This window comes from Carcharhinus amblyrhynchos, chromosome 7 (assembly GCF_965287045.1).
Source record: "Carcharhinus amblyrhynchos chromosome 7, sCarAmb.v2.hapA, whole genome shotgun sequence".
NCBI lineage: Eukaryota > Metazoa > Chordata > Chondrichthyes > Carcharhiniformes > Carcharhinidae > Carcharhinus > Carcharhinus amblyrhynchos.
This window is the reverse complement of record NC_137330.1, coordinates 28,871,329-30,024,761: the sequence shown is the minus strand read 5'-3', so window position 1 is coordinate 30,024,761 and position 1,153,433 is coordinate 28,871,329. Positions and strand designations below refer to the sequence as shown.

Below are 1,153,433 nucleotides of genomic sequence, written 5' to 3'. Positions count from 1 at the left end.
AGGCAGGAGATTTAGAAATTGCAGGCAGGACCGGATTATGGGATTCATAGAAATCATAGAAACCCTACAGTACAGAACGAGGCCATTCAGCCCATCAAGTCTGCACCAACCACAATCCCACACAGGCCCTACCCCCATATCCCTATATATTTACCCACTCATCCCTCTAACCTATGCATCTCAGGACACTAAGGACAATTTTTAGCAATGACCGATCAACCTAACCTGCACATCTTTGGACTATGGGAGAAAACCAGAGCACCTGGAGGAAACCCACGCAGACACGAGGAGAATGTGCAAACTCCACACAGACAGCGACCCAAGCCGGGAATCGAAGCCAGGTCCCTGGAGCTGTGAAGCAGCAGTGCTAACCACTGTGCTACCCATGGGGGGATTCCTGCCCCCTTTCCAATCTTGTGGGATTTTCATGGCACTGGAACAAGAGCTTGGGTAGCGACTCCTAAATCTCGCTCTTACCTGTTCTATTGCAGGGTTGACATTTCAGACCCTTGTTCTTTTGACAGTGTTCAGCAGGCTTTTGCAGGAAATATGGTTCACAGCTCCTTGGGAGAGTTGTGAATCATGGGGTGCATAGTTTGGAGATGGTCGCCTTTTAACAATTAAGTTTAAAAGGTGTTGCAAACTACACATCATATGTAGAAGATGCATGATAATTTAAGTTAATGGTTGATGATAGGGCTTTGTTCTTAAATGTATGTAGCCATGAATTGTTCAACACTGTGTGAGTATTCACATGCTTTAAAATGCTCAATCCCAGTGAATAAAGGGCTCTTTTGCATTTAACATGATTGAAAATCTGATTTTAATGTGTTATCTGAATACATTACAATTTTCAGATTGATTTAGAGTCCAGAGATATGTTCACCCTTTCAAACACTCTTTAAACTGTCTGCTATGGGCAGAAATCCTAAGCCCATAATGACTCCAGAAAGTCTTTGAAATGCTCATAAAAGTAATACAATAAAAACCACTTCAAAGAAACATAATTATCTCAACAGTTCATCAAACAGCCATTCAAACGTAGCCATTCATGTACCTATTGATGAAAGATTTTATCTCCTGAATACTCTTAACCTTGTCCAAACAAACATACAAGTACTGAAAAGTATCTTCAATGAAATAAAATTATTACAGTCTCATGGAAGTGTCAATTAAACAAAGCTAAAAGTCCCCTTGGCAGCTGCATCAACAACTTCCTAAACAGCTGAATCCATTTGTGGATTTGTAGCACAGCCAGACATTTATAATGAAATTCCATTGCACAGCTGTGCCAACAAAGGCTCCAAAACTGAGTGCATTGAAATCTTTGAATTAGACTGAACAGATGGCTTACCTGTCAATAAAACAGTCAATCATCAGGTAAGCCAAATGGCCATTTTTTCAGATGGCTTCAAAGTATTATAAATGGTATCTAAGGTGACTTGTTTTCAATCCTTCAACTATTGAAATCAGTCTATTTGTCTCAATCCTGTGCCAATCTTTCATAATTTCAAAATGTCAAGGAAGTTCCAGGAGCTCACAGTTTCTCAATATTTCTCATGATCGCCAACAGCTATCAACTTATTTTCTAGAATTAGAAAGGTCTCCAGCTTCAAGAATTTATAAAGTTCTCATTTAATGAAGGTCAATGGCTTCACCTCGATTTGTGGATCGACAATCATTCTTTGCGCTTTGCTCTGCAGGGTAATATGAGACAAAACACTTTCCAATATCTAATCTGCCTCTTTACTTCTGGATTTTATATGTATGATCTCTTTTGCTAACAGCCTCCCCACCTTAAACAAACTATCAAACCTTAAATCCAATTCCTCGATCATTTAGAAAAATATTGCATTGCTCTTCTAAAATTTCCTATGATTCAAAACAAACCTAATTAGCTATAAAGCACTTTGTGAGGTCCCGAGATCATAAGGAGCATCATATAAATGCAAGTTTGCCTTTTATTCATGTTCTTTCATCTAATTGTTATGTTCATATCTCAACTTTTTTTTTACTTGACTTTTAGTGGAGTTGTAAAAGCCTGAATTGCAGAGTTAACATACATAAATGCTACGACTAGTGTAGTTTCTGGAGTTGATAAATAACATGGTTCACGAAATGCAAAATAACTTGTTTGTACATTTCAATCACTTTGACTGCCTGATGGAGGCACGGAAATATCTGTCACAATTTGTACATTCTACTGGTGACGTAGTTGTCTTCATTATCTGCTGAGTCTTACAAGGTCAGTAAATTTGTTGGAGAATTCCAACATTAAAGAAATTCATATCATGGCTATAAAAATAGAAAATGCTGGAAATGTTTAATAAATCGGAGAGCCTGTGTAGTCTGTAACACAGTGGTTAGCACTGCTGCCTCACAGCGCCAGGGTCCTGGGTTCGATCCCCAACTTGGGTCACTGTCTGTGTGGAATTTGCACATTCTCTGTGTCTGCATGGGTTTCCTCCAGGTGCTCTGGTTTTCTCTCACAGTCCAAAGATGTGTAGGTTAGGTGAATTGGCCATGCTGAATTCTCGCTCAGAGGCATCCCTGGTAAGGTAAATGAATATGGTATGATAATAATGTTTTTTCTCTTTTAATTCACAGGTTTTAAGTCGGTCCACCTTGTTGTCCAACGAAGGGCATACATGCGATGGGTCGTGCTTGGGCTGCTCTTGATTGTTCGAGATTGGCCTAGTGCTTCATGTTGTTAGTGTGTGCTTAAACTGGATCAGATGCTGGGCAACACGACAGCTCAGTGACTATCACTGTTTGCTGTGCAGACACATGGATTTGGGCCAGTGTCTGTGAGAGTTTGCGCATTCTCCCTGTGCTTGCGTGGGTTTTCTCCAGGTGCTCCGGTTTCCTCCCACACCCCAAAGATGTGCTATTAGGCTGATTGGCAGTAGTAATAAATTGTCCCTAAATTAGTTTCCCTCAATGTGGAATGCCATAAAACAATAGATAAGGGTCATGGGTGGAGAGGGGGACTGGTAATGTTAAAATGGCAGCGCGGGCTCGTTGGGCCGAAGGGCTTGTTTCCTGGGCTGTTTTTGTTCTTAGTACCGAACAGGCGACGGAGTGTGGCAATTAGGGGATTTGTAACTTCATTGCAGTGTTGATGTAAGCCAACTTGTGACTAATAAATAAACTTTTACGTTTGAAAGAGAAACGGAGTTCATGGGCCAAATCCTCCAGCATCCAGAATGTTGAACACCAGATGTACAATGGAAGATGTTCATCATGACCCTACGGAAGCTCTGATGCACTGACCTACATGAGAATTGCCTGGAAAATTCCAACTTTCGTTAGGAAATTCCTATCAGAATTACGCTTGGAATTAAGCTAACTACAGTGGATCCTGCTATCCAGTATACCCTGTGACTGTCTCCAACTCTGAGTTAGAGTTGGATACTTGGGATAGATGTACTTACCTGAATAATTACCCAGGAACTGCTATTCAGGATGAACTTAATCTAGTGTCTGGGCAACTACACAACTGACCAGCCCACCCCCACCTTCACAAATCACTCAAAATAACTCCTGTCTACCTCCTCCAATCACTCACCTATGCCATCCACCCAACTACCTCCCCCTAGCCACCTAACAACCTTCTGATCCGATTATCCATCCTAGCCCTACAGTACCCTGACCCAACTTGACCACTGCCCCTTGACCACATCTGGCTAGTTCCTGAACTGACTACCCTTCCTAACCCGACCACGCCCCAACTCGCCTCACCCCCCTACCTACTTCATCCACTGACTCGCCCTATCCTATTCATATACCTACCTATCCATTCACCCATCCACCAACTTCCCTCATCCACCCTAGCACCCTACCCACTCACCAATTCATTGATCCATTCACTAACATTGAAAGACTAGAAATTTAAACCTATTGCACGATAGCTAGTTCAATAAAAAGGAGGATGAGGGACCCTTCTTCCCCTAGTTCTGCTCCACTTTGACAGAGTGCTCTGCTCAATGCAATGTTATGCATTTTGGGAAAGTCAGGCTTGGAAGATCTTGGGAGAAATATGGAGCATCATCGGGTCAGGGGAACTTCAGATCATTGCCTCTGCTTCAGATCAATAATCTATTGTTGATTTCTAGATCAGTAATAACACTTTTTAATCTTAATCTCATCTGTGTAGTACCTGTAACATCCAAATAAAACTGTTTGGAGTGTAGTAGAATGCAACAATATATCAAGTATGCAGGTTAGTACACAAGATAATTATAATCTTCATGTTCCTAAGCAAAGGGTAATGAAATAATACAGCTTATAATTACAAAGGCCATCCCATTTAAGGGACTTTGGGAGCAAACTCATTTTAAAAGCTAAAATCCTAACAGCTAAGACAGAGTTAAGGCTTCTAAACACTGTATTTCATCTAACAATATTGAGCAATACCTCTTTCTAAAGTTGATAATGATTCCGCAGGTCCAGTGATAATCACATCTAATGTACAAATGGATTAATTAGATTTGGCTGAACCACATTAGCACTATTGGGTCTCTCCTCTATCAAAAATGATCACTACACCAGGTCCATCCAGGAAAGCAAAGGTAACTTGTGGATTTTTTTTTAATTACCAACCATTATTTTTGACCTCCACCCATGGTCTTTTAACCTTATTTCCAACATCATGGGTAAGGAACTCAAGGACTAGTAGTGATACCATCCATCTAGCAGGCTCTGGCACATCTTTAACTTCGACTACCAAGCCAAATGTCCTCTCCAGGATGTCCCACCTTAACCCTAAAGATGGATCTTTCTTGATTTACTTTTTTGACATGGCCTCATGCCTATCGCAAACTAATCCTGTCCATGATATCCCTCCTCTTTTCCCTTAACCCTGTTCACGTTAAATTGCTGACTATCCAATTTCCCTTCCTGTCCCCCACTCCCCCCATCAGTTGATATTGCAATTAGTTCCCTCTCCTCAGATGCTGATCACTTCATTACAAAACCATCAGCATGACCTTCTCCTCAAAAAAATCCATCAACAACTTTGCCATCCTTGCAAATGTCTCTGTTATCACAACTTCCCTTTCCTTTCCAAAATTATTGGGTGTGTTGTTGTCTTCCAAATTTGTGCGCATTTTTCGTGTAAATACCTGAGGGCAGGGACTGATGTGGGGGGGGTAGATTTTACACGAGGCAGGGTGATAACGAAGGAAGTGGAAAGTGCACCACTCCCACGGCACTGCTGTGTTTAGATATTGGTTGGGCAATTAATGGCCAAATGATGGGAATGCTGACAAATCGGAGGCTAGGGATGAGATATAAGACAACAACCAGGTCAGGCGCTGAACATGGAGGAAGTGCTCTTGGGGAGGATAAGTCACTGCAAAGGGCTGCCGATGGAATAATGGCTACAAGCAGTGCCCCATGCTCATACTTATATGATCCTCGGGTGGTGCTTGCAAATGATCTGCCCATGAAGGGAATGAATTCCCTTTTGCATACCAAATGTACCTGGTTGTCCTACAGATGCTTTGATGGACACATGTGTGCAGACACTAGCTCCTTGCATTCCAGCAAATCCTGAAGTGCCTCCATAGCCTCTTGACTAGGCTACCCTCATCAGTAGTAGGTCTGATGAAGTTACTCACCCTCCTGAATAATGCATTAATAACAAACCTGATGCTTTAATGGACTGTTGATTGTGATATGCTGCAGGGATCCCTGGCTGATCCTTGAAATGATCCTGAAGCATAGAAATTCAATGCATCCACCGCCTACACTGCCACAGGCATTGGATGACCAATTGAGTGTAAGTCCTCTGAAAGAATGTCACAGATAGCAATGACTGCCTGTCCAGGAGAAACTTGGCCTAAGACACTGGTGCTTAGACATGTGCAGGTAATCTAAGTACTTCCTGTACACCCTACCTTCAGGAAAAGCTCTTCATTTGGAGCAGAGGTGCCCATGGCCCACTGACCTCTGTGCCTTTTGACATCAGCATACCAGGCAAGTGGCTGTCAGCAGGATGCTGGTGTCCCTGGTAGTTTTCCTTCTTATCCCTCCTTTTCCTTTTCTCCTCCTCACTTCAGGAACCTAAACCAGAGTGCACTCTCTCCATGGTCACTACGCCCTCTGATTCTTTCCTCTCAACCTGCCCTGTAAAGGTGCCTCTGTGGCTGCAGCCCCTTTTTCCAAATCACTCCTTACAAGATGAACGCTTTGATGGTTCCCCCCCAGAAATGTGTGCAAAGTGACCAGAGATCAATTCCCTCACCTTTCATGCAAGTTCAACTCCGGCTTCCAATTCTTTACTGTCTTCTTCTCATCAGTCATTATACCCCACCTTTGCGCTGCTGAGTTAACTCCTTCTCAATTCGCCCTCTCCATAAAGTCAGTGAGACCAGCATAAAATCACATGGACAATGTAAAGTTGCATCAGTTGATTTCTTAACTAGCAACAACATTCAATTGGTCTTTATCGGAAGGTGGATAAGCTATTGTATCATTCAAGTCAGGAACACGAGAGATAGCCATCCATACAGCAAACAGAAACTTCTACCCCATGTTTAAATCTTTCTAATTGGGTTTCAGACTGCAAAAACAGGTCTGATTATCAAAGACATCTTGTGTGATTTTGAACATCATGTGCTATCCTTTCTTGTCCTTTACCTCCAGTTAAATATTGCAAAAGCCAAACCTATTGTCTTTAGCCCCCATCAAAAATTCTGTACACTTGCTCTGAATTCCATTTCCCTTTTCTGGTGAACTGGTCTGCTTGCAATCTCAATCTTCTGTTTAACCCCACACTGAGCTTTTAACACCATGTTCTCCCTATCAGAGTAACCAGCTCCTTTCAGCTTCATATCACCCATATCCGTCAGTGTGTCAACTATTTATCTGCACCTTTGTCAATATTCTAATGCTCTCCTGATTGCTCTCCACTTTGTTGGTATTTGTGGGGTTTACGCAGATAATAATCTAACTCTGTTTGAGAAAACAGAACATATGAAATCGCAGAAAGAGTAAGTCATCCATCCCCTTGAGCTTGCTTCACAAGTCAATAAGGTTATGGCTGATCATCCTCAACTGATACCCTTCCCCATCTGATTCAGATATCCTGATTTACTTAGGGTTCAAAAATCTATCCAACTTAGCCTTGAATATATTCAATGACTGAAGATCTCCTGATACAATAGTACTTTTTCTTTTTAGCAATTACAAAACTGATTTCAGTTACTGAGGTGGTGGCAATATTTATTTAAGTTCATAGTAGATGCTGTTTATTGAGCGAACTAGCATTTTAGGATTCTGTAGGCTGGTTACTGATGTCAGGATTAATGTAGTGCTTTTGTAGATTACTGTCCCTGGCTAATTTTGAACTCAGAAAAAGAGAAAACAATGGAATTCTCCTCAATTTCAGGACAGCTATTTTGGCATTTCACATTGTGACGATGCCAACAGCATCTTGAAAGCAAATCTCCATGCATTACAAATAATTCAATGTTTTGTTTTTGTTTAAGCTCATAAGTTGTCCATGCCAAAAATCTTATCCATGGAGCATTAATCAAAGTTGCTAAATTGCCCCTTAGTGTCAGGGGGACTAGCAGAGTAAATACGTGGGTCTACGGGGATGGGGCCTGGATGGAATTGTCAGTGCAGGCTCGATGGGCTGAATGGCCTCCTTTTGTATTGTCGGGATTCTATGATTCTATTCTATGAAAGTTCAGTTGGATGGCTTGAAATGCTCATGCGTGAACCTTCAAAGATAGTAGTTGCTCACAGTTCAACAAAAGAATATATTGTCCCTGCAAGGCACCTGTGGGAAGAACAACATTAATTTGTCCATTTTATGTCCAAGTGATTGCCATTGCTTAGATTTTACAAATACAATTGCAAATATTTTCTATCAATTTACAATAACCAATATTCAATCATCGTTTGTTGAAAAACAAATTATCATTTAAAATGTTTAAAGAAGCAGAAATTGAATTTAAATATATAGCATAGGGGATTAAAGAAGAAAAGGTGTAAGTAGAAGGTCCATGGCCCAATGATATTCTAATAGTAAAATGGAGAATAATGACTACATAAAGCAAAGACAAGGCTCTCAGCTAATCGAAACAGGCAGCTGACATCAGGAAGAACCAACAGACAGCTTGAGCACTCTTGCCTGTCTAACACCAACATTATACGAGCAAGCATGATTGAACCTAATAACGTAGCAGTTTAATGCAGTTTGGGTTTTGCATCAAGTTAGGCTGTTGCTGGGACAGCTGACAGCCACTGTTCACTATTTGACTGACTGATGAAAGCATTTGCACAGCAAAGGATGAATCATCGACCTGTCATCACTGCAAGTTTCTTTTCACTATGTTCACCAGGAAATCCTATTGTCAGTGAACATATCAACAGATTGTGCATTCCCCAATGGGGAAGCAGTGCATGTCGCATGAGCAAGATCTGAGCAAAAGGCTTGGGCTGAGAAATGGCAAGTAGCAATGTGCCACATAATGGTAATGTTCACATTAGATTGGCGCTTAGGTGGTTTTCTGACAACAGGAATATTGCACCATGCAACATAATGGGTGGAGTTTTACCGGCACGTCCGCCTGAGATTGTACGATCCCGCTTGAGGCCAACAGAGAATGCCATTCTCTGAGCCTTACCTGCTCCCAGAATCGGGGCAGACGTGCCAGTAAAATTCTGGCCAATGCTTTCTGTGGCACTGCTTATGGATATGCTGGGGCCTGCTATGACTGGGGAGTTAGAAGACAAAGGGACAGACTAGACAGGGCCAGGAAAAAGGCCACCGCTCAAGGGCACATTGTGCATATTCAGGTAAATATAGCTGCATGTAAAATGTTAGAGTGAATTCAAGGTCAGCAAAGTGCTTTCGAATTTCTCTGGCATCCAATTAACTTCCTCATTGCAGGGGAGATGACGTTGGACAGAATTTTTATGAGTAACTCTGACTCACATTCTTCGTTAGGATCTTACTAGATATATTGGCCAGGTTCCAGTCCTGCCACTAGAGGAAGTCCACTGTTACAGCAGAAGGAAATTGGACAACACTGTAGAGAGAATGCAACAGGACACCTGAAAACCTCAGTCTCAGCAAAAAGGTGAAAGGGCCTGAAGATTAAGATTGAGGCCCGCAACAGCCAGTAAAGGGGTACTGTCCAAACCTGCAGCTTGGTCATTTCCCATTGCTATTCGATGGACTAATATCATTCCTGGCAAACCTAGGATCCTTGGGTTGGGAACGTGGGAATGTTTGGAATAGGCTAGATGGTAGGAAAACCAACCAGTAACACAGATTTCACCTCCCTGTTGGCATTTTTGTTTGGGTGGACAGGTAAGAAAATCAAGGTAGATATTTGAAGATTAATAGGCTTTATTGTCCAACCAGGTCTTTTATCCACTAATATGCCACTTGTAGGCTGCAAAGAGACATTGATAGGATGCAGAGCTGGGCCGAAAAGTGGCAGTTGGAGTTTAACCCTGATAAGTGTGAGGTGATTCATTTTGGTAGGACAAACTTGAAGCCGGATTACAGGGTGAACAGCAGGGTTCTAAGGAATGTGGAGGAACAGAGAGATCTTGGGTTCATATCCACAGAACTCTGAAGGTTGCCACTCACGTGGATAGAGCCTTGAAGAAGGCTTATAGTGTGTTAACATTTATTAACAGGGGGTTTATAAACAGGGAGTTTAAGAGCCGTGGGGTTATATTGCAACTATACAGGGCCTTGGTGAGATCACATTTGGAATGTTGTGTGCAGTTCTGGTCACCTCACTATAAGAAGGATGTGGAAGCATTGGAGAGAGTGCAGAGGAGATTTACCAGAGTGCTGCCTGGTTTGGAGGGTAGGTCTTATGAGGAAAGGTTGAGGGAGCTGGGGCTTTGCGCTTTAGAGCAGAGGAGGATGAGATGCGACTTTCAAAGTTTATAAGATGATGAGGGGGATATGGAGTGGGCGTTCAGAGACTATTTCCTTGGGTGGAAGTAGCTGTTACTAGGGGGCATAACTATAAGGTTCATGGTTGGAGATATAGGAGGGATGTCCAAGGTAGGTTCTTTACTCAGAGAGTGATTGTGGTGTGGAATGGATTGCCTGTTGTGATAGTGGAGTCGGACATTTTAGGAACTTTGGAACTTTCAAGTGGTTATTGGATGGGCACATGGAGCACACCAGAATGATATGGAGTGGGATAGCTTGATCTTGGGTTTAGACATAGCTCGGCACAACATTGAGGGCTGAAGGGCCTGTACTGTGCTGTACTGTTCTACGTTCTAATATCCTGCCTCATTCCAAGGAGAATGCAGTGGGGGTGCAACCAGCCCAGTACTTTACATACATATAACTCCCAATAAATTGCTTGCGGTGCATGCACCGTAAGTCAGATGGTGTGCTATTTTGTGTTGTATTATTCTAGTGCTGACATGAGCTATGTATTATTAAATGTACAAAATCCAATCCAACACAACCTGGCAGTGTTGATTCAAACCTAACAAAATTTCCAATCCTATTTACTCTGAGACTGTCTATACCCATGACTGTATTATCCTTTTCCTTTGCTTCCCAGATCATTCATCCCTTTGTCATCTCCAGCCTTGTCATTCCAATGTTATCCAGCAGTTTTTCATTCTTCAATTTTTGTAAACTTCAGTTCATCCAAAGATCTGCTGTTTTAAATCCTATTTTGCTCCAAATCTCACTTATCCCATTTTCTGTTCTTCTGTTGCTAGCCCATTTTTTCAATCCCTCATGCATTCCATTCTGTCCTTTGACCTGTGTTGGGGACATGAACACATTGCTAAAATCCATATACTGTAGACAAGAAGAATAAAATTTTTGCCTTCCAACTGCCTCAATCTACAACCTGGAGTCTGACCTGCTTTGAACTTAGGTGCCACAGGACATCGCTGTCAACATTACACACGCTGAGAATGGAATAGAAGCTAAGGGCAAAATTCTCTATGTTTGGGACTATGTGCTGTGGTTGGTAGTTCCAGCAGAGTCTTTCCCATTGGCTAGAATGGTGGTGTCCTGCATCAGATTTTGCACTCGGAACCTCATTAATTATGCACAGGCAAGTTTCCCTCTGACTGTCCTGGCAGGCCAGCAGCAAACCTGCCTGCCTGCTGCCAGCTGGTTGGAAGGACTCACCACCATATTTAAATACCAGTCCAGCACACTGCTATCACTCTCTCCAGCCCATCTGTTTTCACCAGACTGTGCAGGATGTCAGCAAGTCAGACGGAAAAGGCCAGTAGCCTCAAGAAGAAGTCTGTTTTGTGATCCAATCATCCACTCCCCTGCTCTCTGCCACCTCCTTCCCATTCTAGAGCCCGTCATGTATGAGGTGCCCATGCATCATTTGGATCTCTCCCCACCACCTATGGAATCTTTGTGCATCCCCTTCCAGTAACAGTATGGTATCTCTTTGACCTATTTGTTTGTGAGCTTTCCATTGTTTGTCTTCTTCATCCTCCTCCTTGCCCTTCTATCTGCCATCATGAATCCTCGGCCTTCCCTTCCCCCATCTTGCATAGCTCCTTCTACATTGTCCCTCTTACCTTCACCAGGCTACCCACCCCTCACCTCAACTCAAACCCCACCCTGGTTGAACTTCAGACTTTTGTTGCAGTGGCTGCAAGAGTGCTGCAGCAAAGTAATGTCCAGATAGATACTTGTGTGTGACACCAGGGAAATTGAGATCTCTATACTCCCCAATCCCAGTTACTGTACTGTTCCAAATGGGTGAAACAGGAGGGTCCATTGGTCCAGCAGCTCAGTGCTGTCCATGAAGACCAGCTCATCATTGGAGATGGAGAGCAGGAACCAGTCTTCCCTGGCAGAATGGTGTACAGTGCAATAGTAGCAGCACTTTGGCAGAAAGTATTATTGCACACTTCTCAAAGTGTCTTGTGAACTGAGGATTGTTTTGTGCATATCACTCAGGCTTTAGACCAATAAATGTTTCCATTGGCATGATGCAAGATTGGAAGGCCAGCTGTTTTAATGACCATTCAATTCATACAAATTAATGCAAATAGTATTCATATCACCAACCAGTGGGAAGATTAACTAACCATTAACCTACCACTGCGAGAAGTGCAGTGTGAATTTATACCAGTGGGTTTCTGATGCTTTGGCACCCACTAGATTCTCCACTCCCACTGCCACAAAACTCAGCACGAGTGAGATGGGAGCATTTCACCCCAAGACATAGTTCCAAAAATATAGATAAGACTACAGAAAGTAAGTTGTTACAAATATTAAGGTAAAAGAGCTCAGTGCATTACTTGTCAGCCTTTTGGTTAAGATCAAGCATTGGATCAAGCCCAAGATGGGGTGCAATGCCTTATCTTGTCAGCCTGGAACTTATTTGTCTCTGTTGTGGAGACCATGAATTGGATTCAATTTGAATTTGGCTTTTGGAGCATCCATCTGGGTCCACCTGGTCCACTCTAAGTTGTTCTGTCACTTTAAGTATTGAGTAAAATAATTTTAAATTATAAGAAATAGCGAAGTGCAATGATAACGTGAAAACAAAACACAATGAAATTTGAAATATACATAGAGAATGCTGAAAATATTCAGCACATCAGGCAGCATCTGTGCTGAGAGAAATGGAGTTAACACTTCAAGCTGATGATTTTCCATCTGCACTGCCATTAGCGTGTTGGTCATTTTCGTGATCTTATAATTGTCGTAATCAGTTTTAATTTATTCTATTTGCTGTTTGTCCAATGATGGTTTTTCCACCAACTCATTAATACTTGAGGCAATCTATATCTTATTCACTTTTAGGCTAAGACTGCTCTGTAAATTTAATCTGGGATCAATCAAAATTCTGCCTCTTTATTTCCAAATTAACACGTTAATTAATTCTGAATGTTATTTTCTGGAACTGACTGCCTTGACCGAATCTGTCATCTTTACGATGATTATGTTCAATTCAAACAGTATTTTAAATGTCACACTTTGAAATAAGACATTTTGGCATGCCACACATGATCACATTTTACAGGCAAGATTTTTAATTATGTAATTAGAAAAATAGATCATTAGGTCGACGGATGGTAGAAAATACCAGATCCATTAAAAAAAAGTTTATTAAATCTTTTACATTTTGAATGAAGTTCAATGCCAAACCCTATGTCTTTTTTTAATGTACTGCCCTAAGTCACGTGAAGGAATTCTTGACATGAACACTTAAAGTTCAAAAAGCTGCAGATCAGGCCTTCAATAATAATCAAGTACACATGGATGTTACTATTCCAAGTAATGCACAGAAGTTGCTGGAAAGCTATGATAATAGAACTTAGAGCTGCCTCCCACCTCTCAAAGTAAGAAAGACCCAGTGGGACAGCTGTTTCTTTACCTACATTAGTCAACTAAATTGAAGTTAAACAAGCTGCTAAGCAGTCCAGAGAACTCCCAGGGTTTTTTTTTAAGTTTGGTTTGCATCATTTGTAATTACATACTAGCCAATGTAATGGCTGCCATACAGAATATGGCAGTCAGCTCAATCAGCAGCTTATCCACCATCTTTTTTCCACCACTGGTGCACCATGGATGTGTATAATCTGCAGGAAGCACTGTATCAACTACACAAAATGGCAGAATCTTTATAATGCACCAGGAGGCCATTCGGCTCAATGAGTCTGCACTGGCTCTCGGAAAGAGCATTCTTCCTAGTCCCACTCCCATGTCATACCTCTGTAACACTGCACATTCCTTCTTTTCAGATAGTAATCTAATTCACAATTGAATACCTCACTCGAACCTGCCTCCACCATCCCCTCAGGAAATTTATTTGAGACTCCAACACTCTGAGTGGATAAAACAGGCTTTCCTCACATTACTTCTACTCTTTCCGCCCATTATTTTCTATCTGTGTCCTCTCATTGAGAGGAAACAGTTTCTCACTATTTAGCTTGTCCATAACCCACAGGGATCTGAATACCTCTATCAAGTCTGCTCTCAGCTTACTTTCACCAACAGGTGCATTGCTCCAATCTATCCTCAAAGCTACAGTTGTTTATTCCTGGAACCATTCTAAATCTGTTCTGTACTCTCTCCAATGCTTTAAATCCTTCCTCAAATAGGATGCCCAGAGTGGGACACAGTATTCCATCTGAGGCCCAATTTGTCAAGGCTCCTTCAACAGCACCTGCGAGCAAACCTGCAATATACCACTCCAAGAAAAACAAGGGCACCAGGTATATGGGAATACCACAGTTTCAAGCTCCCCTTCAAACCATACACTATCATGACTTGGAACTTAATTCCTTCACTGTCTCTGGGTCAAAATCCTGGAAATCTCTTCCTAACAGCACTGTGGGTGTAGCTTTACAACAAGGACTGCAGAGGTTCAAAAAGGTGGCTCACTACCACCTCCTCAAGGACAAGTAGGTGCAGGCAATAAATACTGATCTAACCTTGCTGAAACACCCACATCTGTTATTATTTTAAAAAATCTTATTTGAGGTGGGTTTTGCACGCTTTGCCAGAATTCAAATTGGTTGACTGCACTCCATAGCTGTAATGCCTTTGTATCAGTATCATAGTGAGATCATTTCACCTGCCGAATGTATTACATAACCCGCTTTAAAAAAACGCTTATTGAAATTCAACTCCAAACATCCCTACTTCTGACTTTATAATGGAGGGAAGGCCATTGATGAAACAGCTGAAGATGGCTGGGCCTAGGACACTTCCCCGAGGGACTCCTGTAGAAATGTCCTGGAGCTGAGATGACTGACCTTCCACAACCACAATCATCTTATGTGCCAGGTACAATTCCAAACAGTGGAAAGTTTGCCCCCGATACCCACTGATTCCAGTTTTGCCAGTGCCCCTTGATGCCACACTCGGTCAAATGCAGCCTTGATGTCAAGTGCTGTCATTTTCGCTTCACCTTGGAATTCAGCTCTTTTGACCATGTTCAAACCAAGGCTATAGTGATGTCAGGAGCAGAGTGACCCTGGAGAAACCCTAACTGGACGTCACCAAGCAGGTTATTGCTGAGCAGGTGCTGCTTGATAGCACTGTCGATGACCCCTTCCGTCACTTTGCTGATGATCAAGAGTAAACTGGTTGGGTGGTAATTGGCTGGGTTGGATATCTCCAGCTTTTCGTGAACATGGACAATTTTCCACATTGCTGCATAGATGCCACTGTTGTAATTGTACTGGAAGAGCTTGGCTCGGGGAGTGGCAGGTTTTGGAGCACATGTCTTCAGTGTCTACAAGAGCAGGTCAGAGGTCCAGAATACTGCGGTGAGTAACTCACCTCCTGACTCCCCAAAGATGTCCACCATCTACAAGGCACAGGTCAGAAGTGTGATGGAATTCTCCCCATTTGCCTGAATGGGTACAACAACGCCTAAGAAGCTTGTCACCATTTAAGGCAAAGCAGCCCACTTGATTGGCACCACTTCAACAAATATCCACCACCGACGCTCAGTAGCAGCAATATGTATAATCTACAAGACGCACTCCAGCAATTCACCAAAGATCCTTAGACTGCACCTTCCAAACTCACAACCGTTTCTACCTAGAAGGCCAAGGGCAGCAGATACATGGGAACACCACCACCAGAAAGTTCCCCTCCAAGCCACTCACTATCCTGACTTGGAAATATATCCCCATTTCTTTGCAGTCGCTCAGTCAACATCCTGGAATTCCCTCTCCAATGACATTGTGGGTCAATCCACACCATGTGGACTGCAGCGATTCGAGAAGGTAGCTCTCCAGTACCTTCTCAAAGGTAACTAGGTATGGGCAATAAATGCTGGCCAGCTAGCAACACCCATGTTTCATGAATGAATGAAAAAATAGAATAATTACCTGACCTGGGTTTCGCTGGCTGGACCGTAATTTATTGCTCATCGCTAGTTGTCCTTGAGAAGGTGGTCATGAGTTGCCTTCTTGAACTGGTGCAGACCATGTGGTGTAGGGTGTACTCAAAGTGCTGTTAGAGAGAGGGAATTTTGACCCAGCAACAATAAAGGAGTGGCATTGTACTTCCCAGTCAGCTGATATGTTTTGGAAGGGATCTTGAGTGATGGATGTTCCCACATATCTGCTGCCCTTGCCTTTCTTGGTGGTAGAGGGCCATATATTTGGAAGGTGCTGAGTTGCCACAGTGCATCTTGTAAATGGTATGCACTGCTGTCACTGTGTATCAGTGGTAGAGGGAGGGAATGTTTAAGGTGGTGGATGAGGTGTCAGTCAAGGGTCTGCTTTGTCTTGGATGGTGTCAAGCTCAAACGTTGACATATGTGTTTGTGAACAGTGAGCAAGCTTGAAGCTTGGGGGCGGTGGGGGGGCTGCAGTGGTGCTGGAGGTGGGCATCAAGAGGTGAGTTACTCTCCACAGAAATCCCAGCCTACGATCTGCTCTTGGAGCCACAGCATTTATATGGCCAGTCCAGTTTAGTTTCTGGTCAATGATAACCCCCAGGTTATTAACAGCAGGGGAGTTCAGCGATGATAATGCCATTGAGTGTCAAACAAAGATAGTTAGATTCTCTCTTTTTTTGACATGGTCATTGTCGGACACTTGTGTAGCATGGGTGTATTAGCTCATATCTGAATGTTGTTCATACTTATTATATGGACACTGACTGCTTCAGTGAATGATGGTGAACATTGTGCAATCATAAGCAGACATCCCCACTTCTAACATGACGGAAGAAGGTCATTGCTGAATAGGCTGGAGATAATTGGACCTAGGACACGATCCTGTGGAATACCTGCAGTGATGTCCTCAGAATTAGACAATTGACCTCCAAAACCACAGACATCTTCCATTGTGCTAAGAATTACCCCAACCAGCAGAGGATTTTTCCGTTGATACCCATTGACATGAATTTTGCTCAGGTTCTTTGAAGTGGCATTTGGTCAAATGCTGCCTTAATGTGAAGGGCCTCACCTCTGGCATTCAGCTCTTTTGTCCATGTCTGAACAAAGATTGGAATGAGGTTAGGATCTGAGTAGCCCTGGCAGAACTCAAAACTGAGCAATTTATTGCTAAGGAAATGTTGCTTGATAGCACTGTTGATAACTCCTTCCATTACTTTACTTGTGATCAAGAGTGAATTGATTGGGCGGTAATTGGCCAGTTCAATTTGTCCTGTTTTTTGAGTACAGGACATATCTGGGGAATTTTCCACATTGCCTGGTAGCTGCCAGTGTTATGGCTATAGTGAATAAACTTGGCTCGGGCACAGCAAGTCCTGCAGCATGATCTGCAGTACTGTTGCTGGAATATCATCAGGGCTAATTAAGTATTCTGCGAATGTATTCTCTACTATTGTCTAACTATGCTGTCTCTTACTGGTTGATATCATTCTTACAGCTACACACATTGTAAGATTGGAATTATCGGCAATCTTGAAGTAGGGCCTGAATCATAAGAACATAAGAAATAGGAGCAGGAGTAGGCCATCTAGCCCTTCAAGCCTGCCCCGCCATTCAATAAGATCATGGCTGATCTATCGTGGCTCAGTTCCACATTACCGCCCTCTCCCCATAACCCTTAATCCCCTTGCCTATCAAAAACCTATCAACCCGCGTCTTAAAAATATTTAGCGAGGCAGCCTCCACCACCTCAATGGGCAGAGAATTCCAGAGATTCACCACCCTTTGAGTGAAGAAGTTCCTCCTCGACTCCGTTCTAAACCGCCCCCCCTTTATCTTGAGGCTGTGCCCTCTAGTCCTACTGTCCTTTCTGAGCGGGAAGAGCCTCTCCACCTCTATCCTATCCATCCCATTCATCATCTTATATGTCTCAATGAGATCTCCCCTCAGTCTTCTAAACTCTAATGAGTACAAGCCTAGTTTATTCAGTCTCTCCTCATAGCTCAACCCCCTCAACTCCGGTATCAGCCTAGTAAACCTCCTCTGCAGTCCCTCCAAGGCCAAAATATCTTTGCGCAGGTGCGGCGCCCAAAACTGCACACAGTACTCCAGCTGCGGCCTCACCAATGCCCTATACAGCTGCAGCAAGACCTCCCTACTTTTATATTCAATCCCCCTCGCTATGAAGGCCAGCATCCCATTCGCCTTCCTGACCACCTGCTGCACCTGCAGGCTGGGTTTTTGCGACTCATGCACAAGGACCCCGAGGTCCCTCTGCACCGTCACATGCTGCAGTTTTTCGCCACGTAAGTAATAGTCCTTCCTACCATTATTCCTACCAAAGTGGACAACTTCACATTTGCCAACATTAAATTCCATTTGCCAGTTCCTGGCCCATTCGCCCAGCCTATCTAGATCCTTCTGCAGACTCTCCACACCCTCCGCACAATTTGCCATTCCATCAATCTTGGTGTCATCAGCAAATTTCGACACCATACACTCGGTTCCCTCCTCCAGATCATCTATATAAATGGTAAATAGCTGAGGCCCCAGCACCGACCCCTGGGGCACTCCACTCGTCACCAACCTCCAATCCGAATAGCATCCATTGACCCCCACTCTCTGCCTCCTATTTGACAGCCAATCCTCTATCCACGCTAACACCCTACCCCCAACTCCATGCCCCCTGACCTTCTGTAATAACCTCTTGTGAGGTACCTTGTCAAACACCTTCTGAAAATCAAGAAACACCACATCCACCGGCTCTCTTCTATCCACCGCCCGCGACACATCCTCATAGAACTCCAATAAATTTGTCAGACGCGACTTCCCCTTAACAAAACCGTGCTGCGTCTGCTCTATCAAGCAATTCCCCTCAAGATGCCTCGCTATTTTCTCCTTGATCATGGATTCTAACATTTTACCTACAACAGACGTTAAACTAACCGGCCTATAATCCCCTGCCTTTTGCCTGCCACTCTTCTTAAACAACGACGTAACATTAGCCTTTTTCCAATCTTCCGGCACTTCCCCGGGATGCAACGACGTTTGGAAAATAATCACCAAGGCATCCACTATCACCTCCACCATTTCTTTCAGAACCCTCGGATGCATTCCATCCGGTCCTGGGGACTTGTCCACAATCAGTCTCTCCAGTCTGTCGAGCACCGCCTCTCTAGTAACAATAATGTCATTCAGGCCCTCTATTCCTATCATCTTTCCATTGCTAACACCCGGCAAATTATTCACGTCCTCCTCCATGAAGACCGAAACAAAAAAGTTATTCAAGACCTCAGCCATTTCCCCATCCCCTACCACTAAGTCCCCCCTCTCATCCTCTAAGGGTCCAACGTTCACCCTAGCCAGCCTCTTCCTTTTTATATATTTATAAAAACTCTTGCTATCCTTTTTTATATTAAGCGCTAGCCCAGCTTCATAGTTTATCCTACCCTTCTTTATCAATTTCTTTGTCATTCTTTGTTGACATTTAAACCTCTCCCAATCCTCTTCTCGCCCACTACTCTTAGCTACTCTAAACGCATCCGCTTTTAATGTAACACTTTCCTTCACCTCCTTCGTTATCCACGGCTGATGATCTCTCCTCCTACGATCCTTTTTCACCATCAGAATAAATTTCCGCTGAGCACCAAGAAAGATCTCCTTAAAGATCCTCCACTGCTCCTCAGCAGACCTACCTTTCAACGCGCTCCCCCAGTCAACATTCGCCAATTCCTCTCTCATCCTACCGTACTCCCCTCTGTTCAAACAAAGGACACATGTCCGGGGACCCACTTTCTCCTCCTCCATCTGCATCAGAAACTCCACCATACAATGATCACTCTCCCCAGGAGGATCCTTCACCGCAAGGTCCCTAATTCTACCCGCCTCATTACATAACGCCAGATCCAAGATAGCTCGCTCCCTCGTCGGCTCCAACACACACTGTTCAAGGAAACTATCCCAGCAGCATTCCAAGAACTCCTCCTCGAGCCCACCGCGTCCAACATGGGTCGACCAATCAATATGTAGATTGAAATCCCCCATAATTATCGCCGTTCCATTCCTGCACACCGCATTTATTTGCGCGTTAACAGCCCGCCCCACCTCCAGATCATTATTTGGGGGCTTATAAACGACACCCACCAGCGTCTTCCTCCCTTTGCTGTTCCTAATCTCTACCCACAACGATTCCACTTTCTGCTCTTTGGTTCCTATATCATCCCGTGCTACCACCCTGATGCTATCCTTAATCAGCAGAGCTACGCTCCCCCCCTTTTTCCTCCCACCTATCCTTCCTAAACACTTGACACCCCTGGACATTCAGCTCCCAGTCCCTGTCACCTTGCAGCCACGTCTCTGTAATGGCCACCAGATCGTATCCATTTGTGCTGATCTGCGCCACCAGCTCATCCACTTTATTCCGAATGCTTCATGCATTCAGATAAAGTGACTTCATCCCAGCCTTCACCTGTACCCTATCTGCCAGAATGCCACCAACCTTACTCACACGCTCTACTCCCTTTATTATTGGGACATCCTTGGCCTCTTCCCTTACCTGTCCCCTCTCCTTTACTTTAGACCCCGTAATGTCACCTACCCTCGCACCGTCCCCCCCCAATTAGTTTAAAGTCCTATCTACAGTCCTATTTACACGATTCGCCAGGACTCTGGTCCCAGCACGGTTCAGACCAACCCCATCCCACCTGAACAGGTCTCACCTACCCCAATACTGATGCCAATGCCCCATAAATTCAAACCCATTCCTCCCACACCAATCCCTGAGCCACCCATTCACTTCCTTAATCTTATCAACCCTACACCCGTCTGCACTCGGTTCAGGCAGTAGTCCGGAGATAACCACCTTGTCAGTTCTACTTTTTAATTCCATTCCCAGCTTTTCATACTCCCTCCCCACATCCTCAGTTCGCATTTTGCCTACGTTGTTGGCACCCACATGAACCACAACGACCGGATTCTCACCCTCCCACTCCAGGTTCCTCTGCAGCCCAGATGCGACATCCCGGACCCGAGCACCAGGCAGACAACACACCCTTCTGTGCACTTTGTCATTGTGACAAAGGACACTGTCAATACCCGTAACCCCACTATCCCCAATTACTACTACATTCCTTTTCACCTTCTCTTTGTCTATGTCCTGCGTCTGCATCACTGTACCGTGTGCAGTTTGCTCACCAAGCTCACAACCCTTGTTCTTGTCCACATTGGAAGCAAGAACCTCAACCCTGTTATGCAGATTGAGAGGCTGAGGCATTTGGTCCCCACCCTCCTTCCTCCGGAATCATTTGTACGGCAGCTCAGAGTCCCCTCTGCCTGTGCCCACAACGACTCCAGTAAGGAAGAAACTGAGGGTGCTGCTGCCTCTCAGCAGGACACCCTTATGAGGCTGGGGTCCTCCAGAACTTGGGCCTCCAGATGTCATCCGCCAAGGTCTTCCAGCAAGGTCATCACAGGCATCAGGACACAGCAGGCAGGCTGAGTCCGCCCCTGCTGCAGAAGTTGGGGCTGCACCAAGGCATAGCTATAGGGTTAGGAAAGTTAACATGTTTTAGATATCACCTTAGGGTTACAAGTGCTCTATCACTGTGAATAAATTGCACTTTTTGGAAACTATTCCATGTGTATGCAAATGTTATGGTCAGATGAAAGCGTTTGGATTTTTGCAATCATTTTATTCTGAGGGTCAACCTTCCTCACACTCAAGTGTCCCTTTTAAGATTAACATTTATGTGATGTCAACCTCAGTGCCACTTGGTACTATACCCTTGTGCCATTAACCTGCCACTGGAAGAAATGCAACATGATTTTACGCTGGCAGGCTTCTGACTTTTTGGTTCCCACAAGGTTTTCTACTCCTGCCTGCCACTATATCTGCTGTGGGTGGGATGGGAGAATCCACCCTATGTGGTGGACTAATCACCTTAAACTTAGCAAATGAAGAGCCAATTGCTTGGCATTGGGGATTTGCATTTGCTAAATAATTCATAAATGCTCTCAATCTTTATGCAATCAATAAAGCACTGAAGAACTAAAATTTTGAGCTGTAGTGTAGGGGAAGCAATGGCCTAGTGGTATTATTGCTAGACTATTAATCCAAAAACTCAACTAATGTTCTGGAGACATGGGTTCAAATCCCATCACGGCAGATAGTGGAATTTGAATTCAATACTAAATATCTTGAATTAAGAATCTACTGATTATCGTGAAACTATTGTCGACTATCACTTTGGATCACTAATGTCCTTCAGGGAAGGTAATCTGCTGTCCTTACCCGGCCTGGCCTACATGACAGCCACAGCAATGTGGTTGACTTGCAACTGCCCTCCAAGAGCAATTGGGACGGACAATAATGCTGGCTAGCCAGCAGTGCCCATGTCCCATGAATGAATAAAAAAAAAGTTGCCCTGATAATATGGGGAAATATAGCAACTAATTTGCACACAGCAAGGTTCCCTAAAGACCAATGAGATAGAAGGCCAAAATAATATGTTTCGTGGTGTTGGTTGAGATTTTTAACCATAAGATATAGGAGCAGGATTAGGCCATTCAGCCCATCAAATCAACTCTGCCATTCAATTATGGTTGATAAGTTTCTCAACTCCATTCTCCTGCCTTTTCTCTATAACCTTTGACCTTCTTACCAATCAGAAACTCATCTATTTCTGTTTTTAAAGCACTCAATGACCTGGCCTCCACAGCCTTCTGTGGCAATGAATTCTCCAGATTCACCACCCTCTGCCTGGAGAAATCAAACAAAAAAACAGATCCAGTGTTAACTCCAGGCTTTTGCTAAACCTGCCCAACATGTCTATAAATTGTAATAAATACATGTGAAGAAACTGTTAAAAGCCCATTACTCTGTTGCCTCTTCAGCCTGACTCACAAGTAATCAGAACCATGTAATTAAATTAAAAATTGAGCCATGATTTAATGTAATGGTTCATTTCCACTGAGGCACTTGATAAAAAAGTCTCTGTGACAATTGTTGCACTCTCAGATTGTCAAGGAAACACAAACTTGCATAGAGTAAATATTATGCCAGATTATTATTTTTATTGATTAACTTTCTCTTGCTTTGAATTACAACAGCACACGGTGAAATTAACATTCATGTAAGGTCAACCCCAACTAAACTAGCCTCCGCATCCTTGTGTGATGTCAGGGTGGTGTGTTTAAATTTTTATTTGAATTGTGAGATGTTTGCATTTCTAACTGTTCTTCTTCAAGGAATACCATTGAGAGTGAGGGGAGCTCATCAGCACTGTTACTCTAGCGGCATTTGTGGCTCCTCAGTGGGACTGATGCAAGGGAGGAGGGGTTCCCAATCTATGTCCTCATTTAGTGCAGCAGTGTTTGCATCATTATCTGGCTGTGAAAGTTTCATGTCTTCTGTTGAATTGTTTTTGTTCCTCAATGGACTTTGTTCTTGGAGTGAGAACCACACACCAATGCTGAGATCACTGATTGGCGCTTCACGAGGCTGGAACATGCAAGTGTGAAAGCAGAACCCACTCTCACTCTGAGTATTTGAACATCCCCTGTCTCAAATTAGAATGAATTCATAAGCGACTTGAATCAATAAGTGTGTGGGGTGAGGGAGAGATGTTTGATAGGATTTGAAAGGAATTACAACATGCGATTAACTTGCACTGGTTACTTCCGATGTTGTCAGCAAGCAAACTTTGTATTGTCTGCCAATTTAAATGGTAGAATCAAGCATCCTAGTGCACAAGGGGATAAATTGAAAGGCTGGCATAATTGAAAACCTTCCTGCACTCTTAAATGGGAGGTGAATTTGAGATGGGTGCTGGGAATGTCTGGGGAAGCATTCCCAGCAGGAAGAATACTCACAAATGGTGTAATTGTGTGCTCAAGATGCTCAGATGCTGTGTAGAGCATTGGTGAGACCACACCTTGAGTACTATATACAGTTTTGGTCACCTTATTTAAGAATGGATATACTTGCTTTGGAAACAGTTCTGAGAAGGTTCCCCAGGCTGATTCCCAGGATGAATGGTTTGCCTTATGGGGAAAATTTGAGCAGATTGGACTTATACTCATTGGAGTTCAGAAGAATGAAAGGTGATCTTATTGAAACAAATAAGATTCTGGGGGGCTACACAGGGTAAATGCTGGGAGAATGTTTCCCTTTACGTGTGGGAAAATATAGAACTAGGAGGCATAGTTTCAAAATAAGGCATCTTCCATGTAAAACAGAGATGAGGAGGAAGTTCTCTCAGAGGACCATCTAGAAGTCTCTTTCCCAACGAGCGGAAGGCGGAACAATGAATATATAAGCTGACTTAGATGGACATTTGACTGACAATGATTTATGTGGGTTGGGAGGACAGGCAGTGAACTCTACAGTCCAATCACCTATGGAGCAGAGCGGACTCAAGAGGCAAAATGGTTTACTCCTGTTACATGGGTCTGGAGGTGGACAGAGAGATTTCTTCTATCCTTAGATAACCTTAGAGGCTCTCTCAGAGGATAATGGGGGCAGATGACATTGTCAATATGAACATTATTACCCTCAGAACTTGGAGGTTGTGAAAAATTCAATAACTTCAATATAAGTGGTCAAGTTCAATGAATTCATCCTCAAGTGCCATATCCTACCAACTGCATCACTGGTCTTACTCATTGCTCACTGCCATCACCTCAATGACTAGTAATCATTATCAACCATATACTTCACATAAATAGCATCAACTCACTCTCACACACTTAACACTGCTCCAAACCTCACACCAACAATTTGTAGACAATAGCAACCATTCACATTGTCAATCACCCAAAAACATTGCACCACACTTGCTGAACACTTCCTTCTCTCTTGCATAACAAGATGGCACACAACTGGATGACGCAGCACCCAATGGGTGGGATACAGGCATGGTTGTGTGTCCTTACCTATAGAGGGAAGGGTCCTCACCATCATTGGAGAGGCCATCATGAAAAACACATACAAGACAGGCAGTAAGAGAATACATCAGGGACACTTCTGTATTGAATATTCCCTGCTTTTATTTATAAAGATGGTTTGACATGCTTGTTTAGTGGTAGGTTTTGTTTCAAAATTGTGGCAAGGTAGAGGCTGGTCAGTAAAAGAGAAAAGGTAAAGTGTGGGACTATAGTATGGAGAACTGGTGTTACGTTCACTGGTATTGCAGTCTGATAAACTGATCACGTATTGCTTGCCCAAAAAGGGAATGGGCTCATTCCCTCCTCCTCAGCTGCTTGCCTTATACCTGGTGACAAAGTATGTGTCTTCCTGTTGGTGAGGTTGGAAGCTATAAATGATCACCACAAATCTTGACATTTGCTCTTGCAAGTACTGCTGTACTCATTCAGAGTGGTTCCAGCAGCTAGAGGGTTATTTAAGCACTCTGATATCTAATCAATTGCATTTTGTGTGGCAGCAGTACTTAAGCATGTGTATTTTTCTATGGCTTTATTTGCATTATTGCGCACCAGAGTCATGAGCCATGTGGTTAGCAGTTACCCTTCTTATCCAATAGTCAACCTCTGATTCATCATTGTCCTCAAATGCAGTTGGCACAGCAGACTGCTTATGGGACACTGGCATAAACTTGCATGATTTGCTGAGTATATTTTTGTACCAGCTGAACATTAAGAAAGTGGAATCACTTCCTGTTCTGGTATAGGGCAGAGCTGATGTTCAATGTCTGCAAAGTGATGTGTCATAGTCATAGAATTAACATATTATGGCACAGAAAGAGGACCTTCAGTCCATCGTGTCTGTGCCAGCCATCAATCCCATTTTCCAGCACTTGGTCTGGATATGCCTTGGCATTTCAAATATCTCACTTATGCCTTCTGGCTCCATGTTTGTGTTGTCAATAGGAAAGCCTGCAATCTGAGCAAAGCTGTGGGTTTGCTCTACCTATTTTTCCCTGGCAGGGAAGGATGAAATGTATTTGTTCACAGAGCCACGATGAACCTTATGGAAAAGTGGATGCTATACTGCGAGTTGTTGCAAATATTATCTTCTCCAGCCTGGAAGAAACCTATTACATACTAGGTCATTGCCATAGTCACTTTCACAGCCACTGACAATACCAAACTTGTTTCCTCGCTGTGTGCCAAGGTTGCAGCTCTGGATGGAGCAGGTGGTAAATTTCAATGATGATATCATTAATGAAGCAGAGATATAAGACACATTGGTACCCACCAATGTTCAGACAGCGGAACTTCTCATCAATGTCTGGGGCTGGTGTGACCTGTTGCTGTCCCCCCACCATCCCCACCCCACTCCACCACCCTTCCCCACTTTTGCAAAAAACAGAAAAAAGACTACAGCAAAGGAAAAGGCCCTTTGGCCCTCCAAGCCTGCACCAACTATGCTGCCCATGTGAACTAAAGCCCCCTACCCTTCCAGGGACCATATCCCTCTATTCCCATCCTATTCATGCATTTGTCCAGATGCCCCTTAAAAGTCACTATCATATCGGCTTCCCCTACCCCCCACTGCAGCGAGTTTCAGGCACCCACTACTCTTTGTGTAAAACACTTGCCTCATACATCTCCTTTAAACCTTACTCCTTGCACCTTAAATCTATACCCCTAGTAATTGATTCTTCCACCCTGGGGAAAAGTTTCTGACTCTCCACTCTGTCCATGCCCCTCATAATCTAATAGACTTCTATCAAGTCGCCCTTCAACCTCCACCATTGCAGTGAAAACAAACAATGTTTCTCCAACCTCTCTCATAGCCAATGCCCTCCATACCAGGCAACATCTTGGGAAATCTTTTCAGTACCCAGTCCAAAGCCTCCACACCTTTTTCCAGAAACATTTTCTCCTTTGTGCACCCTCTGCTTATTCTTTCTGTCTAAGGGGAATGCATGCTATTGCATCCATTTCTGGAGCAAGTGGTTAAAGCAGAACCCTTCAGAACATGTCACATCAGTCTATAGATTTAGCAATTTTGTACAGCAATCCCAACTACCAAACACTTTTTTTCAATAAGTTGAAATGAAGCAGCTGCTAAACTTGAAAGTAGTTAATGAACCTTCTAAATAGGGCTGGTGAGTGATATACCTTCTAATGCTGAAGGCATGTTCAGCTGTGAGAGGTTAAGAAAGGACACTATCTGGAGTGCCTGGTTCAAAGATGGCACAGTTGGTGGTCAAAACAGCATTATACACTGCCTCTCATCACAATGTTTTTATTCTGAATACTTCCCGCGTGCTCCCTTAAACCATGCCAAAGTCCGAAGATTGTGTCTGGCGAGGTGAGCATCAGATGTGTGCCCATTTGGCGTGGCTGCCATCTTGGAATCAAGTTGTCACCTCCAGCAGGGATTATTCCACACATTACTTGTGTTGGTAATTTAACAAGTCATTTGATTCAACTTTTTTAATTGCTGTACGGAGAATTATTTGTCAAACATTTCATATTAAAATAACTTTATCTTTTAAAGAAATAAATGACAGGTTGCCGGATAACTCTCTTAGTTTCTTTCATCAAGTCACATTGAAACAGCAAAGTCTGAGGCAGTGGTAAAAATGTTCCAATTGGCTCTTGTGCCCTTGGCTTATGGAGAGAGAATCTGGATTGACATTGAATCTTGTCACACTTTGGCAAGTTTCGTTACAGAGAAAGCAGTACGTCAATGCAGATGTAATTATTCTTGCTTGTTATTCCATTACCCCAGGCAAACAACACAAATCAAAATAGATCAATTGGTTATTTATCTCCTTGTTCTTTGATGTGCCCAAATTGGCTGCTGTGTTAACACACAAAACAACAGCGACAATACCCCAAACAATAATTCATTGGCTGTAAAGGGCTTTGGGACATCCTGGGGACATGAAAGATGCGATGTAAAGCCTATATAAATGCAAATTTATCTTTTGTTTAGAGGAGAATTGTGTAAGTGGGGATTGGATTGGGATTAGCTGTGATACCCCATGATAGCACCACAAGGCATCTGCTAAAATGTATGGTGGTTGCGTTTCTGGGCAGTTTTATGGCATTAAACAGAAAAAAAAAGGCAATGTGTCTTACTGTCTTTAAGACTGCCTCAGTAATTGACATTTGGAATCAAATTATCATTCATTGTTACTGTTCACCCACCCGATGCATATAAGTCATAAATGGGCCTGGTTAAGACATTCCCTCAAATATCCCAAAACATAGCTTGATATCAAGAGGAAACACACTATAGAAATGTCCAAAGATGTGCTGGTTAGGTTGATTGCCCATGATAAATTGCTTCTTAGTGATAAGGGTAAATATGTGGTGTTATGGGGATAGGGCCTGGCTGGGATTGTCGTCAGTGCAGGCTCAACGGGCCGAAAGGCCTCGTTCTGCACTGTCAAAATTCTATAAATCAATAGAAGCAGTACAGTACGAGGCAGATTCTTCACAGAGGACACCACTGCTGAAGGATTTTATTGGATATTCCTGAAAATTTATTTTTGGATCTTTGAGTTCATGGGCTTCACTGATGAGCTTTCTTGGTGCTGACAAAGTGTGTTCTGGGAAGATTAAAGTTCTGGAGTGAAAAGGGACATTTCCTGATTGGAATACCTCTTTTAATTTAGAAATATGGATCAGGAACTGAAAAAAACAGTTTGAGGAATTTGGAGAGAGGCAACATACAATGCAATTATTTCTAAAGCCTTGATACCCACTCCATTGCTTTAACAATCTTTGAATTTTAGAGACATAAGTCACATTACAGTCATAAAACTCCCACCGTCCTGTGGGGTAAACTTGATTGCCCAACTGAAATTTTTTAGCCCATCAAATTTTTTCATTTATCTCTTTTATTTACAGAAAATGATGCTCCCTTAAACTTTGTGGATGAAAGCACTGCCATGCATGGATTTGCAAATATGGGTTCTGGACAGGATTTCTCCTTGCCAAATTGAAACCAAAATGGGAAAATAACCCTTTAATCTTATCCTGCACTGTTAAACCAGAGATGTTTGGCTTTATAAAGCTACACATTTCACAGGGAAATGCATCTGTTGCCAAAACCGCTGTGTGATAAAGTGATCCTTGGCTAACAATTTGACAAAATAAATGTACTGACTGGTTCAGACACACTTCGCAGGAAGGAGCTGCAGATCTGCACTAATCTAGTGACAGTCTTGAATGGTATCTCAATCCTTCTAAAATTACAGTTCAATGAGCTTTGAAATCTCAAGTCTAATATTGCTGCCATTGCTCATTCCAGTGCAAAAAGTAGGTGTGAGTGAAAAGTAGTTTAATGTGGGGAGAGAGAGCACCAACTGATGATTCATCCATGCTTAAGTCTGTTGTGGATTTATAGCACTCCAAGATGGAGAAATAGGTAAATGTTTGCTCCCTGAGATTGAATTAGTGGCCATGACTGACAAACTCCTGCAATATTCCACATCCGCAGTTAGCTTTAAAAGCAAAATGCCCTGACATTATTGGGCTTAATGAAGGGGTAGATTGTGAAGCAGCTTTCTCTCATTGGTAAAGTGGCTGCTTGTGGACATGTTGCAATTCGCTTTTGTCCAGGTATTAATTCTGTTCAGTTGTCTAGTGAGCCCCTCATACTGCTAATGGCTTGGCATTTTCATCCACATCACAAAGGCTGCCAGCCCTTGCCATCCCAGGTCATACCTAAAGAATCAGCAAACTGAAAGATGACGACTGATGCCTGCAGTGTCGTACTTCGAGTTTGCATCTCCAGAAACTGGTAGCAAGTTGGGGGGTAGCAAGGGGAAGAGAATATCAGATTAACGGTAGCCGCACAGATTCTGATCATTGTTCTCAGGAGAACAGTGCAACCATTTTGGGAGAAGGAACAAGAATAAAGAAGGGAAAGAAAACCAAATGTAAATAAACAAGGTGGGCTTGGGGTTTCCACTTAGTTACACTGCTTTTTCTGCTTCATTCTATAGAAATCAGCATCACTGGCATATAAAGATATAATTTAAGTGCAAATTTCTATGATCATTTAAACTAGTTAGAAAAAAAATCACACTGGAAGTTCACCTACTGTGAGAAAGTTAATGGTTATATGGGACAGGAAAGTGAATTGAAGCCAAGATCAAATCAACCATTATAGAATGGTTCAGCAGGTTCAAAGGGCTGAATGGCCTCCTCCTATTTCTTATTTTATGGGGCATGCAGCTGACCTAACTGGGAGCTGTATATCAATTAGTTCCCAATGTGTTTTTCATGTTGAACTATGCAAAAATGCACAATGTATGCTTTGCTCATCATCAGCCGGCCAGTGAATAGCAAGGGAGCCATTGGTTATGTTCTCCCCAGGCTCCGAAAAGCATGCTTGGGCACAACAGCCATTCCAGCTTATATTTCCCCCAGGGACCTACATTCTTTCAGCTCAGAGGCCAGCTGGGATTGGCCAATTGTGAGGTCAATTTGCATCTGCACTCTCCTGTCAATGGATATGGCCTCCTGCAGGAATTATCAAGTGGTTCATCATGATATCGATTAGTTTATCAGGCAGTTGTCCATATGTCATACTTCGGTGGAAATCCACTTCAACTTGCTCAAATGGCATTTCCCTGTCTGCCGTTTAGAACATAGAAACATAGAAATTAGGAGTAGGTCATTCAGCCCTTTGACTCTGCTCCACCGTTCATTTTAATCATCAGATTCAAATCCTGACCCCAGGCAGACATTAACCAACTTACTAAAAACGGGCAAAAATCTTAGCTAAAATAGTATGCAAAATGATTCCGTAGCAATGGCTGTTACTAACAGTAATTTCTAGCCTTCATGACTCTTTTTCAATCATGTTCACTCTGCTGGGAAAAGTCTTTTACAGAGATCTGAAATTTTCTGATCAGGCCATGAAGTTCTATTAATATCAAACAAAATACAAATTTCAAAATTCCACAGGATGTTAAGAATCAGCAGTTTCCCATGTGGTTTGTTGAATAAATTTAGTGCCCCTGGTTTATTCACAGTCTGTGGTCTTGTTAGCTGTTCTCAATGTTAGTACTGAAAGTGCACCTGAGGGCGCCCAGTGATGATGGGATATAGGAACTTGACACTTGCTGTCCAGTCTTGCATTTGTACCACAGCCACTCAAGTGAACTAGCAGAGAGCTGGTGTCGCAGAAAAAAATCTCACTGTCCTACACTGATCCTACCTAAGTGACTCTGTGTACTGCAGCAACCTACTCTCTTCCTGTAGCAGACCTAAGTTAAAGGTTTACATAGTAACATGACTACTATAGATTGGTTAAAGAATGAATAAATTATAAACTAAATTGTGCTTTTTCATCACTAATGTGGCTAAGTAAAACTGCACATTGAGTTATACTACAATTAGTTTTGAAAGAAGCAATTTCATGTATTGAATCTTAATTCCTTAACAAAAAACTAAATGCCCAGGAGAAGCAGCTAGAGCAGCAGTGCGGGGCCCAGGCATGGCAGCTGGATTGATGAGGTTCAGGTGAGGCAGTTGGTTTGACAGGGCTCTGGTGTAACAGCTGGAGCCATATGTTACCCATTCTACCAGCCTGTCTACATCAAAAGATGTGCAGGTTATGTGGATTGATTGTGCTAAATTGCCCCTTACTGTGCCAAGGTTTGGTGGATTAGCAGGTAAATGGGATTACAGGGATAGGGCAGGGAGTGGCCCTGAGCAAAATGCTCTGTTGAAGAATCAGTACAGGTTTGATGGGTCGAATGGCTTCCTTTGGTATTGTAGGGATTTGGATTGTAGGGATCCTTTGGATTGTAGGGATATCCTATTGAAGTTTATCATTACCCTCATAGTTAGGTTACAGTTCAGAGTAGTTTGCGTAGTTTAGGACATCACATTATAGAAGGGTCATTAAAGCCAGAGAGAGCATTTCATGATTAAACCTGCCATTGGGAACCATTGTTGTCAAGATAGATTTGAGATTTTGCAGGTTCTGGTTCTACTAAAGCAGAGAAGACTCTGAGGAGACTTAATTTGGTTTTTTTTAGATTAAATTATGAAAACTTTTGGTAAGCGTGAATAGGAAAAGACTACTTTTCTTTGCTTTTCATAAGCCCTTTACAGCAAGTGAAGTAATTTTAGGGCTGAAATACAGGAAACATGGAGCCATAGTGTGCACAGGCAAAGTTCCAGATAAGTTGGTCCAGTGCTGTTGCCAGAGGTGTAAATGTGAGCACTGAGGTAAAGAAATGTCATCATTTTGAAATTAATACCAATTGAGGAGAGAAATTTGATTTTGTTTGGCATAAAGGTTTGTTGGAGTATGAACATGGGTAAACATTTGAACGGAAGGAGGAAGGCTATGGGGGGAGAATGAAGTATCTTGATTTATTTTTGGCTTAGTACAGCACCAGTGGTGTATTGAGATATTTTGTGGTGCAGGAGCTTAAAGAAAACATGTTGGCCACATCATTTCTAAATCTACTATTGCCTTGTTTCCCCATGGGTTCCGAAATATTACTAAGCTCTACACTTTATTTCAAACCATGTGGTATTTTGAAACATTAGTCTTTAGCATTCATCCCTGATGTAAAGATGGATCCTGGGCAGTAGTCATGAGAAAAACTATGGATTCTAATTGCCCCAGTATATAAATGACTTTCCAAAGTGTATACTCATTCTGAAGTTCATTCCATTCACCCAGCACAAAGGCAATCTCTTCATCATTCTAATTTTCTAATGGTGCCCAAGAGCTGCCTGATGATTTATTATGCATCATTTATCCGAAAGACTATAGCAGCCAAATGGACAATTTACACTATTGATGCAAGGACCTGAGCAACTGAGCATAAACCTTTCCATTTTATCATCTCTGACAGATACTTTGTATCGATTGTTCCCAATTTGGTCAAGGGCCTGAAGTTTAAAAATACAGTCAGTAGTGCATAGATTGCGGAATATAGAAACAAGGCAATTTTAAACTAACTCACTGTAGGATACCCCCGGGCTGGGTGAAATGCTACGTTTCATTCTGCACCCAATATTGGTCCATGTTGACTATAATGGAGATTACAGTTGAAAACTCAGCGCGGTAGCTGATTTCACCAGTTCCATGGAGGTTAGCTTACATTTGCTCCATTTCCTCCATGAAATTGAAACCCTAAAATTCTACATTTACTGTCTCAACAATATTGAGTTTGCTATAGAAAATGTTACAATTGTATTTTGGTGGCATGTTCATTGCATGCAAGAAGTTATGCATAATATGTTGCAGTCTATTTATGGGCACACGTTTTTCAGTATGCAGATAGATTTAGCTTGTGACACTTGCACTGATATTAACTGGAAGATACACTGGGAGGGGTGGGGGAGCATGATGATATCACACGGGTAACCTGAAAGTGAAGTCAATAAATCAGACGTTTAATAAAAACACTTTTCCATGGCTCTATCATCCTCTTATGATCAGAATTCCCATCCAATCAGTGGCAGCAGGCATGAGGTGAGCCCACAAAGCAATCCCACGTTCAGTATTGAAAAGAAAATCCAAAAAACGGCAGGAATTTGGAACCAGAAGTTGAAATTAACAGGACGAGGACAGGAAACCTCCCGGTGGCATCAAGAGATGCTCAAAGGCTATATCCCCCTTGACGTGGCTGCTGTGGGATGTGAAGTCAAGTAATGTTATGGAGATAGGGATAGGCAGGTCTCAGCGGTGACGGTACGGTTATCATTTCAGGACCAAATGCGACATCCAGGCTGGGAGCTGACTGGCTTAATCATAGAATGTTGTCAGGATTTAAGTTGGTAGTTAGGGAATCGAGTTACAGTGTCACTTTGGGGTATGTTTGCAATGGAGGAGGGAAGTGGGCGAACAAAACAGAAATAAAATTAAAAAGCTTCTCCCTATCCCAATATGGTCCCCACCATACTTTGGATGGGTGGGTGCTGAAATTGGCAGCATGTTTGTCATTATAAAAAGAATTACCAGGTAACTGTGCTTAGTTACCAACACATTGACTCATATTTCATGCTGCCCATATCATAAAATCATTTCTCCCCCCACCACCTCGCACACCTCCACATCCTCCAACCCACTGTGAAATTCAGCTCAATGGCTTCAGGCTTTCTAATGTTTATTTGAAGGAAAAGCTTGCTCTTCAAGTATTGGATATCAGATAAGCTGTCTACTAATTTTGCAACAGTGGAGGTGTTCCATTGGCAGTGGTGAGATAATAATGAAACTTGAAGCAGCTACCATTGTGGAACCAATGGAATAAGATATATTTATGCACATTGGTACAACTGACCAGATGCTGTCATTCTGGAATGCTACAAACTTTTTTCTGATATCCAGCTGAAATCACAGCAAGCCAATGCAGGCACTGTGTAAACTACAAAAGACTGGAATAAAATTTTGTCTGTTTGTTTGGGAGTGATTGAGAATTAGAAACAAATTACAACAGCAAAATTTAAGTTGAAGCTTCATAATCACTTGAGTGAAGCCACTGGAATCCAACTTGTGCGGATAACTTTGTCACATTTTGTAAAAAAATACTAATTGGTTTGCGCATCCTGGGGCCAAATTAATACCCTTACAACATGTCGCATTACCAAAATTAATGAAAACATTGAAGACAGAAGTTGGAATCGCAACTGATTTGAATACGGATAAAATGCTTTCCTCCGAGACATCAAACTTTAAAAAGCAACAACGGCTTGTAACAATATTGCTGTGTCTTGTGATAAGAATCAACTAACAGTCCAGACACAAGTAAGTGACCACACTATGCAGTTTAATTTGTGGTATTAGCTCTCAATTGTGAGGACAGAACACAATGTCAGATGTGAGGTGAATCACTTTACCATTCCAAAATAAAATCAGAGCACAGTATTAAGTAACAACAAAGTTTAAGCATAATGTATAAAATAACTTTATATAAACATAGAAATCTTTATACTCTTCCCTATTGCAAGTGAGTTTAAACAAAGGGCAAACGATGGACCGAAACCACAACCTCTGTCATTCCATTTTTCTGCATGATTCTTTATTTATTCTAAACAGGTTTCTGAAGGGTTTGTATGTCACATGCCAAATCAATGAGAAATGGGTTGGCATCACAGGCTTTCATGTTGACACAAGTTTTCTACTCCTTGAATTATTTGGAGCTAACTTACAAACCATTAATATAATTTAGCCCAGTACATTAGAGGTCTTGAGGATTCTTATGCTTGATATACTCCTGCAATAACGTCCTTTCTATGTAACAGGAGACTACCTGATGAAAATTTCTCCTGAAATATATCACAGTATGATTGCCTGCTGAGGGCACCCAACAGAACGTCAGTTTTGTACAGGTTATCAATTTGCAACAAAATCTGACGTACCATCTTCTGTCAGACTTAAACAAGGTATTCAGTTTTATACTTGCATAACTTGATGCTTGAGAAAAGTGACATACCAGTTTTCAGAGACTTGATGTGATATAATGAAATGAACTGGTTAGTGCAGGATTTAAATGGACATGAAGACCTGGATCTGTTATTCTACACGTCCCCTAAACTCCTGCCCCCCACATACTGCCTTTCCTTCCCCAAAATGAAGGGCCATGTCTTCCCTGGCTAACCATAGGTGTACCCCAGCAAGACCTGAACAGAACTCAAGATCTGGCAAAATCACAATTGATTCTTTTTAAAAAGCCCCAAAACAATTGAAGAAAGCATATTAGATTTTGAAGAATCTACCAGAAGAAGACTAATTTGTTCTGAACTTCCTCTGGAGCTATTGAAATGATGTCAAGTAGAGGGCAAAAGCTTTTTACAAAGGCAATGACAAAAAGCACTGTGAGGTGTACTCATCACAATTGGGCATTTACCATACCTAATGAAACAATGGTGAATACCTTAGGAGCCAAATACTTCTTTGGCGGTATTTTCCAGCTGTGCTTACCCCAAGACCGGAAAATCCCGCCTGAGACAAACAGACCTTTCCATGGTCTGTCCCTCATCTACTGTAATTCCTGTGGTGGGCGGAACAGGAAAATTTGCCCCCTTCTCTCTCAATGGATCCAGGGCGCAGTTTGAATACCTCAGACGCAGTGGTCTTGGACCAATGGATGGGCAGAATTTTAAGTATCTCCAGGATGCACGTTGGAAGGAAATTGGATGCTGTCCCCTGATCTAATTTGCCCACTCCCCCCCCACCGCCGCCCCCCCCCCCCCCCCCCCCCCACAATCTAAGAGGCATCAGGTAGCCTACTCACCATTGGGACAATTGATACGATTTATTGGCAATTTAATGGTCACATAAAGGCCTCGTTCCACTGCGGCATGATGTTGGTCTCTTAGCTGGTGGAGGCCAGAGCCAAGTATGAAGTCTACAGAGTTTTGCTCCTGAATCTATTGGCGAGGACTGTGGGTTTGTAGCCTTCTGGACCCATCAGAGAACCTTTGAAATTTCCTCTGTGTTTCCTCTCCCCTCTTGGCATATGCACCTCAAACCCATAACCCCATTGCCAGGATCTCCTAGCCTAGCTTTGAAAAACCCTTCCAATTGCCTTCCAGTCTGGTTCTAGTAATGACCACCATTGAAGATTGGATGCAGTCTCAGCAATGATCACTGCTCCCAATCCCAATGGTTTCACAGTGGCACATTGGTTAGCACTACTGCCACACAATTCCAGGAACTCGGATTCAATTCCAGCTTTGGGTCACTGTGTGTATGAAGCTTGCACGTTGCCCCCCTATTTGCTTGTGTTTCCTTCAGGTGCTCCAGTTTCCTCCCACAGTCCAAAGATGTGCAGGTTAGGTGGATTGGCCATGCTAAATTGCCCCTTAGTGTCCCAAGATGTGTAGGTTATGGGGATTTGCAAGATAAATGCATGGAGATATTGGATAGTGTGGGGGAGGGTGGGTAAGATGCTCTGTTGGAGAATTGATGCAGACCTGATTCGGTTGGGACCAGGTAGTTGCGTCAACAGCTTTCAGAGGAAGTACATCCATCTCAGTCAGGGGTGAGAGTCTTGCACTGAGCTAATTAACATCCCTCATTGTTAAATGGCTGCAGAGCAACTCTTTTGGACTGACTTTTCCAAAGGGGATGCAGGAACCAGAGCAAAAACATAAAATCCTACCCATGTTTCAAGGATGGATCCAGGCTAGCATCGCAAAAATGTTCTCCTATGCAAGTGATGGTTCAACCTAACTATTCAAGTAATGTTTCAGACAAGATCAGCATCTTGGGCCTTTGATGCATTGACATCCTGGCAGTGTTATGTCACTAGAATTTCAAGCTATTGAGAATTTAATGGTGATAATGAGGTAAAGCTGCTGTGAATGGTCATTTACGTTAAGCAAATTATTGGGCTGAGTTAAATGATATTTCCATTGAATCAGACTTGTGCCCTCACTGGCCTGTGAACACTGATGATGGCATGAAGGCGAAAAAGTAAAGAAAAAGCTTCCATTCCCCACTTTGACGTAAAATTTTAAAAAGAGACAATGAATTTATCTCCAAGACGAACGATGATGAAACAGTGCTTTATTCTGATGTTTTGCTATATCAATTAGAAAGTAGCAAAGATCAATATATCTTTTGTGTTGCCTTAAACTGCAGATTTATTGAGCAAGCTGTGTTAGCCAATTTACCAACACGAGAGCAGCAGTAAATGTCCCAATAGCAACCTATAGTACTTAAAGCATCAGAAAGCAAATATTTGGCTGCTGTTTCTTTGCATCATTATTTATGTCCCTCTGCTGAATTATTTGATGTTAAATCTCATTTCTATCAGAACATATATGATCTAGTGTTGATGAATCACAGTGTGATGAAATACCAAAATAAGAGACATCAACCAACTTCTGTTGGGAAGTGTGCTTGATTACTGGTTCTTAAACCATCATTTTTAATCACACGGGTTTATTTTGCTGTCATTGAGAAACAAAGTTCCGGATTTGGTACAGGTGAAGGGGATGATTCTAGACCCACCCTTGCCTTCCAACCGTTCTTTCAGGGGAAACCCAATGGGCATTAAAAAAGCCCATGTAACTTTATCTCGTTCGCCAATGGGATCCAATGTTGATGTGGGTGGGGGGTGAAGGGGAGCCAGCTTTCGACATGCATATTGGGCTGCAATAATGTCATTGGGACTCAAGTGTAACCTTATTCCAAGTGCTGCACGAGATGGCTTCCCACCCTGGACAAACTTATTGATTGGCATAGTTTGGAACAGAAGCAGTCTAGAAAGGTAAGTCTTACATTTTTTTTTGTTTTAATTCTTTGTGGACCAGGAACAGCAGGGAGCTAGCGTGGATAGAGGATTGGTTGTTAAATAGGAGACAGAGAGTGGGGGTCAATGGGTGCTATTCAGATTGGTGGTTGGTGACTAGTGGAGTGCCCCAGGGGTTGGTGCTGGGGCCTCAGCTTTTTACCATTTATATAGATGATCTGGAGGAGGGAATCGAGTGTAGGGTGTCGAAATTTGCTGATGACACCAAGATTGGGGGAACGGCAAATTGTGCGGAGGGTGTGGAGAGTCTGCAGAAGGATCTAGATAGGCTGGGCGAATGGGCCAGGAAATGGCAAATGGAATTTAATGTTGGCAAGTGTGATGTGGTCCACTTTGGTAGGAATAATGGTAGGAAGGACTATTACTTACGTGGCGAAAAACTGCCGCATGCGACGGTGCAGAGGGACCTCGGGGTCCTTGTGCATGAGTCGCAAAAACCCAGCTTGCAGGTGCAGCAGGTGGTCAGGAAGGCTAATGGGATGCTGGCCTTCATAGCGAGGGGGATTGAATATAAAAGTAGGGAGGTCTTGCTGCAGCTGTATAGGGCATTGGTGAGGCCGCAGCTGGAGTACTGTGCGCAGTTTTGGGCGCCGCACCTGCGCAAAGATATTTTGGCCTTGGAGGGAGTGCAGAGGAGGTTTACTAGGCTGATACCGGAGTTGAGGGGGTTGAGCTATGAGGAGAGACTGAATAAACTAGGCTTGTACTCATTAGAGTTTAGAAGACTGAGGGGAGATCTCATTGAGACGTATAAGATGATGAATGGGATGGATAGGATAGAGGTGGAGAGACTCTTCCCGCTCAAAAAAGACAGTAGGACTAGGGGGCACAGCCTCAAGATAAAGGGGGGTGCAGTTTAGAACGGAGTTGAGGAGGAAATTCTTCACTCAAAGGGTGGTGAATCTCTGGAATTCTCTGCCCGTTGAAGTGGTGGAGGCTGCCTCGCTAAATATTTTTAAGACGCGGGTTGATGGGTTTTTGATAAGAGAGGGGATTAAGGGTTATGGGGAGAGGGCGGGAAAGTGGAACTGAGCCACGACAGATCAGCCATGATCTTATTGAATGGCGGGGCAGGCTCGAAGGGCTAGATGGCCTACTCCTGCTCCTATTTCTTATGTTCTTATGTTCTATGTTCTCAGCAGAGCCCACAAACAAACCTTGGACTTACCCAGCCCAGATCTGCCTTCTAGCTTTGAACATCTGACTGCTCTTCTAATCAGTTCCCTCACTGATGGTGACCATTCTTTCAGGCTTTTTTTTTTAAATGGTGGCCTTCTTCCACCTGAAATCTTACTTTGGCCTGCTGGCTTGGTAATGCTTCCTGCCAGGAGAGAGTGGAATACAGATGCTGGTCATGCCAATGAGACCAGGCAGTAAAAATCTCCTAGCCTTAGATAACTGAGGACTGGGCAATTTCTCATTCACCTCATTTCCTGGTCACATTGACCCTGCTCCTCAGTAAAAGTATTACCAAATTTTACAGACACAAAATTCTGCCTACAAGAGGATGGAGGTTTCCTTTCCTTTTGCATATACTTTGCAAAAGAGCCTTATTTTGCATTATCCCTGCAAAAATATGAAGCTACACATATCCATCATTGAAACCTTTTAAGGATAAGATAGATTTTTTTTCTCTCAGGGAATTAAAGGTTTTAGGAAGTGGGCCAGAAAATGGATTTGAAGCCCAAAGTCAGCCATGATCATACTGAATGGTGGAGGAGGCTCGACAAGCCATGTGGTCAATTCCTGCTCATATTACTTGTGTTCTTGTACTTTGAATGTTTAACTGTTCTCTTGCACTATAAATGTAAACAACACTGAATGCTGATACCTCAACATTTTTAGTCCATTTATTCCATCATGCATATGTTATCATAAAGTACTGGGTTAGCAATCTTTGATCCTTGTGGCCCAAAATTGTGTTTTATTGAAAAAGTGGAAGATACACATTTTATCCTCAGTAGTTAGTTGTCTACAAATTGAGTTACAGGATCATATAGCTGTGAGGCTTGTAACTTTGGAACATAATTTTACTTCTACTTAATGCCGTTAAAAATATACATTCACCTCTCTTAAAAGAGAAACTTTAAGCTTAATATTCCCTTATGAATGTGAAGATACACTGAAGTTATTTTTAATGTGGCTTACAAACCCAGTTTAGTTCAACACTGCATCAGGTTGTGGAAGAAACGGGGTTTCTATTCACAATGCTCCAGCTGCTGAACTCCCAATTTGGGGTGGGATTCTCCAAAAAAAATTCGAAGTGCTGAATTTGCATAAAAACTGGAACAAATCAGGTTGGTTTTTCAGTGGGCAGTGAGCACACAGCAGGCTGGAAGAATTGCTACCCCACTAATTTGTGCCATTATGTACAATGAGATTTCACAGCCTAACAATCTGACTCACAAGACATGGACAGATCCCCTCTTCCTTATTATCAGACATTCTGAGATTTCAAACCATTATTTTTCAATTGTGCAGGGGCACTACAGATGAAACCAAGATTTCTTGTCATGGAGAACATTGTAGCAGTGCTGGACGTGGTCGAGTAAGACAAACAAAAATGACTGAGAAAGCAGCAAGTTAAATAATACATTAGTTTCACACTCCACATAGTAACAGGAAAAGACTTAAATCAAGTGAAGCAATTGCAATCTAACATACGTAGTTTTACGTACAGCATCATTTTCACTCGTAATTTCATGGATCAGCTGTTTTATGTCAGGAGAGGAGGCACAGAACTGAAAATAAAGCATCCAATTCATAACATTGGTCGCAAATGGGACAGCGTGAGGTAGTGATGTAAGCCAGTAACAATCTCTTCGCAGAGGAGGTCCAACATCAAAATCTCTGTTGATTGGGCACACTCCATGCCAATTCAGTTTCATCAATATAAATAGGTTGAATTAGTTAGTCACTGATCTGGCTGCTGCTATCATTGAATTCTTAGGGCCACATTTATTTCTGGACTCATGAAAGCCTGTGAAAATGTTTGCACCTTCTGAAATTCACATCCTACCCATGTTTGACTTTGCTTGGGAGTTTTGTAATTTCACACAGGGATTGGGTTCACAGTGTATTTTGCAAGCTGCAATGGAGTGTGCAACGTTATGGGTGCAGAGGTGACCTGTTAGAATGCCCATCTCAGTTTTCCAACATAGACCAGCTCCTAACACTGTTTGAAGGCCCCCTAAATATCATAGCCACGTCATTGCCAACTCAACATCCTCAGGTCATTTATGTTACTTCCTACTCATTCAGATTGCCTATGTCATCCCGTGCCCCATCAAACATCCCGTCCAACCTATGTCCTCTCACACCCAGTCACCCCACACCTCCTCAGATTATCAATGCTACTTCATGACCCCACACGTCTTCCATAATCAGCTATCCAGTATATAGTGTTCAGGAGCCAAGACATAGTAATGGGAATCATTTTAAATTCTCCGACCAATGTCTGGGAGGAAATACAATTTTTATGTGGTACTCAGAATGGGAATCCTGATCTCAGAAAAGTATACACTTCATGACCTGCCAAAAGGCCATATGAAAATTGTTTCTCTAGCAACTAAGTTCAGTCATTCATAACCAGATTCACATTTACAATGGGACATGAAAATCCAGCCCTTGATGCTGCCTTTCTATTCTGAAAGTACATTCAAATGTGTTGGCTTTGATGGATGCTGAAATGTTTAAAATGTATTCATTCTCAAGATGTGGGTGTCAGTGGAGTGGCAATGTCAGTATTTATTTTCCATCCCTAGTTACCCTGGAGTGATGATGACCCTCTTCTGAAACATTGCAGACCGCATGTGCCTTCTCAGCAGCAGAGGTTGTGGCCTAAGAAAATGCAACTGAAGAAGTTGCTGCAGTGCCTTCAGTGAATTATACAACCAAAGCTATGGTATCCCAATAATGGAGGAATCAAAAGTTCAAGGTGCATTTTTAGTTAGGCTATTTAGATGGGAAGGTTTTGTCGTTTGTACATTTCCCTTGTTTCTTTCTGACAGGACCTGTATTGGTTGACTTTATATTCACATTTCCACTTCATTGATGCATAAGGCTCAATATTGCAAGTTTGATGAGAACTTCCCCCACTGACAGCTGCAATTGAACTTGCCAATACAATTCTAGCATCTACATTTTCTTTGCTTCCAATTTCTAATTCAAAAGTAATGTGTGATACAGAAAAAAATCAAGTGTTTTCAATGATGTTTGAGAGGAGAACCACAACTCTTTCATCACACAGATATTCCAAGATTTATTTTGAAGTGCAAAGTTGCCATGATTAAGTTGAAGGTACTTAAAAAAGTGTATGCTGCAATTCAAATCTCAATTGATTACTAACTTGTACTTGTAGAAATATTAGCCCTTCACTGTATCTTGACTTTTGTTTGTATCTAATTACCTCTTGCAACTTCTCCACTGCCAAAGAGGAGTTTACTCTGATTAAATATTTCATACCATGGAGGTAATTTTAACCTTTATCAGTAGGCGAGAGTAAATCGGTTCCCTGTTTTCCACTGTGCCTGGTATTCCTTCCACTGAAGTCAGTGAAAATCAGGAGAGATGGAAAACAGGCTTCAAATTTACTATCACCCATGTTATCAGTATGGAAATATAGGAGTAAGAATGGTTAAACCTATAGGAATACTACACCAAAATCCAAGAGGCCTAAATGTAGATCATCCCAATTAGTATGGTATAGAGAAAAACAATGCAAAACATATGCTTGAAACTTACAAAATTATTTGCTAGAACATACAATCACACCATCAGCAGTTATCTTTCAAACTAAATAATTTAAACTACATTGTTCTTTCATGTGCAACAGCTAAGGAATCAATATTAATAAACTCTGTGGCACAAGTGAATGTGTCGACTTAACACGTGACTACTGCAGTATGCAGCAAATGCTGGAACTCTGATTATCTGAACTTCCATTATCCCTACTCTTAACTGTGTGCAGTGGGAGTCAGGATTTATTTCTGAGTAAACCAGAGAATGTACAATTGGGCACTTTAGATTGATTTTTCATGGACTTTGGATTAGTTAATCCAGTAGGATAAATAGTTGTTGGATGGACCCCAGCTCTTGACAGAATTTTAAGTTAAAAGGGAGAAACTTTAATCGCACACATGGATGCTGTTAAATAAATGTACAACATGCTACTTGAAGAGTGGCTTTACCGCATCCTTCAGCCAGCGTGACAAGAACGTAGGAAATTTGACCCCTCAGGTCTGTCAATAAGATCATGCCTGATCTGATGTGGTCTTTCTTGCATATCCCCCAGAACCCTCGACTTCCTTGTCAATTAGTAATCTGGCTAACTCAGCATTAAATACGTTCAATAACCCAATCTCCACTGCCGGGGAAGTGAATTCCAAATACTAACAGCGCTCAGTGAAAAAAGATCTCTTCATCTTTGTCTTGCCCAGTCAGTGGGCAAATATTTGGCAGATGGAGTACAATGTGGGAAACGTGTCCACTGTGGCAGAAAGAATGGAAAAGTATACCGTTTAAATGTAAAAAGACTGCAGAATTTGGTGATATTGGGTGGAATTTTACAGCCTCGCTCGGGCGACACCAGAAACTCCCACCTGAGGTCAATTGAGATTTCCATAGTAGGACACTTGCCTGCGCCGATTCCATAGTGGGTGAGATGGTGGAGTTCAGGCCATATAGTTTCCACTGGGATCTTTCCAAAATCTAGGGAATTTTGGGTCATTACATCTACTATTCCTGCAGCCACTTCTTTTATGACCCTGGGAAGTAAGCCACCAGGTCCACGTGACCTTTTAGCCTTTAGCCCCATTAGTCTGCCTATTTTTCTTTCTCTTGTGATGACAATTGTTCTGAGTTCCTCCCTTTTTTCTATTGATTTTGAACTATAAACATATGAAATAGGAGCAGAGGTAGGCCATTTGGTACTTCAAGCTTGCTCTAATATTCAATAAGATCATGGGTGATCTGTTTGTATTTCAATTTCCATATTCCCACGATAACCTTTGGTTCCTTTGCCTAAGAATCCATCTTAAAAATATCTAATGACCTCTGCCTCCACCATCTTCTGAGGCAGAGTGTTCCAAAGTTGCACAGCCCTCAGAGAAAACATTTCTCCTCATCTCACCCACAAGAGTAAACATTGTTTCCACATCCATCTTGTCATGACCATTCAAGATTGCACATATTTCAATAAAGTCATCCCTCTTCTAAACTCCAGTGGAAACAAGCCCTGCCTGCCAAATCTTTCCTCTGGAGACATCCCACTTATTCCAGGCACCAATCCAGTAAAACCCCTCTGAACTATCGTTGGGTTGTTTTTTGTGTCTTCTACAGTGAAGATGGATACAAGATACTTGTTCACAGTCTCTGGAATTTCCTCATTGCCTTGTAATAATTCCCAGTTTCACTACTCTTTTTCTTTTGATAAACTTGTAGATGCTTTTTCTTGTTTTTGCCTACTTCCTGCTAATTTTCTTTCGTACTCTAATTTCTCTGTCTTTATTTTGTTTTGTCATCCTTTGTTGGTTTCTCAAACTTTCCTGATCTTCCACTCAATCATTCGCTGCATTGTATTCCTTTTCTTTCAATTTGATGCCACCCTTATTTTCCTTAGATAGCCCTAGATGGCCCCCCTTCTAGTGGAGTCTCTTTTGGGGTGGCACGGTGGCACAGTGATTAGCGCTGCTGCCTCACAGTGCCAAGGACCCGAGTTCGATTCCCGGCTTGGGTCACTGTCTGTGTGGAGTTTGCACATTCTCTCAGTGCCTGTGTGGGTTTCCTCAGTTGCTCCGATTTCCTCAAACAGTCCAAAGACGTGCAAGTTAGGTGGATTAGCCATGCTAAATTGACCTTAGTTTGGGGGGCTTAGCATGGTAAATATGTGGGGTAATGGGGATAGGGTGGATTTGTTGTTGGTGTAGGCTCAATGGGCCAAATGGCTTCCTTCTGTACTATAGGGATTCTACGATTCCTCAATGTCAAACGTTAATACAAGTCAGACTATAGGGGGATGGAATGATGGGAGGTGGAGAAGGAAGAAGTGAAGTTGAGAGGTAAAAGAGGAGAGGAGAATGGAGAGGAAAATTTGGATTGACATATAATCATCTGCAATCTATTATTGCCCATTTACACTATTGCCAGAAATTTAAAAGTTTTATTTTCTAATTACAATTGCATTTAGTTTTAGTTGTATCCTTGTGTTGGGATTAGTTCTACAATTCTTTGCAGATCCTAATGAATGTGACAAATGCTTTTGGTATAATAAGGAAAGTAATAACAATTAATAGAGACCTAAAATACATTTCATGTTTTGTCATGGATTAATTTTACTTCTAAAAATTGGCATTTGAACCAAGTCATTTCAATCATTTTTACAACCTGCTGTAAAGAAATCATCAGTTAGAACTGGATATGAGCCTCCAGGCATATACTTCCAACACCAAACCTTTGACAACAACATTTGAACCAATATATTGTTATTTTGCAGCATAAACACTTTATGAATAGCTTTTGATTGGAAAGATGCACACTGGGGATAATTTTGACTTCAACAGAAATGAAAACCAGGGGAGATGTATAACAGGCAACTGAATCGATTCCACCGATTTCCCACTATCACTTCAAGTCAAAATTACCCCTGTTGACAGCTCTAACTATAATCCAAAATTGAACATTCAAATCTTCACAGGCAGGAGTGCCCACCTGGAGCAATTGGACTGTGATAATAAATCAACACTGTTTAAATGCTCAGATAATAGGTTGTAGAAATCATTTTCTGTTACGAAGGGCTGTTATTGTTCAGTGTGTTAATGTAATCCTGTACCATTCAAACAATGATTATGCTGTTTTCCAGTTGTATCAGGCTTTCATATACCTTGACTGTAGAGACTGTAGCACCAGGTTTGATCAGCATTGCTCCCAGTGTATAGATTTGCACATTTGGGGCATAGGTCAGAAAATTTAGTTCAAAAGTCAGTTTTGTTTTGATTTTAACTGTCCAAGGGTCTATCTTAAGGTTGGAAGATGAGGAGCACCACAAATTGGGCAAACACCACCACCTCCAATGCATGTAGTTTTTAAAATCTGCAATCCTGGAAAACAGTCACCATTATCTAGAGAGAACAGTGGCACAGTGGTCATGTTACTGGGCTGGTAATTCAGACCACATCTGCTCTGGAGTTTAAATTTAAGTACTAAATCTGGAATATAAAGTGTCATAATGGCCACAAAGGATCATCAATAGATCTCTGTGGGTCATGAAGCCTTGCCCAACAGGAAGCACCCAGCAGAGGTTTATCTACTTGTCAACTCACCCGGACCAGTGTTGTAGGCCCCAAGGCATTACTTCACCTTGCTGTGAGCTGCAGAAGTCTCTTTCTTGGAACATAATGAAGGCTGCTTGGTGACGTGAAACTGAGGTTCAGCTGAATTTGCATTGGTGAGGACGAAAAACATTTTTTCTCATCTCACTCCTCCAGACAACCTTTGTAAGTCAAGAGTCTTGTCCAGTAGGAAAAAGCCATTATGTGTTACTTCTTCCACACAAATAACATTGAGGGAGACAAAAAAGGTGGTATTGCTAATGGCAGGCAGGGCCCTGACTTTTGGTATAATAAAAAGTCTGACAAATCTAGACGCCATGACTCAAAAACTTTTCATGAACTGATAGACCTGATAAAAAAAAACGATGATCCAAAGTCCTCTGTAATCCTCCAGAGATACCACTTCAATGTGGCTGGGAGAACTCTTGGGGAAACTATCACCGAGTCCTCGGCTAGGTTATGGAAATTGCCTGAATATTGCAAATTTGTGCATCCTCTTAATGAAATGTTCGCAGATAGATTTGTATGTGGCATAAATGATCTAATTGCCCAAAAGACGCTATTGGTAGAACCCAATGAAGGTTTAAAGAAAGCCACTGAAATAATCTGATCACTTGAGAATGCAGAAAAGGTGACGCAGGAATGACAGCGAGTATCAGACAACAATGTCTTCCAACTAGGGGCGGGACCTCATGTAATTAGAAAGGTGCCATTGCCAGATGGTGGATTATTGTAAGCACCAAGGAAACAGCTGAGGCAAAGTTTCAGGAACAGGCAAAATGCATGTTGTCTAGGGAAAAAGCCGATGCCAGTACCTGCCTATACCATGCAAGTACCCCATCCTCCAGAGATAGGGAACATACAACTGAATGATATCATCACAACAAAAGTTGCCCTAACAGTGGTAGAATTACTAGTGAACGGATATCCTTTGAAGATGGATGTGGATATGGGAGCTGCAATTCTGTTATCGGAGGTCAAATGTATAAGCATCTCCAATTTGGCATCCAATTCTTGAGATTAGAAGATATGAAGATCAGACTGGCCACTTACACGGGGTTGGGGGGAGGGGGGAAACCTTTACAGATAAAAAGGCATCGTAATGCCCCAGTAACCTACAGGCAGCAATAAGCTTGATTTGTGCTCTTTGTCGTACAGGGGGTATGGACCTAGCCTTATGGGGAGAGATTGGCTCCAGTAGACCCATCTGAACTGGTTAGAGATCTTTAGTCTAGGCAGGGAGGAAACTGTACAAAGTTATAGAACAAAGAACAAAGAACAACCCAGCACGGGAAACAGGCCCTTCGGCCCAACGAGCCCACGCCGCCGCATCCTACCCTGCGTGTCTACGAATGGAACTCCTAACTTAGCCAGATTCAGGGGAGAATAGTGTCAATTTGGTAAAACCAATCAGCCTAAGAGCACATCTTTGGGGTGTGGGAGGAAACCGGAGCGCCCGGAGGAAACCCACGCAACCACAGGGAGAATGCACAAACTCCCACAGACACAGGCCCAAATCCATGTATCTGCACAGCTAGCAGTGCTAGTCACCGAGCTGTTGCAGCGCCCGTCTACCGGTCCAGGATCAAGCACACACACCGACACGAAGTACTAGGCCACTCCCAGAACCTCCAAGAGCAGCCCACGCACGACCCATCGTGTGCATGCCCCTCGTTTGACACGAGGTGGACCTCCACCTGCGGTATAAAAAGACAAAAACGTTAATCTTACAGTCTGCTTTTCCGGTGTCTCCCGAGGTTCTAACCTTATTTAATAGCCCCTACCATAACCCTTCATCCTCGTTTCACTCATATGTCTATCTAACTGTACCTTAAACGAGTCCAACGTTCCTGCCTCCACCACCCTACTCGGTAGCGCGTTCCATACCCCCACAACTCTCTGCGTAAAGAACCTTCCTCTCACTTCCAAATTATACCTCTCCCCCTCACCCTTAAATCATGACCTCTCGTGTTTATACCCAGTCTAGGGAGCAGTCTCTCACTATTAACTCTATCTATTCCCTTCAGTATCTTATATACCTCTATCATGTCCCCCCTCAATCTCCGTCTTTCCAAGGAGAATAGTCCCAGTTTCTCCAACCTTTCCTCGTAACCCAGCCCCTCCATGCCAGGCAACATCCTGGTAAACCTCCTCTGCACCATTTCCAGAGACTCCACGTGCTTCCGGTAGTAAGGTGACCAGAACTGGACGCAGTACTCCAAATGCGGTCTAACCAACGTTCTATACAACTGAAGCATTAGACGGCAGCTTTTATACTCTATACCCCTTCCTATAAAGGCTAACATTCCATAAGCCTTCCTAACAACCTTCTCCACTTGTGACGCAACCTTCATGGATTTGTGAACCTGCACTCCCAGTCCCTCTGTATTTCTATACTCCTAATCTGTCTACCTTTTATCACATAGCTCCTCTCTGCATTATTCCTTCCAAAATGCGTCACCTCGCATTTGTCAGAATTAAATTCCATCTGCCACCTATCTGCCCAATGCTCCAACCTATCTATATCCTGTTGTATCACCTGACAATCCAGTTCAGTACCCGCCAACCCTGCCATCTTGGTGTCATAGATACCCTGGAGTTTTCCAAGAAGGCTTGGGAAAAATAAAAAGCCAAGGCCACCGCACCTAGGTATTTCAGAGCAAGACCAATCCCATACTCTTTGCTGGAGCAGATGGAAACCAAAATAGAGCACCTTGAAAGTTTAGTTATAATAACACCTGAACAATGGGTGGAATGGGATGCCCTTGTAGTCCTTATTCTTAAGTCCGACAACTCAGGACTATAAACTAATAGTCAAATGGGTCTCCAAACCCAACAGTTATCCTATGCCCAAATCAATGAATTGTACACTCAGTTGACAGACAGCAAGATGTTCTCCAAGTTGGACATAAGCCATGCTTATTTTCAGCTTGAGCTGATGAGTCCTCCTGGAAATATGTGACGATCGGCACACATAAGGGACTCAATTTGCATACTCACAGCGTGGGCCATTTTCTAAAGAGTTATGGAGAACATCCTCCAAGGGCTATCCAAGGTTGCAGTATGCTTAGTCACAGATGCAGTATGCATCTTGGTCACAGAGGCATCAGAACAGGAATAGCATATTCTTCCCCTTGCCTTTATTAAAACAAGTAAGTTTATATTAATGATGTTACTGTGAAAACCTCCTAGTTGCCAAATTCTGGCACCTGTTCCAGAGAGACAGAGAATTTATCACGGCCAATGCACCTAACCAGCATGTTTCAGACTGTGGGAGGAAACCAGAGCACCCGGAGGAAACACACACAGACACGGGAAGAATGTGCAGACTCCGCATAGACAGTGACCCAAGCCGAGAATCGAATCTGGGTCCCTAGCGCTGAGGCAGCAGTGCCAACTATTGTGCCGCCATGCTTAGAAGTCTTGCAGAGATTGGGAGTCTGTTTGAAGGATGACAAATGCATTTTCCAAGCAGCTGAAGTAACCTATTTAGACTACTGAGTAGAGGGTTACATCCATTAAAGGATAAGGTAATGGACATCAAGAATGCATCAAGCCCTAGAAGCATTACTGAGTTGACATCCTTTTTGGGACTAGTCAACTATTAGGGAAAATTTATTTTAAACTTGACTTCCATGCTTTCCTTTTGCAGGCCCGACTGCAAAAATATCAGCGATGGTCCTGGGAAGCTCCATAAGCAGAAGCTTTTTTTCAGCTTCTTTTCAAGTTCAGCTGCAGTCAACTAGTCTACTGGCCAATTCTGACCGGAAAAAGGAGCTTACGTTGACTTGTTACTTGTAAGCCGAAGCCTGGGTATTATAGAATCATAGAATCCTATAGTGCAGAAGGAGTCCATTCGACCCACTGAGTCTGCAGTGACCAAATCCCAACCAGGCCCTTTCTCCATAACCCCCTGCATTTATTCTGACACTAAGGGGCAATTTATTATGGCCAATCCACCTAACTGGTGCATCTTCGGACTGTTTTATTGTCCCGTAAATCAATAGCAAAAAGGTTGTCTTAAACTTCTCTTCCACCTTTTTTCTACAATTTGGTGGTCTATAGTATACATGCAGTCACATACCAGCTGCTATAATCCCTTAATTCAACAATTCCCCTTTGCTGCTCTATTTATAGGTCACTCTGTTTAGCAGATACTCCCTGTTCTGCACTAAGAGCTCACTGCACACCAGATCCTACCTATAAATTTCATGGATACTAAAACAGGTCTGATATTGAGGATTTTGGAGTGATGGCTCATCTCCTGACTCTCAAAACCCATCTGGGTTGATATTCTACAGCGATTCAAAGAATGAGAAGCTGATCTCATTGAAACTTAAAAAGTTCTTACAGGGTGCAAAAGGGTAGATGCGGATAGGTAGTTTGGTACAAACCAGGAAAGTGATGGTATAGTTTCCATTTGACTGGATGGATGCAGATAGAACAATTCTCATGGAAACCAATAATATCCTGATAGAAAAGTCCATTTGATCATTCTAAACATCCACCACCTCCAAGACCGATGTACAATAAGTACAATGATAGCATGCATTATCTATAGGATTCAACAATTCAACAGAGCCCATTGCCATTTTCTCAAGGGCAACTAGAATGGGCATTGCATTTCAGTGATGCCCGAATACCAGGAATGTATTAGAGTCATAGAAGTTTACTGCATGGAAACAGGCCCTTTGGCCCAACTTGTCCATGTTGCCATTTTTTTTAAACCCCTAAACTAATCCCAATTACCCGCATTTGGCCCATATCCCTCTATAATCATCTTATCCATGTAACTATCTAAATGCTTTTTAAAAGACAAAATTGTACCCGCCTCTACTACTATCCCCGGCAGATTGTTCCAGACACTCACCACCCACTCTGTGAAAATAGCTCCTCTGGACACTTTTGTGTCTCTCCCCTCTCAACTTAAACCTATGCCCTCTTGGTTTAGACTCCTCTACCTTCGGGAAAAGATAAAGACTATCTACCTTATCTATGCCCCTCATTAATAAGAACATAAGAAATAGGAGCAGGAGTAGGCCATCCAGCCCTTCGAGCCTGCCCCGCCATTCAACAAGATCATGGCTGATCTGTCGTGGCTCAGTTCCACATTCCTGCCCTCTCCCCATAACCCTTAATCCCCTCTCTTATCAAAAACCCATCAACCCGCATCTTAAAAATACTTAGCGAGGTAGACTCCACCACTTCAACAGGCAGAGAATTCCAGAGATTCACCACCCTTTGAGTGAAGAAGTTCCTCCTCAACTCCGTTCTAAACCGCCCCCCCTTTATCTTGAGGCTGTGCCCCCTAGTCCTACTATCCTTTCTGAGCGGGAAGAGCCTCTCCACCTCTATCCCATCCATCCCATTCATCATCTTATACGTCTCAATGAGATCTCCCCTCATTCTTCTAAACTCTAACAAGTACAAGCCTAATTTATTCAGCCTCTCCTCATAGCTCAACCCCCTCAACTCCGGCATCAGCCTAGTAAACCTCCTCTGCACTCCCTCCAAGGCCAAAATATCCTTGCGTAAGTACGGCGCCCAAAACTGCACACAGTACTCCAGCTGCGGCCTCACCAATGCCCTATACAGCCGCAGCAAGACCTCCCTACTTTTATATTCAATCCCCCTCGCGATGAAGGCCAGCATCCCATTCGCCTTCCTGACCACCTGCTGCACCTGCAAGCTGGGTTTTTACGAATCATGCACAAGGACCCCGAGGTCCCTCTGCACCATCGCCTGCTGCAGTTTTTCTCCGCATAAGTAATAATCCTTCCTACCATTATTCCTACCAAAGTGGACCACCTCGCACTTGCCAACATTAATTTCCATTTGCCAGTTCCTGGCCCATTCGCCCAGTCTATCTAGATCCTTCTGTAGACTCTCCACACCCTCCGCACAATTTGCCGTTCCACCAATCTTGGTGCCATCAGCAAATTTCGACACCATACACTCGGTTCCCTCCTCCAGATCATCTATATAAATGGTAAATAGCTGAGGCCCCAGCACCGACCCCTGGGGCACTCCACTAGTCACCATCCGCCAATCCGAATAGCACCCATTGACCCCCACTCTCTGCCTCCTATTTGACAGCCAATCCTCTATCCACGCTAACACCCTACCCCCAACTCCATGTCCCCTGACCTTCTGCAATAATCTCTTGTGAGGAACCTTGTCAAACGCCTTCTGAAAATAATTTATAGACCTTTATAAGGTCACCCCTCAACCTCCTATGCTCCAGAGAAAAAAGTCCCAGTCTATCCAGCCTCTCCTTATAACTCAAACCATCAAGTCCCGGTAACATCCTAGTAAATCTTTTCTGCACTTTTCTAGTTAAATAATATCCTTTAGTATTCGTAAAACAGCAATTGTTGCTGAGTAAGTGGGCCATGCAGAATTGGACTTGGATGTTTAAAAACCTGTTGGCATATTACAAACTGAAGCACATCTGCACCAGTTCAAGGCAGCTTTCTGTCATGTGAGTAAATTCCAAAGCTTGATGAAGAAGTCTATCTGGAAATATCAGTTCAGCAGCATTGCCTGGAAGCTGGATCTGAAATCAAACAATTTTCTCTCCAAAACGTGACAACCACCTTAATTGTATTAAAGGAAGGTGAGCTATTGTGGCTGACGTTCCACACCTGAATGGTAGTGGCATCAGTCAATGGGTCATGGTTTGTGCTCGCGCTATAGTTAAGAGAACATAAACAAACACACATTTTATGAGAAACAATACAAAATAAAGGATAGAATTTTAGAGGGGGTTCACAAGCAAAAGAACCTCGGTGCATATGTAGAAAAAATCATTGAGGATGGCAGGGCAGGTTAACAAAGTTAATTAAGCAACTGGGGCCATGGGGCTTTATGAATAAGGTACAAGAGTAAAGACGTTGGGGCAAATTTTCCCATTCCACTTGCCATGGGAATCGGAGCGGAGGAGGGATAGACCATAGAAAGGTCCGTTGACCTCGGGTGGGATTTTCTGGTTTTGGGGCAAGTACGAGTGGAAAATCTTGCCCATTATACTGAATCTCTATAAAACCTGGTTCTGCCTAAACTAGAGTGTTGTGTCCTGTTCTGACCATCACACTTCAGAAAGAATGTGGCAGCATTTGAAAGGATGCAGAAAATATTCACAAGAACATTTCCCGGGTGAAAAACTTCACCATGTGGAAAGATTGGAGAAGTTGGGACTGTTTTCCTTGGAGAAGAGAAACTTAAGAGTAGATTTTGTTAAAAATATTCAAAATCATTAGGGATCTGGATAGAATAATAATGAAAAACAGTTTCTATTAATGGAAAGCACTGATTCAAGATGATTGGCAAATAAAACAACATGATTGTTACACAAATTGGTTGGGATATGGAATGAACTAGCTGAGATTGTGGTGGAGGCAGATTCAATCAAGGCTTTCAAGGGAGATTTGGATCATTACCTGCAGGGAGAAAATTGCCAGGCCACAAAGAGAAAGCACAGACATGATGGGTCAAATGGCTTCCTTCTGTGTTGTAAACATTACATGATCCTAATTTGTAATCACCATGTTACTCAGAGGGACATCCAGGGACCTGTTGTCTACCCAGCAAGGACTAAAATCCTCACTTCAGTTGTCAAATTGTGACACAAGTATGATTTTAAGAAATGTTTCTTTTTAAATCATGTTCTCTGCAGATTTTAAGTTTTTTTTTCATTGTTGCACCGGCTGCAGGCTTAGTTCTTTTGTTGCTGCATCAATGGTTTAAATGGGGTTTGTTTACTTTTAATTAGGGGTATCATGCAGTGTTCAGGATTTTACAATCTTTGGAATTATTAGGGGAAGATTGATTGAGAAGTCAAAGTCAGGTGGTTCTTCCACAGAAGAAGCCAAGGATTCACTTTCAGTTTTGGTTCAGAGTCAGAAACTCTGGTTTTCAAGTTGCAGGCAGGTTTTCTCTCTCTGTTTCTCCCTGGTATTATAGATTCTGCTAGCTGGCTGGAAGCAGGTCTTCTTGCTTCCCTGGAGTGAGAATTCTGTCTTTTGCAGTAGTTTACTGGCTAAAAACTAATGGCCAGTAGTGGCAGTATCTCTACCTCAAGGGCTGCTGGAAGTTACAAGGCTGGGAAGTCAGAGTTTCAATTCTCCAACCAAAGGAATAAATTCCAGCGTCACAAGAACATTTGTATTTTCTGTGCTAAACTTGTAGCAAGGATATATTTTAAAGAGATTTGTTTAGTCAGAACATTTCATACATACAAGATCATTTTTTTTTCTTGTTTGCAATTGGTAAAAGTTATTGCTACATATTAACTGCATTCTTAAATAAACATTGTTTGATAAAAGCTCCCTAGTGGGCCATTTGAATCATACCTGAAGTGAAACATCTCATGCTTACCCTAGCCAAATTCAGATTGCAAAACCTATGATCCAGGTGGACTTCATAAAACACTTTGGAGTTTCTGACCTGAATTATAACAAAGTGACAAAATAATGCCTACAAATTGCAGGGTGGGGATGTGGTAGAAGGGTGGAGGTAGTGGGAAAGATAGTGAGCTAAATCACTTGCCAGTTGATCAATCCAATGCAAGTATTTGATAGAATACTGAATTTGTGCCAGTCATCTAAGCTGACTTGGTAACCTGATACCTAAATCCCACATGCCCCAGACTCTCTTCCACCTTTTTCCACCAGGTAAAAGATGCAAAAGTATGAGGACACATAGCAACTGACTCAAAAGCAGCTTCTTCTCATCAGACTTTTGAATGGATCTACCTCGTACTAAGTTGCTCTTTCTCTGCACCCTAACTATGACTGTAACACTGCATTCTGCACTCTCTCCTTTCCTTCTCAATGAATGGTATGCTCCGTCTGTATATAATGCAAGAACAATATTTCCAGTGTAAACTACTATGTATGACAATAATAAATGAAATCAAACCTAAACCAGTAAAATCTATGGAGTTATTAATAATTCACCAGACTGTATTATCAATGGGACTTGGAAGGAGAAGCCTGTTATTAGTAACTAGGATTCTTTCTATGCATTTCAGATTATTCCAAACAATGCACATTGTAGTTACATTGAAACTAATCTCCTGACACCATCAATCCAAAGTAAGACACTAATGGAGAAACACAATCTAGCTTACTTCTACACTGCGCTGGTAAGCTATATAGTTTTACCCAGTTGAACTCCAGCAGTAACCTACATTTAGCATCCTCAATCATAGCTCTTGTCAATCACTGCCTGTGCTCTTAATAATAATTCAATATCTCCTTACAGGGATAGCTTGCACAGATTAAATAAATGGAATCACAATGCTGAATTTTCACTTGAAGACTCTTAAGTATTGTAGTCAGCTACTTTACATATTGGAAATTCAGATAACCAATAGAGAACGTAAAGGGTAAACATCCCTCGCGGGGAACCATAAAAAATGCTGCAGCACCGGAAGGCAGTTTTAAGTTTTGATTGCTAGCATTATTTCAACTTTGTCCATTAGAATAAATATTTAAACTTATATATTGCCAGTTCTGTGAAAGAAGGAAATAAATGTGCTTCCTTCTTATCTTGCGGCTTGATCGCAGGATTCAATGGAAGGCTATTTCATTCTTAAGATCAAATTTCATAATCAAGGCATGAGCTGAGAAAACAAAACTTTACCAAAGACTTTATCAAGAAAGTCAATCGTTTCCTCTCTTTTTTAAATTATCCATTTATTGGCAACTCATAAAATCACTTTAGGCTGTACAAACTGTAACATTTCTAACACAGGGATGAAGAGTTAACTTAAAAGCAGAACAAAGCTACTGTTCATCCAATACACTTTCAAATGAGTCGAAGCAATGCATCAGAGGAAAAAGGGAATCACCTTCAAAATCAGATGAGACATTGCCATTTTTGTTGTTACCATCGAGATATTTTTCCTACACTGTCAAAATTAAATGTTCATCTACAATTTTACTGTTGGTATATGAAAATGCTGTAGCAGATAGCTATTTTCAACAATTACTCCATTGCATGTCACAAGAATCGCACAGGCAATACATATTTTGAACTTTAATTTCCCACATATTTGCAAATGAATGTTGTACCATAGCATAGGAAGATTTGCAGTTAATGAGTTATTAGACAATGGTCCTGAAGTTATTCCACCATTTGTGAAACATTCAAAGTGCTCTTCTGAAATTTCATCCGCTACTTAAGTTTAAGTTTGTTCATTAATATCACAAATAGGCTTATCAGAACTTATTACTTGCTGATAGACCTCACAGTGGCTACCAATTACAGGACATAATTAACTGATTAAAGATAAAAACGTTTATTTTTTTAAAAAGTTTATTTATTCGTGTCACAATTGGGCTTACATTAACAATGCAATGAAATTACTATGAAAATCCCTCAGTCGCCACAATCCTATTCGGGTAAACTGAGGGGAAATTTAGCATGGCCAATGCACCTAACCAACACATTTTTGCATTGTGGGAGGAAAGCAGATTGCCCATAGGAAATCCACGCAGACACAAGGAAGATGTGCAGACTCTGCACAGACAGTGATCCAAGCTGGGAACCGAACTCGGGTCTCTGGCGCTGTGAGACAGCAGTGCTAACCACTGCGCCCACCACATCGCCATGACAAGATTTGAGAATAGTTCAATTCCATATATCATCTACGCAATAGTCAAGCCTTAATACTGGAACACTTTTAACCCTGATGATGCAAAGACTTTAATCTGATGGTCAGTACCTTAATTTACTCTAATGGGACCTACTTTTTGTATATTTTAAATCTTACCTGGAATTTCATTATAAAACTTACCTCAATTTGGCCCTTGGCTGTGACAAAAATTGATTTTTCAGTAAATAAATGTTTGATGATGAAAATATTGGAGAGCTTGAGGTTAAAATCAAAACACCTGATGGAATAATTGTAACAGATAACAATGTAAAAATGTACAAATGTACATTTATAACACCTGTTATATTATAACACCTGAGGGTTCGGGAAGCAGCAAAATAAAAATAAAATGCTGCAGATGCTGGAAAGCCAAAATAAAAACAGAAACCCAATTCTGAAGAGTTACATTTGGACCTGAAACTTGAAATGTTTCTCTATTGATGCCGCCAAACCTGTAGGGTTTTTCAAGAAGCAAACTCCTACAGCTCTGTTTTATTATTGCTCATGAAGCCAGGTTGAGAAATGTTGAAATGTTGTTTTTAAATTGTTTTAACAGACAGACAATGTGCTTACCGTCCCAGATTTGCCACCGTGATTTGGAAAATGCCAGGGTTATATTGCATTATACGGGCATTGTTCATAGTATTGGCACAAGGAAGGCAGAGCAATAACTGAACTTTCACAGCTCAGTAGTTGTAGAAGCACAGCAGAAAGTGCTGCTGCTATTTCAATGTTAGATGCAAGATCAGAAGTATTGTTCCTGGAAGGTGAAAGTCATTAGCTTAACGCCTCCAATACATCATTCAAAAGGATTACTGGGAGTGAAGGTAATCACATAGAAATTATTGCTGGTGATAACAGTGGATAAATATTCTAGATATTTATATAACATTCCACCGTCTCCTGTTTCAATACAGGTGTTAATCCTCCCTGTAAATATCCACATTCTGCTAAGTGTTTCTACGCTAATAGCAGTAAGAATAATTTCTCGGTTAATAATTTCAAGTCAAATCATGAAAAATGAACAGTGTCTACAACATTTAATGGGGCCTTTTGAAGATGATTGAGGGTTAGAAGATAGAATGGGGAGGATGTTACATAGTTTGATTTGCAGGATAAAACCAATTGCTGGTTATGAAGAACAAATTGGATAATATATTTGCTACATAATAGAAAGCTGCGAGTAGTGATCAATGGTGCTGGTACTAATTGGATTACTGTGACCAGAGGAGAATTTCAGAACAATCTTTGTTGTTTAAATTGTAAATGATCGCAATGAGAACTTAAGAAACAAAATGTTTCATTTTGTTTATGCCACTGATTTGTGATGAAAAGTTGATTTATTTACCAGAAAAACATAAGAAATTAATGGGAGGCTAATTACTTTTACTGTTAAAGATCAGAGAAATCTGCATTGTTACAGCAACTGGGAATATTTGTCACATTTCTGCCTTAAAGACACGAGAACGTGGGAAAGTAAGTGCTGAAGTAGGCCATTTGGCCCTTCAAGCTTACACTATTATTCATTAAGGTCATGGCTGACCTTCTCCCCTTATTCCTAATTCCCTCTATATACAAAATCTATCAATCTTCTAATATACTCAGCAACTCTGCATCCACAACCTCTGGAGTAGAGAGTTACTAAAATTCATAACCTGTTGAGCGAAGAATTTTCTCTTCATCCCAATCCAAAATAACCAACCCCTTATTCTAAGACTACGACCCTGATTCAAGTCTGGAGGGATCAGGCAGAATATCGTGGAGCCTTTGAGGTCTTAGTCATTGGTTTAAGGGTCAACAAGTGTCCTGTATTGTCATTTTTCAAGAATGCTCACGCATCATGTGCTAATCAGAATGGCCTACCCACAAAGAGCTGCTGGTAATCAAAGGCTGGCAGTGCCATCGGGGGGTGGTGGCTGCTGCCAGTGCAACACCCAAATAAGGCTTATGATTGTCATTGAATCGCTGACCAGAAACAACTTTTCACTGAATACTTATACATGTGAAAATAATAAATCAAATCAAATCAAATAAAATCAGAGATGACTGATGGCAAGTGAGAAGGGGGCACAGATTTCAGGCCCCAGTGTTTGGCAGCAAGGGCAGAGAGTGATCACAGTGAGACCCTCTTCTTGATATTGGATCCCTCAAGCAGATGCTGAGTGCATTTGAATGAGGGACTACCATGGGACCGTGCCAATTAACTCATCAGGGTTAGCTTGGCTTGCTCCCTGCAAGGGTCAAAACCAACAGGGGCACAATGAGGCCCTTGGGTGGCTATTAATTGGATACTCAAGGGCCTAAATTGGTGATAGGGTGAGAAAGCCATCCCTGGGCTTTCCTGTCACAGAATTAATCATGGTGGGGCAAGAAGGCAACAGGGTCCCTATCTGCCAACCACCTGCATAATTAAATGATCCTCCACCATCAAATGTAACACCGTGGAGGACATAAGATTCCAACAATCATTCTAAGAATTGTGTGTGTTTCAAAGAGATCACCTCAAATTCTTCTTAGCTCTGTGCAGTATAGAATTAGTCTGTTCAATCTCTCTCAATGGGTTGTTTCCTGTATTTGAAATCAGTGAATCTTAGTTAAGGAGACCAAAACTGCACACAGTATTCCAAGTGTGGTCTTACCAATGCCCAGTATGAATATAATGGGACTTATTTATTCTTATTATACAAATACTTTGCAATACAGACTAATGTACCTGTTGATGAAGTGTGTTGAATCAAATATTATATTGAATTTCATCTATTGGACTCGTATGGATTTTTTTTTAAAGAGCAGTTTCAACTGACAAAATCACTGACTTGAGATGGCTGCCATAGATCACCTGACATTTCATACTGCAAGTTGGCAAAGCTTCAGAAAGCTTCTCAAAAGTTGTATTACAATAAACATGCCTGGACTATACCCTTGTGAAATGTTGCAGCTACCTTTTCCAGGATTTAGCTTAGCTCAAAACAGAAAGGGCAATAAGGCCTCAGACTTTATGTCTCCAGGACTATCAAGTTACAAAGGTGAACTAAATCACTTCATTATGCACAAAGAAAGCACCAAGGACCCTATCTGCTTATTTGCATGTTAATGGTTTTGACCCTGGGAAATGGAAACTCCTTTGTTAACATGACAGATTACTGACTGCATATCAATCAGTCATCACATGACTTTGGTTTTGAAAATATTTTATTACAAAACTCTGCTGACTTTGGGGCAATCTGCAAATGGAACATCTGAAGGCAGAAAAAAGTATGCTTCCCCTCTCTACTAAAATGAACTTCACCTTCTTGTATCTTCTTGTGCACAGAGAAATTCAAACGATGATTTCAAATTCCAAGGCAGTGTTTACAAGCAGCAAAAACCTGAGGCTGAACTTTAAGAACAGTGTAAGCCATGAACAATATCAAAGGACTCATGCCAGAATTCCACTGCCCCGCCCACCATAGAATGAAAATGTCCGTTGACCTTGGGCAGGATTTTCCAGTATCGCCTGAGCGAAGCTGTAAAATCCCGCCCATAGTCAATGAACTATTTATACCTTCAACTTTTATCTTTGAATCACAATTTGGCCCAACTTGAATGAGTGCATGTGTGCGACTGACGGTTGGGAATTTCATTACCTTTATCTTACAGAACATAGAACATTACAGCACAGTACAGGCTCTTTGGCCCTCAATGTTGTGCTGAGCTATGTCCAATCCCAAGATCAAGTTATCCCCTCCCTATAATTCTGAAGTGGTCCATGTGCCTATCCAATAGCCGTTTGAAAGTTCCTAAAGTGTCTGACTCCACTATCACAGCAGGCAGTCTATTCCACACCCCAACTACTCTCTGGGTGAAGGATGTACCTTGGACATCCCTCCTATATCTCCCACCATGAACTTTATAGTTATGCCCCCTAGTAACAGCGACATCCACTGAGGAAATAGTCTCTGCACATTCACTCTATCAATCCCTCTCATCATCTTATAAACCTCTATTAAGTCACCTCTCATCCTCCTTCACTCCAAAGAGAAAAGCCCCAGCTTCCTCAACTTTTCCTCAAAAGACCAGCATCCTGGTAAATCTCCTCTGCACTGTCTCCAATATTTCCACATCCTTCTCAAAATGAGGTGACCAGAATTGAACACAACATTCCAAATGTGGTCTCACCAACATCCGGTATAGTAGCAGCATAACCCCACGGCTCTTAAACTCAAACCCCCTGTGAATAAACGCTAACATACTGTAAGCCTTCTCATGGCTCTATCCACTTGAGTGGCAACCTTCAGAAATCTGTGGATATGAACCCCAAGTTCTCTCTGTTCCTCCACATTCCTTAGAACCCTGCCGTTGACCCTGTAATCCGCATTCAAGTTTGTCCTACCAAAATAAATCACCTCACACTTATCAGGGTTAAACTCCATCTGCCACGTTTTGGCCCAGCTCTGCATCCTATCAATGTCTCTTTGCAGCCTGCAAGAGCCCTCCACCTCATCCACTACGCCACCAATCTTGTGTCATCAGCAAATTTACTAACCCACCCTACAGCCCCTTCTTCCAAGTCATTGATAAAAATCACAAAAAGCAGAGGACCCAGCACTGACCCCTGTGGTACACTGCTGGTAACTGGCCTCCAGTTTGAAAATGGTCCCCCCACCACCACCCTCTGTCTTCTATGAAACAGCCAGTTACTTATCCAATTGGCCAAATTTCCTTCTATCCCACAGCTCCTTATCTTCTTCATGAGCCTACCATGGGGAACCTGATCAAACACCTTACTAAAATCCATGTATACGACATCAACTGCTCTACTTCGTCTATGCACTTAGTTACCTCCTCAAAGAATTCAATCAAATTTGTGAGGCAGGACTTACCCCTCACGAAACCGTGCTGACCATCCCAGATTAAACTGAATCTTTGCAAATGGTCATAAATCCTATCTCTCAGGACCCTTTCCATTAACTTACCAGCCACTGAAATAAGACTAACTGGCCTATAATTACCACGGTCATTCCTATTTCCTTTCTTGAAAAGAGAAACAACATTTGCCACTCTCTAGTCCTCTGGCATTATCCCTGTGGACAGTGAGGACCCAAAAATCAAAGCTAAAGGCTCCACAATCTCAGCCCTTGCCTCCCAAAGTATCCTAGGATGTATCCCATCTGGCCCAGGGGACCTATCCATCCTCAGGTTTTTCAAAATTGCTAATACATCTTCCCTCAGAACATTTACCTCCTCTATCCTATCAGCCTGTATCACATAGTCCTCCTCAAAAACATGGCCCCTCTCCTTAGTGAGCACTAAAGAAAAGTATTCATTCAACGCCTCACCTATCTCTTCTGACTCCATGCACAAGTTCCCACTACTATCCTTGACTGGCCCTAATCGCACCTTCGTCATTCTTTTATTTCTCACATAAGAGTAAAAAGCCTTGGGGTTTTCTTTTATCCGACTCGCCAAAGACTTCTCATGCCTCCTCCTAGCTCCCCTAAGCCCTTCGTTAACTAATTCCTAGCTACCTTGTAACACTCAAGCAACCCAACTGAACCTTGTTTTTTCATCCTTACATTTGCTTCCTTTTTCCTCTTGACAAGACATTCAACCTCCTTTGTGAACCATGGCTCCCACACTCGGCCATTTCCTTTCTGCCTCCCAGGCAGAAAGGACCTATCAAGGACATGCAGTATTTGTTCCTTGAAAAAGCTCCACTTTTTGTTTGTGCCCATACCTGACAGTTTCTGCTCCCATCTTATGCTCCCTAATTCTTGCCTAATTGCATCATAATTACCCCTGCCCCAGTTATAAACCTGGCCCTGTTGTGTGACCCTATCTTTCTCCATTGCAATAATGAAGGACACCAAATTGTGGTCACTATCTCCAAGGTGCTTTCCACAAACAAATCTAACACTTGGCCTGGTTCATTACCCAGTACCCAGGTGGCCCCACCTCTTGTCGGCTTATCCACACATTGTGTCAGGGAACCCTCCTGAAATGTCCCATCTGAACTACTTGGTCTATAAAGACTCCAATCAATATTTGGAAAGTTAAAGTTACCCATGATAACTACCCTGTGACCTCCACACCGATCCATAATCTGCTTTGCCATTCCCTCCTCCACATCTCTATTACTATTTGGGGGCCGATAGAAAACTCCGAACAACGTGACCGATCCTTTCCTAGTTCTAACTTCAGCCCACATTACCTCAGTAGGCAGATTGCCCACCTTTCAGCAGCCGTTAAACTATCCTTGATTAACAATGCTACTCCCCCACCTCTTTTACCGCCTTCCCTACTCTTACTGAAACATCTATACCCCGGAACTGCCAACAACCATTCTTGTCCCTGTTCTAACCATGTCTCCATAATGGCCACAACATCATAGTCCCAAGTACCAATCCACACTCCAAGTTCACCCACCTTATTCCTGATGCTCCTTTGCATTGAAGTAGATACACTTCAATCCACCATCCTGCCTGCCTGTACACTCCTCCAACCTTGGTACCTTCTTCAGTACCTCGCGACTCTCAACATTAGCTTTTGGACTACATCTCATTTTCCCAACCCCTTGACAAATTAGTTTAAAGGCTCCAATCAATATTTGAAGAGCAGATGCAAATTTCCCTCCCAGGATATTAGTGCCCCTCTGGTTCAGGTGCAAACCATTCTGTTTGTACAGGCCCCACCTTCCCCAGAATGTGCTCCAATTATCCAAGTAAATGAAACTCTCTCTCCTACACCATCCCTGCAGCCACATGTTAATCTGCATTCTCTCCCTGTTCCTCAACTCACTGGCACGTGGCACCAGCAACAAACCAGAGATGACAACATGCTTTGTCCTAGCTTTCAGCTTCCAGCCCAGCTCTCTAATTCCTGTTTTAAATCCCCATTCCTCTTTCTACCTACATCGTTGGTACCAATGTTCACTACGACCTGCGACTGATCCTCCTCCCCCTTAAAGATCTTGAAAACATGGTCCGAGACATCACAGGCACTTGCACCCGGGAGGCAGCATACCATCCTTGAGTCTCTTTTGTTGCTGCAGAACCTCCTATCTGTCCCTCTAACCATTGCATCCCCAATTACTATTGCTCTCCTGCTCTCCTCCCTTCCCTTCTGAGGCACAGGGACGGACTCAGTGCTCGAAGTCCGGTCACTCTGGCTTACCACTGGTAGGTCATTCCCCTCAACAGAATCCAACACAGAATACTTATATCTTAACATCTTTACCTGGGTGGGTTTTTAGTGTACTACAAATTAATCCTTTACTAGTTTAAATACAAGAAAGGCTGCTGGACATAGTTCTTATAATCAGCGCATAAATAGTTAAGTGAATTGGCACATTCATCCTTACAGATTTCAAAAACCTTTGTTCTGAACTACTGAGGAGTGGCTAAAAAAAGGGGGAGTCCTTGTACCCATCCTCACTTAGTTGTTAATTTCTTGTTTCTGCTGGTTAACCTCTCCTGTTCAGATACAACATAACCATACCCTTTTGAATTCCGGCATTTCCCAAACTCTCATTGTTAACAAACTGTATGCTGTATATCGAGCAGGGGATTAAAGGAATGCTCAGCTGTTAAGAGTTAGAAAAAAATATTTGTATTAACTCCCTGAAAACATCCACCAGTTCACTGTCAGGAGTATGCTCGAAGACCAGTAGAACTCCCTATATAATTCCAGGGCCAGAATTGCTGGATAGATATATTTCAGAGAGCTCCACTCACACTTATTGAATATGCTGATGAACTGGAGATGACATTTGTTGGTGATTTTTATAAACATTGAATATCCATGCTTACAGCATTGAGCTCTTTATATAGGAAAATCACAAACACAGCTGTCGTAATCTTTCACTCAAAGTTAATAAATGGAGAATTAAGGGCACGTGTCTGCAATTTGCTAAAATATGGTCCTGAAAGGCAAGGTTCTATGCTGGAAGTGGATATTCAGAATCATAGCCCAAGAAATTAATACAAATATATTGGGAATGCAAATGTAAAATACGATTATAAAATGAAAGACCTGGCATTAAACAAGTTAAATCAAGATAGAAAATGATCTCGATGGATTAGTTGGCTACAGCCATTGCAAAGGCCAATTAAGTATGTGAAGTTATAAATAATTTTACAAATCAAAGGCAAAACAAGTTTTATTCAGTTGCAGACATTCTATTAACTAACAGAAATAAAGGCTGTCAAATTGATTCAAAGAAGGGAAAAAGCTGAATCAAGATGTTAAACACTGAGCTATGAAAGAAAGAAGGCTAAAGCCATCCTTATTTAAATATATATATATTTGCTGAAAGTAAGATACTGCAAGTTTATAAGGTAAAGAGGATGATCAATGAGATGAGCTTTGAAAGGCATTTAATAAAAAGTAGAATATGCAATGAAGTTCACAACTGTCACTCGTACACACGCACTCATATGTGCGTGCACACTCACTCACTCACGCACTCACCTGGGCCAAATTGTGATTCAATGATAAAAGTTGAAGATATAAATAGTTCATTGACTACAGGCGGGATTTTACAGCCTCACTCGGGCGAGACCAGAAAATCCTGCCTGAGGTCAGTGGACATTTCCATGGTCTTATATGCTTATATGAGACCATAAGAGATAGGAGAACAATTGGCCATTTGGCCCATCGAATCTGCTCTGCCATCCAATCATGGCAAATATGATTCTCATCCCTCTTCTCCTGCCTTTTCCCTGTAACCCTTTATCCCCTTATTGAGCAAGAACATTTCTATCTCTGTCTTAAAGACACTCAATGACCTGACTTCTACAGCCCCCTGTGGCAATGAGTTCCACAGATTTACCACCCTCTGGCTGAAGAAATTCCTCCTCATCTCAGTTTTAAAGCAGTTTCACTCTGAAGTTGTGTCCTCGAGTTCTAGTCTCTCCAACTAGTGGAAACATCCTTCCCATGTCCACTCTCCTCAGGCCTCTTGGTATTCTATAAGTTCTGTATGCATGAGCTAAACGTAGAATAAGGCAGTAACCAGCTCAAGATTAGTATTATTAGTTTGCAAATAAACTGGCACCTAGTGTAGCCAATATTAACTCATGGCTGGATTTTTGGAATGATGTGGTTTCCTGCCTTGCCACCCAAAGATTTGCCAGGGTATGCACCCCAACAGCTGCAGCAGCATCATGGCCATTTCACAGTCCTCAGTGTTAACTGGCTGAAGGTAGGACTTCCAGCTGTGACTTGAGTGGTGGTCCTGCCTCAGAGAGGTAGGTGATAATGTGATCGGTTGACAGCTCTCTTAGACCCCAAAGCTCCAATGGCAGTACTGGCCAGAACTAGGATTACTCGGAGGTTCAGGGTTGAGCTTCAGTCCCAATTCTAGGATTCCAATTTTCAGGTTTCTGATTTTCAGAAGAGCGTTTTAAGCATGTGCACAGTTCAGGTCGCCAGATAGGACCCTGCACCCTCAATCTGGCCAGCTCCATTTGGGAGGGTAGGTAATTCCCAGACCTCCACATTTTTACAGCATGCAGCCCTCTTTTCAAATAATCATGTCGGGTGACCTGACCCCACTGGAATGAGGGGGGGCAATAGAGGCCCCCCAGTGGGTCAGGTGCTGGGGTACCCCTTGGGTATTGCCACTTGGCAGTGCTAGCCTCGGCCCCTTGGCACTTCCCAAGGGGCAGAGTGTCAATGCCCGGGGGCATCTTGGCGTTGCTCACCAGGCACAGGGTAGTGCCAAAGGAACATGGCCTGATGGGGGCAGAGCCTCTGGGTGGCAATCTTTGGGATGAAGGTCCCATCACTACTCTGCACATTGGGAGATTGGGGCTGTGAAGCTGATGGCGGGTCAAGGCTGATCTGGGCATATTTGGAGGGCCAGCAATTGGGCCGTGAGGGGACGAATGGCCGGCAATGTGGGAATTGCAGGGCTGACCAGCAATCGAGCTGGGATGCTAGCAGACAGGGGCTACTGCATATGCGCCGATGTCGGCACTGACAGATCGGTGAATGCGCAGTGGCCTGCTCAGCGCTATGCTGCCGGGCTCTCCGGCGGGAATAGGCCCTGCCCTCAGCTTTTTGGACAGATTCACGCAAGTGCACTCAGCAGCGCACAGAGTATGGGAGATTCATTTTCAAACTCCTGCTGGAAAAAAAGCACAATTTACTTGAGTTTTTATGCAAATTCAACACTGAATTTTTCTTTGGAGAATCGCATCCTAAATGTTTGCCATCATCGGCTGATATCCACCTACTTATTTGCTGCTGTATGCTGGTAAAAATGTCACTGGGAAGACAGACTTATTTCTTCACAGTGTGGGTCCCAGAGTGGCACTGTAACATACCACTGCCGGCATAAAAAACAAAGCATATGTGGGAATGGTTGGATATTATGCCTATAGGACCTGTGAAAACTGATGGGAGTACAACATGTCCACAAAAGTTAAAAAAAGTCCTTTCTGAAATGTCCCTTATGGGATTTTGACAAGTGGTTTAAATGTGAACACAATCAAGTCGAAACATTATGTAGAAATCTGAACACAATTTAAAAAAAAACAGATAAATGTGAGTAAAATCATTTTTAAAATCATACATTTTAAACAGCACTTTTTAAAATATCAGGTAAATGATATGACAGTTATATTAAGAGATCATCCTTATTTAACCATTTAAAAAGTCAGCTAAATTTTCAAAAATATGTTAAAATGTAAATAAATTTGCAGAGAGTTGAAAAATCTCTCACTAGTGTCCTCCACTATTATTTGTGAACTGAAATAGGATTTTCTTTCTGCTTTGGGTTGACGGTCCTAAAACTTTCTGGTGAGAAGAGTTTGTTAAAAGTGGGCAACTGGTGCAAATTCACACCAGCGCCATTGTTTGCCTACTTTACGTGATGTCGCAGAATTAAAGTGAAAACCACATGGAGCAACTCAGATTTCCACACTCAGTCCTGAAGTCACTGACACTGGTGCAATGGCAGCGAATGACAACAACTTTGTCATTTTTCCCACAGAAAAATCTGGTCCAGAATTTCAGAATGCATCAAAAATTGTCCCTGGATTGTCACTCAACAATAGAATGAGGCATATGACCAGAGTTTACAGGGCATGGCTTTATTTATTCACTTGCACAGAAATCACTTACAAGCTTAAACAATTCTACTTAAGTGCAAGCTGTTACTTAATTTTGTACTTGATTTGAAATGTTAATGGCCACATCATTGAACTGTAGTCAATTGTATTTTTTAACAGACTGGCCTCATAAATGATTCAGATTGCTTTCAGTCTTCTGTGTTTCTTGATTCTCATTGATGACCAACTCTCAGGTCAGCACGTGAAGAGCTGCACCACGTTGGAGTTACAATACACAAGACAATCACCATCAGAAAAATATGCCCACTCATCTATTTATTTGTTTTAGTGTCACAAGTATGCTTACATTAACACTGCAAAAAAGTTACTGTAACTGTGTGCATTAAAATGAGATATTTGTAACCCCAGCCTAGATTTAGGAGGTGAGTCCAATTGTACGTTTCAGATCAGATGCCTACTGTATTTTATGTGGCATGTTGATTCATTCTCACTGTCATTTTAAAAATAATTTTGAAGTATTTTATTTTACATTTATAGCCAAGATTAAAACATGGTACATCTTGTTACATTTATCTGAATTGTTGGGAAATATTCAGAAATGTTGAAATGTACATTCTGCCAGCTTATTTTATTTGTACGTAATTGGTATATTAAATCACTTGGTGATGGGTTCCAAAAATTGCAAGTAATGCAAATTTCCCAACTGAGCTGGGTTTAGCTAAACCTGATATTTATTTCAATTTGCCCTTGGAGTGTTTTCTGTGCTATTTTCCCAGACTGACACCGAGTTAAAACAATATTTGTAAAAAAAAGTTAGATTTATTTCGGAGGACGTGAGGGAATTTTTACCTTCATGAGGGAAAGAATTTTCTAGGCTCCACCCAGAATGAGTATAATGTTGAAAGCAGAGTAAGTCCCTTGTTTTTTTCATTTGTTCCTGGGATATGGACATTGCTGGCTGGGCTAGTGAATATTACCCATCCCCGAAGGCATTTAAGAGTCAATCACTGCTGTGGGTCTGGAGTCAAATATAGCTCAGACCAGGTAAGGACGACAGATTTCCTTCCCTAAAGGATATTAAGGAACCAGATGGGTTTTTACGACAATGGTTTCATAGTCATCGTGAGACTTTTAATTTCACATTTTTTATTGAATTCAAATTTCACCATCTGCTGTGGTGGGATTTGAACCCCAGTCCCCCAGAGCATTACTCTGGGTCTCTGGATTATTGTCCAGTGACAATACCAGTACGCTAATGCCTCCCCATCACTTCACCACTGCTTCCCCCATTTGAGTCCAAACTGATCTACTTTTTCCTATATTTACCCAATACCCAACTATACCTTCCAAGCATTCCTGCTTGAATATTCAAACTAAAGGAAGGAGTTTTTGGCCCCAGTGACATCTTTGCAAATGGGTGAGTAAGGAGCCCATAAAATTCCATGCGTCTTTTTCTGTAACCCATGATCCCAACTTTACTTGGACAATTTTACATGGGGCTAGTACGGGCTGGATGCAGCCCAACAGTCTTCACCCCAATCAAAGTCCACTTCCTGCCTCGCCTCAAGTTTGCAGGAGTAGGGAATGTTACCAGTTCAGGCCCTCCCACCATGGGTGAAAACATCCACAAGGACATGGTTTTCATTGCAGGTGGAGATGGGGAGTGCATGTGAGGGCTGCAATTAGTTTGGAGGCAGCCATGTATCATGATTAAAAGGCCCACTTCGATGTTGTAGGAATAAAAAGAGGGAGGTCTTCCAGTCCTCCCACTCATCCCACAGACCATCATGTAACCATGTCACATTATGCATCAACTTTATGGCAGCTCATACCACCCACTGCCAAGTTCTGATGTTTTAGTACTTTACCGGATGTCTGGGCTGTCAGCCAAGAATACATAATGAGGCCTAGCTGAGAACCCAAAAACCCATTAGCTTGTTGAAACACCTGAGTGCCAGAAAAAACATGGTTTGACTGGCATTTCTGGCTCTCTGATCTCTTTTGTGAATTGCATATTGTTTATTTACACAGGATAAAGAGGTTTAACGTGATTGTAGTTTCAGCTGTAGATAATTTGCAGGGTCTAGATGAGTGATTGATATTTTGAATGGCCTCCTGTGAAAAGGAGATTTTTTTAAGGAAAGTGGAAAGTTATCAATGAAGGAATTTCTTTTTACACATCCAGTTGTAATATAGCATCCATTAGTTCTATGGAGTGTACAGTGGATGAATGGACATGAACTGCCATTCCTTGGCATGAGAGATATGAGGAACTTCTGGATCGCTTGGGACACAGCTTAGCAGTGGAGCATAAGAGACCATATGGAGTGGAGTGCGGGCATATGTTGGCATGGGGTCTTGGAAGAGGGCCTTGAAAACCACTCTTCAAAAGGTTCCATCATGCAGACAATAGTCAGAATGTTCAGGAGTAGGCCATTCAGCCCTTCAATCCTGCTCTGCCATTCATTTTGATCCAGGCTGATCATCAAATTCAATATCCTGATTCCCCATTACCCCCCATATCCCTTGATCCCCTTAGTCCCAAGAGCTATATTTAATACCTACATGAAATCAGGCAATATTTTGGCCTCAATTACCTTCTGTGGTCGTGAATTAGAACATAGAACATAGAAAAACTATAGCACAAACAGGCCCTTTGGCCCACAAGTTGCACCAATGATATTCATACCTACGAGGCTTACCTATAACTCAATTCTGTTAAGTTCCATGTACCCATCCAGAAATCTCTTGAAAGATGCTATTGAATTTGCCTCCACCACCACCGACGGTAGCCGATTCCACTCACTCACCACCCTCTGAGTAAAAACTTATCCCTGATATCTCCTCTATACCTACTCCCCAGCACCTTAAACCTATGTCCTCTCGTAGCAACCATTCCAGCCCTTGGAAAAAGCCTCTGAGAATCCACCCAATCTATACCTCTCAACATCTTATACACTTCTATCAGGTCACCTCTCATCCTTCGTCTCTCCAAGGAGAAAAGACCGAGCCCCCTTAACCTATCCTCATAAGGCATGCTACCCAATCCAGGCAACATCCTTGTAGATCTCCTCTGCACCCTTTCAATAGCTTCCACATCCTTCCTGTAATGAGGCGACCAGAACTGAGCACAGTATTTCAAGAGAGGTCTGACTAGGGTCTTATAAAGCTGCAACATTACCTCATTATGAATTCTACACATTCACCATCCTCTGGGTGAAGAAATTTCTCCTCATCTCAGTTCTAAGAGGTTTACCCCAAAAGCTCTGCTGAAGTAATGGCAATTTCTATGGCTTGCCCCTCCCGCTGCTTTGGAACCAGCCATAGAGATTGGCTTCAGCAGGACTGGAAGATCCTCCGGATGAGAAGGGCTGAAAATCCCACCCAATTTATTATATGGCCATACTCAATGGCGCAGGAGTGAAGTACTCCTGGAAGACGGAAGCCGCTAGCAGGCCCAGAGATTTCAGTCCCTAGCCTGCTGATAGCATTTAAAACATATTCAGATGAGAATCTGCATACATTATACAGCTCCATGGAATTTCTGGCATGGAGCTAATGGTGCCAGAATTCTGGCTGCCAGAGATGTGCAGAGGCCATGATGTGCAGCAGGATGCCCATGAAATGGCCTCCACTAGAATCTCTTAGGTTGTAGCACTACAAAAGCAGCGGGCGATGAGAATCACCCCCATTGTCTTTAAAATTCCCATTTTAAGTGTTTGAATAAACCCCAGAAATAAATTCCAAAGGACTTCCAACAATCTCCTAACACAACTACAATGACAGATTGTTCACAGTAGTGGAAATTACCATTTGTACCATTACACTGCAGATCCCATTAGACACCTGTCAGGCAATGGATTTCTGATAGGATTTTGCATATTAAGCATACCTCTCGTACTTAGAACATAGAATCCCTATACTACAGAAGGAGGCCATTCAATCAATTACTACTATTCATTACTAATCACAATCCCACCGAGGCTCTACTCCCGTAACCCCTTACTTTTACCCTGCCAATCCCACTAGGATCAACTTAGCATGGCCAATCACCTAACCTGCACATCTTTGGACTGTGGGAGGAAACTGGAGCACCTGGAGGAAACGCATACAGACACAGGGAAAACGTGCAAACTCCACACAGACACTTCTAATAACCTCTACTAGTATTACTAATAATACTATTATTACTGTCATCATCTCTGGGGGACTAGAGATTGAGGTACTACTATCTTATTGTTACTGCTGCAGTTATTATTGATACCATCATCACTATTCTCATTACAATTGATGTAATAACCAGCATTCTTCATGTAGAAGAATGCCCCAAGTGCTTACAGAGGTATGGCTGTCAAAAATAAACACCAAACCAATGAAAGAGGTATTTGGTAGGAGGACCAAAACAGATGGAGGAATTGGAAGTGGAGAGGTGACTGGGTTTGTGGTACATCACAACTGAACAAAATACAGTCCCACTTCTGGATCAGTTCAATTAAAGTGCCATTTATCAATGGACCCAGAATATGTATACCCATGAATTTTATTGCATCGCTTTTTTCTCTTTTCTCCTTCATTTAAACTGCCACCCTCACCAGGAATGAAACAGGCAGAGAATAAAAACCAAGGTGAGTTTTGCCCTCAAAGATGGTGTGCACAGAGGTCCCTGTAGTCATATAATGTACAAATTCCAAGCGTTTTTCAGGTATTCATCCAGAACATTTTCCACAATGAAAACGCGACAAGTGTAATCAAAGTGGCAAAGCAAAAAAAAAGTAAACTACTAAATGGGGGTTCAAATTAATTCACAGGTTGAGGCAAATATTTTTCATGTTCTAGTACCATTCAAAATCTGAGAGCCATTTATCTCAGGTTCCAGTGTAGTGTGTGTGTTCAGATGATGACAAACAGAAGGTCGAAGACTAAACAAAGTGTACATTGATGGTAGTAGGTGGAAAAAAAAACTGACTTTATATTTGCAAGAACTGTATGTCTAACAAAAAAAGGAAGTGATAAAGAGCTGAAGAGCTGAATTGTTCTCTCTGAATGTAAAAACCACTCGGAAAAATATATCTATGGGGATGTGGAAACAGATAAAAGTTTAGTAGATTTGATTTTTTTGTACCGATTCTGAGAGCTGATGACCAATCCCACTGTAGAATCGGATTGGAGGGTTTGGGAATATACTGTTCAAAGGACATTTTTTATCAGGTTCAAGGATCGAGGGCCAAGCCTAAAATAAGAAAAAATAGTAGCCTGCATCAGGTAATTGATTGTATGAAAGTGGGAATTGTGCAATGAATAAAGAAAGAATGAAAGACTTGCATTTATTTGATACCCTTCATGCCCGCAGGGTAGTTCCAAAACGCTTTCCAGCCATAAAGTACTTCTGAAATGATGTCACTATTGTAACTATATGTGCTAGCAAGTTTGCAAACAGCAGGCTGTCACAAACTGTGATAATGACCAGATATTTAATTTAGCAATATTGAGAAAGGGACAAATATTGGTCTGAACACTGGGTGAATGACACCCACTTTTTTTTGAAATAGTACAACGAGTTCTCGTACACAATATGAGAAAGCAGAAAGGCCTCGATCTGACATCTCGTCCGAAAGTCAGGACCTCTGACAGTGCAACACTCCCTCTGTGCTGCACTGGAATTCACTTGTGCTCAACTATCAAATGGGAACTTAATGTGACTGAGAGGCAATGGTGCTACCAACTAAGCAATTGATGCTACATATGATGACACCAGTAAATGGATAGAACGAGTCTCAACTTGTAAGGCAGGCCATAGCCAAAGATTTACAAAAGTGAAATCATGCTTGACAAATGTATTGGAATTCTGGTAGAGTTAGCCAGAAAGAACCGGTGGATGTGGTTTATTTAGATCTTCAGAAGGCTTTTGATAAGGTCTCACATAGCCAATTACTATGTAAAGTTAAAGCACATGGGATTGTGGATAGTGCTTTGAGATGGATAGAAAACTGGTTAGTAGCCAGGAAGCAAAGAGTTGAAATAAATCAGTCTTATTCTGATTGGCAGGCAATGACTAAGGGAAGGGAAGACAAGGGAATTAAGGGTTATGGGGAGAAAGCGGGAAAGTGGAACTGATCCACTGCAGATCAGCCATGATCTTATTGAATGGTGGGGCAGGCTCAAAGGGCTAGATGGCCTATTCCTGCTCCTATTTCTTATGTTCTAATGACTAATGGGATATCACAGGGATCTGTGCTGGGACCCCAACTGTTAACATATGATTACGATGAGGGAACTATATGTATTGTCTCCAAATTTGCAGCTGATACAAAGATTGGTGGGAGGGTGAGCTGTGAGGAGGATGCAGAGATGCTTCAGCATGATTTGGACAGGCTGAGTATGTGGGCATTTGGATGGCAGATACAGTATAATGCAGATAAATGTGAGGTTATTCACTTTGATAACAAAAATAGGAAAGCAGATTATCGTTTGAATGCAAATTCAGAGTGGATTCTCAGTAAGACCTTGATGCTCTTGTGCATCAGTCACTGAAATTAAACGTATAGGTACAGCAGATAATAAAGAAGACAAATATATTTTGGCCTTCATAGCAAGAGGATTTGTGTCTAAGAATAGGGATGTTTTGCTGCAATTGTATAGAGCGTTGATGAGGCCACACCTGAAGCAGTGTCAGCATGTTTTGGTATCCTTATCTGAGGAAGGATGTTCTTGTATGAAGGGAGTGCAACAAAGATTTACCAGACTGATTCCTGGGATGGCACATCTGTCATATGTGGAGAGACCAAGTTAGTTAGGATTATTTTCACTGGATGTTAAAAGAGTGAAAGGATATCTCATAGAAACTTATAAAATTCTAACAGGATCAGACAGGGTAGATTCAGAAAGAATGTTCCCATTGATGGGGTGGTCCAGAATTAGGAGTCATAGATTAAAGATAAAAGATAAACCTTTTAAGACTGAGGTGAGGAGAAATTTCTTCAACCAGAGAGTGGTGAATCTGTGGTATTCACAATCATAGAAAGTAGTTGAGACCAAATGTTGTGTAATTTCATGAATGAATTATATATAGCTCTTGGGGCTAAAGGGATCAAGAGTTATGAGGATAGGGAAGGTGAGATCAGGGTATTGAATTTGATGATCAGCCACAATCAGACAAGTTACTATACTCCTGATCAAACTTTCCTCTCCCAATCTCAAGGTAACTTCTTCTCTCTTCTTAAAACATTACTTTCTCCTTGCTAATGTGCCTTGAATAAATACTTTCCCCTCTCCTGTATTCCCCATCTTCTTATCTTCCTCAATGCTGCTCTGAAATTTCTACCTGGTTTTTGCTGGTTTTACTAAGTCCTGTGAATGGGAATTCTACCCATGCATGCAATGGTTAGAATTACAGCAGTCCAATAGGATTTGCAAGGTAGCTTTGTAGCAGACCCGAGTGGTGACAAAACTGACTCTGACCTCTTTCCACAAACAGTCCTGCTAAGGTAAGATTCTGTTGCGGAACACTTCAGCAGTCATGGGCATTTGGCCTCTGACCTGTGGGTAAGCGTTCTTCAAAGCGGCCTTCACGACACACGACAGCTCAGTGTCGCTGAACAGAGACTGACAGCCAAGTTCCGCACACATGAGGATGGCTTTAACCGGGATCTTGGGTTCCTATCACACTACCTATAACCCCCACAACTTGCCTGAACTTTCCTGTCTGGAAACAATACACATCTTTTTAACCTGTGCTTAATGCTCTCTCCATTCACTTTGTCTGTACCTTTAAGACTTGATTAGCTGTGAAGACTCACATTCCAATCATCATTCATGTAAATTGAGTTTGTATCTTTATATGCTCTGTTTGTAATCAGAACTCCCACCCACCTGATGAAGGAAGAGCTGGTTTTGAGAGCTAGTGGCATTTGCTACAAATAAACTTGTTGGACTTTAACCTAGTGTTGTGAGACTTCTTACAAGGTAAGATTGTCCAGTGGCCCTTGGAAGGTGAATATGTATGGGACAAGCACAGGATTGTCACGGTCATAACATTCCTGATAAGGTGTGACACTCACTGATTGAATTCCTGCATAAATAAGTGTTCTCATGCAAGCCAGATAGTAATGAACACCAGGATAATGTAAGCCAGCAAGATTCAATGGGGTAGGTTTTCAACTTGGCTTCCTGTTGTAAAGCTAGCTTTGTTGATCACCTTCCATAGGGCAAATCTTCTTTTTAATTCCACTGGCTTCAAAGGAGATGAAAATCAGCAAACTGAAGGTCTCCCAATGGCCTTCAGGAGGTGGAGGATACAGGACAGGAAATTGGAAAATAAAAAACATTGAGTTTATTTAACCACAATTCACTTGCATTTTAAACATTTCAAGCAGCTTGTATCTTGTTTCCATGGAAACTCTCAGAATTCAGAACATGAATCTTCTGGTTCATATTATTTAATCTTTTTTGGAAATTAGAGTAACAAATAGGTGAAGGCATTTGAATCAAATTGATTTTCTCTTCTCATTATTCCTGCTATGTAAAAAGCAACATGAGGTTCATTCTTCAAAGCTTTACCTTACAAGATTGAGTTCACAAATCCATCCTTCACACAACTATTTACATCTGCTATTGACAACAGCTCATAACTGAAACTTTAGAAAAACTAGACTGGTGATGTTATTTGGAAGAATAGCCTTGAACACTAAGCACTGGATATCGTTATAACTGTGGAAATAGAAAGCATTCTACCTTAGAATATAGGTACATTATACTCTTAAAGGGGCAAAGACCAATGTGATGGCAAGTTTTCAGGCACACTGACTGTAACACAAGCTAATGCACTGCAAGTTTGTGCTATGGCATTAACTTCCGCAATGTGGTTTTTCTTCCTCCAAATATATTTTTAATGTATAATTAAAAATACATTCGCTACAGCAAATGCAGCTTGTTTTCCACTTATATTTTATGATTGTTTTGTTATGACAAAGCCATTCTAAATAATCTTGCAACATATTCACAATTCCATTTCATTTCAAATTCTAAGAATGCTTGTTTTCTCCTTCTGGTAGACTGTATCCTACTCTTCAGTGCATCTGGCTTTGATAGTTCTGCTGCTGAAAGGATTACGTTGGTAATGTCTGCGAGATTCACCCTTATGACACTAGCAAATGCATGGATCCTATGTTCTCCATATTGTTAGATTTGCTGTTGTGACGCTGTAAAACTGAAACAGACCTCAACACAATAGTAATAAAGCAGTGCCAAGAGAAGTTTAATTATCATAACAGTAAACTGTGCAACTGAAACAAGAACATAAGAAATAGGAGCAGGAGTAGGCCAACTAGCCCTTCGAGCCTGCCCCGCCATTCAATAAGATCATGGCTGATCTGTCGTGGCTCAGTTCCACATTCCCGCCCTCTCCCCATAACCCTTAATCCCCTCGCTTATCAAAAACCCATCAACCCGCGTCTTAAAAATATTTAGCGAGGTAGCCTCCACCACTTCAACGGGCAGAGAATTCCAGAGATTCACCACCCTTTGAGTGAAGAAGTTCCTCCTCAACTCCGTTCTAAACCGCCCCCCCTTTATCTTGAGGCTGTGCCCCCTAGTCCTACTATCCTTTCTGAGCGGGAAGAGTCTCTCCACCTCTATCCTATCCATCCCATTCATCATCTTATACGTGTCAATGAGATCTCCCCTCATTCTTCTAAACTCTAACGAGTACAAGCCTAATTTATTCAGCCTCTCCTCATAGCTCAACCCCCTCAGCTCCGGCATCAGCCTAGAAAACCTCCTCTGCACTCCCTCCAAGGCCAAAATATCCTGGCATAAGTACGGCGCCCAAAACTGCACACAGTACTCCAGCTGCGGCCTCACCAGTGCCCTATACAGCCGCAGCAAGACCTCCCTACTTTTATATTCAATCCCCCTCGCTATGAAGGCCAGCATCCCATTCGCCTTCCTGACCACCTGCTGCACCTGCAAGCTGGGTTTTTGTGACTCATGCACAAGGACCCCGAGGTCCCTCTGCACCGTCGCCTGCTGCAGTTTTTCTCCACATAAGTAATAATCCTTCCTACCATTATTCCTACCAAAGTGGACCACCTCGCACTTGCCAACATTAAATTCCATTTGCCATTTCCTGGCCCATTCGCCCAGCCTATCTAGATCCTTCTGTAGACTCCCACCACCCTCCGCACAATTTGCCTTTCCACCAATTTTGGTGTCATCAGCAAATTTCGACACCCTACACTCGGTTCCCTCCTCCAGATCATCTATATAAATGGTAAATAGCTGAGGCCCCAGCACCGACCCCTGGGGCACTCCACTAGTCACCATGCGCCAATCTAAATAGCAAGTGTTCATGTAAATCAGAATTAAAAATATGAAATTTGAATTTGTATTTATTGCCACAATTCCCCATTATTTATTATTTTAACTTTTCTTTCACTGTATGTCTAATGAATGAACATGGGCTCAAGAAGCTATGAGGTGTGATTCTACAGGCTGGATGACTCTTCCTTAGAAGAAAAGCAAAATATCTACTCATTATCACATTGCTCTTTGTGGAGCTTGCTGTGTCCAAATTGCCTGCCATACTTCCAACATTAGAGTAATGGCTTCATTTTAAATATACCTGACAAAGGGGCAGCCAGCACTCCAAAAGCTAGTGGCTTTTGCTACCAAATAAACCTGCTGGACTTTAACATGGTGTTGTGAGACTTCTTATTGTATTTACCCCAGTCCAACGCCGGCATCTCCACATGCTGAAAGGATGTGCAGGCAGTCTTTTCCCAGACAGTCACCAATGTTCACTCCAGTTAGTGTTAAAAGACATGAAGGACTATCCTGATATGACTCATAACAATTACAAAAGTGAATACTGATGAGAAAGACCATTTCACATTTACTTCCAGAGCAATCTATCACAATCAAAAGAACATCTTCCAAACAAGGCTTGGTTTTGACTAACACACGGGAGGTATTTTGTAAAAACAAACTACTTACATAATTTCCTTAATTAGGAATTAACAGCATAGATTAGTATTAATACTGATGTGAGTTAAGTGTTTCCTGACATTATTCTTAACCATACCTTTCCCTAACTGGTATCTTGCGCCACAGTCATAGATTACTTTAATAATCTGTCCTTCCCTCGAATTTTTTTTCCTCCATTTTAGAGGTCCATTCCCTCTGAGGATCACAAAATTCAGATCCAGAAGGGAAATTAAACTCATCTTTGTCCAATGTTCCATCACAATAGTCAAGTTGTGTTTATGCAGCACCTTTATTGGCCTCGGGATGAACCAAATTACTTTAAAGCCAATTAAATATATTTAAAATGAAATCATTACTCTAATGTCGGAAATATGGCAGACAATTTGGACACAGCAAGCTCCACAAAGAGCAATGTGACAATGACTAGATATTTTGCTTTTCTTCTGACAAAGAGTCATCCAGCCTGTAGAATCACACCTCATAGCTTCCTGAGCCCATGTTTCATTCATTAGACATACAATGAAAGAAAAATTAAAATAATAAATAATGGGGAATTGTGGCGATAAATACAAATTCAAGTTTCATATTTTTAATTCTGATTTACATGAACACTTTACGTTCTTGTTTCAGTTGCACAGTTTACAGTTATGATAATTAAGCTTCTCCTGGCACTGCTTTATTACTGTTGCGTTGAGATCTGTTTCAGTTTTACGGCATCACAACAGCAAATCCAACGATATGGAGGACATGGGATCCATGCATCTGCTAGCGGCATAAGGGTGAATCTTGCAGACATTACCAAAGTAATTCAATTTGAGCTAAGAAAAGCACTGGTTAAGTTCCAAAAGAAGCAACTTCTTGAAAAAAAATTGAGCTGGATCAGCAAATTGTTTTTCACCAGCAGGACTGCAATCTCCTACATCTTCCCTAACAATGACAAAGAATTGACAGAAGTAAAGATCAAGCAAGCACATTGATGCAATAGTTTTGAGCTATATATTTTCTTTCCCAGATCTTGCAAGATTTAGATGCAAGTTGGCATCTGATGCTAATGTAGTGTGATGTTGACAGAGGAATTTGAAGGAGTCTGTCTTTTTTTTGCTATCTCTATGTGCAGCAGGGTGGGGAAGGTGGAGGCGAAGGAACCCTGTGGCGTGTTAGCAAAGAATGAGAAGCATAATCCAAAGCCTACTCCAGGCAGACTGAAATAATTGATTACATGAGTATTTTGCTGATAATCCCGATTTGTGCTCATGTCTCACTTATTACTTCTTTCCATGCTCAAACGGAATCTGTTTTCTGTTTCCTACATGATCACCGTAATTATTAATTGTGTGCACTAAGTAGCAATTTGTTAATTGAGGATCCTTCAAATGATAACCAAATGATCAGTTGGTGGGTGAGTGACATGGTCGAATGCAGATCCAGAAGGCTTCAGTCAATACTGGACTCACTGACTTCAGTTTGTATGGTACCAGGGAAACTACAGTAGGCCTCAGTGCCTTGGGCTTAAAGGATGAAGGAATTTGACACTACTCCTGCTTCTGTTTGAGCGCACATGATTCCTGCACGGATGGATTGCCTGTACAGATGTAAGGCGAGGATGAATTCAGCTGAGATGTTTGATTACTGAGACTCCCAACACTTTCTATCTAGGATTAAATGTGGAGAATGAGTCCTTAGGTGACATAGTGAAGCTCATAAGAATATAAGAAATAGGAGCAGAAGTAGGCCATCTAGCCCTTCAATAAGACCATGGCTGATCTGAACTGGATCAGTTCCACTTTCCCGCCAGCTCCCCATAACCCTTAATTCCCTTGTCTATCAGAAATCTATCTACCCGTGACTTAAACATATTCAATGAGGCAGCCTCCACCACTTCAATGGACAGAGAATTCCAGAGATTCACCACCCTTTGAGTGAAGAAGTTCCTCCTCAACTCTGTTCTAATCTGTACCCCTCCACACCTTATTTTGAGGCTGTGCCTTCTAGTTCTGGTTTCCTTTCTAAGTGGAAAGAACCTCTCCACCTCTACCCTATCTAGCCACTTCATTATCTTGTAAGCCTCTATAAGATCCCCCCTCAGCCTTCTAAACTCCAATGAGTACAGGCCCAGTCTAATTAATCTTTCCTCATAAGCTAACCCCCTCATCTCTGGTATCAGCCTGGTGAACCTTCTCTGTACTCCCTCCAAGGCCAATATATCCTTTCGCAAATAAGGGGACCAAAACTGCACACAGTTCTCCAGTTGTGGCCTCACCAGTGTCTTGTACAGTTGCGGCAAGACCTCCTTGCTTTTATATTCTAACCCCCTCGCGATAAAGGCCAACATTCCATTTGCCTTCTTGATCACCTGCTGCACCTGCAGGCTGGGTTTTTACAATTCATGCACAAGGACCCCCAGGTCCCTCTGCATAGTAGCATGCTGTAACTTTTCACCATTTAAATAATATTCCATCCTACTATTATTTCTACCAAAGTGGATAACCTCACATTTGCTAACATTATACTCCATCTGCCAGGTCCTCATCCACTCGCTCAACCTATCCAGATCTCTCTGCAGACTTTCCGCGCCCCCCACGCAATTTGTTTTTCCACTCATCTTCGTGTCATCAGCAAATTTCATTACCCTACACTCAGCCCCCACTTCCAGATCGTCTATGTAAGTGGTAAACAGTTGAGGCCCGAGCACCGATCCCTGCGGCATGCCACTAGTCACCAACTGCCAACCAGAAAAGCACCCATGGATTCCAACTCTCTGCTTCCTGTTAGATAGCCAATCCTCAATCCAAAGCTCCCAGGGCATTGAAGAACTGAGAGCAGAAAATTGGAAAAGTACAAGAAAGCCTAGATGTGGAATCATGAATACTGCTTTAATCATAGTGTACGTTTGCATTTCAAGCTCTCGAAGCCAGGAGGTTGCTGGCTATTCAGTGAGATGCTGATGTAAACAGTGGTACGATGTAGCCAGTAACCGGATAAAACGATCATATTGATGACTACTCTTACCAAACATTTTACAAACAACTGATAAAAGCACATGAATAATGTCAAATGGCAGAATCTATTCAGCATCAGCTGTCGTGTCCACTTGGACCAATTGTTCATGTGATATCACTTGCATAGCTTTCAGAATACTCAGCGGTTCTCCAGCTTTTAAGTATTGACACAAGCCAAGGCAATAAATTAAACAAAACGACCCACAACTTTTAGTTGGATTTTAGTAAGTAGTGATGATCAATGGTTTAAAGTGAATCTTTGACACGAGCCCGTTGTGCTGAACTTTCCCTTGGGAATTCTGCAAACACTTAGGGAAGAGGAGTCTAGACCAGATTCTCAATAATGTTCTGAAGGACACCATTTCGTGAGAATAGAAAATTGCAACACTCTCCCAGAATTTTACAGGTTTATCGCAAACATCAGAGAACACCAACATGCAGAATTAGTTCCATTGCCACATTTTGAATACAGAGGAACAACAACAACTTGCATTTATAAAGCACTTTAACATAGGAAAACATTCCAAGGTGCTTCACAAGTGTGAATCAAAAACTTAATGCCAAGTCATGCAAGGAGATATTAGGACAGTCAACCAAAAGATTTGTCAAAAGCATAGTTTTTAAGGAGTTTCTTAATTGAGGGGAGAGAGTTAGAGATGTTAAAGGAGAATCTTCCAGTGAGCCTTGGCAACTGTAAACACATTGACTTTTTAATTAACTGAATGGGATAGTCACTTCTTTCAGAAAGGCACCCATCACCAACAAATTCACCTCTCCAAAATCCTCCCTGATTGAACATAACCCTGAGGCAAGATCATAATGGGAGACCGGCATGCCAGCCAGCCGCAGGAAATTATGGATATACCCACTCCAGTGCTGCATTCTTTGTCATACAAAACATTCTGCTCAATGACCCTGTCTCTCTATTCCTTAGTCAATTACTTAACCAAGTTACCAACATCTCATTGGTCCCAATGTTGTTTCTCGTTCTTTCATCATTTCCCATATTACATTGGATAACCACACTGCTGGTCGATCACCTTTCTATCTAGTCGTAGAGTCAATTTTACAGCATAGCAAAAGAGCCTTCAGCCTACGGTGTCTGTACCAGCCATCAAACACATATCTATTTGAATTCCATTTTGCAGCACTCGGTCCGTAGCCTTGTATGCTATGGGGGTGTTTCAAGTTCTCATCTAAAAGCTTCTTAATTGTTTTGTGGGCTCCTGCCTCTACCTCCCCTTCAGGCAGACAGTCCCAGATTCCCACCAACCTCTGGATGAAGACATTTTTCATCAAATTCCCTCTAAATCTCCTGTCCCTTATCTTAAATCTATGCCCTCTGGCTATTGACCCTTCTTAAAGGGGAAAGGATTCTTCCTATCTACCTGAATTGTGCCCTTCATTTTTGAACACTTCAATCAGGTTCCTCCCAGCCTTCACTGCTCCAAGACAAACAACCCCAGGCTAACCAGCCTCTCTTCATAGCTGAAATATTGATGAGAAAGAAATGGGAAATATTTATATCAGTCATCACATGTTGGATTGGCGGATAGTTTTCCAGTCAGATGCACTTTGTGCTGATAACCCTCCTCAGTTATCTGGGTTGAGGGTCAGCACTGGTACACATTGGCATGCCTGCAACTGTGACTGGGCTCTTCCGTGACTAGCAAGTCCTGGAGTGGGTCTCAAACCTAGAGCGAGTCTCGAACCAAAGCATTCTGGCTCAGAGGCAATGATGCCAACATCTTGTCCACAAGACCCATTGTCCCTAAAATCCTATGTGCTTCTATTTCCTGAATAGGTCTATTAATCAGTAAAAAAAAGAATTTATCTGGAACTTTACCGGCCCGCCTGGCATGGGAAATGGGGTAGGCGAGGGACGGAGTCTGGGAAGGTCCATTGACCTCAGATGGGATTTTACAGCTTTGGGGCAAGAGAGGCCGTAAAATCCAGCCCACTATTTTGAATGATTTCTGAAGTTCAAGAAAATTAGGAAGAATTACAATGTAAATGAGTTCACAAGGTATTATTAGAGAAGTTACAATGAAACAAAGTGACAGCCCACAATTACTTACACTGTTCATTTGTTCATTGTCCCTTTTATATGGGGTTCACGATCAACACTTTTTAAATCCACCGTCAGATTTTCTAAAGTTAATAAACTGGAATAACATAAATGGGTTGTTGCGACTCCATCTATCCTACATGCCACTGTGATGGTGTGGTAATAAAATCTTGGAGGTTGTGTATAATGGCGCAGTTGTAATTTTGGTTTTTGCTTAACATTGCATTGGTTTGTGACAGAGTCAGTGTCTGGTTGGTCATCACACTGTCTGGAGTACAATCAATGCATGATAACAATATCAACACATGACTCTTCTTGTTCCAGCAATTATGAAGAAAGAAAGATAAAACATCTGCTGCAGCATAAGGAATACATTCTCAGCAGTAACCCAGATCCTCTTCAAAATTTATTTTATTTCTATCCTCTGCTAATCAGCTTCAGAGATGGACGTGCATTGTACCTGTCACATCATCACAGTCTCCACAGTGCTCAATGTATGCACTAACACATTTAATGTGCAAAACTCTCCAAACCTGAGAGTTAATGAGAAAGCAATGGGAAATATTCAGTTTTCTAGTCAAATCTGGCAAAAAGTCATTATTATGGTTCACCACACAGAAGAGAACTTGAGATTTATCCATGGAAATCTGTACAAAAAGAACTTTATTGAGCCTTAACATTATTCTACCATAAAGTTGCAAAACTTGGTCGAAAGGAAAAAAATCCTTGGGTGAGATTATAAATCCATTCAGTTACCAAAATGATTTCAATTCTCACAGCTGCAATTTCCTGTTCATGTTGATTAAAGTTAATAATAATTTGAAAAGCATTTCCAGCAGGGGGGCAGAATGGCAAAGCAAAACAAGATATTATCTTGTGAAGTCATTTTGAAAACATGGATGTAACCTACAGTATAAGTAACTCACAAAATCAGCCTTATTGTGATAAAACAATATGTGAGCAGTGCAGAAATCCATTGATTTATTTTCCAAAAGGGCGAAGCAAATTTGCAGTTTGAGTTTTGCACCTAATGAAATGATGTACATTCATCTCAATAAGTTTTCCACAGCTGGAACAAATAGCAAACTCAAAGTGTACAAGTGTACTCCCAATGTGTAACTCACCACTTGGGGGAATGTGTTGCCTTGGCTGCATGGAGATGCAAGGTTGAAACATTGATTTAAAGAGACCCTTTCTGATTCAATTGACCTGAAACATTATCACCTGCTTCTCGCTGCACAGATACCCCCTGACGTAGTTATGTGGACCTTGGGGGGGAAGCATGTTCTGAGGGCCACATGACAGGTGAGGACCTTTTGTATTGCTCTGGCAGGAATCTGAGCCCATCAGCAGGAGCACGCAGACCTAAGGTCGAGGAGGGACTGAAAGTTGGAACCCAGGAATCCAGAGTAGTTGTCGCACTTGCAGTTTATTCGCACGTTGTTTGTCCTGTATGTGAATACTTTATTGGCAGTGATGTCTTCTAGTTTCAAACTTCAACGAGTATCTCGCGATCAGTTATTAAATTGGTGACGAGGCAAAACATCGAAATCAACAGGGTTTGCAGTGCCCAGCTAGAGGGGTAGGAGACTTGAGTTTTGAGAATAAGTATGAGTAGGATATTATCATTTCATAATGTCTATGGTAGGAAAGATCAAGCCATTTGACTCACAGGTCGATGACTGGGAACATACAAAAAAACTGCATCACTTTATTGCAAAATAAATAACTGTGGAAGACAAGAGGAAGGTTATTTTGTTAACAGTCTGTGGCTCTTAGACTTGCAGGCTAGTGAGTACATTAACATCGTCAGACATTCCAAACGCAAAATCACCTGATTGTGGAGTTAGACAAAAATCATTTGAATCTCTTTGATCACTATGTTGAGATACAAATTTCATACACCAATCAGTGAGACAAGAGAGACCAGCTCAGGTTTTATGGTAAGACTTAGGAGATTAGCACAGCATTGCAACTTCAACCCAGTGTAAGTTGAAATGTTAGTGGACAGAAAAGCCTACGGTATTAACAGCGTCACTATTCAAAAAAGGTTACAGGTGGAGATCAGAATCACCTTTCAAAAGATGTGAAGCTGGCCCAGGTGACTTAATGAGCAGAGCAAGACAAACAAGGAGTGACAAACAAGGTAAACAGTTTGCATGGTAAATGGCTGTGGTGCAAAGCAGCCCATGAATGGGTACAATAATGCTTGATAGAAGAAGAGCAACAATGAGGGCTGAAGGATGTCTTCGGTGTGGGGGAAAGACTCCCAAAAAGCTCGTCTATTCAGGTGCTATATGTTCTTCAAGGGCAACAGGAAAGATCATTTAAAGTCATGGTGCAGAGCAAATCAATTAATACAGTTAGCGCAGAAAAAGACAGGGATTACTAGTTTAACTCCTGTAAACAATCTGAAAGTGGAATCCAGCAAGGAATCAGAGTTATTCATCCTAAACCAGGTCCAGCTAAACAAATTCCTCCAGTTGAGATGCCATTTATTTGCAAAGTTAAAGCACTAAAAATGGAAGTGGATACTGTGGCTGCCACAGTAATGGAGACAGTAAGAAGTCTCACAACACCAGGTTAAGGTCCAACAGGTTTATTTATAGCAAACACCACTAGCTTTTGGAACTGGCTGTTCCTTCGTCAGGAGTTACAGTTCCGAAAGCTTACTGTGTTTACCCTAGTCCAACACTGGCATCTCTACATCATGAGAGTAACAGAGAAACGGGCATTTTGTTATTTGTAAAAGGGACTCCAACCAATAAGACTATGTGAATCAGATGACATGTTATTCACATATATTGGAGAGGCATTGCAGAATTTAGGGACAGCAACAGTAACAGTGGCACATCAGAATCAGAAGGCAAAGCTGCCAATGTTAATAATCAAGGGTCACTGACCTTCTTTACTGGAATGTAATTGGTTAAAACAAATACAGCTAAACTGACTGGAAATTTTAAACCTGAGAGTTGGAGGTTTTTAGGAGTGACTCTATAAATACTCATAGATTTTCAGAGACAAATTAGGATGCGTATAGGAACTAAAGCTAAAATCTATCTGGAACAAGAGGTGATGCCTACATTTTTTCAAGCCCACTCAGTATCTTACACCCTTCATCAGAAGATAAAATCCGAGTTTAAACAGTTGGAACAGTTGGGCATTATAAAGTCAGTACTATTCTCTGAATGTGCTGCACCCATAGTTTCTATTTTAAAATGGGATCACAGTTAGATTTTGTGGGTATTACAAATTGACCGTCAACAAAGAAGCAAAGGTAATCAGGTAATCCATACCCAGAATTGAAGGTCTCTGTGCTAAACTAGCTGAAAGTTTAAAGTATACTAAATTGGACCTCAGCTATACCTATTAGCAGTTAGACTTGGATGAGGACTTGCAAAAGTTGGTTGCAATTAACGCACACAAGGGATTGTGTCAGTATTCCAGATTGCCTTTCGGAGTTTCATCAGACTGTGCCATTTTCCAGTGTACAATGGAGAGTCTTTTTGCTCGGCAACCCCAATGTAATAGATTGAGGACAACTTGAATGTTGAAACTAAAAGCCTTGAAATAAGTTACAAATAAATTATAAGCGTGACTACTCCTCCGGATTCTTGGGCTGCAACTATCAGTCTGTCCTCAATCCGTGGTCTGCACCCTCCTGCTAACTGGCTCAGCTTCCAACTGGAGTGATCCATTGGGTCCTCACTGGTCACATGGCCGTCAGAATACATCCCACACTAGAACAACCTTCAGCATCTTCTATTCCTATTCATGATTTATCAGAATCCTTTTAGTTTTCTGACTGGACAGTGGTCAACAATGTCTGAAAGGAAGGGGTACAATTCCAACTGCATCGCACATTGAGATAACTTGAACTTTTAGTGATAATAAAAGACAAGATAATAAAAATAAATATGATTCAGTCTCTTGACTTCAGTGGGAATGATAATCAGGAGAGATATATAAAAGGTGACTGATTTAATAACATCCATTTTAAAGTCAAAATTACCTCCAAGAACACCAAAGAGCTGAAAAGGTTAGTTAAATGTTCTGCCAGCACCTTATACTAAAAACTGCAACAAAAGATGCACATTGTAAAGTGCTTGTGCTCCAATTGTATGACTCAAAAATGCGGCTGCACACTCTATTCATCTTAGCACTGCAAAAGAGCATTGATTCCATCTGTAATTTAGCATGGAACCTATTGGAACACAACTCAAAAGACACTGATTTGTAAGTCCTTCTGACAAAACTCAGCTGCATGTTTGTCGACTCACACCCAATGGTCTATAACAACCTGGGATCTTGTCAAATTTGGGGTCACCTTCAATTTGATGGCAATTGTGGCACAGGGAGGAACGTAACAGATGGGAGAAAACCAGAACTGGAGTGGGCCTCTGAAACTACAAATCCTCTGAATACATTTGTGGATCTTGAAAATCTTTGAAAGGATGAAAATGGAAGTTATTCAAAACTGAAGAACAGTAACTTCCTTCTCATGTTCTTTCTTCTCTAACCAATCACTCACTCACTCTCATCCAGATATACCCTTAAGCTCTAACTTTGCACACTGCGCAGTATATTACTGCATAAATATTGTTTGAAGAAATGTGATTCAGCATTCTAATAAATTCCTCTGCTATTTCTGCCAGCAAGCCTGAAAAAACATCCAGAGTTCAAAAATCTCTTTGAAGAAGATCGTATATTCGGTCCTTTCATTTATATGCAGAAGCAAATTCAGTGGTAACTTTGAAAAGGAAATTTGATGAATTATTGAAGGGAAAATTACAAGTCTATAAAAAAGAGCAGATCAGTAGGACTAATTAGATATCCATAGCTCTACTAAATAGTTGCACAGACAACATGTGACTAACGGCCTTCTTTCGTTCTGTATCATTTTACGATTCCATCTCAGCACAATTGTCTTAGGCAATCTGTTGCAGCTTTCTAGAATATTCTGCAGTTTCACAGAATCCTGCAGTGGTCCATCGAGTCTGCACCGACACATGAAATGCCCTGACCTGCCCACCTAATCTCATTTGCCAGTACTTGACTCATAGCCTTCAATGTTATGGCGTGCTAAGTACTTATCCAGGTACTTTTTAAAGGATGTGAGGCATCCCATCTATACCACCCTTCCAGGCAGTGCATTCCAGACCATCATCACCCTCTGAGTAAAAAGGTTTTTCCTCAAATCCCCTCTAAACTTCCCACCTCTCACTTTTAACTTGAGTCCTTGAGCCCCCTCATAAATGAGGGGAACAGCTGTTCCCTATCCTCCCTGTCCATGCCCCTCATAATCTTGAGCACCTCAATCATGTCGCCCCTCAGTCTTCTCTGCTCCAATGAAAATAACCCAAGCTTATCCAATCTCTCTTCATAACTCAAATGTTTAATCCCAAGCAGCATCCTGATAAATTTCCTTTGCAACCCCTCCAGTGTGTTCATGTCGTCCCAATAATGTGGCAACCAGAACTGCACACAGTACTCCGACTGTGGCCTCACCAAAGTTCCATCATGACCTTTCTGCTTTTGTAATCTAAACACTGATCGATAAAAGGCGAGTGTGCCAAATGCCTTTTTCACCGCCTTTTTTACCTGCCTTCCAACCTTCAGAGATCTAGAGACAATATAGTGACAACTCTGGAGGAATACACAAATCACATTTGTGGACTGCTGCAGGGGCACTCAAAACAACACTGCAGAATTTAGTGACCCCAAAGACATCTATAATGGCTCTAGTGACTGAGTTCATTAACATAGTGGAAGTATCTCTGGTGAATGTTTAGATGGCAGCTTGTAGTTGCATAGTTCGTTTATTTTCTTTGAGGGGAAATGTTTTATTATCAAGTGTTCCACAGAGATATTTTGAAGACCTGCCAGCTGAGGGATTTGAATCCTCCAAAGGTATATTCCTAACTTTTCTTCTTTTAATTTTTGCATTCCAGTCAGAACTGATAGCACTCTTGGGGGTGAAATAGATTATCATCCTTTGGGTCAGTAGTAACATTCTTGCACTTGAGTTCGAAAATCATGAGTTCAAGCTCCACCCTGGAACTAGTCTGCCTAATCTAGGAGATCATCAAGTGAAGTATGATTTTTCAGATGAGACCATTAAACCAAGGCCCTATCTAATCTCTTAGGGGGAACAAGGTCAACAATTACCCCTCAAACAACATCAAAAAATGGGCAATTATTACGAGAGAAATTTTGCACATTTAGATACTACATCTCAACAGCAAAATGCTTTGAGACATTCAAAGGACCTAAAAGACATTATACTATAGGCCAGATAGCAGAGAGCAGCGACAGATCAGCCATGATCTTATTGAATGGCGGGGCAGGCTCGAAGGGCTGGATGGCCTACTCCTGCTCCTATTTCTTATGTTCTTATGTTCTTTACCATTGACTATTGGTAAGATGCTGGAGTCAATACTCAAAGAGGAAATGGTTAATTATTTATGAAAACTGAATATTATCAAACCTAGTCAACATGGTTTTATGAAAATTAAATCAAGTCTGACCAATTTACACGCATTATTTGAGAATATAACAGGGAGAGTGGCTGGAAGGGAACCAGTAGATGTATTTAGATATTTGACAAGGTATGCAGAAGAGGCTAGTGCGTAAAGGAAAAGCCCAAGGAATTGGAGGAAGTGAGTTAACATGGATTGAAAACTGGCTGTCAGATAGAAAACAGAGTTGAAATAAATGGGTCCTTTTCTGAGTAAAGGTGTAACTAGTGGAGTACTGCAGGGATCAGTTCTTGGCCCACATTGCTCACTATTTACATTAATGGCCTGAAGGAAGGAACAGATTACAAGGTTTCCAAATGTGCCGAAGAAAAAAAGATAGACCAAAGGATATGTTGTGATGAGGATACTGTGATTCTGCAATAACCATAGATAGATTGGATAACTGAGCAAAAACTTGGCAAATGGAGTTTAATGTGGGGAAGTGTGATGTCATGCATAGGAAGAATCAAAGAGCAGAATATTATCTAAATGGAGAGAGACCGCAGGCGAGTGAAGAGCTGAGGGATCTAGGTGTTTTGGTGCACGAATCACAAAAAACTAGCAGGCAAGTCCAACAAGTAGTTAAGAAGGTAAATGGCATTTTTGGCCTTTATTGCAAAAGGTTGGAATTTAAAAATAAGGAGGTTTTGTTGCAATTGTACAGGATGTTGATTAGCCTCACCTGGAATACTGTATATAGTTTTGGTACCCTTACCTAAAAATGACATAGTAATACTGGAGGCAATCCATAGGAGATTCACTAGGTTAATTCCTGGGATGAGACCGTTGTCCTATCAAGAGGCTAAATAGCCTGGGTCTGTATTTCTTGGAGGTTAGAAGAGTGAGAGGTGGCCTTATTCAAACATACAGATCCTGAGGGGGCTCAGCGGGGTAGATGTTGAGATGTTTTCACTGGTTGCGAGAGACAGACAGTCTTGAACAAGGGGACATAGCTACAAGAGAAAGAGCCGGTCATTTAAAACTGAGGTGCATGGAAATTTCTTTTTGCAGAGGATGGTGAACCACTGGAATTCTCTGCTCCAAAGCATAGTGGAGGTTGGATCATTAGAAATATTGAATATGAAGGTAGATAATCATTTGATAGATCAAGGAATAGAGAGCTATGGGGAAATGGCTCAGAGAAGGCCAGCATGGATCAGCCATGATCATATTAATTGGTGGAGCAGGCCTGAAGGACCTGGTAGCCTACTCTTGCTTCTGTCTCTTCTGTTGTGTTTTTCTCTTCCAGCTCCATTCTAGAATAGGCTTGTTCATCTAGTTTGTGGTGGACTGTTTTAACAAAGCCATTGTACAAGATTTTGCTGCTCAATTTGTTGACTAACAGTCAGTTCCCATGTCACATGTGACCCTTCTTGCTACCCACCTCCAATCCCATCACAGTGAATACACTAAAGTCAACAAGCCAACCATTCTTATATGGGACCAAACTATTTTTTATTTATGAGAAAAATAGTTATGTTTGGATCATTTGATGTACAACACCAACAAAATGCAAATAAGCAAGCCTTACAAGTAGAAATCCAACAATAAAATTAGTCTTAGATCCAAATGTTCAGATGCAAGCTGACTTAGACAGAATCCCTTGATTTCAGAGAGATTAAAGACTCACTATTACACACGTCCTGCAATACAGTTTTCTATCGGGTTGACATTGAGCTGGATGGTTTAGGTAACAGATGTGATGTGTTGTATGGAATGCCATAGATCTCTAATTTAGTCAACATCATGAGTTTGGTTAAAACAGTTTTACACTGAAGGCAGGTTCGAAAATTAGCTGGATGGCAGGAAAATGGAGGAGGGATAGCAGGCAGTTACTCTAATTAGCAGGATGTGATGAATGGTGCATGCAATAATCTATATCCAACGTGTTTATTAGCTACTTAGCTGATGGGATAGCGAGTCACAAATCGAAGTTTACTGATGACACAAACGTAGACAGCACTGTAAGTACTGTGGACAGAAGCATATCATAACTAAGAAATACTGATTGACTTTGTGAATGGGCAAAACTGTGATTGCAAATGTGAAATTATATGCTTAATACCCTGTTCTATCTGTGGAAAGTAGGAATTAATGGAGATCCAAAAAGACTTGGAAGTCCAGGATCACAGGTCCTAAATATGACATGAACTTGAACATAAAAGATTGTTTAATGGATTGTTGATCTTTATATCCAGAGTATGGTAAATAAGTGGGTAGGTGGATAGATGGATAAATGGGTAAGAGGTGAGGGACATAGGATCATTGGAACAGGAGTAGGCATCCATTTCATCGAGTCTGTTCTACCATTCAATACAATCATAGCTGATCATATACTTCATTGACTTTCCCCTCCACTATTTCCATATCCGTTCAAGTCACTGGTGTTTAGAAATATGTCAATGTCTATTTTAACCATGCTTAATGACTGAGCTTCCACAGCCCTCTGGGTAGAGAATTCCAAAGATTCACAACCCCCTTGTAAAAAGATTTTTTCTTATTTCAATCCTAAGTGGCTTCTCCCTTATTTTGAAATTGTATCCTTGGTTCCAGACTCCCCAACTAAGGGAAATATCTTACTTTTGTTTTGTAGCTTTCAATGGGATGACCTCTCAATCTTCGAAATTTGAAAATACAGGCCCCTCCTACCAAAATGAATAATCTCACATTTTTCCACATTATATTCCATCTGCCATGTTATTGCCCACCTGGTAAATTTTGAAGTTGCTTTGAGTCTTCATCACAACATACATTCACAACAAGCTTTGTGTCATCTGCTTGGAAATATTATATTTGGTTTCCAATCCAAATCATTGATATTTACCGTGAATAGCTGCAGCCCAAGTACTGCCTCCACCACCATTGCCGGCAGCTGATTCCACACACCCACCAGCCTCTGAATAAAAAACCTACTGCTGACATCTCCTCTGTACCTGCTCCCCAGCAGACTAAACCTGTGTCCTCTTGTGGCAACCATTTCAGCCCTAGGAAAAAGTGTCTGAGCATCCACTTGATCGATATCTCTCAACATCTTACACACCTCTATCAGGTCACCCCTTATTCTTCGTCTCTCCAGGGAGAAAAGACCAAGCTCACTCAACCTATCTTCATAAGGCATGCCACCCAATCCAGGCAACATCCTTGTAAATCTCCTCTGCACCCTTTCTACGGCTTCCTTTCTGGAATGAGGTGACCAGAACTGAGCACAGTACTCCAAGTGGGGTCTGACCAGGGTTTTATATAGCTGCAACATTATCTCCCGACTCTTAAACTCGATTCCTCAATTGATGAATGCCAGTATGCCATATGCCTTCTTAATCACAGCCTCAACCTGTGAAGCTGCTTTGAGTGTCCTATGAACTCAGACTCCAAGATCCTTCTGATCTTCCACACTGCCAAGAGTCTTACCTTTAATATTATATTGTCATCCTATTTGACCTGCCAAAATTAATCACCACACACTTATCTGGGTTGAACTCCATCTGCCACTTCTTTGCCCAGTCTTGCATCCTATCAATGTCTCGCTGCAACTTCTGACATCCCTCCACACTATCCACAACACCTCCAACCTTTGTGTCATCAGCAAACTTACCAACTCATCCCTCCACTTCCTCATCCAGGTCATTTATAAAAATCACAAACAGCAAGGGTCCCAAAACAGATCCCTGGGGCACTTCATTGGTGGCCAACCTTCATCCAGAAGAAAACCCATCTACAACCACTCTTTGCCCTCTGTGGGCAAGCCAGCTCTGAATCCACAAAGCAATGTCCCCTTGGATCCCATGCCCCCTCACTTTCTCAATAAGCTTTGCATGGGGCACCTTATCAAACACCTCGCTGAAGTCCATATATACTACATCTACTGCTCTTACTTCATCAATGTGTTTGGACACATCCTCAAAAAATTCAATCAGGCTCATAAGGCATGATCTGCCTTTGACAAAGCTGTGCTGACTATTCTTGACCATACTATACCCCTCCAAATGTTTATAAATCCTGCTTCTCAGGATCTTGTCATCAACTTACCAACTACTGAGGTTAGACTCACAGGTCTATAGTTTCCAGGGCTATCTCTACTCCTTTTCTTGAATAAAGGAACCACATCTGCAATCCTCCAATCCTCCAGAATCTCTCCCATTTCCATTGATGATGCAAAGATCATCACCAGAGGCTCAGCAATCTCCTCCATCTCCCACAGTAGCCTGGGGTACTTCCCACCTGGTCCCGGTGACCTATGTAACTTGATGCTTTTCAAAAGCTCCAGCACATCCTCTTACGTTGGTAGCCAACATAACAATGACCCGTTTATTCCTACTCTTTGCTTTCTGCCTGTTAATCTATCCTTAATCTATGCCAATATTTTATCTAATTTTGCTAACCTTCACCAAAATCTTCTGAAAATCCAATTATACTACATCCACTAACTCCCCTTTATCAATTCTGTTGTAACATTCACAGAAAACTCCAACAGATTTGTCATAAATTCATGTTGACTATGCCCAAACAGATAAATATTATCCATGTGTCCTTTATAATAGATTCCAATGTTTCTTCTGATGTTTTTATTCTCCCTCCCAACTTAAATAGTAAAGTAACATTTGCTGCCTTCCAATCTGCAAGAACTGTGACAGAATCTATAGATTGGAAGATCTATAGATTGCATCTACTATCACCATAGTTCCTCTTTCAGCACTCTCGGATGCAGAATATATTGTCTGGGAACTTATCAACCTTCAGTCCCATTAATTTGTCCAATTCAACCTTCTTACTAAGACTAATTTATTTCAATTTCCCTATCACCCTAGTCCCTTAGATCTCAAATTCTGGGAGATCGCTTGTATGTTCCTTGGTGTGGACAAACACAAAGTAATTTAACTTTTCTGCCAGTTCTTTATTCCCCACTATAGATTCTCTTCACTCTGCCCGTGATGGACCCACAATTGCCTTGGCCAAACATTTCCTTTTTACATACCTATAGAAGCTTTTACAGTAGTTTATATCTTTGCTGGTTTACATTCAACTCTTATTCTCCCTTCAATCAGTTTTTTGAGCCTCTGTTACTGTATTCTAAAAATCCCCCCAGTCCTCAGGGCTACTACCATTTCTGGCAACTTTATAGAGATTTCCTTTTAATTTTGTATAATCCTTTAACTTCTTTTGTTAGCCACAGTTGGCAGGCATTACATTTTGGATTCCTTTGCCTTGAAATAACATATAGTTGCTGCAAGCTATGTACCAATGCTTACTAATTGCATCTGCAGCATCATACCTTTAAATGTATTTTCCTAGTCCTCCTCTGCCAATTTCCCCTTCATATTTTCATAATTTCCTTTGTTCAAATTTAACACTCTGGCTTCAGATTGAAGCTCCTCACTTTCACACAGAATGTTAAATTTAGTCATATGGTCACTGAAGATGGGTAAATGTGGGTGAGGTAGTAGATGGATGAGGTGGTAGATGGGTGGTTGGCAGATGGATGAATTTGCAGTTGGATGCAGTGGCAGGTGGATGAAATGTTTTTATTCATTTGGGGGAAATCCAGTGCTTGGGGGAAATAGTCAGATTGGGTAGTTGGGGCGGTGGTTGGGCCTAGTTGGGAGAGCACCGGAGGGAAGTTGGGCAGTCAAGGCAGTAATTAGGTTGGATGAAGAAGGGTAGTGGGGGTGCCTGGTGGGGAAGTTGGATAGAATGGAGGATGGTCAAGGAGGTACTCACGGCTCTCCCGGAGGAGGGGCGGGGAGGGAGGAGGGGGTGGTAGGGAGAGGGTGGTAGGGAGGGAGAGGGTGGGGGGGTGTAGTCGGGTTAGGTGGGGAAGGGTAGTGGGGTAGCTGAGTGGTTAGGAATGTGGTTGGGAGGGTGGTGGGGAATGCAGTCAAGAAGGGGTTTAGTCAGGGGTATAATCTGGTCAGGTCACGAGGGGTAATAGAGTGATTGGTGGAGTAGTCAAGAACCATAAGTTGGGAGTTAGGGGGGTGGTTGTCAGTGGAAGTGAGTAGGGGTTAAGTTGTGTCATCAGCCAGGTGTTAGACCAGGTTTTAATCTGTTTGATTTTTTCTGGGTAATTACCCCTGGTAAACATATTGGCTCTGTCTAAAGTATCCAAGTCTAGTTCACAGCCTGAGACATTCATGGAGAGTCCCAGGGAGCAGAGGAATTACCGATTGGAAGTTGAAACTTCCTGGGTAATACACACGTAGGTCAGGGCATCAGGACTTCCTTGGGGCCATGACATCCTGGTGACCGGAAGATTTACTTGACCAACATCAAGAAGCAAAAAAAGCAGCAATCTGAGACTTATACAAATGAGAAAAAGCATGGATTTAAAATTTGTGTGTGACCTTCAAGTCTCTCTGGTCTGCAACTGTACAGCTCATGGAGACAAAATAAACTCTGAGAATTGGGTTTTAATTAATTCACTTCTCAAAATACCATTGTTTATTGTTTTAGCAGCAGTTCCCTCTCCCAAGGAATACACCTGTGTAATAGCACAATTATTTCCATAAAATCTGAATATGGTGCTCACTTAACCACTAAAAAGCCACTTTGCATCATTCCCACTGAGGTCCCAGGCTCCATTAAGATGCCAGATGGCATCATTATTTCAGGGATGTGGAGAGGATATGAGCTGTAGCAGGCAACACCACAATGGCATTGTGCAGAGAATCGGTCAGGAAAGATAATTAAAATGAGCTTCTAGACAAGTTTTGTCTAGGGTAATTTTTCAGGGATCATAAGCGCCCGAATTACGCAAAATTATTTGAAGGTATTATTTTTCCACTTCTTATCTCAGTTCCATAGGGCAAGCTAACTCAGAGCTGAAAAATTGCCCATGTTTGACGCAGTGGGGATTAAATTGGAAAGTCCACAAAAAACAATTGCAATCTGCAATCAACCCACTCCAATTCCATTTAAAGCTGGCAACACATCAACGTTATGCAGGTTGTTTATCCCAATAATTGCCCCATGCAGCCAGTGTTAACTGTGCTGTGCAATGGTTGCACCTGTCAGCAAGTGTCCCAAAATGATAACTTCCGAGCACCATTTCTCTCACTCCTGTGTCATAAAGTTCGGGGTTCAAATCCAAGGCCTGAGTGCAAAGATTCTAGGTTGCCAAGGCTACCTGTTAGATGAGATGTTAAAACGAGACGACCATCTGCCTGTTCAGCTGATTGTAAAAGATCTCATGGTACTATTTCAAAGAATATCAGGGCATGTCTCCCTGGTATCCAGCCATCAGTTAATCGCTCAATCAATATCAGAATATGTAGATTATCTGACCATTATCACATTGCTGCTTGTGGAGGTTGCTGTGTGCAAATTGGTTGCTGTGCTTTCAACATTACAACTGTGACAGGAAGTTGGTTAATTCAGTTGGCTATACAGCTGGTTTGCAATGCAGAATGACACCAACAGTGGGCATTCATTTCCTGCACCAACTGAGGTTAATTATTCAGGCCTCCTTTCTCATCCTTGCCCTTTGCCTAAGGTGTGGTGATCTTCAGGTTAACATCACCAGTCAACTTTCTCCATGGTCATCTGGACTATGGCAACTTTACCTTTAACTACTGTAACAATACTTCAGACAGTACAGACTTGGTACACTTGGATCCGTCCAGTCATTATAAATGGTGCTATATGAATGCAAGTTTTTTTTTAAACAGGAAGAAGGAGAAAGAAGCCTGCCCTAGTTATTCATGTTCCAGGTTCAATGAACCATTATCCTGGTTCAAGATCAGTTTGGCTTATAGACTCCATGAGCAAATGATCTCCTTCTCTCCTTCTACTCTCTAAGTGTCATTAAATAAATTCCCATCTACAAAAATGATCACATTCCCAAGTTCACATTTAGAAATTTTGCCAATTGTACTGGTTAGGGAAAACTCTTTAGATTGCTTCAGCATGCAAACACAGGGAGACATAATTTCAAGCATTATTCATTTCAAAAACATTTTAATTCATTAAGAAACATTCACCAATAAAAGTAGCAACACAGGAACAGAAGTATCCATTGTTCGATCCTGTTTCACCCTGATTCAATTAGATCATGGTTGACCTGCATCTTAATCCAACTCCTTGGTCCCACATATGCCCTTGGTTAGTCAAAATCCATCACTCTCAGAATTAAAGTTGTTAACTTGGCTAGCTTTTATTGGGAGTGAGCTATGTTCTTCCATTCCACATTTATGTGAGCAAGTCTTTTCTAACGTCTTTTCTGAATTACCTTGCTCTGATTTTAAATTTATGTGCTTTCTCCTGGGCCCCCCACTAGTGGAGAAAATTCTCAATCTACTCTGTGAATACCTTTCAAATTTTATAAAACATGAATTGTATGACGCTCTAAACTTCTACAAACTCTTCATGTAATCTCGCCACATAATCGAACCTTTGAAGTTCTGGTAATAGTCTGGTAAATCTGTGCTATATCCTTCCACAGTCAAGAGAAATGCACAGACTGGTACTCAGGCTTCCAGATATAGTTTAACCATAGTGCAGTGAAACCTCCTCCCAGCCCTCAGTTTAAGGCTGGAACTCCTTCATTCAAAATTCAAAAAGGTAGAAGTGAGGGGGTGTGGAGAAAACAGAAAACTGGAAACTAGAGGCCAGTTAGCTTATTACCTGTCATAGGTAAAATGTTAGGAGCCATTATTAAAGATGTTACAACAGACTTGGGGGAAAAAAATCAAAGTAATCAGGCAGAGTCAACATGATTTTGTGAAAGGGAAATAATCTTTAATCAATTAATTGGAATTCTTTGAAGCAGTCACATGCTGTAGATAACAAGGAAGCAGAGAATGTAGTGTATTTAGATTTCCAGAAGACATTTAATAAAGCGCCACATCAAAGGTTTTTTTTAGAAAATAAAAGTTTATAGTATAGTTGATAGCATATTGTAAAGAATGGAAAGTTGGCTAGCTAACAGGAAACAAAGGATAAGCATAAATCTGTCGCTTTTTGATTTAGCAAGCAGTATGCCACCGGGATCAGTGCTGTGGCCTCATCTTTTCACAATTTATATAAATGACTTTGATGAAGGGATCCAAGGTATGGTTACAAAATTTGCTGATGACACAAAGATAGGTATCTGGGTATTGAATATTCAAGGGTTTGGGAGGATAAACAGAAAGGAAAAGGAGGTGGTGTAACTTGATTAATAAAGGAAAGGATCAGTACCATTGTGAGAAATGATATTTGCACTGGAGATCAAGACGTGAAATTATTCTGGGTAGAAATAACAAGGGAAAGAAGTCCCTGCTGGGACTAACCTATAAATCTCCTAATAGTAGAATCATAAAATGGCTACAGTGTAGAAGAAGGCTATTGAGCCCATCGAGTCTGCATTGATTCTCCAATCCATAACCCCAAGTACTTACCCTGCTAATCTCCCTAATTTATACATCTTGTGACACTAAGAGACAATTTAGCATGATCAATCCATCTAACCTGTGCATCTAGAAACTGGAGAACCCAGAGAAAATTCATGCAGACACGAGGAGAACAGACAATCACTCATGACCAGAATTGAAACCGGGTCCCTGTGCTATGAGGCATAAACAGTAGGACACAGTATAAACTAGGAAATACTGATGGGCTGTAAGAAAGGTATGTTAACATTATGGGTGATTTTAACATTCATATAGGGCCCGATTTTACCAATCGGACCCTAAGGGCTGGATCCAGGAATCCTCATTCCGGCGCACCTCCAAGCTTCTTGCCAGCTCCGAGTCAATCGCGCTGTGGGTGGACATCACCCAGATGCCTATCTTTGTGTCATCAGCAAATTTTGTAACCATACCTTGGATCCCTTCATCAAAGTTATTTATATAAATTGTGAAAAGATGAGGCCACAGCACTGATCCCAGTGGCATACTGCTTGCTAAATCAAAAAATGACTGATTTATGCCTATCCTTTGTTTCCTGTTAGCTAGCCAACTTTCCATTCTTGACAATATGCTATCAACTATACTATAAACTTTTATTTTCTAAAAAAAAACCTTTGATGTGGCACTTTATTAAATGCCTTCTGGAAATCTAAATACGCTACATTCTCTGCTTCCTTATTACCTACAGCATGTGACTGCTTCAAAGAATTCCAATGAATTGATTAAAGAATATTTCCCTTTCACAAAATCATGTTCACTCTGCCTGATTACCTTGATTTTTTCCCCCAAGTCTGTTATAACATCTTTAATAATGGCTCCTAACATTTTACTGGACCGTTTGGATCTCTGAACTGTGCATGCGCAGTTCAAAAAAAATTGAAGGCAGCGCGCCCGGGTGCTGGGCTGGAGCGCACAGCTGTGGCGGTTTGCACCTTCTGAAAGTTTGTTTCCTGCTGTGTATCCTGTGTCAGCGTACCCAGGTGGAACAATTCCAATAGAACATCAGTAGTTCGCTTTGGAAGGCAGGTCTATGCCAGGCTGTATCCTGTTTTGGTGGTTCAACCTGATGGGTCCACTATCAATATCCATTACAAGGAGCCTAAAAAAATTAATATGATGCCAGTCGACGTTTCCCTTCTGCCAGAAGATGAAAGGAAAGCAAGATGGCGCAAACGTGTTCCCAAAAGAGCTAGAACGAAAGAGGAGCAATTTGAAAATGAATTTAAAGTTGACAATTATAGCAAATTCTGGACAAAGAAGTAGTCTTCAAAATTTTGGATTTTAGAAACAACCATCAGTGGACTTCTTGACTGGTGTTGACATCAGTGGAGCTTTGACAAATGCACATATTATTGTGATGTCATTAATAAGTTGTGTTTTTTATTTATGATCGACTCCATTTGTTTTATTAATGTGTTTCTACAGGAAAGATACAGGGAATGAGAAAACAGATCCCCGTTCTTATTTCTATTATTACATGGCTTAAATGCAAGGAGAAAATGCTTTGAATGTTAATTAGACAATACCCATTCACATTAATTCTGTGCCTCATATTCCTGACTATATACATGTGGATTTGACTTACATATATTTAGTTGTTCGTGTGATGCATCATTAAAACCAGTTGCAAGAAAAAAAAAGCAGAAAGTGGACAGAGTGGCTCTTTGACACAGATCATGCTCTTGGCGGGGGTGGGGGAAGGAAGGGGCTCAGATGGATCTCTAGTTGGGTGAGAGGAGGGGGCTCAGATGGATCTCTGGTGGGGGGTGGGGGGGGGAGGAGAGAGGGTGGGTTCAGATGGATCTCTAGCTGGAGGGGGAGAAGGGGGCTAAGATGGATCTCCGGTGGGGGGGGGGCAGGGGGTCCGCTGCCACTCTGCGGGCGATCACTCCTCCTCACCGGAGGAACGAATCCCTCCTCCTGGAGTGAACGTGCGGCCATGCCATCCCACCAGACCTTCAGGATAAAGTTTTCCTCGCAAAGAAAATGAAGCAGAACTGGTCAATTCCACAGTGGATCCGCATGAAAACAAGCACCAAGATCAGGGACAACTCCCAAGAGGAGACACTGGCGAAGGCCCAAGCTGGGCCTGTAAAGGGATACACCATCACTGGTACACTACCAGCCACAGATTACTCTTCCCTGCAGGGGCAAGAGAGTGGGAGAGATGGCTGTGGCTGGTAGTGTACCAGTGATTGTGTATCCCTTTACAGGCCCAGCTTGGGCCTTCTCCAGTGTCTCCTCTTGGAGTTGTCCCTGGTCTTGTTGCTTGTTTTCATGCGGATCTACTGTGGAATTGACCAGTTCTGCTTCATTCTTTTTAGCGAGGAATTGCTTGATCCTAAAGGTCTGGTGGGATGGCACGGCCGCACGTCCACTCCAGGAGGAGGGATTCGTTCCTCTGGTGGGGAGGAGGGATCGCCCGCAGAGTGGCAGCAGACCCCCTGCCCCCAACCAGAGATCCATCTTAGCCCCATCCTCCCCCTTTTAGCCAGAGATCCATCTGAGCCCCCCCCCACCACCAGAAATCCATCTGAACCCCCTCCTCCTCCAGCGGACGCCAGCGGGACAGTGTGAAACCCAGTCATTTTAGCCATGGCTCCGAGTCTGTTGCCAGGTGGATGCTGCAGGCTCTTGAAGGACTGAAGATGGTCGAGAAGGATGGTGGAGGGAGACCAGCGATCGAGGTAGGTTGAGGATGTGCTCTGCCGAGGGGGGTCTGCCTCCCAGGGGGGTCCGATCCAGAGGGAGGTTAGCAGGGGGACCTGCGAAGGATGGTTGAGGAGGATGGTCGAGGAGGTTCCCCTGCAGAATAGGAATCAGCTTCAGATTTTTGTTTTGCAAGTCGCTTACAGCACTGATCCGGAAGGGACCAGAAGACGGTAAAGTGGGATTTGGCGGTAAAGTTGGGCGCTCAGTTCATTAAATCAATTGAAATGTATTCAAATCGTCGGGCTGCCCGATTCAGGCGCAGACTGGATCCGCACCCAAATTGGATGTCGGTAAAGTTGCGATCTGCTCGGATTCAGGTGCTGATCACATTAAAGGCCTGATGCCCAAATTTACCACGATTTCGGGTGTGAATTTTTGGTAAAATCAAGCCCATAGTTTGGATTAATCAAACTAGCAAGGGTAGCCTCAAGGAAGAATTCACAGGATGCATTAGAGGTTGTTTCTTGGAACAATATGTTGTCAAACCAACCAGAGAACAGGCTATTCCGGAATTGGTATTATGTAATGAAATGGGATTAATTAATGATCTTGTAGTAAAGTATTTTCTAGGGAAGAGTGATTATTGCAAGCTTGAATTTCAAATTCAGTTTGAGGGCAATAAACTTGAGTCCCACACTAGTATTCTGGTGCTAAACCAAGGTAATTATAGAGACATGAGGAAAGATTTGGCCCAAGTGGACTGGGCAGAAAGATTAAATGGTGGGACATTTGTGGCAAATATTCAAGGAGATATTCAAGTTCTTCCAATTAAAATATATTCAAGAGAGGAAGAAAGATTGTAAGAGAAACAAAGTCCACCCATGGATAAGCAAGGAGGTTAAAGATAACTAAGGCATAAATTAAGACATATCATAAGGCAAAGATCAGTGGCAGACTAGTCAATTGGAAAACTTTTTAAAAGGCAACAAAGGTTTACTAAAAATGCAATAAAAAAGCAAAGGTAAATTATGAGAGAAATATAAATATGAATAGCAAAAGATTCTGTAAGTATATAAAAATGAAGAGAATGACAAAAGTCAATGTTGGTCCCTTAGTGGATGGGGCTGAGGAGTTAATTATGGGAACACAGAAATGGCTGAGATACTAAATCAATATCTTACTTCGATTTTCATGGTGGAGATCACTATAACCATCCAAATAGTAACAGGTGATGCTAAAGTTTTTGAAAAGGAGAAACTTAAAATAATTGGTATCACCCTGGAAAAAGTAATGTGCAAACTGTTGGGATTAAAGGCAGACTCATCCATAGGGCCTGATAAGAATATCTGAAAGTCTTAAATGAAGGGGCAGCAGAGATAGTGGAGGCTTTGGTCAAAATATTCCAAAAATCCCTGGATTCTGGAAAGGTTCTGGTGGATTGGAAAATGTCTAATGTAATGCATCTGTTCAAAAGGAAGAAAGGCAGAAAGTAGAAAAATATAGACCAGTTAATTTAACAGCTGTTGTTGGGAAATTGATGAATCTATTATTAAGTAATAATGGGTCATCTGAAAAGTCAAAATGCAACCCATTGGAGTCAGCATAGTTTTAAGAAGAGTAAATCATGCTGACTAATTTGCTAGAGTTCTTTGTTACAAGTGAAGTGAATAATGGGAGTCCTGTAGATGTAGTGTATCTGAACTTCCAGAAGGCATTTGATGTGGTCCCACACAAGGGATTAATACACAAGGTAAGATTCCACAGCTTGGATAGAGGATTAGCTAAGCAACAGAAAGTAGACTGTGTAGGGAAGATAAATGGGTCTTTTTCTTGTTGGCAAGCTGCATCTAGTGATGTACCACTGAATCCGGTCCTTGGGCTCAAACTAGTTAAAATCAAGATTAATGACTTGGATATAATGTGCTATATCCAGATTTATAGAATACACTAAGGTAGGTGGGAAAGCAAGCTGCAATGAGAAAGTAGGAAATTTAAAGAGAGGTACAGGTTTGGTGAGTGGAATTTAATGTGGATATGTGAGAGGTTATCAATTTTGGTTGAAAATAAAAAAGCAATTCATTATCAGTGCAGATGGATGTGGATGTGCTCCTACATGAATCACAAAGTTAGTATGTAGGTGCAGTAGCTAATAAGGAAGGCAAATTGAATTTTGGTGTTCATTGCTAATGGAATAGAGTATAAAAGTAGGGAAGGGCTGTTGCAACTGTATAGGGCATTGGTGCAACTATATCTGAAGTACTGCACACAGTTTTGGTCTCCTTACTTGAGAAAGAATGTAAATGCACTGAGGTAGTTCAGAGAAGGTTCACAAGATTGATTCCAGGGATGAAGGTTGAAGCACTTTAGGTCTATACTCTCTGGAGTTTAGAAGAATAGGAAAAGATATAATTGAGTTGTACAAGATATACAAGGCACACAAGATGTTTCAGGAGGTTGACATAGAGAAAATGTCTTCCCTTGTTGGACATTCTGGAATGAGAGTTAATGGTGGCAGATTTAAAACTGAAATGAGGAGAAATGACTTCACTCAAAAGATCATAACTCTGTGGATTCGCTATGCCAGAGACAAATGGATGCTGGAACACTAAATTTGAGGAAATAGGTGGGTTTTTAATTAGTAGCAGGGTGAAGGATTATGGGGAGTGAATAGGAAGATGGAGATGAGATCAGCTAAGATCATTCTGAATGGCAGAGCAGGCTCAAAGGATCAAGTTGCTAATTCCTGCTCCTACTTCTGATCTTACGGTGGTACAAAAGTAAGTTCTAAAGAGGACATAAAGAGGTGATAAAGGAATATAGATATGCTAAGTATGTTGGCAATGGTCTGGTAAATAGTGTATAATGCAGGAAAACTTGAAATCGTCCATTTTGTTAGGAAGAACAAAAAAGCATCTTATCTAAATGGTGAGAGTTACAGAGATATGAGATGCATAGGAATCTGTGTGTCTTTGTGCATAAGTCACAAAAAACCTAGTACACAGTACAGAGAGTAATTAGGAAACCTGATAGAATGTTAGCATTTATTGTGAGGGAAATTGAATGCAAATATAGGGAGTTTATGTCCCGGTTATCCAAAGCACTGGTGACACCACATCTGGAGTACTCTATACAGTACTGGTCTCCTTATTTAAGGAAGGGTATTCGAAGGTTTACTAGACTGATATCTAAAATAAGCTGATTGTGTTATGAGCAACTGTTGGACAGGGTAGGCTTATATCTGCTGGTGATTACGAGATTAAGAGTCCACTTGATTGAAACATTTAAGATCTTGAGGGGTAGAGATAGGGTGGATGTGGACCCTAGCCACAAGATGTTTCCTCAAGGGAGAATGCAGAACTAGCGGCCATTTTTCACAAATCATCCATTTAACACAGGAATGAGGATAGTTTTTTTTCTCTTAAAGGATGGCGAGTCTTTGGAACTCATCTCCTCAAAAGACAGTAGAAGTAGAGTCTTTGAATATTTTTAAAGCAGAGGTAGATAGATTCTTGATAAGCAAGGTGGGAAATGTGGAGTTGAGCTTACAAACAGATCAGCCACTGAATGGCAGAGCAAGGCTCAAGAGGCTGAATGGCCTACTCCAATTCCTAATTTATATGTTTGTATGATATTGCCTGCAGGAAATCAATGCAGTCTGTGCACTGCTGACAAATATAAAATAATGAACACAAAATGCTTTTTAAAACCAGTGGGTCATCAAGCTTGACTGAAATAGAACATAGTAGAAATTAGACTTAATCGCAACAGGAACCAATGTTGGGAACTAATATCTCACATTAGAGTGGTGGATGTGCTTTATATGGACTTTAGCAAGGCATTTGATAAAGTCCACCATGCAAGGCTTATTGAGAAAGTGAGAGGGATGGGATCCAAGGGGACATTGCTTTGTGAATCCAGAACTGGCTTGCCCACAGAATGTAGAGAGTGGTTGTAGATGGGTTTTTTTCTGCATGGAGATCAGTCACCAGTGGAGTGCTCCAGGGATCTGTTCTGGGACCCTTGTTGTTTGTGATTTTTATAAATGACCTGGATGAGGAAGTGGAGGGATGGGTTGGTAAGTTTGCTGATGACATGAAGGTTGGAGGTGTTGTGGATAGTTTGGAGAGATGTCAGAAGTTGCAGTGTGACATAGATAGGATGCAAGACTGGGCAGAGAAGTGGCAGATGGACCTCAACCCGGATAAATGTGTAGTGGTACATTTTGGCAGGTCCAATGGGATATATAATATTAAGGAATATAATACTGAGGGTAAGACTCTTAGCAATGCGGAATATCAGAAGGATCTTGGGGCCTGGGTTCATAGGACTCTCAAATCAGCTTTGCAGGTAGAGAATGTGGTTAAGAAGGCATATGGTGTACTGGCCTTCATCAATCGACGAATTGAGTTTAGGAGTTGGGAGATAATGTTGCAGCTGTATAAGACCCTGGTCAGACCCCACTTGAGTACTGTGCTCAGTTCTGGTCGCCTCATTACAGGAAGGATGTGGAAGCCATTGAAAGGGTGCAGAGGAGATGTACAAGGATGTTGCCTAGATTGGGTGGCATGCCTTATGAGGATAGGTTGCAAGAGCTTGGTCTTTTCTCCTTGGAGAGACGAAGGATGAGTGGGGACCTGATAGAGGTGTGTAAGATGTTGAGAGGTATTGATCGGGTGGATTCTCAGAGGCTTTTTCCCAGGGCTGAAATGGTTGCCACAAGAGGACACAGGTTTAAGGTGCTGGGGAGTCGGTAAAGAGGAGACGTCAGAAGTAAGTTTTTCACTCAGAAGGTGGTGGGTGAGTGGAATCGGCTGCCGTCGCTGGTGGTGGAGGCAAATTCAATAGGGTCTTTTAAGGGACTTCTGTATGAGTACATGGGACTTAATAGGATTGAGGGTGCTAGGTAAGCCTAGTAGGTAGAGATATGATCGGCGCAACTAGTGGGCCGAAGGGCCTGTTTATGCTGTAATTTTTCTACGATTCTATCCAAAGGATGTTTGAAAGGTGGCTGAGCTAATATGGCATCAGAACAGCAGGCATCAGTGGGGATCACCTAAAATATATTCTCTGCCCCTTGCCCATCTAAGTGTAGGGATTTAATGTATGTTTTATACTCTCTCTGTTAAATGCGTGGAGCAGGCAGTCAATGGTTGGCAATTGTTATTAATTTGTAAAAACTCTGTGGAGCCTGGGGAAGTACTTCCCATCCCCAGTGCTACAGTATCTGGTTGTCCAACAGCCCCTGGTGTCAGGACTTACCTAAAGCCGATTCCAGCAAGAAAAGCCATCCAACATTTCTGACCTATGGAGATGTGAATTGCACCAGTAGATCATGTGAGTAATATTAAACAGGCCCAAGAAACAATTGCAGGCTAGCTTTAGGCTTTTGGTTTGGGGTAATGCTGAAGGTGAGAAAGTAGGTCACAGCCAATTTTTATTTCAATAATTTACAAAATCTTCTCTTGCATCCAAACCTCTGAGCCACGCTGTAAGGTATCTCAGCATCTTTCTATTTCAAATGAGTGTGTGTGTGTGTATGTGTGTGCACCTGACTTCATTTGTAACTCTTTTTATGTGCAGCCAAAAAGAAATAGTACCACCTAACCCCAGCAAATGTCCAGGACCAGGGATTTCCCAACACACTGGGCAGAATTTTATCAAGTGGCAGAAAACAAATAAACATGTAATTTAAAGACACAGTGCAATGCCAAGAAAAGAAACATGATAAAAGACAAGGGTTCTGTTTTTGACTGTGTGCATTAGTATAAAACAGCCAATATTGATTCAGCCACTCGTTATATATTCCCCCTGACATTTAATTCTACAGGAGTAAATGGAAATGAAAATCAGGATAGAAATATAACCAGTAGCTGAATTGATATCACCAGTTTCATATTATTGCCAAAGTCAAAATTACTCTGAGGCCTGATCTCACCAAAAGGTCAGCCCATCTGCTTCCAACGTCTGTCCAGTTGCAAGTGCTTTGCTCTGGCATTTAAGGACGGACAGCATTGGCTTTGCATCAAATCAGAATTCTCAATCTATTGGGGCCGCATAAACCTCCTGTCCCCCAGACATGAGTCCATTGGAAATCCAGGGCAAGACTAAATCTGGTGCACTGACTGTCTGTAGGATGTTGTCTTCTGGAAATGGACTTTGACCCCACAGTGACTTTAGTCTTAAAATGAAAGTAACTGTGTGAAGCCAGTTTTAAGGAACATATAAAGAAGCGATGTCCTTATGCATCAAGAGTGACTTTTGGAAGATGGCAACGTAATATTTAATGCACACCACTGCATTCCTCCACCTTCCCACATCTAAATTGCTTCGTAAGTTGCCTTAATAAATTGCAAAGGAAGTAACTCAGAAGGGAGGATGGCTGAAGTGCTGTTCAAAGAAAAGTGCACTGCTAAATATTCAGTCTCTGGAATGGCCATCAGTCAATGGCAAAAATTATTAGATCGGGGATTTGTAGTGACAAAGGCAAATAGAAAGTCGAAAAGAAACGCACTGATAAAGAAGTTAAATCTGTGAGCCTATCACACTGTCTGCCTTAGTGTTAATTTTCCTAAGCAGTTAATGTGACAGGAAGACAACTGTCAGAGAAAACACTGAACCCTGATCAAACATTCTCCAATCAATGACAATGCACGCTCAGACATTATGCACTTCTGTAATAAATGGGATGAAAAGTTGGGATAACCATTTTCTTGATAGCACTAATAGATTAACATGTATAAAGCCATCTCAGAGAGCATTTCAAAAGATAGTTTTAGCAAGAGTTACAGCCCTTAATACCACAGATTTGATAGCGCTGTTTTTATTACTGCACTAAGTTGTAAAGTAACGGTCAAAATTTTAAAGGGATCTGCATCAGACATCTTAAACAGTGATTCCTTGTATGGATTTTCCCCTCTCCATTTCCATTAATTTGGGATATTTGTGTGGGCACAGATTTATAAGCAGTAATCGGGTGAAGGCTTGTATTATGGCAGCCACAAGCTGGTCTTCCGATTCTTGTTCAATCTGAAGTACAATTTTAAGGTTGATTCGTCCTGCTGGTGTGAGCTTGGCACATACCATGTTCAAAGCTGCCATAACATGGTAATGACCTTTAACCACCAGCCGAGGGCATTTCAGTGGAACATTGAATGCACTAAGCCATAGTAATGAACCTGATGACATTGTGCATTATCAATCTTACTGAATTTCATGTGACACTTAACTCTGGATGACAGTTATTGCAGAGAGTCTTAGACCTATATGGACATTGATGAGCCTGAGATACAGTGTCAAATGCACCTTGCACTGAACTTAATAAAATACAGCTGCAGAGCATCAAGCCAAGCAAGACACATTTTAGCAAGACCAAAGGCAGCTACAGCCAGTAGCCCATCTGAGCAGCTTGAAAGCTTTTCTCTTATGTCCTGTATACAGTATAAACACTAAACATCAATTAACCGTGTGAAGACAATCAAAAGTCTCCCATTTTAATATATGCAGGGCTTGATAACTAACCTGACACCTGACTAATGCTGATCCTGTCACTTCTACATGAGTGTCCACAACCTTAGCCTGATTTATAATTGTAGCTGTGAACTGTCAACACCTTGAGGGAAATGCCTGTTGCTTGAATGTTCCAAAGTACTGTTCCAAAGGGTGGCACGGTAGCACAGCGGTTAGCACTGCTACTTCACAACTCCAGGGGCCTGGGTTCGATTCCCGGCTCGGGTCACTGTCTGTGTCAAATTTGCACATTCTCCTCGTGTCTGTGTGGGTTTCCTCCCACAGTCCAAGGATGTGTGGGTTAGGTTGATTGGCCATGCTAAAATTGTCCCTTAGTGTCCTGAGATGCATGGGTTAGAAGGATTAGCGAATAAAATATGTAGTGATATGGGGGTAGAGCCTGGGTAGGATTATGTTCAGTGCAGACTCAATGGGCTGAATGGCCTGTTTCTGCACTGTAGGGTTCTATGATTCTATAAAGCACTCAGAAGCCAACTGTAGGGAGCAATCTTACTCCCCAAAATTGTCTGTATGAGAGAGTAGAAAGCTAAAAACCTGAAAGTGAATCTTAGCCACCTTGAATCTGGCTGGTTTTAATGGGGTAGGTCTGAAAGGGGGTGACCGATGTGCTCTCAAAATGGAGGTTGGTGATTTAAAAGTTCTAATGAGGCTGGATGCCTTCATTTATTCATATTTAATTACAACTGCCAGGGTTGACCTTGGCTTGGAGAAATCCAGCAGTTGAAAAAAGGGGCTAAGTTCATGAGGTAAGTGTCTTTACAGAAAGGTTGGTAGACCAGGAGAAGTAAGACCAGTTTCTCCGGACCAACAATAGACCCTACAATTAGCCTGCTCTGTTGCTATTCTCAGTGATTGCCACCCCCACCCTACCTCCCCTCAACCCCACTATGAGTGGGTCCCATCATTATCTGCTTCCTGTGACCATAATCTAGCAACACCTTCTCTTCCCACACCTTCTGCAGGAGTTCACTTCTGTTATCCTGATGGCAGTTTACATTCCACCCCATGTGGACATTAAGATCGCGCTGGATGAAATAAATACTACTACAGATAGCCTTCAGACAAAACACCCTGAGGCCTTGTCACTTCAATCAGGCCAAGCTCAAGAGCGTACTAACAAGTTACCACCAAGATGTCTCTTGTTCCACCAGAAGCGCAAAGATTTTGGACCACTGCTATACAAGTATCAAACAAGCCTATCGCTCTAAACCCCACCCACACTTTGGCAAATCAGACCATAAGGCTGTGCTCCTGCTCCTGGCTTATAAGCAAAAACTGAAGCCGGAGAACCCGTCAAAGAAAGTTGTGCAATGTGGGTCTGAAGAATCGGATGATCTCCTGTGGGATTGCTTGGAGTCAGTGGACTGGTCAGTATTTAAAAACTCTGCAAACTTAGCCTGAATGAGTATGCCACTACAGTAACTGACCTCATTAGTAAGCGTGTAGAAGACAGCGTGCCAAAGAAGCAAATCTGTGTGTTCCCCAACTGGAAACCATGGACATACAGGACATCGACTTCTTGCTGAAATCCAGGTCTGAGGTGTTCAAGTCAGGTGATACTGACCTGTACAAGAAAGCCAGATGCAATCTAAGGAGATCCATCAAAAATGCCAAAAGAATGTACCGGACTAAGCTAGGGTCCCAGGCTAGTCGCACCGACCCCTGCAAACTATGGCAAGATCTGTAAGACATAACAGGCTACAAGCTGAAGGCATGTAAAATTGTTGGCTTCAACACATCCCTCCCTGATGAGCTCAATGTATTCTATGCACATTTTGAGTAAGAGGTCAGTGAGACCGTGCCCTCCACCCTGGAAGCCTTGGATGAACCTGTATCTGGGGTCACCACTACAGATGTCAGGGCAGCTTTCTCAAAGGTCAACCCACAGAAAGCGACTGGCCCAGATGGGGTACCCGGACGAGCGCTCAGATCCTGCACGGGTCAGCTGGAGGAGGGTATTCACAGATATCTTCAACCTCTCTTTACAACAACCTGAGGTCCTTATCTGCTTCAAGCAGATGAACATCATCCCAGCACGAAGAAAAACCAAGCAGTGTGCCTTAATGACTATTGGCCAGTGACTCTGACATCTATCATTACGAAGTGCTTTGAAAGGCTAGTCATGGACTACCTGGATCCACTACAGTTCGCCTACTGCCACAACAGGTCCACAACACTCAACCTTGGAACACCTATATAACAAAGACACCCATGTCAGACTCCTACTTATTGACTACAGCTCAGCCTTCAATATCATTATTCCCACAAAACTCATCTCCAATCTCTGTGGCCTGGGCCTCGGCACCTCCCTCTGCAACTGGATTCTGAATTTCTAACTCTCAGACCACAATCAGAAGGACAGGCAGCAACACCTTCTCCACAATCAACCTCAACACAGGTGCCCCACAACGCTGTGTTCTCGCCCTCGCCCTCCCCCTACTATGCTCCTTATACACCTATGACAGTGTGGCCACATTCTCCTCCAATTCGATCTCCAACTTTGCTGACGACACCATTGTAGTGGGGGTCAGATCTCAAACAATGATGAGGCAGAGTACAGGAATGAGATACAAAATCTGGTGAGTTGGTGCGGCAACAATAATCTCTCCTTCAATGTCAACAAAACAAAGGAGATTGCCATCAATTTCAGGAAGCATAAAGAAGAACATGCCCATCTACATCAACAGGGATGCAGTACAAAGGATCGAGAGCTTCAAGATTTTAGGTGTCCAGATCACCAACAAGCTGACCTGGTCCCCACATGCCAACACTATAGTTAAGAAAGCCCACCAACACCTCTACTTTCTCGGAAAATGAAGCAAATTTGGCACAGCAGCTATGACTCTCACCTTTTACAGATGCACCATAGAAAGAATTCATTCTGCTTGTATCACAGCTTGGTATGGTTCCTGCTCTGCCCAAGACCGTAAGAAACTACAGAAGGTCGTGAATGTAACCCAATCAGTCACGCAAACCAACCTCCCATACACTGACTGTGTCTACACTTCCCACTGCCTTGGCAAAGCAGCCAGCCTAATTAAGGACCCCACTCACCCTGGACATTCTCTCTTCCACCTTCTTCCGTCAGGAAAAAGATACAGAAGTCTGAGGTCACATACCAACCGACTCAAGAATAGCTTCTTCTCTGCTGCTGTCAGACTTTTAAATGGACCTACCTTGCATCAAGTTGATCTTTCTCTACACCCTAGTTATGACTGTAACACTACATTCTGCACTCTCTCATTTCCTTCTCTATGAACGGTATGCTTTATCAGGATAGTGTGCAAGAAACAATACTTTTCACTGTATGTTAATACATGTGACAATAGTAAATCAAACCAAAACAAGTCAGTTGAGACCATGGTCCATATCTTTTATATCTTACCGGGAAACAGAGCAGCAAATTTTCATACAGGAAACACCATCAAGGAGATAAGTGATTAAATAACTAGTTTTGGATAGCATTGCTTGAGGGAAAACATCCTGGTCACCTTCAGATTGTGCTATAGATTTTTAATTATATACAGAATTATAACATTTCTATATAACATTTCATTACAACATTTATAATTCGCTTACCCTCAGTGCTTCACCAACATATCAGCTCAGATCGTCTTAAATTCTATAGTTGGATCCAACCTGGTGAAGCTACAACACGGGACTACTTGCATGCCAAACAGCATAAGCAGAAAGTAATAAACAACTAAGCACTTCCACAATCAATGGATCAGATCTAAATTTTGCATTCCTGCTACATGCAGCCCTGAATGATCATAGATAATTAAACTCAGTGGAAAAGGAGACTCTACAAATATCCCCATCCTCAGTGACGGAGGAGCCCAGCACATCAGTGCAAAAGATAAGATTGAAGCATTCACAACAATCTTCAGCAAGAAGGGCCGAGTGGCTGATCCATCTTGGTCTCTTCCAGAGATCCCCAGCAGCAGAGGTGTCAGTCTTCAGCAAATTCATTTCAGTTCAACTGATATCAAGAAATGGCACTGGATATTACACAGGCTATTGGCCCTGACAATATTCCAGCAATAGTTTTGTGCTGCAGACCTTGCTGTGCCCTTGCTTCAGTGGCTGTTCCAGTACAGCCACAACACTTGCATCTATCCAGCAATGTGGAAAATTGCCAGACATGTCCTGTATTAAGGATGTGGAGATGCCGGCGTTGGACTGGAGTAAACACAGTAAGAAGTCTCACAACACTAGGTCAGGTTTATTTGGTAGCAAAAGCCACTGGCTTTTGGAGCGCTGACTTACCTGACGAAGAGGCAGCGCTCCAAAAGCTAGGGGCTTTTGCTACCAAATAAACCTGTTGGGCTTTAATCTTGTTTGTAAAACTTCTTACTGTATTAAGGAAACAGGACAAATCTGACTCGCCCCATCAGTCTACTCTCAATGATCAACAAAGTGATGGAAGGGTCATCAACCGCGTTATCAAATTGCATTTACTCGGCATTAACCAGCACTCGAGTATTCAGTTTGGGTTCCACCAGGGTCACTCAGCGCCTGACCTCATTACAGCCTTGGTTCAAACACGGACAAAAGAGCTGACCGCCAAAGATGAGTGACTGCTCTTGACATCAGGACAGCATTTGGCCAACTGTGTCCTAAACAAGCCATAGCAAAACTGGAGTTGATGGGAATTAGGGGGAAAACTCACTGTTTGTTAGAGTCATACCTGTCACATTGGTTGTGGTGGTTAGAAGTCAATCACCTCAGCTATGGGACATCACTGCACGAGTTCCTCCAGTTAATACCCCAAGCTCAACCATCTTCAGTCTCTTCCTCAATGACTTTCTCACCACCATAAGGTCAAAAGGGGATGTTCGGTGATGGCTGCACAATGTTCGGCACCTTTTGTGACTCCTTAGACACTGAAGCAGCCCATGTCCAAAGGTACCAAGACCTGGACGATACCCTTGCTTGGTCTGACAAGTGACAAGTACCAAGTAATCAGCCACACAAATGCCAGTAATGACATCTCCAATGAGGATCTAACCATCACCCTTGACATTCAATGACATCACCATCATTGAGCTCCCCCACTATCAACATCCTGGGGTTACCATTGACCAGAAACTGATCTGGACGAGCCAAGATGTATAAATATTGTGGCTACTCAAGTGGGCCAAAGACTTGGAGGCCTGCAGTGAGTAATTCGTCTCCTGACTCCCCAAAGCCTGGCCAACCCTCTACAAAGCACAAGTCAGAAGTGAAATTGCATACTCTTCACTTGCCTGGGGAGTACAGCTCCAACAACACTCAAGAAGCATGACACCATCCAGGACAAAGCAATCCGCTTGATTGCTACCCCTTTCACAATCCTTCCACCACCAAGGAAGGGGAGCAAGCAGTATGTATCAGCTACAAGATGCACCATCTACAAGATACACTGCAGGAACTCAACAAGATTCCTTAGTCAGCATCTTCCAAACGCATGGCCATCCAGGATAAAAGGAATAGCGAATACCTGGTAATACCACCACCAAGAGGTTTCCCCTCCAAGTCACTCACCATCCTGACTTGGAAATTTATCACCATTCCTTTACTGTTCCTAGATTCCTTCCCTAGCAGCACTTTGAGTGTACTTACACCTCAGGGACTGCAGGAGTACAAGGAAGCAGCTCACCATTACCTACAGAAGGGCAGTCAGGGATGGGCAATAAATGCTGGCCTATCAAACGATGCCCACATCCTGTGAATGAGTAATAAATAAAATGAAAAATCTGTTGACAGAGCTCTATTAGTTATTAATGCTGCCACAAGTTGTGCTGACGTACAAGTCATTTTGTTTAAAATTAGAAGACACCAACATATGCACATTACTTCTTACAGTCCAGCAGTAAATAGTCCCTCCTCTGAGCTTCGCAACATTAAGAAAAATATGTATTGAATTATATAGTGGGAAATAGATATCAACCAAGGACAATTTCTGTAAATTAAACTCCAGCAAAAGTATGCTTAGTCAAACAGGATTATCTTAATCCATTGAAGCACAATTATCTCTCAATGTATATCTAATAGAAATCAGTTAGTAATGTTTGCTTGTTGAAAATTAAACAGTGCCAGCTATTGGAGGAAACACTGGTCTAGAAGTTACAATATTCTCTGCTGCCTGATTTCTCTACACTCTTGTTCACAGTCAAGTTAGAGTGCCATGCTGACTCAATGATAACTAGTGGTGAGGCCCAATATTGGAGCCTCACCATCCCACATTAACCTTGCATTGTCCATCCTACCCAACCCCTCCAAAACAATGCTTAGCAATGAGCATGCCTGAATTTCAAAGGCACTGAATGAGAAAGAGAACCTAAAAACTGTGGCGAGCCACCCAATTGCCTACTGAAAACTTTGTGCTCCATTAAACACGCACACAGCTAAAATATAAACACACAAGAGGGTTGAATGTTAACATTTCTTTTTGAAGTTCTAAATTACTTTATCTTCATGTTCAATAGAATTTAATTAATTGGCCATTCCCATCTCTTAAATGAATATTGGACTGGATTTTACTATGTAAATAACAGTGAGGCTCATAGCACTCACCAATATTAAAACATAAATCGCACAGCAGCTTCTCAAGAGCAAACGTAGTTAAATGTGAAAATCAAAATGTGTTGCCTCTCGATAAGTTGCGTGAAAATGTGTCTCATCATTTGACTCTCCATTCAAACGTATCAAGCATCGTGAAGTTCCTATATGGACATTGTAGATATAAGTTAAGCTCACCAAAAATAATAAGTCAAGTCATCCCTGTGTAAGTAATCTATTAACAGTATGGCTATATTAATTACTGTCGACCCACCTCACTGCCATTAAAGGTTAACTTTTGTCAGTCTGGATCTCATTCTGTTGGATTTTAATTTTCATTGGAGATTAAGTTTTATGTTTTCTTCTTCTTATGTTTAAAGTTTAAAGTTTACTTATTAGTGTCATAAGTAGGCTTACATTAACAATGCATTTAAGTTAATATGAAAATTCCCTAGTTTTTTCTTAGTATGTACTTTTTTCCTGTCCTTATTTTGTTTTCTGTACCTGAGCTGATGTTAAGTTCATTATTTTAACTGACAATTCCCGGTTCAAATTGTATGTGGCTCATTAATTATTTCTCAACTTAATTGGTTGAGATACATAGATGCTTCTCCTGTTCACTTGGGTGCCCTGGAAAGGAGCCATACTGTTTGAATGTCTTGCAGACAGAAATTAGAAAGTCTATGGCTAAGTGCAAGTCTAATGAGCAGCTTCACCACTCCAGCCTATTATTAACACAGCATAGTTGTGGTCAGAAAATCCATGCCTCCTTACATTCACTGCCCTCTAATTCCAATTGGTACAAATTAAGCTGTTGACAATGGCCTACTAGTTTGGAGATATAACGCTCCCTGAAGCCATCTCATAGGTACAGGACATGCCACCTTGTCTGAACTCCTTGGATCAAGTTGTCAAAGCCTAGTGGCTGAAGCAGGGTGTTGCCTTCTTCTTGAAGGAGATGTCCTTTTCTTTCTGGCTGGATGCTATCTTGAGGAATCTACTGCAGCAGATGGGTTGGAGATAGGGATCAGTGTGTTGCACTGGTGTTTAAATACGGTGTCGGGACATTTGAACACAGCAGCTGATGATGGGCGGATGAATCAGCCCCCGACCAGCCTGGTAATTCAGGGAGATACTCCCTTGTGCATAATTAATTAAACCGCAAGTGCAGAATCAGGTGCAAGTTCATGGCATTCTAGCCAGCAGGAGTGGCACTGTCAGAACTGCCTGGCACAGCACTTGGACTATAAATTAGAGACTTTTGCCTGATGGACAGAACGATCTCTTTCTGAATATTACAGTTCTAAAATTCTGTGATGTATTACCCATGCAGTGTCATCTTGAAATACAGTGAAATGATCCCCATAGCTCTATTGACTTTAATTCCAACTTCATTTCTGCCGTATAACTGAATTCTCACCGTCTCCTGGCAATGTCCATATTTACTCAAAAATTCAATATATTCCATTGTGTTTGCTGAGTATGGCACACTGTCTTTATTACTCTTATCAACTTGTTTCATATTTAATAATTTGGCATAATTGGTGGAATTCATTTAAAACATAATAATTTCATTAACTTTAAGTTCAGGAAAGGTAGTATGCAGAATTGAATTTGAAATAAAAGCAACTAGTCAGAATGTCGTGAGAGAAAATAAAGAACCAGTTGCCCTTAAGATGTTGTTCCTTCATTGGAATTGGCAATTATTAGTGCTAAACAGGATTTTCAACCAAATTAGTAACCTGTCATTAATGTTGATGAACTCCTGTGCATTTCTGAATCTCCATTTATGAATTTGGAGCTGTGGCTGTGGTTTCCAAATTTTTCATAAATTTATAATGAATCAATCCATAGAATTCCTACAGTACAGAAGGCGGCCCATTCAGCCCATTGAGTCTATACTGACTCTTTGAAGGAGCACTCTGCCCAGGCTTACTCCCTTTCCCTCTCCCATAACTCCATTCATTGATCATGACCAATCCATCTAACCTGCACATCTTTGGACTGTGAGAGGAATCCAGAGTACCCAGGGGAAACTCATGCAGATACCGGAAAAACACGCAAACTCCACACACACAGTTACCCAAGGCTGGAATCGAACCCGGGTCCCGGGCGCTGTGAGACAGCAGTGCTAATTATTGTGCCACCATGCCACCTTGAAAGACAACTTTAGTTTTCTAAGAATAGTCACTTAGGGTCACCACATTTAAATAATGCCAGTAGATTTAAAAATAAAATTCTTTGTTCGAAGAAAATAAAACTCAATTGAAATGGAATATCTTGTTGAAGTTCTTGATAAATTTTAATTTTGAATACCTTTGGATATAGACATAGCAGAAACATTCTCATGGAATGAACAGTGGTTTTTCTTCCATGCAGTAGAAAGTGCTGTTGAAAGCATCTCGTTGATTTGGCGTGGTGCAGATGGCACACACTGCTGCCTCTGTGCGTTGGTGCTGGAGAAAGTTAATGTTTAAGGTGGTGCTGATCAAATGGATAGTGTCGAGCTCTGAGTGCTTGGAGCAGCACCCATGTAGGCAAGTGGAGAGGATGTTATAAGGATTTGAATTAAGTCAAACATGTAATGGAAGAAAATTGGCAATGTTCCGACTATGTCGTAACTTGCCAAACTGTCTTGGCTAAAGAATTGCTGTGATTGTGCTCTCTAACAAGACCTTCAATACTCAGAGGCAGTTGTACTACCACCTTGTGAGGCTACTGAGCCAGGAAAGAAACAAAAGGTAGATGAACCAGAGGTACACTGGTTAAACAATTATGTACAGGAGGATCATGTGGGGATACTGACCACCTATGATATTTTGGGCTAAGTACCAGAGACTGATCATCCATAAAGCAATCAATGGACAGAAAATTGGGGATCAGAGCAGTTCACATGCAACCAAAGGATTAAAAGAAAGGCCAATAACCCTCACCAAATTACATCACCTTACTGAGAAATGAAAGAAAGCTGGTTCAGGTTGGCTGCAAATCAAATCCAATCATCCTGCAGTCAACATAGACTGATTATTTAGAGGATAACTAAATATTTTCAAAATTGCTCATATTCTCTTCAGTTTTCAGCAATAGAACAATTAGATTTGCAGTAAAATTCTGTCAGTTTCAATTCTCAATCTAGAAACATCACAATTCCATCACATTCTTGACGTGTGCCTTGCAGGTGGTGGACAGATGATCAGAAGCCAGAAATGACTTACTTGCCACATCATGAATGTTGCTTTTATACGTTATTTGCAGCTTGCATCGAGCATGTGTATGTTGCACAAGTACTTTGTAAAACATCCTGCATTATAAAATTAGTCCAACCACAGAAATTTTCAATCATATAGGCCAGCCATATTCTGGTCTCACACTTTTGTTGATGGTCTCAAATTAAACCATTGACATATCAGAAATGAAGTTGATAATAAATCTATGGCTGCAAAAGAAGGGAAACAGCTGAACCATCAATCGTAAAGAATAATGAGTTATGAACAAAACTAATCCTGCATGACCACTCAGGGAGAACTATCAATAAAAAAGTAGATTTGAGCCAAACTGTTCAAAAAGAGTGAAAAATGTCATCTGCCATTTTATGTTCCCCTCAGCCTGTCAACTAATGGCTTAAAACAAAACCACTACAAAAAATGACTAACATTTTAAAGTTAAATAAGGGCAACTATGTCAGCATGAAATAGATTTTTCGTCAGATAATTAAACTCAACTGAAGTTATCTTTTTGCTTCTGAATATCCTGTGATGATCTTTGACCCAGAAGCAGTGGTAAGGAAACTTGTAATTATTCATAATTGTTTGGGGAATCTGCAATTGTCTGAAAAAAATTGCTTGAAAGGGACTTTTAAGAACTTATATCAATTGTAAGGGGATCAACTGCAGTTTTCTTGGATATTAAGAAATACTGGCCCATGTACCCTGATAACACTTATCAGGAACCAATACCATAGGAAGGAATGGATATAGAAGCAGTATGGTTGGTGGAGAGAAAGAGGTGCTGCAACACGATACTGACTATAATTTTACTGCCCCACCCATCATGAGAATCAGAGCGGGTGAGCGAAATCGAGAAATCTCTCAACTTATTTTTTACACATTATTCAAGAGCACCCATTTAAAAGAGATCATGTTAGGAATTCTGTTGTATGTAAAATGTAGAAATTTGTCTATGTACAACAATATTAAGGCTACTTAGAATGCAATGTCCATACAGGTTAAATCGCCATTGGATAAAATAGTGGAAAAAGAGGTTGATTAAAAACCTTAAACTTGAATGATATCTCATTATACAAAACATATTCACAGAAAAGCAGGATAGTCTGGGTTGACAAATGACACTTAACAAATGTCTTTATGACAAACGTTCTTGCATTTAAACTTGCAACTTTTCTCTGATTCCAATTTATGAATTTGGGAAGGTCCGCTTACCTCATGTGGGATTTTATGGTTTCAGGACGACTGAGGCCGTAAAATCCTGTCCACAGTTATAGAACTCCTGGTGTGTTGAGGAGCCATGATGTGGAGATGCTGGCGTTGGACTGGGATAAACACAGTACGAAGTCTCACAACACCAGATTAAAGTCCAACAGGTTTATTTGGTAGCAAAAGCCATCAGCTTTCGGAGCACTGCTCCATCATTAGGAGAGTCATGGAGCAGCACTCCAAAAGCTAGTGGCTTCTGCTACCAAATAAACCTGTTGGACTTTAACTTGGTGTTGTGAGTGAGCAGATCTCTCTACAAAATGGTCAGATTTCTGCTGAAGCCCAAGAGGAGGCAACATCTGAATGAGTTAGAAGAGATTCAATCCTAAAATCATGAAGGAGCTGGATAGAGTAGGTAGGGCCAAACTATTCTCACTTGTTGAAGAATTAAGAATGAGAGAGCACAGATTTAAAGTGAAATGCAAAAGAAGCAAATGCAACACGAGAAAATCTTTTTCACACAAATGGTTCAGGTGTGGAATGCACTGCCTGGAAGTGTGGTAGAGGCAAGTACAATTGAGACAGTCAAGAGGGCATTCGATGATAATGTGTACAGAAACAATGTACAGGGTTATGGGGAAAAGACAGGGGAATGGCACCGAGTCACAACGCTCATTTAGAGAACCAGTGCAGATACAATGGGCCAAATAGTTTCCTGTGGCGTAGTAACAGTTCTGTGATTCTGTGAAAAGCAGTATGAAAATCTCAGGAGTGTTTGTTTGAAAGGTTCCTATTGTGAACAATAATGTTGCTGGTTGGTTGACTGAAAAGCAACTGTAGAAAGCTACAGTGTCAATACTGCTGTGACCTGATTGGACCTTCCTGATGTTAACTGTATTCAGGGACCTCGGATGGAACATGGCTGCTGGGTGTAAAATGTAATCATTTTCTGGTTTCTGCTATCCAGGGGTGCCTGTACTCTGAGGTCATTAGCTAATCTTGTCACATTGCACAATACCAGGTCTAATATAATCTGTTTCCTTGTTGGTTCGCTGTTGTTACTGGAGCAGAATTGGATGGCTAAAGTGTATATGGAAATTGATACTGGAACTCTACTTGCTGAAGAGAAAGTTTTAAACCCCCCGCACTGTCAGACCAGAATCTCTCTAATGCTGGTGGGAAAACACATTTGGAACATTATGGTGTACAGTTGTTGGGACTTAGTTGAACAATACCTGGGGCTGCCTCTGGAGCTCGGGATGAGACAGCCTAGGCAAATGTGAAACACCACAACAGTGTGTGGGGGGTGCTTCTACAAGTGGATATTCCAGATTCAGTGTCCTGGAGGGGATCCACCTTTCAATCTCAGGGGATCCCATCTTCCAGGAATGCTCCCAGAGATCTATCTTCATGATCAGGTGTTCCACCTTCTTTCTTCAACAGTGGGCTAATGATATTGGGCAGGTTTTCAATATAGCATCCTGACATATCAGCAGCCTATGCACCATCTAGGCCTGTTGCATCATGAGTACAGCGTTAAAAACGTGGGTGCAAAGTTAATGAGGAAGTTGGGACCAGATCATTTGGCATGTTTTCCCACCAGCCTTCGCAGCAAGAAATACTCCATGTTCCTGCCCGACCTTTGCATTTATTCTCAAAATGGGAAAGTTATATCATTTGTGCTAAGGGGATGGCCAGTACGTCCAAGAAATCTATCTTTGGCTATTTAAAGTGTATTTTCAGTTTCTACTGAAAACAATTTTCTTATTAAATCATATTTAATCTATGTTGAATTTGGTTCGCTTGCTAAAGTAAAATTATAAAAAGTTAAATTCTGATCTCAGTTTCTTCTGTTGGGGTCATTTGGAAGTTCCATTCTTTTAACATTAAATATTATATGAACACAAAAGTTTCAAAGGATATACATTGTACAAAACTGCCAAGCGTAATCATAAAACTACAGTACAAATTGCGATTGTATAATCTACCATGCTGCACTAACCATGCCTACATTATCTTCATGTTCCTCATCTACTCAACTCCTATTTCACAATTCTTTCCCGAAACAACAGGGGTGGAATTTTCCCTGAATTGAGCAAAGGTCGATAACAGGTGAGAAAAACAGTGTTCAAGCTGTCAACAGCAACAGCAACTTTCTCCACTGTACCATTCAGTGCTTAGACACAAAAATCTCAAAAGGACAGCTCCATCACGCAACACTGGAGCCTGCCCACCGACAAGGTAAATTTCTCAAAAATCTAAAGGCAGCCCCATAACAGTTCACCAGAAACACCCACTTAGATTTCCCCCGACACTGGTCTGGCATGACCTCCTCTTCCCGGGTGATGCACTCACCTGAGCTCCACTGAGAGGTCTGTCTGTCTCAGGTGCACATGCTGGGAGACAAGTCAGGTTTTGTGCCAGTCTGCCTCCACACAGATACGAATAGACTTTCTTACAGGGGTGGGGTGGAATGATGATTCAGGAATAGAGGGCAGATAATGATGTGCTGATCTATGGAAAGATGTTCTGGAAAATGTGCCATGCCAATGGTAGGGGTGGGGACAATTTTCCTTTTGGGTGAGTCATTTTTTTCAAATGTTTTCCAATTCTTTTTTAAGTGCCATTCAGGTTTTCAAAACTGCTGAAAGAGCATATGTTCACTAGGCAAGATCCCACAAAGAAAACCTTACCAAGACTATTTTGAGCTGCTTGTGGAGAAAGTGTACGAGCGAGAGATACAGCTTAATACTAAGCCATGGGAGCCGTACTGATCCCAAACTCAAACCCCAATGTATATCTCAAATGGGAAAAACAGGTTCGGTCAGAAAGAGTCTTCATGATTTCACACCCTGGTTTAAGTATCAGTTTATAGCACCGCCAAATTGCACTGCAATAAATTTAATAATTTTTGGCAGAAAAGTGATTTTGCTTCAGCTTATTTTTTCATGCTTTTATTAAACAGCTAATCACATCTCCATGGTAGCTGCAAGATAACTATTGATAATTTGATTCTACAGAGGCAAGGATTTGAAAGAAACAATTCCCAACACTCCAGGACACACAAAAAAAATTCTCAGCCAAGCCCATGTTTATTCCAACCCTTCAAACCAGTTGAAGAGATTGATTCTTTTTACCTCAGTCAGCTTCCATCATACATAGAGAAGAAAAGTATCCGGGAGCTTCAAGTTAATCGATTATCAAGGCAGAAACAAGTTTAAGAAGCTAACCGAAACAATATTTATGACAGAAATTAAACTTTATGAAGAAACATGCAAAAGGCAAGGCTGCAGATTCTAGAAATTAGAAATAAGACAAGACAAAGCTGGAGTTACTCAGCAAGTCTGACAGCAATTGTGAAGCCAGAAACAGTTAAGCATTAAGACCTTTTCCCAACTAATTGGGAACCCAATGTCAGGAGACTATGCAGGTCCTGAACCCACACTTGTCACCAAGACATCCATTGGTGCAACTTTATTTGAGATGGACTTCAAATTGGCTGGCTCCATGTTTGCTGACCAATTAAAGTCAAAAGGTGGGTTTCTGAGATGGCAGGGTCTGTAGCACAGGTTGGCCAGTAATCCCACCAGGAGAGGTGTTTGCTGAGACAGGGAGGTGAGCACAAAGTGGAGGTGCTCTTGAAACAATGCTGAAAACGTGAAATGACAGAATTTCAAAGCTGTTGGGGCAATTGATGTGGAAGGAAAAGCCAACGACAGGAATGGGTTTGGCTTGTGGTTCATTCTTTGGACTAGTGAGAAGAGGAGCTGATAGCTGCTTTCAAGTTGCTACCAGCTGTGGACTCAGCTGGGCGTCAGTCCAATGCCAGGGAAATGCAAGCATGTTCTGAAAATGGTCCCTGTGGCCACGAGCCATCCCAACATGCAACTTTCTGAATTTTCCTGCCACCCAGTCTCCATGCCGTCCTTCACCTCCGCGGCAAAATTCCATCTTTTATTTCAAATGCATGACCCTTCAGCAGAACCACGAAAAGCTAAAGATGCAATAGATTTTAAGCAAATGGAAAGGGGACAAGGGAAGGTGGGGAAAAAATAGAACAGAACTGGAAGACTAGGATAGGATGAAAGCCAGGAGTAGATAAAATAGTCAAGGGATTATTATGCAAGGCCAAGGAGAATGATTATGTGGCAAGTAAAGAAACAAAAGGTGTGTCTAGAGGAGGTCTTGCACCTTGGCCATTCTGTCCTCAACCTCCTGCACTATTCCAATGAAGTCCAAGGTATTCTTCAGGGACAGCACCTCAATTTTTGATTTGGTGCTTTACAACCTTTTAGACTCAACATCGAGTTCAAAAATTTCAGATCATAACTTCTGACTTCTTTTTATTCTTTACTAGTTTGAATTTTTCTCTTTTTTTTGCTGCTTTTTTGCTTCTGGGTGGCAACTATTCTCAATTCTGTGATTCATGCATCCTTGCAATACATCGTTTGTTGCTGCATTCTATACTTGTCCTATTTTGCCCTCCACTATTGACTCTTTGATCGTTTAATGTTCTTTGTTTCCAATCCCATCCTTGTTCTTCCCTTTTGTTCTTTTTGCTTCCCTCCCCATCCCTAAAACCAATTACAATTCAAACCGCTCTCTGTTGTGGTGAACGATCATAGACTTGAAATGTTAAATCAGTTTCTCTCTCCACATCTTTGCCAGCCGGGCTATGTATTTCCACGATTCTGTTATTATTTCTAATCAGTGCAGTTCTCCTACATTCTTTTCATTGCCAATTATGAAAATTTATTTGAAGACAAACACAATTTTAAGTAAATTGCTTTTTGTGTCATTGTTTCTTTTAGTACTCCAAGAAATAAGTGCAGTATTTTTAAATTTGTAACTAGCTTAACTAACCCTAATACAACAATTTGAAATTACTGAAGGAACATGGTCATGATTTCTCCCTCTAGTTGCTATTCAAGAACTTTCATTGAAATGTGAGAATGGAAAGACTCGGGGAGGACACGACTGCGTTTAACTACTTACAATTTATATATTTTTTTCAGGATATGTTGCTGTTTGACCACAGCAAGTGTGTAATGGATGTGGTGATGTTATTTTCCACAAGTTGGGAAGTGTATAAAGACATACCAGTGAGTTGGATTTGTCAGACCAGTTCTTTTTTGTTGCTTGATCACAATTCCTGCCAAACGCCATGAGGACATTATTACCACTGCAAGGACTGTAGGGGTTTAAACAGAACATCTACCACCAACTAGAACTAGGCAATAAATGACAGCTTTGTCAGTGTTAACCACTTCCCATCAAAACACCAGGAATGAAAAATAAATATGGGGAAATTTTCATCAAGCATTTTTTCCTATGGAAGAAATCAGTCATCATCTCACTGCATACAATTCTGATGCTGCACATTCCAACAGTATAATCTGGTATTAACACTGGTATTAAAAAATCCTGTGATTTAAACATTTTTCCATTCTGTCAACCATATTTTTTTTAAACAAGCTCCTCCTCAGATAATATCATGGGACGGAATCTTGAAGAAAATAATGGCTACAGGTGTTCCAGTCACATTCTTTAATGCTGAACAAGTGTACTGGCACTTATCAAAAGGATAGCACTTTTCCGTTATTGTTTGAAGCCATGCCAATCATTTCTTTTAATGTGTGGCCAGAATGTGTCAAGTATCTTTTTGTGTGCCAAAATTATATTCATTTTGTTTCATACATTTCTAACAAATAGATAATCAGATACTTCATATTATATTGCAGGATTTCAAACCTTTCCCCTGCATCCCATGTTGCAAATACTGTGAAAAGCATGGCATTGATAGATCTGGTTCTTTGTAGGAATCATTTTCCATTGGATTCGAACTCCTAACCTCTGAATTACCAATTTAGAATCATTAAACACAAGGTGATCAGGTCAATGAGATGGAACACTGAATATGCAAAACAGTTGAATATTGGAAAAGGTGCATTTCAGCTGCGTTATCACACCACCTTAACAGTGAAATTATCCAGTGAGATCCTAGTAGGAGTAAAGAAATGGGGAAAAATCAAAGTTGGAGTACGAAAAGAAAAGTCAGTCATTGCCAATTTATTTATAATACATTTGACACACAATCTTGATGCAGAAACTCAGCACATCATGTTAAAAAAAGTGAGGAAAAATCCTTTAAACTCTTTGCCAGTGAGAATAATTTGCTTGTGGCACAGCTTGCATTATGGTAAATATGGAAAAGTTCCAATGATTCAAATTTATAAAATTTTGGATGGATGATTGTTGGTAATTGATCAAAGAGAATTAGGAGATTTTGTGGAAGTCTTCACAGATTTAAGAACACACATAAAAGATAAACCAAGATAAAAAAATAATTTATAATTATTTTTCTCCTGCATGGTGTGGAGAATTGCAGACTTTGAAAGTTAGTAATAAGAAAGGGAGAGTGATGAGGAAAGATTGGCAGCAGAGATGTGAATTTGCTTCAGTTGACGACTCAATTGAAAAAGATAATGTTTCTTTATGACATTCTGTTCCAGTTACATGATACATTCAAACTAACAACAATCTTCCCCAGCTCACCTAGATGCCAAACTGACTGAAATAAATCAAAAGAAGTTTGATAACAGAGAAACATGGAGAGAAAATTGATACAGTCTCCAGGGTGCAATAGTATAATATATTCAGCCTAAGAATTAGAACATAGTGCCCACAATTGGATTGGACTTTGGGTCTAATATGTTATTTAGATTAATGTTATGCTATTTCGATTAATGGCAGCATGCATGAGCTATCTTCCAGTTTCGATTCCTCACCAGCGAAAAGGTAGTTTTGCCTACTATTCTTTCTCACCATGAGTAGCACCAAAAAAAATTAACCAGCCATTCATCTCAGTTCTGTTTATGGAATATTAGTAATACGCAATGATTACTGTATTTGTTTGCATAAAAGCAGACCCCACAGCCAAAAATGCTATCTGGGTTCTGGAAATATTGTGCTAATTATCTTTGCTGTAAGGGTTGGGAACCATGTATGGTAACTGGAGCATTAACTTGCATTTTATCAGTCTGGCACACAGCATATTGTTTACAGCATGTCTCCACGTTACTTGACGTGGAGTTACAGTTATTATTGGTGGGATTAATCATTTTTTTCCAATTTTCTTTTAGTTTTTTCCTATTTACCATCTATTTCTTTGTGTTTTCTAGAGAACCACATTTGCCTTCTCTTTTTATTCCTCTTTCTGTTGGTGAAATATGTTCCAAGAAGGAATGTTTGATTGCTTAATCGAAACAGGTAGAGAATTATTGTCAACAGAATAACATATGCACAGATGTACCCTAATGGTAAGCTAAAACTCTCACCACTAATCATGAGCTGTATGATGCGCACAATTAACTGACAAATGAGCATCCTTGTCAGTGAACTATTTTTCTCTAGTGACTGACTTCCACACTTGTGGAGCACATACACAGTCATACTGTCATAAAACGTTATGTTGTAAAATAATACACTCAAAATTCTTAAAGATATCATTGGTTGATGGACACAGTAAGATGTCTCACAACAGCAGGTTAAAGTTCAACAGTTTTATTTGGAATCACAAGCTTTCGGAGCACTGTTCCTTCATCAGGTGAGCTGATTCCAGATAAACCTGTTGGATTTTAACCTGGTGTGGTGAGACTTCTTACTGTGCCCACGCCAGTCCAATACCAACATCTTCACATCTTAGTTGATGGAGACATAGCAGAATGATCAAAGATAGTAATTAATAATATTACATAAGAACATAAGAAATAGGAGCAGGAGTAGGCCATCTAGCCCTTCGAGCCTGCCCCGCCATTCAATAAGATCATGGCTGATCTGTTGTGGCTCAGTTCCACTTTCCCGCCCTCTCCCCATAACCCTTAATCCCCTCTCTTATCAAGAACCCATCAACCCGCTTCTTAAAAATATTTAGCGAGGCAGCCTCCACCACTTCAACGGGCAGAGAATTCCAGAGATTCACCACCCTTTGAGTGAAGAAGTTCCTCCTCAACTCCGTTCTAAACCGCCTGATGATTGAAACCATAGTGAGGGAACATTGGCACATCAATCTATTCATCCTACTTTACAAACATGGAAGCGATCATTCAGAAATTGAAGAAATCATTGACTCATCGACATTTACAGCATGGAATCAGGTCATTCACTCCATTGTGTCTATACTAGCCATTGAGAAACTATTCAGTTTTATTTCAATTTCTGCCTCCTGGTCTAATCATCTGCTTTTGTTTTCCCCAAGAATTATTTTGGAAAAAATCAACTTTGCAAAAGTGCAGAATATAAAATGAAACTTACTCGAAGAAAAGGAGGATAATTTATTCCAGCTATTATTTGATGAGACATTACTGTATTAATTCAGTCCCAAACATATGATCAGAACATATATCCGCGTGTTAACTCTTCCTATAACAGTGTAATGAAGCATTGAAGAATAATAAAGTCAACAAAAATGACCTTTTAAAAAATAGAACATGCTACCAAAATAAATATGTGGTCTTATCTAGGAACATTGTTGGGAATTCTGAAAAAAAAAATCAGACTTCCAATTAGGATAACTTTCTTAACAGCTAAGCATAACACAATTGAGGGGGTTGAGCTATGAGGAGAGGCTGAATAAACTGGGCTTGTACTCGTTAGAGTTTAGAAGAATGAGAGGAGATCTCATTGAGACGTATAAGATGATGAATGGGATGGATAGGATAGAGGTGGAAAGACTCTTCCCGCTCAAAAAAGACAATAGGACTAGGGGGCACAGCCTCAAGATAAAAGGGGGGCGGTTTAGAACGGAGTTGAGGAGGAACTTCTTCACTCAAAGGGTGGTGAATCTCTGGAATTCTCTGCCCGTTGAAGTGGTGGAGACTGCCTCGCTAAATATTTTTAAGACGCGGGTTGATGGGTTTTTGATGGGAGAGGGGATTAAGGGTTATGGGGAGAGGGCGGGAAAGTGGAACTGAGCAGCGACAGATCAGCCATGATCTTATTGAATGGCGGGGCAGGCTCGAAGGGCTGGATGGCCTACTCCTGCTCCTATTTCTTATGTTCTTATGTTCTTATGTTCAATCCATCAAATTACTACTGCTTGTCAAGGGAGGAATTAGCGTAGTGTTATTGTCACTGGGCTAATAATTCAGAGATTTAGGATAATGATCTGGTGTTCAAATTATTAAAAGTAATAAAACCATTGTCAGTTTAGTCTGGTTCACTTGAGGAAAGGAAATCTAGTCTGGCCTACATGTGACTTCAGATCCACAGCAAACTGAAATGCCTTCACAAGGGGCAATAGGTGCTGGTTCAGCCAGTGATGCCCATACCCCATGAAAGAATGTAAAAAATGATGAGGAGAGACCAGGAGGACATGGGTATAAATATACATACTTAAATTCAAAAGTTAGGAAGACACTGTCAAAGTATAAATAAAAAAAACTCATTTTGATATTGAATCAAACACACTGCTCACTTGATACTCATAGTGGGGGCCCCAAGGCCATGTTGCCACTTCACATCTTCTGTCTGGGAGATTAGAAGTTTGGTCTACAAGGTCTACAATGACATAGATTGGGGGAGGCCAAGGGAGGAGGGGTGGCCAAGGGGCGATCATGGGTGCCACATACAAATCAGCAGATGTAAAACTCTTTTGTGGGACTAGAGTTCATGATTCTCCCCAACCTCAAAGCCAGGTGAGCCTGGAAAAATCCAGGATGTTACCTATATATGGAGTGACCTTCAGCATTCCTTTTAACGACTGCTAGTTGAGCCACTTAAGATGTACCACATGTACCAGGCATTATGCTGTCAAAGGGTGGTGTGAGATGTTCCAACCTCTTAACTAGAACAAAGGGTAACATTAATAATACAATAAGAAATCAAAATCATTTTATAATCAGCTAGCAACTGAAGTTGTTTTTCTTCCTTGGGAATTAGCAAAATCGAGTCTGAAAGCTGGATAGGGAAAGGAGATTCATACTGAAATGAGGCATGATACTTCCCTGATAAACATTTAATAAGTTCGGAGCACATCTTTCTTCAAAATTTAATCTGATAACAGCCTCATGCCATAATCTCATGCCATACGCCTGCAACTCCATGCTGGAGCACTGACTTTACATCTCTGTGGAAGATCTAACCTCTGAAAATTACATGAGTACCACAAGAGAGGATGTCTATTTTGGATTCTGGGAGAGAATGGGAGTTCCGAATGATAACGTCAGGATCATAAATAATTTGATCATAGAACATTTTTCAGAAAACAGATCAAGTTTGCAGTAACATATTTATCATGCTCGTGGGCAAGAAGCAGCAATATAAATAATCTAGTCCCAGACAACTGCTTCCATCCTTTACATCCCCTGCCTGCCCTCCCCTCCATACCATCCCTGCAAACATTGTCCTAAGGAAAACAGAAGCATCAGTACAGCACACCACTTAACTATTCCACATAGAATTCAGTAAGAAGTCTTACAACACTAGGTTAAAGTCCAACAGGTTTATTTGATATCATGAGCTTTTGGAGCGCTGCTCCTTCATCAGGTGAGTGGACCTTCCACTCGCCTGGTGAAAGACCAAGGCTTTTTAAGCCAAACAAACATATTTACAAGGTTGTATCATTTGCTATATGTTTCGAGCAAGTTCGTAGTAGACTATGAGAGGTTCCCCACACTTGGTGTTAATTGGTTTTTAGATCATCCAATCCTTACTCAGTAAGGCTGGTCTTAAAAGTGACGATCACCACATCCTGGCCCTTTACCTTCTTCTTACAATCCTTATTTACCAAATCACTTTAAACAGGTGGTGATGAGAAAACACTATCAAAATTGGAGGCATAATTACAGTTGCACTTTGTCTTAAATTCTAAATACACACTATACACATTAGTTCAATAATTATAAATCAAGTCTTTTTTGAGGAGGTATTGTTTTTCTGGTATAGGCTCTGGCATAATTCTATAGTTTGAGATGCTTCCGCAGGGTCAACATTAATAGGAACTGTAATAGTGGGCAATGATTTGGCAAAGGCAGTTCACAACTATTTGCTTCCATGGAGAAAACAGTTATGTCTATAACAAGTTGATCAGGCACTTTGGTGCTTATCAATTTGGTAACATTTCTTGATGGCAACACTCATTGCTGGAGCATCATTCTACTCCTCAAGTGGTCCAAGTGTTCACAAACGTTCCATCCCTCCATGTCTACTTGGTATGAAAGGAGGCTGGGCTTAGAGACAATAATTTCTGGGATCCAACTACTGAAGTTTTTCAATAATACAGCTTTATCTACCATACAATTCCATGCTCTACTCAAGTTTAAAGTTTAGTTATTATTGTCACAAGTAGGTTTATGTCGACCACAATGAAGTTACTGTGAAAATCCCCTAGTTGCCACACTCTGGCGTCTGTTCGGGTGCACTGAGGGAGAATTTAGCAGGGCTGAAACACCTAACCAGCATGTCTTTCGGACTGTGGGAGGAAACCCGTGCAGACTCCGCACAGTGACCCAAGCCAGGAATTGAACCCAGGTCCTAGGCACTGTGAGGCAGCAGTGTGCCACCGTGCCAATGGATTGTTTCCTGATCACCACAGGAGTGTAAACAGGTTAAAGAAGCTAAATTAAATGTCATATAACTGTTTAGGTCTTGGAGCTATGTCTTAAGAACCAACAGTGTCCTCTTAATGACAGAAATTACACCTTATAATGAAATAAATCAAAGGCAAGTCTCACAAATCCAGGTCTCTTTCATTCTTAATTCCATCGGGTACATATATTTATTAAAGATTCAGTTTAAAATTGTGCTTTTTTTTAAACAAAATCCATTTTCATTAAAAAGATAGTTGTTTCCTTCACCTTTTCAAGAAGCTAATAAAAAAATTAAGCTTGTATCCAGCTCAACTGAATCCGAAAACAATCATTTGTTAGGGCAATGGAATGCTAGCAATAGGAGTACAAGGAATACTAGAATATTAACATAACGATTTAGGAATCTGTAAATAACACATAGAAATAAGCTGATTTAATAAGGCATTCCTATTCTTGACTTTACACATTCCCAAAACAAACAACCCAGGCACTCAATTCCATTCCTTTACATTCCAAAGGTAAATCACAGAAAATATAAATTATGAAAAAGAGAGAGAGGTGGAATATCTATGAAGCTTAAAGCCAGGTGGAACTTTCAGTTATCACATTGAAATTATAATCTTATGGCAGCTTGGAAACTATCTAGTGCTCTGCCTCCTCCTGCAGTGCATCCAGCAAATAAATGAGTTCACTAAACTAGGACAATCCCAGGTCTGATTCATAGTCTATACCCAGTTAACTAGCTTCATGACAGATGGCAACAAGGTGCCATTTTGATCTCAGGAATTGTTTATTAGCTAAATAGGCGATATTTTGATTACTTACTTAGCTTTCTCTCCAAAATCTGATGAACTGAGTGTATTTTTGATATTATTATTGAATGAAAACTGCAGGCTGAATTTTACAGCACCCACTCCACTGCCTCCCAACCCCTATCCCTCACTAGAATGCATCTTGGATACCTAGAGACAATTTAAAATGGCCAATCTAACTGCACATCCCTGGACTGTGGGAGAAAACTGGAACATCTGGAGGAAACCCATACAGACACAGGGAGAAAATTGCAAGTTCCACACAGCCATCTATCATGAAGCTAGCTAACTCAGTATAGAGCATGAATCAGACCTGGGATTGTCCTAGTTTGGTGCGTTCATTTATTCACTGGATGTACTGCAGGAGGAGGCAGGGCACTAGATAATTCCCATGCTGCCATAAATTTATAATTTCAATGTGATAACTGAAAGTTCCATCTGACCTTAGGCTCCACAGATATTTCATCTCTCTTTCATTTTCATAATTTATATTTTCTGTGATTTACCTTTGGAATTGAATTTGGGTCCTTGGTGCCGAGAGGCAGCAGAGCTAACCACTGTGATACCGCATTACCCACTCAATGTGCTGTCTCTCAGGATCTATCCCAGCACATTGGTGTTTGCAACCACCTTCAGCCAGAAGTGTCAAGTGGGTGATCCATCTCAATCATCTCCTGAAGTTCTCAACATTACAGCTACCATTTGTTAGCCAATTTGATTTACTCCACATAATATCAAGAAATGGCTAAAGACACTGGATATTGCAAAGGCTGATTCCTTGCTACCAACTCCATTCAACTCTCTGACAACTGAGTCTAAACCAAACTTTTGCAACTTTGGTGGCATACTTGATCTTGAGATGAGTATCCAACCATGTCTCTGCATCTAGTTGTTCAACTCCATCCCCATCTCATTTTATCTGCTCCTCAGTAATGCTTTTCTTATGTCTAGATTTGACTATTTCAATGCTCTCCTGGCTGACCTTTCAAATTCTATTCTCTATAAACTTGAGGTCAGTTAAAATCCAACTGCCCGTGTCCAAGTTCCATTCACCTACTATGCAAGTCCTAGCTTCGATTCAAGCAACACTATGATTTTAAAATTCTGGCCTTATTTTTCCCCATTGACTGTTTCCTTCCAATTTTCAAATCTCTTCAAGCTCCACAATGGTCTGGTCTGGGATATTCTTACTCATCTAATTCTAGCCTCTTGCCAATTTTACTTCCTCCATTATCGATGGCCTGCAGCTGCTAGGGCTGTTAGCTTTGGAGTTCTCTATCAAAATCTCATTGACACTCGACTCTCATACTTCTTTTAAGATGCTCCTTATCTTCAGCAATGCTTTTGGCTTCCTCCCCTGTTGCTGCTTAGGTGGATTGGTATCTCTTTCGCTTAATAATTTTTCTTTGGAGCTCCTTGGTACAATTCATTTTGTGAATGTTTCTCTATAAATATAACATTTTGTTATTAATTGGCTCTAAATTTGGGACACCCTGACGACACCAGTCACTATATAAATGCATTTTTTTACAATCTATTTCCTTTACTCTAAATTGATCTGCCCTCCTTCCTGGTGCACATTTGGTACTAATTTTCTGCAAGCAGTTTCGTTTCAGTTGCAGAACCAGTAGGAGTCCATTCTGGAACTGTAGAAGAGAACAGACTTTAGGGTTTTCAGGATAATGACTTCAGGGAGGTATAGGGGAAGTGATCTTCTGACACTCCTAAGAAAATGCAAGGTGTAAGCTGATGAACTTCAACCAAAGAGGGCTTTTGCTTATTAAAAACTTTTGTTTGTGGTGGCACATCAGCACCAGGTTGCCTCACAGCACCAGGTTTGATTCCGACATTGGACGACTCTCTGTGTGGAGTCTGCACATTCTCTCCGTGTCTGGGCGGGCTTCCTCTCACAGTTCAAAGATGTGCAGGTTAGGTTGATTGTCCATGTTAAATTGCCCCTTAGTGTCAGAGGGACAACAAGGGAGTTACCAAGGTAGGACCTGGGTGAGATTGTTGTTGGTGCAGGCTCGATGGGCTGAGTAGCCTCCTTCCGCACTGCAGAGATTCAATGATTCTTGAAAGTAGGAGAGAATGTAAAATGAATCAGGTGGCCAGACAATGGCCTTCCCACCCACCCTCGGGGTCCTTGTGCATGAGTCGCAAAAACCCAGCCTGCAGGTGCAGCAGGTGGTCAGGAAGGCGAATGTGATGCTGGCCTTCATAGCGAGGGGGATTGAATATAAAAGTAGGGAGGTCTTGCTGCGGCTGTATAGGGCATTGGTGAGGCCGCAGCTGGAGTACTGTGTGCAGTTTTGGTCGCCGTACTTACGTCAGGATATTTTGGCCTTGGAGGGAGTGCAGAGGAGGTTTACTAGGCTGATACCGGAGTTGAGGGGGTTGAGCTATGAGGAGAGGCTGAATAAACTAGGCTTGTACTCGTTAGAGTTTAGAAGAATGAGGGGAGATCTCATTGAGACGTATAAGATGATGAATGGGATGGATAGGATAGAGGTGGAGAGACTGTTCCCGCTCAGAAAGGACAGTAGGACTAGGGGGCACAGCCTCAAGATAAAGGGGGGGCGGTTTAGAATGGAGTTGAGGAGGAACTTCTTCACTCAAAGGGTGGTGAATCTCTGGAATTCTCTGCCCGTTGAAGTGGTGGAGGCTGCCTCGCTAAATATTTTTAAGACGCGGGTTGATGGGTTTTTGATAAGCGAGGGGATTAAGGGTTATGGGGAGAGGGCGGGAATGTGGAACTGAGCCACGACAGATCAGCCATGATCTTATTGAATGGCGGGGCAGGCTCGAAGGGCTAGATGGCCTACTCCTGCTCCTATTTCTTATGTTCTTATGTTGACCTTCGCCTATATTACATGAGGCAGGTAACGCATCCTTCAAAATGCTCACTCTTGGATATATTCCCTTAAATAGTCAACTGGTAGTCATTTAAGGACCTCATCCCACCACTTCTAATGCCATAATGCCTGCGGCTGGGGTAAGTGATCAACCTAACAAGTTTCACTGCATGGGCTAAAGAAGGGGATTAAGAGAAAGTCCTTTTTTGGGGCAGTCTTCTGTGCCCACCATGTGCACTTCCAATAAGGTAATACTCCCCTTTTCGCACATCCCCATTGGTCTTTAAAGCCCAACTCCCATGACCCTCCCCCCTCAATGGGATCACAAAAACATGATGAGGCTTGTCTTAAATCCAGAAGATACGCTTGGTTCTTCTTGGGACTTCTTGCAGTCCCATGTGTGGCCACTACAGCATTTTGGTGCTTCTCGGATGACAGAGCTGTCGCCAATCAGATTGGCTGGTAGTCTTAAATGTGGAACATCCTGTCTCTGAAGGGGTAGGAGTTCCATTTTAATCTTATTAAGCCCTACCATAGTATTGCTGCTATTATTCAAAAGACACTATTAGTCATGTAGTTACAGACCAACATAGATTCAATGCCATCTTAACAGAATGAAAGGAAAGAAAATGGCAAGAGAAAATCAGTTGGGATTTTAAATGATCAAGTGTGGCCAAAGAGCTAATAAATAATTGACTGAGCATGAGAATCCATAACAATCACCATTCCTACATGGAAAAAGGAACAAAAAGTTGTCCATAATTGTCCAATTATATAACAGGAGCGTTCACTGTTCAACCTACAATGGAAAAATACAGGGAATCATGCCACATAAATAATTCACTCCTCAGTAAGTCTGAAGACAAATAAAGGCAAATAACTCTTGCCTCATATTTAAATTCAAATCCATGAAACAGTGATAGCCAAACACATTGTCAGCTGAATAAATATACACAATATCACGTGTAATTTTATTCCCTGTGTCTTTTGAGAAGAAACAACAATATCACAAGAGAACAAAGAAATTAAGTGAATTTCCTTTCATGCTACCTCTGCTTACACGGATGTAAAACAATAACTATCATGTTGCTTCACAGGATAAATGCTAACAGAGAGTGAACGCCTCTCATGGGATTTATTAGAATGGAGAACACCAATGAAACATGGAGACCTAATGAAGAAAAAGTTTTTTTTAAGTTTATTTATTAGTCACAAGTAGGCTTACATTAACACTGCAATGAAGTTACTGCAGTGTAACTCTGATGCCTGTTCGGGTACATTGAGGGACAATTTAGCATGGCTAACGCACCCAGCTAATACATCGTCTTTTTTTGGCTGCTGGAGAGAACCAGAACACCCTGAGGAAATCCACTCAGACACGGGGAGAACGTGTAGGCTCTGCACAGCGACCCAAGCCAGGAATTGAATCCAGGTCCCTGGCAATGTGATTAGTAAATAGTATTTACAGGGGGGTCAACTATGAAAGACACCCATATCATAATCTCAGCTCACAAACTAGAACCTACAAGCATGGCATTTAACAGTGAAATGATTTCAAAGTCATTGCTTTCATTTTCTTACCAGGAAGTCTATTCTGTACATTGCAGCATATCACTCACTTAATCAGCTGTGAAATGAATGATTCTTTTTAAGCAATATTCTTCAATAACACCTTCAAAACCCGCAACCTCAACACCTAGGAAGGCAAGAGCAGTAACATAACAGGATACCATTACCTATACGTTCCAAATCATTCACCATCCTGATTTGGAAGTATTATCATTGGACCTTCATTGTCATTTGGTCAAAATCCTGAACTTCCTTCCTAACAGCACTGTGACAGCACATTCACCGCATAGACTGCAGCGATTTGGGAAGGTGGCTCACTACCACCTTCTTTCTCAAAAACAACAAGCACGGCCAGCCTCACCAGCAGTGCCACCTTTCACAAATGAATACATTATTTAAAAAAAATCAAGAATAGTGTGATCGCTGGATGGCCAGATGAGGATGTAGATTTCTGGGACTGGATCTTTAATCGGGGCTCAGGACATGGGCATTAGTTCTGGGTCCTTCAGAATTTTTAACACTCCAGTCAACCAAAGGCCTGGTTATGGGGCCCACCATTCAATCAGGGCCAACACAGGGCTTCCAACACTTGTGATTGACAGCTGCACTGGCTGAGCTGGCAGCTGCCAATGTGAACATGTCGATCAGAAGGGACAATTGGAATGGCATATATTTCTTTTTAAAAACCATAACTGCCTGGCTATGATCCTGACTCTTCCAGGGTCAGCCAGCATCCAGGGTGGCATGATGGGGTTCCTTTGCGTGATCCACTGGGGATCTCCGTCCCACCCTCCCCCGCCCACACTGAGGATATGTTGCCCTTTATAGACCCCTTCATTAGATAAAAACCCCTTCATTAAACATACTTGGCCTCAGTTGGCTTCCCGCCACTTCCTAGTGGGCAGTTGAATCTAAGTAACCCTCATTCTAAATGTCTTGGATTACACTTACCATCACTGATCAGGAACCTGACCTTTTTAAAAATCCAGCCTCTGAAATTTCTCCCAGGACAACAAATACGAACAATCCTGATGTAAGAAATATAACGAAAGTCACTAGTCACAACACTTTGAATTTAAATAAGGAAAGAAATATGCACTGTTTTAAAGCAAAAAGGTACTTCATCATTAGTGCTCTCCTCAAGGTAACTGACAGAGTCAGTGATTATGTTTTCTGACAGCTCAATGAAGTGTCTTGGGATATGTACCTCTGGTAAAGGTCATATAAATGCAAATTGTAGTTGCTGCTCCTCTTGTTTAGCTACAGTGTATGAGGTTGAATCTAAAGATATTGGGGGTGATTTATAGCTTCCACCCAAAATAAGCATGATTTGTCCAAAACTAGTGTTAGGACTCACCGGCAATTTTCAGGCAACATCACCAGCATAATTTAGCCAACTGCACAGTAGAGTTGAACAGATAGCTGGACACACTGGTGATTGAAGGTGGAAGAAAGAGTTTGGAAAGGAAGTTTAATGACTCCAAGAGTGGGCAGAACCAAGAATCAGCAATAAAATTGAGTGATGAGATGCACTGAGGGCCAACCTAATGTTTAGGAGCACGACTGCAATATTTACTGCAGAATATTGCTGTTCCTTTAACTCTCGTACTGAAAATTGGTGGGTCATTTCTACAGCTGTGTACAGCAGTCCCATTAAGGACTGCCTGATACCAGGTACTACTGGGTGGCATGTGTGTAGGGACAGCTTCATCAATTTATACTTGAAAATTGCTGTTTTTGGGTTGTGATTTGTGATTTTCCTGAACAGAATCCAGTGGAGGTGGACAGCATGAATGTTTGGTGCTCCTGTCTCATGAATATGATTGTAGTGTGAGATCAAGCAAATTCAGTACTGTCAGTTTTCTCGACACGCTACCTGCTGCCTTTGTACTCAGGAGAGAGGAAGCTGAACAGCATTCTGCTGAGAGAATGCGGCACAGCTTACCTGCTCTTTTTAAAAGCAGTCCAGCCCTCTTAAGGGGAAGCTGCATTGAATAATACTGCTGCAGTGTAAAACATGGAAACACCAGGGACGGTCCAGACCGTTGCTTGCAGTATGGTGGCATTAGTGTGGGAACGGGCAAGAAGAAATTGCATGGTTCTGTGATTGGAGTGGATCGGGGTTGGGGGGGGTGCTGCGGGAAATAGTCAGAAGGCCGTCATGGATGACCCTCAGAAGGGAGATCGGACAGATGGTCAAGGAAATCTGATCAAAAGTGTAACTGCAGTGCCACAAGAAGCTGAATAATCTCACGTAGATGGTCAAGGTCAGTGAATGCAACTTCATGTGACATCGCCTAACTATTCCAGCATTAGCCTTTCATGCTGCTCACTGCACCACACTCTGATCACTCATCTCAAGATACACCTTGTTACTGAAGGATTCATACCTAAAATCCTGATATTGTACCTCATCTCTCACAGACCTGCCAGCACTCCTGGCCTCATACCCACCTCTTGCTGCCTCCACATGCACCCAACTACTCAACAATGGCAGGCAGATCACCCAAACACAGTAGAACGCAATCACTGACATGCTACTCTCTCTCTGAGGTTGGACACACAAAGATAGCAGAGCAGACCTGATAGAAGCAAGAACATTTGTATCTCTTGAGCCATTAGACATTCGAACATAGGAAATAGACCTTTTTGCTCCTCAACTCTGTTCAACTATCCAATAAGATCCTGGTTAAGCTGATTATGGCTTAATTCCACTCCTTGTTCTCCCACCACCCACCCCTACACCCCTCCCAACCCCCAGAACTTCTTATCAATCAAAAATCTATTTGGACCTTTTTAATGACTCCGCTTCCACCGCTCTCTGTGGAAGAGAGATTCCTTGTGTTATGTTAGAGTTTATGTTCAGGGATTTTCACAGTAAATTAATTGCAGTGACAATGTAAGTCTACTTATGACACTAATAAATAAACTTTACTCTGTCCAGTTACCCGCACCAATGATCAATGGCATTACTTCCTGTGACATCACGCAAAGTCCCCTGTTCAGCTTCATGCTGTTGGTAAGAAATCACTATAAATGCACTACACCCTGTAACAACACACTCAAGCTGAACCAACAGCACACAGTGCAGAGAATAGTCAATAGACACACACAATCAACTGTTGAGCAGAATACCACTCCCACCCCCTCTACTATATTGTGCAGTCAAGTTTTGTGCAATTCTTATTCCCTGCATGATCTTGAGTGCATGTCACTCCCTCTGATCAATGTGATAGGCCAGGAACATTTACTCAAATAAGAAATATTTTTCAATTGATCTGATTCTGATCTGCTGCCTGCTGATTGCATATATCTATATCAAAAGGAATTGCCCCAGAAAATAGGAGTGAATATTTCTGATTAACAATCATACCTTAAGCTGGTTGAATCTCCCTCTTAAATGTGTTTTCAGCTCATAATTTCTCTGCTCGCACAAGGTGCTTTGGAATGTTTTGAGGTCTAAAATGCATTTATTTCATTCCTCACTCAAACCAGGAAGCACTGCCCTAATAAAAGATGGCAGGGGAAGCTACTTGCTGTTGGTCCTCTATCAATGCCACTTGCCCAGTTACCTTGGCACAGCGTGTGATAAACAACAAACTAATACTGAAAACATATAGTGCAACATAAGTTTAATTCTTCCACACAATGCAAAACACAGTTCTCAAACTAAAATAAGCCATAGACTAAGGTATGGAATTTACCCATTAAAGATTATTGGGAGAATCTGTAGTTTTTTTTAATCTGTTACATTAGACGTATCAATTAAACAAACAGGAATTCTGCCAAAAATAATGATACAACCTAACGCTTTTTAACACACATTACCAAAAGTCGGAAAATGGGAACACTTAAAGAGATCAGCTGAACTTCAGATTCCGAGGACTATAAGCTTTATATGTTCAGAATAATTTGATTGTTTCCAATGCCAATGTACCATTATTGCTCTAATAAGTGAATATATATTTAGCTGAGAGAAGTAGATGTATTCAATCTGTTGTTTTAGGGCCATGTTTTAAGGTGAAATTTTAGATGATCTGTAGCTTCTTTATGGAGGTTTTTCACAGTAGAATTCACATGTTCTGATCTCTATATGCTTTAAGGTTGTTAACAAGTGGAAATAAAGTGTTGCAACTAAACTCACTGTATATCGTTCCCATGGTTGCTGTCAACCCCACATGCAACTCCAATTCAAATCAGTCATAGTTCAGCAAAAAATTACAACAGAAATTGAAACATCAAATTAAATAAGTATTTTGTGACCTTTTTATTTCTCAGCTAAGATGGTGACAGGGCCAAGAGCAACATTTGCATTCCCTATCATGTTTCTCAATGTTAATATTCATGAAATGGACTGAAGAGTAATGCGCAGACATGTTGGAAGAATTTGATGAATGTCTCATGCAATGCACACCTCACTTAGTTCATTAAGATAAAGAAGTCAACCAGATGAAACTGACTTATAGGCAATCAATAAGGTGAAGAAGCTAACTGGTTTCCTTTCACATAAACTTGAATGAACCCTACTTCCGTAAAGTTAGATTGAATGGAGATATTCATTCTGCTGTTGAGCTAAACTAACATTGTGCAGGTGGGCATTCCTTCTGATGAAACACAGTAAGGGGAACAGACTGTTCAGGTGCTCAGGACAGCCATGTTGTTCGCTACAAATACTGTCATGTTACTCAAAGTACCTACATGTCTCAGAATTTTGGTTTACGGTACTTAAGTAAAATTGATGAAAACTTTTATGGAGAAAGTTGCTTTTCTTCATTAAGGAGCAAAAAAATCACATTTTTTTTGGTAGACCCCAATATTTGGAGATAATCGTCTGACTTTTCTCAAGTCAGCAGTTTAATAAATTTTAGTTATACATCAAGTTTGAAGATATAACTACAAAATGGGGGCTGGATGGTGCCCATTCGCACCTTCTTATGGTGAGGTCATTTTTATATACCTCTCTTTGTTACATTTTGAACTCAGAGTTCAGAAGTTCACATATTTTGAGTTTTGGGTACGTCCATCAACAAAAGCAGATATGAAATTCACAAATGATTTTGTCTTGCTATGTCCATTCAAGGAGTCACCCAATCCATTGTCATTCAAATAGAAATTTTTTGGAGACTGGGCGTCATTCTGAGGTTGTGCAGAAATTCCAAAAGTTACCTAACATTTAGCACCCATTTTTGCAGTCTTTTAATGTCCATTTTAAAAAGAAAAGGCAGTTCCAGAAAACAGAAAACCAAACACGTTTGAAGTTCTGAATATGGTATGTCTTTACTGGGCATCTTATAGATGGTACACACTGCCTCGACTGTGACTATGTCAGTCTGTTATTTGATTAGTCTCTGAGACAGCTCTCCCAGCCCCTACATATTAGTAAGGAGAACTTTACAACTTCAGAAGGCTGAGCTTGACATTGTCATTTCTGGTGCCTTGGTTGGTGCTAGATAGTCCATGTGGTTTTATTCCTTTTAAACATTTTAACAGTTTGATATAACTAAGTCAACAATATAGCTGTTGATCAAGAGGTAAATATGGCAGATTTCTTTCCCTGAAGGGCTTTAGTGAATTAGATAGGTTGTAATACAGTTGACAATTATTTCATAGTAATCATTAGACTTTTAGTTCCAGATATTTATTGAATTCAAATGTCATCGCAGAAGTGATGCCCCAGAAGTGATACCCTGGGCCATTGGATTCTTAGTCAAATGACAACACCACAAAGCCACCATTTTTCTCCACATTGGATTTGGCCTTAGAAGGTTTACTAGATTTCAGGAATATAGTGCTGTCCATCTCTTTACCACTTCTAAAATTCCTATGAATGTGCTGTCCTAGTGGGTTTGAATTTACATCAACACCTGCTCATAGGGCTTCAGGATTTTTAACACCAATAGCCATGGCTTTTGGTAAGCTTTCAGATTAGTGGAGATTCAAATTCAACTCTGGAGTCCTGGAAGAATCAGATTTCACAGGCTGTTGTGACAATGGCTGGAATTTTCCGGTGGTGTGGCCAGCAAGCAAAACAAATGGCCATTGACATCGATGGATTAGAAGAATCTGCCGGCAGCCAGTGGCAAGCCACTTCTGCTGCCACTAGAAACTTGCCACAAGGGACCAGAAAATCCTGACCAATGTCTCTTCCAAAGCTAGGACTATGCAAATTTCTCTGGCTACATTGTTGCCTTGCCTGTAAAATCTTTAACCTTGTAACTTATGTATTCACAACCCATGGATTAGATAGCATAGGTTCTGGCACATTGACAATCCTTATTTCTAGGGTGACAGTGGATGGTAAATGGTTTTTAAACACTTGTATGATATCTGGGTTTTCTGCCTGCACTTTGTTATCAGTGGGTTCTGAAGCTAAGTGCTGGGTTTAATATTATTTCAATTTGAATCTGCCATTTGATCCTTTGGTAGCAATTGCACACTTAACGACGCTTATATTTTCCTTGCATCTTTCAGAAGTGCTTTTCATCTTAGGCTGTCATCCTCCTTTTTTCCTTTACTGCAGAGATGGGTTTGCTTCCAATCTATCCATGTCCTGTGGGACAACTTCCACTGCACTACATGTTTTTTTTAATACATCTTTATTGAAGAATGTTCCCATTTTTATAAACACAACAAACTCTTAAAAATAGATGCAATATAGCATAATCACTTTTCCACATATAGGTAAAAAGAGAGACAAGAGAGGACAAATGATATTGGTTTGGATTATTCATTACAAGTGGTGCCTCCAAAGATACAAAACAATGAAAGGATGTGCCAGAGCTGAGAGGAAAACAGGATAACAAAATAAAGCCATGAGTACATGGCTTAACACCGTAAACCCTCAAAGGATACCAGAGATAGACTTACATTCCAGGATTTTCAAAATAGCTACTGCCATTGTGTATTCAGCCAAGCAGAATATAGGACATTGACACAGGTCTAGAAAGGGCTGATCTACCAAAGATTTTCGCACCATGCTTAGGCACGCACCAAATCTTATTTACCCATCTCGATTGATACAAAATAATGTTCTTTCCCAGGATATGCGCTCTGTCTGCACCTTTACAAGAGTTAGAGATTCTTTGACCCAAAATAACAAAAATTCAGAAACAAACTATGCGATACCAACAGATCGAAGCGGGTTCCTCTCACTAGCTCGGCCACATTCGCAACCACTACACCAAACCACCCACCCACCTCCCTGTAGTAGCATTACTCGTGTTAGCCATAACAAGAGTAAAGGATATCATATGGTATACGCGACCATTATAAATGCAAGGATTACCAGAATAAAAATAAGGATAAATATCACACAGCCCTCGTTCCATACAACCGACCCATCATGCTTCCCAACACAGTTAAGCTCTTTAAAGGTATTAAACCACTAGGATTCAATTTTGACACAGGACCAGAAGTAATGCAGGTAGTCCCCATGCCACCTTTCACCCCTGGCCTAAGGATATAGTAGGATCAAATCTGTGTCTTAAGCTGAGACATGCTGAGGAATGCATTTCATTATACACAAACGGTGTTCCCTAGTTTTCCAAGGGTAACACGTGAAATTCACTTGTGCTCATATAATAATTACTTCATTGCAGCATTACTGTAAGCCTTACTTATGACTAATAAATAAACTTTAGATCACCCCTGTCAACATGATAGACAATGTCATAAAATTACAAAAAAGCGTAAAGACAAGAGGTAAAGACAAGAGGTAAAGTCCAGGATTAGTGATGAATTGCAGATTATGACTTCAAATTATTGCCATCCACAGAGTGTGAAGAGGCCAAAGCCTTGGTGGGATTGTTGAACAGCTCCAGCCTCATTGAAGCATCTGTGACTGAAGATATGCAAACACATGATTACAGGCTGGGAGTCGGACCGTGTAAAACAGGATAAGATTAATAATGCCAACTTCTGTGTCGCGATTAAGAAAAAGTAGTAGTAGCCAGTTTTCAAATTATTTAGCTTGAAGATTTCTTCAACTCCTTCTGGAAATCCAGTCATATGGACACTCCTCCTTTGCCGCCTCTCCCTGCCACGCGCCCCCCCCCCGCCCCACCACACTACTTCACCAAGCTTCTTAATGGTACCATGCAGTTCAGCAATATGAGTGCTGAAATCCTGTGTCGAAGAGCTGAGCTTGTCATCTATAACCTTAAACACATTGGTAGGCATCATCTACAACGCCTTTGCTGTCTCTGGGTCGAGGGCCCACTCACTGACCAAATCACCATACCGATGGCTCGGCTCCACCCAGACTGTCTCCAACTGCTTCTTTCCATTGAGGATGTCTTTACTGGGCATTTTGTCCCAAACCTTAACCGAAATCTTCCAACTTCATGGTACAGAGTTCTCACACCAGGATTAGGTAATTATGGGCTGCGCATCAGGATAAATGAAATGAGTTGGGTCAAAGCTTGTGGAAATACATCATACTCACTTCATGTGACCCCTCCAGTACATGTTTAAAGCTATGAATATGATATGCCTTGACGGGGTATGACACTTTCCAAAATTCAAATAGGAACCAGCAATGATATTTACTGACATTGAGACATGCAACGCAAAAGTAAAAGTTTGTGCATTTGGACCGAACATCTAATGGAAAACTTGGAGAGCCTGCATAATACCTGAAGTATGTCCACTTAACGGTAAAAGACATTCTCTAAATCATATCTGGAACAAATGGAGCAAGAAATAATTATTACTTGCACTACAAAATAAAACCCCATGATAGCAGTTAAAATTCTGTAAGAGTAAGACTTTTGGGGAAAAAGAAGTTGCAAATCAATTCTCTAGTTTATAATAATGTTGCTTGTAACTAAGAGTTACAGTGGTCAGCAATTGATCTCAATGTTCCAATGACAGCTGATCACTTTTTAACAATGGCAAAATTTCAGACAGAACTGAAATATTTCATGCTGTAAACATCTATGGTTCTATGGTTCTAATCCAAAGAATTAATACACAGGTAGAATTTTAAAATGTTGTTTGTGATAGTCAAAGGTCAGGACCAGAGTTAAAGTTACATCAAGTTAAGAGTTCCAGCTTTTTTATAAACAGAATTTTCCACTGGCCATAAATTTAATGCAAGAGTCTTTAATTGAAATTAATGGCAGGGGAGCTTGGTCCTGTGTGTTGCACCACCGTGAAAAGTCTGACAACACCAGGTTTTAGTCCAACCTATTTATTTGATAATATACTCACAAGCTTTCGGGTTAGTCCCTTCGTCAGGTGAATGGAGAGTTCTGGACTCAGACAGAGCATATAAATTATATGCTTTTTACAGACTTTTCACTGTGTTTACGCCAGTCCAACGCCGGCATACCCACATCATGTTGCACCACCTGCAGCATGTGGGAGTTTGCAGCCTGGACAACCATCTGCATTTTAATTAATTGGGCAAGGGGGTTGCGTATGGCTTGGAAGTAGAGTACAAGGTGATGCACAGCCAAATATAGAAGAAACAAGTCAGTATAGGAGGCAGAGTGATTACAGGTAAGTTAAGGCACAAGGGATTAGTTTGACAAAACTGGATGGCATTTATTTTAATGCAACGAGTCTTGCAAATAAGGCAGATGAGTTAAAGGTATTGACTCTGGGGTAAAAGAGGAGGTGGTGTCGCAATATGAGCAATATTGATCAATTACTACAGGAAGGAGGGATAATATCTGAGAAGGCTCCTATGGGTAGGACTTAGAAACATAAAAAGGGGCAATGACATTGCTGGGAGTGTACTATAGGTTCCCAATCAGTCAGGGAGAGATATATCGACAGATAATAGAATCCCTACAGTGCAGAAGGAGGCTATTTGGCCCATCAAGTTTGCACCAACAATCTCACTCAGGCCCTAACCCCATAACACAATGTGTTTATCCGACTAGTCCCCCTGACAGGAAGGGACAATTTAACATGGCCAATCAACCTAACCCACACATCTTTGGGCTGTGGGAGGAAACCGGAGCACCTGGAGAAAGTCCATGCAGATATGGGAAAGCGTGAAAACTCCACACATCCAGTAACCCGAGGCTGGAGAGAGTGTGGTGTTGAGCCTAATTTTAGGGAATGAAGCCTGCAATGGTAGTTTTAGTGGGGGAGCAATTGGTGACAGTGACCATAACTCAGTAAAAAGGAGGCCTATGGCAGATACCAAAGGCTCAAATAACAAAAGCCCGATAAAAAAAAGACCGAGTAAAATAAAGGAAAATCCCAAAATGTTTTATAGATATATTAAGGGCAGTAGGATGACCAGGGAAAGAGTAACGCCCATTAGGGGCCAACATGGCAATTTGTGCACGGAACCTGAAGATGTAGGTGAGGTTTTAAATAAATATTTTGCATGTGTTCACTCTGGAGAAGGATGATGCAGATATAGAAATCAAGGAGGGGCATTGTGATTTACTGTAATGACTTAAAATTGAGGGGAAGGAGGTATTAACAGGCCTCAAAGTGAAAAAATCCCCAGGCCCAGGTGAAATGCATCCAAACTGCTGTGGGGGGCAAGGGAGCAGATTACTGTGGCTCGAACAATAGTTTTGAAGTCTTTTCTGGCCACAGGAGAGACATCAGAGGACTGGAGGCTAATGTGGTACCTATTATGTATGCCCCTATGGACTAAGGGACATGAAGAATTACAACGTAGGCTTGAATACTTCATTACCACAAGCTGTTTATTGAAGATGTGCATTCACAGTAAGGTCTAAGGCTGGGCAGAGCCAATAGTGTGGCAGTCACCTGACCTGTATTCTTAAAGGGGCAGTCCACACCCCAAACTCCAACATACTATATCAGTACCATTATTCAAGAAGAGAAGTAGGGTAAAACCAGGAAATTACAGGCCAGTGAGTCTAACTTCAGTGGTAAGGAAACTATTAGAAAAACTTAAGGACACCACTTGGGAATGCAATGATTAATTAAGGAGAGTCAGCATGGTTTTATCGAAAGGCAATCATGCCTTACAAATGTGATTGAATTTTTTGAGGAGATTAATAGGTGTGTCAATGAGGGAAGTTCAGTTCATTTAGTCTACGTGGACTTCAGTAAAGCTTTTGGCAAGGTCTCACATGAGAGTTGAAGAAGAAGTAAAAGCCCACAAGATCCAGGACAAACTGGATCCAAAATTGGCTTAGTGATAGGAGGCAGAGGGTGATGGCTGAAGGCCATCCAGTCTGTGTCCAGTGGTGTTCCGCAGGAATCGGTTCTGGGTCCCTTGTTGTTTGCAGAATACACTAATGCTCAGGATGTGAATGTAGGAGATTTGATAAGTAAGTTCACAGATGACAAAAATAATAGGTGGTGTAAATAACGAGGAGCAAAGCCTTAGATTACAGGATGATATAGACAGGTTGGTCAGATGGGCAGAACAATGGAAAATTGAAGATAACCCTGAAAAATGTGAGGTAATGCACTTTGGGAAGACTAACAAGGTGAGAGAAGATACAATGAATAGTCAGAGTCTTGAAAGTGGAAAGGATCAAAGAATGGTAAATTTTGGAATTCACTACCAGAGAATGAAGCTAAGGCCAAAGCTTTGTTTGATATCAAGAAGAAATTAGATAATAGCTTTCGGGACTAAAGAGGTATTGGGAGGAAAGGGGATCAGGTTATTGAATTCAATGATCAGCCATGATCAAAATGGATGGTGGAGCAAGCTCAAAGGGCTAAATGGCCTATTCCTGTTTCTAGTTTCTATGTCCTTGGTGAGTATGTTCAAAGATTTCTAAAGACAGCAGGACAGGTAGATAAGATGGTTAAGAAGACATATGGGATACTTGCCTTTATTAACTGAGGCATTGAATATAGGAGCAGAGAGCTTATGGTGGAGCTGGATACAATGCTGGTTAGGCCACAGCTGGAGTAATGTGTAGAGGTCTGATCACCATACTATAGGAAGGAAGCGATTGCACTACAGAAGGTACAGAGGAGATCCACCAGAACATGACCTGAGCTGCAATGTTTCACTTAAGAGAAATTGGAAAGGCTGTGGTTGCTTTTCTTGGAACAGAGAAGGCTGAAGGGGGACCTCACTGAGGTGTACAAAATTATGAGGGGCATAGATAGGGTGGAGAGGAAGGAACTTTTCCCCTTAGCAGAGAGGTCAATAAGTTAAGGGGCAGAAGAAGATGTGAGGAAAATTTTTTTCATCCCAAGGGTGGTGGGAATCTGGAACACTTTGCCTGAAATGGTAGTAGAAGTGTGAACCCTCACAGCGTTTAAGTAGTATTTAGGTGAGCACTTGAAACACCATAGCGTATCAGGCTGTGGACCAAGTGCTCGAAAATGGGATTCAAATATTTAGGTGCTTGATGGCTGACCTGGATATGATAGGTGAAAGGGCCTCTTTCCATGCTGTAAAATTCTATGGCTTTATAGTTCAGTTTGTTTGTGCAGATGCATTGCCACAACAGGGGAATCTTCTTAATACAGCAATTGTCAGTGATTATTGAGAATGGTATAGAATCTGAGATGGTGATCTTCAACCAAAACATGAAGCTGGCCAAAAAGGTATAAAAGAACAATAATGAGGAGTTTACTGAAATGAATAGCTAAAAGACCAACCGAAGAAGCAACTAACTTGGTGAAAGGAGCAGAGAAGGCTGGAAACAAAGAAAGAAATAGTCGGAAGGTGATGTGAAAACTAGTTAGATAGAAATAAATTTCCCGTTTGTCTCCCCCCTTCCAGATGATAAATTCTTCAGCAGTCAGTATGAAATGAAACTTTTGTTATTTGTAACTGGTAACACATGATTACCTGAAAGCAGTCCCAGCAAAAAAATAACTCGCATAAATACACTGTGCAATACATACTGATTTCCAAAGGACATAGCTCTTAGAGAAGTTTTTACCACAGATTCTTTTTAATTGCTTACAAAAGCTAAGCTTAAGGTTGAATAAAACATTGTGCTATAGAATCATGCGTTTATTGCTAAATTTTATGATTTAAATCAGAAACAGATGTTCGAAAGGACAGATAACAAAATTCATTCTATAAAAATATTTTATTCTTGGAATAAAAGCTTTACAACTCAGTAGAGAGAAGCAGGAAGACTTGGCAAGGTCTTACTAATAAGTGTTATTAATTTGTTTTACACAGCTCATCAATGGAACTTTCATTTGATCTTTCTCCAGTGATTGATCTAAGAGTTTCTTCAAGATTTAATCTACAGCAGCTATGAAACTTGAATAAAGCAGCTTTTACAATCTAATAAATCTTCTGAGTTGCCACAAGCATCCAGCTTGAAGCATTATGAAAAACATTGAGATTAAAGGCTAAAACCTACGGGGTGGTGGTATTGCTCTTAGAGTTTGGAGGGGGTGGGTGGGGGAAAACTGCCTCAGTACAAAACTAACATGCTGGGTAACTGAACAACGGAAGTAACGTTCCATCTGTACTTTGATTAAAACTACAACCGCTATCATGCCAATTCTATAAAGCTGCTTTATTCTAATTTAATCTTGTCATAGATGAGGGTCTATCTATATATTTATCTGTATAAAACCCAAAGCCTGCAATAACCTATTTTCTGTGTTTCTATCTAAGGATGTGGGAAGGAAGCAAAATCAAGCTATTGAGTCGAATGATCAACCATGATTGTAATGAATGGCTGAACAGGCTCAAAGTGCCGAAAAACCTCCTCCTACTGCTATTTTTTTTTCCATGTTTTGATCGTACGCGTGAAGTTCTCTCTACAAAGTACATTTATTTTTCCAGCCAACAATTGCTCCACCCCACCCTCCCTCCCTCCATGAACGAATCCTCCCCACTCCCTCCATGAACGAATCCTCCCCACTCCCTCCATGAACAAATCTCCCCTCCCTCCATCCACAAACAAATCCTACCTCCCCTCCCTCCATGAACGAATTGTCCCTCCCTCAGGTGCCTTCTTTTTTTTAAACTTAACTCAGTGTTCTATTCCAAAAGAGGGATTTAGGAAAGGAAAATTGGGGAATGTTTTTGATTAATAATTGATTATTTTTCAAGGTTCAAGATTACAGAACAGAGCTGATTTTTTGAGTCTATATGACCCTTTGTCAGAGCTTGTCTAGACTCAAAACCTTGGTTCTATTCTCTCCCCACAGATGCTCAAACCTGCTGAGATTTTCCAGCATTTTCTGTTTTTGTTTCAGGTTCCAGCATCCGCAGTAATTTGCTTTTAAGACATTTTTCCAATTCCATTAAAAGTAAAAAATGCAAATTACATTTGTCCCTTGAATGATTCAGCACGATGAAGAAGTGGCTAATAGCTAAATAGTTACTTTAACTCAGATTTCACTTTTGAAGCTGAAATGATTGTCTCAGTAGCAGAGGACATGTGTGCTAGTGTAACAACTGTGTCAGTAGAAGTAATAGCAGAAATAGTCTTGGCCAAGATGAGGTCACTTAAAGTTAATTGTTCTGCAGGATTTCCTTTCATTTACTTCAGGGTACTTAAGAAAAATAGCTGCTGTGTGTGAGTCATTGGCTAACATATTCAATTGCTCAATGGGATCTGCACTAAGTTCCAAGGATTTGAGTGAGGCTCATGTACTTTCATTATTTAAGCAGGGATGGATTTCAACTTTAGGAATCATAATACTATCAGTTTGATGTCAGTGACAGCAAAGCTGTTGAAAAATATAGCCAAGGATATGATATCTGTTCCCCATGAATACAAGGGTGACGAGGTATCCCGGCAATGCTCTGGAAAAATATAGATCCTGCTTCACTGACCTGATTGAGTTCTCTGTGGATACAGCTAGAGCAGATGATGGCAATGCTGTTGTCTTATGTCTGGTTTTCCAAGTCTTTTAATAAAATTCTGCAGACAAGGTTATTGGAAACAATTAGATTTTATGGCAGGACATATATTATATTGTGTTGGTAATTAATTCAATATAAACCAGACTAATGCACTATTTCAGGATTTGAGAATACAGCATGTTTATACTATGTGGATTTATAGCGATGGTAAACTTTTATAAAATATTACCAAATCATTGAGAAAAAACAAAGAGAATTGTACTTAAATGATATTACATTTATCAAGTCCAATTATGATTTTCCAGACATGGATAAGAATATTGAAGCTCCGAAGGGAATCAGAAACACGTTTATTCTTCCAATTATTAACCATCAGGATTACTTTAGACTTTAGAAAAATAAAGCTTAGAAAAAATATAACGGATGTTTTTAAAATGATAAATGTTTTGAACTCAGCTGAGGTACACTCACAGAATCAGTGTACAGGAAAAGCCTTTTGGCCCATCAAGTCTGCACCAACACGTAAGAATCACCTAACCCATCTACCTAATCCCATTTACCACTTTAATAAAAGGGATGATTTTTGATGAACAACATGCTTGGAGTAAATTTTATGGGGATGGATTATCCACGTCACCGATTAGAAATCCAGCTGTCCCAGAGCAATATTCTACTGGGGGGTGGCCTTAATTAGTTGAGAATGGGATTCATAGAAATCATAGAAACCCTACAGTACGGAAAGAGGCCATCTGGCCCATTGAGTCTGCAACGACCACAATCCCACCCAGGCACTACCCCCATATCCCCACACATTTACTTCTAATCACTCAAACCTATGCATCTCAGGACACTAAGGGGCAATTTTTCAGCATGGCCAATCAACCTAACCTGTACATCTTTGGACTATGGGAAGAAACCGGAGCACCCAGAGGAAACACCCAAGCCGGTAATCAAACCCAGGCCCCTGGAGTTGTGAAGCAGCAGTGCTAACCACTGTGTCACTGCGCTACTGCACCACCTTAATCAGGGACGAAGTGCAGCCCTATAGACCTGATGGCCAATTTGATTGGCGGGCAATTCTGTACTCCCAACAGTGCCAGGAAACCATAGTGGCCAGTGCTGAGATAGCAAGAAGTCATCACCAAGAAAAGAAAATAGATACTAGACATAAGGTAAGTCTGGGGATTTTGGACAATTGCAGCTGTGAGACCCACACTGTATCATCTTGGAAAGAATTCCACTAGGTGGAATAACAAAGAATTATTGATTAACAATAAACAACTATATGCAGAGAGCAGATAGATAACACCAGTTACTACGACTTATCTTTCTAGACTGCCTGGGAGAGCCCATTACTCTGCCCCAGGACTTGCAGATTTTGGCCCAATTGAATAAATAGGTCCTCATGACCTCACCCTTGCTACTACATCCACTAAGGAGAGAATGGGTGGGGTTTGTGTTAGAAAGGCCTGGGGTAAGCATAAAGAGAGGGTAACACCAGGGGAGGGGTGGCGTTCTTCCTCCGATGGACATAGGGGATCCTTCACAACAGGTAACTTCTCCCTCCACTTCCTGCTTGACAACAGCACACACAATATAAGCTGCTGGGCTGCCTGTCTTCCTTCCATCTTCCCTTGCAGACCAAAATATTGCAGCAGAGACAGATTGAAGCCTTTAAATGGCAGCTAATATACACTCAGTGGCTTCTATAACTCTTAAGGTTGGGAGGGCACCCCATCCCTCAGCTCTGTAACATATTACAGCATATATGGTGCACTGGTCAGGAATGGCTAGGCTACAAGCTTCCTGCCTTCGAATACATCAGGTTGGGATGGCGAGATGGGGGAGCATAAAATTCATCCAGTAAAATTATTGGGCGTTCTTTAAAAAAATGAGATTATAAATTGGATCAAATGTTGCAGAGATATTTCTGTTTAATGCTCAAGAGGTTTTACAAGACTGTAGAATAATCCTTGGAGTGGAGTACCGGTATTTATGTACACATTGTGAAAGGGGTGGGTCTATCTCACTGAATTGTCTTTTCCTGTCCAGATTACCCCTTTTTTGGCAAATTATTGTGAATCTGAGTTATACATGCATTTTCCTTCTTGATAAGGGAGGGGGCTCTGAAGCATTGATCGAATTTGTGAGATACTCAAACTTTAAAACCAGCCTTTATTAAACTGCTTGAAATACAATAATTAAACATCCTTACCCATAATTAGGAATACAAAGAACAGTAAAAATTTAAGAGCAATACCAAAAATCTAATCATGAGCGTATAAACCTTCAAATAATTTGAGTAGATCATGCATTCAACTTTGCTTTGATCTATGTTGGCAAAGTAATTGCCATTGACATCAATATTTCCTACCTGATTGGACCAATCGCTATCTCCAAGAATAGCATAATCTTCATAAAATAAAATAAAGTTTGTTTAATAGTCACAAATAAGGCTTACACTGCAATAACGTTACTGTGAAATTCCCCTAGTAGCCACACTACGTAGCCTGTTTCGGTAAGTGCACCTAACTAGCATGTTTTTCAGATATGGTTAGGAGGGAGCAAACAGAGTAACTTCAATGAAGCAAATTGTCAGTAAGACAATGAACCACTGGCTTGATAATTAGAAAATTGATTTTATTTTATTTATGACATATTATTAATAAATTGTAGTCATAGATCTTTTTGTCCAAGTGTCTTCCTTACTTTAGTTCAAAAATTTTCAGTAATAATTAGCTAACAATGACTTTTGTAACATTATGTTCTCAATTACATATGCTACTTTGGAAAAAAAGTAATTGTTCCAGTCTATATATCTTATAATGTAATATAATTTGAAAAAAAAGTTCTACCAGTCGCTAAAAAAAGACATTATCAATGCATGCATTTTCCTTTGTATCACCTCAGGGTAATCACAACTTTGTCCACTTCTTTAGGCAGTCAAATGGTTTTCATATCTTTATTGCTCTTTATGCGCATAAAAAGCAGTGTATACATTGGTCCAGAATTGCACAGCTTTTAAAACAATGGATTTATTGCTTCTGCCAAAAAAAAGCTGTTAATTGATCAAATCATATTTAAATTGTATTTAATATATATTCAGGTGATGCTCATTAACTGGGGATTCCCTTGTGTTTCAATAAAATTGAATATTCTGAAATTATCGTGCATGCTTTTAATGTGCATTTCGGTAAATAAATATTTATACGGGGAGGGGGAGGTGGGGGCACAGTGGTTAGCACTGCTGGTTCAATTCCCATCTTGGGTCACTGTTTGTGCGGAATCTGCACATTGTCCGCGTCTGCGTGGGTTTCCTCTGGGCGCTCTGATTTCCTCCCACAGCCCGAAAGGCATGCTGGTTAGGTGCAATGGCCATACCAAATTTTCCCTCTGTGTCCCCAAACAGCCACTGGAGTGTGGTGACTAGGGGATTGTCATGGTGACTTCATTGCAGTGTTAATGTAAGCCTACTTGTGACACAAATAAAGAAACTTTGAACTTTTCATGCAGGAAAGACAAAGAGACAAACCGTGGCCCATTCACCTCCTTCATTCAGTAGGTGGATGAGATCAGCATCAACTACTTAATATGTGCCAGGAATCAAACCTTCCATTGATTAGAAAAAAGCCACAGGGAAGCTCGACTCTGGGTGGGCTTCTAGAACTTCCACTAGTTTGTTTTATCAGCACTGTCTAGATGCAACTGACCAAATTGATGCCAATAGTTTTGGAAGTTTATACACAAGTGCTGTTAAGCACAAATTGGGTTTAACCCAGGTTAAAAAAATCACTTAATGCCAGCCCTATCCGATAAGCTGGCTCTGGCCCAAATGAAAATAATGAGGATATCAAATTGTTGTTGTTGGCAATCTAACGAGAAGGTTCTTCAAATTGTGCCTGTTTTCTAATGTATCTGGTCCAAGTTAAAATTCAAATTCTGTGTGGAATTATTCTGCAAAGGGTCACAGCAGGTATGAAAAGAGGTTCTAAAGCTGCCAGGCCCAAAAATGGCTTTATCCGCCATATTGTTTGCAACATAGAAAAGAAAATGGCAAGGGTGGGCTCCATGACTTCAAGCTGGCAGGGCAGGCTTTGACCCACCAGAAAACAACCTAATTTTCTAAAGATCAGGCGCCATTCTCAAAAGCCACCCAGTGCATAAGAGTAGAATACCCTCCCTTCCCATGCAGTGCTGAGGGGCAGTACTTGGGAATGACCCTCCTCTAGCGAGTGATGCATTCACCTGGGCTTCTCTGGTGGATCTGCCTGCCAGATGCAGACCTTGAGTGACCTGTCATAATTCACATCGACGTGAGAGTGGATAATGTAATGGGACAGAGGGGAGATTATCGAGCAGAGGGGCCGATAATTAAATTCATCTTATTCTAATGGAGCTCCCAACATTGAACATCGAAAATCCCATTAAGTCACTGGTGGCAATCAGGGACAATCACAACAGCACCTCCTGTCAATGCACAGTGCAATTTGAGCCTCTTGTGAGATTTTACGGTCCCATCACCATTCATATCCTGCGCAAAATCCCAGCCACTCAGGTTCCAAGCATGAGTCGGAGTTTTTTTGTCGCTTATTTTAATTTTTCACATTGCTCCTATGCTAATCTCTCTGTCCTTGGCCTGCTATTGTTCTCTAATGATGTTCGAAGCAAGCTCAAACAACAGCATCTCAAATTTTGGTTCAGAGCTCTGCAGCTTTTTGGCCTCAACATAAGGAATTTTAGATTGTTAACTCTACCTCCATCTTGTTTGATTTTTTTTTCTGGTTGGTTGAACTAATTTTGTTTTCCTTCTTTAACCCTTCATGTTGCATTGATTCGTTGTCGCCATTCATGCATCATCGGGACACATCTTTTGTTTCTTTACAATATCCTGTACCACTCCCTTTGGCTTTCACATCATGAAATATTTTGTTATTTGATCTCTTTTGCCTCCACTCTTTTGTTCTGTGTGTCCTGCCCTCTTCGATCCACTCAAAACATATTACATTTCCATCTTGCCCTTCAGGGCAACTGTCACATTCCCCAGGTACAATCTGTACCACTGTTCTACTATTCGCACATTCTGATCACAGTTCAGAATGCTCCCCCTACTCTCACTCTCATAGTATAAATCTCTTCTGATTTTCTTTGTTCTTAGCTTGGACGAAGGATCATCCAGACTCGAAAAGTTGACTGTATCCTCTCTCCACAGATGCTGTAAGACCTGCTGAGAGTTTCCAGCATTTTCTGTTTCAGATTCCAGCATCCGCAATATTTTGTTTTTATATTTCTATCTTTGTTCACTTCTGATTAAACATCATTCCAGAGTTGGTGCCTAGCCTGCTGTGTATTTGCAACATTTTCTTTCTTATTTTGTAAGATATTTGTAAACTAACATTATCTTGTATTTTGGAAAGAGGTAAACAATTTTCAGCATTGATTGAGAAACAACAACAATGTGCTATTGAAGATTCATTCTTTGCCAAAATACACCACAACAGCAAAACTATCACATGCCCCCTACACAAACTCAATCATTTCTCAAGTTCTCTAAGTGTATGAACTCTTTTCTTCTAAAATCTATCGGCAGGATTGCTCAACAATAGATATATTTTTTAAAAACATTATCTGGTGCAGACAGTGAAGATATTGCAATAAAACAATAAAACAAAGCAATCATGAAGCAACTTAACATTTCTCACCATCTAACTGCTGACATCAGTTCACTGTAGCAACACTGGGTTAAGTTGACTTATGGAGCTCTTAAACTAATTTATAAAGCAACAATGTACTAATCCAACAGCACTCAAACACAAACTATTGTCACTATCACTGCCTCAGTCAGTGATTATCTGTCTTGGTACGCTGCAATAATCAGTAATACAGTGCCAGTACATAATTACCCCGAGCAGTGCCAACAGTTTATGAATTAAAAAAAAAACAGGATATACACATTTATTTGGTCAATGGATGAAATCCAACAGATCAAGGCAATATTTACAAATGTTGCACTAGGGTTTGAGAAAAGACAGACTGAACATTGGGCAGAATTTTTCAGTTTGAAGGTGGAAGTCAGCATAATTCCCATTGGGAAGCAGGATGGATAAACATGTGCAATCTCCCATTTTTTAGCTCATTAATTTCTTCCTCAAGGAACTTAGTGAATCATGTGGCGCGATGGGCAGCAAGCCACTTGACCTGCTGTTACCTCATGGGGTTGAAGGTCCTGGGACCATATTTCAAAGATACCCAGGCAGACATTCATTTACTCCAGGCCAGGAGTTCCACACTACGCTTACAGAGACCTTCGCAGTGAAGAAGGTGACAAATGCAAACAATCCGGGACATTCAAGGGCATCTCCATCATTGCCTTTTGCTCATCTCTAATGAAGAGTTCTGCCAAGGCCTCCACGTCCTTCTGGTAGTGTGGCGACCAGAACTGGACGCAGTAGTCCAAATGTGGCCTAACCAATGTTCAATACAGCTGCAACATCAGACTCCAGTTTTTATACTCTATACCCCGTCCTATAAAGGCAAGCATGCCATATGCCTTCTTCATCACCTTCTCCACCTGTGCTGCCACCTTCAAGGATTTGTGGACTTGCACACCTAGGTCCCTCTGTGTTTCTATACTCTTGATGGTTCTGCCATTTATTGTATAACTCCCCTCTACATTAGTTCTATTCTTGACTACACCACCTCCCTTACCCTGGACCCCATCATGATCCACGTCCACGTGCCATCTCTCCCCAACACCTCTTACCATCCCCAATGCCCATCCTAACTCTGGTCCCTCCTGTTATCACCTGTCTTGTTCCCCTCCATGACCCACTCAATGAGAATTTAACCTATCAGAATTCACCCTGGACTTTCATCCTCATGCAACTCACTCCCTCCTCTGACAGTACCCTGAGTTCTCCCCTCAGGACTCCATCATCAACACCACTTACTGACCCTCTAATACATTCCCTTCTCTGAACAAGCTTAGTCCGTGTCCTCCAGACATTATAGCTCCCAACATACCCAGTCATTCCTCTCCCTCTTCACCCCACCCTGAGCACCCCACAACGCATCAAGCCTCCCTCTGCCTACCTTGTCCAATATTTGCTACCAGAGCTCGATGTGAATGCAGTTAGGCGAGGTTGCCTAGAAGGAGAAAATTCCAAAAGTTTATCCCATCATTGGGAAACAGATTTTTGCCTTCCACCAAATTAAATGTCCCCTCTCCCCCACCACTCACCACAGTTCCCACTGCAGGCAGGGGTGGTAAATTCCACTCATCATGTAAAATGCTGAAAACAGAAACAATTCCAATTTAGCTCGCAAGCATCTTTTTTGACAGCAATACCATTTAGCATTTAGGATACGAAAATACGTACAGATGAGAAAGGTTTATTAGTTCAGATAGCTCACATTTCTACGAATAGGAAACCTGTAAATATTCAACATATCTCTCATCTTAATGGGCTGCATTTTTCAGATGGAGGGGTGATTGGATGGAGAAAGACTGGTTTTCACAGCTCACCACCGAAAAAGGTCACTTGTGAATGTACCTCCACTCCTGACCTTCGCCCCGCAACCACTTAATTCTCCATGGAGTATTAACTGGCTGGACACAAGCCTTCTGCCCCCATCTTGGGAACAATCCCGACTCAGAGAACCTCCAGCCATTTGATTGGGAAGTAGGCAGTTGGAAATGACCAAACAAGAAAGGCGATCATTTGTCAAGCACACCTCACCCCTCATGTCCAGGGCCTGAGCAGGCTAACCTGCCCAGCCTCCCCCTCCTTTAGCATCCCTGTTCTCCTCCTGCTGGCCTAAACATTGGCTATCAATTGGTCTCCCAAGGGCCTCAATTGGAGTGAGAATCATCAGCCTGTCCGAGGTATAACCCACCCCTGTGTAAAACCCTCCCAGGCTGGTGGCAGGAGGATGGGTGGGAGGTAACAGCCTGGCAGAATTCTACAGAGCCTCACCAGCCCCTTTCCTGAAAACCCACCAACAGGGGACCATAAATGTCTGGCCAATTAATTATTTCAGCAACTTTACTTCCTTTACCTTACTCAGAAAAACAGTCCACGTATTGATCTTTCAGAAAATGCTCTCCAGGTATACAGTATTAGAATTAAGGTGATTTGCAGAAGAAGCAAACGTGATGAGAGGAATAATTCTTTCACACAGCGAGTGGTTTGGTGCTGGAATGCACTGTCTGGAAGTGTGGTTGAGGCAGGTTCGGGCATTCAAGGGAGCATTTGATGATTATTTGAAAAGAAAGAACAGCAAGGGTACAGGGAAATGGCTGGAGAATGGCACTAACTGATAATTCACATTCTGAGAGCTGATGCAGACACATTGGACTAGAAAGACCACATTCTGCACCAGCCGGCAGGAGGGCAGGGATGCTGAAGGACTGGCAGGTTAGTCTGCTCAGGCCTTGGGCTTGAGGCGTAAGTGTGCTTGACAAATGGTCATTTTTCTTGATCGGTTGTAACAATCCTGTGACTGTACACATATGACACTTTGTTAACAGTGCCCCCAACTGTTGGCTTAGAACTGTGTCCTATTCCTGATAGCTGGAAGAAATTGACTTGGTGAGAAATCAATTTAATGTGAATGTCACATCTTAGAGCTCACAGTTACATGGCAAAAGATCACTCACTCCAGTCAGAAACAGAGCACGTATGTGTTACTGTGGTATGGCACAGAATCCTGAAGAACTTCACTAAAAACAGGGAGTGAAGATAAAATAATTAGACCCAGTGACTGAATTCTCGAATTAAAAGCAATCTACTGAAATTATGTTGTCAAAATATTGACTCCAATTATTGTGAAACCAAAAACCATGCAACTTTGGCTGGGCATTTTTAAATCAATTACACTGATGACAATTGTGAGCGGCTTATGTTGCAACAGTTGACTTAATACTGATGGCATTGATATGAATAGATTATAGTCAATAGGATGGCCAGATTTATAATTAAAAGGAAAATACTGCAGATGCCAGAAATCTGATGTAAAAACAGAAAATGATGTTACAGCGTCTGTCCCAGACCATTGTGCCGCTTTAGCACTGTAATGAACCAGGAGACAGTGGAGAACGTTCAATGGACTCAACATGGGGCGCCAAAGTCATCAGGCATCTCCAGGGCCCAGATTTCAGGTGTCAACAGCTCTGTGCTGGAAATTGGCATGGAGCTGATTTAAATGTTTAAATTGCTATTTGAATCCTATTAACAGGCCTGGAGGCTTCAGCCCCAGAGACTTCAGTCTCAGGCCTGCTAATAGGATTCAAATAGCGATTTAAATAGTTAAATAAGTTCTATGCCAATTTCCTCCACCCTACCCCCCACAAAGACTGGTTCACTCCAGTGGGGTTTATAACTATTAGGGAGCTGGCAGCCCGACCCCACTGGAGTGGAATGAGGCCATGGAGGTCCCCCAGGAGGTTAGAGGTAAGGGGGAGGTGCCCTTGGCCATTTGGACCCTTGGTCAACCTGGTCCCCGGCACTGCCCAAGGGGCAAAGTGGCACAGCCCAACAGGCACCTTGACACAACCCACTAGGCATCAGGCAGTGCCAATGGGAACAGGCTTATTGGGATTGGGGTCTAAGGGAGGAGATTGGCGGGGGGCCCTGTTGACACTCTGCATTGGGACTAGTGGCAGAGGAGGGAAGGGGCTGATTCAGGCTGGCCATGAGGGGTGCGGGTGTCAGGAAATCAGGGGGGCCTGGGGGCATCTGGCAGCGGGTCAAGCAGCAGGGAGGCTCTTCAAACAACAAGGTTGAAGAATCCTCATTGAAACAGGCTGCAAAGCAGGAAGCTTAACATATATAAATTTCAATTAAATTATCATAAGAAAGCGAAATGAAGATGTGGAAATATAGATGGAATTAATAAAGACACAAAGAAGAGCAAAACTATTTCAAAAAGTATTTATTATTCTAGAAATCTATCACATTAATTTTCTTCCAAATGAGTGGGATTCCACATTTCATCATGTCATTTTTCTTTATTCTTTCATGAGATATCACTGGCTGGGCCAGCATTTGTTGCCCATCCCTAATTGGAGAGATGATGGTGAGCTGCCTACTTGAACCACGATAAGAAGTCTCACAACACTAGGTTAAAGTCCAACAAGTTTATTTGATAGTAAACGCCAGAACTCTCCACTCTCCTGATGAAGGGACAAACTCCGAAAGCTTGTGGCGTTTACAATCAAATAAACTTATTGGACTTCAACCTGGTGTTGTGAGACTTCTTACTGTGTTTACCCCAGTCCAACACCAGCATCTCCACATCATGACTACCTGAACTGCTGCAGCCCATGCGGTGTAGGTACACCAACAGTGCTGTTAGGGAGGGAATTTGAGGATTTTGACAGAGCAAGAATGAAGGAACAACAATATAGTCCCATGTCAATATTGTATATGGCTTGGAGAGGAACTTGCAGCTGGTGGCATTCCCATGCAACTGCTGCTCTTGCTCTGCTAGCCAGGAGAGGTTCTGAGTTTGAGCAGTGCTGTTGAAGTAGTAAGTTGCTGCAGTGCATCCTGTAGATGGTTAGTATGACAATAGTAGGTAATGAGCTGAAGATCAGACCCTGACAAGTGATCTCTATAAAAAATTGATGAAAGCTGCAACAACACAGATTTGGAGGAACAGGGTATCATTGAGAACAATTTATGGACTTGTGTGTTTAACTACAAGCGTGAATGGCAGAAGCTGCTGTCAGTCATATACAGTAGCAATGGCAAGCTGATAACCTTGCTGTTATTAATATTGTAAAGTTTGGTCCATAACTTTTGATTAATCTTGATGTTATCTGGAGTGAAAATCTTATGAGCTTGATTTGATTTTCTTACCAGCCATTTCATATTTGAGTTACAAGAACTTGGTTAATAAGAAATCTTACCAGATGATTAATGGCAACTTTAATTGCCTTCAAGGTTACCATTTCAATTACTTGAGCTGAAATTGGTTGAAGACATTTCTAAATTGATTCAGAAGCTTTTCAACCAGAATTATAAAATCTATCTCCTATCACTCATTCATTCTTATAAGAAGTTATATTCAGTAAATCACTCAATTCACGAATGAACAAGATTTTCACTCCCTCCTCAATGAAAATGCCATGATATATTCAACTAAAGCATTTTCCCAGGGCATAAATAACAATCACAAGGGGGCAGAAGTTCAATGTAAGGGGGGAAGGTTCAGTGGAGATGTGAGGGGGAAGTTTTTTTTTACAGAGAGGGGCCTGGAATGCACAGCCAAGTGAGGTTGAGGCAAATACGTTAGCGACATTTAAGATTTATCTGGATAGACACATGAACAGGCAGGACACAGACAAATACAGGTGGTTGGTCCAGGTACGACAAATATAACAGGTTCAGGCTTGGTGGGTCGAGGGGCCCATTCCTGTGCTGGACTGTTCTTTGTTAACCAATGAGATTAAAACTACAATACTCGATCAACAGTAAATCCTTAACAAGAAATGAAAACAGTACATTCTGGAAAAACAGCTGAAAGAGTAAGAGAGTTCATTTTTCTCATCAGCTCTCATTTCTCATTTCTAATGATTGCAATATTTTATATTGTGTTTAAAGGGAAGATATTTAAAGGAACAGCCATACAAAATTCATCATTTTCAACCAGAGTTTTCATTGCATTCTAACATTCCACTGGATGGTCTATATTTTTTAAACTCATTCAAGGGATATGGGTGTCGCTGACCAGTCCAGCACTTGTTGCCCATCCCTAACTGCCCTTTAACTAAGTGGTTTGTTTGGCCATTTCAGAAGACATTTAAGAGTCAACCACATTGCTGTGGATCTGGAGTCGCCAGTTAAGGGTGGCAGATTTCCTTCCTAAAGGACATTGGTGAATCAAATGGCTTTTTACAGCAAACAACAATAGTTTTATGGTTATCATATGATTTTAAATTCCAGATCTTTATTAAATTTAAGTTTCATCATCTGCCGCGGTGGGATTCAAACCTGGGTCCCAAGAGCATTACCCCGGGTCTCTCGATTCCTAGTCCAGTGACAATATCACTATGTCACACTTCCTCATATAAACTTCTGAAAAGTGCATTATTGGAAAATTGACAATGGATTCTCAATCAGTTGGCACTTTCGATATCAGATTGCTGCATCATCAGAATCAACACAGTTGCACATTGCACTACGAGAATTTAACTGTGGCACAAACCAGCACTACCCAATCATGCCACCCACTTTGCCAGGTCGGGAGACAGATGATTTCTCGTGCTGGTGATTGAATCTGGTAACTTACTGTCCTGCTAACTTGTTTCTAACAGTCAATATTTTACAGGCTTCCCAGCAGCTTCTCTTAACATTTGATAACCCTTAATATTCAGGTCTGTGAGATTGTCTTTGTACCAATTGAAGTAGACTGAAGCACACCTTGAGAAAACAATAAATCTTTACCTCCTCAAAGTTATCATATTGTTTCTGATAATTGCACTTGTTTAGTATCTGAAATGACAATGGACTGGAAAATCCATTGTAAATTTTCTTCAAAGTGATCTCACATCTGGCAACAAATGTCAAACTAGACTCATTAATTTTGGCTCTAGTCAGTTGGTATCTCTGATATTGTTGGAAAAAAATGTTTAGCCTTTCCATTAAAGCACCAGAATGAATCGCTTGATCAATGCTCTGGAAGCAAATAATCTTATGAAAATATTTCAAAAACTTGAAATTTCATTTCTAAGAAAAAAAGGTGACAGGCACAAAGTAAAATGTCACAGTGATTACACGTAACTAACCATCAGCTATTACTGATTGGCAAGCTCCATGAGGGTTTCATTTCAATCATGGAAGACTGCAGTGAGCACATTCAGTCAGTCTTTCCTGTACTGGTTGTTTCTAAGGACCTGACATCCATCATTAAAACTGGGCCAACATCCCAGTAAACAAAGGCAGGCCTTCTAGCCTGCTAACCTGACCTATCATCTCTGTTGCTGCCTCAAGCCGATGGAGCCCTACATCGTCTCACTTCCACCTTTCCGGAATGAAAATATGGCCTTTTTATAGGAAAGGGATTTGGCAAGTCAGTAAGTTTCCCCATGACTATTCCTGCTTCCACCACAAAAATCTGGACCTGTTCAGCTAAAGGAGACATCTATGTAAACAAGGCCTTGATGAAAAGTATAGAATTTAATGGGCCTTTTCAGTAAATATTTCATATCAGGAGGTTTGCCAGCTAGATGGTGAAGATTTGTATGATCGAGCCAACCATTCAACTGTTGCAATGATTTTCGTGAAGTAATTTACTGAAAGGAACGGTGAAACTTAATGCCCTCCCCTGAGGTGGGTATGGAGATGGGGGGGACGGGGGGTGGCATTGAATCAAGCAGTGAGCGTAGGGTGGGAACTGTGCTGTCTTCCTACCACAGCCTTTAATTTATTATTGTCACATATAGTGAAAGCGACCTCTTGCTCAAAATGGCCATAGAATGCATTAAGCTCATTAGGGAAGGGTGCATTGTTGCTAGTGATTCTACACGCCTTCGCCTTGTAGCCTATTATGTTGTGTAGAGCTTGCCATAAATCGGTGGGTGTTCACGTGGCGAGCCTGGGGCTCTAGCTTGGTCCGATACTGTCCCTTGGCATAAGAACATAACAACGTAAGAAATAGGAGCAGGAGTAGGCCATCCAGCCCTTCGAGCCTGCCCCGCCATTCAATAAGATCGTGGCTGATCTGTCGTGTCTCAGCTCCACATTCCCGCCCTCTCCCCATAACCCTTAATCCCCTTGCTTATCAAAACCCATCAACCCGCGTCTTAAAAATATTTAGCGAGGCAGCCTCCACCACCTCAACAGGCAGAGAATTCCAGAGATTCACCACCCTTTGAGTGAAGAAGTTCCTCCTCAACTCCATTCTAAACCGCCCCCCCTTTAACTTGAGGCTGTGCCCCCTAGTCCTACTGTCCTTTCTGAGTGGGAAGAGCCTCTCCACCTCTATCCTATCCATCCCATTCATCATCTTACACGTCTCAATGAGATCTCCCCTCATTCTTCTAAACTCTAACGAGTACAAGCCCAGTTTATTCAACCTCTCCTCATAGCTCAACCCCCTCAACTCTGGAATCAGCCTAGTAAACCTCCTCTGCACTCCCTCCAAGGCTAAAATATCCTTGCGTAAATACGGCGCCCAAAACTGCACACAGTACTCCAGCTGCGGCCTCACCAATGCCCTATACAGCTGCAGCAAGACCTCCCTACTTTTACATTCAATCCCCCTCGCTATGAACGCCAGCATCCCATTAGCCTTCCTGACCACCTGCTGCACCTGCAGGCATCTTTGATGGTTCTCCATATATCATATCTGGATTTCTTGTAGAAATTAGGGTCATCCAGCTTGAACGCCAGCACTTCAGTAAGCTTCAATTAAGTCCTGGTGGAAAGAATTGTAGGCTACCCCATTGCCAATTTACATCCTTAAGTCAGCATTTAATGCCTACTTACACGTCTCATCCCACCACTTCTATTATTTAACCAGCAATGGGTAGGACAGTCACCACTTGGGAGTCCAAATCCTGGAACACCTTTCAGAACAGCAGCGTGTGTGTACCTACTCCACAGTAACTGCAGCAAATGAAGAAGGGAGCTAACCACCAACTTTACAAGGATCCCTTGTTTTCAATGCCTAATTGAGGGACTCAGCCTCAGGAAGGGGTTGCCCATGCCCCGTCATAGCCAGACAGCCATCCCTTCTCTGCAACAGCCATCCTACCCTTAATCATCTGTTACCTGTTTCTCTCACTCAATCTTAGTCTCTGATGGATGTTTGGCTGACAGCTAACACTGCTCCCATTGGCACTGTTTGCAATGGAGAGCTGACCGGATACATTTGGTGATGGGATTTCCACCTCTGGTGTTCGTGATTTTGGGGAAGGTCTGCCTCTAACCATTAATAATGGTGGACCTTCCCCAAAGGAAATGAGGTGGGGTTCTCACTTGTTCTATGGCACATTTGGGCATTGTATCATGACAGCATCTTTCATTGCTAAAATAAGAATGGCACTGTATTGCCAACTACATGAAGAAGTGGAGGCTGCATCGTTGAATATGTTAAAGGCTGAGTAAGGCAGCTGTTCAATCTACAAAGGAGCAGGCAGGAAAGTAGAACTGAGGCCACAATCATATTCAATGATGGAGTATGATTGATGGGCCAAATGACCTACTCTTACTTCTATTTCTTATGCTCTATGTATTGCCAGATGGACTAAGAAGGAAATTGTATTGTCAAGTAGACAAAAAGAGGTGTTGGTATTGCCATTTAAATCTATGCGCAATTCTATTTCTCTGTTTTCCTATAACATTTAACTTATGAGTCTCTTAGTGAATTCATTAATGATTTCCCTGACAATTAACAAATCAAAACAAGCTACAGGCTGAGAAGAAAGCAATCACCCGTCACGTGTCGGGGTGACTTGATATACTCAGGCACTGTTAATAGTTGTTTCCTTTCGGACTTTGCTGCTATTTGAGCAAATGTTTGTATTGTTTTCTTCTATCTCAATTAATTGATTCAAGCAGGAGAAAGATAATGATGACCAACTATGCAATCACCAGGGTGTGAGGCATGATTCTGTTGAAGGGATGGATCTCAATGTTTAATGTCCCACCATAGTGGTTGTTTTCATATTGTTAATTCTTGCTCTGGTTGCCCACATGTATTGCTGAAACTGACACTAATATTTCCATGATCAATCAGTGACCACTTTAAGCCTCATTAAGTATTCAAGCAGCTGCTGGATGTCATAATCAAACTCAACATATTTGAGCAAGGTGAATCTAAGCATGACATTTACTTTGAGAGCAACATCATTCTGAGAAATGTTCAACTTTTTTCCCTCCTCCCTATTCTAACTGCTTTATTCAGGGTCTACACACTTGGTTAATAGTTCATCTATAAATTTCTTCTTTGGATGTGAGTGACTCATAAATTATTTCCCTTATAATTCATAGGTCAAAATGAACAACAAGGCTCAGAATAGTTCAGAAAAATTTACAAGGGCAAAACAAAATCATTAAAACAATGCGTCTTTGAGAATTGTTCTTCTCACAGGTTCATTCTAAGTTTTAAATTTATTTATAAATAAACTTAAAACATAGAATGAACATTCTAATTAACTCTGCAATGAAAATCCCCTAGCTGCCACATTTCGGTGCCTATTCAGGTACAGTGAGAGAGAATTTAGCATGGCCAATGCACCTAACCAACATGTCTTTTGGACTGTGGGAGAAAACCTGAGCGCCCAAAGGAAACCCACGCACCTGTGAGGAGAATGTGCAAACTCCACACAGACAGTGATCCAAACCAGGAATTGAACCCGGGTCCCTGGTGCTATGGGGTAGCACTGTACTACCGTGCTGCCCTATTCTTGTCTTAAGAAACATTTTTTCCTGAGCTACTGTATATACTGTGCAAATATATATAATTACTGAAATGCCAAACAAGGAGGCACAATGTCAAAACAATATTGTCAATCTTCTATCTGATTACTTTTTAGGAAATTCATTTTCCTATTGGAATTTGAAAGTCAATCTATGTCACCATAAGCAAACTTCTAAATAATACATCAACATTTAGAATTATTTGCTAACACAATATCCAGTGTTGGACATATTTACTTTTGTGCAAACCTTGTAATAATTGCATACAACATCATTTGGAGCAGGAAGGTAGTACCAGGCCCTTTGTTTTCCTTACAGGCATACAGTTTTGTTGCAGAAGAATGCAGCAAACTATTCTTTCCACCTTCCCTCAGCAGTACAATTCAGCAATAGAGATTCTGGATATACGTGACACTGTATTTTCACAGATTTGTTGTGGAGTACTGCTTCAATCACTCCCTGTGCCAGACAGCATGGCTTCTTTTAAGGAAAAATTCAACAAATAATTGAAGCAGAGGAAGATAAAGGGCTGTGGGTAGAATGGGAGCAGTTGTGTATTGATTCCGCACAGATGTAAATTATCTCCATCTAAGCTGCATATTTATATGATTCCAACTTTTTGTTTTATTTAAATTTGATATTGTGCTGTTCCTCCATTCCAGATTCTGTAAGCACTTCGAATGTTTTACTACATTGAAGTTATTACATAAATGCAAGTTTTACTGTGGTCAGTCACCTTTAAAAGAATATTTCAGTGATAATATGTACCTCTAATTTTCTCTGGGCATAAATTGTGCGAGGCAGATTTTTACAAACAGGAGGGGTTTAATTCTAACACCTCTCTTACCATGTATCTTTAAACAGAAGAAGTATTTGGATTTTGATTTCCACACCACCCCTCTACATAAGCGGTGGCGAATTTCCCAACATTTTTGTTGCGATCCAATTTCTATTAACAGCCCGACAGCAAATTTAAATTAGGATAAATTCAGCAGGTGGTCTATTTGCACGCACTTAAACAAGGGCAAGTGTTGCAATGTAGCCTCCTTTACACTCGCACAATAAAAAAGCGGGATAAAGAAAAATGTTCAGGGCAAAGACCACAAAATAAGAATTATTATTTCATGCGAGTCCAAAATCGATGTAGTTCAATGTGTATTTGTTCACAGGACTCAGCAGATTGAAAGCTGACGCCGGATAATTCACCAGATTCACTGTGATGCCAGTGGGAAAACATGCCAGTGTAAAACAAATTTGGAGTCTTGGCATGCAGACATCATACTTACCTGAACAATGACTGGATCTGTCTCCAGAGATCAGGATGAAGGTTCTCTGGAACTGTGGGCCCCAGAACAGCATCACAGTGGGATGGGAAAACCTCTATGGGTAGACTTTCCAGACTTGGTGCCCTGGAGGCACTGTCTGTCAAATGTTCATGGAGATTTATTTTCCTCCTTAGGAGATTAATCTTCCAGTCTCAGAATGTTCCCAGAGATATATTTTCATTTTTCAGAGGTCCACCTACTTTCTTCAATAGTGGGTCAGTGATATTGGTGCCGTTTCAGTATGGTGGCTGGACAAGATGGTAGACCATCCAGGCTTGCCCGCCACTGAGTAAAAAATCCTGAATGCATAATTAATGAGATTGGAGGTGGAATATTGGGCGCGTTTTCATTCCCTCACATTCCCGCCGTAGCACTTAGTCTCATAATGGGAGAATTCCACCGAGTATGGCTGGCAGCAGGAATTCACCTGCACCAAGCCTTTGCTTTGAGCTGCTGTTCGCTAGATGGAAGATTTTGGACTGATTGGCAGTACAGCAAGACAATTTATCTGGTTCTTGCAGCTAGGAGATCATGTCACATCACTCTCACCTGTATACTTAGGGTTTATACTTTGTTAATGGGTTTTAACTCATTTGCCTGTGATTCTGAAACTAGGAATTTGAAAGAGAAGTTGCAGGGTTATCCTAGCAGGCAACTAGTCTTCGTTGGTCAGATCTGGCTTTGGAAACGTAGATGGCTTTTTAAAATATCATTTGAATTGGATTTTTGCAACTCACAGGGTTGTCAGCATATCTTCAGGAATAAAAAGGTTTCAACTTCTCTAAAACTACCAGAAAGTTCCTGTTGTTCGCGGTTACAGACAGACATAACTTCAATCTTTTAAAAGTCGTTGTCCAGTTTTTAAATTTTTAGAAAGTAGATACGATATATATCATAGAATACCAACAGTGCACAGGGAGGCCATTTGGCTCAGTAAGTTTGCACTGATTCTCTTGTCAGAGCATCATCCCCACTCCTGCCCTACCCTCATAATCACACTAATCTCCTTAATTTACAGATCTTGGCACACCAAAGGACAATTTAGCATGACAAATCCATCAAACATGTACATCTTTGGACTGTGAAAGGAAACTGGAGGATCCAGAGGAAACCCATGCAGACAGGGGGAGAATGTGCAAACTTGACAGTCACCAAGGCTGGAATTGAACTCAGGACTCTGACACTGTGAGGCAGCAGTGCTAACCACTGTGCCACCATTCCTAATGAGGTCTTAGCTCTGTCATACAGGGAACACAAACTTTTCTGCACATTCTCTTGGGATGTAACCCTTGACAGTCAGCTCAAGTTTAAAATTCACTATTATAGACTAGGGGCAAAAGAAAATTAGTCTGCTCTTTATATATAGGAACATTATAAGTGCAATCCTTTCAATTAATTAGCACTGACCAGGGTCATTCCTTTCACACATAGAGGAAATCATATACACAGAATGCATTCTATTTCCCCATAGCAAAATACATTTTCTAGTCATTTCCATATTAGCTTTTCAACAGATTAAGCTTTTCTCCACTGGATGAATATCATTAATGACTAGTTGAACAACTTCTCGAGCCAGTTAATGTCTCAGATGGAATCAGCAGTCCCAGTGTAAAAAATATTATTGACAGTCAGAATCCAAAACTGCATCTTCATTAATAATTTGTAACAGAGCAGGTGTAGCAACTCATTTTTGACAAGACCCTTCATATTCCAGTCATTTAAAATAACCCACAAAAGACAATAATTATACATTTAAATTATATAAAAGGGGAACTCCTTTGGGAATTTAGCTTAGCAAGTCTCAGCATCCTTTCCTCTATTCTCCACCTGTCAAATAACTGAAGCACAAAAATATATTTGCACTTAAGCTACTTTATATTTTTGAGTATTTCTCATTTGAAAGAACAAAGAAAAGTTCAGCACAGGAACAGGCCCTTTGGCCCTCCAACCCCATGACAATCAAGAGAGCCAAAACAAATCTTCTGCCCTTACTCAGTCTACATCTCTGTATTCGCTCCTTATTCATATAGCCATCCAAATACCTCTTAAATGTTGCTAATGTGAACATAGAACACTACAGCACAAACAGGTCCTTCGGCCCACAAGTTGCGCCGATCACATCTATACTTACCAAGCCATAGAACTATCTGTAACTTCCAATGCCATTAGATCCCATATACTCATCCAGGAGTCTTTTAAAAGACCCCAGCGAGTTCACCTCTACCACCACCGACGGCAACCAATTCCACTCACTCACCACCCTCTGAGTGAAAAACTTTCCCCTAACATCTCCTCTGTACTTGCTTCCCAGCACCTTAAACCTGTGTCTTCTCATAGCGACCATTTCAGCCCTGGGAAATAGCCTCCAAGAATCCATCCTATCTATTCCTCTCAACATTTTATAAACCTCTATCAGGTCGCCTCTCAACCTTCGTCTCTCCAGGGAGAACAGACCTAGCTCCCTCAACCTATCTCCATAAGGCATGCCTCCCAATCCAGGCAACATCCTTGTAAATCTCCTCTGCACCCTCTCGATAGCTTCCACATCCTTCCTGTAGTGAGGCGACCAGAACTGCGCACAATACTCCAAGTGGGGTCTGACAAGGGTCCTATAAAGTGCCTGCTTCCACCACCTCTTCTGGCAGCGCATTCCATACAGGCACCACACTGTTCACGAAAATGCCCCTCAAATCTCCCCTAAACTTTCCCCCTCTCATCTTGATCATGTGCCCCGTTGTAATTGACACTTTCACCCTGGGAAAAACTTCTGACTCTCCACCCTGTCTATGCCTCTCATAATTCTGTAGACTTCTATCAGGTCTCCCCTCAGCCTCCATCTTTCCAGTGAAAACAATCCTAGTTTATTCAACCTCTCTTCATAGTCAATACCCTTGAGACCAGACAATATCCTGGTGAAACTCTCTTTTCAAAACTTCCACATCCTTCTGAAGGTGTGGTGACCAGAATTGCATGCAATATTCCAATTGTAGTCTAACCAAGGTTTCATATAGCTGGAACATGATTTCCCAACTCTTGTACTCAGTGCCCCGGCCAATGAAGGCAAGCATGCCATGTGCCTTCTTAATCACCTTGGCCTCCCCTTTTCCAGTTTTAGGGAACTGTAGACCTGCACATCCAGATTCCTTTGTATGCTCATATTCCTAAGGGTTCTGCCATTTATAATATAATTCACACCTAAACTTTATTCTCCAAAATGTATCACCCCACACTTGCCTAGATTAAACTCCATCTGCCATTTCTGTGCCCAAATCTCCAATCCATCTATATCATATTGTATCCTCTGACAATTTCGGCACTATCAGCAACTCCACCAATCTTTATGTCATCCGCAAACTTACTAATCAGACCACCCATATTTTCCTCCAGATTATTTATATATACTACAAACACCAAAGGTGGCAATACTGATTCCTGATTTATGTTATGAATGACTAGGTAATTGTGTACAAAAAGGAAAAATAATTCCTTCAAATAAACTTCTCTGTAAAACTGGAGTCAAGTTAGTTTTAGCAAGCTGGGCAGTAAGTGAAATATAGTTCAACTTTACACGCAAGTCCAAATTTTAACCTAATCAGTCTTCAACAAAGCCTAAAATTAGGCAGAGTATACTTTGGGAAGGCATTTGTCAGGTGGAGTGTACATTGAACATCTGATCCAAACCTATTTTCTTCTTTTGAATGGGTTCTGTTAAAAATAGGTCCAAGCAGCAATATACAAATATCCTTTTAGATATTTTAATCCTGCAGTCTGGTAAGAAATAACATTGTGTTGAATTCTTATTTAACAAATGAAAATATATCTAAAGTAGTGAGATTGTTGGGGAAAAAAGAACATCTGGACTCAAGGATTGGAGGGAGTTAGTGGTACAAGAGATCCAGTAGGCTGCATTGTTGGTTGTGAGCACATGACATGAGCAATGAAACAATGCCAGTAATAAAATAGTCTCCTAGTCATAATCATTTGTAGATTCAGCTCTTCGGCCGTACATTCAATCATTTTACCTTCTTTGCTCTTTACGGAATTCCCTACAGAAATTGACCTCCACTTTCATCAACGTAACAACTGCAGCAAAACTTCAAAAGTAATTTATTGGCTACAGAAAGTTTTGGGAAATCTTGAAGATGCAATGAGAATATGGACAAAAAAAACGCCATGACCATCATTTGAAGTGCTTTCCTAATTAGGAGGTGACACCAATTGCACACAGAAAGTAACTTCTGAGTTCCATTTCCTGCATGGACAACACTAATATTTGATGTTTCTTACCCTGTTCCACTCAGTAGTAAAAAAAAACCTCATTGCTGGCAGCATGCAAGGATCACCAGTGAAAACATTTTATATTCTCACCATATGCAACACACTAAAATATGGATTGTAAGGGTAGACAAATGAGTGGAAATACAGTACTGATAACCTTGGGAAAAATTATACTCTTAAAAATGATCTATTTGGCTTTTGGAATAACTGACATGTCCTTAATGAGTGGAGTGCACAAAGAAACATTATTTTACTGTTCTTGGAGTATGATTACTCATTGCACAATCAGTCCCAGAGGTCAGAATTAGTATTGTTTACTGAACCTAATTTTACTTAATCTCTTTTTTATTACTGTACATCTGTTGTTAGTGATGCAAGTGTGCTATTGTATTGACTTTATTCGCAACAGCATATTAGAAAAGCTGAGTAGCTTCTGAAGATCAATGGCAAGCACATGCAAATGCCATCACCAGAGCAAAGCTCCTGACCATTTGGTGCTTGAATCATAACTTTAGTCCTTAGGTGCCCTTTATACTCCTTGTGGGGGATTTTAACACCATGAGGGGAATTAATTTGGAAAGGCTGGAATTAGGCAGGCTGAGAAAATTTTTTAAAACCGTAAGCCTGAACTTCACCCATCTCAAAGCTGTCCATTTCAGGTTTTAACTTCTGTGGGCAATCACTCCACTCCCAGAAGGCAGATTGGTAATATAAATATCCTAATAAGGTTTTATTCCGAGAGCCAGACAGATCATTTTTAAGAGTATAATTTTTCCCAAGATTATCAGTACTGTATTTCCACTCATTAGTCTACCCCGACAATTCATATTTTAGTGTGTTGTATATGGTGAGAATATAGGATACTTTCACTGGTGATCCTTGCATGCTGCCAGCAATGAATTTTTTTTTACTATTGAGTGGAACAGGGAAAGAAGCATCAAATATTAGTCTTGTCCATGCAGGAAATGGAACTCAGAAGTTATTTTCTGTGTGTAACTGTGTCACGTCCCAATTAGGAAAACACTTCAAATGATGGTCATGATATATTTTTGTCCATATTCTCAAATTTTACCTCTTTCCCCAATTTAATCTCTTCTGGGCAGATTTTTCACATCTCAAGAAATCCCAAATAGAAATCAGGACTGCTGTGTGGAAGAGGTGAGAGTGAGTGATTGTTACTCTGCTCGTTAACCAAGAGAAGCAGCAATGCTTCCTTCTATCCCATAAAAAATTCCTGCATCTGCACCCTCAGGATCACCAATCCACTTTTTCTTTCAGAGGGTCAGGAGTGTCCAGAACTCTCTTCCTTCAAAGATTGTGAAAGCAGAGTTGTTGAATATTTTTAAGGCAGAGCTAGATAGCTTCTTGATTAACTAGGGGATGAAAGGATATTGGGAGTCAACAGGAGTATGGGGTTGAAGTTACAATCAAATCAGTCATGATCTTATTGAATTATGGAACAGGCTTGAGGGGTCGAGGACCTACTCCTGCTCCTAATTTGTATGTTTGTATATATTTGAAGTCCACCAGGACTCACTCTGGACGATTTGCAGGAAGGGTGGGCTCCTCCTTTACAACCCGCTTATTCCAATGGAGGACTTACACCAACATCTGTCCAACGCCTGGGTTTCCTGGCCCTATCTGATCCATGCACTCTGACCATCAACCTCTTTACCTTCTTAGCATGACTCTGCCAAATCCTCACACCAAACTGTGCTCAACTTCTGTCTCCAGCAAAGTTCTCCAAAGGGGACTAGATGTAGTCCCAGCAATGGCCTTTGCTCATGTTAGTGCTGCTGGGGCCAGAAACCTGCCAGTCATTTGATTAGCCAACAACACTTATAGGCAGAGCTTCCTCCCCAGGTCGGAGTAGAAGTCCAACCTTGAGCCACTTAACGCCTCTGCAAACATTAAAAGTGGGAACACTGATATAACATTACATCCTGTTGTTTATTTTCTGGAAAAAAGAGAGATTATTTCAAGTTCCTTTAAAAAGGGTGTCCTTGTCTTTTATAAATGAACTTGCAAATGGGGCGGGTTCTATCAGAACGCGTTGACATGACCACCCCTTCATCTTTATGGCCATTACGGGGGTCGGAGGGAGGGGGAGACACATTTGGCATAGATGGCTTCCTCGCCGTTTCTCCTGTCAATGTGTCACTCTGCCTATGTTGAGAAAAGTCTACCCTTTCTCTTAAAGGGTCATTAAATTTTGTGGTTCTCTTCCTGTTCTGGTGGAAGACATGTCGTTGGTAACTTGGTAGTACTGATTGAAGTCCCCAACCGCAATGAACAAGGCCTCAGGATGCTTCGTCTCAAGGCTATTCCTGGTGATGTATCTTTCGTCCAGCGCGATCTTCACGTCCACATGGAGTGGGACGTAAACAGCCATCAGGATAATGGAGCTGAACTCAGTAGGAGCGGCATTTTAGCGTCACGTATTCTAGGTCCGGCGAGCAGAAACTTGCCAGTGTTGCTACATCTGGGCACCACAAGGTGCTGATTAGGAAGTAGACCCCATCTCCCCTAGCCTTGCCCGAGGCCACTGTATGGTCCATTTGATGGATTAAGATGCCCTCTGGTTGTAGGGCACAGTCCAGTGAAGCAGGAGTGAGTCACATATCCATGAAATAGAGCACACGGAAGTCCCTCAGTTCTCTTTGGAAAATGAGTCTGGCTTTAAGTTCGTCTAGCATGTTTTCCAGAGATTGGACTTTTGCAAGCAGTAAGCTGGGAAGAGAGGCTTTGGGACTACATTGTTTCACTCTCATCTGCAGGCCTGCATGTTTTCCACACTTCCTGGAGTGACTGCTTCTTTTTGAGCCTAGGAGATGGCGAAAGTTATTTGTGGTGTTAAGAGTATAGTTGTGTCTAATGAGGTTCTTCGCTCTGGTCTGTCATGTCAACTATGACTGTCACCAACTTTCACAGATGCGCCATAGAAAGCATTCTTTCTGGTTGTATCACAGCTTAGTATGGCTCAAGATTGCAACACACTAGAAAAGGTCGTGAATGCAGCCTAGTCCATTGTGCAAACCAACCTCCACCCACAGATTTCATCTACACTTCTCACTGCCTCTGCAAAACAGCCAGCATAATTAAGGACCCCACACACCCTGGACATTTTCTCTTCCACTTTCTTCTCTCAGAAAAAAGATACAGAAGTCTGAGGTCACGTACCAACTGATGCAAGAACAGCTTTTTCTCTAAAGCCATCAGACTTTTGAATGGACTACCTTGTATTAAATTGATCTTTTTCTACACTCTAGCTATGACTGTAATACTTTATTCTGCAGTCTCTTGTTTCCTTCTCTATGAATGGTATGCCCTGTCTGTATAGTGTGCAAGAAACAATACTTTTCATTGTATGCTAATACATGTGACAATAATAAATCAAATCAAATTAAAAAGGGTTGGCTCAATAAGTATATTCAAGGCTGAGTTCAACAAATTTTTGACTGACGAAAGAGTCAGGTATTATGGAGGCAAGGCACGAAACTGAAATAAGGCTGCAACACATCAAGCGTGATCTTCTGGAACAATAGAGCAGACTCAAAGGGCCAAATGTTCAACTCTTGCTCCTTTTTCTTAAGATTTTATGGGAGTAGTTTTATGGCCCTGTTATGGTGGGGCAGGGATGCAAAATGTGGCAAGTGGTTCTAAAGACCATTGCCTTCAGTGGGACCTGAAAATCTCGCCTGTGGGAGCACCTGCAAAACTTCACCGTGATTCTATGATCTTATAAACACATGCATGACAACTAGACTGTAAGACTCCATTTTATCTTTCCTATAAGACACAAAGATAAGAAGAATTGTCAACAAACATTGCTTAACTTAAAATCATAGAATCCCTTCAGTGCAGAAGGAGGCAATTCAGTCCATCAAATCTGCACTGACCATAATCCCACCTGGGCCCTACTCCCATAAATCCACATATTTACGCTGCTAATCTCCCTGACACCAGGGTCAACTTAGCACAGCCAATCAACCTAACCTGGAAATCTTTGGAATGTGGGAGGAAACCAGAGCACCTGGAGGAAACCTAAGCAGAAACGGAGAATGTGCAAACTCCACACAGACAATGACCCAAGGCAGAAATTGAACCCAGGTCCCTGTGTTATGAAGTAGCAGGGCTAACCACTGTGCCACCATGCCACCCCCAATTTAAACAAACTCTGTCTAAAAATTCTGTCCATGTCACACTGTTTAATTACAACAATGGAAATGTCAACATAGAAAAATTAATCAAAGCGTTTAGGAGATAAAACTCAATAAATTACAATCCATTTTGTGAGATAAATTGCTATCATAGAATCATTGAATTTGAACAGTATAGAAGGAAGCCATTCCAGCCATTTGACCTGCACTCTCTCCTGGCAGAGTACCTTACCCAGGCCCTTTCCCCCCTCCTTTCCCCTGTAATCCCAGAGGGAATCCATCTAACCTACATATCTTGGGACAATAAGGAGCAATTTAGCACTGCCAATCAACCTGACTTGCACATCTTTGGACTGGGGTAGGAAACTGGAGCACCTGGAGAAAAACCACACAGATATGGGAAGAATGTGCAGATTCCACACAGATAGTAACCTAAGGCCAAAACTGAACCGCAGTTCCTGGCGTTGTGAGGCAGCAGTGCTAACCACTGTGCCCCCACTTTAAACAGCTATAATATCCATAACCTATGTCTTCCAACAGAGAGAAAGCTACTTGAACTTATGTAATTTCTAAGATGGAAGATTCTGATTCAAAATTCATCAAATTCATTGAGTTATCCATTAGATTGGCAAGCATAAACAAACGGGTCAAATTTTCTTTCTAATCCTCATAGAGAAACTACTCTGCTATTTTATCAGCCTTACAGTGAGGGTGAAAGTTATCCCCAGTAAGTTTGAAGGCAGATAGTTTGATTTGGTTTAGAAGGTGACTAATTATTTCTCTCCAAAATTACTGTATTTTTTAAAATAAACTCTATCTCTGATAATATAGAAAGAACAATCAGTTGAAGAAAAATCAAAGACTTAAAGGGGAAAATATCAATTAAATGTTTGTGACCACACTCCATGTGCTGCACTGTTCAAAATTAAGATCTTGAATTCATTTTCTTCTGACATAGAGAGAACAGTCAATTAAATAACTATTAGTCTTTTGGAATTTGCATAAGGCTGGTCAAATGGGGAAGATAATGAAATTTACCATTTGCAAAGGAAAAATGCTTGGGTAAATGTCACACAGAATTGAAGTACTCACTAGAAAACTGTAAGGAACGCACCAAGTAGGTCAAACCAAGATTTTGAGAAAGAAAAAAATTCATGTTGTTCAAGAATCTCATTAATCTCTCAAAGGATTTATCAACTATCAGAAACAACACAAATAAATCAGTTACAAGATCTTTTCAGCTAGGTTTCGTTTTCACATGGTAGTCGTGAAAAATGGGTAGAATCCCAGCAATCCTGGCTCTAGGGTAATTTTGACTTTGGGTGATAACGTAAAAGGGATAACATTGAATCAGCCAACTGTTATATATCACTCGACTTTCATTTTTGTTGACTTCATTGAAATTGAAAATCAGGAGAATTATATAGCGGTCGGCTGATCCGAGATCACCCATTTTACCACACTGGGCAGAGTCAAAATTATCCTCAAGTGGTAGCTTCTCTGGGGCGTGAGAAAACTATATCACAGTTTGATTGCGTGACGTGTAAACTTCCTGAAAAAAAAGCTACAATTGCAGTCAGTTTTCTGCACTATAAAAGAACATACTTTGTGCATTTGGTCAAAGCAAACAGAAGGTTATAGGAAATGCTTGCTGACCACCTGGAGTCTTGCCCTGACTTAATGGGTTATATTCCTTTCATCTTTCAATTTCGCAATCCTTTTTAATTCTTTGCATTGTCACAAAGCCGCACAGGAGTTTACAGACTCTAGTTTAGAAGGAAGTGGCAGGGAATGTAAATTTCAGGATACTTTGCACTCTGGATGGGAAATGTGTGAATTGAGCTACACATGGAGGCAGGTTGAGACAGTTCTGCCAGCAGCTGCCTGGTGGGAACAGGATGCATTTTAAGCAATCATCCAAATTACGCTCCACCCGTTTTGTTTATATGCCCCATTGACTTCAAATGGAGCCAGAAATCAGATGGGGTTTAAATCAGGCATCCAACTCAAACACACTGGTTTTCAACAAGTACATTATGTCTAAAGGCAGAGGGACTAAGTACAGATGGTTGTGTATTGGTGAGAGATATAATTGACCTAATTATGATTCTTATTTACATTCTGGGAAAGTGTTACATTGAGGATACTCATGGAAGGCAAGCAGTTTTACAAAAGGTGCCCTTTCGGTAGCATTTTAGATTTAAATCTCAAAGTCCCATATTTCAGGCCAGCAACCCAAAAGTATAAACCTTTCCTTATTATAAAACTGGACAGGATTTACATTTGTAGTTGAAGAATGAAAAGATAAATAACGTTGCAGAAAAAAGCATGATGGATACATTAAAAGAGTCCCTGGAAATAATGGAATAACAGCTTGCAAAAATTTGTAGGAGGTTTCCATTCCACAGACTGCTGTCTTGATGTATTCATAATTACTTTTTGCAATCAGATTCAATGTTACACTGAAATTAACACAATTTTCTGATTCCAATCCACAGTACTCGATTAATTTGAAAATTATCTTGCGTTTGTGCTTGAGCTGGCTTCTGTCAATTTAAAACTCATTCATTTTACAGAGAGCAATTTACTTCTTGCTATTGGGGTTCAGCTTAAAGAAATGTATTCGTTTGCTATTTCTAAATTATCTATTGGAGACAAAGTAATTAAAGTGTGCCACATGAATTATATTCAATTGATTTATCCAGTGAGGAGGACTGAAAACTTAAAACCTGCTCTTAAAAGTATGAGCAGTGTTTCTTGCAACCTTAATACTGCACCATAAGATATGGGTTATAAGTTACATCCAAGCAGATTGTCCCATTTAATAATTGCTGTTTCAGCAAAGCAAAAAAGGTAAAAATTCCAGAATTTATATTTTAATAGTTGTGGTGAAGGAGATTTTTACTTGCAATCTGTGTTTTTCAGTTCACTCGATCAATTTTCTGTCCTATTTGGACATGGGCAGCATGGTGGCACACTGGTTAGCAGAGACCTCTCAGCTCCGGGGAACCGGGTTCAATTCTGACCCCAGGTCACTATCTATGCGGATTTTGCCCTTTCTCCTCGTGTCTGCATGAGTTTCCTCCGGGTGCTCCGGTTTCCTCCCAAAGTCCAAAGATGTGTGGGTTAGGTTGATTGGCCATGCTAAATTAATCCTCAGTATCAGGGGGATTAGCAGGGTAAATATTTGGGGGTAATGGGGATAGGGCCTGGGTAGAATTGCTGTTGATGAAGGCTCAATGGGCTGAATGGACTCCTTCTATACTGCAGGGATTTATGATTCTATTTTCAGTTTCCTTCCAATGTTTCACATTTTTAGTCCACCTCTCTTTTCCTGCTCCTTTTTTGGATCTTTAGCACTTTTCCTAACATTTCATCACAGTACTTTGACTTGGCTGTCTATGTTTCTTGCAGAAGAACAGAACAGTTACAGTACAGAAGGAGGCCATTCTTGCCCTTCCTGGCCTCTGAAACAGCAGTTCTCAAGGCAGCTTACGTAGGCTTTGGGTTTCATGACCTCCATTGGCTTTGGTCAGGTTGCATGGATGTTTTATAGTCTGCTTTTCTGCACAGTCAGTGAGCCTCTCTCAGAATAGCTGCATATCTGAACCCCCATCATTTTTTTTTAAGCAACAATGGGAGACATTCCAATCACTAAAGCCCACAGCAAAATCCGCTCTGGTGTTAGAAAAGTAGCTAAGCCAGGCTGCACAGCAATCCCTGAAGTGCTTTAGTCTGCAGCTGGATCCTTCCAGGCCCAATCTACTAGATTATCAACCTCAGATACCTAAAGAGCCTTTATTAAAGCACAGCAGCCTTCCACCTTCAATGCTGAAGGGACTGGAAGAACACTTCATAGGAACACTTCCCATCAGGATTATTAGCTTGTAAGCAATAAAAATATATGCATTTTCAAAATTGTTGCATGCAAAGTGCACCTACAACAACCTGTGTGGGCATGCAATGTCAGCAGACATGAATTATTGGTCAGATCAAAAGAAAATGATTGAGAAACTGAAAGAGCATTTGTGTTAGAGTTTAAGAAGAAGGGTGTGAGAAAACAAGGCCTTTTAGAATCATAGAATCCTTACAATTCAAGAGACCACTTGGCAATTCAAGAGACCATTTGGCCCACTGAATCTGTACTGACTCTCCAAATCAGCATCCCACCCAGGCCCACCTCCCACTTTCCCCTGTAACCCCAGGCATTTACCATAGCTAATCCCCCAAACCTACACATTTTAAGACACCAAGGGGCAATTTAGCATGGCCAATCTACCTAAGTTGCACCGCTTTGGACTCTGGGATGAAACCAAAGCACCCGGAGGAAACTAACACAGACATGGGGAAAACATGCAAGCACCACACACAGTCACCAAAGCCAGAATTGAACCCAAGTCTTTGGCGCAGTGAGGCAGCAGTGCTAACCACTGTGACACACTTTTCCAAAGGCTTTTTTTATAATATATTTTTTGCAGCTGTTGCAATTGTACGGCAGTTAGTGAAAAGCCAAAGTGGGGCAAAACTGAGACTGGCCACTGATTCAAATTTTATCCTTGCAACTTAACCCCGAATTATGCTGTGGACCTTTCAGTGTAATCTGAAACTAGTTTCCAATAAAGCAAATGTATAATGCACTTGAATACAAGAGCTTGATTATTGCTTTTTATATCCATCCATTATATGAAAAATGAACATTTCTCTTTTTCAGCTGAAACTTTGGCAATATAATTACAGTTAAACTCAATTAAATAAATCCAAATAAGAATTAACTGCTGTTGCCCAAGAAATTTTATGAATGGTCACTACGTTTATAATTTGACACTTGTGATAAATAGGACATAGTTACACAAATATTGTAGTTTGGAATCTCACAGTGCCATTAGAGCACGACTCTATCATCTGTGTGAAGTGGTTTCTGTTCACACCAAGCCTCACAGTAACAATGTGAGTTGCGTTCAAGTCCAGGGTCAGGTCAGACCCTAACTTTGGATTTGGACTACAGAAGTTCAGCATCAGTGTAAAGTGTAAGACTACTATGTATTTATTACTTATAACAGAATTTCTGCTTTGATTATGTCAGCTTGCCTGGGCCTGATTGGGCTGAGTGGAGTGTATGTCTGTAAGGTTTACTCAGTCTTTTGAAATGAGTGGATAGAAAATTGGATGTGTTTCTTCCCCTCCTTAATTCTCCTCTGTGCTCAATCCTAGAAAATGTAATACTTCCAGGAATGGAAATGGAAAAATCTGCACAACTGTATAAATTGAGTCTAAGCTAATATTAAGTGGTAAAACAATGGTTTAGATGTCTTGTGTCCAATAATTATTTTGAACTATTTTAATACTGAATCAATCTAAGCACTCTAAAAATAAAGAAATTGTCAAAAATATTAGGGGTAATATTAACATTCAAAAACAGGTGAGTTTAAAGTTAATTTAATAGCGTCACAAGCAGGCTTCCATTAACACTGCAATGAAGTTACTGTGAAAATCTCCTAGTCACTGCACTCCGACGCCTGTTCGGGTACATTGAAGAAATAGTTAGCACGGCCAATGCACATAACCAGCACGTCTTTCGTGAGTTTGAATGGGGTGGGATGTTAAAAGGTTGAAAATCTGAAACAGAAACCAAAGCCACCTTGAATTGCCCACTTCAGGTTTTTTCTGCAGAAAGGGCAGGAATGTCCACCAACCTGCTCTCAGGAGGCAGGCTGGTCATTGAAATCTTTTATGAACACTGAGAGGTGTCATTTTGAGAGGGTCTTTATTTTAAACCCTGGCAGCATGGTGGCACAGTGGTTAGCAGTGCTGCTTCACAGCGCCAGGGCCCCAGATTCGATTCCCGACTTGGGTCACTCTCTGTGTGGAGTTTGCATGGTCTCCCCGTGTCTGCGTGGGTTTCTTTTGGGTGCTCTGGCTTCCTCTCACAGTCCAAAGATGTGAGGATAGATGGATTGGCCATGCTAAATTGCCCCTTAGTGTCAGGGGGAACTAGCCAGGATAAATGCATGGGGTTATGGAGATAGGACCTGGGTGGGACTGTGGTCAGTGTAGACTCGATGGGCTGAATGGCCTCCTTCTTCACTGTAGGGTTCTATAATTCCACTGTTATGATTCTAGTTGCCGTAAATGATCAAGACCCCTTGAGGCTGAAAATTTCAGTAAACAAGTCTTTATTGAAGCATACATTGGAGGGAGAACCAGATTGCCATGGTGTCTGTTTCAAAGCTGCAGGATTTGTAGCACTATTTCTAGCTTTCATCTTCCTAATTTTCATTTCTCATTAATTTCTTAACTACCATACAAGTCTATGAGCAAATAATCCCAGTATCTCACTACTCAGCCTTGTTCATGGCCTTCAGTTTCCCTTTATCTCTACCTTGTCCTGTTCAGCAATGAATGTCTGGGAAAGCAGTTATTGTTATAATGTGAGCTAGCCACCTCTGCAACTATCATGGACCAAGAATCCCATTATGACTGTAGTGTTAGCTAAATTTTCCATCATACTGTGAAAGAGCTCTCGTATCTAAACTTGTCTACTTTTAGAGCTGTTAATGCTCATAACTGCATTTGTCTTCTTCAAAGCTGTTAATGTTCATCTTAATATCAAGCTCAAGATCAACTTATTTCAATTACCCCTGTTCAAAGCCTTATTGGGTGGGGATCTTTGGCCTGGCAAAATATAGCATTAAAGGAGACAATAGATGTCCATTAGGTAAATGCCTTTCTGGCATTGCTTACAGACAAGAAACTGTACAAGTATTTCCCTGGGGCCCAACCACCAAACCTATAAAGTGCCCTCAACCTCTGATCTCATGCCACACAGGAACCTCAACCAATCAAATATCTCTATCTTAACACCCCCACAATCTACAACCTCCACCACTGGTCACTGACACCAATCTTCCCTGACCTCCCACACCATCCAGAATCTCTCTCTCCCCTGTTTTTAACCTACCAGCCTCGCTCTATCCCCCTCCCCCACCCCCAATTTCATAAAGTCCTGTATCATATCCACATTGGAGTGAGCATCCAGTAGAATTACTTAAAATAGATGACAATCCTTTAACTCAGGATACCGTGGCAAGGTCAGGACTGGATGTCAATAGGTAAGCAAGATTTCAGCTTGTCACAGTTGTGGTCAGGTGACCCATGACCTTCAGGACTGTTACGAAAATATTGACAATTTTCAAGAGCATGGATAAAAATGCGAAATGTGGAAGTTAAGTTTAAACCGAGCTGAACTCTACAATTTGCAAACTGCAGAGCTGGGACAAACAGTATTTAGGCTTTGGACAATCAACTCCCTGTCAGAACCAGACAGGCCTGGAACTACCTCGCCAGGTGTTCACAAGCACATTAATTGAACCATCATTTACACCTCCCGTGAACTTGCTTTGTTAGAAGAATGTTACGCAAAATTGGTGGCACCCAGCTCAGTAGGAGGCCAGAGGCACAATGTGACAAGAACAGAACTTGACATTTGAATGTTTAAAACCATGTTCTGAAACATCCAAAGATGTAAAGTAGTCATCTCACTGGAGCTTCCTGCTCCTGCCTGATGCTACTATTGGACACAGGCCACAGAATGCTCAAGAAGGGTGCAAAGGAGGAGATAAAAGGGGCAACCAGGTTTTCCAGTTCTTTCTGCTTCTTCAATGGTGTCTCCAATGAGCACCTACGATTGGCAGCGAAGGAGCACAACACTTCTAGCTCCTGGTAAATCATTGTGAGCATCAGCATACTGACCAGATCCAGAAGACCAGACGAGAAAAGAAACCCAAATTGATGACTGCAGATTCTGAAACATCAGCCAACCCTCAAAGACTGAAGAACAGCCTGTCCCAACCTTATCAAATGAGTACTACCAATTTTTTCAGACCAGCAGTTCAAATGCAGTGATAGAGATCTGTGGATAGGTTGTAGTGAATCTTCGGAAGCGCTTGTCAGAAGTAGATAACTGGTGTAGATTTCAGATTGTTTACTGAAGAATCTTTTGAAAAGATTCATAGAATTTAATAGTCGAGTCTGAGAAATATAGTTTTTTTTTTAACTAAGTGCTCAATAAAGTTGTGTTGGACCTTTACCCGATTCTTGCCCCATTTGCCTATCCCACTGTATATCGCACCCGAGTTGAAAAGTTTCACTGCAAGCTGGTCAATGTCAGTGAGGGTACATTTACCCACCTTTAATTTTACAGCACAATGCAGCAGGTCCCATAATTGTCTATGTCACTTTATCTCTCCTAAGTATATTGCGATTCAGAATCAAACAGTATAGGAGAGGCCCTTTGGTCCATTGAGTCAGCACCAATAAAAACAAGCACTTAGCCTTGAATTTTATGACATTTTAGGTGCTCACCCACACATTTTTGTTGGTTGAGGCTTTCCATCTCTATTGTCCTCCCAGTCTTTGCATTCCAGAAACCCCCCCACTCCCTGTGTGAAAACATTTTTACTCAAATCCCCTCCAAATTTCTTGCTCCTTACCTTAAAATTAGATCCCTCATTATTGACCCTTCAACTGAGGGGACCAGCTGCCTCCTAAACACACTGTTCATAGTCCTCATAATCTTAAACATTTTAATCATATACCCAGCCCACTCAGTCTTCTCTGCTCTAAAGAAAGTAGCCCAATCCTATCCAGCTTCTCTTCATAGCTCAAATGCTGTATACCAGGCAAAATGCCAGTGAACCTCCTCTGCACCCTCTCAAGTGCATTCACATGCTTCCTATAGTGAGTTGACCAGAACTCTTACAACCTAAGCCATGGCTGATAAAGGCAAGCATTCCATATGCCTTAGCTACCCTATTAACCGTCCTGCCACTTTCAAAGACTTGCGGACAAACACTTCAAGATCCCTGTTTGTGTGAACTTCCTAGTGCCTGTCATTCATTGAATATTCCCTTGTCTTGTTACTCCTTCCAAAGTGCATCACCTTGCACTTTTCAAGATTAAATTCCATTTGTCACTGATCTGTACATTTGACCAACCCATCTATATCTTCATGGCACCTAAGGTCTTCTTCTTTGCTACTAACCCACCTGCCAATCTTCATGTAATCTGCAAACTTATTATTCCCCTCACATTCTCGTCTATTTTGTCTATATATATATTCAAACAATAAGGATCTAGTACTGATCCCTGTGGTGTGCCATTGGACACCGATCTCCAATCACACAAACAGCCTTCTATCACCACCCTCTAACTCCCACCATTAAGTGAGTTTTTGATCTGTTACCCTAGACCCATGTGCTTTATCTTCTTTATCAGTCTCCTTCATGAGGCCTTATCAAAGGCTTTGCTGAAATGCATATAAAGTACATCAACTGCATTACCCTCATCTACACACCCAATCACCTCATCAAAAAATTCAATCAAATTTGTTAAGCATGACCTCCTCTGACAAAACCACGCTAACTCCCTGATCAAACCTTGCCTCTCCAAGAGGAGATTAATTTTCTCCTTCAGAATTTTTTCCAATAGTTTTGCTACCACTGAAGTGACACTCACTGGTTTTATCAGAATTTCATTTCTGTGTTTCATTTTCCTGCAATGGCACAGAATTGATAAGGATTGTTAAGAAATGTTCTCAGTTCTTAATTAAAACTAAATTGGATTGTAGATCGCATATGCCTTTTAACACTCAAATGTCTATTACTTTTATTTCAACTAGAAGTTATTGATTGCAATGAAGAAAATCTCTTTATGTTTAGCAGAGATAATAGCATTCTTGCTTTTGATTGAAAATCTACAGTAGCAAAAAATTACTTTCTCAAAATGATGACCTTGGTGCACAATGGTTTCACTAGTGTTGATGTTCAAACCCTTTCTTTGTCATATTGATAATCCTTAAAATTGTCCTATTATAAATCATGCAATACCCCATACAAAGTAATATCTGATCCATGCATTGAATTACAATGTAAGAATTAATTTCTTATTAACCGCATTGTACAGACTCCACTTTTTTAATGCCTAGAATAATTATCACTGGTTTTTGCCAATGCTCAGAACCCATTGTCAAATTTCACATGGAGAGCAGCATGTTTTAGAATCTCGACAGTGCAGAAAGGAGATCATTCGGTCCATTGCACCAACTCTCTGAAAGAGCATCCTATCCAGGCTCTATGCCTGTAATCCTACATATTTATCCCGCTAATCCCTCAAACCTATACAAATGCAAACGCCACAGACAATTTAGCATGACCAATCTACCTTACCTGCACATCTTTTGACTGGGAGAGGAAACTGGAGGAAATCCATGCAGACACAAGAGGAACATACGAATTCCACACAGACAGTCACCCCAAGATCAGAAATGAACCTGGGTCCCTGGCCTGTGGGGTAGCAGTGTTAGCCATTGTGTCACTGGAGCTCCAGTTACTGTTACGCAAAAAGAAACATTTTACTCAGCCATCTAGAGGGTAAAATGCAACTCTGCAGAAGTCAATTGAAAAGATTGCAAGGTGGATAATATAATGGATGGTTGCTCCACTACTGCTGTGATGATCCACCTTTAGAGACTGCATTATTGAACAAAGGATTCACTTTCAAGGACCAACAAGGGCAGCAGCATATCTGCTGCTAGTTCAGGAATGCCTCTACCTAACAGAACTCCTTCCCCTGGGTTGATTCTACGCTCTGTCCTGATTGGTCACCTAGCTCAAGTTATCCTAACTCTACTATGTTGTCCTTAAAGCGACAATCACTACAGCTGTTTGTTTAATGTCAACACTGATGTTGAATTTTAATACCTTTATTTCCTCTGTCTTGCACATTCGGGCTTTCACCATTCTCTAGTGGTGCAAATCTAGAATCAGTAGAATCAAACACAAAAGGAAACTCACCTTCCACATGTGTGAACAAGACCCATCATATTGTCAAACCTGGCAGACTTCCCGATCCATCAAATGAACAGGGACCATTTCCATTCCTCTGTATCCATTTAAATGAACTTTTAGGGCAAATTTATCAAAAGCTGTCCACTAAACTTCAAAACACCAAATGTATTAAAAAAAAAACACAGTTTCTTTCTAACTGACAGCTAAAAATGTACAAACACTGCAATATGGCAAATTTCCCTCCAAGTCACTCACCATCCTAGCACTGAACCAAATTGCTGTTTCTTCAGGGTCACTGGGTCAAAATTCTAGAACGCCCATCTTGATCACACTGTGGATATATCTACACCACATGGACTTCCCCAATTCAAGTAGGTGACTCATCACCACTCCTCTCAAAGATAGTTGGGATGGGAAACAAATGTTGGCCTTGCCAATGATATCCACATCTGTAAAACTAATTTTCAAAATGTAAAGATCAACTAATAACTCTTGTGCATTCCTTGGGTTATATGTGGAAACCCGGAGCAACTCCTCCACTGGAGGCCCGACATAATTCTTGGTACATTAGAGCTCACATCCCATTAAGGATGAAGATTCTGTCTTCAAGAGTGGTAGTCCAGAAAGCTGGGAGGTCTCAAGTCCCAACAGTTCTTCCAGAGGTAAGGTGGTGGTAGAGATGGGGTGAGGGAGCAGGTGCGGGCAGTGGAGGTGTTTCAGGAGGAGCAGGAACTGAGAGTGGGGGTGGGGTACAGAGTACTCGAGCGGGGACCCCCCAAGCGCATAGGAATTAATGTCATCAGCTTTTACCGGACTGTGTCCCAATATGATGGAGGGTACCCCACCATTGGTAGATGAAAGATGCCCGTAGCCAACCCTTAATTGGTTACCTTACTTCTTCATCCCTCTGAATTGGGAGGAGTTAGGATAGCGGCAGGGGCATCACAAACTCTTCCCACCGCTACCTCACTTCTAAGCACTGGCAGTTCAGCCATGATGTCAGTCCTCTGAAATTGTAGTGTAGCATGCAGGTGTTGAGACTTCTGTATTTTGCTGCAATGGAAGCTGAGACATTGGCCATCTGATGCTGCATCATGGTCCAATCTACAAGTGCTGTCAAGGAGTTGGGCACCCATTTCCAAGATGGAAAGAATTGACCCCAAACTCTGGGGGATGTGCAAAACCCAATACCAGACTCCTCCATGTTCCTTAGCAGTTCATGGAGACTTTCTTGTGAGCTTCTCAATGAACTAGACATTTAACTGTGCATATCCATCGGCCTTTATCTGTGCGTTTACCAACTTCTGAGTTGGGCCAAAGGGCCTGTTTCCATGCTGTAAACATTTATGACTCAGTGTGAGGTCATTAAATTTGATGCTGCACTGCAGCCTCGTACTCATTATTAAAGTTTATTTATTAGTGTCACAAATAGGCTTACGTTAACACTGCAATGAAGTTACTGTGAAAGTCCCCTAGTCACCACACTCCAGCACCTGTTTGGGTAGACTGAGGGAGAATTTAGCATGGTCAATGCACCTAACCAGCACATCTTTCAGACCACGAGAGGAAACCGGAGCACCTGGAGGAAACCCACGCAGACATGGGGAGAACATGCAGGGTGTGCACAGTCACCCAAGGCAGGAATCAAAGTCAGGTCCCTGGCGCTGTGAGACAATAGTGCCACCCTACATGGCTCCACTGTTGACATTGGTCATGCTCCCTTTACCTTTTGCATGTATATCTGGAAGGCCTTGTGAACCTTGCGGATACAGAACCTCTCTCCTCCTGTTCACGACCGGCACCACTGCCAAAAGTGCATCTGAGAACTACAGTTTGCCCTCTCTGCCTTGTTCACCATTTCTCAATCATTTCAGTGCTCAAGGATGTCTTCCCAACCAAATATAGCATCTGGTCGAGCAAGAGTGTTTGCCTGTTTCAAAAATGCAGGCTGGTTTTAAGTACTAACCCTGCATGACACTGAGGTGTTCAGCATTTAACAGCACATTTACTACTGGGCTAAAAGCAGTGGGGCAACATCCGTAGAGTGTTCATGTTGTAGATTGACAACCTTTCAGCAGAACAGGAATAAGTTGGAGTTTTAAGCTTTAAGCAAACATGGATATAGGGAAAGTAGAGAGAGGGGGACAGGAGGAAAGAACAAAATGGAAAGTCTGTGTCACAGGGTGGAAATCAGGGATGTTAAATTGACAAAAGGGTTGGTGTAAGACATAAAGGGATGGGACAAATAAAGAAGCAATGTGGAGATGCCGACGTTGGACTGGGGGTAAGCACAGTAAGAAGTTGGAATTGCTGAGTAGAAACTGATAGCCAAGTTCTGCACACATGAGGACGGCCTCAACCGGGATCTTAGGTTCACGTTACACTATCTGTAACTCCCATGACTTGACTGGGCTTGCAAAATCTCACTAACAGTCCTGGCTGGAGACAATACACTTCTCTTTAACTTGTACTTAACCTTCTTGGCAGATGGTGACTAGTGGAGTGCCCCAGGGGTCGGTGCTGGGGCCTCAGCTATTTACCATTTATATAGATGATCTGGAGGAGGGAACCGAGTGTAGGGTGTCGAAATTTGCTGATGACACCAAAATTGGTGGAAAGGCAAATTGTGCGGAGGGTGGGGGGAGTCTACAGAAGGATCTAGATAGGCTGGGCGAATGGGCCAGGAAATGGCAAATGGAATTTAATGTTGGCAAGTGCGAGGTGGTCCACTTTGGTAGGAATAATGGTAGGAAGGATTATTACTTACGTGGAGAAAAACTGCAGCAGGCGACGGTGCAGAGGGACCTCGGGGTCCTTGTGCATGAGTCGCAAAAACCCAGCTTGCAGGTGCAGCAGGTGGTCAGGAAGGCGAATGGGATGCTGGCCTTCATAGCGAGGGGGATTGAATATAAAAGTAGGGAGGTCTTGCTGCGGCTGTATAGGGCATTGGTGAGGCCGCAGCTGGAGTACTGTGTGCAGTTTTGGGCGCCGTACTTACGCAAGGATACTTTAGCCTTGGAGAGAGTGCAGAGGAGGTTTACTAGGCTGATGCCGGAGTTGAGGGGGTTGAGCTATGAGGAGAGGCTGAATAGATTAGGCTTGTACTCATTAGAGTTTAGAAGAATGAGGGGAGATCTCATTGAGACGTATAAGATGATGAATGGGATGGATAGGATAGAGGTGGAAAGACTCTTCCCGCTCAGAAAGGATAGTAGGACTAGGGGGCACAGCCTCAAGATAAAGGGGGGGCGGTTTAGAATGGGGTTGAGGAGGAACTTCTTCACTCAAAGGGTGGTGAATCTCTGGAATTCTCTGCCCGTTGAAGTGGTGGAGGCTGCCTTGCTAAATATTTTTAAGACGCGGGTTGATGGGTTTTTGATGAGAGAGGGGATTAAGGGTTATGGGGAGAGGGCGGGAATGTGGAACTGAGCCACGACAGATCAGCCATGATCTTATTGAATGGCGGGGCATGCTCGAAGGGCTAGTTGGCCTACTCCTGCTCCTATTTCTTATGTTCTCTCCACTCACATTGTCTGTACCCTTAAGACTTGATTACCTATAAAGACTCGCATTCCAACCATTATCTCGTAAATTGAGTTTCTGTTTTTATATGCCCTGTTTGTGAACACAAGTCCTCACTCACCCGAAGAAGTAGCTTGAGGCTCCGAAAGCTAGTGCTGCCAAATAAGCCTGTTGGACTTTAACCTGGTGTTGTGAGGCTTCTTGCAGTGCCTACCACAGTTCAACGCCTGCATCTCCACATCATTGGCAGGAATAGGAATGGATTAATCTGACATCACGATCACTATTGAATGTTGTCCCTACCACCTATTTTATAGTCTAACTATCCATTGGTGGGGGTGGGTGGGGGGGGGGGGGTGGTGTGTGTGTGTGTGTGTGTGGTTATCTCTCCATTCTGTTGGCAATAGTTCAGTTTTTATACACACATTTTTACCGAATCATTAGAACTACAAGTGAAGAGTAGAGAAAACAATTGAAAGTCATGTACTAATATTGAGGATAAAAGATTCAAATTGAGATAACCATTTGCTGAGGGAGAAATCAAAGGTTTGTTACGTTAATGTAAGAAGCTTGAGGAATAATTGACTTCAACTGGGACGCCAGCTACCACCGTAAGTTCACACATGAATTAACATGCCTGGAAGCAATGCTTCAACTTCAATGCTAGAAGCTTCGATGAAAAGATTTACAGGAAGAATAAAAACTTTTGTATTGAAATTCACAGAATACCAATGTATACTCCAGCATAGGAAGAAGTTAGCTGAAGCAATATGGAAGGACATTGATAACAATAAACACAGTAATGTAATAATTAATATAATTATTATTTTAATTAGTAAGCAAATAATGAACCATCAGGAGACAGCAAAGAATTAACAATATGGAATTTTGAACAGCCAAGAGGGAATAAGGACGCTGTAATGCCACTGAAAAGAAAGAGTTCCATGCAAAAACAGTTCAATAGTAAAATAGTCGATGAGTGAGTTATTTCACAGAATTTGTGATCTAAGAAATGAAGATTTATATTTAGCGGCCACAGAACTGACTGGTAATCCAAAAGTGGGTCATTACATAGTTGAATGTGGCAGTGTATTTAAGGTTAAGACCAAAGATAACAATATGGTATATATTACGTTAGAAGGAGCAGTTTGAGTTCTTCAGGGAGAAATAGATGTAAAAGGCATCTAGAAAATTTAAACTCACAGAAAGAAAAGATTTCCCTTTCATTTTAAAGCATGTAAAATTGAAATATATCCTGATGGAAGGAGAGGAGAAAATGACCAAAATTAGAACACTCTATATTGGGTGGAATCTTGTGCCTTCCCTTGTGATGAGTTCCATGGCAGGGGCACTGATCAAATGGAAGGGTGGAATTGAGGATCATGGGTGGCCTATCTGTCCCATCGCCAATTGAGGCCACCCATAGGTGGGCAATTAATGCTCACTTAAGAGTCACATGCAATCCACCATCACTGATACTAACCAGCAGTGGGCAGGGAGCTTGTCAGCGGGACAGCACACCCATCAAACCCTGTCAGGGTCACTTGTGGGTTCCCAAAGGGAGTCCCTAGATCAAAGTCAGCCAGTGCTTGTCAAAGGACCCAGAAATGGAAAGAACTGAGAGTCACCTGACTATCTTTGCTGCAGATCCCATCACTTTGCTCCCTCCCCAGCTTCATGGCGGTGCTCTCTCTAATCGGTCAGCCCTCGGCTGATGGAATTCCACTCCTGGGATCCTCGATCCCAGAGCAAAGCCCATTGCTGGCCTATCAAGAGCGCGAGTGGAACAAGATGCAGCAGCCTTCGAGAAAGAGGAGACCTGGGACTCTAGCAAGAAGCTGACAACCCCATTGTCGCCACAAGCACTCTAGGATGCAAATATTCCAACTTACAGAAGGCCATAGAAAGACTTAAAAATATTAGAAAGTGCAAAATGACAACAGGAAGTTAAATTAATAACAAAATGGACCCAAATAGAACATTAAAGACAAGGTAGCTTCTCAAAAGGAATAGGATGGAAATAAGTAATACGGGCCAAGTGTATTCTTCCTAAATAAAGACTAAAGCTAATTCCAGACCTAATCAAAGTAGCCCAGAAGCATGGTAAAAATGTAATGTTTAACAAAGTATGAAGCTTGAGAAGAAACTCAAGGAATTGAAGACCATATTTTTGCAATTGTTAATGGATGGAAAATATGAAATAAATTTCGACTAGGAACTCAAATCAGATGGGATAAACCAAGGCTGTCCAAATATTTCTTGTCCTCATTGACATAGGAACCTTAAATGACACATGTTAACTTAATTTTGTGTGTGGAAGAGTGAGAGGAGTTTGCGAGTACAGAATCCTCATGACATGAAAGGCAAGTCTTGTGTTGATAAGATTATGGAATAATGGAATGAAACTCAGGGTTTAACTCAAAGAGATATAGAACATAAAACAAAAAGGTGCTGATGGGCAAATTTAAAAGCTTCTTGAAGCCTCTGTTTGAATATTGCTTGCATTTGTGAGCTCCACACTACAAGGATATTGTGGGTTTTGAGAGGTACAGAGCAGATTCACTCAGATGCTGCCTGGGTGAAAATACAAATGCCAAGGCTGCCAAGAATTGATTATCTTTTGCGCGACAATTTACAAAACGATTTGAGAAAAATGTTTAAATTCTTCAAAGGTTTATGCAAGTAGACATTTTGGAGTAGTTTGGGAGGGTTAGGAACAAAGGACCATAGAGACAAGATTAAATGTCAGACATTTTGAACAATGTTAGGGAGCAATCTGTTCACACAAAGTAGTGAGGCTATGGAATTCACTTGCAGGGTTAGTGGTTAAGATAGAAACCATGCCAGCATTCATGATTAGATTGAACGAGTGGTTGAAGGGAAATGGTTGAAGAGAGTCATCTGCTCGATCTCTAGCTATATTGCGCAATAGGAGAATAAATACAGTTACTAATTCCTTCATTTCCCATTCTCTCCACAATAACTAGCCATGTACTTACTCATTACAAGGTGATGAAAATCTCTTGACAACCAGTGAGTCACTCTGTATCCAAAGACATTTTATTACAACTTGCCTGCAATTTTTTTAAACAGCCTCAGTGGGCATTATTTTTTTTTGCACAAAGAAGGATCAAAGATCTTTGGCTGCAACACGTCAGGTACTAAGAACAAACAAATGCCAATGAAATTACTTCCGCTGAATTAATTCATGCATTCTGAATAACATATAACTGTCCTGAATTAGGTTTATGGTGAGTTTGGTAACTTCATGATTTCAATTCAAAAACAGTTCCTTTCACTTAACCTCTATGCAGTGTATGTTAGAACATAACAGCATTCAAAAGGGATTTCAAAACTGCTTTTGCCTTGTGGATATTAAATTATGAAAGTTTCCAGATAATAATATGTAGAAAATGATCTGTTGGGAAGTTTATATGCCACAGAATAAAATTGAAGCAATTTGTTCAATTTTGCTCAGAGTTCAGCAACAAGGACAGATGGATCCTTGCTGTCAGATTGTGCTGACAGATAAGTCAACCAGCTGTGCTAGACGAATAACTTCACTGCACGCAGGCTACTTGGATTTCCTCAATAGGTACAGTTAACTATTTAATGCCCATCCATCAATTACAGTTACTAAATATGGGTTTGTTGCATGCCTCATGAATAACAGGACTCCAGTTCCATAATGCCAAAAGATAGGCATCCAGAGAAGAAATGAAGAATGCATTAATCTGGAGTCTGAACCCATATCTTTTCAGCAATTAAAGAGCAAAATTCACTCATTCACTCCTAAATTGAACATCGCCTCCACAAGTTAGGGATGCTTTTCAAAACTCCAGAGCTACTCCTTCTTATTACTTCAAAAATATTTCCATACTGTACCTTGGAGTCACCTTACTGAACAGAAGCAAAGATCAAAAATGATCCTTTTAGGAGCAAAACCTCAGACCCAATGCTTGCCCAAAGCAGGGAAATCCCACCTGAGGTCAATGGAACTTTCCATGGTCCGCCCTTCATATACCAAGATTCCCATGGTGGGCTGGATGGGAAAATTCATCCCAATGAGTGTTATCAAACCTATGATGACAACTGAATGCTGTGAACAAAGCATGTCACACCCCATCTAAGAACCACTCACATCAGGCCAGTGCAGGTGTACTTTCAACTTGCAGCACGGCAGAAAACGTTTCTGGTGGCGCAAGATGACACCCAACAATAGACTGAATTTTCATCGTGAAGGTGGGAAAGAGATGTCAAGTGGTTTTTATCATCAAGAGAGAAACTGATTGAAGATTTTAGGATGGATAAGTTTTCAATTAGCATGGGGAAAGATACATGTCTAATTAAGGATGGTAGACAGCTCAAAGCTGGGCCAAAGGCTTGCTTGCTTTAAAGGAGCACAGTAGGGCACTTTATCTGAAAGCTCGTAGCATTGGAAACAAAGTAAATGTATTGACAGCACAAATCATTGCTAACAAGTATGATTTGGTGACCATTACAGAGACATGGTTGCAGGATGGTCATGAGTGGGTGAGGGTCTGGCAGATGGAGTACAATGTTGGTAAATGTGAGGTCATCCATTTTGATATTTAAATGGTAAAAAATTGCAGCATGCTGCTGTGCAGAGGGATCTGGATGTCCTTGTGCAAGAATCACAAGGAGTTGGTTTGCAGGTGCAGCAGGTGATTAAGAAGGCCTTCATTGCTAGAGGGATGGAGTTTAAAAACAGTGAGATTATGTTGCAGCTCTATAAAGGTGCTGGTGAAGCATAAGAACATAAGAAATAGGAACAGGAGTAGGCCATCTAGCCCTCCGAGGCTGCCCCACCATTCAACAAGATCATGGCTGATCTGAACTGGATCAGTTCCACTTTCCGCTTTCTCCCTATAACCCTCAATTCCCCAGTCTATCAAAAACCTTTCTACCCGTGACTTAAATATATTCAGCGAGGTAGCCTCCACCACTTCAACGGGCAGAGAATTCCAAAGATTCACCACCCTTTGAGTGAAGAAGTTCCTCCTCGACTCTGATCTAAACTGCTCCCCCCCCTTATCTCGAGGCTGTGTCCTCTAGTCCTACTATCCTTTCTAAGCGGGAAGAATCTCTCTACCTCTACCCTATCCATCCCCTTCATTATCTTATACGTCTCTATAAGATCCCCCCTCATCCTTCTAAACTCCAACGAGTACAGACTCAGTCTACTTAGTCTCTCTTCATAGCCCAACCCCCTCATCTCCGGTATCAGCCTAGTGAACCTCCTCTGCACCCCCTCCAAGGCCAATATATCCTTCCACAAGTGCGGTGACCAAAACTGCACACAGTACTCCAGCTGCGGCCTCACCAGCACCCCGTACAGTTGCAGCAAGACCTCCCTACTTTTATATTTTATCCCCCTCGCTATAAAGGCCAACATTCCATTCACCTTCTTGATCACCTGCTGCACCTGCAGACTGGGTTTTTGTGACTTGTGCACAAGGACCCCCAGGTCCCTCTGCACCGTAGCATGCTGCAGCTTTTCGCCTCCTACTATTATTTCTGCCAAAGTGGATAACTCACACTTGTTAACATTATAATCCATCTGCCAGGTCCTTGCCCACTCGCTCAGCCTATCCAGATCTCTCTGCGGACTTTCCACACTCTCCACGCGATTTGCTTTTCCACTCATCTTAGTGTCATCAGCAAATTTCGTCACCCTACACTCAGTCCCCTCCTCCAGGTCATCTATATAAATGGTAAACAGTTGGGACCCCAGCACCGATCCCTGCGGCACTCCACTAGTCACCAGCCGCCAACCAGAATGGCACCCATTGATACCAACTCTCTGCTTCCTATTAGACTGCCAATCCACTATCCATGCTACACCTTACCCCAACTCTGTGCATCCTAACCTTCTGTAGAAATCTTTTATGAGGCACCTTTTCAAACGCCTTTTGGAAATCTAAACACACCACATCCACCGGTTCCCTTCTGTCTACCGCACTAGTCACATCCTCATAGAAATCCAATAAATTCGTCAAATACGACTTCCCCTTAACGAATCTGTGCTGTGTCTGCTCAATCAAACCATTCTTTTCTAGGTGCCTCGCTATTTCTTCTTTGAAGCCACACCTGGAGTACTGTGTATGGTTTTGGTCTCCTTACTTGAGAAAGGATATACTGGCACTGGAGGGGGGGCAGAGAAGATTCACTAGGTTGATTCTGGAGTTGAGAAGGTTGGCTTATGAGGAGAGACTGAGTAGACTGGAGCTATGCTCATTGGAATTCAGAAGAATGAGAGGCGATCTTATAGAAACATATAAGATTATGAAGGGAATAAATAAGATAGAAGCAGGGAAGTTGTTTCCACTGGCGGGTGAAACTAGAATGAGGGGGCTTAGCCTCAAAATAAGAGGAAGCAGATTTAGGACTGAGTCGAATCGGAACTTCTTCACACAAAGGGTTGTGAATCTGTTGAGGCTACCTCATTGAATGTTTTTAAGGCAAGGATAGATAAATTTTTGAACAGTAAAGGAATTAAGAGTCATAGTGAACGGGTGGGTAAGTGGAGCTGAGTCCACAAAATATCAGCCACGATCTTATTGAATGGTGGAGCAGGCTCTAGGGACCAGATGGCCTACTCCTGCTCCTAGTTCCTACGTTCTTATATTCTTAAATAACTGGGAGGGTGCATCAACAAAGTGGTGATTTCCAGCCACATGACTGAATCTTCAATTTAACAGGAAAAGTTGCCAGGGCATCACTGTGGGAATGGTGAGGCAGGGCAATCCCCCTGCAAGGTGACCTTTGGCTGTGCGTTCACCCAGGCAGGCAGGGAGGGCTTGTGGGCTTGAGGGAGCATTGACACCTGCTGCAGGATGTCCGCCACCTAGAGTTGATCTGGGATCATGTTGGGAACAGTGGCTTCCTTTACATAGCTTTGGCATGCCTTTAATGAACCAAATTGCCTGCCTGCCTCGAAGGACACCTTGAACAATAGACAGGTTGATGAAATGGGCAGGAGCAAGGCAGGTGGAGTTTGACGCAAAGTGTGAAACAATGCACTCTTGTAAAGTGTAGATGAGCAGAGAGACCTTAGCATCTAAATGTACAAATTCTTAAAGGTGAAGCCAGTTGATGAAGCAGTTTAAAAAAAGGTTACTTAGGATTATGAGTAGAGGAATGGAATAAAAAGGCAAAGAGATCATGCAAGAACTTAATAAGTCATGAGTTAGATCACAGCCTTGGATTAAGCGTGACTGCTCTTCAAATGGGCATTACCAGCATGATGTGGAAATGCCAGCATTAGACTGGGGTAAACACAGTAAGAAGTCTCACAACACCAGGTTAAAGTCCAACAGGTTTATTTGGTAGCAAAAGCTACTAGCTTTGGAAGGGTGCCCCTTCATCAGGTGAGTGGGAGTTCTATTCATATATAGGGCATATAAAGACACAAACTCAATTTACAAAATAATGGTTGCAATATGAGTCTTTACAGATAATCAAGCCTTAAAGGTACAGACAATGTGAGTGGAGAAAGTGTTAAGCACAGGTTAAAGAGACAAGACAGTTAGTGAAATTTTGCAAGCCCAGGCAAGTCGTGGGGGTTACACATAGTGTGACATGAACCCAAGGTCCTGGTGGAAGCCGTCCTCATGTGCGGACTTGGCTATCAGTCATTGCTCAACGACTCTGCATTGTGGTGTATTCTGAAGACCACCTTGGAGAACGCTTACCTGAAGATCAGAGGCATGATCGGTGAAGTGTTCCACCCATCTGTGGAGGGTGTGAGTGCACAGAATTTCTAAATCTCACACAAAATCAAATATATACTCTCTTAAGCATCATCAATCATGATAGTAATAGACAATGCACATGCAATCTCGATACACCTTTCACTCACAATTCAATGTTTTCCAATGTTAGGGTTTTTTTACACAACACATGTTAAAGCCATCTATTAAACAATAACTCAGTTACTGCCAGATAGTCTCATTTTCAAAACTTTATCAATGACTGCTGGTTGCCGCACAATAATTTATGCACTCAAGCTGACAAGCATGTTAAGGAGACTCAAAATTTATCATGGCAACCTGAGAGATTTACTCCAACCAGTGTACAATAATATTCAAGTGTCGTGACAAAATCAAAGCATAACGAAGCTTAGACAAAGTCTTCAGTAAAGCTGCAATTGCCCTCCTTCAATCCAATTATGTCCTTTATGTATATAGGAGGTACATTTGCTTCATTGAACTCTGACTCTATGTAAAAAATAATACACAATCGCAAACACATTCCTTATCCATTTAAGGAAAAAAACCCTACTCACTCAATTTAAGTCTCCATCCCTGCAAATCAACCTTGGTAATGCCATTGATGGAGGTAAACTGTTTGTGATTTTTTAAAAATTTATTCTCAGGACATGGATATCACAGGCAAAGACATATCGCAATCTAGCAATAACAATTTGCACTGACACAGCATCTTTCATATATTAAAACATCACTGGCCATTGCACAGGGAGATAAGTAATCACGTTTTGACTCAAGCCAAACAGCATTAAGACAGGGGACCAAATGCTTGGTTAAAGCCATCTGTTTTTAAGCAGTCTTGCAGGAGCAGCTAAATGTTTTCAGGAGGGAATTCCATAGCATCAGGCCCAGGCAGCCGAAGGCATGATCTCCAGTAGTGGGGCATAGGGAGTGGCTGGTGCATCTGAAACTAGAGATGGAGGAATACAATGATCTCAAACAGTTGTAAAGCTGGAGGTGATTAATGAGAGGAACAACTCCTATTGTTTCAACTGCCTTGGGACCAAACTGAAGTTACATTATCTGAACAAGTTTAGCACCAATTGAATCTCCACAGGGACAGGAACAGTAATTCTTTGTTAAAAAAAAAAGAACCTATTGAGTAAATCTCATGCATAGGACACACAATTCAGCAGAATTCAGTACAAGTACTAGCAATAACCATTACTCCTAAAGATAGTGCTGCAATCAGCCTTAACAACGTTAAGAGAATCACAGAATGTGAGCTGTTATGTGATAAAGCATAAAGAGACTCTGATTGTTACATTTGGCTCTAAATACCAAAGTCAGAACATTATTTCACTGCCGTTTTTCCTTCAGTAACTGGGAAAAACGTCCAAAGATTTGATTTAAACAAATTCAAAAAATTGAAGTACTAAATATTTCATACTGGACTTAGGCTTAGAGCTTGCCTGTTCCTAGTGGCAAATGAGGCGGACAAAATACGTATTTATATCTGCTTTCCTGGAACAGGAGTGCAGAAAAGATGCTACCAGGACGCGATAGTTTGAGTTATAAGGAGAGGCTGGATAGACTGGGACTTTTTTTCTCTGGAGCTTAAGAGGCTTAGGGGTAATCTTACAGAGGTCCATAAAATAATGAGGGGCATAGATCAACTAGATAGTCAATATATTTTCCCAAAGGTAGGGGAGTCTAAAACTAGAGGGCATAGGTTAAAGGTGAGAGGGGAGAGATACAAAAGAGTCCAGAGGGGCAATTTTTTCAAGCAGAGGTGATGAGCATCTGGAACAAGCTGCCAGAGGTAGTAGTAGAGGTGGGTACAATTTTGTCTTTTAGAAAGCGTTTAGACAATTACGTGGGCAGGATAGCTATCAAGGGATATGGCCCAAACGCAGGCAATTGGAACTAGCTTGGTTTTTAAAAAAAGGGCAGCATGGACAAATTACCAAATCTTTATGTGAAGGAACATTTGCATTGATTATTTCTTTTTAACTGAGATCATAGCTGAAACTTTTGGGGCACATTGGTGACAGGTCAAGAGGTAATAAGGCTGAGAAAATAGTTAAGGGAGGCATCATTTGACAGCAGCAGGTCAGTTGCAAACAGGCCTCCTCCCAGCAGCCTAATTGAGCCACATAAGGAGCAAATCAGGGATCACCTCCTGGTTCCATAGACATTTTTCTGATGCAAGGAGGGCAAGCAGCTGGTAAATCCAGTGATATCCCAGTGGGTTCCGAGATGTCCTCCTTCTTGGGATGTCTTTGATGCAGAGAGGTACCCGCCCCAACACCACCACCACTACTACCACTATCAGACGGGGTCATCTACCTGAAACGAAAAAGTCCATCAAACCTAACTGAGACCCACCTGCGTAGCCCCGGCACAACCAGAACTCACTCATCTGCCTTCAAGGTGCACGGCTATCAATGCACCCTCAACCTACAGCCCCATCAATGGCCACTGTGAGTGGTGGTACTGCTGAGCTACCAACCTTCTGATTCATCTGACGGTTCTTGGGGGCCATTCATCAAATATATGTGGCCCCTGGTTTCAATGTCCAGTGACATGGAGCAATGCCCCACTCTTGGCCCCAGCAATGGTGGCAATTTTGCTATTTTTACAGATTCCAACCAACCTAATGGGTTAGTATGTGTTTTGAATGAAAACAGTACAAGGAAGAGAATAAGAAAGAAAATTAAATCATATATTAAATGTACATGGGATGCAACTTTCATTTCATGCTTGTATAATTCAGAAAGCCCATATAGCTGATAGGACTGGATTACTAGGATCAAAAGGGAAGTCTAAGAAAAAGAGAATAGAGAGCAATTATTACAAGTTAAAATTGAGGAGAAACACCAAGTACTTTTTAAGCCAATTAATTATTTCCTTTGCTGACAATTAAAAAAGACAATTGGTGATGCTTAACACATAAAACCGAAATCCTAAAATCTAACATCTTTTACAGAGGGGCAGACAAACAAATAGTTGGATGTTTAATCTCAAGTTAGGGATCTGGATGGAGTTTCTTTAGGGCTTGCCCATGATCCTAGTGAGGCAACCATAGACTATTTTTCATAAAGACCATTCTTGTTTAGTTGCAGATCAAAATACATCTTAGTATACTACATGAACTTCTACCCCCACCTGTTACTTAACTATGCGATGTTGCACCATAGTCACATCAATATTTCTTCAGTATCAAGTACTTTTGAGAGGTGCTCTCTTTACCCTACATTGGAGACTAAAATGGGGATATGCTGCCTTTCCTCAGATGAATTTATTGCACAGCTAAGTTGAATGTTGAAAGCAAATGGTTGAGGGAGATGGAGTGAGGAAAAGGTGAAGAGGAGAGCAGGAAGAAGGAAGTGGTTTGAGGGCAATAATGCCTTTGTAATCTCATCTCGCACACTCTTGGAAAAAGTGTGTTGCAGTGGAGAGGAGGTGGACAGAGGCTAAATGGTGAGGGGATTATAACAGAGCAAAGGAGGCAGGGGGGCATTGAGGGGGAGGAAGGATACAGTAGGGGACGCATGACTGATTGAGTGAGGAATAGGAAGATAGGTCACTGATGGTTACATTTCCTCTGCAACCTACTCCAATAATATGCAGTATCTCTTATCTCCCACATGAAAGAAAATAAAGACAGAAGAAAAAATAAGAGCAATGTGGAGGAAAAGAAGAGGAAAATGAGCTAAGACTTAAAACAGAAGATAGAGAGAAATCACAACCTCGAGATATTAAACACAATGGAATGACCGTTTAACTCTGTCACAACTTGCCATCTTGAACACTCAACTAGTATTCTCATAAATATATCAATAAATGTATTTTGGGAAAGCGAGGTCCAGATTTTCACCCTGGATCTAGATGCCCCACCTCCACATCTGAGTAAGGGGTTGCTAATTTAAGACAGAGATAAGAAGGAATTTCTTCTCTCAGAGGGTGGTGAATCTGTGGAATTCTTTACCATAGAGTTGTAGTGGCTGGGTTGTTAAACATGCTCAGTTCTGAGACAGGCAGATTGTTAATCAGTAAGGGAATCAAGAGTTATAGCGATAAGGCAGAAAAACTGAGTTGAAGATTACCACATCAGATCAATCATTAACTCATTAAATGATGAAGCAGACTCAATTAGGGCAAATGGCCTACTTCCAATCCTATGTCTTATGGTCTCATTTCCAACTGATGCTATTTTAATTGTGGATGGAGTGGGGGTGGGTGGTAGTGGGTGGGATGTGGTTCACGTAATGTAGAAGCACAAACCAGCAAAGCCATTTGAACTTAGTGCTGATCACGTTTTTGCTGGAGCAAGATCTTTGCCCAAAATGTGTGACATTTGATTTTTAAGAATACACATGGATGCGCAATGTGGATAAGGTCTGAGGAATTAACAAGTAATTTAAGTTCCTTGCCACTTAAATTTTGAAAAAAAGAGCTTATTGTCTCACTAAGTTATAGTACTATTGCTACATGACTGCTTCCACATCCTATCATTACTACTGTGGGAGATCCACAGTTCAATTGACAGCTCCAAGAAGTCATTAGTGGATTAGCTATCTACGATGTAGAGTTATGAATACAAATGTTTGTTTGTAAGAGATTAAAAATTTGGGAGGACTTTTATCAGTGAAAGTGTTTTTATATAGTGAAGTCTGTAATTGATCCTTAGAACTTGTTTTGTTTCATCTTAGCATGATGAAATAATGCTATTAGTGGATACTGGCTGAGTTGGTATGGAGGGTGTAAGCATAAAACACGGTGGGGTGGAGGTTGACATTATAGCTGTAAGGGCTTTGGGAATAAATGGGGGGTCATGCATTGTTATGAATTGTCATAATGGCTTTAAAGTCGTCATTGGGATGAAACTGTATCATGGGTTGGCATGAGCTGGCACTAAGCTGGCATAGAAGCTATCATGGGCCTTGGAGGTAGCAAGAGGGGCATGGTGGGTGTTGTCATGGAGTGGTTCAAGGGATATAATTTGGCATTGAGCATATGAGGGGTTGAAGTGGCATAGGTTGGTATGGAGGGTATGAGGGCCATGGGGGCAGGGGGAGGGAGTTGATTAAAGGTAAGGAATGGTGGCATGAGTTGCCATGGATGGAGCATCAAGAATAAAGAGGGTGAGGGGTAAAGGCCAGAGGGCCTATGTATTTACATTACAACTGAAGTCTCAGCATTGAAACAGGCCTTTTAAACATCCCACCATGGCACATAGCAGTCTCTGTTGCTGACTGCAGTGTTTCCAGTGGCAGCGGACCTGATTCCAACATGCACCCACTCCACCCACATTGTCGTCACCACTTCAAGGATTCCGCTATTTGGCACAGTTTGTCCCAAGATGGTTTGCCGAGCTGGGAATTTCCCGATATTCCACATGCCGCAGAAGTAAAGATTCCAGGCCCAAGTGTCATCTTCAGATGAAGCCAATTTAGATACGAACAACCATATAGACATAGCTCGGACCTCATTCTGTCCTTATTTTGCTGTATTTTGAATTGACATAATTTGTTACACACTAAACCTTGGTGATACTTGGGAAGCAGAGAAAGAGAGAGCACTGGGCAATTATAGGGTTTCTCTACAATAATAAGAGCATGCTTACAGCTTAACAAGTTTATGCAGAGAAACATAACACTATCAGACAGTGCCTCAGGCTATGAGTGACTAGATAAATGTACTGAATGCAGAAGAGGTAAAAGAGCAGTACTCACTACATTTCGACTAATTAGAAACTTTACTAGGCTCCTCAAAATGTCAAAAAATAAAGATACTTCTCATGGGCTAATCCTCAACCTGAAATTGACCCTTCAATCATGATGACTACTTCTCACATGGTTACTTGCTCCCATGGCGCCCTGTGGTTCTTGTCTTCAGACTGACTGCTCTCAGGCTGCATTGCAGCTGAGCGATAAACCCAAGTTGCTTTGGAAAAAGGTTATATTTCTTTTAATTCTATTTGAGTGATCAGACATTTAAAATGGGTCTTTACAATCCAAAGATAACCCAATAAGATATGCAGCTTTTTGAAATCATTAGCTTTGTCCATGCTTGTGAACTGAGTTAACCTTGTCCTACCTGACTACTCCCAAGAAAAATTCAATTAACACATATCGTTATTGCGTTAAAGGATGTGCATCGTGCAATCAGGTACAAGAATTCCAATTTACACGTATATTTCTAACACAGATGTCAGGGTGACAATTGTTAAGAATATCTGTGGTGCTTTTCGTCAAGTGAATCTTGGTTTTGAGCCTATGTATAGTGTGACTAGCAGGGCAGAATCCAATGAATGATCCATGAAAGACTAACAAAATGCTCAACTTCAGCACATCATTTCAGCAGACGTTAAGCAGTATTGTGTATGGGTGTAATGCAAACCCTGGAAGAAGTCTGCCTGACAGAGCATGATGTTTTCAGTCAGTTTAGCAATGCACAAAGGTAGAAATATCCACCGAATCCAAGTGTACGCATTAACATAAATCATTACTGTGGACGATATGAAGAGACTATCTTTCGATCGCAACAGTCAAGACTGTATTTGCTTGAAATGTTGGGGGTAGAGTGTCAACGTAATTGTTTTTCTTGTCATTCTTTTGGATGAATAAACATTCATTCAAAATCAATGGAACCCATGCAAAAGATTACAGAACTTTAAGAACAGAAGTCCACTCAGCGCAAATCAGGCTTCCATGATCTACTGCGCTAGTTTAAAAATCATCACATTGAAAACCAGCTTCACCCACATATCTGACCTCATTCCCAGAGTTAACTATTTATAACTTTGAGTTGCCACTAATTACAGAACTTTGAGGAAGCTCCAAAAATAATGCGGTTCTTTTGGGCACAAGCAAAATAAGGACCTTTTATTTAAAAAGCTCTAAATACATTATTTTCAATTTCCTAACTACTGTACACCAATATTACTGTTCGGTGTATCAATTAAAAGCCAATTTCCACCCAGAAGCAAAAAAAAACAATTCAACATGTTTAAATCCCAGTAAAATTTAGTAACACTGGAACCAGTAGCACTAGTGATCTATTTTAAGATCAGTTTGGGCAGGTTTTTACTGCTAGCTTTCATTTTCAAATTTTACTGTTTTTTTCCTAAGTTATAATTCGATTACTTACTGTAACTGAATTGCCACTGATTAAAAATGTTTTTTCATGTTAAACCCAGCATATTACAGAGAAGGAGGTGCTGGAAGTCTTAAAGCGCATCGAGGTAGATAAATCTCCAGGACCTGATGAAGTATATCTCAGGATGTTGTGAGAGGCTACGGAGGAAATTGCAGGTCCCTTAGCCGAAATACTTGAATCATCGAAGATTGGAGAGTGGCAAATGTTTAAAAAAGGTTGCATGGAAAAGCTTGGGAACTACAGGCCAGTGAGCCTCGCATCTGTGGTAGGTAAATTGTCGGAAGATATTTCGAGAGACAGGATCTACAGGCATTTAGAGATGCAAGGATTGATTAGGGACAGTCAGCATGGCTTGTGAGTGGAAAATCATGTCCCACAAATTTGATTGAGTTTTTTGAAGGGGTAACCAAGAAGGTAGATGAGGGCAGTGCAGTTGATGTCGTCTACATGGACTTTAGCAACGCCTTTGACAAGATACCACATGGTAGGTTGTTGCATAAGGTTAAATCTCATTGGATCCAAAGTGAGTATATAAATGGATACTAAATTGGCTTCTTGGCAGAAGCCAGAGGGTGGGTATATAGAATTGTTTTTCAAACTGGAGGCCTGTGACCAGTGGTGTGTCTCAGGGATCAGTACTGGATCCATTGTTATTTGTCATTTATATTAATGATTTGGATGAGAATATAGGATGCATGGTTAGTAAGTTTGCAGATGACACTAAGATTCGTGGCATAGTGGACAGTGAAGAAAGTTATCTCCAATTGCAACGGGATCTTGATCAATTGGGCCAGTGGCTGACAAATGGCAGATGGAATTTAATTTAGACAAATGCGAGATGGTGCATTTTGGTTGATTGAACCAGGGCAGGACTTACTCAGTCAATGGTAGGGCATTGTGGAAAGTTACAGGAGAGATCTAGGGGTACATATTCATAGCTCCTTGAAAGTGGAGTCACAGGTGGACAGAGTGGTGAAGAAGGCATTCAGCATGCTTGATTTCATCCGTCAGAACATTGAATACAGGAGTTGGGACGTCTTCTTGAAGTTGGACAAGACATTGGATACTACTGAAACTAGATGGATTGAGTTATAAAGAGAGGCTGGATAGACTGGGACATTTTTCTCTGGAGTGTAGGAGATTGAGGGGTGATCTCATAGAGATCTATGAAATAACGAGGGGCACAGATCAGTTAGATAGTCAATATCTTTTCCCAAAGGTAGGGGAATCTAAAACTGGAGGGCATAGGTTTAAGCTGAGAGGACAGAGATACAAAAGTGTCCAGAGGGGCAATTTTTTTGCACAGAGGTGGTGAATGTCTGGAACAAGCTACTAGAGGCAGTAGTAGAGGCAGGTACAATTTTGACTTTTAAAAAGCATTTAGATGCTATATGGGTATCGTGTGTATAGAGTGATACGGGGCAAATGCAGGCAATTGGGGTTAGCTTAGAGGTTTAAAAAAGGGTGGCATAGACAATTTGGGCTGAAGGGCCTGTTTCCAGGCTGTAAACCTCTATGACTCGATGACCCATTTCCAGCTGCTTTGATTAAACTTTGGGAAGGCAACGGCCTAGTGGTATTATCACTAGACCATTAATCCAGAAATTCAGCTCATGATCTGGGGACCCGGGTTCGAATCCTGCTGCAGCCAATGGTGGAATTTGAATTTAATTTTAAAAAATCTGGAATTAAGAACCTACTGATGGCCACAAAACCTTTGTCAATTGTCAGAAAAACTCATCTGGTTCACTAATGTCCTTTAGGAAAGGAAATCTGCCATCTTTAGCTAGTCTGGACTACATGTGACTCCAGAGCCACTGCAATGTGGTTGACTCTCAACTGCCCTCCAAGGGCAAATAGGGATGGACAGTAAATGCTGGTCAGCCAGCAAAGCCCATGTCCCAAAAATGAATAAAAAACTGTGCCAGATTACCACTCCTCAAATTTTTAATGCGCAATATCAAAAAGACCATTCAAAACATTGCCAGATTTTGTTGATTCATGGCAGACTTTGCATTCAGTAACTGGGCGAGGGCAGAATACAAATTCTCAAAATGGTTGCAATTTTGGCTACAATGTGAGACCAGAAAGACAATTTGACTCAAAGCAGAAACCACATCCCATTATCATGGTGATTTACTTCACATATTTTCATTTGGATTGAAATTATTTAGAGCAGTGTCCCTTTAAAGAGTCGTTTTTGCAGTCTGGAATATTCAGGTGTCCTTAATTCTAAACAGCTTAGTGCACCAATGCTCTCCAGGTGTCATCTCCCCTTTGCTAGGGCAATAAATCTTCCATTCACGTATCTGTGTTAAAAAATAATCTGAAAACTGTTTCCATGCCTCTGAGTCAGTTCTACATTCATCTACAACTATCGGTGGCATAGTGGTGAGCATTGCTACCTCACACACCAGGGACTCAGGTTCAACTCCCAGCTGGGTCAGTGTCTGCATGGAGTTTGCACGTTCCTCCTGTGTCTGTATGGGTTAACTCCAGGTGCTCCGGCTTCCTAAGACAGTCAGAAATAGGTGCTGATTAGGTGCATTGGCCATGTCAAATTCTCCCTCCGTGTACCTGAACAGTTGCTGGAGTATGGCGACTATGGGATTTTCACAGTAACTTAATTGCAGTGTTGATGTAAGCATACTTGTGACACTAATAAATAAACTAAACTTGTTGTTTATTGAAGCTCACATTAGCCTTTTGTTTCTTCACCAAAGATAATCTGATTTAAAAACGCCAACAATAGAAAGTGTGTGTGCAGAGCTCCCCCTATAGCTTTTGTAGATACATATGCTGTCCATTGTAGAGCTAAACCAGGAAAGGACCAGGTGAAAAGTGTGAATTATTGTGCCAAGTTAGCAAGGATAGGAACCAATCAAACAATCATTAGAAGATTTACAAGGATATTGCCAGGACTAATGAACCTGAGTTATAGGGAGCAGTTGGCCAGGTTCGGACTTTATTCCTTGGAACGTAGGAGAATGAAAAGTGACCTTATTAAGGTGTAAAACATCTTGAGGGGCATAGAAAAGGATAAACACATTGTTTTTTTTCAAAGGATAGGGGAATTGAAAACCAAAGGGCATTGGTTTTAGGTGAGAGAAGAAAGATTTAAATGGGACCTGAAGGGCAACTTCTTCATGTACGGGGTGGTACCAATATGGAGTGAGCTGCCAGAGAAAGTAGTTGAGGCAAGTTCAACAGCAATATTTAAAAAGAATTCAGATAAGTACATGGACGGGAAAGGATTAGAGGGATATGGGCCAAACGCGGGCATGTGGGACTAGCTGGTAGAGTGACTTGGTCAGCATGAACCAGTTGGGCTGAAGTGCCTGTTTTTGTGTTGTATTGCTCTATGACTCTATCCAGTTAATGCTGTTTATGCAGTACTTTGACATGAGCTTGGGTCTTGCGGTGGGTGCTAAAATAGCCTTTGTGTTTATAGAATCCATAATGTGCAGAAGGAGACGACTCAGCCCATCGAGCCTGCAGTGACCCACCGAAAGAGCCTCTACCCAGGCCCATTCCTCAATACCTTATCTCCATAACACTGTACATTTACTTTAGCTAATCATCTAATCGTTACCTCTTTGGGCTATGGGAGGAAGCTGGAGCATCTGGAGGAGATCCACACAGACACAGGGAGAATGTACAAACTCCTCTCACATTTCAGTTAAAATTTATACACCGAGGATGGGAAATAAGGCCAGTCAAAAACATTTACAATCACACAAATAACTAAGAAGAAACAACAGTTTTGGAAAAGATAGAGTAAAGAAAAGGGAGTAAATGCTGAGAATCCATGAGTGGGATTTAAACACATATGGAGAACCAAGGTCAAGATATCACAAGGAAATAGGAACAATTAAAGTTACCTGTATCTTAAGCAAGGTTTCCGATTATGCAAATCATCTAACTGCAATGTAATGTGTCTTTCTCCATGATTAATGTCATTTTTAACTTTGTGGTGAGGATGCAATATTTTATTGTTAAATTTGCTGTATTACAATGATACAATTACCATATTAAAGACCTCAACCTATTTGTGGGGAGAACCTTCAGAGATGTATTTGGAGCTATGTAGATTAGAATACAAAAACCACGCTTTTACAGCTACAAGTTGCACAGCAAATAAAGGCAATGAAAAGAAGAGGAAAATAAAGGACATTAGGACAAATATTCACTGTTTGGCAGGCAGCAAGATAGCTATAGTACATCCTGATAATGGGAAACAAACAGCCAGGACACAAGTAAGGAAGCCCTTCTAATCTTAATGACAGGACCTCATTTAAATAAATCTATGCAGAAACCAACTGAATAACAAGTTGGTGGGTGGGTTTGGAATTCCACTGGCAGGACAGCTCTGAGGTGAGAAGTCACTGGACAGAATCAGGTGAATGGAGGAAAGAATCAGGTGTATGGTGGCAAGTAAGACCGGGAAGATATGTTCCTGGGAAAAATCGGGAGGGAAAGGGGAAATCTCTTGGAACTCTAGAGCTAAGTGAGGGAAGGCAAGTAGATGGGATTGGAGTGGGAGGGGGACATTGGAAAGAATTGGAAGGAGATAACATCTCTGCAATTAGTGGGTGGGGTGTGGGGGGATGTTTCTAAGTAGGATTAGGATTGGGGTGAAAGGTCTCTGGGCAGAATTGGGGGTTGGGGGATGTTGCTGGGCAGGATTAGCTTGGGGGGCATGTCTCTGGGCAGGATCAAGGTTGGAGTGCAAGGTCTCTGGCCCGGGTTGGGGTTGGGGGACATTGCTGAGCAGGATGAGGGCTGGGTGAAAGGTCACCGGACAGCATCAGGAATGGGGGGATGTCTCTGGGCAGGATTGGAATTGGGAGGAAAAGGTCTCCGGACAAGATCAGTGGGGTTGGAGTTTTGACGGCAGAATCAAAGGGCCAGGGTCCATCAAATTTCCATATCCAAAGAAAATCCAAAATAAAACTTATAAATTCACCTTCTGGACCTCTCAGGCTGCGACACGTTTTGTTTGACAGGACTACCACATTGCCCACCCACATGTATCCTGAATCCTGATAGCTATGTCTGCATATCTAAAGTAAAACCCAATACCCATTGCTGATGTCCTGCTCACCAACTCCAAAAGCAGGTTAATCGGAAGACACAGTGGAATCCAAGGCATGGCTTGCTTTCTATGAACTGCATTGCCCCACCTGCTTGCTTTCCCTCAGGCAGAGAAGCTGAAATCAGCACCATTTTTACCCTCACCTGAACAGCATACAAACACTGACCCATATACCCACCTTTTGCTTTTCATTTTCCCAGTACTTTCAAAATCAAATTCAACTGATGCAGACTTAAACAAATCGGCAGCGAATTTAGCTTTGGCAGTAGAATGCTTGTGTGGTTATAAATATTCTGATTTATTACCAGTGATTACTCATTCCCAATTGTCTTGAGTACACTGCCGCCTCCGATCTGCTCTCATTTTCTTTCACTGAATCAATTGGATTTGGTTTGAAAGTCAAACATATGAGAGAATAAGTGGCAATAGTTGGCTGGCTATAGATTAAAAATCTTCATGGAGAGACAAGATAATGGTTGGAATGCAAGTCTTTACAGGTAATCAAGTCTTAACAGTATAGTCTCCACTCGCATTGTCTGTACCTTTAAGACTTGATTACCTGTAAAGGCTTGCATTCCAACTACTAGCTTGTAAATTGAGTTTGTGTCTTTATATGCCCTGTTTGTGAACACAAGTCCTCACTCACCTGAAGAAAGAGCGTGAGGCTCCAAAAGCTAGTGCTGCCAAATAAAACTGTTGGATTTTAACCTGGTGTTGAGAGACTTCTTACTATTCTCCTCATATGACAGACCTGCCTTCCCAAGAATCAGTTTGGTAAACCTTTGCTGCACTCCCTCTGTAGCAAGGACATCCTTCCTCAGATAAAGGCATCAAAATGGCACACAATACTCCAGGTTTGGCCTCACCAGCACCCTGTACAATTGCAATAAAACATCCCGCTTCCTATACTCAAATCCTCTTACTATGAAGGCCAACATACCATTTGCCTTCTTTACTGCCTGTTGTACCTGCGCGCTTACTTTCAGCAACTGATGGATGAGGACACCAAGATCTCACTAAGTATCCACCATCCTCAATTTATACCTATTCAGATAATAATCTGCCTTCCTATTTTTGCTATTGAAATGGATAAGCTCACATTTATCCACATTATACTACATATGCCCACTCACTCAGCTTGCCCAAATAATGCGGAAGCATCTCTACATCCTCCTCACAGCTCATTCTCCCACCCATCTGCAAATTTGGAGATAATACATTTAGTTCCACCTTCCGAATCATTAATATATAATGTGAACATTTGGCGTCCTAGCACAGATCCTTGTAGAACCCCATTAGTCCCTGCCTACCAATCAGAAAAATATGCATTTATGCCAACTCTTTACTTCGTACCTGCTAATTAGCTTTCTATCCATCTCAATACATTACCCATAATCCCACGAGCTTTAACTTTACATAGTAGTCTGCTATGCGAGACCTTGTCAAAAGCCTTCTGAAAATCTAAATAAACCACATCCACTGGCTCTCCTCGGTCAACTCTACTAGTTACATCCTCAAAGAATTCCAGTAGATTCAGCAAGCGTGAAACTACTTGTAAATCCCATAATCCCTTTGTAAATCCATGTTGACTTTGTCTGATTTTAGCATTGCTTTCCAAATGCTGAGCTATGAAATCATTGATAGTAGAAGCACAACAACATAGAAGATAGGAACAGGAGGCAGCCATGTGAAACTTCAAGCCTGCTCCACCATTCATTACGATTATAGTTGATTGTCCAACTCAATAGCCTAATCCTGCTTTCTCGCCATTACCTTTGGTCCAATTCACCCCAAGTGCTATATCTAGCCACCTCCTGAATATATTCAATGTTTTGGTATCAACTATGTCCTGTGGTAATGAATTCCACAGGCTCACCACTCTTTGGGTGAAGAAATGTCTCCTCATTACCCTAAATGGTCTACCCCGAATCTTCAGACTGTGACCCCTGGTTCTGGACTCCCCCCACCATTGGGAATATCCTCCCTGCATCTACCCTGTCTAGTCCTGTTGGAATTTGATAAGTCTCTATGAGATCCCCTCTTGTTCATCTGAACTCCAGAAATTACATGGGGATACCATTGTAGTGTACAACAACAATGCCAAGAGAAAAAAAAGAATAAAAATGACTTATCAATCACCAGCCAATCACTTAGATGCTAGCTGTGATGGCACAGTTCAATTTCATAAGAACATAAGAACATAAGAAATAGGAGCAGGAGTAGGCCATCCAGCCCTTCGAGCCTGCCCCGCCATTCAATAAGATCATGGCTGATCTGTCGTGGCTCAGTTCCACTTTCCCGCCCTCTCCCCATAACCCTTAATCCCCTCTCTTATCAAGAACCCATCAACCAGCTTCTTAAAAATATTTAGCGAGGCAGCCTCCACCACTTCAACGGGCAGAGAATTCCAGAGATTCACCACCCTTTGAGTAAAGAAGTTCCTCCTCAGCTCTGTTCTAAACCGCCTCCCCTTTATCTTGAGGCTGTGCCCCCTAGTCCTACTGTCTTTTTTGAGCGGGAAGAGTCTCTCCACCTCTATCCTATCCATCCCATTCATCATCTTATACGTCTCAATGAGATCTCCCCTCATTCTTCTAAACTCTAACGAGTACAAGCCTAGTTTATTCAGCCTCTCCTCATAGCTCAACCCCCTCAACTCCGGTATCAGCCTAGTAAACCTCCTCTGCACTCCCTCCAAGGCCAAAATATCCTTGCGCAGGTGCAGCGCCCAAAACTGCACACAGTACTCCAGCTGCGGCCTCACCAATGCCCTATACAGCTGCAGCAAGACCTCCCTACTTTTATATTCAATCCCCCTCGCTATGAAGGCCAGCATCCCATTCGCCTTCCTGACAACCTGCTGCACCTGCAAGCTGGGTTTTTGCGACTCATGCACAAGGACCCCGAGGTCCCTCTGCACCGTCGCCTGCTGCAGTTTTTCGCCACGTAAGTAATAGTCCTTCCTACCATTCTTCCTACCAAAGTGGACCACCTCACACTTGCCAACATTAAATTCCATTTGCCATTTCCTGGCCCATTCGCCCAGCCTATCTAGATCCTTCTGCAGACTCTCCACACCCTCCGCACAATTTGCCTTTCCCCCAATCTTGGTGTCATCAGCAAATTTCGACACCCTACACTCGGTTCCCTCCTCCAGATCATCTATATAAATGGTAAATAGCTGAGGCCCCAGCACCGACCCCTGGGGCACCCCACTAGTCACCAACCGCCAATCCGAATAGCACCCATTGACCCCCACTCTCTGTCTCCTATTTGACAACCAATCCTCTATCCACGCTAACACCCTACCCCCAACTCCATGTCCCCTGACCTTCTGCAATAACCTCTTGTGAGGTACCTTGTCAAACGCCTTCTGAAAATCCAGAAAGACCACATCCACCGGCTCTCCTCTATCCACTGCCCTAGACACATCCTCATAGAACTCCAGTAAATTTGTCAGACACGACTTCCCTTTAATGAAACCGTGTTGCGTCTGCCCTATCAAGCAATTCCCTTCAAGATGCCTCACAATTTCCTCCTTAATGACGGATTCTAACATTTTACCTACCACAGACGTTAAACTAACCGGCCTATAATTCCCCGCCTTTTGCCTGGCACCCTTCTTAAACAACGGCATAACATTAGCTGTTTTCCAATCTTCAGGCACTTCCCCGGAATCCAGCGACGTCTGGAAAATATCCACCAAGGCATCCACTATCACCTCCGCCATTTCTTTCAGAACCCTCGGATGCATTCCATCCGGTCCTGGGGACTTGTCCACAATCAGCCCCTCCAGTCTGTCGAGCACCACCTTTCTAGTAACAGTAATGTCATTAAGACCCTCCAGTCCTACCACCTTTCCATCGCTAACACCCGGCAAATTATTCACGTCCTCCTCCGTGAAGACAGAAACAAAAAAGTTATTCAAGACCTTAGCCATATCCCCATCCCCTACCACTAGGTCCCCCCTCTCATCCTCTAAAGGACCAACGTTCACCCTAGCCAACCTCTTCCTTTTTATATATTTATAAAAACTCTTGCTATCCTTTTTTATATTAAGTGCTAGCCCAGCTTCATAGCTTCTCCTACCCTCCTTTATCAACTTCTTTGTCAATCTTTATTGACATTTAAACCTTTCCCAATCCTCTTCTTGCCCACTGCTCTTAGCTACTCTAAATTCCTCCGCTTTTAATTTAACACTTTCCTTCACCTCCTTCGTTATCCACGGCTTATTACCTCTCCTCCTACGGTCCTTTTTGACCATCGGAATAAATTTCCTCTATCTCTCACTTGCTCTCGAGTCTCCCTCACAGGTCTGCCTTGCTGCTCCCCCTGAGGATGAACACCTCTTTCCCCTCAACACCAAATTCTCACTCAGCTTTGAATTCCCATTACCCTCACTCTGACTGAAATCTCAATCCAGCTGCTGTCTCTCCTCCACTAGTGTGCGCAGGCTCACTAGTCTTCATAATGGACTCCAGTACTGACAAGTCTATAGTTCCCTATTTTTTCTCTACCTCCTTTTTGAATAGCTGCCCTACATTAGCTTTCCCCCAATCTGTAGGAACCAGTCCAGACACCAAAGAATTTTGGAAATCAATCACCTATTTACTATTTCTGGATCTACTATTTCCAGGGCCACTTCCTTACGTACTTTGGGATGAAGATTGCCCTGGAGATTTATTCATCTTCAATTCCATCAATTTCCCAAAACCATTTCTATACGAATGCCGATTTCCTTCTACTCTTCACTAAAACTTGCTTTTCTCAGAACTTCTGGTAGATTCTCTTCTGCTGAATTTTAAACTACTCCCAATCTTCAGGTCTGTTGCTTTTTCTTGCCAATTTGTATGGTTCTTCTTTGAATTTAAATACTATCTCTAATTTCCCTTGTAAGCCATGGTTTGGCCACTGTTTCCTTACCACTCTTGTGCCAAACAGGAATAAACAACTTCTGGAATTCATCTATTTATTCCTTAAATGCCTGCCATTGCCTGTCCACTGTCCTTCCTTTCAGTAATGTTTCTCAGTCCATCATAGACAAGTCACATCTCATACCACCATATTAATATCTATGGAGATTCAGGACACTCAGAATCAACTATGTCATTATCTACCTTGACAAAGGATTCTTTTCATGTTATGGTCACTCATCCCCCAGGGTTCTCTCACAATTAGATTGGTAACTAATCTTTTCTCATTGCACGATGCCCAGTCCAGGTGGTCTGTTCCCTTGTTAGTTCCTCAACATATTGGTCCAGAAAGCCATCCCATATATGTTGCAGGAATTCTTCCTCTATTGTACTATGACTAATTTGCCTTTCCTAATCTATATGCAGATTAAAGTCACCCATAATCACAGATGTTAGAACATAGAACATAGAACACTACAGCACAAACAGGCCCTTCGGCCCACGAGTTGCACCGATCACATCAACACCTATCTATAACCCCCAATCCCATAAAACCCCATATACTCATCCAGAAGTCTTTTAAAAGACCCCAGCGAGTTCGCCTCCACCACCACTGACGGCAGCCGATTCCATTCACTCACCACCCTCTGAGTGAAAAACTTACCCCTAACATCACTTCTGTACTTTCCTCCCCACACCTTAAATCTGTGTCCTCTCGTAGCGACCATTTCAACCCGGGGAAATAGCCTCTGAGAATCCACCCTATCCATTCCTCTCAACATTTTATAAACCTCTATCAGGTCGCCTCTCAACCTTCGTCTCTCCAGGGAAAAGAGACCCAGCTCCCTCAACCTAACTTCATAAGGCATGCCTCCCAGTCCAGGCAACATCCTTGTAAATCTCCTCTGTACCCTTTCAATAGCTTCTACGCCTTTCCTATAGTGAGGCGACCAGAACTGCGCACAGTACTCCAAATGAGGCCTGACAAGGGTCTTATAAAGTTGCAGCATTACCTCCCGACTCCTAAACTCAATCCCTCGATTAATGAAGGCCAGTACACCACACGCCTTCTTGACCACCTCTTCCACCTGCGAGGCCAATTTAAGAGTCCTGTGGACCCGGACCCCAAGGTCCTTCTGCCCTTCAACACTACTAAGACTCCTGCCCTTGATAGTGTACTTGTTCATCCCGTTGGTTCTGCCAAAATGGACGACTACGCATTTATCCGCGTTGAAGTCCATCTGCCACTTCTCCGCCCAGTCCTGCATCCTATTTATGTCCTGCTGCAACTTTTGACATCCTTCCAGACCATCCACAACACCACCGACCTTCGTGGTGTTCTTTTAACGCATGCATTTCTGGTTTCCTGTCCAATGCTATTCCCACATTACCATTACAGTTTGGTGGTCTGTAAATCACCCCTACAAAAACTTTTTTGCCCCTTGGTGTTTCTGAATTCAACCCATACAGATTCCACATCATCTATGCTACTATCTTTCCTTAATATAGTGTCCACACACAGATACCAAACGTAGCAATCACTCCTTAAAATCTGCTTGCAAGTCCAATGAGGTAAGAGAGAATTGATTGTTGTGGGATGAAAGCATCTTGACAGCTTCTTGAGAATTGGCACACATCTGTAACTGTGGACCTGCACGCCTGGATCCCTCTGCATGTTAATGTTTCTAAGGGTTCAGCCATTTATAGTATAATTCACACCCAAATTTCATCCTCCAAAATACATCACCTCACGCGTCTGGATTAAACTCTATCTGCCATCTCTGTGCCGAAGTCTCCAATCTATCTACATCCTATTATATGGAAACGTTTTTAACTGGGTCAGAGAGAGCACAGCAATGAACAATACTGCAAGGTGCTGAAGCCTCTGTCTGCCCACAAAAAGGGGCTGCGTCAATAGTGAACATCATATCACATGCTCTTCATGGTCATTTTACAGAATTATAGAAACATACAGCACAGAAGATGACTATTCGGCCTTCATGCCTGTTTTGGCTCTTTGAAAGAGTAGTCACATTTCGCATATCCCTGTTTAGCGTCTGTAGCCGGGTAAGTTACTCATTCTCAAATATCTGCTCAAGACCTAAAAATTATTTCTAGAATCAGTTTCCACCACATTTTTGGTTAGAGAATTCCAGCTGCCGACTTCTCATTATACTTCACCTCAATGGCACATCTTGGACTCAATGAAGGATTTTAGTGACGTAGATGTGACTGACAAAAATGTGAAGCTATGAGGTTCAGAAATTTGCACAAACGATGAGCACTGCTTAGCTACTTGTACAGGCAATACAATTTTTACTCTTGGAAGGAAAAGCTACCAAAATATAAATAACAGCAAAAAATGAGCCAGAAAGCATCTTTACTTCTAAAATGCAACTGTTTTGACAAGTTTCACACCAACTGCTTTTATGATGCAGCTGACATATTGTAATTTTTGTGAGAATACCTTTTTTAGCTGTCCCAACAATGCAAATTGCAGCAATGTTTTGCACCTGCCCATTACATAGCATTCAAATAACTTGGAAATTGTCAAATAATACTTCTCAAATATACTTCAGGCTTTGTGCTAGGCCTAACCCTTGACAAATCGCTGCCCTACGAACTGGTATTCAGGATTCTAAGTATTGACCTGTAAAGAGTCAGGAGAAGATTATTCATTCACACTTTTTAAGCTCTTTCATGACCTTTTATCCCCTTTATTCCCCCTATGGCAGTACTTACGTTGACATGAGGAATCACACTCAGGTGTTTTCTTTATTTTGTTCCCATTACCATTATCTTGATTAATGGGTAATGGAGATACAGACAGATGCCATTTGGCACATCTTGTGTGTGTTGGCCTGTGGCTAGAGCAATCCAAATCTAATTGCAATGTACTGCTGATTCCCCACAGTCCTGTAGCTTCTGCTGAGCTAGCTATTTATCTATTCTTCCCTGAAAATATGAAACCATCCCTGCCTCAACTACATCCCATGACAAGTATGACAAACTCTAGCAACTATTTGCATATAGAATTATCTCCTAAGCTCTCTATTCACATTCATGGTGCCAATTTAAATTAATTAGCACGTGTCATTAACTTCCAAAACACAGGATAATGCTTCCTCTAGTCACCCAATTAAAATCCTTCATTGTTTCCAGCGGACGACCCTACTTTAATGAAAATGGTATCAGCATTTCAATGGGTTTCCCAATGGAATTTAAAATGTCTGGGATGCTCGGAAGTTGGCTAATAAAGTGATACCAAGCACGTCAGGCTAGTTTGTATCCAGCTGTGAAATACATGCATCTGTAATTAATTTGGGATTCATGGCAATTCTTCCAAATTCATGCTCATTCCATACTTGCCATTTGAAGTAGTGAAACTTTAAGAGTAGCGCTGCTTTGCCAACAAAACGTTTGCATTAGTGCACAATGGTGAATTAATCTCCAGTGTCCACGTTCAGTGTTCACCGCCATTGAAACTAAATGCAAAATCACATGGTGAGGAGTGATAGTGTTTAAAATTGAAATATTTTTTGAGATTTTTTAAATTCTCACACAGGATGTGGGCAGTGATGACTAGGCCAGCATTTGTTGCCAGTCCTTAATTGCCCTTGAGAAGGTAGTTGAGAGTCGCCTTCGTGCACCTTTTCAGTCCACGTGATGCGGGCACAGCTGCTGTTAGGGTGATCCAGGATTTAGACCCAGTGACAGTGAAGGAACGGCAATATAGTTTGACCTAGGAATGCTGTGTGACTTGAAGGAGAACTTCCAGTCAGGAGTGTTCCCATGCATCTGGTGCCCTTGTCATTCTTGGTGGTAGAAGTAACAGGCTTGGAAGGTATTGTTGAAGAAGCCTTGGTTGGTTGTTATAGTGCATCTTGTACATGTTGTCACTGTACTTTAGTGGAGTTCTAGTCAAGTGAGCTGCTTTGTCTTGGATACTACCAAGCTTCTTAGTGTTGTGAAGCTGCACTCAACTAGGCAGTGGACAGTATCCCATCATACTTCTGACTTTTGCTTTATTGGTGGACTGGTTTTGGGAAGTCAGGAAATAAGTTACTCGATGTATAATTTCCTGTCTTGGACGTGCTCTTGTCGACAAAGTATTTATTTGGCCAGTTCAGTTAAGTTTCAGGTCAACAGTAACACTAGGATGTTCATAGTGGGAGATTCAGTGATGGTAATGCCACTGTACATTAAAGGGAGATGATTAGATTTGCTCTTGAAGATGATTATTGCCTGGCAATTGTGTGGTGCAAGTATTACTTGCCACTTACCAGCCCAAGCCTGAATGCTTGCCAGGTCTTGCTGCATAGAACCATGGTCTGCTCTGCTTTAGTGATTGTTCCTATGAAGGCAACACTGCAGAGTAAGAGTCACCTGGCTTGGGTGACTAATCAGGATTCAGAATGGGAATGCCAGAAAGAGGAGTTCTCTTTGGCAGTAACATTCCATGACTATTTGCAGTCATACTGCAGCTTTTGTAGATCCTTATAAATAGAACCTTTGCTGTTCGCTAATGAAGTCTCTGGAAGATCATCATAATACCTGGCGATGAGGGTGAATTATCCTGACACTGCTTCTGGCCCAATACATGTGAATATCCCATTTTAAGCAGAGTCTGAGAAAAAGAAAAATATACTCACCAGAATGCCTCTCTTTGGGCGAACAGACTTATTTGAGATTGCCAGACCCTGAGTAATGTTGCATCAGAAACACAGACAGTTGCAAGATGGGTGAGAAATAGAGAGAACACAACAAGTTCCCAGGTCAGAATCCACAAGAAGGGGAAGCAAAATACAAAACACTTTCATTGTAGACTAGGTGGAGATCAGGGAGGCTCAGTGCACCAATGAAGCTGAAAAAACAGGTGAAATTGCCCAACAAAGACACTGGTTTTAAAGGGTGGTATGGTGGTACAGTGGTGACCAAGTTCGATTCCTGGCTTGGGTCACTGTCTTTGCGGAGTTTGCACATTCTCCCTGTGTCGGTGTGGGTTTTCTCCGGGTGCTCTGGTTTCCTCCCACAGTCTGAAAGACATGCCGGTTAGGTGCATTGGCCATGCTAAATTCTCCCTCAGTGTATCCAAATGTGTGCCAGAGTGTGGTGAATAGGGGATTTTCACAGTAATCTAAGCCTATTTGTGACACTAATAAAATATACTTTTAAAAAAAACTTACCGAATATAAACAAAAGAATATGGCTGTCTGGAGCTGGCAGCTAGAAGAACTATGGCTTCAAATTTAAAAAGAAGGAACTTGGGTAGAAGGCAAAAAATTGCTGCAGTTAAAAATGTTCAAAAGCTTAAAAATGGGCTGGCCCTTGAAAACAGTGCTGCAGCTTTAGGACTAAACAAAAAAAGAAACAGACCCAATACACAGTTGGCACGTTTGTTGCAAAATACACCTGCAAAGGGAAGCTAACTGTATCCTAGCAACTACAGTTTGTGTGGTGGAAATAAATTAGATTATTATACAGTCATATAGCGACAGTATCATTAAAGATGTAATGCATGGTAGAACAACGGTTAGCCCTGCTGCCTCACAGCTCCAGGGACCCGGGTTCGATTCCTGGCTTGAGTCACTATCTGTGTGGTGTTTGCATGTTCTTCCCATGTCTGCATGGGTTTCTTCCAGGTGCTCCGGCTTCCTCTCACATTCTGAAAGACGTGTTGGTTCGATGCATTAACCCAAACAGGTGCTGGAGCGTGACAACTAGGGGAATTTTGCAACTTCATTGCAGTGTTAATAAAAGCCTCACTTGTGTCTAATAAATAAATAAACAAACAACACTTAAAGTGGCAACCACAAGAAGAAACAAACAGTTATGGGGCAGGAAAAGACTCCAGATGGAGGGCCACTCTTTAAAAAAAAGCATCTGTAGGCAGCAAATTGAGGAAGTGAAGACCTGAAAGAAGAGGCACTGAGGACCCCAGGTCTAGGGCAATGAAATATCCTAAAGGAAGCAATGAAAGATCCCATAAGTGGAGCAACAAAATTCATCAAATGACAGGCAACAAATGATTCCCAAAATGAGCATCAAATGCCCGATTGAAGGACAACAAGAGAATCATGAAATGGAAACAAGTCCACACTTGGCCAGTGAACAGTCAGGAACTGAACTCAGTAAGCAGCATGCCTGCATGGAACAACTCCATGCAAGAGTATACTTGGAACTTCTAAAGACTACCAATAGAAGTGTTTATGTTTCAACACACAAACTTTAAGGTCTCATCATGAGCCATCATCACTGCAAAGTAAGGAACCCATTTTAGGAACATAATATCAAACGTTGGTAATGAATCACTTGGATCCTCAGAATTAGCGTCTCTAAGAGCGACTCCTGTCATACCAAATGGATAAATTGAACCCGGGTCCCTGGCGCTGTGAGTCTCTGATGCTTCCACAAGATTGATGTTAATAGGAACTGCAAACATGGGTATCCCTTCTGGCACAGGCGACTAATCACAATTTGCTTCCATAGAGACATCAGTTATGTCTAAAACAGTTTGGTCAGGTACTTTGGTACTTACAGGTTTGAGAAAATTCCTTGATGGCAACATTGTCTGCTGAAGAATGTCCCTGCTCAAAAGATTCACGTGTTTATGAACAATCTGTACCTCTGCAGCTGCATTGCTCTATCAGTTACAGAAAACTCCCTCAAAGATGCAAATTATGATTGTCCAACTTATGTATACAATTTTTAGTTAGAATTCAGGATTGAGTAAATTAGTTATTGAAGATGATTTAAAGAGGTTAAAGGGGGAGGGACGTGGTGATTGTCCCTTTAAGGGATACACAGCAGACTAAGGGTCACATAGCCTGGGTGACCAATCAGGACTCTGGAATTATCCCAGAGGGAGGAGTTCTTTTAGGCAGAGGATTTCAAAACTAGCTGCAGACATGCCAATGCCCTTGTCGATCCTTGTAAATAAATTCTTTGCTATTTACTCATGAAGTCCCTGAAAGTATATCATTACATCCAGTATTTGAAAAGTCAATAATGGTACTGACTGTGGTGCAATCATTAGCAAACATCTTTGGAAATGGAGAGGTCATTGCTGAAACATCTGAAGACACCACCCAAAGCAACTTCTGCAGTCTTGGAGCTGAGATAATTTACTTCCAATAACTACAACCATCATCCTTTCTACTAGGTATGACACTGTCCAATGGAGCATTTCTCCTGACTTTATACTTTAATTTTGCTAGGGCTCTTTGATGCCAACACAATTAAATGCTACCTTGATGTCAAGGGCAGTCCCAACTTTTTTTGTCCATAGGGCTGATTTGCCCAGGTGGAACCCAAACGGAATGTTAGTGAACAAATTGTGAATTTGGAAATTTACTCTCGAGATTTAAACATCTTTTCTGAACTGAAATGATTTCATTCCAAAAGACATGCACGGCAAATAATTCTTTAGCCACTATTGGGACAATTTTCTCCTGGCTATTATATATAGTGACAGCATAATCATAGTGTGAATGTTCTCATGATTTCAATTTCTAGTTAACATTATTTTAAATAGTACTGTTTGAAATAATCTTTCCACCTATGTGTATAATGTTATTCACGCAGTAGCTGGAAGAAATCCACCCCACCCCAACCCCCCTGGACAGTTATTGTATTTTATATCAACTTTCCCTTGACTCTCATTGCAAGCTGAGGGGTGCTGTTATTCCTTGCGACCATATCACAGAATTGTAGGGTGCAGGAGGAGATATTGTGGCCCAATACATTTCCATTGACTCTCCAAACAAGCATCATGATTTAGTGCTATCCCTTGCCTATATTCCACACCCCTGAAAATTGTTTCCACTCAATGAATCACCTAATGCCCTCTTGAACGCTTCAATTGAACCTGCCGCCACCACACTTCCATGCAGGCATTCCAGACCCAAAGAACTCATTGTGTGAAAAAGTTAATTTCTTCCAAAACATGCTGTCACATGACTGAGACATGAACTGACTGAATTCATTTAATAAATAAACTGTTGCAATTTATCTTTGTTAACTGTTTGACCTCCAAAGAAAACATATCCCAAGGAAGAGATAACAGTATTTTTACTACTTTCACAACTAATCTTATTGCAATTGGACACCTATAAATTCACAGTTGAATGACAAAAATATATTTGCCGTGGAGGTACTGATGCAAATGTTTGTTTTTCATAAGGGATTAAATACTCGAAAGAATTCAATTCAATGAGTGTCTATTTTATATCTTGTTAGTCTGTCATGCATACTTAGAAGTTGATTTTATTTCATCTCATCATGGCTCCACAAATCTATCCATGGTGATCACTGGTCACTTGGAGGGTATAAGGGCAAAGTATTGTGGGTGCAGGCATGGTTTAGCATTGATCAGCACTATTTTGGCACGGGGCAATCAAGGGCCATGAGTTGGGACTAATTTGACTTAATGGCAGTTAGGGGCCAAGGGGGTGGGTACGACAGCATCAGCTGACATGGCAGGTATGAGGATCATATGGGCATAAATTGGCATGGATGTGACATGAAGATTGGGTGGGGATGAAGGGATGTGGATGATAAGAGCTAGAGCAACTAACTATTTTTATTACAACTGAAGGGTAGGCCTGGAAGGCTGAGGTGGGCCTTTATCCCCATGCCGTCACAGCACTTAGCATGCCTTGTGACCACCTGCAACCGGTGTCTGGGAGCATCAGGCCCAACTTCAGCATGCACTCACTCACCGGAATGAAAACGCAGCCATTTGGGACTACTTCTTCCGAGTAGGTGGACATATTGGGGATCTTCCCAACTCTGCACAATTATCTCGGGAATGAAAATACAGGCCAAAGTCAGCATCACAATCACGTAGGGTGGCATTTGTGACTTTAATTAAGGTTGTCCCAGTGTTGTGGCAGGACAGACAACTATCTGGGATAATGGTAAGTGTGAAACGTGGAGTTCTGAGAAAGATAGACTGGGATTTTAGAGGCAACATCACATGCAAGGACTTTGGGGAGGAAGGGAAGGCTAGGGATGGAATGATAGTTTGCAAGGTTTTTTGAGGAGAGTGGTGATGGTGGCAGATTTGAAGGAGAGAGGGAACCATTAAGATTATTAGCTAATATCGAGATAAGAAGAGAAGCTGGGTGATTAGCAATGGGGACCGATTGGGGCCAAGGGAGCAGGAAGTAATGTCAGGAGAGGCAACTGAAAGAAACTGGAGAAATATCTGAATTCAGGTTAAAACAATGAGGGGAGCCAGCAAGTAGGGGAAGGGGTAACAGGAGAAATTGAATGGATGGTCTCACTGTTAGTGAAAAAGAAATTCACAAACTTCTCACTTGTTGGAGACAATGATAGGGGAAATGGGTTTGAGGAGGTTTTGCTGTCGAGAAAGTCAGGGTTTTATCTTTGCTTTCCAGGGTGTTCTCTTGTAACATACCATTCAGATTCAAAGAAGCATTTTCTAGAATTGCCTTTTTTTTTGGTCTCTTCCTAGAAATTGTGGGTTGATAGTACCTGTAGACTACACCATCTCTGAATTCGAGAGATTTAATCGAGAGTCTGTCATCTCTGTAATAGACACAAAATAAGTAATGAAGCTTCTTAATGTTGAAGAGAATGCTATGAACCTGAAAGGAAGAAATTAGAAAGTCTTTGAATTCAGAGGAGCAAGAGCATGATGAGCTCAGAAGGAGTTTTAAATCATCAAAAATGACAGCTCACTCAACCATTTATCTCTTAAACCACTGAAGCAAATTACAGATCATTACCATATTGCCATTTGTGGGAGCTTGCTATATAAAAACTGCCAATTGTGTTTCTCTACATTAAAACACTGACTACACTTCAAAAGTATTTAATTGGCTTTGTGGATGTTTTGAGCTCCTGAGAGGTGCGAGATACATTCAAGTCTGTTCCTTCATTTTCACATTCTGATTTCTTGTGAATGGAAGAAGCGGATATCCAAAAGCAGGTCAGCACTTCATAATAACTTGCAGCACCATCTACTTAGTCAAGCTGCTGCATGGCTACACATATCCTAGCTAATAGAGATGAACCACAATGCACAGTGAAAGGAAGGAACTTGGTTCCTGAAGACCAGACATTCTTGGCTGGAGGTCCAGCATAGCTCCTGCTGTTATTGCAGCATTTCAGGATTCATACTGAATGAAGTCTGCTTAAAATGGAAGATTTGCGTCTGAGAACTGTCTATAATACTTTCTAGTATTCATAAGATATACTGCGAAGCCTGGGAGGATGATAGTCCACTGCTTCATTCATGAATGAACTGTTTTCTACACAGTGCCATTGAGCGCATTGTCACCTCCAGTGCCATGCCTATGGTCACGTGCAGAGAGGGAGCATCTCTCTTGGATGCTCAAACTGCTGCTGCAAAGATAGCTCTTTCCTAGCTTCCTAAATTCCGTCTGCAGGAACTCATCCTCTCTTTGTACCTATATCATTGGTACCAACATGGACCACGACCACTGACTGTTCACCTTCTCCTCGAAGGGTGCTCTGTAATCACTTAGTAACATCCTTGGCTCTGACACCAGGAAGGAAACACATCATCCTGGATTCACATCTGCAGTTGCAGAAACACTTCCCCTATTGGTACATTACTACCACGCAAATCCTGCTCTTTGGCCCTGTGCGCTTGGCTCTGAGTGCATACCCCAGAGGAGCTGTCACACTTTCAGAATGAAACGCTGATCAGAATGAAAGGTACAAGAGGGGACTCCTACTCTAGCTACCTTTTTGCCTCCCTGACGACCGTCTCTGCATGCATAGTCTTAAGTTGTAGGGTAACTCTATCTACAAAATCTATTATCCAAGAAACTCACAACCTTGCAGCTGCATTGCAGTAAGGCCAGATTTTGTCAAGCTCTGCAACCCAGAGGTCAAGCTGCTGCCTCTTCATGCACATGTTTACCCAGGACCCGAGAAGCATCCTAGATCCTGTGGATCTGGTTATGCATTCCATGGACCACACTACCTTGCCTGTCCCCATTTATTAGATTATCATTTTTACAACTTAAATAAAGACTCACCAATTAGCTGCTTCACCTCAGCTGATGTGATTTGATTTTAGAGAGAGATAACTGAAAAGTTTTTAACTATTACCTGAAAACCTTGGATTTTAATTCACTGAAAAATTCAGACATATTTAGTTTTACTATTCTCTTTTTAATTTTAACTTGATATCCAAGATTTGATTAATTAATTGAGCACTTTTTAGAAATAGTATGATGAATTATTGAATTGACATTAGTTTTTAAATCTAATTAAAAAATGTCTTAACAGAAAAATTACTTTGTGCGATCTCTTCTGCTGTGGTATCTCTTTGTGATTTATTTTTCTCCTATTAAATCTGCCGTCATCACTTGTTGTCTGAAAAAAAAATTTGACTCTTCTGTCCTTGCACACTATGATTTCCTTTCCTTTCCTCTGCAAAGTCATTCAACAAGTCACCTCCCAAATCTCTGCATAATATTTGCTGGAATCCCAGGTTTAAACCTCTCCAATCAGCGTTTCAGCCCCAACACAGCACAAAAATAGATTTCAGCAAAGTCGCAAATGACATCTGATGTGACCAATATGGATCTGTCCTTGACCCCTCCCTCTGTCTCACCTACATGCTACCCCTTGGCAACATCATATAAAAATACAATGTTAGTTTTCACACATATGCTGAAAATGCCCAGCTCAATCTCAGCACTCTCTCCTCACCCTTTCACTGTTAGATTTGTCATGCTGCTTTTTAAAAAAATCATTCATGTGATGCAGGCCTCACTGACAACTGAGCATTTATTTGCTAACCCCCAATTGCCCTTGAGAAGGTGATGGTGAGCCGCCTTCTTGAACAACTGCATCCCATGTGGTGTATGCATTCTCAATGTGCTGTAAGGGAGGGAATTTCAAGATTTTGACCCAGTGATAATGAAAGAACAGAGATATAGCTTTAAGTCAGGATGGTGAATGGCTTGGAGAGAAACTTCCAGGCGGTGGTGTTCCCAGGCACCTGTAGCCTCTATCCTGCTAGATGGTGGCAATTGTGGATTTGGAACATACAGTCTAATGTGAGCTCCTAAAGTGCATCTTGTAGACAGTACACACTGGTGCCACTGTTTATCAGTGGTGGAGACGATGAATATTTGTGGATGTGATGTCAAAAAAGTGGGCTGCTTGGTTCTAGAAAGTGCCAAGTTTCATGCTTGTTACGGAGCTGCACAGGTTCAAATAAATAGAGAATGTTCCATCACACCCCTGACTTGTACCTTGTAGATGATGGACAGACTTTGGGCAGTCATAAAGCAAGTTACTTTTTGTAGGATTTCTACCCTCTGACCTGCTCTTCTGGTCACAGTATTTAGATGGTTGGTCTTGTTCAGTTTCTAGTGATTGGTAACACCCAGGATATTGTTTGTCGAGGGATCCAGTGATGCTAATGCAACTGACTGTCAAGGGGAATGTCTTGTTGGAGATGATCATTGCCTGGCACCTGTCTGATGCAAATGTTACTTGCCACTTGTTAGCTCAGCAGCCCAAACCTGGATATGTCCAAATTTTGCTGCATTTGGACATGGCCACTTCAGTATCGGAGGAGTTGCAATGGTACAGAACATTGTGCAATCATCAGTGAAAGTCCCCATTTTCTTTAAAGTTTATTTATTAGTGTCACAAGTAGGTTACATTCTCACTGAATGAAGTTACTGTGAAATAATGGAAGGAAAGTCATTGGTGAAGCAGCTGAAGATGGTTGGGCCGAGGACACTGCCCTCAGACACTCCTGCAGTGAATTCCTGGAATGGAGATGATTGACCTCAGCCGGAAGTTGGGTTGGTGGGGAGGGGGTGGGGGAATGGTGTAGGGGTGTCTAAATTTGATAGCAGGCCCAAAAATCCTTTTCAAACCACTGTGAATTTATGGCAGGATCTTCTGCTGGAAACACCATGGCAGATTGGGGGACCCACTGGAGGCAGCATGAAACTCAGTCGCATTCCCCCAAAGGGATGCAGAGTGAGGCCCAACTACACATGTTCAATTCTCCATGGTGCCAGAAGGAAAACATGCCAATACAATATTTGTTTGGAATAACATCTGTAGATGTTGGTGTTGACCTGAATAATACTTGTGGAATGTTATGCTTCATTCAGAGTTCAGAATGAAGGTTGATGGCATCCCCGGATCTTGGAACATCAGCAGTGAGTGAGTGGAGCATCTGCAGGTGGACCTTCCAGAATCTGTGTCCTAAAAGGCGTCCAGCTTCTAGTCTCTGAATGCTCATGGAGATTCATCTTTTTTTCCCCTCAAGAGATCCATCTTACAGCCTCAAGAGTGCTATGAGAGATGGATCATCATTTTCAGGAAGTCCATCTTCTTTCTTCCATAGTAGGTCAACGATGTTGGACACCTTTTAAATATGGTGTCCGGGTAGAATGGTGGACTATGGCAGATAGGTGGCATCCTCATCACGGAGAAACAGTGTATAACAAGGTTATTACATCATTAATGCGGTCAGGGCTAGAAGATTTGGTGTGTTTTCCCACCAGTCCCCAAATGGGTGGCACGGTGGCACAGTGGTTCGCACAGCTGCTTCACAACACCAGAGGCCTGGGTTCAATTCCTGGTTTGTGTCACTGTCTATGCAGAGTCTGCATGTTCTCCCCTTGCCTGAGTGCGTTTCTTCCGAGTGCTCCGGTTTCCTTCCACAGCCTGAAAGATGTGCTGGCTTGGTGCATTGGCTGTGCTAAGCTCTCCCTCAGTGTAACCACAAGAGGCACTGGAGTGTGGCAACTAGAGGATTTTCAAATTAACTTCATTGCAGTGTTAATGTAAACCTACTTGTAACACTAATAAATAAACTTAAAGCTTAAGGGCAGGCACGGTGGCATGTGGTTAGCACTGCTGCCTCACAGTGCCAGAAAGCCGGGTTCAATTCCAGCTTGGGTAATTGTGTAGAGTCTGCACGTTCTCCCCTATGTGGATTTCCTCTGGATGCTCCGATTTCCTCCCACATTCCAAAGATGAGCGAGTTAGGTTGATTGACCAAGCTAAATTGACCCTAGCAGGGTAAATGTGTGGGGTTATGGGAATAGGGTCTGGGTGGTATGTGGTTGATGTACACTCAATGGGCAGCATGGCCTCCCCCTTACTGTAGGAATTCTATGATAATCTATGAGTAAACACTTCACGCTCCCACCCCTGCCACAGGACATGGTTCTCGGATGAGAGAATTCTGTCTGTCGTTTCTTTAACTCTCACTCACAGCTTCTATCCATTACTTTTTCAGGGGATTTAAAAAATTTCACAATATGATACATTAACAGATTTTATTCACCATTCACGAGCTTTTAATGTCTGCTACATCAATTTGGGACTCACAGACAGCCCCTTGGAATAGCAAAAATGGGGTCTGTTTGAACTCTACTCTAAGATTGAATGATCTTGAATATTTGTGTTTCTTTCCTTTGTGAATCATTACCCACACCCTTACCACTGATGGGAAAAATTGCATCCTTCAAAACTGGGGGCAGGACTTCCACATTCACGCTCTGCTTGGCATCTTGAACCATCTATGGAGTTTTCCCGACTCCATGCGAACGCAGCTGTAGCATTTTAAATGTACACCTTCACTGGACAGCAGCACTGAAATTAATTCAATAACTACAGCAGGCTTTCATACATTGCACTTTGTCCAATGCATTCTGTGATGATTAGAATCTGTTTCATAATATACTCACCTATATTTACAAAATGCATTTGTATATTACAGTGAGGGAACAAAATATATTACTTATTTCTGTCTTTAATTCTCTAGTAATGTATTTGATTCATTCAAATCAGTCAAGTACAAACAATCCAAATTATATTTGACTCTTGAATATGTTCTCCTGTCTATTTATTCTGGCCACTAAAGGCAAAGCTTCATTCATGTCACATCCAACCCAGCCTCCTGGCACCAAGGCATGGTTATTGGAGCATAACATTCCACTGTTCTAACTTCCAGACCTGACCCTAATGAATGATTGAGGAGGAGCTCTTGGCCATCTTGGGCCTGGTGGTAAAAGTTTGCCTTGGGGAAAGGGATGGACAGGAAATTGTACAGATGCAGTACAGGGCTGCTGATGTTTTTTAACAGCTAATTGAAGATGTGAGGGACAAAATCATTATTCTTTCTGTAGGCTGTAAATTGTTCCAATTTCACTTTCTGAGCCTGCCAAGACTACTGCCTGTAGCAAAAGGAACATTTACAAAAAACGTGACATGCTAAAAGACATATGGGCTAGAAATTCTCATTTGTAAGTCCCCAAATTATGGTTGCCCATGTGAAAGTACTGCTGCCTATAATGGGTATGAGGAAGCTTGGCCTGTTTGGTACTTGGTCCAAGGCACACTCCACAGTCATTAATGCTTGGAGCAGGTGGCAGCCCAGATCACTAGTGTACACTAATTATGTGGTCTGAGAGCAGATCATAAGAATACCTTCACAAAGCTGCCAAGATAAGATTCCCTGTACAGGACATTTATCAGCTGGATGTCCTAATATGCATGTCTCAGTGTGTTACCTATTAATCTATTCCATATTTGCTGTTGACTGAGGCCAAGACTTCAGACAACTTGACGCTCGTCACCATTGACCTTGGATACCCAGACACATTGAAACTGAAACTTTAAGACTGGCGTTTTCCAAGCCATCATGGTGAGAGTGACAGTGAGAGAGAGCGTGTGAGAGTGAGAGCGGGCATGCGGGAGTGAGAGCGGGCGTGCAGGAGCGAGAGCGAGAGCGAGCATGCGGGAGCAAGTGCGCGAGAGTGAGAGCAGGTGTGTGAGAGTGAGAGTGAGGGTGCGAAAGCGAGAGCAAGTGTGCAGGAGAGATAGCAAGCGTGCGGGAGCGAGAGCGGCCGTGCGGGAGTGAGAGCGGGCATGTGGTAGTGAGACTGAGAGTGAGAGCGAGACTGAGAGCAACAGTGAGAGCACGACTGTGAGAGAGCAAGGGCAAGCGCGAGGACGAGCGTGAGCGCAAGGGCGGGAGCAAGTGCAAGGGCGAGCGCGAGGGTGAGGGCGAGGACGAGGGCCAGACCAATTATGAGAGAGAGCAAGAGTGGGAGTGGGAGTGAGAGAGGGAGAAGAAGTGGGAGAGCGAGTGGGAGAAGGAGAGGGAGCGGGAGAGGGAAAGTGAGTGGGAGACAGAGCAGGAGAGGGAGCGAGGAAGGGAGAGAGGGAATGGGAGAGAGAGCGGGAGAGGGAGGAGGAGTGGAAGTCCGGGACAGAGGGGGACAAGAGGGGGTGACAGGGGTGAGAGAGGGGCAAGAGGAGCAAGCAGGGGAGACGAGGGGGCGAGAGGGGGCAAGGGGGATGGAGGGGCGAGGGAGCGGGCAAGGAGGGGGCGAGGAGGGGGGTCAAGAGAGAGTGGGGTGGGGGGGAGCGACAGGGTTGGGGGGTGAGAGCGGGGGGCAAGAGAGGGGGCAAAAGAGGGGGTGAGAGAGTTGAGTGGGGGGGAACGGGGGGGGTCGGGGCGAGAGAGGGGGGCGAGAGAGAGAGCATGCAAGAGAGAGGGTGCGAAAGAGAGCGTGCAATAGTGTGAGAGAGTGAGAGAGAGTGAGCGTGTGAGAGGGTGAGCATGAGAATGTGAGAGCATCAGAGCGTCAGAGAGAGTGAGCGTGAGGGAGAGCGAGCGTGAGGGAGAGCGAGCGTGAGGGAGAGCGAGCGTGAGGGAGAGCGAGCGTGAGGGAGAGCGAGCGTGAGGGAGAGCGAGCGTGAGGGAGAGCGAGCGTGAGGGAGAGCGAGCGTGAGGGAGAGCGAGCGTGAGGGAGAGCGAGCGTGAGGGAGAGCGAGCGTGAGGGAGAGCGAGCGTGAGGGAGAGCGAGCGTGAGGGAGAGCGAGCGTGAGGGAGAGCGAGCGGGAGAGTGAGTGAGAGTGTGAGAATGGAAGAGGGGGAGAGAGTGAGCATGAGAGAGAATGACCGTGAGAGAGAGTGAGCATGAGAGAGAGTGAGCATGAGAGAGTGTGAGAGTGAGTGAGCTTGAGCATGAGAGAGTGAGAGAGGGAGAGAATGAATGTGAGAGAGAGTGAGCGTGAGAGAGAGTGAGCATGAGAGAGAGAGTGAGCTTGAGCATGAGGGTGTGAGAGAGGGAGAGAGGGAGAGAGTGAGCGTGAGGGAGATTGAGCATGAGGGGGAGTGAGCGTGAGAGAAAGTGTGTGTGGGACAGGGTGTGAGTGAGACACTGAGGGAAAGAGGGAGAGTTAGCATGAGTGAGAGAGAGCGAGCGTGAGGGAGAGAGCGTGAGAAAGAGGTAGGGTGCGAGACAGCGTGCGAGAGAGACATGCAAGAGAGACGTGCGAGAGAGAGACGTGTGACAGAGAGCGTGCGAGAGAGAGAGCGTGCAAAAATGTATGACAGAGAGTGTGTGAGAATGAGAGAGAGAGTGAGAGTGAGAGAGAGAGTGTGAGAGAGAGCAAGAGTGCGAGAGAGAGTGAGTGTGAGAGTGAGTGTGAGAGAGAGTGAGTGAGTATGAGTGTGAGTGAGTGTGTGTGAATGTGAGTGTGTGTGAATGTGAGTGTGAGTGTGTGAGTGTGAATGTGAGTGAAAGTGAGTGTGAGTGTGACGCATCAAAACTGAGACTTTAATGTTGGAATTTTCAAACCCTTCATGGTGAGTGAGAGAACGAGAGTGAGAATGAGAAGAGCGAGCAAGCGAGTGTGCATATATGCGAGTTAATCGGGGAAATTCCAGACTCTGAATCAAAAATGTTGCATATCTACTATTTCAAAGAGCTCACATTTTGCAACAAAATTTAACTGCACGATTTATTGACGCCCACATGCATCACTGTGCTCAACTCCCAACATCTGAACATTAGTTATGTACTTGTCTAAAACACCACATAAGGAATCAATGTGGGTTGGAGAAAATAAGAAACCCTTGACCTCTTTGGAAGAAGCCATTATAGGCTACCTGTATTTAAGAGTACGTGGGGGATAAGGCTACGGACATCTCACCTCCATCTATTGCTATATCCTGATATTGTATTTGGTTTTTGTTCTCACTTATTGCCACACAAACAAGTATACAACTATTCTAATATGGCATATCAGAGTCCATTAGAAAGGAAATCTTGGAGTCAACATTCCAGCATTTATTCCTGTGCTCTCCCTTTGAATTTATATAAGCAAACTACAGCAAGATAGTACCCCATCTGAGCAACACTTTTTTCTTCATATCCAATTCAAGCCAATCAAAGCCCAATTCAAAGTCTCAGCAAGTGTGACTTTCCAAATCCAAGCTGACAAGACAGGCTCACCATTTTCTGTCTGGGGCTTGATCTATATGATTCAAGCTGATTGGAGCATGCATTGCGTCTTCTCCAAGACTTGATCTCATTTGCATCTTAGCCAAAAGGCCAAGATGCCGCTTTAAAAAATTGCTTCAAATGAAGCTTCAGTGTAACCTCATGACTTCAACCAAGTGCAAGATGTCAATACTACACTTGATCTTAGCCAAAAGGCCAAGAAGCACATTTAATGCACTTGTAAAGCAACACATATTCCAGAAGGCATAATTAGTCAACATGAGGAAATGGGCTCTGGTGAGTCACTGTACGCAAATAAATAGACCTTGTGGTAGAGATATTTAAATGCTGTGATCCATGTAGAGCATGATAATTTATAAAGAGATGTGAATATCGCGGTGATCAACTCAAAGCATCATATGGTAAGATCCAGTATTTTAAGAATTTTACTGTAATAAACACCCCAATGTCGACATAGACTAAACATTACTTAGTGAGCAGCTAATACACTAAACTACAGAAAGGTAAAAAACATAAGAACATAAGAAATAGGAGCAGGGGTAGGCCATCTAGCCCTTCGAGCCTGCCCCGCCATTCAACAAGATAATGGCTGATCTGAAGTGGATCAGTTCCACTTTCCCGCTTTCTCCCCATAACCCTTAATTCCCTTGTCTACCAGAAACCTATCTGTGACTTAAATATATTCAGCGAGGTAGCCTCCACCCCTTCAATGGGCAGAGAATTCCAGAGACTCACCACCCTTTGAGTGAAGAAGTTCCTCCTCAACTCCAATCTAAACTGCAGCCCCCCCCCCCCGCCTATTTTGAGGCTGTGCCTCTAGTTCTGCTATCCTTTCTAAGCAGGAAGAATCTCTCTACCTCTACCCTATCTAGCCCCTTCATTATCTTATATGTTTCTATAAGATCCCCCCTCAGCCTTCTAAATTCCAATGAGTACAGAGCCAGTCTATTCAAACTCTCCTCATAGGCTAGCCCCTTCATCTCCAGTATCAGCCTAGTGAACCTTCTCTACGCTCCCTCCAAGGCTAATATATCCTTTCGCAAATGCGGCAACCAAAACTGCACACAGTACTCCAGTTGCGGCCTCACCAGCGCCCTGTACAGTTGCAGCAAGACCTCCCTGCTTTTATATTCAATCCCCCTCGCTATAAAGGCCAACATTCCATTTGCCTTCTCCTAACATTCCATTCACCTTCTGCTCAACATATTTCTGCTCAACTTCTCAAGATAGACAAAATCACCAGACCACATTTATATGTTAAACCACACTCTCAGTAATCTTGACTATAACTTCCTCGGAGGAACAACCAGTGTCAGATTGCTATTCTGTATCCACTTAACCTGCAACAAATTCCTTCCACACCTGTCTCACCTCACCTTCCGACTCAGATCAGGCGAGGTCCAGACAGCACAACATGTCTCCAGAGCCAGTGTTAAAAGTCTAACAGAGTCAGAGTAAGGACATGCCCCCTTTTAATGGCACTAATTGTTGGGGATGGGAGTGATGGGGGTGTGTCAGGCAAGGGATGGGGGAGTGAATGGTAGGGATGGATTTTGAGGTTGGGGGGAGCCAGAGGCATGGGGGAGTCCCCTGTGGGTCAGGAAAGTGGTGTGTTCCGTGCTGGGATCAGTCTGGATTTTTAAAATAGTTCTGCATAAGTTAGAAATGATTTTATTTCTCCTAACATTTCCAGCGAACCTATCAGCTTGTTATGGCTGCTGCTCTATCCAACAACTCAAGAAATGATAAATGACTGTGAACAAAGCCTAGTCCATTACGCAAACCAGCCTCCCATCTATTGATTCTGTCTACACGTCCCACTGCCTTGGAAAAGCACGCAGCATAATCAAGGATCCTGTGCATCCTGGAAATATTCTCTTCTACCTTCTTCCATTGGGAAAAAGTTACAAAAGACTGAGGTCACATACCAACTGATTCAAGAACAGCTTCTTTCCTGCTGCCATCAGCCTTTTGAATGGGCTATCTCGCACTAAATTGATCTTTCTCTACACCCTAGCTTTTTTTTGATTCATACATGGGACATGGGCGTCACTGGCTGGCCAGCATTTATTGCTCATCCCTCGTTGCCCTTGATCAGAGGACAGTTGTGAGTCAATCACGTTGCTGTGACTCTGGAGTCACATGTAGGCCAGACCAGGTAAGGATGGCAGATTTCTTCCCTAAAGCACATCAGTGAATCAGAGGGGTTTTTCTGACAATCAACAATGGTTTCATGGTCATCAGTAGATTCTTAATTCCAGATTTTTTTTATTGAATTCAAATTCGACCAGCTGCCATGACAGGATTCAAACCCGGGTCCCCAGAACATTAGCTGAGTTTCTGGATTAATAGTTTAGCCCGGGTACTGCCAAAACATGTTCCTCTCCCTCCAGGGACTATACAAAGAACAAAGAGAACAGAGAACAAAGAACAACCCAGCACGGGAAACAGGCCCTTCGGCCCAACGAGCCTGCGCTGCCATTTCAACAAAACATTTTCCTACACCTACCCTGCCCCGTGTGTATGTGAATGGTACCCCTAATGTAGCCAGATTCAGGGGAGAATAGTGTAGGGTCAATTTGGTACACCAATCAGCCTAAGAGCACATCTTTGGGGTGTGGGAGGAAACCAGAGCACCCGGAGGAAACCCACGCAACCACAGGGAGAATGCGCAAACTCCCACAGACACAGGCCCAAATCCATGTATCTGCACAGCTAGCAGTGATAGTCACTGAGCTGTTGTGGTGCCCGTCTGCTGGTCCACGATTAAGCACACACAACGACACAAAGTACTAGTCCACTCTCGAAACCTCCAAGAGCAGCCCAAGCACGACCCACCATGTGCATGCCCCTCGTTTGACAACAAGGTGGACCGACATCTGTGGATTAAAAGAGACAAAACATTAACACGTAATATTACATCTCCAGTGTTGCCCCGAGGCTCTGACCTTTTTTAATACCGTCTACTATAACCCTCTATCCTTGTTTCGCTCATGTGTCTATCTAAGTAAACCTTAAACAAGTCCAACGTGCCTGCCTCCACCACCTTACTTGGTAGCGCATTCTATACCCCCACGACCCTCTGCGTGAAAAACCTTCCTCTAGTATCCAAATTATACTTCTCCCCCCTCACCCTTAGATCGTGACCTCTCGTAATAGTTGTCCCCAATCTAGGGAAAAGCCTGCCACTGTTGACTCTATCTATTCCCTTCATTATTTGATACACCTCTATCAGATCCCCTCTTAATCTCCATCTTTCTAAGGCAAAGAGCCCCAGTTTTTCCAACCTTTCCTCGTAACTCAGTCCTTCCATGCCAGGCAACATCCTGGTAAACCTCCTCTGCACCCTCTCCAGGGCCTCCACGTCCTTCCAGCAGTAAGGTGACCAGAACTGGACGCAGTACTCCAAATGCGGCCTAACCAACATTCTGTACAACTGAAGCATTAGACGACAGCTCTTATACTCTATACCCCTTCCTGTAAAGGCTAGCATTCCGTAAGCTTTCTTCACAACCTTCTCTACCTGTGTTGACACCTTCAGAGACTTGTGCACCTGCACTCCCAGATCCCTCTGTTTTTCTATACTCTTAATTAGTCTACCTTTTATCATGTAACTCCTCCCTGCAATATTCCTTCCAAAATATACCTACCTCTTCATCCTGGTGTGCTCACTGCACTTGGTTCATGTTTTGCAAAACCGGTTAACCTCACTGCCTTGTGCCATGCTGGCAAGGAGGGATTTCCTAATGTGGGAAAAACCAATGAGGGGACACAGCCTTTGCTGAAAGGTTAATTTATTGAGATCAGGTTTCCTAGCTTCCTAGGCAGAAACCTCATTATGTCGCAGGCAAGGGGTGGAAAAATCAGAAAACCAGATCTTGGCAGCAAGGTACTGATTTTACAAGTCTCCTGACATCTTGTTCCCACATTGCTGTTTGCACTCACAGTGAGCACAACTTTGTGGCATTTGAGTCTCTTTCCCTTCCCAGAGGTGCTGTCTGTCTTGATGAGCACCTTCTGTTCTTATTTCCAATTTGCAGCATCTGCAGTATTTTGTTTTTGTCCACTACCCTGTTGCCATATGCTGCTCTATGTCAAATTTTGTTTTAACACTCCTGTGAAACATCGTAGGATATTTTACTATGCTAAAGATTCAATGTGAAGTTAGGTTGTTGTTGTTTTAATAACAGCTACAAAGCCAATGAGAAGAAACATTTTAAAAATGTCACTACTCTTTCAAGGTCTCAATTTGCACTTGTTGCTTATGGCAACTCCTAATTACAGAATTGTCACAATGCAAAATGAGGCCATTTGGTCCATTGTGTCTCCAAACAAACATCATGATTTCGTGTCATTTCTCCCTGTTTTTTCCTTGTACTCCTACATATTGTTTCTATTCAAGTAATCACTTAATGCCCCCTCGAACGCCTCGATTAAACCTGCCTTCACCAAACTTCCAGACAGTGCATTCTGAATCAGTCATTGTGTGAAAATGCTTTTTTCTCACATCACATAGAACATAGAACATAACAGCACAGTACAGGCCCTTCAGCCCTCAATGTTGTGCTGAGCTATGCCCAATCCCAAGATCAAGCTATCCCCTCCTATAATTCTGAAGTGCTCCATTTGCCTATCCAATAACTGCTTGAAAATTCCTAAAGTGTCCAACTCCACTATCACAGCAGGCAGTGTATTCCACACCCCAACCACTCTCTGCACTCCATGTCCCTACTAACAACAGCCAGAATACTCTGTTTTAAATGAACAGATTGAGTGCACATTGTAAAAGAAAGAACTCACACTTGTTCAAATTAGCGTTAATTATACCTTTGCTAAAATATTAAAATGCGGTGTTTGCACAAATTCGACATCAATATTCATCGGTATTAAGCCTAACCAGTAAACCTTATGTTACTGAATCTACACCCAAGCAAATCATGCATGTTGGAGCATATCCCTCTGGCTACAAAATTTCCCCTTAAAAGTGAAAGATAAATGAAAGATTCTTGATTTCAAATTGTTCTGTTGTGGGAGGCGTTAAGTGAAAGCAGATTGAGAAGGGAACGAGGACATAAGGCAGCAAATCAATAAGGAAATGTCTGGTTAACAGAATCTACACAAAGCAGTTACAATTCTTCAAATGTGTTTTATGCATTTGGCCACAGATGGGCTGACTGTCCTCATATTAAAAGCCTCATGTCTGTGTCACCAAAAATCACTGGTGAATTGCCAGTGATGAATTGATTTCATCAAGGAATCAATGAATGGAGGACAACCCCAGACATGGCCCAAAGCAGAGACAGATGTAACACTGCTGGGCTGCCATGAAACTTCAATGAACTTAGCTCAGATCTGCAGGGAATGTGGTGATGCTGCTGGTATTTACTTGCAAAGGCAGTGAGGTATCATCTGTAGATTAAAATTGTCAGAATTTACTAAATATCATAGATGGTGATAAATACCTGTTTGTGTACTACTGTAGCTGTGTTGCATCACTGGAGTTAGAGTAAATCTTGGTTTGTTTTTCCAGGTATACAAATACTGTAATTATGAAGGATTTCACATCCCTACTTCATTTTTGTTTTGAAACGACCTTCACTCCCTGGAAAATTTTCTTGTTTGTTATTTGCATGATATTCATAAGCTCACCCTTTTGATTCATGTTTATGGCTTTGCTACAAATAATAATTTTAAAAAGTTTCTTTTTTGATTTGAAGAGGGAAATGTAGTTTATTTCTACTTTCCTTCAAATCCTTCCCATTCATGCCGGCAGCATTCCTTCTTCCATCAGCAGGTAAAGTGGTCTCATGCTGCTGCTGGTGCCACCAGAAGTCATGTAATTGCAAGTGGACTCGTGGTTCTGCTGTTTCCTCCCTACCATCCTGTTGCTTTCTGTCAAGCGTACCATCTGCTTCCGGTGATATCTTTACTTTTGGTCCCATAAGCATTTTAAACAGTGATTCTTACTGGATACTTTTCTCCAGCAATAATGTGCCAACATTTCTTCTGGATTTCCACAGTTCTGCTTTCACCTTTCTCTGTAGAAACTTAAATTAAATATTCACTAATTTTTTTTGTACACTTGTAGACTTCTCACTACTTTGTTCTCTGTAAATCTCCTTGTTAAGCATTTTGAACTCTGCAGGAGGCCTCTTTTCATTTCGCTGAAGTTACATGAAATCCAGTTCAATTATCTTGGACATTTTTCTCTTTGTCTGTGTCTGACTTAATTAACTTATTCTTTTCCAAGTGAATTTTTGTCCTCAGATTTTAACATGTCTTGTTGAAGAATCCAACATGCTTTAAACATGCTGATCAAAGCAACAATTCAGGGGACGTGATTATTAAGTGGGTCAGGGATAGGATCGGAGGCAGGCAGGCGAGTACACAACTGGCACTGCCCAGGCTTTGTGCTAGTTTGCTGCTGTCATCCTCACCCCAACCATTTCCCATGATGGAAGCTTAGGGATGGATCGGCTGCCAGCTAAGGAATGGCAGGTAGCCAATTAAAGAAAATTAAGGAGCTTATTAAGGAATGTCCAGTTGGGAATGAAGACAGTCAGTATTGATCGAGACCAACATGGTGGGCTCATGGCAGACATCAGTGTGGTTGGGTCAAAAAAATGACAAGCTAAGAACCCCTTCCCCTCTTCTACAATGCATTACCCAACCAGCTACTGCCCATCTCCTGGAAGGGGAGCCTCTCTATGTTCATGACCAGGCAGCTGCAGCCTTGTCAAAAGTCAAAATTAACTTACCTGCATTCCTTCCATCTTGGTCAATGTGGCTGCAGATCCCCAAGTGTTGGAAGGCCTCTCATTGGCTCTCCACTTTGGATGCCAACACACCAGTCTGATTGAATTTGACCTGTCCACGAACTTATGGGTTCATCAACTGCTTCTCTAGCAAAATTGAATACACATTGCCACCTTTTGAACTTAAATTGTCTACATTAAATGACTTATTCATTGAGTGCGACAGTCTTTTCTGGGTGATGGGGAAAAGTTGTTAAAATTACAGACAGCGAAAACCTCATCCATCAAGAAGTATGACAGATTTTGGATCCTGTCTCTGCTGTACAAGCTGATCTAATAACGATTAAAGAAAATTTATACAGTGCACTTCACTCGACATCTATCCCCACTATCTATAAAGAGCTCCTCTGACCTTTTAACAGCTTCAGGAAGCTTTTAGATTTTGAACTTCCCCAGAAGAAATATCTATTTCAAATTCCAGAGTGCACTTGATGAAATACTATCAGCTGAGATGATCATAAGAGGTCTTCTCCCAAAGCAATCATGTTGGGGTTTTGTTGTTTATTTCCATCATTTACACTGAGCATCTGATAGCATTTGGCTAAGACTTAACATGAGCAAAGGGGAAGGATTATGAATTAATAAGTTTGGAGCAGGATTGGGCCATTCAGTCCTTCAAGCCACCATTTGATAAAATCATGGCAAATTTGATTGGGTCCTCTATTTTTTCTGTCTACCCTTATACCCTTCGACTTCTTCCTAACTCAAGAATCTATCTAAGTTAGCTTTAAATAAATATTCAATGATCCAGTCCCCACTGCTTTTTGAGGAAGAGAACTCCACAGACTAATGGCCCTCAAAGAGAAAGGAAATTCTCCTTGTCTCTGTTTTAAATGTCCTGACATTCTTGCATAGCAATTTCCCCTCTCTTGGTGGCGGTTCCTTCAACAGCCTAAACCTGTTTTATTCCAGTTTTCTCTTCAAAATGGTTTGCCTCCCTAATCCTTCTTAGGATTTTTTTTAAAGCCCACCTCTTTAACTTTCTGCCATCCATCCTAAAATTTGCATTATATTTGCATGGGCTGAAATGTTCTTGCCATTCCAGCTGGTGCAATCTTCCTATCCCACTACATAAGACCTTTTGAAGATCACTTTCAAAGGGTTTCTGAATCCAGCCTATGGCTCCCAGCTCCTCTCAGGGGTTGGAAACCACAAGTTGTGAAGAAACTGGCCCAGTTCCACAAAAATTGCAATGGGCTATGAGATGCCTACCCTTGCAATGGAGCCAGCCAGGTTAGGAGTACATGGTGTCGGCTCATTACCCAAAATGGAGAAAATTGCCACTGCCAGGAATGGAGGCAGCAAGCCAGAAATAAGTCCTGTCCACCATTTCTAGGTGAATTTGGAGTTCCTAAGACTCCAGAAAAATCCAGTTGTTCATGAAACTGTTTTCATTCAACAATAATTTTTTTAGATCCAACTTGGTCAAGCATTCTGTATCTCAACTCACCTGCCTGAGTTCATGCTAAGCAAGTTCCAGAAGATGGACAAACACAACATGGCTCCTTTTGCAAATATTTTTTGGGGAATGAATTATTCTTATTTATAATCATTTTGTTTTCTGAAATGAGCAAAGTTATCTCATGTTTAGGGGAAAAAATTGCCACAAACTTTGAATAACATTAATGACAGCTTCATTCCAAAATGAAGTGAATGTTTCAGGTTTCTATCAAGCAATTGCTTATGTCATTGCTGTACCATGGCCAGAATTTTGAGTTGGGACTAGGAACGTGAAATTAGGGCCAGTTTCGAGTCCTGATCTTACACAGTATGTTCCAGGCATGCCTACCAGGAATTTTAAGGGATTAGGCCAATTCTTGGAAAGTAGTGGGTTCACCATTGAGTTCAGGAAGGCTCTCTTGCACTGACCAGCCAATGTGGGGGAGAGAGAGAGCAAGCTCTGAAGAAGAGATTGTGTTTCCTTTCATTCAAAATGGCCACAGCTGCCTATAGTCATTATCATGGAAGGACAAGTCCACCATGTGGCTTTCAAAAGTTGCAGATGTGGCATGGCAGGCATTACTAGTGCAGGCCAGAGGAAGAGACTACATGGATTAATCACTGTTTCCCAACGTGAGCCCACCATGGTTGGCAGATCATGGTTCAGGCTGATACCTCTTTGCAGCATTCCTGACTGGAAATCCCAGTTGTTGAAAACAGAGCCTTACTAGACCTCTTAATTGGCCCAAATTGCCTTCAATTGGCCATCTGCTGCTTTGCAAGTGGGCAGTCAATCGAACTTGGACCTTGCCTCTCCAAAAATAGCTCAAGGTTGGGATTGTGGCACTGAATTGTCACACCAGTCATTGGTGCAAAACCGTGGGCTCATCCATCACAATCGGAACCCTGAATTGCTTCTAAAATCCAGCCAATCCCATCCTACCCAACCTTCCTCAGCTCTTTCAGAACTCTGATTAAATCTTCATCTCCAGAGATTTTTCATAATCCTCCAAGTATCTCAGTAAATAATATTTGTACTCTGCACTTAAGATCTTCCTGACAGTCTTTGACACGATACTCTGCAAATACAATTACCTGTGAATAAATTGTTTCCACCAAGATCATTTTCATATTAAATAACACTTCAATAAAGTAGAAATAAATTTCTGACAACTTCTGTTTTGTAATAGCTACTGTTATCACTGCAGAAAACAAATTACTTTGGATTAGACAACAATGATACTGCAGTGCATCTGTCCTCACTGGGTAATATTAGTGTGAAACAATTCAGGATCAATTGCTTTTTATGAGTTATCTAATGAGCTCTTAAATATATAGCACCTAAATACTGATTTTCTATACCTACCACATCATGGATCATCCTTTCCTTGCCATGCATTAAAATACATGGTCAAATGATGCCAAGTTCCTTTGTTGTTTCTAAATAACAAATGTTACATTGCAAATCAATAAAATTTTAATTCTTCATGCTAACTTCAGCGTAGCATTACTCTCAAAATGCCAGTACTATATTTGGTCAGAACAAATTTCCCCTACTGCTCGAGATGATTTCTGCTACAGAAGTGTTTGGAAAACCTTGGCCATTTCGTCCACCCCCTACAGTTTAACAATTCTGAGTTAACCACTCCCCACGATCTCCTGTGTGATTGGACCCTGTAAGAAGTCTCACAACACCAGGTTAAAGTCCAATAATTTATTTGATAATAAACCCACAAGCTTTCGGAAATGCTGTTCCTTTGTCAGGTATGTGGAAGGCTCTGATTAGAAAAGAGCATATAAAGGCACATACAGTTTACAGAATACTGATTAAAATACGAGTCTTTACAGCTAACCTGCTATTCAAGTCTTAAAGATGCAGACAATGTGGGTGGAGATAGCATTAGGCATAAGTTAAAGGGATGTGTATTGTCTCCAGAGAGGACAGTAAGTGAAATGTTATAAGTGCAGGCAAGTCATGGGGGTTACAGATAGTGCAACATGAACCCAAGATCCCGGTTGAGGCCATCCTCATGTGTGCGGAACTTGGCTATCAGTCTCTGCTCAGAGACTCTGCGCTGTCGTGTGTTGTGAAGGCCGCCGTGGAGAACGTTTACACGAAGATCAGAGGCTGAATGCCCGTAACTGCTGAAGTGTTCGCCAACAGGAAGAGAACAGTCTTGCCTGGCCATTGTCGAGTGGTGTTCATTCATCCGTTGTCGTAGCGTCTGCATGGTCTCCCCAGTGCACCATGCCTCGGGACATCCTCTCCTGCAGCGCATTAGGGAGACAAAGTTGGCTGAGTTGCAAGAGTATGTGCCGTGTATCTGGTGGATGGTGTTCTCACGTGAGATGATGTCATCCATGTCGATGATCCGGCATGTCTTGCAGAGGTTGCTTAGCAGGGTTGTGTGGTGTTCTGGTCACAGTTCTCCTGAAGGCTGGGTAGTTTGCTGCGAACAATGGTCCGTTTGAGGTTGTGCGGTTGTTTGTAGGCAAGAAGTGGGGGTGTGGGGATGGCCCTGGTGAGATGTTCGTCTTCATCAATGATGTGTTGAAGACTCCGGAGAAGATGTCGTCACTTCTCTGCTCCAGGGAAGTACTGGATGACGAAGGGTACTCTGCCAAATTCTTCTGCCAAAATGGGCAGGTCAACATTTTCCCATGTCATATTCCATCTGTCATTTACTGATGTTGAACTTCATTCGCCAATGTTTTGTCATCCTCCAAGTTTATTAATGGGCTCTGTAATTTGTTGCAGTTCTCCTCAGCATTGACCAGCACACCAAATTTGGTAACATCAACAAATTTAGAAGTTGTGCTTTTGGTTAAAAAATCCTCTCATTCTTCTAAATTCTAAAGATATAGGCCCGGTTGAAGTTGAACAACACAGTCCCAGTACTGATACATGTGAAACACCGTATCCCAGCTTCTATCATTCTGAATAACTACCCTTTACACCCACTCTTTGCTTTCTGTCTAGAGGTCAGCAATCCACTACATTCTCCGACCTTATTCATTTGTCTGTTTTGGGTCATTTTATTGAAGGCCTTTTGAAAATCCAGCTGACACTTTATTACCATTGAATACTCTCTCAGTTGTCTTGTCAAAACTTTCAATAAGGTTGGTCAAGCAAGTTTTTCAATTTTGAAATCCATGCTGACTATTCATCATCACAATTTTATTTTTCTACGGATATTCGTCTAAATAGGGATTCCACTAATTTCATAATCACTGATATTAAACTGATTCTTTTATAATTCCTTGGACCTGTTCTGTTCTCCTTCTGAACTATAATGAGCTGATCTTTGACCCAAAAGCAGTAAAGTAAGGAAAATTTATAATTTCATTATAATCTCTAGTGCATCTGTAATTGTTTCTCAAAAAAAATTGAAAATGACTTTTAAGGGCTGGCATCAACCGTAGAGATCAATTATTATTTTCTTGAAGAAGAACTACTGTTCCAAGTGACCTGGTGACCCTTGATCTGGAAGAAGTACCAACAAGAAGTCTCTGGCCATTCATAAAGCAGAGCTGAAGGCAGAAGGGGATCAGCACACAAATGCAGTCACACAGAGAAAGAGAAACGGAGAAGCAGGAAATTTCTTTCAGAAAGAGGCCAGTTTTTCTCTTTGGTGTTAAAGAAGACAAGCGTTCGTGAAGGCAAAGTGCATGGCTAAAGGGAATTAATTAAGGAACGTAAAACACAAACGTAAAATATTTTAAAAACAAGTCAATAAAAGAGGAAGGCTGTGATACAAATAGGACTTTAGTGGATAAACATGGAAAGTTGTGTGAAGATCTCAGAGATAAAGAGCTGGGTGTTATCTCAGAAGTGACCAAACTTTGGTCTGGGGTGTTATCAGTTGGTCAATTGAAAAGTAACTTTGGAAAGCTAAGCCAACAGCGACATCATGACTTGAGAGATAGACTGTGCCTTGCTGATAATAATCATACACATGGATCTCAAATGTGAAAGTTGATGGTGCATAGGACTCCTGAGCTACCCTGCGTGAATGAAGAATAATACACTGTGGAACTATGTGTAGCTATGTAGTGCTACATGTCTATGAGGAGTAATACACTGCTTCTAGTTATGTAAGACACATCTTTGTTGTCTCAACTATTTAAAATGAAAATTACCTTTATATTTGAAGTATAATTTTCCTGTTAATTCAGGTGTAATTTACATTGATTTTGAGGCATGTTGAAGTAAAAGTTAAAAAAAGTGAAATCTTGGTAATTTCCTCATTTGGGGGTAATTTAGTAAATTTGGTTATTTTGATTTATGGTTTCCTCATGAGGAATAACAATAAAGTTAATTAGATTAGCTATCCGCCAGTCCTCTAACACTACAGATTTTTCTAATAATTTTGCAGTAAAGCCTCTGCTATCTCCTCAGCATGCAATCCATCCAAACTTTTTTCATCCTCTTATTCAATACATTATCTTTCAAACACTCCTTTCTTATTGCTAATTTCATCATTCAAAACCATGTCCACTTATTCTACCTCTCTGGCAAATGCCAAAGCTAAATAATCATTTAATATTTTGACTATATCACTATTGTTACCTGTGGTATCATCCAGTTTATCCACTAAAGTCCTATTTTTATCACAGCCTTCTTCTTTTATTAATTTATTTTTAAAATATTTTATGTTTGTGTTTTATGCTCCTTGAAAATTTAATTTCTTAGGTCCTTTTCATTGTCCTAATTATTTTGTAGTTCTCTCCTAATCTTATTGTGTGCTCCTCTGTTGTCTGTGCACTTCACATGTCCGTTTCTTGTGTCTTTATTCATCCATGGATGAACACTATATTCCTCATTCTTTGCTGCCATGTTCCACTGAAACTGCATTCTGGGCTGGACTGCATCTACTCCAGACTGACACTTCCATGCCTCTGCTTGAAATGTTTCATTCCACACTGAGCTAGCTCTGATTTGTCTTCATTCTCTCTGTCTTTGTTTTGTTTGCTATTTAATTAACTCTACTTGACTGATTTCTAGTTGGTCGGCATGGCTTCTGGTTTCCTGTTATTTTTCAGGACCTGCAATGTTACCATCCAGAAGACTAGCTGGGACTGACTCTCCAAGCTCTTATTTCTGCTACAATTTTTGGAATTTTCTCATTAGCTTGCTGTAGCTGTTTTTCAAATCATCTCACTCATCTATGCTAATACCATAAATTTATCTTTCACCATCCCATAACTCCATGCAATCCATTGTAGTTGGTCCTTAAATTTCACTTTGACTACTTACTTTGCCTCCAATGACATATCGAACTGATGAGCCATACACCTGCCACCTGAGGCCACTAGCGATTTCCACTAAACGAGAGAATAACCTTCAACGGATCATGGTCAACTCTGCAAACATTGGTCCCCTGTTTCCACATGGCAACCCATTCTTTATCTACAACTATCTCTGCACAAAATAGGCGATGGTCCAAATGGATCCCTCACTTTCAATGTAGCAAGCCACTAGGAAAATAGCTGGCATAATGGCTTTGATTGCAAGGGGAAGGAAGTCTGGTCACAATACTATGGGGTGAGAGCACTGCAAAGTTTTAGTCTCCATATACAAGCAAGGATACATTTGCAATGGACATGGTAGAGTGGAGGGTCACTGGATTGGTTGCTGCTGTGAAAAGGATGTTCCATGATGCAAAACAGAGTAAATTAGGCCAATACTCTCTGGAGTTTAGAAAATGAGAAGTGACCTCATTCAAACATGCAAGATTCTGAAAAAGCTTGAATGGGTAGATGTGGAGAGGTTGTTCGCCGGATTGGGAATCAGCAACATGGGGAGTCATGTCAGGATAAAGAGCTGATCATTTAGGATTGAGATGAGATGACTTTTCTTTACTCGGAGTGTTATGATCGTCAGAGTTCTCTATCCCAGAGGGTCGTGGATGTTCCATTGTTAACTATTTTCAGTGTTGGAATATTTGGATTTTTTGGTGTTTTATGGAATCATGAGTTATGACAGTGAACAGGAGTTGAGGTGGATCAGCTATGATTGGATTGAATGTCAGACCAAGCTCAAGAGATTGATTGCTCTACTCAAACTCCTATGCCTTATGATTTTATACATCATGCTGCTACTACTGCACGCAGCAGGTGGAGGGGAAGTTTAAGGTGGTGGATGAGGTGCCGGTCAGGTTCATTGCTACTTTCCAGATGGGGCTGAGCTTGAGTGCTTTTGGAACTGCGGACAAGGAAAGTGGAAAGTTTCCATCACATTCCTTATGTCTTATGGAGATTTAGAGAATCAGCATTATTTGCTGCAGAATTCCCAATCTCTGACTTGCTCCTGTAGCCAAAAGATTTATATGGCTGGTCCACATAACCCCAAGATGTTGATGATAGGGGTTTCAGTGATGGTAATGTCATCCAATGTCAATGTTAGATTCTCTCTTGTTGGGAATAGTCATTGCCAGCATTTATGATGCACAAATATTACTGGCTACTTCTCAGCCCATGCCTGAATGTTGTCTGGTCTTGCTGTAATCAGATACAAACTGATTAAGTGTCTGAGTACAATCGAACGCTGTATAAACATTGGCAAACATCCCCATATCTGACCTTGGAGGGAATAAGTTTTCGTTGACCTTTAACATTTTTAAATGCCAAAAACCAAAGCTGTTCTACTGAATGGATAATTCTTTAATGTGCCCTGCAGCCTGATAATATTGGGTCGGACACATTCTTGACAGTGAACTAGAGACTAATCTGAATGAAGAAAACCTTCAAGAAAATCCCCGTGTAACATTGTGATTTGAGTTTTTTTGAACTCCTGTACAAAGTAACATTCAGGGGTCGAATATAGTAGATAATGATGTTAGACTGATAACATTAGGTTTTGTAACACTACTTGAGGGTTCCAGGGAAATATTTCACAGACTTAATTTTCTGAAAATATTTCTTTGTGATTAGTCACCTTCCACAGGCAATCAAATAAATTGGTTAAACGCTGGGATAGAAAAAAATGCTGTCGATAGAAAGAGAGATCTTGATGGTCAAATAAATTTACTATTCTGTCATCTTCAAAATCTTTCATTTGTAGAGATATGGGGAGACAGGTGATGTTAACCTTTACCGTGAAATACTGGCAATAGCAAATTGAAAATCAGTTGAAACCAATGGAAAATGAATCAGGAGGACATTATAAACAAGCTTATAATTTATTATTGCCTGTTTTGTCCTATTTCTCATTTCAACCACATCTTTTAAAGCTCTAGAAATTAAGCAATTAAACCATAAAACGTCGGAACAAAAAGTAGGCTTTTCAGCCCATTGAGTCTGCTCCACCATTAAGATCATGACTGATCTGATGTGACAATTCTGAGCTCCACATTCCCACTTTATCCTGAAAACCATTGATTTCCTTACTGTCTTAAAATCTGTCTAACTCAGTCTTGAAGATACTAAATGACCTTCCTGTACAGCTTTCTCTACTAAGGAATTCCACAGATTCACTACCCTCTGAGAGAAGTAGTTCCTCCTTATCTCTGTCTTAAATGGGTGACCCCTTCCTCTGAGATTATGCCCTCTGGTTCTAGACCACAAGGCAAAACAACCTCTCAGCATCTATTCTGTCAAGCGTCTTAAGAATCTTATATGTCTCAATAATGTCACCTCTCATTCTTCAAATTTCCAAAGGTTTCAATAAGGTCACCTTGAAGATAAAAGAAAGAACCAGGCAGCTGACTGGAATGAAGTGGTTTCAAAATTGTCATTAATTTTTTTGTAAATGTCAGAATTAGTGGCATTTTTTTTCCACATTTGCATCGGTTCCTAAAAGCACGTTCTAAATCTTTGCCTCATAAGTACAGTATTTTCTTCAACTGATAAGATTCTACTCAAAAATGTTCTCAATTTAGAAGTACTGCAAAACTGTAACAAATACATACTTTGAGTTTGTCTTCATGAATGACCAGCCTGTCCATATTGAGTAAGTTGTGACTTTTAGCAATTATCCTTGAAAAGGCTTTAATTATCAGTCCCCATGTTTGAATTAAATACAAGACTAAAAATATGGAAAACAGAATATCACAGCTCTTGCACATTGTTCAAGGCCAGGACTATCCTCTAGCAATTATAGCCAGAAGCTAAGTCAAAACATGTTGTAAGGTGAATCTATCCAAGTTTTTTTTTTCATTTTGCCTGGAAAAATGATCTTATTTTTAAACCTTACAAAAAATTCTGGCAGCATCTATGTTTAAATTTGCATTAAATAGTTTTTCTGTGAATATTAAGCAGAGTACAAGCTCTTTGAGTCTGCTAAATGAGCTCAAGCATGGTCCCAATACATCTATAATACATTATACAACCAAACCACTGGTGGTATACTTGATACTTTTAATGTGTTCAATAATATTTTCCTCTTTCACATTAATTGTGTTTCAATGTCAGAAGAAAAGACATGAGGGGGACAACCTGGAATTTGTTAAATTTCATAAAAACCAAGAATCGAAGTAAGGACTGATCACACTTGAGACTAGAGCTGCAGGAAAGCATCTTGCAGCAGTATGGATTCAATCAGTATGTGTTCTGTCACAATCAACACCCAAAGAAATACTTGATAATTGCAGCACCCTGTGTAAACTCATTCCAATCAGTATTTGCCATCACATTCAATTTTTCCTATATATGGACTAACAAGACTGATTACAATATTTAGAAAGCGTCCTCCTTTCCTGAAAAAAAACTAAACATGAACATGTATTCACACGGTAAATTAATTTAGGCATTTCATCAGCCTATTTTGCATGGGTACATTGCAAGTGAAAGGAAGCACAGTTTGCAGAATCTGCGCCTTTGCTCTACCATTGTGGACTTGTATTTCCAAACATGGAAAATACTAATAAAAGCCAATGAACAGCTTCAAAACATTGGAAGCACTGAAAACTAAGTGGGGACTCAAAGAATATTAAAGGGCTGGAGTAAAGTGGAGTTGAGGCCACATTCAGATCAGCCATAATCTAATTGGATGGTGCAGCAGGCTCAAGGTGTTCAATGGCCTACTCACACTCCCAATTCATATGTTCACATGTAAAACACAAAAATAGCCCTGAATATAGTTTCAAGTTGAAAGCCAGTACTTTAAGAGTTAAATTCAAGTAAAATTTATTTATAAATCATCTGGTTCATGTTCCGGGGATTACATTTGCAGTACTAGGCCTTGGAAAATTCTACTGCTGGTCTCTCCAGTAGAGGATAGCTCCCACTGTGTGGATTTGGCAGGAATGAACCTTGAACCAGTCAGATGTGTGTAAGCAGTTGCTGAGCAATGAGGGAAAGACTTCTGGGGTCCAAGTAGCCAATGAATTCCTAATTATGCTGGGGATAGAATGTTGTTGGCTAAGGTAGATAATGTGCATTAATGTAATTGACCGTCTAGTTTGTATGACAGATTGGGTGAGGAATACAAACTATATCAGATGTATTCATGTGATGTAATTTTAGGGAGAAGTTGGAATTCGTCTGGCATCTCTCCCCCAATGCATGTTGGTCAAATAAAGAATGTATTTTATTGCATACTGTCTCTCACTTGTTTTGTATTAGCTGGATTGAGCTCAATACTGGACCCGCAGAGGGAAGCCCCAGAAAATTCCCTTAACAACTTGGCAGGGTTGAAGCATTTACAAACTGCTGGGCACCATTTCAACCTTTCAGTGTTGGACCCACCTGACCATTTACAAATATACAAATTAGGAGCAGGAATAGGTCCTTCAGCCTGTTCCTCATTCAATAAGATCTGATTGTGGCCTCAACTCCATTTTCCTTCCTACCCCCATATCCCCTAATTCCCTTGTTAATCAAAAATCTATCTCATTCAGCCTTAATAATATTCAGTGACCCTGCCTCCAATACTCTTGGGAAGAGAGTTCCACAGACTCACAACTCTGTCCAGCTTACAGGGGAAATGACTTATTTTTAACCTGTGTCTCCCGAGTTCTGGTCTTTCCCAGCAGGGAAAGCAACCTTTTAGCATCCAGCTTGTCAAGATTCCTCAACAACTTGTGTGTTTCTCTAAGATCACATTGTGTACTTCTAAACATCAACAGAAATGTTAGCACTACGGCACAATAGCACAATGCTTAGCACTGCTGCTTCACAGCTCCAGGGACGTGGGTTCGATTCTCTGGCTTGTGTCACTGCCTGTGTGGAGTTTGCACATTCTCCTTGTGTCTGCGTGGATTTCCCCCAGGCGCTCCGGTTTCCTCCCACAATCCAAAGATGTGCCAGTTAGGTTGATTTGCCATGCTAACATTGCCCCTTAGTGTCCTGAGATGCATAGGTTAGAGGGATTAGCAGGTAAAATATGTAGGGATATGGAGGTAGAACCTGGATGGGATTGTGGTCAGTGCAGACTCGATGGGCCAAATGGCCTCTTTCTGCAATGTAGAGTTTCTATGATTCTATACAGGCCTAACCTGCCCAAATTTGGTTGCATTTGTTTTGATAGGTTCCATGGCATGCAGAGAAGATTCACAATAAAACATTCCGGGGCAATCGCAATGCTTTAAGATGGCAGCATGGGACATTTTTAACCCTGAAAGGCCCAGTATATAAACAGTTGATTTTTGGCATATCTGATGCCCTGTGTGCGTGTCAACATGGAAACCCTGAAGACTGAATGAAGTTTTGGGAGTGAGGTAGAATGGATTTCAGGTGAAAATTGAATATTATTGTTCAAATAACTCACATCTTTAAAACTACTAGCACATATTTGCGCAAAAGAGAAAAACAGTGGGAGACACAGAGAAAATTCATGGTCCGGCAGGACTACAACAACTATTCCAGAGGAATGTTCCAATGTATCTGTTGCAATATAATCTGCTGAACATAAAATGCTCTATGGCGAGGTCTTTGACTGCAATTTTTCTTTTATTCTTTCATGTGAAGTGGACATCACTTGCAAGGCCAGCATTTTTCCCATCTCTAATTACCTTGAACTGAGTGGCTCACAAGACCATTTCAGAGGGCAGTTAAGAGTCAACTCTGGATCTGGAGTCACATAAAGGCCAGGTCAGTTAAGGGTGGCAGACTTTCTTCTCTGGACAACATTTGTGAACCAAATGGATTTTTTTTGTTTACAACAAACAATGATAGTTTCATGGCCACCATCACTGGGGCTAGCTTTCAATTCTAGACTTTATTACTTGAATTTTCTATAATGAGATTTGAACCAATGTCCCTAAACCATTAACCCGGGCCTCTGAATTTCCAGTCTCGTGGAATTACCATTATGCCACTATTTCCCCATCACTGCAAAAAGATACATCCAACACTGATTTCTGTCAGTTAATACTGACAAGCAAGCACAATTTGTGAAATATTGTCTCCTTGCCTGTGTACCATTGAATAAAATGATGTAAATTTGTGAATGGTTTGAAGCACAATGCAGGGCCACGACATTATGGTTTGGTAATAGAAATCAATTTTAGCTCAGTTTGTTACAACACGTGTACTTTAAATCTGTTTCCAAGCTGTGTCCTAAGGCTTCTTCAGCGCAATTCCCTAAGAAAGTACCTCTAACTACAAATCACATGAAGTCTCCTTTTCTGCTAGCCACATTGAATGAGGCGAGTTGTTTGTTGCCATAGTCATAATCTGTTAATACCACATGCCGAATGACTCTCATCCTCATACATGTCGGGTGATTCAAAAACGAAGAAGATAATTGTGTAATAAAACAGAATATGTGCGAGATTAACAGATTTTGAAAAGACCTAACTAAGGAAGCAATACATCAATGTCAAGCAAGGATTTTTTTAAAAAATGAAAATTGTTGAATGACAGAAAGGGAGCCAGCTAAGGAGTTTCACAATTGTAAGGTTTAGGAGAACATGGATCAAGATAGGAAACTGTTCAAAAACGAGAAACGGAAGAATGAAACATTTAGAGTATGTGTGAAGAGCCTTGAGCTCTACAAAATAGCTAAGGCCAAGCAAAGTGAGAGAGAAAAAGGTTGGACATTAGCATTGAAAGGTGCATAGCTGACCAACTGGTAAGCATTTTATAAAGGCTGTGCAACTCGAAGCAAAATCTTAAGCTATATAGCAACCTCATCATACACGGATATCACAGAGTACTTCACCAAAATGTAATTAGACAGCAAAAAGTGTCAGACAAGACCACCTTAGGAAAAGGTTAACTAAGAGCTTGGTTAAATAGATAGGTTTTAAGGAGGGGGAAATATGAAGAAGCTAAGGGAGGGAAATGAGCTTGTAGATAACTCAATGATGGGGTAAAGTGAGTGATGCAAAGTGGTTGGAATGCAGGTTTGGTGGAGATTTGTGAACGTGGAGGAAGTCATAGAAATAGGTAAGGATGAGACCATGGAGGGGTTTGAGCATGTGGATACGAATTTTAAATTGTAGGCATTGTGAACAAAGGGTTAGGAGGCATAGCGATGATGGGTGAGCAGTGTCAATATATCAGCAATTGCAATTCTTGGCAATTATACTGTTAAACCAATTGCATTGTGATTATCATTTGCTCAACTATAAATAGACATAGCTGAAACAGTTGAGAGTGGGGAAAACAGAGGCTGTGACTCTAAGTTGTCCTAGGCACTGCAGGGGCTTATCGAGTCCTTTAATCACATTTTAGTTTGAGGTTTTAAGTTTCCTTTCTACTTTGGTTTTTGTTTTGAGCTTTGTCTTTCTGGGAGCTGCCCCTTTTTTGATTTATCCCTCAGTTAACTTGATTTAGGTTAATTTAAACCAAAAAGATTGACTCTAAGTTATTCTGAGAATAAACTTGCATACGATAAAATACAAGCTTCAGATGCATTTCTTCACTGTATAAAATTATTGGAGTTAACAAAAATGACTAAGTGAAAATGATGATTATACCCAGCTGAGTCATGGGTGAGCTTTGTGATGGGTGAATGACAGGAAACTGGCCAGTGGAGTATTGTCAAAAACATGGATGAGGATTTCAACAGCCGTTGAGCTGAGGCAGACTGGAAATGAGGTGGAATGAAGTAGTCTTTGTGATTTAAACTGTTGGATGCTCAACTTAGCACCGATTTGGATACCAAGATTGTAAATTGTTTGATTGAGAATGAGGCAGCGGCCAGAGACCACAAGCAAACATTAGCAAGGAAACAGGGTTGGTGATGAATGATGAGGTGAGGCATAGGGAATCTTGGAGAAAGTGGAAATGAGAGTTGCAGGAAAAATAGTTGAATGGATGGTTTTAATTTTAATGTGAAAGGATGGCATGAACAAAGATGGGGGATGTATAAAGAACAGTGTGGGGACAAGGACATCAAAGACAGGGATTGGAAAGTGACTGACTTGATCAATAGCTGGATATGTATTCTGGCAAATTGAAAGTTGAAAGTTTCAAAATGTTGCTGTAAGTGAATGTTTTCTTTTGTTCAGAGAATCAAGTAGGAATTATGGTTGGATGGGATATGAGTGGTGTGCAATACAAGGAAGTGAGTAGGGAGGTGCTGCTGTATATGATGGAGATGCCATATGAGAGGGTGAAGTCAAGTGGAACGCTTGTGGATACTGGGATGAGGGGTCACATAGAGGGAAAAGTTACAGGAGGGGCCAGAGGACAGTGAACTCAAAGGCAAAAGTGAAAGGTGCGCTGAGATGGAAGTTAAAATCACTGAGGATGTAATCTTTCATATCCACAAGAGGAAACGAATGAGAAACATGGCTGGAGCCTGAGAATGTGGTAGAGAACAAATATCTTAAAGGAGATAAAGATGGAAGAATGTTCTCAAAAGCAAAGGTGACAGAGAGTAAATGGAGAGATTAAGGTGACATTTGGATATGAGTGGCAACATTGTTGTCATGGTGATTTGGATGCATCAGGTAGTGAAAGTTATAAAGTCGGGAGACTTCAATATGAGGTCGGTGTCATTAGCCATGAGCCATGTTTCAGACAAGGCCCCTTAATATCAAGGAAATCTTCTATGATTAGGTCATGGATGACAAGAACTTTGTTTACCAGTGCACAGACATTCTGGAGGGCAGAGGAGAGTGATTGTTCATTTACTGGCACAGTATAATGCATCAGTGAGGGTGAGGGGTGAGCGCGATGCAAAGGAAGTTAGCAGGATTATCTATCAGCAGGTGTGCTCAGTGGGAAGGTCAGCGAATGAAGGCAATTGGGGAATAGGAGTTGCTTGGAAGAATATCAAGAGAGGAATAGAGTGAAGTTGTGCTCTATCCAAGCAGTCAAGTCTGGAACAATGGCAAGAGACTGGGAAGGTGGGGGAAACGGTGAAGCAGATGGAAATAACTGGAGAGGGGAGACATGAAGGCATGGGAGAGGGTGCATGGAGACAGGTAGAAGAAGCAAAAGAATACAAGAGATAAAGAGAAGGAAAAAACAAAGGGAAGAAAAATATACTGTCTTGGTTCAGGAGAAGCTTTCAAAATATACAAAGGGATACAGAAGAAATTCAGGATCGAAATGGCCTGGTTCTGAACAGAATATGGAGAGAAGACAAGAAGAAATAATACAGAATAAAAGTCAGAGATGACGTTAACTTGTAGATAGGATGGCATGAGTTTGCAATAACAATGAATTATTTCCCATATTCAGAAAGGGGTGAGGGCAAGCCAGTTTAGGAGTGATTCAAGTGGCAAGGAACAAGTGAGTGAATGGGTTTGGAGTGTGATTGGGAAAGTTACTTTAAAGTGAGGAGAACCCTGGAGAATCCATCCATGAATTAATGAGAAGTCAGTCAGAGAACAGGCTATTAAATCGATAAGAAAGAGTTAGGTAACTATGAACTTCATTGAAGAACATATGTTGCTACAAGGTATGCAGTAACTGACGCTTGTGCATTTTTAGCCATAATCCAAGCTTTCGTATGAATAGAGTTTCACCAGGCAGTCTCTCTGCATCACACTCCCAGTATTAGTACATTATGAACATTTCGGTCAAATCTCTGAGCCAAATCAATACTCTAAACTCTGCCAATTCAATTTAGACAGGTCCTTAGACACTGCCACTTGCAGTCAGTTTGTGAGTTGAGGTTAGACCGTGTTAAACAGTTATAAACTGACAGTCATACCATCAGTAAAATTCATAGCCCATTTTATTACTCTGACTATATTGCAATCTAATTCAAGGGCTCTCATACTGCAAGCTCCATTGGCAATCTAATTCACTCAACCCTTAATACACTGCCAATTTTAATCATTAATTATTTTATTTACAGTCTGTCATTTCTGTAGGTGTTGCCTGCATTTGAAAATCCTGGAAAGAAACCCTTTTGGTAACCATAGTGATGGGGTTTTGGGAAAGTTAGTTGTGGTGGCATAAATTGTGATTGGAATGGCTTCTTTGGCAAATGGAGTCACCCTGGCTTTCATCTGCTAACATTGTTAAATATTGGTCAGAGTGTAAAAGAACCTTATTAGTTGAATTCAACTCCAAATTACAATATATGGCAGACAGCAAACCTACCTCTGTCACACATATATTAATTGTGGATTAAGTGCTAATTTGCAAAGCATCAGCGAGAGCTACCACCCTCAAGCAAGAGATTATGCTCATTCATCCTCTCATTCTTTTATATGTGGCTCCCATTGTGGCAGCAGAGATCTGCTTCATTAACAAATTAATTAGCTCCCCGCTGATTGGATCCTGTAGAAGCGTGCAGAAAATTAATGACAAGATGGTGCAATTGGGCAAACGCAGGCTTCCTCCTGCAGCTCCACAAGGAATCAGAGGATGAGAGAAAGAAGCAATATTCACAGGAAAACAAAGCACCAATTTTCAAGATGGACATGCAGAATGAAGCATGAGTACTTGAATTAATCCAATTGGCAAAAGAAACTGAATGGTAAAATTATCCAGGAAAAGCTCCACTAACTAACTAACTACATGATTTGACGTTACTGCACAAAGTCATAGATAGCACAAAATAAAACATAGATTGAGAAGACAACCAACTGAGAAGAAACCCAACAACAAAGAAATGCAGCGAAGATCTTCCATCATTCAACCATTGCACCTTCTCCATTCCCACACAGTATTCTGAAGAAATGTCAGTGTTTTTAAGATTCCAGACTACCACCAGAATCTTTAGAAAGAATGCACTATACAGAACTGCTGTGTCTGGTCCCTGGAAACAAATACAAATGTTCTCAAAATAATTCCATTGTAAACAATCCTAAAATACTTACGATGGGATTTTATGACCTCAGTCATCCCGAAACCATAAAATCCCACCCGAGGTCAACGGAACTTTCCATGGTCTGCTTCTCGCCTGCTCCAATTCTGATGGCAGGCGGGACAGTAAGATTCCAGCCCATGTTTTGAGAAATTCAAGAACACAATGTTTTTGACATGAAACATTGCTTTACATACATCGTTAGCTCATGACAAAAAACTACTCTCCTCACACTGAGCCGATGTTGATAGTGCTGTTCTTATTAACACATTTTTTCTTTCAGTGTAACATTCAAATGTACTTTTAATTTTATTCTATCATGGGATGTGGGTATTAATGGCAATTTTTTGCCCATCCCTAATTGCCCTTGAACCATGTGACATGTCACATCACTTAAGAGGGCTATTAAGAGGCAACCACATTGCTGTGGATCTGGAGTTACATGGAGTAACGGATAGACCAGACAAGGATGGCAGATTTCCTTCCCAAAAGAACATGAGTGAACTAGATGGGTTTTTGCGACAATCAACAACAGTTTCATGGTTATTATTGTTTCAATTCCAGATTATTAATTAAATTTAAATTTCACCAGCTGCCATGGTGGGATTTGATCCCCATTAGTTTGGGCTTCTTGATTACTAGTCTAATGACTATGCCATCATACCTACTAAGTACCTGCTCAATAAAATATTAATTTAATGTCCACTGGCTATGTAATTAATTGCCAGCTTAAACATCTGGTTGGTTGTTCTTTTTTCACTATTAAATGTAACTCAAGTCAGAATGTATTAATTATTTGATATATACAAATTGCTTTTCAGTTTCTTTTTCCACTTGCAAAAAGATGCACTGAGGTATAGAGCGCCTTTTATGATTATGGCAAAAATAACAATTTTTTTGAATGTGTGATTATAATGTTGTATTAATCAACATCATACATCATCATTAAGGCTGTGTATAAAACTAGTTAAGCAATAAAGAAAATGCACCCTAGTTTTTTTCCCAGCGAGGACTGCCTTCATATAGCTGGAAATACTAGGTGGACTACTGGTACCAATATTGCAATGGTCTGAATGAAAGATAGTGTCTTCATGCTGTCAACTCAACACCATTGAAGTGTCAGCCTTGGATGGGTAATATCAATCTTAAGTCAAAACCAAAATGTTGATGGTTTAATCCACGTCTAGATATGAGTTACAAACAAGTCTGACATTTTATGGCAGTATGCTGAGGGCAGGTTGCATATTGTTTTATAGGTGAGATTTTAAAGCATCTATTCTCACAAATGGATGTACACAATTCCATAGATGCTAAGAAAAGCAAGGGTACCAGCCAGTGCAATTGGATGTTGTGTTTTCCTCCATTACAATGGAAGTTGCATTTCACTGGACGTGGAGCATTTTGAAGGTGTTGTATGAATACAATGTCTAAAAATGCCTACCAATCCAAGACGGGATCAATCACAACGGGGAGACCAGAATGCATGTTGGATCTCAAAGTTTCATCTACATAGACTAGAGAGCTGCAGGCATCTGTTGGCCATTCCTAGGGGGTTCAACAGAGAAGACATTTCAATTTAGGGATGCCCCATCAGCGGCAATAACTATATGGGAGATCTTGCAAAAGGTGGATGGAAGTGCCAAGGGAATGATGCCAGGGAGAGGGTGCCAGCGAGCGTAGGAATTTGATGAGCAGAGGCTAGCAGTTATCCTTATCACAGAAATGGAGCCAGGAGGTAGGAGATTAATGTTACTTTTTGGTGATGGCTTAAAAAAGACCTTTGGACAATTTGTAGACTATGCTTTCTTAAATACAGCTACTAGCTGCATTCAAGGCAGCTCAAGATTTGTACTGGGCAGTTGTAGTATTAGGGTGTTTGTGTAAGAAAGTTTAATTATGTGATTAGGACAATACCACCCAAATGATGATGTAGAGAGAGACTGAAAGAAGTTGGCATGAGGATAGTACCTTGTTGGGGCTGTACTTTGGAGATATATATAGTTTTCTTTAAATATTTACCACATATGCCCCTCTAGATGGCTTATTGAGGCAGTGACCAATCTTTTCACATATCAGATCTCCTATTTGTATATGTAAATGGCCGAATGTATGTTTCAGCTGCAGACTTAAACACCTCTTTTTTTGATTTTACCTGGCAGACTTCAGATAGCTAATGAATAATTGTTCACTACCTACCATACTGAACATTTCAGAATTCATTTTGTGCCTGACAAAAGGGTCCGGTGCCATCAAACTTCTAAGCTCATTTTGTTTCTCCCCTCCCCAGCCCCCACAACTTTCTCTTGAATTTATTACCTTGAGGAGTACAAGGCCTTTACTAGATTCTGACTGGCACTCCTGCTGCTTCTCAGCTGGCAAGAGTTCAAGTGAGCTTAATGGAGAGGCAATTAACAGAATTCCTGGTAAAGCTCTGAAGATTTAGGAGCAGGTGAAGCCTTCCACAGTTCCTCCATTCTGGTGTATGGAGGGCATTAAACATGACAAAATCCCACTGCAGTTCCTTTCTCTCCCAATCTCCAGTTGCCTAGTGAGCAATGCATCAGCTCCTCACTGAGGAATTTGGGACCCCATGTTTTTATATCTCTATTCCAACCTTCAAAATGGTGAAGGGAAGTACCATTTTTAACTTGAAAATCTGCCAGTGGAAAAGCACCCCTCTGAATTGAATTGTTACTTGCAACAGAATTATTCTGCCGTGGATGAGAATAATGGTAAACATCAACAAGAATTGAAATCACCTTCTAATCCTCTTACAAAGTGCAGTTAGACTTTCTCACCAAAGATTTCAAATAAAACACACATATCTTGTAACTGAATAGACTTCTATATTTGAATAGCATTCAGCCTCTGCAGTTGCCCAGACACTTTATTCTACCTGAATTCATGGGGTTGTTTTTACCCATTATTGTTGCCACTTCTAAAGATTGTTCGAGGTTGCGATTACACATGCCACAGAATGCCCCTCTCTTGCTTCATTCACTGTGGTGTACGGAGATGGATGATTTAATTACAATGGCAATGTTGGGGACAACTCCTTAGAGGTAATGTTCATCTTAAAGCATTAATCTATCAGAACTGATGGAACTCTAAATTCACATTCACATAGCTCTAAGCCTGCAAGAGGGTTTATGTTCCAATGTAAGCATTGGGGGAGAGGATGGTTGCAGTGAAGGATTTTTATTCTTCATTGTTTGGACAGTAAACTTATGGGTCGATGGCCTGCCTTTTACATTTCTAGTGTGGATACCTACTCACCATCCAAAAGCAAAAAACAAAATTAGCCCTGCCCAGCCAAACTTGTGCAGAAATTGTAGGTCCAGAGAGAAAGGAGGTGAGAGTCATGTATCTGGGAATGAGATATGTCAAGTGTCTATGGGGTGCGGCACTTGGCATATTATAAGGTTTAGGTTAATACTGGAGAAGTGCAAGGAACAATTTAGAATAGAGCTTTTAACTTGGAAGAGGTCTAACTTCAAAGGGATGAGACATTATCTGTCCTCGGTAAAATGGATCCAAAGACTTGCAGGAAAGAATGATAATGTAACAGTGAGCAATCTTGAAAGGGGAGATTTTTCAGGTATATTCCAAAATGGGTGAAAGGTAGGAGGGTTTAGGGCTCCTGTTTTGAAGTTGAATAGAATGTTAGAAGTTGGTGTTTGTAAAATTGTCTGTTTAAAAGGTAGTTTTTTTTTCTGTAATTAAGAGATGCAGATGCAAATGCCAGTACACAGAAAGACTCAAAGTGAAACATTGAATCGAGAGGCCAGGCAGTAGTGTTGCCAAGACAACTGATGGTTTTTGAATTTTAACCAATCAATTTAAAGTAGGCATTTGAATAACAGCAGCCTATTAGATTTGGATTTGGTGTTTTGGTAACCTGAGAACCAATCTTAAGGGGATTTTGGTATGTCATCATGGTATAAGAGTCAGTTCCCAGCTCCAGAGAGACAGCCAGCAACTACATCTGCCACAGCTAATAGCTTTTAGCTCAAAGCCTCATCTGAATAGAAAAATAAGCCAGAGGTTCCAGACAGAAGAAATCAGCAAAGAAGATAGAAGATTTCGGAAGATAAAACCCGGCTGAAATTTGAGAATGATTAAAAATTCTATTTTTTTTATTAATAAGTGGGAATTGTATTTATCTAAACAGCATTCCATTAAAAGTTTTTTATTCAGTTTGTTAATAGTTTAGTTAACCTCTTCATTATTTGTTAGATAAATAAAGTGTTACTTGTTGATTTTACAGAAAGAGTCTCAGGTAGTTATTTCAATTTAACCATTAAAGGTTGAAGAGCAGATTGTACTACTTCATACTCACATTAATAGATCATGAGGCGACGTAATCCTCTTTGAGTGGTTAAGTATTGGTTCTCAGAAAGGGGATCAACCTCCCCCTTCATAAGCCCCTTAGATGATGAGGGAGAGAATATGATGAAAAAACATAAGATGGTGAGAGATACAGGTCAGGGGAATGCTTTCAAGCAAGAACCAAGGCAAATACAATAAATTGAGAGTGTAAGTAAAGAGGAAACTAAGATTGACAAAGTGAGAATATGGGAATAGAATGGTAGTTAACAACAAAGGAAACTGAAAAATCTTCTCCTAAATAGTAAGCAGGTAGTAGGAGATGGGTAGAGTCTCTTAGGGACAGAGAGGCTGGTATGTGCTTAGAGATGTAGAGCAAGTCTAAAAAGTATAATGGGTATGTTGTACTGGGTTTACTGAAAGACAGGATGCTGACAAACTGGAAGAGATGGTAGATATAATAGATGGAATAGAAATAAATTGTCAGGATTTGCTGGGAAGGTTGGCTTTGATTAGGCTGGATACGTTGTCTGATGTGAACAGCTTCCAACTCAAGTTGCTCAATAAAATTGCAGAAGGAGCTGCCATAATCTTCTGATCTGCCCTGTATATGGGGGAGCTGCCAAAGAATTGGAGAGTGGCAAATGTGATGACATTATTCAAGAAAGGATCTGAGGAGAGTCTGAGCAACTTAAGGTCAGTAACGTTAACTTCAATGGTGTATGAGATTTTAGAAACAAGAAACAAGGAATAAAATCAACAGGAACTTGGAAAATGTTATGTGGCCACAAAGGGCATGGGGGTATGATCGATAGAATACGAGCTTTCTGATTGAGTGAGTGGAAGCTTGCTCGTTGAAAAGTGGACATCAAAAATTTACGAACCTACTGCTGAACCCGAACTGTGATTGTAGGTCCCGAAATGTAGACTGTCTAGTTACCAGCTGCAAATGTGACTCATTGCCAGGTACACAGTGAAGGAATTTTGATGATAGGAAACTGGCATTTGGCTGAATTACTACAGGAAGATTTAAGTTAATTAACAAGAGCCAGTACAGATTTATGAAAGACAAATCATGCTTGCCTAATCTAATTGTTTTTTGTGATGAAGTAACCAAGAAGGTTACTGAAAAAAATGAAATGGACATTGCCTATATAGGTTCAGGGAAAGCATTTGGCACTGTCACATAAAAAGTTGGTTAACAAAATTTGAGGCTCATACAGTAAAAAGATCCATGTCCATTTGGATAGAAATTGGCTGAAGGACAGGAAATAAACAGGGAGGAGTGTTAAACGGTTCTTAGATTTGAACAAGGTAAGACAGGTGTTCCCAAAAGGTCAGAACTAAGCCCACTGCTTTTAAATGGCTTGAATATTGGAATGCAGAGCAAATTTCAAAATTTATTGATGAAACCAAACTTGGAGGTATGATTGACAGTGAGGATGATACAAATTAGCTACAACAGAACACAGCTAGCAGACAAGGCAGAAAAGTGACAACTGGCATATGCTCCAGAGCAATACGAGATGACATTTTGGCAGAAGGGGTAAGAAGAAGTAATGCTGACACAATACGGCACAATTCGAAAGAGTGTATAGAGACTGAGTGCCCTTGGCATTCATGGGCAAAGATCCTTGAAAGTAGTAAGACATAGTGAGGGGGCAGTTAGCAAAGTAAATCAGATCTTGGGCTTCATAAATAGAGATACTGAGTACAAAAACAGGGAAGATACGCTGAGCCTTTGTAAAGCTTTGATTAGATCGCAATTTGAGTAGTGTCCAATTCTGATCCCGCCCCCCCGCCTTAGGTAGGATGTGAGGCAGCTTGAGACAGTACCGAGAAGGTTCGTCCGAATGATCCCAGGGTAAAGGATTTTAGTTGCATGATTAGTAAGGAGAAGCTAGAATTGTTCTACTTGGGGAAAAGATGGATGAGGGGATGAGGTTAGGCAATGACAAACTGTTCCTATTAGCTGATGTTGTAGGAATTAATTGCCTACAGGGATCGTGCAAGTGGAGATGATATACAATTTTAAAAGAAAACTGGACAGTCGTTGGGGCGAAATCAACTTTGTGTGTTATTAGGATAGAGCTAGGAAATGGACGGAATTCCTCTAGAGAGAGCAAGACTCAACTTGATAGGCCTGCTATGCCATAATGACTCCATACAAAGAGCAAAGAAAATTACAGCTCAGGAACAGGCCCTTTGGCTCTCCAAGCCTGCATCGACCATGTTGTCCAACTTAACTAAAATCCACTACTCTTCAGGGCCCATATCCTTCTATTCCCATCGTATTCGTGGATTTGTCAAGACTCCCCTTCAAAGTCACGACTGTGTCCGCTTCCATTACCTCCCCCGGCAACCGAGTTTCAGGCACCCACTACTCTCTGTGTTAAAAATCTGCCTTGTACATCTCCTTTGAACCTTGCCCTTCGCACCTTAAACCTGTGCCCCTGAGTAATTGACTCTTCCATTCTGGGAAAAAAATTTCTGACTATCCACTCTGTCCATGCCTCTCATAATCTTGTAAACCTCTATCAGGTCTCCCCTCAACCTCCAACGTTCCAGCGAGAACAAACCAAGTTTTTCCAATCTCTCCTCATTTTTAATGCCCTCCATACCAGGCAACACCTTGGTAAATCTTTTCTGTACCCTCTTCAAAGCCTCAACATCCCTCTGGTAGTGTAACGACTAGAATTGAACACTATATTCCAAATGCGGCCTAACTTAAGTTCTATAATGCTGCAACATGACTTGCCAATTTTTAAACTCAATGCCCTGGCTGATGAAGGTAAGCATGCTGTATGCCTTCTTGATTACCTTCTCCACCTGTGTTGCCACTTTCAGTGACCTGTATGTCTGTACACCCACATCCCTTTGCCTATCAATACTCTTAAGGGTTCTGCCATTTATTGTACATTTCCTATCTGTATTAGACCTTCCAAAATGCATTACCTCATATTTGTCCAGATTAAACTCCATCTGCCATCTCTCTGCCTAAGTCTTCAACTGACCTATATCTTGCTGTATCCTCTGATGGTCCTCATCACTATCCGCAAATTCACCAACCTTTGTGTCATCCGAAAACTTACTAATCAATCCAGTTACATTTTCCTCCATATCATTTATACATATTACAAATAGCAAAGGTTCCAGCAATGATCCCTGAGGAACGCCACTTGTCACAGCTTCCCTTTCAGAAACGCACCCTTCCACAGCTATCGTCTGTCTTCTTTGACCGAGCCAGTTTTATATCCACCTTGCCAGTTCACCTCTGATCCCATGCAACTTCACCTTCTGCACCAGCCTACCATGAGAGACCTTGTCAAAGGCCCTACTGAAGTCCATGTAGACAACATCCACTGCCTTACCCTCATCAATCATCTTTGTCACTTCCTTGAAAGACTCAATCAAGTTTGTCAGACACGACCTCCCCTTCACTAAACCATGTTGCCTCTCACTGATACATCTACTTATTTCCAAGTTCGAATAAACCCTATCTCGAAGAATCTTCTCCAGTAACTTCCCTACCACAGATGTAAGGCTCACCAGCCTATAATTACCTGGATAATTCTTGCCAACCTTCTTAAACAAAGGAACAACATTGGCTATTCTCCAATCCTCTGGGAGCTCCCCTGTAGCGAGTGAGGATACAAAGATTTCTCTCAAGGCCCTAGCAATTTCCTCTCTTGCCTTTCTCAGTATTCTGGTGTGTATCCCATCAGACCTTGAGGACTTGTCTACCTTAATGTTTCTCAAGAACCACTTTTTTGATCTCAACATGATTTAAACTATCTACACATCCTTTTCCAGACTCATCATCCAGTCCTTCTCTTCGGTGAATACTGACACAAAGTATTCATTTAATACCTCACCCATTTCCTCTGGCTCCACACATAGATTCCCTCCTTTGTCCTTGATTGGGTCACTCTCTCCCTGGCTACCCTCTTGCTCTTCATATATATAAAAAGCCTTGGGATTTTCCTTAATACTGCTGGCCAGCTCTTTTTCATAACCCCTTTTATCTCTCCTCCTTACCCCTTACTATACCTGCAACTTTATAATGCCATAGGCTTAGATAGGTTACTTTACGTACTTTTAAGAAGAGCAGTTCACAAAGGAGAACGACATATTTTACATGCTGTCTGAAAACACAAGCACTGTGCTCAAGCATATAAGTATGTTATGTTTTGCCTCATCTGAGAAACAGAAAGGAAGAATTAAATAAAGCAGAAATAAGTTACTGTCAAAGCCACTAGCTAATGAAGCAGTACCACACTGACAGGGGATTAGTGTTTTATTGGGAAAATAATTAGGCTACATGAGAGATGGAATTGATTATTGTTTATTCTAACCAGATTAAATTAAGCAGGTAAGAATGGTGACAAGAAAGTGTGCAGTGGTACTATACTGGAAATAATTTTCTTGAAGAAAATTATGAATGCAAAGAACCTGAGAAGCCTCTTCAACATTACAAAGCAATTCAGCAAAATAGATGTAGAGAAAGCCTCTGGGGGAATCTAAAAATGGAACCAGAAAATAAAAAGGTAAATTCAATAAGGAATTTGGATAAAATCTTGCAGGATGTTTTGGATTCCAGATCCAAATCCCAAGGTATCATATGAAGTCAGATTATACCACATTTTTTTTTAATTTTTGGCATAAATGTTAAGATAGGATTCTTCGCTCCAGGTGTGATTCAAGTGACAAATTAGAGTTCTTTATCAAACCAAGCTTTATTCACAACACAGTTTACACATAGCTCAAACAAAATGAGACAGCATAACTCTACTGCTAACAGTTGAACAATCTTTAAATGTAGAAGAAAACAACTCTAATTTTGAACTTATTATTATTTCAGTTCCAAGTTTACAGAAGTCTTCCCATAGCATTAAACCCACTTCAAATATAGTTAGCAAACCCAGGCACACTTGCTTCAAATCAGTTAACAGCTTTGAAGATTTCAGGGATACTTGTCAGAGAGAGAGAGAGAGAGAGCAGCTTATCGGCTTCGACATTTAAACAGCCTCCTCTAGCAAATAAATTACATTGAAACAGAAAGCAGCTTTTTTCTGCTACAAACCTAGCCCTCCCATTAATCACATCACATGACCTGATATACCTGAACAAAAGCTTCAATTTCTTTAATAAAAGAAAACCCTAGGAAAATTTCTAGTTATATACAGCAGCCCATTAGCTTCCTTCTAAATAAACACTACATGGTGAAAATGAGTATTAGTCCTGTTGTTCAGCATCTGAACTGCATACTTTTCAGACATACTGAATCCCTGTAAAAAAAAATCTTAAATCTTCTACAGAAACATAATTCATCAGCAGGACAGTGTTATCACTGCATGAATACATTTGCATTGACATGCTGATTCAAATGATCTTTTTCCATGCACTGCAGCAGCCAAATCCATTGAATATGACCAATTCAAACCAGCTAATTCACAGCCAGGCTTGTTTGCTAATCACAAAAATGGAACCTGCAGTCTAGCTTCCAGATGCTCATTCTGCATTAGGAAGAACATTACCTGCAGGTACAAACTTTATCTTTCCTATCTATGTGAATGGTATATACAAATACTTGTGTTTACCTCAGTTGCATAGTATGATCAAAGATCTATTCTTTAAAAACCATGTCTGGTAGTGCAAGGAGGAATGAAATGAGTGCCTCACAGTTGTCACCTTTAGACATTATGCCAGTTATCTATGAAGAGCAAGAACACCATTAGCACTCTTTAAAAAATTGCAACTGAATTAAATGCGATTAACATTATCTTCAGTTTAATTCATTTTTGGGCCACTAATTTCGGGGGGCACAGAGCTAGAACATCACTGAAGGTAATGGAATCAGAGGATTACTAACATTATTACTAACATGATTAAAAATGGATTGAAATTTCTATTGATTTTTTGTGGGCTTCTGTATCAGTGGCCAGCTTATAGAACCCAATTCACACTGTCTAGTTAATGAACATGACTTGAATAAACTCCCTTTTCCAGAAAGTAAGGAAGTACAATGATCAGCTGGGGTGAAGTGTCTGAAAAACAATAGCTTTTACAGGGCTGTTGCTCCCACTTTAAGCTAGCCTGCGCATTTCTGGCTACAACAGCAAAGTCAGCAGTGATAGGTCAAATGGATTAAAAAAAACCCATTTGATGAAGATTATCTATTTGTTCTCCTGGATGAGGTACAGCAGAATGAGATAATTCTGGGATCAGAATTATATAAAACATTGATTAGGCCACAGCTAGAGTACAGTGTGCAGCTCTGGAATAGGGTGGTGTGTGATTGCACTGAAAAGGGTGCAAAACAGATTTACCAGGATATTGCCTGGGCTGGAGAGTTTGTGTAATGAAGGGAGTTTAGATAAACTGGGGTTGTTTTCCTTGGAGAAGAGAAGACTGAGGGCAGACATGATTGAGATGTATAAAAGCACATAGATAGGAAGAAACTTTTCTTCTTGATGGAAAAATCAATGACCAAGGGGCGTGGACTTAAGGTAAAGGCAGGAGGATTAGAGGGGACCTTTGCACCCAGAGAGTGATGAGAGTCTGGAACTCACTGCCTGAAAGGGTGGTGGGAGCAGAGACTCTTATAACACTTAAAAAGTATTTAGATTTGCTCTTATGACACCAAGGCACACAAGGCTATGGACCCTGTTAGAAAATGGGATGAGAAAATTTGGATGGTTTGTCTTTGACCGACACAGACATGAATCAAAGTGCCTATTTGTGTGCTGTACACCTCTATAACAATGAGTCATAGGGGTTTACAGCATGGAAACAAGCCCCTTGGCCCAACTTGTCCATGCCACCTTTTTTTTAAACCCCAAAGGTAGTCCCATTTGCCCACATTTGGCCCATATCCCTCGATACCAATCTTACCCAGATAACTGTCTAAATGCTTCTTAAAAGACAAAATTGTACCCACCTCTACTACTACCTCTGGCAGCTTGTTCTAGACACTCACCACCTTCTGGATGAAAAAAATTGCCCTCTGGACACTTTTGTATCTCTCCCCTCTCACTTTAAACCTCTACCCTTTAGTTTTAGACTCCCCTACCTTTGGGGAAAGATATTGATTATCTAATTGAACTGTTCCCCTCATTATTTTATAGACATTTATAAGATCACCCCTCAGCCTTCTACGCTCCAGAGAAAAAAGTCCCAGTCTATCCAGCTTCTCCTGATAACTCAAAACATCAAGTTCCAGTAGCATGCTAGTAAATCTTTTCTGCACTCTTTCTAGTTCAATAATATCCTTTCTATAATAGGATGCCAGAACTGTACACAGTATTCCAACTGTGGCCTTACTAATGTCTTGTACAACTTCAACAAGACATCCTAACTCCTGTCTTCAATGTTCTGACCAATGAAACCAAGCATACTGAATGCCTTCTTCATCACTCTGTCAACCCGTGACTCCAGTTTCAAGAAGCTAATAATATGTACCCTTACATCTCTTTGTTCTGTATTTCTCCCAATACCCTACCATTAATTAAGTCCTGCCCTGGTTTAGTCTACCAAAACGCATCACCTCACATTTATCGAAATTAAACTCCATCTGCCATTCGTCAGGCCACTGGCCCAGTTGATCAAGATTCCATTGTAATCCAAGATAGTCTTCTTCACTGTCCACTTTGCCACCAAACTTGGTGTCATCTGTAAACTTACTAACCATGCCTCCTAAATTCTCATCCAAATCATTAATATAAATGATAAATAACAGTGGACCCAGCACTGCTTCCTGGGGAGCACCACTGGTCACAGGCCTCCAGTTTGAAAAACAACCCTCTACAACCATGCCTTCTGTCATCAAGCCAGTTTTGTATTCATTTGGCAACCTTACCCTGGATTCCATGAGATTTAACCTAATGCAACAACCTACCACACAGCATCTTGTCAAAGGCCTTGCTAAAATTCATGTCGACATAAACTGCATTGACCTCATCTACTTTCTTGGTTACCCCATCAAAAAACTCAATCAAATTTGTGAGACATGATTTTCCATTCACAAAGCCATGCTGACTGTCCCTAATCAGTCCTTGCATCTCTAAATGCCTGTAGATCCTGTCTCTCAAAATACCTGCCAACAACTTACCCACCACAGATGTGAGGCTCACTGGCCTGTAGTTCCCAAACTTTACCCTGCAGCCCTTTTTAAACAAATACACAACATTTGCCACTCTCCAATCTTCAGGCATCTCACCTGTCACTACTGATGATTCAAACATCTTTGCTAGGGGACCTGCAATTTCCTCCCTAGTCTCCCACAATGTCCTAGGATACACTTCATCAGGTCCTGGGGATTTATCTATTTTGATGCGCTTTAAGACTTCCAGCACCTCGTTCTCTGTAATATGCACACTCTTCAAGACATCACTATTTATTTCCCCAAGTTACCTAACCTCTATGCTTTTCTCAACATTAAATACTGATGAGAAATATTCATTTAAAATCTCAACCATCTCTTGTGGATCCGCACGTAGATGACCTTGTTGATCCTTAAGAGGCTCTAATTTCTCCCTAGTTATTCTTTTGCCCTATATGTATTTGTAGAAGCAAACGTGAAAATCGTTTGCACTTCAATACATTCAAAGCATGGCTGGAAGTCTGATTGATTCAGGTCCATATGTTATGAATGCTGATAAGAAATGTTTTCTTGCTCAACAAGGTACCGTTGTCCAGAATTTGTCAGCTTTAATAGAAAGTATGGTTGTATCATGTAAGGAGCAAACACTGTTGAGAGTGTCGGCCAAATGGAACTAAGGAACATGGGAAAATCTAACACATCTCTCACATCTGTGCTTCCACATTAAAGTTTTTTTGAAGTTTACTTATTAGTCATAAGTAGGCTTACATTAATGCATTTTCTGCATTATTTCTATTTGATATGTAATTGGAACCCTATCTAAAGGAATTTCATACTGACACCTTGAACAAATATTTCTTTGCTTATTATCTAGGATCTACTAAGATAACAAAGCAGCTACCAGAAATAGTCCGGAAACCTACACGTCTTATCAGCACCTGCCACACATTCCTTATGGTACAGACACAAGCTCACGCACATCCGCCACAGGGGATACACTGCGTCAGACTCGGAAGGAGAGCATATGAATAAGTACATACACATAAAGAAGATCAAATGGAGCTGCCCGCAGATAGGATAGCACACGGATGCCTAGCCCAGCTGTCACCCAACTGCAGGAGCCAAGGATGGTTCCCTGTATCCAATACTGAAGTACAGCTCTGAAACTATTGCAATGATGTATAAGCAGTTTAGACTTCAGTCCACCACAAAGTGAATGTAAGTCTTTGAGCCTCTAAGGACATGTTTCTAAAGCACAGATGCTGTTTCTGCTCGATGGATAAGTTCAGCAAGATGTTTGATCACTTGTTTGTGATTGGCTCCTACTGGAGTTTGAGTTTGCGTGTAAAGACAGCTCACCCTTTCTGTTTGAGGGATAGAAAGCTCATGCTTGCTACATCATAAAGACAGCTTTCATCTTCTGAAGGGAAGATGGAATTTGCATTGCTAGTGGGCTAATAATTAATGATAATGGCTTCCTAATTTTCAGCTACTTGAATGGAGATATTTTTTGAGGAAGTGAAGGTTCAGAAAGAGCTTGTGTTCCACTCAGATGGCATCCAGGCACCCTGCCAAATAGGACAACCCACATAGGGAATGATATCTAGACGACCAGTGCCAGCTTTGTCATTCACAAGATCTGGCTGCAGTGTACAAAATAAAAGTCATGTCTTATAACACTACACTTTCCCACTTTGCTCAGCTGATACATGAAGCTCAGCTCTAATCACACCTATATCTCCTTCTGCTCACAATCACACACTCAATAGCTTCTTTTATCCTAAAACCAGCACAAATCACGTGCTAATTCTGCTTCTGGACCCGTTCTGTTAAGCTCTGTTCTGTTCAATTCTGTTAAGCTCTCCTATATTCATACAACATACACCTTCATAGAAGGTGTCAATACCAGCTGTCCAAGTGACCATTATGACTTAATTCCACTCCTTTCCTTTTCCCTGTAACCTTGCACATTACTTGAATAAAAATAATCATCAATTGAACCTGCCTCCACCACACTTTCGGGCAGTCCATTCCAGACCCAAACCACTTGTTGCGTGAAAAGATTTTTTTTTCTCATATCTCATTTTCTCATATTTGTTTCTTTTGCAAATCATTTTAAATCTGTGCCTTCTCATTCTTGATCCTTTTATAAGTGGGAACAGTTTTTCTGTATCTATTCTGCCCAGCCGCCCTCATGATTTTGATCTAAATAACTTTGTCATTAGAGACTAACATTTGACCCCCTTTTTTTTCAGATTCTTCTGATGACTCAGGCCTTGTAACTTCAGCAGTAGAGACAAGAGGCAATCATTCCAAAAATACTCCATCACTCAATGGCGATGTTAAGCTGAGATGCATGTAAAATATCCCATTATACTATTCAAATGCAGCTCCATTAACACTCAAGAAGCTTGACACCAATGAGGACAAAGCAGCCCACTTGATTGGCACCAAATCCACAAACGTCCATTCCCTCCATCACGATGCTCAGTAGCAGTAGTGTGTGCTATCTACAAGATGCACTGCAGCAATTCCACAAAGATCCTTCGACAGTACTTTCCCAACCCATGACCACTTCCATCTGGAAGGACAAGGGAAGCAGATAAATGGGAAGACCACCACCTGCGTGTTCCCCACCCCACTCATCATCCTGACTTGGAAATATATTGTTGCTTCTTTGTAGTCACTGGGTCAAAATCCTGGAATACCTCCCCAGTGGCAGAGTGGGCTAAGTGACAGAGGGAGGGAAACTCGCGATCGAGGGTGGGGAAGTTATCAGGAGATCAGGGTTGCGGGGGTGGGGGGGGGGGGGACGAAATTGAGGTGGGCTGGGAGGGTGTCGGCACTGGCCCAGGCATATTTGGAGGGCCAGCAATTGAGATGGCTGGTGATCAAGAAGCTGGCAGTGAGGGGCCACTGTGCATGCATCGATCTTGGCATTAGGGAGGGTATTTCAGGATTTTGATCCAGTGACTACAAAGGAACAACAATATATTTTCAAGTCAGGATGGTAGGTGGGGTGGAGAGGATCACACAGGTGGTGGTCTTCCCATTTATCTGCTGCCCTTGTCCTAGATGGAAGTGGTCATGGATTTGGAAGGTGCTGTCTAAGGATCTTTGTGGAATTGCTGCAGTGCATCTTATAGATAGCACATACTGCTGCTACTGAGTATCAGGATGGAGGGAATGGATGCTTGTGAATGCTGCCACAGTTATGCTGCTGGTCTTTCCAGCAGGAATAGACCTCGCCCATTGATTTTCAGCATGATTCAATCCAGTGCTCTCTGCAATGCACAAAGTGTGGAAGATTCATTTTGATTTACTCCAGTTTTCATGTGAATTCGACACTTAGAACTTTTCTTGGGAGAATCGCCCCCGTTGTATTTCAATTGATGGTAATTGCATTCTATCAGTTGAATCAAGCATATAGAGCCAATGTGATACCAGTTTAGAAAGGAATACAGCACTTACTCTAATTTAGAAAGACAGTCCTGGCTATGTCTGCTTTGTGTGTCAGGTTTGTGTCAATGTTCAACTGTTCTGCTTTGTGCACATGCCACGAACATGTTGTGAATGCTTGGTATATTTCCAATGACAATTAAGTGACTACATAACAAATGGGGAGAGAGGGAAAGGAAGTTATTCAGCCTTACAGGAACAATTTTAGTTCAATGTCACTTTGCAAAAGTGCAGTTCAATTTTTTCTCCTAATACTGTACAAGATAAAGCATTCACTTCAAACATCCTAGAAACTATAAAATTATTACCATGCTGACCTTAAATTGTAGCCTCTGTTATCTTAAAGAAGCTTATAAGATCCTGAGGGGACTTGACAGGATTGAGACCAAGATGATGTCAATTGTGGGGGTAGACTTGACTAGAAGAATGCACTTTAAGAATAAAAGATATTCCTTTTAAGATGGAGAAAAGGAATATTTTTTTCCTCTCAGCAGTTCATCAGTACATGGAATTCTCTTCCCTAGAGAGCAGTGGAAGCCAGCTTATTGAGTTTATTCAAGGAAGAATTTGATGGATTTTGATAAAGGAATCAAGAGTTCTGCTGGCTAGACAGCAAAGTAGAATTGAGATCACAACAGGCCTGATCTTATTGAATGATGGAGCATGCTTGAAGGACAGAATGTCTTAGTCCTGTTGCTAAATACTATTTTCCTTACAAATCCAGATAAAACATTTATTTATTAACAGTGACATTGAAATAATATTACTATTTCATGCAATAAATTAAATTCACTCAGTACAAAGACTTAATCAATTGAAAGTGTGTTTTTATGCTAAATTGCCACTTAATTACATTGAGAAGTTCAAATGATTAGATAATTCTATTTCTTTTAGTATGTGAAGTGCCCTCAGATTATCAGTAGACTGTAAGATACAACCTTATATTGATACGTCATGAGATCCTCATAACGGGAACATCTTTGAAGGACAAAATTTTAGAAAATCCGATAATGGAGAATCATAGAATCCCTACAGTGCAGGAGACCATTTGGCCCATCGAGTCTGCACCGACCACAATCCCACCCAAGACCTATTACCATAACCTCACACATATACCCCGCTATCCCCTGACACTAAGGGTCAATTTAGCATGGCCAATCAACCTATTTATCTTTGGACTGTGGGAGGAAACTGGAGCAACTGGAGGAAACCCACACAGACATGGGGAGAATGTGCAAACTCCACACAGACAGCGATCCAAGGCTGGAATTAAACCTGGGTCCCTGGCGCTGTGAGGCAACAGTGTGCTACCAGTCCTTCATTTTCCTTTAATTCCATAGTGCCTTGAAAAAAAAGGGAGACTTTTCCCAGTTTTTTGTTTCATTGATATATCCCAATGATGTGTGTCACATACTGTTCAGCTGTTCTCGGCTACTTTCAGAAGAAGAGCAATTCTTGAGCAATAACGTATACTGTAAAGGTTGTATTCTTAAATGCCTTTAGCAAGTCCCTTCTTTTCAATACAACCTGTGCTACAGGATCTGTACTGTTTGCATTTCAGTATGAGAAAAAACCTTTGATGTTTCCTTCAATTATTTTTTTTTGCAATTCGCCAAGCCCTGATCTGAGCCGTCTTACCCAACGTGGAATGAAAATAAATTTCAGAAAGAGTTTAATTCCACAGTGCTTATGGTTCTCCACAGTATCCCTCAATTATCTGGTACTTTTATTAATTTCTGTTGCATTAGTTTCAGATGAAAGCAATGCAGTGTAAAAGTCCGACTGAAACGGAGCAGCTTCACTCCTGGGGAGTGACAGTTGTTTCAGACAGCAATCTGTTTCAGGAAATCATCCTAGGTTCCTCTGGGCTGGTACTGTGAGGACCATAGCCTGTCACAGAACTATGTTTTTTTTGTGTTGTTTAAATGCTCTTTGTCTTGAATTACATGCTTCCTCTCATGCCTGTTTTGGCATTAGACAGTCTCTGATGCTGAAGGTTCCAGAACCTCTTTTCAGTCACAGGTTTGGTTAACGTAAGAACTGTGTTATTCTCACTAGGTAATTGTGTGTGCTTTTATGTTTAGAATATTAATGCAAAATGCCACCTGTACTGGAAATCCAAAGTCAAAAGGCAAAGTGCTGACAATAATCAGGAGGTTTGACACTGTGTGACATGAGAGAAACAGAGTTAACGGGCTGGATTTTTCTGTGGGATTCAGGAGCCCAATGTCAGGACCAAATGGAGTTTGGAGCTCAGCAGTATGACTGGCTCAACAATCCTGAGGGAGGTGGCTTCCTAATTGCCTGCCTCCAGATTTGCCATCCCTTTCAAAATGGCTGGCAGTCTCTCAATGCTACAAGCCCAGAAGGTTGGCAGCTCACTTTGCAGCCCCACTGGAAGAGGTGGACAGTCAAGGCAGGTCAGCGACCTCACTGGCCTGCACAGCAGAGAAGAAATAAACAAGATTAAGACCTATAGGTATTGGGATAGAGCAAAATCTCTGCGTGGGATCGTTATTGGCCACATTGAGGGCCTTTCATGCTCAAGGCCTATTCTATGGGGAATGAAGCATGAGTCTGTAGCTCTAATGCAAAGAGGTTGTTTCCATGTGCTGTGGCCTTTGCACATGGTTGAAGGGCCACTCAGCCAGCAGAAAATGCCAGAAAGGTTGCAAAATCATTTCTAACTGTGCATTGAATCATACTAATTGCCATCCACCTTAGTAGCACAGGCAGTTGCTCCTCATCCCGATTCAAACCAAGAGCCTTCCTCAGTGTTGGCAATCAGAAGACAGGAGTAGGGAATTCACAGCCCTTCAAAACTGTTCTGCCAATCTATAAAACCATGGCTTATTTGTTTGTGGCTTTGTTTCTATTCTCTGCCTAATCCTGCCGACTCCCCAGCCCACCCAATCTCTTGCCCAGCAACCCTCTGTCTAACTTGAACCTTGAATATATTTGATGACCCAGCTTACTGAAGAGAATTTCAAACACTAATGATAGTCTGAGAAGAAACATTAATCCATCTCACTGTTAAATGGCAGACTCCTTATTTTGAAATCCCTGAGTTCCAGATTACTCCACAAAAGGAACATTGGGCTCGATTTTACCCAAAAAAATCGCGGTAAATTCAGGCGTCAGATCTGCACTCGTAACCGAGCAGATGGCGCCTTTACCAACACCCAATTTGGTGGTGGAGATTCTCCCAAGTCCATCTTCCCCCCATCCTTCACCAGCCCCCCAACCAGAGATCCATCTGAACCTGCGACACCCCCAACCAGAGATCCATCTGAGCTCCTCCCCCCGTCACTTTCCAGCAGATGCTAGCGGAAGGCTAGGAAGATGCTGCAGGCTGTCCAACGACTGCAGTAAGAAGTCTCACAACAGAGTGCAACAGGACTTTAACCTGGTGTTGTGAGACTTCTTACTGTGTTGACCCCAATCCAATGCCAACATCTCCACATCAACAAGTGCAGGTCAGAAGGATGGTGGAGGGACAGCAGCAATCAAGGTAGGCTGGGGGTGCGCTCTGCCGAGGGGGGCCTGCCTCCCGGGGGGGGGGGTCTGATCGCAGGGGCAGGGCCTGACACTGGAGCGGGGGGGGTTGGTGTTAGTCTGTCAGGGGGCTGCCTCCCAGTGGGGGCAAGGTCTGATTGCAAGGGTGTGGCTACCTTCCAGAGAGGGTCTAATCACAGCTCATCCTCCCCCCAGCTCTCTCTCTCTTATCTTTCACGCCCAGGCGTGCTGCTTCAGGTTTTTTTTGAACTGCGCATGCGTTCCAGCAGTGCTAAGCCGTGCCCCACAGCACGAATTGGACTGGAATTGGTAAAAAGTGTATGGGCACGCTGGAACGGGGATCTCGGGCTTGGATCCGTTTTATGTCCAGATCTGGCGCTTAGCCTCCGAATGGTAAAATCTGGCCCATCATCTCAGCATCTTGTCTGTCCTGACGTGGCTCCTCCTGTTTCCCTGCCCTTCCCACATACACACCACAACCTGCTTCCCGCCTGGTGTCCTGGACTAGGTGGAGGGGGGATAGGGGTTGAAAGGGGGGTGGGTTAGGGTGGGGAGATGAACCAGAGAGTGGTCAGACCAGAGCGGTAGGGGTCAAGTCAGTGGAGCTGTGTTCGGTACCCTGGATAGTTGTGTGTATGCAGAGTGTCCTGGTGCAAGGCTGAGTCTGGGTACTTACATAGTTACTCTGGAGTAAGAAGTGTTTTATTTCCTTCTAACTATCACAGTTAAACTGGCAGAACCATCTGAAGCTAGTGATTTAAATTGCTAAGATGGTTCCCAGCCCAGAGCAATTGTCCAGGGGAAATGCCGGGTAAACCCTTGTGTAGGAACTTCCTGGAGGGATTCCCCAGTGCATCATTGGGGTATCCCCCAAATGCAACACTGGGGAACCCAGAAGTTATGGGCCATTATTTCATTGGAGACAGTTCAGAGAAGGTTCACAAGGATAATTCCCAGTATGGAGGGAATGTCTTATGAGAAAAGGTTAAACAACCTTCACTGGAAATTTAAAGAATGAGGGATGATCTCATTGAAACATATAGAATTCTTATGGGGCTTGACGAAGTAAATGCTGAAGGGATGTTTCCCTCATGGTTAAGTTTGGGACCAGAGTGCATAGTTTCAGAATAATGGGGTGCCAGTTTAAAACTGAGATGAGGAGGAATTTCTTCTCTCAGAGGGTTGAGAATCTTTGGAACTCCTTGCCACAGAGAGCTGCGGGGACAGATTTAAGGCTGAGATAGATAGATTTTTGATTGGTAAGGGAACCAAAGATGATGGAGAAAGGGCAGGAAAGTGCACGAGGAATGTCGGGTCAGCCATGATCCTACTGAATGGCAGAGCAGGCACGAGGGGCTGAACGGCTTACTCTTGATTCGATTTCTTACGCTCTTATCATGATTTCTTTTTTAGTTGCAAACTTTGCATGAAATCCAAAGATGTGCAGGTTGGGTGGATTGGCCATGCTAAATTTCACCTTAGTGTCTCAGGATGTATAGGTTAAGGGGGTTAGCAGGAGTTCTATGATTCCATGAAAGTCAATTTGCAATGTATTCTGCTCTTCCGTATCAGATTCTACAAAGTGTCCATGTTGCCAATGTAAAGTATCTAATACGTCACTTGAACACACTAACTGAATACCTAATACCTGTCATAGGACATGGCACAATATTAAAATCAGCAGGTATTTGGAGAGACAGGCTTAGTGTTTCTGGATATAGTTCAACGTTCCCTAAAGAGTCCATTGGAGGCTGCCAAAGAACAGAAGTTTCTTGGTGTGTACCTATCTCAACACGAAAATACAGAGGAGAAACTTCAATATTGGATGTTTTTCCTTTCATCACTATTCCATTCCACCAGCCAGCGATTCTCTGCATCCTGTCCCAACAATGAGCCAGCTGAATTTGAGAAAGTGCGTGAAGCCTGTTGCACTGAGTTATCCATTTGGCATTTGCATCTTGACAATTTTACGTGGAGGCTCGAGTCCCATTTTCAAGCGAGTCTTTTGTCTCCAGGCAGGCAGTCACAAATAATGTTCACATCAATTGTTGGCATCAGGCCAATTTCTTGGCTGTTGTCATGAAAATATTTGCACTCACATTGAACTTAAAATTACAGTAGTATTCACAAGTGTCTGGTGTGGAATCACTGAACTAGAACTTACAGTAGCAGAAATCAATGCATTTTCACATTAAAACCATCACAATTGTAATTTATATTCTTACAGAGGCTCTGTTATCTGACTGTTGATCCAAATACTGTCAGATTAGATGCTTTTCAAACGTTCTTGGAAGTAAGAACATAAGAAATAGGAGCAGGAGTAGGCCATCTAGCCCTTCGAGCCTGCCCCGCCATTCAATAAGATCATGGCTGATCTGTCATGGCTCAGTTCCACCTTCCCGCCCTCTCCCCATAACCCTTAATCCCCTCTCTTATCAAAAACCCATCAACCCGCGTCTTAAAAATATTTAGCGAGGCAGCCTCCACCACTTCAACGGGCAGAGAATTCCAGAGATTCACCACCCTTTGAGTGAAGAAGTTCCTCCTCAACTCCGTTCTAAACCGCCCCCCCCTTTATCTTGAGGCTGTGCCCCCTAGTCCTACTGTCTTTTTTGAGCGGGAAGAGTCTCTCCACCTCTATCCTATCCATCCCATTCATCATCTTATACGTCTCAATGAGATCTCCCCTCATTCTTCTAAACTCCAACGAGTAGAAGCCTAGTTTATTCAGCCTCTCCTCATAGCTCAACCCCCTCAACTCCGGTATCAGCCTAGTAAACCTCCTCTGCACTCCCTCCAAGGCCAAAATATCTTTGTGCAGGTGCGGCGCCCAAAACTGCACACAGTACTCCAGCTGCAGCCTCACCAATGCCCTATACAGCTGCAGCAAGACCTCCCTACTTTTATATTCAATCCCCCTCGCTATGAAGGCCAGCATCCCATTCGCCTTCCTGACCACCTGCTGCACTTGCAAGCTGGGTTTTTGCGACTCATGCACAAGGACCCCGAGGTCCCTCTGCACCGTCGCCTGCTGCAGTTTTCTTATATACCGGTAGTTTATCCCCACTTGAGAGAGGCTCTTGTCGTAACCTCCCATCCTCTCCAATGCTCTTGAACTCCCAGATCTGAGTCCATGGTTTTTGGAATTCCATGTTGAAAAAACCTAATCAGAATTCTACAGCGCCAAAATGGCTCCTATCAAAGTCACAAATACATCAGAGACTGTTGTAGAAGTAAACTAACACTCTTCCTTCTTCTCAAGTTGTTGGCAACCTTTTGATGTAGTTTACTAGCCCATCCTCCGTCAATACACCTCTCCCAACATTCTGCTGGGTGGACTGTACCTAATTGGTTCCATTCTTGTCCAGTCATAGGCAGAAAAATCACCTGCAATGGCATCTCTTCCCATTCCAACATCATTACCTTTGATACCCCTCGATGGTCTCTCAAGATCCCCGCTTATTTTTCATCTATTTGAAAACATAGTTTCACAGGTATGCTGATGGCACCCACCACCTCTCTGCTCAGATTCGTAGAAGTTCACAGCATGGAAATAGACCCTTCAGCCCAACTTGTTCATGCCGCCCCTTTTTGTAAACCACTAAGCTAATTCCAATTGCCTGTGTTTGATCCATATCCCTCTATATCCATCTTATCCATGTAATGGTCTAAACACTCTTTAAAAGACAAAATTGTACCCATCTCTACAACTATTCTTTGACAGCTTGTTCCAGACGCTCACCACCCTCTGTGTGAAAAAACTGCTCCTCTGGACCCTTTTGTGTCTCTCCCCTCTCGCTTTAGACTTATGCCCTCTAGTTTTAGACTCCCTTTCCTTTGGGAAAAGATGTTGACTCTCTAGTTGATCTATGCCGCTCATTATTTTATAAACCTCTCTAAAATCCTAAGTTTCCTATGTTCCAGGGAAAAAAGTTCCAATCTATCCAACCTCTCTTTATAACTCAAACCATCAAATCCTGGTAGTATCATAGTAAATCTTTTCTGCACTCTTTCTAGTTTAATAATATACTTTCTGTAATAGGGTGACCAGAACTACACACAGTATTCCAAGTGTGGTCTCACAATGTGTCCCATACAACTTAAGCAAGACATCCTAACTCCTGTATTCAATGTTCTGACCAATGAAACCAATCATGCCGAAAACCTTCTTCATCAGTCCGTCCACCTGTCATTGAATCATAGAACCTTGCAGTGCAGAAAGAGGCCCTTCGGCCCATCGAGTCTGCACCAAACACAATCCCACCCAGGCCCTACCCCCATATCCCCACATATTATACCCACTAATCCCTCTAACCGACACATCCCTGGACACGAAGGGGCAATTTCTCAGCATGGCCAATCAACCTAACCCGCACATCTTTGGACTGTGGGAGGAAACCGGAGTACCCGGAGGAAACCCATGCAGACATGAGGAGAATGTGCAAACTCCACACAGAGAGTGACCTGAGCTGGGAATTGAACCCAAGACCCTGGAGCTGTGAAGCAGCAGTGCTAACCACTGTGCTACTGTGCTGCCCTTTGACTCCACTTTCAAAGAACTATGAACCTGTACCCCAAGGTCTCTTTGTTCTATAACTCTCCCCAGTGCCCTATTATTAACTGAGTAAGTCCTGCTCTGGTTTGACCTACCAAAATGCATCACCTCACATTTATCTGAATTAAACTCCATCTGCCATTCATTAGCCCATTAGTCCAATTGATCAAGATTCCACTGCAATTCTAGATAATCTTCTTCACTGTCCACTCTGCCACCAATCTTGGTGTCATCTGCAATCTCGCTCACTATGCCTCCTAAATTCTCATCCAAATCATTAATATAAATGACAAATAACAATGGACCCAGCACTGATCCTGTGGCACACTACTGGTCACAGGCCTCCAGTTTGAAAAACAATCCTATACAACCAGCCTCTGGCTTCTGTCATCAAGCCAATTTTGTATCTATTTGGCTACCTTACCCTGAATCCTGTGAAATTAAATCTTATGCAACAACCTGACATGAGGTACCTTGTCAAAGGGTTGCTAAAATCCATATAGACAACATCAACTGCACTGCCCTCATCTATCTTCTTGATTACCCCATCAAAAAACTCAATCAAATTTGTAAGACATGATTTTCCACTAAAAAAGTCATGCTGACTGTCCCTCATCAGTCCCTGATCTTGCCTCTAGATCTTGTCTCTCTGAAAATCTTCTTACAACTTATCCGCCATAGACATTAGGCTCACCGGCCTATAGTTCTCAAGCTTTTCCCTGCAGTCCTTTTTGAACAAAGGTACAACATTTGCCACTCTCCAATCTTCAGGCACCTCACCTGTGGCTGTCGATGATTCAAATATCTCTGCTAGGGGACCCGTAATTTCCTCCCTAGCCTCCCACAATGTCCTTGGATACACGTCATCAGATCCTGGGGATTTATCTATGTGCTTTAAGACTTCAGCACCTCTTTCTCTGTTATATGTACACACTTCAAGACATCACTATTTATTTCCCCAAATTCTATAACATACATGCTTTTCTCAACAGTAAATATTGATGAGAAATATTCATTTAGGATCTCACCCATCTCTTGTGGATTCGCACATGGATGAACTTCCTTTACCTTATCTACCAATGCAATCTCGTGTCCTTTTTTCCCCTCCTGATTTCTTTCTTAACTCTACTCCTACACCCTCTTTACCCAAGGGATCCAATTGATCCCAGCTATCTATGCATGTCATATGCTTCTTTCTTCTTCTTGACCACGATCTCAATATCGCGAGTCATCCAGAGTTCCCTTTTTCTCCCAGCCTTCCCTTTCACTCAAAGAGGAACGTGCTTACCCTGAATCCTGGTTAACACAGTTTTGAAAGCCTCCCACTTACAAGATGTCCCTTTGCCCACCAACAGACTTCGCCAATTAACTTTTGAATGTTCCTGCCTGATACCATCAAAATTGACCTTGGCCCAATTCAGAATTTTAACTTTTGGGCCAGACCTATCATTCTCTGTGGCTATCTTATACTAATGGAGTTGTGGTTACTGATTCCAAAGTGATCCCTTACAAACACTTCTGTCATCTGTCCTTCCTTATTTTGCAAGAGGAGGTCAAGTTTTGTCCCCTCTCTGGTTGGACCATCCACATACTGAATGAGAAATTCCTCCTGAGTACACTCAACAAACTTCTCTCCATCCAAGCCTCTAATACTACGACTGTCCCAGTCAATGTTGGGAAAAGTTAAAATCCCCTACTACTATCACCCTATTTTTCTTGGAGCAATTTGTAATCTTCTTACATATTTACTCCTCAATTTCCCACTGACTATTTGGGGGCCTATAGTACAACCTTATCAAAGTGATTTCCCCCCCCTTTTTATTTCTCATTTCTACCCATATAGACTCAGTGGGTGAACAATCCGATATATTCCCTCTCAGTACTGCTGTGATGTTTTCCCTGATCAAAAGTGCAAACTGTTCTGATGATGCAACCTTCCACAACAGCATTTCTGACATGTCTTCCTTTTTGCTCAGCCAAGCATCGTTCACCTTTTTCTTACTAGTGGCACATTTGTCTAACTTGCTTTCAGACAGTGCTGACTTTTACTCTGCTATTAATGCCTACTCTGGACCCAAGCTTTAATCTTTAAGAACATAAGAACATAAGAAATAGGAGCAGAAGTAGGCCATCTAGCCCTTCGAGCCTGCCCCGCCATTCAATAAGATCATGGCTGATCTGTCGTGGCTCAGTTCCACTTTCCCACTTTCTCCCCATAACCCTCAATCCCCTCTCTTATCAAAAACCCATCAACCCGCGTCTTAAAAATATTTAGCGAGGCAGCCTCCACCACTTCAACGGGCAGAGAATTCCAGAGATTCACCACCCTTTGAGTGAAGAAGTTCCTCCTCAACTCCGTTCTAAACCACCCCCCTTTTATCTTGAGGCTGTGCCCCCTAGTCCTACTGTCTTTTTTGAGCGGGAAGAGTCTCTCCACCTCTATCCTATCCATCCCATTCATCATCTTATACGTCTCAATGAGATCTCCCCTCATTCTTCTAAACTCTAACGAGTACAAGCCCAGTTTATTCAGCCTCTCCTCATAGCTCAACCACCTCAACTCCGGTATCAGCCTAGTAAACCTCCTCTGCACTCCCTCCAAGGCCAAAATATCTTTGCGCAGGTGCGGCGCCCAAAACTGCACACAGTACTCCAGCTGCGGCCTCACCAATGCCCTATACAGCTGCAGCAAGACCTCCCTACTTTTATATTCAATCCCCCTCGCTATGAAGGCCAGCATCCCATTTGCCTTCCTGACCACCTGCTGCACCTGCAAGCTGGGTTTTTGCGACTCATGCACAAGGACCCCGAGGTCCCTCTGCACCGTCGCCTGCTGCAGTTTTTCGCCCTGTGAGTAATAGTCCTTCCTACCATTCTTCCTACCAAAGTGGACCACCTCACACTTGCCAACATTAAATTCCATTTTGGCAAGTGTGAGGCGGTCCACTTTGGTAGGAAGTGGTAGGAAGTTAATATTATCATTACCACTCTCTTTATCTTGTGTTCCATGACATGTTTGTCATTTAATATCTGCCAACCTATTTCTGACCTTTTACTTGGCTCTACCTGCCCCTCCGTATTTTTGCAACAGCATAACATCCATCATATTTCTACCATTCTTCAGTTCCAAAGAAGGGTCATTTTGGACTTGCAACATTAACTCTTATTTTTGTCATCACAGATGCTGCTGGACCTGCTGAGATTTTCCAGCATTTTCTATTCTGTTTACTGTTTGTTTAAGACAATCTTTAAAAATATACCTTTTTAATCAAGCTTTTTGGCTTCCTGCCCTATTATTTTCTTATTTGACTCAATGGCCCCTATTTTACCATTGTGGGCACGAAAATGTGGAAGGTCATTCGTTGCTGATCCGGAATCACACCAAAATGAACCTGCTGAATAAAAGTCTGAATTGGGCACTCCAGCTGCTGAAGAGGCGAGTTCAGTGCTTCCAACAGCTCTCTGACTTGGGGGTTGCAGGAAGGACCGATCGTTATCTGGTAGGGGCTGAAGATGGCGGGGGGGGGGTGGAAGCAATCGTTTGGTGGGGCGGGAGGAGGAGGAGGAGGAGAAGGGTCAGAGAAGGGGTGGCGGGGGGGAAGGAAGAGGAGGTGGGTCAGATGTATCTCTGGTGGGGGGGGGTCGGTGGGGGGCACAGCAAGGGAGGTTGTTTGGTGGGGAGTGGGGGAGGGACAGGGGAAGGGCTGATCGTTGTCTGGTGGGGAGCGAGGAGAAGGCGAGTCAGATGTTCCTCTGGAGGGGGACGTAGGAGAGGCCCAATCGCTCACCTGTGGGGGGAGTCAGATGGATCTCTGGTGGGAGAGGCAGGGGGCAGGGAGATCCGCTGTCACTCTGGGGTGATCGGTAGGGAATGGGAAGGGGGCAGAGGTCACAATCAGTCTGGGTAGCAAGGGGTTGGGTGGATAAGGGGAGACATTGATGTCTGTGGGGGCCATTGCTCCCACCTTTCGCTCCTGGGCCACTTTCTCCGATTTCTGCAGCCCGGGAGCGATCTGACACGGGACCGCTTTTTCAAACTTTTCTCTAACTGCACATGCGCAGTTCAGAGCTCCAATCGTTTTGGGTGTGCTAAGCCCCATCCACAGTGCAAATGGGACTCAGGATTCTTTCTTCAGGCTGCGTGCACAAGGGCACCTGAAAGCAGATTTCCAAGTCGGATCTGAATTATGCCTAGATTCAGCACTTAGATTGAAAATGGTAAAATCAGGCCCAATGTCAGATGTTATTTGTTAATGTTTTTGTGTAGTGCGTTGGAATGTTTTGTCATATTGAAGGCCCTATAGAATAAGTTGTTTTACTGTGAACCTTTAAAGTTCTAGTATTGAAAAGTGCATGAGGCCAAATGATCTTCACAGGTCCAGCTGAAGAGTGCAAAAGGCTAGGCCATTGCATAGAGTGGCACTTGCTGTCCAGTAAGATGATCACGGTTATCGAAGCTGCAACTTAGAGGTACTGCTCGAATAGAGAAGCAATTGCAGCTTTACAAATATCAACACGGACAGATTCTGGGGATGAAGATCAGCCACTTTCAGTAATGGTGAGAGGAGTGCACAGCAATGGCAAGTTTTTGAGCCCCAATGAAAAAGGACATTGAAGGAGCACCCCAGTAGTCAGGGGAAAGAGCAGCCTGACAGCTATGGATATCACCTCAACAATGTCAGCAGGCAATGCAGTGTGCTTCAGAACTAAGCTTAGCAACTGGGCGCACCGTGGTACAGTGGCTAGCACTGCTGCCTCACAACGCCAGGGTCCCAGGTTCAATTCCAGCCTAGGGTCTATGTGGAGTTTGCACATTCCCCCCGTGTCTGCGTGATTTCCTCCGGGTGCACTGGTTTCCTCCCATAGTCCAAGATGTGCAGGTTAGGTTGATTGACCATGCTAAGTTGACCCTTGTTTAGAGGAAATAACAGGGTAAATGTATGGAATAGGGCCTGGGTGAGATTGTAGTCAGTACAGACTCGATGGGCCGAGTGACCTCCTTCTGTACTGTGGGGATTCTATGAACCCGAGGAATTGGGTCTCAAGAATTGCTAGTATGGTCTCATATGTTGCCAATTCAGCCCTAAGGAACAGCTGTAGCTGTGATGATTAGCTCTGGCATTCTTCCATGCACCAGGTATGATTTAGTCATTGTTTTACTTTGATACCCTGACACTGATCTCAGTTTTGTGTGGCACCTTCATGCCATGTGCTTTGATATCAAACTGGCACTATGGTCTTATGTCTGTTCGGATTAAGATGGCGATGAAGCATGGAAACTCATAATGCTGGCAGAGCACAAGCTAAGCATCAATTAATAAGTGTTTAGTGTCAGCATTGATACCGATCAGTTGGTATGGTTATTATTCCATCATTGTTATAGAGCCTTTTCGTTAAATTTGTAAAACAAATCCTCCAAAATATCTTTAGGGAATCAGGCTTAAAAATTCATTTCAACTCTGCCACAGATGCACTCAGCATGTTGAGCAAGATCTCTCAGATATATAACATGCTGACAGGTACCTTTGGGCGGTCCCTATGTAGCCCAAACATTGTGTGGTCTTCTTGGAACTAAATTATTATCCCATTCCTCTAAAAAGTCAAAATACAGCAACACCCTGGTATGGTGCCAAGAGTGCCAATGAGACATTCTTAATCATGAAAAGTATAGCTAGTGTTCTTTTACAACAGCCCAAAACAAAACAGAAGTGAAAAGCTTCTACAGTAAATTAATCTTGTTTTGTTTTCTGCAAATTATGCTCCTTCTACATACTCTGTTCTCTTGAGATAGTCTCAAATTCCAAGGCCTGCTGAGCTGCGAGAGGCAACGACTGCTGCTGAGTAATCGTAATAGAGCCAAAATCTCCTTTGTGTTGTTCAGTCCTGTCAATACTACATTGAAACTTAAAAATATGGTCTTTTTGATAAACAGCACCAACTTTAGGCCCGAGAAGCAAGTCAGATCTTGCACATCACTAAATGTCTACAGGCACAGCATGCATGTTCAGTATGATTGATAAGCCATGTACCCTGAGAGCGAAGTACTTAAGCAAGGACCTGCTGTGTGGATGGTGCAGCTGATAGAATTTCAAAACCGTTTGAGATACTCTACTGACAATATCAATAGTTACCTGATATCAGTATTTATCTGAGCGTACTCAGTGTACACACTTTTTTATGCATTTACACTGAAAAAAGAAAGCAGGTAATAGTTGATATTTTATTTATATCTTCTACATTTTTGGTTTATAACCTATATATTTTATTGCAGATCTGAAATGCACTGTTTATCAATTTGCCTTTTCATTTTCTCATGATGTTGAAAGCATCCTGTTTAAGCCTAATGCTGAAATTTAAATTACCTCAGGTGTATCATGCAAAAATTTCATATCCTTCAGCAGACCATAATTCCTTTATAATTTGGAGTGTCACTTACAGTGGTAAATAGGGTAACAACATCCCACAGTGTAGCCGTGATCATCAATGAATCAACATGGAACTATGAGGTGGTCACACAGATCAGGCAAATAATGGCCCATTTCCTCATGAAAATCATGGAGTAACACATAACTGCAATTTGCTCGGCAGAAGCAACCATTGTCTCCAACCCGCCCCACTGGCCCCTTGCATCTTCGTCTGGACAGTGTACCCTTCCCCCACTACATTGCCTCCCTTACTCCTTACACCTATCTCCCCCACTTGCAGCATTCTCCCCTGCTATTCCTTCCCCTAATGCTCTTGACACCTTCCTCCTCCAAATTCCTTCTTACAAACTCCCACTCTCACCCCCAACCAGCGTCACCCTCTGATGCCTTCGTCTCCCAGCTCCCCCCCACGTCCCTGATACTTTTGTCAACTCCTCCCAGTTTCAGCCCTCCAAAAACACCTTCATCCCTCCCATCCCCACTTCACCACCCTCTCCAAGATATTCCCACACTGTCAACCATTGGACTCGCCTGCAGAGCCTTGGGAGAATTCTGTCCATCATTTAATAGAATAAATTCACAATAGTCCAACTATGGGAAAATAACTTTCTAATTCTCTCCCCATGCCCCCACACTGCCAAGCGTCAACTTGGTTGGGAAAAGCGGAGTGAAAACATCTGGCTGTGCGGATGGCTTTTCCATCCACATTCCTTGGCATTTGTGGAAAAGCAAAGTGGAGGATATGTTCCCATGACATTATGCTGATAAGGCAGGCTCAGAATGAGCCTACCCCACCAGCAACCTGAGCTTTTAGAAGATCAGGGCATATTTTAAATAAGGAACACCTCATAAAAGTAACCACCCCTCCAATCCCCATGGAACACTTTGGTACCTCACAAACAAACTCTCAGCCCATCTCCCAAAGAATGCAACCCTCCCCTCCCCCACTCCACCTGGGCACTTCCTCCTGCAGTACTTCTCAAGCAGGATTCCCTTCCTCCTCCCTACTCCACCAGCAGTACTCACCTGTGCACCTCCAGCAGGTTCTGTTCACCAGGTGCACTTCATGATGAATTTACATTATAATGTGCTCAGGGACCGGGGGAGCAATCAGGTATAAATGTTTGATATGCATATTTAAGTAAATGTAAATATTCACTGGCAGGGGGTGGGGACAATCATAAAGGGAAATCCCATCGACATAAAAGCCACTTTGTGTCTTCCACTCAATCTCCGTCGTTCTAGCCCTCCAAAAACAGGGGAGAGATAGGAGTGGACTATCCCCTCACGGCCTTTTCAGAGATAATTTGAATCATTCCAAGTTCCAAAACTGCTGTTGTTTCTTGATCTATAAGTGTATGTACTATGTATGCAGTCTTACGGAAAGATTAGTACAAGACCACAAGCAATTAATCACCAAATATTAGACCACAACATACCCAGACATGAGGTGAGGAAAACTGCAGTGGGTAAAGCTTTGGGAACAATAAGTCTAAAATTCCCCTGTTGTTCTCAATGTGCAGTAAGAATTCTTACTACACCACATTAAAGTCCAACAGGTTTGTTTGGTAGCACAAGCCATGAACGTTTGGAGCGCTGTCCCTTCATCAGGTAAGTGGGAGTTCTATTCACAAACGGGGCATATAAAGACACAAACTCAATTTACGAAATAATGGTTGGAATGCCAATTTTTATGCCACATTTGCTACAAACTATATTTCAAGCTTTTCATGAGCTGCAACCCAAAACATTATATTTTCTGAACGAAAGTTATAGTTTGCACTGGAATGGAGCAATAGGATCTACCTCCTTTATCTTCCTGAAAAACCTTCCCCTCATTTTCTACTCATTTATAGACACACACAATCAAATTCTTGAGGAATTTCTGATACTTCATAAACACAGTCTGATGCATCTCGAGATGATAAAGTTAGATCAGAGTACAATTTCTATCCTGGACACAAATTGAGATAAAATTGTGCTAGATTTCTGAATTGAATTTTCTGCTCAAACTCATTTGCATCTTGCTAAGCATAAAATCCACCATGAGTCAGTCTAATCAGTGTTAATATAATTGTTTAATTACTGTCTCTTGGCTTAAAACAAATACTCCCAATATATTAAGATGGTAACCTGGCACAATTTGATTAATAGGGCCTCCAATGTCAGCATATGGGTGGGTTGTCTCATGAAGAAAGATTGACAGGCTAGTCTTGTATCCACTGGAGAGGCTAGTCTTGTGTCCACTGGAGTTTAGAGGAGTAAGAGGTGACGACTGAAACGTAAGATTCTGAAGAGTCTTTACACGATTGATGTGGAAAGCATAATTCCTCTTGTGGGAGAATCCAGAACTGAGGGTCACTGTTTAAAAATGAGAGCATGCTCATTTAAGGCGAAGATGAGAAGAATTTGAGCTTTTGGAACTCTCCCTCAAAAGGCAATGGAAGCAGAGCCTTTGAATATTTTTAAGGCCGAGCCAGATAGACTCTTGATTAACAAGGGGATTACAGGTTATTGGGGCCAAAAGAGAAAATGCTGAAAAATCTCAGCAGGTCTGGCAGACTCTGTAGCCAGAGAAAGGAGCTGAAGTTTCAAGTCCAAATGTCAAAGCTAAAAGGCATAGAAAGTGGGAAATATTTATGCTGCAGGGCGAGGGAATGAAAGATGAGTCATAGCCACAGAAACTAGGGGAAAAGACCGCTAATGGCTGCCCACAGAGAGAATAAAGGGTGTGAATGGGCAAACGGCAGAGAAGCTAAAACGATAGGGTAAACTGTGACAGATGAAGATGTTCGGGAGGGAGGGAAGGGATAGGACAGAGTTAAAATGTAGAAAAGGGGAAGCAAAGAGGGAGACAAGGTAAAAGAAGAGGGATAAAGTAGGGAAAGAGTGGGGGAGGAAGAAAAATGAAGAAAGACAATAAATGAGATGCTATTCCTCCAGTTTGCGTTGAGCTTCACTAGAACATTGTAGCAAGCCAAGGACTGATATGTGGGTATGGGAAAAGGATAATGTGTTAAAATGGCAAGCAACCAGAAGGTCAGGGTCCTGATTGCACACAGATTATCCCTGGCCTGCTGCAGCATTCCAGTGAAGCTCACACAAACTGAGGAACAGCATTCCATCTTCCGGCTTGGCACTTTACAGCCTTTTGGCCTCAACATCAAATTCAACAGCTTCAGCTGATTTGCTCTATCTCACCTCAGTCCCCTTTGTTTTCATTCTATTTTATTTAATTTTTTTACTGTTCTCTACTTTTTATTTCTTTATTATCTTTCTTCATTTTTCTTCCCCCCCCAACTATTTCCCCCTACTTTATCCCCCTTCCCTTACCTTTTCTCCCCCTTTGCTAAATTACACCTTGGCCTTATCCATTCCCTTTCCCCCCCACACCCCCAAACAACATCTTCATTTGTCACAGCTTACCCTCTCATCTTAGCTTCTCTGCTATTTGGCCATTCACACCCCTTATTCTCTCTGTGCTCAGCCATTAGTAGTCTTTTCCTCTGGTTTCTCTAGCTCTGACTCATCTTTCATTCCTCACCCTGCAGTATAAATATCTTCCACTTTCTATGCCTTTTAACTTTGACAAAGGGTCAAAGTTAAATTAGTTCACTTAGTAACCAAGGAGAATAGCCCTAACTTTTAGCTCTTCATCTCTGACAAAACTGTGGCAAACTTAATCTGTACCCTTTCTAGGGCCTTTATTTTTTTTCTGAACTGTGGTGTGCAGAATTCTCCACAATACCACAGCTGAGGCCCAACCAGTCATTTATAACACACTAATGGGATCTCAATTACTTTCATATTCTATTCCTCTGTTTCTAAACTCAAATAATCCATATGCTTATTTCAACCATGAAACCTGCAGCACTCTGAAAGATTGAGATTCCAAATGAACTGGTTGGACTTTATCTGGTGTTGTAAAACTTCTTACTGTGCCCACCCGAGTCCAACACTGGCATCTCCGCATCATATTTCAACCATGTTATGAATCCAATTGATAAACTAAAAAATGCCAACCTTGCCAATGATACACATATCCGGAGAATGATTTTTTTCTTCCATAATTAACATACAAATGTTTTAGAATGTACATGGTATTTAAATTTGGATACTCACACCCAGTCAGACTGCTTTAATTGTTATTTTGTTTTAATTTATTCATTTGCAGCTATGAAGTTTAGTAAAATGTAAACTTATTTTCAAGAAACTAGACCAGTTTGAATGCATAGATGTGCGCTTAATTCTTGACCATTGTCTTTGTAGAAAACTAATGTTGAAAGCATATGACTCATTTATACTGTAACCCATTTTTGCCTCAAGTGTTCAACTCAGGAAGTATCCATTTGGAGAGATTTTCAAATTGAGTTGAAAGGAAACTGTCGCTACTAGTTTACTGGCGAGAGCCAAAGTGTCACTGCTTTTATGCTATATTCCTCACTGAGATTACCCAAATACAAAACTACTTTATCTTGGCTCATACTGGGCTGGTTGCCAAAGTGCTTTTTCAGGTGAAACTTGAAATACCAGTCAAACAAAACACAAGGCAGGCAAAGTTCAACTGTATCATATCTATTTTATGTGTAAATTTTGAAGAGAAATGGCCCATACCCAATTTGCAATATCTTAAGGTTCCACTGGAATACTCAAGGATTTTTCTTTAGGCAGCCTTGGCACCTATCCATAACATTTGTAAACTTCATTTCAATTGCTTGAACTAGTCTGTTACTGCTTTGGACTCTTGATACACTTTTTCACCTCCCATATGCTACAAGCCCCTTTCCCAGGCTTTACTTGTCAGTGTGCTCTGCACCCAAGCTGGCCAGAATTCAAAGAGAATAATTCAATCAAATTCCCCTGATTAACACCCACAACATTCCATTTAATAGTTTTTTTTTATTTCTTCAAGAAATGTGAGCTTCATGGGCTGGGTCAGCATTTATTTCTCATCCCTAACTGCTGTTGACAAGATGGTGGTGAACAATCCATGTGGTACAGGTACACCCACAGTACTGCTAGGGAGGAAGCTCCAGGAATTTGACCCAGTCACAGTGAAGAAGCGGTGATATATTTCCAAGTCAGGTTGCAGAGTGACTTGGAAGACAACTTCCAAGTGATATTGTTCCCAGTTATGTGCCCTTGTCCTTCTAGATAATAGCAACTATGGGTTTGGAAGGTGCTTCTAAGGAGTCTTGGTGAATTCCTGGAATGTATCTTGTAGATAGTACACACTACTGCTGCTGTATATAGGTGGTGGAGGAAACGAATGCCTGTGAATGGGACATCAAAAATGTGGGGTGTTTTGTCCTTGATGGTGTCCAGCTTCTTAAGTGTTGTTGAGTAAGGCCTGAGGATGAAATTAGGATGGCCCCTCACTCTCTCTTCTTGACAGCAAAAAGTCTGACAACACCAGGTTTTAGTTCAACCTATTTATTTGATAATATACTCACAAGCTTTCGGGGTTAGCCCCTTCATCAGGTGACCTGATGAAGGGGCTAACCCCGAAAGCTTGTGAGTATATTATCAAATAAATAGGTTGGACTAAAACCTGGTGTTGTCAGACTTTTCACTGTGTTTACGCCAGTCCAACACCGGCATACCCACATCTTGACAGCAAATCCAGTGCTGACCATTCCATACCTTTTACTGAACATTATCAAATTTAGGTCCCAGTGTGTTTGTCTCTCCCATCAAAACAGACAGAGGATTGATAAAAAGACTGGCACTCATACAGCACCTTCATAACCACATGACCACTTTATACAGTGAAGCATATGTTCACTGCTGGAATGTAGGAAACACAACAGCTAATTTGCATACAGCAAACTCCAACACTGTGAAAATGACCAGATAATCTGTTTTGATGTATTAGTTGAGGGGTAAATATTGGCCATACATTGGCCAACACCCTTGCTCTTCTCTGAAACTGTGCCATGGAGTCTTTTGCATCCACCCAAGCATGCAGGTAGGGTCTCTTTCAATGCAGCACTCCACAATGCAACATTGGTGTTTTAGCCTTGATTTTTGTATGGGAATTGAACCCAGAAGCTTGTAACTCAAGATAAGAACACCACCCACTGAGCGATGGCTGACACACCAATAAGTGTCCCTGCCAATCTAAAATTTATTTCCTGTAACTCAGAACCAGAAAACCTGTATAAACAGGAATCTTTAATTGAATCTATGGTTTGCTCTAAGCTACTTCCTGTTGAGAATCCTTTCATACTTACAGAAGACCAATTCTGTAGATGATAGATAGATAGATGAAAACAATTTATGTTGTTTGCCTACTAATACTACATTGGCCAATCAGGAAAATTCCCAAGAAAATTCCTGATGCCATATTTTCAATACTGTGGGAATCAAGTGCAATTTGACAACTGATTTGCACAGGTATTTCTCATTTAAAGGCGTCTTCAAGGCCAGACCTTTGAATAGGCCTATTGTTCCTGTGAACATTGGCTGACAATATGTCTCAACAGCATTTTTTTAAAAAATATTTTAACAATTAAGCTCTTAATTTTCTGAATTAGCTTTCCAGTGACCAAAAGCTGACAAGCTTACATTGTATTTCAAACAATCTGATCTTTGGCATCACATTGAGATACTTTCACTGAATGCAAATTCTTCATCATAAATTTTCCATTTGACCCATTATATATTTTCATCTTTATGATAACATAAGTTTCACAACCATTAAACTCTGAGAGAGATACGCCTTACATCTGGCCGAAGACGTCAACAGACGTGAAACGCCAAAAGTAATCAGCTCTCCATTGGTGAAGATGGGGCAGGGACTGACTGTGGGCCTTTGTATGGCAATTTAGAGGAAAAGGCAATAAGGAATAGGGGGTGGGGGAGAAGGGGGAGGGGGATGAGTTGTGACCTTCAGAGCAACATATTTCAGCAATGGAAAAACAAACTTTAAGAGCACACAAGCAGCAAGAAGTTGAAATTTCAAAATTCCAGTTGAAAGCAAGTTAAAAATATTCTCAACTAGCTTTCAGCTTCCTCTTACTGAGGGTAATGATCCAACAAGGAAAGAGACTTTTGATAATGGAGTTGCCCTCAATTCTTTTTATTCTCTCACAGGATATGGATATCTTTGGCTAAGCCTGTATTTGTTGCTCACAAGGAACTGAGCTGCCTCCTTGAACCGCTGTGGAGCATGTGATATAGGAAATGCCCACAATGCTAGTGGGGAGGGAGCTCCACAATTTTGACCAAGCAACAGTGAAGGACCAGTGATATAATTCCAAGTCAGGATGGCGTGTAACTTGAAGTGGAACTTGCAGGAGATGGCATTCCCATGCATCTGTTGGCCTTGTCCTTCTCGATGGTACAGGTTATGGATTTGGAAGGAGCTGTGAAAGAAACTTGGTGAATTGCTGCTTTGCATCTTGTAAGTGGTATACACTGCTGCCATTGTGCATCTGTGGAGAAGGGAGAGAATGTTTAAGTTCATGGATGGGGTGCCAATCCAGCAATTGCTTTGTCCTGGATATTATAGAGTTTCTTGAACTTTGTTGGAACTGCACTCATGTAGGCAAGTGGACAGTGTTTTACTGCATTCCTGCCTTGTGGATAGGCTTTGGGGGACAGTCAGCAGGTGAGTTACTCATAACAAAATTCCATCTCTGACCTGCTCTTATGCATAGTATTTATCTTGTTTAGTTCTGATCTTGTTCAGTTTCTAGTTAATGGAAACCCCCATTTGATAGTGACGGAACTCAATAATATACGCTGCTGTAAGTGAAACCCCTAATGGGATGGTAAGATTTTTAAACCAGTAAACATTATGGCATTGACAAAATTAGCTGTGTACAAATTTCAAAATAAGTTAACAAGAAGCAACTTACACAAGAGATATAATAATTGATTCAAACAACTGATTATGATTGTAAAAACACATATGCTGATATTTTGAATGCATTATTATCGATTTTAAGGAATATTGTTTTGCTTTGGCTAAAAGCATTTTACCACGAGGCATTACGATAAAAGTCATTAGGGCAAAGCCATATTTTGAGAGAATTTTTGGATCTTGGATAAAGTTTTGGCTGGAAAGAACGTTTAAAACACATGATCATATTTCATGACTAAGGTTTATTCACTGTCCGGATGAGATGGGCTAGTGCCCAGACAAGGCGTCATGAGGTAGCCTGGTTAGACAGTGACCTTAAAGAGAACCCATGAGTACGTTGGGCTGAGCATCTTAGGCTACCAGACAACCAGGATGTGGGGTCCAGCCAAGACAGGAATCAGCTTCCGGATTTCATGAACTAATAACGTGCTGTTATGCTGAGGAGTGGAACGCGACTGGCCACAGTATTTGGCATGTATTATTGTTGATTTATGTGTCTTGAAGATGATTAATTTAAAGTTACCGAAAGGCGGGAATGATTGATAAGAAAAATCTATAGTTGATCCATTTTTGATTGTATACATTGGATTTATCGGAGGGATTTTGTTACTCTATGCCAGAGGTACTTAACCCTTTGATGAACTCCTGGCAGCCACTGGTTTAAATAAAGTTATGTCATTATACAGAGATAGCTGCTTTGTAAGTCTTATATTGTCTCAGTTTTGGGCAGTAGTGGCCACCCCAGGTACTCCATCAACAGCTGTTTATTGTCTGGTGGAGATGGTTAGATTTGATCTCAGTAAATAGGTCATTATCCAGAATGCAGTTCCTTCTGTGCCGTAGGATTAAATGATCTATGTTTAAAATATGCAGCATGGTGGCACAGTGGTTAGCACTGCTGCCTCACAGCATCAGGGACAGGATTCGATTCCCGACCTAGGTCGCTGTCCGTTGGAGTTTGTACGTTCTCCCTGTGTTTGCATGTATTTCTTCCGGGTGCTCCAGTTCCCTCCCACAGTCTGAAAGTGCTGGTTAAATGTACATTGACCATGCTAAAATGGCACTGACCACAGTAACTTGTGTGGAATTTTCTAGAACATTCATAACTTTAGTCTGAAAAAGACACTCTCAAGATATAGTCCTCTAAAAAAAGAAACAGCAGTGTAACCATTCATCTGTATTTTTCCATCAGTTATAAGAAACTTACTGGCCTGAAATACATCCATATTATGCTTGGAAATGTATTTCATCGTCACTGAAAACACAACGTATGATATTTAGCATTATTTGATACACCAACACAAAGTTATGTGGGGAGAAACTCATTTCAAGACATAGATTTTCGACAGTTGTTAAAATGTAATCCAATAAAAGCAGCCAGGATTTTCAATTTAGTTGGATGTTGGGACCTGCAATATATTCCTCCCATGGCTTTCAAAGATTACACACAGTCTGCAAACCAATTTCCTGTCTCCTACACAATTAGAGAAATCTGGGCTGACAAAGTTATTGTACAAATGTCAGCTCCTGTTATCATGGAGTTCATTATACTCATAGGTAAACATTCAGCTTCTGACAGCACTGCAGAGCTAAACTAAAACATTATATTACTTTTAACAGGTATTTTAAGGGCAAATTAAAATGTAAAACAGTAAGGCACTGGGAGCACGCAGGTGAGATGATAATTGTTTTATCATGACAACTCCAGCTCATATTCAAGTTTGACCATAATAGTTTTTAGCAAAATATAAAATCCACACATTATTAATTACTATAAATCTGTCATATCCCAATAACATCAGGATGTCTGTGAGTCAAATAAAACAAATGATTGCTAGAAATTGTTAAATTGCAAGCAATACTATAATGAACTAGAAATATTTTGTGAAAACGTGCATACTTCTTATCTCTGGGGCCGACAAGGACATCAGAAATAATATGTATCCACTGTGAGTTTAAGTTCTGTCAAAGTGAGCTGATGGTTAAATTGAGTTGAGAAGCTATACCAGAGAGTTTCCTCACTTGAGAACGGGTGACAAATTTTCCTCCCTTCAAATTCCAACTGCTCTCATGGTTGGCCAGTGGGATTAAAAATATGTTCATCCCACCAGCATGAAATTAAGTTCTGCATATATTTGCCTGAAAGGTTCAAGAAGTCAGCTCACCGCCATAGCCTATGAATGAATTTCAAATAAACCTTTAAATTGAGTTGACCTAAAACTGATAATGCAACATTCCTGAGCTATCAGAAACAGTAGAATATTCCACACATCTCTCAATAATAACCACACATTTTAATAGTGCCTTTACATACATCTTTCTTTCTATTCTTGCGTTTCAGCACTATGATACAGTTTGAGCCTGGCCTTTGACATTGACTGAACTTCTTTCATGAAATGGACTGGCTACCTTCCATAGAATTATACAATATACTACACCGCAACAATTTTGATCAGGCCTTATCTCCTAAACTCTGTTATTTATGAGTTAGAATAAATGTTCAATGTTAATGGTTTTCATTACCCTGAAAAATCTAATAGGATGCAAACGTTTCTTAAGTTACGTTCTTGATATGATATGAAATTAATATTAAATAATAATCCTATGACAAATGTGGACAAAAAAAGACCTGTTGGGCCTTTGCAAAAATGTAATGGGAAGGATACATGTCACCTCAAAGTTGAGTAAGGATGCTGCAGTTGTAAATGGTGTTGCTGGAAAATAGATGGGATTAAGGTGAAGGGTGTGACATTAGTGTTAGCGGTCAGGAAGACGTTTTCAACCTTTCCAATGTTTAACAGGAGATTGCAATGCAGCAAATATTGAATATTGCTGTGTAAAGAGATACCACCAAAGGAGAAGCAGAAGGTGTGAATTGATACGAGGAGCAGTTTAAAAAGTTAATTGATAGGAATACAGCCAGATAAGGGGAAAAGATGTCAATACCTTCAAGGTAAATTTCAGTGAAGTCAAATGACCATGCAACCATCCACAGAAAGGTCCAGGGAACCATGGACATTTCCTAAAGAAATTGCCACTTGAAAGTTTCTGAAACATGGTAATAATGGAGCTATGTTTGATTACTAGTACAATTTATATAAAAGCAAATGCACCTGACTTGAGGTTTTGATTTTGACAAATATTATAGGACAAATCTACTGCTATTATATCACTTTTGTGTGTCACCAGCAGATGTGGTTAGGGTGGAGACTGGTAAGTCTGCTTGTCACCTCTTCCCTTTAGCTCTCACAATTGGCTAGCTGTACAGCTATTGTGAAAAGAAAACAAAGAGCATAAGCCTTTCCCAATAGTACACAGAATCTCCATCAGCAACCCCATGGCTACAAAAGATAAACTGAGCACTTTCCTGATCCAAGCTAAACTTCAAGGAACTTAGAGGAGGCCTTACTCCAAGATAAGTGGCATGGATGTTCCCTCAAGTGTGGTTAAGCCCTAGTGCCCACAAATCAGGCTCGTAGGTTCCTTTTTGGGATCTCGGAAAATAGACAGAGGTTGCTGGAACTGTGCTGTTATCATGGACTCTGAGGTACAGCTACTTCCAAACCATGCCATTCCGTAAGGTGTCCTGGAGATATCCGAGGTCATGCCACTTACACCAGCTAAATCTCATACTCACCAGATTCACCCTCGACAGCTATCAGAGTGCCTCCTGTGGCATAGTTGTGCAACACAATCAGGCTTTAGCCAAGGAAACAGTATTCCTTTAAGAGGAAAGGTCATCCTCGGATCAACGCTTTCTTTACACTTGACCCAGAAAAGACCTGGACATTCCTCAAAATTCTTGATCGAGACATTGGACAAGGATCATGAGGCCAGAGTGTGGTATCAAAGTGGGAACATTTGCAAAACATCATCTATAACTTGGCACTCACTATATATGGGAAAAGATATCAAAGGAATGCTGACTGGCTTGAGGTTTATTGGACTGAAATGGAACCAATTAGTCCAACTAGTATTGAGTTGCAAGCAAGTTCCCAGAAAACAAAACCACATGTTCTCAACTCCCCCAGAATCAAATTTCATCAGACTGTTCAGCATCACATTGGTTGATACCAGGAGGAACTTTGCAACACTGTACAATCCCCTACTGAATCTAGGAACGTTAGAGAGATATGAAGGAATCAAGAAAACAACTGGTCAGCACCAAGCAAATCAGCCCCCTTGAAGATAAAGTCAGGGGTAATCATCACTGAAACTAGAAGAGGATGGAAAGGTGGGCGGTGTACTCTCTGAAACTTTACACAAGGTCAAATGTTTTTCCTAAGGAAGCTCTCAGCGCTATTCTAGACTTTGCTGTCATGGAGGGGTTGGACAGTAAGTCCACCATAGTCAAATTTAACAAGATCATTGACAATCTTGCCAGCGATAAAGTCTGAGAAAACAAAATGTGATGCTAGAGTTATGTGCACTAACAAATGGATGATAGCTATGTCCCCAAGAACAGCCCTATGGCAAGTTATCCATTGGCACAAGACCAACACATCAACCACTTCTGAAATACAAAGACTTTTGTAAATAAGACCTCAAGCTGACTGGGATCAGAGTTGATGTGAGGGAAATCCATGCTTCTGACTAAAATGCCTGGACAATCAGGCAGGAAGGGCATGGAAAAAGCAATGGACAAAAGAAATGATCAGGTGGTGGAACAGACAGTCCAACAAAAGGGTTCCCTCTTGAAATGGAACCAGTTTGTCCAACAAGTATTGAGTTGCAAGCAAGCTCCCAGAAAACAAAATCATGTGTTCTCAGACCCCCCAGAATCAAATTTATTTTGATCTAACTGGTCTGAGATGTGTCCTTCTAACTTGGACTCTAAGAATGGGAATTACATCAGAGTACATAGTCTGGGAGACAATGGTCTAGTGGTTGTTATTGCTGGACTATGAATCCAGAAACTCAGTTAATCGTCTGGGGACCCAGGTTCGAATTCCAGAATGGCAGATGGTGGAATTAGAATTTAATAAAAAATGTCTGGAATTAAGAATCAACTGATGACCAAAAACCGTTGCCGATTATCGGAGAAACCCACCTGGTCACTAATGTTCTTTAAAGAAAGAAGTCTGCTGTCCTTACCTGGTCTAGTCTGGTCTACGTGTGGCTCCAGAGAGCCACAGCAATGTGGTTGACTGTCAACTGCCCTTCAAGGGCAACTAGGGATGGGCAATAAATGCTAGTCAGCCAGTGACGCCCATATCCCATGAATGAATAAAAAAAAGTCTGCTTAATGCTTATTTATTAGAGTATAACATCTAAACAGGTTAAAGAGATGCATTACTCCTAGGTATGATTCCAACCTTCCCCTCTCTCAAGTCTAACATATGACTTACTGATATCAACAGTCCATCATATGTTAGCATATCCCATCTTTTATATTACACCTCCCTCCAAGTATACAGTTCTACACTTTAACAACATGAAGCCATGGCAGAAATCTTCCTGGCTGGTAGGACAGACACTTTACAGACAAGCAAAAGGTCCATTGGCCTCAGGCGGGAATTTCCGGTCTGGGGTGGGCGGAACAAAAATCCCACCCTATGTCTTCAACTATATTTAATACAATTTTGTAACTCCCTTTTTATAACTACAGATTCTACTTTTCCTTTGCCTTAAGTCACAGTTCTGGGGAATTCAATCTCCCACAGGATCTTGACCCTTCGGGAAGATGTCTTAGAGACATGCAGGCTTTCTCCTACATCTGGTTGGATATTATTATCTGCACAACAGGGCAACACTTGAGCATCAGTGCTGTCAGCAATGCTGGGAAGTGAATTGCACAGGTGCAGGAAGTAGGTTGCAGGATGACTCAACTGTAAGGACATAAAAGGCTGATCCAAAAGAGAAGGCTGAAGGCAATTAACCTTTGAACCCTCTTGGATGCAATGATCATATACAATCCTTACAGAATAGGCCATTTGGCCCATCAATTCTACATAGACTGTCCGGCAGAGCATCTTACTCAGGCCCAACCTCCTGCCCTATTCTTGTAACATCACGCATTTACCATGGCTAATCCACCTAACCAGCACATGTTTGGGAAGAAACTGGAGCACCTGGAAGAAACTCATGCAGACACGGGGAGAGTGTGTAAGCTCCACACAGACAGTCATCCAAAGTTGGAATCAAACCTGGTCCCAGGTGCTGTGAGGCAACAATGCTGACCACTGTGCCACCTTGCGACTCTCAAAATAATGGTGCCCGATGGGGGGCCAGAACCATCACTCTGAGCTTAGAATCTCATGTTCTACTAACTGAGCTGGCCAGACATAATCTTCAACTTCAACTTCAGGGAAGACTGTCACTGCTATCTCAAAGACACAAGGGAAAAAACATCCTGTAAGAGCATCAGGAAAAGAAAAGATTTCCCAATGTCTACTTTCCACAGGCAGTTGTAAGAGAGCCACTTCTCTCTGTGTGATGTTGCTCCTGACGTGGAGATGCCAGTGTTGGACTGAGGTAAACACAGTAAGAAGTCTCACAACACCAGGTTAAAGTCCAACAGGTTTATTTGTAGCAAACGCCACTAGATTTGGGAACTGGCTGTTCCTTCATCAGGTGATGTGGCTCCACCATAGGCAATGGTAAGCGTTGCTGAATATATGGAGGCAAGACAGACATCTTCTGTAGTGAGACAAATTTCCTATAGATAATTAACTCTGGGACAAGATTACTGCACTGTATGCTGCAATTTCCAAAGTGCAAAAGATTCTACTGCAGTTTCTGTGTTGACCTCCAACTCTGGAGGGAAGACGCTTTCGGTTGGGGACTGTTGATTGAATTTCAATTCTGGCAAATAGCAGCTCTTAACAGTGTCTGTAGCATCATCTGCTACTGGACCAACTACTTAAAGAAAAGCACTTTTGCTGCTTCTTGAGTAGACCTGATGCCACTCAGTCCTGGAGAAAATGACATTTTCAAACTTCCACTGCAGGATTCTCTGCAGGTCCTCAGCAATCAAACAGACAGCGTCACTCAGCAGGTACGGTTACCTTTACATCTCTCCTTTGTCATCAATGTTTTTTTAATGAACTGCTTTCAAAAGTTTCTTCACTTTGTGGTTCCTTCAATAACACCAGTGTGATTTTTATATCAGCGTCTCCGCTGCTGCCACCAGGTTCTGAAATGTGTCCTTCCACCTGGGACTCTGGACATGGGCACAGTTCATTGACAAATCAGGCTTACTCAATTAATTGTTTAACACTTTTTTTTATTAATACTTCTTCTAAATAGGTTACAGAGCAGGCACATTGCTCCTAGGCATAATTCCAACCCCTCAGGTATCTAACATATGACTGATGTCAGTGGTACATCTTCATCGACCATATATCCTCATATCCCATCCATTAACCCTTTATACTACATGACCTCTGACCAATGCAATTCATACATGCCAGCTATACAAGGGACGGCCAGTTGCAAGTCAGCTTCGACAGTCATAACAGATGATATCCAGTCCAGAAATGACATATGCCCCAGGCACTGTCCATAGTCTTCTGAGATGAATAGAGAACCAGGAGATACATGTCACTCTATAAATTGAACTTTGCAAGAACATTAGCATTGTTTCAAAAACCCAAAGGAATAATCACCAAGAACCTCAACTAATTCTCTCAATGATGACACTGGTCATCCAATATATATATGTATATATTGAAATGTAAAGAAAATCCAATTTTGATATCGGGTATGAAAGTTAAACGTCAAATTTTGTTATAGGGCAGAATTTTATGACCTCTTCACACCTGTTTTTGGGAAAAAGGCATAAAATCGGGCATGATGTGACTAGTGGGAATGGCACCCAGGGGAAGGGGTTGGGGGGGGGTGGGGGGTGGGGGTAGCAATGCTGCAGCCTCAGGACTTGTCAAGCAGCACTATCTGTGGCCACTACTCCAAGGGTTCTGGGTGTGTATTTGAGAGCGGGGGAGGAGAGGGTGGAGTGGAGTCGGCAGGGGGTGCTGTGTTGCCATTCTGGGGATCTGTGGGGGGATATGGGGAGTGTTTGTTGCTCAGGGGTCTGTGGGGTTATGGGGAGTGTATGTTGCTGGGGGCCTTTGGGGTTATCAGTGTGTTTCTGTGGGGATGGGTATTGGGAGTGTGTATTGCTAGGGGGCTGTGGGGGTGGATATAGGGACTGGGTACTGTTGGGCTGAGGGTAAGCAGAGTTCTTTAACCTCTCCATTTGCCTCACCCCTTCCCCAAATTTGCCCCCCTTCAGATTGACAAGGTGGTTTTTGCAATGCAACCCATTGATCTTGCTGTTCTTTTGCTTGCTACTGGGGCTAAGGAGGAGGAGCAGGAGGAAGAATTGCGGGCACAGGAGGCCCAGACCTTACCACTCTCAGGAGCAGGGAGAGATGACCACTGGATACAGATGTGGCCACCATTTGCCCTGAGGTGGGGGGGGGGGTGGTGGGACATGAGGGGGGAGGTGGCGAGCAGAAGGATGGAGTGGAGATCCCAGCAGTTCCACACGAGTGTCCTTTGAGCAACTGTCAGACATCATATGCTGCCAACAACTTAGGCTCCAGCAAGATTCATGAACAGAAAAGGCTTCCATTCAGTAAATGTGCAGTTGGTGTATGACAATCAGCTGAACATGCACGTCTGTGCCAGGCATCCTGGAAGCATGCATAACAGTTTTATATTGAGGAGTTCCAACGACCCAGAGGAAGAGCCCAGGGCACAGGGATGGCTCATGGGGGACGTGCTGTACCTGCTTCAAACTTGACTGATGACACCTGTGCTGAGGCCTGAGACTGAGACGGAGACCTAATACAACGAGGCCCACATTGCCACCCGTTCAATAGTGGAGTGGTGCATAGGGCAAAATGCAGTTCAGGTGCCTGGACTGCTCTGGCAGGGCCCTCCAATATAGCCCCCAATATCGTCCCAGAGCAAGTGGGATGGCAAGGTAGGGGAGGTAATCTCTCGGATTCTGGGGATGCCATGGCAGATGCTGTAAGTCACTGTCAATGCATGCCACCCACTGTAGTAAGTGAACTATTTGAGGACCTTGGTTTCTCAGTGGCACTGATTTGAGGGGGCCCTCCCACTGACATCAATGTGGAGGGTCCCTCCAGAAGGCATCAGGGTAATTGCATCCCTGTTAGAGGCTTATCAGAGACAGCTTAATTACAGGTGTGGGGGTGAAATAACATGTATTGGTGTCAATTCAAGTGATTTCAAAATAAATAATAACTTAAAAACATGTGAATATGAGACTTTAAAGTGCCTAAATATTCTATCAACCTAGTGTTGTGCTTCACCCCTGCCATCTTAGTGCCGCTACAGCTTAACTTTACGTGGTCTACCATGATGTTTTGGTATCTCCCCAGGATGTGTATTGAAGGTGGAAGTAGCCAGTTGCCTACCATGCCCTTTGGCCCATGATTCGCTCGGTGATTGACCTCTGGAGGGTCTGGACTTTGAGGGCCCTGTACGGCTTCTGGTATCCATGACACCCTCTTCATCCCGCTGCCCCGAGATGCCCTGGTATCAGGAAGGGGGAGTCAAAAGTTGTAACCACAGCGACAGTCTCCAAGGTAGAAGGCCCTGACATGGACTTGAGTCCTTCCTTGGGGTTACTGTGGGTCCCTGGGTCACTCCATGGGATGGCAATGCTTCAGCAGTGAGCTCCAGAAGCTCTGGTGTCACGTTGGCCCTGTCAGTCCTAGAGGACGGCCTGCATTTTTGCCACAATGGCCGAGACCTCTGTCAATGGCAGCAGCAAATGCCTTCTGAGACTGGGCCATGCTCGCAGCCCCTTAGTCATGACCCTCTGCGACAGGGCCACATTCTCAAAGGCTGTAGCCTTGGCCCACTATGTCTCAGCATTGTTCAGTTGAGTCTCCAGCAAGCTCACAAAACTCTCAGCTGTGGCTGTAGAATTTTGAGAAGCCTGTCGAAGCCCACAACTGTGACCTGCTGCGACTCGGCAATAGTTTTCTGTTAGGACAGATCAGCTAGAAGCAATTTGAATGAGTCATATGGCCATTAGAGCATTCCAGTGAGTTTAATGCAATTTGCCTTGTTACCATGGAAGGGAAGACAACTCAATGCTTCCAAGTGCGCTGATGGAGGCGGTGGAGGGGGTGTGGGGGAGGCGGCAGGCAGGATTTTTCTCATTGTGATGATCAGGGCAGGAGAAAGAGGGGGTCATGACATTTAGCCATCAGGGCCAGTGGGAGTGATGAGGGAACCATGTGCAATGGTCTGGGGCAGTAAGGGGGTCAGTAATGTCCATTGAGGGGGGCTGGGAGGGATGGGAAGGCACATGGGTGTGTTCTGTGAGGAGAGCTACTTTTTTTCATTATTTTCTGCGCATCTGCGGCTTGTGGCTCTGATCTAAGGTGTGGCTGTCCAGCAAATTAGACCCCACCCACTGCCTCTTGTGGCTAGAAACTGTCTAGCCCACTTTTTCAAAGACTAAGTGAATGAGATTCAGCATGAAAACTCCTCCGAAAAACAGACCAGGAATTCTCCCATTTTCACGCTAGCTGGACACTTAGAAAAAAGTCTTGTAAAATTCCACCCTCAGTTTGGAGATATCAGACTGCTGTACATATGTTTATGAGCACAACATTTTAACCATTCTTGAAAGAATCTCTTGAAAGTTTTAGATTTTCGATGTCAAAGCTGCTCTTCAGACGAACTCCAGTCTTTGCATTCATAATCTGCTTTGTTATTCGACACCTTTAACTCCTATTTGAATAAATTTCTCTTTCATTGGAATATGAAGTTCAAAGCTAAAATTCAACTTCTCTGAATAAAATACCACAACTGTACTTAATATACTTCCTTGGGGATTATGTTTGATTTTCTTTTTATCTCTCCCAAACAGTCTGCCCAACTGTTTCTGCTGCATAGAAACAAAACTAAATCTGCACTATAGAAGCTTATGACTTTCTCCCAGCTACCCAGATTTGCAGCAATCGCTTTATTAATAGCCCAAATGCATAATTTCACCAGCTGAGAATTAAACTCAATATAGGGATTTGAAATACTGTATAAAGGACAAACACAAAGACCGTTTGAAGCAACATTAAAAAGAAACCGCTCAAAAGGGCACTGAATCTTGTGGACCATCCCAATCATTAGTCATTTTGAACTGTGTCAAGAAGTGATAAGGTAAGAATCTCCAAGATCTCATGTTCCATCCCTGATTTACATTCATGCTTTTACTGACATGGCAACTACTGCCATTCCAGCAGTTGTTATTTTGTTGCTTCAATTATTCCCCTTCTGCTGTTCAGTGACTGTCTCTGTACAATGTTTATAATTATTCACAACATTTTTCTAAAGATTGTCACAATGGTTTAGCTTTTCCCCCCAAAAATTGGGCTCCCTATTAAGTTTCAAAGCTCAACAAAATGCTGCACAGTTTCTTTCAATGAGTAATTATTCAAAAGTAATGTTGAGATGCCGTTTCTAAGCACAGGTGAGCATCTGTGTCACTTGCTATATTTTAACATTGAAAATTCTGCCTCACTCATGTTTTGTATGGGGAAAAACGAAGCAAAATTTTATAAGTTAAAATCCAATAATAAAGCTCGTCAGCAGCCACAGATCACATAATTGTTCATAGATGTAGTTCCCATATGTACACAAATATAAGATGTGGACCACAGATATTACATTACCGTATCCAACTGTACATTATTCCGCAGTCATAAAAGAGGAGTCGAAGATGTGTTACAGTCAAATTACACATGCACATGTAATAGGGCAACATGGTGGCACAGTAGGGTTAGCACTGCTGCCTCACAGCACAAGAGACCCAGATTCAATTCCTGGCTTGGGTTACTGTTTGTGTGAAGTCTGCACATTTTTCCTGTGTCTGCCTGTGCCTTCTCTGGTTTCAAAGAATCATAGAAACATAGAAACTCTACAGTACAGAAAGAGGCCATTCGGCCCATCAAGTCTGCAACGACCACAATCCCACCCAGGCCCCACATCCCTAGATATTTAGCCTCTAACCCACGCATCTCAGTGGTTTCCTCCCACTGTCCGAAAGACATGCTGCTTAGGTGTATTGGCCATGCTAAATTCTCCCTCAGTGTATCCAAACAGGCGTGAGAGTATGGTGGCTAGGGGATTTTCACAGTAACTTCATCGCAGTCTTAATGTAAGCTTACTTGTGATACTAATAAATAAACTTTAAACTAAGATGGAAGAGCAAGCTTATTCTCAAGTTTGACTGTACATGCCACTTGAGAATAAAAGATCGTTTATAATTCACATAATGATATTTAAAAAGACTTAAAATACATGTTGTGAGCAATGCATTTATATGAAACTATTCAGATAGCACATCAGAATAGACGACCACCTCCATTTAGCTCATACAATATTGGCTCAGACTGAGCTGGGTAGGACTCCTTTCTTTAGAAAAGGGGTTGAGGGATGACCAAAATGGCTGTCTCTGAAATTATAAGCGAGTTTGATAGAGTAGGCATAAGGCAATATTTTTGCTTCATGTGCTTGTTCACTTTAAAGAGGGTGATGAGGAAAGTATCTGTGGAAGAGATTCCATCAGTGATCTATGGAAGACTGGTCTAGGAGTGATATTAATACTTTTCAAGGAACTCAGAGGTTGGATGTTGGAATAGTTCAATACAGTAACCCAACAGGGTTTGAATGATCTGTTTTACAAACTAGTCTAAATGTCCTCCTGTGTTTCTAGGGTGCCAAGTATCCTCATTACGATCACTCCTGGCACTTAACATTGGAGTATGTGGCTTGAGGTACAACAACAAATACAAGTCATAGTTATGCTTTTAAAAGAAATCAATAGAGAGAGAATAGGATATGCTTGATTCATGGTGATATATGTGTTTCGAGAGACTAAAATCAATCTGTCCCAACCTTGAATATACTTAACAATGGAGCGTAAAATAATCCTCTCAGGTATAGAATTGCAAGGTTTCATCTGGGTAAACAAATTTCTTGTCCTATCAGTCCCAAATGATCTACCTCTAATCCTTAGATGGTCTCTCCATGTTCTGAATTCCTCAGCCAGGGGAACACCTTGTTAGTGTCTACCCATGCGAGCCCCCTCAGAATCCTGTATGTTTCAATGAGATTGAATTCCAGAGGGTTTTTTTTGGATCACTTTGCCAAGCTTCTCATCATAGGACAACAACCTTGTGAATTGCTAGTGTATTACCTCTAATGCAGTCATATCTTTCCTTAGGTATGGAGACCAAAGGTGTGCACAATACTTCAAGTGTGGTCTCACCAAAGTTTTGTATAATTGTAGCAATACTTCCTAGATTTTTACTCCAATTCTCTTTCAATAAGTATCTGTGGAACATGCCATTTTAATTACTAATTGCTTGTTGTACCTGCAAGCTAATTTTCTATATTACTCATATAAGTACAGCCAAGTGTCTCCGAACATCAACATTGACAATTTCCATGCATTTTAAAAATAAGTTATTTGTTATCAAAGTGAATAACCACACATTGTCCTACATTGTATTTCATCTGCCACCTTACTGCCAACTCAGTTACACTGGGCAGAATTTTATGGCCCTCCGGTTATCCAGTCCCACTAAAACCAATGGACTTTTAAATGGTCAGGCACAATTTCCAACCCTGCTCCAGTATGGTGGGGCAATAAAACTTATTTGCAGCCTTTGTGTCCTCCTCTAAACTTACATTTCACCCCAGCTTTGGATGCATGCTCTCAATTACTTCAAAGTCATTGATATAGACTGTAAATAGCTGAGGTCCTTACAGCACTCCACTAGTTACTTCCTGACAACTTGAAAATACCCCATGTATCCTTATCCTCAGCTTGCTCTCCATTAGCCAATCCTTTTAAAATAAAAAGAGGATGATTTATATAATTGTTTAAATTCTGTATTCACGAAAGTAAGGAATGTTAATGTGGGGAAATAGAAGATTAACATCTGGATATCCAGTACCAGAATTAAGCATTACATTATCAGGAGAATCACAAGGGCAAAATCTATGCTTCATATCAGGGGATCAGCTAGCCCAGTTGGCTAGATAGCTAGATGTGAGATGCAAAGTAGTGCCACTCATGTGGGTTCAATCCCCATACTAACTGAAGTCTGCCTTCTGACCTTGCTGCACACTTACAGATTGCAAAGTCAGTACATGCCTAAATTCCCAAAGTGTCTTCCTTGCTTGGTGCTGCACTAGATAGAAATTTACTCCATAAAGCTTCCAAGCTTGAAAGAAAAAAAATCTCGGTAAATACTTCTGATGACTAGTCATTGTTATAATGTGGGAAACATGGCAATCATTTTGTGCATGGTAAATTCCCACAAACAGCAATGTGATAATGATCAGATTGCTTTTGTCACATTGATTGAGAGATAAAATTTATCAGAACATCGTAACTTATGAACATATGAATTCAGAGCAGGAATAGATCATTCAGGTCCTCATGTCTGCTATGCCATTCATTAAGATCATGGATAATCTAATTATAACTTCCTGCCTACCACCATATACTTTCACATCCTTGTTTATCAAGAACTAGCTCTTCTTAAAAATATTGAAAGACTCTGCTACAGCGCATTTTGAGGTAGAGTTTCAAAAACTCATGACCCTCAAGAGAAAAAATTTCTCATCATCACTGTCCGAAATGGGCAACCCCTTATTTTTAAGCACTGTTTTCCAGTCGTAGATCCTCCTACAAGAATCATCCTTTCCACATCCACAAGTCAAGACCCTCAGACATTATACGCTTCAATCAAGTCACCTCTTATTTTCCTAAACTCCAGCAGATACATGCCTAGCCTGTTAAACCTTTCCTCAGAAGACAACCCACACATTTCACGTAAACCTTTCTGAACTGATTTCAATGCATTTTATCCTTCCTTAAATAAGGAGATCAAAACTGTACACATTACTCCAGATGTGGTTTTATCAATGCCCTGTATAACTGAAACATAAATGATCTATTTTTGTCTGCAATAAACAATAATTTTCTGGCCAGGAATTTATTGGCTCTTCCTATCCATTGATGGGCAGAGTGAGGTGACAGAATTGTGGAGAACCAAAAAATCAGGATCATGCCCGATTTCTCGGCTCTTGCAATCTAATGAATACCAGATTTCTGCCAAGGTCAGCTTCTCACCGGAAATGGACAAGAGGCTGAATAAATTGCATTAACTTATTGAGATACTGATTTAAAAGGCATTACTGAGCGCAGCACTCAATCACTCGGTCTCACTTCCTTTATGGCCTTGCCGGGAGAGGTAGTCTCCAGCAAGAAAATTATCTGCTCCCCATGAATGGGGAACAGTTGAGTTGGCCTTGCCAGAAGAACTGGAAGACATTGGGCCCCCCTCCCCCAGGGAGGGTGAGGGTAAGGAAGTTCCCAGTGGGCATTACTCAGGTGCCAGCCTGGCAGTGCCACCCTGATACCTTGGCACTGCCAGCCGGGCCCCTCTGTAATGCCCACCAGGCACCTTGGCACTAATCCCTAGGTGGGGCATATGGGGGCAGGACCTATAGGGGTTGGGGTCTGAAGGTGTGGCCCGATTGGGAGGCCAGTGCTTCTACTCCACAGGTAATCGGTATTTTGGGGGAGGGGAAGGGGGAGGGGGAAGGAGGGAAGGAGGGGATCTGTTGCCACACTGTCTATCATTGTATTGGGGATAGGAGGGCACGCTGCTATGTTACAGATGATTGGTGAGGAGTAGAGGGGCCCAATATGCATTGCGGCCACTGTGGGGGTGGCATGATCGATCTGATCAGTAGTGGGGGTGATACAGGTTGCATTTTGGCAGTATGAGACTTGCGATCAGCAAATGCAGGATGAGGGGAAGTTCATTCAGGCTGCCTGTAGCAGGAGGGGTCTAGTAGCTCGCTCTCTGTCAGACCTCTGATGTTGGAATTGCACATGTACAGAATCAGAGGTCTGCACATGCACAATAGTTCCCTTTTTAATTGCTATTGCACAATGCAGAATCAAAGATCTGCACATGTGCAGAATCAGAGTTCTGTACATGTACAATAGCTCCCTCTGCAGGCTGGCTGGTGCATAAAGCCAAGCCCACTGCCTGCAGCAGCTAGAAACAATGTAAATCATTTTTCCATGCACTATGTACATGAGACTGGGCAATGAAAACTCATCCAAAAACAGATTCTCAACTCTCCCATTTTTACACTAGCTGGACACTTAGAACCATTCTTATAAAATTTCACTTTCTATTTACTTTCCTAAATACTTGATGTACCTGCAGAACACCCTTTTGTAATTAATGCATTCTGACATCCAGATCCTTCTGCATCTCTCAGCTCTGCCGCATCTTACCATTTACATAATTCTTTTATTCTTCCTGCCAAAATGGGCAATTTCACATTTTCCCACAATATACTCAAATTACCTGATCTTTACCCACTCATTTAGTCAATCTATGACCGTTTGTGGCTCCATGTCCTCTTCACAACTTATTTTCCAATCTATCTTTGTATAATCAGCAAATTTAGCAAACATTCCTTCAGCCCTTTTAAGTAAGTCATTATATATAAATTGTAAAACATTGAGGCCCCAGCACTGATCACTATAGCATACCACTCATTACATCTTGCAACTGGAAAATAACGCTTTTATGCCTATTCCCGTTTCCTGTTAGCCAATCTTAAATCTATGCCAATATGTTACCCCTAAAGCATGAGACTTCATTTAATGCATGACATTTGATGTGGCACTTCATCAAATGCCTTCTGTACATAAAAGGTTTCCCCAGTCCACTGCACATATTACTTCTTCAAAAAACTCCAATAAATTCGTTAAACACGATCCCATGTTCACAAACCATGCTGACCCTGTCTAATTAAAGTTGATTTATTAGTCACAAGTAAGGCTCACATTAATACTGCAATGAAGTTACTGTGTAATTCCCCCAGTCACCACACTCCGGCGCTTGTTCAGGTCAATGCATCGAACCAGCATGTTTTTCAGAATGTGGGAGGAAACTGGAGCACCGAAACGAAACCCATGCAGACACGGGGAGAACATGCAAGCTTCACACAGCCCTTTTATGCAAGTCATTATATATAAACTGTAAAACATTGAGGTCCCAGCAATGATCAGTAACTCAAGCCGGGAACTGAACCCAGATCTCTGGCACTGTGAGGCAGCAGTGTTAACTTCTGTGTTACCGTGCCACCATACCTTGAACTTATCTAACGGCCTGCTATAATGTCTTTAGTAATTGCTAACATTTTCACTCTGACAGATGTTAAGTTAACTGGCTTGCAGATTCCTTGTTTTCATCTTGCTCTCTTTTTGAATAAAGAAGTTACATTCACTATTTTCCAATCTAATGAAAGCTTCCTAATTCTAAAGAATTTTGGAAAATTAATTCTAATGCATCAGCTATCTCACTAACTATTTATTTTAAGTCCATTAGGACCCAAAGACTTATTAACCAACAATTTGCATAGTATCACTTCTCTGGTGACTGTAATTTTCCAGAGTGCCTCCCTTCCTTCTATTTCCTGATTTACAGCTATTTCTGGGATATTATTTGTATCCTTTAAAGTGAAGACTGATGCAAAATACCTGCTCAATTCATCTGCGTTGTCTTGATTTCCCATTAGTATTTTCCATAGGGCCAATGCTCGCTTTGTCATATCTTTTTTAAATATGTACTGAAACATTTACCATTCATTGTTATATTGCTAGCTTTCTCTTTCTCTCATACTGTGTTTTCCCCCCTTACTAATCTTTCGGTCATTTTTTAAAAAAGATTTCTTATATTCTAACCAATCTTTGTGTAATTATATGCTTTTATTTTAAGTTTGAAGTTATCTTTAACTTTTTCAGTTAACCACTGCTGGGGATTCCCGCCCTGGAATTGTTCTCTCTCATTGAAATGTATCAGTTATGTTTATTCTGAAATTTCTCTTTAGATCTCTGCCACATCACTTCGATTGATCTATCCCTTAACCTAATTTGCCAATTTATTTTAATGAGGTCTACTTTCATGTCTGTATTTAAGTTGCCCTTATTTAAGTTGAAAATACTAGACTTGGACCCGTTCTTCTTCTCTCCTTCAAACTGAATGTAAAATTTAATCATATTATGATCACTGTTACCTAGGAGTGCCTAGGTCATTAATCAATCCCACTGCATTATGCAATGCCAGGTCTCGTATAATCTGCTTTTGGTTGGTTCCTGAACGTGTTGTTCTAAGAAACTATCCCAAAAACATTTGATGAGCTCCTTTGCCCATCTGATGTTTACAGACTATGTGTACATTAGAATCCAACATAGTTATTGCCATACCTTTCTGACCATCTGACATTACTTACTTCATATTCCACTCTACCATGGTTATTGTTAGGAAGCCTGTACTTATTTCTGAAAATAATTTCTTGTCTTTATCGTTCCTCATCTCTACCCAACAGGGATAACCCTCATGCACTTCTTCAAAATACAGCCATGGGAACGTTTACATCTGTCTGAAAGTATAGCACTGTCTGGAGTTTCAACCTTTAGTTTTGAACTTAAGCCCTGGAAAGGGACTTGAACCCGAAACTCTGTGAAACCACCTGGCTTCTACAATATGCCCAACTTTAACTGCTGGAGAGCACACAACATCATTTCCCATTTACCACAGATATTCTTTGAACAAAACTGCAATTTTACGACCAGTTGGGATCAGTTTTGAGCTATGGGCAAATGCAACGTTCAGACTGCCACCAAAAACTAACTCACATTGGATTCTTACAGGTGAGGGAAGAATTGGGTGAGATTTTAACTGATTCAAAACTCTTACACAGAACGAAGACTGGGTCCACTGAAACAGGATGGGGAACAGAAACAAACTACTTGAAGAGGAAAACATAAACCAGCATTTTCAATTTATTAACCGTAATCAAGACTAATAATTCTGCACTGTGATCAGCCACCAGGGATCTTATTTGTTAGTTGAATAATGTCAGATCACTTGAGATTGTGCAATTTTAATTACGTTTTAAATGTCATGCTACATTAAATTTGAAACTGCTGCTTTGTTGCACTTTAAGTAAATGCAAATGGTGCAATAAATTAATCAATGATCACCATAAAACATTTTCCAGATTCCCTCACGACTATCAAAATATATTAGAACCATGTGTCACCATCATATCCTCTGGTGTTATATTCAACTAGGTTCTACTTAGTATTTAATTGTATTAGTTAGTTATGTTGACAATAAATTTACCCTACAGAATATTTAGAGCAATCTTTACATATTAAAAGTAAACACTTTGAACAGGTTCCACTAATGGCATGTCCTAGGAGTGGGTCGCCTCCCCAAGGAGTGACTTACTGGAGAGTACTGCTGCCTCACATCAATCTAGGAGGAGATCAAGATGAAAGTTCTAAAACTAATTAATACATTTTTTAAAGTACTTAAGGTGACATTTATTTTAGCAGTGGATGTGAAATAATTAATATTTAGCACTTACTATTTCAATGAACATGCAGAGAATTTAAGTAGGGTTTTTAATATTCTTTCATGAACTATTACTGGCAATGCCAGCAATTGTTGCCCGTCCCTAATTGCCATTGAGAAGGGAATTGCCATGTAGTGGTAATGTTAATGGATAAGTAATCCAGAACCCCAGACTAATCTTCCTGGGTCACAAGTTCAAATGTCACCATGACCATGGTTGGAATGTAAATTTAACAAACTAATTATGTGGAAATTAAAATCTAGTGCTTTGATCCACATTAGGTGGACTTTTCTGTGTTGTTTGAATGACACTCAGCTAAGCAGGTGGCAAGCATTCCATCGCAATCCTGATTTGTTCTTCATAGATATAGGGCAGGGTTTTTCACACCTCCCCACTGGCCACCATTGGCTGGTGGCAGGATCTTGCAGCACAGCACTGTCAACAGGGATCCCCACCATTGGCACTTTCCACTGCCAAGAAACCTGTGGTGCGCATGCTCCATTGGCAGAACCCAACAATCCCAGTGGCGGGAAATGGCAGGAAAATCCTCCCCAATGATTGGGGTGGGGGAGTCAGAGGTTTGCTCATATGTTTATTTGTGGCCTGAAATGGCGCAAGTTTTTAAGCTATGCCACTGTCAGTTTGTGCCTGCATAAAAACAGATTTCTGGTGCTAAAGACCTTTCTCCCACCATGCCTGCCTTTAAAAATGCCACTGGGGGCTTGGGAGGATAATCCCTCAATATGCCAAAATGTTTTGAAAAGAGGTTTGCAGTCAACAGGCAAATGTTGAGTTCCGGGCAGCCTACAACCCACCCAACATTCACCAAAAACCACTCGCAGCTTCAATTCTATCCTGTGAGCCTCCTCATATACCATCTGCTCAACTATCCCTGAATCAACAACCCACTAGGACATTATTAATGAAAAGTCTCATTCAAAGATTCACAATTATATAAAGGCATCATAGAGTTTTGAATGTGTAGGGAGATCAGAGAAAAGGGAATTGGAAAAATCAAGTCTTTCAGAAACAAAAAAGTAGATAGTTGAGAAGTAGTAGAGATGAGGTAGGGGTAAAGAAAGGTAATGCTAGAGGTAGAATTAAATAGCCTTTTTAATGGCTGAGATATGTGATTAGGTCATCAGCATAGTGGGTAATCAAGGAGACCTTGATTCCAGTCACATCTCTGTGAATTTAAGTGACATTGCACCAACTTAATTTGAAATGTAACAGAACCAAATCTTATTTTGCCAAATATTATGGATGAAGAATGAACATGCATTAATTGTTATGTTATTCTTTACACATTCCTGATCCTAATGAACAAATCTAAGGCACCATCTTCGATATCGAACATTGTCAATCTATTATGGCTGCATTGGCAATGTATGTTGTTGAAATTTCTTCTCCCACTTGTCATCCTATGGTTGTGACATTATGATTACGTACTGCATTAAAGAGTGGGAAATGGTATATACTGATTTGATCATCAGATTATCTAGCTTGGAAAATAATTATTTTCAAGACATACATTTTGCTTGTGCATGAGCCATAACAGCACAATGTTAAGATCATGGCTGATGGCAAAAACCCCAGAACGGAAACTTGAAACAACTAGCCTCAACCGTGTTTGCAATTTGTGCAGAAGGTGGAATCCAACAAATGATGTCTCTGACTGTGACAATTTTAATAAATGTTCATTAAGGAATAGAACAAAAAACAATGATGTAAACCAGAATTAGACTTTATTAAGGCATTGGCTTTACACTGTATCACTACTTTAAACAGCTCCAAACAATCTTAACTAACTCCAGAGCTAACTCTTCCCAATCTATTCCACTATACCTTATAAATTTTAAGATCTATAAAAAAACAAATAACTGTTAGCACACAGGGCTTTTGTCTTTCCTGAAGTTGCTTCTGGGGTAAACTAGCAGCTTGCTTTTCACATCCAGGCTTCCTTCACAGGAGCTGTTTGCTGGGAGATAAATAGCTATTTCTGCTGTTGGCTGAGATCTAAAAACAGCTCCCGGTATAAGTTTCAGAATTTCCTTAAATACATTCTCTTCCCTTTGATCCTTCCCTGATCTGTTCTAATTTCTTTAGAACTGCACTTCTCCCTGCTTTAATTACCTCCATCTCTCTACTTTAGCTTTCAGAGTTGAAAAGTAAACTCACTTTATACACCTCCCCTCTCTTCCTTTGATTCCTTAACAAATTGTTCATATTCTGTTTTCATTGTTATGAACTTGCTTTCAGTAAACATCTGTTTGCAGTGTTGCTAAATTTAACATATCAAATGCATTCCCACAATCACCCTATCCTTGACTTAACTATCTTACTCTCATATTCCCACAGTTTAACAAAACATAATCCACGGAATAGATCCAAAGTGCTTGGCTTTCCCTGATATTTTCATGACAACAAGTATTGCATAGGAAAGGTATTGTCAACGTTCAGCTGAATGGTGTGTTTGAAAAAACTTTTATGACCTTTAAACTGATGCATTTTGATCTTTTTCAAAGCAGTGATCATACTTTTTAAAAGAGCACGAAGAAGATTACTTGAAGGTAACTTTTGAATCAATGTTCAATGTCACATTCTCAGCAGTTTTATCAAAAATATACAGAAGTCAGATAGCAGTGGGTAGAGAGATTGGAAGTTCGATGCAAGAGAAGGATTCTGATTAGACACTACGCATGCAAAATAGGTTTCCATTGGGTCCAATTTTATTCCCTTGTGTCAATTCAAAAGGAGAGTTAGCCACCAGATGAAATAGGCTGATAATTCACTACGAGACCATGTTGTGCTATTAGTAGAAACCAATGTCACCCCAGAATTTTTTCCTTGGATCCTGCCTAAACATGAAGGAGATAAAGAAATAGTAGGAAATTCCTTTTCAAATTTAAGTGCAATGTTGAACTCTTGAAAACAATTGTACTATACAGAATATTAAGTATTATTGAAGGAATCCACTCAACATATAACCATATCAGCTAGTTGGAGACACCTGAAGTGTAGAAGCAGATAAGGACATTGTACTTGTGGTCAAGGAGATAATGAGGCTTAGAATATTGATGAATTTAAAAGGATGAAGAATATAGCCAGGAAAATTCAGAGATACGTGTTTTTGATTAGGTCACAAATGACATGAAGAAGCTAGATTTTGAAAAAGATTTCCTCAAATGAAACAAGGTGAAGAAAGTCAAAATGCAACAATATCATTACTCCAGTGAAGACAACTTGAAGATTAGAGGCACTCAGGTTGGCCACTTGGAGTTCAGTTGGAGAATAAAAGTTAGATTATCAGCACAAGATGCTTGAGCACAAAAATCCAGGTTGACACGCCAAGGACAGCAGCACTGTTGGACTTGTCATATAATGAATGAGGGGTTAATTGTCCTCAAACTTTCGAAGAAAAGCAGGAGAGTTATCCCCTACGTCTTAGCATTCATCCATTAGTTAACATAGGAAAAACAGGTCATTCACTCATATCAAATTGCCGTTTGTCAATTGCTAGCCTAAATTTCCCACATTACAACAGTGATGACATTTCAAAATTACTTCATTGGCTGTAAAATGTTTTGAGATGTCTTGTGGTAATGAAAGATTTGTAGAAATGAGAGCTTTTTTCTTTCTTTAAAATATAAAATAAACTTTAAGTCGCAGGTAAATAACGTGAGGATATAAAGTGAGAAAAAAAATCCTTGGCACCTCCTGAATTAATGGGAAAGTGTTTGAGAATGTAACACTTCACAGAGCACCAGTGGCGTTAGGTATCCTGAATATAGTTTTGGTGGGAAGACATGAAACACATGATACAAAACTCAGGCTTTGGAAATGTGCGAGGTAATGACAGATGAATTGCCCTCATGTTAAAAGCAGAATTCCAAAAATACATAAATTTTCCAGTGGAATGACCATGCTAGCAAACAAAATCACAACATTTCCAATTTAGAGGTTTACAGAAATGTCCATAATGTTTGCTTTAATTTTATTTGGCCCTCGTTAATGTAATTTGGGTTGTATGTCTGTCTTACCACAAAATAATACTCTGCTTTCACCTACTTTCTCAGAAGACTAAGAAACTTTGGCATGTCAGCTATGACTCTCACCAACTTTTACACATGCATCATAGAAAGCATTTTTTCTGGTTGTGTACAGTTTGGTATGGCTCCTGCTCTGCCCAAGACACAAGGAGCTACAAAAGGTCATGAATGTTGCCCAATCCATCAAGCAAACCAGCCTCCCATCCACTGACTCTGTCTACACTTTCCACTGCCTCGGCAAAGCAGCCAGCATAATTAAGGACTCCACGCGTTCTGGATATACTCTCTTTCACCTTCTTCTGTCAGGAAAAAGATACAAAAGTCTGAAGTCATGTACCATCCAACTCAAGAACAGCTTCTTCCCTGCTGCTGTCAGACTTTTGAATGGATTTACCTTGCATTAAGTTGATTTTTCTCTACACTCTAGTTATGACTGTAACACCACATTCTGCACACTCTTGTTTCCTTTTCTTTGAACGGTATGTTTTGTCTGTAGAGTGTGCAAAAAACAATACTTTTCACGATACACGTGACAATAATAAATCAAATCAAATACCAGTGAACACCTTATAAACCACAACTCATTCCCTGTAGTCTTGGGACTCCAGACACAATGCAATTGCATAGCCCTAAAGCTTAAACATTCAGTAGCAAAATTCACAACTGGGCAAGTAAAGGTTAAACTGCTAGGGCGTGCATCTGTTAAGGGTAAAGCATGGGATTCAAATTTCATTTCAATGAGAACTTGGATTCTGTTTTTGACATATTTTCGCAACCATCCTGAATTAACTCAACTGTTCAGAGTTTAAATAGCCACAACTTTGCTAATGTATTGCCATCTGGCATCTGCCTTTAGCTTTCTCTTGCTGTTAACACAAGTGTTGTGCGCACAAATGCTCAATACCAGAGTCTTATAGTTAGTGAAGAACAGATGTGCTTAATTTTGCACCACTCCAGCAGAATGGCAGCAACAGATGCACTAATTTCATGTTCAATGTGTTCCTATTATCCATTACCCTCAAATAAAATGAAGGTCTCACATAAGGTTTCTGACAATATTGACGTTTTTAGTTTGGTCTCGTCTGGAATAAAATTACATTGAACTTCAACATATCAAAGTAATTTTGTGGCTCCACTCAGATGCACTTGTCTGCTTCTGGTTTGACCTCATCGCTTTGGATCTGAACGGCCTGTGGTCTCAAGCTGCCACTTTTCCTCTTTCTGTGCTTAAAATTAGTCCATTCTGCCTGCTGGAAATTACACTCTAGTGGCAATCCAAAAATCCATCCACACGCTCTCTCTGTCTGATCAACTGAGTCCTCATGAGGAGCAGTCAGCCTGAAACTAGAAGTTGCAAGTTCTTCTTCATGCTACTGGGGCAGTCTGTTGGAATTTGGCAGCATGGAATGTTGTTATCGTTGCCTTATTGGTGGTGAGAATTTCAAACTGTCATTGATGAGGCATTGTTCATTTGTGATACACAGAAATAGGAGCAGCAATAGAGCCTGCTCCACTATTCAAATAGTCATGGATGATCTTGGACTTCAACTCCATTTTCCTGCCTGTTATGTAAGTTGGGGCATAGCTCCTTTAAGGGAATGGGTCATGTGACCTGGGGTGCAGAGTCAGTTGATTGGGAACCGCCCTGAGCGGGCAGTCAATATTTGGAGTATGGAACAAATGGTGTGAATAACAATCTATGTTTCCTGACACCTGAGTGTGGAGTAGCTCTTGAGGAGATATCTCAGTCCTAAGAGATTTAACACTGCCTATTCTCCGAACCCTTTGATTCCGATACACCAAAAATCTGCCTACAGGCCTGACCCAGAGATAATATGCCTGTGGAAGTGCATATGTGCAGGCACGTGCATGAAGTTATCCTGTCTCATATTGACTTGGAAACCACCTCTGCAAAGGCCCCAGAAGCAAGGGAACTGATCGGATAAGAAATTGGCAGTGGAACTACAATCTGTATCAGTGCACAAAAGGCATCACTAATGCCTCAGGCTGAACAGGATGGTTATGCCCAAGATGGCTTCTTGACATGGAATTGAAGACCCAGTATCTGTCCTGATATTCTTTGAACGTATCGATCTTAATATTCTTATAAAGATTTTCCCTGCATAGTGCCGCAAGGAAATTGGCACATCAGTAGGGGAATATTATAGAAAGAGGACGTGAAAGGTCCTGAGGTTTATTTCTCCATCGACTTCTTTATTCATAGTTTTTCAGTCTTTCATGCCTTTCAGCACTCCTATGAATTGTTCCAATAGGAAATTTTACTTTCCGCTATTAACAGAGCTTTTCTTGGCCATTAATGCAGTAAGCCAAATGTGGACATACAGCAATGTGCAAGTAGTTCAAGAAACTGAGATGATGCTATGAAGCACAAGAAAGAGAGACAGACCCAATCAGTTTACAAATATCATCTTGGCCAATGTGTTGCCTTAAAATACTCCGTTTTAGAATGATCACACTTTTCTCCATATGGAAAATTGGGCTTTAAAAGATGCAGCAAGCTCAAATTATCAGCTTTATGGCTGATACTGTGAACCGGGACAGTTTGTGCTCAGGAGAGCTCATCTTGCAAAGTGAAGAAGCCTTTAAAGATAACTGGCAAAGGACACACTTTAGGGTGAGGAATTACACATCATCCAGAAGAGGAATTTATTGACTTGAAGAAGACATGCAGTGACACTCTCCTGTTTTTCTGAACATTTTCTATGGTAATTAATCCCACACCATGGCAACACTGCCCTTACAGAATGTTTATTCACTATAGCAACTGCATTGGCTATAAGCTGAACAGCTGGAAATACCATAAAGAACCGCCTGCACATGTGCTTTATTTTCAGCTGGGTTATCTAAAAAAGTAAGAAAGGCCAAGCAAAGGTAGAATAGCCCCCATGTTAGCAACAGTACAGGCATCCCGACTAAATTGCAAGTTTCAAAACTACAGGGATTTCAGAATCTCTCTGGTTGCTTTAGGTGGCAATATCACTCACAAACATTTTCTGTTCACTATTTATATCTACTTAGTAAATGTATTCAAAATGTGTTTCCAATTTTATTGAAAATAACACAGGAGAATTTCACAAATGGATCCTCCTTGCACTGGGAATAGGTTAACTCATTAATTCCTATGTCTACTCAAATGTGCACAACTTAATAAGTAACCTTTAATGGTTATGAAGTCACTGAACTAGAATGAACTATTTTTCTGTCAAGTTCCATGTGAGGATCCTGCCAAAGATGCAAGAAGCATATGTTAATGCTTGTCATTGACAGTGTTAATTCCAGGAGCTTGCAAGTGTGGGAGATATAAACATTCTGCCCTTTTGCCTGCAACATTGCCAGTGCCACCTCTGTAATTTGGAAGTGAATTCTGTAAATTACCATACTCTAAGAATGTGGCTTCTTCTGCACATGACTGACACTCACACAAACAGCAACACCACTCCATCATTGTACCTGCTATTGTGTTCAAGGCTTCACATTCTGTGTTTAAAACAAGAAAGGTACCTGTCCCACTTGCCAAAACCCAAAATGACACCATTGATAGATGGTGTATACCAAATATATGGGCCAGGATTTTCCAGTCCCGCATGAAGCAGGAATTGTTGTGGGCTAGAGGATCATTGGCTTCCTCACGTTACATAATCAGTTTCAAGTCCTCTTCCTGATTTTGTAAAACAAAATGAAGGCAATAATCTCTCATATTAGACTTGAAACTTTGGGTGGAATTTTCCACTCTATACGCAGTGTTGACTGGGAATGAGCAAACCAACATACAGTTCTCCAGTGGAGTTTTCTCTGCAAACACTCTGGCATTCTGTGCACAGAAAATCTGGGGCATGATTTCTGCTGTCACACAGGTGGATGGAACCTGCTCGAGCCAGCAATCTTACAGAGCAGGCAATTCTTTATGATGGGGGGGATCATATGGCGGGGAAGCCCTTCAACAGTACCTAAATTTATTAAAATGTATATAAATGAGGGGGAGCAGAGAAAAATCAGAAAATGAGATTTCGTCAGTAAGAGTCTGGTTTTTCTATTTTTGTGAGATTTTGCACCCATACTGCTGTTTGTGCTCACAGCGGATATGCACCACAAGTCATTACCCCTCCTCCCAACTCAATCCTGCTTCTCTCCCCACAGAGGCTACTAGATCTGCTGAGTTTTTCCAACATTTCCTGATTTTACATGAGTAATCTCTCTGCTGTGGTGACGGGTAGCTACTGAAAGGCACCAGCGAGAAATTCTGTTTGCTACAATGAGACACATTGGTGGAGTTTGCCTGGATATATCTGAGTATAACGTATTAGCAGTAGAGAGACTGAGAAAGAATGAATATGCAAATCTCTGTGATGCTTTGTTGCCTGCATCTGATATTATAAAATAATCATTTGTACAGAGCTCCACAGGAGAAGGGGGAGGGCAGTTTGTTGCCACGCATGAATTTTGTTCATGAAAAATAAAAGCTGCTGCTTGGCAGTTTCCCAATTATTGCACGCTTGTTGGCCACTTTATGCACTTTCAATTCCAGAGGGATTTGCGAAGGTGAAATCAGCGTGGCTTGATCCACAAGATCCATCTGGAAAGCTGCCCAGAATGGCATTAAAATGCCTGTCAGATGCCTATTATATGTTTTGACTCACCAGACTCAAATCCATCAGAAATTCAGATTGTCTGTTATGGTATTATAAATCCATGAGTATAAATATATATATATATAGCATGAGTGAGAATAAAGATAGCATTCTCTCAGCAGAGTTTTGTTAGTCCTGTCAGGTCCTTTCATGTCATGTGAGGAAACCTATATTTAATACAGTGAATTTACAACAGATCTTCAAATTCATTTCACACCCGAGAACGGGTGGGAAAATTGGCTGAAACCTTCACGCATCCATTTGCTGTTTCAATTAGTTTTACAAACAGGGGGAGGCCTACAAATGTGATCTATAGGAAGCTTTTTAGGTTTCTTTGTGAGATTACCACAGAACAGGAGGACTAGGACTTCTGCTGACCCGTTTTTCTCATTCACAACATCCACTCCCGATCAGGCATCATTACATGTTTTAGTTTATTTATTAGTGTCACAAGTAGGCTTACACATTTTGCAACAAAATTTAACTTCATGATCTAATGACACTTGTGGACATCACTGTGCTCAACTCACAACATCCGAACATTAGTTCTGTGCTTGCCTGAAACACCACATAAGGAATCAAAGTTTTAAAGTTTAATTATTAGTTTTACAAGTAGGTTTACATTAACACTGTAATGAAGTCATTGTGAAAATCCCCTCGTTGTCACACTCCGGTATCTGTTCAGATACACTGAGGAAGAATTTAGCATGGTCAATGCGCCCAACCAGCGCATCTTTCGGGCTGTGGGAGGGAACCGGAGCACCCGGAGGAAACCCACGCAGACATAGCGAAAATGTGCAGTGATCCAAGCTGGGAATCAAATCTGGGTCCCTGGCATTGAGAGGCAGCAGTGCTAACCACTGTGCCACCGTGTCACACACATGCTGTCCTACTGTGTGCAGAAGCCAACCATTGTTTGCTGGAGCAGACGAGTGAAGGACCAGAGAGACAGATAAGAAATTACCTGTTATAAACCTGTTTAAATAAGCTTAAAGCACTTTCGTAGTAAGAACTTACCTTGTATAACTGTTTAAATCATTTAAAAGCATTTTTGCGGGCTTTTTGTATTTACCGCTTTAAGAATTCTAAGGGTGTGGATAGCAGGGAGTTGTGGGGGAGCAGGCTTTAAAACAGCGCCAGGTTTAAAAGGAGGCCTGGTGTAGACAGCAGGCAGCGGAGTGAGTGGGAAGCAGAGTGAGCTATTAGGGCTTAGGATCAAAAGGGCTGGGGAGAAAAAGGGCCAGGTAAGTTCGTGTGGAAATTTTCAATATTACTACAGTGAATAATGGAGGGGCATGTGATGTGTTGTTTCTGTATGATGTGGGAGCTGGTGGACCCCAGGGTCCTTCCCAGTGACCATGTCTGCAGTAAGTGCAGGTTGCTGGAGGAGCTCCAGCTCAAGGTAGATGAGCTGGCCTCTGAGCCATAGACACTGAGGCTCATCAGGGGGAGAGAGGGTGCCATTGTCAATGGGGCGCAAGTGACATCCACCCCCCCTAGACTGGATAACTCTAAGGGTCAGGAACAAGAGGGGGCTGCTGAGCGGAGGAAGGGGGGTGGGGAGCGGAGGAAGGGGGGTGGGGAGCGGAGGAAGGGGGGTGGGGAGCGGATGCCTCAGCCTCTCAATCTGCATAACAGGTTTGAGGTCTTGCTTCCAGTCTGGACGAGAATGAGGGAGGTGAGGTTGGTGAGCAAACTGCACACAGTACAGTGATGCAGCAGGACATAGACAAAGAGAAGGTGAAAAGGAACGTAGTAGTAATTGGGGATAGTGGGGTTAAGGGTATTTACACTGTCCTTTGTCACAATGACAAAGTGCACAGAAGGGTGTGTTGTCCACCTGGTGCTCGGGTCCAGGATGTCACATCTGGGCTGCAGAGGAACCTGGAGTGGGAGGGTGAGAATCCGGTCGTTGTGGTACATGTGGGTGCCAACGGCGTAGGCAAAATGCAAACTGAGGATCTGGGGAGGGAGTATGAAAAGCTGGGAATGGAATTAAAAAGTAGAACCGACACGGTGGTTATCTCTGGGCTACTGCCTGAACCGAGTGCAGATGGGCGTAAGGTTGATAAGATTAAGGAAGTGAATGGGTGGCTCAGGGATTGGTGTGGGAGGAATGGGTTTGAATTTATGGGGCATTGGCATCAGTATTGGGGTAGGTGGGACCTGGTCGGGCGGGATGGGGTTGGTCTGAACCGTGCTGGGACCAGAGTCCTGGCAAATCGTGTAAAAAGGACTGTAGACAGGGCTTTAAACTAATTGGGGGGGGGGGGGGGGGGGGGGGGGGTAGGTGACAATACGGGGTCTAAAGTTAAGGAGAGGGGACAGGTAAGGGAAGAGGCCGAGGATGTCCCAATAATAAAAGGAGTAGGGGGCGAGTATGGTTGGTGGCGTTCTGGCAAATAGGGTCCAGGTGAAGGCTGGGATGAAGGCACTTTATCTGAATGCATGAAGCATTCGGAATAAAGTGGATGAGCTGGTGGCGCAGGTCAGCACAAATGGATATGATCTGGTGGCCATTACAGAGACGTGGCTGCAAGGTGACAGGAACTGGGAGCTGAATGTCCAGGGGTATCAAATGTTTAGGAAGGATAGGTGGGAGGAAAAAGGGGGGAGCGTAGCTCTGCTGATTAAGGATAGCATCAGGGTGGTAGCAAGGGATGATATAGGAACCAAAGAGCAGAACGTGGAATCATTGTGGGTGGAGATTAGGAACAGCAAAGGGAGGAAGACGCTGGTGGGTGTCGTCTATAGGCCCCCAAATAATGATCCGGAGGTGGGGCGGGCTGTTAACACGCAAATAAGTGCGGCGTGCAGGAATGGAACGGCCATAATTATGGGGGATTTCAATCTACATATTGATTGGTCGACCCGTGTTGGATGTGATGGGCTCGAGGAGTTCTTGGAATGCTGCTGGGATAGTTTCCTTGAACAGTGTGTGTTGGAGCCGACAAGGGAGCGAGCTATCTTGGATCTGGTGCTATGTAATGAGGCGGGTAGAATTAGGGACCTTGCGGTGAAGGATCCTCTTGGGGAGAGTGATCATTGTATGGTGGAGTTTCTGGCGCAGATGGAGGAGGAGAAAGTGGGTTCCTGGACACGCGTCCTTTGTTTGAACAGAGGGGAGTATGGTAGGATGAGAGAAGAATTGGCAAATGTTGACTGGGGGAGCGCGTTGGAGGGTAGGTCTGCTGAGGAGCAGTAGAGGATCTTTAAGGAGATCTTTCTTGGTGCTCAGCAGAAATTTATTCTGATGGTTAAAAAGGACCGTAGGAGGAGAGGTAATAAGCCGTGGATAACGAAGGAGGTGAAGGAAAGTGTTAAATTAAAAGCGGAGGCGTTTAGAGCAGCTAAGAGTAGTGGGCGAGAAGAGGATTGGGAGAGGTTTAAATGTCAACAAAGATTGACAAAGAAGTTGATAAAGAAGGGTAGGAGAAACTATGAAGCTGGGCTAGCGCTTAACATAAAAAAGGATAGCAAGAGTTTTTATAAATATATAAAAAGGAAGAGGCTGGCTAGGGTGAACGTTGGACCCTTGGAGGATGAGAGGGGGGACTTAGTGGTAGGGGATGGGGAAATGGCTGAGGTCTTGAATAACTTTTTTGTTTCGGTCTTCATGGAGGAAGACGTGAATAATTTGCCGGGTGTTAGCGATGGAAAGGTGGTAGGACTGGAGGGTCTCAATGACATTATTGTTACTAGAGAGGCGGTGCTCGACAGACTGGAGGGACTGATTGTGGACAAGTCCCCAGGACCGGATGGAATGCATCTGAGGGTTCTGAAAGAAATGGCGGAGGTGATAGTGGACGCCTTGGTGGTTATTTTCCAAACGTCGCTGGATTCCGGTGAAGTGCCGGAAGATTGGAAAACGGCTAATGTTACGCTGTTGTTTAAGAAGGGTGCCAGGCAAAAGGCAGGGAATTATAGGCCGGTTAGTTTAACGTCTGTTATAGGTAAAATGTTAGAATCCGTCATCAAGGAGGAAATAGCGAGGCATCTTGAGGGGAATTGCTTGATAGAGCAGGTGCAGCATGGTTTCGTTCAGGGGAAGTCGTGTCTGACAAATTTATTGGAGTTCTATGAGGATGTGTCTAGGGCGGTGGATAGAGGAGAGCCGGTAGATGTGGTCTTTCTTGATTTTCAGAAGGCATTTGACAAGGTACCTCACAAGAAGTTATTGCAGAAGGTAAGGGGGCATGGAGTTGGGGGTAGGGTGTTAGCGTGGATAGAGGATTGGTTGTCAAATAGGAGGCAGAGAGTGGGGGTTAATGGGTGATATTCGGATTGGCGGTTGGTGACTAGTGGAGTGCCCCAGGGGTCGGTGCTGGGGCCTCAGCTATTTACCATTTATATAGATGATCTGGAGGAGGGAACCGAGTGTATGGTGTCAAAATTTGCTGATGACACCAAGATTGGCGGAACGGCAAATTGCGCGGAGGGTGTGGAAAGTCTGCAGAAGGATCTAGATAGGCTTGGCGAATGGGCCAGGAACTGGCAAATGGAATTTAATGTTGGCAAGTGCGAGGTGGTCCACTTTGGTAGGAATAATGGTAGGAAGGACTATTACTTATGTGGTGAAAAACTGCAGCAGGCGACGGTGCAGAGGGACCTCGGGGTCCTTGTGCATGAGTCGCAAAAACCCAGCCTGCAGGTGCAGCAGGTAGTCAGGAAGGCTAATGGGGTGCTGGCCTTCATAGCGAGGGGGATTGAATATAAAAGTAGGGAGGTCTTGCTGCAGTTGTATAGGGCACTGGTGAGGCCGCAGCTGGAGTACTATGTGCAGTTTTGGTTGCTGCACTTACGCAAGGATATTTTGGCCTTGGAGGGAGTGCAGGGGAAGTTTACTAAGCTGATGCCGGAGTTGAGGGGGTTGAGCTATGAGGAGAGGCTGAATAAACTAGGCTTGTACTCGTTAGAGTTTAGAAGAATGAGGGGAGATCTCATTGAGACGTATAAGATGATGAATGGGATGGATAGGATAGAGGTGGAGAGACTCTTCCCGCTCAGAAAGGGCAGTAGGACTAGGGGGCACAGCCTCAAGATAAAGGGGGGAGGGGGTGCGGTTTAGAACGGAGTTGAGGAGGAACTTCTTCACTCAAAGGGTAGTGAATCTCTGGAATTCTCTGCCCGTTGAAGTGGTGACGGCTGCCTCGCTAATTATTTTTAAGACGTGGGTTGATGGGTTTTTGATAAGCGAGGGGATTAAGGGTTATGGGGAGAGGGCGGGAATGTGGAACTGAGCCACGACAGATCAGCCATGATCTTATTGAATGGCGGGGCAGGCTCAAAGGGCTAGATGGCCTACTTCTGCTCCTATTTCTTATGTTCTTATGATTTTCTACCACAGGAAAGTTGAGGGGGAAGGAGTTGGGGGGCAGTGGTGGGGACACTGGAACATCTCTTTATCACCTGCACTTTGCCAGAAAAAATGCTTCAAGACTTCTCGATAATCACATTGAGTGGCTGGCACCTGAAGTATAAAATCTCCCTCAATACATTTTACTTCACAATTATACATTACAAATAGAGTAAATACATGGGAATCAACAATGGAATCAGAACCCAGATCTGAATAAAGCCAGAGAAATGAACTGTAGCTGTACAAATAACAGTCATTCAATTCAGATACATTACATGGATTGTATGAATGTCTTTGAAGTTTCCTCATAAAGCAAATTAAAAGGCATCATCCAAATATAAAGCTGATTAATATTTTATATCAGTTAATATTCAAAACGATTCTGTGTTAGTGTTAAACCAGAAAAGTTGCATAATGGCGTCTGGTGAAATGTTCCACAGTACAGTCGAAACAATGAAACGAGATATGGCACACGGTGGCACAGTGGTTAACACTGCTGCCTCAGTGCCAGGGACCCGGGTTTGATTTCAGTCTTGGGTCACTGTCTGTGTGGAGTTTGCACATTCTCCACATGTCTTGGGTTTCCTCCAGGTACTCCACTTTCCTCCCACAGTCCAAAGATGTGCAGATTAGGTGGATTGGCCATGCTAAGTTACCCCTTAGTGTCAGGTGGGCATGCAGGGTAAATAAGCGGGGTTACAGGGATAGGGCCTGGGTGGGATTGTTTTTGGTGCAGGCTCGATGGGCCAAATAGTCTCCTTCTGCACTGTGGAGATTCCATGATTCTATGCCTGAAGTATGACAAAGAAACTTTCACCCAGAAGGATTAGTTTCTAGATGTTTTCCAATTCAGGAGCTCTGTATCTTTTTCTCTTACAACTGATGTTAAACTGACTGGGTCTATAAGTTTTTGGATATCCTCTTTCTCCCTTTTTAAGCATTGATAACTGAGGGGACAACAATGCAGAATTCAAAGTGATACAGGCAAATGTGTGGAAAGGATGGACAGGAAGCTGATGTGGAGAAATATGATATGACTCATTCCAAAAGAACATAGAGAGATAATATAAAACCAAGGGTGCAACTCTAAAGGGAGTGAAGATATAATTGAACATAAAACCATTGTTGGTTGCAGGTTTGGTTAAGAGGATAGTTCATAAGTCATACAGTTTCCAAGGCTTTATTAATAGGCCTGTTAACAAGATCAAGGAAGTGAGGTTGAAAATGTATATCCCATCCTCATCAGTGATACATTTGTTCTGTTTCCTTATTGGTCCACTTATTGAGGGTGAACAGATTTTTTCCTCCATTCCTCATGTTACAAAGCTAATGCTCAGAGTGGACCAGGTAAACACACCTCCATTCCTTGCTTACTCCAAAAATCAAATTCAGATTGAAATTGAAGCCAATTCATGGTCCCCACAAGAGACACAAACAAGATACGAATGACAAGACAAGACATTGCACCCCACCTTAGGCTTGATCTTAGCCAAAAGGCTGAGCACCTTATAGAGGGTGAACTGATAATTCATTTGGTGGTTCCATAAAAGACACTAGATTGGCCTCAGCTGGAATTCTGTGTCCAGTTCTGGGTATCACACTTCAGCTAGGATGTGACAGCATTAGAAATAGTGCAGCAAAGGTTCACCCTGCTTGCATCCAGGGTGAGGCATCTGAATTTCAGGAACATTGTGAGCATCCGACGAAATGTCTTTGATCACTACATGTGCTGAAACTTGGGATTCTCTCAATCCTCACCACTTTGCGCCTGTTATTTTTATAACATTGCTGGTATAACTCCACAATGTTTGCTGTGATCTTCAGTATTTATTTGGCATTTGGAATCAGATCTACTGTAAAGTCAGACATACAGTTTGCACACTTTGCATCCCAAAAGGTGAAGAAGCAGTCAGTAAACAGAGTGTGACTTTCATCCCAAGTTTATAGTAATTGGGCAAAGCTTTTTAATCTGCCTCTTGTGCAATTTGTTCGTGAGATGAAGTTATGCTGAACCTTGATAAATTACTGATTAAGCCCCAACTGGAGTACTGTGTCCAATTCTGAGCACAGAAGAATGCCTACGAGAGATAGAGAGAGAAAGAAAATACAGAGACAATTTACTTGAATGGTTCCAGTGATGACGGACTTCAGTTACATGGAGAGATTTGAGGAGCTCTATCCTTTGAGCAGAGAAGGTAAAGGAGGAATTTAAATGAGGTGCTTTGTGGTGGTGGGTCTCAGTAGAATAAATAAGGAGAAACTGCTTGCAGTCTGATGCATGATCAGTAACCATAGGACTCAGACTTCAGGGAATAAGCAAAAGGGTCAGAGCCGAGCCGAGATGTGCAGCCATTTGTTATGATCCGGAATGCCTGAAAGGGAGATGGAGGCAAATTCAATGATAACTTTCACAAGGGAATTGGACAAAGACTTCAAAGTGAAAGATTTGCAGAGCTATGGTGAAACACAGGTGAGTGAACTAACTAAACAATTCTTTCAAAGGCCTGGCACAGACATGTTGGGCTATATATCGTCCTCCTGTGCTTTAAGGATCTTTGATTCTTCTAAGTGAGTTGTAATCCAGCAGGGGAGACAATGTTTTACTGGAGTGGCTGAAGTTAATTTATAGGAATTTCATAGGGTAATTTGCCCTTGTCACCTTCTATAAATTAACCCCATGACCACCTGACAGTCTGGAGACAATCAGCCTCTGGGTGATGACAGAGGATTGTCGTGTCCACCAACAACATGCCGCGTTTGAAGGAGCAATCTGATGGTATCCATTGGTTAATCAAAAATTTACACTGAGGGAAATGGCAGGCAAGTTTATTTGAGCCATGGCACATTCAGCCAAACTTCACATTGAAAGATTGTATAGCTTTGCTGCTCGCAGCTCTGGGTACAAACAAAATCTCTCATATTGGGTAGTTTATTCTTCCTTGGCAAAGACAAATGCAAAGTATTCCTTTGATACCTCAGCTATTTCCTCTGCCTCTATATATAATTGTCCTTTTGGTCCCTAATTAGCCCTACTCCCTTTACTACCCTGTTACGGATTTGTCCCTTTTGGCTCACTGTAGAGTCCTGGTGTAGTAACATTTGCAAGGAAATGATGTGATGTGATGTAGAGCAGGAAACAGAGAAGCAGCAGGTATGAGACAGAATACGCTGCAATAAAGTTACGTTCATTTGTCAAGTCTTCCTGACTGGCATTCTCCAAATAATAACTGCAGACAAAGATAATGGACATGAACTCATTAAACCATTCGGAAGAAGTAGTTTAAGCAAAGGTCAGAAAAAACTTTTCATGTGTTGTCTGAAGAAATCAGTCGGCTAGCGAGGATGTGAGTAAAAGATACTCTGAAAACACATTCTTGAGCCAGTGATAGCGAAATGACAAACTGAAGCTCAAATGAATGCCTTGTGTAAATAAGAGGCAGCCGCTGGAAATGTGGATGTAAAGTGTGCATATGGGAAACCTGTATTCGTAAAAACAATGAAAGTTTTGGGCATCATTGAAGCTTTTGATGAGAAACAGCAGCAATGGATCTCTCTTCCTGAGTGTTTTGCCTATTTTATATGGCCAAACAAAATAGATCGAGATTATGGAGCCCACATTCCTGAGTGTAATGGGAGGAAAATTTTGAATTTCCTCCACAGTCTTGTGCAACCTGATAAATCAGGCACTAAAATGTGTAAGCAAATTGCAGATATTTTGCAAGTACATTTTTCACCTGAACCCCTGGTGATTGCAGAGCACTTTAGATTATGTAAAAGAAACCAAGAGCTGGGGTAGTCAATTGTATAAATTGTTCCAGTGGTCAAGACACGTGCAGAGTATTGTGAATTTGGTGATGTGCTTAATAACACTATTCGTGACAGACTTGTTTGTGGTCTATGCAACAAAGCAACATAAAAAATTTCTGTTAACTGAGGGTAGTCTCACTCTGCAGAAAGCCATGGACATCACTGTTTCTATGGAACTGTTGTTGTTCGTCCATCGTCATCGATGAGGACCTTGACACCATTAGTCAGATAATGATGATGATGGTGCCAAAACTAGCGTTTGATTCGGATTAAAGTGAGGGAGAGTTGCGCAGCATCAGCCTCACTCTCTCTTCCCAATTCCCAACTAGATCCAGTGGCAAGACAAGGGTCAAGATGGCTGGAGGTGGAACTCGGCGCAGTGGATGACCAGGACATCTTCTGTGTCTTGTCCTGCTCTTCACGTTCCATGACACTTGAAGAGACCACCTTCTTGACCGTTGGACCTTCCATTGGTCTCTTCCACTCAATCCGCCTGACTCTGTCTTCACACGCTGGGATAGACATCTCCCTATCTCACCGAGGGTTGAGACCCATTGGCTACCCTCACCTGGTTTAGCCCGCTTGTCGAGGCTGTTTACCGGGATACGGCCGCTGTCGCATGCAAACAGCTACGGGGAGCCACAGGTGAGAGCTGAGTGCCTGGTGGGGACAAAGGATGGACAAATCGCTCTGAAAGGATGTGACATGTTCCCCCACCAAAAGTATTACCCCTCCCTGACACCCCATTCACACCCAGAGCAGGCTGCAAAGGAAGCCCAGCATTTGAGATCATCCACTCAGGTACACAAAATTCCTGTTGGGTCAACACCCAAATCTGCTGTGCCTGTACATGTTACCAGGATGCAAAGCCAGGACATTCTGCAGCTAAATGCTAGTGTAAAGACATGGATGGTCAAAGCTGTAGGGGAAAAAAAGGGAAACATAATATGCTTGCAGGAATAGAAAGCAACAATAAATAAAAAGCAAACACAAAAGTAAACACAAAGGTAAAAAGCAGGAACAAACCGAGACAACATTTTAAACAAAATAAAGGAGACAGCATTATTTTAGTAAAGCACCGAGCTGAAAGCTGTTATCTATCCAACACAAAAGTTATTTTCCTGAGTTTAACATTACACACTTGTCTGGATCATTCAAAAGCACCTCCTATCCATTGTGTTCAGAAGTTGTTTGATCCCAGCCTGCCTGCGTGAACAGACCAAATGAAAAGTAAAATTGATGGTCTTTTTAAAACAGCAAGGCTCAAAGGGTCTTTTGAAGGGAAAGCTGTGAGGGCTTTCACTGAGGTGGGGGGATTACACATGCTGGAAAATAAATTCTATCTGTTCTGTTTACTGCACTGAGGTTGACCCACTGGTGAGGGCTAATTGTGTGGATAAAAGCTGTACAGATTCAATTAGTTCATTCATAGTGATTACTCTGTATATTTGCTACATTGCAGGAAAAAGTCACATCAATTTGTATTTGGCCTTCACACAGTGTTCACTAGTCTGACAATAGAGAAGTACAGATATAAAAGAAGCAATGCATATTTCAAGTCATATGGGGTTATTAACCACATATCCCAGATTTGGAAGATATCACCTGCTATTACTTTGAATGAATCAATTGTGTAAGCTGCTAAGGCATCAGTCACCTTGGCAGTCTACATCTCATCTGTAAACATAGCTGGTTGACTTAGGATGAGTGCAGCGTGGCCATCTTAAGGTGTAAACATTCTTCAATTGCTTGCATCCAGAAATATCTCTGTGCACATGTAAATTTATCAGTACGCCCACCGGAATAAGTTATTCCAACAATAACTTACAAAGATACAAATTACAAGAAGTAGACAATTTGGCCCCTCGAGCCAGCTTCGCATGCAACAAGATCATGGCTGATCTGATTGTAACCTCAATTCCACATTCCACCTGCACTTGATAACCATTCACCCCCTTTCTTGCCAAGAAGCTATTCACCTCAGTCTTCAAAATACTCAAAGACTCTGCTTCCATTGTCTTTTGACACAGTTAATTCCAAAGACTCAAGAGTCTGACAGAGAAAACAATTCTCGTCGATATTCAGCCTGTAGCCGAATATGTGGGCGTATGCATGGCAGATGCACTATAATGTGCATAAATGTCAGTTTATCCATTTGGTAGCAATAATAAGATAGATTATTACTTGAATGGGTGTAAATTGAGAGAGATGGATACTCAGTAAGACCTTGGTTCCTCATGCATGAATTATTGAAAGTAAGCATGCAAGTACAGCAGGCAGTAAAGAAGGCAGATGATTGGTTGGCCTTCGTCATGATAGGATTTAAATATAGGAATAGGGAATATTTTGCTGCAACTGTATAGGGCATTGGTGAGGCCACATTTGCAGTATTGTGTGCAGTTTTGATGTTCTTATTGGAGGAAGGATGGCCTTGCTACAGAGGGAGCACAGCAAAGGTTTATCTAATTCCTGAGATGGCGGGTCTGTCATGAGAAGAGACTAAGTCAGTTGGGATTGTATTGATTGTATCCACTGGAGTTCAGAAGAGTGAGAGGGAATCTCATAAAATTCTAACAGGGTTAGACACGGTAGATTTAGAAAGAATGCTCCCAATGATGGGGGAGTCCAGGACTAGGGTTCATAGCTTGAGGATAAGAGGTAAACCTTTTAGAAGGGAAGTGAGGAGAAATTTCTTCACCCAGAGGGGATGAATATGTAGAAATCACTACAGGACATAGTTGAGGCCAAAACGTTGTCTGATTTCAATATTTAGATATAGCTCTGGGGCTAAAGAGATCAAGGGATATGGGGGGAGGGGGGAAATCAGGCTATTGAATTTCATGATCAGTCATAATCAGAGTGAGAGGTCACACAACAGTAGATTATAGTCCAACAGGTTTATTTGAAATCATATGCTTTCGGAGTGCTGCTCCTTTATCAGGTGTAGACTTCACCCAACGAAGACTTCGCCTGATGAAGGAGCAGCACTCCAAAAGCTTATGATTTCAAATAAACCTGCTGGACATTAACCTGGTGTTGTGTGATCTTTCCTCTTGTCCACCGCAGTCCAACACCAACGTCTCCACATCATGATCAAAATGAATGGCAGAGCCGGCTCAAAGGGCCAAATGTCTTACATAGGCAACCTCTTGTTTTTAAACCACAACTCCTAATTCTATATTCTCCCACAATAGAAAACATCTTCTCCCCATCCATCTTATGAAGGCCATTCATGATCCTGTTTCAATTAAGCCACTCCTTACTCTTCTAAACTTCAATGGATACAAGCCAAGCCTGTCCAACATTTCCTCACAAGGCACCCTGCCCATTCCAGGTATTAGTTTAGTAAACCTTCTCTGATCTGTTTCCATCCTCTCAAGAAGACGAATATTGTACACAGTACTCCAAAGACGTGGTCTCACCAATGGCCTGCATAACTGAAGCAAAAACTCACTACTTTTGTATTTACTTTACTTCAAAATAAGCAATATCATTCTATTACCTTTCCTAATTACTTGCTTACCTGCTTTGTAACTTTTTGCGATTCATATACCAAGGCATCCAGATCTGCAATCTCCATTTGCCAGATCTTTGGTCACTTGTTTAACCTATCTACATCCCTTTGTAGTCTCCTTATGTCCTCTTTATATCTTACTTTCCCACTTATCTTGTGCCATCAGCAAATTTAGCAACCACACATTTTGTCCCTTCATCCAAGTCATTTGCATAAATTGTAAAATGTTGAGACCTTAGGAATGATTTCTGTGGCATGCCACTTTTGCCAAACATGCACGCTAACTTAATTTCCTGTCAGTGTGTTAATCTAACCATTTAAAAAATATTACCTCTTATAACATGAGTTTTTATTTTCTGTACATTTGACATGGCACCTTATAAAAGCCTTCTGGAAATCTAAGTACAGTACATCCACGGGTTCTCCTTTATCCATAGCACATGTTAGTTCTTCAGAGAATGCCAATAAATTGATTAAACATGTTTTCACGTCCAAAAAATCAAAAATCACAAAACTCATGGCACTGGCCATGAATCTTTTCTTTATCCATTTGTGAGATATGAGCATTGCTGGCTACGCCAGAATTTATTACCCATACTTAACTGCCTTTGAGACGTCCTGGAGAGCTGCCTTTTTAATTACTGTAGTCCTTATAAAATAGCAAAAACTAATGATCATTGTGTGGTCAGTGTATATCATTTTTAACTACATAGTTATTAAAATTTGACAACATTGTTTTTGTTTGAAATAGGACACACAAGACTAGAAAAAGATGCAACAAATTGTTCCTGCAATAGCTGCTGAACAGGGCACATAGTATGTTCCAATATTTACAAATGTGACAAGATTTTAAGATATTTCAGAATCAAAATACTTAAAAGATGATTAAGAATAACTGCATAATCCAGGCATTTATCAGTGAAACCAAAAATGCCGTACTGCAACCAAGTGATTGTTGAATAAGAACATAAGGACATAAGAAATAGGAACAGGAGTAGGCCATCTAGCCCCTCGAGCCTGCCCCGCCATTCAATAAGATCATGGCTGATCTGTCGTGTCTCAGTTCCACATTCCTGCCCTCTCCCCATAACCCTTAATCCCCTTGCCTTTCAAAAACCGATCAACCCGTGTCTTAAATATATTTAGCGAGGCAGCCTCCACCACTTCAATAGGCAGAGAATTCCAAAGATTCACCACCCTTTGAGTGAAGAAGTTCCTCCTCAACTCTGTTCTAAACCGCCCCCCCTTTATCTTGAGGCTGTGCCCTCTAGTCCTACTGTCCTTTCTGAGTGGGAAGAGCCTCTCCACCTCTATCCTATCCATCCCATTCATCATCTTATATGTCTCAATGAGATCTCCCCTCATTCTTCTAAACTCTAACAAGTACAAGCCTAGTTTATTCAGCCTCTCCTCATAGTTCAACCCCTTCAACTCTGGTATCAGCCTAGGAAACCTCCTCTGCACTCCCTCCAAGGCCAAAATATCCTTGTGTAAGTGCGGCGACCAAAACTGCACACAGTACTCCAGCTGCGGCCTCACCAGTGCCCTGTACAGTTGCAGCAAGATCTCCCTACTTTTATATTCAATCCCCCTCGCTATGAAGGCCAGCATCCCATTCGCCTTCCTGACCACATGCTGCACCTGCAGGCTGGGTTTTTGCGACTCATGCACAAGAACCCCGAGGTCCCTCTGCACAGTTGCATGCTGCAGTTTTTCACCATCTAAGTAATAGTCCTTCCTACCATTATTCCTACCAAAGTGGACAACTTCACACTTGCCAACATTAAATTCCATTTGCCAGTTCCTGGCCCATTCGCCCAGCCTATCTAGATCCTTCTGCAGACTTTCCACACCCTCCGCACAATTTGCCATTCCACCAATCTTGGTGTCATCAGCAAATTTCGACACCATACACTCGGTTCCCTCCTCCAGATCATCTATATAAATGGTAAATAGCTGAGGCCCCAGCACCGACCCCTGGGGCACTCCACTGGTGACCAACCGCCAATCCGAATAGCACCCATTGACCCCCACTCTCTGCCTCCTATTTGACAGCCAATCCCCTATCCACGCTAACACCCAACCCCCAACTCCATGCCCCCTGACCTTCTGTAATAACCTCTTGTGCGGCACCTTATCAAACGCCTTCTGAAAATCAAGAAACACCACATCCACCGGCTCTCCTCTATCCACCGCCCTAGACACATCCTCATAGAACTCCAATAAATTTGTCAGACACGACTTCCCCTTAACGAAACCGTGCTGCGTCTGCTCTATCAAACAATTCTCCTCAAGATGCCAATTGAATGAGAAGAATTGTGTTAAGCATACAAATGGTTTGAAGCAATCCTGCGTCACAATATTTAGTGAAGCATTGTTTAAAAAGAAAGGGACAATAGCAAATAATCTTCTGGGTATTCAATGAATTAATGCAAAACATCAGAATTCCTCCAAACTGCCAACTAAAATGATTGCAAGAGGATTATCAACACCTGAATAATTGGAACTCGTAGCTTAGTGGGGGGACTGTAAGAAGTTTAAATAATGTTTGTAAATTATAAGGCAACAAAGCTGCTGTAGAAAAGTAGAAGATTTAAGGGTCACAGCACCCTTTACTATGGTTAGTTATGTTGCTGTTGAAGAGCAGACCTACACAAGGTCACACAAAAGTTTCAGAATCTTTGTTAATAAGGGAGAAATAAAACATACATTCATTACACATAAAACACAAGAAATTAGGAGAATGGGAAGCAAGTCAGAGGCAGGCCAAATTAAGCATCCAAACTCCTGCTTAGAGATCCCTTGGCACAATTTAAGAAAGAACAGGGAATTTTCTTCTGGTGCCCTTACTAATGTTCCTACTTCAAGCCTCTGTCATTATCCTGTCATTCATTTCATTTGATGCTTGCGGGAGCTTATTTTGGATAAATTGGAGTGTTTCCCTACATAACAACAGTATCTGTCCTTCAAAAGTTTGTTAAGTACATAAGAACATAAGAACATAAGAACATAAGAAATAGGAGCAGGAGTAGGCCATCTAGCCCTTCGAGCCTGCCCCACCATTCAATAAGATCATGGCTGATCTGTCATGGCTCAGTTCCACATTCCCGCCCTCTCCCCATAACCCTTAATCCCCTCTCTTATCAAAAACCCATCAACCCGCTTCTTAAAAATATTTAGCGAGGCAGCCTCCACCACTTCAACGGGCAGAGAATTCCAGAGATTCACCACCCTTTGAGTGAAGAAGTTCCTCCTCAACTCCGTTCTAAACCGCCCCCCCCCTTTATCTTGAGGCTGTGCCCCCTAGTCCTACTGTCCTTTCTGAGCGGGAAGAGTCTCTCCACCTCTATCCTATCCATCCCATTCATCATCTTATACGTCTCAATGAGATCTCCCCTCATTCTTCTAAACTCTAACGAGTACAAGCCTAGTTTATCCAGCCTCTCCTCATAGCTCAATCCCCTCAACTCTGGTATCAGCCTAGTAAACCTCCTCTGCACTCCCTCCAAGGCCAAAATATCCTTGCGTAAGTGCGGCGCCCAAAACTGCACACAGTACTCCAGCTGCGGCCTCATGAGTGCCCTATACAGCTGCAGCAAGACCTCCCTACTTTTATATTCAATCCCCCTCACGATGAAGGCCAGCATCCCATTCGCCTAAGTCTGGCATGCCCTGGGAGAAATGTTGTATAAGTACATTTTTTTTCTTGATCACCATGATCCTGAAGTTCTTGGAGATGCTTCAAGTGATCAGAAAGCAATTGAATCTTGATACAATTATGATTTTAATTTCCAAAATAGTTGTTTGTTTGGAAGAGAAGGAAAGAAAGGAAAATTAGAACAAAATACTGTTGGGAGATCGAGAAGATCTAGCACTGTGAGTGCTGCTTGGCAAAATGAGAGAGTTTTGGAGTTCAGAGATGTGTTTGTAAGGGATAAGATGAAATGAAACTTAATTTCAAGTTAGTGCAGGAGTCCCTTGTGGTCATCCCCATCTTAAAAAGGATAATGTTTTGGCCTCTCAAGGGAAAGCAGCAATAGCCAAGTTTTTGGCACCAGAATTGTCTCTGCTGCGCAGCTGGGGAGGAAAAGGATAGAGAGCTTTAGTGATAAGGAACTCGATTGTAAGGAGAGTTGACAGGCATTTCTATGGCCGCAAATGAGACTTTCCAATGGCATTGTGGCCTCCCTGGTACCAGGGATGTCTCAGAGAGGCTGCAAGGCATTCTGAAGAGGAGGGTGGGCAGCCAGTGGTTGTGGTATATGTTGGTTTCAACAACAGAATTAGGTCCTGCAACAGGGATGTAGGAAGTTAGGTAGTAGATTAAACAGCAGGAATTCTAAGGTTGCAATCTCTGAATTGCTTCCAGTGTGACGCGCTACTGAGTGTGGGGATAGTGTAAGGAAATTTGTACTCAATATGTAAGCATGTTAGTACTTAGAGAATTTGTACTGAACAATTGTACCTAAACTGGGTATGAAATATGGAATCACGGATAGTATTAGAGTGTCTTCCTTGAAGTAGAATTAGGATGGGTAAGTAGAATTGGGATGGGTAATCAAGTATAGCTGATTTGTAACCTAATATAATCAAGTGTAGCAAATGTGATCAGAGCAGGAGACCCAGAGAAGTAGTATAGCAGTTACTTATTAGCAAATGCAAACAGCAGTCACTTGGGGAGACAATGGGTACTATACAGCTGTCCAGCTTAATATATGATCGTAACAAGCAGGAAAGAATAAAGTGAGCATGTTTTTCTTCACATTCGGCCAAAGTCAGCTAAACCACTGTTGTTGTACAAGCAGAGTCGTAAAGATAAGGGCAAAGGATGTAACTACCATGGTTTCGAGAGGAAAAGAGATGTAACAATGGGTGACCAATCTCAAGCAAGGTAAATAAGGGGTTAGTACAGAAACAATGGTGGCTAAACGAGGTCGCATTGTAAAAGCGAGATAAGAATCTTGAGATATGGAGCTGAAATGTGCATAAAAAGACTGTAAGCCGAGGGCTCTGTGGAGTGTTCCGGACCTCCCGGCTTTATTCTCTTGTACTGGAAAATAAAGTCTACTGCTTGGAAGATTACAACTCAGACTCTCTGTTTCAATCGGGCTACATAAGTTGTCGTCCTGGGGAACCACGACAATAGGAAGATAGGTCAGATGTATACATGGCAAAAAGGATGGTGAAGGTGGGATGACTTTAGATTTTTGGATCATTGGAGCAGTTTCTGGGGTAGATGGAACTTGTACAAGTTGCACAGGTTCCTCCTGAACTGGAACAGGTCCAATCCTTGCTGGGTGATTTGGTCATGGTTTTGGGGAAGTTTTAAACTAATTTGACAGGGGGATGGAACACAGAATAGATGTACAGTTGGGAGTGAGGTTCAGTCAGATATAGAAGGAAAACTAGGTTAGTCCAGCAAGCAGGGAAGACGTAAGCATGATAAGGTACATGGGAGGGATGGAAGGCTAAACTGCTTCTATTTTAATGCAAGGAGCCCGTCTGGTAAGGCAGTTGAACTGAAGAGTTTTAGGCAACATGTGGGAATATGACATTGTTGCAATCATTGAGACATGGTTGAAAGAAGGGCAGGACTGGCCACTCAACATTCCAGTGTATACAAGTTTCAGACATGATCGGAGGGGGTGGGGGGGCATTGCATTATTGATGCAAGATACCATCACTGCAATAATGTGGGAGGATGGGAGGATGTCTTAAAAGCCTCTTCAAATGAGGCTATATGGGTGGAACTTAGAAGGAGGTGATCATTTTGCTGGAATTATACTACAGGCTTCCCAACAGTCAGAGAGAGATAGAGGAGCAGATATGCAGGTAAACCAGAGCTGAGAGAGGAATAGAGGGAATAGATTTGTTGTAGCAGGTGATTTCAACTTTGCCAATATTAACTGGAATCGCCTTAGCGTGAAAGGATTTGACAATATGGAATTGTTATAGTGCACCCAGGAGAGCTTTTTGTGCCAGTGCATGATTCTGCTAGGGCTGGGACAGTGCTAGACCTAGCCCTAGGGAATGAAGCCAGGCAATTGGTCAAAGTGTCAGTGGGTGAGCATTTTGGGGATACTGTCCATAACTCTAAGTTTCAAAGTCATTATGAAAAGTGATAGGGATAGTCCAGATATCAAGCATCCAAATTGGCTGTTTTAAATATCATTAGACAGGATCTGACAAATGTAGACTGGGGGCAGGTAAATCTGTATTTGGAAAAGAGAGGGAATTCAGGGCTCATGTGTTCCTCTAAGAGTGAAGGGCATCAAATTCATTCTGTGCCTGACAAGATGTCAAGGGGTATCAAAGGTTTGAAAAAGAAAATAAAGGAAACATATGGTATGTATAGGGCACTAAAAACGTGAAGGCCCTTCAAGAGTATGTTATTGTTCGTCCTTCGTCGTTGATGAGGACCTCGATACCATTAGTCATTTTGAGGCTGGATGCGATGTGTCTGAAGATGACTAATCAGGCCAATTTGGGCGTGGAATGTCCTGTCACATACTGGACAGACTTGTGTAGGCACTGTAGTTGGTGCATTGATGGCTCTGGACTTGCGCAGCTCGCGCTTAAGTTGTGCTTCAGCAATACACCTTGCTTCGTAACCTTGACAGCGCTTGTGGATGAGGCAGCGCCAGGTAGGGCAGTTTTGTGCCAGCATTTCCCAGGTGGTCAAGTCCACATCAAGCGACTTCAGGGAAGCCTTGAATGTATCTTTGTAATGTTTCTTCTGCCCTCCATGTGAGCGTCTTCCAGCAGAGAGTTCCCCAGAAAGGAACTGCTTGGGTATGCACTCGTCCGGCATATGGATGACATGACCTGCCCACCGGGTCTGTGCTTTCATCAGCAGTGTGTGGACTGATGGTAGACTTGCTCTAGAGAGAACTTCAGTGTCTGATACTTTGTCTTGCCATGTGATGCGTAACACTCTACAAAGGCAAGTCCTGTGGGAATGATTGAGCTGTCTTGCATGCCTTGATTGTGATTATGCGTTCTATGTACGGTGCATGAAGAGTAGGCTGGTGCATAACTTCGGTCTTTTTAATGTTGACGGTGAGTCCAAAGTTGTCACAAGCTGTGAAAAATTTGTCCATACTGTCTTGCATCTCTGGCTCTGAGCCAGTATACAGGGTGCAGTCATCGGCAAAGAGGAAGTCTCTCAAAACAGTCTCCTTCACTTTGGTAATAGTTTGAAGTCTCCTCAGGTTGAAGAGTTTCCCATCCATTCTGTACTTGAGGCTAATTCCAGCAACACTGTCCTAGAAGACATCATTCAGCATGGCAGTAAACATCTTGCTGAACAGTGTGGGTGTGAGCACACAGCCCTGTTTGACGCCATTGGTGACTGGGAATGCCTCAAAGGATTCTCCGCCATCCAGTACTCTGGCCATCATGCCATCGTGGAACTGGCGTACCATCTGAATGAATCTGGGGAGGCAGCCAAACATGGACATGATCCTCCAAAGGCCTTGTTGGCTGACAGTGTCGAAGGCTTGTACGAGGTGTAGAGCTCATGATTCTGCTCCTGACACTTCTCCTGAAGTTGGCACACAGCAAAAATCATGTCAATAGTCCCATATCCTTTGCGGACACTGTGACTCTGGAAGCAGGCCCAGCTCCAGATGAATGACCAGACTATTTAGCAGGACTCTTGAGAGGGTTTTCCCTGTGATGGAGAGCAGCAAGATTCTTCAGCGATCGTCTCATACTTGCCGATTGCCCTTCCTCTTGTAAAGATGTATGATGAAAACATACTGAGGAATGGATCCTTCCTTCCAAAAGGACTGGAACAACTCAGTGAGCTTCTCGATAAGTACAGGGCCAGCAGCTTTGTAGATCTCTGCAGGTATGGATCTGCCCCTGGTGCTTTAACACTGGATAGCTGGCTGACAGCTTTTGTGACTTCAGCTATTACCAGTGGGTCATCCATGGTGCTGTTGACTTCGACCTGGGGAATCCTGTCTATTGCCTCATCGTTAATAGATGACAGTCGGTTGAGGATGGCTTCAAAGTGTTCAACCCATCTCTGTAGGATCTGAGCCTTCGCTGTAATGAGAGTTGTATCATCTGTACTCAGGAGGCGGAAACTCCCAAGAGATTGAAGTCCATAGAGAGTGTTGAGGGCTCCATAGAACTATTTCAAGTCATTTCTGTCAGTGTATACCTGTATTTCATCTGCCTTGGTACTCAGCCAGGCATACTGCATTTTACGCAGTTTATTCCGGACTGTTCTGCGAGCACTGGTAAAAGCATTTTTTTTGGCAGCTGAAGATGGGTCGTTCTGACAGGCCCAATGAAGACGGTGCTTTTCAACAAGTAGAGCCTGTATCTTCTCATCGAACCAGTCATGCTGCTTGCAGGTAGAGGGCCCGAGCATCTTCAGTGCAGATGAATGGACAGCATCCTTGAAGCGTCCCCAGTTGCCCTCAGCGCTGCCTGTGAGGTGTAGGTCAGCAAGCATGATTTCTAAGTCTTCAGCCAGTGCTGAAGCTATGCTGGGGTTCTTTAGCTTGGCCACATCGATTCTTGAGGCCGCAGCTGGAGTACTGTGTGCAGTTTTGGTCGCCGTACTTACGCAAGGATATTTTGGCCTTGGAGGGAGTGCAGAGGAGGTTTACTAGGCTGATACCGGAGTTGAGGGGGTTGAGCTATGAGGAGAGGCTGAATAAACTAGGCTTGTGCTCGTTAGAGTTTAGAAGAATGAGGGGAGATCTCATTGAGACGTATATGATAATGAATGGGATGGATAGGATAGAGGTGGAGAGACTCTTCCCGCTCAGAAAGGACAGTAGGACTAGGGGGCACAGCCTCAAGATAAAGGGGGGGCGGTTCAGAACGGAGTTGAGGAGGAACTTCTTCACTCAAAGGGTGGTGAATCTCTGGAATTCTCTGCCCGTTGAGGTGGTGGAGGCTGCCTCGCTAAATATTTTTAAGGCGCGGGTTGATGGGTTTTTGATAAGCGAGGGGATTAAGGGTTATGGGGAGAGGGCGGGAATGTGGAACTGAGCCACGACAGATCAGCCATGATCTTATTGAATGGCGGGGCAGGCTCGAAGGGCTAGATGGCCTACTCCTGCTCCTATTTGCTATTTCTTAAATGAATATGTTTCATCCATATTCACTCTGGAGAAATACGCTGTAGGTGGATATTTCAGTTGGGATAGTGAATTTCTAGAGCATATTAAAGTTAAGATTAATAAGGAGGAGGCATTATGTGGGCAGCAGGGTGGCACAATGGCTACCACTGCTGCCTCACAGCACCAGGGACCTGCGTTCTATTCCAACTTCAGGTGACTGTCTTTATGGAGTTTGCATGTTCTCCCTGTGTCTGCATAGGTTGCCTCTGGGTCTTCTGGTTTCTTCCCACTTTCCAAAGATTCATAGGTTAGGTGGATTGGCCATGCTAAATTGCTCCTTAGTGTTCCAAGATGCGTAGGTTAGGGGGATTGGTAGGGCAAATGCTTGGGGATAAAGCAGGGGAGCTTGATTAAGATTACGAGTCAGTGCAGACTCAATGGGCCAAATGGCCTTCTTCTGCACTATAGGGATTCTATAATTAGATGTTTTAGATGGCATAAATCCTCAGGGCCTGATGAGGTGTATCCCAGGCCGCTATGGGAGACAAGGGAGAAGATTGCAAGGGTCCTGGCCACAGATGAAATGATGTAGAGATACCAGTGTTGGACTACGGTAAGCACAGTAAGAAGTCTCACAACACCAGGTTAAAGTCAAACAGGTTTATTTGGTAGCACAAGCCACAAGCTTTCGGAGTGCTGCCCCTTCATCAGCTGAGTCACTCACCTGATGAAGGGGCAGCATTCCAAAAGCTTGTGGCTTGTGCTACCAAATAAACCTGTTGGACTTTAACCTGGTGTCGTGAGACTTCTTACTGCACAGGTTAAGTGCCAGATGACTGGTGGGTAGCTAATGTGGCACCTTTATTCAAGAAGGGGAGCTGAGAAAAGCCAGTTAATTACACACCATATAGCCTAAAGTCAGTGGTAGAGAAAATATTGGAGAAAGTTCTGAGCAACAGGATTAATCAATACCTATAAAGGCAAGGATTGATCAGTCAGCATGGAATTGTTGGTCGGAGACCCTGTCTAACTAATCTAACTCTTTTTTTAGGCTGGGTTTGTTTTCCCTGGAACAGAAGAGGCTGAGGTGGGTTCGAATAGAGTTCTACAAAATTATGACGGGCATTGATAGGGTAGATCATAAAAATCTTTTCCCCACGGCAGAGGTGTCAAAAACCAGAGGGCATAGGTCTAAGGTGAGAAGTGAGTGACTTAGATGGGATCTGAGGGAAACATTCCCCAGAGGATGGTGGAAATATGGAATTCACTGCCTGAGAGATTGATAGAAGCAGGTAGTCTCAACAATTAAGAAACATCGGGATGAGCACTTAAATCGCCAATACATAATAGGCTATGGTCCAAGTGTTGGTAAATGGGATAAGTATGGATTGGTAGTTGATGGCTGGTATAGATATAGGGGGGACTGAAGGGTCTGTTTTTGTGCTGTATGACTCTGTGACCTTATGAATACTATACATATGACTGAAGGAACTAAAGCTCCACTGTGTTGGTTGAAGCAACTCAGTAATGATGAAATTATTCATTCAATTAAGTATAAAGGGAATGCTAGGAATAACCACTGTTTGAAAACTCAGCCAATAGAGATCCCAGCTGATTATTAATCATGGTCCACTGGTTTACCGCCAATCAATGTTTAGGATTTAAGCAAATATCTAATAAGTACTTTCAAAAAACACACTGTGCCGTCAAGTGTTACGGAGAAAAGTAAATAACTGCACCTCATGGAGACTGATGAAGGAAGTAATGAGTGTGCATTTATGACAAGAGCAGAGAATGATAGAGAAACTACTTCAAAAATTAGATGTGACAATGAAGGCAAACAGCAATAATGATGCCAATTATAAGATGCAGCTTGACTGTTGAGCAAATGTGCAATCCCGACACACTCAATGAATACATGGAAGCTATGAAAACGTCAATCACAAGCTCCAGAAGGTAAAAGCAAACATTTAATTCATCAGTGAAGATCTAATCAGTGGATGTAATCGGAAATCTAGAGAGAAGGATGCATAATTTTGATGGCCTGAAACCAGATAAAAGATATAGAACATAATACAGTGTTGAACATTATATAAAAACATAACTAGGAGCAGCAGTAGGCAATTTAGCCCCTAGAGCCTGCTCCATCATTTAACACAATCATGGCTTATCTCATCTTAGCCTCAACTCCACTTTCCTGCCTATTCACCATAGCCCTTCAAATCCCTACCAATTAAAAATCTGTTCACCTCCACATTGAGTAAATTTAATGTCACCACATCCACCATGCTCTGGGGTAATGAATTCTGCACTCACAACACTTTAAAAGAAGGAATTTCTCCAAGTTTTTGATTTAAATCTTCCACCCCCCGCCATCCTAAAGCCATGATCTCTTGTTTTAGATTGCCCCACAAGAGGAAACATCCTCTCCATGCCTACGTTGTCAAGCCCCCTTCTCATTTTTTTACATCTTAATTAGATTTGCCCTCATTCTTCTAAACTCCAGAGAGTATGGGCCGAAACTGTTCAATCTTCCTTCATTTCTGGAATCCATCTAATGAACCTCCTCTGAACTGCCTTCACTGTAACTACATCTCTCCTCACACTTTTACATTCTATTCCTTTCGCAATAAATGCCAAGATTCCATTTGCCTTCCGTATTACCTGCATATTAGTTTTCTGCGATTCACGCATGAGGATGCCCAGATCCCTCTGCACCCAAGCATTCCTAACATTTCTTGACCTTTCACCATTTTTTCCCCCTATTTCTGAAAAGGATGACAGTGAGATTTAATCATGGATGAATAGGATTTGAAGATGATCATTGACAAAGGTGTACAAGGGAATGTGGTAATTTTATAGAACTAAGCATATATAGAAATGGAGAGGGCTTCTCAAAGCAATGGGAAAGGAAATAGAGGGGATTATACACAGCAGTGTATTGGAAGAAAAAAATGAAGGTGGCAAATCTATGGATAATGTGTTCTGCAATCAGCCTGGTTAGGACACACAAGAAGAATAAAGATATGATAGACATTTGAGAATGGGCGAGATAGATTGACAATGAACAGGCAGGACACCATTAAAGAAAAGAAGGATAAAAACATGATGTGGAAATCACCCTGCCATGATCAGCATGCACTGAACTGGCAGCTGTATAGGCTGGCAACCAAGAGGAAGAAAACTAAAATTGGCACAAAGATAATATCCAAAAATAAACTGCACTTTAAACTTTATAACAAAGAATTCATGATGTGCAGTGAAGTGTAACTGGGCTAGCAGCCAAGCAGAGTTAACACAGAAAATATCCTCTCATTATAAAAGGTATACAGAAAAGGAACACTGCCTGCATACAAACAGTTAAAGCCTCAGAAGTGAGAGAGATTAATTTGATATTATATCAAGCATCTCCTGCTACACTTTGGTCATCCTACAACTGTGGCAATGTCCAATACTTTAATTGTAAAAACTCAAGGTGGATGCCACAGAAAAATTGTAGAGAAAAATTTCTGGAACAAATGCATTCCCAAAGCTAAACAGAGAGGATGAGTAACTTAATTGCGAACACAAGAAAACATGTATTCAATCAAAAATACAGATTCCTTGACCTTCAACATAGGATCAAGCTATACTACTATTGGTTAGTAATTGTGTTACTAAAATTGGAAGAATAGTGAATACACATTGTTTAAAGTCCAATCTTTGCTTGCATGAGTGCAATGTTGCCACTAAATATTTGACACTGGAATTACAGTAATCAAGTGGCAACAAAGTAATAGGACAAAGTGGATGTTACACCACATCATATGCTTCTTAACATGATTTTTATAAAGAGATCCTAAATCAAAAATAACAGAGCTAATGATACTGGATCCATGTCTTCCCGGAGGTGTATACAAAACTTCCTCACCAAAGTAATATTCATAACAAAGTCCTGGAAGATATTCAAACATTAACTTGAAGCTAGAAAATGTAAACCTCATTTCTTAAAAATTTTCGTTATTTCCATGTTCACTTCAATATGCACAACAGTTATCCAAAACTCTACTGCTAGTATCCTATTTAAACTAATGCCAACACGTCAAACACCCTTCCTCACAGACTTACACTGGATCCCTGTTTCCCAAGGTCTTCAATTTAAAACGTTTATCCTTGTATGTATACATTCCATCAAGCTTACATCCCTCTCCATTGCAATAACATCCTTCATGTCTATAATTCCACTTCCCATTCATGAGCTCCCCATTTTTCTGATACTGGCCTCGGACTGTGTATTTTCCTCACAAAATCCCTTTACTTCTAACTCCTTTGCAAAGACCCTCCTTCAAACCCACTTCCTCAATCAAAGTTTTGGTCACTCCTCCTTTGACTCACTGTCTCTTTATTTAAACACTGAAGGTGCGATACAAATCTCAGGTGACAGCACGAGCATGACAATGCAAATACTGAAATGTAGCATTCCAAATATTACATGTAATTCAATTCGTATCATATCAACAACGTAACACGAGAAGGACTTGCCTGCTCTCAAATATCCTTGGGAAATGAAGGACGTTGATACTGAACATATGTTCTAACCCATCAGGATCGTGTTAATATGACATGAGTCAGTTTTAGAAGCTATTTCCTGAATCAAAATATATTAGTAGATTGTATCATGTTTCTCCATGGAAGGTGGCCAGCCCAATTCATTAAAGAAAGTGGGAGAATGTCAGAGGCCAGGCTAAAACTGTATTGTGGTGCAAAAGCAGAGGTGCAGAAACAATGAACCAGGTCAGCAGAGGAGGCAGGAGTTATAGAGGATGCCATTATTTCAGCCTGCATTAAATTCATTGATGTGATTTCCTATAAGGAAATATTATTGAGGGAGACACAGATCAAACACATGACTAAGAACCATACTGCAATACCAGGTGTAATACATCTGATGATACAGAAAGAAATCAAACTGAAGAATGAATTGCACCAGTTGCAGTCAAGGCTGGCACAGAACCTCTGAAAAAAAATGCAATATTCATAATTATCTTTTACTGGTTATTACTATTATCCAAACAACAATCCTCAGAATACGGAGAGTTTTGATTCTGATACAATGAAAGTAGAATGAGAAAGCAGAAAGTAACTACAGCTAGGTAAGAGAGTGCTAGTACAATAGAACAGGTCTGACTACTGGTAGAAGCAGTAAGAAGTCTCACAACACCAGGTTAAAGTCCAACAGGTTTGTTTGATATCAAACGCCACTAGCTTTCGGGGCTCTACCCCTTCATCAGGTGAGTGGGGAGTTCTGATCACAAACAGGGCACATAAAGACACACACTCAGTTTACAGAATACTGATCAGAATGCGAGTCTTTACAGCTAATCAAGTCTTAAAGGTGCAGACAATGTGAGTAAGAGATAGCACTAAGCATAGTGTTAAAGAGATGTGTATTGTCGCCAGACAGGACAGTAAGTGAGATTTTGCAAGCCCAGGCAAGTCATGGGGGTTACAAATAGTGTGACATGAGCCCAAGATCCCGGTTGAGGCCATCCTCATATGTGTGGAATCTGGCTATCAGTCTCTGCTTAGCAACTCTGTTGTTGTGCGTTATGAAGGCCGCTTGGAGAACCCAAAGATCAGAGGCTGAATGCCTGTGACCGCTGAAGTATCCCCCAACAGGAAGAGAACTCTCTTGCCTGGTGTTTGTTGAGCAGCGTTCATTCATCCGTCGTTGTAGCGTCTGCATGGTAGCCCCAATGTACCATGCCTAGCGACATCCTTTCCTGCAGTGTATCAGGTAGGCAATGTTGACCGAGTTGCAAGAAAATGTACCGTGTACCTGGTGGATGGTGTTCTTATGTGAGATGATGACAACTGTGTCAATGATCCAGCATGGCTTTCAGAGATTGCTGTGGCAGGGTTGTGTGGTGTCGTGATCACCGTTCTCCTGAAGGCTGGGTAGTTTGCTGTGGACAGTGGTCCTTTTGAGGTTGTGCGGCTGTTTGAAGGCAAGAAGTCGGGGTATGGGGATGGCCTTGGCGAGATGGTCATCTTCATCAACGACATGCTGAAGACTCCGGAGAAGATGTCATAGCTTCTCCACTCCAGGGAAATACTGGACGATGAAAGGTGCTCTGTCTACCGTGTCCTGTGTTTGTCTTCTGAGGCGGTCGGTGTGGCTTTTCACTGTGGCACGTCAGAACTGTCAATCGATGAGTTGAGCGCCATATCCTGTTCTTATGAGGGCATCTTTCAGTATCTGAAGGTACCTGTTGCAGTCCTCCTCATCCGAGCAGATCTCATGTATACAGAGGGCTGTCCATAGGGGATGGCTTCTTTAACGTGTTTAGGGTGGAAGCTGGAGAGGTGGAGTACCGTGAGGTTATCTGTGGGCTTGCGGTACAGTGAGGCACTGGGGTGACTGTCCTTAATGAAGATGCATGTATCCAAGAATGCAACAAATTCTGGAGAGAAGTCCATGGTGAGTCTGATGGTGGGATGGAACTTGTTGATGTCATCATATAGTTGTTTCAGTAATTGTTCACCATGAATCCAAAGGAAGAAAATGTCATTGATGGAAGTGTCATCAAGGCAAACACACCCAGCCATCCCATCATATCGGGCAATGGGATCCTGTGCGAGGACCTCTCCTGCTATGTTGAGGGCATCCTGAAACCCGTTGTACAAAGAACCACCAGCTTTTGTCGCGACACTATGGAATTCCTACTGAAACTCAGCACATATGGAGCAGTTGGACCAGGAGCATTCCTCGTCACAACGGATGTCTCAGCAGTCTACACCAGCATCCCCCGTAATGATGGCATTGCTGCAACTGCCTCAGTACTTAACGCTGACAACTGCCAGTTTCCAGATGCAATTTTACAACTCATCCGCTTCATCCTGAACCACAACATCTTCACCTTCAACAACTAGTTCTTCATCCAGACACATGGAACAGCTATGGGGACCAAATTCACACCTCAATATGCCAAAATCTTCATGAACAAGACTTCTTCATCGCACAGGGCCTTCAACTGATGCTAATACACTAGATACATCGATGACATTTTCTTCCTTTGGACTCATGGTGAACAATCACTGAAATAACTACATGATGACATCAACCAGTTCCATCACACCATCAGACTCACCATGGACTACTCTCTGGAATCAGTTGCATTCTTGGACACACGCATCTTCATTAAGGACGGTCACGTCAGCACCTCACCGTACCACAAGTCCGTTGATAACCTCACGATACTCCACTTCTCCAGCTTCCACTCTAAACATGTTAAAGAAGCCATCCCCTGTGGACAAACCCTCCATATACACAGGATCTGCTCAGCTGAGGAGGATTGTAACAGACATCTCCAGACACTGAATGATGCCCCCATAAGAACAGGATATGGCGCTCAACTCATCAATTGACAGTTCCGATGCGCCACAGTGAAAAACCACACCAACCTCCTCAGAAGACAAACATGGGATATGGTGGACAGAGTATTCTTTGTCGTCCAGTACTTCTCCGGAGTGGAGAAGCTACGACATCTTCTCCGAAATTGTCAACATATCATTGATGAAGATGAACATCTCGCCAAGGCCATCCCCACACCCTCACTTCTTGCCTTCAAACAACCATACAATCTCAAACAGACCACTGTCCACAGCAAACTACCCAGCCTTCGGGAGAACAGTGACCACGACACCACACAACCCTGCCACAGCAATCTCTGTAAGACATGCTGGATCATCAACACAGATGCCATCATCTCACGTGAGAACACCATCCACCAGGTACACGGTACATACTCTTGCAATCCGGCCAACGTTGTCTGCCTGATACACTGCAGGAAAGGATGTCGTGAGGCATGGTACATTGAGGCTACCATGCAGATGCTACGACAACGGATGAATGAACACCGCTTGACAATCACCAGACAAGAGAGTTCGCTTCCTGTTGGTGACCTCTTCAGTGGTCACGCGTATTTGGCCTCTAATCTTCGAGTAAGCATTCTCCAAGGTGGCCTTCATGACACATGACAGCGCAGAGTCACTGAGTAGAGACTGATAGTCAGGTTCCGCACACGAGGACGGCCTCAGCCAGGATATTGGGTTCATGTTACACTATTTGTAGCCTCCAAGACTTGCCTGGGCTTGCAACATCTCACTGGAGAGAATACACACCTCTTCAACCTTTGCTTAATTGTATCTCCACTCATATTGTCTGCACCTTTAAGACTTGATTAGCTGTAAAGACTCGTATTCTAATCAGTATTCTATAAACTGAGTGTGTGTCTTTATATGTCCTGTTTGTGATCAGAACTCCCCACTCACCTGACAAAGGGGCAGAGCCCCAAAAGCTAGTGGCGCTTGCTACCAAATAAACCTGTTGGACTTTAATCTGCTGTTGTGAAACTTCTTATTGTGTTTGCCCCAGTCCAACACCGGCATCTCCACATACTGGTAGAAGAACAGGACTATTATGATGAAGTGTTGTGCCCAATACAGGCATGAAGATATTGTCAACTTTAAAGTGAAATCCTTAAAAGTGGACTCCAAACACAGTTTAAGATGGCTGTAACTTATCGTACAACTTCGCAATTTACACCTCCAGACACCCTTGAAACACAAGCAAATAAATTATTTACATATAGACAATTACAGCCACATGCGAAATTCACAAACGAAACATCAACAGAAAAGACCACAGATAATTGAGACATCAAAGCTCAAAGGGTGCTTGATGAATATGAAGTGGATTTCATCGACATTTCATTGCATTGTGATAATTTGTCATACCAAACACAAAGACTTTAGCAATCTGAAATCTTTGGGTTGTGAAAAGCCATACCACAGGATATTTACCGGTCAAACATGTTACCTTATTTTCTTAAAGGATGTCAGGTTTGTACCAGGTCAGTATGTTTGTTTCCTGCTTTTGTACAATATAACAGCAGAGACTATTCTGAGAGAGATATCATCAGAAACACCAACTAAGGGACCAGCTGCAAGACAACATTGCAGTCAGGATAATTTACAGCTATACCTCAAAGTGGGAGAAGGACTTTTCTCCCAAAATGTTCCAATTTCAAGTTTACCTGAGATCCAACTCCCTGGCAATTCAACTACAACAAGCTTCACAGCTTATTGAGAACCCTTTGTTTTTACAAGACTTCCACTCCAACTACCACATCAAATCTGCTGTGAAAGGAACTGAAATAATTCCAGATTGTGATCATATTGTTTTTCGTTCATCTAATCTGCATGTGTGTGTTAGTATTTGTGAGATGTAGTGCCTCCAACATGTGGACAAATGTGTGATAATAAAAAATTCTAATTTTTAGATTCACAAAAGCTAGCTGCTGAAATTAATGTGAGTTGGGGTAAATCACTCCAAGGGCAAGAATAACCTCACGTATTCAAATACTTTGATCATGGGCAACAGTAAAATATATAGAGCCCTACACATTTCTCCCATGCCACTTCACTTTTTTTTAAGAATTAGAATTTGTTTGGGGGAAATCGCCCCTTAATAAACTCTGTCTGCGACATGCTTCTATGTTTCTTTGGTGTTGTCACTAAAGAAAATAAAACCAATCTCAGTTCAAATATTTTCTTTACCCTAATCCTCTGAACTGTGAAATTTAGTTCCACGAGCAAAACATTTTGATATCAATGAAAAAGCCTCAGTAGCACAAGAATCTATCTAATTACTTAAGAAGATTTTGTTGCATGTGAGATTCTCTGCATATGGTAAAATTGTGTGAAAAAGGGGAGAAATGTAAATGAAGTCTTGGAAATGGCTGTACTTTTTAAAAATCAAATAAAATGATTCAAAACAGTTTCAGATTTTGAATGTGGACAAATCAGGATTGAATTAATTATTTGTAACTGTATCATGTGTTTATTTCCCACTGTCTTTAATCTCTACTTGCTAATCTAGAACTTTGCAACACTGATTAACATTAAATTCAAACATGATAATCAGTTTATTTAGAATATAAGAACAAGGAGAAGACCATTTGGCCCCTTGAACCCATTCCATCAATCAACTAGATCAAGGTTGAACAATCCAATTTATCCAGTTATAAATGCCTAGTACATGGTTTGTATTAATAATTTAGAGCTTTTTTTAATTTTTGAAAGATTAAAGTTTAACTGTATAATAGGACAAATTAAACTAAAGCAGCTAGAAGACTATTACATTTTAGAGGCCATGTTAACTTAAGGGGTTAACAGCTAAAAATGAAAAACAAAAGGTAGGCTACTTTGCTGGAAAACTGGAACAAGGGGCAGGATTCCCCATGGCCTCATTGGTGAGTTCAATGTTGAAATGTTGAGGAGAATTCAGCTGGTTCCTGTCTTGGCAGATCAGAAAACCTGCTGGAAGACAGCATGAAATGGATTTACATGTCGCTAATGAAATGTGGATGACTGGAATCTTCCACTTAAACTCCATTCACTGGGTCTCTGGTGGGGAAACATGCCGTCCAAAGCAATGTCTGGAAGAATGTAACATGCAAAAGACTGAATTTACCTGAACAACACCTGCATCTGCCCCCTGGTTCCTAGGTGGAGGTACATCTGAAGGTAGATCTTCCAGATTCAGTGTCATTGAACATAGAACATAGAACATTACAGCGCAGTACAGGCCCTTTAGCCCTCTATGTTGTGCTGACCTGTGAAGCCAATCTAAAACCCTACACAATTCCAATATCATCCATATGTTTATCCAATGACCATTTAAATGCCCTTAATGTTGGCCAATCCACTACTGTTGCAGACAGGGCATTCCACACCCTTACTACTCTCTGAATAAAGAGCCTATTTCTGACATCTGTCCTATATCTATCACCCCTCAATTTAAAGCTATGCCCCCTCATGCTAGCCATCTCCATCCAAGGAAAAAGGTTCTCACTGTCCACCCTATCCCATCCTCTGATTATCTTATATGCCTCTATTAAGTCACCTCTTAACCTTCTCTCTAATGAAAACAGCCTCAAGTCCCTCGGCCTTTCCTCATAAGACCTTCCCACCATACCAGGCAACTTCCTGGCAAATCTCCTCTGCACCCTTTCCAATGCTTCCACATCTTTCTTATAATGCGGCGACCAGAACTGTAAGCAATACTCCAAGTGTGGCTGCACCAGAGTTTTGTACAGCCGCAACATGACCTCACGGCTCCTAAACTCAATCCCTCTACAAAAAAAAGCTAACACACTGTATGCCTTCTTAACAACCCTAGCTACCTGAGTGCCAACTTTCAGGGATCTATGTGTGTGGACACCGAGATCTCTCTGCTCATCCACACCACCAAGTAACTTACCGTTAGCCAAGTATTCTGCATTCCTATTACTCCTTCCAAAGTAAATCACTTCACACTTTTCCGCATTAAACTCCACTTACCACCTCTCAGCCCAGCTCTGTAGCTTATCTATGTCCGTCTGTAACCTACAAAATCCTTCTGCACTGTCCGCAACTTTTCCAACTTTAGTGTCATCCACAAATTTACTAGCCCATCCTTCGACGCCATCACCCAGGTCATTTATAAAAATGACAAACAGCAGTGACCCCAAAACAGATCCTTGCGGTACACCAGTAGTAACTGAACTCCAGGATAAACATTTCCCATCAACCACCACCCTCTGTCTTCTTGCTAGCCAATTTCTGATCCAAACCGCTAAATCTCCCTCAATCCCATGCCTCCGTATCTTCTGCAATAGCTTACCATGGGGGACCTTACCAAACACTTTACTGAAATCCATGTACACCACACCAACTGCTTTACCTCTTATCCACCTCTTTGGTCACCTTCTCAAAGAACTCAATAAGATTTGTAAGACATGACCTACCCTTCACAAAATCGTGCTGACCATCCCTAATCAAATTATTCCTTTCCAGATGATTATAATTCCTATCACTTGTAATCCTTTCCAAAATTTTGCCCACAACAGAAGTAAAACTGACTGGGGGGTAAATTTGTGAAGGCTATGCGGAGTGGTTTAAACTGATTCAGAGGGGGGGTGGGATCCTGGGTAGAGGGGGTGAAAGTGAGGGGGGCATAGAAGGGGACGGCATTGCACGGCATTGTGGGGGTGGGGCGGAGCGAGGTTTGAAATGTATATACTTTAACGTGAGGAGTATTCGCAATAAAGTGGATGAACTTGCAGCGTGGACCAGTACCTGGGACTTTGATGTTGTGGCCATTTCAGAGACGTGGATAGAGCAGGGTCAGGAATGGATGTTGCAGGTGCCGGGGTACAAGTGCTTTAGTCGGAGTAGAGAAGGAGGTAGAAGGGGGGGTGGAGTAGCATTATTGGTCAAGGACTATATCACAGTGTCAGAGAGGAAGTTTAATGAGGACTTGTCTGTTGAGGTAGTATGGGCAGAAATTAGAAATAGGAGAGGAGAGGTCACCCTGTTGGGAGTCTTTTATAGACCTCCAAAAAGTTCTAGAGAGGTTGAGGAAAGGATTGCAGAGACGATCCTGGTTAGGAGTGAAAGTAATAGGGTAATTGTTATGGGGGATTTTAACTTTACTAACATTGATTGGAATTGCTATAGCTCTAGCTCGTTAGATGGGTCAGTTTTTGTTCAAAGTGTGCAGGAAGGTTTTTTGACTCAATATGTAGATAGGCCAACTAGAGGTGAGGCTATATTGGAGTTGGTGCTGGGAAATGAGCCAGACCAGGTGCTAGACTTGGAAGTTGGTGTGCATTTTGGTGATTGTGACCACAATTCGGTTACGTTCACCTTAGTGATGGAAAGGGATAGGCATGAACCTCGGGTCAGTAGTTTTAGCTGGGGGAAGGGTAATTATGAGGCCATTAGGAGAGAATTAGGAAGCATTGGTTGGACTAGGAGATTACAGGGACTAGGAACGTCTGAAATGTGGAGTTTTTTCAAGGAGCAGCTACTGTGGGTCTGTGATAGGTATGTCCCTGTCAGGCAAGGAGGAATTGGTAGGGCTAGGGAACCGTGGTGCACAAAAAAAGTTGATTTGTTGGTTAGGAAGAAGAAGGAGGCTTATGTTCGGATGAGGCTTGAGGGCTCGGGTAGTGCAGTAGAAAGCTTTAGATTGGCTAGGAGGGAGTTGAAGAGGGAGTTAAGAAGGGCTAGAAGAGGGCATGAGATGACTTTGGCTGATAGGATTAAGGAGAATCCTAAGGCGTTCTATAGGTATGTCAAGAACAGAAGGTTGGTTAGGGCAAGATTAGGGCCAGTTACAGACAGTAGGGGGAAGTTGTGTGTGGAACCGGAAGAGATTGGAGAGGCATTGAACCATTATTTCTCTTCGGTGTTCACGCAGGACGATATGAATGTAGCTGAGGAGGTCACTGGGGTGAAGGGGTGTAAAATAGAAAGTATTGTAGTTGATACAGAGGATGTGTTGGATATTCTAGATGGGTTGAAAATAGATAAGTCCCCTGGTCCAGACGGGATTTACCCTAGGATTCTATGGGAGGCAAGAGAGGTGATTGCAGAGCCACTGGCTCTGATCTTCAGGTCGTCGTTGGTCTCTGGTATAGTACCGGAAGATTGGAGGACAGCGAATGTTGTCCCATTGTTTAAGAAGGGGAGCAGAGACTTCCCTGGGAATTATAGACCAGTGAGTCTTACTTCTGTAGTGGGCAAGGTTTTAGAAAGAATTATTAGGGATAGGATTTATAGTTATTTGGAGAGTAATGAATTGATTAGAGATAGTCAGCATGGTTTTGTAGCGGGAAGGTCGTGCCTTACTAACCTTATTGAGTTCTTTGAGAAGGTGACCAAAGAGGTGGATAGGGGTAAGGCAGTAGATGTGGTATATATGGATTTTAGTAAGGCGTTTGATAAGGTTCACCATGGTATGCTTCTGCAGAAAATGCAGATGTATGGGATTGGTGGTAATTTAGGTACTTGGATCAGGAATTGGTTAGCAGATAGGAGACAGAGGGTGGTGGTTGATGGTAATTATTCATCATGGAGTTCGGTTACGAGTGGTGTGCCTCAGGGATCTGTTTTGGGGCCACTGCTGTTTGTAATCTTTATTAATGATCTGGATGAGGGTATAGCTGGGTGGATTAGTAAGTTTGCTGATGACACCAAAGTCGGAGGTGTGGTTGATTGTGAGGAAGGGTGTCGAAGTTTGCAGGGTGACTTGGACAGGTTGCAGAGCTGGGCCGCGAGGTGGCGGATGGAGTTTAATGCGGAGAAGTGTGAGGTAATCCATTTCGGTAGGAATAACAGATGTGTTGAGTATAGGGCTAACGGGAGGACTTTGAATAGAGTGGAGGAGCAGAGGGATCTAGGTGTATGTGTACATAGATCCCTGAAAGTTGGGAATCAAGTAGGTAAGGTTGTTAAGAAGGCGTACGGTGTCTTGGCGTTTATTGGTAGGGGGATTGAATTTAGGAGTCGCAGCGTCATGTTGCAACTGTACACAACTCTGGTGCGGCCGCACTTGGAGTACTGTGTGCAGTTCTGGTCCCCACATTACAGGAAGGATGTGGAGGCTTTGGAGAGGGTGCAGAGGAGGTTTACCAGGATGTTGCCTGGTATGCAGGGGAGGTCCTATGAGGAGAGACTGAGGGATTTGGGGTTGTTTTCGCTGGAAAGAAGGCGGCTAAGAGGGGATCTTATAGAAACATATAAGATGATTAGAGGTTTAGATAGGGTGGATGGTGATAGCCTGTTTCCTCGGATGGAGAAATCTAGCACGAGGGGGCATGGCTTTAAATTAAGGGGGGGTAGTTATAGGACGGATGTCAGGGGCAGGTTCTTTACCCAGAGGGTGGTGAGGGACTGGAATGCCCTGCCTGCTGCAGTTGTAAATGCGCCTAGTTTGGGGGCGTTTAAGAGATTGATGGATAGGTTTATGGACGATAAGGGATTGGTTTAGATTAGTGGGTCAATGTTTTTTTTTAAAAATAAGACTGGTCGGCGCAACATTGTGGGCCGAAGGGCCTGTTCCGTGCTGTAATGTTCTATGTTCTATGTTCTATGTTCTATGTCTATAATTACCAAGGTTGTCTCTATTCCCCTTCTTGAACAAGGGGACAACATTTGCTATCCTCCAGTCTTCTGGCACTATTCCTGTAGACAATTTTGACCTAAAGATCAAAGCCAAAGGCTCTGCAATCTCCTCCCTAGCCCCCCAGAGAATCCTAGGATAAATCCCATCTGGCCCAGGGGACTTACCTATTTTCACACTTTCCAGAATTACTAACACCTCCTCCTTATGAAATTGAATCCCATCAAGCCTAATAGCCTGCATCTCAGTATTCTCCTCAACAACATTGTCTTTTTCCTGTGTAAATATTGATGAAAAGTATTCATTTAGCACCTCTTCTATCTCTTCGGACTCCATGCACAACTTCCTACTACTGCTCTTGACCGGCCCTAATCTTACCCTAGTCATTCTTTTATCCCTGACATATCTACAGAAAGTTTTAGGGTTTTCCTTGATCCTACCTGCCAAAGACTTCTCATGTCCCCTCCTGGCTCTTCTTAGCTCTCTCTTTAGGCTGTTCCTGGCTAACTTATAACTCTCAAGCGCCCTAACTGAGCCTTCATGTCTCATCTTGACATAAGTCTCCTTCTTCCTCTTCACAAGAGATTCAACTTCTTTAGTAAACCACGGTTCCCTCACTCAACCACTTCCTCCCTGCCTGACAGGTACATACTTATCAAGGATACGCAATAGCTGTTCCTTGAACAAGCTCCACATTTCAATTGTGCCCATCCTCTGCAGTTTCCTTCCACATCCTATGCATCCAAAATCTCGCCTAATCACGTTATAATTTCCTTTCCTCCAGCTATAACTCTTGCCCTGTGGTATATCCCTTTCCATTGGCATGTATAGCATGTCAGGGAGGGGTAATACTTTCGATGGGGGAACATGTCGCATCCTTTCAGGATGGTTTGTCCATCCTATGTCCCCACCTGGCACTCAGCTCTCACCTGTGGCTCCCCATTGCATGCGACAGCAGCCACATCCCAGGCAACAGCTTCGACAAGCGGGCTAAACCAGGTAAGGGTAGCCGACGGGTCTCAACCCTCGGTGAGATAGGGAGATGTCTATCCCAGCATGTGAAGACAGAGTCCGGCAGATTGAGCAGAAGAGACCAATGGAAGGTCCAACGGTCAAGACGGTGGTCTCTGCAAGCGTTGTGGAACGCGAAGAGCAGGACAAGACACAGAAGATGTCCTGGTCATCCACTGCGCCTAGTCCCACCTCCAGCCGTCTTGACTCTTGTCTTGCCACTGGATCCAGATGGGAATTGGGAAGAGAGAGTGAGGCTGACGCTGCGCAACTCTCCCTCACTCTAATCCAAATCAAACGCTAGTTTTGACACCATCATCATCATCATCATCATCATCAGTGTCCTGTTCAACCCTTGAAGCCCTTTGGCAATGGGCAAACGATAAAGCAGCAGGTGTGGATACACTGGGAGCTGTAGTCACGGACCTGCACGCAGGCGGCTCAGGTCTAATGGTCATTTTCCACTGACCGAAGCAGCAGTGGAACTCAGCATCTACCTGGGCGACTAAGCAGTCCTCTTCAGGAACGCACTGCTCACCTCCGTAGAATGAGGAAGGGCTAGAAAAAGTGCCCTAAACATTGCCTGCTTCACTACGCTCTGGCCAGTTTACCGCGGTTGGCGGGGATCCCATCTTGCAGTCGAACACACAAAATAAAACACAAGGTGACACCGCTCATCATTGGCACTTGGAATGTGTGCAAGCTTTTGGACAACCCTGCAGCAGACAGACCAGAGAGAAGAACAGCCTTAGTTGCCAGAGAGCTTGCAAGTTTCACCATTGACATTGCAGCCCTGAGCGAAACTCATCTTGTGAATGTAGGTCACTTGAGTGAAACTGGAGATGGATACACTTTTTTCTGGAGTGGTCGCGGCAGCGATAAGCATCGTGATGTGGGAGTTGGATTCGCCGTCAGGAGTCACCATGTTCGGAAACTTGATAGTCTACCCAAGGATGTAAACAGCCGGCTTATGACATTACAGCTTCCACTACAGAACAGAAGTCAAGCCACCCTGATCAGCGCCTATGCCCCCACAATGAACAACCTGGACGAGATGAAAGACAAGATCTACAAAGAACTAGACGCCCTACTATCAGCAGTGAGCAGTACTGACAAGCTGATCTTGCTTGGCGATTTCAATGCAAGAGTAGGGTGTGACTCTGCAATCTGGCAGGGAGGCATGGAGTGGGCAAGTGTAACAGTGACAGCCTACTCTTAATGAAGATCTGTGCAGCACATGACCTCCTCATCACCAACACAACCTTCTGTCTGCCTACCCATAACAAGACCTCCTGGATGCACCCCCGCTCTAAGCATTGGCATCTTATCAACTATGTCATTGTCAGGAGAAAAGGCAGGCAGGATGTCAGAGTAACCAAAGCCATGTGCGGTGCTGACTGCTGGACAGATCACAGGCTCATTGTTTCAAAAATGAGGCTCCGCATCAGACCCAAGAGGCGACCACAAGGAAGCAAGGTTATGAAAAGAATCAACGCGGCCAAGCTAAAGAACCCCAGCATAGCTTCAGCACTGGCTGAAGACTTAGAAATCAAGCTTGTTGACCTACACCTCGCAGGTAGCGCTGAGGACGACTGGGAACGCTTCAGGGATGCTGTCTATTCATCTGCACTGCAGATGCTCGGCTTTCCACCCGCAAGCACCATGATTGGTTTGATGAGAATGATGAGGAGATACAGGCTCCACTTGTCGAAAAGCACCGTTTTCATCGGGCCTGTCAGAACGACTCATCTTCAGCTGCGACTCATCTTTCATCAGTGCTCGCAGAACAGTCCAGAATAAACCGCGTAAAATGCAGGATGCCTGGCTGAGCGCCAAGGCAGATGAAATACAGGTATACGCTGACAGAAACGACTTGAAACAGTCCTATGAAGCCACTAGTGAACAAGACACAAATAAAACCATATTTGCTAAATGAAGATATTGTTGCACCACAACTGAAGAAAGTAGACTTTCATTCATTTAAGTGTGCACTGGATGGAAACATGCCAACCTTGAAAGACTGTTTAACCAGTTTATTTAACTTTTTGTTTGCAGACCAAACAGACCTAGAATTGCAACTCTCAGGAACTGACAATTTGTTAATGTTGTATATCTTAAGTCTATCCACAACAAATAATGGGAGAAACTACAGTTTGATTTATTGACTTTAGTCATTGCATCCAACCTTTCTAATTGCCTAGAATCCCATCGACCAATTTATCAGCCCTGCCAGTTAACTCAAAAATTGGTTGCTCATAACAAGTGCTAAATCCCAATAAAAGCTGATTCATTTTTACCCCCTGCAAAATGCTGACATGGAGTTCTTATGTTAGCTCAAAATGCTAATGGATTTGCACATGCTCTTTCCTTAAAGTGATTGGAATGAAATGGCAGCTTACTAGCCCATTGACCAAGTTCCCTGATTGAGAACAAATCAATAAGGGACACTCTGCATTTGAGGATGCATGTGTACTACCACTGATGTGTACTGCCTGCGTACTTCATCTTCAGTTCTCACCAGAACTGGATTGGTGTACTCCTGCTGTGTTTCTGGGGCACTGAATTGGTGCAATAGACAAGTTGTTCCTTTTAATTATAATGAGCCTCCTGAGGTGCGTTGACCTTCAATCCTTTTGAATTAAATGCCAAGCGTGCAACAAACTATCTAACAAAATGACTCAAAAGTATTTTGAGTCATCTGAAAGCACTAATTAACACTTTTAATTAAAATGTTTCTGAATTACCTCAGTTTAATGATTCAATTATAAAATGTAAAATGCGATCTTCTGGTAAAAGGTACATTTTTAACAAAAATTCTGATTGCCCTGATTGCACGTGAATCCAAGGAAACTTCCAATGTAGTGCAGTTTAGAATAGTTTTGTACTGTTTCAATGTAATGCGCATAAAATAACCAAACCATAACTAGAAAGAAACTTAAGCAAGGACTAAGAAGGGTTAAAAGGGGTCATGAAAAAGCATTGGCCAAGAGGATTAAGGAAAATCCCAAGGCTTTTTATATATATATAATATATATGTATATATATATATATATATATATATAAAGAGGGTAGCCCCACACAAGGACAAGGAAAGAAATGTATGCGTAGAGCCAGAGGAAATGGGTGAGGTATTAAATGAACACTTTGCATCAGTATTCACCAAAGAATACTTGAGAAACGTTAAGATAGACAAGTCCCCAGGACCTGATGGGATATACCTCAGAATACTAAGAGCGGCAAGGCAGGAAATGGCTGGGGCCTTGAGAGAAATCTTTGTTTCCTCACTGGATACAGGCAAGGTCCCAGAGGATTGGAGAATAGCTAATGTTGTTCCTTTGTTTGAGAAGGGGAGCAAGAATAATGCAGGTACTTACAGGCCAGTGAGTCTTACATCAGAGGTAGGAAAATTATTGGAGAGGATTCTTCGAGACAGGATTTATTCCCACTTGGAAATAAGTAGACATATTAGTGAGAGGCAACATGGTTTTGTGAAAGGGAAGTCGTGTCTGATGAACATGATCAAGTTTTTCAAGGACGTGACGAAGATGATTGATGTGGGTGGGGCAGCGGATGTTGTCTATATGGACTTCAGTAAGGCCTTTGACAAAGTCCTTCATGGCAGACTGGTGCAGAAGGTGAAGTCGCATGGGATCAGAAGTGAGCTAGCAAGGTGGATACAAAACTGGCTTGGTCAAAGAAGACAGAGCGTAACAGTGGAAGGACATGTTTCTGAGTAGAGGGCTGTAACAAGTGGTATTCCTCAGGGATCAGTGCTGGGACCTTTGCTGTTTGTAATATATATATAAATGATTTGGAGGAAAATGTTACTGGTTTGATTAGTAAGTTTGCGGACCACACAAAGGTTGGTGAATTTGCAGATGGCTATGAGGACCATCACAGGATACAGCAGGATACAGATCGGTTGGAGACTTGGGTGGAAAGATGGCAGATGGAGTCTAATCCGGACAAATGTGAGGTAATGCATTTTGGAAGGTCTAATACAGATAGGAAATATACAGTAAATGGCAGAACCCTTAACAGTATTGATAGGCACAGCGATCTGGGTGTACAGGTACCCAGGTCACTGAAAGTGGCAATGCAGGTGGAGAAGGTAGTCAAGAAGGCATACAACATGCTTGCCTTCATTGGCCAGGGCATTGAGATTAAAAATTGGCAAATCATGTTGCAGCTTTATAGAACCTTAGTTGGGCCGCACTTGAAATATAGTGTTCAATTCTGATTGCCATACTACCAGAAGGATGTGGAGGATTTGGAGTGGGTACAGAAAAGATTTACCCGGATGTTGCCTGGTATGGAGGTTATTAGCTATGAGGAGAGATTGGAGAAACTTGATTTGTTCTCTCTGGAGCAATGGAAGTTGAGAGGAGACTTCATAGAAGTCTACTAGATTATGAGAAGCATGGACAGAGTGGATAGTCAGAAGCTTCTTCCCAGGGTGGAAGAGTCAATTACCAGGGGCCATAGGTTTAAGGTGCGAGGGGCAAGGTTTAAAGAAGATGTACGAGGCAGACTTTTTACACAGAGAGTTGTGGGTGCCTGGAAATCAATGCCAGGAGGGGTAGTGGAAGCGGATATGGTAGTGACTTTTAAGGGGCGTCTTGACAAGTACATGAATCGGATGGGAATAGAGGGATATGGTCCCCAGAAAGGTAGAGGGTTTTAGTTCAGTTGGCAGCATAGTCAGTGCAGGCTTTGTGGGCCGAAGTGCCTGTTCCTGTGCTGTAATTTTCTTTGTTCTTTGCACAAGTGCAAATGGCAATTCAATAAGAACTGCTTTACCAATATAACAACCGGTTCAATTGGTTAAGCTGGAATATTTAGGAGAGAAAATTAGAAATACAGTTTCAAAGAGAGTAATACAAGTACGTTCTCCTAATGCACACTTCTCAATACATCTTATGACAATATATTAGAAGCAGCCAATTGTTCATCAGAGGTGTTCAACACAGGGTTCTCGATGCATTTGTTTACATGTGAAGAAAATAAGACAGTACAAATACAAGTGATTTCTAGGAAGACAGATAATTCTAAATAAATGGCTCAGTGGTTCAGTCACAGATCCCTGTCTCATTCAAATTAACTGCTAAAATCATGGGCTGTGGAATTTTACACACCACAAAATGCTTTTGTTCATGTGACTAAATTAGTGTAAACAAAATAGCTGAGACTGGCAAGCATTGAAAAACTATGATATCAGGAAATTATTTCATATGAAGATTGATGACTTGGAAGATCAATTACTCATACTATGCCACTTCGTCATTCCACACCCAGGCAAAATCATTCATTAGATTTCAATTTGTGCATTGACAGGGGCACTACATTTGACCTTGCTATCTCTAGCTACAGAGGGAATAAAATGGGTCCGTACTCTAGATAACTACTTGGTGAAGCACACATGGGTGAGTGACAATCCAGGAAAATCTGGGCATGGCTCGGTAAAATGGTCAGACACATTCTGTCCAGTATCAGTCAAGACACTGGGTGAGTTGCTGGTGGACTGCTGCTATTCATGCTCAATATGATTCACTTGCTTACCAAAGAGAGGAGTGGAGAAAATTAAATAGAGAACAGGATTTTCTCCTCCATAACTTCTCTGAAGCAAAGATCTATGCTAATGATTCAGTCATTCTCCCATACCTCATCCAAGTTTTCATTCTTCTTCTGTTACTAAACTGAAACTAGCAACACGTTACTTTGCCAGGAAGAAAACCTGACTCATTTCACAGTTGGGCCTTGAAGACATGAGTATTGGCATATGAATAGTTAACACACTGCTATAAAGCTATTCCCTATTTTCAAGGAACTGCTGAAAAACAATTCAAAGTGAACAGGTTGAAGCTTCTTTGCCAGAATACAATATGAGACAAAATGGTCAGCTATCTGCAAAAGTAATTTACATACACTTCCAACAGGAGTCACACAACAATAATCCGAAGTGAGAAGTTTTTTTTTCCCAATCTTAGTACAGTTGTGCCAACATTAATTGTTGCACCTTAGCCACTCACCTGGTCAAATTTAGTTAACTTGCTGTAGATGATTTGTGACTTTCTTGAATTGATAGCAGCAGTAAATGAGGCTTGCACCATGTGTAAATTAGAGTAGAAAAACTGCTTTTTTTGAATATAAAGTTCTCATTGTATGTTATGTCCAATTCTATTTGTGTGCCTTCTGAAGCCAGGTATGAATACTGTATTATTGCATCATCAGGAATTTTAATCAAAACAATAAGATTAAGGTACCTTGAAGCTAGAAGTATAAAAGCATCAATATTAGAATTCAGATAGAATAATCTCAGTTAAAGACATGCAGAACAGAAAATGATACAGTGAGCAAAATGCTTCCTCATGTTCATAAAATAGAATCATAGGCCAGAATTCAATCACCTCACCTGCCACAGAAGTGGAACAGGTGAGAATGCCAGCATGGAAATCTCCACTGACCACGGACGGGAATTTCCAGTCTTGCCTGAGTGAGGCTGTAAAATCCCACCCATTGAATCTCTACAGTGCAGAAGGAGGTCATTCAGCCATTGAGCCTGCAACGACAATCCCACTCAGACCATAGATTCTTGTAATCCCATGCATTTATCCTGTTAACCTCCTGATACTTAGGAGAAATTTAGCATGGCCAAGCCACCTAACCTGCACATCTTTGGACTGTGGGAGAAAACTGGAGCATCCAGAGGAAACCTACGCAGACATGGGGAGAATGTGCAAACTCCTCACAGATAGTGACCCGAGGCCGGATCCCTGGCACTGTGAGGCAGCAGTGTTAACCACTGTGCCACCATGCCACCCATTTTATGTCTTTTTTAAACTAAATATGCCAGATGCCCAAAATTAATTTCCGTATGGACAAAAAAAGAACCAAAATTTTGCTGTGCATGTGGGGATTTTACTCTATTGTTTTGTCTTATTAGATTCAAATTTCCAGGCGCTGCTTAACACTTCAGATTTGCGTGAAGCTTGGATCAGCTGACAATTTAGTACGATGACAGATTCCTCAGAATCATATCCTTCGACACTTCTGTTCCAACATCTGACATTATAGTTGCATGAGATTGAAACACACAATAAAGAGCAAGATTCAAACTGCACATCTGTTCAAAGAAAGATGAATCCATTAAAGGTAAATCAGAAAACAGCTGAAACATCAACTCTTCAAAACGTCAACAGATTGATGACTGTCTCATTGCAAACCATCACATTTGCTTCCACTCATTTCTGGGAAAACAAAAAAAAAGTCCAGGCTTCCTGCTTGCCCAAAACCTTCTTCAATCCAGGAACCTTTGTGATGACTATTTGTGCTTATTGAACAATGTCCCAATAAAAAAATTGCAAGGCACAGCCTAAATGTCTATATTGTCACTTTAGCAAAGAGCATCAAAGGAACATGAACAGCAACTTAAACACTTACCTGTCCAGAAAAGGGTCAGTGCCAATAACAAAAGTGCAAGTCACATGAAAGAAGTGTGTATATTTTGGTGACAGCTTTGTATTTTAAGGAGTTGAAATACAAATAAAAGTTTGGTTCCATTTCACATTACTCATGCAATCATTCTATATGCAAATTCTTTTTGCACCATTTCACAACAATTCCAATGTGTAAAAATGCTGAAGAACTACACCCAAACCAAACAAAACCAGAGTTAAACGAAGCAAATTAAAACTGATCATGTATCACAGCCAGAGGAAGGAACATACAGCAAAATAATCCCCATAAAGAAGGTTTATGAAATTAAAAAAAAAGCATAAGATGTTTGTAAAAGTCAAAATAATCTGAAGTTACATTTCATAAAGAAATTTCAATAAGAGATTCTGTCAAAAACAATAAGTATTTACATCAATTTATATATTAATAGCAAATAAACATAAATATTACACACAGGTAAGTTTATATACATTGTAAATGTTAACACTTTTCATTCAAGTACCATGAGATTATATATGTTTGAAATATATTGAATATTGCGTAGAGATTATTTTTCTGACTAATATCAATCGCAGTCATTTATTGGCAAATGATGTAAAACATCCAGTCAAGATAATACATTGCGCTGAAAGTACACAAATATTATCTGACTTTCCAGTGATGCACTTGGAGCAAAACATGTTGATATCCTACAATGTGATGTATTCACATGGAGAACTAAGGACTTCTGAATAGCTCTGAAATACTGGCAGTAGAAATCTGTGCCAGTGCTAACATGACACCACTGGCATGGAAAACAAAGTCTTTCATTAACCATAATATTCTTTAAATAGCATCCAACTGTTTACATGGCGCTGTGAAGACTCAAAAGAATAGGGCAAGGAGTGTGGATAAATCTATTTGCACATCCATAAAGAAATATATGTGGTTAAAGTTGTCCAACTTACCGCAACTTCTAGCTCACTCAGATCCATGTGCAATCTGGATAAATGTCATCAATAGCATGTGGAGAAGGCTGGGACTTGTCTGGAAATCTGGAGGGGAATCTCAGCTGGGTTGGACTGCAGAGGAAACAAGGCAACAGTGAGAGATGTACAAAGCAGAGTAGATAGCATATTCAGCAAAACAACACGCACAGAATAGCAATCGAATCTATGTACACAACTGTAGCCTTTCAAAATGGTGAGTTTATTCACCAAACAGCACAAGTCTCAAAGGAATCTCTGTTATCAGGATCTCTGAAGTTGATCCCCACGAGGTGAATGTAAACTGTTCTGTAGCAGTGATCAGAATAGCAGGCAATCATTTTTTATTTGATTTTTTTTGTTTTCAGTGCAGCAAGCATACAGAAACTTACATGACCAGCACTCTGCTTTGCACATTATTTTTTGCTGGCAAAGCACATCAACAAAGCTGTGCTCCAAATGATGAAAAGTGAGTGATTGGATCAATTGCTATACTTATAGGGCATTTCTGCTCGCTGGTCTCCAAATCTAACATTCTGACATTTCACCAATGGTGCTCAATATCCAAATTAAAGTTAAAATGCAAGATGTTTTCTAATATGGTCATGGAGCATTTTTCTGTTTCTCTTTGGAATTTAGATTGTTTCACCATATATGTGTTTATAAAGACATAAGATACACACACAAGCATATGCGTATATATGTCTTGGCACACGCGTATGTGTCTGAGCCTATGTTTTGTATGTCTGTGTGCATGTCTGACATTCTGTGAGATTTCTATGTGTGAGAAAGTGTGTGTGAACTTAGATACGACTGTCTTTTTTTGCGAGGTTATATGGAACATTCCTCGTTCCAGTCATATTCAGATAAAGGCAAAATACCACAGATGCTGGAATTTGAAACAAAAGCAGAAAATGCTGGAAAATCTCCGCAGGTCTGACAGCATTTTGGAGCAAGAATAGAGCCAATGTTTCGAGTCAAGGTGACCCCTTTGTCAGAGCCTTCATTTGGCCCATATTGTGTAGGCAATAAAAATGTCATACAAAGACAGTTGTCTGTGAGCTTCACAACAATAGACTGACTATGCAACCCTGCATCACAGCACTAAAAACAGTTTTTGTTGTTGCTTTAAGATTAAATATAGGCTGTGCAACAAAAATACTTGGAGTACTAATGTTCCATGATTGACCCAAAACAATACCGCCTGAATGCCAAAGGAGCCACACAATCTGTCTCATGGGTGCATTTACTACACACAGAATTATATACAACTAGATAGAATTTTAATAGAACCAAAATATGGTCATTTGGCTCAACTAGCCAGTGCTTGTGCTGCACAAGACTTCTTCTACCCTACTTCAGTCAACCTGGGCAGCAAAACCTTCCATTTCTTTCTTCCTCATGTTTATCTCACTTCCCCATGAATGCATTTATGTTATTCATGGCAAAAGCTCCATGTTGCACATTCTAGTCACTCACTGGGTAAAGTTACTACCTTCACACTTTGCATTCACTATATGCTTTATATATATATATATACAATAAATAATAAGATGGTTTCTGAAACAAATCAGAATAACTTCTAGTTCAAGTTACATGATGTTTATTGGAATATGAGAGATCTGATAAAATTCTACATAGTTTTCTGGATTGTATTTCTACTGCAATTTACATTTGTTTTCATGTTAAAATTTTAATAGGAATCCAATTATTGAAAATTGAAAATAAAAGCATCAATAAAGACATTGTACCAGTCATAGCTTGAAAAGAATATATGGCTCATCATTGATCTGAACAGCTAATCCTGTCAAGTGTGATTTCACAGGAATAAAATTTTAAACTTTTAAAGCAACAGAGGAATTTTACATTTCAGTCCTGGTGAAAAATAAAAATGCTTGTGAACAGGTACAATGCTGCCAAAATTCAACACGAAATACAAAAGGCAAGATGAATTGTTCAAAATGGCACCATAATATTTCATTAGCAGTAACATTTAAATACATTTTACATTCTATGGGTCAGACTAAGGGTGAATTTTAATCCTCAATGGAGTAGAACCCAAATGATAACTGCAAAATACACCCAACTGTGCACATTTTAGGTCTAGCATACTTTAGCTCCAAGGCTTCATCTATGTTTCAGTGGCCAGATGGCTGCCCAACACAATAAAGCCTCACATTTCCACAGTGCTTTTCAAAACCTCAGGACATGCCAGGATGTGTTACAGCCAAAGTAGTAATTTTCAACTGCAGTCGCTGTTGAAATGCAACATTAGAGTGCAGATTAAGCTCCCACAACCACCAGTGTGATAATTGTTGTGAGGTTATAATGATATAAAGGAACCAGTTACTCATTAGGGATTAGGCAAATATGTTATGAGTCGATTTATTTAGACAAGGTACATATGAAAAGATCCACAAGGGAGAAAGCTTGGATACATCAACAGCAGAATTGTGTGAGCACTCAACTCAAAGGCAAAAGTGAAACTAAGACTGGATCGCACGACACACTTCTCTTCCAGTAACGTCATGCTGCAATCCCTTAAAGGAATGTTGGAACAAAAATGAGCTGCAGTGTGTTTTAGTGACTGTTAATTGAAGGACCAGTACAGCGGGGATAATGCCCCTTCTTTTCTTCAAATGTTATTACTGGGTATTTATGTCCACCTAAAAAGCAGATGGTGGCTAGGTTTAATGTCTCAGCCGAATGATGACACCTTTGATGGCGCAGTGCCACCCGAGCCCATGTAAGTTATTCATACCATATAGCTTTGGAGGTCTACTCTGGATATCAATGATCAAAACTAGAGATTTTTCCCAAAATAACTGCATTTTATGATCTGATTTTTGTCACAGACAGCTTTGTAATATTTGTACCTGTGGCTCCTCACCTTGGGCTTCAAGTGCTTGGTTTCCCCAAGAAATGGACAGGATCGGTGGTCGATCTATCCAGGCTATCCTCCTTTCTTGTCCAGTTGCTGCAACAGCCTCAAGGTTAATAAATGTCATGCTCAAATAGGCTTCTGCTTCCTGCCTTGCCCAGATACACTTTCTGAATGGCTCCTTTCCTGATGGCAACACACTTTGATTGGCTTATTTTCACTCGTGGCAACCCTCCCTAGAGCAGAAATAAGTTTGGCCAATCTCCTTCTAGACCAGCTTGCTTTAGCAACTACTCCCCACCCCCACCCCCCTGCACCCCCATCTGTCCTGGGTTTCACCAGGCAACCATTACCTAATGGTAGTTACAAACTGCAAAATCTCTACTTATTGGAAGATATTCTAAACAAATGGCAATCATCAGTTGCCTCACATGAAAACATTACCTTTAATCCTTACTTTGAGGTTTATAGAAAAAACTTCACATGATATTTGTAATCAAAAAGACTTGGGGGGAGGGGAGAAATTGTTGCCTGGCTTTTAACTAGTCACTTACTGTTCATGCATTTACCAATGCTAGTATTACAGGTAATGTTAAATGGGAATTGTAAGTCTAGATTTTTCCTGTATCCATAAAAAGCTTAAACAATGTAATTTTTTTTATTGTCATTATTGTTATTTAAAATGAAGCAGCTGCTCACAGCTAGATTTCCTGATCAAATTTGGGCTTGAACACACAACCTTCTAACTCAGAGGTGAACACACTACCAGCTGAGCCATGGCTGAACTGTCAGGCAAAAGATAACATTAAGCTGTCCATTGGCACTTCATGGACATGCAGGTAAGTCTGCAGGCGAGTGGGCCAGTGTAATTTTATGACTTTGGGATGGAAGGATGGTCTGGACTTTCCTGGCTGATGACTTCCCCTCCATTTGGCATCACAAAGCAAAGCTTTGCCTTTATTTTGAGGGCACAGCCTCAAAATAAGGAGGGAGTGCAGTTTAGAATGGAGTTGAGGAGGAACTTCTTCACTCAAAGGGTGGTGAATCTCTGGAATTCTCTGCCCATTGAAGTGGTGGAGGCTACCTCATTGAATATATTTAAGTCATGGGTAGATAGATTTCTGATCAATAAGGAAATTAAGGGTTATGGGGAGAAAGCGGGAAAGTGGAACTGATCCACTGCAGATCAGCCATGATCTTCTTGAATGGCGGGGCAGGCTCGAAGGGCTAGATGGCCTACTCCTGCTCCTATTTCTCATGTTCTTATGTTCTTTACTTAGACAGTCCTCATCTGGTGGTAGTGCTGACCTGCTACTGCCCAACAGCTGTGCCATTCAGGTCAGGTTACAAGGACTATAGGATCCCACTGATTTGAAAGACCCCAAGTGCCTTTCACGCATAAGGTTTCCTCTTGAGTCCAATGAGCAGAAAACTAACTCTGAAAACTGGAAATCCTGCAGTGATAGAACTGCCCCATTTGAACTCCTCATATATTCTGTTGTCACCCAGCAGGTAGATCAAAATCCTCTGACACTAATGTTCCCAGTGTAGTTCTGGGACATCAGTAAAACATGTGGGAGATGCTGGCGTTGGACTGGGGTAAACACAGTAAGAAATCTTACAACACCAGGTTAAAGTCCAACAGGTTTATTTGGTAGCAAACACCACTAGCTTTCGGAGTGCTGCTCCTTTGTCAGGCGAGTGAATTCCCCACTCACCTGATGAAGGAGCAGCACTCCAAAAGCTAGTGGCATTTGCTACCAAATAAACCTGTTGGACTTTAACGTGGTGTTGTGAGACTTCTTACATCAGTAAAACAGAGCAGGGAGAGCAGACGATGTACATAATAACACACAACAAGGAAAAACTGAAACTAAAACAGAAGAATTATATTGTCATCAGCTTCCATAAAATGGCAAGTTAATGTTTTGAATGCAGAGCTTATCAACACTGGGTTCTGAGGAAAGATCTGTACTGATGTATAATAATATCAACCTGTTTGTTGAGCCAATAGTGCTTTCTGTTTCTATTGCAAATACTTCTCTATTTAACGCATCTCTCATAATATCCAGTGACCACACACCTAAACAACAAGTATAACGCTGAGCTTTTTGTGAACCAACACAGTTACAACTTCAAAGGTTTACAGAATTCAGTTTGGATAGGAGTCTGAATGGGAATGGAAGAGAGTTCAGATGCAGCATAAACTATTATCACATGTCAATGTCACCAAATTATAAATGAACATTAAAGTTGAATTTAAGAAAGATTTACTTTATTGCAGTTATATTGTGGCTATATTGAATGCTTGGGGTGCTGTGGGAGTACCTTAAGGAAATGTCACACTTACATAGAAATATCAAAACTTAATAGCCACTGGCAAACTGGCACAAATTCAGATGCAGTTACACAACATATTTTGCACAATTGCAACATGCATTTCAAAATCTGCAGTACGAAAGATTTTCTAACATTCTGAAGTATATAATCACATAATACATACAGCTAAAATAACCAACTACTGAAACTGACATACAAGAAAACTCATAATTTAATAGTACGTATACAACTCTGCTTTAGAAATCTTTACAATGGACAACTCAGCTCTGAATTTTTATAAACTTCAAAATTTGTTGTTTATCCTGCCTTGAAGTTTTAGCCCCTATCATTTCATTTTATCTCGATAAGGTGAAGCTGAATCTGGTATGCAATTGCAATTATTTCTATTGTTATAATGGCAACATCAAAAGACTTTCAATTCACTCAGATCACTGGGAGAGAGTAATTTGTTTTATCTAACTTAATGAAGTCAGAATCTGCTTTCAGTCAATTCTGATTCACATCATCCACTTGGACCAACGAAGTGGAAAAAATTGATCAGAGTTGTAATCAGCGCATGCATTGTCCTGCCTGCACAGTGGAGTGTTGTTCCATTTTGTGTTACTTGTGTCCTCTGTTGGGTGCTAATGTAACAGTTCTCCTCACACATACCTGCATCCCATAACAGCAAATTAACACTGCAAGATGCTCACCATGCTTTAGGGAAAATGTAAAAATGCTACGCATTAATCCTGTATTACTATAGTACACTTCTTAATTATAAAGTCAATTTCAAACACAACCCCTAAATTGTTAGAAAGATTAGAAATTGGGGTTAGTAATCACTGCGGCAGAATGTGTAATGCATTCTGATGATACTCCATTTTCTATTTTAACAGAAGTAGTGGCTCATTCTGAAACACTATAGTTTCCAGGTGTTGGGGAGAAAACATGAGAATATAGGGCAGAATTTTCCCATCTGGCACCCCCGGTCTCATGGCGGGCATAGGACCAGGAAGTTTTTCCCCACTGTGAAAGCCAGCAGGACGCTGTGCTATATCTGCCAGCCCTGGCCTCATTAATTATGCACCTGGGGACTTACTGCTATATTCAATGGTGAGGCGGCCATGATGGCACATGTCCTGCCATCATATCTAGATGTCATACTGAAAAGACACCGAACATCACTGACTCACCATTAAAGAAAGAAGATGGACCACTAGGAACACAGAGGCTGGTAGATGGACCTCCTCTGGAAGATTCACCTGTAGTTATTTACCGCACCCATTGCTGTAGTGCTCTGGGGTTCAGATTGGCTGACAGCCTCCATCTCGAACTCCAAAGGCAGCCCCAGGTTCGGGTGAGTCCCAATGCTGTTCCAGACATGCTCTGGACCAGCATGCTTTCCTGTTGACATCTCAGAGCATCTGGTGAGACTGGAAGATTCCAGTCAGGGCTTCGTCGACATCCCATTAGTGGGATGCAAATAAGTTTCATGCCATCTTCCAGCAGGTATCTTGATCTGCCATGGTGGGCAACAGAAGATCCTGTGGGAAACAGATACCAGCGATTTTTGGACTCCCGGTGAAATCGTTCCCCACTGCTACATGCCATGGAAGGATTCCATCGATAGTCTTGTTCTGAACATCGTAAGGGTCTATGACCATAGAATCCCTACAGTGAGGAGGCGGCCATTTGGACCATCAAGTCTGCACTGACTACAATCCTACCCAGGCTCTCACCCCACAACCCCATACAGTTACCCCCTGAAGCTAAAGGGCAATTCAGCATGGCCAGTCAACCCACTTATTTTTGGACAGTGGGAGGAAACCGGAGCATCTGGAGGAAACCCATGCAGACACAGGGAGAACATACAAACTTCGCATGGACGATGACCTAAAGCCGCAATAAAGCCCGGGACCCTGGCGCTGTAAGGCAGCAGAGCTAACCACTGTCCCACCGTAATATCCATAAGGAGGCTGTTTATAAGATTTTATTTAGAGCTTAGGATCAACACAAGAAATATGAGAAGGAGTAGGTCATAAGGCCCACTGAGCCTGCTCTACCATTTGATACAATCATGGCTCATCTTTGATTTCAAATCCATTGTCCCACTAACTCCCAAATCACTTGATCTGGAGACCAACAATCTATCTAATCCAGTCTGAAATGCATTCAGCGATGGACCATCCAGAACCATTGTAGTAGAGAATTTCAATGATTCACATGCAAGTGAAGTAATTTTTCCTCAGCTCTGTCCTAAAGAGTCAACACCTTACACTGACATTGTACCCCAAGGTTTAATATTCTCTGGCCAGTGGAAACAATCTCTCAGCCTCCACCTAACCAAGGCATCTCAGAATCTTGTATGTTTCAATGAGATTGCCTACAAATCTTCTGAACTCTAAAGAGTAATAACCCAAGTAACTCAGCCTCTCATCTCAGAGCAGACCCCTCATCCCAGGGACCAATCTAGTGAACCTTCATTGTGAAGCATACTGAAGTAAGGATGTACTTGCTTTTGAGGTCAAAACTGCAGTGTTCCAGATGTGATCTTACCAAAATCCTCTGCTTTTGGAACAAGGCCCCTTTATTCCTGTACTCCAAACCCCTTATACTAAAGGACAACATGCCATTTGCCTTTCTAATTGCTTGATATGTCAGCCTGCTAAATTTCTGCATTCCTTGTATGAGCTCACCTGTCTCTTTGGACACCAATACATATTTTTAAAAAGATATTGTGCATTTCTATTCAGACAACCGAAGTGGATAACTTCACACTGCCCCACATTATACTCCATTTGTTATCTTGTCATCTACCCAGTTATCTCTTTGCAGGCTCTCTCCACCCCATAGCTTACCTTTCCAAATAGCTTTTGTATTACTCTGCCTCTTCATCTCAGACATAGATACAGATGGGGACAGTTGAGGTTCCAGCATTCTTGACATTCCATTCATCACAGATTGCCAACTTGAAAATGTTTCATTCTCTGCTTCCTGTCCATTAATCATCTGATATGTCATCACCAAATCCATTATATTTTCCTTACATGCATTTGTGAGGCACCTTATTGAACGCCTTTTTGAAATCTAGTCTATTATATTGACTGGATCCTCTTTACCAATCCTACTAGTTACATCATCAAACAATTCCAATTTGTTGTCGTCATACTATACTTTCCTAAGTGGAATGTTTGAAAACATTAAGCTTGAACTTAGATAGCTCATGGGGAGGTGATGGCCTAGTGGTACTATCGCTAGACTGTTAAACCAAAAATTCAGTTAATGCTCTGAGGGTCTGATTCAAATCCCACCATGGCAGATGGTGGAATTTGAATTCAGTAAAAAAAAATGAATTAAGAACTTATCGATGACCATGAAAACATTACCAATTGTGAGAAAAACCCATCTGGTTCACTAATGTCCTTTAGAGAAGGAAACCTGCCGTCCTTACCTGGTCTGGCCTACACATGACTCCTGAGCCTCAACAGTGCAGTTGACTCTCAACTGCCTTCCGAGGGCATTTAGGGATGGGCAATAACTGCCAGCCAGCAACACCCATATTCCATGAATGAACTTTTAACAATTTTAATGTCAGGAAAATATCCCAAAATGTTTCAACTTCCAACAACAATCAAACCCACAAAGAATGAGACTCCACACTTATAACTGTTAATTATCAATACCTGAGAGGTTGACTGACAATAATTAACATGGGAGTGAATGTCACTGGCTATGCCAGCATTTGTTGCCCATCCCTAATTGCCCTTTAACTGAGAGGCTTGCTAGGTCAATCAAGAGTCGACCACATTGATATGGATTTAGAGTCACACACTGACTGGCTTATCCATACTGGGTAATAATGGTACAGTTCCTTCCCTGATGTATATTAGGACAATCAATGATGGTTTCATAGTCACCACTACAGAGGCTAGCTTTCAATTCCAAATTTTTAGTTAATTTGAATTTATATTTCATTGTATCCCCAGAGAAATCTTCTCGCCCTCCGGAATCATAATCCAGTGACATTGCTGCCAAGCCACTCTCTCTCCTTATCATGTAATTAAAAGAATATTTATTCTAAAATGAGATTAATTTCCTGTGGAGAATTTAGTTTACATCCACCTTGCCAGTACAGCAACTTTATGCTGTTTAATGTATGTCAACAGTGAACCAGGCATTGAAGTGACATTTTCACCAAGTTACTGCAGGAATAGCATAACTCAGAGCCACATCTGGATGTTCCTGCTTGTTCGTACAGCTCTCCTCACTCATTATTGTACATCAATAATGGTGAGTGCCATGAAGCACTTTTGACAACAAATTATCATTCAAGATCTCAATCAATAGTGATTTCTCTGGACGACGGGGTTGATTCTCTCAGCAGCACATAGGCCGTGAGATTCAAGCAGAGGCCACGTAGTGGGCTTCCTGAGGCACCACTGCCTCTGTGCATTTCCGGCGTTGTCAGTTCCATTTCGATTTTTGGTGCAGAGCTGACAATGCTGGAAATTATTCTAATACTGATTTCCATCTCATTAGCAGACCCAGCACTGAAGTCTCCAGGCCCGCTAGCATCTCCTCCACACCTCCACCGGAAGGGTTTCATTGTGGTGGGGTTTACAACAACTCCACACTAATGGGGAGCTGACCCTGCTGGTGTGAAGGGGGAGGTGCGTCATGAAGGCCCCCAAGAAGGTCAGGTGTACCTCCTGGGCATTACCAGTGTGGCAGTGCTAGTCTGGCCCCCTGCACTGTTCAAGGGGCAAAGTGGCAATGCCCATGGGGCACCTTGGCACTGCCCACCAAGCATCAGACAGTGCCAATGGGGTGGGCTGGGTGGTCCCACTGCCCCTCTGCACTCAGACTTGACAGAGGGAGGCCAGCAATTGGGGTTGAACATTAGAGTGGGGGAAAATCAGGAGATTGGGCCTGCTGGGGTTTGGGAGGGGGGAAGGGGAGATCGAGGCGGGCAGGAAGGTGGCAGTTGGTTTAAGCTGCACTGGACATATCGGGAGGCCAGCGATCGAGTAGTGGGTGCCGGGGGGGATGGGGATGCCGCACTGCCAGCGATGCGGGGTTGCAGGGTCGGCCAGCAACCGGGAGGCCAGCAGTGCGGGGCTACTCTGCATGCATCAATCTTGGCAGCCTCTTCAAGCTCCAGGTTTAATTATGATACTCTCTTAACTGTTATGCCAGAATTGGTGCTCCTTTACCTGCGCCATTCACATGTTTGATAAATACGGACCTTTATTTATGATAACTGAATTGAACAAATTATTTCTTCCATGTTATTATAACTCCCATCATTGTCAGGTTTGCATTCTGAATAATATTGTAATATAATGAAGCACAGAAAGAGCTTATAGCACACATTGGAAAGAATAGAAAGGCAGAATATTATTTAAATTTAGAGACAGGACAGGGAGAATTTAGGTGTATTTGCATATCAATCTAAAAAGTTAGCACATGGACACAACAAGTAATTAGAAAAGCATTTGGAATGTTATTCTTTATTGTGAAGGGATTGGGGTATAGGATAGAAAAGTCTTGCTATAACTGCACAGGGAGTTGGTGAGACCATACCTCTAATATTTAGTTTTGGTATTCATATATAAGGAGGGACATATTTCCATTGGAGGCAGTTCAGAAAAGGTTCATGGGAGCTTGATTCCAAGGATGAAAGATTTGTCTTATGAGAAAATGTTCAAGGAGATTGGACCTACATTCCATTGGATTTAAAAGAATGAGAGGTGATCTTATTGAAATGCATAGGACTGGATTTTCATTCAAGAGAAGAGTAGCATCTGTTGTCAAATTTTCCAGATTGGCCAGCCCACCTTGGGTGCAAGTGCCAGCAAATATTGCATTTTCATAGTGAGGAAGACAGTGGGATGGGGTTGTAGATGATAACTGCAGAAGGGCCCACAGACTCCAGAAAGAGTTTGGAGACAGCCTTTGGGCTTCCGAATGACGATTCAGGTTATAAGGTTTTAATCAGGACTTTGAGACTTCATCCCAGTTGTAATAATGACAGCAAAACAAAGAACAGCCCTTTAGCCCTTACCTCTTACATGTTCACACACACACACCATGCTCATCCATACTGTCACCTCATCTATCCCACCCACTACCCTTGCCCGATTAGCTTTCCTAACAATAAACAGAGGCTTAGCTAAGAGCCCATGCATCCATTAGTCTGCTGAAGCATTTGAGCAGCAGGGAAACATTGCTCCCTGGACAGCTATTCCTCTGTGATATGCTTTGTTAATTGCATCAGGTTTATTTATAAGAGGAAGAAGTTTAAAATGCTTGCAGTTTCAGTTACTGATACTTCAAAGATCATGAATGTTTGACATTTTTATAGGGCTGTAGCGAATGGAGTTTTTTTTGAAATAGAAAGTTATGAATAAATTATCACTGAAAAGAGACACATGTTGAAGCTTTACCTTGCATTCATCAAGACATTCAAAAAATACCAACTGTAAAGAGAACAACAACTTATACTTCATGAGAAGAGAATGCTGATTGCTGACAAGTGGACTCTAATTGGTTGAGGTATTGCCAAGGAAAATGTATCAAATAACTGCTAACTTACAATTTACTAACTTTGTTTACATTTCAACCAGGCAGATTGACTCTAATTGGTCAAAGCAATGCCCCGAGGAACAAACCAGAGAATGGCTATTGCCATTTTTGTTCAGCTGAAACAGACGCAATGTGTGTGCTTTATCTGTCTGCAAAAAACAGGGTGTGTGTATTAATATATGTAGGTTATAATATACATAAGTATACCACACTGTGAGCCCAACCGATAGCCTTAAGTTAGCAGTGTAATTCTTAGAACATGCTAAATCTGGACGCTCAAGTTTTGCGAACACCGGCTGGGGCTGAGTACAGTCAATACCTTAACTGTTGTGAACAGCAAAAGGGGCATTGTTGCTTGGTATGATCCTCCAGTCTTGGCTTACATACCTAGCATCTTGCCAGCAGTGGAATTTATATATCGTATGACAGACTTGTGAGATAGGCAGAATGTCTTTTTGGCTTAATGCAGCCAGCTATTGATGGTGAATACCACTATTAGCAAAAGCATGATACAGCAAGTTTCACCTGTTGTTCAACAATTAAGGACTGATTTTTAAAACTTAAAAAAAACACATTGTATTGTTATTACAGAGTTCATTAGTTGGCATAGAATGTATAGTGGGTGAATTGGCATAGAAGTGTCATGGAGTGAATGAGAAGACATGGAGATAGGCAGAGGGACATAGCTTGGTATGAAGTGTATAGGTAAGACACTTTCCAAACGTTCTCTCATCCAGACTGTGGCTCACGACAAATCTGAGCAACAGTGAACCACGAGTCTTTTAAATGCTGGCCCGATTCCATTAAAATTGCAAAGGATTAGAATTGTCAACCTCCACTTTGGAGCCAGCCTGGGTGAGAGTACACCAGCCCTCACCACAACTGGATGGGCTCAGGAATCCTGGAATCAGCAGCCACCCACTATAATTCTCATCTCGATAAGTTCCTCCAACTGCATGAAAATCTGATGTGTAAGATTCTGAAGGGATTTGTCAGGGGAGATGCTGAGAGGGTACTTCCCTCTGTGGATGAATCTAGAATAAGGGCACACTCTTTCAGGCTTAAGGGTCTCCCCATTGAAGGTGAAAATGAGGAGGAATTTCTTTTTTCAGAGGTTCATTATATCTTTGGAATTCTCTACCTCAGAAAGCATCAAATGCCGGATCATTGAATATATTCAAGGACAGGTTTATGAACTGCAATGGAGTAGAAGGTTATGGGAAACAAACAGAAAAGTGGAGTTGAAGCCAGGATCAGATAATCCAAGACCTAATTGAATGAGAGAGCAGGCTTGGGGGGCTGAGAGGCCTAATCTTCTTCCAATTTCTTATATTCACATATTTTAAAAAGCGCCCATGTGGACAAAATTCATTCATGCAAGAAGAAAACTCTGCATGCATCAATATGACAGCATGCTTACTTTTACTGACATTCAGATATTTTGAGACATGATTTAAATCATATTCACATTAGGTTGCTGACATAGATTAAGGCCTGGTCTGAAAGGAATATCTAAAGTGCCTGCAATATGGCACATAATCATTCATAACATAGTGCATGATTTACACTGATTAGATTTTCCCTCCAGTAACTGCCTTAATTGCAGCAACAGCTTAAACAATTCACCAATTGTATTAGCCATGTGCAATGTTGCAACCTGTCCAACTCCCCTCCAGCTTGCCACTGAATTCAAAAGTAGGAGGCAAGGAGAAAGAAGCATATGCTGCATGATTTCCCACACTGAAATCAATCTCATGCACAAGTGCCACTCAACCACATTCAATACATTTGATCTAGGCTTAATATCACCCAAGGTAGCTTTTTTAATCCAGTCATTTTTCGCATGACTTCCAGAAAATCTAAGTAGCAAACTGTAGTTAGCACACAACAGAGCTAAAAATTCTAAGATTCTGTGGATGAATAAGATTTTTGATTGTTGATGTCAAATTGTGTCTTATGTATAACCTGGCTGGCCAGGAAGTCAAGTTGGGAATATTGTTCTGTGTAAATAATGTAAGTGTGTACTTGTTAAGAAATGACAGGCTACTGTTTTAAAAATACACAGAGAATGTTACGTTATGACATGGAACTCTATTCCAGATGCCATCATTCTCCTTTATAATGCAATTCTTCCAACAATCTGCATACATCAGTGCTCCAAAATAGCAGAGATGAAGGATCACTGGAGGTAAATAGATGACTTAACAAGTTTTGACTGTTCTGAGCATTTGCTCCGGATGTCAGGGGCTTGTTCCAATCATAGAATGTTTGCCAAGCTATCCCTGAGGACACTGGATTCTGGCACAATGTACTAGGGAATTAAAACAGGCTTACTTTAGCGCCACCATGAAGTTAGCGAACTAAGCTATTCCTCTCCTGGAGACATTCCAAATTCAGCAAGTTAGTTTGATTTACTGTGTACTCACATGGGGAAGGATAGAACAAATGAAAAGGCTGTTAGTTATCAGAAATATATATTGCATTTGACTTTTCAACAAAATGGAGATGGATATCTCATTTGTGTTCCAAAGTTGTAGAAATCCGATTCAGAAAAAAAAAACAGCTAAGCTAACCTTGCACAGTGTGCTTTTAAATACAAATCATTGTCCACATGCAGAGGAAACCTGGGCTGATGCCAGAGTTACACATTTTAGGTGAAATAAGGGAACATAAAATTAAACTAGGTCATTGAAATCAGAAAATACCTTTTAAACACACACAGGGCAGTATTTTCCAGGACAATCTATGGCAGGGGTAGGGGAAGAATATTGTGGGAGATCTAAAAATTGGTTTTGATGTCAGTGTGAATTTGCAGCAGGGACCATCGGCTGCTGCCCACTATAGCGGGTCAGAAAACCCATCAGAAGCCAGCATGAACCTTACTTACATCCAATTGGAATGCAGATGAAGGTCCCAACAGCTCCCCCGCCAGCATCTTCCACCAGCCAATCTTCCGGCCTCAGAAAATTCTTGGGGACCCATCTTCATTCTTAGGAAGTACACCTTCTTTCTTCAATGGTGTGTCAGTTATGTTGGCAATGTTTTCAATGTGGCAAGTAGACACAACAGCGAGCAATGTGCCATCCAGATCAGTCCCGCTATTGAATACGGCATAAAAAAACCTAGGTGCATGATTAATGAGGTCAGGGCCAGAAAATTTCATGCATTTTCCCACCAGCCGCTGCAATGGGAAATATACCATGCGACTTGTCTCAAATTGGAAAATTTCTGGTAGAAATGTGGAATTCTTGTGGATTTTGGAACAATTGGAGTTTTTGGGCTAGATTTTCACATTAGAGGCAGAAATCTGAAGGAAGGACTAATCTGTTATTACAATACCGTTTTTACCACCAGGCTGCTGGAAACAATCTTTTTTCAGTCTAAGGCATCACTTTGTGCCAGAGGTAGGTCTGCCAATTGATGTAACAAACTTGTGGTGGGAATCAAAGAGGGATCATCCCAGCTGGATCCACTGAAGAGCCTGCCTCGGCCACAATTTTGTCATGAGTTCTGATAATCCCTTATAAACATAGAAACTAGGAGTAGGACATTCGGCTCTCTCTCAATGTCATTCCCCCCACACCCTAATGCTATTAAAATCTAAAAGAATCTCTCTCTCGAATACATTCAGTGATTTGTCCTCCTCATTTTCTGTAGTAGATAATTCCTCAGGTTCGCTACTCTCTGGGCAAAGAAATGCTTTCTTTTCTCAGTCCTACATGGCAGACCAACATTGTGTCCCCTGGTTCTAGATGCCCTTTGATAGTACACTCACTAGCTTTCGGGTTAGTCCCTTTGTCAGGTGCCATTCACCTGATGAAGGGACTAACCCGAAAGCTAGTGAGTGTACTATCAAATAAATTGGATGGACTTAAACCTGGTGTTGTCAGACTTTTTACTGTGTTTATCCCAGTCCAACGCCGGCACATCCACATCATGTCTAGATGCCCTAGCCAGGAAGAGAGGGGAAAAGGGTCATGCCGAGTACCCTGGTTTGGAAGGTCTGTGTCATGGGGAGTTCACATTTTGCCAAAAATAGCAAAATTCCACCCAATATCTTCATTGCTCAGTGTACCCATTTAGTTATTATTGCTTATGTTTGTCTTGGTCAAGTTTGTATAGTGAAGGTTTTTTGATGTTTCAGTTTAATTTTACATCCCTGCTGCATATTTCCTCACCATTGCTTCTTCCCTACATTGAATTCTTTCAAATGATTGCAGTCTGTCAAGCCAGATCCTAATAAGTATCAGGCTTGTCCAGGATTCTCATAACCAAGATCATAACAATGAGCTGGAGGCAATGATCAATTCAACGAGCATGATTTGGTTTGAGTACTGGTGAGTTATGAACACGCCCCTGGTTTCTTAATTGAGGTCTGCTGCATTTTAAAACCTGGGCCACATTTCAATCTTACTGCTGACTTTGAGTCCAGAAACAGCAGGCCACAAAGACCAGAAAGTTACCAGGATTGGCTTCTAGAGCCATGCTAAGGGGATCGCATGATTGGAAAGGTGGTGTGGTGGGTGGTATGTCTCAATGGCACTCAAGAGATACACTCCTGCTCCTTTAATTATCCCACAAGGAATTTTTAGAAATTGATTTTTTTTAAGGCCTCTACTATCCCAATTAACTTTCCCACTATGCTGCCCTGACGGAAAATGCACTGCTAACTTCCTGCTGAAACCACTGCCTGAAGTTTGAAACGAGGACCCGATAGCATTACTGGTACCTGATGTGCATACATAGAAAGAGAACCCTGCCTGTAGTGGGCGAGTGTATTTGCTTATCTGAGCAGCTTAAAATCCGGAAATGTTACCTCCTTATGCTGCTATGTGGCTTTGCAATTCTGGATGGGTTTAACAGCATCTAAAATTGCCAGTACATTTGTAGTATGAGGTCCATGCCAAATTAGTGCAACTGGGACGTTATATTGCACTTTTTTTTTCCCTTATCTCTATAAACTCCTCCAGTCTAAGAAACACCAAGATCCCTCTGCCCTTCATATTTTGGTGTCTTGTGCATTCCCAGATTGCATTGCTTCAATATGGGTTGCCATACCTTCAGTTAGCTAGACCTTCAGCTTCAAACACCCTTCCTAAACCTTTCCAATTCTCTACCATTTTTTCCCCCTTTTAAGTTAGCTTTTAAAATACATCTTCTTGACAATGCTTTAGGGCACCTGTCCAAATACTTCATGTGGCCTAAAACACCTTGGAATGTTCTACCACGTGAAAGGCAAGTGAAAGCCAAAATTGATCATTGACTTAATCTGAAAGTGTTGTTTTGGCAAATGTTGAAAAAAATCATTTTGTTCAATTTTGTAACATCGAGATTTCAGAATGGCAGCCTTCAGTTGCAAAAATCGTTACCATCCTAAGGTGCCTAAATTACTGAAGCTTTACTGTCATCAAATGAAATAAAAAGTTATGGTGTCCTAAACATTAATAATTGCTTACAGTTTTCTACCCAATCATTTTCAATAACTTATTGAGTCAGGTATGATTTACCATTGAGTATTTTGTGAGGAAATGAGGGTGTCACTTATTTCATCCATCAAAAACCCATTTATTTTTGGTGGGAATTTCCTGCTCTATAAATTCCACCTGATGACTTTATTGTAACAGGGGAAATGCAGCTGCCAATTTACACATGGTAAGGTCTCTCAGACTGCATTGGGATAATAACCAGATAGTCAGTTTTATTAAAGTTGATTGAATGGCCAGGGCCAAAGGAATGACCCCACGGCAATATTGTGATGTCCACCCGAGAGGGTGGATGGCTTCTTGGTTTAATGTCAGATTTGAAGATCAGTACCTCTGACAGTGCAGCATTCCCTCTGTGCAACCCAGATTTAATTCTCATTTCTTTGGAATGGGACTTGATGTCTATGACTCAGAAAAATGTGCTACCAATGGAGATATGGCTGATATCCTATGGCTTGACATAGTCACAAGGGCTGAAAATGGTGATCTTATGTAGTCAGTCCCCATAGCCTGCTCTCACTCATATTCACAGCTCCTCCTTAGGGACTTGGAACTAAATGTCGTTGCATCCACAGTCTCTCAGCCTTAAATCTGGCATCTGGCTGATAACATCAGTGCTTGTGATTTGTTAGCTTTTGCAGTCATGCTCATGACCAGAGGTGAGTCTCCCTCTTATTTTGTAAAGACGTTAATCCAGGAAATGAAGAATGCTGTTGCATTCCGAGAGAAATGTTAATCTATCACCAAGGCACAGTCAATCCTTGGGTGCAGGAAAGACATGTCAATACATATTCAGCTTTGTTTGCAGATACACCCTTAAAAGCAATGTTGATTGACTGGAGGTTTGCATGGCAGATGAATAACATTGCACTTGTTGAGGTAATACAACTAAAAAAAAGTGTCACATGGCAATTCAACTGAACAAGCTTCTCCTTCCATCAGGAGCTGGATGGGGGTTATCAACCAGAACTCACTTCTATTGCGTGCAATAAATAAGGACTCTTATTGGCACATGGCAAACACTGATGGTAAGTTGTTGAAATAACAACCTAATAGAAAATAAACAATGTTTACTAAATCTCCCTTCTATTCAACTGGGAGTCTGACTGACTGCCATGACATTGATCAGATCTACAATAATAATCCATAATGGTGATGTGATCTGTTGACTTGAGGTAAATAGCCTCTTCTTTTGAGCTCAGCCTTCAGGGAATTAAAAGTAAGAGGTCAAGCTCTGCACAAAGCTCTCTTCCAATCTGGAGTGGGACTCTTTCATATCTCTTGTCAGTGGCAGGACACAATCTGACAGCCCAGTCATTATGCCAAGCTGCAGAGTGTAAATGCCCATCAATCTCTTCCTGTGTTGCTGCCACATTGAGTCTCCTATTTATTAGTGTTGTAAGTAGGCTTACATTAACACTGCAATTAAATTATTGTAAAACTACTTTTAGTTGCCACACTCCGACACCTGTTCGGGCACACTGAGGGAGAATTTAGCATGGCCAATGTAGCTAACCAGTATATATTTCGGACTGTACTGGATCTCACCATTGACCTAGTCTCTGGCGAGTTGGCAAATAATCGATCCATGAGTAGAGAGAGGAAGGTGGAGGTGTGGTAGCATGAGGGGTGTCATGAAACGATGCATTGACAGACCTGGCCCAGCGGTGTGAGGTCATTGGACTTTTTAATGACATGCTGCTAAGTTCATGGGGCAAACAGCTGAGAAATTACTGTTTAGCCTCTGCTCCCAATCATTTCTGATAGTTGTTCATGGGAGGGGGGGCTCCTGCTTCCCTGCTGATTCAAGCTATTGCTTCTTCTGCCCACTTCTATCACTTGGGCATTTAACGCCATGTTTATCACCATGAAGCCTTCTCCCTGCCCTATGTTCCATTTCCTGGTATAGAATTTTGGCAGTAATTTTCAGCAGCAACAAACCAGAATTAATTGTAGCTTCCATTTAAGAGGGACAGACTCCCTCTAAGAACAGAAGAATGAATGTGCCACGTGTTGCCAGCATAATGCTTTTCAGTTTTCTGCGGAGAACAGAGGAAGTTTAAAATATGGTAGGTGCTCCATGCTACATTACAGTCAGTTAAATGAGGCAACAGCACTAAATTTTCCTGCGGCTGACCTTCACTGCAACTACAAGGTTGGGTGTGAATCATGAACCCAAGAAGTGGTGCAAACTAATTTTGACCCTATATTGTTACACGAGCACAAAAAGGAGTTTCTAGTTAAACTCAAATGTGGATATGAAATAATTCTATCTTTGCAGCTCAACACAATGCAATAACCTGATAATTACTGAAAGTGCTGTTAGTAAATGCACAATGTGTTCCTTTTTATAGAGATAACTACCTATTTAAAATATACAAGTTACTACTTGCCTTAGAAGCAAACAAAAGAATTGCACATGAAGCATAGCATATTCAACCAATATCATCAACAGAGGAACAGAAAACAGAAGCAGGCTGTTCAGGTCCTTGAATGAGATCAAGACTGACCAATGCTCCAACTCCATCCAAGTGCTGCGACTTCATATCCTTTTATACCCCTCGCTAAATAATAGACTGAACTGAGATTCAATATTATTTACTGAGCAAGCATAGATTTTTTTTTGGAGAAAGAGTTCCACACTCCAAAGTGTTGTCACATACACCCATGAATGATTGATTATGCTTTAAAGGTTGTGCCTTCTTGTCTCAGACTCCCCCATAAGAAGAACATTTTTCTCTTTTCTGCCCTTATTACTTCCTCCCAAAATCCCAAACACCTCAATGAAATCAGCCTTTAACTTCTTATATTGCACCATTTATGTTATCTCTTCTCAAAATCCAACCCTTGGAGCTCTGTTAACATTCTATTGAATCTATGCTGCACCCCTTCCAAAATTCTTTCTAAAGTGCAATGTCCAGGTCCACGGAAGATGTTCCAGATGTGAAGGTTTTTATATAACTTTAGCAAATTTCTCCCCTAGCCATCCTAACTCTAGTGATAACAGTTGGCATTCCATTAGTCATTTTGAACATTTTTGCACCTGACTACAACATTTTAATGATCTATGTACATGAAACTCTTTGGTCTTCCACGTTCCTAGGTTTTCATTATTTCACCTATGATTGCACAATGCTCAGCATCATCTTCAAATCCTCAGATACTGAAGCCACCTTGGGCATATGTAGCAAGACCTGGACAACATTCCAGCTAGGGTCGATAAGTGACAAGTAACTTTCATACCACACAAGTGCTAGGCAATGACCATTTCCAACAAGAGGGGATCCAACCATATCCCCTGACATTCAAATGTATTCATGATGTGGGTATGCCGGCGTTGGACTGGCGTAAACACAGTAAAATGTCTGACAACACCAGGTTTTAGTCCAACCGATTTATTTGATAATACTCACAAGCTTTCGAGGTTTCCCTCTTCGTCAGGTGAATGCAGAGCTGACAAAGAGGGAAACCTCGAAAGCTTGTGAGTATTATCAAATAAATCGGTTGGACTAAAACCTGGTGTTGTCAGACTTTTTACTGTATTCAAATGTATTACCATTACTGAATCCCCCATGATCACCATCCTGGGAGTTACATTGTCCAGAAACTAACTGGACCAGTCAGATAAATACTGTAGCTACAACAGCAGACTAGAGGTTTGGAATTCTATGCTAACTCACCTCTCGACTCCCAAAAGCTTCTACATTTGCCTAGATAAGTGCAAATACACCTACACTCAAGAAGCTAGATAGCATCCAGAGCAATGCAACCTACTTTCCACCACCCTCAACATTCATTGTTTCTACCATTGATACGCAGTGGCATCTACAAGATTTACTGCAGCAACTCACTAAGACTACTTCAATAGCACCTTCCAAACCTGCAATCTCTAACACCTAAAAAGACAACAGCAGCAGTTGCATGGGAACACCGCCACCTGCAAGCTCCACTCCAAGTCACTCTCATGCTGACTTGGAACTCCATTGCCATTCCTTCATTGCTGCCAGGTCAAAATCCTGCAACTCCCCCCCTAATAGCACTATGGGTGTACCTACACCACATGAACTGCAGAGTTTGAGAAGAGGGTGCGCCATCACCATCTTGAGGGCAATTAGAAATGGATAATAAATGCCAATCTAGCCAGTGATACCCGCATTCCATGAAATAATTTTTAAAAATGTTATACATGAGCAACTCTTCAATAGTGAGGCTTCAACTGGTAAGGCCGCAACTGGAGTACTGTGTGCAGTTTTGGTCCCCTTATTTGCGTAAGGATATATTGGCCTTGGAGGGAGTACAGAGAAGGTTCATCAGGCTGATACAGGAGATGAGGGAGTAAGCTTATGAGGAAAGATTAAATAGACTGGGCCTGTACTCATTGGAGTTTAGAAGGCTGAGGGGGGATCTTGTAGAGACTTACAAGATAATGAAGGGGCTAGATAGGACAGAGGTAGAGAGATTCTTCCCGCTTAGAAAGGAAAACAGAACGAGAGGGCACAGCCTCAAAATAAGGGGCGGGGGGTGCTGTTTAAAACGGAGTTGAGGAGGAACTTGTTCACTCAAAGAGTGGTGAATCTCTGGAATTCTCTGCCCATTGAAGCGGTGGAGGCTACCTCGTTGAATATATTTAAGTCATGGTTAGATAGATTTCTGACAGACAAGGGAATTAAGGGTTACGGGGAGAAAGCGGGAAAGTGGAACTGATCCACTTCAGATTAGCCATGATCTTATTGAATGTCGGGGCAGGCTCGAAGGGCTAGACGGCCTACTCCTGCTCCTATTTCTTATGATGTGTTCAATATAGATTCTTGTCTTAGATTGCAATGTGGACATGGATGAGAAGACCATTTGCTCATTTTACCTCATTAATCCAAACAGATTACACAGCAGCTAAATAACCTTTAAACAATTCCAGGGTTTTGTCTCCTGACCTACTTGGGAACCCATACAATCAGAAATACTCCAGGATATGTAAAGAAAAGGGCTTCAGGTGAAGGAATCATTATAGAAGAGTACAGAGCTTCCCTGAATTAGAATAACGTATGCAGGGGTAGAATCTTCTGCTCTCACTGGTGGTGAGCCTGGAGGCAGGAACGGCATTTATTTAGGTGTGATGCTAACATACCTGAACCCTGCCTCCTTTTTGCCACCACCAGGATTACGTTCTGAGGGGGAACGCCCATGGTTAATCTTCCTGCCCCGCTGCCAACTGAGGCATTTATGTGGCCAATTAGTGACAATTTAAGAGTGTCATCCCACCTTTAACAGTATTAACCCAGGTGCAATGGGCCTGAAGCCATGTGATGTACATGACAAGCAAGACTGCATGGGCTGCTTGTCACCTCAGGCACACTGTATGAGGCGCCTGATCAAGGATCTGGACACCAGCAAAGAAGTGCCATGTCTGTGCTTTTGCTTCTGATCCACCTGTCCCCCTCTCCTTGCAGTCCACAAACCACAAAACCCACCCAACACCTCACACATGACATATCCATGACTTGGGTCCTGCATGATTCTGGGGCTGTAAGGAGCGTTCTTCCGGCAGAAGCAGTGTCACTGCTGAGCCTATGGTTGGCCAGCTGGTCACACTAACCATGTCTGCACACTGCAAAAGCCCTTCAGAGACCTGCCCCAGACTGATTAATGTTCACCACAGGTTTCTGGTGGGCTCTCCAGCCAGCAGGTGAGACCGTCTCCCCCTCAACACACTTCAAGAATCTGCCCCTTCATACTGAAAGCATGGCCTTGTGAATAAAAGGATTAACAAATTCAACAACTGAACAACTGCTAGTTAGGATCATCACTGATGAAGATAAGATCGAATAACAACACATCTCATCAGACTCCAACCACTTTTTAAAAATATTGACAATACAGTTCAAAGGCAGAAACTATCGAACCAGAAATTCAGGAAAGGATGAAAAATCTTAAATAGGAAGGAAACCTTTTTCTCTCAAGATGGCACTGGAGTGAGGTGACTTCTTGCAAGCCATGCCCTGCATACCTTGTAATCCTATTTTTTCTCTAATTCTATGTTTCTAAAAGTTCATTCTAACTCTTTTAAATTCTCAAACAAAGCTCTAATTAAATCTCTTCTATGACTGCAATACTACATTCTGCACTCTCTCCTTTCCTTCTCTATGTACGGTATGCTTTGTCTGTATAACATGTAAGAAATAATACTTTTCACTGTGTACTAATGCACATGACAATAATAAATCAAAAACCCAATTCAAATAATTTTCCTGTTTCACACTATACTTTTAGAAATTATTTCTATAGTTTCTTACTTGAGAAATGTGTACTAAATTGTCTGGTCACACTAATTTAGTACAACTGATTAATTCAAACAATTTGAATTTAAAACTTTTGATCAAAGTTTTTGATCATCATTGATAGAAGATGCCTCAAAAGCTTAAGTTTGCTTTCCCTGCATGCTATAAAATTTGCTCAGCAACACATTTCACTTTAATCTCCTGTTGCAGTTAAAAACAGAAACTCATCTTCTAATTTGCAGATTCCACTCTGCAATTATTAAAATAACAGTCTCCTGGTGCATATTGATCACATACATGTTTCCCAACTGCTGCCTCTGTTACCTTGTTTGGAGCGCAATAACACATACTTTTTGCATAATTATTGTTCTTACCCAAGGAGGCGTGAAGAACGTTACATCCAGGTGGAAGAGAAAAACTGCTTTGATAACACCAGGATTCAGATTTCAGCAACAGATTCATTAACGTTGAGCTTCAGTGCCACGTTCGTCTCTGCTCCTTAGGCTGTTTAATGGGTAGGAAGGTGCCTCGCTGCCATCAACTAGCAGAGGCATAAACATGCACCAGTGGATAGGCAAATCCCTGCTGGCTGAAGTTCAGTTAACTATGGAGCACTGGCAGCTTTCACGAGCTGTTGCACATTGGAATGTGTAAAGGAAATGAAAAGACCAATCAGGAGCTGTTTATATCCAGGCAAGGAATTCTACAGCTGCATATGTGCACAGGAAATACTTGAAGCTTAATCTGTTCTTCTGACACCCTCTTTTATGGTGGAACCATTGAAGTCAAATTAATATCAAATATTCAGTTAGTAGTTTATTTCTTTTTTAATACTGACGCGACATACAAAAATGATTCTCTGTGTTTTGTAAAAGGAAAAGGAAATACATTGGAAATGGTGGGACAATAGCTAGGTGGACAGATGAATATATTTAAAGAATGAAGAAATGAAATTATGGCATTGTGAAACTTCAATCCTCAAGTGAGCTTTATAGCAATCATTCACATGGTTTTAGCTGCAGCAGTGCAAGAAATTGTACTCTTTTGTTGCTGAATGTAACATAAATGTTGTTCAAGGTCTATGCTGAAGAATACTTCAGTATTTCTGGACAACTTTAAAATTAAAATGAACTATTTTGTGATTTCCTATAACACATACCTTGTTTGGAATTATTTATTTAAATTGATGTGACTTGATGGAAAATATCAAATTGAATGTTTTAAATCTAGCTTTGCAATTTATACACCACAAAAGTTATATACTGTGGATGGTGACCTTAATGGGCTTCTGGGCAGTTACATGCTGCATTTTGGTTAGCATGATAATAAGCTTGATTGTGGTGTAATTTAGGATTTGAAAATAGGGAAATGTAGCCACAAATTTAGACTTTTTTTAAAACTTAGAGTCATTTGTTTAACAATGTAAACACCACATTTACTTTCTTTGCGAAATACAGGCCAGTTGGAAGCCAGATTCAAGTTGAGTCATTACAGTTCCTTTATTAGGTGCTTGTGGGTCTGTAAGAAACCAGATTATACACATCAGGGCAGTAATTACTGCACAGCGTGCAAGAGAAAGCTTCTCGAGTGTTGAAAGATGCATTCAATTCTGGGTCCACCTACATCAAGTTGTCAAATCAGAGGGAGCCTCACTCTGTTTCTGAGTCGATTTGTAACTTAACACTTGATCTATACGACAAGTTTGGTGTCAGTGTGATGATATTATTGCTTCGCACAAACTTTAAATTTGTCACTCAGCCTCTGCTATTCTGAAACTAGCCCATCCATACTCTCATATGCAATCTTCAGGGTCCTGGCACACAGATTCATGAAGCTGAATTGCAGAGAAACTTGGCGCAGTAATGGTGCACAGTTCCTTCAGATGATCGGCATGCTATGTAAACATGATCAAATTCAGTGGTCACAAGAAGCACATCTGACCACTGATAGGATGTCAATCAGTTTTTGTTTCAGTCATATTATTAAGCAATTCACTTTAAATATTTCCACTCCCACTCCAAAGGACCTAATCAAAAGGTCAGTTGTATATTGAAGAACTTCAGATGATGTTTTTGGCTGCAGTTGTACATCATCCCTGGTCAACAAGTAATACCTGCAGGGGAGATACTTCTTAAGTGGCAATCGTCCATTCAGTTGCACTCCTGTCACCAAGAGATTTCAACACAAACTTATATATGCAAGAGCAACTCTGATCAGTAAATTTGATCAGTAAATTTTGAACATGTTGATAGGGTATAGGCAAAAGATATTGGACTGGATTTTCAGCCTTTCCTTCTGGCAGGATTTTTCATTTCCGGAAGGTGACTCTATCGGTGGGTTCTCTAGTGGTGGGATAGATGAACTACGGACTGCTGCCTCACAGCGTCAAGAACCCAGGTTCAATTCCAGCCTTTGGTGACTGACTATGTGAAGTTTGCATGTTTTCCCCGTGTCTGTGTGGGTTTCCTCCGGGTACTCCAGTTTCCTCCCACAGTCCAAAGATGTGCAGATTAGGTGGACTGGCTATGCTAAATTTCCCTCTAGTGTCCCAGAATGTATAAGTGACTTGGATTGGCCGTGGGAGTTGATTGATGCCTGGCTAAGATTCTCTGTCAGAGGGGCCAAATAGTCTCTTTGAGGGATTCTATGAAGACTATAGATTGGAGTGAAAGGCTGGAAAATCCAGTCCATTGTCTTTCAAAAACATATTTTTTTAATATAACTGTGTCTTAATAAATAGAGTACCAAATATCTGTAGATTCATTTTTCAGTTCTCAATGAAACAGAAACCTCAAGTTGCAAGTTTACTTTCTATAAATACTTGTCTTAGCTCAATGGCAGCACTGTCACTTTAAATCAGAAGACCAAGGGAGGCAAATTTGGACTTAGTAACACCTAGTCTCTTATAACATATAACATCAGCAGTGTGCACACACGCAGATACCAGCACTGTCATTTTGGGGCTTCCCATTCCAGTCTGCATTCTTTCTTAATCTCATATTGCTGACCCTAGCTGAAGGACTCAACCCCACCAATGTAACTGAAATAGTTCATCAACAACTTACAGATTAGTTCCTGGTTGATTTCTTCCAGCAGATGATACAGGTCAACACATTCTCAGTATTTGCCACACTTGTTTCACTTTTTGACAACTTCAACACTTTGGCACAAACCACTTGCTCTCATTTAAGGATGCATTAGCATTTATTCCTTTTGAAATAGAGCAAGACTAGGAAAATAAGCAGAGATCACACAGAGCAGGCCACGCTGCTAGATGAATGAAGAGATAGAGAGAGAGGTACTGTCTGCAGAAAATAATATCAGTAAAAAGTCTGACAACACTTTTTACTGTGTTTACCCCAGTCCAACGCCGGCACATCCACATCATCGAAAATAACATCCACAGAAGCTCCTTGGGGAGATATTCTCTTTCTTGCACTTCTGAGTTTCAACAAGGTTGACCTCACTGAAATTTGACCAATTCTGCAATCATAGCTGTAACTTCAGAACAGATCTGGGAACACATCCTCACTGGTTGTATTAGCATAGCAATGAACGTGTTCACATCTGGCTCCCTCCAGACTGGTACTGGAGATTTTAACATTTCACAGTAGAATAAGGGAGATCACTGATGTTGTCTATAGAAATAAAAATAACTTTAGATTATGATTTACCAGAAAGATGCAGGCAGAGTGAGCACAAAGGTCAGCAAGGATTGGAGGCTTCCCATGCCACACATTGCTTTGAACAAGTGTTGAGGCCAAAGCTGCTCTGAACCTAACATGCACCTGGTGTGTGGAGTATAGTTGAAGCATCATGCAGGACAATGGCCAGCATCCTGACATCAGTCATGATGAATTCATTCTGGAGAAGCTGTCTCTGCCATTTGCATTTGACTCTCCAAGTGAAACTAGAGGGTAGCTACTGGGTAACAATGGTTAGCTCAGTAAGAAATCTCACAACATCAGATTAAAGTCCAACAGGTTTATTTGGTTACAAGTTTTCAGAGCAACTTTTGGTGCTCTGAAAGCTTGTGCTGCCAAATAAACCTGTTGGACTTTAACCTGATGTTGTGAGACTTCTTAGTGTATTTACCCCAGGCCAATGCCAGCATTTCCACATCATAACAATAGTTATCCATGACACCTCTGGTTTGCAATTCACAAACAAATGAGAGCCATGGTGTCACATGAAACTTGATAGAGCATCCTCAGGAGGGCTCAAACTTGAATAAGATACCACATAGGGAACAATGGAAAATTCATGAAATTAGGGGGAAGAGTGTCAAATAGGATAAAAACTGGTTTTCTTTTCCTTAATCCCTGCTTCACAGACTAAGAGCACAAATCATTTCTCAGTACGACTAGAAGTACTTTCCAACTGCCCAGAGAAGCTAACAACTTATTTTATTGTTTTTTCCCCTCATTTCTGAAAGAAACAATCTCCATTTAGCATTTGAGTGTATCATTTTGAAATGAAAAGGTTATGAGGATATGCATTGTTTTTAAAAACCTAGTCAAGTCAATATTCTCTCTTTAGAAAAATGAAAGGTATTGGAGTAGAGCTTAAACCCTGATGGTCTTGAGATACAAATGCTACTACTGAGCCAAATCAAAATAAATAAATTGCATTTAATGGCACTTTACTGATTTACAGATGCTGTAAAGTGCTTAGGGAGTTGATCCCATTTTAAGTGAAACCACTGTTGTTTTGTAGATAAATGGAGTAGGCAATCTGTGCCACACAAGGGCTCATAAAGAGCAATTTGATAAGTAACCAGGAGAAAAGGATAGGCATTGTGCAAGGGGGTTCCATTTCATGTGAAGGAGGAATGGGAAAAGTACATGATTTCAGACAGAGGAGAAAAAAAAGGCAAGGCAGGCAAAGCAAGGAAGATAAGGAAATGCACCCTCTGTCCTTTCCCCCATAAGCAAAAACATCACTCATCCTTTGGACCTTCTCCACGAGGATGTCCAGTGGGTGTGTCTGAGAACCTGTGCACCTTCTCCCTTAGCCCCAAAGCCATCCTCCAATGTGAAATGGCCAAAACACTTTGATTTATTTTCACATGTATTAGTATACAATGAAAAGTGTTTTTGTATTCTATGCAGACAAAGCATTGAAAAGGAAAAGAGAGAGTGCAGAATGTAGTGTTACAGTCATAGCTAGGGTGCAGAGAAAGATCAACTGAATGCAAGATAGGTCCATTCAAAAGCCTGATGGCAGCAGGGAAGAAGCTGCTCTTGAGTTGGTTGGTACATGTTCTCAGGGTTTTGTATCTTTTTCCTGGAAGTAGGTATAATAGAGTATGTTCAGAGTGTGTGGGGTCCTTAATTATGCTGGCTGCTTTTCTGAGGGAGCAGGAAATGTAGATGGAGTCAATGGATGGGAGGTTAGTTTGCATGATAAACTGGGCTTCATTCATGACCCTTTGTAGTTTCTTGTGACAAAGCAGGAGCCATAGCAAGCTATGATACAATCAGAAAGAATGCTTTCTATGCTGCACCTGTAAAAGTTGGTGAGAGTCATAGCAGACATGCCAAATTTCCTTAGCATTCTGAGAAAGTAGAAGCGTTGGTGGGCTTTCTTAACGAATGTCGGCATGGAGGCACCAGGAAAGGTTGTTGGTGATTTGGACACCGAAAAATGTGAAGATCTCGACCGTTTCTACTTTGTCTCCATTGATGTCGACGGGCATGTCCTCCAGCACGCTTCCTGAAATCGATGACTAGCTCCTTTGTTTTGTTGATATTGAGGGAGAGGTTATTGTCTTTGCACCAGTTCACCAAATTCTCCATCACACTCCTGTACTCTGTCTCATCATTGTTTGAGATCTGACCCACGACAATGGTGTCATCAGCAAAGCTGAAAATTGAGTTGAAGAAGAATTTGGCCACACAGTCATAGGTGTATAAGGAGCACAGGAAGAGGTGGAGGACACAGCCTTGTGGGGCGCTGGTGTTGAGGATGATGAGGATGTGGAGGAGGTATTATTGCCTATCCTTACTAATTGCTGTCTGTGGGTTCGGAAGTTCAGGATACAGCCACAGAGGGAGGAGCTGAGCACCAGGCCACGGAGTCTGGTGATGAGTTTTGTAGGAATAAAGATGTTGAAGGTTGAGCTATAGTCGATAAATATGAGTCTCTCATAGGTGTCTTTGTTATTTAGGTGTTCCAGGATTAAGCGCAGAGCCAGGGAGATGGTGTCTGCTGTGGGCCTGCTGCAGCAGAGCCACTGTAGTGGATCCAGGCCAATCTGGGAGGCCAGAATTGCCTTGCACCATGACTGGCTTTTTGAAGCACTTCATAATGATAGATGTCAGAGCCACCGGAAGATACTTATTAAGACATGCTGCCTGGCTTTTCTTGGGTACCAGGATGATATATATAGATTGCTCCATGAAAATTGCATCCAATCAGCATCTGAGTGATAAATCTGTAAGCCTCTTGCTTGGTGCCTCTAGGCAAGTTGAAATTCAAGTAACCAGCAAGTTGGATCAAAATTAGTGTTGGAACCAGACTTTCAAATGGGTATGCCTCATTAGCATAGCACTATTGTTGGATCCAAGTCCTGCAACTCCCTCTCTAACAGCAACCTGGATGTATGCCTGGATATAAATTGTCCCATTGGTAAGATGCAGCATGGGTTCATGAAGGGAAGTTCATGTTTGACTAATTTGGTGGAATTCTTTGAGAACATTACATGTGCAGTGAACAATGGGGAACCTGTGGGTGTGGTGTATCTGGATTTCCAGAAGGCATTTGACAAGGTGCCACACCAAAGACTGCTACATAAGATAAAGGTGCACAGCGTTACGGGTAATGTATTAGCATAGATAGAGGATTGGTTAACTAACAGAAAGCAAGGAGTGGGGGTAAATGGATGTTTTTCTAGTTGGTGATCAGTGACTAGTGGTGTGCCTCAGAGATCAGTGTTGGGATTGTAATGGTTTATGATTTACATAGATGATTTGAAGTTGAGGACCAAGCGTAGTGTGTCAAAATTCGCAGATGACACTAAGATGAGAGGCAGAGCAAAGTGTGCAGAGGATGCTGAAAGTCTGCAAAGGGATATAGATAGTCTAAGTGAGTGGGCGAGCGTCTGTCAGATGGAGTACAATGCTGGTAAATGTGAGGTCATTCATTTTGGTAGGAATACAGCAAAATGGACTATTATTTAAATGGTAAAAAATTGTAGCATGCTGCTGTGCAGAGGGACTTGGGTGTCCTTGTGCAGGAATCTCAAGGAATTGGTTTGCAGGTGCAGCAAGTAATTAAGAAGGCAAATGGAATTTTGTCCTTCATTGCCAGAGGGATGGAGTTTAAAAACAATGAGGTTATGTTGCAGCTGTAAAAGGTGCTGGTGAGGCCACACCTGCAGTATTACGTACAGTTTTGGTCTCCTTGAGAAAGGATATACTGGCATTGGAAGGGGGGCAGAGGAGACTCACTAGATTGATTCTGGAATTGAGAGGGTTGGCTTATGAGGAGAGACTGAGTAGACTGGGGCTATACTCATTGGAATTTAGAAGAATGAGGGGAAATCTTACAGAAACATATAAGATTATGAAGGGACTAAAGAAGATAGAAACAGATAAGTTGTTTCCACTGGCAGGTGAAACTAGAACTAGGAGGCAAAGCCTCAAAATAAGGGGAAGCAGGTTTAGGACTGAGTCAAAGAGGAACTTTTTCACACAAAGGGTTGTGAATCTGTGGAATCTCCTGCTCAGTGAAGCAGCCTCATTGAATGTTTTTAAGGCATGGATAGAAAAATTTTTGAACAGTAAAAGAATTAAGAGTTATGGTGAGCGGGTGGGTAAGTGGACCTGAGTCCACAAAAAGATCAGCCATGATCTTATTGAATAGCGAAGCAGGCTTGAGGGGCCAGATGGCCTACTCCTAGTTTTTATGTTTCTACATCACATAGACTGCAGCGGTTCAAGAAGGTGGCTCACCACCAGCTTCTTTAGGGCAATTTGGAATGGGCAACGCATGTTGGCCTGCCCAGTGATGCACATGTTCCATGAACAAATAAGACCCATTTATTCAGCGCCAGTTTTTAACCTATGGCCAAATTAATATTTTATCATGGGCCGTCAGTGTCACTTAGCGACCGAGAAACCAACTATGTGAAAGGTGCTTCTAAGCAGGTGTGAATCAAATATATCTAACACTTAGTGTCTCAAAGTAGTCTAAGTTTGCCAAATTAGATCAGAGTATGTGTTTCTGCTCAATAGACGGAAAATCTTGTGCATCACGGTGGCATTGCAGTGGCACTGCTGCCTCACAGCTCCAGAGACCCAGGTTCAATTCCAGCTTTGGGTCACTGACTGTACGGAGTTTGCACATTCCCCTCGTGTCTGCGTGTTTCCTCTGGATGCTCCAGTTTTCTTCCGCAGTCCAAAGATGTGTGGTTTAGGTTGATTGACCATACTAAATTGACCTTAGTGTCAGCGGGATTAGCAGGACTGTGGGAGTAGAGCCTGGATGGGATTGTGGTTGGTACAGACTCAATGGGCCGAATGACCCCCTTCTATGCTGTAGGGATTCTATGATTCTATGATCATTGAATTCTATGTGCAAGCTATATTTAAGTTTTTGCAAACTTTATCCTCAGTTTAAAGATGGTGCTGAAAGTCCACAAAACTGGCCACACCCCATTATGGATGAATTACAATTGGAAATTTCTGCAAATTGTGCTCATTTGCAAGCCTTTGAGAAGACTAAAAAAAACATTCGCTCAGCACAAGGACATTAATAGGCATGGTTTAAAATATTTTAATGTTTTTAAATTGCCAATGCAACTAGTAAGTGGATTTGTATAGTTTTTAATGTCATGTCAAATTATTTAAAATTGGATTACCTCACAGACGGTGGATGGGATGCTGATTAAAAATGCTTACCTTTCATGATAAACCCTATTCCAACTGTAATTAAAAAATGCATCAAGCTGCCATTCATAAATATCTCAATAATTTAAGAATAATTTCAAAATTTATAGTTTAAAATACCGTTCAGTTGTCCTGACTCATTTAGATTCTGCATTCAGTGACATTCAAGTGAGTTGGAGCAGAAAATAGGGAACAGGGAGAAAAGCAAAACAGGCAAAATTTTGAACTGGCGGGGTGTAGTCTGCTGTCTTTTCCCATCATATTTTTTGACACTTTGGTAAAGAAAGTGATGGGGCAGATTCTACAACATTTTGCTGGTGGAGTGGGCTCAGCTCTGAATGAAAGAAAAAAACACCCCAAGGAACCCTTGGCATGTCCCTCACAGACACTCCCCACCCCACCCGCACCCCATGCCTGGCAAAGTCTCATGGCATGATGTGGAGATGCCGGTGTTGGACTGGGGTAAACACAGTAAGAAGTCTCTCAACACCAGGTTAAAGTCCAACCAGTTTATTTGATAGTAAACACACAAGTTTTCGGAAATGCTGTTCCTTCATCAGGTGTGTGGAAAGTTTTGTAATCTGACAGTCCCAAAACGGACAGTCTAGCCCAAGGTGAATATGCAGCCCTCTGACTGGATTGTGGTAGAGGTGTACAAGCAGGGAGAAGCAGCACTGTGTGCTTGAGCCGGGCACTTCTTCCTTTGAAAAGACACACCCACTGCTGAGACAATAACCCACTCAGACATTTCAAATAAAGAATGACAGAACACCACCCAATGTGCAGGGATACCAAGTCTGAATTCCAAGATTGAAACTCTACTTTCCTACAATTTTCCTTCCAGGTTGCTTGCAACAGTGTCCAGAGACTAATTTTGCAATCTGAGAAACTTGGGAGTGTGGTCCTCAAAGGTGCTCAGAATGTTCACATCATCAGAATCTATTTTGATCCCCAAATAAGCAGCTAACTTCACATCCATACTACCACCTGACGTACTTCCGACTCCATAAAATTACCTACTTCTATCACCCTCACAACCCACCTGCAAGTGCAACCCACATCCATACGTTTTCACCTCCAAGCTCAACTATCCCAATACTCCTTTCATAACTTTGTATTCACCAGTTCAAGTTTCAGCTTATTTAAATATCTACTGCCCATATACTATTTAAGTATCACCTTTGGCCCAAGGTAACTCACTTCCAGTCTTTGAACATCTCAAATTTAAAATTACTCCTGTTTTGTTTCACTCCCTTTTTCTGTGACATCCTCCAACATTATGCTGGGTACTAATGGCATAGATCAGTCTAAGAAAGAGTTTGAGTTCGGGATAAAGTTTAAACTAGAATCACTAAGCTAATAATCAATGGATTACGACTTGATCCACTAGCAAATTGATAAAGGGTAAATAAGACGAGAGAGTTCAATATGTGACTGAAAGATTGGAGTTGGAGAAATGGGTTTTGATTCATCGGGAACCGACACCAGTACTGCGGAAAGAGGAAGTGTATGACTGAGACAGCCTTCACCTGACCATGATGGCAGCAGTTCAATGGTGCGTCACATAATTGGGACTGTAAAGAGGGCCAGTCAGGGGAGCATTCATGTGAGAGGAGATTTGGAAAGTTTAAGAGAAAGAACAAGGAAATATTGCAGGGTAGCAAAGTGGATTATAGTAACCTGAGTATGACAAGTAGGGATAGATCTTACAAACATAAGAGTGCACCAGCAAATAAAACCAGAGCAGGGAAAATATGTTTCCTTTGTAAAGTAGAACTAAAGGCTCTTTATCTGAATGTACTTAGTATTCAAAACAAGGTGGATGATTTGATGGCTCAGATGGAAATAAATAAGTGTGATATGATAGCCATCACAGGAGTCTTAGCAGTGTTGAAGAGCAGAAGGATCTTGGGGTCCGAGTCCACAGGACTCTTAAATCAGCCTCGCAGGTGGAAGAGGTGGTCAAGAAGGCGTATGGTGTACTGGCCTTCATTAATCGAGGGATTGAGTTTAGGAGTCGGGAGGTAATGCTGCAACTTTATAAGACCCTTGTCAGGCCTCATTTGGAGTACTGTGCGCAGTTCTGGTCGCCTCACTATAGGAAAGACGTAGAAGCTATTGAAAGGGTACAGAGGAGATTTACAAGGATGTTGCCTGGACTGGGAGGCATGCCTTATGAAGTTAGGTTGAGGGAGCTGGGACTCTTTTCCCTGGAGAGACGAAGGTTGAGAGGCGACCTGATAGAGGTTTATAAAACGTTGAGAGGAATGGATAGGGTGGATTCTCAGAGGCTATTTCCCCGGGTTGAAATGGTCGCTACGAGAGGACACAGATTTAAGGTGCGGGGAGGAAAGTACAGAAGTGATGTTAGGGGTAAGTTTTTCACTCAGAGGGTGGTGAGTGAGTGGAATCGGCTGCCGTCAGTGGTGGTGGAGGCGAACTCGCTGGGGTCTTTTAAAAGACTTCTGGATGAGTATATGGGGTTTTATGGGATTGGGGGTTCTAGATAGGTGTTGATGTGATCAGCGCAACTCGTGGGCCGAAGGGCCTGTTTGTGCTGTAGTGTTCTATGTTCTATGTTCTATATATTTGCAAAGTGACCTCACCCAGGACCTGGATATTCAAGGGTATTTGATGTTTTGGAACAATAGGAAGGGAGTAGAGTGGCTCTGATAATAAAGGACGAGATTAGTACAGTAATCAAAAGATCAATATTTAGAATCAATTTAGGCAGTGATATGAAAGAGTGAATAAATCACTTGTGGCAGTGATTTTTAGGCCCTCCTACACTGTTGGTTAGAGCATCAAAAGAAGTACTGGGGCTTGTAAGGAAGGAACTACAATAATTGTGGGAGATTTTAATTTTCACATAGCATGTATGAATCAAATTGGCAAAAGTCTTTTGAGTACATTTGAGACAGTTACATAAAATAAAATATTCTGGAACCAATCAGGGAACAGGCTATTTTAGACCTGATGTGTAATGTTGCAGGATTAATTAAGGACCTCATAGTAAAGGGAATAGTAATCATAAAAATGATAAATTTCACATTCAGTTTGAGGGTGGGAAATTTGGATCTGAAACTAGTATCTTGAATAAGAGCAATTACAAGAGTATAAAGACAGAGTTGGCTAATTTGGACTGGGAAAATTGGTTAAAAAATAAAACGGTAGAGACAAAAAGGCAAGGTTTTAAGGAGATGCTTTATAACTCAACAAAGATATTCTCCAATGTGGAAGAAAGACTCTTCTAGAAGGATATACTAACCATGGCTAACTAAAGGTGGTATCAAATCAAAGGAAAAGATTTACAATGTTACAAAGATCGGTGATAAGCCAGAAGATTGGGAATTTTTTACAAAATGGGAAAGGATGGCTAAAGCAAGTAACAAGAGTGAAAAGTTGGAGAAGAGAAAACTAACAATATAAAAAGACAGTAAAAGCTTCTACAGGTATATAAAAAGAAAGACAGTAGCTGAAGTGTTAGAATAGAATGCAAAGAATCTCTACAATGCCAAAGGAGGCCATTTAGCCCATTGTGTTTGCACCAGCTCTCGAAAGAGCATCTTACACAGGTCCACCCCCCAACCTATACCCGTAACCTTGCACATGTATCATGGTTAATCCACCTAATTTTTGGGTACAAGGGCGCAATTTAGTTTGGCCAATCCACCCAACCTACACATCTTTGGACTGTGGGAGGAAACTGAAGCACATAGAGGAAATCCACACAGATGCAAGTAGGGCATGCAAACTCCATTCAGGCAGTTGCCCAAGGCCAGAATTGAACCCGGGTCTCTGACACTGTGAGGCGGCAATATTGGTTCCTTAGAAAATGAGGCTGGCTTACTAAAGCAAATTGGGCACATTGAAGATAAGATTGGGGAATTAAAGGAAACCAAATCAGACTTTGAACAAGTATCTTGTATCCATCTTTACAGTAGCAGACACAGACAAAATCTTAAGAATATGAGAAAACCAATAGGTGAAGGGAAGGGGGGAACTTAAACCAATTATGATTGCAAGAGTAGAAGTATAATGAATATAAAGGCTGACAAGTCCCTCAGTTGGCTGCAGAGACGCATTGGTTGTAATCTTCCAAATTTCTCTCAATTCTGAAAGGCCCCAGCAAATTGCAAAATCACAAACATGAACCCGTGTTCAACAAAGAAGGGAAACAGAAAGTAGGAAACTATAGGCAAGTTAGTCTAACAAAGGTCAATGGTAAAATGCTAGAATCCATTATTAAGAATGTAGTAGGAAAGCACTTAGAAAATCATAATATAATCCACCAGGTTAACATGAGTTTCATACAATCATAGAATCTCTACAGTACAGAAGGAGGCCATTTGACCCATCGAGTCTGTACCTACAACACTCCCACCCTATTCCCATCCTCCCAAAATTTGGCCAGGCTAAATTGCCCCTATCAACCTAATCTGCACATTTTTGGATTGTGGGAGGAAACCCATGCAAACCTGGGGAGAATATGCAAACTCCACACAAACAGTGACCAAAGCCAGGAATTGAACCCAAGTCCTTGGTGCTGCTAACCACTGTGCCACCATGCTGCACATTTTGTGCAAGGGAAATGATGATTGAAAAAGTTATTCATTGTTGTTAAACCAAGCCAACCAGCAGAAATGGGCAAAATATTTACTTTAAATGCTGATTCTGGCAAGAAAACCAGTTAGCAGCTACCCAACTACAGAGTCTGTTTTTCTTGCCTGATAATGTAGCACTTGAGTAAAGAAATGCTGCAGGCATGTCTGACACCATTATGCTGATGGGATGGATTATGTTGGGACATGCCCCTTTAAGGGAATGGGTCATGTGACATTGGTGACCTGCTGGGATTTGCACAGAGTGAGCGTCTATGTTTGGAGTATGGAGCAAGTAGACATAATAAATTGCTGTATTCCCTGATTTTTGGTGTGGTAGGGGAACAAAGGGATTTCTAAGCACAAATACATCTATTACCAGAAGTTGTAAGACAGGCTACCAAAGTCGTATAAATTAAAGCATTATGTTGCATTGCTATGGTCATATAATAGAAGTAGTACTAAACCTGTATCAAATCTTGTTTAGACCGCACACATCGAGTACTGCTTGCAATTCTAGTCATCATATTATAAAAAATGGATATAGAGACACAGGAGAGGGTGCAGAAAATATATATGCTCCTAGTAATAAATGGGTATATATTTCAAGACAGAATTGAAAAGGGTTGGGGGGTTTGATTGAATAGATGTCTTCGAAAATATAAAATGTTTTAGTAGAGTTGATAGAGGGGCCAGGATTTCACACTCCCATTCACAGTGGGCATGAATGTGACAGGAGTGCAATATATTGCAAGGCACAAAACGTGATTAACATTGGCAGAATTTCCCATTGAGATTGTACTTGCCCCTACCGACTGCTTAATGAGAATCTTGATGTTCAGTGTCGGAGATTCCATTATTTTCAATTTACATTTCAATATCCTGACAATCTCTTCATTATATAATCCATTCACACTGATGTGAATTATGACAGGGCTCCCACGGCATACATTTGATATGCAGATTGTCAGGGGGCAGTGCTCTGATATTTTCTATTACTTATTATTAATAGTATTAGACTATTCTGATAAGTGCGAGAATTCTTAAAATGCAATCATTTTGTGGAGTGCTTTTGGTATTCATCTAAACTTCATATCAACCAAAAGGGTTTAGCAGTGTTACCTAATCAGCAGCTTATCTCCTCAACTTTTCAGCCTTGGCAATGTCCTGCCTTGCAGCCTCCAGCTCTTCTTTTTGATTTGACAATAGGAAATCCCTGTGGTGTTGGAAACATCTTGGAATTCTTTGAAGATGTAACTAAATTTGCAAATGAGAGTTATCTAATAAACAGAACTTGCTCTGATAATCAAAATGGCTTTGATGAAATTCTTCAATTTACACTTTTTGAACAAAATTATAAATATGCAGAGAATTAATTAAATTCATTACAAATATAATTGACAATTCAAAGCAGAAACTAAATTAAGAGGTCTCCTCTCATCGTATAAGTCTGATAGAAATCTTTTCTTTGAGTGCCTTGGTCTATCTTAGGCTCACTATTTCTAAACAATGGGAAAAGTATTTCACAGTAACATAACTTGTGCCACTTACAAAATATATTAAGGGCAAAACTTACAACTTTGGCCAGGCCATAAAACAAACTAATGACACAAGACATCTATTACACAGTCACCCGATTTCCCGCTCATTAACAGCGCAACTCAGACCTGCCACCTCACTCTCCAGTGAGTTGGCCAATAAAACATCCTTTACTCCTTGTCTGGTTGTAGCCCAGTCATGACTCTCCATGTGTTGATTCCAACTCTGCATTTGCCTCTTAAGGTATGCCCCAATGTCAACATCTGAGCTGGTGGCTGCAAGTGCCAAATTAAGTTGTTGGCTTCTTCATAAGTGCTGTGCTGTTCCTCTCTCTATTCTCCTTGGGCTGCTGTGACTGGGCAGGCAGCAGTTTTTTGGTGACCAAAAGCAGGAAATCAGAAAAGGGAAGCTTGATGTAAGGGAAGGGGGTTTGGGAGGGAAGCAAGATGTCCATGATCATATTATCAGCAGCTTATCATGTCTGATAGCAGGCACAGAGTGAGCATGGAGTTAAGGTGGCACATGATAAATCCTGAACTTTCTCAGTGATCCCAAATGCCAGAGACACTGCTGCAGCTGGGCCTCAAGAGCTGCAGGATCCCTATGGGCCTCAGGAGCTGCAAGCGTCCTTGTTCCCTCGGCTAATTCTGTTCCACTCTTCTGTTGTATGCAACCTTGTCCTGTAAGAGGGGGCTGATTGTGGAGTACTGTTTGGGTGAGATCCTGCCATATCTGAACAATGAGAGGCAGTGAAGGCAGCAAGTTGATAAGAAAGGAAGACTTGCAATTTTATAGCACTTCGTAATCACTGAGTGCCCCAAAGCATTGCACAGCCAATGAAATTGTTTTTCAAGTGCAGGCGTAACGCTATGTAGAAACATTTGTACACAACAAACTCCTACAAACAGCAATATGATGATGAGCAGAGAATTTGTTTTTGTGATGCTGATTGGGAGACTGGGATGAGTCCCGATTTCTTTGTTGATAAAAGCCCTCCTGAGAGTATAGACAGGGACTCAGTTCAATATCTCAATCAAGAAATAGCACCACAGACAGCGCAGCATTCCCCAAGTACTGCAATGGAATCGCAACCTAGTTTATTACACATATCTTGGAGTGTGAGGTGAACAAGCTACTCACTGCACCACATCTGACATTGCTCAAATTCTCTCGAACATTAATAGCCCAATCCTTCAAGGTGAAAAAGATCAGCATTGTCAGAATCCAACCAAAGATGAACAGTATAGTCCGCAAAACCGAACTGATGTCTTTGTACATCAGCTCAAGTATCTTCATTTTCCAGGATCACAATTTTGTGGAAACTTTATTTTTGCTTTTGAACATCTCTCGAGAGTTCATAAATATTCAAGTTTGGTGGCAGTATGGATTATTCATGGTCTTTCATAAAGAGAGGACCGATTGGTCCAAATTACATTTCCTCATTCCATATTTTCCTCAATTCTTGTATAACATGTAGAAAGGGATTTGCTAGTAAATTATAGGAATAGCCTTAGCAGACAGAATTGAATACTATAACCATGGCTGTCATACTATTCATTATATCCCAAAACATCCTATATAGTATAATACAAAATATATTAGAATTTGTTCTGTTCAATTTGCCGTTGAGAAAATGCTAATTATTTCCATTCAATCACTGAACGCAAAAACTAACAATTGAGTACGACTCATTTCTAAACAGTTCATCTAACTCACAATTTAAGAGAATACTTTCAATAGATATAACAATAATAGAACATAAAGAAAAATTTCTGGATGATCTTTATCCTGAGGTATAAAATGCAGACAACAGTTAACAAGAGTGAAGGTCTGACATTATCATTTACACCAAAATGATTTCTCAGAAAGCCATAGAAAAAGTATTGTGCAAGGAACAAAAGCATGATTTGAAATGAAGAATAGCTTAATTGCTTGCAGATAAACTTAATAGAAACTTTATTTATGACATTGTGTTCAGTTATTGTCGATCACTCAGTTGGTAATCCTCTTACTTATAGATCTGAAGGTCATGAGTTCAATCCTGCTCCAGAGGTTTGAACATAAAATCTATGCCAACACTCCAGTACCAGACTGAAGGAGTACCTGTTGTTGAAAGTGTTGTGTTACAAATGCAACAATACAAGGATGTGGTTACATAGTGGTATTGTCACGGGACAGTAATCCAGAGACCCAGAGTAATCCCACCTGGTGATAAAATTTGAATTCAATAACAATCTGGAATCAAGTCTAATCAAGGCAATGAATTGACTGCTGCAAAAAAAAACTCAACTGGTTCACTGGAATTCTGTTGTCCTTGGCTGGACTGGCCTACATGTAACTTGAGAGCCACAGTAAATGTGGTTGTCTCTTAAATGGCCCCAAAGGTGGTTAGGGTAGACAACAGCCAGCAATATCCACGAAGAATTAATTTTTAAAAAATGACAATTCCTATGTATTTCTTGAAGAGGAGCAGGGAGTTCTACTCAGTATTTATCCTTCAGCACCAAAAAAACAGAGGATCTAGTTTTGGGACCTAGCTGTCTGGAAATTGTCTGCCACATTTCAAAATTACTCACTGACTGTAACATGACTTGGGATACCCTGGTGCTATTTAAATGCAAGTATCTCCTTTTTTTTAAGTACCTGTAACTTATCTGTTTTCTATAAATACCCCACATCAGAATATTAAAACCCGTGCATTGCAACATCAATGTGACTTATTGTGTACTTACGCTAAATATTGCCAAATCATATCAGGTGACATAAATTGTAGGATAATAAGCTCAACATTTCTGCCAGATTTATAATCTTTTGTAAACTTTTCTTTAGAATCATTTTCAGTGCCAGAAGAATTCAGCAAATTGGGATTAGGAAATATGACTAGTATTTCTGCCCATACCTTTTGGAAATCCAGTATGGATAAACTTCCTTTGGAGTGTTAATGCCAATGTTGTTGACTCCTAATTGTTTTGAATGGAAACTAAACAAAGTATAACTTTAAGATCAATCAACAGCCAACCATCCATTCTATTGCAATTAGGTATTAATGGAAAAATGATTAAAGTTGTGGATTATTTGGAGATTTAAACTGCTTAATTTTCAGATGATCTTTCCAATATGGACTATTATTGTTCAGCTAATGGTTAATACCTTTATCTATGTTTATTGAATCAGACTTTGATAAGGATGTTTATGAACTAAGCTAAGCATTGAATCGTTAGTACAGATGTTACAGAGAGGCTGACTGCAAAACAGACAGATGTTTAAAGACATCTTTTAGCAAAGCATACCAATTCTGTGTACCATTTTAGCTAATTGTTTGACCAAGTGCACCACATTAGAACACGTTAATGCCACCTTGCTGCTGGGCAACTAACTGGGAAGCACTCTAGCTACTTGACACTTAAAGTGCAGTTCTCATCATGTACACTTGCTGTGGCTATAATGGGCAACTGACTACACCAGACGATTAATGGTGGGCTGTTGCCATTCCCGTAAGCCAATTGCAAAAAAGCTACTTTAAAGTATCAAGTGTAGCAGCTTTTTCAGGCAGACTTGGTTGTTTATCCAGCAGTGTGCACCTCATTAGGTGCAATTACCTTTGTAATTAGTGATGAGTTACTGCTTGTGCTAATTAGCACTGACTGCAACAAGGCAGCTGTTTCAGGAACCTGAAAAACACATCTTTACATTCCAATAATTTGAGGGATACTGACAGCAAGTTTATGAAGGACAACCGGTTGATCAGATTTGAAGAAATCTGTCTGAAGGGTTTTGATAAGTCCTTTTTATTTCAATCCCCTTCTTAAAGCAGCAAACTGTATCAACACCAACATGTTCAAAACGGGTATTCAATGCAAGACGAAAGTTAACAAAATATAACTTGAAAGTATCATTTCAATACAAGTTGGGTCAATATAGTTAGAAATCCTGAAATGTTACACAAGAGACAAAAGTAAAAACATAAATAATCACACAATCCTTACAGTGAAGGAGGTGGCCATTTGCCCCCTAACACAAAGGGGCAATTTATCATAGCCAATCAACCTAACCCACACATCTTTGGGGTGTGGGAAGAAACCGGAGCACCTAGAAGAAACCCACACAGACAAAGGGAGAAAGTACAAAAGCCACACAGACAGTGACCTGAGGCTGGAACAGAACCTGGGTGCCTGGCACTGTGAGGTGGCAGCGTTAACCACTGTGCCATCCCCATGCGCTTTGAAAGAACATTGAAAGTACAGCATTTATCAAACTAAATAATGAAATTATTGGAAACAAATGATGGCTGAATAAGTCAGCTGATGAAATACTCCCCCAGGACCCCACAAATAGAATAGCTGAATCATATGACCCGGCAAGATCAGAGCAGATCCCAAGCATGTTGCATTCATTGACCTCGGACAAGGAAGGAGTGAAACTAATCATAAAACTCAAGACACCCATCAAACCTGTGCTAGCTCTTTAAATGAACAATCCAGTTAGTCTCACATTCCACTCTTTTCTGAAATCCCTGCCATTTTTCTCTTTCGTATATTTCTCTTTTGAAACCTAGCATTGAATCAGCATCCACCATCCTATCAGGCAGTGCATCCAAAATATAATCACTTGCATCGTAACGTAGTTTATAATCACTGACATTGGTTTATATGTGCCAATTTCCTCAAAATCTGTACCTTCTGGTCAAATTCTCATCCTTTTGAAACAGTTTCTTGTTATTTACTACTTGATTTTAAACAACTTTATCCGATTTCCTTCTCTGCTCCAGGGAGAAAAATCCCAGCTTCTCAAGTTGATTCATGTCACTCTATTTCCCTATCACTAGGACTATTCAAATAAATCTCTTTTGTACTGTCTCCAAAGCCTTCACATCCTTCCAAAACCATAGAACCCAGAATTGGACACAGTATTTCCTGACATATGGAGGGTAAAATTGGCAAAGCTTTGCATCCCACCATTTGCTCCAAGTAGATGCTGGGAAGGGCAGTTTAAGATTGGCTGTAATGTCCTTCCCAACTACATAGCTTCACTCTTAAGGTTCATACATATATAATGGTCACTTACGTTGTGTACTGGAGAACAGTCATCAACTATGCTACCAGGTAAAAGACAGCAAAAAAAGTTAACGAAGCAAGAGTGGGAAAAATGATAAACTAAACCATTCAAGCTAAAGGGTAGCATAATCGACACAAAACACAAGGGCTTAATTCTACCAACCCAAAAGCATAAGGTGAATATTGTATTAAAATGGAGAAAAATTGATTTTAATACAAATCCCAGCAGTCAACTTTCTCCAGCAGGCCTGAGAAATGGACTGACTAATTCAGGAGTTTAAAAAGGGCGTGTAACTAAGAGAGTGTTTCATTGAGGGTCTTGAGCAGCACAGTGTGTTAGTTTAACCATTCAATTATTGGTAAGGCACCACATTTAATTTTCTCATTTTTAGGCTTCATTCAAACAGACTAAGCATATCAGGGATTCCAGTGCTGCTCAGTATGAAGGTTGGACTAACAGTTGAAGCAAGAGAAGGTGTGGCAGCCACAGCAACCAGGACAGGCATGGCAGATGAAGGGAGCAACTCGACAGGCAAAGGATTACTTGACCTCTCAGCTAACTCAACTGACCAAGTGCTCCATTACTTCATCAGCTCTAGCTTCTCCTTATGCACTGAAGAACTGTCATTTAGCCAATTTCTGTATCACTGACATTCTGTCAAGATAGAATGGGTAGCTATAACGAAAACATCTTACTGAGAAAAGTTCCAACATTTGTGAATTATTTGCAAACTGAAAATTTAAACTAAAATCTTTTGCTATCTAAATGCTCTACTTTCCTGAACTAAAATTTTCTGTGCCCAACAATCCTTAAATTCTGCTCCCCAGTGTCTTGAATCATAGAATCCTTACAGTGCATAAAGAGGCCATTGGCCCATTGAGCCTGTGCCAACAATAATCCCACGCATGGTTTATCCCAGTAGCCCCACGTATTTAGCCTAGCTAGTACCCCTAACACTAAGGGGTAATTTAGTATGGTCTATCCATCTAACTGGCACATCTTTGGACTGTAGGAGGAAACCAGAGCACCTGGAGGAAGTAACAGTGAACAATGTCTAGGTAAACATTCAAGGAAGTTCAAGTAACAGTGAACAATTTTTAAACTCACTTCACTATGGTCTTGCCCAGAAGTATACAGAGTTACAATGTGGACCAATATATTGTGACCCAAGTATAAAAGTATGACAATCAGTTTGAACCTTGGCAGCCAAAACTGGGGGAATTGGGGTTGGGATTGAAGTTAAAAGATTAAACATCTGAAGCTTAATCCTAACCCACCCACTTGCATCAGTAATGGGGGCAAGACAAGGAACAAGCAGCCAACACATATTGAAAGTCTCAGATACAATTTCCTTTACAGGTTTTACAGTGGATGATCAAGTTTCCAGACCTCAGGAGACCTGCAGCTAAAGGGAGAAGAGAATAGTTCAAGGAGAAAGTAAACCTTCATAGCACTGCTAGTGAGCCAGGAAGAGTAGGAGCATTCCCCCCTGATTAGGACTTCCCTAACATTAGACCAATTCCTTATTTCCACCCCAGATAGGCATTGGACTCCTTTCAGATTGGACCCAGGGGGTCAGGAATCACAACCCTTTCAGATCTCAAGACAAGTTCCTCTGCCACTTCTCAACCCCATTACTGGGATCAGCCCATCCCCTAGCCCCATCTCATACAGCCTTCCCTCCATCACCACTCTTCCCCTCCCAAGGATTACAGAGCATGAATTTGGCCTACCTGTTATGGTAACCTACTCAAGAATCTTTTCATTCTGATCAAGCCAAGCCTGTCAATCAAGCCAACTTCTGGACAGGGAACTGGTCGATGGGAAAGACACAAGTTGTGGACTTCAAATTCCATAGCATGCGTGGAAACTTAGTTTTCCATTTGAAGGTTTACTTCCCCCTGCGCATACCTGATCATCTCCTGCTTAACCGGTTCCCATTAATGTGCAGGTCAACGAATCTGCATTATTTGCTCTGCAATGACCATTTATTACACAAATTTGCCATTTGTTAACGCCCAAAGTCTCACTCTGACAGCGTGTACACATACCGAAGACAAAAGAACTTACGTACAACATGTGATGCATTCCAGTAACAGTGGCTAGTGTTCTTTGTGTACCTGAGTCTTAATATACTTACCTACTTATGTAGGGCAGATAAGAATACACTTCCACTGGGTATGTAGGGGCTAACTTATGGTGACCCTAAGTAGTTCAACATTAGTAAAATAAAATAGAAAAGCAAACCATGCATGGAATCTAGCACAGAATTACAAAGCTGGAATGTTTTTATTCAATGGCATGCTATATCCTATATACAAATAGCATAAGGCTGACGCTTAGAACTTTCAACATGTGGACGAATCCACGAAAGCTGCCTTTCGTGATAAAAATTGAGAATAAATTACTAAGGATAAGAGTGAACTATAATGGTATACAAGAACTTCTGTGCCAATAAGCCAGAAGTTGCAAGGAAAGTGGCAGGAATAGAGGAATTGCTTTCCAGAGAACTTGGTAATGTTGCTCTCTGATTGCAACTACTTGCAAACCACAACGGAGATCAAGGAGCTTGTATGCCAAGTGGCAGAAATTAAAATGCATGAAAAAAAACAGAAGGGATGAGGAGCACATGGGCTCCATTGACTATTGGACTTCCAGAGGTTTATTAGAACAGAGAATAACAAAGATAACATTTTAGGATCATTAGAAGTTTGTTGTGTTATACATATTGCTTTAGAGGAAACGTTACGTTTTTAGGATTGCTTTTGTATTGAGATTGTTCCTGGAGATGCGTACTTATTTTCTATTTCCAAGAAGATACGTTCACTTGTGAGAAAAACTGTGGTATGCCACACAGCAACCCTCCTTTTGGCTCATCAGTTTTGTTACCTGCCTTCAGATGATCTTTCTTAACTTCATGAGATGGCCAAGTGAGGTGACATAAGACTATGATTTGGGCTTTAACTGCTCAGTAAGTTTATGGAACATTGAAAGACTAGGTGAGTCAAAGAAATGATTGTGGCAAAGATGTACTGGGTAGGGGTTTGCTCCAGGTTAAGCTAGCATTTAACCTCTTATATTTCAGGAAAGAAGCAATGCCTCGTGTAATGTGTTCTTATGCTTCCTAATGAACACCATCAACACAGAAAGGATTGGTTAACACACAGATTCACAGCCTGAGGAGTTGGTAACAGTAACCAAGAAGGCGAATGGAATGTTGGCCTTTATAGCGAGGGGGATAGAATATAAAAGCAGGGAGGTCTTGCTGCAACTATACAGGGCACTGGTGAGGCCGCAGCTGGAGTACTGTGTGCAGTTTTGGTTGCCGCACGTGAAGAAGGATATATTGGCCCTGGAGGGAGTGCAGAGAAGGTTCACTAGGCTGATACTGGAGATGAGGGGGTTAGCTTATGAACAGAGATTGAATAGACTGGGTCTGTACTCTTTGGCGTTTAGAAGGCTGAGGGGGGATCTTATAGAGACATATAAGATAATGAAGGGGATAGATAGGGTAGAGGTAGAGAGATTCTTCCCGCTTGGAAAGGATAGCAGGACTAGAGGGCATTGCCTCAAAATAAGGGTGAGGAGGCAGTTTAGATCAGAGTTGAGGAGGAACTTCTTCACTCAAAGGGTGGTGAGTCTCTGGAATTCTCTGCCCATTGAAGTGGTGGAGGCTACTTCGCTGAATATATTTAAGTCACGGGTAGATAGGTTTCTGATAGACAAGGGAATTAAGGGTTATGGGGAGAAAGTGGGAAAGTGGAACTGATCCACTTCAGATCAGCCGTGATCTTATTGAATGGCAGGGCAGGCTCAAAGGGCTAGATGGCCTACTCCTGCTTCTATTTCTTATGTTCTTATTCTCAAGGTAGGAGAAATTGTACCACTGTCTCACCTGGTTAATCTCGCACAGCAGGCTGAGTCACATGGTACATTGCATCATTTCCTCTCTAGGAATGGATAGTTACTATAACCACACCCACTTAAAGGTGTAATGTAACACAATGCTGATTCTTGGACCAAAAAAAGACTTCTTTACAGGTAACTTACTCACCTTGAAAATGGCAGCATATTTCTGTAGAAAGCAATTTCTTTTGTGCTTAGCGCCAGCAGGATGTGAAAGATCCATTCAAATTATTCTAAATCCTACAGAGTTATGAATTGATACCTCGTTGGGTACCTGAACACATGTGCCAAACGATGGTTGCACCTCAGTGGCTTTCTCAGGCCCGGCCTGATTTGAGTGATGATTGCTTTTGGTGGTGATAGCAAATCCAGCAGCAGTATGAATAATTCACTTTGGAATGATAGAAGGTTGGTTGAAAAAGTGGCTCTTGAAATAAATCATTTCCTTTCAGATAATAGCAACTGTGAGAGGTCAAGGGTTATCGTACACAAACGGCTGAAAGCAGCATTCTGCGGGGATTTATGTCACGTAACTTGCATGAAGAATTGGAAGGCAGGCGGGATTGGTGGGAAATATCAAATGTCACTGGAGAGGGTTTGTAGGTTCTAAATCCTACATCAAAGTACTTCTGTCACGGAAGGATTTGCAACAATTAATGAAGGTAAAGTTTGCCCTGATCTCTTTACTGACAGAGAAAGCTCAGTTTGTGCGGCTTTGCACGAGGCAAACACTTCATGATGAAATGTAAAGCCGATAAGCTGCTGGCTCTATTGTACACAAGGTCAAAGCTGTCATTTCCATACCAACGGTTCAGAATAAAAATGGATCATTACATCCAAAGTCTAGAGATGGTGAACGGAGCGTCTGTTGATTTTGTGGCTCTTTCTACGAGTTGGAGTCAAGAGATGAGTTCTTTTCCATTTGACAGATTTTCAGATTCTTTCTGGTACTCTGGATCAAGGTTTGCCGGGGTGGGGGGGTGCGATAGGTAGGTAGGTAGGTGGAAGACCACCAAAGAGAGTTATCCAATGGCTAAGTGTGTTGGAGTCTGTCCACCAGCTGTGGTTTAGCTTGTAGCACCTCTTATCGAGTCAGATGGTTGTGGGTTCATAATCCCATTCCTGAGATGTGAACACAAAACAAAGGCCAACACTCCAGCACAGCACTGATGGAATGTTGCACTGCTGAAGGTGTCATTTTTTGAGCGAGACGTTAAACTTAGACCTGGTCTGCCTTCTCAGGTTACTGTAAAAGTTATGACTTTTCCACTGGTACCCTGCCCAGTATTAATTCTGCAATCAAAATGCTTGGGTGGGACAGTGATTAGCATTGCTGCCTCACAGCGCCAGGGACTGGGTTCGATTCTGAACTCGGGTTACTATCTGTGTGGAGTTTGCATGTTATTCTCGTGTCCACATGGGCATCTTTTGGTGCTCTGGTTTCCTCCCACACTCCAAAGATGTGTGATAAGGTAGATTGACCATGCTAAATTGCTGCTTAGTGTTCCAACATGTGCAGGTTAAATGGATTAGCCACAGTAAATGTGTGGGGTTAAGGGGATAGGACAGGGGAGCGGGCCTGGGTAAGATACTCTTTCTGCCAGAGAGTCAATAGGACTAAATAGCCTTCTTCTGCACTGCAGGGATTCTATGATCACATTGTGGGTGTGTCCTGTATGCAAATTTCTACACCACAACAGTGACTACACCTCCACAGCATTTAATTGTCCGTAACATAATTTGAGATATTTGGAGTCAAGAAAGACAAAACCTTTTTTTCTTGGAGGCATTTAGAAATGAACCTTCAAGCTTAAATTGATTTAATAGAAAAGCAGAATACTGTGGATGCTTGAAATCTGAAATAAAAATAGGAAATGATAGGAATACTGAGCAGGTCAGGCAGCCTCTGTGGAGAAAGAAACATAGCAAATGTTTCAGATCACTTAAGACTTTGAAAAGTGAGAAATGCTGATACATTTGAAAAGGATGGGAGAAGGCAAAGATGATAAGATAGTTTCTGCAATAGAGTGGAAGACAGGAGAGATTGAATGTCAGAAGGGTTAGATTTATAAAACCAAAAGGAATGGCAATGCAACGAGAAAAGAAACAAAAGACGTGCCCGCAACAAGTGTGCCTCATATTGTCTGAGTATATTACCTAAAAATAAAAACAGAAACAGCTGAAGATAAAGCAACAAAGGCTGGAATTTTCCCATCCCACTTGCCACAGGAATCGTAGTGGGCGGAACACGGAGCATACAAAGATCCGTTGACTTCGGGCAGGATTTTCCGATCTTGGGGCGAGCATGGCTGGAAAGTCCTGCCCCCAGAGTGTACTCAATGTTAAGTCTGGCAAGTATCTAACTGAAAGATGAGGTGCTGTTCCCCAAGCTTACGTTCAGCTTCGCTGGAACGGTGCAACAGGAGAAGGGCATTAAAATTAAAATGAGAGGCCACCAGCAGTTTGAGGGTTATGCTTGTGGATTGAATGAAATTGTTCAGCACAGTGGCTACCTAATCTGCGTTTGGTTTCCCCAATGTAAGAAGTTCACCATGGCACCACTTTGAAGAAATATTTGCTCCTCAATCATCATCATGAAAGTAAATGATATCGTTATTGTCACATGAGTGAGAGAACTTGTCGTGCACAAATTACCTGCTGTATTTCCTACAATGAAAGTACTTCATCGGCTGTAAAGCATTTAGGGATTCCAGTTGTCACAAAAGACAGTATGGCCTGAATTTTGTTCTTGTCGGGAACACAAAATGGGTGGGCCTGGATGTGGATGTAAAATCTACCTGTAGGCAAAATCTCATTGTCAACACAATTTTGTGCAGGTGACCAATTAAAGCTCCTAGCTCTGGTGAAAGATCATCTAGAGTCAAAACGTTGGTTCTATTCTCTCCTCAAAGATGCTATCAAACCTACTGAGATTCTTCAGCATTTTCTATTTTTGTGGCCAATTAACGCCCACAAAGCATGTAACGCATTCTTGTGTAGGCTAGATGAAGCAGGCTAATCAGGAATGAGTCAGGTCTCAGGTCCAATGGAAATCCAGCAGAGGCTTTATAAACCTGAAGGCTGCTAAGGGTCTTGGGGACAGCTGCAGGACCCTTCTTCACAGAATCAAAGAAGAAATATCTGCAGCAAATGGTCTTCGCACTTGGTGGACATGGAGAGCAGGAGTGCAAGTCTGATGGCACATGGTTCCCATTTCACAGATGAGCACCCAGGCATCCTTATAGAGATCCGTACCAGGTATAATGTCGTCAAGCCCAGGGATGGGAAGGAGAGGCCACTGCATGTCACCAAGAAGGCATGGACTAAGGTGGTCACCTCAGTTAGCATACACAACGTATCATATGAAAGTGGATAAAGTGCCGCAAAAGTTGTAACAATCTTTTGCATTTGGCAAGGGTGAGTGCAAAGATGGTATGAGATTGTGTGGAAATGTGTATCTGAATGGTAATTCCTCATCACCCTCAGGGGCATAAGAATGTGCGTGTCAACGTACACTAAAGCCTGCATTGGCCAAGGCTGGAGGTCTGACCACAAGGCCTGAATGTAATGGAGAGTGACATGTGCCACTCTGCTGCACCCAGCAACCTGCTTCTCAGGGCGGGTGCAGCAGAATTTCAAAACCAAGTCTGAGAAAGATGATGAGCCTTGGAGTCATCAATCGGGAAACATATGCTGGATATGCAGTAGGATTTGCAGGGTGGTCTGACAGAGATGCTTAAGAGTCTGTGTACCATGGTCTCTGTCTTGGAGGGGTTTATCCGGAGCGTGAGCATTATGTTGATCCACAGCTTCAAGTGCACAACCTCCTCCACTGATAGTCTGGCAACTTTTGTGGAATAGAATCAGGGTTTCCTGGGATTTTGGCTGTGACTTGACGAGGTCTCTGCCATTGTGACAAATGAATGAGGAGCCTGGTCTCCCATCCATCAATGGTGAGCAGGGAGATTCAAACGAACCTCATACTTGCAGACAAGCTGAATGTCATCTCTGAGAGCTCCTCTTGGGGCATTCTGGACAAGGGCGGCAGCCCTTCTGCCTTTGACTGTCATATCTGATGATACCATGGCAACTGAGGAGTGCCCAGCCATGGCACTGGATGCACTCTCAGGCTGAACTAAGGTTCCAATGACCAGACATCCAGGCTGACATGACAGCAGAGTCAGCAATCTGCCTGCAATGCCAATGCTTCAAAGAGGGATGAGGGGAGAAACCATGATGCAGCACATGCAAACTTAAGTTTAAGGCAATTTGAACACAACATGGATTCTCACACATGATTTTATTTCAGTTCATGTTTCAAAACTCTCAATGGTGTGGTCTTATATCATTATAGGTTTCTTATTCTTTGAATATTACATAAACAACGATTTTGTTTTATTGGCCTGAGTATGCATGATGGTTCTTATCAGTGTTGTGGGGGCAGCAGGGACTTTAAGCATTATTGCATATGTTGTGGCTAGAATTTGAGTATCCCAATTGTTTTATATAGAGACAGCACCCTGAGCATGAGCTGGAATCAATGTCATGGCAGCCTAGCTGAAGGTATACCTTGTCAAGGTCACCTTGGCGTTCCTGCCTCCCAGAAGGTTCCTGACATCTGCCTTCACATTTTTGCTGTGTCTCTCCAGTTTCTTCACACACCCATCAGTAGATTCATTCTCCATAGCATCTGGCACTGCTTCATGATCCTCAGCCTCCAGTAAGTCTTCCGTTGCCAGAGCCAGATTGTGCAGAGAGCAGCAGGCAATAACTATTAGAGACACACACTCTGGAGGATACTGCAATGCTCCCCTTGATCAGTCCAGGCATCTGAACCACATCTTCAGCAGTCCAATGGTCTTCTATACCATTTTCCATGTTGGAGGCCGGACTCCTGTTGACATCTCCTTGCTTCCTGTTCTTGAGCACCAGAGTGGGGGCAGGAGTCACCTTTTCAAGGGATAGCCCGAGTCACCCGGGAGCCATCCATTCAAATGAGCAGAAATGATGATCTGCCATGGCACCTGTGAATATCACAGGATGTAAACATCATGTGCCCTGCCAGAGTAACAGGCACAGACTTGCACGATCAATGACTTGTGGCCACAGACTATTTGAATATTCATTGAGTGGAGCATTTTCTGGTTCACAAAAGGTCCCTGTTTACCGACCGGAGTCTTGATGGCCACATGGGTGCAATTGATGGCACCCCAGATATGGGGGAGGCCTGTATTTGCTTGAAGCCTCTGGATCTCTCAACCTTACTGATCTCGGCCATCCAGTAATGAATGAATATAATCATCTGTCTGAAGAGACCATCATATAATCCCTACAGTGCAGAAGGAGGCATTTTGGCTCATCGTGTCTGCACCAACTGTCTGACTGAGTATCCTATTAGGCCCTCTCCCCCATCCTATCTTTGTAACCCCTCACATTTAACATGGCTAATCCCCCTAACCTACACATCTTGGGACATTAAGGGTCAATTAAGCATGGCCAATCCGCCTAATCTGCACATCTTTGGACTGTGGGAGGAAATAGGAGCACCCAGAGGAAATCCGCGCAGACACGGGAAAAATGTGCAAACTCCATATAGTCAGTCACCCAAGCCTAGAATTAAAACCCACATTCCTGGTGCTGTGAGACAGCAGTGCTAACCACTGTGCCACCGTGCCACATCAGTAAACAGCTTAATGGATAGCAGATTTATGACACATCACACAGGTCCCCCACTGACTCCCAGATAAAACTGATGAGACAAGTTGAGGGCAACTGTGGTCTTCAGAGCCACTGTTATATGATGGTGATGATGTCACTAGAGAGCTAGACCCTCATTCAGCACTGCGGATCTCGGACATGTTAAGATAGTTGAAGAACCACCTGTATAAACTAGCTGCAGAATAGTGCTGTCTCCTGCAGACCCTTCTACCTTGTACACCCTACATTCCCTGTGCCTGCACTTTTCCTCCCTGGGACACTGTCTGCAGTCACCTGACCTCCTCTCCCTCTTGGCCCTTTCTTCTGAGCAGAGGAAGTCACACCAACTAAATATATGATCCCCATGGTCAGAAATGCACTGATGTGGATATGCCAGCGTTGGACAGGAGTAAACATAGTAAAAAGTCTGACAACACCAGGTTTAAATCCAACTGATTTATTTGATAGTAAACTCACTAGCTTTCAAGGTTTCCCTCTTCTTCGGGTGAATGGAGCGTTCTGGCCTCAGACAGAGCATATAAAGCACAGACAGTTTACAAACTACTGATTAGAATGCACTGTCCAGAGTTCACCCGACTGAAATCTTCAGACAAAGACGGCAAGAAGAATTATCCCAAAGGAAGCCATCCATGCATGGAATGTACTGCAAATGATAGAGAAACTTTTCTAGTTGTATAAATTTCACAACAATAACCTCTGAGCTAACAAGACAGAGCCTTTTGCTTCAGGGGTCTTTTATCCCTCCCTAGGTTGAGACGTCAAGGAAAACATGTTGGCTGCCTACATATAAGAGGTGCGATGATCACAAATCACATGGGCAAATTTAGTTGGCAAATTAATAGCCTTAATTTGTCCTTTGACTGTTGGCAAGCATTCTTCCAACTTCCATGCGCACCTGCTGATCCCCATAATTTCTCTCATGTGCACAATGATATAGGGTCACTGGCCCAATGTTTTGCTGCTCAATTGCACATGATTTCAAATCAGGAGTTCTCTTTTCATAACATTCTGGTCTATATCTTTCTGTATGAAGGCTGGAACACCTTAATCTGATCCCCGAGGGTGGTAAGGCAGGAAGGAATTGGGGAGTTTAAGATGTTATAGATGAATGTTACATCTCTTCTCAAGCAAACATTCAGGATTTTCAGCTCAATAATTCCCCCTCCGTAGCATGTTTCACAGTGCCAGGAGGTGATGTGCCACTCACTGACAGTAGGATCTTATGATCCTGTTATTGTCAATGGGATTTCCCATTGAATGCACCTCTTGCTGCCAGGAACCCCACGGTGGGAGTGCACCACCAGCGGTACTGTAAGATCCTGCCAGCATGGTTTCAGCAATAGTGTATTTCCGGATTTCCCCTGGGATGAGAAAATATGCTTATGTGACCTGAGAAAGGATGAGATGGATTAGAAAAAAGTGCTTAAAGGCTGAACACCCACAGGCAAGTCTGGTGTGGTGCCAGATTCCCTAAAACAGTAAAAGGTGGTTAATTTGTACTTTTTCCTCACATGAAACGCCTTTGGCACAGATCAACACTAAGTGTCAATTAGAATTGCTCCAGTCTGGTTAAAACCAAATATAGTTATTCATATCATTATTTATGAATTAGATATTTGCTGGTGATGTACAGTTGCATAAATAAAAAAAAAACAAATTCAGAGGTTGCTACAAGAGTTATCTACAAGAAATATATAAACTACACCTACATTTTAAAACAATCCTTTGGAGAAATACTGGGAGCTCTTAACTCAATTGCAGAAAAATTGAAAATTCAGATTATGGAAAAATTATGAAAGAATCCATCAACATAGGAGTTGATTGAATCTTTTTTTATACCTGTGAGAATTCTTGAAAAGACAAATGTTTGCATAGGTTGAAACCAAAAAAATCATAGCAAGTTAGTGAAAGGAAGGTAAAGGAAGCCATGAACAGCTTACTTACCTACTTTGTAACATGAATCGTAAATACTTCAGAGATGCTTAACCAGCATATGTTTTAAGAATAGGACCACATTATTCGGTAACCTTATTGACATCAAGCTTGGGGGTTGAGTTTTGATCAATGGAAATGAAAAGGAAAGGAATTATTTTAATGTTGATGAACAAGTTATTTAATAAAGATATATCCCTTTGGCTTGCTTCGATGTTCAGCAAAAAAATAAACAAAGCTTTATGACTAAGAAACAGAGTCAACTGACGTACAGTCCAAACATCAAGTCAGATTTAAAAAAATAATAATTGGTGAGAACGGAGTAATGGAAGCAGGCAATTTCAAGAGCAAAAAGAAATTTGCGCAGAAGAAGCAAACTAGAATGTTAAGAACACTTATTTCAATTCAAGGGGATGTGTTGCCATTTAGTGAGGCTCTGTGTTGGATATCCTTTGCTGAATTTTGCCTTTATTCCATCTATAAGTCAAGAGAAACAAAAAATCAGGATTTTCCAGCTAACCATCCCCATTATGTGTGCTCAAAGCTAAAACATATCTACTCTAACTAGATCAATCTCAGCCATGATTTGGGAGAAACATTGTGCAGAAAGTTTGACAAAGTATAAATTTTTAAATGACACTACGAGATAGATCTACATGAGGAACATTTTTCAAAAGATTCTTTACCCCATAAGAAAATCAATCCTGCATATCTCTATCTACTCAATAATTGCAGCATCTATTTATCCTTACATTGTGTTATTTATTTGTCGCCAGCTCTTTTTTGGCATGTCCAAGACCTCAGAATTACATTAGTCTTTTATAGAGAATGCGGTCATTTACATCCAATTACTCTGATAAATGGTTTCTCACTCGGCATCCATCAGTTTTAATTTGATAGCAGGGGTTGCTTAACTGCTCTATACCACATATCCCCCACTGTGGGAAAATTAAACCTACTTATCTCAAAATTCGTTATTTCTGCCCACTGTGCTCATAGCCCAACATCTACATTAGAATATTGATTTTGATATAGAACTGCAATACAATTCATAAAATCATAGAACAGAATAGAATCCCTACAGTCCAGAAGGAGGCCATTCGCCCATTACACCTGCACCGATAACAATCCCACCCGGGCTCCGTCCTTGTAATCCAATGTATTTACCTTGCTAGTTCGTCTGACACTAGAGACAAGTTAGCATGGCCAATTAACCTAACCTTCATATATTTGGAGTGTGGGAGGAAACCAGAGCACTCAGAGGAAACCTACATTGATACAGGGAGAATATGCAAACTCCACACGGACAGTGACCCTAGGCTGGAATTGAACCCAGGTCTCTGGGTACCTGGCAGCAGTGCTAACCAGTTCTAATAGTTTCACTGAATGTATGACACAAACTAATGCCAAACTGTGATGAAAGACTGAGAAGAAACACTAAATGGGTGCTGTACTTTTTGAAAGTTGGGATTTTGTATATAGTTTAGCAATTACAGATGCACTGATTACCATAATCTGAATTTGCCTGGTGGTTGTGAGATTTGATTCATAAAGCAAATGAGTGCAATTTAGGAACTTGGTGCCTACCTGGGAGTTTGGTGAGGAGAGGAAGTGTTCATTTTCTTGGCTTTTCCAACCCTTCAGGAATTTTACCCGATTGCAATAGCTGTTTCCTGACTGTCTGGTAAGCAGTTAAGGTCTATTCCAGTCCTGAAGTTTTAAATGGTATAAAAACTGGTAGTAAATTTAATAAAATATACTAAAAGGAAAATAAGTGAATAATATCATTAAGTAATTAATGAAAACATATTTTGGATGGGTGATTTGTTAATGCATGTGGAAGCAGCTGGATGCCAGTCTAATCCAGAGCAAACATGTCTGCAGTAAGATCATGGAGCATTGGCTCAAAGTCATTGAGCTAGTGGCTGAGCTACAGACACAGACGCATCAGAAAGGGGACAGGTTACCTGGATGCTTTGTACCAAAAGGCAATCACACAACTGGGTGACAAGGTACAACAGTGGTTAGCACTGCTGCCTCACAGCGCCAGGGACCAGAGTTCAATTCAGCCCAGAGTCACTGTCTGTATGGAGTTTGCACATTCTCCCCATGTCTGTGTGGGTTTCCTCCAGCGCTCTGATTTCGCCCCACAGTCCAAAGATGTGAGGGTTAGGTTGATTAGCCATGCTAAATTGTCCTTTACGTGTCAGGGGATTAGCAAGGTAAATATGTGGGGTTATGGGGATAGGGCCTGGGTGGGATTGTTTTGGTGCAGGCTCAATGGGCCAAATGGCCTCAGTCTGCACTGTAGAGATTCTATGATTCTATAAACTTAGGAAAGGGTCTTCTGAGCTGGTCAGTGATCATGGACAGGAGAGTGTGACTGCAAGAGAAGCAGGTAAGAAGACCCAGAGAGCAAAAGGAGAACCCTCAGCCTTTGCAATTGCCCAATAGGGTTGAAGCTCTTTCAGCTTTTTTGGAATAACATGGGAGATAAAGAATGGATAAGCAAACTAATCATAGTATCTTAGTAAAGAAAGCCTTTCAAGTGGCGGGGGCAAGAAGGAATGTAATGATAGTAGAATGACAGTATAGCAAGGGCGATTAACTCTGTTCTCTGCAGCAAAGACAGAGTCAAAGTGATAGTGATGCCAGGATTTTAGAACATCTGCTCAGGGCTGGAGAGGAACTTGTGTTGGGAGGGGGAGAATCCAGTTCTTATGGTCCATGTAGGTACGAGCAACATATATAGCACGACAAAAGAAGTTTTGTATGGTTTGAATGAGGAGCTAAGCACTAAACTAAAAGCAGAACCTCAAAGGTAATCTCTGGATTCATCTCTGGATTATTACCTTTGCCACATGCACATTGGCATAGGGTACATAAAATTAGAGAAATGAGTGGGTGGCTCAAAGACTGGTGTGGAAGAAATGGGTTCTGGTCCATGAGGTCCTGTCCCCAGTACTGGGGAAAATAGGAGCAATCTATATATGAACCATGCTGGTACCAGTATTCTAGCGAGCTACGTCACTAGAGAAGTAGAGGTGGTTTTGAACTAAATAGTGGAGACAGGTGATCAAATTTGGGAAGATGCGGTAAAGAGTGGAGAATGATTACACCTTGTTCTTTGTGACCTTCTTCCCCTCTCTCTCTCGTTCTCTCCCTCTCTCCTGCAGCTATTGTACTGTGTTTCCTCCTTTTCATTATTACTCCAGGCCAAGTGGGCCCCTAGCACGGCTCATGGATTTTCTCCTGGTGGTTCCTAGAAGTTCTCCAATAGGGTAGAATTTTTTTCAAGCAATGATCTTGCCAAATTTCTGGAATAAATTTTGATAATGTATTGATGATGTTTTGACAACGTGTCCCAAAAATTCTCCCAATGTGTTTCAGAAGTCGTTTTAAAATGTTCAACAGCAAGTGAACAGTAAAAGTTGGTTAAAAAATCTCTAGTCACTTTTAGGAACAGTTTTAGCTCAAGTGCTCACTGTTCATTTGTATAGACTTATCAAAGAGCCACCAGGCAATTTTAGTGCCAATCAGCACTTAAATGATCCTCTGGCAGCTTTTCTGAGTGCAACAAAGATTCGCAGGTCAGATGGATTGGCTATGCCTAATTGCTCATTCATGTCCCAAAATATGTGGGTTAGATGAATTAGTCATGAGAAATGTGTGCGGTTATGGGGATAGGGCTGGGGAGAAGGTCTCTGTAAGAAACTCTGTCAGAGTTGGTGCAGACCCGATGGGCTGAAGGGCCTCTCTTGCACTGTAGGTATTGTATGATTCTATGACATGGAGTCTTGCACTAAATGTGGGTATTTCAGCTCAGGACCCTATCTTGGCCACCTTGAAGGCTCTTTAGCACTGAACATACCCCCCACAATGTTGCTAAAATTAATTACCCCATTGTTTGATGATTGATCAGAATGCTTAAATACTATACACAAAGAATTCTGTATTGCTATGTTACATTCAGTACTAGTTAGCTCTGCTTCAGTGATAAAAATGCCAGTAAATACTAAGTAACTTCAGTTGATTAGATTCACCCCCTAATAATTGATTTATACGATATCTTAAGTCAGTTGCCAAAAGACATATTGAAAAATAAAATTCAACATTAGTGATGTGTTGACACAATTTAAGCTTTTATTTTCAGAAGTAAATAGCACAAAAATGACTAAAAGCCAGAAAGTAGCTGCACCGACCAACGAAAATAATTTGTACAAGCCTCAATTTGTACAAGTACACAATTGGTGTAACAAATTGTCCCTAAATTAGTCTTCCCTCAATGCCATAAGCATAGATAAGGGTCGTGGGTGGAGAGGGGACTCAATGTTAAAATGGCAGTGTGGGCTCGTTGGGCCGAAGTGCCTGTTTCCCGTGCTGTGTTGTTCTTTGTTCCTCCGTTGGTGTTACTTTGGAAATCAATCTGATTTATTCTGCAAAATAAAACTATTTATTTAATTCTTCAACATCTACTGAGGCTACAGGGTTATTAAAATATTTGGATTCTTGCTAAAGATATAGTCCTGTCCTAAAGAATAAACCTCGATTTCAGATGCTCTTCCCAATAACACTTCATACTACATAGCAGCAACTTACTTAACTATAATAGCCATGAATACATTTTAAATATCACCTTCATGGGAAACTGTGCAAAGATGAAGGACACTGTTATTTAAATGGCTCTCAAACAAGTTGAGCTGATGCATCTTCTGTCCTGTTGCCATTTATTCACTTAACAAATGACTGCTTCATGAAGAAGGACTAAATGCAATTTAGCACCATGATAGGCATCACTGTCAACATTTTCCAGCTACGTGAATATATATTGTACATGTTATCATAAACTCATCATTTTCTCATCCCGCCAGCAAGTGGGCTCATTTATACTTGACCTCATCACATTGCCTTCATTTGTCATTTGGTGTCATCTCAACACGATGTATTTAGAATGCATAAACTGGCATAATAGGTGTCAGCACTAGGATTATATTTGCCGTTCAGTCTACAAGCTGGTGAGGCACTGCCATTAGTTTTACATGATTGACAGAGGGATTAAGAGGCCTTATGTATATTCCCTTCCAAGGGTCTGAAGGCAGGAAATAAAACTTTGCATTTTGCCTGTTGACAGGTTAGTTGAAGCTGCCAATCTCTTGATGGCTAAAAGGTAGAGAAAGGGATTATATTGCCTTTGACGTATCCAGTCAATATTAGCATCATACAGTCCAGGTGAGTGTCACCAACATCTATTCCTCCATAAGTTTCAAGATGCAATGAAATGTTCAACCTCTGTTTCAGCAGATATCCCTTAATAATCACTTTAGAAATAATGCTTTCTACAATTGTTATCCCACATACTTCCAGAATGGATCATGATTTTTTTCTATTCAATCATGGAATATGGGTATTGCTGGCTAGGTCAGCATGCATTGCCCATCCATAGTATCACAGAACCATAGAAACCCTACAGTATAAAAAGAGGACATTTTGCTCTTTCAGAGTCAGTCTGCACTGACTCTCTGAAAGACCATCCCACCCAGGCTTTCCCCTTCACCCCATCATCGTAACCCATATATTTGCCATGGCCAATCCATCTGATCTGCGCATCTTTGGATATTTGGACTGTGGGAGGAAACTAGAAAACCTGGAGGAAATCCATGCAGACACATAGAGAACATGCAAAGTCCACACAGTCACACAAGGACAGAATTAAAACTGAATCCCTGGTGCTGTGAAGTCACTGTATTGCCCTGAGGACATTTCAGAGTCAACCACATTGCTGTGGTTCTGGAGTTCCATTTAGGGAGGACAGATTTCCTTCCCTAGAGGGCATTAGTAAACCAAATGGGTTTTTACAAGAATCGACAATGGTTTCATGTCAGATTTTTATTGAATTTAAATTTCACTATCTATCGAAGTGGGATTTAACCCTGGGTCCCAGAACATTATCCTAGGCCTTTGGATTACTAGTCGAGTGACAATACCACTATTCCACGGTATCCCCTGGTCCTACAAAAGAAAACTTTAAGTTACTTTGCAAATATTCATCAAGCATAAGAAGTCTCAAGGGATTTCACTGTACAAACAAGAAAAGTGTTAATCTTTCAAACAAACCAGATCTGCATACTAACGCCTTCAGCAATTAATAAAAGTTAATTAAAAAATCCTGATAGCTTGTTTTTAAGTTTAGATGCAAAAGCTTCCACATGCATAAAAAAATTGAAAAGAAGCAATGGAACTGTTCTAATAAAATAAATTGAAGAGCTAACTCACCACAGTGTGATTTGTGAAACAAACTTCAGAAAAATCTATCAAAATAGTATGAAAAGTGAAGTATGGGGCATCAGTAATGGGAAGGTGTTACAAATTGTCCAGCACTTTGCAACCCAGGAGTTCATGTGTTGGGACTGAAACATGGAGATCAATATATCCCAAGGTACTGCCTGTCCTGAGTCTCCATGACAGAATGTCAAACATGCATCAGAAGGGCACATTTTATCTTTAACCTTATTGTCAAAATTTAAGCTGCTTTTTTAAAGATTGTTGTTTTTCAGTTTTTCACCAGGAGTGGAAGTTAGAGATGGAACTTGGAATTCAAGTGTTAATGTTTGCTGCCTGAATGCACTTGCTGCGTTCAGTACAGAACACACAAAAGTGGCATAAACAGCAAGCGCATATTGCATTCAGGTCAACTTGAATTTTCACAGTCTGTTTGTACTGGCTTTAAAATACTGTGCTTGAAGCAAGCCTTGGCCACAAAATTGGCTGCATCTCCAAGGTGACTTAATTACTACTGGGAGTTTCAGCTAATTAGATTTGTTTACAGCCTTCAGGGAGGCTGTACAAATCAAGCTTTTTTTTTAAATGCAATGATATTAAAAGGTATATTTTTAAAAAAATTAACAAAGTGTTTTTTTCTCATTCAATAAGGAACTGAATTATGTTTCTCAATGTAACTGGAAAATAGTTTCACATTTTTAAACAGTGGATTTCAGTAACTTAAAGCCGGGTTGCTCTGAGGTAGTGGATCGACACTAGGTAAAGCTGCTTATTTTTTGTGAGGGAATATTTGATTCTCAGAAAGCACTAGGCCCGGATTTTTACTCCTATGTTGATGCACAGAGTCAGGACATTTCCCACCTCCACGAACCTGACACTGGAAGAGGAGGCCCGGGATTTTCATTCCGGGATGAGTGGCACATGTGGGCTAGATTGGAAGTTAACACACACTTCCCACCCGCCACCAACCCTCCCCAACCCCCACCCCCAATGCAGAAGTTGCTAGGAGGATAGAGGCTTTGGTCTGTGCCCAGCACCGTGTGAAACATTGAAACAATACAAAAAATATTCCTCAAGCCCTCAACTTCACATTCCCCATGCTCCATCCATGACAAGCCAAATCAAGCCGCCTCATGGCCCTGTGTCCAATCCCCATAACCCCTTTAGTCTCCATGTCCCCCAAACTCTATAACTCCCTATACGATCCATGTCAACCTATGTCCCATCACAAACAATTATTTGAATGGTCCACACATTTTCTTTTCAAAAAATTAAAGGGCACATATTTTAAATGCCTTAACAGCTTGACAACTCCCTTTGACAGTTGCTTTTGACAGTTCCTCTTGAAAGTCTTGACAGCTTTGAATGAACTTGACAGTAATGAGTCGATGCACCTTTATTCTGACTTTAACAATTCCAAAGGGCACCTGACCTACTTCAAAGGGTACCTTGCCTCCACCAAAATAATTTATCCCCAACAAAGAGCACATTACCTCCACCTCAGGGCCACCAGATCCAAAGGAGTAGATTACTTCTCCAAAAGGGTACCCATAAGAACATAAGAAATAGGAGCAGGAATAGCCCCTTGAGCCTGCTCTGCCATTCAATAAGATCATGGCTGATCTGATAGTGGTTCAGTTCCACTTACCCGCCTGCTCCCCAGAACCCTTAATTCCGTTATTGGTCAATAATCTATCTATCTGTGACTTAAACACATTTAACGAGGTCGCCTCTACTGCTTTAATTGGCAGAGAATTCCAAAGATTCACTACCCTCTGAGAGAAGAAGTTCCTCCTCAATTCTGTTCTAAATTGACTCCTCCATATTTTGAGGCAGTGCCCTCTAGTTCTTGTTTCCATTCTAAGTGGAAATAACCTCGCTGCTTCTACCTTGTCTAGCCCCTTCATTATCTTATATCTTACACGTCTCTATAAGATCTCCCCTCAATGTTCTAAACTCCAATGAGTACAGGCCCAGTCTACTCAATCTCTCCTCATAAGCTAACCCCCTCATCTCCGGAATCAACCTGGTGAACCTTCTCTGCCCCCCTTCCAAAGCTAATATATACTTTCTTAAATAAGGGGACCAAAATTGTACGTAGTGCTCTAGGTACGGCCTCACCAGTACCTTATACAGTTGCAGCAAGACCTCCCTGCTTTTATACTCCATCTCTCTTGCGATAAAGGCCAACATTCCATTTGCCTTCTTGATCACCTGCTGCACCTGCAAACTGAGTTTTTGTCCTTTCCTGTCACAGATTGGTTATTCTTCATGATATAGAGATGCTGGCATTGGACTGGGGTAAACACAGTAAGAAGTCTCACGACACCAGGTTAGAGTCCAGCCACTTTATTTGATAGTAATCTCACAAGCTTTTGGAAACGGTGTTCCTTCGTCAGGTGTCCACATTGACAGAGGGGAACCGGTGGATGTGGTGCTTTTAGCCTTCCAGAAGGCGTTTGACAAGGTGCCTCACAAAAGGTTGCTGCAGAAGATTAGGGTACACGGAGTTGGGGGGTAAAGTGTTAGTGTGGATTAAGGATTGGCTACCTAACAGGAAGCAGAGAGTTGGAATCAATGGGTGCATTTCTGGTTGGCAATTGGTGACTAGTGGCATGCCACAGGGATTGGTGCTGGGGCCTCAACTGTTTACCATATATATAGATGATCTCGAGGAGGGGACTGAGTGTAGGGAACAAAGTTTGCTGATGACACGAAGATGAGTGGGAAAGCAAATTGCGTTGAGGATGCAGAAAGTCTGCAGAGAGATTTGGATAGGCTGAGTGAGTGGGCGAGGATCTGGCAGATGGAGTATAACGTTGGCAAATGTGAGATTATCCACTTTGGAAGAAATAATAGTAAAATGGAATATTATTTAAATGGTGAAAAATTATAACATGCCACTGTGCAGAGGGACCTGCGGACCTTGTGCATGAATCACAAAAACTCAGTCTACAGGTGCAGCAGGTGATCAAGAAGGCAAATGGAATGTTGACCTTTATCGCAAGGGGGATAGAATAGCAGGAAGGTCTTGCTGCAACTGTACAAGGTACTGGTGAGGCCGCAACTGGAGTACTGTGCAGTTTTGGTCCCCTTATTTGCGAAAGGATATATTGGCCTTGGAGGGAGTACAGAGAAGGTTCACCAGCTTGATACTGGAGATGAGGGGGTTAGCTTTTGAGGAGAGGCTGAGTAGATTGGGCCTGTACTCATTGGAATTTAGAAGGCTGAGGGGTGATCTTATAGAGACATATAAGATAATGAAGGGGCTAGATAAGATAGAGGTAGGGAGATTCTTTCCACTTAGAAAGGAAACCAGAACTAGAGGGCACAGCCTCAAAATAAGGGGGGGATCAGTTTAGAACAGAGTTGAGGAGGAACTTCTTCTCTGATGGCAGTGAACCTCTGGAATTCTCTGCCCATTGAAGTGGTGGAGGCTACCTCGTTGAATATGTTTAAGTCACGGGTAGATAGATTATTGATCAATAAGGGAATTAAGGGTTATGGGGAGCAGGCGGGTAAGTGGAACTGATCCACTTCAGATCAGCCATGATCTTATTGAATGGCGGGGCAGGCTCAAGGGGCTAGATGGCCTACTCCTGCTCCTATTTCTTATGTTCTTATATTCTTGTGAGATTACTATCAAATAAACTAGTTGGACTTTAACCTGGTGTTGTAAGACTTCTTACTGTGGTTATTCTTCCCCAGACCATCTCCCTGCACTGCGTTGACCACCTCCCCTCTCATGCTTGTCACCTTTTTTACTTTGTCTGAGGTTAAGTATAGAAGTATCTTCTATACTTTCTGTCCTATTACGTGGTCTGGAAATTTTACTAACCTCTCTTGAGCCCTCAGTCCCTTTAACTAATTGAAGGTCCTCATCATTAATCTGCATTCCTACCCTCTCCTTTACCTTTGATTTTGTAATTCTCCATACAACTGAAACCTCCCCCTTCCCCCCAGCTATTTAGTTTAAAGCCCTATCTACAGCCCTAGTTGTACGATTTGCCAGGACTCTGGTCCCAGCATGATTCAGACGAAAACCATCCCATCGGAACAGGTCCCATCTTCCCCAATACAGGTGCCAATGTCCCATGAATTCAAACCCATTCCTCCCACACCAATCATTGAGCCACACATTTACCTCCTTAATCTTATTGACCCTGTGCCAATTTGCTCATGGCTCAGGTAGTAATCCAGAGATTATTACCTTTTTGGTTCTGCTTTCTAATTTAGCTCCTAGCTTTTCATATTCCCTTAGCAGAAACTTTGTTCCTGTTCCACCTATGTCATTGGTACCTACGTGGACCACAACTGGATTTTTACCCTAGCCATACAAGCAAATCCATAAATTTCAGAGTTGCTTTTACCTATACTAATCCTCACACTTGTCGCTTTACATTCCTGGTCAACTAAAATCCCATTTCATTGGAGGCAGCTGATCTGTAAACGACCGGCTACCTCCATAAAAGTAGATGTGTGCACCCCAGCCCGTCTCCATTCTTGCCCCTGTGAAAATAGGAAGTGGTTTGTCCAGGGCTGGAACTTCCAATTTCTCGACTCATATTCCATTCCCACCACAACAGAAAAGCACTTCAGTGCGTGACAATCCAGGCCCTGTTGTTTCAGTATAATTCCTTTCTACAGCACAGAAACTCAAATAACATATTTAAATCATCTGCAAATTTGTTTTCATCCAAATGTCATGCCGTTATTTTGACTATCTTAGGGTGGCATTGGCTTGGTCATGCAAGATAAAGGTCTGTTACAGAGAAAAAAGGATAAAACAGGAATTAGGTCAATTTACGATTTTAGAAGTAAAATCTTTCGGTAAATCACTTTTAAAAAAAGTTGCAAACTTATGGGAAACAAATCCATTGGCTCTAAAAAATTGTGATGGGTTTGCCCCAATCTGGCAGTCTCTGGCCTTGAGCCTACAGCATAAAATTGCTCCTTATTGATAATGTTGTCCAGGGATTATATATAAATATATAACATTGTGAATACTTAACGGGTGGTATTTTGTCATTTTTTTGTAAAAGTATTGGGGGGACTTGAAATTGTGATATAGAGATGCCGGCCTTGGACTGGGGTAAACACAGTAAGAAGTCTGACAACACCAGGTTTAAGTCCAACTGATTTATTTGATAGTAAACTCACAAGCTTTCGGGGTTTGTCCCTTCATCAGGTGATCAATAGATCAGGTGATCTATTTTTAAATAGCAACCCTCTTGATTTGCTTGTTCAAAGCAGATGATCATGTGTCAAAATACGTGACAGTGTGATTCCATGTTATACGGCTTCTTCCTTTATAGCATAATTCATTAAAATAGAAAATATTGTCCATTTTTAATTAACCAGAACATGAGGATCTCACTTATTCATTGTACAGAAAATGAGTTAATTTTAGAAGGCCTTCATGCTATGTAATGCAACGTTGTTGCTGTTTAATACATTTTTAGACTAAACAATATAAATCGTTATTAAAATAGGGAACATAAAAATGCATTAATCATTCGTTGATTAATGTTATACGACATTATTGTAAAATTATAGATTTGCTGACTTTTTATAATCTAGTAGCTACAAACAGCTTTTATTTCAATTTTGAAAAAACAGTGACGTCATTGGGAAAACTAGGTTCATTGGTTACAGCGGAGCGAGGGGGAGGGCAGCAGCGGGGTCGAGAGGGACAGCAGCAGGGGTCGAGAGGGACAGCAGCAGGGGTCGAGAGGGACAGCAGCAGGGGTCGAGAGGGACAGCAGCAGGGGTCGAGAGGGACAGCAGCAGGGGTCGAGAGGGACAGCAGCAGGGGTCGAGAGGGACAGCAGCAGGGGTCGAGAGGGACAGCAGCAGGGGTCGAGAGGGACAGCAGCGGGGTCGAGAGGGACAGCAGCGGGGTCGAGAGGGACAGCAGCGGGGGCGAGAGGGGCAGCAGCGGGGGTGAGAGGGGCAGCAGCGGGGGCGAGAGGGGCAGCAGCGGGGGCGAGAGGGGCAGCAGCGGGGGCGAGAGGGGCAGCAGTGGGGGCGGGATGAGCAGCAGCAGCAGGGGTGGGAGAGACAGCAGCGGGGCGGGAGGGGCAGCAGCGGGGGCGGGAGAGGCAGCAGCGAGGCCGAGAGAACACAAAGGGGGCAAGAGAGCACAGCGGGGGCGAGAGAGTACAGCAGGGGCAAGAGGGGCAGCAGCGGGGGTGAACGGGCAGCAGCTGGACTGAAAGGGGCAGTAGCTGGGGCGAGAGGGGCAGTAGCTGGGGCGAGAGGGGCAGCAGCTGGGGCGAGAGGGGCAGCAGCTGGGGCGAGAGGGGCAGCAGCTGGGGCGAGAGGGGCAGCAGCTGGGGCGAGAGGGGCAGCAGCGGGGGAGAGAGGGGCAGCAGCAGGGGAGAGAGGGGCAACAGCCAGGGAGAGAGGGGCAGCAGCAGGGCGAAGGGGCAACAGCAGGCATGAAAGAGGCTGTAGTGCAGCAGCAGGGGTGAGAAGGGCAGCAGCAGCAGGAGCAAGAGGGACAGCAGCAGGGGTGAGGGGGACAGCAGCAGAGCGAGAGGGACAGCAGGGGTGGGGGGGGCGAGAAGGGCAACAGAAGGGTGAGAAGGGCAGTGGAGAGGTGAGAAGGGCAACAGGGGTGCGAGAACAGCAGCGGGAGGGGCGAGAGGGGCACCAGCAGGGTTGAGAGGGGCAGCAGCGGGGCGAGAGGGGCAGTGTAAGCAGATGTGAGACTACAAATTTCAAGAGAGTGAGAAGGAAAATGACATCTACCTTTAAAGGTCACACCAGCGACAGGCAGGCAGACACTTGGTGAATGATGTGTATTTGTTATTCCCCGTCCTGCAACAGGGCCTGCTGTCCAATTATCTCGGCTATTTCTGCAACCGGGCCAAGATCTCACTCTGCTGGAACCATGAGCTGGTTGGTGTGCAAGGACAACCCCACATTAAAACAATCCATGCACCGGCATCTTCCAACCCACTCCACCCAGAAGAATTTTGAGACTTGCAACATCAAGACCCTTATGGAGAACCCCAACATCAACAAACCTGATCATTCCATTGCCATCATAGCCCAGGGACTCTGGCGCCACAACATGGACGTCTCCGCCCTGAGTCAGATACGACAGGCAGGGAAAAGCCAGCTCAAAGAATAAGGCATTAGAACACCTTCTTCTGGAAAGGCAAACCAGAAGAAGAATGTCATCATTGAAGGGTCACCTTTGCTATAAATAGTCATTTGATCAGACATCTTGACAAGCCCACACCCCCAACTTGCGAGATGAGCAAATACCTCATGACTCCACGGCTCACCCTGCCCCAGAAGCAGCAATCAGTGCCTGTACCCAAGCCCTAGACACAATGGATAAGGCAAGAAAAGCATTCTATTCCAGCCTCAACCAATCACTGTCCCTCATCCCAAAGGAAGACAAACTGATTCTCCTTGGTGACTTCAATGCCAGAGGCAGGAGGGTTGCAAACTTTTGGAAAGACATGTTAGGCAGGGAAGGCTAATCCCAATGGAGTCCTCCTGATAAAATGTTTAGGACATGACATGTCCGCCAGAGGGACAAACTGAAGACCTTATGGCAACACCCCCACTCCAAGCACTAGTACCCAATAAACCATGTCATCATCTGCGCAAGGGACCTTGTGCAGATGATGACATGGAGGGAGTGCAGAGGAGGTTCACTAGGCTGATACCGGAGTTGAGGGGGTTGAACTATGAAGAGAGGCTGAATAGACTGGGCTTGTACTCGTTGGAGTTTAGAAGGATGAGGGGGGATCTTATTGAGACGTATAAGATGATGAAGGGGATGGATAGGGTAGAGGTGGAGAGGTTCTTCCTGCTCAGAAAGGACAGCAGGACTAGAGGGCACAGCCTCAAGATAAGGGGGAGGGGGTGCAGTTTAGAACAGAGTTGAGGAGGAGCTTCTTCACTCAAAGGGTGGTGAATCTCTGGAATTCTCTGCCCGTTGACATGGTGGAGGCTACCTCGCTAAATATATTTAAGACGCGGGTAGATAGGTTTTTGGTAGGCAAGGGGATTAAGGGTTATGGGGAGAAAGCGGGAAAGTGGAACTGAGCCACTTCAGATCAGCCATGATCTTATTGAATGGCGGGGCAGGCTCGAAGGGCTAGATGGCCTACTCCTGCTCCTATTTCTTATGTTATGTTCTTATGACCTCAAAGATGCCCACATCACTGAAACCACGACCGGAGCCAATGACTGCTGTACTGACCACCAACTAATCCGTTCTATCATCGCCATCACTCTGTCCCAAATTGGCAGAGGCAGAAAGAACTCTGCTGCAGGAAACTTAATGTCTGAAAAGAAAGAGTTCCTCAGTCGATGCCTCACTGTTAACCTGGCGAGGACCAACAAGCCAGAGCCGCCGAATGCGCACAGCGAAGGATCTGCTTTAAAATCCACCATCGTCAGCACCTGACAAGGATACACTCGGGCTCTAGACCAGGAAACATCAACGGGAACGATCTGGAAATCCAGGATCTCCTTGACCCCAAACACAAGCTGAACTGGTGGAGCTGAACTGACAGCTCCACCAAAGCTTGAGTGAAAGGAAACAAGTTTATGAGCAACTGAAGCCTGAGCTGCAACAAATAACTGCAACCAAAAGAACTGATGGTGGAAAGAGCACAAGGAGACTCAGCAAATTGCTGACAATCCCAACTCGCATGGCTTCTTCAGTGTAATTAAAACCATCCATGGTCTGAGACCCCAGGGACCCACCCTGAGAGCCAGAAACAGAGAAGTACTCATCAAAGACAGAGAGGCAGTCAATGCTTATTGGAGAGAGCCCTTCGAGGACCTTCTCAACCAAGATGCAGTCTTTGACGCAAGTACTCCTGACACCATCCAACAACATGCTACCCATTGGCATTTCAGTGCAACCCCAGCTCGCTGTGAGATCACAAAAGCTATCCGACAGCTGAAAAACACAATGCCTCTGGTGCAGGTGAAATCCCCACTAAAATATTAAAATGTGGCGGAGAGGCATCTTGACAAGGAATCATAACCTCATCACCCTTGTCTGGAAGGAAGAGGGCATACTGGGAGATCTCAGAAATGCCTTAATTGTGACCATCTTCAAGAAAGGAGACAGGTCTGACCATGGAAATTGCAGAGGGGTTTTCCTACACTCCACCAGCTAAAAGGTCATCGCGATAATCCTTCCTCGCCACCTCCTCCCAGTGGCTGAAAAGCTCCTCCCTGAGTCTCAGTGTGGCTTCTGCCCATCAAGAGGCACAATGGATATAATCTTCAGCACGTGACTCCTCAGCAAAGTGCAGGGAGCAGCATCAACCATACATCAATTGTACATGGCCCTCTTTGATCCCACAGAGGTCTTTGATGCTGTCATCCTTGAGGGACTGTGGAAAACCTTCCTCAAATTTGGCTGCCATCAGAAATTTGTCTTCATTCTCCACCTGCTCCATAAGCCATGATGCTCACCAATGGAATTACAGACCAAATAGGCATGGAAATTAGAGTCAAGCAGGGCTGCATCATCGCACCAACATGCTTCTCCATCTTCCTTACAGCAATGCTCCACCCCTTCACCATGATACAAACAAATGGTCCAGTTGGGCACAAAAGCGGCGCAGGCTTGGAGGGCCGAAGGGCCTGTTCCTGTGCTGTATTGTTCTTTGTTCATGAAGTTCCCCACTGGAACCAACCTACTGGACAAACGGGAAAATGTTCAACCTCCGACGCCTCCAGGCCAGAACTAAGACCACCCCAATTGCTGTCATTGAGCTGCAGTTCACAGATGATGGCTGGGTATGCGCACACTCAGATGCCGAGCTACAAACCATCATTGATACATTCACCATGCTATATGAGAGAACGGGCCTCAGACTAAACATCCGGAAAATAGAAGTTCTCTACCATCTTACTGCTATGATGCAAGACTGTTCCCGTTCCCCTCAACCATCAAGATCCATAGTGATTGTGTATATTATTTGTAATATACACAATAATATTATTGTGTATAATATTATACACAATATTATATTGTGTATAATATCACTATTATACACAATAGTGATATTGTGTATAATTTCTCACACCTTAGGAGCCTCTTCCTGGCACAAGCAGACATTGACAATAAAATCCAGCATTGACTCCAATGTGCTAGTGCAATCTTCGGATGCTTGCAAAATACAGTGTTCAAAGACTGAGACTGCAAATTCAGCACTAATCTCATGACCTACAGAGCAGCCATGGTCTCCGCCCTCCTGTATGAATCAGAAATATGGAAAATGTACATCAGACACCTCAAATCCCTGGAGAGATATCACCAACGTTGCTTCTGCAAAATCCTGCAAATCCATTAGCAGAACAAGCGTGCCAATGTGAGCATTCTCTCCCAGGGCCAATGTACCCAGTATCGAGGCACTGGTCACATTTGACCAGCAATGATGGGCGGGCCACATTGTCCACATACCCAACATAAGATTCCCAAAATAAATGCTCTACTCCGAACTCTGCAATGGCAAGCAAGCAATCACTAGGAGAGCAGAGGAAATTTGACAAGGAAAAACTGAAAGCCACTGTAAATTAATGCAACAAGCCCATCAATACATGGGAATCACTTGGCTTAGAAAGCACAAACGGGAGAAGAAACATCGCAAAGGCGCCAATCACCTCAAATATCATTGGGTGGAACACGGAGAGGCCAAGTGTAAACAGTAGAAAGAGAGCGCAGAATCCAGAGAGTGATAACCAGGAATGTCAATGCCAGGAGTGCAGCTCAAAGGACCTGGATGCAGTGGTATAAAGGTTTAATGACTTCTGATGAGTTGTTATGGTCAGTGAATCATTCTTCAAATGCACATCCTACCATCAGCTTCAATTACTACTCAAATGATTCCCAGCAAGGTTAATCTCTCGCACTCAAGACTGGACCTAACATTAATATATTCCCCTCATTCTCATATACTTATACAAACACATTCTCATACAATGCTGCAAATCTCACATCCATGTCTCACACTTTGCACATCACAGAAACACAGAAAGCCATTTGGTCCAATGTATGTGCACTGCCTCGCCAAATGAGCATCATGATACATGCCATTCTTCTGGTTCTATTCAACTAACTATTGAATGCTCTCTTTAATACCTCAATTGAACCTGCCTCCACCATACTTCCAGACAGTGCATTCCAGGTCTGAAAAAGTTCATCACATTTGCTTCTTTTATAAAGCACTTTAACTCTGCCTTCTCATTCTTGATCCTTTTATCCTTTCTCCCTATCTGCTCTGTCCAGTTCCTTCATGATTTTGAACATTAAATCTCCTCTTAGTCTTCTTCTCTCTAAAGGAACAGTCCCAACCTTTCCAACCTATTCTCATAACTGCAGATTCTCATCCCTAGAACCATTCTCGTCAACCTCTTCTGCACTCTTTCCAATGCGTTCACGTTTTCTATAGTGCTTCCAGCTGTTCAACTATGACAAACACATCCTGCCTGCTGTCTTCTCAAGAAGTTAAGCATACATAATGTTTAAAATAAGACAAATCACAAGTTACATTGGTATCTTATTAAGATTCTATATAGCTCTATTGAAAGAATAGGTCATTGATTCACGAACTCAATTATTCTATGTCTTGTGAAGCCTGAGCAGATTCAACAAGATCTGCTCTTTGAGCCTACTACAGATAAATAGTTTGTTGCACACAGACTGCAAGCTAATCTGAATTGCCAATCTTTACATTAAAATTCTTGCTTAAGTCTTGCCTTAAGCTACTTAAGCGAAGCTGGGGGTGATCACCTTGCACATCTCATATCCTAAGAATATTTAAAAAATGGCACAATAACTTCTGATAGAATAAGAAGGCCTAAAATCTTCTGACTGATGATCAAAACTAAAACAAATCAGTCTTTATCTTTGATATTGACACCATAGTTAACAATAATGTAAATCAGTGTTCAATAGAATTCTAATACCCAGCAATCTTAAGATGCCATTTTTATCACATGGGATGAAATATATTAATAAAACAAATGTGCAAACCTTTGAAAATAGGTCTGAGATTTTAAACCATTAACAATCAAAAGAAATATATTCACTGCCAGAGCCAGGAGAACTTGTTCAAAAGAGTTTTTCAATGCAGCTATTCTGTGAGGTGACGACATTCTGTTATCTGTAGTATTTTGATTCTGATGGTGAGCTCCAGTTTATTAAAAAAACAAATTTCATCAAGAGTAAACTGGCTCTATTTATTTGCATTGATATATTGAGAAACTCATGGAGGGAAAAAAACAACAAATTTCCATTGGTGAAATTTTCCAGCCCCGCCCACCAGTGGGATCATCCAGTCTTGTCAAAAGTTAATGGACTCTTAGCTAAGCAGCCAAATCCCCCATGGCGAGTCCCGTTGTGACGGAGCCAGAAAATCCCAGGCTTGGAGGTAAGGTGGCACAATAGTTAGCACAGCTACCTCACAGTGCAAGTGATCCAAGTTCAATTCTGGTCTTGGGTGACTGTCTGTGTGAATTTTGCACATTCTCCCTGTGTCTGTGTGGGTTTCTTCCACGTGGTCTAGTTTCTTCCCATGGTCAAATGTGTGCAGTTTAGGTGGACTGACTGCTAAATTTCTCCTCAGTATCCAAATATGTGCAGGCTAGGTGGATTGGTCATGGTAAATGCAAAGGTAGGACAGGGGGGTGGGCCCAGATGGAGTGCTCCTTCAGAGGATCAGTGCAGACTCAATGGGCCAAATGACCTCCTTCTGCAATATAGGGATTCTGTTATTTTATGGAGATATATTGGCTTCTGCGCTCTCACTCTTGCCTTGCTTACGTTCTGTCACCCTGCATTTCCAGATATCTAATAGACCATTGGCTCATGGCCAACTTCCTCTCCTTTCCCATCAAAAGTACCCTATTTCTTTCAATCACTTATTTCAATAGATCTATTAAGATGGAGGATGAATATATTTAAATATTGCTGCACCACCCTAGAAGAGTAAATAGCCCTTTAGATTCCAGGTCAGTAGAAACCAGACAGCTGAATTATATTCCAATAAACATAATCATGACGTGACCACTATGAGACTTGTGTCAAAAAGTAACATGGTTAATTCTTTAGAGAGACAAGAGAGCCAACTGCGCTTGTCCCAAGACTGGAAAATCACACCTAAGGTCAAGGGATTTTTGCATGGTTTGCCCCCATCCGCTATGATTCTCATGGCGGGCAAGGTAGGAAAATTTTGTCCCCTGACTAAAAACAGTGGTTCTATTCCTTCTCCACAGATGCAGTCAGACCTGCTGAAAATTTCCAGCATTTTTGGTTTTTGTTTCAGTCTCCAGTATCTGCCTTGATGATGATGATCTTTATTGCTTAATTCAAAACGGATGGCACATACTGGCCTAATAAATGACACCCATACTCATACCCACCATTGCAACTTTAATACAACCTGGCATCCCGTGCCTCTAAAAATGATCAATTCACATGTCTGTGGCTGAATTCACAACATGTGGTGAGTTGCAAGTATACTGGATAACACAAAGATAAAGGCAAAATGCTGTGAATGCTGGAATTTGAAACAAAAATGGATAATACTGACGTACAGTACCTATGGATTCAAATTCACTGCAGCCTAGCAGCTGTCTACACATGGACATTGGGCAATAAACCTCTCTCAACAATCTTAGCCTTTAATACCATTGGATACTTCCGCCCCCTGCCATTTTGAAAAATTCATTCGTGGGACATAAGAGTCGCTGGCTGGCTAGCATTTATTGCCCATCACTAGTTGCCCTTGAGAAGGTGGTGGTGACTTGCCTTCTTGAATCTCTGCAGTCCATGTTCTATGCATTGATCCACAAAGCTGTTAGCGAGGGAATTCCAGGATTCTGACCCAGCGACTGTGAAGGAATGGCAATATATTTCAAAGTCAGGATGGTGAGTGGCTTGGAGGGGAACTTGCAGGCAGTGGTGTTCTCATGTATCTGCTGCTCTTGTCCTGGATGGAAGTTATTGTGGATTTGGAAGATGTTGACTACGGATCTTCAGTGAATTGCCATGTTAGTATTACTCAGTTTTAAGTTATTTCTCAATGAAATGAAAACAAAATATTTATTTCCCATTATAAGTAATACAACTTTTACCTGTTTGACATTGGTTCACATATTATATCAATTTTGTCCCAATATTTTGATATAAATGAAGGACACTTGTGAGTTTCTTCTGAAGTAGTAAAGTAAAAATAAAGACATTTTGCTGAGAATGAAAAATAATGAACACAAAAACTAAGGATTAGTTCCTCAGCAGCCAAGGCTTCTATTCCAAACAATTTTTGCAGCATTGTAAAAGTGAAAACATAGATTGAAATGTGTAGTAGAAGATTCCTTTGAATGTTTAAAAATGTATGCACTGCAAATACATTCGCCTTTTTTCTAGAATATCAGACATTCACCTATGGAAACAAATCTTCAAGTCCCTGGAGCTGGAACAACATTTGGAAACCACCTATAACACTGCCAACTTTTAGGAGCAGAGTGACCAACTGACTGTGGGTTCTGCCAAGTCTGTGAGAGTGGCCAAGGAGGGCTGGAAAGTCTGAGTCTTTGGAGGCCTGGGAGGAAGCCACAATGAGGTGACCACAGCGCACATGTGCAGTATGTAATGTGTATGCGTGAGATTCAATGTCAAGAATACATGACATCCTGCGATGCATGACAGTCACCTCAAAAGTTGGACTGTCCTGGGAGATCTAGCATGTTTGGTTAATCTGCCCAGAGGTCTGAAAGAAGAAGATTGCCATGCCCAGTACAGGCATGAAAATATCACAAATTTCAAAACTAGATTTTGTTTTAAATAGGCACATATTTTAAGATGGTTGACGACATATCATGTGACTTTTGCATCATCAACTCCAAACAGGACTGAAATTCAAGCAAATATACTATTACAATATGAACAATACCTAGCACTTGTGAAACTCACAAGTCCTTTTGTTATGGATGAAGTAAACAGAACAAAACTATCATAAATCAGGCAGGTTGGCACCCCATCCTGCCACTGGATGCTGGTCCCAGGCAGTTGATCTGCTTCTTTTTTCTGTAGGCCAGTTAGAGAATTCCTGTTGATCTCCTCAAACCCTGATCAACAAGGCTCTTTCTAATTGTCTGTGTGCTTCATGAGATGGATGGTATTGCCAGGTCCCACGTCAGCTAATATGGCTAAAATCAGAAACAGTGTTGGGCAGACCATAGGCCTTGCATTTTTCAGACCAGATCTCTCTTCAGTTCGACATCAGCAGGACCCAAAAATCCAGTCCATGGGGTGAAAATTTGGCATTTTTTGCCAAAGTGTCACCTTAAATGGGGAAAAATGGAGGATAGCCTGTTTGCTGGGTTGGCTAGTTTCTCCATTGTATTTCTAAACTGATGGAAAAGAACAAAGTAAGGGGTGGGTCCCACAATGTAATGCTAATGGGGCAAGCTCTGCTCTGATGAGGACTTTTAAAACACTGTCCTGACATAAAAGTATAAGATTAGAAACAGCATTCCCCACTCAAACACCCTCCCCCATCATGGAATTCCACATTCTGATTTTTCTGCAATGGAATTTCAGTCCTGCCATCAAGCTGGAATCCCCCCCTTCCCCACTTCAGAAATGGAACAACCCACCCACGCAACACACACCTATGGGGAACACCCCAACAGAACTGCCAGGGTGAAGTGCCAGGGCATTATCATAACCCACAACCCCAGGCACTGTACTCATCTGTGTGCCTCCAGAAGATTTTGCTTACCGGGTGCACATCATTGGTGACCTATCATGATTGATGTTGGCATGTCCTAAGTGTGACATGGACAATTTAACATGGAGGAGACAATCAAGTATAAAGACTTGATAACTATATTTCAATGCATACAGACTGGGATTCTGACTTTTAAAGTCTGGATTCCCATTATGTCATGGGGGGGTGGTCAGGGACAACTGATTGGGGAAATCCCATTGGCGTTAAAACTGTTTTGGGATTCCTGCAGGATTCCCCATCCCCAGCACCGGTCCCAGCCCATGGAAAATGGCACTGGAAAATCCTTCCCATGGTGTCTATATTATTTACCTTCAGTTCCTTACCTTAGAATCATAGGAGATTATCATTTGGCTCATTGCCTTTGTTGTCTGTTTGAAAGAGCTATGCAGTTAGCCCCACTCTCCTGCTCTTCCCTATTGACCCTGCAATCATTTGCTGCAGAAAGTCAACCATATCTCCATCAAGTCAATGTCCTTTGGTTATCACAGCCCTGTCTGTGAAAAACGTTTCTCTCTACCAGAGAATTTGAACATCTCTATTAAATTTCCTCTTCAACTACATACTTCCATAAAAAGGGAATGATCCCAGTTTCTTAAATTTCTCCATGTAACTGAAATTCTTAGTCCTGGTACCATTCCGTAAAAACTTTATTGCAACCGCAATGAGGCTTTGACAGTTTTCCTTGAATGTGATGCCCAGAAGGTGACACAATATTCAAGCCTAAGCTATGTATTATTAAGATTTAGCTCAATAATCCTGCTTTTGTACTCCATGCCTGGATTAATTAAGCAGAGATCCCAGGTGCCTTTTTAACTATTTCAATAACTTTCATTGCCAACTTTAAAGATCTGTTTTTACACGTTCCCCAGTTCTCTCTGTTTCAAACTCCCTTTAGAATTTTGCCATTTCGTTTATATTGGCTCTCTTCATTCTTCCTTCCAAAATGCATTAGTTCTCAACGTTGTCCCTTGATGCAATAGATCTTGCAAGGCTGTCATGTCCACTTTATACATGTAGCTCGATATAATTCATGGATGTGGATCACCTACTCGTTGAGTTGAGATCAATCAACTGATTTAACATTTACTGGAGTACAAGATAAGTAATCAAATCAGTAACCTGGTCAGTTGGTCAGTCAAAGCCTTGACCTTGCCCATAAACATGCCCTGGCCAAATACAGAAGTGGGATTTTGAGCAGGCTTTTTGTTAGACCATGTAGATAATGAATCCTTAGCATTTTTATAAATTTTTTTTTTGTCTGTGAAGGTAATCTGAAGGTGATAACTTCAGATTCAGTCCTTGCTGTTCAGCAACTTCACAGACAAAGATTTGGCTGGCTTCTTTTCTGAACTCTCCACCCTTAACTGCATTGATTGCAGAAGATTTATTGTGATCAAGTATCTCGAGTTAAGTTTGAGTTTAGCTCCAGTCCTGTAAACTATAATCAGCAATCATAACAGGCCTAATAAGGACGCGTCACTCATTTAATTGTCACAAATGAAGATAAGGCCCTAGTAATATAAATTATATTAAATTAAGTCCTTTAATATTGTTAGGGATGCAAAAATCTAATTGGATTAGAGTTCCCAAGTTTATATCGATGTCACCATGCAGTTAATATTTGATAATTGTGCGGCAAGAAGGAAGTGGAACTTCACCTTGCTTAGCAATATAAGCAGAATGTTGACAAAAAAGATAGGACTATCTTATTATGTTAAGCTAACTTGAGCATATAATAACCCAGCATAATATTATTTGATTAAATTCTATGCAGGGCATTTTTAATTTATTACTTACACTGGAAAATAGGCAACTTGTGTAACTTACAAGAATAGTTATAGCTGGTAGATTATTCCTGATGTAAAACACATGCACATTAAACAAATTATGCAGTCATTGTAGGAGGTTAGTCACAAGCTAAGCCATAACATAAGGCCATAAGATTTACAAGCAGAATTAGGCCATTTGGCCCATTGAGTCTACCCTGCCATTGAATCATGGCTGATATGATTCTTATCCCCATTCTCCTGCCTTCTCCCCGTAACCCTTGACCTCCTTATTGATCAAGAATCTACCTACCACTATCTTAAAGACACTCAATGACCTGGCCTCCACGACCCTTTCTGGCAACGAGTTCCACAGATTCACCGTCCTCTGCCTGAAGAAATTCCTCCTCATCTCAATTTTAAAGGAGCGTCCCTTCACTCTGAGGTTGCATGAGACACGGTGGACAGAGTACCCTTCGTCGTCCAGTACTTCCCCGGAGCGGAGAAGCTACGACATCTTCTCCGGAGTCTTCAACATATCATTGATGAAGACGAACATCTCATCAGGGCCATCCCCACACCCCCACTTCTTGCTTTCAAACAACCATGCAACCTCAAACAGACCATTGTTCACAGCAAACTACCCAGCCTTCAGGAGAACAGTGACCACAATACCAGACAACCCTGCCACAGCAACCTCTACAAGACATGCCAGATCATCGACATGGATGACATCATCACACGTAAGAATACCATCCACCAGGTACACGGTAAATACTCTTGCAACTCAGCCAACGTTGTCTACCTGATACGTTGCAGGAAAGGATGTCCCGAAGCATGGTACATTGGGGAGACCATGCAGACGCTACAACAACGGATGAATGAACATCGCTCGACAATCACCAGGCAAGACTGTTCCCTTCCTGTTGGCAAACACTTCAGTGGTCACGGGCATTCAGCCTCTGACCTTCGGGTAAGCATTCTCCAAGGTGGCCTTCACGACACACGACAGCGCAGAGTCGCTGAGCAGAGACTGATGGCCAAGTTCCACACACATGAGGACGGTCTCAACAGGGATCTTGGGTTCATGTCGCACTATCTGTAACCCCCGTGACTTGCCTGGGTTTGCAGAACCTCACTTACTGTACTGTCTGGAGACAATACACATCTCTTTAACCTGTGATCAGTGCTCCTTCCACTCACATTGTCAGCCACTTTAGGACTTGAACAGCAGGTTAGGTGTAAAGATTCGCATTCTAATCAGTAATCTGTAAACTGTCTGTGCTTTATATGCTCTGTCTGAGGCCAGAACTCTCCATTCACCTGACGAAGGGACAAACCCCGAAAGCTTGTGAGTTTACTATCAAATAAATCAGTTGGACTTAAACCTGGTGTTGTCAGACTTTTTACTGTGTTTACCCCAGTCCAGCGCCGGCATATCCACATCAGGTTGCATGAGGCCAGGGTTTGATGTTATAACAGATTGTATCCACTAATAGTTTCTTGGGCAGGATGAGTTTGGTCAGAAAACCAGATGATCTGGATATAGGTTTAAAATGCAAAAATAGCACTAGCTATAAGATTCACCAAAAATAGACAAGGAAATGAGAGTTTGAATAACAACCATGTTTTCCCATGCAGGAAGAACAATGAACAAAATGATATGTTGCATTGATACACTGAAAGGAAAATCACACAAGCATCACTTGTAGGTTAAAGTGGAGTGTTTTGTGATAATAGCATGACATTAGGAGGACTTATTTAACTCTATAAAGATATGATCAATGGAATCACCTCAGGGACTTCTGCTTGTTTGGTTTAGGTTTCTATGGTCTAGAGATGCTATGATGTAGATTACTATGAGCAGTCAAGATGACCACACTTATAAGTAAGCTTCTATTGGCACTAGTCTCAGTGAGCACTGTGTGTAATGGGTTGGGTAAATGATTTGATAAATAAAGGCTATTAATCAGATATCTCAGTATTTCATAATCCTCAAGTTTCTATCAAATGTAAACATAAATTTGTATCCCATAAACCCAATACATATCAACTTTAAAATCTTGCTGAAGCACAGATGCTTTTGATTAATATTTAAAATTGCTCAATTTTTGGAACATTTTTGTAGACAAAGAAACAAGTTAGGTCATATTCAACTGAGAGTCCAATTCAGAATTTTCTTTTGTGAAACTTCAAGGCAAAAGCTACCAAATCCTTTTCACCCATACTATTATGTTATATGGCCTAGGAATGATATGTTCATGCATATGTATGTATAAGTATCCACAGTGCCGCTTCACTTACCATTGGACCATAATTTGCATATGGTACTAAGAATGGACTATCAGTCCACTGCACATGGACCTGAGAAATACATTGGTGGAAGCTCCAATGATTGTTTTGAACTTCTGGGAAATCACAATGTGCAATCCTGGCAGCCATATTTATGACTTGATCCTTAGCTCTTTGTGATACTTGCTTTGAAAAAAAAGTCACTATTAATTCAGATTTGGATCACGCACATCATAAGTCGTCAAAATCCAAACACCTTCAATCTATTCATTGTTCAGATTTGAGATTCACGAGAATAACCTTTTTTCAAATATTTATCTGGACTCATAATTAATCCTAACGACTTTTTGTTTATTTTGGGATTATTTTTGTTTAAAAGTAAATGTCAAAAACATCAGAGAACTAATTCTGTGTAAAGCATGAAGGAGCCAAAAGAACATCAATAGATACAGTTGCTAACCCAGGTGATTTCAACAGTTTCCTCCTTATGATGTAGAAATAATGGATGCAGTTTATATTCCACAGATACTTGGAATAGCATGCAAAACTAGTGGTGCAGTTAATGGGATATGGCATTTGAAGATACACTCACTAAAATTGGCCACTCGTTAGAGATCATTGAACTTTTTGTGGAACTGAATCCTCACAGTGTGGAATGAGGCCATTGAGTCCATCAAGTCTGCGCTGACTCTCTGACGGAGTATCTTACCCAGTCCCCTCCCTTGCCCTATTGCTATAAACGTTTACCACAGCTAACACATCTAAACATTTTGGGACAATAAGGGGCAATTCAGCACAGCCAATCCACTAACCTGCAAATTTTTGGACTGTGGGAGAAAACCGGTGCATCCAGAAGAAGCCCACCCAGCCCTGGGGAGAATGTGCAAACTCCACACAGACAATGATCCAAGGCCAGAATTGAATTCGGCCAGGTCCCAGATGCTGTAAAACAGCAGTGCTAACCACTGTGCGACCATGGTCCATGGGACTTGACTGCAAAAGCTGTCTGTTTCCATAATTCCTCTATATGCCGAGAGCACTTCCTGACCCAGGTAGATTCGTCACCTGCATCAACGCTTCTAGTCCTGGTATTGTGATGCCCGTACTTTTTCTTATGCTCACACCATAGTCATCCTTCTTCCACAATCATTACTAGCACAAATCAAAATGTGTCTCCCCTTTAAAAACGACAACTAGTTTTAAGAGCAGGGTAGCTTGAAACTCTTGTTAGCCTTTCACAATTTTGCACCACCGCACACCCCCCCGCCCCCCGCCTCCCCCCACTCCACCCGCTCAGTCATTCAATCAGTCAATTTTTTTTAAGTCCTGGCTGCATGCAGCAATCATGCAAATGAATAGATATGCTGCCTGTATCACAAGGAAAGAATTCAGGTTATTTGTGTATTGTGTACCTATTTTACGATCTTATCGAGCAATGTGACTATTCAGGATAAAAATATCAAAACTAGCTGTTTATCTTATCAATAATAGCTAAAGATGCTGAAACAACATTTATCAACACAACAAGAATCTGCATTTGTATGGATTAAATGAGTTCAGTCTGTCAAGAAACACAATATTAATTAGTCGTGCATTAAAAATGAATAATGTTGCCCTAGCAGCAACTTAACAAATGAATGATTTGACATTTTTGCAAACTTATTAAAGTCCTCGAATGTTCATTTTTAGCACTTTCTCAAGGCTTTTTGCATAAATTTTATATTTATTACTTTCTTTTTGAATACATTTCAGGTTATTGTGAGAATGTCCTACTTACATACTACTTTGCATGTTTAATTATAGGTTGGGAGCTTTGGTCCTTGGGAGTAATTTTTCACTGTCACTTGACTATCTCATACTAATTTGCTTTGTACAAAATGAGCCATGAGAACTTTAGTTATTAAAGCACAATTAAGATATTTGGACACATCATTACCAATATAATATTTAAGTGCATTGAATGGATTAGCTTCATAAATATGCACATATCCACATTTAACATGTTTGGGCTGGAAACAACCTACGATACTAGTATGCATTTAAGAATAGAGTAAAAAACATTAATAATTTTATAAGTACTATTTGATTTAGTATTAAGTAAAAATATAAGGAAGGTGAGAATAGGCCATCAATCCCATTCCATTCAGCCTCAGCATATCTGCCACAAACTCCTCTCACTGCTTTATCTTAGAACTGTAAATCCCAAGGGTGGGATTTTCCAGCTGTGCTTGCCACAGGGTCAGAAAATCCCGCTTGAGGTCAATGGACCTTTGTCTGGTCCGTGTCCTGCCTGTTTTGATTCAAATGGTAGAAGGGACGGGATGGAATAATAAGCAATACTCAATTCTCCAATTTCAAGAAAAATTTGCTTTTTAACTTTTTTTAAACTCCATCCTTAAAGTTACAAAGCCAATGCTTAGAGTGGACCAAGCACACCCAAATCCATTCCTTGCTTGCGCCAAAAACCAAATTCAAAATCCAATTGAATCCAATGGATTCAATTCATTGTCTCCACAAGAGAGACAAAGAAAATCCAAGCTGACAAGGTAAGGCATTACACCTTATCGTGACTTGATCTGATGCTTGATCTTAGCCAAAAGACCCAGAAGGTGATCTTTAAGGTACAAGCCAATCCTAAATTATCAACTGTTTAAAGAAATGATTCCAATTATTCTATGATTAATTCCATAAGAAAACATTTTCTGATCCTTTATCATTTATTTATTTTATCAGATAGCTATGTGTTCATTGTCCTGTTAAATAATTGACTGATTTCAACCTCATCTGTCCCTTTAACAAGCTTAAGATTCACACGAGCTGTTGTTTCTATTTCTTTTTATTTCTAGAGATATCAAGCTGCTTCTACCTCTCTTCAGAATTCAGATCTCAAAGTCAGAAGACATCCTGATCACCCGTCTCCAAACTATACCTAAAGTATCCATCCTTTTTTTTAAGTTAGAGTGATCAAAACTGGATACAACATTCCAGAACTAACCACACCATTGATCTGTTAAACACAATTAGAATTTATTCTGATTTTGTATTGAATAACTTTTAACTGCATTTGAGTAACCAATTATCCACATTGACAACTGTCATATGTTGCTTAGGTGCATTCAGTGATCAATAATATTTGCCTTTACATGTCCATCAGTGAAAAGAGTTAGGGTGCGATCTTACTGGCCGTTCACGCCATGCTTCCACTGCAGCGAGGTCTTAGAATTTGACATTCAGTCGAATTTCCATTCAGTGCAACAGAATGGGAATATCTGTAACATTCTGGCCTTTAATATTATTCATTCTTAAGGAGGTACTTCTGGCTCCCAACAGTGTTAATCCTGCCCTGATTGATCCTATTTACAATAGAACCCTCGTACTCATTTAAAAAAATCCCAGACAATATAAATTGTCCAAGTATGTATTCATGTGTTAACTGCCTACATAAGTTTGTGTCTTCAGAAAATTAAGTAATATATCTTAGCCATGTTATACTTGATAAAGAAAGATTTGATGCAATCACTGGATTGATCACTGAATAGAAAGCTATTCAGTTTATCTTGTTAAACAATGATTTCACTGACCTCAGTCATCCAGTATTAAATGTAGTCCACTCAAAAATCCACAACACAAAGTGTGCAGACACACATATTTGCAAGATGGAATTGCTTCCACACTTTGGGGGCGATTCTATCATTTTTTGTCTAAGTGCTGGGCAGACTTGAAACTGGAAGAGTTTCAGATCCGTCTTCTGGGTGTATTTTCAGGACCCCCCATACACACTCTGCCTGCAAAAATTCTGAGTGAGCCTGCAGAGGGAGATCGTGCGCATGTCTAGGCCTCTAATGCTGCACATGCGCATCAGTAGTAGCAGGAGACCGACAGAAAAGAGAGACTGTCAAGCCCCTGCTAGTGCAGGGACCCTGAAGCAGCTCCCCTTCCAGCAATTGCAGGGGCCTGTAGCGTGAGATACAGCCACCGCCAACACCCCCGTTGCCCAGATTGATTGTAGACCCCCTCCTTCCCCCACCAATTGTGGCTCCACTGCCCACCCTCCACCAATCGCTGCAGAGTTGAAGCGGGCTCCTTCTCCCTCCCCCTCCCACTGATTGCTGCAGGGTGGCAGCTCCCTCCCCTCATTAGCCCCCACCCACTGGCCCTCCCTCTATTGGCCCCACCCCCCGGCATTGCCTAGTGGGCATTGGTCAGGTGCTCGGTGGGCATTGGCCAGGTACATGGTGGGCATTGCTCAAGTGCACAGTGGGCATTGTCCAGGTGCATGGTGGGCATTGCCCAGGTGCCAGACTGGCACTGCCTGTTTGGCACTGCCCAAGGGGCATCCCCTTGCCCTTGGCCTTCTCAGGTGGCCTCAATGGCCTCCAGTTCCACTGGCAAGGCAAAATCGACTGCACCCTGTTCGTGGGGAGCACGTCTATTCCTTTTCCGGTGAGATCATAAAGGGGGACAAGGCTGCACAACTGAGCGCCAGGCTCGCTAAGCAGATGTTAAAGATTTAAATAAATTTCCATATGTAAACTCATCTCTCGTCCAAGAGGCAGACTGCACCGGAAATCTGGTGCTCATAAAATGGTGCCAGAGACGAAAACCGGCACCAATCACACTAAGCGCTTTACATCCCACTTCACCACCGCATCGAGCCCAAAATGGGCACAACGCAATAGTAAAATTGCCCCCATTGTTCCTGGCCAGAAATCCTGATTGGATTGCAAGATTCTGAATCCACACCTTAAAATGTAATTTCAGGATTGAGTGGATGGATGGAAAGCAGAGGTGGAGTTTAAGAATCTATCTTCCTGTCATGCTGCTTTATAAAATCTACACCAGCTGAACATTTAAATCCAGAAACTTGAAATTAGTTTCATCCTTTTGATCAGCCAGAAAACTATGGGGCGGATTCACTGTAATCCAAATTACAGTCCCATGTAGAAGGCCCCTGGTTCACTGTTAATGGGGGCAGTGTTCTGAGTCTATAAGGGATATGGAGGTATGCCTTTGGACACCTAAACTTTTTAAACTGCCATGGACCTGGAGGCTCCAAATATATATATTTCTGAATCTGGGCCCCAGGGCACAGTGTCTTGTTTCTTGATTTTAATAGTGAAATTAGTCAAGGCCCCACCATTGCTCCCAGTTCGATTTCTCACATTGCCATCTGGGATTTAAACTCACATTTGTAGTCTCAGCTGTTAATTACAGTTTGGCTCTGTATAAATGTTGAGTTTAACATTTTTCAATTGCACTGATTGCCCATAATTCTAACACGGATTGCTAGTTAATAATTACCTAAGGTACAAATTGTTTTCTCCCATAGGTGAAATCTGGTAGGTTAATACACATGTACTCAAATTTTGCTTTTTTTAAATTGAGGGCCATAATTTTTATCTGCTGCTTCAAGTATACAACATTGGTAACTCTGGAAAATAACACATACAAATCAATCCAGTAGTAAGAATTCTTACTGACACTACTTCTTAAATAATTCAATTCCGTAGCTGTTGCTTATTCATTTGCACCTTCCCTCTAAGCAACAAGACCCTTTACCTTGCTTGATATACGTGCACTATCATAGAATCATGAATGCAGAAGAGGCCCTTCAGCCCATCAAGTCTGCACTGACATGTCAGAAACATCTGAACCCTCACCTAATCCATTTTACCAGCACTTGGCCCATAGCCTTGGATGTTTTGACTTGCCAAGTGCTCATCCAACTACTCTTAAAAGAATGTGCGGCAGCCCACCTCTACCATTCTTCACAGTGGATCCAGTGCATTTCAGATTGTCACCATCCTCTAGGGAGAAAGGTTTTTCCTCATATCCCCCCTAAACCTCCTACCCCTCACTGTGAACTTATGTCCCCTTCAAGTAAGGGGAACAGCTGCTCCTTATACACTCCGTCCATGCTCCTCATAATCTTAGAGTCATAGATGCATCGAGGTTTACAACATGGAAACAGGCCCTTGAGCCCAATTTGTCCATGCCACCCAGTTTTTACCATTAAGCTAGTCCTAATTGCCAGCATTTGGCCCATATCATTCTATACCAGTCTTACCCACGTAACTGTCTAAATGCTCTTTAAAAGACAAAACTGTACACACCTCTACTACTGCCTTTGGCAGCTTGTTCCAGATACTCCCCACCCTCTGTGTGAAAAAATTGTCCCTCTGGACTCTTTTGTATCTCTCCCCTCTCACCTTAAAGCTTTGCCCTCTAGTTTTAGGCTCCCTTGCCTTTGGGAAAAGATGTTGACTATCTACTTTATCTATGCCCTTCATTATTTTATAGACCTCTATAAGATCACCCCTAAGCCCCTTCTGCTCCAGGGAAAAAAGTCTCAGTCTATCCAACCTCTCCATCAAGTCCCAGTGGCAGCCTAGTAAATCTTCTCTGCACTCTTTCTAGTTTATTAATATCCTTTCTATAATAGGGTGACCAGAACTCTACGCAGTACTCCAAGGGTGGCCTTACCAATGTCTTGTACAACTTCAACAAAACACCCCAACTCCTGCATTCAATGTACTGACCAATGAAACCAAGCATGCCGAATGCCTTCTTCACCACCCTGTCCACCTATGACTCCACTTTCAATGAGCTATGAACATGTACCCCTAGATCTCTTTATTCTATAATTTTCCCCAATGCCTCACCATTAACTGAGTAAATTCTGCCTTGCATTGATCTACCAAAATGCATCACCTCGCATTTACCTAAATTAAACTCCATCTGCCATTCGTCAGCTCACAGGCCCAATTGATCAAGATCTCGATACAATCCTAGATAAACTTTTTCACTGTCCAGTATGCCACCAATCGTGGTGTCATCTGCAAACTTACTAACCATGCCTCCTAAATTCTCATCCAAATCATTAATGTAAATGACAAATAACAGTGGACCCAGACCGATCCCTGAGGCACACTGATGGTCATGATGTGGAGGCGCCGGTGTTGGACTGGGGTAAACACAGTAAGAAGTCTGACAACACCAGCTTTAAGTCCAACCAATTTATTTGATAGTAAACTCACAAGCTTTTGGGATTTGCCCTTCGTCAGGTGAATGGAGAGTTCTGGCCTCAGACAGAGCATATAACAGCACAGTTTACAGATTACTGATTAGAATGTGAGTCTTTAAACTAACCTGCTATTTAAGTCTTAAAGATGCCAACAATGTGAGTGGAAAGAGCATTATGCATAGGTTAAAGAGATGTGTATTGTCTCCAGATAGTACAGTAAGTGAGGTTTTGCAAACCCAGGCAAGTCATGGGGGTTACAGATAGTGCGACATGAACCCAAGATCTTGGTTGAGGCCATTCTAGTGTGTGCGGAAGGTGGCTATCAGTCTCTGCTCAGCGACTCTGCACTGTCGTGTGTCGTGATGGCTGCCTTGGAGAACGCTTATCCGAGGGTCAGACGCCAAATGCCGTGACCGCTGAAGTATTCGCCAACAGGAAGGGAACAGTCTTGCCTGGTGATTGCCGAACGATGTTCATTCATCCGTTGTCGTAGTGTCTGCATGGTCTCCCCAATTACCATGCTTCTGGGCATCCTTTCCTGCAGCGCATTAGATAGACAACGTTGGCCGAGTTGCAAGAGTATGTACCGTGTACGTGGTGGAAGGTGTTCTCACATGTGATGATGTCATCCATGTCGATGATCCGGCATGCCTTGTAGAGGTTGCTGTGGCAGGGTTGTGTGGCGTTGTGGTCACTGTTCTCCTGAAAGCTGGGTAGCTTGCTGCGAACAATGGTCTGTTTGAGGTTGTGCGGTTGTTTGAAGGCAAGAAGTGGGGGTGTGGGGATGGCCCTGGTGAGATGTTCGTCTTCATCAATGATATGTTGAAGACTCCAGAGAAGATGTCATTACTTCTCCACTCCAGGGAAGTACTGGATGATGAAGGGTACTCTGTGCACCGTGTCCCGTGTTTGTCTTCTGAGGAGGTTGGTGCGGTTTTTCGCTGTGGCATGTCAGAACTGTCAATCAATGAGTCGAGCACCACATCCTGTTCTTATGAGGGCATCTTTCAGCGTCTGGAGGTGTTTATCACGATCCTCCTCATCTGAGCAGATCCTGTGTATACGGAGGGCTTGTCCGTAGGGGATGGCTTCTTTAACATGTTTAGGGTGGAAGCTGGAAAAGTGGAGCATTGTGAGGTTGTCTGTGGGCTTGCGGTATAGTGAGGTGCTGAGGTGACTGTCCTTGATGGAGATGCGTGTCCAAGAATGCAACCGATTCTGGAGAATAGTCCATGGTGAGTCTGATGATGGTCAGACTAGTTGTGGCCTCACCAAAGTTCTATACAACTCCAACATGACTTCCTTGCTTTTGTAATCTATAGCTTGATTGACAAAGGCAAGCATCTCATGCCTTTTTTACCACCCTACTAACATTCCCTTCTGCTTTCAGAGATCTGTGGACAAACATGTGAAGGTCCCTTTGTTTCACAGAACTTCCTCATGTTACAATTAAAAAGAAGCAACAAGATAGAAAATAAATCAGTAGACCAGAAACAAATAACTATAATAGGAAAAAAAAAGGCAGTAGAAATGTCATCAAAATCCTGTTCAATGGTCTGAGTGGAAAAACCTATGATTTTTATTTAGTTTATATTGTTCTGACCATCTGTTGAGAAAGGATATTTTGACAAGAGTGTTTCTATCACTTGGGTTCTGATAGGTGATGTTAAGTGCAAATCTTAAAGATATTGTAGAAATGCAAGTTCTTAATATGATTCATAAAAATGTTTACACCAAACTGCATTACTGTATTATGTGTTTAATATCAGTATTAAAATGATACAGTTTTTATGGTCGTTACCGCTCTTTAAATGTTAACTATTGATTTTCCAACAGTTTAATAATGCAAGTATGAAAATGCACAATTCCAATATGTAGTAACCACCATCGATTTAAGAAAAAGAGACCATTTCAAAGAGATAAATGTGGTCTTCTCTGACAAAGAATGTAGCAGTAAGTAGACTCATCAAAATGGTAAAATAAGAAAATTAAATTCAAATGGGTCCCATTAACTACAACATATGGGCCTTTTGGTTTGAATTTATGGCTGCAGAATGGTGTGGCATTATGAGATTAAATGTTATGAAGTCACTGATTCTTGGGGAAAGAGCTAAGTTTAAGGGAGGCACAGTATTGTCCGTCCTCATTTTGACGGAAACTCTCTGTGACAGAATAGAAGCAAGTCATGGTTTGTCGTGGTGACAATGTGGATTTCCATTTCGCCAGAGATGCAATGTGTTTTTGGCACCTTGTTTTTTTTCCATGCAGTTATTTTGTAATTCTCTTCTGTTTCTGTTTCTGCAGAATCAATAATTGAAGAGCTGCACCATATAACTTAGAAGACACTGTTTGATTAATGAAGAAACCTGCATTTGTGCTCCAGTGACTTCGGTTAAGGGAAATTGCCATTCAATGTCTCCGCTATCCTGCCTTGTTATGAGTGTAGTTACCTGAGGGAAATTCCAAGGTTATTCACTAACCTTTACTATACAATATAGCTGACCTGTTTTCACCTTTTTTGAAGATTGGATTCTATTGTTTTTAAACAGTGACGAAGCTCAGAAAGATTAGGCTTGAAGAAATCAAAATGATATCCTGCTTTTATCAGCATTAATCACTCATCTTCCTCATCATATTTCAGCATAAAATGATCAAAAGGTACAACATATATTGTAGCCCATAAGAATTTACCATTAGCATTATAGCTAATAGCTTGATCATGGAATCAGAGAATCCCTACAGTACAGAAGTGGCCATTTGGTCCATTGAGCTTGCACCAACAGCAATCTCACCTGTTTACCCTGCTAATCCCCCTAACCTACAAACTTTGGGACACAAAGGGGCAATATAGCATGGCCAAGTGATCTAACCCGCACATCTTGGACTGCGGGAGCAAACCGGAGCGCCCAGAGGAAACCCACACAGACATGGGGAGAATGTGCAAACTCCATACAGACAGTCACCTGTGGCTGGAATTGAACTGGTTACCTAGCGCTATGAGGCAGCAGTGCTAATTACTGTGTCACCGTGCCACCCGATGATTAAGCGATGTCCTCAAAATTCTCAGAGACGAGGTGAACTTGGTGCTAGCAGCACATTGGAAGTAACAGGACAGGACAGCAGTGTGAAGGATTTGGGGGTGGGGGGATGGTGGCTGTATACTTCAGTTGTATTAAAGAGGGAAGTTGTCTCAAGAAGGAAATGGCTATAAGACCTACAGATCAGGCCTCCAGCTTTTCCTATGTCACGTAATGGTTCTGATCCAGTTACTGGATAGGATGGGGGGTAATCTTGTTCCCTTCCGGGGAGCCGTAAGTCCTCCAGGCAATGTCTTCATTGTCTGTGGGAAAATGTTATCATAGGAGTTAATCACAGGTTGTGGTGGCAATGTGGAAAAAGTTCAATGACTTCAGCATTGTCAAGTTAAGAATTTTACCTCTCACGTCAGTTGTTGTCTCCTCACAATACCACTCCCCCGCCCTTTCACTATTCCACCCTCCAGCTGCTTCTTATCCAACTCCTTCTATTCCCGTTCTAGCCACTATTGCAAACATCACTTCCTCATACCTCATAACTTATATGCGACTGTCATATTCTCTAACCTTACAAGAATATTACGAAGACATTGGGCCGAATTCTCCGACGTTGCCCATAGCTGGAATTCTCTGGCCCCGCTGATGTGAATGGAGATTTGGTTGAGTACCAAATTCTCCGTTCTCACTGGCAGTGGCACCAGGGCATGATCAGCTGGAGAATTGAAGTCATTAATTCTTATTAAGAGCACATTGTGACCAATTAACAGCAACAAGCTACTTACAGAGCCCACAGGCACTGCACTGCTGATCACAAGCTAGTTTTTTGGGTGAAAACTCCAGCTGTTTTCATCAACCTCTGTCCACATATTTTACTTCAAGGGCTGGATGTCCTACCTGCCACTTATGGAAGAGGAGACCAGTCTTCTGGCAGGTTCAGAATCCCTAGCTGGTTTTGATCTTAAGAACATAACATAAGAACATAAGAAATAGGAGCAGGAGTAGGCCATCTAGCCCTTCGAGCCTGCCCCGCCATTCAATAAGATCATGGCTGATCTGAAGTGGCTCAGTTCCACTTTCCCACCTTCTCCCCATAACCCTTAATCCCCTTGCCTACCAAAAATCTATCTACCCGCGTCTTAAATATATTTAGCGAGGAAGCCTCAACCACTTCAACGGGCAGAGAATTCCAGGGATTCACCACCCTTTGAGTGAAGAAGTTCCTCCTCAATTCCGTTCTAAACCGCCCCCCCCCCTTATCTTGAGGCTGTGCCCTCTAGTCCTGCTGTCCTTTCTGAGCAGGAAGAACCTCTCCACCTCCACCCTATCCATCCCTTTCATCATCTTGTACATCTCAATGAGATCTCCCCTCATCCTTCTAAACTCTAACAAGTACAAGCCCAGTTTATTCAGCCTCTCCTCATAGCTCAACCCCCTCAATTCCGGTATCAGCCTAGTGAACCTCCTCTGCACTCCTTCCGAGGCCAAAATATCCTTGTGCAAGTGCGGCGACCAAAACTGCACACAGTACTCCAGCTGCGGCCTCACCAGTGCCCTGTACAGTTGCAGCAAGACCTCCCTACTTTTATATTCAATCCCCCTCGCTATGAAGGCCAGCATCCCATTTGCCCTCCTGACCACCTGCTGCAGCTGCAGGCTGGGTTTTTGCGACTCATGCACAAGGACCCCCAGGTCCCTCTGCACCGTAGCATGCTGCAGCTTTTCGCCATGTAAATAGTAGTCCTTCCTACCATTATTCCTAAGCGTTGTACCTGTTCAGACTCTGGCAACACACATACTACAGATGTAAGCAAGAGCAAGGGATCTTAACAAGGGCTAGAAAGAAAGAACCTCCACTTATCTCAAGCCTTTCACAATCTCAGGCTGATCTCAAAACTTCTGACCTCTTGATGATGGGGCCAAAGGGAGTTTAGATAAAATGCTGGAAACAGCAAGAACATGCCTTTTTTATTTCATGAATAAACTGATAAAGATTTAACTTTGAAAACTATTGACTGGGGGACGTGCTTCATCTTTCACACTTTTGAACAAGTACCAAGGCACTTTACAGCCAATGAAGTATTTTAGTATGTCATCAGTGTTGTAATGTAGGAAGCAACAGCAGTCAATTTGCAAGTTCCCATAGACAGCAATGTCTAAGTGGGCCAGATACTTTAGTGAAGATGGTTGCGGGGTAAATATTTATCAGGGGAACTTTCATTTTCTCCTTCAAAACAGTGCCACAGATCACTTTCTGCTTTCCCGAGAATGGACTTTTGTTTAAGATCTTATCTGAGAGTGTTTCTAACAGTGCAGCACTCCGACAGTACTGTACTGAAGTGGCAGCCATGAGTTTTGTGCTCAAGGTTTGCAGTGGGACTTGAACCCATAACCTCTCACTCAGAGGCAACGGTGCTACCAATATATTTATAGCAGTCACAGTGTGGGGTCAGTTGGATGGACCAGTGAGTCTTTTCCTACCTGTCATTGACCAGATGTTCGTCTGTTTTAACAGTTGTTTGCTTACCATCAAATCCACATCATCATGAAATGCAATAGCTGTGAAAGAGGTAGCTACAAATCAGTGTATAACTGCCAGCATGCATCAGTAAACATGTTTCTGCTGAGGAGATATTGACAGACCCTCTGCCGCTCTTTAAATGCCACAATGTGATTTCTTGCTCTTGACATTTTCACTCCATATTTACTTTTCTCCTTTAATTTATTTCTTTCTTAGGCTGCTAAGCTTCAGTGATTGGAGCCAAAAGTAACCTCACGAGGGACTGTTATTGCTTAAAATGATGTCCAAGATATCTTCAGTTGTAACTTCAATGAGTGCAGCACAACGAGATTTCTTATGAAAAGTAGCTGACACTGTTCAGATGTTTTTGTTTAGATCCACGTTCGGGTCTAGCTCAAGGTTTACCACAAAACGCATTCTTGCTGTGTTTAACCTAATGGCCAGGATGCTACGTTGCTCGGATGGGCGCACACACAACCTGACAGCATTTAAATCACAAGCCAATGCGTCGGGCGCACGTCCCAGTGTGAACGCGCTGTTTCAGTTGGCAGCGCGTGCGCACGGCAGCCGCGCGCCCGCCAACAATCCAGAAGCAAATTTAAATTAATTGGGCAGCAATTGATCGGGAATTTTACGTTGCCCGTCCGCCTTTACAGTTGGCGGGCAGGCTGATTGGTAAGGAGTGCATTTTGTTTAAATTGTAACCTCGACCCAGGGCAAGATGAAAGTCAGGGCTCAAATAAAATTAACAAATATGTCTGGGGACGGAGCTCTGTGTATATTTGCGCTGCCCCGACACCCCTGGCATCTTTTTACCGCTGCTTTTTTGTTAACAGGTTAGAAACCCACGCAGACAGCTCTGCAGTGGCTGTTCCACTGAGAGAGACACAAGAAGAAATCTCACAACACCAGGTTTAAAGTCCAACAGGTTTATTTGGTAGCAAACGCCTCTAGCTACCAAATAAACCTGTTTGCCTGCCCCTCTACCACGGCTACGTTCGCGGCCAGGTGTCCCCGGAGAGGGAGCATGCCTTGTCCACTGGCGCAGTTGACACCTTCTGTGCCCGCTGGGCACTGCAGGGGCTGGTGTGTGTTATAGACCCTTATAATCACATTTTGATTTGTTGTTTCAAGTTTCCTTTGGACTTTGGTTTCTGTTTGGGCAGTTCCCCCTTCCTTTTGGGGGGGCTGCCCCTCTTAATTTGTCCCTAAGTTAATTCAAGTTCATTTTACTTTTTGGGCCGTTAAAAGAACTACCAAATAAACCTGTTGGACTTCAACTTGGTGTTGTGAGACTTCCTACTGTGTTTACCCCACCAGTCCAACACCGGCATCGAAACATCACCACTGAGAGAGAGCAGCACATTGATAGCGCCAGCCCACACGCTCCCTCTTCTTGGAGCCTTGCCCTCGTCCCATCTGCTCCAGCAGCAAATCATTTCATGCTGGTAGGCTGCGCCAATTGCGGGCGTGCCCCACAGGTAAAATTCAAGCGAGTATGAACCGAACCTCCACGTAAGTGACAGTAATGTGACTGTTGTTAAGTTGAGGTTGCACATCACCTCGTTTAACTGAAATAAAAACAGAAAATGCAGGATAAACTCAGCAGATCTAGCAGCATTGGGGAGAGAGAAACAGTTAAAATTTCAAGTCTATATGGCTCGCATATGGACGCAAAACGTTAACTTGTTTCTCTTCACGGATGCTGGCTGACTTACTGAGTTTATTCATCATTTTCTGTTTTTATTTCAGATTTCCAGCATCCACAGTATTTTGCCTTTTATCTTGTTTAGTTGTTGCTTTTAAAGTGCCAGGTTAATTTCCAAAATGCAGCAAGCTGGTGCAGCTTTTAATTATTCCTCACTAATTTTTTTCTGCAATTTTCTTCCTTTCCTAAATGTGTCAATCTATTGATGATAAACATTGTATGAATACTAAATCTTCTTCAGTATCTCACTGTTTGCATGAACTGTGTTGGTGAATGTGAGTAAATTGTTCAGTCATGGTATCTTTATCGTCATTCAGTTTCTTCCATTTTCCTTGGGATTGTCACAAAGCTGGTTGATCATGCTTCTCCGACGACTCCTGTCAGTCACCTATTTCTTATCCATTCCCATTATGTTTCAGCCTCTCGATCAGTACAACATCTCTCCATCTGGTCTTAAGCCTTCCTCTTCTTCTTCCTGGCAGTCTCATCTCCGTCACTCACGTACCACATTTCCTCTCTCTCTTCACAACAAGTGACCATACCATTGCAACCATAGTCACCATTAAAGTCAAACACCAACTTGTCCTCACACATAAATAAGTGTCATCGGAGAGCAAGAGAAGCAAATCTTCACCCAATATGCAATTGCAAAATTCCAAATAAAATATATTCTTTAGTCCTCTCTTCATTTTAACTTTGTTTTGACCTTTTGTACATGGACCATTACTCTTATATTGAGGTGGCACAGTGGTTAGCACTGCTACCTCATAGTGCCAGGGACCCGGGTTCAATTCTGGCCTCGGGTCACTGTGTGTGTGGAGTTTGCACATTCTCCCTGTGTCTGTGTGCATTTCCTCTGGGTGCTCTGGTTTCCTCCTAGAGTCCAAAAATGTGCAGGTTAGGTTGACTGGCCGTGTTAAATTGATCCTAGTGTCAGGTGACTAGCAGGGTAAATATGTGGGGTTACAGGGATAGCGCCTGGGTGGGTTGTGGTTGGTGCAGACTTGATGTGCCAAATGATCTTCTGCACTGTAGCGATTCTATGATTGTATTATATTCAGCAGTCATTCTTGGGTTGAAATCCCGGAAGGTCGGTGTGCGAGTTAACAGTGAGCTGGAGCACTGAAGTTTCACCATTAATGTGATTTAATCAAATGATAACTCTTCTTTTAGACTGGTTTTCAGCATGTTGGTTTGGATAATTCATTGGTAGCCCAGGTAGCTGGAGGCCTGAGTAACATTCACCTTGGTGCTGGTGGTAGTGATAATAGATTATCTGGATTCATTCATATGCAGACTTTTGAAACTGTCACCTATTCTTCTAAACACACATTGATGTTTTATACTAAACTTTAGAACTTGAATTCTAAGACATATACCAACTGATAATAATATGCAACAGGTCTCACTTTTAAAAATGTTAGAAAATGGCATCTGGGTCAACTTATTAACAGGAAGTAAATATAATTTGTACAGATTTCTAACAAATTACACTTCACAAACCTTTGTTATCCAATATCTGCACATCAAGGCTGCTAATATTATTCGACTTAAAGAAAACAAAAAGATGCACAGTTTTGCATAGAATTTAGAGTACAGACGAAAAGCATCCAATTGGTCTGTGCCAGTATTCATACTCCACACAAGCCTCTCTGCTTTTCATCTAATCCTATCAGAATGGCTTTCTATTCCTTTGTACATCACGTGCTCATCTAGCTTCCTCTGAAATGTGTCTGTCCTACTTACCTCAACTATTCCTTAAGTAACAAAACTTATGGACTCATTAATAATTTATCATGTGGGACTTTCTGTCTCTTCTAAACTTAATATTAATGGATTTATAAACTTTAATAGCCATGGACAGCTCCTCAGACTGTGGTTGCTGCTCATGTTTTACGCTCCTCACTTTACTAAAGTGTTCCTCAGAAAAATATCCTCAATTGTACTCTTTCACTCTTATTGGCATTTCTAGATTTCACTCTTTATGATCCTGGGATTTAATTCCCACTGTTACTTGCTCTTCAACTTGGTATACCAGTTGGTTACATTGTTGACACCCATTTCTCTTCGATTCCTGGATTAATCTTCATTTGTAGATGGTCTCTCGCGTTGTAATCTTCACCCTTTCATCCCTCAGCCACGGAACAGTTCTTCATCCTCGATAATTATAACCTCCTTCCTAACTCACCTTGTCCTCCTCTGATCTCATCATCTCTCATATGCTCAGAACCTCTACCTCTTTACAAACCATATTCATAGGTAATCTTTTGGCCTTGCCATCTCACATGGACTCTCTATTGCTGTGACTTCTGTTCCAGACAAGGATTTCTCTGACTATTTGCTTGTATTCCTCACTGACACATTCTCTAGTCCTACTTTGTTCTGTTCCTCACAAAGGTTTCCTGCAACGTGGGCTGGATTTAATGGTTTTCAGCAGGGTGAGGAAGGTGGAACAGAAAAATTAATGATTTTCTTATTCCCACCATCTCTGCTTGGTGAATCAAACGTCAGACAGCTGATTAGCAACCGCCAGGCAGAAAGGCAGGTGATTAGTGGTGGAGGGGCAGGGGAAGCTCTATGCACAATTAGGAGTCTAGGCCAGGACGTCAAGCAGGAGAGGGAATATTTTCATAACAGGAAGCCAGCCACAGTTACAAATTTAAAGTTGCCTGCCCTCTCAACCTTCACTTACGTCAGGCCCCAAAAAACAGTGAATAAAATGAAGTAAAAAGAAACAAAAATGCTTGGAAACAAAAATGAAGGTGGCTTGGAGCCACCTTCATGGCTCCAAGCAGCCATGATTCTATAGGAAGAAATTTTCATCTGCCCTTGCACTGCCTACTGACACAAGTGTAAAGAATTCTGAACCTTTTCCTGTCTGATGCCCAAAAAATGCAATGGGCAACAAAAAACTGCAGCCAATTGGGTATTAAGCAATCTTGTTAATTGTTTTTCCAAAATGATGGATGGTCATTCAAGTTTCACACTTGCTTTGCATTCCATAATTTCAGAGACTGGCATGATGATGTTGTAGTGCTGACCTGATATTATCACAGCATATGAAGGGTATGATCTTATCGGCCATTCAAGCCATGCTCCAGCTGCAGGGAATTCGGAGAATTTGGCGCCCAGGCAAATCTCCATTCACTGTAGCAGGATAAGAATATCCTACTGGCGTGAATGGCCATAATGTTTCGACCGTAACTTTTGTATGTGGTCATGGGGGAAGAGGGGAGGGAGACCCATATGATTTGCTGCTGTAAAACCCAGCCCCACATTTCAGTTCGCTTCATCACATGTTATTTGCATTTAAATATCAACAGCAGCCCTTCTATTATGGCAGGGATTTTCCTATCCTTCTTGCTGGCGGAATCATCTGGTCATGCTAAAGGCAACTTCCCCCACAACAGGTTCTCTGGTGGTGCATTCAGCAAGCAATGCAAATTACCTTAACTTCGGCTGGTCAAGAATATTGTGTCAGTGACCAATGATGAACCATCTCTGCTGCATGCGAGAACACCATCCACCAGGTACATGGTACATATTCTTGCAACTTGGTCAACGTTGTCTACCTGATACGCTGCAGTAAAGGATGTCCCGAGGCATAGTACACTGGGGAGACCGTGCAGACGCTACGATAACGGATGAATGAACACCGCTCGACAATCACCAGGCAAGACTGTTCTTTTCCTGTTGGTGAACACTTCAGCAGTCACGGGCATTCAGTGCCTGATCTTCAGGTAAATGTTCTCCAAGGTGGCCTTCACGACATACGCCAGCGCAGAGTCACTGAGCAGAAACTGATAGCCAAGTTCCGCACACAGAGGATGGCCTTAACCGGGATCTTGGGTTCATGTCACACTATTTGTAACCCCCATGACTTGCCTGGGTTTACAACATCTCACTCTCCTGTCTGGAGACAATACACATCTGTTTAACCTATGCTTAATGCTATTTCCGCTCACATTGTCTGCACCTTTAAGACTTGATTAGCTGTAAATGCTCACGTTCTAATCAGTATTCTGTAAACTGAGTGTGTGCCTTTATATGCTCTGTTTGTGATCAGAACACCCCACTCATCTGACGAAGGGGCGAAGCCCCGAAAGCTAGTAGCGTTTGCTACCAAATAAACCTGTTGGACTTTAACCTGGTGTTGTGAGACTTCTTACTGCTGGAAAACCCGCCAAAGGTCAGGGGATGGGCAGAAAATCCCAGTATAAGTTTCAGCTACTAATGCCACATTGCTCTGGAGTAAAATTAATGTCTTTTGACTGCTACCTGGGTTACAGATCATCTGTATTTTAACCAGACTATTGTTACTGATGTGGGATTTGCTGCCCCCAGTACTCACCACCATCCTCCCACCACCCACAATCTCACACAAGGACAGCCTTTAAAACAATGTGCTGTCCTAATATGACTTGTGATTCATTACTGCTGACCTTTCACTGAAACTGTAAAATTGGCTCCAGCATTACCAGAAAACAATTAATGTGGCATAGATTTTTTAATAAGCTTGACCTTATCAAGAACAATTGTTCTTCAAGGACACCCTGAACATACATCTAAATACCACAGTAGCCGGTTACAGATCCTCCATACAATTCATATTGAATTAAAATTTATTTCAACCAAGAGACTTTGGCTCAATTTAAACTGGTATTTGTGCTAATAATATTTATTTATTTTTAATTGCCTATTGCTGGAAACTTTGGAAAAATCTGAGCTTTATTGAGAGGTAGAAGTAAATTGAGAAATTTGCATCCTTGCCAAATCTGAAAAAATAAGATTGATTAATGTTTTCAGTTGCTGCTAGGTCAAAATCCTGCAAAACCCTCTAACAGCACTGTTGGGAGTACCTTCACCACAGACAGGAACAGTTCAAGATGGCAGCTCAGCACTACCTTCACAAATACAACTAGGAGGAGTAACATATGTTGGAATTGATAGTAGTGTCCACATCCTGTGAATAAATAAAAGCCTCAAATGTCAATTTAGTTGGAACGGAGACGCAATCTTCTAAATAACTTCCACGTTTCAGATGGTGAAAAGGAAAATGTATTCACAAACATGGCATCCTGTACAGTAATCAGTGAAGAGGGAAATTGTGTATCTGTAAAAAGACTAGAATAAAACCAGGTCTTACAACACCAGGTTAAAGTCCAATACGTTTATTTGGAATCTTGAGCTTTCGGAGAATTGCTCCTTCATCAAGTGAGTGCCTCAATCAGTTTCCTCCTCAGTTAGGTGAAAAGCAAAGGAGAATGGTCTGAAGTGATGGAAGAAGCTGCAATTGTGTGGAGAATTAAAGGAAAAGCATGCAGTACATTTTTTTCTAATTCAGAGAGATTATATTGGGAGTTCGTGCAGACCCTCAATACACATTACTCAGGATGGACCCTGCCCTCTCTTATACCACCAAGTTAAATAATGGATAAAACAATATTAGTTTACTGAAGTGCAGAAAAACCTGAAAATTCATGGTTCAAATAATATCTGTTTATCAGCACAGTGATATCAGTGCCATCTTAAATGCAATCCCTAGTCGTAACAAACCATTTTGCATATAATTGAATCATCTTGAACCAATAATATGTCAGAATTCTCTAGCTGTTCATGTCCCGCCACTGCTGCCAGCGAGAATGGAGAATTTGGCACTCAGCCAAATCTGTGTCCACCACAGCAGGATAGAAGAATCCTGGCTGCAAATGAGGTCGGAGAATTCGGGACTACATGTCTTCTGTAATTCCCTTCCCTTTCACTCCCTCTCTAACCATGCATTCCAGGATAATAAAGGGCAACTTAGTATGGCCAGTGCACCTGACCCACACATCTTTGGACTGTGGGAGGAAACCAGAGCACCCAGAGAAAACCCATGCTGACACAGGGAGAACGTGCAGACTCTACACACACAATGATGTGAGGCGGAAATTGAACTTGGGTCCCTGGTGCTGTGAGGCAGCAGTGCTAACCACTGTGCCACCACGCCACCACATGTGAGTGGACCATTCTCTCCATGACACCTGTCCAATCTGGTTGATTTTTGAAACAAAAACCTCTGTTCAGTTCATTAGCCTGACTCTGTCCCTGAGGCGCTTGCCACTTTAATTCACCATCTTTCTCCCAATCTGACCTCCAGGATGTTGAATGTAGGGATTCAATGATGGTAGTCCCATTGAATGTCACATGGAACTGGTTAGATTCTCTGTCATAGCAATGATCTTTGCTGGAACTTGTATGTGTAAATCTTACTTGCCACTTGATCTAAATGGGAATGATGTCCAGGCATTGAAGCAACTGAAGATGGCTGGACCTAAGACAATGACCTGAGGAACTCCACTCACCATGTCTTGAGGCTGAGATGATTGGACTCCAATAACCACAATCATGTTAGGCTCGACTCTAAATAGTGGAGAGTTTTCAATGAACATTTCCTAATGAATAAAATGCAGCCCTGGTCTACAATTCAATTATATTTCATACCTGACCTCTGAAATTCTGAGATTCCTTTAGTCCAAAAATATACAAGGGAAAAAGAGCTTTAAGAAAAGAAGAATTTGTTAACAGCTGTTCCTTGCAGATTACTCATTGGGCAGCTTAACTGGAAGGGATCTTCATTTGGATAGCGGGAGAAACGAGCAGCCGAGGAATTCATTCCATCAAACAGTCATATAAATTCATCAGCTACTAAGTGCAAATTTTAATATCATCAGCTCCCGGCTTTCAGGCAAATGGAATTCTCCGGCAGTTTCTGTTGGGCATTTTGTACAATTCCTCTTGTTTGCTGTTTTTCTTCCTCCTTTAGATAACATTCTGTATTTAGATTACTTTCAAAGGCCTGGCTCATCTAATCTTACAATATAACTGTATGGTGGAGGGGATTCTGCAGTCAATTTGAAAATATTGAGATTCCTTTGTTTCATTTTTGCACAAAATAAACTGAAACTATAATTTCAGCAAGAATAGTACAGAAAGATATAATAAATAATTCAGGACAAAACCTATCTACTAATAGTCATCCTTATTTTCCTACAAAGCTACTATTAGATAAAGCCAGAATTAATGCCAAAATTCATTTTACATTATAATCAGTTATTGTCTTCTGATATTTCAAAAGTAGTTATTTTAAAGAATGAATTAGAAATCTGAAAGAGATCAAGTGTTGATTAACATAAGGTATTACAGATAATCAGGTTTTCAGAAAAATAGTGGACATGAACTTACTGGCATACCAAACTGACTGACTGATTAGATAGGCAAGGATGGGCAGTGCCCCTTAGGCAATGTCCACTTGTCAGTGCCCACCAGACACCCTGGCAATACCAGGGTAGTGCCAAGGGGTCAGGGCCTGAGGGGATGGGGCAAGGCAATGGCAGAATGATGACGGATTGGAACTCTGCAGTGGGATAGGAGAAAAGCAGGCAATTGGGGGGAATGGGGAAACTCTGCAAAGGGAGCGATTGGGGAGGGAGGAGGGTCCTGATATGCATGAGAACTGTGTGGGAAGATCGAGGTGCCTGTGCAATAGTGCTCCAAGTGCTTAGCAGCCATCTTCATTGACAAGATTAGGCCCCTCTCCCCTGACTGGTCCTGGCTTATTAAGATTGCAACTTGCAGCTCACCCAAAAAATTCCCTCCTGTTTTCCCACTCATTTGGTGCCTAGAATTTGTTTCACAAAATTCTAGCCATTGTATGTGAAGGTAAGAATAAGGATTCTGGTGATTTTTTAAAAAAATTCATTTGTGGATCGTGGGCGTCATTGACTGGCCAGCATTTATTGCCATCCCTAGCCCAAGGACAGTTGAGAGTCAACCAGGCACTGGAGTCACAGTTAAGAATGGCCGGTTCCCTTCCCTGAAGGACATTAGTGAACCAGATGGGTTTTTCCGACAATCGACAATGGTTTCATGGTCATCAGTAGATTCTAAATTCCAGACGTTTTTTATTGAGTTCAAATTCCACCAGTTGCCGTGGCAAACCTAAGTCCTCAGAACGTTAGCTGTGTTTCTGGATTAATAGTCTGGCTATAATACCACTCGGCTGTTGCCTCCCCGAAAGATGGTTGGAAAGTAATTAGGTGGGGAAGAGGAGATGGGTGACTAAAATAATTCATAATAGTAGAAACAAAATGATGTGAGAATTTAGGGTGGACTTAATATTAACTAATTTGAACAAATTGAAACATTTGTTCCCGACAGTGGATGTTGCTAAAGTAGGATGGGTGTACTAGTATTTCTTGGAACGGAGAAGAGAGATTGAGTTGGAATGTGGATTCCTTATCAGTACACTGTTAACAGGGGAGTTGTGTATCTCTCACATTCACCTGATGTTTTGCTCCATTAGATCCTGGGACCACCAAAGCCCACTCAGTTCTGTCACATTGTATATTCCCTATTAGGAGCACCAGCAAGAAATTTTTTTTTAAATTAAGTAATCCATTTTACATTCAGGATTCCCTTTTGTGGTTAAGAGATCGCTTTTGCTGAGTCTGTTGAAACAGATGATATCTGTAGAATGTAGGTGATAAGCAGTTCAAATCACCAAAGCTCCTTTACAAAGCTAAATTGCTTGTTGTGATCTAAGATAGCCTTGTGTACTTCTTACCTTCTAATCTATCCATTTGACAGTGACACATTTACCTTTTCTGCACATGTATAGCTTTTGTTACAAGACGCATCTGCAGTATGCTGAGCTGAAGTTAGTGCAAACTAGACTGAAAGTCACTGAGGGAGTGGATATGAGAATGAAAGTGAAATCATTGTCACTGAAGCTTAGGAAGGCCTGTTGTCTAATCTCTCGATGGTAGTCATGTTGTAGATACAGGCTCCGGCTACGTCGAGGGCATCCTGAAACCCAAAGAGCTCCCAGCTTTTGTCGCGACATTGTGGACTTCCTACAGAAACTCAGCTGACATGGAGCAGTTGAACCAGGAGCACTCCTCGTCACAATGGATGTCTCGGCACTCTACACCAGCATCCCTCATGATGATGGCATTGCTGCAACTGCCTCAGTAGTTAACTGCATTACAGCTGCTGAATTCAGCTACAGAGAGATTAGACATAGTAAGAAGTCTCACAACACCAGGTTAAAGTCCAACAGGTTTATTTGGTAGTAAACACCACTAGCTTTCAGAACTCTGTTCCTTCGTCAGGTGAGTGGGGAGTTCTGATCACAAACAGGGCATGTAAAGGCACACACAGTTTACAGAATACTGATAAGAATGCAAGTCTTTACAGCTAATCAAATCTTAAAGGTGCAGACAATGTGAGTGGAGATAGCATTAAGCATAGGTTAAAGAGATGTGTATTGTCTCCAGACAGGACAGTAAGTGAGATGTCGCAAGTTTAGGCAAGTTGTGGGGGTTACAGATAGTGCGACATGAACCCAAGATCCCGGTTGAGGCTGTTCTCACGTGTGCGGAACTTGGCTATCAGTTTCTGCTCAGCGACTCTGTGCTGCCATATGTCGTGAAGGCCACCTTGGAGAACGTTTACCCAAAGATCAGAGGCCAAATGCCCGTGACCGCTGAGGTGTTCGTCAACAGGAAGGGAACAGTCTTGCCTGGTGATTGTTGAGCAGTGTTCATTCATCTGTTGTCGTAGTGCCTGCATGATCTCCCCAATGTACCATGCCTCAGGTCATCCTTTTCTGCAGCGTATCAGGAAAACAACAGTGGCTGAGTTATAAGAGTATGTGCGAGATGATGGCATCCGTGTCGATGATCCGACATGTCTTGCAGAGGTTGCTGTGGCAGGGTTGTGTGGTGTTATGGTCACTGTTCTCCTGAAGGCTGGGTAGTTTGCTGCAGACAGTGGTCTGTTTGAGGTTGTGCGGTTGTTTGAAGGCAAGAAGTGGGGGTGTGGGGATGGCCTTGGCGAGATGTTCGTCTTCATCAATGACATGTTGAAGGCTCCAGAGAAGATGTCGTAGCTTCTCTGCTCCAGGGAAATACTGGACGACAAAGGATACTCTGTCCACTGTGGCCCGTGTTTGTCGGTGAGGTCGGTGCGATTTTCCGCTGTGGCGCATCGGAACTGTTGATCAATGAGTCGAGCGCCATATCCTCTTCTTATGAGGGCATGTTTCAGCGTCTAGAGGTGTCTGTTGCGATCCTCATCTGAGCGGATCCTTTGTTTACAGAGGGCTTGTCCGTCGGGGTTGGTTTCTCACCTCTAGCGATCTTGCTGCCCCATTTTGATAACACGCTCAACTCTGCATCCTTTATGGGTGCAAAGCTGATTTCAATATGTATTAGCCAATTTGAATGTAGTTACTGAGCCTGGATGCTATCGTCTGACCTCACTTACCCTTATCTGCTCAGCGGTTGAAGTCCACCAATTGGGACTAGAATTGATGGCTTCGCTGGTGCAACTGGAGGCCACTGAAGCTCCTCCCCCTCCCTCGGTTGTCAGGGGCAGGACCAGGCCTCTGCCAGATATCCTGGCACTTGCCAACCTGGCTTTCTGGCACTGCCCACCAGGCAGTGCCAAAGGACCAGGGCCTGAGGGCACCAGGGCTTGAAGGGAACAGATCCATAATGGGAGAGTTGGGGGGGGGGTGGTGGTGGGCAGAGTGAGGGAAGGGGATTACTCTGCATAAGGGGGTGTGGAGATCAGCTAGGCTAGCGATCGGAAGGGGAGGGGAAATCAACTTTGGGGAGGGGGTGATGTTCTGGCTGGCAATTGGAGGTGGGCGTGACATCTCCCAGTGCACTGTGTATGTTATATGTACATTTTTTAAGGCAGCAATTAGTTTCTTTCTGCCATGACTGGAGAAGAATAGCTCTTGGATGTTCCTCATCAATTCCAGCAGCTCATCGAGAGAAGCATCATAGATATAGGCTATACCAATTTCAGTCTCAAAACCATCATTTAATTCCTGGTTCTTTTGTTGCAAGTTTCATTTCATCTGAATTCCACTTTAAAATTGAGTTTTTATTTACTGGAGTTGAGATTGTGTCTTTCAGATCCTAATCAGACCTGCTGTTAGGCTTTGGATGCCAAAACCCGAAATAAAATGCTAATGAACTGGTTGTGTTCAGACACTGAACTCATTTACACGTTTTCTGCGCAATATCATACCATTCTGGTCCCAAAATATTTCCAAGTATATATCAGACCAAATGTTAATTAAATCACGATGACGAGATGATTAAAGAAAAAATGAAAACAATTATGGGCATCAACTTGCCAAGGACTTCCCCAGAGGAAACAACAAGCATTCCGGAGAGAGAGGGTTACAGCTGGCAGCTGGCGAATAGAAAATCGTTTTGTTTTCAGAGGTGAATTTGCACAGATGTTCTCCCACTCAGTCATCATGACATCAGCAGAAGACCTGGTGAAACCTCTGGCAAATTGTCATCAATGCCACTTTCATTTTCCTCCAGGGTTACATCAGCCTTTCACCCAAAGTTAATATGGATTGAACTACCATGCAACTCTTTTCCGAAGAATAATGCTGAACTTTCACACTGATAGACTGAATGGAAACGATAAACCTAGATGACTGTAAGGGAGCAGGAAGTGCCTAGTAATGTTCCAGTCATTGAGTGTGTCAGGCAGCCATATCACATTCAGTCATTAAATATCTTAGTTACGCCAATACATTAAAAAAAAGGGGTGGAATTTTATGACCTCTCTCGGATGAGACAGGAAATTCCTGCCCGAGGTCAAACGGGCATTTCCATTTTCAACATCCATGTCCGCTCCTTGTGCGCTCTGATTCCATGGCGGGCGAGGTGGTAGAATTCCGGTGAGGAGGCAGAATTCCGGCGAGGAGGCAGAATTCTCCTGTACATTGGCAGGATCAATGGCAGGTGGGGGAGGCAGTATTAGGAGAAAGATAGAATTTAGCGGGAGACCAAAAATCAGTTTTGATCTGGCATGAATTTACAGTGGAATCTTCCAGTGCTACCCGTCATGCCAGATGGTGAATCTCACTGGCAGTTGGTGTGAAACTGATTTGCAAACAACCTGTAAAATGTGGCATATAAGGCTTGCAAGGAAGTTGGAAGAATAGACTGGAACGAGTTTGTGAATTTTACATTTAGCAAATTAGCCACTGGGCACTAATGTAGACGGTGGTGATGGATGGTCAGGATAAGTACAAGACCAAAAGTGGACAGTTGTATTTTTAGACCAGGTGGTATTATGGAAGATGATGGATGAGGCACCAGGAAAAGAACATATGGAGAATAATCCTGAACGTGGCAAAAATAAAGACAAGCTGGTTTCCAATGAGAGATGTTGCAGTCAGCAATCTTGGATAGATAAAAAGAAATCATAGATTAATGATAGTTAACATAGGGTGGAATTTTACCAGCTCGCCCTGCCCATCAATGGGTGGAGTGAGCCTGATTTCTCGGCTCTGATGATTTTCTGAAAGTTGCATTTCCGGCGAGGTCAACCTCTCGCCAGAAATGGGCAAGAGTCTGAATAATTTATTCAAATATATTGAGATTCTGATTTGCATATTTTGAGTGAACTCAGTGCTCACTTGCCTTTATGGCCTTGTTGAGATTGCTGTAGAATGGCAGTGGCCCCCTAATCCCCATTGGCCCTGCCCTCCATTAGCCCTGAACCTACTAGCCCTTCCTCCATTAGCCCCACCCCGACACTGCCCGGTGGGCATTGCCCAGATGCCAAGGTGGCACTGCCCAAGAGACACGCCTCTTTGCCCTTGACCTCCCTGGGGGGCCTTGATGGCATCTGGTTCCATAGGTGAGGCAAAGTCGACTGCTCCTGTTCATGGGGAGCATGTCTATTCCTTTCCTAGCGAAGACACAAAGGGGGTCTGAACTTGGACAATTGAGCACCAGGCTCACTAAGCAGATATTAAACAGCATTTAAATAAATTTCCATACATTAACCTGCCTCTTGCCCATTTCAGGCACCGAGCGTACTAAGCACTCTATACCCCACTTTGCCACTGCATCGCACCCGAAAACGGAAGCAACGCGATGGTAAAATTGCTTCTTAGAATTGATCTCATAAAATTCCACCCATAGAATTTGAAGCTGAACTTTGGGCCCAAAAGAAGTTTAAAGTTTTGTTTAGAGTTCACAAAAAAAACTCCTGGCAATTCCAAACTCATGATGTGGAGATGCTGGCTTTGGACTGGGGTAAACATAGTAAGAAGCCTCACAACACCAGGTTAAAGTCCAACAGGTTTATTTGGTAGTAAACGCCACTAGCTTTCATGGTTTACCCCTTCCTCAGGTGAGTAGGAGTTCTGATCACAAACAGAGCATGTAAAGGCACACACAATTTACAGAGTACTGATTAGAATGCAAGTAGAACATAGAACATTACAGCGCAGTATAGGCCCTTCGGCCCTCGATGCTGCGCCGACGAGTGGAACCAATCTAATGACCCTCTAACCTAAACTATTCCAGTGTTATCCATATGCCTATCCACTGACCATTTGAACGCCCTTAAAGTTGGCGAGTCCACAACTGCTGCAGGCAGGGCATTCCAAGCCCTTACTACCCTCTGAGTAAAGAGCCTACCTCTGACATCCGTCCTATAATTACCACCCCTTAATTTAAAGCTATGCCCCCTCACGTTAGCCATCACCATCTGAGGAAAAAGGCTCTCACTATCCACCCTATCTAACCCTCTGATCAAATTGTATGCCTCAATTAGGTCACCTCTCAACCTTCTTCTTTCTAACGAAAACAACCTCAAGTCCCTCAGCCTTTCCTCATAAGACCTTCCCACCGTACCAGGCAACATCCTGGTAAACCTCCTCTGCACCCTTTCCAATGCCTCCACATCCTTCTTATAATGCGGTGACCAGAACTGTACACAATACTCCAAGTGCGGCCGCGCCAGAGTTTTGTACAGTTGCAACATGAAAGTCTTTACAGAGTTTTGTACAGTTGCAACATCAAGTCTTAAAGATGCAGACAGTGTGAGTGGAGATAGCAATAAGCATAGGTTAAAGAGATGTGTATTGTCTCCAGACGGTACAGTAAGATATTGCAAGCCCAGGCAAGTCATGGGGGTTACAAATAGTGTGACATGAATCCAAAGATCCTGGTTGAGGCCATCCTCATGTGTGCAGAACTTGGCTATCAGTTTCTGCTCAGCGACTCTGTGCTGTCGTATGTCGTGAAGGGCGCCTTGGAGAACATTTACCCAAAGATCAGAGGCCAAATGCCCGTGACTGCTAAAGTGTTCGCGAACAGGAAGGGAACAGTCTTGCCTGGTGATCCAAACTCTGCCATTCGTCCTTACTGTTATTTGCAGGCCCGATCTGATCATCAACTATTTGATATAGCTTTCTTAAATACTAGCATCAAATTAAAAATCATCCAAAGTTTCCAATAACTTTTTTGCTAGAATATTAAATCATTTTTTCTTGGTTCCTCACATAAAATATTTACAAAGAGTGGTTCCAAGTACTCTGGAGATGTCACCACTATGAGCATTAATTACATTTCTACAGACTGTAATTGTATATTGTGGTCACTATTTTTCTTATGTTGCCTTAATTTTATTACTCTACTTTTAGGTTGCATATCTATTATATCCCATCAGGGTGGCACAGTGGTTAGCACTGCTTTCTCACAGTGCCAGCAACCCGGGTTTGATTCTCAGCAGAGTCTGCATGTTCGTGGGTACTCCGGTTTCTGCCCACATTCCGAAAGACATGCTGGTTTATTGCATTGACCATGCTAAATTCTCCCCCGGTGTACCTGAAAAGAGTATGACGACTAGGGGATTTTCATAGTCACTTCATTGCAGTGTTAATGTAAGTCTACTTGTGATACGAATAAATAAACTTCAAACTTTATATATCATTGTGATCTCTTGAACTCATTTTGCTCAGCTGAGGGAGTCAGAGAGGAGTTTCTTTTTCTTATAGACCCTGGTTTTTCTCAGTTCATTGGTTCACCCAAGAGAGTAGATGACTAAGGGGACAAGCAGAGTCTAGTCATAATGTTCTAGTTGTTGTGTCAGGTGGTCCTGAAGCACAAACTGGTCTTTTCCTACTTGTTACTTTTGTATGACCTTGACAATTCCAGCAATCCATTCTCCATGTCTGCATCTTCCCACATACCCCAAATCTCCCAGTCAATTCCTGCCTGTCCACTCGTGATTACCCGAAAGAGAAAGAAAGAAAAAGAGGGATTAGGACAGGACATACAAATCCATTCATCAGCTATTTTTACTTATCTCTACCAAAGCATCTTAACAATTAGAGAAGCGATCTTTTAATATATGCTAAGCATAATGATTGATTGAACATACAAATTACTAATGATCACAGCGATATTTATAATGTTATGCCTCCATTGATCAAAAACATCTTCATTTCAAAACTTTTGCTTTGCAGCCATTTGACAAACATCTTTATTCATGACCTATGATGATTTGAATTATTGATCACTTACAAAGTCTTGACGAGCACATGATTTTATTCAGGATTTAGAATGACATGGACAAAATCTAAGTAGGTTATGCTAAGGTAATTACTAGTCTAAATGCTGTGATAGCATAGAAAATAAGAGCCATCGCTCGCACATTTACTGGCAAGTCTGTGGCAATTACAAATCAATTGCAAATCTTCCCACAATGTGGCAGAATGCCACTTCAATCTCTCTGACTATCCTGAGATGCCGAACATGGCCCTTCTCAAATTTTCGGACATTTATTGCAACTACGTGGATCTATTGAAAGAAGACGGGATGTTCTGAATCACATCTTTTCTTCAAGTACTGAAGTAAACCAAGATTTTAACTGCATTGATGAGAAGCAGCTTTAAGCTAGCAATCTTCAATTTTTATTTTTTTTCCATTCATTCAAGGGATTTGGGATTCAGTAGCTAGGCCATGATGTGATCCAGAGATCAATAAAAGTAAATCAATTTCTCTACATTGCAATAGAGGGTGTTCCTGTACATCACCATTCAGATTGTTAGGCCCATTCTGTATGTGATAGGTTCAGCAACAGGTACTCCCCCAAATCCAATGCTAGAAAGCCCCGTATTATATAAAAATTCAGTTTTATTCATTTTACCCATGCCAGACCTTGGGAATCTGATCTCAGTGAATGTCAAGTTATTACCAGACCACAAAGTAACAATAATCCATATTTGCCAATTCAAATAACCAATAGGACTTATGTCAGTTTAAATAAAAACCAAATAACCAGTAAAATTAAAGCTTTCCCTTACAAAATGAATATTCTAAATTATTCTTGTCAAAATTTCATTGATCAAAAAACAATTTTTAAGTAATTATCCAGCAAAGAGGAAAGATGACTTTTTTTTGGTTTATCTGACATTTGATGACCATGTGTTTGATATGCTTCAGTATCTCACTGCTGCTAAATATGAGAAACTAAATGATGTGTGGCACAGATTCCTATTTACAGCAGAGTATAAAGTTTGTTTCTGCATTGTGAATGCAATCTTGACTGTGCAAATCAAAGGGAGTCATACTTGGGGAGTCAGGAGGTAAATTACTCACTGTAGACCTGCTCTTGTAGCCATTGTATTTATATGGCTGATTTGGTTCAGTTTCTGGTCATTGGTAACTTATCGGATATTGATTGGGGTGTGGTCCTGGGATTTAGTGATAGTAACACCATTGAATGTCAAAGAGCATTTGTTAGACTCTCTCTTTTTGAAGATGGTCATTTCCTGGCATCTGTGTGCCTTGAACACGAATTGATACTTATCAACCCAAGTCAGAATACTGTCCAGGCCACATTGCATTTGGACCATACTACTTCAGTTTCTGAGGAGTCGTGAAGGGTGCTGAACACTGTGCAGTCATCCGTGAGCATTTTCACTTCTGATCTTTTGGTGGAAGGAAAGCCATTGATGAAGCAGCTGAAGGTGGCTGGGCCTGGGACACTACCAGGAGGAAAACCTTCAGCAACATCCTAGAGCTGGGATGATTGACCCACACCAGCTACAATCAAAGGTTTGGCTGCAACCATATTCATAATCTATTCATTTAGCAGGCACATACACCTACTTCAGGTTTCACATAGCACTGGCAGCAGCCAACCCATAAGATCTTAACAGTCCAGATGCATGGTCAAGGTTAGTGGATATCTTCCAGAAGCGTACATTGCATCTCCAAATGCTCAGATTCTAATTCCTAGTGAATCTCTTTGTTGGAACATTAATCTTATAATGCAGGTTGTTAAACATTGGGTGTTCTTTGTCAGTACATAATGTACCTAAGCACAGTACGGTCACTTCTAAGGCTAATTAATTGACTGAAAATTCTGAACAAGATGCCTCTGACATAAGCAAAAAGAATAAATCTGGCCCCAATTAAATAGGATCAATACTCAATCTGGAATTGCATTAGGTCTATTGAAAAAACAAAATTAATTTAAAAAGTAACTGTTGCAGTTTGCCAAAGGAGGGTAACTGAGACTTTCGTTTTCCAATAATCCATGAGAGTAATTGGAAAAGCAACTTGATCTAATATTCTCCACAGGATCTTCATTTGATTCAAATATATCGTTTCATTAAATTAATCACGAATTGAAAGGCAGCATAGTTACTGACTTGAACACATATCTTTTACTCACGACTTCTATGATAATTAAATGTTCATAAATTATTGGTAAAACAGGGAGTCAAGTCACATGAGAATGAAATAACACCAAACCTTGTTCCTTTCTTATCAGCTTGTCCTCATTCTGCTGTCTGCACATGCAGGACGAGTGATATTTATTAAAGGCATCACAAATTCACATACAAGTTTTTAAAATGCATTTTTGGGAAACAGATGTTGCTGGTGAGGCAAACATTTATTGCCCATCCCTAATTGGGAAGACTTGGTGGACCATCTTGAACCACCACAGTCCCACCATGTCGGTTAGGAAAGGAGTGCCAAGAATATTGATCAGCAGCAATGATGGACAAGATTGCTCAGTACACCCATTTTACATGTGCTTTTAAAGCTTACTCCATTTGCAACCAAGATAAAGTGTACCAAAACATCTGCATGTAACTTCCTTTACAAGCTAGTTGTGCTCAATAGTATTTGTTTGAAGTTGCAACAGCAACATAAATTGACGTTGAGGAAATTGCCCTTTGCTGCATAATTTTGTGAAAGAGCCTGGCCTATCCAAGCAGTAAGTGTGGAAGACATTGAATGGAAATATTCTGATGGAATATTCTTGAACTTTTTACCTGACAAATAATACTGTTCAGCAGTCTTACTCCTTCCTTAAGGTGTGACTTTTTCTTTTATACCTGTTGCCATGGCTTCAGGGAGTGGATGATAGTCATGATGTGGAGATGCCGGCATTGGACTGGGGACTGGGTAGGGAGTGGACACAGCATTAAGTCAGGTCAGCAGCTGTCACTAGGCATAGTGCACAATATTCCTCTGAAGAGAATGCTCTGAAGAGTGTAACAGGACATGGACTCTTTCTCACAGCATCACCAATTTGCCAGCTATCAGACATATTGTATATCTTTGGCACTTTAACCTTCGATCAATGGTAATTACGTCACCACTGAGTAAAATATTCATGCATCTCTACAGTAGGACTTGATCTAAATGGTCAATGAAGTAAAGAGAGGGTAATTTTGTCTAACATTCCACTTATCTGCTTAGCTTGATTGTAAGTACTCATGGTTCAATTTAAAAAAGAGCGGGAATCTCACAATGTTTTAATCAACATTAGTTCTTAACGAACATGATTAAAAATAGACTATCTGTTCATTTATCACATTGCTGCTTGTAGGACTTTATTGTATTCAGAAGGTTGCCATATGGGCAGCATGGTGGCATAGTGGTTAGCATTGATGCCTCACAGCACCAGGGATCTGGTTCAATTCCTGCTTGGGTCACGATCTGTGCAGTGTTTGTATCGTCTTGTCATGTCTGTGTGAGATTCCTCTGGGTGCTCTGGCTCCTCCCACACTCCAAAGGTGTGCAGGTAATACTAAATTGCCCCTTACTGTCCCAATATGTGTTGGAGGTTTTGCAAGATAGATAGGTGGGGTTATGGGCATAGAGTCTGTGTAAAATGCTCTGTCAGAGAGACGGTATGATGGGACAAATGGCCTCCTTCTGCACTGTAGAATTCTATGATTCTACACTTGCGTACAAAATAAGTGACTGAGCTTTAAATTATTTGATATAAGTGCACCATTGTCCATCTTCCCCCACTCCCACACCCCCAGAATGTGTTTTACATTGCCACTTTCAGTTTACTCCCATCACTTCGGCACTTGTCATTTCACTGAAAAATCTTCTCAAAAAGTGACAAGTTTTTCAAATTAAATTTGCATCTTTATAAAGATTGAGCTGATATTTGTCCCTATTAATAGGCACTTACATTTTATCCCTTCATGTTTGACCTTGTTGCTAGGCAGATTTTCCACTGCCCCTTGGGGCTACCTCATTGCAAAAGAGCAATGTTGCCTGGGCAGCAATAAATAACTATTCCCATGAGTTGAGCACAGGAAACTGCTGGCAATTAGCCTGCTCTGCCAGTGGCCAGCATTGTACCAAGCAGCAAAAGTCTGAAGTGGAGTGGGAAATTGGCCTTTATATTACAACATCAAAGGCATGTCTATTTACATGACTGGTATCTCAGAGAGTGATCAATGCTGCTAAATTGTTTTTTGATTGGCCAAGTCATCTGAAGCAGAACTCTCTTTGTGGTAGTTTGAAATGTTGGAGAATAGATAGCAGTTCACCTAAATAGCAATGGTCTTAAAAAAGCTTTTGAAGGTGATTAGAAGATTAGCAGTCTCAAAAGTTACATAAGGGCTTAAGACTAAAGTCAGAACAGCTGAAATTGTTTCATATCCAGTTGGGTTAAAAAATCTAATGTTTCACAATAAATAATTCAATGGCAATTTCTAATCACTGCGAACGTACAATAACATCTAATAGTAAACACACAAGATTGGCTTAAAATGACAATTAAAGAACAATAATATGTCCAAAAATTCCACCAATATGCTGGATGTATCTAGTGTATCATTGCTGAGGTTAAGAAAGCTTATAATGTTTGGCTGGAGTTGGGGAGGGGTTTGGTGGAAATAAAAATAGGAATAAAGCCAGCCCCCTGCTCCAACTACCCCAGCCCCATTATTTCAGGAGAGCCTGGCTGGGAAATTAACGGATATCTAGCTCTCATCCTGAGAAGTTCTAACAAAACCTCCACTCCCAATATAAGCCCTACTGAAGCCCCAGAATGCCAGATGGGGAGTTGATTATTCTAGAAATAATGTTACAATTACGTTACAGCAATGGCTGACTGAACCTTCTGGGAGGTTGCACAGCAAGGTCTGCTCTTTTACTGTGTGATCCTGGCTGGGCCAAATCTGCTACATGGAGCAGTGTGGCTGTGTTCTGACATGAAAAGTCTAAGTCATGGGTGGGAACAGAGTTAGGGAAGGTTTGGTGAGCAGTGCTGTTAATGCACCCACCCCAATAATGTTAAAGACCCCATCTCTACAATTTGGTATGGGGTCAACAGCCTTCACTATCAATGGCTGCAGTTCCACACTGATGTATTTCCCAATTCATATGGCTGATGAAATTTTGGTACAAAAAACTCATTGGAGATGCATCCCTGTAATTTAAATTAGATTGCAACATGATCCAATGCTGTAGCCAGCCTAGATGCAGGAAATTATCCCCATGTAGCAAAGTGCTACTACTATACAATGAATGTACTGCAAATAACTGGACAAAAACACTTACATCCTAGATGTCAAACACAATATTATCTGCTGGATATAGCATTTGAGGCGAATGGGATCTGCTTTCTATGAGGAGAAAGCAAGATTAGGCTATTGAGTTGGATGATTAACCATGATCGTGATGAATGGCGGAGTAAGCTCAATTAGCCGAATGGCCTCCTCTTGCTCCTATCTTCTATGTTTCTAAGAATTCACCCATTCAAAATCACCCTCCTCTTCAGCCCTTTCTCTGTTTTTCAATCCAATGAAACCAACTAATGAGGAGATATTATGATCCTTAAGTAAGTTACCAGTAACTGTGGTGTTCATGCCAGTTTTTATTTGTGGTTTTATCATAAGCATAGGTTTACTTTTACTGGAAATGCTACTAACTAATCTTGAGAAGGCACTATTTACATTTCTGTAGATGCTGCTAACTAAAGTTGAGTTAGAAATGCATTACTGCTTTCAGTCTTTGATGTCTTTAAAATATGACAGTTACATTTTTTGTCTTGTCCTGCACTCTTGCTATTGATATACTTATTTTGGTTGATGAACTGATACATTACAGATTGGGTGACACAACTGAAAATGAGCTTATTTAGATATCACTTGGGAAATCCTCAATTCAAATGCTCTGTCCTATCCTCACCTTGTTCCTCAACAGTCGACCCTTCACAATATGCCTGCATTGATGGTATTCGTAGAAATAACTACTGCAGATCCTTATGAAGATAAAACCATCTCTGTAAGAAGGACAGTCATCCTTCAGGGATGACGGCGTTTCCAAAATGTTGCTGATCTTGTTCATCACTGTGGTGGAGGTTGCAGAGAAGGGGAGATTCTGTTTTAGTCGCTTTGATAGAAATTTTGCAGTGCTCCTTATGGTAGTTACATAGAATGGCACTATCATTCTGATAAATGGTACATGCCTTGATGTCGAGTATTGTTATTATCTCATCTCCTCTGGCATTCAGATTGAGACCATACCTCAATCCATCTGTAATGATGCCTGGAGTTGAGCAGTTCCAACAAAACTTGAGCTAAGACGTTGGCATCTACTTTACAATGTTAAAAATTACCCTCTCAATGAAAAGCAGGATAAATCTAAACCAGCTAATTTCAATAAAGTGCTGCAAAGAGTCATTAATGCTGCTATTAAGTGACACCAACTCACCAATAAGCTGCTCATTCATTTTTGGTTAGGATTCAGCAAGAACTACATGGTCTGGATTTGAAGTCAAAGGTTGAATGCTAGAAGAGAGGCAAGAGTGGCTCACTCAGCACAAAGGCAGCATTCAATGAGCCCTAGCAAAATGGAGGTTAATTAGAATCAAAGGGGAAACCAACTATAATTGTGCACTTCTAGAGATTTTATTTGTGAACAAAAAGGATGTATTTAGTGATCTTCAAGAGCCACAGCATGTTTGCAGCTAGCTCTACAATATCTTTGCCAAAGAGAACTCCTGCTCCTGGGGGTGATTCCCACTCTGAGTCCTGAGTGGTCATGATGTGGAGATGCCGGCGTCGGACTAGAGTAAAAACAGAAAGAATTCTTACAACACTAGGTTGGACTTTAAGTTGGTGTTGTGAGACTACTTCTTGATTGGTCATCCAGGCCAACTGACACTTACTCTGCTGTGTTGCCCTTTAATGGAACAATCAGCCCATCTATCAATGGCCAGAGTCTTACCAGACACAAGGGAAGATATTCATATTTACTGGAGGTCAATCACTGTAGTCACAGGATACCTCGGGAAGCCTCTTCAGTCAAAACGTCTTCTGTTGCTCATCAAAGACCTTACTGCCTAATTAAAAGGTATGAATCTGGCTGCATGTGAATAATCAACTATATTTAATAGGTACTCTGTGATGAATGGCTCACTTTGTGAAGTCTCTTTGCCTTGGTCAAAGTGCAATGGAATAGCCAGAACCCACCTGACAGTAGCAACACCAAAAGCTCAACAAAACCTCGTGCAGAATTGTTCAGTTACTGGCAGCTTCGGCATACTGTGGCTTCAGTATGGTACCATAAGGGGCACTGGAAAATTTCCATCAAAGTGACTAAAACAGAACCTCCCCTTCTTTGCAACCTCCACCAGTGATGAACAAGATCAGCAACATTTTGAAAATGCTGTCATCCCTGAATCCCTTCAAATCCAACGCCGTCTTGATATAAGCTGCAAGGGATATTCATCTATCAATACATAGCTGAAGTGCAAGCACATAGGTTTGCACCAGATTCCCTGGGAGCTGTCACGATGCCTTCATACTGAGACAGTCCAATATCCTCAAATTTTAATTATAGGAAGAAAACTCAAGGGCTAGCTAATGGGAGATGAGAGATAGTCCATTCAAATTAGCTTACAACTCTGAGGAACTGCAATGAAGTACATGAGGACCATAACGAGAGCTGACCTGATCACTTGGTGTGTCACCTAACAAACTATTGGAGCAGACTTTTCAGATAGGCCTAGAAGCACCCTTCAGTTTTCCCCTGTGAGCAACCCAGATTCATAGAGGTGTGCTGCGTTTGCACAACATGGCACAACAGAGAGGGATTACAGATGGAGCAGGGTGAGTGTATCACTTAACTTCTGCTGGGGAGAACAGAGAGGAGTATGAGGAAGAGGATGAAGATGGGCATCCACCATCAAATCAGTCATTTACATTTCTGCCTGGATGACCCAATATTGCAATTGATTACCCATTGCAAAACACAACAGATAAAATCCCACAGTCCGCTGCTCTGATTTCCTGACTGCTGGGGTGCAGTTTCACTGATGCCTTCTGAGTTGTGGAGCCTGAAGATAGCAGCACAGTGGCACAGGGGTTAGCACTGCTGCCTCACAGTGCCAGGAATTCGGGTTCATTTCTGGCCGTAGGTGACTATCTGTGTGGAGTTTGCACAATCTCCCCGTGTTTGCATGGGTTTTCTCTGGATGTTTCGGTTTCCTCACACAATCCAAAGAAATGGAAGTTAGGTGGATTGGCCCTGCTAAGTTACTCCTTAGTGACCAAAGATGTGCAGGTTGGAGATTAGCAGTGTAAATAAGTGGGGTTACAGGAATAGTGCAGGGCTAAGTCTGGGTAAGATATTCTGTCAGAGTTGGTGCAGACTTGAAAGGCTGAACTGCATTGCAGGAATTTTATGATTCTATAAGATCTTGCTTGAAGCTCCATGGATGTGTTGCCTCATTCTCGCAATTACCTGCACTATCAAGCTAATAGCAATCGAGTTGGACTCCTCTGTCTTCTTCCCAAATTACTCATCACATCTATAAGTATCATTACACTGCTGATTTGACACTTGCATTTTCCTTCTCAACTATAGCCCTTGGAGGTCATTATTTAATCAGTCGAACTTGAGCTGAAGGAGGACTCTCTGCACCAGTCTACCTTCATGTGCATTTCTGAGATATATGAACAACCATGTGAAAACCCAACTAATTTCCAAGTGAACCCATTGAAGTGGAATATCTACACTGATTACCTACTTACTTTGCACCCTCAGTGTGTGTGTGTGCACGTGTGCGTGCACATGAGCACATACATGGGCCTACATTTATGTGTATGTATGCATGCATGTGCACATGTTTATGTGTAGATTAAAACCATGGGATGTAGTTGAATCAAAAACTGTACTCACTTTTCTTGACCTGGTTAAGGCCACATGCTACATTGCATTTTATGACACGGGCACAATATTCCTGTAACTTATCCCCTTAACTATTACCAACCACCCCTTCTTGGCAGCAGCAGCAGGTTTCTCCTTCCTATTGCTAGGGCAAGGAATATCCTTCCTCCTGCCCCTGTTTGCATCCAGCAGTAACAGCAATGAGATATCATTAAATCTGGGTACCCATTTCCACCATCAACATTGAACATCTTGTTTCGATTTGTCATTTCCATTATCCCTTTTAATATAACTGCATGCAAGTATGCATCAATACTGCTATACAGTTTGCTGATGTGAAAACCAGGCAGCCAACATTAATTGATGCAATTGAACTTAGATAGCAATTCTGTAGCCTTTCTTCCTGCTTGGGAATCACCTCCGTGTTATAGAAGTGGAAAGAATCATTAGAAACCTACAGAGCAGAAGGAGGCCATTTGGCCCATTGAGTCTGCACTGACAACAATCCCACCCAGGCCCTATCCCCATTGCCCCACATACTTACCTATTACTCTCTCTAACCTAAGTATCTTGGAACACTAAGGGGCAATTCAACATGGCCAATCAACCTAACCCACACATCTTTGGACTGTGGGAGGAGACCAGACCACTGAGAGGAAACCCATGCAGACACAAGGAGAACGTACAAACTCCACACAGACAATGACCTGAGCCAGGAATTGAACCCAGGTCTGTGGAGCTGTGAGTTGGCAGTGCTAACCACTGTGCCACCGTGCCACCCAGTGAAGCCAAGTCAAGTTCAGTAAACAAAGAAACAAGACTCCTTCAAAAATTCAGAATCATTTCCACTTTACAAACAAAATGCTTCCATTAAACTCAAACTTAAACACATGGCTTTGTCAATGCATCAATATAAAATTAGCATTTGCAGTGCTAATGTCTCATGTTTTGAAAGGAGAATTGTTACATGCGTACAACATTAATATGGAAGAAGTAAATAATGCAAATATAATTTTCCTCTTGTCGCAATAACCCACTGTGTTCAGTTTCTAGCTAAGGCATGTTGTTTTTGAGCTATATCATTTAAATTAAGAATGTTTTTGTTCACAGTTTTTAACTACTTCCTCCCCATTTTAATATTTTAACATGGAGAGCTACTGACATGTCAACTTTTGTTTGAAATTTGTCTGCTATTTCTTCCTCTAAAAGTTAGTGTTTCATCTACATTAACATTGCTTCGACAAACTGAATCAATCCTCGGGGTAAGATTTTCAGTCCCCTCTGCTCAACTTGCATCAAAAAGCATATATAAAAGTAACAGTCAGTGCACATCACGAGAGCTAGAGGGACAATAAAACATTGAAATCACTTTATATCCATAGCTCAGCAGCAAGAGCACTCTTTGACTCGACATTGCTCCTGTGATGGAGAAGAGCAAACAGTACAAAATAGTATGGTCAATTCATGTAAACATGGGACTAGAAGCTGGCTGCTCAGAACCTCGAGTCTATTCTACCATTTGAAAAGTCTTGGCTGATCTGTAGCTCAATCTTGTTTGTCACCTATTTTCCCAAATCCTTTGGCATCATAACTAAATAATCATCTCTCTCAACCTTGGAAATTTCAATTCACCCAGCATCTACCAAATTTTGGGAGAATAAATTTCCGACTCCCTTTTTTGTAAAAAAAAATCCTTACTTTCTAATTTCACTCCTAAGTACGCTAATCTTAAAATTATACTTTCTTATTCCAGATTATCCAGTTGTGACAGTAGATTACCTTCTGTATCTTCTCTACAATCATTTAATCATTTTAAATACCTTGATTGGATGACCCCACAACCTGTTAAACCCAAGGAAACAAGGTATTTGTTTTCATAATGTAAACCTTTAAACCTGATATATTTACATTATAAGCCTTCCAAAGCATTTTTCCTGCAGTTTGGTACTCAAAAATGGAAGCAGTAGCTCATATGGGATCTCACTTAGGCTCAATTCCTTACTCTTGCACTTCCCAGTTCCCTGGTGATTAATCCAGCATTCTTTCAAAAGAATGTGACACTATGGTTTAAAAAAGGAGGTAGACAAAAGGCAGGTAACTATAGGCTGGTTAATTTACCTTCTGTAGTAGGGAAAATGTTTTCATTCCTTCCTTTGAGAGGATGTATTGGTGGTGCAATGGTAATGTCCCTGCCTCTGTGTCAGAAGGTCTGGGGTCATGCTCCACATCAGGACCTGATGATTATGGAAGGCACATTCATGACATGGCCAAATGGGTTGATTGTCCACCTGTAAATTCTTCCAATGCACCTAGGCTGGAGTTTACCACCCTACCTGCCACAGGAATCGTACTGGGCGAGGGGCAGACAATGGGAAGGTCTGTTGACCTCAGGTGGGATTTTATGATTTCGGGATGAGTGAGGCTGTAAAATCCCATCCCTAATGTCAGGTATCAAGAGTGAGGGAGCTTCCTGGTCAGCCACATTGCAGAAGACAATGCCAAACCACTGCAGTATCTGGCCAAACGTAATCATAGACCAATCTAATGAAGTGCATGGTCAACGGTGCCCTGTTAGGGCATGGTACTGGAGGAAGTCAATACTCTCCTTCACCATTCATGAGCATTTAGGTATTTGTGCACATGAGTACATAATGGGCTAAAGGTAAACAAGTCTCCTGGTCCTGACAGAACACATCCCAGGGTACTAAAAGAGATGGTGGAAGAAATAGCATATGCACTAGTGGTAATTTACCAAAATTTGCTGGACTTTGGGGTGGTTCCCATAGATTGGAAAACAGGAAATGTGACACCACTGTTTGAAAAAGGAGGTAGACAAAAGACAAGTAACTATAGGCTGCTTAATTTAACTTCTGTAGTAGGGAAAATGCTTGAATCTATCATCATCTATTTAGAAATAGTGAGACATCTGGATATAAATTGTCCCATTGGTAAGATGCAGCAGCATGGGTTCATGAAGGAAAAGTCATGTTTGACTAATTTGGTGGAATGTTTTGAGAACATTACTTGTGCAATGGACAATGGAGAACCTGTGGATGTGGTGTATCTGGATTTCCAGAAGGCATTTGACAAGGTGTCGTACCAAAGACTGCTACATAAGATAAAGGTGCATGGTGTTACGGGTAGTGTGTTAGCATGGATAAAGGATTGGTTAACTAACAGAAAGCAAAGACTGGGGGGTAAATGGGTGTTTTTCTGGTTGGCAATCAGTGACTAGTGGTGTGTCTCAGGGATCAGTGTCGGGACTTCAATTGTTTAAGAATTACATAAATAATTTGGAGTTGGGGATCAAATGTAGTGTGTCAAAATTCGCAAATGACACTAAGATGGGTGGCAGAGCAAAGTGTGCAGAGGATGCTGAAAGTCTTCAAAGGGATAAAGATAGTCAAAGTGAATGGGCGAGGGTCTGGCAGATGGAGTACAATGTTGGTAAATGTGAGGTCATCCATTTTGGTAGGAATAAGAGCAAAATGGATTATTTAAATGGTAAAAAATTGCAGCATGCTGCTGTGCAGAGGGATCCAGGTGTCCTTGTGCAGGAATCTCAAGGAGTTGGTTTGCAGGTGCAGCAGGTAATTAAGATGGCAAATGGAATTTTGTCCTTCATTGCTAAAGGGATGGAGTTCAAAAATGAAGTTACGTTGCAGCTGTATGAGGTGCTGGTGAGGCCACACCTGGAAGATCATGTACCATTTTGGTCTCCTTACTTGAGAAAGAATATACTGGCACTGGAGGGGATGCAGAGGAGATTCACTAGGTTGATTCCGGGATTGAGAGGGTCGGCTATGAGGAAAGGCTGAGTAGATTGGGGTTATACTCATTGGGATTCAGAAGGATGAGGGGCTATCTTATAGAAACATCTACGATTATGAAGGGAATAGATAAGAAAGAAGCAGGGAAGTTGTTTCCACTGATGCGTGAAACTAGAACTAGGGGGTACAGCCTCAAAATAAAGGGAAGCAGATTTAGGGCTGAGGAAGAACTTCTTCACACAAGGGGTTGTGAATCTGTGGAATTCCCTACCTAGTGAAACAGTTGAGGCTACCTCATTGAATGTTTATAAGGCAAGGATAGATGAATTTTTGAACAGTAAAAGAATTAAGAGTTATGGTGAGCGGGTAGGTAAGTGGAGCCGAGTCCACAAAAAGATCAGCCATGATATTATTGAATGACAGAGCAGGCTCGAGGAGCCAAATGGCCTACTCCTGCTCCTTGTTCTTTTGTTCTCATAATTCACTTTGCTCCTTCACATTAAAAAAACAATTATTCTTCCTCAGATTTAAAGTTGATGATCTCATAATTCTCCATATTAAACTGCATCTGCCTTGTGCCTGTGTTTCTTTGAAACTTTCTCCTCCTAGCCACACATTTTTCTGTGTATTTTAATTTAATGACATTCGCAAACTTGGTATACAACTCTCTATTCCTTCCGTCATACATGGTAAAAACACAAGACTCCAGAACAGACCGCTGGGAAAATCCATTCAGCGTACTCCAATAATCGGAGAATGCCCATTTTATTCTTGGTCTGTTGCCTACTTCCCATCCAATTGTTAACCCAATTGACAACATTACTACCAATCCCAGATGCACTTATTTTAGTTAATGATTTTGTTAACAGGCCTTAGCCACTTCTCTGTTCACTATGTTAATGACCTCCTCAGAAGAAACACATTCTTTTGGTATTATTTTCAAGTATTGTTGCCCACTAAATTTCATGACAGATCTTGCATAGTATTAAGATTTGAAGCAACTCACTTTATCAGCATATTTTAAAAGGGAGGTTAAAAATAATCTACACAATTCCAATGTTTTTCAGCTATACAGTACTAACCCAATGTTATTTTTGCCGTACATTAATGAGGGGGAAACGCAGAAGTGTAGTAAACAATGGGGAAAACATTAACAGACTTTCAGGCTGGAGGAATGATGGCAGAGGTGAAAAGTGTGAAGTGATAATGCAGAAATTGTAATGGCACAGATCATAATTTTTCCAATCCTTTTGAGATACAGGAGTAGGACTGGAAAATTTCAAATGTTACACTTACATGCAAAAAAGAGGGGTAAGGATGCCCAGCGGCTATAGGCCAGACCGTTTAATGTTAGTGATACTTTTAGAAATGGTAATTTGAGAGTGTGAACAGAGGGTGGGGATGGGGGGGGAGGGATTTTCCCTAGGGGCTAGTATTAGGATCCTTTCTTTTCTTAATCGACATGAGTGAACTAGTCTTGGGTACAATTTCAAAATCTGCAGATAACACAGAACTTTGAAGTACCGTGAACTTGAACAAGCTAACGTAGAACTTCAAAAGGACATCGACAGACTGCTGGAAAGATCGAAGAAGAGGCAGATGAAATTCAATGGAGAAATGCATATAACTCTTTGAAAATGGCAGAACAGGTTGAGAGTGCAGTTAATAAATCATATGACATCCTAGGCTTTATAAATACAGGCAGAGAATACAAAAACAAGAAATTTGTGATAATCTGTAAAACCTTGCTCAACCTCAATTGAAATATTGTGCCCACTTTGGGAAGGACGCAATTCTATCAGAGATGGTGTGGAAAAGATTCACTAGAATATTTCCAAGAATGAGGATGACATGAATAGATTGGAGAAGCTGGGATTGTTCCCCTCGGAGGAAAACAGATTGTGAGGAGAATTGATAGAGCCATTCAAAATTACTTCCATTGTTGGGTGCAGATTTAAGGTGGTTTGCATAAGAAAAAACATGAGGAAATATTTAATGTGCACTGTGGTTTGGATCTGGAGTGCATCCTGGGAGGGTGGTTCAGGCAGGTTTAGCCAATGTCTTTCAAAAGGAATTGGATAGTTAACTGAACAGAAAAAAGTTGCAGGGCTACCAGAAAGTGGCAGGAGGGTGCGACTAGACAGTTGCCCTGACAGCCAGCATGGACATCAACAGTCAAATGATCCCTTTCTGTGCTGTAACCATTCAATGATTTTATGAGGTGAAACAAGACATGCTAAATCATACAATTTTAAATAAATGCAAAAGGAGAGACACTGGGTTAACAAAGCATTAAACATTGGTAAGAAAGTTCAACCCCAGATGGATTGTGATGTTCAGAACATCAGGAAAGCATTGGAGACAGTACTGAAGAAAGATTCAAGTGACAAGAGATTACAGGAATGTTGATGAATAGAAAAGATAAGGCTATTCTCCTTCAAGAGAAGGCTGAGAAAATCTATCATTTAAAATCATGAAGGGGATAGACAGCAAATAAAGGGAAACTATTGTCAATGGCTGAAGGACCGACAACCAGAGGGTGCAGATTTAAGATGATTGGCAAAAGAGTCACTGACAAAATAAGAAATTTATTTTTTTTAAACACAATGGATGGTTTGGATTTGGAATGCTCTGCCTAATAGGTTAGGTGGATACAGATTCAATATGGCTTTGAAAAGGGGATTGGATAAATGTTTGAAGGAGTAACCAATTGCTGGTTTATGGGGCAAGAAGGGGAGAAGGACACTAAAGGCTGAATGACCTGCTTCTATGTTGTACTAAACGAAATAAAAGCTAACCAAATTCTGCTCTATGACTAAACCCAGAAAAATCATTAAAATGGAAAATTAAGCACTAGGAACACAGCTATCCTATTATCCTGTCAATCTATCTGTGAATGCATAGCATTGAACTTACATCCTTCTCAGTAAAACTAGAAATAACATACCATAGCCAACAACTGGCAGAGTTTTAGGATTGTAACAACTGAGGTTGCACCACATCTCATTAAGCAAATAAATATTCACAACCACAAACTTTCCTTACCTATGTATGTTAGAGTTACTTCTGCCAATTGCAGTGGAGTTAGTTGGCCAGGGTAAATGATTATTTACCCAATTCATTTGCACAAATGCAAAGGAATTCACCACACTGAAATTACGTCTAAGAAATTAGCCAACCTCACCGTTAGCTTGACTTTCATGGGACCCCAAATTCCCTGCCCATATTTGAAACAATTCTACAGTATGCATTATAGCAAGAACATAAAGACTGCAAGAACATTATAACAAGGAAATTCTTGCTATAAAGGGATGCAGCGATGGTTTACCAGACTGATTTCTGGGATGGCAGCTCTGCCACATGAGGAGACACTAAGTTCATTGATATTATATTCATTGGAGTTTAGAAGAGTGAGAGGGAATCTCATAGAAACTTATAAAATTCTAACAGGATTTTATAGGGTAGATTCAGAAAGAATATTCCCAATGGTGGGGGAGTCTAGAACTACAGCATATAGTTTGAGGATAAGGGGTAAACATTTAGGAATCAGGTGAGGAGAAATTTCTTCACCTAGAGAGAGTGGTGAATCTGTGCAATTCGCTACCATAGAAAGTAGTTGAGACCAAAATGTGGTGTGATTTCAAGAAGAAATTAAATTTAGCTCTTGGGGTTAAAGGATCAAGGGATATGGGGTGGGGTGGGTGGCGGGGGGGAGTTGGGGAGAAGATGGGATCAGGATATTGAATCTGATGATCGGTCATGATCAGAATGAATGGCGGAGCAGGCTCAAGGGGCTGAATGCTTCTACTTTCTATGTTTCTATGAATAGCTGCATGAAATTCTCTTGTATGTGTGGCTGCACATTATCTATTTTAAAATATACACATATCTTTATAAGAGGGTCCTATAACAAAATTATCTCAAACTGGCTCCTGGGCAGATATAATTATTGCAAATATTAAATATTGAATTTGAGAATGTCAATAACATTTTTGTAGGAAAAAATCTAATTTTGTAATGTTCATGATTCTTTGACAAAAATGTGCATGTATTTTCTTCTGTCTGACTCTTCTATTCTCACTATGGGTCCTGTTCATTTGCTCTGCTCTGGTTTATGTTGCTTGTGAAATTTGCAACGGTAAGAAGGACATCAAAAATGTATTACCCAGCTTGAGGTAAACGTCTACCAGTGTAGACTGAGCTGCAGAAAGAGGGGTAACTAGACCCAGTTTCAATTATATTGAAATTAACTTTCTCTGATAAGTTTTTATACATATTAACACTCTGGGTGACAGGGTAATTTGCATGTGTACAGTACTGTCTTATTACTATAATACTATAACATGCATTACTGCGATGCATTTTTAAAGTGAATTATTAAGGTGAAATTACCTGACTTAAGAAAAGATGTACTTGCCATCGAGAATTGCTGCAAAGACTGATTCCTAGGAAGGCAGGTTTGCTGTATGAGAAGAAATTGGGTCAATTAGGCCTATAATTCATTGGAATTTAGAAGAATGAAAGAGGACCTAATTGAAAGGTACCACAATCCTGACAGGGCTGGAGAGACTGGATGCAGGATGATGTTTTTCCTGGCTGGCGTTCTAGAAGAAGCCGCTGTCTTGGGATATGGGGTGGGTCATTTAGGGCTGAGATGAGGAGACATTTCTTCACTTAGAGAGTGGTGAAACAGTGGAATTCCCTACCACATTAGGCTGTATAAGTCAGGTCATGGAATGTATTTAAGAAAGAAATGGATAGATTTCTAGACATGAAAGGCATCAAGGAGTACGGGGACAGAACAGAAAAATGATGTTGAGATAGAAAATTTGCTATGATTAGATTCAATGGTGGAGCAGCTTGATAAGCCAAATGGACTACTCCTGATCAAGTTTTCTATGTTTCTAAATTGTAATGAGGCTCATATGATGTGATGTGGAGAATTAAAGAGTTGTTTGCTATCTTATTCAGCAATGACAAATGGCAAGTTAGCCCAAGGATTTTAATGACACTTTTGATGCTTTGTGGCTTACCCAGCAGGACATACAGTTTGGCAAAGGATTCCCTCTGCAAATTTCTATCCTGGAATTTCTTGCTCAGAGAACTCATTTGAAACAAGCTATTTCTCACCCCCACAACTAGCAAGTCAAATTATAGTTTACAGATGAATTATGGGGACATCTGTAATGTATATTAGCAGGTGACTTATTAAAACTCACAGATGGATTACCCAGAACAGTCCTGTTGAAGGGTTATAGTCCTGAAATGTTAACACCATTTCACTCTCCCGCCCCCCCAACACAGATGCTGCCAGATGTGCTGTGTACTTCCAGTATTTTCTGTTTTTATTCAGCACTGAAGCTACATTGAGCAGCACAGAACTGACCCCACTGAGGAAGGGATGTCAAAGTTTTACCCCTAGGATTTCAGCTGTGAAGATAGTAAGGTCCAAATATTCAGTGCCTGAGGTGGAATTCATGGATAAAACACAATTTCTACTAATGACGATCATCCAGTGATTCCTGATAAAATGACAGATAGGACTGAGCCCAGCTGTGATGTCCAACGACAGCATGTCCAAAGATTCCATGCCACTCCTGTGACCTCATATGCAGTAGGTGGGATTATCAGAAACTCTCTGGTGTATTTCTCACGCTTTTCCCTTTGATGAGTGTCTCCAGGTAGACAGATCTGTTGCCAACTGCATACAGAGTCCCAGCATGATCTCTCAGACAATTGCACCCTTATTTTCTGTGGTCCCCCTTTAAGTGGGGGGCCCTTTGAGGGCCACATGATTGGGACCCCACAGAAAGGCTGCATGGAAAGCCAAACCAGTCAGGAGCAAGGATGTGAATCCTGGGACTGGGAGGAACCTCAGTTAGAGTCAGTGAAGAAGAGAGTAGACTTGTGTATTACTTTTGTCAGACCCTCATCTTGTATATATACTATACTGATAATAAACCAAACATTGTTGAAGCCATGACGAGTTGCCTTCGACTTTACTACACTGTCAAAGTCAATAGCAAGGAAAGGCCAGTTCCCCAAGGTACCCATCAGCACCATTCAGAGAAAGTGATGCCAACAGATGTTTCCATCAGCTTATGTTGCACTAAAGAAAGACATTTAAACCATGCATAATTCATGTTGAAAATGTGGCATCTTCTAATCCCAAGGATGTCAAGTAAAATGAATGCTAGGCAATTTATGTCCCACAGTGAAGTTTGTTTCAAGCTGGAAATAAAGGCTGCTACTGTATCAACATAATATGGCTGGGAGAGTGAATCAGGTCTTACTTTGGAATACACAGCACAAAGGATGTACATTCCATAAGCTAGCATTATAAACCACATGTTTTGAAGGTATTTCAGAATAAATAGCAAGGATGTTTGCCAGAAGTATTTATTTTTTTAAATTACATATCATTAATAGCAAGATCCATTATGTACAGTTTCTCCTCTGTGGATTTATTACGTAGGGTTATGGAAGTGGGGCTTGGGTGGGATTGTGGTTGGTGTAGACTTGATGGGCCAAATGGCCTCCTTCTACACTATAGGGATCCTACAATAACTGTTAATGGCTATTTGCACAAAGTTACAACAGCAGCCAAAGTATCAGATCCTGATTATATTAATCCATAAATTGCACATTGGTGGAGTTGTTATTGTTAGCGGTGTACCTGCAGATGACTTCTGAATGTGATGTAATGGGTTATATTCTGGACAACATCATGTTCCCTGTATTTTCTTAAAGAGTTTATCAAGTTAAATCTTTTCTGTTAATGCCTAGTGTTAGCCAATGCATATAAAGTCAAGAAAAATCACTCGCCAAACATCGCAATCAAAAATGCTCTGCAGTAATGAGCAAAACTTCTATTGATCAACACAACCGAAAGAAGCGCATATGTTTAAATTTTGGGCATGTGGGGTCCTTCAACTTCACTGAGCAAGGGCAGCTATACATGAAGTTACATTTCAATTTGGATAACATAGCTTTTTGCAATCAAAAAGTGCTTAAATGAAAATACAGAAGGAAGTTTTGAGATTTCACCAAGGACTGCGCCTTGGGATTTGAAGCTGATGCGTGTTGTTATAGTCGAATACAAACACTTGGAGCCTGTGCAAGTTGCTGACCGCGCAACAGCACGAACACTCATGTGCAGCCAATGTAAAAATTGTAAATGTAAATGATTCAGCCTGTGGGCAAGTGCATAGGTCAGACATTTATATTCATAAGGATTTTTATGACAGAATGCCCTGGAAATCTGTCTTACTGGCTAGATAGGTTCCAGTAGTAAAAGCTATATTAAATTCCAAAACAAAATGCTTCTGAGCTTTCATAACTCCTTGTGCCACAAGGTTTGTCTTGATTATCTTTGCAATGAAATTGCCAAATACCCTCCAATCATGCCCTAATGGAATGCCGATGAAGTACTCAAGCTCCCACATCACAACTTCCAGGACACAAATTTCCTACTGGTTCTGACTGGGGGGAAATAAAACGAAAGTAGGAGCCAGATTTTAGATGATTAAATTGGAAGTAGAAGGAAACAGGATCCAACAGAATGGAATGGATATTATGACCTCAGCAGCACCATGAGGTGATTTCCCAGTTAATAAATAATAACTGCTGGAACTGTCAGAATTATTTTATTTCTTATTTAAGTAAGAATATGATATGATTCTTTGCTTTCAGAGTAATATATTGATTAACAAACAAAGGAAGAAAATATCAGATGGAATTTTATGGTTTTGCTCGTCCCAAAACCGTAAAATCCCCCGGGACCTTTCCATGGTTTGCCCCTTACCCACTTCCTGTCGCAGGCAGGTAGGTAAAATTCCAGCCGTCATGTCAAAAGCGCAATTTCGGAATGTAGAGCTTTATGAGATGCTTTGTTCCCCCTACCCCAGTTTTACTACAGCCAGTGGTAACTGTATATTCCAGTAAATAGAACCATGCCAGTTTATGTATCATTCATTCTGATTGAAACAATTAATACTCATTACACTGGTCAATATGTTGCTCTCTTTCTGCCCAAGTTTGGGATTTTTTTTGTCAGTTTAAAGTAAGACCAATTGTGTTAACACAGTGGGGAGGAGGTGGCATAGTTGTAGTGTCACTGGACTGGAAACCCAGAGGTCTGAGGTAATAATACCCTAAAGACCCAGATTTGAATCCCACCAAGACAGATGGTGAAATTTGAATTGGGTAAAATCTGAATTTAAAAGTTTAGTGAAGACCATGAAACCTTTGTCATTTATCATAAAAACTCATTTGGTTCACAAATGTTCCGAAGGGATGGAAATCTGCTATCTTACCCAGTCTGGCCTACGTGTAACTCCAGATGCCCAGCAATGTGGTTGACTCTTAAATGGCCTCTGAAATGGCTGAGCAATATCCATATCCTGTGAATGAATTTTAAAAAAAGCGTACATAGCAATGAACATGAACAATTTACACAGAGTATTGTTTATATATGAACTGGTGAAACAAGTGGGATTCAAACCCGGATCCCTAGAGCATTACTCTGGACCTCTGGATTAATGACAGTTTAATGACAGTACCACTACAATTTTGCCTCCCCTGACAGAGAATCAGTTGTCCTCGGGGACTTTGGAGAGTTTATTGTGGCTTTAAAAAAGCTGCCCATTCATTGTAATTCTGGAGAATTTCAAGAGGGAGCAGTGTGGGCCAGATTTGTGTGTGAGTTAAAAGGTAAATGCATTCACAGTAAGTTGCAACATTGCAAAAGTTAACTTTTGACATAATTTACGAAACAGCTTTGTCTATAGACATGGTGGAATATGACTGAAGTTAGCGATTCAGATCACTTACTTGGATGGTTCCCAGTGCAGTACGATGATCCTGGGAGGCTAGAGCTTATCGACAATTGCTGGGTAAACCCTTGCCTCGGGTCCTCGGAGTGGGATTTCCAAGAGCATGTTTGGGTACCCCCAAAATCCGATGCGGGGGAGCCGGGAAGTTACGGGCCATTACTCGTTCTAACTTAGAACAGAGTAATCGGGCTATTCGTCTCGCAGTAGGTGGTGTTGTGGTGCAGTGGGTAGCATCCCTGCCTCTGAGCCAGTAGCTCTGGGTTCAAGTCCCATCCCTGGATAGCCAAAGGAGATATGTTCATAGAACTATCAAAGAGATTAAGTGTGTCAACCTGTAAATCCTTCCAAACACGCCACTGGCTGGTGGTAAGAACAGAAGTGACGCCTGGTCAGCCACACTCGATGTGGAGGTGTACCCCTCAAGCTATAAGTCCCAGCACAGACCAGCGATCTACTCCAGGAATTATTAGCTATGGATCAGGGAAATGTCTTTGCATAACCACCAGGTGCAGGAAGACATTTGGAAAAGTAGTGGTACCAAAGTCAGATGATGGTGTAAGAAATGTGGGATTAGAAAAGAATTGCAGATTAGGTACTGGAAGGTAATCCACCTGATAACTTGCTATATGTGGAAAATCTGTTCACAATGTTGTCATGAGGCCAGATATTTTCAAAGTTAGGTCTGACAAATGCCTATCTGTAGCTTGAATTAGATGATGAGTCTAAATCATATCTGACTATTAATACACAAATTGACACTGTTCCATTTCATATGTCACCATTTGGTATTTCTTAAGCCCCTACAACTTTCCAAGAACAAGGAATTCAGGGAATAGTGTACTGTTAGGATGATATACTTACTTCAGCTCCAAATAGACAGACCCATGGGGACAGGCTGAATAAGCCGCTCCAACATTTAGAAAAGAATGGACTTTGGGTCAAGGCACACACGTGAAATGTTTCAAAACTCTTTGGAGGATTTAGGTCTCAGGGTAGATAAACATAGAAAATAGAAGCAGGAGTAGGCCATTCGGTCAATCGAACCTGGTCTGCCATTCATCCATTCATTTTGATCATGGCTTATCATCAAACTTAATATCCTAATATAGAAATATGGAGATGAGTTATACCTGATTAAGAGTAACATTCAAGCAATAAGAAGTGTGCCACACTCAATATATCACTGAGCTCAAATCATTTTTGGGCTTAGTGAATTATTACAGTAAACTTGTACCAAATTTGGCAAACTTATTGCATCCACTGAATGAATTCTTGAGGAAGGGTATTCATGCAATTGGACAAGGAAGCATGACAAAACAATCTAGTTATGTAAAAATAAATGAGTCGATGGTACAATGATTATATAGTGTGATGTGTCCAAAAATATTAAGCTAGCAAGTGATGCTTCTCCTTTTGGAATTGGTGCTATGATCTCTCAGGTGTTGGACAGTGGCAAGGAGAGACTAATGTCATTTGCCTCATCCAACCTCAAGTGCCAGTGAGCAGATAATGCTCAGATAGAATGTGAAGCATTGTCTTTGATTTTTGGAGTAAGAGGATTTCATAAATGCCTGTATGATCATAACCACACCTTTATCATAAGTCACTGCTAACTATTTTAATTCCAAATCCTCAGTACCCACTGCAGCTATTGCTCGAATAGAGATGAGTTTTGATTGTTTCTCTTTATTAAGTACAGATGATCAAAACATCATTGTAATGCTGTTGCATTGTCTAGGTTATAATCCCCAGCAAAAGTAAAGGCCACCAGGGAACGTGTATTTTTCTATTTATGTGTAGATGAATTACCAGTCACAACTGATGGGATTGGTAGAACCACTCTCAGGTGCCCTACATTGGCAAGGGTGTACAATGATATCACAAATGTGTGGCCCATATAGATACTGGATTTAGAAGTCCAGACCTTTATTTTCTACACGGGAAAGAGTTATCGGTCAATAAAATTTGTATTTGTGGGGAGTCAAAGTTGTGAATCCTGAAAGATACATATCACAGCTATGTGATCTTCATGATCAACACTTGAGGATGAGCTTGACAAAGAGTGATAAACTACCTTGAGTATCCAGATTAGATAGGGACAAAGAAGACACAGTGAAACAGTGTAGAGTGTGTCAAACAGTAGAAAAGAAGTCTCAATTGGTACCTTTGCAACCATGGAAATGGCCAGCTAGAATGTGGCAGAGGCTGCACAATGATTTTTGCACAATTTGAAGAAAAGCAACTATTCATTGTGATAGATAACAATGCAAAGCGGGCTGAGGGGGTTTCTGGTAAATCAAGCAAGAGCTAACAAAACTCCACATATCGTGCAAAGTTTGTATCGTGCAAAGTTTGTTTGCTGCATATTGGTTCCCAGAGGAAATTGTTTCTGATATTTGACAGCAGTTTCTTCAGAAATGTTTGTAAAATTCATGAAAGTGAACAGGGTAAAATACACTGGAGTCCCACCTGCTTCAAATGGAGCAGTAGAGCGCACTGTACAAATTGTTAAGCATGTGTTGTTGTTAAACAAATGCTAGCGACAAATTGGATGAAACATCAGATGCCATTGAATCATGAACTGGTGACTTCTTTTTGATTTATTTATCGTTATACATCTCACACTACTGCTGGCAGACTGCCAGATAAATGGTTTCTGAGCTGACAGCCTTGAATGAAATAATCATTGCTGAAACCACATTTAGTATAGTAAATAGAAGAGAAGCATTCCAGGGAGAAATAGTCTTACTGGGACAGAATGAGAGAGATAAGTCTAAAGTTGCACCAGAATGTTTAGGTGAATGATCATCACCATAAGCAGTTGAAATGGCTACTGTGAAAAGTTGTGAAAATGAGCACAGTCACAGATGTATAGTTGTAAGGTTAAGTTCGTATATATGAATTATATTTTACCTTCAAAGATTCACAAAGAAGCAGCAAGTTGGCATCAATCAAATGAGTCCGGTGAATTGAATAGTTTGGATACCAGTCGAGTATTAATAATTACTCCAGCGCAAGTGTTTCCTGAAACTAATTCAGTTATGAGTCAGAGCCAGGTAGACATGTCTGATGAAGTGGAAAATTCAATTGAAAGTCAAGGTCAAAATCCATCTTTGTTGGTTAAGACATCTCCTCAGACTCAGGCCTGGGTGTGTCAAGTTCTTTCCCCAAGTTTTGTCAGTTTGGGTCACTGAAGGAAGCAACCACTTAGGAATAGAAGGTAAATGGTATATTGGCTTTCATAGCGAGAGAATTTGAGTATAGATTTAGGAATGTTTTACAACAATTTTAAAGGGCATTGGTGATGCCACGTCTTGAGTATTGTGTGCAAGAGGGAATGCAACAAAGGTTGACCAAGCTGATTCCTGGGATCTCTGTCAGATGAGGAGGGACTAAGTTGGTTAGTATTATATTTACTGGAGTTTAGAAGAGTGAGAGGGGATCTTATAGAACTTGGAAAATTCTAACAGGATTAGACAGGATTGATTCAGAAAGACTGTTCCCTATGGTGGAGGAGACCAGACCTGGAGTCATAGTTTGAGGATAAAGGGTAAACCTTTTAGAATTGAGGTGAGGAGAAATTTCTTCACCCAAAATGTCTTTGAAGCCAAAATATTGTCTGATTTAAAGAAGAAATTAGAATCATAGAACGATCCCTACAGTACAAAAGAGACCATTTTGTCCATCAAGTCTGCACTGGCCACATTCTCACCCAGGCCCAATTCCCATAACCCCATGCATCCATCCTGCTAATCCCCCGATACTAGGATCAATTTAGCATGTCCAGTCAACCTAACCCACACATCTGTGGGAGGAAACCAGAGCACTCAGAGGAAACCCATGTAGGCGCAGGGAAAATGTGCAAACTCCACACAGACAGTGACCCGATGCCAGAATCAATATCGCTCTTGGAGCTAAGAGTTCAAGGGATATAGGAGGAAGGTGAGATTAGGATATTGAATTTGATGATCAGTCATGGTCAAAATGAATGGCAGAGCAGTCTAGAAGGACTGAATAGCCAACTGCTGCTTTTGTTTCTATATTTCTATGTAACAGGAAACTAATGGCTAAGTGAGATATGTAAATAAATGGAAAACAAAATGTGTATAAGTTATATGGATTTTAAACATTGTGTAGGCTTTTTACTAAGGATGGAGAAGTATAATATCAGCCTCTTGTGGCTCTTTGCATATGTATATATAAATATCAAACCAGAATAAACCTGTTCAGTTGGGCACTTGACTTTCAAGTGGCAGACAGTTTCTTTATTTCTGCTAAGATATTAGTTACCATTACCTTTAAAATGAATCTTCACTATTGCCTTTCTCTTTAACTCTCCAAATGTCCTGCCACATAACCATACAACCCAAATATTTAGTTTAAAGCCTGATTTACAGCTGTGGTTGTAGAATTCTGTGTACTTCAGGTAATGGTCACCCTAGTTCTTTGAGGAGGTAACAAGGAAGTTAGATAAAGGAGAATGTGATTTATTTAGATTTCCAGAAGGCCTTTAACAAGGTGCTGCATAGGAGACTGTTAATTAAGTTAAGAGCCCATTTTGTCAAGGGTAAGATCCTGGCATGGATTGAGGATTGGTTGACTGGCAGCAGACAGAGAGTGGGAATTAAGGGGTCCTTTTCAGAATGGCAGCTGATGACTAGTGGTGTGCCTCAGGGGTCAGTACTGGGACCACAATATACATTAATGATTTGGAAGAAGGAACTGAAGGCACTGTTGCTAAGGTTACAGATGACACAAAGATATGCAGAGGGGCAGGTGGAATTGAGGAAGCAGGGACACTGCAGAAGGACTTGGACAGGCTAGAAGAGTGGGCAAAAAAGTGGCAAATGGAATACAACGTGGAGTAGTATGATGTTATGCACTTTGGAAAGGAGGAATGGAGGCATAGACTATTTTCTAAATGGGGAAATGTTTAGGAAATCAGAAGCACAAAGAACTTGGGAGTCCTTGGTCAAGAATTTCTTAAGGTTATTTTCTAAATCAATATATAGAGGTGCCAACTAGAGAGGATGCAATATTAGATCCCCTATTAGGAAATGAGTTAGGACAAGTACCGAAGTATGTGTAGGGGAACACTTTGGTTCCAGTGATCATAATGCCATTAGTTTCAACTTGATCATGGATAAAGATAGATCTGGTCCTCGGGTTGAGGTTCTAAATTGGAAAAAGGCCAAATGTGAAGAAATGAGAAAGGATCTAAAAAGCGTGGATTGGGACAGGCTGTTCTCTGGCAAGAATGTGATTGGTAAGTGGGAGGCCTTCAAAGGAAAAATTTTGCAAGTGCAGAGTTTGTAAGTTCCTCTCAGGATTAAAAGCAAAGTGAATAAGAATAAGGAACCTTCGTTCTCAAGGGATATTGGAACTCTGATAAAGAAGAAGAGAGATGTATGACATGTATAGGCAACAGGGAGCAAATAAGATGCTTGAGGAGTATAAAAAGTGCAAGAAACTACTTAAGAAAGAAATCAGGAGGGCTAAAAGAAGACATGAGGTTGCTTTGGCAGTCAAGGTGAAGGATAATCCTAAGAGCTTCTACAGGTATATTAAGAGCAAAAAGATAATAAAGGATAAAATTGGTCCTGTTGAACATCAGAGTAGTAGGCTATGTATGGAACCAAAATAAATGGGGGAGATATTAAATTCGATTTTTTGCATCCATATTTACTAAGGAAACTGGCATAGAGTCTATGGAAATAAGGCAAACAAGTAGGGAGATCATGGAACCGATACAGATTAAAGGGGAGGAGATGCTTGCTATCTTGAGGCAAATCAGAGTAGATAAATCCTAGGACCGGACAGGGTATACCCTCAAAGGAGACTAGTGTTGAAATTGCAGGGGCCCTGGCAAATATATTTAAAATGTTGGTATCCATGGGTGAGGTGCCAGATGATTGGAGTATAGCTCACATTGTTCTGTTGTTTAAAAAAGGCTCAAAAAGTAATCCAGGAAACGATAGGCCGGTAAATTTGACGTCATAAGTAGGTAAATTATTGGAAGGATTACTAAGAGATAGAATCTACAAATATTTGGAAAGACAGGGATTTATTAGGGAGAGTCAACTTGGCTTTGTGTGTGGTAGGTCATGTTTAATCAGAGTTTTTCGAGGAGGTTACCAGGAAAGTGGATAAAGGGAAGGCAGTGGATGTTGTCTACATTGGACTTCAGTAAGGCCTTTGACAAGGTCCCGCATGGGAGGTTAGTTAGGAAGGTTTAGTCACTAGGTATACTTGGAAAGGTAGTAAATTGGATTAGACATTAGCTCAATGGAAGAAGCCAGAGAGTGGCAGTGAAGGATTGCTTCTCTGAGTGGATGCCTGTGGTGTGCCACAGGGATCAGTGCTGGGTCCATCTATATCAATGATCTGGATGATAATGTGGTAAATTGGATCAGCAAATTTGCTGATGATACAAAGATTGGAAGTGTGGTGGACAGTGAAGAAGGCTTTCAAAGCTTGCAGGGGGATTTGGACCAGCTAGATATATGGGCTGAAAAATGGCAGATGGAGTTTAATGCAGACGAGCGTGAGGTATTGCACTTTGGAAAGACAAACCAAGGTAGAACATACAAGATAAATGGTAGGAGTACAGATACATAATTCCCTAAAAGTGGCGTCACAGGTAGATAGGGTCGTAAAGAGTGCTTTTGATACGTTGGCCTTTATAAATCAAAGTATTGAATATAAGAGTTGGAATGTTATGGTGAGATTGTATAAGACATCTGTGAGGCCTAATTTAGAGTATTGTGTGCAGTTTTGGTCACCTAATTATAGGAAGGATATTAATAAGGTTGAAAGAACGCAGAGAAGGTTTACAAGGATGTTGCCGGGACTTGAGAAACTGAGTTACAGAGAAAGGTTGAATAGGTTATGACTTTATTCCCTGGAGCATAGAAGAATGAGGGGAGATTTAATAGAGGTGTATAAAATTATGATGGGTATAGATAGAGTGAATGCAAGCAGGCTTTTTCCACTGAGGGTCGAGAAGAAGAAAACTAGAGGACATGGGTTAAGGGTGAAGGAGGAAAAGTTTAAAGGAAACACTGCGGGGGGGGGTGGTGGGCTTCACACAGAGAGTGATGGGAGTGTGGAATGAACTGCCACATGAAGTGGTAAATGCGGGCTCACTTTTGACATTTAAGAAAAACTTGGACAGGTACATGGATAAGAGGGGTGTGGAGGGGTATGGTCCAGGTGCAGGTCAGTGGGACTAGGCAGAAAAATGGTTCGGCACAGATAGGGCCAAAAGGCCTGTTTCTGTGCTGTTATGTTCTATGGTTAACGTGCAGGTTCGTTCGGCAGTTTGGAAGGCAAATGCAATGTTAGCATCTGTGTCAACACAGCCAGAATACAAAAGCAGGGATGTACTTCTGAGGCTACATAAGGCTCTGGTCAGACGCCATTTGGAGTATTGTAAGCAATTTTGGGCCTGGTACCTATGGCAGAATGTGCTGGTCTTGGAAAGGGTCCAGCGGAGGTTCACAAGAATGATCTTGGGAATGAAGAGCCAGTCATATGAGAAACAATTGAGGACTCTGAGTCTGTACTCATAGCAGTTTAAAAGGATGAGGGCGGATCTTACTGAAACTTAGAAGATACTGCGAGGCCTGGATAGAGTGGATGTGGAGAGGATGTTTCCGTAAGTAGGAAAAACTAGAAGCAGAGGGCACAACCTCAGACTAAAGGGATGATCCTTTAACAAAGAACAAAGAAGATTACAGCTCAGGAACAGATCCTTCGGCCCTCCAAGCTTGCATCGACTATGCTGCCTGTTTGAACTAAAACCCCCTACCCTTCCGAGGAACATATCCCACTATTCCCATCCTATTCATGTATTTGTCAAGACACCCCTTAAAAGTTACTATCATATCCGCTTCCACTACCTCCCCTGGCAATGAGTTCCAGGCACCTACCAACCTCTGTGTAAAAAATCTCATACATCTCCTTTAAACCTTGCCCCTCACACCTTAAACCTGTGCCCCTAGTAATTGATTTTTCCACCCTGCAAGAAAGCTTCTGATTATCCACTCTATCCATGCTCCTCATAATCCTGTAGACTTCTATCAGGTTGCCCCTCAACCTCTGTCATTGCAATGAAAACAAACTAAGCTCTCCAATCTCTCCTCATAGCTAATGCCCTCCATACGAGGCAACATCCTAGTAAACATCTAAAGCCTCCACATCCTTCTGGTAGTATGGCGACCAGAATTGAACAAGTGCAGCCTAACTAAGGTTCTATAAAGCTGCAACATGACTTACCAATTTTTAAATTCAATGCCCTGGCCAATGAAGGCAAGAATGCTGTTTGCCTTCTTGACTACCTTCTCCACCTGCCATGCCACTTTCAGTGACCTGTGTACCTGTACACCCAGATCCCTCTGCCTATCAGTACTCTTAAGGGATCTGCCATTTACTGTATATTTCCTGTCTGAATTAGACCTTCAAAAATGCATTATCTCACAATCGTCCAGATTAAATTCCATCTGCCCAAGTCTCCAACTGATCTATGTCCTGCTATATCTTCTGACGGTCCTCAATGCTATCCACAAATCCACCAACCTTTGTGTTATCTGCAAGCTTACTAATCATACCAGTTACAGTTTCCACCAAATCATTTTTATATATATATATCACAAACAGCAAATATCCCAGCACTGATCCCTGAGGAACACCACTTGTCACAGCCCTATATTTGGAAACACACCCTTCCACTGCTATCCTCCGTCTTCTTTGACCGATGTGGAGGTACTGGTGTTGGACTTGGGTAAACACAGAAAGCAGTCTCACAACACCAGGGTAAGGTCCAACATGTTTATTTGATAGTGAACCCACTAGCTTTCGGGGTTTGCTCCTTCATTAGGTGAGTGGAGAGTTCTGGTCACAAATAGAGCATATAAAGGCACACACAGTTTACAGAATACTGATTAGAATGCGAGTCTTTACAGCTAATCAATTCTTAAAGGTGCAGACAACGTGAGTGGAGATAATATTAAGCATAAGGTGAAGAGACGTGTATTGTCTCCAGACAGGACAGTAAGTGAAATGTTGCAAGCCCAGGCAAGTCATGGGAGTTACAGATAGTGTGACATGAACCCAAGATCCCGGTTGATGCCAGCTCATGTGCGTGGAACTTGGCTGTCGGTTTCTGCTCAGTGACTTCGCGCTGTCGTTGTCATGAAGGCAGCCTTGGAGAATGTTTACCTGAAGATCAGAGGCCGAATGCCTGTGACCGCAGAAGTGTACACCGCTCAACAATCACCTGGCAAGACTGTTCCCTTCCTGTTGGCGAGCACTTCAGCAGTCACGGGCATTTGGCCTCTAATCTTCAGGTAAACGTTCTTCAAGGCGGCCTTCACGACATACAATAGCGCAGAGTCACCAAATTTCTTCAGCCAGAGGCTGGCGAATTTGTGGATATCTTTGCCGCAGAAGGCTTTGGAGGCCAGGTCATTCAGTGTATTTAAGGCATAGATAGTTCTTGATTAATAAGGAGGTCAGGGGTTATGGGGAAAAGGCAGGAGATTGGGGATGAAAAAAATATCAACTATGATTGAATGATGAAGCAGACTTGATGGGCTGACTGGCCTTTGTCTTATGGTCTAATATTACAGATTCCAAATTTCCTAGTACTGGTGCCATTACTCTATGAACTAAAAAAACTCTCTCTCCCATACCACTTTTTAAGCCATGCATTCAAATATCTGAATCTCTCCTCCATTTTATTTTTTCCAAAACTACTCTGCCCGAGGACCATTGAAACTTGTTTTGTCTTCGCAGAGTTCTAACCCTTGTTCTGATATTAACACATTCTTCTATGTTCCCTTTCTGCCATTATTCTGCTTCTTTAGTCTTTAACACTACCCTAAAATTCCCTTTTGTTGTATGTCCAGGACATCATTGTCAATTATCTCATCTATCCCTGACCTTCTGCTCCACCTCTCACTTCAACTATATAATCCTTTAACATTTTTACCCCTTTCTAGCTCTAAGGAAGAGTCATACGGACTTGAAACATTAACTGTTTCTCTCTCCACAGATGCTGCCGGACCTGCTGAGTCTTTTCAGCATTTTCTGTTTTGAATTCAAATTTCCAGCATCTGCTAATGTTAGTTTTATTCAAATCTCTGATTTTATTTGCCATATGCCAATTTGCTCTTGGCTCAGGTAGTGTTCCAGCGACTTTTACCTTTGCAGTTCTGATTTTTAATTTAGCCCCTATCTGCTCATATTCCCTTACTTTCTGCTTCCTTGTCATTGGTACCCACATGGACTACAACCACTGGATCCTTCCCCTCACACTCTCAAGTTCTTCTCCAGCCATGAGAAGATGTCCATAACTCTGACACCAGGCAGGTAACACAGCCTTTGGAACTCAGGTTCTTGGCTAAGAGATCTGTTTCTACCCTCCAGATTCTGCTGTCCCTTTTAACTTCCACCTGCCTTGAATGGCTTCCTGCATTGTGATGCTGTGATCAGTCTGCTCAGCCTCCTTACATTCCCTACTGTGATCCGTGTAAACTGCAAGAACCTGAGACATGTTTGAGTAATTACTCTTTAAAAGAAAAGTGGGGAGCACGGTGATATAGTGGTTAGCACTGCGGTCTCACAGTGCCAGGGACCCGAGTTCAATTCTGACCTTGGATGACTGTGTGAAGTTTGCATGTTCTCATCAAGGAAAGAGCCTTCCAAATGAAAAGCAAACATCCCGTACAATGAATTTGACTGTCGTGTTCTATTGAATTTAAAAATTTCAGTTAATTTGTTCCCAGTAACAACTTAAAAGTGACTTATCCACACATCTTCCTCAAATCAGAGGATGATGTGCAACCTACAGAGAGTCAGCCAATGTTTGTAGTAGAAGTGAAAAATGAAACATGATATAAGAGCATTTGTAGTCATGATGTGGATGTGCCGGTGTTGGACTGGGGTGAACACAGTAAAAGTCTGACAACACCAGGTTTAAGTCCAACCGATTTAATTTCGGTTGGACTTAAACCTGGTGTTGTCAGACTTTTTACTATAAGAGCATTAGCCAGGATGTTGCAATAGAAATAATTATGAAGCTAATAGAAAGCAACCTCCAGAATATGAACAGTTATAGGTCAAAATCAGGGAGTTGTTCTGCTCTTTCAGAAGCTGTCCTATGCGAGTACATAAGAACATAAGAAATAGGAGCAAGAGCAGGCCATCTAGCCCCTCGAGCCTGCCCCGCCATTCAATAAGATCATGGCTGATCTGTCGTGGCTCAGTTCCACATTCCCGCCCTCTCCTCATAACCCTTAATCCCCTTGCCTATCAAAAACCTATCAACCCGCATCTTAAAAATATTGAGCGAGGCAGCCTCCACCACTTCAACGGGCAGAGAATTCCAGAGATTCACCACCCTTTGAGTGAAGATGTTCCTCCTCAACTCCATTCTAAACTGCCCCCCACTTTATCTTGAGGCTGTGCCCTCTAGTCCTACTGTCCTTTCTGAGCAGGAAGAGCCTCTCCACCTCTATCCTATCCATCCCATTCAACATCTTATACGTCTCAATGAGATCTCCCCTCATTCTTCTAAACTCTAACGAGTACAAGCCTAGTTTATTCAGCCTCTCCTCATAGTTCAACCCCCTCAACTCCGGAATCAGCCTAGTAAACCTCCTCTGCACTCCCTCCAAGGCCAAAATATCCTTGCGTAAGTGCGGCGACCAAAACTGCACACAGTACTCCAGCTGCGGCCTCACCAGTGCCCTATACAGCTGCAGCAAGACCTCCCTAGTTTTATATTCAATCCCTCTCGCTATGAAGGCCAGCATCCCATTCGCCTTCCTGACCACCTGCTGCACCTGCAGCCTGGGTTTTTGCGACTCATGCACAAGGACCCCGAGGTCCCTCTGCACCGTCGCATGCTGCAGTTTTTCGCCACGTAAGTAATAGTACCTCACTAAGACACTCAACACTGAATACATGGAAGGACCTCAAGTTGCCATGGTTAACCGATAGCTATCCATTGAACTTATTCACAATGAACTGGGGCTTTTCCATTCCAGTGTGAATAAATTAGGGTAAGAAGACTTACCTACTTTAAAAAAACTTCTGTGGCACTGACAATTAACTTTTACAAGTGCAGACTCATCATTTTAGCTTTTAACTATTCTTGGGGGTTTAAAAAAAAAGAAACTTTTTTTAAAAATTGCTTCTTTTTACTCCTGTCAACCTTCTCTTTCTTTCCTTCCTTTTTTTTGCTTTCTGATATTGATTTGGCATTGAAATAATTAACCAAACTTGTACTTCTCAGAAAGAATTCATCAACTTGATTAGTGAAGTTAATATGCAGTTGTTTTCTTTGTTCACAAATCTGAGATCAGGGCACTGTATCAAAGTCACTCAAATTATAATAGCAGTGATAGTTAAAGCCCTTAGAAGGTTTGCTCATTTGACTGCAAAACCTGACCCTCTTTAGCACAAGGTTACACACCATATTATTTTCTATAAGAGAACTTAGTGACTATAAAATTTATTGGACGAGATAACTTCCAGTTACAGAAACTGCCCATTTGTTGTTTCAATTAAGCTCAGTTTCCAAACAAAAGGTGACTGACAGATCCACAATGTCAGTTCTACATTCAGGCAACACATTGACAATCTGTTCCACCACGTACTGCAGAAGCATACATAGAGTCAAAGAATCATAGAGGTATATGGCACAGAAAAAAGCCCTTTCTCCCATCATGTATGTGCTGGCCAAAGACAAACCACCTGATCATTCTAACCTCATTTTTAAGCACATGGCCCATAGCCTTATGTGGCTTGGTATCACCAAATATTTTCAAAATGTTATGATGGTCTCTGTCTCCACCACATTTTCAAGCAATGATTTCCAGACTCCCACTACCCTTTTGATGAAAAACAATTTTTTCACATTCCCTCAAGACCTCCTGCCGTTACCTTAAATCTATGTCTCATAGTCATTGATCCCTCCACTAAAGGTAAAAGTTTCTTCCTGTCCACTTTATCTATGTCCTCAGTATTTTGTACATCTCAATCATGGCAGCACTTAGTCTCCTCTGCTCAAAGGAAAACAACCCCTGTCTTGCCTATCTCTCTTCATAACCAAGACTCTCCAGCCCAGGCAACATCCTAGTAAATCTCTTCTGCATCCTTTCCAGTGCTATCACATCCCTTCTATAATGTAGATTCCAACACAATACCCTAGCTGTGACCCAACCAATGTTTTGTATATTTCCAGCATAACCTCCCTGTTCTTAAACTCTATGCCTTAGATGATAAAGGCAAGTATACCATATGCCTTCTTAACTACTTTATTCATCTGTCCCACTACCTGAAGGGACCTTGTGAGACATTATCAAAAGCCTTGCTGAAGGCCAAGCAGACAAAGTCATATATTTTATTTTGATTTTTTTTAACACCTGGTATTATGCTCTTCTTTCCACTTTGTGACAGAGCGCATCTCATTAAACCTTGAGTTAGAGCCAGTAGCAAAGATAACTTGAATGGTGGAACACTGGGTTTACCAGCAACTGCAGTGAGCAGAAGTGAGGAATAAGAGCATAATTATGCCAATAGCCTTCTGAAACAAAGCTCAATATTTACACCCTTCGCAATGACAGGTGAGAAAGAGGAGGGTGTTGTAGTGGAGAAAATAATACATGTAACATGATCAACCAACCCTGCTCATGTCTGTCATCTCTTTTATTGCACTGGGTGTAAAGACATGTTCCACCTTGGAGAAGCAAGATGTTACATTAATCTATTTAAATGTAGGTCCCACAGTGCAATTTCAAATTTACTGCTGCTACACAAATTCCCCAAGTTGGGAAACTCAACACTGAGAAGTGAGGCAGAAACTGTTGGCTCCACAATATACTGTTTCAGCACTTCTTGCATGGTCAAAGCAGCAGAAATCCTGTTCACAGGCCATTCAAATAAGCCTTTGGTTCCCTCAGCCTCAAAACGCAACTACCCCCATCCCTCTCAAATAGTATGCTGCCCTCTCCTGCTCTCCTTTGCCATTAACCCCTCTCCCCCAAAAGAGTCTCAAGCCTCTTACTGGTGATCCATCCAGCCCACTGACCAGACTGTCCATTTGGCCAGTTGCTGAGCTGTAGGCAAACCTCTAAACATCAGTAAGGTGCTGCCATTAAGATCAGCAGGACTTCCACATTATTTTAGAATGATAGAAAACCTAGAGTGCAGAAGGAGGCCAATCGGCCCATCGAGTCTAAACTGACTCTCTGAAAGAGCATCCTTTCTGAGCCCAGCCCCTGCCCTATCCCCGTTACTCTATTCATTTACCCAGCTAATCCCCCTAACACATCTCGGGACAATAAAGGGCAACTTAAGAACAAAGGACAACACAGCACGGGAAACAGGCCCTATGGCCCAACGAGCCCGCGCCGCCATTTTAACAATGTGTTTTTCCTCCTCCACCCTTGACCCATGTCTATGCTTATGGTACCCCCATTGGAAACCAGAGTAAGGGGAGAATTTAGCATGGCCAATCCACATAACCTGCACATCTTTGACTGTGGGAGGAAACTGGAGCACCTGGAGGAAACCCATGCAAATACAGGAAGAATGTACAAACTCCATACAGATATTACGTGAGGCTGGAATTGAATTCGGGTTCCTGGCATTGTGAGGCAACAATGCTAACCATTTGTGCATCTTGCTGTGTTCCTCAGCTGCATCCTCCAAGCTTCTTCATAAATATTGGTGCCATAATGTTGATCTCTACAAATCCCTTCACTTTTAAAACTAAATTTTTTGAAGGAGAAAATCTATCTTCATTTGTAGAGGCAAGATTTGATCAGAGATAGTTAGTGTGGTTTTGTCAGAGGGAGGTCATACCTAACAAATTTGATTGAAATTTTTGAGCATGTAACCAAGTGTATGGATGAGGATAGTGCAATTGATGTAGTTTACATGGATTTCAGCAAAGCCTTTGACAAATTCCCACAGAGGGTGGTGACAGAAAGCTGCTTTAGTGGCTGGAGGCCAGTGACCAGTGGTGTACCACAGGGATCCGTGCTGGGCCCCCTATTGTTCATCATTTATATACATGACATAGATGACTATGTGGGGGGGTGGAAGTAGGATCAGTACGTTTTGTGCCGACATGAAAATTGGCTGGGTGGTTAATGGTGAGGTTGAGTATCTTGAGTACAGGAAGATATAGATGAGAAGGTCAAAAGGGGGGATAAGTGGCAGATGGAATTTAACCCTGAAAAGTGTGAGGTGATGCACTTTGGAAGGAGTAATTTGACAAGGAAGTATACTATGAAAGGTCTGACACTGAGAAGTTCCAAAGAACAAAGGGACCATGACGTGTTTGTCCATAGATCTTTGAAGGAGGAAAGACAGGTAAATAGGGTGATGAGAAAGGCATATGCCACACTGCCTTTATCAAACAGGATATAGATTACAAAAGCAGAGAGATCATTACAGAGTTGCATAGGACTTTGGTGAGACCACAGCTGGAGTACTGTGTGCAGTTCTGCTGGAGATTGCTGGCATTGGACTGGGGTAAGCACAGTAAGAAGTCTCACAACACCAGTTTAAAGTCCAGTAGGTTTATTTGGTAGCACCAACCACAAGCTTTCAGAGCACTGCCCCTTCATCAGGTGAGTGAGAGTTCTGCTCATAAACAGGGCATATAAAGACACAAACTCAATTTACAAAATAATAGTTGGAATGCAAGATCCTTACAGGTAATCATGTCGCAAAAGTACAAACAATGTAAGTGGAGAGACGGTTAAGCATAGGTTAAAGAGATGTGTATTGTCTCCAACCAGGACAGTTAGTGAGATTTTGCAAGCCCAGGCAAGTTGTGGGGATTACAGGTAGTGTGACAAGAATTCAAGATCCTGTTTGAGGCCATCCTCATGTGTGCAGAACTTGGCTATCAGTCTCTGCTCAGCAACTCTGCATTGTTGTGCTTCGTGAAGGATGCCTTGGAGAACGCTTACCCGAAAATCAGAGGCCAAATGCCCATGACTGCTGAAGTGTTCCCCAACAGGAAGAGAACACTCTTGCCTAGTGATTGTTGAGCGGTGTTCGTCCATTCATCCATTGTTGTAGCGTCTGCATGGTCTCCCCAGTGTACCATGCCTCGGGACATCCTTTCCTGCAGCGTATCAGGTAGACAACATTGGCCGAATTGCAAGTCTATGTATCGTGTACCTGGTGGATGGTGTTCTTACATGAGATGATGGCATCCGTGTCAATGATCCGACATGTCATGCAAAGGTTGCTATGGCAGGGTTGTGTGGTGTTGTGGTCACTGTTCTCCTGAAGGCTGGGTAGTTTGCTGTGGACAATGGTCTGTTTGAGGTTGTGCGGTTGTTTGAAGGCAAGAAGTGGGGGTGTGGGAATGGCCTTGGTGAGATGTTCGTCTTCATCGATGACATGTAGAAGGCTCCAGAGAAAATGTCATAACTTCTCCGCTCCAGGGAAGTACTGGATGATGAAAGCTACTCTGTCCGCCGTGTCTCATGTTTGTCTTCATAGAATCATAGAAACCCTACAGTGCAGAAGAGGCCATTTGGCCCATCGAGTCTGCACTGACTACAATCCCACCCAGGCCCTACCCCCATACATTTTACCCACTAATCCCTCTAACCTATGCATCTCAGAACACTAAGGGACAATTTTAACATGGCCAATCAACCTAACCTGCATATCTTTGGACTGTGGGAGGAAACTGGAGCACCCAGAGGAAACCCACGCAGAGACAAGGAGGATGTGCAAACTCCACACAGACAGTAATCCAAGCCGTGAATCAATCCCGGGTTCCTGGAGTTGTGAAGCAGTAGTGCAAACCACTGTGCGACCGTGCCATCTTCTGAGGAGGTCAGTGTGGTTTTTTGCTGTGGCGTGTCAGAACTCGATCGATGAGTCGAGCGCCATATCCTGTTCTTATGAGGGTATCTTTCAGCGTCTGGAGATGTCTGTTGTGATTCTCCTTATCTAAACAGATCCTGTGTATACAGAACGCTTGTCCATAGAGGATGGCTTCTTTAACTTGTTTAGGGTGGAAGCCAGAGAAGAAACATGAGACTATTAATTCAGAAACTCAGCTAATGTTCTGGGGACTTGGATTCGAATCCCACCACTACGGATACTAGAATTTGAATTCAGTAAAAAAATCTGGAATAAAGATTCAACTGATGACCATGAAATCATTGTTGATTGTCGGAAAAACCCATCTGGTTCACTAATATCCTTTAGGGAAGGAAACTTGCTGTCCTTACCTGGTCTGATCTATATGTGACTCCAGATCCACAGCAATGTGGACTCTTAGCTACCCTCGGGCAACTAAGGATGAGCATTAAATGCTGGCTAGCCAGAGATGCACATGTTTCATGAAGGAATAAAAATAAGTTCTCTTGCATAACATCCAAAGTAATTTTTATATCAATGTGTAAATTAGCCCATGTCATTGAAAGGGAACGATTTTCAGATTCTTTAGATTTTCTTTTGCACTTGCACTGCTGCCTTTGAAGTTACAGCTGCTTCAGCAAACCAAAGAGTACTGTGGCTTTCTTGCTTAAACGCAGCAGCTACCAATCCCAATTTGTACACAGAATGGATTTTCACCTTTGTAATAATGAGGCCTCACTTTAATCACCAACAGTTGGTGCAATGATTGGGTTGTTCTTGGTTAAAAAGTTGTGAATTACAGATAACATTTATGGGTGATCTTATAGAGGGCTATAAAATAAAAAAAATCTATGATAACTGATTTGACTTAAGTGAGCAGAATGCACTGAGAAAATATGTATTTCTGGATTTAAATAATATAAACTTCAAAAATATCATTGAGCCAAATGTTAACGTACATGAATGCAAAACTTAAACTGCATTGGAGCAACTAATCTTCATGCCCAAAGCTCATTTCCTGACTGGAAGTGATACAGGTAAGGTGTGGAGTGTGCTATAACGTAACAATTTTATGGAAAAGTGATATTCACTAAATGGTGAGAGATTGCAAAGCTCTGAGGTGCAGAGGAATCTGGATGCCCTAGTGCATGAATCAAAAAATGTTAGTGTGCAGGTACAGTAAGTGATGAGGAAAGCCAATAGAATGTTATTACTTACTGTGAGGGAAATTAATTACATAAGTAGGGAGATTATGCTTCAATTGTAGAGGCCATTGATGAGACCACAATAGCAGTACTATGCATAGTATTGCTCACCTTATTTAGAAAGGATATAAATGTGTTGGAAGCAGTTCAAAAAAGATTACCAGACTAATAGCTGGAATGGGTGGGTTGCCTTATGAGGAAAGATTAGGTAGGCTTGACTTGTATCCTTTGAGTTTAGAAGAGTAAGAGGTGACTTGATTGAAACATACAAGACTCTGAGGGGTCTTGATGGGGTGGATGTGGAGATGATATTGACTCTTGTGAGAGAATCTAGAACTAGGGTTTGCCCATTTAACATGGAGATTAGGCAAAAATTGGTTCACTCAAAAGGTCGTGAATGTTTGGAATTCTCTTCTTGAAAAACTGGTGGAAGCAGAGTCCCTGAACATTTTTAAGGCAGCTCCTTGGTAAGAGGGTGAAAGGTTATTGATGGTAGGTGAGATGCAAATGTGAGGTTACTATCAGTTCAGCCACAACCTTATGAAATGGTGGACCAATTTTGAAGGGCTGAAAGCCTACTCTTGTTCCAGCTCCTTATTCATATGCATGTTTGTAAGTTCATGAGGTGCTTAAGATAAAAATGTTTTAGGGAAGGGAATCTGCTGTCCTTGCACAGTCTGACCTACATGTAACTCCAAGCATTCAGCAATATGGTTGCCTGTTAAATGCCCTGTGAAATAGCCTGGCAAGCTACTCAGTTATATCAAAACATTATAAATTCAGAAAGGAACAAAACAGGACAGAATATCCAATTAAGGTACTGGAAATAACAATTGTACAATCACCCTGTCAACCTTGCAAAGTCCTCCATATTAACATCTGCTGGCTTGTGCTAAAATCGATAGACTTTCCCACAGTCTATTCTAGCAACAGCCTGACACAATCATACTGATAGAAGCCTAGTCTATGATTTCCCAGGCATCACCATTACAATCCCTATCCTTTCCCACCAGCAAGACTGAACCACCAGGGTTGACGGTGGCAGCACAGTAGCATGGAGTCAGGATGGAGATGTTCCTGAAATCTTCAACATTGACTCTGCACTCCCTGAAGTCTCATGGCATCAGCTTAACCCTGGGCAAGGAAACCACATGGTGTTTACCATCATGGCATTACTATCACTGAATTCCCTTCTGTTAACATCCTGGGTGTTATTGTTGACCAGAAAATTGGATGAGTTGCTTAAATACTGGTATCAGGCCAGGTCAGAGGCTGGGAATCCTTCAGGGAGTAACTCAACTCCTGATTTCCCAAAGCCTGTCCTGCATTTAAAAGGCACAAGTCAGAAGTAGTGATGAAATACTCCCCATTTGCCTGAATCAGTGCAGCTCCAACAGCAATCGAGAAACTTGACACCATCAAGGGCAAAGCACCCCACTTGATTGGCACCATCTTCAATATTTAGTCCCTCCACCAATGATGCACCAAGTTGCTAGGGTTCTGGAACATGACGTAGGCAAAACCAGATAAGCACGGTTCCTCGAGCCAGATGGAATTTTATGACAGTCTGGTAGTTTCCTTGTCATTATTGCTGGCACTGTTATTTTTAAAAAATAAATGCAATTGATTGGATTTAATCATGGAATTTGAACTTCTTTTCCTAGATCAATTTAGATCAATTGTCCAGTAATGTAACCCTTATTGTATCCCAGCATGACAAAGCAAGAACATAATTCCATTGCTGCACCACCCCTTTAACTTCCATTTTGCCTACAAATCACCCTTTCCAACTCTCCAGAAGTTGGCAGAGTTTCTAGTTTTTTTAGTTTTAGTTTTATTTATTAGTGTCACAAGTACATTTATATTAACATTGCAATGAAGTTATTGTGAAAATCTCCGAGTCGCCACACTCTGATTAGGGGATGTCGCATCAGTTGGGGTACTCAGAGAGAATTTAGCATGGCCAATGCACCAAACCAGCATATCTTTTAGACTGTGGGTGGAAACCTCAGCATCCAGAAGAAACACAATCAAACACGGGGAGAATGTGCAGACTCTGCATGGACAATGACCCAAACCAGGAATCGAATCTGGGTCCCTGGCACTGTGAGGTAGCAGTGCTAACCACTGTGCCAAACAGCGTGGGTAAAAGGATTTATCTGATACCCAATCCAACTCACAACTCACATGGGCATGGAATGTTTTTTGCATTTTTAGTGTTCACTGCCAACATAACTACATGCAACATGTTATAGACACCCACTTTAAACCAACAGTTTAGTTCAATTTCAACTCAAACATTAATATGATGTTCCACTTTTTTCATGTTTCTTTTATTGTTAGAGATACAATCTTCTCAGGAAAAATGGAAATAATTTCCTTTAATTCTTTAGCGGTGACACAGTGGCACAGTTGTTAGCACTGCTGCCACATAGCACCAGGGACCTGGATTCAATTCCTGGCTTAGGTACTATCTATACAGAATCTGCATGTTCTGTCCATGTCTCTCCAGGTGCTCCCACAGACCAAAAGACGTCCTGATTAGGTGCATTGCCCATGCTAATTTCCCCCTCAGTTTACCCAACTAGGCGCCGGAGTGTGGTGACTTGGGGATTTTCACAGTAACTTCATTGCGGTGTTAATGTAAGCCTACTTGTGAGACTAATAAATAAATAAAGCAGCTCCTGTATAGAATATTGGAAACAGTACTCGGGTAACTCAAAGGGATCAGCTTCAATTAGCATACCTAAAAGCAATATGTTTATTCAGAACCTTTTTCATTACCTGAGCAATTATTTTACAAGCAGAAATATAAAATAAAAGCTAAACCAAATGCAACTTCATTAAAAAATCATTAAATAGCAATATTTTAAAGTGTAGTGTTTCACTAGCCACATTCGTCAAGTCCCTGAGTAATACTCAAGAGTTTGGGCAAGATAAAGAATTCTGAGGAGAAAATGGACCGCAAGATGCAAAACTTGACAGGTTTCTATGAGCACTGTGATAATTTGTCATTTGTATGCATATTTATATTATATTGCAACAATAACTCCAGGGGTCAGCTGTAAAGGAACAGTGCTTTATTGCACAAAATAAAGTAAAGCAAAACCACAAGCCGTGGTGAATGCAAACAGCCCCCAACTGGGACAATGCAATAATGGACCCACTCAGGGGTCTGCTTTATACAGGGCTTGGTATACGAGCTCCACCTGTTTGGTGAATTACCGATCACCAGGGAACTCATTTTCAAGAAGTCCAACAGGGAGGTCATTAAGTGATTCCCCATACAAGTCCTGGGGGTTATCACAACTAGAAACCCTCCTACGTTGGAGTAAAAAGCATTTTACACGCAAGTAATTTCATTGATTCGCTTCCTACTTTCCAGATATTTAATTGGTGCTTCACTTCATCGCTTGATTATTTATTGGTTCCTGACCAGTTTGGCAATATTACAAGCAATCAGCATCACTTCCTTAACAGAGCTTTCTTCCTTTCTGAACATATCCAAGCTAATGATGTAGAATTACCGCATTTTTATGCGGACAGCTGATAATTAATTACTGAATTGTTCATTCAAGTGGACTTTTAGAATGGAAACAAGAAACTCGACACATCAGCTTTTTGCAGCAATGTGAAGCAGGAAATTCAGATTAAGCTGCTGAATAAATACCAATGTAAATCTAATTTTGATCTGATTAAATAATACAGCAGCCTGAGCTGCAGGAGGTAACTTAATATATTGGAGTATATGAACTGGCTTGCTTCAACAGCCTTCACAATAAACCTCAGGGGGTGAAACTCACCTTGGGTCATCCTGACCCAAACTAAACAACGTCTTATTGGGATTGAAAGAGTGAAGAGAGTATTCACCTTCCTTCTCAAAAAATCAAACCTCAGCTATTTATATTACTGCTGCTGCACACTGGCCATACTGTCTGTTAAAGTATTAGCAAAGTTTGTTGTTTTCAAATCCTATGATAGGAAGTGTATTAACTTGCTAAGTCAAGATTTGATTAATACTCCTCAAGTAAAGAAAATATGCTGGATTTTACATCTGTTTTGGATATAATAGATTTCCTACAATACAGGAGGAGGCCATTCAGCCCAGCAAGTCTGTACCAACCACAACCCACCCAGGTCCTATTCCCATAGCCTCACATATTTATCCTGCTAATCCCCCTGACACTAGGATCAATTTAGCATGGCCTATCAACCTAACCCGCACATCTTTGGACTGAGAGGGGAAACCGGAGCACCCAGAGGAAACCCACGCAGACTTGGGGAGAAAGTGCAAATTCCACGTGGAAATGACCCGAGGCCAGAATTGAACCTGGGTCCTTGGCGCTGTGAGGCAGCAGTGCTAAAGACTGTGCCACTGTGCTGCCCTGTTAAATAGAGTGATTCACTGTGGCTAATATCAGCAATGATTTATATTGAGACTGTTCATCTTATAGTAATGTTTTAAACAGGAACAAAGCAGCTCTCCCAGCTAAGATTTGCAAAGAAGCCAATCAGGAATGTGGAGAGATGATAAAGATAGGTGTTGTGGGGGAGCTTGTGCATGTGCTTAAAGAGAGTAACAAATTTTGCTTATATATTAGTACCTTTCTCTTCACACAGATGTCAGCTGTGGCTCAGTAAATAGTATCCTCACCTCAGCGTCTGAAGGCTTTGAATGTCATGCCAGACATTTGAGCACAACTTCTGGGCTGATAATGCAGCACTCTTTCATAACTGCATTCAACTGTCTTTCAGATGAGACATTAATTTGAGGCCATCTCTTCCACCTGAGGTTGATGTAAAGTTACCCATAATACTTTTCAAAGAACAACAGTGCTTCATATATTTACCCCTCAACCAGCTGCACTAGAAAAAAGATCTGGCCATTACGTTTGTGGTTGTGATACGGTACTTCACAAATTTGATGCAATGTGTTCTTCACCACAACAGCTTTGGGATGTCCTGAGTTTGTGAAAGATGCTATATAAATACAAGTCTATCTTTCTCTCACAACCTCTTGGAACAGGAGTAGGCCAATCAGCTTTTTGATTCTGTTCCAACATTCAATTACACACCATTTTATGAAATAGGAGCAGAAGTAGGCAATTTGGCCCCTTGAGCCTGCTCCGTTATTCAGTAAGATCATGGCTGATCTGTTTGTGTTTCAAATTCCACATTCCTATCTATTCCTGATAACCTTGGATTCCCTTGCCGAAGAAAAATTGATCTACATTTGCCTTTAAAATGTTCAATGACCCCATCTTCTGGAGCAGAAAGTTCTGGGTTCACAGAGAAAAAATTCTTAGTTCATGGCTGATCCTTATCTTAACTCACTCTTCTGAAATAAAATTATTAAACTCTGTTTGAAATTTTCAACACTGTTGTGATGCAGGAACTGCATGGAGAAGTCCAGCACCACCTTGCAGATCTCAGCTCTCAAAGGCACATGCAAACAGTCCAGCAGTTTGTCATCCAGCAGATTACAGGGTTGCTGAAGCACACCTCTTGGGGAGGGAGATATAATGGTATTGTTATTGTCTAGTAATCCAGAGATCCAGGGTAATGCTCTATGGACACCTGCAGATGGTGGAATTTGAATTCAATAAAATTCTAGAATTAAACATCTAACAGTAATAGGAACCCAGGTTCAATTCTCGGCTTAGGTCACTGTCTGTGTGGAGTTCACACATTCTCCCCGTGTCTGCATGGGTTTCCTCTGGATGTTTCAGTTTCCTCCCACATTCCAAAGATGTGCAGGTTAGATGAATTGACAATACTAAATTGCCCCTTGGTTTCAAAGGGACTAGCTAGGGTATATGCATGAGGTTGTGGCGATGGAGCCTGGGTGGGATTGTGGTCAGTGCAGACTTAATGGGCCGAATTACCTCCTCCTGCACTATAGGATGATCATGAAACACTTGCTGTAAATCTCCTCTGATTCACTAATGTCTTTTAGCAAAGAAATCTTTACCTGGCCTGATCTACATGTGACTGAGGGATGTTTTCTGCAATGAAATATACTGGTGTTTTAAACATTAATAAAAAAAGCTGCAATTTGTACAAAGGGAAACTTACAATTAGGAACTAGGTACTGAGAACTCTTAATTTTAATTAGATTGTCTTCCTGAAATACCGTAGTTAGGTCTTTTTTTTTTACAATTAACAGTGACTTAAATGTTGGAATACATATAAAATATCAGTCTCATCAAATGATTCAATGGTTGCCATAGTCTCAAGTGAAATGCACCTTCTCCAGTCATGGAATAAGCATCACGTTGCACGTTTCATTCTACAGCAAAGCTATAAATGGTCAGAACAGTTTGATTGTGATTTCTCCTCCACCCCCAATGACTGTTGATTCACTACCAGCAAGTCAGGTACATAGAGAATGACTATATGAGGTGCTGAAGGAAAGGCAATGCTCAGAGCAAAACCCCATAAGGGAGAAGAAGTAAAGGGTCAGTCGTTTTTGTTGGAAGAAAGATAGTTGTAAATTGTCACTTTTGTATCAAGAGATGCTTTCATAGGGAAAATAGAAAAATATTAAGATCAGTTTATTAAAAAAAAGAAAGATTTACTCAAAAGAGGAGAAGGAGGTTGGTTGAAGTTTCTTCACTCCTATGCAAGAAAAATCAACGTTTCTCATCTTTGACCAGTATTGTAGCATTTTATTTTAAAACTTTATTCCAATCCAGTCCAACCAAATTAAATCCCATTCAGAGTCCCAACAAGTTGGGACATTCCCGATCCAAGACAGGGCTCTCCTCCTGTCTTGGGCTTGATCTACATGATCCAAGCAGACTGGAGTAGGTGTAGCTCCTCCGCCAAGGCTTGATCCCTTTTGCATCCTAGCCAAAAGGCCGAGATGCTGCTTTAAAAAATTGCTTCAAATGAATCTGAAATGTAACCTAATGACTTCAACCAAGCACAGCATGTCGATACTACGCTTGATCTTAGCCAAAAGGCCGAGAAGCGATATTGTAGCAGATACCATACCTGGAATGGAAGGGACAGGAAGGCACAAAGTGGACAGTGTCTGAAGGTGGGTATGCAAATTACAATGCCCAGTTAATCAGCACTTACTGTTTGCAACGCTAACTTATTGCTATTTATTTTACTCATTTTTGTTTGTTTATATATACAATTCAATCCAATCAAAGTCCACATCAGAGTCTTATCAAGTGAGACATTCCCAATCCAAGCTGGCAAGACAGGGCTCTCACCTCCTGTCTTTGGCTTGATCTACATGATCCAAGCTGATTGGAGTAGGCATTACACCTCCTCCAACGCTTGATCTCATTTGCATCTTAGCCAAAAGGTTTAGATGCCGCTTTTAATAATTGCTTCAAATGAAGCCACAATATAACCTTATGACTTCAACCAAGTACGGCATGTTGATACTACACTTGATCTTAGCCAAAAGGCTGAGAAGCGATGTCCTTTTCACATTTGAATGATCTCAATGTGCAACCAGTTAATTGACTATCCCTTAGCTGGATGCATCAGCAGGGGGCAATGACATGAAAAGCTACCACTACTCAAAGCCAGCCTGCTTTTCTTAAAGGTCTGGCTTAAATTAGACATGAGGAGTAAGACTTGAACATTACACCAGTTGCAGCCAAATCACAATATCACAGCTCACCTGGATAACTGAAAATAAGGGAACAAACAATGAGTTATCGCAGGAAGTAGCACTGCAGTATTATTGGTGCAGAATGTAGTGTTACAATCATGGCTAAGGTGTTGACAAAGATCATCTTACTATAAGGCAGGTCCATTCAAAAGTCTGATAACAGCAGGGAAGAAGCTGTTCTCGAGTCTAACGGAAGAAGGTGGAAGAGAGTATATCCAGGGTTTGTGGGTTCCTTGATTATGCTGCCTGCTTTTCTAAGGCAGCAGCAAGGGTAGACAGAATTAATGGATGGGAAGCTGGTTTGCATGATGAACTGGCTACTTTCACAACCCTTTGTAGTTTCTTGCGGTCCTGATCTGAGCAGGAGACCTGCCTGTGATACATTTGGAAAGGATGCTTTCTAAGTTAAAGTGAAAGTTATTCATTTTAAAGATATTAGTGTCATATTAACACATTAGTGAAGACATTAGTGACACATTAGTGTCATATTAACACTGCAGTGAAGTTACTATGAAAATCCCCAAGTTGTCACACTCCAGTGCCTGTTTGGATACACTGAGGGAGAATTTCGTATGGGCAATGCACCAAACCAGCATTTCTTTCGGACTGAGAGGGGAAACTGGAGCAAACACGCGCAGGCTCGGAGAGAATGTGCAGACTCTGCACAGGCAGTGACCCAAGCCGTGAATCAAACCTGGGTCTCTTGCACTGTGAGGCAGCAGTGCTAACCACTGTGCCACTGTGCTGCCCATATGTAAAAATTGGTGAGAGTCATAACAAACATGCTGAATTTCCTTAGCCTCTTGAGAAAGTAGAGATATTGATGGGCTTCCTTAACTATAGTTTCAGCATGAAGGGACCAGGTGATCTGGTGACCAGGGTTCTTGGTGATCTGGACAACTAGACACTTGAAGCTCTTAACCATTTCCACTTCATCCCCATTGATGTAAACAGGGACATGTTCCCCCCTCCCCTCCCTAAAAGCAATGACGATTACCCCCCACTCTCCCCCATGCATGTCCATGAGCCAGAGTTACCACTGTGAGCCTTGGTTTGTTTGGATTGCAGCTGAATATTGGAGTCACGTTGTGAGGCAGTAAGATAGCTTGCTTGAACTCACACAAATTGGGACCTTTCAATTAGACACTAGTGAATTGGCTAGTGTCTTCTCCTGGATGAAGACAATGCTGATCTGCAGCTTTTTTTCCACCATGATCACTGGCCTCCCTCCAATCATGAACGGCCCCAGTGGCAAAGGAGCCCCCCCACCCCCACTGATTGCCCCATGGCCCCTCTCTAAGATCCTGTCCCCCGGCACTGCCTGATGCCTGCTAGGTAATGCCAAGGTGCCCCTGGGCATGGCCAGGGGTCAGAGGCTGGCACTGCCAGGGTGCCCATGCCCAGGGGGCACCACCCATCTGCCGCTAGGTTCACACGCCCAGTTAGCTCCGATTGCCCTTCCTTCACTCCAACGGGGTCCCCCGATAGTTCTGGGAATGTGGGGAGCTACTCTAAACCCTGCCAGAGTGAAATTGTACTGGTGGGGTGGGAGATGCTATTGAGCCAGGAGACTTCACTTCTGGGCCCAATAATGACATTCAAATAACATTAAAATAAGATTAAAATTAGTTACTTGCTGTTCTCAGCGGATTCTAGCATGGTCCCGGCCATGCCGGATATCCGGCGCTGGGAGATGCGCACGTGTCAGCAGCGCATGCATGAATCCTGCGAATCAGCACATTGCGATTCTCCCAGCCTGACAGACTATAAAATTAGCGCGCGGGATGGGAGAATCACCCTCTTGATCTCTTTCCTGTACTCCTTCTCATCATTGTTTAAGATCTGACCCACTACAGTGATGTCATCAGTACATTTGAAAATGGAGTTGGAGGGAAATTTGGCCACACAGTCATAAGTGTATAAGGAGTATAGAAGGGGCTGAGGACACAGCTTTGTGGGCACCGGTGTTGAGGATAATTGTGGAGGCGATGTTGTTGCCTATTCTTACTGATTGCGGTCAGTGGCATCTGCACAATGTTAGTGCAGGATCTCATAGTGGGACATTGTACCACAATATTATTGGAGAATCTTGTAGTGGACATTGTATTGCGAAACTGGTTGCTTAATTGTTAAATAAACCAAATGGTTGGCTACCAAAATAATTTGCAGCTTAAAGTCATTTTTTTCTGTAACTCTCAAGGTCGCCCTTTAGTCAGGCAAGCAGGATTCCTCACCCAACTCATTATCACACAGCCTCACACCCACATCTTGCAGGCTGTACACACAGCCTGATATTCAACCATGACAGCCATGTTAGCCAAACAGATTGCACAACAGCTGCTGGCACACAAGCCCCATGTCTTAACCCACATGGAGGTGATGTGCTGACCATTATTAGAACCAATCATCTTCTCATATCACTTCCCCTCGAATCCCACGCTGACGTTTGATTTAAAAACTGCAAATTGCGTAACTATGCTCCTCTTAGTTACTCTACCTCCTGCAGCACAAGGTGTGATACCTAAGAACTGCAACCTGGCTAGGCTGCAGAGGTAAGCCAAGACATCGGCTGCACTTGATTTCACAGTTCACATTCACACATACATTAGCTCAGATATGAATGTATTATAGAACATAGAACATTACAGCGCAGTACAGGCCCTTCGGCCCTCGATGTTGCGCCAACCAGTAGAACCAAACTAATGACCCTCTAACCTAAACTATTCCAATGTTATCCATATGCCTATCCACTATAGAATACGTGGGATCTGCATGTGTTTCCCAGGATAAGCAGTGAGCTGGAGCCACTCTGAGGAGACACTGGCTGTGAGGTCATGTGTGAGATATTGTGGAGCCGTGCATGGGTTATCAAGTATTTGTTAGCAAGAAAGCTACACTTACCTGTCATGCACTGATCATTTTTCATTTCTTACTTTTTTTTTAACTTAACTGTTTATTGCTCTTGCACTGTCTTACCTTTGCTCAGAAATTGTTTCCTTCCACAAAATCCCAACTTTCCATTTGAAATTTAGTTTATTCTGGCCAAACTTTATCGTTCCAAATTTTCACATCGGCTTCTTGAGTAAGGATAATAGTATGCTTCAGTATCTGAGGAGTCATGAATGCAGCTGGACATCACCAGCAAACATCCCATTTCTGACCTTATGATGGAAGGAAGGGCTTCCAGAGTGTCATCGCAGACCAGGAATTTGTCCTGCAGCAAGCTACTGGGATCGATGAAGCGCCATCTCATACAACATGAACCTACTGGTGTCTCTCCATTTGATTCTCCATCCATGATGAGATGGTACAGTCTGCAACCAGGTCTTCAAGAGCTGCACACAGTGTTCGATGAGGCTATCTGCAGTCTTCTCCGTAGGAAGTCAGCAGCCTTTCACCAGCCATCTACAAGCACTGGAATAGCATTGCATAGGAGCATTCTGACAGACACAAATGCTTAAGAGTGATGAGTTAATATTTGTTTGTATTGCAATGTAGCATGATTTAATTCACAACTTTGGAATGACTGTTTTGTGGTGAATTTTGTTTTTTTTTGTTGTGTCAAGGGGACACTGTGATGGTCAGTGACAGAGGGAGGATAACATGTGTAACTAATGCTGAATGCAGAATTGGGGTTGCAGTTAATATTGCATTTGGATGAGTTCTTCATGGACATCCAGACAGAAAGTAGCTATCCACATTGCCTCCTTCCTATTCCTCCCTCATCCTTCTTCTCTTCACGTTGCTGAGCTACTCACCATATCGTTGGTGCCAATGGTGAGGTTTACAGCATGTAACAGACCAGTGTGAACTTTGTACAGCAAAGTTCACCCTGAGCACGATTTACCCTGCCATGTAGGCCTTTGGAGCTCTGAGGGCATATGCAGCATCCAGAAAAAAATGCTAATGAGCCTGATTTCTCAACCATGTTCTTTACAAAAAGAAATCACTTGTAGAGTTCTGATCAATGTCATTAACCAGAGAAGCAAAGCTGGATGACAAACCAATCCACATCTCCATTATACACCTCTGCCACAAGGTGATAGTAGAGAAAAGAAGAACTTTAGATAGTAGATGAAATTAAAAAAATAAATAAATGTTGTCCTTTTTTAGTAATGGGATGGCATAACATTTCTCGACTATCAAAGTACCGTTGTTGCGGGTCCACCATATTTTATGATTTGTTCGCAAGTAGTTCATGTTGAAGGTCTGTTTATTGTAAAATTTAATAACAAGCCATTGCATAAAAATATAGACAGCTGACTGAACAAAATTTAAATAATTTAACTCATTTCCACATAAAACACACATACACTGTTTATTTGAATAAATCAAGCAAATGTTCACTGTAATCAAAAATTGGAAGTGATAGTTCAGCAATTTATAATCCAGCTTGAAAGCAAAACCTCTTTACTATCAGTGCAAGTGATTTGGTGATAAAGAAAATGTACAATGAATAATGTAAAGACTGCAACAGGATCACTGACCACATCAATGTAAAGCTTTGGGTTGGATACAACAATAATGATGTTATCTAGTCTCGAAGGCCTTGATCTCCCTTTAGTGCCTCCAGGAAACATCAAAATGTCTATGTGGTAATCTGAACTTGCAGTACGATCAAAATGGGAAGGATTGCTTTCCCTGATTAAAGTCAAACCATCATTTAGCATTTCAAAAGAAAATCAACGAGCTTAAATCTGCCCATACTTTACCATACCATGTGCAATGCTTGATATAAATCCTAGGCATTGGTCAATGTTATGTACAGGGAAGAGATGTGGGAGAGTTTCTCCTTTATTCCCAGCTCTCAACTGACCACAACAAGATGTATTTCAGAGAAAATACACGCTTCACAAATTCCAACTTGGATGCATGTAGCCAGACAACTCAAAATGGTCAACATCATCTGGGCTAAAGTAGGTCAGTTGATCAGCAGGCTATCTACCAGCTAAATGACCTATTCTTTCCAATACTTGTACACTGTGACTGCAATGTGTCCTATCAACAGGATGGTTACATTGCAGCAACTCACTAAGGTTTCTTCAATAGCAGCTGTCAAAAATCTCTTCTACACCTAGAAGGACAAAAGGTAAACATCATCACTACTAAGATTTCCTTCGATTCATACAGCATCCTATATGGACATGTATCAGTATTCTTTGCTCATCAGTGGGGCAAAATCCTAGAACTCCCTGCCTAATAGAATTGTGGGAGTACAATAACAACATGCCTGCAGCAATTCAAGGAGGTGATTTGCCATCAAAACTCTCTAAGGTACATCAGCACAAACGTTCAGCAACTGGGAAGGTACTGAGCAGGCTGTTTACAAGATGTCACATTTACAATACACATGTGAGCAGCCATGAACAAAATTTAAAATAAAATAAGGTGGCACAGTGGTTAGCACTGCTGCTGCATAGCGCCAGGGACCCAGGTTCAATTCCAACCTCGGTCACTGTCTGTATGGAGTTTGCACTTTCTCCTTATGTCTGCATGGGTTTGCTCTGAGTGCTCCGGTTTTCTCCCACTGTCCAAAGATGTGCAGGTTAGGTTGATTGACCATACAAAATTGACCCTAACGTCAGGTGGATTAGCAGGGTAAATGTTTGGGATTAGGGGAATAGAGCCTGGATGGGATGTGGTCGGTAGAGACTCGATGGGCCAAAAGGCTTTCTTCTGCAATGTAGAATTGATTCTATAATTCTATGAAAATTACTGCATATTGAAATAAACAGCCAATTCTCATCACAATCTTCTCAAGGCAACTAGGATTGGCAATAGATATTGCCCACTTCCCATGTGTGAATATTAAAAAAAGTTGACATTTTGCTTCAAGAAAATTTTGACGTAGAAACATCCAATCTAACTCCTAAAAGTAATTGCATACTTTGTTATAAACAAAGCACAAGAATGAGTGACCTCCTCAACTTGCAGTATCTCTATAATCCATTACAGTACTCAGTGTCTGCAAAGGTCAGATGCAGGTATCTAGTGGGATATTTCTAGAAATTGTTACTGCTATTCTTGGCCATGTTTCCCCTCTTGACGAAGAATTCATACCTTGAGAAGCAGTTCTGACCCCACTAGCATGCAGCAATAAGTTGCAAAAAGAGTTTAAAATTAATGCATAGGTTACTTGGATATCCAAGGGAGTTCCTGGTCAGCTTGAATCAAATTAGCACAGATACAAATACAAAGATTATCACAACGAAAGTTAAAAGTGCCCTGAATAGGTGTATCACTACAATATTGAGTGTAACATTGTGAAGAGTTCCCTTTGCTTCAACCTCTTCTTGTATTTGGTGTGTAAAGCTTTAATTAGGTTGTTGTAACAGTGAAACTTGATGAATCTGGTGAAATTGATGTTGCATATTTGGGCCTTCAGAAGGTGTTTGTCCAAATTTTTCATAATAATTTTTATTAGCATAATTAACGATCATTGGATTAATTTTTTTTCTCGGGGACAGAATGCAAAGAGTTATGGAAAATAATTGATTTTTCAGACCGCTGGGTGGTGTATGATGGTGTTCCCCAGGAACTGATATTAGGACTGCAGCTTCTTTTGATATACAAGAACAACCTGGACTTGGTGTGACCAGGGCATAATTTCAAAGTTTGCTGATGACACAACTCAGAAGTATGATAAACAACAAAGGAGGATAACATCATAGACAATGAAATGGGTAAACAAATATTGAATATAACATTGTGAAGAGTTCCCTTTGAACATAGAACAGTACAACACAGTACAGGCCCTTCGGCCCTCGATGTTGTGCCGAGCTACGTCCAAATCCAAGATCAAGCTACCCCACTCCCGACCATTCTGTTGTTCTCCATGTGCCTATCCAATAACCATTTGAAAGTTCCTAAAGTATCCGACTCCACTATCACAACAAGCACTGCATTCCACACCTCAACCACTCTGAGTAAAGAATCGACCTTGGACATCCCTCCTAAATCTCCCACCATGAACCTTATAGTTATGCCCCCAAGTAACAGCTACATCCACCCAAGGAAATAGTCTCTGAACGTCCACTCTATCCCCCTCATCATCTTATAAACTTCTATTAAGTTGCCTCTCATTCTCCTCTGCTGTAAAGAGAAAAGCCCCAGGTCTCTCAACCTTTCCTCATAAGACTTACCCTCCAAACCACACAGCATCCTGGTAAATCTCCTCTGCACTCTCTCCAACGCTTCCACATCCTTCTTATAGTGAGGTGAACAGAACTGCACACAATATTCCAAATGTGGTCTCACCAAGGTCCTGTATAGTTGCAGCATAACCCTATGACTCTTAAACTCAAACCCCCTGTTAATAAACACTAACACGCTAAGCCTTCTTCACAGCTCTATCCACTTGACTGGCAACCTTCAGAGATCTGTGGATATGAACCCCGAGATTTCTCTGTTCCTCCACACTCCTCAGAACCCTGCTGTTGAACCTGTAATCCGCATTCAAGTTTGTCCTACCAAAATGAATCGCCTCGCACTTATCAGGGTTAAACTCCATCTGCCACTTTTCGGCATAGCTCTGAATCCCATCAATGTCTCTTTGCCGCCTACAAGAGCCCTCCACCTCATCCACTACTCCATCAATTTTGATGCCATCAGCAAATTTACTAACCCACGCTTTAGCCCCCTTTTCCAAATCATTGAAAAAATCACATATAGCACAGGACCCAGCACTGATCCCTGTGGTACACCACTGGTAACTGGCCTCCAGTCTGAAAATTTTCCCTCCACCACCATCCTGTGTCTTCTATGAGATAGCCAGTTACTTATCCAATCGGCCAAATTTCCTCCTATCCCACATCTCCTTACTTCCTTCATGAGCCTAACATAGGGAACCTTATCAAATGCCTTACTAAAATCCGTGTATACAACATCAACTACTCTACCTTTGTCTACACACATAATTATCTCATCAAAGAATTCAGTCAAATTTGTGAGGCAAGACTTACCCCTCACGCATCTGTGCTGACTATCCCGGACCATTCCAAATGGTCATAAATCCTACCCCCCAAGACCTTTTCCATTAACTTACCAACAACCAAAGAAAGACTAACTGACCTATAATTACCAGGGTCATTCCGATTTCAACAACATTCGCCACTCTCCAGTCCTCTGGCACAATCCCCGTGGGTAGTGAGGACCCAAAGTTCAAAGCTAAAGGCTCCACAATTTCATCCCTAGCCTCCCATAGTATCCTAGGATGCATCCCATTTGGCCCAGGGGACTTATCGACCCTCAGGTTTTTCAAAATTGCTAATACATCTTCCCTCAGAAGATTTACCTCCTCCATCCTACCAGCCTGTATCACACTCTCAACCTCAAAAACATGGCCCCTCTCCTTAGTGAACACTGAAGAAAAGTATTCATTTAATGCCTCACTTATCTCTTCTGACTCCATGCACAAGTTCCCACTACTATCCTTGACCGGCCTTAACCTCACCCTGCTCATTGTTTTCTTTCTCACATAAGAGTAAAAAGCCTTGGGATTTTCCTTGATCCGACCCACCAAGGACTTCTTATGCCCCTTCTTAGCTCTCCTAAGCCCTTTCTTTAACTCATTCCTTGTGACCTTGTAACCCTCAAGCGACCCAGCTGAATCTTGTTTTCTCATCCTTACATATGCTTGTATCCTATCCCTGAGAAAAAAAAGCTATATGGTCATTATCCCTTTAATCCAACAATTTTTAATTATGCTAATGAAATTATTCTGAAAAATTTGGACAAACACCTTCTGAAAGCCCAAATATGCGACATCAATTTCACCAGATTCATCAAGTCTCACTGTTACAACAACCTAATTAAAGCTTTACACACCAAATACAAGAAGAGATTGAAGCAAAGAGAACTCTTCACAATGTTATACTCAATATTGTAGTGATACAACTCAATATTGTTGGGTAAATACGTGGGTTATGACACAAACCAATTTAGAATAAAATAAAAACAAGCCACGAACAAACAAACGTAGATGCAAAAGCCAGAGCACATCAGCAAGTTCAAAACTTAGCAAAAATCAAATGCATTATTATTATTCTTCATTATACTCGCCCTCCTATGAAAGCTCACAGACTGAGTACTTCAGACACATGATCTAACCAGTCGTAGCTCATTAAATTGACCGGTCAGTCAAACTTAATCAATAAAAAAAAACTAAACATAACTGGCAGTGTGGTACTTAGTTTTGCAAGGCAGAATGATTCAAAGAACACTGGACTGTGTTGTTGAGCTCAGCAGGGGGTAATTTTAGGAGCACAATGTTCCTGAGCTGCGTAGGGAAAACATTGGCTTAAATTGATGTATCAGATTATCATCTAGTAAACCTTGTTGAAAAAGGTACATGCATATTGATTTTTGTGTAAGGACAGGTTTTGGCTTGGCTGGAATGTTTGCCATGGATGAGTTGTCTGCCAGCACTTATTAGGCTTCTTTATGAAGAATAGGTGTTCGATGAGGTACCACAGGGCTGTTAGCTGTTAGAAATGTAATTCTGCATGCCATTCAGTCAAGGAGATGAAAAAAACAACCCGAACAAATAAAAACTGTTTGCCTGGCACAGAGCAAAATATAACAGGGAAATTGGAAATTAGCCCAATTTGTATGTCAAAACTACATCCATCTGCTAGTTTTATACTTACTTTACAACTGAAATTGCTAATTTATGTTGTACATTATTGACAGGATGTGATATCAAATTTATGATACAGAAGCAGGTCAACGGGACCAACTAGGCAGGGTGGAATTCTTCCAAGCCCTGCCGGTAGGATTCAGCGGTGAGTAGTGAAGAATTCAAGACCAGGTCATAATTTCAAAGTTTGCAGATGATGCGACTTAGAAGTATGAAAAACAAGAGGGAGGATATCAATAGACTTAGACCTAAACAATGGGTAAACAAATAGCAGATGAAATTTAACAGAGAAGTATGAAGTGATATATTTTGGCTGGAAGTCCAAAGATGTGTTGGTTAGGTTGATTGGTCATGCTAAATTGACCCTAGTGTCAGGGGATTAGCAGAATAAATACGTGGGGTTACAGGAACAGGGCCTGGGTAGGTTTGTGGTTGGTGCAGACTTGATGGGCTGAATGGACTCCTTCTGCACTGTAGGGATTCTATGAATTCTATTTAATGAAGAATGATGAAATACAATACAAGGTAAATGGTACAGGATGGCGGACTGAATGGCCTACTCCTGCACAGCATCATTCTATGATTTAGACTTTTCACATAAAATATTTCTGGATAACGGATTCTTTAAATTGCAAAAATTGCATTTACGCTGACACAAATTTACAGTGGGATCTCCCACTGATGGATGCAATGGCAGATTAGGAAAACCACTGGAGGTTTACAGAAAACACATTTGCATCTGCTAAATGGATGCAGATGAAGATCCGAACACTCAAGTCCGATTCTCAACTAACAGAAAAACACACTGGTGTGAAAAATGTCTGGAACAACATGGGTGACACGACTCAGCTGATTAATGTTTGGAGATGTCTTTGGATTTCAGCTTGGAGATTACTGGCAGTCTTGAACATAAGAAATAGGAGCAGGAGTAGGCCATCTAGCCCTTCGAGCCTGTCCCGCCATTCAATAAGATCATGGCTGATCTGTCGTGGCTCAGTTCCACATTCCCGTTCTCTCCTCATAACCCTTAATCCCCTCTCTTATCAAAAACCCATCAACCCGCTTCTTAAAAATATTTAGCGAGGCAGCCTCCACCACTTCAACGGGCAGAGAATTCCAGAGATTCACCACCCTTTGAGTGAAGAAGTTCCTCCTCAACTCCGTTCTAAACTGCAACCCCCCCCTTATCTTGAGGCTGTGCCCTCTAGTCCTGCTGTCCTTTCTGAGCGGGAAGAATCTCTCTACCTCTACCCTATCCATCCCCTTCATTATCTTATACATCTCTATAAGATCCCCCCTCATCCTTCTAAACTCCAACGAGTACAGACCCAGTCTATTTAGTTTCTCTTCATAGTCTAACCCCCTCATCTCCGGTATCAGCCTAGTGAACCTCCTCTGCACTCCCTCCAGCTGCGGCCTCACCAATGCCCTGTACAGTTGCAGCAAGACATCCCATTCGCCTTCTTGATCACCTGCTGCACCTCAGAATCCTAGAATGCTACAGCAGTGGGTGGGTGGCGTATCTACAGGTTGTCCTTCCTGATTCAGCGTCGTGAAGGGGTTCCATCCAGTGTTCCAATCTCCATCGTTCCTGGAATTGATCTTCTTTCTCAGAAACTCCATGTTCTGGCCTCAGAGTGCTCCCAGAGATCCATCCTTATTTCGGGAGGTCCACTTTCTTTTTCAACAATGGGTCAGTGATGTTGGACGCCTTTCCAATATGATGCCTGGATGGGATGGCGAACTATGTGCCATCTGGCCTGCTCGACCCTGGAACGTGGTGCAAAATTAACTGTTGAATAATTAATTAGATCAGGGCAGGAAGATTTGGTATGTTTTCCCACGGGCCTCTGTAGCAAGAATCTCTTCAAATTCCCACCCCCACCACTGGACTTAGGCATCAGATGGGAGAATTCCATTTGTCAACATTTCTGCTCCACACAAGTCTCCACTCACCCTTCAAATATTTTCCTCCCTTGTGCATAACTATCTTCCCCTAAAAATTCTAATCACTGTCTGGGTTAAGAAAATGTTCCTGAATTCCCTACAGTGCCTGGTTTTGGGCACCATCAGCAATGTTAATTTGGGATGTGTAACATTTCTGTTTAGAAAGGAAGTAGGCCAACAAAGTCTTTAAAATGGGTTCTGAACTGCCCAACTGTTAGAGAACACAAATGTCATCTTGATAAAATGTTCAGGAGTCTAAATAGGTCTGGTAGCATAATAAACAGGCATATCATGTTGTCAGTCAGTCAGCAAAGCTGATCTGACAGCAGTACTACCATTTTGAAGCTCTGCACTTCAGCCCATTAATCTCACATAACTGAGTACAACCTGAAACTGCATGAGAAAACATCCTGTCCCTACTCCCACTCCTTCAACAATCCAATATAAATCTAGTATAGCTAGGGGTGGCATCGTAGCACAGTAGTTAACACGTTGTCTCACAGCAGTAGGTACCCGGGTTCGATTCCCAGCTTGGGTCACTGTCTGTGTGAACTCTGCACATTCTCCCTGTGCCTGCGTGGGTTTCCTCCCACAGTCTGAAAGATATGTTGGTTAGATGCACTGGCAATGCTAAATTCTCCCTTAGTGTATCTGTGCAAGTACCAGAATGTGAGGACTAGGGGATTTTCACAGTAACTTAATTGCAGTGTTAATGTAAACCTACTGTGACACTAATAAATAAGCTTAAAAAAAACTTAAACACTTAAAACTTAGTATAAACTGTTTACAGGTTAGTTGTTTTGTCATTTCTCCGGATTGCTGGTGCAAATGTGCTGTAGGATTTTGGAGGTTTCCGATACTGATCTAAATTTTACATAGGCATTGCACAGGGAGTGGTCTAACAGCATTTCTTTGTGCCATTTAATGTATCATGCTGAAGCAAGTTCATCCAATCCCAAATACTCAGGCAGAGCTTCTCCAAGAATTGAACATGCTTGGGAGGATGAATAGAGGGCATACAGAATGGGATAAGTTGCTGAAGAGAGAGAGGAGGGAACAAACTGTTCTTGGGAGGAGGTGATTCCTGTTGAAGCTCTTTAGGGGGCAATTATCTCAGCTCAACTTCAGTGACAACCAGTACATCAGATGTCATCTTGTCACAAAAGAGATTGTGATTAGAAATACATTGACTCATTCCATGACAGCTCCAGGTCCAAACCAAGGTAATAAGAGAGTAGTCTGTGACTATTGAGCTGACTCTGGTTCTTAATGTTCATGCCTCTGGTTGTTTCCACATTGGTTAAGCAACATCTGGCAGTTTTCAGTGCACTTTAGTAAAAGGAAGGTCATTGAAGCTGTTCATCCAGTGAAAAGCACGTGCATCTCATTTCTTGTTGCCAGAGACAAGCAGGTAGAGCAAGTACAAGGGCTTACGTGTATTTGGGATTCCCATGGTGCCTAGTGCCTTGTATGCACCTTACTCAAACTCAGTCATATTCATCAACAAAAAAGGATTCCACATCCTCAATGGACTGCATTGGTTATGTAGAGTTAATGAGTTTCTTATGGGATTCAATTAATCAAAGTCTTCATTTAAAGTCTTTGCAGCAGAGTGTGCTGCAGAGACTTTAGATGCAAAATTCATCTTAAGAACATAAGAACATAAGAAATAGGAGCAGGAGTAGGCCATCTAGCCCTTCGAGCCTGTCCCGCCATTCAATAAGATCATGGCTGATCTGTCGCTGCTCAGTTCCACTTTCCCGCTTTCTCCCCATAACCCTTAATCCCCTCTCTTATCAAAAACCCATCAACCCGCTTCTTAAAAATATTTAGCGAGGCAGCCTCCATCACTTCAACGGGCAGAGAATTCCAGAGATTCACCACCCTTTGAGTGAAGAAGTTCCTCCTCAACTCCGTTCTAAACCGCCCCCCTTTTATCTTGAGGCTGTGCCCCCTAGTCCTACTGTCTTTTTTGAGCGGGAAGAGTCTCTCCACCTCTATCCTATCCATCCCATTCATCATCTTATAAGTCTCAATGAGATCTCCCCTCATTCTTCTAAACTCTAACGAGTACAAGCCCAGTTTATTCAGCCTCTCCTCATAGCTCAACCCCCTCAACTCCGGTATCAGCCTAGTAAACCTCCTCTGCACTCCCTCCAAGGCCAAAATATCTTTGCGCAGGTGCGGCGCCCAAAACTGCACACAGTACTCCAGCTGCAGCCTCACCAATGCCCTATACAGCTGCAGCAAGACCTCCCTACTTTTATATTCAATCCCCCTCGCTATGAAGGCCAGCATCCCATTCGCCTTCCTGACCACCTGCAAGCTGGGTTTTTGCGACTCATGCACAAGGACACCGAGGTCCCTCTGCACCGTCGCCTGCTGCAGTTTTTCGCCACGTAAGTAATAGTCCTTCCTACCATTCTTCCTACCAAAGTGGACCACCTCACACCACTTGCCAACATTAAATTCCATTTGCCATTTCCTGGCCCATTCGCCCAGCCTATCTAGATCCTTCTGCAGACTCTCCACACCCTCCGCACAATTTGCCGTTCCCCCTATCTTGGTGTCATCAGCAAATTTTGACACCCTACACTCGGTTCCCTCCTCCAGATCATCTATATAAATGGTAAAAAGCTGAGGCCCCAGCACCGACCCCTGGGGCACTCCACTAGTCACCATCCGCCAATCCGAATAGCACTCGTTGACCCCCACTCTCTGCCTCCTATTTGACAACCAATCCTCTACACGCTAACACCCTACCCCCAACTCCATGTCCCTCGACCTTCTGCAATAACCTCTTGTGAGGTACTTTGTCAAACGCCTTCTGAAAATCTAGAAAGACCACATCCACCGGCTCTCCTCTATCCACCGCCCTAGACACATCCTCATAGAACTCCAGTAAATTTGTCAGACACGACTTCCCTTTAATGAAACCGTGCTGCATCTGCTCTATCAAGCAATTCCCTTCAAGATGTCTTCTGGCAAGTGTTAATGCAAACTCATCCTCTGGCAAGTTGACACCTGTGGTATCATTTCTCTTCATCCTGGTTCTTGTACTTGTGTCTGCTGTGTCATCATGTGCAAATTACTCCTCTGCACCAACCTCCATAATACATTGAGCACTGTTTCTTTCTGCACTGCATTCGTGTTCTTGGAGTTATGCTCCACTCCTCTCACTGCATTCTGAGCACGTGACTGGAGGGCCTCCTGTCCCGATATGATACAGGATGATCCTCCTTCACTTCATCAAGATTTCCAGTGCATTGTCAGAAAGTAGGCCAAGTCTTCTTGATACCATGTTACATAATTAATTCTCTTCCTGACAATGTCCTGTTCAATAGGTGCAGCCAACCTCAAAGACAAGTAACATTAGCCGTTTGTGATACTAATCCCCACTACTGATACTTACAACCAATTAACAATGCAGGTGCTGGCTTTAGGTTGTAATTATGTAAAATAGCAATTGGCACAATTTTAACACCTTACCTAGAATACTTTAAGGGTATGAGTTGATCATGCACTTTGATCCCCATGGCCACATTTGGAAGTTATCACAAACCCTACTTTCCCAGCAGCTACCGCCTTCATAATTTTAAAGACCTTTATTAGGTTGCCTCTGAATGACAAGGTCCGGTTTCACCCAATTCCAGGACTAGAGTGCAAAAAAAAATCAAAGCCATTGCTTCAGTGTACCGGGAGAGTGCTGCACCATCACAGTTGCCATCATTTAGATGAGATATTAGATTGAAGCCTGAACTATTTGCGTGGGTGAATGGAAAGACTCCATGGCTGGAGCAGGGGAGTTATCAATGGTGTCTTGGTAAATATTTATCCTCAATCCAAAACAGATTATCTGGCCATTACCACATTGCTGTTGCAAATTAGCTGGTGCGTTCCTGAGGTTACAACAGTGATTACATTACAAAAAAGTACTTAATTGGCTGTAAAACACTTTGAGATTTTTAATGGTCATGAAAGCACTGTATAAATGCAAGCCTGTCCTTTATCACCCCTCAGCTGCATGTTTAGGCAAACAGTCCCAAGTCTTTCAGACTTTCCTGATAAAAATAACCATTCAGTTCTGACAACATCTTTGCTAATCCTTTACATACCTGCTCCAGTATTGCCAAATCCTCTGTGATATGGAAATCAAAACAATACATAATATCCTAAGTGTGAAATATCCACCGTACTACAATCCATTAGCAAATGCACACAGTCAAGAGTAAAATATGAGTGAATAAACCATTCACACAGTACACACTTGAACATAGAAGAAGAGCTACACTGTGAGAAAAAGAAACAGCAGTTTCAGAGTTATTTACAGCCTCAGGCCCATCAAAGATCTTGGGCAGAAATTAGAATTATTTTGTTTCTTTGTTAGCTTCCTAGCTTACACCAAACTTAGGTTTGTATAAAACATAGAGATCAGCATGCTGCAGATGGGGCAAATGTTTCCATGTTTTGCGTTCTATGTTATTATGGAATCTTTCTGCTAATGTCTTGAAAGCAGATTACCTGTCCAACTGCCTGACAAGGAGACAGAACTTCGCAAAGAAAAACTAAGAAGGAAAGAAAGTGAATACTTCAGTAAAAAAACACTAAATATTGTGTGTTGCAAACTTATTTGATGGATTGCACTTACATTGAAAAGTTCTACAATGAAGGCTTATCACCACAGATATCTAATTTTTCAAGGAATGCACAGAATTGAGGCTGGCAGTCGAAACAAAGTTATTCCAAATTTTACCTGTGACTTCAGATATTGAGGCTTGATATGGCATGCTGTGAAGTGCCACTTCATTATCAATCTTGTTCATTCACGGCACGAGGAAAGGAATTACTCCTTCTGGATTTTCTCTAACACAAGGATAATTATTCAGCTTCTAAGATGGTGTTGTCAATGTATCTATTCTTCCATTACAAACACTGGAAGTTATTATACACTATTTGACAAACTCAATTTTTGAGTATCCTAACTCACTGGTAATAGTATCAATTCACTTCAAGGAGCAGTATGACCTTTTCATTCAAAATATTTTCTATAGTATCACCTCAGAGCAGTGGGGCATGGATTCCAGTTGCTACTTATCACTGAAACTTAATACTGACAACTTAAAAAGGCTTTCCATGAAATTGCCTTCCAATATAATTGAGTTGCATCATGTACTTACACACATATGGTGGACCATAACATTGCAAACTATCTGTCACTGTATGTGCTGCTGAGACTTTTGACATTTAAACATTACCATTCCAAGATTCCCATCTGGACCATAGACAGAATCTTGACAGATTAGTCAGGAATATGGAAAAAGAATGTGGGTTTGCAGCAATTCTTCTCCATTTTTTATCTTGATGTCTTTTGTTAAGGGGATAAAGCAGATCTTCCACCTGAGAATACAACAGGATAAAGCCAGAGACTTCTTCAAGTAGAAGGTTAGTACACTTTTTTCTCATTTTGTTTATTCATTATTTATTCACTGGCTCCCTAATGCAATATCATTGTCACCCAAGTGTCCACATGTGCAAAACTTCAGGATGTTGTCATATAATATGCACCAATCTACGGTGAAAACTGCCAAGTTCTATCTTTATAACATTGCCAGCCCAGTATGCCTCAACTTAGCTGTTAATAAAATTTTCATCGCTGTTTTTGTTATCTTGACTATTCCAAAGCTCTCCTGACAGCCCCCTCATCTTTCACCCTCTGTAAACTTGAGCTATCTAAGACTCTGCTGCCAGTATTTTAACCTGAACCAAATCCCATTTATCTATCAACCTCATGCTGACAGATCTACGTTATCTCCCTGTTCACCAACATTTTGATATTCAAATTTACATACTCATCTTCAATCCCCCCATAGCCTCACCTCTCCCTATCTCTATACGTTCTTCCAGCCCTACGACCCTCCAAGAACTCTGTCTGCCTCCCAACTTGACCTCCAGGGTATTAATTGTTCCCTTTATCCTCAAATTGGTTGCCAAACTTAGCCGTAAACTAAATTCCATCCTTAAAACTCTTCACTCTCTCCCCCTTTAAGATTTACTTTAAAAATTACCTGGCCAAGTTTTTAGTTACCTTTCCTGTCTGCTCAATTGGCAATCAATGACATCAGGGTGGAAGTGAGATATGATTTTGGTTCTATGGAGAAAAACAGTCAATCCATTTGGGTGGAAATTAGAAATAGGAGAAAAAGTTACTATAGTCTATAGTAGTCAAGAGGCCGTCAAATAATAACATCATGGTAGTGCGAGCAATAAACAAGGAAGTAACTAATGCATGTAAAATGGTATAGCAATTATCATGGGGGACTTTAATCTTCATGTTGGTTGGTCAAACCAGGTCGGTAAAGGCAGCTTTAAGGAAGAGTTCAGAGGATGTATCTGTGATCATTTCCTTGAACAATAAGTAATGGAACCCACAAGGGAGCAAGCTATCCTGGATCTGGTCCTGTGTAATGAGACAGGAATAATTAATGATCTTACAGTTAGGGATCCTCTTGGAAGAAGTGATCACAGTATGGTTGAATTTAAAATACAGATGGCGTGAGAGAAGGTAAAATCCAACACCAGTATCTTATGCTTAAACAAATAGGATGAAGGAGGAGTTGGCTAAGGTAGACTGGGAGCAAAAACTTTTTGTGAAACAATTGAGGAACAATGGAAGACTTTCAAAGTAATTTTTCACAGTGCTCAGCAAAAGTATATACTAGTGATAAGGAAGCTCTGCAGAAAATGGGATAATCAACCATGGATATTTAAGGAAATAAAGGAGTGTATCAAATTGAAAGAAAATGCCTACAAAGTGGCAAAGATTAGTGGGAAAAGCGTTGAATCCATTTGAGTGGAATTCCCTGCACAGTAAAGCAGTTGAAGCTACTCATTGAATATTTTTAAGGCAAAGATAGATTTTTGAACAGTAATGGAATTAAGGGTCATGATGAGTGGATGAGTAAGTGGAGCTGAGTCCAAGAAAAGATCAGCCACGATCTTATTGAATAGCAGAGCAGGCTCAAACGGCCAGATGGCGTACTCCTACTCCTAGTTCTTATGTTCTTATATCCTTATTCAAGTTTGTTCTGCTATGGCCTTGTGAAAGACCTTTGAACAGTTTTGTTATGATTTATATATAAATGCAAGTTGTGGCTCTTGTTGTTATATCAAAAGTACCAGGTTCTGCAATCTCTTATCTTTCTAAATGTATTCCGCAATAACCAGTCGCAACTTGAGCCATCATCACTCACTCAACCCAACCTGAGTACCAGCAGAGGTATGTTTATTTTGGGTTAGGCTGTTCCTTGAGGAACCCTGCAGTTCTTGTGGAAGTAACAGCACACAAAGGGGATTTCCTATTGACTGCACCCCATGCTGTCAGGAAATGCACAGCAGGGCAGCCATCAGTTAGACCAGAAAATCCTGCTGGCATGAACAGTTGGAGAGTTCTGGCTCAGATAAAACAGTGTGGGCACAATCTTACTGGCTCACCACATTGGTCAATTGGCCTCGCACCCAATCTTCCCAGTCCTGTTTTGCCAGTAAGATCGGCTTGGTGCCCAGAAAGTGTGCAGAGTCTATTTGCATGTATGGAACGGCACCTTCCAGTGTCATGGAATCTTGCCCCTCTCAAAGCTTAATTCATGAATCATCCTCCTCCCCCTCAAACCTAATTTGAATGTTGTGACCTTATACCAGCAAGAATCACTGCTGGTGTCAAATGAATGAAACCAGAACTTGTCAATGCATCCCTCAACTTCTCAAACAGTACTTGGTTCATCCCACGTAAACATGCAATTCTATTGCGTGAAACAAGGTTTGCATTATATATTGCCCTTTAAGGCACCAGAGCATCCCAAAACGCTTTACACTCAGTAAAATATTCAGGTATAATCGGGACTGTAAGAAATGTGACAGCAATTTCACACAACAAGGTCTCACTACTGAAGTCTGGCTGTCATCTTCTAAAAAAAATCACTTTTATTTCACAGTCCAAGTGGTTAAGCACGAATCAGTTTTTGAGAGGCTATATGCAGACATTATTGAACATTCAAAAAGTCAGATCCTTCCATTACTGATTGACAGATGATGTCTAATATATAGGAGGACAGGCACTAAGTAATGCATCTGAATTAGACAAGACTATAACAGTAAGCAAACACTTAGCTAACAGTGATCATAATAATACAACATTCAAATCAGTTTTGAAAGGGAGAAGGATGACTCGTGAATTAAGGTTTTAAATTTAATCAAAACTTACTTGGGAAGAATTAGCTAGACTGGGCAGGACTAGTAACAAAATAAACTCTGGATGAACAGTAGATGTTTAAAAAGAACACTTAATAGATAGAATACAAATCTTGCATGTTTCCTGAAAGCACATAGGCTCTGAGTGTTATGTTAGTTATACTGGTTAGCCTTCAACAAGACCGGATGATCCCGCCAACAATTGTGGGGTGGTGTCGGGGGTGGGGGCGGAGGTGGGTGGGTGGGTGAGTGGCGCGGGGGAGTTGAATTCCAACCATTGTGTTTGCCAAATTGTTAATTCTGCCAACTGGCAAACAGTCAAATAAAAGACCAAAATTGTAAATGCAGAGAAGTCTTCAGATGAATTCAAAAAGTTCATCTAATGGATAAAACGGTTGACTATATTTCACATGATTGAAAGGGTACTGTAATAACTTTGAAGGTCACTCATTTTGACTTCAAATTAAGAAGATTTTGAAGATTTTGTTACCAACAACATATATCCATGTACAAGCAATGGCCAGACAGAACTACAAGACACAAATACAGTCTCTGCTCCCTGGCTCCAACTGAGGTTCCTCCCTGACGCCGGCCACGCAACCTTGCTTCTGTTTGGCTTGGTTTCCTGCACTGAATCTCCATAGGGTCCGATCATATCGTCCTCAGGGATCACCCTCTTAAAGGGGCCACTCTACCACAGGTATCATACTAGGCAAACTAGTCTAAATGTTTAATCTTTTCCCATTACTTTTGTGTAGTCTAGATATCTGTTGAGATTGCAGTTGAAGTCTGTTTGTTTACTCAAGGAGTTTTATAGGCTCTTGGCTGTGATCCAGTTGCCTAATCGTTTTACAATTAGTGAACTTGGTGCAAGGCAAAAGAGGGATGACAGTGAGACAAGCAATAAAAGATAGATCCAAGACAAGGCAAAAAATGCAATAGCAGAACCATTACGAGCAGCTGCTGTCTAGAAAAAAGGGAGCAGTGGCTGGGTTTGGAAATTGTTGAGTTTGCTGCTGAGACAGAATTGCTATAAAGTGCCTAATTAAAAGTGAGGTGTTGTTCCTTGAGCCACTATTGAACTTCATTAGAACACTAATGGATAAGTAATGGTCAAGGATAAGAGAGGTCAATGTATCTCGAAAATTAAAAGTCTGTGACATATTTTTAAAAATCTCTTCATGTGTCATGACCAACATGTTAATTTCTCTTGAAAATATTAGCATGAAGCAATGGTTCCTACCACTTTGTCATCATTATGTGAGAGTTTATCATGTCGTTTATAATACCCTACCGCTATTCTTAATTATGTATTTTTAGAATATTTCAGTATTTCTTGATAATTTATTTTTGATAATTGATACTTTCATTTTCCTTTTGTCATCTTTCCCTTTATTGCTTAAATCTTGGAGTATGGCTTTTCCTTAGTTTAATTTTGCATTTATTTCTTTATTAACCTATGATGCGTCATTACTGTCTAATTTATTCTTGCTGTTTAATGGAATATATTTCTCTTGAAATGTAATTCTTCACTATTCCAAATGTTTTCCATCCCAAAATTATTCCAGTTTACTTCCCCTACTTCCATTGTCATGTCCCAAAAATCATTATCTTTCCAATTTATGACTCAATCTTTATCTCAAATCTTCCTACGCTGTTGTCACCATTGCTTAGATGTTTCCCTTCACTAATACAAATATTGTAGATTTTGGAAATCTGAAATACAAAACACAAAATGCTGGAAATACTCAGCAAGCCTGGCAGCACCTATGAGAGAAGAACAAAGTTAATGGGTGGAATTTTCCCATTCGCCCCACCACCATGGGAATCATGGTGGGTGGGGGGAGGGGATGAGTGGGGGCAGGCCATGCAAAGATCCATTGACCTCAGGCAGGATTTTCCAGTCTTCGGTCAGCTGGGAAATCCCACCCAATGTTCCAGGATTCCTGCACATAATGTAGAAATTGCCTGTAACCCCTTTCACCACCTCACTTTGGGTAGTTAAAAATCTGCCATGGTTATTATCTCACATTCTTTACTCATTTCACTTGCATATTACTTATTTACTTACATATCTCTTTGTCCACCTTCTTTACATGATTCAGTCTGCACTATACCTCTATTAATGTGATAAATCCCAAATCTTTTATTTCTAGCCCAATTCAATTTCTATCCTTCGGTTTGCAATGTTTATTATTCTTGTTACTTCTAGATCCTCACAATGGGTTATTGCGTCCATTTCCCCTTTACATTTTGATGTTGTGCAGATCACTATGCGTAAGTTAACTGCTGTTCATTTAATTTTTAATCATTCCTTTGTTTTCTTGTAAACAGTAACAAGAGACCATGTTACGCTGGCCTCTTACCTTGGCCTGACCTTTACACTCACTTTCTGTCTCTTTCATTTTTGGACTTTTTATTTTCACCAGGTCCCTCCCTACCATTGTACCCCTTTAAAGCTCTACATTAGATCCATAAACTTGGATGGGAACAGTTAGAATGATACCATTTCCTGAGTTGTTTAAAGCTGATCCTTGGATAAATCACAGCTCGGTTAGTTTTTAGCTGCCTTTGTTATTTCAGCTGAGTTGGTTTTTGGAGCAAACATTTAAAATGTCAACAGAAGTTTTCTGGCTAAGTCTGCACTGGAACTTTGTCATTACAGTTTGGTGATCAGATTCTCACTGTACCTGGAAATGGAAGAGCAGCAGACAGGAGTACAGGAGCGAGTGGTTGGAAAGAGAGAGGGATGATGGAGGACAGCTCATGGACAGCCTATTCCACTGCAGTTTATAGGCCAAAAACATAATTCTTTGCTTCATCAAGGAACAGCCTGGGCTACCATCCAAGCTATCAGTGCCGTCAGCACATGACCTGTTACCGAAGCCCATACTGCAGCATCCTTGGGGTTAACCATCTCCTGGTCAATGACATTATTACAACATCAGGCATAATGACCCACGTACAAGCTTCAAGTGCACTTTCTCACACTGTCAGATGGCTTGAAAATTTCATGGCAGACCATCCAATAATCTAAACAATTGCCCGTGCACACTTCTAATTTTAAAGGATGGGGGTCTTTGGTCCTTCTGTATTCTTCACCGTAGAGATTGGATCCAAGCTAATATGCCGGCCAGGTAGCTGTGCCATCATTTCCCAAGGTTTTTTCTCCTGCTCACTTGTTTGTAGTGAATAATCTTCACTGTCGCTAGGTCATAATCCTGGAACTCCATCCCTACCAGCACTGTGGGTGCACCTACACCATATAAACGGCAGCAGTTCATTACTACTTCTCAAGGCTAATTATGGATAGGCAATAAACACTGGCCAAGCCAGCGATGCCCATAGCCCACAAATATATCTATACATATATATACATAAAATGATGTTAATACACGGCTTGCAAATGAGATGTGAAGGTGTCAATGTCAGATCAGCATAGTAATGAGAAAGTAAGAGACATGGAGTTGAGATAACAGTAATAGTGATAGCAACAGCAGGAGTAGTAAGTGCAAATGCAAGGATGAGGAGGTGTGTTGCTGTGAATGTAAGAGAGCGAAATGGAAAATAAAGAGGGGCAAAAGTACTGGGGAGTCGAACAGAGTACAATAGAAAGTACGAAGAAAGCTTAGAATGGAAGTTGTACCTTATTATTTCTGTTTATGTTATTGAGTTTCTTCATACATTAATCTACAACTGTTATCTGTATGTTTTGTCAGGCTGTCAGTGCACTCTACTTGTATGTGGCTACCGTACTTCCATTCTCCTGATCACATTTTCCATCGTGGTCCATGGCCTTGTCTGAGAAACTGGGAACTCTACTCTAGCCATATTTTGCATGCAGCAGCTACTTTGTCATTTGCTGTTTATTAAAGGCACCTCCCCTTTAAGAGGGGCAAACTGCCATTACCATCACCGCTGCTATAATGGGCAAGCTGCATTAGCCATGCTAAACTCTCCCTCAGTGAAACTGAACAGGTGCCACAGTGTGGCGACCAGGAAATTTTTACAGTAACTTCATTGTAATGTTATTGTAAGCCTACTTGTGACGCTAATAAATAAACTTTAAACATGTGAGGATCACTGAAAACCTCAATCTCATCATGGAAATGAGACATGCACTTAAAACCATATGTGCTTCACATCAGCAAGTTCAGGTGGTTGCAATGGATGGTCACTTTGGCCACAACAGGACATTTATTAGTATTCAATGTACATGAGAACACTACCCACCAGGCACACGGGACATAATCTTGTGACTCGGCCAAAGTTGTCTACCTCATATGCTGCAGGAAAGAATATCCCGAGGCATGGTAAATTGGCGAGACCATGCTGACATTACGACAACGGATGAACAGACGCACGCGACGATCACCAGGTAGGACTGTTCCCTTTCTGTCAGGGAATACTTCAGCAGTCAAAGGCATTCAGCCTCTGATCTTCAGGTAAGCGTACTCCAAGGTGGCCTTCAAAACACACAACAATGCAGAATCGCCAAGCAGAAACTGATAGCCAAGTTCCGCACACATGAGGATGGCCTCAACTGGGATCTTGGGTTCATGTCACACTACATGTAACCCCCCAGCGTTTCGCTTGGGCTTTCAAAATCCTAACTGCCCTGGCTTGAGACAATTCACACCTCTTTAACCTGTGATTATCCCTCTCTCCACTCACATTGTCTGTACCTGTAAAAATTTATTTACCTGTAAAGACTCTCATTCCAATCATTATAATGTAATTATGCTTTTGTCTATAAATGCCATGTTTGTGAACCCCACTCTCCATTCACCTGAGGAAGGAGCAGCATTCCAAAAGCTTGTGATCCAAATAAACCCACTTGGAGTACTGGTGGAGAGACTCTTCCCGCTCAAAAAAGACTGTAGGACTAGGGGACACAGCCTCAAGATAAAGGGGGGGCGGTTTAGAACGGAGTTGAGGAGGAACTTCTTCACTCAAAGGGTGGTGAATATCTGGAATTCTCTGCCCGTTGAAGTGGTGGAGGCTGCCTCACTAAATATTTTTAAGACGCGGGTTGATGGGTTTTTGATAAGAGAGGGGATTAAGGGTTATGGGGAGAGGGCGGGAAAGTGGAACTGAGCCACGACAGATCAGCCATGATCTTATTGAATGGCGGGGCAGGCTCGAAGGGCCAGATGGCCTACTCCTGCTCCTATTTCTTATGTTCTTATGTTCTTATGTTCTTATGTTCTGGTTGCCTCACTACAGGAAGGATGTGGAAGCTAGTGAGAGGGTGCAGAGGAGATGTACAAGGATGTTGCCTGGATTGGGAGGCATGCCTTATGAAGATAGGTTGAGGGAGCTAGGTCTCTTCTCCCTGGAGAGATGAAGATTGAGAGGTGACCTGATAGAGGTTTATAAAATGTTGAGAGGAATAGATAGGGTGGATTTTCGGAGGCTATTTCCCAGGGCTGAAATGGTCGCTACGAGAGGAGACAGGTTTAAGGTGCTGGGAAGCAAGTACAGAGGAGATGTCAGGGGAAAGTTTTTCATTCAGAGGGTGGTGAGTGAGTGGAATCGGCTGCCGTCGGTGGCGGTAGAGGCAAACTCGCTGGGGTCTTTTAAAAGACTTCTGGATGAGTATATGGGATCTAATGGCATTGGAAGTTACAGGTAGTTCTATGGCTTGGTAGGTATAGATGTGTTTGGCGCAACTTGTGAGCCGAAGGGCCTGTTTGTGCTGTAGTGTTCTATGTAAACTTGTTGGACTTTAACCTGGTGTCATGAGACTTCTTACAGTATACAATATAAACCAGAATGTAGAAACTAATATACTTCAGTCTTTTACTCATTTGCCACATTATTGTTCCTTTTACAATTAAAGATTAAACCATAAAATTCTTTCCTGTAGTCCAGTTATTGTTTGCAGATGCATGTAAATGTCGCTATCTTGGTCATTTTCTCTGCATTCCATCTTAAAAAATATGAGTTATTTATTTGGTTACATATTGAAATGGACCAGAGGATATCAGAGTATTTTCAATGTTCCCTCTTGCACGCAGTAAATGCTGATTTGTGACTTGCTGCTCTTGTAAACGTGGTCTTATAAGCATCTGGAAGGCTTGTTCTGTGCCCCAGCTCCCAAACAACAATCACATTGAGGTTCCAGGTTGTACATTAAACACTAGCTTTCTGTTGCTGCAAGCTTTGCGTCAAAAGCATGTACCAGGATTCCTGCGCCTCCCAGGTCTCTGCATAGCAGTTTCCAACTATTGGAGTTCAACCTATCTTCCAATTAATCACCTGACCACAATGTGTCACTGAAGCTTTTGGAAGAAGGAAAAAGAAATGGCCATGTCTCCATCACTGTCGAATGATCATGCTGCAGCACCTAATTGTGATTTCAGATATAGATTGCTAGAACAGGGCCAGCTTAAGGCGGCACAGTGGGTAGCATTGCTGCCTTACAGCACCAGGTACCTGGGTTTGATTCCTGGCTTGGGTTGCTGTCTGTGTGGAGCCTCCATGTTCTCCCTGTGTCTGAGTGGGTTTCCTCTGGGTGCTCCGGTTTGCTCCCACAGTCCAAACATGTGTGGGTTAGGTTGATTGGCCGTGCGAAATTATCCTTTATGTCAGGGGGACTAGCTAGGGTAAATGCATGGGGTTATGGGGATAGGGCCTGGGTGGGATTGTGTCAGTGCAGACTCAATAGGCCAAATGGCTTCTTGCTGCACTGTGGGAGTCTATGATCTATGTGCATAAATATATTTTTTTTCCACAGCACTGACCATGCAGGTATATTAGGAGTAGTATGTTAGAAACTAGTGATGTAAATAAGGTGTTCGTGCTTTGAGAACATAGCTTGATTTTTCCTTCTTAATGATTTACAGAACCACACATATAAAACATGCCCTACTTGACTATACAAGAGTGGCTATTAGAATAAATAATCATTTCATCTGTAGCTCAAAGTTTAGATTTTCTCCTGAAATGCTGCTACGTAGCAGGACTAATGATAGATTATTGAGTCTTGGTTCAGCGAATGGCAGATTTCAAAAACAGTATACAGTACAGAGAGATATTTTTGCGATGTAACCTGCTTGTTCTTATCAAGCACACAAAGCATTTTTCTTGTTCATAGTGATGACATTACATCACATTCTAATTGCTGAAGTACTCTTCCTTTGAAAATTGAGTAGTGAGAATGTTCAAAGCAGTGTTCTAAACTTGCACACTGTATCTAATTAGCATCAACAATGCACTGGAACTAAATCACAAAGGAGTTCAGAAAAGCATTTAAGTGCGGCATCCTTTCTGTTCTGATTTTCTCCCTTTACCTCTGTGGTGTTTGACATGAGGTTGAATATTTTGTGCTTTTACAGAATGGGAATGAAATGGAATGAGATGCCTGAATACTACAATGGAGGGCATCCAAGTCGACTCACTCTTCTAGATCACTCACATCTTTACAGCAAGCTCTTATGCCACTGACTATTGGGAGTCTTCTACTTTAGGAAAAGTCAGAAAAGTGCCTATATTAGTGCTGAGGTTTGATGGAAGTAGCATTCTCAAGTTGAGATGTATTTTGAAGGTAGCTTTTTCAGAAAATGGAGAAGGCTATCAAAGCACTTCCATTCACTTATACCTCCTTTTGCTCCAGATATCTCCTAATGTAAGTGAAGCAAAAAATGGTAGTTCCCCATTCATTCAAAGGACATGATCCACTTTAATGAACTGTCCATCAGAGTGTCACAGGAGGTGACATTCAATGTCAATGTCATCTTAATCATAGAGGAAAAGGCTGCAAGAAAGAAAGATACCTGCCCATTGAAATTCAATATATTGGGCTGGCATGGTGGCACAGTGATTAGCACTGTTGCCACACAGCGGCAGGGACCCGGGTTCAATTCTGGTCTCGGATGACTGCCTATGTGGAGTTTGCATGTTCTCCCCATGTCTGCATGGGTTTCCTCCAGATGCTCCAGTTTCCTCCTACATTCCAAAAATGTGCGGGTTAGGTTGATTGGCCATTCTAAATTGACCTTTAGTGTTGGGCATTAACAGGGTAAATATGTGAGGTTGTGGGGATAGGGCCTGGGTAGGATTATGTCGGTGTAGGTTCGATGGGCCAAATGACCTTCTCCTGCACTGTAGGGCTTCTATGATTCTCACAGGGTTTCAATGGAAAAAAGAAGAAAATTAGTGAAAGGATGAGCAGAATTAGTTAATAACTGAAGTAAGTGGTGAAGGTCCTTACATAAACACTCTCTACGTCAATAAAAGGACAAGAAAAATAGTGCAACTTGCTGAGAAATAGTCTGCCTACCTTCGTACTTATCAATCTCATGTTACTTAAATGTCTAATGCCACATTCGACGTTCCTCAGAAAGTCACAGTATGGCATTTAGAAATTAAAATGTCAATTCAATCTCATTAAGTTTTCATAACAATATCCTATGGCAGGCATTAATATTACACTGATTACCTCTTAATCCACAGTTGGCTTATTCCTATCCGTTTTGGTTTCTGGAAGTCTGAACACTCATACATAACCTTCCCAACTCTCAACTTTATACGCAATAGCTTTATTATTAGATTCCTGGATAAGTGTCTGTGGCACAGATAAGCATGAATTAAACGCAGCATATTCTGAACATGTTCCACCAACAGGGTTTTCAATCTCTCCATATTCAAAAGTTGTGCTGCCGTCACAGATTACTCGTTGTCTGGTTAAAAAAAGAAGCCTTAGCTGGTCTCGACTGTTTTCTGTGTAGTAAATATGATGGAAGACGGTAATCTTTTGATGGACATCATGACTGTTGAAGAGACAGATAATAGGTGTAATTATCCAAAATGTTTGGCTCCCAGTATCAGTTGAATGAGCACTGCTTGGTGGGGAGGCGAGAATTTCCTCACAAAAACAGAAGAAAGAAAGATCAGAGTACAACTGGGCAGACAAATGCCTTCTTGGAGTAATGCACGCAGCTTCATAAAAAAACTAGAGACAGTCCATGGAACCAACCACCAACTTAGTCTACTAATGGTATTTTATGAGCTAAAGCGGGTTAAATTATTTTGAAAATGATAATTATATTAAAGCAACATTTAAAGCAAAACATACAATTAATGGGAGGAAACCTTGTTGTGGTGGTCAAACTTATACCCAATGAAAGTAAAAAGGAAACTGGAGTAAGTGGAAGCACCCATACTTTCGCACATACATTTTATCCCTAAGAAAAAATTAAACTGCTGATGTATATTAAAAGATAATTAAACTGAAAATGGTTTCATATATTGTGGGAATAAAGAAAAGATGACATGTTATGGCAAACTAGCATGTCATTGATTCTTCTCTGTAAGTATTGATTAAATGTAGCCCAGACTGATGGGATGATGTTCACTAAGTTCACTTCTTATTCAGACCAGTGAAAATGATATGGGGTGGGGGAGAGAAAACAGCCTGTGGGTCCAATTTTATCAACAAGTTGCACCCGTTTTTGGGTGTGAAAACTTGGTAAAGTCAGGCATGAGGCAAGTAGCGTGATCCACGACTGCCTCCGCGTCCGTTCCCCCTTAACCAAGCGCCATAATCAGCACCATGTCCAAAACTTGCGCTACGTCAATTTAAATACATTTGCGTGCAGTTAAATTGGCTTAATGGGCTAGACGGCCAAACTTATCTGCACTTCCCCCTTTACCATTGCATTCACCTGTCCAGATTCGACGCAGACATGGTCCATAAAGGTCTGTTTCAGCCACTCCAGCTTCTGAGAAGGTAAGTTCAAGCTTCCAGCAGCTGTTTGAATCAGATCGGTGTTGAGGGGATGATGGGGGGTGGGGGAGGTGGGGGAAGGCAAGCCACATTTTTCTCTGGTGTGGGGAGGGGGAGGGGCAGAGGAGAAGGGATGCTGGTCACATGGATCTCTGGGGGGTGGGGGTGGGCGGTAGGTGGCAGGAGGAGGGCCAGATAGTTCTCTAGTGGGGGGTGGGGGGGGGGGCGCAGAGGAGGGAGGTGGGCTAGATGTATCTGGTGGGGTGGAGGGAGGAAGACAGCCGGATGTATTTCTGATGGCAGGGGAGGAGCAGGAGGAGGAAGTAGGCCAGATGGATCTCTGGTGTGGTGAGGGGAGGAGGAGGGAAGAGGACCAGCTCATTTTTTGGTGGGGAGAGGAGGAGGGCCAGATTGTTCTCTGGTGCTGGAGGGGGCTGTTGGATGAGGAGGGCGGAAGGTCAGATGGATCTCTGGTGGTGGTGGGGCGAGAGAGGGAAGAAAGAAGAGGGCTAGATCATTCTCTTGTGCGGGGGGAGAGAGATGGGCCAGATTGTTCTGTGGTGGAGTTGAAGGGGGGGTCTGCTGCCACTCCGTGCGATTGGTGGGGTGCAAGTGGGACATGGGGGCCCAGAATTGGTCTGGGTAGCTGGGGAGATGGGTAGATAAAGGGGACAGTTATGTTGTGGGGATGGGGCAATGTTGTGGGGGCCTTTGCTCCTGAGCTGCTTTATGTGCCCTGGGAGCAATGTGGCTGCGAATGCGCAGCTGAAGGATCTAATTGGAGCAGCAGCATTTCGGGAGTATTAAGCCCCGCCTGTAGGCTTCTGCAGCATGATTCAGATATGCTGCTTTTTTTTTTAGGCAGAGTGTATATGGGGATGTCTGAGAACATTTCTACAAGTCGGATCTGAATCACTCCCAGATTCAGCACTGTGTGTCAAACATAGGACTAAGTTTTCTCCTTTCACTCTGTATTTAGATCTAATCAAAACCTGTTCAGATCATTAAAGTAGACCAAACAATCCTTTGGTGAAAGTCCACATAGAAGAAAAGCCAGCTGTAAGCACAGGCTACAGGCACTTGGAAGAGCAGTAATGATTTCCAGCTGTCAGCTCTTCTGTTTACTTTCCAGACATAGCCACCAAGATGGTAGCATTGAATCTGGTACACTAGTTTAGTGGCTGGTTAGAGCAATGCCAAACAATGCATGTTCAATTCCCATACTGGTTGATATTATTCATGAAGGCCCCACCTTCTCAACATTGCCCCTCACCTGAGGTGCGCTGATCCTCAGGTTAATTCATCACAGTCAGCTCTCCCACTCAGTGGGGAGAGCAGCCTTTGGTCTCCTGGTACTATGGTGACTTTACCTTCACCAGAAAGAAAGCATCTCCTTTCTTTTTCCCCAGTCTCATCTTCCAATTGCCTGCTCCTCCTTAGGTCTGACGACAGGTAGGCATCGAGAACAAGGCCAACTTCTTTTGGGCATTCTCAAAATGGAGGCCTACTTCTAAATTCTGCCCTGCCGCAATTCCTCTGCAATATCCAACATCTGACAGAGCTGTTTTGCACACACTAGGGTGTGTGTGTGTGCAAAAAACACCCGTCTCCAACCCCGCAAATAAAATTTACTTATTTATTAGTGTCACAAGTAAGCACACATTAGCATTACAATGAAGTTACAATGAAAATTCCTTAGTTGCCACAATCCAGCGCCTGTTCAGGTACACTGAGGGAGGATTTAGCATGGCCAATGCACATAACCAGCATGTCTTTCGGAAGGAAACTGTAGAAGGAAACTGGAGTACCCAGAGGAAACCCACATAGGCACGACGAGAACATGCAGATTCTGCACAGACAGTGACCTAAGCCAGGAATCAAACCTGATCCCTGGAGTTGTGAGGCAGCAGTGCTAACCATTGTGCCACCCCTCATTATATAATGAGTAAAGGAGATGCATCCCCACATCAAAGGTCTGAACCCTTCCTTTACATCTGGGAACTGCAGTGCGTGAAAGATTTAACATCATTGTTTATTGCTTCATAATGGTTTGGAACCAATGTCAGGGGAGGCAGTGGCGTGGTGGTATTGCAGGATTAGTAATCCAGAGTCCCAGAATAATGTTATGGTGACATGAGTTCGTATTCCACCATGCACAGCAAATTTGAATTCAATTAAAATAATCTAGAATTAAAAGTCTAATGATGACCATGAAATCATTTTCGAGTGTTGGAAAATCTCATCTGGTTCACTAATATCCTTTAGGGAAGGAAATCTGCTGTCCTTAGCTGGTCTGGACTACATGTGACTCTGGAGCTACAGCAGTGTGGTTGACTCTTAACTGTCCTCTGAAATGGCCTAGAAAGCCAGGTCAGGTCCCCATTGCAGGGGACCATCTGTGATCTCCATTGGTATGGACCTTCATCGACGAGATTAGAAACGTCAGTGAGCCTGGACAATTGTGTCCCAGGCTCAATAAACATATATCAACAATGTTATAAATATTTAAATCAGCCTCATGCCATTCCCCTGTGCGAGGCTCATCACGTCATAAATAATGGCCTGGAAAGCTTGTGACTGGACACACGCCAGTTGCGATTTCCATTATTGGCCTCCGACTGACATTTCCCTCCCTGTTAATCTACTCGACCAGCGTGGCAGGGCAAGAAAGTCATGCCCCATATATTTGAAAAATGGAAGCTCAAGCCAAACCCACAAAACAAGCATCATGTTCCATCTTCATAAAAATATTTTAAAATACACCCCTGATGTGACCTTCTGCTATCATACCGTGTGACATGACCTCACACTGGCATATCTCAGATTGAAACTGGACAGCAAACTAATCTTCCACAGCCACTTCAAAAATGTAGCCGCCATGGTGAAGACAGGATTAACCTGCTCCTGAAACTGGAAAACACAAATTGGGCAACGTTTACATCGTGTTTCAGGGTTCAGCAATTGCTCTTTTGTACTCCATAGTTGAGTATCGTTTATCGATATAGGTCAGAAATAGCCACACTTAACTCATTGACGTCCAACTGAACACTGCAATATGGTGTGGCATTAGAAACCTCACATTGACCCCGACATCTGGCTGCTTTCAGTGCCCCATATCACTCCAGTATCCATTTAATGCAATGCCACAACACTCTGGGAGATCCAGAGAATTGAGCAAAATGAACACTAGCCCATCTATCAGAACTTCAAAGCAGCTTGAAGGCGCACAAAATGGGTCTTTCTGAACCCTCAACAACTTGACTTCAATTCTGATAAAGCTTGAAAAGCCTAATGTGGTTTTTAAGCACGAAGATGACTGTATACCTTCAAGGGAGAAGTGGATCAGCTCCTGGCTGAGATTACATTGTACAAGAAGTTGGTACCAAGTAATGCAATCTTGCTCAATGTAATTTTCTGTTATAATTCTGATCTTTGATGGATCAGTAAGAAATTTTCAAAATTTGTTTAGCTAATTGAGCCTGGTTTTCTGATTTACTTTTTCTCTCATCCAGGACATAGCACCTAGAGTGTAAGGAGTCTTGTAACAGATGCAAAAGCTAGTAGGGGCAGGCTGGATTTTCTTGGAATCTCTACAGCACAAAAGGAGGCCATTCAGCCTATTGATTCTGTACTTACTCTCCAACAGAGTACATTACCCAAGCCTACACCAACCCTGAAACCCCATACATTTACTCTGAATCTGCACATTTTGGGACATTAAGGGACAATTTAACATGATCAATCCACCTAACCCACCCATTTTTGGACTGTGGGTGGAAACCCACACAGACAGGGGAGGGAATGTGTAAACTCCAAACAGACTGTCACCCATTTATGTACATTCATTATTCAGGCGCATTGGACAGGAAAATAACTTATTTCATGTCCCAAACTGATCTTGTTTTTCTTAATTTTCCAGCTATTTGCACCTCTCATATTTAAGAGGAGAAGCTAATTACTAAAGAAATCTAATCAAACTCATGTTTTGAATTATGCCAAAGTTCAGTGCGTGGTGTGTTGATCACAATATCTGCCAAAGACTATCTTTCTACGTTAAAATGGATGACATAGCAATTTCTACCCCGTGACTATGGCAGTTAATAAATAACTCCTTAATTTAATAGATTGAATGATAAAATTGAAAGGAAGTTCAATTATAAACACACTACTCCTGAATACTACAAAGCATCAATAGAGAAAAGCAGGTCTTAAATCAAACGGATTAGATTCAGAATGAAAATTCAAAGATGGAAAATGGCCAAAAAATATTTTAATAACTGAACCAATCTCAAATGTTCACATTCAAATCTGCCAACCAATGAAGAGTGGTAACTTATTATATTGATGGGTCAAATCTCCTCAGAGATGTACAATCCTTAGAACATCATTTGTTGAGTCTAAAAGCTAAATTCAATTTAGCAAATTAAGATGGAACTGGTTTGAGGACCTAACTCTCATTGTAAATTTTCAGGCATTCCAGAGACTCAAAAAAAACACAAGAGGAAAGGCAGTCAGGAGATTTAAAACAACGTGAGGAGAGAGGCAATTGATGGTTGAAAACAGCAGAAGGGAAGAGACAGTCGGGAGATTGAAAACAATGCGAGGAGAGAGGCAGTTGGGAGATTGAATAAGCATGCAGGCAGAGACAGTTGAGAGATTGTAAACAGTGCGAGGGAAGAGGCAGTTGAGAGATTGAAAACAGCAGCCATGTTAAATGAGGGTTGGATATTAATGCTAAAACTCCAGTACCCAGTCTCTTGTGGCATCACAATATTTATATCCTTCCTTAAATAAGGAGAGCAAAATTGCACATAATAGTTAAGATGTAGTCTGATCAACGCCCTGTGACTGACACATAATATCCTTTTTCCTTTCATAATAAAGGATAGCATTCTGTTAACCTTGTTAATTATTTGCTGTATCTGCATACTAACCTCTTGTGACTCATGCACTAGAACACCTAGATCCCTCCGCAGCCCAGAATGCTGCTGTCACTCTCTATTTAAGTAATTCTTCACTTTTTTATTCTTCCTGTCACAGGGATGACTTCACATTTTGGCTGGTGGCAGGAATTTTTGATCTTGCAATTGTCAATGGGCTTTCCCATTCAATCCACCCCTCATCACCAGGAAACCTGCAGAAGGGATGCGCTGTTGACAAGATTGCAAGATCCCGTCAGTGTGAATGGCCGGAAAATTCTAGCCCATGCTTGAACCTTCTACAACAGGTATCTCATAGATTCCATGACCTGCACTAGGTTCAGCAGGAATTTTACCATAATAAGGCATCATTGATGATCTGGAATAGGTGGAAGAATCAAACAAATCACCAATTGCTCTTGGCTTTTAAGGGTTCTGTGATAATCACAATGTAACTTAAAAATTGAATAGAAGTTTAAGACAATTTACATTTTTCATTTAGTCCTTCTTCCTGTGAATATTTCAAAACAGATTGAATTCACTGGTCATGTACTTCGCAGGTGCTTTGTGAATAAGAGTGTCATCCACTCATTAGGACCCTGAAAGGTGGAAGATATTTTTCAGTTAAAAATTTCAAATAGCCAAATTGCATCATAAATGTTGTCAAGAGTTTACATTTTTCATCTAATGCGACCTGCCAAAAGCCATTGTTGGCATCAAGTTTTGAGAACACTGTACTCTTGAAAAGCTTAGATAAACTGTTATCCACCAAGGACATTGGGTGGATCTCCCTCACCACTGCTTTGGCGAGTTGAGTCAGATCCATATGGGTGCAAAGAGATCAGTTGGGATTATGAATCCAAACCATTCTGCATTGTCACTTTGAAAGCTTACTAGCTGGAGAGATGACTCTCACATTGGTCATCTCATCAAATTGCAGTTGGACCTGTTTCATAAGCAGATGTGATATCTTCCTCACTGTGAAAAGACACACAAGTCTTTTACTAACCCCATGCCAATACTATAGTTAAGAAAGCCCACTAATACCTCTACTTGCTCAGAAGACTAAGGAAATTTGGCACGTTAGCTACAACTCTTGCCATCTTTTACAGATGCACACAGAAAGCATTCTTTTTGGTTGTTTCACAGCTTGGTATGGCTCCTGCTCTGCTCAAGATCGCAAGGAACTGCAAAAGGTTGTGAACGTAGCCCAATCCATCATGCAAACCAGCCTCCCATCCAGTGACTCTGTCTACACTTCTCACAGCCTCAGCAAAGCAGCCAACATAATTAAGGACCCCACGCGCCCCGGACATTCTCTCTTCCATTGTCTTCCATCAGGAAAAATATACAAAAGCCTGGGGTCACATACCAACCAACTCAAGAACAGCTTCTTCCCTGTTGCTGTCAGACTTTTGAATGGACTTACCTTGCATTAAGTTGATCTTTCTCTACATCCTAGCTTTGACTGTAACACTACATTTTGCACTCTCTCGTTCTCTGGGAATGGTTTATTTTGTCTGTATAGTGCGCAAGAAACAATACATTTCACTGTCTAGTAATACGTGTGACAATAATAAATCAAATCAAAAAATCGAAAGGTGTAAAAACTTCCTCAGCTGTATTCAGTTTTCATTCTTCCCAGACCAGTGAATAGATTTGGAAAATCCTTTTTGAAATCAGACCCAGATCCTTGCTGACTGATTCCTTCATGTGTTTGGATGAGATTGAGGTGTATACAGGCTTTTCTATTTCGATGCAAAAATTCCTGATTGTGACCTTTTTCATCACAGCATTGCAGATGGCATCTTGAACTTTCATTCCATAACATGTCTTCCTCTTGGGTGGGTCTTGGACATTCTTTTATTGAATAGATTGTCCCATTATTGGAGGTTTTCTGAAATATGTTTTGTCTTTTCTTCTGAGAATGGCTCAATTTTGTTTATGGGCCTGTTTGTCTCACAAACTGTATTCTTTTCTCCAAAGTTGAATTGTAACACTGTCTACAATACGGTTTCGTATCAGTTCAGATCTAAGATCACCAGATTCACAACATTGAGCCACACAGGTTGTTAATAAAGGTTCATCTGGTTTCTGGACCCTTTTGTTAAACTTGCTTTTATTTTAATTGATTCATGGGATATGGCTAGGTGCGTATTTATTGCCCAACCCTCATTGCCATTGGGAAGATGGTGGTGATTTGTCTTCTTGAAATGCTGCAGTCCATGTGGTGTAGGTGCTGTTAGGGAGGAAGTTCCAGGATTTTGACCCAACGGTAGTCAATGAAATGCAATATAGTTTGAAGTCCAAATGGTATGTGACTTTGCATAGTGAAGGAATTGATAATTGAAGGTGATGGATAACGAGTCAGTCAAGTGGGCTGCATTGTTGTGGATGCTGTTGAGTTCTGTGAATGTTGCCGGAGTTATACATATTCAAGCAAATGCAGAGTATTCCATCAAGTCCTGACTTGTGCCTTGTAGATGGTGGGTAGTAGGGAGTCAGGGAGTGAGTTATGCACCACATAATTCCTAGTCTCTAATCTGCTCTTGCAGCCTTAGTATTTACATGACTGATCCAGTTCCATTTCTCATCAATGATAACCCTTGGCATGTTGATAGTCAGGAATTTAGCAAAGGTAATGCCATTGAATGTCATGGAGAGATGGTTAGATTCTCTATTGTTGGAAATGGTTATTGTCTGACACTTGGGTGCCACAAATGCTTTTTGCTACCTATCAGCTCAAGCCTGGATATTGATCAGGTCTTCCTGCATATGGACACAGACTGCTTCAGTGGAGTCACAACTGACACTAAATATTATGCAATCATCCATGAACAACCTGATTTCTGACCTTATGATGGAGGGAAGGTACTTTATGAAACAACTGAAGATTTTTGGGCCTAGGACAAAAATCGATGTGGCAGAACTGCAGAGCTTAGTTCTGAACCTTTGGTTATGGAATTGAAGAGCGTCAGCCTATCACATACTGTTTCCACTGTTTAGCACACAAGTAGCCCTGAGTTGTAGCTTCACCGAGTTGACACTTCATTTTTAGGTGTGCTTGGTTCTGCTGTTCTGCACTCTTTGTTCAAATAGGGTTGATCTCTTGACTTGCTTGTTAAAGTAAAGTTAAAGTTTATTTATTAGTCACAAGTAAGGCTTACATTAACACTGCAATTAAGTTACTGTGAAATTCCCCTGGTCGCCATAGTCCAGTGCCTGTAGGGTCATTGCACCTGACCAGCACGTCTTTCAGATTTTGGAGGAAACCAGAGCACCCAGAGGAAACCCACACAGACAAGTAGTGAACTGTGGAATATTTTACTTCAGAGAACTGTAGAAGCTGAGTTGTTAAGTATGTTCAAGGTTGAGATAGACAAATTTTTAATCAGTAAGCAAATCAAAGGTAATGGGGATTAGGTGGGAAAGTGGAGTTGATTATAAGACAGGTCAGCCATGATCTCGTTGAATGGCAGAGCTATAGCATTCCAGCACTAGCTTCATGTTACAATTTGTCTTATGCCTAGAACAGATGGGAGTAATGTCAAAGCTATCCAGTAGGAATGAAAAGTGAGAGTCAGATACTTCAAGGAATTGAGAGAGCATTTTCCAGTGTATGTTTTAGATAGTGGGAAGGATAATTGCAAAACAATGTCTTTTGGAGCAGTGGGAGGCGAGATGATGGTCAGGGAGGGTCAGTGATTTATTTTGGGGCCAGTGAAACACTGGTGCTCTTTCTCATCTCCAAAAAATGTTTCCAAAATAAGAGAAGAATTTAATATGGTGCTTTATTCTGAGGCCTATTTTCGCTGTCAGCTTTGAGGCAACATGAGCTTCCCACGATTCATGATTCAAACAGAATTGTGAACGTGAATATGCTATCAGGAAGTGCCTTTCACGTTTTGATTAAGTCTGCAATTGCCTGTGACTGGTGTTCTCCACACTGCTGGATTCTCAGCAGTCTCATGGATGGTGGGAATGGGATGTATCACAAATCTTCTAGCCTTCAGTGTAATGATCTGCAGTGTGATTTGGTTAAAAATCAACCCAACTGTTTCAGGGACAGAGACTATTTTAATGAGCTGTTCAAGCCCTTCTCATAATTTTGGATATGGCCCAAACCTCTCAAATATATAATAACATTCATTGTGCATCTTGGTTTATCTCTTACTTTATTCAGTATTCATGTGCTGATTTGAATAACTGAAATAAGCAAACGATTGAAGAGTGTTGAACTGAGTGATGTGAGGGAACATTAGTCACAGTTGGAAGCAATGCTCTGGTAACACTCATGATGAGCATAACAATGGATTATGACGTTTGTAAAAAAAAATCAGAAGAGTCAGTGGGCTGGATATGTGCACTTTTATTTCTATTTGAGAGCTGAGGCTACAAATATGTCACATGTGTTCAATTCGATCTTCAGGAAATTAGATGAAAAATACTTCTGATGAAGACCAGATTAATTTTGTTGTGTTTACCTCAAGCTGAAAACAGTGCACTATTTCAGCCAAGTGTTGAAAAGCAGGAAGTCAGGACATGGCAATGTTCAGAGGTGTGACTGAATTGGTTATTAGTATATATGCAACAGTTCTGGGCTCACTGCTTCTTAACAGTGTACTTTGCAATGACAGCACCTGTGAAGCCATAATTTAAGCTGAATTTTTGTCTAACACGGAAATGGATTTGCATCGGATTAAACATTTATAAAATGCAGTGACAAACTGACGGGGAGATCAGGTTGCTGAGACAATAAGAAATAAAGGTGCATGAGCTTTTTGAATTAAGTTTAATTGCATTGTTGCGGTATGTAGCTGAATAAAATAAGGAGAGATACATTTTTTCTTTTTAATTAATGATGTTTTATCAATTGGCTTAAAACAATTTTGCTTTGGAAGATAGTGCCCACAACTTGTGAAACAAGGGTATTTCTTGATAATGTATATCTTCATGTTCAACTCTCCTTTCTTGACTGTTAACGTTGGGAGCTACACTTGAATGGAGCAGGAATCAGCAAATCAAACCTACCGCATTGTGGCCTTAACTTCATACTATGCTCCATCTAACTCATGCTCGGTACAGAATTTATTTTAATATTCATTCAGATCCTGTTTGTATAGAAAAAGATTATTTCAAATTGCACTCTTTTTTGACCTGGTCTCACATAATACTTATGTTTGTGTAAATGAAACGTGGGGACAGATGCACATATAAACCCGACACCAGGTTGAGGGTCTTGCTTGACGATTGATTTGCCTGAAGGCAGTGGGTGCTGCAAGAAAACTAAGGGCCAGATTTTTAGGAGGTCAAGAAGACTATGGGGATCTTTAAAATGGACGGGTGGGATAGAGGTGCAGGTGTCAAACCTCCAATTCTTGACAGATCCAATTTTTGCTAGCCAGGGGAAGGGGGAAGGAAGGGAAGTGAGGTGTGGTTCATTTAGATGGGAAATCCAAAATCAGTGGGGCAATGTTAACTTAGCGTGGAGCTCAAATTTTAGCTGCTGCAGGGCTTTAACCCATAGTGTGGGAATCATGTATTGACCCAGGAGATATAAACACTCGTGAAGGGCTGATAAGGAAGACTCCTTGTGATCTGAAGCTCTTATTTAAATACATTGCTCTTGAAGTAAAAAAACAAACACAGGGTGGGATTTTCCAGTCCTTCCCTCTGGTGGGATCTTCTGGTTTTAGAATCACAAAATCTATATAGTGCGGAATGAGGCCATTTGACCCACTGAGTCTGCACCAACTTCCAACAGAACATCTTCCCTACACTCTGCCTTACACCCATAACCCCCAAACATTTATCCTGTTAATCCCCCTAAACTATACATCTTTGGGCACTAAACAGTACTCTAGCATGGTCAATCCACCTAACCTGCAAATCTTTAGACTGTGGAAGAAAACTGGAGCATCCAGAGGAAACCCACACAGACACAGGGAGAATGTGCAAACTCCACACAGTCACCGAAGGTTGAAATTGAACCAGGGTCATTGACACTCTGAGGCAGCAGTGCTAACCACTGTGCCGCCCAAGAGTCCCCTGAAGCTACCCTGAAGTCAACAGGGACTTAAAATTGATCACCGCATCGATCACACAAAACAACCATTGTGGCCAGATCAGAAAGACTCAGTGATTGGCTGCAGCTGTCAGTTGGAGTTTTAAACTAAAACGTCTGGAAAACCTCCGCTTGACTGCATTGACCTCTGATTGACAAAGCATCTGCTGCAAGTCAGGAAAAATACAGTAATACTTGGTTGTGCAGTTTTAATAGAACTTTGATGAAGACTATCATTATGTTACTTTGAATGCTTGATTGAGTTTCAAAAGCTATACTTATTTCAGCAGAGGTCCTGAGTTCACAGTTTGATAGCTTGAAGAGGCAATTAAAGGATTACTTGTCTTTGATGTGGGATCTAAATGGAAGTTTATTTGTTTTTATGAGAGATTATAATTACGTAAGGAGATTTAAAAGCTTTGGATTGATTTTGTGAATGTGAGTTATTTTCACATACAAGTAAGAGCTGTATTAGATTGCTAGAAGTTTATTCTTTTCATCTCCACGTGATTTCTGAGGTCTGCTCATGGTAGATCAACCTTTCCTGTTCTTCTGGTCCCCAAAGCAGTAGCAAGAAGTAATCTTTTGGATCAAGAGGGCCATTTTAAGTTTCAACCACTCACTGAGTGAAAGCTTCAGTCCAGTATGAGCAGCTACATAAAAATTTCACGTCTCTTCTGCATCTTAAATGGTCTCTTCCTTTTTGGTAGTTCCAAAGTAGCACCTCTGGAATTCTCTTTTCCCAGCAACAGTACATTATTTTGGAGTGGGATCCCACTCTTCAAAGATAGATTGAGGGAGACAATGATGTGATGGCAAGGCAATGTCACTAGACCAGTAACCCTAAGGCCCAGGACAACGCTCTGGGGACAAGGTTTTGAATCCCACCATGACAGATGATAGAATTTAAATTCAATTAAGAAATTTGAAATTAAAAACTAGTCTAATGGTGACCACAAATTGTCAATTGTCATAAAAATCCATCAGGTTCATTAATGTCCTTAAGGAAGAAAATCTGCCACTCTTACCTAGTCTGGTCTACATGTGACTCAAGATCCACAGCAATGTGGTTGACACTTAAGTGCCCTCTGAAATGGCCTAGCGAGCCACACAATTGTATCAAACCACTATGAAGTGAAAAGGAATAATGAAAGCAAATGCACAACAGACATCAATCCAGAAATTACAACAGCATACTCAGCCCTGCTGACCTTGCAAAGTTCTCCTTACTGATACCTGGAGCCGTGTACCAAAATTTGAGAGCTGTCGCAGGCTATTCAAGCAGCTGCCTGACATAGCTATCTTATGAAATCATACTTCATAGATAATGTCCCAGACACCATCATCACCCCGGGGATGTCCTGTCCAACCGGCAGGCGAGACCTTCCAGAGAGTTGCAATGCAGTATATGCAGTTAGGAAGGTGTTGCTCTGGGAATCTTCAATTTCGACTCCAGAGCCCATGGTATCAGATCAGACATGGGCAAGGAAACCTCCTGCTGATTATTACCCAGCACACCACCTCTGCCCTTAGTAATGAATTCATACTCCATGTTGAACACCACTTGGAGGAAGTACTGATGGAGGCAAGGGCACAGAATGCAATCTGAATGGGGGATTTCAATGTTCAGCACAAAGTATGGCCTAGTGACACCACTACTGATGGAGCTGGTGAAGTCCAAAAGAGCACATCTGTTAGACTAGGTCTTGGGCAGGTAGTAAAAGAACCAACCAGAAGGCAAAACCTACTTGACTTCATATTTTTATTAATTCATGGGATGCGTGTATCATTGGCTAAGCCTGCATTTATTGCCCATTCCTAACCGCTCCTGTGAAGATGATGTTGAGACAGCTTCTTGAAGCACGCTGCAGTCTATGTAGTCCAGATACACCCACAGTGCTGTTAGGAAGAGAGTTCCAGGATTTTGACCCAGCGATACTGAAGGAGCAGCGAGATATCAGGGCGATTCAGCTCTTGATCTCATTACAGCCTTGGTTCAAATATGGATGAAAGCTGAATTCCAGAGGTGAGATGAGAGTGACTGCCCTTAGCATCAAGGCAGCATCTGACCGAGTGTGGGATCAAGGGGCCCTAGCAAAACTGAAGTTACTGGGAACTGGGGGAAATGTCTCCAGTGGTTGGAGTCAATTCTGACACAAAGGAAGATGGCTGTGATTATTGGTGGTCAGTTATTTCATTCCCTGGACAAGGCTGCAGGAGTGTCCAAGGCTGTTCGGCTGTTTCATAAATGACCCTTCTTTCACCCTGAGGCCATAAGCAGGGATGGTCACGGATGATTACACAATGTTCAGTGCCACTTGTGACTCCTTAGTTACTGAAGCAGACATGCCCATATGTAATAAAACCACAACAATATTCAGACTTGGGCTAGTAAGTGGCAACATTAATGCCGCATAAGTCCCAGACAATGACCAATTCCACCAAGAGAAAATATAGCCATCCCCCTTGACATTCAATGACATTACCATCACTGAATCCCCCACTACCAACATCCAGGGGATTATCATTGATTAGAAACTGAACTGTGGCACAACAGTATGTCAGAGGCTAGGAATTCTCCAGAAAGTAACTCACCTCGTAATTCTCCAAAACTGATTTACCACTTACAAGGCATAAGTTAGGAGTGTGATGGAATACTTTGCATTTGCCTTGATGGGTATAGCTCCCACAACACTCATGAAGCTCGACCCCATCCATTGGCACTTGATCTACCCAATAAAAATTCACTTCCTCCATTACGAATGCACAGTGGCAATGTGTGTACCATTGCAAGATGCACTGTAGCAACTCACCAAGGCTCCTTCGGCAACAGAGTCCAAACTCGTAATCTCTACCACCGAGAAGGTCAAGGGCAGCAGCTGCACAGAAATAATGCCATCTGCAAATTCCCCTCCAAGTTGTTTGTTCTTTCACTGTTGCTGTATCAAAGTACTAGGCCATCCTTCCTACTCACACTTGTGGGTTTACCTACAACATATAGACTGCAGCAGTTCAAGAAGGCCATGTTCAAGAAGATCACCTTTGCCGTCGCAATTGGGATGTGCAATAAATGCTGACCTAGTCAACAATGTCCGTGTCTCATGAACAAATATAGTAAAAAAAATGCTCTCCAGTCTGGGTCACTGTAGATTTGGATCAGTGACCCTGCGGACTGAGAAAATAAAGTCCATAACCCCTTTATGTTATTTAACTGCAACACTAATTTGGGAACACTTTCACTTTCTCTTTAATCTGATAATATTTTAATGAAGTCCTAACACAAGAGCTTGACAGGATCCATAATGATTTGCTTCATCTGGATAATTCATTCAAAAAGGGAGCACAAGATTTTGTTCAAATTGGAGCGAGAGTTCAGTCCCAGCTTTTTGCCTTCAGGACACAGAACTGGCATGACTGCTTGACCAGGCATTAACCATTTGCTATGCATTTTGTAATAAGCTATTTAGTGACTGAAATATCCAACAGACCCAATAATCTATTTCATATATTAATCAAATAAGGACAAAAGTTGTGCATCTTTCAGGCAAGGGGAAAGAGTTTCTCTGTGCATTATACAAGATAAAATTACAAACAAGTTCTTCATAAGTAGGTTTATAATTTTATTAGAAATGGAGAATGGAAGAAAAACCTTTTTAGTTATATGTTCCGCTTAATTAAATAATTCACAGAATCCACATTTACACTTGGCATTGGGGGAAAACAGAATAGATTCTTAATCTTTTCAGTGGTTGTCTGATGGAGGAACTGTAGCTTTCTCTATAGATCAAACCGATGCAGTCAATAACCAAAAAGGCTGCCTCCAAATTGTGATATATTAGTACTAACGTGTGCATTCCATTGGTTGAGGTGGAAGCTCACAGCTCAAGCCAATCCTAACACATTCTACCCCTCTGACTGCACTCGCAGATGCTGCGACAACAGATGAATGAATACTGCTCAACAATCACCAGGCAAGAGTATTCTCTCCCTGTTGGGGAACACTTCAGCGGTCATGGGCATTCGGCCTCTGATCTTCAGGTAAGCGTTCTCCAAGGCGGCCTTCACGACACACGACAACACAGAATCACTGAGAAGAGACTGATAGCCAAGTTCCGCACACATGAGGACGGCCTCAACCAGGATCTTGGGTTCATGTCACACTATCTGTAAACCCCACGACTTGCCTGGGCTTGCAAAATCTCACTAACCATCCTGGCTGGAGACAATACGCATTTCTTTAACCTGTGCTTAATCCTTTCTCCACTCACATTGTCTGTACCTTTAAGACTTGAGTACCTGCATTCCAACCATATCTGAGTTTGTGCCTTTATATGCTCTGTTTGTGAACTGAAGTCCCACTGACCTGATGAAGGGGCAGTGCTCCAAAAGTTAGTGGCTTGCGCTACCAAATAAACCTGTTGGACTTTAATCTGGTGTTGTGAGATTTCTTACCGTGTACTAGCAGGGACCAGGTGGTGGTGGTGGTGAAGGGGGAGGGGTGGATCATGAAAATTAGACATGAGCACATTTTGACTAGGGTTGAGATTTTGACCAAGGCATCAGTTGAGTTAGCTTTTTGCCTTTCTTACCACAGTGCAGCATGGGCACTTAGTCAGTGATTGACAAATGGAATCCACAGCACCACATTTGAACCAGCAGTGGACTGTAACATTAGTCTGAGCTCAAGTATTTGCTTGTCAACTTTCTGGAATGTTTCAGATGCTATTAAGTGAAGAGGAAATTGTGGTGATAACATATATATATATTTTTTATACATACATATACATACAATATATTCATGCGTTAGTCTACTTTCAAGTTGCTTTTCCTTTAACTTAAAGAAGTTACATAAGGATATTTCCATTTTGTGCCTGTGTTAAGCCACAAATCAAAAAATGTTAATAATTGCACGTCCTGAAAATTACATTGGCTTTATGAATATTAGAAACATAGTTAATGGGAGAGTAAATTCCTTTCCCTCATTAGAAACATAAAAGCTGTTGAGGGAATTGTCTGATATATTGAATTAAAATTTAAAAATTGCCTATAAATCAGTAATAGATACACTACCTAATTTCAACAGGTCTCAGCTTTGATACAATTAGCTTAAGCAATATGATTTACACAGCATTTAAATCATCCATCACTGAAAGAGACCATGTGCAATAGTTATGATACAAAATCTTTGAGTACAGCATCCTACCTTGGCTTCTCAGGATCACATTATTTTACAATCCATCAGTATCCCTTCTTTCTTTCTGTGGCTTATATTCATTTGTGATTTCCTAACTGTGCAAGTCAGATGTTTTGTACATGAGGGTGCGCAGCCTATTCCATGATGCTACCCTCAGCTATATACAAAAATGCATTCAAATATAAAATTGTGGGTTTAAATCTCGGTTGTGTTACATGGAATTTGGAAGGTTAACGCTGATTTGATTGAAGTTTTCAAAATATTAAGGGGACCAGATAGAGTAGATAGAAAGAGAAACTGTTTCCATTGCCTAAGCAGTCTATGACTGGGGGAGTATTGACAAAATGACAATTAGAGCCCAAGCTTTCAGGAGAGAAGTTCAAAAACACTTCCGTGCACCAAGGATAATATAAATTTGGAACACTCTCCCACGAACAACAATTGGTGCTAGGTCAACTGTTAAGTTTAAATCTGAGACTGACAGAATTTTGTTAACCAAATATATTAAGGCAAATGAAACAAAGGATATATTGAATTCAGTCATCGGCAAGTCACAATCTCACTAGCTATCAGAATAAGGCAGAAGGGTGTAATGGTCTACTCCCATACTGCAAACATTGTGAGTTAGTCCATTTCCTTCATATAGGCATGCTTTCAAACACATTAGGTGCAATCTTAGCAGCACACCCCACCGGTCGATCAGTGTGGCAAGCTGGGAAGATAGCATGAGAGGCTAAAAGATACAATTTGCACTGCCACAAAGCCTATTTGTATTGGAATGCTTATGTTTAACTGTACTTATCAAATTCGACATGGCTGCTTCCGCGTCCCAAGCTTCTTCCCCCGTCGCTGGCGAGAATCTCTTCTGCTCTGCTGTCACGGAAATCAGGTGCCTTGGCCATGCCAGAGGGATCAGAGGACATTGAAGCCTCCAGGTTGTCAGAGCATAGCTGGGCAATGTCCATTGGGTAATGCTTGCCTGGCAGTGCCCACCTGGCTCATTGACAGGGCCCAGTTGGCAACCTGACAGTGCCAAGGAGCTGGGACCTCCATCAGGGTGGGACAATGACAGGGGGCTTACCCCAGAGGGTGCCTACACAAGGGAGTGGTCATGTAATGGGGGGTGCTATGCAAAAGGGGTGGTAATACAATGGTTGGCTTATGGAGGTTGACATGATGAGTGGGGGGGGCAGGGCCAATGTCAGAGGTCCACAATGGGAGGGTTCTGATGCCCTGGTGCCGGAAACCTATGTTGGTGAGGGGAGTTGACAATGCTGTCGATGTTGGGGAGTGGGGGGTGTCGGGGAGATAGGGGGAAGGTGGTCTGATGTCCATGTTGGGAAGATGTCTCTTGGTTCACTATCAGATTAGAGCACAATGGCACCTAAGCACTCTGAAGCCAGGTTTACCAGTGTATTTATGCTTCCCCTCTTTTGCCGATGCAAAGCTCCCAGCTATCAAAGAAATTGACAGAGTGCTGGAAGATTGCTGTGCCAAGCTTGCCGAAAAGACTGGCGCAGAGGATTCCAGTTTGCACGCACAACACTTAGAAAGTTTTTGGGAAATTTCAGCCCTATACATATAATTGGCATAACTGCAAGTTACACTTCTATATCCTTGTTAATATTTGTGTCAATACAGTGTTTAACAATTGGTACCTCTATATGTTCTTTTCCAATATTCTATATTTTTCATGCCTTTGCAGTCCCATCAGTGCGTATATTGATCCAAAATACTTCCATCAAAAGTTGAATCCAAGAACAGGCAAATAGTTTGAATGTTACAAAATCTTACTGAGGGAAAATAATTTGATTAAAACACTTATGTCACTGTGAGACAACAGATAAACCTCACGTTGATGCTCAACAAGTTGGGAACACTGCAATCTAGCATCCTAATCTCTACACCATTCTGACCTGATTTTTCTACTGACTAACTACTCAGTAAGGAATGGTAAGCACTTGTGCACATGCTATCCTTGTACAATATGCTCCTTTCGGTTTCCAATGTTATCTGCCATTGTGCCAATGCACTTTCACCATCTTTGAGGGGAGACAAATGGCATTGTGCTTAAACCCAGAAACCCAGGGTAATGCTCTGGCATCTTCATTCGAATCCAGCCATGTAGATGGTGAAATTTGAATTCAATAAAGTATCTAGGATTCAAAATTTAATGATGATAATGAAACAACTGTTGACTATCGTAAAAAGCCATCTGATTCACAAATTCCTTTAGAGAAGGAAATCTGTCCTCCTCACCTGGTCTGGCCTACATGCAAATCCAGACCCACAGCAAAGTAGTTGACTGTGCTCTGAAATGGCCCAGCAAGTCACTTAGTTCAAGGGCAATTAGCGATGGCCAATGATGCCCACATCCTATGAATAAATAAAAAGAATTGAGATACCCAACAGTGAAAATACTAATGCCAGAATAACTCAGGAATATGGGCAAATCACTATCCCCAAGAGAATGACAGCTTACTTTTGCTTCTTTGGCAAAATGATGTAGAACACCTGAGTTCACAAAAGACCAAAGATGTGTAGTCAATTAGATCAGGACTTTCTGTGAGGACCTAGGCTCCAGCAGGAGATATGCAAGCTGTTCACAACATCTGGTTCACTTCCATTTCTTTAGTGCAGGATAGTAATGTCATTTTGTGCCTCTGGAGAAGGGAATATACAGATTCCAATTTGGATAAATAAAGTAGAAAATATTTCAGTCATTGCTGCAGCTATAAATGGGATTCTAAAATCCAGAGGCATCACGTTGTCTCAACCTAAGGACGCTCAGTAGAGACCTTCTAGCCAGTGACTAGCAATTTGTTTAAGAGTAAAACTTCAGGTAAACTGCTTGACCACTTCTGAACAAGGCAAATTAAATACTCTGTGCAATACTCAAATAAATAAGATGTGTCTAACTAAAACAGTTTGATCTCTTGAGGTAAATTCAGCAAAACTATATTAATCACGTAGAATATTGGGCATCAGAAGCACAGATTGGAGAATTTCAATGCCCCTGATTTTCTAGACATTTCTAGACATATAAACATTTTAAAGTTTACCATAATCATTCCAACATGTTCAAGGATATATTGTTAAATGTTACTTGGCTGAGTGATTTAAACAGGCCCAATGAACAAAACCTATAGCATTTTTTCCTCTTCACGATGGTTGTGCTATTTTCAGTAACTATTGTACTTCTTCCCCGACAATAACCTTTCTATTTGTGAAATCAATTAACGGTAGAATCTTTGACAAAACTAAAGCCAAAGGTAAATGATTATAATAATATTTTCAATAGTGAGTTCTTTCATTAACAGCAATGCACAGGCACATCTGTTTATCCAAATGATTGCAATACAATTATCTGTGATTCTGATGTAACTGTAAAATCACAAATCAGTGAGCGTAACATATAACTTTTACAGCTTTTTATCAAATCTCTATTTGCAGAAACAACAACTATTTTATATGTTTAAATTTCCAATTGTTAATGAACAAATATGTGGAAAGTTATTCACCAGTAATAAACAATGATCAGAAACCTAGAAAGATGATATGACTTTACTCCCGATGTTTGTTGACTGGTGCAGAAACTGTGATGATTCTTTACCACTTAACAAGCTGGAATCAGCCTGTCTGCATTTCTCTGCATCACTTTCCAAAACAACCTTTATATAAACATGCAACCCAGTGCTTACCTTTCTGAAGACAAGTTTCTTGAGGGTTAGCAATGAACGTAATTCAGCAATAACATCCGACACTCGGCCTTAATTGATGAAAGGGTGAAATGTGCTTTAGAAGAATCGTGCTCTCAGGAAAGTAATCACAGCAATACTGGAAGCTATTTGCTTGGTAGCTGCAGCCTGCTCATTCTTAGTGCTGTTCCTTTTTGCACATCCAGGATATAGCCACAAGAGGTGTCCAATGATCTGTTAACGAGAGAGAAAGACAACTGTAGAAAGCCTCCGACACTCAGTCTTGCAATCAGTGTGTGAAATATGTCTCAGAAAGTGATCTGTTCCAGAAAGAAGCATTAATCATAACCCCCAAGATCAATTTAAAAAAAAACACAGAATGCTTCACTGGCACCATAGATCATTTTGAGAGCATTTGTAATAAAGACAAACAAACTTCAAGAAGAAAGAAAAGATACGCTTTAATAATCTGATTCATTTGAAGGGAAAAAAGTTAATTTCTTCGAATATTGATTGAAATTTGCTGTTAAAGTACTGGTCACTGTATTTATGCTTTTATGAACTAAATTTAGAAATTCCTGTTATTTTAACATAAATTATTCGGGAAAACATGTTTGATAGTAAGAGAGGCTGGTTGGATTAACTGGTAAGATGGCTAGCGTATGGATCAGATTGGTTCCTAATGTGTTCTGGCTGAGCTAGATTCAGTTTCTGCCTCGCCTTACAGGCTAAAATCACATCACTGGGGTTCAGCGAGCAATTACCAATGGCCAATTGTTGGGCACCCAAGTCAAGTAGAAGTACGTTCATAATAAGCATAAGATGAAGCAATGCCCTTGTGATATTATCTTTAGACTATTAATCTGAAAACTTAACTCATGTTCTGGGGACCTGGGTTTGAATCCCGCCACAGCACATGGTGGAATTTAAATTTAATAAAAAATATCTGCAATTAAGAACCTGCTGATGACAGTGAAATGATTGTCAGAAAACCCCATCTGGTTGTGTTATGTCTTTTAGGGAAGGAAATCTGCCATCCTTACCTGGTCTGGCCTATGTATGACTCCAGAGCCACAGTAATTAAGTTAACTCTCAACTGGCCTCTAAAATGGCCTAGGAAGCCACTCAGTTTTATCAATCAAGGGCAACTAAATGTTGGCCAGACAGTGACACCCATGTTCCATGAATGAATAAAAAAAAATCAGGTAGCATTTTCAGTGCATTCGCAGTATATGTTTAAACCAAGCAACTCTTTGAGGGAAAAGAAAATATTTCTAGACAGGTGAAAGTTTGCAGGAATTGAGATTGTTATGATAAGTGTGTGGGGTTCAGGGGAAAGAGGTGCTAATTGGACTTAGTAGGACACATGTTCTGGGATGCTACAAGATACCAGAATTGTCAGCATCAACGGCCTATACACTTCCAAGGCCATATTTATCAAGGTATTAGCATCTGTGCCACTGACAATATGCAGAGCAGACACATCATTACTTTAGTCAGTGCACAATTTTGATTTGACACCAATGTTACCATTTGAGCTCCATATTTCATAGAATCATAGCCGACACGATCTCATAAACTTGTAAAGCTGAGCAGGATGTTAAACAGCACGAAGGAATCTCGAGCACCACTATTTAAACGTTCAAGCAGTTAACTGCTGCTTTACTACTTAGTGAAATACTACAAGTTTTGAGTGCTTTTATGGTTGGTTAAATTTCAGTAGTGTACAGGAAGTGTCATGGTAGATAGTGAAGTTTTTTTTGCTGACTTAATTGTTTCTGCACGGATCAGTTGCAACCAGACATGGGTGCATTAGAAGGCACTTCCCTTTGAGAATTACTTGGAGAGGCATTGAGGCATTGAGAATTACTGGTAAAATAAGATAGGCCAAACCAGGCAGGACAAGATGCCATGGAGAGAGTAGAAGGGAGAGAAGGGCTTTCCACAAGAGGCTATCATGGTTTTTAACTTCAGTCATGACCAAGTCAATGCTCGAGAGCTTTGCGCCTCACTGAGGTGACTGCTCTCACCTGCCACCCTTAGTAGTTTCAACACTGGCACAATAGGTCAAGGACCACATTGCCTGCGGTTGGCAACATGACTATGGCTCCAAACTTCATGCATGTCGACTTCCAAGCTCCATTTGGAAATATAAGCAGTATCTCTTAATTTGCAGTACTGCCTAATGAATGTCACAGAATCATAGAGAAGTTACAGCACAGCTGGAAGCCATTCAGCCCATCATGTCTGCGCTGGTTCACTAAATGAGCAATGCACTTTGCACCGCATCCTTGCCCTTTTCCACAACCTTGCACATTCTTTCTTTTCAGATATTAATCCAATTCCCTCCTGAATGTCTCACTTGATTCTGACTCCGCCACACTCAGGCAGTGCATTCCAGATACTAATCACTGACTACCTGAAAGTATTTTTCATCATGTCACCTTGGCTTCTTTTGCCAATTATCTCAAGTATGTGCCCTCCGGTTCTTGATCCTTCAACCAATGGGAACAGTTTCTCTATCTATACTATCTAGACTCGTAACAATTTTAGGTATCTCTGATAAATTTCTTCTCTATTTCTTACGGTAAACTGTCACAATTTCTCTAATCCACTAACTGAAATACCTCTCCTCTGGAACCTTTTGTGTGAATCCTTTTCGCTTCCTCTTTAATGTCTTCACATCTCTCCTGAAGTGCAGTACCCTGAATTGGATATACTGCTCCAGTTGAAACTGAACCAGTGTTTTATGCAGTTTTATGCAAGAAATGGCAAATGGAATCTAATGTTGGCAAGTGTGAGGTGGTCCACTTTGGTAGGAAGAATGGTAGGAAGGACTATTACTTACGTGGCGAAAAACTGCAGCAGGCGACGGTGCAGAGGGACCTCGGGGTCCTTGTGCATGAGTCGCAAAAACCCAGCTTGCAGGTGCAGCAGGTGGTCAGGAAGGCAAATGCGATGCTGGCCTTCATAGCGAGGGGGATTGAATATAAAAGTAGGGAGGTCTTGCTGCAGCTGTATAGGGCATTGGTGAGGCCGCAGCTGGAGTACTGTGTGCAGTTTTGGGCGCCGCACCTGCGCAAGGATATTTTGGCCCTGGAGGGAGTGCAGAGGAGGTTTACTAGGCTGATACCGGAGTTGAGGGGATTGAGCTATGAGGAGAGGCTGAATAAACTAGGCTTGTACTCGTTAGAGTTTAGAAGAATGAGGGGAGATCTCATTGAGACGTATAAGATGATGAATGGGATGGATAGGATAGAGGTGGAGAGACTCTTCCCGGTCAAAAAAGACAGTAGGACTAGGGGGCACAGCCTCAAGATAAAGGGGAGGCGGTTTAGCACGGAGTTGAGGAGGAACTTCTTCACTCAAAGGGTGGTGAATCTCTGGAATTCTCTGCCCGTTGAAGTGGTGGAGGCTGCCTCGCTAAATATTTTTAAGAAGCGGGTTGATGGGTTCTTGATAAGAGAGGGGATTAAGGGTTATGGGGAGAGGGCAGGAAAGTGGAACTGAGCCACAACAGATCAGCCATGATCTTATTGAATGGCGGGGCAGGCTCGAATGGCTAGATGGCCTACTCCTGCTCCTATTTCTTATGTTCTTATGTTCTTATGTTCTTATGTTTAACATAACTTCCTACTTTTCTGCTCGATGCTCCTATTGCTAATACCTAGGATGCTTTATGCTTTATTTGTCATCTTCCTAACTTGCCCTGTCACCTGCAATGATTTATGCAGATACACATCCAGATCCCTCTGCGCCTGCATCCTTTTAGAAATATGTGCTTTATTTCATACCATTTATACTATCTTTCCATGTTGATTTTACCAATTGAACCCTTTCACACTTCTCTGCATTAAATTTCATCTGCCACTTGTCGACCATTTCACCAGCCTATCGAATTCCTTTTGTAAGATCTATACTATCTTTCTAAAGTTCACAATATCTCCAAATTTTGTAACATGTGCCAATTTTGAAATTGGGTGCTGTGCACCAAGATCCACTGTAAATATTCTTCCAGTCCAAAAGACAACCATTATCAACTATTCTGTTTCCTGTGACTTGGCCATACGACTGTCCCTTTTATTCCATAAGCTCCAACTTTAATTACAGCACTTCATCAAATGCGTTTTGGAAGTCCAAGTATACCACATCTACCACATTACTCCCATGAGCTCTCCGTTACCTCATCAAAAAACTCCAGCAAGTTAGTTAAACATGATGTGCCCTAAACAATTCAATGCTGGATTTCCTTAATTAACCCAAATTTGCCTGAGTGACTATTAATTTTGTTCTGAATGATCACTTCTAGAATATTCCCCACCACTGAGGTTACACTGACTGACCTGTAGTTGCTGTTTTTAAGTTGAGGGTCACAAAGGGTCTGGATACAAACAGAGAGAACATTTTTTTTCATTCCCTATTGTTGGAGGTCAGCAGCTGAATCAAAAATAAGGTTTGCAAGGACTGCAAAGTTCCCCACGGTGCAGGGTGTTTTGTCATGTACTGAAGCAAAAAAAATCATACTTGTACATGTAACTAGTGTTTGACTGCAAGATAATGCTACAACCATGATGCATTCATTCTGCTACAGTGCATTTATCCATCTATATTGCAACAATTATAGCAAACCAAAGGATAGCTGGTGGGATGATTTTTTCTGCTCCAGAGATGGAAAATCAGCTGGAGAAACCAAATGAAATTCTATCCCGGTGCTATTAATCCTAATGAAGTGGCTTAGAATCATAGAATCCCAACAGTGCAGAAGGAATCCAGTTGGCCTATCGAGTCTGCACTGATAACAATTCCACCCAGACCGTGCTCCCATCACCCACATTTTTACTCCACAAATCCCTCTAACCTACACATCCTGGGAAACTAAGGGGCAATTTAGCATGGCCAATCAACTTAACCTGCACATCTTTGCAGTGTGGGAGGAAACTGGAGCACCTGGAGGAAGCCCACACAGACACAGGGAGAATGTGCAAACTCCAAACAGACAGTGACCCAAGCTGGGAACGAACTCAAGTCTCTGGAGCTAAGGCAGCAGTGCTAACCACTGCCAAAGTGCTGCCTTAAATGTTTAAACAAATTCACTGGCAAGTCATTTATTTATTTAACGATAATGTCTAAACATGCAAACTGTGTCAGCTTTCAGTGCTTGATACTGAAATTATAATTTATGGTATATACTGTTTTAAAAAGAATGCTTAAAGATAGCCAGGTGCAATCAATCCTGGATGGTGGTGAGATGAGGAATGCATTCACTTACCACTTTGCAAAAACACAATAGTTACCATACTGCTTGTGGTAACTTGTGATTACAAATCAGTGCAAAGCCATGAAGGGAATAAGTAATTAAGAATTAACTAATACCTGTGTTCATTCACACTGGCTGATCATTTCCAGCGGTATTTCTTTTTAACCGGATTATGAATGGAATCCTATTAAAGAGATTAACCTGCCATAGGATTGGAGAATACATTAACAACACAGCATCAAAGAGGTAAGTAAGTCTATAAGCTTTCAAGTTAAAAAGAATAATTCTTAGGACATGGATGCCATCGGCAAAGCTAGCATTATATTGTCCATTGGTGGTTGACTGTGGTGGTGGGCCTTGTTCTTGAATTGTGGCAATCTATGTGGCCAAGGTATCCCACAGTGCTGTTTGATAGGAACACCCAGATTTTAAACCAGTGATATGTGTCCAAGCTGAAGTATGACTTCCAGAACTTGGAGGTGATAGTTTTTGTTAAATTCTTTACTACTGCAGAGTACCATCAAGAACTCAATCCACATACAGGCATCAGAGAACACAAGTCTTTACTGAATGTCTTACTTGCTCCACACTCCAAATGACAACTTCCCTCTCAGGGCATTCCCTGGGCAGATCATCCCACATCCAGGGTGACCTGATTCAGCCCCTTAAATGGGCTACGTCCCAACATACATAACAATTTTCCGATGCTCCTGTTGCTCATTTCCTTCCAGACAGTAAAGACTACAGGGTTGGAAAACGCTGCCAAAATACCTCAGTAACATACTGCAGCCATGATGTTGTGGAAGTACATCTTTAAGCTAAAGTTATGCATGCTGTCACAGTGAGACATACATTTCATGTCAGTTCAGATGTTGACAATTGAAAAATACAGGGTCCCAAATTCCATGGCCTCTTTAATGAACTCTCGCTGCAGCTCGAGCAGGTGTGCTAAGTTGGCTCAGCTCACGACTGAAGTTTTAGGATCAAACCTCTGCCTGTCTCAAACAAGGCCATTGATGTTGATCAAAGGAACAGACAACAAACCTGTATGTCTGTGTGATAAAGTTATGGGAAGCCAGGGCTTTAGACCGGTAGATGTTTAACAAACTTATGAGAGCAGGCAAGGGAAGGTACTGTTCCACCTTGACCTTACTTGCAGTATTTCTGTGGATGTTGTATTCCTCGGTTCATGACCTTTACTCTTTACAGTGTCACAGTTACAATAACAACCTTCCCCATCCTCCAGCAAAACAAAACTGCTGCATTTTTGGCCCATAAACTTATGTTGCTACAGCAACACTCACTCAAACCACACAGTCGAATAGCCCCTGCAGTGTTTGATTTTTAATTATAAAACAGGCACAAGGGAACAGAGATGATTATCCCACTCCATGTATGGGTCATGCCATTTTAGGTGTGCACCTACGGACTGAACAAGGGTACATTAGTTGCCCTAATTTACATCTCTAGATCTGTCTATAATAGGTTTGCTTGTGAATTTAGGAGGATGAAGGAATTTTCTCAATGTCTATGTTGAATAATTAATGTACCAATTACAATGAAATAGCCTGGTAGGTTTTATCAAGGTTTTCTTCACAAGGGATAATTTTGATCAAGTTAAAAATGCACCCAGGTAAAAATAGCAAAATATTTATAAAAGGCAAACTTTGAACTTTCATGTCTCCCATTTAAAGGCAATTTTATCGGCTCATCAAGCTGGTCAATAGGCATGGCAAGCCAGTAAGCTCGTGAGAGAGGCGATGCATGGGGTGCTACACACTCTGCATTGGGGAACACCAGGGTAGTAATCGACAGGGAGAAGAGTGAACGAAGGCAGCGATCAACATTGGATGGGGGTGCGGGGTGGTGGTGCGGAGGTGTGTGAACAAGATGGCAGTAAATCTGCTGGGTTGAATGGAAAGGTGAACGGAACAGCAATTGGCCACAGGGTTATTGGTGATGGTGATGGGGTTGTCTGAGATTGGTGGTGGCAATAGGTTGGGGGGGGGGGGGGGGGGGGGAACCATGATTGGGGCGGGGGAAACAATCTTCCAGTGCACTTTACGCTTGATGCAGTGCATTGGGAGATCGGGGTGTGTGTGCAATAGCGCCCTCTAGCAGTCAGCAACCAGATTCCTGATGTGAATAGACTCCATCCACTCCCCCTACAGGCAAGAATCACACTTTGCCTCTTTTTTAGAACATAAGAACATAAGAAATAGGAGCAGGAGTAGGCCATCTAGCCCTTCGAGCCTGCCCCGCCATTCAATAAGATCATGGCTGATGTGTCGTGGCTCAGTTCCACCTTCCCGCCCTCTCCCCATAACCCTTAATCCCCTCTTTTATCAAAAACTCATCAACCCGCTTCTTAAAAATATTTAGCGAGGCAGCCTCCACCACTTCAACGGGCAGAGAATTCCAGAGATTCACCACCCTTTGAGTGAAGAAGTTCCTCCTCAACTCCGTTCTAAACCGTCCCCCCTTTATCTTGAGGCTGTGCCCCCAGTCCTACTGTCTTTTTTGAGCGGGAAGAGTCTCTCCACCTCTATCCTATCCATCCCATTCATCATCTTATACGTCTCAATGAGATCTCCCCTCATTCTTCTAAACTCTAACGAGTACAAGCCTAGTTTATTCAGCCTCTCCTCATAGCTCAACCCCCTCAACTCCGGTATCAGCCTAGTAAACCTCCTCTGCACTCCCTCCAAGGCTAAAATATCTTTGCGCAGGTGCGGCGCCCAAAACTGCACACAGTACTCCAGCTGCGGCCTCACCAATGCCCTATACAGCTGCAGCAAGACCTCCCTACTTTTATATTCAATCCCCCTGGCTATGAAGGCCAGCATCCCATTCGCCTTCCTGACCACCTGCTGCATCTGCAAGCTGGGTTTTTGCGACTCATGCACAAGGACCCCGAGGTCCCTCTGCACCGTCGCCTGCTGCAGTTTTTCGCCACGTAAGTAATAGTCCTTCCTACCATTCTTCCTACCAAAGTGGATTACCTCACACTTGCCAACATTAAATTCCATTTGTCATTTCCTGGCCCATTCGCCCAGCCTATCTAGATCCTTCTGCAGACTCTCCACACCCTCTGCACAATTTGCCGTTCCCCCAATCTTGGTGTGATCAGCAAATTTCGGCACCCTACACTCGGTTCCCTCCTCCAGATCATCTATATAAATGGTAAAAAGCTGAGGCCCCAGCACCAACCCCTGGGGCACTCCACTAGTCACCATCCGCCAATCCGAATAGCACTGGCTTCCAATCCGGAAATACATTGATGTTAAAATTCTCATCTTTGTTTTCAAATCCCTCCCCGGCCTCTCTGCTACCTATCTCTGTGATCTCCTTCAAGTCCTAAACTCTTCAAGGTATTTGCATTCCTCTAATTCTGACCTCTTGAGCTTGCCCAATGTTAATTACTCCAAAGTTTGGCAGCAGTACCTTTAGCTGCTGAATTTCCTCCATAAAACTTATTGCTTCGCTGACTTTCTGTTTGACGTTAAGACTGTTGTTTAAAATTTGCCTCTTTGACCAAACTTTTGGTTTTGTGTCAAAACATCTATCATGGCTTGGTGTTAAAGTTTGTTTGATAACACTCCAGTGACATTTTACTTTGTTGAAAGTGATATATAAATGCATAGTGTTGCTGTCTGTGTCAGATAAATATTTATGGACTGAAGCAAGGAGATACAGGAGAAAATTGTTGCCTCACAACAAGAAAATATCAATATTATGGACATAAAAATAACTTTTGCAATCTGGAAAAGGGCTAAAGGAATTGCTGCTTTCCATTCCTCTGTAGTTGGTTGTGAAGTATTTTGTCTGTATCAGGAGTATTGATTTGGATTCTCTATGGTTAATAATACAGCATGAACAACATGAAATTGGTATTGCTTTTGCCCATCATTTGGGTGCTTTCAGTGCACTTGGACAACCAAAATTGTGTCGTCACACTTCCAAGGTGAATCACATGGGAGCCAGACTGATAAGGGCAGTAGTGGGGATGGGTGCTACCGGAATTATGCTGGGGAGGCAGATCATGGCATCAATCAGTATGTATAGTGTGCAATGCTGATCTGACACCAGCCCTGCCATTTTAGGAGTTCAACACTCAATTTCTCTTAATCTTATATAGTTTAAGGCAATTCAGCAGCAGGAAGGACCCGTCCCTTTCTTCACTGCCTAAACAATTTAAAGGGGCTAGAAATGACTTACTTGTTCTGGCTGTTTTGATTCTACTTGTGTTTGGTGCTCTCTAAAGTTGTCATGAAATTGAAAAAAGTCTACAGGGATAGTGGCCAGTGATGACTTCAAAGTTTTGATGGGAACTATTCATGGATTGGGAAGACAAGGAGGAATTCCCCTCAGAAGGCAACATGACTTGGCAAATGAACAGCAGCCACATATAGAAGGGCAAATGTAGCAAACTTTGACCGCTCGAATAAAATAGGATCATTAAAGGAAACCAACTGCAGACAAACAATAGGCCAGAAATACAAGCACAGCAAAATTACATAAAAACTGACATAGAAATTGGCCTAAAAGCAAGGTATGTTGGGATTACTTGAGTTCAAAACAGCCTGCCTAGAGACAGGTCCTTTGCAAGATTCAAGCTTAGACATTGGAAAACCAAAGATGCAACAGGACACATTTGCATGTGTAAAAAGACAGTTATACATTTCCTGAGAAACAAATCACTACTACATACATGAGACAAACATGCATCAGTGAAACAAAAGATTTGATGCATATCAGAAGCCAAAACTAGACATCTAGGTATATAACACACCAGCAGAAAGGGTCTACCATCAAAACTCATTACACCCATTGCAACCCACCAACAATGCTGTGAAACTAATCAGACCTGAACACTGATAGGCCAAATCTTTAGAAGATTCTGGAAGGTAGCCAGGCGAGTATAATAAATGTACGCTAGCAGCATTTGAGAGAACTCCAGTTTCCCCCAGAAGTATGTCAGGACATGGCAGTGACAAAAACAGCTCACCTCCGGACCTGAGAGAGCAAGATTTTTGGGGTCAGAGGGAGGACATGTCCCCTTTTCTTCAAGCTCTGTCACTTTTCTTTCAGCTCCCTGTGTTGCCTTGCCCTTATCTTATGGCTTGTTGTCTTCTTGCCACAGAGAAAGAGAATTCAACATACTGATGGAATCACGAAGATCCGGAGTAGTATATGAATTTCTATATGATCAATTGGCTAGAGAGAATTGTTAAAGTTGTAAAACTTAAATCTTTTACTGTTTGGAATAAAGTTGTAATTTGACTATTTACTATTGGTTTGTGTGTGTAGTCCTTTTGTCTGATACATGCAGAGATGTTTGAGTAAAATCTATTCTACACAGAGCTGGTTGAGGATATTAGAAATACTCAGACACCACAAGCGACTGGGAGGAGGAGGAAGTAAAGGTGGAGAGACGAGCTTTCAACAGAAGGCCATAAGCACCCATGATGTTCAAGGTGCAATTCTACTATCTGAATCTCAGTGAAGAGTAATGTGTATAATGTCGGGACTTCCATAAGGATGTCCTCATTGAAATATATCACCTGTTGAAGCTACAACTACAACCTCAGAGCTGACCAAGAACCACACCTACCAGTGAATGTGCAGGTGATGCAACCAATAAACTTTAAGGTGGCTGACTCCTAGATGTTTCCAGCATCACACAGTTGAAAATCAATTGTTATGTAAGGGAGGCTGCTAAGAAGGAGGAAGAGAAAAGGAGGAACAGAAAGAAAGGAGGAAGCATAGACAGCTTCTTTCTGTCCAAGCTGTCCATGAAGAACTTCCTCCTGGTACAGGTTGGCACTGTTGCGGAGGTGGGCCTTTTGGGGAGCCTTTTGGGAGGCAGGGGGCTCATCTATTTGTGGTGAGGGAGGGAGTGGCCACTGAGGGGGGGTGTGAACACTGGCAATGATCATGGGGAAGGGGAATGGGGATGCTGGTGAAGAGCATGAGCTGGTGAGGTGGGTGTGTGAATTAAGGTTTTTGTTCAGATCAAGGAGCCCTTTAAAGATGACACCCCGATCTCAGTGCAGCCAGTCTTGCCAATTCTGAGTCCCCACCTCATCAGAGTGATGAAGTAAACCATGTCCACTTTTTTTCCAGGCAAAGAGGCTCAAAATCTGGAGAGAAAACTGGACAGTGGAATTGGAGAGCTTCACAATATGTTTCTTGCCAGAACTGACACTGCCAAATCCTGATCAGATCACCCCAACTGTCACTCCACTGGGATTGGTGCCTCAACAATCCTAATAATCTGCTGGATGGTTGTCAAATTACTCTGACACTCTCCAAGTCCATTTGCAAACTGGCAGCCCTGACTTCCACTGCATGGTTCAGATTCTGGGTGGAAACCTACTTGTTCTGCAGTGGAAGCTGTGATATCAGCTATCAGATGCGACAGAATGGTTGGGTGCACAAATGGGCTGATGGAGTAGGCACCACTTCCAGGATAAAAACAATGGGCACCAACCACACACATAGCTGACACTGTTCCTTGACATTCATCGTAAGTTTCCCAATGCTCTAAGTATTCAGCTGTGCATTTTCATCTATGTTTGTCTGTAGCCTGCCCCATTGAATTCATCATTGGAGTCCCCTGTAGCAGAACTCAGAGAACATAGAACAGTACAGCACAAGAATAGGCCCTTTTGCCCACAAAGTTAATACTCAAGTATGAACCTATTCTCCGGTGATCTTGCACTGCTGCTATCTTTGTCCCTTGCTTTAACTGTAGGCTACTCATGCCCACTGTCTCACCTCATACAGCTCCCTCCTCTGCGCTGTCCTCTAAATTACATGGAGTGCTTGTATCAGAGTTCATTGTTGTTAGCGTGAAATCAAATGACAATGTATCTTTATCATCAATGTCTTCCTGCTGTTCCTTCACTGCCTGGCCAGGTTGCAGTTTTGTTTTGTTATCTGATTGTAAAAAGGCACACAATTTGGCAGAGCCAAAAGTAAAAGGTGCATGCCTACAGTATCTACGCCTTATAAATCAGAAGAGAGAATGTGATGAGGAGGAAAGATGGCGATTTGGAACTGTTATGGTAGCCATGGGGAATCATCGATAGATCTTCCTATGGTTGTTGTGGAGTATGAGCTTTCTTATTGAGTGAGCCTTCCCAATAAGAGGTAGACAGTGGAGGTTTTTAAACCTGTTGCTGAATGTGGACTGGCCTTGTAAGTCCCAAGGTGTAGACTGTTTGACCACAGACACGATCTTCTCTTTGGTGCACAACAAATAATATTTGGTGACGGGAAACTGGCATTTGTATGAGTTATTACAGTTAACATCATCTTCAGTAATTTCAGTCCTGTCATTGGCCCAAGTAATGGATGTCCCAATAATAGCCAACATTTTCTATTGCACAGAGTTGCAGATCCCAAATGCTACCTCTGGTTGTGTGTCGCCTTGACCTGCAAGATAGTGAGTATGATGCAATCTGTTTGCTTAATCTGGCTATGATGATTAGATAACTGGCAATGTATGAAACCTGCGAGATTTGGATGTGAGGCTTGTAGCAATGCTAAATCTATTTAAGTGATTTAAAGTATGTCTGAGACTATCAGTGGAGTTGGTAGGATATGGAATCATAGAATCCCTACAGTGCAGAAGGAGGCCATTCAGCCCATCAGATCTGCACTGGCAACAATCCCACCCTGACTATATTCCCGTTACCTCACACATTTACCCTACTAATCCCCTGACATTAGCATAGCCAATCAACCTACCCTGCACATTTTTGGACTGGGGGAGGAAACCAGAGCACCCAAAGAAAACACATGCAGACATTGGGGAGAATGTGCAAACTCCACACAGACTCCTTCCCAAGCCGGGAATCAAACTGGCGTAAGGCAGCAGTGCTAACCACTGTGCCACCGTGCTGTCTTGTAACACACTTAATGCATATACACTTTGACCACACGTGGAAGGTCATTGAACTTCTTCCAACTCTCCTTACAGGTTATCAGGGCTTGACCTCATGACTATCTCTTCCCAATACCTTCTGATCAGATATTTGGATGGCCGCCTGCCCCCTATCGGTACATGGCACTTACTTTCCACCTCCTTCATCAGCAACTGAGGATCTTGAAATTCTCTTTCTCTCTCCTCTGTTATATCATTGTTCAATATTCCCCAGCCTGGATGCATTTCCTGCACTTTTTATTCCTGTCCAGCCACAATGAACATCCACTTGAAGAGATGTTGCTTGATTTTAAGCAGTGCAAGTTAATTTAGAAGAAGAGCTTGCCACTCACAAAATCAGTCCCTTACTCCAGTATCCAGCTATCAATAGTGTAGTTAGCTGGATGCTGAAATGGTTGAAATGAGCAACAGAATGTTGAGCTTCCTTCACTGTAATCAGCTGATTCCTTAATTCTGCATCACGATTTCTGCGTCTGATTTCTGGAGTCTAGTGAACTTAGCCCCTAAAGGGTTTACACTGATATTACTTTAATGAAATGATGCAGAAATCTTATATTCTAAACAATGGGCATCAGAGGACCATGTATTGGTAATAAGCAAGGCTGTTTCTTGCAGGCATTATTACTGTGACTATTAGGTTGGGAAGGGTCAACTAATTGAACGGATCATCCACATCTTTCATAAACTGTCTCTAAATGGCTTACTAAATGAGGTGAGTTTTTACAGGAAAGTTAATCAAGATGTGGCAGATGTGAAGCAGAAATGGTGTAAGGTCCAGCTGACTTTAAAGTTTGTCGACCTTTCCTGTGAACTCGCTTAAACTCAGTAATGAAACTAATAGCTGGAAGTGGGATTTTTCGGAATTGGGAAGCCACCACTGAGGATCTACACAAATGACCTTTAGCACTGATGTTTGAGCTGTGGTGTGGAAGGTGGGAGGGAGGTAACTGGCAACAGTTATGGATGACAAGGAAACATTTTAAATTCCAAAGAAACTGACTTTGCACGTTCTGTTCTGACCTGGAATTGTGTCCCTGGTAGATTAGGTCTGACAAGGAAGTTGCAACTGCTCTGACTTCAGTTCTTATGCAAACCTGGGGAGGCAGTGCCTAATGAGATTGTCACTGGACAGTAATCCAAATGGTCAGGTAAATGCTCTGGGGACCTGGGTTCAATTCCCACTATGGCAGATGCTGAAATTTGAATTCAGAAACAATCTGGAACTAAAAGTCCAGTGATCACCATGAAACCATTGTTGATTGTTGGAAAAACCCATCTGGTTCACTAATGTCCTTTAAGGAAGGAAATTGTCCACACTAACCTGGTCTGACTACATCTGACTTCAGGTCCATAGCAATGTGGTTGACTCTTAAATGTTCTCAGGGATGGGCAATAAATGTTGGCCCAGCCAGTGACACCCACGTCTCATGAATGAATTTAAAAAAACATTGCAGAAGAGGACAGTGATTGAGATAACTGAAGCTCAAATGTAATGCTGCAAGTGACCAGCTGGGTAAGGCTGCGGGTGAAGCCTTCCACTTCAATATAACTATCTCTCTGCCTGGTTTCCTCTTGATGGGGTGGAGTATTGAGGGGAAGTTAACATTCTTCCCAAAATCTTTTGATCTAACATGCCTTCAAACAACTCATTTGAGTTGGTCAATCAGCATCTTCAGCTAAACCAGATGGGTTAATAATTCAAGTACAAAGCTATCATCAGAACTGAATCCCAATGAAAGGACCACGCTTCAAATAGCTGTTCTCTGTACAGATGCTGATCGATTTTTTCTTTTTTGACTGAACCACAGAATTGTTATGGTGCCGAAGGAGGTCATTCAACCCATCATGTATTCACCAGTTCTCCAAATGAGCATTATGACTGTCATTCTCCTGCATTCCCCCCGTACTCCTGCATACTGTTTCTATTTGAATAATTATCCAATGCCCTCTTTAATGCCTCGATTGAACCTGCCTCCACCACACTTCCAAGCTGTGCATTCCAGGCCCGAACCAGTCACTGTATGAGAAAGTTTTCTCTCATCACGTTTGTTTCTTTTACAAATCACTTTAAATCTATACTCTCTAGTTCTCAATCCTTTCATGAGTGGAAGCAGTTTCTCTCTATCTACTCTGTCCAGCATCCAGCTCCCTTATGATATTGAGCACCTCTGTCATATCTCCTCTTATGACATGGATGTGCTGGCGTTGGACTGGGGTAAACACAGTAAAAAGTCTGACAACACCAGGTTTTAGTCCAGCCGATTTATTTGATAGTAAACTCACAAGCTTTCGAGAGGACTCCCTCTTCGTCAGGTGAATGGAGAGTTCTGGCCTCGGACAGAGCATATAAAGTACAGACAGTTTAGAGATTACTGATTAGAATGCGAATCTTTACACCAACCTGCTGTTCAAGTCCTAAAGAGGCCGACAGTGTGTGTGGAAGGAGCACTGATCACAGGTTAAAGAGATGCGTATTGTCTCCAGACAGCACAGTGAGTGAGGTTTCGCAAACCCAGGCAAGTCACGGGGGTTACAGATAGTGCGACATGAACCCAAGATCCCTGTTGAGACCGTCCTCATGTGTGTGGAACTTGGCTATCAGTCTCTGCTCAGTGACTCTGCGCTGTCGTGTGTCGTGAAGGCCGCCTTGGAGAACGCTTACCCGAAGGTCAGAGGCTGAATGCCTGTGACCACTGAGTCCCCTTGAAAGCTTGTGAGTTTACTATCAAATAAATCGGTTGGACTAAAACCTGGTGTTGTCAGACTTTTTACCTCTTAGCCATGGAGAACAGTCCCAGCCTCTTCAATTCTCTTCATAACTGAAGTTTCTCATCCCAGGAACTTCTCTTTTAAACCTGTTCTATACACTGTCCAATGCATTCACATTCTTCCTACAGTGTGGCAACCAGAACTGTACGCAATATTCCAGCTAATGTCTAACTAGTGTCTGGTATAAATTCCCCTGAGACTCATCTGAGGAAGGAGCAAAACTTCTAAAGCTTGTGATTCCACATAAACCTGTTGGACTTTAATCTGGTGTTGTGAGACTTCTTACTGTGCCCACCCTAGTCCAATGCCAGCATCTCCACATCTTCTATAAGTTCATCATAACCTCCTTGTTCTTGCGCTCTATGTCCCTCTTAATAAAGCCAGAAAGAATATATGCTTTATTAACTGCTCTCTCCTTGTGTCCTGCCACTTTCAATGATGTACTAATATGATCTGCACATACACACCTCGATCCTTCCACTCCTGCATACCCTTCAGAATGTACTTATTATTTTATATTGTCTTTGTTTAAATCATAGGGTAAAAGCCCACCTTTATGTTATCTTCCACCTTTCCTGTGCCTCTACAGTCTTTTCATATAATTCCTCTTCTTAACCCACCTTGCTGTTACCGCATCTTCTACCTTGCTTTCCTAAAAAAATTCAATGCTGTTTACCATGATCAATTTCAGAACTAAGTTGAACATCATCTTTGGCCTTCAAGTCTGTTCAGTCAGGGGCATCATTTTTCAATTTGTCCATTATCAGTTATTAAGCCGAAAGCTATTCATAAACTCTGTTAATATGCTGTTCATGGTGGCTTTCCAGTCCATGTGTTCTAATGCTTTATCAGATTATTGAACTATGGAATGATGTACTAAGGTAACTTCTTTCACTAATTCTTTTTCCAATGAAATGAAACTTAAGCAATTCCCTGGGAAATAAAACTTAGAGCTTTAACTTATTCCTTTACCTATTTCAAGCTGGCTGCGAAATTTAAGTTTATTTGAAGCATATTTCTAACTTCTAATACATGACAAGTTTAAGTAGACCACTATCATTATCTCAATCCCACATAACAACAGAAAGAAAACAGGAGAACTATCAGATGAAATATTTTCCCTAGTTCATAGTACCTGCCTGCAATGTGGATTTGAAACCAGAAAAATCATATTAATTACCTATCATGAGAAAGATTTTTCTGGCTGCTTTTCCTTTTACATTTATGGCATTGTTTGCACTGGAGTGCAGCTTGTGACTGTAGTGGTGCTAAAGTCAGAGTTTGGTAATTGAGGACTTTAAGCATTAATTTCTGTCTGAAGTCTAGTCCTTATTTTGCTAAAGATTGCTGTTTGAGTTGGAAGGCGGCGAGTTTTAGTCCAGCTTTAAATCGGGGCTTATATAGACTCTGCTTGTAGCTACAACTAGTTCATTAGATAACTGGCTTAAACATATTTTCAGAGGATAGATTGAATGACTATAAAAGTAGGCTATCTTAATGTGCAACTTTGTCTGCAGGGACTGCAATAGCTAAAGTTAGAGTTTGGTGATTAGGGAATGCTGCTAGAGACTTCAATAGAGCGTGAAGGTTTGAGTTTGGTGGCTGAGAGAGTTTGGTGAGCAGAGAATGAGGTGATCCTTTCCTTTTTAAACCAGCATCAGCCTTGGTCAGTAGGAAATGGTGAGTATTTCTATTGTCCTTAGTATAACCTAAACAGGAGAAGTCAAAGTAAAGAAAGTAATTTAAGAAAAAGTCATGGCAGGACACCTCACCTCTGTGGAATGCTCCTCTTGTGCATCACAAGAAGTCAAGTACACTTTTGGTGTCCAGAGTGATCATATGTGTGGGAAGTGTCTCCAGCTACAGCTATCAAAATCCATGTTTTGGAGTTGGGCCTGTGATTGGAATGTTGTGGAGCATCCACAAAGATGAGATTTTCATGCATAATGTATACAGTGAAGTGGTTACACTGCAGTAAGGGGGTGCACAGGGAGAAAAGGAGTGGGTGACAGCCAGAGAGAACACAAGCACTAGGCAGCTGGTGCAGGAGTCCTCTAAGTCCATCTCCCTGTCTAACAGTTTTTTTTTGTCTTGGATATTGAAGGATAGGTGGATTTTCAGGGGAATGCAGCAAGAGCCAGGACGTCAGAAACATGAGTGGGTCAGCTGCATGGGGGGAAAGCAGACTGGGAGAGCAGTAGCATGGCATGGTGGCACATTGGTTAGCAGTGCAGTCTCACAGAGCCAGGGACCTGGATTCAATTCCAGCCTGGAGTCAATCTGTGTGGTGTTTGCACATTCTTCCCGTTTCTGCGTGGATTTCCTCCGGGTGCTCCATTTTCCTCCCATACTCTAAAGATGTGCAAATTATGTTAATTGGCCATGCTAAATTACCCCTTAGTGTCAGGGGGAATTAGCAGGGTAAACATTTGGGTTTGCGGGGATAGGACCTGGATGGAATTGTGATCAATGCAGGTTCGATGGGCTGAATAGCTTCCTTCTGCACTGTAGGGATTCTATGATAGGGGTTCTATTATCAGGGTCAGATTGATGTTTCTGTGGTCGCAGACGTGACACCAGGAGGTCAATTGCAGGACATGGTGAAGGAGGAGGGTGAACAGCCAACGGTTGTGGTCAATATCAGTGCCAATGACATAGGTCAGAGGAGAGATGAGGTCCTGAAAGCAGAATATGGGGAGCTATATAAATAAGCAGGGCCTCAAGATTCCTTCTGGTGCCATGTGCTAACATGATCAGAAGAAGGAGAATAGATAAGATGAATGCCTGACTGGACACACGGAGGGTGATTTTACCATTTTGCCCCACTGGCCAATGGGAAGGGTGAGACAGTAAGATCGCAAGAGAGCTGTGAAATCAGCCTGATTTCTCACTTCAGGTGTTCTTACCAGCTCCAGATATCCGGCGAAGGGGTTTGAGGAGAGTGTGGGTGTTAGGTGTTGAGATAGAGGATCAGCCATGATCATGTTGAATGGTGGGGCAGGTTTGAATGGTTGAATGACCTACTATTTGCCTATGTATTGTATATAAGTGTATATATATATATATATATATACATATATACACATATGTATATTAAGTGATTTCTTCTGTTTATTATAAATGTTTAACATTTATAAAATAAAATTGAATATTTTAACTGGAATTCTGTAATATGACAGTGGGTTCTGAAAACAAAGAAAATTAATTACTTTTAGAAAAAAAGTCATATTTTGCACACTTACTTGATTTTTTTTCCCAACAGAAGACAATTGTAAGAGTTACCAGCAATGTTAGGCTTTAATTGTATACTGTATTCACACAAACTAACACAAAATCTCTGCGGCAATATGGATAGAAAATGCAAATGAACTAACTTCAATTCTGCTTCCCCACAGACTGTAAATAATAAGAAATTCATTACAATTTCTTAGCAATCAGAAGAAAAATCTCATCTTGTGTTGAAAAGTCTTTGATGCTGTTTCTGACTCTGGAAAGGAGTGATGAGATGTAGGCTGACAGTCAGGTCCATGTAAGGATGAAAAGGCTGTCAGTATTTATAGGAAATAAAATGTAAACAGTTCTTGTAGATGCAAGGAGGTGTCTACAAATAGAGTACTCCAACAGTTAGAAATCACCACATTTTGGTTAGCTATAATGACATACTTCATGTGAAGGTGCATGGTATGTCCCTAATGTTACATTATATGAATAATAAATTATATTAATAATAAATTATAATTGGATACAATCATAGAGTCATGCAACAAAGACCCATTTGTCCTATCGAGTCTGCAGGAACTCTTTGGATCTGCAACGACTTGAAGAAGAAAGAGTAAAAAGTGTGATTTACCTGTGATTTAAACTGGAAACAGGTGGCATGTTGGCACAATGGTTAGCTCTGCTGCCTCACAGCTCCTGGGACCTGGGTTCGATTCTGGCCTTGGATGACTGTATGGAGTTTGCATGTTCTCCCCATGTCTGTGTGGGTTTCCTCTGCATGCTCTGGTTTTCTGCCACAGTCCAAAGATGTGAGGATTGGGTTGATTGGCCATGCTAAAATAACCCTTAGTGTAGGGGGAGTATTAGGGCAAATATGTGGGGTTCCTGAGAAAGAATATTGAGAGAGGAATTGGCAAATGTTGATTGGGGGAGCACATTGGAAGGTAGGTTTGCTGAGGAACAGCGGAGGATCTTTCAGGAGATCTTTCTTGGTGCTCAGCAGAAATTTATTCCTATGGTTAAAAAGGATCGTAGGAGGAGAGATAATCAGCCATGGATAACGAAGGAGGTAAAGGAGAGTGTCAAATTAAAAGCGGATGCGTTTAGAGTAGCTAAGAGTAGTGGGCGAGAAGAGGATTGGGAGAGGTTTAAATATCAACAAAGAATGACGAAGAAGTTGATAAAGAAAGGTAGGATAAACTATGAAGCTGGGCTAGCGCTAAATATAAAAAAGGATAGTAAGAGTTTTTATAAATATATAAAAACGAAGAGGCTGGCTAGGGTGAACGTTGGACCCTTAGAGGATGAGAGGGGGGACTTAGTGGTGGGGGATGGGGAAATGGCTGAGGCCTTGAATAACTTTTTTGCTTCGGTCTTCACGGAGGAGGACGTGAATAGTTTGCCGGGTGTTAGCGATGGAAAGATGGTAGGAGTGGAGGGCCTGAATGACATTATTGTTACTAGAGAGGCAGTGCTCGACAGACTGGACAAGTCCCCAGGACCGGATGGAATGCATCCAAGTGTTCTGAAAGAAATGGCGGAGGTGATAGTGGATGCCTTGATGATTATTTTCCAAACCTCGCTGGATTCCGGGGAAGTGCCGGAAGATTGGAAAACGGCTAATGTTACGCCGTTGTTTAAGAAGGGTAGCAGGCAAAAGGCAGGGAATTATAGGCCAGTTAGTTTAACGTCTGTTGTAGGTAAAATGCTTGAATCCGTAATCAAGGAGAAAATAGCGAGGCATCTTGAGGAGAATTGTTTGATAGAGCAGACGCAGCATGGTTTCATTAAGGGTAAGTCGTGTCTGACGAATTTATTGGAATTCTATGAGGGTGTGTCTAGTGCGGTGGATAGAGGAGAACCGGTGGATGTGGTGTTTCTTGATTTTCAGAAGGCGTTTGATAAGGTGCCGCACAAGAGGTTGTTACAGAAGGTTAGGGGGCATGGAGTTGGGGGTAGGGTGTTAGCGTGGATAGGGAATTGGCTGTCAAATAGGAGGCAGAGAGTGGGGGTCAATGGGTGCTATTCGGATTGGTGGTTGGTGACTAGTGGAGTGCCCCAGGGATCGGTGCTGGGGCCTTAGCTATTTACCATTTATATAGATGATCTGGAGGAGGGAACCGAGTGTGTGGTATCGAAATTTGCTGATGACACCAAGATTGGTGGAACTGCAAATTGTGCGGAGGGTGTGGAAAGTCTGCAGAGGGATTTAGATAGGCTGGGCGAATGGGCCAGGAACTGGCAAATGGAATTTAATGTTGGCAAGTGTGAAGTTCTCCACTTTGGTAGGAATAATGGTAGGAAGGACTATTACTTACATGGCAAAAAACTGCAGCATGCTACAGTGCAGAGGGACCTCGGGGTTCTTGTGCATGAGTCGCAAAAACCCAGCCTGCAGGTGCAGCAGGTGGTCAGGAAGGCGAATGGGATGCTGGCCTTCATAGCGAGGGGGATTGAATATAAAAGTAGGGAGGTCTTGCTGCAACTGTACAGGGCACTGGTAAGGCCGCAGCTGGAGTATTGTGTGCAGTTTTGGTCGCCGCACTTACGCAAGGATATTTTGGCCTTGGAGGGACTGCAGAGGAGGTTCACTAGGCTGATACTGGAGTTGAGTGGGTTGAGCTATGAGGAGAGGCTGAATAAACTAGGCTTGTACTCGTTAGAGCTTAGAAGAATGAGGGGAGATCTCATTGAGACGTATAAGATGATGAATGGGATGGATAGGATAGAGGTGGAGAGGCTCTTCCCGCTCAGAAAGGTCAGTAGGACTAGAGGACACAGCCTCAAGATAAGGGGAGGGGCAGTTTCGAACGGAGTTGAGAAGGAACTTCTTCACTCAAAGGGTGGTGAATCTCTGGAATTCTCTGCCCGTTGGAGTGGTGGAGGCTGCCTCGCTAAATATATTTAAGACGTGGGTAGATCGGTTTTTGATAGGCAAGGGGATTAAGGGTTATGGGGGGAAGGCAGGAAAGTGGAACTGAACCACGTCAGATCAGCCATGATCTTATTGAATGGCAGGGCAGGCTCGAAGGGCTCGATGGCCTACTCCTGCTCCTATTTCTTATGTTCTGAGATAGGGTCTGGGTGGGTTGTTGTCAATGGACTGAATGGCTTCCTTCTGAACTGTAAGCACTCTACCGCCCCGCTCGCCATAGAAGCGGAGTGGCAAGGGGCAGACAAAGGAAATGTCTCTTGACCTCGGGCAGGATTTTGCTGTCTCACTCGAGCAATCAATCTAGGTAGTCCTACTCCTCCCTCTCCCTCCACTTCAATTATTTTTCTCCTTTACGTATTTATCTAGTTCCCTTTCAAAAAGATATACAGATACACCTGTATCTGCCATACATTCAGGCTGTGTATTACAAGTCCTCACCATGGATCGCATAAAAAATGTTTTGCCTGCTGTTGTCTTTGCTTCCTTTATCAATTACCTTATATCTGTGAAATCCATTGTTTAAAACACCTCCATAGCATCTCCTCTTAGTCTTCATTGCCTAAGAACATCTCCAGCTTCTCCAATCAAGTCATCATAATTCCTCTTTCTACAGAACTAGTCAAGTAAATCTGAGGATGCGAAGATTGTCTAAAGTCTTTGCTTCCTTTCTAAAGCATGTTTGTGTCCTTCCCAAAAGGTAGCTTTGTCTTACTGTTAAACAACACGGTTCATCAAATCATGTCAAGTCTTGGCTCATGAAGTGCATGCTTTTGATTATATTGAAAAGATGCATATGAAAAAGAATAAATATACAATTCAGGCTACAGGGGCGTATTGTTGTTACACCTGGGCTATGCAATTATACAAACAGATTGAAGGCACTATGAGCCAATCCCCATAAAAGATAGATGCTCAGACTACTCACAGGAGTGACCTACACCACTCAAACCAAAATGGTTTCCAAGACAGAATCGAGTTCAAAACAAATAAAACAGTGGCCGGGTATTCTAGCCTATCATGGCAGGCTATCCTGTGAGGGATGAGGTAGCCTGTCCAAAAGTTCATTGACTTTCAGTGGGACTGGACAACCCTGGGGACAGACAGGGCCAGAAGATCTTACCCATCACAGCAATATTACTGTTAGCAGAAATGGTTGACACTTGAGGACAAGATAAAGCAGAGAAATAAAAAAAATGCACGGGCCACTTATCCTGGACAAAGCGACAAAGGGACAAAGAGAAGCCTTTAAGTATTGCAATAATCTGTGCAAAATTTCTCTGTCTTATCTTTAATATGAAGTGCTCCTTGAAGGAAGCACCACTTAACTATGGTGTTAGCTCCAGTCCATTGGAAAGTGGGGAATGTGGAACTGCTCAGCTAGCTCTTGATCATGATATCTTCCTTGAGGTCACCTACCAGCATACCAAAATGTACTAAATTTCAAAAATAAATATAAATGAATTAATTAAATAAATTATCTCAGTGGGCTCTTGCTCAATATGGATATAATTCGCATATCATAAGAATCACAATCAGAGACATGAAAGGCATCCAAATCAAACCATATACTTTCAGCAAGTTCAAAGATTCAAGAAGCAGATCGCACTGGTAACTCAGTAACAAAAGACCATGCAATTGTAACTTTATTAAGCTTTGAGATTTCTTTCATTCTCTCAGATTTATGTTCCTTGTAACATGTAGCGAATAAGGTTAAATTTATTAATTGTGGTTATTTTTGCCCAATAACGAGTAACCTAATCACGTTTGGAAAATTCTGGTGCAGATTTCCAAATGCTTATTCCAGGTTGACTTATTACAATTTTTTTTCATCTTGACAAACAAAAATAAAGTGGAATTCACATTATGTTGTTTCATCCTCTAATGTCATTGTTTGTATGATTTACATTATTTCTATTTTACTAATAAGTTTGAATATTGGTTAAGTTGTTAAAAGTATTGCACACATCCTATTTCCTTAAGGAATAGAATCGTGCTTCACTTCTGAAGTGCAGTCATTGATAATAATTCTCATGCTCATTTTCATTAGTGAGGAACCTAAGCCAATATTTAAACATATGAATTGGTTTGCTTAAAATTAAATTTATTAGCAATTAAAGAATCCTTGAAACCCAAAATAAAATCATTATATTGTCCAGGTTGGTATTTTGTGTTGCTTACAACTGACTTTAAGTGCTGATCTACTTCGTCTGGATTTAGTTTTCTAAATTGGCATCAGACAAATGACCAGCCTTGATCAGAATTTATCTCAATTGCAGATGGCACACCTTGTAGTATTTATTATTGGTTTAAACGGCCTTGTGTCATTCCTTTTCCATCCTATTAATAATAACTGTAAAAAGAGTTGAAGTTCCTTGAAGTCACCTCACTGATATATCTGTGATTTCTTGTACCAGAGGCATACTGCCCCTTTAATTCTGATGCAGAGTAGATTCGTATACTTGAGGTCACTTCTTTAAAACAAGGGGTCACCCATTTAGATCAGAGATGAGAAACATAATTTTCTCTAAGGCTTGTGAAACTTTGGAATTGTCTTCTCAAAAGGTAGTTGAGGCAGAGTCATTAGCCGACTGTTCCTGCCAGCAAGATGTTTCAGGCTTGCCAATGGCAAACACTGCCATGAATTTCCCAGTGGCAGGGGTTACATTAAACGGGAAAACACACTGACACTGGTGGGACCAGACGATCCTGCCACCGTGCAATGGTGGGCCACCATCACCACCACAAAGCACATGGATGTTGCAGAAAATCCCACACCTTGAATATGTTTAAGGCAGATGTGGAAAGATTCTTGACTGGCAAGGGTGTGAAAAGTTACCAGGTGTAGGGAGGAATGTGAAATTGGAGTTAAAAGCAAATTAGCCATGATCTTATTGAATGGTGGAATAGGCTTGAAGACCCATAATTTATAGAACGACATTTGAGAAAAGGTTGGGATTCTACCCTCTTGGGAAGCGAAGTTTGATTGGGGATAGCTAAAAAGCTTGTGAAAGGTTTGGGACAAATGAAAAACAGGCAAGTAGATTTACAATTAAGTTCAATGAAAGAAATGGCAGGAGGAACTTCTTAAAAGGATGATAAGTATGCAGGACAGATTATTAACACAGGTGGTGGAAAAAGAAACCTTTCAAAAATACATTAGACAGCTTCTTATCAACAAATAGGATTCAGATTTATGAGAAATTCTGGGAGATTACTGTGAATAAGTGGTCTGGATGGGTTGAAGGCATTATCCTGCCTTATCCTGTCATTATGTAACTCTTACTGTAATCTATTTCTCTTATAATTAGAAATGAGCTGTCAGGGATGTAAAACTCAGTATGTGTATGAACATGTGCACGGAGCTCTGCTGTTGTTGCACTGCACTGCATTTAGACTTCTAGAGAGGCATCTGTGGACATTTGGCAGATATCGGTCTCATCAGTAACTGGAATGTAACTACAACTGAGTTAGTACAGAAATAATCCCTTATTCCTGAGCCTGCATAATATGGCGATTCTGAATTATCTCCACCTCCTGTGGCTTTCATCATTTGTGGAAATCTCAGCAATGCCAGATCATGTAAAATCCATCTCCACTAAATAAGACACTGAGAGGTCTTGACAGGGTGGATGTGGGGAGGATTTTCTCGTGGAAAAATCTAAGAATTAGGAATCACTGTTTAAAAATGAATGGAAAACGAAGATGAGATTAATTTTCTTCTCTCAGAGGGTCGCGATTCTTTGGAACTGTGGCTTCCTGAAAGGCAGAGGAAGTGGAGCCTTTGAATATTTTAAAGCAGGGGTGGATAGATTCTTGGTAAGCAAGGGGATGATCTGTTATCGGGGGTGGGTGAGTGCATATATGGGCTGGAATTTTCTGGCCATTCATGCCTCACTGCTGCTGGATGGAGAAATGGAACTCAGTCAAATCTCCATTCACTGAAGCAGGACCAGAGAATCCCCCTGCATTAACAGGCAGAGAATCCAAACCATTAGGTTACTATCAAATCAGCCATGATCTTATTGATTGGTGGAAAGGCATTAGGGACCAAATTGCCTAGTCCTTCTCTTTGTTCATATGTACTGGAGAGGACAGTAAAATCATCTCTGCCTCTGCAAACTCCTCCACTGCTTTCATTGCTATCCAGGGTTTTGGTTTCAAGCAGATATCTTTTGCCAGAATTTCAAGACAATTAAAATACCGAGATATTGGGCGGGATTTTCTGGCCAGACATGCCCCCAAGACAGGAAATTCCTGCCCGAGGTCAACGGGCCTTTAAATGGTCTGTCGAATTTTCAGTCCTGCTCGCCACAATTCCCGCAGCAGGCTGGATGGGAAAATTCTGCCCATTCATGAGGCCCATCCTAATGATCAATGGTCATATAACAATAAAGCTTGAATATTAATAGAGGTGCACAAAGAGACTTATTTTTAAGTTGGTGAAAACAGAAGAATGCTGTTGTGGAGCATAGCTTGGACATATTAGGTTGAATAGCATCCCCATAATCTATTTGAAAACTTCTCTTCTATGTTCTCTCCTCAGATTATTACTCGCTATCTCTCATTACACCTTTTCTGTATTGGACTGATTCTGACTAGTATAGAGCCATTGATCATCATTTAAATAGGCCGCTAACTCCTTTTATTCATTACTTCCACTTTAACATTATTCAATCAACTACGTACAGGCCTGGATTCTCTGAACTCTCTCCCAGCTGGGATTCTCCAGCCCCACTGCAATGAATGGAGATTTAGCTGAGTACCAAATTCTCTGCTCTTACTGGCATCAGTGGTGGGATGTGAATGGCTGTAGAATTCTGGCCACGCTGTCTCTCCACAGCCGGATAGACCTGAACTCATTGTGATGGACACAGGATCATAAGCAATCTTGAAATAAATGTTGATGTTAGAGAATAAATGGCTTAGCAATATGCCTGTGGCATTACATTATGTTTCTGATGGAAGTTGTCATTTATTCTTGTACTTTTTAAAAATAAGATAATGTACATTTATTTAATTTTTATCACCAACCTGAGGACAAAGTGAGAGTTCTAACACCTCCAAAACTGATGAATTTGAGTCAGGTGGCATTTTAAAAGATAAAAATAAATCTTAAATCGGAACAATACCTGCCTTAAACTGACTCATATTTGCTTTTAAAAGGCAGGATGCTGGGGTGGGAATGGGGGTCCAACTCACCCGCTATGAGATTGGTGCTTCGTTTCAATATTTTAGCAATACATCTTCTCCATTTTAGTTCAAACTCTGACCAGCCAGGGGTTCTTAGCTAAAGGGAGACAAGCTAAAGGGCGGCATGGTAGCACAGTGGTTAGCACTGCTGCTTCACAGCTCCTGGGACCTGGGTTCGATTCCCGGCTTGGGTCACTGTCTGTGTGGAGTTTGCACATTCTCCCTGCGTCTGCGTGGGTTTCCTCCCACAGTCCTAAGATGTGTGGGTTAGGTTAATTGGCCATGCTAAATTGCCCCTTAGTGTCCCGGGTTGCATAGGTTAGAGGGATTAGCTGGTAATATATAGGGATAGGGCCTGGGTGCGATTGTGGTCAGTGCAGACTTGATGGGCCAAATGGTCTGTTTCTGCACTGTAGGGTTTCTATGGTTTCTATTTCTATGGTTCCAAGAAGCACTGCTAAAGCCTGCAGAGAAGTGCCTTTCAGGTGAAGCAAGATGAGCAGATCTGCACCAAGTTTAACTGATTGGCACTCATGATTGGCATAAAATCCTCACCCATCAGTGAAGTCCACCCCCACCCCAGAACTCAAGTCTCCCACTAGCCTGGGCATTCGAATTACACCATCCCTTGTCTTTCTGATCCTTCTCTCCTCTGTTATCTTCAGCTGAGATCTCCAGTCTATCATGTCTTTAAGACTTTTCTCCTGACTTTTCAGATCACCACTTACCAGCCCCTAATTTATTCTCCACCACTCTGACTATTCTTTGGTGCCAATTATGGGGGAGGGGGGGTTGCATGGGAACAGGGGGGCAGCTACTGTGGTGCCTGGGAATGCACCTGTGTACATGGGCATTTTGGCTGCTTCTCAAGAGTTAGACATACACTTATAGGATGTGCTTTTATTGATCAGACTAGTCGCACATTAATGGAATTGAAGCTCCGTCTGTTGAAGAAGGCCATTGGCAGTTCCATAGGAGCCTTTATGGCCACATGTGCACACTCTATGATACCTTTCACCTCTAGAGTAAAAACAGGGAAAAAATGAATACCTGAACTGAACTGTCTTTCCCCGTTGAGATTAAGGGTGAAATTTTACTGGCATGTCTGCCTGAGTTTCGTTCAATCTAGCCTGTGGCCAATGGAGAATGATGTGGGTATGCCGGCGTTGGACTGGCGTAAACACAGTAAAAAGTCTGACAACACCAGGTTTTAGTCCAACCTATTTATTTGATAATATACTCACTAGCTTTCGGGGTTACCCCCTTCGTCAGGTGAATGGAGAGTTCTGGCCTCAGACAGAGCATATGAAGCACAGACTGTTTGACAGTCTGTGCTTTATATGCTCTGTCTGAGGCCAGAACTCTCCATTCACCTGACGAAGGGGGTAACCCCGAAAGCTAGTGAGAATATTATCAAATAAATAGGTTGGACTAAAACCTGGTGTTGTCAGACTTTTTACTGTGCCAATGGAGAATGCCATTCTCTGAGCCTCATCCACCCTTGAAACTGGGGCAAGCATGCCGGTAAAATTCCGGCCTAAGTTTCTGGATAAACTTGTCCCCTAATGCCTGCCAACCTGGCAGTTCGGACTGCGCAGAATTTAGCACATAATATGCAGAATCACCTAATATGCTGCTTCGTCAACATTGCAAATAATTTAGCCTTGCTTTTAGTCAAGTCCAACCTCTGATTTACTGGATAGCTCAAATCTCGTTGAACTGATTTTGCTGCCATATTTTTCAACAGCTTGTGAGCCTACTGCAATAAATTGTATATTTTTCAAAACAACATTTTATGCATGGCCATATTAAGACAAGCATAAATTTACAACAATACAGTTTTATGATTCAAGTGTCAATTACACATTGATTTATTAACTTAATTGCCAATGTTTTGTTGGTATGGATTTTATGTACTGCATTTCTATTTAATGTCCTCTCAATTCCCCAAACTTTAGAGAATGTGTTCAAAAGTAATTTATCTGCAAAGTGAATAGAGAAAGTAAATTACAGGATTAAAATTTCTATGTCCTAAACTCTCAAACTGACAAAGAGTTGAGTGGAAAATTCTTAAGGATCTATACAGATATGAAATTCTGATAAATCTGATTGCTACTGGACTATATAACAGAATAGAATTCCAACCTTGCGTTGTGAACACCTTGAAGGTCAAGGGCAGCAGATGCATGGGATCACCACTACCTGGAAATTTCCATCCAGACCACACACCACCTTGTATTGGAACTATATTGCCATTCTTTCACTGCCACTGGGTCAAAATCCTGGAACTCCATTCCTAAAAGTGCTAGGGGTATACCTACACCACATGGACTGCAGTGGTCCAAAAAGACAGCTCACCACCACCTTGTCAAGTGCAAATAGTGATGCCAGTGATACCCAAATCTTGTGAAAGAATCCCTCAGATTACCCTTGAAGGGCAAGGCATCTCAGAAATTTGAGCAACACTGTTTCACACTGTTAGTGTGCAGTAGCAACACGAGCAGTGTTTACAAACAGGATGCTGCCATCAATTGAAATAAATATTCCCAACAACGACACAAGTAAGGAATGTGAATATTAATGAGTATATGAATTTCAGTGCCAGTGTGATGCTAGGCATATAGGCTTTACATCCCAAAGACTGGCAGATCATATCAAATAGCATGTCTCAACCGGTATTTGCAATTGTCAAGGTCGAGACCATATCCAACCAACCCATGTTTCCAAAACTCAAAACAGTGTCCAACATTAGATATGACTGTGCAATTGGACAATATTTGCTAAATAAAACTCAGCATGCTAAACATTAAACCAATTCAAGATTACCAGTCAGACTTATAGTGTGGTTCATTTGTGTGCACTGGAAGCTACATTTATTAATACACAGAGCTCTCCTGTGTTAGGAAAATATAGGTAGTTTAAAAGCATTTATATTGGTACTGGTAAACATTAGAAATAAGGTGCAATCTTAAGTGAGTTTAATGTTTCTGTCTCTGGAAGGATAAATTCTATAGTTAGATTCATACCAGACAAGAATGTTGCTTAAGTTCCAACTGTGTTTCTATTTTGCTTATAGGGGAAATGGCATGAAGAATAAATTAAAGCCATAAGCACATTGTTGTTACTTAGAAATTGGTGTCCCTTGTACAAGAGAAATACCTTTAAGCCTTAGCTAAATTTGATTGCAGTTGGAAACAGAACACCAGGGAGTGAACATCTCTTGATTCTGCCAGAAGAAAGACTGGACAGGAAAAGGGAGCTGCAAAGAGTCAGGCTCCTAAGGAACCAGATACTGTGTAAATTACCAAGGAATTGGGACACAGGTGATGTTGTAAAATGATTGGTGTTAGGAGACCAAGGTATTGTTCAAAGAAATTCAGGGATCCTCCAGAAGGATCATTTGGATCTGAAACATTTACTCTATTTTTCTCCACAGATGCTGTCAGGCCTGATAAGTTCATCCAGCTTTTTCTGTTTTTATTTCAGATTTCCAGCATCTGCAGTATTTTGTAAATGCAATATTGGCCTTTATTACAAGGGGCTGGAATATAGAAGAAGGGAGTCTTGCTACTGTACAGGGCATTACTGATGCCACACCTAGAATACAGTGTAAAACTTTGATCTCCTTACTAAGAGGGATATACTTACATTGGAAGCAGTTCAGTGAAGGCTCAGTAGGCTGAACTGAGGTGAAAGTGTTGTCCTATGAGGGAAGGCCGAGCCTATATGTATTTGAGTTGAGAAGAATGCGAGGTAATCTAATTGAAACATATAACATTCCTGACATGGTAGATTCTGAGAGGATGTTCCCCCTTGTGCAGGAACCTGGAACTAATGGCACAACTTAAAAATAAGGGGTGTCCCATTTTTCAAGACAGTGTTAGAAAGGAATTTCTTCTCAGAGACTGATTAGTCTTTGGAATTCTCTTCCCTGAAGAATAATAAAGGCTGGGTCATTGAGTATATTCAAGGCTGAGTTAGACAGATTTTTGATTGCCAAGGTTTTAGGAGAGAAGGCAGCAAAATAGAGCTGAGACCACAATCAGATCAGCCATGATCTTATCGAATGGTAGAGGAATCTCACGGGACCAAATGATCTATTCTTGCTTCTATTTTTTATGAAACACTTCCAAAAGATGTATATAAAGCAAATAGAAAATAAGAATATATTAAATTATTTAATTTCAGGTACTTAGGATTAACTGGATTGCTTAAAATAAACATCAGTTTCATGGAGAAGACTATGATGCATGCTTACAGAATGTCACGAGCAGAAAGTATTTATTAACAAGGAAAAATTATGAAGAGGCCAGCCACCCCGTCCCTCCCCCCAGTGAGCCTAGAGCAGCCCACCAATTACCCTAGTTTCTACATATGTTCTGTCCTGGAAAGGACTCCAACCCTTGGGGGATTACTCATTCTCAGTCTCAAATGGTCTCCCAAGCCAAGTGAACCTCATTTGCTGTGTTTTCCTTAAAAGGATAATCACCACATCACTCCCCCTTTAACTCCTTTATACAATTTTCAATAGCCAAGTTACTTAGTCCTAAACTCTAACTAAACATTATACACATGAATTGGATAATTAGAAGTAGGGTGTTTTCTGTTTCTCGTACAGTAGCGTAGTTCTGTAATCTAAGATATTTCCATGGGATCAACATTAAAGAGAACTGTAATAATGGGTACCTCTTCTGGTACAGGCAATTCATTACTACTGGTCTCCACAGAAAAACCAGTTGCATTTATAAACGGGTCAATCAGGTACTTCATTGCTTACAGGTTCAAAAACATTTCTTGACAGCAACAGTGACTGCTGCTTACTACTTCTCAAGTGATCCACATGTTTACAAACGATCTGTCCCTCCAAGTGTACTGGGCGTGACAGGGGTTTGTCCGGTCACAGATAATTCTAGAGATCTAACTTAATTTGCTACCAAAGTTTCATATTATGGCCTCATGTCATTATTATGCACTTAATATGGGTTTTTTTTTGTTGAAGTGGTGCTGATCCATTGACATCTTGAGGCTTGTATATCCAAACAAACACTTTTTATTGGTAGGCTTTAACTATGTACAGTTCTAATATGGTCTTGCATGGAAACTCTTCCATTAAGGCTTGCTGCTTTTCTGACATGTTGGGGGAAATTTTCCCATCCTACCCACCACAAGAATTGTAGTGGGTGGGAGAGGGGTGGACTATGCGAAGGTCTGTTGAGATGCCTGAAGAATGGAGGGTGGCAAATGTTGTGCCATTGTTTAAGGGGGACTGCAGGGAAAAGCCTGGGAACTACAGACCAGTGAGCCTAACATTTGTATTGGGGAAGTTGTTAGAAGGTATCCTGAGAGACAGGATCTACAGGCATTTAAAGAGGCAAGGACTGATTAGGGACAGTCAGCATAACTTTGTGAGTGGAAAATCATGTCCCACCCAAAAATAAATATACTTTTTTTTAATGTTGATTCTTGGCTTTTGGACACTGTGTATTTATGGATCAAATGTTAATTACTAACTTCTAACCATTCATATGCATCAATCCTTTTCTTTTTTAGAATTACGTCATTTGTTTTTCTGAACACATTTAAACCTTTCACTTCAATACTCTTCAATGATCAATCCTTTATTATGCCTTTAACAAAGTAAACTGGCTCAATTCAATCTTTCTATTATGCTACCACACCATTAACACACAAGGACAGTCCAAGGCCTGCCACAGAAATGTTCCCTGGCAACCCATCACCCAATTCCCTTATTCTATGATAGGACTATCCTTTCTCCTGATTTCCAAATTATAACCATGAACTTGAATCTTTCATCAGAACAATTAGACTTGATTGATGTTTTGCCATTTATGTCAATAATCTGAAAAACTTCAATCATTTATCTTAAAAACTTATCTTCGAAATAAAACAGGCTAAATTCCCTTTGGTTCCAACACTGTACTTCCTGATAACACAATAAACCTTGTTGCTTGTTTCAGCAATTTCTCAAATGCACTAATACACTTCTTATGATGAAGTAAACAGAACTAGAGACTACTCCAAATGGATGTGTCTTTCAATCTTTTACTGTTAACTTTGCAACTACTTTAATTTTGCAATTTATATATCTGATTCTGTGAGACTAGCAAAAATGGGGTTGAACTGGCCTATGCATGACAGCAACTGAAATAGCTACAATTAATTTTGCTGGTCTTTCAGCACAAATGTGCATATCTTAACCAGGAACACACATTGGTGTGGGCCTATCATATATGAAGAGTGGGCATGTCTTGAAGGGTGGCGTGGACAGACAGGAAAGTGGACTACTTACACAGTGAAATACATTGGCCTTACATGTCTAAGAGTTGGATGCTTGGGTGCAGAAGTTGCCGCAAGAGAGGATGGGATTTCCAATGGTTGAGGGCTGGCTTCCTAAAAGCTAGCAGCTTAAGTCAAGTGGATGGAGATTGCTGACTGGCTTAGCACGCTATGTTGAGTATCTTGCTGCAAAGGACGAGGAAGTTTGCTGGTCTCAGGAAAACACATTTCTTTGGGAGGCCGATCAGGTACAACACAAACTGAAATGGGAGCTATTGATTGAGGCACCATTTAAAGAATTAGACACTATCCATGTATTGTTTGATACACCAAAATTATTTGAAAGCTAGAAATTGGAAATGTTGCTGCATGAGAGAAACTGAGGAGATTCAGCCTGCTTTGGCAATTCAGACCCCCCATCCCCCCGCCTCAATCCTCCCTATCCTGAGCACACAAAGACAATGCGTTATTCCTGGCAGAGTGCTGCTGCTAGATGTAATGTTATTCATTCTCAGGATGTGGCAAAGCAAGCATTTATTTCCCACTTCAATTTCTCTTGCGAAGGTAGTAATGGGCTGTCTTGCTAAACTACTACAATCTGTGTGTTGAAGGTGTCCAGCAGACTGATACAACTGAATGGCTTGCCAAGAACCAGTTAAAAGTTATCCATATTGATGTAGGACTGAAGTCACCTACAAGCCAAACTAGATGATGTCAGGTGTTCATCCCTGTAGGGACACATTTTCTTTCTACTGATACCAACTTTTTATTTCAAATTCTCAAACTGTCATGGTGGGCCTCTGAGTGGTTATTAGTCCAGTCCTCTGAATTATTAGCTCAGTTCCAGAACTCTTAAGCTGCTGTCCCTTTTGATCAATCATTTTAAATGGATGGAAAAACTGATACAGCTCCCAGAGTGCATAATCATGCAACTGACACTTACAAAAAAGAAAGAGCACATCGTAAGGAAGTTACCAAAATAAACTATCAAATAGGTGCCTCAAGTGTGTATCCTGCAAAGGTTTTCCTGTCATTCCTCACATTCCTATCAATGAACCTTAGTATGTTTTTTCATTGCCAAAATGTAATTTCATTGCTTTTTGTGCATATCTATATCCCAGCATAAAATTCATCCCTACAATTAATAACCATTATGCTCTCATATCCTCAAAGATTATCCCACATTGACACACATGCATATGTTTACAGACTGATGCAAATGATGAGCTGGAATGGGGACAATTCTGTCAATGTTTAATTATTAGTATCACAAGTAGGCTTACATTAACACTGCAATAAAGTTGCTGTCGCCACACTCTGGTGCCTGTTCGGATACACTGAGGGAGAATTTAGCATGGCTAGTGCACCTAACCAGCATATCTTTCGGACTGTGTGAGGAAACTGGAGCACCCTGGAGGAAACCCACACAGACACAAGAAGAACGTACAGACTCTGCACAGGCAATGAACCAAGCTGAGAATCGAACCCAGGTCCCTGGCACTGTAAGGCAGCAGTGCTAACCACTGTGCCACCCATGTTATGCTTGTCTTTAGTCTATGCCATTTGGAGATGACTTGATTGTTTTTGTGACATAGTTCAAAAGAATAGACTTCAAGTGGATGAAAATTCATGAATTCCAAGTCCTGGGTTTCCTCAAAGACCACCCTGGACAGTCTTGCATATGAGGTAATGTATTGTTTTGAGATTATGCTTTTTCCAAATTCTAAAAACCAGTTGTTACCTGGAACAGTGTAATCAGCTCAGGGACAACACAGAAACTCTTGCCACTGCAGTTTGACTTTTCTATTTTCTATGTTCCAGAATTTTGATTTTGGCTCAAAGATTATTGGAAGAAATACTAGCAAATTAATGTATTTACCTTTACTTTATTGGCCAGAAACTGAAAAGGGGTATCTAAAGTCTGCAAAGGGTATTTGAACTGCAGTAGCCGGCAACTTGAAACTGGCTTGAACTGGTTAAGCTTACTTAGTTGCAGAGAAAATATTGTAAGGCATAAGGCATTATTTAGCCAGAGAGCAATGAGGTAATCCTACCAAGACCTTGAGCTGGGGCCAATGAGGGAAAAATACGAAATACGCAAGGAAACTTGAACCAACAACGAAGAGGCAGCACATCTTGGAAGAGATAAAAGACAGGATAAGAATCGAAGATTCAGGACCAGCTGCAGCGAGACTCCAGAGACTACCTACACAGAAGAGAAAGACCCTACATCAGAAGATGTGGAGACAGCATCTAGAGGCAAGACGGGCATCTGGCCAGCGTAACTTTTTCTCAGGTATCTCTCATATTTTGTGATTATTCAAGAATTGGCATAAGAACATAAGAACATAAGAAATAGGAGCAGGAGTAGGCCATCCAGCCCTTCGAGCCTGCCCCGCCATTCAATAAGATCATGGCTGATCTGTCGCTGCTCAGTTCCACTTTCCCGCCCTCTCCCTATAACCCTTAATCCCCTCTCCTATCAAAAACCCATCAACCCGCGTTATAAAAATATTTAGCGAGGCAGCCTCCACTACTTCAACGGGCAGAGAATTCCAGAGATTCACCACCCTTTGAGTGAAGAAGTTCCTCCTCAACTCCGTTCTAAACCGCCCCCCTTTTATCTTGAGGCTGTGCCCCCTAGTCCTACTGTCTTTTTTGAGCGGGAAGAGTCTTTCCACCTCTATCCTATCCATCCCATTCATCATCTTATACGTCTCAATGAGATCTCCCCTCATTCTTCTAAACTCTAACGAGTACAAGCCCAGTTTATTCAGCCTCTCCTCATAGCTCAACCCCCTCAACTCTGGTATCAGCCTAGTAAACCTCCTCTGCACTCCCTCCAAGGCCAAGATATCTTTGCGCAGGTGCGGCGCCCAAAACTGCACACAGTACTCCAGCTGCGGCCTCACCAATGCCCTATACAGCTGCAGCAAGACCTCCCTACTTTTATATTCAATCCCCCTCGCATGGAAACAATGGGAGTGTATTTCAGACTGCATAGCTTTGGTACAAACTGCTTATGTTCTAACTAGATATATGATTTGTAAGTACACTTCCAAACAACAATAATAAAGTGAATTACCAATTGAGACAGCACTGCCTCCTCTTCACTTTGTACCAAGCTGATAATCGTTGCCAGTAAGATATGGACAACAATTTGTCAAAAATCCAATAATTTGTCATGAGCATGAGATATAGAAACAAGTTTCTATTCTCCACCTATTGCACATGATTTATCTTTCTGCTGTTAGCTTTGACAGCACTGAAAATACTGTTACCCTCTCAATGAGCCTCCCCATTTAAGTCATGAAATTACTGGATGTGCTCTATAAATGCAAATTAATTTCACCAGTGACATACAACCAGTAATTCATGTCCTAAGGATTCTGTTAATGATGTAATTTATGATCCTCAAATCATAATCAAAGGACCGGGGGCAACAATTAAACTGATAAGTCCCATTTTCAACAGGTACTAAATTATTCCCAGGAGTTTATAAAACCTTGCTTTTTTCAAATCAATCTTGGTAGTATTTTCATGCCTGTGTTGCCATCCAGACTTCTGTTCGTGTTGAAAGGCAATAATTTTCAGGATTTATAGTTGTTTCAACACTCAGAAATGCAAATTAGACAGGTTTCTTGCAGAAAATAAATTCTGAGTATTTGAGATGTGGTAGTGCTTGCAAGGAAGAAGATGAATTTTGGTGTATAGGTTCTCAGAGTCTCCATCACCAGGGTTTTGCCTATACCAATTCTGGATCAGTTATAGGCTATTTGATAGGGATTAATTGCTATTATTAGTCAACAACTGCATTTTCATTGTATCATGCTATTAGCAGGATGATAGAAGGTGAACTCAATGGACCTAGAAAATGAACTAGTTAGTGACAGGCAGAATGATTTTGTGCAGGGAAGGTCATGTCTCACTAACTTGATTGAGTTTTTTGAAGGGGTGACAAAGATAATTTGTGCTGTGGATTTAATTTATATGGACTTTAGGAAAGCATTTGACAAGGTCCCACATAACAGACTGGTACAAAAACTAAAATCACATTGGATTTGGGGTGGGCTGGCTAGATAGATTCAGAACTGACTTGGTTATAGAAAACAGAATAGTGGTGGAAGGGTGTTTTTTAGTATGGAGATCTGTAACTAGTAACTAGTGGTGTTCTGCAGCGATCAGTGGTGGAACTTCTAGTGTTTGTAGTACATACAAATGATCTGGAGGAAAATGTGGGTGGTCTGATTAGTAAATTTGTGGATGAGTTGCTGATAGTGCTGGGGATTGTCAGAGGATACAACAGAAAAAAGGTTGATTATAGACTTGGGCACAGAAACGGCAGATGGAGTTTAATCCAGACAAGTGTGAGGTGTTATATTTTGAAGGATCACATTTAGGTGTGAATTTTATTGTAAATGGCAAAATCGTTAGGAACATTAACAAAGAGAGATCTGGGTGTCCAGGTCCACAGTTCTCTAAAAGTGGCAACACAGATGGCCAAGATGGTTAAGAAGGCACATGGCATTCTTGCCTTCATCAGCCAGGGCATTGAGTACAAGAGTTGGGAAATTATGGTTAGGCTGCATTTGGAGTATTGCACGCAGTTCTGGTTGCCACACCACCAGAAGGATGTGGAAGCCGTGGAGAGAGTTCAAAGAAAGTTCACCAGGATGATGATTATGAGGAGAGGTTGAATAAACTAGAATTTTTTTCACTGGAAAGATGGAGGCTGAGGGAAGACTTGTTAGAGCTCTCCAAAATTATGAGAGGCATAGTCAGGATGGATGGTCAGAGGTTTTTTCCCAGGGTGGAAGTGTCAATTACAAGGGGGCACAAGTCCAAGGTGAGAGGGGGAAAGTTTAAGGGGGTTGTTTTTCAGGTGTGTGGAATACGTTGCCAGAGGAGGTGGTGGAAGCAGGCACATTAGTAGCATTTAAGAAGTATCTGGATAGGTACATGAATAGGGGGGCAATAAAGGGATATTGACTGAGTAAGGCCAGAAAGTTTTTTTTAGTTTAGTTAGGCGTCATAATTAGTACAGGCTTGGAGGGCCAAATTGCCTGTCCCTGTGCTATTCTTTGTTCAGACTTTTTAAAATTTTAACTAGCAATTCCTCTGTTCCTATTGTCTCAGATAAATTTCAGGTGTTTTCTTTTATTTGTCCATGATCAAATATTTATATGTTGATGTATTTTTTTACCCTTTGATTGATAAACTCAATGGTAATAACCCAGCAGCAAGCATCCCTGTATTAAAAATGAAAAAAGGCTATCTTACTTGTTGCACGCGTGTTCCAGAGGTTAATAGATATTTCACTCACTTAATCATAGAATCCTACAGTGCAGAAACAGGCCCTTCAACCCATCGAGTCTGCACCGACCACAATCCCACCCAGGCCCTATCCCCATGTCCCTACACATTTACCCGCTAATTCCTCTAACCTACACATCCCAGGACACTAAGGGACAATTTTAGCATGGCCAATCAACCTAACCCGCACACCTTTGGACTGTGGGAGGAAACCAGAGCACCCAGAGGAAACCTACGTAGACACGAGGAGAGTGTGCAAACGCCACACAGACAGTGACCTGAGCCGGGATTCGAACCCAGGTCCCTGGAGCTGTGAAGCAGCGGTGCTAACCACTGTGCTACCGTGCCGCCCCCTTAACTCATCCAACAGTATCACACTGATACAAAATTAGATACAGATGAAGATAAAGCAGCAACTATAAAAATTGAATTTAATTCCATTTCTGTATCAGGGTAGGCTTGATGTTTCTTAGTTGAGTGGAGTGAAAGTCTGAAATAGCAAAGATTTCTCAGTAGCTACAAAGGTTGTTTCAATTGATCTACCCAGAAATAGATACTCAGGTGGAATAGGCGAGAGGGGAGTAACATCTTTAACTTAAGATATTGCAGTTGGCTATTTGATTGCTTCGCTGTCTGCAGGGGTCTAATGGTTTTTTTCAGGATTCCCTCTCTGTCTCTGATGGAATTCTGATTGTGAAAGGTTGGAAGTCAGTTTGAATTTTTTGTAATATCTTTCAGCAGGGAGCAAAGATGGCCACTGTAGCATGTGACCCTCCTCATAAAGTATTGAATTGTAGTCCAAATAAGGTAGCGTGATAATTCAACCAGCAGCCTAGATTCTTCTCCTACCTGTGATTTTCGTTGGATAAAAAGGAAAATGTTTACAATGATGAAGTTGAGAGGCCTCATCTAATTTCTGGCCTGACCCACAGAGTCACAATCAAAGGTATCTTTTGTCCTCTCAGGAGACAAAGCAATTCAATCCACAAAAATATCTGGTAGTCTTCTGAAGCCATCTTGACATTCAGTCTTTTTAAAATGTAGCTTTGTAAAAATATACTACTCAAAGATTTTATCATTATGCCGGTTCTGATGTAACAAAATGAAATCAAGTTTGAGTACTCCTGACATAATGATCATACTAGTTCAAAACTTTAATTTTAAAATGTTTGTATACTTGGCACAATAATTTTGCTATTCACTCATCACTTTTCAAGGGCCAATAGAGCAATCCTGAAAGGTAACTGAGTTACAATATCATCTTTTATTTGTTCTGTTTAATCCTTTTCTTTTTCTCTTTCTTAATCCACTCTCTTTCATAGCTTCTCTCAAATTCTCTTTAGAACTATAGAATCCCTACAGTGTAGAAGATGGCCATTTGGCCCATCGAGTCTGCACCAACCACAATCACACCCAGCCCTGTCCCCATAACCCCCTGCATTTACCGTACCTAGCCCCGTGATGATAAGGGGCAATTTGGCACGGCCAATCCACCTAACCTTTGGACTTTGGTGGGAGGAAACTGGAGCACTCGGAGAAAACTCATGCAGACACAGGGAGAATGTGCAAACTTCAGACAGACAGTGACCCAAGCCGGGAATTGAACCTAAGTCCCAGGTGCTGTGAAGCCGATGGTAGTCATAATGTGGAGATGCTGACATTGGTTGGAATGCGAATCTTTACCTTTACTTTGTGAGTCTTTATCTTTGTCTTTAAGACTTGATTAGCTGTAAAGACTCGCATTCCAACTATTATTTTGTAAATTGAGTTTGTCTTTATATGCCTTGTTTGTGACCAGAACTCCCACTTACCTGATGAAGGGGTAGTGCTCCGAAAGCTAGTGGCTTTTGCTACCAAATAAACCTGTTGGACTTTAATCTGGTGTTGTGAGACTTCTTGCTGTGAAGCAGCAGTGCTAACCATTGTGCTGCCCTTTCTGCCTTTAATTTGATTCAGTCTTCCTATCAGTGTCATCGCAGAACAAATTCAACCATAACAAGCGTGAGCAAGCATACCCAGAGTAATGCCAGAACCCAGAGCTAACTATTAGAAGTCCAGTCTTATGCAGCACAGTTTGCTAGTATTTATCTTAGTACACAATTTTGTGAAGTAATTTACTCTATTAGAAACTGCCACAAATTTTAAAGGAAATGAAAATGAGGACAGAACTATAAACAGATGGAAGGTACATGGTCACTCAGTCAAAATTAGCCCCACTTCTTCTCTATTATAATCTCTAACCATTTGACATGGGGTAGCACGGTGTCACAGTGGTTAGCACTGCTGCTTCACAGTAAGAAGTCTCACAACACCAGGTTAAAGTCCAAAAGGTTCATTTGGCAGCACTAGCTTTCGGAGCCTCAAGCTCCTTCATCAGGTGAGTGAGGACTTGTGTTCACAAACAGGGCATATAAAGGCACAAACTCAATTTACAAGATAATGGTTGGAATGCGAGTCTTTACAAGTAATCAACTCTTAAAGGTACAGACAATGTGAGTGAAGAGAGGGCCAAGCACAGGTTAAACAGGTGTATGTTGTCTTCAGCCAGGACAGTTAGTGAGATTTTGTAAGCCCAGGCAAGTCATGGGGGTTACAGATAGTATGACATGAACCCAAGTTCCCAGTTAAGGCTATCCTCATGTGTGCAGAACTTGCCTTATCAGTTTCTACTCAGCGATTCTGCGTTGTCGTGTGTCATGAAGGCCGCCTTGGAGAATGCTTACCCGAACATCAGAGGCTGAATGTCCATGACTGCTGAAGTGTTCCCTCGACTGGAAGATAACACACGTGCCTGGTGAATGTTGAGCTGTGTACATTCATTCATTGTCATAGCGTCTGCTTAGTCTCCCCAATGTACCATGCCTCTGGACATCCTTTCCTACAGCGTATCAGGTAGACAACGTTAGCTGAGTTGCAAGGGTATGTACCATGTATCTGGTGGATGGTGTTCTCACGTGAGATGGCCATACAGTGCCAGGGACCCAGGTTCGATTCCTGGCTTTGGTCACTGTCTGTGTGGAATTTGCACATTATCCCTGTGTCTGCATGGGTTTCCTCCAGGTGCTTCAGTTTCCTCCCACAGTCAAAAAGATGTGCTGCTTAGGTGCATTGACTCGAACAGGCACTGGAGTGTGGCGACTAGAGGCATTTCAGAGTACCTTAATTGCGGTGTTAAGGTAAACTTTATGTATGACTACTAAAAAATAAACCTTTATCTTTAAACTTTTATATTTCTCCAGTAAATATTTGTGAAAATGTATGAAAGCTGGAGGTTTCAGGTTAGTAATATAACAAAATGATTTTCTCTGAAAGAGGGAACTATTCTGTAAGTTAATTCAGGATCTTGCAATGGTTGAGAATTTCAGCAATTCTATTATCATGACCTTGAGTTCAAATCTATACTCCAGCACATTTACTATAGTCCATGTTATCAAGATGAAAAGGACTACACAGAATAACACTGAAGGAAAAACATAATCGATGAAGTTAGTAATATAAATTAAATGCTGTTAACTATCCAACGGAACATGTCAAAAAATGCTACTAAAATTATTCTCACAACTTATCTGTGTGTGTACAGAAAGATGTATGGGAAAACTAGAACGGGAATAGATCCCTGGCAAATGTAATTCAGTTTTGCATACAGAATTCTAAATTTTCTCTTTATAATTCCTTGCCATTACATGGAAATTCATTTGTAACATTTCCAGACAAAATTGTTACACTATTATTAAGATTCAATTATAGACAGATTAGTTCCTAAACACTGAGGAGTATCAGAATGTTATCTGATATATAAAGGAATAAGTAATGTGCCATTAGCAACTCTTGTAGTGTCACAGTCAGCTACGACTTTGGCATTTCATGAATGGAACAAAATTCTGAATGCTATTGAGATGCTCTGTGGTATTGATTGACATATTCAGTCTCTGAAATTTCTTCAAGCTCTGTAATTTTACTGTTATTAAATAGATTTGGCCAAACCTATTTTGAATAAATCTTTCAAAAAAGTTTTGTATTCATAGGGGATGATTGATGGTGGAATTCTATCCTCATTTAAGGCTTTTTAGTGGTGAACAGAATCAAACAATCATACAACGCAGAAGGAGATGATGTTGCTCCTCACAATCAATGACAGAAAGTGATTGAGGCAAGTACTTTAGATGCATTTCTTCTACTTTTGCAGTCCCCTCAGAATGGAGGAAGATTAGCTTCCACCTTGGTTCTGGACAATATGTCCAATGCCACATGCAGGCCAGGTGGTGATTGAATAGTTGGATTGCTTTTCAGGTGAAGCAACACTTCATTTGCACCTACTATAATCTGGTCTGTTGCATTTTCTGCTCCCAATGTGATCTACTGTGCATCGGAGAGACCAAACCAGACTGGTGACCATGATGCAGAACACCTTTGGTCCTTCCACAAGCAGGACCCAGACCTTCCAGTCTGTTGCCATTTGGACACACCACTCCACTGTCCTGTCCACATGTTCTGGTGAGGCCCAATATAAACTGGAGGAACAGCACCTCATCTTCTGATGAGGCAAATACAGCCTTCCTGACTGAACAATGAGTTCAATAACTTCAGAGCATGAACTCTTTTCTCTGGCTCCACTCCATTTCCACTTATTTTATTTCATTTCTTCCCTTCATTGTATTCATCCATTTTTATTACTTTATATCCTTATTTTCATTTTTCCACTTCAAAAATCTCACTTTCCGTCTTGTTTCTCAACCATGCCCTCCTCTTCCCCTCACCCAACTGTGCACCTCTGCACTCTGCACCTTTGTTATTTTGAATTCTGACAACGGTCATCTCGACTCGAAACATTGGCTCTATTCCCTCACCACAGATGCTATCAGACCTACTGAGATTTTCCAGCATCTTGCTTTTGTTTCAGATTTCAGCAGCTGCAGTATTTTGCTTTCGTATGGATGTGTTGCTTAGACGTTTGTGCACATTCCTGACAAAGTTTCTTGTGATGTTCGGTGCCTTCCTGAATGAATCTTGTCCATTTTTGTTAGTAACAAACTGGGGTCTCCCACGAGTAAGCAGGCAGTTTTGACTTCTTCAGGGATAATTTGAGGACTTGGCTAAATTCATGTTTGCCCTGTTCTCCAGGGAGCCTCCTGCGGAAAACGAGTTCTGCGTAGAGCAGTTGTTTTGAGAGCCTGAAATCAAACATAAGAGCACCATATCCTGGCCAGTGGAATTAGTTCTGAGCTTGTTCTGGGCAAGTTAGCTTGGCAGAAGACATTGCTGTTGGACTGTCTTTCTTGCCATTGGATTTGCAGGATCTTGCAAAGCTATTGCTGGTGGTACATCTCCAGTGGTTTGGAGGTGCCTGCTATAGGATGTCCAAGTCTTCAAAGCATTTAGATGCATGGGGATCATTGCTGCCCAGTAAATAATGACATCCGGCTCAGTTTTGAGATCTTGGTTCTCAAATATTCTTTTCCTCATTCAGCTGAAGGCTGAGCTGGCACGTTAAATGCGATGACGAGTTTCATCATCTTATTTCTTCCTGAGAGGACGTTCCCAAGTGGTTCACACTTTTCAGGGCCTCACCATTGATTTTAATTGAGTAGTGGTGATTTTTTTGCTGTAGGAGCTGTTTAGAAGTGAACCTTAGTGGTCTGAGTGCTTAGTTAAAAACACATTTTCTCATATGCTTCGAAGAAACTGTTGACAGCGACCTGAAGCTTAGCTTCTGTATGAGTGCACGGGCAAGCATCATCTATATACTGAGACACGATAACAGAGGTTGCAATGATTTTCCTTCTAGATGGAAGGTGGCTTACACTGAACAGTGTTCTGTAGATTATCAGTAGTTAATCCAGATGGGTTGGTTGGACTGGACAATTACATTCAGTGCTGCATATTATATGTAATTCTATGGGATTCCTCTGCCTTCTATTTGAAAGAATTATACAGTAGCTGGGCTATGTTTTATTTTCTATGCTATTCTTTCTTATGCTAATTACTGTGAATAGTTAGAGTTGAAAGAAAATAAAGACTTGCATTTATATACCACTCTTCATGACAACCACATGTCACAAAGAACTTTCTAGCCATTGTAGAATTCTTAAAGTTTAGTCACTGCTGGAATGTACGAAACACCGCAGCTAATTTGTTCTAAACAAACTCCAAAACACAACGCTCCCCTGCTTTTAGAAATCATAGTAAGAAGTTTGACTTGTTGGTCTTTAATCTGGTGTTGTGAGACTTCTTACTGTGTTTACCCCAGTCCAACACCAGCATCTCCACATCTTAGAAATCATGCCATGGGATCTTTTACCAAGCAGACATGAACTGGGTTTAGTACCCACATCTAAGAGATGACAGATCTATCACTGCAATGATTCCACAGTACTCCACAGGAGGGTCAACATCTATAGTGGTACTTGAATCTGGAACCTTGTGTATTAGAAGCCAGTGTGCTACCAAGCTACAGCTGACACACTCAGCAAGAAGGAAGGAATACCTTCCACTTTTCAAACCCATCTTGACTGTGTGCATATTGCACCAACTTTCCCAATCCATAAAACTGAGCTCATCTAAAACTCTGCTGTAAAGGTGAGTGAAGGTCATGGGGTTGGGTGAGGGAGGGGGGTTGCGGGGAGGGTGGGGGAGGTGGTTGCTATGAAAGAGCTGAGGTGGGGATCTGGGGGGCACATATAGGAGCAAGGACAAGAGAAGGGTGCTGGATGACCTTTGTGGGATACAGGAAATCTGTGCAGCTACTAAGTAATCCCAGAGGCACCACTAAACTGCAGGAGCATCAAGGGTAATCAATGTCAATTGGCTCATTAGCATCCCACTGCTGGTGGCCAGGAATTCTACCTCAGTCCCATTTCCACCCTCCAAGTTGAAAGATGGAGATTTTTGTTGCTGCCAAGAGACTGATGCAAGGCTTCTCCCATGATTAAGAGGGTCTGGCCACCATGTTACCCATCGCAATGGGCTGCATTAAATCCAGCTCACTCTGAGGTTGTATTGTATTGCCAGTTATTGGCTAATGCTTACTCTTGTTATTCCCCATTAACATTAAAGGTTTACCTAGTGTTCAAGGTTCCTCTTTCAAGGTCCTTTTCATGTTATGGGCTCAATTGCTGGATAGACAGAAGAGAACACCCCCGTAAAGATGCACAAACACTGACTCATATTTTCAAAAACCAGATGGTATAGCAAGTGATTATTTACAGAAAGCAGACAGGAGCTGATGCAAATGCAAAACCCAACCCAGAACATGGCTCACTCAAAGACTTGCTCTCTTGACAAAGACAGAAGTGCAAACTTTAAAGACTTGCTTCAACAATATATTGGACTACCTGCCTGGGAGCTAACATGTTGGACATAGCAGAGAAGTACACTATTAACTTGCATGTGTTGATGGAGCACAGTATACTCTGTAGTCAATGCTTGAGTGTGCAGTCTTCTCACTTGTTGTTATAGACCCTCCCTATAAGAGTCTTTGACAAAAAGAGTACCAATTCTCAAGAAAGCAGATACAATAGATTACAGCATATAATTTGACATTTGAAGTCTCCAAAAACTTTTCCAAAGATGGAGGTCGACTATACAATAAATATAGCATGTGATGTGGGTAGTACCATTTTGAGATGGGGGAAAACAAAAAACACCAATAAGTTAATGTTACATTAACATGGCATAGTTTACTGAATGAATTATTTATACAGTAAAATACTTAACTACCAAAAGCACTTTAAAACTGTCAAATTCATTTTTCTCATGTGACACCCGCCATGGAAATCAGAGTAGACAGGGAACGGACCATGCAAAGGTCTGTTGACCTCAGGCAGGAATTTCCGGTTTTGGTGCGAGTGCAGCTGGAAAATCCTGCCCAAAGAAGTTAAAACATAGATCATAAAAAACTACGCACAAACAGGCCCTTCGGCCCACAAGTTGCACCAATCATATCCCTACCTATCGGGCCTATCTACAACCCTCAATCCCATTAAATCCCATGTAGTCATCCACAAGTCTCTTAAAAGACCCCAGCGAGTTTGCCTCCACCACCACCAACGGCAGCCGATTCCACTCACTCACCACCCTCTGAGTGAAAAACTTACCCCTGACATCTCCTCTGTACCTACTCCCCAACACCTTAAACCTGTGTCCTCTCGTAGCAACCATTTCAGCCCTGGGAAATAGCCTCTGAGAGTCCACCCTATCTATACCTGTCAACAATTTATAAATCTTTATCAGGTCACCTCTCATCCTTCGTCTCTCCAGGGAGAAAAGACCTAGCTCCCTCAACCTATCCTCATAAGGCATGCCAACCAATCCAGGCAACATCCTCTGCACCCTTTCAATAGCTTCCACATCCTTCATGTAGTGAGGCGACCAGAACTGCACACAGTACTCCAAGTGGAGTCTGACAATGGTCTTGTAAAGTTGCAGCATTATCTCCCGACTCCTAAACTCAATCCCTCGATTAATGAAGGCGAATACACCATACATCTTCTTGACCACATACTCCACCTGTGAGGCCGATTTAAGAGTCCTATGGACCTAGACTCCAAGGTCCTTCTAATCCTCTACTCTGCTAAGAGTCCTACCCTTGATATTATACTCCTTCATCCCATTGCATGGTCCGTTCCCTGTCCACTCCGATTTGGACCTGCCAAAATGGACCGCTACACATTTATCCATATTGAAGTCCACCTGTCACTTTTCTGCCCAGTCTTGATTCCTATCTATATCTCGCTGCAAGTTCTGAGATCCCTCCAGACTATCCACAACACCACCACCCTTCGTGTCATCAGCAAATTTAACAACCCATCCCTCCACTTCCTCATCCAGGTCATTTATAAAAATGACAAACAGCAAGGGTCCTAGAACAGATCCCTGGGGCACTCCACTGGTGACCGACCTCCATGCGGAAAAAAAGACCCATCCACAACCACGCTCTGCCTTCTGCAGGCAAGCCAGTTCTGGATCCACAAGACAACAGCCTCTTGGATCCCATGCCCTCTCACCTTTTCCAGAAGTCTTGCATGGGGGACCTTATCAAATGCCTTGCTGAAGTCCATATAAACCACATCCACCGCTCTTCCTTCATCAATGTGTTTAGTCACATTTTCAAAGAACTCAACTAGGCTCGGAAGGCACGACCTGCCCTTGACAAAGCCGTGCTGACTACTTTTGATCATACTAAACTTCTCTAGATGTTCACAAATCCTGTCCCTCAGTATCCTCTCCATTAACTTACCAATCACTGAGGTCAGACTCATTGGTCGGTAATTTCCTGGGCTATCCCTGTTCCCTTTCTTGAAAATAGGAACCACATCCGCAATCCTCCAATCCTCCAGAACCTCTCCTGTCTCCATTGATGACACTAAGATCATCGCCAGAGGCTCTGCGATCTCTTCCCTCATCTCCCACAGTAACCTGAGGTACATCCCATCCGGTCCTGGCGACTTATCTATCTTGATGCAATTTAAAAGTTCTAACACATCCTCTTTCTTAACGCCCACATACTCAATCTTTTCAGTCTGCTGCAAACCTGCAGTACAACCACCCAGATCATTTTCCACCGAATACCCAGTCAAAGTACGCATTAAGCACCTCTGCCATTTCTATCGGTTCTCACAGACTTTTCCCCTTTCACCTTTTATAGGTCCTATACCTTCACATCTCATCCTTCTACCCTTCACATATTTGTAGAACGCCTTGGGATTTTCCTTAATCTTACCAGCCAAGGCCTTCTCATGACCCCTTCTGGCTCTCCCAATTTCCTTTTTAAGCTCCTTCCTACAACCCGTATACTCCTCTAGATCCTTAACATCTCCTAGCTCCCTGAACCTTCTGTACACCTTTCTTTTCTTTCTGGCTAGGTTCATTACAACCTTCATGCACCATGGTTCTCGTAACCTACAAAAACCTCCCTGTCTCATTGGAACGTTGTCGTGCAGAACTCCAGACAAACGTTTCTTGAAAATCCGCCACCTTCCTTCGGTACATTTATCGAATGCTTTGGCTACGCGTCATCACAAGGGTCCCATTCTGGATCAGATTTGGCACTTTTGCTTTCAAGATTATTCCTCCACAACAAATCATTCCACTCTCCACCCATTGAATTGGGTAAGCTGCATTTTTTCAATGATCTGATACTTAATAGAACATAGAACATAGAACATTACAGCACAGAACAGGCCCTTCGGCCCACGATGTTGCGCCGACCAGTTACAAAAACAATGACCCACTAGCCTATACCAATCCCTTTTCGTCCATAAACCTATCCAGAGATCTCTTAAACGCCCCCAAACTAGATGCATTTACAACTGCAGCAGGCAGGGCATTCCAATCCCTCACCACCCGCTGGGTAAAGAACCTACCCCTGACATCCGTCCCGTAGCTACCCCCCCTTAATTTAAAGCCATGCCCCCTCGTGCTAGCTTTCTCCATCTGAGGAAAAAGGCTATCACTATCCACCCTATCTAAACCTCTAATCATCTTATATGTTTCAATAAGATCCCCTCTTAGCCGCCTTCTTTCCAACGAAAACAACCCTAAATCCCTCAGTCTCTCCTCATAGGACCTCCCCACCATACCAGGCAACATCCTAGTAAACCTCCTCTGCACCCTCTCCAACGCCTCCACATCCTTCTTGTAATGCGGGGACCAGAACTGCACACAGTACTCCAAGTGCGGCCGCACTAGAGTAGTGTACAGTTGCAACATGACGCTGCGACTCCTAAATTCAATCCCCCTACCAATAAACGCCAAGACACCGTACGCCTTCTTAACAACCTTATCTACTTGATTCCCAACTTTCAGGGATCTATGTACACATACGCCTAGATCCCTCTGTTCATCCACACTATTCAAAGTCCTCCCGTTAGCCCTATACTCGACACATCTGTTGCTCCTACCAAAGTGAATTACCTCACACTTCTCCGCATTAAATTCCATCCGCCACCTCTCAGCCCAGCTCTGCAACCTATCTAAGTCTCCCTGCAGACTATGACACCCTTCCTCACAATCTACCACACCTCCAACTTTGGTGTCATCAGCAAATTTACTAATCCACCCAACTATACCCTCATCCAGATCATTAATAAAAATTACGAACAACAATGGCCCCAAAACAGATCCCTGAGGCACACCACTCGTAACTGAACTCCATGATGAATATTTACCATCAACCACCACCCTCTGTCTCCTATCTGATAGCCAATTCCTGATCCAACTTCTTAGATTACCCACAATCCCATACATCTGCATTTTCTGCAGAAGCCTACCATGGTGAACCTTATCGAACGCCTTACTAAAATCACAAAATCACTTCATGCACAAATGGCATTACACAGTTTGGCAATCAAGCCACAAGCGGTACAGTATGCATATTTCTACTCTTTGTGGGCAGCATGGTGGCACAGTGGTTCACGCTGCTGCCTCACGGTACCAGGGACCTGAGTTCAATTTCAACTTGGATCTCCGTGTGTTTGGAGTTTGCACGTTCTCCCAGTGTCTGTGTGGGTTTCCTCCAGGTGCTCCAGTTTCCTCCCACGGTCCAAAGATGTGTGGGTTAGGTAGATTGGCCATGCTAACTTGTCCCTTAGTATCAGGGCGACTAGTGAGGTTAAACACATGTGGCTATGGGGATAGAGCCTGGATGGGATTGTGGTCAGTATAGACTCGATGGATCAAATGGCCTCATTCTGCACTCTTTGATTCTATGATTGTGAATGTTTCTATTCCATCAACCATCCCAGGTAGCCCATTCAGCTTGAATGCTTGTAGAATGGCAATTTGGTAGTTACCAGGTCACCAATGCAGATTTATTTCATTGACTGAATTTCAATTCCCTGGCTGCCATAATGAGGTTTGAACTCCTGTCTCCAGATTATGATCCAAGTCTGTGTATCTGTGAGACCAATAAAGGGAACCAGTATGTTCAGGCACTTCATAAGATAAATTCAATTTCAAGGTGAGAATTGCTGGTTGTTCTGCAAAATATGACAAATTACAATAGGCACAAAAAATCAATTTTTTAAACAATTCTTATTTCTGATCCATTTCCAGAAACTCTCATTGCTCAAGACTGAAAAATACACCACTCTTGCAAATGATATAACATGTCTGACAATCATGCAGAAAGGAAGATTACTTTCTTTCTCTCCAGTATTACTTTCTCTCCCTCTCTCTCTCTCCAGTACTACTTTCTCTCTCTCTAGTATTACTTCCTCTGTCTCTCTCTCTCTCCAGCATTATTGAGGAAATGGATTTTTTGGACCCCCCTACACTGGGTTTTCTGGGTGCAGAGGCAGCTTGACATTGGCCGATAGCTTCGCCAGTGGTCCTTGGAAAATGACTTTATGCGAGACTGGAAGATTATGAAATAGAAGGAGAACATCTTGTAACAGTTTGACGGATAGGCGTGCTTTCTAGCAAGGAAGAGGATGAGAAGGGTTGACTATCTCAATGTTGAAGAAGCTATGCTAATGTAGTGAACAGAAAGCATTCCCATCTCTGGTTCAACCCTGGGGCAGCACAGTGGTTAGCACTGCTGCCTCACAGTGTCAGGTACCCTGGTTCGATTGCAGCCTTGGGTGACTGTGTGGCATTTGCATGTTCCCAAGTGTCTGTGAGGGTTTCCTCCAGTGTTTCTGTTTCGTCCTGCGGTCCAAAGATGTGCAGGTTAGGTGGATCGGCTATGCGAAATTGCTCCTTAGTGTCCAAACAAAGTTAGGTGAGGAGTAGCAGCCATGGTTAAAACATAGATTTATGGATACAGGACATGTAATGGTGGAAAGCGGAGCAAACAAGATGTTACCGCTATGGCCTGTACCATTATGGATTGCACTGAAAAGCTGTCACTTTTGTGATAGAAAATGTCTAGGAAGGCATGTTGGGTGATATGGTGGCACAGTGGTTAGCACTGCTACCTCATAGTGCCAAGGACCCAAGTTCGATTCCAGCCCTGGGTCACTGTATGAGGGGAGTTTGCACACTCTTCCTGTGGGTTTCCTCCGAATGCTCCGATTTTCTCCCAGAGTTCAAAGATATGCGGGTTAGGTTGATTGGCCATGCTATATTGACCCTAGTGTCAGGGAATTAGCAGAGTAAATGTGTAGGGTTACAGGAATAGGGCAGGGATAGGATGTTGTCAGTGTAGACTCAATGGGCTGAATGGTGTCCTTCTGTACTGTAGGGATTCTATGACTCTACGTTACTTTGTGAATGTCGAAACATTCAAACGAGGCTACCAAAATCACCAGGATGACCTTCAGCATTTTTGAAGCATGGATCTAGAAAGTGAACAAAATATATCTTCCAAAGAAAAGGAAGATTGTGATCATTACAGACAACTGCACCACACACCCAACATCTTCAGCATCAAGAGTATCAAGCTGATGTTCTTGCTTGCCAATGCTATGGCCAAGCTTGAATCAAGGGATCAGGGGTGATTAGAAACCTGAAAAACTATTACTGATGGCAACTGATCCCTCAGATTATCAAGACCATTAATAAAAAGCAGGAATATAATCAAGATCTTCTAGCAGCCATGTTGAAGAAGGAATGAAGATGGGAGGAAAAAAGCTACAATGCTCCCATTACACTGGGTTCAAACAGACCACAATTGTGCAAGATGTTGAGAGTGAGGAGGAGCAAACTAAGGCCAACCACCTCAGTGACAAGAAACTCTTTACCTATGGGAGGCTGACATGGAAATTCTGGCAGAGTCAAGCAGGAAGCTGAGGGGAATGTGAATGTCATATGCTGCACAATGCAAAACATTCTTTACCAAGTTGGTCATTGACCCTGAAGTGCCTGATGAATGCCAACCCACTTGCTCACCCCTTTTCTTAGTTGATGTCGCAAAGGCTATAGAACTTCTCTAAGATTTTCTACCGCAAGATGAAAATATCAAAGACATGTTTGATTGCATTGCCAACATGGTGGCCTGAAGACAGCAAATAAAGCAGAGAAAGATTGTGGAGTTTTTTTTTCTGGACCCAACATTCTTCAGTGAATATGTAATAAACTTTGAAGGTGACTCATTGTGGCTTAAGGTTATAAAGGGTTTGTTAACAACAATAAATAGGTATATGCAGATAAGAATCTGACAGAATTGAATACACATCTACTCTCCACTCCTCAAACCGAGGATCCTTCCTGACCCAGGATGTGCACCCTTGACCCGATTGGTTCAACTCCCCAGCTAGCACGATCACGTGGCCCTCAGGGATCATCTCCTTAAAGAGGCCACCCTACCACAGAATAGTTCCGGTCTTTTACAAGGCCAGTCCATCGTAAGGTGTGAACAAATTGAATAAAGACTTTTGCACACACTTACTGTGTTTTCATTCGGCTTTTGAATCTGTTGTTTTTGATATACATTGTGTTCATAAGCACATGAGGTCACTCAGGGATCATCTTGTGGGAATGGGGCCTCCTCAGTTATCATGCAACTCCACTTAATAGAAGTATGTGTGCAGGTCCTCTGGGATTCGGCTGAATGAGATTTTACTGTACATTTATATTTATGGGCAATTATAACTGTTTATGAATTTGCATCGTTAAGACTGGATGCAATGTCTAATATGCATCTTCAGCTGCAATGTCTGTGAAGGGTAATTATGGCAAATAAACTAATAATATTTGCATTTACCTTGTGTCCTGCCACATTGTAATGTCTGAAAGCACTTTGTACAATTAATTATTCATGAAGTTAGTGTGTTGACTGCTGCTTATCGCCATTGCGATAAACAGTATCCCCTGCATTTTCCAGCAGGCACGATGCGCTCTAATGTTCCTTTAACAGTTTCTAAAATCAGTGCAATTTGAAATGTCTGCAACAGGAACAAAGTTTGTTTATTTGCTGCACTATTCTAAGTGTCCCAGGGACATTAACCAGTGGTGAATGTAAAATCTAGCTTTTTATAAAAGCAAGTAACTTGAGAGTGCTTAATACTCATCTGATCCACTGGGAGCAGGCAGGTCAGAAAGGAAGATTTACATCGCATCGCTCATGACCCAGCATGTTCTAAAAAGCTTTAAAGCCAAAAAAGCATTTTTGAAGTGTAGTCACGGTTATAATGCAGGGAAATACACCAGCCAATCTGAATAAACAGCAATATGTGTTCATGATCGGATAGTCCATTTTTGCAGGGTAAATATTGGCCAAAAAACTGGATATTACTCTCCTGCTCTTTTGCGAAATAGTGAGACAGGGAGCGAAACCTTACCAAAAATTGGCAGGTCTGACTGAAAACTGGCATGTCCAGAAAAACAGGTTGGATTTCTCTTCAACTCTTCTAGCACTTTGTCAAAACAAAAACAGATGGGTGTGTTTCAAGTTGTCATGTTGAGGCCTAAATACGCCAGCAAATCCCGGCCCCACTGACATTGGGCGCCAGCACCTCTTCCGTCACCACCACCACCACCCACCACTACCTACCCCATCTCCCCCCAACCGCCACCCTCCCTCCCCTCCCCACTCATGATCAGAGCTGGAATCTATCTCTCTCCCTTTCCATTCCCACCTTGAACATTGCTGATATTGGACCCTTCCCCCACCAAACAGCCATCCCAACTCACCACCCCCCCACCCCCCACCCAGTAAATAAATGAGTTTTTCCTCCACCACCCCTACTCCTGAAGCTCCCATTAGGTCCTGCATGGTGCTAACTTGATTGTGCCAGATGTAGTACCAAGGAGCAGTGCCTAGCCATTCCCCTCTCCCCCTGGGATCAATGCTGATCTTTATGCCCTGTGGGGTCTATACTCATCACACACACACACACCCCTGCACCACCACCCCCCCCCCCGCAGCCTCCTGGGGTCTATACTCACCTTTATGCCACAGGGGAGATCCTCACAACAGGTTCACATTAAGCTGAAGATGTACTTAGAGCTCCCCCCATTATGAACAACTCAGAATCTCCAGAATTCACAAGATTAGATCATATGGGAAAAGGGATAATTTATTAGGTTGGATAGGTGACTGACCGATGGACAGAAGACAGAGTTTGGGATAAATGTTTTTTTTCTGGATGGCAAGAAGCAACTAGTGCGGAGTCACAGGGTTCGGTCCTTGTGCTCCAGCTATTCATAATCTATGTTAACGACTTGGATATAGGGATAGAAGGCTCTATAGCCAAATTTGCAGATGACCAAAAATTAGGTGGGACAGTAAATTGTAATGAGGAAACAAGAACCTTACAGGTGGATATAGATTGGGTACGAGAGTGGGCCAAAATGTGGTAAATGGAATTTAAAATGGATAAGTGTGAGGCCATACATCTTGTTCCGAAAAATGGGAAGACGACTAATTATCCAAATAGGAAGAAACTTCAGACTGCTCCGGTGCAGAGGGATCTAAGTACCCTCATTCATGAGTCACAGAAAATTAGCATGCAGGCACAACAGAAAGTCAATGCACTGTTGGCATTTATAGCTAAAGGAATAGAATATAAATGTAAGGAAGTATTGTTGCAACTATACAAGGCTTTGATGAGACCTGGAATATTGAGCATGGTTTTGGTCCCCTTATTTGAGGAAAGATGTAGTGATGTCAGAGCCAGTTTAGGGGAGGTTCATTTAATTGATTCCAGGAATGAGGGGTTTGTCAAATGAAGAGAGATTGAACAGTTTAGCCCATTACTCTCTGGAATTTAGAAGAATGAGGTGAGATCAAATTGAGATACACAAAATGATAGATGGATAAAGTAGACATGGAGAAGTTGCTTCCTCTTGTGGTGCATTCTAGGACGAGAGATCACTGTCTTAGGAGACGGGGTAGCAAATTTTAAACAGAGTTGAGAAGAAACTATTTCTCCCTACGGTTGTGAATCTATGGAATTCACTATGCCAAAGTTCAGTGGATGCTGGGACAGTGAGCAAATTTAAGGAGGAGTTAGACAGATTTTTAATTGGTAATGGGTTAAAGGGTGTGGGGAGAAGGCAAGAAAATGGGCTTGAGGAGCGTATCAGCCATGGTCAAATGGCAGAGCAGCTTCGATGGGCTGCGTTGCCTAATTCTGCTCCTATATTTTATGAAGTTGTGAAGAATGGTTGCAAAGTGCTGCAAACTACATAACATTAATCAACAGTGATGATTGGACTTGCAACAGGGCCAAAGTACAGACCATAGAATCTCTTCTGAGCATGAGGAGGAGGAAGGCGAGGAGGATGAAGTTGATACCAGTGCAGTGCATTACCAATGGGATGCCCAGATACCCTGATTATTGAAAGGTTCAGTTAGGTTTTTCGACTGCACTTAGCTGACAACCACATGCAAAATACATTTGTTGTCCCCACACATGGCGGCACAGTGGTTAGCACTGCTGCCTCACAGTGCCAGGGACCTGGGTTCAATTCCCAGATTGGGTCACTGTTTATGTAGAGTTTGCACATTCTCCCCGTATCTGTGGGGTTTCTCCGGGTGCTCCAGTTTCCTTCCACAGTCCAAAATATGTGCTCGTTTGCTGCATTGGCTATGCTAAATTCTCCCTCAGTATATCCAAACAGGTGTCGGAATATGTCGCTTAGGGGATTTTCACAGTCTGACAAGGAACTATGAACATAGGTTACCTATGGAATGAAGATCACATTGAGGAGCTGGAAAAGGGAAAGATCCTTCATCAATCAATGGATATTCCTCTGGCATTTCTTGTCTTGCCATAGAGGCAGGATAGAACATAGAACATAGAACATTACAGAGCAGAACAGGCCCTTCGGCCCACGATGTTGCGCCGACCAGTTGAAAAACAATGACCCTCTAACCTAAACCAAACCCTTACCATCCATAAACCTATCCACGGACCTCTTAAACACCCCCAAACTAGGCACATTTACAACTGCAGCAGGCAGGGCATTCCAATCCCTCACCACCCTCTGGGTAAAGAACCTACCCCTGACATCCGTCCTATAACTACCACCCCTTAATTTAGAGCTATGCCCCCTCGTGCTAACTTTCTCCATCCGAGGAAAAAGGCTATCACTGTCCACCATATCTAAACCTCTAATCATCTTATATGTTTCAATAAGGTCCCCTCGTAGCCGCCTTCTTTCTAACGAAAACAACCTCAAATCCCTCAGTCTCTCCTCATAGGACCTCCCCTCCATACCAGGCAACATCCTGGTAAACCTCCTCTGCACCCTCTCCAAAGCCTCCACATCCTTCCTGTAATGTGGGGACCAGAACTGCACACAATACTCCAAGTGCAGACGCACCAGAGTTTTGTACAGTTGCAACATGAAGCTGCGGCTCTTAAATTCAATCCCCCTACCAATAAACGCCAAGACACCATATGGCTTCCTAACAACCCTATCTACTTGATTCCCAACTTTCAGGGATCTATGTACACATACACCTAGATCCCTCTGTTCATCCACACTATTCAGAGTCCTACCGTTAGCCCTATACTCTACATATCCGTTATTCCTGCCAAAGTGAATTACCTCACACTTTTCCGCATTAAACTCCATCCTCCACCTCTCGGCCCAGCTCTGCAACTTGTCCAAGTCTCCCTGTAGACTAAGACACCCTTCCTCACTATCTACCACACCTCCGACCTTGGTGTCATCAGCAAATTTACTAATCCACCCAACTATACCCTCATCCAGATCATTTATAAAAATTACAAACAGCAGTGGCCCCAAAACAGATCCCTGAGGCACACCACTCGTAACTGAACTCCATGTTGAATACTTACCATCAACCACCACCCTCTGTCTCCTATCCGCCAGCCAATTCCTAATCCAATTTCCTAGATCACCCTCAATCCCATACATCTGCAATTTCTGCAGAAGCCTACCATGGTGAACCTTATCAAACGCCTTACTAAAGTCCATATACACCACGTCAACTGCCTTACCCCCATCCACCTCTTTAGTCACTTTCTCAAAAAACTCAATAATGTGAAACACTCAAAAAACTCAATAAGGATGATCTGCGGTAACAGACCAGATCTAAGGGACATGGGATAAAACTCACATTTTCTTCCCACTGCCCAAAAATCTCCTGAAAAACAATATTGTCCACTTCATCAGGCCTCTGTTTTTGTCCACTGATATCTATTCCCAAATCGTGTAGTTAACCTGTGAAGAGTGAACTTTGTCTATCTTCAATAGACAACCCTAATAACATGGCAGCTAAATATGTTTTGGTCTCAGCATACCATGTTAGATGTTGTGATATGTCTGCATATTACCCCAAGTGTTGACAGTGCCAACATTTACAGGAATTCTCTTAACCAAAATAAATGAGATGGCTAGTCATGCCATTAGTTTCGTATTTGGAATGCCCACTTACTTCTGAGGCCATTGCATTGATGTTGGCTCTTTCGTCGAGCTAGCTAATTAATCTAACTTCTCTAATTAATCTAACTTCTCTAATTAATCTAACTCATTCCCCATTACCCAACATGCTGTTCTTTTCTTTCAAGAATTTACCCAGATTTTTTCTTGTGACCGCTTCCTCACAGATTGACTACACAATATTGGAATAGACATTGGACTTCTATTGGACCAAAGGACAGAGGTCTGACGAAATGAATGTACATTGTTCTTCAAACGATTTTTGGACAGCAGAAAGGAGATGTAAATTCCATATTACCACAGACCATCCTGCCCCTATAGCAAGACAAGAAAGGCCAGAGGAATATCCATTAATAGGTGAAGGATATTTCCTTGTTCCAGCTGCTCACCTACACATTGTGATCTTCATTCCATGGGTAACATATTTTAGTCATTCCTTGTCAGACAATTCGATGTTCATTTCAGGCAGAACGTCCAGATTATAACAACCCAGTGTTTGAAGAAAATTCCTAATGCCACTTTCTCTATTTTCCTTACTCTCTCCAAGGTTCCGAGATCCTTCTTGGGGCGGTGCCCAGAATTGAACATGATGGGCCAGATTTTACCATCAAGTTGCATCTGTTTTCGGGCATGAAAACTTGGTAAGGTTGGCTTAAGGCGAGTAGCGCAATCCGTGCCCACTTCTGCATCAGTTCCCCTTGTACCAAGGCGTGAAAATGAACTGAAATGGGCATGACTGCCATTTAAATGTATTTGAACGCATTTAAATTGAATTAATATGCTGCACGCCCAACTTTACCAGCACTCCCCCCTTTACCACCATATTTGCCGATCCGAATTAGCGCAAAACAGGCATTTGTGAGGAGGTAAGTGCCGAGCATCCGACTGTTCTCTGTTGCTCACAGGCGTCCTTTTGTCGTGGCCATTTTCTTTCTCAGGTCAATGGGGGCTCTGCAAGTGTGTGGGGGCTGGAGGGCTGTTGCTGAGCAGGGTCTCCAATGTCTGACATGCAGCACGGAGCCAGGCCTCAGCACTGACCTCAGGTCTTGCGGTGCATCTGGGTCCTAACGCACTCAGCTCACTTCCAGCTGAAGGATGTGCACAAAGACCTTGCAAATTGCAGTGCTGCAGCCTCTCAACTTTGCAAGGAGCTGTGATTGTGGGGAACACATGGCTGGTGGAATTGGGGGGCCAGTGATTGTGGGGAGCATGTGGCTGGGAGAATTGGGGGAGCTGTGATTGTGGGGAGCATGTGGCTGGGGGAATTGGGGGGCTGTGATTGTAGGGAGCATGTGGCTGGGGGAATTGGGGGGGCTGTGATTATGGGGAGCATGTGGCTGTGGGAATTGAGGGGGGCTGTGATTGTGGGGAGCATGTGGCTGTGGGGATTGGGGGGGCTGTGATTGTGGGGAGCACGTGGCATAGTGGGCAATGAAGAAAGTTATCTCCAGTTGCAACAGGATCTTGATCAATTGGGCCAATGGGTTGACAAATGGCAGATGGAATTTAATTTAGACAAATGTGAGGTGATGCATTTTGGTCGGACTTTCTCAGTTAATGGTAGGGCGTTGAGGAAAGTTACAGAACAAAGACATCTAGGGGTACATGTTCATAGCTCCTTGAAAGTGGAGTCACAGGTGGACAGAGTGGTGAAGAAGGCATTTGGCATGCTTGATTTCATCAGTCGGAACACTGAATATAGGAGTTGGGACATCTTGTTGAAGTTGTACAATGCATTGGTAAGGCCACACTTGGAATACTGTGTGCAATTCTAGTCACCCTATTATAGAAAGGATATTATTAAACTCGAAAGAATGCAGAGAAGTTTTACTAGGATGCTACCGGGACTTGATGGATTGAGTTATAAAGAGAGGCTAGATAGACTGCAACTTCTTTCTCTGGAGCAAAGGAGGCTGAGGGGTGATCTTATATAGGTCTATAAAATAATGAGGGACACAGATCAACCAGATAGTCAATATCTTTTCCCAAAGGTAGGGGAGTCCAAAACTAAAAGGCATTGGTTTAAAGTGAGAGGGGTGAGATATAAGTGTCCAGAGGGGCAATTTTTTCACACAGAGGGTGGTGAGTGCCTGGAACAAGCTGCCAGAGGTAGTAACAGAGACAGGTACAATTTTGTCTTTTAAAAAGCATTTAAATAGTTACATGGGTACGATGGGTATAGAGGGATATGGGCCAAATGCGGGCAATTGGGATTAGCTTAGGGGTTTTAAAAAAGAAAGGGCAGCATGAACAAGTTGGGCCGAAGGGCCTGTTTCCGTGCTGTAAACCTCTACTTCTCTACTAATAAAGCCAAAGATCCGACAACTCTCTCAAACATTTACTTCTGCTGTCTTTAAAGATTTGTGTATGTACTGCTTGAGGGCTCTCTCTGTCCCCGCACTTAGCTAACGTGAATGGCCTAGTGATATTATCACTCGACTATTAATCCAGAAACTCAGCTAATATACTGGGGACCTGTGTTCGAGTCCTGCCACAGCAGATGGTGGAATTTGAATTCAATAAAAACAAACCTCTAATTAAGAATCTACTAATGACCATGAAACTATTGTTGATTGTTGGAAAAAACCCATCTGGTTCACTAATGTCCTTTAGGGAAGAAAATCTGCCATCCTTACTTGGTCTAGCCTATATGTGACTCCAGAGCCATAGCAATATGGTTGACTCTCAACTGCCCTCAGGCAAATAGGGATGGGCAATAATTGCTTGCCAGCCAGCGACACCCATGTTCCACAAATGAATAAAAAATCTCCCCTGAATGTTGTGCCAGTTAGTTTTCATTGTATCTCCTCATTCTTCCGAACAAAATCTATCTTTGTGTTGAATTTCTTTGGCCATGTGGCAGTCCACTTCACTCTTCAGTTTGCCCTCTTGCCCCCTACATTGTTTATTCCCATTCCAAGCTTTGTATTATGGAAGTTTTGACAAGACATTCTAATTATTTAAGTTCAGCTCATTAACATTTAACTAAAGAGAGCAGAATACGAACTTATGGGCAAGATCACTAAATACTTCTCTCCAATCTGAAAAAACTACCATTCATCACTCATCTCTGTACTTTCTAGTCTTTAGCTAGTTTCATATCCATGTTGGTACTTTCCCTTCAAGTTTATTAACAAAACTACTATGTGGTATAGATGAAAGGAGCCACATGTTGTCCAAATAAACAATATCTTCTTTTGGTCATTCATAATAGGCAATGTACAGACAGCACTCAACCAACATATGCTCGAAAAAAATCAAAAACAGAATGCATATTGTTAGACGTGATTCATGATTGAGCAGCACCTGCTGAATAATCCTGAGTACACTGATAGTTACACAAACAACCAATTTTAGGTAATCAGTCAAGCTTGTAATATGGCTCATGTGCGCTGCTAGAAGTGACATCCATTCATATACATGGATCCCTTTTCGACAAACAGATGGAATATATTCAAGCCTTGCACCTCTTAATGAATTACCTGGAAATTTGGAGGTCTATAGTTTCCCCGTTGCTTTCTCTGTGCTAACATCTCAGCCAATCAGAGCCAATCCTCTAACCAATCAGCACCCTTTTCTCCTGCAGTATAAATTGTCATGATTGTATGAAATTTGAAACTCATTTGTCCTGATGAGTGCAAGATGAAAAATTTCAGCAATAGATTACTTTTTCCAGTAACATTCAAGGATAGTCACCAGCAAGTATGTAATACTTTGCCAAATACCTTTTGAAAATCTATTTGCACAACATCAACCAGACCAGTCCCAGTAACCCTCACCAAACATTGGCCCTGCTTCCTGTTATGCTTTCTAGCTGTGTACAACAAGATTCCACAGACACTCTCAAGGGGATGCAGCATATCCAGGTTCCAACCTGGTATGGAACTCTGCCACCAAAAGGGCAGTGAATTTTTGATTTGATGTTTTCTTTCTCTTCCATTATTTATTTCCTAATTTATATTCTCAATTTTATTTGTCATAGCCTTAAGACCACTTTCTCTGATAGCAGATACATTCACAAAACAACTGTCTTTCTTACTTGTGTCACAGTATCAGATTTAACCTTTAGCAATAATAATTCTCTAGATTATCCTTCATTCTATATTTTATTTCGTCTTGAGGAAGAGGAGGAAGGGGAACAATAATTATTTGATGGAACTAAGTGAAGTTTTTCAAAAAGGGATAAGTTACTGTTTCCCCCTCTTTAGTATCTCGTCTATTGCCATCAAAAAGCAATCTTTGATGATCTTCACATAATTATACTTCACACATAAACAAGTGTCTGTGGGTTACTAATCCAAGGGCGGCTTAGTTCAACGTACTCCTTTCACCAGCCCACATCTTGCATATAGTTTCAGCAGAGGGTATTGCATCGTAGTTAGAAGCTTTTTTCTGCAAAAATATACTTCATTCCTAAAACATCTGAGAGAACATTAGAAACATTTCAAAATGGCCATCACACACAGTGCAATATTATTACTCTGAGGTGCTTCAATACAATCAATTGAATGTTATAGATATTTCAACACGGTCATTGCATAGGGTGCACTAGTATTTAAATTGTCCCCACAAATCAGGTTGCATGCGGAGGTATTTCTGTAAAATTGTGATAAATCCTAGAAGGTTAAAACATTTTTTTTACTCCATTCTTAAAGTTACATAGCCAATACTCAGAATCAATCAGGCAAACTCAAATCCATTCCTTGTTTGCTCCAAAAATCAAATTCAAAATCCAACTGAATCTAATTCAGAAGGGAAACAAACAAGATCCAAGCTGACAAGAGACACTGCATTCCATCTTGGGTTCGATCTGACATTTGATCTTAGTCAAAAGGCTGAGAAGCGACATGCTAGAAGCTCTCTAATCCAACTGCCCCGGCTCGGGATTATTGAGACCAGTTATGTAAACACCTGAAGCCAGAGTTGCAGCAAGAACACATTTAACTTGAAATAACTGGCATGGAAGGACAAATATCTGTACAGCAAAGACAATTTTATAAATTGACCAAACATCAAAAATTCACCAGGAACCAACAATTATTATTCTGACAGGCAGACAGACAAGATAAACTAAATTCATGAATATGCTAACCAGAATACTGAAGCAACGAGAACACAAATGTGTTTTTTCTTCAAATTTGGGTGACTTTCCTATCTATTTAGCCCCTGTGGCCAAGCTGTTATTAGGATTTTAAAAATAATGACCATGACCAGGATTTTCCACTCCCAACTGGGATGGGTATCATGGCAGGTTCAAGAGCAGAATTTTGTTCCAAAACCCAAAGCAGGGTGTCTGATGATGTAAAAGGAAGTAGCGATAATGCACTTCATCCATTAATGTTGGCTGCTTTTCCCACCACCTAACATTGCAAACATCATTAACATACATTTGCATCTCATTATGTTGCCCACTCAGAATTATCTCTCCATGTGGAATTTAAATCCAACGTCAGCGTATGATCAGAACAGGTTTCACAATAGAATTTAAACCCCATACCATTGGCAACCTGCACTTTGCTTGGGACTTCCAGGTTAGTTTACACAACTTGATGAAGATGACCGCAAGGCTTTGCAGGATGCAAAGATTTAGGGAGGGTCTCTCAAGCAAGTCACCACTGTAACCAGACCAGGATTAAGGGAGCTGTGGTTTTTACTGTGCTGCAGGGCAAGGGCTCCACTGGGAAAGGAACAACCCATGCCTGAGTGAAAGGAAGAGGCCATGGGGAAAAGACTACAGCAAGATCGAGGAGGGGGAAGGTTGCACAGAAACACATGACAGGGGGCAAGAGGGTGGGGAGGTTACTAAACTGCAAATTAATTAATTCAAAAATGAGGACACTGCTGCAGCTGAGTCAAGTTAGCAGTAGCTCAATTGATTTGCATGGGGGTCAGGCAAGTGAAGCAACTATGCCCATTCAAGCAACACTGATCTTTCAAAGTTGTAATGATTACTCCTTTTCTTTTAACCCTTCGTGTACAGCTTATGTATCAAACTACAGAACAATTGGATGACTGGATAAGACTAAAGTTCCCCCCACACCCCCAACATGGAAATGTGCTCATAGAACACTCGCAGAGGAGAATTTTCCAGATGCCTAATGATCGTAATATAGACTCTGAACATTCGCCCTCATGAGCAGTGCAAACTGCATTCTTGAAATGCAGATTAGGATGATACCAGCACCTGATCTTAAAGCAGAACATCCAGTCAACTGGCTGAAGAAGTTAGCAGTTGATCATGTGAAGTTGAGTGGGTTCAGGTTAGATCCTGGAATTAGAGTTTGAGAAGGAATGTATGGCTTTATCCACCTACAACCAGCACCATCACCCTGTCTGAGAGACAAAGCAACAATTGAATCTGGGTATTTCTTGCTCTGTAAAAATGGGTATTGCACTGGATAGCGCACTTATCCCTTGACCCCATACCTAAGGAAAGATGTGCTGGCCTTGGAAGGAGTCCAGAGGAGGTTCACAAAATAATCCCAGGAACGAAGGGTTTGTCATCTGAGGAGCAGTTGAGAAGTCTGGGTCTATATGCTCAATGAAGCTTAGAAGGATGAGCAGGGATCTAATTGAAACTTACAGAATACTGAGAGGCCTAGATAGAGGGGAAATGGAGAGAATGTTTCCACTAATGGGAGGGACTAGGACTCGAGGACACAACTTCAGAGTGAAGAGATGCTCCTTTAAAACAGAGATGAGGAGGAATTTCTTCAGCCAAAGGTGGTAAATCTGTGGAACTCATTGCCACAGAGGGCTGTTGAGGCCAGATCATTGAGTGTCTTTAAGAAAGAGATAGATGGGTTTTTGATCAATAAGGGAATCAAGGGCTACAGGGAAAAGGCAGGAGAATGGGGATGAGAATCATGTCAGCCATGATTAAATGGTGGAACAGACTCGATGGGCTGATTGGCCTAATTCTGCTCCTATATCTTATGGTCTTAGCCAAATTACTTCACATGAAGATTTAAATACACTAAGTAAATCAAATTCTATCTCCCTTTATTGCATTATCAAACAAAATGAAATAATATTATTTGTTAACTACAATTGAACTAAACTAGAATACTCAGTTAAATGCCAAATTGTGAGCTCAGAAATTAATAGGAAGGTAATTTTGAAATCTTCACTGTCGCATTTCCAGAAAGTTAAACCGCAAGGTAACTGCAACCAGCTATAATATTACCTCATATTTTTATCATTAATCTGTGAGAAACTTTACAGAAGACTAGTCTTAGATTTTCTTGATGAAAGCCCAATGTCGGCGGCATGGTAGCACAGTGGTTAGCACTGCTGCTTCACAGGTTTGATTCCCAGTTTGGGTCACTGTCTGTGTGGAGCTTGTACATTCTCCTTGTGTCTACATGGGTTTGCTCTGGTTTCCTCCCACAATCCAAAGATGTGCGCATTAGGTTGATTGGCCATGCTAAAATTGCCCCTTAGTGTCCTGAGATCTGTAGGTTAGAGGGATTAGTGGGTAAATGTGTCAGGATATGGGGGTAGGACCCGAGTGGGATTGTGGTCGGTGCAGACTCGATAGGCCAGATGGCCTCTTTCCGCAATGTAGGGTTTCTATAGTTCTAATGTCCTGTGTTTTATTGGAGACTGAAGTTGAAAGGGAGATTTGCCACAAATTGAGATATGTATTCAGAAATTCAGGGCTGGACATTACTGCCTCAAACCAGTAGAAATGTGGCTCCCAGTAGAACATTAAGGAAAATCTTGGGAAGGCCAGCCAATGTATCCCAACTTGGCACAGATATCTGCTTTAAACCTGTTAGCAGAATTTTGCTCTCGAGACCTCATGAAATGTGATTACATTGACTCTAAACTGAAGATCATCCACAATGCTTTAAAAGTAATCTAAGTTCCATCAATCTTCTTTCTCTGTACTGTAAATTGTTGAAAGCATTCAGAGTTCTATGCCTCTGCATTTCAAAGAATGCTCCAGCATGTGATGTGTCTGGCAAATAAATAAGACTGAATCTTCAATGCAATGGTCACCCAGCGGCAAATTATGTTACAACTCAAGCCTTCACCATACATGACGTGACCTGTTTTATTTTAGATAGAAATTCAAATTTTTCTCTCCCCAAAATGTGATATATCAAGAATGAGGGAAAAATAACAATAACAATAGCTATTTTTTTCTAAGGTGTTCTCCAAGATATTTTGAAACTGTGATAATAAACAGTCCATCACTCTTGCAGATGGGGAGGTTGATTCAGTCTGCTCGTACTGTTTAACTATTCAGGAAATGAAATAACTAAGATCTTCCATTGTGATCGATTTAAAAATAGACATGGATTAGGGGATCTGAGTCAACTAAACAAATATTATCAAGTATTTAAATGACTTCCCCAAAATTCCTCTTTAAAACTCTATGTTTGTTTGAGAGAAGGGTCAACATTTCAAAGTTTAATTGCCTGCTCCATGTTGACTGGTGTCTATTAACGCCATAAAACTGTAAGATAGGAGCTATTTGGCCCATCAAGTGCTCTGCCATTCAAACATGACTCATAAGTTTCTTAAGCCATTCTCTCACCTTTTCCCTATTACCTTTGATCCCCTTATCAAGCAAAAACCTATTTAATCTGTCTTATGTACACTCAATGACCTGGCCTCCACAGCCTTCTGTGGAAATGAATTCCGTTGATTCACCACCCTCTGGCTGAAAAAATTCCTTCTCATCTTGATTCTAAAGGGTTATCCCTTTATTCTGAGGCTGTGCCCTCGGATCCTAGTCTCTCCTACTAATGGAGACATCTTCCCCATGTCCATTCTATCCGGGCCTTTTGGTATTCTGTAAGTTTCAACGAGATCCCCCTCATCCTTCTATACTCCACTGAGTACAGACCCAGCATTCTCAAATGCTCCTCATAGGTTAAGCTTTTCACTCCCAGAATCATTCTCGCGAAGCTCCTTGGAACCTCTCCAAGGCCAGCACATCCTTCCTTAGATATGGGAACAAAAATTGCTCACAATATTCCAAATGTGGCCTGATCAGAGCCTTATAAAGCCTCAGTAGTACATCCTTGCTATTCTAGTCCTCTCAAAATGAATGCTAACATTGTATCTGCTTTCCTAATTACCAACTCTACATGCAAGTTAACCTTAAGAGAATCCTGAATTAGAACTCCCAAGTCTCTTTGCGCTTCCAATTTCTGAATTCTCTCCCCTTTTAGAAAATAATCTACACCTCTATTTGTCCTAGTGCATAGCCTCACATCTCTCCACATTGTGTCCCATCTGCCACTTCTTTGCCCATTCTCCTAACCTGTCCAAGTCCTTCTGCAGCCTCCTTAATATTACTTGTCCCTCCAACCTTTTTTGAATTATTTGCAAACTTAGCCACAATGCCCTCAGTTCCTTTATCTAGATCATTGATATATGAAGTAAAAAGTTGCGGTCCCAAAACTGACACTGCAGAACTCCACTTGTTTCCATCTGCCATCCTGAAAAGGACCCTTTATCCCCACTGTCTACCTACTGCTTCTTTCTCATTTCACCAAAATGTTCCTCTCAGCTGTTTTTCTGCTCCTTCAGGACTTCAGTAGTAAATCTGCCTTCCTATTTCATTGCTCACTCAATCTCTCTTTCCAGTGGTAAGGGTAGCAGACCCATCTTGAACTCTCCAGGATTCTCCTGGAATTGACTAGCTCCCAGATATTGCTGGAACTCACACAATAGTTTCAGGTTCCAGTACCAAACTTTACCTAGCCCCAGTGTTGTGAAACAGAGTTTGAGAAAAGCTGCAGTCAGGAGTATGGTTATTCACTGGGAAAATAGCAAGGGTGGGTTGAAAAGTTTGGACCAAGTCCAAAACCAGCTTTGTTTATGACCCCTAGCCTCATATACAATTCAATGCCCATTTACTAAGTAATTTCCAATCCTTACATTTTGTACCACTTATGCCACTTTTATTGAAAGGCAAAGAAAAATTTGAAAGTTAACTCCTTCCAACCCACATTATCTATTGCTAATAGTGCTCCTTCAGTAGAAATTTAGTGGCAGTATAGCCTATGGAAGAATCAGAGTAATTATTGACCATAGCTTTGGCATTTCAAAGGAACGTTTTAGTCATCTAGTCAGATCAAAACACATTGCAGTAGAGCAACATAAGAGGCAGGATCTTACGGCCTCTCTCGGACATGACTGGAAATTCCTGCTGGAGTTCAACAAAGATTTCCATTGTCGGACATTTGCCCTCTCCAATTTCATGGCAGGCGAGGTGTAGAGTTCCAGCAAAGGTATTTAGGTTGGGCTATCCTGCTTGTTACATGTTCCATAACTTTTTTCTACAAAACGGAGAACGATTTAAAAACACTGTCATTGTATAAGGCAGAGTCTCTGTGAGCTATAATTCCACAATCACCAGTGCAGTGAGAAGATTTAGGTAAATACCTGAGCTGCCCTTCTGTTCACAAGTAAAAAACAAAATAACCCAAAATAATTTAATCAGCACTCTGCTCTGCATTCCTTCAAATATGTTCATAGCCAATCTTTGCTGTGATATTAAATCACAAATACATTTGCATTATAAAGCACAGAGAAAGTCATTTCTTTCCTACTTTGTATGATGTGTGTGTGTGTGTGTGCGCGTGTATGTGTCATCAGTGAATTGCCCGGAGTGCTTTCCCTTTACCCCAATCAATGGATTGAAATAGTTCCCCACCAGCCCTATAAATGCCATCTAACTAATTCTCGAGTGAGTCAGTAAGTATTCTGAAGTCACTGCATGGTTTCAAGGACAACAAATTGGCATTCTCTTCCTTGTTTTGTTTCTCACAATGACCCAGTAACTGGGTCAGCTCACACCCACTGCTGCTGAGGCTGTTTGTACGGTTGACATACTGATTGTCACTTGTGCAGGAAAGCTGAATGAACTGGGCTGAATATTACAAAGTTCAAAATGCAGACATTCATTTGTTCCACTGCAATGTCAATGGTCACACAGCAGATTTCCCCAATGTCTAGACACAAAGAATCTGAGAACGCTGCCTTATTGAAATCAAATCAGCAACTCCATCAAGTCTGTCAAAGATTAGAAAAATCTAAGGATCAGACGATGTGCGACAGGATTACTCCACTAATTCAATTTCTGAACTGTATGTGACATCACCTTTGGAGACAATGGCCTCAAGTATGCCTACTCCAGCCATAGCTGTTTTCCTAGACGGTCACTCAGCCTGTGCAGTAATTGAGAGCAGAACTATGGACAGCTATAAGGGCTGAATTTTCAAGCCTCCCAAAGGCAGAAACTTTGTGGCAGCAGGACCCCAAATATACCGGCAGTGGCCATCGTGTCAGTTTGAAGATGTAGGTCCTGGCGCAAGCAATATATATATTTTTATTATTTATTCATGGGATGTCAGTGTTATTGGCTGGGCCAGCATTTATTGTCCATCCCTAATAGCCCTTGAAGAGACAGTTCAGACTAAACCGCAATACAGTGGATCTGGAGTCCTGACAGGTGATGGCAGATTTCCTTTTCTAAAGGGCATTAGTGAACCAGATGCGTTTTTACAACAATTGAGAATGACATTGTGGTGATCATCCAACTTTTAATTTCAGACTTTTATTGAATTTCACCATCTGGTGAGTTTGGAACACAGATCCCCGGAGCATTATCCTGGGGCTCTCGATTACTAATCCAGCGACAATACCACTAATTCACTACCTACTCATCAGATAGGCAGGGCAGTGAATTCTTCTGTCACCGAGTTAAGACCAATTCAAGCACTTAAAAACTATCTCAGAACTTGTTGAATTTGGAGGGTCACATTTTGAAGCGGGTGTTTATTTGCAGATTAGCTGAAAGGAGATGGGAAAGAGCGGAGATCAAGTCTTAGCTGTCCCGAAGGATAATTCCAGCTACTTATGGGGGTTAACAGGGCAAAGGGAGACTTGTCGTTTGATACAGAGCTGCCTCTGGCACTGCATAGTTGGAGGGGAAAGCAGGTACTCAGCACTCAGGCATTGAAAGGAGTCATGTCCCCCTAGCATTGCAAGGGCAGAAAAGCAGGAGTAAGGCTTCCAAGTACATCTAGGCAGCCACCTGTCAAAATGGAAGGCTGCAGTCGGCAATGGGGCTGCGAGTGCCAGATTTTGGGCCCATTGGTAATGAGCCCAAGAAATTTTGGGCCCAATAGTAATGGGCTCTGCAGAAAGGTAGAATCCTCAGCATCAGGTAGGCACAGGAGAGGGTTACAGGGGAAAGCTGGAGAGAGTTCAGAGAAAGAGCAGTTTGGATGTGGTAAGAATGAAGGAGGATAGGAGACACTTGGAGAATGCTGGTCTCAGAGAGGATTTGAAACACAACCATTTTGACTAGGACTTGGAATGATGAATTGAAAATTAAACTTGAAAAAAAACTGCCCAGCAAGGAATCTGGGGGTATGTGGGAGGAGTGAACCATTGCAATTTTCAGTCATTTGAATGGACACCCTAATCATTTTTAGCTTGAGTCCTGCAGATCATGGAGCAGCTGAAATCTGTTACACCGTGTTCAATGTTAATTGAAACAATTTGGCACCTTAATTCATGGAACTTGCTCAAATGAGAATCTGTTCTGGGAAATATTTGATTTGGCCAGATTGCCCACATGTCCATAATGGAGGCATACAAAGAGGAAAGGGGAATCAAACAATTCAGGACCCACAGCTGCTGTACATTAGCAACATGCTCAAGACAAGGTTCCACATTATCTTTTGAATTGTTATTTCTTACAATGTGTACAGTCATGGAAGTGGTGCGAGGATGAGCTAGTGTCTAATGGAAGGCAGGCTGACAATAGCCTGATGAAGGTAAGAGCACATGTCTGTATTTAGCCTGATCAAAGCCTCTTTGTAAATGTGCAGTCATGTCAGAGAAGCTGGAGAAGGGGCTCAGACACCTGTGGAACTTCATGATGAGCTTTAGCCATAAGGAATGGGGATGTTATTTTGGGAATGAGAGCAGGTCCATGGCTCCACACAGGCTCCCTAGCTTGGTGATGGAGGGAAAGCTTCCCAATGGTAAGTTGCAATCACGTGAATCAGAATTGATCTGAGTTTGAATCTGAATCATTTTTAATGTAAATTGGATCAGTCTGAATCTGAATCTGATTCATTCTGAATGTGAATCAGAGTCATTCTGAATGTGAATTGGAATCAGTCTGAGTCAGAGTCAATCTGAATCTGATTTTGAATATGAATCAGAATTAATCTGAATCCAACTCTAAATCAATCTGAATTCAAACCTTGTTCAATCTTACTTTTAAGTGCAGACTGCAGACAGTCCAAACCATCACCACCAGTAGCAAGGAATTACCAATGTCCAGATTCCAGATGCTTATCCATTTAGTTCTGATTCTCACCCTTTCTGCTTTCCTGCTATAGATCAGATAATTGTCTGGCTCCTTTCCAAATATGTTAATTGACACAGCATAAACAACTTCTAGCTGGGAGTCTATCTGACATATCTACTACTCTCTACAGGAAAGAAATATTATTCTGATTTAATCTTGCTTCAGGCTGTTCAACATTGTTTTCACACCCTCTGTTCCTGTGCTTACAATTCAAGTTAAATCTACATTGTCCATTCTTCACTGCTTTCGAAAAACGTGGATCAGTTCTCCTCTCAGGCTGCTTTTATCTATTGAACCCAATGCATCTCCTTTAAAATGTCATATCTCAATGACTTAGCATAGCCCTTGTTATTTTTCTTTGAGTTCTCTCCAATGCACCAACACTTTTTCAAGTGAGGTCACTCGAGCGTGCACACAGTAAGGGGGTTTGTTTTGTGCACTATTTCAGGGAGTAGAGTTGAAGCTACAATCAGTTCAGCCATGAGCTTATTGAATAGCGGAGCAGGATCAAAGGGCTGAGTAGCATAGCCCTACTCCTAATTCATATGTTCGTATATCAGCCCCTTCCATCTCTCCTACTTTGCTAATGACTCCATTTTCCTCTCAGACTGAATCAAGCCGTTATAAAACCTTAACATTCTGCTCGATTCAAGAGTTGGGCTTCAAGCTCTGCAACCTGTCAAAGTATCTTATTTCTACCTTAAATTTGTCTGTTCCACCTCTCCTCAGGCCTCCTTGATTGTCACCATTATCCACAGTTTTCTCACCTCCAGATTCTAGACTCCTACTCCATTCTCAAAAGTCACAGGTTTTCCAAACCTCATCTGCAAAAAACCTGTTCCACAGTACATCTTACCCACCTGTCATCCCTGGTCTTATTCATCTGCATTGACTTCCTCTCCGAATGCATTCAAATAAAAATTATGGCTGTTATCCTCAAATCACTCAATGGCCTCACTTTGTTGTAGCACTCCACCTTAGGCCTTAAATCCTCTCTTGAAACCTTTGGACTCTGATTTTGACCTGTTATTTACCCTCTTTCCTCCACCCACCTCTGTAGAGCCTCCCTGTGTCTTAGTCCATCTCTGGTTTGATCTATCTTTAAAACTTACTCAAAACCCATCTTCAAGATCACTTCTTCCTGTCAACTCTCCTAATGTCATGGTTTTACTTCTAATGTGCCAATTATTTTGGGAAACTCAGATTTTTTTTTTAAATTACATTTTCAATAAAACACTTCTATTTTGCTGCACATATCATACAATAGGATCATAGAGTCCTACAGTGCAGAAGGGAGCTATTTGGCCCATCGAGTCTGCTCCGAACACAATCCCATGCAGGTCCTATCCCCATAGCCCCATGCATTTACCTTGACTGACCCCTCTGACACTAAGGGGCAATTTAGCATGGCCAATCCAACTAACTCACACATCTTTGGATCATGGGAGGAAATTAGAGCACCCAGAGGAAACCTGCGCAGACATGGGGAGAATGTGCAAATACCACACAGACAGTGACCCAAGCCAGGCATTGAACTTGGATCCCTGGTGCTGTGAGGCAGCAGTGCTAACCACAGTGCCACTGTACTAGAACAAAGAACAAAGAACAACACAGCACGGGAAACAGGCCCTTTGGCCCAACGAGCCCGCGCCGCCGTCCCATTGTCTCAGTGACCTATTCATGATTTTAGTCTACGTCTAATGTGCGAGGATCAGGGAGGACCAATATAGGGACAATTTGTTACCCAATCAATCAGCCTAAAAGCGCATCTTTGGGATGTGGGAGGAAACCGGAGCACCCGGAGGAAACCCACGCAACCACGAGGAGAATGCGCAAACTCCCACAGACACAGGCCCAAATCCATGTGTCCGCACAGCAACAGAGATAGTCTCTGAGCTGTCGTGTTGCCCTCGAGATGGTCCAGTTTAAGCACACTAACGACATGAAGCAATAGGCAACTCCCGAAGCAACATCCAAGAGCAGCCCACTACAACCTGCCGCATGCATGCCCCTTGCTGGTCAACAAGGTGGACTTAAATGCCTGTGGAGACAAAAAATTCATTATTAAACAGGCAAAGACTGTAACATCCCTGAGGCAAAATGGAATCCCAAGCCTACAATGTTTAGTAAGGCCTGCTATATCCCCCTATATGTAGACCGCTCATGTGGCTGTCTAAGTGACTCTTAAACAACCCTAGCGTGCCTGCTTCCACCACCTTACTCGGCAGTGCATTCCGCACCCCCACTACCCTTTGCGTGAAAAACTGCCCTCTAATATTTGTCTTATACCTAGCCCCCCTCACCCTAAGCCCGTGACCCCTCGTTCTATCCATTTCTATTGGCGGAAAAAGCTTACCACCATTTACTGTATCTATCCCCTTCATAATCTTATAAACCTCTATTAGAACCCCCCTCAGCCGACGTCTCTCAAGGGAAAACAGCCCAAGTTCGTTCAATCTTTCCTCGTAAGACAGCCCTTCCATACCAGGCAGCATCCTGGTAAATCTCCTCTGCACTCTCTCCAGGATCTCTACATCCTTCCGGTAGTACGGCGACCAGAACTGGACGCAGTACTCCAAGTGAGGCCTAACCAACGTTCTATACAACTGCAACATCAGACTCCTACTCTTATATTCTATACCCCTTCCTATGAAGGCTAACATACCATACGCTTTCCTCATCACATTCTGCACCTGCACCGACACCTTCAGGGACTTGTGCACTTGCACCCCCAGGTCTCTCTGCGTATCTATACTCCGGATAGTTCTACCTTTTATCGTATAACTCCCCTCCACATTATTCTGGCCAAAGTGCATCACCTCGCATTTCTCCGGATTAAATTCCATTTGCCATCTATCTGCCCAATCTACCAGCCTGTCTATGTCCTGTTGCATTGCCAGGCACTGCTCCTCAGTACCCGCCAATCCAACCATCTTAGTGTCATCAGCAAATTTGCTGATCACACCACCTACCCCCTCTTCCAAGTCATTAATATATACCACAAATAGAAGAGGTCCTAGTACCGAGCCCTGCGACACACCACTGGTGACAGACCTCCAATTGGAAAAGGAGCCTTCCACTACTACCCGCTGTCTCCTCCTCCCAAGCCAGTTCTCCACCCATCTACATACCTGGCCTTGTATCCCATGAGCCTTCACCTTTTCTATCAGCCTACCATGAGGGACCTTGTCAAACGCCTTACTGAAATCCATATAGACGACATCAACGGCTTGTCCTTCGTCAACCGTTTTTGTCACCTCTTCAAAAAATTCCACTAGATTCGTAAGGCACGACCTCCCTGTAACGAAGCCATGCTGCGTATCCCTGATCAGATTGCAGTGCTCCAGATGTTCATACATCCTATCCTTGAGGATCCTCTCCATTAGCTTGCCTATAACTGAAGTCAAGCTCACCGGCCTATAATTCCCTGGGTTATCCCTCTGACCCTTTTTAAACAACGGTACTACATTTGCAATCCGCCAATCCTCTGGGACCTCACCTGTGTCCAAAGAAGAGGCAAAGATTTGCGTCAGAGGCCCAGCAATTTCATCCCTCACCTCCCTTAGCAGCCTGGGATAGATGCCATCAGGCCCCGGAGATTTATCCGTCTTTATACTGTCTAAAAGTCCCAACACCTCTTCCCTCGTGATGACTATTTCCCTCAACGGATCCTCAAACTCCTCAAGCACAGCACCAGACATCAGGCCCCTCTCCTGCGTGAATACCGACGCAAAGTATTCATTCAAGATCTCCCCCATTCCCCCAGGCTCCAAGCATAGTTCCCCTCCTCTGTCCCTGAGAGGACCAATCTTCCCTCTAACCATCCTTTTGTTTCTAACATAGGAGTAAAATGCCTTAGGATTTTCCTTAATCCTACCCGCCAAAGCCATTTCATGGCCCCTTTTTGCCCTTCTGATGCCCCTTTTAAGTTCTCTCCTACATTCTCTGTATTCTTCTAATGCTATCTCTGTCCTCAAATGCCTAGATCTAATGTACGCCTCCCTCTTCCTCCTGACCAGGTCCTCAATATCCCTAGTTACCCACGGCTCTCTAATCCTACCCTTCCCATCCTTCCTCTTGACCGGCACATGTCTTTCCTGCAAAGATTTTAGTTTTCCCTTGAGAGACTCCCACATACCCAGCGTCGACCTGCCATCAAACAGCTTACCCCAGTCCGTATCTTTAAGATCCTGCCTAATCCGGTTGTATCTAGCCCTCCCCCAGTTTAACACCCTCCCCTTAGGACAGGCTTCATCTTTACCCATTAATATCTTAAACCAGACAGAGTTGTGGTCACTGTTAGCCACATGCTCTCCTACTTCAACGTCAACCACCTGCCCAGGCTCATTCCCCAGAACCAAGTCCCGTATAGCCCCCTCTCTGGTCGGGCTATCCACATACTGCTCCAGGGATCCTTCCATTACACACTGTACAAATTCCTCCCCGTCAGCACCCTCTGATCTCGGCACCTTCCAATCTACACGTGTACTGTTCCATGGAGGAAAATCTTTCTGCGAAGGGAAGATATACATTTAGTTCAGTATTGGGATATGGGTGTCTCCGGCAAGGACAGCACTTATTGCCTATTCTTAATTACTTTTGAGAAGGTGGTGATGGGCTTCTTCTTGAACTGCTGCAATCAAAGTTGTGAAGGTATTCCCACAGTACTTTTAGATAGGGAGCCCCTGGATTTTGACTCAGTGATGATGAAGGAAATTTAGTCTCAACAATGAGTTACAGAAAGTCAGAATGATTTAGAACCATGAAAGTAACTTATTTAATATGAGACAAATCTAGAATTTGGATATATATTTGCATAATTTCCCTTCAGTGTGTGATCTTGCCTGGCCTACATTGTCAATGTCACTTAACCATGCCAATGCCATTCAACTAAAACAAACAGAGCCTGTTGTCCCCAAATATTGATTCCAGAATCTTCTCACAAACTTTAAATGTGTTTACCTCAGCTTTCTTTGTATGTTGCAAGCCACTGTTCTTTGGAATGGTGTGCTAAGATGCAGGATACAACTGTCTCAGCAATCAAATAATATAAAGAATACTTCCCACTGTTTTTCAAAAAAAAGCTAGCACAAGGATCACTACTTTTGTGTATAGAGACCTGAATCATCTAACCATTCCCAAAACCTAATGGCGTTTGTTCAGCATATTGTGGTACAGTAGGAGAGGCATGTTTTTGAAGTGAAAGTGCAAGTGATTTTACATTAAAAATCCATTTACCATGAAGGTTGTACTCCCACTTAATGGCCTCCATTTGAAATGTCTTCAAATGATTGAAAATGTATTCTAGTTGTGGCTCATGGAATACATCATAATGAGAGCTTCTCAAAATTGTTCTTCGTGTTCGCTGAAAATCTGAATATTTATTGTGTATTTTGCATATGATCCCAGTACCCTTAGGCACATCTTGTGATGTCTCAGGTGGCAATCAGAAACGCAATCTCATCACTTCTCCGAAGAGCGTAATTTTTAATGGAGCAACTTCCTGTGTGCGTTTTTATTGAAGATTGTTTTGTTTAGATGAATGTGTAATTAGAAGGGACACGTGTTGCTCCATTCACTAATTGTAGCAAAAGGATGTCAAGCACTGCTTTGTTCACAAGTCTTTTTTAAACAAAATTACTGAAGAGAAGCAAGCAAACCTTGCTGAGATACTGGCCTTAGGGGCCGTGAATAAAGTTGAAAACAGATTTCATGATTTTATGTGTTTTGCTAGCTACTGATGCTGACAAACGTTGCTCCCTGATTTGGCATTTATGCATGAATAGGGCAACAGGATTAAGAACAAACCTTTTTAATTAGCTGACAAATGTGAGACTGGATAAACCAATGAGTGAGAAAACTAAGTAAAAGTATAACCTTGGCCGTATGTGCTATAAGGGCTGTACTTTAGGTTGTTATGTTTTCAATTAGTAGAATGTTGTCACATATGTGGTTCATCCATTACCTCTTATATTAACTAGTTCCATACTAATGACTACTTCTAGGCCTCTGTTTAATTAAAAGTTTTGGCTATAATATTGAAACTAATTGGAAATCATAACAGTGATTTATAATTATGGGGGCATCCATACTTCAGGTCACAGGAAGCACTCTCAAAGTTTGTTCATCACTGATCATAGTTGAAGTTATGACAACCAGACTTATTCAGTTCTAACGTGCTGTTCTGTCTCAATACTAACAAAGCAAAGTCAGGGACAACAGTTGTCAACACCAGCCCATGAATGTTACATGGAAATCTGTCTGCTTTTTAGTGGAAGTGCCAGTCTATTTCAGTTACCAAATTGCCACTCAGATTACGTAAAAGTACATCACAGAAACAGGCCATTTGGCTCAATGAATAACAATAGTGGATCCATAGGAAATAATTCATGGATCCAAGTGCCTAGCAGGCACAATGCTACCAGAATAGTGGGCTTTCAATGCCATGACATACTGTGCATGATCCCACGTCAACTGCTCTCTGATAGAATGGAAGACATTACAGTTCAGAAACCACTCCCCATTGACACAGGGGACGCCCACAGAGCCATGTGCATATAGTCAATTGTATCTATACTAATACTCTGTCATCCTGCTTCTCCCTGTTGAAGGAGGAAATAACGTATTCAGCCCTCCTGACCTTTAAAATACATCAATGTTCACTGCATTGGGCGATGTTGAAAATGTCACCTGCTCCTGCCCAGAAAGATCTGGCTGCAGAAATGGTCAATGGACTTTTTTGTCCATTGGCAAGGCCATCCTTAACCAATGTGAGCTTCCAGGCACATTAAAGAAGGTGTGACCACCTTCTTGTTGAACCTGAGTCTACTCTAGCATTACTCCTGGGTGGAAGTAGAAGAGCTATCTGAAAACCCAGTGCTGGGTAAGGCCTTCTGTGGAGCGTCTCCCTCCCTCTTCCTAGGATCTTGCCTCTCTGAGCCTTCACTCCATTTGCTGGTCATTTTTGCAGCCTGAGAGATGCTGCAATGACAGTCTGCAGACTAGGCATAGATTGGGACACAAAATCATATTGCCTCCTTGAATGCTTCTCCATTCCTCTCCATTATAACTCCAAACACAATCCAAAGTACTTCCACAAATTTGATCTTGACAGAAGTAAATCAAAAGTATCTCAGATGCAAGTTGGTTGCTCATCATTACTGCTTTATGCTGCTTTTCAAAAATTCATTCATGGGTATCACTAGCTAGGCTAAGCTAATAAGTGGCAAGTTATATTTGAACCAGCAAAGTGTCAGACATTGAATATCTGCAATAAGAGAGAATGTAACCATCCCCCGCTTGATAATAGGATTACCATTACTGAATCCCTGATTGTTAACATCCTAGCCATTACCATTGGACAGAAACTGAACTGGACTAACCATATAACTGTTGTGGCAACAAGAGCAGTTTAGAAACTGTGCATTATATGGTGAGTAACTCACCTCCTGACTCCCCAAAGCCTGTCGACTATCTATAAAAGCACAAGTCAAGACTTTGATGGAATATTCTCCACTTGCTTTAATGAGTTTAGTCCAACAACACTTATAAAGCTTGACACCATCCAAAACAAAACAGCCTGCTTAATTGTCATCCATTTACCTTATTACGCTTTCACCATTTCCACCACTAATGTATAGCGACAGCACAGGATGAGACATCTACAAATTGCATTGCAACAACTTACCAAGACTCTTTTGATAGCACCTTCTAAACCCATGACCTCTATCACTTAGATGGACAGGAGCAGTATGGGAACTCCATCACTGTAAGTTTCCTTTGTCAACACATATCATCCTCACCTGGAAATATATCACCATTCAGTAACCATAGATTCCCCACTGTGCATAAGGAGGCCATTTGGCCCATCCAGGCTGGACCAAAAACATTCCCACCCAGACCCTATCCCTGTAACTCCATGTTTTACCCTGCTAATTCCCCTGACACTAAGCGGCAAGTTAGTATGGCCTATCCACCTAACCTGCAGCACTTTAGACTCTGGGAGGAAAACAGAGCACCCGAAGGAAATCCACACAGAAACGGACAGAGTGTGCAAACTCCATATAGAGAGTGACCCAGGGCCGGAATTGAACCTGGGTCCCTGGTGCTGTGAGGCAGCAGGCTAACCACTGAGCCACCATGATAGTGACCCATTCCTTCCCTGTCTCTGAGTCAACATGCTGGAACTCCTTCCCTCACAGCACTTACACCACAAGGGCTCCAGCAGTTCAAGAAGACGAATCACCCCACCATCTTCTCAAGGACAATTAGGGATGGCAATAAATGCTGGCCTAGCCATCAACACCGATATCCCTTGAAAGAATTTTAAAAATCTCTCAGTTTATACTGATCTCTGCTGGGTGGAGGAATGTTTCTCTAATTTGCCTCAGTAACCAGGTTGGTGAACCACATACCGGAAAGTTCTAGTTCCTGAAGGAGAACATTGTTTATGTTTAGAGATAGAAGAAAGCGAGATCCAGCTGCTGAGACCAGTTTATCATGTTGTAACCATGGGTACTATAGTGCTAATATTGATGTGCTGAATGTTATATAATCAGTCAAGTCCCAGGATGAGGCAACAGTTACTTTCACAAGGCCATATGCCACCTGCAGAGATTGGTGCTCTATTGTCTGCAATATTTTTTTCCCTTGAGAAATATTATGCTACCTGGTGATGTCTATTTTCAACATGTGTTAAGACATGTGTTAGCTGCACGCAAGGTTTATGATCATTGCAAGGTCATAATTAATCCTCATGTATTCAAAGCTCCTTGCTCTATTGGAGAATTTTGCCTTGAATATTATAACCCTAAAAGCTGTCCTTAACTCAGTAATCCACTGTCACATGATTTTGACCATGTTTCTACACAAAATAAATTCTTGATTCATGAAAATTGCCTGTACATTTTAACCTCAAGCCTTTTACATTCTTACTCTAAACTGAAATAATGTTGAATATTAAGAAAAATTTAGGCATGTGATGAGCTGTTATAACAATTTTGATATTCTGACAGTGAAATATAGGAAGATTAATGGAGCTCCCACCAGTACATCTGGTGATGATCACAAATGATTAAATTAGATTATCTCTATTCAGTTTTTACCCACCAACTTAGTGAAACATTACAAAGGGCACAAGTTCTGCTTGATTACAGCAGATATGATCCATTTATTTGCTGCAAATTATCATAGAAAGAGAAATAAGGGGCAATATGCTATACTTCTGATTTTGCACTCCATGATGGCGAACATCTTGGCCCCTATCCAGCAACAGAGTCCTGAAGTATTACCCTTAATGCCTCATTTACCACAGATTAATTGTTATATTCATCCACATTTTGTGAAGTCTAATTGTACTTGCCATTACTATATGTAAATCATTCAGAAACCTGTGGTGAGTGTGTGATGCCCAGTGAATCTAGGCGATTTGCTTTGCTCCAATATTAGTCTCATGAAAAAAATCAATCTCCCTTTGAAATGAGGCTGTTATTTAACAGGAAAAGAGGTTTATACTGATTAGATTTGCACAATGTTTCTCAACATTTCCAGCACATAAAGCAAACAAATGAAACTGTGCTGTCTCATTGTAAGTTATTGAGACTTTTGAAAAATCTAAAATTTTAACTTTGTTTCTTACTTTTCCAACCTATCCCTATTTTTGATCTTATTTTCCCTCACTTTTATTTCTCTTTCTGTATCTGATTCAAAGAATTCCAGTCATTGTTGCAGATTAGCTTGGTGAATCAGGAATTTTTTATTTATTAGTCACAAGTAAGCTTACATTAACACTGCAATGAAGTTACTGTGAAAATACCCAAGCCACCACACTCTGGTCCCCTGGTCAGGTGCACTGAGGGAGAATTTAGCATGGCCAATGCAGCTAATCAGCACATCTTTTGAACTGTGGGAGAAAACTGGAGTACTTGGAGGAAATCCAGGCAGACATGGGGAGAATATGCAGACTCCACACAGACAGTGACTCAAGTTGGGAAGTGAACCCAAGTGCCTGGTGCTGTGAGGCAGCAATGCTAACTACGGTGCCACCGCGCCACCCCATCTTACTGGATTTGAATTGTTTACTGGATTTGGCAGCTCCCATCTAACTTTAGCTGCTAGGTTTTTTGAAACCACAATCATGAAATCAAAATGACTGCTAAAATCTGAGGCACTCAGCCTCAGTATCCTATTCAGTAGGTAAATTTGAGGTGGGTTGGGTCAGTTTTCCCAGTTTTAAGAATTTAATTCTCCCTACCCTTCCCCCACCTCAGAGTTTAAATTTTTGTCCAAGGCATAGGGATCATTCCCAATCAGAGAACTGAGGCAGAAATTTCTGAATGACTTTTCCTCTAAACCTGATTTATAGGGACACTTGTCTGTGATAGGGGCAATATTTATCCAGTCTTGTTCTGCATTTCATATGTAACTCATCAACATGAGCATGTGATGCTCTCCCTTGGTGATACCAGAATAGCAAGGCACAGTGACTTAATTAATGGTGTTTATTTAACACTAATGTGCACTGCCTTAGTGTCACTGTCCCTTTTAACAGATTGCATGTGGAGAACTGTGATGTGTGAAAAATCTTGATAAAATATATTTGTATACAAATATCATTTCATTTTGATTAACTATGTTTCAGCACACCTAGAGATACTTCTCACACTATGGGACTGTGAGGTGTGGTCCCTATAGGTGCATTAACGTACAGTAGGAATCTCACTTCTGAGTCCTTACAAGGTTGCAAGGACAAATCCCACTTCAGAATTTAAGCAAATAAGCTACAGTTGGTATTCAAGGAGGGTGCCAAGGGAATGCTCCCCTGTCAGAGTGCCATCCTTCATTAACATCATGAAGTGTTAATGCATTATAGTGCAGATGAATGTTGAAGACATTATGCTGCTCTTTCAAAAAAGGACAAGGACATTCTCTTGTGATGGTAAGGGTTGGAGGCCTAATGTGCAAGTCTCTTTCCCCAGAGCTGTGGCACAGTGGTTAACACTGCTCACTCATAGCTCCAGAGACCTGGGTTCGATTCCTGGCTTGAGTCACTGCCTGTGTGGAGGTTGCACGTTCTCCCCATGTCTATATGTGTTTCCTTTGGATGCTCCAGATTCTTCCCATAGTCCGAAAGGTGTGCAGTTTAGGTGCATTAGTCATGATAAATTCTCCCTCAGTGTACCTGAACAAGTGCCGGAGTGTGGCGACTAGGGACTATTCACAGTAATTTTAGTTAATTGCAGTGTTAATGTAAGCCTACATATGACAAAAATAAGTAAACTTCAACTCCTTTTTATTTGCCTGAATACTAACTGCTTCCCAGGTTTATTGGACAGGAAAATCTTTCTCTTCTCCTTGAACACTTTTATTTCATGCTGGGAGTTTCCTTCTCCACTTGGTTTGGACCACCACACTTCTTCCTCCCAATCCCTCCAGCTCATGCCCATGCTCATCCCACATTTCCGCCCACCATCATCAATTGAACCTGGTCTTCAGCCTCTCTCAAACCTAGTTCTCTCCTTCTATCTCTTTCTGAGTGATTACCCTTCTTCTTTTTCCATTCTGGCAAGCACCCACCTGCTTCCTTACAACTGTTCCACTAAACTGAAACTAGAGTTCTCTTCCCTCCTCAATAGCCTTGCTTTAACCAGTAATCCATCTTCTCCATCTACCCTTTACAGTCATGGCATTTTCTGACTAAACCACACACACCTCTTCCTTTGTAAAGCATGAATTACCCCAAGAGCATGAAATAGGCAAGAGCAAATTGTGAGTCTGGTCCTGCAAATTTCTTTCCTATTGCTATGAATGGAAAACTGTCCACCATTAAGCAATTGACATCCCCCATCCAATACTGACTTCTTAAGCATCCTTTGGTTTGCATTGTCAGCTGTGCCTTCAGCTTTGTAAGTACAATGGGCAGGATTTTCCAGCCATGCATGCCTCAAGAGCTGAAATTCCTGTCCAAGGTCAATGGACCTTTAAATGGTCTACCAAATTTTCTGTCCTGCCTGCTACGATTCCTAGAGCAGGTGGGATGGGAAATTTGTGGCCATTTCTGCAATTCTCACCTTAAACTACTTCCCTCTTAGTACCATTGTGTTCTCCTTTGAGACTTAAAATGTGTCTCTTTGGCCAGATATTTGGTCACTTGTCCTACCTTTTTTTTTCTCCTTGTATTGGGTAATGTTTGATATACTTCAGCGAAAGACTATATTAAAAACAATATAGTTGTTCTTCTGTTTCTAACAGAACCAATTTTCTCCAAATTCTCTATCCCACAATGAATTCAAATTCTGAAGACTTTGGCCCTTATCAGAACAGGAAGGAAAATTTGTGATTTTTAAATGTCTATGTAATCTGTAATTCTTTTAAATATGTTAGAAAATAACTTTTAAGGGTCTGCAACAATTGTAAAGGAATTAATTTTAATTTTCTTGGTAAGAAAAATGCTGGCCCATGCGGCCTGGTGATCCTTTGCCTGTAAGTAGTGCCAACAGGAAGGAAGTTAACATACAAAAAACCATGTGGCCAGGCACAGAGGAGAGCTGTAGTCACAGGAAAGGTGCAGTAGTGGGAGAACAGTGTAGGCACATTTACCATGAGGTGTATGCTTATGTGTAATACAGTTAAACAGGGCAGGAAACTGAAGAAAGAATTAGGTCAGTGATTGTGAACTAGACAATTTTACTGCTGTTGCTCAGTTTTGCCAACCAGGCTGTTTAACAGAGTATGTTAAAAAAATTAAGGTAAAAGGAGTCTCTGGGGATTCTGTCCTATCAAGACTGCTAAGACCTAGCTAAAGAAGTGCTGCAAAGAGTGCACCAGTCAAGTAAAGACCTTTGCAGGGCACCATGGATGGAATATAGCTGCCGGTGAATGCCAACTGAGGGCAGAATTTATTGAGCGGAGAAGTGAAAGATCCAAGTAGTGAATAGAGAAATGTGGAACTACACATGGTAATACATGCCTGCAGGGATTAATACAGCTCGCAGTTATGTTTGACGTACCTTTGTTGTATCATCTATTTAAAATATAATGTAACTTTTCATTTGAAGCACCTGTTAGTTCATGTTTAATTTACATTTATTTGAATTTGTGCTAACATAACAGCTGCAAAAAATGAAATTTTCTTGGTAATTTCCTAATTTTGACATTGTTCAGTAAATTTAGTGCTTCTGGTTTATGCTTTTGCCAGGGAATTGTTATAAAATCCGCACAGGACAGCTTGTTCTTTCACCCTTCTCTCAAATCTTTGTGTACACATCCAGTCTTATTTCCCCTTCTCATCAATAGTAAAAAGCCAAATAGAACAACGATGTCTAAGCCAAATTTATTACAAGCTAGTGGTCTGTTCTATTACCCTGTTGCTTTCCACTTGCCATTTTCTTGGTAGGTGGTATTGTAGCTGAACTGCTAATATTCCATTCCAATTCTCTTCCGGCATTAAGGCAGGCTTCTATTTGTTTCCATAGACAGAAATGGAACAGGTCGATAGTCTGTCTGTAGCCTGAGAGGTGCTACTCCACATCAAACATGGCTGACTCGCAGTCTCTTCTGCTCTTACCACCAGCCATTGGTATGTTTGGAAGAATTCACAGATTGATACACTCAACCTGTTTGACCCCGTTATAAACACCCCTTCCTTGGCCATCAAGTCCTCGGGTGGGACTCAAAACCAGAGCTTCTGGCTCAGAGGCAGGGTGCTACCCCCTGCATCACAAGACCTTCTACCACCACTATCCAAGAGCATTATCTAAGTGGAGTCCCAATGACAGGCAATTATATGAGAGGGTTAAGCTTTATCTCCAGAACATGCAGCTAGGAATAAGATACCAGAATTAATCCTCCTTGTAATGATTTAACAGGGAGTCAATAGAAAATGTAAATGTCTCCAGAGCAATTTATTGAGAAAAATTACATTTCATGAGCCCATTTTCTGGTAGTGTTATTTCACATTTTATCTGGTAATATTTCAAAGCAATCATTATAAATGTCCAAACATGAAACTTATAATTATGCAAAATTATGTAAAACTCTGTAATTTAAATTAACATCTTTCCATTTTAATTAAATATGTACATTGAAACTTTCCAGGCAAACTATTTAATTCTGAAGACCATGTGACATGTTTTTCTACCTTACTGCATATTCCTGATTTGAAGATAAAATATACAGTAATATGATATGAGAATACCAGCAGTGTCATTATTACACATGCTGTATGTGCTTTTCTTTTACTTGATCGGTTTCACCATATCCTGATGGCTGGGTAATTTGACATTATAGGATCACCAGACTTTTTAAGAACCCTGATTAGAGGAGACATGATCATCTGTTTTCACAGATGACAGACTATGCAAACTCTTTTGGCATAGTATTAGTACATTTAAAATGAGGCACTCAGACCATTCCTATGACAAACATTTTTTAAAACTATGCTCCAGTTTATCCATGATTAAGAATTTAACTTCAAATATTCACCTAACTCCGCTGTTTAAATAGTGTTTGCACATTTCCAGTACTTACTAGTTTTAATCCTTTTTTCCAACATTCACCATTATCATACCATTCATTTCCTATACACTTGACTTTCATAACACGAATGTCATCCAGCATCTTAACTGTATATGTACAACTTCTATACTCCTTACCTCAAAGTGATTCTGGCTTTCAGTGAAAAAAGTTCACATCATCTTAACCAGATTGTATTCTGAACTGTTCTTTTTATTATATTCAATTTACTCGTTCATACTTTGTCTACCAAAATCACATTTTAAAGTTTTATTTTGAATAATTAACATGCATTCCACTGAAATAGCACAAATGTTTTTGTTATTAGCAACTAATCTTAGGAACGGAGGTATCCAATATTCTCATGCTTTACTTATTTTCCTTGCAATTTCCTTCCCATTACCTTTTCTTGAAGGTGATGGCTCATTTCCAGAGACTGATTGTTTGATTGAGAATCTGATTAAGGGCAGTAATTCCCATTTGTTTTCACCTCTTCATTTCAGTTGCCTCGAGTTCTTTCACAACATGGTTCATATTTTGCAACCATTATTGGCCAATTCAAAGGAACAAATATCTGACAGGCAATTTTTGCCAAAGATTGTAGATGCTCAAGAAGAAAGCAGGTGGTTGAGATTGGATCTGAAACTGAAAAGCTAATTTAGCCCATGATTAGTACAAGATACATCCTGTTAAAGGAGTTGGAGCCAGCTGGAGAAATGGCCATCTTGTTAAACAGCTAATTCCAATTAAAAATGCCTACTAGCATTTATTAGAGATGCTATACAGTAAAGAGCCTGGCATTTTATCTATTACCTTCCTCCAACAGCAGCCAACTCTCCATAAATAAATGCAGTATTGTTGTCGATTTCAAGTACAACACTCACCATTTAAAGGTATATTCACCATTTTATTGTTAATGCTACTGGAGCTGTGAAACACATACAACATTTGCAATACCACTAATTCTAGAAAATCTCTGAAATCTCCACATAAAAGTGTAAGTGCCGTGTCACACCACTTTACTCCTCGTGAGTCAGCAGGAAACTTTTGGTCATGGACATCGTGATAGAGTGTTTGTTGATCTGAATAAGATTATTAAGGCCAGGCAGAGCAGAACCAACTGCTTCCAGAAGAGAGACAGGAAGGACCAGAGGACAAAGTTGTGTCTTTTCCTGCAGTAGGTACTGGACATCCCTTATCTTGGGAATCTCCTTCATCAGAATATTCAATACAATGTCCAGGCAGTGTTTCCCTCTGTTCCTGAACCATCTGCATTGTGCTGCTGTGTGCTATGCCAAAGCACTCCACCGGCTGAGGGGAGTGGGTATGAGGTCCTGCCTATATTGTTTTGTGAAAATGGTGTCTGATTAGCACTTGAATACTAAACCTATAGGTATCTGTTCAACACCTCCAGTAAAATTAAAACTATGATAATCAGTAATTTGAACCAAGATAGCATATAAAGAACAAAGAACAAAGAACAACCCAGCACGGGAAACAGGCCCTTCGGCCTGTAAATGTAAACTGTCAAACAGGAATGGTCTGTTGATATTGTAATGCTTAGACCATAAGACATAAGAGCAGAATTAGGCTACTTGGCCCATCGAGTCTGCTCTGCCATTCAGTCACAGCTGATATTTTTCTTGTCCCCATTCTCCTGCCTTTTCCCCATAACCCCTCATCCCCTTATTAATCAAGAACTTGTAATTTAGCACCTGTTATCACCCTCTAGCTAAAATAACTCCTAGGCCGCCCACCGTCTACCCCAACTCCTCAGCCCAATCCCTGATCAACATTTCCGGAATATTATTTCCTCAGAATGAAGAGAATTTGCTACAGAAGTTCTGATTTCAATGCCTCCTCCATAATCATTTCCTTTATAGATTCCACCGCCAAGACGGTTTTACATGTTCAACGTGTTTGACCTTGCTGCCAAACATCATTTTTTTTTCTGAGTGTGAATTAATTTAGCTCTCCAGAGTAACTGGCATATTACTGTACCAAATGTACTTGCATCTGCTGGTCTTTATTTTAAACTAATGACAGTCGTTGCTGCTCTGGGCGTTTTATGACTCAGTTTCATTTCACAAGACCTTTCATTTTTCAGTCCCAATACCATTTACAATGTGACTCCTGATGAGGTTAATCTGCAGAGGCCCATAAGCTGCAAGGCACTCAGTGAATTAAAGGAAAAAGCAGCAACACGTTTAGGACAGATTAAACAGGAATGAAAACTGGAAAGGAGATTTTTAGAAAGCCATGGAGAATAAGTGTTATAAACTGAACATTTTAACATTGGAAACAATTTTACATTTATGTATTGTTTTTTGTATTTCATTATTCTAACCCTGACAGTCTCCGCGAGGTCATGGAAATAATGAGTTTTAAAATGGCAAACTAAAAGGTAACTGGAGCAAAGACAATCGACATCAGTCAGAAACATAAAACCCTAATCTACAGGAGCATATTTTTGTTTCTTTGACAGTCTAATATCCAAAATATCAAAGTGGCTTCCATTTAAGATTAGATATTTATTGATTGATTTGATTTTTAATTTGTGTGTTGTTGAAATTTTTACATACTTTTTCTAGTTATGATCCAAGTGAAAATAACACAAGATATTGTAATATTACAGATTATATGGTACTTAAAGTTAAATAAATCAATAAGCTAAAAAATTGGTTGTGGCTGCATCAATTTTCAGCACTGATTTCACAGAGCTGTGCCTTTTCTTTCAAAAATTCCCGAAAAAGTCCCAATACCATTTGACTTTCGATGATTGTCAAGCGCCCAAGGCAGCTATCTAAAACATGTGCCTGTGAAAAAGCAATATCCCCATCCATCTCTACAACATTACATTTAAGAGAATGTATTTTACATTGTTTATGATTTTTCTCTTTTTATTATCAGTTTCCATACATGATTATCCATAATTTTTAGAAGTTTTATGCCTGTGTGCACTTCTGGTCAACATTTCCCATTATAACTTATTATATTCATAATATAATGGAGATTGCCTGTGTAAATCTGTCATGCAGTAATTAGAGCCTCCTAACAGAGGCGATACATTCATGCCTTTGAACTCTGGAATCCAAGTTCATATTGAGTCCACATTGAATAAACACTGCTATCCAGCAATCTCACTGAGGGATCCTACAAGGTTGCTTTCACTGGAAATAGTAATTAGTGCTCTTTTGACGTTTAGCTTGAGGTAGGTACATCAAGGAAGATGAGTAGAAAGATTGCATTGATGGAGGATCATCCAGATTCAAAATGTTGGCACTATTCTCTTTCCACCAATGCTGTCAAACCTGTTGAGTTCTCCAGCATTTTCCATGTTTGTTTACTTACATTGAACCTTGTTCTTCACCTTGATTGTTTGTGTCAACACTGGATGCCTCTAAATGAACATATTCTATTTCCCAGTATTTCTCTCTCACCTTGATAAGCAAAACAGGCTCCTGTATAAAACACAACTGCTTTAAATTTCTATACTGCCTCACTGACTGAAGATTACTTTCAACATCTTGCCACTAATAATTATCGAGGATTGTGTGGCAGAACTTTAAAACTGAGAGGGAGTTGATTTTGATATTTAATTCATGTAGTTTACAAATCTGTGGTTCCCCATGAGAAAAAATTGTTAGTTATCAACAAGACATTAAATATTTGTATGTGAGAATTCAAAGCTGCGCTTGACAGGATTTTGTCCAATTCTTTCTTTCTCTGTTTCTTGTCCTTTGATCAATTATTGTACTCCCAGCAACATAACTGCTTTCTAATAAGGTATCTTATGCAGTTTCTGAAACAAAAGCATTTATGAAAATGAGGCTTGCATGCTTTAGTTTCTAAATATTATGGAAAACTCTTTCTATATAGTATACAGAACTATTTCTACATAATTTGTAGCATTATTTCTAGAAAGAATATAGAAACGTTTTCCTCTCAGCAGCTCTTACAGAATGAACACTAGAACCAAATCAAGCTGAATCCCACTGCTTTGGAAACATCTGGCATGGGGACTGGGCAGTACAATTAACCCACACCTATTAAATGTAATGAAGATAACACTCCACCTTCATGCTGCCTATTCAGTTACAAGCAGCTGAATTATAAATGTGTTGTTGATTGACTGCATGCACCAACTGGAAATCCAAAATCAATACTTGCTAACTTTATTTAGAGTCAGCTGCATCTGGTCACTGATGTTTTAAAAGTTGTTCATGAGCAACATTGGGAAACAAGTTCTGAGATTTTCTGCTCCTTTTTTTGTCGTGGGTTGCGGGGGGAAATGGGGGAATGGGGGCAGGGGTGGGGGTGGGGGAATGGGGTGAGGGTTGGCGTGTGGAGATCCCTGGTTTACTTTTGTACACTTTGGCAGCCTTTAAAAATGGTACCCCAGTCTTAAATAAACAAAATTGCTGGTGGATTGGGCTCTGTCTTGGGAGTTGCCCTTTGCCTTCTTTTTACTAAGTCTGGGATGATACAACAGAGAAAACCATCATTTGATGCCTCTTTTCCCATTTGCTATTGCCAATATTTGAGAAAATTCCATCCAATGTCATTGTTTGTGAATGTGTTTATATTACCTTTGGAATGGGTAACTCAATTTAAGTTAACCCAGCAAAAAGTATTTTTACTTAAAAAGGAAACATTATTTTATACTATTGTTCTGGAAGTTACTTAAGGAAAGGTGAAGGGCTGAATTATCATCCTCGAGGCAGGTAGAGGGAGTTAGAAAAATTCCCAGTTTGCCTACCCACCTCAAGAGAAAAAGCGGGATCTTCATTTCAGGGGGATATGTGCAGGCTGGAATTGGGCCAGCTGACACAGGAAATGTTTGGAATCTGCCATGTGTGGGTGCAATCCATTGAAAAGATCTTCCTCAGATTTCATTCCAGTTAAAATAAAAACACAAAGGCCTTCCAGCTCTCAACTCTCTCATCCCTTTATTCCAGTGCCATCCTCTCATTCACCACCCCCCCTCCCCCACCTCTATGGTCTGCCATACCCCCCATGCCAATCTCTGTCCTTCCACCAACCCCCTATAGCCCATCATGCCTCCTGTGCCAAAACTATGGTAATTCCTCGCCCATTGGTCAACTAAATACTACGGTCGGAATTTTACTGCCCTGCCCACCACGGGAATCATAGCGGGTGAGGGGCAGACCATGGAAAGGCCGTTGACCTCAGGCAGATTTTATGGTGTTGGGACAAGTGAGGCTGTAAAATCTCGCCCTATAAAATCAACGAACACTATAGTGTCAGCAGGAATTGTAAAAAAAAAAGTTTAGAAAGTAATTCCTTCATAATTTTCCATCATGTTAAAAAAGATCATTTTACTAGAAGGGATTGAAAGTGCCAATCATCTAGACCGTTTGAGTTGTGTAAATAAACTTTGTGAAATTGAGCAAGAGACTACAGGAAGCCTGAACTGTCAATCAAACAATATTTTCTTGGTGAGTTAGTTTTAAACTATATTCAACAAGAGTCTTGGCTGGGCATTATGTGTGAAAACACACATGCTTATATACAAAGGTAACACATTAAAGTTGTGTGTGACAAATACAAAGATCTAGTGAGGGGAGGGGCAATCAGAATTTCAGAAAGGACGTGGGATTGAGATTAGAAGTGGGGATGATGCCACGTGCTTGGAACACCCCAGCAGTTGTTGCTTCGACACTCTAAATTGACCCTTTAATAAAGGTGGTCAGTTTCAACATCCTTACTATGTTTTAATCTGTCCTGGTAGCTTCATCTTTTCTTTGTAATCCAGCACCAGATTTGCATTCCCTGCTTCCTTTTACACTCTGTCTGCCAAGGATGAACCTATACTGATGCAGAAACCTTTCTGATGTGTTTAAAGTATTTTTTAAATTTTCTCCTCAACCTTGAATTTAAGTAAGACAAGGATTTTCACATTGCAATTGTCTCATGGTTCCTGCTGGACCACAGCCTTAGATCACATTAACAGTATTCATGGGCTTCTATAAGTGTAAGATTGTGCACATTCATCAGAAAGTTTAATTTCTATAGAATCACCAACTAGTGGTGTTTCTCACCGAAATGGGGTGCAGGCAGGCTAAGACTATATGACCATAAGTGTGGCATGGTGGCACAGTGATTAGCACTGCTACCTCACAGCCCCCGGGACCTGTGTTCAATTCCTGGCTTGGGTCATGGTCTGTGTGGAGTTTGAACTTTCTCCCCGTGTCTGCGTGGGTTTCCTCTGGGTCCTTCGGTTTCCTCCCACAGTCCAAAGATGTGTGAGTTAGGTTGATTGGCTATGCTAAATTGCCCTTAGTATTAGGGGGAATTAGTAGAGTAAATGTGTGGGATTATGGGAATAGGGCCTGGGTGAAATTGTGGTCAGTGCAGACTCAATGGGCTGAATGACCTCCCTCTATATTGTAGAGATTCTAAGATTCATAAGAAATTGGAACAGGAGTAGGCCTTCAATCTTTCAATCCTGCTCCACCACTTAATAAGATCATGGCTGATCCCACACCACTGTATCCACCTTCCTGCCCTATCTCCATAGCGATTAATTTCCTTACTGATTAAAAACGAATCAATCTAAGCCTTGAAAATGTTCAAGGCCTCAGCCTCCACAGTTTCCCAGGCAAAGAGTTCCAAAAATTCACCACTCTTTGAGAGAAGAAATTCTTCTTCAAATCCATCATAAAAGAGCACCCTTTTATTTTGTGACTATGCCCTCTAGTGCTATACTGTCCCATGAGTGGAAATATCCTGCTAACATCTATCCCCTTAGAGTCTCATTTGTTTCAATCATATCATTTCTCATTTTTCTGAACTGATCCAACCTGTCCAATTTTTTCTCATATCGCAGTCCCTTCTTATCCAGGATCATCCAAGTAAACCTCCTCTGTACTGTCCCCAAAAATAATACATGTTTCCCTAAATAAGGGGAGCAAAACAATACATGCTGTGGAGATTGAAAAAGACTATCTTAGTGATAGATAATATATGGGCTTTTTCATGTTCAACCTGGGAAAGCACATTGGACAATCTATGGTAAAAGAATGGAGCTTATGATGGAAGCAGAAAATGGTGGCTTTGAGCTTTTTGATGTTTGAGTGGAGGCAGTTGTGATTCATGCATGACTAACGCTTGTTAAGCAGTCAGATAGCAACTGCAGTTTAGCGCAGTAACAGTCAATGTCATCAGTGTACAAGGGAATGTTATTCAAAAGGGTATAGCACTATTACATCCTTTATAAAATAATCAAACACAAACAAGTATTTATCCAACAATATATTTGATAATTACTCCGCTATTAATTGTGATTTAAAAATCTGACAGCAGGAATTGTTTGACAGACATAAAGAATCAGTGAAGGAAAACAGATAAGATCGGCTCTTTCTTGCAGAAGAGGGTTCTTGACGACAAATATCCTCTTGTCAATGATTGAAAAAAAAATGAGACAACATAGCTGAGAGAATGTGCTTGAAGGAAAGTAAATTTAAATTAAAAACAATATAGTATTTATATATTTTTAAAGATACTCATATTGCCAGGTATCCTGAATGGAACAAAGAAATTATTAATAGAATTAGGCCCAAATTCAGTCCTTCAAGCCTGCTCCGCCATTCAATCAGATCATGACTGATCTCTCCCTGGTCTCAAATCCACCTCCCTATCCATTCCCCGTATCCCTCTTTCCATTTTTTTACTAGAAATATGTCTATCTCTCTCTTGAAACCATTCAATGATTCAGACTCCACCATGCTACAGGGCAGTGAGTTCCGCAAATTCACTACCCTCTGCAAGTAGTAATTCCTCCTATTTAAGTTTTACATCTACTGCCTCTCAACTTACACCTGTGACTTCTTGGAAATATTCAGAGGTTATCAGAGCCATGTTTCCTCAGGTGTAAAAAAATAAATGCTGGAAAAAGCTCAGCAGGTCTGGCAGCATCTGTGGAGAAGGAAACAGAGTTAACGTTTCGAGTCTGTATGACTTATTCAGAAAAATGATACTATCCTGCTTAACCTCAGCTCCTGCCCCCTTCATCTTTTGAACAAATGAGAAGATTTGGAACTGAGATGAAGTAAGACAAATAATTTTATTTTCCTGTTTCCATTGGGTCTACTGAGAGAGTGGTAACCCTCATTTGGAAACTGGTCATCTCATCATGCGCTTGTTTTAAAATATATTTTAGATGTGTTTTTCAGATGCCTATTAGAAAGACTAATTTTGGAATCCATGAAAGTATTCAGGCAACAGGGGATCAATATGTTGAAAATTTCATTTTACTCCCTTTATTTTTTTTGTTACAGGGCTATTTATAATAATATACTGGAACATTAACCCACCTTTCTTCATTAAAATACACTCCCTATCTAAAATTGCAAACTGCATATTGATTTACCATATCTTTTTCAAAGCTACACATTCTAGCTCCCAAATTTCCAACCTCGGTTACAAATGTCACAAGTTATTCAATGAAACAGGCAGGATTAACCAATAATATTATGAATTGATAAGGCTGCTCTGAACATTTGATTTTTTTTAATGTGTTTTCAGGGATTCATCCACAAATTGTCTTTTGCCAGTGCTGCTTTGTATTATAAAAATGACAGATTTAAAGTGAATTCCACATATTTAGCAAATTGAAAATGAGTGAAGATGTATTCATCTTCCATATCCAAACATGCCCAGCTTGTCTCCACAGGAATATTTACCCATTCCCATCATCTGTGCATCTCCTTTGAGTTTCTTCAAGATCTGCCTTCTTGTCAGGCAGGTGTAAATTTTCTCCTAACATCTAGGAATCGGAGTTATTTTATTCCAATTCCTCAGCGAAAGAAGAACACTCCTGCAGATGTCAACCCCACCTGCTGCACATTTCCATATTTTCCAATTCATTGAATATTGAATGCCATGTATTTTTCGAGAGTGATCACATGTATCAGTGAACAACAAATATAAACATCTGTGGAGGCAAGTTCCTTGATAAACTGCTGTGAGGCCGAGAAGTGGCATATTTTTAACAATTTCTCATTCAATTACTTTGAACAACAATTGTCGAAAATATAAAGGAGCTTTCATAGGGCACATATATATGTACAGAAACAAGACTGATGCAAAGATAGAGTTTACAACATTTACAATTATAAATCCTTCACCTGAATGGAGACCTATCTGTGTTTAGGTGACCCGAAATCTCCAGAGTTGTTACAGATAAACTGATATTTTTTTCACGAACGTGGATTGAAAACTCAATGTGGAAGCCAAGTTTAAACTCAGCCGGGCTTTGTAATTTGCAAACTACAAGAGCCGGAACAAAAAGTATTAATGCAGCCAGGCCTCGGACAATCAAATTTCCGTCAAAGCCATATAGGTCTGGAACTTCCTGGTCATATTGCTAACGGCCATATTGTTTCAGAATGAACTATTGTTTACACCTGCAGTTCTTTGTTAGAACAAAGCTATGCAGACTCGGTGGCACCCATCTCAGTAGGAGACCAGAGACACAGTGTGACAAGAACAGCACTTGAAGCTGAAGCTTCAAAACCATGAAGTGTGACATCCAAATATGGAAAGAAGTTACCTCATCAACCTTGCCCTAGTATTGGACACAGGCCACAGAATCTTCGAGGAGAGTGTAAAGAGAGGATGAAAGGGACGACCTGGAGCCAAAGCTTTTTCTGCTTTTGCATTTTCTCTATGGCGTCTCCCCAGAGCACCTCCAACTGGCCAAGCAGCGCAGCGTCTCCAGATCTTTGTGCCTTATGGTGAGCATCAACAGACTGACCAGAAAACCAGCCCGGTGTTATGATCTGAAGAATAGCTGTGGACAAAATACCAGCCAAACCTCAAAGACTGAGGAACAGCCTACCCCAGCCTTAACTGAATGGGTATTTACAGTCTTTTCAGACAAACAGTTCAAATTCAGTGACAGGGACCTGTGCATAAAGCATGGGAAAATCCTCAGACATGCAAGTCAGAAGTAGATTAACTAGAGTAGATTTGAGACTTTTTTTTATAGATTTAAGACAGTTTACTGGAGAATCCTGTGAAGAGATCGATAGAGTTCAATTAAAGTACAATCATATAGTCTGATAAATATTGATTTTTCTTGATAAAGTGTTCAATAAAGTTGTGTTGGACTTTGACCTGACTCTTGTCTCCTTTGTCTCTCTCACTGTGTAACACACCTGAGGGTTATTGGAAACTGGTCAAGGCTAGTTCAGGGTACATTTACTCACTTTTCACTTTGCAACATATCATTCAAAAAAAATGAAAATCACTAATTAATGGGCAGCTGATGTTTCAATGTGATGAAGAATCCTCCCAGTCAATACTGTGCTGCAGAAAATGAAAGGATTATGAGATCTGTGATGCTGCATATCTTATCAAATGCTCCAGACCTTTGGATATTGCTTCTGTAATTTATCTCATACAAAATAATATAGTTTACTCAACTTTCAGAACTTTGAAGGGCTCTTGATATTCTCACTATCCAGCTGTTGCCTTTGATGGAGGAAGACACTGTCATGATCAGGCGAGGAGGGTGAAATGGTTCCCTGCTTTTCCTGTTCCTCGGTGGACACCAACAGGATTTTTGTTTGAAAAGGACATACTTCCCAATTCAGTGAGTATTATCTAATCTTTCATGCATTGGATCATTACAGAACCAATCGGACAGGTTTTCCTGAGTCCAGGAAAGTAAGAGATTAGTTTTATTGTACTGAACTCTGTCTGAGGCATAAATGACACAGACATGCACACAATGAATTGACTGATAAATTCTAGGTACAAGGATCCAGGCAATGCCAGGAGGTGCGTGAGAAAGGCCATGGATTGCCTGGATAATGCCCCAGTGTGCCTAGGCAATGCCATGGGTGCCTGGGCAATGCCAGGGCAGTAGTTTGGCATTATCACTTCCCACCTGAGCACCTCAGGTACTCACCTGAGTTCTCCAAGAGGTCTACTTGTCAGACACGTCTTTGGAGACCAGTTGGGCTCCACACCATTCTGCCATCATGCCGCTGTGGATGGATTTTATTATGATAGTGGACAATTCTGGCTTAGGAGCCTATAATTACATAGAAATGTATTCAAATAAGGTTCCCAAATGTTGAATATCAAGAAACACACCCATGACTAACGGGGGGGGGGGGGGAAACAATTAGATCATGCATTGATATTGACGCAAAACATGATTTTGCCCTCCTTGCAATATCTTCTGCTCCCATCATCAAACCTGTCTGATACCAACTGGAGCGGAAAATCCCAGCCATGGTGTTTTCAACATTCAACTGGCTGGAAATTTTGCAATTTGGGGCACAGAGTGGAATTTTACGGCCACCGCCAGAGTCAAAGGACCACGTTTTCACCATATTTCACAGACATGCCCCTCCTGTGATGGGGCCATAACATTACACCCAGAGCAGACGGCTTAAAAACCCAATGCCACATTCCAAGGTGGAGGTGGGAAACCAAGAAATCACCCTTAGGGAAGTGTGAAGAGAGAGACATTTCCTATAATCTTAAAACCCATCAACGCTTGTACGTGCCTGAGGAAGAGACATTAAAAATACAAAGTGCTGCACATTGTCTGCCACAGACAGATTCACTCAAAGCCTAATGGAAATGCGCAATGGGTGAAATATTTCAAGGCAAGGCTGCTCAACCACTTGGGAAAGATTGCAAGTGACAAAGGCAGTGTCAAGAAAGTATTTAGCAGAAAAAGCTGGCTGAAGGCAGCTCTCTCTCCATCTCTCTCTTTTGGAATAAAATTATTGTCCAGTTTGAAATGCCAACTCCATCAGAAACCTACCAGCAAACCAAGATCTCATGATAATTGCAACATCTTATGTCTGGGAATGCATCCAAGAAGCCAGCTAACCCAACTCGGTTGCAGAGTTTAAAATTTATACCTCAAGGGCAATCAAAGGACATTTTGCCATGTATTCTTCTACCTTATTTCCACGAGACTCTAACTTCCCCTATTTCTGATGTGTGCACATTTGTATGTGTTTTTATCTGTGAGTGTATGTGTACATGTGTGTGTGTGTGTGTGTGTGTGTGTGTGTGTGTGTGTGTGTGTGTGTGTGTGTGTGTGTGTGTGTGTGTGTGTGTGTCTCAAGTGATTGCAAAATGGACAAATGCTTGATGTTTAATTTTTATTATTTTTCTTGCGTTTAGTGAATAATAAATATACTCTTTTTTGGACTCAAGAAAATCTTGTTTGATTGATTCCTTATTGCTCAGAGCCTAAATAGTTAAATACATTCTGATTTGGAGAAGGTAAATCCTCGTGAAGAAGAAACTTAAACCTTTGTTGCGAACAGCCAATAAAGTTGAATAGAGGGAAAAACAGTTTATTCCTTCTCACGTGGTCACAATGACACTCACTTTGGAATGGATCCGAATCATTAAATTAGTAGATTATAAGCTGAGCACGTGTTACAAAATATAAGATGTTCACCAACATTTCATTGTTAATTGTAAAAGAGGCAATGAGATTACAAACCGGTTCGGGAATTATCGACTTGCAGAAGGACATTCTGGATAAAGTTGGAGAATTCTTACTTCATTATCACTTTCACACAGATCATTGCTGCTCCAAAGCTCACTGTCTCGTTCAGAATGAGAAGTTGTCTGAAAACTGACACGGAAGACTGAACACATCACACAGAACAATGAAGATAGGATTTCACAATAAGTAGCAAATAAGAACAGTGGGAAATCTGCCTTCCTTTACAGATTTTTAAATGTCCCTTGTGCATTAATCTTAAAAAACATTTATAACAGGATCACATCTCATTGGACACAGATAAAAATGAATGCCTGTGATAAAATTCCAATCAGCAACTTCTCAGGTAGTTCATAAGAAGACTGGAATAGCACAGAATAACTAACCTCCATAAAATAACTACAAAAGCCCAAAGAAAGCAGTTACTTTGTCTCTTTCACAGCAGCTTCATTTCTACTCTTGGAATCCAACATCAACTTCTGGTACCAAATAAATGAAACTGGCAGGGCCTGAGTTGTACTATTTTCAGTTTCTGTGTGAATGGTTAACAGAGCCGAGTTCAAACCACTGAATATTTAGATGTATCAGGAGCTCAAAAGTGCCTCCCATCACAATATGTGGATGCAAAGTGCTACTCCCATTGTCGACAACTTGTTCCATGCCATTAAAGGCACATGGTGGGATGTTAACTGGAGTCAAAGTGACAAAAGCAAAGTGATTTTAGTTTATTTTAGACTGAGGGCACGATCTCACAACCCCGTCCTGCCTGCCATTTGGCAAGATGAGGTGGTAAGATTGGTTCAGTGATAAAAAATCAGGTCTGTGCCTCAGTTTTTTGCCCTCCACCCCCCCCCCCCCAACCCAATCGTACCAGCATTGTTATGTCTGCACGTTGTGAGGGGGGGGGTGGGGAGAGGATGTCTTCCATTGTTGAGGGGTTAATGGTACTCCCTGAACCCTCAGGGCCCAACATAGTAAATCCATGCTTGTGAGGCCCTTTACAAAGCCAGCATGGTGCATATCCAGCTGAAGAGATGGTTAATTAACAGGAGAGAATCATACTGAATGTCAAACGTGCTAATTTTATGTTAACTGGCCAAATGGGCAGAAACTCGATCGGGGCCGGTGGCGCGGGCCAAGAGCATCACAATGGGTTTGGCGCTGAATACAGGCACTGATTGTTTTCAGACAAGCCAATATCCCAGAGTGGACCTCAAGCAGACATTAGGTAAGGTTCTTTATTTTGCTTCTGAAAATACCAGTTTGAAGCATGGGCCTAGACAAATCACATCACTAGCCATATTGTGGTCAGTTCACCTTTGACTGGTGAAGGAGGATATATTTTCTACTTGGCATACTAGATGTCATAGAACATAGAACACTACAGCACAAACGGGCCCTTCATATCATATCCCTATCTACCAGGCCTATCTATAACCCTCAATCCCATTAAATCCCATGTACTCATCCAGAAGTCTCTTAAAAGACCCCAGTGGGTTCACCTCCACCACCACCGATGGCAGCCGATTCCACTCACTCACAACCCTCTGAGTGGAAAACTTACCCCTGACATCTCCTCTGTAGCTGCTCCCCAGCACCTTATTTTTTTGCCCTGTGTCCTCTCGCAGCGACTATTTCAGCCCTGGGAAATAGCGTCTGAGAATCCACACTATCTATACCTCTCAACATCTCATAAACCTCTATCAGGTCACCTCTCATCCTTCGCCTCTCCAGGAAGGAAAGACCTAGCTCCCTCAACCTACCCTCATAAGGCATGCCAACCAATCCAGGCAACATCCTTGTAAATCTCTTCTGCACCCTTTCAATAGCCTCCACATCCTTCTTGCAGTGAGGCAACCAGAACTGCACACAGTACTCCAAGTGGGGTTTGACAAGAGTCTTATAAAGTTGCAGCATTATCTCCCGACTCCTAAACTCAATCCCTCGATTAATGAAGGCTAGTACACCATACGCCTTCTTGACCACATCCTCCACCTGCGAGGCCAATTTAAGAGTCCTATGAACCTGGACCCCAAGGTCCTTCTGATCCTCTACACTGCTAAGAGTCTTACCCTTGATATTATACACCTTCATCCCATTGGACCTGCCAAAATAGACCACCACACGTTTATCCACGTTGAAGTCCATCTTCCACTTCTCCACCCAGTCTTGCATCCTATGTCTCGCTGCAACTTCTGACATCCCTCCAGACTATCCACAACACCACCAACATTGGTGTCATCAGCAAACTTACCAACCCATCCCTCCACTTCCTCATCCAGGTCATTTATGAAAATGACAAACAGCAAGGGTCCTAGAACAGATCCCTGGGGCACTCCACTGGTGACCGACCTCCATGCAGGAAAAAGACCCATCCACAACAACTCTCTGCCTTCTGCAGGCAAGCCAGTTCTGGATCCACAGGGCACCAGCCCCTTGGATCCCATGCCCTCTCACTTTCTCAAGAAGCCTTGCATGGGGGACCTTATCAAACGCTTTGCTGAAGTCCATATAAACCACATCCACTGCTCTTCCTTCGTCAATGTGTTTAGTCACATTTTCAAAGAATGTCCACTTAAGAAAAACAAGGAGAGAGAATGCCTCTTGAAACTGTTCCATCTTTCATCAGATCAAGGCTGATTTCCTGCAGTTGAATTTAGCTTCAATGACCTAACTTCTCAAAAATTGAAATTTAGATATGAATCGTAGAATCCCTACAGTGCAAATGGAGGCCATTTGGCCCATCAAGTCTGCGCTGACCACAATCCCACCCAGACTCTATCCCCATAACCCCATGTATTTATCTTAGCTAGGCCCACTGACACTAAGGGACAATTTAGCATGGCCAATCCACCTAACTCTCACATCTTTGGACTGTGGGAGGAAACTGGAGCACCCGGAGGAAACCCACGCAGACATGGGAAGAATGTGCAAACTCCACACAGACGGAGACCTGAGGCCAGAATTCAACCCGGGTCCTTGGTGCTGTGAGGTAGCAGTGCTAACCACTTTGACACCATGCCACCCCGAAGGGTTTGAAGTTATCCAAAAACATTTCCCTCATAATGGATGAATTTGCCAACCTCGGACTATAATTTTATGTTGGACCAATTGGAACTTGAGTTCTCAGCAATGTTTCTGAGCCATGGTTAACAGTACAGGAGACCACTCTCCAAACTCCATCTGACTTTGGTTTAGACAAACAGGAACTATGCACCTTCTAAACAATTCTAACTTAGTATATTTTTAATGTGTTTGGTGGAAATAACCAATAGAGAAAGAAAAACCTTAGATTAATATAATGCCTTTCAAGACCTAAGATATCAATGCAGGTGAACTTGAATTTTTGGCCATGTTCTTTCTGAATACATTTAAAAAATATAATAGAAACTATATGGAGACAATCATATGGAGACTGCAGCAGGCGACGGTGCAGAGGGACCTCGGGGTCCTTGTGCATGAGTCGCAAAAACCCAGCTTGCAGGTGCAGCAGGTGGTCAGGAAGGCGAATGGGAAGCTGGCCTTCATAGCGAGGGGGATTGAATATAAAAGTAGGGAGGTCTTGCTGCGGCTGTATAGGGCATTGGTGAGGCCGCAGCTGGAGTACTGTGTGCAGTTTTGGGCACTGTACTTACGCAAGGATATTTTGGCCTTGGAGGGAGTGCAGAGGAGGTTTACTAGGCTGATGCCGGAGTTGAGGGGGTTGAGCTATGAGGAGAGGCTGAATAAACTAGGCTTGTACTCGTTAGAGTTTAAAAGAATGAGGGGAGATCTCATTGAGACGTATAAGATGATGAATGGGATGGATAGGATAGAGGTGGAGAGACTCTTTCCGCTCAGAAAGGACAGTAGGACTAGGGGGCACAGCCTCAAGATAAAGGGGGGGCGGTTTAGAACGGAGTTGAGGAGGAACTTCTTCACTCAAAGGGTGGTGAATCTCTGGAATTCTCTGCCTGTTGAAGTGGTGGAGGCTACCTCGCTAAATATTTTTAAGACGCGGGTTGATGGGTTTTTGATAAGAGAGGGGATTAAGGGTTATGGGGAGAGGGCGGGAATGTGGAACTGAGCCACGACAGATCAGCCATGATCTTATTGAATGGCGGGGCAGGCTCGAAGGGCTAGATGGCCTACTCCTGCTCCTATTTCTTATGTTCTTATATAATGGAAAATACATGGAGACTACTACATGTCATGTAGAAGCTGCTATATACATATTGTCAGTTGTTGTCCCATTTCCCACATATAGTGATGCATGCACAAGGCAGACTTCAATCTGTTCCTATTGCAAATTTTTCCTGGAATAGACCACTAGCCTGTGGCCAGAGGCTTATACCTTGAGGAGAGCCATTCCGCATCAAGCATGGCTGACCAGGACTCTCTCCCACTCTTAATGCCTGACATTAGTATAGAACATAGAACATAGAAAAACTAGAGCATAAACAGGCCCTTCAGTCCACAAGCTGCACCGATGATATCCATACCTACGAGGCTTACCTATAACCCTCAATTCTATTAAGTCCCATGTACTCATCCAGAAGTATCTTGAAAGACCCTATTGAATTTGCCTCCTCCACCACCGACGGCAGCCAATTCCACTCACCCACCACCCTTTGAGTGAAAAACTTACCCCTGATATCTTCTCTGTACCTACTCCCCAGCACCTTAAACTTGTGTCCTCTCGTAGCAACCATTTCAGCCCTTGGAAAAAGCCTCTGAGAATCTACCCGATCCATACATCTCAACATCTTATACACTTCTATCAGGTCACTCTCATCCTTCGTCTCTCTAAGGAGAAAAGACTGAGCTCCCTCAACCTATCTTCATAAGGCACGCCACCCAATCCAGGCAACATCCTTGTAAATCTCCTCTGCACCCTTTCAATAGTGTGTTAGAAGTACGGCTGTCCAATGAACACACCTTCCTTCAAAATCAAGTCTTGGGGTGGCACTCACCTGGGGTGAGACCTTTAACCTGGTGTTGTGAGACTTCTTACTGTGGGACTCAAACTCAGAGCTTCTGGCTCAGAGGCAGGTATACCACCCACTGTATCACAAAATCTCCTACATATGTATATTTGGTTAGAAACTAAAGGAGACCACGATACATATATATAAAAATATGTAGACAAGGAAATATACGAAGACTACAATAAATAGTCAGAAAATATATGGAGACAAGATATACATAATTTGGATATTTAGATACAATTTACATCTTAAAAAATCCTGCATCTTCAATTTATTTTGACACTTAATACTGGTGCAGTTAATAAAAATGGTATTTTCAGTAATATTTCAACCTTGTGGTTTCATTTGTTTTTATTCGATGAGGGTTTTATAAAAATGACATGAGATACTGGTGCACATCCACTGATTATGTTCTGCCAGATTTGCTTAGACTTGTTCACATCAACTGTTTCCAGCTGACAGGATACTCATATGAGAAGAGTGATGCTTAATAAGCTTGCTGAGAAAATAAATCTAGATTATAAAATAAATTCCTCATTTCTTGGTTGTTCTTAATGCATAGAAGTTAAAATATGAGTATGTAGATAGAATTGATTTCTGAATGACAAAGTCCTGTTGTAAAACAATAGCTTATATCCTGAAAGTTCTGATTATATTGCCAAAATTACAACCTGCTATTTTGCAAATCTGTACCAGTACGAGCAGAAATCTCCCAAACACTGGTTTCCATGGATTGAACGAGTCAAATCCTGGGATTTTAACTGATGTTTTGGGAATAGCTTTTGTGATTCCATCCACTTTTCTATAAAAAGCACAAATCAAAACTTTGCTTATGATTTATATTAAAGTTACCATGATAAACACAGTATTAACTGTAAATAGGAATTGGAGACTTGCTAAAGTCTAATTTTATAATAGACAGAGCCGGCTGCAAAAGTGATATGAGAAAATATTTGAAAAAGATCATACACTTACATAAGGATTTACTGTGTTTTCAAAAATATCCCAAAGTACTTTATGCAATTCACTCTGTATTAAGTAGCTTTTGGATCTTAATCAAATACCTCTGAAATGTAGTCACTGTTGATATAAGAACAAACAGAGAAGCCATTTTGCATATATGAAGGTCCCACGATCAATATAAAGATGAATGATAAGTGAAATTATTCTAAGCATCTGTAATCATATAATTATGGAATGGTTACAGCACAGAAAGCTATTTGGTTCACCATATCTGTTCTGACTCTGAGGGGCTAGTCAAAGGCTGGGAATTCTGGGATGAGTAACTCACTTCCTGACTCCCCAAAGCCTATTCACTATCTGGAAAGCACAAATAAGGATTGTGATGGAATGTTCTCTACATGCCTGGATGAGAACAGCTCCAACAACATTCAAGAAGCTCAATACCATACAGGACAAAGCAGCCTACTTGATTGGCATCCCTTCCACGACCTTCAACATTCACTGTCCCAGTTAACTTTACACAGTGGCAGCAGTGCATATTGTCCACAAGATGCACTGCAGCAATTCACCAAGATTTCTTCAACAGTACCGTCTAACCCTGCAACCTCTACTATCTAAAAGGATAAGGGCAGCAGATGCATGGGAACACCACCACCTGCAACTTCCATCCCGTGTCACTCACCATCCTGAATTGTGACTACAGTCTCATTCCGTCACTGTCACTGGATCAAAATTCTGGAAATCCATTCCTAACATCACTGTGAGTGTAAGTAAACCACATGGATTGCAACAATCCAAGAAGGCATCTGACCAACATCTTATCAAGGATAATTAGAGATTGGCAGTAAATGGAAAAAGATGGGCCTAGCCAGTGATACGCACATCCTGTGAATGGCCTATAGCTATTCCCAAACCATCTTCCTGTAATCCTGTGTACTCCTCCTTTTCAGAACATTCCCTCCTGAATGTCTTATTTGACTCTATTGACCTCAGCCCCCTCCTCTCGATCATCTATATAAATGGTAAATAGTTGAGGCCCCAGCACTAATCCCTGTGGCACTCCACTAGTCACCAACCGTCAACCAGAACAGCACCCATTGATACCAACTCTCTGCTTCCTATTAGACAGCCAATCCTCTATGCACACTAACACCTTACCCCCAACTCCATGCACCCTAACATTCTGTAGCAACCTTTTATGAGGCACCTTATCAAACCTCTTTTGGAAATCTAAAAACACCACATCCACCGGTTCCCCTCTGTCTACTATACTAGTCACAACCTCATAGAAATCCAATAAATTCGTCAAACACGACTTCCCCTTAACGAATCCCTGCTGCGTCTGCTCTATCAAACCATTCCTTTCTAGGTGCCTTACTATTTCTTCTTTGATGACGGATTCTAGCATTTTTCCAACTACAGACATTAAACTAACTGGCCTATAATTCCCTGCCTTTCATCTGCTACCTTTTTTAAACAGCAGCGTAACATTAGCCGTTTTCCAATCTCCTGGTATTTCCCCAGAATCCAGCAAATTTTGTAAATAATTAATAAGACATCCACTATCACCTCTGCCATTTATTTCAGAACCCTGGGATGCATTCCATCCGGTCCTGGGGACTTGTCCACCTTCAGTCCCATTAGTCTATCAAGCACTGCCTTTCTAGTGACAGTAATCGCATTTAGGCCCTCAACTCCTACCATCCTTCCATCTTTAAGATCCAGCAAACTACTCGTGTCCTCCTCCGCGAAGACCAAGGCAAAAAACTTATTTAAAGCCTCAGCCATTTCCTCATCTCCCACCGCTAAATCCCCCCTCTCATCCTCTAAGGGTCCAACATTCACTCTAGCCAGCCTCCTCGTCATTATATATTTGGCACTGCACAACTGGCAGGAAAAGTGGATATTCAGTACCCAGGTTTTAAATAGGTTCAGCAACCTCCTGCTATTGTGGCAGAAGAGCAGGAATTAAGGTTGCCAAGGACAATTGGACAGCCTTCTGTGCAGAAGCAAAGCTTCAACTGGCAATAGCGCATGTCTATCAGATTTTGAGCCCAGCGATGATAAGGAACAACACTTTTTGCAGGAACCCTAAGAATTAGGAAGGTATGGAAAAGGGAAGAACAGCAGTAAAGCAAAGCCAAATCCTCACAGGATCCATGGCCAAAGACAGAGCTAACTGGAGATGACCATGACCTAGTGCTGCAGGATTTCCAATTCTCCAAGCAGATGGTCACAGAGATCTGAGCCCTCGTGACTGAAGACTTCTCACCTCGCAGCACTGGTCATCATGCCTTGGCAGGTGTCATCAAAGACACAGTTACCTTGAACTTCTTTACTTCTGGCTCCTTCCAAGGATTAGCTGCAGACGTTGGTCACATCTCAGAAATGACTGCACAGCATTGCATCTCGCGGGGCACTCATGCCCTGTTTGACAGAGATGATCTGCAAATGTGTTTAGCAAAAGACATAGCCTCAATGGGACAGAGGGCATTTGGTTTCGCATCCAACCTTCGACTTCTCTGGATGTAAGGCATCATTGATTGCACCCATGTCATTGAATCACTCAATGACCTGCCAGTGAGTTCCATCAACAGGAAGGGCTTCCACTCCCTCAATGTCCAACTGATCTGTGACCACAACATAGTGTTTCCACTATGTGTGCGTGTTCAATTTCCTGGAAGCTGCCATGACTCTTTCATCCCCCACCAGCCCAGACTATCTCAGATCTTCATTCCAACCCCTAATGTTTGTAGATGGATACTTGGGAACAAGAGATATCCTGTAATACGATGGTTACTGAAACCTCAAAGGAGCCCCCAGACAAAGGCACTGAGGAGATATAATTAATTTCACCGACTCACTCCTTTGAGTAGGACATTGGGCTTCTGAAAGTGTGATTCTGATGCTTGGACCAGTTGGCTGGTACCCTCCTATACTCTGTAGCAAAAGTGTCAGCTGCGCGCTCCATGCATGGTCCTCTGGAGCCTTGTGTATACTGAAGATAATGAGGATTGGAAGGAAACAGTGGAGGAACAGTAGCAGGTGGGGAGAATGTAGGAGGAAGAGGATGCAGCAGGGGATGAAAGGTGGCTCTGCTACTATCCTCTGAGAAGAGGATCTCCCTTGAATCCCTCATGGCCTCCAGTACTAATTCCAGGTTAGCAGTATCATGACAATAGATCACAGCCCCAAATTATTTACGGACATATTGAACTTCTATGCAAGACATGTTTTTTTAAAAATGGACATACAAGGAAACTTCTCAAAGACAAACCAAAGACTGATTTGCATAGTTTTTTTAACTTTCATTTTTGGACTCTCTTCACATTTCTAATCTGTGTGTATCTGTGCTGCGTTATTTCTTTCTCATGTTTTAGTAACTAATAAATTCACTCTTTAACTCAAGAAATTGGTTCTTTTTAAGATAAATACATTTGGATTGGGAAAAGGTATCCATGAAGGAAGAATCCTCTTTAAATTAAAGTAATTAAGACAAACCAAGGGCTTTTCTTAATAAGATAGAAGGGGTGAAGATTCTTATCCAGGAGTAGAAAAACTTGGGGAAATCCTTTCCGGAATTATAACAAATTGGAGGGCCTTGTCTGGGGTCTTGTTGTAACAGTAATAAAGAAGCATGGGGCTGCCTGCCTACCCTGGGTGTCACGTATCCATTTCCTCTCTGACATTTCACTTTTCTCTGGTGCATTGCAAGGCTTTGGCACAACCAATAACCTTGGTAATGGTTGCTGCGGGAATAAGACTCTCCCTATTGTGAAGCCCCAATTGGACAGACAATTCAGGCAGGATTTTACAGCCACGTGCGGGCAAGATTGTAAAATCCCACCTGAGGGCAATGCAGATTTCCATTCTGGGAACCTTGCCTACCACAGAATCGGGGTAGGTGAGGTGGTAGAGTTTCAGCCTATATCTCCATACCAACAAAGAACTCCCCCTGTGCAAAAATCTTTAATCAGTTTCTCACTAGAGATGTGAATTTTCTTACTGGAAAACAAATCAGCTCATTTTTCCTGGCTCTCAATAAGATCATGACTGATTTTTGTGTGGACTCAGGCAGGTAAGTGGTGCTGAGTCCACACAAAAATCCGTCATGATCTTATTGAATGACGGAGCAGGCTCGAGGGGCGAGATGGCCTACTCCTGCTCCTAGTTCATATGTTCTTATTATGTTCTTATGACTTTGGGCTGAAATTTTGGTTTAAGAACATCTTTTTGTGTGGACTCAGCACCACTTACCCGCCTGCTCACCATAACCCTTAATTCTTTTACTGTTCAAAAATTTATCTATTTTTGCTTTAAAACCATTCAATGAGGTAGCCTCAACTGCTTCACTGGGCAGGGAATTCCACAGATTCAAAACCCTTTGTGTGAAGAAGTTCCTCCTCAACTCAGTCCTAAATCTGCTTCTCCTTATTTTGAGGCTATGCCCCCTAGTTCTAGTTTCACCCGCCAGTGGAAACAACTTTTCCCTGCTTCTATCTTATCTATTCCCTTCATAATCTTATGTTTCTATAAAATCTCCCCTCATTCTTCTGAATTCTAATGAGTATAGCCCCAGTCTACTCAGTCTCTTCTCATAAGCCAATCCTTTCAACTCCAGACTCAACCTAGTGAATCTCCTCTGCACCCTTCCAGTGCCAGTGTATCCTTTCTCAAGTAAAGACACCAAAACTGTACACAGTACTCCAGGTGTGGCCTCACCAGCACCTTATACAGCTGTAACATTATCTCGCTATTTTTAAACTCCATCCCTCTAGCAATGAAGGACAAAATTCTATTTGCCTTCTTAATCACCTGCTGCACCTGTAAACCAACTCCTTGAGATTCTTGGAAACCCAAGTTCCTCTGCACAGCAGCATGCTGCAATTTTTTACCATTTAAACAATAGTCCATTTTGCTGTTATTCGTACCAAAATGGATGACCTCACATTTACCAAAATTGTACTCCATCTGCCAGACCCTTGCCCACTCACTTAGGTTACCTATATTCCTTTGCAGTCGTTCAGCATCCTCTGCACATTTTGATCTTCCACCCATCTTAGTGTCATCTGCGAATTTTGACACAGTACACGTGGTCCCCAATTCCAAATCATCTATGTAAATCGTAAACAATTGCGGTCTCAACATTGATCCCTGAGGCACACCATTAGTCACTGATCACCAACCAGAAAAACTCTCATTTACCCCCACTCTTTGCTTTCTGTTAGTTAACCAATCCTCTATCCATGTTAACACAATACCCGTAACACTGTATACCTTTTATCTTATGTGACAGTCTTTGGTGCAGCACCTTGTCAAATGCCTTCTGGAAATCCAGAAACACACATCCAACAGGTTCCCCATTGTCCACTGCACATGTCATGTTCTCAAAGAATTCCACCAAATTAGTCAAACATGACCTGCCCTCCATGAACCCATGCTGTATCTTACCATTGGGACAATTTATATCTAGATGTCTCGCTATTTCTTCCTTGATGATAGATTCAAACATTTTTCCTACTGCAGAAGTTAAGCTAACCAGCCTATAGTTACCTGCCTTTTGTCTACCTCCTTTTTTAAACAGTGGCGTCACATTTGCTGTTTTCCAATCTGTGGGAACCATCCCAGAGTCCAACGAATTTTGGTAAATTACCGCTATTTGCTGTTTCATTTGCTATTTCTCCGCCATCTCTTTTAGTACCCTGGGATGCATTCCATCAGGACCAGGAGACCTGTCTATGTTTAGTCCCACTAACTTGCCCAACTACCTCTTTCGTGATAATGATAGTTTCTATGTTCTCACCTGCCATAGCCTTCCTGTCATCAATTTTTGGTATGTTATTTGTGTCTTCCACTATGAAGACTGACACAAAATACCTGTTCAATGCCTCAGCCATTTTCTCATTTCCAGTTATTACATCCCCCTTCTTGTCCTTTAAAGGACCAATGTTTACTTTCACCACTCTTTTTTGTTTTATATGTTTGTAGAAATTTTTGCTATCTGTTTTTATATTCTGAGTTGATTTACTCTCATAATCCATCTTATTTTTCTTTATAGCTTTTTTTCATGGCTTTCTGCTGATCTTTTAAAGATTTCCCAATCCTCCAGGTTCCACTTATCTTTGCCACTTAGTATGCATTTTCTTTCAATTTGATACCTTCCTTTATTTCCTTAAATATCCATGACTGATCATCTCTTTTTCTACAGTACTTCCTTATCACTGGTATATACTTTTGCTGAGCACTGTGAAAGATCACTTTAAAGGTCCTCCACTGTTCCTCTATTATCCCATCATAAAGTTTTTGCTCCCAGTCTACCTTGGACAACTCCCCCCTCATCGCTTTATAGTCTCCTTTGTTTAAGCACAAGACACTGGTTTTGGATTTTACCTTCTCACTCTCCATCTGTATTTTAAATTTAACCATACTGTGATTGCTTCTTTCAAGAGGATCTTTAACTGCAAGATCATTAATTGTTCCCATCTCATCACACAGGACCAGATCTAGGATAGCTTGCTCCCTTGTTGGTTCCATTACATACTGTTCAAGGAAGCTATCCACCTGCAAGTTCCCCTCCAAGCCACATTCTATGGATGCATTCTATGAACTCCTCCTCAAGGCTGCCTTGACTAACTTGGTTTGACCAATGGATACTAGATTAAAATCCTCCATGATAATTGCTGTACCGTTTTTGCATGCATCAAATATTTCTTGCCTCACTGTGATGTCATTATTTGGTAGCCTATAGACAAGCCTATCAGTGACTGTTTCTCCTTACTATTTCTAATTTCCACCCAAATGGATTCAACCTTTTTTTCCATGGAACCTATATTATCTCTCACTACCACCCTGATATCATCCTTAAATATCAGAGCTACACCACCTCCTTTACCTTTCTGTTGGTCCCTCTGAACAGTTTGATACTCCTGGATATTCAACTCCTAGTCGTGACCATCCTGCAACCATGTCTCTGTAATGGCCACCAAATCATACTTGTTCACAATGATTTGTGCTGTCAACTCATTTACCTTGTTTCGAATGCTACGAGCACTCAGATAAAGTACCCTTATGCTAGTTTTGTCCTTGCTCCCTCCTTCTAGGGCTCCTTACATAGGTTCCCATCCCCCTGGCATTTTAGTTTAAACACTCCCCAACTGCTCTAGTAAACATTCCCCCTAGGACATCAATCCCAGTCTTGCCCAGATGTAACCCGTCCAATTTGTACAGGTCCCACTTCCCCCAGAACCAGTCCCAATGCCCCAGGAATCTGAAACCCTCCCCGACACCATCTCTTCAGCCATGTATTTATCCGATATATCCTCTCATTTCTACTCTGACTAGCACGTGGCACTGGTAGTAATCCTGACATCACTACTTTTGAGGTCCAATTTCTTAACTTTCTTCCTAGCTTCCTGTATTCTGCTTTTAGGACCGCATCCCTTTTATTACTTATGTCGCTTGTACCAACATGTACTACGACCACTGGCTATTCGCCCTCCCCCTTCAGAATGTCCTGCAGCCACTCTGAGACATAAGAACATAAGAAATAGGAGCAGGAGTAGGCCATCTAGCCCTTTGAGCCTGCCCCACCATTCAATAAGATCATGGCTGATCTGTTGTGGCTCAGTTCCACATTCCCGCCCTCTGCCCATAACCCTTAATCCCCTAGCTTATCAAAAACCCATCAACCCGCATCTTAAAAATATTTAGCGAGGCAGCCTCCACCACTTCAACGGGCAGAGAATTCCAGAGATTCACCACCCTTTGAGTGAAGAAGTTCCTCCTCAACTCCGTTCTAAACCGCCCCCCCTTTATCTTGAGGCTGTGCCCCCTAGTCCTACTGTCCTTTCTGAGCGGGAAGAGTATCTCCACCTCTATCCTATCCGTCCCATTCATCATCTTGTATGTCTCAATGAGATCTCCCCTCATTCTTCTAAACTCTAACAAGTACAAGCCAAGTTTATTCAGCCTCTCCTCATAGCTCAACCCCCTCAACTCCGGTATCAGCCTAGTAAACCTCCTCTGCACTCCCTCCAAGGCCAAAATATCCTTGCGTAAGTGCGGCGACGAAAACTGCACACAGTACTCCAGCTGCGGCCTCACTAATGCCCTGTACAGCTGCAGCAAGACCTCCCTACTTTTATATTCAATCCCCCTCGCGATGAAGGCCAGCATCCCATTCACCTTCCTGACCACCTGCTGCACCTGCAGGCTGGGTTTTTGCGACTCATGCACAAGGACCCCGAGGTCCCTCTGCACCGTCGCCTGCTGCAGTTTTTCGCCACGTAAGTAGTAGTCCTTCCTATGGTAGGAAGGACTATTACTTACGTGGCGAAAAACTGCAGCAGGCGACGGTGCAGAGGGACCTCGGGGTCCTTGTGCATGAGTCGCAAAAACCCAGCCTGCAGGTGCAGCAGGTGGTCAGGAAGGCTAATGGGATGCTGCACTTGTCGACATCCTTGACCCTAGCACCAGGGAGGCAACATACCACCCTGGAGTCTCGTTTGCGGCCACAGAAACGCCTGTCTATTCCCCTTACAATTGAATTCCCTATAACTATTGCACTGGCACACTTTCTACCCCTCCCTCTGCAGCAGAACCAACCGTGAGCAATGAGTTTGGCTACTGCTGCTTTCCCTAGAGAGATCATTCCCCTCAACAGTATCCAAAGCGGTATATCTGTTTTGCAGGGGAATGGTCACAGAGGATTCCTGCACCACCTACTTATCTCTCTTGCTCTGTCTGGTGGTCAGTCAACCAGAAGAATCACAAATTTGACACTACTGTTTTTGCTTTAAAGCAGAGGCTATTGACTTTTAAAAATTCATTCATGGGGCATGGGTGTCCCTGGCTGGCCTGCATTTATTGCCCTTGAGAAAGTGGTGATGAGCCGCCTTCTTGCTATCTACATGCTGTGGGTTGACCCACAATGTCATTAGGGAGAAAATTCCAGGATTTTGACCCAGTGACTGCGAAGGAACAGCGATATATTTCCAAGTCAGATGAATGGCTTGGAGGGGAACTTGCAGGTGGTGGTGTTCCCATGAATCTGCTGCCCCTGTCCTTCTAGATGGAAATGGTCATGGGTTTGGAAGGTACTCTCCACTTATCTTTAGTGAACTGCTGTGGTGCATCTTGTAGATGATACACACTGCTGTTACTATGCTTCGGTGATGGTCCTTTACAACAGACATATATCATTTTACCATTTGGCTGGCTTCAATTATTTTTCAAAATGTAAACTTGCTAAATTCTGATTTTACATTACATCTAGCACTGGACCCCAACTTATAACATACAGGAAAGCAAGAAAATCTCAGTTTCAATAGGTGCTTAATGTTAAGTGTTTTATTGCATGTATTGGAGCCAGATATTGGTAATCCATTCATAGTAAAATGATTGTAATACTCCAGTCAATAAAGTACAAAAGTAAATAAACAATGGGCTATAATTTTCTGGATTTAGTGTTGTTGGTTAGGTTTGCCTTTGTGCAGTCACATTGTTTAAATATTTTGCATGGCAAGTTGCTGAAAGTGGGAATTGATACTGGCACAGAAAGGGAAACAGAGCATCAGAGTCCTGAATGAGCAAGTTAACATACCAGGTTGGAAGATTGAGAAATAACACAATTATTGCAAGGATAGAGAATGAAATACAAATCTGAATGCTGCATTAAAAGTCAAATCCGGTACAGGGAGAAAAGGGAAGATAAAACTTGGATTAAGAGAGAGGGGATAAAGACAGAAGTGAAAAGCATTTTTCTTAAGTTTACATTTTATAACCTCCAAGAACAATTAAATGGGACAATGCAGTAGAATATTTGCACTGTGGGGGAAGTTGACTGACAATAATTGACATTTAGGAAATTGTTAATGGTGAAAATGGTATTTCGACTGAATTGGACATCTCTTAATTTTCTGCACTAAGTTTGGTCATATCTACATATGAGGGATATCACAGTGTTAAATGCTTTTCAATAGTGCGTAGGTGTTTTTGTGAAGCTATGGGTGGAGCAGTGCATCTCAGACAGAAACTTTTGGATATTCCTATTTAACTGCACATTTGCCCTCTCATGAGGTGTGCTGCAACATCTGTGTGTAAGTAACAGAGTGCAATTACCAATATTGTTATTTTGACAGCTAATATTGGGAGACTGATCCTACTATAGGCAATTTCTGTCCATATGAATATGGATGCCAGTCTTTGCTCCATGATAGTAATCTAACCTCATTCGTCTCACTTGATCACATAATGTAAAGTGTAATACTGAGGGATTGCTGCATTGCCAGAGGGGCTATTATTTTGAATGTACATAAAATTGAGGCCCTGGCTGTTTTCCCAGGTGGATATTAAAGATCCCATAACCATATTCAAGGAGAAGGCTAGTTCTCCCAATGCCCTGTTTAACATTTATCCTTAATGTCAATTTCCTGATAATTTATTTCATTGCCGTTTGTGGAGCAGTGCTGAGCACCAATCAACTGTTACATTTTCAACATTCCAACACTGGCAATACTTCCAAGGTACTCAGTTAACCAGAAATTGCTTTGAGATGTCTCAAGATGATAAAATACATTGTATGAATGTGAGTCTTTTTATTGTTATTTTTAACTAGACTTTTAATAATCAGGCTAAATGGCCCAGATTACCCAATCTCTGGCTGGTCAGAAATCAGACGTACCCTGGACGATACATTGTGAGATCCCTCAGAAATCTGAATGTAAGAATTCCATGAGAATTTCTCTGGAAGTTCAAACTTCCAATAGGCAATGTTCCTGCTCCCTGGGACCCTCCAATAAAGTCTTGAACTCTGAGTTAGAGTCAGATTCCTCGGACAACACTGCATTAATTATCTTGATAATTACCCAGGAAACGTTGGAAAAAAATCTAGTCTAAGCTCCTGACTGACCTTCTTGACTCCTACTCGCTGACACTCTGACTTCCCCCACCTGACCTGGCTAGCTCCGCCACCAAATGACACCTCCCAAAAACCACCCCCACTGCGCACCCACCCACTCAACCTGACTAACCCCTACCACCAGACTCCCCCTTGTGACGTGACCTAACTAGGCACCACCTACCCCAGCCACTCCTCCCACTCCCCTCTCTGTCGCACTGATTTTCCCTGACCCAACCTGGCTAGACCACAACCAGACCCCTGACTAGCCCCAGCAACACAACTACTGGTTCCACTCTCCATTCACTGTGACCTAACTTAGCTATCCTCCATCATACAACTCCCCCACCTCTCCCCACACAGACCTGACCTGTCCCCCCCTGCCTGACTCCCCTCAAATTGATCTGACAATCCAATCTGAATAGCCTGCAACCCATTTCCCATCCCCAACCTACCTTGACAAACCCCTGACCTGATGAGCCCTCCTAACACAACCACTCCCTGAAATAGGGGATTCAACCCTGGACAGAAGGTTTGGGCCTAAGACTCTGTATTAGGTGTTTTAGAAATCAGTAAGGGCTAAAGTCTCTTTTGAACACATTGGTGGCAGTGAAGAGTATTTTTGTTTAGCTTTATTTTGTTATGACTTTCTGCCCTCTGTGAGTTTTCTCACAGGAGACGTGCAGAGAATCAACTCAGTCCACTAACTTGTCTGTACTTCTCTGTAATGTTTTCAACTCTATTGTGTAAACGTGGTTCAGTAGTAACATCCTTGTCTCTGTGTTAGAGGTTGTGGGCTTCAGATTCCCTCAAGAGCCTTGAACAGAAGATTGACGCTGACACAGCAGCGCGGTACTCGGAGTGTACAACACTGTCAAAGGTGCCATCTTTTGAATGAGATGTTAGAGTAAGATCTCAGCCGCTCACTCAGGTGGATATTAAAGTTCTCATAGCACGATTTGAAAGGAGATTACTTCTCATGGTGTCCCTGCAAATTATTATCCCTCAACCAAAGTCATGAGAAACAAGTTATCTGACCATTATCACTATGTTGTTTGTGGGAGCTTGCAATGCGCTAATTGGTTGTCATGTTCTTCACATGAATACAGTGGTTATATTTCAAAATGTATTCCAATGTTGTAAAGGGTTTTGGGAATGCTGAGATAGTGAAAGGTTTCATGTAAAGTGCGAAACTTTCATACATTTCTCTTGTTTGTCAAGCATATCAAGTTACAGCTACAGTACTAAATAGAAAGTTTTTTTTTAAACACCCCTAGTGATAACAAGGAAAAACAGTACAGAGGACAACTGCCCCAGTCCCTACATGTCTTCTGACTGTCTTCTGCCATAGAGAGAGTTTCACTCCTGTGGCAATCATCCATTCTCATCCTAATTGTTCCCCCAAGCCATGTGATCCTTTTCTGCTGTTTTCTCCTTAAAGGAACAATCACCACAGAACTGTATTGCGCCACATTCTTGAGATAACTACAGAGGACAATGCCACTCAGCCCACCTTAATTTGTCCATCTATAGAGATCCTATCCTTCCCCACTGTACCATTCAATTATTCTTCTTGAAATGATTGGAGACAATGATCGCAACTTTAAATGAAGATGATAATTTTCCAAAAAAAGCCCAATTTTTTACTAATTAAACTCAATTGCTTACCAGGCATATTTGCAAAGAATCAACTAGTCACATAGGGATGTATGAAAAGGTCAATGCATTATCATAGGACTCTTAGAACCATAGAATAGAACTATAGAATCCCTACAATCCAACAAGAGGCCATTCAGGGCATCAAGTCTGCATTGACTCTGAAAGAGCAACACACCTAGGCCCTCCCTTCCACCCCATCCCTGTGCATTTACCATGACTAATCCCGCTAATCTACACATCTTGGGACACGAACGGGTAACTTCCCATTGCCAATCCTGTGCTTCTTTGAACTCTTCTGGGAAATATTTCCTCTGCATAAAACTAACAGCAAAATCATAAATGTAAGTTATGAACACAAATTTCACTTCAGTTCTGCATAATCTGTGAAGGGAATTGTATATGTTGTGCTTGTTGTTTGGTCCTGGGAATTTGCTTAATTAGTCAAAAGCAATAACATGGCTAATGATACTAAATATAGAAGTTCAGCTCCAAATCCCAGAATTCCCAGCGGGTGATTAGAATGAGTCAGTGACCACTGCTGTCGCTGGATAATGCAGCAATAACATTTAAATCTGTACACAATTCTGGAAATGTTCATTGGGAACAGTCTGTTTCTCCAGGAATATTTAACTATGGCGTTGACTGGCAGCATCTGCTATGCTTGTCCGTGCTCTCAATGCATCTGTTGTCTCAGTTGCCCCACCTGCTGCATTTGTGAGCAATGAAACATGGCTTGAGTTCATTTTTTTTGTTCATGCTGTCCCTTCTATTAATTTTGCTGTGCAATAAAATCATGATTCAGCCAGTCTTATTTACATCAGTAATTTGTTGCTATGATAAAGGAAAACCTAACAACAGAGACACGCCAGCAGCATCTGCATATTGCTGCATCTGGAGATTAAAATTGAATTTAACGCAGAATCCTTGCCTTTGTGCTAGTCAAAAATGGAAAATAAAGCACAGGCTATGTATCTTGTGCAAACTGGATTTGCAGCAAACAATTTACACAAGATAAGGCTTGTGAAGTGATCTGCTTTTCTCACAAAAGCAGAAAAGAAAATCCCTCGGTGCGCTGGTTTGTTTTAAAATAAATTACATATGGAAATTATAAAGATGAAATGAATAATGTGACTCATGTTTTCAAAATTCCAGACATTATTAACCTTAAGACACTTTTTTTCTGCACTGTCTACGCAGCAGCATGTGGTACAAATAAAAATATTCAATGACTTGCGTTTGTAAATCGGTTCAGGTTGCTTACACTGTGAGGGAAGGGATTAACCTTGCATCACTGTAACCTGAGTTGAGGGTAATTTGCAGCGTGTTGTTCACATGAAGAAAAGCTTTAAATGTGTAAGTATTCTGCCAGTTGTGAAAGTACTAATTAAGCTTGTTTTTTTTAAACTTTCCTATCTGTTTAGCCCCTGGACTCATACAGCAGGAATAGCATTTTTTCATTAAAATGGCCAAAACTCATCCTTAAGAATTTAGCTAATCCCATTTAATGGCTGCGCGCCAACCTGAATGTTGATTCGAAATTTTCCTGAAACCAATTCGTGCCAATTGAAAGAAGTTCACTCTGTTCAGGGGATGGCATTTTTTTTTTGGTTTTGTCTGCTGCACCTGGAAGGAGAACAAACCCAGGCAACTAACCCCAGAAAAGCATTCTCGAGATTGCAATGTATCAAACTGAACAGTTCCTTGTGAATAATTTGTCAATAGCCCCAATGGTGTGGAGATGCTTCTAGTCTCACTGAGATTATTGAAAATACAATTGTACCAAAAACAAAGCTCAGGTGAAAATGGCAGAGAGGAAACATATTTTCCAGGTATTGATAAATTCTTACTTTGACTTCCACTAGGCAAAATTTAGAGTTTTGCTAGAACATTCCATCATAAAACAACATATTCATTTAAGCACACCATATCCAAAAGCTGCATTTGGTGATGCATATCCAATGAAACCTTGGCATCAGAGGATTTCCTAATGTCACTGCAGGCTTTCACTCGATACATATTCAAAACTCGATCATTATGTTTTAAACATTTGCTTTCTTGTCATCTTAAAAATTGTTTAAAAATACCCATTTAACATGGAGATGAGGTGAAACTTTTTCACATAAAAGGTTGCAAATCATTGGAACTCTTTTCCTAAAGATGGTGGAAGCAGAGGGTGCAATTTGCATTGGGTGCAAATCCCACTATGACGAGAGGGCTATAACAGGATTTGCAGCAGTGAAATCTTAGTTTGAGATTTTCCCCATCCTCTAGTCGGTGATGTAATTAGGTTCACGCTCAGAAAGGGCACGTTCTTTGTTTCCATGGTTTTAAATTCATCTGATAACATTATACAGCTTACACTGTTGCTTCCAGGATTGTTAGATGTCCCCCTCCTTCCCCACTGTCATAATGCCATGCCAGCAGGCATCATGTGGATTTTCAAAAATGAAAACCACTTGTGATGACCACGCTGGGGAATGGAGGTCGCTATGATCCCCAGGTTGTGACGGATGTGGCAGGGTTCTTGATTTTCAGAAGGCGTTTGACAAGGTACCTCTCAAGAGGTTATTGCAGAAGGTAAGGGGGCATGGAGTTGGGGGTAGGGTGTTAGCGTGGATAGGGGATTGGCTGTCAAATAGGAGGCAGAGAGTGGGGGTTAATGGGTGCTATTCGGATTGGCGGTTGGTGACTAGTGGAGTGCCCCAGGGGTCGGTGCTGGGGCCTCAGCTATTTACCATTTATATAGATGATCTGGAGGAGGGAACCGAGTGTATGGTGTCGAAATTTGCTGATGACACCAAGATTGGTGGAACGGCAAATTGCGCGGAGGGTGTGGAGAGTCTGCAGAAGGATCTAGATAGGCTGGGCAAATGGGCCAGGAACTGGCAAATGGAATTTAATGTTGGCAAGTGCGAGGTGGTCCACTTTGGTAGGAATAATGGTAGGAAGGACTATTACTTACATGGCGAAAAACTGCAGCAGGCAACGGTGCAGAGGGACCTCGGGGTCCTTGTGCATGAGTCACAAAAACCCAGCCTGCAGGTGCAGCAAGTGGTCAGGAAGGCGAATGGGATGCTGGCCTTCATAGCGAGGGGGATTAAATATAAAAGTAGGGAGGTCTTGCTGCGGCTGTATAGGGCATTGGTGAGGCCGCAGCTGGAGTACTGTGTGCAGTTTTGGGCACCGTACTTACGCAAGGATATTTTGGCCTTGGAGGGAGTGCAGAGGAGGTTTACTAGGCTGATACCGGAGTTGAGGGGATTGAGCTATGAGGAGAGGCTGAATAAACTAGGCTTGTACTTGTTAGAGTTTAGAAGAATGAGGGGAGATCTCATTGAGACATATAAGATGATGAATGGGATGGATAGGATAGAGGCGGAGAGACTCTTCCCGCTCAGAAAGGACAGTAGGACTAGGGGGCACAGCCTCAAGATAAAGGGGGTGCAGTTTAGAACGGAGTTGAGGAGGAACTTCTTCACTCAAAGGGTGGTGAATCTCTGGAATTCTCTGCCCGTTGAAGTGGTGGAGGCTACCTCGCTAAATATTTTTAAGACGCGGGTGAATGGGTTTTTGATAGGCAAGGGGATTAAGGGTTATGGGGAGAGGGTGGGAATGTGGAACTGAGCCATGACAGATCAGCCATGATCTTATTGAATGGCGGGGCAGGCTCGAAGGGCTAGATGGCCTACTCCTGCTCCTATTTCTTATGTTCTTATGAAATGTGCTGGCATCCTGGAAGTGCCAGGTTGGCACTGGAAGAGGTAGATCCTCTGTGATGGCCCATTGGGTGGGTTCCCTTGTTATATGTGGGGGTGGGAAGGCCCAGGTGGATGACTGACGGATTGGGGTGGGGGAGGCTGAGGAAGGGCTGCCCTGACACGAGGGGTGGAGAAAGGGAAGGGGCTCAAACGATGTGGATGTGGGGTGGGAAGGATGGGGAAGGTTGGTCCAATCGTTCAATGGTTGGGGAGGTTTGCCCCTCTATGTGCGAGATTTGGGGGTGTTTCCTTATGTCCATCCGGCGTCCCAATATAACTTTGCTTTAAGATCACGGTGCCCAGCTTTGCCAATGGGTTTAGCCTGCGCCATGCCCAGCCGGCTCTGTAATCCCCATCAGCACTGTTTCATCAGGTTAGAAAAGGCAGCTATGAAACCAATGAGTTTCAAATAGCTTTCCTTGCCTGATGCAGCCTTTCTTGTGCAATTTTGGAAAGATTCCACAATTTTTCCAATTGTGTGGGGACTATTTTCCTGCTCCGCCCACCATGGGAATTGTGGGCAAGGAGTAGACTATGAAAAGATCCTTTGACCTCGGGTGAGATTATACAGTTTCAGGGCGAGTGCAGCCAGAAAATTCAGCCCAAATTCTTTGAATATGTTTACAGCAGAGGTGGATAGAATTTGGTAAACAAGGAATGATAAATCATTGGGAGTAGATGGAGTGCAGATGTAAAATTACTTTCAGATCAGTCATAATCTTACTGAATGACAGACAAAGCTTGAGGAGCAGAATGGATTATTCTTACTCCTTGATTGTATAAATTTGTAGGGATTTTGGTGTCTGTTTCTTTAAAACAGCACAGAAGAGAGTCACCTGCCTTGAGGGACCAAGGGGAACCGAGACTGAGTGATCACTCTAGAGAATAGAGCCTTTCATTGGACAGAATACATCTTGAAGCCATGTAGTTAACATGTAAGGGCATGTTCCAAGGCAGCCTAAGGCTGCAGACCCCTGGGCCTCTTTATTAATAAACACCTTTTGTTCTAACAATGTTTGAAGTCTCTTGATGACACCTGAAGTGCCACCATATAACAAACTTGAACTGGAATAATTGAGGAGGTACATGAGGTAAACATGCATCAGCATTGGGGATGGTTCACAAAAGGAAAACTTATGTTCAGGGAAGGTTTTCTGGATGACAAATAAAATATTTAATCTGAAGAGCAGTATGTAAGTAAATACAGCAAGGAAATCACCACAAATACACAATATAATTCTTCACATTTAGGGTGTTATTCTGTCAATCTCAGTATTCATATTGTGACAGTTGTGATGTTCGTATATCTTTAAGAGATTTTTTTTAAACTGTGATGTCTGCAGCTCTCACAGTCAGTATGTCTCATGCTCACAGCCTGAGGTGATTGTTAGGAGGAGAAAAAAAAGCTGTGTGCAGTTCAGGTGACAGGGATTTCATTTTCAGATTTGAGCTGCAGATTTTGAGTTTCTGCAGTAAAGAAACTATGCTCTGGTGCTTTGGAAAGCTGTCTTGTCTTCATACTGTTCTGAGACTCAAGAGCATTGGACTGCAGAAATCAACTAACAGCCTCAATCCCAATACCATTTGAGCTTTAGCCTGTACAGTGATAAATCTGTTTAAAGGATTTTGTTTATTGGATATTGGTTTTGATTGGAACATCTGACATATATTCATTACATGATTGTGGTTGTTTTGTTTTGATAAAAGTTATTGCTAATTTTCATTCCTTACATGTTAATTATATTTTTAAATAAACTTTATTTGATAAAAGCTGCCTAGTGGGTCTTTTGAATCACACCTGAAGTGCAACATATTATGCTTATCGTAGCCAAATTCAAGGTGCAAAACTTATGATTCAGACAAGCTTCATAAAACACTTTGAGTTTCTAACCTGAACTATAACACAATAGAAGCCACAATTGCAACAACCATCTTTTGGCACCCTGGGGACCTGGGCCCATGAAACACATTATGCCTGTACCAGCTACTCATATTGGAAGTGGCAGGGCAAAGATTTATTAGATTGGTTCCTGGAATGAGAAGGTTATCCTATAATGCAAAGCTGAGTAAATGTGCCTACATAAAATAAATGAGAGATAATCTCATTGATAGATAGAAGATTCTGAGGGTAGTTGATAGGGTAGACAGAGAGGTCCTTTCCTCTCTCCAGGAAATCTAGTTCATGGAAGAACAATCTCATGCTGAGGGATTGATCATTTAAGTCCGAGGTTAAAACAAAAGTCTTCGCTCAAGGGATTATGAATCTTTGAAATTCTGTACTTGAGACAGTTGTGGATGCTCCATCACTGAATATATTTAAGACTGGGGTAGACAGACTTGTGATTCCCAGGGAATCAACAGATATGGGAATGGGTGGGAAAATGGAGATGAACCATGATTGTATGGAATAGCAGGGCAGTCTGGAGAACTCATATAGGCTACTCCTACTACTATGCATACGTTTTTATGTCCCCAACTTGGTCCCACATTTGTTTTCTTTGCAAGTATATATCCAATTGTCTTTTGAACGTTACAATTGAAGCTGCTAGCATCAGACTTTCAGGCAATGCATTCCAGGTCATCATACCTTGCATTATTAAAGTAACAAACATTCTCTTCAACACATCTTTGCTTGCTTTGCCAATTCCCTTAAATCTATGTCCTATCCAAGGACAGAGCTTTCTGTTATTTACACCATTATAACTCTACATAATTTCAAACCTTTTTTATTAATACTTTCCTTAAGCTTCTCTGTTCTAAGGAAATCAATCCCAGCCTCTCTCGTCCACCTAACTGCACTCCCTCACTCCTTGTATATAAATATCCTCTGCACTTAATCCTGGACTGGATGTTACAAGGTACTTTGTTCCCTACATCCCGCCTCCTTCAATCCCCCAAGCTGGAGAGTCAATAATAAGCCTGCCCACTAAAAAAGCCATTTGCACCTCAGCCATTTTACAGTTTGTGGGGTGTAAATTGGCTGAAGGTGGGATATCTGGGGAGCAAGTTCTGCCTTAGTGATCTCCTGGCCAATTAGATTGTTGTCCCGGTAACACCAGATTTGAGCAGTGGCCACTGGAGGGACTGCAGCCAGAACCGTCTAAAGAGGAGTTAATTGAAGCTGGACTGAAGATAAGTCCAGGGTATAGTTGGGATCAAGCTGGCGGGTCCCAGTGAGGGAATAGGGCTGTGTTTGAGAGGTGGTGGAGGGATACGACCTCCGTGAGGGCTGCTTCAAATGGACACAGGGTCTTCTTAAGGAAGTCGCTCTGTTCCTTGCCTTACACCATCAGCCTGTGCAATAAAAGGTTTTCCCCAGCCATTGGTTAAATTGTGGAAAGGGCTGGATGAGACGCTTGTGGCCATTAATTGGCCGCTTATAAACATAATTGGGCCATGGTTGAGTGGGAGGCAACACCTCCAACATGCCCCATGAAATGGGAGATGGATCAAGGCTGATTGGATAGGCAGCAGGCAGGTCATGTGTTGCATTTTATAAGCCTCTCTGCCTTCAAACCCGCTGGTGGGGGAATATAAAATTCAATCCATGTCTTTGATCCTTTGGAGAGATAAGGTATCCCTTTGGATATGGTTCTGGGACACTTTTAGGGGACATCAGGTGCCCTTTGGGATAAATAACCGTAGACAAAAATATGCGGAAAACAAATGCACAAACTCATTGGAACTGTCAAAAACAATTATCCAAATTGTCAAGAGGAACTGATAAGAGGAAATGTAAAAAATAACATTCAAAAGTGTTTGGCTGCCCTTTCGAAGGCAACTGTCTAGGCATTTAAATGTCCTGCATTTTATTCTTTGAATAAACTGTCTAGCATGTTTTTAAAAAAAGTTTGTTTACTATTCCACTCTGTCTGTTGATGGAAGGCTTCGGGTTGCCATTATTAGATTAGTGCTGCATGCATCCTCTGACAAGCTCCAGGCTATCGTCAGCGTATGAGAGCATGGGCCTTATGCTTAACATTTGTAAGACAAAGGTCCTCCACCAACCTGCTCCCACCACACAGCTCTCCAGTTATCAAACTCTACAATAAAGCTTGGACAACATGGATCACTCTCCATGCTTTGGGAGCCTGCTGTCCTTCAGCATGCCAGCTCAGCCTTCAGTCACCAGAGGAAGAGAATGTTTGAAGACCAGGAACTCAGATCCCAAGCTCATAGTCTACAGAGCACTGGTGATACCGGCCTCCAAGAAGGCTCTGAGATGTGGATTATGTACAGCAGGCAACTCAAAATCCTGGGGAAGTACCATCAGCACGGCCTCCGCCAGATCTTCCAAGCCCGTTGGCAAGATAGGGACACTAAATTCAGTGTTCTTGCTCAGACCAACATCCCCAGCATCGAAGCATTGACCATATTTGATCAGCTCAGGACTCTAAAATAAGTGTTCTGCTTGAAGCTTTGACATGATGAGCGAGCCCCCGGAGGCTGGAGAAAAAGCTTCAAGGACATCCTCAAAGCCTAGCTTATATTGGCAGCTGGGTCTTGGAATTTAGCTAATAGAGAAAAATTAATTTTAATGATTGTTTTTCATTCATTATAAACAGAGACCTAGAAACAGGCTAGGTAATAATTGATTAAAAAAAATAAACTGCTTCTAATTTGCCAGCAATTAGAAATCTCATTCAGAGGCCACCTTTTGTTGTAAATGGACTTCTTATTTCAGTGCAGTGTGATATGCTTCTTTGATTCATCATTAAGGCAGATTCTTAATCCAGAAAATGCAAAGCTTCAATCTGTATCCATTCCAGAAATACTGGACCTGAGAATACTCAGACAGGATGCAATATGCAAGTGTTCCTTTGACACCACTAACACCCTTCACCCACTCCCTTCTCCCATAAAGAAGTCATTTTTATAAAAAAATGAAAACAAAAAATGCTGAAAATACTGAGCAGGTCTGGCAGCATATGCAGAGAGAGGAAAACAGGGTGAATATCAAATGTTCTGATGAAATGTTGGCCTGAATTTTTAGGCCCCACTGGAATTAGGCATGGAAGTGGATGATCACAGAGTTTTGCACACTGATGTCCAGTTCCTCAGCTCTATCCTGCCATAGGGTCATTCTCCCAGAGACAGGATTGTGGGGAGAATGTAACAAGGTTACCTGCTCACAAGTGACAGGTGACCTCACAAACTGGCCTTGTTAAAGGCCTATTCAGGCAAATCACAGAAATCATAGAAGACGTGCAGTGCAGAAGTAGGCCATTCAGCCCATCGAGTCCGCACTGGCAACAATCCCATCCAAGCCCTATCCTTACTTAATTACCCTGCTACTCCCTCTAACGTATCCCATTCTAGAAAACTAAGGGTTCATTTAGCATGTCCAATAACCCACACATCTTTGTGGGAGGAAACGAGAGCATCTGGAGGAAACCCATGCACACACAGGGAGAATGTGCAAACGCCACACAGTGACCCAAGTGGGGAACTGAACCCAGGTCCCTGAAGCTGTGAGGCAGCAGCGTTTACCACTGTGTCACCCTATTGTTGGAAGAAAATTCCAGTCAGTTTCCAAGTAGCACTGAGGAACAGTGCAGCTGGCTTCTCAGTGGCAGACAAGAGGGCCAGCATGCCAGGCAACTTAGAGGCTCTCTCAGCTCACCAGTCTTCAGCTGTAGCCACAGGCCACCCTAAGGAGAGGTCCCCTTCGCAATGGTGGTCCAACTGTTGGAGCCATTTTTTAATTTATAATTTAAAAAGCTGAAGAAACCTTATAACTGGAAAGGATGCCTGCTGAAGAATCTCCTTCTGGTCCTTCAGCTTCAAAACCCAATCACTTCACACAATGCTGAGGCTGTCCTCTGGCTAATCAACTGCTCCTCAGACTGTTTGACAGGAGGGGATTCTGACCCCCATTCGACTCTGATGATGGGTTTCAAGTTTTAAGTTTATTTATTAGTGTCACAAGTATGCTTACATTAACATTGCAATTAAGTTACCGTGAACACCCCCTTGTTGCCACACTCCGGCACCTATTCGGGTACACAGAAGGAGAATTTAGCATCCCAATGCACCTAACCAACACATCTTTCATCAAATCCTACAGTGCAGAAGGAGGTCATTCGGCTCATCGAGACTGCACCAACCACAATCCCAAACAAGGCCTAGCCCATAACCCCATGCATTTACCCTAGCTAGTCCACCTGACACTAAGGGGCAATTTAGCATGGCCAACCTACCTAACCAGCACATCTTTGAACTGCGGGAAGAATCCAGAGCACCTGGAGAAAACCCACACAGACACAGGGAGAACATGCAGACTCCAAACAGACAGTGACCCAAACCGGGAATTGAACCCAATTCCTGGTACTGTGAGGCAGCAGTGCTAATCACTGCACCGCCTTGCTGCCCCTGGTTCTGCTTGTTAACTGCGTTTCACTCTCTGCAGATACTGCCAGAATACACAGTATTTCCAATATTTGATGTTTTTACTTCACTTTTATTGAAGATTATGTTCAGTTAAGGTTCCTGGACCTGATGATTAAAGACGAGAAGTTGATATGCTCTACATCATGACACCATGCTGAGGTAAACAACTTCAATCTTACTCCAAGCACTGTAGCATCTAATTAAATTTATCTCTAGTATCTGATTTGTAAAGTCAACAAAGCTCAATCCATAAAGTTGAGTCAAGTTAGTATTTTGGCAAGATAATATGCTGCTAGACACAGAATAAACAGTAATACTCATAATAGATTAGCTGTAAAGTACTATTAATTGAAGAATCGAGTTTTGAAGTGAATCACTCATATATTCCTGAAAGGTCTGCGACTCAGGAAATGTTTAAATTAGATGCAGCGCATTATTCCACTCACACCCAGGTCTCATTTTATTGTGTTCAGTCAGCTGCCAAGAGATTATTTAAATGGTTCTTTAAATGGTTAAAAAGGGCAAGGGAATAATATTTATCTTTTCTTTCATTTTAGTAATCTCTGAGGCATTCAGTCTTTCACAGTACATGATGCATTAACACTTAACTTGTGAAAGATTAAACTTTCATACAAAAGGCAAAATACTGTGAATGTTGGCAATCTGAAATACTGAGATCAGGGCCTGGATTTTCACTGAGTTGGGATGACTCGGAAACCCTTTAAAAATGGCAAGCGGGTCCGGATTCCGCAATTCCTGACTCCATTCCTGGGTTGTCAGATTTTCCAGAGTTCCTTCAGAGGCTGTGTTGGCTCCTGCCAAAAGCCTGCATCTGGCACTCCTGACCTAGCGAACTTCATTACAGAAATAGGCACTTCACAACTGTCATGGAGTCGGGCCAGGTTTTAAGAGCCGTGGTTCGTGGTCCTTCAGAGGAGTTGTGAATCCTTGTATGCATGAGAGAATGCAAGTTCAAAAGGTCCTCTTCACTCTTTCCCATGCCAAACTATGCCATTCCACCCACTCCCTCTGGCCCCACATGCCCCAATGCCACGTTCAACCATCCATACACCGTCAATGGCCCCTCATGTTCCCTGTGCCAAGCTTGGTCCTTCCAGCCACCTCCTTATTGTTCCCTCCTGCCCCCTCTGCCAGCTATGGCACCTCCATGCCCATTGATTCAGTATACACTATCTAGAACTAATATATAGATTCAGAATGTGTAAACAAAAGCATCCAAAAAGAAGTGTATTCATAACTTTCTCCTATGCGGAAAAAAATTGTTATTTCACTGCAAACCAATAAGTGTCAATCATGCACAGCCTTTAAAGCATTAATAACAAAAAAAATCACAAACCCGTGAATTCAATTAACATTGTGTAACCAAACATTGTGAAATTGACAGCAATGATCAGGGAGTCTGAGCAGTTAACTAAACAAGGTTTTCTCTGGGCAACTAATTCTATAAACAGAATGGCTGTCTGAGGTCTCAGCCAATCCTCATTATTAGATGTGAGATGCATTTGAGTAATCAGGGGAACACTGGAAAGTGAAATCAAAGTGATTCTAAATGGGAGGTTTTAGCCTGGCCCCAAGATGGGAAGTGGGAGTCAGGAAAATCTAGTCTCTGAGGGGGAAAGTACCCACAGGGCAGGCTCATAATGCCAATCAACAGGTTCAGGGCTGGTGTCGGACCAGCCAACCCAGGAATATGCTTGGAGGCAGTCACAGGGCCTGTTAGGAGCAGAGACAGGCTGTTTAAAAGTTTTGCATCATTGCTCTGTGATTTTGTCCCAGCTAAAACAAAAACACAAAGATTCTCCATCTCTCACCCCTCACACCATCCAAACACTCCCATGTCCCATCCATACCACTTTATGCCTCATGGCATTCCAACCATCTGCCCGTGGCCCCTCATGATCCCAGTGCCAAAATCTGACCTTTCACCTATCCCTAATGCCCTTCTTGCCCTTTATGGCTACTGTACCTTGGTTTCACAAGATAGCTAGAGCATTCATACCTCAACTATTAATTTGGTGTAACTCTAAGCATTGGTTATTCAGTGCAGGATCAAAACAGTCATTCCAATCCTAAATTTCCTAAATTTGGTAAAGTTGGCTTAATTTCATCTGTTGTACCAGAATGCTCTATTGGTAATATTAATCTGGATTCAAACATAACAGGCAGAATTACATGATCCCTTACCAGCCAATTTATAGACAGAGAGGCTGGTAAATTTCCCCAGGTGGTCTTCCTGCCATCCTCTTCAACTGTCCCCAAATTCACAGGGGCGCAGGCAAGGCCTAGGGTAGATTTGGCCCAATTGAAACCCCTAAGTGGCTAAGGACAGGAAATCCCGTCATCTGAAAATCCTGCCCAATGACTTCAGTCAACGCTCAAAGCAGAAAATTCTCATTCATTCAGGACATCTTTCACACATTCCCAGAGTAGCGGAGGAAATCAGGAAGGGAATTTCAGAGTACAAGGTCTTGTCAATTAGCCAACAGAAGACATGGCGATCAACGGTGGGCAAAAAAAGAGCCTGGGTATGTATGAGAGACCTCTGTCAGACCTGCAAAGAGTTTTCAATATGAATGTATCGAGAAGAGATAACAGAGAGAGGGAGAAAAGAGTTAAGCATATCTTAGAATCACAAAATAGTGTGGCACAGACAGTCATTTAGCTCTGCAAGTGTGCGCTGGCTCTTTAGAAGAGCAATCCCAGTTTTACTCCATCTTGCTGGCTCTTTCCTCACATCTGTACTGTTCCTCTCCCTTCCAAATTTCCCATTCAAAGTTATTATTGAATCCGTTTCCACCACCCAATCACATAATTAGCCCCAGATCCTCACCCCTTGTCGCATAAAGAAATATTTTCATTTAGAGGTGTGAATTTTACATTTGAAGTCTTCGGGTGACTGTTAGTCAATGTAGGTCAGCAAGCACAAAGGGCAATTGGTGAATGGGGCTTGGTGTAGGATGGGACACATCTAGAACAGCTTTGACTAATTTAGTACTGCAGTTACTGCTTCATAACAAAATTGCACATCACAAAATCTGCTTTTGTATCAGTTTGAAACTTTCATTAATGAGACATGCCTTTTTCATTATTTAATTAACAGTCAGGATGGCTGTCTGGATGCATTACAAAGCACATTCCTGCAGATGAGCAATACATTGGGACCCAATCTATTTATTGTTTAGTTTTCACATGTAATACACTGACCCTGAACAGTTTCCACAGTGTAAACATGACAGATCATCTTGCAGTTGTTTTGCATTTTACTGTGCTGTGCTGTTTGAAAAGGTGTATAACCTGTGTAAAGTTTAATCCAAAACACAACAATAGATATCTAACATAATTAATACTGATGTAATAGTCAGTGGTGGTAATTTTGACTTTGTTTTATGGTGTAAAATGAGCCTTTAGTGAATCGGCAACCAGCTTCACTTCTGTCAATTTTTATTTCCATTGAAATCAACGGGAACACAAACCAGGAGAGACATAAAACAGATTGCTGATTCGCAATCACTCATTTTACACAATTTCTCGTAAAACCAGAACGACCCCCTGTGCCCTTCACACAGCAGCAATTCATGTGAAAGAGATCTATGCTTAAAAAATCAGCTAGCAAAGATTTAGCAAAGCAAAACAACCTCCCCTCACACAAAATGACAAATAGGACAAGAAATAGGTGCTATCTGTTCCGTGGCAAAGGTCAGGGATTAAGTCAGTACTCCCTAAAGAGTAGTGGTGATGGTGGTTGATTTGAAAGAATCATTGAATTGTGGATCTTATAGGCAGAACTGCAAAAATGATAATTATCGAAAGGTCAGCTTCTTAGATGATACTTTGAGTTGGTCTATAATTTTAATCACCACTCGCACTAGAAGAATAGTGCAAACAAACTGATTGAAAGGTTTGGCATGCTATCTGGTTCAAAATATTAGTAGAACATGGCACTGAAATTCCACTGGGATTCTCCAAGTATCCTGTGGTGACTCTGGCAGAGGACTGGTAGAATTGCCAATGCTGTTTCTCTGGGGGTTTATGCTGATCTCTTTGGAGAATTTAAGGGCCAATATTCTGGAGATTTTATTGATGGGAAGTAGCCCCTGTTGTTAAATGCTGACCATTAATGATGGTGAGCTAACGTATAGATTTGCAATGGAATCAGTTACAGATTACCATTGCTTCTTTCATTCCTGAGGATTAAAAATTCACCGCCCTGCTAGATAATAGTGGCGATAGGGGCTTGGTTGAAATGGCTTTTAAGACAAGACTTGTTTAACATGTCACTTGCTGATCTCCTGATTAAAGCAACTGTCAAGTCAATGATGGGCAGCAAGTTGACTTTTAAAGTTGGGCAGCAGGGGACCACCTCCAGGAACCCAGGAGGTCAGTTTGTTCATTGCTCGAGGTAAGTGATTCAGCAAAATCGTAGTTGGGTGAGGATTGGGGTGGGGAATGCCTTGGTAATGGTAGTTTGAAATGTATCCTTGGGAGGCCAGAAGGAGTACTTCTGCCCTTCTGGCTTACAGAGAAACTAATAATAAAATCTCAAACTTGCTGTGGCACTTGTGACCTACTTGCTGTCCTGGCTGATACAACCTGACCAGAAAGCTATGTCTGCACCCCTGTTCAAGTCAAAAATCAATTTCACCATCAAAGTATAATCTGCATATTCACTGAATATCCAGGTGATCTGAGATGGGGTCTCTTTGTCACATACAATTTAAAATTGAAGTTGAATAGATCAAAGTTGAAACGAGTAAATTCCCTGCTCCATTTTAACTCAATGATAGCAATGGTCTGCCAACAGTCATCTGCTTTAGGCTGATCTCCAAGTTGTGCCCACAATTGGTATAGCATCCCCTATTGCTTAGACATTAGCTTCAAATTTTAATGCTACAGTGTTGTTTCTAAACCTTTGTGAAAAGATCATCATGCAGCCAAAACAACCAGCCTGCTGTGCAAAGCTGCATGAAGCAAGTCACATGAGGAAATACCCTCATAACTCTCCCAATGGAATGGACCCAATTAACTTGGGTCCAGTAGCAAGACTGTCAAGAGTGCTCAGCACTGTGGATAGAACTCCTGTAGTCATCAATGCCTGTCAAGAATGGTAAGAGCCTAATATTTCTGAGTATAGGGTCATGCAGTTACATAGATTACACAGAACAGACATCACAAAAACAGGCCATCTGTTTTAGCCAGTCTGTACTAGTGTTAGTATATTCCACAAGAGTCTCCCTCCATTCCAGCCGCCTCATTTCATTATTTGAGCATACCATTCTATTCCTTTTTTCCTCATGTACAATTCCAGCTTTCTCTTCCAGCTGCCACTTTGATAACAAATAAAGCATCTGAAGTTATTTCACAGGAGTGTTTTCAAGAAGAATTTGGTAGCAAACCACAAAGCCAAGTTAGGACAGATAACCAAAGGCTGAGTCAAAGAGTTTTTAAAGGATGAGAGAAAGATAGAGAGGTGGAGAAGTTTAGAGAAGAAATTCCAGGGCTTAGAACAGCTGGTAGCTGAAGACATAGGTGTCAGTGAAGGAGCAACTAAAATAAATAGTGAGTGTGCAAAAGACTGGAATTGGTAAAGCAAAGGACCGTGGAGAGTTGTAAAGGTTTCAGAGATGAGGACATGAAAGTTACGTGAAAAGGATGAGAATTTTTAAAATTGAGGTATTGCTAGATCAGAATCCAATATAAAAATCAGCAAAAAGAGAGGTAAAGGGAAAATAGGGAACGATAGACCAGTGAGCCTAAGGTCGGTGGTAGGGAAGTTACTAAAGTGAAATAATCAGACAAAATCAGCATGGTTTTACACACAGGAAATCATGTTTGATAAATCTACTGGAATTCTTTGAAGGTGTAGCTAGTAGAGTTGACCAAGCAGAACTGGTGGATGTGGTTTATTAACATAAGAAATAGGAGCAGGAGTAGGCCACCTAGCCCCTCGAGCCTGCCCCCAGCATCCAACAAGATCATGGCTGTTCTTGTAGTGGTTCAGTTCAACTTACCCGCCTGCTCCCCATAACCCTTAATTCCCTTATTGATCAGAAATCTACCTACCTGTGACTTAAACATATTCAACGAGGCAGCCTCCACCGCTTCAATGGGCAGAGAATTCCAGAGATTCACCACCCTCTGAGAGAAGAAGTTCCTCCTCAACTCTGTTCTAAATTGACTCCCCCTTATTTTGAGGCTGTGTCCTCTAGTTCTTGTTTCCTTTCTAAATGGAAAAAATTTCTCTGCCTCCACCCTATCTAGCCCCTTCATTATCTTATATGTCTCTATAAGATCACCCCTCAGCCTTCTAAACTCCGAGTACAGGCCCAATCTATTCAACCTCTCTTCATAAGCTAACCCCCTCATTTCCAGTATCAACCTGGTGAACCTTCTCTGCACCACCTCTAAGGCCAATATATCAGGCCAAAACATTCAGAAGGCTCATATAGCAGCTTACTACGGAAAGTTAATGCACATGGGATTGTGGGTGAGATGGATAGAAAGCTAGTAAATAGACAAAAAGCAAAGAGTTAGAATAAATGTGTCTTTTCTGCTTGGCAGGCAGTGACTAGTGGGGTACCACAGGGATCTGTGTCTGGATCTCAACTGCTCACATTACATCTTAATGACTTGGACAGGAATCTAAATGTATTATCTCCAGATTTGCAAATGATCACAACTGGATGAGAGTGCAAAGATGTTTCAGTGTTATTTGGACAAGATAAGCATGGCGATGCAGTATAATGTGAATAAATATGAGGTTATCCACTTCAGTAGCAAAAATAGGAATGTAAATTATTATTTTGATGGTTGTAAGTTGAGAGAGGTGGATATTCAGTGAGACCTTGGTGTCCTCATGCATCAGTCACTGAAAGTAAGCATGCAGGTACAGTAGACAGTAAAGGCTGCAAATGTATGTTGGCCTTCATCGTGAGAAGATTTGAGTATCAGGATAGGGATGCTTTATTGCAATTGTGTAGGGCTTTGGTGAGACTACACCTGGTGTTTTAGGGTCCTTGTCTGAGGAAGGATGTTCCTGCTGTGGAGGGAGTGCAGCAAAGATTTACCAGACTGACTCTTGGGATGGCAGGACTATCACATGGAGAGACATTAAATCGGTTAGGATTATATTCATTGGAGTTTCGAAGAGTGAGAGGGTGTCTCGTGGAAACTTATAAAATTCTAACAGGATCTAACAGGAAAGATTTAGAAAAAATGATCTTGGTGGTGATGGAGCCGAGAACTAAGGGTCATAGTTTGTGGATAAGGGGTAAATTTTTAGCACTGAGAATGTGGTGAATGTGTGGAATTCACTACCACAGAAAGTAGCTGAAGCCAAGTCATTGTATGATTCAATTAGGAGTAAGATATAGCTCTTGGGGTTAAATTGATCAAGGGATGGGGGAATGCGGGATCAGGATACTGAATTTGATGATCAGCCATGATGATAATGAATGGCGGAGCAGGCTCAGAGGATACAATGGCCTACTCCTGCTTCTATTTTCCATATCTGTTTCTATGTTAAAACAAGAGCAGTTGGTGAGTATCAGATAAGCTAAAGTTTAATGAGGGTGGAAACTGGCTCAAAGAGCATTTAATAGTCAAGATTGAAGGTAAGATTGTTCAGTAGATTAGCAGCAATGATCCTGTTGCATCCAAAATAGAGTGCCAATATGCAAAACTGGAGGATGTGGAGATCATTTGATAGATAGAGGCACAGAATTGTCTTTGGCATTGCCCTCCATGGCTTTTGACTATATAGATTGAATGCCATCTTAATGACTAAGGTTCTCTCCTCCTTCTCTCTCAATAGTTTTGGGTAGCTTTGATCAATTAGCCTGGTTGATGATAACTTCCCACCTGAGTCCCTGTGGTAAAAATAAATTTATACTATAATATTTTGCAAACAACTTTTTTTAATTGATCTATTAAGAATTTGCCATCTTGACAGATAAGTCTTTCAGCTTTTGGATACATTGGCATCATACCTTGATGAAGGAATAGTAGGAATATCTGCAGAGCTGCTTATATTATACAAACCTTTGCACTTTCTTGATGCCACTAAGCTTCTTTCTCACCTGCTCCAAGATTCTTTGGACTGCAAAAATGTATTAAGTTATTGAAAATTCTATGCAATCCTCCCACGAAGCGTAGGCCTCAGATTTCAGACTGGGAATTAACATTCACTCAGAAAAGAGTTATCATCTTTTTGTCAAAATTCCTGCAAGACATCCAAGACTTGGAATCTCCACCTGGATAATCGACCTTCAAAGTGTCTACTGCATCTCAACTTTCACTCAATGCAGTCTCCTCTATTGTCTTAAAGGGGAGAAACTGGTTGATCCAATTTTTAGTCAACTGTCTTCTAGAGACCAGCTGAATCCAATCCATTCAGACTGAGGGAGGTGCCTTTATTCAGACGTTGGCCCATGGTCTTTGCTTCCACCTCCCCCCCTGTATCCCTCCCCACCCTACCCAGGCTATGACTGGTATAAGCTCAGCCATTTTATTAGGACACAAAAAAATGAGATTATAGTCAAACCAGTTTGAATACTTTCTCAGTCACAAAACTGAGAAGCAATTCATTTTTCACCAATTTAGAGTTTCTCAATTCCTTAATGCAGATAGCTCTTGCCAGATTATGTTGCAAAATGAGAAGGACAATGTTGCCTTACGTTCACTATTTTCTGGAGCATGCCACCACAAGTTCCTGTTTTTAAATAGATTCAAGGAGACAGTGGTTCACCTGATGTCAATTAATTTCCTTTTAAAAAATAGACAGCATGAAATCTAGAAAAAAGATCAAACTCTAATTGTTCTTTTAAATCAAGTACACCATTTAGTGAAAGCCAAATTGTAACTTTAAGATCAGCCATTAATTAAAGTAAGTCTAATGCATTAGATATTGCATTCTGGTGAAAGATAATGAAACTTTATAATTGAATTGCTTTCAGCAGATTCATATTTAAAGTGAAAATAATATGCTCAAACTAGCAAAGAAAAAGCCTTGGACAGGATGAAGATGTACTTAAGCCTTTGCAGTGCCCATTCAATTAAGACCTTTCAAGTGACACCACACTTGACCACAGGAAGGATCATTTAACAGACTACCTGCTGCTCAGCTCAGAATGTTAGTCCAGTTTCCTGATGTTAATTTAAGAGTCATTCTACTCAACCTGTGTCACAATGCTCCAGACAAAGAAAACAAATGTTTATCTTTTGACTCTGACGGATAGATTTTTACTGAAATGGAGTTAATGTTTCAAGTCTGTATGACTTTTTATCAGAACAGAAAATGCTGGAAAAACTCAGCAGGTCTCGCAGCATCTGAGGATAGAGAAAATGGAGTTAACATTTCGAGTCTCTATGACTTTTCTTCGGAGCTAAAGATAAGAAGAAAAGTAATGGATTATATACTCTCTCTATATATAGGGGAGGAGCAGCTGGAGCAGTGTAAAAGGCCAGTAATAGGCGGGAGCTAGGAGAGATTGCAACAAAGATGTGTAGGGCATGAGACAGGGGAAGCTTTAATAGCAAGAGAAGGTGCTAATTGTTGCACAAAAGTAACATGTCAGAATGTTTTAATGGGAGAATAAAGGTCTGTGCTCATAGAATCATACAATGCAGAAGGAGGCCATTCAGCCTATCAAGTTTGAACCTACCACAATCCCATAATCCCCATGCATTTACCCTAGCAAGTCCCCCTGACACTACAGGGCAATTTAGCATGGCCAATTCACCTAACCCGCATATCTTTGGGCTGTGGGAGGATACTGGAGCAGCTGGAGGAAACCCAAGTGGATGTGGGTAGAATGTGACAGTGACATTGTCACACTGACAAATGACCCAAGCCGGGAATTGTGCCCGGGTCCCTGGCGCCGTAAGGCAGCAGTGCTAACCACTGTGCCACTGTACTCAGTGAAAGTACAACTTAGCAACAAGTGACAGATGGTCTAGCAGAGGTGGAGTGGGTGGTGGAGGTTTACATTGGGACAAAAATGTTTGGGATATTTAAAAAAGGGGTGGAGATGGAACAAAAAAGGTCACAGTCTGAAGCTTTTCCTGAGTCTGTTTACTCTTTCTGGAGTACTCCAAATATCATATGCTCAAGAAAACTGACTCAGCATTCATAAACGGTTGAGGAAAGAGAGTTCCAGATCTTCACCACCCTCAATTTGAGAAAGCTTCCTTATTTCTCTCCTAATTGTCTCAAATCTCAGAGTACAATGATGCATTCATGTCCTAGCAACCTCTGCCAAAGGAATTGTATTTATAGTAGGGGAATGGAAAAGGTAAACTCGAAATATTGCTTCAAACTAACAGCAAGTGGAACAGAAAACAAAAGATAATTGAAAACTGATACACAAAGGATGGTCATCAAAACTCCAGGAAAAGTAATGGATCATTGAGTCTTTTAAAAAACAATTCTAACATCCTTCAACACCACATTAACGTCAAGTCTCAGACATTGGCTAAAATGGTATGGGGATTCTGATCTTTCCACGTGAATGAACTAAAACAAGCCCAGTGGTTTTTCTGATCCATTCACAGAGTGTGATCATGTGACCTGATTTACTTTGAGGTAGAGGAATAGGTGCAAATAGATTTGAGAGGAAACAATAGGCTGGCATTTCCTTTTGGGATTGCCATTCAATTCCCTGTTAGAAGGTGCTGGAAACCAAATCAGCAACTTGTCACTAAATTGAGCAGCATCTTTACAGTCCCTGTGCAATTTCTCATGAATAAATGTCCATCTCTTGGGTCAGATACCAAATGAAAACCATTGCATGAAACTGCGTCCCAGCAAGAATCACTGCTCCCAGGTGAAGTGGACTGAAGTGTGAAAGTTGTGAAGGAAATTTTGACAACGTTTGCTCCAGTTGGGAACACTGGAATGGGCAAGACTGGAAAACACCGTTGTCGCCCACTCGCTAGCCTCCCCATGCCTGGGAAATGTTAGACTCCATGAAAGTTCTCAAACACATTTCCCTTCAAATTTTTGTCCAAGTACATGCAGATCTCATAAAAGTTAGATACATGGAGAGGAGGTACTGATCAACTATGACATGACTGAGAGCAGAGAAAGCTTCGCCAGCTCTATTTCTGTCCCTGTCTGTCTTTTGAATTCACAGATTCAGGCAGCTTTCAATGCCAGCCTTGACATTCTGTTCCACATATTCATCAGCTTCTGCATAGGTTAATTTAATCAAAATTTTTTTTCACTCTCCTTTTAAGTCTGGGGGCATGGCCGCTTCTACTTTTATGTAAATTTAATGAATTAAGTAAAACTTCTGACTATGCATTTACACAGGATCATTACGCATCATATAATTCCCAAAACTAATGATCTGCTGTGGCTTAAGAATCACTCGTGGATTTTGAAGAGAGATTGTTTGAACTTGGATGTCATTGTAAATACCCAAGGTTCCTAAAAATGTCTATTGTCTTTGTAATAAATGTTGTTCTGGCTTTGATTAGTAATTTCGCATTGACCTTGGAAGCTGTCTTGAATGCTGTATGAAACAAATTGTTACATATGTAAAGGCTTCCATAATGGCAAGAAGTCATGTTGCTAAGAGAATGAGTGATTCAAGCTATAGGGCGACTATTCCACAATTCATAATGTATACTCCTAATTAAATGTTTAAAAAAAAATAATAATTTTCTTGACATTTATAGAGGCTATGGTGCATGTCAAAGCTGACACCACATTACTTTTTGATGAAGCTCTTACATGCATATAAAAAACTCAGATCTCCAAAGTAGCATCTTAATGAATCATTGTTGATGGATCATCAAATTATTAAAAGACTTAGAAGAATTACTCATTGTTAATGATACCACTGTATCTCTGTCTACTCTTGGTAAATTATTAATGCTTACTTTAAGCTGAAGATTAATTTGTTATTCAATAAATATAGGACACCTTTTGAAATGGAAAGAAGTAGACTGGAAACACAGCAGAAATACAGGATGCACTGGTTACAATCTTCCAAAGCTCCCCAGATTCTGGAAAGGTCTCGGCATACTGGAAAACTGCAAATACAATGGCTGGAATCTTCCAGCCGTTCACACTCCACCACTACTGCAGGCAAGGATGGAAAATTTGGCGCTCAGCCAAATCTCCATTCACCACAACAGGAACAGAGAATCCTGCTGGTGTGAATGGCTGGAAAATTCTGGCCAATCCCTCTGTTCAGGAAAGGAGGAACACAAAGCAGGAAGCCATAGACCAATTAACCAAACACCTATCTTTGTAAAGAGGCATTATTAAGGGGGTTATAGTGTAGTATAGTATAAACCATTATTAAGGAGGTTATAGTAGATTGTAAGGTCTGCACATCTCATATTGCCCTCTCAGCGTATCTCTCTGTTGGGGAGATGTAAAGTTGTTCAATAATGGTTCCTTGCTGTGAATCCATGCAGTGAGTTCTTCTCAGTATGTTATAACATAATAGATATAGTAGCAGTACATTTAGAAAATCATAATAAAATCAAGACGATCAACATGGCTTTATGAAAGAAAAATCATATTTAACAAATAGCTTAGAAGTCTTTGAAGATTTCAAGCAGGAAGAATAAAGGGGCACCAGTAGATGTAGTGTATTTTGATTTCCAAAAGATGTTCAGTGTGATGCTATGTAAAAAGCCACCATGCAAGAAAAGAGCTCATGGTGTTGGGGTGATATTATGGATAGAGGATTGGCTTACAAACAGGAGAATTCATTGGAGAGATAAAGTACCCTTTGCATATGTTTGCTGTACATCCAAGAGGTCTGGGAGAGGCAAGTGCCCTCTGGGGGAGGTAAGGTGCCATTTGGGATTATTAAAGGTTGATGTGAACATGTATGAAAAGCGCATACACTCTTTGAAGCTGTCAAGCTCATTGGAACTGTCAAAAAGGAACGTCAAAAAGAACTGTTGTCAAGGAATTTAAAGCTCCTGATCTTTCAATGTTTGAAAATAATTATCTGTAGTGTTTAAAATAAAAAGTACTCACCATTTGATAAAGTCATTGACATTAGGACTGTTATTACTGGGTTACTATAGTATGACTGATTTCACGACCCTCTATTATTACAATAGGGTGCTTCTCAATTCACAGTTTGATAGTTCCAAGTGGTTTTAGACTCTTTAAAAATGAGACTATGCATCCCAATGCTGCTTGTTTACATAAGGGGTTAAAGAAAGTTAAATGTGGGAATTGGACTCTTATCAAGGAGAGTTATTTTTGAAATAACGAATTTTTCAATAAATGCTTGGCTTTAATTCATCTCATCTGATTTGATTCCTGTGATCTGGCTATGGTGGATACTAGGTAAGTTGATATGGGAAGTGTAAGGGAACATGTTAGTTATTGGGTGGTGGGGGGGGGGTTGCAGAGGTTGGCATGGGTTATTGCTAAGTCGGTATGGGATCTCCAAAGGGTCATGGGGAATGGTTGGAGGTGCGTAACCATCGTGGACGGTATGAGGGACCTTGGGGTGAGTGAAGTGATACAGGTGACATGAATGGAAAACAAGCATGCAGATGTAGCAAGCGGTTAAGAAGGCAAATGGTATGTTGTTCTTCATTGCAAGAGGACTTGAGTACAGGAACAAAGATGTCTTACTGCAACTGTACAGGGTCTTGGTGAGGCCACAGCTGGAGTATTGTGTTACTTTATCTAAGAAAGGATATACTTACCACAGAGTGTAGCAAAGGTTCACCAGACTTATACCTGAGAAGGCATGGTTGTTGTATAAGGCAGAAGGGGTCAACTGGGCCTTTATTCACTGGTATTTATTAGAATGAGAGAGATCTAATTTGAAAACATCAAATTCTGACAGGGCTGGGCACAGTAAGAAGTCTCACAGCACCATATTAAAATCCAACAGATTTATTTAATACCATGAGACTTTAGAGTGCTGCTCTTCATCAGGTGAGTCACTTGATGTCAATGTCGACATGCACAATTTTCTTGGAGATGGTCTCCACTTTGAGCCAGTAGTTTACAGTGTGGAGATGCGGTGATGCCAGCGTTGGACTGGGATGGGCACAGTAAGAAGTCTCACAACACCAGGTTAAAGTCCAACAGGTTTATTTGGAGCATGTGCTTTTGGAGCGCTGTTTCTTCATCAAGTGAGACTTAACAAAGGATGAAGTCACTTGATGAAGGAGCAGTGCTCCGAAAGCTTGTGCTACAAAATAAACCTGTTGGACTTTAGCCTGGTATTGTGAGACTTCTTACTGTGCCCACCAAAGTCCAACACTGGCAACACCACATCTGTCAGAGCTGAGCAGACTGGGTGCAGAGATGTTGTTTCTTCCGGCTGGTGTGGGGGTGGGCTGGAGGTGCATAGTCTCAAATTACAAGCTCGGCTATTTAGGACCAAGATGAGGAAAGATTTCTTCATTCAGAGGACGATGAACCTGTGGAATTCTCTACCACAGAGGGGTATAAAGGCCAAAATCACTGAATATACTTAAGAAATAAACAGATTTTTAGACTCAAAAGACTTCAAAGAGGTTTGAAGAGAACACAATAGTGTGGTATTGAAAGGGGATCTATATTTGGTGCAAAGGGCCACATGGTCAACTCCTGCTCCTATTTTCTATGTTTCTCTGTTTCCGTGAATTGGCATGGATAGGTCATGAGGAGCGTTTGGGGGGTGAGGGATGTGAGAAGTGAGGACTGGTTTCTTTTTTAGACTTTTGCCCAGTGTTGGTACACCCAGACAGGCCATCCACTCATCCTCCAAACTTGGCAACCTCTTCACTTGTTCCAGGGTTTCCTGCCATGACTCCCAATTTCACCCATGCCCCACAACTGAAACTTCAACCCTCCAAGGCACTTTCTCCCATGTTGGATTGGCTGATTCATGAATCATTGGCTTCCCAACCTGGAGGAAGTTGCAGGCGAGAGAGTAGAGATAAATGAGTCATTTTCAGGTTGACAAACTGTAACTAGTCAGATATGATGTGGTTCAGTATTGGGATCTCAAATATTTACAATCTATAGTAATGACTTGAATGAAGGTTCAGAGGACTGAATTTTTGCAGAGTTGTGAAGATTCCATGGACTTTTAAAAATGGGGGACAAGACCCAATTCCATGATTCCTGTCCTCATTCCTAATGGATCCCTGCCCCCACCCACCCCCAATCCGCATCCCCTGCAATTTTTGTTGGCATGGGAGAAGGGCATAGTTAGCAATCCAATAAGCTTGCCTGCTTTAACAGTAACTCTGTGGCTGCCTCCAGTCTGTGTCCAATTTGAAGGGCCCAACTCTATCTTGCACCCCCAGGAAGTGCATACAGCGAGCCAGGAGTTTTGCCACCTCAAGCTACCCGCCTCAGTGGTAAAAATACAGTCCAGAGTCTATCATAGCCAAGTTTGCTGATGATTTCAATACAGATAGGAAAAGAAGTTGTGAAGAGGACACAGGGCAGAATTTTACAACTGCATGGTGCCCATTTTGCAGTGGGAAAAGTGTGGTAAAATCAGACGTGATGCAACTAGCGAGAATGGCACCATTTTCACGCCTATTCCCATTTTACCACAAAAAAATTGGGCATGATCTGGAGCCCACACAAAATGGGCGACATGTCAATTTGCTTTTTTTTGCAGTCACCACAATGTCTTAGTGAGCAACACACACTCCCAATCATCCCATCTCACCTGCCTTTACCACCTCATTCACGGCAGCCAGATCGGTCAGGAAAACATCTCAAGTATAAAAGTCACATTCAGGCGCTTGAGCAGAGAGAGTGGGCAAGAGGTAAGTATTTGCTTTTCCGTGCTGCTCAGGGGTGGGGCTGTTTCATGGTGGCCATGTTGTGTTTCTGGTCGTGGGGCGCCTGTGGTTGTGTGTGTGGTGGAGTATGGGGTTTCTGTTGTTCACGCATTCCAACCTCGCCCTCTCACAACAGATCTGGGTCGGAGCACTGACCTGAGTTCTTAGCGCTGCCTCTGGGACCAATGCAGGCAGCAGCAAGCACTGTTGCTGATGGTGGATAGGCTAAAAACTCTCTGAAGTGGTAGTACTGCAGCCTCAGGATTTGTCAAGCAGCACTGAGGCCACTACTCATATGTTCTAGGTGTCGGTTGGACTAAAAGCTGGTGTTGTCAGACTTTTTACTTTATGAGTGGGGTCAGGAATGGAGGGGGTGTGGAGGAGGGGTCTGTGCTGCCATTCTGGGATCTATAGGAGGATATGGGGAGTGTGTATTGCTGGGAGTCTGTGGGGGATTATGGAGAGTATGTTTTGCTGGGCTGGGGGGTGAGCGGAGTTCTTCATCTATCTCTCCCCTTCCTCAAATCCCTCCCCGCTCTTCAGATTGACGAGATGGTTTTTGCAATGTAGCCCATTGATCTTGCTGTTCTTTTCGTTGCTGCTAGAGCTGAGGAGGAGCTGCAGGAGGATGAATTGCACACAAAGAAAGCCCAGACCTTACCACTCACAGGAGTAGAGGGAAACAGCTACCAGAGACAGAATGCAGCTGCCATTCACCCCAAGCATGGGGCAGGAGAAGAAGGGAGTTGAGACCTCGGCAGTTGCGCACGCGAGTGTCCTTCAAGCAACTGTCAGACACCTTGTGGGGTGGAGTAGAACATCTTAAACAATAGGTCTTTGGAGTCAGCCAAGTGACCTGTTCCAGGAAAAACTCATTGTGGAGATAGATGATAGTCTGCCTTGTGCATCACGAGTTGTGAGAAGATAAACAACAATATAATTTGGAAAAATGTGAGATTGTCCATTTAGGCATAAAGAATGGATATAAAAAATATATAAATTGAGAAAGTCTGCGGAATACCTCAGTTAAGAGGGATTTGAGTGTCCTTGAACGTAAATCATAAACGTTAGCATGCAAGTAACCAGAAAAGCGAATGGAATCTTAACCATAATTGTAAGGGGAAAGGAGTATAAAAGTGGGGATGCTTTGTTACAACTGTACAATGCACAAGTGTACTTTCAGTATAACATGCAGGTTTGGTCTATTCAAGAAAGGGGGTGGGTTTTCCAACCTCCTCAGCTCAGCAGTGGGAATCGTGATCCAGCAGTGAATGGGGTGTCGGCTAAAAATTGGGATTCCGACGAGTATGAGAGCTATTGGGATGCACCTGATAAGCCCCATCAGTCCCAATCACATTCCCACCCAGAGCAGACGGCAGCAGCTCGATAATTGTATAAACCCACTAATTTTCATGCCATTAGCAGGTTTGACAGCATGCTGTGTGTGGCGTTTACACCAACTTTCAGGTGGGTGAATCCCAATACCAATGGAAATGTTCCCGTTTATCCACCAGTGTGGAGACTGGGCTTCAAAACAGAAGAATTTAGCCCAGGATATATTTGCTTTGGAAATAGTTCAGAGAGGATTCACGAGGTTGATTCTTGAGATGAAGGAGTTGGCTTTTGTCAGAAAGTTGAGCAGGTTGGACATATAATGTAAGGAAATTTGGCAGCTATGTCTTTCAGCAACTTTTACAGATGCACCATACAATTTAGAACACATTTTTCAAGTAAGAAACAATAGAAATGGTCCCTAAAAGTAAGCATTCTTTCTGGTTGTATCACAGCTTGGTATGGCTCGTGTTCTGCCCAAGATCGCAAGAAACTATGAAAGGTTGTGAATGTAGCCCAATCCATCACGCAAACCAGCCTTCCATCCATTGACTCTATCTACACTTTCCGATGCCTTGGCAAAGCAGCCAACATAATTAAGGACCCCACGCACCCTGGACATTCTCTCTTCCACCTTCTTTTTTCGGGAAAAAGAGACAAAGGTGTGAGGTCACGTACCAGCCAACTCAAGAACAGCTTCTTCCATGCTGCTGTCAGACTTTTGAATGGACTTACCATACATTAAGTTGATCTTTCTCTACACTCTAGCTATGACTGTAACACTACATTCTACACTCTGTCATTTCCTTCTTTATGAATGATGTGCTTTGTCTGTATAGCACATAAACAATATTTTTCACTGTATGCAATAATGTGTCAATATTATATGTGTTATATTATATATGTATAATATTATATATATGTATAATATGTGTTTAATATTATTAAATAATATGTGTCAATAATAAATCAAATCAAAATCAGATCAAATCAAATGCAACTCAAGGTGGGGAGGGAGGCAATCTTACCAAAAACATTCTAAGTCTTGAACAAGCACGAAAACAAAAGAGTTTCAGATTCAGTTTTTGGTGAAGCTACATTGTGAAAAAAAAATGCAAAATCTTTTTCCTGCAGCAGAGGGAGGAACGGAGCCCACGCTCACCAAAAAGCTGGCAGATCACCGTAGAGGGCGTGATCACGCATGCGCAGATCCACCTGTTCTGTACTGATTCCGACCCTCCCTCAAGATAATGAGAGGATAATTCCACTTATGGCAAAATCATGAATGAGGGAGCACAAAATAAGGGTTTTCCATTTAAGATGGAGATGAGGTACAGGAGAACTTCCTTTGATACAGTCATTAATCTTTGGAATTTTCTCCCCTGGAAGGATTGCAGGCTGGCTCGTTGAATACATTCAAGGCTTAATTGGACAGCATTTTGGTCCACAAGGGCTTTAAGGGTTATGAGGGGGCAGGCAGGAAACAGTCAGATCAGCCATGGTCTTATTGAATGGCTGCGCAGACTTGAAGATCCAACTCTCACTCCTATTTCTTGCATCATTATATTTAGAACTTATTGAACTAGGGAAAAAAGTAACAACGCCAATATCACAATTTACAACTCCTCATGATGATTTATTTTAAATGCAGAGAAAATTGTGGACACATTGCTGATATGCATGATTATACAAGATGGAACAGTGCCATGACAACTTCTAACTGCAGCCTTTGATAAAATCTCACATTCGATCCCAAAATATTAAATAGACTTTAAAAAACCTGTCAAGAAATTATATCTCTCCCAACCTACATAGTATTTCATTTAATAAACTAACTTTACCACATATACTGAAAAAGAGAAAAATACCATCGTTCATCCTATTATAATTAAAGAGATAAAAAATCTTTTCTTTCACAAAGTGCCTTATTCATCAAATTTATATAAAATATTCTGCAATAAGCTTGCAGCTTTATTGTTATAGATGTACAATAAAGCCCTTATGGCTAAGAATATCCATAAACACTCTGCCTGGATTAATTTCATATATTTAAGAGTACAGTCAGGTTCTCTTCCAAAATAAGTGTGGAGTGTAAAATTTTATCTCAATCTTGGTGATTAGATTTGAAAGAAATCTTTCATTATTAACTGGCATCAACTGGGAATAATCTATCATTGAAATTCTTAAAACATTATTTAATACCTGTTCTGCTCACATAGATTCTGATGTTGCTATCTCCTCTGATGCAGAGAAAGCATTTGAAATTGATAAGTGACCCTATTTATTCTTTAATACTCGAGTACCTTTGAGTTGAGAGGCTCGACTTCATTATCCTCAGGCAAATATGAAGCTTTCGTTATCTTTTAATGGAAAAGAAGTAACTCACAAATAAAAATCCCTAAGCTCCCATCTTTGATGTCTTGCATGTTATGAATCTGAGTCAGGTAGATGTACAGCTAAAGCTTCTAAAAAGACTGAGGGATGTTGGGCTTGTCGGAGATGGGGGGGGGGGGGGGGGGTGGGTGGAAGTGGGAATCATGATGTGCAAGTTCCCCATCTCCCATACTCTGCTACCTGCTCATCTCAATGATTCGGGAGTGCACTGAACATGCTGCTGACTCATTGCAGACACAGCAACGGATCCAAGTTTTTGATTTGATTTATTATTGTACATATGTATTGATATACTGTGAAAAACATTGTTTCTTGCGCACCATACAAGTAAAGCATACAGTACATAGAGAAGAAAAGGAGAGAGTGCAGACTGTAGTGTTAGTCATAGCTAGGGTGTAGAGAAAGATCAACTTAGTGCAAGATAAGTCCATTCAAAAGTCTGACAGCAGCAGGAAAGAAACTGTTCTTGAGTTGGTTGGTATGTGACTTCAGATTTTTGTATTATTTTCCCAATGGAAGAAGATGGAAGGGAGAATGTCCTGGGTGGGTGGGGTCCTAAATTATGCTGGCTGCTTTGCTGAGGCAGCGGGAAATGTAGACAGAGTCAATGGATGGGATGCTGGTTTGGTGTGATGGATTGGGCTACATTCATGACCTTTTGTAACCCCTTGCAGTCTTGGGCAGAACAGGAGCTATGCCAAGCTGTGATACAGCCAGAAAGAATGCTTTCTACGGAATATCTGTAAAAGTTGGTAAGAGTCGTAGCTGACACGCCAAATTTCCTATCTATAGTTTCTTAACTATTTCCAAATTTCTTAACTATAGCATCAACATGAAGGGACTAGGACAGGTTATTGGGGATCAGGACACTTAAAAACTTGGAGCTCTCGAGCATTTGCACTTCATCCCCATTGATGTAGACAGGGGCATGTTTTCCTTACTCTCCCTGAAGTTAATGATTATCTCCTTTGTTTTGCTGACATTGAGGGAGAGATTATTGTCATTGCACCTGTTTATCAAATTCTCTGCCTCCTTCCAGTACTCTATCTCACCACTGTTTGAGATTAGACCCATTACGCTGGCTTCATCAGCAAACTTGAAAATCGAGTTGGAGGGGAACTTGGCCACACAGTCATGTGTGTATAGAGTATAGTAAGCGACTGCGGACACAACCTTGTGGGGAAGCCAGTGTTGAGAATGATTGTGGGGGAGGTGTTGTTGCCTGTCCATACTGATTGCAGTCTGTGGGTTAGGAAGTCTAGGATTTAGTCACGGAGGGAGGAGCCAAGGCCCAGTCCACAGAATTTGGAAATTAGTTTTGTAGAAATAATGGAGCCGAAGGCTGAGCTGTAGTCAATAAATAGGAGTCTGACATTGGTGTCTAGGTGTTTCAGGATTGAGCATAGGCCAGGGATATGGCGTCCGATCAGTCTGTTGAGTTGATGGGTGTGTTCTTTGTTTGGATCTGCGGGTAACTGTCTGTAGTGTTCTCGTTGTTCAGTTGTCAGTACACTTCTTTGTAGTAATCCGTTCTAAACAGTATGATGATGGCCTTTCCTTTGTCTGCTAGTTTGATGACAATGTTGCAGTTGGTCTTGAGAGCACGGATGATGTTGTGTTGTGATTGGGTGATATTTGGGGCTGTCTTGTAAGCGTGGTTATGAATCTAGTGTTAATGCAGCTCCTCACGGCTTGGGCATACATTCAAGTCGAGGGCAGCAGCCTTCCCATGTGGGCCAGTCACTTTCTGTGGGCTGGCTTTTGAGAAGGCTGCTCTGACACCTGCAATGGTGACTCCGGATACACGGTTCATCTGAGGTTTCCGGGGTGGAGGACATGGTCTCACTGACCTCTTGCTTAAAAAGAGTATAGAAAGCAAAGAGGAGTGCCCCTTGGTCACTGACACCGGATGCTGGGCAATGCCAAGAGGGCAGTCCAATCAAGGCTTGGGGGGAACTTGCTGCCACTCTGAAATAGTGACACATTTTCATGATCATTTGACAATCTCAAAAACGATGGCCTATCTGCTTCCAGCCATTTCCTGCTCACACCATGCTTGTAAAAGTGACAGTGCTGGCATGTCATACATTTGTCTGAAGTATACAGGTGGGGCTTTAAAGTTAGTGGGATCCCTGTGTCACTTCCAAAATGGGAGGGGGGGGGGTGCGGGGGGTGTGTCCTTGACAAAATTAAAAGCTCATCAGGCATTTAACTGTACAGCCTGGGCCTTTCCTTGAATTTAGGACCCCGGAGGCCGAGATACCATCTCTCCTAAGAGCTGCAAGCCAATCATGCGGGCAGCTCTTCATTGCTAGCAGCACCATTGCTAAGGACATCACCAGGGATCATGATTGGATTCCTGGGTACACTTCAGTGGGCTGGAATTGGGATTGTGGGAATGGTGTCGTGGAAGGAGGAATCAGAGACAAAGATAGGTGTGGCTCTCAACAGTCCCCACAACCGGCCCTTAACCCCATCACCCCACCCTGCTGCCAGGTTCATCAGATTCACTATGAACAAAGGTGCACAGGAGAGCCATGTGTCTGCTATTTAATCCCTAAACCATCATTAAATCCCTGTAGACTCATGGATAATTGATGCCCAGAGTGGGCCTAATTGACATCCCACTGCAAATTGTGCGTGTTGTCTCCTTCCCATTATTGAATTAATCATGGGAATTTTCCAAACTCTGAGTCTGACACATGACCTCCCATGCAATTTATTGACCCTGGCTGCCACATTTTCCCCTGCAATGGGCTGGATTAAATTTTGCCTGAAAATTACGAGGTCACTCAGCTTTTAGTGCTACTTTAATGCCTAACCTGCCATTTTGGACCTGGCCAGTCCAATAACACTCTCAGTGAACGTGTTCAGCTGTATCTGGAATCCCCCTACTCGTGTTATTTAAAGGGCTCTGCATTGGGCTGTCTCATGATGCTTCCGGCTTTTTTCGCTGCTGCAGAATTGGTGGAGCATATGTTCTTGGGAGAAGTTCTGAAAAGTTCTTGGAGTCATTAAGGAGTTTGCAAAGAATTCATTGGGTGTTTGAAGTAACCCTGCTTTCACAAAGAGGGGCTATAGTTACAGTTTCTCTTGGCCTGTAGCACAAACAGGAAGATGAAGCACAGGTTGCAGGGACAGACTGTTGTGCATGGTGGGAGGAGAAGGAGGATTCTGAATAGAAGCAAAACTTGCCTGGAGTCTTCAGGAAGCATTTCTCAAACCTTCCCTTTATCCAGGTACAGTGTCTGAGGCAGCTTGGCATTCACAAAAGAGATGGTTACTGCACTGTGCTACCTTCTCCAAGACAACTTTTAGCTGGACATCAAGCCAAAACTGCCATTGCCCATGAAGATCATTCTGGTCCTAGGTTCTCCACTTCATGGCACTTACAGCCTGCAATAGTTATATTGTCAATATTTCTCAGTTTACTGTGCATTGCCACATTAGAAAGGAAACAAGGACCTATAAAGTAGGAAGGGTCACATTGCCTTTCTAACCAAAGGAACCAGGCACACATTTTTTCTAGGTGTTACGATCCTGTTAAGGACTACTACTGTTTAAAATGGAATCCAAACATTCAGCAATTAACCAGCAGAACTAGGTCATAAGTTTTCATGCTTCTAAACAAAACAAACATCATATATCATAAAAAAAACATTGAATACTATTGACTATAGTTTACAACTATGTATATGATGAACTCAGCTTGCTTTTTACTAATCCCCACCAATCCCTGAGAATTCCCTTATATATTACAACAACTTTGAAGATGCATTCATTCCTCTAGTGAACAACCCAAAGAAATGCTGCAGCCCTCAAGAATTCACTTTAATTCTCCTTAGTGGCTACCCTTTGAGGCCATCTTCAGTTGGATTTCTTCCATTAGATAGGTGGCTGTCTCACCCTATTTTTTTTCTTTACAGACCTCATGACTGTGGATGCCTCAGCTGCTTGTTTACATTATCAGCAGTAACCTAACTGCCTTCCCAGAGCTTTCCAAGCTTACTCTGTTCACACTTTTCTGACACATGGCCCTGAGAACCATCGTACATTTCATTCGTTCATACTAACTGCAGGCTAGAACAGCTGTTTTGTTTATTTCCAGCTATTTTACTAAAATTAGAACTGAGACTGAGCCCCAGGATGCAGTGAATGGTGAAGTTTTCATTTTCTCCACTTGCAGGGCAAGCCTAGCTGATTATGGTTGCCTGTCCTATGTGTGGAAACCAACTCAAGCAATTAAAAAGCTCCAACTACATTTATCTGATTCTCAACTGTGCTGCTATTTTCTGTCAGCAAGCACATACTTGCACCTCTTTCATTTTGGTGTATTGCATTCACTGCTCCCAGTGTGGTCTACTCAATATCGGAGAGAACAAACATAGACTGGGTGATTACTTTGCTGAGAACTTTCAGTCTGTGTGCAGTCAGAATCCTAATCGTCACATTGCTTGCCATTTTACCACACAATCCTGCTCCTACACCCATATGTCTGTCCTTGGCCTGCTGCAATGTTCCAGTGAAGCTCAATGAAAATTGAAACAACAGCACCTCAGCTTCTGCTCGGCACATTCCAACCTTCTGGTCTCAACATCGAAGTCAACAACTTCAGATTATTAGCGCTACCCCACCTAGACCCCTTTCTTTTCATTTTATTTAACTTTTAACTGTTCTCTACCTTTTGTTTCTTTATTGACTTTCTTTATTTTTCTTCCCCCCCACTCTTTCCCCTTTTTTATCCCTTTTTCACCTTCTCTCCCCCTTTGCTTCCCGTTTCCCATTTTTTCTCAATCTTACCCTTCTCTGTTCCATCTGCCCCGTCCCCCCACATCTTCATCTGTCACAGTTTACCTTCTGATTTCAGTTTCTCTGCTGTTTAGCCATTCACACCATTTATTCTCTCCATGGACCATCATTAGCACCTTGTTTTTGTGACTATGACTCATGTTTCATTCCCTTACCTTACAGTATAAATATCCCCCACTTTCTATGCCTTTTAGCTTTGACAAAAGATCATCTGGATTTGAAACATCAGTTCCTTTCTCTCCTTACAGATGTTGCCAGACCTGCTGAGATTTTCCAGCATTTTCTCTTTTGGTTTCACCAGAATGTTGCCTGGCATGGAGCATTTGAGCAATAAGGAGAGACTGGATAGATTTGGTTTGCTTTCTTTAGAGCACAGCAGGCTGAGGAGGGACATGATTGGAGGTGCATAAGATCATGAGGGGTTTGGACAAGGTGAATGGGAAGCAGTGTTCCCCTTGGTTGAGGATTCGATCATGAAGAGAGCATAGTTTTATGGTGAGGTGCAGGAGATCTAGAGAAGAATTGAGAAATGTTCACTCAGTGTGGTGAGAATCTGGAATCTACATGCCTGGGCATGTAGTGGAGGCTGGAAACCTTACAACCTTTAAAACATGTTTGGATGAGCACTTGAAATATTATAACATTCAAGGAAATGGGTCAGTTGCTGGAAAATGGGATTAGCGCAACTTTAGTAGTACTCACTGTCAGTGCAGACTCAACAAGCCAATGGGCATTTTCTGTGCTGAACACTTTATGACTCAGAAGAAATTTCTCCTCATACCTGCCTTTAAAATGGGGTTTCCTATTTAGACGCGCCCCCAAGTTCCAGCTTCCTCCATAAGGAGAAACATCCACTAAGCATTCATCATGTCAAGACACCTCAGGAACTATTCTACTTCAATATGACTACCTCTCATTCTTCAAAACTCCGATGAATATAGACCCAACCTTAACATTTCCTGACAACATAACCCCTTCATCCCAGGAATCAACCTGGTGAATCACCTCCAAGTTACTTCTTATGCAAGTATAGCCCTCGGTAAGTAAAGAGAAGAAAATTGTAGTACTGTAGATGTGCCTCACCAATATCCTGCACAGTTGTAGTAATACTTTCCTACTTTTATAATCCAACCCCCTTGCAATAAAGACCACATTTCTATTTGCCTTCCTAATTACATGCTGAGCTCAAGAGCTGCTCAAAATCATCCCTTGTGGCCACATGATGCAAGCGTACTTGAAGGCAAGCATCCTTCCATCACCCAAACTGGGCAGCGACTTCATAGAAGTTCTAGAATAGGTGTATGAGACTCAAAACAGGCAGTAAAGACTTTCACAAGGGTGACTGTACCATTTTCTTGTTAATTATAATACACTGGTGGAATAGAGTTATGGGATTATTTATGGTTCTGGACTTAAAACATAAGAACAGGAGAAGGCCGTTCAGCCCATCGAGCCTGCTCTGCCATTCAATACGATCATGGCTAATTGGACACTTCAACGTCTTTTACACACATTATCCCCTTAACCCTTTATGTTATTATTAATCAGAAATCTGTCAATCTCTACATTAAACATACACGATGACTGAACTTCCACAGCCATCTGAGGCAGAGGATTTCAAAAAGATCCACAACCTTCTGAGAAAAGAAAATTTTTGGTCTTAAATGGCATCCTCTTACTTTGAAATTGTGTCCCTGATTCTAGTTACTCCAATCAAGGGAAACATCTTACCTGCTTCTACCATGTCTATTCATTTCAGGATTTTGTGGCTTTCAATGAGATCACCACTCATTCTTTGAAACTCTGGCAAATACAGGCCCAGTTTACTAAATTTCTCTACATTAGACAGTCCTGCCATCCTCACCACAAGTCTGGTGAACCTTTGCTGCTCTCCCTCTACAGCAATATTATCCCTTTTGGGATAAGAGGACAAAACTACACACAGTATTTCCAATGTTGTTTAACCAAGCCAATAAGGATTGGTGCAGGATTAATGCATCCAAACCGTTGCATTGACCTGCATCTTGTTGCTGGCTGTGTTCACAAACAGGGTCTGCATTGTGGGAGCTGAATATCCTTCTATTTAAAGAAATGTTTGATGGTTAATGGATGTGGATATGATCAATGGCACCATGCGCCCTGGGAAGGCTGCCAATGAAGTGAGGATCATCCTGCTTTGCTTTGAGGAAGAGGTATATGCAGTTTTCCAGTGCAGTGACACTCTGACTTCCTTCACGCAGCAATGGATTGCAAACTGGAAGATGTTGCCCATATTAACAATTGCAGCCCAGACTGAAACAGCATAAAAGTTAAGGGCTACAATAACTTTGCCTGCCAGCAGTAATGCTGTTAATGCTTTTGTTTAGAGACTGGGGTGGTGTTTCCAGAGGATGACATAGCTCAGTGTTAGCCTCTTTGGTAAAGTGAAGGTGCCTAAGACATTGCAGGGAAGTTGGTGTTTCCTGAAGACCCATCTCCAATGCTAAGTTCCCCTTGTCCCTCTATCCTGTCTTCCTTCCTGCTCCTTCATCCTCTAATCTCGATGTTAGTTTTACCAGACCGCTTATCTCCTGAATAACTGCTTTGAAGGCCCAAAACATTCCAGCGCCGGTGAGAACTTAACCAAAATTAGACTAATAAGTCAGAAAGCAGGCCATAAAGTGCCCAGAGGTTACCCAACAGTTTAAACAGACAGACCAGCAAACTGCACGGAGTGGACGGTCTCTACAAATAATGCCTCTGAAGGATTCTTCCTACCTGTTAGTTGCGAGTTGCTAGGTGAGTTCATCACATGGTGAGTCAGGCACTGGGCCCGCTGAATTTCACAAAAGGCCAGAAAACAAGATGGAGCATTTTTTTTTAAATTATACTCATTATTTTACGTCCCCTTGTTAAAAAAAAACCTTGGGTACTGCAGGTCTGAAATAAAGACGTAAAGTGCTAGGAAAGCTCAGCATGTCTGGCAGTTTCTGTGGAGAGAGAAACAGAGCTGTATCAGGTGTCTGTACACACACAGCACTTTTAGGAAGTTGCGGTGGATCCATAGTGGCATATTACCTTACAGTCCCAAGCCAGTTTTGTGGATAACAAAAAAATGAGGAGAATATTTGCTCTAAACTATCTCTCCTGTTTCGCAAGAAGGTCGTATTCTCTTTCAAATGCTTATGTGATCCAGCACACGTTCCAATCTGCCTCTTTCAAAGTCCCAGCCTGAAAACTTGTGAGTTATATGATCTACGCATCCTGTGCACCGAGATAAATAGAATTGCTCATCAGTCTGATTGTTTTATTATTAGTGACCATATACAACATTTGAGAAGATTTTGCACCGAGTGCAGATTCCCTATTTGTGACAATGCCTGTCACCATTTGTTTGCCAAGTTATCTCTACCATGTTTGAGCTCAAAACTACATGAAAATGTGCAATATTTAGCTTTTATTCCTTCCACTTCCAGTTAGTAAAAGAAAGAAAGGCTTGCATTTATTTAATACTGTTCACAATCTCAGGACATGCCAAAATATATTACAGTCAATGAAGCATTTATTTGAAACATAGTTGAAGTAGGAAATATAACAGTCAAATTGTGTATGCCTTGGTCCTATAATCATAGATGTGATGACAACTAAATTTTTTTTTAAGAAGATGCTGATTGAGGGATAAATTTTGCCTGGACATTCTTTTCCTCTTTTTCATCCACCTAAGAAGGCAGGCAGGTGGTTTCAACTTTATGTTTCATCCGAAATACAAAACCTCTGACACAGCAGGACTCTTTGAATAACCTTCTGATTCTGAGGTGAGAAGGCAACCAGCTGAACCATTGTTGCCACCATCAATCTCTCCAGTCCATTGTTCCTGATACCACATTCTGCAAACTGTCTTCCAAGCACATTATAAGTAAGTTTTATATTTAATTTCAAGAACGATTGTTTGCTTCCCCTGCTCTTCAACATCATTGCCCAGTTACCCTCATTTCTGTAGCCCTTGGGTTTCCAAGACTTTACTTCACAGAATCACAAAATTATTACAGTGCAAAATGAGGCCATTTGGCCCATTGTGTCTGCACCGGCTCTCCAAACAAGCATCATGACTGAGCGCCATTCCCCATACCTCTGTACATTGATTGTATTCAATTAAGCATCAAGTGCCTCAATTGAACCTGCCTCCATCATACCTCCAGGCAGTGCTCCAACCCAAACCACTCATTGTATGAAAAAGTTTTTTCTCACATCACATTTCTTTTGCAAATCGTTTTAAATCTGTGCCATCTCATTCTTGATGCATTTATGAGTGCAAAGAATTTCTCTCTATCTACTCTGTCCAATCCACTCATGATTTTGAGCATCTCTATCTCTTAGTCTTGTTCTGTCCAAGAAGAACATGTCCAACTACTCCAAACTATCCTCATAACTGAAGTTTCTCATCTATACTCTCTCTGATGTGTTCACATCCTTGCTATAGCGTGGTGCCCAGAACTGCACACAACACTCCAGCTGAGGTCGAACTAGTGTCTTGTGTAAGTTCAACATAACTTCCTTGCTTTTTGTACTCTACGCCCCTATTAATAAAGCCAGGAAAGCTATATGCTTTATTAACTGCTCTCTCTACCTGTCTTGCCATCTTTAATAGTTTATGCACATATACACCCAGGTCCCTCTCCTCCTGCACCCCATTTAAAATTGTACCCTTTTTTACATTTTCTTTCCATCAAAATGCATCACCTCAGAATTTTCCACAATGAACTTCATCTGCCACTCATCTTCCTACTCCACCAACTTGTCGCTGCTCTTTTGAAGTTCTATATTTTCCTCTTCACAGTTTACAATACTTCGAAGTTTTGTATCTTCTGAAAAATTTGAAATTGTCTCCTGCACACCAATATCTAGATCATTAATATAAATCAGGAAAAGTTTGAAATTCCTCTTCATGTTGGCTGCCAGCCTTTTCTCAGTTCCCCCTTTGCTTCTCTAATGAGTTTTATTTTCACCTCTCTTCTGGACCTTTTTTATTCCTCTTGGTTCTCAACTATATTTTCAACCTGACACAAGCAAACTTCTTCATCTTCAGCTTAATTTCTTTCTCCCCATCCAGGAGCCCTGGATTTGTTTGCTCTACGTTTCATTTCATTAACTATTAAAGGTGGCAAGACAGGTAGAGAGAGCAGTTAATAAAGCACATAGCTTTCCTGGCTTTATTAATAGGGGCATAGAGTACAAAAAGCAAACAAGCAAATAAATGATGCGTGCAGAAATGGAACAGCGATAATTATGGGGGATTTCAATCTACATATTGATTGGTTGACCCACGTCGGACGCAGTGGGGTTGAGGAAGAGTTCTTGGAATGCTGCCGGGATAGTTTCCTTGAACAGTGTGTGACGGAACCGACGAGGGAGCGAGCTATCTTAGATCTGGTGTTGTGTAACGAGGCAGGAAGAATTAGGGATCCTGTTCTGAGGGATCCTCTTGGGACAGGCGATCATTGTATGGTTGAGTTTTTGATGCAGATGGAGGATGAGAAAGTAGGGTCCCGGACCTGTGTCCTCTGTTTGAACAGAGGGGAGTACGATAGGATGAGAGAGGAATTGGCAAATGTAGATTGGGGGCGCAGATTGATCGGTAGGACTGCTGAGGAACAGTGGAGGATCTTTAAGGAGATCTTTTTCGGTGCTCAGCAGAAATATATTCCAATGGTAAAGAAGAAACGTAGGAGAAGGGATAATCAGCCGTGGTTATCGAAGGAAATAAAAGAGAGTATTAAATTAAAAGCTGATGCGTTTAGAGTGGCTAAAAGTAGTGGGCGAGTAGAAGATTGGGAGAGGTTTAAAAATCAACAAAGATTGACTAAGAAGTTGATAAAGAAAGGAAAGATAGACTATGAAGCTAAACTAGCACTAAATATAAAAAAGGACAGTAAGAGTTTTTACAAATATATAAAGAGGAGGAGGCTGGCTAGAGTGAATGTTGGACCCTTAGAGGATGAGAGGGGGGATTTAGTGGTGGGAGATGAGGAAATGGCTGAGGCCTTAAATAAGGTTTTTTGCCTCGGTCTTCACTAAGGAGGACGCGAATAGTTTGCCAGATATTAAAGATAGAAGGATGGTAGGAGTTGAGGGCCTGAATGCGATTACTGTCACTAGAGAGGTAGTGCTTGATAGACTAATGGGACTGAAGGTGGACAAGTCCCCAGGACCGGATGGAATGCATCCCAGGGTTCTGAAGGAAATGGCAGAGGTGACAGTAGACGCCTTAGTGATTATTTACCAAACTTCGCTGGATTCCGGGGAAGTGCCGGAAGATTGGAAAACGGCTAATGTTACGCTGCTGTTTAAAGAAGGTAGCAGGCAAAAGGCAGGGAATTATCGGCTGGTTAGTTTAACGTCTGTTGTTGGAAAAATGCTGGAATCTGTCATCAAAGAAAAAATAACGAGGCACCTAGAGAAGAATTGTTTGATAGAGCAGACACAGCATGAATTCATTGAGGGGAAGTCGTGTTTGATAAATTTATTGGATTTCTATGAGGATGTGACTAGTGCGGTAGACAGAGGGGAACCGGTGGATGTGGTGTTTCTCGATTTTCATAAGGCGTTTGATAAGGTGCCACACAAAAGGTTGCTTCAGAAGGTTAGGGGGCATGGAGTTGGGGGTAAGGTGTTAGTGTGGATAGAGGTTGTCTAATAGAAGGCAGAGAGTTGGTATCAATGGGTACTATTCTGATTGGTGGTTGGTGACTAGTGGAGTGCTGCAGGGATCGGTGCTGGGGCCTCAGCTATTTACCATTTATATAGATGATCTGGAGGAGGGGGCTGAGTGTAGGGTGTTGAAATTTGCTGATGACACAAAGATAAGTGGAAAAGCAAATTGTGCGGAAGGTGTGGAAAGTCTGCAGACGGATCTAGATAGGCTGAGTGAGTGGGCGAGCACCTGGCAAATGGAGTACAATGTTAGCAAGTGTGAGGTTATCCACTTTGGCAGGAATAATAGTAGGAGGGATTACTATTTAAAGGGCAAAAAGCTGCAGCATGCTACGGTGCAGAGTGACCTGGGGGTCCTTGTGCATGAGTCGCAAAAACCCAGTCTGCAAGTGCAGAAGGTGATCAAGGTGGCGAATGGGATGCTGGCCTTTATAGCGAGGGGGATAGAATATAAAAGCAGGGAGGTCTTGCTGCAACTGTACAGGGCACTGGTGAGGCTGCAGCTGGAGTACTGTGTGCAGTTTTGGTTGCCGCACTTGCACAAGGATATTTTGGCCTTGGAAGGAGTGCAGAGGAGGTTCACTAGGTTGATACCAGAGATGAGGGGGTTGGACTATGAAGAGAGGCTGAATAGACTGGGTTTGTACTCGTTGGAGTTTAGAAGGATGAGGGGGAATCTTATAGCGACGTATAAGATAATGAAGGGGATGGATAGGGTAAAGGTAGAGAGATTCTTCCTGCTCAGAAAGGGCAGCAGGACTAGAGGGCACAGCCTCAAGATAAGGGGAGGGGTGATGGTGGGGACAGTTTAGAACGGAGTTGAGGAGGAACTTCTTCACTCAAAGGGTGGTGAATCTCTGGAATTCTCTGCCCGTTGAAGTGGTGGAGGCTACCTCGCTAAATATATTTAAGACACAGGTAGATAGGTTTTTGGAAGGCAAGGGAATTAAGGGTTATGGGGAGAAAGCGGGAAAGTGGAACTGAGCCACTTCAGATCAGCCATGATCTTATTGAATGGCGGGGCAGGCTCGAAGGGCTAGATGGCCTACTCCTGCTCCTATTTCTTATATTCTTATGACACCCTGATCTGCTGGTGAACAGGGAAATCTTCTCCCACACCCTTCCCACCCCTACCACTGATATCGAACATCCCCCCATCATCAGCAGCATTGTCACCAACACCCTGGTGCTGGCAACTTGTATCAGGACCCTTCTGATGAGTCCCCTGGTGGACCCCTAACATGCCCCTCCCCTTGCACAGCCAGCCCCCTTGCATAGCCCCCCCACTGTGCAATCATACCTCTTGAGTAGACCTGCCCCATTTAAGCCCCCCCCCCGCCCCCCATCATTATGCATAGACCAACCTCACCAGGCTCCACCCCCACTTAGGCCACACAAAATGGCACTGTCCCTGTCCCAGGGTACCTGATTGGCACTGCCTGGGGTGCCCCGGCCACCTGGGAACTTCAATGACCTCCGATCCCCCAGCATAGCCATGAAACCTGGTCCCCAGTATTACAGAGCAGTCGTGATTCTTGCCAGCATGACATCAATCGGGCTATGTGGTAAGAACCCGGAGGACAGAAGCAGCTTGGTAATTTGAGTGCATTTAAGATGTTGATATCGTAACCAGAGGAATATTCTATCCCTGACATACAGAGATGATACTGTGCCATTGGCACAACACAATTGAATATGTGGGGTGACAATCATTCCTATAGATGTGCCAAACTTGGTAAGTCCATTTAAATGTAGACAATCTGATGCCCAAACGGGGCTGGGAAGATAACAATCTAATTCGCGCTGGACGAGAGTTTGATTTTTGGTCTTGCACATTATCACCCAACTGATTGACCGGTGCAGGGAGCTGATAAGATCACACCCCATATTTTCAGGTGGCAATCTGCACCTGTAACTCCCCAGTCTTATTTACTGTACTTTGCGCATTCACATATATGCACTGTAACTTTGATTTACACGTGACTTTCTCTCTTACTTCGACTTCACTTATTAATTTATTATTCTCTATGTTAGTGCCTTCTGTGTCTTCTAGTATTTTGTGCATTCTGGTATTCCTCTCTAATATTTCCTCTTGGTTCCCACAACCCTGCTAAGTTAGTTTAACGACCTCCCAACAGGGCTCGCGAAACATCCCAGATGGAACTCAATCCCAGTTCTTTTGAGGTGCAGTTTGTAAAGGTGTCATTTTCCCTAGGTCAGTTTCAGTGTCTCAGGAATTTAAGCCAGCACCAGCTTTCAGCCAGTCATTCATCTGCTTTATCCTCTTATTTCCATACTCACTTGCATGTAGCACTGGGAGTAATCCAAATTACTATAACATAATTTACTCAAGGACCCCCAAGGGTCCTGTGGCTTGAAATAAAGAGAGATAGAAGCAAAATTGTATGGGTAAATAACCAGAAGACAAGAAAAGGAAATGGAGAGAACCTGATTATAAGAAAGAAAATAGAGCAACAGATTCAATGTCCAATTTCTGAAATGCATTGAACCCATAACCTTCTAATTCAGAGGCAAGAGTGCTATCACTGAAGCAAGCCAGCAGCATAAAATACAATTCAGTCATAAAAATTCTGTACGATTCGCATTCAATGTGTCTAATTTCAGAGATTGTATTTCAGCAGAATATTAATTGGAAAGCTGCACATGACCATTATTCCTTGAAAGCCTGAGTTCTTAAAATGATTCATTTACACATTTTGTTTATTTATTAGCCAACCCAGTAATGAGACGCAGACAGACAGGGCATTATTCAGCATGAAATTGATCCAAATTAATGCAACGATGGAATAACTGTTCTGGTTATTATGTGCAGTGAAATTGTAATTATGTTCTTTTTGAGTACGTTTCAGATGTTGATATAGTAACCAGAGGAATATTCTATCCCTGCCATACAGAGATGATACTGTGCCCTGTACACAACACAATTGAATATGTGGGATGAGAATCATTCCAATAGATGGCTGGGGTGGTCTCTTTCTTGCACTGTAGGGATCCTATGGTTCTATTAAGTAAACAAAGAAGTGTCATAAACCAGGAAGATCTGAGGACAACTGAAATTGTATCGATCAGAGAAGTTTCCACAATCAAAATAGACATTTCAGTTCTGGACCACCCTCTCTGTCAGTGGAGGTGGTTGGTATCTTACCCTGAATGAGAGTAGGAAGCCATTCTCTTTTTATATCTTGGTCACTTTACACAACAAATACAATACCTCACATAATTTGATCGGAGCGGGCAGCTATGTCAGTAAGTCTTCATCCAAGAACACTGGCCGATATTACTTTGAATGATAGGGGCCTGGCATTCCTGGGTTGTGCAAGAGAGTCACAAATTCATTAAACTGAGGTTGGAACCAGCCATCCTGTTCAAAACAAACCTGGAACAAGAGAAAGGCTAAGGATGACAGGGGCACAGGGCAATCTTAGCTACTGCCTCTTTCACATGAGGACCATTTCCTCATTGGCACATACCATCTTCATTGTGAAGTGAATAGAGCTCCTTAGGGTTAAGGCTTTGTCATCCGGTCAGCTATCAGCACCATTATTTCCAAGTACTTGCGGCTGAGCACACTTGGGGAAATGGCTGAAGCCTCAATTTTAGTAAAACTACCATGATAATCATTTGAATGCCAATGGACATAATTTTTGTCAAATACTTGTCATATCATTGCTTCATGATTGGAAGAGCCCCGTTACTGTTTTGACAGATGGAGGGAGAACAGTTTCAGTAACTGATAGTCTCTTTAAAATGACCCTGTCATTAACTCAAAAGTGGTTCAACCCTCTGCCACACTTCTTCTTGTAAAAATCTACAAGAAACATTATGAGTCCCATATAGCCTCTGTCTGTGAAAGCCTTCTCTTCAGTTTCGTTTGTTGTTTTGTTTAATTCATTTTTCTTCCCATTCCCTATCCAAAAGCACTGTGACTGTGAAATCAGAGGCAGCATGCTGGCATAATAGTTAAGCACTGCTGCCTCACAGTGCCAGGGGCCCGAGTTCAATTCCGACCTTGGGTCACTATCTGTGTGGAGTTTGCACATTCTCCCCGTTTGGCCTGGGTTTTCTCCGAGTGCTCCACAGTTCAAGGATGTGCAGGTTAGGTGGATTGGCCATGCTAAATTGCCCCTTAGTGTTTCAAGATGTGTATGTTAGGTTGATTAGCCATGGGAAACGTATGGGGTTATGGGGACAGGGTGGGGGAGAGGGCCTGAGTAAAAAAGACTCTGGCAGAGAGTGGTGCAGATTGATGGGCTGAATGGCCTCTTCTGAACTGTCAGGATTCTATAAAGAACAAAAGCCATGTATCTGACCTAACCTGTCACTATCTACTCATTTCACGTTGTTCAGGACTGGTTGACTGCAACACATATTGTCCGAGTCAATTTTTCTCCAATTCTATTTGGAGTATGCATCCTGATCTAAATTAATTAGATACCACCCTCACCAGGCCAACAGGGTGGTCTCAATCATGTTTTTCATTTGGCAACATGCTAAATCAACATCCAAAGTTTGCTAAATATAATAACACCTCTCAAACTACTCGAGTGTTAGAATGCTAAATGACTAAATTAGTGATAGTTCAAAATGAGTTTGAAGGTAACCTTTTTGAAGTGATTGAGATTACCATCAGGAGACAAGGTTAATGAAAAAAGTCAGGTACAGAAATTGTTTCCTCAGGAAATTGGTAACTGCTCTTGGAATAGAATGAGGAATCGAAGCAAACTGCTCTGGCTCAGTAAAGCATGTAATTATCTTTTCAACAAGTAGATTATGATAAACAACATAAGTAGCAAACTTCCTCTAAAGCTGTTGTAGTTTCTTATGAAACTGTAACAAATTACTACCAAATGCATTTCGCACTTCTCATTCATTTAGACCTCATGGGAAAAGAAATGAGTCTGATCACCTCACTAATGTATCCAGATAAATCTGTTTTATGAACCTCAAGAGAATGTAAAAAATGAAAGTGCCAAGGAAGTATTTAGAGTTTGTCTAATACACAATACCTGACAGCAGCTAAATAAGTGAGTCGCAAGGGCTATGTTAATTTGAAATGCCGACGAACCAGCTACTGTGATTAGATGGCACTATATAAGAGTGATCATTTGTTGTATGCAAATGCTAGGGGTACCTTTTTCTGGTGAAAAATGCAAATATCCGTGATTGAATCATTCTTGTAGATTTAGAATTCAGAACACTGAAGGAGATATGCCACAGAAACTTGAACTTGAAGAAACAAACATTTGGTTTAGTAGGAAACATTGCTTTTTGAAAGACTAATAGATTCTGACAATGAAAGGGATTTGTCTCATTCCCAACATTTGACTTCACTGCCTTTCTTCATTCCAATTTTAACCAGGTACAGGTTAGTTTATAGTCTTCCACATGAAATTAGGTTTCAAATGGAAGTGAGTCAGGTTCACTCTGATACTGCTAGTGGTGTTATATGTTTCTGCCCTGAATGTGGATCGGAATCATCAAAATTACAGTAATGAACAAAGTCATTTGGCTTTTCCATGTCTCTGTTGGCTCTTTGGAAGAGCATTTCTACTTTTTACCTGCATTCTTTGTGTAGAATGCTTCAATTTCCTTACCTTGAAATACTTGTCCAATCCCCTGATAAATTATTAGTGATGTCTTCCACTTCTAGCTTCAGGTAGAACATTCCAGATCCAATCTACTGAACAAAAGACAACGTTATTCATCTCTATTCAGATCTTTTGCCAATGACTTTAAACTTATGATTTCTGGCTGTTGACCCACTCTCTCTTGAGCCAATAGCCACTCTTCCCCCCTTTCCCCTCTCCCTATCCCCTCCCCATTCCCCCACCCACTTCCTCCACCCCCTTCTCTTCCCCTGCCCCTCCCCTTCCCCTTCACCCCTTCTCCCTCCTCCTCCTCCTCCCCTCCTTTTTATCCTATTCACTCTATCAAAATCTCTTTTCAATCCGGAAAACTTCCCTTTGGTCTCTTTTTAACATGACCTGTTCCAGTTTTACCTTTACCATCTTCTCCTCATAACTGAACTCCCTCTTCCCTACCAACATCTTGAGAAACCTCTTCTGTACCCTTTCCAAGGAATTTATATCCTTCCCAAAAATATATGTCCACAATACTCCAACTGAGGCTGAACCAGTGATATATAAAGTACAGGCATGCTTACTTCGCTTTTTATATTTGAATACACTATTTACAGCCCCACCCATATGTTTTCACTTAATCACCTGAGCAACATGCCCGGCTATCTTGAAGGATTTGTATTAAATCGTGCCATTTTTAGAATGCTTCTAGAAACTTTTATTTTTTGTAAATGCTATTGTCAGCAAGTTAACACATTTACAATTTGTAAACAATTCACATTCAGTTCAATTTCTACAAATCAGGTTACTGTTTTGCAATCCCACCACACAATTCAGATAAATAATTGAATTGAACCTTTTTCATTGACGATGCACATTTGGAATAATATGCCCACTTTCTGAAATCAAATTATTTGTCAGTTGCAGCATCTCTGGAGTACCACATGTTAACCTGATAAAACTGGCTGGGTAAATAAACAAAACATTAATTTTTCATTGGAGAAAAAGTCAGCATTAATTGGCACTCCCACTCAGAGGCCACTGGCTGGGGTAGAAAATGCAATAAAAGCACCAAGGGGTGTTGTCTCTGAAGTTGGGGCTTCACCCAATAATGCTGCATTTACACTGGGGATGGCTTGATGCTGACACTGGAGGATTAAAATAGAGAGAGTGCTTTATTTCACAGCATTAACATCATGCAGATTTGCTGTGAAAGAAAAGAAGTTTCAGTAATTTCTAAATAGACAGGTTGTTCATGATTAACAGAAAACTCCCCTGCCGTGCAAGTTTCTGTGCTTGCAATACAATTTCAACAAAATTAAAGGCAATATTGTGGGTAACCTAATGCTAGATATTACAGATTCTGTGGCACAACAACTAAACTTATTACCAGCAGGAGCAAGCCATTAAGAAACTGGAATTATTCCAAATATCCATCTCCAATGAATAAGAGTCAATTCCATTATTTGAATGGTGATAAAGGACTCAGAAAAGACGTGAAGAATATTGATGCTGAACTTGAAGACAATTCACAAAATTGATTTGGTTTGATTTATTACTGTCACATGTATTAACAGTGAAAAGTATTGTTTCTTGCACACTATACAGACAAAACATACCGTTCATAGAGAAGGAAATGAAAGAATGCAGAATGTAGTGTTACAGTCATAGCTAGGATGTAGAGAAAGATCAACTTAATACAAGGTAAGTCCATTCAAAAGCCTGACAGCAGCAGGGAAAAAACTGTTCTTGAATTGGTTGGTACATGACCTCAGACTTTCATATCTTTTTCCCGAAGGAAGAAGTTGGAAAGGGAATGTCTGGGGTGCGTGGAGTCCTTAATTATGCTGGCTGCTTTGCTGAGGCAGAAGGAAGTCTAGACAGAGTCAATGGATGAGGGGTTGGTTTGTGTAATGGATTGGACTACATTGAAGAGCTTTTGTAGTTCCTTGTGGTTGTAGGCAGAGCAGGAGCCATACCAAGCTGTGGTACAACTAGAAAGAATGCTTTCTATGGTGCATCTGTAAAAGTTGGTGAGAGTTGTAGCTGAGATACCAAATTTCCTTCGTCTTCTGAAAAAGTAGAGGTGTTGGTGAGCTTTCTTAACTATAGTGTCAGCATGGGGATCAGGACAGGTTGTTGGTGATCTGGACAACTAAAAATTTGAAGATCTCAACCCTTTCTACTTTGTCCCCTTTGACGTAGACAGGGGCATGTTCTTCTTTATGCTTCCTGAAGTCGATGACAATCTCCTTCGTTTTGTTGACATTGAGGGACAGAGTATTGTTACAGCACCAGTTCATCGGATTCTCTATTTCATTCCTGTACTCTGTCTCATCATTGTTTGAGATTCAACCCGCTATGGTGGTGTTGTCAGCAAACTTGAAAATCAAATTGGAGAGGAATTTGGCCTCACAGTCACAGGTGTATAAGGAGTATAGTAGGTGTTGAGGATGATTGTGGAGGAGGTTTTGTTGCCTATCCTTATTCTTGTGGCCTGTGGGTTAGGAAGTTCAGGATCCAGTCACAGAGGGAGGTGCTGGGGCCCAGGATAGGAAGTTTGGAGATGAGTTTCATGGGAATAATACTGTTGAAGGCTGAGCTGTAGTCAATAAATAATTGAAAAATTCTTTGATACAAATTCAGTGTCATTAACACCAGAAGTGTGAATGGAAGTGGATGAATGGAAATGTTGAAATCTCACAAACAAAAGCAAATATATTTTCCAAAATTTCTCAAACACCACCAATGCGAGTGAATGATCTGAAAGTGCTGGCAAAGCGGAATACAGTAAACACAAACATTAAATGCATTACAAATGACCCAAGCTTTGAAAATAATCTTACCAAGGCTGAATACATGAATGCCAATCTGTTTGTCAACCACACAAGGAAGAAAGTAACCTCCCCAGACTCTCAGCACTTTGGTGGTAAGTATAGAATGGATATTGTCATGAAACAAAAATCTCCTCTCTCATCCAAGTATTTTGAAAGCCACACTCAATCAAAAGCACTTTGACAATATATTTTGATATGTAATTTATCTGCAATATTTTACTAGTCATTAATGTAAAACGAGTTTCATCATAATATTCCTGTCTCCAGCGTCTTCCGATTCCTTTCATATGTAGATCACAATCCTTCTGCATTCTGCCCATTCATTCTCCAGAGTGCAAGTACAACAGTATCTGGAATCTTCAGGCACACCAATCAGTCTTTTATTCTTTGGGTCTTGTTTCATGTAGATGGTGCTTAGAATTTTGCCAGTCACAGCACAGAAATGATTTTGATGTTCAGACATTGCACTGGCATCCAATGGATATATGTATTCATAAAGATAAACTAATTCAATGCTTTACATGCAGACATTACTTACACTGAAGTGCCAGTGTTTGTGGAAGCCATCAATATTAGTTTAAGAATATATGCCATTGTTTTATCCAGCACATGCTGGAAGTTTTTTTTTAAATTAATAATAAGATGAATTAAGGCATGGTCCTAACGGGTTTTGTGCCATAAAATGAATGCTGACAAATTGGTTCGTGAAGTCAATGGAAATAAAAAGTGGGAGAGATGTAAAAGAGCTTGCAATTTACTATCACTCATTTTATGCTATCACACAGTTAAAATTATCTTTTCTAACCACTGCCACCCACAGCACCCCCCCCAACCAAGCATGACTCATGAATCTACGAGACAATTTGTAAAATTACAGAAGTTAATTGAATCCATTTGCCAGGCTCTTTGTCACCCAATAATTTAGTAAATGGACTTTTTTTTTTCCTCAGTGTAAAAGATTTAACACCACATCAAATCTGTTTGTCATCCAGTTTAAATGCCACTGCCATTCACCTACTCTTTAAAACTTTTGTATAATTGAATAAAGGGGAAAATTTTTAATTTCCAAGAATGAGTGGATTGGGTGCAGGTGGGATTTTAAAAATGCAAAATCTCTCAAACACATTTCCCCTTCTGACTTTATCGGGGTGGGTCAAAGGGGGAGCCAGGCAGCCAAACTGGTGTTGTGAGATTACAAAATATTTTTAAAGAGGCCTCTATTTTAACTGAGTATTTTTACTTTTACACATGGAGATGAGGACTTCCAAGTGTGAGGAACCCCCAGCAAGTAAAAGGAGGCAAGAAGGGTCAAGATGTGGGGCAGGTGCCTTTACTCAACTGCTTATGGGTCAGGAAGAGCAGAAATGCTTTCCCAAACCCTGCAATCTTCCCTCAATATAAGTTTGAACCTCACACAATTAGTTAAGACCTTGTGATGTCTGACTCCCCAGTGATGTCCAATGCCTTCCCATGATGACTGATCCTACCACATTCCCTCTCCCATCCTGAGTGATGTCCAACTTAACCCCCTCCCCCTGCAATTTTCAATCCCATCTCCGGAATGTATGAACTCTCAGGAGATCCAGAATTCATCCATAATGTCAGTCAAATTCCCTCAGTGATGTCCAACTCAAATGCCCCAATGCCTGATTCTTCTGCAATCTTTGATCCCCAGTGATGTCCAACACCCACACCCTGACAATGTCATATCCTCCCAGGGATATCACATTTCCTCCATGTGACCTCTCCCATGAAGTCCAGCTACCCTTTGATATCAAACATTCTTGGTATCCTCTTCTCAGCTGCTTTCCCACCCAGCACTCTCTTCCTGTCACAACTTTAGGACAGGGGTTCCAAAACTTGATTCTGTAGAGTCCCACGGTCCTCCCAGTGATTCTGGCAATTAGTACACTTTGGGTTCCATTCTGTTTACAATGTGTCCAATCAGATGCTGAATTCCCCAATTGGATGAGTTGGAAGCAGCAGTTATAAAGTTCAGAGTAAGCAGAGAAGAATGGATCAATGAATCCCTACTGTGCAGAAGAGGCCATTCAGAGCAGAGAGACTGTGTATATGTTGAGAAAGTGCACACGTGAGAGAGGAGTGTGTGCATGAGAGGAGAGAAAGAGCATGTCGGAACATGTAGGTGATGAGAATCCAATATCTTCTCATTTGAGCCAAAGAAGCAACAACATTCCTCCATTAAAAAAGACAAATGTAAGACATAAGTACATTTTTCAATAAGAGGACATTTTAATTTTAGAAAACCTAGATATATAAGAAATAGAGAAGACTCTTATAAATCAGGTTTTGTATGTTAGTACCCATTGAACTAAAACAATGATGGTTTTGTGACTTGAATCTTCAACACAATAACAGTTTTTCTAGGAGTTCCTTCATTACTCTTGGGAGGTCAAAAGGGTTCTCTGTGACTGGAAAGATTGACCCTGCTCAAGGGTAAATGACTCCAAGCATTTCAGTCTCCTCTCATAGCTCAGATACCTTAAGATAATTCATTACCTTCCTGCATTTGTGAGAAGCATAGAAATCATGTCAGTAGCATCACCAGAAGCCGATCTGGCGAAGATCCAAAGCATACTCTGTCCATTGTCTGCTAAACGTAAGAGGTATTATACCACAGAGGCTCAAGCAATTCCACAGCCAGCGTCTAAGGTCAAAGATACACAGTCCTGCCACTTCTACGCATGAACTGTAAACAATCAATGGGTGGAGAAAACTCCCCGAAGAAATTAAGCCTGAAGCATTTGCAACCACCCTGAGCTAAGTGATGAATGGATGACCTTGCTCAACCTTCACCTCATGGCAAAGACGACAATTATCAGCCAACCTGATTTATTCCACGTCATCAAGAAATGCCTGGGAGTGCGGAGTACTGATAACAAAGTGGTTATCGTGCTGAACCTCTTCACTTAAAAACTAGCATGCTCTTGGTCAAGCATTTCAGCTTTGGCTACTGCCCAGAAATGTTGACAAAAAAAAAATCAGTAACATATGATTTGTCCATGAAATTCAGGACAAACAACTTAGCTAACACCAGTCCACCAGCCCATTTTCAATCATTGGCACAGTGATGAGAGACTGTCAGGTAGCACTTTGGAATAAGAGTAGGACATCCAGCCCTTCAAGCCTGCTCTGCCATTCAATTAGATCATGGCTGATCTGGTTGTAGTCTTAACTCCGCTTACTAGTCCACCCCCCTTACCCCTTGTCTATCAAAAATCTACCTAACTCTGCCTTGGGTGAAGTAAATTGATCAGCTTCCACTGCTTTCTGGGGAAGAGAATTCTTCAAAATATTGACCCATGGAGAGAAAAATAATTCTCCTTATCTCTGTGTTAAAAAAGAGAGCTCTTATTCCTTTACTGCATCCCCCAAGTTCTCCCAGTAAAAACAAAGGGGGTGAATCTCCCTTCTGGCTGTGCTGAATTTTTAGCGCAGAGGGCTGGGAGATTTGATTGGCACCCAATTTGTGCTGGGCTTCCAGACTTCAGCATATCCCTCAGCGCCAGATTTCCGACACCGTCAGATCTGTGTCTGAAATTGGCACGGATATGCAGGGGGCGATTTCCATATAATTTAACTTTCATTAGCAGGCCCAAAGATTTCAGTCCAGGGCCCACTATCCTCTCCCCCACCCCCAATGAGTATTTCTCTTCAGTGGGGTTTACAGTACTTGTCAATTGCAAGGAGCTAACAACCTGATCCTGCTGGCATGAATCAAAGCCCCTCTGAGGGTTGGGCCGAAAGGTGGGGGGGAGGGGGTGGAGAGGAGGGGAGGGGGGATGGGGATAGGGGCTGCCCTCTGGGCATTGCCACCTTGGGAGTGCCAGCCTGGGCATGCTGGCCTGCCCTAAGGGCAAAGTGCTAATGCCCAGGAGAGCACCTTGGCAATGCCCACCATGCATGGAGCAGTGCCAAGGGGGCGATCAGTGGGGTGGAGGGTTGCGCTGCCACTCTGCAAATCGGAATTGGTGGGGGTGGGAAGGGAGGCACTGAAAGGGGCGGTTTGGCGGGAGATCAAGGCAGGCATTGAGGCTGATCTGGACATGTCCAGGAGGCCAGCAATCAGGAGGCCAGCATACAGGGGCCATGGATCATGTGCCAATCTTGGCACTGACAGATTGGCACATACGCAGTGAGTGCTATGCTGCCAGCATTTTCTGGGGGGATAGGCCCCACCCCCAGCTTTTCAATGGAGTTTACGCTAGCATACTCCCACAGAGAGTGGGAGGTTCTTTATTATACCCTCACTGAAAAAAATCAGAGTGATTGACTCCAGTTTTAACATGAATTTGACACTTGGAATTTTTTTGTTTGTCCCCAAACATCTTTCTCACCAATAACCTGCTCACTGATGCTCGGTTTGGATTTCACCAGAACAACTTAATCCTTGGTCCAAATATGGACATGAGCATAATTCCAGAGTTAAAATGAGGTTTGCAAGCTATCAAAGCATCACTGGACTAAGTTTGGCATCAAGAAGCCCTATCAAAATTAAAGTCAAGAGGGATTAGTGGAAAAAAATTCCAGGTTGTTGTTATACCTGATTCCCTTAATACCTGAAGATGGTTCTGGTTTTTGGAGGCCAATCATTTCAACACAGAACATTATTGTGTGGGTATTGGGTAGCATGGTGGCACAGTGGTTAGCACTGTTACGTCACAGTGCTAGGGACCGGGTTCGATTCCAGCCTTGGGTCATTTGGACATTCTCCCTGTGTCTGCATGGGTTTCCTATAGGTACCTCAGTTTAGTCCCACACTCCAAGGCTAGGTAGATTAACTATGGTAAGTGTGCCAGATCACTGGTATAGGATGGAGGTTGGGCCTGCATAAGATGTTTTTTCAGAGAGTTGGTGCAGATTCAGTGGGCTGAATATCCTCCTCCTGCACTGTAATGATTCTATGAATCTATATGTACTTATCTTCAGAAATTCATCAGACATGGAGCTGTTCACTTCTGATCTTATTTTAATTCATTCATGGGCCAGTATTTATTGCTGACCAGCATTCATTGCCCATCCCTCATTGTCCTTGAAATGAGTAGCTTGCTAGGTTATTTTAGAGGGCATTTAAACATTGCTGTGGATCTGGAATCATACGTAGGCCAGATCAGATAAGGATGGCAGTTTTCCTTCCCTAAAGGGCATTAGTGAACCAGATGAATTTTTATGTCAATCGTTTCATAATCATCATTAGACTTTTAATACAGATTTTTGTTGAATTCAAACTTCACCATCTGCAGTGGCGAGATTTGAACCTGTGTGCTCAGAGCACGACTCTGGGTTTCTGATGTCCAGTGACAATAACACTACACTACCCCCTCCCCAAAAGCTAATTTGCAATTCCGCAGACAATGAAGTGATCTATGTCTACATGCAACTCATCCTGACAAGACTGAGCTGATAAGTGACAAATACCATGAACACTGTGCAAGTGTCAGGTAATGATATTCCATAATAACACAAAGCCTAATCTTTACAAAAAAGCCAAAAATATCACTGATTCCCCTACCATTAACATCTGAGAGAGAATTGCTATTGACTTGAAAATCATTTGGACCAGCTACATAAATGACCTGGCTATTTGAGTAGATCAGACACTCCAAAGCCTCTCCATCTTTGACAAGGTACAAGTCAGGTTGGAAATACAAGCTTTGATAAATATTAGAGAAAGCAGGAATTTAAACTACTTCCATGAAGGTGCAATAAAAACTGAAATACATAGCAAGATATCTAGGAGACAGCTGAAATTTGATACCAACAAAGTACATAAGACAATACTGTACCATTTTTTGAAACCTAAACAGTCAAAAGCTCTCATTGTCACCATCATAAATATTTAGTTACTAAATAATAGAACTAACAACCATCTACTTCTCAACAGTTCACTTATTTCAAAGTGATAGATTTAACTCTGGCAACATTTAATTTCATGCTATTAATCTGATGGATCAAAAATGCAAAACTATGAATGCATTAGTTACAGATTATTAAAATTCAGCGTGATGAACTGCTCATGGAAATAACTGAATAATCGCAGATAAAGCAAATGATAAATCTTTAATGATTTTCTCTTGTAGCCTTTGCTGTATAATTTGAGGTGTGAAGGCAACAAGATGCATTAGGATATTAGTTTAAAGTATTTTGCACACATTATCTATAAGTCTTAAAGCTCCGTGATTAGTTAAGTTTCATTATAATAGTTGCAGCAGATTTTTTAATTTAATTTTTGATCAACGTCACACTCGTCAGGTTGTTTGTAACAACTTTTATATTTACTTACTCCCATATTGATTTCACACAATTTATCTTTATATCATTGACAGGCATAATGAGGTTAAAAGAACTTGAGGATGATCATGCCGCACAATTCACTGCTCTACCTTGATGCCAATGCACTTATTACTATGACTCGTGGAGTGATTTGGTAGAAACCAATAACCTTTAAAAAGAAATGAATTTCCCAGCAACTGATGCAAAGAACCGAAGGACAAGATTTCATATTTTAAGACTCTCACTGCAACAAATGCAACGCAATCATTATAGATCAAACTTTAATTAACAGGCAAATAATACACCAAATATGTGAAAAAAGGTAAATTTCATATTAAATAACCCAACCATAATAGATAATTCAAAATTGTTTTGCAGTTCGCTGTGTTTCCGACAGATGTGTAGCATTACAGGAATAGTTCCACAGTACACTCAATTCTACCACAGATTCACTTCACTCCAAGGAGGTAGAAACTTCTCGTATCCTTTGACAATTATTCCAATCTGCCAAAGTTTTATCAGACATGATTACCACCCGTAAGGTACACCTTGATTACTTTCCATTCATTAAAACCACAAGAGCCATCTGTTCTGTTCCATTTCTTCTGAACAGAGACCAAACTCTTGCCAGCATTCTGGTTGATCAGTAGCACAAACCTGGCACTTGCTTTCCCACAGCAGTAACTTTTTAAAGATATAATGAACAAGGTGTTAAAACTGTCACCTAAAACCTTAATGGGTTTCTGTTTGAGTTTCTTTCCCTATGATAACCTGGTCACATGGGCATAACTCTCTGTAGAGAAGTTTATTGTCAAGTTTTTGATTTTACATTCTACAGGCTCAATACTGAATTCAAAGCTTTTAGTCTCCGTTCCATTTTGTCTTGTTTATTTTTTATTTGATCCTTGTGTTCACTTGGTTGCTATCCAATTACTCATGCGCCGTTTGGCCACAACTTTTGTTTTCTATTTTATCCATTATCGAGAAGTAGTTTTCATTTTGTTTCTGTCCTCCACCCTATCTCAGACCTTCCCTTTTGTTCTTGCCCCTTTTTCACTTGCTGATAAACCATTATCACCACCAAATACCACCCTTACCACATCCATGCCAGCTCATGATTACCTATGCCCTACTACCTATCCTATGGTCCCTCCTACCTTCAATGCCTTTCTATGCATCTCTATACACCCCTACATGACTGCATATAGCCTCCAACCCATGACCCCAACTCAACCCCATAGTCCCCATCACCTCTATGCAAATTAGTACTAACTCATGAGAATCCATACACCCTCCCATCACCCTTTCACCTTAAAATCTCCAAGCCAACTCATCCAATATCTACTATGGACAGATCACAGGAGCCATGCTGAGATGAAATAAAATCAAGTATCTATTCCAGGTTCAATATATATAATAGAACATAAAATCAATACATTTCAATGCCTTCAAGTACTTAATAACATGCAAAAACAAACATTTGTATTCCTAGTTCCCATCAGCTGATCCCTTCATAACCACTTGGAGCTTTCAATTTAATTTGCTTTGATTGATTATTGTCACATGTATTAGTATACAGTGGAGTATTGTTTCTTGAGTGCTATAGAGGCAAAGTATACCATTCATAGAGAAGGAAAAGAGAGGGTCAGGAATGTAGTGTTAAGTCATAGCTAGGGTGTAGAGAAAGATCAACTTAATATAAGATAGGTCCATTCAAAATTCTGATGGCAGCATGGAAGAAGCTGTTTTTGAGTCAGTTGGTATGTGATCTCAGACTTCTGTATCTTTTTCCTGATGGAGGAAGGAGGATGAGAGTTTGTAGTTCCTTGCAGTCTTGGACAGAGCAGCAGCCATACCAAGCTGTGATACAATCAGAAAGGATACTTTCTATGATGCATTTATAAAAGTTGGTGAGAGTTGTAGCTAACATGCCAAATTTCCTTAGTCTCCTGAGGAAACCTGTACAGACACAGGGAGAATGTCTGTGTGAAGATTGCACAGTCACTCAAGGGTGGAATCAAACCCAGGTCCCTGGTGCTGTAGTCTGCAGTGCTAACCATTATTATAGTATTAGCAACGCTTGACTGCTTCTACACTAATCATTATCATAATGGGGTGGGGTGGATGGGGCTGTTGATAGTCCAAAGATGTGCAGATTAGGTGGATTTGGCTCGCTAAATTGCCACATAGGTTAGTGGATTAGTGGGGTAAACATGTGGTTAAAGGAAATGGGGAAGAAGCTAGGCCTGGGGAAGATGCTCTTGGAGTTTCAGAAACTCAAAATTTTAAGCACTGATTCTTTTCAACTGAGAGCACAGCAGGTTTTTCTATTCAGATTTAAATAACTTGATAGCTCAGCACTTCCACAGAACTTGCCGACTATTCCTGCACATTTACATCCACTCTTAAACATTCCAGAAAGTACTTGACCTCTGCATCTGGGTACTTAACTTCACCAAAGGACTCTGATAGGTTCAAGCCTTTTACTCAAATTTGTAAATCCCACAAGTCATGTTTCAAAAAAAAACAGCTGCACTTTTAAATCAGCCAATGCCTCTGTGAGTGGTGCATGTTTGAAATATGTCAGGGACTTATTCTTCCACTCCACCCCCGACACCCGCCCCAAAATCCCCCACCCCTGGTGAAGATGATGAGTGCCTGATGGAGGAATGGGATTTCTGCATTCAGGCCTCCAGCACCATTTTGGCTAAAGCACAAAACTTACTGTCTTAGTGAAAATCTGGACTAGGGCTTTGGGTATAAGTGGGGGAACAAATGACTACACTGATGTAAAGCAAAACCAGTTGAAGAAGAAGCATACTTGATTTGAGGTTCAGTGCTCATGAACATTTTAATGATCCAAGAGAGTCACAGAAAACAAAGATTGTTTCTGAGCTGCTGAGACCTCAGAAATATCAAAGAAGCCCATTCATAATGCTTTAAGTGCCAAGGTTAGAAGAATATTCCAAGGGCTTTCCTTGGTTTTCTATTATGGTACTGGAAACAACTTTGCAGAAGGACACTCTTAATATTGGAGAGTATCCTTGTGGAAGTCCATTTGTGGTTGCCATCCTGAGACCTGGATAATAGTATGAACATTTTTGGAGATTGCATTCAATTGCTGAATACTGCCTTCCCAGACCTCTCTTCGACTGAATGGATTCAGAACATTTCTTCAGTATTTAATAAATGGAGGCCCTCTTGGACTTGATTAGCTTCTAGGTATCTGTTGTACCATTTCTAAACATCCTAAATTGCTGCTGATGGAAATGGATCCAATTAAACAATAAAATCAAGTTAAGGATGAACATTGGTGATGGCAATTCAGTGATGTATGTAAATAACTAGTGATATAGCTGTCTAATGCTTTGATATTGAGCACAGGTATAGAGGTAATGAGATCAAACGAACTCTCCTGTAATTTTTATACCCTTAATGTGTTTATCAGTTACAACGGATTCAAAATGCATGAAATTAAAATGTGATTTGTCTCAATGCAAACATTGCAGATCAGATTAAACAGCAATAAAAGTATGTTCATCATGATTTGTTTGTTCCTTAACTTGATTTGTCTCATGCATGAAGTGTTTGAGCTGACTGAGTGGTGCTATCATCTGGGAGCATATGCGTAAAGGTCAGTGTGTAAATGCTGCAAAGTTAATTTGTTGTGTATCAAAATAAAATCAGGTCAGATTTTACACCTAATTGACAGTGATAGACAAATATAACTCTAGTAAATATGCAGAGGCATTATCTGTAAGAATGAAGCAGTAGTGATGAAAATTCTGTTACCTAAGAGCTGCTGCTTACATTCAAAACGCAAGAGAGAGTTTTTTTGAATTGTGTTGGAATTCTTGATTAGCCTTTGAGATGTGAAACTGGTTGTGCTCAGTTTTACTTTGGTATTAGAATTTGTGACTGAGGCTTCCAGCTGATACATCAAAAAAGCTGAAATCAGGCTTTTGAAACTATTTCCATGTTTCTGGGGAAGATTCCTTGTTATTTTTACATCATGCTACAACTGTAAGCAGAAGTATAAGGACCATGTTTGTAATTTTGCCACAAATAGCTCATTTCTCCCCATTTTGAATATTAGCAGACAATTACTGAAAGCTAGCAGAGAGAACTGCATTTTTCTTACAAATACATGAAAGTGGAAACACTGGATTACAGAAGCCACAATTGTCCTATTTTTCAATGCATAATCAGCTAGTGCTGCAGGGCTAACAATGTACTTCAATTTATATGTACATCTGCCTCGAGGACAGAAATAAAATGTCCCATCTATCAGCATATCAAAAATGCAGACTTAATTCAATTCATGAACCCTGCAATTTGGGTTTACAGGATGTTTTCTGCAATTGGTTTCAGTATTCCTGGATTTGGGAGGTGAAATCAGCCAAAATTCCTTGTTCTGATTATTGACTGATGACATTGAAAGTTAGCCGTACTTGTGTGGGTTTTAGATGAGAACATTACTAGAATTCGAGATAATGCCAAATATCATGCCAACACTCTCTGTGTGAAGAATCGCAACTTGGGTCGTGTCTTTAAAATCTCTGGGTGACAAAAGGAAGAATATATCAACAAAACTGCAGCTTGAATGATGTTCTCCCAAGTAATAACCTGTGGAAAATCATCATGCAGGCTCACAGAGCCAGAGTGGCTCCACTGGTAGCAGTCCCACTTCTGAAGGGGAAGTTTACATCCCACTCCAGGCCACAGTAGGAGCACTAACAGCTCACTGTTTGCTTTTGTAAAAATTTTACCAAATAGGCACAAGGTCTCTGGGCCATCTGAGCCCAGATGGGTATATGAAGTATGACAATCCTCCACAAAGGCCATGGGGAAATCACTGATTGAGCTCCCTGTGGGTTTGTTGAGTATGAGTTCCCCTGGTAGCACGCCCACCTGGAAGTCATTACCTGAGGCTTTTGTAAGGCAGGCTCAGGACTGGGCCAGCTGAATGGTCATGTGTGTATATCAATGTATAGTTTTACTTTGCATCCTGTAAGAAAAATATGTTCCTTTCCAGTTGAGCTTCCTAAACATAAAGATAGTGAGGAGCAGGAGGTTTGGCTTCACTTGAGGGCCATCAAATGAGCCAGCATGCCTTAGAAATAGGAGATGGGGGGTAGAGCGGTGAGGGCACTACTCAAGTTCAGTACTACCAAGCAACTAATTCCTGGATACCTTCGTGGACATGTCAAAAGTAATTTCAAGCTATGATTCTCCTGCAATGAACATCTGTTTTCACTCACAAAACTACTAAACAATCTGGTCAGCTACAACAATAACAAAACATTTCTGAACACTAGCTCACACAGTCGTTGACAACCAGAGGAAGATCCACCTTTTAAAGCAGTACTAACTGTTTGTTCTAAGGAATTTTTATTTTTATTTCAGAGCTTTACAGCATAACGTAGGGCATATTGTCAACAATGCAATGGACAGTCCTGTCGGCTCTTGTCATCGCCCACAATATCAAATTATAGGTGTGCAATTTTGCAGCAATATCACCATCTTATTTTCATCTGATTCAATGACTACAGGTAATGGGGTACTATCAATTGAATGCTCTTGACAATCCAAGCACTCTCAAATCAATCAGGAGCCTTGTTAAACTGTAAGGGTTTCATTCCATCAATATTCAGCTGTGCAGTTGTTCAGAACAGGCGACAGCCTTAAAGTTGGATGCTAAGTGACAAAGAATATCCTGCTCAAACCATGTTTAGTAAACCCCACTAATGAATACCAACAGCTCTACAGAAGGAGCCATATTACATCCAGATAAGTCACCAAACAAGTCACTGGCATTCTGAAATTGTACTTTGGATGCTTGGAATGGTCTGAACACCAGCTATGATTTCTAGATGACCCATTCTGTGCTGCAATCCACAACTTAGATGGCTGATATGATTGGCACAAGTGTCATTGAACTCCAAAATGTTATTGATCTATGCAACACAATTATTCTTTATGGCAATCCGGTTAACCTTCGGATCATGGCCACTGCTTGTTTCATGCTGAAGGGCATAACTTTACATTGGAATAGGCCATTCAGTGTTACAAATACAGAAACTTTAGCTTGGTCGATCAAGGGTACTTGCCAATATTGCTTGAGTAGGACAATCTTACTAATGAAGGCTTAGTGCTTCACCTAATCAATACTCAAGTCTTGGGATGAGAAAGAAGTTCGCTTTGTTCAATAAATAAATTTTGGGATAATCAAGACAGAAGCTTTAGGACCCAATTGATTTAGGCACCGATATGACAATGGGAATTCCAACCACTTTAGCTGGGTTCAATTTTATTGCTATTCAACATAAGTGTTTTAAATGTCTTTTTTAATTTATATATTCGTCACAAGTAAGGTTTACATTAATACTGCAATTAAGTTTCTGTGAAATTCTCCTAGTTGCCACACTCCAGCATCTGTTCGGGTCAATGCATCTAACCAGCACAGTCTTTCAGACTGTGGGAGGAAACTGGAGCACCCGGAGGAAACCCACGCATACAGAGGGAAAACGTGTAGACTCCACACAGACAGTGACCCAAAGCAGGAATTGAACCCAGGTCGCTGGCGCTTTGAGGCAGCAATGCTAACTACTGTGCATCTGTGCTGCCCTCCTCCCTGACCTTGAATTGAACCTCCTCCCTGACCTTGGCTGCTTTGTTAGGATTGAACGAGTACGGGTTTGTTTAATTGACATGACTTCCCCTTTATTAACCAGATGGATAAGCTGAGATAACCACTTGATGGTCTGTACACATCAATATAAAAGGAGGACAGCAATGTTTTTCCATTCAGTTAGGTAACATATCACCTTACTAGAGTCTCAGCCATCTCGGTGTTCATCAACACAGGCTACTGGGTAATTAAGCTCGTGGTCATGAAAACACTTTAATATTTTCATATGACACACCTTTATTTGTTTTCTCTGATCTAGGGTATTAACCATATAGTTTACCTCACTGAGTTTCCTTTGGACACAATAGGGTCTATACCATAGTTGGTTTTCCATGGTTCACCAGGCAAAACTAATAAAACTAACACTTACGTCCTGGGATAAAGCAACATGCCTTTGCAGCCCTCTTTGCTTGTGCCTTTATCATTGGTTGAGAGGCCTTGAAGTGGTCCTTCGTACTATGCAAGCTTTCAAGAGCACTTCCACAAATTTGGAAGTTGGTCTCCTACTGCAGGGCCAAGAATCTGTGGTTAATATGCTCAAGGGGGGTCCCTCATGCCCATATACCAATTCAAAGGGACTAAAAGTGATCAACTTGTTTAGGAGTCCTCAGTTGAAACAAGCACAAATAGTATCGCCTAATTCCATTGCTTATTTTAATTGAGATACAACATTAATCACAGAATTCGAGGTCTGATGGTATCCCTCTGAAGACCTTGAGACTGTAAGTGATAACCTATGGCATGGGCTGCCTTATTTCTGAATTATATGACCACATGGAACATCCTTGTTTGACGCTAATGTGCCTTTAAGAAATGTATTACTTTTAATCATGTTCTCTGCGTTTGTTAGCTTTTGTCTTCATTGTTGCCAAGCTATCTGCTTAGACGTTCTTTTATTGTTCCTTCAATGGATTAAGTGGGGTTTTGTTTAATTTTACTCTGGGTTTCGTGCGGTGTCTGGAATTTTATGACATTTTCCACTGTTGAGGAAAGGATGATTGACAGGTCAGGTAACAGGAGTTCTTTCATTTTCACTTTTGGGCTGTTGGCTGCTGTTTTAGTTTAGAAGGTGTTTGGACATCAGTCTGAAAAGTAGTATTTCTCTCTCCCTGCTACTGTAAATTCTGCTGGCTAGCTGGAAGCAGGTCTTCTTGCCTTCCTGGAGTGAGAATTCTGTCTCTTGCGATGGTTCACTGGCTGAAAGCTGAAGCAGCAGTAGCAGTATCTCTACCTTGAGGTCTGCTGCATATTACAAGGCTGCCTTGTAACATGCAGCAGACCTCGAGGTAGAGATTTAGCACAGAAAATACAAATGCTCATGTGATGTTAGGTATGTTTTAAAGAGGTTAGTTTGGTTGGAACATTTCATATATTAGTCAAGGTTTATACAATATCATGGTTGTTTTTTTTCCCTCTTGTTTATAATTGGTAAAAGTTATTGCTATATGTTAACTGTATTCTTAAATTAACTTTGTTTGATAAACACTCCCGAGTGGATCATTTAAATCATTCCTGAAGTGAAACATCTCAGGCTTACCCTAGCCAAATTCAGATTGCAAAACTATAATCCAAGCAGTCTTTGTAAAACACTTGAGTTTCTGACCTGAATTTTAACACAGTGTAAAAGTTGACCTCTGATCTACCTGAATTTATTTTGGAAAACCATATATTGTGAAAAACAGATCAACTCGCCAATCACAACTTTTCCTGTAATCCTGTTCAACGATGCTGCATCCAGAAATTGGGTAGACACATCCATGATGGTCAGGAGATACCTACAACCTGATTTCTTCTTAGGTAAAGCCCTGCACACTCCACCAGGACCCTACTGGAGATATGGGATTAATGGGGTTGGCTTGATTGAAGGTTGAAAAACAAAAAATAACCATTTCCTTACATAGCAGAGGCCAGTAAAAATGCATAAATATCCTAGAAACCCAAACTTCTGAATACCCAGATCACCCGTACTCAGGATCTCATTGGTAACTGTTAAACTTCTCTGTTGTTTTCCTCAGTAGGAGAAAAATGACAGAGCTATTCCACTTAGAATGGAAACAAGAACTAGAGGGCACAGCCTCAAAATATGGGGGAAATCAATTTAGAACAGAGTTGAGGAGGAACTTTTTCTCCCAGAGGGTAGTGAATCTTTGGAATTCTCTACCTGATGAAGCAGTAGAGGCTACCTCGTTAAATGTGTTTAAGTCACAGATAGATAGATTTTTAACCAATAAGGGAATTAACAGTTGTGGGGAGCAGGTGGGTAAGTGGAACTGAACCACGATCAGATCAGCCATGATCTTATTGAATGGCGGAGCAGGCTTGAGGGGCTAGATGGCCTACTCCTGTTCCTATTTCTTATGTTCTTATTGCAAAATTGGGGAAGGACTAATCGAAAAATGTCAGGTTAAACACCTGGTGATGTATGGAACGTGCAGCCCTTTGAATTGAATATAAGAATATAAAACTATTGGTTTCAAATTCTCTTGTAATCTCGGGTGAGATTTTCAATCGCCAATGGAAAACAAGATTGAGTGCGGGTGCGCTTTGAAAATAACATTTCTGGATGGTGTGTCAGTCTTCCAATACCTCTGACAACCCACTCACCTCCAATTAGCATTTTGTTAGTTGGAGAAGACTGGAAGGAGATTTTCAAAGCATGAAGAATGAACAGTCTGGCACATCAGTGCACTCTGTTCAGGAGCATGTCTACACATACCTTTGAACTTCTGCAGATGTCATAGAACTTCCTTGTGCATTTGCTCAGTGAACCTGAGGCAGTACACACTTGCTTCATGGGCTCTTCTAGATTCTGCTTTAGTTCCATTGGTATCACAGACTAACACAACTACTCCACCAACATTTCTATGAGTAGTGCTCACTAAAATGCCCTGCTGAAACAGACCTGGGATTGAAAACTTTTAAATGGAAATATTCCAAAGATGGGTCTTCAAGATTTCCAATGATGGGACGATGACTATTTTTCTGTGCATTGTCAGATGAAAGATTGTTGATAGACTGTCTTAGAAACAAATATTCTTTATAATCTAGGTGTATGACCACCTCATGTTTTATCATTACCAAAATTCACCAGGGCCTTATTTCTGTCAATTTTCACCAGTCCTCTCCATATTTTTTGGAACATGGTCACTTTATTTTCTCTCCCCCTTTCCTGTCATAATTTCCATTCCAAATCTTTGATCAACAGTATAACTGTTGTATTTCCCATACTGATACATGCAAAATTGGACAATACATCTTTGGATTGCTTCAATTGTATTTATATCTCTCACCATGTATTTTATTTTCTTTATTTTTTTATTTATTATTGTCACAAGTGGGCTTACGTTAACACTGAAATGAAGTTTCTGTGAAAATCTCACGTAACTGGTTTACTCAGACTGGATGAAGAAATGTTTGTTAAGCTATAAATCTGATATTTTTCTTGCAATATCTGATTTTCTTAGAAAATCAGAGAACTTTGTTTACTTTGGATGTTATCTGCTGAATGTGGAATCCCTATTGAAAATTATTGTAAATACGAACTCTCAGGAATGGTTCTATATCTAATGATCTGAGAATCTGATTACATAACAGAGCTATCTGTTGGTGGATTATTTTTCTTGATGAAGAGTATGACGACACCATATTTTTGGCACAGAAGGCAATGTCTAATAGGTCGTGCCATTCCTACACTTCCAGGAGATCATTTTCTAATGAATTGATATGATTTTGAGTTTTCTCTGATGTGTGCACCACCCAGTCATCTGCAAATAGTCATATCCCTTTGTTTGATGGGAAGGTCATTTATACATGCCAAGAAGAATAAAGGTCCAAACAGTTCCCCAGGGACACTCAGGGGAAGACATCTCAAGGAGTGGATAATTCCCCATCACTCGGCACTCGCTGCCTTCTTTTGGTAAGAAAGTTTAAACAAAGCTTATAATGTGGAGGTCCTGTATATTATAAGTGCCTCTGTCCTTAGCTATGCCTTGTATGAGATACTTCAGATTATCTTCATCAGAAAGGGAATGTTCATATATTGTTCCTTCCAGCCTTGTATCTTAAAACCAAATGCTGCATCTGACAAGAAGTTAAGGTTTCTCTCTACCAACAAACATCATCCCTCAAATAAAGCTGGTGTCAACCAGACATGTGGATTGGCCATGTTAAATAGCCTCTTAGTGTCCATGGATGTGTAGGGTAGGCAGATTGGCTATGGTAAATGTGTAGGGTTACAAAGATGGAGGGGGGTGGGCGGTGAAGGCGCTGGGCAAGATGCATTTTTGGAGAGTTAATGCAGATTTAATGGGCCAAATAGTCTCTTCCTGCACTGTTTTTACTTTTTAAAAAACATTTGCCAAACATGAAAGAATAGGCACCTACTTCCAATTATGGAAGAAGTGAAATAACTGGGATCAAAATGATGATATGGTATTGAACAGATTTCACTGTAAAAAAGATTGCAGATGTAAGATGATTTCCAAATTATGTGAGAAGATAGCTCAGTAAGCCAACAGCAGTTCGAAGTTTGGAGCACTACAGTCATCTTTAACAAGCTAGTCCCCTTTCTTAACCATCCAATAATTTCACAATGCTCAAAGAATGATGCTGTTAAGAGATATTTCCTTCTAGGTTTCCCTTCAAATGATCACCTTGAGAGTTGGATGTTGATATGAGTGATTTGTCTTTATTTAAGCTTATACATAAAAGGAGAATCTACCACTCTGCTCATATGACATTGAACAGACTATTCATACAGTTAGGAAGATTGAACAAGCATGTCATATTTTCACTTGACCAACTGCTTTTCTCAAAAAAGCCCTCATTTATTGTTACACATCAGCTCACCGTAATCTTCCAACTGTCCCAAGACCATTTTCTGGTGATTAATTATCTGCTATTCTTCTTTGTCACTGTTCCTTCCTCAAATTTTGTCCTCTCATCATTACATCTTTCACTTGACTCACTGTTTCACAGGTGGTTTGCAAGGATAAACACTTCAAGTCTCAGGCTAAATATCCCATGATCCCCCTCTATCAGTCCCATGATTCCTCTCTATCAGGTGGTCAGAAATCATCTGGCCCAAGTGATCACCTCCCCTGAATTCTCTGCCAGTTGAACAATCATCCAGGGATCCTACCGGACTTGACAAGTTTCAGATTCTTACTGACTATCCATTTATAGCCTTTCGTAAGTCCCAGTGACCTAGGATAGACCTGGGATTCCATTTATATTACATTTTTATCCAGTGAACCTGTGGAATTCTTTACTACAGAGGGATGTAGATGCTGGGTCTTTAAGTATCTTCAAGACTGAAAGAGACAGATTTTTAATCAGAAAGGGTTAAAGATTATCATATCATATCATTCATAATCTAATAGAATGGTGGAGCAGACTCGATGGACTGAATACCCTACTTCTGCTCCTATGTCTTATGGACTGACTTCCTTGAGGCATTATGCCCTTCATTAATGGTTCATGTATGACTTTTATACTGTTACTAAGACCTGTATTGTCTGGGTCAGGCCCCGGTCAGTACGCAGTTATCTGGCCTGAGATCCTTGATACTTTTTCAATGTTTCTTTAAATTGAGCACTCAGTTTGCAGACGTTATGGTCCAGTGACACTAAATCAATTGAATTTACCACAGAGGTCTCATTAAATGCTGCAGCAGCATCTTCTACAACCCTTTCCCAGGAATCTCATCAATTCCTGCCACTGACCCAGGCAACTCCTTTTACCACTCAGGCATTGTGCATAACACTGCTGAAGTGAGTTTTAGTCAAGCATCAAAGGAGTAAACCAATGTCTGGTATGTTCGATACTACAGGTACCAGTTCATAGTCTACAATACCTTATCTTCCTTGATTAACACAAGTCCATTTCTTGAGCACATGGTAGTTGACATGACTGTTGCCAGATTTACTGACTCAGAGACTCTGTAGAGAGAAGAGATTCCTAGCGAAGGAGGCAGGTAAATAGCAACTGCTGTGAACAGCAGAGGGAAAAGCTAATATCCATCAGGTAAGATGCTGATGAGAGCTCTTTTTCTGGTTGAAGAGAGGAACTTGTGGATCTTTTGATGATTTGTCCTGATGTGGTCGGGAGAAAGGGTCACCAAGTGAACATTACGACTCTGAACAATGGGCAAAACCAAGCATTATGAATGCTGGGTTCTTGTAAAGATTACAATTGTGCTTAGAGTGCAGTGTGAAGTATGAAATATGGTTTGGGGATTTTCAGTTAAGTTAACAAGTGATATCTTTCCTGTAATTTATATATTATTTAGCTGGCAAAGCTAAAACTACAATCAGTTTTGATTTTAGCTTGTTTGCTACAAGAAGTATCTTAAAATGTGAAATCTTGCCATGTGGATTATTTGAGTCAGTCACTGAATTCAAATCTCTTTTTGAAGTTATTGGTCTTGATGGGACCAACAGAGTAAGGGCCACCTGCCCTGGGTGAACAATCAGGACTCAGGGTGTGGAATCACCCCATAGTGAGAATGGCTCCTAGACAGAGGCACTTTGGGAGTTAACTGCAGCCAGGTAGCTACTGTATATTTCTTATTAATAGATACCTTTTGTGTTTGTTCATGAAATCTGTGGAAGTGCATCTTTATAGTAATAGTCAATATGGAGGACTGCAAAACATTAATAAATCGCAGAATGGGCTAATAATTGGTAAATGAAGTTCAACACCGATAAATGTGAGGCAGTGCAATTTGTTAGGAAGACGGGAGGTCACTTATTATTTGGAAAGTATAAGTCTTGCCTCTGAGCCTGATGCTCCGGATTCAAGTCCCACTCCAGTGAAGGCCATGACATATATATTCATAATATGGCCAAACAGGTTGATTATCAAATTATAAAACCTTCCAATGCACCAATGGCAGGAGAGTTTCCTAGTCTACAAGACTTAACGTGGAAAGTGCCCTTAAGCTATAGCCTCTGGTAACAGGCTAGTGACCTGGTCCAAGAAAAGGTAATGACCGAAATGAATGCAAGCACATGCTATGTCTGCCTCATAAGTCTCTAAGATGTGGGAAGTGAAAAGAAGACTGCCTTAAAAATACCCATATGCCTGAATACTTTGAGGGCAGATTTTTCCAAAGTCCATTTATGAAGACATGCCTGCATCATTCTATTTTCATCCCAAAGCCTTCCAGTCTAGTTTTCTCTTGCCCTAGATGATAAAAGATTTTTTTCACAGAATCCGATAGTGCAGACGAAGGCCACTCAGCCCATTGAGCCTGCACCAATCACAACCTCACCCACACCCTATCACAACAACTCCACACATTTACCCTAGCCCGTCCCCTGACACTAAGGTGCAATTTTAGCATGGCCAATCCACCTAAAGCTGCACATCTGTGGACTGTGGGAGGAAACCGGAGCACCTGGAGAAAACCCACGCAGACACAGGGAGAACACGCAAACTCCACACAGACAGTGACCCAAGCCGAGAATCGAAACGAGGTCCCTGGTGCTGTCAGGCAGCAGTGCTAACCACTGTGCCGCCCTAATCTTTCTAATTCTAGACTTTCTAACTCTATTACTTTGGTTCCAATGACACCTTGAAGCTGTTAATGATACAATAGTAAACATTTCTTATGCAGCATCCAGAACTCTGCCTATTCTTTCTTCTTCCACAAATGCACATTACAGCTGTCCTTTTCCTGCAGCACTGTGCACCTCAGTGATTTAATCTCCTTCACTGGAGAAACCAAAGTTTTTATTAACAATGTTGATAACTTGCACTTTCACCTTAATAACACAGATACAATAATTTACCTCATGGTAATTAACAATTATCAGAACAAGAATTTTTAAAGTAGTAAATGGAAGTTGAAATCATCACAGTTATTATTCACTAGTTTTCTATGTAATTAATGAAGAAATTATCTATAAGTGTCAGTTAAATGATATATTTCATGTTAATGGTCAATTGTATTTTGCGATCTATATATTTGAATACAGACTAAGTAATTCTCCTATCAATCTAATGCAACTCATTCTCACATATGGATCTCCAGATTGTCATACATGTTGCAATTGTTTTGGATTTAGATAAGTTTTAGTTTTTGAGAGAATTTCACTCTTCCAAAAAAATCCATTCTTAATACTGCTCATTTACCCAGTTCAAACACACTGTATTTCTTTACTTGCTGCACAGTTAATATAAACCTAGTTATTTCCCTTTTATCTCTGTGCAAACTGCTCTGTTCTGGGTCTTGTTTTCTCTCTCTTAAGCATCACAGAAGTCCCAAATTGCAAAACAGAAGGATCCACCTCCAAGAGCCTGGCAAGGTGAGTATTGAACCTTTCTTCTACAGTCCTACACATTGGGCAGAATTTTACCTGCATACCCGCCTGAGGTTTGTACGATCCCGCCGAGGCCAATGGAGAATACCAGTCTGCGAGCCTCGCCCACCCCCAGAATCTGTGCTGGCGTGCCAGTAAAATTCCGGCCATTGAGTCCACTACACATTGCAGTCTCAATTCACTTTGCTGTGGAAGAAAGCCAATTGTCCCTTGAACAATTTACGGATTCCATGAGAAGGCCTGCAAAATGCTAGAGGATGGAAAAACCATTTAAGGTCATAGCTGCAAGATTTAAAACCATCTTTCTCTTAAAGCAAGACCAGAGAGCAGCAAACTGAAGATACAAGGTTCACTTTTAACTCTATGAGTGAATGGGTAAATTAAATGTGACTCAATGTTACTCCACTAGGAACCAAAAAAAAACCTCAAACTTCTCAGAGTGATGAGATTTGTTCTTCTGGGAAGGTGAAAGTGCAGTAACGTAAGCGGACCTGTGTTTTCCTGAAAAGTCCATTCACAAATATAACAATCCAGTGTTCTAAATATCTGGTAGTGAGACCTGCAAATGAAAGATCATAGAATTATAGAAACCCTACAGTGCAGAAGGAGGTCATTTGGACCATCGAGCCTGCACTGACAACAATCCCCCCAGGGCCTAACCCATAACCCTACATGTAGACCACACTAATCCCTCTAACCTATGCATCCTGGGATACTAAGGGGCAATTTAGCATGGCCAATTTTTGTAAGTGGGGTGAAACCGGAACACCCAGAGGAAACCCAACAGACTAACTCTACATGGACAGTGACCCAAGCCAGGAATCGAACCCAGGCCCCTGGAGCTGTGAGACAACAGTGCTAAACACTGTCACTGCACCACCCAGTGCCAGTGAAATGGATACAAAATCCTGCAAAGTATGTGTATGCATTGAAGCTTCAATACTTTAGTGGGAATTGCATGCGATGAAAATTGGATTAAACTTGTTGTGACTTGACCGTAACAATCAGCCTTTATTATGTAGTGGGGAAAAAAAATATAAAGATGGATAACTAGCATAGAAATAACTGCCCGGCACATGAAGGCATTAAGCAGGCACTGACTTTCAATGCAGACAACTACTTGAAATTTAAACCACAGGATAGACAGTTATTTGAATTAAAACATACAGGGAATAAATATTGCAGGAAGCCACGCACCTTAAAAGATAAAGATAGTCCTGGGACAATGGGGTCTGACAGGGAGATTAGCCACAAGTAGGAACAGGAATACATAAATGCAGGGAAACCAATTACTGTATGAATAGACCAAAACTAAGTCATTGATAAAGATGAAATGTATCCTTTCATGGAACAATGCGATGTTGAAATGTTTATGTTGTACCTGTCCATAACGATGTTCACCTACTTGATTACAACAACGTGTTAAATGATGTTCCCCTATTTGATTGCAACGATGTGTTAATGGTGTCCGATCTATCTATTGTGTAAAAGGTATGAAGATGGACTGCTCCTATTGTATCATTGAGAGAAGGTAGATGCCCAGCACTGCGGAGTGCCAGTGCCTTTCTCCACGAAGCTTCGTTAAATAAAACTGTATTGTTGCACTTCCAGTCTGACTCCAAAGTGGTAATTTTCCCACAACAATTGGCGTAGTCGGCGAGGATCCTATTACTGGTGAGATCAATTGGCCACGATTGGAACTGGGGTAGAGATCATTGAATCTGTGAGAGTCGGACAGGGTCAAGAATACAATTTGCAAGGGGTTAAACTTAAGTGGTATTTGTAGTAATAAGTATTGTTGTATATGGTATAGTGATAAGTACTAACTGCTTGCTGATAATGATAAGTAACTGTGACTTGTGCTGACCAACAAGAGGACAAGGTAGTGCCCGTCTCTGAACCTCACCTTAGACCGGACGTTAAGAGGGGAAATCCCCCACGCTATGGTCAGGTATTGGAGGAGAGAAAGAGACACCAAGGGCACTTAGGATTGTGAAACACAAGTGGCAGAAGTCGGTTAACATCAAACTCTGTAGTGGTGAACAAATGCAGAGTTGCCATCTGACTGCATGAAAGTTTGTGAAGTTAGGAACTGTACTGTCAAGGTTGTGAAAGCGGGGCAGAAAAGGAGCCTCATCAACTCTGACCTAAACCGGACGCCAGTGGAGAAGCACCTGCCAAGGTGGTAACAGTGGACACCATGAGCATAAGTTGAAACCCTGTAATGGCAGTGAAACACGGTGCTAGAGTAGTAATCGTGACCAGGGTAGTGATGTCTGCGAAATGACAGGTAATAAAGTTAAAAGGGAATCTCCAGGTTCCCTCACTGAAATTTACTTGACAGATAGGAAACAGTTAACAAAGAGAATGCAAAAGGATGACTGGGATAGTTCTCAGACCTTAGAGCAGCAGAGAAAGTGGATAGATAAAGAAAAGAGAAACAAGACAAAGAAGATAGGAGTAATTTTAATACATCAGTTAGCTAGCCTAATGGAACAAGTAATCGCCTCTAAGAAGTGGAGTGAAGATAAAACAATGATTAAAGAATCAGAATCCCAGGTGAGGGAATTGGAGAAACAAAACCAGATATAAGAGAAGCAATGGAGAGGGGAAACTGTTCCTCTACCTCCTTACAAGTCCACACAACAGGGACCAACCGCTCCTCCAGAGGAGTGGGAAGTGCTAGAGCACAACTTAGTGCCAGTAACCCAAGGGGGAACAGACAAAGGCAAATTATAAACCCTTCACTCCAGGTGAGAGACTGCAGATAATGGATTCCCTGTGTAAATTACAACATAAATTCTGGGAAGAATTAGACACAATCTGGGTAGGGCACCAATTACACCTGAGAGACATACACCAGCTGGTCAGGGCAGCCTGTCCAGCGGATAAGTGGAGGCAGGTGGACCCACCACTTCTCCTGCACAGGATTATAGAAGGGGACGGTGGACACATGTAGTCGCCCTAACATCGGAGATAGATGCCCAACAGGCATCCTTCACCGAGATTAAAGAAGAGATTCAGAGGATATTAGGGAATGCTCCCATTAACTGAAGCAGAATAACCACAACAAAGCAGTTAAAAGAGGAAGGAGCTTCTGAATATGAGGAACGATTGTTCTAGGTAAATCAAGAGTGCTCAGAATAAGGAGACCCAAGTCGTGGGGATCAAGCGTTCATCCAGGCTTTCAAGGATAGGCTCTCTAGTGCTCAAACTATCCTAAAAATGGGAGTGATTATGTCCCAAGATTACAATGAATTGGTAGAATAGGCTGATGGCATACCCGGAGGCGGAGAGGAGCAATCTTAGTTTTTGTATTTTAGTGTGTTTGTGTGGTCTGGTTGCCTGTCGAATGTAGGTGGTTGTTGTTGCAAAACGTTAAGACTGAACAAAAGAGGAAGTGCTGTGGAACGAACGTTGGAAGCTTCCATGTGTGTCTGTGTGTGTTTAACGGAGTGATTACTTGGATGTTTTGTTGTTGTTGTTTGCTTTAATGTTTTAATGTTCCTCCCCTAATTGTGATTTTACAACAGTGGAGTTGATAGAGTTTAAATAAAAATTGGAAAGTAAATTGAAATCTTAAGAATGGATTTAAACCTTGGAGAGAACTATGTGCTCTTTCCTTTGAAGTAGAAATTATGAGAGAGTTAGTTGAGAAGTTAGGAGAAGAAAATAAGTAATTTTGTGGAAGGGTAGAAAAGCAGGAATAAAAGAATGAGGTAAATACACTGTCTTTGAGTCAATTTAAAGTATATCAAGTCAGTGAAATACAGTATTAAGGTCCGTAGAATATAGTGATTTATGAACGCCTGATAGTTTAGTATTCTGTGACTGATTAAAATCATGTAGTGTCGTTGGAATTTAATGTGCCATCTATTGTTCAAGGTTTGCCAAATATAAAAATACTGCAAAGCTCAAAATCTAGCCAGTTAAAAAAAAACCAAAACGTTTCTAATCAATTAACCAGTATGTATTGTACCTACTTTGAATTTGATTCGGTGCATGTTATTTTTCTAAAATGCAGGGGTTTTAATCTGGAACTCAGTTTAATAATAGAAACAACATAAATTAAAAGGGTTTGGATATCATTATTATGATGTGTAAAGTAGTATGTGATACAACTGCCGCTTGATTACAGTATAGGACTGCCATATAGGCCCGAGAAGAAAATCAAATCCTGAAAAGCCTTAACCAATTTTATGTAATAGATTTATACACTATATATTGTGTGTTGCTAAAAACATAATTCCTGTTTTCCCCCCATGAAAGGGCTATTTATTCCAGGCATTTAACCATTCTTTGCCATAGTTTGTAATAGTTTGCACAACGCTGCTAAATGTTGGTGCTAAGCATTTGAATACACTTCTTTATAGGCAGGGTAGTGACATTTTGTGAAGTACTGTAATGTGACACAAACAAATGATTATATATAATGTAAGAGTACATTATATAAAGATTAGAGCTGTATGGTATATGATTTTAATGGGGAAAGTGATGTCTTTTGATAAAATTATATACAATGAATGTCCAGCTGCAGCCAAAAGGCCAGTGAAAAATGTTATTTGATTCACACTAAGCTTTCTATGGGGTGGGGGTGGGGGGGTGCTTCTGAGTACTGAATACATGCTGTCCCTCTCCTTGATGCCAGTAAAAGTGATCCACTTCAAATTTAAATATGGGGGGGTTAATCAAGAATTGTACAGAGCTAGAGAATATTTTAAATTATTATGCGAACAGCAAGATCTTATAATTAAGTTTTACTTCAGTGTTGAAAAGGGTTAATGTGACTTCCAATTTCTTATGTCTGAATCTGTAACCTTTCAAATTTTACTGTCCTGGCTTTGTACTTTGATAGAGGAGGAATGGGCAGAGAGAAGAGGCTTCATATTCTGGTCTATCAGAGCCATCACAAACCGTACAACCGGATTAACCCCTCATGAACTAATGACAGAACGGGCGATGCAATTACCAGAAAGCATCATAACAGGTGGAGCCGACGTAGGTCCACTAAAAGATAAAACCAGGAGATATGTTTTGGAACTAAGCACCCAACTCAAAAGGGATGCGCAAATTGGTAAGAAGTAATCGGGAACAAAGAGACACAGAGGGAGTTTGAAATGCTCCCTGACGTCCCAGCAGCGGGAAGTCACGTCCTAGTAAAAACATTACCTGACAAACCAGTGTTTGCATCAAAATGGAGTGGGCCATATGAAGTTATAATTAGCGGAGACACTTGTGCCTATATAGATATAAGAGGGAAAGGTATATGGAAACATTGGACACAGCTGAAATTACACAAAGGAATGAATGAACAAACAAGCAAACTAACAGAACTGCTTTCTTCAACACAGGCAAAGACTACAAGCAAGAACAACTGGTGCGTTTGGGTGAATAGATAGTATAATTTTTGGATATTATATAAATTATAGTGTTAAGTTTGATATTTGATTGTTGCAAATATATATATAATCACGTATGTTACTGTACTACTTTGCATTGTCGCAACTGGGTTGGAGGATAATCTATTTTATAAGACTCACATACATTTACACGGGAACCGAACTGTATGTTCCCCGTTAGCACAATCGGTAAAAGCCCTATTTGTCTGCCCCCCTGAGTGGACCCCTCATGACTTATATACTGTAGATACATCAGATGAACCCTGTAAGGGGCATATTGGCAAATATAAAAGAGGTATACAAGGGAGATGTGCGGAACTTGTAAACTCTGCAGATCCTGTGTGCATGGGGGTCCAACAGGTAAGAGGAAAAGCTTGTTCAGATACTGCAAGCTATCAGCTTTGTTTTACAGGGCAGGGATGGGGATGTGCCTATGCCTTGGTCTTTAAGAATGATTCCTGCGTGTGTAGACGCAGCATGTCCGTCAACATTGTCGGTTTAATAAGGGACAGGTTACTTGCACTTGCAGGAACAGAAATGTCGGAATATGACCATGGGAAGACAGCTCATTTATGGACAATGCAATGGAACTCACGTAAGCTCAGTCAAATGGACATACCCATTTGATATTTACCAAGTGGTGGGATCAAATGGGGAGTCAAGTAAACCAAACAATTGGCAATATGAACAAACTCATAACCAAGACTTACTCGGCTAAGAAGGAATGGTACTTATATGACAGAAACACCAAATCTCCCAAACCATTTGGCAGTAGGAACAATAGGACCACTGACTATTCCACACCCTCAGAAGGGGCATACACAGAGGAGAATAGTAACCCTGGCTATCAAAGAATTCTGTGCCAACTGGGAAACCCTGGGCACAATGGGGTCCTCACTGGAATATGGGTTCCTTGGAGCCTTACCTCTGGGGGGATGGGTGAGGCGGCAAGAGTGATTACTGCAAAGAATAGGAATCATATTATTTGTGGACTAACAGTTCTGGGAAACAGCACTTCAAAAGCACTGGAGGCTGTTAACCAAGAAATGGCTGAACTGAGATTATATGCACAACAAACATGATATGCAGTAGACTATCAGCACAACAAGGGGAAGTGTGTCCAATCATAGGCAATAAATGCATAACCCATGTCACAGATGAGTCTTATAACATTACACAAGTCATCAATGACACCAGAGAACAACTTGATAGCTTCAGACAGGGACCCAAGAAAGGAGTAACTGGCTGGAATGGCTGGTTGGGGGGTGTGGGGGTATGTGTGTGGCGGTGTGGTGTCCTTATTTATTACATGGATTGGTCATTTCAATTGTAATTGTCTGCTGTCTGATTGTTGGATGCCTAAAAGTCTGCTGCCAAGTTATGATAACCAGAATTGTGCCGGGAGCCAGTGTATCCATCAAAGAAGAAACCACGATGAAGATCCCCAAAGACCTCCGAAGAAATGAAGGAAAAAAGAAGGAAAACCACCAGTATATGTGAAGATGCAGCTGTTGGTCCAGGGATTAAGAATGGTAATCTGACCAAAAGAGGGGACCGTAGTGGGGAAAAAAACCATAAAAGATATAGAAATAGCTGCCTGGCACATGAAGGGTTAAAAGACATTAAGCAGGCACTGAAGTTCAATTCAGACAACTACTTGAAATTTAAACCACAGCACAGACAGTTATTTGAATTAAACATACAGGGAACAAATACTGCAGGAAGCCAGGCACCTTAAAAGATAAAGATAGTCCTGGGACAATGGGATCTGACAGGGAGATTAGCCACAAGTAGGAACAGGAATGCATAAATGCAGGAAAATCAGTTCCTGTATGAATAGACTGAGACTAAGTCATTGATAAAGACGAAATGTATCCATTCATGGAACAATGCAATATTGAAATGCTCATGTCTGTACCTGTCCATAACGACGTGTTAAACAATGTTCACCTATTCGATTACAACAATGTGTTAATGGTGTCCGGTCTATCTATTGTGTAAAAGGTATAAAGATGGACCGCTCCTATTGTATCGTTGAGAGAAGGTAGCTGCCCAGTTCTGCAGAGTGCCTTTCTCCACAAAGCTTCGTTAAATAAACCTGTATTGTTGCATCTCCAGTCTGACTCCGAAGTGGTAATTTTCCCACATCAATTATATCCCCAAAATATTAGACATAATTCATAAGAAGGAGAAACCGGAGATAAAATAAATTACTCAGCTAATGGTGTACAGGATAATGACATGGAAGGCATCTTTTTTCACACTGGTCGTTTGCACTAATTGCCAAGGGCCAAAGATCAGAAACGGTTTCTCTGTTTTGAGGTTCAGAATCTGAAGAGCTACTTGCATGAAGCTAAGGTGAATAGCAGGAATCTAATTACTATTCGCATTCTTGTTTGAAAAATTGACATACAACCAAAGGAAGATTTCAAGCCTCCATCGAACAGCAAAATAAAATACAATAATTCACCTTCAAGATCCCCAGCCCAGCAGCCGTGCTAAGGTAAGTCAACATAAAACAAAGTAGATTTGAGGATCCTGAGGCTTAGATGTTAAAAATTTGGACTGCTGATGTGGCCCCAAAACCCTCGTTTGCATTGTTACATCTGAGTTGAGGCAGATGTATCTCTAAATTCTAGCAATATCTTTGAGGTTACTATTATTGTGGGCTAAACTCGCACATCATTTTGATTTTATGGGGAAATTTGTGGAGGTTAATCTAATAGAGGCAAGTCATCCTGTTTCATCAAGACTAGCTGAAGTGTTTCTTCCTGAATGAGCATTCCATAGGTGCTATGGCATCTATCTGTGCCAACATTTAGTTACCGAACAAATGTCATGTAACTTTGAGAAAAGATTTATGCGTTATTTCTACACAATTTAAAATCCTTCTATCCACAAGCTATAATTTATACATTCAGTTCTATCTCATTTCAAATGGAGGTGGTGTATTTTATTTTAATGACAAGATCTTCGGTAAACCTCAACATGAATTTGTTATCAGGCATCCTCAAATTAAACATCGAAAATACTTAACTCTCTGCTGCTACAATATGTTAACATTCTCTCTTGAAGTGTATCTTCTGTCATTATCATTATCAGCAGAGTGGCACTGAAATATGTGACCTTCTGCAACAAAATTTAGCAGCTTTCAATAATCCAAAGTCACAAGTCAAGAAAATGATATTCAAAGAGCTCAAGACTGACTCCCAAAAACAAATCTGAAAGATGAAGGGCAACTGATAGGAAGAGAAAGTCCGAGAGATCCAACAGTGTGCTGACCATCGTGACATGCAAAGGTTTTTGGAGTCACCACCCATAGACCAAGATCCTATTCCAGATCGTAAAGTCCAATCCAAGAATATGGGGGTCACTGTCAGTCTGTCCATTCCATAGGAAGTGTATCCCCCTGCTTGTTCCTTCACCTGCAAGAAGGAGGTCTCACTGTGGGCAGCGATGTCAATTTGGAGTCTTTAAAACTCATGTGATATGCTTGCAGTTCCCGATGGTCACTTAAAATTATTCATGGGTGTTCCACCCAAGCTGCAAAAGGTAAAGTTTTTTTCTTCAACATGAAAATGATGATCCCACAGAGTTTGGTTCGTCAGTCAGAAGAAAATGGGGCAGCCTAGTTTTGGGGGCATTTTCTAGCCCCCTCCCAAACTGGGGTGAGCATTATGCATCTTAAGAAGACTAGTCTGTCACTGATGCTGCTGTCAAAGATATCTCTGCCTCAACACAGTTGTCCAGAAACCTTCATGCATCTGTTGCCTGTGTACAGATTGTTGCTTAAGGATTCTCAGATTCACAGCCGTGTTCCCAATTCTCAATTGCCACAGGACTTGGCAAAATAATCCTGAAAGAAGCATGGATATGACTTTGTTTACATGGGGACCTTGGGGCGCCAAGGCGTCCACACAATTTTAATGTGTTTGTAGTCAGTTTTCATAAGAACATAAGAAATAGGAGCAGGAGTAGGCCATCTAGCCCTTCGAGCCTGCCCCGCCATTCAATAAGATCATGGCTGATCTGTCGTGGCTCAGTTCCACTTTCCCGCCCTCTCCCCATAACCCTTAATCCCCTCTCTTATCAAGAACCCATCAACCCGCTTCTTAAAAATATTTAGCGAGGCAGCCTCCACCACTTCAACGGGCAGAGAATTCCAGAGATTCACCACCCTTTGAGTGAAGAAGTTCCTCCTCAACTCCGTTCTAAACCGCCTCCCCTTTATCTTGAGGCTGTGCCCCCTAGTCCTACTGTCTTTTTTGAGCGGGAAGAGTCTCTCCATCTCTATCCTATCCATCCCATTCATCATCTTATACGTCTCAATGAGATCTCCCCTCATTCTTCTAAACTCTAACGAGTACAAGCCTAGTTTATTCAGCCTCTCCTCATAGCTCAACCCCCTCAACTCCGGAATCAGCCAAGTAAACCTCCTCTGCATTCCCTCCAAGGCCAAAATATCCTTGCACAGGTGCGGCACCCAAAACTGCACACAATACTCCAGCTGCGGCCTCACCAATGCCCTATACAGCTGCAGCAAGACCTCCCTACTTTTATATTCAATCCCCCTCGCTATGAAGGCCAGCATCCCATTTGCCTTCCTGACCACCTGCTGCACCTGCAAGCTGGGTTTTTGCGACTCATGCACAAGGACCCCGACGTCCCTCTGCACCATCGCCTGCTGCAGTTTTTCGCCACGTAAGTAATAGTCCTTCCTACCATTCTTCCTACCAAAGTGGACCACCTCACACTTGCCAACATTAAATTCCATTTGCCATTTCCTGGCCCATTCGCCCAGCCTATCTAGATCCTTCTGCAGACTCTCCACACCCTCCGCACAATTTGCCTTTCCCCCAATCTTGGTGTCATCAGCAAATTTCGACACTCTACACTCGGTTCCCTCCTCCAGATCATCTATATAAATGGTAAATAGCTGAGGCCCCAGCACCGACCTCTGGGGCACCCCACTAGTCACCAACCGCCAATCCGAATAGCACCCATTGACCCCCACTCTCTGTCTCCTATTTGACAACCAATCCTCTATCCACGCTAACACCCTACCCCCAACTCCATGTCCCCTGACCTTCTGCAATAACCTTTTGTGAGATATTTCAGTGACATATCAAGCCATGATGGCCAGGACCAATTGCCTCTGCAGCTTCCTTCCACCTTTGCAGCCAATGGGATGCACACTCACCCTTTGCCTGTTCTTTCATTGAGGACAGTGTGGACCACATCTTATCTATCAAGTCCCCCTACTGAACATCTGCCATGGATAGCCATACCAGGATCAAGGAGCTTCTGAGCCATCACTCAAGTGAATTTCGAAGTACATAGACATTTCCACCATGTTAAGGTGGTGATCCACAGAGGTTCTGTCATTAACTAACAAGTCTAACTAATTCTCCTGCACTGAATGCACCATTGCAGAATCCCTAAGCCACAACAACCAAAGCAATTGAAGGCTGAGGGGTGATTTATTTCTTTTAGAATGAAAATTATTTTTCACACTTGACCTCAGTGCAACTTGTTTTAGCCATTGCTGATGATCGCAGGTAAAATTGAAATAGCATTTTCCCAATTTTCAAATGAAATATGAAAACTTATTGCACTTTTAGATTCTAAAATATACTGATATGGAAGCAGAAAATCATTAATTAGGCCAGTTATTGATGGTTAGATCTGATTTTAAGGTCAATGTAAATTTACAGCTCTGATTATTTTGTTGTATCTTCCGAAAGCATTTAACCATATTGCAGCACTGTGGTCACAATTTTAATGTTAGCAGCTGATGACTTTAAAGGTTTCCTCAGGAAATTATTTTGAATTTATTAGTTCAACTGAAAATTGACTTGAGGTTGAAAAGCGAAAAGTGTTAACAAATGGAAAAATTAATGGCTGACTCTCTACAGTAGTGTCTTCAGAGTTTTTTTTTTAAATCTGGACAACAAAAAGTTTTACCAATTTTCTGCTGACACCAAGCTATGAGGTCAGTGTTACACTGATTAACTGCAATCAAAGCGATCTATTTCAATTAATAAAGGCTGAAGAATTCAAAATGGAAGTTAACCTTGATTAATATAAAATAATGAGTTTTGGAAAAGGAAACGTGAAATGCATGCAAAATGAATAGGTTGTGAGATGAAAGGGTTCCTACTTTGTGACTAAGAAAAAAACCAACTCATTGGACAATTCACTGAGTACCCCATTTTGAAGTAGGCTGATTAAATGATGAGATTGTGTTAAAACTCTAAAAATGTTGGAGTAGATCTTCCTGCAGCATTGTTGTGTTCCCACCATGAACTTGTTCTCAATTTCATTATTGAATTATTAAAATATTAGTGACTGGTACCATGCGAGCTGCTGTTAGGACACCACTTAGTAGAGTTGCCTCTATGTCATAGGCATTCTTTGGCTTTCTTTGGAAAATGGGCATTGACTAGTCAACCAACAACTAAAACTCAATAGTAATGAAGAAATGGGACCTCTAATAAATCATACTTTTCAAAATAAGCATAGATTGGTCGAGGAATTGGCCCAAAGTGGTACAATGGTTAGCACTCCTCCCATCTTGGGTCACTGTCTGTGTAGAGCCTGCACGTTCTTCCCATGTCTGAGTGGGTTTCTGCCAATTGCTTTGGTTTCCTCCCACAGTCTGAAACCCACAGTGCTGGTTAGGAGGATTATCCATGCTAAATTCTCCCTCAGTGTACCCGAACAGGTGCTAGAGTGTGGCTATTAGGGGATTTTTACAGGAACTTAATTGCAATGTTTTAGTAAGCCTACTTTTGACAATAATAAATAAACTTTAAAATATTAAATAGACATAGCCTAAGGCCACCTCAGCAGAAAAACTGTTTTCTTTCCTGGAAAAAACAAATAAATAGTCTTCAGAAATGTCGTGGTCTTGTGGTTCAGTTTTCCGTGTTGACATTCCTAAGACAAAAGAATGGCCCCTCTTATCCATAGAAGTGCCTGGTTAGGACTCAAAAATGGTCCTTGGCATGAGGTAAACTAAAAGGTGACTTCAAGCTAAAAGTGATGGGCAACTGGAGGTGACCATTCTAACACTGTGGGTGCCTATCCTATATTCATCGGCTAGGAAGATTCAAACAAACAATTTACATGGGGTAAGCTACCAGCCCCAAAAAATAAAGTGCATTAACAAGTGTTGAGAGGCAGGGGACAGTCCTCCACCTGCTTTCATCAGATGGTAGTCATTATGTAGAGATGCTGACGTTGGATTGGGGTAAACACAGCAAGAAGTCTCACAACACCAGGTTTAAGTCCAACCAGTTTATTTGATAGTAATCCCACAAGCTTTCGGAAATGGTGTTCCTTCATCAGGTGTGTGGAACCTTCCAGTCTTAAAGTCTTAAAGCACGTCAAGGTAGATAGATCCCAAGGAGTTGATGAAGTATACCCCAGGACATTGTGGGAGGCTAGGGAGGAAATTATGGATTCCCTAGCAAAGATATTTGAATCATCGACCACCACAAGTGAGGTGGGTGGCAAATCCACTTGATCCCAACTGTCTATGGACGTCATGTCCCTTCTTCTTCTTCTTGACCAAGGCCTCAATATCCTGGGTCATCCAGGATTCCTTACTTCTACCAGCCTTGCTCTTCAGTCTAAGAGGAATATTTTTACCCTGAACCCTGGTTAATATATTTTGAGAGCTTTCCACTTAATAGACATTCCTTTACCTGCCAACAGACTCCCCCAATTAACTTTTGAAAGTTCCTGTCTGATACATCAAAATTGGCCTTGCCTCAATTTAGAATTTTAACTTTTGGGCCAAACCTATCGTTCTCCATAACTATCTTGAAAAGTGCTGCCGGGAAAGCCTGGGAACTACAGGCCAGTGAGCCTCACATTTGTAGTGGGTAAATTGGTAGAAGGTTGAATTGGTGAGTGTTGGATTTACTTTAAAACGCTTTCTGACTGCACTTCCGGTTCGCGGGGTTTCTGTCCGTGCATTTTACTTCCGTACCTGAAGTTAGGCGAGGGGGTAGTCGGGAAGGGAGAGCGGGGGGTATAAAAAGAAGGTAGTGATAGACAGCGGGCAGCGTCGGGAGCGGGCAGCAGAGTGAGTGGGAGCTGAGTGAGAGTTATAAGGGCTTTGGCTCGCTGGGCTTAGGCAAGGTGAGTTGCAGTTTCTATCTTTCCCGTGTTGCGTTTCGGCACATACAAACCCAAGGGAGGTTGGGACATGGCAGGGGCTATGGGGAGGAGCATAAGCTGTGTTAGATGCCACATGTGGGGGTTCTTGGAGGCATCACGTCTCCCAAAGGCCCACATCTGCATCAAGTGTTTAGAGCTGCAGCGCTTGAGGGCCTGTGTCAGGCAACTAGAGGTGCGTTTAGAGGATACGTTTCTGGTCAGGGAGAATAAGGAGTTAATGGCTAGGAACCATGAACAAGTGGAGGTCCCAGGGGCTGAGGAGCAGGATGGGTGGACGACTGTTAAAGAGGAAGAAGAGGAAGAATAGCCCTGGTCCACAGACCACCCCAGTGGCCCCCCAAAATTCATCGACAGGGGTACAAAAGGATAGACAGGAGGGCCAGAATGACTCAGAGGGACAGAAGGGGGCTGGCAATGTGATAGTGGTAGGGGATGGGAGGGTCAAAGGAATTGACAGGAGGTTCTGTGGGCAGAAGCGTGACTCCAGGATGGTGGTCTGCCTCCCTGGAGCAGGGGTACAAGACATATCGGAAAGGATAGAGGGAATTTTGAAAGGGGAGGGGACCCAGGCAGAGGTAATAATACACGCAGGGGAGAGGGACGTAGGAAGGCGGAATAGGGCAGATGTATGCAGGCAATTTAGGGAGTTGGGGTCCAAACTGAAGAGCAGGACCTCCAGGGTGGCATTCTCTGGGCTGCTGCCTAGTACCAGCAGGGCTAGGAATAACGAGATCATGCAGCTGAATGCGTGGTTGAGGGATTGGTGCAAGGTAGAGGGCTTTACTTTTGTAGACCACTGGGAAGTATTTGTGAGAGAAGGGCACCTGTGCAGGAGGGATGGGGAAAATTTGAATGGGAGAGGGACAAATGTCTTAGCAGGGAGGTTAGCTGGAGTGTTTAGGCAGGGTTTAAACTGATGGGGGGGGGGGCGACGGTGTAGGGATGTGACTGATAGCTCATTAGACACTGGGGTCAGGACGGAGTTGGATGATAGGGTAGGTTTGGGTGAAAGGAAAATTATCAGGGAGAAGGAGGTTCCAAGTGGGCCTGGTGGGTTGGACTGCGTCTGTTTCAATGCGAGGAGTGTGATGGGTAAAACGGATGAGCTTAGGGCCTTGATGTTTGTGAGGACGTTAGATGTGGTGGCAGTAACGGAGACGTGGTTACAGGAAGGGCAGGACTGGCAGTTGAATGTTCCTGGGTATAAGTGTTTTAGGTGTGACAGAGGAGGGTTGAAGAGAGGTGGTGGGGTGGCGTTGTTAGTAAAGGAGCACATCACAGTAGTGCAGCAGGAGGACAATATGGAAGAGTTAGGGATTGAGTCGCTGTGGGTGGAGTTGAGGAATAAAAAGGGAGAGATTACGATGCTAGGGGTATACTACAGGCCACCCAACAGCCCGAGGTCGGTGGAGGAAGGTATTTGCAGAGGCATTTCAGATAGGTGCAGAAAGAATAAGGTGGTTGTAGTGGGTGACTTTAATCTTCCTGGAGTGGATTGGAGGGGGCCTAGAGCTGGGGGTACGGATGGGGAGGAGTTTGTAAAACGTGTTTTGGAAGGGTCCCTAGAGCAGTATGTAACTAGCCTGACTAGGGAGGGGGCTATACTGGATTTAGTGTTGGGTAATGAGCCGGGGCAGGTGGTTGAGGTTGAGGTAGGCGAACATGTGGCTAACAGTGACCACAAGTCCGTCTACTTTAGGATAAAAATGGAAAGGGAAGAGTGCCGTCCGAAGGGGAGGGTGCTGAACTGGGGAAGGCGAGCTATAGTCGGATTAGGAGGGAGCTGAAGGACACTGATTGGGAGGGGTTGTTAGCTGGCAAGTCCACGGTTGGCAAGTGGGAGGCTTTCAGGGGCAAACTGATAATGTTGCAGGAAAGGCATGTGCCAGCAAAGAGGAAGGGTGGATTAGTGAGCCGTGGATTACAGGGGGTATCGAAGACTTGGTCAGGAAGAAGAGGGAGGCATATGTTAGGTCGAAACAACTGGGAACGGAGAGAGCGCTGGAGGAATATAGAGAGAGTAGGAGGGAGCTAAAAAGGGGAGTTAGAAGGGCGAAAAGAGGGCATGAAATGGCTTTGGCTGATAGGATTAAGGAAAATCCAAAGGCATTTTACTCTTATATTAGGAGCAAGAGAGTGGTTAGAGGGAAAATTGGTCCTCTTAGGGACAAAGGAGGTGAGCTATGTATCGAGTCTGAGGGAATGGGGGAGATCCTGAATGAATATTTTGCATCGGTATTCACGAAGGAGAGGGGTTTGGAGTCATGTAATGTCTTGGAGGGAGCTGTAGATCAGTGGAAGGAAATATCCATTACGAGGGAGGAAGTGCTAAGGTTTTTAGGTAGCATAAAAATGGATAAAGCTCCGGGGCCTGATGGTATTTATCCCAGGCTGCTTAGGGAGGTGAAAGATGAAATTGCTGGGCCTCTGACGCAAATCTTTGTCTCTTCTATGGACACAGGTGAGGTCCCAGAGGACTGGAGGGTAGCTAATGTGGTACCGCTGTTTAAAAAAGGTAGTAGGGATAACCCTGGAAATTATAGACCGGTGAGTTTGACATCGGTGGCAGGAAAATTATTGGAAAAAATTCTTAGGAATAGGATGTGTGAGCATTTGGAGCGTTGCGATCTGATTGGGGATACGCAACATGGCTTTGTTCGGAGGAGGTCTTGCCTTAATAATCTGGTAGAATTCTTCGAGGACGTGACAAAAACGGTTGACGATGGGCGAGCCGTTGATGTCATCTATATGGATTTCAGTAAGGCGTTTGACAAAGTCCCTCATGGTAGGCTGGTAGAGAAGGTTAAGGCACATGGGATACAAGGACAGGTAGCTAGGTGGATTGAAAACTGGCTGGGCAATAGGAGACAGAGAGTAGTAGTGGAAGAGTCCTTTTCTGGCTGGAGGTCAGTCATCAGTGGTGTGACGCAGGGCTCAGTACTGGGACCTCTCCTCTTTGTAGTATATATAAATGACTTGGAAGAGGGCGTACATGGTGTGATCAGCAAGTTTGCGGATGACACCAAGATAGCAGGATTGGCAGATACTGAGGAGGACTGTCAGGTGACACAGCAGGATGTAGATAGGTTGGTATATTGGGCAGATGGAGTTTAATCCTGACAAATGCGAGGTGATGCATTTTGGAAGGAATAATGCAGGGAGGAGTTACGTGATAAAAGGTAGACCGATTAAGAATATAGAAATACAGAGGGACCTGGGAGTGCAGGTGCACAAGTCTCTGAAGGTGTCAACACAGGTAGAGAAGGTTGTGAAGAAAGCTTATGGAATGCTAGCCTTTATAGGAAGGGGTATAGAGTATAAGAGCTGTCGTCTAATGCTTCAGTTATACAGAACGTTGGTTAGGCTGCATTTGGAGTACTGCGTCCAGTTCTGGTCACCTTACTACCGGAAGGACGTGGAGACCCTGGAGAGGGTGCAGAGGAGGTTTACCAGGATATTGCCTGGCATGGAAGGACTGAGTTACGAGGAAAGGTTGGAGAAACTGGGGCTCTTCTCCTTAGAAAGACGGAGATTAAGGGGGGGATCTGATAGAGGTGTATCAAATAATGAAGGGAATAGATAGAGTCAACAGTGGTAGGCTTTTCCCTAGATTGGGGACAATTATGAGAGGTCACGATCTAAGGGTGAGGGGGGAGAAGTATAATTTGGATACTAGAGGAAGGTTTTTCACGCAGAGGGTCGTGGGGGTATAGAATGCGCTACCAAGTAAGGTGGTGGAGGCAGGCACGTTGGACTTGTTTAAGGTTTACTTAGATAGACACATGAGCGAAACAGGGATAGAGGGTTATAGTAGATGGTATTAAATAGGGTCAGAGCCTCAGGACGACATCGGAAATGTAGTATTACATGTTAAGGTTTTGTCTTTTTATTCCACAGGTGTCGGTCCACCTTGTTGTCAAACAAGGGGCATGCACATGGTGGGTCGTGTGTGGGCTGCTCTTGGAGGTTCCGAGAGTGGCCTAGTACTTCGTGTCGTTGTGTATGCTTAATCCTGGACCAGCAGACGGGCTCCACAACAGCTCGGTGACTAGCACTGCTAGCTGTGCAGATACATGGATTTGGGCCTGTTTCTGTGGGAGTTTGCGCATTCTCCCTGTGGTTGCGTGGGTTTCCTCCGGGCGCTCCGGTTTCCTCCCACACCCCAAAGATGTGTTCTTAGGCTGATTGGTGTACCAAATTGACACTACTCTCCCCTGAATCTGGCTACATTAGGGGTTCCATTCACATACACACAAGGGCATGGTAGGTGTAGGAAGATGCGGCGGCGCGGGCTCGTTGGGCTGAAGGGCCTGTTTCCCATGCTGGGTTGTTCTTTGTATTGAGAGAGACAGGGTCTACAGGCAAGACAGCAAGGCGAGGACTGATTAGAGACAGTCAGCATAGTTTTGTGAGTGGAAAATCATGCCTCGCAAATTTGATTGAGTTTTTTGAAGGTAACTCAGAAAGTCAATAAGGCCGGGCAGTTGAAGTTATCTAAATGGTCTTTAGCAAGGTCTTTCACATGATCCAGGGTTGAGGTAGCCAAACAGATACAAAATTGGCTTGATGACAGAAGGCAGAGGGTGGTTGTAGAGGGTTGTTTTTCAAACTGGAAGCCTGTGACCAGCAATGTGCCTTCGGGATCGGTGCTGGATCCACTGTTACTTGTCATTTATATTAATGATTTGGATGAGAATTTAAGAGACATGGTAAGTAAGTTTGCAGATGACACTAAGGCTGATGGCCAGTGAAGAAGGTCATCAAGGAGTGCAGCACGATCTTGATCAATTGAGCCAGTAGGCTAACAAATGGTGGATGGAGTTTAATTTAGATAAATGCGAGGTGATGCATTTTGGTAGACTGAACCAAGGCAGGACTTAGTCAGTTAATGGTAGGGCGTTGAGGAGATTAGAGAGCAAAGAGATCTAGGAGTATATGTTCATAGCTCCTTGAAAGTAGAGTCACAGGTGGACAGAGTGGTGAAGAAGGCATTCAGCATGCTTGGCTTCATCGGGCAGAACATTGAATACAGGAGTTGGGACGTCTTGTTGAAGTGGTACAAGACATTGGTAAGGCCACACTGAATGATCTGTGTGCAGTTCTGATCAACCTATTATAGAAACAATATTGTCATTATAATCTAGAAAGAGTGCAGAAAAGATTCACTAGGATGCTACCAAGACTTGATGGTTTAAGTTATAAAGACAGGCTGGATAGACTGGGACTTTTTTCTCTGGAGTGTAGGAGACTGAGGGGTGATTTTTCAGAGATCTATAAAATAACAAGGGGCACCGATCAGTTAGATAATCCAGATCTTTTCCTAAAGATAGGGAAGTCTAAAACTAGAGGGCGTAGGTTTAAGGTGAGAGGGGAGAGATACCAAGGGGTCCAGAGGGGCATTTTTTCCCCACGCAGAGGTTAGTGAGTGTCAGGAACAAGCTGCCAGAGATAGTAGTAGGGAGCAGGTACAATTTTGTCTTTTAGTGTTTCAACAGTTACATGGGTAAGGTGGGTATAGAGGGATATGGGCCAGATGTAGGCAATTGGAGCTAGCTTAATGTTAAAAAAGGGGTGGCATGGACAAGCTAGGCCGAAGGGCCTGTCTCTATGCTATGACTCTACGGACAATGAAAGCCACCTATTCATTAAATTGCAACATTGTCCCATGTGTGAAACATAATTCTGCTTAGTTAGTGATTTTTTTCAACCCTGTGGCTCTAAACTTCTGATCTCTACCATCATTCCTTGCAGCAATGGCTTTTAGCTAAAGCGAACAATGTATTAAAAAGCGAACATTAAAAGACATCTAATACTTTGATATATATACACGCACACACTTTAAAAATCACTTTTACTTGTTTTAATACTGTTACTGCATTCATGTATGAGCAAACTGTCCATATTAACTTGTTATAAAGAATCATTTAACCCCTTCTTTGCTAGCCTGTCTCCTCAAAGACTACACCAGTCTGTGAATCTCACGAACTGATTTGAAATTCCCTTCTACACGTTGCTTCTTAACAAACTGCCTTGGAATCACTTGTGCATTCTCAACTGCGTGAAATATGTGACCCTTGAATCTTAAATCTTACAGTAGATGCCCAACTCCATGGCAACCTACGTCTGTGGGATTTCTAGCTATTTCAGACCTTCCCTCCTATGTCTCTATGCACACATACACCTACACAGTCATACTCCCTAAACGATGATCCTAAAACAGATTGAGAATGTGATATCATTCAACCCAAAGATAGGTTTCTCTTCAAGGATTGGATAATTGATCACAGCATCTTCATTCAGAGGATGTACGTGTTGCTAGAAAACGCAGCATTTTTATTCCAACTCCAATTACTCCTGAGAAGCTGGCAATGAGCTGGCTTAGTGGCTGGTTACAGTATTTTAGAAACCAGTCAAGAGTTAACCATATTGCAGTGCAATATGAAATCCCATATAGGGCAGACTGGGTAAGGACAACAGACTTCCCTCCTTAAAAGGAGTTTATAAACCTACCTGATTCATGAGTATCAATCCAATAACTTCATTGTCACTGCTGCTAGCTTTTTATTCCAGATATATTTAGTTAACTGAATTCAATTCCCAAACTGCCATGGCGGATTTGGACTCATCACTGAATCATTAGGCCAGGAACATAACCATTGTGCCAGCATATCACATATTCAATTTCTGATAAGCCAAATTCAGTGAATAGAAGCGTTTCAACAGAAATAGGAGAATTTGACACCCTCGTAATCAGATTGCTTTGCGGCTCCTAATCTCAGACAATCACAAGCCAAAGATTCTTTTTCCCTATCACTTAATCACTCCATTAGCAATGTTTGCCCAAATAAAATGGATAAGATAATCACTGTTTTCCTTATTCCTTTTCATGGTTTGCAATGTCCCAGGCAGGAGATAGGAAATATATCTATTAGCATGGTTATTTTATATATATTCTGCTTTTCAAAATTGACAATTACTGGGCTGATAAAATGGCTCCATCTGATCTATCCTGGCTTCTGAAAGCTCCTGAGCAGTTTGGAAACAATGATACTGAGCCATTTGCAACTATATTGGGAAATAGTAGTGGAATTTTCAAATTAAAACCTAATATTTTCAAAGCTTTTAAAACATGCCATATTCTACCAAGAATTTTTTTTAAAGGCCTCAGTTATTTGAAACTCTCGGTGGTGATTACTTTGACCTGGGGTATAGTCAATTTTGTGCCTGAGGCTAGTTTCTAATGCTAAAGATCACAGAAGCTCAAGCTGCATCATTTGGGCATCATTTGTGTTTGAAATTCTGAATGCCTTTGTGCACATTTGGTTGATCTGCAGTGAATTGCATTGATCAACACACAGTGCAATCTCATACAAGCTTCAAGCTACTAACCTTTATCATTCATTCATTGATCCTGTCCTCCCTTTCCAAAGCACGTGGCTGGGAGATTGGGCAGGAACACCATTATGTTAATTCACTGAACCTCTATCTCTTTTAGTGCATCACCCCTACAGACAGCCAGAGATACGTCTTAACATAACTGATGTTACTGTGTAAATGGAGCTTCCATCAAAGTCATAGCAGTTAAATAAAACCAAGCATTGGTCACATTTTGGATTTGCCTCACAGTTATTAATTACAATTAAAGCGAATTAAATTTATTTCCCAGTTATACCTTGTGTCTTATATTTTTTTGAAAACAATTGTTACATCCTTTAACTGTCTGCTATGCTAATGAAGAAAGTTCCTGCACTTTACATGCTTGCAGACATGACAATCCAGGCCAGAAATAGCAATTAATGAATCCCCTTTTGTGGCACATTATTAATTCATCAGCCATCATGTGTCCCTTAATTTTGAACAGTGTCAGTGTCAAACAGAATTCTGACTTAATTTGCTCAGCTATACTCAGGTGTGTACAATTATTCTATTGCTAAGGGATTCATCCAGATATGAACATTTCTTTGAATTGACAATGAACTACATAATGGATGGCCAAAAAGTGCAGACCATTAAATTATTATGGGCTGAATTATATGCCCCCCATTGGTGAGTTTGAAAATAGGAGGTGGTGGGGAGGCACATGAAATCCAGTTGGCAAGTTGCCCACTGCAACAAATATCCACTTAAGCACCTAATTTCACTGCTGCCAGAATTTAACTGATGGTACTGGAGGCCAATGCCAATTGCCTGGTTTCCTTGCATGTGCTGGTGGTAGGCAGACAGGGAGGGAAAAGAGGAAATGGCTGGAGAGTGGATGGGAGAAGAGAGAGGTCACATCCAAGGCCCCTCTCTGCTTTCAGTTATTATTCCCTCAAGTTTCCCATCCCAAGACTTCCCAAATCCAGATCTCCGACCACCCATTCCAGGGGCCTGCTATAAGTTCAGCAAGAAGTTCAGAATTCTTTTCTTCTGAAATTAATTTGAGATCAATTGTTAATTTTAAATTAGAGATTGACAGATTTTTGATAACCAAAGGTACTAAATAATATGGAACAAAGTTAGGTAATAGATCACCCATCATTTCATTGATTGGTGGCACAGATATGATGTGATAAATATTCTACACCTGTTCTTATATTCCCTGCAAATGCAGCTCTGATGTTTATCCAAAGACTGCACAAAGTGTCTCTGGTGATTAATGAGAGCAAATTAAAATACATCCGTTAAGGTAAGGGTCTGTGGATACCTCTATGTGTCACTCTAATCCTCCCTTCATTCTCTTGCTATCTGTCTGTTTCCTCCTTTGTTTTATCCCTACCTGTTGCTCAGTGTTTCTTGTCTTAGTCCCTCAGTTCTCCTTCACCTAATTTCCTGAATTAAATGCATCTGAGCTGGTGCTTGAAGGGTCTGGAGTATCTGATGGAGTGCTCTTGTAGTGCTTGTGTTACAGGTCTTGTTCCTGGTTTTCTGAAGGAAAAATGTCCTCACATCTCTGGGAATCCTGAACATGCATTGACTTTGGTTATGCAGTCAATAGTTGTGTACACAAGTACCTAGGCTACCACACAGGGACATTGAATGTTAGGCATCTACCAAAACAGAAGTTTATAAGCTAGCCCCTAGGCTAACTGTTGCCTGTTAACACATTTTCTTTCCAAGTCCTCGCAAGCAGATATCCACTAAATCTCAGAACTGGATGGCTGTACCAAGTAGGTAATGCACCGGCCCAGACCTTCCTGCAGTGGTGAGTTTGACAATATACCCTGTAGATTTTGCTATTGAATGCTTTGAACTCATTCTTGACATATGATCCCAGAAAGTTTCCAAATTCCCTCACTCCTCAGCTGAATTGTTTTAAGGATCAGCTCCTTGTAGCACCAGAGACGTGACAGGCTAGCTAATTCATGAACAGTCCTGGTTCTTTGCTGATACTGATGTGCAGCTGTCTTCTTTGCGAAAAGCATGTAATGTCCTCTTGAGCATTGGGAAGTGCTACAATTGGCATTGCAATGAGCAGCCTACATTCAACTTGACGTGAAATGATGAATATGAAGCAGGAAGTAGTTCTAACTTGATAGTGAGTTGTTAAGAAAATACGCCAAAAGGGTATTCATTTTACAGGTACCTGAATAGAGAAGGAACTTTAAGGCATTGAATGTTGTGCAGACTGCAGGGTGAATGTGACAACATACGGGTGAAGTGTTTGATGCATGGACAATACAGTAAGCCTCTTGCTGGTCCTTCATGGTCCATACCTTAGTTGTAATCACAGAGCTTTTTCCTCAAAGAAATTGAGGATTGTTATACATGATTTTCCCTTTAATGTGCAAAGGCTATTCTTTGCATTTGCAATTTGCTGTACAAAAATGGTTGGTAGTTTGTATGCCAATGCTTTTAATATTTAAATACTGAGGGGTTGAGTTTCTCCTGATCATCCATTGTAATTTCAGCACAAGATTAGTTGAAACCCTGGAAGAACAACATTTCTCTGGGGTTCGCTGGATCTTCTGCTGAAGTAACAGGAGCTGAGCGAGAGGACCCACACTCCCATGGGAATTCAACCATTTGCCTACAGCCAATTTTGTGAAATCTCACTGATATTGATTAATTCCTTCCTGATGATAGTTAATATTCCACAAGTTTCCAGATCAACCTCTTTCAACATTGTAATATCTACCATCTAATTCAGTTTGTGTTCAGTATATTTAATGTATCTAATGTGTTATGAAGCAAAGGTTGATCCCCTCTCTGAGAACTAACACCTAACCACTCAAAGAGCAGTATCTCATCTGTTAAAAATGTGTGAGAAGTAGTTTGATCTACTCATCAGCAACTTTGTGGTTAAATCAAATTGACTACCTGAGACTCTCTATAAAATTGACAAATGACACATTATTTAGCTAACTAACAATGAACAGGTTAACTAACCTAATGACAAACTGAATAAAACACTATTTTAACGGAATGCTGTTTAGATAAATACAATTCTCACTTATCAAGGAAAGAACAGAATTTTAGTCACTCTCTAAATTACAACCAGGTTTGGTGTCTTTGGAATCTTCTGGCCTTCTCTGTTGACTTCTGCTATCTGGAACCTCTGCCTTCTTTTGATATCTTTACTGGTCAAGTGGTGCTTTGTTTTAAGACATAAATGCAACTATCAGAGCAGGTCTCTCTCTCTGGAGTTCTGAACAGTGACAGTTGCTCTCCCACTTTGTACTACTGCCCCTGTCTCTTATATCCCTAATGACATATCAATATTTCCCACAATATGATTGGTTCTCAGGTTACCAAAACATCAATTTCAAATCTAATAGGTTGCTGGTAGCTAAGTGACTAATTCAAACGGATTGGCTAAAATTCAAAAATAGCCTTTGGTTTTGGCAGCACTACTGTTTGACCTTTGATACAATGTTTCAGTCTGTGTACTGGCACCATATGCACCTGCATTTTTTTTTTACTTTCTAAGCACAGAAAAAAACACTAGTTTTTAAAAGGGACCATGCAATATGTTCACCTCTTAACATTTTACAATTGTTTTTATAATTTTACAAACAACAACTTTGCAAAAAAATGCTTCTGTCACACCTGACTTTGGAATCATATACAATATTCAACTTAGTAGAAAAAAAATAATAAATTAATCTCTTGTGAAAAATAGTAAGTGGTCATTTTTATTTGCAGCACCACTTTTATCTATTGGAATTCCAACTTTAGGGGCAGTACGGTGGCACAGTGGTTAGTACTGCTGTCTCACAATATCAGGGACCCAGGTTCAATTCCGGGCCTGGTTGCCTGTCTGTCGAGAGCATGGAAAAACTCCACGAGTCTGCATGGATTTCCTCTGGGTGCTCCATTTTCCTCTCACTGTCCAGAGACATGCAAGTTAGGTGGATTGCCATGGTAAAGATTAATGTCCCAAAATTTGTCAGTGGGGTAAACGTGTGGGGTTATGGGGATAGGGCAGCAGAGTGAGTGTGGGTAAAATAATCTGTCAGAGTCGGTGCAGACTCGATGGGCTGAATGCATTGTAGGGATTTTATGACTTACATTGCCAGGCAAAAGCTTTAAAACAGACTTTAGAGTTTCCTTTGCCCCCAAGCTATTAATTCCCATGTAGCCTATCATCTGTACCCTGATGATTTCTTTACTGCAGGCCCCTTCCCTGTTGCAGCATCTCCTAAATATCCTGTTGGTGCCAATGCTGAAAATTCATGTTTGTGGATATTCATAATCAAATTAACTAGATATGAATGACGGAGATGGATTTACTGAGATCAGACTTCAGTCTAACCTTTTATTTCTATCCTTGATGTTGTTTGAGTATAAGTAGCGGAACATTTGAATGAAACATTTGATGGGCACCTGCTAAGAATCACCTGCAGATTTAAACGCTTCCATGACACTCAGTGGGAGTGACAGTCTCTCATTTTGGTTTAAAAATATGATCAGTTTTTGATTTGTATCAGTCAATAAGCGCAGCTCCCGTTGTTTTAATAGATTTGCAGATTATGTCACTTTTAATATTCATAATATCAGTCTTAATGTTCCTCTCATGCTGACAACTATGAACACGCCACAGAGAGGTAAGAGCATTTGATAACTCCTGACTCAACAACTAGTTCAGGCTACTTTATTTTGGCCCACATTTCAGCCTGAGCAGCAAATGAAAACTGCACTTTTTTGAGACTTGCAGAAAGGCTTTCTGTTGGATCTTGCACAGTAAGATCCTGTGAGCTAACTATCCAAAATTGTGCGACACCAACTCCTTTTATTCATTTATTTATTGGTGTCACAAGTAGGCTTACATTAACACTGCAACGAAGTTACTGTGAAAATCCTCTAGTTGCCACATCCCAGCACCTGTTCGGTTACACAGAGAATTTAGCATGGCCAATATACCTAACCAGTATGTCTTTCAGACTGTGGGGAGAAACTGGAGCACCTGGCTAATGTGACGCCACTTTTAAAAAAGGAGGTAGACAAAAGCTGGATAACTATAGGCCAGTTAGCTTAACTTCTGTAGTAGGGAAAAATGTTTGAATCCATCAAGGAAGAAATAGCGAGACATCTGAATATAAATTGTCCCATTGGTAAGGCAAAGCATGGGTTCATGAAGGGCAGGTCACTTTTGACTAATCTGATGGAATTCTTTGAGGATATTATGTGCACAGTGGGCAATGGGGAACCTGTGGATGTGGTGTATCTGGATTTCCAGAAGGCATTTGACAAAGTGGCACACAAAAGGCTGCTGTATAAGATACGGGTGCATGGTGTTATGTATAACGTATTAGCCTGGAGAGACCATTGGTTAATTAACAGAAAGCAAAGAGCGGGGATAAATGGTATTTTTCTGATTGGCAATCAGTGGCTAGTGGCATGTATAAGGGATCTGTATTGGGACTGCAATTGTTTACGATTTACATAAATGATTTAGATTTGCGGACCAAGTGTAGCGTGTCAAAATTTGCAGATGACAGTAAGATAAATGGCAAAGCAATGTGCACAGAGGATGCTGAAAGTCTGCAAAGTGATGTAGATAGTCTAAGTGAGTGGGCAAGGGTCTGACAGATGGGGTACAATATTGGTAAATGTGTGTTCATCCATTTGGGTAGGAATAACAGCAAAATGGTAAAAAAAAATTGCAGCATGCTGCTGTGTAGAGGGACCTGGGTGTCCTTGTGCATAAATCACAAAAAAGTTGGTTTGCAGGTAATTAAGAACGCGTGGAATTTTGTCCTTCATTGTTAGAGGGTTGGAGTTTAAACACAGCGAGGTTGTTACTATGCATAACGTGCTGGTGAGGCCATACTTAAAATACTGTGTACAATTTTGGTCTCCTTACTTGAGAAAGGCACTGGAGGGGTACAGAGGAGATTCACTAGAATGATTCTGGAATTGAGGGTTGGCTTATGAGGTGAGACTGAGTGGACTGGGGTTATACTCATTGGAATTCAGAAGAACAAGGGGAGATCTTATAGAAACATATAAGATTATGAAGGGAATAGATAATATAGAAGCAGAGAGGTTGTTTGCAGGTGAACGAGGTGGCATAGCCTCAAAACAAAGGGGAACTGATTTAGGACTGAGTTGAGGAGGAACTTCTTCACACAAAGGGTTGTGAATCTGTGGAATTACCTGCCCAGTGAAGCAGTTGAGGCAGCTTCATTGAATATATTTAAGGCAAGAATAGATAAATTTTTGAACAGTAAAGGAATTAAGGGTTATGGTGAGCTGACAGGTAAGTGGAGCTGAGTCCACGAAAAGATCAGCCATGATCTTATGGAATACTGGAGAAGGCTCAAAGGGCCAGATGGCCTACTCCTGCTCCTAGTTCTTATGACATCTGAAGGAAACCCATATAGACATGGGAAGAATGTGCAAACTCCACACAGACAGTGATTCAAGCCAGGAATTGAACCCGGGTCCCTGATGCTGTAAGACAGCAGTGTTAATCACTGTGCCACTACAACTACAGCACATCTGGGACCTAAGTGAAGGTGGCAAGCAACTGTATGTCTCTTTAACTGATCAGATTAAACAACTGTTAAATCGGAAGCAGTCTCAACACGGAATTGATCCTGGGGTAGCCTATCAAACAATTCAGCTGTAGAAAGAATCAGTTCAAGAAAGTTCACTGCCACCTTCATCGTTATCCTTGACCCAAACATCTTCAACTATTTCATCAATGAATTTTCCTCCATCAGAAGGTGGGATTGTTGTCATTGTGGACTCAATGGACCAAATGGCCTCCTTCTGCACTGTAGGGATTCTGGGATTCTACATTAAGGTCAGAAGAAGGATGTTCACTGATAATGTTCACCACCATTCACAATTCCTCAGACACTGAAGAAGCACGTGTCCATATGCAGCAAGAGCTGGAGAACGTTCAGACTTCTGCTGATAAAAAGGTGAATAACATTTGTGCCACAATATCAGGCAATGTCCAGATCCAACAAGACAGAATCTAAACATCTCCCTCTAAATTTAATGGCATCACTGAATTCACTTTCGACATCCTGGGGATTATCATTGACTAGAAACTAAACTGAACCGGCCGTAAAAAAAATACTGTGGCTACAATCATGTCACAGGCTGACAATTTTGTGGAGAGTAACTCATTTCTGACTGCCCACCATCAACAAGGTACAAATCAGGAGTGTGATGGACTACTCTAGCATGGTGGCACAGTGGTTAGCACCGCTGCCTCATGGCAACAGGAACCCAGATTCAATTCTAGCCTTAGATCATTGTCTGTGTACAGTTTGCAATTTCTCCCCGTGACTGTGTGGATTTCTTCTGGGTGCTCCGGTTTCCTCCCAAGTCCAAAGATAAGTTAATTAGCCAGGCTAAATTGACCCTAGTGTCAGGGGAATTAGCAGGGTAAATGTATGGGGTTATGGGAATAGGGCTTGGGTGGGATATGGCTGGTACAGATTTGATAGGCTGAATGGCCTTATGCTGTTTTGTAGTACAAAACTACTACTGCTCTGTAGTATTAAATTTTTAATAGAAATTTAATAGATTTATATTAATCTATGAAATGAATGCAGCTCCAACAACACTCAGAAAACTCTTCCTCCTTGATTGGCAGCTTGTCCTTTACCTTAAGCAATCACTCTCTGCAACACTAATAATCAGTAGCAGCAGTACCATCTACAAAGGTGCCCTGCAGCAACTCACAAAGGCTCCTTCAACAGCATCTTACAAACCCTTCAGCTCTACATGCTCGAAGAACAAGGGCAGCAGATGCATGGGAACAACACCACCTATAAGTTCCCCTTCAACTCATATGCCACCCTGCTTTGGAACTATATTGTCATTCCTTCACTATCACCAGATCAAAACCCTGGAACTTTCTTCCTAACAGCATTTTTAGGTACACTTGAATCAAATGGAATTCAGCATAAGGAGAGTAGCTCACCACCACTTTTTCAGAAGTATGGGCAACATGCAAGAATAAGTAATCTTCTCAGGGAACTAGGAGCAAGTGGCAGCATCTTCAATATTGTGCAGGCAAATTTAAAATGTGTTCTCAGGCACTTACCAAAGGCAAATCAATGACCTCCTCACTGGAACAGAAATGTGCTGACGAACTTGCTGTATCCACTGATGTGACATTTAGAAGGAACAGAAGATGAGGAAGTAAAGAGCATATGTTCCTAACTTTCACCAAGGACAAGTAGTGGAGAAGCATACACATTACACTTTCCTTGGAATGCTGGTTATTTCTGCTGCCACACAATCAGGATTACACAGCCAGACATTATCCCCAGCTTCTACTTTTCAGTTCATACGCATCAAACCTGCTACTTCTGTCAACCAGTTACGAGGGATTTTCTGACAAATTTAACAATTTTATACATATCAACAATAAAAACATAGAAATAATCACAAATAAAATAGTGCATATCCTGTAAGGTAATGGCATTTTACATTAATTACCCAAAACTAAACAATGGAAGAAATAAATTATTCCCCATTAAATGAACATCAATGTTGATTATACCAAGATGACAAAAGACTTTGATCCTTTGAGTAAATTAAATCCAATACCAAATCCTGTTAGAGATACATAACATCCTAACCTTCAAAACAAAATGTCAAAATAACCATGTATCGATACTCCTTAGAAGCTCTATTAAAGCACCAGCATGCATTTTTGATGACCTCCAATGGGTTAGTTCTGGAGAGAGTTGGAGTCCCAATCCATCACAGCTCCTTCCCAAAGTAAAGAATCCAGTCCACCTCATCAGAGTGTACGCTGAGTGAGGTTTTGCTAAGGTGGTAAGGTGCACCAGTCAGAGCAGATAGTGTGTACTATGTTCAATTCTGGGCATGCTACAAGAGGGACATGAAACAAGAGCAATTCCACATGGTAAAAAAGATAATGTACAAGAATTCCTAGAGAAGTTCAAATTCTACATTCTGGGGAGTAGACAGTTAAAAGGGGACCCTTTTCATGTAATTTATGAAGCAATAGAGATGCAATAACGTCAGGCTAATAAAATCAGATATGACAAAGACGCTCCTTATTCAGAATGATAGGCATTAAGAATAAGCTAGTGGTAGTAAAGAAAGTCACCAATGGTATTTCAGAATGCTAGACTGAAAACATCTTCATAAAATACAACAGACCACTTATACAGTGATTGATTCCTCTCAGATGAAATTCCCAACTTGAACACAAAAGCACATTCCAAGTGAGGAACCATTCAGTCGAACTTTAACCTGCTGCCCATAACAAGGCTTTGTGCCTACTCCCCAAGTTGTGTTCTAAATCTCATCTATATTACTGCGGGGTTGTGCCAAAAGGAGACAAGGCACTCGCATATGGAGTGTTAGTGAAAATTAGAAGACCCATCACTCCAAAGCACTTTGCATATCTCTAGCAGATGGCCACTGGATGAAAGTGATGCAAATATTAAAACATGTCACCCCCAGCTTCAGTTCCAAAAATTGCTTGGCATGGGACAGACTCGTAAAAAGAATGAAAATAAAGTCAACCACATTTTCTTGTTGTAAAATATGTTATTCTGGAAAATATTAATATATTGTCGTGCTAACAATTATTTTGAAGATTTGTAGGTTATGTGTTTTTGTAACAGGATTTGGTATTGGATTTCATTTACTTCAAAGATTTTATTTCCTTCATTTAATTGCAGTATGTTGAGGGTATGAACTGTCACATTTGCGAAATTGTTGCCTCCAATTTTATTTGTCAATATACATGAAGCTTTCTTACATTTAGCAGAAGATCTCTATCAAATGGTTAATAGAAATTGCTGGTTTGTTGCCTCAATCAAAAATCAAGCACTTAAAACAAAACTGGAATTCTTTCAGAATCATCCAAGAGGATTTAATAGAAAACACTATTTAGATGGTTAATGAAAATTAAGAGTTGATGATAAAAACAACCGAACTTGATATTCACAATAAACTTTTATTCATAAAATTACCAAAATCTTATATTTAAAGCTACAGTCCTTCATGCAAAGCATAATACACCATAATATAGTGTAAATTATAACTACTTGTTTTAGAAAGCAAATGATTGTATGGTAATGTTCCAAAGAGAATTTAATACTATAATGTGTTTGTTAAATTCAGTAAACAAGTGGGCCAATTAATTCCCTTCAAATGTACTCTTCAGAAGGAAAATGACTGTCAATAGGCCAAGGAAGCAAAAGTTTTAATTCTACTTGTTGCCCTTGAACGGAAGAGAGAGAGTGTGTGTGTGTGTGTTTGGGGGAGGGGGGGGGGGGCGAGGAGAGGTTAAATCATTAAACTTGTGAACATGAATATAGTGTGCGTGTGCCATTTCTGCTTTTATCATGCCAGCTACTGGAGAAGCTGATGTTTTGAAATCAATGCCTCCAGCACAGTTTCCCAAGGTTCACTTGGCAGTGAAACTAGAGTGAGACTGAGCAGCAGCTTATATGGATTGTTAAAAACCAGGATTCCCAAGCTAAAAAGGTTCAGTACATGTCGCTATTTTCTTAGTTCGCCCTGTGAAAGGGTTTGGTGAGAGCACATCGTTGTGAGCACATGGGGATTTTCACAGTAATTTCATTAATGTAAGCCTACTTGTAGCAATACTAAATAAACATATTACTTGTCTGACAATGGAAATCCCCGCTGACCTTGGTTAGGAATTTCCAGTCTCACCCAAGGGAGGCCATAAATGCTGCCCATGGTGTACGTCTGTGATTTAGGTGGGATGCAAAATTTAGATTTTCCAGCCGTGTTGAGATACAAAGAAAGGTCAATGGCCTATCGATGGCACATCGGACCTCACTCTAGCATGTGGTGGGTCCATATTTGTAAAACTATGTCATGAATACCATTTAGCATAAAACTTTTCTTTAATTATTTTCAACCTTCAAGATAATGTCAGTGGCACACATGAATCCCCTGGCACATGTCTGTTTAAAGGTGATGGGCACCAGTCCATTTTCTGCAGTTTTCCTTGTTGAACTTTGTGGCACAAGGGAGGGAAACAGGAGAATGGCAGCTTACAGTGAGGCTTTGGACCAATAAAGAGTGAAAAAAAAATCTTTTTTCCACGATAAATGAAATCTCCCTCTGTCAGTTTCCAACCACGAGGTGTGCCAGTGTATCTAGATCGCTGACTAATTTGATTCAAACAAATAACAATGATGCATTATAAAAAAGTGGGCAGCACGATGGCACTGTGGTTAGCACAACTCTAGGCTCCTGGGTTCAATTCCCAGTTCAGGTCACTGTCTGCGTGGAGTTTGCACATTCTTCTCGTGTTAGCGTGATTTTCCTCTGGGTGTTACAGTTTCCTCCCACAGTCTAAAGATATGCAGGTTAGGTTGATTGGCTATGCTAAATTGCCCCTTAGTGTCCCGGGATGTGTAGATTAGAGAGATTAGCAGGATAAATACGTGGGTTTTTGGGGGTAGGGCCTGGGTGGGATTGCTGTTGGTGCAGGCTCGATGGGCCAAATGACCTCCTTCTGCACTGTAGAGATTCTATGAATCTATGATTCTGTACATGAATAAAGTGAAACCAATATTTGCAAGTAAAATTTAAATTTGAGAAAATGCATGTGCCACCCTTTGGGATCTCAAAGCTTTATGTTAATGATAATGGAGTTAGGCAGGAAAGTTTTGTCCTTGATGCAGAGCCGCCCTGAATGATTCAAAGGCTTTTTTATAGCCACCAGTCATTGCAGCATTGTTAACCAAAGGCAAGTTTTACCAGCGAAAATCTGCCATACATTTGGATGTGTCTCTCATGAACATTGCCAACCCTTTAAATTTTAATGATAAGTAGCACATACTTCAATTCTGTTGTTGGGAACAGTGTGCCACTTATAAAATTCCACCCAACATCTTTGCTTCTAGTTCCTATCAGGATATTATTGGAGACAGAGACAAATGATCAAGTTTTTGTGAGAGTTGGGAAATATTTGAGGTTACCCTGTGCTCACAATAGCCAGAATGAGAAAGCATTCTGATTCATATCTCTGGCCAGCTCCCCACAGGTGCAGGGTGCCAGTGTCTGCAGACATGTGGCAATCCAAGTATCCCAAATTTACTAGGTAGATTCATCAACTGAATGGGATTTCATTCCATGAATGCTCAGTCAATGCAGCTCATGCAGGTCAGTGCCAGGTTTCCCTGGGAACTGCGACAGTTGAGCATCCAGAAGGGGGTGGGGAAGGAATGGGGGGGGGGGGGGGGTGTCGAAGGAATGGGGGGTGATGGGGGTTAATGGGAATGAGGTGGAGGCAAGGACCATGCAAAGGTCTGTTGATCTCAGGCAGGATTTTCCAGTCTTGGGACGAGGACAGTTGGAAAACCCCGTTCTTTGTTTCCGGTGGGTGTTTTTGTCACTTGTTCCAGTGAACAAGTTAAAATAGATTACAGTGGGAACAGAGCAAGATAATCAGCAGGGAAGTCTGCCTGCTGCTTTTAACAATTTGAACAATTTTAATCCTGCCTACTTGATCCAGTTCCAGTTTAGATGTACCTCAATTGCTACAGCACAAATCACTTGCTTTGTTCAACTGATTACATCACACCAATTGATTGCCAGCTTACACTACAAACAGCTCAGATATTGACCTGTAAATTCCATTGGGTCTCATTCCATTATTGCTTGAACTTAAAGGTAAAGTTAGATAAATTATAAACAATAGTTTACCATTATTCCAGCTGCAATTCACAGGGAGCAAATGCCAGTACATAGCTTTCATGTTATTTTGTTTAATGTCTTCCAGAAATGGTCATTATTAAAATTTCAACACAAATTGACTCATATTTATGAAAAACATAACTGATATGCAATGATGAACGTATATGTGAGTTGAAAGTCATTTCTATTAAGAAGAAGCTAGTCACTCATATATCCTTTTAATATATTACTTTGAAATGAAGAAAAATGTAAATGTAATATCACTACATCACCAAAAGCAAGATTTTGCTCAGATATCGCGTAAGGGTACCAACTTAAGGGAAATAATTCAATGTTTGGCACCACTTTCACTGCTAGAAGCCTAAATTAATCCGTCCTGCAGTAAGCAATTTATGTGGGAGGAGATGGCTGGAAAGCTTAACCTAGAAGTCTCAATGAATAACAGAATATTCACTAGTGCATGTTCTGATATACTGAGGAAAAGCTTGTGGAAACGGCAATGATTTATAGCCTGAAGCAATAGTATAAACTCCAACCTCCACTGAAAGTGAACCAAAGTATAGAACGTGGAGATTCCTGCTGACTCCCATGTTTTTCGATTCTAAATGTAATCCTTGTCGACTTCTATTTTTGGAGACTTTTAAGCTGCACTGCAGAACACATCTTTAGCAGTTTCAATACATTCATTGCAAGATTACCAATATCATTCAATAACCAGAGCAAATCTAACCAAAATGGATGTTTAGCAATGAACCCTTCCAGATCCTGGGTACTTATGGAACTAAATGTGATGGAATTGTAAAGTGGCACTTAAAATCATTAGCTTCATTGTTCTTAAGGCTGAGATTTTTTTAAAAAATAGTATGAATACATTGCATTGGAAATTTACAATGTTTCAATTTCTAAATTAATTTTAACAGAATATGAATGATTTTTAGTTTTTTAATTCACAAATCACCTTGTTCTTTTTATCTTACAAGACAGCTGTTATGTATGGTCTTTGAAAATAAACTAATAACTGTCCATGACTAGATTATTTTCTTGATCAGTTGTGTGCAAGTGACATTGATCCATGTAACTCAAATACAGTGAAGATAGGTAACTAACCTTATTCAGTGTGGTTTCTGCTGGTAACCAATTGAGATCTCATCCATCAGCTGGTATTTTCTTCTGCATATATAAGCAACTTGTTGGCTATTTCAAATTTTGGGCTAATGTGTCCATGGGGATGGTTCTTAATAGCAATAATTATGGGCATTTATTTGCTTTTCCAGTGCTACCTGTTAAAGTGAAGAGTGCCTCCATCTTCAATTTTGAATTTGAAGGAATTATTAAAAGGTTGAGTGTTATCCTACTGGATAAAAGATATCACACCGTGTTCTTTTGAAAGATATTTATTCTATTATTTCAGTTTAATTGCTGAAAAATTATTATTTTCCTTATTTGAAAACAAGTATCTTCTCCTTCCTTTCTCTGAATATAATGGCTCACAGGTGGCTGTAATTTCAGGTGCCAGAAGCTCTACATTATAAGTAATCTTTCTCAGAAGCTGTGGCCTGGAAATTCTGGCAAATATCTCCACTTTTCTTTAAGTGCTGAATTGTCATCATAGAATCTCTACAGTTCAGAACAGGGCATTTGTCCTATCAAGTGTGTACTGGATTTCTCTTGGTTGTAGGGCAATATCAGGGACTGTGTCTTTATATTTTAATTTATATTTCTTTTTTTTAAAAACGTCAGTGCAATACAAGCAAGGCTACATAGAGCAAGTCCAGAGAGCCAGGCCTTACCAAAGGGAAGGAAAGGGTTAACGCAGGCAGCTAGAGGCCTGCTCTGCCAACAGATAATGATTAACGCATGCTACCAACTTCTGATGTGTAGAGAGATTATTCTGAATTATCACAATAATGGGGGAATTGACATTAAGACAGTCAGGCTCCACATAGTCTGGGGAGAGCATCGTCTTCTTTAAAATACAATCACCTGGCAGATGGGGGGAACGATTAACACATCATTGTAAATCAGTTGGGCAAATACAAAGCTTTGACATTGTAAATGGGCAAATAGAACTGCCCAAGAATTGATTAATGAAGTCATACAGAACCTTGCAGTCTGCATAACAAGATTAGATGAACAATTTTGTGTCCCACGTGAGGAATTAATATGCCAATGTAAACTTTTGTGACTCAAAAAAAGGTGTAATAACCTGTATCAATCCAACAAAGTCAGAGATTGGCTCACAGGCAACCTGGGATTTCAGGCACGCAGAAAAAAAAATTTTCTTGAAGTTTGACATAGTCAAGACTCAACTCATTTTATTTTCCTCCTATAATTGGTGCTGTGAGCAGGGTATCGTACCAGACAGCTGGCGACTACGTGGCTCCAATTCGTGAGTACACTTATTTTACCACCCATAGTTAGGGGAGTGATTCCACACTAGAAGTTAGCCTGCTGTAAGCTGCAGTGCTAAAAGAACTATGAGGAGGAAGGGTCTGGCCGTGTGAGAGTGAAGGAAATCACAGGGTAATATTGTGTGCCAGGGCATACACAGTACTGATAAAAAAATTTAAATAAGAAGTTTTAGTGAAGTTTGCACATAAAACCCATATCACGGAAAAATACAGAGAAAGGATTGAAAGGCCTTGCTTACAGTAAGGTGGAGTAGTTGCAATGGAGGATGCCACGAGAGGATAGAACCGCAAAGGAGGATTCCATGAGAGTAGAGAGCCACACCAGGGAAAAACATGGGCAGAAAGGATTGAAGGGTCTCGCTTACAGTGAGAAGGAGTAGCCACGATGGAGGATTCCTCGAGAGGGCAGAGCCATGAGAAAAAAAGCCCCGCGAGGGAAAAGTGAGTGCAAAGGTGGCCAGGTGTAATAAAACAGGCACCGGTACAGGAGATTTACAATGGGGATTTAACGTACAAGTTATAGATGATCATAATATAAAATTAATTAAGTAAATGAGGGGAAAAAGATTGAATTCGGATGCATCCGTGGCCAAGCAGAAGGCCTGGTGGAGAGGCAAACTAAAAACAAGTGTGGGAAAGGGGTAGTAATCATGATAGCTATTAAAATTAAGGGGCAAAAGAACAACATAAAGCAAGAGTTGCGGTTTTAAGACATGTGCAGGAGGAAGAAAGGGCAGCACAGTTGATTTGTAGGGATAGTAATCACCAACAGAACCATGACAGGAATCAAACTGACCTAAAAGAAAATGAGCCCCATTTGCTTGGACAGAGCACTGCATACTGATTATTTGCTGGTAGCTGTAAAAGACTCCCACTGATTTTCAGAAATTCCCATTCACAAGGGCCAACAGGATTCTGTGCAATATTTTTCAGTTGAGATACAAGATTGTCTGATATATTTCAATTGTTCTACAAGGCTTAATGTGCTGGAAGATAAGCTGGCCAAACTCAGCTTAATTATTTTGATCCACACTTTCTTTATATAAAGCATCACCTACAAAAGCATTGTTTTAGAATAGCCCAGCTTTGCCTTTTTTATGGCTTGTGAAGTTTAAACTTGTTGAAAGAATTGTGAAATTGTCACGTTAATCAAATGTTTGATATTTCAAAAAAAAAACTACACTGTGCCCTTAATTAATAGTTTGACATGTGCATTCTAGCATCACATGAAATTTCTTCTAAGAAGCCAAGAACAGCTTATGCAGTCTTAAGTTTTGCCATGTATTCTTGTCTGTCTCGCATTAGGGCAGATAGACCCCAGATGGTCACGGTATATTTTTCCTGCTGTGCTAATTTAACAAAATAACATGAAACCAACCTTGCGGGATTTGATCCATTTAATGGGATAGAAAGCTTCAATGTGGTGTTAATGTGCACAGCAGAAGAACATTTGCTCTCTTCCCTCTCATCTGTAATACATTGTGTTTTCTAAAATATGAATGTCCTAGATAAATTATATCCTAAAGTGAACTTTATGCCGACTGTTTGTTTGAATATGTACATTCCTCTGGCACATTAATAGTCCAATGACTGGGGAATTAGATTTTTTATTGCATACTTGACATTTATTTTTCCTTCACACTGCACTAGTGCCTCTGTAGCTCCCCTAACAATGAAGGTATATTCAGCTCCTCATTCTCAAGGAGAGTGGTACTGAGAGAGGGCAGGATCAGAGAGAAGGTTGGGGCATTGACCCCAACCAGAGCAGTTATGGGAACAACTATAGGTAGACTTTTCTGGACTGCCCCAACAGTCACAGAACAAATAGTATTACTTGGTGCTGATAGATAAATTCACCCAGTGGGTGGAAGCATTCCCTGCAGGGACTGCTCAGCCAGAACAGTGGCTCGGACACTAGCAGAGTAAGTAATCCCCCAGTAGGTTGTTCCACTTCAATTGGACTCAGACCAAGGCACCCATTTTACAGGGAGGGCAATGGGGCAGGCCTTCTGGGAATCAAGCAGTGATTCCATGTCCCATACCATTCCCCAGACTTCAGGGATGACAGAATGGACAAACAGGAATCTTAAAAACAATCCGACAAAGGCCTTAGTGCAGACAAGACAGGATTGGATAAAAATCTTGCCCCCTATACTCATGAAATTGTGAGCAACCCCAGCAAGAGGGACGGGACAGACACCCTTTGAATTAATGACCAGGGAGGCCATGGCGCTTCCTGAGGATGTAGTGATTGGAAGCTCAGAGATCTGTATCACAAGGGAGACGGTGTTGAATTTCGTCCAGCAGCTGGCCGTGCAGCTGCTCTGTTTAAAAGGGGAGATTCACAGAGAATCAGGAGCTGGGAAAGATAAAAGAAAAATATCCAACCCCACGAGGCAATTGTTTCAAGGAATACACGTGCTTTAGTAGATATGAAAGGCTTGCTGAAGTAGAAACACTATATACAATTAAAACCGCATAAATAATCTAAAGACACCTAACCTTCTCCCAACTGGTGGGGATAACGTTACTCTTTCTCCCCAGATTTATACTTCAGTTGGTGAGCTGTATGGGGATTTGGGAGGCACTGATGATCCACGTGGAAGGAGACACCTGCCTACATCCGAGACAACACGTCCAGCTCCCCACAGGGTGGACAGGTGAATGGATTAAGAAACTGGACACCTGGATTTTGGACCGAGTGATCCCTGCTAGAGACCAGATGCAAGTGATCATGCCAGTATGGGGAAAAGCCATGCTAAAAATGCATTTTGTACCCCTAGGGAGAACTGGAATGCTGATTAAAATCAAAGACCTGGGCTGTGGATGGGCTGACACCGACTGGGAATCAGATGTTGTGAGACACTCTGCAGGATGACGATTCCTGCGCAAACTGCGAAGGGGACACTGGTTTCCCACACCTTCTGAAATGGGGCTAAACACAGAAATGGACTCAGAGGGACACTTGGTCATTAAGGGAATATATGATGCATACACTGGATTGGGTATGTGGACTTGTTTTACATACACCAGGACGGAGAATGTGGTTATTCAGTCTATAGTTAAATTTAATGGCTAATCCCTTTGTATAGGAGCCCGATTTTGAGGGTCAGTTCTGTCAGGAATACTGTAACCACATAATGGATAGAGTTGGATGCAGGGAAATTAGATGTTATAACCTTAGTACTGTGGATATCAAAAGTCTACCTGATGCCCTCAATTGGTTGACCTCCCCTCAGACGAATCAGTTAGGATAGAGAAATCTAAGACTTTATTACATGATGCCACAATGGTATCCTTAAAAATAACGTACAACATCTCTGGGTCGTTGGAAGTTTTGAGCTCCGAGTGCCACAATCACCCCAATGCCATTAAAAGGGCAAAAATTAGACTACAGGAAACTATAGACAACTATAATTATAGGATAACCTGGAATCTAGGGTATGCAGGCATGGTAAAAGAAGCACTTTAGGAGACATTGGAGGGTTATTTGCAGCTCTAACTCAGCTACTGCATCAAATTCATGACTGAGAGAAACAATTATGCCTCCTGGCTAGCCGTGGAAGTTGGAAAAGGGCTACAATATGGGGCATACAGGACCAAGTATGCACTGACTGCCATTGACCTACAAGGAGAAGAGCTCTTGCAGGCTTTAGATGAGATATCTGCAGGTATAATTAATAAAACTCAAGCACAAGCAAAGGGAAGAGCCTGTGATACTCTAGCTGGAGATTTGATTGATAGTATCCAGGCTGACATTGAGGACTTGAGATTCGGGACTATCCCGTGGCACCTATTCACTTCCCTGTATGAAGTAAACCTCCTTAACATACACAGGGAGAGGCACGAACTGTTGATCACAAGACCAGGTGGAGGGCTAATAGATGGAGGGAGAAAATTTATTATGGCAGTCCCACAGAAGAACTCATCCATAGGAACCTTTAGGGACAGTCGCTGGGAACAGTGCATGAGGTTTGGGTTTACCGGACTGGATCCAGGGGACATATAGCACGTCAAAGTGACCTGGCATACATGAGCACTGTGGAGTGCTGCTCAGAGTCAGCACATTGTGTGCCTGTTGGACCTTGAAGCCTTGTAAAATAACTAGGTAATAGTCAATATTCTGCCATTAAAAGAAGCTTTCAAAGCCATGCAGGTCAGCCTGACTCACACCAGAGACAAAGATAATCATGGGGGGTGGCAGGGCAGCCGCCACAGCTTTTGTCTGCAAGTAACAGACTCTTTAACAGTGGGGGAAATTTCACCTCCCCAGACGAACAACAGGCTATTTATACGGAGCCTGGTAGGATGACTCACTGTACATTGACAAAACACAGGGCGGATTAACTTGACAGGCCATGCACCAAGCAACAGAGCTCACTCAGAAGTATATCAGGCAATCAACAATCAGATAAGCAAGGAAAAGATCCAGGTGGACTTAGTTAGCCAGACCACCACCCGGGTGGCAGTCTCCAGGACACATTGGTGGGATATATTCATTCCAGCGTCAGCAGGCAACTGATTAACAGATGGGCGGGAGGTAATTAGAATAGGGATGACTGTCAATACGGGCATAATGCTGATATGGACAATGGTTATTTGCTGTCTAAAACGGAAAATGGGTAAAACACAGACTGTCTTTCAACATAACCCACTAGCAGCCCTCAGCATACAGGGAGGGTAGAAGTAAGTGGCTATTACTCACAGCAGGGTGGTTTAGGACACTTTCCATGATCTGAAGGGCTGGCTACTTGGACGATCTGGTACCATTCCCTCAAAAATGACCAAGGCAGGAGAACTTCCATGAGGACAGGCAACAAGATGCACAAGGCACAGTTTAGAATACAAAAGGGCACATGGACACCAATAAATGCCCGTTAGTGGCTTTCTTGGATATGACCAAAAACCAAGAAGGGGGATTGTTATAGAGCAATATCAGGAATCATGTCTTTATATTTTAATTTATATGTCCGTTCACATTTAATTTCAGTGCAATACATGCAGGGCTACATAGAGCAAGCCCAGAGAGCCAGGCCTCACTAGAGGGAAGGGAAGGGTTAATGCACATAGCTGGAGGCCTAATCTGCTGACAGATAATGATTAATCATGCTATTAACTTCTGATGTATGAGAGATCATTCTGAATTATCATGACAATGGGAGAACCGGCATTAAGACAGCCAGGCTCCGTATAGTCCAGGGAGGGCATAGTTTTATGTGAAGCACAATCACTTAGCAGAGGTTGGGAGAGGGGATGGAAATGATCAACACATCATTGTAAATTGGTTGGGCTTTGACATTATAATCAGGTAAATGGAACTGCCCAAGGAACTGATTAACAAAATTGTACTGAACAATGCAGTCTACAAAACGAGATAACGAGATTAGACAAACCATCTTGTTTGATTTGATATGATTTATTATTGTCACATGCATTAACATACAGTGTAAAGTATTGTTTCTTGCATGCTATACAGACAAAATATACTGTTGATAGAGAAGGAAACGAGAGGTGCAGAATGTTTTACAACTTGTGTCCAATTCAAAGAATTAATACACTAACCTTTGTGACTCAAAAAAGTATAATGACCTGTGTCAATCCAAGAGATTCAGCAAAGGCTCACCAGCAACCTGAGATTTCAGGCCGGAGTCCAACTCTGTCTCATGCATGTGGAATAAAAACTTTTCTTGAAATTTGTTAAGGTCTCCATGACTCACCTCATCTTATTTTCCTCCTACACTGTCCCCCGCCCTATCCCTGAAACCCCATGCATTTCCCATGGTTAATCTATCTAACCTGGACACCTTAGGACACTAAGGGGAAATTTACCAATCTACCAAAGCTTGCTCATCTTTGTATGTGGGAGGAAACCGTAGCACCAGGAGGAAACCAAAGCAGACAGAGGGAAATCATAGAATCCCTACAGTGCAGAAGGAGGCCATTCAACCCAATGAATCTTCATCAACAGCAATCCCAACTAGGGCCTGTCCCATAATCCCACTTATTTACCCTGTTAGCCTCCCTGACATTGAGGGCAATTTAATATGGCCAATCAACCTAATCCACACATCTTTGGAGTGTGGGAGGAAACCAGAGCATCCAGAGGGAACCCACAGACACAGGGAGAACATGCAAACTCCAGACAGACAATCACCCAAAGCTGGAATTGAACCCAGGTTCCTGGCGCTGTGAGGCAGCAGTACAAACTACTGTGCCACCATGCTGCCATGGTCTTTTAAGTTGTAGTAGTTGGAGTCTTGTGATATAGGGTAATTTTTACGTCCTGACCTTACATGGGTCTGTAGCGCTTCCGCTGGTACAATCTCCAGGAGGCAGCCTCCGAATTGATCACCTCTGTATCCTCTGTCCCATTGAATGGTTGGTAAGCTCCTGAGCCTGCAGGTCCAAACAGCTTATTCCACAGTGAACAAAGATCAAATTCAGAACATGGGACCATCAGAGGATACAGCAGGACATAGATCAGGAGACTTGGGCGGAGAGATGGCAGATGGACTTTAATCTGGTAATGCTTTTTGGAAGGTCTAATAAAGATAGGAAATATACAGTAAATAGCAGAACCCTTAAGAGCATTGCTAGGCAGAGGGATCTGGGTGTACAGGGACACAGGTCACTGAAAATGACAACATAGGTAGAGAAGGTAGTCAAGAAGGCATACAGCATACTTGCCTTCTTTGGCTGGGGCATTGAGTTTAAAAATTGGCAAGTCATGTTGCAGCTTTATAGAACCTTAGTTAGGCCGCACTTGGAATGTAATGTTCAATTCTGGCCACCACACTATCAGAAAGATGTGGAGGCTTAGGAGAAGATACAGAAAAGATTTACCAGGCTGTTGCCTGGTTTGTAGGCATTAGCAATGAGGAGAGATTGGAGAAACTTGGTTTGTTCTCACTGGAACAACAGAGGTTGAGGGGCAACTTGATAGAAGTCTACGAGATAATGAGGAGCATGGACAGAGTGGATAGTCAGGAGCTTTTTCCCAGGGTGGAAGAGTCAATTACTAGGGGGCATAGGTTTAAGGTGTAAGGTGCAAGGTTTAAAGGCAAAACATGAGGCAAGTTTTTTTTTTTACAGAAGGTGATGGATGCCTGGAAATCACTGCCAGGGGAGGTTGTGGAAGCAGATACGATAGTGACATTTAAGGGGCGTCTTGACAAATACATGCTTTGGATGGGAATAAAGGGATATGATCCCCAGAAGGGTAGGAGTCAGGCAGCTTGGTCAGTGCAGGCTTGGAGGACCAATGAGCCTGTTCTTGTGCTATAATTTTCTTTGTTTTTTGTTCATAGAGATCAGTCCAACACCAGGAACATTCCAGTATGAGTCATCAGAGGAATTACTAACAAATTGAAACATTGAGAAGTATTGAAATTGAGCAGTGACACATCGACAGGCCCAGAGGAGCAACTTACAAAGATACCTTACGGGAAGAAAAGCTTGAAACTACATCAAATGGAGGGAGCAGAAAAAAAAATGGAGTTTGGCAGGAATGAAATGTTTGCCTGTCAGATAAGCATCTTGAAGACATCAAGCACCCACATGAACCCTATGACCGATATCCATGTACTGTTAATGTCAAGTCCTATTTTCATTTCTATGTAAATTCGTTTTATTATTGGAATCATTAGTTATTGCTGCTAAATGTATCAACTTAGTGAGCCTACCACTTTCAAGGTCATTCAAAGTTGTCAGATAAGATCACTGATGGCATCATGAATGTTACATAATCATAAAAGCAAAATACCGCAGATGCTGAAAATCTGAAATAAAAACAGAAAATGCTGGAAATACTCAGCAGGTCTGGCAGCATCCATGGAAAAAGAAATCATTAAAATTTCCAGTCATGGGCCATTCTTCAGGTCCTAAGTATTTCCAGCATCTTCTGTGATTATATTCATAGAATCATAGAGTCTCTACAGTGCAGAAGGAGGCCATTCAGCCCATTGAGCCTCCCCAACAGAATATCTTATGCAGCCCCACCCCTCCCATGACCTCCACATTTACCCTGTGAATCCCCTTAACCTGGACATTAAGGAGCTACTTAGTATGGTCAATCCACCAAACCTGCACAACTTTAGACTTTACACATTCTTCATGTGTAAGGTTAGACATTTCAACCATAACTACATCTTAGCTATACATACTTCAATCATTTTAAAGCACTTTGGGATGTCCTGAGGTCATGAAAGTCACTATATAAATGCATGTTCTTTAGCATCAGAAAGGAAGAGGAAAACCCCTTATTGCTAAGATTCTGGCAATCTGACATTAAACGTAGTTCAGAAACTTTTGAAATAGCATTGATAATTAAGGCTAGTTTAACACTTACGTTATTTCATATTACATAATGATGTCTCCGTATAAAGTGCAACTCACTTCTCCTGATTCTACGGATTTTATTTTGTGTTTCTTTTAAAAGATAATATTAAAAGTTCATAAATGGTGAGCAGGGCATGCCAAATTTCCAGTTTGCATTGCAGGTCAGCATCGCTCTCCCATGGGCAGTAATGATTCATCAACCTACCCCATTAATACACAGCTTAAATCCCAAAATACTACACGCAAGAACTATTTGTTTCTAAAAGGTACTAAGGACCATCTGTGATTCATTATATAAAAGCACCCCTCGAGACTCTCAACAGCTGCAATGGCACAGCTGTAGACAAAGTGATTGCAGACAGCCGCTGGTGAGTACATTGTGATGAAATAAACAGGAAGGTAATATTAGGTATGGGAACGTTTACTTCAAATCACTCCACTGTGATTCCTGCATTGGAAATTCACTTTTACATTCAGTACAGCCAGTACTTCTCCAAGTTTCTAACTAATCAATGGTAGGTTTGGGCCATGACTAATTTAAGATCTTAACCAGCTTCACCCAAGCTATTCAACTTGGCTGATGTCATAATTCCACTTTCTCCATCAAAAAAACCCCAAGAACTTATAGAACAATAGAGAAAAAAAAAGTTGTCCAAATACAAATTTCTGCAGACTATTTGCAATCCACTCAATCATAAACACATCTAAGCATTATTTCCCAGTTACTCACCACTCTATAACAGAGTACAACTAATTCCTTTCTCAGAGTTTCCTCATTCTCCTCTATCATAGAGTGTCCTCAACCCCATTCACAAAATCACGATAACTATGGATGAGAAATATCATATTACTCCATCCACCCAGAAGACCCTATATTTCACCGTTACAACATCCAATCGTTCCTTTAAAAGCAGTTTTCATCCAATAAAAAGTCCATCCAGATGTTACTCCTTCACTGGATTAAAAACGTCCTGATATCAATTCTAGTTACCTTTTACAAGTTTGAATCAGTGCTCTCTTATCCTGCTCCTGCAATTTAAGTTAAACTAATATCCAAATTTAACTTCTCCATCCAATCTATTATGTTGTAAACAATGATGTCACCTGTCTAGTGCTTCCTCCCCAGGATGAAAATACCAAGACTCAACACTAATGATATGACTCCTATTTCCACTGTTTCCATGTCTCTTTTGTTACAACTAAAACTGGACATGGTCTGATCAGAGCATGATATAGATCGATCGTGATTTTGTTTATATTTAACTCCTTTGAGTTCAGCAACATATATGTGTTGCTTATTTTTCTATTCTACCAGCAGTACTTTACATTTGGTTACATTTAATTTGTCTGCCATTGATCCAGGGCCTGGGGCCTCAGACATCCAAACACTGGGGCCTGGGAGCTAGGTTGGGTGGCTGGGGGGGGGGGGGGGGGGGGGGGGTTTGGCATGGTAGGGGCACAGGCGCAAAGTTGCAACAACATTCAGAATGAGGAGTCAGACCTCAAAAAAGACTATTGATTTGAATTAAAAAACATCAGCTAAAAAAAATGAGTTTGGATTTTTTAAAAATCTGTTTTTCAGCTTAGTTTCAGTGAGTGGATGTGTTGCTGCATCTGATCTGATCTTTGGGAAGTTTTGTTGTTTTCGGTTTTGAAAAGTTCACCAAAAATACCATAAAATGCCCAAAGGTCAGAGGCAGCAATTGAGATTGTTCCTGACTGAAGGTTTGTTCAAAAGCTGCTAATGTCCCTTAATCATTTCAAAGCTAATTGGATTTGGTGGGGTGGGGGGTGTGGTGTGAGGTGTGATGATGGATTGGGGATCAGGTGAGGGATTGTGTAGGAGTGGGGGATGAGGTTAACGGTAAAGTGGTTATATGAAGGGGTGAACAAGGGAGCAGTGTGGGATGGGGGTTTGGGGTGGGTCACTTAAGGTTTACTACTACAGAAATAAAAACTGCATATTTCAAAATTTGTTTTTGAATTTAAACCAACATATAAATAGCAGTCTTAATTTTCATTATGCTCTAAAGTAGGTGTGCTTCGAAAGATGAGTTGTCAATGTACCAGAGGCTTGAGAATCTTGACCCTCATCAAAATAATTTAAGAAACCAAAACCTAAAATTGAGGCTGTTGACTCATTATTGGCCATTTCCTTACTCTTGCAAAGGGTGAGAATGAAATATCTATTCGTCATTTGGAGATTGCTTGAAGAAAGGTTTTACAAATCTCTACACCATCCTGGGTTCACCTCAGATAGGCTGTAAATTCCATAGTGTACAACATAAATTGACAGCTTATGGGAAAGGTTCTAGAGTTAAAGCTGTTTACTGAGTGTTTCCATGTATTATTTGTCTCTGCAAAATTAATAATGAACAATTTAATGTACATTTTTCCTGAGCTGCCGATACATGTCTTACTGACAAGCAGATGCCATTTATTATTTTTTGTGGGTTGGCGCCAGGGAAGTCAAATTGGTATGGTTATATTAACTGCAGAATTGAACTGTTTTGTAAACGTAATGAATTTTTGTGCCCACTTTCCTAACATCAGTTGATTGCTCTGTGATTAATTCTATTTCAGAGAATCCAATTTCAACATTGCTATTGTTATGGGCAATCCATTATTTGAATTTTCAGATATATATATTTGAGTATTAAGCAAGATAAAAATGGTTCCAGTTTCATTTAGATTATTTGTAAGTCATGGTGTCTGGGAGTCTGAATAGATGCCTTGCTGAAAGGTCAGGTCTTTTGGGTTTCTTTGTATGGACACATTTCTAAAGATATTTTACACCAGAAAGTAAGGAGATGGATTAAAGGTTTAGTGATTGTGGACAGAAATAAACATAAAGAGGAAAACCATTGCTTGGCAACAGTTCTCCAAGGACACAGTCACAGAAAAAAAGTGGCGAGTTCAGTGTGTCGGAGAGTAAAGGCAATGATTTTCAACCCTCTGAGAAGAAAATATTATAAGACAATTGGGACAGTAGTTGACAGAATAGTCAGTTATAGAACTTGGTACGGTGATCAATTTAGCAAAAATATTTCTCGAAAACAGCGTTTAGAGTATGGATTTTGGATGGCTTGGGGAGAAATACAAGTTGAGTGAAAAGCATCAAGTGAATACTTTGGAATTCACTGGAAAAAACTGTTTGCAACTTTGTCAGTCCCAGATGAAAAGCATTTGTGTCAAGCTAATGGTTTCTCTTCACTGGGTTGATGTGTCAGTAAAGATATTGTTGGGCTAAAGGAAGAATGTCAATCTGGAATATTTTCCCCAAGTTTGTAGTGAGACCTTTCCAACCTTTTTCCTAATGTAATATTGCTCTTTCCCTTGATTAATAAATATCTTCTGTGTTAAATGTTCATCAGCAGATTCTTGTGAATTTGTTCAGTAACTTTCCTCCAAGCTTTCTAAAGAAAACAGAATCTATCAAGCCAGGTTTCACTCTGGCATCTGACTTGTCCAGTATTATCAGCTCAGATTGAAACACAACTGTCCCTCTACCTACTGAATGCAAGGGTAATGGGGAAAAGAATAATTTTATTCATATAAACCTCTCACAATGTCCAAGTCGCTTTATGGTCAATAAAGTGCTTTTGAGTTGTAAAATTTAAGCAATGTCATCAAATGGGCTGGAGGGGAAGATGGCTTAATCCTTCTCCGAATACACACATCCATATATCATTTGAAAGGAAGAGTTGAGCTGGGCCAAATGATCTTAGTCATCCATAATTATCTTGTCAATAGAAGATGGAATTGTGGCTGAGTTCTGTTCATTTTGTTGCTAGTGAAAGCTTTCTGTGCAGGCTTCTGGGATGAACTTGCCATGGTAGGGGTGCCTTATGGACTCATAGTGAATAGTAACCTGTTTTACACTACACATGATTCTCAAGAGTTTTTTTTTCCCCATTTACCTCAATCTTGTCTTTTTACCCACTTACCTAATACCCCACTCTATCTTGCTGTTTTGAGTTTCTTCAGGTGTTGAAGTATGGCAATATGATTATGTTGCATTGTAACTATTGAAAATACATTGTGAGAAGCAGCAATCAAGCAGACTGGCTGATCAAGGAAACACAGATACAATTTAAACCAGTCTTTGTTCTTTTGCCTCTTTAAAGTTATGTCACATAGAGACACCTGAGGACTCCAACATCTCTCACTGACAGTGAAGACCTGTAGTAGGGCAAACCCAGGGAGTGTGGGCCACAGCAGGAGAGGAATGAATGGAAAGGGTTAAACTGACTGTAGTATCTGCACACTGCCCTATCTGGACACCATGACAGTAATTTCATTGCAGGCAGACTGACAAAATACAACTAACTACATCTTAGACAGCACTAATACAGCCATACTGTAGGTGAACCCTTTCTGAGGTTACAGCAATAATAGGAGAATTGATATCAATTATCAATTCCATTAAGACTCCAAATGGTCTAGTGGCACCATTGTGCCTCTGAAAAACTAATCAAGTATTAAAGCTAAAGCACACAGGATCTATATAACGTGACCAAAAACAGAACTGTAACCAATTTAAAGTAACAATCTAATGACCTAATCAAAATGTAGCACTTTGTAATGCAGAAAGGTATAAGAATATGTAAGAGCAGCTCAGAAGCAAGCCGTAATTACAGTCTCGAGTTCTGCTCTCCCTCATGCATGTTGAACAAAGCCACTTTTGTTGAAGTTTTACACGTTCTCAGAAGACTCAGTTCATTCATTCCCTCCTACAAGACCTACGTTGTTCAAATATCCCACTTTGTTGCTCAGGAGCCATTTGATATTTCTACCTTGTGATATTACTGATAAATTAGAATCCAATTACATCCCTTGTATGAAATTATTAGATTAAGTAATATTATGCATCTAAACAAGAGGGAGTCTTCTACTTCTTCCACAGAACGGAAATATCTGTGTAGACATTTATCTGGGCTGCAAGTATTAACGCCCCACCCTTTTCCCTTGATATGAATTTAGCATCATAGTGTCCATATAGGGCAATATGCAGAACATGTTAACAAAAGCTGCGGTAAACACCAAAATCAATGTTATCGTCTGCACAGTTATGAATAACTAATAAGAATTTCCTGTCAAAATAATAATATTTCATTACGCTGTTAAAGTATAAGTTAAAGTAAAATTTGGTTTTATTTAATGGTAATGTTGGGATGACAAATAGGGCACACATAAATGAAATCTGTCTTATATCATTGCTCTCTCTATATTAATAATCATGCTACATGATTGAAGGAGAGGATTAAAGACGTGAGGGGTCGGGGAACAGAAGCACCAGGACTCATGACTTCTCTCCCTTGTCTTGCATTGATCTGCTTTTGATCATGTTTATAAATTAAGAATTTGCAGTTGACATGCAAACACCAAAGGTGTGTTCATGGTGAATTTTTGAGATTCTTGTAGAGCCCTTATCAAAGAATTTTTTGCAAAAGACTTGAAAAACAGTGGCAGGATTGAACAGAGTTAGCGCAGATTTACGAAAGGGAAATTATGCTTGTGAAATCTACTGGAGTTCTTTGAGGGTGTAATTAATGGAGTTGATGAGAGAAAGCCAACAGATCTGGTTTGTTTGAACTTTCAGAAGGTTTTAGACAAAGCCCCGCTGAAGAGATCAGCATGCAAAAATTAAGCACATGTTGATATAAATAGAAATAATCTAGTCCTGGTGTACCAGCCAAAGTATCTTTGCAAATATTCATTGGTTTCTACACTTCAGCAAGTTTCTTTATTCTGATGTCATAACTCCACTTCCTCCTGAATTGGACTCTGACGCATGTATTTTTAGAAGTACAGGTACAATCTGTTGTGGTACACTTGACAGTGTATTTGGGAATTTATTTTCCCGGCAGAAGGTTGGTTGGTCATAATCTTCACCTTCTGTTGGCCACTGCATTACTTTGGAGTTCCACTGTTGTGCCCCTAAAGCTACCACACATCCATCATGGATTGCGGTTCTGAGAAGCCATCATGCAAAATAGAACATAGGCAGGGAGTGGATTGTTGCATAGGTGCTAGCAAATATTAGACACTGCTTTAGAGTGATCAAAGCAACTGATTATGCACAGATACCAACTTTCTGTTATGTTGCTGTCTTTAAGGTGCAGCATTTCCAGTCGGAAAGCTTGCTCTCAGTGTAGACATAAAGAGTGCTGACGTTGCCCAAGTGCTTTATATCCAGCATCAGTCAAAATATTTAAGGAGTGAGATGGAACATTTTACACCATGTATGCGGGCATCAAAAAAAAACTACCAGATACTCTTCCTGTAGCAGATGTTGTGGCTGTGAGACTTGATCATTTTCTCCCAGGTCCTCTGATTGTTTAACATCAGCTCATGTCATTGACATAGCTCCACTATGTGGATGGTGCAGTTCAATGCAATCAGGACAGTCTTCCAATTGGACCACTTTCTGAAAAGGCAGATCCCCAGCTCAATTCTCAAATAGTGGGAATCATTGCAACTGCCAAACAGTTGTTTTCAGCAATATTCTCTGACCAAACCTTACTGAAAATGAAAATTTTCCTGTTGTATCTGTGCTGGATAGTTTGCCTTCCTTTTGAAATGAACCAAAATTATTTTCTCTCTTTTTGAATACAACAGTAATGTAGCATGATAGAATGTAAGTTATAACATTGACAAGACTTGCAATGATTGTTGATTATCTGTTCAATGTTTGGGAAGATTGAATAACCCATTCAATATTGTTGAATTTCATCTCTGGGTGTAGATGCACAGAGCAAGTGTTAACAAAGACTCAGTAATTAAATACACCACAATATATACACACACACACACACACACACACACACACACACAGTTGAAGAAATTCAGAAAAGATCAGTAAGTGCTCCCAAGTTAATTGCTCTCAAATAGGTGGAAGTGAGATCTGTAAACTGAACTCAATGTTCTCAGGTTACAGAAGAGTTAAAGAACATGATCTTGCCTCTTCACGGCACTATTTTACTGTCTATACAAAATCAGTGTTATGTAAAAGTGCACAATGAAATTAGTCTCACTTGGTACTACAATCATACTGTCACTCAGAATAACTGTGAAACTTGGTATTCGGTGAACTGGGCTCAGGGAAAGCTCTGATAATCAATAAGGGCTAAGAAGAAACCAAAGGTTGGTCGCTGCATGCTGTTGGGTCAAAGGTGCCCCTTTGTGGCAGCAGTTTTCTAAAGCTGAAATTGTGTTTCCAAGTTGATATTTGAGTGTACACAGGTATCGAGGGAAATGAAATCTTGAAAGGTGAAATGCTGTGTGGGTGGCCATTGTTGAAGCTGTTTGAATTGGAACAACCTTTAGAGAGAATTCCAAGGTGAGATCCTCCAAGATGAAGGTTGGAAACCCTGGTAGGTGATTTTCCAAGCCTGCTGCACTGCTCGAGTAGCACAGTGGGCCAGAAAATACTGGCGGAAGGACTGAAACAGGAATTGTGGTTTGGGGGGGGGGGGGCGGGAAGAAAGAGAGAGGAGAAAAAGAGATGAATGGCAGGGGGGGGGGGGAAAGAGGAGAAAAAGAGATGAATGGGGGGAGAAAAAAAAGAGGAGAAAAAGAGATGAATGGGGGGGGGGGAGAGAAAAGGGGAGAAAGAGAGATGAATGGGGGGGGGGGAGAGAAAAGGGGAGAAAGAGAGATGAATGGGGGGGGGGGGGGGAGAGAAAAGGGGAGAAAGAGAGATGAATGGGGGGGGGGGGGGGGAGAGAAAAGGGGAGAAAGAGAGATGAATGGGGGGGGGGGGGGAAGAGAAAAGGGGAGAAAGAGAGATGAATGGGGGGGGGGAAGGGGAGAAAGAGAGATGAATGGGGGGGGGGAAGGGGAGAAAGAGAGATGAATGGGGGGGGGGAAAGAGGAGAAAAAGAGATGAATGGGGGGGGGGAAAGAGGAGAAAAAGAGATGAATGGGGGGGGGGAAAGAGGAGAAAAAGAGATGAATGGGGGGGGGGAAAGAGGAGAAAAAGAGATGAATGGGGGGGGGGAAAGAGGAGAAAAAGAGATGAATGGGGGGGGGGGAAAGAGGAGAAAAAGAGATGAATGGGGGGGGGGGAAAGAGGAGAAAAAGAGATGAATGGGGGGGGGGGAAAGAGGAGAAAAAGAGATGAATGGGGGGGGGGGAGAAAAGAGGAGAAAAAGAGATGAATGGGGGGGGGGAGAAAAGAGGAGAAAAAGAGATGAATGGGGGGGGGAAAAGAGGAGAAAAAGAGATGAATGGGGGGGGAGGGAAAGAGGAGAAAAAGAGATGAATGGGGGGGGGAGGGAAAGAGGAGAAAAAGAGATGAATGGGGGGGGGAGGGAAAGAGGAGAAAAAGAGATGAATGGGGGGGGGAGGGAAAGAGGAGAAAAAGAGATGAATGGGGGGGGGGGGGGAGAGGAGAAAAAGAGATGAATGGGGGGGGGGGGGGGGGGAGAGGAGAAAAAGAGATGAATGGGGGGGGGGGGGGGGGAGGAGAAAAAGAGATGAATGGGGGGGGGGGGGAGAGGAGAAAAAGAGATGATGGGGGGGAAAGAGAGGAGAAAAAAAGAGATGATGGGGGGGGGGAAAGAGAAGAGAAAAAAAGAGATGATGGGGGGGGGGGAAAGAGAAGAGAAAAAAAGAGATGATGGGGGGGGGAAAGAGAAGAGAAAAAAGAGATGATGGGGGGGGGAAAAGAGAAGAGAAAAAAAGAGATGATGGGGGGGGGAAAGAGAGGAGAAAAAAAAGAGATGATGGGGGGGGGGGGGAAAGAGAAGAGAAAAAAAGAGATGATGGGGGGGGCGGAAAGAGAAGAGAAAAAAAGAGATGATGGGGGGGGGGAAAGAGAGGAGAAAAAAAAGAGATGATGGGGGGGGGGGAAAGAGAAGAGAAAAAAAGAGATGATGGGGGGGGGGGGAAAAGAGAAGAGAAAAAAAAAGAGATGATGGGGGGGGGGGAAGAGAGGAGAAAAAAAAGAGATGGTGGGGGGGGAAAGAGAGGAGAAAAAGAGATGGTGGGGGGGTGGGGGGAAAGGGGGGTCTGGCTTAGGATCATAACACTCCTTTTCCACAAACTTCACATTTAACAGATCTGAACTTTCTTAGTTTTTCACTCCCATTAGACTTAACAATCAACTAGTTCAGGGCCAGACAAATTCTGCTTCTTTTAGCTGGACTAAAAGTAACCTGGACACTATTTTCTTAACATACTTATGCATCTTACCTGGAGGGCATTTTAGTTATTAAGGTTTCCAATGCAGTTTTATCTTAAGTAAAACAAAAATCAGAACTTAAAACACTTTCTTTTTTCACCTCTGCCTCTGCTATTTATTCCCTAAGTTAGCAGCAGTATCTATCATTTGCTGAACAGCTCTGTTGTGACTAATATGTCTGATGACTTGCAAGGGTCACAAACTTAATTTCCATCTTAATCAGGAACTTAATTGAATTGATTGATGATGGTTAGCTGGTTTATCTAAATGGAGAAAATGAAAAAGCAATGGATCCAAGTGTTTCTAGCTATTGGCTCACCCATAATTCAATATAGTTACTGAAAATAGCCTTTTCATTTGCAAAACCAAACATATGACTCAAAGTTCTGAGTTAGCACTTCCCAATAGTTCCTATAGGTGTAAGTTTTCACTTTCACAAATGTTTTTCAGATAACAGCTTTTAAATGATCAACTGGTCTATAGTATTATAATAAAAGTATGATTGCTTGATTTGCCAGGACAGCATTTATATCATAAGTGAATCAGGATAACAGGAAATGCTTCATATCCAAGGAGGCTTGACTTCATAAATCACTGAAAGCTAACATACTGATGCCTTTCACCTTCCTGAGTTATGTTGGCCTTAATTGCAAGAGGAATTGAGCGTTGGAATAAAGAAGTCTTGCAGCAGTTGTATAGAACCTTAGTTAAACCTCACCTGGAGTACTGTGTACGGTTTTGGTCTCCTTACCTAAGGATATACATGCCAAAAAGGCTCATCAGCCTGATTCCTAGGAAGGTGGATTGACAAATGAGTTCAGATTGAGGAACCTGGGACCTGTATTCTCTAGAGTTTAGGATAATGAGAGGTGATCTCATTGAAGCATGCAGAAATCTTAGAGGGCTCAGCAATATAGATCTGGAAAGATGTTTCCCCTGGCTGAGGTTCTGGAACCAGGAACTACAGTCTCAGAATAAGGGCCAGGGTATTTAGGATTGAGGTGAAAAGGAATTTATTTTCTCAGAGTAGTTACCCTTTGGAATTTCTACTCTAAAGAACTTTGGACGCTCAGTCATTGCATGCGCTCAAGATGGAAATCAACAGATTTCTAGATACTAAACATATCAAGGGGTATGGAGATAATGTGGGAAAATGGCATTGAGATAGAAAAGCTGCTGTAATCTGGTTAAATCGCGGAGCAGATTGAGTGGCTGAATAGCCAACTCCTGTTCTTGTGGAACAGACGTTTTACCTCTCTTATTGATAATGGTAATCGAATACATTGTTAACAGGTAAGACTTTATTTATTCCTCAGGGTGACCTTGAATTAAATTCACAAAAATATCCTGTGATTATTATAATTACCCATTGCAGCATTCACTTTCACTTTGCTGTTCTAGGAACTGCTTTTTTAAAATAATTTCTAGAGGTAATAAGAAAGCATTGTTTGGAGATTATTGAGGAATAATATTGAGTCTCTCAAAAATGTTCTTAATGATTACTCAAACAGAATGGGCTAAGCAGTAAATGCTCATCAGGAAGCTGCCTAATTACTTTCAGAGTTTGAAAAAAAAACAAGGTCACTCAGAAGACTCCTTCAGGAGTCTTTTCAAAACCTCAAGAGGGATGAGGTAAATAATGAAACTTTCAGAGTAAACAGTCAAATGTCACTTTGCTCCTTGTAGTTATATTTTTGACCTTGTGAGATTAGTTATAAAAATGAAGCTATTAGCAAGAGTTCTGAATATATGCAGTTCAAGCCAATGTTAGTGAAATTCATTTACTTGAATATGGTGCTTACATTAACATCTATGATTTGAGACCATTATTAGTCAGAATTAGCTCCATCAAACTCAAAACACTACCATTTGCTTCTGTCCTAGTTAATAGCTATTGCCTAGTTTTCTGGCTGCCACCTTACAAACAGTAGTCGGTAAAGCGCTGAATGCAAATAGTCTGTCAGTCTTAGGAAAAATGTAATTAGCAGGGTTGTCGAGGCTAAGGTATTGTGACGTTGATGTTTTTGAACAAATCTGTATGACTTTTTGATTATCGTTTGAAGCTGTAGCTGTGTAATGCCAAAACTCATGAAGATAATTAAACCAGAATGATAATTTTAGAAAGTTCAATTAAGTACAAAGTACTATCTGAAAATGACAACATAAGAACACATATAGCTCATTGCAAAATAGAGATGATTGGCTTTACTCTAGAATTAGCAATCAGTTAATTTCAGATCCAATCCCAGTTATTTGGTTAAGTGATGCTATTGATAAACACCCAGGTTGCACTATTGTATAGTTGAATATGGGAACATGTCTAAGTGTAAGATCCTCAGACCACTTATAGGAGTACCCACATTAATGTACCCATGTAACACCTTAAAATTATAACAGCCAATCTATGATTGAGCAAATGTCAGCCAATTCTGGAGACTTGTTTGAACTCTTCACACACCTTTCAGAGAAGCTATCGAATGCATCTCCATTTTTGGTGTTACATGTTAAGCACCAACATGATTGAAGTTTCAAAGACAAATTCAGCGTCAAGCCACTAGAGCTGGAAATATTTCTTCACTCATTCAATCCCAAAGAATTTTCACGCTAATGAATTGAATTGGAAAAAATAAAAAATGTGCATGCTCTATAAGAGAATGATAATCACCCTGTTAGATTACTACCCAGGTGGAACTTTGGTAATACCGAGGCTTTTTCTAAGGAAAGCGAATAAAGAACATGACTTAAAAAACAGCAGTTTATTTGTCATTGGAAAGGAAAATTGGACAGGGTATGTAATATAATGGATAGCTAATCTAATGTCATCTGAGTTATACCTTTGGCCAAAGTCAAAACTATCCTCAGTATCATACCTTATTGATGATTACGTGGAAATGTAACTGATCTCGTAGATAAATAAGAAAGGATATAAGATGTGGCCCAAACACTCTAATGGAGGTATCCATTTTAATTTTGTTGATTACACAGTGGTGAGAATATACCTGATTTTGATAACAAATGTACTTGTTACTGATGCAGCAATGAGCTGAATGATCCAAAGGAACGACTGCTTCTAAACTCTTAACAGGCTTTTGCTAAAGGCATAAAGTACATGCTGTAACTGTTCTCCTGTGTATTCTAAGGAGATTTGTATTCCCAGGTAGCTTTACGAATAGCACAATTTTAGTCCTAATGAAAGGAAATCACTGCAGATGCTGGAAATCTGAAATATAAACAGGAAATACTGGAAAAAAAGGTCTGGCAGCATCTATAGAGTGAGAAACAGAATTAATGCTTCAAGTCCAATATGACTTTTCTTCAGCAGTTTAATCCTAATGAATCCAGTTTTGTCATTAAGTAAACATCAAAATTATGACTGGGGATAAAGGAAACCAGCAAAGGTTAGCATTCAGCAAACATTCTTTCATTTCTTAGGAAAAGAAATAAAACTTCCAATGCATAATCATCCTCACTGAATCTCCAAAAGGGTATCATTTTCACCTTCACTGCTTGAGTTGTATACCCACCTGATTTTCATTCCTCTTCTGTTTATTGCCTGCTAAGTTGGGAAGGAAAAATTTATTCCCGATGACTTCTACAAACTCATGAACATCAGCTGAGGTATTTTTGCTGGCAATTTTTATGGATGATTACTTACAAAGTTTGAATGACATTGTTATGTCCACTATTTTAACAGAAATATTAACCATATTATTTTATGGTTCATGTGTTTGATACTAGAGAAACATCTTTTGAATATTTTAAGTGTTCTTTAGTTCTCATTTCAAACAATACATACTAGCTAAATATTGGTTAAGCGAAATATAAATTGGGCTCCAGTTAGTCCTCGTATATTTTATGGAGATGTTTTGGTGTATTTACTGGAGTGTGTTGCTACATTCTCACAGGGATGGTACAGGAGGAGGTCACTAATCTACACAAAGTTTGCAACAAATTTGGCAACGACAGTGACTCACGATCTGCAGCATTACAGCAGGATGGAGAAGTGGCTGCAAAAAATTAAACTCTGTATCTGCTGTCAGTCAATTTAGAAGCTGCTTCCTCCAGTGACAGTGCCAGAAAGCTGTCTGATAAGCCAGTCAATGCATTGCAGCCTCTCCACGTACATACCCAAATAGTATTCTTCTGTTTTTCACCCTATCAAGGTCCTTACTGCAGCAGAACCTCACTCTCTGGACAGCTGGCAAATAAAGTGCCAGTGTTTGCCTGCTGGCTACAAGTATTAGAGAAAGTGACAGGCCTCATCATTAATGCTGTGCTGTCGCTGCCCCTCTTTATTCTTTGGCTGGGCTGCATGCACGTCTTGGGTATCTGAAACCAGGAACTCTCAATGACAAGGTTGGGGTGAGGAAGTGTGTAGAAAGGAAGAGGTCCAAGGTCAGTAGGCGGCTAATAATATCAGGATGAGGGCGATTGGACACCCCTGCCAGGACAATTACTTGCCTCGATCTTTTCATTGAGAACTGTTGGCGGGACATTGGCTGTCTTAATTTTTCTGACCTTTTCAACTCTAACCTCTCTCCTTCCAAACTTTCAGCTCTTCACTCCCTCAGGTCCAACCCTGACTTTGTTATCAAACCTGCCAACAAAGGGGATGCTATTGTCATCTGGTGTACTGACCTCTACCTCACAGATGCTGCATGCCAACTCCCAAATACTTCCTCTTACCTCCCCCTGGACATAGAACATAGAACATAGAAAAACTACAGCACAAACAGGCCCTTCAGTCCACAAGTTGCGCTGATGATATCCATACCTACGAGGCTTACCTATAACCCTAAATTCTATTAAGTCCCATGTACTCATCCAGAAGTCTCTTGAAAGACCCTATCGAATTTGCCTCCACCACCACTGACAGCAGCCGATTCCACCCATCTACCACCCTCTGAGTGAAAAACTTACCCCTGATATCTCCTCTGTACCTACTCCTCAGCACCATAAACCTGTGTCCTCTCATAGCAACCATTTCAGCCCTGGGAAAAAGCCTCTGAGAATCCACCCGATCAATACCTCTCAACATCTGATACACTTCTATCAGATCACCTCTCATCCTTCGTCTTTCTAAGGAGAAAAGACCAAACTCCCTCAACCTGTCCTTACAAGGCATGCCACCCAATCCAGGCAACATCCTTGTAAATCTCCTCTGCACCCTTTCAGAGAGAGGTCTGACTAGGGTCTTATAAAGCTGCAACATTATCTCCCGATGACGGGAGAGAGGTTGGATATAGTGGAGGGGTGGACTGATATTCCAGAGGGAATAGTCATGACATGACCACACCACTGAACGTCAAGCCATTATCTCCAACCCTGTTACTGACCTCATTTCCATTACAAGCCCACTGCCTCTCAAAGCTATCTGGACTACAACTCTTTGCACCCTACATCCTGCAAGAGCTCCATCCATTTCTCTGAGCTCCTTCACCTCTCTCGCATTTGTTCCTATGATGCCACTTTCCAAAGTGGTGCTTCTAATAAGTGCTCTTTCTTCTTCAATCGTGGTTTCTGACCTACAGTTGCTGAAAGGGCCCTCAACAGCGTGTGGTCTATCTCCCACACCATGACCCTCACCCCTTCCCTTCCCTCCCAGAACAAGGATAGAGTTCCCCTTGCTCTCACATTTCATCCTACCAGCCTTCGCATGCAAAGCATAATCCTCCGCCATTTTCGTCAACTCCAACATGATGCCACCATCAAACACATCTTCCCTTCACATCCTGTCAGCATTCCACAGAGACTATTCCCTCTGGAATAACCCAGTCCACTTCTCCACTATATCCAACCTCTCTTCCGTCAGCCATGGTACCTTCCTATGCAATCGCAGAAGCTGTAAACCAGCCCCTTTACTACTTCCATGCTTGCCAGTCAGGATCTAAAACATTCACTCTGGGTTAAGCAGCGTTTCACTTGCACCTCTTTCAATTCGGTGAATTGCACTCGCTGCTCCTGATGTGGTCGCCTCTATATCAGAGAGACCAAATGTAGACTGGGTGATCGCTTTGCTGAGCACTTTTGATCTGTGCATAATCAGGACCCTGACCATCCCTTGCCATTTTAACACATGATCCTGCTCCCACGTTCACATATCTGTCCTTGGCCTGCTGCAACGTTCCAGTGAAGCTCAACACAAACTGGAGGAACAACATCTCATCTTCCGGCTTGGCACTTTACAGCCTTCCGGTCTCAACATCAAATTCAACAACTTCAGATGATTAGCTCTATCCCACCTCAACCCCTATTTGTTTCATTTTATTTAATTTTTAACTGTTCTCTACCTTTTATTTCTTTATTGTCTTCTCTTATTTTTCTTTCCCCCTATTTTATCGCTTTCCTTATCTTTTCTCAATTTTACTTTTCTCACCTCCCTCGGTATCTTCGTTTGTCACAGCTTACCCTCTGATCTCAGCTTCCCTGCCGTTTGGCCATTCACACCTTTTATTCTCTCCATGAACTGCCATTAGAAACCTTTCTCCTTTTTTTTTCATTCCCTCCCCCTGTAGTATAAATATCTTCCACTTTCTATGCCTTTTAGCCATATCTTCAAACAGGAAAACATCACCAAACAGTGGATGCATGATCTCATATACACCGGACAGCAATCGAAGCAGTAGCCCAGCAGACTGAGTGTAGGGTTCACTATCGCAAGGTGCAAGAGGCAATCTGGCTAGTCTGTCTCTCCCGACAAGTCTGAAGTATGAAGGGCAGAATTGGGCAGTTAGGGGCAGAGCTCAAGGACGCTGGGAAGCTTTCAGAGAACAGGGCCATGCCGGGTGAAAGGCTGAACAAAGAGCTAGGTGAAGGGCGAGGTAGTTGCCTAATAAGGTGCAGGGGTAATCAATGTATTGATTACAGCACTGCAGTCTGCTCTAGCAACTCCAGGGAAGGTAGGTGTAGCTACAGATATGGAGAGTCCAACTGTCCTTCCACAGCGTGACCAATAATTAGCCTGAGGCTGACCTGTGTATCTGTGCTCACTTGAGTACAATCCCTGGGAGGCATTGGCAGGTCCATATGGAAGTGAGGAGTGTGAAGGGAACCTACCTGCTTGACACTGGTTCTTCAAGCACCATAGTCTATGGAGAGGACGCAGACACCTCACCTCTATCAGGCAGACAATTCCACAGCCCAGAGCAGCCTTCAGCCTACAGTAACTGGCTGTGAAGCAGCCCCAGCGGGAGAGGGGGTCCCACTGACCGTACAAACAGGCATGGTCAGTTCAGTAGCACTGACACTGGCAAAAGTAAGGAATCCTCAAATCCTGAGGATCAGGGTAAGATGGTCTAGGATTCCACCGTTTTAAAAAAAACAGGACTATCGGAATAGACTCAGGGAAAAGTTCAGATTTAAAAGACCAGGGACTCAAAAAAGTGCGCAGCCTGTGCTTAATGCTCTCTAGATTCACAATGGCTGTACCTTTAAGACTTGATTAGCTGTAAAGACTCACATTACAATCATTATTCATGTAAATTGAGTTTGCGTCTTTGTATGCCCTGTTTGTGATCAGAACTCCCACCCACCTGATGAAGGAACAGCCAGTCCCAAAAGCTAGGGGCGTTCACTACAAATAGACCTGTTGGACTTTAACCTGGTGTTGTGAGACTTCTGACTGAGACAGGATCAGGCAGGGGGCAGTGTATTGTGTTACAAGTAAAATCCCACCGATGTTTTGGGAATGAGCAACTGTCATCAGCGTTTGCTGGGACTGAGAGGAAAAGTCTCCATATTCCACTGCCCCGAACACCCTGGTCCCCAGTATACGATATGCCCAGATCCAGGGAAAGGCACAGGCATACCAGGACATAGCCTGGCAACCTGGAGAGAGGTGACACTGTATATACTTCCCAAACCCTTTTTCCTTTCCCTTTAATAGTTTTGTGAGTCAGTGCTTGGGTTTTTCATTTTGTTACACCAGCCAAACTTGAGGCGAGTGCTCAAGGCAAGGCTATCTCTTTTATTTTCTGCAGGAACACTACTTCTAGTGGCCAAAAGAGAAAACGCTGGAAAATCTCAACAGGTCTGACAGCATCTGTAAGGAGAGAAAAGAGCTGACGTTTTGAGTCCAGATGACCCTTTGTCAAAGCTAAAAGGCCTAGAAAGTGGGAGATATTTATATTGCAGGGTGAGAGAATGAAAGATGAGTCATAGCCACAAAAACCAGAGGAAAAGACTGCTAACGCTTGTCCACAGAGAGGACAAAAGATGTGAATGTGCAAATGGCAGAGAAGCTGTAAGCTGTGACAGGTGAAGATGTTGGGGCTGGGGGTTGAAGGGCGGTGGAAGAGATGGGACAGGGGTAAAATGTGGAAAAGGGAAAGCGGGGGAGAAAGGGGAAGAGAAGGGCTATAAGGGAGGGGAACAAAAATGAAGAAAGACAACAAAGAAATAAAAGGTAGAGAACAATATAAAAAAAAAACTGAAGACAAAAGGGGGCCGAGGTGGGGTACAGCAAATCATCTGAAGTTGTTGAATTCGATGTTGAGACTGAAAGGCTGTAAAGTGCCTAGCCAGAAGAAGAGATGCTGTTCCTCCAGTTTACATTGAGCTTCACTGGAACATTGCAGCAGGCCAAGGACAGACTTGGGCGCAGGAGCAGAATCGTGTGTTAAAATGGCAAACAATTGGAAGGTCAGGGTCCTGATTGCTTAGTAAAGCGATCACCCAGTCTATGCTTGGTCTCTCCAGTATAGGGGAGACCACATCGGGAGCAGCGAATGCATTTCACTAAATTGAAAGAGGTGCAAATGAAACGCTGCTGAACCTGGAATGAATGTTTTGGATCTTGGATGGTGAGCATAGAAGAGGTAAAGGGGCAAGTGTTACACCTTCTATGATTGCATAGGAAGATGCCATGAGTGACGGGAGAGGTGTTGGGTACAGTGGAGGAGTGGACTCGGTTATCTCAGAGAGAATTGTATCTCTGGAATGCTGACAGGGGCAACCAAGGGAAGATGTGTTTGGTGGTGACATCATGCTGGAATTGGCGAAAATGGCGGAGAATTATGTTTTGCATGCCAAGGTTGGTGGGGTGAAATGTGAGAACAAGGGGGACTCTATCCCTGTTCTGGGAGTGGGTGGAGGGGGGATGGTGAGGGTCGTGGCATGGGAGATGGACTGCATGCTGTTGAGAGCCCTGTCGACAACTGTAGATGGGAAAGCAAAGTTGGGGAAAATAGAGTACATATTAGAAGCACCACTTTGGAAAATGGCATCATCAGAACAAATGTGATGGAGGCAAAGGAGCTGAGAGAAAGGGATGGAGTCCTTACAGGATGTGGGGTGTTGTCGATCAGATAGCTGTGGGACTCAGTAGGCTTGTAATGAATATTGATAGTCTATTGTCAGAAATGGAGACAAAGGTTAAGTAAGTGAAAGGAAGTGTCTGAGATAGACCAGGTGAAGGCAATAGAGGTTTTCTATTGGATAAGACAGGGCAAAAGTCTGTGCTATGATTGGTGGATATGTATGCAAATGAAGGATTAGAAAGTTGCTCATTTCTCATATGCCATAATTAACTATAACTATTGCATTTTCTGTATGAATCAGCAGGACCCTGCAATGCTGGGCGCCGCATTGTGTTCTCACTTGTGTACAAGTTATTAAAGCTTGGAAATCGAGTACTCTGGGTATAACTGTTGTCTGTACCCAAGTCAACTGCAGTTTAAAAGTTAGTACCCAAAGCCAATGACATACTGACAGAGCTTTTGGAAGTGTTCCAATATTTCTGTAGTTGATGTGATAAAAGCTCCACTAATGCTACAGTTTTGTAAACATAGTTGCAAGTTGTTTAATGAAATTAGTGGCTAATTATTACGAGACATTTGAAAATGTACATCATTGATTTATCTGTAGTAGAAGTCTTCAGCCTATGCCACTGTCAAAAGATATTTACTACATCAGAAACAAACATGGATTTGTTGCTTTGTGCATAATTGAGCAATTAATTGCTCTTGGCGAGCTAGAGCATTGGTTGAGCGTAAGCTGAGTATTCATCAGAACTTGGAACAACTAACTCATTTCATATATTGAGCTTCCAGGCTGGACTGGATCTTCTTCTCGACAAAATGGTTGGGTTGTAGTGGGTGCAGAATATCCAGGATATTAACATTTCATAAGTGACTGCAGTGAAGAGGTGGAGCGACTTGAAAGTAACAAGGGTCAAAAAATATTCATATTCTTTTTAAAGCTGTGCAGCCAAAAATAAATAACTGCCATAAAACATTGGGGTAGCATTATTGGGCAATTAGCCAATGCTTTCTTAAAGATCTTCAAGGAGAGAACTGGAAAAAATTGAAAGATTTAGGGAAGGAATTCCAGAGCTCATTGAAAGTAGCTGGAAGTATGGTCAATAATTATGGAACACAAGTAATCAGGGCTACATAAAGTGCCAGAATTGGAGGAATGCCAGAGAGCTGGACGAGCTTGTAAGGAGAGGAGCCATGGAGGAATAATGCTTAACACATTAATGTCACAAGTAGGCGTACATTAACACTGCAATAAAGTTACTGTGACAATCCCCTAAACCCCACATTCTGGCACCCATTCAGGCGAGGGAGAATCTAATCAGCGTGTCTTTCAGACTGTGGGAGGAAACTGAAGCACCTGGGGAAAACCCACGCAGACTCGGGGAGAACATGCCAACTCCACACAGCAGTGACCCAAGCCGGGAATCGGCCCCAGGTCCCTGGCACTGTGAAGTAATATGATAGGACACATAACAATATTCCTCTGGCTTCTCCACCACCACTATGCAATTTAAAATCAAAGCCCATGTTTTAAATAGTCTGAATCTAATTAGTTAAAAAATATTTAACAATGAGTCTTTTCAAGCAATCAATACTGTTTTTACTCCAGTTCAACTTGATCACTTAATGTTGCAATGCTGTTAAAGTGACGTGTTAGTGCACAATACAAAACTGCATTTGTGGCAGAATGCTTGTTTGTAAATAGAAAAACCTACAGTGCAGTATGATACATAAGCTGTAAAAAGATGATTGGATCATGCCAAGCTTGTTGAAGGAAATAAGGCTGAGGAAGTTAATCAAAACAGAAAATTCCAGAAGTATGCAGCACACCAGGCACCAGCTACAGAGAGAAAAATTGAGTTAACATTTTGGGTATTGAACTATTGAACAATAGAGTCAGAGAATGATTACAGCATAGAAGGGGGCCATTTGGACCATCCTGTCCGTGCTAACGCTCTGAAAGAGCAATTCACCTTGTGTCACATACCTGCCTTCTTCTCTAACTGTTGGAAATGTTTTCTTCTCTGATAGTGAAAAGGGCACAAAGGCATGAATGAGAGTACAGAAAAGGTATGAGAAACTTCAGTTATGACGACAGATTGGAGCGGTTGGGGTTGTTCTCTTTGAAGCCAAGAAGATTGAGAGGAGATTCAATAGAGGTATTCAAAATGTAGAAGAACTGATATAGGAAAAAACTGTTGCATTCAAAACTCCCTTTTGAAAGCCTCAATCTGACCCAGCCTCCATCACATTATCAGACAGTACATTCCAGATCCTCACCACTCTCTGCGTGAACAGGTTTTCCTCACGTTGCCATTGCTTATTTTGTCAATTACATTTGGTTCTCAATTCCTTCACAAATGCAACAGTTTTTTTTCCTATATCAGTTCTTCATAACTGAAGTTTCTCATCTCTTTTCTGTACTCTCATTAATGCCTTTGCGCCCTTCCTAATGTATTTTACCCAGAACTGAACATAATGTTCCAGTTGAGACTGAACCAGTATTTTAATCAGGTTTATCAAAATTCCCTTGCTTTGTGCTCTTTGTCCCTATTGATAAAGCCCAGGAAGCTGTATGCTTTAACTGCTTTCTCAACCTGTCTTGCCACCTTCAATGACTCATGTACATATACACTTGTGTCCCTGCTCCTGCACCCCATTTAGAATTATGCCCTTTATTCTAAATTGTATCTCAGCATTCTTTCTACCAAAATGGACCAGTTTAGACTTTTCTGCATTAAATTGCCACCCATTCCAGCAACCTCTCAAATCCTTTGGAAGTTCTACACTATTCCCTTCACAATTCACAATGCTTCTTCGTGTTGTAATATCCACAAATTTTGAAACTGCACCCTGTACACTAAGATACAGGTCATTCATGTATCAGGAGTAGGAACAGTCTTGACATCGACCCTGGGGAACTCCAGTATAAACTTTCCTCCAGTTTAAAAACATCTAATAACCTCTACTCTTCATTTCACTCAGCCAATTTTATATCTATGTTGCTTCTGTTTGGTGAGCTCCAACTTTGCTCATTAGTCTATTGCGAGGCACTGTAACAAATGCCTTTTGGAAATTTATGTACACCATATTACCCTCATCAAGCCTTTGATATGTCATCAAAAAAATTCAAGGAAGATGGTTAAACATAGATTTTCTTTAGTGAAGTCTTGCTGGCTTCTCTTAATTAACCCACATTTGCTCAAGCGATTTTTCACTTTGTCCCTAATTATCATTTCTATCGGCTTTCCCACCACTGGGATTAAACAGACTGGCCGCTAGTTGTTGAATTTATCTTTACATCCTTTTTAAATACAGACTTTTGAACAATATTTGAAATTCTCCAATCCTCTGACATCAGTCAGAGGATAAGGAATATTAGAAAAATTATGGCCGGTGCTCTGTAATTTGCACCCTTACTTCCTTCAGTTATTTTGGTTCTCTCTCATCCTGTCCTGATGTCTTAGCAACTTTAAGTGTGGACAGCCTTCCCAATAGGATGGTTCCAAACCTATCTCGACCTGATTGACACTCTTCTTATTATGCTGCATGAAGCTTCACAGAAACCCAAACCTGCTTCATAATCCTCCCAGTCTTCTTCACAGAGGCCCCATCCAGCAGCACACCCTTCCCTATCTGCCTTATAGTCACCCAACCCAGCTTCACATTCCTTCTGGTCTGTTTGGCAGTTTTCACTCCTCTCGTCCTGTGTTCCAGTGATCACACTCTGTCACAGTGACTCAATTCATGTTCCTCTCAGTCTGCCTCACAAGCTTATGAGCTGCTTCATAGAGACCCCAACCTGCTTCACAGCGATCGTGACCTGGTGCACATCACTCTTGGTCTGCTTCACAGTGACCCTGATCAGCTTCACAACACTCCCCATCTGCTTCACAGTGCCTAACCTGCTGTCTCACCCTCCAGCTCCAATTTGTAGCGATCTCATCCAGCTTCACACTCCTTCAACCCTGCCTCACAGTGATCCCGATTGAATTTCACACCCCTCCCAGTCTGCTTCACAATTATCCTGACCTGCTTCACGCTCCTCACAATTTGATTCACACCTGACACAATCTGCTTCGCAGCAACCCCAACTTGCTTCATAATTCTCCTCGTCTGCCTCATGTGGACCTCAACCAACTTCACTCAGATAAAAGCAAATTCCTGTGGATGCTGGAATCTGAAAAAACAGAAAATGCTGGAAAATCTTAGCATGCCTGAGAGCATCTGGGCAGAAAGAATATAGCTCTGACAAAGGGTCATCCAGACTTGAAACATTAGCTCTATCCTAGCTCCACAAATACTGTCAGAGCTGCCAAGCTTTTCTGTTTTTGCTTCAACCAGCTTCACACTCTTCCTAGTCTGCTTCACAGTGATCCTGACATGTTTCCCACTCTCCTGGTCTGTTTCACACGGATCCTGATCCGCTTTCACTCTCCTTTTGGCCAGTTTCACACTCCTCCCGGTCTGTTGCACAGTGATTTAAACTTGCACTGCACTCCTACCACATGATCATCCCTGACTCCTCTTGATCTGCATTATAGCGATCCTATATTGCTTGATAGTGACCCCAGCATGCTGAATATTCCTCCTGGTCTATGGATTTTTGTCAGAACTGGAAACTTGATTGATATCACAAGTTTTACAAAGAACAAAGAAAATTACAGCGCAGGAACAGGCCCTTCGGTCCTCCAAGCCTACACTGACCATGCTGCCCCACTTAACAAAAACCCCTTATGCTTCCAGGAGCCAAATCCCTTGATTCCCATCAAAATCACGTGCCTCCCCATCAGGGAATTAAACCTCTGTCTCCCATGTGACAAGCAGGGATACGAACCACTATACTCTTAAGCAAGTATAGGTGCAGTGAGAGGAGACAAAAGAACAAAAACTGAAGTTTTGTGAGATGATGAAAGGCAGGAATGATTTAGTAAGCAGCTGAATCATTACCAACAGCAATTGGTTTGATAAATGGGGACAGTGGTTACAATTTGAAATTGTTGAACTTTATGTTGAGTCCTGTTGGCTGTAAAATGAGAAGGTAATAGGTACTCCACAGTTTCAAGATCCTGGGAGGAATGAGTTAAAATAAAGATGTTACAATGGGTCTTGATTCTAGCCTGGTGTATTTCCAGGGAGAAAGAATAAAAGAAAAGTTCAGAAATTCAGTATTCATTTAAATAGAGACAAGAAAGCATGTGACAAAAAGAGAGGTGAGGGGATACAGATAAGAGGAGGATTGTTATCAGACTACAAGCTACTTCATGTATCCTGTCCAGAGAGGAATGTCAGAATGATTGATGCTCTCTTCAGGTCTGCCTGGGAAAGAATGAAGGAAAGAATACACACACCAGCTAATGTACCACTGGCTATGTGAGTGTTGTGATCCCAAAGGAAAGAAATAACACAAAGTCATGGAGCAGTTGCAGATAATAGCAAGTATGCACATTTGTTGTTTTTGTTGAATAGTCCTGTAACTGCACCAAAGAGTCCCATTACATAACTGATCAATATTTAAAAGTAAACGTATCATGGATTTTTTTCTAAAATTGCATAGATATTGAAAACATTAAAATTCTGTGGTAGCAACTGAATACCCTTCTGGCACTTTGATTTTTAACCTCCAGCACTGAGGAAGGTAATGTTTTCATCTCTGTTCACCTGGAAACAACAGATCTCAAAAACGAGAGGACAGATTCTATTTCACTTGGTACACATAAATGATGTGGCCCAAAGAGTAACTGATTAGGTTTTTGGCATAGAAATGGACCTGCAAATGGATCCTAGAATACTTTAAAAGATCTGTTAACATTAAGAGAAAGGGTAAATTGACTATTTTTTAGAATGTTGTGAGTTGTCTTAGCTGCTGTGGTAGAATTTGACACAGCTGCCAAAATGTGAGCAGAATTTTCAAAGCAGGCTGTTAGATATGGATTGGCTTGAGGTCTCCTCAGTGAGATGGAATCTCTTAATAAAAAACCTTTTTTTTTAGCTTTGTAGTTACAGAGCATCAATCAGGTAGGGAAAGCCTTGAGGAAAAGTTGCGTAATTTTGATGACTTTGAGTTACACAGGATGGTGATGGTTGCCATTCTACTGAATGCCTTCTACACTTGTTGTAAATGTAAACATTTTTGCTGAATATTTTGTATTCGTTAAGGACTGACATATTTTTCTTTGTCTTTTTCCCTAATGCCAGCAAAAGGCATGTCTAAGTTGGGCTCAGAACACTTAGCTGTAAGTTAATGATCCCTCGACAACTTCTCTAGAATATGCCTCCAGTGTAAACATCAAGAATGCTCAACTATTGTACACAATTATACCAATGTGACAACATATTTCTGACGTGGCCAGTCTTGGCTTGCAATTTAGTGTCAGGTCATCTCCTTTCTAGACTTGAATCCACTTGAGGCTAAGCTGACATTTCTTAAACTCTATTGTTTTGGGATTCTGGAAGTTGACATACAGAAAATGTGCTGGGTTGATATGCATGTATAAACATAAGGAGAAACAGCACTTTAAAATCGCAGAATTATTCAGAAATTAAAACATTTGTCACTCAAAACACAGAATCACTCTTGTTATGTGTCAATCAAAAAGTGGCTTCAATAGTCAGCTTTTATATGTATAAATTAATATTAATTCTTGTTCACTTGTTTGTTTTCCCAAACAGAGTTTTCTATTTGCACCTATACAACTTAAGAGCTCAGGGCCATTTTTGAAGTCAGGACCATAAACGTAGAAATCTTATTTTTGCCACTTTCTATTGCTGGTTTTGGTGACTTCTGGAGAACTATGGTTGGTTAGATCTTATGAACTACTAATGAAGTTATTTCAAAGTGCAACAGCAACACTTACTGGCAAGAGCACTGTAGTGCATGAGCAGCAACAGTGAGGTTTACAATATACCACGAAAGCCTATGCAATTGGTGAAAAATTTGAGCATGGTGAAATATAGAGAAAAATAAATGAAATAATGGTTTGAAAAAATATTAGTAACGACAATTAAGGTTGAAAACAAAGTGCCAATTCTTGTTTTTGTTGTTAAATCTAGGTTAAACACTCTAATCTTCATGGAATCCTACAGTGCAGAAAGAGGCCATTTGACCCATCAAGTCTGCATCTTTCCTCTGGGTTCTCCAGTTTCTTCCCACAGTCCAATGATATGAGATTTAGGTTGATTGGCTATGCTAAAATTGTAGTAAGAAGTCTGACAACACCAGGTTTAAGTCCAACCGATTTATTTGATAGTAAACTCACAAGCTTTTGAGGTTTTCCTCTTCTTCGGGTGAATGGAGAGTTCTGGCCTCAGGCAGAGCATATAAAGCACAGACAGTTAACAGATTACTGATTAGAATGCGAATCTTTACACCTAACCTGCTGTTCAAGTCCTAAAGTGGCCGACAATGTGAGTGGAAGGAGCACTGAGCGCAGGTTAAAGAGATGTGTATTGTCTCCAGACAGTACAGTAAGTGAGATTTTGCAAACCCAGGCAAGTCACGGGGGTTACAGATAGTGCGACATGCGTGTGTCGCACTATCTGTAACCCCCGTGACTTGCCTGGGTTTGCAAAATCTCACTTACTGTACTGTCTGGAGACAATACACATCTCTTTAACCTGCGCTCAGTGCTCCTTCCACTCACATTGTCGGCCACTTTAGGACTTGAACAGCAGGTTAGGTGTAAAGATTCGCATTCTAATCAGTAATCTGTAAACTGTCTGTGCTTTATATGCTCTGCCTGAGGCCAGAACTCTCCATTCACCCGAAGAAGAGGAAAACCTCGAAAGCTTGTGAGTTTACCATCAAATAAATCGGTTGGACTTAAACCTGGTGTTGTCAGACTTTTTACTGTGTTCACCCCAGTCCAACGCCAGTATATCCACATTATGCTAAAATGGGCCAATCCCTCCATTGATCCCACCCAGGCTCTATCCCCATAACCCTATGCATTTACCCTAGCTAGTCCCCTGACACTAAGGGGTAGTCTTAGCATGGCCAATCAACCTAACCTACATATCATTCAACTCTGGGAGAAAATGGGAGCACACAGAAAACCCATGCAGACATGAGGACAATGTGCAAACTCCACAAATAATGGACTATATTTTCTCATCACGACCAATCCTTTGTTTCAAAAAGTCTGTTTGATTTCACTCCTGAGTAACTTTTCTCTAATTTTACAATTGCAATTCCTTGTCCTGAATTCCTTCACCAGAAGAAACAATTTCTCTATCTTTTTTATTCAAAAAAGTTAAGATTTTTAACATATTAATTTGATCACCCTTAAATGGAAAGTACCTGTCCAGGCCAATAAGTTCTATTGTCCAAAACGGAAAGCAACAAACAAATGCAGTGTGACAAAGATTTTCTACAACTAAACTTTAACTTTCATACTCTTTTATTCTAGCCCCATCAAGATAAAGGACAACATGTTAATTGCACTTTGATTGCTTTTTGTTCATGTGCATTTTAAATAAGTTGAGTCGCTTTTGTGCACCTGAGCAGTGGTAAAAATACACCAGCATCTCTCTAGCTCTGATGCCTAAGTCCTGAATACCATATCCAGTATTTACTTTGACAGCCCATAGACGTTGCTGTGTCCAGTGCAGGCAACAACTTTGCAGAGGGAGCCAAATTGCCTAGATACTGATATTCATTCTGGTGGGGACTGCACAAAGTGATCAAATAAGCTACCGGCTTAGTACTTTTGGCTGAAAATATGTTCAAGTATTTCAGGCTTGCCACCTGAACTCATGTTAGATTCTACCATGGTTGAGGATGAAGATATTTGTGAAATCTTATCCTTAGCTGCAATAGTTACCATCATGATCACTGTTGACTGGGATGTGGTAGGGTAGATGGCTTTAATTTGATCCACTGGCGCTGGGAACACTTAGCTGCATCAACAACCTATCACTTCTGCTTTTAGCTGGCATGCAGTCCTGTACAATAGCTTCATTAGATTTACAAGTCATTGAGCATGTGCTGCATCTGGAACACCCTTCGACAATTTACACTGCACTAATGTTGTTCTTTAAATTTAAGATCTTTAGATCAAGAAATAGGGTGTGTGGATTTCCACAGGTTTGCTACAGTTTGACATAATGGGCTTGCTGGCAAAGTTGAAGCTCATGAAGTAAATGGAACATTGCAGCATGGATATGATGGAGTTTGAGTGACAGAAAACAAAGAGTAGTGGTAAACAGTTGTTTATTGGTTTGGAGGAAGGTATGCTGTGAATTCATCAGACATTAAGGCCACTGCTTTTCTTGATATAGGTTAATGATTTGGATTTGGGCACATAGAGCATAATGTCAAAATTGGCAGGTGACAAAAAAGTCAGAAAAGTGGTACACTTTGGTGGAAAGAACAGGGAGTAATTTAAAGGATCTGTGGAGTTTGAGTCAAACGTGAATCTTTTTTGCTATAGATGTTACTCGACTAGATGAGCTTTTCCATCACTTTCTTCATTTTGTTTCATGTTTCCACCATCTGCAGAATTCTGAATTTTATAAAATATACGAGTTTAAAGGTGCTGTAGGATAAGAAAGATCTGGAGATATGTGCACAAATCATCAAAGCTGATAGGGATTGAGAAAGTGCTTAAAAAAAAAACGAGTTCCTGGGTTTTATAAATAGAGAACAAAAGCAAGGAAATTATGATGAACTTTTATAAAACATTCTTCGGTTTCAACTTGAATATTGTGTCCAATCCTGGGCATGGCATCTTAGGAGGATGTGAAGGCATTGGAGAAGGTGCAGAAAAAGATTTACAAGAAAGGCTACAGGGATGAGGGACTTGAGTTACATGGACAGATTAGAGATGATGGAATTGTTCTTCTTAGAGAAAAATTTGATTTATTATTGTCACATGTAATAACATACAGTGAAAAATATTGTTTCTTGTGCGCCATACAGACAAAATATACTGTTCATCAAGAAGGAAATGAGTGGGTGCAGAATGTAGTGTTAGAGTCATAGCTAGGGTGTGAAAGATCAACTTAATGCAAAAGTCTGGCAGCAGTAGGGAAGAAGCTGTTCTTGAATCGGTTGGTACATAACCCCAGACTTTTGTATCTTTTCCCCAAAGGAAGAAGGTGGAAGAGAGAATATCCAGAGTGCGTGCGGTCCTTAATTATGCTGGCTGCTTTGCCGAGACAGCCGGAAGTGGAGATAGGGTCAAAGGATTTGAGGTTGGTTTGTGCGATGGATTGGGCTACATTCACGACCTTTTGTAATTCCTTGCAATCTTGGGCAGAGCAGAAGCCATACCAAGTTGTGAAACAACCAGAAAGAATATTTTTTATGGTCCATCTGGAGAAGTTGATGAAGAGTTGTAGCTGACATGTCAAATTTCCTTGGTTTTCTGAGAAAGTAGAGGCATTGATGGGTTTTCTTAACTATAGTGTCGGCATAGCGGGGTGGGGGTTGCGGATTGGGACAGATTGTTGGTGATCTGGATGTCTAAAAACTTGCAGCTCTCGACCTTTTCTACTTCATCCTCATTGATGTACATAGGGGCATGTTCTCCTTTATGCTTCCTGAAGTCGACAACAATCTCCTTTGTTTTGTTGACATTGAGGAGGAGAATATTGTTGCCATACCAGTTCACAAAATTCTCTACCTCATTTCTGTACACCATCTCATCATTGTTTGAGATCTGATCCCCTGCAGTGGTGAAGTCAGCAAACTTGAAATCATAGGTGTGTAAAGACTATGGTAGGGGGTTAAGAACACAGCCTTTTGGGGTACCAGTGTTGAAGATGATCGTGGAGGATTGTGGTCTGTGAGTTAGGAAGTTCAGGATCCAGTCGCAGAAGGAGGTGCCGAGGCTCAGGCCATGGAGTTTGGAGATGAGTTTCATGGGAATAATAGTGTTGAAGGCTAAGCTATAGTCAATAATTAGGAGTCTGACATAGGTGTCCTTGTTATCTTGGTGAGAGGAAACTTGAAAGAGGTGACCCATGAGGGCTCTGGACAGACTAGGTAGCAACTGTTCCAAAAGGCATGAGGTTGGGAAGCAAAGAACACTGATTCAGAGTGATAAAGAACCAATGGCAATATAAGGAAAAACATTATTATGGATTGAATGTTTGGATCTGGAGTCCATCGCCTAAGAATGCAGTGAAGGCAGATTTCATATGTAAAACTGGAATTGGCTATTACCCAAAGAAAACTAAATTGTGGGATCATGGGGAAAGGATGAGAGACTAGCTTTTCGAAGTATGTCAGCACGGACATAATGGAGTGAATAGCTTCCTTCTGAAATGTATCCATCCACGATTTTACATGGTTTATATATAAGAGCTTTGACCTTTTGGGATTAAATAAATCACCTCTGAGGTTTATAAACCAACAGTCAATCTATATCGGTGTATATTTGAAAATAAATCATGAGTTTTATACCAGTTCTCTTAATTGTTACAAAAGCCAATGAGAGCAGATGGCCAGAATTCCAAATCCCGGCAGGTTTCAAAGTTTCCACAGGTGCACAAACCTCAGATATTCTGCAAATGTACAATTCAGCAAAGTTCTTTAAGGAAATGAAAATGGCACAAAAACCAAGTTGATGTGACTGGGAGCAGGGAAACATTGCAGACAAATGTCCCATGCAGGTGATGGGCAGAGGTCCCAAAAGCCAGGGAGGGGTCTCAGTTTGATTAATAAGAGAGAAAAGCAAGAGGTTTCAAACTAGAAAAGGACTATGGTCATCAGAATTTAAGAGGGTTCAGGACAACCTCTGAAGATTCGAAGCAGCAGATTAGTGACTGTACAGTGAGCTGTTGGCGCAAAGCTACCTCTTTGAAGCAGTAGTCTTCTGCTTGGCATGGCCTAAGAAATGAAGTTGTGTTTGTGACTTGATGCTTGAGTGCAGATTCGGGAATCCAGGTAAATGGAATCTCAGGAAACAAGATTGAGACACAGCGAGGTGGTTGAGGCTTTTCAAGTTAAACTGGGATTTGGAGAGAATTCCCAGGTTAGATCTTCCCAGATTAAATCTGGAATCCCTCATGAGAGATTCAATGAGATTGTTTAATTCCGTGTTCACTGACATGTGAGTGAGTTGTGGGGGAAATCCATAGATTCTCTCTTGGTCACATCTTCTATATATCGTGTTTGACTATGGTTTTCTTGTTAATTCATATGTACCTTATTTTAACCCTGAATGTTAGAGTAAATTGTTTTTACCTTTCTAACCGTGTATAGTGGTTTATTTTTGTTTAGGAGCATGGCTGATCCTTTTTCTCAATATCATACTCCCACACTCTCCTAGTATCCATTGATGCCTTTGCAGTCTAGAAATCTAGTATCTTTCCAGATGCAGTCAATTACTTGGCCTCTGCAGCCTTCCATGATAGAGAAGTCCACAGGTTTACCATCCTCTGAGTAAAGAAGTTTCTATTCAACTCCATCCTAAATAGCCTACCACAGATCCTGAGACTGTAGCTCCTTGTCTAAATCCCCCTAAGCCAGAGGAAACAACATTTCCCCATCCAGTCTATTCAGCCATATCAAAATTGTCTATGTTTCAATGAGCTCTTTCTTCTAAACTCCAACAAATACAGGTCCAGTCAACCCTACCTCTCCTCACAGTGCACCAATCCTGCAATTCCACAAATCAGAATTTATTCAATCAGTAAGTGCCTTAAATGACAAATTTTGTTTAAGTAAAATGTTATGGTCCCGAACTGGATCTTACCGAAAAACATCTGGTGTAGGATCATTAACAAGAGTTTATTGGATGTTGAGAATTTATTAGATTGACAATGATCGTATTCTCACCCAATTCAAAATTTTCCTAGTGCATGGAAGTGATCTGGAAAGTTGCTGCTAGCTGAATGATTGACAGGGAGAAGTCTCACAACACCAGGTTAAAGTCTAACAGGTTTATTTGGTAGCCACAAGCTTTCAGAGCAGTGGCTGCCCCTTCTTCAGGTGAGTGGGAGTTCTAATCACAAACCGGGCGTACAAAGACAAACTCAATTTACAAAATAACAATTGGAAAGCGAGTCTTTACAGCTAAACAAGTATTCACTGTACAATGTGGGTGGAGAGAGGGTTAAGCACAGGTTCAAGAAATGTGTATTCTCTCCAGACAGGACAGTTAGTGAGATCTTGCAAGTCCTTTACTTGTACTTTTAAGACTTGATTACCTATAAAGAATCACAATCCAATCATTATTTTGTAAATTGAGTTTGTATCTTTACATGCCCTGTTCGTGGACAGATCTCACACTCACCTGATGAAGGAGCAGTGCTCCGAAAGCTAGTGTCTTTTGCTACTAAATAAACCTGTTGGACTTCGACCTAGTGTTGTCATACTTCCTACTGGATTGACAAGAAGCCAGAGTCTCTGGAACTCATTGAGCTGCGCCTTCTGGCCACCTCACAATGTCAGATCGCGTGCCCGTGATTGACAGCTGCAATGGACAATCGCTGGTGACTGACATCTTGTGATTGACAACGGCAATGAACCAATCGCCTTGCGAGTGCCGCCGACCAATGACACATGCACTTCTCATTAACAAACACCGGAAGTTCCGCCCATCCCCGGCTGCCATGGAGAAGGAAGAGGAGGCAGCGGCAGTGCCCGTTGACGAGTTCAGTAAGCTGCGGATTACCGGCGTTTGGACCGTAATGATGTCTGTGAGTGAAGGAGGGTGGGATTTGTTCAGTGTAACGACTGGAATCGGGCTCCGATCCCGACCTCTCAGAAGCGGGCCGGAGCGGCTCGAGTTCTCTCTCGGAGCGGATGGAGGGGAAGGTTTGGCGTTGTTGAGATGACATCACGGGCGGGATACGTCATCTTACTGCGACGGTGACCGTGTGATCCACGCATCGTTTACAAAGTTGGGAGGCTAGCAGAGCAGCTGGGGCAAGATCCTGGACAAGACCAAGATCATGTTTAAAAAAAGTGGCATCGATCAGCAGAGATTAGCATATTAGAATATCTTTGTTTTGGAAACAATACAAGAACTAGGAGTAAGCAATTGAACCCCATGAGCCTGCGCCACCATTCAATAGATCAAAGATGATCTCATCCTCAATTTCACTTTCCTGCCCGTTCTCTATAAGATTCAAACCATCACGGATTAAAAATCTGTCGGCATCCTCCTTAAATTTACTCAATGTCCCAGCATCCATCACACTCTGGGGTAGTGAATTACACAGGGTCGCAGCCCTTTGAGGGAAATAAGAACATAAGAAATAGGATCAGGAGTAGGCCATCTAGCCCTTCGAGCCTGCCCCGCCATTCAATAAGATCATGGCTGATCTGTCGTGGCTCAGTTTCACATTCCCGCCCTCTCCCCATAACCCTTAATCCCTTCTCTTATCAAAAACCCATCAACCCGCGTCTTAAAAATATTTAGCGAGGTAGCCTCCACCACTTCAACGGGCAGAGAATTCCAGAGATTCACCACCCTTTGAGCGAAGAAGTTCCTCCTCAACTCCGTTCTAAACCGCCCCCCCCCTTTATCTTGAGGCTGTGCCCCCTAGTCCTACTATCCTTTCTGAGCGGGAAGAGTTTGTCCTCATTTCTATTTTAAGTTTGCACCCACCCTGAAACTATAACTTCTTGTCAAGTAATCTAGAACAAGAAGAAACAGCTGCTGTACATCTATTTTGTCAATTTTTTTTATATATACCTTCATGAAATCTCTCATTCCTTGAAATACTAGAGATTATAGGCCTAAACTTTTCTTAACAGAACAAACACCTTGAACCTCTTCTGAACTGCCTCTGATGTCACTACATCCTCCTTCAAATAAGGGGACCAAAACTGAACACAGTCTCAGTGCAGTCTCACCAGTGCTTTGTATTTCATTACCTCTGTACTCTTTCCTTAGTAATAAATGGCAAAATTCCATTTGCTTTCCTTACTACCTGTAGTATCTGCATACAGTTTTTTGCAACTCATGGAAAGAAAATTTGACATGTCAGCTATGACTCTCTCGAACTTTTACAGACACCATTGAAAGCATTCTTTCTAGTTGTATCACAGCGTGGTGGTATGGATGCTGCTCAGTCCAAGACCGCAAGGAACTACAAAAGGTTGTGAATGTAGCCCAATCCGTCATGCAAACCAGCCTCTGAGCCATTGACTGTCTACTCTTCCAGCTGCCTTGGCAAAGCAGTCAGCTTAATTAAGGACCCTATGCACCCCGGACATTCTCTCTCCCACCTCCTTCCTTTGAGAAAAAGATACAGAAGTCTGAGGTCACGTAACACGCGACTCAAGAACAGCTTCTTCCCTGTTCCTGTCAGACTTTTGAATGGACTTACCTTGCATTAAATTGATCTTTCTCTACAACCTATGACTAACATTACATTCTGCACTCCCTTGTTTCCTTCTCTATGAACAGTATGTTTTGTCTATAGCACACGAAAACAAGATTTTTCACTGCATGCTAATACATGTGACAATATATCAAATCAAATGCACAAAGACACTCAGATCCCTCTGCACGAAAGTACCCTAAAGTCTCTCTCCACTTAGACAAGTTCTCTTTCCATTTTTCAGACCAAAATGGACAACCTCACATTTATCTATGTTAAACTCCATCTGTCATATTTTGACCCACTCACCTAACCTATCTAAATCTATTTGTAAATTTATTTCCTCATTGCACCTTACTATCCCACTTATTTTAGTGTCATCTGCAAATTTGGCTATGGTACCTTCTAACCCTGAATCCAAGTTATTAATATAGATTGTGAAGATTTGGGACCCAAGGATCGAACCCTGTAGCACCCCATTAGTTAAATCTCGCCAACCAGAAGAATACTTCTTTATCCCGACTCTCTGCCTTCTGTCAATTAGCCAGTCTTCTATCCAAGCTAATAAATAACCCTTAACCACATGTGATGTTACCTTGTAATTTTGAAATATCATTACTTTGTGTTTTCTGGGAAAGCCAGCTTCTATAGGCCTGACACAAGTGGCTTGGAAAGTGAACTGCAGGTTGAACAGTTTATTTATTTACTCATAGGAGGCAGTATTGCTGGCAAGATAGCGTTTATTGTCTGACACTGTCCCCAGTCCCCCCTTGTTGGTGATTTTGAGTTGCCTCCTTAAACTCCTGTAGTCTGTGTGAGGCAAAGGCATTCTCACGGTGCTTGTGTTTTTTTTTAAATACTACCAACAGTTTGCTAAGACATTTCAGAGAGAGCTGATAAGTATCACAAAAAGGTCCAATGACCAGTTAAGGATGGCAGGTTTCCTTCCTTAAAGGGCTTTAGCAAATCTATTGGGTTTGTTCAGCAATCTATCATTTTGATTGTTTCCATTATTAATCCTGGCTTTGAATACCAAATCTATTTAATTAACTGAATTTAAGTTTCCCAACTGCTGTGGTGGGAGGATTTGAATCCATGTCTCCAGGCAATTAATTCATGTATCTGGATTCACTGTTCTGTATGCCATTTGGGGAACTACTAATTAGCATATTAGGACATTTTTGTTGAAGGATAATCTGTGGCTGAAGAATACATGGTCCATCCGATAAGACAAAATATTAATGTTCTATTTTCAAGGCTTTACAGGGTCAGCGACATTGTTAGTAGTTTTATCTACCATGTACTGTGTCCATTTGGATTTTCAGTGGTTTAGATCCCTCCAATTCTACTATCACAGAGAAAGGTAGAGTTACAGAAGCAGATTACATTATTAATGAGTGGCAGTTACTACCGAATGTTACAAGAAACAGTGAGTTCATTTTAATGTATTGCTTATTTACTTGACTTTCAAGAGCCTTAAATATAGAGTAAGGTTTGGCTCATGGCTTGACATGAATTTTTTTTATATATATTGGTAGTCAGGTATTTTGCTGATGTCAACTTTTTTTTTATCATCTGTGGGTAGTGGACAGCATTGCAACTTCAGCTGCTTACTGTGTTCATAAATCTCTTCCTGCGATTTGGCTGACAATGATATGTTGCAATTTTTACCTGTCCATTGTTTTCCAGATAAGGTAGTGATGAGTTTAGCCTTCTCCTTTTCAGTGTAACAATGATTCTCCTATTTCATGTAGATAGAGAATTGCGCCAGTGCTGCTGAAGAATTATTGACATTTATCTATTGAAGATGGTGTGTGTCTTGGACAAAATGGTCTTCTCATGACATTGCTGCTGTTCAGTTTCTCAAGTGGTAGAGTTTACAAGAATGAGTTGCTGACGTGTGTCTTGTAGCTCTTATGTACTGCAACCAAGTAGTGTAAGTGGTAGCTATCTACACCAGTAAAAGGGGCACCAATCTAACTGACTTTCTGTCCAGAATGGTATTTGGCATGGATTCCATTCACATCTAACCTACGGTGAGCTGACAATCAGTTATGATCTCCAAGATGTTGGTAGTTGGGTTCTGTAATGCAGGTGTCATTGAAATAGGGGGGAGGATGGCTGGACTTTCCAGCACAGGAGATGGTCCCAACTCATTATTGATGTGATGCAAATGTTACCCTTCACTGCAAGTCTGGACGTTATATGATCCCATTGTCAGCCACCTAAAGTACAAAATACTGGCAAGAGTTAGTTTGCATGACATGGTGACAAATATTAGAAATAATTCCTGTTTCAAAAAAAAGTTATGAGCAGAAGATGTTTGGTTGGTTGGTGGGTGGGGGGGCAGTGGGATCGTCCCGTCCTTCAGTCAATGGTTCAAAATCAGTTTTTATCATTTTATATACCTCCATGAAATCTCTCATTGTTTGGAATTCTAGAGATTATAGGCCTGAACTGCTGAACCTATCTTCATAAGACAAACCCCTTTTGAACTGGCTCTGATGCCACTACATCCTTCTTCAAATAAGAGAACCAAAAATCTACACAGTCCTCAGTGTCTCATCTCTCAATTTGAAAACATGCGACTTGTGCTCCAGGTGGGTTTGTGTTGCAGGGAATTGCAGTAGTAAGATTTTTTTTAAAATTCATTCAAGGGATGTAGGCATCCCAGACTATAAGGTGGCATCAAACTTTTGATTTGCCTCAGAAGTCTGCTTTCCCACTTTAGCTATGGTTACTGTAACTGGCTCATAAACTCAGAGCACTTTGTTCATTAGTCTTTCTTCTCTTAAAAAAATGCCTTGAGTGACTGTGGTTAAGTCCCAGTGCCCTAGATACTGGGACTGCCTCTGGTTCTTTGAGAATTCTGTCTTTTTGCAGCTTCCTTGTCCTGTCCAGTCTTCCTTCTCTTGGCAGATTTGAGAGATGTTCACCCCTTGGCGTACTATCTTCAACTTAAAACAAATTCAGCTTAAAATGTAAAAACTTAAAAGCCTTCCTACTTTAAAAGGCCTCCAGTGGCTAAGCAACACCCACATGCTTCTGCCTTTTATTTACTCTTCACGTCACAACCCTCTCTAAGCAGAATAGAAAGAGTTGGAATTTAAACCAGTCTACACTTGTAAGCACTTTTGTCCAGCATGAATTTAACTATTTACCCTTTACACAGAAACATTAAGTTAAACCCACTTAAAATTATGTCTCTTTTCTAATGTTGCCCAATGCAAATATTGTTGTTTTCCTAACAGTATTTATTCTCAGTTTATCACAGAGACTAGTCTCCAAAGCACTCAGCCCTATTTGTTGATTCTATCCACCCATATCAATTTGGCATGGGTAACCATTTCAAGCAAGTTCCAATTACATCGCCATCAGTCCTCCATCAAGCGGTGTCTCGTCAAGTTTATCAGGAACAGTGTGTTTGCAGAGTGCAGTCAGCAAAATAAACCACTCTATCACTGCTTGTCAAAATGAGTGATTCAGTTATGAAGTTTGCCACTGATCAAGTTTACAATCCTGCTGATAAACAAAATAGGATTTTTAGAAATAATATGATGCAGCTTTAATATAGGGATTCTTACTGAAAATGCCAAGAAGAAAAACAACTTGGGGATAAGATGGCAATAATAAATACCCTCAGTTTTATTTCCGATGATGTCAAAGAATATGTAATTATCTTCTACAGCGTCAGCACATTGCAAAATGCTTTGAAAGCAATATTTTTTGGTGTAGTCATTTGTTACACAGGTAACTATGACAGTTGATTTGTTGATGTTCTATACACTGCAGTGTCATGTGAAATTTAGCAGTGAGTTGCTAGAGTGAGCCTTGAACTCGCCACATTCTGACTTCAACATGAGAGTTCTACCATTGAGCCAAATGATTCCCACCCTATTCTCAACAGAATGTGGCAACACTGCTGGGTAGTTAAGGGCAAAATAAGAGTTTTGTATAATGCAGGATATTTTGCTTCTCCGGTGCAAAGCCGTGTGTGATAGGTTGGCATGTTGTGTGCTTAGTAAATCACTGTGTCCAATGTGTGACCCATGATGTACACAACAGTGTGCCGAGAGGATCACATTGCAAAGTTCACCCAGAGATCATTTAACTGAGATCCCTCACTTAGTGAGAATGTACAAAGCTTTGTATCAGAAGCCTTACTTAACAGTGATTAAGATGGCTTATTTTGTAAATCTTGTCTTACCTGCTCTGTTTGCATTACAGATCCAGTGGTCAGAGCCGTGGTTGATTGGGTTGCTAGCTTTTCACGCCCTTTGTTTTCTACTCACCTTCACAACCATTAAATTCTACAAGTTACAGATTGTTCATTTCCTTTTTATGCGTGAGTAGTTTTAATGTTTATATTGTGTGAAAAACCTAAGATTGAGGATACATTGAGTATTCAATCAGGACTTAAGACCTAATAAAACACTTGTGTTGATGATGTAGACTAGAGTGCGCATATATTTGTTGCGTAGAATTCTGTTTACACCTTTTCATAGATTTTTAAGCATATCCAAAAGTGACTTCCAAGAACTACTTGCTCTTGAACGTTCTGGTTGACCCTTGTTGACGCCAAAAAACTGAGGAGGCCAAATTACTTTTTTTGGACATTCACAAATGAACATATCTTGAAATACTTACTTGTTACTTTTAAGTTATATTATCCAGTACAAAAACAAATAACTTTGTATTGTCCATTAGGGATGCTCAAAATCAGAATCTATTTTGCATGATTGGAGACTTGTGCTGATTTGTTTTTAAAATGTATTCTGTTCCTTTTTCACTGTTCTGACTTGGATCATGGTTCACTGACCATTCCATCTATCTGTTGCAGGATATCAGCACATCCCTAATAAATTGCCGAGCATCTGGCATTGTATTGCTTTTTGACATAATGGAGGAACTGTAGCTCATGCTGAGGTGTTACCTGGTTAATTTTAGTTAAAGTTCTTCAAAGATCTATCACTTATTGGAGGCAGCACAGACCATAACATGTTAGAAAAAGCTTTTTTGATACTCTAGAACTGCAAGTCTGTTGAAATAAATAACAACTACAAAGAACTTTATTGAGTAATATTGCTCCATCTTCAATAACATATTCTAGTTTTGAGATTTTTGATTTAGTTGTCCCCACACTATTAAACATATTAACATTAATGTTCCTGCATTATATAATACCATGGTCTACCATTACAAGTGTATGTGGAAAGCAAACGATTCTATGTAACTCGTGTGAATTGGAAACACTGAAGATAGTATGACCCCTTTGAAATTTTGTTTAACTAGTGTAAAGTTTGCAATATGTTTGTTGCCACTAGAGGTCAGTGTGGTGTTTTGGAAATGTTCTGCAAACCCATGACAGACATCCTGTTAAACAATGGGACAATGTTACAATAAACAATTATATCAGACTGTAAATTAATAGAAAAAAACTAAGTAATTTATCAAACAATCCAAATTTCTTCCAATCTTTCAATTCACATCTATATTTTAATACTTAATACTATGAACAGCGTTATGAAGAAATAGAGCCAGTGTAAGTGGGAAGGAATCCTGACCATGTGTGGTATTAGCCATCAGGTATCCAAAGAAACTGAACATTTAGGCAAGCCTTTGGTATGGCTAACGTAATGCAATGTAATACTAATCTATAATCTTGGTGGTTTGTTATGAAATGGTATGCATCATATGAAGCTGTGAGATGCTGATAGATTTTATGATCTGCACCTTCCTACAGGCCTCGGTCTTCTGCAACCTCATGATGTTTTTACTGTTCCCACTTACTTTTCTTTCAGAATTCCCATTCAATAATGTATCTATCATGTGGCTTGGAACATCCAGAGATTCCCAAGTTTGCTACAGTTTAATTGTCTGTTTTTGTTCAGTATCTGCATAAAGCTGGTTATGAAGTATGTTTTCAATTTTGCTTTTTGTAAGGTTTGTTAGAGCAAACTAATTACAGGATTATAGTTTGCTGTAAGTTAACTTTCAATTGAATTGGAAACTATGAGCAGTGCATCTTATATGAGATAGAGTGAGAAACATTTAACCATAATTATCATTACTTATTTCTTTTGATAAAGCACCTTTTACACAGCCAAGTATGTTAGCTTTGTGAATCTTAACATTAGTAATACAAATTATAGACTTGTAGTGTAAATGGATGTAAATGCTTTGTAGCAAGGTTCTTTGATGGTAATGGTGACTTAATGGATTCATGTTTCTGAGTTACGATTCCACCTAGAATCAGTCATTTTCGAATTCTGCCCAAGTGATAACCAAAATTTTGAATTGCTTTGTTATTTGCCAATGAGCATATAAATAATGATACCATATATATATAAATATTTATAACTTGAAATGTCTTAAATGAAGGTAACATCACTGACACTCATTTAATAACTGATAAAATAATTGGTATTTTAATTATATTTCCCAGCAATACTTCATAGTCAAAATGTCGAGCTGCACCATAATGAAAGTGAAACATGACATTGTTACCTTTATGTAACCGGTCGATGCTGGAGGCATGATGGAACTGATGACTGCTGCACAAATACACAATTAATCCCTGAGACACTATCACTCTGAATAAGTGTTTCGATAAGCAAGATACAAAATGTGAAAACATTTGAATACTTATTAACATTTCATAAAGAAATACAAGCTTAGAGGTCCTGGTTATAGGTATGTTTTGTCTTTTCAGGTCATTTGTTTAAATTAAAAAAAAAACATATAATTGAGTATTGGTGGGAATGTGTGAGCCCCTTAACCGAAAGTGGAGGTTGGATATGGATGTTAAAATGATGATGAATTTGAATGGAAAATAACAGTACAGAGCTGTTTACAAAATCAGATAAAATGGCAGATGCTGCAGGAAATTAATACATGGCTATTGGTGGGTCAACAGTCTGTATAGCTGTGACTTGCAGTTCCTTTGCATCATAGCTTTGACAGCTGATCTACAGTTTTTTTTTATGTCCCTTGATTGCAGTGAGTGGTGTTTGCTGATATTTTCATCCAGTAAATTGTATGATACTTTTGTGTTAGAAGTTGGGGCCCACTTCCTGGGACAAGTGAACAAATTAGCAAAATTGTTTTTAAAAAAACTTCTCCAAGTTTGCATTCACTAAGATAGGCTGAATATTCTATTGCAGTTTTTTTTAATGCCAGCCTTTACATTAACTCAGTTGGAGTATAAAGTGCTTAAATTTCATGTCTGACTTTGACTCTGCTTTATTGTTGGCTCAGGACTGAGTTGTACTGGTCTGTTAACAACTGTTTGATTTAACTTACGTTAATTTGTAATTTTCATCCTTCCAAAGTAAACGACTTCACTGGATGCAACTTTGCAATCCTGACCGGAATTGTGTTTTACTTTAAGTGAGCACAGAATTGCATTGCAGGGATTGAGAAAATATTATATGCTGTATTACAAAACTTAGAATTGAAAAGCTACTCTTCACAACTGCAGAAGTTATATATCAAAAAGTGTCCAAAATTAATAAAGAAAACAAGTAATTTTCAGGAAACCTGATAGGCTACACCCCCACCTATACAAAGCTTTCCTGTCAAGATCGGGGCCAATGTTGCTAACATCACTCTGCTTCTAATTTGTTAATTGACCTGCCTGGTCCAACACGATTACTTTTACTACTCAGCACTTACACGGGGAATCTTTCACTTTGACCACACAAAACTGTTTACAGCAGAATGGTAGTGTTACTGCAAAGCAGAACAACTTCATATGAATAATAAGCCACAGTCTTGAGCAGTTTGAAAAGACTTCTGACAATTATTATTATATGTGTCCAGTATGGGGGGGGGGGGAAATAAAAGTAAATTAGCACAATTTACAAACAATGACTTCTATAATTACCTTAATTTTCAATCACTTGTGATTTCTATCATGTCCCTTCTTCCCCCATAACAAAGTAATAATGAGGAATAAGGTAAACATGTTCCTGAAGTTACCCTGTTTCATACATTTTCATGTGCACAAGGTTGTCGAGACAAACTGCTGCATTGAGGTTAGTCGATGGGTTTGCATTTAACAGCTATCTCTGAAACCATGGACCAAAACAAGAACTTCAGTTCTGGTTTTGTAAGAATGTTTTGAGTCTAAGTATGCAGTTGGTATGCCTTCCATACTAAATATAATAGATAAGTCTTTTGCACAGTAACTTCATTGCAGTGTTAACATAAGCCTATTTGTGATACTCACAAAATTTAAAACTTTCAAAGCATGTGTAGCTTAAAAGTTTTTTGCAAAACGGCAGATGTTAAAAACCTGAATTTAAATTTACTAAAAGTTTAAATATTGGATTATCTACTGCTGGCTGATAAGTTGTTCTTACAAACCAAGTATTTTTAATTTGACAGTTAAGTATTCATCCCTAATTTTTAATTTTTTTTTCTCTTTATTGCAGTTACATTGGTATACTTTGCAGAATACATTAATGAAATGGCTGCAATGAACTGGAGGTAAAGGCATTGGGAATACTGTGGCAGCGAAACTGATCTAACCTTCTTAAGCAGCATATTATGCCATTAATTTCTTAGATTTGGACATTTTAGATATCCTTTTCAAAAAGTCATAGCTTGCCATAGAAAAAATAAAATCTAACGTGTTAATTAGGTAGCATATCAAATAGCTCTGTGCTCAGTTGAATGTAGTTTTCTCCAGCTGTTTGGTTTTGAATACTGAGGGTTAGTGTGAAATATGGTTAAATTATCTATATTGTTTGGACTGGATTGAATCTGAAAAGCAGAAGTTGGTGTAAGAACAGGATATGATTTTAAAAACTGGTTCTGACTCTGTATTTTCACCATAACTACCTTTTTAATATTCCTTCTTACTCCAATTTGTATACAGACCTAGGGAGGGCAATGTCCAAGTTTACAAATAAGAGTAATAAATCTGAGGAACGAAACATACTACGAGAAGATGTTGATAAGATGGCAAAATGGACAAGAAAGTGGCAGATGGAATTAAAAGTCAGCAAATCTGAACTGGTTAATTTTTCAGATATAAAAACAAAATGATAGTTATCCTTTGGGAGGAAGGTGAAAGAAGAGCAGAGCAGTTTGGGGAGTCCAGGTAAAAAGATGTCTTGACTCAAGTGAATAAAATATTAATGGAAAATTAAGTTTTATGGTGAAGGATGTAGAACGTCCAAGATGAGATATAATGGTGATTCTACATAAAACCCTAAGATGAAAGCCGGAGTACTTTGGGTTCCATGCTAAATTAAGAACATTGGGACAATATAGAGCAGTGGATTCCCAATCTTTTCTATTTCATGGCACATCTCTATGCTATAAAAACATTTAGAGGCACACCTCCTATTTTCTCTGAACTGCCCTCTAGCAAAAGAGTATTTTGGGATGATTTTCAATCTGTGTTCTCCCGAGCCCATTTCACTGAAGGTCTGCTCCTTGTAAAACATTCTCTAATCAATCAGAGGCTTTTCTTCTTTCCTTAATTTGATTGGTTCCTGTTTCGCATGTCGTCCTCTCTGAATGGGAACTTCTCTTTTACCTTCTCCCTGTTTTTACTTGTTTTTTTTTTAAACCTTTGCCTCCCTCACTTTTCCCAGGGTTTGTGTGCACTTTTTTTTTGAGTTTTCATTTTCTTGTGCGTGTGCTTGGGGCCTTTGTCTTTAGCTCCAAGTCTTGTCGTTTATGCGCGTCAGCCTGACCAAAGTAAAAAATCTAAACCGTGCGTGTGCAGCTGTTTCCCAGCTATGGAAGACATGAGATTCATCAGGTCTTGGAGATGCCAACCCCAGGCAAAGACGAAGATTAGTTTTAGTTTGATTACACAAATTTTTAATCATTTTGAATCTATTTATGCAGCAGACTTGGGGGGTCTTCACAGCACATTGGTTGGGAACCACTGATATAGAGGGTACAGTGCAGATCTACTCGGATGCTACCAGGTATAAAGAAATACAAATAAGGAAAGTTATAAAAGCTTGAGACTGCTCGTTACAGCAGAGGAGATTAATGAATGATTCAATAAAATTCATAGTTTTGAGACAGTAGATAAAAAATAAACTGTAGATCTAGAACAAGAAGCAAGGTTATAAATTAAATGCAAAAGATTTACTATGGAGAACAAGGAAACCTTAATACAGAGGGCTGTGACCTCTTGGATTAGAGATTGAAATAGAGGCCACGCCAACCATGACAACATTTAAGAGATAGGTAATTGATTGAAAGGGGAATAAAAAAAAGGAACATTGTATTTGGGCATCAACATAGACTGGTTAGACTGAATTGCCCCACTGTAGTATTGCAGTTGTATAAGTAGTGCAACTTGAGTCTAGTATTTAATTTTAAAAATCAAAATAATTCCAAATTAGTATTATTTGAACTTTTGTTTAATTCTTACAAACAATAAAACTTTGTATTTTAATTACGTTTATCAATGAAGATTTTTGCTAATCTTGCAAAATAGTTCTTTTGGAAAAAATGTAGCTGTAAGCATAAAATACGTGATTCTAATTAATTTTCTTCTTTTGGTTTTAGCTGTAGTTTTAGTTTGTTAGAATGCAGTAAGCTGCCTTGTCCTTTCAGACTAAAGATCAATTTTTTTTTCCAGATTATTTTCCATGTACCAATACTTCGACTCCAATGGGATGTTCATTTCACTCGTCTTTTCAACTCCACTTTTACTGAATACGATGATCATTGTGGTGAGCTCATTTCCACTTGTTTCAGTGTTTCCAGTTGCCTAAGAATTTGCGTTCCCCCCCCCCCAATAATTTAACCACTTTCTACTGTTTTCTCAGATTTTGTGGGTGTACAGAACATTGGCGGAAATGACAGAACTGAAATCACTGAAGCAGAAAAGGAAGGCAAACAAGGAAAAGAAAGCTGCATAAGACTTTTTTTTAAATCCTGTCTTAGAATCTCAATCATCTGGGATTTATTTTTACTTCCATTCTCTAGTGTTAGTCAAAAAATAAACTTGAATACAAACTAGGGAAATGTTAAAAAGGCAAGTTGTTTACGCCCATCCTAGCTTTCCACTAATATCAGTGAAAAGGGGAAAATATATCCCTTTCTGTTATAAATCTCACTCCAGTGATATCAAGCATAGGATGTTCATCTTGGTGGAAATGAATTATGTGATCTGAAAACTAACAAGACCAGTTATCTGACAAATTGACTTTGGCCATTTAACATACTCGGGGTTTGTTTTTTGGTGTTAACACTGCTAACACAGGGCGTCATATAATCGGTGCATAAGACTAAAACTGATGGCTGGAAAGTGGTGAGTGGCAGTTGTCTGAACTTGTCGGCATATGCACCTATGAGTGTGAAGCTTTCCAATGGAAGACATAATTACCTTTACTAGGAAATTTACACTTCGGTCCAGAGTCACCCTTACCTTTCACATCATGATGAATTCCATGTCTTGAATGTGGTCTTAAGTTGGTGCACTGTGCACAGTGTCTTTTCTCACTCTTTCTTAATCCTGCAACAAGGGATTTTATAACTCCAAAGCAGCTGATCCTGAAAATACAAGCCCAAATCTAGATGGGCATTTCATAGAGTATGTATGTGAGGGACAGAGGGGGTGCAGTGGATTATTTAACTCCCACTTCTGGGAAGTAGGGGCATATTTAACCAAAATATCTGAAAGGGGTGGTAGGCTATTTGTCCTAGAGGCACTTAGCTAAAACAATGTTGTTGTGTTAGGCGCAGGTTGAGAAGGAAAATGGCCTTCATTGTATGGAATATGTCTGTTACTGGATGCTCTCACTGGGAACCTTTAGCACTGAACCCACCAAAGAGTACAGTCCAGCAAAGATTACGTCATCAAAATATCAACAGTGGATGCCAAGAAAAGGCTGAAGTTTTTTCAAAGCCTTGGGAATCCAGTCTTGAGCGCTTAGATGAGCTGCACTGGCCAATATCTTGACATATTTAATGTCCAATCATAATTTCCAGGCCAAGGACACAAATTCTTGCCCATCTTCAGCCCCACATGCTGCTGATGTGATTTTCCTTTAGGAAAGAACTATCCAAGCCAAACAAATCTCCATGGAAGCTGGTAAAGTTGGACAGGACCCAGACTGTTTGGATTCCAGCCTGGTTTTGTGTCCTTACATCAAACCCCCACCAGATATGCTGCATGGTGGAAAGTCTATGAATTTTATGCTTCAGTATATCTTGTGTAGCAAAAAATTGTAAATATGTATATCTGAAATGGATATTTGTGAGATATTGACATATCTGTTGTGCAACAAGATAATTAATTAAAACTGTAATGCCCCATATTTTTGATTGTATTACTAAGGGTGTTTTAAGAGGAGAAAAGTACACAGATTATTAGTTTTGAAGTTTAGACTGATAAGTCAAAAACACATTTTATTATGACGCTTTTATGCCATTTTGTAAGCATCTAAATGGCAATTACTTTCTTGAAGAAATAACTCCTCAATCCTAAATCAGCTGACATTTTGCAAAGACGTTAGAATCAATCAACCCCAAGGGAAGGATTTATAAAATACTGAATCCCTACAATTCAGAAAGAGGCCATCCAGCTCATCGAGTCCGCATCGACCCTTTAAGGGCATCCCACCTAGGCTCTCCCAGTAACCCCATAGATTTACCACAGCTAATCCACCAAACCAACACATCTTCGAACGCTAAGGGGCAATTCAACATGAACAATCCACCTAACCTGCACATCTTCAACTGTGGGAGGAAACCAGAACACCCAGAGGAAACCCACACAGACACAGGGAGAGTGTACAGACAATCACTTAAGAGTGGAATCGAACCTGGGTCCCTGATGCTGTGAGGCTGCAGTGCTAACCACTATGCAACCAATGTTCCTAGGTTTTTTTTTCTGACATCCAAATCAATGCCAAACATTTCATCTGTGTAATCCCACTGATAGATCGGAGTCTACTTTTATCTTTAATACCAAATTTACATTTTGTCATACCAGCTATTTTCTGTCAGATTGATTTCAATTAGTACCAAATAATGGGCAGTTTTGTCATGTGTGTGCCGTGGATTTTTTTTCCCACAAAGAATTGGATTGAAACAACTGAAGCTCAATTTATGAAATGAAACCAAATCTGTTGAACTTGTACAGTTCTTCAGGGAAATCATGAAGGATTAGATCTGAGCGTTAGCATATAGAAGCATAAAACTCAATTTGTTTATTAGGCTATTGACAGCAAGTTGGACTATTGTTTGTTTTGTGTTAGCACCTTTAAGATTCCCAAAAATGTTTTTACAGCTATCTCCAGCCTTCAGCAAACCACGAGCCAATCTCTTGAACTCAAATTGAGAATAATAACTACACTAATTTCTTAGCACACAAATAACTTTTTTTGTTATTATAAATATCTATCTCCATACTAATACAGGTTATAAAATTTCCAAGTTAATACTTGTGAGAATAGTTTGTTATTTCAATTTGTTAGGGGGTTTTTAGTTTGGTGTTTAATAAGTTGTCAAAATATGCTATTTACTGTAATAGCAAAGAATATAGTAACTAGGGTTATTATCACATGATACGTTTCCCACTACATTGTTCTATGATATATTTTGCTTCAAAAATGAGTTCATCCGTCTGATAAGAGTACTTGTTAAATAGTTGAAAGCTGGAACTAGCGGAAGTCCAAAGACACTTATGAATCCATGTATATTGATCATGAACATTTCATGGACATTGTAGAAAATAATTCAAAAAGGTCAATGGAATTCTGACTTTTATATCTAGAGGAATAGAATACAAACAGGTAGAAAGTGTGACAGCCAAAGTCCTGGTTGGACCAGACCTGACCATAATTAGACCATAGCAGTTAAATTGCAAGGACAGATTACAAGGTTAACTTTCTGTAGAATTTAGAAGATCGAGATAATTTGATTAAAGGTTTCAAGAACAAGGGAACCACTCAACTACCCAGTCACCTTACTACCTCACCCCCAACCATCTGACTAACTCTCCAACTCGAACAACCTCCTAGCCTAACCCAACCTACCCCTTACTCCCCTAACCACTACATACACTTGCCTTTTTACCCACTTACCCATTCGCTCATCTATTCACTAACATTCAAATGGGACCTTTAAACTCACAGCATGATGCTGTAAAAAAGAGTGTGTCCTGCCCCCGGTTTGAGGCCACTTTGTCAAAGTCCCCTGAGAGGCACTGCATTGTGCATTTCTGGGTTTGGAAGGGACCCTGGAAGAAATACATCCAGTCAGGGGAATTAGCAATGTGACACTCACGGCCACTGCCTGGAAAAGCCAGGTTTTTACATATATATGTAGTTCCGGTATTTAACCATCTTATACTATATTATATGAGTACAGATCACCTACTAAAAACATTTCCTGGAATTAACCACAAAACATGACTTCCTGTTGTAGCTTTATAATAATCAAAATATTGTCTGCCAACAGGTATTGAAGTGTGCCATTGCAAATATCAAGTTCAAAATTTGGGTATTGCGACAAGAAATAATGTGCCTTAATCATATCTATGCGAATACAATTCATGGAATTATCAATCTATTAATGGGCTTTTTACACTGATCCATTTTTGTCTTCATTGATGTATCACAATTCTCTGAGATACTTAACCAATTCCACCACAACAGCAGAAAACTAGTTCACAAGTTATGTAATGCTGCTGGGTTTTGTGCATATAGTCTGCATCAATGACTCATAATGCCAACATTGATTTACTTTTGGATAGCAAGTTGTAGCTGCTTTTAGCATAATAATCAAGATTACATGCTGTAGGGTATCCACTGTGATGGATCACTTAGTTACCATGTCGTGTCCTCAGACCAAGTAATGTTTTCAGATATATTGCCACTCATCACCCGTAGGAACATGGGAACAGAATTAGGCCATTCTGCCCCTTGAGCCATTCACCCCCTTAAGACCGTTCTCTTCTTCAATTAGATCATGGCATATTTATATTGTAATTAAGTCACAATAACTGTAATAATCGTTCACTTAACCACTTCAATTCAGGAAGGCAGGGAGTCAGAGCCTATCCCAACAGACACCGGGCATTAAGTAGGCTATATCCAGGGTAGGACACCAGCCCATCGCTGGATGAATACTCACTCACACAGACAAACTGAGGGACAATTTTTTTACTGTGGCCAATCCACTTAACCTGCACCTCTTTGGACTGTGGGAGGAGACTGGCGCATCTGGAAAAAAGCAACATGGAAACTGGGAGAATGCACAGATTCCACACAGATACACAAGGCTAGGATCGAACCTAGGTCCCTGGAACTGTGAAGAAGCAGTGCTAAACACTGCACGAAAATGCTATCCTATTTATAATCTTGCATAACAAAAATCTATAACCTCAGTTTTCAATTGACCTAATCTTAACTTTTTTAGGAATTGAGTTCCAGATGTTCATTACCATTGTGGAAGGAGACAAACCCAAGCAACACGTGAGGATGGTGTCAACAGGGATCTTGGGTTCATGTCACACTATTTGTAACCCCCATGACTTACCTGGGTTTGCAAAACCTCACTTACTATACTGTCTGGAGACAATACACATCTCTTTAACCTGTGCTCAGTGGTCCTTCCACTCACATTGTTAGCCACTTTAAGACTTGAAAAGCAAGTTAGGTGTAAAGATTCGCATTCTAATCAGTAATCTGTAAACTGTATGTGCTTTATATGCTGTGTCTGAGGCCAGAACTCTTCATTCACCTGACGAAGAGAGAAACCTCGAAAGCTTGTGAGTTTACTATCAAATAAATCAGTTGGACTTAAACCTGGTGTTGTCAGACTTCTTACAGTGTGCCAGGCAGGCATTGCCCAGCATGCTCCCAACCACCCAGGGACTGCAATGGCCTCTGAGCCACCCATCCTCCCTCTCCCCCCAACTCTGGCATCACCATTTCACCAGGTCTCTTTTGGTGGAGACCAGTAGTGGTGGCAACATTCCAGGAGGGGGGTGCAATCATATGCCAAACCTGCTAATGAGATTGAAATCCAGTCAATCTCATGCTAAATCAGCCTTGCTCTCAAAAAGGATACGATCCAGTTCTTGATAGTAGAAAGGGACCGGGACGATTGCCAAGTGCAAAAGCAATTTTTAGGCCCTCACTCTATTTTCCCAGATCAGCACAATCCACGCCAGATGCAGCGAGATGGGAAAATCACCTCCCTTCTCCCTGATCAGATCACAATTTTTCAACTGTTCAGTCACCCAGGACTGAAAAAATCCCCAGACTGGAAAATCATCTTTGCAAGTCCATATCCTGCCCGCTACAATTCCCTTGGCAGGTGGGATGGCAAAATTCCACCAATTTATCTGTAACAAATCCTAGTAACTTTCCAGCAACTAATCTTGTGAACTAATTTCCTAGTTCATGGCAGATTTAGCTGCAAGAATGATGGTTTGGCTACTGGCACTCACTGTTATTGAGTAAATCGTAGAATCCTGACAGTGCAGAAGGAGGCCATTCGGCCCATTGGGTCTGCACTAACCACAATCCTATCCAACCTTTCCCAGTAGCCTAATGTATTTACCCTGCTAGTCCTCCTGACAATTTAGCATAGCCAATCAACCTGATCTGCACACCTTTGGACTGGGGGAGGAAACCGGAGCACCCAGGGGAAACCCACACAGACATGGGGAGAACATGCAAACTCCACACAGAGAGACAGTCACCCAAGCCAGGAATCAAACCCAGGTCCCTGACACTGAGAGGCAGCAATGCTAACCATTGTGCCATCCTGCCACTAAAGGAGTAAATTACAGAGTAAATCAAGCCATAACCTCCACGATCAAATATACTCAGTAAGCTGAGGAAATCAAAAAAGTTGTTGACAGTCACCCTGTTCTTTCAGGAGTACCTGGTTGAGTGACTCAGCATTCAAATATATGGACAGACATGGATTTGCCCTAATTACCAGATTTCCTGTATATGCACAAGAAAATGTTGGGACATATCTGAAGAGATGCAAAGTACCTGCCTTGCTAATGTTAAAATTTTTCACATAATTAAACATGAAGTCTAAAAGAAAGAGATTTTTGGATGATAGAGACTTGGACAAAACAAGTCCTTGAAACTCAATTTTGTTTTCTGGTTTAATTTACATTTCTGCAGCTATCCCAGGAATGTTTAAAGAGGAAGCCTGAAGGGAGAAAATATGCCCATATGGGATCTTATTGTTCATCAGTGTATGTACAAAATTGGAGAATGACACGAGGAACAACAAAGGAGTATCATACACCATGTCTGGCGTCTCAACAGGAGAAATAATTACTCACCCCAGTGATTGTACAGTGAGTGGCTTTTGAAAACATCAAAACAATTGTGTAAGACATCGCTCTTTAGGTGAGGAGGCAATCTCCCACGCCTGTAAAGTGTTAAAAGATGGCTTTCAACTAGGTTTAAAGCCCTGTAATGTCTTCAAGGGGCCATTAAGGTAACTACAGAATTCATGTTTGATGCATATATAGGCCATTTCAATTAAAAGTGACAAGTGCAAAGTTAGGATCATCCAAAACTTATCTGTCTCTGTCCTCACACCGAGTCCTAACAATCATCACCTCTGTGGCCTTGCTGCTGGGCTGTGTTGATTCCCAGACTAACAATGCCACAATTTTAAAACTGTCATCCTTGTTTAAAAATCCCTCCGTGACCTCACCTTCCCTCTATTCTGTAATCTCTTCCTGCTCCACATTACTCCAAGATATCCACACACACCTAATTGTGGTCTCTTGAGCATCCTGAATGCTAATCATTCCACCAATGGAGGCCATGGCTTCAGTTACCAACATCTTAATCTCTGGATTTCCCTCTCTCTAAATCCCTCCATCTCTTTAATCCTGTAAACTTTCGTTCATCTGCTCTGCGTGGGTTTCCTCCCACAGTCCAAAAGTGTACCGCTTAGGTTGATTGGCCATACTAAATTGGCTCAATGTCAGCGGGAATTAGCAGGGTAAATATGTGGAGTTATGGGGATAGGGCCTTGGTGGAATGTTGTCAGTGCAGACACGATGGGCCAAATGACCTCTTTCTGCACTGTTGGGATTCTATGAATATCTTCTTACGTGGCACAGTGTCAAATTCTGCCTTCTCATGGTGAAGTGCCTGGCATGTTTTATTGCATAATTATCAGCAAGTCTGCTGAGAGGACCTGCATTGACCATGCATAGTACTCAGAGCTGTGTGAAGAACTGCAGGGTACATCATTTCACAGAGTTTTGCAAGGACCTGTATTAGGCAGTGATGAAAGGAGTAAGATGTCTCTTCCAGTCCTGTTCCCACCGCCAGTAAAGCACACTTTTGAACAATTACATTTGAAAGTGAAACAGTGAATTTTTACTAAAGCAACAAATACTGAGTTACAAGACTTCAAAGAAAAATGGAGAATATTATTACAGAACTTTAAGTATTGAGATACTTAGCCTAAGCTTAAATAAAAATTGAGGTGACTAGTCATTTTGTACTTTGCAAACAGTAATAGCAAGATAATTTCAAAAAATTGCAAAGGACTTAACTACATCAGCAGCATTGATAATACAATCATTAAAGAAATACAAATATTAACAACATAACACCGACAATGAAAGAACAGCAAGAATTATCCACTGCATCAATAATGACATATTAATTCTAAAATTTCTGAAAATAAATCTGTACAAGCTCTAGGGAATTGCTTAAAACATTTTTTTTGTTTCACCGTTCAACTGGCTATAGTACGGAGCAGCTAATACTCAGAAACTATACCACTTCCTTAAATGCTAATTTTCAGTATACCGTACACCTCTCATTCCCACATGACTCAAATGTGGATTACAGGGTCAACTGCAGGGTTCTGAGGAATATGGAGGAACAGAGAGATCTTGGGGTTCATATCCACAGATCTCTGAAGGTTGCCACTCAAGCGGATAGAGCCGTGAAGAAGCCTTATAGCGTTAGTGTTTATTAACAGAAGGTTTGAGTTTAAGAGCCGTGGGGTTATGCTGCAACTATACAGTACCTTGGTGATACCACATTTGGAATATTGCGTGCAGTTCTGGTCACCCCACTATAAGAAGGATGTGGAAACATTGGAGAGAATGCAGAGGAGATTTACCAGGATGCTGCCTGGTTTGGAGGGTAGGTCTTATAAGGAAAAGTTGAGGAAGCCAGGGCTTTTCTCTTTAGAGTGGAGGAGATGAGAGGTGACTTAAAAGAAGTTTCTAAGATGACACATAGAGTGGACGTTCAGAGATTATTTCCTCGGGTGGATGTAGCTGTTATTAGGAGGCATAACTATAAGGTTCATGGTGGGAGATATAGGAGGGATGTTCAAGGTAAATTCTTTATTCAGAGGGTGGTTGGGCTGTGGAATACACTGCCTGCTGTGATAGTGGAGCCGGACACTTCAGGTACTTTCAAGCAGTTATTGGAACACACCAGAAGAAGAGGGGGTGGGATAGCTTGATCTTGGGTTCGGACGTAGCTCAGCACAACATCCAGGGCCGAAGGACCTGTACTATGCTGTACTGTTCTATGATCGCATCTTATTATGCCAGATTCCAAATGCTGCACAGAAGTGCTATAGGGGACGTGACATTGCATCAGACTCCCAATGACTGCGTGATGCTAAGCACGGAAGGTCAGTGGGCAGCAAAAGATACAACAAATGGCAAACACTGTTTGTTCATCACTGAGTACAAAACCTAGGCCTTTATCTTTCTTACCCTTTTTAAATGGAGTGCGGATATTGACAATTGGGTGTGTTTTGGAAGATCATGACTTAAACGTCTATGATTTCAAAACCTGCTTTTTAAAATTTTCTTGGTGGAGACTATTTATTAATCTACAGTCAATATTTTCTCCAAACATCTTTTGTCCACTTACATTAAGTCCCTCCCTTTGACATTTTAAAATGTTCCCTTTTTGTCTGGCACTTTACCCACATCCTCATGAAGATCGTTACATGGTAAGTGTTTTGCAAGTCTGCTATCTTCTGATTTTCATCTTCCATCTATATCACACCCATCCTCCCCAAATTTATATGTCCCCACCTCCTCAGTGTTCTCCTTTCCCCCCGAATTTCATCTTACTCGTCGTCACTTCTCCCACTCCACCCTTAAGTTCTGCAGTACCCTGCCCTCTACTTTTGGCCATTCACCCCCATTCAACCCCTGGCTTTCCTCCATCTCTTCCTCTCACCTTTTCTCATGCCCTGAGCGCCCCAGCCTCTCCCTCGCCCCTGGTTTCCCTTCCTCACCCCTGCATTCAAATTCCCTTGCACCTATTCCCAGGTTTCTCTCACCGTCCAGGCTCAGGCCTGCCACACTTTTCCTCCTCTTCTTCTCCCCTGGGTGCCCTCCTCATTCTCAGGTCTTCTCACACAACATCTGCTGATGTGAAACCACATGTAAATATACTCAACTATATGAATCATATAATCCCTACAGTGCAGGAGGAGGCCATTCAGCACATTGAGCCTGCACCGAAAGCAATCCCACCAGGCCCATTCCCCGCAACACCAAGTATTTTACCCACTAATCCCCCTGACACTAAGGAGCAATTTAGCATGGTCAATCAACCTAACCTGCACATCTTTGAAGTGTGGGAGGAAACCAAAACACCTGGAGGAAACCTGTGCAGACACAGGGAGAATGTGTAAAGTCCACACAGACAGTGACCCAAGCTAGGAATTAAACCTGGGTTCCCAGCCCTGTGAGGCAGCAATGCTAACCACTGCACCATCGTGCCACTCGTAAAGTGTATGTGACTCAATCTGTGTAAGGTAAATTGCAGCATATTCGCATATTATACACTATCGGATGTCCCGGAATACCTCCAACTACAAGGAAATTAGGTCAGTTCTCTTATCAGTGCGTTCAATTACCTCCCAATTCTCTTCCATGTCCAGGTAATCAAATTTACACAAGTGCAAGAAGAGGAAAAGCTGCCACATATTTTCCTATTAGCTTTAGATCTTCTTGCCAAGTAATACACTGACCAATAATCAGTCAACTTACAGCAACTCATCAAAAGATTAATGATATGTTTAACTTTCTGACCTAATTAAATTTCAAGGTAATGAAGATAATTCACAGCTTGATCAAGATAAACCTTTTCGCGGTTGCAAAGGGTTCAAATACCAGGGAAGGTAAGATTAAAAAAAATGGAAGTGTTTAAAATTAGTGGTTCAAAGGACAGTCAGTCAGATCTCTCTCATCCAAAAAGGAATAGAGTTGTTGAATAAATTAACAGGGAAGGCCATTGAAGAAGAGAGCATAAATATTTCAAGAGACAATTAGATACCTTTCAGGAGAGAAATAGATTGGAGGGATTTGGTGAGAAGATGGATCAGTGGACTGATCTTTTAAAAAGTAATAGGTATGCAGGTCCTAATGTCCTTGCCTGTTTCTAAAAGTTCCTGCATTGTTCACTCCTTTCCCAGGCATAGCTTGATGGGCTTTAAGGTTTGCTATCAGTGCTCATAAAGCAATGGACCGTGCAGCCAGTTTTCCATGATCTCAGCACTATCTCCATGTTCCTGAACCCTGGGACCTGCCCCAGTTTGTCATCTACAATGTGTCTGGAACTGTACCTGTAATCACATCACTGCCCCTTTGCTGACAAAATACTAAATTCATATGTTTTATAACTAGGGCCCTTAAAATCCTAAGCTTTTTCAATTAAAAAAACACTTCATACTTGTACATAGCAATAAATAAAAAAGCTGTGGCCTAAATGATTTACCTATTTATAATAATTCAATTGTCCATCCATCTTCCTATATTGCACTATCCACATGCAAGTCCAATAAGTCTGGCAACAACTAGACTAAACAATAAAGTAAATTATTACTACTACATTTGCATTCTATTTCTAAGTACCTCAAAATTTGTTGAATTAATATTCTTATTTCCTTCTTTCAGGCATCTGTCTTATAAAAAGGTGGTGAAACTATCAACAGTAATATGGGATGTGGAGCTGGATGTTAATATAAGTCTACAGTTCAGAATTGCATGCCTAATTTTGAAAAATTATTGAATTATGTCAAGTGTTAAATGACATCAATTATACCCACTGGGTGCCTCATTATAATCTCAGCATTCATCATATGAATTGCTGGCATTACAGCAAGCTGCTTTCAATGGTATTATTAAATGCATAATTTTAAAATAACACCCTTTTCTTACAAATTAACAACAAGTTTTGGCGTGCTACATGAATCTGCATTGTCCTTGTTTCATATTTTGCAAAGCTCTATTTACTTAACCTGGTAGGAAAAGTGGCAGGTGGAATGGGAGGTTAGTTTAGTTAAGCCATAACACTGGAATGGACGATTTGAACTTAATTTCTGTGTTAGCGGAACTAGATTTTAATATGACTTACTTTTCACATTCTCAGATTTCAAGAGTATTGAGATAGTGCTAGAATTATGGAATTCTAGAGGTGCAGTTTAGACTTCTCCAAGACTTTCTGACAGTGCTTGGAGAAGTATTGAGAGTTATTGGGTTCTGGCCATTGGGAACAGAGTTTAATTGCAATAAACTATAATGGTAAGGGGGAAAAAAGGCATTAAACCACACCTGGATGTAATGGCATTATAGAAAACAGGACCCAATAGAATAGAGTTCAATATACTATTGGTTCCTTTAAAACATAAGAAACATAAGAAATAGGAGCAGGAGTAGGCCATCTAGCCCTTCGAGCCTGCCCCGCCATTCAATAAGATCATGGCTGATCTGAAGTGGCTCAGTTCCACTTTCCCGCCTTCTCCCCATAACCCTTAATCCCCTTGCCTATCAAAAACCTATCTACCCACGTCTTAAATATATTTAGCGAGGCAGCCACTTCAATGGGCAGAGAATTCCAGAGATTCACCACCCTTTGAGTGAAGAAGTTCCTCCTCAACTCTGTTCTAAACAGCCCCCCCCCCCTTATCTTGAGGCTGTGCCCTCTAGTCCTACTGTTCTTTCTAAGCGGGAAGAGCCTCTCCACCTCTACCTTATCCATCCCATTCATCACCTTGTACGTCTCAATGAGATCTCCCCTCATCCTTCTAAACTCTAACGAGTACAAGCCTAGTTTATTCAACCTCTCCTCATAGCTCAACCCCCTCAACTCCGGTATCAGCCTAGTGAACCTCCTCTGCACTCCAAGGCCAAAGTATCCTTGCGTAATTGCGGTGACCAAAACTGCACACAGTACTCCAGCTGCGGCCTCACCAGTGCCCTGCACAGTTGCAGCAAGACCTCCCTACTTTTATATTCAATCCATCAGGATCCATCATCAGCTCTGAAAAAATGTATGAAGGATTCAAAAGGTTAACTCTGTTTCTCTTTGCACAGATTCTGCCAGCCCTGCTGAGTTCTTTCAGCATGATCTGTTTTTATTTCAGATTTCCAGCATCTGCGGTATTTTGCTTTTGTTTTAGGGTTCATTGTTTTGCCTTTTCATTACCGACCATCTTCCCCCACCCAAAATACATTTGCATTCCCTTGTACCCTCAGGTAACCCAATCATCACTTTTCCCAGCATCAACCTATTTTAGGTTGTCTTCATCTTAAAACATTTAACTTTAAGTAGCAAACACATGAGGCTTAATGAAAAATCTAAATGAAGGCTGGAGAAGCTGATGTGGCTTCATGATGTGGCCCCCCAGCATTTATCAGAAGCATAAAATTAGAAAATTTAGTGTACTATGTTCAGTGAATCTTTGGGCTAATGATTTGATTAGGTCCATTATCAGCTGCTGGGATCACAATGCTCAATTACTCCATGCCTGGTTGAGTTGAGGCAGGAGGCACACAATATTCATGCTCATTTCAATGATTGTAGTCTACAGCCCAGCATTGAACACTCTGCTGAGTGGCAGAATGCACAACAGCATGCCCAGGAACGTACATGTCTACCACAATGCTCAGCCAGCTTGTGCTTCTTTAAAGGCAGCCTGCACCACTGAGCGGGGCGATGTACTCATACTGTGATATCTTCTGAAACTGTGTTAGGGAGCAGCATGGTGGCACAGTGGTTAGCACTGCTGCCTCAGAGCGTCAGGGACCCGGGTTCAATTTTGACCTTGGGTGACTGCCTGCATGGAGTTTGCAAGTTCTCCACGTGTCTGCATGGGTTTCCTCAGGGTGTTCCAATTTCCTCCCACAGTCCAAAGATGAGCAGGTTACGTGGATTGGCCATGCTAAATTCCCCCTTAATGTCTCAAGATGTGTCAGTTAGGGGGATTAGTAGGGTAAATATGTGGGGTTACTGTGATAGTGGCAGGATCAACGAGTTGTCAGTCATCAACACCATAGGCTGCAGCCAGCCACATGTGACAACCAAAGGGTGAAGTTGCAGACCAATTGTTGGAGAGCAGATTCAGGTGAGGACATTGATGGAACAGTATATAGGGGAAAATTGGTGAGCACGCACACAGATGCTTGATCTGCTCTCCTCTCAATGTCAAGGGACATAAAGCAATCAGGCATAAACTTGGCATATGGATTTGAGTGGAACTTAGAGCCTAGGCGTCTTGGATATTGCTGTAAAATATATAATAGTGCTTTCAGGTTCAGCTGTGAAGCAGTGTCTGACAGTCTTAGTGGTGGACAGTGATAGCATAATGGTGATGTCTGAAATAGGAATTCAGAGGCTAATGCTCTGGGGAAATGATGGCAGCAGGTGGAATTTAAAACCAATGAATAAATCTGGACTATAAAGATGGTCTCAGTAATGGTGACTATGAAGTATCATTAATGGTGTTTAAATAAAACAAAAACAAAAGATCTGGTGCATTCATCATCATTAGGGAGAAAATCTGCAATTGTTAACTATCTGGCCTACATGTGATTTCAGACCCACAACAACCTCGTTGACACTTAACTGCCCTCTGAAATGGCACTGCCGTTTGGGCAATACTGGCCTTGTCAACAATGAATGCATCTCATGAAGGAGAAAAAGTTATATCTTAGCTTTTATTACAGCATTGGTAGAAGCCACCAAAAGTCTGAGGAGCTTGTTTTTAATTATTTTCCTAGGACATGAGTGTCACTGGCTAGACCAGCATTTTTATTGCCAATCCGATCTTGTCCTTGAAAAGGTGGTAGTGAGCCAGAATCCAGCAATCTGGTCCAGCAGATTATAAGAATTGCAGATATGTTGGACAGGAATGTGGCAATGGCTCTGCTCTCTCTCCAGATTCACCACCCAATCCATTCCATCAATGTTCTTTGCGTTGTGTATCAGCCAAACAATTCAGAATTCTGCCACCCATATTGGAAGCCAGGCCCACAAGGCCTAAGTTTGCTCAGGACACCCTCCAAGGCCCCCTGCAGTCTGCCCTACTGAACATCAGCAGCCTTTCACCAGTTTTGCTGGGATAGCTGTTCATAGGAATCCTAGGGCAGGCAGAGGTCCCCACAAGAAGACCACCAAGAGAATGCATGAGGGTGATCAGTTCAGTTTTTTATGTACTAAGGGTTAACATAGTCATGGATTTTTTTTTGATGATATCTTCAAATTCAGGATTTTGAACAAGATCTGTTCTGGTTCATAGCTGATGCATGGAAAAGTTAGAAATTGAGGAAGATCTTAGGCGAACCGTAGACTTGAAACTGAGGATTAGCGATCCCTCTGAAAGAAAGGGATGTTGGTTGCCTCTTTTTCCCCAGGTACCCACTGAAGGCTTGATACCAAGTGGGCTATACTCATGAGAATTTGGTTGTGGATGTTGTAACAGATCACCATGTATTTGGACACATTCCAATGAGTACATGTGACTTCTCCTGCTGTACAGATCTTCTCTTCCCTCCCTGATGCAATGAGGTACAGTAAACTGTGAGGTATTGGAAATGTCACTTCCTCTTGACTGAAGATATCCACTGGTATGAGAATTTAGAGCTATGGTAACTTCCACACTCATTGACAGCATCCTCAGCCTATGCACCTGTAGTTCCAGTGTTTGATCTTGATGTGTTGTAGCAGCTCCTGATGAGCTGGAGAAGGTAAAAATGCTTATTGAGGCTCCATGCAGGTATAGTTTTTTATTAAGAGTGGGCGGCGCAGTGATTAGCGCTTCTGCCTCAGCTCCAGGAACTCAGGTTCAATTCTGGCTTCGGGTCAATGTGTGTGTGTGGAGTTTGCACGTTCTCCCCACGTCTGCGTAGGTTTCCTCCCACATTCCAAAGATTAGGTAGATTGGCTATGCTGAATTGCCCCTTAATATCAGGGGAAATAGCTAGGGTAAATGCATGGGGTTATGGGGATAGAGCCTTGGTGGGATTGTGGTCAGTGCAGACTCAATTGGCCAAATGGCCTCCTTCTGCACTGTAGGACTCTACGAAAGACTCCTCGGTCAGCTGCACTCAGCTCCCTCTCTCCACGGCACAGTCAAATTGCAGCCCTTTAGGCCAAAATTTTCCAGCGGTCCCACTGACGGTGACCCCTAGCTGCACGTTCCCTACTGGCAGAGGATACAAACAATTGGAAAATAGTGGCAGCACTGGAATATCCCACTGCTGGCCATTGGTGAGTCACCTTTGCTGCTGCAAAACATGTTACGGAGTGGCAAATCCCCCCAGTGTCTTTAACATTACTTCAGAATTAGCAATGATCATGTTGTGAACTCTTAGCAGTAGGTTGTATCTTATCTCTCTCTCTTTCTCTCTTGAAAGATCATTCTTAGCAGTCAGTGACAGAGGTAAACAAAAATAGTAGCCAAGAAGAATATTCTGTCAAGGTTTCATGTCGAGATGTTCTGGTACTGGCTCCCATGTTGTCATTCTTAATTTGATAGGATGATGTTTTGAACCTCCTTATCCATTTAAATGTCTGGCAAGAGTTAACAAATGGCACCCAGCATGAGACAACCTAAAAGATGACCTCAACCAAACTGATGGACAGAGGGAAGGTGACACATTGGGTATGTGTTTTCATCAATAACTGAACAAGTAATTGAATAAAGGTGACCAACTGGCTCCTATAAACAAAAATAGTAATAAATTTACAGGGTGAAGGGGGAAGTCTTGCTGGGTAGCTATCTTCTTCAGAGGAAGACTAGGTGAAGAGCTTTCTAATACTTCAGCTAGAGAGCAGAAGGTTGCCGCATCAAGCTCCAGAAATCAACACTCAGCACCATTTGCCCATTCATCCTCCAGGGTCATTAAACTGTTCTCAGCTGCCATGCGTCATATGCTTTTCTGTTGATTTAACTTATTTTATTGTATCTATACTATTTCTTCTGAATGAGCTACTTAATAGATTACTTTAAATCAACTTTTACTTTGACCCCCTTTTGGGTAATCTGTCACAGCCTGCTTCAAATTTTGCATGACACCTGCCTGAAATCAAAAGCTGTTCCAAAAACCTGCAATGACACAATACTTTCACTTATTCTGCAGCAAAAAAGCAAGTCATAAACAACAGACCTGGAAGTCAAATTCATTTGAACAATTAAGTCTAGAGGTAACAAAGGCAATGATGAGGGTTGTCATGTGGCTATGTCCCTTTGTTTTTGAAAATATGATTTAAATTTTCAACTGACCAAAGACTTTTGAAATTTTCACAATTGAAATGAGACAGAAATAACTACTTAAAAATGCAAGGCCACATTCCAAACTGAAGGTGAAAAAACAAACAAATCATCCTCGGGGAATGTCATGAGAGACAAACTTCCTATTGTTCTGAGGCCCATCAAAACTCACCATTGTCTGAGGAAGAGGGATTAAACTGAAGAGTGCTGGGTATTGAAACAATGGCTGCCACAGACAGACCCACCCAAAACTGCTTGGAAATAGACAATAGATGAAGTATAATAGGCCAGGTTGCAGCCTCAGAGATATTGAAAAAATGTTTTCAACAGAGGAAACATGCTGAAAACTCAGTGCTCTCTCTCTCTCTCTTTCTTTTGGAAGAAATGTATTACCTGGTTTAGAAAAATCAAACCATGATCTCATAATAACAACAACAACATCTTCTACATCCATGAAACCAGCTAATCCAAACTGTCTGCAACATTTAAAAGAACTATGCACCAAGAATAATCAAAGGTTGCAACCATATTTTTTTTACCTTTCTTTATAGAATCATAGAATCCTGCAGTGCAAAAAGAGGCATTTGGCCCATTGAGTCTACACCAATCACAATCTCACCCAGGCCATATTCCCATAACCCTATGCATTTACCCTAGCTAGTTCCCTTAACACAAAGGGGAAATTTTGTGTGGCCAGCCCACACATCTTTGGACTGTGGAATGAAATCAGATCACCCAGAGGAAATCCACACAGATGTGGGGAGAATATGCAAACTCCACACAGACAGTGACCCAAGCCAAGAATCAAACCCAGTACCTGGCACTGTGAGGCAGCAGCGCTAACCACTGTGCCACCCAAGAAATTAGGAAAATACTGTTAATACCATTAAATACAAAGTAAAGCTTAATTAACTTGCATAATTAATTTGTATTAATTATGCAATTCTATTTCCCTTATTTTTAATATCTGTGTTCATGACATTGCATTTGCATTATTTTATCCCTTACATTTAGTGATTAACAAATCTGCTCTTTGTTTAACCGAAGTAAACCATGTTTCATTGGCTCCTGGCTGCTTACAGATTCAGTAGTTAAATATACTTGGAAAAGGCAAATCCTTGTGAAGAAGATACTTAAACTTGTGTGACTGACTGAGAAGGCTGAATAGACAGGAACATTTTCACCCCTGATCATGAGAGGGTGTTACAGCTGAGAAGGTGCTGCAGGAGCAAAGTTTGGTGATGTTACCGCTGTGGAAATAGGCAATTTTAGTAATGGTGTATACCTTTTTTTTTAAGTAATTCTAGAGTCTTAAAAACACCTGAGTTTTCAACAGCAAACCATTCTCTTGTAAGCTGAATCTCTAATTTATTTTCTAATCATCGCCAAGAAACTAAAATGAGAAGTGGTTGATTCCACATAGCCTTGTCTTAAATAAAACTATGACAATTACAATCTTCCATTTCTCTCAAGATCATTTATGGGAAAAAAGTGCAATAGAAATCCTGAATCACTCACAGAACGAAGAGACCATTCAACTTCTGGGGCCACTCAGGGAACTTCTGTAAACTGCACATGCTCAGAGTCCACCAATGGGGTTAGAAGTTCTGTACAACTTTCTAATTCAACACAAGGATTTGGTAATTAAAACTTTAAGGAAGGCACTAAAAAGCAATTAAATAGATAACTGTAACAATGTGGTATTTTTGAATTTGTAATTCTGAGAACAAAATGGCAGACTTTTTTTAAAAAAAGCAGAAATACCAGCAACCATTCACACTGTTTATGTGGCAAATTCCAAATGTCTATCTTGGTTATTTCAAAGGTTAATTTATAAAGCACTTTTAATGACCTCAGGATGTTTAAAAGCACTTTTCAATCAATGAAGATTAATCACTGTTGTAATGTAGGAGCAGGGAATAAGGTTTGTGGACAGGATATGTATATGTAAGATTTTTTAAATAAGTTATATACATGGGTGCCCTGAGCACAGGAAACCAAAAACAGTGTAACAGCATTAAAAATATTCTCCTTTATCATAAAATTGTGGTGCTTTTGAAATCAGATTGAGTTACTGCAGATTGTTTCATTTTTCCAAAGATCTAACTATTTTACCCTTGATTAATTAATTGACCATCAAGAACATGCATTCTTTATGATAAATTTTGTTTTAGAATTATTTTTCAGGTGACAGGTGGAAATACACTTCAGACCTTGCTTCAAATCTAGCAGTGCACCTAAAAACCAGCACATTATACCAAGTCACTCATGACAATAAGAAATTAGAAATATAGGCCTCAAATTGACCATTTCCTGAACTACCTCCTTCCTTCCTATCTTACTAATTGCACAAAAATTTAACACAAAAGACCTGATTGGAATTCAACTGCAATAACTGACCATTACTATGTTAAATAACGAATGTCAGCTACTTAACCATGCCAATTTTTCCCCTCATTCTGCAGAAAACAAACAAAATTGATCCTCCTTCTTTTCATTCCTGATGTGAACTGAAATCCATTGCTTTAGTCTAATGCATCACTGTGGAACAAAACATACATATTATGCTATTGAGCAATATGTCCCAATTGTTAATTCCCCATTTCCTCTATCCTACTTTTCATTTAACCTTTATTAAGCAATTTTCAAGTTGCATCAAATGTAATAGTGAATAGATTTGAAGTTTGAGGGCATTGATTTTCTGTATTAAAAAAACTCGATAACTGAAGAAAGTTGTCTCAGTTGATCAAGTGTCTTGAGCAGACAGCAGTGATACTGTATTCCAATTCATCCTCAAATTTGGACTTGCAGGGAGTCACTTGCAGGGAGAGCCATTTTCCTTGCTCCAACTTATATTATTTCACAAATTATTGTGAAAAATACAGCATGTTCTGTCATAGCATATTAATTCTGTTCAGGTTCTTTGCAACTCATGATAACATGTCATTTTATCTTGTACAATGATACTTCATGCTGTCAGCACTGGCACACTCTCACCTTTGAGTGGGATGTTTGTAACTTTGAGCCCTACCTACTCTTGATCCTGAGCACATAATATATGTTGATGCCTCAGTGTTGTGTTGGATGAATCCTTTATTGTTAGAATCATTGTTGTCTTTCAGATTGTGTGTTGAAAGGAGCCGTTGTTCTTTTGGATGTAAACAATTCGCTGGCATAGCACAAAGACATGCAGGGGAATGGTCCCTTAAACAACATCACCAAAATCTAATCATATATTTTGTCTTTACTTGTGGAAGCTTGCTGTGTAGGACTTGGCTTTGAGCATTGGAAAACTGAGGACATGGAAGATTGATATAAATGTCCTAAAAACCATTTCAATACACAAATGTTGGTCAGGGGGAATGCTCTCATCAGTAAGATTTGAATGATGTACAGCTTTGTATAAATGTGGTGCATTTTAATTTAGTTTATTTATTAGTGTCACAAATAGGCTTACGTTAACACTGCAATGAAGTTGCTGTGAAAATCCTCCAGTCGCCACACTCTGGCACTTGTTCAGGCACACTGAGGGAGAATTTAGCATGGTCAAAGCAGCTAACAGCACGTTTTTCTGTGGGAGGAAACCAGAGCACCCAAAGGAAACCCACGGAGACACAGGGAGAACGTGCAGAGTCCGCACAGACAGTGACTCAAGCTGGGAATCGAACTCAGGTCCCTGGCACTGTGAGGCAGCAGTGCTAACCATGTGCCACTGTGCCCCATTTTCTCCTTTTGAGAGTTTGGATTTTTTCTGTCAGTCCATCGTGTTTTATTTATTAAAACATGCCACAATTAAAACTAACTGAATTTCTTTTCCTCAATTCATTGCTGTCTGGTTTCCTTTCTAGAAACTATGAACAGAAATATTTAAAATGTTTTATAAACTAGAAGCTTTACCATTGAAGCACATGAATTACTGGACCATTTGTATAATATAAATTACGCCCAATGTTGCAAACTGTCTATGTTACATTAAATTCATTATTCATAGAATAGCACAGGCCACACTAAAGAAATGCTTTAGTTGCTTCCAGTTGTGAAACCTTATTTTAATAAATATATATTTTTCTCAGTATGCGATTTAGCTGTTCTTCCTTCTAAAGTAAATATAAATCGAATAAAAAAAGTTCTTCACAATGACTGGCAAACAACTGAAAAGCATAGTTTATTAAACAACCGGATAGAATAAAAATGCGTACTTGGACGTTTCAGTGGGATTCCCACCTCAGGTGCTCGCTCAGTTGTTGTGCTCTCGCTTTAGAGTCTGGAGTAATTCTAGAGACTGGAGCATAAAATTTAGACTGACACTGCAGTAATGAGGGAGATGCAACTCTTTGGATCAGATATTAAAGGCCCCATCTACCTTCTGAGGTGGACAGAAAATATCCCATGGCTTTATTTGAAGAGTAACTGCAAATCTTTCCTAGTGTCCTGACAAATATGTATTCTTAAATCAATATCACTGAAGCAGATTTTCCTAATTTCTTGTGCGGCACACAGTGGTTAGCATTGCTGCCCCACAGTGCCAGGGATTGGGTTCAATTCCTGGTTGTTTGTGGAAACTGCTTTGTACAAATTGGCTGCCCTGCATTAACGATCACAATTGCTCAAAAGTAACGAATTGTAAAACAACATGGGACATCCTGAGATTATGGAACACACTATCTCACAGCAATGCTATTTTTTCAACAATATTAATTATTAACAATGCTTTTCACATGGAGAGTTAATCATACGAGGGACAAACTGAATGGCTCTGCTACTGCATATTTAAGCTAAATGGTGAGATGACTTACAGTTGAACTTGGAATTCCCTATTTAAAACCTCTCAATTTTTCATGTCAGTGCCTCTGAATTTTTATTCCTGCTTGAAAAATCTCCTGTTCAGTGTACTTGAATTTGTATGCTGGTTTCAGGATTCTAGAACTACGGAGAGAGCAATTTCATTTTTGTGCAAATTGTCAATCCCTTGTTCCAAACCATTTTCAGATACTTACTGATATTTTTGTTGAATCTTTATACTTTTTTTAAAAAATGGTGAAAATGTGAGGAGCTAAAACAAAAGGATTTTATTCATTTGTGAGATATGTGCATCGCTAGCTGGCCAGCATTTATTGCTCATCCCTAGCTGCCCTTGAAGGACAGTTAAGAGGCAACCACATTGCTGTGGAGTCTGGATCACATGTAGGCCAGACCAATTAAAGATGGCATATTTCTTTCCCTAAAGGACATTAGTGAATCAGATGGGTTTTTACGACAGTCGACAATGGTTTCATGGTCCTCAATAATTCTTAATTCCAACTATTTTTTACTGAATTCAAATTCTACCAACTGCTGTGGCGGGATTTGCACCCATGTCCTCAGAACATTAGCTAAATTTCTAGATTAATAGCCTAGCGATAATACCATTGCCATAAAATCAACAACTGGGGGAGGAAGCAAAATGAGCAAAGATAGATAACTTGCTGCATATATTCTCGACCAATCCCTCCGAAACAAAATGTACGTCTTGGGTTCACTTTTTGCTGGCTGTCTGATATTACATCTGGGAAACTATTGGTATGAACCTAGTGCCTCACATTCAATTACTTAATGTGCTGCACAATTCTCCCTTCTCCCAACTCATTATTTTGCATGCTTCTAAACCTTTCCCTAAAGGGAGAACATAGGAAGAGAAATAGAAATCTTTTGAATCTGTTCAGCCATTCAATGATGTAACGGCTGACATCTCTTTTAACTCCATATGCCTACTCTTTTCCCTTACCTCTTAATACCTTTAATTGACAAGCTTCTATCAAGCTCAGATTTAAAATTAACAATTGACCTGGCATCAATTGACATTTGTGAAAGTGTGTTCCAAACCTCAACCACTTTTTATGTGTAGTACTGTTTTAAAATGTCAACTGTGGTTCAGTTAGTAGCAAAACCTGTCTCTGAAGTTTCCAGTTTCTGAGGGCTTGAGCACACAAATCAAGAAGTCACATTAGTCTTTAAAACTATCCCATAAACCTTTTTTAAAAAAAACAAGTGTCTGTATTAAAAGGCACCACTTACAACAAAATCTTACAAGGGCGGTGCACAGACAAGGATGCTGTGTGAGTTCATAGAATCATAGAATCCTACAGTGCAGAAGGAGGCCATTTGGCCCATTGAGTCTGCACCAACAATAATCCCACTCAAGCCCTATCCCCATAACCCCATGTCCTTACCCTAGCTAGTCCCCCTGACACTAATGGGCAATTTAGCATGGCCAATCCACCTAACCCATACATTTTTGGAGTTTGGGAGGAAACCAAGCACCTGGAGGAAACCCACGCAGACACGGGGAGCATGTGCAAAACCAACACAGATAGTCATCCAAACCAGGAATCGAACATAGGTCCTTGGCACTGTGAGGCCACTGTGCTGACCAGTTGTTTAACTGATACCTGATCCACCTGCTCAGAAGGGTATAAAAGATTGCATGAAGTGGCATTACATCTAGGGTGTTCTAATCAATGTTTACCTGGGGAAGGTGGTAGTCCATGGACATGTCACTGGACTAATAACCCAGAAGCCCAGGCTCATTGATATAAATCCAATGTCATATTTGGAAGGTCTGACTCGATTTTACTATGCCTTTTAGTCCAAGGCTTTCCAACCAGGAAAAATAGTTTCTCAGTATCTACTCTTTCTCTATTATACTTAATATCCTGAAAACTTGGATCAAATCACCTTTCCAACCTTCTAAATTCCATGGAATGCAATCCTGGTTTGAGTGATCTGTCTTTATAATTTAATTCTTGGAGTCCAGGGTATCATTCTGGAAAATTTACACTCTACTTCCCTCCAGCCCAATAGATTGTTCTTAAGGTGTGATTCCAAGTGTGAACTGACCAAGGCTTTGTCTAACTGCAGCATTACTTGCTGCCCCTTTTAATTTAGTATGGATATGAAGGCCAATGTTCCATTTTACTACCTGTGACATTTTAATGATCTGTGTACCTGGAACCCGAAGTCACTTTGGGCTTCCACTATTTCAAACACTTTGCAAGTCCTTCATACATCCAAAGTGGAGGACATTTATATTGAAATATGAAACCCAACTGAAGTCACAGCTTTTTCCTATTTTAAAAAATAGCCAACAAATTTACCCTGTGATCATAATTGTATTTGTTTTACGTGTTTCTTCTGCATTTGATTTGAGCACAACTAGGAACACTGGGGTGCATGGTTACATATTAACATATCTGGCTGCATCCCATTAAGAAACTAATTAGAAAGTTTTCCTGCTTCAGTTTTCTCAAGCCTATAACAACTGTTTACACTTTAAAACACATGTTGAAAACAAAGATTGATGGATCTTGTTTAATGATCCCGCTGGCTCATATTCAGTAATAGCATGGGCCATATGCATGTCAGATCATCTATAACCATCACATTGGAAACTCATTTTCCCATTACTAGTTTGGCAGCAAATCAGTGCATGTGAGTATATGCAACATATTTTAACTATGATCTGGAATGAACTACTTCAAAAAATTATACTTGTACTTATTCCAAACAAAATACTGGGGAGACCAAAGTAATTGGTTGCAAAATTTGTCTGATTTGGAAACAAAAAAGCATCTATGCCACTTCTGGAGCAGGCTGCATTACACATCACCTTGGTGAGAGTGTAAGCCTGGGTGATTTTTGTGTGCGCTGTAAGTATTCAGAGTCAGCAAGTTGTGATTTCATTCGGCACATAATGCTGATTTGACACCAGATCCATCATTTTGAAACTTGCTGTCGCAGTTAATGCTGTTTCTGAAACACACACAGCTGGATATGCATCCAGCAGCGTGAAGGACCCACCAAACCCTTTCGCCTTCCCCATGCCGCTACCAATTATATTTCTGGGTAATATCATCCAACTTTAGCTTAGTTGTTTATTACATTTTACTGGCTCTGTTTGAGTTTGTTAAAGGGTGTTTGCGGGAGTTTCTTAGTATTGACAAACTTTGGAAAAAAGATACAAAAGTCTGAGATCACATACCAACCGACTCAGGAACAGCTTCTTCCCTGCACCATCAGACTTTTGAAAGGACCTGCTATATATTAAGCTGATCTTTCTCTACACCCTATCTGTAACTGCAACAGTGAAAAATATTGTTTCTCGTGTGCTATACAGACAAAACATAGCGTTCATAGAGTACGTAGAGGAGAAAGAAAGGAGAGGTTGCAGAATGAACAACACTCTGTGACCTCTCCTTTCTTTCTCACCAGAGGACCACGCATTGTATTCCTGCTGATCCTTTTCTCTTTAGGATCCCAGGTGCCCCTGTGCTCCTCCATGGGATGCAGGAGCAGCTGGAGTGAGATCTAGAAGACCCACCATCCTCTGGCACTGACGCTTGTGAATTCCCACGATGCCTGCACCATGCCGTCGAAGACCTGCACCATATTGTGAACATCTCCTGTCATGGATTGCGTACCCTGCGCCAAGGACACAACTTTGGAATACTCTTTGAACTTGAGCTGAGCTTCTGACCACATATCTTCCCCATAACCAAGACCGCTTACTTCGACCTTGGTCATTTCCTGTCTCCATTCCACCTCAATTCACCTGCTACTGAAACCCTCATCCATACCTTTGTTAACTCTAGACTTGACTATACTGCCCTGGCCTCCCTCCCATTTTGCACACTCCAAAAACCAGAAATCACCCAAAACCCTGCCATCTTTATTTGATCTCGCGCCAAACACAATTCACCCTGTGTTCTCCAATGTGTTTCTAGTCCAGCAACTTCACAATCTTAAAACTCCCATCTTTATGTTTAATTCCATTCTAAACATCACCCAAGCTATTCTCAGTAACCTGTTCCAGACTTCTAACCCTCCACAATATCTGCCTTATCCCAATTCTGGCTTTTCCCACCTCTCTGACTTGCTACTGCAATGACATCAGCTGCCTTGGCTCTAAGCTCTGGAATTCCCTCCCTAAACCTCTTAATCTCTTTTTTTCTTCCTTTCAGTCACTCCTTAAAACTTACCTCTTTGTCAAAGTTCTTGATCATATATCTTAATATCTAATTTTATGGCTTGACATCAAATTTTATTTGATGTGACTCCCGTGAATTGTACTGGGCCATTTCACTGCATTCAATGCCCATTTTCAATGCAAGGTAATTATTGATTGTGTGTGGGTATATTGTATGATTTTTTCACTAATTCCCTTCCTAACAGCTCTGTGGGTGGACCTGTACTGTGTGGAATGCTGCAGTTCAAAAAGTTGCCTCATTACCACCTTCTCAAGGGGAACTATGCACTTTGGGATAGGTAATAAATGCTGGTCTATCCAGCAACACCCACATCCTGCAAACGAATAAAATATTGGCTCATATTCAGTCCACAACTTTGGAGAAAACGAAACACTTTTCAAACTCAACTCACAGCTACTGCTCAAGTTGTAACAATAAATATACTTTAAAGACATAATCTTATATAAGTATAATTATTATAAATATTAGAAAGAAAAAGTACATTAAAATAGTTCAGTGGAATGCAATATTGGCAATTAATTAGCCTCGATGACTTAAACCCAAAATGTGCGGCCAATTTTGAGAAAAAAACAGCTAGAGTAACGACTGGAAGATGGCAAGTGTTTAACCTTGAAGGATTAAACCAATTAATTACAGACTCGTGTCATTGTTGTAGAGTTATGTTATTTGGAAAAATGAGAAGCTACTTGTTTTGTGAATATATATCCCAGGTTTCCATGTTCACTGTATTCACTTGCTGATTCACAGTCTGTCAGCCACATGGGGTGTTGCAACCAATACATTCAATCAATTGCCAGCATTTTAGAGTCTAAGGTCTGTTTTGATCCAAACTACAGGAAACAAAAAAACATAATGCGGTGGCAGTGGTTGTCCTTGAATAAAAACTGAAATATTTTAAACAAATTTTATGCTGAATTAGATTAAAAAACAATTAGGCCAGTGAGCAAGAGACAAAAACTGCGTGAATCCTGTGAAAAAGAAATGGCCGCCACAACAATAAACACACGGCATAAAAACAAATTACTGCAGATACTGGAATCGGAAACCAAAAGAGAAAATGCTGGAAAATCTCAGCAGGTCTGGCAGCATCTGTAAGGAGAGAAGAGAGCTGATGTTTCGAGTCCAGATGACCCTTTGTCAAAGCTAAAAGGCACAGAAAGTGGGAGATATTTATTTTGCAGGGTAAGGGAATGAAAGATGAGTCAGAGCCATAAAAACCAGAAGCAAATACTTCTAATGGCTGTCCACAGAGAGAATAAAGAGTGTGAATGACCAAATGGCGACAACAATAAACACATAGCCTCGGTCCATGATGAGTTGGAAAGCTGATAATGTCACAGCAGAACCTGATAAATGTAAGTGCAGACTGGCATTCAATAATTTTCTGAAAGGTGAAGTGCAAAGTGTAAGCTAGATTTATTTACTGGTAGGAGAGAATGGGTTAAATTTGTTTACTAGCTGGGAGCTGAGCGGAGATGATAGCAGAGAAACAGAGAAACGTTTCAAAAAATTCAGCATGTATCTCCAATCACAGTAAAATCATCAAATCTACCATTATGAATTTTGAGGCCTGTGGGAGGAATCAGGTGAGCCTGTTCTCAATTTCTTAAAAATCTTGCAGACTGTAGATATTGCCAGGAAGATGGGGCCATGCGTAGACAGACAAAAACACTGGGTGGAATTTTATGAGAAAAATTCAAAGTGCCTAGCGAGCAAGAAAATGGGAGAGTTGCAGTCCCCTTTTTTTTGGGTGAGTTTTACACCCAATCTTGTGCGCACAGTGCATGAAAAAATGGGCTAGACCATTTATAGCTACTTCAGACAGTGGTTGGGGCTTGACTCACCAGTCAGCAACAGAGGAAGCTATTGTGGATGTGCAAACATTAGACAGAAAGAGAGCTGTCAGACGTCTGCTGCTAGAGCCAGCCTCAACACAGCGCACCCCCCACCACGGCAGATTGCGAGCCCTGCACCACCCAAAAATGTAGCCCCCACTGCCCCACACCATCCAGACTGCTCGCCCACCCCCTCTCAACCGATTGCTTGCAGAGTGGCAGCGCCCCCTCCCACAACCGATCACAGCTGCAGAGTGCACATTGCCCCTCCTCTGCCTCCCTGATTAGGCCTTCCCCCAGGTTTGCGCCATCTCTCCAGGCCTCAGCCCCTTCAGGTTCCTGCCCAATGGGCAGTGTTAAGGTGCTTGGTGGGCATTGCCAAGGTGCATTGCTGCTACTGACAGATTGGCACTGCCCAAAGGGCATCCTCACTGCCCTTGGCCTCCCCAGGATGGGTCAATGGCCTTTGGTTCTACTGGCAAGACCAACACAACTATTCCCTGTTCAAGGGTGCAGGTGTTTTCCTCGCTGGAGGGAACCTCTCCGGACGAGGCCATAAAGACAAGTGAGCTCAGATGATTGAGTGCTGGGCTCACTAAACACGTGTAAATAAACTTTTAAATAAATTTAAATAATTTATTCAGCCTCTTGCTGGAAATGGGAGGCAGGCTGACCATGCTGGAAATCCAGTTCCGGTAAGATTGCGAAAACCGAAAGATTGGGCATGATCCTGATTTCTTGGCTCTTGCGCAATTTTACCGGCCTGCTCCGCTCATTGATGGGGGGAGCGAGCTGGTAAAATCACAGTCATTTGTCTACCAAAATGATGAACTTTCAGTTAAGAGAAAGGCAGAAGGATTGATGCAATGAAACAGCAAGAAAAGAATGCACTTTAAACAGAGAAACAGATGTGAAACAGCTGTAGATGACAACCTGAGTTCACAGGCAAACAGAAATGTCCCACATATTACTGCAATGAGTGTAGAAATGAAAAACCTCTGGAAAAGGATATATAAAGCAAGCAAAGAAGATGGCATAAGAGTTAACAGATTGAATGAGGAGCAAAAGAAACCAACATCCATACCCTGGAAGATGATGATGAGTTTACAAACTCAATAGGCGTCGGGACCATTAACTGCTGGATGTGGCAGTTCCCAGAGAAATGAGATTTAACTGAAAATTAGCCATTTTGGTAGACAGTATCTTTGTCTGTCTACTCATGGCTTCATTCGCCCTGGCCGTATCTACAGCCTTATGGGAACTAGGATAACTTTAAAGAACTGATAGAAAAGTACAGCTAAGCAACATGGATTTATGAAGGGAAGGTTTTGAATTACATTTTGAAATAAATGATTAGATAGACAAGACATGTAATGGATATTACATGTTTGGACTTTCAAGAAGTATTTCATAAAATGTCATATCAGTGCCTTGTTATGAAGATTAAGGGCTATAATATAAAACAAGTATTTTCATGGAGAGATGGAACAGTTAGACATCAGAAGTCAGAAAGTAAATGTCTCTTCTCAGATGTCTCTCGGATTGGCAAGTTAAAGTTAGTACTATAGCCCAGAGGATTAGCAAGATTTTATTCTTCATGTGCATGAGTCATTTGGACACAGAGGGAATAATAAGTAATGTCAATCTGAAAAAAAGGTGGGATACAAGAGGGCAATGTGCATGCTTAGAACAGTGGGTAGGTTCAGAATGAATGTAGCTCCAAGAAAATAAATGTGGATAAATGGAGAATTGATTATGTAGTGAAAAGATAAAATTCTTAATAAAATACAGGAGCAGATATATAGGCCTTCAAAATCAGAATCCCAAAAAGAAAAATACCCTATCAAAGACAACTGAAAATCTGGGTTTTATGAACAATGACAGTGAACACAAAAGCAAAGAAATGTTAAGAAATCTATAAAAGCTGTTGATGGAACCCATATTTGGAGAGCACAGTCTAGACAGCCAATTATAGAAAGTAAAGCAGAAACATGCAAATTGTTTATCTGAATGATATTAAAAATGCAAACAGATTATTACTGTCAGAGCTTAAAATTTTTTCCAAAGTATAGGTGATAATAGAAATGTTAAATTTATGACCTATCTCCAGTGGTCTTCAGAAGCTAAAAATATAGCCCAATTCATCACACAAACCAGCCTCCCATCCATTGACTGTCTACACTTCCCACTGCCTCAACATAGCAACCAGCATAATTAAGGACCCCATGCATTCTCTCACCTTCTTTCATGGGGAAAAAGATACAAAAGCCTGAGTTCATGTACCAACTGACTCAAGAACAGCTTCTTCCCTGCTGCCATCAGACTTTTGAATGGAGCTATCCAAATTCAAATAGGAGTTATTCAAATAGGAGTTATTTGTAAATAACTTTTCATGTCACATGAGAATGTATTTCAAACTCAACTATGTAATACAGGCCAGACCTGGTAAGAAGGCAACTTCTCTTCACTAAAATGAATCAATTAGATTTATAATTGCAACTGTCAGACTGAATTCAGTGTCACTGCTTGTGACCTCCAGAGTTGCTAAGCTAAGAACATAATCACTTTATTACCATTACTGGACCATATTACATGAAGGGACAAAGTTTTATGATCCTACTTCAGTACTTCTTTCTACTATATGAATTATTTTATGGCCTAATTCCTTTGTGGATTTACATTCAGCTTCAACTTAACCCAAGCACTTTACAATGAAGAATCTCAATTTTGTTACGGGCAGACTAAAATGAAATGTAGTTGAAATTCCACAGGGATTCTCCTCATCACCTGATGTGAAATTGGTGAAAAATCCATAGAAACATAGAAGAAATGGAGTAGGAGAGCATTCTTTCAGGTCAAATGTTTAACCAAGCTCTCATCTGCCTTGCCAAGTGCAAATACAAGAACCCGTAACACCATTCTGATTTTGATTTGAATTGATTTATTATTGTCACATATATTAGTATACAGTGAAAAAATATTGTCTTTTGTGCACTATACAGATAAAGCATTGAGAAGGAAAGAGAGAGTGGAGAATGTAGTATCACAGTCATAGCTAGGGTGTAGAGAAAGATCAAATTAATGCAAGATAGGTCCATTCAAAAGTCTGATGGCAGCAGGGAAGAAGCTGTTCTTGAGTCAGTTAGTACATGAACTCAGACTTTTGTATCTTTTTCCCAATGAAAGAAGGTGAAAGAGAGAATGCATGGGATCCTTAATTATGCTGGCTGCTTTGTCAAGGCAGTGGGAAGTGTAGACAGAGTCAATGGATGGGAGGCTGGTTTGTGTGACGAATTGGGCTATATTCACAACCTTTTATAGTTTCTTGTGATCTTAGACAGGACAGGAGTCATACCAAGCTGTAATACAACCAGGAAGAATGCTTTCTATGTTCCATCTGTAAAAGTTGGTGAGAGTCGAAGAAAAGCAGGAATTGTGCAACATTTATTCGACATTTAATGCCATTGGAACATGTTACCTCAGCAATTATCTCATTGATGAGGGTATGGCCTCTCATATTAATGGCCATTTTTGGCCTAGATACAGTCATGGTTACAGAAACAGAACATTTACCTAGTGTCTTTAAACTGGTTAAAAAAAAATCCCAAAGGTGTTCATAGGATCAGAGGAACTTACTATATTTTTAATTGCTCTATTTTGGAGTCAGTTCCATAAATTTGTTGAAATTAGGAGATGCCTTATTGGGATTTTTTATAATATCTGTTAATTGTTTTATCCTGCTCCTAGATTCCTTACGCACATTCCAACCCTGGTTCCATTGAATCCTCTATTCTGCAGCCGAGAAAGTGAACTTGTGATCTCGATTAATGCCCTGTCAAAACTACCCTCACAACACATGTGCAGCGTTAATTCTCCCGACCTTACCCCATTTCCCTGAGAAGTATGAATTCTCCCCACTGTTTTTAGCCTGTGAACAGAATCTATGACTTTGCTCCTTGTTGGCCCATTTTAGAGCACAAATACATGAATGCAGAATGTCACTGAGCTCCCTATTAGAACTAAATGCAAAAAGCTTATCAGGCCCAACACCAATATATTTTTAAATGCTGTTTTGCTATGTACATCTCTGTCTTCAGGCTGCTGTTAGAACTTCTTTAAATGTAACTCAGGATGCCAAATCATCTGCATGACGGCATGTGGCACAGTGGTTAGCACTGCTGCCTCAGAGTGTCAGGGACCCGAGTTTAATTCCTGGCTTGGATTGCTGACTGTGTAAAGTTTGCATGTTCTCCCTGTGCCTGCATGGTTTTCCTCCGGATGCTCCAGTTTCTTCCCACAGTCCAAAGGCGTGTGGGTTAAATGGATTGGCCATGCTAAGTTGCCCCTTACTATCAAGGGGACGAGCAGGGTAAATGCATGGGGTTATGAGGATAGGGCCTGTGTGGGATTGTTGTTGCTGCAGGCTTCATTGTGGTCACACTAGATCATCCTGTGCGAGTTAAAACCCTCTGAGATATTCACACCATAGAATATGTTCTACCCTCTGCAGATGTGGCTGCTGAGACCTGTGATAAGCCCAAACACCGAAGCACTAGAAAGATACAACAGAAACCACATTAGCACAAGATGCTAAAGACATGATTCAAATGCTTGGACAGATCTAGGAATGACATTCACTATCCACCAACCAGAGTACGCAGCATGATAATACATAGCATTGCACAGCAGCAAGAACTGGAACCTTTTTGAAGGAAAAAGAGAGGAAAAGGAGGAGGAGCACAAAATAGTGAGGGCACCAATAGATGCACACAAGGATGCCCAGGACAGGTTGATTCGCTTACTCAGAGGGAGTTTAGCCATCTGGCACAGATATTCTGACACTACTGGACACCTCCCATCTCTCTCCTCTAGCACAGAGCAAGCCCCATAACAAACATCACTTTCACAGATATCCACTGATGAGGGGCAATCTGTCCAATAAAACTCAAAATGTCATAAAAGTCTGAAAATGGGTGTGTTTGCTGAGAGAGTGGCAACTGAATTTTGCACAGCAATCTTGCACAAAACAGTAATGTGAGAATGACCAAATGATCATTTGTGTGATGTTGATTGAGGAACAAATATTTGTCAGATTAACTGCCCTGTTCTTCCTTATCAAAGCACCATGGGATATTTTAAAGACAGATGAGACCTCAGCTTAATGTTACATCTGCAAAAAAAGACCACCTCCAATAGTGCACCACACCCTCAGTAGTGTTACCAAATGCCAGAATCGAATTTTGTGCTTAAAACCTCTGGAGACGGATTTGAATTCTAAATCAGAGACAAGGGTGCTACCAAGCCACAGCCCTAACTTTTGTGGCTGGATTAATTATTTTGATAACAAGAACATTTTTCTGTCAAACTTTTATATTTAATTATTAAAATCAGCGCGCAAGTGTCAGTTGTGGGAAACACTGCGTTTGTGATCTGGTGTGAGTCGTTAATTTAAAGAGTCTTGTGTGATGATGGGTGATAGGTTTCTGGTACAAGTTATTTGAGAACCTTGAAGAATCACCATCACTTCCAGAACAGTTACATCGAAGGAGAATTTAGGAATTTTTCCAAATATTACAGTGAGTATATTTTTCTTCATTGCACGGCATTTCTGCCAGTCAAAGCACATAGTTATGGGAAGGGACATCAATTTTCTTCCACATATATTTCTTTTTAAAGATAAATCTTATTTTTCTCACTGAAGGGAATTGTTATGGTTTAAAAGATCAAACGACAAGGTTCACATTTTTGAATTCTAGTTTTGAAGAATTTATGTGTGGGAAATGTTGGTAGTGCTTTTAGTAACAGTCCAGTTGATTTAGGGATTAATTTAACATTGCCAATCCATTTTCAGTTTAAACAATATAAATCAGTCCACATTTTGAATATCATACTGATGAATATTCTTTTGTTTTCTGTAGTTATATCTCACATTTTCTTGATTGTACTGTATTAAAGTATTCATGAAAGGTGCAGTGTAAATACTTCATGGCAGATATATTTACCAGGAAGACAGAAAATTGCAAGTATCAAGAACAGTATGTCGGTAATAAGTACCCATTATAGAGAAAATTAGATTCTCAGCAATAATAAGTTACCTCTATTTTTAAGCTAATTGCAGCTTCCAAGCAGAAGTCAGAGAGGGGATGTTCTATATGATGTATAGCAAGTTTGAGGTGTTTCTCTGCCTTTGGATGAGATTTGGAAATCCATAGTTTCCACTGATATACATAATATTTGGTTTGATTTAGTAGGCAGGCCTTCCTGGAAAGTCAATTAAACCAATTTGTTACATTAATCATTAAACAACAGGAAAATAAAACAAGCTGTTTAAGGACAATTTTCTGGGTGTAAAGTTATATGTAGAACAGTAAATGCAAATAAATTCCATGTTATACATGTCTTTTAGTACATCAGATAAAAAAGCAGTTTACACTTAACCATACTTAATGGATTAATTTGTGACTGTGTTAACTGTATGCTGTGATTTTATCACAGATGTAATTTTAGTTTTGTGAATTTCTGATGAATGCCTGATACATACCTCTGTGTCATTTTCTTTAAAAAGGCAAGAAGTAATTCAACAACAAAGTGAAGACTTGCTATGTTAATCTGGTGAGTTTCCAGTTTTATCTCCAGTCTTTGTACAGTTAAATAAAATGAACAAAACTATTAACTTCAATAGGCACCTAAAACAAACAGTAGAAGGTCAGTCAGCTATTGCTCTGCACAATTTTTTAAAAATGTGTTATGCCCATGTCAATGTTCAAAATTACCCCCAAATATAATTTCAAATTGTTCTGCACTTTTAGAACATTGTTACTCAAACAAACATGCTATCCACTGAGGAATTATTTAAAAAAATTGATTGCTGATCTTAATTTCTTGCCCCCTATTTCTTTCTCAAGTTATTGGATGGCCGAAGCTTCCTTCCATGGCACTGGCAGTTTATGCCTTTGCTCATTTTTCACCAGAGGGTAGCCAGTGAGCGATGGCAGAATGTTCATTTATAACAACAGTGGGAATGGAATCATAATCAGGTCTAATCCCAAATATATTTGATACTTGTCCATCTAACCTTCCTAACAAAAGTCACTAGATAACAATTAGGAAAAGTGTTATGATGAATTTTCCTCCTCTCTAACCAAAAGTACTGATGTCAATTAATATGGTTCAGATCATGAGATTGAATGTGGTATTATTCTTCAAGGGATGGTTCACCCTTAAAATTAAGTTCTATACTTGCCCACTCATGTATTTTTTAACAACTGATTCTTATCAAAAGATTAATTGCATGGATGTCAACACCAGTTATAGAACAACCACTGGTCTGTCATTCTTGTTGTATCAGGGTATAACATCACTTTCTATACAGTTACTGGCACTAATTATACAATGAAATTACTTTCCATACACTACTCAGAATCTAATTAGTCCACTCCAGTAAATTGCCACTTTAACTTTGCACATAATCCAAGGACTTTACCTTTAACTATTTTCCCAGCTGGAAAACATTGTCAAGTCCAATGTATCAATAGTACATAGAATCATAGGAATACACCTGTGCAGAAGGGGGCTGCTTTGATTGCCATCTGTACACTAAATGACTACCTGCCTGCATGTGTGGTAAGCCTTCAGATTGGCAGAACCAAATTCTAAGTCATTCTAACTGATCTCTTCACTTGAAAATACACCGCTGTTCAGACAAACATAGTATTGCTTACCTGTGAGATGCACTTGTGGGTAAGTGATTACAAGATTCTAAGGTATCACCAGTAGACCCCGGGAAGGAGCCAGAAGCAAAGAAATTCAGGGCTGTGGTGAACATTGACAGCCACTGACAATGCATCGCATCTGGACCACTTGGTGAAAAATGTTCTTTCAGGAAGCTGAAAATTGTAGCGACCACCCCCTGGGATGACCTGATGGTCTCTCCTCATGTTGATGCTACCCACCCTCTGCAATGTTGTCATTGGCAAAATGCCCATAATGTGGCAAGTAACCCTTAATTGGATCCTTGAGTGTTTCAATTGGGCTTCTGCTGGGCAGCACCTTCCTGTGGCATATTGTCAGCTTTTGTGTCTCTCCTCATGTTGCCATTGGCCCAGAAAATTCCAGACATTGTTTCTCAGTGTATATTTCCATTGAAATGGACCTGATGGAGATGCGAATGCTTCACCACTGTTAATTGTTTCGTTTCTTTTAGTTCACATATGGCTTGAACAATTATGCAGTATAAACATGAAGAACAGAATCACCTCCTCCCTCCAGCAGCTGTGCTTCATGTGGGGGGGGGGTGAATAATTGACCTCTTGAATGAAGATCTTCTCACTCACTGAGATAAAGAATAGAAATTACTAAAAATAATGAATCAATGTTTCAATGCCATGTTTTGAAGCACCAATGACTTCATCAGAGAATTGTGAACTGTTGAATCCCTAGCCCACAGAAAGCCTCCACTTTCAGCCGAACCGTTGCATGTCAATTTTGAGCACTGTGTCTATCAATAGCAGAAGGAAACATAAAATGTCAACCCTCCACAGAATTGACAACCTTTACTGCAGAAGAAGTTGTACTGCAGAAGATATGTACACTAACGGAAGAACAGAAAAAAAAAGACAATGGACGGAATCTTCTGCTCTCCCTGGTAACAAGCTTGGAGCCAGGAAGGGCATTAGATAATTTGGTGGGGTAATAATGTGTGTGCACTCTGGTCACCTTTCTCCCTCCAACAGAATTATATTTTGGATAATCCACCATTTGAAGCCCTTAAGTAGGGTCTGAAGTCCCACAATCACTGAGGACCCAATCTTCAGATAATTGACATATAAGGAGGGTGGGGGAAGGTTTGCAGGGTGGGTGTTGCAGGCAGAGGAAGACAGTGTTTGCAATCAAGGGCAATGTTCCCATTCTCAATGTCCAGCCCTGCAATCAGATACTGTGTGCCTTGGATTGAGGGATCACTGCGCCATCGGATTGATAATACCCAGCACTGTTTCACTTGTTGTGTGGGTCGTGAGGCAACAGGCCTGCCTGCAATGGAAGTGCCACAAGGCCTTTTTGTGGTCATTAATTGGCTAATTAAGTGCTTCAATCAGTGGCAGGGCAGGATGATCAACCATTGGCCTTCTTGTGCAAAGCATAATTGTGGTGGAGACAGAAAGGCTGCAAGGATCTGCAATGCCACCACCTTCCTGCCTTCATGCTTGCCACCAAAGTCAGCAAAAGGTTTCAGCAAATTTATAAGTTAACATACTTTAAATGTTAAATAAATTCCTAGACACTGAGAATTTTAGCAATTGAGAAAATAAAATATTTGCACAAACCTTCCCTCTGGAGATCAAATAAATTGGGCAATTACGTAAAACTGTTTTAATAGATATAGATGTGATAGGTAATTAATGTGAAATGTGTTATCAAAAGTATTCACTGCAGTAAATAACAAATGGTTTCAAGAGACAATTAAGTTTATTTATTAGTGTCACAAGTAGGCATACATTAACACTACAATGAAGTTACTGTGAAAATCCCCTAGTCGCCATACTCCGGCACCTGTTCAGTACACTAAGGGAGAATTTAGCATAGCCAATGCACCTAACCAGCATATCTTTGGACTGTGAGAGGAAACCACACAGAGAGCACCTGGAGAAAATCATGCGGACATGGGGAGAACGTGCGGAATCCACACAATGACCCAAACTAGGAAGCGATTCCAAGTCCCTGCTGTGAGGTAGCAGTGCTAACCACTGTGCTGCCCTAGATCTGTTTCTGGAAAATTAAGAGAGGGTTCCTCCTCTTCCTAGTGTCTTCTATGCTTTTCTGAGACAAGTTTGTCATCACATGAGTGGTTATAACTGGAAAAGCAAGCTTCATCAGCTAATTTGTGTTTCAATCACCTATTTCAAATTTTTAGCAGTTGCAGCTCTATTTCTTATTTAGGAGAAGTAACTTAGTGACATACACAGTATTTCCCCACAGTGATTCATCCAATTATAAAGCAAGAGAAATTAAAGCTGTGCGCACTCAGGATATCTGATCTGAAGGAAGTTCGTGGAAAGAGAGCGGAATCATCAGCAAAGGAGTGATTAGGATTGGATGATGAATAAGAATGTCATTGATAGAGAGAAGGTAACAAAATTGAGAGAGGACAGAGTCTTGTGGAAATCCATAGATCATGACAAAGAGTTGATGGCTATTACAGCTGAATTCTCATAACCCAAACCTCAGAACCAGCAGTTTTTTTTTATTCTAGGCTTAATTCAAACTCGACAGTCTAAAGTATTGTTTTAAACTCCTAATAATTAGATTGTGCTGGATATTCCTGGGAATGCATACCAGTAACTAAAATAAAAATGCATTAACAAGCTAATGCCATCTCCCCATATGTAGTTTATCAATGTAATATATACTTCTAAAGTTATTATAAACTAACAACAGGCTTGTTTCTTTACTGCAAATGTTCTTGAGAACAGAATTCTGATTTGTTACATTGCTGCCTCTGAAAAAGCTCACCCAGGATTATACTTTGTACAGAAGCTAACAATGGAGTCAGCATTTGTGTTGGTCATTTTATATTCTTTTGTGCTGTAATTTTTAGCGCTATTCCTTCATTACTATCTTAATCTTGACTTGCACATATACAAGTTGAGAAAATTACAGATCCAAGGACAATGCTTCAAATTTAAAATTCTGATCCTTTGTTTTTCACTATTTGCATAGCCTCGTTCTTCCCGATCTCAATGTTACCACTGTCTGAAAGCTTTGGATTTCTTCAGCTTTGGCTTGTTCCCATCCCATTTGCTGCCCCATTGGCTGATATCCCTTTTGCCATTTTGATTCTAAGTTCTGGAATTCCCTCACTAAATCCATATTCCTTGCCATCTCTCCTTTTTCCTTCTGAAACTTTCCTTACAATTGACATCTACGGCTGGGCTTTTCATCACCTCCCCAAATGTTTTGTTATTTGTTTGCTGTTGACGTGTTTCTAATTGTACCCTTCTGAAGTGTCTTAGGATCTTGTTTTATGTTGCTCCTATCACATAAGTATATGTTATTGTTGTTAAATGGAGGAATCTGTCAGGCTGCAGACAGATTCCAAACAGATAGATTCCAAACTGACATGGGAAATAATTTGTCTGCCATTTTCTGGCACACTGTGAAACACAGCAAGACATTGTGAAGGATTTTCCAGTAGCGCTTGCCCCAACACTGGAAAATCTCACCTGAGGTCATTGGACCTTTGCATAGTCTGCCTCCCCACGCCTCCCTCCCTTCCTCCCTCCTCCCCACGCCTCCCTCCCTCCCTCCCTCCTCCCCCCCTCCCTCCCTCCTCCCCCCCCCGCCCCCCACCCCCCTCACCACCCCCACTCCCCCGCCTGCTATGATGCCTGTGGTGGGTGGGTCAGGAAAATTCCTCTCATAATCTTCTTCCGTCCTTTCAATGTTCTCACCTGTAATAAAGGAAGGTATCCAATCCAATCAGATGTCACCTGTAATAACTGGACCAAAGAGGTTTTTCACTCTCTGAACTTTACCTGGAGCCAATTCAGCACATGACCTGAAATCGTCCCAGATCTCTGAGTTTCTTTAGATAAGGGAAACTCTGAACCTCATCCCACTTATTCTGTGCCTTCTGAGATATGCTATTAAGATGCTGTTACTCTTGTCTATTTGTCTCTAACCTCTTTCATATGTGGGACATAGCCTTTTCAAGCATTGAACCACATGCTATTCCTAGGTGAATAAACTTCCATTGAAGTGATAGAACATAGAACATAGAACACTACAGCACAAACAGGCCCTTCGGCCCACGAGTTGCGCCGATCACATCAATACCTACCAATCCATAGACCTATCTATAACCCCCAATCCCATTAAATCCCATATACTCATCCAGAAGTCTTTTAAAAGACCCCAGCGAGTTCGCCTCCACCACCACTGACGGCAGCCGATTCCATTCACTCACCACCCTCTGAGTGAAAAACTTACCCCTAACATCACTTCTGTACTTGCCTCCCAGCACCTTAAATCTGTGTCCTCTCGTAGCGACCATTTCAACCCGGGGAAATAACCTCTGAGAATCCACCCTATCTATTCCTCTCAACATTTTATAAACTTCTATCAGGTCACCTCTCAACCTTCGTCTCTCCAGGGAAAAGAGTCCCAGCTCCCTCAACCTAACTTCATAAGGCATGCCTCCCAGTCCAGGCAACATCCTTGTAAATCTCCTCTGTACCCTTTCAATAGCTTCTACGTCCTTCCTATAGTGAGGCGACCAGAACTGCACACAGTACTCCAAATGAGGCCTGACAGGGGTCTTATAAAGTTGCAGCCTTACCTCCCGATTCCTAAACTCAATCCCTCGAATAATGAAGGCCAGTACACCGTACGCCTTCTTGACCACATCCTCCACCATCCTTACATCCTTATGTAAACAAAGTTCTTCAGTCAAGCTCTAGCTATCGATGCTTCTGTGGTTGACTGTAACTACCAATTGCAATCACCTTCATCCTTGATGTCAAAGTTGTCCAATATGCTCGCCACATGTGGAGAATCGGCCACAACCATGTGGCAAACCAATGCTTTGCATTTTTAGAGCTACACAATATTGAGCTGTGTCAAAGTTGGACTGTGAGTGTGAGTATGCGTGTCATTCACTGGACTACTATTTGTCATTCATCCCAATTGAGCGAGGAAGAGTCCACCGTGTTGCTGTTAGACAGGAGTCACGTATCAATCAGACCATGTTTATTCGAATATCAGGTATTCTTGATCTGGAAACTGAAAGATCAACTGGTGAATGAAACAAGAAATATGATCCATCATTTGTTACCTTCTTTGTTCCTGTTCTCTCTGGGTGTCTCTAAGTAACAGTACGTTTAGCTACGTTAAGCATTGTGAAAGCAGGTCTAGCCTCCAGAGTACAGTGGTTCAATTGCTCTCAAAACATGCATGGGAAATCTATTAACACAAGGATTGCTAACTGAAGAACTTGACTTTATTTAGCTGGCAGTTGATGGTTGAGGTGTGTGAGTGACAGACAGTGGTGCACAGTATCAGTGAGGACTGAAATGTGCAGTTTTGGTAAACAAGGGTGGTGCAGCAATTTTTCAATGCGTTCAGCTTTCACCTTAACTGATCTGTTAAAATGAACAATTGAAAGAAATAGGCAGGAAGTGAGAGATTGCAGGAGGTTGGCCACGAGCCACAGGTCTGTTAAATTTTCAAATACAGTGGGTGGAATTTTGAGCCCACATTAACTGTCAACATAAACTGTGACTTGGGCCCAAAATCTTGCAAGAGTCAGAAAATGAGATTCTTACCGAAATGAGATCTCATTCCCTTGCCCATGACATAATGAGGTTCACACCCAGGGAGGTCAGGAATCTTATTTTAATACATTATGACTTCATAAGTAAGCCATCCCCTTGGCACTTCCACTCTCATTGAATGTTCAGTCGCACCAGCATGGCTCATAACAGCTTGATTAAAATGTCAACCTGGTGACTTTACCTCTGAAGGGAATGTTGAAGGTAAGTGTGCAAGTTGCCAAATGGAGAAGGGGCACCAGAGAGGTCCAGCTAAGTCCTTCTCAAGGATGGTGATGTTGGGGGTGGAGTGATTGGGGGTGGGGTGGGGGGAGTGTTTGTTGCTCACAGGCCTTTGCATTATTGTGGTGCTCTTGGCCTCCAGAGGGGTCTTGACATGCATCTTGTACAGCTTAGTCTACCCTTGTTGAAGTTTGAATGATGAATCCTCAGCGGGATTGCCTGTCTGGAATGGCAGCTGGAAATGTGGGAGTGGGAAAATCTACAAGTCAGCACTGGGGATGACTGCAAGGTCCCAAGGTTTGATGAGATGGCAGGTTGGATTGGGAATTCTGACAGAGGGTGATGACTACTCAACAGAAATAAAGTCCATTGGGAAAGAAAGGCTCTATGAAAAGGGCCCACCAACCATGGCTAACTGAGGAAGTTAAGAGTGGTATCAAATTGAAAAAAAAAACAATGTACAACACTGCAAAGATTTGTGGTATGCAAGAGGATTGAGAACATTTTAGAATCCAGCAAAGGATGACTGAAAAAATGAACAAAATGTAGAAACTCTGAGAGAAAACTAGTAAGAATTATAGCGTGGGATTTTCCAGCCCCACCTGCTGCTGGAATCATCCAGTCCAACTGAAAGTCAATGAACGTTTGGTTGAGCTGCTGCATCCCCCACAGTGGGTTCCACCCCAGCAGAGCTGGTAAATGCAAGTCAAAAGGAAATGCGTAGTGAAAGTGGGCCTTGTTCGTTTCAAGGGTGACACTGGACAAATGGTAAGCAGTTCAGCAAATGTTCCCTAGGCTGAATCCATGGATGAAGGGGTTGCCCCTTTCTCCTATGAGAAAATGTTGAGCAGATTTGGCCTTTCCTCACTTGACATTAGAAGCATGAGATGTGAAACATACCACATTCTGAGGGGTCTTGTCAGGGTAGATGCTGAGAGGATGTTTCCAATGTGAACAATTGAGAACTAGTTTAAAGTTTATTTATTAGTGTCACACGTAGGCTTACATTAACAGTGAAGTGATTTTACTGAGAAAATCTCCTAGTTGTCACACCGGGGCACCTGTTCAGGTATGCTGAGGGAGAATTTAGCATGGCCAATGCACCTAACCAGCATGTCTTTCAGACGTTGGGAGGAAACCCATGCAGACACAAGGAGACTCCACACAGACAGTTACCAAGCTGGGAATCGAACTTGGGTTTCTGACGCTATGAGTCAGCAGAGCCAACCACTGCCAGCTTGCCACCCCTGGCCGAGGGGGGACACTGGAGGGCACATATGAAAAATAAGGTGTTTGCCATTTAAGATGAAGATGAGGAGAAACTAATTTCTTCTCAGATGGTTGTTAGCCTTTAGAGTTCTCTTCCACAGAGAGCAGTGGAGGCAGGAACATTGAATATATTCAAGGGGTGATTTTGACAGAGCTTAGATTGGAAAGGAGACCAAGGCAAAAAAGTGCCTTTCAGGCCTCAATCAGATCAGTCATGATCTTATGACAGATCGGACTCGATGGGCTGAATAGCCTACTCTAGCTACTACTCCTTACAAACTTAAGATCGTATGAGAACTAAATTAATTTTATTGTCTGATTAAGGACTTCTCTTCTTGCCTTGAGCATCATAGTTCCCTATGTCATAACAGCTTTTAGTTCCATTATCTTGTTTCTAATATTGGAAACAATCATATACTTACATATGTTATTAGGTGTCCCCTCTCTTGTGTTCCCATTCATTATTTCTGTCTGAAATATGATATTTAGTTGATCTCTTCGACTGTTCGTAACATAGAGGATTATACAACAACTCAGCTAAATACAATTTCCCTTTACTCATTAGTCCTCAGCAGCCAAAGTAAGTCTGCTGAAGCATTTGTTTGATAATGCATGGGCTGTGAGGAAATGTCAGTGAAATATTCATCTACAAACTTAGAATGCACTTCACTGTTATTTAGCAAATTAAATCTGAATAAAAGGGAAAAATGTACATTTCAGACCGTATTAAAAGAAAGATGTATTTTGTACTTATATCTTTGATAGCTGGCAAAGAACAAAAAAAATGATTGTTTCATGAAATAATATTAAATTAAGTATGTGCTTGATCGCTAAAATTGCTTTTTGCTGTTTTATTCTGAACTTTTGAATATCTGTGTCTATGTGTGTGTGTTTGAGCAAAAAGTGCTTCGTGCCAGTGTGAACTCGTTTGGTGTCCCCCATTAAAGATTTGCAAAATTGAATCAAAATGGTTTATTCATGAATGAATCCAAAAGAATGCAAATGCAGAAATGAACTGGCATAAATTTTATGCAAAAATTAATTATGCATTGGAACGAAAATCAAAAATACATGTTGCAGAGGACTACTCCCCAGTGACTGGAAGATCCCCACCGACAAACTTTACAGGTCAATAATCTTGAAAAATAGACTTGCTGAGCGCCGGGGATTCTCAAATGTACTTTAATGGATGATAGCAGCCAAGAGAGGTTCCCAAGCCTCTGAGTGGAATTGGTTTTTATGTTATGGTTCAGTAATCTTTAAAGTGTAGTTGAAGGATGAATATTCAAAAGCAATCATACTTTTGCTCATTAGTCAAGCCTGTAATAGCTCTCCAATGCAGTAAATATGGGGGATTCACATTCAACATGAAGACAAACGTTGAACGATAATGTGCCATACTGGACTTAAGCTATTATATTAATAAATTGCAGGCACTCATCATCATAAGTACAGCATTGTACAGCAGCTGGGACCTCCAACACACTTTTGAGTGGAGTGGAGTGTGTTTTCCTTGCAGAATCCCACGTGGTGTCTCTCTCACTTGAGCCACGGGGAAAGTTTAAGCATAAATGTGTTTGTAGTAGGTGAAGTGGGGAGTAGGGTTGGAAGGGGGGATAATTTGAAAAATCTGTACCCTGACTCTCTTCCAATCTGCTCACTTCCAGACCAGGATTTTGTCGGCCACCAGTTTGGTGGGGGAGGCCTGATGGAATCAGGTACCTTATAGTTCGGCCTTCCCTCCAATTAAGGTCCAAGACAATGGACATCCTTCTCACCGAGGGCGTAGCAGCCGGCAGCACTGTCCCCACCAGATGCTCAGGAGCATTGTGGGATCCCAGGCCAAGGATAGAGTGAGGATAGAATTGGGATTGAAAGATGGGGATTGTAGGAGAGATGGAGCAAGGAGGTTGGTTTTCAACAGCCACTGCCCTTCTTGATGCCAGGTCCCTCAATTAATGACAGAATAGTTGGTAACGAAGAAGCTCCCCGACTCCCTCTAGGAGTCCATGAACAGACCAGACAGGTTTTGCTAGGTGATCCTCTGAGAGCATGAGAGCCTGCTTCAGTCTCCACTTAATTACTCAGCAACCACTAATTGTCATGGTCTTAAGAATAATGATTGTCAATTGGCTCATTAATTAGCTTCATTGACATCCTGCCATGACAGCGTGAATCCTGCATTAATTCCATCTGTCCCACCACCAGGAGAGTGAACTAGGCCTCTCCTATAACCTGGGCCCAGCCACCGTGTTTTCCAAATTGACAGACTGTGGAAAATCTAGTCCGTGAGTTTAATGGAGATGGGACAAGAGCTGGGCAGCCAATCACTTCCAAGGAGGCACAATGTTGATTTAAATATTTTAATGAGTTGGGCAGCCTTTAACTGAACCTGTTTTGTGAGTTTGCTGCAATGGCTGGAGCATTTTAAGTAGATATTTCCTAACCCACCACAACCATCCAGAAAGGAATAAATACTTTACAAATGTCTTAAGAGATCTGTCAGAGAAATAAAATCACGTGAGCCATACACTTGATATGATACGATCCTTCCCCCAGTCAAATCTATTCTGGATAGCACATTTCAGTGTGACTCAGTGTGCAGGTTGACTTATCTGAAAATGGACAATACTTAGTTTCCAAATCTTCACAGTTTAAATCACCAAGCTAATATATGTGGGTGAATTTGGTAGGCTGGCAACCATTTGAAATTGCACAACAAAACCCCTGGGAAGGGTCAGAGGAAATTGCTGGAAACCACTTCCCTTGTTACTTGTGTGACAGCACAGCAGAGAAAGAGGTGATCTTTACTTAGAGAATTCAAGAAAAAGTTATTTACTCAGAAAAATGTGAAAATGTGAAACTCACTACCACAGGAAATGGTTAAAGCTGCAAGCAATGATGTTTTTAAGGGGAATCTGGATAAGTACATGAGGGAGCGGGGAAAGAAAGGGTCACTGATTTGATGGGATTAATAAGAGCCAAGCATGGAGTAAAACATGGAACTGTTCAGCAGATTGGCCTGTTTCTGTGTTGTGAGGTAGACTTGATGGGTTTTTTCAAACCTCTTTCTTTCTCCATTGTACATAATTAGACTCCTGTAATTTATGCTAATAATGAATTTGTAATCAGTGAAACCCAATAGACTCCTCATCACACTAATGATTGGAGGTCAGTCAAGCTTTCCTTAGTTTGCAACTATCTCAAATCTATCACTGCTGTGACATGAGAAAGCTGCCATCCTACTAGGTGTGAATGAACTATGGTTATACATGAGGGGCTAGAACTGATCTTAAAAGAGAAAAACTTCAGTTTCTATAGCATCTTTCATGATCACCAGACATCTCAAAGCACTTTATAGCTAATGAAGCACTTTTGAAGTGTAGCCATTTTTGTAATGCAGGAAACAAAGCTGTTACTAGACTTGTGCACAGCAAGCTCCCACTAACAGCAATGTCATAGTGAACAGATAATCTGTTTCTGTGATGTCAATTGAAGGTAAATAATTGGGTAGGACCCTGGAGATATCATCCTTGAGATATCACCACTGCTGCCTATTGAAAAAATGCCATTGTATCTTTTACATTCACCTTAAAGGGAAGATGAGGCCTCGCTTTACTATCTCATCGGAAGAGAGCATCTCCAACAGTGCAGCACTCCATCAGATCTGCACCGGAGCCTTCATTGTTGTGTTCACACCCTGAAGTGGGATATGAACCAAAATCATTGCTGTACTTTGATTAATTACTAGTTGGCACACTTCTAAATCAGAAGATTGGGGATTTTGAGTCCTACTCTAGGCTTTTGAAAGCACATAGAAAGTTAATATTCCAGTACAGTATTGAGGAAGTGCTGCAGTCAGAGGTGCTGCCCTTCAGGTGAGGCATAAACCGGTTGAATAAATATTAATGATTTTACAAAATATTTTTGTGTTCTGCAGTCAAACACGTTTTGACAGCTGACAACATTGTCTAAAAGCTCCAGACAGCTTTATGTCATGTACAAGCAATTGTGACTAACCCAGCTCACCTCTCCTTTAATCCAAAAGACTAGACTGCATTTTGGGAAAGCTTTAGCTGAATCTGAATGTGAATTCTTTGGACCCCCGCTTCCCTCTTAAATTCATTAGCCTGGAGCTGTGTCTGAAGTAAAGTTTTGTGTTTTAAGCATATATCTTTTTGCCAATAGAAAATTAACTACTGTAACTTATCCAAACTAATATTTATTCATGTTTAACTTTTATTGGTTAAAATTATAATTCTCTTTCAAACCAATCACAGTCACAAGCATTTGCAGTTGAATTTTTTGGTTTTGCTAAACAATCCTGGGTAGCAGGAAGAAGCGTTGAGATTAAAGTTATTATAAGTCCCCCAGAAAGCTCAGACTATGGACATTTTCTAGAAAATACTGTTCCCTATATTAACGGGTGATCAGTTAATACATTTGGTATTTCTCTGTCTGCTACTTCAACAAAGGTTTTGACCAATTTAAAATAAGCACATTGATATCATATATGACCTATCAAATTAAGTCTTTATCTCCCAATAATCAACAACAATAATTTCTAACTTATATTGCGATGGTTGCATGCATGCAGATGTAAGAGTTTATTATTGCTACTGCTACTGAAAGAAAAGCAAACCATTCTCCCAGTACCTCAACCACCTCCGTCAACCAAGATCACCCAGGTGAAATATGGACATTTATCTTATTGCTATTTATAGGGTTTTAGTGCATGCAAAATGAATGCAATGATCATTTAATAACAGTGAATTCAATACAAGATAAAAGTTAGATCTCAGCTGGAATTTTGTGTACAGTTCTGGACACCACACAATAGGAAGGATATGAATGCATTGGAGAGAGTGTTGAAGAGGTTTACGAGAATGGTTCCCAGGGCTGAGGAACTTAGGTTATAAGGGTGGCAGGGTGGCTCAGTTGTTAGCATTGCTGCCTCACAGTGCCAGAGACTTGGGTTTGATTCCCAGCTTGGGTCACTGTGCAGAATCTGCATATGTCTGTATGGATTTCCTCTGGGTGCTCTGGTTTCCTCCCATAGTTTGAAAGATGTGCTGGTTAAGTGCAATGGCCATGTTAAATCTCTCTCAATGTACTCAAACAGGCACTGGAAGACGAGGGGATCTTCACAGTAACTTCATTGCAGTGTTAATATAAGCCTACTTGTGACACTAATAAATAAACTTAAAATTTTTAGATTGGAGAGGTTGGGACTGTTCTTCTTTGAGAGAAGAAGGCTAAGAGGAGATGTTCAAAATCATGTGGGTGCTGGACAGAACAGACAAGGAGAAAGGTTGCTGGTCATAGAAGGATCAAGAGAAAGAGAGAACAGATTTAAAATGATTTGCAAAAGAAGCAAGTGTAATGTGAGAAAAAATGTTTTCACTGAATGGTTTGAGTTTGGAATGCAATGCCTGGAAATGTGGAAGGCAAAGTTCAATTAAGGCATTCAAGAAGGTATAATTATCTGAATAGAAACAATGTGCAGGACTTTGGGGAAAAGGCAGAGAAATGGCACATGATGTTTATTTGGAGAGTTGGTGCAGACACAATGGACCAACAGGCCTCATTCTGCACTGTAACAATTTTGTGATTCATTTTAATTGCATGTGAAGTCCATGAACCCATTTATAAATGAAATATATCGATGCAATATAACAGCAAATTCTTTTTCTCTTCCTTGTTGATGCTTGCTGATACTCACTAGTCAGGAAGAAAAATGTCCATTTTCATATCTCAACATTAACATAATTGTTAAATGTAAAAAATGTAAAAAATGTAATGCACAGTATTAATTCTCACAATGTTATCGCTTGTTGTAGGCCAATCTAGAAACTTCCAAAATGCTAACAGGCTTAGACAGGGCAGATTCAGAAAGAATGTTCCCAATGGTGGGGGAGTCCAGATCTAGGGGTCATAGTTTGAGGATAAGGGATACACTTTTTATAACTGAGTTGAGGAGAAATTTCTTCACCCAGAGGGTGGTGAATGTATGGAATTCACCACCACAGGAGGTAATTGAGGCCAAATGTTGTCGGAAGTGCTAGGGCTTTTAGGTAGTGTAAGGACGGATAAAGCTCCGGGGCCTGATGGTATTTATCCCAGGCTGCTTAGGGAGGTGAAAGATGAAATTGCTGGGCCTCTGGCGCAAATCTTTGTCTCTTCTTTGGACACAGGTGAGGTCCCAGAGGACTGGAGGGTAGCAAATGTGGTACCGCTGTTCAAAAAAGGTAGTAGGGATAACCCTGGAAATTATAGACCGGTGAGTTTGACATCGGTGGTAGGGAAATTAATGGAAAAAATACTTAGGGGTAGGATGTATGAGCATTTGGAGCGTTGCGATCTGATTAGGGATACGCAACATGGCTTTGTTAGAGGGAGGTCTTGCCTTACGAATCTGGTGGAATTCTTTGAGGAGGTGACAAAAACGGTTGACGATGGGAGAGCCGTTGATGTCATCTATCTGGATTTCAGTAAGGCGTTTGACAAAGTCCCTCATGGTAGGCTGGTAGAAAAGGTTAAGGCGCATGGGATACGAGGCCAGGTAGCTAGGCGGATTGAGAACTGGCTGGGTAATAGGAAACAGAGGGTAGTTGTGGAGGGGACTTTGTCGGGCTGGAGGCCAGTGACCAGTGGTGTGCCACAGGGCTCAGTACTGGGACCTGTCCTCTTTGTAGTATACATAAATGACTTGGAAGAGAGTGTAGGTGGTGTGATCAGCAAGTTTGCTGATGACACCAAGATGGCAGGGTTGGCGGGTACTGAAGTGGAATGTCAGGTGATACAACAGGATATAGATAGGTTGGTGCATTGGGCAGATAGGTGGCAGATGTAATTTAATCCTGACAAATGCGAGGTGATGCATTTTGGAAGGAATAATGCAGAGAGGAGCTATGTGATAAAAGGTAGACCGATTAGGAGTATAGACATACAGAGGGACCTGGGAGTGCAGGTTCACAAATCCATGAAGGTTGCGTCACAAGTGGAGAAGGTTGTTAGGAAGGCGTATGGAATGTTAGCCTTTATTGGAAGGGGTATAGAGTATAAAAGCTGCCGTCTAATGCTTCAGTTGTACAGAACGTTGGTTAGACCGCATTTGGAGTACTGCGTCCAGTTCTGGTCACCTTACTACCGGAAGGACGTGGAGTCTCTGGAAAGGGTGCAGAGGAGGTTTACCAGGATGTTGCCTGGCATGGAGGGGCTGGGTTACGAGGAAAGGTTGGAGAAACTGGGACTGTTCTCCTTGGAAAGACGGAGATTGAGGGGGGACATGATAGAGGTATATAAGATACTGAAGGGAATAGATAGAGTTAATAGCGAGAGACTGCTCCCTAGACTGGGTACAAACACGAGAGGTCATGATTTAAGGGTGAGGGGGGAGAGGTATAATTTGGAAGTGACAGGAAGGTTCTTTACACAGAGAGTTGTGGGGGTATGGAACGCGCTACCGAGTAGGGTGGTGGAGGCAGGAATGTTGGACTCGTTTAACGTTCAGTTAGATAGACACATGAGTGAAACGAGGATGGAGGGTTATGGTAGGGGCTATTAAATAAGGTTAGAACCTCAGGAGACACCGGAAAAGCAGGCTTGTAAGATTAACGTTTTTGTCTTTTTATTCCGCAGGTGGAGGTCCACCTCGTGTCAAACGAGGGGCATGCACACGGTGGATTGTGCGTGGGCTGCTCTTGGAGGTTCCGGGAGTGGCCTAGTACTTCGTGTCGGTGTGTGTGCTTGATCCTGGACCGGTAGAAGGGCGCCGCAACAGCTCGGTGACTAGCACTGCTAGCTGTGCAGATACATGGATTTGGGCCTGTGTCTGTGGGAGTTTGCGCATTCTCCCTGTGGTTGCGTGGGTTTCCTCCGGGCGCTCCGGTTTCCTCCCACACCCCAAAGATGTGCTCTTAGGCTGATTGGTTTTACCAAATTGACACTATTCTCCCCTGAATCTGGCTAAGTTAGGGGTTCCATTCGTAGACATGCAGGGTAGAATAGGTGTAGGGTGATGCGGCGGCACGGGCTTGTTGGGCCGAAGGGCCTGTTTCCTGTGCTGGGTTGTTCTTTGTTCTTTGATTTCAAGAAGGAATTAGATATAACTTCTGGGGCTAAAGGGTTCAAGGGATATGGGGTAAGGGGGATCAGGATATTGAGGTTGATGATCAGCTATGATCAAAATGAATGACAGAGCAGGCTTGAAGGGCCAAATGGGCTATTCCTGCTTCTTGCTCCCATGTTTCTAATTTAGAAAGATCATTGGTTGGAAATATCTGGAATTATGGGAGCACCATCCAGACAATGATTGTAATACGGAAGGTCATAATCTAAAGCGCCAGGGGTCTGGGTTCAATTTTGATCTCAGGTCACTGTCTGTGTGGAGTTTGCACGTTCTCCCCATGACTGCATGGGTTTCCTTCAGGTGCTGTAGTTTCCTCTCACAGTCCAAAGATGTGTGGGTTAGGTTGATTGGCCAGTGATGTAGATTAGCAGGGTAAATATGAGGGGTTATGGGAATAGCACCTGGATATGATTCTAGTCGGTGCAGACTCAATGGGCTAAATGGCCTCTTTTTGCACTCTAGGGATTCTATGATACTACCATATCTCAGAGCAACTAGGGGGATTTGTAATAAATGTGACCTTGCCATCATTAGCCAATTGAAGAATAAAGAATAAAAAGTGAGAGCTACCTGTAATTTTTAGTATCAGACAGAAAACATGCACAAAAAACTGGAAATGGGCAGCATAGTGGTTAGCACTGCTGCCTCACAGCGCCAGGGACCTGTGTTCAATTCTGGCCTTGGGCCGCTGTCTGTCTGAAATTGGCGCATTCTTCCTATGTCTGTGTGGGTTTCCCCCCTGTACTCCGGTTTCCTCCCACACTCTACAAATGGATTCACCAAACTAAAATTGCCGCTCAGTGTCAGGGGGTCTAGCAGGGTAAGTACTTGGGGTTAGCAATTAGGGTATGGGTGGGATTGTTGTTGGAGTGACTTTGATGGGTTGAATAGCCTCGTTCTCCAACGTAGGATTTCTATAATCTGCCCGGGAGAGGAAAACAATAAGCTGCTTATCTTAACAAAGTTTTTAAACAAGCGGCAAACACTGATGCAGAGGAAAGGATTATAATTTTGGCTGTTTTCTCTGGAGCAATAGGATATCTGTTCTAGTGCTAGTTCCACCCACTGCCCTGCATTAGTATTGGGCAGAATAAAATAGGATCCTGACCCAATAGTTCTCCTAGGTGTGTTTGCAATGTAGTAGAGAATAATTGAAAATGAACAGTGTACGTAACTTCCTTCCCTTCTGCAATTATGTGGATACAATGAATAGGGATGGGAAAAAAACAGGAGAGAAGCTGAAGTTGCCAGATTTTACTTCATTGTAGAGCTACTCTCTGTTCTCTTCCTAAAATGGAAATGATGTCATCTTCATTTTTTTGCTGGAAATATTATTCATTATTAAACTGGTAAATTGGAACTTGGTTGCTTTCCACCTTTAGGGGAGTTTTACAATGACCAATGAGGATTTATTCATTATTTTAGTTATTTCAGGAGATTTCCTTGGCAGAGGAGTTGATAAATATTCACTGTTTGTATTTCTTATGCAGAACTTGGCTGAGTGCAAGTGCATCTTGGGAATTCAGATACAAGCTCTCATGATTGGGCAGCCATTCATTTTAAGGAGCAAACAATTGTGGGGGATGTGGGCCCAAATTTTCAATCCGGGCTCCTCGAGTGTGAAACTCTGCAGTGGGAGTACTAAAGATGTCGGAATCTTATCGCTGTTCATGCCAGCAGGATTTTCCCATCCGACTCCAGTGAATGAAGATTCAGCTGGCTGGTAAGATTGTGCCCAAAATCTACCATCAGATTTTTCCATATTTTTCACATTATTTATTCCATCAACAGGCAAGAGAGGGCCAGAGGATTTGTGTTGAACCACCCAGTTGAGTGGCTTCCATCAGGCATTTTAAATGGCTTATACTTCACTGTGTGCTCTTGGATGCTTTAAACAGCTGTCTGCTGCCAGACACTTCAAACAGACGAGCAACAAACAGTGTAATTTCACGACTCGGTTACATATTTTATTCTTTCGTGTGAGGACTTGAGAACTTCAAGGTTTGTTGAATAAATCATTACTAACAAGTAGGGCAGAACAAATCAAGAAGTTAAATCAAGTGTAATTTTCAATACGAACTATGCAAGCGGACGATGCTACAATTCATTAAAACCTGAATGCTTGTTTAATTTCTTCTTGGTTTCAAAATTCAGAGCTTGATTACATGTATACTTTGGTTATCATGCCTTGAGATCTATTTCTTTCACCTTTCAAAGGCCAGCAATGGTCTCATCATGAATGTGGATGCAGATTTTGCTGTTGTGTTTCAACCCTTATAGGTTGCATATTTCGGAGCTGCATCAACATTGTTCCCAATCATTACTTAATGAGTAATTAAGGCACTCAAAGCAGGAAATGGGCATCAATGCAACTCGTTCCTTACTGGAACAGTCAATACCAATGTGATTCATAAAGTCTCTTTAAACCAACCATAGCACAGACAACATTTTTTTTGTGTGTTTTTTCACATCAAAATAATATGCTGCAGTGGTTAGAAAAAGGCAAAACGATAAATTGATACAGACAGTTTAAGAGTTACCAGCTGTGAGACCCTTTTTTTTGAATAAGACAAAAGATATTTTTGATATATTTCAGTTACTGAAGTAGTATAATCCTAAATTGTAATTTCTCTTAATCAGCGACCAATGTGAGAGATTGGCAATTAATTGCACTCATCACAAACCTATTATTCACTTTATTTATTAGTTGAGTGCAATTGGTCTTCAAACAATTTAACATTTATTTTGTTTGCACTACTGGAATCAAATTCAACATTTATACAATTTGAAAAGAAAAGTGTAAACCACATTTTCACTTTTTAATTAAACTTTAAACATTGTATTCTCATGGAATAATGTAAGTTCAGTTCAAAAAAACTGCAGGTGATCTAAACTGTAACAGTATTTTTTGTGTGAAAGAATAGCATTTTATCAAACAATTTAACAACATTAATGTTTGTTAGCCTTCAAACAAAAGTTAATATTTTGAGGAGAACCTACCCAGCTGTTTCTCTGGCACTCTGCAGTTCATGGATATTCTACACCTTAGTGCAGCAGTTGCCACGGCAATTATATGACAAGCCAACTTTCGTCATCAATACTCTCTTTTGAGTGCAACAAATAAAAAGATTTTAATCTGCGTGTTACCACTGAGACTACATGAACAGCTGCTATGAAACATTGATTCACAATTACTATGCAGTTGTTAATATCCCTTAATTGGAAACTGGTCATGAGTTAAATCACCCTGTCGAGTGTTGGATGTAATCACCTAAATTAAACAGCGCAATGGCAAATTAACCACTTGACCTTGCTAATGAATCACCCATTATTCCCACTGACATTAATAGAAACAATGAGCCCGATTCTCCCATTGTGACCCGCTGGCAGATCGGATCAGGAGATGCACATGTCAGCCATTCTGTTCTCCGCAAGTGTTTACAACCCATGCACATCTCCCAGCCGGAAGAAAAAAGGTGCCGCCGGGAACACGCAGAAAACCGGTGGGAAATGAAGTAAGTAATTTGAATATAAGAACATAAGAACATAAGAACATAAGAACATAAGAACATAAGAAATAGGAGCAGGAGTAGGCCATCTGGCCCTTCGAGCCTGCCCCGCCATTCAATAAGATCATGGCTGATCTGTCGTGGCTCAGTTCCACTTTCCCGCCCTCTCCCCATAACCCTTAATCCCCTCTCTTATCAAAAACCCATCAACCCGCTTCTTAAAAATATTTAGCGAGGCAGCCTCCACCACTTCAACGGGCAGAGAATTCCAGAGATTCACCACCCTTTGAGTGAAGAAGTTCCTCCTCAACTCCGTTCTGAACCGCCCCCCCTTTATCTTGAGGCTGTGCCCCCTAGTCCTACTGTCTTTTTTGAGCGGGAAGAGTCTTTCCACCTCTATCCTATCCATCCCATTCATCATCTTATACGTCTCAATGAGATCTCCCCTCATTCTTCTAAACTCTAACGAGTACAAGCCTAGTTTATTCAGCCTCTCCTCATAGCTCAACCCCCTCAACTCCGGTATCAGCCTAGTAAACCTCCTCTGCACTCCCTCCAAGGCCAAAATATCCTTGCGCAGGTGCGGCGCCCAAAACTGCACACAGTACTCCAGCTGCGGCCTCACCAGTGCCCTATACAGCTGCAGCAAGACCTCCCTACTTTTATATTCAATCCCCCTCGCTATGAAGGCCAGCATCCCATTCGCCTTCCTGACCACCTGCTGCACCTGCAGGCTGGGTTTTTGCGACTCATGCACAAGGACCCCGAGGTCCCTCTGCACCGTCGCCTGCTGCAGTTTTTCGCCACGTAAGTAATAGTCCTTCCTACCATTCTTCCTACCAAAGTGGACCACCTCACACTTGCCAACATTAAATTCCATTTGCCATTTCCTGGCCCATTCGCCCAGCCTATCTAGATCCTTCTGCAGACTCTCCACACCCTCCGCACAATTTGCCTTTCCCCCAATCTTGGTGTCATCAGCAAATTTCGACACCCTACACTCGGTTCCCTCCTCCAGATCATCTATATAAATGGTAAATAGCTGAGGCCCCAGCACCGACCCCTGGGGCACCCCACTAGTCACCAACCGCCAATCTGAATAGCACCCATTGACCCCCACTCTCTGCCTCCTATTTGACAACCAATCCTCTATCCACGCTAACACCCTACCCCCAACTCCATGTCCTCTGACCTTCTGCAGTAACCTCTTGTGAGGTACCTTATCAAACGCCTTCTGAAAATCCAGAAAGACCACATCCACCGGCTCTCCTCTATCCACCGCCCTAGACACATCCTCATAGAACTCCAGTAAATTTGTCAGACACGACTTCCCTTTAATGAAACCGTGTTGCGTCTGCCCTATCAAGCAATTCCCTTCAAGATGCCTCGCAATTTCCTCCTTAATGACGGATTCTAACATTTTACCTACCACAGACGTTAAACTAACCGGCCTGTAATTCCCCGCCTTTTGCCTGGCACCCTTCTTAAACAACGGCGTAACATTAGCCGTTTTCCAATCCTCCGGCACTTCCCCGGAATCCAGCGACGTCTGGAAAATAACCACCAAGGCATCCACTATCACCTCCGCCATTTCTTTCAGAACCCTCGGATGCATTCCATCCGGTCCTGGGGACTTGTCCACAATCAGCCCCTCCAGTCTGTTGCGCACCACCTCTCTAGTAACAGTAATGTCATTAAGACCCTCCAGTCCTACCACCTTTCCATCGCTAACACCCGGCAAATTATTCACGTCCTCCTCCGTGAAGACAGAAACAAAAAAGTTATTCAAGACCTTAGCCATATCCCCATCCCCTACCACTAGGTCCCCTTTCTCATCCTCTAAGGGACCAACGTTCACCCTAGCCAGCCTCTTCCTTTTTATATATTTATAAAAACTCTTGCTATCCTTTTTTATATTAAGCGCTAGCCCAGCTTCATAGCTTCTTCTACCCTCCTTTATCAACTTTTTTGTCAATCTTTGTTGACATTTAAACCTCTCCCAATCCTCTTCTCGCCCACTGCTCTTAGCTACTCTAAATTCCTCCGCTTTTAATTTAACACTTTCCTTCACCTCCTTCGTTATCCACGGCTTATTACCTCTCTTCCTACTGTCCTTTTTAACCATCGGAATAAATTTCTGCTGAGCACCAAGAAAGATCTCCTTAAAGATCCTCCACTGCTCCTCAGCAGACCTACCTTCCAACGCGCTCCCCCAGTCCACATTCGCCAATTCTTCTCTCATCCTACCATACTCCCCTCTATTCAAACAAAGGACACGTGTCCGGGAACCCACTTTCTCCTCCTCCATCTGCAACAGAAACTCCACCATACAATGATCACTCTCTCCAAGAGGATCCTTCACCTCAAGGTCCCTAATTCTACCCGCCTCATTACATAGCACCAGATCCAAGATAGCTCGCTCCCTCGTCGGCTCCAACACACACTGTTCCAGGAAACTATCCCGGCAGCATTCCAAGAACTCCTCCTCGAGCCCACCTCGTCCAACATGGGTCGACCAATCAATATGCAGATTGAAATCCCCCATAACTACTGCCGTCCCATTCCTGCACGCCGCACTTATTTGCGCGTTAACAGCCCGCCCCACCTCCAGATCATTATTCGGGGGCCTATAGACGACACCCACCAGCGTCTTCCTCCCTTTGCTGTTCCTAATCTCCACCCACAACGATTCCACTTTCTGCTCTTTGGCTCCGATATCATCCCTTGCTACCACCTTGATGCTGTCCTTAATCAGCAGAGCTACGCCACCCCCTCTTTCCTCCTGCCTATCCTTCCTAAACACTTGATAGCCCTGTACATTCATCTCCCAGTCCCTGTCACCTTGCAGCCACGTCTCTGTAATGGCCACCAGATCGTATCCATTTGTGTCGATCTGCGCCACCAGCTCATCCACTTTATTCCGAATGCTTCGTGCATTCAGATAAAGCGCTTTCATCCCAGCCTTCTTCTGGACCCTATTTGCCGTAACGCCACCACTTGGGACATCCTCAGCCTCTTCCCTTACCTGTACCCTATCCTTAACTGTAGACCTCCTAACATCACCTACCCTCGCACCCTCCCCCCCCCTAATTAGTTTAAAGCCCTGTCTACAGTCCTCTTTACTCGATTCGCCAGCACTCTGGTCCCAGCACGATTCAGACCAACCCCATCCCGCCCGAACAAGTCCCACCTACCCCAATACTGGTGCCAATGCCCCATAAATTCGAACCCATTCCTCCCACACCAATCCCTGAGCCACCCATTCACTTCCTTTATCCTGTCAACCCTACGCCCGTCTGCACTCGGTTCAGGCAGTAGCCCAGAGAAGACCACCTTGTCGGTTCTACTTTTTAATTCCATTCCCAGCTTCTCATACTCCCTCCCCAGATCCTCAGTCCGCACTTTGCCTACGTCGCTGGCACCCACATGTACCACCACAACTGGGTTCTCACCCTCCCACTCCAGATTCCTCTGCAGCCCAGCTGCGACATCCTGTACCCGAGCACCAGGCAGACAACACACCCTTCTGTGCACTTTGTCATTGTGACAAAGGACAGTGTCAATACCCTTCACCCCACTATCCCCAATCACTACTACGTTCCTTTTCTCCTTCTCTTTGCCTATGTCCTGCTGCATCACTGTACCGTGTGCAGTTTGCTCACCAACCTCACCTGCCTCGTCCTCTTCCAGAGTGGAAGCAAGAACCTCAAACCTGTTATGCAGATTAAGAGGCTGAGGCCTCCGCTCCTCACCCCCCTTCCTCCTCCCAGCAGCCCCCTTTTGTTCCTGACCCTTAGATTTAGACAGTCTAGAGGGGGTGGATGTCACTTGCACCCCATTGACAATGACACCCTCTCTCCCCCTGATGAGCCTCAGTGTCTGTAGCTCAGAGGCCAGCTCATCCACCTTGAGCTGGAGCTCCTCCAGCAACCTGCACTTACTGCAGACATGGTCTCTGGGAAGGACCCTGGGGTCCACCAGTTCCCACATCATACAGGAACCGCACATCACATGTCCCTCCATTATTCAATATAATTTGTTGTGGGAAAAATTTTTTCCTTGTTTTTTGCTGTAGTAGTTTTGAAAAAAAAATTTTTTTTTTTCCTTGTTCTTTCCACCTGGCCTTTTTACCTTCCAGCCCTTTTTGATATTAAGCCCTAACAGCTCACTCCGCTGCCCGCTCCGACGCTGCCCGCTATCTACACCAGGCCTCCTTTTAAACTTGGCGCTGATTTAAAGCTGATGGGCCACAACTGCCTGATAATCACTCCCTCACAATTCTTAAAGCAGTAAATACAATAAGTAAATGCTTTAAACAGTTCTACAAAGAACAAAGTGCTTTAAACTTATTTTAAACAGGTTTTTAACAGGTAAAGTCTTAGCTTTCTCTCTGATGCTCCTTCCTCGTCTGCTCCAGCAAACAATGTAAGGCTTCACCGTGTGGACACTTGATAATTAAAGCTGATGGGCCACAACTGCCTGATAATCACTCCCTCACAATTCTTAAAGCAGTAAATACAATAAGTAAATGCTTTAAACAGTTCTACAAAGAACAAAGTGCTTTAAACTTATTTTAAACAGGTTTTTAACAGGTAAAGTCTTAGCTTTCTCTCTGATGCTCCTTCCTCGTCTGCTCCAGCAAACAATATTTTAAATATATTTAAAATGTAATTTAAATGTGATTATCGGGCCAGCACAGAACTTGCCAGGCCCGATAGCGTCTCCCACCCCACCAAGAATCTTTATTCCGGTGGGGTTTAGAACAGCTCCCCATGTTCGGGAACTAGCGGGAGACCCCACCGGAGTGAAGAGGGGTAATCGGGGTCCCCCAGGGGTTCAGGCGGCGGGGGGGGGGGGGGGTTGTGTCTGCTGGGTATAGGTACCCTGACAGTGCCAGCCTGTGTCCCTGACACTGCCCAAGGGACAAAGTGCCCATGCCCAGGGGACACCTTGGTACAGCCCATCGGGCACGGGCAATGCCAAGGGATGGGGCCTATTGTGGCAGGGCCTACGGGCAATCAGTGGAGTTGAGAGGTCCCGCTATTACCCTGCATGGGAATTGGTCCAGGCTGGAGAGAGGCCAATGATTGGGGTGGGCTAGGAGTATGTGGTGGTCTGCTGGGGGAGGGGCAACCTGCCTCCTGAGGAGGTCTGACCTCAGAGTAGGGGTGTTGTTCTCCCGGGATAAGAGGGGTGGGAGGATCGCCACAGCTTGAGGGGCGTTTGGACATTGGGGTGCTCCAGGGTGGAGGGGGGATCAGGGCTGACACGGGAATTGTTGTGGGGGCCATGATCGGGACATGGGGGAAGCTGGAGGGGCAGCACTGTGGGGGTCTCAGGCTGGCCAGCGATTGAGCCCTTCAGCAAACAGGGTGATTGATAGTTTGGGGCTGTTGCACATGTGCAGAGTTCCAGAACTGTCAGACTCTGGTGTGAATAGGCCCTGCTCCCCTGGGTTTTTAATGAGATTCACAGCTGGGACCTCCGCAGTGCACAGAGTGCAGAGATTCAGGTCTGAAGCTGCACTAAAAAAACAGTTGTGATCTGGAACAATTTTCCCACCAATTCAACACTTTTGGGAGAATTGCCCCCGGTAATTGCAGACAAAATCCACAAAAAGGCCAGCCATGTTTTTTAATACATGAGCCTGGTATCTTTAATTAAAGGCTTTTACAAAATGAATGAAATACTTATAAACCTATGACATCTTTTCTTCACACCACGCAGACAGGAAAATACAGAGGGAAAACTATTTCAAACCAAATAAAACAAAGGGCAGAACAACTTATGGATGTATTTCAGTTGACATAAAATTCAGTTTCAGCCCCGAATTGTCCACAAGTACTCTCTGGTCAATTAATCAGTTCTGCTGAGTGTAACTTTTTAAACATCGATTATTTATACGATTGTACTTGTATCTCAAGTTGCAAATAAAATGTCCAATGTCTCTTTGTGCAGATTGTCTCTTTAAGGGTAACACAACTGAATAAGGGTCACATGGCCTGTGGCCAACTTGGATTCAGAGTGTGGAATCACCACATAGTGAGCAAGGTTCTTAGGCAGAGCTACAGGGAGCTAGCTACAGCCATGTGGCTGCTGCACATTTCTTGTTAATAAATCCCTTTTCTGTTCATAAATAAAGTCTGTAAAGGTGCACCTTTACATCCGAGTGTAGGGTGTCGAAATTTGCTGATGACACCAAAATTGGTGGAAAGGCAAATTGTGCGGAGGGTGGGGAGAGTCTACAGAAGGATCTAGATAGGCTGGGCGAATGGGCCAGGAAATGGCAAATGGAATTTAATGTTGGCAAGTGCAAGGTGGTCCACTTTGGTAGGAATAATGGTAGGAAGGATTATTACTTACGTGGAGAAAAACTGCAGCAGGCGACGGTGCAGAGGGACCTTGGGGTCCTTGTGCATGAGTCGCAAAAACCCAGCTTGCAGGTGCAGCAGATGGTCAGGAAGGCGAATGGGATGCTGGCCTTCATAGCGAGGGGGATTGAATATAGAGGTAGGGAGGGCTTGCTGCAGCTGTATAGGGCACTGGTGAGGCCGCAGCTGGAGTACTGTGTGCAGTTTTGGGCGCCGTACTTACGCAAGGATATTTTGGCCTTGGAGGGAGTGCAGAGGAGGTTTACTAGGCTGATGCCGGAGTTGGGGGGGTTGAGCTATGAGGAGAGGCTGAATAAATTAGGCTTGTACTCGTTAGAGTTTAGAAGAATGAGGGGAGATCTCTTTGAGACGTATAAGATGATGAATGGGATGGATAGGATAGAGGTGGAGAGACTCTTCCCGCTCAGAAAGGATAGCAGGACTAGGGGGCACAGCCTCAAGGTAAAGGGGGGGCGGTTTAGAACGGAGTTGAGGAGGAACTTCTTCACTCAAAGGATGGTGAATCTCTGGAATTCTCTGCCCATTGAAGTGGTGGAGGCTACCTCGCTAAATATTTTTAAGACACGGGTTGATGGGTTTTTGATAAGAGAGGGGATTAAGGGTTATGGGGAGAGGGCGGGAATGTGGAACTGAGCCACGACAGATCAGCCATGATCTTATTGAATGGTGGGGCAGGCTCGAAGGGCTAGTTGGCCTACTCCTGCTCCTATTTCTTATGTTCTTATGTTCTAATCAATTATCCTGACACTGCTTCTGGCCTGACATTCGTCACTAACCCATTTTAATCAAAATCTGAGAAAAAATAAGTACTCACCAGAATGTTTTCCTTTGAGCGAATAGACCCATTTGACTCTTCACGGAGGACTGGATACTATGGGCCCTATTTTACCATTTTGATTCTAAGTGCTGAGCGGACTTCAATCTGGGAGTGTTTCAGGTCCGAATTTTAGACCCATTCTCAGGCACCCCCATGCACACTCTGCCTGCAAAAAAATCAACGGTTCTGAATCGCACTGCACAAGCCTGTGGGTAGGGCTTAACACGCCCGAAATCCTGCAGCTCCAATTAACGCCTCCAACTACACATGCACAGAAAAAAGAAGACAAATGCTTTCTTTCTCATCATATTGTTCCTGAGCCAGATAATGCCTCCCCCTGGCCCCACAGACATTGCCCCACCCCCACAACATCACTGACCCCCTTATCCCCCCCACTCACCTGCCACCCAGAATGATCCCGGGCCCTTCCCCCCTTCTCCCCACCAATCTCAGGCAGAGTGAAAGTGGGCCCCTCTTCCCCCTCCACCGATCTCAGGCAGACAGATCCGCCCTCCCCACTTTACTCTCCGGATATCAGGTGATCCCCTCATTCCTGCCCCGGACCCTCCCGCACAAGGCCCGCATCTCCTCCGGACTCCGATGGCTGTGTGACACCTTCCTCTCTCTCCCCTTTCCCCAATCACTGAGGCACTGATCCACCACCTGCCCCTCCCCAATCAGCACACCTGCAAGTGCTCACTGGCCTTCCCTTCAATGCTGACAAGCAAACTGTATGGAACTTGCTGGAATGTTCTGTCAAACTGCCAGCAGCTGATCTGCCCTAACGAGGGGCAGCTCCATTCAAAACTCAAGAATGGTCAGGGGCAGGCAGGCATTCCTGCACAAAATGTGTGCACGACCAGCCACCCAATTTTCTGAGGGCAACCTGGGGAGGCCACTGAATGCAGCAGAGGCAAGGTGGGACCCCTCTTCTCCCTAGGAGGACATAGACCCGGGGCGCTGATGGAAATGCAGCCTGGGAAGAGGTCACCACCTCAGTCAGTGCCAGGGCACTGGCACCCTCGAACTACGAAGCAGTGTTGGAAAAAAATTAATGACCTCATCCGTGCAGCAAGGGTAAGTGCTGAACCCCATCTTGCATCTTCCCCCAAATCTCCCTCAGATCCTCCCATCCCCAGCATCCTGCAAGCTTCCAGTTCCTGATCCCTCAAGAACTTTGTTGCTATCCCCCCAAGAGCCCCACTGTGTTTGCCCTCTAAGTGCCACCACCTGATACTCTGCAGGAGTCATGCCATCATTTCTTTCATGGCTCCTTCTGCCTCCACAGGAGAAGACCGACCACAACACCCATGAGAGGGCGAAGACAGGGGGTGGTGAGCCAGACCTTTTGGTCCTCACCCCTTTTGAGGAGCAGGCACAAGAGCTGTCAGAGGGCTCTCAGCGATAAGCATGATAAGGCTACCATCCAGACATGAGCACCTATCATTCCTCCACCCACTTTGAGGCAACTTCTTGGGGCATGAGTTTCAAGCGCGAGGGACAAGGTTGAAGGGAAATGGATGAGGCATGTTTCTTTTCACAGAGAAGCTAGTGGGTGCTTGGAACTTGTTGCTGGGGGAGGTCATGGATACAACAGTGACCTTTAAGGGGCATCTCTACAGCTATGAGAATGGGATGGCAATAGAGGATATGGTGCCTGCAAGGATAGGGGGTTACAAATCAGATGGGCAGCCAGATTGCTACAGGCTTGGAGGGCCGAAGAGCCTGTTCCTGTGATGTAATTTTTTTGGCGCTTTGCCCTATGTTTAATGTAGAAATGTGAATCATGTGTTTGACATCCCTGATTCCTCTCCCTCCCTTGCACTTAACCTTGTGTCCTGCATTGCAGGAACAGATCTGGACACCCCAGGGCCTTCTGGACTCCAGGCCTGTACTGCAGCTCCCCCCATCCTGTTCAGGACAGCTCGGACAAGTCCTTGGAAGGTATGGCTAAAGGAAACTCCGAGGGTGGCACAGTTTTGGCACCAGCTTCCATCTAAAAACATACCATCCCAGACACTAACCTGTCGATGGGCCCAGTTAGTGGTGAGGCTTCTGGTTCGCTTTCTGGTGAACACGACACATCTGCTGATGTACATCAGGTGGAGGAGGGAACGTCCGAGGCCTCTGGTATGCGGGGGCCTGCTGGAGGCGAGGACTCAGCGGGCCCCAGGCTACATGCTGGGCCTCTAAGATCACTCTGAGATCAGCTGCTGGAGATGCGGTAACAGAGCCAGGGAATGCAGGAGGGGCTGATGGCCACACTGGATCGACTGCGAGGCTGTTGGGAGGGGTCCCAAAGCTTTCAGGTGGACCAGCTAGTGCCTGTCTTATGTGCTTCCCAGGCCAACGCTACAAGGGTGGCACCTGGGGCACGGAATCCTCACCATGAGTCGCAGGCTCCAAGCGATGGCCCTGTCACAGCAGGCCACAGCTGAGGGACTGAACAGGCTTCTTAGGCTTCTGTAGCCCATGGTTTGAGAGCCTCGAGAGCTTGCAGGAGACCCAGCGGGACAATGCTGAGGCATTGCGGGCTACAGCAGCCATTGAGAATGTGGCCCAGACACAGAGGGACATAGCTGAGGGGTTGCAGAGTGTGGCCCAGTCTCATAGGGCACTTGCTGCAGCCACTGGGAGGTGGCTCCCAACTCAACTGGCCATCCGCTGGACATTATCAAATGTGTCATGCTGACCAGAGAGTGACCCAGAAGCCTCACCACTAACTGGAGGGCTTGACCACCATGCACAGGATGCAGGTGGTCCTCCAGGACCGGCAATGTCAGGTGATGCTGGAGCGTCTTGAGCTCACTGCAGAGGCACCGCCATCCCAAGGAGTGACCCAGGTGCCCGCGGGAACCCCGAGGGAGGAGGAAGGGTTCAAGTCCATGCCAGGGCCTTTCAGCCAGGAGACAGTGGCTGACTTCTGACTCCCCTTTCCTGACACCAAGGCACCGCAGGGGCAGCAAGATGAAGAAAGTATCATAGAAAAATCCCAGGCCAAGATACTCAAACTCAGGGCTTCCAGAGGATGCCCACCATATGCAGCATAGGCCAGGGGTATGGTAGGCAGCTGGCCCCCTTCACTTGAATGTACGTTCTGGGGAGTCACTGATACATAGTGGTAGGCCGTGTAAGGTTAGGAAGTTATAGTTGTACTGAGATGGCACTGAGAAGATTGTACTAGTTAGAAAGATACTTCAGCTGTTCACAAGCGTGTTTTCTGTTCACATGTTTTTATGTTAGAATGTCTTATTTAAACATCTTTATTGCAATTAAGTGTCTTTTCACCACCCATCTGTGATTAATTTGTCTCGAATGTGATTCTCTTCCATTGATGATCACCGGAGGGAAGTCAGCTGGGGAAGCCCCTCAATGCTGTGTCTCGGGAAACCAATGGTTTGCTTTTCTCAAAATCATACAAGCGATTCCCTCTTGTCTCCCACCCCCACCCACCCCAGGGCCCTGTATGGGGCTTTCAGATCCCTTACACACTACAACACAGACATAGGCCCAGCATGCATGTGGAGATCAGATAGGAGTCAGACTAATTTGCACCAGGCCATCATCAGAATGGTGCTTAGCGAGTCGTCATTACTCTCCTGCCTGTCAAAAAACTCACTAATGCAGAGTATCCAGACCCACCACTCTGGTGTGACAATGTTGCAGGGTACAGAAGGAATTTTGAGAGGGGGGTTGGAATCCACAGACACAAACCCCTAGTGAGTGAATCGCCTGATGATCAGGGCCTCCCTTGTCACCCCTGCATGCTTCATTTGGGTTGCCAGCGCTCCAGTGCCCGGTTGGCGTTCCTTGGCGTGCTCTTCCTCATCGATGCCTGGCTGGTCAGCCTCCACGTCCTCCTTGTTCTCCAATAGGTCACCTCTCTGTAGAACCAGCTTGTGCAAGGCACAGCACTATGTGGGGAGAGATCACTGGGCTGTATTGGAGGACCCCACCAGATCGGTCCAGGCACCAGAATCGCATTTTGAGGTGCACAATGTATCTCTCCACTGTTATGCGGGTGGTTACGTGGGCCTTATTATATTGGGTCTCCACCTCAGTCACAGGCCTCATCAGCCATGTTCAAAGCAGGTAAGCCATATCACCCAGGAACCCCCTTCTCAGCCTGGGGTCCTCCTCAAATGCCTCCGGGATGTCTAAGCTCCTGACAATGATGCTATTGTGCACACTACCTGGTCCTGCAACAGCATTGCACAGGTGTTGCACTGTCCTCTTTTGGAGGCAGAGACGTCAGCGGCACACAGTGCCCGGCATTTGTTCAAATGACACTCATGCATGGAAATGCCAGGGTTTCTGCTCCCTTCTTCTCCTGTGCCCACCCTCTGAGAAATGACACCTGCCTCTGATGGTCATCTCTCTCTACTCCTGGATGTGGTAAGGCCCGGGCCTCCTGTGCCCGCAATTCTTCCTCCAGCTCCTCCTTCTCAGCTCCAGCTGCAACCAAAAGAACAGCAACATCAATTGGTTGCATCGCAAAAGCCATCTTGTCACTCTGAAGGGAGGGGGGATGGAGAGGAGCACATGCTCCTTGCCCTTAGCACATCAACAGTCACTGTCCATACCCCCCAATTCCCCCAGCCACATGCTCCCCACAATCACAGCCCCCCCAATTCCCCCAGCCACATGCTCCCCACAATCACAGCCCCCCCAATTCCCCCAGCCACATGCTCCCCACAATCACAGCCCCCCCAATTCCCCCAGCCACATGCTCCCCACAATCACAGTCCCCCCAATTCCCCCAGCCACACACTCCCCACAATCACAGCCCCCCCAATTCCCCCAGCCACATGCTCCCCACAATCACAGCCCCCCCAATTCCCCCAGCCACATGCTCCCCACAATCACAGCCCCCCCAATTCCCCCAGCCACATGATCCCCACAATCACAGCCCCCCCAATTCCCCCAGCCACATGCTCCCCACAATCACAGCCCCCCCAATTCCCCCAGCCACATGGTCCCCACAATCACAGCCCCCCCCAATTCCCCCAGCCACATGCTCCCCACAATCACAGCCCCCCCCAATTCCCCCAGCCACACACTCCCCACAATCACAGCCCCCCCAATTCCCCCAGCCACATGCTCCCCACAATCACAGTCCCCCAATTCCCCCAGCCACATGCTCCCCACAATCACAGCCCCCCCAATTCCCCCAGCCACATGCTCCCCACAATCACAGCCCCCCCAATTCCCCCAGCCACATGATCCCCACAATCACAGCCCCCCCAATTCCCCCAGCCACATGCTCCCCACAATCACAGCCCCCCCAATTCCCCCAGCCACATGGTCCCCACAATCACAGCCCCCCCCAATTCCCCCAGCCACACACTCCCCACAATCACAGCCCCCCCAATTCCCCCAGCCACATGCTCCCCACAATCACAGTCCCCCAATTCCCCCAGCCACATGCTCCCCACAATCACAGCCCCCCCAATTCCCCCAGCCACATGCTCCCCACAATCACAGCCCCCCAATTCCCCCAGCCACATGCTCCCCACAATCACAGCCCCCCCAATTCCCCCAGCCACATGCTCCCCACAATCACAGCCCCCCCAATTCCCCCAGCCACATGTTCCCCACAATCACAGCCCCCCCAATTCCCCCAGCCACATGCTCCCCACAATCACAGCCCCCCCAATTCCCCCAGCCACATGATCCCCACAATCACAGCCCCCCCAATTCCCCCAGCCACATGCTCCCCACAATCACAGCCCCCCCAATTCCCCCAGCCACATGGTCCCCACAATCACAGCCCCCCCCAATTCCCCCAGCCACACACTCCCCACAATCACAGCCCCCCCAATTCCCCCAGCCACATGCTCCCCACAATCACAGTCCCCCAATTCCCCCAGCCACATGCTCCCCACAATCACAGCCCCCCCAATTCCCCCAGCCACATGCTCCCCACAATCACAGCCCCCCAATTCCCCCAGCCACATGCTCCCCACAATCACAGCCCCCCCAATTCCCCCAGCCACATGCTCCCCACAATCACAGCCCCCCCAATTCCCCCAGCCACATGTTCCCCACAATCACAGCCCCCCCAATTCCCCCAGCCACACACTCCCCACAATCACAGCCCCCCCAATTCCCCCAGCCACATGCTCCCCACAATCACAGCCCCCCCAATTCCCCCAGCCACATCCTCCCCACAATCACAGCCCCCCCAATTCCCCCAGCCACATCCTCCCCACAATCACACACCCCCAATTCCCCCAGCCACATGCTCCCCACAATCACACCCCCCCAATTCCCCCAGCCACATGCTCACCACAATCACAGCCCCCCCAATTCCCCCAGCCACATGCTCCCCACAATCACAGCCCCCCCCAATTCCCCCAGCTACATGCTCCCCATAATCACAGCCCCCCCCCAATTCGCCCCACTACATAGAACATAGAACATTACAGCGCAGAACAGGCCCTTCGGCCCACGATGTTGCGCCGACCAGTTAAAAAACAATGACCCTCTAACCTAAACCAAACCCTTTTCATCCATAAACCTATCCACGGATCTCTTAAACGCCCCCAAACTAGGCGCATTTACAACTGCAGCAGGCAGGGCATTCCAGTCCCTCACCACCCTCTGGGTAAAGAACCTACCCCTGACATCCGTCCTATAACTACCACCCCTTAATTTAAAGCTATGCCCCCTCGTGCTAGCTTTCTCCATCCAAGGAAAAAGGCTATCACTGTCCACCCTATCTAAACCTCTAATCATCTTATATGTTTCAATAAGGTCCCCTCGTAGCCGCCTTCTTTCCAACGAAAACTTCCTAACAACCTTATCTACTTGATTCCCAACTTTCAGGGATCTATGTACACATACACCTAGATCCCTCTGTTCATCCACACTATTCAGAGTCCTACCGTTAGCCCTATACTCTACACATCCGTTATTCCTGCCAAAGTGAATTACCTCACACTTTTCCGCATTAAACTCCATCCGCCACCTCTCGGCCCAGCTCTGCAACTTGTCCAAATCTCCCTGTAAACTAAGACACCCTTCCTCACTATCTACCACACCTCCGACTTTGGTGTCATCAGCAAATTTACTAATCCACCCAACTATACCCTCAACCAGATCATTTATAAAAATTACAAACAGCAGTGGCCCCAAAACAGATCCCTGAGGCACACCACTTGTAACTGAACTCCATGACGAATACTTACCATCAACCACCACCCTCTGTCTCCTATCCACCAGCCAATTCCTAATCCAATTACCTAAATCACCCTCAATCCCAAACATCTGCAATTTCTGCAGAAGCCTTCCATGGTGAACCTTATCAAACGCCTTACTAAAGTCCATATATGCCTTACCCCCATCCACCTCTTTAGTCACTTTCTCAAAAAACTCAATAAGGTTAGTAAGGCACAACCTACCCTCCACAAAACCATGCTGACTATCTCCAATCAATTCATTACTCTCCAAATAACTATAAATCCTATCCCTAATAATTTTTTCTAAAACCTTGCCCACAACAGAAGTAAGACTCACCGGTCTATAATTCCCAGGGAAGTCTCTGTTCCCCTTCTTAAACAATGGTATAACATTCGCTATCCTCCAATCTTCTGGCACTATACCTGTGACCAACGACGACCTGAAGATCAGAGCCAGAGGCTCTGCAATCGCCTCTTTGCCTCCCAGAGAATCCTAGGGTAAATCCCGTCCGGCCCAGGGGACTTATCTATTTTCAAACCCTCAAGAATATCTAGCACATCCTCCTTATCAACTGCAATACTGTCCAGTTTACAACCCTGTAACCCAGTGTTCTCCACAGCTACATTTATGTCCCCCTGCGTGAACACCGAAGAGAAATATTGGTTCAATGCCTCTCCAATCTCTTCCGGTTCCACACATAAATTCCCACTGCTGTCTCTAACTGGCCCTAATCTTGCCCTAACCAACCTTCTGTTCTTAACGTATCTATAGAACGCCTTAGGATTCTCCTTAATCCTATCAGCCAAAGTCTTCTCATGCCCTCTTTTAGCCCTTCTTAACTCACTCTTTAACTCCCTCCTAGCCAATCTAAAGCTTTCTAGTGCACAACCTGAGCCCTCAAGTCTCATCCGGACATAAGCCTCCTTTTTCTTTTTAACCAGCGAATCAACTTTTTTAGTGCACCACGGTTCCCTAGCTCGACCAATTCCTCCTTGCCTGACAGGAACATACATATCAAGGACTCGTAGTAGCTGCTCCTTGAAAAAACTCCACATTTCGGACGTTCCGAGACCCTGTAGCCTCCTGGTCCAACCTATGCTTCCTAATTCTCTCCTAATAGCCTCATAATTACCCTTTCCCCAGCTAAAACTACTGACCCGAGGTTCATGCCTATCCCTTTCCATCACTAAGGTGAACGTAACCGAATTGTGGTCACTATCTCCAAAAAGCACACCAACTTCCAAGTCTAGCACCTGGTCTGGCTCATTTCCCAGCACCAAATCCCATATAGCCTCACCTCTAGTTGGCCTATCAACATACTGAGTCAAAAAACCTTCCTGCACGCTTTGTACAAAAACTGACCCCTCTAACGAGCTAGAGCTATAGCTATTCCAATTAATATTGGTAAAGTTAAAGTCCCCCATAACAATTACCCTATTATTTTCACTCCTATCCAGGATCGACTCCGCAATCCTTTCCTCAACCTCTCTAGAACATGTTCCCCACAATCACAGCACCCCCCAATTCCCCCAGCCACATCCTCCCCACAATCACAGCCCCCCCAATTCCCCCAGCCACATGCTCCCCACAATCACAGCCCCCCCAATTCCCCCAGCCACATGCTCCCCACAATCACAGCCCCCCCCACTACCTCCTCACTAACCCTCATTGATGGAGCGCTTGAATTGGACTTTATGGAGCATGTCTGTTTCGCATCGATTCGGGATTGGAGAATGCAGTGGTAAAGGGGCAAGTGCTGGTAAAGTTGGGCGTGCAGTCCAGTATTTCAATTTAAATGCATTCAAATGCATTTAAATGGCTGCCGCGCCCAATGGTCCCGATCGCGTCCCTTTTCAGGCCTTGGTAAAGGGGAAATGGGTGCAGAGGCGGGTGTGGATCGTGCTACTTGCCTCATGATGTTACCAAATTTTCATGCCCGAAAACCGGCGTAACATGATGGTAAAATCGGGCCCAATATGATGAGCATCTTGGGTATTTTCAAGCAAACAAAATAGTGGCGAAGATAAAACACAAAGAAATTCTCCTCAGTGTTTGTGGAACTCAGGCTGATAACCTTATTTGCAGCCCCAGCATGTCCAACTGCAAATCATTTGGTGAGCTTATGGATTTAATGAAAGCTCAATTGAAACATCAAACATCAGTCATACTTCAGACATTCAAATTTAATTTGAGGATGAGAGCCTCATTTGATTCCATTTTGACTTATATTGGCAAATAGAAGTAATTATTGGTATATTGTTATTTTTGGGGCCTCTCTAAACTATGTATTACAGGATTGAATGGCCTGTGGCACAAATAACAATGCAATTCCACTGACATTTCTTGAAGAGGTCAACATAAATTTTAGAAGAGTATTGGAGATATTGTTAGCCACAGCAAGCACTGGAAAAGGTGCACAAGTGCTGTAGAGTGCACTAAATGATGTTATTCACTAGTTAGGGCAGGAACATGTAGCCAGCCACCGACAAAACAAGGGATATACAGCAGCCTCATGGCTGTAGCAAGCTCCCAAAATATCTTTGTCCAGGAGCCTCTCACACCATGGGGTGATTCCACACTCTTGAGCCCTGATTGCTCACACAGGTCATGTGACCTGTTATCTGCTGCGTTGCCCTTGAAGGGACAATCATCAAACTCTCCGACGTTTCATGAACTGAAAATGTGGAAACAGTTTGGGTATTGTCATGGTGATTTTAACCACTGGTTGTAAGTTTAGGATGTCCAAGTAATTCAGCATCTAGAATACCATGAGAGCTGGTACATGGCTTCACTTATGGCTTATATAGACCCAAACATTACAAAGCACAAACAACCAGATATATATATTTTTTTAAATCAGTTTCAGGTAAACTGAGTGTGGCATTGTGATAGGGGTAGCACAGTGGCGCAATGGTTAGCACTGCTGCCTCACAGCACCAAGATCTCAGGTTCTATTCCTGGTTGGGTCACTGTCTGTGGTGAGTTTGCATGTTCTTGCCATGTCTGTGTGGGTTTCCTCTGGGTGCTTACATTTCCTCTCACAGTCTAAAGGTGTGCAGGTAGGTGGATTGGCCATGCTAAATTGCACCTTTGTGTCAGTGGAATTAATTAGGGTAAATGCATGTGGTTGTGAGGCTCGGGTCTGGGTGGAATTGGGTTTGGTGCAGACTTGATGGGCCGAATGGCTTCCCTCTGCATTGTGGGGTTCAATGACTCTACTTACTTATGGTATTACTGTAGAGGGCAAATAGAATTCTTCTAAAAGTCTATTGCTGAGAAAATAGGGTAAATACATATATTGGAATAGCAACTGTAGAAAATAATAAGCATGACCATAAAAAAGTCAACAAAAAAACAGGAGCTAAATTGCAAAGCAAAAGAAAGTCTGAAGAGAAAATGATGAAGAAGGTCAGAATATTGAGAAATGCATTATGATGTAGGCAGAGAGGCAACTGGGAATCTGAAGTGAACCTTGCTGTATTACGAGATATAAAGGTAAGAAGGCAGTCAGAGTTGAAATGAGTGTTGCAGGTTAAACATAAATAGTTACTGTAAAATTTTTCAAATTATTGTTGACACGAGTGGCAACGCAGATGGAGAAGGCAGTCAAGAAGGTATACAGCATGCTTGCCTTCTTCGGCAAGAGAATTGAGTTTAAAAATTAGAGGTTGAAGGGTGACCTGATAGAAGTCTACAAGATTATGAGAGGCATGGACAGAACAGATAGTCAGAAGCTTTTTCATGAGAACATAAGAACATAAGAAATAGGAGCAGGAGTAGGCCATCTAGCCCTTCGAGCCTGCCCGGCCATTCAATAAGATCATGGCTGATCTGTCATGGCTCAGTTCCACATTCCTACCCTCTGCCCATAACCCTTAATCCCCTCGCTTATCAAAAACCCATAAGAACATAAGAACATAAGAAATAGGAGCAGGAGTAGGCCATCTAGCCCTTCGAGCCTGCCCCGCCATTCAATAAGATCATGGCTGATCTGTCGTGGCTCAGCTCCACTTTCCCGCCCTCTCCCCATAACCCTTAATCCCCTCGCTTATCAAAAACCCATCAACCCGCGTCTTAAAAATATTTAGCGAGGCAGCCTCCACCACTTCAACGGGCAGAGAATTCCAGAGATTCACCACCCTTTGAGTGAAGAAGTTCCTCCTCAACTCCGTTCTAAACCGCCCCCCTTTTATCTTGAGGCTGTGCCCCCTAGTCCTACTGTCCTTTCTGAGCGGGAAGAGACTCTCCACCTCTATCCTATCCATCCCATTCATCATCTTATATGTCTCAATGAGATCTCCCCTCATTCTTCTAAACTCTAACGAGTACAAGCTAGTTTATTCAGCCTCTCCTCATAGCTCAACCCCCTCAACTCCGGTATCAGCCTAGTAAACCTCCTCTGCACTCCCTCCAAGGCCAAAATATCCTTGTGTAAGTGCGGCGACCAAAACTGCACACAATACTCCAGCTGCGGCCTCACCAATGCCCTGTACAGCTGCAGCAAGACCTCCCTACTTTTATATTCAATCCCCCTTGCTATGAAGGCCAGCATCCTATTAGTCTTCCTGACCACCTGCTGCACCTGCAGTCTGGGTTTTTGCGACTCATGCACAAGGACCCTGAGGTCCCTCTGCACCGTCGCCTGCTGCAGTTTTCCGCCATGTAAATAATAGTCCTTCCTACCATTATTCCTACCAAAGTGGACCACCTCGCACTTGCCAACATTAAATTCCATTTGCCAGTTCCTGGCCCATTCGCCCAGCCTATCTAGATCCTTCTGCAGACTCTCCACACCCTCCGCGCAATTTGCCGTTCCACCAATCTTGGTGTCATCAGCAAATTTCGACACCATACACTCGGTTCCTTCCTCCAGATCATCTATATAAATGGTAAATAGCTGAGGCCCCAGCAACGACCCCTGGGGCACTCCACTCATCACCAACCGCCAATCCGAATAGCACCCATTAACCCCCACTCTCTGCCTCCTATTTGACAACCAATCCTCTATCCACGCTAACACCCTACCCCCAACTCCATGCCCCCTGACCTTCTGTAATAACCTCTTGTGAGGTACCTTGTCAAACGCCTTCTGAAAATCAAGAAAGACCACATCCACCGGCTTTCCTCTATCTACCGCCCTAGACACACCCTCATAGAACTCCAATAAATTTGTCAGACACGACTTCCCCTTAACGAAACCGTGCTGCGTCTGCTCTATCAAGCAATTCCCCTCAAGATGCCTCGCTATTTCCTCCTTGATGACGGATTCTAACATTTTACCTACAACAGACGTTAAACTAACAGGCCTATAATTCCCTGCCTTTTGCCTGGCACCCTTTTCCCAGGATGGAAGAGTCAATTACTAGGAAGCATAGTTTTAAGGTGCAGGGGGAAAGGTTTAAAGGAGATGTACAAGACAGTTTTTTTCACACAGAGGGTGGTGGGTGCCTGAGCTCGTTGCCAGGGGAGGTAGTGGAAACGGATACGTTAGGGACTTTTAAGGGACGTCTTGACAAATACATGAATAGGATGGGAATAGAGGGATATGGTCCCCAGAAGGCTCAGGGGCTTTAGTTAAGTCAGGCCGCATGGTTGGTGCAAGCTTGGACGGCCAAAGGGCCAGTTTCTCTGCTATAATTTTCTTTGTTCTTTGAATGTGGGTACATAGGTAAAGCCAGGACATAATTCTCAACTTTAATTTCCATTGAGAAATTATAGGTGAGCTACTTCTTGAACCATTGCAGACTGTGTGACAAATGTATGTTCACAGACCTATTAGGGAAGTACTTCCAGGATTTTAAAGGAATGATGATCTGGTTCCAAGTCAGGATGATGTGTGATTTGGAGCAGAGCCTGGAAATCACTAATGATTGCACAGTGCTCAGTTTATTTTGCAGCTCCTTAAATAATGAAGCAAACATTGTCATTTGTGACCTTATGATGTAGGTCACTGATGAAGCAGTTGAATATGGTTGGGCCTAGAACACTGCCTCGAGGAACTCTTGAAGCAATGTCTCGGAGTTGGGATGACTAGCCTCCAATAACTAGAACTAGATTCCTTTGTTCTCATCCAATTATTACTTTGTTCAATTACCTACAAAGAAATGTACACAAAACATGGTTCCATAACTGGGAGCCAAGGATAATTCAAGATGCCAACACCAAGATGTCGACATTCCCAGACAGAATATAAGTACTCAAAATAAATTAACCCGCCTGGATGTTTAGATTTTATCCTGATGTACTCAGACAGCCAAGAGTTGAGACTTGTGAGGTAGCCATCATAGGCATTGTGGGAGCATCAATGAATTTTTCTACATTGGAAAAATGTAAACTTAGTGACCATTTTCAAAACGATTTCCTAATCAGATCAGATGCTTTTATAGATCCTTAATCCTCATTTAAGTTTGGCTAAAATACAAAGACCAGTACAGCATAGGAACAGGCCCTTTGGCGCACCAAGTCCGTGCTGACATAGATGCCTCTCTAATCTAATATTTTCTTGCCTCTAAGTGGTCCATATCCTTCTATTCCCTGCCTATTCATGTATCTATCCAGATGCCTCCCCCGCCAGCGCGTTCCAGGCATTCACCATCCTCTGTGTGAAAAACCTGCCTCCTGCTTCTCTTTTAAACTGCCCCCCTCTCATTTTCAACCTACGCCCCTGAGAAATTGACCCTTCGATCCTGGGAGAAAAAAGACTCTGACTATCCACTGAAACCAAGCCTGTCATAATCCTGGAAACCCCCAATGCACCAGTGAAAACAATTTAAGTTTGTTCAACCTTTCTTCATAGTCCATATCTTCCAAACCAGGCAACATCCAGGTAAATCTCTTCTGTGCCCTTTCCAATGTTTCAATATCCTTCCAGTAGTGTGGCGACCAGATTTGTACACAATTATCCAAATGAGGCCTAACCAAAGTCTTATACAGCTGCAACATGATTTTCCAATTCCGAAACTCAATGCTCAGACTGATGAAGGCAACATATCATACATGTTCTTGAACAGCTTGTCCACCTGAGTTACCATCTTCAGGGAACTGTGGATCTGCATGCCTAAATCCCTTAGTTTGCTCATATTTCTAAGGGCTCTACCATTTCCTGTATACTTTCCTTCTGCAGTAGACCTTCTAAATTGCATCACCTCAAATTTGTCCAGGTTTAATTCCATCTGCCATCTTTCAGTCTAAATCTACAGCCGCTTTATATCCTGCTGTATCCTCTGACAATCCTCCTCACTATCCGCTACTCCCCCAATTTTTGTATCATCTGCAAATTTACTAATCAGACCACTGACATTTTCCTCCAAATCATTTATATATAATACAAACAGCAGAAGCCCCAACACTGATTCTTGTAGAACATCGCTCGCTACAAATCTCCAGTTAGAAAAGTACTCTTCCAATGCTACTGTCTGCTTTCTATGCCCAAGCCAGTTTTGTATCCATTTTACCAACTCACCTTAGATCCCATATAACTTCACCTTCGGTATCAGCCTGCTATGAGGAATCTTACTGCAGTCCATGTATACAACATCCACTGCCCGGTCCTGGTCAATTTTGTTTTGTCACTTCCTCAAAGAACTCAATTAAGTTTGTGAGACACAATCTATCCTTCACAAACCATGCTACCTATCACTAATAAGCCAATTTTTTTCCAGCTGCAAGTTCATCTTGTCCCTAAGAATCTTCTCCAGTAATTTCCCCACCACTGATGTAAGGCTCATAGACCTGAAATTCCCAGGATTGTCCCTTCAACCCTTCTTGAACAGAGAAACAATGTTCACCACTCTCCAATTCTTTGCAACCTCCCCTGTGGCTCAAGAAGTTACAAAGATTTTGGATAAAGGCCTTAGCAATTTCTTCCCTTGCCCCTCTCAGTATACTGGTATAGACCCTATCTGGCACTGGGGGCTTGTCCACCTTAATGTTTTTTCAACACCTCCAGTGCCTCCTACCTTTTTCTCAACATGTCTCAATATGTCAACACCTTCCTTTCTACACTCACCATAATAATAATAAGTAAACCTGTGAATTGCCTGCATGATAATAACCTTGTTGTAATAATCTTGTTATTCCTCAACTTTGTCCTGCCTTGCCATTACCTCCTCTTGCTATTGCTGAAATTCTTTTCTATAATTTTATTACCTCAAAGCTTGCTTTGTCAAATGCTTTCATTGCAAATCCCAGCCTCCTTTATATATGATCTCTAAATGTTTAAATTAAACTCCAAATTGTCTAAAGTGTAGTCCACATGTTTTGTCATGTGCTTTGTCTATCATGAATGTCCACAGGTTCTTGATGCATGAAATTTGAAATCCTTCTTGTCATTTACAAATGCCTCCATGATATTTGTCCAACTCACTTCTCTGACCTCGTGCCACTGGCTCACACTCCATAATTCTTTGACTCTGGTCTTCTGTATACCTTCCCTCTTAAATTATGCAGAGGAGCTTTTAGACATCCATATCCTACCTTCAGGAACTTTTTCCCTCAACCACTTTGTTTCTATTTCAAGTCCTGCCATTCAAAAACCTTTTATTTTTGTATTTTCAGTTTAATATTCGCTTTCTTTTACCACTCAGTCTGTTTTCTCTTCTGTGAAGTGCTTTGGGCAATTTAATCGCACAGTAGAGTAATTATGTTCATATCCTGCTTATTTTCCAAACCTCCCAGTAATCATTTAATCAAGTACAAATATCCTTTTTAAAATGAATATATTGCCATTCCTTCATGTTGTTCTGTCAAAATCCCAGAATTCCCATGCTAACAATGCCGTGGGTATAACAACACCGCATGGACTGCAGCAGTCCTAGAAGGCAGCAGCTCACCACCACCTTCTCAAGGGCAATTAGGGGTGGACAATAAATACTGGTCTAATCTGCGATGCCTACATCCCATGTATAAATAAAAAGAAAGAGTAACCCCAATATTACAGCAACTTGTTATGGAGTCCCTCTCAAAGTCAGTCTCCATGGCGATATGAATCACATGGGTCTTATATCCAGGTAGAAATGTGAATTAGCTATCTTCTATCTGCACAGCTGCCCTTGTCCTTGTTTACATGTGATAATTCACACCTTCTCTCCAGTAAGACAACCTGAGCCCCTAATTTTTAACAATCGAACCACTCAAGCTTGATGTTAGGCAAAATTCAGAACAGGTCACAAGACCCTCCATTGCTCCATTTTGCACTAAATTAGAGAGACAGAGTACAAAACACATACATCTTACAAATTTCATATTTGTAACAACTGTTTCTCAATCTGTTAATGACACAAAAAATTAAAGGAGAAACGATGGGGGAATTTTACAGCCCACTGCTGCCAACTTAGAGTGGGGGGGAGTGGTGGGGAGGGAACAAGTAAAGTACTGGTATACCTCATTGCCTTCCTACCCATCCTTGATCTGGTCCCCATCATCTGGGGGAATGGGTAAGCCACCCACCCTTAGATGTCTAATCCCAGATTTTTAACTAAATTTGAATTCCACCATCTTCCATGTAAGAATTTGAACCCATGTCCCAAGAGCACTGTCCTGTGTCTCCACCCATCCATCAATTGCCATAAAATGTTAGACAGTAGAAGATGGAGGAGAATGGGAAGTCCATTCTTTACAATAAATTTGGTGAAAGAGTGGGAAGAAAACTGATAACATCTCCAGGACTATCCTGTGCTTCACTGCCTTTTTAAAGGAGATTCTGCCCCTTATGAGGCAGACCAAGAACTTTCAATGTACGTAGAACAACCTCTCCTTAATGGATAGTTTGTTCACTCTATTATCCATGAATGTTTGATTTGGCGTACAAGCTTTTCTTCATAGAAAGAATCATAGAAAACCTACAGTTCAGTAAGAGGCCATTTGGCCCATCGAGTCTGCACTGACCACAATCCCATCCAGGCTCTACCCCCATATCCCTACATATTTACCTGCTAATCCCTCTAATTTACACATCTCAGGACACTAACGGTCAATTTATCACGGTCAATCAACCTAATCCGCATATCTTTGGACTGTAGGAGGAAACCGGAGCACCCAGAGGAAACCCATGCAGACACGAGGAGAATGTGCAAACTCCACACAGACAGTGACCCAAGCCAGGAATCAAACCCAGGTCCCCGGAGCAGTGAAGCAACAGTGTGCTACCGTGCCACCCTCACGGACTTGTGTTCTTATTTATTAGAATTATTCACATTGTAAGATGTTTCTTAGTTTTGAAATACCTTTTACCTACTGATGGGTAAAATAAAATACACCTCAACATTAAAATTCTGAAAGGAAGTTCATGTGCACTCCTACTTTTATTGTTACAACTAATACTGTGATGTGAAATGGTGCCGCTTTTACTTTCATTGGGCCTAAGAGTTTGAGCACTCAGTTCTGGATTCTGACAAACACAATTCCATGGTGCAAAAGATGATGTGAGACTGCCCAGGGAGGGGGTTTGACCCTGTGAAATCTGTTATGTTAATTATCCATCTATCAAAAGGAATTGGAGAGTGTGAACTGACTTACACTTCATTCAGTGTACAATGGAAGGAGTTTTTCCATTGAGGCAATTTCCCTCCCAGATGACTTTGATTGTAAGATTGTGTTTCAATCTATGGCTTACACTGGCTTGCCTGTGGAGAAAGTCCTATACTTTGGAAACAAATTATTCGAGCAGAACTTAAATCCTAATCAATTCCAAGTGGATTGTGGGATGCCCTAGAGCATGATATACTTAGGCCTCCAAAATAAACGTCTTTGACATTGTTCTGCACAAAAAGATGCAACTTTAGCTTCAAGTTGGAAAATTTGTACAAATCTTGGGGTGTTTAAAACATCTTTTGGAAAATAGGAATAAGTATTCCTTGATACAGGAATGAAACAAAGGTAAGGGTTAGAAATACTGAGTGGCGAGTCCCAGGGATCACTGCTTCTAATTTATCTGTCTTAAAATCAGAAATTCCACATAAACATAATTAAGTCACGTGTGATTCAGAACTGTGGGTGGTAATACTCGGTGAATGTTGAATCTGGAGTGTCAACTAAGGATCGACAAAGTGAAATATAAACAGAAAATGTTGGAAGTACTCAGCAGTTCAGGCAACATCTGTGTGTGGGGAGAAAAAGAGTTGATGTACGTGTCAGGCTGGTCATCAGAACCTTTCTCATCTAAGAAGTGAGTTAGATAACATTAGAAAACAAAGTGAACCATGGAAGGTGAAGCTTTATTTTGTCTCAATGTGCATGACATTGACAAGGCCATATTTATTATCCATTACTGATTGCCCTAAAAAGTGGAAGGCTAGATCTTTGCCTTTATGTGTTGCAATACCTGTGGTGATGATGCTCCCTTTGATGTTAGGTAGTGCATTCTACTACATTGACAAGAGGAAAGAACAGGAGATACTGTTCCCATTGCTCCCCTTGACCTTCTCAGTGGTAAGCTATCACAGGGCAGATAGATGCTGTCACTCACGGTAGTGCAGCCATACAGTATACATAATGCAGCTAAGGGTGCACTGTTGATGAAGATGATGATCATTGACTTCAGTGGAATGGTATCAATCAAATCAACTTGTTTGTTCTGGGTGGTTTTTTTTATGCTTTGCACCCATCTAAGTCAGGAGTGAGGTTTCCATCACACTCCTGACTGAGCTTGAATCTGACTTGACCCTGTGGCTTTGACAAGTCCAGTTGATGTTTTGATGAGTGATGGTCCTCAAGTTCTTAAAAGTGGAAGATCCGCTGCTACCAATGAAGATAGGGGGAGTTGGCTGGGATTTCTCTGCTTTAAATTAGCCATTAGTGGCACATCATGTGGCACCAAGGTGACCTGTCACTTGTTAGCCCAAGAGCTGATGTTAGCCAAAGAGGATTTTCAGACAAACATAGTAAGCTCTGTATCCTAGCAACTCAGAGCCCAACTCCAGGACCATGATTTCCGTGACAAGATATTCCAGTTCATGATTAAGAAAGGATGCAGAACACACTGCCACAATCATTCCTGAGTATTATAGTTCATCACAAATAGATTGGAGTTGATTTTTCAGAAAGGCTTGTTTGTAGTGCCCCTAGCAAAGGTTCAGTTTCAAAACAATCCTCATGAAGTGTTTATCTTACGGCAACCTCTACGCAACTCAAGTAAGCTGCTGAAACCAGAATAACAGCCACTTGTTAGATAAAGTTTCAAAATTCACATATCTTTAAACATCTTCTTCATCCTAATTAACATGTTAAGTGAAGGCTCAGACTGTAAAATGCATATTATCATCTTAAAAATGTTGGGAACAATTCTCCCAGCTGCTAGAGCAGTGCAGCAGGCTGGGAGACATCGGTGGGGGATTTGTAGCAGGCTTCCCACTGGGAGCCGTGGGCCTCCGTACATCTCCGTCAGCTTCCTGTGCCATCAGCTCCATGCCAGAAATTTGCGCGGAGCTATTTAAAATATTGAAAAGGGAATTTTAACCTTATTAGCAGATCCAGTGTTGAAGATTCCAGGCCCACTAGCGTTCCCCACCCGCTACCCGCCAACTGGGGAGACCTCTCAAGGGGGTTGGGACTGCGGTGGGGTGAATGGGTGGGTCTGCAGGTGGGGGGGGGGAAGGGTGCATGGGCATCAGGAGTGCTGGGGAGGGGTTCGAGGAGGGCCGGCAGAAGACCAGCAATCGGGGGGAGAGGTGTGGGGGGATCAGAGGCCAGTGTTGCGGGGTCACGGGACTGGCCAGTGATAGGGAGACTGGCAGTGTGGGGCTACTGCACATGCACCAATGCCGGCACCGACAGATCGGTGCATACGCAGTGCCCGCTCAGCGCCATGCTGCCATCCTCTCTAGTGGGAATAGGCCCCGCTCACTGATTTTCAGTGTTATTCATACTAGGGTACTCTGTGATGCTCACTGTAGGTGATTCATTTTGAAAATCCTGCTGAAAAATGCAGCAGGAATCGTTCCCCTTTTTACATAAATTCGGCACTTAGAATCTTTTTGCAAAAATCCCACCAGTTAGTTTTCAGAAAGTGGGAACACTTCTTTCCTTAAGTTTTGCAATCTGGCTAAGTAAGGACTTGGCTAGTACATAAGTACAACAAGTCATTTGGAAAGCCACTGGAATATTGTGAGGGAGATGACAAAAGTAGGGAGGTTATGCTTCAGTTGTACAGGGCACAGGTGAGATCACATCGGGAGTATTGGCCTGTTCACTGAAGGAAATAAATAGCTGCATTGGAAGCAGTTCAGAGAAAGTTTCCTAGACTCATACCAAGAATGGGTGGCATGTTCACAAAAACATGATGGAATGCTGCTTCCCTACTATATCGCGCTGGGCCGGATAATGCCTCCCCCTGGCTCCCACAGACATTGCCCCACCCCCCCACAACATTACTGACCTCCTTAGCCCCCCACCTGCCCACCGCCCAGACCGATCATGGCCCCCTCCCCACATGACCCCCCAACGATCTCGGGGAGAGTGGCAGTGGACTCCCCCACTCCCCCCTCTTCTCAAGTAGAGTGGCAGCAGAACCCCCCTTCCCTCCACTGATCTCAGGCAGAGAGATCCACCCTCCCCCCTCCACCCTTCCGCCACCCTCCACCCTACATATATCAGGCAGAGTGGTCCCCCTCACCCCCACCCCAGACCCTTCTGCACAAGGCCCCCATCTCCTCCGGACTCCGATGGCTGTGTGACACCTTCCTCTCTCTCCCCTTTCCCCAATCACTGAGGCACTGATCCACCACCTGCCCCTCCCCCTTAGCACACCTGCAAGTGCTCACTGGCCTTCCCCTCAATGCTGACAAGCAAACTGTATGGAACTTGCTGGAATGTTCTGCTAAACTGCCTGCAGCTGATCTGCCCTAATGAGGGGCAGCTCCATTAAAAACTCAAGAACGGACAGGCAGGTCATGCATACATTCCTGCACAAAATGTACACAAGACCAGCCAGCCACTCCCCCTGCCTCCCACCAATTTCCTGAGGTGACCTAGGGAGGCTGCTGGGTGCAGCAAAGATAGGACGGGACACCCTCGTCCCCCCGGGAGGACACAAACCAAGGGGGGCTGATGAAAATGCAAGACACTGCCTTGGTCAGTGCCAGGTCACTGACCCCCCACCCCCGAACCGGGAAGCAGTGCTGGAAAAATCAATGACCTCATCTGTGCAGCAAGAGTGAGTGCTGAACCCCATCTTGCACCTTCCCTCAAATTTCCCCCAGATCCTCCCATCCTTAACATTCTGCATGCTTCCAGCTCCTCACCCCAAGCACCTCTTTCCTTTCCTCCAATGAATCCCCCTGTGCTTGCCCTCTGGGACCACTACTTGATACTCTGCAGGAGTCACGCCACCATTTCTTTCATGGTTCCTTCTGTCTCCACAGGAGAAAACCAAGCATAACACCCATGAGGGAGTGAAGACAAGGGGTGGTGAGCCAGACCTCTGGGTCCTTTGAGGAGCGGGTGCTGGAGCTCTCCAGAGAATGGGAGGTGCGGGCTGTCAGTGACAGCATGGTCAGGCTGCCGTCAAGATGTGAGCACCTGTCAGTCCTCCACTCATTTTGTGGCAACTTCATGGGGCACGAGCTTCGGGTGTGAGAGGCAAGGTTTAAAGGAGATGCACGAGGCATGTTTATTTGCACAGAGAGGGTAGTAAGTGCCTGGAACTCGCTGCCGGAGGAGGTTGTGGATGCAGATATGATAGTGACCTTTAGGAGGCATCTCTACCATAATGTGAATAGGTTGGGAACAGAGGCATATGGTCCCCTTAAGGATAAGGGTTACAAATTAGATGAGCAGCCTGGTCACTACAGGCTTGAAGGGCCTGTTCCTGTGATGTAATTTTTCTTGGTGCTTTGTTTCATGTTCAATGGAGAAACGCGAATCATGTGTTTAACATCTCAGATTCCTCTCTGTCCCTTGCACTTAACCTTGTGTTCTGTGTTGCAGGGACAGATCCGGATGCCCCAGGGCCTTCTGGACTCCAGGCCCGGGGTACAGCTCCCGCCTCTCCACGTCCAGACAGCTTGAGTCCTATTGCCTGTCTTGCGTGCTTCCCAGGCCAACATTGCAAGGGTAGCATTTGCAGTGGGAAGCCTGGGGCAGGGGATTCTCACCATGAGTGGCAGGCTCCAAGCGATGGCCAAGCCACAGCAGGCCACAGCTGAGGGACTGAACAGGCTTCTCGAGATACTGTGGCCCATGGCTGAGAGGCTCAAGAGCTTGCTGGAGATCCAGCAGAACAGCGCAGAGACACTGAATCAGCAAACAGACTTAAAGCTCTAAAGAAGACTTTAAAGCAACAAGGTGAAATTACTGATAGCAAACTTGGAGAATAAAATGTTCCAAAAATATTACAAAATTAAGTTGAGAGGGAGAACTTAATGAGACAATGGAGAATAAACTGAACTCCATGGAGAAAAACAACTCGAGAATAAGCGCAAGTCCAATGAATAATCGAATCAGGACAATAAGAACATAGAGAAAGGAAGCTTGACAATGAGAAATTAACTGAAGAGGTAAACACATTAAAATTGACAGTAGCATCAGCAAATCAGACATAGAAAGAAATGAGATTACGTGCCAGAACAAGATGACTGAATGAGTCGCCCAAATGGAAAAGCAGCAAGCCTGAATGGAAGAGCTCCATGCAAGACCATATTTGGAACTGTATCTGGTTAAAGCCTACCAATAAAAAATTTTAGTTTGGATGCACAAGCCTCAAGATCTCATAAGAACATAAGGACATAAGAACATAAGAAATAGGAGCAGGAGTAGGCCATCTAGCCCTTCGAGTCTGCCCCACCATTCAATAAGATCATGGCTGATCTGTCGTGGCTCAGTTCCACATTCCCGCCCTCTCCCCATAACCCTTAATCCCCTCTCTTATCAAAAACCCATCAACCCGCGTCTTAAAAATATTTAGCGAGGCAGCCTCCACCACTTCAACGGGCAGAGAATTCCAGAGATTCACCACCCTTTGAGTGAAGAAGTTCCTCCTCAACTCCGTTCTAAACCGCCCCCCCTTTACCTTGAGGCTGTGCCCCCTAGTCCTACTATCCTTTCTGAGCGGGAAGAGTCTCTCCACCTCTATCCTATCCATCCCATTCATCACCTTATACGTCTCAATGAGATCTCCCCTCATTCTTCTAAACTCTAACGAGTACAAGCCTAATTTATTCAGCCTCTCCTCATAGCTCAACCCCCTCAACTCCGGCATCAGCCTAGTAAACCTCCTCTGCATTCCCTCCAAGGCCAAAATATCCTTGCGTAAGTACGGCGCCCAAAACTGCACACAGTACTCCAGCTGCAGCCTCACCAATGCCCTATACAGCCGCAGCAAGACCTCCCTAATGTTTTTGAATCTGTAAGCTCTGAGGTACCTGATTGACCTGTTACAGACATAATTGATGTCTCCATGGGAGCAAGTAATAATGAATTGCAGTTTCTGTTAATGTTGAATAAGTGAAAGCATCTCAGACTACAAAATTACACCTCTCTACAAGAAACAGAAAAAACCCTCAAAGGCTCAATTTATAATTGTCCAACTCATGGATAATGTTTAGTTAGAATTTGGGCTTGAGTGACTTAGTTTTGACAATTATGTAAAAGAGTTAAAGGGGATGAGTTGGGGTGATTGTCCCTTTAAGAGCAACACAGCAGAAGTGGATCACGTGGTTTGAGGGACAAATTGGGACTGAGAGTGAGTAATTACCCCAGGGGGTGGGGTCCTCTCCTAAACAGAAGACATCTGGAAACCATATTGTAGACGTGTAGAGATTAAGGACAGCCGGAGGGCTGCAGGCTTTGTACGGTTTTTGTTGCTAATATGTTGTTACTGTTCATTGATAATAAATACCTTCATTGTTCCTGATGAAGTATAAAGCCTACATCATTACAGAGACATTAAATGACGTTCCTGTCTGCACTGTCAAATGAATGTAAAATATCCTTTTGTACTTTTCAAAAAGAGATTTCCCTGGTATTTGGTACGATATATATCCTTAACCAATGTCAGTAAAACAAATAATCTGATCATTATCTCATTTGTTGTTTCTGGAACCTTGCTCACTGTCTGGACTTCTTACAGTGCACCAATGACTACATTCCAAAATCACTTCACATAAAGCAGTGGAAGAGACAATATAAATGCAAGCCTTTATTATTTCAAGACAAAAGACTGAATCATTAAAATGCTGTACTTATTTAAGCTGGTTGAAACAGTTTGGATTCTCTGTTTTGTAAGAACAGTTGAACTAGTGATTGCCCAACTTCAGGACAAAATCAGTGATGTGGAGATGCTGGCATTTGGACTGGGGTGGACGCAGTAAGAAGTTTCACAACACCAGGTTAAAGTCCAACAAGTTTATCTGAACTCATGAGCTTTCAGAGCACTGCTCGTTCATCAGGTGAGTGGAGTGGAGTGAGTCCATTCATCTGATGAAGGAGCAGCATCCAAAAGCTCATGACTCCAAATAAAACCGTTGGACTTTAACCTAGTAGTTTGAGACTTCTTACAGGACAAAGTCAATGCACAGATTTGAGAAACTAACTGACCGCTGAACAAGATCTACAATCTCATGATTGCAATAGGATGATTTCCTAGAGCCTAGTGCAAAAGAACAAGTCATAGCATTAAAGAATATAAAGTACCTTCCCCCGACAGCTAAATTTCTCTAGCCCTTTAGAGACTTGTCAGGAGATAGGAGAGCTGGTAACATGGTGCAGTAGGGCATTAGGAGGGAAGCCTTACACCTTTCCTTCTCCATTAGTTATTGTTAGCGACAGGAACCACGGTTGTGGAGCCAATTAAGAGCCCAACTAAGGGTTACTGCTGGTCTCCATTGGCATTTTACTCACATTGTGAGTGTTCACTGTCATTTGTGGAGATCACTTGGTGGCCTGCCAATGGGTACCTGGAAGGGATCTTCCTTAAAGATACTCCTTGACCAATGTAGGAACTCATGGCAGCAAGGGTATCTCAGCTACAGTGGCACCGCAGTGCTTTGTGACACTCCACCCATCAACAGAGTCTGCTTATCTGGTCCCAACATCCTTACATGTTTGTCAGGGCAACTTGGCCTTGAGGTTCCTCATGCTGCAGCCACAACAATGTCCACCACATGCACTGGTTTTGTTGACGTTGCTGACCCTCTGATTGGAATGGCATGTTGCTGTCCTAATTGGCCACTGCAGCCAATGTGCCACCCAGGATCCTATCGCTCACCGGAATGGGATTGGCTACCATTCTACTCCTGGCACTAGGACTTGGCCAATCTCCACCTGAAAAAAATCACCCATGATGATCTCATTAACTCAAGTTTTTTCCACTGATTCTGCCAGACCTGCTGACTATTTCCAACATTTTCTGTTTTTATTTCAGAATTCCAGCAACTGCAATGTTTTCCTTTTGAAAAAAAAATCAGCCCATGTTTTTCTCTTGCAAGTTTTGTTTATTAACAATGTTAACTAATGATCTAATCATATTACAATATTCTATGTAAGCTTTGAATAAAATGAATGGCAGTTGACTTGATGGAGGTACTATCAGTCATACAGGAAACTTCTGAATGCACATTCAAGATTGGGTTTTAGCTGTGTAACATTGATCTTGTTTGACATTATACAAGTTGTTTTTTTGGAATAGATGTTTTCTGACATTGTTGCTACTTCCCTCAAGATTATGTCTGTCTTCATTGCAGAAGATACAGAAAATGTCCCAATAATACTAGAAAATAAAGTGGTAAAAGGAAGGAAGGAATTTAAGAGAACAACAATCACGAGTGAAAAGGTACAGGGAAAAATTAATTTGACAAGGCCCTGATAGCCGACATCCTAGAATGTTAAAAGAAGTTGCTGCAGGGATAATAGATGGATAGGTTGTGATCTTCCTAGATTCCAAGGATTTGCAAAGGTCCCAGTGGATCAAAAAACCATAAATGTAAGACCTCTATTCAAGAAAGGTGAGATACAGAAAGCAGGAAACTATAGGTCAGTTAGCTGAATATCTGCCATTGGGACAATGCTAGAATTAAGGATATTTAGAAAACCAATAGGCAGAGTCAACATGGATTTGTGAAAGGAAAATTATGTTGGACTAATTTATTAGAGTTCTTTGAGGAAGTAACAAGCAAGGTAAATAAAGGTGAATTAGTGAATGCAGTATATTTGGATTTCCAAAAGGCATTTGGCAAGGTGCCACACTGGAGGTTGCTACACAAAATAAGACCGCATGACGTAGGTCGTGGCATATTAGGATGCATAGGGGATAGCTAATAGGAAGCGGAGAGTGGGGATAAAAGGGCCATTTTCAATTTGGCAAACTGTAAGAAGGGAAATTTGGGAGTGTGGCAGCGAGATTAGCCTCTGTGTATTGTAATTGATTATCTTAAAAGCCCATCTTGTTCACTAATGTCCTTTAGGGAAGGAAATTATCCTTATCTGGTCTGGCCTACATGTGACTCCAGCAATGTGGTTGACTCCTAACTGCCATCTGAAATGGCCTCACAAGCCACTCAGTTCAAGGAGATGGGCAACAAATGCTGGCCCAGCCAGCAATGCCCACATTTGATGAAAAAATATAAATAAATCTTTTATTAGCCCAGGACTCACCCAAGAGCTAACTACTTCTGGGGTGAATTTTATGGTCTCACCTGCCATGGGCATCAGAGCGAGTGAGGGACAGACCATGGAAAGGTCTATTGAGCTCAGGTGGGATTTTCTGGTTTCGGGGCAAGTGAGGCCAGAGTATTCTGCCTTTTATGTTTTTATTGTAAAGTGAGGTATAGAGAGATGTGCCTACATTTTGTAATGAGGAATAGTTATTACAGAATTCACTTATTCAATATTTTGGGAAATATTAGTTCCTGAAGAGATTAAAATTTATTTTTAGTGTCACAAGTAGACTTACGTTAACACTGCAATGAAGTTTACTGTGAAAATCCTCTAGTTGCTACACTCCGATACCTGTTCGGGTACATTGAAGGAGAATTTAACATGGTCACTGTGCCTAACCAGCACGTCTTTCAGACTGTGGGAGGGAACTGGAGCACCTGAAGGATACCCATGCAGACACAGGGACAACGTGCAGAGTGTGCACAGTGACCCAAGCTAGGAATCGAACTCAGGTCCCTGGCACTATGAGGCAGCAGTGTTAACCATTATGCAAGATGGATCAAGACATAAGACATGTTTTTAGACGGAAAGACTTAATGTGCCCTTTTTCATAGGTGATTGGAGTCATTGGCGTCATTGGGAATGAAGGTGGGGTGGCACCAGGCAAAGGTCCATTGACCTGGAGTGGGATTTTCTAATTTTGGGACTGGAAAATCCTGATCAATGGTATCATATTCATCGCCTCCTGCTAACTCATGAGGAGCATGATATTGAGTTTGACATCCCAAAAATGAAGAATCCAATGTTCATTGGTCTGATTGATCCATTTCCCTCCTTAAATATAATCATAAAATATTCACCAAAATTCTGAATACTAGACCAGTGGCCTTCCCCTCCCATGCCAGTTTGGCTCATGCAACCAGACTGGATAGATCCCAAGAATGGCTGCTAAGATTTAATACTAGCGACTGTTCACTACACCAGCACTGATTGACATGTTCTAATGTTCTGTCTAATTGCAAAGAAAGATGTTATGCTGTTTGAATGGGCCTCTCTATATTAAAGTGCATGCTCTTTGGGGGAGGATTCTACTTTCAACTTTCCTCTTCCATAATGAACAGTAATAGCTTCGTCTCCTCTGCATGTCCCCTTCAAAGAGGGACTCGGCCACTAGGGTTCTTTCTGAATTTGGAACCTTAGCATTAAAAGCAAATCCATCCAACCATGTGGAAGAGAGATCAAGCAAAGAATATCACTGTGGGGATCACACCTTCCTGTACATTACTAATCTTGTTACATCACTCATCAGTAATTTTAATACCACAATTAATTTAGACTATTTGCAAGATTTAACATAATGTTATAATTTTGAAGAGAATTATCCTTGTCATGCTTTTTATCAGGAATACCTCAAAATAAATCTAAAATGTTATTCTTTTGATGGAGATGGGCATTAGAACAAATACTGACCCGCATAAAAGAATAATGTCCTCCCTTTTCCAGAAGTCACACAAACATGGCCATCCTATCTACTTTGTGGCTGAGGAGGTTAAATATTAAATAATCGAAAGGTTATTGCCTACCCCTGCTGGATAACCTAATATGGAATTGTTGACCTATTTTCCTCATTCTGGTTTTTTTTAAAGTACCTCACAAACCTGTGAAATGACAGAGGAATGCACTGTTATCAGATTTCTGCTGTAGATATAAACCTTGTAAAGCTATCTCTGCATCTGTATTCTAAAGTGTGTGACATATCTGTACAGTTAGAAAAATGAGACTTGACATGAAAGTTAGATTTTGAGTCTTTCCCCTTTATGGGCCTCCCAAATTTATGTACTGCTCCCTGAGCAAAACGCAAGGAGGGCAGGCAGACTTTTCTCAGGTCTCTTCTAATGCTGCTCTTGAGCTTACTGCAATGGCATCCCAGGATCACTTGTTGTGTACCTAAGTTCCCTCCACATATGGAAGTACATGACCTCTGGTTCTGCAATCCAATCAATGTGCCCATCAGTGTACAGAAGACTAAACAATAGTAATACCTCAGCGCAAAGATGTGGCAAGAATATTCGGCGAGCAAATGCATCCTTGGATTCAAAATTACTTAGTTCAGCTACAAAATCTAAGATGGCCTGTAAAGCTAATTCCTAAAGCCAAACAATCTGTAATGTTCTTGTGTCAGAGAAATGTGACAAGTATGCTTGCCATCATCCACTTGACTGCAAAGTATGGTTCACCAGTATGGTACAACCCACCCAATCCAGTCTTGTAGACATCCAGCTCAACACAACGTGTATCACTTTGGAAACTCAATTCAACTCCCCTGGCTCCTAGTCCTGAGCCACATCCCGCCTCTCTCCCATAAGGAGGGAGATTGCAACAAGGAAGCTTCTGGAGAAGCTTCATTTCAATCCAAGCCTGCCATTACACACAGACCTGATCAATTAACCTGCTGCTCACCTCCCATCACACCAACCTGTATGGCTAAGACCAGTACGCCGAGGAATAACAGCAGAGGATCTGTGACAACAGGAATGGATTCAACACACCACTATTAAAAGCCACTTCCATATTATTGATCCCATAGCCCACCCACCTTGTGACAACCTGCCATACCAACATTGGGCAGCTCTCAACCATTTCTGCATTGGCTAAGGCCTTTGTCCAGCAATTTGGCACAAGTGGGATCTTGCAGGGAACTCGGACTGAAGTTGTAGTGTACTCCAATCAATGGCTCACATCATTGAAGACTGCCCCCTAACAAAATTCAGTCAAAGTTCAGAGGGCTCCTGTTAGTCGCTGCAGAAGCTATTGCCTGGCTTGGTAATGACTGTGCACACTGAAAAAGCACGCACGCGCGCACACACACATACACACACACACACACACACACACACACAGGAGTACCTTGATAATGATGTGGAGATGCTGGCATTGGACTGGGGCAAACACAATAAGAAGTCTCACAACACCAGGTTAAAGTCCAACAGGTTTATTTGGTAGCAAATGCCACTAGCTTTCAGGGCTCTGCTCCTTTGTCAGGTGAGTGGGAAGTTGCGGATAATTGTTTTGAACTCCTCACTCACCTGACGAAGGGGCAGAGCCCCGAAAGCCAGTACCTTGATAATGACAAGTTCTGAGCAAGAAGTCTACAGACTTGACATTTCTCAAGTGGACAGTAGTTGGGATATTCAGGCCGCCTGTCTTTGTTCCAAGGTTAAGGCCTACATCAGTGTTATGGACAGGATTCATTCTCATTTCATTGGAAGGTAACTTGTGTTGGTGAATTGAAGGCCTATGCTGCCCTGGGAGGTTTCAGGGCAGCAACATGCTTCAGGCAGGATCAGTCGAACAGCAGTGGAAGTGCTTGTTGTTCAGATAGGTCATATTCCCCTTGGGTGGCAGGAAGGATTTCAAATGCACGCTGCTGCAGGCCATAACATTTGGTTGTCAGACTAATCTGTCCTCTCAGCATGAGCATTGTGCTACCATTTAGCCTCAGACCTACTTTCGAGGACTTCATGTTGAGCCACTTCACACATATCTGTTAAGGTCATTATGTAGCATCAAGTATCTGTGTCTATCTGACACTTCCTGTTTGCTTGATACTTTCCCTCTATGATCATGATAGTAACAGTCACGGACAACGTGTCTTCTATGGACTTGACTTAACCAACCTGTTACATTGTGTATAATTCTTCTTCATTAGATTCATTTGCTGTTAGCTCTCCGGTGGCCAGCTGTAGAGGCTTGTATTGTTGCTTTCCAGTCAAACGCTATGTGAAATGATTCTGCTTCTTGCAGTTAAAACACCACTTTCTCCTTTCTGGACATTCCTTCTATTCCTCTGTATGAGGTCCTCTGCATTATTTGCATCCTGCCCTTTGTCTGTGATTGCTCCACTCTTGGACTGTCTTTCAGGATAAATGTAAGTCCTTGTCTGATCTGCCACACATATGCTCCGCAGCTTCTGCATTTCAACACAGGCCTTTCACTTTCTTCAGCTTTAGTTCCTCATCTGTCAGTAGACTTGCCCTCACACAAAGGTCCCGCTCATCTAAGATTAATCTATCTTTAATCAGATTATCTTTTAGCTGTCTGAATTCGCATGACTTTACCAGCTGCATTACTGCTGTCAATGGTTAATGGTCTTGTTTTCATTCTGAACTCTAGTGTTGAATACATAATGTTTATACATAACTAATGTTACATATGTTCAGAATGTGCATTCAGAATCAATGCTATCTATTTTCTCTGCTTGACAGTCGGAACATATATATCATCCTGAATCTAACAGCCACTGCCACCCACCTGCCCCCCAACAATGTTAAACATGTTGCTATTCTAATCTATTCAGGCTTGTTAATTAGATCTGTTGAAACTCATAGATTTATCACTGTAAGTAGAAAAAACTGCCAGTTTTCCACATATCACTGCTCATTTTGACTGGACGTGGGAATGTAAAATTTACTGCAGCCACTTTCGCTCACTTAGTAATTTAGTTGCTGTCTTTGTTTGCATTCTTTCTGTCCTTTTATATCTGCTTTATCTTTTTCTTTTTTCAACACTCTTTTTGCAGATTTGATCACTTCTGTTTGCTTTTCTGAACTGCGTGTTCATTCCCTGCAGCCAGTATTTCCCTTGCAGCCGAGGTGGGACAAATGACTATATCCTTTTCATAAATAGTTCCTGTAAGAGGTTCCATTCAGATGTTGTGGATAATTGTTTTGAAGGTTTAGAAGAAGAACAGAGATTACTGATGTGGTGATTGTCCCTTTGAGGGCAAGACAACAGAGTAAGGGTCATTTGGCCTTGGTGATCAACTGGGATCCAGAGTGGGGAATTGCCCCAGAGGGAGGAGTACACCTAGACCGAGGTATTTTAGAATTAGCTGCAAACCTGCTGCTGCTGTTGAAGATCACTAAGTAAAACCCCTTGCGTTCACTACAAAGCCTCTGAAAGTGTATCATTACATCTAGCGATGAGAATGGGATTATCTTGACACTGCCTCTGGCCTAATCTCTGTGAGTTTCCTATTTTAATTGGAGTCTGAGGAAAAGAAGAAAATATTCTCAGTAGAATGCCTCTCTTTGTACAAACAGATCCATTTGACTCCTCCACAGATGATTCACACTTATTGATCACTTTGTGTATTATTTCCAAGTAAACAAAATAGGAGAAGTGGCAAAATGCAAAGCAATTCTCCAAAGTGTTTGTGGATCACGGGCTTTATTTAAAGTCCTACAGACCCAAGCACACCCGACTCCAAGTCATTTAGTGAGCCTGTGGATTCAGTGAAAACTCATTTTCAACCTCAACTAACAGTTATACGCCAGAGATTCAAATTTAATTCAAGGGTGAGAACACCGGATAATTGATTGTGACTTAAATTGCAAAACTGTAATAATTCTTGCAGTATTGTGATTTTTAGAGTGAACTGAAATGGTAAGTTACAGGATAGGTTAGTCTATGACCTGAACAACTCCACTAGTCAACACAGAATTCTTGATTTGAGTGGAATTGATTGACTATCGTCACATGTATTGGGATACAGTGAAAAGTATTGTTTCTTGAGTTGCTCCAGACAAACATACCACTCATAGAGTAGGTAAGGAGAAGGAAAGGATAGGGTGCAGAATATAGCATTGCAGTTACCAATAGGGTGAAGAGAAAGTGTGTGATAGGACCATTCAAAGATCTGATGGCAGCAGGGAAGAAGCTGTTCTTGAGTTGGTTGGAATGTGTTTTCAGACTTCATCTTTTCCCTGATGGAAGAAGGGGGAGGAGAGTGTGTCCGGGATGCCTGAGGTCCTCGATTACAAGCTATCTGCTTTTCTAAGGGAGTGGAAGTGTTGACGGAGTCAATGGGCAGGAGGCTGGTTTGCGTGATGGACTGGGCTACATTCACAATCTTCATCGGAACAGGAGCCATGCCAAGCTGTGATGCAACCAGAAAGGATGTTTTCTAAGGTGCACCTGTAGAAATTGGTGAGAGTTGTAATGGACATGACAAATTTCCTTAGCCTTCTAAGAAAGTAGAGGTATTGGTGGGCTTTCTTAACTATAGCAATGGCATGGGAGGACCAGGGCAGATTGTTTGTGATTTGAACACCTAGATACATGAAGTTTTCAACCATTTGCTTTTTATCACCTTTGATGTTGACAGGAGCATGTCCTCCACTATGTTTCCTGAAGTCGATGACTATCATCTTCGTTAGACTGCCATTGAGGGAAAGATTATTACTGTTGCACCATTTCACCATGTTGCAATGCAGAGTGCACACAGTTGTGTCATTTATTAGTTAAGGTGGAAACCTGAAGCCAACTAAAACCACTGAAGCAGCTGCAGAGTGGGAAACAATTGCAGCCACCAGAACAACATACAGTGGAGGCAATCAGACAATGTTGCTTAAAGAAAAATGTCATGCACGTGGAGGTAACCACACTCCTGAACCACATCCCTCAATCATGTCAGTCTGAGAAGGCAGAGTGTTTTCATCATCATGAAAGAGGAAATTTGATAAAGCAGTGCAGAGCTAAGTCAAGATTGCTAAAAATTTGATCAACCAAGTAATTACAAATATATAAAGTGGAACAGCCTGGCACCAATGATTCCGGTGTTCATTTTCTTTTTCATGTAAAAACAAGCAAGTCAGACCTTATTACTGTAATGATCTGGATAAATCAAAAGCCGCTTAAGATGGAAATGGATACAGGGGCACCAGCCATTATGATGGACAAGCTTACATTTCAGTACCTAAGAGAACAAATCCAACCATTGCATCTGAAGAACACTTCTGCCAAATTGAGGACTTATAACAGAGAAGACATAAATATAAAATGGACCACGATGGTGCCTGTAACCTGTGCACAAGTCTGCTCAGTTTCCAGTGATAATAGTGAAGGGTCAAGCCTCCTTGGAAGTGATTGGCTTAAAGAAGTCAAGTAGAATTGGACAAAGATGTATCAAGTGCAGGAAGGGGGACTGCCCAAACTGCTAAGTAAAAAACAAAAATCAAAGGGCTACAAGATTTATGTTGATTCAAAGGCAACTCATTGATTCAATAGAGCAAGACTGTTATGCAAGTGGAAGTGGATAGTAGGTGAAGGAGTATGCATTATCCAGCCTATTCGGTTCTCAGAATGAGCAGCGCTTAGAGTTTCCATATTAAAACCATCTGCAATTAAGGACTTTATAAGCTAGCAGCTAATTAGGCTGCCAGGCTGGATCAATATCCAATTCCAAGAACTGAAGACCTGTATGCAAGCTGGATAAGAGTCACGCGTACCAGCAGCCAAAATTAGATTACACTTCCCGGTGATATGTCATGAAAAACACACACAAAAGCCTATTCTAGTGCATACCTGCCTTTTGGCATGTCCTCAGCATGTATAATATTCCAAAGGACAATGGAGAGTCTGCTACAGGGGCTCCCATTAATTGTAGTATAACTTGATGATGTCTTTACAATTAGAGCAGGGGCTGAGCACTAGCAAGCTTAGAAGTGATATTAAAGAAATTTCAGGAGTTTGCCTCAAGAAAAAGAAGTGCAACTTTGAAGCCACTGAGGTGACCTTCCTCCCACACAAGGATCATACTCCATGGAAAACAAGATCATGGTGATAAAGGAAGCATCTACCCCCACAATCAAAACTGAACTCAAAGCATTTTTGAGGATGACAAACTACTATGGATGTCTTTTACCAAATTTATCAGCAGTACTGGATTCCTTGTACATTCTGATACAGAAACACTTTGTATGCTCCCTAGAAGCACGCTTTCAACATAGAGAAGAAATTGTTACATTCCTCGAACTGATTAGTACAGTTTGACCTATCTAAAGAACTGATACTGATGGCTCTCCATAAGGCACTGGTGCGAAGTTTTCCCATGAGAAGGATAATGACTCTGAAAGGCTGATAGGGTATGTGTCAAGAACTCTGTCAGAGGCCAAAAAAGGCTACTCACAAATTGAGAAGGGAGGAATATCAGCAGTATTTGGTGTCAAGAAATTTCACAAATACTTATATGGTTGACAAGTACTATCAGCAGCACCAATTGATAGAACTGCTACAGCCCCACTGCATCTTTGGGAATAGCCTGGCTGGAACATGGATGTGAATCCATATGAATTATGTTGGTTCATTCCTTGGCAAAATATTTCCTCATGATCGATGCTCAAAACACTCTGGTGAAATGAAAGATAAGATACCTTATCTGGCTATGCGCATGAACATTTGCAATTGAATAAAGAATGGATGAGCAGAAGGACATTGTAATATGTTGGGAAAGCGAATGAAACTGAAACTTTGTTTGATGATCCTTTACTAACCTTTTACAATCTTCTTTTTACCAGTGCACCTCCAAACTATCTTACTAAGAAGTCTCACAACACCAGGTTAAAGTCCAACAGGTTGATTTGGAATCACAAGCTCTCGGAGCACTGCTCCTGCACTGAACCTGATGAAGAAGCAGCGCTCTGAAAGCTTGTGCTTCCAAATAAGCCTACTGGACTTTAACCTGGTGTTGTGAGATTTCTTACTGTGCTTACCCCAGTCCAACACCAGCATCTCCAAATCTTGACTATCCTGTTGTCTCAGTTTTCTGTGATATTGATTTTCCTAGATATCCTTTGCACACTCAGTTTACTTTGTGTTTATTAGTGTCACAAGTAGGCTTACATTAACACTGCAATGAAGTTACTGTGAAAATCCCTTGTGGGATAAGTTTTGTGACATTTAGCAGCAAAAAGCAAATTTATTTTGTCATCCACTTTGTCTCCTGGTGCTTCCTGCCTATTAACTCATTTGGCAGCAAAAGAGACACAATTAAATAGTGTTTACCCACAATTCATATCAGTGGCGTTTGATGTCACCAGAAATGTACAATCCATTTTTGTGTTGAGAATAACAGTGAGAAACTGCCTGGTTTGGCATCCACTTGGTTGTTATTACTTTATGCCAAATGCTGAGTTTGCTGCTCCACATTTAATAAAGTTACAAGAAATAAAAGGTTTCAAGAACAGCAAATGCCCACGTGGTCCACTTCACTGGCATACCTGCTGCTTTCAGCAAACAATATTCTTTTCCTGCGACAGCCGCAGTAAAATCCTCGGGTGATGAAGAAGTGATCAATCTCCTGTCTGTACCAATCGTCTTCGTGTAAGCAACCAAAGCTGGATGTATTTGTTCAGAATAAGCTAACTAAACACCTGCAGGTTTCTTTCTCTTTTCAAATAAATTGTGAAGAAGTTATCCAACAAATTGAGCCAACACTCGGAAAATGGGTAGAGATTTTTTTTAATGATTTTTTGTATCTGCTAATGGTTTCAGTTCTCCCATATTATCCATTATATTTGTTGATTCTGAACACCTGCTATGTATCACTGTACTTGGTTAGAATAGACTTCAAGTTACTGTTCCATGTAGGAATAAAAATAATTGTAGTTGGTGCAAAATCAATATGTCCCTTCATTGAATGCTCAAGTTTGATTTGAGTAACTTCATGTTTAAATTGAAGATCAATATGAAAATGAAAATGCTTTCCACAGATACAAAATGTTGAATGTAACATTTGATTTATTATTGTCACGTACATTAGTTTACAGTGAAAAGTATTGATTCTTGTGCACTATACAAACAAAGCATGTGTCTTCAGAATTTGGTATCTTATTCCAGATGGAAGAAGGTGGAAGAGAGTATGTCTGGGATGTGTGGGGGTCCTTAATTATGCTCGCTGTTTTTCTGAGGCAGTGGGAAGTGTAAACAGTGTCAATAGGTGGGAGGCCGGTTTGACTGATGGACTGCACTTCATTCACGACCCTTTGTAGTCTTTCTGCGGTCTTGGACAAAGCAGGAGCCATATCAAGCTATGATATAACCAGAAAGAATGCTTTCCATGGTGCATCGGTAAAAGATGGTGAGAGTCAGTGCAGACCTAGCAAATTTCCTTAGTCTTCTGAGAAAGTGGAGATATTGGTCAGCTTTCATAACTTTAGTGTCGGCAAGGGAGGACCAGGACAGGTTGTTGGTGATCTGGATACCTAAACATTTGAAGCTCTCGACCGTTTCTACTTCCTTCCTGTTGATGTAAACAGAGACAAGTCCTCCACTACACTTCCTGAAGTCGATGACTATCACCTTCATTTGGTTGACATTGAGAGAGAGATTATTGTGGTCACACCGGTTCACCAGATTCTCTACCTCTTTCCTGTACTCCATCTTGTTATTGTTTGAGATTCAACCCATTGCAGTGCTGTCATCAGCAAACCCGAAAATCAAGTTGGAGGGGAATTTGGCCATGCAGTTAGAGGTGTACAAGTAGTATAGTAAAGGGCTGAATACACAGCCTCATGGAGCACCAGAGTTGAGGATGATCATGAAGGTGCTATTGTAGCCCATCCTTACTGACTGCGGTCTGTGGGTTAGGAAGTCTAGGATCCCATTGCAGAGGGAGGAACTGAGTCCTAGACTACAAAGTTTGGAGATGAGTCTCATGGGAATAATGTTGTAAAAGGCTGAGTTGTACCCTATGAATAGGAGCCTGACGTAGATGTCTTTGTTATCTAGGTGTTCCAGGGTTGAGTGTAGAGCCAGGGAGATGTCGTCTCCTGTGGATCTGTTGCTGTGAAAGGCGAACTGTAATGGATTCAGGCAGTCTGGGAGGCTCGAATTGATTTGTGCCATGATTAACCTTTCGAAGCACTTCATAATGATGGATGTTAGAGCCACCTGACGATAGTCATTAAGGCACGCTGCCTGGCTTTTCTTTGGTACTGTGATGACTGTACCGGGATGATATATAGCACTTCATATTTATTAGTTTTGAAGGTACACATGTATACCAAAGGAAAATTGTGTCAAGATACGATACAAGGCAGCACGGTGGCACAATGGTTAGCACTGCTGCCTCACAGCGCCAGAGTCCCTGGTTCAATTGCAGCCTTAGGTGACTGTGTGGAGTTTGTACTTTCTCCTTATGTCTGCGTGGGTTCATCCCACTATCCAAAGATGTGCAAGTTCAATGGATTTGATCATGCTAAATTGTCCCTTAGTGTCCCAAGATGCAGGGATTAGGGGGATAAATATGTAGGGATTCTGGGGAAAGTGCAGGGGGATGGGACTAAGTTAGGTACTCTGTTAGATAACTGGTGATTCAATGGGCTGAATAGCTGCCTTCTGCACTGCAATGATTCTATGATTTGACTAATTGGTAGTTTGCATACAAAGCTTCTAAGCACAAGTAAACAGTTAAATTTTTATGATTATTATTATTGTACTCAATATGGCAAAGGAGATATTTCTGTAAGACCTTTCCTCTTTGTTATGTTTCAGATGGTGTTCAATAAATTAGCTCTTGTGTAAGCTGCAGTGAAACAAACCTCTAATCTACGCTGCTGTGGGCGTGTGATTCACTGGTGACCAGATGACAGGGCCTGTTGTTAATAAATCATACTTTCTCCTTGCCTCATTTGTAAACTTATAAGATGCAATGGCTTACTTTTACTTCTGCTGAACTAGCTCCATGAATCATTTATCAGTTGACATTCCTCAGCTGGATATACAAGATAATCTATACGTGATAGTGAATTACCTCAGCACATCACCCGGAACGTTGGAGGACTGGAAGTAAATTGAATAGGATTGTTAAATCTGGCCATGACCACAAGAACTAACATAACTTTCAAAAGGACACTTTGTGGCTACAATAATTCAAACTTGATAGCTGTCTTTTACGAAGACAAATGAAAATGTTGAATAGAAAGAATAAAAATGTTAAAACATTGTGTTTTATAAATTTAGACCGTGATTTGCCCAAAAGTGCTGAATTGGTGAGAAAACTGTTCTAAATCCTGACTGTTTTGTCAGTTCAGCTTCTCACCTAAATCCCCGCACTCTGCACACTGCAGAGGTCCCAGTCGTGAATGTCATTAAAAACCCAGGGAGGAGGGGGTAGGGCAATTCACGCCAGAGTTTGACAGACGTGCAGTGGTCCCCATCTGTCAGACTCCCCAGCACAATCGCTGACCAGCTGGGATCCCTGCAGTGCTGCCCCTCCAGCCTACCCACCCCCTCCCCTCTCCCCGGCCCAATCATGGCCCTCACAGCAACTCCCAACAACTCCCGGGCCAGCCCTGATCCCCCGACCCAGAGTGCCCCGAAGCGCAGCCCACCCCCCAGTAGCGACGATCCCTCACCCTGGCTAGACCTCCCTCCCACTGACCCCCCTACCCTCCCTCCTCCCTGGGTCAGACTTGCCCCCAGCCTGTCCCAATCGATGCCCTCTCTCCATCTATCCCAAACTGATCCTGTCTGCAGAGTGGCAGCAGGACTCCCTACCCCCACTGATTACCCCTAGGCCCTCCTCACAATAGGTCCCATCCCTCTGGCACTGCGCGATGCCCAATGAGCAGTGTCATGGTGCCCCCTGGGCATGGGCACTTTGCCCCTTGGACAGTGTCATCCCCTGCCACCTGACCCCAGGGAGGCGCCCCGATTGCCCACCCCTTCATTCTGGTGATGTCTCCCGCTGGTTCCCCAAACGTGGGGAATTAGCCTGAACACTGCCGGAATGAAGTACACCTGGTGGGATGGAGGATTCAATGAGGACTTGAAAATTCCCGATAATCACACTGAAAACATATTTAAAATACATTTTAAAAAGATTTAAATTACTTACTTGCCTTCCTGCCAGTTTCCATCGTGGTCTGACTGATGACTGTTCATCAGCTCTGGGAAATGCGCATGCATTCCCAGCACATACATTATTCCAGTTCAAGACCGGCGACGCATATCTCCCACCTCGACTTGCCAGAAAAGTTGTGGGTCGTGGTGGGAGAATCGCTGCCATAATTCCTAATCTCTCATATCGTGATTCCTAGGTTGATATTGTTTTAATCGACTTCATCTTATCTCTCACCCCTCCTTTCTGATTTCCATCCATTTGGTCCCTTCTCCAGCTTTTCAACCCCACTTCTTCAACCTCTGGGTTCATTTCTCTTGTAGCTTTCTCTGTTCCCCCTTCTGTTCCAGGACTAAAGATTTGCACTTGTGATCTCGTTCATGTGAACTCAATTAAACAATATCATTCTTTTCAGGTTCCTTACTCTTGTCAAGGTTGGATGCAACATTACGCCGGTTGTTTTCTACTGTTAGATGTCTTCATTACTTCCTGGTACCCCAAGTTTGCCCATTAACTCTTGGTCTTCCTCGGTTTCATTCACCATTGCTATAGCCGTCAAGCAGAGTTCTGTGCGTATTGTCACTCCTTATCAGATGGCCAGAATTCTTAATTTTCAGCTCTTGATGATGTTTATCATGGCTCTTCTTGATTTTATTTTTTCCAAGGACATTATTATTGTTTACTCACTTTTTCCAGGGCACTCTTAATATTCTTCTGTATGCCAACATTTCAAAGGCTTTTGACCACTTGGTTTGCCTGCAGTCCACATTTGTCTGGTATAACAATTTAAAAGAAAGGTTTCCTGGTAAACAAACATGTTCTCTTCGCTGTTCAAATTTCAATCGTTGTATTGAAAGTACTTCTTGCTACTTTAATGGGTGGCACAGTGGTTAGCACTGCTGCCTCATGGCACAGGGGACCCAGGTTCAATTCTGGCCTCAGATGACTGTCTGTGTGGAGTATGCACATTCTCCCCATGTCTGTAGTTTGACTTTGGGTGCTCCAATTACTACCCACGGTCTAGAAATGTGCAAGTTAGGTGGATTGGCCTTGCTAAATCACCCTTTAGTGTCCCAAGAGCTGTAGGTTAGGGGGAATTATTGGGGTAAATACATGGGGTTACATAGATAGAATCTGGGCAAGCTGCTGTTTTGGAGAGTTGGTGCAGACTCAAAATACCAAATGGCATGCTTCTCCACTGTCATGATTCTACTAATCCTTCTGACAATTTCACTATCACGTGTATTCAACATCCTTTGTAATAATCTGACTGACGTACACACATTTGGCCACACTGGCCCCATCAATTGAATTTGATTTTGATTTGATTTGATTTATTATTGTCACATGTATTAGTACAATTGTACAGACAAAGGATAATATATGTAGTGAAGGAGAGAGCACAAAATGTAGTGTTACAGTCATAGCTAGGGTGTAGAAAAAGATCAACTTAATGCAAGGTAGGTCCATTCAAAAATCTTACAGCAACAGGGAAGAAGCTGTTTTTGAGTCGGTTGGTCTGTGACCTCAGGCTTTTGTATCTTTTTCTTGGTGGAAGAAGGTGGAAGAGAGAATGTTCGGATTCCTTGATTATGCTGGCTGCTTTGCCAAGGCAGCAGGAAGTGTAGACAGAGTCAATAGATGGGAGGCTGTTTTGCGCGATGAATTGGGCTACATTTGCAACCCTTTGTAGTTCCTTGCGGTCTTGGACAGAGCAGGAGCCATACCAAGCTGTGATATAACCAGAAAGAATGCTTTCTATGGTGCATCTGTAAAAGTTGGTGAGAGTCGTCGCTGCCATGCCAAATTTCCTTAGTCTTCTGAGAAAGTAGAAGCATTGGGCTTTCTTAACTATAGTATCGGTATGGTTGTTGGTAATCTGACAGGTTGTTGGTGATCTGGACATCTAAAGTCTTGAAGCTCTCAACCATTTCTACTTCACCCCCATTGATGTAGACAGGGGCATGTTCTCCACTATGCTTTCTGAAGTTGATGGCAACCTCTTTTGTTTTGTTGACATTGAGGGAGAGATTACTGTCATCGCACCAGTTCACCAGATTCTCTATCTCATTCCTGTACTCTGTCTCATCATTGTTGGAGATCCAACCCACTACAGTGGTGTTGTCAGCAAACTTGAAAATCGAATTGGAGGGGAAGTTGGCTTCACAGTCACAGGTTTATAGGAAGTGTAGTAGGGGGCTGAGAACACAACTTTATGGGACATCAAAGTTAAGGAGATCATGGCGGAGATGTTGTTGCCTATCTTTACTGATTGTGGTCCATGGGTTAGGAAGTTCAGGATCCAGTTGCACAGGGAGGAGCTGAGGCCCAGGCCATGGAGTTTGGAGATGAATTTTGTAGGAATAATGGTGTTGAAGGCTAAGCTGAATTTCTGGACCTTATATTATTAAACATCATCTTGGCTTTCATAGTGTTCATTTTCATACTAAAATCTTGACCAGCATTGTCAACTTCCCCTATAATTGTAATTTCTGTTTAGTCCAACATATATTAATAGAGAATCTAAAATGTAATAAATGATGTGCCATACATAAAATTGAAAGATTTGTTTAATTACAATGCATGTGTTTAAGATACTGTTTCATTTGTATCATAAATGTGTCCGATATGCCAATCAAATTTAGTAAGCAGGCAACAAAATATAGAAACATAGAATAGTACGGCACAGTACAGGCCCTTCGGCCCTCAATGTTGTGCTGAGCTATGTCCAAACCCAACATCAAGCTCTCCCACTCCCTGTAGAAAGGTCTCTATGCCTGAATAGCAAACCACCACTTGTAAATCTCAAATGCTAACTTTAAAAACATTTCAAGCTTGTGGCATTCCTATAATGATTCTCGCTGTTTTCACCTTATGAAATGGCCATCTTTGTCACATCGTAGTGATTGCACTTCCTTGGTCTAAATGACAACACTGATGATCTGTGCCTTGTTCTTGATCAATTTTCTTGACTAGGATTTCTTAATGTAGAAGGAGCTCAATTTCAAAGGGGGCCAAGCAATATATCAGTCTTCGATATAATTGTCCTGTAGGGAAACTAGGTGGAGTTGAGTATATCATGGTGGATTCTATTTTATAGCGCATAATTGAAGCTGCATTGCTCTTTAATATAGGAATTGTCTGTTATTTGTCTTGGCCAACAGACAACTAACCTGGAAGAAGCTTACTAAATAATATATTTAATTAAAACTTTTAACAGTTCAACAATTTTGTCTGAAATTTGATGTTGTACTATGTATCTGGCAGATTTATCTCTGATTGACACATTTACTGATTTAAAACTAAAATGTCAACAGATTGAACTCTACTCAAACTCGTCATGATGGTTATTGCAAGTATGTTTATGGAGTTTAATTTAAAGTTAGATAAGAAAATGTCTAATGTATATTGATAATCATTTGTGTTCATTATAAGATAATATAACAAGATTTTGAAAGAAAGTTTATGGTTTGTTTTCAAATTATTTTAATATATCCCAGTTGATTACAAATTAGGTTAAACCTTAACAATCAGCTCCTATTACATATAATAAACATTCCTGCAATTTTAAGATCCAAATTGAAGTATACTTGGGCAACATAAAATGAGTTTCTGACAGCCATGGCTCTACGATATATATCTTTCTCAATGGCAAAATTTATTTCGGGAATCACTTTGAGTTAAATGGCAGATAGAAAGGTGGGGTGAGCATTGACACTGGCAATGGAGAATGCTCTCAGCAGGAAAAGCATCATTCCAGGCTTTAGACTCATGAAGGAGCCGGACAGAGAGCCCACCATAGTAAGTCTCCATGAGACAATTGACCACCTTACCAGTGGCAAAGATCACAAAACAATGATTTGCAACAATCTCAGCCAGAAGTGCTGAGTGGATGATCCATCGTGGCCTCCTCTGGAGGTCCACAGCATCCCAGATGTCGGTTGTTATGTATTGTATGCCTTCTCTGGCTTGCAGAACTTTGCAAGCCTGTGCATGATAGAATCTCAGGATCCATGCTTTCTTGTTAGTTCAACTGCTGCAGCAATAAAGAACAGTTGCAATTTTAATCACCACCTTGTATCAACTTGTGCACTGATTGATTTTGAAAGGTACCAGGACATACACCGGTCTTCAGCCAATTTGCTTCATTCCACATGATATCAAAAAATTGCCGAAGGCACTGGATCTACAAAGGCTATGGTCCATGACAATATTTTGGCACTCATTCTGAAGTCTTCAGAATTATTGCCCCATTCCTAGACAAGCTCTAGGCATCTACCCAGAAATGTGGAAAATTGCTTTGGTCTGTTCTGTTCACAAAAAGCAATTATTGTCCAAACAAGCTATGCTCAACCATAAGTAAAGTGGTTGGAAGGAGTCATCAACAGTGCTAACAATGTTTCTCAGTGGTGAACAGTTCACCATCACCTTCTGAAGGGCACTGAGAGATGGGAAATAAATATCAGCCTAATGGCAGATACAATTGAGTCAGTCTTACAAATCGCTCAGCAGTCCATTCAGATTTTGGTGATCACACTCAGCCACAAAGTCCTTCAAACTCCATCTCTCTCATGGAGAATTTCAACTTCCCCCCTTCAAGTAGCGAGTCTGATTCCCCGCCAATAATTCCCCACAAACAACCTGATTTCTATGAGCACAAATACCACTGCAGACTCTGCTGCACTCATTCTGAATGGTATAAATCCATCATTGTTACCTTCAAATAACAGAAACAGCTGCAACAACTTATTCCCACCTTCTGGATCTGGCCTCTTCATCTTGAGTCTTCTTCAGCCTGTATATTCCACTCCAGTGGCCTCAAAACTGTTACTGTCCAGCTTTGACTGACCTGTAGCCTTTTTATGTCTTTCAACCAGGGTTCAGTTTCCATTTTCCAACATACTTGTTTTTGGTTTCCTTAGGAACTGGGACTCAGTTTAATTTCTGTTTTTAACTTTTCTACTTTCATTTTCAGTGCAGTTTCAGTTTTGAGGTAAGGTCTGTCTCAAAATCATACAAATGAAATTTTAAAATATAGTCTCCCTCACAATCACCTCTGCTCATATAGTCAAATGCTTTGATGAAATTTCTGAAGGCAACGTATAGTGGTCTCCTTTGTTTACAACATTTCTCTAGTAGCTTCTGAACTGAGACCTTGGATCAATTATAGTGGATTATGTTGGTGAAAAGGTGAAAACAAGCACAAAGCAGTCCTTCCCACCTATTGAGCAGTTAGAATTTTTGGGGGGAAATCAAACCCCTCCTCCCCCCCTCACTAAATAATTGTATTTATTTACTAATACAGCAATCACAGTAAAAACAGCCCAATGCATAAAATGCTTTCTGACTCGACAGGTTGACAGAATTCAAACAGAACAGATCTAAAATTGAGTAGGGGTGAAGATATGACTGTGTTTGAGGGGGTTTGAGTGTAAGAGCCATGGAGTTATGCTGCAACTGTACAGGACCTTGGTGAGACCACATTTGAAATATTGTGTGCAGTTCTAATCACCTCACTGTAAGGAGGATGTGGAAGCATTGGAGAGAGTGCAGGGGAGATTTACCGGAATGCTGCCTGGTTTGGAGGGTAGGTCTGATGAGGAAAGGTTAAGGGAGCTGGGGCTTTTCTCTTTAGAGTGGAGGAGGATGAGAGGTGACTTAATAGAGGTTCATAAGATGATGAGAGTGATTGATAGAGTGGATGTGCAGAGACTATTTTCTTGGGTGGATGTAGTTGTTACTAGGGGGCATAACTATAAGGTTCATGGTGGGAGATATAGGAGGGATGTCCGAGATAAGTTCTTTACTCAGAGAGTGGTTGGGGTGTGGAATGAACTGCCTGCTGTGGTAGTGGAGTCAGATACTTTAGGAACTTTCAAGCGGTTATTGGATAGGCACACCAGAATGATAGGGAGTAGGATAGCTTGATCTTGGGTTCAGACATAGCTCAGCACAACACCGAGGGCCGAAGGGCCTGTACTGTGCTGTACTGTTCTGTGCTCTCGATCAAATCCCCTCTCATCCTCCTAAACTCCAGTGAATACAAACCCAAACTGCTGAATCTCTCCTTGTACATCAGCCCCTTCATCCCCAGAATCAATCTGGTGAGCCTCCTCTAAACTGCCTCCAATGCCACCATGTTATGGGTGGCACAGTGGTTAGCATTGCTGCCTCACAGCGCCAGGGACCCATGTTCAATTCCCAGCTTGGGTCACTGTCTGTGTGGAGTTTGCACGTTCTCCCTGTATCTGTGTGAGTTTCCTCTGGGTGCTCCGGTTTCCTCCCATACTCCAAAGATGTGCAGGTTAGGTTGACTGGCTGTGCTAAATTGCCTCTTAGTGTCAGGGAAATTTGTAGGGTAAACACGTGGGGTTACAGGGATTGGGCCTGGGTGGGATTGTTGTTGGTGCGGGCTCAATGGGCCAAATGGCCTCCTTCTGCACTGTCGGAATTCTGTGTGATTCTATCTGGATTTTGGACACTGGATTATCAAAGATTTAGATGCCACACATAAGGTTAGAGACCCAGTTAGAATACATAATTGTCTTTTGAATATCATTAAATGTTTCATGAATTTTTAAAAATTCATTTATGAAATGTGGGCTTCATTGACTAGGCTAGCATTTATTGTCCATCTCTAGTTGCCCTTACATAGGAGCTGATGAGCTGCCTTCTTGAACCATTACAGTCCCTGAGGTGGAGGTACACTCAGTGCTGTTAGAGTGGGCATTCCAAGATTTTGACCCAGCACCAGTGAAGGAATGGCAATATATTTTCGAGACAGGTTGGTGAGTGACTTAGAGGGGAGCTTCCAAATGGTGGTGTTCCCAGCTTTCTGTTACCCTTGTCCTTCAAGACCATCGCAGTCGTGTGTCTGGAAAGAACTGTCTAAGGAGCCTTGGTAAGATCCTACAGTGCGCCTTGTGGATGGTACACTTTTTCACAGTGGTGGTGGGAGCAAATATTTGTGGATGGGGTACCAATCACATGTGAGATAGCATTACCATTAGTGACCTGCTGACAAACACTTTTGTATCCCCCTTCAAGATCTCAGTGGCCCTCTATTTCTAATAATGACAGCTTAGTGTTCATATAGGCTGTCATCAAGAAATCAATGTTTCAGTCAATATGATGTGCTTTTTGGTATAGGTGTATTTCTCTGCCTGTTCCATACCCAGTTAATGTTAATTACATTTTAATTATGCTTAATTACATGTAGGGATTCACTTGTACTCCTATAAAGAGAAACAGGCCATTGAGGATGCAGATGCAGTCATAGAACATAGAACATAGAACACTACAGCACAAACAGGCCCTTCGGCCCACAAGTTGCGCCGATCACATCAATACCTACCAATCCATAAACCTATCTATAACCCCCAATCCCATTAAATCCCATATACTCATCCAGAAGTCTTTTAAAAGACCCCAGCGAGTTTGCCTCCACCACCACTGACGGCAGCCGATTCCATTCACTCACCACCCTCTGAGTGAAAAACTTACCCCTAACATCACCTCTGTACTTGCTTCCCTGCACCTTAAATCTGTGTCCTCTCGTAGCGACCATTTCAACCCGGGGAAATAACCTCTGAGAATCCACCTTATCTATTCCTCTCAACATTTTATAAACCTCTATCAGGTCGCCTCTCAACCTTCGTCTCTCCAGGGAGAAGAGTCCCAGCTCCCTCAACCTATCTTCATAAGGCATGCCTCCCAATCCAGGCAACATCCTTGTAAATCTCCTCTGTACCCTTTCAATAGCTTCTACGTCCTTCCTATAGTGAGGCCACCAGAACTGCACACAATACTCCAAGTGCGGCCTGACAAGGGACTTACAAAGTTGCAGCATTACTTCCCGACTCCTAAACTCAATCTCTCGATTAATGAAGGCCAGTACACCATACGCCTTCTTGACCACATCCTCCACCTGCAAGGCCGATTTAAGAGTCCTGTGGACCCGGATCCCAAGATCCTTCTGCTCTTCAACACTGCTAAGACTCCTGCCCTTGATAGTGTACTCGTTCATCCCATTGGTCCTGCCAAAATGGACCACTACACATTTATCCGCGTTGAAGTCCATCTGCCACTTCTCCGCCCAGTCTTGCATCCTATTTATGTCCTGCTGCAACTTCTGACATCCTTCCAGACCATCCACAACACCACCGACCTTCGTGTCATCGGCGAACTTACTAACCCATCCCTCCACTTCCTCATCTAGGTCATTTATGAAAATGACAAACAGCAAGGGTCCTAGAACCAATCCCTGGGGCACTCCACTGGTGACTGACCTCCATGCAGAAAAAGACCCATCCACAACCACTCTCTGCCTTCTGCAGGCAAGCCAGTTCTGGATCCACAAGGCCAAAGCCCCTTGGATCCCATGCCCTCTCACCTTCTCAAGAAGTCTTGCATGGGGGACCTTATCAAACACCTTGCTGAAGTCCATGTACACCACATCCACTGCTCTTCCTTCGTCAATGTGTTCAGTCACATTTTCGAAGAACTCAACTAGGCTCGTAAGGCACGACCTGCCCTTGACAAAACCATGCTGACTATTTCTGAAAATGCTAAACCTCTCCAAATGCGCCTAAATCTTGTCCCTCAGAAGCCTCTCCATCAGCTTACCAACCACTGAGGTCAGACTCACGGGTCGGTAATTTCCCGGGTTATCTCTGTTCCCTTTCTTGAAAAAAGGAACCACATCTGCAATCCTCCAATCCTCCAGAACCTCTCCTGTCTCCATTGACGACGCAAAGAGCATCGCCAGGGGCTCTGCAATCACCTCCCTCACCTCCCACAGTAACCTGGGGTACATCCCATCTGGTCCCGGCGACTTATCTATCTTGATAGAATTCAAAAGTTCTAACACATCCTCTTCCTTAATGTCCACATACTCAATCTTTTCCATCTGCTGCAAACCTGTAGCAAAATCTCCCAGATCAGTTTCCACCGTGAATACTGAGGCAAAGTACTCATTAAGCACCTCTGCCATTTCTTCTGGTTCCACACAGACCTTTCCCCCTTCACCTTTTATAGGTCCTATCCCTTCTCTTCTCATCCTTTTACTTCTCACATATTTATAGAAGGCCTTGGGATTCTCCTTAATCTTACCGGCCAAGGCCTTCTCATGACCCCTTCTGGCTCTCCTAATTTCCTTTTTAAGCTCCTTTCTACAATCCTTATACTCCTCTAGATCCTTAACATCTCCTACCTCCCTGAACCTTTTGTACACCTTCCTTTTCCTCCTAACTAGGTTCACCACAGCCTTCGTGCACCACGGTTCCCGCGACCTACCAAAACCTCCTTGTCTCATCGGAACGTTGTCGTGCAGAGCTCCAGACAAACATTCCTTGAATATCCGCCACCTTCCTTCTGTACTTTTCCCCAAGAATGCCTCCTTCCAGTTTATTTGTCCAATTAACTTCCTGACGTCTTCGTATTTCCCCTTACTCCAGACAAACACCTTCCTAGCCTGCCTGATCCTATCTCGTTCCAATGCAATTGTGAAGGAGATAGAATTATGATCACCATTCCCAAGATGCTCTCCTACCGAGAGATCCATCACCTGTCCTGGTTCATACGCCAATACCAGGTCAAGTACAGCCTCTCCTCTCGTAGGCTTATCCACGTACTGTGTCAGGAAACCTTCCTGAACACACCTAACAAACTCCTCCCCATCCAAACCCCTTACCCTAGGGATATTCCAGTTGATGTTTGGGAAATTGAAGTCCTCCATCACGACAACTCTGTTATTACTACATCTCTCTAGAATCTGTTTCCCTATCTGCACCTCAACTTCCCTGTCACTATTGGGCGGCCTATAGAATACACTCAGCAAAGTTTTCGACCCTTTGCTGTTCCTAACTTCCACCCACAGAGACTCTGTAGATAGTCCCTCCACGGCATCCTCCTTCTCTGCAGCCATGACACTGTCCCTGATCAACAGTGCCACTCCACCACCTCTTCTGCCATCCTCCCTGTCCTTCCTGAAGCATCTGAATCCTGGCACCTGAAGTACCCAGTCCTGTCCCTGAGACATCCAAGTCTCCGTAATGGCCACCACATCACATTCCCAAGCAGCAATCCATGCCCTAAGCTCATCTACCTTATTTACTACACTCCTGGCGTTAAAATATATACACTTCAGCCCCCAGCCTGGACATTTCCCTTCTCCACCCCCTGTCTAACCTCCCTCTCAAACTGCCTGCGGTCCTCTCCTACCTGGGAGCTAACCTCCTCAGTCCCAGTCTCCCCATCACAATTCCCTCCCCCCATCCTTTCTAGTTTAAAGTCCCCCCAGTAGCCCTAGCCAGTCTTCCCACCAAGATATTAGTCCCCCTGGGATTCAAGTGCCACCCATCTTTACTGTACAGGTCACACCTGCCCCTAAAGAGGTCCCAATGATCTAGGAACCGAAATCCCTGCCCCCTGCTCCAGTCCCTCAGCCACGCATTCAGCCTCCACCTCATTCCATTCCTGCCCTCATTCTCCCGTGACACAGGCAGCAATCCTGAGATTACTACCTTCACTTTCTTCTTCTTCAGCTGCCTACCCAGTTCCCTATAGTCCCTTTTCATGACTGCCTCCCTCTTCTTGCCTACGTCAGCAGTACCTATATGCACTACGACCTCCAGTTCCTCACCCTCCCCTTTCAGGATGTCTGGGACACGCCCAGAGACATCCCGGATCCCAGCTCCAGGGAGACAAACCACCATCCGTGACTCACGTCTACGTTCACAAAAATGCCTGTCCGCCCCCCTCACTGGGGAGTTCCCTATTAATACTGCCTCTCTGCTCTCTTTTTTAATTTTTTGACATACTGGCTCAGCTCCAGAGACCTGGCCACTGCTGCCTCCCTCAGATGAGCTGTCCCCCCCAGTAGTACTCAGGCAGGAGTACTTATTTTGAAGGGGGACATCCACCGGCCTGCTCTCCATCACCCGAGGTTTCCCTTTCCTAATAGTTACCCACGTGCCTTCTTCCCGTTGCCCTGGTGTGACTACTTGCTGATAGCTCCTGTCAATTATCTCCTCACTCTCTCGAATGAGCCGAAGGTCCTCAAGCTGCATTTGCAGCTCCTTAACCTGGTTCCGTAGGGACTGCAGCTCCACACACCGAGCACAGGTGTGGATGTCTGGTAGACCAGGAGCCTCCAAGACCTCCCACATGTTGCACTGGCAACAACATACTGGCCTCACACCCACACTTGCCCCTTTTTAGTAACCCAGAGGAAAAAGTAAAAAAAAACTTATAACTTACCTTGCCTCACCCTTATCTCTTTGGCCCCGTGAGCCAAAGCCCTTACAGCACACTCAAAAACCAAAAACAAACTTACCTGCTCTCAGTCAGAGCCCCTCTCTCTCTCTCTTTTTTAGGTTAGAGGAGGGGGGAGGGCTGGGATACTCTACCTATGTAGAGTATCGGGATTCCTCACCGCTCTAATTTATAGTAACGTTAAAAAAAAACTCTACCCAAGTGCCTTAGCAACTGCTTCCAGTATTAAATTTTAAAAAAACTAGTAAAATGTTAGTTTTAAAAATCACTGTTCTCACCCACAAGCTCTCCACTCGCAAATCGCTGCCTCTCTTCAGTGCTCCCACAGAACAATGAAGCCAAATCCCTGAGGTGAGTAAACTTTTAAAGGTAAAAAAAACTCTACCCGAGTGCCTTAGCACCTGCTTCCAGTATTAAATTTAAAGAAAAAAAACTAGTAAAAAGTTAGTTTTAAAAATCGCTGTACTCACCCACAAGCTCTCCACTCGCAAATCGCTGCCTCTCTTCAGTGCTCCCACGGAACAATGAGGAATAGTCATGTTACTGACCAGCATCTCGGAGCCCAGCCCAACAAAAGAGATTGTCATCGACTTCAAGAAGCATAAAGGAGAACATGCCCCTGTCTGCATCAACGGGGATGAAGTAGAAATGGTCAAGAGCTTCAAGTTTTTAGGTGTCCAGACCACTAATAACCTGTCCTGGTCCTCTCCCTGCTGACAGTATAGTTAAGAAAGCCCACCAATGCCTCTACTTTTATCAGAAGACTAAGGAAATTTGGCATGTCAGCTACAACTCTCACCAACTTTTACAGAAGCACCACAGAAAGCATTCTTTCAGGTTGTACCACAGCTTGATGTGGTTCCTGCTTTGCCGAAGACCACAGAAAACAACAAAAGGTTGTGAAGGTAGTCCAATCCATCACACAAGCCAGCCTCCCATCCATGACTGTCTATACTTCCCGCTGCCTCAGCAAAACAGCCAGTATAATTAAGGTCCCCATGAACCCTGGACATTCTCTCTTCCACCTTCTTCCTCCAGGAAAAGGATACAAAAGTCTGAGGTCACGTACCAACCGACTCAAGAACAGCTTCTTCCCTGCTGCTGACAGACTTCTGAATGGACCTACCTTGCATTAAGTTGATCTTTCTCTACATCCTAGCTATAACTGTAACACTACATTCTGCACTCTTTCGTTTCCTTCTCTATAACCAGTATGTTTTGTCTGTATATCGCACAAGAAACAATACTTTTCACTGTATGCTAATATATGTGACCATAATAAATCAAATCAAATAATGTTCTGGGGCCGCAGGTTCAAATCCCACTGTGACAGTTGGTGTGATTTAGCCTGACCAAAGCTAAATATTAACTTAAGCTGGCTATTAATAAGTGTGGTCAGTTAAGGGGGCCATCTGACCTGACTTTCTTCCCTCCTTGGCTATGTTTGTGCCTCGATATATTTGGCAAATGAGCACTCAATATCCGTTGAAGTTTTCGATGACTAATATGCACTGCAGGTTCTGGATTGCTTCATCAGCTCTGGAAACAATATTTTAATTTAATTGTAAAACGTTTTCTTTAGAGATTTGCCTTTGATTACAATTCCCCTTTAATGGGCTGTCAATTTGTTAATTAATCCATTTTATTTTATTGGACTACTGAAAAGAGTATAAAGAGGAACAGGCTGAATCTGTAGTGGTTTAATTAGGTGTTGCATGTAAATGATGTGTATGTCTGTTTAAAAAAAATGCTTGCAAAATTCTGTAAAGATTGGCTTCAGTTCAATCCTTCTGGTGATTTGTCCTATATCAGTTAAGATGTGTGAAACTTTTATTGTTAAAGATTAGAAGAACATACTCTGCTAAGTAACTTAGTGATAGATGAGTAAACCACATGCAGCTAAGGTGAAGAATGTTAAATTGAATGGGTTAACTTAAAAAAAATCCTCAAAATGGTAAATTGACTTCCACCAACTAACAGGAATATGGAGGAAAAGACTGGCAACAAAATACTGCCAAAATAACCATAAGATATATTTTATTAAGGCTTTAACTATCTGTAGGAACTTTCCCTACACCTTATTTGGGCCTTCATGGTTGAGTGCCATGTCAGGTTTAGAGAATCCTTGATGTGAATGAGCACTCCAAATTGACTGTGGTGAAATTAATTTGTATCAGCAGATTGTATCCAACAATTTCATGACATGCAATTAATTTCAGTATAAAGCCGATGGAGAAACTGCAACCTCTTTGGTTTTGTCGAGGTTAAAGGATGTAGTGACATGTCCAACAATCTGGGGGAGAATCAGAACTCGTGGTAAATCCCTTCCTCAACACTAATTACCAAATTTGTTTTATAATCTAATAATGACCTGCATTGTCAATTTGCCATTACTTTCCCAGCAGTTTCTGTGTTGAATTCTGTTGTCCTTGTTTTCCTGGGCTCAGTATGTGTTAAGGGAAATGTGGTAACTCATTTCGTTTTGGCATTGCATTCTTGATTTCCTGTTTTCTTATAATGCCAGAAATGCCCAATTTATGGACATAAAATGCAAGATTTGGAACAGAGCTATCTCTGATGTCTGCCTGTAAACAGGACAGAAAACAAATCAGGTCAGACCAAATCACTTCTCTTTTGATGCAATAAGGAGAAACAATGTCGCCAAGACTGAAGGTTCGGCAAGAAACAATGAATGAGTCATATTCAGTTGCCCATAAGTGATATTAAAAGTACAAATAGATTCATATAAATGTTATATATAAAAAAAATTCATTTTGATTAATAAAGTTAAATTCTAATTATTAGATTCTTGTCTTCTGTAAGCAAGAAAGGTAAACAAATTTCAACTAAAAACAATGCGCAGCACAGTTTGCACTGCTGCCTCACAGCTCCAGGGGCCTGGGTTCGATTCCCGATTTGAGTCACTGTCTCTATGGAGTTTTCACGTTCTCCCTGTGTCCGTATGGGTTTCTTCCGAGTGCTCCAGTTTCCTCCCACAATCCAAGATGTGCAAGTTAGGTTGATTGGACATGCTAAGTTAACCCTTAGTGTCTCGACATGTGATAGGTTAGAGGGATCAGTAGGGTAACTAAGTGGGGATAGGGTGGGATTATTGTCAGTGCCAACTTGATGGGCCAAATGGCCTCTTTCTGCACTGTAGTGATTCTATGATTTTATTTATTATTTAGACAGATGGAGCTGAGTTAGGGTGTGAACTGAGTTAGCAAATTTACAAAATAATTGCAAAAGTGCCATCAAACCTATGCTTCGAGATCCAGGACACAAACATCGATATTCCTATTGCAAATTCCTTTATTTACTATTAATACAATTAGATTTGCAGCTGATATAACAAATGTAACAAGCATAGCACACAACGGGCACCACTGTCTACCCAAATACATCATGGGAAATTTCAAAGCATTGACACAATTTGAGAATCTTTAAAATCAATTGACTTATTTCAATCAAGTAACTGATTGTATTCCAATTGCTATCAGTGAATGTTAATCCTTTCTTTTAAATTCAAATTATAGGGTGGGGAGACAATGACATAGTAGTATTGTCACTGGACTAATAATCCAGAGATCCAAGATCTGGTGATTCGGGTTCAAATCCAGCAGAAGGTGAAATTTGAATTCAATAAAAACCTGGTATTAAAAGTCTAATGATTTTGTCAAAAGTCCTAAAAACCTATCTTGTTAACTAAAGGGAAGGAATTCTGTCATCCTGACCTGGTCTAGCCTACAGATTCACAGCAATATAGTTGACTCTCAAATTTCTCATTGCCCCCACCCCACACCACTGAAAAACACTCCCGCAATCGTGGTTACTGACAGGTTGAAAGAGGTTGTTACTTTTGAAAAACAGGAAAACTGTTGTCCCATGAACAAAAGCCTGCATTTAATTAACACAGTGGTGATGCAGTTGAAGCTGAGCTGAAGCTGATTTTCTTTGAGCAAATATAAAATAAAGTTTTAACTGTGTATTACAGACGTCACTATATGAAATAAACCCACATTCATGAAACCCCATTTAATACATTTAAATCTCTTCAAGCACTTAAAAATAAACATTTGTATTCATAACCCAACATCATCGACAAAATCTTTTATTGACCTCTTGACATTGTCAATCAAACTGCGAACTTACCTATGTTAGTGACAGTTCATGGAAGCAGTTAAGCAGCTATAATACAGTAATGACAACCATCATCAACAAACATCTATTGAAACTGCTAGAATTCATTTTCATCTCAGAGACACAGGCAATAAGTTTGTTTCATTTTCAAAATTCAAAGGCCAAAGTATTTAAGTAATTTGAGAGCTTGACAGTTCCCCATCCAGTCCTTACTCGCCCTTCATGAACATTTACATCTTCACTAAATCCATGGAATTCACACTGCAGGCTGAGGCTGTTCCTGGAATAGAAGTCAGATCTGCTTTTGTACAGCAAGTTACATGGGCCAGCTGAGTTTGGCTTTCACTCATGTGCACTTGGCATTTCCCTGCATCCCCTCCCCACCCCCCAACCCCCACCGCCATCAAACCCCTTTCCCCTACCTGTGAACATATTATGTGTCAGAACGGGTGTAGGACTGCTCAACGCAACTCCTGTCTAACACTGAGGATTTGAAAGACTCTTTAGCATCTTGAAAATTTTTGAGAGTTTTCAGAAACTCTGAAGTGAAAGTCAACAGTTTCCATATGAACCATTAGTGATGCAATCCCTTACGCAGGGACACTGAATATTTCTAAGGCTGAGGAAGATAGCTTGATGACAAGGGAGTCAAAGTGAATGGGGGTAGATAGGAATGTGGAGTTGAGGCCAAAATCAGATCAGACTGTAAGGGGAAGCTGATGCAATTTTTGAGAAAGCGGGCTGACAGAGCGGGAAATCGAGAAGTAAAATATACTGTATAAACGCTTTGCAGGGGCAGGTGCTTAAAAAAAAACAAGTATGAAATCAGTTGCTTGCGATCACAGTACCAGTAGTCATGGGTCGGGTATGATAAAGAAACGGCTACTACAAACCATAAAAAGGAGGAATAGGCGCCAAAGATAGAACAAGGGAAGAGAGATGTAGGAGGGTGAAGCTAGCTGAGCAGTTCACGATAAGGGAGCGTGGAAACCAAGGACAGAACTAGCTGAGCAGTTCACGATAAGGAAGCGCAGCGCGGGAGCCAATTAACAAGGGAAGGGAGATGTATGATAAACTGCATAGGCATATAAGGCAGAATCATGTATTGTGTGTGTGTGTGTACCTGCAGGACTGCACCCTTTCTTGCAAGATTGAATAAACTGACGTAGAATGACTCCGCCGTGTCTTTGATTTCAAGAGCAGGGGGGGAAAGGGAAGTGGGATCGGTGTCCCCAGAGGTGTCTCTTTGGATGGGCTCGACGGTTGAAACCTAACGGTGACAACTAAGCCGATCGAGTTCCCCCCCAAGGATTGAGTCAGTTGCTCGGGTGTAATCCATACAAACTGACTGGCCTCGGGTTGGGTACCTCCTACTTCTCACACAAGACCATTGTCATGACCATCACAACTGGTGAAGCAGGCTCGAGGGAACAAATGACCTACTCCTGCTCTTGATTTGTATGCTTGCATGTTCAATACTATCTCAAAACTATTTGATGTTTCACATGGCCCCTGCTGACAGTCAGAAAAATCAAGTCAATGGCATAAAGGTTTTGTTACAAATCTATGCCCTTTTAGTTTTGAAAATATGGATTTTGCAATTTTCAATAGACTGGAACTTTTGCAATTTGAACTGAGACAGAGCAAACTACTTAAAAATGCAAGGCCACATTCCAAGGTTAAGGTGAGAAACCAACAAAACACTCTCAGGGAACGTGTGAAGAGAAAAATATTTCCTATAATCCAGACACCCATCAAAACTCATATCTATCTGAGGAAGAGATATTAAAAATGTAAATTGCTGACTTGTTGAAACAATGGCTGCCACAGACAGAGCTACTCAAATCCACTTGGATATAGGTATTGGGTGGAGTATTTCAAGGAAAGGCTGCTAGCCACTAAAGAGAGATTGCAAGTGACAGAGCTGATGTCCCGAAAGCCTTCAGCACAGGAAACAAGCTATGGGCTTCTCGCTGTCTCCCTTTCTTTCTTCTGGAATAAGCATATGGCCCCAGTTCAAGAAGTCAGCTCTACCAGAACCTACTAGCGAACCAAAATCTCATAATAATTGCAACACCTTCTACATCTGACCATATCCACTAAACCAGCTAATTGAAATTGACAACCTATATTTCAAGGACAAGGATGTGCAGGTTAGGTGGATTGGCCATGCTAAATTGCCCCTTAGTGAAGGGGAACTAGCTAGGGAAATGCATGGAGTTATGAGGATAGGGCCTGGGTGGGATTGTGGTCGGTGCAAACTCAATGGGCCGAACAGCCTCCTTCTGCACTGTGGGAACTCTATGATGTATGATTCTATGACAATCAAAGGACACTTAACTAGATGTTACTTTACCTTTCTTTTATTGTACACTAACACCCTTCATTTCTGATATATACATGTGTGTGTCCCCTCATGACTGAATGGCTGCAAGAGGGCTAAATATTTGACATCATTTTTTTATTATTTTTCTTGGGTTTAGAGGTTAATAAATTTGCTTCCTTAGGATGGGATTTTCTGGCCATGCTTGCCTCAAGACCGGGACATCCTGCCCTAGGTCAACAGGCATTTGCATGATCCTGTCCCGCTGGTTAAGATTCCCATCCTGAGCAGGATGAGAAAATTCCACCCTTAGATACTAAAGCACTTGTTTGATTGGGTCCATATTGCTCACAGCTTAAGTAGTAGGATACATTCTGATTTGGAATAAGTATATCCTCATAAACAAGAAACTTAAACCATTGTTGTGACCAGGTTAAATGAAGGGGATTCATCTCCCATAATCACAATTCAACAATACACCTAATGGGAAAAAGGAAGGATCTAATCATAAGAATCTACAGTGCAGATGGAGGCCATTCGGCATTTTTGCCCTCCTAATCCCTCTGACATTAAGGGGCAATTTAGCATGGCCAATCAATCTAACCTGCTCATCTTTTGACTGTGGGAGGAAACCAGAGCACCTGGAGGAAACCCAGGCAGACACAGCGAGAATGTGCGATCTCTGCACAGACGGTGACCTGAGGCCAGAACCAAACCAGGATCACTGGAGCAGTGAGGCAGCAGTGCTAACCAATGTGTTACCGTGTTGCCCCAATTGTAATTTGGGATCACAAAAAAGAATCTGAACTAAATTTAAACATTTCTATGTAGAGGATAATTTTTTCGGATAGATATAAATGGGGTGAATGACTAAAAGGGAGTTAGAGGAATAATAAAAATAATTTTGGCTTCAATTATTTGACAGTGTATCCTTCTGGATAGATAGCACTGAGATTTTCCAAATAATAGGGAGAAAAGCTATAAACACAAAAAGGCAAGATAATCCCAACTCTTCTACTTAACAACAGTTTCTTCAACTGTTCTGCCTAAACTGAACTTTAGTGCTCAACCTGCAAACCTGTGCAAATATTTTTGTTTCATTTTCATTTGTCAAGATGTCTGTGACCTTTTCAATGCATTGGATGAAAAGGACAATATCTGCGATTATCATGAATGACCTGTCAAATTGGATTAAGGAATTCAGCTGACCTTTTCAATGAAGCCACTTCGATCATCTAACCTACTTAATCAACTTTCTTGGAAAAGGTGGGGAATCATGGGCCTGGACAATTGCAGCTGCTAGGCAAACCTTTTTCATTTTTATAATGCTTTTAGTCACTAATAGCTTTTTAAACAGTACAATATGATCGTGCCTCCCTAGTTTACTTTTGATCGGGTCAGTTCCAACATTTGACAGTGCCAATAAACAGATAGAAATGTGGTGTAGAAGTTCCAGGTCACTTGGTTTGAAAGAAAATTGGGCTCAGGTCCAAGCATGGATCTGAATTCCACCCATTCATCTCACTGTGGGTTAATGGTTCTGATACAAGTGGCTTGAAGACTATTTAGACAGTTCTTAACATTACATTTTGAGAATCCTTGGAGAAATTCAGAATCATTTTAAATTAAGATGCTGCAAGTAAGTTCAATTCCACTCATATAAGGTTGGTTCCATAGAGGATTTCTTGGATTTTCCGAATTTTTCACTCAAATGTTGGGGGGAATATTCTGTTAACATTGTTCTGTTAAATAAGGACACTGAGTAACAAAATATTTATTTATGCTTCTTGTTTTCAATATTGCTGCGCTGTGGTTTCCAATGTAGTGCATTCTAATTCAATTTCGCTTTTTCTCTATTTACCAGAACTGTGCCAATATTAGTGTCATTTGCTTTTCCTGTCAGATATAATTTACATTTCCAGTCCATGACTTTTTTTTTAACTACACAAAGGTTTAGCATTTCCCCCAATGCTTCCATCAGATTCCTTTTTGGCGCCAGTAGATTAGATAACCCAACAAAGCACAGGACATGTACTTTGAATAATTGACTTTTAAGAACCTTCTGGAAACATGAGGTTTTGTGATTTTGAACATCTTATTATGATGTGTAACATTATTGACCTTTTTGGAATTATTTAAAGGGAATGTGTTGGTGAGCTGGCTTCTTGAACTGCTGCAGTCCCTCTGTGGTAGGTACAGTGCTGTTTGGAAGTGAATTCCAATGTTCTGATTCAGCAGCAGTAAGGGAATAGAGCTACCAGGCCACATATTTGCCACCAAGGCAGATAGTTAGAGTCAGGAAATTTTGTGACTCACAGACACAACTCAGTGGGAAATGTCCCATCAGATTCAATTTTCACTCTGGAATGGGGAAACAAGGGTGAAGCAGAAGAAGGCATGTGGAATTCCTGTCAGATGGAATCAGGGCCACCACGTGAAGGAGGTCAGAGATGGCCATAAGGGGAGCCAAGTGTTGTGGCCGGCCTTTTAAAGATCTCGCCTCACTTTTCCATGACTTCTTCCCCAGTACTTATATTTTAGGTGTTCAAGTCATCCCTCACACATCTTCAACTTTCCACCCACCCCCCATGCCAGCTCTATGCCTACTCATATCCCTCTATTCACCACCATGATCCCTCACCGTCTCCTTGCCAATTTTGCTGCCACCAACCCTCAATGTCTCTCATATCCTCTATGCTAACTAATGGCACTTTTATAATATATGCAGAAAATGTAATTCTGTCGAAGGGTCACTTAGACTTAAAACTTCAACTCTGTTTCTCTCCAGTTGCTCAACTCTGTTTCTCTCTAGATGCTGAGTTTATTCAGCATTTTCTGTTTTTTCTTCAGATTTCCAGCATCCACAGTACTTTGCTTTTATTATAATAACACTTTTATGCCTATTCACCCCGTATACACTCTGAGTAAGATCAATGAAACCTATAATAGCAATGACATGCATGAAACTTTTCAAGAAACACTCTTTCATAATTTTCTGGAAAAAAAATGTAGTTGCGCTAAAAGTATCAGTAAATAAAATAAAAGTAAATTATCAGTAATAGAAGCTATAAGCACTTGACCCTACTTTATCTTCTGCAAATAACATTGAACCATTGACAAAGGTAATCACAGAAAAGATAACTTATTATAACACCACAAAACCGTTAAGCTTCTCCCAGCTATATCAACAAAGTCAGTCAATCCTTGTATGGGAGTCTACACTCCCAGCCAAAGTAAGCTGATCCTTCTATGATATTGTGAGCTCTCATTATGCTGAAGAAAATAAAACAAATAATTTCAAATACATTTCTTTCCAGAGGTTCAAAGCTTTAATGCAATATAACATTGTAAAAGTATGTCTTATATGAGAATAAAATGTTGCAGCTGAGTCCCTTTTTTTCTCTCCAAAACTCCATACTCATTCGTGGTCACTAAGCACTCATTAATGTCACCTTAAGTCCATCTAACTGGAAGAGTGGCAGTCAGTATTGCCATCTTGCATAACGTACCAGTAAGTTAAGCAAGCATTTGTGGTGTTAGGACTGTGTGACCACACAGGTACCCAAAGTTTAATATCATTGCTTAGTAAAGTTTAGAGATCCAAACCAAACCTTTGCACCAAATGCTCTCAAGGCAAATGTTTTCCCATGACCAGAACGTGAACAGGAAAACTAATAGAAATGTTTTAATAAGCAAGTCAGGCAAATTCTATGGAGCAAAATGTTTCAGCAGATCTTGAAAAATTTACGGATGTAACAGATTTTATGCAAATTCAAAAGTAGAAATGAGAGGGGTAACGGGGGAAAACTAAAAGAAAAGTCTGTGATTGGGGAGAAATTAAATGACAAAAGGGATGATAATGCAAGGCAAAATTGAGGTGGTAATCGAGCAAATAAACAAACAAAAGATGTGCCTGGAGGAGATATAAATAGGAATTTGGCATTTCAAGTTTTGTGGTGATCTGCTACATGCTGTACAAGCACACCATTATGAAGGCACGGCCTTTACCACCAATTACATGCTGAGGAGCATGAGGAGAAGGGAGAGGAAGGAGGAAGAGGAAGGTTGGAGGAATTGACACTGTCCCTTTCTGACCATTGATCAATTCATCCAACTCCAACATTAGTAAACACAATCTCTATTCCCGACTCACCAACAGTCCTGCTTCATCTTATCCTATGCAAACTTCCCCGATCCTTGATAATTGCCACAGGCTTCTGGCAGTCCTTCAAGGCACCAAGTATTTTATTGTGCATACCAACTTTGTGTTGTCCACACATTATCAAAGTTCTTAATTGAGTCCTCTCCTTTGACAATCTCATCCTCTGGCAAAATGGCATTTCTGCCACCCTTGTCATCTAATTTTGCTGTAGGCCACTCGTGTTTAGTGTCTCACCACATGCCAGTCCCAACCCTAGGCCATCCACTAAAGCACCCAAAGACTCAGTACCTGAGCCGAAGGCTGCAAGCGTGAACTTGAATGATGGTATTTCTTTTTCATTGTTATATTCTTGCTATTCCACTTCTTTCTCTCCCACCTGGTCAGGCAGTGCTGCTTGGGTTTCTGAAAGTGAAAAGGCGCAAGGGTAAGTACAAAAGCTGCATGTTCACACTCTTGCAGCTTGTAAATGAAAAGGGGTTGTGGAATGAAGAGCTATTAGGATGTGAGAGGAGGATTACATCTGAGCATACTGCTATCTTCCGCCATTCCAGTCCTGCTTCGGACTGGGCCACAATCACTCAAATGCTGGTGGGCACTATCTCCTCTAATGGGTTAAGGACCTCTGTCAGTTTTGTCCAGTTGCCTTCAGTCATGTGCCGTCTTGTCTTGCAAGCGAAAAGAAAGTGTGGTGCAATCTGCTTGGGTGATGTGCGTATCAGGCTTGCAGCAACGCCAAGTGTGTGAGAATAAGGTAAAGCTACAAATGTTAGGTAAGAGTCATAATTGGAAGAAGCTGGTGAGTGATGGGGGTGTGGTGCCTTGAGCAGAGCCTGAGTCGAGTGGTCCAGTTGAAACAATATGGCATTTGAAGATATATTCACTGACCTTGACCAGTCATGTGAGGTTGTTGAAGTTGTTGAAGATTTTTCACCACCGCATCTATGTCTGTTAGGCTGGTCAACTAATCACCACAGATATCTGTGTCTATCCGTATCATTCCGGTGGGCCCCCTTGCCCCCTGTCATCACATCACATCTCTCCATCACCTGCCCAAAAGCTGCCAATGCAGCATCAGAAAATCTTGGAGTCTTCTCTCTTCCATGTGGAGTCAGCATATTGAGTGTTCCCCTGATTAAATTCACTATTGGAAATACACCAACATCTGATCCAGCCACCATGCACCTTTAAAATTGCAAATTGGCTTTAAGTGGTGCATGCTAGCTGTAACTCATACTAGTCTCTCATGTTCTTACACCCCTGCTCAGGCAGCCATTCAATAGCACATTTAGTGCAGGCTATATGCTGCAAACATTTGAATCATCAGGCAGCTCAAGGTTTGAGTGCTGCCTGCATCAGAAGAAACAGACATAGGGCAATCCTAAATCGCAATCCTCTTGGCTGTTTTAGGGCACTGTCAAATTTCACCTTGCTATTATCTGAAGCAGGAATTCAATTTTAAACAGTTAAATGAAAATGATACTTGCAATATAATAATTCAATTTAACACCAATTTTAGCACATAAACATTGGCAAAACAAAAATGATTTGCCAAATATTTATAATTGCAGCTTTCACTCCTTTAAATCATACGTAGACAATTTCTGGATCTCATAAAATCAAGATGCTACACAGAATCTTAGGTGACAACTCAGTTCAAGCTATCCTTTGATCCCCAATTATTTAATGACAGTGATGAATTAAGATTGGGTAAATCCCATGCCTTTTGTTTTAATTATCTGCAGTGACGTACATAGTGGAGAAATGGCTCACATATCTACTGAAACACAGATTCTATCACAACCTTTAAATCCCATTTACAGTGAAGTTAATTGTGACAAATTAGATTCCCAGTGCTGTCAGTCATGTTCGATTCAATGCATTGTGGGCAGAAAGCCCTGAAGAGTAATGATCAGATCATTCATGTACACACATTGAGGCAAACTTTCATTCACAAAAACAAAATAGAATTACAAGTATTGACCTATTTGCATTCAGGAAGAAAGTATGTGTTCTCCACATCCGGAGACAAATGCAATCAGGACATTGCTAAATGTCAGCGAACCACCTCATCAATCACTTCAAGAGGCTGTCAAAGCCTTTCTGTAACAATGACTAGACTGGTTTAATAAGACAGTTCTTTATTGTGCATTACTCAAGCTAAAGAATCATGACAGTTCAGAATGGTGAAAATAGACCCTTGTAATAATTTGAACTTTTTGACTTTTTTGTTATCTGTTACTATGCGCTTACTCATTTTATGTAGGCAGGTGGGAGTAGCTTGTGTAATGGGGATTGTATATTTCTTCAATATAACAAGCATGTTTTCTTTTTCCAAACGATTGCACATCATCGGATACACTGATGTTTTGTTCCCCTGCTGCTAATGCCCATGAAAATTGGGATTAAAAGTTGGGACAGTGGGGAACTAGGAACAAAATGTAAAATGAAAGTTTCAGTAATACACTGTACTAAGGTTACACTGTGAAAAAATAATTTACTGCTCCTAATGTTTTATAGGTTTGGTAACAGCCCCTGTTTAATAACATAATAATAAAGGGTGTGTAAACAGTTCCTAATTCTGATTAGGAGTTTTTTTCACTGGCAATAAAGTCTTTCCCAGCCTCTGTAGCTCTCAGTTAGAGCTGGATTTGCTGAATATCTGTGATAGACAAATATATGTTGGTCAGGTGGACAGCTGCAGTGTGAGCAGTACCACCAGTGCGATAGCAGGCAGAAGTCAGAGTGGAACTTAATGGTATGACTTAAGATTCATGAAAGCCACTATTAACTGCATCTATCTCAAGCAACATCTTGTCTTACAAGGGCTGAATTTGCCCAATGAGCTGTTCAGTTATCAATGCTGCTTGACGGCGAGCCTAAGTTGGATGTGTAGCTCATGACCTTAATGCACAACTAAGATACCACCCTTGCCACCTACTTTGGCTGCAGGCCACTCGTGTTTGTGTGACAAAGCCCGTACCGCGAGCAGGATGATGATCAACCATCACTTTGGTTTGCTTGAGCAGGGTTCTAAGGGCCTGAAATAGTTTAAGAGTTGCTTGTGCGCTGCCAACTATATGCACTTCACTAGTGATCAGTGTCACCAATAGCAAAGGAGGATCTGGAGGGAACATCTGCTCAATAAGAATGAAAGCAGCAGCAGTAATTTACAGGCACCTTCTGCCCAACGTAAAGAGTTAACTGTAATGATGGCTACTGAGCATGTAGCTAAGGAGCTATGTCACAGTAATGTCACTCACCGAGGAGATGAATGTTAAACATCTCAGAGACTAGTTTCAATTACTTCTTGATCTCATTAAACATTTGTAAATAATTAGCATGTGGATAAATATTTTTGAACAAATAAATCATTGCCTCCAGCAAGATCTCTTCTGGAGAAAAAAGCTTCCAAATCCCAAGATAAAGGCATAATAACAAATAGTGACAACAGTAACTACCCCCACAGTGGAACAATAGAAAATGGTGAGAAAGGCCTCAAGTGAAACCCAGCAGCAGAAGGATGTCAGGCCCAACCCAACAATTACACTGGAGGCATCCAAATAATAAGGGCAACCTAGTGACTGGCAAGGTGAGTTGTTGTTGTTCGTCCATCATCATCGATGTCGAAAGCTTTTGCAAGATCAACAAAGGTTGTGTAGAGCTTGTGATTCTGCTCCTGACACATCTCCTGAAGTTGGCGCACAGCAAAAATCATATCAATAGTCCCGTGACCTTTGCGGAAGCCACACTGTGACTCTGGAAGCGGGCCCAGCTCCAGACGAGTGACCAGACTATTTAGCAGGACTCTTGCGAGGGTTTTTCCTGTGATGGAGAGCAACAAGATTCCTCGGTGGTTGTCGCATTCTTGCCGATTGCCCTTCCTCTTGTAGAGGTGTACGATGGAAGCATCTTTAATTTCCTGAGGAATGGATCTTTGCTTCCAAGAGCACTGGAACAACTCGGTGAGCTTCTCGATAAGTTCTGGACCAGCAGCTTTATAGATCTCTGCAGGTATGGCATCTGCCCCTGGGGCTTTGCTGCTAGATAGCTGGCTGACAGCTTTCGTGACTTTGCAGCTACCAGTGGGTCATCCCTGCCACTGTTGATATCAACCTGGGGAATCCTGTCTATTGCCTCATTGTTAATAGATGCCAGTCAGTTGAAGATGGCTTCAAAGTGTTCAGTCCATCTCTGCAGGATCTGAGCCCTCTCTTTAATGAGAGTTGTACCATCTGTATTCAGGAGGGGGGAACTCCCAAGAGATTGATGTCCATAAAGAATGTTGAGGTCTTCATAGAACCGTTTCAAGTAGTTTCTGGCAGCGTATCCCTGTATTTCATCTGCCTTGGCGCTCAGCCAGGCATCTTGCATTTTACGCGGTTTATTCTGGACTGTTCTGCGAGCACTGGTAAAAGCAGTTTTCTTGGCAGCTGAAGATGGGTCGTTCTGACAGGCCCAATGAAGACAGTGCTTTTCAACAAGTAGAGCCTGAATCTCCTCATCATTCTCATCAAACCAGACATGCTGTTTGTGTGTAGAGGGCCCAAGCATCTTCTGTGCAGATGTACAGACAGCATCCCTGAAGCGTTCCCAGTCGTCCTTAGCACTGGCTGCGAGGTGTAGATCAGCAAGCTTGATTTCTAAGTCTTCAGCCAGTGCTGATGCTATGCTGGGGTTCTTTAGCTTGGCCGCATTGATTCTTTTCATAACCTTGCTTCCTTGTGGTTGCCTCTTGGGTCTGATGTGGAGCTTCATTTTGGAGACAATGAGCCTGTGATCTGTCCAGCAGTCAGCACCGCACATGGCCTTGGTCACTCTGACATCCTCCTGTCTTTTATCCTGACAATGACATAGTTGATAAGATGCCAATGCTTAGAGCGGGGGTTTATCCAGGAGTCTTCTTATGGGTAGGCAGATGGAAGGTTGTGTTGGTGATGAGGAGGTCATGTGCTGCACAGATCTTCATTAAGAGTAGGCGGTTACTGTTACACTTCTCCACTCCCAGTGACTCCCTGCCAGATTGCAGAGTCACACCCTACTCTTGCATTGAAATCGCCAAGCAAGACCAGCTTGTCAGTACTGTTCACTGCTGATAGTAGGGCATCTAGTTCTTTGTAGAACTTGTCTTTCTCTCATCCAGGTTGTTCACTGGGGGGCATAGGCGTTGGTCAAGGTGGCTTGACTTCTGTTCTGTAGTGGAAGCTGTAATATCATAAGCTGGTCGTTCACACCCTTGGGTAGATTAACAAGTTTCCGAACAAGGTGACTCCTGACGGCGAATCCAACTCCAGCATCACGATGCTCATCGCTGCCGTGACCACTCCAGAGAAAAGTGTATCCACCTCCAGTTTCAGTCAACTGACCTACGTTCGCAAGACCTGTTTCACTCAGGGCTGCAATGTCAATGTTGAATCTTGCAAGCTCTCTGGTAACGAGGGCTGTTCTTCTCTCTGGTTTGTCTCCTGTAGGGTTGTCCAAAAGTGTGTGCACATTCCAAGTACCAATGGTGAGCGGTGTCACCTTGTGTTTTATTTTGTGTGTTCGACCGTTCGCAATGTTTAGGGCACCTTTTCTAGCCCTTCCTCATTCTATGGAGGTGAGCAGTGCGTTCCTGAAGAGGACTGCTTAGTCGCCCAGGTAGACGCCGAGTTTCACTGCTGCTTCGGTCAGCGGAAAACGACCATTAGACCTGAGCCGCCTGCGTGCAGGTCCGTGACTACAGCTCCCAGAGTATCCACATCTGCTGCTTCATCGCTCACCCATTACCACAGGACTTCAAGGGTTAAACAGGTCACTAATGATGATGATGATGATGATGATGGTCTGGAGACTAGCGCTTGATTTGGATTAAAGTGAGGGAGAGTTGCGCAGCTTCAGCCTCACTATCTTCCCAATTCCCATCTAGATCCTGTGGCAAGACAAGAGTCAAGACGGCTGGAGGTGGCACTAGGCACGGTGGATGAGTGTGGATTGTTCCAAGTATGTACAATTTAACCCATCTTCATGTCCTTGGAGCTTATGAGGCATTGGTCACTGTGAAATGTCTTAATCTACTTTTAGAGAGGCAGAGAAACTTCAGCTTCTAGCTACAGATAACTATGATGCACCAGTATTAGTACCAAGAACTTTCTGAGACCATGTCTCCCCTGTACAAGAGATGGAAGATCTGTTTCATTAAATCTTGCTCATGAATTACAACCACATTAGGGCCAACCAGTCAACCTCATGTTCAATCACCTCACAATTGTAAGAATCATATTGGGGCACTTGTACATTGGAGCAGAAAATGATATATCTTTAGGAACTGCTGCAATCCCTCCGGCACAACAGTCTTGCTTCTAATAAGTCTTTATAGTGGGCTACATCCGAGCATCCTGCAAAAGCAGTGCTCATTGGTCTTACAATGGGGACTGACACTTGCTACATCTCAAACTTCAGGCAAGGTTTCTTTTGTCACCTATTTCATGCCATTAAGGCTATTCAAAATATGGAATCCAGACTGTTATAGGGTGTGAAGACTTTCAGTGACATAGTGCCTACTCAGAGAGACAAATGGAGCAGGCACAGCAGACATGTGATCCAGCCACAATCAAAACGGCTTCACATCCTCAAACATATTTCATGAGCATCTGACCTGTTTAAAGTCTGCTTCACTGAGCAAGCCCAGTGTGGTAGGTGGCTGTTAACATGAATGCAGTGAGAAAATCCCTCCTAATGATTCTCCTTCGGGGTGTCAGTGGCTGGATTACAAGATGCCATTAGATAATTATCCTCATAGCTGCATAATGATTTACATGAGATTATAAAATATTTCTCCAGCAAAGGTGCAATATCTAACCAACCGTTCACAGCCTTTCAAAGATGAAAATGCTCACTCTTGAATAAATGTACATGAATTCAGGCTCTTTAAAGCTGTGGAATTATTCAAGTTAAGTCCTAATGTAGTAATCGGGAACTGAAAGAAATTTTGCGTGGGTGAAATTTAAAATGGTCAATAGATATGCAAAATGTACACTGCATTAAGCTATGATAATAAATTGTAACAATGCAGTTCAAGGTGTGAATTAGTGTGCATCTAAAATAGTTACACTATTGGTAGGGAGCAATAGATAATCAAGAGAAAGTTTACTTGAGGCCATAACTTTAATGCTTCAAGTTTACTTGAAATAAGTGGTCTGATAGTCCAGCAGAAAGCTATTTACCCAGACTTGGGTCCTATGTTTTTGGCACAAAGTTGTTGACAGCAAATCAAAAAATCAAAGATATTAAATCTTGAAACTAGCCAGATGCTGCAAAATGTTGTGCTTGTGAATTTTGTAGACATTCTTTATAAAGCTACAGCTTTCCATACGTACATTAGGTTTTGGAGCCTCATCTCATAGATGAATTTCTGATTCCAAATTATGCATAAGTTTATGATTTGATATTTGGCAACAATATATTAAGCATACATGGTGACACATTGCAGTCTCTACATAACACATAGAAGTGAGCGAGTACTTGTAAATATAGGATCTGGAAACTGAGAATTTTGTCAATTTAAGGAGATCATGCGTACTATCTAATCCCACCATCACTTCCACTATCACCAGCTTATGTGCTGAGTGAATAAGTCCAATTATTATATAGCAAGAGGTCAATATTTTCCTGTTAATTAAATGCACCAATACATACAACATAACTCATTTGATACAGCTATGGAAACTGAGGTAATTGTTTGTAAATTTTAAGAAAGCTTAAAATGTAAAAGGAAATTCACTTTTTACAATGGACATTCAATAACTTTTTTTTGCAGTAGTGCTGATCATGGTCACACAGCACTTTCAAACAATGTAGTTCACTTCTGCTCATGGGTTCCTTTTATATTCACTTCCTTTTTTGAAAAAAAGTTCATTTGTGGTGTGTCAGCATCAACAGATCCACACTGGATGTACTGCCCATCCCTAAATGTTCTTGAGAAGGTGATGGTGAACCGCTTCCTTGAAGTGCTGTAGCTTGTGTGGTGTAAGTACATTCACAGTGCTGTTTGGAAGGGAGTTCCAGGATTTTGACCCAATGACAGCGAAGGAACTGAAATATAGGGGTAAATGGTAGAGGTGAGGGGCTGACCATGGAAAGGTCCATTGACCTCGGGCGAGATTTTCCAGTTTCAGGCCGAGCGTGGCTGTAAAATCCCGCCAATATTTCCAAGTCAGGATGATGTGTGACTTGGAGAGGATCACACAAGTAGCAATGTTCTCACACATCTGCTGTATTTGTACCTTGGGATGACAGATTTGAAATATATGGTTGAATGAGCCTTGGCAAGTTGCTGCAGTGGGTCTTGTATATGGCACATACTGCTACCATTACACTGCAGGTGAAGAAAATGAATGTTCAAGATATGCTGATCAGGTGAATTGTTTTATTATTAATTGCATCAGACTTCTTAAGTGTTGTTGGAATGTTAATGATCCAGGTAAGTGCAGAGTATTCCATTACACTCCTGATTCATGTGTTATTAATGGTGGAGTGGCTTTGGGAGTTTGGAGCTGAGTTACTCACTGCAAAATTCCCAGGTTTGAAATCCAGTGATTGATGTTCCAGATATTTTGTAATGATTTTAAATAAAATAATTATTTATTGAGCAATAAAATTAAACAACAATAAATTAACTAGAATTGCACTTAACTAAGACTATGGTTATACACAATATTACTAACTTTATCCGGTTCCAAACAATCTTTACATCACTATCTTTTGAGCTAACTCCAGGCAATAGTTCCACAATATCAAAAAGGTTTTTAAAAACTATGGAAATCCAGTAACAGTTACCACACAAGGCTGGTACATCTCTTTGGGATTGCTTCTGAGGTAGAACAAAACTGCTTGCTTTTTGTGACAGGTTTTCTTCACAGATACTGCTGGCTGGGAATTAAACAATTATTTCCTCTGTTTGCTGAGGTCTCAAAACAGTGTCCTGCATATGTTTAATCATCTCCTTAAATGCAGTTTTCCCTTTTGATCTTCCCTTATGAGCAATTTCTTCAGGAGTGAAACTTAATTTCCTTAATTTCTTGAATCCAGCTTTCAGAGTGTGAACCTTTAAAATTGGTATTCTGTTCCCCCTTGTTATCAACTTACCTTAGGCAAACATCTATTTGCAATGTTGCTAAGCTCATCAACATATCAAAGGCACCAGTTCCATTAACATAGCAGTGCTGTCCCTGCTTGAAGCAACTTATATTTTAAAAGCCGTGGGAAAATATATCAGCAGAAAATATTCCAATTTCTTGGAATTCCCTGGTATTTTCATGTCACCACTATTTTCCTTACAAGTAGCTATTACCAGAAGGATGCTCTCACACTGTGAATGTCATTCTGGAAGCTAAACAGCATTCATAGCACTATGGAACTGAATTTTGCTATGTTTGTCTCTTTTTATCAACATTATTCTTGTAATCCCCTGCCAGATGAACTTCATAAATGGCAATTCGTCTTTCATTTCTCTCCTGCCTCATTTTGAAAATTTTGCTCTGACACATTGCACAGTTCAGTATATCATCTTTCTCTCTCTCATGTTGACGGCGATTCTTCAAAAAAAATGTCAGATTTGTGAAAAAACTGGAGTAAATCCCGTTGGTTTTATCAGTGGAAGTTTCAAAATGAATCTCTGACACTTTCACAATGTCAAGGTGCCTCGGGGCGTTGCCACGTTGCCTTTTGGGCAGTGCCAGGGACAGGGTGGCACCAAAGTGGCAATGTCCAGGGGCAGCCTCCACCCCACCCCCCCCCCAGTGCCCACCCTTTGGGGTCTTCAATTGCCCTCCTTCACTCCTGTGGGGTCAGGCCACCAGCTCCCTGCATATGAGGAGCTATAGTTATCCCCGCTGGAGTGAAACATTCCTCGCGGTAGAGGGGAGTGGAAGGGGATGCTGTATAGATGACAGCTCATTTACAACTCCCTGGGTTTTCTGATGCTTCTCCACCAGCTTCAGGAAGAATGAACCCACAGTCCCGACATCTCGCTTGGGGCCAGATGAATCCTCGTCTCCGGCAGACTTCCACGTGCTCGAGCCCTCGGATGTGCCCGTCTCAACCCAATATGCATCAGCGGCTGTGATGTGCTCACCAGTAAGTGACCCAGAAGCCTCAGCACTAACATGACCCATTGTGGTGATAGTCTCTGGGTTGGTGGTTGATGCTTGCACTGATTCACTGGTGTTGTCCTCAGAGGATTTTTCAGAGCCTCCCTCCAAGGTGTCGTCTGAGATATCCTGGCTAGTTGGTTTTGGGGGGGGGTGGAGGTGGATTGTGCTGTCACCCGTAGGGCCTGGTTCCTCAGGGTCAAGGAATGTGTGTAAAAAAAAGAACACACATTAGAAAAAGGGAGGGAGAGTAGCCCAACACAGTATGGCGCTTACTTCAAAGAAGACTTAGGGAGAGGGTTAAGCTGATGAGTTGATGCTCATTTGCATGCCAGATGCTGACCTGGCTATTGGTTACCATTCTAGGCATGGAGTCTCTCCATGCCAGCTTCAGGGCATGTTGCCCAAAGGTCAGCAGCCGCAGATCAGGAACACCACCACCAGTCTTTCCCCTCTGTTGGCAGTTGTGTGTGATTTTCTCCTGTGGGGACATAAAGGGAACTGTAAGCATGGAAGGGCACCGGTTTCAATGTGTGTCTGAGTTGGGGAGCTTGTGTTGGCTGTTTTGGAAAAATGGGTCACCACAGGGGGTACTAATTGGGAGAACGTGAGGCAGTTGTTGGATGCCCTTGAGGTGTCTGGGCATGGTTTGACATTGTTAAAACAGCACATGGGCAGGTTTCAGAACGGGATGCCAAGTCACCTTGCTGTTCGAAGAAGGTCATTCTATTTCTCGTGTTAGTGCTCTGTGGACTGCAGTGTCAGGATCCTGACACCACAAGTACAGTCAACTTGGTTTCAATAGAGGGTGAGCTATCTCCGAAGGCTGAGACTGCGTTCAGTCAACAATGTACTGTGTCTGAGGTAGGGGGTGAAATTCTCAAGGCTCTCACTCAGTCAAAGGCAAAGCTTGCAGGCAAGGGGTGCGCATGGCAGCACAGTGCCGTGTATGTGTGCAAGGCAGCAGTGAGGCCAGTGCTGTGTGTGTGAAGGGGGAGGATGTGGAGAGACCAGGAGGCCAGCAATCAGACCAGTGATGTCCGTTGGGAGAAGAGAGGGGGGAGTGGTGAGAGGCCAGCAATGGGGAGGGGGTGGGGGTGGGGGTGGGGGGGGGGGGGGGTCACAGGCCAGCAAGCGATATGCGTGGGGGGAATGAGAGCCCAGTGATGAGGCCAGCAATGTCCGTGGGGTACTGAGGCCAGTGATTTCAATACTGGAAAAACTAGCATTAGCGATCTCCCAGAGATTGGCGCAGGCTCAAGGGCCCACTCAGGGCGCTGATTTCAGCCTCTTCAGTGGGAACAGACCCTGTCCTCAGACTTCTGGAGTGATTCACGCTCGTGACCTCTGTCTGCAGTGCAGAGGGTGGCAGATTCATTTTGAAAACCCCACTGAGAAAACAGCGCAGTTTTCACGTAAATTCTCTTTTGTGAATATAGATGGAAGCTTCTCATTCAAGTTTGCATCTGTATTCACAAAAGAAGAGAATGATATGAAAGTAAAAGAGAAGAGGGAAACTATAAACAGACTTTTTAGAAATAGAGAAGAAAAGTAGCATAACTGAAAGTCGGTAATTCACCCCATTCAAATGAAATGCATCCTATGTTATGATCCTAGACCATAATCCCCATGTTTTTGGTAAGATTAACATTTTGCTTAATGTAAACAAAGTTTGAGATTCAAGCACTTGCTAAAAGAACAAAGTCAAAAGGTCCAACGACTTTTGAACAAACAAAAATAAACTTTACTGGATGAAGTCAGAAAGAAAACAATTTGCAATATTTTTCTTATGCCCTAACATTCAGTGTTAATATGAAATACATGAAAATTAACAGGAAAATTGTGGTTGAACATATCACACTACACAATAAATGGTAGTTGCAATAAAAGCACATTCCATACATTTCCATGACCCATTTTGACGTCACTAACACTTTGGTTGGAATGTTACGGCCAATCACACCATTCACATGAATTTCCTCATCCCACTGGAGTGAATGGAGATTTGGCTGGGCACCAAATTCTCCGCTCTTACTGCAGCAGGAGCATGATGTTAACGGACAATAAGATCACGAGTCAACCATTCTCACGGAAATTCTGACTCTCATAGAAGATTCCAGTCTTTACCTTTGAAGATGTTGCCTTGGAATTCTTTCTAAAGGGTTTCTCTAACTTGGATGGCATCAATGATGGCCCATCTTGCAGGGGTGCAATCCCATCTACAAAGACTCCAATCCCCTGGATTGCTGAGTATGCATAACTTTAGCCCTTTGGACACACCATGCACAACACCACTGCTCCAAAGGGATATCTTTGCCCCAGTGGCCTACTGCATGGAGTCACCAACCTTCTGCTGCCATACTTGATCATCAGACCTTTTCCTGAGAGACTGCTTAAATTGCTAGGGCTTCGCCTGAGCCCTCACATCTTAAAGCCTGCCAACTTCAGCCCATTTTTTGCTTATAGCATCTTTCCCTGTTCCCCTTTCTTCCTAACCCTTCCTCTGCCCTCTGCCTGTCCCTTATCTGGCACTCCTCTTTTGGAACACCCTGTCCCCTGCCTGGGAATCTTCTCCTAATATGGTGCTCCACTCCAGATCACACGATCATGGCTTTGTACTCTTTCCTTTTTGTGGCGGTGTACTGGACTTGTGTCCTCAGCCCGAAGACTTCAAGTGCTGTTTTGCACATCCCAGCGCATGTCGGAGCTTGGAGTTCTCTGCCCTCACTTGCCAATGAGTTCAAACTGGATTTTGTAATTGCCAGGTTGCTGAATGAAGAGGTAGAAATTGCAGAACCAATGATCACAATCTTTTAATCCTTGTTGGATTCGGAAGTAGTTTCAGAAGACTGTTGGGTTGTTAATGCTATATAACCATCCAAGAAAGCAGAGGGATATATTATTCAACAGTAGACAAAATGCCAAAGATCAGTAGTTGTGAAGTTATTGCAAATCCTTATTAGAGACAAAATACATTTTTATTTGGAAACACATCATTAATCAAGGAGAGCCAGCAGGGATCTATTAAAAGAAACTTGTGCCTGGAAAACATGATTGAATTCTTGGATGAAGTAGTAAAGAATATTAGACTTTGTAATACAACAGATGTTACACATCAGACCCTCATACTCAGTAAATGTTGTACATATGGACTTCTAAATGCATTCAGTAAATTGCCACACAGGTTGGTGAATTGATGTTTTTTTGGACAGGGAGGTGGCAAGTGGTCTTTTCCAATCGCTTCAGATTTAGATTATCAAGAAGGCTCTCATGTAGGAAGCAGCATTACATGATAGGCAGACATGCAAAACCTTGCTTCAACATTTCCAACTATGTTGCAAGTCATAGACTTCAGAATAACACAGAAATGGACAAAAGCAAGGGAGATGTGATTCAATAAAAAGTCTGACAACACCAGGTTTTAGTCCAACCGATTTATTTGATAATAGACTCACAAGCTTTCGGGGTTAGCCCCTTCGTCAGGTGAATGGAGAGTTCTGGCCTCAGACAGAGCATATAAAGCACAGACAGTTTAGAGATTACTGATTAGAATGCGAATCCTTACACCTAACCTGCTGTTCAAGACCTGAAGTGGCTGACAATGTGAGTGGAAGGAGCACTGATCACAGGTTAGACTGTAACCTGTGATCAGTGCTCCTTCCACTCACATTGTCAGCCACTTCAGGTCTTGAACAGCAGGTTAGGTGTAAGCATTCGCATTCTAATCAGTAATCTCTAAACTGTCTGTGCTTTATATGCTCTGTCTGAGGCCAGAACTCTCCATTCACCTGACGAAGGGGCTAACCCCGAAAGCTTGTGAGTCTATTATCAAATAAATCGGTTGGACTAAAACCTGGTGTTGTCAGACTTTTTACTGTGTTTACGCCAGTCCAATGCCGGCATACCCACATCATGTGATTCAACACAGAGAAGTGTGAAGTGATGCATCTTGAAGGAACAAATACTGAATGACAGACTATTAAAAAAGACAATTTTACAAGGTATAAACATTGGGCTGGATTTTACTGCTACAAATCCATCAGGCTGTTCCTCCATGCATATGTAAAAATATGGCATAATGACATGGAGTTAACAATCTGACGTCATCCTGACAATCTCCAATAATATGGAAAGTGAGCGGACATCAAGATCGGAAGTTCACCTTTTAAAAATAAATTAACAAGCTATTGAGCTCAGTAGAAAGCCAGTCAATTACAATTCTTCATTGTCCACTCCATTTTCTGCTAGTCACATGGGAAAAACATTGATGTAATTTACATCAGGTGTCAGGTATGAAGAAGCAGATGAAAGTCAGACTATGGCTGCTTATAGTAACAGAGTCTGTGGCAGAAGGTGGCAGAATGTGGCTATCAGTGAGACTTTAGTTGCTTAGTTTTTGTAGGCTAAAATAACAGTTAAGGAGGAAGTGAAAAAGGGCCTTTAAATTTGTGGCCAAAACCGAATTCCAGTTCACGGTCGAATACTTTCTGCATGGGCATCCAGCCCTAGGCACCAGATTGGGTGCAGTGCCCACCCTCCCATCCCATTTACAATACCAATTGCCCGGGATTCCTGCAACATGGCTGATTGGTTGGCCAACATGTGATTTAACATTCTGAAATGGCAGGGGCAGAAGTGAACAGACTATGCATTTCCATTGCACTACCCTTAAACTGCCAGAAAGCATAATACCCAGCCCATAGTGTCCATATACACAAGTCCTTAAAGCTGACTGGACAAGTTGGCAATATGATAAGCACAGTTTTTGTGTTTCTTCGGTTTATATTTCAAGACAGAGGATAAAGAAATTGTGCTAAAACTAAAATCACTGATTAGGCTTCAATTAGAATATCGTGAGAAATTCTGGCATGACACATCAAGGAGAATATAAAAGCCTTAGTAAAGGGTACAGTGGATGTTTACCAGGGGTTAAAGAAGTTGGCAAAGTTAAAACTGCTCTCCTTGGAACAGAAAAGTTTAAGCGATGATCCAACAGAGCTTTTTAAGATGATGAGAGAATTAGTAGGGTAGGTAGAGAAAAAATAATTCCTCTTGACAAGTGGGTCAACAACTTGGACTCTTGGGTTTAAAATCATTGCTAAAAGATTTTGAGGGAAGATGAGAAGAAATATTTCCATTCAGAAAGTTGTTGGAATCTTGAACAGTCGATCTGAAAAGCTGATGAAAGGTAATTCTAACTCTAAGTTTAAAAGGAACAGGTCCTTGAGAGTGAGAAGCATACTTGATTACGAACAAAAAGTAGGAACATGGGACCAAGCAGGCCAGTTTGGCATGAACAGCCAAATTGTTTCCTTCTGTGCTGTAGGTTCCTATAATTTCCTGGAAGCATCAGTTTCATGGCACCTACAATCTGAGCCTTTTTTACTCTAATGAATTAAGAGACGGAGTTGATGATTTGTTTCAGTACAGTTAGTATTCCTGTGCTAATTTGTTGATTTTGATTTCTCCCTTGTGTGGGAGCAATGCAATGTGAGTCAGCATAAACTCAGTCTAAAACTGCTGTGAAGCAGCAGTAATGTAATTGCAGCTTTTTGCAGCAACTGATCAGTCAAATATCGCAGACCTTCCTCACTGAAACAGAAATCTCTCAGTGTAGCTCACTAAGCAGACCGGCCAATAGTTGCTTTAACCCACAACATCTTGGATCAGGTACGTTCAGTTTATCTGTTCAGGGGAAGGGTTGGAAAGGGGTGCATTAACCCTTGGATGATTCATTATCATAGAATCCCTACAGTATAGGAGAAAGCCATTCGGTCCATCGAGTCTGCACTGACCACAATCCCACCCAGGTCCTATTCCTGTAACCCCACATATTTACCCAGCTAATCCCCATGATACTAAGGTCAATTTAGTGTGGCCAATCAACCTAACCCGCACATTTTTGGATGGCGGGAGGAAACTGGAGCACCCAGAGGAAACCCACGCAGACACAGGGATAATGTGCAAACTCCACACAGATAGTGACCCGAGGTTGGAATTGAATCCGGGTCCTTGGCACTGAGAGGCAGCAGTGCTAACCACTGTGCCACCGTGCAGCCCAAATAATATCCTGAGGGACAAATCTGACTTTGTTTTTGGGTACAACCAGATACTGGTTTGAGATGGTAGAGGAAAACAGTTCCCCAGTTGCTGTAACTGATTCAGTGCAAGCTGATGGAGAAAACACAGGTTCAATCCAAGGATTTCACATTAAAGCTGAACTCAACAAAAACTTTGATTAGATACATTGAAGAGCCAAGAAATTTTCATTCAATGTCACCAGAGAAAGGAAACTGCTGATACATGTGCAGGAACTAACGGCATACTCACAAATTGGGTTGGATGCTGGCTTGCATCTTTTACAGTTAGATTCCAAACTGAATAAAATTGATACTACTGAAAGAAGTTAAACTTTCTTGGACAGTACAACACCATAGATAATCTTAGAATTCCTCCAGTGCAGAACGAGGCCATTCAAGGTGTGGGGGTGGGGTGGGGTGGCGGGGCGGGGAGCAGGTGGCTGCAAACAGCACAGTCACCTGAGGCCAGAATTGAACGCTGCAGCAGTGCTAATCACTGGGCTGCCCCAACTTGAGTTTATATAGTAGAATGTTCCAAAATTTGACACCAAACTACATGCCAACGTAACTAGCTGAATTTTACAATCACTCACTGATTCGTAAAATATGATAGGTGGCTAGCACACCATTTTCCCCACGATACGATGGGTGGCTAAGGTGTCCACTTGACCACTTCACCAGTTAAAGAGCAGTTCAGCATCTAATTTTGCCTCCGCTGTCTTGATAAGGTTAGAGGTGGAAGGTGGATTAAAGTGGGTAGGCTGCTTTCTCACCCACTGTAGTAAAAGTGGGAAGAAGAGAGGGTACCTCCTTCAGGAGTTCAACCCTCCACTCCCCACTCCCTCCCACCCAGGATGGTGCCTTTCCTTTGTGCCTCCTCCTTCAGCCTCCAAAAGCTTAAACTCCACTCCTCCCTAGAGTGCCTGATCTCTCTCCACCAAAATGTTGGACATACTGGAGTTCACATGGTCTTCTTTGTGGATCTGCTTGTAATTCCAGCAATGCCTACTTCTGCATTCTGGTGCTACTGGGATTATAATAATTACCGGCTAATCAGGTTGGTCGATACGCTGAAGATTGGGTGGGACCACCTTCCATTGTGGGGTGAAAATCCACATTAAGCTCGTAAAGGCTGCTGCAGGGCAGCCTTTTATAAAGTCAGTTATAAAGTCTTGAACAACTTTTACATCGGGAGGGCGTACAATGCTGTGCCTCCCCTCCACACCCGCGACCCCCCCCCCCTCCCCCCCATCACATTGACCCACTTATGCCAAAAGCTCAGTTCAAAGAGATTGATTTTGAGGAGGAAAGTGGGATAGGGAGTCTTAGAAATCATAGAACCTTGCAGTGCAGGAGGCCATTGAGTCTGCACTGACAACAATCCCACCCCAGGCCCTATCCCCACAACCCCACAGATTTACCCCACCAATCTCTCTAACCTACACGTCCCAGGACATGGACAATCTAGCATGGCCAATTAACCTAACCTGCACATCTTTGGACTGTGGGAGGAAACCGGAGCACCCTGAGGAAACCCACGCAGACACAGGGGTAAATGTGCAAACTCCACACTGACAGTTACCCAAGCCGGGAATCGAACCCAGGTCCCTGTATCACCGTGCCACCCCAAAAAGATCAGAAAGATTTAGGAAAGGAGTTCCAGAGCTTAGGGTCTAGGCAGCTGAAGGCACCACCATGAATGGTCGTGCAATGAAAATCAAGTTTGCCATAAGACTAGAATTATTGGAACACATATTTTGGAGGGTATTGACTGTAGCATAAGTTTGATGTCTTTATAAAGCTGGGAGGCCAGACTGGGAACAAACGTTGAGAAAATGTGAAAGGCACACTTCACATTGCAACTATAACAGCCACACCTAATCCGGTATCTTATTTCAGAACCTCTCCTTGGAGAGTTCAAGTCATATTCAATCAGATAAAATAGTGGAAAATAAAGAATTAAGAACAAAAGAGAGAATAAAAATAGCTCAGTGTTGTTACAATCTTACGTTTGCAGTTGAAAATAATTTAATGTTAGAAATATAATGACTCTGATTGGATGACCGAGGCTACAACGTGCAAACACGTTTTTTTAATTATAACATGGGCCTACCAAGAGAATGGATCACTTACTTTACATTCAGTTATATTATGATGCTTTTAATAAAACTGAGAAGAATAAGAGGACAATCTCTGTCCTCCAAGCATGCTCTGGCCTCACAGAAGTAATTTTACACAGATTGCTTCAAGACCAGCTGTACTGCATTTACTCAAAACCGAGTCTGCAGAGATTATGTATAAATTACATCCCCAGTTATTCATTATCCCACTAGTTTGTCATAACTCCTAAATCAGGCTGTGCTGGATTTTGCTCCAACTGGAGGAAGTTCAGCTTTGTGCTCACCTCTTCCATGGAGGGGGCTGCAGCCTGTTTTCCAAACTGCCAAGAAGACAAAGGCTATTTTGGTCAAAGCTCTCTAAAAGCATCTTTAAAAATGTTACAATTACAGCTTCCCTCAGTTATACACATGGGTAAATCCATTTGTTAAAGAGTGCAGAAACTGGTGATTATGGACAGATATTTTTTCTTGAGCTCCTCACCATATTTGATATTGGTCATGTTCCACTGCACTTTATCTCCCCAGAAGGCTACCTGATTCCTTCCACTTCCATTACTGTCTGTTTAAAAGATTTGATTTACTATTGTCAAATGTATGAGTATACAGTGAAAAGAATTGTTTCTTGCACACTCTACAGACAAAGCATTCTGTTCATAAAGAAGGAAAGGAGAAAGTGCAGAATGTTACAGTCATAGCTAGAGTGTAGAGAATGATCAACTTAGTGTGAGGTAGGTCCATTCAAAAGTCTGATGGCATCAGGGAAAAGGCTGTCAGTAGGTATATGACTTTGGACTTTAATATCTTTTTCCTGATAGAAGCAAGTGGAAGAGAGAATGTCCGGGGTGCGTGGGGACCTTAATTATGTTGCCTGCTTTTCCGAGACAGCGGGAAGTATAGACAGAGTCAGTGGATGGGAGGTTATGAATGATATTACAGACAAAACATTATCAATTTAAGATCTCGTTGAAGAGTTTACTTGGTAGGAACTGGTTAAAATTCAAGTACAGATGTTACTTTGGACCTGCCATATACTCTGTCCAACAAACATAGAATTATACATATTATATTGATTTTTTAAAAAGTTCTGGATTGCACCTGTGCAGCTGTTCACAAGTACTTGAAAAAAAGACCAGGGCCCTGAGGACCACTTTAGCATTTACTTCCTTGAGGTGAATGTCTTTAAAACAGCCTTTGTGGCTTCAATTTGAATTTTCTACTTGTTTTTTCACATGAATTTTCATCCACATACTGCCCCTCAGCAACATCATCTGAAGAACACTCCGACAATTTACACTTGTACGCTAATGAGTTCTACCTGTCCACCATATCTCTTAAATCCCTGCAGTGCCTTTAATTGTCAGACAGTTTATTCAGCTTCCAGCTTTCGATGAGCAGAATTTTCCTCCAATTAAATGTCATCCAACTCCCTAACAACTATCAAAGGTTGAACCAAACTGCTCGCAATCAAATTGTCATACGGAGACCCAAGATGAGCTTTCAACCATATATTCTCACTGTCGCTAAGATTGCCTGTTCCTCCTCCATAACATGTCCATCTCCATCTCTGCTTCAACCCTTCTTCTGCTTAAACTTTCATTTAGACTTCAAGATTTGACTATTCCAATGTCCTCACCAGCTTCCCACAGTCTATCCCTATAAATTCTATCCCTATAAAACCCAATCCTAACTTGGACCAAATACCATTCTTCCCTCATCTTCTGTTATTGAGCTCTGTTTGCTCTCAGTTACTCAATCGATTTCAAAATTCCCATACTAGTTTTCAAATCCCTCTTTGGTCACACCACTCCCTGGGTGGGATTTTAAAGCCTCATTCGAGCAAAACTGGGAATCCCCACCAGAGATCAATGGACAATTCCATTAACCACCTCTTGCCTGCTCCGATTCCATGGCAGACAGGCTGCTGGAATTCTGGCACCTATCTCCGTAACCTCTGCCAGCCCCACAGGTCACTTGTGCTTTTCTAATTCCAATCTCTTCAGCATGCTGAATTTTCACACCACTTTGATGAAGCTGTATCAGTCTTTAGTTTGGAATTCCCTCCCAAAATCTCTCAGCTTTTCTTCATCAGGCTTCTCCATTAAGACACTCTGTGAAACTTACCTTTTTAACTAGTCTTTGCCATCTAACCTAATAGTTCCTTTAGTTAAGCAATAACATATGTTATTTCATGTTACCTCTGTGAGGTGCCTGGAGACATTTTTGCATTGAAGGCATTAAGAAAATACAAGCTGTTGTGGTTATTTCTGCTGACATGGCTCTCCAGGTGAGCCACAAGCAGACTGATCATCTCCTGGTATATCTGTTTATCCATTTCTCTTACATAGAACATGTCACCTTCTGTTACAGATGCAAAACAATCTGTTTTTTTAATTCAAAAATCACTCATTGATCTGGAGCCTGGAATTGAGAACCTTGCAAACCATAATTAAACTCTAATTACCCACGCCCTGTGACTACTAAACCAAAATTAAACTTTGTGACCTTAAAACAATGGTACAGCCCACTTGGTAAGGGAATAAAGCATTGTGCGCTTTAATGGTGTCATGCTCTATCTTTAACAAAAACAATACATAATCCAACTTGCTGTGAGCTGTATTGTGGAAAATGCTGTTGAATTCTGTATGTGGTGTCTGATACCATGCTCTACATGTTACACATCAAGCATCACATTTCATAAAAAAATGACATTTCACTTTAAAATAAGGTAGTAAGCTAATTGATCAGCTGCTTGAACTTCACATTCATTTCCAACAACCCACTGCCTTATCTCAGCAAATTTTAAACAGGTACTGATTTCTTTTCTGGTGCACCCACAACAAAATATGATCATGTTAGGACCACAATGCCTGGGTCACCTGCCATACCATCATGGTTAAACGTGGGTTATAGAACCATAGAATCCCTACAGTGTAGAAGGAGAGCATTCAGCCCATCGAGTCTGCACCAACTCCCTGAAAGAGCATGTTGCCCAGGCCAACCAGACATCACCACCCCCAACTCCCCAACATCCTTTCACCACAACCAAGCAATTAGCAGGGCTAATCCACCTAACCTGCACATCTTTGGACTGTGGGAGGAAACTGTAGCATCTGGTGGAAACCCACACAGACACAAGGAGAATGTACAAACTCCACACAGACAGTCACCCAAGGCCAGAATTGAAACCCGGTCCCTGGCACTGTGAGGCAGCAGTGTTGTAAGTCTGGGTGTATTACATAATAATGGTATTCACAATGTGCTATTGAGCTGTTCATGTGAAATTAGGGCCTGTTAAGGTCACAAATATCTCATTTCTATGAAATGAATATACAGTGAGATCAATCAGACCTTAATTGCTTTGGTACAAAAGTTTGCAGATTGGAACTTCTTAACAATTTCTGGCTTACAGTCAATTATAGATTTTCTTTCTCCATTTCTAGGACTGGCACAGAAAATACAAGAAACTTATGTGCAAAAAACAGCATGAGAACCCCAATGCCAATTGTTACAGATAGGAGGGAACTCAAATTAAACAACTGATTTCTCCACTCACTACATGAACAAAATGATATTTTTGATTTCCCCCTTTACAAGTGGTGGTGTATTTTTCCCCAACTCCTTCATTTTGGAGCGATCCAATTTGCCATTAATAATCCCATCGCAAACTCAAGGTAAGGTAGAACACTGGGATTGGTTTATTTCACACACACACAAAATGCAGGAAATGGATTTGCAACATCCACCCCTTTTTGCACTCATGCAATAAAAGAGGGATAAAGGAAAGAAAGGGGTACAGGGCAAGCCTCGAATACAAATAAGAGTTATGGCTTCATGTGAGTCCAGAATCCAGGGTATATTCCTTCAGGGGTTAGCAGGCTGAAATTATTGCAGGGTTATCTGTCTTTCCAGAACCAATGACTTATCTGATGGGAAAAGACACAGAGGCAGGAATTCCAAATTCCAATAATACACAGTGTAGATGGAAGCCACACAATTTATCTGGATATAGTTCTTTCTGCTGATACCTGTTATATGGTAAAATGGTAGACCACTTGGGTTCAGTTCCACATGGCAATATTACAGGTTCTAGCAGCTTGATGGAGGTCATGTGACATAGCTCTCACTTCTTCTCCTTGGTGTTACACAAAGAATGTATTTTCCCAGGCACAAATGCAAAAAGGGATGAATGTTGTGAAACTCCTTCCTGCATTTTCTGTGTATATAAGATAAACTGTTAAGAACCAGGCCAGAAACTCCAAGGGTATTTTATGAAGATAGCCTCGACCCAATGTTTTTACACTTGAATTTGGCACTGTCCCCAGGCACCATCTGATGTGTAAATCATGCTTTACCTAACAATCCCAGGGAATCATTAAAAATCACTGCATGCTGCATTAGTCCAGATTAAAATCAACATGATAGCAATTATACCGCTTCAGTAACAATTAGAGGACATCAGTTACAAACGTTACAAAAAAATGCTTGGAACTTTTAAAAAACCTTCAGAGAAACATCTTCAAATATATTTTTTGAAGGCACAGTATCGTCACAAAGCCAATCTTCTTATTCTACCTTATCTTGAGTTTGCTGTGGGATTATTAATGGAGGACTAGATCACTCCAAAATATTGGAGCTGGAAAAAATACACCACCACTTATAAAGGGGAAATTAATATATCATTTCTCAAATCTAGAATATTGAGGGTATTTAATAAATGAGTCAGGGTTGTATTTCTCCATTGAAGACATGCCTGCTGGAATTTTACTGCCTTGCAGTAAAGTCTTGCAGAATGGAATTCTCTGTTGGCCTTGGGTGGTATTTTACAAGCCTCAACCAAGCAAGGTCGTAAAATAGTGCCAGTAATCTATGTTGGCCAGAACCCTGTCTTAGAAGCCTTAAGGGAGCTGGTGCATTTCTTTGAAATTTGACTGTCTGCACTCACAGAAGACATTAGCAAGATGGAGTTTCCTGCTCCTTTCTGATGGTTAGAAATCCCTCTGATATGAGTCATGGCTAGTCAGAGTAAAGCCCTTAGCCCATTTTAAAAATTAAATAATAATCTTAAAGTGTAGCCAGTTTGATGTCGATTTTCCTTCCTTGCCAGTAAGCATGATAGACTGAGGAAATCTGAATAGTAAGAAAATGCACCACTTTTTAATACTGTGTTCAAAATTTCTTGAACTTTTGTGCAATTCAATGTAACCATCACTGAACTTTGTTGCTTCCCGTCACCACACAAAAGAGTAGCTCGCAAACATTTCTGATTTCATAAAATTTTACAGTTTAACTTTATAACATTCACACAATAAAATGTCACTTCTTCTGGTGTTTTGTGGTAATTATCTTTGTTGTTTCACCTCACTGAGACTCATTTAATATGCAATTGATTCTGATGTACTTTAATCGGGAAACTGGTTCCAAGTTTTGGTGATGTCATAAATTTGTCAAGCATCTAATTACATTAAAGAATTCTCACAGACATCCAACCAGGACCAATGATGAAACTATGTTAAAAAATTATAGAATGTCAAATACAGATTGTGATACAGACTGAAGTTTAAAATAGAAGTTAAAATATCACGAGCAAAGATTAAAATAAAGAATTAAAAATGAGTCATTTATCATAATGAGGACCTTTAACAATATCTTGGCCTTATGGTTAAGATCGTAGGGTACAATGCTTTATCTTATCATCTTGGGTTTTGTTTGTCTCTCTTGCAGGGACCATGAATTAGATTCAATTTGAATTTGGTTTTTAGAGCAAGCAACTTTACTCTGAGTACTGGCTTTATAACTGCAAGAATGCAGTAAAAATTCAAGAACAACATTCCACAAATATGAAATCAGTTTCAGGTCAGTTCAGTTGTTCCAAAATATTTAGCACTTCGATCATCATTAAAAACCCAACCACACTTTACTGGAAAATGTTGAATTTTTTTTATGAGCTTTCTAATAACATTGTAAGCACAAAAAAGGGCAAGTTCCAGTAGTATAATAGTCGTGATAATGACTTAGCAATGTGTATCACAATGTATCAGCGTCATGAACTGGCATGTGCTAGAGCCTCCGCAGAACAGAGGGAATAATCTTTACTCAAGAGAGATGTCCCTACTTTGAGGCCTATCTTGTATTTAGTTTTAATAAAGAAGCTTGAAATAACCTTGTGAGTTGGATGAGAGCTACTCATAAGAGGAAAAGTTTCCAGAATGGAGCAGGCTATGAGATTAACACTCTAAACCCTTCTCATCAAAACAACTGTGTTCACTGATTGCCGGCTCTGGGAGAAGGTCCACAATGAGTCTGTGCCAGAGCACTGAATGATGGATTGCAATTTCAGGACTTTTATGTTTACATGACCAATATATACTGATTCATCAATTGCATTCACTTCAATGGCTGATCATTTAACAAGAAATTTCCAGCTGATCTGCTTCAACTGTGGCAAGTATTTAAGACCATAAAATCTGTGTAAACTTGAAGATAGGACACACTGACATAAAGTGACATTAAAGTCAGCCTTCCTCTTACTCACTGTTTGAAGTATTTTTAATTGCTGCATTTCAACTTGAAGTGACAGTACTGTTTGAAAACAAAATCCCCACTTTCTTTTTGAGATACAGCATCTGTATGGGATTCAGTCCTAATATTGGGATTCATTTGTATGACAGGCATTTCACCTTCATTGAATTGAAAGTCAGCACAAGACGGAATTTATTTGGTTGTCTTATTCATGTTCACTGAGTTTAAATTAAAAAATATTCCCTTTCAGCCATCTCTCATCCCTTAATATAACTATCAGCAGTGATACTTTCCATCGTTTCTTTGTCGTTTTCTGCCGAATGAAGGTGAAGTGGTTTCCTGCTGTCTTCCTCAGTTTTTAACTTCAGGATACCTTCTTTCAGATGGGCTTCTTGTTAGTGCAGGATTCAATGATGGTAATACCAGTGAAAGTCAAAGGGCAATGGTTAGATTATCTCTTGTCGGAGACAGTCATTGCTTGGCACCTGTATGATGCGAATGTTACATATCACTGATCAACAAAACCTGAATGTTTTCTTGGCCTTGTTGCATTTGAACATGGACTGGTTAGAGATATTCATTGCCTAGCACTTATATGCCACATATCAACCCAAGCCTGACTGTAGTGCAGGCCCTCCTTGATATTGGAATCAATGTCTTCAGTGCCTGAGGAGGTGCAAATTGTAGTGAACATTGTGCAATAATCACCAAGCCTCCCCACTTCTTCCCTGGTACTGAGATGTTAAATTCTAGCTGCCTCTTTTTGGAATCACATAGTATGGGGATTAAACCTTACTCCACTGCACCCTAGAGCAAGGAACATATACCGCAGCTAAATATTTACATTTTTCAGTAGGAAGTCAAAATGTATTCTCATTGAAAAAACAAGGTGAAATGTAGAACTCTAAAGATGAGGTGAGATTGATTGCCCTTAACACCAGCACAGCATTTGACCACGTGTGATATTTAGGAACTGTAATAAAATTGGAGTCAATGGGAATCAGGAGGAAAACTCCCTGCTGCTTGGAGTCATTTTTAGCACAGAGGAAGAAGGTTGTGGCTGTTGGAAGTCAATCATCTCAATCCCAAGACTTGGCTGCAGGGAGTTCTTCAAGATAGTGTCCTCAGCCTAAACATCTTTAGCTGTTTCATCAATGACCTTCCCTCCATCATAAGGTCATATGTGGGCATGTTCACTGATGACTGTTATATGTTATGCATTCCCTCTATGATCATAACTGTGCTAATGTGGTTATTACACAAAGTTGTTAAGTAATGAAGGCATATAATGAACGCCATTCAACCTGCTTGTTACCATTCTAGCTTACATATAGAAAATCTTCAAGGGGGACAGGTTGGGATGGGTTATGTATAATTTAAGGAAATGTTACAATTTATTAGCATTTGCAGCTATCTCCTGACATTGTTCTGGATAGTCTAAGAGCTAGAATGCAGAGTCTCATGTTTTGTGCTTGCTTCCCTCTCCTATCATCCAATTCAGTGGTAGCAGACTACACATATTAACCACTGAGTCTGGAACTCTCCGCCTGAACCTTACAGCTTATCTTCCTTCTGCACTTTTGAAAAACTTGTAAAAATCACTTTTTTTTTTCAAGCATTCAGCCACTGCTCTAAATCATTGCGCCTCAATATCTATGAGCTATTTATTCCTATCAGTTCAAGTACCTGTTCCCATTAAAGCATTGGGATATTTCTGAAGTAATATCAACTATTTTAAATGCAAGTTGTTGTTATTATGAATTTGAGAATTTATGTTTGCTTTACTTTCTATTTGCCGAAGATGCAGCTGTCTATTATTTATTTACTCATTAAAAACCCTCTTTTATTTCTCAGCTATTTAAATGACCAAGTTTTTTTCTGAACTGTCGTTCTTGATTGGAATTATTTTGCTGATGATGTGAGTGCACCAAGTAGCTTTTCCCCATTGAGCAGGGTCTTAAATAAGTAGTTGTTGGCTATCCTCAGACTGCTTGATCATCTGTAAAACTGATTATGGCCTCAGCGCCTGGGTCCAGAGGCAATGTCTCTTGACATTCAATGGCATACCATTGCTGAATCCCACATTATCAACATTCTGGGGATTACCATTCACCAGAAACTGAACTGGACCTGCCATATAAGACGTGGGTAGATAGGTTTTTGGTAGGTAAGGCGATTAAGGGTTATGGGGAGAAAGCGGGAAAGTGGAACTGAGCCACTTCAGATCAGCCATGATCTTATTGAATGGCGGGGCAGGCTTGAGGGACTAGATGGCCTACTCCTGCTCCTATTTCTTATGTTCTTATGTTCTTATATAAATACTGCGGCTACAAGAACAAGTCAACAGCTGGGAATTCTGCTGTGAGAACTCACCTCCTGACTTTCCAAAACCTGTTCACCATCTACAAGGCACAAATGACGGAAAATCCTCCAATTGCCAGGTTGTGTGCATCTCCAGCAAGAAGCTTGACACCATCAAGGACAAAGCAGCCCACTTGATTGACACACCACCAACAAACAGTGACTCCGTCCACCACTAATACGCAATGGTAGCAATGTATACTAGCCTCAAAATGCACTGTGGGAACTCACCAAGGCTCCGAGCATCGTCCAGACCCTCAGCACTCTCATTTAGGAGGACAAGGGCAGCAAACACATAGGCAGACCATCATCTAGAGGTTCTCCTCCATGTAGCTCACCATCCTAACTTGGAAATTTATATTCCTTCACTGTCACTAAGTTAAAATCTTGAAACTCCCTCCTTAAAAGCACTTACGTGTAACTACACTACTTCAACTGCAGCAGTCCAAGAAAGCAGCTCTCCAAGAAGACAGATCACCACCACCTTCTCAAGGGCAATTAGGGGTGGGCAATAAATGCTGACACCCACATCCTGTGAAGGAATAAAAGAGAAAGCAGGTTACAAATGTTCACTTCCAAAATTTTTGCAAATAACAGTTCCCCTCACTAAATAAAAGTACTTTATCTCTAACAACTGACATCTCAATTTCAATTCTTAAACTGTGAAGGATATATTTTAATATACCCTCCGTGCCCCATTGGTGCTTGCAATTTCTCTGTTAAGTTGTCATATGGTAATGTTCAGGTAATATAATTCCACTTGGGAAACCAGCTCCAAAGAATGTAACTTTTGCTGACACATGCACCCATTTTGCTAATGGGCTAGAAATGCCAAACTTCAAAGTTCAGAAGAAATATCCAATACTGGGACTGAATCAGTATTTGAGTAATTGTCTCTCCATATGTAGCTAAGCAGTGTCTGAATCATGACAGATGGATATAGATTAAATTGAGCAGTGGGCAGATAAATGATATGCTATGCTGTCTTAACTGTTGATAAAAACAAATCAATAATTCTGGCAAGAAAGGCCAGACGCAATTTTTCCTCACTTGCCTACATCCTCGAATGCTTGTAAACTCTCTTCAATTATAAATGTTTATCCCCTTGGCTATGAAATCATGGCTAGAGGTAAAATGTTGGCAAGATAAATTGGCAAATTAGTAGCAGAGTGGAAGTTCTCAACTGAACTTGATTTTTCCTGTTTGCAACTCTTAAGCTTTGCAGTATTTATGGGAGCAGTACACTGATCCCGGAGAAACAAGACCATAACAGGGTGAAAGTGAGAGCAGTGCAAAATGTGAATTAGTGATCTGGTTGATTTTCTATCTTTTTGTTGTTGTGCCTGCTTCACAGTCTGTTTTAACCCTTACACGATGGACAAAGAATTGCAAATAGACTTCTCGTTAGTACAACCAATATTTATTTAAAACACTCAATCAATAATTACCCACTCAACCAACAATAAGTTATCTTGCAGAAAATACTAAAGTTCAAGTCCAATACTAGACCTTGACTTAAATCTGCATGACTGACAAGTACCCAAGCAGATATTGACCTTTATCTGTGCGCTGGTCTCTGTAGTGCTCTGCATAGTCTGGTCCTTTGGTCTGGTCTGGCACTCTGGCTCTGGTCTTCCTTCTTTCTTGGGTGTGGTGGCTCTCCTCATGCTGGTCATTGCTGGCAATGGTCACTGTTGTTGTAGCTGGTTCGTGATTTCAGAGAGAGAGAGCTTCTTCTGTTGTGCGGCACCTTTTATCCCTCCTTGGTTTGTGTCCTATTGGGTGGTGTCTTGATTCTTGTCAATCAATTGAGCAGGGCTTGATCACCCTGATCGATAAGAGTCCAACCAAGTGCTGCCACACCAATCTCTGGGCGTGTAGATGTGGAGATGCAGGCATTGGATCGGGGTAAACACAGTAAGAAGTCTCACAACACCAGGTTAAAATCTAACAAGTTTATTTGATAGTAATCCCACAAGCTTTCAGAACACTGTTCCTTCGTCAGGTGAGTGGAAAGTTCTGATCAGAGAAAGGCATATAAAGGCACACGCAGTTTACAGAATACTGATAGAATGCAAGTTTTTACAGCTAATCACAGCTCCACACACATTGTCTGCACCTTTAAGATTTGAATAGCAGATTAGCTGTAAAGACTTGCATTCTAATCAGTATTCTGTAAACTGTGTGTGCCTTTATATGCCTTTCTCTGATCAGAACTTTCCACTCACCTGATGAAGGAACAGCATTCTGAAAGCTTGTGGGATTACTATCAAAGAAACTTGTTGGACTTTAACCTGGTGTTGTGAGACTTCTTACTGTGTGCACGTACCCAACGGCCATGCCTGTAGGTGCTGGAAGTACATAGGTCACACACCTCCCTCCCAAATAAGGGGTTAAAGCTCCCCTTTGTCCGGTAAGCAAGTCTGTTTGAGCAGAGAGTTTGACCGGAGAACTCCCAGTCACCTGACGAAGGATGGCGCTGCTACCCAAATAAACTTTAACCTGGTGTTGTAAGACTTCTTACTGTGACCAGAGAGTGTCCATTGTCTTTGGGATGGCCTATTTCCTGTGTATTTGTCTTGGGCTGCAGCCTGTTTATCTCTGTCTTTTAAGATGCAGTCTGCTGTTTCAGTGCTTGTCCAATTATCTCAGTGTGCTCTGTAAATCACCATTTTAGGTGGCCTGTTTTGGCCACACTTTGTGAAAAACTAAATTGGTCAGGTTGCTAATTTGCTGTCTTTCATTCCACATAAATGCCAAAGTCAAACTTTACCACCAAAGGTCATGGCGCAGTGCAAGAAAGGAAGAGCGCGGAACTGTCATTCCAGGATGTCATTCCATCACTGAAACCAGCCTCCTATCCATTGACTCTGTCTATACTTCTCGCTGCCTCGGCAAAGCAGCCAGCATAATTAAGACCCCATGCACCCCAGTCATACTCTCTTCCACTTTCTTCCGTCGGGAAAAAGATACAGAAGTTTAGGACATGTACCAATCTCTTCAAAAATGGCTTCTTCCCTGCTGCCATTAGACCTCTGAACGGACCTACCTCTCATTAAGTTGATCTTTCTCTACACCCTAGCTATGACTGCAACACTACATTCTGCACTCTCTCCTTCTCTATGCATGGTATGCTTTGCCTCTATAGTGCACAAGAATCAATATTTTCACTGTACACAATACATGTGACAATAAAAAATCAAATCAAAGGATATTTACCACATGTTTCATTACAATGAATTATTCCTGTGTAGGCAAGTGTGGTAGCCATGGTGGAAACAAGTCCAGCCTTTCCAAATTATTAGAAGACAAGCTGCTTATTCTACATATCAATGTAGAACTGCCTTAAAGGCATTTACATTCTTTCTTAAATGAGGAAACCAAAATGGCACTAAAGATTGTAACTTCATCTCCATGCCATTATTTGCAGTGTAAGCAAACTTGTTCTTTCTTCAGCTATTCTGTATTTGGTACAACCAGCAATTCTATTTGAAATATTTCAGTTAGTTCTCAAAAATGAAAAATTAGAAAGAGTTAAGTTTCTGAACTCAGCTGTGGCCTATCAACATCCCAATTCTAACACTAATATGTTCAGGCTTAAGGAAACAACGTAATCAGAATAATTCATATTATGCTGTTAGTCACCTCTAACACTTCTCAGTTGAATGTCTGGCATTTCTTTCTCCATTTTTCAAGCACAATTGAGCTTTGTAGTATTTTAAAATGCGCAAGAATGACTTGTATTTCCTTTATATAATCAAAGGCCAATTGAAGTTCCATTATGCATAATGGAACTGCGTGAGGTTAGGATCTATTAGTCATAGAATCCCTACAGTGCAGAAGGAAGCCATTCAGCCTATCAAGTCTGCACCGACCACAATTCCACCCAGGCCCTATTTCCCACAACCCACATATTTACCCTGCTAATCCCCCTGATGCTAGGGTCAATTTAACATGGCCAATCAACCTAACCCACATATCTCTGGACTGTGGGAGGAAACCAGAGCACCTGAAGGAGACCCACGCAGATAGAGGAAGATTGTGCAAACTCCGTACAGACAGTGACCTAAGGCCGGAATTGAACCCGAGTGCCTGGCGCTGTGAGGCAGCAATGCTAACCACTGTGCTGCCCATATTTGTAAACATAAGTTAGGATCAGCAATATTTTTCTTTGGTTGTTCCACAATTTATGTTGAATCTTCCTGCTTCACCTTGTCCTGTTCAACATTTCTTATTCCATAGTTAAAAATTCATGGCATCCTCTGACACTTGAAGTGAACATCTATGTTAACATTAACTTTCCAATCCAGCTTGTTTGCTTTTTATGGAACCATAAGGATTTTTAAAAATTCTTTGCACTGTATCAACCAACTATCTAAATAGGAGACTGGAACCTGTCAATACTTTGATCTGTCTTTACGAAAGGAAAGGTTGCTGCTAATGTCAAAATAAATAATAAGGAGGAAGTTAGAAAGGACAAAATTGACATAGAGAATGTGCCTAAAATGATGGTAGCATTGAAATAAATGAAGTCACCTAGACTGAATGGAATGCGTGCTAGATTACTGAGGGGAGAAAAGGTGCAAGCGGCAGCCACAAGCTTCTAATCCACCTAAGATTTGTCAATGCCAGAGGACTGGAAGATTGTAAATATTACATACATGTTCAAGAAAGGTGAGAGGGATAAATGCAAGAATTACACACCAGTAAACCTAACACAGGAAATTGAGAAACTATTAGAGCATCACAGGCAACAGGGCACGGATCACCCACTGGATACCTCCACCTCTGATGACCATCCAGAGGGAGCACTGAAACAAAGCAGTCGGCCACACAAGATTAGCATGTTGTAGGGTCACTAAGAAGGAACAGGTGAAGGTCACCAGTATCAGGGTTAAGTTTTGATCACTATTAAGAGCACAATTAAAAGTTGTTTTGCACCTTACAGCTGTGACTAATCTGTCTCTGAATTTCTTTCCACAGAGTTCAATGTACCCCAATCCCATGCATTGAGGCATGGAATGATGTATTACTCAATACCAGCCCCTTGGCCTAAAGTTAGAGACCACCTACACTACTTTCCCCAGAATCTACTAGGCCCTTAGTCAAACACCATCCCCTGAGTAAGGAGACAGCGCAGTGGGATGGGAGAATTGCCTCCACAGTATTGATTATTCATTATAAGGTTGGTCAGTTCTGAAGGTGAAAATATAAATGTACTTGAAATATTCCTTTCCACTAGTTACCTAAACTGAAAATAGTTGCATATCAAATGTAGAAGCAACTCAATTTGGTTTGGATTACTCCAGAGAAGAGCCAGATCAGACATGATGGGCTGAGTGGCCCCCTTCTATACTTCAAGTTACTTTGGTTTTACAGGAAACAGAATTTGCTGACTCATTTGGCAATTTTGCCTGCTTGAAAGGTTTGGTTTGGTGATTGTAATATAAGACTAGAAATCATAAGGTTAAACCTGCTTAAATATATCTATAAATCTGGTAAGCTGTCTTTGGGCACCAGGAACAAACACCCAAGGAGCTGCTAGGTGGTTTAAAAATACAACAATTTTAGTAATGACCCGCAGGGATTGGAACTGTCTACCCAATCTGGCCCACACTCTGCACACTAATCCACATTACAAGGTTCATTCTTAATGCACATTGAAATGGCTTAAGAAGCTTTAAGAAAGGCCTGCCACTTTTGCTTCAGAATTACTAGAGATGGATGATAAATGTAGTCTCACCAATGTCACTCACATCTTGGAACAATTTTGAAATTATTCTGTTAAATGCTCTTGGGCAGGAAAACTATTCAAAAGATTGCAAAACACAATTTCTGGTCAAAATAAAATGTTGCTTTGGGAAAATGTTTTGTGGTTAGATTCATAGCACCTATGGAACCTATGGAACTGCCAGTGAAATGGAGAAAAAGTTGCTTATTTGTATCTAATATTAGCAACAACCTTATATCTACTGTTCAAATTGAAAAAATATGCAGGAATTCTGAAAGTTCCAAATTTCTCTATTAGCACCATTCAAATCTTTTGAAAAAGGAACAGCATTGCTATGATTGTCCATTTGTTACCTTTGACTCTACAGAAAGTCACAGATAATATTATAGCATAAATGGTTTCAGTTGTTGCAGTGAAAGATGTCCTTTAAAATGTATTTCTATTCACTAAAAAAGTATTTCCTCTGCAATGTACATTCCATTGTATGTCATAGAATTCGTCAGTTTTCACAATCATGAATATTTTAATTTATTATTAATATTTTAATTCATTATTTAATTTAATTTATTATTAATATTTTCATTTATTATTATGGAACCTATTTTCTTGTGCCTTATTTTACTTGGCAGGTCTACAAATCACAATTTTGGCTTTGTCGTCAATGAAAAATCACTGTTGCTGAATTTCATGCTCTTCAATTTATTCTTTGGACATTCACGTGATCAGGTTCTCAGTAGGTTGGGCATTTTGAGCATTGATACTTACCCTCATACTTGCTAATGAGTTGAACCTAATAGTCATGAAAAAATCCAACTTGTTCTTTCCATTATTGGTTCTGCTATTATGTTTCTTTAACAAAAAACTCATCAGGGTTCTATGATTGTTTCGACCTTTGTCTGTGTTAGAAAATAATTGTAGTTACCTCTCAAAGAATTGTTCAGAGCAGAAACTTCAGGGCTTGAGAATATGAAAACAAACTATCAACACCGACTGCAAAAGTAATGTTTAAATTATTCAAGCTAGCAACTGCTCCCAGGAAACATAAGGAAAGCTTTCCCTTTCGGTGGAATAACATACTCCCAAATCCAATTTTAAAGTGGAGTTAACTGGCAGGTTCAAAGTACTATATTTTGCTATGTTCACTACTGCTGAGAGCAAAATCGAGGAATAAGCAGATGTTAACGCTGAACTTTGACCTATTGCTAATTTTATTCACTGCTAATTTTGGTTTGTCTTGGCAGCAAGGCAAAAGAGAAAAGTAAGAGGAGAATATGGTTTCAAGCACAAATATCAATATTTTAATTGTTTATATCATAGGGTCAATTTTATAAATGTGTTCTCCATGAACAAGTTAAGGATCCGCTGTTAAGCTACCGTCTTCCTTACATTGTTGGCAATGACATGTTTTGCATAAGCACGAACATGTGATGATGAAGAAAATGGAACAGGTTTTATTTATATCTAACTTGAGTGGTTTTTAATTTCTACTTCCATATATCATTCCTTCCAAAAGTTATTGAAAACTCTCCTCTTTTCCACAGTTTATTTTTGCCTACATCAAAGGTACATGGAAAAATCAAAGATAAAATCTCATGATGTTTCTGTATCCTTTAAAAACTGTATATGACAGAAACATTTTTACTTGTTTCGTTCTCAAACAAGTTTTCCTGATTGATGATTTTCTGAATCTAATGAATAATGGTTTTAGTAATAGCTCATCTTTCTTTACCACAGTTAATGGACTCCTCTGTCCATGTTTATTTTATTAGCCATTAAAAAGTTATACTTTAATGACTTAAGTTTGATGTCTTTCTTTTCACTTATTCCTTCTGCAAGGATTTCTCATAGATAATATTGAGACATTAAAGCAAAAAATAACCTGTGCCTTCTATGTGACACCCCAAAGCTGTCCTGTTTATCTTTGAAAGCATGTTTACTCCAATCTACATGTAATTCTAATTCCACACTAATGTAGTTGACTTTTAACTGCCCTCTAAAGTGACCTAGCAAGCCACCTGGTTGATGTATCACATTTTCACGGTAACTCAGGATGAATACTAAATGCTACTTGTACGAACAAGAGCCACGTTAGAGAAAGAATTCAAAATAAATCTGAAATGTTTCACGAGACAGTTATTGATAAGGGAGGCGATTTAGCCCTCCTAAATTAATCCATCCAGAAAACCTCTAAGGGGACAATTTTAATCCAAGTGGATGATCGGCTAAATGGTAAAATAACTAGAATACTTCATAATAATATACTTTATGGCAAAAAAAGATAAAGCTAGTTGATAGTGATATTAGCATTCTTAACAGCAAGATCCTATTCACACCATTGTGTCACACAGGGAGTGAGCAACTGAAAAAATTCAGCACCTTGTTAGTTTACATCTCACCTGATTGTACTCCCTACTGAAGTCAATGGGGAATGATATTGGGCAGATGCAAAACCGGCGTACCACTCATTTCCATGGTTTTCACCTAGCACGTTAGATTATTACCCACAAAATTCCCCTTTTTGTTATATTTATCAGATTCTTAAATGTTTCAAACATTTTCGCATCTGCCATGATATCTGGAAGGCCATTAAAAGCAATGATCATTACCTGCATGAAGAAGATCTTCCTGAAAAATACTAGATCACCATTTACTAGTTTCAAACTTGTTTAATATATCAATGTATTCTAGTTACATGCAGAAATATTCTATTTTGAAACTGAAATGTTTAAACGAAGCTGTCTAAAGAATTTAGGAACCGGGAAACTGAAACTTATGCTGTGCTTCATTCTTTGGGAAAAAAATCTACCTGCCTGGTTTTCACTAGATGGAAAATTCATTTCTGGACAGACTTATGTCTAACAAAAGTCCTAGCGCACAGATGTGTTATAAACAATCGACAATGTCACAGTCATCAGAATTTTATTGAATTCAAATTTCACCATCTGCCCTGGTGGGATTTGAACTCACATTCCCAGAGCACTACCCTGGGTTGCTGGATTGCAAGTTCAGCACCATTACCACTGCATCACACTCCTGTGGTGCAGTGACACAGAGACTGTGTATCAGTGAGTACAGGAGTGTGAGAGAAATTCCACCAGCAATGCCTGTGCCAGAGGTGAGGGGAGAGTGTAATGCAGTGGTATTGGTACTGAACTAGCAATCCAACAACCCAGCATCCAGGAACCCGTGTCCAAATCCCATCAGGGCAGATGGTGAAATTTGAATTCAATAAAATTCTGATGACCATGAAACCATTATTGATTGTTCTATAACACATTTGGTTCATTAATACTTCTTGGGAAGGAAATTTGCCATCCTTACCTGGTCTGACCTACATGAATCTACATCTACTGCAATGTGATTGATTCTTAATTGTCCTCAAGGAGGGGCAGTAAATGCTGGCCCAACCAGCAACACCCACATCACATGAACAAACAAAACAGAAGCTCTGAATTCAATGGGAGGGCTTTCAAACAAGTGAAGTCAGTTCCACAAACATTCAAACAAAACTCCCTGAAAATCAACTTCAATGAACTGGATACCTTGTCCAGGTTACCGATAGATATCACCCCCACCAGGTTGTGTTTTCTCAACTTTCAAAAGGCTAACATTCCAGTGGAGGACAAAGAAAATGCTTCAATTACAGTCCGAAGCTCTCCTTGATCCACAGCAGAAATGACATTATGATTGGGAGGAGCTTGCTGGATTGCTCAAAATGGAGACATGTCTTTCACATTTGAACAACAACATCTAATGAAGAGACAGAGAGGAATTAGAGAAGGAAACGACAGGAAGCAAATCCTGCCCTTGTAACTTACTAACTTTGGGACATCCTGACCCATATACCTAAAGATCTGTTATCAGCCTGTTCATAGTTATATGAAGACATGTGACAGAAACTCACAACACTGCATAGGCATCATCCTTTAATCAAAAGGCAGCCAATGTTTTGGATTCCAATCAAACTTCTATTAGTTTCTATCATGAATGTCATGTTAAACTCAGTATAAGCTCACAGTCATTAAAGGCATCAATAATGAGATTAATTTAGTCCAATATCAGCTTCATTATCTGTAACTTGTTTTTCTGAATGTGTGGAATTTAACTGTTTGCTCACATATGCTTTTCTTTATTATGTATTAATTGACATTAAGGGGCTAAATTTCCTTAAGCTCCTGAGAAAGTAGAGATGTTGGTGGGCTTTCTTAACTATAGTGTCGGCATGGAGGGACCACGAAAAGGTGTTGGTGATCTGGACACCTAAAAACTTGAAGATTTCAACCATTTTCACTTCATCCCCATTGATGTAGACAGAGGTATGTGTACCACTGCACTTCCTGAAGTCGATGACTACCTCCTTCATTTTGCTGACATTGAGGGAGAGATTGTCATCACACCAATTCACCAGATTCTTCTTCTCTTTCTTGTAATCTTGTCGTTGTTTGAGATCCGACCAACTACAGTGGTGTTATCAGCAAACTTCAAAATTGAGTTGAAGCAACATTTGGACACACAGTCATGGGTGCATAAGGAGTTTAGTAAGGGGCTGAGGACACACTCTTCCAAGACACTTTTGCGCCATCTGAAGCTCATTGAAATTGGCCTGCCAAGTTTCCACTGACCATGGAAGAGAGAGAGGAAGAGAAAGAGTGCACCACTGGCACAGCAGCTGCACTTTGGTTTCTTTGGTTTATATTGTTATTACACTTTGGGCTAGTTAGACTTCAAAATATAAGATGTAGCAACTGCAGATGTGAGCCTGAAGGATTTGTAGTGTTCAAAACAATTTCTATTGGGTGGCAGCATTTTTTTGAAATATGTTTTGTGGAGAGTTTATCACGCTGTGCACTTTCTTCCATCTCCATCTGTATGAAAACGTCCACCCAAAGATTTTCAGAACCCCCAATAGCCAGTACTTCTCAGGGTCAGGTATATAGTGTTCCCTGCAACCATATAACTATTAACAAAGTAGAGCTTGGGGAGAATCACAGGATAAAATTAGGGAGAGTTAGTATCATTGCAAAAGATGCAGCCCACCAAGTTCAATTCCCACTTCCAGTCTGTATGATGTTCTCTCTCTGAAAAGTTCAGCTCATTCATTGCCTTTGAATCACAGGAATGCAACAGATAGATGAAGTCATGTAATTTTCTGAAACGTTAGCTTCCCCATGATGCAATTGATGATACTGATAATATTTTTATTAACCATGATTGCCCACTCAGAAGTTAGAAGATGCTATTCTGGCTGCTACTTGGCTGGCCACTGAGAGGATCATTTGCATATATTATCAACAGGCTTTTCCCTCTGACCAGGTTAGAAGTGAACTTCATAAGCTTCAGATGGCTGGTCTGAAATAATCATTTATCATTATGCATTCCACAGCTTTAAACTTCAGGAAGGGCAACTTTTTTTTTCCATTCATGGTTATCATTAGACATAATTCCAGATTTTTATTGAATCCAAGTTTTACCATCTGCCATGGTGGGATTTTAACCCGGGTGCCTAGAACATTAAACTGGGCCTCTGGATTACTAGTCAGCGACTGCACCACTAGGCCACAGCCTTTCCTGAATGTCTCATTGGAAGATAACAAGATATTTTGTCAATCCACTAACCATCTTACACCATTACAGTACATTAGCCTTCTTTGTACTTTGTGACCGCCCAATTGAAGTAATAAGTCAGGACTAATTAAATGAATTATTTTATGTCCCTCCTGTGAATAACAAAGCATCATGCTGGTGTTGAGTCTATTTTAATACATGAATCACACTGAACTCATAATCACCCTACATTTTCCTAACACCATGCTTCCCTTTGCTGCTGACCAATGTTATGTAGAAAAGTACCCTGGAATTCCAACTGTGAAGCGATATACTGCAGGCAGCCTGATCTCATGCATGATATCCAAGGCAATTTAAAACACACATGGAAGTAAATGAAATCTGATTGTAAGAGACAGCTAGGTTCTGAGATTGTCTCTCTGCCAATGCAATGAAGGAAGAATTTCATAACAGGCAATGAACAAAAGAACATAAGAGATAGGAGCTGGAGTAGGCCTACTATTCCATTCAGTATGATGGTGCCTGATCTTGGCCTTCAACTCCACTGTCACACCCACTGACCCATAATGTTGAATTAACCAAGAGGCCAAAATCTGTCTACCTTGGCCTTAAATGTATTCCATGATGGTATATCCTGGAGTAAAAAATTCCAAACATTCACAACCCTTTGAGCGAAAAAAAATTTCCTTCTTTCAGTTCTAAATGATCTGCTGTTTGTCCTGAAACTTTGTCCCCTTGTTGTGGATTTGGCCAGTTGTCGGAACCTCTGCCAATGTGGTTTTGCATAGCCTCCTCCTTCTGAGGCTGGGGAATCTGCTCTGGGGAGCTGAAAGACTGGGAGATTCCACCAGTGAGGACTGGAAAATTTTGGCTGATGTCTCGATTCCTACTGTGTTAAACCCCCTTTAAATGTTGGTTGTTTCGATGAGATCACTTTCATCCTTTCAAACCCCATTGGAGTATCATTTTGTTCACAATGATCATCCTTTATTGAACACCAGAATTTTCTCAAAAGGAAGAGGGTTTGACTTGGAGAATATTCAGGAATTCTGGAAATGTGCAATAAATTGAAGATGTACATGCTAGCTTTCAAAGCTTAAGGACAACTTGGTCTCTCCAAATGTTCAACAAAGGGGATATTTTGAACATGAATAACTGTGACAATAAATTAAAACCGCATTTTCATTTGCTAAATTAGTTGCCTGTCTCAACATTTTAATCTTTTCCACATTAGCTGTAGTTTGACACACAATCCTTGAAATGAAATCCCAAAATAAAGAGTTAATGAAAGATGATTGAGATTAGTAGAACACAAGAGTAGAGATTTAATGGGAGAGGTGCCTCTATTGCAGCCTTATAAATACAGTATGTTGGGGTTTTTTGTGTACGTAGTAACCTACCTTACATGGTGACTCTAAAAAGATAAAATGGGTCAGGAGAGTGACAATAAATATCAGATGTGCATGACCAAAGGATGGACCTGAGATTGCATAACCTATGTGTCAGTGAATCAGACAGCTTTAGAGTCATAGAAATTTACAGCATGGAAACCGGCCCTTCAGCCCAACTGATCCATGTCACCCAGTTTTTAACCACTAAGCTAGTCCCAATTGTCCACGTTTGGCCCACATCCCTCTATATCCATCTTACCCATATAACTGTCTAAATGATTTTTTAAAATACAAAATTGTACCCATCTCTACTACTGTCTTTGGTGGCTTATTCCAGACATTCACCACCCTGAGTGAATAAATTGCCCCTCTGGAACCTTTTGTACCTCTCCCCTCTCACCATAAACCTATGCCATCTAGTATTGGACTCCTCTACCTTTGGGAAAAGATGTTGACTCTCTAGCTGATTTATGCCCTTCATTATTTTATAGACCTCGATAAGTCTCCTATGCTCCAGGGAAAAATGTCCCAGTCTAACCAGCCTCTCCTTATAACTCAAACTATCAAGTCATGATAGCATTCTAGTAAATCTTCTTTGCACCCTTTCTTTTTAAATAATATCCTGTCTATAATAGGTGACCAGGACTGCACACAGTATTCCAAGTGTGACCTTATCAATGCCTTGTACAACTTCAACAAGATGTCCCAACTCCTGTATTCAATGTTCTGACTAATGAAGCCAAGTGTGTCAAGTGTCTTCTTCATCACTCTGTCCATCTGTGACTCCACTTTTAAAGGAGCTAATGAACCTGTACTCCTAGATCTCTGATCTATAATTCAATCAGTTAATGGTAGGGCACTGGAGAAAGTCCAGCCCTGGTTCAACTTACCAAAATGCATCATCTCACATTTATCCAAATTAAATTCCATTTGCCATTCATCAACCCATTGGCCCAATTGATCAAGATCCTTATTATTTGTATAGTAATTATTTTCCAACTGTGTGTTCTTTCTCTCATCACAGTTCATTTAATTCCTGTATCACAATTTTGTCTGATCTTGTGACATTTACACATGCCCAAATGTGGTGCTGGTTTGAATTACTTCTAGTGATGCCTATTAATGTTATGTAGTCACCATTCAGTCCACCCAACATCAAGTGGCCCTGTGTCACAAATCACATAGGTCCTCCTAATACTTTGCCTTGAATGTGTGTGCCTGCTCCATTCACTGCCATCTCTCCTCTGCCATATTTTTAATTTTCTAATGTCTTAAAAATTAAATACATGACTAATGAAGCTTTTAATTTTGAGATAGGGTTTATTGCACTCATAGGAATTTACTACTGGCAATTAAGTAAATAATTGAAAAGTAAATAAAGCGAAATCAACTCAGGGATGAATGCTAGTTGGAAATGAAGCGAATCTGATCTGTTTTCAACTTGAGGCTTTGTTGGAAAATAAATGAGATAGATAACAGCAATCAACTTGAATCACCCTGAATACATTCAGTTAGGTGGGGGACAGGCTAGCCATAAATGAATAAATCCAATAAATGTAGCCTGAATGAAAGCAAACTAAGCTTTAAGGATAGCATATCAGCCACAAATCAATCATTTAATGCCAGTGAAATACCCAAAACAAATAGGCAGTGAACAAATAAAAATCAGGCACTGGGGCAACACAATGACCACAAATTAACTGATTGATTTTTTTAAATGTATTCATAGGATATGGGCATCACTGGTAAGGTCAGCATTTATTGCCCATTCCTAATTGCCCTTGGAAAGATAGTGGTGAACTGCCTTCTTGAACCACTGTAAATCATGTGGTGTAGGTAAACCTACTGCTGCTCATGTTCCAGGATTTTGACCCAGCGACAGTCATGGGATGGCAATATACTTCCAGGTCAAGATGCTGAGTGACTTGAAGGGAAATTTCCTGGCGGTGGGGTTCCCACATATTTATTGCTCTTGTCCTTCTAGATGGTAGGGTTGTGGGTTTGAAAGGTGTTGTCTAAGATGCCTTGGTGAGTTCCTGCAGTGCATCTTGTAAATAGTACACACTGCTGCCACTGTCATTCAGTGATGGAAGGCGTGAATATATGTGACTGCTTTTTGCTGAGAGTGTCAATTTTCTTGAGTATTTTTTCAGTTGTACCCATCCAGGTAAGTGGAGAATATTCCATCATACATCTGACTTTTGTCTTGTAAATGGTGGACAAGCTTTGGGGAGTTACTCACCACAGGATTCCTAGCCTCTGAACTGATCTTGCAATCAGTGTATATATGGCTTATTCAGTTCAGGTTTTGGTCAATGCTAACCCTCAGAATGTTGATACTGAGGGTGTCAGTGTCAGTCAAGGGCTGAGGGTCAGATTCTCTCTTGTTGGAGCTTGCCATTGCTTGCACTAGTGTGGCATAAATGTTAATTGCCACACCAAGCTGAAGTATTTTCTGGGGCTTGCTGCATTTGGACAAGGACTGATTGAGTATCTGAGGAATTGTGAATTATGTTGAATATGTCAAGGGCAGTCACTCTCACCTTACTGTCATTTCCCATCTCCACAATGCCACATTCCCTCCTCAAAACAATTTTACCTTGAATTCCCTGTCAGCAACATGACAGCAGATTCATGAATCCAATATAATAAAGATGTAAATGAATCTCTAAGATTCTCTAAGACCTTTAAGTGTGAGATATTTGCCCCCAAATAAATGAAAATAGAACAAAGTTTCCTCTGAGTTAACAGGTGGGTGGACGTGCAGTGATCAAAAATGGCCATGCATGGAAGAAGGGAAGGTATCTTAGATATATGGGTGAAATCAGTACTGAAATTCATTCCCAAACTGGCAATCAAGATACATTACAGGCAATGTTTTACAAAACTGAATAGTACAAGAAAGTTTTCACCTTAAGATGAAGTGAAATCTGATACTGCAACAGTAGGAGGGAAGGTTTGTCTGGAATTATGGAAAGCATTGTGTTTGGTACTACCCCAACAAGCAAATATCTACCTCCACTGTGTCCATAAAGTGCATTTATTTAGAGACAATTCGATATTGTGCAGCTCCTTGAAAATAATCTTTGCATACTACCTACGTTGCCATGTTTAAGAGAAAACTACATCTATTGTTGCAACTAAATTCTCTGAAATAAGAGTTTTCCAATGCACAAACTTCAGCCATGAGATTACACACATTCCAAGAACTATGGTTTCATGACCAAACAATTAATTTCAGTTGACAGGACATCTAATATCAGGGCAAATTTATTAAGCAACAATGGTGATACTTAACAAAGACATCAATTTCCAAGAGATTGAATGGTTCTTGTTTTCCACTGACTCTTGCAACATCTTCCTCTTTTTCTCTCCCTGTAGATTTAATGTTCAGATTTGAAGCTATTTTCACTGTCCATATGTATCCTCTGAAGCTAGGGTTCATGCTGTGTTCTAATATTGTTGTTATGCTTTAATCTTACTGTATGGCTATGTTCAAATATTGCTGTCGCACTTTTAATCTTGCTATTCCATTTGTCCATTGCCACAAACCCCATAAACAGGATACCATCAAAACATCAACAGTCCTTTTACATAAGAACATAAGAACATACATAAGAACATAAGAAATAGGAGCAGGAGTAGGCCATCTAGCCCTTCGAGCCTGCCCCGCCATTCAATAAGATCATGGCTGATCTGTCGTGGCTCAGTTCCACTTTCCCGCCCTCTCCCCATAACCCTTAATCCCCTCTCTTATCAAGAACCCATCAACCCGCTTTTTAAAAATATTTAGCGAGGCAGCCTCCACCACTTCAACGGGCAGAGAATTCCAGAGATTCACCATCCTTTGAGTGAAGAAGTTCCTCCTCAACTCCGTTCTAAACCTATATAACTGTCAGGAAGCAAAAGCAGTTTGAAGTGATCTATGTTTATATTGTGGTATGTTAGAAACATATTATCAATTTATCTGGGTTTAATTTAGTATTTCTGTGCAGGAAAGGATACATCTCTAGTTAGATTCAGCTTAGTCAAAGATGTTTGTATGTATGGGGGTTTTTTGTTGCCGTTCAAACTCTATTTCTATTGTGCTGTTGGAGCTAAGAAACTAGAAAGTGAACAATTTTCTGCTCTGCTGAAAACAGGGGAACCACGCCATGGGGTAATGGACAAGAAAGCAAATCCAGAGAAGCCAACAGACATTTAATTCGAGAAACTGGAGAATGAAAAGAAGTTTCCAGGAAGATTAAAGTAAAAAAAGGGACAAAGAAGAACTACAAATGGAACAGAGTACTGTTGTTAAAGTCAAAGTCAGGGATAAGCAGAGCTGATGAGGTTGGTTGGAGAAAAGTTACATATCTAAAGCAATCATAAGTTTTAGTGCCCTTATTTTCCAATCTTTGAAAGAGTAGTACTCTGATCAGAATGGAGTATTTGAGAGTTTGTCTGGAAGTATGTGACAGTTAAAGACAAGCCAATACTGAAAGGATAGTTGGAAAGTCTGGAGGTGGATACTTGATTAAAACAGCTGAGGAAAAGCATGGCTTGAAAGAAGATTTAAAAGCATGTCTTTTTGAGAGAGGAGTTTAGAAACTCATTTGACAGTTATCTGAGGGAATTTGAAAAGACATCGACAGAAAATCAATTGACTGGCATTTGCCTCTAGGTTTTAGCATAGAGAGTTGCCAGACCACAATTAGCCTGTTGAATTACAGGCACTGTGTGTTCATTGAGAACATTATAACACAAGATATTTCAAACTTTTTATAAATCAAAATTTTCATATTTACTAAAGGTCTTTCTCTTATTATTAAAAGCTATTTGGCAGGACTATGACTCTGTTCCTCCATGTTTTTTAAAGTTAAAAAGTTACAGTCTTTTGAGCCAGTGTTCCTTTCAGTAGTATCAACTGGGGTCATAACATAACCATTTGCCAGATTTAATACAGCTGAACATCTGCAAGGTGAATATTAGAATCAATGTTCTACTTTCCTTTTGCTATTCACACTATCAATTCCCATGAAAGCGTGACTTCAATTTGACCTAAGTCACGAGAGACCAAATGTCCTTAATATTACAGCGTGACTTTGATTTGAGTCAAGTCACACAGGTCAGGTGTTGTTCATATATGTTTAGAATTAACCTTTCATCTACCCGGAGCTCAAACGAAATACAAAAATACACAAGAAATCATGACATGCACACAGTACAAAAAAAAGCAAAAATTATGAGAAAGGTTCACATTCAAACCAGCAAGTTTCACAGCAAGGGTGCACTTCTGTCTACAGCTTTGAGAATATTTTCTGGATAATTGCAGGCTGGGCACTCACGAGATGTGTAAGGAATCAATCAAAATAAGAAATACTTTACAGTCTCTGGGGGAAATCTCGTTGAATTAAAATGGTTGGTTCACTGGCGATGAGCTCCCCTTTCCGCTTCAATAGGTCAGCCCATCATCCTCCCACAGCCGTGAGCAGAACCTCTGAGTCATATTCAGCACAATAAATAAATAGAACACTCTAACACAAAACATATGCAAGCTGACTTCTCCAATTCTAAACACATGCGATGCTGTTGTAATAGCATATTATGTAATGACTGTTTTTGGGGGACTTTCAAAAGCCGAGTGAATAATGGCTTAAATGGTTTAACTGGCAGCGATATTATAACACAATTATAAAGCTGGATTAATCGATACAAAAGTTTCAGAATATTCCTACGAAATATTTTCACACAAAAGACTAAATTGAAATTGAACTAATTTCAGTGAAAAGATAGTAACGTTGATGCTTTCTGATTAGTCTGCATGAGCGAATTCTGTTAGAATATTCTTCTTCCATAAGAGGAAATAATGTTGTAAATGCTTCACTTCTGGACATTCTGACAGTAAAGTGTGGAAAGTAGTGTATATGCTATCCACATATTCTTTCTCTTGTGCTGTAAATACATTGAGAACATATGTTTGGAGCAGGCCATTTAGAAATGAGATGATGATGATAATTTCTTCAATCAGGGGTTGGTGAATCTTGTAAATTCTCTACCCCAGAAGGCTCAGACCTTGAGTGTGTTCCTGGCAGAGTGAGGGATCAATAGAATTCTCCACATTAAAGACATCAAGAGATATGGGGATGGAGTGGGAAAAATGGAATTTTTCAAGTTATTTATTAGTGTCACAAAGAAGGCTTACATTAACACTGCACTGAAGTTACTGTGAAATTCCTCTAGTCACCACACTCTGGCGCCTGTTCGGGTACACTGAGGGAGAATTTAGCATTGTCAATGTGCATAACCAGCACATCTTTCAGACTGTGGGAGGTAAACGGAGCACCCAGAGGAAACCCATGCAGACACAGGGAGAAAGTGCAAACTCCACATGGATAGTGACGAACATTGGGAATTGAACCAGGGTTCCTGGCACTGAGAGGCAGCAGTGCTAACTACTATATTGAGGTAATAGATCAGCCCTGATCTATTTGATTGGCAGAGCAGACTCGAGGAGCAGAATGGCTTATTCTTGCTGCTACGATCCTATGATTTGTTAAAATGTGCTGTGGAAAAGTCAATTCTTGCAAATTGTTACCTTATACTCTTGTGTGGTTCAGAGTGAATAAGCACAAAAGTGGTTATCTTGCAGCCAAAGTATAATATCAGACAAAAACCACTCATCAGGATGGCACAGTGAATGCAAGCTCATTAATAGGAGAGGTTCCACTGGGAGTGGATCAGTCCCAGCCATATCAAATCCAATCAGCCTTCACTCAACACAGTCGGGCTAACCAGGGGGTAACAGTATGTTTTAAATCATTTTGTCTCGTTTTCAAGTTTACATTTTTGGCAATAAAGCTATTGATGTTGTGGTGATGTTCTGATTTTCAATCTCTTGGATGTTACAAAGTTAACAACAGGAAAATGAAAAAAAACATTAATTGGCTTTTAAATACTTTTTGTGCTTCATTCTGACAGCAGAACATGCACAAAATTATAGCGGTTTCTTTATAGAAAACAGTGAAATGCTGACTATATTCCTGTAAGTGAGACAACATATGGCTTGGGAGGAATCCAACGACTAGCTGAATCAGTATTCGATCAACTGAGATGACTGCAATTGAATTAGTGTGAGCTGTTTACAACTAGCTCCAAGTTAGGTCAGAGAAATTTGATCAGAGTTTCCATTATCACTATCCCATAATACATGTGCGAACACATGGAATTACCTGCGATGCCCCTTGCAGTCAAAGTCGACCAACACTCATCAGTAGAACTTACAAGTGACCAACTGTTATCAGGTTATGAGCAGAACTAATGAAACTTTAACACATTCACTGATTTCAAGAGAAAGGAAGAAAAATAATCACAAGATAGGTAAACAATATGATCTCATTTTTACAAATTCTAAAGTCCATCATAAAATCATTCCATAAGTGTTTAGTACTGCATTTCTTAATTCAATACAAAGAAGTTCATACATATTCTAACAGAGAGGGATAAGAGAGAACTGAAGTTGTCTCGTTTCCTTCCCTCACTGTGTGTAATCAGCATGATCTTTTTAAAAAGATGTGTATGCTTGGTCAGCAACAAACTTTCCTGGGTCTAAATAAAGAAGGTTATATTTTCAAGCCCTTACCCCCAAAATCTATTGCTACGTCACTCTCTCTCACACGCCATATACTTGAGGAACACAGACTTAAGAGAAGAGAACACGTTTTACAAGTTACAAAGGAATAGTTTGTAAATAACTTGATTGGCTCATTTCAATGCAGGCCTGATGAAGAAAGGGTTCTTTTCCTCTTTTCAAGTGTAGCTAGGTGAATTCAATAACTAGATTTGTATATCAAATTCATTGCAGAATTCCCTTAAAGAGATGATTTTGACCAGGTCACAAAGTTAGTTACTTGTCATCTTATTATTGTGATGATTGGTTCTGTGTACAGGTGAACCTGAAAGTGAACAAGCTAGGAGACCTTCTGAGGTTGCGATCGCTAGTTTCAATACATTGATGTTGCTACCTTAGATGTTACTTGTTATATATTTTTTTAAACTGGCTGGTTTCTCCCTGGTGCTTGAAATAAGCATGATTGATTCTCAATGAGGTGACTGACCATATGATTAACGTTAGCACTGCCAATCCAGAGTGATTTGATGTTTATCCCATTGCGGGATAGATGGTGGACATTCATGCCCATTTATGATCTTACTGGTTTCTGCAGTTACATAGAGTTTGGAGACAGTAACTCTGGGAATCTATTGGTTTGGAATTTTGGGTAAGTCCACAAACATTTGGAGGCGTGAATTATGCAAATGGTTTTCATCTTGGTATTTCCATGCGAGGGAGGAACTCCACCCATGGTCATTCAATTAGGAACCTTACAGAAACTTGAGATACTTCTGAGTCTGAATCTCAGCAGCCATTTTAGCAGCCTGTTAATGTCCATTTTTAAAAGGAAAAGTCAGTTCCAGAAAATTCAATCTTGAATACAATCCATGTTTAAAATTATGGATAAGATAGGCCTTCACTGGCCATGCTACACTTCTCAACTTTCAATATTTATGGATATGTGATAGTTAAGCAAACCAGATGCTAGGCAATTCAAATCCCACGAGATTAAGTGACTGTAAAAATTGTCAGATTTATATTAATCTGGTGTTATGTGATGGCTTAGTCTTTCAAACAATATAATTCTTTGGATTATGCAAAGACTAAATCACATGCCCCTGAAAAGAACATGACAAATTGAATACAGACAAAGAAGGTAATTTGTTTTATCCTCATTCATTGGTTCAGTGTACCCAGTGCCATATCATTTGCTTCTTAAATAATCCCAGGGTTCTGTCTGGACTACTCAAATGCGTAATGCTGAAGAAATTCCTGAGATCAGTCCTCAGCTTTCCTTTTACTAATTCAAACTTATGTCAGTTTGCCCTACTCTGACAATTTAATTTTGTGTTATTTTCTGGCTTAATTTTATTCATACCTTTCACTATATTATATATCTCTTTAAAATCATCAAGCAGATGGCTGTTTTCCCATAACTCAGATCTCTATCACGAAGGAAGGCTCTTCTCTCCAGTTTGTCCCAATGCTTGTGTAAGATGTTGGGTTCGGGAGCCACAGATGCCTAAGACAGGCAGTCGAGTATTCACAAATAATCTCACAGTTGTTTAGTAAGTTCATTAACAAGCAACAGTTTAAATACTACGCATTAATTAAATTAGACACAAAATATATACAACCCATGACAGTTGAAACCAGCTCACTGATCCCAGAGTTGATACAGATTGTGGTGACCACAGTTGCTTGTGATAGCAGCATTCTAGCTGAAATGCTAGGAACTCTTCCTCCATTATCTCTAGACCATCTTCCATTTGAAGAAGGCACCTGTCTGATAAGGACAGCTATCTGACTTGGATTGCCTTCTGTATCTGAGAACTTGTTGTTCACAGAGACTGGATATGCCAATCAATTATTCGCATCTTTCTTCCTAATCAATGAAGGCCGGACAGTTGACCAAGATGTTAAGATGGACACCTCCACTCGTCCATCACTTAGCTCGAGGTTACCGACTAACATAGGTACATGGCGCTGGGAGACCCTATGTCATCACTTCAGAAATGTATACACCTTTATTGGCCTCAGTCCCTGGCTGCTAAGAATGTTGCTTTGTCCTGAAGAGAGACAGAATGAGACCACAAGGCTGTACTCCTGTTCCCAGCTTACAAACAAAAACTGAAACAGGAGAATCTGTCAAAGAAAGCCATGCAATGTTAGTCTGAGGAATTGGATGATCTCCTCCGAGACTTAGAGTCAGTAGAGTAGTCAATATTTAAAAACTCGCAACAATCCTGAACGAGTACGCCACTACATTACCTGACTTCATTAGTAAGTGTGTAGAAGACTATGTGCCAAAGAGGCAAATCCATGTTTCCCAACCAGAAACTATGGCTGAACAGGGATAGCCACTTCTTGCTGTAATCAAGGTCTGAGGCATTCAGGTCAGGCCACCCAGACTTATACAAAAAAGCCAGATATGATATACAGCAATCCATCAAAGATTTACAAAGACAGTACCAGACCAAGCTAGAATCCCAGGCTAGCCACACAGACCATTACCGGCTACAGCAAAGTCTGCAAGACATAACAGCTACAGGATGAAGGCATGTAAAATCGAAGGCACCAACATACCTCTCCCTGATGAGCTCCATCCCAGATGAACCTGTACCTGACGTCACCATTGCAAATGTCAGAGCAGCCTTCTTGAAAGTGACTGGCCCGAATGGGTACCCAGACAAGCATTCAGATACTGCACAGACTAGCTAGCGGGAGTATTTGAAAACATCTTCAACCTCTTTTTACAATAATCTGAGGTCCCTATCTGCTTCAAGAAGACAACCATCATTGAGGTAGCAAAGAAAACCCAAGCAGCGTACCTTAACTACTATCGTCTGGTGGCTCTGACATCCATCATTATGAAGTTCTTTGAAAGGTCAGTTGTGGCACAAATCAGTTCCGACCTTCCAGACTGCATGGATCCACTACAATTCACCAACTGGCCCAACAAGTCCACAGCAGATGCCATCTCCCTGGCCCTGCACTTGTACCTGGAACATCTAGATAACAAAGACACCAATGTCAGACTCCTTTTTAAATGTCTACAGATCAGCCTTCAATACCGTTATCCCTATGAAATTCATCTCCAAACTCCATGGCTTAGGGCTCAGCTCCTCCCTCTGACTGGATCCTGAATTTCCGTACTCACAGACCACAATCAGTAAAAACAAGCAACAACACCTCCTGCATGATCATCCTCGACACCGGTGCCCATAAGGCTGTGTTCTTAACCCCCCATTATACTCTTTATACACCTATGACTGTGCGGCCAAATTCCCTCTAACTCAATTTTCAAGTTTGCTGATGACATCACCATAGTGGGTCAGATCTCAAACAATGACGAGACAGAGTACAGGAAAGAGAGAGAGAGAGAGAATCTGCTGTAACGACAATAATCTCTCCCTCACTGTCAACAAAATGGAAGAGATAGTCATTGACATCAGGAAATGTAATGGAGGACGTGCCCCTATTTACATCAAGATGAAGTAGAAATGGTCGAGAACTTTAGATACCCAGATCATCAAAAACCTGTCCTGGTCCCCCCATGCCGACACCATAGTTAAGAAAGCCCACCAATGCTTCTACTTTCTCAGAAGAGTAAGGAAATTTGGCATGTACGTTACAACTCTCACCAACTTTTACAGATGCACCATAGAAAGCATTCTACAAAGGGTCATGAACAAAGCCCAGTCCATCACTCAAACCAACCTCCCACCATTGATACAATCTACACTTGCCACTGCCTCGGAAAAGCAGTAAGCATAATTAAGGACTCCATGCAACCTTGATATACTCTCCGTCAGGAAAAAGATACAGAAGTCCAAGGACACGTACCAACTGACTCAAGAACAGTTTCTTGCTTGCTGCCGGACTTTTGAATGGGCCTATCTTGCATTAAGTCAGTCTTTTTCGACACCCTAGCTACAACTGTAACACTACATTCTTACTCTTTCCTTTCCTTCTCTGTATATGATATGCTTTGTCTGCTTAGTACGCAGGAAACAATACTTTTCACTGTATATTAATACATGTGGCAATAATAAATCAAATCAGAAACAGAGAGCATTTGACCTCTGTCATGAGAAACAGAGCTGGATCTTCTGAAAAGACAACAGAGGTTTCATAAGTTGCATCTAACCATGGGAAAAAGGAATCATCGTCTAGGAGCTAAACCTCTAAGACGTTATTCAGGACTGCAAAGAATTCTTCCTCTACACTCTCTGGAAGCGCCAATGGAGGTCCAGCAGTCTTCACACTGCAGTGTTTTGTGTATTTGCCATCTCTCGTCTTACTTCACCAAGAATTTAGAAGTTACAAACCTACTTCCATCCATGGTCTAATGAATGGAAATAAAAGGAACTTACCGCTGAGTGCATAAACTTCCTCAACTTCAGAAAGCTGAATTTCCACTTCTTGTAAACAAAGGTTTGAATTGTTGCATGGCAGACAGTGAGTCAGTCAAATGATGAGCATCATCTAGTTTTCCCAAGATTCCTAGCAATATGCCAATATCGCCATTCAATAGGGACACACATTGTGAAAAGCATCAACAGTCAATGACCTGTTGCCCTTTGTAGCTAAGATGAACAATTATCCTGCCTTTGATTAGAAGATCTGTGTTACCTGGACCTTGTAGCTTGAAGCCTGATAGATAAAGATCATCAGAGGAAACAAGTTCAGATCATTTGCTAATATGTTCTCAATCTCTCCACTATCAATTTTAAAAGAAATATTGAAGCCTTGAATTTGGATTGTAACTGACCAATAATCTGAATTAAGAATCTAGGAATCTCCTAGGAACTCTGTAGTTTCATCTTTTTTCTGGACAGGAATGTTTCATAAGTAAATCTGCAGTCCACTGCTTTCTTCCTCATTCTGAGCAATGTGGCCAATTTTTGTATCATCTGCAAACTTGTTGTATGTAGACATTTTTTGTGAACAATTAACTGATTTTGTTTCTTTATGTAATTGTACTGTTGATCCATGTACAGTTCTGTATTATTTGTATGTTTATAATTATTTGTCACAATTCTATGCATTGTTATTGACTCTCTTGGCATTCAATCTATGGGCAGCACAGTGGCAAGTGATTAGCACCGTTGTCTCACAGTACCAGGGTCACGGGTTCGATTCCTGGCCTGGGTCACTATCTGTGCAGAGTCTGCATATTTTCCCCATGTCTGCACGGATTTTCTCCGGGTGCTCCAGTTTCCCCCACAGTCCGAAAGACGTGCTGGTTCGATGCACTGGCCATGCTAAATTCTCCGCCAGTGTACTCAAACAGGTGCTGGAGTGTAGCGACAAGGGGAGTTTCACAGTAGCTGCATCAAGGCGTTAATGTAAGTCTACTTGTGATACCAATAAATAAACTAAAACTAATGGTCTCTAAGTTTATTACAATTTCTGGATTTGCATTTTGTTGTCCAGTTTTTCCACAGCCCCTGCTGGACAGTGTTGGCATCTGTACATGCTTTTCAATATTTAAGCAGCCCACTTGATTGGCATACATCCACAAACATTCACTCCCTCCACCATCAACAGTCAGTAGCAGCAGTGTGTACCATCTATAAGATACACTGCATCAATTCACCAAAATCCTTAGACAGCACCTTCCAAACACATGACCACTTCCATCTAGAGGGACAAGGGCAGCGATACATGGGACCACCACCACCTGCAAGTTCCCCTCCAAGCCACTCACCGCCCCGACTTGGAAATGTATCCCTGTTCCTTCGCAGTTGCTGGGTCAAATTTCTGGAATTCCTTCCCCCAACAGCATTATGGGTCAACTCACAGCACATGGACTGCAGCGATTCAAGAAGGTAGCTCACCACCATGTTCAAGGGCAATTAGGGATAGAACATAGAACATAGACAATAAAGACTGGCCAGCCAGCGAAGCTTATGTCCCACGAACAAATTTTAGAAATCGTACACGGTTGAGACAGAAGAAGGGTAGAAATTACTGCTGGTTATCATACAAACTGGAGTGGCACAGTGGTTAACACTGCTGCCTCTCAGTGCCAGGGATCTGGCTTCAATTCCAGCCTGGGATGACTGTGTGGAGTTTGCACATTCTCCCGATATTTGCATAGGTTTCTTCCAAGTGCTCCGGTTTCCTCCCACACAACAAAGGTGTACCGGTTAGGTGGATTTGCCATGCCAAATTGCCCTTAGTGTCAGTGGGATTAGTAGGGTAAATACATGGGTTATGGGGACAGGGCTTGGGTGGGTTTGTTGTTTGTGCAGGCTTGATGGACCGAATGGCCTCCTTGCACTGTAATGATTCTAAGATACACTTAATATGCTTAACAAGACCCCTTTTTCCTTATTTTAGTGGAAATATAATCCATTTACTTTTCAGGGATTAATGCTATCATTACAATTGAGGGTGGATCACTACACTACAAGTACAGAAGGCATTCTGATACTCTTGTACATGTTCATTTTTACCCTAATATTATCAATACAAATATCTCCACCAGCCTCTAAGAAAACATCAATATTTAAAATCAGCCTAATGAATTATTCTTTTCTTTCAAGTTATTCAAGAGCCTAATTCAGTTATACTACAAAGGCAATTGGCAAGAGGAAAAATTGCCTGTTACGTTCCTCTTGAGTCTGAGCTACATAGTGAATTGTGATTATGTGGGTGTTTTGTTGAATTTCTCCTCGGGGATGCAAGAACCAAGAATTGAATGGGATGGCATCTGAAATGTAGAGACACTTTGATTTCTTTTTGATAACATGCAAAGCCACAGTTGAGGCAATTCCCTTTTTAGAAATGATGTAAAAGCAAAATCATATCAGTGCGGAAGTTAATAAGCAGCACAGCATGGTGGGCAGTAGTACTCTGGATCTGGGTTGTAATAAAGAGGCTCAATTTGCTGAAGCCAGGCATTTCAAAACAAGTACTGTTCATGAAGACTTCTTGCTGTATTTTGCTGTTTGAAAATAATTTGATGGAAGTGCTAGCTGATAATGAGGTCAACAGTCCATCTGTGATCTTAGTGAATAGTGGGTCCAACAGTCCACCTCCTTAAAAAAAAATGAAGGGTGAATTTAATTTTTTTGAAGACTCATTAACAGGATGTGGACATTGTCAACATTTATTGCCCATTCCCGATTTTCCTTTTCTGAATGGTTTGCTAAGTTATTTCATCAGACAGTTCAGAGACAATAAATACATTATGGGTATAGGCCTGGAATTATACACGATGCAGAACAGATGAACTCAAGTAGTGAATTTTTTTCTCCAAAGGACATTAGTAAACCCAATCGTTATTTTTTCTGGTGATCCAGTATTTCATGGTCACCATTATTGATATTGGTATTTTATTACAAATTTACTTATTTGAATTCAAAGTCCTTAACCACAGTGGTGGCTTTTGTCTAAAGAGTTGCCGAGGTGGCCAAAATAGGGTCTTGAGCTTCAATATTGGTTTATCTGATGTTAAGCACAAGATGTGCAATGAACAGTTACCTGGAGCATTATGACAAGAATGGATTAAATTGCCTGCTAGTGCTCATTGCTATGTTTGCACTGAATTTTGGTGGCTAGTGCTTGAACTAACTCTTAACAGCAAGAAGTTAATTGGGAGTGAATTTAAAGTGTATCATCTTTCTACATTCATTTGCTGCTGAAAGTTTGAAGAGGATTTTGAAAATATGTCCTTCTGGGACACTTTGTTAAGTCTTCAATATTCAAGCATCATTTATTCCAAACATTCTTCAAGAATCTTGCCTAAAACAAGTGATCGTTGCATTATTCTACCTTACTAGATATCATTTAAGTGTCATCAGTATTGTAATATGCCTTTAAGGGAGAGCAGCATGACATCAGTAGAAGGAAAGTGTGTCATGTGATTCAGTCTCAGTTTCACTTTTGAGTCGAGCACATACATGGTTCTGTTGACAATGTCCTTGAGCTTTTTTCCCCATGTATAAATGTTCTTGCATGTCTATTTTAAATATATGAACCCAAAATGTATTTACACACACGTTATGAGCAATTAATGTTGAGATTATTACAACAACTAGGGTAAAGGGGGTGCTTAGTCATGGACTTCTTGCTAAGTTTCCCACTTGGTTTTCAGGAGGAATGGGAGGAGGACATGAGACCAGACAGAGCAGCACCAGCTGCCAGAGGAGAGGGAGACAACATGTAATGCCACTTCCTATATCCCTTCACCTCTGGATCTCTAGCGCCTCATCCAATAACGTGACTGTCCTCACACTCTGCCTTTGAGCAGTCCTGGAACCCGTTGTCATGCATCAACCAGCCGACTCCACCCCCTCAGTGGAAATGGTTGCGTGGACTCCATATATACTGTTCCACAAGAATTGTGCTCGAGTGTTACGCCTACAGGCATTGGTTTTAGACATCCAGGCGTGCTCAAGTTAAGACCAAATTTGTGGACTAAAACCCACAAGAATTTGAAAAAAGACTTTCAAAGATGCACATCTTCAAAGTGCAGCACCAAAATAACCCCATAAGAACATTAGAACTAGGCACAAGAGTAGGTCATTTGGCCCCTCGAGCCTGCTCACCTTCAGTGAGCAATAACTTTGGATGTTCTTCATTTCCTCCTTAGGATAATTGGCCGTGGCTGTATGACCATGAAAGTGCAAGTGTACACATAGGATTCGATTCAGCTGCAATATCTATCACACCTAAATAGCCTGCTAATGGTCAGGGCTTGACTTTGTGAAGGTTCACACACAAAGGAGAATCACTTGTGACAGGAAAACTCAAGGCTTGCCCGTGTCTGTGGAATCCTACTGCACATGAATTAGAGCCTTCAGAGAAAGGAGGAGGACACCACTGCTGACAGGAAAAGACAACCTCAGGTTATTGTGTGATAATGGAAATATTACAGAATGTGATCTTGAAAGAAAATGTTCAAAAAGAGCATCTGGCCACTATGCCTTTTCCGTTCGAGCAGAAGAGGCCTCTGTTGTGATTATTACACTATGTGACAGAAAGACTCCCCCTTATGCACGGCTGATGTAGCAGCAGTGTACAATGACACAAACAGGGGAGTACTCCGAGGATAATTTTAGTAGTTGCCTTCCAACAGAAGATGGAAGTGAAGCTTTTCCACAACATCTACATTTATTCACAGACTTTAACCCTTCATTGCTGAAAATTACATTTGACTGAATATTCTCAGGAAAGAAAAACAGATCAAACAGTTCTGCAGGCGATGGCAAATGTTATTTAAGTGCATTCATTTAAGAACGTTTTCTGTGACACATCTATTTTTTTGGTGTGGTGCATGAAATTAACAAACATGAAAAATCAGAACTTGCAGCAGCTTTTAAAATTCTAATCTTGTTCATTTTAATTATTTGGTCATACTTTATTTCAATTTCCTGACCACTGAATATAATAATCAGGCCTTATACAAGTCAATGAATAAGACATTGTTGGAGAGAGAGTGGAGTCCTGTCCATGGGATATGCCCTTGGTCCCATCCCATACTCTGAGATCAGAGTATTTGTGTACATGGGATAGACAGCTATGCCATTTGAGGCAAAGATGAGATGCATTACTACAGAGAGCAGAGGAGATAAAACAACACTTTGCTGCGGTGCTAATAAGGATAGGTGTGCCCAAAGTCATGTTTTTTCATTTGGTCAGTTTCCTGACTCTAACCAATAATTTTGTGATAAATTGCTGCCAGAAAAGCCAAGCTTTTTGAACATTAAATCCACTATGTTCTTTGCAACATTGAATATCAGGGATGTACTGACATTCCTAGGGTGCAAATTGTCAGTATTACCTGCCACACTTGCATAATACTAAAGCATGCTCAACCACAGGTGGACGCACTAATCTCTCCAATCATCCTGAAATGATGATGCAAAGAATGAGGTCCTGGAATAATCAAATTATTTTTCAATCCCCATCTACCCACATGAATTTTTCTTACTTTATGGCGACAGAAGTACGCACCATCCATCTATCAGTGTCAATACATGTTGTAAAAGAACAAAAAAGGGTAACAAAAGTTTGCATAGCAGAGGAAACTGGTTCCTTCCACAGATCACATCCACATCGGTTGATTGATCTCGCTTCTTCAGCCCAGGGAAAGTTCTGCAAAGTCTCTTTGTAAGTCCTCTTCGTTGTATTGATTTACATCCAGAGTGCTGTTAGGGCAGGAGTTCCAGAATTTTGACCCAGCAACAAAGGAGTAATGATAATAGTTTCAAATCAGGATAGTATTTGAGTTGGGGGGGATCTTGCAGGTTCACATGCATCTGCTGCCTCTTGTCCTTCTAGGTGCTAGAGGTTGCAGGTTTGGAAGGTGCTATTGAAGAAGCCTTGGTGAGTTGCTACAATGTGTCTTGTAGATATGGTACAAACTACTGTCACCTTGAACTGGTGTTTGTGAGAGTGAATGTTTAAGGTGGTGGAAGGGGTGCCAATCAAACCAATCCTACAAGCTACTTTGTGCTGTATGATGCTGAACTTCAAGCAAAACTAACAAAAACTCACCTTGAATCCCAAAATATACAACATGCCTTCTACAGCTTAGCTTTTTTAATGTCCAATGTTGAGGGAATACCATGTTCTGGACTGTATTTAGTTATTAAGCTAGGAGTGAGACTTACAGCAAGATATTTAGCAAGACATTTTTAAAAATCGGTTCAACATTAGCTGCTTGCCCAAGACTCAATTTCGCATGTAAATTGTTCTTTCAGGAAAAATCCTGCCTATCAAATACCTCTTGAGGCTGTTTTATTTTATGTATCCATGTTCTCTAGCTCTGCATAAAAGTCATAATAGTACAAAGGGAAGAAAGCTATATTTTAATTAGTAAAAAAAGACTTGCTATATCCAAGATAGTTTTATTTTTAATTCTCTGGTTGAAATTTCACTGCCTCCATACATTTCCTTGCTGTATACGCAAGAATAAGTATGTCGAGGCAAGGTCTCTTTTAGGAATAACCCAGATCAATGCACAGACCTTAGTTACATTCTTCAGTTTATTAACAGTCAATATTTCAATTTGCTCATTGTTATTTTCAAAACTGACAGCACTAGTCTATTCCATTACCTATTTTAAGCAGATTTACACATGCATTAAGCATATTGCTAATTTCCAAACAGGTATTACCACTGGGGGAAGTTCATAGCAGTTTTAAGCCCAAACGTCATGTCCCATTTTACAGTGCAGAGGAATACATCTCTACACAGATTCACCAAAGAAACAATACTCTTCACACAAGGCAGTCTCACTGATCATAAATAAAGGAATATTAATGTTGTGATTATGTTACTGGGCTAGTAACCTGGAGACTGGAGCTGGATTTTCCAGCCGGGCTCGCCCCAAAACCAGAAAATCCCACCTGAGGTCAATAGACCTTTGCATGTCCTGTCCTGACTGCTACGATTCACTTGTTAGGAAAATTCAGGCCCTGGTCTAATAACCCAATGCTTGAACCCCATCATGATAGTTTGAGAATTCAGAACTTGAATTTGGATTTAGAAGGGTGGCCATGACACCAGTAAGCATATTTGTTAGAAAAGCCCATCTGATTCATTAGCATCCTTTCTGGATGATACAACTGACACCCTAACCCAGTCCGGCAAAAATGCCATTTCAATCCCACACCAACCTGGTTGGCTCTTAACTGTTCATTGAATTGACCCAGCAAGCAATCAGAAGATCAAACAAGAAACACGACTAGCACCTTCACCACACGGACAACTATGATCAACAGTTAAAGAAAAAGGACATTCCCAACTTATCAATTAATAGGAGAATACTGGGAGGTATGGTTGAAGGAATATCCACAGATCCCTGAAGATAACACTTCCAGGTCAATAAGGTGGAAGAAGGCAGATGACATTATTTCCTTTATTAGCTGATGCATAGAACATAAGAGTTGGGAGCTATGCTGGAACTGTATAAATCATTAGTTGGAGCATACCTCGTGTACAATTCAGGTTACCCCATTATTGAAAGGATGTAATTGTTGCACTAGAGAGTGTACAAAAGAGATTTATAAGGATGTTGCCAGGATTGGAAAATGCAACTAAGGAGAAATTGAATAGGCTGAGGTTGTTCTCCTTGGAATAGAAGAGGCTGAGGGGAAATTTGATTGAGATGTACAAAATTGAGACAGTTCTGGGTGGAGTGAATGGGCCTATACACCCAAGAGGTTATTCACTGGTGGGTATAGATTTAAAGGACAGTCTCACTCCAGCGAGACCAGAAATTCCTGCCTGAGGCCAATGGACATCTCTGTTGTCTGCTCCTTTCCCACTCTGATTATGGCAGGCGAGGTTGGTAGAATTTTGGCGAAAGTGTTTGGTAGGAGGATTATAGGGCAGATGAATAAAACGGTTTGCATTCAGAGGGTAGTAGAAATCTGGAACTCACTGCCTGAAAAGAATAGTAGAGGCAGAAAACCTCAAATCATTTAAGATGACTCGAAATGTACTTTAAGTACTGTAACCTGCAGGGCTGTGGACCAAATGCTGGAAAGTGGGATCAGGCTGAGTACCACATTTTGAGACATGTGCAGACATGATGAGCCAAATGGCCTCTTTCATGACAATAAACCTTTTATCATTCTACAATTCTGGCCAGAATTCTATGATGTAATTCTCCCTGTGCCTGCTGCCAGTGAGAACGGTGAATTTGGCACTCAGCCAAATCTCCATTCGTTGCAGTGAGACCGGGGAATTTGAGATACGGACGAAGCCAGAGAACTCCAGCCTCTATATTTAGTCGGCCTTTCCAGGGATGCATACATCCAAGAACATATAAAATAAATCCTTTAATACCCCATGGTTTCGCCATTCTCAAAAGATCAGAAGCAATTATACACATCACCATCAAAACCTCATAGTCAGTATATCAGGACTGTTCACAAATGAGATGTCCTTCTCCCAGAAGGCCACCAGGTGGCAGGTACGTTTGCATATATAACATATGTTTTTGCTGAAGCTCCAAGTGTGGGTCAGAGATGTTCATTTGGTATCTACAAACCACAAAATTATACCATGTATGGCAAGTGTGCATATCATTGTTTTAAACAAACCATCCAGATTCCCAAATAGTCTCAATGAGATAAAAGGAGAAAATAAAAGGCACACTAATTCAATAATTTCGGCTGGCTGTCTTTGGTTTTGCAAGGACTATTTCTCCATGTTGCTGGAGTCCACCCGACCACTACCATTTCTCATCTTTGATTACTCCACTGTTAGACTTTCTTCTTCAAATGCAATTCTCATGTTGGTAAAGGTTTATCGAAATGGTTTGATTTTCTCTTCTGGGCCAAGACTGAACTTCTGTTCAATTCTTAACTGTGCTCAAAGTCCAAGTCTGGAATATTGCTAGCAGAAGCTCACCAGGTATAAAAGCATCGCTGACATTCTTGGAAAAGATACAAAGCTTAGAAATCTTTCTCGTGACAGTAGCCTTTGAACTCTTTATAAGCATTACTGTCCTTGCTTTTCTCTATTGCACCCACATTGCTTAATTTTTAATCTTCTGCAACCCCTTCCTTTCGTCCTCCGGAACTCTAATCCTACTGGCATGCAAACTCCAATGCCCTCACTATTTAAAATCATTTAATGTTTCCTAATTTTAATTTAGTTATTTCCCAGAAAAACTATTATACTTTGGAGATGTCCCGTCTCCCTACAATGTTTTTATTTCTAAAGCCTTGGCATAACTCAACCACTTTTTTCTCATTAACACATTGCTGTATTTTTTCAATTATCTGCAGCAATGACTTGACTCTTCCCCCCCCCAAGTAAGGTTTCTCAACTTAAAAAATTGTAAAAGAGCACTGGAATTTACCAATTTAGATTCAACTATAGTTATCTAATTTCACTAGATTTTGCTCCTGGAATGTTAACATCTCCCAGCATAGTGAACTAACTTTAATCTTCAGCTCTGTCGTCAGCATCTTGGGCCTCCCATGCATGCGCTGGCTAAGAAAGAGCTGCACATGCATAGTTCACATGTTTTACGTTGATCAGTCCCATGAGCATGATCAACAGAACTTGAAACTAAAGACAAAAGGGTGCCATATGCCTGCACAAAAAGCGAAAACTCAAAAAAGACACAAAAACCCTGGAAGAAATGAAAAAAAAAAGGTTTAAAAAACAAACAGGAGGACAGGGAGAAGTTAAAAACAAAGTTTCCAGAAAGAGAAGACAAAGAAAGTTGGAAGTGTGCTTCAAACATTTTATTGTATGATGATATATAGGAAAGATTGGGAACAACTATTCTAGCAAAACAAACCATCAGAAAATGACAGTAAATTTTAAAAATGTGATTTAAGTTATATCTCCATCAGCATTTCCTTCCTGCTCACTGCCATGATTTTGTCACAACTGGTGTGACATTTTTCTAACATTTTAAACAGTGACTGGGCAACATTTACTTTCAAAATCCACAGAAATGCTTTTAAATGAATACTCTTACCAATATCTTGCTCACATCCCAACACTTGGTAACACTTATTCTTCTCCCTTCCATTAGCTAGGTCAATTATGTTGTCAGCGCAATGAGACAGACAAAAAGATAAGTAAATGTATGGAGGGAGCAGTGAAAATGGGAAGTTTGTGTGGAGCTTTGGCTGAAGGGCAGTCAATATTTTCATCAAAATCCACCAAACTAGAAAGTTGTCCACTGCAAAAGCTTTAAATAAGACTTTCCTTCCCCATTTGAAAGCAAGAGTTCACATAACTATAAGTTGACAGTGAATATTTTTGATAAAGAATGAAGGATAGAATTTTTGAAGCTGGATCCTTTCAATTTTGGTCGCCATACTTACGCAAGGATATTTTGGCCTTGGAGGGAGTGCAGAGGAGGTTTACTAGGCTGATACCGGAGTTGAGGGGGTTGAGCTATGAGGAGAGGCTGAATAAACTAGGCTTGTACTCGTTAGAGTTTAGAAGAACAAGGGGAGATCTCATTGAGACATATAAGATGATGAATGGGATGGATAGGATAGAGGTGGAGAGACTCTTCCCGCTCAGAAAGGACAGTAGGACGAGGGGGCACAGCCTCAAGATAAAGGGGGGGGCGGTTTAGAACGGAGTTGAGGAGGAACTTCTTCACTCAAAGGGTGGTGAATCTCTGGAATTCTCTGCCCGTTGAGGTGGTGGAGGCTGCCTCGCTAAATATTTTTAAGACGCGGGTTGATGGGTTTTTGATAAGAGAGGGGATTAAGGGTTATGGGGAGAGGGCGGGAATGTGGAACTGAGACACGACAGATCAGCCATGATCTTATTGAATGGCGGGGCAGGCTCGAAGGGCTAGATGGCCTACTCCTGATCCTATTTCTTATGTTCTTATGTTCTTAATTTTTACCAATGGATGTGTGAGAAAAAGGGTTCACAATTCTTGGGAGGCATAAAATCACTTCAGATCTAAACTTCAAAATTGCATGTCAATTTAACATAGGGCGGTGTGCTATAAAATGGAGGTGACACTGAAAATTTCTATGCATGTTCTTGGTGGCTCAGATTCTGAAATTATGTAACAAATGGCATATACCATGGTTTTCCCAGGAGTAACATGATATTTATCTATAGTTTATCAACCATATTTCAATCTTCAAATGAAGACAATGCAATTGAATATTTAAATATTCTGCACTTTGCCCAAAAGAACTCTAACGCTGCATTCATTGCCACAACATCCAACAAAAACAGGAGGCCAATGTCATTATTGCAATGGCTCAAAGAAGAGAGTAGCCCAATGTTTGCATTCTCCTACAAAACAGCGAGTATAGCAAGCCTGACCATTTCCAGTACTGAGGTAATGGTTTAATATAAAGTTAAAGTTTATTTATTAGTCACATGCAGGCTTACATTCACACTGTAATGAACTTAATGTGAAAATTTCCCAGGCGCCACACCCCTGCACCCATTAGATACACGGAGGAAAATTTTAGCATGGCCAAAACTAGCATGTCTTTCAGACTGTGGGAGGAAACCGGAGCAAATGCACGAAGACACAGGGAGAATGTGCAGACTCTGCACAGACAGTGGCCCAAGCGGGGAATCAAACCCAGATATCTGGTGCTGTGAGGCAGCAGTGCTAACCATTGTGCCACTGTGCTGCCCGCAATATGTCAAACCTGCTCTACATTACTGATTGGCCTGACCATACTCCATGACCTGCTGGCAGCATTATTCTGCCACTGGAAACTCAGGACCCTGGCTTGTAGAAAAAAAAAGGATTAGCAGGTGAAAATTTAAAATTACCAACAGTAGGAGAAAAACACCATCTGCCTCATTGTTCTCAAAAACATGGTGATGAGTGGGTTGAATAATCCAGGTCACAAGTGCAAGCTTTTCTTTATCCCAACAAGAAACATGCTGAATCCCATTAATGACTTCAAACTATGAGTTCATAATGGTAATTTAGACTGTTTATTTTAAATATAATAGGTGCATTGGAGTGAAATTTCCTGCAAAATCTACTTTGTTGGCAAGTATGCCACAATTTTCTGAGAATACAATTAGTATGCATCCAGAATGTAAAAACTGTAAGTTAAAGCAAAAATTATCATAAACAAATCAGGAACTGATGACTTTTGCCAATTCCTCTTTTTGGTTCCTCCTTATGCATGGACGTTTGATGGCAATAACTTAGTATTTGCATGCATTAGGCACAGTAGATATAAGAAAGTGAGTTCATACAATTGTTTCAATTTTTAATGCGTTCTGTTTTATTCTGAAAATAAAATACAGCACAGGTCTCAAATGATTCAGATAGTAATGGGATAGAGGAGGTGAATTAAAATAAGCCAGTTTTGATTCAAGAGTTTAGTGACTGAGCATTTAGCCACATTTAGGTGATTCGAGAAAGCCTGTATGGACTTGTAAAGGGTAGGGTATGTGAAATTAACCTAACAGATATTTTTTGAGGAAGCAAATGAAGTAGTCGACAGGAGGCATGTAAATTGATGTAGTTTATATGGACTCCCAGAAGGCATTCAGTAAGGTTCCACACAAGAGCCCGTTAGCTATTTGTGGCTTCTGAATTTAGTAAACTGATCCTATCATGGTCAGAAATTTAAAAAAGGATTTGTGATACATGGACTAAGTTTCCCTCTTGTGATTTGGTTTGCATTACAATTACTGTCTGCCAGATCATAACAATAGCACCTTAGAAAGGAAGTATTGAACTTAAACTGTAACGTGAATTGGCCAGGCGATATCAGAACTCGAAAGTTTCAATCAGCCAAATTCTGATTGAATGGCAGGACAGATTTGACAGGATGAATGGCCAGCCCCTGTTCTTGACGTTTTAAAAGTGCACTGAACTGAATTTCCAAAATAAGCTGCCTCAATTACGTAGAGCTGGTGTTAGAGGGGTAGTCATGATGTGGGAATGCCGGCGTTGGACTGGCGTAAACACAGTAAAAAGTCTGACAACACCAGGTTTTAGTCCAACCAATTTGTTTGATAATACTCACAAGCTTTCGAGGGGACTGCCTCTTTGTCAGGTGAATGGAGAGTTCTGGCCTCAGACAGAGCATATAAAGCACAGACAGTTTAGAGATTACTGATTAAAATGCGAATCCTTACATTGCAAAACCTCACTTACTGTACTGTCTGGAGACAATACACATCTCTGTAACCTGTGATCAGTGCTCCTTCCACTCACATTGTCAGCCACTTCAGGTCTTGAACAGCAGGTTAGGTGTAAGGATTCGCATTTTAATCAGTAATCTCTAAACTGTCTGTGCTTTATATGCTCTATCTGAGGCCAGAACTCTCCATTCACCTGACGAAGAGGCAGTCCCCTCGAAAGCTTGTGAGTATTATCAAACAAAGCAGTTGGACTAAAACCTGGTGTTGTCAGACTTTTTACTGTGTTAGAGGGGTAGCACAGTGGTTAGCACTACTGCCTCACAGCACCAGGGACCCAGGCTTGATTCCCAGCTTGGGCCACTGTCTGTGCAGAGCCTGCATGTTCTCCCCGTGTTTGCATGGATTTCTTCCGGGAAAGTGACAGAAGAGGTTAGCGTTCATCAAGCAGCACTTACTCAACAGTAACTTGCTCATGGATGCTCAGTTCGGGTTTCGCCAGGGTCACTCAACTCCTGACCTCACTTCAGACATGGATGAAAAAGAGCTGAATGCCAGAGGTGAGAATGACTGCCCGCAACATCAAGAAAGCATTTGACTGAGTGTGTCATGAAGAAACCATAGTAAATCTGAAATCAATGAGAATTAGCAGGAAAACTCTCCACTGGTTGGAGTTATACCTTGCACAAAGGAAGGTGGTTGTGCTGATTGGAGGTCAATCATCTCAGCTCCAGGACATCACCACACAAATCTCTCAGGGCAGTGTCCTAGGCTCAGCCATCTTCAACTGCTTCAATGACCTTCCTTTCATCATAAAGCCAGAAGTGTGGATGTTTGCCGATGATCGCACGATGTTCAGCATCATTCACAACTCCTCACATACTGAAGCAATCCATGTTCAAGTGCAGCAAGAAGCAGACAATATACAGCTTGGGCTGACAAGTAACATTTGCACCACAGAGTGCCAGGCAATGATCATCTCCAACTAGAGAGGATCTAACCATTACCTTATGACATTCAATGGCATTATCATTGCTGAATGCTTCACTAGCAACATCCTGGTGGTTACCACTGACCAGAAACTGAACTGGACTAGCCATTTAATACTGACTACCAAAATTGGTCAAAAGCTTGGAATCCTGTGGTGATTAACTAACCTCCTGACTCCCCAATGCATGTCCATCATCTACAAGGCACAAGTCAGGAGTGGAATACTCCTCACTTGCCAGGATGAGTGCAGCTCCAACAACACTCAAGAATCTTGACACCAGCCAGGACAAAGCAGCCTGCTTGATTACTATCTCTCCACTACCAACGAACAGTGGCAGCATTATGTACAAGATGCACTGCAGGAACTCAAAGTTACCATAGGCAGCACTTTCCAAAACCACAATCACTACCATTTAGAAGGACAAAAGCCTCAGATACCTGGAAACACCACCAGCTGGAGGTTCCCTTCCATTCTGACTTGGAAATATATCACCGTTCCTTCATTGTCACTGGGTGTAAATCCTGGAATTCCATTTCCAACAGGGTGTGCCTTCAGCGTTTGAGCGATTCAAGAGACAAGATTCAAGATTCAAGAGACAACTCATTACCACTTTCTGAAGAGCAATTAAGAATGGCCAGTGATGCCCACATCCTGTAGATGAATTTTTAAAAACTGCCTATCTACTCTTCAATCATAAACTCCATAGCTTGGTGTTCCTCAGTAATTTGTAATTCAGCACCAAAATTACTGATGAGGATTTTGTTGTTAAAGAGTCAAAATTCAATGTAAAAAATACCTACAGAAATTTACAATAACTTTCTTCTGTAGTCCCCATAAAAGAAATATTCTAATTGATTTAAGGAAAGAATAAGAGCCTAAAATTTCCATAAAACATGCAGATTTGATGGAAACAGCACAATGCAAATGTTGCCACAATTTGCATCATTGCATGGCTGTTTTGTTCCGGATATTCTACATTTAAATCCTTAACATATTCAGTGTGAAGTCTCGCCTGCATAGTGATCTACCTGGGGGAGCATTTGTGTGAGGAACACAGCTGACAGTAATTCTTAGAGCTCCACCATCACTTCAATGCTTACATTCTCAAGTGCAAGTCAATGGAAGGAGTATCGAGCCTTCATAATGAAGAAATCTCACCCACTGTTATCCATAGTTCAATAACACTGCAGTTATCCCATGTTAGAGGTTGATTAATAAGGGAGTGAAAAGTTATCAGGGATAGATGGAATTGAGACCACAATTAGATCAGTCATGATTTCATGGAATGATGGACCGAATGACCCACTCCTGTTCTTAATTCATAAGTTGGTATGAATAAAGTTAGAGAATGGACAGAATTGATGAAAGATTAATGGTCTGAACCATTAACTATCTCTCTCTCTACAGATACTATCCGATTTGCTGAGCATTTCCAACACTTCTCATTTTGATTATATATTTGATAAATACACAGATCTCTGCATATTTCATCTTAGCTCATTATTCTTACGGGCTGCCCCGCTTAAAAATTCTCATGTACTTTTGCAGGCCTTTAAATGCTCACTGTGTGGTGCACAACTTTTTTTTTAAGTTTGTTGATTAGTGTCAGAAATAGGCTTATGTTAACAATGCAATGAAGTTACTATAAAAATCCCCGAGTTGCCACACTCTGGCACATGTTCAGGTACACTGAGGGAGAATTTAGCATGGCCAATGTACCCAACCAGCACATCTTTTGGGCTATGGAGGAAACTGGAGCACACAGACAGGAGGAGAAGGTGCAGACTCCGCACAGACAGTGACCCAAGCCAGGAATCGAACCCGGGTTCTTGGCACTGTGAGGCAGCAATGCTAACCACCATGTAAAATATAGATTGCTGTTATGCAGATTTCACTGCTGCAACCAGGTGCATTGTCATGCAGATTAGCACTTAAATTGAGGGATGACATAGGAACCTGCCTGAGAAATAGTGTTGGTGAGACAGCCATCCTTCTTCAGATTCAAGTTCAATGGTACAGGTATTGTTGGATTGGCCAGAATGTATAGGCCATCTCTCAAGGTGATGCTACATCTGCCCATGCAGCACATGTAGTAATGAACCCATTTAAAAGCAGACAGACCAAGCAAGCATCAGGCAGTAACCATTTGTGAAACTGATGCAGGTCTGAGTGAAAGGTACAAAAATGAAATGGCTATGCAGGTACATTATAACTTGGGGAACTGATGATGTGATACAGTTCAAATAAAAGTGCAGATTAAAAGTGCAGCTTTCTGAAATGCACTTGTAAAGAGGAGTGAGCCAGCTATATCCTTTAGTGGCATGAAAGAAAGGATTAAATTTACTATCTGGGATATGAGCAAGAATGACATTAAAAATGTAGATAATTTTTTTAAAAATTCAGTACACATCTCCAGCCAAAGTCAAATCATTGGATTCACTGAAATGGGACTTAAAAACCAGAGACAGAAATTAGGTGAACCTATTTAACAAGGTTGAAAATTGCAGCCAGGAAATGTAAATTCATGGACATCAGGCATCAGTTCATTTGGGGTTCTACATACCCAAAATACAAAAAGAGCTGATTGGAAGGAACAAACTCACAATATAGCAGGCTATAGAAACTATCAGAGCAAACAAGTAGACAGACGATGATGCTGACTATCCAAACAGCTCGGTTTAGTTAAGTCAAGAAAAAGAAGATGGGGTGGATATGGTGAAACAGAAACAAAAGGATGCATGCCAGCCATAAAGATATGCAAAACATGTGGATGACCATATTGAGCTCACAGACACAAGGAAATGTCCCACAATCAAATCAGACTGCATTGGAAAGTCAAATCACTGGATAAAGATGTGCAGGAAAAGGAAAGATCATTATGAGACTTCAGAGACATAGCAGCTAGGGCAATGAGTAGGAAAACAATCAAACATTATCCTAGCCCTGGAAGGTGATGATAATGAGGTTATGGGCACAATAAGCATAGCAATCAGACAAATGCATGGGATGGCTGGATGCAATGATTTTCAAGAGGAAAAAAAAGAGATTTACATAGCAATTCAGATCAGGAAGAGTGGGAGAAAGAAGCCCACAACTATAAAGCAGAAGCTGAAGATTGATGCCAGAGCAACATTGTCCTGCACAGACTATACCAGAGGATCTTTCCAGAAAATTTGAAAGGAAGTAGTTACCCAAACCAAGAAGCTGCATGCTAACAGCATGTGGGTGTGTGTGTGTGTGTGTGGGGGGTGTGGGGTGGGGGATGTGAGATTGGTGGAATGAAGTTCTACAGCTAGGAGCATTGTAAATCAGAGAGAGGCAAAAAGGAAAAGATGGTAACTGAATGTTATAGATTACTGAAACAGATGGTCTGCTGTCTTGGAATTGAGCAATTGCAAAGATCTGCTGCTTCTATCGATAAACCATGAAATAAAGAAGATAACACTGAGGATGGGAACTGAATCTCCAATATTTAGGAAGTACAGGCAAAAAGACAAAGGGGGTGGGATGATGTTGTTAGTTTAGCACAGTGGTTAGCACTGCTGCTTCACAGTGCCAGGGAACTGGGTTTGATTCCTGGCTTTGGTCACTATCTGTGTGGAGTTTGCATGTTCTTCCAGTGACTGAAGGAATTTCCTCTGGATTCTCCAGTTTCCTCCCATATTCTGAAAGACGTGCTGGTTAGCTGCATTGACCCGAACAGGTGCCAGACTGTGGCGACTAGAGGAATTTTATAGTGACTTCACTGCAGTGCTAATGTAAGTCTTATTTGTGACTAATAAATAAACATTTAAACTTTAACTCAGTTCAACAGTCAGAGAAGATATTGACTCAGAAAAATCAAAATGTAGAATCAATTTGTTGGAGCTAAGAAGTATCAAGGAGTGAGTGGACAAAAATGCCAGATGCAGTTTAACAGTTATCACTTCAGTAGGAGAAACAGAATGGCAGAATGTTATTTAAATGATGATAGATAAAAGAGATGTTGATACATAAAGGGACCTGGGTGCCTTTGTATACCAATCATTGAAAGCAAGCATGCAGGTGCAACAAGCAGCTAAGGTAAATAGTACGTTGACCTTCAATGCAAGATTACTTGAACAAAGAACAAAGAACAACCCAGCACGGGAAACAGGCCCTTCGGCCCAACAAGCCCGCGCCGCCGCGTCCTCCTACACCTACCCTGCCCTGCGTGTCTGCGAGTGGAACCCCTAGCTTAGCCAGATTCAGGGGAGAATAGTGTCAATTTGGTACACCAATCAGCCGAAGAGCACATCTTTGGGGTGTAGGAGGAAACCGGAGCGCCCGGAGGAAACCCACGCAACCACAGGGAGAATGCACAAACTCCCACAGACACAGGCCCAAATCCATGTATCTGCATAGCTAGCAGTGCTAGTCACCGAGCTGTTGCGGTGCCCATCTGCTGGTCCAGGGTCAAGCACACACACCGACACGAAGTACTAGGCCACTCCCGGAACCCCAAGAGCAGCCCACGCACGACCCACCGTGTGCATGCCCCTTGTTTGACAACAAGGTGGACCTCCACCTGCGGAAAAAAGACAAAAACATTAACATATAAGTCTGCATTTCCGGTGTCTCCCGAGGCTCTGACCCTATTTAATACCCCCTACTATAACCCTCCATCCTTGTTTCGCTCAGTCATCCGCAAACTTGCTGATCACACCACGTACGCTCTCTTCCAAGTCGTTTATGTATACTACAAAGAGGAGAGGTCCTCGTACTGAGCCCTGCGGCGCACCACTGGTCACTGGCCTCCAGCCCGAAAAGGTCCCCTCAACAACTACCCTCTGTCTCCTATTGCCCAGCCAGTTCTCAATCCACCTAGCTACCTGTCCTTGTATCCCATGCACCTTAACCTTTTCTACCAGCCTACCATGAGGGACTTTGTCAAACGCCTTACTGAAATCCATATAGATGACATCAACGGCTCTCCCATCGTCAACCGTTTTTGTCACCTCCTCAAAGAATTCTACCAGATTCGTAAGGCAAGACCTCCCTCTAACAAAGCCATGTTGCGTATCCCTAATCAGATCGCAACGCTCCAAATGCTCATACATCCTACCCCTAAGTATTTTTTCCATTAATTTCCCTACCACCGATGTCAAACTCACCGGTCTATAATTTCCAGGGTTATCCCTGCTACCTTTTTTAAACAGCGGTACCACATTAGCTACCCTCCAGTCTTCTGGGACCTCACCTGTGTCCAAAGAAGAGACAAACATTTGCGCCAGAGGACCATCAATTTCATCTTTCACCTCCCTAAGCAGCCTGGGATAAATACCATCAGGCCCCGGAGCTTTATCCGTCCTTACGCTACCTAAAAGCCCTCGCACTTCCTCCCTCGTAATAGATATTTCCTGCCACTGATCCACAGGTCCCTCCAAGACACTGCACGCTACCGAACCCCTCTCCTTCGTGAATACCGACGCAAAGTATTCATTCAGGATCTCCCCCATTCCCTCCGACTCAATACATAACTCCCCACTTTCATCCCTAAGAGGACCAATTTTCCCTCTAACTACTCTCTTGCTCCTAATATAGGAATAAAATGCCTTTGGATTTTCCTTAATCCTATCAGCCAAAGCCATTTCATGCCCTCTCTTCGCCCTTCTAACTCCCCTTTTTAGCTCCCTCCTACTCTCTCTATATTCCTCCAGCGCTCTCTCCGTTCCCAGTTGTTTCGACCTAACATACGCCTCCCTCTTCTTCCTTACCAAGTCTTCGATACCCCCTGTAATCCACGGCTCTCTAATCCTACCTTTCCCATCCTTCCGCTTAACCGGAACATGCCTTTCCTGCAACATTTTCAGTTTGCCCTTAAAAGCCTCCCACTTGCCAACCATGGACTTGCCAGCTAACAGTCCCTCCCAATCAGTGTCCCTCAGCCCCCTCCTAATCCGGCTATAGCGCGCCTTCCCCCAGTTCAGCACCCTCCCGTTTGGCCGGCACTCATCCCTTTCCATTTTTATTCTAAAGTAGATGGACTTGTGGTCACTGTTAGCCACATGTTCGCCTACCTCAACCTCAACCACCTGCCCCGGCTCATTACCCAACACTAAATCCAGTATAGCCCCTTCCCTAGTCGGGCTAGTTACATACTGCTCTAGGGACCCTTCCAAAACACGTTTTACAAACCCCTCTCCCTCCGTACCCCCAGCTCTAGGCCCCCTCCAATCCACTCCAGGAAGATTAAAGTCACCCACTACAACCACCCTATTCTTCCTGCACCTATCCAAAATGCCCCTGCAAATGCCTTCCTCCACTGACCTCGGGCTGTTGGGTGGCCTGTAGTATACCCCTAGCATCGTAATCTCTCCCTTTTTATTTCTCAACTCCGCCCACAGCGACTCAATCCCTAACTCTTCCATATTGTCCTCCCGCTGCACTACTGTGATGTTTTCCTTTACGAACAGTGCCACCCCTCCACCTCTCTTCAACCCTCCTCTGTCACACCTAAAACACTTATACCCAGGAACATTCAGCTGCCAGTCCTGCCCTTCACGTAACTACGTCTCCGTTACTGCCACCACATCTAACTTCCTCACAAACATCAAGGCCCTAAGCTCATCCGTTTTTCCTGTCACACTGAATTTTGAAGGAAGACCGCACCTGGAATATTGTGTGCAGTTTTGGTCTCTTTACCTCCAAAAAAATATACTTGCCATAGGCAGAGTTCAACACAGTCTCACCAGACAGATTCCTGGGATTGCAGATTTGTCATTATGGGAGAGATTGGGTCGACTGGGCCTTTATATATTGGAGTTTAGAAGAATGAGAGGGGGTCTCATTGAAGCATATAAAATTCTGACAGAGCTGGACAGACTGGATTCAGGGATGATGTTTCATCTGGCTGGGGTGTCCAGAGCAAGGGGTTACAGTCTCAGAATATGGGGTAGGTCAGTTGATGCTGAGATGAGAAGAAACTTTTTCACTCAGTGCTTGGTGAATCTGTGGAATTCACGAGCACAGAAGCTGTGAAGACCAAGTCCACTCAATATATTTAAGAATTAATAAAAAGATTTCAAGAGTCTAAAGGTACCAAAGGGTATGGGAGAGAACCCAGTAGTTTTTTTTAATCAGTTGGGTATGGATGTGAGAAATTCCATATCTATCCCTTTGGGATAACATTCATAAAAGAAAGTGATCATTGGCTACTAGAACTTATCTACAAGATGAATCTGTTAGAGCACCAGCAATAGTGTAGACTAATTAGAAACTTCAGAGTTATGATTTCACTTGGAAATACAGGTAGAGAAATGGAGTTGGCAGATACCCTATCTCAGTTGTTGCCACAAGAGAAACAGGAGATAAAAGATCCATGTAAAACGAGCCATCAGCTAGTAACAATAACACCACCAAACTGAGTCAAATTAGAGACAATGCCTGCAGTGACAAAGATTTATGGATGCTTGGTCAGCAAGCGATCCAGGGATGGCCTGCTAAGATACATCAAACACAGCCAGCAATACAGAGGTACTGGTTTATCACAGTTGACATCTCACAAGGAAGTGGTGTCAGCTGGCCAGAATCAGAATAATCATACTCAACATGATGCAGAATGAACTTCTCTGGAAAGGTATCAAAACAATGATTTCTGCACACAAGTTATTGCTAGACATACACAGCAGAAAGAGGAGATGGTAGCAATATACCAAGCTCCACACAGACTGTGGGAGCTGATCTATTTACACATAACCAAGAATAATATCTCATAGTTGCAGACTACCACCCAAGTTTCCCTTTTATGCAAAAGATTTGAGAGGCACAATAATTATCTCAGCAGTATGCGTTCTGTTCAACTGAACTCAGGACTTTTCCCTGATTTCCACCACAATCTTCTTGAGCTCTGGAAATATTTACAAACAATGCCTGGGGTGCTCATTGGGCTTCAAGCCCTTTCCCCAATTTTTGCCCCCTCCCTTCTGAAGCCACATCCAAGTGGAAGCCAGTGTATCTCTACCTCACTGCACAGGCACAGCATCATCCACTGAATCACCAGGTCCCAAGTTAGCAGGAAATCTCAACATATTGTGTTCACCCTCCTTGTGAAGGGTGCTCAGAATTTCCATGCTTTAAGACAAAGAAGAATGGTGGATGACCAACAGAGTAGCATCAGCCCGACAATGTTTATTGGCAGTTTTGAGAATTAAATTAGCCTTTCAGAAGCTGGTTACAATATTAAGAGGTAAGTTATACATAAATAATGATGGACCCATATTTGTCACATCAGCAAATGTTTGAAAGCACTTTGTACAATGAATTGCTTTTGAGAGTGCATTAACTGTGATTATGTAAACGGCCACAAGATTTTATAGTTACCTATTGTGGTTGCACGTGTTCAAAATCAATTTTATTCTTGCAAATTTCAAAAACTTACAAAAATAAAAGATCCTGAGGGCATAGGCTAAACTTCAAAGCTGCATTTATGCTATTTATCCTTGCATTAGGGGAGGCGATTATTGCTTGGCTATTAATCCAGAAACTCAGTAATGTTCTGGGGATCTGGGTTCGTATCCCAGCATTGCAAATGGTGGATTTTGAAGTTTAAAAAATCTCAAATTAACAATCTATTGATGACTATGAAACCATTGTCAGAAAAACCCATCTGGTTCATTAACATGACAGAAGCGGAAAGAAAAAGAAAAGTGAATTTGGAGACTGGCTTTTACTGCCAGCCCCTGTACTGAATTTGAACGGATCTTGAAAACAAACACTAAAATCCAAACTATATTTCAACCATTTTCTCGTTATTGGAGATGTTTTTCCGTAGGCTGTCTCTATCTTAGAAAACCAATTCTTGCGACTGTTGCTATGGGGGCTGTTGTTTGTTTGTATTGTCTAGCCTTCATAACAGCAGTCAATTTTTAGCTTGATTTCAGTTATTATTGTCACATGTATTAGTATACAGTGAAAAGTATTGTTTCATGCATGCTTTACAGGCAAAACATACCGTTCATAGAGAGGGAAATGAGAGAGTGCAGAATGCAGTGTTACAGTCATAGCTAGGGTGGAGAGAAAGATCAACTTAATGCAAGGTAGGTCCATTCAAATACCTGATGACAGCAGGGAAGAAGCTGTTCTTGAGTCGGTTGTTGTGTGACCTCAGACTTTTATATCATTTCTCCACAGAAGAAGGTGGAAGAGAGAATGTCCAGAGTGCATGGAGTCCTTAATTATGCTGGCTGCTTTGCCAAGGCAGTGGGAAGTATAGACAGAGTCAATGAATAGGAAGCTGGTTTGCATGATGGACTGGACTTCATTCATGACCTTTTGTAGTTTTTGTGTGGCCTTGGACAGAGTAGGAGCCATACCGAGCTGTCTTACAACTAGACAGAATGCTTTCTATGGTGCATCCATAAAAGTTGGTGAGAGTCATAGCTGACACGCTAAATTTCCTTAGTCTGCTGAGAAAGTAGAGGCGTTGGTGGGCTTTCTTAACTATTGCGTTGGCATGGGGAGGAACCAGGATAGGTTGTTGGTGATTTGGACACCTAAAAACTTGAAGCTCTCGATCATTTCTACTTTTTTCCCATTGATGTAGACAGAGGCATGTTCTCCACTGCGCTCCCTGAAGTTGATGACTATCCCATTCGTTTTGTTGACATTGAGGGAGAGGCTAAACTTTAGCCTTCTGATTCTACATGTAGTCAAGTTAACAGAGTTAGTTGCATAGGCAAAAATATCTTAAAATGAAGCATTTGCATTGACTGAAGTGAACAGGGCTAAGCATACATAGAATCTCTCCATGGGGTCTGAATTAATAGCCTCTGCCTACTGTTTCAATAACATAAGCTACTCAACTGTACCTCAAATCTACTGTAGCATGCCACATTTTGTTAATTTTAGTTTGCTCTTCTCTTTAAACTCATTTAGGCAGTGACTAAAAATGTAATCCTTATCTTAATTCATACCTTTAATTGGTATTTCAATACAATTATCTGCAGGACCTAGTTCAAACAGTTAGTAATAAATTATAGTTTTTAGCTTTCAAGTGGTTTTTGCTTTGAGTGTAAAATTCAAATAGAAGAATTGCATGGCAATTACCATTTTATGTAATTAAAGAGTACGACAATGTTTATCTCTTTATGGTTTCAAATTTTAGATTCTATAAAAGTAAGATTTTGGACAATCTCTTGGGTAGCAGATCATGTACAATGGCTTCCAGTTTTCAAAATCACCATTTGTTGTGATCGTTCCATTGTAATTATCAATCTCTCTTCATCAAAAAGAACACACAAAACACACCCATATGTTTCTTGGACAGAGAATCGAGCCGATGTTTCATGTCTGGATGACCCTTTATCAGAACTGAAGACAAAGAAAATGGGAGAGGCTTTAGCTCTGACAAAGGGTCTTCCAGTCTCAGAATGTTGGCTCTATTCTCTGTCCACAGATGCTGACAAATCCGCTGATATCTGCAACATCTGCAATATTTTGCCTTAATCTCATATCTTTCTTGTTTATACAGATTACTCAATACCATTGGCATTGCTCACTGAGTATCAATGAGTTCATAGAACATGATCAACTACAAAAGCAGGTAACCCCAAATACATTATAATATAGCTGATTTCTCATGCTCGTGAATAAAGTATATATTATAATCTGTAATTGTCTTGCCACTTTACAATTTATTATGTCTTTTTCATGTTGTTCTCCAGCTTTAGCTACCTCCATTCTCCCTCTTGGAACCTCTCTGGCAAAGTCCTTTCCCTAATCATAAAATCTCTCGCCTTCAGTCTCTCTTCTGCACGTCCTGAATATTCCTTGTTGGCTCTCAAACCTGTTCCTGTCCTCATTAGCTGGCTAACTTAGTGCAGATTGGAGGCAACATGCATGAGTTCAGTTTGCTGAATTAAAAAGGAGGAGATTGTTGAGATTTACAGCTTGGAGAAACTAGTGCAGGCATCTGACGTTTCTCACTTGCTGTTGAAAGGTGGCCTACTCTTGTCATATTCCTTGCCTAAACTTCTTTTTCTCCTCCCTTTGTAAGCTTCTGTCAGAGAAATCCATCTTTTTAACAAAACCTTGGACAGTAAATCACAGTGCATGTCTCTATTCCTGAGATGCAATCCCAGGAGACTAGTTTACAGGATCATTGTCATAAAACAATTAAGCGTCCTGTTAAAATGTTGCTAGCATCAACAAATTTAATAGGTATTATGTTAAGAATTAGACAAATGTTTGTTAACAGCACTGGACTCTCACAACACTGATGACTTTTTGTTAAATAGCAAACATTAAAGTTGGTGTCATGGGAATTTTTCTTTTACAGTATTATGGTGAAACAGCAGGGGAATGGGACTAATTGAAGAGCTTTACTGAAGAGCAGGCAAAGGCATAATCAGCCAAAAAGTCTTCAATACCACATTATTCAGTGATTCTAATTATTAAAGCTTACGATGTGAAAAGGCAGAGGAAAACTGGCTTTTGCAATGCAAGCCTGCTGGGATGTCGAAGGAAGTAAAGCCAACCTTACAGTAATTGAAACTATTATGAAAGATGAAGTGCAGTTGCATTATAAAACCTGAAGATAAAAGTAGGTATTAAAAATGAGATAAACATTTTTTCAAAACAATATATTTAACATTAGCATATACAAGAGAGACAGATATAATCACAGAATAGTGAGGAACTGGATGATATAATGTGATATCCTTTCTTCTCTGTAACATTGATATAAATCCAAACTGATAGTATAAAAGTCTCCTCTCTCCTCCAGTGGGAAGAATCCGATGAAATTAGGTAGTCTGAAACCATTAGTTAGCGGACATTCTTCCGGCTGGGGAATCTAGAGTACAGCATCACAGCCTCTTCGTAAGAAATTGGCCATTTGAGACTCAGATGAGGAGAAATTTCTTAACTCAAAGAACTGAGAATCTTTGGAAGGCTCTCCCTCAGAATGCCATGGATTTTCAGTCGTTGAGGATATCCAAGTTAAGATTGATAGTTTTTTTGGATATTGAGAGAATTAAGGGATATGGGGATTGTGCAAAAAGATGAAGCTGAGGTAAGAGGTCACCTAGTGAACCCACAGAACCATTGAGGTTCATAGTACTGAATGAGTCCATTCAGCCCATCATAAATGTAATGAATCAGAATTACAGAATTGTTACGGTACAGAAAGAGTCCATTCAGCTCATCAGGCCTGTATCGGCTCTCCAAATAAGCATCATGACACTGTGCTATTCCCCTGCATTTCCCCATACCCCTGCACATTGGACAGAAACAAATAATCATCTAATGCCCTCTCGAATTTTTGTTAATGCTCAAACTACGGATTGAATCACCTGGGTGGGACTACTCATCTGTGGATTTGTTATAGGTGCAGTGAGTGAGGCTGAGTACTGCAAGATGCTACTTTTGTGTTTGCAACTTAATTGACTCCCTTTTTATTGCCATTTAAGTATAAGACTATATCAGAATGGAATTTGGAAAGCATGCCCCAAAACATGAGGTATGATGGTTTCCAACAACATACATGAATGAAAGATGACAAGAAAAGGATAGCACTAGATCCACAAAAACTCACCTCTATCCATTCTTGCTGAATGTGACTGTAGTATTCAATTGTTCTGTGTTCAATTAGGTGAGTCTGTTTACAATTGATAAATTCTGTGCTTGATTGGCCAGGACTGGGTGTGGACTCAAGTAAACAAGGCTGAAGAGCTAGAAGCCAGGACTAAAACATACAGTAGATGTTTTGCCTGCTGGACACCACAGGGGCTGGGGTGTATTATAGACCCCGACAATCATATTTTGATTTAATGTTTTAAGTTTCATTTCAACTTTGTTTTTTGTTCAGGCTGTCCCCTTCTTTTTGGGAGGCTGCCCCTTTTAATTTGTCCCTAAGTTAATTTGAGTTTATTTATTTGGTTGATGTGCAAAGACCTACAGTAGACATTTTGCCCGCTGGGCACTGCAGGGGCAGGGGTGTATTATAGACCCCGACAATCACATTTTGATTTCATGTCTGAAGTTTCCTTTTGACTTTGTTTTTTGTTTGGGCTATCCCCTTCCTTTTGGGGGGCTGCCCCTTTTAATTTGTCTTTAAGTTAATTTGAGTTCATTTATTTGGTTGGTGTCAAAAAAGAGATGCAGTAGATGTTTTAAAGCACTGTGAATAAGACTTTACATGGCAACAAATGCACTTCAGGCCTGCAGTAGTTCAGAGCTATTATTCCCGTTAAGATTGGCATTGGACTCCAGACACAGAAATGGTCATTAATAAAAAGGGTGGGCTGAAGACTATATTGATAAATGACATGCCAGTAGCCACCCTTTATCTTAACTTAAACCATAGAAGCACTTCAGTGCAGGAGGAGGCCATTCAGACCATTGAATCTGCACCAACTCATAAAGAGCATCCTACTGAGGCCTGCCCATCCCTACCCTATCTTCTAACCCTGCACATTTACCATGGCTAATCCACCTAACCTACACACCTTAGGACTGTGGGAAGAAACTGGAGTACCCAGAGAAAACCCTCGCAGACGCAGTGAGAATGTGCAAATTCCACGCTGTCACCATGGCTGGAATCAAACCCAGCTCCCTGGTGCTGTGAGGCAGTAGTGCCTTTGTATAAGTACCTCACAATATGTATCATGTAGACTAGGTGTGTGGAAAGTTTGGTTCGATGAGACACATTTTTGTCAGCTAACAACAGTTACACTTTAAGTAGATATAACAATGTATATATGCAATGTATAAACTTATGAAAGTCTATTTACTAAATATCCCACTCAATATGTCAGAGCGAAAGGAGACTTTGTCCACCTATTGTATAGGGGACTGTATTGCTGCCTTACCTTTCAAGATTTCCTGAAGCTATTGAGTTGTTTGTCTTTATCGGTCTCTAGTTTCCTATATATTGGAAAAATCCACCACTTCCTAACAAGTAGCACACACATAGAGCTGAGACTTCAGGGAAGCCAATTAGGACAATCTAGTTAGTTTGCAGTCTTTCTTGCATCTCAGCTTCCAGTAGCTTCTGCTGTGTCAGTTTTCTTTGTTGAGACTGCATGTCCAGCCTTAACCAAACAAGCACATGAGCACAGACCAGCTAACCATGTCATCCAAAATTACCACCTGACCTATGCTGTTAAGCAAAACATTTGCTTACATTCTTGTTTTCACACCCCTCTGTAGCCTTAGTCCCTCTTTTACTTCAAACCCTACAGCCCTCAAACATCTGCACTTATCTACTTCTAACCTCTTCAGTATTCCCAATTTTAATGACTCCACAATTGGCTTTGGTGTTTTCCATCAACAATGCCTGAAGCTCTGGAATTTTGTCCCAGTGTCTTTCTGCCCTTCCACCACTTTTCCTTCCTTTAGGACACTCCTTAAAACCTACCTCTTTGAGCAAGCATTTAGAAATACCTTGGTATCTCCTTATGTGGATTGGTGTCAATTTTTTTTTGAAAGCATCTTGGGCAGATATACTTTGTAAAAGATGCTATTAATTCCTATTGCAATTGTTAGACATTGCATACGTGAAAGGGCAAATGCAGAAATAAAAAAACATTTACCGTATCCTTGATGTTTTCTGCCTATGAAGATACATTAGGTGAATTGCAAAATAGCAAAACTATAAAAAAAGAAAGAACATATTTATTGTTCTCTTGTAAAAGGCACATGGATCATTGGCTTTATAAACGCAAGCATATGGTTCTAAAGCAAAATACTATGTTATAAAGTGCTCATTAGACCCCGGCTGGAATGTTGTGGTTAATTCGGTGCCCCACACTTTAGGAAAGTTACCAAAGCCTTAAAGGAGATGCAGAAATTATTTACGGGAATGGGACTTCCGTTGCATGAGGCAATGGAGAATTGGGATTTGTTCTCCTTCATGAAGAGAAAATTAAGGGGAGTTTTAATAGTGTTGAAAATCATGAAGTATTTTGATGAAGTCTGTAATATGCAAGCAGAAGCAAACTGGGGAGAAAGTACAAACTCCACATAGTTACTGCATGGGTTGCCTCTGGGTGCTCCGGTTTCCTCCCACAGTCCACAGACATGTGGCTTAGTTGGATTGGCCATGTGTAGTTGACCGTAGTGTTGGGGGATTAGCAGGGCAAATGCGTGGGGTTACAGAAGTAGGGTCTGGTGGGATTGTGGTTGGTACAGAATCATTGGGCCAAATGGCTGCCTTTTGTATTGTAGGTGTTCTATGATTAACCCGGTGACACAGATTTAGAGGAAGGCAAAGGAACTAGTGGTCAGATAAGAATTAATTTTGTACAGGGAGTTGCTCAGATTAGCAATGCACTGCTTACAGAGCTGATAAAAGGAGGTTTAGTCATAACTTCCAATGGATAATTGAATAAATATATGAAAAGGGAGGAATTTCTATGGTTATGGGGGCAGGGTATGGGAATGGAACTAATTGTATAGCTCTTTCAAAGGAACAGCGCAGGTACAATGGGCTACATGGCCTCATTTTATGCTGCATTAATTGTAATTTGTCCTCTTCTTGAACTCAAAGATGACAAGTCAGGAACTAAAAATATTTTATTTTAATAATTATTATTGCATAAATGGACTCTTGGGTGGCTTCCAGGCTGTGTTTTCTAAAATCTTTAATATGCAAGTTGGAATAATAAAAAGAACAAGCATTTGAAAGAAGATGAAGAGCTACAGAAAATTCAATGGAATATATCTGCGAGCCCTATCGCTCTAATGAATGTTCTGTTGGTGGTAGTAAAATTAACTAGTCATTCTTAGCTTTATGGGTAGGATTTTACAGCACTTCCCACTAGCAGGATTTTCCAATCCCGCCAAAAATGATCCCTGATGGCGCGGGGTCAATGCCACCTATTGTTTTACACCCTAATCCCTAACTTGCAAAACATTAATTAGATCACTTTTAGCTTTTCATACTTCAAACTGAATTGACCTATTAGAACCCAATACAGAAATGCTTATTTGTTAAAAGTAAAATCACTTAAAATGCATTTTTCAAGTTGCTTTTAATTATTTACTTTTAATAAGAGTGGCCTGTCTTTATTCCAAAGCAAAAGCACAATTTAACTCAAGGGATTGTAACACGTTTGTGATTCCAGTATTTGAAACACCTGGACTTAATGGTTGTTGATCATTATACTAGTACACCCATAAGATGAGTAAAGTTAACAACGTTAATTTTCAGAATGTCGTCTCCCAGTGAGGAGCCTCAGTTGTTCCCTGCCCCAAGATGTACAAACCAAGAAATCAGATTGGATCCTGACAAATGTCCTTTCTCACGACATTGCATCTATTAACAATTACCAAGACACACTCTGGCCAGCTTCTCCCAGAGCTACATTGATAATTTGGATCTGCCAAAGATATCTTAGAATCAGTGACGTTGGTGGCTTCTAATGGGAATGAAATCATTAATACCTACTTACATGAACTTATAGAATATTGTAACCTATTGGTGGAAGAAGAGCACCCCTTGTGATCTACATCAGATCCTCATATCTTTCATATATTCAACTCTTCAATCTTTCCGAAGATTGATTGGATGCAGTGAGGCTTGGTTTAAATTTTATGGTTGCTTTATCTTACAGTAAGGCAAAGGTACAGAGGAACAGTTCTGATTAGATTCACTTTGTTCAATCGTAACAACTTTTCTGATCCCAAATAAAGAGCATGCTACAGTGTCCCAAACTTTGATGTAACAAAGGATTGGCCTGACTACACTCTGTCATTCTTCAATCTTCATTTCAGTGAGGACCCTCACAGCATCCCCCTCTACCAAACCAAGACAACCTTTAGCATTACCTGAAGCTCTATTTTTTCTGTTATGTTTGAAAGCCTGACTCCATTGTCAACTTTGAGTCGAACTCACAATTTGTCTTGGCAACAATTGCTGCTGTTTTCAACATGTCACCTCATGAACTTGCATTTCCCAGGATGTCAAAACTTGGGGGCGGGGTATGCCAGAGTTGCTGCTAGGGAATCCTCTGGAAAGATTGCATGGCAATTGTCTGGGAGTTCGAACATCTGTTGGGCAATTGCCCTGGGCTAGGAACCATCTGATATTCTGGGAGGAATTTTCCAGCTCCACTGATGTCAACATGGATTTAAATGGAACACTGCTCCCGCTGGTGGAAATCCTGCCATTGTGGGAGTGCTGTCTGTTTTAAATCACCAGCTTTGGAAGGTTCTGACTGTCTTACAATAATGGTTACCCAGAAAATATTAGAAGAATTAAAACCACTTTTAATTTCTGGCTCACTATAGTACTGATCTCCCCACCACCGCATGGACTACCCCCACCCCACAATTGTCCCTCCGACTACACTTTTCACCTTCCGAATACACAGCCCCGATCCCTGGCTCCTCACAGTATTCCCAGTCATCCGCACGCCAATCTCCTGAATGAACTACCCCCCCCCCACCTACTGCAGCATCTGGCCCCCACAGGACTCCCTCAATCATCTCCCAAAATCCCAACTATCAACAGCCCCAACCCCTGACTGCATCCCCTCCCCCATCCCCCCTCACCCTTCCCCCACCCAACTTCTGGCCAAACACCCCTCCCTCCCCTGCTGACTGGCCACCTGATGTCACATGCTCCGTCCCCCCCAGCCCCCCGCCCTCCCCCACTGCCAACTGGCCACCCTCCGCTGTCATCATACCCACTTACTTTACAAACTCACCTCCTCCCTGACTTCTCAAAGCGATTGAACATTTAAGCTCACTTCTTTATGCCAGATAGTGCTGTAAATATGGGGCATGGATTCCTTACCTCCAACTGGGGTGGCACAGTGGCATTGTGATTAGCACTGTTGCCTCACAGCAATGGGGACTCAGGTTCGATTCCTGGCTTGAGTCACTCTCAGTGTGGAGTTTGCACGTTCTCCTCGTGTCTGCAGGGGTCTACCCCAGTTGCTCCAGTTTCCCCTCGCCGTAATGCAAAGATGTGCGGGTTAGGTGCATTGGCCATGCTTACATTGCCTCTTTGTGTCCCAGGATGCGTAGTTAGAGGGATCAGTAGGGTAAATATGTGGGTTTATAAGGATAGGGCCTGGGTAAGATTGTTGTTGGTGCAGACTCAGCAGGCTGAATGGCATCGTTCTGCACTTTAGGGATTCTATTCTATGAGCTATGCTGCCTTTGACACAAAGCATCAGCTGCACTGTTCCTTTCTTATCGAGAGAGTGAAGGAAGCTCACAGACACTTGTGAGATTCATACGTTCCATTGATGAAAGATGGATCAAAACCTACAGCCAATGGGGTTTGCAGACAACTCACTTCCATGTTTCAACAGGGACAAAAAGAAAATTGAATGGCTGTAAGCTGAACATGAAATGGATCCATCGACCTTTTGTTATGTGGTGATGGCCCCTCAGCCAAACACAATTGTCTCAAACTCTCATCAGGATGTTCATCCAGCTGCACCACACCTTATTTGGAAAAGTACTTTGGACATGTAACAGGTCATGTGTGGGTCAGCCATGTTTGGTGTCTATTTTTAAAAAAGTAAGATTCAGCTTTAAGGAGATAGCAAGAACACAAAGCCATTGAACTAGCTGCAGTCAACTGAGCAGCCAAGGTAATAAACAGCCATATCTTGAACGGGGGAGAAGGATTTCCTCCAAATTTACCTGAGAACCAACCTCCTGGCAATTCAACTATAAGAAACCTCACAGCTTATTGAGAATCCTCTGCTTTGCAAGACCTATGCTCCTGCCAAAGCATCAACTCATCCAAATTCCTACAAATCTGCTGCAAAAGAGAATAAAATAATCCCAAACTGTAAGTGCATTGGTTTTTTGCTTTCTTTATGTCCAACGTGTGTGAGACATCACATTTTTAAACCTTGAGGATGGGAAAGGGATAGCAAATAACCTTCTTTATTTTAAAACTCACGAGTGGTTAAATTGAGACAAGTACTCAGCATAAAAACGCTCACACCTCATTTACAGAGCACTATTGTCACGGACAATAAGGAAACACATAACTTTTGTCTGTGACACTAGGCAGAGCTGTAGCCCTTTAGCTTCGCTGCTCAAATCTTTCCCGGTCTCACTGAAGAAGTACCCAATGGTCTGCACTCGCCTTGCTGGCACTAGACAGGTGCAGACAACTCAAGCAATTCATGGGGAGGCTGTTAAAAGCCAGATCGCAGGATAAATTCAAATTAATTACCTGTTTGCATTTGTAATGACCTTCTCAACATCTACACAGAGGTTCCTCACCCACAAACATGATGAACAGAATTTTAGTGCCTCGTCCGCCTGAAGCTCATAAGGTCATAAGATAAGGTGGGTGATGGGAATCGGCTGCCGTCAATGGTGGTGGAGGCGAACTCGTTGGGGTCTTTTAAGAGACTTCTGGATGAGTACATGGGATTTAATGGGATTGAGGGTTACAGATAGGCCTAGTATGTAGGGATATGATCAGCGCAACTTGTGACCCGATTTTGGGCCTGTTTGTGCTGTAGTTTTCTATGTTCTATGTTCTATCCCACCGGAGGCTAACAGAGAATGCTGTTCTGCGAGCCTCGCCTGCCCGATTTTGGGTCTGGCGTGCCGATAAAATTTTGGCCGATGTGAATTTTTGGCGATTTAACCCTACTCCCATACTTCAGCCTGCCTCCTCTTGACAGGTCACATTCCACCACATTTGTGGAAGTTATCACTTAACCGTGCAATTATTTTTCCAGTATGTCTCCAGTACAGTGGCCTAGATACTCCATCAGAAAACTTATAATTACCAGATAAATCTGATGTCCGATTAAAATTTCTTCTCTAAGTGGATCTAGCCTCACCTAAAAGCAGGAAAATCCGATATAGCACCCCATCAATCTACTCACAATCATTAGCAAACTGCTATCAAGCAGCACCTACCAATGACCTGCTTATGAATGCTCAGCTTGTGTTCCGCCAGGATCAGTCAACTTAAGGCCTCATTGTTGCAAGCAAGGACATGCATTTTTATCAACGTATGCTGAGGCCAGCAAGAATCAACATCTTCAAGAGAAAATTGGAAAAGAAACAAAAAAAGCTGTCATCAGATGTTATGGCAAATTTTCTTGACTTCTAATACTGAGGAATAACTGTTAGCCCAAAGCAAATACCTGGAAAGAAAGAGAAAGAGGTAATTTTCCCTAGGCTTGACTTATCCGCAGCCTGCTACATTGGAAAAAGCCCGGCTCACTTATTGATGGGAAAAGTCCAATATCTGTCTCCTGCGAGCAGGAAACCCATCTCCCTGCACCCATCTCCAATTAATTTGGAGGAGGAAGGGGCTAACACTGGATTCCTGATCACCAGCAACAGCATGTTAGTTAGATTTATTAATGAGCCAATTGACCCCCTTATTCCTGGACCCACCACAATGTAGTCATGGATCTGAGATTAAATGGAGGCTATATGACTTTCCTGGGTTTCTCACAGGCCACCAAGTAAACCGTGTTAGGTTTGCAAGTGGCCTCCTGTAGGGAGTCTCTCACTATCATTCTGTGCTCCATCAAGAGACCTGGCATTGGCCAAGGGAGTGACCATTCCCACTTGTGAACCCCACCCTGCCTTCATTCACCTTTGGCCTGCGATCCCTGACAAAGATGGGGTTAAGATACAGATTAGTCACAGATTAGTCATAATAAAGTGAATGGCAGAGTAGGTCCAAGAAGTTTCCATTCCTGGTCTTATCTTCCTATTGTAACAGTATTGTTGAATTCCGTATATTAGGTTTTGAAATATTGTCCAATAGCTGTACAGGTTACATTTGTACAAAATAAACCACAACTTTTTGACACTTGATGCAATACTAGAGGTTTAACTCTGATATTTGTCAGATGTTACTTAGCAACAATGTACAAACCTTTTCATAATAGGCATCAAATTAATTATGTCATTCAACATTTTGTGCCATTATCAGTGTTATAAATTTGGTAAAATCATACATTTTATATTAGCCTCAACAAACATAATTCACCTTGTCATCGTGCACAATATATTTACTTAATGACAACATAGATGAGTCAGTGTAACTGATTAAATATATTTTGCTTCAGTATATATTAATTTATTGTCTTAAATATGACGTGCATAACTTTTGTTATGCCTTGAGCAAACATAAATAATTTACTCTGATTAAATATTTTAGATTACACAAATTGCTTTTCTATTGAAATGGGAACTTTTCTGCCACAATAGACAGGAATAATAACCTTAATCGGTTTTTGCATTTCAGTTTTGAAGTTTATTTATTAGTGTCACAAGTAAGCTTACATTAACAATGCAATGAAGTTACTGTGAAAACCCCCTAGTCGCCACACTCCAGCACCTGTTCAGGTACAAAGAGAGAACTTAGCACAGCCAACGCATCTAATCAGCACGTACCTAACCAGCACATCTTTCGGACAGTGGGAGGAAACTGGAACACCTGGAGGAAACACATACAGACACAAGGAGAACTTGCAGACTCCACACACACACAGTGACCCAAGGCTGGAATTGAACTCAGGTCCCTGGCGCTGTGAGGCAGCAGTGCAGACCACTGTGCCACTGTGCCTCTCCATACAATAGTTAAAAATGCACAGCATGTAGAGCAACAACCAAAGATAGGTTAAAATGTTGTGGCGAAACGTGATTCAATTAAATAAACTTAGTAATGCATTCCATTACTGAGGCTATATGGGACCATTGGGACTGGGTTGGTAGAATGGGAGAGGTAGCGAGGACGGAAGCAGGAAGCTAGAGAATCAGGAGGGAAGGGGGTTGGAATGCTGTCACTTTCCTTATGTGTGGAATTATCTCAATGGCAGGAAAGGTGGATACCAGCCTTTGTGCAAAGAATACAATTATAGTCCTGAAGTGACCACTTTAAGAGCCTCTTCTGGCCAACAGTAACATTCCACCAATGGCAAGAAGATGGCTGACAAAATAAAGAGAGGAGTGGAGATAAAGGCAAAATACTGCAGATGCTGGAATCTGAAAGACAAACAGAAAATACTGGAAAATCTCAGCAGGTCTGACAACATCTGTGGAGAGACAATAGAACCAATGTTTCGAGTCTGGATGACCCTTCGTCAGATCGCAAAGGGAGAAGTGGTCCCACACCATAGAGTATGCAGTGAACTCACATTGTTTAATGATAACTGTATCACATGCAGAACTCAAGCTAATATTCCAAAAGCACCAAGGCAATGTGTATTGCATCTTGCCCATTAAGGGCATTCAGGTGTTGTTAAAATGAAAGAATGAACCCATGAAGCAGAGTGGTGGCCAGCAACAGATCAGTGCATAGAAGTCTTCAAATGTACAGCACATATACCGAGTGAAAAATATGTTAAACAATGTCCCACAACTGACTGCATTGCCAAATACACGATGGCAACAACTCCAAGTAGATATCTTTGGAGAAGTGGGTGCAGGCCCTAATAATCTACATTTATTTTGCAATAATCTATATAGATCAGCAAATAGCCAGAAATCACTACAACAAATTCTATAACCACCACTTGGATCACAGTCATTCCAAACAAGTTGTTTACGAAATGGGGTTTGCTGGAGTCTACCACTGTGGACAATGGACTGCATTTTGTTTCCAATCGCATCGTGGAGTTCCTATCCTACAAGTGAATGTTGGCATCAAACAATTCAACTGGGTCATCACGGACCAGGTAAGCGCTGGAATATTGAAGAGGGAACATTTGATCAATCTGTTCATATCTGACTTCACACATATCAATCCATCCCACATTTAATGATCTGAAAGATACTGACCAAATATATGTTTGCTCTAAACTTTCACAGGTCACTCACCATTCTAAAACCATCTCCATTATTCAACAAGAATATCAGCATGAAAATGGAATGATTATAAAGTGACAAGATAAAGCAAAGAACACACTTCCACAAGTGAACATGTACAAGAGAACGCTGATCTGAAGTTGGAGATTGTGCTCACATCAAATGGCCAAATCATGAACATAAGCTCACATCATCCCTCCCAAAAGCAGAGCAGTTAAGTGGCTGCTCATTACCAATGAGCTTATCTTTTGGATAACAACATAAATGGAATGTGAATGCTTGTTAGCGAGTAGACCAGGATATGCCCAGGATAGTATATATGAGGTCACATTTCCTTCTCTGATGAGTGAGGTCAATGTTGATGATCCACCTTACCAAAGTTTCAGCTTTGTAAATCTCAACATTGTCATCAACAATCTTCATAGATCAAAGGCTAATTAGGTACTCAGAGACAATGGATGCAAATGTCCCAAAGTACATGTTGGTTGTTTATGGTGCTTCCAATTAAAATAAGTTTGTTTAGTTCAATGAGGAGGTAAAGATTTAATATTCAGCCATTCAAATGTTTGGTATTTGATTGTGCATTTCTGTTGACAGTTTTTTCTGCTTGGGTTTGGGTTTGGTGACAAGAAAGCAAAAAGTAAACTAAATCAAGTAGCTGGAGTTCTGAGAGAGCAGGCATTTTAAAAGCATTATAAATAATGCTTCGGCTCATACACAATGTGGTGTGTCACCTTTGCATATTTCAGAGGCATAAAACATACCAGATCAAAACTTTGTGTCCTTCGACAATTGTTCCATGCCTTGTTCACATTTTCCAGGTCCTATTAACACCAGCAACCCTCTGTTCCTCAAATCTTCATGAGTCTTGTTTTTTACTGAACAAAAATCTGGTGTGGCAGTTGTATGTTTTATGCCTCTGAAATATGCAAAGGTAACACACCACATTGTGTATGAGCCGAAGCATTATTTATAATGCTTTTAAAATGCCTGCTCTCTCAGACCTCCAGCTACTTGATTTAGTTTACTCTTTCTTTTCCTGTCACCAAACCCAAGCTTGACAAACAGCAGAGCTCAGTGGTTTAAAAAAAGTGCAGCACGGACAAGTTGGGCTAAAGGGCCTGTTTCCATGCTGTAAACCTCTATGACTCTAAATTAAATTCTCACTAGCATCCTACTTGATCAGTGGCACACATACAGGAACTGAAATTGAAAAACGGTCCTCATTAATTTTTGCTAGGAAGCCTTGGTACACATTTTACCTGGTTCTGGTAAGATGCTATTAAAGATGAAAAGAAAAGCTTAGAGAGTTATATGCTGTATTTGTGAAGTATATCAAGCAAATCTCATGGAGATTTGTAGAAGTATGGATTTTCTCCTGTTGCTCTATACCCAAATATAGTCACAAGGTGGTCAGGGAGTAAAAATATTATCATAAATATACAAGTACCTCAAATAAATTTATCTATAAAGGATTACTTCAACTGGATAGTGACTGTCTTTATGTAGGTCAGTCTCGCAACCATGTTGCAATCTAGTACATTGCCACAAATGGCAAAAAGATGAAAAATCAAAAAGATCCCTTTTTAAGCAGAGAAATGCGGTTTAGTTAGGGTGCCAAACCACCAGAAGCCACTTTAACTTTTATCACAGAATCTTCCACTTCCACCTGAAGTACTTGAAGACTGTCAGTTTAGTTTACATGTTGAAGTCTTGAAGTTTGAACCCAAAGACTTCTGGGTCTAGAGGCAAGAAAATAGTCACTAAACTGAACCAATTGTGCCTCAATTCACTTTCACTGTGGACTAAATAATTTCTGTTTCATTTAATACCTTGTCTTCCTTTCAAACCTAGATCCACTCATTGTTCCATTGGTAAATGGGTTAATTTATGCCTAGTTACACATATAAAGCTTAGAATAACTCCCTTTCATAAATCTAGACAGTTGCTTTCCATTCTACTTTTCACTATGATCTTTTGTCTACTTTATGACATTTCCAAAGTCTTCAGTTTATTATATTATTCCAATTATTGTGGAAGAAACAAGGATGAGTGATTATACAACATGACTAATATCATTTTTTTCTGATGCACACTTTTCTGTTTGAATATTCTGATGGAAATCTGGTAGTTGGGTAAGATAGTCAATATTTGGTGTAAGTGAGGTTTGGCTATGTCTTGCCCTTTCTGTATGCCATTAAAGTTATTGAAAATATTCTGAATGTGAGTAGGCTATGTCTCTAATGTCTATTGTGACAATGACATTACCTCAGGAAGAGGTGAGTCATAGTTCACTTCTCAGAACAAATATACTGGGAAATGACTTTAATTCATTTGTCAACATAAATTGTGTACAAATCGAAATAAAAACCATATTAAAAAGGAAGTTGTTTACGTTTACTGATATAACACAAATTGCTTCCTCAAGCCTTGTACAATCAGCATTAAAGTTTCCTTCTGTTGATAGGCACTCATTTTACATTTTAAAACTTCACTAGCTTTCATCCAACAAAGCTTAAACTGAACAGAATTTCAATAAGGAAACATTTTTTCTTTGAATTGAACAGAACTATTTTTATTTTTAGGAACCTTTTAAAACAGAGATCAGTGATCTTACCACACAAAGAGGCTTTAAAAGCAGTGGAATATTATTCAGGTGGGGGTGATGGCCTAGTGGTATTATTACTAGATTACTAATGTAGAAAGTCAGCTAATGTTCTGGAGAACCTGATTCGAATCCTGCCACATTAGATGGCGGAATTTGAATTCAATAAAAAATATCTGGAATTTAAGAATCTACTGATGACCATGAAAACCATTGTTGATTGAAAAAAGCCTATCTGGTTCATTAACATCCTTTAGGGAAGCAAATCTACTGTCCTTACCTGATCTGGTCTACACGTTAGAAGTCTCACAACATCAGGTTAAAGTCCAACAGGTTTGTTTGGAATCACAAGCTTTTGAAGCACCTGGTGTTGTGAGACTTCCAACTGTGCTTACCGCAGTCCAATGCTGGCATCTCCATAATATGGTCTACATGTGTTTCCAAATTCACAGCAATATGGTTGACTCTCAACTGCCCTTGGGCAACTAGGGATGGGCAATAAATGCTGGCCAGGCAGCGACGCCCATGTCCCACGAATTAATTTTTTTTTAAATTAGTTAACACTTGATAATTAATTGAAATCAAATTGATCTTAACAATCATTGTATTTTGTAATTTGAAAATGTAGATTAAACTGAATACTGACCATAATCATACAAAGCTTATAACTCCATACATAGAGTGACTGATGGACATGGTCCTCTATTTGACATTTACTTCCTCATCACACAGTTCATTAACTCTTTTAACTAAATTATGTAGAATCACTGTTCTTAACAATTTATTCTCAGGTCTTCAACAAACTCTATTCCATGAGAACAAGTTTTGCCAATAATTAAGTCCTCCACCTCCCTTGTCTCACAGAAGGTGATGGACTGTTTGTCAATACTGGAAGCTTATGACTCATTCCAAATGGTGGTTGTGTGTGTCATTAGAAGCCCACGGCAAACTAATAGTTTTTAAAAGAAAACTTAAGCTACCATTTCATAAGTAAGACAAGTCTGCAGGAATTTATAACCATTAACTTTTAGTGGGTGTTTTCAGAACATTGTAATCTTTCACTGAATAATAATCTGCTACTTAAAGTGCACATAGAAATCTTGCCACCTGAACTCTCTAGTGGTCAGTCTTACAGCAGATTTACATGAAAAACACCCTGCCTAGGCATAGGTCTCCAACCAATGGGGGCTCTGTGTCAGCTGGTGCACTGATTTGATTTAATTTATTATTGTCACATGTATTAGCTTACAGTGAAAAGTACAGTTTCTTGTGCACTAAACAGACAAAGTATGCCATTCATACAGAAGGAAAGGGAAGAGTGCAGAATGTAGTGTTACAGTCATAGTATTACAGTCATAGCTAGGGTGTAAGAAGGATCAAGTTATTATAAGGTAATTAAAAGATCAGATGGCAACAGGGAAGAAGCCATTCTTGAGTCAGTTCATATGTGTCCTCAGACTTTTTTATCTTTTTCCCAGTGGAAGCAGGTGGAAGAGAGTATGCCTGGCACGTGTGTGGTCCTTGATAATGCTTTCTGAAGCAATGGGAAGTGCAGACAGAGTCAATGGATGGGAGGTTGATTTGTGTGTCGAACTGGGCTGCATTCACAACGCTTTGTAGTTTCTTACAGTCTCGGACAGAACAGGAGCCATACCAAGCTGTGATACAACCAGAAAGAATGCTTTCTATGGTGCATCTGTAAAGGTTGGTGAGAGTCATTGCGAAGTTACAAGTCTGAAAGACCAGTTTGGTATTGCAGCCCTGAAGAGTTGAAGTGGCAGCTGATCTGGAAATGCTGGTTGAAATAAGAAAGAATAGAAAAAATGAATTGTGATTACCAACGATTAGGAAAGTGGCAGGTAGAGATTTTGGGATGCTGACCCTTGTATGAGAGGCACAGAGTTTTCCCGGGGTAGTTGTCTTGTACGTTGAGCACTTTGGACATCAGTATGTGCAAAATGCATTGTACAAGTTCAGCTTTGTAAATGGACTGCTTGAAAAAAAAATGGTTATTCAAGATATCAGCTGATCAGCTGTGCTTTTTTTTGCATCTTCTATTCGTGTAGACTGAGAGTAATCTGCTGTAGAAAAGCAATGTTATCACTGTGCCTATATTTGGATCTAACACCATACAGCAGAAAGTTCTCACTCTAAGCCACTTCAAATGTTTTCATTTCACACTTAATCGTTTCGTGATTCTAATAGCATTGATGTGCCAAAATTGGAATTTTACAATCATTTTATTGACTGAAGAAATACTATGGCTTAAAAAGTGTTCTCGATGTGTTTGCACATTTTTCGAATTATACTTCATGGTATTCAGCAGTCACGATTTTTGTGGTATTTTTAGAAGTGTTTAAAAAAAAGGGAAGGAAAATCAACATGTTGAAATTTTGGAAGATCAGTATTCAGTGGGTTAAGAGAGACAACATCTGTAATGGTTGCTTAGACCAATGCATTAGCAGCTGTTGTTTTATTCAATTTGTTTTTAATTAAAGAAGCATCCAGCTCTGAAAAAACAGCTTTGAATTAATTGTATGTAACTGGTACAACGTAATTACAAGGCCAAACAAGAAGATTTTGTCAAACCAGACAACAAAAGTCATTGTAAGTCTATAAGGATATAATTTTACAAATAAATTGAGTTAAATAGTACCCCAACAGCAGCCGAAAGAGGAATCGTTATGGCTGCAGTGGTACATGGAGTGGTGCTCGTTAGTTTATGTCTGGTTTTCTTTTGTGTTTTTATTTGCACATTTGTCTCTTGCTCTTTGTCTGAGTGTGTATTTTAAAGCATAAGACTCATAAATCAACTAAAATGGGAAACTCAACATGCAAATGAACAGATAATTGCTCATTTCCAAAGACAACAGTCTTTTAAAGTGATGTATCAAATGATAGCTTGCTTGGATTATTTTGGTTATATTATTAACATCCAAATGCATAAATAGCAGGAGAGAGACAACAGAGGATTTCAAGCATTTGAATTGGGATACTAAAATAATCAAACACGACTAATAATAGACAGGCGTATGTTGACATGCACTAAAATACAGTTAGTAGACTATATTTTGTACAACTTAACAAATAATTTCTCCTTTATTTTGCTATTAACTGTGATTTTTGAAACAGTGACTTAACTTAAGCAATTATCAAATCTGGACAGTGATGTCTTCATATCAGTAATGTGCCTAAATTGTCATTGATGGCCTAGTGGTATTAGTTGTGGACTATTAATCCAGAAACTCAACTAATGTTCTAAGGATCCAAGTTTGAATCTCACCACAGGAGGTGATGGAATTTGAATTTAATAAAACATACTTGGATTTAAGAACTTACTGATAACAATGAAACCATTGTCGATTGTCGGAAAAATCCATCTGGTTCACTTATCTCCTTTAGGGAAGGAAATCTGCAGTCCTTACCTGGTCTGGCCTACATGTGACTCCAGAGCCACAGCAATATGGTTGACTTTCAACTGCCCTTGGGCAACTAGGGATGGGCAATGAATGCTGGCCAGCCAACAGTATCCATGTCCCTCGAATTAATTTTTTAAAAATCCATTGATAGTGGAAGTACTATTTCTTCTAGCATGGGACTTATCAAATCTTAAAAGGTAAAGATCAGTGGAGATTCAGTGAGTGGGGCTTTGATGGGTTAATTGAAAGTGCAATTCAGAGACATGTTGCATTTTTGGTTTGGGAGACTGTCCAATAAACATCTTCAGAACTCAATGGATTTGCAGGAAATTGCCAACATGTTGGCCTGGGTCCCTCAAGCTAAAGTGAAGCTAAAGCACGAAAATGTTCTTTCTTAATAAAGACATGAAGCAAATATTCAGTAGATGCAACTTTAAATGAGAGCCTTTAATGCTTAAATGAAATGCTGTAATATTCAAGATTGAATGTGTAGCTGCTTGAATTTGAGTTATTTGGGCAGCAGGGTGCCACTGCTGCCTCAGTGCCAGGGATCTGGGTTCAATTCCAGCCTTGGATGACTGTGTGGAACTTGCACATTTTCCCTGTATCTGTATGGGATTTCCTTCGGGTGCTCCAGTTTCCTCTCACAGTCCAAAGATTCGCAAGTTAGGTACATTGGCCATGCTAAATTGTCCCTTATTGTCCCAAGATGTACATGTTAGCAAAATTAACAGGTTAAATATGTTGGGTATGAGAATAGGACCTGGGTAAGGTCTCTGTTGGACAGTCGGTACAGACACGATGGCTGTAGAGATTCTATGAGTTGGTACTCCTAATAGAGACACAAAGACATACTTTGTAACTAAAACTTTGTCAGCTTGGTCCAATTGGTATGACTCTAATAAGAACATAAGAACATAAGAAATAGGAGCAGGAGTAGGCCATCTGGCCCTTCGAGCCTGCCCCGCCATTCAATAAGATCATGGCTGATCTGTCGTGGCTCAGTTCCACTTTCCCGCCCTCTCCCCATAACCCTTAATCCCCTCTCTTATCAAAAACCCATCAACCCGCTTCTTAAAAATATTTAGCGAGGCAGCCTCCACCACTTCTAAGTCAGAGGTTTATAGGTTTTATCTACATCCATGTTTGACCTTGTTATCGTGACTAATCCTCCAATGTAACAATCCATTGGCAAAAAAAATAGTTTAACTGGTAGTTTACCACATTGCTAATCCTGAATGGGTTCTGGGTTTCTTACGTAGAAACAGATGACTCCATTTCAGAGTAATGTATCAAGTGAAATCTTTTGAGACATTTCTCTATGATGAGGGAATGTGAATGGGAAGGATGGTAGGAATGTTTATTCTAAATGATCAGAGTCCTGCTTTAGTTTCTTTGAGGTCCAAAATCCAAAATTGAACAGTGGCAATGAACCTTTGTGTATCTGTTTACTTCCAGGCTGAAATAGGCAATATTTGCAATATCTCACAGTTTGCTACTTATTGTTTTGTAAGTGAGGACACTAAGGCTCACTATTGAAGTTCAATTAATTGCATTTCATTCTCTCTTACCAAATTACCGCAAGTGGCATGAGGATGCAACTTCGTTATGATCAGGTGCAGGCTGCCAATGATTGTACAAACATCATTTTGTAAGTGCTATGCTATATGTCAATTCTGCTTTATTCTGGAACCAAGAGTGATTCCACTCACTCAACATCCAGCTGGTATATGACAAACCAAGCAGTCATTATCTGGTACCCTTGCAACAGCCATGGTGTCTTGATTAGTCTGCTGTGCCCGTTCTATATGGGTGATTGCACAAGTAAAAAGCTAGCTACTGAAAGAGAAAGTCTATCGATATGGCTGATGAATGCACATGCTGTATGCAAACAATGGAAGATACTCTGACAACAAAAAGTCAGCATTGGCATATTGAAACAGTACATCTGTAAATTGGGCTGTTCTGCAGTACCCAGTAGAGTAGGTATCAAAATCCATGATAATCTGCTGCACGCAGAGCCTGACCAACATGAGGGGAAAGCTTTGGCTGCCAGGTAAAACATGAGCAGCTGAGGAGCAAGAGCATTAGCAGGACAAGGAACAGAAGAGGAGATAGCCCCAGCAGAAAGGGGCTGTCTGTGAGCAACACATCTAAGGACAACAATAGTAACTGCATCCCCAGTGCTATTTCCACAGGGTTTAGTCACTCTCCAAGTAGCTCCTGTTGCTCTCGTTATCTGCCACCTTGTCCTGCAAGAGAAAGTCGAGTGTGTTCGTCAGTCTGTTTGGCTGATATGGACACACCTATGGACTCCAGAACAGCTTCTTCTCTGCTGCCATCATTCTTTTAAATGGACCGACCTTTTATTAAGCTGATCTTTCTCTACACACTAGCTACCACTGTAACATGATATTCTGCACTCTCTCCTTTCCTTCTCTCCTATGTACTTTATGAACAATATGCCTTGTCTGTATAGCACACAAGAAACAATACTTTTCACTGTATCCCCACACATGTCAACGTAATAAATCAAATCAAAAAACATATCCTGTTTGAACAGCTGGCACTTCTATTTGTCTGGTATAACTTAACTGAAGTGTCTTGTCTTGGCTTACCTTGTCTGTCATTCGTTCTTGATCCAAGTGTTGGTCATGCAATGAACAATCTTTCTCCACTGATTTCTATTCTCTGCTGCCCTCAGCCTTTTACCCATCCATGCCATCTTGGATCTTTCATGCGCACATTCCCCCCCCCCCCCTTTGTATCATGTGTCCAAACTGAGAGCCTCCTTGATAGCATTGCATCACACGAGTGAATTTGGAGAAGTACGTCTTTTAAAAAAGAGGTTCTGTCATTGCACCAAATAAGGAAAATTTCTCTCCTGTCATAAAATATTTCAAAAATAACAGGAGTTAAAATGGAGGCTATCTTTCCCAATCAAGTTTTAAGATGAAAACCAAAGGCTGTGAGACATCAACCTAGCTGTTTGATCAGGTAATTAGTCAGGATATGTCAAAGGTAGTAATTAAGTTGTAGTTGTTTGCATCTTTAACAAGAGCTCAACAAACAAATGACATGTCACCTACTCATTTAGCATTTCGTACAAGATTGCATCATTGATTCTCGTTGATTGACGACTAATCCCCTAGAAACCTGGTGCAAAGAATATACTTGAGATTCTTCCCAATATCTTTAGCTTTATCTGCACTGTGTGTTAGTCATTTATATCATCAAGTGCAACTTTGAACCATAAGGTTTGTGTTTGTTTTGTGTTTTAACGCACACAAGTTTTTCCTTGTGGGGAACAGTGGGGAAGTATTGGAAGGATTAGCAGGCTGATTTTTAACCTGTTTGAGCCACAAGCGTCCCTTCCATAGCTAACAATTCCTGGAGTGGAATTTAAACTTGGAGCTTCTAGCTCAGAAGCAAGCTCTACCTGCTGATCCACAAGACCTCCACTATGAGAGACCATTTCATCCAAAAGTCCTTTCTGCTGTTAAGCTGTGAAATATGAATTCAGTGGTAGCAGCCTCAGAAGATTGACTAATAATTAGAATTAGTCATGTTCCTTTCTCATTAGCGATTCATTCTACAAGGTCCACAGTGTTTCAAGAAAAGATTTCCAGAATCAAAGGTACATCATTGATGCAACTTTCTACAGCTCAACCTTGGCATGCCAGTGTCTGCGCTGGTGCCTGCTAGTGTCAGACCAAGTAATCATGTTTCTTCATGAGTGCTCTCACGTAGGTCTTGCTCATTGCGATGAGGCTGCACTCCTTAAGCATCTGAAATATAAAAGAAGAAAGGTGAATAGGATGGAAAGTAAGAGATCCACAATCAAACCATTTGTAGCTTTAATGTTATGCCAGATAGCAGGATGATGGTGGAGTGGGATTTGAGAAGGTGCACATACCACCATTCTGAATATTCTTAGCGATACATGATGTAATGTCCTCAGTCACAACCAGCCGTATGATATGGAGGACCATTTCCTCTGGAAGGTTCTACATGCAGGCATCCTTTCCTCCACTAGTCCTCTCAAGATCATAAGAACATAAGAAATAGGAGCAGGAGTAGGCCATCTAGCCCTTCGAGCCTGTCCCACCATTCAATAAGATCATGGCTGATCTGAAGTGGCTCAGTTCCACTTTCCCACTTTCTCCTCATAACCCTTAATTCCCTTGTCTATCAGAAATCTATCTACCCGTGACTTAAATATATTCAATGAGGTAACCTCCACCACTTCAATGGGCAGAGAATTTCAGAGATTCACACCCTTTGAGTGAAGAAGTTCCTCCACAACTCTGTTCTAAACTGCCCTCCCCGTTATTTTGAGGCTGTGCCCTCTAGTTCTGTTTTTCTTTCTAAGCGGAAAGAATCTCTCTACCTCTACCCTATCTAGCCCCTTCATTGTCTTATTTGTCTCTGTAAGATTCCCCTTCAGCCTTCTAAACTCCAACGACTGAGTACAGGCCCAGTCTATTTAATCTCTCCTCAAAAGCTAACCCCCTCATCTCCAGTATCAGCCTGGTGAACCTTCTCTGTACTCCCTCCAAGCCAATATATCCTTTCGCAAATAAGGGGACCAAAACTGCACACAGTACTCCAGTTGCAGCCTCACCAGTGCCCTGTACAGTTGCAGCAAAACCTCCTTGCTTTTATATTCTATCCCCCTCGCTATAAAGGCCAGCATTCCATTTGCCTTCTTGATCACCTGCTGCACCTGCAGACTGAGTTTTTGTGATTCGTGCACAAGGACCCCCAGGTCCCTCTGCACCGTAGAATGCTGCAGCTTTTCACCCTTTAAATAATAATCCCTCCTACTATTATTTCTGCCAAAGTGGATAACCTCACATTTGCTAACGTTATAATCCATCTGCCAGGTCCTCGCCCACTCACTCAGCCTATGTAAATCTCTCTGCAGACTTTCCGCGCCCTCCACGCAATTCGCTTTTCCACTCACCTTCGCGTCATCAGCAAATTTTGTTACCCTACACTCAGCCCCCTCCTCGAGATCGTCTATGTAAATGGTAAACAGTTGAGGCCCCAGCACCGATCCCTGTGGCACTCCACTAGTCACCAACTACCAACCAGAAAAGCATCCCTGTGGTCAAGAGCCATCTTTCCATGCAAGAGTGCAGGAATAATGTCAGCATGTGTGCCAGAATGTGTTTGGGTATTATGTTTACCATAGCTGTGTAGCTGAAGGTATATGATAGCAGCAAGTGATAGGTGTAAGGCCAGTAGCATTGGTAACTTTGTGAGAGTGAAATGGAGTCTCTGAATATTAAACATGAGTGCTGATTGCTGATGGGTGACTGATGGTATATTGAGCAGCATGAGAGATTGGTGGTACCTTAAGTAGGAAATGGCCTGTGATTCATTGACCTCGGCAACTCTTGTCACTAACTTTTTCTGGCACTGGAGACAGATGCTCAAGGCGAGACCCTGGGAATGGAACTCCTGACCAGCTTCTCCTTTTCCCTTCCTAGAATGTGCCTTGAGAGCCTCCTAGTTCCCTCTAGAAATGTTTTCTTTCAACATCTATCACTGTGGTTTCCAGTATCACATTCAAAAACCTGGGACCCCTCTTTCTGGCTCATTACTCCATTTGTTATTCTTTACCTTCCAGCACTAGCTTTGATGTATGCATGTAACATTTGTTTAAGAGGGCAGTCTGTCTTAAAGTGCCCTTTAAGAAGTTGTGCTAACTACACACAGGTCCCCTAGTAAACGTGTGACCAATCAGCAGCAATACTGCACTGAGTTACAAGCTGAAACCATTTTGCTGAACAGGTAACACAAAGTTTGTGTGTTGTCTTCTTCAACGGGATTGGGCCTGGGGCAATTACACATCACAATCCACACATCCAATGTCACTCCATAGTATTTGCACAAATATATTTGTTTCTGTATGGGAAGATAAGAGATTAAGGCAAAGTAGTAGATTTTGGCAGATGCACCGGTGGGAATTATCACCCAAACTGTTTGTAGATGAGATGGTGGCGCACTGGCTATCACTGCTGCCTCTCAGTGCCAGAGACCCGGGTGGAATTCCGGCCTCAGGTGACTGTCTGTGTGGAGTTTGCATGTTCTCTCTGTGTCTGCATGGTTTCCCTCTGGGTAGTCCAGTTTCCTCTCACAGTCCAACGATGTGGATTGGCCATGTCAAATTGTCTCTTAGTGTCAGGAGGATTAGCAGGGTAAATACATGGGATTACGGGGATAGGATCCAGGTGGGATTGTTGTCAGTGCAGACTTGATGGCTGAATGGCCTCCTTCTACACTGTAGGGATTCTATGATTCTATCAAAACCAGGAGATCTTGCTGCAGTCAGTGTAGCTTTTGCAAGATCTCTCTTTTTCATAAAAAACGTGCAGATGAGTGTGTTTGTTTTAGCAATCAGTGTTCATCATTACTGCAAAGCCTTTTATTTCAAATAAGAGGGTTTCCATAAGTTTGGAGCAATGAAATTGCATCAGTTTCATTCAGACCTTAATCTCCTGAGAGCTAATTGCCAGAAGTATCCTCCAGTACTTTGTTTTTGATGAAACACAACCAAAATGCGAGATTTTTAATGCAAGCCTGGCAGAAAGCAGAAGCTGAAGGTGATATGAGGTACTCAATCATCCCCAGCCCACACACAGTTTCAAATATGTCAGAAAGAGAGCTGAGCGGAGATGGAGGAACCATGATTAAACTCTTCATCTTGCTTTGTTTAGTTATTCAGTTCCATCCATAGATGAGACTGGCCCATAGATTCAAACTTTGGAGAACTTCCTGTGTGCAGCACTCTTAGTCCTACAACTTAGATCAATCATCTTGGTGCCTGGCCAATTGTAAAACCTGGACAGAATATCTCTCATGGCACTATTGCTTTTCAAAGCACATTCTGAAGCTGTGTCACAATATACTGATAAAATCATTATTTGAATACGAAGCACTTATACACTCATCAGAATCCAGATCGTCTGTTTTTTTCATGATATGTCCAGGCTTCCGTATTCTTCTCCTGCTGGCATTCATATTTTGTCATTTGAGTCTGTATTTTCCAGTGATTCACTTTCCCCTAACTTTTGCATTTATAATCACCAGGTTTTCTTTGTTATAGAAAACTTGGTGACTCCTGTAAGACAAGATGGAAGTTATTTATTACAAATTTTTAGCTTGATGCACATTAGTCAATGTAGATTTACTGCATTAAAATTGCAATTTATGTGAATGTAGCCCAATCCATCACGCAAACCAACCTCTGTCTATATTTCCCACTGCCTTGGCAAAGCAGCCACCATAATTAAGGACCCTACGCACCCTGGACATTCTCTCTTCCACCTTCTTCCGTCGAGAAAAATATACAAAAGTCTGAGGCCATGTACCAACTGACTCAAGAACAGCAGCTTCCCTGCAGCCATCAGACTTTTGAATGGCCCTCCCTGCACTAAGTTGATCTTTCTCTACATTCTAGCTATGACTGTAACACTACGTTCTGCACTCTCTTGTTTCCTTCTCTCTAAACGGTATGCTTTGTCATATAGCATGCAAGAAACAATACTTTTACTGCATACTAATACATGCGACAATAAATCAAATCAAATCTAAAGAGAACTTACTTGGGGAGACAGCAAGGGATTGGGACTAACTAAATAGCTTTGATTAGGTAGAAGCAGTACAGACATGATGAGCTGAACGGCCTCTCAGTAAGAGCAAAACCTGAGTGACAAATGATTATCAATGACATTGTTTTCAATAGTCTGATCATGGTATTGTTTCTTCCTTTGAAGAACCTGAATTTATCTTCAATTCAGTAATATCGTGATCTGCTGGGGACTGATAAATTAACTTTCCCTATTGATTTATACTTATGAATTATCAATAACTGTTAATTGGAACCTGGATAAATATTATTTTAAAAATACAAATTACCTAAAATACAAATCGATTAAATTATTTCACACAATTTCAAATCTATTTGAAGCAAGTAAAATATTTTCTGACACAAATGTATCATATTACTACCCGTGAAACTTCATATTGTTGCTGCCTGGTAAAGACTATCATAACATTGACTGTAATCACAAAATGGGAATTTGATTAACTCAAAGCCCACATTGCTTTACAATGCAAATCACAGTACAGAGGGATCTGGCTGTCCTCCAGCATGATTCACAGAACGTTAGCATGCAGGTACAGCAAGTAATTAGAATGGCAAGTGAATGTTGACCTTTATACCAAAGAGAATAGAATATAAAATTAGGGAAATCTTGCTACAACTGGACCAGACATTAGTGGAACCATGCCTCGAGCAGTGTGTATGGATTTTGTCTCCTTACTTAAGGAGGGACATACTTGCATTGGAGACAGTTCAAAGAAAGTTCACTTGGTCAAATCCTAATATTAAGGGTGGTATGATGGTGGTGGATAACCCCAAATTATTTATGGATATACTGAACTATAAATAAGATCTGTGGTTTTAAAAATGGGCATATAAAGCAAAGATGGCTGAGGAAGTAAAGTCAGTCACTGGCTGAACTGATAGTGGGTGATGCTAGGAAAAGGCACTGGAACTATTATCTATTTCCAGACAAGGATGCATCAAAAGTATAAAAGCCATCCTGAAAAAAACTGTCATCCCTTGTGGAGATAATGGGAGCTGATTATCATCTCAGCAGGAATGATATCCTGCAAGCAATGTCTCAGACCAGTTTCCAGGAATATACAAAGACTGGAGTAAAAGCCAGCTGCAAAACTTGGTCAGTATTTCTGGGTTTAACAGCATGTGAAATCAGAGGAAAGACACATAACACCAACAAAAGTTTTGCATGTAACTCTCATTATGATTGTTGAAACTGGCCAAGTCAGCAAAGCCACAACTGAAAGGGAAACAGGGCAGTTTATCAGCCAAACTTCAGAACACCAGATTTGATTTGATTTACTATTGTCTTATGTATTCGTATAGAGTGTAAAGTATTGTTTCTTGCACGCTATACAAACAAAGCATATCGTACAGAGAGGAGAGAGTGCAGAATGTAGTATCACATAGCTAAGGTGTAGAGAAAGATCAACTTAATATGAGGTAGGTCCGTTCCAAAGTCTGATGGCAGCAGGGAAGAAGTTGTTCTTGAGTCAGTTGGTACAGGCTTTTATATGTTTTCCCAACAGAAGAAGGTGGAAGAGAGAATGTCCGGGGTGCTTGGGGTCCGTGATTATGCTGGCTGTTTGCAGGAAGTATGGGTGGAGGCTGGCTTGCGTGATGGACTGGGCTTCATTCACAATCCTTTTAGTTTTTTGCAATCTTGGACAGAGCAGGAGCCATATCAAACTGTGATACATCTGGAAATAATGCTTTCTATGGTGCATCTGTAAAGGTTGGTGAGTGTTGTAGCAGACATGCCTAATTTCCTTAGCCTCCTGAGAAAGTAGAGGCATTGGCGGGCTTTTTTAACCATAGCTTCAGCATGGAGGGACCAGGACTGGTTGTTGGTGATCTGGACACCTAGAAACTTGAAACTCTCGACCATTTCCATTTCATCCCCATTTTTATAGACAGGGGCATGTCCCCTACCATGATCCCTGAAGTCAATGATTATCTCTTTAATTTTGTGGATCTTCAGAGAGAGATTATGTCATTGCACCAGTTCACCAGATTCTCTATCTCTTTTCTGTACTCCATCTCACCATTGTTTGAGTTCTGATCGACCACAGTGTTCTCATCAGCAACTTGAAAATCAAGTTGGAGGTGTATGAAGAGTATCGTAAGGAGCTGAAGTCAAGGGAGTTGAATAAAGAAAGTGAGCCCTCCCCACACCCGGGAAGCTAGGGAACCTCGTCTGACGATTGGTGTATTATGAAGAAAGGTTGAGCAGATTAGACTGATTCTCATTGGAGTTTAGAGGAATAAGAGGTGATTGTATTGAAACATAAGACTTGGTGGGGGCATCGCAATGTTTCCTCTCATAAAGAAGTCAAGAACTACTGGACACAGCTCCAGAATAAGAGATCTCCATTCAGGATGGACATGAGGAGGAATCTGTTCTCTCAGAGGATCATTAATCTTTGGAATTCTTGACCACAGACAATAGTCAGTGCTGGGCGACTGAATGTATTGAAGGTCGAGTTAGACAGATTTTTGATCTACAGGGGAATCAAGGATCCTAGCTAAACAACATGAAAAGGATCTCAGCCATCTCCGGACGACTCGATGGCACAGTGTTTAGCACTGGTGCCTCACAGCTCACCAAGGCCATCCCCACACCTCCACTTCTTGCCTTCAAACAACTGCACAACCTCAAACAGACTATTTTCCGCAGCAAACTACCCAGCCTTCGGGAGAAAAGTGACCATGACACCACACAACCTGCAACAGCAATGAATGCAAGATGTGCCAGATCATCGACACGGATGCCATCATCTCACGTCAGAACGCCATCCTCCGGTATACAGTACATACTGTTGCAACTCAGCCAACGTTGTCTACCTGATACTCTGCAGGAAAGGATGTCCTGAGGCATGGTACATTGGGGAGACCATGCAGACGCTACGACAACAGATGAACGAACACCACTCAACAATCACCAGGCAGGAGTGTTCCCTTTCATTTGAGAACACTTCAGCAGTCACGGGCATTCGGCCTCTGATCTTCAGGTAAGCGTTCTCCAAGGCAGCCTTTACGACACATGACAATGCAGAGTCGCTGAGGAGAGACTGATAGCCAAGTTCTGCACACGTGAAGACAGCCTCAACCTTTCTTAGGTTCATGTCACACTATATGTAACACCCTCGACTTGGCTGGGCTTGCAAAATCTCACTAACTGCCCTGGCTGGAGACAATACACACCTCTTTAGCTTGTGCTTGGCCCTCTCTCCACTCACATTGCCTGTACATTTTAGGCTTGATTACCTGTAAAGACGCACATTCCGACCATTGTCTTGTAAATTGAGTTTGTGTCCGCATATTTTGTGAACAAAACTCCCACTCACCTGACGAAAGGGCAGAGCTCCAAAAGCTAGTGCTGCCAAATAAACCTGTTGGACTTTAGCCTGGTGTTATGAGACTTCTTACTGTGCCTCATATCACCAGGGACCCAGGTTCCATTCCGGCCTTTGGTCAGTGTCTGTGTGGTGTTTACACATTCTTCCCGTGTCTGCATGGGTTTCCTCTGGGTTTTCCAGTTTCCTCCCATACTCCAACGATATGCAGGTTAGGTTGATTGGCTGTGCTAAATTGCCTTTTAGTGTCAGGGGAACTAGGGGGGTAAGTACGTGGGATTATGGGGATAGGGCTGGGTAGGATTGTTGTCAGTGCAGGTTCGATGGGTCAAATAGCCCCCTTGTGCACTGTGTGGATTCTATAATTCAATCTTCCCCTAAAGTTCCAATGGCTGATCAGAAAAATCCCAAATAAATCTCTAATGGGTGAGTCACAGTTGGAAACCCATAACTTTTTTTGTTTTCTCATTAAAGTGTTTTGGAGGAATTTTCATCTTTTTTTTAATTGACAGTATTAATAGAAAATACAAAAGGGAAATCCAATTACGTGCACTATCTAATCGGCATGACTGATCGGGAGTGAGCATTCAATCAAATATTATTGGTTCATTCTGAATTGTTTTCATTTCAAATACAATTATTTGTGGAGCCGCAGTAACAATATATTTTCTTTGAACTTATTATTTTAATGAATGTGTGCTACTGTCAGAAATGTGATTGCTGGGACAGATATATGGCTTTGCAAAGGGATCATTCTGGTGGCCTTCGAAGTGGTCAGCTGAAAATTTACCCATAACTTAAATTGTCTGAGTTTATGATATTTCAACAGTAATAACAGTAATATGCTACTTCAACCGTGCTAGGAAAATTGGTGAGATAATTTCACCAACAGTTGTTGGTAGACTACATCAGAACATTTTTGGAAAAGTGAAAGGACACTTGGCCCAATAAAGTTGCTCAGGATCTCAAACAATGACGAGACAGAGTGAAGGAAAGATATAGAGAATCCGGTGAACTGGTTCAACAACAATCATCTCTCCTTCAATGTCAAACAAAGGAGATAGTCATCAACTTCAGAAAGCATAGTGGAGGATGTGCCCCTATCTATATCAATGGGGACGAAGAGGAAATGGCCAAAAGCTTCAGGATTTTGGGTGTCCAGATTACCAACAACCTGTCCTTGTCGCTCCACGCTGACATTACAGTTAAGAAAGCCCACCAATGCCTCTACTTTCTCAGGAAGCTAAGGAAATTTGGCATGTCCACTACAAATCTCACCAACCTTTACAGATGCACCATAGAAAACATTCTTTCAAGTTGTACCACAGCTTGGGATGGCTCCATCTCTGTCCAGGACCACAAGAAATTACAAAGGGTCATAATCAGGCAATGTAAATTTAACGCATTAAATATGCAGTTTAAGTGAATAAAGTCCGTTCCATCATGCAAACCAGCCTCCCATCCATTGACATTGTCTATACTTACCACTGCATCAGAAAAGCAGCCAGCATAATCAAGGATTCCAAACACCAAGGAGATGCTCTCTTCCACCTTCTTCCATCAGGAGAAAGAAACAAAAATCTGAGATTACATACCAACCGACTCAAGAGAAGCTTCTTCCCAGACTTTTGAATACACCTACAGTGGCACAGTGGTTAACACTGCTGCCTCACAATGCCAGGGACACGGATTCAATTCTGGCCTCCGGTCACTGTGCGGAGTTTGCACATTCTCCCCATGTCTGCGTGTGTTTCCTTGGGTGCTCCTGTTTCCTCCCACAGTCCAAAGATGTGCAGGTTAGGTTGATTGGCCATGCTAAATTAACCCTAATATCAGGGAGATTAGTGGGATAAACATATGGGGTTACAGTGCCTGGGTGGGATTATGGTTGGTGCAGTCTTGATGAGCCAAATGGCCTCCTTCTGCACTGCAGGGATTCTATAATTCTATTTCATATAAAGCTGATCTTTCTCTACACTGTAACACAACATTCTGCACTGTCTCCTTTCATGCATAAAGCTATATAATGTGATATTAAACACATGATAAACTGGCAGGAGACAAAAGCCCTGTGGTGGGATATTAGTAATCAACACCTACATTTACTTGAAATTTCTCTCTACGTTGTTTAGCCAAGATAAAATGAATAGGGTTAAATCACTGCTAAACTTGCAGATAGAAGATGAGAGCAATAATTGTTCAAATACCAGTACCTCAAGATGTAACCTCATGGCCAAATATATCTTCATGACTGAGAGGTATTTCAAGCTGACCTTATGGAAAAAAGTGTAGGTCACATTCAGTGACTTCTGGATCTAACTGTTTATTAATCCAGCTACCTACACAACAGCATCAAAGAAATGTGACGACAATGGAGTCTTCACTGCTTAAGTGGCATTTGGAGAAGTGCATCCATGGTTTATTTCATTGAGTCCAGTAGAATATAAATGAGGTGAATTGTAAAGAAAGTGGGCAATCAGTTTAGCCAGACACCACCCAAACGGAGGAGGCAAAAGTCTACTCCAATGTGTCAAAAAAAGCCAGACAAGTGTCCATCTCCTGAGCTTGTCACTGGAAGAATTACAAAGTCATTGCCAAAGGAGTTAGCTTTCCTGAGAGGAATGGGGCTGAGCAATCTTGTGGACAGCAATGGAAGATTGTAGCTGATGTTCTAGAGCAAAAATTGGGAAGTAATTTTGCAAGCAAATCGCTACCAACCCATTGAACCTGCTTTCCATTTCACTGCACTGCATGTATCTGACTTTCCATCATAGACGATTTCGAAATAATAATTATTTAAAAACATTATACTGTTTACATTAGTAGGCAGCAGCTGAATCATTTTCAGTTAACTCCTCTTTGGCTCTATTAATGAAATATCAACTATGGACAATGTTGTGCTCAATTTTAGACTCTTATCTTGTCACTATCCGGGATGTTAACTTGATTTTCCAATCATTTATATTTGATTCCGGTATTCAGTCCTCCTCTGACTGGAAACAGCTTCTGCTGAATTTGTAAAGCATATGACAATGATAAATGAGATAAAAATAGCTTGGTGCACAATGATATTGCTTGCTTTTTTAAAAAATCTTTTTGAAATTATGTTCTCACATTTTCAGGAAAATGTATATTTGAAAGTCGCAAACAGTCCTATTTCAACAAATAAAATCAGAAAATGTTGAAAATACATAGGTCAGACATGCAGTTGTCAGTGATTTGGATGTGTACCTTATGCCCTGATCAGTTGAATGATTCACATGTGAAAGATACTGATGTCCTGCTGAAATTTCTGTTTATATTTTAGGTTTCCAACATTACTTTGCCTTTTTTTTCTCTCTACATAGTTCTTTCCTTGAATAAACATTGCAAAATATGAAATTAACTTTTTCTGTCTCACTTTACTGATGTTTCAGCAACTTGTATTGCCGTCATAAGGAAATTGCCTTTGAGTACATCATTCAAAGCCTGAAGGCATGTATCTTTGAAACATAATGATGCAGAGGAATTCTTCATCCCCTGATACTGAGAAGGAATTCTCCACCCACACCAAACATTCAGTGCAGACAAAGAACGATCAGATAGCCCAGTTGATTGATTTAGAATCAAAGCAGCAATGGTCTCTACACACCAGGGGAAGCACTCAAAATATTAAATAGATGGCTTATTGGTAGAGTTTGGATGAATAATTCTAGGTTGCTGTCTTACTCTTGAATTATACAAGAAAATACATATTTAAGGACCAAAAGCATTTACTCCTTTATGTATTTCTACACTTAGCCTCGAGGTCAACTGCCTCCATTAATATTGATTTTAATTGAAAATTAGTGGAAGCGGGTTAATTTGTTGGTGTGTGTGGTGCATTAAAGGGGATTAACTGCAAGTTATGCATATTTTCTTTACTTTTTCTGGCCAGGTAAGAAAATAAGAAGAGAATAACATTTTGTGGCACAATTAGACCTAAGATCAACATGCAGATTTCTTCACCTTCGGGTGAAAATACTGTTACTGTGCAAGATTAAACCAGCAGACTGGGAGAAAAGAAGCTAAGTAAAAAAACATTTGTCTTATTCAACCATCATTTTTAAAATATCATTCATTGGGTGTGAGTGTCATTGGCTGGGTCAGCATTTATTGCCCATCTCTAATTGCCCTTGAACTACGTGACTTCCTCAGTCATTTCAGAGGGCATTTAAGAGTCAACGTGCCTTGAGTCATATGTAGGCCAAACCGCCTAAGGACAGCAGATCTCTTTCTCTGAAGGACATTAGTGAACCAAGTGGTTCACTAATATGATGAAAACTGCTTGTTGGAACCTGTCAACATTAGAACAATATTTAATAAGTTTTGGAGGATTTTGTTATGTTGGAATCTGCCTCTGTTGTGTCCACTGAGCTGTTACATAACAGGCCTTCTTCCCCTGTGACTACTCAGCTGAAATATTAGTTTTCACGATCATCATTGGACTTTTAACTTCAGATATTTTACTTAATTCAAATTTCAACATCTGCCATGGTAAGATGCGAACGAAGGTTCTGGGTCTCTAGATTACTAGTCCAGTGACAATACCATGATACCATTGCTTCTCCTCATCTAGCCTGCATAGCAAATCTTCTTGGGCCATTTTTCAATAATATTTCAATTGTAGGAGTATTGGCTCACATGACCAATAAAAACAGGAAAGCATGGCACATGGGCAGAAACAAAGATGAGACAATTTCACAGATTTCACAGACCTGCTAGTCCTACTCAAAGAAACTGAAATCAGAAGCCACAGACTGATGAGCATTTGTGGTAGCAAACCTGCTTGAACTGTCAGTCATGCTGCTGGAATAGAGGTGGCACAAGCACTGAATGCCAATTCTCTCACCAATAGTGCTTGGTGCAAATACTTACTTGTTACCCGACAGAGGGCAGTCTAAATAGAGGTACAAGCTGCTCATGAAAAATTTTCCTTCTGTTGTTAAATTTAAGGATCAACCATGGAGACCAGACAAAGTTGGGATACCCTTAAGATAGCCTCATTCTTCCCTTCTTTTTCAGCTCTTCCAGGTTTAAAGCTCTCTGAGATCTCTGCACTCATCCAATTGTGAACTCCCATGCATCCCTGGTTTCCTTTGCTCCACCATTGGCAGCTATGTCTTTGGCACATCATACTAAATTATTGGTCTGAAATTTAATGACCTAACCAGGATAGGAAAGATCACGCACTTTTATTCCTTAAGTCACATTGGCATTAGCATGTTCTTTGTTCTTTAAAAATAACACACGGACAGCCAACATACTTTGTAGCTATTTCCTGCCAAGACTCATTGTGCAAGGTCCAGTCTGAGGCCTGGGTATCTAAATCATGCAAATAGTACAAAGCATGAAAAATACTAACATCTGTTTCTTCATAGCCACAGGAAAGATAAATAGATTCAACATAGGAAACAAGGGAAATTATGGATGGACAACAAATGCTGTCCTTGCCAGAGATGCTCATATCCCATAAAAGAATTGTACATGTTCTTTAACTAAACAAATAGAGATTAATGTACACAGTTGAGTGAAAATAAGCTAAAGATCTTTCAGGAAAATTCTATGCTGGCCGCACTGCATGGAACCACGGTGTTGCACAATGGAAATTGCAGAACTGACCCTCCTGTCCCTGCTCCCAGAGTGTGATTTCCAGATAATCTTGGAAATGGGTGTCTAGACGTTCCCTCTTTAAAAGGCAAGAACCCCATTCATATCTACAGATTAGAGTGGTATCTTGTACACAGAACCTCACTGCAATTCAAGTATCAGTGGGGAGAGTGTATGCCACATGCTTATTTGTTATCTGACTGAGGGCAGTCTAAATAATGGTACAAACTACTCATAAAAATGGAAAAATTTGTTCCTTCTGTTGTTAAATTTAAAGGACAAACCATGGAGACCAGACAAAGTTGAGATATCCTCAAGGTAGCCTCATTCTTCCCTTCTTTATAAGCTCTTCCAGGTTTAAAGCCCTCTGAGATCTCTGCATTCATCCAATTGTGAACTCCCATGCACCCCTGATTTCCTTTGCTCCACCATTGGTGCCTATATCTTTCGCACATCATACTAGATTATTGAAGGCCACCACAGGAGTTAAGGGGGAAGGAAATTTGTTACCCATCGCCACTGAGAAGCGAGTCATTTTAGATTTGATACATGAAATAAATTTCCTTTTTATGATTTGGCATTCTTGTCTGGCAGATCACCTCATTGTATATTCAACTAAATTTATCCAAATGATCCAGGAGTAAATTGTGGGCAGAGATTGGTAATTTCCCAGCTCAATAGTCTTAATGAAAGAATAAAATCATTGTGATGTATTCTGACACTTACAGATTGAATGTGAATAACAGATTTGTGACACTCCAGTTGTACTTCCCTCCAAAGCAACAATTTGCAGATTAATACAACAAGTGTAGTCCAAAGTTGGGTCTTCTTGGGTCTTCAGAGCTGATCAAATTCATCCTGCAAAGTAGTCTATAGTTTCCCCACTGAAAATCAGCAGCCTCTCAGCAACTATCCTGCAGCTTTGAGGATGGTATAAGGAAAAAGTATAAGGAAAGGTATAAGGAAAACTAGCATTAAGAAAGCACACAAGGATGAGTAGATAATATGGCATACTTTGGGATTTATATTTTAGAATACTTCTTTTGTAGTGGCTTTTACTTCAGCATTTTGTGACCACATAGACTGTGTGATGGGGGAAGAGAAGTGTGGGATTGGTTTTTGCAGGTGGAATTAGGGTTATATTCACTGTTACCACTATAGGACAAGTCAGTCACAGTCAGCCCTTCTGGAAGGAGGTTCTTCGAGTTGCCTTCTGCTTCCTCCTCCTACATGTCTCAGCTCGTATAGTTCATGGCAGAAATAGAGTCCTCATGCTCAGCGGATTGGGCAGCATACAGGAGGCCATCGTAAAGAACAACAAAGAACGGTACAGCACAGGAACAGGCCCATTGGCCACCAAGTCTGTGCTGACAAAGATGTCTCACTAGACTAATATTTTCTTGCCCTCTATTCCCTACTTATTCCTGTACCTACCCTGATTCCTCCTGAATGTTGTTATAGAGTCTGCTCCCACCACTTCCTCCAGCAATGTGTTCTAGCCATTCACCATTCTCTGTGTGAAAAACCTGCCTCTTACATCTCTTTTAAACTTTCCCCCTCTCATTCTCAACCTCTGCCCCCAAGTAACTGACCCTGCGAGAAAGACCCTAACTATGCACTTTATCCAAGCCCACCATAATCTTGTAAACCTTGATCAGGTGCCCCCCGCATCCTCCAATGCTCCAATGAAAACAATCCAAGTCTGTTCAACTTTTCTTCAGAGTCTATATCCTCCAAACCAGGCAACATCCCGGCAAATCTCTTCTCCACCCTTTCCAATTCATCAACATCCTTCCAGTCGTGTAGCAACCAGATTTGTACACAATACTCCAAATGCGGCCTAGCCAAAGTGTTATACAGCTGCAACATGAGTTTCTAATTCCTACACTCAACGCCCTGACCAATGAAGGCCAGCATTCCATACACTTTCTTGACCACATTGGCGACCTGAGATGCTACCTTCAGGGAACTGTGGATCTGCACACCTTGATCCCACTTTATGCTAATATTTCTAAGGACTCTACCATTTACTGTACGCTTTCTTTCTGAAGTAGACTTTCCAAATCACATCACCTCACATTTGTCCGAGTTAAATTCCATCTGCCATCTTTCAGCTCAGGTCTCCAGCTGATTTATATCCTGCTATATCCTCTGACAATCCTCCTCACTATCCGCTACTCCCCAAATTTTTGTATCATTTGCAAATTTACTTACATTTTCCTCCAAATCATTTATATATATTACAAAAAACAGAGGCCCCAGCAGTGATCCTTGTGGAACACTGCTTTTCACAAACCTCCAGTTAGAAAAGTTAGAAAACCCTTCCATTGCTACTCTCTGCTTGCTATGCCCAAGCCAGTTTTATATCTATTTTACCAGCTCACCTCAGATCTCATATGAGTTCACCTTCTGTATCAGCTGGCCATGAGGAACCTATTGAAGGCTTTACTAAAGTCCATGCATACAACATCCCTGCCCTGCCCTTGTCAATTTTTCTTGTCATTTTCTCAAAAAGCTCAATCAAGTTCATGAGATGTGATTTACCCTTCACAAAACCATGCTGCCTATCACTAATAAGCCTATTCTCTTCCAGTTGTGAGTGGATCTTGTCCCTAAAAATCTTCTCCAATAACTTTCCCACCACTGATGAAGGCCTATAATTTCCCAGATTGTTGCTTCTTAACAGACTTCTTAAACAGAGGATCAATGTTAGCTAACCTCCAATCCTCTGGTACTTCGCCCATGAGTAAAGAGGATACAAAGAATTTGGCCAAGGCCTCAGCAATTTCTTCCCTCGCCTCTCTCAGTATTCTGGGATTAATCAACCCTATCTGGCCCTGGGGACCTGTCCACCTTAAAGTTTTTCAAAGCCTTCAATACCTCCTCCCTTTTTATTTCAACATGTTCTAAAATGTCAACATCCTCCTTTTTACAATTACCTTCCACCACATCTTTCTCCTTTGAGAATACTGATGCAAAGTACTCATTAGGGACCTCACCCATCTCATCTGGCTCTACACACAAATTCCCTCCACTGTCCTTGAGTGGAACTACCCTTTCCTTAACCACCCTCTTCCTCCTTATATATGCATAAAAAGCCTTGGGATTCTCCTTAATCCTGCTTTCCAAGGACATTTCATAACCCCGGTTTAACCTTCTATGTCCCTGTTTAATCTATTTCCTGCTATCTTTGTATTCCTCAAGACTCTTATCCATTTTCAATTTCCTGAAATTTATGCATGTCTTTTCATGAAACTCACAATCTCTCTTGTCATCCAGGTTCCTGAATCTTACAATCTTCATCCTTCATTTTGACAGAGACATGCTTGTCCTGAATTGTTAACAACTGATTTTTTAAAGACTCCCACATATCAGATGTGAATTTATTCTCAAGCAGCCACCCCCAGTCTACATTCTCTTGCTCTTGCCAAATACTGTCATAGTTAGCCTCCCCCCAGTTCAGTACTTTCACTCTGGGACTACTTCAATTCTTTTCTACAAATATCTTGAAACTTTTAGAATTGTGATCACTGTTCCCAAACTGGTCCCCCACTGTGATATCAATCATCTGTTTGTGGCTTGTTTCTCAGAACCAGGTCTCTCCCACTGGAGTACCTGGGCACCTGTCCTTTTGAGTACTGTAGATCTTCTCCAGAACAGTCCAGACATTGTTGTCAGCATGCCAATGGTTTACATTATCACTTCTTGTATAGCAGCATGGCATTTCATCATATGCATGCTATCCATGTCTAAGAGAAGCTATGTCATTAAAGTGCATCCCTATTTGTAGCTATCCCCCAGTGTGTTCCAGTGGCTCAAATGTAGATGGTGAAGTAGACTGCCATAAGAAGAAAACACTATGACTGCTGCCAGGATAGTGGACACTGACCTGCATGATATGCTGCATGTGGTCACACACCAGCTAAACATTAAGGGTGTGGAATCTCTTTAGGTCACAGTTCATTAGTGAGTTAATATGGAGCATCCACTGGATGATCTGCATGCACTATGGGAAAATATGAAATTCTTGCAGTACAATACGCTCACTTGCTCACTCCATCTTTTTCTTTCAGGTCAATTGGAATGAAATATCTTGAGCTCATTTGGATACAGGCTCTCAGTGAACAGTGCTGGAAAATGTTGCAAATATCTCTTTGTTACAAACAGAAAGCACTTGCTCTCTTACTCCCCACAATCACTTTATTTTGTATGGAAACAGATATATTTCTGATCTTTGGAGGTTTTATTCCAATTAAGAAATTCTGCTAATAAAGAAGGTCATGCACTTGACTTGAAGTAACACAACATCATACACATTGGATGAAGATTGTGTGCTTTTACAGAGTACAGTTAATTCAGTCTCGAATTTATAATTTCCCACGTGTCAGGTTATGGTTTCTAGAGTCAGTGTAATTAGTTAAAGTTGAGTTAGGGATAGTTAAAGCATTCACAGCTGTCTGTGAGGTTTGTGGCAATCAGATATCCAGGAGATTGGTTTTCAGCTGAACTTTGAAACTGGAACAGGTTAAGTATTTTGGCTGCATGCTGGTTTGCAGTTAGTTTAAAAGTTTGGTTTTCAGATTGGTGAATGACTGATAGTTCTGATGGAGCTGCTGGTCCTGAAATAATAATGGTGCAGTTCCTGAAACCAGCTTTGATCACGTCACACCTCACTTCTGAACACTACTTAGTGTAGTGTGAAAGGCAGAAGCCATTGTGATACGATAGGAAGTTGATAGTGGCCATTACGTTTTAAGTTTCCTTTTTGCCAGTATGAAACATGGAGACAGACAGCCTGGAAACACCATCCCTAAACAATGAGATGTGAGAATTCCACAAATGGAGTTGAGATACCCTCCTCCACGTCCATACTTTATCAGATATTGACCAGAAACTTGCTACTGTCTATAGTCCAAATTTCATGAGATTTGCGGCAGCCATCTGTATAGGGCATTGGTGAGGCCGCAGCTGGAGTACTGTGTGCAGTTTTGGGCACCGCACTTACGCAAGGATATTTTGGCCTTGGAGGGAGTGCAGAGGAGGTTTACTAGGCTGATACCAGAGTTGAGGGGGTTGAGCTATGAGGAGAGGCTGAATAAACTAGGCTTGTACTCGTTAGAGTTTAGAAGAATGAGGGGAGATCTCATTGAGATGTATAAGATGATGAATGGGATGGATAGGATAGAGGTGGAGAGACTCTTCCCGCTCAGAAAGGACAGTAGGACTAGGGGGCACAGCCTCAAGATAAAGGGGGGGACGGTTTAGAACGGAGTTGAGGAGGAACTTCTTCACTCAAAGGGTGGTGAATCTCTGGAATTCTCTGCCCGTTGAAGTGGTGGAGGCTGCCTCGCTAAATACTTTTAAGACGCGGGTTGATGGGTTTTTGATAAGCGAGGGGATTAAGGATTATGGCGAGAGGGACGGAATGTGGAACTGAGCCACGACAGATCAGCCATGATCTTATTGAATGGCGGGGCAGGCTCGAAGGGCTAGATGGCCTACTCCTGCTCCTATTTCTTATTTCTTATGTTATGTTCATCTTAACATTTTATTTGTGCCAATTTTTAAAAGTATTGACTAACAGCTCATGCCTGTCCTGGACAAGACACACTTTCACCATCTTGGAAGGAATCAGGCAAAGGCAATTTATTGCCATGGCCATCATCACAGCCATTGCTCTGAGGTTGCTGTTGTGGTTACAACAAATAGCAGATTTCACTGAGGATTTCTCCTGTGGAGAAAATCTGAACAACCTGCCTACTCTGCTGGTGCACACATTAATGCCCTCACCAAAATGGCTTCCAGCCACGTTTTACGCCATAAGCGTGAACACATGCTGCGATTGCCATTTTGGAACATTTTAAATGTTGACAAAAGAGGCACTGCAGAACCCGATTTTGCGTCATTGATTTAGAACGATGAATTCTCATGAGCAATAAGGAAAACATTGAAACTTGAAAATCCCAGCTCCAGTCGGATTTAATTGCCATTGCAGCAATGTGGATTGATGCCATGAGGAGATTCCCTTCGGTTGGAACCCTACACGTCCGCCTGCGGAGGCTTTCTTCCTTTGAAATGTAATGATGTGTAGGAATCCTCTGTCCCCAGTTACCGAAGAGGCTGCTTCCACCCACAGTTAAGTCAATATAGGCTCATTAAAAAGAAAGCTGAAAAGATCAACCAAAAATCTAAATCTGATAATTAACTGGAACTTTCACTAAAGGCATATACAAACTATGAAAGAAGGTCAATGCAAAAAAAAACTTTTCAAAGGAAATCTGTGATCCAAGTTCAAATGAATATGAGGAACCATCAAAAATGCAATTGCAAAGAATATTCCGTGACTGGCTGTTGATTTAATACCATGTCAGCTGGGTAGGAAAGAATCTCTAATGATTAAGAAATTCTTTAAAAACCTGAAAGCTACCTAATTATTTCAGATGAATACTGATCTTCTCTTAGAATGCCATTTAACCCTTAGACTGACAGGTCATTCAAATAGCTTCCATGCTCCCTAATCTGCCCATTATTTTTCTTTTGATCATATACTGAAGAATCACTGAATACTGACCATGACAGTGCTACAGAGATGTTGGGATATGTTTACATTTGTAATATCAAAGTAGTACTTCTAAGATAATTTTTTAGAGTGAAATGGAATCAAGCGGGCATATGACATTCATAGAGGTTTAGAGTCATAGAGATTTACAGCACGGAAACAGGCCCTTCGGTCCAACTTGAAACTCCAAAGCTAATCCCAATTGCCCACATTTGGCCCATATCCCTGTATATCCATCGTACCCATGTAACCATCTAAATGCTTTTTAAAAGATAAAATTGTACCCATCTCTACTACTACCTCTGGCAGCTTATTCCAGGCACTTACCACCCTCTGTGTGAAAAAAATTACCCCTCTGGTCACTTTTATATCTCTCCCCTCTCGCCTTAAACCTATGGCCTCCTGTTTTAGACTCCTCTACCTTTGGGAAAGGATATTGACTATCTAGCTGATCTGTGCCCCTCATTATTTTATAGACCTCTATAACATCACCCCTCAGCTTCTTATGTGCCAGAGAAAAAAGTCCCAGTCTATTCAGCCTCTTCTTATAACTCAAGCCATCAAGTCCCCATAGCATCCAGTAAATCTTTTCTGCACTCTTTCTAGTTTAATAATATCCTTTCTGTAATAGGGTGACCAGAATTGCACACGCTATTCAAAGTGTGGCCTTACCAATGTCTTGTACAACTTCAGCAAGATGTCCCAACTCCTGTATTCAATGTTCTGACCAATGAAACCAAGCATGCCGAATGCCTTCTTCACCACTTTGTCCCACCTCTGACTCCACTTTCAAGGAGCTATGAATATGTATCCCTAGATCTCTTTGTTCTGTAACTCTCCCCAGTGCCCTACCATTAACTGAGTAAGTCCTGCCCTGGTTCAATCTACCAAAATGTATCACCTCGCATTCGTCTAAATTAAAATCCACCTGCCATTTGTCAGTCCACTGGCCCAATTGATCAAGATCCCGTTGCAATTGGAGATAACTTTCTTCACTGTTCACTATGCCACCAATATTGGTGTCATCTGCAAACTTACTAACCATGCCTCCTACACTCTCATCCAAATCATTACTATAAATGACAAATAACAGTGGGCCCGGCACTGATCCCTGAGGCACACTGCTGGTCACAGGCCTCCAGTTTGAAAAACAACTCTCTACTACCACACTCTGTCTTCTTTCAAGAAGCCAATTTTGTATCCATTTAGATACCTCACCCTGGATCCCATGGGATTTGACCTTATGCAACAACCTACCATGCGGTACCTTGTCAAAGCCTTTTTAAAGTCCAGGTAGACAACATAAGCTGCACAATCCTCATCCAACTTCTTGGTTACCCCTTCAAAAACCTCAATTAAAATTGTGAGACATGATTTTCCACTCACAAAGTGATGCTGAGATGGAGGATCAGCAATGATCGTATTAAATAGCAGAGTAGGCTCAAAGGGCCAAATGGCTGACTCCTGCTCCTGGTTTCTATTTCTCTAAGATATATCAAATAAAAACCCCACATTTGAAATGGATTTTAAATATTTCACATCTCTTCCCAATTTTTTTTTGTTCTATAAGCTTTTATTTTGATACTAAATTTTCCCTTTCAACAGCACCTGAAATTTAAATGAAGGTGGATTTTCTTTGCACAAATGCTCAATCTCTTTCCCTTGAAATTTCTCTGCTTATGGCTCTAGTGGGAGTCTTAACCTGGCAGAGAGAAGAATTTACACAGGTACACAAAATGGACAGCACAGGAACAAGCTATTTGGCCCAAATATTCTCTACGTTGAATTTGAATTGTTGCACATTGTAATGTGGCTATACAGTGGTGACATTTATATTCATGAACGTCTTCCCACTCAAATTACCTTTTCTCACTATAGGATGAGTCAGTCACAGACAGCCTTGCTGGAAAGAAATTCTTCTAGTTGCCTCTTCCTCCCTCCCCCTCCACTTGATCCTCCTCACCTCCTTGTTCTCAACTTGTATAGTATATCCATCTAATCCTCGATTTCTCACTTATGCATCAAGACTCCCCATGAGTGTATCAATCCTTCAACCGTTCTGAAAAACCAGCGAGTTCAAAATTGTCACCACTCCCTCAGTAATGATGTTCCTCCTTTTATCTGTTAGTATCTTACATTTATGTCTTCTCATTCTAGACTCACCCACAAGTCAAAACAATTTCTTCACAACTACCCAATCAATTATCTTTCATAATTTTGCAGGTCTCTATCAAGTCCCCTTTTACAACCTTCTGTAGAGAAAAGAGTCCAGAGTGTTCAGTCTTTCCTGATAAATGTATTCTCCCAATTCTGGTAACATCCTTGGAAATGTTGGCTGCACTTCTTGCTGTCTTTCAGTATCTTTTCTGTAGTATGGACAACAGAACAGTATTCTCAAGCACAGTCTAATTGAGGTTTTATATAATTTACTGTTACTTCCTTGCTTTGCTTTGAATTGCATTCTTCTAGAAATAAATCCGAGTACTCTGCATTGTGATCTTATCAACTTGCATTGCTATTGCTCGTGATTTATTTATTTATATTTCTAAATTTATTTGCTCATCTTCGCTATTTAGTGACTTACCTTCAAGGTTATTCCTCCTCCCGCACTTTGCTGCTTTGAATTCCATTACCCATTTATGCACCAACTCTACAAGCCTGTTTCTGTCTTTCTTTGATGGAATGCCTCCATTTTCTGAGTCTAAATGATTTGCGTATATAGCAAACAACAGTAGTGACAGCACAGATCCCTGCTGGGAACTATTCCAACTTTCCGTCAGCTTGAGAAACCTCCATTAATTTCTAGTCTGTGTATCCTGTTTTACAGGCAAGTTTCAATCCATTTTGTTACATGGGGTAGGGTTTTGCATGTTACAAAAGGACCTGCATCTATCACCATATAGCATGCGGTGCAGTGAGGTGGGGATGAGGTGAGTTGGGGGGGCTGCAGGATTAGGGATGCAAGGGAAGAAAGGGAGCAGTGGTGGTGCTTGCGTGGGGACTCAGGATTTGCCTGGAGAAGGGGCCCCCAGCCCAAACCCTAGTGACTCTGTGGGAGCCCGCAGGCCACCTAGAATATTCCCATTAATTGGGCTTTAACTTATTTCAATTTTGCTACATCCTGCTTGTGGCAGGTAATTGTTCTGACTATGATCTGGCCTCACAGGGGTCTCCCTATACAGGGAGGGGTCTGTGGGATGGTGAGGGCAAACCAGCTTGGCAGCCAGCAGTGCTCAAAGGGTATGTGCCCATTCATGGCTACCCATGTCACCATAATGAAGTGATAGATTTGCTTCTGGTCTCTTGGGTCCGTGTGTCTTAATGTTTGACATGAACCTCTTCTGTGTAACCTTATTGAAAGCCTTCAGAGTTTTACATGTACTTAATGGTTGTGGCTTCTGTTTTTTTTGAAACCAATTAAAAGACTGAGATTTGAATTAGGCTCAGTATTAAAGTAACAAAGCTGTGGGCCAGCACTTGACGAGATAACATATTTGGCAGATTAGGGAATTGGGAGCACCAGTATGAGCAATTTCAGTAAAGCTAAATCTCTTGGCTCTTGTTGCCCATATATTTTAAATATTTACATTAGACTTTATGTTTAATAAAAGAGCTTGGCATGTCTCTCATAATTTTAATGGTCAGCATTGAACACAGTCAATGGTGTTCATTTTTTTACAATGTGCAGCAACTCAAACTCAATGCGGAGTCAATAAAACTGCTTTTATTAGAGTTCATTGTCAAACGCTGGCAGGAAGATTGCTATTTTCAAAGCTCTAGTTAATCCCAAACAGCGTGATGCATGCTGAGTAATGTAGATCTGGCAGATTTAGAATAACTGGACCAAGTGAGGAAGGTGGAGGGGAAGTAGCTTGGGGGGGAGGACAGAAGAGGCGGAGAAAAGTGCTGAAGAAACCGTAGGGCCAATGGATGAAAAGGTGACAGGAGCACGTGGGAAGGTGATGGAGAAAGGTGGACCGGGAGGGAATGAGAGAGGAAGGGGGAGGTGCAGAATGGCTGAAGGGATCATTAATGGGAAGAGCCGGAGAGGCTCTTGCTTCCAAATTGGTGGAAGGGACGTGAAGGCACGTTTTATTATGCAGTGGAGGGATTTGAGTGCCTAACTGCTCAGTGGACTGGAGTGGGGAAGGGAAAATGTTAAATGACAAATAGCATTTTAGTGTACAGTCAGTGGGGAATTCTGGTTTCAATGCTCAGTGATGGACATTTTGGGTGTCCCATTAGACAATAAGCATTGCTTCTGATTGGACCCTTTCATTAAACAGGACACGGGGACATTGGTTCTGGTGCTTGGTTTGGGAGTGAATTTGAAGTGAGTGGCAACTTCCACAAACACCAACTTCCAGATTAGTTAAGTTCAAACTGGGCAAATAGATCAAGTTGGGTAAATAGATCATTTAAAATAAATCTGACAATGGACTAAATATACTTAAATTCTCAAAAAGCAGGATATATGGGGCCATTGAACACTTGTGACTCATTGGATCTGGCTGTTCAACACATCAGCCATCAATTCTGATGACATATGATGCAATGTTATTTGAGCCCCATGTATTAAATGAATCATGGAATATGTGGATTAAATCTGAAACCTGAAGTTAAAACTCAAAGCCCTTTTTCCTACAGGTTAAAGACAATGGGGACAAAATAGAGGATTAAATGACAAGGAATATTTGGAGAAGGCAATACAGTTAGGCAGTAGGAATGAAGAGCATAGTATGACAAATGAGGCATCTAATAGGGAGGTTACTAACTGTTCTTAATTACTATTTTTAAGTCAACTGTAAAACTTTACTGAATCAAAATATTTAATTCTACAAGTAGTGGGAATAGCCAAATGAAAACTAGGGCATCCCTGATCTGATTTTTTTTTAAATGGTACATGTGCAAGTGTGCTGCATGCACACTTATGTGCAAACACTAAGTTGATATATTGTGTATATTTGTCAATATTTTATGTGCCAGAAAGATTTGCAGTAATGTTTGAGCTGCGTTAGGGACGCAATCACAGAAGGTACAATGAACTGAGATTTTGAACACTGCAGACATCCTTTCCTCCCTTCTATTAGTGAATCCCCCTGCAGCATGGAGAAAGGCTTTCTTTAGGAATAAAAAGAGGAAAGCTCAATTGGAAGGGCTTGCTTTCCTGGTGGGACTGTAATTTTTGGCAAGAAAGAGGATAAAAAACCCATTGGGAATCCTTGCTGACTTTCAGATGTTGTGTAGAGCTTAAATCTTTAATGAGTCAAAATTCTTGATCCTGTAAGCTGTGAGAACAGAGGCATGAAAAGCAGAATTTAAATATATATAGTATGTATACTTTAGAAAACAATAAGAATGTGCTCATACATGATTTTTGTATTGTTTGTAAGTTTTGTTAACTTTTTAATGATGTTCATGCTTTCCCTTTCAATTGCTTAAAAAGGAGGCATCACCATTGCAGTTTTTTTTAATTCATTCTCAGTATAGGGGCATTGCGAGCAAGACCAATATCATTGCATATCTCTAATTGCCCTTGAAAAGGTGGTGACAAGTTTCCTTGCACTATTGTGAAGTGACGGAGTACTCCAACAGAAACATGTTATCCTTCTATCTAAGCTGTCTGCAATATCAGCTATCTTTCTGTCATTTGCAAACTTGTACGTGGTTTTCTACCTTAGCAGCTAAGTCATTAATAAAAATGGGGAATAGTTGAAGCGCCAACACTGATCCTTGTGGGACCCCACTAGTCACATCTTGGCAATTGGAGTAGATTCCTATTGTTCCTATGACTTTATCTCCGGCAGTTCAGCAAATTTTCTAACCGGGACAATAATTTGCCTTCAATTTCGTGAGATTACAGTGTTGCGAAGTGGCAGCTCCGTGATTTTTCCCCGGTGACAATGAAGGAATGCCAATATTCATTTAAATTTGGGATGCTGGAGGGGACTTGGAGAGGACGCAGTTACCGTGTATCTGTTGCCCTTGTCCTTCTAGATGATGGAGGTTGTGGATCTGGAAGTGAAAACAAAGGAAGTCCAGTAAGAGTTACTACAGTTGTAATATATAGAAAAGTGGGATCATTAGATCAGGCAAGAGGCAATCAAGTTATCAGCCACTTGATATGTGCCTCCCTAAGCTCTGCTTTTGATTCTCTGCCATAAATTACAGAAACAGGAACAAGAGGTAATGCTGCCACTCCTGCCCGTGAATCTTGACAACATGTCAAAGAAATTCAGGATGGGATTCTCCATCCCGTTTTCTGGTCCCACTGCAGTGAACAGAGGAGATTTGGCTGAGCACCAAATTCTCCATCGTCGCTGGCAGAGGCAGCAGGGTACGAACAGCCGGAGAATTCCAGCCTCAGTTATGCCACAGAGAGAGAGCTGAATTAACCAAATTCTTTAGATCACTCAGGTCCTATCTATGAATACTGTATCATCTGCCAGCTGTTTGGTTTGGTTCAGACAATCCATTTCTTGATTCGACTAAAAATGCCTACCTCCATTGAACAGACAAGATCTAGTGTAAGAACTTGGTGCCAAATTCCTTGACATCAGCACAGAAATGATCACCTCCAGGTGGCAGTGTTGCTGCAGTTTCTTACAGCGGTTGCTTTATAACTGGCAGCCAGCACCACTACAGCACTGCAGAGTGCCACATATCAGAATTTATTTCTCTGATTCATCACCAATAACATCCCCTCATACTTCGCTTCTAAGCTGATAGCTAAAGGAATCAGCTACCTATAGTTCCATTGTAACTACATTCCTACGAATCAAATGAAGCACTAATTTGTGCAGTGCTATCCAGTGCAGTGCTAGTGCCTTGTTATGCATTGCCATACTTTCACACAGTTTCATTATCAGTGCCTTTACAGAATCGCAGAATTGTTACAGTGTGGAAAAAGGCCATTCGACCCATCATGTCTGCACTGGCTCTCCAAATGAGCATCATGACTCAATGCCATTCTCCTGCCTTTTCCCCATACTCCTCCACATTTTTAAAATTCAAATAATCATCTAATGTCCTCTTGAATGCCTCGATTGAACCTGTCTCCACCGCACTTCCAGGCAGTGCATTCCAGACTCAAACACTTGTTGGATAAAAAAGTATTTTCTCGTATCACATTTGCTTCTTTTGTAAATCACTTTAAATCTGTGCCTTGTCATTCTCAATCTTTTTACAAGTGGGAACCATTTCTCCCTATCTACTTTATTCAGCCCCCTCATGTTTTTGAACACCCCTACCAAATATCTTCTGAGTCTTTTCCTCTTCAAGGAGAACAGTACCAACCTTTCCAATCTATCCTGAAGTTTCTCATCCTTGGAACTATTCTTGTAAACATCTTCCACACTCTTTCCAATGCATTCACATCCTTCTGGCTTTGTCATGTCCAGAACTGTACACAATACTTCAGCTGAGGTCTAACTGGTATCTTGTATAAGCTGTGCTTAGCCTCCTTACTCATGTACTCTGCAAAGTTTCTCTTCCCAAAGACAATGTAGCCTAGCTGAAGGATGTTTATCTGTCCATGAACCCTGATTTTGTTTTGAAACTCAACTTGTTGCTTTCCACAGATGACATGAAAATGATGTCAACAGCACAATAGACACAGGTTTCCACTGACAGATCTGTTCTCCCGATCAAGACTCAGTGGCCAGAATTTTCCAGCCATTCCTTCAAATGGGGATCCCATTCCTTCCCTCTCAGTCTCCTCCCTTGCCCCACTACTACAGTCTCTGGGGCACTGTCTCCCCTTCCCCCACAACTGCAGTGTTGGGGAGGCTCTCCCCACCCCACCACCCCACCCCCTGCCCCACCACTGCAGTCTCAGGGGCACACTCCCTCTCCCCCACCACATAATCTCAGCAGACTCCTTCCTCCCCCACCACACAGTCTCAGGGTCACTCTCCCCCTCCCCCACCACTCCAGTCTTGGGGGTGCTCTCCCCACTTCCCCCACCACCCCAGCCTCGGGGGCACTCTCCCCCCTCCCCCACCACTGCAGTCTCAGGGTACACTCACCCCCTCCTCCATGCCTGCAGTCTCTGAGGGGCATTCTCCCTCCCCTCCCCCTACCACTGCAGCCTCAGAAGGGCACTCTCTCCCCACCCAACCCCCAACCACTGCAGTCTTGGGGACACTCTCCCCCTCCCCCCACGACTGCAGTCTCAGGGGCACACACCCCCTTGCCCCACCACCCCAATCTCGGGGGCACTCTCCTCCCTCCCCCACCACCCCAGTCTCAGGGGCACGGTCCCCCTCTCCCCACCACTGCGGCCTTGGGGTGGGGTACTGTCCCCTCCCCCACCACCACTGCTGTCTCACGGGCACACTCCCCGTCTCACAGGTATCAACCTTCTCCAACACAGATAAGGGTAACCACTCACAAAGGGCTCCCCAGAGGCCCCAACACTGGTATTGCCCCAGCACAAGTTGCCAGTGCCACATTGGCAGATGCCAACCTGTGCCAGGCATGTCCTTCTCCCCGGGGGGATCCCCTCAACTGCTTTCACTGTTCATAAACCTGGTGTGGACCTCATCAGCATGACGTTTCCCATCTCTCTGGCAACAGCACCCAAGCCACCATTCTCACTCACGGTAAACACAACATGACAAAATGGCCCTCATTGATTGGAATTGACCCACGTTTGCCTCTGAGGTAAAGCATCTTCTTGTGAAGGGCAGTTTCAAATTAACGGCCTTTTGAAGATCCAACGTTGGAGTCCTTAAAATAATTGCTACTTCATCATATTTTTACAATGAGGAAAAAGCTTTTTATTAAAGAACAAATAAAGAATGGAATCATTGTGGTGACAGATTGGGCAAATGACCAATCTCCAGCAGGTTTTTACGTGGAATGAATTTTGTCTCTGAATACCATGGCAAAGTCAATCAGGAACGTTGCTATTCTCCTGGTTGATTTCAGAGTCAGATTTGTTGTTTGGTCCAGAAAGTTAGTTGCCATGTTTAAACTAAGTGGAGGAACATTTGATCAACTTCAGAAAGGAACAACGCAGTCCGTAGTCATTAATTAGAGCTGAATGTTTCAGATTTAGCCACAAATTAAAAAAAACAAACACGCCCGCGGATTTAAAATAAAACAAAACTGACAATGCTGTGAATTGGAAACAAAAAAAGAGTGGGCTGAATTTTATTTAGTCGATGGGGCCCATGCCCATGTCAGGGGAGAACCCTGCTTTTGCGTGGCCAGCTCACTCGGCAGCCATTTAGCGGCCACCAGGCTTTAATCTTCTGGAGAGAGGAATTCTGTACCCATCAAAGGGGAAGCCCATCTTCTGAGAGCTGCCAGCCAATCAAATAGCCAGCAGCTGTCATGTCCCAGCAGCGCCACCAAGTGGGCACAGCGGTGACTACAGCCAGTATCCAGAAGGAGAGACACCAGGAGCATGGAACAAAGTGAGTCCAGGGTTCTCAGTGGGTTCCAGGCTGGCAGGTGGAAGCTTGGGTGGACATGGCCAGGGAAGGGGAAATGTGCTGGTGCTGTGCAGACAGGAACCTTGTCAGGACGGCGGGGTAGGGTTGGGAGTGTGGGGAGGTAGTGGGGGGAGAGGGTGCTCTGGTGGGAACATGGTTCTCAACCAGGATGCATGCCCTGGGGGCCCACCCTCAACTCAGCTGCCAGGTCAGCCAGCTTTTACATGTGTGGTCTGAACACTTGAAAAAATGTCAGCGGCAGTGCGAGGAGGGCGTTAAATGCCCACTGATCAGAGAATCATACAGTGCAGAAGGAGGCCATTAGGCCCATTGAGTCTGCATCGACCACAATCCCACCCAGTCTCTATCCCCATAACCCCATATATTTGCCTCAGCTAGTCCCCTTGACACTAAGGGACAATTTAGCATGGCCAATACCTAACCCACACATCTTTGGACTGTGGGAGGAAACTGGAGCACATGGAGGAAACTTACACAGACATGGAGAGCATGTGCAAACTCCACACTGACAGTGATCCAAGCCGGGAATCGAACTGGGGTCCCTGGCGCTGTGGACAGCAGTGCTAATCATTGTGCCAGCGTGCCACCCTCTTCACTGTTTCTGTTGGCCCATGGGCAAGAGGGCTACTTGATACCTGACCTGCTGCCTGTAAAATACCCTTGGAGACAGGCAAGTGCAGATAGGGGTGAACAGGTATGGATTATTAATGGGCATCACACTTCTCCCCAGCCACCTAATTTTATATCTGGATTCAAAGGTTGGCAAGAAAAATAATCCCTGAAGAATGGATATCTTCAAAGAGGAGATGGTCAAGGTCTATCCCATGAAGGGGAAAGCTCTGGCAATCATATCAAGAGCTCTCTGGATGACAATAGAGATAAGATGAAGAAGAACAAGTGTGCTTATGACAGATGTCAGATAGATAATACAACAGAGAACCAGGCTGAATATACTAGGCTCAGAGGGAAGTGAAAAAACAAGTAAGAGAAGGAAAAGAAACTGGCAGCTAACATAAAAAGGAATCCCAAGTTATAGGTATATAATCAAGAAAAGGATGGTACACGGAGGAATATTTGCTTCTGTTTTCACGAAGGGGGAAGTTGCTACCCAATCAGGATGAGACAGGTGGTAATGAATACATCAGAAAGATATAAAATTGATAAGGAGGAAGCATTAGAAAGACTGTCTGTACTCAAAGTTGATAAGGCATTAGGACCTGATAGGAAGCATCCAGGGATACTGAGGGAATTGAAAGGCACAAGCTATAATTTTCCAGTATTCCTTAAACTCAGTGGTATTGCTAGAGGACTGTAGAATTGCAAATATTTCCCTCTTGTTCAAAACAAACCCAGCAACTACGGGCCAGTTGTAATTAGTTTAACTTTGGTGCTGGGGAAACTCTCAGAAGTAATGACTTGGGATAAAATTAATTGCCACTTGGGAAATGTGGGTTAATTGAAGGAAGTCGGCATAGATTTGTTCAAGGCAAATCATGGTTAACTAACTTGCCAGAGTTTTTTGTATAGTTATTGAGGATTATGTTGTTGATGTGGTGTACATGGACTTCCAAAAGGTATTTGATACAGTGCAGCACTGTACCAAAGGTATCATTCATGGACAATAACAAGATGAAGATCAATGCAGATAAGTGTGCAGTAGTTTATTTTGGTCGGAGAAACATGGAGAGACAATACAAAATAAAGAGTACGGTTCTAAGGGGCGTGCAAGAGTAGAGGTGCCTGGGTACATAGATTCATAAGTCAATGAATGTTGCAGGACAGATTGAGAGAACAGTTAATGAAGCATGCAGGATCCGAAGCTTTATTAATCAGGGCATAAAGTACAAACACCAAGAGGTTCTCCTAAAAATGTGTAAAACACTGGTTCAATCTCAGCTGGAGTGCTGTGTCCTGTTCTGGGCACCTTACTTTGGGAAAGATAAGTGAGGCTTCAGAAAACTCTCACAAGAATGATTCCAGGGATGAGAAATTTCAGTTATGTTGACTGATTGCAAAAATTGGGATTGTTTTCTACACAAAAGAGAAGGCAGTGAGGAGATTTGATAAAGGTGTTCAAAATTATGAGGGATCTGGGCAGTGTTCTAATTCCAATTCTCTTCTTGCACCTAGTGGTGTACTAAGGCATATTTTTGTCTGTTTCCATAGCTCATCATTCCTGCAAACGGTCACTAGTCTGTTGCCAGAGGCTTGTAACTTGACGGGTGCCAGTCCACATTAAGCATGTGTTCCCCACTCTTACCACCAGCCTTTGACGTGTTGGAAGGATTTGACACTCAACCTGTTTACCTGTCTTATGAACGCACTTCATGGGGTGGGACTCGAATCCAGAACTTCTGGTTCAGGTGCAGAGATGCTAAACTGCACTACAAGTCCTCCTCCTGGGCAAAGTAGATAGGGAGAAATTGTTCCCACTTGTGGAAGGATCAAGATTGAGAGGACCCCGACTTAAGGTAATTGGCAAACAAAGCAACAACGACAAAAATTTTTTCCCATGAGTGGTTAGGATCTGGTATGCATTGCCTGATAGTGTGGTGGAGACCATTCAGTTAAGGCATTCAAAGGGGGCTTAGGTTTTTATCTGAAGAGGAAGAATGTGTCAATTATGAGAAGTGTTGGAATAGCATTAGGCAAATTGTTTATTCAAAGGGGCGATGCAGACACGATAGACCAAATGTGCAGTAACAATTCTATGATTCTGTGATGGGTCCTGTTTTGTAATAGTGTTAAGTTCCTGTTATTGATGCTGGTTTGTCTGTTGTGTATTCCCAATGTTGTTTAGTTGTCTGTAATCTAATCACTTTTTGGCTTAGAAGAAGAAGTGATCCAAAAACCGTTAATTTTGGAAGAATCATTCAGAGGCACATTTATAAGCACCCTCGGCCCAAACACAATTCAGAAAAATATTTTAGATGATAATGTAGCATTGTAAAAAATAAACATTTAACTCTGTCTTGAGTATGGGAGTTCTCGATAGACAAGCAAGCACATTACAACAAAAAGCTGGAATAAAATATTGAGAACAGAATCTAAAGAAATTGAATTTGTGGTGGGAAAATGAAACACAACTGAGATTTTTTTTACCTAAAACATAAACAAATTGCAAAATTCTGTTTCCAAACAGAGAACAAAATCTTGGAAGTGGAATTAGAGATAAATACTTTGTTTCCATTTTAATGACAGAGAGCTTCGTGCAAGAAATTTTGATAATAAATCTGAATTTTATCTAATATTCTATACAGGGTAGGCATTGGAAAAAGGGATATATATCTGACATTTGAAGATTGGACAGTTAACTTTGCATTTTGTTCAAGATAAAGGTCGAGCTTTCTTTATTTGGACAAAGCTGGCAGTTCCTTACACAATTAAAATAGAAAAAAGGGATAAAATTGATATATTGTGAAAGTATTAAATCTTTTACAATAACTACAAATTATATAAAATATAAAGGCTAAATTAAGAGCGTGGCTGCCACCTTAAAGTCTCTGAAACTGAGATCTGTGCCATATTGTTTAAATCACTAAGGTCCCAGTATTATCTTGAAGGTGCGCGAGGGGCAGGGGGAACCCAATATTCTGTGGAAACCTCATTGTAAGTTTAGCACATCTGTCAGTGGCTTCTTAAACAAAAAACAAAGAAAAGTAGAGCACAGGAACAGGCTGTTTGGCCCTCCAAGCCTGTGCCAATAATGAAGCCTTATCTAAACTAAAGAAAAATCCTGCTGCCCTTACTCGGTTTGATTCCTTCTATCCCTTCCCTATTCATGTACCCATCCAGATGCCCCTTAAATATTGCTAATGTGCCAGCTTCCACCACCTCCTCTAGTAGTATGTTCCAGGCACCCGTCACTCTCTAGGTGAAAAACTCCCCCCGCACAACTCCCTTAAACTTTCCCCCTCTCACCTTGAACCTGTGCCCCCTTGTAATTGACACTTCCACCCTGGGAAAAAGTCTCTGACTATCTACCCTGTCTATGCCTCTCATAATTCTGTAAACCTCTATCATGTCTCCCCTCAGCCTCCACCTTTCCAGTGAAAACAATCCTTGTTTTACTCAACTTCTCCCCATAGCTAACACCCTTGAGACCAAGCAACGTCCTGGTGAACCTTCTTTGCACTCTCTCCAAAGTTTCCATGTCCTTCTGGTGGTGTGGTGACCAGAACTGCTTGCAATACTCCAAATAACACAGCTGTATTATAATTATTTCTTATGTTATCAATTGCAACTCCAGGTCAGGGTATTTAAAGGGACAAACTTCAATTTGCAGGAACTTGGAGTTGGAAGAAACAGGTGAAGAATATGGAATCAGAACAATCAAAGGCTGCACCCCAGCTTAATGACACCTACCTTGTTGTGCTACTGGGGAGTTCAGAGAAATACAATTCCCCAGCAATGGGAGGAAGAATCCTGTTCATAAGGTTCACACTGCAGGTCAGCAGCAGGAAATGCCCATTTATGCAGTCTATTTAATTATCTTACCAAGTCAGGAAAAGTGACTAAATTGTGTATTCACCTACATCCTGCTGCGCACATCACTCAAGCCCTTACTCTGATTTCTTATTTCATCGCTCTTCACCTGCATATACCTCACATGTCCTCCAATCTTGCTTCTTCTATGCATTTCCTTCCTCACATCCCCATCAAACCATACACTAATCCCCTCACATTTATTCCTATACAATGTTGTGTCTCTTGCTCATTGCCACCCTCACCAAATGCACGGTAAGGTTTATCCATTGATGGCATAGCTCATGGCTCTGCCTGGAACTCACACACATTCTATGATAAGACCCGAGTTGCTTCAAGAAATATTATTTCTTAGATAATTGTGCAGACGCCCTGATCTCCCAGTTACTGGGAGATCCCCTGCCATCTTTCCAGGCTGATCGCTCCCCATGCCTGTTCCCCCACCTCGCTAATTGATTTCCCCCCTCCCCTGCCATCATCCCCCCATCTGCAGAGTTCCCTGCCTGATTACCCCAGTCTGCAGAGTAAGTTCAGGGACTCGCTAATAACATGTAAAACATTTCATTAATATTTAAATCAGCTTTGCGCCCTTTCTGGGTGATTTCGCTGGTAGAACAAGGCCAGTAAGATCAGGGGAGGGGAGAAATCAGATGTGAACCTTATTTTTCAACTCTCAATTAATCTTACCGCCTAGCCTTATCTAACGACGGGCAGGACGAGGTTGTAAGATTGTGCCCTACGAGTTTGATGCAATTTAATGTACAGCTGTTGGGTTTGCTACAAGACATCATCTACAGACACGTAACCTGACAATAATCAGCTCAGGTATCTTGCTCTGGTTTATATAATTAACCCAGTTTTACACAATTGCACTCCATCCCCTGCCTTTATGCAGCTGCCCTCTTAGGAATGCTCTCCTCAGCTATTAACTTCTGCCTGCGTTTGCTACTGGAGCCAGTCAGACAGCTTCCACCACCTGCAAACACTCCACATCATGAATTGGCTCACCTCCTGTCCAATTAGGGTATCAGCATCAAAAATAACATTGTGCGAGTGATGCAGTTGATGCAGGGTTGGTGTCCAGAAATCAATCAGGGTGTCAGGTTCCCAACCCCACTTTGGAAATTCAGTCTTTTTTCAATGCTGGTGGAGTGATGGAGTTATTGTCAGTTTATGTGTCTGTGATAATGCCACCAAGGGGAAGGACATACCTGAGAAACATTGAGACGCCAAATGTTCATTCTCCGAGGGCCTATTATGGGTTAAAAGTGCATGGTCCCACTCCAGGGAACTGAGCTCTCAGAAACTGCAGTCTCAGTTGGAGACAGGGCCCCTTGCTGGTGATCAAATGTCTGAGCCATTTTGCAGGTCTGGAAAATAAACCAATGCTCTGTAAGACTGTGCCAGATATCTTCTCACTAAAATAATTGTAAAATCATTGCATTAATGACAGTTAATGCCCATCATGACTGCTTTGTGAAAGCCTAAATACCTTGATTCCTTGAACCATGTTATTTCCCATGATTTTACTTAAGCCTTACAGAGATGCATTTGTTTGTTGAAGTAATCTCGTGAAGGCCATGACCCATGGTGTTCTGAAGCTCATTCATGCCATATCTAAATTGGCAGCTTTAGAGCAGCAACTTTAAATGTGACTGCCAGATGGAAACCAGTGTAAATGTGTCCTGAGATTAGCTCCTGCTGCTTGCACAATCTGCTGGCATTCTCTGCCAAAATTCACCTATGAACAATGTCTATTTGAATGAGGTAGCAAAGGGCAATCATATCTTTTTAACTGTACTCCTAAAAGCACCCATGGATGGAATATTATCAACTTTCTTCCTGAGGTCCGGACCAAAATCGGGTTCCAATGCATGGTCTATGTGATCTTATCAGAGGCAGCCAATTTCTAGGTCCTCTGTGGCAGTGGGCAGAACTGGAAGTTGGGATGGGTCATTTGGAAGCCTTGCAGAGTTGGGCTGTGGCAGCCTGACCGTGAGAGGTGAGTGCTGTTGTAACAGGCAGGAGAACATGAGAATTGCCTTTTGGGGAATTACAAATTATTCAAAATGATTGATGGCTACAGCTACCAAGCAACATTGTGCAGGGCCCTCCCCTAGACGGTGGCCTATGGTTACAGCTGTGCCCTGTAGCGGAAGCTGCCCGGGGTTGGGAGCTGGGGAGGCTGTTAAATATAGGTCTCACTTGCCCTGTGGTCTGCTACTAGGTGGTCTTTTCCAGGCCCACAGGATGGTGCCCATCTGCCATGGGTAAGATCCCAGCAACATCCTCAAGCTGGCAGTAATCGGTTTACCTGTTGCTAATTGGCACAATCAGCTGGTGACTGACTAATGCAACATGCCTTTCTCAAAAATTCCAACCACAACCAATTCCATCTCCTTGCAACTGGTAACATCCTGCCCAATGCTACAGTGGAGGAGGGGAGAAAATGCAATCTAAATTCAGTGCATAAATATTACGTGTATAAGAAGCTGATTTTCTAGAAATGGGGAGCAGTTTCACCTTAGTTGAAAAATATTGAATGGGAACTCAAAAGGTGAAAGTGGGAAAAACAGTGGTGACACAGGACATAGCTAAATATTTCAAAATGACTTAGATTGATCATGCAATTGGTCAGACAAATAGCAAATTAAATTTTAATTAACTTTAATTAATTTTAGTTAAAGTACTGCACATATTGGAAGACTTCAAGTCATAAATATACAATGAACCTAATTACATTTTTCACAGTGGGATATGCAAGACATATAGTAAACTGTTTAATTCTGATGATCAGGCAATGTAGTGAATTTAATAGAATACTGAGATATATACGGAGATCAGTATCATACAATTCCATAGAAGATATCTTATAGATTTTGAAGGCACTAGTTAGGCTGTACTTCAGTAATTCAGTAATTCTTTGCTCCCAGAATTGACCAAAAGAAGGGCATGGGTCACTGGATTAAGAACACATTAGGCCAAAACTAGAAGCACAAGAATATGCCAGAATGCAATTTTGGACACCATGCTTGACAAAAGGTTTAAATGTCTTGGTACAGAAAAAAACAAGACAGATAACAAATGTACAATAGAGGAGCTATAAGAATAGCTTCAACTTTGCAGCTTGGAAATAAGGAGTTAAGAAGAAATATTGAAATATATAAATTGCATGAACCTAAATTTACGGTAAGTGTGACACACCATGACAACAGATCTCGTCATCAGCATAGTTACAAGCAGCAGCAATGGCAAATCTAAGTTATTACTTCAGAATAATCCAGGAGATCAAGCTACAAGACATAACAAAAAATAATGAAAGGTAAGTTTGAAATAGAAAGAACTTCCTCACTTGAAGAAAGGAGAGCCTTAGCACACAGTTTAAGGTTCAAAAGTATTGAAACTGTTCGAAGTAGAGATGGAGGGAATTAGGGAACAAGACAAATAAAGTTTAATTGGCAGAATAACTTTTACCTCCTCCATAACTGTTTACTTTCTTATCTGAGTCCTTGTGCAGATGCTGAGAACTTTGAAGAATGGGCTTTGAGAATGTAACTCAGGTGTCATAGTCAGAAACTGATCATTTCTATGATTAAAATGATGATCTAAATGGTTTGAAGTACAAATCAAGCAGCAAGTGATTGAAACTGAGATTAAACAGAGAGAAGGCTTCATAAAAATAGAAATCCAACCTTCTGTTAGCATTGGAACAAATAAGTCAGGGATTGAAGTGTTCATTTTTATGGGATTTACTTACATAAAAGCTCATCAGCATTCAAATTTTATGCAGCCTACCAATTAATTAATCAAAGCAAAAGAGATTAGAGTCTGGTTTTGTTCTAAAAATCTGTACATCAAACATTAAAGCTTATCATCCACATATGGCAGGTAAGGGTTCCACTTGCAAGTATATGGTTCGATTTGCATTTTTCTCATTTGTACTAGGTGTTCTGACCTAAATCAATGTGGTTCCCTACTTGAAATGAGTTTGACACCTTTAGTCTAAATGGACAAAATTGAATTGCCATGCAATCATCTATTCACTCTGGTCCTCTTTTAGTGACGCACATTCCTGAAGCCTGTCTGTTCCAATCATTATGCACTGTTTGCTGCTACTCACAATATGCACAAAGTTAATGCATGTAAAGACACGATGGTAACCAAAGACTATGAGTCATATTTTTGTAATTATGTGGTTGAAACAGAATTGATAAATGGTCCATGTGTTTATGGAGTCATGGAATGGTTACAACGCAGATGAAAGTGATTTGGCCCATCGTGTCTACGTTTCTGCAAGAGCAGCTCAGCTAGTTCCATTTCCCTGCCTTGCAGCCATAGTCCTGCCAATATTTTTAATACTTCAGATAAATATCAAATTACCTTTTGACAGCCACAATTGAATTTGCCTCCACCACACACTTAGCCAGTGCTTTTCAGATCCCTAACCACTCACTGCATAAAAAAAGTTTTTCCTCAAATCACTCCGATTCTTTTGCCATTCACTATTAATAGACTGCTTTGGAGTCTCTACTCATACTTTTTATCATTCGTTCTCAGGATTTGGGCATTGCTAGTAAGGCTGGCATTTATTATCCATACTTCATCCTTGGGTGATGTGGGACTTCTACACCAAGTCTTTTCCTTAAAGTTGCATATAGAATCCCTATAGTGCAGATGAAGGCCATTCAGCTCATTGAGCCTGCACTGACAACTATCCCATCCAGCCCTATCCCTGTAACCCCATGTATTTACTCTGCTAGTCCCCTTAACCTACGCATCTTGGGACACAACTTAATATGCCAAATCAACCTAACCCATATATGTTTGGACTGATTAAAATGATTTGCCATGATTAACATTCTCCCAGTTTTTAGTTTCTGCTAAATGTAGAACCAAACATCACGGGTGGGATTTTCCGGACACGCTCACCTCAAGATTGGTGAATCCTGCCCAAAGTCAACAGACCTTTGCATGGTCCATGCTCCAACCACTATGATTCCCATGGCAGGCGGGATGGGAAAATTCTGCCCTATGTCATTATTTAGTTCTTTGCTATTGCCAAATGTATCATTTCACTTTGGGAATCTCTTTAAAAGCAGCCAATGCTTAAGGTTTACTTCCATGAATTGTCCCTTTGCAACATGTGTATAAATGATCTGCCAGGTCTGTAATAGTTTCTGTATCAATGGGTATTGCAACTCTTAGTCTAATGTGCCATATCTTCTGGGCTCCCCAGCATCAGAATTGCGCAGTATGCCAAGATGCGCTGGGGAATCCCTCTCGGATGTTCCCAGGTAAGCATTTGCACTGCAATCTTTCAGAAGTCCAAACTTCCCCTGGACAATTGCATTGTGCTGTGAACCATCTGACAAAGTGGTTTAAATCATTAACTTCAAATGGTTGTGCCAAGGTTGAGCTAATCATAGAAACTGTAGAAATCATACAAACCGTACAATGCAAAAACAAGCCATTTGGCCCATTAAGATTGTACTGACTCTCTGGATCATCCCACCCAGACCCTATTCCTGTATCGTGTAATGCAGGGAAATGGGTATGGAGGGGCAATCTGAAGTTGATTGCTCTGTCACTCTGAGGAAGTTACAGTTGTGTGGCCTTTGCAGTTCCAGTTGTGTGGAAGTGAGGGCTACATGATCAGGTTAGAATTTATGGATTGTCACAGTGGGAAACTCAGCCAATCTGGAGCAAGGGCACATACCCTGGGTGGAGAAGGTCGCACAGTTTGCATCAGGGAGGAAAGTTGTCTAATTGTGTTGCTACTTCAGTCTAACTTTATTTATATGTATATTATATATATAATTATTATTGGCAATAAAGTCTTGTTAGTTCAAATGACATTGAGTCACCTTCAATCTATTGTAGGCTGTTTTGACGATTTGAAAAAAGGCAGAAATAGCGGTGTTTTTTGTTGTGGCCTCAAAATAAAGGTTTCAAAGCATAATGGACAAAAGCTAGTGTTGAAGTTGTAGTGACACAGTTTGTACTGTGAATATATTCTAGTAGTGCTCCCATTTATCTCTGGTCTGATTTTTTGATGCAATGGTTAGGGCAAGGATAAATCAGCAGTGAGGGCATGACCCTCTGAGCAAGAAGAACATCACACCATGGAGGTGGCCTCTCATGTTCAATGGATACTCAGCACAAGTGTTAGTTGGGTGGAGACCAGTGAGTCATTGCAACATCACTATCAGATTTTGCAAAAGACACCAACAGAGACAGACACAGAGGAAAAGAAAGATTAATTCTACCACCAATTTCAGTACAGGTTGGATGAGGTAAGTAGCTATGATATCAAGCTATCGATGGATGACCTCAATGCAACCAGAGAGGACTAAACAATCTGATTAGGCCCTCTAGGTTAACAAGTATGCTCAATGGAGATGGTGAGTATGAGCTGACTTTCTGTAACAGCATTGGGAATACCTTCTTCAAACACCAGGATACCCATTTATTTTGTGAAGGTCCCTGGACTATATAGGCATCAGCTCAGATAATGGACATCCCTACAAGTTGTCCAGGTATGTCGAAGTCCTAATGCAAAATCTTACAATCACCTTATGTTAGGCAAAATCTACCTGAAACTGAAGAAAGCAACAACCACAAAGTCACAAAGGAACCAAAGAAACTGAGGACAGGGACATGTCAGACCATTTCCAGCTGGCTCTCTGAAAAGAACATAACATAAGAACATAAGAAATAGGAGCAGGAGTAGGTCATCTAGCCCTTCGAGCCTGCCCCGCCATTCAATAAGATCATGGCTGATCTGTCATGGCTCAGTTCCACTTTCCCGCCCTCTTCCCATAACCCTTAATCCCCTCGCTTATCAAAAACCCATCAACCCGCGTCTTAAAAATATTTAGCGAGGCAGCCTCCACCACTTCAACGGGCAGAGAATTCCAGAGATTCACCACCCTTTGAGTGAAGAAGTTCCTCCTCAACTCCGTTCTAAACCGCCCCCCTTTTATCTTGAGGCTGTGCCCCCTAGTCCTATTGTCTTTTTTGAGCGGGAAGAGTCTTTCCACCTCTATCCTATCCATCCCATTCATCATCTTATACGTCTCAATGAGATCTCCTCTCATTCTTCTAAACTCTAACGAGTACAAGCCCAGTTTATTCAGCCTCTCCTCATAGCTCAACCCCCTCAACTCCGGTACCAGCCTAGTAAACCTCCTCTGCACTCCCTCCAAGGCCAAAATATCTTTGCGCAGGTGCGGCGCCCAAAACTGCACACAGTACTCCAGCTGCGGCCTCACCAATGCCCTATACAGCTGCAGCAAGACCTCCCTACTTTTATATTCAATCCCCCTCGCTATGAAGGCCAGCATCCCATTCGCCTTCCTGACCACCTGCTGCACCTGCAAGCTGGGTTTTTGCGACTCATGCACAAGGACCCCTAGGTCCCTCTGCACCGTCGCCTGCTGCAGTTTTTCGCCACGTAAGTAATAATCCTTCCTACCATTATTCCTACCAAAGTGGACCACCTCACACTTGCCAACATTAAATTCCATTTGCCATTTCCTGGCCCATTCGCCCAGCCTATCTAGATCCTTCTGCAGACTCTCCACACCCTCCGCACAATTTGCCGTTCCCCCAGTCTTGGTGTCATCAGCAAATTTCGACACCCTACACTCGGTTCCCTTCTCCAGATCATCTATATAAATGGTAAAAAGCTGAGGCCCCAGCACCGACCCCTGGGGCACTCCACTAGTCACCATCCGCCAATCTGAATAGTACCCGTTGACCCCCACTCTCTGCCTCCTATTTGACAACCAATCCTCTATCCACGCTAACACCCTACCCCCAACTCCATGTCCCTCGACCTTCTGCAATAACCTCTTGTGAGGTACTTTGTCAAACGCCTTCTGAAAATCTAGAAAGACCACATCCACCGGCTCTCCTCTATCCACTGCCCTAGACACATCCTCATAGAACTCCAGTAAATTTGTCAGACACGACTTCCCTTTAATGAAACCATGCTGCGTCTGCTCTATCAAGCAATTCCCTTCAAGATGCCTCGCAATTTCCTCCTTAATGATAGATTCTAACATTTTACCTAACACAGACGTTAAACTAACCGGCCTATAATTCCCCGCCTTTTGCCTGGCACCCTTCTTAAACAACGGCGTAACATTAGCCGTTTTCCAATCATCCGGCACTTCCCCGGAATCCAGCGACGTCTGGAAAATAACCACCAAGGCATCCACTATCACCTCCGCCATTTCTTTCAGAACCCTCGGATGCATTCCATCCAGTCCTGGGGACTTGTCCACAATCAGCCCCTCCAGTCTGTCGAGCAACATCAAGGAACAGTTGGAAATTTTCAAAATAGGGATTAAGGATAGTGCCAAAGTTTTCATTGAGCAAAGGAGAGGAACCAGCAAAGAACGATGGATCTCTGACCAAATGTGGAGGTTGATTGATGAAAGAAAGATGATGAAGAGCAAGGGGACCAAGAAAAGAATATTGAATAAAGACAAGGTAACAATGAGAAGTGTAGAAGTCGGGATAAAGCCATGAAGAAGAACTGCAGGAGAGACAAATGAGAATGGATAGAGGTAAAAGGCAGGGAGGGACAAAAGCAAAACAACATAAAGGCTCCAAGGTGCTGTTTAGGATTGTACCGGAACTGACTGGTGCAAGAAAAAAAACTACAACAATCAAGGACAAGGAAATAAGATATTATTAGTGCATGAGAAGCAGGAGATGAGGTGGAAGGAAAGCTTTCAGAAGATCTTCAACCAGTCGAACCTGGTCTACAAGTTTGAAATCGATGACAGCACTGCATCTCAGCAACTGAATATCAACCTGGGGAGAACTGTCAGGTCACAGGTCCAAATAACCATCAAGCACCTGAAAAATAACAAGGTATTTTGTATCACAAGATACCAGCAAAGCTCTTGAAATATGGCAAGAATAACTGTCGCACAAATATGTCACAGCAAATCTCATGCTTAACAAGTTTTGGACTGTGGGGACGTCCTGGATGACTGGTGGCAGGTAACTGTCAAGCTGCCAAAGAAAGGGAACCTCAGCGATTGTAACAACTGAAGGGGCACGATACTGCTGTCAATACCTGGCAAGATTTTCAACACCTTGTTCCTCGACAGATTGAACGTAAACGTAGTCAATAGCATCACAAAAATCAGGCAGGTTTCCAAGATGGCAGATCATGCAATGAGCAGATCCTTAAACTCAGCAACTTCATAGAGCAGAGCCTAGAGTTTCAGGAGCCATTTGTTATTCACTTCATTGATTTCAAGTAGGTTTTCAGTAGCATCAGTTGGCAAACACTCTGGTACATCACACACAAAATGACATCCCATCATGGTATATTCACATCTTTAAAGCCTTATACCACAACTCCAGCTGCTGCACCAAGACATGTACAGGCACCATGGACTCCTTCAGCATCGTCACAGGAGTATAGCATGGCTACATATTCTTCCTATTCCTTTCCCTTTTGGCTAAGTGATGAGTGCAGACTTGAGAATTCTATGGCAACATCGCCAGGTGACAGATCTGGATTTCACAACATTATAGCCTTGCTGGTCAAGATATGACCGTCAGTCTTGAGGGTAGCAGCGTTAAGGTTGGTCCATGCATCGGCTGTGAGGAGACCACAACAATGAAGGCTGGATGGCAACAAAGCCCTCATACCACCATTGAACAACAGAACAGCAAGGATATTAACCACTTCCGCTATGTAAGAAGCAACATGTCAGGTTCTTGAGAGTTTCCAATCGATCCAAATATGAAACAGCATATCTTCCCAGGGTGTAGGTAACATCTACTGACATTGCTTTAAACTCGGGAAGCTGACTAATTATAGTTGGTAATGTAGAAATTAACGCCCACACAAGAATCAGCAAAGCAGTATCAGTCTTCCAGCGGTTCCATGCAATGTGGGCAGCCAACACCATCAACACATTCATGAAGCTGCATCTCTACATGTCCATACTATGCCAGCAAAGGTAATTTGGTGTCTTTCACTGGCACTGTCTATGTAAGATCCTGGGCATCAGATGGAGAGACAGCATCACTAAGTACACAGGTCACCGAAAGTGGCAATGCAGGTGGAGAAGGTAGTCAAAAAGGCATATGGCATACTTGCCTTCATTGGCCAGGGCATTGAGTTTAAAAATTGACAAGTCATGTTGCAGCTTTATAGAGCTTTAGTTATGCTGCACTTGGAATATAGTGTTTAATTCTGGTCGCCACACTAGCAGAAGGATGTGGAGGCTTTGGAGAGGGTACAGAAAAGATTTACCAGGATGTTGCTTATTAACTATGAGGAGAGGTTGGAGAAACTTGGTTTGTTCTCACTGGAATGATGGAGGTTGAGGGAAGACCTGATAGAAGTTTACAAGATTATGTGAGGCATAGACAGAGTGGATAGTCAGAAGCATTTTCCCAGAGTGGAAGAGTCAATTACTAGGGTACACAGGTTTAAAGTGCAAGGGGCAATGTTTAAAAGAGACGTACGAGGCAGATTTTTTACACACAGAGTAGTGGGTGCCTGGAACTCATTGCCAGGGGAGGTAGTGGAAGCGGATACGGTAGTGACTTTTAAAGGGCGTCTTGACGAATACATGAATAGGATGGGAATAGAGAGGTATGGTCCCCGGAAGGGTAGGGGGTTTTAGCTCAGTCTGGCAACATGATCGGTGCAGGCTTGGAGGGCTGAAGGACCTATTCCTGTGCTGTAATTTTCGTTCTTTGTTCTAATGAAGTTGTGGTATAGAGAACAGGCCAGTTGCCCTGTGAGACATCTTGATGGGCCAAGAACTGCATTTTTTACATTCTGGAAGTAGAGTCCACCAGAGTGGCAGTGCAATCAATCAGCACCAGATTGAAAAAAGATGGGCCTGGCCAAAGAAGACCACGCAAGATACATTTAAGGACAACCTTCAAAAGTGGAGTGCCATCTGGGCTGAAATGAAAAGAAATAGGCTGGGACCAGTGGTGGAGTCTTGCTGCCTATTATCCCGCATGGGACTGAAGGAGCTATGTCTAAATTTAATTAAGTATATATCACTGCACCAGTTCATTGCAAGGGGGATGGTAGAAGATTACCTCTATCAAACTTCAGCACCAATCCAAAATCTTGTTCAGATGGTTGCCTCAGTGAGAGTATTTTTTTATGTATAAAGAACACTTTGAGCACTCAATGTTTTTTGTGAAATTTGATACAGAATTGTATTTTTCTTCAGTTGACTGCTTGGTAAGTATTGTTTTCATATGCTTCTCTCAAGTAGAAATAAAGAGCGTGAGTTTTCTCAACTTTGATAAGTGCTGAATAAAGGTACTGCGTTGTTCAGCAATAGGTGGTCCTATTAAAAGATTGCTACCATGTAATTTAGCCTTTCAAATGCTGTCTGAAACCTGCAATTATTAGTATTAATGAAGCTTATTGGGTACCCAGTCGGTCTATTATATTTTATTGTACAACTTACTGTCAATAAGCAACAACTTCACGTATTTTCATGAGAAGCTAAAATTGTATAACTATTTTTAAATAATTATCTGTTTCACCCTGAGTATTTTCTTTGCACTTTTCAAAATACTTGCTTATTTAATGTTAGCTGTCATCTGACGAAAAATACTGTGCAAATGAGCAATTGTTAGAAGCAAAACTCTGGAACGACAGAGCACTCTACAAAAAGGCAGCTGTAGGATTATTTTATACAGCTGTTTAAGCTATTTGGGTAGTTAGTGTGGGCTGATTATAAGCATTTGTAACCTAACCAGTAGCATGCAATTTATTTGATTTACTACTGAGTGTAATACTAACAGAAAGTAGTGACCAAACAACAGTTTTCAATCATTAATTTAACTAACCAAAGATTAGTCTCTTTCTTACAACCAGCATCAGTGCTCCTTCCTCATTCTCAGCATTATGGAAAAAGACATTCAGCTTAACTTAGCGTTGGATTATAAAACGGAAACAATTTATCAAAAACACAGCGCCGAAGTGCCACAAAAGTAGTGGCATGCTTCACTGCAAACTTGTGAAAACAATTAACCTGTGATATCAAAAATAAATGTTTATGTTCAAACACTTGATTTGAAGGTACAAGAACAGAATCTCTTATTCTGAGACACTGGGAGTAATTATAACGTTTTGCAAAATGGCCAATACTGATTCAGCTGAATTCAGTCAATAAAAAACAGAAAAAATGTATCACTGGGGGGAAAATTCATAATCATTCAATATACATTATTTTTCATTGGTTGTAATTACCCCCACTCATGCCTGCAACAAAGATATTGATAGGGAACCTTTGGCTCTTCCAGTCTGCAAAAGAGTTGGTGGATTCTGAAATATGAACATATGAGCAATGCAGAAAAGAAAACATGAAGGAAGGAACAAAGAAAATTTATGTAGCACCTTTTACAAACTCAGAACAAGCAATGTAAGTATTTTTTGAAGTGTAGCCATTATTGCAATATAAGAAAGCTAGCAGGTAAACCTAAGTTTAACATCTAATCCATAAAATTACACCTCCAACAATGCAGCATCAGAATGTCAGCTTTGCTTTTATGCTCAGATCTCATTATCATTCGTATTTCATATGATTTATAATCATTATATCATACATATGATTACTAATATTTACTGACATATACAACAACATTCTCAGGGATTATATCTCATACCAAATAATCACAGATTCAAGTGGTGGTGACTGCACCTGGTAAAAACAAATGACTCATCAGATGTAAATATACCCAGCAGCATATAGTACCCAGAATACATTTTAAATTCCTGCACAAGCTTTCCCATAGCAATCATGTAACAGTGCACAAACTCTACACTTACTTGAGATTCACAAATTTTGTATTCATGTCATTTAGTAATGCAGCCAGAATTTACAATAAATTATCTATAACTATCAGCCTTTTAAATGCAGGCCAAATATATTGTTATGACATCTTCTTTAATTTTCCCTATAAAGCATTTCAACTTCTACAGCTAACCTAACTACTCCCTAGATTTCACTACATCAGTTGAAGACAAGTAAACCCAAACTGTACATACACGTGGCCTTATCACTGTGTTTCTCAAGGTCTAAGCAACCTGTTATGACATGTTATCATATTTCCTCAATGTGCACACAATATATATTTTGCTTTATTAGTAGCAGCTTCACTCTGGATATTTTCAATGGTGATGAATCGTACTCCTGCCTTCAACCTGTTTTACTTTGTTAACCAAATGAACGAGAAAACACTTTGAATTAATAACTATATCCTTATGGGGACAGTGCCTACAGATCATTCTCTTTTATTTAGTGTAAAAGAGTGTGCCTTTCCCACAAGTAAGGGTCCCCCTTTCTATAATGACACTACATTATAATCCACTTTCCAAACCTTTAACATTCCATGCAATTTGCTCACATTCCCATCAAATATTTCAAGGTCCAAACAAATATCTTCCTAATTAATTTCTAAGTCAAACTATCTCCTCTCAAGTTTGTACTGCTCGCCAAATTTTCAATCCATGTAGCTAATTCAGTTAGTTAGGTGAACCTTATTCTACAGGAGGGTATATCCCGTTAACTTGAGAAAGCAAGCAGGTAATGCAAAAATCTAAAAATATAATGGCCTAAAGGCATCCAGAGTGGCAGTTGACTTTCACATCGTACCACTACATTCAGTCATATTTAAGAATGCCGTTTTTCTCTTCAGCCATGATGACGTTTCCAGTCAATGAAAGCTGTGTATTTATGTTCGATTAAAATCCTCGATCTGGTTGTTTTCATCAATCCAGTTATGATGTTTCTTGGTAAAGCTTATAAGGACATTAGGGTTGACCACATACTATGGGCATACTGTGATTATAGGTAGCTGGAGGTTGTTAGGTTGGCAGTAAGCCATTGCCTGAGAATGGGTAAGAAAAACAGTAAAAACGGGGAAATAAGAATACTGGTGTAAACTGTTTTTTTTTCCTATTGGAATGAAAGAGGAAAATAAGCCCAATTGGGAATGTGCATGTTGGGCAAAAGCAGAATCTGTCTTGTCTATAATGTTCATTGTGATTAAGTAACCTGCTCTAGATATTTATGGCTAAGATTAATTTACAAATCATAGTCACTTTGACAAGGTACCAATGAATACTGATTTCATATAACTGAACTTCAAGAAGGAGTTAATTTCTATACAGGGAGAAGACAGAAAATGAGCAGAACAGATAAAAATTGCTGTGGAAAAGCAAACAGACAAAGTTAACTTTTGCCTCAAATCTCCTCCCTCAATCCCAAGCCAATTTTTAAAAAACTCCTTCTCGCTAAGAGGCATTTTCAGTAATAATGTAACAAATAGACTGGCTCTAGTGTGAAGGAGTGATAAAGTATAATTGATACTACACTAGGAAAGTTTAGAAATCCAGTCCTTCTGGCTTAAGTTATCTGAATTTTCCTATCTACAGCAACTTAAACTTGCTGCAGACTAAAGTCCAATTTTATGTTATGTTTAAAAGGAACATAGATACAATGGATAGTGTTAGATTTGGAAGGACAATAATTGTCAACTGTGGATGCAACTACACTGCTATTTCTTTCCGCATTGGCATCTCCTGCAGCGGTTACATTTGACACTTCCGGCAGTGAAAGTCTAGCCTAGTAACAAAGTTAAAAAAAACTTGGATCTCCTAGATACCCTATGTGAAAAAAACAAACATTTTAAAAAAATGTTGCAAATACAGACATTTTCTGCTGATCTCTCAAAATATTCAAAATTGATAGTAAGATCTGCCTTTTTTGTGTAAGCATGAACATGAGGTGGAGATGCTGGCGTTGGACTGGGGTAAACACAGTGAGAAGTCTCATAATGCCAGGTTAAAGTCCAACAGGCTTGTTTGGTAGCACAAGCCACAAGCTTTGGTGAGATCTGAGTTTTCTCACACGCACAGAGAATGCAACCAGAGGCCCACATTTGGAAGTCCTGCACCAAACCTTTCTTGATTTGATTTGATTTGATTTATTATTGTCACATGTATGAGTATACAGTGAAAAGTATTGTTTCTTGTGCACTATACAGGCAAAGCATACTGTTCATAGAGAAGGAAAGGAGAGAGTACAGAATATTGTGTTACAATCATAGCTAGAGTATAGAGAAAGATCAACTTAATGCAAGGCAAGTCCATTCAAAGGTCTGATAGCAGCAGGGAAGAAGCTGTTCTTGAGTCTGCTGGTATATGTCCTCAGAGTTTTACACCTTTTTCCCGTTGGGGCCCTTAATTATCCTGGCTGCTTTTCAGAGGCAGCGGGAAGTGTCAATGGAGGGGAGGCTGGTTTGAGTGGTGGATTTGTGACCCTTTGTAGCTTCTTGTGATCTTGGACAGAACAGGAGCCATACTAAGCTGTGATACAACCAGAAAGAATGCCTCTATAACACATCTGTAAAAGTTGGTGAGAATCATAGTGGATATGCCAAATTTCCTTAGTCTTCTGAGAAAGTAGAGGCATTGATGGACTTTCTTAATGATAGTAAAGTTAAAGTTCATGATGGAGGTGGAATGAATGGGAATTTGGACAAGCAAGTTTCACAAAGACAACTGCTCATATTAGGCTGCAGCTGCCTTCATTCAGGTCTGAGTTTCATCAGCTAGGAGTGGGAAGTACAACTTGAGCAGATTACCTCAGTAGGAGCCGATCTACTCCTTGGAGACTTGTTTGGTTATGTAGGAGTACCATTCTGGAAAGGTGCAAAGACCACTTTAGAAAAGACAAGAAAGTTGCAACAGAAGTGGCAAAAAAATTATCCCAAGCATCTGGCTTTAACCCATGGGAGTAGGAGGGTGGGGCAACACGACTTGGCAGGGCAAAAGATTTTGTCCCTACTGATTTGAGCACACAAGTAGCAAGAACAAGAGATTGACAACAAAAAGAGCATTGCACATTGTACCAATGAAGAAGCGATACGGACCTTCACACATTGGCACCTAAGAAGAATATGAGCATGACCATCATGAGGCTGAGATTGCACTGGGGGGGAACACCAGGACATGAACTGGAGGTGGTGCAGAGTGTACCTGCAGGGAGGAGGACAGAAAGGATTTACGTTGGTTTTACCCTGTGGAAAGGGTGTACCAACCTTGGAGGCATACCTCAATATGACTGAAACCAATGCCAAAGATGGCTGAGGCTAAGCTGAGGTGTGGTCATCAACATATGTGGCATGAAGCAGTAAGGTCTCAAACTAGTTTATTGATCGCCATTACCCCGTCAATGGCTAAAGTTACTGTGAATCTGGATTTTTAGGCATCAGGGTCTTTCCAAAGCTGAACAGGAGGCCTATTTGGAATAGCTCAGTCTGCCACATATGCTGGCATTGGGGCAGTAACTGCTGGCCTGTTTGTTCATGTGAGGAGGGCATTCATTCCTCCATTGATTTGGTGATTCAGATGCAGAGAGCTATAGGTTTTGCACAATTAGTAGGCTTCCCTCTGGTACAAGGGGTGGTCTATCTCACTCATGTCACCATAAAGGTTTCAAATCAGCAACCGGACACCATTGTGAACCATAGTTCCTTGCATTTCACCAATGTATAATTAGCTTGCTGACCACGATAGGGTTTTCCCGAAAGTTGGTGCAATGTTCGCAGTTGGCTGCCATGACTGCTTCGTACTGAGCGGTTCCCAGCTCCCTCAGTTTTTTTGTTCAGATCCATAGTTGGCTTCTGATGGACAAGGAGACCTGGCTTAAGTGGTTGGCTAATTTTCCTCTTTAGCTGGTCCCATACTGAGCCCAAACATAAATACAAGAGCAGCATCTGTTCACACAATGTACAGAAGGGGAGGCCATTGGCATTTTCAAAATATGCTTCAGGTGCTCCCAGGTTGAGCTCTGCAGTTTCCCTCTGCAAGGATATCAAGAATTGTATTGGAACTCAACATTAGACAGTGGAGGGTTCTTCTGGCTGGAAGAGGAATATGTCATGGCCAGAGTTCCAGCATCTGAGGAGGAGGATGATGAGGAAGATGCGGGGGAGGAACCCCCTGTTCTTTCTCAGGAATCTGATATGGAGATGGAAGATGAGCACAGCAACATCACAGCAGCAAGAGGCATGGCCATGCAGAAGGGACTCATTGTCAAGCAACTCCCATAGATTCAGATAGGGTTCTTAGATCTAACACTGACCATCAGCCACTCTATGGTGAACAATTTCCACATAATGAACATTATGAACTTTAATGAGTTTGACTCAGTTACATACAAAGTCTGAAACCATCACCAGCATAATCATTGGCCTCAATGCACTGCAAAGACATTTCATACAAAGTCCTTCACAACATGGATGCTTCAGCTTATCACCATTGGTTGTAAATGTGGCACCAAAGGCACCTTGTGCCTACTCAAACCATGGCCACAATGCTGAGAGTGGTAAATAACATAAAATGTGCAAAGTGAGGCCACAGATGCGCAGGACCAGCTCTTTGAATGAGCTTTCTCTTCATCCATTCATCCCATGGTCCAGTTTAAGGAGTGGGCAACATATGAAACATGCATTGCTTCCATAAACATGCTGTGAGCATACAGTGTAAGCACACTCTTCTTACTTTAGCCCCCTTCCTACACCACAACATTTCTCCTTTCTGATACCAATCTCAGCCACCTGACAAACCACAGCCTCTATCACCTGGGATGCAAAGGCATGAGTCAACTGCGTCTCATGCCTAACATTCGTAGCTTCATCACACCGTCCAACACTTAGCACTAATGTAGCCCTCACAGCCACCCTTCACTGCTTGTATACAGTGCCAGATATTCAGCCATGGTGTGCACATCCGTCAAAGAAATGAAATTAATAAATTTCCCTCTGTCTTATAGGACACAGTGCACACAATGGAGGCAGCAGGAGCTAACTGGATGGGGGACAGGGTCACCTGCCTATCCTAACCCCATGAGGGAGATGTTGTTGTTATTATTGGAATGCACATGGCTGAAGCCATGGCCAGTGATGGGGTTGGAAACATTAGAAGTCAAAGTATCTGAAAAACCAGTGCTTTCTGGTTTACACACTGCAGATGGTGTGAGCACACTCTTACTCTAGCCCCCTTCCCGCACCACAACATTTCTCCTTTCTGATACCCAAGAGGTCCAATTTGGCTGGGAAGTGGAGGTGAGTGATGAACAAAACACAGCACTGTCGCTCAACGTCACATTTAATGTTGTTGTGATATGATGTAATGTAGCTTCAAGGAAGCATTTTTAAAACTGCTGTCAAACACTACCACCTTGACACAGGATGTGATGCATCAGTCCCATGACTTACATTCAGAATACAATCAGCAGCAATCAAGATCAGACAAGTATACATAGCCTCCCAGCTAACACTACATGTATACAGTCTGATCTTCAAATAAAGAACCCACATTATTTTTTTTACCAATCCCTGTCATCAAATAGAAGAATGTGACAACAGCCATCAGCTCAAACTGACGCAGTACTTATCTTCGGGGATAAGTTAGAGGAAATGATTTGCATGCAGCAAGTGCAGAGGAATCAGATGAGCAATGGGACAGCCTACAGGAAAACACTGATGGTTATGAACAATTCGTGGCGCATTGTGAAGTGGCCAACCCCCAGCTGAGAGCAGCACACTGCCAACCCAAGTCCCATGGGCATGGTCTTCACCACAAATGCCACATGCCTGCAGAACCTACTCAACTGGCCTGGATGGTGCAGATTTACTGAAGTCATTTTCCAGTGAAAGAAACAGCTGTAGCCATTTATTCTCAGCTTCCGGATCTGGCCTCAGTCAGCTGACTGCACTGCACCACTGGACTCACCAACTGCTGCTAGTTGAGTTTGGAGATAAAGCTTCAATCAGTTTCAGTCTACCCGGAAGTTTTGGTTTCCAGATCTCAATTTCAGTTTTTGTTTCCTGAGAAACAGGGAATATCATCTTCCTTTGTATGTTTCACTTTTATGGTTCTGTTTTCAGTTAGTATCTGCCTCAAGAAAATTTAAACTTTGAAAGCACAGGTTCCATTGCGGCATGCAGTTTGTATATATTTCTGAGATTTGCACATCAGAGTAATTAGAAATGTGATTAACAATAACCCATGTCCGATAGCCAGTCTTTATTATCATGGTGGCACAGTGGTTAACACTGTTGCCTCACAACTCCAGGGACCTTGGTTTGATTGCTAGCTTGGGGCACTGTTTGTGCAGAGCTTGCACGTTCTCCCTGTGATTCCATTGGTTTCCTCCGGGTTCTCCGGTTTCTTCCCACAGTCTGAAAGATGTGATGGTTAGGTGCATTGGCCTTGCTAACTTCTCAATCAGTGTACCCAAAAGGTACCAGAGTGTGATGACTAGGGGATTTTCACAGTAACTTCATTGCAGTGTTAAGGTAAGCCTATTTGTGACACTAATAAGTAAACTTATTTCGCTGTGAATGATAATGCAGCTAATATAGTAGACTGCTGCAGATTAACGATAACATGACAGCTGTCAGGACGCTAGGTGTTGACCTACTCGATTCATTGCTTATGGTCACAAATTGGATGTTCTGAGAGTAGAATTCCTTTCGGGCAGAGTTAGAACTTGGTGCCTATGAAATAATGTATTTTTACCATGGGGAAACCTACAAATCTAATGAAGACATGTACTCTCTCAATTAGTATCTCTCTAACAAGAAATATAATTAACACTCCATAATTAGAGTGCCCCAGTGACCTCCTTTACACATCTTCATGTTTACCTTCACATTCATGGACAATGGGGTCTATGTTCTGCTGATGCTACAATAATGAATGTGGGACATGCTGTGTTTCAGTGAGGGCATCCTTTCTGAAGCTCAAACATTTCACACATTGTTCCTCCTCATTGAGGTTCAGGTATGATATTTGATCCTTGATCAACTTGTGGACTGAGCTTTCTGCTGAGACCTCTTCTCTCGCTCCTCCTCCTCCTCCTTCTTCCAGCAGCTTGTCCTGCTCCTTGTGGCCTCCTTTCATTCTTCCAGCAATACTATATTCAAAGGACGTGCCTACTAACTTTCTCACATTTGGGTGTGCCTTGTTTGTGCAGAAGCCCTTAAGTCAGCAAAAAAATCTTTCAGCACTTGTCATATCCACTCCCTGTAAACTTTTGCAACTTTTGAAGTAAGCCATGGAAGGTGCCAAACATCTGTACAATTCCAGCAAATGGCAGAAGGAGAAGAATGGAAACTAAACGTGAAAGTAGTTGGTTGCTTTGAATGTAGATGTAGATGGATTGTGAAGATTGTGGGGACAGGGGGGACAGTGAATGGCGAGCACCATTTCAGAGCTCAAACACCCATTGAGAGGGTAGGGTCCTTCCTGCTGCTGTTTAGCCATATGAACACAAGAGAGAACATCAGCTGGGTGTTTGAGCTCTGAAATGGTGCTCGCCTTAGATCAGTTTTACACACTGATTGGTCATGATCTGCCTGCTTTGCATTTTTCCAGACAGTCACAGGGTGGGATTTTCCAGCTGCGCTCCCCAAAAGTGGAAAATCATGGCCGAGGTCAACGGACCTTTCCGTGGCCCACTCCTCGCCCCTTTGACGGGCAGAAGGGGAAAATTTGCCCCACTGTTCACACAACTCTCATCTGCATGATGGCTGGTGAGATTGGTCTGCAGTGCAGATATAGTTTGAAACTGGAAGGCCATTTGTAGAACCCAAAGATGGATGCTAACCAAGCCAGCTTCCCTCCCAACAACCATGTTTAATACAAAAGTTTGAGGCAACTTGATTTGCTACATTACAGTTGAAGAAAGCAACAAAGCTTTAATAATGATCATTTCCTACCTCTTATCCACAATTCTTATTAAGTGGATAAAACATTAACATTATATGTTTCAAGCTTAATGTAAATGAAGCTGGTATTTTAAAGGATACATTGCCGGAATTATAAGCATGATTTGTGGATGATGTGACAAATAAAAAATGTATACAGAGTATGTGCCAGCAGCAATTTTAAACATTAAGCTACTCTGGGGTCTTTCAAAGGTTCTTCCTTCCTTAGTTATTTTCCTTAAGTAGGATTGAGCTTGTCAGCTTGGTTTTAAATACGCTTTGGTGCGATGCATTCCTGGAAACTCCTCCTTTGCTGAAAGTGAAGGCAGATGAGTTTATGTGGGTTTGTGTGCACTTAAAGTGTAAACGACTATTAGTTGGAAGTTGAAGAAAATGCGTAAATTCTCAGTGCAGAGAGTAATCACAATACGCCTGGGAACCGTTCCAGTAAATTGCCATTAGATTCATATAATCATAGGTATACATAATGGTTATGTTATGACTAGTAATTCAGAGGCTTCAGCTAATGATCTGGAGACTTGTGTTCAAATCATACACTATGGTACCTGGGGAATATAATTCAGCTAATTTTTGAAAAACTGGAATAAAAAGCTTGCATCAGTAAACGGTGACTATGAAATTGCTAGGTTTTTATTCAACCCATCTGGTTCACTGATGCTCTTTAGGGAAGCAAATCTGCTGTCCCTTCCTGGTCTGGCCAACATGTGACACCAGACCCACAGTAACTTTGACTTCTAATTGTATTCGGAAATGGTCATGTAAGCCTTTTAAATTGCTGTGCGCAGAACAGACCTTTCAGCCTATCGAATCTGTGCTAACCCTCTGAGATGGTAACCCATCCAGGTCCTGTCCCCCACCCTATCCCGTAACCCAACACATTTACCATGGCTAATCCATCTAACTAACACATCTTGGGACACTAAGGGGCAATTTAGCATAACCAACCTCCCAACTCGTACATCTTTGGACTGTAAGAGAAATCCAGAGCACCTGGAGAAAACCCATGCAGACACAGAGAGAATGTACAAACTCCACAAAGTCATTCAAGGCCAGAATTGAACCTAGGTCCCTAGAGCTGTGAGGCAGCATTGTGTCACCATGCCACCCAGCATTTAGTTGTATATTGCTACAAAAAAAGTCAACATAGAATAAATACGGTCAGACAACATGGCATTGACCTAGGGACCAGACATGAGAAAGGGAAACCTATCACAAACCTCTTCATAACATCTGAGGATTTATACCAAAATTGAGAGAGCTGTCAAGCAACAGCCTGAAACATTCAGTTGGTAATGTTAGTTAATGTTAAAGATTCCTCCACCAACATTCTAGGACTGATCTGTCAGAGGTGGTGGCACAATGCTACTCAGTCAGTCTGACCCTGCAGAAAGTGATGGTAAAACCAACATAAAGGAAAAAGTCTACATGAAATCATTCTCAACAATCTTTTGTCTCAGATGCATCTATCCGTAGCTGCATTAGTAAGAGTGACAATGTCCCAGCTTCACAACGAGGCTGCTTTCTGTTATATTATGTAGTCGTACCACTCTGTTAAATATAATAGAGTCAGACAAATCTAACAACTCAAAATTAGGCATCCATGAGGTGCTATGGGCCATCTGCAGCAGGAGAATTGCATTCCATCAAAATCTGTAACTTCATGGCCAGGCTTATCCAATTACATCTCAGACAGTGGACCAACATTGGTTACATGAGGAGTGTAGGAGACCATGAGAGAAGTGCATGCACATGCTTAACTACATTATTTTCTTTAATTTTATAGCTTGAATTGAATGAAGGAAAAGGGGCCAAAATTGAAATGAATGTGAAAATTGGCTTTCCAGCTTATTTTCTCAAATGTTATTCAACTTTATGGAGCATTAAGTGAGTGATCCAGAAAACAAATATAGTAAATCTTGATCAATAAAATAATTAAAAGCAAACTACACTGTGTGAGATGGGAAATATTTGTAGTTTGTGATATTTGACTTTCTTGTGTGTCCCGTTGTTACTTTTTTAGCAGCCTCTCACACTTCTGTAATGCTCCTTGGTTGAATAGTTGCTCCATGGAGCCCACTCGATAAATTTTCTTCAGATCAGCAAAGTCAAACTCTGGTGTTGATTGATGGAGGGAATCCTCACTGACAATCTCCACCTCTCTCCAATTCTGGTTTATCTGATGTATTTATTTTGACTGCAGTTGTTATCATTGAGATTTTCTCTATTAATGTCATGAAGTAAGGCAGCAACTAAAGGAATCTGGTAGGCGCCACTGAAGGGATCAATGAGTCATGTCCACTTTCAAAAGGAAAGTGAAGGACTTGCATCGATACAACAACTTTCACAATCTTCAGCAGTCCCAAAGCACTTCAACACTAGTGAAATACTTCTGAAGTATAGTCATTGTCATAATGTAGGTAACACAGCAACCAATTTGCACACAAGTTCCCACCAACACCAATGTGATAATAACCAAATAATGGTAATTAAACAGAAAATGCTATAAAAACATAGCAAGTATGGAAGCTTCAGTAGAATAAGAAACAGAGTGAATGTTTTGAGGCCGTATGACTCTTCTTCAGCACTGAAGAAGCTGCCACACCAGCTGAGTTTTCCAGTGTTTTCTGTTTTTATTTTGGAATTCTAGCATCTGCTGTATTTTGCTTTTATGTTAATGGTTGAGTGATCTTCATTGTGAGGTAAATATTGGCCAGGACATCAGGGTAACTCCATTGCTCTTCTTTGAAATATCTTCCTTAGGGTATTTTATGTTCACCAAAGGAAAGACATGGCCTTGTTTTAACATCTCAGCCAAAAGACAGAGTCTCCAATGTTGCAGCACTCCCTCAGTATAACACTGGAATGTCAGCCTAGGTTATTGGACTGAAAGCAACAATATACTGACTCAGTTGGGCACAACTTCCAAGTAATGTCTCTCAGAGTTCCTGTGGCTTGCAAAAACCATGCATCAGCTAATACTCCAACTGCTGGTAACACTTTCCACCCTATTCTCCTGATAACAACTGGAAATTGAAGTTGGACCTCCACATAAAGAGTTTCAGAGGATGCCAAGAAAACCATTCTGCACTGAGGATAAACATTCATTTTGTTACATTGTAACTATGGGATTGGGATATTAACCCAATAAGATCAACATACATTCTTCAAAGAATGAGGATGCTCATTTAATCATTTGAACTGGAGAAAGAAACTTAATATTTACAGAGTTAGAATAAAAAAGAGTTAGAAGGGAATTCTTCTAATGCTCATGAGAAGTTTTAAAGCAAAGTTTATTTATTAGTCACAAGTAAGGCTTACATTAACACTGCAAAGAAGTTACTGTGAAATTCTGTTAGTCACTACACTCTGGTGCCTGTTCAGGTCAATGCACCTAACCAGTCCAAGCATTCTTCCTTCTATAGGTCATATCTTTTCCTTTTAACTTCTGGAGCAAATATTCTCACCAACAATTAAGTGAAATTCCATTATGTTTCTCCACACTTCACACTTACACCATTGAATCTTGGCAGTAGAATCTTTCCACAAACATTAATTCCCTCTACCACCAATGCACAGCAGCAGCAGTGTGTACCATCTGCATGATGCACTTCAGAAACTCACCAACGTTCTTTAGGCAACACCTTACAAATCCATAACCTCTACCATCTAGAAAGACATAGGTAGCAAAGAACAAAGAACAAAGAACAACCCAGCACGGGAAACAGGCCCTTCGGCCCAAAGAGCCCGCGCCGCTGCATCACCCTACACCTATTCTACCCTGCATGTCTACGAATGGGACCCTACTCAGTCAGATTCAGGGAAGAAATAGTGTCAATTTGGTAGAAACCGATTAGCCTAAGAGCACATCTTTGGGGTGTGGGAGGAAACCGGAGCGCCCGGAGGAAACCCACGCAACCACAGGGAGAATGCGCAAACTCCCACAGACACAGGCCCAAATCCATGTATCTGCACAGCTAGCAGTGCTAGTCACTGAGCTGTTGCGGCGCCCGTCTATCGGTCCAGGATCAAGCACACACACCGACATGAAGTACTAGGCCACTCCTGGACTTCCAAGAGCAGCCCACGCACGACCCGCCGTGTGCATGCCCCTCGCTTGACACGAGGTGGACCTCCACCTGTGGAATAAAGACAAAAAATATTAATCATACAGCCTGCCCTTCCGGTGTCTCCCGAGGTTTAACCCTATTTAATAGCCCCTACCATATCCCTCCATTCTCGTTTCACTCATGTGCCTATCTAACTGCATCTTAAACGAGTCCAACGTTTCTGCCTCCACCACCCTACTCGGTAGCGCATTCCAGACCCCCACAACTCTCTGCGTAAAGAACCTTCTTCTTACCTCCAAATTATACCTCCCCCCCTCACCCTTAAGTGATGACCTCTCGTGTTCGTACCCAGTCTAGGGAGCAGTCTCTCACTATTAACTCTATCTATTCCCTTCAGTATCTTATATACCTCTATCATGTCCCCTCTCAATCTCCGTCTTTCCAAGGAGAATAGCCCCAGTCTCTTCAATCTCTCCTCGTAATCCAGTCCCCCCATGCCAGGCAACATCCTGGTAAACCTCCTCTGCACCCTTTCCAGAGACTCCACGTCCTTCCGGTAGTAAGGTGACCAGAACTGGACGCAGTACTCCAAATGCGGTCTAACCAACGTTCTGTATAACTGAAGCATTAGACAGCAGCTTTTATACTCTAAGCCCCTTCCTATAAAGGCTAACATCCCATAAGCCTTCCTAACAACGTTCTCCACTTGTGACGCAACCTTCATGGATTTGTGAACCTGCACTCCCAGGTCCCTCTGTACGTCTATACTCCTAATCGGCCTACCTTTTATCACATAGCTCCTCTCTGCATTATTCCGTCCAAAATGCATCACCTCGCATTTGTCAGGATTAAATGCCATCTGCCACCTATCTGCCCACTGCACCAACCTATCTATATCCTGTTGTATCACCTGACAATCCAGTTCTGTACCCGCCAACCCTGCCATCTTGGTGTCATCAGCAAACTTGCTGATCACACCACCTACGCCCTCTTCCAAGTCATTTATGTAGACTACAAAGAGGAGAGGTCCCAGTACTGAGCCCTGCGGCACACCACTGGTCACTGGCCTATATATATATATATATATATATATATACATATATAGGAACACCATCACCTGCAAGTTCCTATCCAAGTTACTCAACACCTTGACTTGGAAATATTTCACTGTTCCTTCACTGTCCCTGAGTTCACTCACCTGATGAAGGAGCAGCACTCCAAAAGCCCGTGATACCAAATAAACCTGTTGGACTTTAACCTGGTTTTGTGAAACTTCTTACTGTGCCCCCACCCCAGTCCAATGCTGGCAACCCCACATCCTGGGTTGAAATCCTGGAACACCCTCCCTAACAGCACTATAGATATACCTACATCCCAGGGACTGCAGCGGTTTAAGAAAGCCTCTACCTCTACCTTTGCAAGGGCAGTTAAGAATGGGCAATTAATCCTGGGCTAGCCAGCATCCTGTGAATGAATTTTAAAAAATCAACTCTCTTCCTCCTTCCTCAGCAGCTAAGGAACCATTATCTTTCATGGGTATTTAATCATTTCTGTTAAATGTATTCCTGTAACTTCTAATCCTGTTACCCAAAAAGAATTCTTTTTATGCAGCTGGTTGTTATGATCCTGAACAGATTGCCTGAAAGAATGTTGGAAGCAGAATCTGTAAATAAAGAGACTGAGAGGTGACGTGCCAGAAGTCTTTAAAATTATGATATAAAGAAGATATTTCCACTAAGTTGGAAACCAAAACTAGAGGCAACACAGGAGATATAAGATAACCACTGAAAAATCCAATATGCAATTCAAAAGAAACTTCTCCTTTCAGAGAGTGGAAGATATAACCACAGGAAGTTGTTGAGATGATCAGCATAGATACATTGAAAGAAAAGTAAAATAGACTTGAGGGAGAAATGAAAAGAAAGGTATGTTGAAAGGGTTATATGAAGTAAGTTGAAAGGAGCCTTGTGTGGAGCATAAATACTGCAGAGACGAGTAGCTTTATTCTATGCAGCAACACTCTGCAGTTATTTATATGTTTCAATAATTATTTTCAAAGGGAATTGAATATTTGATTGAAAAGAAAAAAAATTGCAGGGTTTTGAGGATAAAGCAGGGCAGTGGAACTAATTGAATAACATTTTTGTACTGCCAAAACAGCATGATAGGGCAAATGGCCTCCTTCTATCCAGTGTAATTCTATGAGTATATGATATCATAATGTTTTCTTATCAAGCTGAGAATGCAGCCTAAGGTAATTACATGGGAGGTGGATGTTTTCTAACACCTTACATGTGTTTAATTCTCAGCAGGCAAATAACAGTGTACAAAATCACCCGACACATAGATAGAGAAATTTAAAAGCAAACTGGTAAAAATGGATAGCATATTAGAAACCTGAGGTACTTTTGTTTGTTCACTTTATTGGATGAGAGCATTGCTGGCTGGGCCAGCATTTATTGCCCATCTCTAATTGCCCTCCATTCCAGAGGGCATTTGAGAATCACCCACATTGCTGTGTGCCTGGAGTCACATGTAGGCCCCACCAGGTAAGGACAGCAGATTTCATTTCCTAAAGTGAACCAGATGGGATTTTACAACAATCAACAATGGTTTCATGGTCATCATTAGACTTTCAATTCCAGATTTTTATTGAAACTGGGTCCCTGAATCTTGTCCTGGGTTTCTGGATTGTAAGACCAGTGACAAAACCACTACGTCATGGCCTTCCTATGGGCCACAAGCATTGGGACATAAGCCCTTCTTATGAATTCTGAAATTTAACACTATATGACAAGGAACATTAGGAACTATTACGAACAGACCAAGGAACTATTATGAACACACCAAACTGCCCATTACTTTTTCCATCATCAAAGCTACCTGCTTTGATTGTCACCATTTCCCTCAATACCGTTCCTGTCCAAAATTACATAAATGCTTCAAAATTGCAGAGCTGTATTTACTCAATGGAAACAAAATTTGTTGAATCAGATAGATCAGTTGCACCATATTCTTAACATAAAGTTCAATGACCAACTAGTTAGAACAAACATGGACCTTCAAGCTTGATTCGGTTATCTGCGTTCCATTGAGCAGGAGTCCAAAGCAACAGCAGAGCCTCGCAGTTTGAGGATCCAAGGTGATTTATTAAGCCATTTTAAGCCATATTTTTAAGTTCTTTTACAAGCTCTGGCCTTGCTCGCTAGGCCAATATTTATTGTTCATCGCTAATTGCCCTTGAGAAGATAGTGGTGAGCTGCCTTCTTAAATCGCTGCAGGCCCTGAGGTGTAGGTAACCCACAGTGCTGTCAAAGAGGATTTAAATCCAGCGACAATGAATGAACAGCAATATATTTACAATTTAGGATGATGTGTAGTTTGGAGGGGAACGTCCAGGTAGTGCTGTTCCCATGTACCTGATGCACTTATCCTTCTAGGCGGTAGTGGTTGTGGGTTTGGAAGGTGCTGCCTAAGAAGATTTGGTGAGTCCCGGCAGTGCATTTGTGGATGATATACACAGCTGCTACTGTGTTTCGATGGTGGAGGGAGTGAATGTTTGTGGATGGGATGCCAATCGAGCAGGCCACTTTGTCCTGGATTGTGTTACGCTTAGAGCTGCAGTGTTAGGCTGCACTCACCAGGCAAGTGGAGCGTATTCCATCACATTCCTGACTTGACCCTTGTAGATGGTGGACAGACAATGGGGAATCAGGAGGTTAAGTTATTCATCACAGGATTCCTAGCCTCTGTCTTGCTCTTCATAGCGTCCCTACAGTGCAGAAGGAGGCCATTCAGCACATCATCTCTGTACCGATCACAATCCCACCCAAGCCTTATCCCTGTAACCCCACCTATTTACCCTGATAATCCCCCTGAAACTAAGGGGCAGTTTAGAGTGGCCAATCAACCTAACCCACATATCTTTGGAGTCTTGTAGCCACAGCATTTATATGGCTCATCCAGTCAATGGTAACCTCCAGGATGTTAATAGGGGAGGGAGAACAGCAATGATAATGCCATTGAATGTCAAGGGGTGATGGTTATATGTTCTTTTGTTGGAGATGGTCATTACCTAGCGCTGTGTGATGTGAATATTATTTGCAACTTGTCAACCCACGCAGGTCATATTATATTTGGACATGATATAACTACTCTTCCAGACTTGGCCTTTAGTTTCCACCCCAACTCCATAAATCTTTGCTTAATATCCCCTTCCCTTAATCTCCCTATGTCATGTGTCCCCACATGAACTATAACTTGGGGTTGATCTCCCTCTCCCCTAAGAGTCCTGAATACCCTGTCCGATACATCCCGGACCCCAGCCCCTGGTAGGCAACACACCAGCCCTGAGGTGAGGCTATATTGGATTTGGTGCTGGGAAATGAGCCAGACCAGGTGCTAGACTTGGAAGTTGGTGTGCATTTTGGTGATAGTGACCACAATTCGGTTACGTTCACCTTAGTGATGGGAAGGGATAGGCATGAACCCCGGGTCAGTAGTTTTAGCTGGGGTAAGGGTAATTATGAGGCTATTAGGAGTGAATTAGGAAGCATAGATTGGACTAGGAGATTACAGGGACTGGGAACGTCCGAAATGTGGACTTTTTTCAAGGATCAGCTACTGCGAGTCCGTGATAGGTATGTCCCTGTCAGGCATGGAGGAATTGGTAGATCTAGGGAACCGTGGTGCACTAAAAGAGTTGAGTCGATGGTTAAAAAGAAAAAGGAGGCTTATGTTCGGATGAGATTTGAGGGCTCAGGTAGTGCACTAGAAAGCTTTAGATTGGCTAGGAGGGAGTTGAAGAGTGAGTTAAGAAGGGTTAAAAGAGGACATGAGAAGACATTGGCTGATAGGATTAAGGAGAATCCTAAGGCGTTCTATAGGTATGTCAGGAACAGAAGGTTGGTCAGGGCAAGATTAGGGCCAGTTACAGACAGCAGAGGGAAGTTGTGTGTGGAACCGGAGGAGATTGGAGAAGCATTGAACCAATATTTCTCTTCGGTGTTCACGCAGGGGGACATGAATATAGCTGAGGAGGACACTGGGTTGCAGGGGTGTAAAATAGACAGTATTACGGTTGATAAGGGGGATGTGCTGGATATTCTTGAGGGGCTGAAAATAGATAAGTCCCCTGGTCCGGATGGGATCTACCCTAGGATTCTCTGGGAGGCTAGAGAGGTGATTGCAGAGCCTCTGGCTCTGATCTTCAGGTCGTCATTGGTCTCTGGTGTAGTCCCGGAGGATTGGAGGATAGCGAATGTTGTCCCATTGTTTAAGAAGGGGAACAGAGACTTTGCCGGGAATTATAGACCGGTGAGTCTTACTTCTGTTGTGGGCAAGGTTTTAGAAAAAATTATTAGGGATAGGATTTATAGTTATTTGGAGTGTAATGAATTGATTAGAAATAGTCAGCATGGTTTTGTAGCGGGTAGGTCGTGCCTTACTAACCTTATTGAGTTTTTGAGAAGGTGACCAAAGAGGTGGATGGGGGCAAGGCAGTTGACGTGGTATATATGGATTTTAGTAAGGCGTTCGATAAGGTTCACCATGGTAGGCTTCTGCAGAAAATGCAGATGTATGGGACTGTGGGTAATCTAGGAAGTTGGATCAGGAATTGGCTATCAGATAGGAGACAGAGGGTGGTGGTTGATGGTAAATATTCATCATGGAGTTCGGTTACGAGTGGTGTGCCTCAGGGATCTGTTTTGGGGCCACTGTTGTTTGTAATCTTTATTAATGATCTGGATGAGGGTATAGTTGGGTGGATTAGTAAATTTGCTGATGACACCAAAGTCGGAGGTGTGGTAGATTGTGAGGAAGGGTGTCATAGTCTGCAGGGAGACTTAGATAGGTTGCAGAGCTGGGCCGAGAGGTGGCAGATGGAATTTAATGCGGAGAAGTGTGAGGTAATTCACTTTGGTAGGAGCAACAGATGTGTCGAGTATAGGGCTAACGGGAGGACTTTGAATAGTATGGATGAACAGAGGGATCTAGGTGTATGTGTACATAGATCCCTGAAAGTTGGGAATCAAGTAGATAAGGTTGTTAAGAAGGCGTACGGTGTCTTGGCGTTTATTGGTAGGGGGATTGAATTTAGGAGTCGCAGCGTCATGTTGCAACTGTACACTACTCTGGTGCGGCCGCACTTGGAGTACTGTGCGCAGTTCTGGTCCCCACATTACAAGAAGGATGTGGAGGCTTTGGAGAGGGTGCAGAGGAGGTTTACTAGGATGTTGCCTGGTATGGTGGGGAGGTCCTATGAGGAGAGACTGAGGGATTTAGGGTTGTTTTCGTTGGAAAGAAGGCGGCTAAGAGGGGATCTTATTGAAACATATAAGATGATTAGAGGTTTAGATAGGGTGGATAGTGATAGCCTTTTTCCTCGGATGGAGAAAGCTAGCACGAGGGGGCATGGCTTTAAATTAAGGGGGGGTAGCTACAGGACGGATGTCAGGGGTAGGTTCTTTACCCAGCGGGTGGTGAGGGATTGGAATGCCCTGCCTGCTGCAGTTGTAAATGCGCCTAGTTTGGGGGCGTTTAAGAGATCCATGGATAGGTTTATGGACGAAAAGGGATTGGTATAGGCTAGTGGGTCATTGTTTTTGTAACTGGTCGTCGCAACATCGTGGGCCGAAGGGCCTGTTCTGCGCTGTAATGTTCTATGTTCTATGTTTGTTCTATGAATCACTTTAGTATCTAAGGAGTTACGAATTATGCTGAATATTGTGCAGTCATCAGCAAATATCTCCATTTCTGACTGTATGATCGAAGGAAAGTCAAAGGTGAAGCAGCTGAAAATGGTGGGGCCTAGGCATGTCCCGAGAAGCTCCTACAGTATGTCTTGAAAATGAGCTCCAACAACCACAACCATCTTCCTTTGTGCTTGGTATGACACTAGCCAGCAGAGAGGTTTCTCCTATTCCCATTGCATATATTCTTTGATACCACACCCAGTCAAATGTGACCTTGATATCAAGGGCTACCACTCTCACCTTGTTATATTTAAGGTTATTGGGGAAGTAGCTCCAAAGAAACCATACTAAAAACATACCACAAGAACAATAGGGTTTACTGAAGAACTGTACTCTCGCACTCCGGCCCTCAAGTCCTGTAGGGACGGTTTCCCGGTTTCACTCTCCATGTTACTTGACCATCCTCTTAAAGGGACTACGCCCTGCCTACATAACACACCTTACTTCTGACATTCAGCTGTTTTGTCTATATTTGAACCAAGGCTGTTATGAGGTCAGGAGCTGAGTGGCCCCAGCAGAATACAAACTGGGTGTCATTGAGCAGGCTATTGCTGAGTAAGTGCCACTTGATTGCAGTGTTAATGACTCCTTCCATTTCTTTGCTGATAATCAAGAATAGTCTGATTGGGCAGTAATTGGCTGGGTTGAATTTGTCCTGCTTTTTATGTACAGAATCTAGCTGGGCAATGTTTTACATTACTAGGTAGATGTCAGTGTTGTAGATGTATTGGAACAGTTTGGCTAGGGGCATAGATAGTTCTGGAACATAAGTCTTCAGTACCATTGCCAGAATATTGTCAGGGCCCATAGCCGTCGTGGTATCCATTACATTCAGCCATTTCTTGCTATCACATGGAGTGAATCAAATCAGCTGAAAACTGACATCTGTGATGCTGGGAATTCTAAACGATACCAAGATGGATTGTCCACCTAGTACCGCTCGCTGAAAATATTTGCAAATGCTTCAGCCTCATCTTTTGCACAGATTTAGAACATAGAACATAGTACATTACAGCGCAGTACAGGCCCTTTGGCCCTCGATGTTGCGCCGACCAGTGGAACCAATCTAATGACCCTCTAATCTAAACTATTCCAATACTATCCATATGCCTATCCAATGACCATTTGAATGCCCTTAAAGTCGGCGAGTCCACAACTGCTGCAGGCAGGGCATTCCACGACCTTACTACCCTCTGAGTAAAGAACCTACCTCTGACATCCGTCCTATAATTATCACCCCTCCATTGAAAGCTGTGTCCCCTCGTGTTAGCCATCACCATCCGAGGAAAAAGGCTCTCACTGTCCACCCTATCTAATCCTCTGATCACCTTGTATGCCTCAATTAAGTCACCTCTTAACCTTCTTCTCTCTAATGAAAACAACCTCAAGTCCCTCAGCATTTCCTCATAAGACCTTCCTACCATACCAGGCAACATCCTGGTTAACCTCCTCTGCACCCTTTCCAATGCTTCCACATCTTTCTTATAATGCGGCAACCAGAACTGTAAGTAATACTCCAAGTGCAGCTGCACCAGAGTTTTGTACAGTTGCAAAATGATCTCATGGCTCCGAAATTCAATCCCTCTACCAATAAAGCTAACACACCGTCCGCATTCTTAACAACCTTATCAACCTGGGTGCCAACTTTCAGGGATCTATGCACATGAACACTGAGATCTCTCTGCTCATCGACACTAACAAGAGCTCTTCCATTAGCCCTATATTCTGTAATCCTGTTACTCTTTCCAAAGTGAATCACCTCACACTTTTCTGCATTAAACTCCATTTGCCACCTCTCAGCCCAGCTCTGCAGTTTATCTATGTCCCTCTGCAAACTGTGACATCCATCCTCACTGTCTATAATTCCTCCGACTTTAGTGTCATCTGCAAATTTACTAACCTATCCTTCTACACCCTCATCTCGGTCATTTATAAAAATGACAAACAGCAGTGGCTCCAAAACAGGCCCCTGCGGTACACCACTAGTGACTGAACTCCAGGTTGAATATTTCCCATATTTTGCTGGAGCCTCTTCCATATTTGAGGAACCTTCTGCTCCAGTGAGTTGTTCAATTGTCCACCATCATTCATAACTGGATGTGAAAGGACTGCAGAGATTAGATCTGATCTGCTGCTTGTGGGATCACTTAGCTCTCTCCATTACTTGCTGCTTATGCAGTAGCTTCATTTTTTGGTATGCCTGGTATTAGTCCTCGCGTACCCTCATGCATTCTTTGTTGAACTGGGGCTGATCCACTGATTTAGTGGAATGGAGGATCTGTCAAGCGATGAGGCTACATGTTGTGGTTAAGTACAATTCTGCTGCTGATGGCTCACAGTGGCTTATGGATGCCCAGTCTTGAGTTGCTAGATCTGTTTGATGTCCATTCTATTTAGCACAGTGGTAGTGCCACATAAGACAATAAGAAGTATCGTCATTGTGAAGGCAAGACTGTATAGCAATCATTCCTGCCGATATTGTAACAAACAGATGCATCTGCTGCAGACGAGTTGGTGAAGATGATGTCAACTATGTTTTTCCCTCTTTTGGTTCCCTCACAACCTTCGACAGTCTTGGCCTAGCATCCATATCCTTTAGGACTTGGAAAGCTCAGTATGTGGTGGTAGTACCAAGCCACTCTTGTGCCTTTACCACCCTCAGTGTTTTCTCTCCAAGTGTTGTTGGACATGGAGGAGTACTGATCCATCACCTGGGGATGGGAGAGGGTGGAGTGTGGGGGAGGGCATAGTATGTGGAAATCAACAAGAAGTTTCCTTGCCCAGCTTTGGCCTGGTGCCATGAGACTTCACGATGTTCGGAGTCAACATTGAGAATTCCCAGGGCAACATGCTCATGACTGTAAACCACTGTGCCACCACATCTACTGGTCTGTCCTGCCAGAGGAATAGAGCATATCTAGGAATGGTGATGTTGATGGTGATGTTTGGGACATTGTTTGTAGCATATGATTCTGGAATATGACTATGTCAGGCTGTTCCTTTACTAGTCCGTGAGGCAACTCTCCCAATTTTGGCACAAGCCCGCAGATATTAGTAAGGAGGACTTTGCAGGGTCAACAGGTCTGGGTTGCCAGTGTTGTTTCCAGTGCCTAGATCAATGCCAGGTGATCCATTTGATTTTATCCTTTTTATAGACCTGGTAGCTGTTGGATACAACTGACTGGCTTGCTAGCCCATTTCAGAGGGCATTTAAGAATCAACCACATTCCTGCCAACTTCAGCAGTCTTCCCGCCCACTTCAGCGTTCTTCCCTAGTAATTTGCCTGCAAGTCTCTAAAGTTAGATTTTTCAGGGACTTTTGCCACCAATAAGACCTTACACAAATTGCTGACTTATTAGATGTTCAGATAAATCACTGGAGATTTTCCACCTATTAAACTAAATGGATGGAACATCATTGGCCATGTACTTCTGATTTTCCAATAATTAGCTAACTATGTTCAAGCCTTCAACAGTGGAATGAAGTCATGAAAAATTCCAGCCATTAGTTTTTGGATGAAAAAGTTGAAATTATCTTCTAGTCTTGTTCATCAATTCCCATTTTAATTTGTGTTCTGTGGTGTTTGAACTCTCCAGCATAGTGAGTGAATTTGCTGGGATTGATTTTGTCAATGTGATGAGACAGTCCAGAAAGCTGACCTTTGCGAAGAATAACCTTCACACAGTGACATACCTCATATCAGTTTGTTTCATAGCAGCACTGCATTTGACTGCCATCTTGTTTGAGAACAGTGCCTCACATGGAAAGAAGTGTCTTACCTTCAAAATTAAATCAAACAAATATCTACCAGCAAATACATTGCAGAACATTTTCAAGCTGAGTCAATTGGATAATTTGGTTATCCTATTTAGAGTGTTATTACAAAATAAACATAATTGAAACTATTACAAAGAGTACAAGCTAGCCAAACTGGAACTGGAAATTGTTCTATCTACTGATGTGCTTTCTTATGTGCAACTGATAACCAGTAACACAGTAATGAATTCCCCTTAGAGTTAAAGCATCAAAGTCAGGCTTACTGAGTTCCTGCCTAATGGATCTTGCTCCGTGAAATGGGCTTGCAGGGTTTTATTTATCCCACAGGGGAGTATTGCTGAGTTATAATCATTTATTCTTTCCACTCTTATCTATTATTTACTTGGTGTAGCATCCCAGTCACCGTTTTCTGAAAACAGCTGAATATTCCGGGCATCATGTTACAGAATGGTGGTAATCTTTGCTTACTTTATTGAAGCTTTTCCAACAGAACCACTTTTTTGTCAAATAATTGCAGCACAACGATCAGAAAGCTTTCCCTTTGTAACAGAATAATTGCTATTTAAATTTCAGCGTAAAGTAAATGATATCTGTAGCTAATTATGAAGCAGACTTTGTATAGAAGCTAAAAGAATATTTTAAAGATCCTAATGCAACGATGATCTTTAAAAAGATACAAATGACTGAAGTATATTTCTCCTTTATTTAACATCCCTCATAAGTGAGGAGTAAAATATCAATTTCAACTGAAGACTATTAGTAGAGAAAAATTAAATCTCAGAACATTTGTGCTTCTTAATAGTCCAGTTTCCTTTAAGGAGCATGGTTTACTGTAAAGCATTTGGATATATATTGTGAAACATTTATGTTGAAGCTAAACTATGACTAAGCTGATGTTTTCATCTCTGACAGCATAACTTTGCACTCGGTACTCTGAAACTCCACAAGAGATTGTTTAAATGAAAATCCAAATGTTTAAATCAATTTAAATTTACTTCAGTTGGTATCATAAATAAATTGAAAATGTTGATTAGTATTGCTGTCAGTTTTAAGGAAGTCTTTAAAATTTATTTATTGTGCTGCTAAGGTTCAAAGCCAACCATACAGCATCTAATTAATAATGCACACATTGCATCTGTACCGGAATAAGTGTGTGTATCATCAAAACAACAAACATACATACCATGGTGTGTGTATTATTGATACACTGGGCTCAATTTTTTATGAAACATATTACTGGAGCTTTAACATGGATCCATTCAATATCCTCTCTGTTACAATCCACAAACATTAGTGCTTCCATCACCTGACTGCTAACTATTGATGTATCTCATCTTCTATCATATTTTGTGATAGCCTAAACATAGGCTCTTGGCCCTTCATGCAGGTTCTTCAGTAATAAAAACAAACCCTTTGTTTTACGTTTTAGCTTTTGAACTTGCAAATGGTGCAATGCAAAAGCCAGAGACAGATTTAAGTGCTATTCCATCACTAGGATTGTTGCATTTGTCAAGGTTTGTGGGCACAAACATATGTATTATAAATAGAAAACAGCCCATTCCACATCTTTTGTGTTTGCCTCCTTTTAATTAAGCTGCATTACAGTCACTTACAGCCCCTCCCCTCAGTTATTGTTGTTGTTGTGATCATAGGCATTAGTTTGCATCATCTATTTGCATGTCACCGCAGTGTCTGGCCATTTTCATCTCCTTTCTGACATTAGTGATGCGGCGCCCATTTGTTTTTGCGGAAGGCACATCATTCACATGCTTTTCAGCATTATCTTCCTTTTCAGTGTTGTCTGTGTGACATAGAGGCAGATATATTCACCCATGCCATATGCATGCTTGAAAGGCAAAGGTGTTGTATAGAAGGACAAACATGTTAACGCATGGAGAAGGGTAATATGTTCTGGAAATCCATGCACTCTGTCATCTGCCAAGAATTCTATGCTGTGACCCTATACAGTAAGAATGTGTGGCAGCTGCACATGTGAACTTCTAACTGTACATCTAATAGCCTGAGCAACAAGTGTGAGCACCTTGCTACTTTACAAGACTTTGGCCCTCTCAGGAAATCTAGTGTCCTTGGGCTTGAACCTATATCCCTAAGCATCCTCTGTGTTGTGGCCACATGGTTCTCATTTCAATGTATGGATACAATAGTGTGCACCCCCTTGACTATCCACTGGCCATGATTGCAAACACTTGTTCCAAACAGCCACATGTGGTGGAAAGTCTGTTGAGTGAGCAGTGATGCCCATGGGGGTACAATGCATGTGTTAAAGAGGAGGCACGTTAATGACTAGCATGCAGTTGTTTGAATGTCTTTATCCTCAGGTGGTCCACATCCATAATAAGGTTAGGAAATATGAAGGACACCATTCCTGGGTGAGAGGGCCGGATGTCAAAGTGATGGAGAAGAAGGTGACAGGGAAGATTGACTCATGTACCTGGATTGAGACCTATCTTGCCTTCTCAGCTGCCTTGGCCCAGTCTCGCCCATCGCTTGCACTGTCAACGGTTGTGAAGTTGAGCTTATAAAGATATAAGGAATGTTAATAAAAATATAAAAGAATTGTAAAAAAAATGTTAGAGGGAAAGAAAACAGTGCATGGTCCCTTTACAAGCTGTTTCTGAGTTCTATGCAGACCTGTACACAAGCTACAGGTGGCAACATCTGTTTCAAAAGGACCAAAAGCATCAGGGTTGCCTTGTTAACTCGCTCTGCAGGTTTTTGCATTTTTCTTAGCCTATGAGTTTAAAGAAAACACTCAGTTATTAAGAGCTTATCAGATTTGAATTTGATAGTGTTGACAGCATCAAACCAAACACGATGTATGACTGCTATGACTCACATTTGGCTCATGTGTAAGGATGTGTGGCAGCTGCACTTGCGGCTTTCTGACTGTAATCTAATAACTGAGGAAAGTGTGAGCACCGTGCCACTTAATGAGACCCTAGCCCTCAGCCAAACTAGTGTCCTTGGGCTGTATAATGAGTGACTGGTTGTCTTCCTGTTTATGTATTGTTGTGTCTGCTGTCAGGCAGCTTTTATCGCCATGTAGGTGCAGTCGATAGTACCCTGCACCTGTGGAAACCCAGAAATCCCTGCAAAGGCCAGTGCTCTGGCATCCTGGTGTGTTGAATCTCTGTCAAAGGTGATGTAATTGCAGCCTTGGCAAAAAGGGTTCAGGTGACCTCGCATGCATTTGTGTGTGGATGCCTAAGAGATCCACAAAGATCCCAGTCAAGCCCTGGAAGAAGCCAATGGTATAAACGCTGATTGAAAGTGTTACTTTCACAGCCACAGACGCTGGTGCCAAATGGTGGAGAATGAGCCAAATGTGAGTCATCAGTTCCTATAACATGCGGCGCCTAGATAACACGGGTTCTTGCTCATTGGCAATTAAGACAGGCAAAATCTATACTCCCTGGGTCTAGCAAGGCACTCTTACATGCCATTTCTGCTCTCTTTGTCCTCAAAGACTGGAGGGGTTTTTTTTTGCCCCTTGATCTTGAGAGTTTTGCTCCTCCTTTTGGTGTGCGAGAAGCTTCCATCACAATCTTCTCTTTCTTCTTGCAATTATGACTCCAGATTCCATTTTCCTGATGATCTCCTGTCTGCATATCAGTGAGAAGCAGACAGGCATCAGGATTAGTCATCAGTGGTCCTCAATAGGGGCAGTACGATGACACAGTGGTTAGCATTGCTGCCTCACGGCACCAGGGATCTGGGTTCAATTCTGGCCTTGGTCACTGTCTGTCTGGTGTTTGCACTTTCTCCCTGTGTCTGTGTGGGTTCCTCCAGGTGCTGTAGTACATAGTCCAAAGATGTGCAGGTTAGGTTGATTAGCCATGCTAAATTGACCCTAGTATCAGGGGATTAGCGGGGTAAATGTGTGGGGTTATGGGAATAGGGCCTGGGTGGGATTGTGGTCAGTGCAGACTCAATGAGCCAAATGGCCTCCATCTGCACTGTAGGGATTCTATGAATAGGTCAGTGGATGTTCAGCTGATATGAGTTCACAGGCTTTGGTCCTGTACTGGAAAGTACATGTCCCTAAAAGGACAATCAACACAGGATGTGCATCAAGGTCCACTCTCATCCCTTCTTGCATTGTGGCTGCTATGAGATTGCATTGGCCAGGTGCCTGGAAGTGTTATCTTTCAGCCCAGTGCTGATATTCTCTTTCACAACAATGTAAGTGTCTTTGGAATATACATGGGCGTCGCTGCTCAGTCAGATGTTGTGATATTTTGATGGGGGCCTGAGGCTTCTGTTCTGTGAGCCATCCATCACCACCTGTAAAAGACAACCTGCAGCCTAACTGTTATTAGCTTCTTTATCATTCTGGGCAATGTCAATGATGCAAGCAGTGGGTTAAACCAAGAGATGGATGTGCAATTAGTCTCACAAGGACCCACATCATTGCTTCATTTTGATGATTCCCAACAATGTCATTCAGGGGCGGTACGGTGGCTCAGTGGTTCGCACTGCTGTCTCACAGTGTCAGGGATCTGTGTTCAATTCCCGGCTTCGGTCACTGTCTGTGTGGAGTTTGCCCATTCTCCCTATGTCAGCGTGGATTTCTTCCAGATGCTCCAGTTTCCTCCTACAGTCCACAGATGTGCAGGTTAGGTGGATTTGCCATGCTAAATTGTCCCTTAGCACCAGGGGGACTAGTTATGGTAAATACATGGGGTTAGAGGGATAGGGCCTGGCTGGGACTGTTGCCGTTGCAGACTCAATGGACAAACTGGCATCCCCCTGCACTGTAAGATTCTATGTTCTATGTCCTAACCACTAACATGTCTAATGTATACCTCTCTGCTCATGTGAGAAGCAGAGTTCAGTTGGCTTACTATTTAATCAACCCCCCTCTCAGAGCATTCTGCTGGTCACCAACATCACCCTCAGGTATCCCTTGATCCCATGATTGTCCATGGACATTGTGAGGTAAAGGTGCCAATGCCCTGTATCAATGTCACCCCTCGCCACTTTGATGCCACTTCCACAGATTAACAACTTGACCCATGCACATTGTGGGATACCTTCCCCTGCCCACCTTCCCAAAGCAAGCCTTTGCCCTGTAGATATTGAAAAACTACCCCCCCCCACCTTCCTGGTGATGTGACAGGTAGGGGCTTGCCAATGAGCCCCACTAGAAGCAATATACCTGAGAAGCCTGGTGCTGATGACCGTGAAGAAAGGTAAGTGAGGTGCAGGTTGCCAGGTGCATGCTATCTACGTACCATTGTGAAATACGTTGGCATGATTGCAGACAGACATGAACAGATGATCCTGTGT

The 1,153,433-nt window shown here is 41.7% G+C and overlaps 1 protein-coding gene and 3 non-coding genes across 5 annotated transcripts; 1 reads left to right on the top strand and 3 right to left on the bottom strand.

Annotated features, from left to right (window-relative positions):
* Positions 1 to 236,526: 236,526 nt before the first annotated feature.
* Positions 236,527 to 236,725, bottom strand: LOC145345786 (U2 spliceosomal RNA). The gene has a single exon (XR_013887170.1). It is a non-coding gene; the product is annotated as a U2 spliceosomal RNA (small nuclear RNA).
* Positions 236,726 to 530,913: 294,188 nt separating this feature from the next.
* Positions 530,914 to 531,105, bottom strand: LOC145345788 (U2 spliceosomal RNA). The gene has a single exon (XR_013887172.1). It is a non-coding gene; the product is annotated as a U2 spliceosomal RNA (small nuclear RNA).
* A 260-nt stretch (positions 531,106 to 531,365) lies between these two features.
* On the bottom strand, positions 531,366 to 531,564 carry LOC145345780 (U2 spliceosomal RNA). The gene has a single exon (XR_013887164.1). It is a non-coding gene; the product is annotated as a U2 spliceosomal RNA (small nuclear RNA).
* Positions 531,565 to 845,608: 314,044 nt separating this feature from the next.
* On the top strand, positions 845,609 to 859,641 carry tmem18 (transmembrane protein 18). Of its 2 annotated transcripts, none has more exons than XM_080192070.1 (5): positions 845,609 to 845,713; positions 851,573 to 851,690; positions 855,781 to 855,835; positions 857,958 to 858,051; positions 858,148 to 859,641. In XM_080192070.1, exons 1-5 carry the CDS (start codon positions 845,627 to 845,629, stop codon positions 858,238 to 858,240), a joined length of 447 nt encoding a protein of 148 aa, XP_080048196.1. In that variant the 5' UTR covers positions 845,609 to 845,626; the 3' UTR covers positions 858,241 to 859,641. The 2 variants fall into 2 exon arrangements, with proteins under 2 accessions (XP_080048196.1, XP_080048195.1); XM_080192069.1 differs by lacking the exon at positions 845,609 to 845,713 and adding an exon at positions 849,805 to 849,945.
* Positions 859,642 to 1,153,433: the final 293,792 nt, after the last annotated feature.

Bases quoted from the DNA above. Each gene is read 5' to 3' on its own strand.
- tmem18 (XM_080192069.1), top strand. From the start codon at position 849,850: ATGCCACTACATCCTTCTTCAAATAAGAGAACCAAAAATCTACACAGT. The intron at 851,691-855,780 runs GTGAGTAGTTTT...TCTTTATTGCAG, and splicing joins TGTTCATTTCCTTTTTATGC to TTACATTGGTATACTTTGCA. The intron at 855,836-857,957 runs GTAAAGGCATTG...TTTTTTTTCCAG, and splicing joins ATGGCTGCAATGAACTGGAG to ATTATTTTCCATGTACCAAT.